The sequence below is a fragment of the Chlorocebus sabaeus genome, chromosome 3 (assembly GCF_047675955.1).
Source record: "Chlorocebus sabaeus isolate Y175 chromosome 3, mChlSab1.0.hap1, whole genome shotgun sequence".
Classification (NCBI taxonomy): Eukaryota; Metazoa; Chordata; class Mammalia; order Primates; family Cercopithecidae; genus Chlorocebus; species Chlorocebus sabaeus.
In genome coordinates, this window is record NC_132906.1 from 90,015,111 (window position 1) to 91,168,543 (window position 1,153,433).

The following is a 1,153,433-nucleotide window of genomic DNA, read 5'->3' on the forward strand; positions in this document are numbered from 1 at the left end:
CATGAATCAGCATATTTGAGAAAATTTGGTGATCAGTGAACAAGAACTTGTTTTTGTATATAAAGTCTATAGCTTTATTTTACATTGTAGATAAAGTAGCATTTGTATTGTACTTAAAGTAAAAGTTTAAACATCGTTTCTTTAAATGTCATGATTAATCACTGATTATTAGGGAAAATACAAATCAAAACCACAATGCACTATCACCTCAAAACCATTAGGATGGCAAACATAAAAAAAAAATAACAAATGTTAGTAAGAATGTGGAAGAAATTGAAACTCTTGTGAATTTTTGATGGGAATGCTAAATGATGTAGCCACTGTGAAAGACAGTATAGCAGTTTCTCAAAATATTAAAAATAGAATTACCATATGTTTCAGCAATTATACCTCTGGGTATATATCCAAAAGAATTGGAAGCAGAGCCTCAAAGAGATATTTCCATACTCATGTCCATAACAGCATTATTCACAATAGCCAAAAGGTGGAGGTCACCCAAGTGAACATTGATGAATGGATGAACGAAATATGATAGAATTTTCCAGAGAAAAGAAAAAACTGGAGATATACATATACACACACACGTGTATATATACACGTGTGTGTATATATATATGTATATATGGGGAGTTGCTCATTCAGTGGGCATAGAGTTTCATTCTTGAAAGCTAAAAAGGTTCTAGAGATTGATTGCACAGCAATGTGAATATACTTTAAATTACTGAACTGTACACTTAAAAATGGTTAAGATGGTATCTTTTAAAGTTTTGTTTTTTTTAAATCACGTTTTAAAAATCCAGGGCTGGAAGAGACATTGTAAGCAAAGAAGACAGTCCTGGGAATCCAAACACCTTTCTCTGCCACCAGTTAGAGTAGAAAAGACCTTACAGAAAAGGTAACATCTTTTCACAAAGAATAAATAGATAAGACTCAAGAGTCAAATGACTAAATGTAGTCGAACAACTGAACCAGAACCCATTTTTTTCTGAGTGCTAGTCCAGGACTTTGTTTCACACACTGCTGTCCTCTTAAGCCTTCAATAATACACAGGTCCTCTTTGAGGTGCAAAATTCATGACCTACAGAAGTTTACAAAATGTAATAGGTTCCCTTGTTTGGGACAGAGTGAGAATTATAAATTCACAAGTCAATGATATTAAAGAGAAATTGCAGAGTGACTTTAAAAATAATGAAGATGGTAAATTGTATAATATATGTGTGTTTTACCACATTTTTAAAAGTCAAAACATGCTTTTGATAAAGGATTGAAGATTAGTGTTCTGAAATGCTGAATTTTTAATAGTCAGTAGTAGAGTACAGTTTATACTTACTTGTTTTGACTTGTTATCCTTGGTTAATTGTTGCTAGTGTTGGTGGTTGATAGTGATAATGAGATTTTCACATGAATTTTACACTGCGCCACTTGTCCTGAGTGTGGAAATATCAACATTGGTCTGGATTGTGTTTAAATTTTGAAATTGTTGAAAGCTCATTATTCAATTTAAAGTATGTAAACAGCTGTTGCCATGAGATAACAGATTATGCTTTTGGTTAAAATTCTGGGAATCACCCACCAGTTTTTGTTTACTTTTTAATAACCAGAGGCTTATATTTAAAATAGACAAAAAATTAGCAAGTGCATTTTAAATTTAGTAAATTTAGAAGTAACCAACGACAAGTACAATTATGAACTCATACTGTCTCTGCTACTAGACATGTTTTATGACTGTCTGAATGTATCTAAAACAGATTTTGGGAGTTTTCATATAAATTATATTTCTGTTTTAGCAATCAGTCATGGTAATAAAACAATTTGAGGACAAGAGTATTTATATTTGAGTAGCAGAAAAACACAAGAGAAATCTTTGAACCCTCATAGAGTACTAAACAAAATAGAATTTAATTTTACTTGACATCATGTACACACACACATACACACACACATACACACACACACTTTTTCTATTGTGTTATTTTTTCACCATGGATACCATGGATAAATGCTTAGTAGTAAGACTGTTGAGTTGAAGTGTAGATATGTTTTTAATATTTCTAATACCATTAGATTGGCTTCCAAAACAACCTTATTATTTTACATTTTCAAGCAAATCACCATGGCATGTGTATACCTGTGTAACAAAGCTGCACGTTCTGTACATGTAAACCAGAACTTAAAGTATGTATATGTATGTATGTGTGTATATATATAAAAAATAATCTTTGCTCACATTTTAACTAACAATATATAATTAATCATCAGTGTTAACTATCTTTATTTAATTTCATTACCTGGATTATTTTGGCTTATTCCTTTTTAAATTTCTTTGGATGATTATTAATTCTTTTGAACATCATTGTGTTTATATTATAGCTTTGTTTTCAATGCTGTAACTTTTTAATGAGTACTACTTTGGCTCATATGTTTGGTATAAGTTGTTTTCCCTTTTGTGACTTTCTAGGTAATTTCTAACCGCAGTTTTGCATACTTCTTTGATACACACTTGACCTGTGAATGTAGTTTTACATTTTCAAGTAAGCAACTCTTTGATCATCTTTTTGTAATGATTTCTATTTTTATGAGATTATTTCAATAAATGGGATATATCACTTAGGTATTACTAAGTAATAAACCACCCTACTTTAGTGTCCTATAACAGCTCCCCTTTATTATTTCTGTAATTCTGTGAGTTTTTCAGGTGGCTCTTGGGCCAGCTCCGCCTGAGTTAATGTGTGTGGCAGCATGCCTCTGACAGCCAGGCTGGCTGGAGGTTCAAGATAACCTCACCCACACATTTGGCAGTAAGTGCTGGCAGGTGGTTCAGGCACTTTAGTGGTTTTCAATGTATCTTCTCATCCTCCAGTAAGCTAGACTGACTTCCAGTAAGCTAGACTTCTTGCATGCAGGTCTCAGGGAGGTAGTCCATGAGAGTGAAAACTAAACCTAGGTCATGCCTGTGTGTTCTACTGGTCAAAGCAAGCAATTCACAAGGTCAGTTCAGATTTAGGGGGTAAGGAGACAGACCAACCTTATTATCAGTCACATTGCAAATAGGCATGCCACCAGAGAGCAGTTCTTCCAGTCTTTGCAAACTATCCATTATGGTAGCCTGTAAATGACTACTTTTTAAAGTTGTCCATTTTGATTAAAATTTTAAGTATCCCTTGTACATTTGGGGAAAAGTTATCTTTTTGATAAACATAATTTATTATCTCCCTCTTGTTTTTGATTATCTTTGCACTGAATGTTATAATGCTAAATAATATAGCTTCATTAACCATAAAACTAAAACTACAAGAAAAACAATTGGAAATACACAGGAAAAAGCAGTAGATATGGGAAATTTTACTCATCTGTATTATTCTATGACATCATATAAACAAAAATGGAGATACTGTAGACTAAAATAATAAAATTATTAAGGATATCCCTTCTTTTCAAGTAGCTATGTTGTATTCACACAAATGACAATACTATTAATCCCTAAAGAAACTCTGATTAAGCTTTGTAAGTAGAAATAGTGAGAGAAAATAATCTGAATGCAACACAATAAAATAGAAGTTAGTGAGAAAAATGAAAAAAAATTCTGGAAATTAAAACAACTTAACAAATATCTCTTAAATAACTTTTAAGTCAAATTGGAAGTCCAAAGAAAATGTTTAGATTAATTTATATTATTAATATTTTCTAGAAAATAATAAGCACAATATATAAAAAACAATAATAATAAAACACAATACATACCTGATATCATTGAATTTTACTAAGCAATGCTCTTAGGAAATTTAATAGCCTATCAACAAATAAGAAAGGAAATGAATGTTTGAACACTCAACTGAAGAAGTCAGACTAAAGAAAACAACAAAACAAACTTAAGTAGAATGAGACAAATCATAATGATAATAGAACCATCTGCTGATTACTTACATGGCAGTAACAAAGCAGATACGTTTTAGCTATTCTTTCAAGAATAAAAGGAGAAATCATATGCATACAATTTTTTTAAATGCGTAACCACAGATACAAAAGAAATGAAAAACCAGATGAGAAACTATTTTGTATAAATTTATCAAGTAAAAACTGAAATCGTTTAAAATGATCTTATACAATAGAATTTAACTCCATGACACAGGAGTTTTCTTTTTTCTTTCTGACTTTTTTTCTCCCTGTTTTAATTTTTGTATGCCTAGTACCTAGAACAATACTGAAAGAGTGAATGGTGAATATCCTTCCTCTGCAATTGGTTTACCTACTTTGTTATTTCATTTTTTTTTGTACTCAAGAGAAATGCATGTATACTTCAATTTCCCCTTAATCTTACTGCACAAATTTATTCATAATATCCTCTTACCTGTTTAGGATCTGTAATAGCTCTAAAATGTCCCGCTTTTAAAATTTCTGTTATTAAATTTCATACTTTCTCTCTTTTTACTTTGTCTTACTACAAATTATTCATTTTATTTGTTATTTCAAATAACCAATATTTAATTCTCTTTATCGTATAGTTATTATTTATTTCACTAATCTCTTTTATATTTTTTACTCCTATCTTTTAGCTTAATTTGTTTTCACCTTTTAACTTGTTAGGGCTTTGTGAACTGTATGCTCAGATTATTTCTTTCCATTCTTCTTTTTAAAACATGCCATCAAAGATACCATTTTTTTCTTATAAAAATAGCTTTAAATGCATTTTATAAGATTTTATATACTTTATTTTCATCATATCCCAACAACTCTTTCTATATTCAGTAATACCATCAGACATTACCTGGGTCGATTTTTCTCAGCACTTTTCCCTCCCTCCCTCCCTCCCTCCCTCCCTTCCTTCCTTCCTTTCTTCCTTCCTTACTTCCCTTCCTTTTTCTTTCCAAAAAGCTACCCGTACAGATTTTCTCAGCATTTTAACCTATGACTTGATAAGCACTTTCAAACTGTAGTTTCAGGTCTTTCATAGATTAAGAAGCATTATTATTTTCTCCTGTAAGTTTTTATGTCATTGCCTCTGTTTAATCTATATCCTCTCCCTCCTTTTATGTTCCCATTTTTCTTGCATGTGAGTTGCAAAACACTCTCAGTTTTGAGATTTTAATTCTGTTTGAGCCTGCAGGCCAGTAACTCAGTGCTCAAAGTGACCATCCTTTTCTTCAATGCATATATTAAATTGTTTAATTGAAAACTATAGAGATATTTTTTAGTTTCTAAAAAATTTCTTCAGTTTAATCTTAAATCCTCTATTAGTTTTTAAAATTCAAGTTGTCTCCATCCCTTTGTGTTGTGTGCAGGCTGGGATGTTCTGTGTTCTCCTTCTTTGATGGCTTATCTCTCTTAAACACCTCCTGTGTTTGATTTGATGGCTCAGCTGGGGCAGTCTAGCCTCAGGAGGTGAGAAATCAAGTCCTGACTAACCCATGAGTCAGGATTGGACTAGCAGGGAAACTTCTAGTCTACTCTGAGGCATTTGGGGGAGACTTTTGTTTCTTGTGATCCCCTGATAGTCTCTCAGCTTTAGGGACATGGAGGACTAACCCTAAACACTTACTTCCTTTGTGGGTGCTCAGAGGCCTAGGAAACTTGGCATATTCCTGTGAGGTTGATGTAGTCACTGCCTGGGGCCCACAGATTTCTGCTCAATCATTCTATCTAAGACCCATTGAGACTTGGGTCTCAGATATAGTACTACAAATACTCCTGAGAAATAAACCTCAAAACATTATTTTTCTCTATCTAGGGCCAATTAGAGCAAAAAGTCCCTCACTAACACCCAATTACCTCTAAGTTCTACTGCAATATGGCTCAGAGAAGAAAGATAATTTACAACTGTCAGTAAAGGAGAAGAAAGATGCATTCATGTTGCAGTTTTCTCAGAATACACTATATCTCTCTTATTTTTTTCTTAGTTTGAAATTATTCCCTTCTTACATGGAGATGCACAAATTCTGATTTTGCATTTTTTTTTCCTGAAAGAGGTGACTACATTTATTTTGGTTCCACATAGAAAAGACAGATTCATTAAATACATATTCATATAATAGTACTTTTTCTTAAGATTCCTAACATATTAAAGAGCTTAAATTATTTAAAAATAACTTTATATTAAAACTGGATATAAGACTCTTCTTAATAAATGAATTAGTTTTTCTAGCTTGTGGGTGTTGACCTTTTCTCTTTACACCACAGTTTCAAAAAGTGGACATTTGGAAAAATTCTGAAAGAACATTTAAAACTCTCTTATACAAAGTTCTTTGGTTGTATAAGATTACAATTCTTAAAACTAGCAGAATTAGGATGTCTTTGGATCCTAATCAAACTGCTAATCTAACTAGCAGATATAGAATGTCTTTGGATGAATTAACACCTAATCTTGTCTCACATTGGCATAAACAGTTAGGAAATAGTATGATCCAAATAACAAGCGTGAAGAGTTGAGTAATCCAGAAGGACAATTATGTCCTAACAGAGCCAGCTTCCCTCCAGAATCATGTTCTCGTCAACAGTGTTTCAGTCTGGGCCTGACGGCAGTTGCAAGATGGCAGTTCTTGGTGATCACGGGCAGGCTTGTAATGTCTACTGGGAGAACAGCATCTCTTTCTTGTCAATCTCTTTAAGAATGAGGAACTGTGTCTTAGCAGTTCCCCCCAGGAGACCACCTCACAACCAACTGTAAAAAGCCTCTCTCATTTGTCCACCCTTAGCAATCAGTGGTGATGTGGATGGAGTCATCGTGAGTAGATTTCATGATTAGGACTTCCCTAAAGTGTGAGATTATGTCAGCATCCCACAGAGATAGAGATCTAAACAAAGTCGGCTTCTAGATTTGGGGCAAGAAAGATTCTGTTAAGTTGGTGAAGCAAAATTGGGCATACAGACGCTTCTTCTGGCTTCAGAGCCTACGCTCTTAACCCCATCCTCTTCTCAAAAGTTAATAAGCAAAATTTCAAATAAACCGTTAAAATATTTGCAGTCCATTTATTAAATTTAAATTTAAATTTATTTGTTTTATTGATACAAAACAGATGCACATATTTTCAGGATATATGTGAAAATTTGATACATCATATAATATGTAAAGAACAATTCAGGGTAACTGGGATATTAATCACCTTGAATATTTATCTTTTTGTTTTGTGGGAACATTAAAATGATTCTCTTCTAGCTATTTTGAAATGTACAACAGGTTAATGCTAACTATAGTTGCCCTACTAATCTATCAAGCATTAGGTTTTATTTTTTCTAACGTTAATCAACCTCTCTTCATCCCTCCACCCTTCTCCCTACTCTTCCTGGCCACTGGTAAGCACCTATCAACTCTCTATATTCATAAGAACTACCTTTTTAGCTCCCACATATGAATGAGAACATGTGATATTTGTCTTTTTATGCTTGGCTTATTTCACTTAGCATAATGACCTCTAGCTGGTGAGAATGTGGAGAAAGGGAACGCTGGTGCACTGTTAATGGGAATGTAAATTTAGTACAGTCACAATGGAAAACAGTGTGGAGGTTCCTCAAAAAACTAAAAATAGAACTACCGTACTTGAGCAATTCCATCACTAGGTCTATATCCAAAAGAAAGCAATCAGTGTATCAAAGAAATATCCCCATGTTGATTCAGCACTATTCACAATAGCCAAAATATGGAATCAACCTAAGTGCCCATCAGTAGATGAATGAATTTTTAAAATGTGGTATAACACAGTGGACTACTATTCAGCCATAAAAAATAAAATCCTGTCATTTGTAGCCACCCGGATGAACCTGGAGGGCATTATATTAAGTGAAATAAGCTAAGCACAGAGAGACACATACTGTGTAATCTCACTTACATGTACAATCTTAAAAAGTTGATTTTATAGAAGCAGAGAGTAGGAGAGTGGTTACCAGAGGTATTGAGGTGGAGGTTTGTCACCTGGTACAAAGTCAGGGTTAGATAGGAAGAACGATTTTCAGTGTTCCATTGTACAGTAGGGCGGCCATTGTTAACAATAATATATTATATATTTCAATAGAGCTAGAAGACAGGATTTTCAATGTTCTCACCAGATAGAAATGATAAATGTCTAAGGTGATGGATATGTTAATTTTCCTAATTTGATCGTTACACATTGTATACATATATCAAAACATAACACTGTATCTCATATATAATATGTGAATTAAATTTTTTTAAATTAAAAATTGTATACAGTGATTAACATTTCGCCTTTCAAATCAAGTTTAACTATATAATAACTTACTGCACATACTCTCTCTCCATTATATATAGTGTGTATATCTATACATTTTTATATATATTATTTTATGTATATATGTATAATATTTCTACCGGAAAACAGCATATTTTCCTGAAATGCAATACTTAACCTATATCATGCTATTTTCCATATTCTGAGTGCTTTAGGATGCCAATTTTATCTAGATATACTTTTAGGTACATTTACAGATCTAAAAGAGCTGTTGTCGCCATGCTTGACTGGTCTAAATCCTTGTTAAAAACACCCTTTTCCGCAAAGAAAAGGGGCATAGGAGAGATTCCTCAAACCTGTAATTCTTTGTAGCACTATTTAGCCAGAAATTTATAATTCATTTTAAAAATATTTTTGAGGTTGTCAGTGTAAGAACGTAGTCAGAGAGTGAATGTTTATTTTCTGCTGTTTCTGACTCCCGGACAAACTCACAAGTTATATTCTTTTCAACCCCATCTGCCTATTTCTGAGTGGATAGAACAGTTTCGTCAATCACAAAGCACTAGTATCTCAGTTTGTTGACTGAATGACAGAAGAATGCTTTACACTTACATTGAGAAAAAGATGTGTGTAAAAAGCAGCGAAACACTGTCAGTAAACACTGAATATAGTATAAGAAGATCGCTGCACAATCTGGCTCAGATACAGTGGTCTTTTGTCCCTGAATAAACTTGTGATGTGGTGTATTATTCAATGAACGTGAATATACTTCTTGTTTAACAGAATTTCTGTTAAATTATTGCCAAACCATTTCCTCTTCAGGAAACAGATTCTCGATTTATGGAGTAATAACTTCCTTTCGTTCATCGAATAAGAGATTGAAGAGTCATGAATGTCACTTCGTTTTCTACCTGTCTTTAGAGAAAATGCAACTGTCAGATCCCTGTGGAGGACGTGCACGTTGCCATCCCTGCTTGCTGTCCCTCTGACCAGAGGGACACGACGGCTGCCCTTCGTAGAAGAAGCACTCGCCCATTTTATGCATGGTACTGCTCGTTGCCGCAACAAACATTGGCCACTGGTTTAAAAATGGTTGAGTGTAGGCTGTCCAGTGACTTTCTTTTGAGATGGTCAGGCATGAAAGTCTCTGCCCAACAGAGTGACGAAGGCAGAGAGAATTCCCTAAAGCAGTCAAATCATTCCCTGTCTTCAAAATTTTCTCTGAGGGATATGGAGGGGAATGACTCGCCAGAAGTGGGAGAATGTCAACGGACAGAGAGAAGCAGTGGCTACAGGAAACCCTGAGCGAAACGCAGAGAGAAGTTGCTTTCTAGCACTGCGCTTTCATTTCTGCATGTATTTAGGTCATAAGAATACACAAACACATAATCTGAAGGATCTCAATTACTTTCAGTAAGAAGGCCTTCATACAATCTTCATACGAATTCCATTTTTTATGGCAAGGTTACTCCGTATGACTCACCCTAATTGATCTGGAACAAGAACTGACAGAAAAGAATTGTACTGTGTCATGCCTGATGCAAAAGGGTTTACAAACATCCTCATAAAAGAAAACTTCCACCTGGAAGATGGAAGGACCTCTTATCTACGTACCTGTTAGACTGGGGCACAGTCACCTTATTGTGGGAGTTAAAGATAAGAGAAATTAGAGAACAGCTTATTTTTGAGGCCAGGATAATAACGAGTTATTTTAAAAAGATCTTGGAAACCTGCAGATGCAAAGGAAAAAAAAGAACACTCCTAATGGTAAAAACAAGTAAGTCTGACTGCGTCATTTTGTAGTGAGACAATGAGGAAATGGGAACTCATCAGAGGGTAACTGGGTGGCGCCTGTAAAAGTGAAGATGTGCTTATCCCTCAGCAGACATTTGCTGGGAAACCCTTACAGATGTTACAAGCACAGTTGTAGAAAATGTCTATTAGAGCACTGTTTGTAACTGAAAAATGTTTCATTCATACTTTGAATGTAAAGAATAAAAGTGAATGAAAAACTGGAAGCATCACACCGTGCTTTTGATTTGCATTTCGCCAATCATTTAGTACAACCACCGTGAAAAACAGTGTGGAGATTCCTTAAATAACTAAAAGTAGAACTACCATTTGATCCAGTAGTCCCACTACTGGGTATCTACCCAGAAGAAAATAAGTCGTTATATGAAAAACATACTTGCACACACATATATATGGCAGCACAATTCACAATTGCCCAAGAGCCCGTCAATCAATGAGTAGATAAAGAAACAGTGGTACATATATATGATGGAATACTACTCACCCATAAAAAGGAATGAATTAATGGCGTTCACATCAGCCTGGATGGGATTGGAGGCTATTATTCTAAGTGAAGTAACTCAGGAATGGAAAACCAAACATTGCATGTTCTAACTCATAGTGGGAGCTCAATTGCAAGGATGCAAAGGCATAAGAATGATATAATGGACTTTAGGGACTCGGGGGAAAGGGGGAGGGGTGTGAGGAATAAAAGACTAAAAATTGGGCTCAAAGTCTATACTGCTCGGGTGATGGGTGCACCAAAATTTCACAAGTCACCACTAAATAACTTAATCATGTAATCAAATACCACCTATTCCCCAAAACCTGTGGAAATAATTTTTTTTTTTAAATGGAAGCATCCAAAGTGTAATTTGTTTCCACATTCTTGTAAGCCTCATTACGTATCTCAGGGACAGTTAACACCGTCATACGAATTCAGAGGTGAGGAAATGGAATCACAGAGAGTTTAAGTACTTTGCCTAAGGAGAGTGAGGGGTGAGGCAGGATTTGCAGTCTAGAAGCCTGGGTCTAGAGTTCTCCACTCTGCACTATGTTATTTCTGTAAATTTCTTACTGAAGACTGTATGGAAATGTAGAGTGAGACAGAACTAAAGCTCACCAGTCTTAGTCCATAGGGGAGTAGTGACTACCCAGCGCTTGCTAAGTGCTCAGTAATGTTAATTGAAAGATGAATCAATATTTCAATGCTGGGGCAAAGAGTGAGAAACTGGGGAATGTCCAGGAACCAGCTATCAGGATAAGGCAGGACTAGAATTAATGCAATAGTCCTCACAGGTCCCCAAGTCAACAACAGAAAAATCAAAAGCTAAGGTGGCTCTTGTTTGATCAAGGACCTCTTGTACACCGACCTGTTAGGCTGCGGCACAGTCAACATGGGAGTTGTAGACAAGCTACTTGCGAGTGGTTGATGGTAGCAGTCAGGCATTTGGAGCTGGAGAGAAGGCTGATTCTCCTCAACTAGTATCAGACTGAGTAGGGACTTAAAGCTTCAGAAGTCTGAGCAGCAAAGCTGATAAGCAGCAAAGCTGATGTTCATATGCATGATAGAGTTTCAGTGATGAGTCTCAGAAGAAAAAAGTTTATGTATGTTTTCCTTAAAAATATGTTCACTTATATTTAGGGAATCCTTCAGATAGCTGATCTAAATATGTCTGTAAAATTTAGTCTCATTCTTTTTATGACATTATTAGTATAATAATATGAATATTTCCCAGTGGACTTACTTCCACACTTCCTTCAAGGATTCTCCATTTTATTTCATACTTGAAGACTGTTAATAAATCACTCTCTAGCTAAGAACAAGTCAATGCTAAAGCACTTAGCTTATGTGACCTTCACATTAATTATTTTTATGACAGCAGCAGGAACTTTCAGCTGCTTTTCCCCCTTCCTTATGAAGCCATGTGGCCCCAAGCAGACACAGTTCCCTTACTATGCTTAATGGTGGGCTTCTTAGACCTGTGCGTATCTTAAAAGCTTTCCCTTGAAGGTGCTAATCCAAACTCCAAGTTTCCCCAGCAGATTTAAGGGGCTTTAAATCTGCTTGAGCGTGAGTGTTGTGAGATGACTTTGAAATTCTTACAAAAACTGAAAGTGAAATGAGGAAGACAGATTGAGCAATCCAATTGGAGGGTAAATGCCAGCAAACCTACTGTACAGTAGGGGTAGAGATGCAGAAAGGCAGAAAGAAGAAAATTCAGGAGGACTCTCCTGAGGGGTGAGCCAAGCCCTGCCATGTAGTGCACACAGGACATCAACAAACACAGATAACAGGAAATGATCCATTCCCTGTGGTCACTTATTCTAAAGGCCCCAACCTTCAAAGTTCAAGTAGTGATATGGATGACTCCACAGAAAGGGAGCAGTCACGCCTTACTTCTTGCCTTAAGAAAAGAGAAGAAATGAAACTGAAGGAGTGTGTTTCCATCCTCCCACAGAAGGAAAGCCCCTCTGTTCGATCCTCCAAAGACAGAAAGCTGCTGGCTGCAGCCTTGCTGCTGGCACTGCTGTCTTGCTGCCTCACGGTGGTGTCTTTCTACCAGGTGGCCGCCCTGCAAGGGGACCTGGCCAGCCTCCGGGCAGAGCTGCAGGGCCACCACGCGGAGAAGCTGCCAGCAAGAGCAAGAGCCCCCAAGGCCGGTCTGGGGGAAGCTCCAGCTGTCACCGCAGGACTGAAAGTGAGTTTGCAGCAGCTGCAAGCCTCAGGCAAGATCCTGCCTACACTGCTGCCTCTCCCTCACCTCAGCTGTCTTTCCAATAATGTGGAATTTTTCTGTTCATAGATCTTTGAACCACCAGCTCCAGGAGAAGGCAACTCCAGTCAGAGCAGCAGAAATAAGCGTGCTATTCAGGGTGCAGAAGAAACAGGTATGTTTTGGGCGCAGACACTCCCTTAGGAGTCAGGGATTAGAGAAAAACATCCGGTTTGGGGGAGCTAGAGGTGAGTATCCCCTCTATGAACCTATTAAATAGAGACTATAAAATTTGCCATCCAAAGCAGACATTGCTTTAGAGCAAAGCCCCAGCACTGGCAAATGTAATAGGCTGCATGGGCGTGCTTTTTCCTCCAATGAGCAGATGGTGTGAGTGGAAGCATTTCTCTGTGCATGTGTAAGTATTTATCTGTGCATTAAGCACAGAGGAGGTAAAAGGGCCATATGTGTTTCCTCAGGTAGATAATGCCCTCCCATGTGAGAAGCATTATTCATCGTTCCAGAAAAATCAAAAAAAGCCCTACGTGTTAGATTTAGACTTTGCTTATCTCGGTCATAGAAAGTGATAGACATCTATTTTCTGAATGTGCATTACATGTTGTGAAACCAGGTAAAGGTGTAATGAAAGGCCCTGTATGTTGTGCTTTAATTTTGTTTATTTGTTAAAAAGGTTATTTTACACACACATACACACACACACACACAGATTTTAAAGCTTTTCTTTAAGGTATGCTTTTCCAGGAGATCCGTGCATTTATCATCTTCTTATCATCATCCTTTAGTGATTTCTGACTTTCTTCATGTTCTACTCATTCCCCAGAACTTTACAGAGTTGGTAGGGCCTACCAAAATGATCAGCTCTAGTTCTTTCATTTGAAAGTGAAGAAAAGAGTCTTTGTATTACATTTATTAAATTATAACGTAACAACTTCTTGATATTATTGTCCTTCTGTTAAATATATTGAAAGAATATTTTTGAACACCTGGAACGTATCGTACAGCTATAGACCAGAATAGGCATTTTCGAACATACTATTTTGTTTAACCTTCACAGTGGCTCTATGAAGTCCACAGAATACTTACAATAATTTATGTGTATTTTCACTTCTGGAGAGAATTACATAAGAAACGTAGTGAGAGATAGACCAGGGACCTTCCATCTCTCTCTCTCTCTCTCTCTCTCTCTCTCTCTGTCACACACACACACACACAGACACACACGCGTGAGGTTCCCTAACTATAAATTTATTTTTTGACTATATGCTTTATTCATAAAAAATTATTTTTTATTTTATAAAACCGTAATTTTTGGTATCTGGTTATTATATCTTTGTACCAGTGATCAGGAATAACTGGGCTTAAACTAGGAAACATGCACATTTTTATTATTTTAACACATCAATTATTTTTATTGTTTGCACTTTATAATCTATATTTCTGACGTAATTGAAAATAATATGAAATGTATACTATGGCATTTTTTGTTTTGACTTACACAATAAGGATTTTTCCTATTTCTAAGTATTTTTCATATATCTGTATAAATTTATCTAACAATTGTTTTAGTTATTTCTATTCTCTTTGTTATAATAAAACGTGCAAAAGTTTTGTACAGAATTCTTTTATTTCTGTGAAATTATATATTCAATATAAAATCGATATAGTGAAACAGCTGAGCTAGGGAGAAGAAACATCTTCATCACCCTTGTTTCCAACTGCCATATTGTTTTCCAAACGAGTTACACATGCAATCAAAAATGTGGTGCACTGGTTCTCCACATTCTTGCTAGCGTGTTATTTTTAAAATGTATTTTGACTAGTTTAGTAGTTGTAAAACAGTATCTCACATTTATTTTGATGTGTTGCTTGTTTACTAATATAAATAAACTTTCTGCATATTTTGATTATTTATAGTTTTATCTTTTGCAAATTTTTATTTATAACTGTCTCCAGTTGTCTGTCCCATGTTTTTATAATTTTGGATAAGCTCTTCCTAATTAGATATATTGATTATTGATCAAAATTTTGATGTAAATATTTAAACGGTTTTGCTGCTTTTTTTACTTGAACATTTTGCATTTCTTTATAGTAAAGCGATAATCTTTAAAAAATTTTCCCTAATATTAAAGCTAAAAATACATTTGTTCATGATTTGTTAAGTAGTTGACTCCCCGTCACTTTGACCTTTTGATAGTTGAGTGTTTTGTTTTAACTCATTAGTCCTTCTGTTGTTTATTTTGATGAATCATCTCGCATTGGCTTTAACTTCCCCCTCTCTCTTTCTTCCTTCCAAACTGCTATCGCAACCAAATGTATTAAATAGTTCTTTGTTCCTTGGTGTTGAAAAGCTTACTGTGTTTCATTCAGTTCCTCATAAGAGTTGAATCTATGTGAGACTCCTTTTTTTCATTGATTAATTATTCTATTTATATGCTTTAAATAATCTTTTTAAGGTCATTTGTATGAGGCTTCAATAACTAGTAGGGTCAGGATTCTTCAATCTCCTTAACCTTCACTGCTAGTATCCTCCTGTTTCTAAATACTATTTTTAAAAATAAACTTTAACTTTACAATTTAAAAAAAGGTGTAGACTCATTTCAGCAGATTGAAGAAGGAAAAAAATAATAGAATAGGAAAGAAATATCTTCTTGGGTCACATTGTCCCAACATTCTCCTATTAATACTTTCATGTATTTGTGTTTTAATGGTATCCGGGAATAGTATACTGATGAGAATCTCTCACCAAATGGTTTGCAATTTGTAGATTCAAACAAAGTGAAAAAACATGTACCCAGTTTTCCACAGCCCAGAAGTAGTTACTATAATTATTTCATGGTTTGTCCTAGACTTTTTAATAAAGCTTGATACAGTGTGCATATAGGTATATATTGCACACAGTTGAGACTTGAACAACACAAGTTTTAACAGCATGGGTACACTTACAGGTAGATTTTTTTTTTTCAATAAACCTATTGGAAAATTGTTTGTAGATTTGCAATAACTTGAAAAAACTCATGGAAGAACTGTGTATCCTTGAAATGTTGAAAATACTAAGATTAATTAGCCATGTCATGAATGGATAAAATATATGTAGATACTAGTGTATTTTCTTATTACTATCACAAAATATACACAAAAGTTAAAAATTCTCAAAACATATGCATACAAACAGACTGTACATGGCGCCATTTGTAGTCTAGAGAAATGAAAACAAACATAAACATGCAGTATTAAGTCATAACTGCATAAAATTAACTGTGGTACATATTGTACTACTGTAATAATTTCATAGCCACCTCCTATTGCTACTGCAGTGAGCTCAAGTGGTGTATCTGCTTAAAACACCATGTGATGCTCATCGTCTCTGCATGAGCCAGTTGTATCTCCAATAAATTGAGAATTGCAGTAAGAATGATTTCTCATGATTTGTGTGTATTTTTTGTCTTGCTTAATGCAATATCATAAACCTTGAATAACACCATGAGACCTATGGAAAGTGCGACTAATGATGCTAGAAATGCTCCCAAGAAGCAAAGAAGGGTCATGACATTATAGCTGACCCTTGAACAACACAGGTTTGAACTGCGAGGGTCCACTTATATGTGGATATTCTTCCACTTTCCACCCTTGAGACAGCAAGACCACCCCCTCCTTTCCCTCCTGCCCCTTAGCTCACTCAATGTGAAGAATGAAGAACTCTCTAATGATCCACTTCCACTTAATGAATGGTAAATGCATTTTCTCTTCCTTATGATTTTTTAAGTAACATTTTCTTTTCTCTAGCTTACTTTATTGTGAGAATACACTATATAATACATACAATTTATGAAATACATATTGATTGAGTTTTTGTTATCAGAAAGGCTTCTGGTCTACAGTGGGCTGTTCGTAGTTAAGATTTTGGAGTCAAAAGTTAAGCACAAATTTTGACTGCATGGGATCAGTGACCCTAACTCCTGTGTTGTTCAAGGATCAACTGTATTTGTTCATATATATGTATATGAACAAATATATATATATATTTATACAAATATATACACATAAATATATATACATACAAATATATATACATAAATATATATATTCATACATATATATACACAAATATGTGTGTGTGTGTGTGGATATATAGTGTGTGTGTTATGTGTATATACTCAAATAAAACGTAGTATGCACACTTATAACATTCATAAATCCAAGGTGGAAGGTTTGAAGATAAGAATCTTAATGACAGGTGATGTCTACTATTCCTTGTTAATAAAATTATGAAATTCATTTGAATGTTGCTCTAGATACTATTCTTTGGTGGAAGGAAAATTTGTTTTGTTTAGCATACTCCAAAATTAATGTTTATATTCCCAAAAAAGTTGTAACACAAGGACTTTTTTTAGTAGAAATTTTTTTGGCATTGAGAAAATTCTATGCAGCTTTCTTTGATTTTTGTTTTCATTCAAGTTCTGATTTATTTTCAATAGGACCCAAAACCGTAAGTTGTCCTTTTTACTTTTAAAGTGTTTATTTATGTTCATGTTTATTAATTGTCTACATGTTTTAGAACCAAGTATTTTTATTGGAACTTCACACAAACTGTAGATGAAGGGAGGGGAATTACCGTCAGCCAACATGTCCCAGTGATACTCTCTTCCAGGCATCCCATGGGTAAACAGTGATTTTACTTAATTTCTTAATTTTAGAATTTAGTACTTTGGCTTTAGTTTTGTTTTTCTTAATTACTTTGTGTTTCAAACCAAAATCTCATTAAGCTTAATGTATTTCATAATACCATTTTTGATTGTAGTATAATAAACAGAAATGTGGGGAAATCCAGGATTAAAAAATTGCCAAATAGCTCATATTAGCCAAAAATTCACTTTTAAGCCTGTAACTCTGTTTGGAGATATTCCCAATTTAAAAAATAACTAAAACAATATGGCTTTGAAAATATTACATAATAAAATTTATTTACAAATGGAATCATGAAGATCCACATTTTGAACATCACTTAACTATAATTTTATTAATTTTAAGAACCTAAAGATAAACGTCTTTAGAGTCTGTCAAGAAAGTGAATTGTTTCAAATGGGTTATCACTGACCTAAAAAGGTTCATTGTTAAAATTAGGTAACCTTTGTATTTTCTTTCCTGTTAATTAATAACTATTGGAAATTTATGTGTTTTAGGTTACAGAAAGACAAAATTATTTTTATTGATAATGTTTATTATAATTGTCTCAATTATAATAATAAAATAATGGTAAAAATATGAACAATTCAAAGTAATGTAAAGCAAGAATAGAAAAAATTGTCCATAGTTTACCTTCCAAATAATTAGTGTGAGATTTTGGTCAATCTACTTTAAGTTATATTTTTCTTCATTTTTAAATGAGCTTGGGATTGTGTAAGAATTACACACAGCTTGTGAAGAATACAGAGTGTTGGCATGTACCCCATCCAACTTCCCTAATCCTAACATCTTATATGACTGTGGTATTTCATTACAAAAAGGAAATCAACATTGAGACTTAACTATTAGCTAAATTCTAGACTTAATTTGAATTTCACGAGTTTTTCCACTAATGATTTTATGTTTTAGGATCCATCAGGATATCACACTGTATTTAACATTTTTTAAATTAAAATTTTGAATGTAGCATATATAAACAAACACCTAATATTATAACTTAAGTTTTCTATAGGATAAACCTTTCTAGTTGCTAAAAGTAAAGATATCAATACTATTTTGTAGTCTTCTTTTTTGAAATCCAAAGTCCAACTCCTTTGCAAGGAAAGATGAGATGTCTGACCAGTCTGTAATGTCCAGTCTTTGCCCCATTGGCATTTCTGGCTTAGCTGTGAGTTCCAGGCTGTAACATGAGTGTTGGAAGCATGCAATGTAGAACTTGACCATCCAGCCCTTATCAAAATTAGTCTAACTTGAGCCTCTTACCCAGCAAGGGTGTGTTCCTTCATGGAACAGAACCAGCTGGCTGCTGCTTAGGCGATCTTTGACCAGAGTTTCCCTGAGAGTTATTTTTTCTTTTCCCCTGCTTCCATAGTGAGACTTTTTTTCAGTGTTGCAAGAACTGTCTTCTGCTCAATTTCTGGAAAAGCATTTAAAATTGAAAACACTGACCTTCCAACCAAATCTTTGACCTGTTCTTGTTAAGCTTGAGATTTTGGGAAACGGAAGAGCTAGGAAACAAATCATTCCACACAGCCAAATGTGATATTATGTCTCTTTTACACGATCTTACATTATCGTGAGTTGAAGAGAAACAGAAAAATGATAGTACATATAGCAAATTAAAATACCAAAAAATGGTAAATATGTTGAAAACGTTAAATGGTTAGGGCCAGGTAATGGGTATCAGGAATGTGAAGGGCGAGGAAGGGAAAGAAGTGTGGCTCCATTTGGAATGGAGAGGCCAGGTTCATTAAGCCCTTCTATCTCTTCTTGAAAGCTCAATAATTCTTTATACTTTTGACTTATTTTTTTTTAACATTGCAGACATGGGTAGGTGATTTTTTAAATAAATTCAAAATGTTTATGCCTGTGTTGTTTTTATCAATACTTCCATATGAATGGAAAATGTTAGTTTTAATGCTTATTCTTTTTATAGATCAACTCCTACTTAAAAGAACTGCATTGAGCAGCTGCATTTTTGTCATGGCGATATATTTTTTAAAAAGACACTAACGTTTCTGAAGAGTTAGAGAAAGAGAAGGTTTCTCTTGGAATAGATTTGTCACCCACTGTTTCTGCAAATATCTGAGGTAGGCACTCCATAATATACAGAGAAGAGGAGAGCGATGTAACAATTATTAGGCATATTTCAGGTGCAAACATTGTGTTGGGCTCTGGGAATGTATATCATTTACCTTCTGAACAACTCTGTTAGCTGGGCATTATTGTTTTCATTTTAGATGAGAAAACTGCAACCCAGAAAATCAATTGCCTCTCTCAGCAAGCTAATTATTTAATAGTTGGAGAAGTTAAGCCAAATTGATGCAAAATTTAAAAGAACAATAAAATAGATAAGTTACTTACAATTCATAAAACGCATCTAAATTATGACTTCAGTCTATTTTCGTAACAGTATGAAATGGATATTGCTATTCCCATTGTTACAGGACCCAACACTTACCCAAAGTTAATCTTTGGGTTGAGGGTTTCTGTACTATAGTCCCTTCCGTGGTTACCACAGAAATGTTACAGGACAGGAGTCCTGATCCAGACCCCCAGAGAGGGTTCTTGTATCTCATGCAAGAAGGAATTCAGGGCAAATCCACAGAGTGGAAGCAAGTTTATTAGGAAAGTAAAGGACTAAAAGAATGCCTGCTCCATAGACAGAGCAGCCCTGAAGGCTGCTAGTTGCCCATTTTTATGGCTATTTCTTGATGATATGCTAAACAAGGAGTGAATTATTCATGCCTCCCCTTTTTAGACCATATAGAGTAACTTCCTGACGTTGCCATGGCATCTGTAAACGATCATGATGCTGGTGGGAGGGTGGCAGTGAGAACCACCAGAGGTCACTCCTCACCATCTTGGTTTTGGTGGGTTTTGACTGGCTTCTTTACTGCAATCTGTTTTGTCAGCAACGTCTTTATGACCTGTATTTTGTGCTGACCTCCTATCTCATTCTGTGACTTAGAATGCCTTCACCATCTGGGAATGCAGTCCACTAGGTCTCAGTTATTTTACCCAGCTCCTATTCAAGAAGGAGTTGCTCTGGTTCACATGTCTCTGACATCATTATACAGATTTACAATGCTTCAAAATTAAGTGTCAAACTCATGGTTTGACGACTAATTGATTGGAGAGGTAAGATTTGAATTCATTATCTATCGACTGTAAATTCTGATTTTTTTCAATGATAATAGCTGTACATGCTTAATTTTCAAATGTGACACCAGATTTGAGAAAAAGTATTGGGTCTGACAAGCTCCAGGGTATTACTATTATTGCCAGTGAGAGAGACATCAAGTTGAGGAATCAGAGAATGCTGTTAGTGGTAGAGATCACAGACTGCGAGATTATCTAGACCGTGGTCAAGAGAGTTGAAGTGGGTTTGAAGATGGAGCAGACTTGGGTAAGAGGACAGAATATCTGAGGTTATGAGGACAAGGTAGAAATAGGAAACAGAAATAATTCAAGACAAGGTCTTGTTTTAGTAGGCATAGAGGTTTATCCCATGCAAACATCTTTATATTATCCCTTTCCTCTTCTAAAGTTGTAAATTTTTCCAAGTGCTGATCTGTTGAAGAGTTTTTGCAAATGCAAGCTTTCTTCCTCCCCACTCCTCTCCTCTGCTTCTGCTCCTCTCCCCTCCTCCGCCTCTGCTCCTCTCCTCCTCGTCTTCCTCCTCCTCCGCTTCTCTTCCTCCTCCCCTTCTCTTCTTCCTCCTCCTCCCCTTCTCTTCTTCCTCCTCTTCCACCTCTCCCTCCTCCTCCCCTCCTCTCCCTCCTCCTCCCCCCTCTCCCTCCTCCTCCCCTCGTCTTCCTCCTCCCCCTCTCCTCTCCCTCCTCCCCCTCCCTCCTCCTCCCCTTCCCTTCCTCCTCCTCCCCTTCCTCCTCCTCCCCTTCCTCCTCCCCTATCTTCCTCCTCCTCCTCTTCCCCTTTTCTTCCTCATCCTCCCCTTCTCTTCTTCCTCCTCCCCTTCTCTTCTTTCTCCTTTTCCTCCTCCTGCCCTTCTCTTCCTTCTCCTCCCCTTCCTCCTCCTCCCCTTCTCTTTATACTCCTTCTCCCCTCCTCTCCTTTTCCTCTTCCTCCTCCTCCCCTCCTCTTCCTCCTCCTCCCCTACTCTTCCTCCTCCTCCCCTCCTCTTCCTCCTCCTCCCCTTCTCTTCCTCCTCCACCTCCTCCTCATCAGGCTGACACAGGGAAGGGTAAGAGAAAGGGGAATAACTGTGCTGTGACAGCTCCTGACAGCAGCTATGAAGTCTCACTTTCAGGCCTTTTTCTCTTTGTCTGCCCCACTGGAGCCTCTGGAAATTACAAATTAAGACATTTTAGGAAAATGGTGCACAACCACTTACTTTAAAAATATTACAGAGTGCTACACTCCTGGGGGTAGAGATTCAAAAATGTATTACTAAGATTTTCTCTTGCGGAAAGTGTTTGCTACATAACTGAGGGTTCAAAGTCTATTATGAGAGGGTCCACAATTCATGGAAATTGTTTTGTTTTACGGAACCCCTTTTCCCTCAAGCATTGACTTAATTTGATTTAACATGTTTCATAAAGCTGGATTTAGTGACTGGTTTTTAGGAATTGTTTGGAAAAATTGAGTGCTATTTTTCATGTAAATATTGTTTCGTATATTATTCTACGGATTTTTTTTTTTAAGTTTGCTGTAAATCAGACACTGAAAATTTGTGAATGATTGTCCTTAATATCAAGTGATTCACAATCTAGGGAGAGAAACAGTTACAGAAACAATCGTGTGTATAGTAACATGTATTTCAGTAGATGATATGTAAAGTATAGTGGGATCAAATATGTAGCTTAAAGGATTGTAGAAAAAGTTTGTATTTGATTTGAGTACTGAAGGATGAATGGAGTTCCACTGGATAGAAGGTGAAGTATATTTAGTAGGAGGGAACAGCAGACATACAGTCGTGGAAGCACGGAAGATGACCTCTCATTCTGAGGTGTGTTTAAGGACAACTGGGTGTGGGTGGGTGACATGCATGAGACTGAATGTTGACTGGGCCAGGGCGTGGAGGAACTGGTTTGTATTCCAGGGAGATGCAGTGAGTGAATTGTAAGCATTCGAATGAGAATAACAAATTTGCACTTAGAAAGATAATTCAGGAGGAAATGCAAATGATGGACTAGGAATTGTGGAAAAGAGAGACAGAACTTGGTAGGCTAATGGAGTTGTCAGGAATGGTGAGCTAGGGATCCGAATTTGGGCTGCTATGCTCCTCATCTTCCTCCTCCTCTCTCTGTGTCCCTCCTAACATCACCCTGTGCAGATTCATGAACTGTTAATTTTGTCCATGATGCTCCTATTGCTCCTCTTTTTTTCTGGTTTTAGTTGAAGCGTCACCTCCCAGAGAAGCCTTCCTGGTTGGATCAAATGCCCGGCCCGGGCACCAGGAATTAAAGTTGAAACTTTAATTCTGTCTGTGTGATGATGAGTAATACCCATTACACTGGATTGTAAACTCCCTGGGGGCAGGGATGGCATCCGCTTTTTTTTTTTTTTTTCTGTTCTTAGCACAACACCTGACATAGATTAAGTCCTTAGTAAATTTGTTAAAATGAAGTGGATGAGAGATGGAATCTAAATTGAACAAAAGTTAAAAATTTAAACTATTCAAACTTGATTATTAGTTGAACTCCAAGACTGAGAAGGGAGAAATCAGGCATGTTTATAAAGTTGGTAACTTGGACAACTCAGAGGATAGTTATATATCCACTCAGAGAGAAAATAAGTATGCATGAGAAAGGTAAAGCATTATATTCGAGACGCTGAATTTGAAGCACCGCTAAGGCATCCAAATGGAAATGTCCAAGGGGAAGGTGAAGACTTAATTGCTGATTGTGCAATTCATTAGTAACTTTATACAGTTGTTCATCTGTGTTTATATTTTTGGCTTTATCCTACTTGACATCAGGTTGGTTTACATGTGATATCATGAAGCTACTGTTCTTCACTGGCAAGATCCTGATATTCAGTGCGTTCTGAGAATATATTATTAATAAATTGAAATATTCTAACATAATTCAGTGAAGTCGTGGAGAAACACAGATGATGATATAAATACAAAATTGTCAATTTAAAATTAAAATATTAGATAAATAGTAAACTGAAGCAACATTAAGTGATGATAATGCTTTTTTTTTACTCTTAGTGCCTATGAGGCAATGCAAAAGACCTGCAATTTTACATCTCCTATATTGCTTTAAGCATAAAACATAGTTAAAATATGAGTGGATACATGACAATGATCAATTAGCGCTTAAGATTCTGTCTATACAAACACACACATACACACACACACACACACACACGCAAGTTATAGAAAATTATCATTTGAGGCCGGGTGTGGTAGCTCACACTTGTAACCCCAGCACTTCAGGAGTCTGAGGCAGGTGGATCACCTGAGGTCAGGAGTTCGAGACCAGCCTGACCAACACAGAGAAACTCTGTCTCTACCAAAAATACAAAATTATCCAGGTGTGGTGGCGCAAGTCTGTAATCCCAGCTACTCAGAAGGCTGAGACGGGAGAATCATGTGAACCTGGGAGGCGGAGTTTGCAGTGAGCCAAGATTGTGCTATTGCACTCCAGCCTGGGCAACAAGGGCAGAACCCTGTCTCAAAAAAAAAAAAAAAAAAAAGGAAAAGAAAAAGAAAAAAAGAAAAGAAAGTTATCATTTGAAATATCTATCATTACTCCTTCAGCTGTGGTTATTTCTATTCTATCAACTCCTTTCCCACACCCCCTTCCAAAAAATACCCAGCACCCCTTTCTTACTTTCTCTGGAGCACTATAGTGCTATTATCTTTCTGAACTCTCCAAAATTAAAAAATTATTTTTATTATAAATGTTTATCTTTCAAACACACATAACTATTGGTCATGACTTCAATTTTTCTTCACAATGTATCTTAGATGCTGCATTTGCATAACTGCATTTGAGGGCAAACCATCCTCACCCTATGTCTTTTCCCAGTCAATCACTGAGACCTTTGCTGTCACCCTCCCTTCACAGGAGCTCACTTCACACACACACGAACATGATTTTCCTCAAGCACAAGGTCTGTCAGGCAGACCTCTCCCAAGACTGAGAACTCTTACAAGGATTTCTAGTAGGCCAATATATACTTCTCAATCTAGTTCTCTCAAAATTCAAAGTTCTCAAATTTTATTACTTTTTAAAGTAAGCAACCAAAGCACACTGCTTATCGATGGTCAAATAACACCTTATAAACTAATTCATGTATTTTCATTTCATCCTCTAAATTCATGTATTTTCATTTCAGTGAAAGTGTTACTTTAATATCATGCTTTCCCCATTTTCTTCATAAGTCTACGTCAAATATTAGATCAATATTGAGATCTTTAGTGGTTTTCTCTAGTTAACATTTTTCTGCCACTGATTATTTGAAGCTAGTTCAAGAAAAATTAAACTGCTACATTCGTCATAACTTATATCTACCAAATGATAAGTTATGCAGAAATGAAAGTGAGGCATTGCCATCCATGATCCTCCTCCTTTAATGATGTATGGTGTAATAAATAAGATGACAGGAAAAAAAAAAAAAAACACAAAGAGATAAAGGAAGACACAGGACGCACATCTCATCCAGACTGAAAGCTGGAGGAGGCTTCTTGAATGAGATAAATGAGAAGCACTATGAAGAATCCGTGGGTGCAGGTGGTACGAATGGGATAAACGTAATGGGAATGCTGTGTGTGTAATGTTTTTCATGGGAGCCACACACAATCTGCAATAATTGCATTATTTATGGTAGTTCATATTAGATTTAGCTCTGTTGAAATAATGTATAATAAACCAGTTTCAAGTTTTAATGGATTCATTCCAGTACAGAAAATAGTATAACAGATAGTAACAATTATCTAAACTTTCAAAGCACTTTTTCTGATTAAATGGTATTTAGACATTATGCTTCAAAAGGTGGCCTTTCAAACTGTAAAAATGTTTCCCATATGGATAGTATTTAAATTACACTCTAATTGTGAAGTATTGAATTTTATTGTGTCAAATATTGATCAATAGCAAATTATTTTTGTCCTTAAAGTTCTTATTTTGGCAATTTTATTTTGTAAACATTTTTGTCATTATAATATTTTGTTTTTAGAAATATTTTATGTGAAGTTTATTATGATGAGTAAATTTTCTTATGCTGTAAAATGGTATTTTATAAGATTACGTATTTTATACATTATTACATCATAATCCCCAGAAACGTATATTCAGAAATGTGTCTCCATAGGCTCAGAAAGGTTTTAATGTATATTATTGCCTTGCTTAGTTAAAAGAAAAAAAAATAACAAACATAAAAAATCTATTCTTAACCTCTTATGTAATTCCTTTCAATTGCAGTAGAGGGAGAGATGTGTAAAAGGCATTTGAGAACCAAACAATAATCAATTAATATGACAATTGTTATCAAATTGTGTTTCTTATGTTAGACTATGCATTTTCAAAACTCTTGTGGTTAGATATCTATGCTACTGGAAGACATTAAAAATAATATCGCCTTTTTGCTCCTCTCTTTGTGAGACAAGTGCTAATTTCCAGCCTAAGACCAGATCTATGTTGAATGAGAAAGAAAGTCTTAAAAGACTGAATAGGAGATAAGTTGATAATAGCTGAAACAGTTGAAGTTATCAAATTTCCTAAAGCGAGTTGTCTTGGAAAAGCCAAGTAACTTTCTCTGGAACAAGGACAATTGTTCATTCTTTATACATTCTGCAACCCTAGGCAATTTTATCATTGTGCAAACATCAGAGCATACTTACACAACTTCAGTGGCTGTAATTTACACCTCATTATTGAAACGTCAATTTTATATCTTATTTTCTCTTCTGAAGAACAGTTCTTGAAATAAACTTTTCTCTTTAAAGCACATTTTTTGCTAAATGTTAGATTTCTGCTACTACATGAGAGAATAGAACACTGTTTTTCAACGTGTAGGTTGTGGCCAAGTTTTAATTGGGCTGTGGAGACTAAAATGGAGACATTTTCATAGTGTCAAGGCATTACTTATTAGGTAAACTTCTCTCTGACTACACAGAGTATCTAAATCTGCTTTAGTTCATTCAACGCTGTTATAAAGAACTACCATAGACTGGGTGGCTTATAAACAGTAGAGATTTATTTCTCCCAGTTCAGGGGGCCGGAAGTCCAAGACCAAGATAGCTGAAGATTTTGGTCTCTGATGAGGACTTGCTTCCTGGGCTTGTAGATGACGCCTCCTCACTGGGTTCTCACCTGGGGAAAAAGGGCAAGCTGGCTCTCTGGGATCTCTTTTATAAGGATGCTAATTCCATTCATGAGTGCTCTGCCCTCAAGGCATAATCACCTCCCCAAAGCTTTACTTCCTAATGCCATCACCTCAGCAGTTAGGTTTCAACATAGGAATTTGGGGGCAACACAGACATTCAGACCATAGCCGTCTCCTACTGAAGCTTTTGGGAAACAGGGAAAGGATGGCTTGAAATAGGAAGTCACGGCTGGGCGCGGTGGCTCACACCTGTAATCCCAGCACTTTGGGAGGCCGAGGCAGGCGAATCACCGGGTCAGGAGATGGAGACCATCCTGGCTAACACGGTGAAACCCCGTCTCCACTAAAAATACAAAAAAACTAGCCGGGTGTGGTGGCGGGCGCCTATAGTCCCAGCTACTCCGGAGGCTGTATGCATTGAGAATCATCTTCATAAAGTATTATTTTAACTCTGAGCAAAATATTTGCTAGATAAAGAACTAAACTAATATTTTCTTAATCTAAAACATGCAAGCTTAGATTTATGTTTCATATTTTTCACAGATGTTTACTGCTTTATTTTATCTTCCCTACCCCTTCCAGCAGGTGTCCTTAATTTGCTTTTGCCTAAAGGCATTTCTCCTTATTTAACGCAATGTTAGTTTCTTAAATATTGACTGAAATATTCAATATGTAATATATGATGTTAATTGATGTTTTCAGGAAGCTTTACTGATTATATGCAGTCTCATGGAAGTCTTCCATTTTATTTGTAAAAGATGTTCTATCTCTCTCTCTCTTTGGTCTAATATATTTTACCAAAAGCTTGACTTTGGATCCAGAGTGAAACAGGTGGGGTTTAAATTCTGGTCCCATCACTTTCTGTCTCTGAGTTCCTGAACAAGCTGTTTACACTTTCCAAGCCTTAGTTTCCAATTTTTAGGATTCCTGTGAGGATAAATGGAAGTGATATATACTAAGTCTTGGTACACTGTCTGCACTTAAATCTGTTCAATAAATATTAGCATTTTTTAACTTTTAGAAGTGTCAGAAATAGTATTTTCTGTGGTAATAAGTCATGATTTCATGTTAGAGTTTTTAAAGCAAAAGACTGTTTAGAATGATCTTATAAGGTTAACTGTTTCATGTATTTGGTAGATGTGCTAAACAAATGATTAAACTTGCTTTCTCTTCAGCCACTTTTCAAAGCAAATTAGGTTAAACTGTACAGGTGATATACTTATTATATTTTAACAGCACATAGAGCTTTTCTGAAATGTCATGAATTTCATAGATATATGATATATATAAATATATATATAAATCAGTGGGCAAATATTGTAAAGTAACTTTAAGAATAATATTATGGAATCAATGTAAAAAGTGTAATTGATTTAGTGTTCCTGGAAGAATGGGTTTGTAGCTTTGTGTTCTCTGTTCATTTCTTTATTATTTCTACTCAAGTAACTAAAATGATAAATTTTTGCTTTTTAGTCATTCAAGACTGCTTGCAACTGATTGCAGACAGTGAAACACCAACTATACAAAAAGGTAATAAAATATCCCCAGTACTTTTTCTACTTAGAATTCAGTCCACTCCAAATATTTGTAAGTTTCAAGTCTAAAGACTATATTTGAATTGCATCTAAAGTCAATCATCCATCGCAAAACTTCTTATAACTAAATAAAAAATAATAAACTTACATTTATTCAAAATGACTTGGGAATAAATAATAATTAAGGCTTAAGTAATAATCTAATAAGGAGAATGACCTTAGAGGCACTAATACTTAGAAATGTTAAATAATTAACATTACAATAAAATAAAAATCAATACTAAATCAAATTTAATTTTTATTATTTAGACAGCATTTTGTCTTTTAGAATGAGTCAAGACCATCTTCACAAACACAAATTCTCCTGTTATATTCAGTTGTAAAAATCATAAAAAGAGGAAAATAAAACTGAACAGATTATTTAAAAACTGTATTTTTAAAATAAATTTCCAATGTCAAATTATTGCTTGATAATTTAGAATGTTTTACATTTTTCAGTTATTTGAAGCTTTTTATGGTTTTAATTTTAGACAAGTAAGTGTTTTCTGTAATAATGGCCTGAATACAGGTTCACAAAGAAACAACTTTTAATGTCATTTCCCAACATGTATCACCCGGAATATTAATCCAGAGAAATGGTCCTTGAAATAAGAGTTTCAGTGTCAAATAAATTTGGAAACATAGCATCTTATATATTTTTCTTTGGGTCACAGGCACATTAGCAAGTTATTGAATCTAAGTAGTCCTACTTTAATAAAAGATATTTGTTTAACTTTGTTTCATCCAGTTTTCACAAATCTTTGTGACTATGCCACTTTATCATGTATCGACCTCTTTCCGAAAGGGAATGGAAATTGCTGCTCTATAGTAACGTTTGTTTATATAAGATAACTAATGAACAAAAATGTTCTAAAAAAGAACCACTCGTTCACTCACACATTCGTTGATCCATTTATTTTACATTTATTGATTAAGAACATACAATATTCTAATTACTGTATGTTCACTGGGGGTATCAGTGATTAAAATATGTACAAATGCTCGTCGGCTTACGATGGAGTTATGTCCTGATAAACCCACCCTAAGCTGAAAACAACATACATTGAAAAAAGCAGTTAAGACATCTAACTTACCAAATATCATAGCTTAGTCTCGCCTATCATAAACACGCTCAGAACACTTACATTAGCCTGCAATTGGACAAAATCATCTAACACGAAGCCCATTTTATAGGCAAGTATTGAGTAGCTCATATTATGTTTTGAATACCGGACTGAAGTATGATTTCTCCTGAATGTATGTGGCTTTCATACCTTCGTAAAGTTGAAAAGTCTAAGCCAAACCATCGCAAGTCCATATATGTGGTTTTCTACTTTGAAAGAGCTTACCTCTGGATGAGGAGAAAACAAACAGAAGACCCAACAGCCCACAAATGAACAAGTAAAATATAGATGAGATGAAATGCTGTGGAGGGCAGCAAAGCAGCCGGGGGCAGGAGGAAGTTTTGTGTTGTGAACCAACTATGAGTTCAGGAGTATCTGGAGGTTAAGCTAGGCAATGAGGAATGGGCAAAACAAAACAAGCACAGATAATGAATGTGAGTTGGCCCTGGTAATGATTCCCAGGCATGCTCTTTTCATCTGTGTTTTTTTCTGTGTGACTTTCATTGTCCTAGATACAACACAAGTACTAAACTACTTGTAAATCTATTATTTATTGCTCAACATTTTCCCAAATCATGTTTGCAACTTTTAATAAGCAGCACACTGTTTCCTAAGAAGGAAAAGAAAGCCAGGAGATCTTAAGGGCCAAAGTTACAGTTTTAAAAAGTTCCTTGGAAAAGGTTTACTTTACACATTTTCCCCTACCCCCCAAAATGCTATAAATTGCACCAAATGATGCAGCTGTTATACTCCAATGTGCTTGTGAATTGGACAGTATGCTGTGGTCTTCCTGGAGTGGTGACCGCTTCCCACAGATCCAGGGGTGCTGAACTGGGATGCTTACCTGGGATGCTTGCTTGCAGTGCTCCAACCTTTAGGATGAAGAGGTTGCCCTTGTGATGTCAGCAAACCCTTGATCAGTATATAAATGTTAGTGTGCATGGACATTTAGCAGGGAGATAGAGGCAGGTTGCATTTTGTTAAAAAAGGTTGTACTCAATGAAGCATTTTACTTGCACAGTAAAATAAGAAGTCTTCCGGGAAAAGATAATAATATATTATTAATATTATTAGCATATAATATGTAATTATACATTATACAATATATAATGTATTATAATAATTATGTATAATAATATTAATATATTATTATCTTCTGGGGAAACAATATATTATTATTAGCATATTATATATTATAATATTATTAGCATATTCTATATATTATCCTATTGTATTATACTTAACATCAGGTCATGAGATGAAATCATGTTTTGTATTCCGGGGATATGGAGGTTCAAAGGAGCAGGGCTACGTCCATCTGATATTTTGAGTTCCTATGCTTGCTCTCCCCCATACTTTTGTCCAGACAGTGAGGGCAGAGGTAAACTTCACAAAACAGAAGAAGACAAGAGGGGTTTATCAGAATGTAGTCTCATGTCTTTTCTGTTCATTTGTTTTTTTGAATTTTAATCTAAATTTTGAATAGGTAATGCATTCACATGTTGCAAAAAATAAAAAAGCACAAAGAGTGTGGATTGCTCTTTTTGCCATCTGTTCCTGCCCACACTCACCTCACTTTTAGTTTCCTATGTAGACTTCAGACTCTCTCTATGTTAACACAAACAAATGCAAATGTAGTTCTGCTTTCCTCCTTTCTTATAGTAAACACTTAAAAACCATATTTGCAATACATGTGATTTGAAAATGAGATTATAACCTGCATTCTTTACTTAACAATGTATATTGCAGATATTTTGTTGCCTGTGTACAGAGTTGCTCATATTAAAAAAAATGCATAGTATTCCATTGTATGAATTTAATGTATTTAATCATTCTCCTACCAATAGACTTCTTGGTGTCCATCTTTTGCAATGCAGGTGCTGTAAAAAATAATTGTGTGTATCCGTAACTTCTCATATGTCAGCCTGTGTGTGGGACAGACTTTGAATTTTGACAGTCATTGCTAAGTGGTCCTATAGGGATTATAAAATGTGATGCTATCACTGGCAGCAAAAGAACATCAGGTGAAAAATAGCATCTCTTAGCTTTCTTTAAGCCATTATTTTATATGTTTTAAGAACCATTTGTATTTCTGTCTTTACATTCTTCCAATTTTTCATTTCTATTTTTATTTTTTGTGAGCCATCTGTTCATATTTTTTTCCATTTTTTTCATTGGACTTTGGTCATTTTTAATTTGATTTCTGTGAGCTCCTTATATCTCAAGCAGATTAATTCTTTATATTACAAATTGCAAGCATTTCCTCCCATGCTGTCGTTTGTCTTAATTCTGCATAAAGTTTTTTTCTGTCAAATTTATCCGTTTTTTTAAAGGATTCTGGATTTGGGGTTGTGATTAGAAAGGCCTTTTATGTTTAAACATGTTAAGGAAAGATCTCACGTTCCTTCTGAAACCTTTATAGTTATTTTCTACCTTTAAATAATGTATCTATTTGCAATTTATCCTAGTATAAGATGTGAGGTATGCAACCAACTTAATTTTCCCCCGTGAGGGCATCACAAGATTTTTTAATCATCCATCTTTTCCATACTGCTTGAAGATATTAACTTTAACTTTTATTAAATTCCCGTGTTTAGTCTATGTTTTTTTCACTTTTAAAATACTTTTCTGTTATATCATGTTGACTGAATGTCTGTTTATGCACCCCAATACAATGGCATTTTGGTTCCTAAGGCTTTGTTTTATTTTCTGGTAATTTTAATTCGCTCATTTTTTTCTTTTCACTTCTAGAATTTTTCCGTTTTTTAAATTAAATATAGGAACTATAAAATCAGCTAGGTAATTTACCTAGTTAAAAGGAAAAAGAAAAATGCCTGCTGGTTTTTTGTGTGTTTTTTTGAATTTCATATTTATAAATTAAGAAAAATACCCTCATGATGTACAAATCAAATCCAATCCAAGAACATGATATATATTTATATTTGTTTAGTCTCCTTTTGTTTCTTTTAATATGTATTGAAATTTTCTTCAAGAAGTTCTTGTGTATTTCTTATTAATATCATTCTACCTTTTCAAATGCTATGATAAATAGAAACATTTTCTTTCTTTATATTTTCCAGCTGGTTGTTCTTTTTGTGTATAAAAACCTTGAATTCCATGATATGTCTTTTCAATATTAAGGTTAAAATGTTTTCTTTTTATTTTTGGATTGTATTTCCCTAGCATGACTTTGCCCAAAATTTTACTTTTAACTTCTCTGAAATAACTTTTCTGTGTTTGCCATGTATGCCAAACAGAGTTGCTCTTTGTTTTCTTATCTCATCTTAAAATAATTTTCATTTATTGGGTGATATAAATCAATTTACGTTTACTTATTTCAGAAATGTATTTGGCTTTCATTCATCATATTGTGCTATACCGTGTACTGTTTTTCACGTTAACAAAAGAGTTTCTGTTTTATAGAAAGGTTGCTTACTACGTAGGCTATTTGCTTTGCTTTTTCTGTTAGTGTAGACTACTAAATGCTAAATAAGCGGGGTATATACCTTTTCAGTTATATCTTTTTTATTGAAATTCAATTCGTATAACATAAAATTAAATGCACAATTCATTCTCATGTAGTATTCACAATATTTTACAACCACCAACTCTCTCTGGTTCCAAAATATTTTCTTCAGCCCCAGACAAAATCCTGTATCCATTAAGCAGTCAGTCACCATTTCTCTGTCTCCCCATGCCCCTGTAACCGGCAATCTGCTTTCTGTCTCTGTGGATTCACCTATTTCAGATGGTTTATATACATGCAATCATACAATACATGACTTTTAATTCCTGACTTCTTTCACTTAGTATAATGTTTTGAGGTTCACCCACATTCTAGCATGTATTCATACTTCATTCCTCTGTATGAATGTATATTTTTCTATTATATGTAAGCCATAATTTTATGAATGGGCATTTGGTTTTTTACCCCCTTTTGGCTATTGTGAGTAGTGATCCTGTGAACATTTGCATAAAGTACTTCCTGAGTGCCTCTTTTCAATTATTTGGAGTAGACATCGATGAGTAGAATTGCTGAGAAAATGTCAGCCTGTTCTCTACAGTGCTGCACAATTTTGCATTCCCCCCAGCAGTGTACAAGTGTTCTAATTTTTTCACATCCTCACCAACACATCTTATTTTCAATGTTTTTATTATTACTGCCTTCCTAGTGGGTGTGAAGCCATACCTTATTTTGGTATTTATTTGCATTTTCCTCATGACTGATGGTGTTGAGCATCTTTTCATGTACTTTTTGGTTTTTGTATATCTTCTTTGGAAAAATATCTATCCAAGTACATTGTCCATTTTTTAATTGAGTTGTTTGTCTTTTTGTTGTTGAGTTGTAAAACTTCCTTATATATTATGGATACAAGACCCTTATCAAGTATCTGATTTGCAAGTATTGTCTCCTATTTTGTGGATCGTCTTTTACTTTCTCAAGAATGTCATTTGAGGCACAAGAGTATTGTGCATTAGATAAATGAAGTAAAACTTATCTTTTTTGGTTTCTTGTGATTTTAGTGTCATCATTGAAGAACTCACACCAAATTCAACATCATGATTCACCCATATGTTTTCTTCTAAGAGTCTTGTAGCTTTATGTCTTATCTTTAGGCAATTGATCTATTTTAATTCATTTTTGTATATGGTGTGAAGCAGAGGTCCAAAATCATCTTTTAGCATGAGGATATCTAGTTGTCCCAACATCATTTGTTGAAGATGATTTCTTCCACATTGAATGGTCTTGGCACACTTGTTAAAAATCAGTTGGACATAGATGCATGGGTTTATTTCTGTACTCTCAATTTTATTTTGTTTGTTTATATGCTTTGCCTTATGCTGGACCACCATACTATTTGGATTACTGTTAAAGTTATAGTAAACTTTGAAATTTAGAATAGTGAATCTTTCAATTTTGTTATTTATTTTTAAGATTGTTTTGGCTATTCAGTACTCTTTTGCAATAACAAATGAATTGTAAGGCTGGCTTTTTCATTTTGGAAAATAAAAAGTCACTGAAATTTGTATATGGATTAGACTGAATCTGTACATAATATTGAGTATTACTGCCATCTTAACAAAACTAAATCTATCAATCCATGAACACAAGATATCTTCTCTTTTATTCATATGTCCTATCATTTCTTATAGCAATCTTTTGTAGTGTTTAGTGTTAAAGTGTTTTATGTCCTTGGGTAAATTTACTCTTAGGTGTTATGTTCTTTTGAATGCTGTTTTGTCAGTTCAGTTTGCTATAACAAATTCCAGTAGACTGAGTGGCTTAAACAATAGTAATGTATTTCTCACACTTCTGGAGGCTGGAAAATTCAAGATTAAGGTGCCAACAGATTTGGTTTGTGAATGGTGGTCTTTTCATTGTGTTTTCACATGACTGAGAACAGAGACAAAAGCAAGTTCTTATGTCTTTTCGTGTAAGTACACTAACCCATCATAAAGACTGTGCCACCATGACCTGATTATTTCCCAAAGGCACCATCCCCTAATACCATCACATTGGAAGTTAAAATTTCAACATATCAATTTTGGGTGACAGAAATATTCAGTCCATAACAGATGCTAGTGTAAATGGGATTCTTTTTTAAAATTTCATTTTTAGATTATTCATTCCTGGTTATTGAAACACAACAGATTTTTGAGTGTTGATCTTGTACCCTGCAACTTAACTGAATTCATTGATTAGTTTTAGTAGATTTTTTTGTAAATTCATGGATTTTTTTTTTTTTTTTTTTTTTTTTTTTGACATGGAGTTTTGCTCTGTTGCCCAGGCTGGAGTGCAATGGCATGATCTGGGCTCACAGCAACCTTTGCCTCCGGGGTTCAAGTGATTCTTGTACCTCAGCCTCCCAAGTAGCTGGGATTACAGGTGCGTGCCACCACACCCAGCTAATTTTTGTATTTTCAGTAGAAACAGGGTTTAACCATATTTGGCTAGGCAGATCTCAAACTTCTGACCTCAAGAGATCTGCCTGCCTCAGCCTCCCAATAAGTGTTACCAATAAGTAATACCAGTAAGTGTTGATATTACAGGCGTGAGCCACCACGCCTGGCTGAAAATTTTCTACATATAGGATTATGATATTTGCAAATAGAGATCGTTTTACTGCTCTCCTTGCATTTGGAGTTTTTTAAAATTTCCGGTATATGTTGAATAGCAGTGGTAAATGCAGACATAGTCTTGTTTCTGATGTTAGGGTAGTCTTGAGGATTATTACATTTATATTCATGATTGATTGTGGCCTGTAGTTTTTTGTGGTGTCTTTGTCTGGCATTGGTATCAGTGTAATTCTAGATGTACAGAACAAGTTAGCAATTGTTCCCTTCTCTTTTATTGTTTTGTGGAAGAGTTTGAGAAGATTGATGTTAATTTTTCTTTAAATGTCTAGTAAAATTCACCAATAAAGTCATCTAGTTATGAATTTTGAGGGAAGACTTGGATTAATTTAAACTCTATACAGGTTATAGGTCTGTTTAGATTTTTAAATTTATTTTTTGAGTCAATTTTGGTATTTGTGTGTGTTTCCAGGAATTTGTCCCTTTCATCTACATTATCTAATTTGTTGGAGTACAATTATTATAAATAATAAAAAGGTATAAACATTTTATTTCTAATAGGCCATTAACAATGCCTCCATTTCTTTAGTGATTTTATTAATTGGAGTCTTTTTTATTGGTCAATGTAGCTAAATGATTGTTATCTTTGTTCATATTTTTCAAAAAACCAATGTTCAGTGTTACTGTTTCCAGTCTTTTCCTGGTCTTTTTTTTTTTTTTTTTTTTTTTGAGGTGGAGTATCTATCACCCAGGTTGGAGTGCAATGGTGCAATCTCGGCTCACTGCAACTTTCGCCTCCCAGGTTCAAGTGATTCTCCTGCCTCAGACTCCCAAGTAGCTGGGACTACAGGCATGTGCCACCACACCTAGCTAATTTTTTTTTTTTTTTTTTTTTTTTTTTTTTTTTTTTTATAGTAGAGACAGGGTTTCACCATGTTGGTCAGGCTGGTCTCCAACTCCTTACCTCAAATAATTCACCCACCTTGGCCTCTCAAAGTGCTGGGATTACAGGTGTGAGCCACCGCACCCAGCCCTTTTTCCAATGTCTATTCCATCTACCTTCTTTATTATTACCTTCTTTATTATATTATCTGATCTTTATTATTTTCTTCATTCTGTCAATTTTGGGTTTAGTTTCCTCTTCTATTTCTATTTCCTTAAGCTGAACTTAGAATATTGAGTTGAGATATTTTTTGACATATTTACAGTTGTACGTTTCTTTCTGAGTGCTACTTTCACTGCTTCCTATGAATATTGCTATGTTGTGTTTTTATTTTCAATCATCTCAAAGTATTTTCTATTTTCTTCTGTGATTTATTCATAGATCAGTTTGTTGTTTCAGAATTTGTTCAATTTTCACTTATTTGTGAGTTTTCCGATTTTCCTTATGTTATTGAAGGTAGCTAGAATGAATGCTTACTAGAGATTCATTTCAGACTGAAAAACATAAACAGGTTTCAAGGTCAAAGGATGAAAAGCATATCTTTTTAAAATAAAATATATTTGTAGAATTTAAATATTTTAAAATCTAATGAGAATTATTTTGTTGCACAGCATGGTCTATCTTGGTGAATGTTCATGTGCACGTGAGAATATGTATTCTGCTGATTTTGGGTGGAGTGTTTTCTATATGTCTGTTAGGTTCAGTTAGTTTACAGTGTTGTTGAAGTTCACTATTGCCTTACTGATCTCTTCCCTAGATGGTCTAGCTGTTATTTCAGGTAAGATACTGAAATCTTCAGCTGTTACTATAGAAATGTCTATTTCTCCTTTCAGTTCCGCCAATATCTGCTTATATCTTGAGGTTCTGTTGAGTGATGTTTATAATTATTAGGTATTCTTGATAAATTAACTCTATTATCAATATTTAATACTCTCTTTGTCTCATAAAAATTTTTGGCTTAACATGTATTTATTCTGATATCAGTATTAGCCATCGCTGTTCTCTTTGGCTGCTATTTGCAAGGAGGCATATTTGTCATCCTTTGATCTTGAAACCTTGAAACACAAAAACCTGTTTGTGTTTTTGAATCTGAAGTGAGTCTCTAGTAGGCAGAATATAATTAGATCATGAGTTTGGGCTTTTAAAAATTTATTTTGCCAATCTCTGTATTTTAATTGCCAAATTTAAATTCAGTTCATTTATATTTAAAGTGATTACTGATAAGGAAAGAATTACTATGTTGCTGTTTGTTTTTTTATAAGTTTTGTTCCTCAATTCCTTTATTTATTCTTTATTTTGTTTTTAATATACCTTTATAAGTACACCATTTTGTTTTTCTCTTAATTTCTTTTTGTGCATTTTAAAAAGTTATTATCATGGTTGTTATTCTGGTGATTACAATAAACATCCTAAATTTATAACACTGTGGTTTGAATTGATAACAACTTAGCTTCTCTCTTATGTTGTTATTGTCACAAAATATACCCTTAAACACTGTAAGTCCTTAACATAAATTAATAATTATCATTTTATGTATTTGTCTTTTAAATAGTATAGGAAACAAAAGAGAAGTTAAAAACTAAAAATACACTTACAATGGCTTTTATATTTACCTACGTATGTACCTTTACTTCTATTCTTTATTTCTTCATATATCTTTCAGTTAGTGTTTTTTGTTGTTGTTGTTTGTTTTTTTTTCTTTTTAATTTCTATCTACTTTAGCATTTCTCACAGGGTAAGTCTGCTGCCAGTGAACTCCCTCAGTTTTTCTTTATTTGAGAACACCTTAATTTTTCTTCACATTTTAAGGATCTTTTCCCACATATGGAATACAGGGTAGACAGTGTTTTTCATTCAGTACTTTAAATATGTAATTCCCCTGCCTTCTGGCCTCCATGGTTTTTGATGACAAATCAGCTATTAATCTTATTGAGCATATTTTATATTTGATGAATTGCCTCTCTGCTTTCAAGATCTCCTCCTTGTCATTATCTTTTAATAGCTTGATTTTAATAAGTCTTGGTAGGAATCTTTTGTGTTTACCCTTCTTGGAGTTCATTGAATTTTTTCAGATGTGTACATTTATGACTTTTTTCAACATTGGAAAGAGTTTGGCCATTATTTCTCCAAATATTCTTTTTTCATATTTTCTCTCTCTTCTCTTTCTGTAACTCTCATAATGCATATGTTCATCTGCTTAATGTATCCTGGGGGTCTCTTATAATCTGTTCGCCTTTCTTTATTCTTTTTTATTTTAACTTTATCTTTAGAGCCATTTTAGATTCACAGAAAAATTGAGAGGAAGGTAGAGAGATATCTCATCAACCTCATATTCCCTACTGATGCATATCCTCCCCCATTATCAAATCCCCCACCACAGTGATACATTTGTTACAACTGATAAACTTACACTAATATATCATTATCATCCAGAGTCCAGGGTTTACATCAGGGTTCGCCTTAGTGTTGTACTTTCTATAGATTAGCACAAATGTATAATGGCATGTATCCACCATTGTAGTATTAGAGTATTTTCACTGTCCTGAAAATTCTCTGTGCTTCACTCCAACTACCTTTCCCTTTCCGCTGCTTATCCCCTGGAAATGGCATTTTTAAAATGTCTCTATAGTTTTAACTTTTCCAGAGTGCCATGTAGTTGGAATTGCCCAGTATGTAACATTTTTATTTTCACTTCTTTTTTTTTTTTTTTTTTTTTTTAGTAATAGAAATTTAAGTTTCCTCCATAATACAACAGTGTAGTTTTATCAACTGTAACAAATGTACCACTCTGGTGGGGGATTTTGATAATGGAGGAGGCTATGCATCTGTAGGGAGTATGAGGTCTATGAGATATCACTGTACCTTCCTCTCAGTTTTTCTGTGAATTTAAAATGGCTCTAAAAATGAAGTTAAAAAATAATAAAGAAAAGTGAACAGATTATAAGAGACCCCCCAGGATACATTAAACATATGCATTATGAGAGTCATAGAAGAAGAGAGATAAAATTTGAAAACAGAATATTTGGAGAAATAATGGCCAAACTCTTTCCAATGTTGAAGAAAGTCATAAATTTGCACATCTAAAAAGTTCAGTAAACTTCAAGGAGGGTAAAGACTAAAAGATTCCAAATCTTATTAAAATCAATGTGTGTGTTTCAATTTATTTATTTATTTTTAACATGTGGATGTTCAGTTGTGCTGGTGCTATTTTTTTAAAAGAAACTATCTTTTCTTTATCATATTGCCTTTGCCCTTTGTCAATGATCTGTTGATTATATGTGAGTCTAGTTTTAGGCTCTTTATATTGTTTCGATAATCTGTTTTTCTCTTATTTCAATAATACCACATTGTCTCGATTACTGTAGGTTTATAGTAAGTCTTGAAGTAGAGTAGTGTTAGTTCTCCCACTTTGTTCTTATCTTTTAGTATTATGTTGGCATTTCTGTCTTTTGCTTCTCCATATATTCTTTAGACCCAGTTTGTTGATATTCAACTTGCTTTGATTTTGATTAAGAATTGCATTGAGTCACCCGGACACAGTGGCTCATGCCTGTAATCCCAGCACTTTGGGAGGCCAAGTTGGGATCACGAGGTCAGGAGTTTGAGACCAGCCTGGCCAATATGGTGAAACCTCCTCTCTACTAAAAATACAAAAATTAGCCAGCCGGGCATGGTGGCGCGTGCCTGTAGTCCCAGCTTCTCCGGAGGCTGAGGCAGGAGAATCACTTGAACCCAGGAGGCGGAAGGTGCAGTAAGCCAAGATCGTGCCCCTGTCTCCAGCCTGGGTGACAGAGCAAGACTCGGAAAAAAACAAAAACAAAAAAAAAAAACAACAAAAAAACACCATTGCATTGAATCTACAGGAAGAACTGACATCTTGACAATATTAAGTCTTCCTATTTATAAACATGGAGTATCTCTCCATTTATTTAGTTATTTAAGTCTTTTACATATTTTGTTGGATTATTCCTAAGTATTTCATTTTTTTGAGGTAATCATCTAAATGCCATTGTATTTTTAATTTCAAATTCCACTTGTTCATTACTGGTAGAAAAGAGTTAGATCACTGGTAGAAAAGTGATTCGCTATTGAGTATTAATCTTGTAATAATGACTTTATTCTTTTGGTCCACTGAGTAGTTCAAAATTTTCTTTCTTTGTATGCCTTGAAGTTTCTTCTTGAAAACTGGGCAGTTTGGATGTTACAATGTAGCACATCTGGAACTCAAAATTACTCCCATCCTCAGGATTTTCTGTTGTTAATTGATGTGGACTGCAGTTGTTCACTTGTTTAGCAATTTTTCCTAAGTACTTTTTTTTTTTTTTTTTTGGCCTAGCCTCTATTCCTTGTCCTGTGTGGACACAGGAGTCTTTCTTCTATTATCTGTTTTCTCGGCCTGATAGAGATTATTTTATTGCTAATCTTCATCCTGACAGAGATTTTGTTAAACATTAGAAGTCGAAAAACAAAAATAAAAATCTCTCTTAGTGTTTACTAACAGCCTCTGAACCGGGGTATTTCTTCAACCCTTCACTAGGCTGTCTGTGGTTAACCTTAGTCTTTATCTCCTGTTTGCAGAGAGCCCAGGTAAGTATGTGGGTGTGCATATGTGTGTGTGTGGATGTGGGAGGAATAAAGACAATAAATAAAAATAAAAATAAGTAAACATGTTCTCTATCACTTTAATAATATTATTGCCAGAAGAGATGATAAAATGCCTAAATAAAATATTAAGAGACAGTAAGAATAGAGACCTACCATGTACTTGTTTTATTTTCTATGCTGACAATACACCAGTGACATTTACTAAGAAGTGGGTCTTTAATTATGTAGATATTAATTGAATGTAAAAAATCTAAGAAATCAATCTAAATTATTATGAAAATTTTAGTAAACAAATATCTCTAGCCAGATGTAAACAAGTGGTTTTAGAAATTTGTATTTTACTTCAATTTAAGAGAATATACTAGCTCTATGATGGAGGGCATTTCATTACAAGAATTTCAGTAACTTGGTAGTAAAATGCTTTAAAAAAAACAATTGAATAACTGCAATTAATTTTTACAGTACATTGCTATTTTTAATTATATTATGTTTAAATTTTAATTAATTAATAAATATTTGCTGCATGTCTACAGTGGGTCAGTCATGATATTAAGCCCTGGGAAAATGACGGAACCAAACACAAAGGGCCGTTTAGCTCAGAAAATTTAGTATCTATCAAGTGTATTATTTTTTAAAAATCTCTCTTCACTCTAAGCATCAAATGAATATCATTAAGCTATGAAAGCAACTGCCTTGGTGAAATCATCAGTTTGTGTTTTACAATATCAGCAGTAACTGTATTAACTCTTTCTCATTTTTCAGCACTCCAAAAAGTGCTTGGCATACATTATGTCATTTAAACAAAATTAAAAACTATTTTATTATAATCTTTTCACTGAAATTATATCATAAAAGAGGCGATGATGATTTTGCCTTTGTAATTTGTCATTGAGGTGATCTTGTGTTAACTATTACTATACAAGAGGGCTTTTCTTTTAAGGAAAATGTTCCCTTCTTTGGGAAAAGCCACTTAGGATGATGAGACCTGCCCATATCAGGGCACATTCACCCTTGGTGAGAAACAGTGATGGATGTGGCTCCTGGGAGTGAGCAAGAAGCACAGGTTGACAAGAGCATGTGCTGAAGAAGACCTGGGAAGTTTCTTGATCCACTCATAGATCCTCCATCCTTCCTCCCCACTCTCCCTGACATCTTTCCTCCCTCTGTCTATGGTAATAGGAACTCAAAGGTCTGACTAAGGAAATGTTATTTATTTCAACTTGAATTTACAATGTAGTTTGTTTTGTTGTCACCTAGGATTCTTATTCCTTAGAAACAATCAGAAATATGTGGTTCTGATTTTACATTCTTCCCTCAAGAATCTTATTTGGACTGGGAATATAAATTAGTGTAGCCATTATGGAAAATAGTATAAAAGTTTCTTTAAAAATTAAAAATGAAATACCATATGATCCATCAATCCCACTACCAAGTATATATCCAAAGAAAATGAAATCAGTGTGTCAAAGAGATGTCTCTCGCCCAAGGACTAACCATGCCCCACCCTGCTTAGCTCCTGAGGTCAGACAAGATACAGTGCATTCAGAGTGGTGTGACCATAGATGAGATATCTGTACTTCAATGTTTATGGCAGAATTATTCACAATAGCCAAGATACTAAATCAACCTAAGTATCCATCTGCAGATGAACGGATGAGGAAAATGTGCGATATATACACAGTGGAATACTATTCAGCATAAAAAGAAGGAAACCTTGTTGTTTTCAGTAACATGGATGAACTTGGAGGACATTAGAACAAGTGAAATAAGCACAGAAAGACAAATACATGATCTGATGTATATGTGGAATCTAAAAGAAGTCAAATTCAAAGAAGTAGAGGGTAGAATGGTGTTGACTAGTGGCATGGTGGTGGGGGTGGGGGTGAAAAGATGTTGGTCAAAGGTCACAAAATTTCAGATAGACTGGAGGAATACGTTCAAGAGATCTCTTGTACAACATGGTGACTACAGTTAATGGAATGTATTCTTGAAAAATGCTAAATGAGTAGATATTGTGTTCTCACCACAAAAATGACAACTATACGAGGTAACGTATATTTTAATTTGCTTGACTCAGTCATTGCACAATGCCTACATATTTCAAGACATCATGTTATACATGACAAGTATGTACAATTTTATCTGTCAATTAAAACATAAGATCAAAAAAGAATTTTATTTGGAAAAAGTTTAAATATACTTGGTCTGCCTTGGAAACACTATGTGAAGAAGGCACGTACACTTGGCGGTTGTATGTACGGAATGTGAGCACGTTGTTAACTACCACATCATCCTGTGCCCCTCATGAAAACCTACAGGAAAAAAATGCTCTTTAATCTCAATTCTAGAAGAATTGTTATCTTCTTTGGCTTCTAGCCTATTGTCTGTTGTGGACTCTGAATTTTATTATTGATTTTGTTTTCATTTTTGCTGTGATCAGGATGAAATTTGGACACAGGTATGGTCCACCATTACGAATTATACAGGGACATTTAAAGTATGATTCTAGACTAACTTCCACAGCTCTGTTTTACTATTTTATCCTTATATTACAGTCCCCCTAATCTTCTTTTTATTCATTTTACATCACTTAATTTACACTCCCCAAATTTCCCAACCTCTAGCCTTAGGGCTCACTCTTTCCTCAGATAGTCACATGACACATCCACGAGAAATCCAGGGAATGTAAAGTATGAATTCACAGGAAAGGAGTGTCTCTGCTCTCTTAATGGGTTTTGATGTCCGAACGCACTTACAGATTCTGGCTCAGCAATGTAGTCCCCCATGTGCCTATTCACTGATGGCTACTGTCTTCTCTCTGTCCCTTTCATCTCACCCTTGAGCACAGCGGCCTCCTTGTCACTCCCCAAGTGATTTTTGATGGGTAATGGAGGAGAATTATCAGTGAACTGAGCAGAAGCCATTGAAACTCAAATATCATAGATCATTGTTAAAAGTTCCTTGACTGTTCTTAGTAAAGGTTGTGTCTTAGTCACTTTCTTCTTTCTCCCATAGGCTCCCTTCTGTTGCCACATTTGGGCCAAGGAATGCAGAGATTTCTTTCTCCGGAAAGCTTTTGCCAAACTCTTCACATACTCTTTCCTCTCTGAGAATCAAAGGAAAATCTCTACTAGTGTGTTATTCAGAGAAATTTTGTCCACTTTTTGTTCAAACTCTCTTATCCAGACCAGCCTTTATTATGAAATAGCCGAAATATGGACCAATAAAGGGAAAACCCAGACATTCATATAAAGAGTTAGCTCTCGGGTTCTTGTATCTGATATATTAACCCAGGTTAATGTATAAGTGATGGCAAAGAATCCAATGCAGTAATGTGACTTGTCTTCTTCTTCTTCTTCTTCTTCTTTTTTTTTTTTTTTTTTAGGATGGAATTATCTTCTAAGTTTCAGAGGTAGCTTAACAACTAAATGGAGGTGGAGGTGAAAACTGCCTTTCTTGGTTTCTTTCCTTATAAATGATTCTCTTCATTGCAGGATCTTACACATTTGTTCCATGGCTTCTCAGCTTTAAAAGGGGAAGTGCCCTAGAAGAAAAAGAGAATAAAATATTGGTCAAAGAAACTGGTTACTTTTTTATATATGGTCAGGTAGGTTCAAACCCTAATTCTGATGTTACTGTCTGAAGCCTCCCATTTTGTGTTCATTTCTGACAAAGTTTTTTGGTCTGTTTCTCAGGTTTTATACACTGATAAGACCTACGCCATGGGACATCTAATTCAGAGGAAAAAAGTCCATGTCTTTGGGGATGAATTGAGTCTGGTGACTTTGTTTCGATGTATTCAAAATATGCCTGAAACACTACCCAATAATTCCTGCTATTCAGCTGGTAAATAATAGTTCTCACACCCTGCTAATTGTGAAATGAAGAGAGTTTGATGAAAAATCTGAGCTGCAAAATGCAAAAATGAAAGGATGGTGCCCTAAAATACGAACAGACAGAAAGGCATTCCTCAATATATTGTGTTTTTTAAATCTTGAATGATAAGCTAGTCTGTTTTAATTGAGAAAGATGGAATTATTACTAATAACTTTACCATCTTTATATACATTTAGAAAGGGTAGTAACTTCATAACAACTTCTACATTGTACATAGTACTTCTACATAGTAACTTCTACACTGAGAAAAATTCAAATATATTTTCTTCAACCCTTAATAACAACAATAATAATATCAGACAATGATAGAGTGATTACCACTGGCCAGGCACTCTTTTCTGCATTTTATATATGCATGCTTATTTAATCTTCCCATTTAAGAGAGTAAGGATCTAGACACAGAGAGGTAACTTGTCCCAGGTTGCACAGCTACTAATTTTTAGACTCGGTTTAAACCAGCCAGTCTGATTCCACAATGGGAGCAACCAAACCTCTTCTTGCATGCTGTGGAAGAAATGCCCCTGGCCAGGTTTGAGGGTAAGGGAAAGTTGTACAATGGCTTCTTTCTCACACAGGTGACATCTTGTGTCAGTGGACACCAGACAGGTGACTTAGGAATGTGAAAGTGTAGAAGCAAACCTACCTTTGCACCCAGGTGCAGTGAGAGGGAGAGCAGGGCAGGTCTTGTAAACCTCAGGTCTGTTTCAGCTGTAATTGCCAACATTTCCTTCATTTTATTTTTCAAGGGTGATTTAAAATTAATCCAGGCTGGTTTTAAAGAAAAATATTTACCTTAAAGACATTTATTTTCTCTGTTGATTTTGTAAAAATCCAGAACCCTGAGGAATGGCTTCAGTTCCAGATGTTTACTATGAATGACCGTGTGACACACAGGAATGGAGACTGGCTATGCATTTTGAAATACTGTATTTCAAAGGCATTTACAAACAAATGCCCAATAAGTCAGTTAGAAACTAAGAAAAATAGTTTCTAATGATGGAAATGATGTCATTCTGGATCTGCAGCCACAGATAGCATTGGTGGGGAGATGAGGAAGTTTATAAAATTAGAATTCCCTAATTTGCATAAAGAGATGTTTCCCTTCACCCAGTGCTGACTACTAGTTTGGAGTTGCAAAATATTTATAAATGGTGAGACTACTGCAATCTGTTATTTATTTATATTCATTAATACTAAAAATTTTACAAATAACTCTTTAAAACATTTTTCTAATCATCTGCTCCTCTTACACTTACTTGCTATTAGAGGAGTCTGCTAGATTTCTTAAGGTGTCTTACTTTAAGAATAATTCACCTGACTTTAAAAATATTTTTCATTACTAGTAGCTTACTGTTGTATATGAGTCCTGTCCCCTAGGAAGCTTCAGGCTTGCAATTTTAATCTGTTTTAGGGTGAATTTATTTAAAGCCATTTAAAACCACACATTAGAGTATAAGTACATAAAATGTTTCCATAGTAACCTGAAAAGATGTGAATGGCCAACTTAAGAAACCCAACATAATATCAAAGAACCACTTACATACCTAAAGCTGAATCTTATTACTTATTGTATTAATAAAATGTTTATGAAAAATTATACCTGATTGCTGTAATCTGGAAGAATTGAAATAGCCAATAACTTAGTGTTAAAATGATAAATAGACTCTATAGTTGTTCACACCCACCTAATCTTTAGAGTTAATATTACTTAATGCTCTGTGAGCTATGATCTTTGTCAAAATGTTAGCTCATTTCCAATCTCTATGATAATGACAAGTCTGTTCAACAAATGAATCTCAATCCTTTTATTCTTACTGCTTAAGGTAGTCCACAAATGTTTCGTCAATTCTAGAAAGTGTACACATAACCTGTAATAAGTCCTAAAAAACTTTCTTTTGTTGTAGTCTGTCTTTGCCCATTACAAAAAAGCATACCCAGGGGGGACGGAAATTTTGTCATCCTTGATCACTACTGTAGGTTTTTCCGGAAGGGTGCCTGGTACATAGTAAATGTTCAATAAATGAACTCCTCCTGGCTGCTGTCTGAGCGAATCTGCATGCTTTGGGCCTTAGGTTAGAATAGACATGAACACACATGTGTTTATGTAGGTACATTTTCACTATGCTAATGAAACAATGCAACTTTTCTAAAAATAGTAAGCCACAATTATTGATAATTCAGATGACAGTTTTACTGTTCGTTTCTTTATTTCTTTTCTTCCCCTTAATTCCTCCTCTTTCTTCTCCTTCACATTTTTCTTTTGATACATTGAGTGTAGTCCCTGAATGTATTTTGTATTACCAATTCACAGATGCATTTGTCCTTGTAAATTAGTCGCACACAGATTTATTGGTCATTTTTGAAGAGTAAATTTCATTGTTGTTTTTGATTATGAAGACAAATATGGTTATATAATAAAACAAAATACAAGAGGTTGTGAAAAGTAATCCAGATAATGCTTAAACCCATAGTCTGACCTCTCAAGAAAAACTATATTAATAAATGTGGTATGTTAAGAAATGGTGTTTTCTTCACTTTTTAATATTTATGCTTTTCATATGTATGTTTAAAATATTAGGAATATCTAGTATATATATGTGTGTGTGTAATCATTCATGTTTTTATTTAACATTATTATGAAAACTTTGCTTGTCAACAAAATTAAATAAAAATCATCACTAATCATTTAATATTCTATCAAGGGATGTGCCATGATTTACCTAATTGTTTAAAAAGTTATATATTGGGCTTCTTTTGGGGAACTCCATTTTTTAAAGAGTAGGTGATAAATTCATACATATCTGTTGTAACTCCTTTTGCTTATTTCTTCTAAATTTTTTTAGGCTAAGATAATTGCAATGGTTTAGAAGCCAACTGGTATATTCTGAAGTGTGGATGCCTATGTTAACATTTTTTTTTTACAGAACAAAATAGTTTTATTTAGGTTTTTTCTTTTCTGTTGTATAACCACTTATAGTTCTTGTAAATCATTTTTTCCTAGGTATTGCAAAACTGGAAGAAGGAGATGAACTTCAACTTGCAATACCACGAGAAAATGCACAAATATCACTGGATGGAGATGTCACATTTTTTGGTGCATTGAAACTGCTGTGACCTACTTATACCATGTCTGTAACTATTTTCTTCCCTTTCTGTGTACCTCTAAGAAGAAAGAATCTAACTGGATATACCAAAAAAAAAAAAAAAAATAGTAGTTACCGTTGGCTTTTCTGTGAGCTATTTGTTTTGGTTTGCTGAAACTAGTCCAAAACAGGAAATTTAACAGACAGCCACAGCCAAAGAGTGTCATGTGAATTACAAGAAACCAGAGCCCATTTAGGGAAAGATAGAACTAGAAAGGCTTTTCACTATAATTCCATGCTGAACAATTGAGTCATAGCTTCTTATCTTGGAGGAAGGACACAATTCAAAGGGGCAGTAAGGATTTTGTAAAATGTGGCGTCCATAATTTACTATGGAACAAGTACCCACATCTCTAGGACCTTAAGACATTTATGAGAAATCTCAGGATTCATTTTCTATTTTTATGTTAAATGCCCTCCCTCCTTTTTGGTCAACATAACAAAAAGTAAAAAATAAAAATTGTAGAAATCTTGCGGTAGTTACATGAAATAACTAAAAGTTTAAATTTAAATATGAAACAACTTGGCTGAAAATAGTATCCATGTACTATTTAAGTATTTTATGGTTATTTCAAGTATGCAATTTCTATCTATGATGTAATATATTACCCACACATTTTTTCACAGGAGAGAGAGAATATCCTCATTTGTTTATGCTCATGTGTACTTCCTACAATGAATTTCAGAAACATTTAATATCAGGTAATTTCAATGTATGCATGTAAAGCATTGATTGAAAAATAACTATAATTATTCATATATAACAACATAATCTCCAACAGAAGTTACTGAATACATTTATACTAATGTAATGTAATTTCCCTTTATTTCTTCCTCTTCTGTTTCAAACTGCTGCTATTGTAGTTTACATATCCCAACCTTTAAAAATATTCCTCTTATTAGTTTTATATTCACTTTATAGAGGTTGAGTTTTAATTAAAATTCTTGGCATCCTGAAGTATGTCATATACCATGTACTCCTTATAAATATGTTGATATCTCAGAAGACATCATCCCAGTTTTCATTTTATAAAGTACCATACTTAAGAATGCTGTAATACTTATCTTTTATAACATGTTTCCTTTGCTTTGCTTGTCTTTTATGTCATTAGTTTTAACTGTTTACTTCATTTAACAGTTTACATCATTCAACAGTTTACTTCATTAAACAGTAGGTGGAAAAATAGATGCCAGTCTATGAAAATGTTCCCATCTATATCAAAATACTTTTCAAGGATATACTTTTCAAAACAAAGAAAACCGTTTAAATTTTATGTTTAAAATCTAAACTTTAAGTTTAAACTTTGTTTAGATATCTGGTTCCTATGATTTCGACTTCAGTAAGTTCAAATAAAATATATTTTGCAGTTCATTTTGTTTTACATTGTAATTTAAAAAGAAGAAGCGATAAGTGGAGTCAGAGTTTCAATGCTAGGAGGGGTGGTTAATGATTTTTCTGGTGTTGCTGCTAATATGGATAACAAATAAAAACCTTCATTGCCTTTTGCCTCATTGTCTGACTGAGTTTGTCTAGCAACACCCACCTTTTGCATTCTCACTGTATAATTAAATGTTATTTTTAAAATCAGGTGAAACATGATAAATTAATTTGTGTTAGGATTCGATAGTTTGGAAATGTGAATATTTTCCATATCTGAAAAAGGATCTGTTCACATCTGCATCTGTCTAACTACTTAATTTTAAACTATTTAGAAGGAGACATCAGTTATATTATTACCTTTAGAGTTGAATTTATCCAACAGTACAGTATATTTTGTGAGATTGTTAGTACAATATTAAGTATATATTATTGGTATAATATTGAGTATTAATATATATACTTATAACATTAAGTAGATGTATAACTGAGAAAAGCTAATACCAGGTCAAGCATTCTTCTTCTGAGAAACTGACTATGAGGTGGTAAAATTCAACCAGGACAAGCATCTTGTAGGGATCACAAAAGGCATCACTGAGGGCAATCTCATTGGCAGCAACCTCTTATCACATATTGGGCCCAACCCCCACTCTGCTGTAATTAGAAGGTTGTATTAGTAGTCTGTTTTCACACTGCTGATAAAGACATACTCAAGATTGGGTAATATATAAAGAAAAACGTTTTAATGGACTCACAGATCCACATAGCTGGGGAGGCATCACAATCATGGTGGAAGGCAAAAGGCACATCTTACATGGTGGCAGGCAAAGAGTGAATCAGAGCCAAATGGAGGAGGAAACCCCTTATAAAACCATCAGATCTCATTAGACTTATTCACTACCACAAGGACAGTATTGGGGAAACTGCCACCATGATTCCATTATCTCCCACCAGGTCCCTCCCACAACACATGAGAATTATGGGAGCTACAATTCAAGATGAGATTCGGGTGGGGACATAGCTAAACCATATCAAAGGTGCAATGTAGAATTCATAATCCTCACCATTTGAGGTTTGATGATGGTGATGAAAGGAAGACAACAGGATTATAGATATAAGAGAAGGGAGGAAATTATTTAGCATTGAGCTAATCACTTTGCATGTTTTTAAAACTTTTTGACTTTTTGTTTTGAAATAATTTCAGACTTTTAAAAATATGAGAAAGAAAAGTGCAATGAAACCCTTATATTCTTCACTTATATTCCCAGTGTTAACATCTTACAGCACAAGGGTAAAAGTCAAGACACTAACATTAATACAGCAACTAATGCACAGACCCTGTGAAGACTGACCACATGCTAAGTTACAAAGCAAGATTCAGCACATTTTAAATAGTTGGCTTTATAACAATTACAGTTCCTCTACGGCATCATTAGTAAAAGAAGTCAGTGATTAAAAAGTAAGGAAAATATGCACTTGGAAATTAAAGTGGAAAGAAATCACTTCTAAATAATTTATGGCTTAAACAAAGCATACAGAAATCAGAAAATGTTTACAACTAGATGACAAAATACTTCACAAGAAACCCTGGGGTGTAGGAAAATCAGTGCATACATAGGGTTTATAAACTTAAATGCTTATATTATATGAGAAAAATGACTGAAAGTTATGAGCTAAGCACCAACAGCAAGAAAAATACAAAAACAAGACAAAACAAAAGCAAGATAAAAACAAAATAAACAAGAAAAACCCTAAGCCAAAGGAATAGAAGGAAGAAATGAAAGATAAGAGCAGAAATTCAGAAACAGGAAAAGACAGGCAATTAAAAAGGTCAGTAAGGCCAAAAAATTTATATAGAGATAAATACACATAAATATAGAGATAAACAAATATAATAAGATACTTTTATCATAAAAGTAAAGTATTTTTATTTTATCACATATAAACCTCAAGGTTTCTTGTGAAATATTTCATTATCAATATTTTCAAACAAAAATACAGCAAGCCAGCATAAACAATATTAGAACTGAATATGGGGACAAAAGTATAGATGCCAAAGAGAAAAATGAAAAAAAAAAAAGAACACTAAGAATGTTTTGTCAATAAACTTTAACAAGTTAGATTAGAGATAAATTCCTAAATATAAATTGACAAAAACTGATCAGTATAAAAGAGACAAAAATGAATCCATTAGAGATGTTGAAGTAGTTTACAATTTAAACACACAAAAAAATGGTCAGGCCCAGATGGGAAAATTTTCTCAAATATTCAAGGGGCAGACTATTTCTATATTATGTAAATTATTTTAGAGAACAAGAAAGCAAGAGTACTCTCAAGTTCAACTTATATTTTCCTCTATAATCTTGATACCAAAACATTCTGAGAGCAGAATTACAAGTAAAAATTACAAACCAATCTTACTCATGAATATAGATGCAAACGTCGTAAAACACTAGGGAACTGAACTCAGCAGTATATTTAAAAAGAGCATGCATAATAACCAAGTTGGATTTGATCCATATTTGCAAATTTATATCTATATTAATAACAGATGTAAGTGATTATAATAAAATATTAAAGGAGAATATCATATGATCACCTCAGTAAATCCAAGAAAGTACAATTCAATATTTATGGTAAACACTTTTAGCAAAGTGAGAATAAAGAAAACTTTAAAAATCTTGTAAACTTGGCAAGAAACCAGAACAAGATAATTATCCCTGGATTATTATTACCACTTCTACATTATACCAAAGAGTCTAGACATTTTAACATTTTTTCAAATAATATTTATTAAATGTCTAATATTTATAAGGCAATATTCCTGGTAATTATTTAGTGGGAAGGGGGCAAAAAATAAACAAGCAGAACATATGGTTTGCTAGATAAGGACAAATATTACGGAGTCCAATAAAGTAGCAGACATAAGGCATTACTGGAGGAAGATGTGGTGCATACTTTAATAACAATCACAAATATTTATTAAGTATTTATATCGTGTGAGAGACTCTTCCAGGTGTTATTTCAATTTTCCAGCAACTCCAAAAGATCAAGCCACTATTAATTTCCTTATTTCATAGATGAGAGTTATTTCATAAACTCAAGTTTATTTCATAAACTTATTTAATAAACTGAGAGGTTATGTAAATTGCCTAACCGTTTGCTGTAAATGGCAAGGCAAGATCTGAACCCAGGTCCTTTAGTTGTAAGTCCTTCAACCTCAGCACTACACCATACAGCCTGTCAGTCAGGGAAGGCCTCACTGAAGAAGGGCATGGAGAAGGTAATGTAAATGATTTGGTTTGGCTGTGTCCCCACCCAAATCTCATCTTGAATTCCCATGTGTTGTGGTAGATAATTGAATGAGAGATAATTGAATCAAGGGGGTAGTCTTTCCCATGCTGTTCTTGTGATAGTGAATAAGTCTCATGAGATCTGATTGTTTTAAAAAGAGGAGTTCCTCTGCACAAGCTCTCTCTCTCTTTGCCTGCTGCCATCCATGTAAGATGTAACTTGCTCCTCCTTGCCTTCTGCCATGATTGTGAGGCTTCCCCAGCCATGTGGAGCTATAAGTCTAATTAAACCCCTGTCTTTTGTAAATTGCCCAGTCTTGGGTATGTCTTCATCAGCAGCGTGAAAACAGACTAATACAGTAAGATTTATGGGGAAGAGTATTTGAGAGAGAGGAAAGAGAGAGCAAAATCCCTTCAGTGTGTTCATCGAGGACAGTGGTCCTCGACAGTGGTCCCAGGATGCCTGGACCACAGTGATCCATGGAGAAAGTAGAAGATGAAGCTAGAGAGGTAGGGAGGGGAGGGCACTAAGCCTACAAGACCTTGCTGAGCATTGGGAGGGAATTGCTTTTAGTCTGAGTGAGAAAAGAAACCCTAGAAAGTTCTGAGCAGAGAAGTGATGTGATCTGACTTATTGTAAAAGAATCACTGTGAATTCTGTACTATTTAGTCTACATAGGAGAACGAGTGAAAGCAGGAGATTAACAGGGGTGCGTAGCCATAATCCAGGCAAGGAATCATGGTAGCTTTGACTAGGGTGGCTGAATTGTGTGTTCTATGTTGAATAAAATATTCAAGGATAAAATCACATGATCACTTCAGTAGATCCAGGAGGGAAAAAGTACAATTCAATATTTACTTATGGTAAACACTTTCAACAAAGCAGGTATAAAGAAAACTATTTAAATCTAATAAACTTTGCAACCAGGAAAAGATAGTTATCACTGGATGACTATTACCACTTCTACATTTCCCCAAAATATTTGCTCAAGTCCCAACTCCTGGTACCTGTAAAGGTGACCTTATTTGGAAATAAGATCTTTGCAGATGTAGTTAAGATGTAACTTAAGTGAAGTCATACTGGAGTAGGGTGGGCCCCTAAATCTAATGGCTGGTGTCTTCATAAGAGGAAGAGAAGAAGCAGAGACATGCACACAGGGAGAAGGCCACATGAGTATCAAGGCAGAGATGAGATGGGTGCTTTTACCAGCTAAGAAACACCAAGAATTACCAGCAACCACCAAATGCTAAAAGAGGCAAGGAAAGATTCTCACCTAGATCTTTCCGAGTAAGCAAGACCTCCCAACACCTTGACCTCAGACTTCTAGCTTCCAGAACAGTGAGAAGTACTTGTTTACAACCACCCAGTTTGTGACACTTTGTTATGACAGGTCTAATAATCAAACACAGGTGTTGACAATGACAATATTGAAAATGGTCATATTCTGTATAATATCTTTAAAAGTGTAGCCCACAATATTTGTTTATTCTCTAAACATGGGGGCAGGAAGATAAAAAGAGAGGCATGAAGGATAACTCCCAAGCTTTAGCCAGAGTAACATGAATAATAAACATCCTCTAACAGGATGAGGAAGACTAGAAGAAGCAGCTTCAGAATGGGCAGGAAGGGAGTTCAATTTTGAACATATTAAATTTTCATTGAAAGGTGAACATCAAAACGGAGACACCATCTATGAAGTTGGGAATAGAAACCCTGCATGAGATCACCATGGGTATAAGTCCAAAGAGCAGAGAAGACAGTGAAAGAATGGATTCTGAATGTCAACGTGCAGGAGTCCATGAGACGAGGAAGAACAAGTAAGGGACACTAAAAAGAAATTACCATTAAGAAAGAGTAAAAACAAGGAGTCCTGAAACCAAGTCAAAAAAAAATCATGAGAGAAGCTGCACTCAGACTGTTAGTGCTGTTAAATTGCACGAAAGAGGGTGGGGAGGGCATGGTCAGGGAGCAGACTGCAATTTGCATGAGGCCAGGAAACACCCAGATGGGAAAGTGGCCTGTATACAAATACTCGACGATATGATTTGGCTGTGTCCCGCCCAAATCTCATCCTGAACTGTAGTTCCCACAATCCCCATGTGTTGTGGGAATGACTTGGTGAAAGGTAATTGAATCATGGGGCTGGTTACCCTCATGCTGTTCTTGTGATAGTGAGTGAGTTCTCACAAGATCTGTTGGTTTTTAAAGGGGCTTTCCCCCTTTTGCTTGACACTTCTCCTTGCTGGTGCCAAGTGAAGAAGGATGTATTTGCTTCCCCTTCCACCATGATTATAAGTTTGCTGAGGCCTTCTCAGCCATGCAGAATGCTGAATCCATTAAACCTCTTTCCTTTATAAATTACCCAGTCTCAGGTATGTCTTTATTGGCAGCTTGAGAACAGACTAATACACTTGAGGATGAGGGTGCAACTTCATTAGAGACCTGCCTTACCCTAGGGCCAGAGAGATAAATTGTGAGAGATGGTCAGGTTCTGTATGCATTTTGAAGGTAAAACAAGCTATCTTCTAACATGAGGTGTGAGATTCACTTTCAAGTTTTTGGATTCATCAACTGAAAAGGCATTATTGACTGAGATGGGGATGGTAGGAATTGGAGAACAAAACATAGATTGTTCTAGTAGGTTTAATTTGGAGATGGCTGTTAGCCATCTGATGGAAACATTGGGCAAATAGATGTTTGGCCATGGATATTGGGATTGTTTCTTTTTCCCTTTACAATAAATACTCCTATACACATTCTTGTACTTGTGTCCCTGTGTGAATATTTAATTCATTCCAGTTCTCATCACTCCTGGGAACATGGTAGAATGACACAGTCTTGTCACTGAATGTGGCCATGTGACTATTTCTGACTAATCCATTGTGAACTGAGCCCTATAGAATACTTTTTTCTATCTGATCCATGATCAAAAAATTTCAAAACATTGTGTGTTATTCCAGCAGCCTAGATCCCTCAGAAACTATATTGATCAGAGAACTCCCTCATCCGGCCACTTGCTCTGTGAGATTCATGATGGAAAGGCAATGCGAACAACAAATAAATTTCTATTGCCCAAAGTCACTGACATTATAGGCATGTTTGTTTCTGCAGTGTAATTGAGCCCATCTTGACTGATACTTTCCAGAATTAATTTTATTGTGCCGTACTCATTCAACATCCTATGACTCCCATAAAACAAACACAGTCAGGGCATAGAGCCCATGTATCAATTTCCCCTGAGATAGCCCATTGCCGTGCTCTTTTTTGACAACCTTGACATTATCTTCCATATCAGATACAGCTGATCTGAGCTTTGTTCTCAGTGCCCTTGGGCACTGTGTTCTCCTGGCCAGACTATACCCTTCCTCCTCAGGGATAGCTTTATCTGCCCATGCCCTGCTGCCTGAATGAGCTAAATTACAGTAAAGCTCATCCTGTCTTAGGTGTAATAATTCCCTGACTTCCACTGTAGCCACACACATACAAACAAAATGTACAATTAGAAAGGAATGTTTGAAGACACAGCTGGCTTCTTGGCATGCCCCCTATGTCCAAGGACCCATACTCAGAGAGGCTTTGTGCTTACTTTAATACTCTGCTGTTGCCATCTTGGAAATCTTAATCATTTTTGAGCAAGGGTGCTGATATGGCTTGGCTGTGTCCCCACTCAAATTTCATCTTGAAATGTAACTTCCACAATTCCCACAGTCTGTGGGAGGAACCCAGGGGAAGGTGACTGAATTATGGTGGCAGGTCTCTCCTGGGCTGTTCTCCTGATAGTGAATGAGTCTCATGAGATCTGATGGTTTTAAAAAGGGGAGTTTCCCCACACGAGCTCTCTTTTCTTGTCTGCCGCATGTGAGACATGCCTTTCACCTTCCGTCATGATTGTGAGGCCTCCCCAGCCACGTGGGATTGTGAGTGTATTAAACTGCTTTCTTTTGTAAATTGCCCAGTCTCGGGTATGTCTTCATCAGAAGTGTGAAAACAAACTAATACGGACACCTACACTTTCATTTAGTGCTGGGCCCTGAAAATTAGGTAGCAGTTCTATTAGAAGATATTAGAGGGAAGGAGTAGAGGGTAAGTTAAGAGCCTCATGTCTTTTGCCGAAGGTCTAGCATTCAAACATCAATTTGTCTGCTAATTTTATAACATTAGTAATACTGAATTTGTGGAAAAATATGCACATGTAAAAACTCTTACAATAGTACCTTGCATATTATACGTGCTAAATGCTTTTGCTTAAAACCCACATACACAGGCATAACAAGAGGAATTTGAATTTGAATTCAAAAGAAGGAAAGAGAAGTGTACTGTCTGGTTTCATTTTAGCAATGAAAACCAATCTGAAAGCTAAATTGGCCGGAAACTGAGGAATATCTGGTTTTGTTATCTTATATTGTTGTTTTGTTTTAAGATATCTTGGGTAGACAGGAAAAAAACGTGAGAAAGCGAAAGAGAGAGAAAGAAGAGCGGCACCCTGGCCTTTGGAACACCGCTTGGGTCCATCCATCAGGTCCCAGAACGACATCCAGCAGCGCGAATGAGAGGCACAACAGCTCTGACTATATCCCACCCCAGAGGCTACATATTTCCAAGATTTAGACAACTGGGGCAAAGACTTCAGCATGAGAGCAGAAGGCTGCCCTAAATTTAACCTTGCAAGAGTGAAAGGCAGCCAGGATTCAAGAATTGGGTGGCAGCATCAAGAAAACAGAATAAGAGGGAGATAGATGAGGAAGAAAATGTACAGGAGGAAGATCATTTCTGAGGCCTGGGCATGTCCATATGGGACCACCCTGGAGGTGTGAGCTGGGGATGAGTAGGGAAGACAGTGCTGTTTGGTCTTTACCCCTCGGGCTGCTCCCACCACCACCCCACAGTCTCCATTTACAATGATAAGAAGCTGGTGAACCCTCACAGGGGCTTTTCCGAGGGAGGGAGTATATGGTGGAGGCTCCCGCTTGCCCATGGAACAGGAGACGCTGTATGGAAAGCACCGCGTAAGGAAGGATGGTGTAGAGAGTTGGTGAGAATAAAAACACAGCCACGATTGTATTTGCATTTCAGATAAGACTATTGCATAATACATGGCAATCTGACTGTCTTGGAAATTAAGATAAATTGTTTCAATTTTTTCTCAAGCATAAGCCTCAGAATTGACAGGGCTTCTAGATAAGAGTCCAAAATCACAGTGAAAGTGAATAAGATGTTTCTAAAACAACAAACTGCCTAATGAGGAATCTCCTCTACCCCTCTGGAATGTCATCACCCAGTTTCAGAGTGAATATCGCCAGAGGTGACAACCTATCTTCGTGTTTAAAATCTTTGTCTCATGAACCAAGATGTGGTTTGTACTCTCAAAGCCCCATCTCACCACGTTGCAGGAAAGGAAATCTAGTTCAAAGTAAGTTCCTTTTAACCTACATTATCTGAGTGGATGCAAGACAGAGAGGTAAGTTCCAACCACACATGAGTTTGAGACGCTGTAGTCATTTTCATTTATGACACTGACTAATTGGACTTGTAGTGACTGCTTGAGTGATAACCCCAGGGAGGTACTTGATAGCTCATCTCTGCAAAAGTGTGGTGAAAGGGACCCTACGTTTCTCAATATGAATTACACGTGGTTTTACCTGCTCCATTGCCAACACATTCTATTTCAATAACCACAGCTGGTGCAATGGTAAACAAAAGAAGGATCTTGCCTTCAAAAAGTTGCACCACCCGTTTGTTAAGCCATGTTTGTAAGCCATGCTAGAGTCTCATGCCCATTACTAAATGCCTCAGCAAATGCCACCACTTGTGTTTCCAAAGTAGACTGCTCTTGTTATTTTTACAAATTAAAGAATTAGAAAAATAATGCAGGCATAAGGACTTTACATATTGATAGTTTATGCTAATTTTGTCCACATATTATGACTACAAATTAAGTCAATATGTTGTAAATATTCTTCGTAGATTGGCAGTACATTCTAGTTTATTAGAAGACAATGAGCGGACTGGTTTATTGATGACATCGATGAAAAACAGGTTGCATGTTTGAGATCAGGGTCCCGGGCTTTCTGTTAAATAGTCTTTTTTTAAAAAGTTTTATAAATTTTCATCAAATTAGTGACAAATTCTGCAATATCTAAATAATTTAATGAATGACAAAATAATCTATTTTTCAGAAGTTTTTTTTATGTTATTAACTTTTAAAAAATTGATGACGCTTCTGTTGAATATATTGCAGATAATGATTGTCTGTTTTTTTCTTTCCAACTTTTAGGTTCAGTGGCTACATGTGCAATTTATTGCATGGGGAAATTTCATGTCGCACAGGTTTGGGGTATGGATTATTTCATCACCCAGCTAATAAGCATAGTACCCAATCGGTATTTTTTCAATCTTTACCCTCCTCCCTCCACCCATGCTCAAGTAAGCCCTAATATCTATTGTTCCCTTCTTTGTGTGCATGTGTACTCAGTGTTTAGCTCCCACTAATAAGTGAGAACATGTAGTTTATAGTTTTTTTGTTCTTGCATTAGTTTGCTTAGGATAATGGCCTCCAGCTCCATCTATGTTGCTACAAAGGACATGATTTGAATTTTTATGGCTGTGTAGTATTCCATGGTGTATATGTACCATATTTCCTTTTTTATTTCTTATTTGTTTGTGTTTTTGAGATGGAGTCTCACACTGTTGCCAGAGCTGGAGTGTAGTGGCGCGATCTTGGCTCACTACAACCTCTGCCTCCTGGGTTCAAGCAATTCTCCTGCCTTAGCCTACTGAGTAGGTGGGATTACAGGTGCCCGCCACCATGCCCAGCTAATTCTTTGTATTTTAGTAGAGATGGGGTTTCACCATGTTGGCCAGGCTGGTCTTGAACTCCTGACCTCGTGATCAACCTGTCTCAGCCTCCGAAAGTGCTGGGATTACAGGCATGGCTGATTTCATGTCTTTGCTATTGTGAATAGTGCTGTAATGGACATATTACGTGTCATACAGAAAGCATGTGTCTTTATGGTAGAATGATTTATATTCCTTTGGGTGTATATCTAGCGATGGAATTGCTGGGTGGAATGGTAGTTCTGTTTTAAGTTCTTTGAGAAATCTCCAAACTGCTTTACACAGTAGCTGAATTAATAGCCATGCTGACTGGTATGAGATGGTATCTCATTGTGTTTTGATTTGCTTTTCTCTAATAATTAGTGATGAAGAACATTTTTTCATTTGCTTGTTGAGTACATGTATGTCTTCTTTTGAGAAGTGTCTGTTTATGTCTTCGCCCACTTTTAAATGGGGTTGCTTGTTTTCTTGATTATGGACTTGTTTAAGTTCCTTGTAGATTCTGGATATTAGACCTTTGTCAGATGCATAATTTGCAAATATTTTCTCCCATTCTCTAGGTTGTCTGTTTCCTCTGTTGATGATGGCTTTTGTTGTGCAGAAGATCTATGGTTTAACTAGGTTCTACTTGTCAATTTTTGTTTTCATTGCAATTGCTTTTGGAGTACTTGTCAGGAAATCTATGCCAGGGACATGTCCAGAATGATATTTCCTAGTTGTTCTTCCAGGATTTTTATAGTTTTAGGCTTTGTATTTAAGTCTTTAATTCATCTTGATTTGCTTTTTGTATATGGTGAAAGAAAGGAGCCCAGTTTTAATCTTCTTCATATTCGCAGCACCGTTTATTGAATAGGAATTCTTTTTCCCATTGCTTGTTATCGTCAGCTTTGTCGAAGATCAGATGGCTAAAGGTGTGTGGCTTTATTTCTGGGTTCTCTTATTTGTTGCTTTGGCCTATGTGTCCATTTTTGTACCAGTATCAGTGTTATTTTGATTACTGTAGGCTTGTAGTGTATTTTGAAGTCAGATAATGTGATGTCTCCAGAATTGTTCTTTTTGCCTAGGATTGTTTTGGCTATTTGGGCTTTTTTTTTTTTTTTTTTTTTTTTTTTTGTGGTTCCATATGAATTCCGTAATAGTTCCTACTAATCCTGTGAAAAATGTCATTGTAGTTAGGAATAGCTACTGAATAGGAATAGCACTGAATCTGTAAATTGCTTTGGTTAGTATGGCCATTTTAACAATATTGATTATTCCTATCCATGAGCATAGCTTTTCAATTCGTTTGTGTAATCTCTGATTTCTTTCAGCAGTGTTTTGTAATTCTCATTATAGAGATCTTTCACCTACCTGGTTAGCTGTATTCTAGGTGTTTTGTTTATCTCTGGCTATTGTGAGCATAATGACTTTCTTGATTTGGCTCTTAGCGCCTTTGGATGTGGGCATTTAGCATTACAAACTTCCCTCTTAACACTGCTTTAGCTGTGTCCCAGAGATTCTGGTGTATTGTATCTTTGATTTGACTAGTTTTGAAGAATTTCTTGATTCCTACCTTAATTTCATTGTTTCCCCAAAAGTCATTCAGGAGCAGATTGTTTAAATTTCTATGTAGTTTCACGGTTTTAAATTACCTTCTTGGTATTAATTTCTTTTTTTAACTTTTATTTTAAGTTTAGGGGTACATGTGCAGGATATATATGTCTGTTACATAAATGAATAGTGCTGTAATGAACATATGTATGCATGTGTCTTTATGGTAGAATGATTTATATTCCTTTGAGTGTATATCTAGTGATGGAATTGCTAGATATACATAAATGAACATGTGTTTCGGGGGTTTGTTGTACAGATTATTTCATCATCCAGGTATTAAGCCTAGAATCCATTTGTTATTTTTCTTGATTATCTCCCTCCTCCCATCCTCTACCCTTCAATAGGTCACAGTATGTCTTGTTCCCCTCTACGTGTCCATGTGTTCTCACCATTTAACTCCCACTTATAAGTGAGAACATGTGGTATTTGGTTTTCTGTTTCTGTGTTAGTTTGCTAAGGATAATGGCCTCTAGCTCCATTCATATCGCTTCAAAGGATATGGTTTCATTCTTTTTTATGGCTGCATAGTATTCCATGGTGATATGTACTACATTTTTTTTTTTTTTAATCTAGTCTATCATTGATGGGCATTTAGGTTGATTCCATGTCTTTGCTATTGTGAATAGTGCTGCAAGGAACATATGCATGCATGTGTCTTTATAATATAATGATTTATATTCCTTTAGTTATACCCCATATCCAGTAATGGGACTGCTGGGTCAAATGGTAATTCTGTCTTTATACCTTTGAGGAATTTTCACACTGTCTTCCACAGTAGTTGAACTAATTTACACCCCCACCAACAGTGTAAAAGTGTTTCTTTTTTTCTCCACAACCTCACCAGCATCTGTTATTTCTTGACTTTTTAATGTTAGCCATACTGACTGGTGTGAGATGGTATCCCATTGTTGTTTTGATTTGCATTTCTCAATCAGTGATGTTCAGCTTTTTTTTCATATGCCTTTGGGGTATGTATGTTTTCTTTTGAGAAGTATCTATTTATGTTGCATTGTGGTTTGAAAGTGTGGCTGGTATGATTTCAGTTTTTTTTTAATTTGTTGATAATTGCTTTATGGTGGAGCATGAGATCAATTTTAGAGTATGTGCCATGTGCAGATAAGAAGAATTCTTATATTCTCATGTTCTGTTTTGTTGGGTGTAGTGTTCTGTAGATGTCTACTAGGTCAATTTGCTCAAATGTTTAGATCCTGAATATTTTGTTACTTTTCTGTCTCGAACATCCACCTAATACTATCAGTGGGGTGTTGAAGTTTCCCACTATTATTGTGTGGTTATCTAAGTTTCTTCATCGGCCTCTGTGAATTGTTTTGTGAATCTGAGTGCTCCAGTGTTGGATGCAAATATGTTTAGGATAGTTAAGTCTTCTTGAATTGAACTCTTTATCATTATGTAATACCCCTCTTTGTCCTTTTTGATAATAGTTGTTGGTTTGAAGTCTTTTTGGTCTGAAATGAGAATAGCAACCCCTGCTCTTTTTTTTTTTTTTTCCATTTGCTTGATAACTCTTTCCCCATCCCATACTTTGAGCCTCTGGGTGTCACTGCATGTGGAATGGGCATCTTGAAGACAGCATACAGTTAGGTCTTGCTTCTTTACCCAATTGCCACTCTGTGCCTTTTAAGTGAGGTGTTCAGCCTGTTTACATTCACAGTTAATATTGGTATGTGTGCATTTGATCCTGTCATCGTGTTGTCAGCTGGTTGGTATATAGACTTGATTGTGTAGTTGCTTTATAGTGTCGAGGTGTTTAAGTGTGTTTTTTTGATGGCTCCTAATGGTCTTTATTTCCATGGTTAGCACTCCTGCAAGGGTCACTTGTAAGGCAGGTCTGGTGGTAATGAATTCCCTTAGCATTTATTTGTCTGTAAAGGTAAATAATCATTTAAGCTAGATGAATAGAAGACATGATCAATAGTAGATAGTAGTATATAAAACCCTGGTTTAAAAAAACACATGGTTTCGAAACCTAGAACCCAACTTTTGTTTTTCTAAGTTATTTTTAAAGGTAAATTTGACCTAAATTTGTATTAGTCCATTCTTGCATTGCTATGGAGAAATACATGAGGCCAGGCACGGTGGCTCACGCCAGTAATCTCAGCACTTTGGGAGGTCAAGGCGGGTGGATCACAAGGTCAGGAGATTAAGACCATCCTGGCTAACATGGTGAAACCCCGTCTCTATTAAAATACAAAAAAAAAATAGCTGGGAGTGGTGGCAGGCGCCTGTAGTCCCAACTACTCAGCTACTCGGGAGGCTGAGGCAGGAGAATGGTATGAAGCCGGGAGGCAGGTCTTGCAGTGAGGTGAGATTGCACCACTGCACTCCAGCCTGGGCAACAGAGCGAGACTCCATCTTAAAAAGGAAAAAAAAAAAAAGAAAGAAAAAACAAAAAAGAAATATGTGATACTGGGTAATTTGTAAAGAAAAGAGGTTTAATTGGCTCATGGTTCTGCAGGCTGTATAGGAAGCATGGTGGCGTCTGCTTCTGGGGGCCCCTGGACACTTTTATTCATAGCAGAAGGTAAACCAGGAGCAGGCATCTTCTGTGGCAGAAGCAGGTGGTGAGAAGGGGCGGTGGTGCTACACACTTTTAAACAACCAGATCTCTTCTGAAAACTCACTTACTATCATGAGCACAGCATTAGGTGACAGTGCGGAAACATTTATGAGAAACATGTCCTGATCCAGTCACCTCCTACCATGCCCCACTTCCAATATTACAGGTCCAAACTTGACATAAGATTTGGTGAGGCACAGGTCCAAACCATATCAAGACTCTTACTGTTGCTGAAATAATAGAGCAAGTGAATGTTTTGACTTTGAGCCTCAAGGTTAGGCTCAACCTCCTGTATCACGTTTCTTCTCTGATTTCTAGCACTGTATCATCAAGGAGGGACAATGGTTTTCTCTTATGTTAGAAATCACATTTGAAACTGAAAATAAGACTTTTGCTTTAGAACCAATTGATATATTGCATTCAGAATGGGTCACAAATGTAGAAGTTTATTCAGACTCTGGGATGTGTCTAAGAGATAATGACCTGACAGTGAAAAACATAGAAAATGTCAAATAATGAAATGTAAAGACTTAAAAACTTCTCTACAGAAGGAAGGACATCCTCCCCTCAAATAAAGAAGGCAAAAAGAGAAAAAAGAAGGAAGGGGATATTTTTGATATTTGAAGAGCAGTAACATGACAGGATGAAATTAGAATCAATTGATAGAACTTACAGAGTTTAAGACTTTCTTGAGATATAATATACATACTGTAAAATTTACCTATTTTAAATGTAAAATTCAATGATTTTAATATGTTTACAAAGTTGTGCAAGAAGTTACAGAATTTACTTAAAAATATTAGGAACCTGAAATTAGAATCACAGGAAAAGAGGACTTAAAGGAATATGCAAAAGAAAGAAAAGAAGAAAGGAAAGAAAGAAAGAAAGAAAGAAAGAAAGAGTGAGAGAGAGAGAGAAAGAAAGAGGGAGAGAGAGAATGAAAGAAAAGAAAGATAAAGAAATAAAGAAAAAAAAGAAAAAAGAAAGAGAAAGGAAGGAAGGAAGGAAGAAAAAGAAAGGAAGGTGAAAGAGAAAAAGAAGAAAGAAAAGAAAGAAATAGAAAGAAACAAACAAAGAAAGAGAAAGAAAGGTAGGCTGAGAAAAGTCTTGATGCACCCTTTGAGAGAACATGTCAATTTTAATATCTTTTCAATTTTAGAATATATTTAGATTTACAAAAGTTGCAAAATTGTACAGATAATCCCTATAATTCCTCACCCAGTTTCTCCTATTTTTAATACATTACTCACAAAATATTTGTCACAGCTAAGAAACCAACAATGATACACTGTTATTAACTAAACTCCATCCTCTATTGGGATTTTAACAGTCTTTCTACTTATGTTCTTTTTCTGGTCCTGAGTCTAGTCACGTGTACCTCATTGCATTAGCTGACATGTCTCCTTAACATCCCCTGGTCTCTGACAGTTTCTAGTCTTTCCTTGTTTTTTATGACCTTGACAATCTTAAGGAGTATTGGGTGTTTTATAGAGTGACTCTCAGTTTGGGTTTATCTGATATTTTTCTTATGGTTAGGAGGGGGTTATATGTCTTTTGGAAAATAATATCTTACATATCTCATCAAATCAGGGTACATGATCACCTGGCCACATAGTGTTTGCCAAATTCCCAAGAGATCACTTTGAAATTCAGATTTTTTTCTTTACTCACGAAACTATTTAACTGTACATGCTACATTATTTTGGAAACAAACCCACAAAATATTCAGGTTAGACAATGTAGCCTATTCCTTCCTTTACATTGATGTACATGTGTTTCACCACTAGAGGGAAGCACCTGAACAACTAAAGCGAACAGTTGGGTTATTCTTAAATGCAATTAAATTGATGATAGACAAACACCAAAATTTATAAAAGCATGAACAGAAAGAATATTAAGAGACCAAACAGATATTTTCAGTGTTTCCTCAAACCATATTCCGTGCCTAATGAAAGTTTACGACATGGCAGCTTCCACTTTTTTCCTATTTGTTGGAACCCATGGTTCCAGTTCAGCTCCAAATCAGCTGTGTACCTGAGGACTTTGACACACAATCTCCAGACCTTGGGGGCAAAGAGGAGGAACGATGGCAGATAGAGGCTGTAGAGAGGGAGGTTAGAGGACAAGGTCTACCCTAAATTGGTTCAGGCTTTGTAGGAATCTCTTTCCATTTTTGACTTCAAACAGCTCCTCCTCAGATTAGCCTGTATTTCCCAGGAAACGGTTACTGGGATTTTTCCTTGGTCTGACATATTTTTTTCTGGTTCTTCAATGTCTTGACTTCATAATCCCTTTCTAGATTATGAACGCTTTTTTATCTTCAGCCCAAAATATGCACATCCTTGATTGATGTACAATGAGATATAGACCTGCCCTTTATTGTTTTTTTGATATATCCTGACACCTACACATAGCACATATTTGTCTCCTTCTGTTTATATTTTTAGGCTATTTATGTATCAGTCACTGCTCTAACACAATTTCATCTATTATCTAATTTAATTTTTAAAAATTAATTTCTTAAAATTAGTAAACTTTAGTTTTGTAGAGAAGTTTGGGGTTTATAGAAAAATTGAGCAGAAAGCACAGGGTTCCCACATACTCCCTGTTTCCTAACCCCACAGTTTTCCCTATTGATGAAATCTTGCATTAGTTTGGGACATTTGCTATAATTAATGAATAATTTTATGTTTCTTGAAAAACGTTGATGTGTTAACTCAAGTCCATAGTTTGCATTAAGAATCACTTTGTGTCATAAAGTTCTGTGAGATTTGATGAGTGCATGAAGTCCTGCATCTACCATTAACGGTAATGCGGAATATTATTGCTGCTCTGTACAGCCTCTGAGCTCCACCTCATCATCCTCTCTCCTCGCATGCAAACCCATGGCAATCACTAATACATTACCACTTCTATCATTTTGCTTTCTTCAGGATGTCATACAGTTGCAACAATCGTATGTAGCCTTTTCAGATTGTCTTCTTTCACTTAGCAATCTTCACTTAATGTTCCTCCATGTCTTTTCACGGTTTGATATCTCATTTCTTTTTATTGCCTAGTAGTATTCCATTGCGTGGATACTCCACAATTTGTTTATCCATTCACCTGTTGAAGGACATCTTGGTTGCTTCTAATTTTCAGCAATTAGGAATAAAACTGCTGTAAAGGTAGGATTTTGAGTGGATGCCAGTTTTTGACTTATTTGGACAAATACCTCATACTGTGTAGCAAGACTACTGGATCCGATGGCCAGACTATGGTTAGCTTTGCAAGAAACTGCCAACTTGCCTTCTAAAGTAGCTGTATCATTTTGCATTCCCACAAGCAAGGAATGAGAGTTTCCGTTGCTCCACATCTTTACCAGCCTTTAATGTTGCTGTTTCAGATGTAAGACATTCTAACAGTTGAAAAGAAGTGTTTTATTGTTGTTTTAATTTGCAATTATCTCATGACCTATGATGTTAAGCATCTTTCATATGCTTTCCTGCCATCTGTATATCTTCTTTGGCCAGATACCAGTTTAGATGTTTTACCCACTTTTTAATTGAGTTGTTTTCTTATTGTTAAGTTGTAAGAATTCTTTGTCTATTTTGGATGCAAGCTCTTTGTCAGATATGAGTTTTGCAAACATTTTCTCCTCATCCATGACTTTTTATTGTTTAAATCAAATTTGATTTTTGTAACAACTCATTGGGGCAGATGCTATTATTAACTGTACCTTACAGATGAGGAAATAGTGCCATAGAGAAGTTATGTATCTTGCCCAAAGTCTCAAGAACTAGTGTGAAGTGTATCTAGAATGCAGAGCCTGGCAATCTGAGTGCAGTTTGTTAAGCTTTCTGCTTCATCACCCTTGTCCTAAGCACTCATTAGCTTTGCAGCGCAGACCGCTCATACTCAGCTGAGACCAATTATGATGGTGAGCCCCTGATGTTGGTCTATTTTTCCATTTGTGTTGCTCTGGACACTAATGCTTACTCAGAAATGCAAGGAAAAAGAAGGGCCATGGGCTAGCAATAGTAAATGCTTAAGAACAGATTTTAAATACTGTAAAATCAGATATAGCTTTTAAAATGTTGGATTGAAACCAACAGGAGGTGATTTTTTACTGTCAGTGAATAATGAGATGGTTTCTTAAAGAATCACATTTTAAAGTCTGCTGTAACTTTCACACAGAAAATAACTTCAGCCTTTTCCTTTGTGGAAGGGAAAATGAAACTTCGGGAGTGAGATCTAGTGTGCAACTATCTTCATTTTAACCACATTGGCCTAGATATGTTCCAAGGAGAGAGAAACAGTGTTCTGTAGTACGCTTAATCAAAGGACACCCACAGAGGAAAAGGCGTATGGGTGACATTGTGGGTGTGTTACCAACGGAGCCAATCTTTCTCAAAATGTGCTGAGATCACCAACACCTTCTAATATCAAACTATCAACTGAATGACTTCTTTCAGGCCTTCCCTAGCTTAAATTCTGGAACATTCCATGATGTTCAGAATCTTCGTACTACTCTTAGGTAAACATGAATTTCCAATACATCTAGGTCTAATATCGTGATAACCGTTTAACTATTGATCTGTCTGCCTCTCATCAACTCATATTTCCATCCGTCCGCCAACCAATCCATCCATCCGTATGCCATCTGGAGCCTCCCTGCCTTTCAGAAATTGCGTAGCTTTTCCGGAATCTAATCCCATGGTCCCTAACATCCCAGCGCTCTTCCCGATCTTGCTTCCTTTTACTTCTATTTTTCCTTGTCGTAACACTCTCTCCTTTTCCTATTGTAGCGTGGGTGCAGGGCTTAATCTCACTCATCAAGTTATATTTCAAATCCACCATTCTTAAGCATTTTGTGATTTCTTTTTTCTTTTTTTTTATGAAAATTCAGAGGATCATGAGGGTTCATGACATTCCCAGCTGACAATCAGCTCTACAGACTTGTGGCCCACATCTCCTTGGCTTCTTTCCTCACTTTATCTCTCTTCTTTTCCCATTGCCTCCGTAGTCTCCAGGGTATCAAGCCAATCACTGGTCTTTTGCTTTGCAGGATATGCTTTTCACCATATCCTGCCCTCTCTGAGTCTCACCAGCCAACACTTACATTTTTTTCCCACCAAAATATTTTTATGTTTCTAGCAGTGATTCTGGGAGGAAAATATTCATACTTATACACACACACAAACACACACACACACACACACACTCTCCAGTGAGCAAATACCATTGTTGATACTTTCATATCACCATGAATTTGATATATTAGACAGTTTATCACTTATGGCTACCCTTTTTGCCTTGAAGTGGCACACTGACATCCTGAGAGCTATTATTTCTCTTACAGGAAGAAAAACAGCAAATACGTACATAACGTCTAAATAAGCTATGCTGTCCTTAAATAGTTCCCTGGTCTTGCCCAGGAGTCTGTGCTGAAGCGCTGGGTACAAAGCTCACTCACTTCCCTTATTCTTCTCCCCCTGAGCTTTCTTATCCATAAATCTGAATGAAATTCCTATCCTTGTTCCTTACAGAACTACATAGAGATCCAAAAACAATGTCTGCCGAGTGTTTTAAAACTGTCAAATGCTAAGCAAATATAAATTCTTGTATTTGTTCTCAAAAATGAATTAAATCTATGAAATAACGATTATATAGCGTATTCAAATGAAGAGAACAGCTCCCAATTCTAAAAGTGCTTTTAAATTTTTCGTGTTCACCTATTATACTATATGAAACACTTCTAGGCACTCATATTAGAGATTGTTAATCATTTTTGTTCTGCTGTGGCTGTGAGTTATTTAAAACACGAAGTATTTCCCACATAGGACTATAGCAAGCGGGTGGAGGGTGAGCAGCAAAGATGTATTTACCTGAGAAGACAAAGCAAGGACACTGCAGTCACAGCCTCTGCGTGTCGGCCTTTGGTGAACCTCCTGCCTGGATCTCAGCAGTGGGCCCTCACCACTCTGCCAAGTTTCACAGTGTGCTCTGAAGCTTAACACTTAGTACCAGTTAATCTAATTCCTTAGCCACTCATCAAATTAATTTTAGAGTAGCCATGTTCAGTAAAGCCTTTGAGTTGGGGATACAAAGATGGTGAAGACAAGGTCCCCACTTGCAGGCAATTTGAACTGAGTCTTTCTCACTTCATCTCCATCACCTACCTCTCTTGTCACCTCTTTGGAAATGCCCTGCTGTCTTTATCCTCCTGTTATTATTCACACAAATTAGGAGAAATTTGGGGCCAGAAACTGAGGATCCTTTAACTGCAGAAATATTCATTCATTGGCAGCTTGCTGGCGAATTGGCTTTGTGAGCTCCACCATAGGGAATTACCTATGTTTTACATCAATGATAGCACTCATCATAATTGAAATAGGAAAAACAATGCTTGCCTTAATGCCACTCCTTGTTTTCCTAATTACCCTCATTGTCGTGAGTTGTTTTGTAAAATCAGTTAATAAGAGTGCGTTGTGTTTATACTGTATTGTATGATATATGTATTCATCTGCTAAGACTGCCATAACAAAATACCACAAACTGGATGGCTTAACTAAGAGACCTATTTTCTTTTTCTTTTTCTTGAGACAGAGTCTCACTCTGTTACCCAGGGTGCAGTGCAGTGGCAAGATCTTGCTTCAATGCAATCTCCACCTCCCAGGTTCAAGCAATTCTCATGCCGCAGCCTCCTGAGTAGCTGGGATTATAAGCACCTGCTACCACACCTGGCTGATTTTTGTATTTTTAGTAGAGACGGGGTTTCACCATGTTGGCCAGCCTGCTCTCAAATTCTTAGCCTCAAGTGATCTACCTGCCTCAGTCTCCCAAAATGCTGGGATTACAGGTATGAGCCACTGTACTCAGTCAGAGACTTATTTTCTCATGGTTCTGGAACCAGATATCTGAATGCAAGGAGTCACCAGGGTTTGTTTTTTCTGAGACCTCTCTCCTTGGCTTGCAGATTGCTGTCCTCCTGCTGTGTCCACAAAAGGCTTTTTCTCTGTGCATGCATCTCTGCTGTCTCTTTCTCGGCCTTAATCCTATTAGATTAGTGCCCAATCTTATCACCTTTATCTAACCTAAATTACCTCTTTAAAGGTTGTAGCACCAAATATTATCATATTGAGGCTTAGAGCTTCAAATATGAATGGGGGCACAATTCCGCCCATAGCAATACATCCGTACAGGTTCCTGCTGCATACATTCTGGGGTTCCCCTCCAGGGATTTATTTCCTGGCTCCCAGTGTCAACCTTGAATATCAGGAGTTTGCAGCCACCACTGTGGTTTTATTTAGTCATCTATTATGGATATACTATCTATTAATTCTTAAATTCTTTGAAGCTCTTTATACTGTCAGCTAGTGTTTTCTTTTGGGTAATAAGTTTGACATGTTGTTTTTTTCTAGAGGAAAATGGTGACTAGGAGGCAGGACTAAAGTGCATCTCCAACTTGGATGGAAAAAGCAGCAGGTGGAGACTCACATCGCGAACTTTTGCTCCAAGAACTACCACAGGAAAATACCGAGAAAGCCAAGAGGATCCACAGGCCCTTTGAAGGAAGCAGATGGCTCCTGCAGGCCCCAGGAGGCAGCCCCCAAACTGTGAGTACCCAAAGTGTGAAAGTATAAAAGGGGGACCGTCCATCCCCAAACAGGCACCCTCACTGGGAAACCTGATGGTCTAGATCCCGGAAGCAGGATTTCACTTTGCCTAGAGCTGAGACAACTTAGAGAGCTGAGTGAAATACAAAGGTAGAAGAATCAGCAGAGAGCACCCTGTGGGCTCTCTCGGTCCCCAGGGAAGCCATCTCTGACTTTGTCTCATAGACGTCCTTGGGGAGGGCTGCAAGAAGAACTGGGAAAAGACCACAGGGAGAAGGAAACTTCCAGCTGAACTTTGTTAACAATTTTGATGGAAGGCAAATGTTCCTGGACGGAACTCACGGGGTGGGGGGAGGGGGTGAATCAGGAGTGCAGATGAAGCACAGAAGCTGCGGCAGGTGGGGAGGCACAAAACCTGAACGCCCTGCTTGCTTTCACAGCCAGGAGGCTGGTAGCCTGAGGCAGGTTCTCAGCCCTGCTCACCCACTGTCCGGAAACAAACTCCGCGCTGTTGAGGGAAGCACAGTAGGAATGAGACTGGCCTTTTTAGCTGCATGGGGAGCTGGGTGAGGGCTGTAATTACCAACTTTCCCCCACTTCCCTGACAACCTGCATGACATAGAAAAGGAGGGCAGAATCTCCCGGGAGCATAACTCCCTTGGCTTGAAGAACCACTCCCCCATCCCCCACAGCAGCCACAGCTGAGTTTGAGCTCAGACAGGCCCAACCCTGCTCCCACCTGTTGTTTTTCTCTACCTGCCTTGGTAACCAAAGACAAAAGACTTATTCTCTTGGGAGCTCTAGGGCCCTACCCAGTGCCTGATCCTCTCTATACTATCACAGCTGATGCTCTCTTGAAGGCAGCACTTCCTGGCAGGAGGCCAACCAGCACAAAAATAGTGCAGTAAACAAAACCACAACTCACAGTGTCCATTTCATTCCCCTGCCACCTCCACTAGAGCGGGCACTTCTATTCCCAGCTGAGAGACATGAAGACAGTTCACATTGCAGGACTCTGTGCAGACACCCCCTAGTACCAGCCTGGAGCCTGGTAGCTCCTCTGGGTGGTTAGACCAAAAAGAGGCATATCAATTACTATAGTTCAACACGCAGGAAGCCACATCTCTAGGAAAAGGGAGAGAGCATTACATCAAGGGAGCACCCTGGCGGGGCATGGTGGCTCATGCCTGTAATCCCAGCACTTTGGGAGGCTGAGGCGGGTGGATCACAAGGTCAGGAGATCGAGACCATCCTGGCCAACACAGTGAAACCCCGTCTCTACTAAAAAAAAAAAATACAAAAATTTAGCCGGGCGTGGTGGCGGGTGTCTTTAGTCCCAGCTACTCAGGAGGCTGAGGCAGGAGAATGGTGTGAACCCGGGAGGCGGAGCTTGCAGTGAGCCAAGATTGCACCACTACACTCTAGCCTGGGCGATACAGCGAGACAGACTCTGTCTCAAAAAAAAAAAAAAAAAAAAAAAAAAAGGAAAGAAAAAGGGAGTACCCTGTTGGACAAAGAAATCTGAACGGTAACTCTTGAGCTCCAGATCTTCCCTCTGACGTAGTCTACCCAAATGAGATGAAACCAGAAAAACAATTCTGGGAATATGATGAAACAAGCTCTTTAACACCCCAAAAGACCACACTAGCGCATCAGCATTGGATCCAAACCAAGAAGAAATTGCTGAATTGTCAGAAAAAGAATTCAGAAGATCGAGTATTAAGCTAATCAAAAAGGCACCAGAGAAAGGTGAAGTCCAACTTAATGAAATCAAAGAAAGGATACAAGATGTGAAGGGAAAAATCTTCAGTGAAATTGAGAGCATAAATAAAAGCAATCACAACTTCTGGAAATAAAGGGCACACTTAGAGAAATGCAGAATGCACTGGAAGCACTCAGCAATAGAATCAAACAAACAGAATAAAGAACTTCAGAGCTCGAAAACAAGGTTTTAAAATCACCCAATCCAACAAAGACAAAAAAGAATTTTAAAACATGAACAAAGCCTCCAAGAAGCTTGAGATTATGTAAAACAACCAGACCTAAGAATAATTGGTGTTCCTGAGGAAGAAGAGAAATGTAAAAGTTTGAAAAACATATTTTCCTTGAATAATTGAGGAAAACTTTGTCAGCTGGACAGAGATCTAGGCATCCAAATACAATAAGCTCAAAGAATACCTGGTAACTTTATTGCAAAAAGATCACTGCCTAGGTACATAGTCGTCAGGTTGTCTAAATTCAAGATGAAGGAAAGAATCTTAAGAGCTGTGAAGGAAAAGCACTAGGTAAGCTATAAAGGAAAACCTATCAGATTAACAGTGGATTTATCAGCAGTAACCTTACAGGTTAGAAGGGATTGGGGCCCTATCTTCAGCCTCCTCAAACAAAACAATTTTCAGTCAAGAAATTTGTATCCAGGAAAACTAAACTTCATAAATGAAGGAAAGATACAGTCTTCTTCAGACAAAAAAAAAATGCTGAGAGAATTCACCACTACCAAGCTAACACAACAAAAACTACTAAAAGGAGTTCTAAATCTTGAAACAAATCCTCAAAATACACTAAAATAGAACCTCCTTAAAGCATTAATCTCACAGGACCTGTAAAACAAAAACACAATAATAATAATAATAAACTAAGGTGTTAAGGCAACAAATAGCATGATGAATAGAATAGTACCTCACATCTCAATACTAACATTGAATGTAAATGGTTTAAATGCTCCATTTAAAAGATACAGAATAGCAGAATGGGTAAGAACTCACCAACAAAGTATTCGTTGTCTTCAAGAGACTCAACTGACACATAAGGACTCACATAAACTTAAGGTAAAGGGGTGAAAAAAGATATTCCATGCAAATGGACACCAAAAGCAAGCAGGAGTAGCCACTCTTGTATCACAAAAAACAAACTTTAAAGCAACAGCATTTTAAAAAGACAAAGAGGGACACAATACAATGATAAAAGAACGAGTCCAGTAGGAAAATATCACAATCCTAAATATATGCACCTAACACTGGAGCTCCCAAATTTATAAAACAACTACTATTAGACCTAAGAAATGAGATAGACAGCAACACAATAATAGTGGGGGACTCCAATACTCCACTGACAGAAATACACAGGCCATCAAGACAGAAAGTCAACAAAGAAACAATGTATTTATATGATACCTGAGAACAAATGGACTTAACAGATATTTATAGAGCATTCTACCCAATAACTGCAGAATATACACTCTGTTCATCAGCACATGGAACATTCTCCAAGACAAACCATATCATAGGCCACAAAACAAGTCTCAATACATTTAAGAATATTAAAACTATATTAAGTACTCTCTCAGAACGCAGTGGAATAAAATTGGAAATGAATTGCAAAGTAACCTTCAAAACCATGCAAATATATGGAAATTAACCTGCTTCTGAATGATCATTAGGTCAATAATGAAATCAAGATAAAAATATAAAAATTATTTAAACTAAATGATAATAGTAACACAACCTAGCAAAACCTCTAGGATACAGCAAAAGTGGTGTTAAGAGAAAAGCTTATAGGCTTAAATGCCTACATCAAAGAAAGTACAAATAGACAATGTAAGGTCACACCCTGAGGAACTAAGATATAAGAATAAACCAAACCCAAACCCAGCAGAAGAAAATAGATAACAAAGATCAGAGCAGAACTAAATGAAATTAAACCCCCCCCCCCCCCAAAAAAAAATACCAAAGATACATGAAACAAAAGGCTGGTTCTCTTTATGAATGAAATTGATAGACCGTTAGTGAGATTAACAAGTAAAGAAGAGAGGAAATCCAAATAAGCTCAATTAGAAATGAAATGGGAGATATTACAACCAATACCACAGAAATACAAAAGAATATTCAGGGTTGTTATGAACACCTTTGTGTGCATAAGCTAGAAAACCTAGAGGAGATAGATAAATTCCTGGAAATATACTACCCTCCTAGATTAAACCAGGAAGAAATAGAAAGTCTCAACAGACCAAAAGCAAGCAGTGAGATTGAAATGGTAATTTAAAAAATTGCCAACAAAAAAAGTCCAAGACCAGATGGATTCACAGCTGAATTCTATCAGACATTCAAAGATTAATTGGTGCCAATTCTATTGACACTATTCCACAAGATAGAAAAAGAGGAAATCCTCCCTAAATCATTCTATGAAGCCAGTATCACCCCAGTACCAAAACCAGGAGAGGACATAACACAAAAAGAAAACTGATGAACATCCCTGATGAACATAGATGCAAAAATCCTTAACAAATTACTAGCTAACTGAATCCAACAGTATATCAAAAAGATAATCCACCATGATCAAATGGGTTTCATATGAGGGATGCAAGGATGGCTTAACATACACAAATCAGTAAATGTGACACACCACAGAAACATAATTAAAAAGCCAAATCACATGATTTTCTCAGTAGATGCAGACAAAGCATTTGACCAAGATCCAGCATCACTTTATGATTAAAACCCTCAGCAAAATTGGCATAGAAGCTACATACCTTAATGTAATAAAAGCCATCTGTGACAAACCCACAGCCATTATCATACTGAACAGGGAAAAGTTGAAAGCATTCCCCCTGAGAACTGGAACAAGACAAGGATGCCCACTGTCACCCCTTCTATTCAACACAGGACTGGAAGTCCTAGTCAGAAAAATCAGACAAGAGAAAGAGGAAGTCAAACTGTTGCTGTTAGCTGATGATGTGACTGTGTGCCTAGAAAACCCTAAAGACTCATCCGAAAAGCTCCTAGAACTGATAAATGAATTCAGCAAAGTTTCAAGATAACAAAATTAATGTACACCAATCAATATCTCTACTATACATCAACAGTGATCAAGCTGAGCATCAAATCAAGAACTCAACTCATTTTACAATGGCTGCAAAAAAAAGTAATAAAATAAAATACTTAGTAATATAACTAACCAAGGAGGTGAAAGGCCTCTACAAGGAAAACTACAAAACACTGCTGAAAGAAATTGTAGATGACACGAACAAATGGAAATACATCCCATGCTCATGGATGGATAGAATCAATATTGTGAAAAAAACCGTACTGCAAATACAAATTCAATGCAATTTCTATCAAAATACCAGGAGCATTCTTCACAGAACTAGAAAGAAATGAATCCTGAAATTCATATGGAACCAAAAAAGAGCCCACATAGCCAAAGCAAGACTAAGCAAAAAGAACAAATCTGGAGGCATTACATTACCTGACTTCAGACTGTACTATAAGGCCATGGTCACCAAAACAGCATAGTACTAGTATAAAAATAGGCACATAGACCAATGGAACACAATAGAGAACCCGGAAATAGAGCCAATACTTACAGCTAACTAATCTTCAACCAAGCAAACAAAAACGTAAAGTGGGGAAAAGACACCCTATTCAACAAATGGTACTGGGATAATTGGCAAGCCACATGTAGAAGAATGAAACTGGATCCTCATCTCTCACCTTATACAAAAATCAGCTCAAAATGGATGTAGGTCTTAAACCTAAGACCTGAAACCATAAAAATTGTAGAAGATAACATCAGAAAATCCCTTCTAGTCATTGGCTTAGGTAAAGACTTCATAACCAAGAATCCAAAAAGCAAATACAACAAAAACAAAGATAAATAGCTGGGACCTAATTAAACTAAAAAGCTTCTGCACAGCAAAAGAAACAATCAGCAGAGTAAACAAAACCCACAGAGGGGGAGGAAATCTTTGCAATCTGTACATCTGAAAAAGGAATAATATCCAGAATCTACAATGAACTAAAAGAAATAAGCAAGAAGAAAACAAACAATCCCATTAAAAAGTGGGCTAAGGACATGAACAGACAGTTCTCAAAAGAAGATATAAAAATAGCCAACAAACATTTGAAAAAATGTGCAACATAATTAATGATCAGGGAAATGCAAATCAAAACCACAATATGATGCCACTTTATTCCTGCAAGAATAGCCAGAATCCAAAAAAAAAAAAAAAAATAGATGTTGGCATAGATGTGGTGAAAAGGAAACACTTCTACACTGTTGGTGGGACAACCACTATGGAAAACAATATGGATATTCCTTACAGAACTAAAAGTAGAATGACCATTTGATTCAGCCATCCCACTATGAGTATCCAGAGGACAAGAAATCATTATATGAAAAAGATACTTACATAGGCATGTTTATAGCAGCACAAGTCAAAACTGCAAAAATACAGAACCAGTCCAAATGCCCATCAATCACTGAGTGGATAAAGAAATTATGGTATATATATACCATGGAATAGTACTCAGCCATGAAAATAAGCAAAATAATGGCATTCACGGGAACCTGAATGGAATTGGAGACCATTATTCTGAGTGAAGTAACGCAGGAATGGAAAATCAAATATTATACGTTCTCACTCATAAGTGGGAGCTAAGCTATGAGGATGCAAAGGCATAGAATGATACAATGAACTTTGAGGAGTTGGGGGAAAGGGTGGGAGGGGGAATGAGGGATAAAAATGTACAAAATGGGTACAGTGTATGCTGCTTGGGTGATGGGTGCACCAAAATCTCAGAAATCAGCACTGAAGAACTTATTCACGTAAACAAACACCACCTGCTTCCCAAAAACCTATGGAAATAAAAAATAAAATAAAGTATGTTTTATTTAGAGAAAAAAATACATTTAACAGATTTTCTTCCAAAGATGATAAGCTTAACAGTGGAGGATATAGACCTTGATGCTGGACTTAAATTCTCACTAATTTAAGGAATCACCATCAACAAAGGAGGAAGGAGAGAGAAAAGACTTGGGAAATGGGCCTGGTGATTGGTGGAGGAGGCATGGGAGTTATCTTGAACCTTTGAAGTGCTGTCTTTAAGAAGCAGCATTAGCTTTTTCTGTTCTGTATAACTCTAGAGAGCACCTCTAGGCTCAACTTGAGGCTCTTTCTCTCTCTTTCTTTCTTTCTTTTCTTTTCTTTTCTTTTCTTTTCTTTCTTTCTTTGCACAAGGGGAATGTTTTTCTAGGAAGTGTAGATGAAGTGTAACCAGCTACCTTACCACCAGTCAGAGCATTCTGGTGACATCAGCATTTCCCACACTAAATATGCTGCAGAGCCCTATCTACTTTCTCAACATTAACACCCAGTAACGAGGAGAGGAGAGAGGCCCAGGGAAGACAGCCACCACCAGGTGCACAAAGGTTGAAAGAGGACATTTGTGGGAAGTAGACATTTGTGAGTGTGGATTTAGAAGTTTTTTCCCCTTTGATGGGCTGAATCATGGGTGAGAGCTGGAGAAAACAGAGGTAAGGCACATGATTTCAAGTGATTTGAAGGTAAAAAGTAACATTTTTCAACTGACTTGATGATGAAGGAAGTGGGAGCAGTAGGTGGAGGGGCATCCCTGGCACATTCACAGGCTGAAATCAGGAGCCAGAGAAGGAGTTTGAAGATGGAGAAGAGGGAGGCAATGTGAGGTCCTGGAGGGCTGGAAGGGGGTGGACAGTGTGAGGACTGCTCTAGCTGAGGCAGGATGGAAAAATCCAAGGTGGCCCAGAGGTCAAATATAGTGTAAAAAAGTACAATGATGCCTGAGACTATGTCCTTTGTAAGGTGTGCTGGATAAGTTTACTGACTGCATAGAGTGTGCTTTGATTCAGGGCTAAATGCTCTCATCCTCTTTTGGCTCCTTCCTCCTCATGGAAATTTGCCTCAGATCTCTGTGTCACTGTCCAGGAATACACTTATGCCATGTGCAGTTTGATTTCTGTTGCCAGCAGTGGGTCCCTTCTCCTCTCTCTCTCTACCCTTTTTCCAGGAACACAAGCAGCCCAGGGGCTGAGCAGGTTCTCCTACCTGATCCATCCCTCTGTCTGCAAACTCTCCTGTCACAAGTGAGTGGCTCACAGCCTCCAGAAAACCAGTCAGTTACACTGTGGTGTGCAGTCTGGCCAGGGCTCAGTGGAGAAGCCCATGCTCATTTATCCAACACTGAATGTCGGTTGTGCCTCAGGAAATAGTCTGGTTGCCAGATACAGACTGGCAAAGAAAATGGACATGATTAGTCCTCTTTTGGTTCATATAATGTGAAGACTGTTACGTGAGCTAATGTGTGCTGAGCAAAGGGAGGATTTGGATTCTTCTGCTTTGTTGGTCAATCCTCTTCTCCCATCAGATCACTGTGGAAATCCACAGAGTCCCAGTGGCCTTCCTTGGTAAAGCCCTTAGTAGTTCTGTTTTGTAAGCAGTTTAATAAAGACCACAATAAATGAGATTACAGGTAATTAATGATTTAGTGAACTGTCTGCAGTACTATTGAACATGAGCTGCAGAAATTATGAAATGGTAAGCTGGTCCTTCCCTACCTCTCTCCAACACCTCCGCCCCACCACCTGAAAACTCTCACTGTGCTGCCTGTGAACCAGTACGAGAGTTTGAGAGAGAGATTTTCAGAGCCTCATTTTCTGCCCTTTGAATGGCGAAAAAGCATTTTCTTTAAATTGAATACTTGCAAGCCTCATCTCATTGAAGTTTTTGGATGAGAAACTCCATTTCAGCTTAAATTATTATGACCTTCACATTGTTTCCTAAACCAACTGCTTTAACTCATGGTGGAAAATGCATCTACATTTCTTTCTTTCCATTTCTAATTAGCTTTTGAGTTTAATAATGAATTAAGTTTAATAGGCCCTGAGCCCTAGAGGCAGCCTTTTTGAATTTCACTTACTTTTGTTTGAACTGGAGTAGCCATGCATCACCAAGACTGAACGAATTCATCTGTATTGTGAATTGTATTAATAAAAAACCATGGAAATGGTAGAATTTTAATGATAAGGTTGCTATTATCTAGAAATATTATAACTTTAATGATTGTGTTATTTTATTTATCTTAAAGTCTCAAATCATCATTTTCTTTTAAATGAATGCACCAGACCAAAACAATGTGATGAATCAGAGAATATTTGATATTTTAAGGACCATCCACATTTTACACTTTAACGAGAAAAAGCCTTCTGTAAATCTTCACCCACACACTTTTCTTTGAACTTACCAGCTATGAATTTATAATTGCGGAGAAGCATGTCTATGGCAGTTGGGGTGGAATAATTTGTATTTGATTTTGATTAATTTCAATTGGACATTAGTATTTTTGCTTATATAGGAAATCACTTTCTTGGCCACGAAGATTTTGCAAATCTCTCTAGTTGGAGTCCCTTAACCCTTCCTCTGAAATGGCACAGGACTTTGCTTTTACATGTTTGGGGTATCTTACGTGCTTGAAGATCAGCTTTCTATCCTGACAGCAGCGTGGGAGCTACAGTCCAAGGAAACTGGTTTGAATTCCAACTGTGCTCATTTTAGATATGCATACTTGAGCAAGTGCTTACATTTCCTGGGTCTCGGTTTCCTGATCTGTGAAACAGGGATACTAATTTATAGGTGAGTTGGTGTGCAAATGAGAGACAAGCTGACAAAACACGGAGCTCAGTTCCTGCCCACAGTGGTCAGACAATTATTGTGCCATTGCATCTGCCTTTGTCACTAGACAGGTGCTGATCAGGACAAAGGCTATTTCTGTCTTGTTCACTTTTCTGTCCCCACTCCTTAGCACAGTGTTTTACTTACAAAAGGGATCAGTTCATGTTTCTTGATTGAGAAAATTAAATAAAGCCCATCATAAACTCTAACAAGAAAATCTAAAAAGCTGTGAAATTCCCACTTTCTTGCCCTACATCAATTTCTTTCTGTATGTGATGCTAGTTTGTAAATAGATGAAGGCACTTACATTATGCATTAGCTAAGGTCTTATCTAGAGGGTAAAATAATTTTCACATCTCAAGTAAACAGAGAGAGTTGAAACGGCCACAAAGAATTTACATTCTACGTTGTTTCCTATATCCATAATTCTCATTGTGTCAACACAGTGGTTCAAAAGAGCTTGTCAATGAGCTTAGTAAATAAAAATGACTCCAGATAAGTTACAATTCAGATAACAAAAAGTTTGATGTAAAGATGCTATTTTTTTTCGTTTCTCATGGGTAAAGAGTCATTGTGAGAGATTGTGACTTCTGTTTAAAATGTAAGACTTATTTTCTAATACCATGCCCATATGAATTTAATAAGTACAATTATTTCCCCCATGCTGGTTCTTGGATTCAAACCTCATAGAACATGACTAATTCATGAAGTAATGTAATTAGCTACATGTTTTAATTAAGAAGCTTCGGGCACATGCACTTTGCTTTTGTTCCCCCATCTATAGTTTATACATTTTCTCCTTTGGAGATGTATGATGAGGATGGGAGTTGCCTGTCTGAATGAGAGTTGGAGAACTTCTGCTTACAGTAGTCACTATTAAGTGTCTACTAAAATGGACTAGATCTCTACCAGATAAAGCTCCAGAATAAAATAAGTGATAATAACGACAAACGCTGGACATGAACAAAAACCGCAACCAGGAGGCCCTGGAGGGTGAAGAGAAGCAGATAAATCCCCAGGGGAGAGCAGGCTTACTCAAGGGGAGGTAGAAACTCCTTAATTTAGGTGGGAGGGTGGCAGCGGGGCTGAGGCTAGAAAATTACTTGTTGGGTACAATGCTCACTATTGGGGCGACGGGTCCTCTCCAAGCTCAGACTTCAATATATCCACGTAGCAAAACTGAACTTGGATGTATTTCCTAAGTCTATAAATTTTTTTTAAAAAAGAAACTCCCTAAGTAATTTTTCTTTGGGGTTGTGGGGCACATGTGAAAAAAAATCTAGCATCTTTCTGCTAGATAAATAAGAAACTAGAAAAAAAGTTATTGAAGAAACTAGGAAATTCTCAAAGGAAACAACCCAAGGATGGATGTCTAAAATCAATCTACCCACAACTCTGACCCCCGAAACATGCACAGGAAGAATAAACTCAGAGTATGTCCGCTAAGGACAAAATATCTGAACTGAGACCAGAACTGCTGCCCAAGAAACTGAGTTTGCAGTTCAAACCCAGCTAAAAAAATTTTACATAATTACTGAAATATATAAATCCACATACCAAAACTGTAAATGCTTTTGTGTGTAACTATTACATGTATAAAAAAAGAAATAAGGTATGAGGATCATTTAAGGTATAATACTAATTTAAGCATAATTGCTAATTTTGTCTATTTTGTAGTTTTACCTATTTTCAACTAATTTAATCTTTTTTTTTTCAACAAGCAGCCTCAATGTAAAAGCTGTATCATTTTGTCTTTTTAGATTTTCATTGCCAGTTGTTGGTAGATTTAAAATTTATGAAGTCATCTTTATTTCTCTCTGTGTATGTATTTTTTTTCATTTATTTATGATTAGCATAATTGTAAAAAACATTTAAGCTTTGCTCACTCTCTTAGATTTTGAAGAGACCTTCAGTATTTTGTGTTGGCATATCCAATCATTTCTTTCATCCCTTAATAAATTAAACCTTTTCTGAGATAGATATACATCTGCTGGAAATGGGCCTAAATGAAATTGGCAACTCACACGTGTCATATCGTTTTTTATGCACTTCAGTGGTTACTAACAATTAGAGGTAGGCAGCCCACCCCTGCCCCAGCAAACTGTCTACCAGGAGGTGCACTGCAAAGACGAGTATTGCAATCTGCATACAGACATAAAACCAATTCTCTGTCCTTTTATGTACTTTGGTAAGTAGTATATATGAAAGATTTATTCAGGTGCAAATTCAAAAAGTTCTAAAGGTAGAATATACCAAATTGTTTGAAGTATTAGGCCAAAGGATTAACCAGAGGTTTAGACCTCTGGCACCATTTTAGAAGGTTAATCTGCTCACTCAGCAGACTTGACACACTTACCAAATGAGCCAAGAGAGATACCTAACTATCCTCAACAGTCATATATCATGTACACCACTCATTTCTCTGATGAAATACTATTTGTACCATCCCTTATGCTAATTAATAATTTCTAGTACACATACAGATTGAGTTATTCCAAAGCCTTCCTATGGCCCTTTAGATGGAATCCTGGCTCAGTCTTTCTCTCGCCTATTATCCATAGACTATGGATAATAGTCCATAATCTTTTGTTCATGGCTGACATGTGATCAAAGGTCCTCCTCCTCTGGCAAGCAAAAGCAAGAGGTGGAAGGGCAAAGAAAAAGTAAAAGTAGGAATCTTCGCTCTCCCAGTTAAAAATAAGAGAAAAAGTTATCAACCATCCCACTCTCATTGTCTCAGAGCACTCTCTTCAGAAAACTTGTAAATTCTTTCTCTGTCTTCTCTAAAGGTATGTAAATATTTTTAAAAACTAACGTGGCCAGCTTCACAACCTGGGAGTGTCTTTCTCGAAGACCTAGGAGCCATATCTTGGAAACGTAAACAACAAGGAAGATGGCGACCCCTGTCTCTGATTTGCTGTGGGAGGGTAGGAGCTTCATTCAGGTGGACACGTTGTTCCAGGTTGTAAAACTGCTTCCGGTCACAAAGATAGGAGAGTTTATTTTTCCTTTATAGAAAGCTAATTAGGTAACATAGATGGTCACCCCAATTACCAGGTGATTTAAATGAATTACATGTAATAAATGCTACCACCGAGCCCTCTTACTTGAAGACTAATGGTTTTTATGCTGGAGAGTATGTAGGTTGTGTATCCTCGACTATACAAAAGAGTGAGGTTTCTGTCTGTCTTTGCAATCTCTTAGTAGATTACCTGTCACGTGCATCACTTTCTCAATTAACGCTCATTCAATGATGAAACCATTTTTTATTCTCTACTAACTTTGCGGAGAGGATTTCTTGGTTAGATTCACTTCTGGTTTTTATATTCCCCAACAAAGGCTAAAGCTTGGGGAACTACATGATTTATTTGTTATTTTTATTGCATCATGAAGATGACAAGATTTGTTCCTAGGACATTTTTTCTTTGTTTGTAGAAATACAATTTATTTTCTAGTGGGTGAGAAAATTAACCCTCTCACCTCTGGTGGAATACTGTAAGTCAGTTACCTCTTTCAGTCACTGTTGAGATCTTCTATCAATCTAATGGTTTTCTCTAGCTGAGCCTTAAGGCCTTTTAGTTCATCCCAATGTGTCCATAGGTGATTTGATCAATAGTGTTTAGTCAAGTGTAAACTGGGCCCCAAGACAATTCAGTCAAAATAGTAACATACACATGTGTTCTCTGAATAGTGACTCTTCTGGTGTGTCGCTAGAGTTTGTAGCTCTGTATTTAAACAATTCCATCAAATTTCAGATCTTTATCAGTATCTTCAATTGCTTTTTCAAAAAAGAAATTTAAAAAACCGATTTAATTTTATTTTTCTAGATTGTAGTAGAGAAATAAAATTATCCACCTCTCAGAAGAACCCCCACAACACTAACTGCCCAGGGATTCATACTTCCCAGTGTTCGGGCATCTGAGTTTTTTTCACATTTTTGTTATTGCAAAGAGAATAAAGCAGCAATAAATGAATATACATTTAAAAAATACTTTTAGAAGGAATAAAGTAGAAATAACTGCCTCCAAATTCTTACTAGCACCTACATACTTTTTAAAAATCATTTTTACAAACACCGTATGTTAAAAAAACACACCATTTGAAGAATATTCACTTTCAATTAGGTTTTATGTTGAACATCTTAGTTCAATTCTAGTAAGCCAAATTGCTTTCACTAAATTGCTTTCAGCCTAATCATATGCTATTTCTTAAGACAGTGCTTCTTGTAACTACCACCAATTAATTGGAGTAATCTTAAAGAATTCATTTTCATTATAGGAGTAATCATAGTTATGTTTCATTAGAGAGATTGTATTTTAGGATAAATTAATCATTTGCTTGGGATTTATAAGAAATTTAGAATTCAAGAACAACTTCTGGATTGCAGGACATTCCCCATATTCTGATGCTTGTTTAAGCAGTGTAAGCCCTTAGCAGCACCTGAATAAACAATGGGCCCCATAGGTCAAACATCAGTGACAGTAAAAGGTTACTGACCAGAAATCTAATTTCCAGTATTACAAAATCATAGCAAAGATAACTTTTTCTGAGAAGAGGGATGGGGTACAATAAAAGGGAAGTAATTATTTATTTAAACTAATTGTGAGCTCTGATGACCTTTGACATTTATCTCTCAACTAATTTTAATATTAGAAGAAATACTTCCTTGAGCATCGGTCTTGAACTTCACTTGCCCAAATTCCACTTGCTTAAAAAATTAATATACTTTTATTATGTGGCTTAATTTTTAACAAAGAGCAACTGAAGGCATGAGAACATTTGGCTTCAATCGCATCCTGGTTCTTAATTTTGAACACAAAAGGCTGCTTTATTTCTCTGTGGTGATTACCACTAGATGGGGCAAGCCAGCAGTGCCTGCTCTTCCGACTCCTAAGTAGCACATAATAGAAAGCTTTTTTTCTGATGAACTGCAGTCATCTCGAACACTCATATAATATACTCATTATCTCTTTAAAAAGAGAAGATGGTAATGTAATTGTGATTAAGCCTAGCCTGATGTTTTACCTGTTTTGTGTTTTGGGTAGCCCTGGGCGGGGTTCCTGTTCCTTCCCTTTCCTGATGCACTTGTTTCTTCTAAGGAACCAAAGAAAATCACTAGGATGTTGAGGTGTTTAATTTCAGCAGAGCAAAGGATAATGTGAGTGCTGATGATTTTGGAAACCAAGGAGTATAGGAGGGCATGCAATATTAGTATCTTAATATTTTGTCTTAAAGGCCAAAGAAAGGAGACCTGAGCTTTCAGAACTCTCTAAGATGAAGATCAATTTTGATATCTTGTCCTTGTTACCTAGGAGAGTAAAGGAAAAATGGAAGCATAGAGGAAGGAACTGAGATCTTGGCTGACAATGTCGAAACAAGAACTGACTCTGCCTTGCTTTTGCTATGACTGAGAACTTCCTGGGCCATAACAGTCTGAAAAAAAAAAATACTGTGTACCTTGAGATAAGCCAAGAGATAACAGATCATTCTTACTGGTTCTACCTAAAATAATAAAACCTTGATTATTTTGCATAAATATTGAATTCATGACCCAAAAAATTTATTATCTGAATATATATTACGAACTTTGTGAAGATCATAACTGCACAAGAAATTGCTTTTTCCAGAAAGTGTACACTCCTATAAACTTACTAAACATTGTGATTTGCAACTGGTAAAAGTATTTGTTATGTTTTATATTTGTTGAGCCAGGTTTTCTGAAGTCTGACTCCCCTAGAACTCCTTGCAAATAAGACCTTTTCTTTTCTAAATGACTCTGCCTCTGAGTCTTCCTTTGACAACATTTTCAACACATACACTGCATGCAAAGACGTTTGATAAAGAAGAAATCTTGCTTTCAGAAATAACAATCAGATTTGATGTAACCCTCAGGTTACACAGTTTTTCCTTTGATCTATTTAAGCAACATCTTTTTAGAGTCTTTTCATTGTTACTTCCAATCAAAAAGCGGAAACCACAGCCTATAGTTCTGTAGTATTTTCAGCCTGGCACATTTTGCTGGGCAACTTCCAATATCTGCATTGCTCAGTGTCCCACCCTGAAGATGGATGTGGCTATTTGATATACTTATAGGCAACAGAAGATAATGGAAAATGTGAAGAGTTTTGGTGAAACTTCCCTAGGAGGTGTCTTGCTCCTGTTCTTTACTGTTTTCTTCTTTGCCCATTAGCATTTCCTGGTGGCTGGAATAGCGTCATGGCTGGTGCTGGAGTAATAGTTTTGATTCATGGATGAATTTAGAAAAGATAACCATGTACAGCTGAGGAAAAACAGAGCCTGGCTCTCTGAGGACATTGTAGAACAGTAAACCAGCTGTGGATATACCATCCCTGAATTCCATGAGAAAGAATGAATTGAATTAATTTCTATCTTGTATAAATCACTCTTGTTTAGGCCGGGCACGGTGGCTCAAGCCTGTAATCCCAGCACTTTGGGAGGCCAAGACGGGCGGATCACGAGGTCAGGAGATCGAGACCATCCTGGCTAACACGGTGAAACCCCATCTCTACTAAAAAATACAAAAAACTAGCCGGGCGTGGTGGCGGGCGCCTGTAGTCCCAGCTACTCGGGAGGCTGAGGCAGGAGAATGGCGTGAACCCGGGAGGCGGAGCTTGCAGTGAGCTAAGATCCGGCCACTGCACTCCAGCCTGGGCGACAGAGCGAGACTCCATCTCAAAAACAAAAAAATAAACAAACAAAAAAAAACACTCTTGTTTTAGGTTTTTTTTTTTTTTTTTTTTTTTTTTTTTGGACGGAGTCTCACTTTGTCATTCAGACAGGAGTGCAGTGGCACAATCTGGGCTCACTGCAACCTCCACCTCCCGGGTTCAAGCTATTCTCCTGCGTCAGCCTTCCGAGTAGCTGGAATTACCGGCATGCTCCACCATACCCGGCTAATTTTTGTATTTTTAGTAGAGACGAGGTTTCACCTTGTTGGCCAGGCTGGTCTAGAACTCCTGACCTCAAGTGACTCGCCCCTCTCGGCTTCCCAAAGTGCTGGGATTACAGGCATAAACCACCGTGCCCATCCCATTTTAGGCCTTTTATGAGTTGAATTTTGTCCCTCCAAAGACGATCTGGTCAAGGTCTTACCCCACTACCTGAGGATGTGCTCTGATTTGGAGATGGGGTCTTTACTGAAGTAATCAAGTGAATGCGAGGTCGTTAGTGTAAGCCGCAATCCAAAAAGACTGGTGTCTTTATAGAAGGGGAATTTGGACACACATACACACACAGGGAGAATGCCAGGTAAGCATGGAAACAGCTCTCTGGGAGCCAAGAAGAAAGGCCTGAAAAGGACATACATCCCACACATCCCTCAAAAGGAACCACCTGGACACCTCAGTCTTGGATTTCTAGCCTCAGGAACTCTGATATAATATATCTCTGTAGTTTAAGCAGCCCAGTCCATACGTTCTTATGGCAGCCCTGGAAAAGTAACACAGGGCCTGAGTATCAATAAGCATTTTTCAGGAATCATTCTAAGTGCTTCAAGTTGAGAGGATTTAACACATGAAATAGAGGTTAGAAAACTGTCAGCATGCCTGGGAAAGTAAATAGAAAAGAAAATGGCTGCTGGTTTCAGAAACTCAAGAATCCCAGGAACACATGACTGGCTGATGATCTCAGCTACCTCTGGACCAACGCAGATGATCTACAGGAACCTCCTTGGAAGCTGCAGCTTCCCACACTCCATATCCACTGGCTGTGGAAGCTCCCCCATCTGCCTGCTCCTGATGGAACCATACAGGCTGCCACTCCTCTTCTTGCTTCTGATGCCTGAGTGGGTGCCTCTTGGTGGTGGAGTCTAAGTTAAAATCCTGCTGGCAACTGGAAAATGTAGTTTTCAGGCTTTCAGCCCCTGTCAATACAAGGGAGAATATGGAAGTGGGCAGAAGTATTCTGATAATGGAAATAGAAAATCCACCACAGCCTCCATTACTCATAAATACAACTAATGAAACTTAGGAAACAATTTATATCCACGTAAAACTATGTGTTCCCTTTCTCAGTATGTGACTGTTTGGCAGTATTTACAAAGTATGACCGTGAAGTCCGTTTCAAAAGTGTGCTTCATATCCTCGAGTTTCATGGGCAGGCTTTGTAATCAACCAAAGGAGATCAAACCCAGATCCTTTATTTACCAGCTGCATGGCTTGGGAAGCTCATTTAGCCTAGGTGTGCCACCGCATCTGTAAAATGGGACTCCTAACAGTATATATCTTCAATAACTGTGAGGACTGAATGACCTGAAATATGTGGAATAATTTTCAGTGTGGTCCCTCCTAAGTGTCCCATAAATGTTGGATCTTTGTGTTATCGCTGTGATTTACTTCACGCCTTTGGTGTGAAATTAGTTGTTTATGTATCAGCCTGTCCGCTGAGACTGATGTGCTCCCCTAAGGTCAAGAGTCTTACGTTTTATATTTTATCCCAGTGAGTGCTAGGCAGTGTATTATTCTCAAGACACTGAGGTGATTCTTATCTAATATCTACAATTCTAAAAGTTTTCAAGATTTTAAAATTAATTCATTCAACCATTCTTTCAACAATTTTGAGGTTAAAACGTCTAACATATCCTTGATCACCGCAATTCTAGTATTTCTATATTCCTGTACAAAAAGAAATTTATAGACAATGTGGTGAAACTTTACAAAAGATTAAGTGTTGGGATGGGGAAGGGGAGGCATCAAGTAATAATAGGGCTTAAATCTGCCTGGAGAAGGTGAGGACGTGTTTATTCATTATGTCCTCATGTGATGTGTAAAGGAGTTCAACCTCACTGGGAGGCAATGGGAATTAAATAAGGGATTTATTTTGAATGATAAAGTGACATTACTTTTACTTTTAAGATGACATTGGAATCACCACCACAGAGGGTTTGTCGGGGTGAGAGGGGAAAAGAAAATGAGTTAAGAGGGCTTGAACTTTGGCAGTCATGGAGAGAGAGGAGCAGTGAATGGGCTGTGCAGATGCTGAGTGGGCAGAGCTGACAGGAAGGATGGCCCTTGGCCAGGTGCGGCAGACCTGGTGACTCAGAAAGAAGTGTGAAAGGGAGGCGTGTAACTCAGAGAGAGAGAGAGCAGCCTCGGCAAGGGCCATGATTTTACTTCTTACAACCTGTAACTGGAAAAAAGTAGTACATCTTCATGTCTGGGCTTCCCTGACTCGTCCAGGAGACCTTGACCATGGAATTTCCTGCATGCTTCCTTGAGGCCTTGGAGAGCAGGAAACATTGTGCCTGCCTGAATCCTTGGCCTGGTTTCTGTCTTCAGCATAGCTTGTTTACTGGGTCCACGGTAAACTCAAATGGAAACAACCATACTCCATGTCCCGACTGTCACTCACATCCTCTCTGATCCCTGACAGGCTTCAGTCTCATGTGCTACCACATCAAAGTAAGATGGGCCAAGAAAAGAACAAGCATCTCCCACTGCACTCCAGCAATTAGGACGTCATGGTTGACCTTGGTGGGGGCAGCTTCAGTCCTGCAGGAGTGTAAGGCTGAGTGCTGGAGATCAAGAAATGCACAGAAGATAAGATAGTGGGGGTACTGAGCGGATTTCACTTCATTCAGTAAGTTTACCTGCAAAAAGAAGAAGAGAGAAAAGGCAATAGTAGCATGAAAATGTCTATTTTGTCAATTGGAGTGTTCCATATATTCTGTTCAATGGATGGCACTTTATTTTACTGCTTAACTATAAAAGTCGTTGACTGCATGATTAAGCACGTAATGCCAATAAAAATGACCTTCCATTCTGTTGTTTCTTAAATCACCAAATGACTCCCTGGCTGTCAGTAATAATGAATCCGTACACACCAACAATAACAAAATGTTTATTTAGGACATGACCTCACGTGAGGCCAGCCTTCCTAAGGAAGTGAACAAGTTACTTGCTGTGCTCTTAAAGAAATGTTTGCAAATGGACCTCCTACCTTATCTCTCACAGACCAAAAACTCCTTTTCAAATAAAAAACCTGGGAATATTTTACCAGCAACAAATCCAGAAAAATATCTTTGTAGGAACTGGAAAACACCGCATTAGAATCTGAACCCTTCAGTAGCTCGAAGTCACCATGCTTTTTTTTTTCTTTATAGTATAATTTGTTTTTCAGAACAGTTTTACATTTCCAGAAAAAAAAGAGAAAATAATACAGCTTTTATATACTCTGCACCATATGATACAAATACTAAAGCAGGGTTGGTACATTATTATGAACCATGTTTCTTTATTATTATTATTATACTTTAAGTTCTAGGGTACATGTGCACAACGTGCAGATTTGTTACATAGGTATACACGTGCCATGTTGGTTTGCTGCACCCATTAACTCGTCGTTTACATTAGGTATTTCTCCTAATGCTAGCCCTCCCCCAAGCCCCCACCTCCTGACAGGCCCCGGTGTGTGATGTTCCCCATCATGTGTCCAAGTGATCTCATTGTTCAGTTCCCAGCTATCAGTGAGAGCATGTGGTGTTTGGTTTTCTATCCTTGTGATAGTTTGCTCAGAAAGATGGATGATGAACTGCATTTCATCTTTTACTTGGGTTTCCTTGGTTTTTACCTGTTATCCTTTTTCTACTCCAGGATCCCATTCAGGATACCACATGGTATCTGGGTGTCTGTCCCTTTAGGCTCCTCGTGGCTGTGCCAGTTTCTCGGATGTTCCTTGCTCCTTGTGTGCAATGACCTTCATAGTTTTGAGGAGTACTGCTCAGGGATGTTGCAGGATGCCTGCTACTGGGATTTGTCTGATGTTTTTCTCATGAGAAGAGTGGGATGAGGAGTTATGAGGAGGAAGACCACAGAGTAAAAGTCGCATCATTATCAAATCCTGTGCAGTGGAGATATTATCAACATGATTTTTGACTCTTAATGTTGATCTTGAGCACCAGGAAGGAAGTCACTAGGTGCAGCCCACAATAAGGAATGCGAAGTTAGGCTTCCCCTCTTTGCGGGGGTGGGGGGTGGGTATCTACGTAAATTATGGGAAATTTTACTGCATGAGAGATTTGTCCCTTCTCCCATATTTATTAATGTATTCAACCATTTATATCCTAGGAATCCATGGATGTTTATATTTGGGTTATAATCTGACACTGCTTCATGCTCAAAGTGTTCCAGCTTTGGCCATCGTTGATACTTTCAACTGGCCCCTGTACTCTTCTGACATGTCCTATTACCTTGACACTTTCTTTTCTTTTCTTTTTTAACACTTTCTTGCTTTCTGTTCCTAGTTTATATGGGGGTGTGTGTGTGTGTGTGTGTGTGTGTATGTGGTTAAGGGGAAACTGTCTAGACTTGCACTTGGGGCTCTTTAATACCCTTCCTTATTTTTTGTCCATCTGATATCTCTCGCACCGAGAATGTGTTTGTGTCTATCATTCATCTCTCATAGTTTCCACTTTATGAACAAGTTGATGTGTCGCTTGGTGCATAAGTCTTAATACCTTCTATATATTAATGTGAAATATTTAAAATGATTAAATGGTGTTTAATTTGTCTCACTTAATGTTTTTCCTCAAATTCTTTCTGAGTGCTGTCAGGAGCACCACCCCGATTTTCTCACTGATTCCGTTTGCCTTGTGCATTTTGTAGACCCTTTAATCTTTCTGAGTCACTTTGTTTTGGGTGTGTCTCTTGCATGTGGCTTGTGGTTGGCTCTTGCCTTGTGAGCCAAGTTGAAAATGTTGATAAGATGGATATAACTGGTTTCAGCTCTGATGTATTACTATTGTTGAATTTGCTGTGTTTTCCATTATGTCGTTTTTCTGAAGGCATAGTATTAGTGTGGTTTATTTGTTTTCGTTGGTGATCTATACAGTGTTTTAGAGGATGTGTAAAGTGATTACAGTTAAGTAATTGTCAGTCACCAAGAAATTCCCCACCACTATTTCTTTTTAACATTTATTGTTCTTTTCTTGTTCTCAGAAAGCTATAAAAAGGCGAACGCCCTGAGGATGTCCAGAATGACTATGATTTGTCATGTCCTTTTGGCGAAAGTATTAATAAGGCTTTTAATAAAGAAATGAAAATGTATCTGACATTTTCAAAAACCCGGTCAAGATTCAGAGCATTATTTATACCTCAGCAGTCAATTCCCTCAATATTCATATGTAAATTTAATGAAATTACAATTAAAATCCAGCAGAGTGTACCTAATTTAGAACTGAATAAAATGATCTTAAAATGCATATGAAAATTCAGAGCTTTGGGAATAGCCATGGCAATGCTTTTTAGATGTCAGTGAATACTCTAAAGCCACTGGAGTCAACTTAATATGACATCGGGATAGATAAACAGATTAGTTTAACCAAGTAGTAAACCAAATAGTTTTAGCCAAATAGAAGCAAGGACCAAAGCCCAGTATACGTGAGATTAAATATTAGACAAAAAACTGTATTCTAGTTCAGTGGCAAAGGGTAGCTTATTATTATTATCATTATTATTTATTTTTATTTTTTAGAAGGAGTCTCCGTCACCTAGGCTGGAGTGAAGTGGCGAGATCTCAGCTCACTGCAACCTCCACCTCTTGGGTTCAAGCAATTCTCCTGCCTCAGCCTCCCGAGTCGCTGGGGTTACAGGCACCTGCCACCATTCCCGGCTAATTTTTTTTGTGTTTTTAGCAGAGTCGGGGTTTCACCATGTTGGCCAGGCTGATCTCAAACTCCTGACCTCAAAGTGATCCACCTGCCTTGGCCTCCCAAAGTGCTGGAAGTACAGGTGTGAGCCACCGTGCCCAGCAAGGGTAGCTTATTTAACAAGCGGTGCTGGCACACTGACTTTCTATGTGAAGGAGAATATTTAAAATCTCAGGTAGGAGTTAAGTGTCCCATCAGTGGTCCCATGTGTCTGGGTGGTTGGCAAGAACAGAGTGCGAGGGGATAGGTTGGTGAGCAAGGTGGCTTTTTGACTGTGAACATCTTTGCGTGTCACATAAGGAGTGTAAATTCAACCTTGTGGGGAAAACGGGGAACCATTTTTTTTCTATTAGGCCGAAGGATGACAATTGTCTATATGTTTTAGGAAAAAGTTGGCAGAAATACAAAGGCTTTGTGGAAGAGGAGAAAAGTAAAAGTGTTGAAGATGGCTAGGACGGGAGCGCTTGGGGAGGCAAGGCATGGAACCACAGAGGGTTCTAAGAACCCGTGAAGAGCTCTGATTCTTGAGGAGGCAAAACTTGAGGTCAGGCGTGGCCTGCTTGATCATCTGCCCAGAGCCACTCATGCCTGCCATGTGCACTGCAGATATTAATATGTTCCCGGCCTCATGTTCTTTCCTCTCCTGCTGTACAGTTATAGCGAGGCAAAATGTGCTGTTTGTTTAGCTATCTGTGGTTTTTCTCTCACACCATCGTCCTCCTCTTTCTCAGCTCCTGGCCCCAGTGCTCATTGTGTGGACCTTTCGTCCTCTTTATGGTAATTAGTTCACGGTCATTGACTCTGCAGTTCAATACTCACTCAAGGAAAACCGAAGATCTGTAGCTCAAAACACAACCCAGAGTATTCCTGAGTTGATGGAGTAGTCAACAGGAAGTGGCACTGGGGAGGGTCTGTGTTTCCCGGTGTGCCCTGTCCATCAGCTGCTACTTGCCTAATGCAGCAGGTGGAGCTCAGCCGGGGCACAGCAGACGTGGTGCTGTTCGACAACGATGACTGGGGTGTAAATCTTTTTAAAAACATAGACTAGATTAGCTGTAAAGTCTAATCAAACTGTGTAATGCAACATGTCTCTGTTAAAACACAAATCATAGACAAGCCTGAATGCAAGAGTGAAAATAAACGTCTTCATGTTGCATGAAGATTTCTGTTTTAAGTTTTACAAGCTCTACATTGACTTGGAAGGTCCAGGAAGGAGTGCCTTGCTTCTTCCCACCCCACCACAAGGCCTTCTATTATTATGGTTTCTATTGTTGTGATTATATGTTATTCTTACATTAGTTTATTCAGTAAATGTTTTGTGCCAGGTATTCCAGGAGGAATATTTATTCTTGTTTTATTCTTCATTCTCAAATCATTTTATTTTCAGAACAATCCTTATTTTATCAACTAGGACTCTGAGATTTCAGCAAGATTAAATAATTTTCCCAAAGTCACACAACTAGGAAGTGAAAAATATGTAATTTAACTCAAATGTATATGAATCCGAGGAACCACGGTCTTCCCGCATTATCTTTCTTCCTGAATAGGGCCAGACAACTAGTTTGAATAGAGAGAAGTGAAGGATATTTTGGGATTTTTTTTTTGCAATGTATTTTGCCTTTACTACAGTTTGTTTGTGCCTATAATCTTTTCTTTCCTTTCCTTTCCTTTCCCTTCCTTCCTTCCTTCCTTCCTTCCTTCCTTCCTTCCTTCCTTCCTTCCTTCCTTCCTTCCTTCCTTCCTTCCTTTTTCCTTTTTTCTGAGACAGAGTCTTGCTCTGTAATCCAGGCTGGAGTGCAGTGGCGTGATTTCGGCTCACTGCAGCCTCCACCTCCTGGGTTCAAGTGATTCTCCTGCCTCAGCCTCCTGAGTAGCTGGGATTTCAGGTGTGCCCCACCATGCCCAGCTGATTTTTGTATTTTTAGTAGGGATGGAGTTTCACCATGTTGGCCAGGCTGGTCTCAAACTCCTGACCTCAGGTGATCCATCTGCCACAGCTTCCCAAAGTACTGGGATTACAGGCATGAGCCTCTGTACCCAGCCTCTATGCCTATAATCTTAATTTAATTGGATAATGCAACCCATCATTTTAATGTGAACACTGAATTTAAAGAGGATAAAACTGGTTTTTGATCTTTTCCTTATACCCTTACTGACCAGGTTCAGAATCTGCTAGTCACTGGATGGTTATTTAGGACAAGTTATTTAAGTTTTCTAAAGCTCAGTGTACTCATGTTCCAGACATTAAGTAAAAATAGATGTAAATATATCTAGAGAATAATAACCAGCAAATAAGCAATATCTCTTTCCTATCTATCACACTCTCCCCCTCACATCTCTAGTGCTTTAGACCCATAAAAATTTACACTTTAAATTTTAAATAAAACTCCTAAAGTGAGGATAGCCTTTAACCAAAAGGATACATATCTCATAGTGGAATTTTACTACTATGTTAAACAAAGAAAAAAAGAATTTTGAGTTTTAGGATCTTCTTGGAATACTCTTAAATCTCAGTAAATTCGTGTCTGTTTCTTTAAAATGTGTTCTGAAAATATAAGTTTTAGCTAGCATTCATTGGCAAAGTTAGGCATGGGAAAAAAAAAGGGAGAAGTGGTGTTTGGAATGGAAAGAACAAGACCAGCACACAAAGAAGTTAAGACAATTAAAAATTTTGAAATGAAAACATACAAACATTATGAGAAAATAATGGAAAATAAATCACTAAATAACCAGTTTGATAGAAAGCTTTGAATGTTGTAAATACTCAACATTGCCATTTTTTTTCTCATCATGTTAATAATATATTTTAAAATCCATTTGGTTAGCTATAAATTCAAGCATCACTATGAATTATCTAAGCTGGAGAAGCTAAGGTTGGAGCAAAAATAAAGAATGACCTTCAATACTAAAGAACAGAAGCTGGCTGCTTTCACTGTTAAAAATGACAGAACAAGAAAAGCCTCACAGAGAATATGGTATTCAAGTTCTATTTTCCCTGAAAGTAACAGATGTGCATTGTGACTGTTTGCTGAGGGAAATTGTGCAATTTTTTCTCTAGAGATTTTGGTATGGCTTTGCCAGAAGACAATGTATTACCTGACTATCACAGTTCATCCCCTTGTCTGTGGGGAATATAATTCTTTATTTAAGAGCTTGAATTACCTTCTGTTGTGTTTCAAAGAATCTGGATTTCTATGACCACCATAGAAAAAATAATGTCATTCACTTCTGGAATTTGTTACACTGGAAATATAACTCAAAGTCTTTGCCAAGAGTACCTTTTTCTTAGCTAATCCTCTGACGGCCATTACATTTAAAGTCAAAATAGAGCCTTTTTTACTGGAGACTCTCAGAGGTCTCTCAGCTGAAGAAGGCACTTATGTCCAAAGTGATATACACAAATGGTCAAAACTATGTAATGTCAATGAAGACAAATTGTTGGAAGTACCTGACATATTTTGAAACTCGATGTACAGAAAATAGGGTAGTAAAAAATGTCCTGTCATTGGGACTAGGTAATTGAAGAATCACTGAGTGGAAGCCAGCACAGAAGGAAAGACAGGAAGATGGATTTAGCTTTCCTCTTCATCAATATAATATTGACAGAGTAACTAACAATATAGCTCTTGTATGAAAAATTGTAAGTAAGGCTGACAGATACACTAGTGAGGTCTATTCACTTGCTTCGTTCTAATGAGTTTACTTAGGGGACCCTTCAGCTTCTATTTAAAATATTAAATCAAAAATTAAGATGCAGTAGTTTGTTCTAAAAGCTTTACATATCTCACTCCATCAGCGATCATTTTTGAGTACATGCAAGACAAGTGTCAGACTCACAATATTCAAAGATGGAGAAGATGTGGGGCCTCTTTTCAATGAACAGTCAGTCTTCAAGGTTGCTGGAGTCCATCTCTGCAGAGGGAAAATGGGTAGATACTAGTTAAATTTTAATCTACCTCTTTACTGTGCATGACCAGTAACTAGGTAGTAATTCCCGCAGTACTGTTTGGCTCCCCTACACATTTATGTTACGTTTTTGGTTTTTTTTCTACAGATGAAACAGGAGAAGGGGTCATGCAGATAGTAGTAGCCATCCAAGGAGGGCGACGACCCCTTGTTAGTATTTAACCCATCTTCTGAACAACAGACAGTGTGGTACTCACAAGATCACCAAACGTTTTCTTCAGTCTGAGGAATGGTTGCAGCGTAAGGCTCTCGGTAGTGAGGAACTGCACTGTGCTTTTTTATTTTACAAGAATGCTATGTTAGCCACCAGAGCTGTCACTGCACATTCACATGTCCAATCTCCATGTCAGAGAAGCTAGTATTTCTGTTTCTCTGACAAACAAATGATATTTAAGAGACCTTCATTAATAAGAAGATGACTCTAAGTTCACATAAGATGATCCATGCACTACTTTGCTGCATATGCTTTTGATATATAAACAGATCATGACTCAGACATGCAAAGGGGCACTTAGTTGATGTCTCCATAGGCTAAGTTAGCTGATCCATGCATGGATTTCAATATGAGCATCGACTTTGTTTCTTTGTTCATTTATTTAATTGAATTTACTTCCTTGATACGCTCTTTTGGTGTTGCATGTGCAAAACCATAATCTTATGCCTTACTTCCCAGACTGCAATCTTTGAAGACTCATCCTTGAAGGACTGTGCAGAATTGTGAAACAGATTTTAATTGGTGGGCTATTATATTCTGGGTCCTGTTCTAGTTTTGGGAGATGCAGTAAGGAATAAAACACACAGAAATCTCTGCTCAGGGAACTTACATTTCAATGGAAGAGATAGATAATAAATAAAACACACAGCACACGCAATAGTGGCAAGCACTTAGGAGGAAATGTAGAAAATGGAGCAGGCATATGAAACATCAGAGTTGGGGAGAGGAGTGGGTGTTGACATTGAGGTAGCTTGGCCAGAGAAAACATCACACAGAGAGTGACTTTTGGTGAAAACTGAAAGAAACAAGGGAGCTATGTATGCAGCTAACAGGAATGAGGTCAGAAAGGAAGCAGGAAGTAGAAGAGCATTGGGGTGTGGGTGCCCAGTATGTCTGGACAGGTGGGGAGAGGCCAGCGCACTTGGAGTGCAGAAAATGAGGAGGAGGCTGAGAAGTGAGGAGGTCAGGCAGTGAGGAGCCTTGTAGAGCATGACTTTTACTCTGACAGGGGAGTCTCTTGAAGAGTTTTTCACACAGGAGGGATAAGGTACGATGTATGCTCTAACAGGTTCATCCTGACTACTGTGTTAAGAATGTACTATGGAGAAGCCATGGTAGAATCGGGCAGAAAGTTAGAACAGTACCTAAGGGGAGAGTTCATGGTGACTTTGATAAAGGAGTTGACCATGAAGATCGTAAGAAAAGACAGGATGATGTGCTGCTGTAAGGAATGAGGAGGTGAGAGGAAGGGAAGACTCAGGAAAACAGAGATGCTGTTACTTGAGTTTGGGAAGATTGTGGGATGAGATCGTGCGGGTAGGGATATATAAATTTGCTTTAGGGCCTAAGTTTTTGTGCTAGTGTGATCCCAAATGTGGGGATCAGTGGACAGGTTGATATATATTTTCTGGAGTTTGGGGAAAAATCTGAGCTTCAGATATAAATATGAAACTTGTCAACAAACAGGTAATAATTAAAGTTATGATACTGGGTGACATTGACTAGAGAATTAGTAAGATTTTTTTTTTTTTTTTTAAGCCCCATGGGATCAGGCAGAGGGGCGGGACTGGAGCAGGGACTTGGTCAGCGTATGAGGTTCCTATCAGGTCTGCGGTGTTTACTAGATGTCAGAGGAATTCCAGTCCCACTTTTGGAAGCAGCTTCCATTCAGTGCTCACGATGAATCATCTGACTTGGTTAAAATTCAAACTCGAGTCTGAATATTAAATCTATTAGGTCTGTGGTGTTTACTAGATGTCAGAGGAATTCCAGTACCACTTTTGGGAGCAGCTTCCATTCAATGCTCACGATGAATCATCTGACTTGGTTAAAGTTCAAACTCGAGTCTGAATATTAAATAACCATAAAATCCAAGTCGTTAGTGTGTAAAGAGGAGAAGGGTTGAAGCAGGCAAAAATGAGGTGTTTAGTCATTAGTAATTCTGCTGATACAAATATTGTTATAAAATTAAGTATATATTTAGGTATATTAAAATATTAATGTTGAATATATATTTAAAATGTAAAATTAAAGGCATTGACAGAATTTTGGCTAACTTTCTCAAAACATTCTCATAATAAGCAGAAGTTATTGTTCTTTGGCCCTGAAGAAAGTCGACAAGGAAAATGCCTTGAGCATCCCCAGGAAACTATTGCCATGACCTTTGCTCTTGACCGGTCTGCTTTTGCTTTGACCGGCTCATTTCCACCTCTCAGTAGCCACTGCTTTGATTATGCTTTGCCTTCAGGATCATACTGGTAAAGCCATGTTTCATCTTCTGCTACAATTCTTCAAAGAAATACTTCAGGATCTTGATCCCCCTTGTTTAAAATTTCCATTGAAAGCCCTGTTCTTGTCTGTAGCTGATCTGGATGCAAGAATTTTGGTCATTAGGTGGAAAGTTTTCTCAACTTAAATTTTTCAGAAAGAATTGTGAAAGCTGAACCAAGTGAGATGTCAGTGGCATTGGCTTGTGTTTCTGCTGCTAATCATCAGTCCTCTTCAATTTGGGTAAAACAGTAACTTTTTTTCTTTGCAAATTGATGTGAATGGTCTGCCCATGCAGGCTTCATCTTCAATATCATCTTGTCCCTTATTAAAATGAGTTGTCCTTGTATAAACTGCTGATTTCTTTGGGACAGTGTCCCCATAAACTTTTCATAAAGCATCAGTGATAATGCAATTTATCCAGAAGCTTCCTCATAAATTTGACGTTTGTCCTTGCTTCAATTTGAGCAGAAGTTATATTCCTCTTATAGAGGATCTTTTCAAAGTGCTTTCTTCTTAGTACTTCAAACTAGATCCTGTTCAGATATATTATAACAAAGTAGTGCAAGTTTTATTTTAATACAAAAAGGTTTTGAAATCCATGCATATTTTTTCATCATACACATTTTCCATGAGCCTTTTGAACACTCTTTGTGTATGTATATATATTCTTTATACACATGTGTATTTAACTAAAATAGACTATTCATCAATATTATATCTGACATCCTTGAAATTATCAATAATCATTGATTGTAAGAACATACATTTGACTCTTAAAATTATTTTCCATTATAGCATATTACTTAGAATTATTAATATTTTATATCTTAAGAGTTTTTCTTATAGATCTCAGAATATTATTAATACCTTAAAATGTATTATCAATATTCATATAAATAAGGTATTTTGGCTGTAACTTGACATGAGCATCTCCTTATGTATTTCATATATTGAGATTTCTTAGTTGAAATATAATTATATACTGTATTATTGCAAAAGTCAAATGCAATAATTTGTGATGATAGTAATTTATGTATAAAATAATGAGGAACTTTCAAGTCACTAACAAATATACATAGAGATTGAAAAGTGATAGCAAAAATAACTGCAAGTTCATTAGGTAGATATTGCTGGAATGGTCATTGTGTAATTTGTAAGTGGATATAGGTTAAAAATTATTTAAATTAAAATTTAAATACTATTTAAGGCAGGATAAGACAGGATAATAAAGCTTAGATAATATCACAAATCCAAACTTTGAAGAAATATAAGTGGTATTTGTAACATAAAGCAGCATAAATTTTAAAAGCTGTATTTTTAAAAATAATTAAACGCTGACTTGACCTTTAATTTTTCTAAATAAAATTCCTATTTGGGCATTCTCAACATCTTGTAAAAGTGAAGTAAAAGTAGAATATCCACTTGGTGTCTTCAAAATTTAAAATAAATAATATACCCAATACCACATAAATACCATCAGTGATACACATTACTTTAGGTATAATGAAAAATATGTAGATTAAAAATAATGGAAAGCATATTGGAGAGAAATATGGTACTCGGATATTGCAAAGGTGCAGTACATTGATTGCAGCAGACATCCAATAGCTGAGTGTGCAGGAGGGATTATTCCTGTGGTTCAATGTAAAACCTTTAAAATGAAGCCACTGAAAATGTTGAGTAAAATATTTATACTTTAAAAATGGATATATTAGATTTATTCCTGTATTGAGAAGTTAATGCTATGGTGACATTAGTCTTTGGTGGAATATTGATTTTAAGATTCGGCCATTAAGAATTTGGATAAAATATTATTTGAGTGTCTTTTTCTCTATGTATTAATTCATTCACGTATATTTACATAAATTGTCTTTCTGTCTCTGTGTCCATGTTTCTGGCAATCGATCTTTGAAACATTATATAATGTTTTTCAGCACTTCAGATTTTTCACTGCTGAATCCAGACTGCAGGTGCTTCTTTTTCTTTAACTTTTATTTTCCTTATTTTCCCCACAATTGATCATTTTATTTTGTTCTTAATTGTTTTATTCATTACAGCCTAGATTACCAACTAGATGGAAAAGTGGGGCTTTTTTTTTTTTTTTTTTTTTTTTTTTTTAAACGGGGTAAAAGGACCTAGCAAGCACTCAAAAAATACTTTCTTGTTAAACGATACTAATTTTATAGTCATTTCTTTCTTCTCATGCTGGAAATAGTCATGGTCCTAATTTTAGACTATAGAATTTAAAGAGATATGAGACGGTTGAAAATACTTTCGTAATTTAAATTTTCAAAACTGTATCTTTGTTATTACTTATTGACTTTACCACAAAGATATATTTGTCAAGTCCGTTAGGATTTAGCTATTTGCCAAAAAAAAAAAAAAAAAAAAAATTCAGAGAAGAAAAGCAATTCCATTATTAGAATCTCCATAATGGTATCATGTTTTAACTATATTTTGACTACCACCTCCTGTATTTAGAGAGTGTGATGCTAAAAATACCATCTGGGACAGCTGGGTTGCAGATTACAGAAACTACAGCTGTTCTGGGGGTAAACTTTGATCAATGCCATCTGCATGCCAGTTGTTCATTACTACCATAGCAAAGCTTTTCTTTTTCTTAAAAAAAAAAAAAAAGGAAATAAGGCCACAGCATTAGACCTTTCATGCAGCATGGAGTTTGTGTCTAAAAACCCTCACAGTATGGTAACGTAGTGTAATGAAGTATATAAATGATATGTTTGAATACAGTACCACTAGAGGAATTGACAGTGAAAAGCCAAATATATGTAGCCTAATTCCATAAGCTGCCGGAGATAGATACAAAATCTGCAAAACAGGAGAAAATCTTCATTAGATTTATAAATTACATTTACTAAATGGTAAAATACATATGGCCAACACAAGTGATGATCCTTCAAATTCAGCCTTATTGATTTGACGTGGGTCCTGAGTCCAGATGTTGGGCTAGGCACTTTCACATCATAATCTCATTTAATCCTTGTAACAATCTTTGAAATGTGTATTATTTTTAATCTTTTGTACGTGTAGGGAATAATGCTCACCCAGGGCAAAGTACTTGCCCCAAATCACCCATTTGTTCTTGTAGATTCACAATATAAAATTAAAAGTTAAAACTGGAAAAGCAAATCACAAGGAGTGGAAACTAAAAAAGGACAATGGAGGTGAAGGAAATGTACATGGGGTGATCTACAAATCCATCCACACTGTCAAAGGACTTCCAGGGCATACCCTCCCAACTGTAGGTCAGAAATCTCACCTTCATTCCAGAATGGCAGCACATTAAAATGAAAAGACTGTGATTTTAGAATCACAAATGGACTGGCATTACTATTTTTAACCTCTAAGTGGAGGTGACAATGACATCTTCTGTAGCACATTATTCAGAAACTGTTTTTTAACTATGAAAGCATATTCTTAGCAGGCATTTCAACAACTGAAAAAATTAAGAACAATTACACTCTTCATAGAGTGCCCATAGATTGGCCCTAAATTAATTCCCGCTAATGCTTTTTTGCTGAGAAGTTAATGAATTCAGCTAAGGTGAAGGTGGAATATAGAATGACACAGTGGCAAGAATTTTCAGTGACAGCTCCTGACTTCTCTTGTGTTGTCCCTAACTTTAATGGACTTTGGGATAATGATGACAAACATGAAGAAATAGAAAAACAGAAATCACAAAAATGGGTCTTACAGTGAAAAACAAAGCCATCATTCATAGGTAATCAACGGTTGAGCTATAATGAGGTCTGGGTAGAGGGCGCTACTGTCATTGTCCACCTTACCATGTGAGGACAAATGTGACCTGGTGGGACATAATGACCTTAAGTCTTGAGACTTGACCCCAGTCCCTGCTTTATATCTATTAACTGCACAACCCAGTCTTTCTGCTGAAGTTTCTTACTCTGTTAGAAAGAAGATAACGTAATTTGTCTACTTCTCAAGGACACTGTGAAGGTCACATGAGGGAATAAGGGTGTGAGAAAGAACTCGGTGAGCTCTGAGGGTTGGTGTTATAGGAAGGCTTTCCTCCCTGGCTACACATTGGAGTCATCTGGGGGGAGGTAAAATTGCCAATGCCAGGGCCACACTCAAGAACAATTCAATCATAATCTTTGGGAATAAGACCCAAGCATTAATGCATTAATTTGTATTTAAAGAAGCTCGGTGGATTCTCTTTGGTAGCCTAGGTTGAGACCCACAGGATTATGGGGATGTTAAGAATACTGCTAAATGCACAATGTGTTTGCTGTCTTCCTCATTCTGAAGTACATCACACAGCCTCCGTGGCAAGCCTGTTGAGCCCAGAAAGCCACAGTTTAGTGCCATCATTACTCACACCCAGTGCTGCAGACCTCCCTCCAATAGATGGGCTACCGTGGATATTAGCTTCTAGCTGTGTGCTAACTAGCTACGTGCTAATACAGTACTGCAATTACATTAGAAAATAGTATGGACTAAATGACAATTTGAGACCTAAGGAAAATGAGATAAAAAGGATTTATAGCATGATGTTATGAGGACAAACACCAGTACAGAACACATGTCCCCACCAAGATACAAAGTACCTAATTACAAACTATCTAAATAATGAAATATTTCGGACCCATGGTAGAAATAGTCATTTATTCACTTATACAGGAACATCTCAAGTTGAATTGCTTTTAAATAGGAGAAGTGTTTTTAAATGATCTTGCCAAATTTAGAGTGGAAATATTTGTGATAAATTAAAATGTAGAATTTAGAAATAGATGTGAACTTGCTGATTATAATTATGCTCATTCTTAGGTGAGGAAATTATTCTTTGGATGGATATGGCAAGCTATCTTCATGGCATTAGAAGTTTCAATTTTTTATTTCCTGTGGTTTTTTGAAGTGTTTATTCACTAATCCTTGAAGGGCCACATGATCCAAGAATCTTTTAAGAAATGTGCTCAATAAAGACCAATTTATTTTTGCAGAGTCAACCAACAGCTACTTACTCCTCTGTGGAACAATTAACAGTCAGCGACCCCATTACACCTCACAGAATTTTAATAATACCCTTTCACAGACACTCTGAATCTCTCCAAAAAGCAATCTTCACTCCAACTTGGCTTTTCCCCTGTCGTGGCTTATCAATTCCAGCAACAGTGTTCATGGAAAGTGTGTATGTTGCATAAATGCAAGCAAAGAAAGTTGTCGATTTTAAGATATCAGTTGAGCAGAGGTCTATCATTAATCTTTGAATTTTATTTTTGAGAAGAATGAACCACACGGTAATCATAGTAGTGACTGCTGAGTGCTTGAGACATTGTTTATACACGTCCCATTTAAGAAAAAGCAATGCAGGCTTATGGCTATGATAAGCCCGTTATATATCTTGTACCTGCTTGTCAGCCACATGCCTGACAATTCCTCTTTGCTCTGAAACAATAAGATAACAACTTAGTTGGAAATTATTTAGATAATCCAGATTCCAACGATTGAAGAAGGCTCTGTTTTTGAGTCCTGAGTTGTTGTTGTTTCATTATTATTATTACTATTATTATTATTATTATTATTATTATTATGATGTTGAGTACACTGGTCCTTTCACAGCACTGATATAATTCCCAGAGAAGCTTAGGAGAGGGAATGAACTGGAACATCTAGCTTTTATACATCTTATGGGAGCACCAAGAGGAGGAAGATATTTTTCCCAGGAATTAGTCTGAAAATATAAAGAGTTAATGCGATTTCTGCTCAACAACAAAGTGGTCAGCCACCTTCTCGGGAAGAAGGCAAGGTCAAGAAAATCTGAAACAGAGTGAAGCAGACTCCAAGCAGGATCAAAGCCAGCAACGATGTGGGGAAGTAGACAGGTGGGAGCACCGGCTGAGGCATATGTGAGCTTCCAGACGTGCTGGAGTGATCGGGTCAAGGCATTGGCTGTGTGTTAGCAAATCTTGCAGCTGCCAAGCTCAGTGCAGAGTGACAGCACCAGTTGCTTAGCATGACGCAGGGAAAAGTTTCAGGCTGAGAGAGGAAACAGGTGCAGGATGGCTCAGGACAAGGCTGGGACGAATGAGTGTCTGTTGCTTGACTGTCATCAGGTCTCTTTGGTATTGTTTCAAGAGTCAAAAGCAGAGCACAGAAAGGAATCAGAATATTTTATTCTTATTTACTTAACTTCTGTATCCACTGTACTGAAATATTTACAGAAATGGATGTGTGTTTATATACCAATGAATATTTTAAGCTATGTGCTAATACAGTCCCATAAAGGGATCCAGAAAATGTTTAATGAACTACCTTAGCATCACTGTAAAAGCTCATTCAGGTCAGCGTCTGGGTTTGAATCCCTGCATACCACTTTCCAGATGTCTGACAATTCCTTAACCTTTCTCTGCCTCAGTTTCCTCGTATGGACCATGGGGATTATGCGAGTTACTACTTGATTCCACTGTTGTGAGGATTAAATACACTTATTCTTGATAAAAACACTAAACACTAAAAAAAGTAGCTATTATTTTCTCAAAAGTCTTTCACACAAATAGTCTAAATATACATCCTGGTGAAACCACTGAATTTGTTAAGGTTTTTGCATCCTGACTGGCTATGTTGAGTGAATTAGCTTGGAGGCAGAGGTATGACTCTCAGAGCAAACTTCAGTTAATGAATTGAATTCATCTCATTACCAGGAATACAGCAAAAAAATGGGAAAAGTTGAAGCCATTTTTTAAATATAATCAAGAGACTGTCAAACAATTTGTACATATGTTTTAAAAAGCAAATAGAGCACAAGCAATTTAAAAAAACATGAGGTCCTGTTCCATCATTTTCCACTTGGTTTACTGCCCAAAGCAACAAGTTCTCTATGTAATTGAAGAAAAATAAAAATGCACAACTTATAGGTGTACAGGGTGCATTTCTGTAAAGTGAGCCCTTTCATGTAGCCACTGCCTGTATTAAGCTGTAGAGATCTGATGCCCAATGCATGTGGCTGTTTAGCATATACCATGCAGTTTCCAAAACTGGCTATTTTTATTTATTGTGTAACTTTTAAGTATATTTGAAACAACTTAAGCATGTGAATTTACTTTTTATCTATAAAATGTATAAAATCCAAGTGCAGATCAAGAACTTCAGTTGAAAAATTAACATCTGAATTGAGTTGTAAATGTAAAATACATAACTGATTGCAAAGACTTAGTACCAGAAATGCAAAATACCTCATTAATAAATTTTGTATTTATTCCATGTTAGGTTAAATAAAATATATAACAAGTATGATCTGTATCCTTTTGCATTTTAAAAATGTGGCTACCACTAACCATTTCATCACATGTAGCTTCTATTCTATTAATTTTCATCCAGAATATTCCTACCCTGATGACTACTTTGTGCTTGTACCTAGCAGTAGAGGGAGTCTTCTTTATACTCTTTAATTTCCCATGGTTTGAGAATACCACCATTTATTTATTTGCTCATTCTACTGGTCATTCAGATTATTTTCTTTTTTTTTTTTTCTTTTTCTGCAATTTGGCTCAAGAAACAGCTTTTCTAACCTTCAAAACCCTACTTTGTATGGAATCTCTCTATTCCTAATATTGTTGCATGTGGTGTCTCCAATTCTTTCTTGAGGTCATTTTTTTCTTATACTGTGTAGTTAAATGCAGTCTACTGGGCCAGCATACACTTTAATTTTTTTTTTTTTTTTTCGTAGATCTTAGGAGGTACAAGTGCTGTTTTCCAACCTTTCATCTAGATTCACAGCAACAGAGGCTCTACTCTTACAAATGCTTTCTCATTGCGTCACATGTACTTCCTGCAGTCTACCCTGTAAAATTGTTTGCTGGCTACTACACCCCGTTTCAATGCCAAGACCACATATTTGAGATTTTTGTTACAGCAGTAGCTCAAGTCAAGGTACCAATTTCTATTTCAGTCAGAGTGTATGATCTGCCAAAAAAAATTACCCAGAATCTCAGCTTAACATAACCACAGTTTATTTCTTGCTCATGTCCCAGTACTGACTTCGTAGTGGGTAGCTACTGCTATTCACACATCAGTCATTCACGAACCCAAATTTTCTTCAAATGCCTTAACCATTCCAAACTTCTCAGTATCTGAATGGATCATCTGCATTCAGGCAACAAAGGAAGATAGGCATGGGGGAGAAGAACAGTGTGGCTGTGAAACACAAACATGATCTGGTGGAATATCCCGGGAAAAAAGCATAGCATGGGTGACATCCATCCCAGCCCTTCTCCTCTGCAAAGTCCCTTTCAATTTCCTGTGGTGCCTTCCTAGTTAATTTCTTCTGATCTTCAACCTTGGAAATTATCATGTATTATCTTTAATAATGTGTTTCCCTCATCTTCAGGGGAATCGTTATAAATTGTACACTGTACTTCCTATATAGATCGTCTACATTGCTTATCTTTTCATGTCATTTTTCTTTTTTTCCCTTTTATTCGCTCAATTCATATGCACCTCCTAATTAAAGTTTTGTGGGTTTTGTTGTTGTTGTTGTTTCCTGTTCTTTGACTTGTTTTCCTGGACCATTTTGTTTTTCTTTGGACTTCCCTCTTTCTATTACAGAAGTTCTTAAAATGACTTAGGTCTCTTGATTGCTCACATTTACGAAACAATGATAGAGAAGCTGAATAGGAATTCTGTATGTGATGGTTAGCCTGTGACCTGGCAGAGTGTACTCTGTGATGATTGGAAATGAGCCAGCCAGTGAGCTGGAGCACCCTTGAATGTGAAAATAAGTCAGATTTATGCTAAGATTTCAAAGCCATCTCCAATTTCCTTGTGTCCCCCTGAACACATCTTCAGAGAATACCCCCAGGAGTTATTTATAGTTGTTTTGTTTTGCTTATGTTTTAGGTGTTGCCTGGGCACACGTGATGCTTGAGAGGTGGTTTTAGAGAGAGGATACGGATCACATTCTCCCATCCTGTCTCTTTTCATGCTTAAAATCTCTCCTGGGCTCTGCCCAGCAGGTGGGCTCCTGCCTCTATACTCTAAGACCAATTTTCAGCCTAATTTGTCAATAGAGAACTCAGTTTACTTTCTGTCTTCCAAGTACAGTTGACCCTTGAACAACACAAGTTTGAACTTCACATATCCATTTATACTCAGGTTTTCTTCTGCTTCTGCTGTCCCTGAGATGTCAGGACTAACCCCTCCTCTTCCTCCTTCTCAGTCTTCTCAATGTGAAGATGACGAGAAAGGAGACTTTTATGATGATCCATTTCCACTTAATGAATAGTGAGTGTATTTTCTCTTCCTTAATTTCTTAACAACATTTTTTTTCTCTAGGTTACTTTATTGTAAAAATACAGCATGTAATACATATAACATACAAAATACGTGTTAACCTACCATTTATGGTATCAGTAATGTTTCCAGTCAACACTAGGCTGTTAATAGTTAGCCTTGGGGAAGTCAAAACTCGTACATGGTTTTGACTTGTATGAGTTTATGTGGCGGTCATCAGCCCTAACCCCCGAGTTCAAGGGTCAACTGTACTTATCTCCAGTCACCACCTGATGGCTCTTATGTATCTTTTCCTTTTTATATGCTTGGAGACATTTTTCTTTATTTTCAATTACGTATATCAGATTTGGGAAAGGAGAGAATGTTCTTAATCTATCATTTGAACAGAAGTTCCTGGTTGTTACACTTAAATTGATCCAAGAGAGGGTATTGCTTTTTCTGGAGGCCAATTGAATGGTGAAATGGAGTTGCAGAGCATTAGGCAGAATATTGATTTCACTGGACTGTTTAAGGTAAGTGTGTGGGACAGGAATTCCGTGTTATGTTCTAGGGATTTTCAGACTCATCGCAAGATCTAATTGATGGAAGAGCCAGGAATCTGCTTTATTTTTCACTCATAGAGCTCAGTATTAGTGTTGTTTCAAAAGTGTCATTTACATTTCATTTTTATAGATTTGTTTTTCTTTCTCACTCTCTCTTCTCCTCTCCCCATCTCAAAGCATCATAAGACATTTGTTTTTGATATATTGATTATATGGAATTCTCCAAAATGTTAATGATTAAAATATGATCCAAATTTTAATTGATGGTTTAATATAAATTGCTATCAAATAACAAATACATAGGGAATATTTACTTCACAAGATATGAAATTTTGGTTTTATGTATTCTACACTAGAAAATATATTTTGGTGTTAGCTCTTCTAGCTAGCACTTATTGGATGCTAGACAGTTGATTAAGGGTTTTACATGAGTTATCTTGTTTAATCCTCTCAATGGGCTTATAAAATAAAAATAGTATTAATTCCAATGTAAAGATAGTAAAATTGAGTGCTAAAGAGTTTAAATTGTTTATCTAATGTCTCGTGGCTAACCAGTATCAAAAGCAAGATTGAAAAACAGGAATTCTGATTCAAAGTCTTAACACCGAAACAGTTGACAGTTAATGCACATGTTCTTCCACTTTGGTCATTTCAGACTGTCATTATGATTTCTGCCATGTCCATGCTGCACCAAGCTGTGTCTTCATGGTCTTTGGCTGTATTTATGTCCTGCCAATTCTATTGTTTATGTGATATTGGCCTCTTATTGCAGCGAATTGGAAGGTGCACACACATTCACTTTTCTATTTCACTTAAACTCATTTTTTTTTTTAAAAAAACCCTTATATTTCAAACACAAAAGGAAAACCCTCAATGTTTTCTGTGTTGTAACCAGAGTAGTAGTGTGGTGTAAGTGTGAGTGTGCAGTGTGTAGTCTGAAGTGTGACAGAAAGACACTGACAGACATGATTAAAGGAGTGAAATTTTATTGGCCACAGATTGGAAATTTTATTAAATGTTAAACCAAACAAAAGACAACTCAGCATATTCACAAATGAAGGTACACCAATTTGCTGGCCCTCACAAAATGTCCCAGGGTCTATGAGGACTCTGTCAGGCATGAGAATCTCAGATTTTCTATCCCGGTCAGTCCAATTCCCATGACTGTTTTAACATCCAATTTAGACTTAATCCTCACCATTATTTCATGATTTTTTAAAGAGAAGTGAAATGGGAAAAATTTCACTTTGCAATAAAGTGATATTGAATGTCCTATGTGGCTGTCACCTACATCAGTTGGGGTATAACCTGTCTCCTACACTTACACTTTGGGAAACTCCACTCAGTGATACTGCTCCGAAATCAATAAAAGTTTTGTTACTAAACCTTTGGCCAGTTTCATCAAGATGCTCTAATTCTTGTTGTAGAGCTGTTTCACCTCCCTGGTTAGCTTTATTCCTAGACACTTTATTTTTTGTGTGTGTGGCTATTGTGAATGGGATTGTGTTCTTGATTTGGCTCTGAACTTGGACGTTATTGTTTCACCTCCCTGGTTAGCTTTATTCCTAGACACTTTATTTTTTTTGTGTGTGGCTATTGTGAATGGGATTGTGTTCTTGATTTGGCTCTGAACTTGGATGTTATTGTTGTATAGAAATGCTACTAATTTTCATGCATTGGTGTTGAATTCTGAAACATTACTGAAGTTATTTATCAGTTGTAGAAGTCTTTGAGCAAAGTCTGTGGGATTTTCTATGTGTAGATTCATATTGTCTGCAAAGAGAGATAGTTTGGCTTTCTCTCTTCCTATTGGATGTGATTTATTTCTTTCTCTTGCCTGATTGCTCTTGCTAGTACTTCCAGTACTACACTGAATAGGAGTGGCAAGAGTGGGCGTCCTTGTCTTGTTCTAGTTCTCAAGGGAAATGCTTCCAACCTTTGGCTGTTCAGTATGATGTTGGCTCTGGGTTTGTCATAGATCAATCTTATTATTTTGAGTATCTTTCTTCAATGCCTAAATTGTTCAGGGTTTTTAACAGGAAAGGATATTGAATTTTATCAAAGACCTTTTCTACATCTATCGAGATGATCATGTGATTTTTATTGTTAATTCTATTTATGTTGTGAATCAAATTTATTAATTTGCATATGTTAAACCAGCCTTGCATCCCAGGGATAAAGCCTACTTGATCATGGTTCATTAAATTTTTTGATGTGGCGCTGGATTCAGTTTGCTAGGCTTTTGGTTGAGGATTTTTATCAACTAAGATTCCCATCAACAGTGAACTGGATACAGATGTGGTGCATATACACCACAAATCATGTCCTTTGCAGCAGCATGGATGTGCTGGAGGCCTTTATCCTAAGCAAGTTAATGCAAGAACAGAAAAACAAGTACCATTATGTTCTCAGTTATAAGTGGGAGCTAAATATTGAATACACAAGGTTGCAAACATGAGAACAATAGATACTGGAGACTGCTTGACAGGAGAGGGTGGGAGGGAGGAATGGATTGGAAGGCTACCTATAAGGTACTATACTCACTATCTTGGTGATGGAATCATTTGTACACTAAGCCTCAGCAACATGTAATTTACCCATGTAACAAACCTGCATATGTACCCCTGAACATAAAAGTAGAAAAAATAAAATTTAGAAATTTTTAATAAATAAAAAAGGAAGTGAGTAGAAGTATAAAAAAAAAAGAGAACTGGTGTAATTAAAGGAAGAAGCAAGAACCCACATGCTATTTGCGTAAGATGGCTATGTTGTCTAGGAGACAATGAAGTTTGGTAAATTATTTTATTTAAAACAAAGATACTCTAGCAAACTGGTTAGGTTATCAAGTTCTTTCCTAATATCCATAAAAGTAATATTGACGGTTTTATGAGGTTCTATGAGTTTTAACACATATGTAGATTTGTGTGAAAACCACAATAAGGATACAGAACAGTTCCATCACCCCCTAAAACTTATTGATACTTCTCCTTTGCAGACAAACATGGTGAAAGCCCATCTCTACTAAAAATGCAAAAAAAAATTGGCTGGGTGTGGTGGCAGGCGCCTGTAACCCTAGCTACTCAGGAGGCTGAGGCAGGAGAATCGCTTGAACCCAGGAGGTGGAGGCTGAAGTGAGCCGAGATTGTGCCACTGCACTCCAGCCTGGGTGACAGAGTGAAGCTCCATCTCAAAATAAATATAAATCAATCAATCAATCAATAACTGGGCATGTGATGTGCTGGCTTACACCTGAAGCCAGCACAGCAGTGGGTCTCACCCAAGGCCTCTGGCAAGTACTATCTGGCTACTGTTTATTTTTATTCAAGGCCCAAGGGTTCTTTAGTCAGCAGGTGATAAAGCCTACCAGTATTGGATCCTTCCCTTCAAGACAGCAGGTTCACTTTGGGACCAGGGTGTGTCTAGAAATGTCACCCAGGGGCTAGGACCTGAAGTGGGGACCATGGGACTCTGCCTGGTGCCATATTCTACTGTGGCTGAGCTGGTATCCAAGCTGTAAGGCAAAGGCCCCTTTATTCTCCCCTGACCTCCCCTCAAGCAGGGGGAAGGCATCTCTCCTGGAGCTGCAAGCTGTGCTGTCTGGGGTTGGGGGATGGATGATGCAAGCCAGATAGTACTTGCCACTGGCCTTTGGTAAGACCCAGGGATGTGTTGGCTTCAAGTATAACCCAGCGCATGCCTGGTTTTGGCCGCTCTTGAGAGAGACTCCTTCTGCTTGAAGAAAGAGGAGGGAACAATAAAGGGGACTTTGTCTTGCAAAATGCTTGGCTACCCTGGCTGGCATCTCACTAGGTTGCATATACCCCAAGTCCACTGGCTCTGAGCCCAGCACAGCACTAGGACTTGCCCAGGAATTGCAGTTTTTGTAGCCTAAACTGCCTTTTGTTTATTTAGTACCTCAGAGTACTTTAGCCTGTGGGGGTGGTGCTATCTGGAACTCAGGTTCAGACTGCTGGGACAGGCGATTCCCCAATGACTAGAGCGGGTCTAAATCCTCCCTCTGCTGGCACTAGCGGAATTCTGTCCTGACTCGCTTTCCACTGTGATAGGCAGTACTGAGTTCCGATGCAAAGTCCCACAATCACTGTACTATCCCTTCCCTAACTACATAGATTCTCTCTCCATGCCATGTGGCTACTACCAGGGGTTGGGAGAGGAGAGGTGTTGATAATTCAAAATTATCTTTTCTTTCCTACCCTCTTCAGTGCCTCTTGCTTTGCAGTGATGTTAAAATGAGGCACTATGATTGCTCACCTGATGTTTGATGCCTCTGAGCATGCTTTCTTGCATGGATAGTTGGTCAATTTGATGTTCCTGCAAGAGGGACAATCGCTGGAGGGTGTTTTTCAGCGATCTTGCTCCGCCTCTTCTTATAATTTCAACTATCACTTACCTAATGGCTAGAACTATTGAGCCTTTTTGCACATGTTTATATATTCTTTGGAAAAGTGCCTGTTCAGATCTTTTCTAATTTTTACTGGATTGTTTGTTTTCTTACTCCTCACATTAGCAAGTTCTTTCCATGCTCTAAATAAAGTCATTTGCTACATTTGCAATTTGCAAATATTTTCTCCTTATCCATAGCTTGTATTTTCATTCATTTAATCACGTCTTTCAGAAGCAAGTATTTTCAATTTCGATGAAATTTTATTTTTTCTTTTATCTATTAGGGTTTTGGTGTTATATTTAAGAATTCTTTGCCTAACACAAAGTCATGAAGTTTTTCTCTATGTGTTCGTTTAAAAAATCAGTTTTACCTTTTTAATTATTGCTATTATATATTTTGAGTTAATTTTTTGTATAAGGTGTGAGGTTTATATTGAGGTTCATTTTGTTTGTTTGCACATAGATGTCTAATTGTTCCATTGCCATTTGTTGAAAAGATTATCCTTCCTCCATTGAATCTCCTGGATCTCTATTTTGTTACATTGATCTATGTGCCTGCTCCTTCACCAATACCATAGTCTTACTTATTGTAGCTTATAACGATAGTTAGAATTGAGTAGTGTGAGTCTTCTATTTTCTTCTTTTTTGCTCAAATTGTTTTGGCTATCACAGTTGCTTTTTATTTTTTTGTAAAAATTTTAGATTCAATTTATCCACACCTATAAACCAACTCATGAGCTCAGCTCTTCATTTGTGCTTTGATCTGCAATGACCTTTTCTCAGTGACAACTATCTTATTATCCCAAAGTTCCAAATGGAGACTCCAGTTTAAATCACAGCCTTTCTTTGGGCTGCCAATATCTTGTATTGAGAAATATCTAATATTTATCTAGAAATATCCTAATGACTAACATCTAGTAAGTTCTATCTGAGAGGGGAGGCCTTCTCCAAAAGTGACTCAGTATTTGGCACCCAGGTGTCTAAGTGGCTTTTCAACCTGAGCTTTGCTTGTTTCCTAAAAGGTTTAGAGAGAAGAGTAGTTAAAACTTATTTTTTTTTAACTTTTATGTTCAGGGCTACATGTGCAGGTTTATTATATTGGTAAACTTGTGTCATGGGGGATTGTTGTACAGATTATTTTGTCAGCCAGGTACTAAGACTAGTACCCAATAGTTATTTTTTCTGATCCTCTCCCTCATTCCACCCTTCACCCTCCAATAGGCCCAGGGTATGTTGTTCTCCTCTATGTGTCCACGTGTCCTCATTGTTTAGCTCCCACTTATAAGCAAGAACATACAGTAATTAGTTTGCTAAGGATAATGGCCTCCAGCTTGATTCATGTTCCTGCAAAGAACATGATCTTATTCTTTTTTATGGCTGCATAGTATTCCATGGTATATATGTACCTTGGTTTTTTTCACCCAATCTGCCACTGATGGACATTTAGGTTGATTCTGTTTCTTTGGTATTGTGAATAGTGCTGAAATGAACATACACATGCATGTATCTTCATGGTAGAATGATTTATATTCCATTGGGTATATACTCAGTAATGGAATTGCTGGGTCAAATAGTAGTCCTGCTTTTAGCTCTTTGAGGAATTGTCAACTGTAAATGGTTGAAGTAAATTGCACTCCCACCAACAAGGTATCAGCATTCCCTTTTTCTGCAACCTTGCCAGAATCTGTTATTTTTTGACTTTTTGAGAATAATCATTTTGACTGGTGTGAGATGATATTTAATTGTAGTTTTTATTTGCATTTCTTAAATGATCTGTGATATTGTGCTTTTTAATATGCTTGTTGGATGCATTCATGTCTTCTTTTGAAAAGTGTTCATGTCCTTTGCCTACTTTAAATGTTTTTTTTTCCTTGTAAATTTCCTTAAGCTTCTTGTAGATACTGGATACCAGATCTTTGTCAGATGCATAGTTTGCAAATATTTTATCCCATTCTGTAGGTTGTCTGTTTACTCTGTTGATGGTGTCTTTCGTTGTGCAGATTTATAGTTCAATTAGGTTCTACTTGCCAATTTTTGTTTCCGTGGCAATTGTTTTTGGAGTGTTTGTCATGAAATCTTTGCTAGGCCCTATGTCCAGACTAGTATTTCCTAGGTTTTCCTTTAGAGTTTTAATAGTTTTAGGTTTTATATTTAAGTCTTTCATCCATCTTGATTTGCTTTTTGAATATGGTGAAAAAAGAAGTCCAGTTTCAATCTTCTGCATATGACTAGCCAGTTATTCCAGCACCGTTTATTGAATAGGGAGTGCTTTACCCATTTTTTGTTATTATCAGCTTTCAAGATCAGATGGTTGTAGGTCTGTGACCTTATATCTGGGCTCTCTATTCTGTTCCTTTGGTCTATGTATCTGTTTTTGTCCTAGAACCATGCTGTTTTGGTTACTGTAGTCCTGCAGTGGAGTTTAAATTCGGGTAACATAATGTCTCCAGCTTTATTATGTTTACTTAGGATTGCCTTGGCAAGTAGCTGGGACTACAGGCATGAGCCACCACACTCAGCTAGTCTTTTGTATTTTTAGTAGAGATGGGGTTTCGCCATGTTGACCAGGCTGGTCTCAAACTCCCGACCTCAGGTGATCCACCAAACTCAGCCTCCCAAAGTGTTGGGATTACAGGCATGAGCTAGCGTGCACCAGCCTATTTTAATAACTTTAAAGAATAATTGTTTAACTAGTGATTTTATTAAGTCTGAAGAATCAGTGTTGAGGATTTTTGTTTTTGTTGTTTTTCTAAGTAGCTTTTATAGTCACACTTGAAATATAACAGATGGATATTTTGACCCGGAATTCCAAGCTTGTGGATGTAGGAGATAGTATGTCGACAATCAGTTCGACTTTATTTAAACTAACAAAATGTGATATCTGTATTTTTGAAGTTCAGTTTTGTTTATTTTTTGTTTATGCTTCTATGGGGATTAGCTCATGACGATTACTTATTGATGAGTTAAGCATTCCCCCACCTCCTATTCTAACATTAATCACATATACATTAAGGAAAAAACTACCAATGTGATAACCAAATTTTGTAAATACTTCATACTCACTCTCTCTCTCTCTCTCTTTTTTTTTTTTTTTTTTTTTTTTTTTGAGGCAGAGTCTCGCTCTGTCTCCCAGGCTGGAGTGCGGTGGCGCCATCTTGGCTCACTGCAAGCTCCGCCTCCCGGGTTCCCGCCATTCTCCTGCCTCCGCCTCCCGAGTAGCTGGGACTACAGCTGCTTGTCAACACACCCAGCTAATGTGGTTTTTTTTGTTTGTTTGTTTGTTTGTTTGTTTGGTAGAAATGGGGTTTCACCGTGTTAGCCACGATAGTCTCAATCTCCTGACCTCGTGATCCGCCCGCCTCAGCCTTCCAAAATGCTGGGATTACAGGCGTGAGCCACCGCGCCCGGCCCATATTCACACACTCTGAAGTTGGCTTGGGAACAATTTGACCTTCATTTTCAGGTAACCAGATTAGTGTGCTAAAGGCTGTATTGTAGTACGATCTAGGACCAGGTATTTCTGAGAAGCGCCACTTACTAGAAAATTCCCGTGGATTATCTGGTTCTCCTCTTTTTCAAGCTTGGATACATAGTCATGTTTGCTTGAAAAGAAGCAAGGCCAACAGAGGAATCATGTATCTCTAGATTCCATCTGAAGCTCCTCCTATTGGGGCTCCGGGCCTTGTGCCTCCTGGGCTGAGTTGCTAAGGCTGTGAACAAAAGTGTCTTTTTATATTGCTGAACTGAATTGTTTCCGCAGCAATTACTTTAAAGGGAGGACAATTTCACTTCCAGTGAACTACAGGGGCTAGATGATATGAGTCAGAAAATTGGATGTAAAATGCACACAATTTTATTTTCCCAACGACCATATACTCCTCTAAAATTTTCTCCCTTGGAATCTTTATTATCTAATTTGCTAAGCGTATATCATGGGTATTTTAACTAAGTCATAGCCTATTAACTGACAATAGAAGAGTTTATATTTTAAGAATTTGAAAGATTTTACACAGTTTCATATAGGTTTGTCATTCAGTTAAATCAGGTTTTCTCAGCCGTGGCAGTACTGACATTTTGGGTGGATAATTCTTTGCTTTGGTTGGGGGCAGGGGGCTGTCCTATGCGCTGTAGGATGTTTAGCAGCATCCCTGGCCTCTACCCACCAGATGTCAGCAACTCTTTCCCTCTGTCTCCAGTCAGAACAATCACAAATGTCTCCAGACACTGTTAGCTGACACTGGGGAGTAGCAAAGCAAAATGTCCCTAGCCGAGAACTACTGAGTTAGAAAATGGTAGCAGCAGGTAGCAATGTATGTTTGCAGTGTTTGTGACTTCAGTTTGGAAATAAAGTGTTAAAGACCAAAAAAATTACATTTTGGAAAAATTGTGTTAAAGCCTTCACAGTGAAGGTGAGCTATAAAATGCATTGGCATTTACATTAAATGGATGTATTAAAATACCAATGTCATAAATTTCCCAAGTCCCCACTATCTCTTTTCAAGCATGGATGACATAAAATCATGAGTTGCACATATGTTTCAAATTCACTTACTTTTGTGATTTAATTTTGCCATAAAATATTTACTTTTCCTTTTTATTCTTTGGGCTGTTGGATATTTGTATTTTATGCTGAACTCAACGGACTATAATAGAGCAGCTATTTGTGGAATCATGTGAAAATATTCATGGCATTTTATTTTAGAATCACACATCTTCGTATTCAGTGCTGCAATTTTATGCAATTCACTTATGAAATGAATCTGTTTTTCCTGTTTTTTAAAACTCATTTTCATTCAAGTACCTCAGCAGGAGGTCTTTAATAGCTGTGGTGTACTATTTTTCTGTTGGACTTTGCTTGTCTCTCTACAGAAGGCTACTGACTAGTCATCTAATGCTACCTCCTCTTCTCTCTATTGTGTGGTATGTGAAGTCAGACTGACTTTTCTTAGATTTAAAATGGAGGATAGAATTATTCTCTTGATATAGTAACTCTAAATTTTTTTCATTCACAGGAGGACTATTTAACACTCAAGGATATGAATGAAAGGAAGTAGCATGATTTGTTACAGGGTAATTTTTTATTAGGAAGTAAAACATTTGAAACAATAACATTTACATCACATAATTTGATATTTCTACTCCCAGATAAATAAACCTCAGGTAATTCAGAAGTAGTAAGGAATGTTTCCACAATTTCAAAAAGTATTTGCTATTGTAATACAACTTAATTATGTGTAAAATATAAAAATTTTAGTTTGTTCTTTTGAATAACCACTTATTAAAATGGTAAGGAGATCTGGTATTAAAATAAGACATTTATTATACTGAAAATCCAGTTGAAAATGGTCACTTCTTTTTTTTGGAAAGCATTGCTTACAGAATTGTAAATAACATAATGACAGTCTAAAATAGCCTTTGCAAGTGGAAACATAATCCATCTTTTTCCTATGTTTGCGAAGGTGACTTTCACCACTGTATTTAGACACAGACTAGCTAGGTACTGTGAGGGATTACATACATGTATGTATGTATGTATGTATGTATGCATGTATTTCTTTAGGGATGAAGTTTCACTCTTGTTGCCCAGTCTGGAATGCAAAACTAAACAAAGCACACACCCAAGAAAATAATGTGATTTTTAATTTCTCTGTAACTTAAAAGAATAGTAGTAACTTCATTCTTTCTGTATGGGTATAAAGCTCACCAAACAAGTCTGTTCTAGGGCCAGGGGTCATGAGACACAGTGGGGAGGCTGCTAACTTAGAAGCCCATGACCCAGGGAGGTATCAAACCACAGGAAGTTGGAGTGGGATGGTTTTGGGGAAGCACAGCTCGCCAGTGGAAACCGCTTACACCTGGGAGTAGGGGTAACCAGGAATTTTCAAATGTTTCTGTTTATTTTCAGCACATTTTAAAATACTACTAGTTTTTATGTAATACCCCAAGGGATTAGCAGACAGGAGCAAAACTAACCCGGTGTCCAGGGATGACAGCACATTCACTTACCTTATGTAAGCTCTTAAAGCACCCATAAGACATCCCAAATACACTGTTCTCTTACTTGCCCTTCGGCGCTCAGCAGTTTTGGTGGAACTGTTTCCTGCCTTCACAATGCTCTCTCATTGACGCCCATGACAAAATTCATGAACGCCCCAGGCGACGTGGTCATTCCCAGCCTCCCGCCCCTGAGCTCCCAGCCCACAGCACCAACTCCAGGCTGGCCTCATGAGTTACTCAGCTGAACCCTTGCAGATGCTGTTCTGTATCAGGTGAGCAATGATATTTGCTCACCCACTGAGCCCTGTGAAAAGGCTCCAAGCCCTTCATCTCATCAAGGGGCAGTGAACATGGACCAGTCCATGGAACAGTGCTCCCTGCCCTATCCCTGCACGTGGCAGTCATTACCAATCCATTGGCACAACAGTCCCAGTGAGTGCTTGGACTTAGTCCTCCCTCACACATGGCAGACATTACCAATTAACACACTATTCCAAGTGAGTGCTTGAACTGAGTCCTCCCTCACACATGGCAGACATTACCGATTAGCACACTATTCCCAGTGAGTGCTGGGACTGAGTACCTCCCTCACATGTGGCAGACATTACCAATTAACACACTATTCCCAGTGAGTGCTTGGACTGAGTCCTTCATCAAACAGCCCACAGAAAGCCATTGCAAATTTATTAAGTTAGGACTCTAGTTGAAAGCTTTATACTATCCTTATTCTGATTCTCTCTTTGTCACTGTGAAGTGGTGTTGTCTTTGGCTAACTGCAACTGTTGATCTTGACTTTTCCATCTGTAAAATAAAAAGGGACTCATTTTTCAATTCTACCATAATTAGCCTGACTGAAAGAAGGAAGGTGGAATACATAAAATCTGATACTTTTTCCAATTTATTATTCTGTCATGAAAAACATATGATATTAGTTTGCTTGTGAGAATTTGAACACTTCACTTGCTTATTATGACTTACATGTTAGCAGGTTACTTTATTATAGTTCTTCAGAAACATTTATAACAATTCTATTTACAAAAGAAACCTAGATTATTACCCAGAAATTATTTCTCAGTGATGACCAAGAATTCTGTAAGTTAAAATCAACTAACGATACAATAAAATGTTTTTTTCTTCAAGAACACCTTTTTCCAGCATTTTTCTAAAAAGTTTCATGTCTTCGTAATTAACTATAGCTTCCAATTAAACCATTTTTGGCACTCAGTATTCACATGAGAACAATTCGACCCAAATTCGCTTAACATATGGAGCTGTGGCTGTTACAGAAAAATGAGCTGAAGAAAGCTGTGATGTTCTCCCAAGTCCCAGGTGTAGTCACTAAAACACGGAACTGAGGGTTTCAGTCAGCTTCCAGTGACACAGTACTAAAAGAACTACCATTGCTAGCAATTTGATTATGTAATAAACATTCTCTCTGGAAATGGCTAGATTTTTGGAGGAAGGGGCAGAACCGTACTTGTGAGGCATGAGGTCACAGTACTTACAACTACAGCCTCTGGAGACAGCTGTCTTGGTGAAGGCACTTGTGTGACCTTGTGTGACTTTGGGAGGTTATGGGACATCTTTGTACTTTGCTTCTGCATGTGTGAAGAGGGGGTTGCCCCTAGGGCGCCGTGTGCCTGTGTGGCTAACTTGGCTAATAGATGAACAATGCTTGGGATGGTGTCTGTTAACTAGTAATGGTCCACTACATGTAAACCTTTGAGGTCAGAACTTTGAGACCAGCTTGAGCAATGTAGTGAGACTGTGTCTCTAACAAAATTAAAAAGAAAAATATTTAACTGGGTGTGGTGGTGCATGCACACCTGTAATCCAAGCTGCTAGGGAATCTGGGCCAGGAGGATCCCTTGAGCCCAGGGGTTCAAGGCTGCAGTGAGCTGTGATAACACTGCTGCACTCCAGCCTGGGCAGCAGAGCAAGACTCACTCTCTTAAAAAAAAAAAAAAAAAAAAAAAAAAATTTTAAAAGGGAAGAGAGAGATTGAACTGAACTCTGCTGAAACAAAAGATGGAGAGTTTCTTTGGTTAAGTTTTTTGTTTTTTTGTTTGTTTGTTTTTGAGTCAGAGTCTTGCTTTGTCTCCCAGGCTGGAGTGCAATGGTGCGATCTCGGCTCACTGCAACCTGAGATGGAGAGTTTCTAAGCACTAGAGTGAACCAGTGGACAGCTGTTGGGGACCTCATGGTCAACGTGATTAGGCCATCTGTGTTTAATTGTAAGATAGGTCTGTACTGTCCCACAGAGACTGTGAGATCTGGCCCCCTCTTCCTTGATTATTACATTTCAAAGGGATGGCTCCCAGGTCTTTGAGAAAGACATTTCTGAGTTTTAAAGCTGGCAAAAAGCTTTCAAAGAGATTTACATACATTTTCAGGGTAGGCAAAAAGGTCAACATTCTGAGTGGTTTGATCTTGGGTTCTTTTTTCAGTCCCTGTTGGTGCAGAATAGTAATGGGTCCAGTCTAGGACTCGAACCCTGACAGGAGACTCATCCACCCTCCTCCTTTTCTCTTCTTTTTCCATGGGAGAGCTCTCATCGGTGGTGGTCTGAGCTCTTTGGTACATTGATGATGGGCTGGTTACACAATTTAAAATTCAGCTTAGCAGAAAGGAGAGACTCTGTTTAGGCCTTAAAACTAAATAATATCCTCCATTTCTACGGGAACCAAGTATCAGGCACTTGAGCAATGAATGTTAAAGGGAAACTCTGATTTTCTGTTTTCCATTTTTCTTTATGTATCTCTTTTTTGGGAACCATGCAGAAAGAAGACCTGATCCTTAGAAAGAAATTCTCACACTCCTAGGTGCATGCATTTATTACTATTCAATACCTTTCAAACACTATAGTCACCATTTAATAAGAAACTAGATTGCAGTGTAAAGTGAACAGTAAACTGAAGGGGAAATGAGTTAAGGAATTGGCCACAGTGAGTTTAGCCTCTTCTCCCCAGAAGCCCAGCTGGGAGCAAAAACAATTAGCCTCTTTCAAATGTTCCTTCTAAGGACATCAGTGACTTTTGTTTGATACATTTCATCATGATTATCAGTCATTTTACTTCACCTACTGTTGACTAACTGCTACCCCTTCTCTGTATTTTGGGAACTCCCCCACATCTTCAAGTATAGGAATCTGAAAACTTTCTACATCCCTTTCTTTCTATAGTACCAGCATCCGATCAATTACCCAACGCTGATGACTTATTATTATAATTACGTGACACATAATATCCTGTCCTCCCCTTTTCATCTTCACTAGCACCAGCTTAAACTATGCCTGCCTTTTCTTTATCCTGAGTCATGGATCAGCCTCCTAGATGGCTCCATGTCCCATTCTTTCATCAATGTGTCTCACATTATCCACAGACCAATTCTCCTAATGTAAAAACAGTTTTACAAGATGTAGCCTAAGGGGAAACTTGGGGAGGGGGTAAAAGGTACATGGGATCTCTTCATATTATTTATTTATTTTTATTATACTTTAAGTTCTGGAGTATGTGTGCAGAACGTGCAGGTTTGTTACATAGGTATACATGTGCCATGGTGGTTTGCTGCACCTATCAACCCATCATCTACATTAGGTATTTGTCCTAGTGCCCTCCCTTCCCCAGCCTCCCCGCTACAGGCTCTGGTGTGTGATGTTCCCCTCCCTGTGTGCATGTTCTCATTGTTCAATTCCCACGTAAGAGTGAGAACATGAGGTGTTTGGTTTTCTGTTCCTGTGTTAGTTTGCTGAGAATGATGGTTTCCAGCTTCATCCGTGTCCCTGCAAAGGACATGAATTCTTAAAACTAAACATGAATCAACAATTATCTAAAAATTAAAAAGTTTAACTGAAAAAAACCCAGCAACTCCCCTTTTCTTGTCAAATTCTAAAATATTTTCCTGAGTTTGCACATTCCTTTCTAAACTGGTCTCTTGCCTTTTGTCCAGCCTCACTTCCTAGTACACTTTGTCATCATACTTTTTATTTAGCCATATGGAACTACTTATAGATACCATAATCTTCCACTTTCTCTCACACTGTTGTCTTTGTAGATGATGTTCCCTTTGGCTTGGGTGTCCTCTGCAACCTGTTAATTGAAAAACTCCTTTTTGATCCACAAATCTCTTCTTAGTTGCTGCTTTCATAATGGGACCTTTCTGAATGGCCTCAAGTTAACCAAAATGTTTCACATTTAAAACTGTATAGCAATTGGTATATACCCCTGCTTGGGCAAATGCTTGTTATACACTAACTGGTTTTTGCATATCTCCCTACTTACTAGACTGTAGCCTCTGGTTCAAAAGGGGTTCACATGGGGCCTACAGTCTAGTAAGTAGGGAGATATTAAAAAAACCATTTAGTGTATAATAAGCATTTGCCCAAGCAGAGGTATATACTAATTGCTATACAATTTTAAAGGTGAAACTTTTAGGGGTCTATTTATCTCTATATCTCTAGTTGCTGAGATAAAATGGATCTCAATATGTATTTGTTACATAAATGCATGAATCCTTTCTCTTGCTTTGATTGACAGATGCAATTTAAAATGTATTAATGTCCCCAGATGTCACTGAAATATTTATTATAATATTTCTGATGCTTCTTGTCCACTCTGAAAATTATGGGAAAGTTTGGGAAACATAAACAATCTTTTGTGCTTAAGATGAAAACTTATTGAAGATTAAAAGAGTGAAAAAAATATTCTACAATCAGACAACATCTTTCATTCTAAACACCTAAGTCAAATAAATAAGTAATTAATTAAACCATTTTCATGACGATTTTATTGAAAAAGGTGAAAACCATATGCTTTTACAGTTTCCATCTTTCACTTAGCTGAAAAATGTTCATATGGAATAATGAGAAGTATACCAATTGATTTGTAAGTTGTACAAGAGTTAGTGATCAAGGTATTGAGAATTAAATACAAAGAGTGGTTATGCAGATTACCTTAAAGCACGGTAAGGTATTTAACAGTATTAAGAAACTTAAGAATTTAAGATTTTCACTGTGGATAAAAAAGGGTGTGGCCCCTGAATGCAGATATTCAGTTAGTGGCTAAGATATAACACTACAGGAGATGGGCATGGCATGTGGACCAAAGCCGTGAAGACCATCACCCAACTCCCCTTGTTGCAATGGCTTCCATGAGACCTCATCTATGAGGAAAGGCTGACTACCAGAGAGCCCAGGCATCTCATCCACTTGGTAGGCGTATTTTCATGAAGTTTGAATTTCACCATTTGTCTGTATGCTGGACTGTGATGACCTCTGGGTGGACTAATAATCACATTAATGAGCCTACAAAAATGAAAACCACGCCTGGAATTGGTGATTATGCCAGCTTAACACCACCCTTACGTCACCCTTTCTGAGTGTTCAAGAAAGCTTGATTTCTTATCACAAAACTTTTCACAACTGATGAGCAGATAACTAATGTGAGGTTTCTACTGAGCAACTAAAATAATGAAAGTGAAATTGAGCAGCTTAAATTAAATCAATTTTCTCCATCACTTTTGCTCATTACCATATTGTCCACATACCAGGACATTTGATTGCAGTTGTTTTCTTCTTTTTCTTCTGAACTTGGACATTTAGAATGAATTATATCATGCGTTAAATTGATATTTTACAACTGAATACTTTGGCTTTTAGAACACATAATTTAATTCAAATTAATTTATATACAATAATGGCTTTATTTAAACTAATGAAACCCTTACATATGCTTTGAATATAATTTAAAGCCAAACATAATATAGCTTAATTGTTTCAGGTTATTACAATAGGTCATTAAAATGAATATAAATGTAACGCATACTTTTCAAACATTATAACTAATTCCTTACAGGATATATCTGAGTGAGAAACAATTTGCTGTATTCCCTATTTATGTAAGAGTAATTTCTTATAAACTATTAAAATTATTGGTGGATGTTATTTGCAAGAATGAATTAACTTCTTTTGAGGACAGTGGCATACATACATCTTTGAAAGATGCCTGATTGACAAAACTTCATGAAATAATGTTTGATGGAAGAAATTATTTATTAATGTACATGCTATATGTATAATACACACACACACATGCACACACACACACCCCTGCACCATCAGTTCAACAAAGCATGGTGGGTGGATGGTGCTGAGTGTTGGATAATTAGAATAGCTGGTGATCTGAAAAATTAAAACAGATTGTCGTCAGCTGAGCTACATGTTTTTATTTGCATGCTAGTTAAAAGAAAAACTAGTTAAAATGTCTCGTAAAATAACCTGAAAGGTGTTTTGGGAGCTGATATTCTGAGCTAGATTAAGGATTTATTAAATTAGTGAAAAAGTTAAAATTGCTATTCAATGTTGCAAAAGATGAAAAATGACTATTGGGTAATTGTAAAATAGGCATACTATTGAACCTTTCATGTATCTGTAGTTTTTTCAAACTCTTTAATGTGTCTGAATCAGTTTCCTCATTTTTAAAATGGGATAATCAAGCTTCAACACCAAAGACAAGCCTCACTTTCAGGGAATCCCCCCACTTGGCAGAGAAAATCTCTCCATCCTATGTTCTGTATCTTAGATTTCTATTATTACACTTAATATTATTAATATACCCACTAAACACACACACACACACACCCCAAACCCCCACCACCACACACACACATAGGCACACACTGAATTTAAGTGTTTTCAAGGTAAGTGTATTTATTGCATTAAACAAGGAGACTAAACATATTTTTGATATCATTCAGTCTCTGAATTATCAATATTGGTTCCTTAGGAAAATTACGTATATTAAGTGAAATCCTTAACACAAATGTATCAAATGATGCTTGACACAATTTAGTGCTCCGTAAATTTAGTGTTTCTATTTTAGTTTCCAAATGGTACAAAATAACCAGATCCCAGCTTCACAAGATTTCAGGCCACGCAAAATTCTCCAAGCCAGACTCAGATAGAAGCATTATGGGCATGAAAAGTGAAATGCAAAAATGTGAGAAGGAGGAGAAGGAGAGCTTCAGACTCCACAGGAGTTTATGGATGTGTCAGTCCATAAGGTAGTGCTTGGCCCAGAGAAAGTGTTAAATTCACTTCACGAATATCACCAGCATCATCATCGCCTGCATCATCTTCACCGTCGTCTGGTCTATAACCACCATCAACCTACCAATAGATACCTATGAAAGATACAGAAAAGTAAACACCCTTTATCACCATGGAGAACTGAGCTGTCAACTCAGTGACAGAATCTGGGAAGAATTAATTTTAATTATAGGGTCTGTGGTGGAGGTTGGAGAAAAACTTAGAAGACATGTTGGCTTCTCTTCAGGAAGCAGACAACATCTGAGAAAAGATAGGAAGATGTTTTCCATTATTTGCAACATTTTATTTGTGACTCAGGCACCTGACAAGGAGATAATTAAGTATTTTTCAGGCCCAGCGATAAAGTCAGAGATACTGTAAATCTTTAAAAAGAATGCACAAAATTTAGAGCCCAACTGGCAGTGTTACGGTGCCCTCTGAGGGATATAGGGCCCCCAGATAAACAACATCTGCAAGGCGCAGACAGGCAACATCTTGGTAACAGGGGTGGCTGTGAATCTCTGTTTGCTTGTGCTCCAATCTATTCCCTGTGCCAGTGGGTGCGGAGGGCTGTGTGGGTTGTGAGGCAAGAAGACACTGTGAGAGAAAATAATGGCCTGTTGCATATTGGACCTGGGAATCAGACTGAGGGCTTTGCACACCAATCTACTTTTCAGCAGCAGATGTGAGAAGACTCAACCATGATTAGGCAGAACATCAGGGCCAAAAACTAATTTTTTATCCTAACATGTGTCAAACATTATGCCTTGTTCAAGACTGAGTTACGAAATCTCCTGCACACACAGACACACACACGGCAAATGGGATCTAGAAAGAAGTACTACAATGTAAGTGCAGACAACATAGAAAACTAAATTTATGATGAATATATGAATGTTCTGACTTTTGCTCCAGAGATGACAAACTTTTATACACGAGTCAAAGGATATTGTCGATGACTGAATGATAATTGGCACTGCAGGAAATGATGGCAAGCTGGAGTCCACCTACTCTGTTTTAAAGTGAAACTGGAAACCAGCCCCACTGCTTGTTGCTGGGTGGGTAAATGATCCCGGTACCAGCTGATCAAATTTTTTAAGTAACGCTGAATCTCTAAATTTCTATGGGTGCCATCCCAATGTTTGTAGCATTGTGTGTGCCAAACCAAACAAGTCTGTGGGCCCTGTGTGCCCCAGGGGAGCCAATATGTTACCTCCTTGGTACACTGGATGAGAATGCATTAAATAGTGAAGTCTGAAAATGTTAGAAACACAAAGGCTTAATGACCATAAATGTAGTATTTTACACTGGCGCTTTGTCAGATCTACTAACACTGTTTAACACAGTTGGGGCTAGAGTTGGCTCAAAGTGATCAGGTTATATGAAATCTTCCAGGTGTAAGCCAGAAGGAGGCAAAATACAAATAAGCAAACAAACAAGTAACAAAACTATATATTTAAGAAATTAGGACACAATCAAGTTTATTTTGGAAATGCAAATTTAGCTCATCACCAGGACATCATAAGTGATATAAAATAAACTTTTTGACAGCAAAAAAAAAAGGTAGTAAAATTCCATATTCATTCTGTTTTTTGAATATTAAGTAGGAACGATGCTTTTACGGATACAATCATAAAAATGAAAAGAAAACCCACAGAATGCAAGAAAATATTTGCAAATGATATGTCAGATAAAAACCCAGAATGTATAAGGAATCTTACAACTCAACGACATAATGAAAAATAACCCAATAAAAACATGGCCAAAGAATTTGAGTAGGTATTTCTCCAAAGAAGATATACAAGTGGTGAATAAGTACTTGAAAAGACATTTAATTAAATTAGTCATCAAATAAATGCAAATCCAAACCACAATGAGATACCACTTTGTACCCACTGGGATGGATGAAATTAAAAAAGCAGGCCACAAAAAGTGTTAGAAGAAAGAGGGAAAATTGAAACCCTCATATATTGCTGGCGGGAATGTAGAATTCAGCCACTTTGGTAAACAGTTTTGTGGTTTCTCAAAAAGTTAAACAATACGTTACTATATGACCCCGAAATTCTATTTCTAGGTATATACCCAAGAAAATTGAAAAACTTTGTTTACACAAAACGTGTACACAAATGTTCATAGCAGCAATATTCATCATAGCAGTATTCATAAACCCAAATGTTCATCAATAAATGAATGAATAAATACAATATGGTATATACATACAATGCAATATTTTTCTACCATAAAAAGAAATAAAAGTGCTGATACCTGCTATAACATGGATGAACTTTGAAAAAAATTATACTAAGTGAAAGAAGCCAGACAATAAAAGGTTACTTATTGCACGATTCCATTTACATGAATCTGGATGTAAAATATTCAGAATAGGTAAATTCATAGAGATAAGAATGGGATTGGTGATTCCTGGGGGTTAGAGGGGAGAGGAACGGGGGGTGACTGCTAAGGGGATAGAGTTCCTTTTTGGGGTGATGGCAATGTTCTAAACTTAGATCGTGGTAATTTTCACACAACTATGAATGTACTAAAACCAACACAACTGTACACTTTAAAACAATGTATTTTTTATATGTAAATCATATCTCAAAAACAAGTTACAAAAAAAAGTAGGAACAGAAAGATTCTTCTGAAATGGTACAGATTCGCAATAGGTTTTCATTTTCTTCTCTTACCAAGCCCTCACTAAAATGATAGAAGAAGGAAAATAACACAGATAAGGTGTTACAGGTGTGGCCCACACTTATGATAGACATGATGTTTTTAAATGAGAAGATCATCTCCTAATGTCACGCACTCCCCCACACTGCAAATCCTGGAGGTCCTGGCAGCAGTGGCCCATGTTCTCACGTGGATGCTGTGACTGGGGCTTGGTGGGCTGCGTGGCAGCCATGCGGTCAGGTGGGAGACTGTGCTCTCCAGTTGCATTGCAGTCCCCTTCAATTCCTAGGCTGGTCACCCAGTCCATGCCACTCATTAGCTTTACTTGCTTTGTCACATATATTTGTAACTTCTGGCATGAAAGCACAATCCTAGAATGAAGGGGAAGCATGTCTGACAAGAGTAAGCAGCAATTTCTGGAAGTCTGGATGTGGTTGGAGGAGACGTACCTAGTGAAGTGGAGACGAGGAAGCTGCAGTACAGAGCAGCAGCTCTCAAAATTGTTCATTCTTTAAAAACAAGCACACAGAAATCACCTGTTAAAAGACCACTCAGAGGCACCATCCCCCAGAGATTCTGATTTAGTTAGGTCCAGGGTAGGGTCAGAGAATGTGGATTTCTGTAGGCCCCATCCATGAGGCAGATGCCTGGACCCGCAGACCACATATGGACCAATGCAGGTCTAGAGTACGCAGGAGGTGGTCATGGCAGAGGAGGGAGACAGCCGCAGGACCCCAACAGAACACAGGGCCTCAAAAGCAGCATTTACAAAAGTGTGCTGGAGAGAGGATTGGAGCAGAAGATAGGAGGAGTGAATGTTGGGAAGTTGTTTTTAGATTAGCTAACACAATCCCCCTACATCTGCCAGCACCGAAGTGTCCACCCACCAGGCAAAAAATTGCATAGGTCTTTCCTCTAGAACTTTGATCTGGACCAAGATGCTCACATGACAGCCCTCCAACTTACTTTCCTGCTTCCTGAATCGTTACCCTAAAACAAGGCTGCTAGTTGACAAGACTTGACCATACAAACAGAGCTTACAGGCAGCTTTTATTTTTTTCATCTCAAACATAACTGAACCATTGAGACCTCCTTATGTTTAGTGATATCCTCGTGATGTAAGAGATACAAAGATTAACAACTAGAACAACTGATCACAGAAGCATCCAAAGATAGATGAAACCCAAAGGGTAAAACAGTGTCTACTGAGATATTCAAGACAATAGTTTATCCACAAAATAAGAACAAGACACTTAAAAAAAAAAAAAAAAGCAAAAAGTACAGTCAGAAAATTAAAACTATGATTTAAGAAATTTTAGATTATTTAATCACTGGTAGGAATTTAAAATCAAGGAAATAGCCTAGAAAGTGGAACAAGAATCAATGGGAATGAAAAATATGACTGAAAACAAGAGATATGCAAGATTATTCCAAGAAATTAAAATTCAACTATTTCTAACTAATAAAAATTATTAAAAGAAAGAACGGAGAAAGTAGATGGGGAAATGGTCAAAAATCTAACAAAATTATTTTCCTAGAGTCAATGGTCAGGAGTCTATAGATGAAGTAACTTAACAAGTCTCCAAAGAAATGATTGAGAACAGATGCGTGGTAAGAAGCCATTGTAATAATTGAGAACAGCAAATTTAAAGAGAAGTTCCTAAAATTTCCGGAATAATAATCACCACAAAAGGATAAGAATCAGAAAGGCATCAGACCCTCCAGAAATAACAAGAAGAACTGCAAGTCAGAGGATTTATGTCTATAAGATTTTAAGTCATACAATTTTTAACTTAGAATTTTGTTGCAGCAAGACTTTCAGTGAAGTAAAAATAAATAAAAAAATTTGGATTACAAGGAATCAGAAAATTTATTTCTACCTCTCTTTGTGTTATGGTGTGCTCTATGAAAATAAAGGATAGTTCCAAAAAAAAGGAATCAATAATTGACTTCAAGCACAGGTGAAACATCTTAGAGTAGCAATGAAGGAACATAAAACAAAAACAGATGGGGAGCAGACACAGAGAATTCAGAAAGTAGTGGGAGCACAGAACACTCCAGCAGAAAGTTAGAGTGAAAAAGGGCAGTATGAGATGTGAGATTTTTGACACTGTATTTGGAATATCTAATAAACAGTAAAGGCAAATGATACCAGGGAGAAAAAGTAACCAAGCTTGAAAGATATCATAGGTATAGTAATAAAGGTTGTTCTGAAGAAACAGACAATTGTATACACAGTAACTAAAGATGAAAACTCTCTTCATAGATAGATGATGATAGATAGATAGACAGATGAAAGATAGACAGATGATAGATGTAGATAGGTAGGTGAATAGATAGATAGATAGATAAAATAGACAGATGACAGATAAACAGGTGATAGGTAGACAAACTGATGATTGATAAATAGATAAATAGACAAACATGATAGATGACAGATAGATGATAGATAAATAGGTGATAGATAGATAGATAGGCAGATAGATAGAAAAATAGATTTCTTAAATAATATTCAGATCTGCAATTCTACAACTTAGGATTTTTTTCTGTAGAGACATAATTTCCAACTTTGTAATGCCATTCAATTTATTGAGCTAAGTATTGAATTGTAGATTGTCAGCAGTAAAGGATGTTTGAAGGAAGAGGTTATCATACAGAAAGTGAATTGACCTTTCTTTTAGAGACCTTGTGTTTCTTTGGTTTTATATTTCTCATCTTTCCAGATAATGGGAAATTTTGTCCATAATATTTTTGATTTTTATGACATCACCAGATTTTTTTCACTGCCTCTTCTCAGGAGACCAGTTAGCCAATTTAACAATGTGAAAACCCAACTTCTAGTTGAAAGGTATTTATACAGCTTCAGTCATATAATAAAAGGTCATGGTTTAAAATGTTGGTTACTACCAATTTGGTCAGTTCAATAGAGCAATGGTAGAACTGACTTTAAAACTATCCTGTTGTTAAATTGCTTAGCACTGTGATAAACAGTAATCTCATTGTATTACTGATTTCTCATATCTAAATTTTACATTAATGTCATGTTTTCTTAGCCTTAGAAAAGATTAGATCAGTTGAGCTTTATGTTTAGGATGCATTCATACCACATTTGTGTGGACACCATCAAAGAAGAAGAATTATAATAATTCAAAGATATTAAATACACATTCAAATGGCTAAGGAGTTGAGTTTTCAGTAGTCAGAAAACCTGAGATAAAATTTGCCTACTTGGTAGTCATTTGTTTATACTTGTAAAAAAATATTGGAAATATAAAGTGACATGCGTTAGAGCCAGAAAGAAGGTCTGGCCAAGAATATACTGATGCAATTTTAATAAAGTAATTTTTTAGAATTTCTTCTGTTTCTTTTCCAACTAGAGTTATACCCCCCCACCCCCCCCCACACACACGTTTTCATGTTTAGGAGCCTTGTGAGGTCACACTATGCATATTGTTCTATAATTTTAGGTAAATTCAGCAGTGACAAACACCCCAACACAATAAAAACAAGGCCGCATAACACCTGCCTCATCCTAGAATCTTGGTGGGTATACAGTAACCTCTGCTATATAATGAAAGATTAAGTTTGACTCCATAAAAATTTACAACCTGACTATAGAAAGTATATGAGACAAAGTAAACAGACAGGTGAGGTTTCTATATCTAACATATGGCCAATCAGAAAAGGCAAACAACCTTTCCACTAAAATTGCTGAAAATATGCTGGATAATAATTTCAAACATCTTCTTCAATGCATGACTGAAAAAATAAGTAAATAAGGAAAGTTCTTAATTATCAAAACTGGGCAAGAACAGAAATGCAGAAGTAAAAGCCAGCACCGATCCTGCCAGCTGCCCAAGAGCCAGCAGGAAGGAGGGGCAGAGCCTCTGGTGTTGGCAGGAGGACAGACAAATGAGGGGTTCCACAGCAGCAGGACCCCAGAGGGCCACGTGCTCAGGAAGAGTGGGTGTGGAGATGTCCACAACTGAACACCTACTCACGAAGGGTCCTGACTTGCCTTGGGAAAAGCTCACCCCAGACATTTCCCCCTGACTGCATCTGCAACTACAGGTTGCTCCTCCTGTTGCAGTGGGGCCTGGATCCACACCACCTGTGTGCTTTTATATTCGTTTTCCTGAGGAGCATACACTGAGCTCATTTTATGGAGGTTGATTTGGCAAAAGCAATTAAAATGAAAAATGTATCTTTGAGCCAGGAATTCCACTTCTAGATTTATCTATTCACATAGGTGCACACACAAGACAATATCTTCAATGATGTTTTTAAAAGTGAAAAACAAAGAAAAGAAACAACTATATGTCCACCAATAAGGGTATAGGATAAAAATAGTAATAAATAATAAGTCTCTAATAAAAAAAACAACTAAAATAATCAAAATAAAATATGAACATTTTTTAACATCTTTGAATAGATCAAGATAAATGATGGAAGTCACTGTGTTCCTTGTTCTCCATTCTGATTTCTGTTATCTGAGAAAGAAGCACTGAAAATTACACTCCATTTAGGAAGATAATTCTGGAAAAAACATGTCTGTAGCCTAAAAAAGTGGAAGTAAGGAATAAAACAGTACAAATAAGTAGAAGGTTGAGTACAGAAATCAACAAAATTCGACACCTTTTATAAGTGTAGCTGGTTAGAATCTCAGTCCACAAACTCAAGTCAGCAAGGTGTATATATTTATAAAACTTGGGTATCCAAAAGTTTTGACCCTGAGCAGAAAATAGAAAATTCAACTTAGTTTATTTTGAGGCCCTGAAGGGTGTGAAGGTCCATATTGAACATCAGGCAGTGCGAAGCCGTTCTCCTCAGACCGCCCAAACTATGGTGACCATGCTTCTTCCAGGCCCACGTGTGCCCGTGCCGTGCTAGCCTGCTGGGTGACACTGGGGACCTGCATTCTTGCCTCTGCAGGTGCACAGTTGGAATTTCTAGTGGGAGTCTTGCTACCTGAAGGAGCTTGCAGAATCACCTCAAGTCCCGTAGCTCAGTCAAGGAGGTCTAGAAGCAGCAGAACCCCTCAGCCAAGAGACCCTGCTCTCAGGGCCTGCTCTAACCTCCCGCCTCCCCTTCTGGATGTTCTGGGATTTACCCCCATCGCTTTCCTGGCTCCCAGGACTTTTCTCCTGCACAGACCCTCCAGAAAACCCAGGGTAGTCTCTTCAGGGGATGTAGGCTTTTACAAAAGACAAGGAGAGACAGACTGCTTTCATCCCAGCCAAAAACCCCAGAGGAGTGGGGGTGGAGGAGGGATTTCTAAAAGAATTACAAATCCTGGCTACTTGCTTGAAATGAGGAGAAGGAGAAAATTCCGGGAAGTACAGAAACAATGCACTATTTCAATAACGTATCTTGGCCACATAAAGAAAGAGGATTTAAGCATGTCCAATTTAAACCACAATGAAAATACTTAGGGCAAGAAAGCATCAGAGAAAACAGAGGCTTGTTGTCTAGTTGAAAATCAAATTTTAAATAAAACCGTAACATCACATTCAAAGAGAAAGGCAAACAAGGCTTTGGAAACTATGAAAGCAAACTAACATAGATGGTTTAAAACCTGCAGCTTAGCAGTGTTGCTTCTCTGAATATGAAGGTGCCTGGTCCACAATCTCTGTTCTGAAGGTTCTGACACAGAAGACACGACATCCAAGAAAGGAGCGCAGGGGTTCTCCACTCTGCTTATTCATCCCCGGGGGAAGTTGTCCTCGAAGCAGCTGGAGAGTCCTCGCTCTCACAGTGAGGCCACTTGCCCAAACAGATCAAATTCACCAAGATTTTGATCCAAAATCCAAGATGCCACTGCAAATAGACATCGTTCCCTTCAGAATCCTGGCTAGATAGAGAGCAGGTGGTAGTGGTTTTCATCTTCTAAATCAAGTTCATTTTCAAGAACAGCAATTGTGTTTTTCCCTACGTTGTAAAATGTTAACCGGAATATATAAGATGATTTTCTTTCACATTTCTCCATCCTGATTAACATTTGCTAGTAAACCAACACACAAAACGTATAAATGCATTACTGGGAGATAATGAGTGAAAATGTCTCCTAGAGTTTTGTTGTGATAAGAAACAGAAACCTGGGTTGGCTGTTGGAGATGGAAAAAGCTAAAGTAGAGATGTGTGGTTTTATGTTTGTTTTATTTTTGCCACTTTGGGGGAATTGATGTGTAAGCGAACGGGCATGATACCATAAAAGAGGAAATGATGAAGCAAAAGAGGGAGGCAAGAATTGCTAGCCCCATCTTTGAGAAGAGGAGAGGGAGTAATTCCCAGTGGGTTCCTGGAGTAGTTGGCCTTAGCCAGGATCATGTTGGTTCATGTAGGAACCAGAGGATGCAGAAGATGAACACTGATGCTGGTCATTGCGGAGGGCATCATGGGCTCCAAGAAGTCTTCTAGTTGTTTCTGTTTGTGAATGACAAGCAAGAGCATCAGATGCCTCTCAGCACTTCCATAGATGCCATTGCTTCTCCTTCTGTGTGAGTTACCTCTGAGAAACTCCTTTCTCCTGCATCTTTAACCTCTTTCTCTCCATTGACTTCTTCTCTTTCATTTAATGACATTTTTTAAGTTTGCCCAATCTTAAACAATAACAACAATTCTCCAAATTTTCTCCATTTTTGCTACTGTCATTCAACAAATTCTTACTAAACAGCTGCTGTTTGCCAGATCCTGAGCTGATGCGAGGAATCAGAGACAAATATGAGGAGGTTCTGTTCCTTGGGGTCACTAACCAGCTGGTAGGCATGGCCTCTCTTTCTCCCTTCATAGAGAGGAGTCCGAGAAGAGTTGTTTATAATTTCTGTCTCCATTTTCTCACTTCTCATTCTATCTTCTGTTTATTGCAATTTGTTTCCTGCCTCAGGAATTCACTGAGATTCTTCTAGGGTCCAGTGATCTAAATGACAAATCCATCCCTGAGTCATTTTCAAGCCATATTGAATGTTGTGTGCACACTTTACAGGAACCCTCAATGATTTCCACCTCTCAACATTCATATCCTTCTGTAACCTGCTCCCTTAACTGCAGAACCTGTGACTTGCTTCTAACCAATAGAATATGGCAATGGTAATGGGATGTCTCGCCCATAGTTATGTTAAAATATGTAAGACTCCATTTGGCAGACTGGAGTGAGAAATTCTCTCTTTTTTTTTTTTTTTTTGCCATTACTTTTAAAAACCACAATTCCTTTTACACCAACCCAATGTATACCATGACCTGAATGAGCTTGGAAGTGAATCTTCCCTAGTCAAGCGTCCACATGAGAACATAGCCCAGCCAACACCTTGGTGGCAGCATCCTGAGATCCTGGGCACAAGGCCCAGGTAGGTGATACATAGACTCCTGACCCATGGAAACTGTGAGAGAATCGATAGATGTAGTTTTAAGCTTCTCAGTTTGTGATAATTTGTTTTGCAGAATCAGAACATTACTGCATTGTACGAGTTAAGGAACATTTGTAACAGTTTACCATTTTCTCCCTCTAGAAAATTTCTTCATCCTTTTTCATCTGTATCATGCCTTTCCGATTTTATTGTTTATTCTGCAAAAATTTATTCCTACTCTGGTATGTGAGCTAATCTCTTCTCAGCTCATGTTCCCCTTGATGCTAATATTCCTCAGGGCTGCTGTCTCTGCACATGGTGGTGACTTCTGGATTTGCATCTCTAACTCCAATTTCTTAAAAGCCAAAGACACATATTTGTGATTTTTTAATGAACCCAACAACTCATCCTGGACATACCTAGACCCTGATATGCCTCCTGTACAACCTAACTAGAAATTAGACATCATCACTTAGTTTGTCCCCCAGGCCAAATTTCCATAAGCAACCCTCTAGATCACTCCCTCTCTCTAACGTGCCTCATCCAAAAATTCTGATTAGCCGTGAGTTAGTTGATTTTAAGGTGTAAGTGTCTCCATATCTTTCCCTCCTCCCTATCTCTACTGATACTATCTTGGTGTGGAAAGTCATTCTTTCCTGGACTATTTCAACAGCACCATAATGGGTCACAATATTCTAGACTTGATCCCATTCAATGGTCAACCCAGTATTTCTTGAGCATTTACTATGTAATGCGGTCAGAGCTGAGAGTAGTTATGGAGTGTAAGACACATCTGATGACACCCTTATGGAGCTCACTTCTCTACCATCCAAAGATGCTTATTGCTCATCAGGGAACTATAGTCTCACCTCTAAGCAGTGCTACCCAAGGTGCTGGTCTACAAAGAGATGAGGAGCTTGAGTCAGGTTGTAAACTAATGCATTACTATATTCTTCAACAAAGTGTATTTTTTAGAAATCAGCTGTGCTAAATGAAGTGCACTTCATGAAGTAGTTGATTGACATTCTGGAGCAAGGTTCTTAACGTGTCTGAGGCCAGAACAAATGACTTGCAGACTGGAAGAGGATTTAGAGATAGCACTTGGGTAGGAAGGGTTCAGTGCATCCCCCACTGTTGTTAAAATAACTTCTGTAAGAATGAATCATTTTTTAATGCCTTTCTCTATAAATGAATTCAATAGTTTCTTTCACTTACTAGATAATCTACAAAGTCCTATTATTAGCACAGAAAAGACCTTAATGAAATAGCCCTTGCCTCCTTCTCTATTCCTAACTTTATACATTTTATTATGCTTCTAGCATAAGAAGCAATTTGTATTTTTCTTACTTTGACATTTTCTCTCCATTACGTTGTAAATTATTTCTTGTATATAAAAAGTCTTTCACTTTCTTATCTCTTTGCTAAATGCTACTTCATTCTTCAAGATTCAGGCCTGATGCCAGCATTTCTATGAATTACATTCTGCGTCATAATATTTTGTATACACCTCCAGTTTAGATTCTATGCTATCTTTAAGGATAATTGTCATCATTCACTAGATTGAGTTCTTCAGAGGCAACGATTTTGTCTGAGTCATACCTGTATGCCCAGAGCACAGCACAATCTCTGGAGTTTGAAATATATGTGTAAAACAAAGCAAATTAGTCATCTTCTCAATATCTTCACTCTTGGAGCTATTTGTTTTTCTAGGTATTCGGTGCTGTCATCTGGTAGTTAGCAGCAAAACATCCCATATATGTCCGTCTTGACAAATTTATTTGTCTCAGATATACTACATTAATGTAATAATAAAACCTAACGATTGAAATCGCAATATTGTAGCACACTCCTGGGAATGATGTTTTTGTGACTGATAGAATCTCATACGTTACTTAAGCTATTGACTCAAACCTACCTGGCCCGTCCTGCCCATAGAGAAAGTTTACTTGGGTGATAGAAACAGTAAAACGAAATGGAGAAAGGAATAGATTTGGAGCAGAGGTGAGGACTCATTTGTCTCTGTTTTGTTTTCTTTCTTTCTTTTTTCTTCTGGAGGCACTGATTTTTGTTGTTGTTGTTCTTTTTTTTATTATTATAGTTTAAATTCTGAGCACATGTGTGCAACGTGCAGGCTTGTTACATAGGTATACATGCTGGAGGCACTGCTTTTACCTTTTCTCTGTTTACATCGGTAGACTCCAGGCTGAAGAGTTTGAACTTCCCCGGGTAAGGTGAACAACACTTCTGATGAGAAGGCAGTTGTATACAAGAAGGTGTTTCTTCCTTTCTTGGTGTGTAGGGATTATTGCTGCATGGGGTTTCATTTGCTAATGTACTCATGGCAATCACACTTGTTGTGACCACACTTTTCTTTCTCAGGATAAGCAGAGTAAGTGTACCATTTTGTAATGATTATTCCACTATAATCGTTACCCACTTCCTCCTTTTGCACAGTGAAACTTTCGTGCTTCTCGTATATCACTTCTCCCCTGTACCAGGCAGAATAAATGGCTTTCTTCCAGTAACTAGTCTCAGTGGAGACAGAATAAGCATTGTCTTTAAACAGAATACTTTGCAGCCTAACATTGTTTAGTAATTTGTTTTACTGATTTTGGTTAACTATGCATACTCTTAAACAACGAGGCAATTGAATCAATTTGATGAGAAATATCAGTCAATCCAATTGTCTTTGAGTCACCTGCATCAGAGTGGAATGCTTTAGATTATTTGGTTTTAAAAGAAAGGAATGAAATGAGAATGTCAATCAATAACCAGATATCTTTTCACTTATGTGAATTGATTCACTTTACCCAATTGATTCACACATCTCTTATTCATGAACTAACTTGCTACGTTTTAAAAGAAAATAATACTATGACAGTGAACTAAAGCAAAACGATACCTTTCTTTTATTCAGGATTGAATCCATTTGAAAGAATAAAATTCATGGCCACATATTTTATTATTTCATTTATATTAAATGTCCAGAATGGATAAATATACAGAGACAGAAAGTAGATCAGTGTTTGTGTGGCGCTTAGGGGAGAAGAAAATAGGGAATCACTGCTAATGGGTAGGGTGTTTCTTTGGGATAATGAGAATGTTCTGGAATTGGATTGTGGTGATGGTCGCAAAGCTCTGAATAGGCAGAAACTACTGAATTCTATATGTTAAAAGGGTGAATTTTATGGTGTGTGAATTATATCTCCATAAACGATAATATATAGAGATGGTGTTATCTCTATTGTATTTCAATTTCAATGTACCTCTGTATTGAAAGCATAGTATTTTTTTTTTCTGACTTTGCCCATTGTTTCAAGAACAGAAATATTGACAGTTTTTAGTTGATGAGATATCTTTAATTCATGGAGTATCAGATTTAGGAGTTCTTTATTGGCTAACGCTTTAATTTTTAGTTTTTAATAGGGATATCTGTCCCTGAATAAATTTGCTAAGATTTCCCCTGACTGGCTGCACGTCCTGGCTCAGCTTCCTGCCCCTCCCTGCAGCTGCACAGGCAGTGCTGGCTGGTCTCAGAGCAGAGCAGTAGGGGCTGCGAGACACTGAGAGACACCATCAAAGGCTCGTACCCTCCTCTGCCTTTGAGAGAAACATAGCCCATTCATGCATGCCTACTTAAAGTAGTAGTGTATAGGGGCTCATGCAGCATCTATAACTACAGTCTCCCAGTCACTTATTGAATGACTTTCCTCAGTCTTAACAATAATAAATAAGACTGAGGCAGGAGGATCATTTGGAGGCCAGGAGTTCAAGACCACCCTGGGCCACATAGCGAGACCCTATCTCTACAAAAACTTAAAACAATTAAAAAAATTAACAATAATAAATAAATATTACACTAAGAAACATACAAACCAAGAAACCTCCTGTGGGCATTTTTACTATGCTGCTTTCACATGATTCACCACCTACATCATGCGAGCAGCTGATTCTGGTATAAATCAGGTCTTACTGTGCAGATATCCAGGTAACAATGATTATTTTTAAAAAGTGAAAAGATTTTTGAGCCCAAATTAATTGCACAACTCATCTATTTTTAGCCTTTCTCAAATCAATAAACTTCTATTTAATGATCACTTAGACATTTTCTTTAAAAGGTTATTTAACAAGGGCTTATCTGTACTTGTAACCTGTATTTGCAATCAGTTTATGAAAAGATGCGGTGAGCAGCCCAGTAGCCCCTGATGAGTGGCTGGCAAGTCCAGCAGGTTTGTGCTGTTGTACACAAATAAACAAGAACAAGAACAAACAACATATTCAGATTTTTTCTCCTCAAAAGGCAACATAAAAGATTCAATGAGCCTGTTTTGACTGTTACTAATAAATATCTTGATTATAAATTTTTAAAAATGTATTGTACAAAAATTGAAAAATTCTTATACCTAAGTACTTTAACAAGCCAGGCATTTGAAATATTAATTACAAAATATTTTTTAAAAGAAATGATAAAGAGACACTTTAAACATCAGTATGTTCCTACTACTAGATAAGATACTTTTGGTTTCCTGTTCACTTGAATTTAAAAGGAGCCTTTAAAATAAATATAAAACATGCACACGAGAAGTTCTTGCTGCTATAATGAAATTAGCTCCTTTCTATGTAGAAACTGATAAGTCTTTTGCTAGATTGTCTGTACCTGCTGTCTTATGTGAATTATATTTTAGTTCAGCATTCTTTATAAGCTGCAGGAAAAAAATAGGTATTTTATCATAATCTGTGCTGGCCGTAGCTATCAGGTTTTTTTTGTAAACCTGAATCCAGGACTTAGCATATATTTCGTCATCTGATGAAAAATGTTTTAAAAAGATAAGAAAATGAAAAGAAATGTAAATTAGATTTATTGTGTGAAAGACAATTATTCTTTTATTTTATAATATATTCAGACTCTGCGTGGAGAGGAAACTAATTTTAGCTGAATTCTTAAGAGAGAAAAGGCACCAGCGAAGCTTCTTAAATTAGAAAAAATCTTAAAATATACAAGTTCTTTCTCTAATACAGAATTTGTTAGACTGACTTGAATATTAATACTAATAAGAACAACTGATGGTCTTAATACTTGCATACTCTTTTCATTTTTAAATGATTTTACTCCTTGGTTCTGCTTACGGTTGTCTCTGAATTAAAATTTTAGAAATATTCTACAAAGATGCACTGTCTATTTCCCTGCTATTTATTTATTTATTAAGGCCAAACACAAATCAATCCGTCCTAGTAGAGCAAAGGCACTTGTTTATTCTCGGAAACACAGCACCGGCAGGGCATGTGTCTCCTAATGCAGCAGTCCCCAACCTTTTTGGGACCAGGGACCAGTTTGGGGGAGGACAATTTTTCCACAGACTGGGGGTTGTGGGGATGGTTTCACAATGACTTAAGTGCATTGTATGTATTGTGCACTTTACTTCTATTATTATTACATTGTAATATATAGTGAAACAATTATACGACTCACCAGAATGTAGACTCGATGGAAGATTCTATACAATTCTAGAATGTAGAAGCCGTGAGGAGTTTGTTTTCCTGCAACTAGATGGTCTCATCTCAGGATGAGAGGAGACAGTGATAGATCATCAGGCATTAGATTCTCACTAGGGGTAAGCAACCTAGATCCCTCACATGCGCAGTTGACATCAGAGTTTCAGCTCCTGTGAGAATCTAATGCCAGGGCGGATCTCACAGGAGGTGGAGCTCAGGTGGTTATGGGAGCAATGGGGAACGGCTGTAAATACAGATGAAACTGGGCTCGCCGGCCTGCCACTCACCTCCTGCTGTGTGGCCTGGTTCCTAGTAGGCCATGGACCTGTACCAGTTCATGGCCTGGGTGTTGGGGATCCCTGTCCTAATGGGTATTCCAAGAGACATAAAATAGGTGCTCCTTAGGAGCAAAAGATTCAGAGATCAACTCTGCCAGGAACTGTGGAGCTCAAGAGTGAATCAGACGTACTTTGCAGAGGGCGTGGACAGCAACGGGGCCACGGGGGAGCAGTAGCAGAGGTTAAGACACTCCTCCAAGAGAATGGGAGAGTTTTGAGGAAAGATCGTGTCTCATTAACTCCTACATCCTCAGTGCCTAGAAACGTGTTTGGAACATATCAGATGCTCAGTAAATATTCATGGAATTAATGAAATCTTTGGGCAAATTGTATTTCTGAAAAGATTAAGAAAATCTTCGGTCTTCTGTTATTTAAATACATAATGGAATCATTTGATAGAGAACTGACCTCAGAATTCCCTAGGCTAGAAATGTGAGACAAAGCTCTCCTTTTCTCCGTGAGCTCTTTTGTTCTTGTTTATTTGGTAGTTCTTTGAGTGGTTTTATGATTGCTAAGACTCACAGGAAAAAGCAGTTGCCTAATGATTACCCATATTTTTCTTGATTTGGGGGCTAATATTACTAAAAACCATGTTGTTTTGAAGTGTTTTTAACCTAATCTTTTTTTTTAAAAAAAAAACAAAACTCTTTTTGCCACTCCAGTATCTGGTTTTATTTGTGTCTTGGGAAATCAACAGGAAGTCAAAACCCCTTTTCTGCTGTGTATCCGTTCACCTTTTAGAATTATTGAATACAATGATTTTTCTATTCATTTAAAACTAAATGGACGGTTAACGCTTTTAAAGATAATTCTGGTTGCAGAAGCATATTAAAGATGTATGCAGTTACATACCATTTAATATTAGTTGAATTCAAATGGCCATCTGACTTGGGGATATATATAGTTCATTGGTCCTGATTATGCTTTTAATTTCCTAATTCAGCCTTAGTGTAATCTACTAAGTACTAGACTTTCAGTATTTCCTAATTCAGCCTTAGTGCACCCTATTGAGTACTAGACTTTTAATATTTCTTAATTCAGCATTAAGGCATTGTATTAAGTACTAGTCTAGTTGGTGGAGGCAAATTTGCATGCAGTACATACCTTCAAGGGATTCTGGAAAATGTGATTTTAGCCTCCTTACCTTTCTAAATAGAAGTTTCAAATGGAGTTTCAAAGAACCAATCCAGTCATCAAACGCATTCATCATTAATTGATTGAGAGACAATTGCCTCCAACTCCAGGCAAGTTGCCTCCAACTCTGTGTCCAAGGCAAGATGAAAGTGCAAGACCCAGTGAAGTCCCACCTGTCATTTATCTTTCCCTGATACCACATCCCACTTCCCAGCAGAGTCCTGCCTATACTTCATTATTCATAAAGGTCTCATAAGGCCACATCTAGCTGCAAGGGAGGAAGACAGAGGGCAGGAGATCTGAAATGCCTTGATCAGCCAATATGTATTGCCTGCTTTATCCACTCAAGTGTCATTCAAGAATCAAAATAAAGAACACTTTCAAGAATTCAAGCTTTTAGGGACCACACAGTCTTATTGAAAAAAGAGCGCTTGATAATAAAATCAGCTATTTAAGAGATGAATGAAGATGCTCGGGTTACAGGATTAATGGTACATGTTGAATCCAGTATTAAAGAAAGGTATGGAGTAGGAAATAAATGGTGTAAATAACATAACACCAAATCAACTCAGGCTGCAGTAGGAAAGGGAAGAGGAGTGGAAGAGAAGCATTTAAATATTTGTATCTCTAATGGTGAGGAGTCAATAGAATCACCTAAAGATAACTTAATAGAAGTTTAAGAGCATAAATAAATTAAAAAACAAATTATAATAACATAATCAAATATATTATTGATATAGGGAAGATGAAAGGAAAAAAGAATAATTTATAATGTTTTTATGTCTTCATCTGAAACTTAAAGAAAAGCAGAGGTGAATATATCTTTATTTCTTACTATTGTTCACCACCGTCCACTGCTTTTTTTTTTTTTTTTTTTTTTAACTTTAAGTTCTGGGATACATGTGCAGAATGTGCAGGTCTGTTACATAGGTATACAAGTGCCATGCTGGTTTGCTGCACCTATCAACCCATCATGTAGGTTTTAAGCCTCACATGCATTATGTATTTGTCCTAATGCTCTCCCTTCCCCAGTCCCCACCCCACAATACCCCTGTGTGTGATGTTCCCCTCCCGGTGTCCATGTGTTCTCATTGTTCAGCTCCTACTTATGAGTGACAGCAGTATTTGGTTTCCTGTTCATGTGTTAGTTTGCTGAGAATGATGACTTTCAGCTTCATCTAAGTCCCTGCAAAGGACATGAACTCATTCTTTTTTATGGCTGTATGGTATTCCATGGTGTATATGTGTCACATTTTCTCCATCCAGTCTATCATTTATGGACAATTGAGTTGTTTCTAAGTCTCTTCTATTGTAAATAGTGCTGCAATAAACATACGTGGATGTGTCTGTATAGAATGATTTATAATCCTTTGGGTATATGCCCAGTAATGGGATTGCTGGATCAAATGGCATTTCTGGTTCTAGATCCTGGAGGAATCACCACACTGTCTTCCACAATGGTTGAACTAATTAACACTCCTACTAACAGTGTAAAAGTGTTTCTATTTCTCCACACCCTCTCCAGCATCTGTTGTTTCCTGACTTTTAAATAATCGCCATTCTAACTGGTGTGAGATGGTATCTCTTTGTGGTTTTGATTTGCATTTCTCTAATGACCAGTGATGATGAGCTTTTTTTCATATATTTATTGGCCACATAAATGTCTTCTTTTGAGAAGCATCTGTTCATATCCTTCACCTATTTTTTGATGTTTTTTTTCTTATAAATTTGTTTACACTCCTTATAGATTCTGGATTTCTAAAAAAGTATTACACACATATTATTAACATTTAAAAAGAGATTTTAAGACAAAATAAACTCAGACTATAATCCTTCTAAACACATAGAAGGAAGACACACACATAAGCCACAAATTAAAAACATAGAGAAAATGGAGAAAAAGAGAAAAAATTGAATAATTAATAAAAAGGAAATGGCTTTGGGTGCCTGAGGGCGGAGGATCTCTTGAGGCCAGGAGTTCAAAAGCAGCTTGGGCAACATAGCAAGAACCTGTCTCTACAAAAAATTAAACAAGAAATTAGGGAGGTGTGGTAGCTCTACCTGCAGTGCCAACTACTTAGGAGACTGAGGCAGGAGGATCACTTGAGCCCAGGAGTTTGAGGCTGCAGTGAGGTGTGATGGTGCCACAGCACTCTATCCTGGGTGACAGAGCAAGACTCTAAGAAAAAAAGAAAGGAAGAAACAAAAATAGGAAATGAAAATATAATGAAGAAGACAAAACTGATATCAAAGTCACCTGTCATATCTATAAATGTAGATGAGATAAGACAAAAAAATTAAAATGTTTCTGACTTTATCAAATATAGAAGCCAAACATTTGTATACAAAACAATGAATTGTAGAGCATACTTATAAATAAATACTGAGGACAAAAGGAAAGAAAAAGAATTAATAGACAAATATATACAAAATGAATTCAGGTATTGTAAGATTACGTCATGTGCAGTTAAACACAAGGCAAAAATATTTAAAGACATACAGAGATACTTTATGATGATTAATGTTCAATATAAGATAAAGATTTACAACCATCATGAATCCAGTGCCACCAACATTGTACATATTGTACACTGAATTCCAAGAAAACAGCTCTTTCAAATGTCGTGCTGTGGGCTCTGATATATGTGAGATTTTGTTTTGAGTACTGCATAAAGTGAGAGAGACAGAAGACAGGAGACTTAACCTAGGACCATCCTACGTTGGAAGTCTCATGGGAACTCCTTGAATAGAGCTGGTCCCAAAGAGCTAGCACTATTCTTTTTACAGGAAAACAATAAATAAAACTGCTGAACCAAAGAGTGCAGGAAGGAAACTCACCTGCCATAACTTCAGCATTGAGTGACCACATAATGTATCCTCCAAACTGGGGCACTTTTGAAAGGAAAGACGCACTTCTTGTCATTGCTCTACAACGAAGTCTGGGATAGGAACAGAAATAGTCTGAGAATTCATAACCACAATACAGTTCTTAAGCCACTTTTCAACACAAGCTCACATTACCTACATGTCTGTGAAAAACCTATGCAAACAATTTAACTTAAAGTAGTCTCAAGGAGGTAGTAATCCTTGGAGACTGGCAAAACAGATACCATTCCTCTTTGAGGAATACAACTTTAAAACAGGCCTAAAAGGATTTTCACAGAAAAAGTTGAATATGAGCTTAAGGAAAAATATCAGAAAACACGCAAGGAATAAAATACAATTTGAGCGAAAGCAGCAGAAAAACCAACTGTAGAATGAGACCCTTATTCAAACAATTAAATAACTCCACAGAATCCAAGACAAAGAGGCAAACATAAAAGCTGCAATTAATTACGAAACTCTCTAACATACTATTTAATAATTAGTCATTTGTATAGCTACAATTAAGTAATTAGCTTAAACACAATAGATGAGAAAAATACATAAAAACAATGGCAAATAAACACAAAATAAATGAAAATAGTTATATGTGATTACATTGCTAAACTGTAAGCTAACAATTTGAAAATCAGATTAAACGATAATAGGAAAGATTAAATGTCTAAAATTGATCTTGAAAATATTTAAAATCTGTACAGTCTATCACTGATGAGCATTTGGGTTGATTCTATGTCCCTACTACTGTGCATAGTGCTGCAATGAACATACATGTGCATGTATCTTTGTAACAGAATGATTTATATTCCTTTGGGTATATACCCAGTAATGGGATTGCTGAGTCAAATGGTATTTCTGGTTCTTGCTCTTTGAGGAAATGCCACACCATCATCCACAATGGTTAGCTAATTTTCATTCCCACCAACAGTGTAAAAGCATTCCTATTTCTCCTCAACCTCACCAGCATCTGTTGTTTCTTGACTTTTTAATAATGGCCATTCCGACTGCCATAAAATGGTATCTAATTGTGGCTTTGATTTGCATTTTTCTAATGATAAGTGATTGTGCTAGTCAATTTTCATGCTGATAAAGACATACCCGAGACTGGGCAATATACAAAAGAAAGAGATTTAATAGGACTTACAGTTCCACATAGCTGGGGAAGCCTCACAATCATGGTGGACGGCAAGGCGGAGCAAATCACATCTTACATAGATGGCAGCAGGCAAAGAGATTTTGTGCAGGGTAACTTCTCTTTTTACAACCAGCAGATCTTGTGAGACTTATTCACTACCACAAGAACAGTATGGAAAAAACCACTCCCATTATTCAATTATCTCCCACCTGGTCCCTTCCACAACATGTGGGAATTACAGGAGTACAATTCAAGATGATGTTTAGATGGAGACACAGTCGATCTATATCAGTGATGTTGAGCTTTTTTTCGTATGTTTGCTGGATGCATGAGTGTCTTCTTATGAGAAGTGTCTGTTCATGTCCTTTGCCCACTTTTTAATGGGGTTATTTGCTTTTTTCTTGTAAATTTGAGTTCCTCGTAGATTCTGGATATTCGACTTTTGTTCATTGAATAGATTGCAAAGATTTTCTCCCACTTTTGAGATTTTCTGTTCACTCTGATGATAGTTTCTTTTGCTGTGCAGAAGCTCTTTAGATTAATTAGATCCCATTTGTCAATTTCTGCTTTTGTTGCAATTGCTATTGTAGATTTCATTATGAAATCTTTGCCCATTCCTATGTCCTGAATGGTATTTCCTAGATTTTCTTCTAGGGTTTTTATAATTTTGGGTTTTACATTTAAGTCTTTAATCCATCTTGAGTTAATTTTTGTATAAATTGTGACAAAGGGGTCCAGTTTCAATGTTCTGCAGATGGATAGCCAGTTATCCCAGCACCATTTGTTGAATAGGAAATCCTTTCCACATTGCTTGTTTTTGTCAGGTTTGTTGAAGATCAGATGGTTGTGGATGTGCAATCTTATTTCTGAGTTCTCTATTCTGTTCCATTGGTCTATGCGTCTGTTTTTGTACAAGTACCATGTTCTTTTGGTTTTTATAGCCTTATAGTATAGTTTGAAGTCCAGTAAGGTGATACCTTCAGCTTTGTTCTTTTTGCTTAGACCCCATGGAATATTATGTAGCCATAAAAAAGGAATTAGATCATGTCCTTTGCAGGGACATGGATGAAGCTGGAAGCCATTACCCTCAGCAAACTAACGCAGGAAAAGAAAAACAAACACTGCATGTTTTCACATATAAGTGGGAGCTGAATGATAGGATTACATGGACACGGGGAGGGCCTGTCAGGGGGTCGGATGAGGGGAGTGAGAGTATTAGATGGCTAATGCATGTGGGGCTTAATACTTAGGTGATGGGTTGAGAGGTGCAGTAAACCTCTATGGCACACATTTACCTATGTAACAAATCTGTACATTCTGCACATGTACTCCAGAACTAAAAATAATAAGAAAGAAAATATTAAAAATCTAAAAAATTACCAAAAAAATTGTTTTGAACTTTTAGTTTAGGTTCAGGGCTACCTATGCAGGTTTGCTATGCCGGTAAATTGTGTGTCACACAGGTTTGCTGCACAGATTATTTAATCACCTGGCATACTTCAGCATTGAGTGAAGGCAATAGGCTTAGAACCTGATAGGTAGTTTCCTGTTGCTTATTCTGCACCCACCCTCTACCCTCAAGTAGCTCCCAGTGTCTGTTGTACCTCTCTTTGTGTCCACATACGCTCAATGTTCAGCTTTCATTTATGAGTGACAGCATATGGTATTTGTTTTTTTGTTCTGCATTAGTTTGTTTAGGGAAATGGCCTCCAGCTCCATCCATGTTCCTGCAAAGGACATGATTTTCTTCTTTCTTATGGCTATGTAGTATTCCGTGGTATATATATACCACAGAGACAAATAGCTTTCTTTTAGAAATAATTGAATACATTGTAACTTATTAATATATCAAAGGAGAAAAAGCAGTATCTTGATAGAAGCTGAAAATCTAATTGATAAAATTCCACTTCATTCATGAAAAAAGTTATTAACAAATTAGGAATTTACAAGTACTTATATTGAATCAAAACCTAGCATAATGATTAATGGTAAAAGACAAGAGCCATTTTTATTAATGTCAGAAAATAATCAAGAACACCAATTGTTCTTTATCATGATTTGGGACAACTAGCTAAAGTATTGCAGAGGCTGGAAAAAAGTGCAATAATATTTTAAAGCAGGAGCACACAAGATCATTTGAAAGTAATGAGGAGAAATCCAAGAGAATGAACTGAATGTATTTAATGAAGTGAAAAGATAAGGAAGTTTACTAAGCTGACTGGTTGAAAAATTAATATATGAAATGGATAGGCTGCAAATATACAAACACCATCCATTTAGAAATATAATGGTTTAGAAGAATTATTTCCAAAAGCAACATGAAAGAGAGAAGAGCAGGAAGAAGCACTTTTCCTTCTCACTCAAGGTTGGACTGTAAGTAATTTTAACAACTCCTCTCTGCCCCACGCCTTTAGACAACAGCAACTTGCAACTCTAGGGCTGCTTACATTGCAAAGATCTCTATTCTCTCCCATCCCAGAGACAAACTGTGCTGTCAGTGTGGCTTTGCTGAGAGAAATTAGTTCATGTGTCTATGAAAAGATTGCATACAAATGTTCAAAGCATCCTTATTTATGATAGCCCCAAAATGGAAACTAGCCTAGTGAGCATCATTGGGAGAATGGATAAAAACTTGTGGGATGTGATACAATGGAAGGCTCTTCAGCAATAAAAGGAAAAGGACATAGTGATTGTGACATTTGCCATGGCTGAATTTCATAGCAACAAGGATGACAGAAACTCTAAACATCAGAGAATGCTGCTCCAAGTTTGGATCTGAACTGACTGCTTTGTTTGTGTACCAAGCCATTCTTGCCCACATCCAATCTCCAATATCATTCTTCATTTCCCAAGCCTTAGTCTTTTACAAGTGGAATGACATGCTCAAATCAGTTTTCTAAATATGATTAATCACTCACATTTGTGACTATTACTATTCATTCCTTTAGAAATATTTGAGTGTCTGTGCTAGCTGTCATACTCAAACAATGGTGATACCACAGTGAAGAAGACAACACAGTCTTATGGAACTCTGGGAGGGATGAAGGTAGAAGCTATGGGTCATGCATCTTACGCATTGCTGGATCTCTAGTCCCTGGATCGTTGTAGACAATTGATAGACTTGTTGAATTGATACATGAGTGCATTGATAAATTCGTTTGAACAGAGCAAAAGATTGAGATAGATTCAGTTATTCAGTTGAAAACAATTGAGAGGCTCTCTGTGTGGCACTGAAAGACGTAGAACAGTCCCTCCTGCCAGGGAACTGCCCTTCAGTTGTGCAGAGCCAGATAATAAATAAATAGGAGATGTGTCAGAAAGGGAGACACACCATAAGGTAGGGAGGAGGAAGGTAGAGTGATGGAGATAGGGATGCTATTTCATGTAAGTGTCCAGAAAAACATTCTCTGACAAAGTGTCATTTGAACAGAAATTGAAGAAAGGAAGGGACGGATCCCTGCAGGTATCTGGGGAAAAATCATTCCAGGCAGAAGGAACCGCAAGAGTGAAGGCCATGGGGTGACAGATGAGGCTGATGTGTTTTAGGAACAGGAAGCCAGGCAAGAGCTAGAGTGAAGCGAGCAAGGAAGTGGTGGGCGGATGGACCAGAGAAGCGATGGGCAGCCCAGTCATGAGGAGCCTGAGGCCATGGTGATGGGGCTGGGTTTCCCATGTAACCAGCAGAGTCACCACCTGCCATCAGCCTGACCTGAGGCTGGTCCCCTCCCTGCTGTAGTGTTCGGTTAACGCCTGCAGCCATGTTGTTGCTGCAGCCTCACCAAGAACAACTAGACATTTCCCTGCATTTGTGCCTGGGTTCCTCTGACAGTGGTTATCGCCTATAATCACACTTTCGTGATACTTTGCCTGGCTGCAGTCTAGGATTCTCCTGTTTAAGTGAACATCAAGGGGCCTTCTTACAGTGACAGAAGATGGTTATTGGCACTGGCTGGGGTGGCTTACTAGAAGCGATTATCAGTGTTCGTCCCCACTTGGTGTTCACTGGTGTCAAACTGACAGAAATCAACCACAGTGGAAACCTAAGTCACTGCTTTCTCCCCTCTCCCTGAGAGTTGGTTGTTAAACCCTTACCAGCACGTGACCAACAATATGTCTAAACAACAGTATGTCTACATTCCTCCCAATCTGCCCTCTCTTGCCCCCAGAATATTTTTTTTTAAGAAGGAATCTCACTCTGTTGCCAGGCTGGAGCCCAGTGGTGCCATCTCGGCTCCCTGCAACCTCTGCTTCCTGCGTTCAAGTGATTCTCGTGCCTCAGCCTCCCAAGTAGCTGGGACTACAGGCACACACCACCAGGCCTGGCTAATTTTTGTATTTTCAGTAGAGACAGGGTTTCACCACATTAGCCAGGCTAGTCTTGAACTCCTGACCTCAGGTAATCTGCCTGCCTTGGCCTCCCTAAGCACTGGGATTACAGGCGTGAGCCACTGCGACCAGCCTTGAACCCCAGAATACTTTTAAGTATACCATCTGGTAAATGTGACCAAGATCATAAAGCTCTGATTGACAAAAGGCTCACCAGAAGCAACGGAGATTTCCATTCCTCTGGGAATAGATGAGGACGGATTCCTCCTTGCTTCAAGAAGTCTTTCCTTGGAACTTCGGTGTGCTGGTTTCCCTTGCCTGCTCTGGGGCCTACCCGTCACTCTTGAGTTATTTGCAGATGCTGGAACTCAATGATGTCGTTTGCGCCTAGAAAAATAAGCCTGATGTTTTATTTTATGCATTCTCCTCCCAGTGTCAGTCCAACTATCTCCCATGCCACAACATGACATATGTAATCCTTAAGAGAACCACAGTATGCAAAATTGCACAATAAAAACCACAGGACTAGGGGAAAACAATTAGGTTAGGGATACAACACTCAAAAACTTTGTCAGTGACACAGTAAAGAAAAAAAGCTAAGAGCCTAATGAGAATGAAAGCACAATTTTCACATGTTAAATGGTCAGGACTACCACAATAAGTATGACACATTACATTGGAAAAGACCCGCGGTTGCTTGTGGAAGGGGCGTAGAAACCACTCCAGCTTGTGAGATACTGTGAAGTCGTTGCAGTAGGGTTAATTGAAACCGGAAGAAAGTTTAACAACAGATGTCATAGGTGTGGCTCATCACATAAGACAAACTGAGGTTGCTGGTAGATTTATGAAGCGTGTGCATTTTGTGTATTTCTACATGGCTTCGTATCTGGGTGCAGTTTTTCACATACATCTAATATTTCTTGCAGACAAAATCAGGCATAAACAAAACAAAATTCACATTAAGCACAAATTGTTTTCAAATACATCAGTCATATAGGAACAAACTTGAGTTTTTCTCCACAAATGTTACAGCAGAATTGACCGCTCTTACTAATCTTTAATCATCTCTACATACACTTGAATATATGGCACAATATCTATCTAGACTAGTGATTCTCGACCTTGGCTATTAGGTCACATAGGGACCTTAAAAATATATCAATGCCTATGTCCAATCCTGGATAACTTAGAGCTGTCTCTCAGTATGTCGGTCCTGAGTACATTGTTTTATGCTTTGATAATCCTAATGTCTAGTTAGATTAGACATTAAGATTAGACTAGTTAGATTAGACATTATGTAAATTGTAAATATAAACACATAACACTATACAATTTTCTAACTCATATATGTATTTAAATTAGTATATTTAGAAAATTATATATAGTGTTATATTATGTGTTTACCTTTATAATTTGCATAAATGATATTGTACTATAAATCTCACAGGTTTTTTCTTTTCATTTATACTATATCTGATTGCTCTCCGTGTTTCTATTGAATTAAGTACTCAGGAATGTTTTACTTATAGTACCCCCTTCTATGCATCTTTTAAATTTTCCTTATCTATTACAGTAGTGAACATCAGGTTGCCTCAACATTTATGATCACAAAAGGAGCTGGGTTCCTCTCTCAGATCTTCCCAGGAGTGAGGTTCCTGGTTCATGGAGTACCACAACTCAATTTCACTGTAGGTGTCAGATTGTTCTCTGGAGTGGCTACACGTGTCTACATCCCTACCTGGTAAAAATGCCCAAAGGGTGTCTGCAGCTTTGGAATCAGGGACAAACTTGATATCCTAACTTTGTTACTTTTTGTTTCACCTCTGGCAATTTTGTTCACTTTCTTAGGAGCCATAGGTATGTATTTAAAGATTTATTTTAATTTATCCCACATTTCTAGTTAGACAGTGGGATTGAATTTGAGAATATCCAGGCCTCCATATTGCTGGAAGTAAAATTTTAGCAACAGTTTGTCCATTGCCTTTGAAAATTTTGTTAGGATTTGCATTGCATTGAGGCCTAAATTAAGGAAGAATTCACATCTTTACAACACTTCCTCCTACGAAGCGGAAAACCCCTTCATCTGTTTAGGTTTTATTTTTTGTCCTTCAGTCTAATTTTACGATTATCTTCATAAAGGATTTCTTCAGGGTTTGGTAGATTCATTCCTAGACATTTTTAAGTTTCTGAAGCTACTCCAAATGTCCTCTGAGTTCCTATTTTATTTTCTGATTGATTATGGCTGCTTTAGGGAAGCACAGCTTATTTTGAATGTTGTTCACTCCTCTGGCAATCTTGCTCAAGTTTGGTAATAGTTCTAGAGGTTTGTTCATTAATGCTTCTGGATTTTCAAGGTAAATGTTTACATGATACCATCTGCATATATGAAGGGAATTTAATCTCTTTCATTTAAGGGCTTCGGTCTCTTCCTTCATTTTCTTATAATGTGTTGCGCATTATTCACCTGTAAGAGAAACGTTTACTTTCCTTCAATCTTAGGGGGAATATTGAATATTTATCCAGTGTTTTCATTAAATGTGATGTTTGTTTTATGCTTTGAAATTTTTATATATCCTATAACAAGTTTAGAGGGAGTTCTATATTTGGCACCCAAAAAACACTTTGTTTCCCACTTTAATAATGAAGTGAAGATTATCAAGTTCCTTTTTGACAGTATCAAGATGGTAATTTTTTTCTGTTTCAGTTCATTATTGATATATGTACGATGTGAAGCCATCTTTCATTTCTAGCAAAAACCCTATTTGATTATAATATCGTTTTTGCTAGAGTATACATTTGCATTTGGGTAGCAAATATATTTTTGGTAGCTAATATTTTATGTAAAATTTTTCACCTATACAAATATATATCAACATCAGCTAGGATTTTCTTTTTACCACCCGTGTTTATTTTTGGTATCGGTATTCTAAGTCTTTTCCGTCATTTTCTATTCTCTGGACTATTTTATCTTCTTTGCCATTTTCTGTAGCCACTTGAATAATACAGGAATTTCTTAAAACTTTGGCAGAATTCATTTGTAAAGACACATATGCCTGTAACTGTCATGCACACACGTGTGAGTGTGTATGTGAGAGAGAGGAGAGATGCATGCATGTTCATGTGTGCAGGCTATTAAAAGGAAAAGATTGGCCGGGCACAGTGGCTTACACTTGTAATCCCAGCACTTTGGGAAGCCAAGGCAGGGGATTGACCTGAGGTCAGGAATTCGTGACCAGCCTGGCCAACATAGTGAAACCCCTACTACTCTACTAAAAATACAAAAATTAGCTGGGTGGGGTGGTTGGTGCCTGTAATTCCAGCTTCTCAGGAGGCTGAGGCAGGAGAATCACTTGAATCCAGTGGGGCAGAGATTGCAGACGGTGCCATTGCACTCCAGCCTGGGCAACGAGAGTGAAACTCCGTCTCAAAAAAAAAAAAAAAAAAAATCACACACACTAAAATAAAATAAAAATAAATAAGGATAAAATATTTTTGAATACCATTATAAAATTTTAAATTATTATTGGCCATGTCACATTTCTTCATTTCTCATTATGCTGTTTTATATTTTACAATGTTTTTGAAAAATTTAACCATGCGATTTAGGTTTTCAAATTCATGGGGGGTATCATTGTACAGAAATTTTGGACTATATTTTGAATCTTTAAGTTTTTGAGTCATTTTGATAATTTAACCCTATAAAATCTGTTTCTTGCTTATTTGCATAAAATTTAAAAATCAGTATGTGGAATATTTTTCCTATACCATTAGTCTTCTAAAAGAAATGTTTTCTGTATCTTTCTGGCGTGCTCTTGCTAACTGTATAGGTGATTTGGTTAGATGTCACCTTAATCTGGTTAACAACCAGTTGTTACCTGATGGTAGCTAACCAGAGATGAAGACAGTGTAAGGAAAAGAGCTTAAACAGCTTTTCTAGGCCTCCTGGACAAACGACAACACTTCAGCTGGTAAGAATAAGTCATACTGATTTCTCAGAATCAAAGATTTTTCTTTTAAATTCTTAACCCCCAACTTTATGTGTTACTCCAGTGTATTTGCAGCATGTGGTTTTTGGATTTTGGTAGGGGCTCTAAACTCCAAGCATAATGTGAGAACAATGGTGGTCAAAACATGCATATCCTAATAGCAATGCTAGAGATGGAAAAATCGTTCTACCAGCCCATCACCCACTTTGTAGATAAAAAAATTGAACTGGAAGGTACAAGAAAGCAATAAAATTGTGAACGTCTTATGGTGTTTCTGTCTTTACTTATGTGAAAGAGGAGGGGGGCTTCTCCTCCCAGAAAGCAAATGAGAAGGGGCTCTAAGAGCGTCTTCAGAGGGCTTGGCACATGTCCCTAGACTGACAGACTTGGAGACCGATATTTGACTCACAACTAAAAATTTAAAGGCAAGCAGCTAAGACCAGAGATGCCACCTGAATGTTTGAAAAGCAAAGCAAACTGGCTATGTGGGGACCAGCTACACTTCACAGTGAGAGGAAATGTTTGAGTTTTGGAGAAACCAAGTATGACCCTTCTGATGGAGGCTGGCTTGAAGTTTGCTTAAAAGGGATCCCACTCAAGATAGGTGGAACAAAGAGACCACCGCAGAAGGAAGGACTGCCCCGAGGCTGAAGGGTGAGTTGGAAGTAATCGGTAACAGAAGCTTGTGCCCCAGTAACTGCAGTGGAGGGGGACATCCAGCTAAAGATAGCACAACCAGCGAAGGGCAGCCAAAGAAAGAGAAGTCAAGCTGCAGAAACATCCCTTGGGGTTGCTGAGCAAGGTCACAACTCCTGACTGCATAAGATGGTGCCATGCCCTCCAAGCTGTTCCCCATCTAGGCCTCATCCTGGAGCAGTCAAAAGTGGAAATCAGAAGGCCTGGAAGGAGAGAACTGTGAAGAAAGAAGCCGGCCACCCCACCTTCCTCCTCTGCAGACTTCCTGAAGCAGGATAGAACTGGGACAGGGAACAGTGTACATTGGACCAGAACTTGGGATTCTGGTTGTATACTAGGGAGAGCTCTTTAAAAGCTGAAATGAGGCTGCACTTGTGACTAAGAAACTGGGAAAGCTAGAAAGCCTGCCTGCATTTTTTCCTGGTAACCTGGGAGAATGGTTCTGCTGGGTGAATTAACTGGGAGAGGTGAGAGAGTACAGTGGCTTTCTGCTTCCAGCCTTTGGGATCCAGCATGTTCCATAAAGTGGTTTCATACTTAATATCTTTATTTCGAGAGTCCCACAGAAAATTCAACATCAGGATTCCCAGGACTGAGCTCTTCATTATCTAATCTTATCCTCCTTTTGTAATCCCTGTCTCGGCAAACAGGACCATATCCCAAGCCAGCCCGGGATGCTCCATTGCACCTACTGGTGTTTTCACCTCCAGCCTCATGAAACTCACCAGAGTTATCTTGCATACCATTGAAAGGCCATTGTTCTGCTGAAAGAAATGAGTTCATACATATTCTTTTTAGCATATCACCTGCGTTTTAGCCTAGGACATCGTACCCTTCATGCCAAGTTTCTACACAGCCGTCTCATGAAAACTCTCCTCCTGCTTGAACCATAGGCATCTACATTCTGATAGGCATCGTACAGCCATTCTGAATTACTGAGGGATCCCCCAAAGATACCATTTTTCATCACTCTGAGGCATCATGTCTTCTGTTGGCATTGTCTCAAATGGTATATCCTTCTTCAAATTATATTTTATTCTACAAAACTCAGGTTAAGCGTTACTATTTCATAAACTCTTTCCTGGCACCACATTCTAATTTGTGTGATCTGCCTTAGTCCTCCCCTCATAATCTGCAGTTTACTGTATCATAGTCCTTATCATACTTGGCCAGGAGAGCTGACTTACTTATTTTCTCTTCCTTACTGGACTTAGTGCTCTTGTATGTCTTGTTTGAGATTACATTTCAGCACAATACCTGATGCCAATTATGTGTTTACATATTGTTTGTTGGATAGATTAAAAAAATACATAATGGGTGAATGGCTTTCTTAATGCAGTATATTATTATTATTTAAACCAAAAGCTTATGTTCAATAATGCTTTACAGTTTGCAAATTGTTTCCTATGTATTATCCTATTTGTGTCTTACTTTACCAGATACAAAAAGAGAATCCAAAGTTAAGAGAAGTTAGAAAACTTTCACGGGTATCAAACAGTATTTCTTTTCTTACTTTTGTAACAATTGCAACTTTACAAAAAAGTTGGAATTGAAGTACAAAACCTATTTTATTTTTCCAGTACTTGAGAGTCAGTGGCCAATCCATTGCCCATGAACACCTAATACTTTAGTGTTCGAAGAAGGAAAATAAAAGGCAAAACAAAACCATCAAAATCAGGAATTAATATGAATAGATGACTACCTTATAATCCTTAAACCCCATACAACTTTTGCCACTTGTACCAATGATGTCTTTTATATCAAAGGGTCAGAGCTAGGCATTGCAGTTGGTCTCTTCAGGCTTTTTCAGTCTGGGAGAATCCCTCGGTGGCCCCCTCCTTTGTGTGCCATGATCTTGATGCCTTTGAGTAGGAAGAAGGGTATATCTCAGTGTGGATTTCTATGCTGCTTACATGATTTGGTTAAGATTATGCATCTTTGGCAGAAGTGTCAAAGAAGTTGCACTGTTTTCTTCTCATCCATCTTCGGGTGGTACATGTTGTTGATTTATCCACTTTGATCATGGATGAAGGTGTTGTCTTCCAGGATTTTCCATGACTAGGCTATATTTTCTGCTTTATAATTAGTATATATTTTGTGGAGCTATTTCTGAAACTATGTAAATATCCTGTTTCTCATCATGCCTTCAAATTATTAATTTATTTTCATCTGTATGAACTCAGGATTTCATTTTCTAGACAATGGGTCATAATCTATTATTCTCATTATTTACTTCGATGCTCCAGTTTTCTTTGAGTTAACCAGTGCACCTGTTCAAATTGGCTTATGAGTTCTTTTGACATTTCCATCATACTTGGAGCACTTCTTTGTCTTCTGGCAAAACAAGATGTTTCAGACTCACAGCCCCTGCAACCCGACCCTAGCCTTGAAGCTTTCTCCAAGGAGCCTTGGTTCTTTAGTAGAAAATATCTGCTAAGTCTTCTTATTTCTTTGGGGTGTCATACCCTCAGTCTCTCTCAGTAGACAGAGCTAGTGGAATGCACATGTACACACACATTTACACTTATATTTATGTCTGTGTCTATCCACACACTCTGAAAACCACCAGTTTGCACCAATACATCCAACTCCAATCCAACATCACACGAGGTTTATTCTCATTTTCTCCCTTCCCACTTTTTGTAACACTTTTCTGTGACATTAAAAAAATCCTACTTTGAATCATCCTTAAGATATTTACTTTTCTGATTATTCCTCTGTATATAATCAACTTCCCATCTCCACTGCCACTTGCTTCCCTATACCAAACTGCTGGGGCTTCAACCTCTGGGTAGGCCACCTCTCTGAGGATAATTTCTTCCCACTGCTGGGGCTCTGTCTGACACTATGACAGCCAGGCCCTCCCAGGTGAACTTCCCCCGACCTCGGGCTCCCACAGCTGCCCATTCTCCATTGTCAGAACAGGTGCGTGCCTTGCTTTAGCTCACAGCTCACAGGGTAGAATTAGGCTTGAGTTGTTCAGCACAGGAAGGATAGGGAGGAGGAAGAGAAAGAGGAGAAGCAAGACCTATTGAGCAGTTTTAAGTAGCAGGACAAATGAAGAAATATGGAGCTTTCAGTTCCAATTTGATTGCTCCTCAAACAACTCCTTGGCATCTCTGGTTGTAGAAGCTGAAGGGCTACAGTGACTTCAGCTTGTGGAGCATGAAATGGTCTCTTGCTCCCTAATGGGCTGAGGGGCTAGGATCAGGTACAACAAAAGACTACTTGGGTTTCTCTTAAAGGGATGTTCATATTGAAGAGGCTCAAAACATTAGTTACTTACGTTATTTCCAATTTTTCCTTGATAAGTAATGCTTCAATGAACATTCCCGTAAAAAAAAAAGGATAGTTTTATTATGATCAATTTCTAGAATTGAAATAAATTGCTGGTTCAAATGCTGAATAATTTTAAAGCTACACATATACGTGCAGATACATACATACATACACACGTACACACACACACACATATAAAACTATCCTAAAGATAAACTAGCTTTTACCATATGTAATATATATAGTAAAGCAAAGAAATACAAGAACCATCTTGTAACACAAAGAGAAGAATCATATACCTGTATATCTGTATCTGTACATATCACATGAATAGATTTACTCAGGATATCTAGAACTGTGCCTAACACAGAGTAGACACCCCCAAAATTTACCAAAGAAATGGTGCTTTCAAATATAGTGCTATGTCTACATTCTTTTCTGGTTATTTGAATATTTTCTTTAGGTAATTGGCTATAAATGATTGTTGTTCATTTTCTATATTTTAATGAATTGAAAGAGCTTTAAATTTATTAAAGCATTAATTAACTTTTTCTTACATATGATTTAAATATGTTTTTATTTGCTTATTATTGGCTTTCTTTGCAATGAGAGTCATAGAAAAAGGAGTTTAAATGTTTAAGTGTTAAAGTCTGTCAACTTGTGCAGTGTTTAAATGGCCTTTTTTCTTTCCAAAATAGTATACAAATATCAACCTATTTTTTTTCAAACAATTTTGTAATAATTTTGGTGTAAAGATGATGACATATATACCTAATTTCCCTCCAAATTGCCCGCTGGTTTTTACAACTCTGTTTACAATCCATCTTTTCCCTATGGATTTGAAGTGGCACTTTTATTATATACTAAATTTTTCAACATGCTCAAAGCCACCTTTGAATATCATCTCTGTTCCAGTAATCCAGTGTGTTATCTAGTCCAGGTTTTAATTATAGCATACCATAATATATTTTGATATATTGTAGGGTATTCATTTATTAATTTATTTTTATCTTTTCTCATGTGTGTTGTTTCAGAAAATCTTTAGAACCATTTCTAAAAAAAAAAATGACACTGGTATTTTTATTGGAATTGTGGGAAAAGTATATGTTTTATTAAGGCTTATAGAGGTATCCTTTATTTTTAATATTTTTTATGCCTAATAAATTCTCGTACAAAAATGTAGTCAGTCACACAATATTAGTCAGACATTTTTACATTAATATTGTGTATGGTTAATTTATATATGTGTGTATATATGTGTGTATATATGTAAATGTAAATATATTTTTTCTATTCTATTCTAACTTAGCCTCTTGTGGTGAATATGTGTATTGTTGGTATAAGTCAAACTACTGATTATATGTATCTACATTTTTTACTAGTCTCCTTACTGAACTCAGGCATTACTTTATGCATGTTTAATTTGATTCTTTGGGTTTTACAGGTGACAACTATTCCTATGTATAATGTAACTTATCTCCTTATTTCAAATGTTATATATTACAATGATGAATGCTAGTAATCTGCTCGCTGTCCATACCTCTCCTGCACCCCATATTTTTTAGCACTACAACACTGATTTTTATTGGGAATGACAAGTTGAAAATACACAGCTTCTGAGATTAAAAGAGAAAATTCTGGAAATGGAAACATGTAGGCAAGTTCCAGACACCCTTCTGGCTTTACTGGCTATGAAACTTTAGTAAGTCAAGGAGACCCCAAGGACACCAGGTGACAAGAGAGAAAACACGGAAAACCTAAACTTCTGCAAGAGTTGTCTCTTGGGGAAACCAAAGGCATTTAACAAGCTGGGATGCGTGTGAATTCTAACAATGCAGCATTTGACATGTTGCTACATGTTTTCCACCTCTTGATGGAATCTTGAGAGGCAGGGATGAAGGGTGTTTCACTACTATGAAAACAACCCTCATGATGTAGAGATGTTCCATAATGCAACTGTTTACAGCCTAGACTAGAAAAACATCCCATACCTTGGAAGAACCTTGGAGAAAATGCCACACCATAGTTTTCCACACTCATGAATCAAATGGATACCTTCTAAGCCAAAACCTATGGTCCTGTTTCTTAAAATATTGTTATATACGTTTCAAAGTTTTATTAATTTTATGAGTGACTAATATGGTTTGGCTGTGCCCTGCCCAAATCTCATCTTAAATTGTTGATAGTTCCCGTAATCTTCATGTGTCATGAGAGGGACCCAGTGGGAGGAAATTGAATATTGGGGGTGGTTCCCCCTTGCTAGTCTATGGTAGTAAGTTCTCATGAGATTTGATTGTTTTGTAATGGGCTTTCCCCTTCGCTCGGCTCTCACTCTTCCCCTTGCTACTACCATGTGAAGAAAGACATGTTTGCTTCCCCTTCCACCATAATTGTAAGTTTCCTGAGGCCTCCCCAGTCATGCTAAACTGACTCAATTAAATCTCTTTCCTTTATAAATAACCCAGTCTCAGATATTTCTTCATAACAACCTGGAAACAGATGAATACAGTGACAAATAACAAAAATTATCTATATTAGAATATAAAACAGACTTTTAAACCAATAGAACTACAAAAAAATGGGAAATGTGGTCCATGTGTAAACCAATCACACCACCTGATGCTCACAACAAACTAAATCAACGATCTAAGACAGAAATGTACGTTAGGGCTTTTGCCATTATTCAAACTTAAAACTCAGTCAAAGGTGAGCAACTGTTCTTCTTACCAAAAAAAGCAGGGCATGTGATTTCAATCCAAATACTCTATTTACATCAGCATCTCTCAATGACTGTCATCAGATGATAGAGAACTGCCCCTAGAATCATATTTCCTTCTACCTTATTCAACCATCCCCTCCCTGACTCCCAAATTGTGTAGCTTCCCATAACAAAGAAATGTTTATATTTTCTGTATCAGTAGAACTCATATGTTTCTATTTTGCTTTAACTGAAAATAGGACAGATACCTGAAATATAAGAATTTAATCAAAGGAATACAGTTAGTACATAACAGTACCAATAGATACTGGGAAGAATTTAGAAAAGCCAAGAATGTAAGCATACTGGAACAAAACTAATAAGAATCTATCTCAACCATGATGCTGTGTGATTGGGAGCGGGACATTGCCCAATTTGAACTTCTGCCATTGGTAGAGAAGACTGGAATGGTTTGAGATAGAATGACATTGGCTCACCCCTAAGTTTCTGTGGAATAAATTGTCAATGAGTGGATTCAGTTCTCATCCTCATCCCGAGGCTTTGATGAACAAAACTGATTTGTCAGCACATGAGCTACTTGTTCTGTTTGTCTTTCAAGTATATCGCAAGTTTTTCTGTATTGCTTGGCAATGCTAGCAACTCTCTATTTTTGCCAAGTTTCTGCCTTAAAAAAAAAAAAAAAAACTAGCACATTTGTTTTGTAAACATAATTGTATATTATTGTAGATCTGGCTGCTTATTAGTTTCTGTCTATCTTATATCTGAATTATAGATGGGAGTGGAAGCCACAGCCCAAGAAGAAGGTGTCTTTCAGAGTAAGATCAGCTTCTGGCTGAAATTTCTATTACAGGGGAATGAGATTAAGCCCACATTGAATTTGTACTGAGATAACCTTGTCGCTTCTCATTACCTAATTCTAAACAGTTATGAATAAGTGAAAGCTCCCATCGTCCTTCCTGGATTATGTCAATGTCAGAGAAATAAACACAGTATCTACACCAAATTGTGCCATTATCACATTGCCTTCAGCAGTTAACAGATTCTATTTAAACAAGATTGATAAGCTATTCTCAGATTTTCTGTGGGACCAAAAATAACCAGAGTCTTCTTTGTTGTCAGATAGGCTGGAATCCACTCTTCTAATTAATCTGAAGTTGAAAAATTTAAAATTTTCATTCATGCTAATGAAATTATGGTTTTCTTAACTGCACAGCACAGATGCTAACACTCAACACAGCAGCTCTAGGAGCCAAGGCAGTGGTATAATAGACATGTAGGCTGTAAATAAGAGCCTGAAGCTTACGTTACAGTCAGAGCAGTTAATGTAAATCATGGCCATCCTCAACCAGCTCTGGGGATGTGTCTTTTAAAATTCTCTTTTCAGCAGCATGTGCATTGGATATTCTAATCATTGAAAATTATTTATTAGCTTTGAATATTGAGAACAGTTATATAATATCCAAAAACTATTTTAATTAAGGCAGCAGTTTCTTAACATACTAGATTGGGAGTCAGCAAACTGTAACCCATAAGCCAAAACTTAATGCCTATTTTGTACAGCCCTATTTTGTATATGAGCTCTGAGTGGTTTTTACATGTTAAAATGGTCAGAAGAAAATCAAAAGAAGAATAGCAGTTTATGATACATAAAAATTAGGTGAAATTCAAGTCTCAATGTTCATAACTAAAGCTTCATTGGCATGCAGTCATGCTCACTTGTTTACATATCTGTGGCGGCTTTTGGGCTACAAAGGTAGAGGGTTCCAACCAAGCTACTGAACCAGTCTAGAAACAGAATAAACCTACTGAGGTTGTCCCCATCCAAGCTTTGCCAAAAGACATCTGATCATCATCGTTCCTGTCTCTATGATGAGCTGAGCTTTGGGACCATTTCAGGTGATGGTTAATTAATTATAGGTGTCCCTTTGTGTTCTGAAACTTGAAATATGTTATTAAGTGCTTCCACCCTGGTGACCCACACATCCCTGAGATGGAACTGTTGGCTGGGGAGGAGGCAATGGTGACTGCTATCTTCAGAAACTGTCTTTAAGCAATTTTTTTTCTTATAATCAAATTATTTTGTCATGACCAGATGAATAGTACATAAGATCAAAATTCATGTTTGCACCTTTGTTTCAAGAAGTAGTTACTTCTGACTCATGAATCTTTCCTCAGAGTTGGAGATGCATTCGTCACCACCATACTCTGCACAGTGGTTTGCAATTTGCGTAGTTGCTGATAATCATGATCCAGTGTTGACTCCACCAATGCGTTCTGCTAGTCTTTGGTTCATTTCCCAACTCATCTAAAACTGTGGACTAGTTTTCAGGGGAAGGAGCTGAGCAGAGATCATCATATGTTTGGTTTATGACACACTAGCCCCTACAGAGTTGCTTCAGGGGTCTCCACACAGACAGCAATTCATGCAAAAAATTGCAAATCTAGGACATACCAACTCCTTTTCCTTCTGTCATTTTCCAATGCTTGTTACTATCAGTGTTTCTATGTACATGAACTCCAGGTCTTTTTATAATTTTCTAAACTTCAAATCAGAGACAAAACAATAATGAACCATCCCAGAGATACTACGACCCCCACAGCTTACCCACCCAATGTGAACAGGAGCTCAGGGACCTCCACATGCCTCTGTGTGGTTATCCGTGGTCGACAGTTAACGGCCTGACAAGGAAGTCCATTCCAGTTTGGTTGTCTTTAATTATTAGATGCCTCCACACACACTTTTTGTGGAACCTCATAGGTTTTTACTTCTGGACCCTGAAATGACCCATAATTAAACATGATCCCTTGTCCACAGCATGTTCTGCCATCACATGTGAGGTGATTATTTGTTTCTCTCAATTCCCACTTCAAGTTCACCATTCCCCGCTTCCTCATCTCTTCCCAGTAAAGACCCTTTCAGTTCCTTCAGCAGCTGGTCTCCCTGCCTTTGGGCACACGGCAGACTTCTCACATGTAATATAGGTGGTTTAGATCACAACTCCCTGAACAATAATTATGCTGAGGCTCCTTCAACACAGCATTCAGGATTTTTCTTAACTACGTATCTTCTCTGCATCTATTTTCTTGGCAAAACACTAAAAATAAGCACAACGACCAATAAAGCTAGTGCTTTTTGGCACAGAAGTTTTCTCATAAACTCTTTGCTAACTTACAGAGAAAGCTGACTTTGAACTCATTCTTTTACTGTCTCATGAAAACGTGGTACAAAGTATAATTCAAGGTAAAAAAAATTCTTATTTTCAAAATATTTCATCAATGTTAGGTACATTTTATTTAAGAAATAGATTAAATAAGTGAAATTGGTTCACAATTACTTAGTATTGAAGAGCCAAAACCTGAAAAATTCAACGGAGTTGTGGTGTTCTGATTTCAGGATAGCTTACTATTGAAGACCCACAGGAAAACACTAAACTGAATTTATTGTATATATTTATTTTTGGCTTGGAAAATGAGGACAAACGGCAATTCCTTCATTATTTCTGAACCAATCTCAATTTAGAAAGTGTTGTAAACATCACGAAGCTTAAAATACACTTGGGAAATAATAAGGTAATGTTTAGCCTGGATAATTTGAGTTAATAGATCTAGAGACTAGCAATCCTGAGCACAGCCAGTCAGATGGGAGCTGCTGAGAAAGCCATCAATGTTAGTGCTGGAAAAGACCTTTTAGATTACAAAAAAGATACAGTTTGCAGTAGGAGATAGGCAAATCCAGAGTGACTTCAACTATAACCAAGGAATCATCATACCCTGAGGTATAATCTTTCCATCTGTCATACCAACGAAGCTGGAGAATTCTAAGTGCAAAGAATGAACTCTGTGACATTCAGTGCATCTCAATGACATGAAGATACAAAATTTGAGCAAGTACAGGAAAGTGAGTATCAGAGGAAAAAATAATTTTTTCCAAAAATATTTTAAACTACTAGGAATCTGTATGAATATTCTAGACTTATGCTTTATGTGTGATGAAAAAAATAGTGAAGATTTTTGGGGCGTATGTTTATACAAGTGCATATTATGTGAATCATTTAATTGCATGCAAATAATAGAGACAGACTCAGAGCATAAGCGATTTCAATTCCTGTCTCTAGATAGGAGGTTTCTGGTTGGAAATATTGGAAAGATGACAACAGGAAGGATGAAAAAGAGTTGATTCAAAGACATACAGGCAGAATCAGTTTGAAATTCAGAAATGGCAACATGTCGAGAATGTATGTTTTGGGACACATGGTTTCAGCATCCTGCCTCATTTCAAATATATGGCAGCTTGTGCCCATTCCCCTTTAATATCAAGAGGAGCAGAGTGCAAGACAGATGGCCCTAATGGCCTCCAATGCCAATATTCAAAATTCCCTGCCCAACTGTAACAATAATGTCCTTTCAGATTTTAATAACACCTGTCACCCAGGGGACTCATGACCCTCCTCGAATTTCATTATATGCAACGTTTCCATCAAATTGGTTGTCTGTTATTTTCTGCCAGGGAAGAATCATATTAGGGGTGTGAAAATTGGCTAATGTTATGATTCAGATTGGTTAATATATTTTTAAAATCTCATATAATAATTGGACTCACAATTTCCAACACATTGGTTTACAGTGTACCTAATTGCTATGTTAATTTTCACTGAACTGCACCTTGAAAATTAATGTGCTTGCAGAAGATGAAATTTAAATGTGTGTTACACATCAAACATAAACAAAAAGTAGTTTCTTCTTAACGTATTTACTCCTTCTCATGTATCTTCTTGCATTTGAGAGACAAAGGAAATGAGGACTACATAGATTACTCACATGGGGATATTTAATAGGATTGCAGGTCCATGAATTCATTGAACAAAAATATTACTGTTGAAAGTTAGAAAGAGCAGCGCAGTCTCCACAGCACTGTCTGCTTTTGTCCAGTGTTCTTTCCTATTCCTCTGTCACCTACCTCACCCTTACTCCAAAGACCTCAGGATTGATTCCTTTCTACTTTCAGGAGAGTCTGTTGTTGGATTAATGGCAAAATGAACATCTCTCTACATTCCACTGATATCATAAATTTCAAGTTTTCACTGCCTTAAATATTAATGTGTATGTATATGATTTATCTAGGATGTATTCAACCAACTGGTCAAATCAGTCATTTCATTGAAAATGTAAAAGGTAACCTCCAGTCTTTGATTGATTTTGTTACTTTTACACGTGCAACTTGGTGAGTGAGGAGTGTTGGTGACAGGGTTGTTGGCAGCTTAGACTGGATTAATTGTTCCTAATAGTTCAACAATAACAGCAATAACAACAATAACAATAGCTAACACTTACGCAGTGGTTATCCTGTGCTGGCTCTGGGATCAGCACTCTGCATACTTCAGTGCATCAAAATCCTATGAAGCAGGCTCTATCACCACCCCATTTTAGAGATGATGAGGCAGAGGCCCAGACAAGCTAAGGAACATATGCAAACCATACAGGCAGGAGGTGGTACAGCCAGTGGAGCTCTTAATCCCTCTGCTAAAACAACCACTGAAAGAATATTCACCCAGGCCCCTCTTTATTGATCATTTTGTGGGAGCCCTCTATGCAGAATTGGCTGCATAATTTGCAGGGCCCAGTGCAAAATGAAATGAGGGCCCCTGTTCAAAACTTAAGAATTTAGTGGCAGTGATAACAGAGCATTAAGTTAAGCATGGAGTCCTTCTAAGTGTGCCCTGTGCAAGAGCATAACTCTCTCCCCCATGAAGCCAGCTCTGCCCATAGGCTTCAGTTTCTTCAGCTAGAAGATGAAGATGTTGACACAGGGTAAGACTCTCTCACATTCAGTGATTTTGTGGTGGTGAGCACTTTCTTACCTGACCCCATACCTGTCAGTAACTGAGGAGAAAAGAGGGTCTGCATTTCCTCAATCAACAGATACTTCAACTCGTTTTATTCATTTAGATAAAATTTGGCTTCACAGGTAAGTTATATCCTTAATCCCTATGCAACCTTGAAATTACCTTGGTTGATCCTTTCTCTGTGTGCACACTCACAAACATAATCACTTTTCTCAGTGTAGATTGCCATTATCAAAATGAATCTGTAGCGTCTTTCCCTAAGTATGAAGACATGCACCTTCCTAAGGAGTATGACAGTAAAAAATCGCCAGTGCTGATAGATCCCCAAAGCATTAAGCCCAGAAATCCTTTGTTCCAGAGCTTTCAACAGTTCATCCTTTTCAGGAACATTAGTGACAAGGAACTGATAGTTGTTTATTTTGATAAATGCAATTTATAATGTTTCTCATGAAAATTGTCTATTTATGTTGAATGGTACTGTTTGTGCCTAACGTCTAATTCAGACTTCACATCCACAAAGTTAAAAGTGAAAATTGACCCAGACTCTTCACTTTCCATGTCATTTCATCGAATCATGAATTCTCCATCTGTCCCCTTAAACTCAGATTCCAGGAAGTATAACCCTAAGTACTTATCATCCAGCTTAACTGCTCCTGTCTTCAGGACTACAAATAAGAAATTTCACCTGCCTTATAAGGGTGTGTTTATGCTTGGATTTTCTTAGATAATTTATATGTAAAATAGGGTTTAAACAGTGTTTTATATCTTATTCTGTCAAAGTGAAAAAAATAGTATTTTTCCAATCTTTCCTTTACTTTCCCCTAATAGTAGAAGGCTAAAACTGGGTTCTCGCCTGTGGATACTTTTAATCCTCATACTTATATGAACTACTCCTCATATTTATTCTGTTCCTAAAATTTCACTTAGAGAATTACAAGAGTAGCTAATTTTACTTGACAAACTTCAAGATATTTCCAACAACACTCAACTCAAAATGGATTCCACAAAAGAAGATATTTAAGCAACATACAAAACTCCCAAGTTAATTTAACCTTGAGCTATTTTTAAAATGAAAAGAGACAGATGAAATATGTTCACCTTGATAATATAAAGGACAAATGTCAGTCCAATATTGACAAAAGCTAACATGTTTAAAGGAAGAAATGTATCTTTATGGTTGGCTGTATGTGTTAGTCCATTGGTGCTGCTTCATGTAAGAATTCCTGAGACAGGTTAATTTATAAAAAACAGAAATTTCTCACAGGTCTAGAGGCTGGGAAGATCAGGGTGACAGCATCTTGTGAGGACCTTCTTGCTGCATCCTCACATAACAGAAGGTGAAATGACTGAACTTGCCCTCTTATAATGGCATTATTCCTACTTGTAAGGATGAAGCCCTCATGGCCTAATTTCCTCCAAAAGTTCTCACTTCTTAACACCACCACATGGCAGTACAATTTCAGCATGAGTTTTAGGAGAAACAAACATTCAAACTACAGCACTGTGCAGTCAGCTTCCAAGATGGGCTCCAGTTGGCCTGCAGAACACTCTTCTGTTATCCACATCCTCCTGTTGAGTATGGGCTGGATTTATTGACCTCTTTCTAATATTAGAATAAGACACAGGTGAATGTGACACAGGGACTAGGTGGCACATGGCAGAGTGTACTCTCTCTCTCTCCCACCTCACTTCCTGTGGTGGAAGCCAGTGGCCATCTTGCTGCACACGCTAGCAAACTATGGTGAGGGTCCCATAGCAAGAACAGAGATCTCCAGCCAAAGCACGAGAGGGACAGGGGCCTCCTCACACCATGTTAGGAGTTTACAAGCAGATCCTTCAGCGCAGTTGAGCCATGAGATGACTACAGCCTCCTGAGCGATTCCCAACTCCCAGATACTATGTGAGATAATAAATGTTTATTGTTTTAAACTGCTCAGTGTCAGGGCTAATTTGTTACATATCAATAGCTCACTAATACACTGGCCCAATATGATTATACACAAAAACTGAAGAGAATAACATCATAGCCAGATATAAATACCACAACCAACAATTTTATTTCATGTTCCTTATTTAGGATGGTTTATTTTTATTATTAGAAAATATATAAATCAAGAATAAACAAATTGATGTAGAGATAATTACATATATGGCTTAGATATCATTTTCTTCATCACAGCAAAACTCATCTGCTTGGATTTTAAGGTCTTTTTTAATCTGGTCCTGTCTTACCTGTTTAACCTTATTTTCTACCACTTTTTAGCAGAATCTAGGGTCTAGCCTGGTTTCATTCTATACCAGGAAGACAATGCGATCATCCCCCTTCTCCATAGGGGATGTGTTTCAAGACTGCCAGCAGATGCCTGAAACTTCAGATAGTACTGAATCCTATGTGTACTCTATTTTTCCTATGCATACATGCTTAAAATGATGTTTAAATTTATAAATTACGGACAGGAAGAGATGAATGACAACAACTAATAATAAAGTAGAACAACTATAACAGTATAGGGTGGCAAAAGTTACTCAACTGTGGTCTCTCTCTCTTTCTAAATATCTTATTGTACTGAACCATGGGTTACTGACACCCCAGCAAGGGAAGTCACAGATAAGGGGGTACTACTGTTTGTGATATAATGTTCTCACTTCTTTGTTCCCCTGGTATAAAATTTGAATTCTCCTTTAAGGACCTGTTCTGATGTCATCTTGCCTACCTTAGTTGGGGCTCCCTTCTTTTGACTGGATTACCAAATAGTGTACTTGTTTCAAATCTGGCTAATTTATATGCCATTTATTTAATATATATTTTGCTTCTTTTTGAAGATGATGAATTTCTAAAATACAAGGATTCCAAGACCAGCTAGCTCAGCACTGAATATATTTTATTGACATAATGAAATTCTGATGAATTGATAGAGGCATTATGATCAACAAAAAAGTTATACCACAGAGTGCATAATAATTTATCAACAGCTTTCGCAAACACTATCTAATCTAACTCTCAAAGGAATTAATGTGTCTAGGACATTGTTATAAGCTAAATTGGGCTCCTCTGATTCATATATTAAAACCCTAACCCCCAGTACCTCAGAATGTGACTGTACTGTATTTGGAAATAGGATAGACATGGCATCTTTAGAAGGATAATAAAGTTTAAACGAGGTCATATAGTGGGCTCTAATCCAATATGATTGGTTTCGTTTTAATAAGAGGAGATCAGGACACAGATGTACTCAGAGAAAGACCAGGTGAGGACCCACCTGAAAGTGGCCGTCCACAAGCCAAGGGAAGAGGCCTCAGAGGAACAAACCCAGCTGGCATCTGCATCTCAGATTCCAACCTCCAGAACTGGGAGACAAGAAATTCCTGTTGTTGAAGCCCCCTGGTTTGTGGTACTTTGCTGTAGTAGCCCTAGGGACCTAATCTTTATAGCCACAGAGATGGGGTCGTGGGGTCGAGGGCCTCGTTGTTGATGACCTGGGCTGGGACTGGAGTCTGGAACTCTGACCCATTGTGCAGGTCTCCGGCAACCTCAGCACGTTGTTTTTTACAAATAAAGGTATTTGAGTATGTTTCCCCTTATTTTATGGTCTTGACTTTATGTTAAACAGTTTCACCTTGTAAATCTTTTAAAACAGTTAATCACGTCAGGTGGGACCAAGCATAAAACCTCATTAACTGCTTTGCTCATTATAATGAATGAATAAGATTTAAGAAAAACACATTCTGGAGTACTTCAGTTATCTCTAAGGACAGTAAAGGTAAAGATGTATCACCTGTATGCACTTTTTTCATCTAGAAAATGTACAAAGGCCAGGCATGGTGGTTCATGTCTATAATCCCAGCACATTGGGAGGCCGAGGTGGGTGGATCACAAAGTCAGGAATTTGAGACCAGCCTGGCCAACATGGTGAAACCCCATCTCTACTAAAAATACAAAAATTAGCTGGCATGGTGACACGTGCCTGTAATCCCAGCTACTCAGGAGGCTGAGGCAGGAGAATTGCTTGAACCTAGGAGGCAGAGGTTGCAGTGAGCCGAGATTGTGCTGCTGCACTCCAGTCTGGGCAATAATAGAGCAAGACTCCATGTCAGAAAAAATTAAAAAAAAAAAAAAAAATGCACATGTCATGTGATTTACCTCACGTCTTCCATTTTGCTCCTTAACACTACTCATCATTCTCACATGGATTTATAAGAAGTAATTGTATTTGGAACATTAAGAAGATGGTGAGGTTATGAGAAATTAAATGACATGGTGTCTGGCATTTGCTTCAGTGTGGGGAGGTGCATGAATTAATGCTCAAATTGGATGATGAATATGTAGAATTTACTTTGCTATTGTGTATTATTTGTAATAAGTGTTTTTTTTCCTAAGTGGAAAATAATTTTTAAAACTCTCCAAAAAATTGGGCTGCATGTGGTGGCTCCTGCCTGTAATCCCAGCACTTTGGGAGGCTGAGGTAGGTGGATCATTTGAGGTCAGGAGTTTGAGACCAGCCTGGCCAACATGGTAAAACCCCATGTCTACCAAAAAATACAAAAATTAGCTGGGTATGGTGGGGCATGCCTGTAGTCCCAGCTACTTGGGAAGCTGAGGTAGGAGAATTGCTTGAACCCAGGAAGTAAAGGCTGCAGTGAGCTGAGCATGCACCACTGCACTCCAGCCTGGGTGACAGAGTGAGACCCTGCTCAAATAAATAAACAAACTCTCCAAAAGTTGTCTATGCAGTTGCTGACTTCAGTATTTGATAGGTTCAGTACAAATTTCCTGGTGGACACAAATTCATAGAATTATCTATGAGTCTTCCATGATACTGCATATCTTATAAACATAAATATTGACATTTGTGGAAGATACGGTCATCCCCTGTAGCAAAAGGCCAATGTGCTTACTGTCCAGTACAAAGTATATGAACTCTCTAAGCTCAGGGTTGCTCTTCCACAGTACAACCCAGTGCACGTATGGATGTTGCTGGCTCTGTTTACGCCATCCTGTGGAACTTGGGAAATGACGCAAAAATAATAACATTACTCTGGATACTGCTATTGCTCTGAGTAAAAATCTTTCTTTTGTCTTTGACCCGTGAATCTCATGCCTTCTGCCACTATCCATAAAATGGGCAGGCTAACTTGTTTACTTGCAAATGTAATAAAATCTCAGTCTTTTCAGTTCTTGACAGTGCTTCTGACAAATATTACGATGCAAATATTAGAAATAAGTATTGAATTTATATTAACCTTTCAAATAACTTTTCAAAACTTTTGATGATAAACTTGGTTCTGTGCACTTAAATTTTACTTCAAGATTTTTGCTGAAAATGTCCACGTTTCAATTTCTGGTAAAAGCAGTTTAATTTTGATCACCTGAAATTCTTGTCACTTTCAACAAGAAACTTTGTTCATGCAAGTCAATGGCAGACTTTTCAAAATAGTGTATTATAGTCATTTAAAAATGTCTAAGTGTTAAAATTACATTGTAGAAATGGAAATGTATTTAAAATTCAAGAAAACTTTCAAATAAAGTACTTTGAAATAATGAAGAATTTATTTATAGAAAGCACAACCTAGCTTGGATACTACTTAATGGGCTCATTATCTGTAAATTGGCAGCAGTGTCTGATTTAAAGTCCCCTCCTCATCTCCCTCTTCTCTTCAAAATTCATGGGGCTGCCTGTTTCACATCTTGAACACCAGGAATACAGACATGTCTGGCAGTCCCACAGTTGTTTATCTGCAAAAGGCAGCAGTGTTTTCCATGGTCCAGTGCTGAAATAGATGGAGTGGAATGGGGAGGTAAGAGTTCCTCCCTAGCTGCACTCTGTTCTTGGTATTCTGTTTGACCAAAGAGAGGGGGCCATGGCAAGTCTTTTCAACCTAGATGTAACCCACTTGTTGACTTCTGCTAGACACCTCCATCAGGCTACCCAGAGGGCTAAAGGTATCACTATTTGAAGGCACATGTGTAATCCATTCAAAGAACACTCCCTTTAAAGTTTCTCATTAGCTATATGAATAAAAATTGATCTAGGAAAAGTCAATCCAAATTTTTAGGATCTTAATTCACTATCCCCTTGTCAAAGGAAAACACACTTTACTGATAGATCATTGTGAAGCCTCTGCCTCCATTGAAGCCTCAAATAGTTCATCTAAGCTGTCATAACCACCCCTTGCCTTTTCTCCACCTTTTGATGCACCTGGATCCCCTCAAAGGCTGACGTTCAGAATCCTCTGACACGCACACCCTCACCTGTGGCTGATGTCATGTGCCAAGGCTTGTCCACCTGGTCATGTTCCTGTCTCAGCCTGCCCTCTGCCTTCGGACTTGAGTCTTAGTGTACTCTTCCTTCCTATAGCCATGTCCTGGATGTGTTCTTGTTTCTGCTTCCATTCCCTCTGCTATCAGCTTCCATTTGATAATCATCTTTTAGACTCTTCAGACTTCAGCAGAAGGTTTAGGAACATCGCTAATACTGATGGGATTGTTTCTTACATTGATGACAGGACTAGTAAAACAAGGTAAAAGGAAAGCAGAACCAAAGTCAATCCATCAGAGACAATGTCCAAATCGACTGTCAAAATAAAAAGGCACATATGGAGAAAAGCAGATCTGGGGATACAGAGAAGCAGAAACCAGAGAGAGTTGGAATAGAGAGTCATGGGACTGGGTGGTTGGGGGGGTTAGTGTTAAACAGGAGAGTAGACTGGGACTTGAGGATGGATGGTTGACAGCCTCTGGCACTGACTTCCAAGTGGCTCTGGGACATTTGGAGCACAATAGCGAAGGGTTCCCTGTGTTTCAAAGGCTAAGAAAGGGACAGGCAATTTCCTGCTTCTTGACCTACAACTTAAGGAGAAGCTAAAACTTATTCCTGCAACTTGAGAGCAGACATTTTTCTTCCTATTTGCAGTTTGTAAAAAATATCGCTTTTCTCATTCACTCATAAATTCATTTGCTACCAAAAATCTGTTAAACAGATAACAAATGACAGCCACTCAGGCTACAGTGGTGACTTGGATAAAGTCTGTGTCTTTAGAGAGTTTCCAGTCTAGTGAGATGTACAAGGAGATTCACAATTTCCATTCAAAATAATGGACTGAGAAATTATACTGAACTTGAGATAAATTGATGAGAGAAAATGTTTGCACTAAAGGCATTCTTAGTTACATTAGTTATCTATGCTTTAATAATTGCTGAGTAATAATGGACTCTGAAACTTAATGACTTTAATTAGTATACATTTAGCTCATGAGCCTGTAGATTGGTGGTTTAGACTGGTTTCAGCTGGTGGTACTTCTGATCTCAGCTTGTCTCACTTACATCTGTGGCTGATCCAAGGTGGCCTTATTTGGATTGATTCCATGTGTCTCTTATTCTCCAGTGATCTAGCCTAGGTATGTAGTCTGTGCCATGGCGATGGCAGAAGAAGTGAGAAAGATTCAACAAACTGAGCTTTTCAAGCCTCTGTTTGCACCACTTTGCTAAACACCATCAGCCAGGACATGCGGCCAAGCCAAGAGTGAGAGTGGGAGGACCCTACAAAGTTATATAGCAAAGCATATTAAATTGGGGCCATTGAAGCAATCAGTGTACCCCACCATCCTGGGAGACAGCAGGCCACTGTCTTGTTTCTCTCATCAGCTCCCAGAATGAAGAGACGTTTTCATTTACGGTATCAACGAATAAGATACTTTAAAATTTCCCAACAAAACAGTTACAGGTGTAGAAACCCGAGATGGTTTGGCTCTGTGTCCCCACCCACATCTCATGTTGAATTGTAATCCCCAGCGTTGGGGGAGGGACTGGGTGGGAGGTGATTGGATCATGGGGGTGGGTTTACCCCTTGTTGTTCTTGTGATAGAAGTCTCACGAGATCTGCTTGTTTAAAAGTGTGTGGTAATTCCCCCTTTTGCACGCTCTCTCTCCTGCTCCACCCTGGTAGGACGTGTTGGCTTCTCTTTTGCCTTCTGCTATGATTGTAAGTTCCTGAGGCCTCCCAGCGCTGCTTCCTGTACAGCCTGCAGAACTGTAAGTCAATTAAACCTCTTTTCTTTATAAATTACCCAGTCTCAAGTAGTTGTTTATAGCAATGCGAGAACGGACTAATACAGGACTTAAGGTTCATTCTTTATTCAGCAAAGCCTAGGGTGTATCTTTTAAGCTGAAGTGTCTTCCTGGAAGTTTTGATAATCAACTGTTTCTTGCAGACATCCCCTTTGCCACACAACTGAACTCAGCTGAATATCACAAGGGGTGGAACAAGGGCTTTTACTGGGCAAGTGGGATGGAGCAGTGGACAGAAAGGACCCTGCCACAGCTTCCAAGGGTCCACATCACTGACTTATCCCATACTATCTTTGAATCATGCAAGGCACTGATAAGAAACAGATCCTTGCCACCCTAGGAGAATTAGCGCAACTGCTTCTCTGCAACCAAGAAAAGACCACTGCCCTGACAATACCACACTAAATGGGTCTCCTGGAAAGCAGGGAGCCCTTTATTGTCAGTCTGCAGGTGCCACAATTAGCTCAAATGAGATAGAGACAGGGCCATGGAATTGCAGATGGGTCTGTTGTCATTTGCGGAGAGGCTGAGCTGACTAATTATCTGTGAAAGGAGAGCAAAGGTAGTGACTGCTCCCTCCTAGAATCAAAACCACATCCATCCTTGAAGGAGAATAAGCACCTCAGTTGCAACTGTTCAGTAGTGTAATTATCCATCTCAGCCCTATTGCATATTTTCGATTGCTTAAAAAAAATAGTTTATTCAGAGACTCATTTTTTCTCTCTCTGTATGTGTGTAAATTCAATCAAATTAACCCATGATTCTTACAAATATCTTTTTATAATCAGGTAAGTAAACTGAACTGAACTGAACTGAATTACCTAAAGGAAAGTATGGTTTTTTTTTTCTTTCTCGTTTTTTAAAAAGAAGGCAGATTAATGCAATTAGGGAAAAATCTATTGCTAATATATAACATCCATAAGTAGATAGTATAGTAGTTAAGATGACACTATCAGTTGTGTATATTTTGACAAGTTGCTTTTCTTTCTAATTCTTATATGGCAGTCTAAAACATGGTGATATTAATTATACTCATGCAGATGGTTATTTTGAGAACTAAATAAGTTAATGCATGTAAAAAGCTTAACATAATTCCCAAAACATTGCACTGAAAATCACTGTTGTAATTAAAAATCTTCTATGAACTTGATAGTTCTGAGGTTGGAAGTCCCAATCTTTAATTTTAAAAAGATTAAGTATCTCCTCCAAAAAAGTTCTACCAGATTCTGGAGGGATATAAAAATGAAAGCAATATACACTTGGCTTTTAAGGAACTTATAAACCAATAGAGGTTGCTGTCACATATTTGGAAAAGAATATAACGAAATAATGTAATGAAACAAAAACCTGTGGAACTAGACAGAAATGAGGGTGGGCATCTGAGAGGAGATGGGGCTTTGAGGTTTCTTGTAGGGAAAAGGGAGATTTTGAATAGTGAAAGGATTCCAGGCAGAAGAATACTAAGCAGATTTAGGGAAGCTGGAAAAATCAAAGTGCATTTATATTTCAATAACCTACTGAAATGTCAGAGAAATGTATTATATGACATTATTCACATTATGTAATTCACATATAATTAACAATATTAAATATAAGACCTTACAAGACTATGATGATTTAAGGGTCAACACATACTTCTCTGATTGCCTAATGTCTTCATTAACATTGACTATTGACCATAGTAAATGAATCCAAACACCATTTCTTCATTCATTTATTCACTTAATTAACATTTATTTTGTGCTTACCATTTGCCAGGAGCTGCAAGTAGGACTTAGAACACAAAGCAAGTAAGATTCACACTGAGTTCTCAGGAAGTGAGTAGATGGAGGGAAAGGTGACTTAACAGGCTGTTATAGTGCCATGAAGCAGTGGCTGCCCTGGAGCCGGGAGAGCTCCTAGGAGGGTGCTATAGCTCACACTGTGGGAAGGGGAATGAGGAGGAGGGTGGCAGAGTTTCTGAAAGAGGTGACACATGGGCCCGATTGTGTGGGATGACTAAGAATTAGACAAAAGTAATAAAGGAGGGGTCATTTATATCAGAGGCATTTTTTTCCTACATATTAACCAGAATTTTAATTTCTTTTTCTATGTATTGTTTGTTCATATGTTTTGCTAGTTTATATTGTGTTGCATATATATAAAAATGCATACATACACATAGTCAAATTGTAAATACTTTTTTTTTTTTTTAAGAAGAGTCCCAGGCTTGGCACAGGGCTCACATCTGTAATCCTGCACTTGGGAAGGCCAAGGCAGGTGGATTTCTTGAGCCCAGGAGTTCAAGAGCAACTGGGCAACATGGTGAGACCCTGTCTCTACCAAAAATGCAAAAAAAAAAAAAAAAAAAAAGCTGAGTGTGGTGGTGCATGCCTGTAGTCCCAGCTACTTGGGAGGCTGAGATAAGAGGATTGCTTGAGCCTGGGAGACAGAGGTTGCAGTGAGCTGAGATTACACCACTGCACTTCGGCTGTGGTGAGAGTGAGATCTCATCTCAAAAAAAAAAAAAAAAAAAAAAAAGTACCGTTTTCTCTCATATTAGCTGGACGTAGTTGTTGTCCTTTTCATCTTTTACTCTATATGAGTAAGTGTAGTTAAATTTATCAGTTTTTTTCAAATTTATTTATAAAATAGATGTAGGCCGGGCGCGGTGGCTCACGCCTGTAATCCCAGCACTTTGGGAGGACGAGGCGGGTGGATCACGAGGTCGGGAGATCGAGACCATCCTGGCTAACACGGTGAAACCCCGTCTCTACTAAAAATACAAAAAAATTAGCCGGGCGACGTGGCGGGCGCCTGTAGTTCCAGCTACTCGGAGGCTGAGGCAGGAGAATGGCGTGAACCCGGGAGGCGGCGCTTGCAGTGAGCTGAGATCCGGCCACTGCACTCCAGCCTGGGCGATAGAGCGAGACTCCGTCTCAAAAAAAAAAAAAAATAAAATAAAATAAAATAAAATAAAATAAAATAGATGTATAAAGTCATATGTGTTTATCAACAGACAAAAAGATAAACAAACGTGATATATATACACAACGGAAAATTATTCAGCCATAAAAAAGGAGGAAATCCTGTCATTTGCAGCAGTGTGGATGGAACCGATGGTCATTATGTTAAGTGAAATAAGCCAGGCACAGAAAGACAAATAAGGCGACTTCTCATTCATATATGGGAGCTAAAAAGGTGGATCTCATGGTGATAGAGAGTAGGTTAGTGGTTACCAGAGGTGGGGAAAGGGAAAAGTGGGGCAGGAGGTGAAGAGAGGTTGGTTAATGAGTAAAATAATACTGTTAGAAGGGTTAAGATTTAGTGTTAGATAGTTCAGTTGGATGAATAGTTATCTAACCACTGTTATAGTTAACAATAATTTATGGCATATTTCAAAATAGCTAGGAGAAAAAAGTTTGAATGCTTCTAACATGAAGAAAAGATAAAAGTTTGAGACGAAGATTATTCCAATTAACCTGATTTGCTCATTACACATTGTATGCATGTATCAAGGTATCACATGTAATCAAATATATGTAAACTATTAGGTACCGATAAAAAAGTAAAAAGTATACATATTTATCATGTACAGCATAATGTTTAGAAGTATGTATACTTCAAATGGTTATGTCTAACAAATGCATTACCTCACATAGTTATTTTTTTGTAACAAGAACATTTAAGGTCTACTCATAGCATTTTTCATGGATACAATCTATTGTCATTAGCTACTTACCATGTTGTACAATAGATCTCTTGAACTTATCCTTCCTCTCTAACTGTACTTACATATTCTTTGACCAACATCTCCCCCACCTACTTCTTCTTTAAACCATACCACCCTCTGGTAGCACTTATTTCACTTCATAACGTCCTCCACATTTGTGTTCATCTATGTTAGCAACAAATGACAGGATCTCCTTTTCTGTGGTTGACTGGTATTCTACTGTGGATATATGCCACATTTTCATTATCTATTCTTACAATGAACACTGAACGTGGATTCCACACCTTGGCTATTGTGAATAGCAGTGCAATAAACATGGGGTACAGATATCTCTTTGGCATACTATCAAGATATTGTAACTTCCCTTTTTGGGGATATTACACATCTGATATTTTATTTTAGTTAAAGATAAAAAGAGAACTGTTTCTATGTGGCTGTATTAATGGAACCGATCTCTTTCTGACGTATTTAATGGTTTTTATTGTATTTGGTGTATGTGTATTTTTTATTTGATTTTGTTGGATTTCGGTACACAGAATTATTTCACCTGCAAATGATAATTTTTCCATGTCATTTCTCATTTTACAATTTCCTTCCTTCCTTCCTTCTCTGGCTTTCTGAAAAGACTTCTAAGTGCTGATGCTAGCAGTGAGCCTTCCTACCTTGATCTGGTCTGTACAGAACTACTTTTAGCATTTCTCCTCTAAGTAAGATACATGGCTTGATTTTACCATTTTTTTAAATCAAGTAAAGAAATATTTAACTGTTCCTATTTTATACAATTTTTTTCTGTAATCAGGAAGGGTACTGTATTTTTTCAAATGTTATTTCTTCATCAAATGAAATGATAATTTTGTTTTATTTAAATTTATAGTTTACCTAATCTTTAATTGCATTCCTGTAATCTGTTTTTTTTGTGTAGGCTGTTATTTTTTAAATGTGTGTTGGGTTCCACTGTGTTTTGCAAAAAAATAAAAATTTAATGTGTTTTCTTTTTTTATGTTATCTTGAGGCTTATTCAGACCTTACTTTGCTCTGGTATGGCCGCCAACTTACAGCAGAAAAAAAAATTACCCCCCTCTGTCCCTTCCCCCTCTCCTCCACGCTCCCAATCTCTCTCCTTCCTTTCAAATCTAGAGTGAGACCCTCTTACTGATAAGCTCTAAAATCTGAAATCATATTTAGGAGAGGATCCTGGAAAATGTAGCTTTCATGTTCTTTCTGCAATGGAGACAAGAATTATTCATTTATTTATGAAATGGAGTCTCACTCTGTCCCCCAGACTGGAGTACAATGGCACAATCTCGGCCCACGACAACTTCTGCCTCCTGGGTTCAAGCGACTGTCATGCTTCAGCCATGGGAGTAGCTGGGATTATGGGCACCTGCCACAACAGCCATCTAATTTTTGTGTTTTTAGTAGAGACAGGGGTTTCACTATGTTGGCCAGGCTGGTCTTGAACTCCTGACTTCAAGAGATCCCCCTGTCTTGGCCTCCCAAAGTGCAGGGATTACAGGCACCAGCCACGGTGCCCACCAGGAAACAAGACTTTAGAACATGATGGTGACACCACTGGGGTAGACAAGAGGCAATCTATCAGGGTTGTCAGAGAATCGATTTTTAACTTTACTTCTCTGATATGCCTTATGACCCATTTTAACTTTGAATTTCTAATATATTTATTTTGGTTTTATATCGTTACTTCATTTCTTCTTTGTTTTATTTTGACACGTTTTCACTAAATTCTCAGGACATACGTTTGTTTAATTTAATTTATTCTTTTTTTTAGTGGTATAAATATTTAGTTTCATGTATTTGACCTGAGTACTGTCTTACCCACATCTTAAATTACTGCCATATAGCCAAATATATGTATCTTCCTCTCCTACTACAAAGACTGTATGGCTTCCAAATTTCGTCATAGTAAAACCAGTTCCTACAAAAGAGATAATGGTAAATATTTTTAGTCTATGCCAGTGGGAGTGTGACTTTTATTTATAAAAAATGTTGGCTAGACATATAAAATGCATTTAAGACTTTCATGTGTTTTAACTCAATAATCACACTTACAATTTATCCTAAGGAGATCATTACTGATACACAAAAACTTTATGTGCAATGACGTCAATCCCAGTTCTATTTAAAAACTTGAAAACAGCAAAAATGTCAAACAATAGAGCAGTGGTTAAATATGAATTTTGGTACATTTATGTGATGGAATATTCTATAGCCAGTTTTTTTACTTTGAAACTATTAAACCATTAAAAGTGACTTTCTTGGAGAATATTTGAAGACAGGAAAATTCTTATGATTATATTTTGTAGTGTAAACAAACATATCTAGTAGGAGCAATATGTCTTTAATTTTATAAGAGAATCATTTGCAAAATATATGCCAAAATGTTTATAATGATGATTTCTGGGTGGTAGAGATACAGATAACTTATATTTTTAATATTTTTTCCTTCAAATTTTCCATATTATGCATGCATTGCCTTTATAATAATACAGAAAGAAATGATGAACTATTGTATACTACACGGGAGATAAAGAATCCCAATTTAGGGAGTAGCCTGGGCATACAGCTCGCCGTATAAAAGTATCTGAAAACCAGCCTGGTACTACTTTTGTTCCAAAATATAAATTTTTAAAATTTTCTGGATCTCAAGCAGTGATCAAATATTTTAACTTCCAAAATTATTCCTCAGTACACACATTTAATTATTAACAGAAAGTATGCCAAATAAATAGAACATTTCTGCACTCACGTTTATAAGAAAGAGCAGATGCACACGCTTAGAAGCAGGAGAAATGGAGCTGCTATCCTCTTTCATCACCAGCTGGACAAGCTTCTCTAATATGTCCATAGAAAGTATTTAGACATTCATATGGCTTAGATATTTGTCTCCTCCAAATCTCATGTTGAATTGTGATCCCCAGTATTGAAGGTGGGGTCGTAATGGGAGGTGTTTGGATCATGGGGGTGGATCCCTCATGAATGGCTTGTTGCTGTTCTTGCAATGAGTGAGTTCTCACTCTATTAGTTCAGGAGAGATCTGATTGTTTAAAAGAGACTGGCACCTCCTTCCTTCTCTCTTGCTTCTTTTCACCATGGGCTATGCCCCCTGTATTAGCCCATTTGATACTGCTGATAAAGAGATACCCAAGACTGGGCAATTTACAAAGAAAAGAGGATTAATTGAACTTAGAGTTCCACGTGGCTGGGGAAGCCTCACAATCATGGTGGAAGGCAAGTAGGAGCAGTCATATCTTACATGGATGGCAGCAAGCAAAGAGAGCTTGTGCAGGAAAACTCCCCTTTATAATAACCACCAGATCTCGTGAGACTTACTCTCATGAGAACAGCACAGGAAAGACCTGCCCCCATGATTCAATTACCTCCCACTGGGTTCCTCCCACAACAATTGGGAACTCAAGATGAGATTTGGGTGGGGAAACAGCCAAAGCATATCACCTGCCTTCACCTTTCACCATGATTGGAAGCTTCCTGAGGCCCTCACCAGAAGCAGATGCCAGCACCATGCCTATTGTACAGCTTGCAGAAGTGTAAGCCCAATAAACCTCTTTTCTTTACAAATCACCCAGTCTCTGGTTTTATGGCATTGCAAACCAACTAATGCAAGGACCCAAATTATTGACAGGTAAGGTTAGAGCTATGGGCCCAGGTTAGGGTTGTTAAATCTTTTATTCAAATAAATACTTTTATTCTCATTAATACTATGTACAACACATCACCAACAGAGAGTAAGTCAGTGCTTCTTTAGGATTTAAGTGGGAGGATGGGGTTTCTTTTATATATCTTTTAATGAAGCATTCTGAGCAGAAATAGGCAAAACAAAGACCTATTTTAAAGTCTGTTTTGATCCTGTTTTGGAGACTGTGGGAATTACTGATGTTTGAAAACTGTTTCTATAAATCAAAACTAGACCATACAAATTAAATTTATCTTCCTCATTAGAAATGTAAGATTTATTTCATAATCCAATTTCAAATAGAGCAGGCCTTCCCCAACCAACCTATCCAAAGCAGGTCTGTGTTGATAATGTTGAGCTTTCTTTTCTCATCCTGTTCTCTCTCTCACTCTTTCTGTCTCCCTTCCTTCCTTTTTGCTCTCTTTCTCCCTTCTTTCCTTTTATTGCTTTCTTTCTTCCCCACTTCCCTCTTTCCCCCTCCGCCTCGCTTTCCCCCTCCGCCTCGCTTTCCCCCTCCGCCTCGCTTTCCCCCTCCGCCTCGCTTTCCCCCTCCGCCTCGCTTTCCCCCTCCGCCTCGCTTTCCCCCTCCGCCTCGCTTTCCCCCTCCGCCTCGCTTTCCCCCTCCCCCTCTCAAGGCCACCATTGGCCTTGAGAGCTGACTAGATGATCAAAGAGCACATGAGCTGAGCTATCTTTAGGACCTATTCTTAGCATTTGCTTTTAGGATCACCCAACTCATTGCTGGTTTCCATTCTCTTGCATTAGAACGTTCCCAAACCTATAACTACTCAGCCATTTTACCTCTTCTCCCGCTAAACACTACAGCAGCCAGGACTCATAGTGAGGAGACTAAGTGAGTTGTTTTCACTTAATGTGTATTTCAAAAAGAAAGAGCTAAGAAAAGAGAACTATCTCAGTGACAATCACAATGATTTCTGTACTGGATAAACAGCAGTAGAATTTAGCATGAATTTATGGAAGTTAAAGGATCATTTTGTAATGTCTAGGAATCCTGCAATAATCATAACAATACTAGTTTCCATATTTAACTTTCACAGGCATGCTCTGAGGGCTTTACATTTATTCATTTGACTCTCTTAACAAATTTACAAAATATTAAGTTGCTATTATTTTGCCCATTTTACAGATGAGCAAACTGAGGCACAGATGATTTAAGCCACGTGTACCAGAACACACTGACCTTTGATACCGTAAATGTAGAGCCACAGAGCATGTCCATAACCAGTACATTGCAGCCGAAGGCACACATTTACCAAAACTTTAACATGTGTTAATTTGGGATATTTATCTGCTTAAACTATCTCAGGAGCATTATGACATTTATCGAACCCATGTGCTACCTTACTCTTCTTCCCAAAGAAAGCTGGGAATCTCATGCAACGCTTTTCTTCTGGCTCTCAATTTATTTTGTGTAATGTCTGCGTTTTAGATATATTCAGACAGCTTCATGACTAGTAGTTTAACTTATTTCTTGGTTTTAAAATTAATCGTGGTTTGAAGTATTTCTTTTGAGTGTTATGCCGATTACAGGTCACACCCAGACCCTTTTCTCTGACAATGAAAGAAAGGACTGAAGGCACAGTGAGAAAGGAACCTCAAGTAAATAGGTTGTGCCAATGAGGCGAGTAGGAAGGCAGTGGGTGCTAGACTAACTGCCGTCTGTCCTAAATGCCCCTGGATAAAAAGCAGTGGCGCCTCCAGTACCCGCCTCACTCAGGACTGGGGGATTCCCCAGTGCATGAAGAAGGAATTTGTCAGGAAGGAGGGAGCCACGGGGAAGCCCACACATGCCACCATACATTTGAGATCTTCCGGGGTCCTTTGCACTGTGAATTAACACATTTGATTATGATACTAAGTAGAAGTGACATTAACCAATTTTGAGCTTTCCCGTCGATCCTTGAGCTGTAACTAGGCTTTGTGGTTTGGCTTTGCTCAAAGGCATTACTATTTATTTTCACTCTGAGCTGAATATAGTTAACTATTTTGAAAGGTAAAAAATATATACGGTGGGTCTTTATCGTACATTATTGATTATCTCTTTAAAATATTACTGAACTGAATTCGTTTTCATCAAGTAAAACAAATTGCACCCTCCCCCAAATGATGTTTGTGTACAAATGTGAAATAATGAAGCTCTATCATTGTGAAACTAAAATCATGGTAAGTGGGTCACTGAAGACCTTTTAAATTGTTCCACATTAAAATTAAATTATCATTAAGTGTAAAACTGCATTGAATTGTAGTGTATTATCTGGAGAGAAGATGGGGCCTGACTAATCCAGCAAGTTGATCTTAAGTTTAGAAAAGTCATTATATTTTGATTTTTTAAAAAATGGGTAACTCCAAATATGTAGTTATATGAGTTCTTACATTAAATATACTCTGTGTGTGGGTGTGTGTGTTTGTGTGTGTGTGTGTGACTAAAGTGTAAAGATTATGGCCTTTCCTCATTCCTCACAAAAATGTTTCAATTGGTTACTTGTAAACTGAATAAATTTCCCTCTCCCCTCCCCTCCCCTCTCCTCTTTTCTTGAAGGAGACTTGCTCTGTTGCCCAGGCTGGAGTGAAGAGGCATGATCTTGGCTCACTGCAACCTCCACCTCCTGGGTTGAAGCAATTCTCCTGTCTCAGCTGCCTGAGTAGCTGGGATTACAGGTGTGCACCACCACACCCAGCTAATTTTTGTATTTTTAGTAGAGACGGGGTTTCACCATGTTGACCAGGCTGGTCTCAAACTCCTGACTGCAGGTAATCCATCCGCCTCAGCCTCCAAAGTGCTGGGATTACAGGCACCATACCCAGCTGCAAACTGAATAAATTTCTAAAGAAACTATGATGTGTGAGGCTTTCTTCTAATCCAGGAATGTCCATGTTAATAGAGATACTTCTGAAACCACTCAGAAGCCTTGATTTATGGCTTTCTAGTTCACTTTCCTTCACTGAATCGTTAGAGTGTGGTGGAAAAATAGAAGATTCTACATTCTCCCAAGTTTTGAGTAATCGCCAAGTCCACAGCAGTGAGATGGAAAAGGAATAGACTGACTCCTTCCAGACACCGGGGCCTTCTGGAGGAATCAGAAAACCTTTGAGTAGGTCCCGCTTGGGTTCTGCAGATCTGAGTCTCTGTTGCCACATGTCAGGTATTACTGCCAACATTGTTGGCGTTATCAACACTCTGGTCTTCTTACTAGAGACCCCATGTGTGTCTTGGACCCTGGAAAGCTTGGGTGTAACCTGCTGCAAGCATCACAGAGCCAGAAATTCCTACCCAAACTGGGACTTGGGAGTTTCATTCGTAAAACACATATGAGAGACTTAAATGCTTCGCTGAAAAAATACCTTGCTAAAATGAATGTACGCTATATGATTTTGGTCTACATGATCCATATCACATTATGAAGAAAGCAATTATTGCCAGTTTTGGTTACCTTGATTTTAGAGAACCTGTTTTGGTTCTGTTTCCCAGCAATTATTTCCCTTTTCAAGTAATTTGCTCACGGATAAGTAATTGATCCTCTTCTCCATATTGAGATAAAGTCTACATCTCACCCTATAAGACCAGATTGGCCATTTTATCTTTAATAGTCTCTTGTTATTTTGTTTCACAGTAGTTTTTGAAAGAATGGTTATAAATAATAATTAGTGGGAGTCAAATCCTTTTAATTGTTTACATTTAAAATCTTAAGAAAATATGTAGAGAAAATGGCTATGCAATCAAACCTTGTGCTTTCAGCCAAATATAATTAATAACTAACAAATTTATAAATGAAAATGTGCTGCTTTTGCAGTGAAATGAAAAGAAAATGCGCTGATTTTTCAGTGAAAGTGAACATGAAGTGGAGTTGAACCCTAGCAGGGAACTTTCACTTTGGTGTTTAGGCCAGAAATCCTGTGAACCTGTTGAAAATATGGGTTTCAAGAAAGAAAGAATAAAAAACCCAAAAAGCTAGGCTCTGAAAATGAGTGCTAACACTTTTGTAAATCTGCCAAGAACCTCAATACAAGTGCTAAAGTTTTGATTTTCAGAAAAACACAGTGGAATTACTAACATGCATGCTGTATAAATGACTATTCATTGAATGAATGCTGTAGCTTATATGTGTGACTGCTTTCCCTGGCTGACTAATATATCAAGCATGGTACTTGTTTTGTGCTCTGAAAAACTTTCTCCATTACCATAGTAACCTCTTACATGTTGGCGGAAGCTGATGTCATTCAAGGTATTATTCATTCTTAGTGGATTGATACTCAGAGTGCTAATAAGTCTCAGAATGATAAAAAGAACTAAGTATACATACTGGTTAAACATTACTTAACCCTTTCACCCCATGGAGTCCCCAGATGTCCACTGAGAGCATTGCTGAGAACAGTTTAGAATGCTTTCTGTAGTCAAGATGGTTATTTAACAAAAGACACTGTTAAATTATAGCTTACTTTGCTCGGTATGTTTGCATCGTTGTATTCATCTGCTAGGGCTGCCATAACAAAATGTCACAGACTATGTGGCTTAAATAACAGAAACTTATTTTATCACAGTTCTGGAAGCGAGAAGTCTAAGATTAAGGTTCTGGAAAACTTGGTTCCTGGTGGGGCTCTCTTCCCTGGCTTGCAAACAGCTAGCTTCTCACTGTGCCCTAACATGGGAACCAGGAAATGGAGCTGTTATCAAGAACAAGTGGAAAGAAATCTTCAGAGGCGGAAGGGCTCACTGGTCTGTTGAACATCACATAAAATAAGCAGAAAAAGCATTTCTTGGATTTGGCAATTTAGAGATTATTGGTGACCTTGGAAAGTGACATTTTAATAATGTGGGAGAGATGAAACCATATTTCAATTGCTTGAGGAATGCACAGAAAATGAGGTAGGAGATATACAGAGTTTAGTTTCCAAAAAGTAAAAATGGCATACAACGGTAACTTAGGAGTGGTGGCCAGAGACTGGAAGACAATTTCATGGGACATATTTGAGCATATTTATAGGCAGACAGAAAATAGCAAGTGGAAAAGAAGTAGAAGAGACAGAGACCTTCATGGAGCAAGGTCACAGTAAAGGCAAGATGGAACACATTCTCCAGTAAAGAACAAGGTAACAGTCTCAGAAAGACACAGGATGGAAAGGCAATATGGAGAGTTCTCAAAGAACTAACATCAGAACTACCATTCAAGCCAGCAATGCCATTACTGGGTGTCCAGCCAAAGGAAAATAAATCACTATGTGAAAAAAGATACTTGTACCTGTGTGTTCATCACAGCACTATTCATAACAGCAAAGTCAGAGAAAAAGCCTATATGTCCATCAATGGTTGACGGGATGAAGAAAATGTGGTATCTATACACCACAAATATAATGCACCCACAAAAACAATAAAATTGTGTCTTTCAGCAGGTGGATGCAGGTAGAGGACATTATCTTAAGTAAAATAAGTCTGACACAGAAAACTAAATACTACACATTCTCACTTGTAAGTGGGAGCTAAACAGTATGTATACATGGACATAAAGATGAAAATAATAGACACTAGGGTCCCCAGAAAGAGGGAGGGTGGGGGGGGGGTGATAGTTGATAAATAACCTATCAGGTACAATGTTTACTATTTGAATAACGGCTACAATAGAAGCCTAGTCCCCACCAGTATGCAATATATCCACATGATGAATATGCACAAGTACCCCCTGAATCCAAAGTAAAATTAAATTTGAAAAAAGGGTAGGAGCATTCTCAAGAGGCATCTGCTCCATCTAGCTACCGGGACTCCCATCAAATTACAGAGGTTGTGCCCTGCATGGCGGTGTCTAGCACCTCAGGGAGTTGGACAGGTAAGCTCTATTTGCCAAGCTTTGTGCTTTGGGGTGCTGGTGTATCCCCAAACAGGGGCTTTTAGTAATTTAGATATAATATAATATAATATAATACATAATATAATATATAATACAATATACTAAATATATACATTTTAATACAGAAAAGTTACTTTTAAAATCCTCTCAAAGTAAAAGTATGCATGTAATCCTATACACAATAAAATTTTACTTTCTACTTTTAAAAGAATTCCTCTATTGTATCATTTGATCTTCATAACCTCCCTGGCCCAAACCCATATTTTTACTGCTATAATGTTGCAAATTTACAAATGAGGAAAATGAGACTCAGAGAAGTTCAATGATATCATCAAGGCCACACAGTTACAAAGTGGAAAAACAGAATGAAGCCCACCATCTATTAATATTAAATCTTTAAGTGATATTTTACTATACCAGGTGTAAATAGTACTTAATAGCAGTATTTGCTGAAGAACTTTAACTTCTGTGACTGTCTTTCTATTCCCTTTTCCATTCACATTGGAAGGAGTGGAGAACATTAGGCATGATAAAACATTTTGAAATTAAACCTCATCTAATCTTGAGCACTTTTGTATCCCATAAGAAAAAAAAAAAATAGGGTCAAGGTATTATTTAGATTACAAAGTACTGCAATGAAAAAAAGTAGTTGTATTAGATTAGAAGCTGACAGTTTTTGGAAAATATTGAAACTTTAGGCTGAAAATCATCTAATATCAATTATGGGTGGAGGTGGGAGTCACATTTTGCTTACACTTTGAGCTTAGGTTTTGAGCTTTACTTTTAATCCTTCCAAAAACTGATGATGTAAAGGGAATAAGGTCTTTTCTATATTCCCTACAGATGGGTGGTGGTGATGGCACTAAAATGTTTTCAAATTTTCAGGAAATTGGAGAGTAGCCTTTAATTTTCAGGAAGAGCTGTTTCATGATAGTGAAGTGACTGAAAGGGAAAGTCCTTGGGTCCATGATTCATTCATTCAAAAAATAATTGAGCAACAATTAGGAGCACCAGCCGCAGGGGCCATAGCAATGAACAAAAGGAACCATGTTCCTGCTTTTATGGAGCTACTTTCTCTTGTGGGAGATGGAAATCCAAAGAGTTAATGGATAATATACCAGGTGAGGATACTCGTCTTGAAATAATATAGCAGGGAAAAGGAGAAACACTGAGCACGGAATGCTGTTTCAGTAGATGGGCAGGAAGGCCTCTTTGGTGGCATTTGGAAAGGGACCCAGTGGGAGTGAGGAGATAAACCTGGTGCACATGGGGGATGGGCAGAGGGAGAGCTCAAGGGACTGCAGGGAGACCAGCGAAGGAGGGAAGGGGAGGTAGGTGATGAGCATGAGGAAGTCCAGCAATGCTCATGAACGACTCAAAATAGGCAGGAAACATCGGAGAAAATGGGAAACAAGCCCTCATTGGGATTTTAAAAGGATAATTCTAGCTACTGTGTAAAAAAAGTACAGTCATGAGGGCAAAAGTGCAGAAATTCCAGTGCAAGGGCTAATCTAACAGCCCAGCTCATAGATGATGATGACTTGATCCAAGATAACAGCAGTGGAAGTGATAAGAAGTTATTGGATTTGGTGTGTAATTTGCAGGTAGACCCAGTCGAATCTGCTCATGGATTATCTGTGCAAAAAAGAAAATGCCCTAGGTTGACTCTAACGTTTTTGGCCCAAACAAGTGGGAAAAATAGAGTTTCCCTATTTTTGATGGGTAAGACTAGAGGATGACAGAAAATAGCCTTGGACACACTGGTAACTAAGAAGTAGGTCTGAGATAAACACTTACCACTAAACAAAAGTAGAATTAAATCATAGTATTTAAATTACTGGTAAAATATTAGTGTAGTTTATTAAACACAATATTAGATTAGCCAGGGAACTGCTCTCACAATGTTAGATAACAGACATCATGAAACAGATTGAGTCTTGAAGAAGCGTTCCCATCTCCAGACGTCCCACTATTTTGTTTGTTTGTTTGTTTTAATTTAATTTAATTTAATTTATTTTTTAAACACAGTTACACTCTTGTTGCCCAGGCTGGAGTGCAGTAGCAAGATCTTGGCTCCTGGCAACCTCCGCCTCCCAGCCTCAACCAAGTCTCCTCCCTCAACCTCCCAAGTAGCTGGGATTACAGGCATGGGCCACAATGCCCGGCCAATTTTTGTATTTTTAGTAGGGACAGGGCTTCACCGTGTTGACCAGGCTGGTCTCGAACTCCCGACCTCAAATGATCCACCCACCCAAAGTGCTGTGGGTGGATCGAGCCACCGCGCCGGGCCCCTACTGTGTTTTTAAATTACTATTCACAGAAGAAAAAAAAAAAGTTTCACCTAAACATGAGTGTGCATTCAATTTGTAAACCAAATTTTCTGGCTTAAATTTTAGCCATGTATGAAACAGTTTTAAAGGAAACTTGGGCGCATCATCATATGCCTGCAGTACCTAAACATTCTGGTGGAGACTTTGTCCTCGCACTGTGAAGATGGCTGTGTCCCTTCTCCTCCTCTGCGGAGAGCTACTACTCACTCACACAAGCATCCCCGCTTTGATTATGCTTCCTGGGAGCCTGACCCGAAATACATAAACACACAGACCACTCTACCAAGGGTTTATGCATCTAATTGCCTCAGAAATAAAGCACTGATTTTTCTCGTATGAAATAAAGATGATAAAAATTCACTTTTGTACTCACCACCGCAGATAGCTACTATTAGCATTGTTGTATGCACTATAAATCTTTTCAGTGTATAAAAATGTGTATATGATTAAATTTCAATACTAGCTATACAATTCTACATTTGCTTTTTCACTAAACAATATAAGCTTGTCCAGCCTTCACTGCCATTACACATTCTTTTCAAACTTAATTGATAATGGCTGTGTAGAATTCAATGATTTGGACAATTGAAATAGCAATTGGGGTCACCCTACTTCCTAAGCTGTAGATAAGATTGCCTCAAAATCCCCCATATAATAGATTGTAGAAAGTTCAATGCCCTCACCAGGATTTCTATAAATTACTGGAGATGTTATTTTTCTCACCATCAATCATGGCTCTCTGTTCAGGCTTCCATTAAATTAGTTTTCTCTTAGAATCTTCTTACTATCTCACATAAAATTTCCTTGACTGTACCAGACTGACCTCGATATGAATTTTGGGTAATTTCCTTAATAAACATCACAGAAGACATTTGTGTGTGTGACCAAAGGTTTGCCCAGAAGAAGGGGTTTACTTTGCTGCAATGCAAATAATCTAAAAACTAGCGTTAGACATCACTCAATCCATTGTTTGGTTGAGGAACTTTTTAGAGGATTCTATTTTATACTTTGTTCTCAGCACGTGTCTCCCTCTTTCCCCTACTCCTCCTTTCCTGCATGTTCGTTCACTTTTCTGCCCCTTTCTTCTCCAGAGCTAAACTGAATTATTCTATTGCTTCTAGAAAACAGCGTGGCTTTCAGGAGTGTCTGTCCTTGAGCTGAGTTCTGGCCCTTTGATTCTCTTAGAAGAGAAACTTTCCATTTTCTCCTCTTATTTAGTTACCAGGGGGTAAGAGGTGGAGAGACTGACATTTTTCTATTTACAGAGGGATATCCTATAATTCCTCTAATGTTTGATATTTTCAATGTTTCCATTTTTTTACTGATATAAATTCTATGATAAATAAAATAATTTAAAATAAAATTATTTTAATTCTGTGATAAATATCTTTGTGACTAAATTTACATCTGTATTTGATGTCTTGTTATTCTAGATGTCTAGAATGACAATTTCTGAAGTCTGTGGACATTTTCTAAAGCGTGTCATACTTGTTGGCAACTTGTTTCTAGAAAAGCTATACCAATTTTTTTATTCCTATTAGCAGTGTTTGTGGACACCCTTGTCTTCCCTGGTGGCTATAATTCTTTTTAATTTTTACCTACATGATATTTGAACATATATTCTCACTTTCTAATTTGCACTTCTTTAACTGCTAGTAGAGTTGAATATTTTTTCTGTATGATTGGAAGAAATGTGAATTTCTTTTTTTCTCAGTTGGCCCTTAGTCTCCTGGAAGTTCTTTTTAAAAATTTAATTATTTTTCTTAAACTGATTTTTAAGGGCTCTTTGCATATTTAGAGTACTAACCAGTTCCTCATTAACTGTTTTATTTTTTTAGTCTGTTAAGTGTCCTACAGTTTTAAAACCTGCAGATGCATAAGTGTTATAAGTAGCACTTTGAGAAGTTCACATTTCCTTTATGCTTCTGCCTTTGAGGTGTTATAAGAAGGCTTCAAGAGGACCCCGAGGAACACAAGTCAGAACCACCAAGCTAAGCCCCTCCCAGTTCCTGACCTATAGAAGCAGATAATACATATTTATTATTTTATGCTGCTAAATTTGGAAGCAACTTGTACATCAATAGATAACTAAAACAGTGGTTATCTTAAGAACCCTTTCAACCAAATATTATGTAGAAAGTTACTCTCTGTGTTATACTAGTTGTTATTATTTATTTTTAACAGTAGAATGCTTAACCCATTTGTAATATACTATTGTGATATGGTTTGGCTGAGTCCCCACCTAAATCTCATCTCGAATTCCCATGTGCTGTGGGAGGAGCCTGTTGGCAGGTAATTGAATCACGGGGGTGGGTCTTCCCTGGGCTGTTTTCATGATAGTGAATAAGTCTCATGAGATCTGGTGGTTTTAAAAATGGAAATTTCCCTGCACAAGCTCTTCTCTTGTGTGCTGCCATGTGAGACGTGGCTTTCACCTTCCACCATTATTGTGAGGCCTGCCCAGCCATATGGAACTATAAATCCAATAAACCTCTTTCTTTTGTAAATTGCCCAGTCTCGGGTATGTCTTTATCAGCAGTGTGAAAACGGATTAATATAGTAAACATGAGGAGAATTACATTTAAAAAAAGATGTTGTTTCTTTATTTTGTAAAATGAGGATTATGCATCTCTATCTTCATTGTAGGAATTTGCATTGATCAAGAGAAAAGTTATTTGTGAAAATGCTTCCTAATTGTAATTTTGAAACACATATTATTGTGGTTATAGACAATAATATAACCTTTTACGTAAATGCTTGAATTCATACTGTAATAAGCATGCCTTTTTATTTTCTATATTTTTATTTCTTTGACATCGTGGGGTCCTGCAGATCTGGAAAGACTGCATCTCTCAGGGGTAGTCACCTGCTGGAGATAGTAACAGACTGATCTGAAAGCAGCTTTCCATATGCTAACCAGCCAATCCAGAGTCTACACCCCACCCATCTCTTTTGTTGGGCTCTCAGACACCATGCCACTAGCCCCCCTGCCCTAGGCACCTCAGGGCCAAGTGCCTGACAGTTAGGAACAGCCCCTCTACCCAAGAGCCTGCTGAAATTATATCCTAAACCTGTTTCCTCCATCTCAGCCATTCCTTTCTGCAGAAACCACAATAAAGGGCTTTTCCTGTGTTTTCTCCTTGCCCCCTCTCCCCTGTCTGAACCTGGTGCTTCCCTGTGTGCCCCTACATGATAAGCCACTCCTCTTGGGATCTGTAAGTACAAATCATGCAGTCACGCATCATTTAACAAAGGGAGTTCTTTTTTTAAATGCATTATTAGGCGATTTTGTCATTGTGTGAACATCATAGAGTGTGTCTAAACAAACCTAGATAGTATAACTTACTACACCTAAGCCATGTGGTACACAGCTGATCGCCCCTAGGCTGCAAACTTATACAACATGTTACTATACTAAATGCTGTAGGAAACTATAACATAATAGTAAGTTTTTGTGTATCTAAACATATTAATAAAAAAGGTACAAGAAAAATATGGTATTAAAATCTCATAGGACCACCATTTTTATGAGATCCTTCATTGATGAAAATATTACGTTGCTCATAGCTGTATTAACTGTATAACTAATCATCTTTTCAATGAGTCATCTCCTGATCTGTTGGTATCACCATAGCTGAATATTGATAAACCTATATTTTAAAACATATCTGTGGCTATATATGTGTAACTATAAATATTGGTCTATTACATACTTTTATATATGTGTGTGTGTTGGTGTGTTTGCATCGCTATAAAGGAATACCTGAGATGGGTAGTTTAGTTAAAAATGAGGTTTATTTGCTTCATAGCTATGTAGGCCGTACAAGAAGCATGGTACCAGCATCTGCGTGCGGTGAAGGCCTTGGGAAGCTTCCAATCATGGTGGAAGGTGAAGCAGGAAGAGGCACATCACACAGCAAGAAAGAGAGCAAGAGAGATGCCAGGCTATTTTAAACAACTATCTCTCGCATGAACTCATCATTACAGTGAAGGCACCAAGCCATTCATGAGGGATTCATGGCCCAAACACATCCCACCAGGCCCCACCTCCATCACTGGGGATCATATTTCAACATGAGATTTGGAGAGGACAAATATACAAACCATATCATTCTGTCCCTGGCACCCCAAATCTCCTGTTGTTCTTCTTTTACAAAATATGACCATCACTTCCAAATAGTCACCAAAAGTCTTAACTTATTCCAGCATGCACTCAAAAGTCTGAAGTCTCATCTGAGACCCCAGGCAAGTTTCTTTCACCTATGCACCTGTAAGATAAAAAGAAAAGTTATTAACGTTTGTGATACAATGATGGTACATGCACTGGGTAAAAATTTCCATTCCAAAAGGGAGAAATTGGCTAAAAGAAAGCATTTTGATCACGACCACTTAACCAGTCTCGAAGAAATTACAAACTTTCCCTCATCTTCCTGTTTTCTTCTGAGACCTGAATACTCTTCCAAACTCTGCATGTTACCCAGCTCTAAACCGTGTCCACATCTTCAGGTATCTTCAGAGCAACACTGCACTTTTTGGTAGCAATTTTCTGTGTTACTCCGTTTGCGTTGCTATCCAGGAATACCTAAGACTGAGTAATTTTTAAAGAAATGAGGTTTATTTGGCTCACAATTCTTCAGGCTGTACAAGAAACAGCACTGGCTTCTGCTGAGAATGTCGGGAAGCTTCCAGTCATGGTGGAATGTGAAGAGAGAGCAGGCACATCCCATGACAGATTAGGGAGCAAGAGAGATGTCAGGCTCTTTTAAACAACTAGCTGTTATGTGAACTCATTACTGTGGTGAGGACACCAAACCATTTATGAATGATCTGCACCGGTGACACAAACACATCCCACTCAGCCCCACTTCCAACATTGAGGATGATATTTCAACCTGAGATTTGGAGGGGACAAATATCCACACCATGTCAATATGTGTGTATGTGTATATATATTTATAAATTATATAGTTGCTCACAATTTTAATAAAATTATATTTTGGACATGGAATTTTGTTATCTTTTTGTACCTTCAATGCCCATTATACTTTCTGATGAGATGAATAAATAGTTGAGGAAATAAAAGACAATTTTTGTAGTACATGATATTTCTGCATAAATCTTCTTTGGTGAGGACAGACCTTGTTTGTAAGCTGTGTTTCTTTAATTACATTACTTATGGACATCAAGTGATACTCACCAGATTTACAGTGTGGGCGTTTGAGAAGAGCTTTAGTTCTCTACACTGAAATACCACCTTGCTATCATTGAATATCATTGCAATTTTTCTCGTTAAGATTTACAGTGTTTCTTCTGCTGACAGTTGCCAGTCACACCTTTTCAGCTTATCATGAAATAGTACTTTCACCATCATTACCATCTTTCAACATTTGTGGGCCTGCAATGGCACCCTGAAGGGCAGTTTTTGACTGAAGAGTCAATCAGCCAAATATAAAATATTCTTCCTACCATGATGAAGGAAATTTTCTAAAAAAAAAAAAAAAAAAAAAATGACCACAGTGGTAAAACTTAAAAACAGAAGATTAAAGAACAAGCACATTTTTAAAACCCTAACAAATTGCATTTCTCTCACAAAGAAAATAAACTACACATAATTATATATTTTCTACCACTCTTCTAACCATATAGAAAATTCTCTTATATAACTTTAATACAGGAAAAAGGGGATGAAATCAAAGTTAGATAAGAGATAAGGAAGGACTGAGATTGTAGTTAAATGGCAGCCAGGAAACAGATGAAGTTGAATGAAATCTAAACGAAGAGTGACAGGAGAGAAATGCATGCCATGAGTGAAGAGCAGCTGCTCCTCCAGCCATCAACTGGGACGTGGGCTCAGAGCAATGAGCCAAGACCTAGCACAAATCTAACTTACTCTTGGGCTGCCAGGGGAGAACACACCCAGAAAGCAGCACCCAGCCAGGTCATGCCATTGCAGGTTTGTCTTACAGGGAAATGAACTGGAGCTTGTGTAGCAGGAGCTAGGAAATGCTTCTGAGCCTTTCTGGGTTACAACTGCACCACTTTGCCAACTCCCGCATTTGCTGATGCACAGTGTCCTGGTATAATAGTGCAAGATAAAGTATCATAGCACTTTTTCTAAGGCAGTGGTGAGATAGTGGAAAGAGCTTTCAAATTAGAAAACCAGCCATTAATGTGAATTTGTAATTCAGCAGCTGAATGGTTCTGAGTACTCACTGACCTCTTTGACTTAGTTTTATTGGTAAAATGAGATCAATAATAGCAATTCATAGCCACACACTAAACAAGGTTGCTGTGAAATTCTCCAAGGTAACGCTTTATACTGAAATCTGTAAATTGAAAAGAAATTGAGAACTGCACAAACCTACAGAGGGGGAAGCTCCAGAGATCAACTTGGCATTATGCAAAATGCAATGAGAGATGCTGGTGCCTGGTGCCACCCCTAGGTGCCAAATCAGAATCTGTATCTAACAAAATCCCCAGGTAATTCAAATGCACATGAAAGGATAAGAAATGATTTTTAAAGTCACCTTGGTGAATACAAGAAACTCAACTTACTTTTCATATTCAAGGGAGCTCCTTAAGTAAAGTTTATGTACTAGTTGATATGGTTTAGCTCTATGTCCTCACCCAAACCTGGAGGGGGGTGATTGGATCACAGGAGCGGTTTCCCCCATGCTGTTTTTCCTCATAAGATCTTCCTACAAGATCTGATGGTTTTATAAGTATTTGGAAGTTCCTCCTTTGCTCTTCTCTCTCCTGATGCCTTGTGATGAAGGTGCCTCCTTTCTGTTCCACCATGATTTCAAGTTTCCTGAGACCTCCCCAGTCATGTGGAACTGTGAATCAATTAAACCTCTTTCCTTTATAAATTATCAGTCTCAGGAAAATTCTTGACAGCAGTGTGAAAATGGACTAATACAATAAATTGGTACCAGGAGTGGGGCAATGCTATAAAGATAAGCTGAAAATGTGGGAGCAACTTTGGAACTGAGAAACAGGCAGAGGTTGGAACAGCTTGAAAAGAAGAGACAGATATGGGAAAGCTTGGAACTTCCTAGAGACTTGTTGAATGGCTTTGACCAAAATGCTGGTAATGATGTAAACAATAAAATTCAGGCTGAGATGGTCTCAAATGGAGATAAGAAACTTCGTGGGAACTGGAGCAAAGGTCACTCTTGCTTTGCTTGAGCAAAGAGACTGATGGCATTTTACCCCTGCCCTAGAGATCTATGGAACTTTGAACTCAAGAAAGACGATCTGAAGTTGGAACTTATGTTTTAAAAGGAAGCAGAGCATAAAAGTTTGGAAAATTTGCAGCCTAATGATAGAAAAAAAAAAATTTCTGGAGAGAAATTCAAGGAGGCTGTGGAAATTTGCATAAGTAACGAGGAGCTGAATGTTACTAGCCAAGACAATGGAGAAAAGATCTCCAGGGCATGTCAGAGATCTTGGTAGCAACCCCTTCCATCAAAGGCCTGAGGCCTAGGAGGAAAAAGATGGTTTCATGGGCCAGGCCCAGGGCCCTGCTGCTGTGTGCAGCCTTAAGACTTGGTGCCCTGCATCCCAGTCACTCCAACTCCAGCCATGGCTGAAAGGGGACCATGTACAGCTCAAGCCATTGCTTCAGAGGGTGCAAGCCACAAGACTTGACAGCTTCCACATGGTGTTGAGCCTGCAGGTGCACAGAAGTCAAGAATTGAGGTTTGGGAACCTCCACCTAGATTTCATAGGATACATGGAAACACCTAGATGTCTAGGCAGAAGTCTGTTGCAGGGGGAGAACCCTCATGGAGAACCTCTGCAAGGGCAGTGTGGGAGGGAAATGTGAGGCTGGGGCTCCCACACCGAATCCCTACTTGGGCACTGCTTAGTGGAGCTGTGAGAAGAAGGTCACCATCCTCCAGAACCCAAAATGGTAGATCCACCAATAGCATGCACTGTGCACCTGGAAAAGCCACAAGCACTCAATGCCAGCCTGTGAAGGAGCTGCGCAAGGCCATGGGAGTCCACTCCTTGCATCGGCATGCCCAGGATGTGAGACATGGAGTCAAAGGAGATTATTTCGGAGCTTTAAGATTTAATGACTGCCACTGGAATTTGCTCTTACGTTTTGGACAATTTCTCCCATTTGAGATGGGAGCATTTACCCAATGCCTGTACCCCCATTGCATCTAGGAAGTAACTAACTTGCTTTTGATTTTACATGCTCATCAGTGGAAGGGACTTGCCTCGTCTCAGATGAGACTTTGGACTATGGGCTTTTGAGTTAATGCTGAAATGAGTTAAGACTTTGGGGAGACTGTTAGGAAGGCATGATTGGTTTTCAAATGTGAAAAGACATGAGATTTGGGAGGGTTCAAGGCAGAATGACATGTTTTGGCTCTGTGTTGTCACCCAAACCTCATCTCAAATTCGAATCCTCACATGTCGAGGGGGGACCCATAATCCCCACGTGTGGAGGGAGGGGGGTGATTGAATCATAGGGGCAGTTTCTCCCATGCTGTTCTAGTGAGTTTTCACGAGAGCTGATGGTTTTTATAAGTGTTTGGAAGTTCTTCTTCACTCTTCTCTCTCTCGCTGCCTTGTGAAGAAGGTGGCTGCTTTCCCTTCTGCCATGATTGTAAGTTTCCTGAGGACTCCCCAGTTATGTGGAGCTGTGAGTTGATTAAACCTCTTTCCTTTATAAATTATCCAATCTCAGGGAAGTTCTTTATAGCAGTGTGATAATGGACAAATACACTAGTTATATCCATCTCAATGCACTAAGACCTACTTACCTCTGATCAAAATTCAGAAGAAAAACTTTTCAATGTAAACTAAAAACATAAATGACATGCTCTGGATAAAAATATAACATCCCAAATTCAGGAGAGTTAAATGAAAATTTTATATGCAATCATGAAATCTGAATTTGAGTTCTATATCTTTCTCTCACCAGATTTGGGAAAGAGCTATGTTCAGTAATCTCAAACATGAAATTGAAGTAATGAAATTAATGGTTTCCAAGAACTTTAAGATTACAATAACTATTTTATATAGAAGCTATTTTAAGCTATATAGCAATTTACAAATGTTAATTATTTCTGTTTAATTATTTCTTAAAGGGTTTAACATCTTCTACACCAGAGTATCATGACAGGTAAAATTAGCTACAATCATTCCGTAAATACTGCCACTTTGACAACTTGGTTATGTGTGCCTATAAATAAAATGCTTCATTGGAAAATATTTTTTTGCAGACCAAAATAACAAGAAAAGAGAGTGTGCCATTGCCACAGCAAGTAGCACACTCTTATCTTGTGAAAGGTGCAAATGTTGACATATATGTTTACACTCACTTTTACTGTTGATCATTTCTGAAACAACTGTGAGGTCCAAATTTAGTGGCCATTTATGCTTATTATATTTTAAATCAGTCATTTATTATAGATGCCATTTCATAAGACTGCAATACATATGTATCAATTAATTCTTTCATCTTAATGTTCTGCCTCCTCTATTTGTCTTTTGCTTTCATTTCTATACCTATTCACCTCTTTCTACAGCTGCTTTTTGAACAACAAAAGTTTTGAACTGTGTAGGTTGACTTATGCACAGATAGTTTGCAATCAAATGAAACTTGAAAATACAGTATTCATGGGATACAAAACCTGCCTATACCAAGGGCAGACTCTTCAGATACACGGGTTTCACATGGCTGACGTGGGGACTTGCATATGGACAGATCTTGGTGTACTCAGGGATCCTGGAACCAATCCTGTGTATAACAAAGGACAACTGGACTTTATATTTCTCCTCATAAGATGTCTTATATTCTTTCAGAAAGAAAAGAATTAAGAATAGATACTGTGGAATGCTGTTCATAAGCAAATTTTGTTTGAAATGTACATTATACATCAGTGTATATATGATATATATGTACAGGTATAATTTAAATTTTAAGATTCTAAAATGCATTTTATGGTGGAACCAAATTTAAGAATGTTAAGTAATAATCACATATAAAAATTGTACTCAATATTGTTAGAAAGACAAGATGTCATTGTTAAAAATTGCAGTTTTGAACATTGTGTTTTCAGAGAGCAAAGATATTTTTGTTTTTACTCTTAGTAATCGTTTTTAAAACACAGGAATAAGAACCACCACATGAAAATTTAATGGCTAACATAAACCACTTTGACCTCTAGAGATTTATTTGAATGGCGACTCATTTTTTTAGGCAAATATATTCTGGTACAAAGAAATTTCTAAAATGCCCAGAGGTGATGCATTTAGGCAGTTGATTTGAAACAAAGCAAAAAGATTAATTGCAGAGATTTCATCATTGAGATAAATGGAGTCAAAATGGCAAACTGGCATTCACATTTAAGAGGTAGGCTGACTGAAGAGGGATCTGATTTTCCTTGGTAATTCACCTTCTGGTGCCTCAGTCTTCGGTCAGAAGGTGGCCCTCCAAGATTCACAGGGGTGGAAGTGTTTCCATGAGGAGCATCTATTTGCCCTATTCTCTTGACTGAGAATAAACTAGTAAATTATAAAATCAGAAAGGCTGGTCTGGGGAATCTCCATTCTTTATTTGGCTTCCTTCCATCCTTGCATGGTATCTTGTGTCTTCCATTCCCCTCAAGTGTATCTCATGACTTTGGAACAAATGGAAAATACACTGTATCATCATTTAAACAGACTAAAAACTCATTCTGTGTCTTAGGTCAGCTCCGCCTCTCTCAGGTATTTTTATCTTTAAATATTTTCATGTCTATAAAGAAAGAATTTGTTGCTAAAAATTTCAGATAATATAAAAGTTAGATTTTTTTCATAATGGAAAGAGGATGATCTTCTTACTTAACATATACTTAAGCCCTGGCCTGACACTGAACCTGCTTGTTTATTTTCCTGGCTCCATAAGGGGGAAGCAGAATCAAAAAGGTGTGCAACTGACTACAACAGTCCTGGTGCTTTACTACTTCTTCTGCCTTGAAATGATCCACTCACTTCACTTCTCCCAGACCCTCCGCAGATACTTAGTTTAGGAATCAGTTCGCAGAGTGGCCTCTCCTTTATCTGGAGCCTTAGCTTCCCATCTGTGCCACGTGGCAATTATGCTGTCATTTCCCAGCATGCTGTTTCTGCCCTCTCGGCGCCCACAGTTTCTGAGATACATGACATGACCACAGAGACCAGAAACAATAGCTTAAGTGTCTATCACTGTTTTGGGGGCTTGAGAGAAGACTCTGTAGACGCTTGCAGATGCACATCTATGATCATCTAAGACTCTAAGATCAAGGTAGAGGTAGGTTTGGGACAGGAGAAGACACGATATTTAAGAATAAATAGGGCTGGGCGTTGTGGCTTAGACTTGTAATCCCAGCACTTTGGGAGGCCGAGGCAGGCAGATCCCAAGGTCAAGAGATCAAGACCAGCCTGGCCAACATAGTGAAATCCAGGCTCTACTAAAAGTATAAAAATTAGCCAGGTGTGGTGGCATGCACCTGTAGTTCCAGCTACTTGGGAGGCTGAGGCAGGAGAATTGCTTGAACCTGGTCAGCGGAGGTTGCAGTGAGCCGAGATCGTGCCGCTGCACTCTAGCCTCGGGGACAGAGCAAGACTCCCTCTCAAAAAAATAAATAAATAAATACATACATACATACATACATACATACATATCAGCCGGGCGTGGTGACAGGTGTCTGTAATCCCAGCTACTGTGGAGGCTGAGGCAGGAGAATCGCTTGAACCCGGGAGGCAGAGGTTGAAATGGGCCAAGATTGTGCCACTGCACTGCAGCCTGGGTGATAGAGCAAGACTCTGTCTCAATAAATAAATAACACAGTATAACATAAAATCTAATTTATATGCCTTTCCTCCTATTAATCTGTCTTTTGGCTAGGTGCAGTGGCTCACACCTCTAATCCCAACACTTGGGGAGGCCGAGGCGGGTGGATCACCTGAGGTCAGGAGTTTGAGACCAGCTTGGTCAACATGGTGAAACCCTGTGTCTACTGAAAAAAAGTACAAAAAATTAGCCAGGCATTATGGTAGGTGCCTGTAATCCCAACTACTCAGGACGCTGAGGCAGGAGAATCGCTTGAACCTGGGAGGTGGAGGTTGCAGTGAGTCAATATCGCACCATTGCACTCCAGCCTGAGCAACAAGAGTGAAACTTCATCTCAAAAAAAAAAAAAAAAAGAAAAAAGAATATTGAAAACTTTTTTATTTTAATGTCTACTGGTGATAATTTTAAATATAAGACTGCAGCTATTATAAAATATATCTTATTTAACTTGTTTATAAATGTAAGATTTTTTAAAAACAGAGAAAAATAACTGCTTTGGTTGTAAGAAAACACTGTTTCACTGTTTTTTTTTTTTTTTTTTTTTTTTTTGGAGACAGAGTCTTGCTCTGTCACCCAGTCTGGAGTGCAGTGGCCCAATCTCGGCTCACTGCAAGCTCCGCCTCCCGAGTTCATGCCATTCTCCTGCCTCAGCCTCCCGGGTAGCTGGGACTACAGGTGCCCACCACCATGCCCAGCTAATTTTTTGTATTTTTAGTAGAGACAGGGTTTCACCGTGTTAGCCAGGATGGTCTCAATCTCCTGACCTCGTGATCTGCCCGCCTCGGCCTCCCAAAGTGTTGGGATTACAGGCGTGAGCCACCGCGCCAGGCTAGAAAATACTGTTAAGGACAACAATGTAAAACAATGACTTACCTTGCTGATCTAATTAGTACAAAGCATAATAATAATTACATAAATCATGAAATACATCAGATTCAGCTGGCTGAAAGTATTTATTGCAGTAATAAAGTCAATATACCATATATCCTCAAGATTTGTGAAATTGTAATAGAGCCGCATGCTCACTTTTCCTAGTTTTCTAACCATACCTGTAAAACTATGCAGCTAGCACTAATGAGAAATGGAAATGCATCTTGCTGTCTCGTCTAAGTTGGCAATAGAAAAACAGTTAAAGTGCTAGTGTCAGACCAGAAATGACACAGAGAGTTAGAGCTTAAGCAGACAGAATAATGTTGGAGACAGAATCAGTTTCAATATGACGGCATTGATCTAGGTAGGAAGTTTTACTACAGATGAAGACAGGGCTCAGAGACTTAGGCTTGGGAAATGAATTTCATTTTAAATCAGGGTGTAAAAAGTCTACTTTTATGAAAAGTTACTGACAACTGGGGGAGTAATTAAACTGGAATCAAAGTCCATATAGCCATAAAGCCTACGTGAGACTAAGCCTAAAGTAATAAGACCCAGGAGACTTGTATGTGGAACACGACAAGGATCTGGGGAGGAAAAGGAGCCAGTGCTGCCTGTGTGAAACGCGTCCTAACTTCAGAGCGCCTGTAATAAAAGTACCATGGGGATATCACGGTCCTAAAAGTTTGATGCTCACACTAGGAAAGTAACCTGACATTTGTTTGATAAAGTGAAGAGTTGCTCAGTCGTTAACCCTTTGATTCAGCTGAAATAGTTTTTATTTTTATGTAAAAGTATTACACATTTTGTAGCACTGCTAAATTACATTCTTCCGACAATAGAATTTAGCAGAAATATGTTTCCCTTTTTTCTTTTATTTTCTTTTCCTTCCTTCCTTTCTCCTTCTCTTTCCCTCCCTCTCCCTCCCTCCGTCCCTCCCTCCCTCCCTCCCTTCCTTCCTTCCTTCCTTCCTTCCTCCCTCCCTCCCTTCCTTCCTTCTCTCTCTTTCTTTTTTTTCAGAGACAGAGTCTTTCCCAGTCTCCTAGGCTGGAGTGTGGGGCACAATCATAATCTTCTTTCCTTCAGGGGTTTTCAAGACCATTAGTCATTGCTTCATACTGATGCTAGAGACTGATATGAGTGAGTGAACAATGATAATTGGTAATTACATTAAAGATAAAACATATTTAAATCAAAGTGAAGCAATTATGCTCTAAAAAGAATATTTTAAAACCAAAAATATTCCAGATCATTCTTATGCTTATGAAATTGTAAATATGAACAAGTCATAGATTTGTAAATAGATTTCACACCACATATGTGGGCTCAATAACTGCTCCACAATATTTAAAGTTTTCTAAACCGCATCTTACTTGTCCATAAGCTTGGCATATACAAACGACATTAGTGTATCCATGGTAATGAAACAAATTAGAAAGATAAATAGCTTAACATCAGAGTGAAACTGAAGAGGTAAAAAGCATGTATCTGACTGTAGAGGCTGTAAAGTGGTACCCAGTACTTTCGTAAAGAAGCTAAGAGAAATTTTTACAATTTAGGAGACAATGGAAACTTTACAAATGTTGAACCTTGGGGTTCAGAGAATTTGAAAGTATCTTTTATCTCTCATATATGGCACAGTCTTTGAAATGACTTATTAAAAAAATTCAAAATTATCTAAACTTTGGGTGGTTGTCTACAATGAAGAAAAATATTTTAATTTCAGATTAGTTTGAACTGAAATTTAGAATGCCTCTTAACTGATTATATTTATAAGATGATTATTGAAAATCTTCTTATAAGAGATACACTTGAAGTAATTATTTTTAAACTACATATATGTATATGTACATATATGAATTTCTTTGCTCATTTTGCTTTATAAGAAATTTTCACATTTGAATCAATTTACCTTATTTCCCTTAATATCTTTGAAATAGCCATGGGTGGTTAGTGATTTTTTAAAGAAATTCTTACAAGTGATTTGATGATAACATTAAAGAAGATATAAACAAGGGTTTTCACTTCTGGCCATGAAAGAGTTATAGAGAGCAAATTTACTCATTGCCTAAAAAAACTAAAAAGCCAGATGAAATCTATATATCAGCTGTTTTCAAGATGGTGAACATCAGCAGTGAAGTGCAGTGATCCCTGAGAGATGAGGAACAAACAAGATGAGTCCTAAGATTGCGCAGATTAACCGGTATATTACTTTGTTCTCACACTGCTAATAAAGACATACCTGAGATTGAGTAATTTATAAAGGATAAAGGTTTAATTGACTCACAGTTCTGCAGGGCTGGGTAGGCCTGAGAAAACACAATCATGGCAAAAGGGGAAGGAAACACCTCCTTCGCTTGGTGGCTGCAAGGAGAAGTGCAGAGCAAAGTAGGGGAAATGCCCCTTATAAAACCATCAGGTCTCATGAGAACTTACTCACTATCATGAGAACAGAGCATGGAGGTAACACCCCCATGATTCAATCACTTCCCACCAGGTCCCTCCCACAACTCGTGGGAATTATGGGAACTACAGTTCAAGATGAGATTTGGGTGGGGACCCAGCTAAACCATATTGCTGGGATTACTGCCCAGGGAAAATTTCCAGATGCAGCAGTACAGGGAAGGGGAACTCAGGTGGATGTGGGTGGACTACGGAAATGAAGAGATTGGCTAAGAGTCTGAGAATGCCAAGTCAGCTGGAGTTCACAGGCTGAGTGCCAGAGTTGAGACAGCTGCACAGAGAGACAACTTCGGATATCTGCAGATGGTCTTCCTCAAGCCTTCACGTGTAATTCAATCAACCCATGCATATAAGGAAAATGTCTGAGGCTGGGAAAAATACTCGAATTGTAGTGAAAAATCAGTGAAATTCACCCAGAGCTAGGAATAATGTCTGTTTCCACAAGCCAGAGTGGAAATCTTTTAACTATTGGGGTACTAAGTAGAGTGCTCCTAGGAGTTTTAGTTCAAATGTGGATAAGTTAGACCAAGACTAAACATTTTTCTTTTTCAAACTAACATCTTAAAAGCAAGATCCCAAAAGATTAATCTACATTTAAGAAACCTAAGTGTGTCATAGAACAAAGCTCAAGAATATTTATAGGAACATCCAGCAACCAAAAAGGAAAATCACAATATCTAGCATTCAATCAAAAATAACCAGACATGCAAAGAAACAAAAAAGATGGCCATAATCAGAAGACAATCAATCAATTGAAACCAATCAAGATGATAGAGTTTGTAGACAAGTATACACCAGAATAGTTATAAGGGGCCCATCCTCCATGCTTGGTATGGCCACCAGATTCTGGTCCTCTGGGAGTTGATGATCACTTTTAGAAAAGACAAAGAGGCATTGTGGAAGAGCTGCAAATCTCTACAACACTGTTATGAGTCAGTGGATTCTACGAACTATTTGAGAAAATATCCATCCAGGGCCTACCATCCATGGATTCATTTGTGATAGTACCAGAGTATTTGTATTTGGAGGAGTTGCTGAAGATGCAAGATACAAGTTCTGTGAGTTATAAGCAAGTTGTTTGTTATGGAAAAAAAAGGAAAATCCCATCCCCTACCATTTTGTTTATCTCTTTGTATGTAAATTAATATAAATTTTCTATAATGGTAACAATGGCTATTCATTTTGTGGTCTGAAAATAAAGGTGAAGAGTCGAAAATAATATTCCCAGATATTTAAATAACTTATATGAATTGGAGCCACAGGATGCTTCTGGAGTTTTGATTTTAACAGTCCAATGGCTCAAGGGATTGTGCCTTCTCTGAGACATGTGACCATTCTAGATTGTAGCCAGAACAATTCTGTGACAAAGATTCTAGAAGTACTGAAATATATATTAATGATGAAATACGTGATTCTTAGCTGGACGATCTATGGCAATTTGAAATTAAGTCTATGTGATGCTTAAAACCACAAATTGAAGGAACAGTGCCACTACAATTAAGTTTTTACATAGCCTTTTTAGAGAAAAGAAGATGTGTATTTTTGGTGGATGGGATCCACATACAGGGAAAAATAATGAGTACTTGCCTCATGATTGTGAATGGCAATATACAAGTTCATTTTCTTACCTGAATCTGTATACAATAAGGTAGGCCACGCTAGTATCAGATTCTTGGGAACATTAAACAAATAATCAAGATATAAGAACAACAGCTGACCTTGTGCTATTGCAGGTGGTACAGGTGCTCAAGTGTCTTTTTGGGGTGGAAGTGATAGCTACAAAAAAATTGGGAGTAGTCACATATGCAGCAAATATCTTTGTTACTTTGATACTAAGAAACCACCAGCACCATCACAAATTCTACAGATTAAAGCTACTATCAACACTTATGTCAAGTGGCATAAAGTGTCTATAGCTTTTGCAGTTGGATATGTATATGCTGTACTAAATTGCATCGTTAGATTCTCCAGCATCACCACATAGGAAAGGATTCAAAATGCATGCTCACAGAGGCGATAACATTATACCCCAAAGTATTCAAGTTTCTCTGTTTAAATAATTTAAAATTCCATAATACAGTAAACAGTGAAAAAACTGGACATACAGCTGTGAGGGAAAAATCAGTAGACAACAAATTCGATCTCCATATATGGGCAGAAGCCATTTCATTTTTATTTGGTGACTAATGCTTTTAATCATGGCTGTTATAAGATGAACGTGCTAAGGAAAATTGAAATTCATTACACTTCAACAAAAGTTGCCTGAGCTTAAGAAACTTCTGTATGCAGCACTGTTTTGAGCAAACAAATGATGGAATTCCAGTACATCATGATTCTAGTAACTGGTTGTGGTACACTGTTCTCTCTCATGTATTGGATTGGAGCAAAAGTAATTGTGAAAAAGTAACTGCGGTTTTGCCATTACTTTCAATATAATGAAATTTAGAATTTTTGCCATTGAATGTAGTGGCAAAACCACAGTTATTTTTGCTCCAAGCTATAGTATATATTCTCCACATTTTAAAAGTTCAATGTTTAAGTCCTTTCTTTAACCTTGTTTCATATAAACAGCAGCCATTTTTTATTGGATAATGTATGTTATACTACTTTTATTGGCCACCTGATTTTATTCCTTTAAAAATTATTTCTAGTTAGTACAGAGCTTAAGAAATATTTTAAAAGAAGCAAGTTCAGAAGTTTTGCTTTGGAATTTCTATGATTTTCTAAGAATCATGGTAAAATAGAAATTAGTAGTAAATCTTACTGATTCTTGCCAGATCAATATATTTGAATAAATTTATAGTCAATTCATGTAATTTATGTTGCCCTCAGTCTCTTCATTAATAGAATACCTTACATTTATACATTTTCAGAATTATAATTTCGTATTTTTGTGCAATATGAAAATTTCATGAGCTATTAAATTCTTCATAAGTCAAAATTCAAAATTAAAGCCTATGTCCTCCTATTGCAGAAAGAAGCATTTTAACAGGGTACAAGTTTTAAAATAGTGTTTTAATTACTTGTAAGATTTTGTAAATGTTTTAAATGTTTCATTTTCACAGAACTGACTTCCAAATTGCATAAGCTTACTTACTTCCAAAATATAAATACTGTACAATTCACTGAAGCTCCATTACAACCTTGAAGATGTAGTGAGACACCAGCATGCGCTACAGTTAACTTTTCAATCTATTAGAAATGCTGTAATTTTTCTGCCTATTCGAATCTGGACTGAATGTGCAGAACAATAACTGCAGAATAGACATTTAGAACTAAGAGCTACAGTAATTTCACAGGCACAGGTCTCTATTTTTTTTACACACATACACTTTTGCCAATTTAGTTTAACTGAGTATCTGTGTTCCCACAATTCATGTACCAAAGTGAAACAAAGGTGAATTTGTTTGTGCAGGATTAATATATACAGGTGTGGTAGTTACTAATTTAAGATACATAGGATGGCTCATATATAGTTTCTGTAAAAAAATTATATTTTTATACCACAGTATTTGTCCTTAATATGTTTCATTCATTCTTTTGAAGAAAACATGCAAACGTTTAGGTGCATAATGAACGTTTTCTGAACTCTAAGTGCACTGCCACTCTGTGGTTAGAACACCTTTCTGTGGTTATATCAATCCTAGAGCTTTGAACGTGCACTTTACATGCAGTGTTGACAAAGAGTGTTGTTGACTTGCTCCTCCAGCATCTCTGAGTGAGTGCCGCATTCTGCCTTTGTTGAACTCATATGTTTTGCCTTTGGTTTATGACTGTTTTTCTAACTGATAAAATTTTAACTTACCTCATTATTATGTTTTAAAATCATTTACATAGATACATGTAATCAAATGTGTCTATGTAAATACACTGATATACACTAAACAAACACTTCACCAAAGTTAAATTTAAAATAAATGGCAATCAAGTTTGTACATACTAAATGCTAACCCTTGTCAAGTGCATAGGTGAATTTAGATGAAAAATATGAATGTAAAGTTGTAGTAAGTATATGTTTGAAGAAAAATGATTTTAATCACCTATTTTTATTGGAGAAAGACTGAATATGTAATACCTTATTGTCAACATTCATTAGCAATTTTCTTCTTGAAGCATGCCTCTTAACAAGAAGACATTATTTGACTTTAAGCAAAGTATGGAATATGTGTAGGAAGGCACACATTTGTACCAGTTTCATATTTTCAAGTGGTTGATTTACATAGTTTAAATTCTCCTGCAATTGCAGAGCAGGAGGTGAACATGAAACTGACTCTCACCAATGGCTCAACTTTTCAGACAGAAGGTTTGCATTTCTATAGCAAGGAACCTGCTAAACTAATAAATGTTTTCAGTTTGAGAATTAGCCAACTCTTGTTCATTTTCTGGCTTTTGTGTGTTAACCACCAATCACACTTATTTCTTGCAGAAATGACTAGTGACTTAAAGATATTATTGAGACATCTTTGTGTCTTTGCCATTGTTAGACAGATGGTCTGGTGCAAACAGGGAAGATCAATTAGCTTCTCATGATTTACATATTTTTCTAATAAAGATCCTTTTGTGTAACAAGGAGGCATGTGATACAGATAGAATTTCCCATAAGAAGAATTATATTGAGTTAAATTACTTTCTTTATTCTTCCAAATTGGATGAACATATCAGATGTAGCAAACCTTTATGTCACTGTGTGCTCTGTGACTTTAGTCAAGGCATAGAATATATGAAACTCTACTGTTGTAATATTCTTACACTTTACATATACATGAGATAAATGTAAATGGTCTAAACATTTCAATTAAAAGGCAGAGATTGTAAAAATGACTAAAAAAGCAAGACCTAATCATATACTTCTCACAAGAAACACATTTTAAATATACAGACCTAAATCATTTAAAAGTAAGAATAAGAAGATATAAGACATCATGCTATTATGAACTAAATGTTTATGCTCCCTGCCCCCTCCCCCCAAAAAATCATACATTAATACCCTAATCCCCAGTGTGATGGTATATGGAGGTGGGGGTCTTTGGGAAGTAATTAAGGTACATTAAATCATGAAGATAGACTTCTAAAGATAGGATTATTATCCTTATAAAAAATAGAAAGGATATTTGTTTTTCTCTGCGATCTGAGGTTACAAAAATTTGGTTATCTACAAACCAAGAAGAATGTTCCCACCAGACCCAAATCTGTGAGTGCCTTGTTCCTGGACTTTCCAGCTTCCAGCAATGTGAAAAGTATTTATTGCTTAAGCCACCTGGTCTATGGTATTGTGTTACAGTAGCCCAAACTGACTAAGACATATACTCACACTAATTTTAAAAAAAGCTGAGTGGCTACATAAATGTGAGAAACAAAAGTAGATTGTTTTATCAAGAAATATTACTAGGAATGAGAGGATTGTTTAGTGATAAAGTGATTAATTCATTAAAAGTACATGACATTTCTGGGGGTCAAAGCAAGATGGTGAAATAGAAGCCAACACCATCCTGTGCCCCCTTCAGGAACACCACATTTTAACAACTAACTACACATAAAAATGGACCATCCCAAGAACCAAAAATAAGGTGAGCAATCACAGTACCTGGTTTTAACTTCACATCACTAAAAGAGCCACGGGGAAGGGTAGGAGAGACAGTCTTGAATTGCCAATGCCACCGCTCCCCCAATCCCTGGCAGTACACATAATATGGATATCTGTGCAAAAAGAACAAAATTGGAGGAATCACATTACCTGACTTCATATTATAGTACAGAGCTATAGAACCAAAGCAGCATGATACTGGCATAAAAACAGACACATATATCAATGGAACAGAACAGAGAATCCAGAAACAAATCCATACATCTACAGTGAGTACATTTTTGAGAAAGTTGCCAAGAACATGCACTGGAGAAAGGACAGTCTCTTCAATAAATGGTGCTGGAAAAACTGGATTTCCATAAGCAGAAGAATGAAACTAGACCCCTATCTCTCACCATACACAAAAATCAAAATGGGTTAATGGCTTAAATCTAAGACCTCAAACTATGAAACTAATACAAGAAAACATTGGGGAAATCTCTAGGACATTGAACTGGACGAAGATTTTTTGAGTAATATCCACAAGCACAGGCAACCAAAGCAAAAAATGGACAAATGGGATGACATCAAGTTAAAAACCTTCTGCAAACCAAAAGAAACAATCAACAAATAAAGAGATTACCAACAGAATGAAATAAAATATTTGCAAACTACCTGACAATGAATTAATAACCAGAATATATAAGGAGCTCAATCAACTATATAGGAGAAGAATCTAATAATCTGAATTAAAAATGGACAAAAGATTTGAATAGACATTTCTCAAAAGAAGACATACAAATGACAAACAGGCATACGAAAAAGGACTCTTCATTATTGATCATTAGAGAAATACAAATCAAAACAGTCACACCACTACACTCCAGCCTGGGCGACAGCACAAGAGTCTGTCTCAAAAAAAAAAAAAAAAAAAAAAAAAAAAAAAAAATGTAATGAGATGTCATCTTGTGTCCGGAATTGGTGGGTTCTTGGTCTTGCTGACTTCAAGAATGAAGCCGTGGACCCTCGTGGTGAGTGTTACAGTTCTTAAAGATGGTGTGTCTGGAGTTCGTTCCTTCAGATGTTCAGATGTTCAGATGTATCCAGAGTTTCCTCCTTCTGGTGGGTTCCTGGTCTCGCTGACTTCAGGAGTGAAGCTGCAGACCTTCACAGTGAGTGTTAGGGTTCATAAAGGTAGCACCTCTGGAGTTGTTTGTTCCTCCTGTCCAGAGTTGTTCTGCCCTCCCAGTGGGTTCGTGGTGTCGCTGGCTTCAGAAGTGAAACTGCAGACCTTCGCGGTGAATGTTACAGCTTATAAAGGTAGTGCATACTTAAAGAGTGAGCAACAGTAACATTCCTTGCAAAGAGCGAAAGAACAAAGCTTCTACACAGCTGAAGGGGACCCGAGTGGGTTACCTGCTTTTATTCCTTTATCTGGCCTCACCTACATCCTGCTGACTGGTCTATTTTACAGAGAGCTGATTGGTCCGTTTTACAGATAGCTGATTGGTCTGTTTTGACAGAGTGCTGATTGGTGCGTTTACAATCCATTAGCTAGACACCAAAGTTCTCCAAGTCCTCACCAGATTCGCTAGACACAGAGCGGCTGTTTGGTACGTTTACAAACCTTTAGCTAGACACGGAGTGCTGACTGGTGCATTTACAAACCTTTAGCTAGACACAGTGCTGATTGGTGCATTTACAATCCTTTAGCTAGATAGAAAAGTTCTCCAAGTCCTTACCTGTCCCAGAAGCCCAGCCAGCTTCACCTCTCACTGGCACTCACCAGGGGACTTTGTAGCCAGGGCACTCCTGCAGCCCAGAGGGAGCTCCTGCCCTGATCAAGCCCAGCAGGCACCAGCCAGCCACGCTGAGTGTGGGGATCCACTGAGCCCATACCCACCTGGAACCCTCACCAGCCCACAAGCACCATGCGCAGCCCAGGCACCCACCAGTGCCTCTCTCTCCACACCTCCCCACGAGCAGAGGGAGCCAGCTCTGGCCTTGGCCAGCCCCAGAAAGGGACCCCCACAGCGTAGGGGCAGACTGAAGGGCTCCTCGAGCGTGGCCAGAGTGGACACTGAGGCTGAGGAGGTGCTGGGAGTGAGTGAGGGTTGCTAGCATGTCCTCACCTCTCAATTCTCCCTCTAAACCGGACACCTTAACTGCTATGGGGCATTTGGCCAATGACCACTCTAGCTACTTCCTGCTGGATAGGGGCAAAGAAAGGGCCTTGCAGTTTTAGTGTCCTCCAGAGGGGAACTCTTTAGGCCAGTTGAAGGGCCAGCAGGTCGGTTCAGGGGTCCTCGGTAGAAGTTGTTAGTTGAACTCATTTGGGGTTCCGTTTGTAAGACCACATGTAGCTTGATGGCCTTGATTCTAGAGGAAACAAATTTGACAAGAAGGTTAAAGATAAGGGCCTAAAGGTGAGTAACAGCAAGGTGGCTTCCACGGGACTTAGAAAAGGGAGAAGCCATGTTGCCCAACTCCAGAGGTTGGTATAAGAGTTTGAAAGGCGTTGTCTGATTTCAGAAGTCTTTTCCTGTAAACACCAGGTGGCATCTCGTACTCTCCTTGACTGGTTAGTGTAAAAGCAACATTCTTCCCCTAAGAAGATGCAGAGTCCTCCTTTCTCAGCAGTGAAGAGGTCTAGGCCTCAGCGGTTTGGGAGAGTCACTGCTGCTAAAGTGTCTATTTGGGATTGTAGAGTAAGGATAGATTTCGTTATTTCTTGCAAACTGTCTGCGAAAGCCTTTGAGAGTGTGTGGTAGTAGGATAATGCATGTTACACTGTTAACTTTTAGCAAACTTTACTTTTGTTGAAAACTTTGTAAGTTTGGGATTTCAATTATTCTTTGCTATTAGTAAGACCTCGTTCAGTCTATATTGACTTAAAATTGGTATAGATGGCTCTTTTTTGATTCTGTAAGTACTTTAAGGTTTGGCTGAGTGCAAACAGCTCACATGTTTGAGTAGACCAATTATTTGGCAATTGTAATACCTATTGCGTCTTTTTCTTTAATCGCCTGGGAGGAACCGTCTATCCTCCTGTCCTGAAGGGAGTTCCTCCTATGTCTGGTCAGACTGTCAGATTTAGATCCTTTGTTATGAAACCTACTGCATTAAGGATTTCTGATAGGAAGGCTACGGGTTGTCAGTGGTCTCAGTGCTTTCGGGCTATGCCCTTGTTTACACTGACAACAAGGTGGTATTGGAGTGTTATAGGGTTAAAGAGAAGACCTTCAATTATCAATTACAGGTTTTAAATTTACCCTGGCTTTTAAAGGAATAGAGTACACTGTTTTTTCTTTACTACCTCTATCTCCTTCTTTCTCTCTCTTTGACTTTCTGTCTCTCTGTCTCTTCCTCTCTATCTCCATCTCTTTGACTTCCTCTCTCTCTCTCTCTCTCTCTCTCTGATTTTCTGTCTCTTTCTCTCTTTTCTTTCTGCTGGTCCTTCCCTGCCTCTGTCAGCAACTTATGCTGCTGTTCTCCCCTCTCCTTCCCCTTTTTGATGGCTTCGGCAGTGTAAGACTGCCACCTCCTTGGTTTTTTGCACCGTGTGCAATTCTATGATTTGCTTGTGGTATTTGATGGGGGGTTCTCCCAGAGGTTAGGAACTCCGTTTCTTTCCATATTGCAGCATGGGCATGTAGGATTAAACATACTTGCTATCTGTATACACATTTATTCTTTTTCCTTTTCCTAGTTCTAAGGCTCGGATAAGTGCCACTAGTTCTGCTAACTGGGTGCTGGTCCTTGTGGGAAGAGGCTTACTTTCAAGTACGGTTGCATCACTAACTATGGCATAACCTGCCCTTCGTATCTCATTCTCCACAAATGAACTTCCATTGGCATATAGGTTAAGGTCAGGATTTGCCGAGGGCACTTCTAAGAGATCATCTTAGGCGGCATAAGTCTGGACTATAATTTGTTGGCAGTCATGCTTGATTGGTTCCCCATCCTCTGGGAGAAAAGCAGCAGGGTTGAGGACCACGCAGTACGTATTTGAAGCACCAGTCCCTTAAGGAGTAGCGCCTGGTATCTAAGTAGGCAGTTGTCTGATAGCCATAAACTTCCTTTGGCACCTAGTATGCCATTTACATCATGAGTAGTCCAGAGAGTAAGATCCTTCCCTTGTATTATTTTGATAGCCTCTGATACTAAGACAGCCACTACTGTAACTACCCGTAAATAGTGAGGCCAGCCTTTTGCTACTGCATCAATTTCCTTACTTAGGTATGCCACTGGTTGTGGGGTTGTCCTGCGAGTCTGAGTAAGGCTCTAAGAGCTATCCCTGCTCTCTCTGTGATATATAAAGAGAAGTTTTGTCCTGTGGGAAGGCTTAAGGCTGGAGCTTGAATTTGTTCCTTCCAATGTCTAGACTTCAGGGCTGATTCCCTCCTCAAGCAGGGGACAACGAATGGGTACCTTGTTCCCTATATTCATGTAGATAATAGCTCCAGCTTTGGCTAATATATCCCTCCTTAATAAGAGTGTGGGACTTTCAGGCATAACAAGGAAGGCATGTGAAAAGAGCAAAGTCTCCTAATTACAACTGAGGATGTGGGAGAAATACCTGGTTACAGGCTGTCCCAGGATTCCTCAGATGGTAACGGACCTTGAGGACAGTTGTCCAGGACAGGAGATTAACGCTGAGAAGGCCGCGCATCAGTGTCCAGGAAGAAGTCAATTTCCTGACCCTCAATGGTTAAGCGTACCCAGGGCTCAGTGAGGGTGATGACATGAGCTGGCGCTTGCCCTGGGCACCCTCAGTCCTGTTGTTGGATCATCTGGTTGGGGGCTTCTGACCCAGAGAAACTTCATCCTCTGGGACAGTGCACCTTCCAGTGATTGCCTCAGCATAGCGGACATGGACGAGGGGACGGCTTGTTTCTCATTGGACAATCTTTTTTAAAGTGTCCTTGTAAACCACACTGATAACAAGTCCTACCGGGTGATTGGCCTGCTCCATTTTCTGTCCTCTCTGAACCACCAAGGTTCGTTTGTCTGAGGGCCATGACTAAGGCTGCGGCCTTTCTCTGATCTCGCTTTTCCTTTTGGGCCTGTTACTCTTGGTCCCTGTTAAAGAACACCAAGGTTGCCAGGTTTAATAATGTCTCCAGATTTTGTTCAGGGCCCAGGGCTTGCCTTTGGAGCTTTCTCCTGATATCTGCGGCTGATTGGGTAATAAACTTACATTTTAGGATCAATTGACCCTCGAGTGGTTCAGGTAACAGGGGAGTATATTTTCTTAAGGCCTCCTGTAGCCGCTCGAGGAAGGCAGAAGGATTTTCTTCCTTTCCCTGAATTATGATGGACATCACTGAATAATTCATGGGCTTTTTCCTAATTCTCCTTAGTCCTTCTAGAACACAGGTCAACAGATGTTTGCAACTCCAGTCCCCATGATCTGAGTCAAGGTCCCAGTGGGGATCCATACTGGGGATGGCTTGCTGACCAGTAGGGAATTTATCCCTTTCTTCAGCTGTCATTCTATTATTTACTTGACTGAGATACCAGGTATCTCCAAACTCTCAGGCTGCAGCTAAAGCTGCATTCTTTTCATTAAAGGCCAGGGTTTGATCTAACAGTAGCATGACATCTCTCCAAGCAAGGTCGAAGGTTTGCCCGAGACCCTGTAGGACATCTATGTACCTATCAGGATCATCTGAAAACTTCCCCAGGTCTGCCTTGATCTGCTTTAAATCAGAGAGGGAGAAGGGGACATGTACCCGGGTCGAGCCACATTCTCCTCCCCCTACAGCTTGAAGGGGACATAACCAATAGCCCAGGGGTTTTTGTGGTGCTTTGGAGATTTCTTTGCTTATTTCCTTCTGGGAGTGGGAGATTAGAGGAGGATTATCATTAATAGGAAGGGGAGCTATAGGGAGGCTAGGATACTGGGGTGAGCTGAGAGGTCCTCCTGTGGGATATAAATTGTAAGCTTTGCATAGTTGTGTTCTCCTTCAATGAAAATAAAGCTTAGACATAAGGTATTTCACTCCATTTGCCTTCCTCTTACAGAAAAGGTCAAGCTGCAGGATAGTATTATAATTTATACTTCCCTTAGGGGGAAAAAAAAAGCCATTTTTCCCCATCAGAGAGAGAATATTGGGGCCAAACTGTAGTGCAGAAAAAATGAGCTGCCTCTTTTTCAGGATTTGTGGGTCAAATTGGTCTTAATGGCTTAGGATGCATTTCAAGGGTGAGGCTGTTGATGCCTGCATGTTTCCCATCGCTTGGCGATAGGCGATAGTCTTACTGCTTGGCGATAGGCGATAGTCTCACTGCTTGGTGATAGGCGAAAGTCCCTTCATGCTCACCAAAATGTGAGTGGACGCCAAGGCTGAGGAGGTGCCAAGAGCAAGCGAAGGCTGCTAGCGCATTGTCACCTCTCAATCTCACCGCAGTTAAAATGGCTTTTATCCCAAAGACAGGTGGTAGCAAATACTACAAGGATGTGGAGAAAGGGGAACTTTCATACACTGTTGGCAGGAATGTAAATTAGTACAACCACTATGGAGAACAGTTTGGAGATTCCTCCAAAACTAAAAATAATGCTACCACATGATCCAGCAACCCCACTGCTATGTATATACCCGAAAGAAAGAAAAGCAGTGTATCAAAGAGATGTCTGCATTCTCATGTTTGTTGCATCACTGTTTGCAATAGCCAAGATTTGGAAGCAACCTAAGTAGTGTTCAACAGATGAATAAAGAAAATGGTGCATAGACACAAAGAAGTACTATGCAGCCATAAAAAAAGAATGTGATCCTGTCATTTGCAGCAACACTGGAGTTCATTATGTTAAATGAAATAAGTCAGGCAAAGACAAACTTTGGATCTTCTCTTTTATCAAAGTGGGAAGCTAAAAACCAAAACAATTGAACCCATGCAGATAGAGAGTAGAAAGGTGGTTACAAGAGGCTGGGAAGGATCATAGGCAGGTTGTGGGGAGTGGGGTTAATGTGTACAAAATAATAATTACAAAGAACACATAAGATCTAGTATTTGATAGAACAATAAGGTGACTAAAGTCAACAATAACTTGATTGTACATTTTAAAATAACTTAAAAAGTATAATAGGATTATTTGTAACACAAAGGATCGATGCTTGAAGGGATGAATACCCTATCTTCCTGATGTGATTATTACACATTGCATGCCTGTATCAAAGTAACTCATGTACCCCATAAATATGTATACCTACTATGTATCCCAAAATTAAATATTAAATTTAAAATTTACAAAGGAAGTATGTAACAATTTAAAATATGCACTGAAAAGAGAAATTCTCAATACAAAAGTAAAAACTGATAGCATTACAAGGAGGAATATAAAAATTCACAATTACAGCTGGAGAGTTCAACACCCCATTTTCATTTCTAATTGATAAAATCGACAGTAGGTATATAAAGGCCTTTAATAATTCTATCAACCATCAACACAATTAACATTTATAGAAACTCCACCTACAAACAGCAGAATGTGCATTTTCTTCAAGTGCATTTGTCATATGGTTTGGCTCTGTGTCCCCACCCAGATCTCACCTTGAATTGTAATAATCCCTGCGTGTCAAAGGACGAGGTGGAGATAATTGAATCATGGGGGTGGTTTCTGCCATAGCTTTCTCATGACCGTGAGTTCGCACAAGATCTGATGTTTTTACAAGGGGCCCCCTCATTTGCTCCGCTCTCATTCTCTCTCCTGCCGCCCTTTGAAGAGGTGCCTTCTGCCGGGATTGTAAATTTCTTGAGGCCTCCCAGTCATGCGGAATTGTGAGTCAATTAAACCTCTATTAAACCTCTTTTCTTTATAACTTATCCAGTCTTGGGTATTTCTTCATGGCAGCTGTGAGAAGGAATTAATACAGTAAATTGGTACCAGTAGAGTGGGGCACTGCTGTAAAGATTCCTGAAAATGTGGAAGAAACCTATATATATACACACATATATACAAACACATATGTATATACACACATATATATACACATATATATGTCTATATATGCAGACTAGATTATATATGTATATGCAGAATAGATATATATATGCAGAACAGATTATGAGTGTAATAAAATACATACAAATAATTCACTTTACACGTTTCCATTAGATGAACTTAATACTTTCTCTTTCTAAAAGTGATAAAAACTTTAACTCAGAATGTTGTTACAGCCATCTTCTTTAAGGTTTCTATTTCAGGTAATCCTCTTTTACCACAATATACCTCATATGGCTACCAAAGCTGGATAATACATGCTTCTGTCCTAGTAAAAAAATTTACTATTTCAGAATTTGCTGCCTTCATGTAAACAGAGAAATTACCAATGACAAACGAGCATTCATATCTCACTTTAAAAAGAAAAATTACCTTTGGGAACTGAACCAATATTGACATTCTTAATAATACATTCTTAATAATACATTGCCCATATGCTTAAATTGCATAGTGACTTTTTCAAACCTTATCAATTTCAATTGTGTATTTCAACCCACTGTAATCACTGCCTGTAACGGAAATAACTAGAATGCAAACATGATTTCTACTTATGACTTTTGCTATTTTCTTTCCTTGTTTTTGTCTTATACTGTCACCTGCTAATACAGAAACAGATATATGATATAAACATATATCCAATATATAACCCATAATTGAGAAACATGCACTGTAGCAATATAAAGCCTGAACTCTCCTGCTGACCACATTAGTATTTTATCAGGCGCCTCTACTGTTTGATGTCTGTAGAGCTTTAAAGGTTGGTTACCAGAGCTTAACTTCTGGTGAGCTAAATATGTGCAAGCTTCTTCTTCTATACAAATCTTACAATATAAAGAGAAACAGAATGATTTCAAATCTTATGCAACACAACAAACATAAAAATGGGTAATATGGCCAGGCACAGTGGCTCATGTCGGTAATCCCAGGACTTTGCGAAGCGGAGGTGGGTGGATCACGTGAGGTCAGGAGTTGAAAACCAGCCTCACCAACACGGCAAAACTTCGTCTCTACTGAAAATACAATATTAGCCGGGCGTGGTGGTGGGCGCCTGTAATTCCAGCTACTCAGGAGGCTGAGGCAGGAGAATCGCTTGAACCTGGGAGGCAGAGGTTGCAGTGAGCCAAGATCATGCCACTGCACTCCAGTCTGGGCAGCAGAGTGAGAATCTGCCTCAAAAAAAAAAAAAAAAAAAGTATCTTCATACCACATTTATACAGATTTATATTTCTCTGACACTAAATGCATAAAATGCCAGGAAAACAATAAGGTGCTGAAATAATTATTTTAGTTTTAATTCATAGTCAATCTTGTTAGCCTTCATTATTTTATTATGATTTTGTAAGTTATTATTATTTATACTTTAAGTTCTAGGGTACATGTGCACAACATGCATGTTTGTTACATATGTATACATGTGCCATGTTGGTGTGCTGCACCAGTTAACTCGTTATTTACATTAGGTATAACTCCTAATGCTATCCCTCCCCTCTCCCCCCACCCCACTACAGGTCCCGGTGTGTGATGTTCCCCACTGTGTGTCCAAGTGTTCTCAGTGTTCAGTTCCCACCTATGAGTGAGAACATGCAGTGTTTGGTTTTCTGTCCTTGTGATAGTTTGCTCAGAATGATGGCTTCCAGCTTCATCCATGTCCCTACAAAGGACATGAACTCATCCTTTTGTATGGCTACATAGTATTCCATGGTGTACATGTGCCACATAAAAACCCTAGAAGAAAAGCTAGGCAATACCATTCAGGCCATAGGCATGGGCAAGGACTTCATGACTAAAACAGCAAAAGCAACGGCAAGAAAAGCCAAAATTGACAAATGGGATCTAATTAAACTAAAGAGCTTCTGCACAGCAAAAGAAACTACCATCAGAGTGAATAGGCAACCTACAGAATGGGAGAAAATTTTTAATTTACCCATTGTAAATTATTTTAATAAAAACTAACTCTGACTTAGACTCCATTACATTATATATGGAAAACATCATCATATAGTTTCATATTTAAGGTCAATTAATTAGTTTAATCTCATCTTAAAAATCACAGAATATGTTTCAAATCACTTAAGATGTGAAATATAAATGGCAATTAAAAAGCAGTATCTGAAGTCATTATATCATCCATACTTGAAAATGCAGCCTTATAACGTTACCTAAGTATGAAGTTCGAATTTCATGTAGAAAACTAACTATAGAGTCTCTATTTTTCATATATTCATTTATCATACAATTTATCCAGATATATCCAATAATATGGTAGTAAACTGATTTGAAGAAGCAGTTATTGAGTGTGTACTATGTTCAAGACCCTCTGCTATTATGTATGTATGTACGTGTATACATACACATTATGTGATTATATATAATATATAATTACAGTATATACATGCATTATATAATCGCATTATCATATATTACACTTTATATATACATTACATAGATTATATATAATATATATCAATGTGTACAATATGTATGTATATAAAATCACCTGTACGGTCATTCACTGCCTAAGGATGTTTGGGTCAACAACTGACCGCATGTAGGAAGGTGGTCCCGTAAGATTATAATACCTTGTTTCTATTGTACCTTTTTTACATTTACATATGTTTAGATATGCAAATACCATTGTGTTATAATTGCCTATGGTATTTGGCACAGGAACTTGCTTTACAGGTTTGTAGCCTAAGAGCTATAGGTGATGTATCATATGTCCTGTGTGTGTGTGTGTGTGTGTGTGTGTGTGTGTGCGTGTGTGTGTGTGTGTGTGTGTGGCAGGAGTCTCCTTCTGTCGCCCCGGACTAGAGTGCAGTGGCATCTTGGATTTCGACTCATTGCAACCTCCGCCTCCAGGACTCAAGTAATTCTCCCACCTCAGCCTCCTGAGTAGCTAGGACCACAGGCCGTGCCACCACACCCAGTTAATTTTTTGTGTTTTTGGTAGAGACAGGGTCTTGCCATGTTGCCCAGGCTGGTCTCGAACTCCTGAGCTCAGGAGATCCCCTCGTTTTGGCCACCCAAACTGCTGGGATTACAGATGTGAGCCACCGCACCCCGCCTGTAGCACATGTCCTAGGTGTGCAGTAGGCTACACCACTGAGTTCTTTGTAGGTTCCTCTACCCTATGATGTTCGCAGAGTCACACAATTAAGGACACATTTCTCAGAGCGTACCCCTCTGGTAAAGCAACGTGTAACTGCATGTCTCCATTAACCCCAGAATTAATACAGCAAATAGCCCTCCTGGAGAAATGTGGACAGGAAACATGTTTACGCAGTCACCCAAGAACAAAATTGGGGGCTGGGGTAAGCCTTCCATTTCATTGCACTGAATGCACTGGAATTGTCTAACAATTGTGACGGCGCAGTCCCCTGGAGGCAGGCTTATTCTAGCACATGTTCTCTGGTCCAAGGCTGAAGTTGATTTTTGGATCCCAATTCAGAAGGCTCTTGAATTACCAGAGAGGGTGAAAGACTGTTACGGCCTCTGTAGCTTTAAAAGGGGTCACTCATTTCATCTGGTAACCACTGCCACAGTCCCCGCAATGGCCTTTGTTCTGTTCGGACTGCCCAGGGGGGCCTTGGCTGCAGGTCACAGCTCTGGGCACTCCCTTCCCCTCCAGCTCCCGGGATCTTGCTGAAGTGGAGACGGAAAAGTTTCAGGAGTGAGCTACGTTCTTAGAATTGTAGCAGAGAGAGAGGCGGGAGAGAGCGGAGAGGATCGGAGGGCAGGAGCGGAGAGAGGCGCGGTCTCCAGGAACGCGCGGGGGAGCGTGGAAAGGAGGGCGCCGGAGACTCGGGGGGCTGCCCGGGCGGGAATTAGAAGCCAGGCAGGTTCAGCGTGCTGGGCGCTGCAGGAAAGTGACCCGCAGAGCGAGGCGCGGAGCCCCGGGAGCTGGAGCCCAGCCCCACGACCCGCGCTGCGGCGGGCACCACGCGGGGGGCGCGCGGGGAGGGGAGAGGCGGGGCCGGCGGGGACTGTGTCGCCGCCGACGCCGCGGCTGCGGGTCGCAGAGGCGGGCAGAGAGAGCCGCCACCGAGCGGGTGGCGGAGCCGTCCCCAGCCTTCAGCCGGCCTGGCTGCGCGCATCTGCGCCGGCCCCGGGCACAGGGGCAACTGCCGACCCCTCTCACCCGCTGCGCGGGGCTGGTCTCCGAGCCTAGTCCCGGCCATCGCCGCGTCGCCCGGCCCCCGGCTCCCGAGGACCCTTCTCCGGCAGGTAGGGGCGTCGGCGGGGCGCTGCGCGTGGTCCCAGCGCGGAGAACGCGGCGGGGCAGCCTCTCCGAGTCTGGAGGTCGGCGGGGCGCAGAGGCTGTTCTGCGCGGCCGGGCTGGGGACGCCGGGAGGGTGTCGGGGATCGGACCTGAGGCGCTGGGTCTCCACCCGGAGTTCCCGCACGGTGTGGACTGGACGCGCCTGGGGGGCGTGGAGAGGAGGCTGGTCGGTCCCTTCCTGGGAAAGGAATCGCGGGGACTTCCCAACCGCTAGGATGCGTAAGCCGAGGAGGCTGGGAGTAGAAGCCTTCTGAACTCTGGACCTGCCCCAGAAGGAGGGGGCGAAACTGGCCATTTCGAGGGACGCGGAAGCCCCGTTGCTAAGGGAGATGGGGGAAGCGGCGTGGTCACCTACACAACCGCTCCCAGGCGCGGTGAGGGCTCTGCTTCCTCCTCCTCTGTTTCTTTGGGGATGGAAAAGAGAGCAGAACAAAGATGTAGGGTGAAGGAGGGCTCCCCAGCTGTTGCCTCTTCCGCGGATCCTGCTGACCCTTCTGCGCGACCCCCGCTGGGCAGTGTCAGCTCCATTGTCTCAGAGGCCGGCGGCCAAGTGGGGGGCTGGTCTCACCCGGGGGCGCCAAGCCTCAGCGCACCGCCCCGTCTTCCCTGGCTGCAGAAAACCACTAGGCCGGTGGAAGTGCTCCGTTTAATTGGTCCCTAGTACGCCCCCGAAAGGAAATGGAGACGATTTCCATCAAGTTCTTTTAGTATTTCTGTCATTTACAGAAAAGCTACTCACATGTGGCTCAGATGTCTGTGTAGGGGTTGTGAGCCAGGGCATTAAATTTGGGTGTTAACCGTTTGCCACTCAGAAGAATTATTAGCCATTGGAGGAGGAGCGGTTTCTCTTGCTAAGCAGGGTCAAGTGAAACTTGGCTGCTCTGAATCGGCCAGAGGAGTAAATGAGCAGAGGGCTGGCCTGCGGTTTCCAAAGGCAGAAGCGCAGGGGAAGCCCGGAGCCTCTTCTGAGTAGTGGCTTTCTCTGAGAATCTCACGCAGTCTCTGGAGTCTGTGTTGGAATGAAGGTTAAAGCATTTACAACACGCCTTTGCCATGTGTTCTTGGGAGCATTTCTGCCGCTCCTGCGGTCTATCCATGCATCTCCCAGTGCTTTTCACTTAGAATCTAGAGGAAAAACAAGGGATCCCAAAGTCGTCAATGAGATACTGAGATCAAAGCCACATGACTGAGGAGGGGCCAACCACAGATCCACTGGGACAACCAGCTTTTTTCTTGTGGGATTATTGCATAGCTACCAGAATAAATTACACTTTCCTCTTAGTATTTTTAATTTGTAGAAGCCTTGAAGGTAATTTGTCATCTGTGGATTAAGGGTGCTCTAAAACATGTCTATTGGTCTGTTTGAAGTTATTTTAGTTTGTTAATATTGTACAAGCATATGTGACATATACTTAACACTATCACATGTGATTAACTTTTGTAAGCATATGAGGTTTACATTTGATGGATGTTTTGAAAACAGTATACACAGCAATGCATTACAGACAGCATATGTTCCAGGGACCATACTACTTGCTATAAAAATCATCCAGAGTGTGATATTTATTTATTGAAGGAAAAATATGTTTAACCAATACAATTTTATCTAGAGGTCAGAATGCTATGGTTGGGTTTATCTGTGTACTATGAGAATTGGGAGGGGAAATTTAATAAAGTAAAACAATTTGTTTAGTATACATTAAAATAGCTAAAATATTTTGCACATGCAATTAATACTATAAAGGTTTCTGCCCCTCTCCTCTACCCCCCTGGCCTGAGAATGTTCGAAGATACAAGCCCCACCTGCTGCTGTGCTGGGTCATGAATGTAATCTGTGGGTAAGTTAGTGGCCTGTGGATAAAGGAGAGTGTACGCTGTATACAAGCTGGCTGCACAACCCCAATGTTCTTGAAGGAGACTGAATAAAAATAGAAATATTGCCTTCTCCTTGAGAAATCAGAAAATAAAATCTGTTGGGGAAAGCCACAATCATACATAGAATCATATATGATCCAAATATATAGGTATATGTGTGTATCTCTATGTGTGTACATAACTTGCAGGTCTTAAATGTGTGAAAACATGTGCATAAGTGAGAAGAGATATGGCATTGGAACTGTGATATCTGAAAATCATACTTTAGGCTTGTGCTTAACTGAGCACCTCGAAAATGTGTCTGCCTTTTCCGGATCTCATCACCAGGGCAAATCCAGGCCAATGAAAACACATGTTCATAGAATGAGAAAATGCTGGGGTAGAACGGTACTTTCAAAATGTTCTGTTCAAGCTTGCTCTACTCCAAATGAAGGCGAAGAGGTCCAGAAGACTTAGGTGATTTTTTTTTCAAGATCACACAGCTAGATACTGGCAAGGATGCTGGGTCTTGCTGTTTTCACCAGACTGGGGTGGTAGATGTGTAGGGAGAGAGAGTGATTTGATTACTTTCTCCTGAGAAAAGGGCTGGCCAGTGAAACCTGCCACAGATGTATTGCCTCTCTCTCCTCTCCTTACTCCCTTCCTGTGTGGTTCTCTGCCCACCAAACCTTTCTTCTACATTCTGCTCTGTACTAGAAATAACACATTTTCTTTAAGATTTCCAGACAGCAAAGAGTGAGCATGTGAGGAGAACAAGAAAAACTTACTGAGATTAAAATGCATACAGTTTAACCAGTTGGTCTTCAAAAATTTTTAAAGCCAGGCAGTATAAGCACATGATTTTCACCTGAGTTCCACTAAGGCAAGGACACAGTCCTAGAAGGAGAAATGTCATTACTCTTAGAAACTGAAAAGCTCACAATAACAACACCTTACCTGTCCCAAAGTTGCTTTTCCATTTAATATCTCATATGATCCTCACAAGTGCCCTGTCTAGATGTAGGGCAGGCGCACTCATTCCACATTGCCAATTTCCTATGACTGAATTCTGGTCCTTCTCCTTCTCACAGATGTCCCCAGGCAAAATTAGGGCCTCTTCTGGGGCTACGATACATGTGGGTGATTACCACCCTGTAACATCTATTGTCTTAATTTAAGTCTATTTTCATCTTTGTGTCCTAATAGCCTGCCCTGGATGTGCTATTCAGTAAGGATTCAGTCAATGCTTTCAGAGCATTGTTGACTCATGAGTTAATTGAGATCAAACATTTATACTCAACTTACCTGTTTTAAGCATGGTTTTTGTTTTTTTTTCCCAAGAGAATGTGCTAAATAATTTTCAGACAATGTAAAATTATAAAAATTTATTAACAATTTTGTAGTGACATTTCCTGAAAATGAGTAGTCATTCAAGTATGCAGGACCCTGACTTTGAAGACTGTAAACTTCTAAGGACTGGCGAGGTGTGCTCCTTGGGATGCCAACTCTAGATTTTCTGCAGGTGCGCAATAAGAAGTAGATTCCCCGGCCTGTCCCAGGCCTACAGAATCAGAATCTGGGGCTGGGACCACAGCCTTCCTCTGAGTCATTTACAGGAGCACACTGCGTTTGAGAACACCGTGGATGGTCTTTCAAAAATGTACACTGGGCGCACCCCCAACCCCCCATCTAGCTAGAGCCACTTCTTTTCCCATTTATGTAGGAATCTGCAAAGATTTTCTTACTTTGTTAGTTTTATGTTATTATAATAACTAGGAAGATGTGACAATAAACCAGGCCATTAATTCCAAGGACGTTTAGGTTTACATTCTCAACTATGACTACAAGTAAACATGGATGAAATATTGGTAAACTCTAAAAGTAGTAGGATCAAATCAACTCATTTCTTGTATATCCCACACAGGATTACAATTCTTTGTATATAATTGTGTTTTTTAAAATAACTATGTTAAGTGACTTGTTCTTTGTAATTTCTGCGATGTGCTTATTTCTGTGGTCAGAGAAGCCTGGGCACAGGCGTCTTGGTTCCCTCCCTCCACTTCATGGAAGTCCACTCCTGAGCTCTCCTCAGCCTGGCTTCTCTGACCCTCTCCCTGGAACGGCCCCTCTCTCGCTCAGCTCCGGTGGCCCCTCCCTTCCCGTCTTTCCTGTGGTCTCAAGTGTCTCCCGCACCTCTTGGTGGGTGCCTGTGCCTGGGATCCACATATGCATCTCCAGTCCTGACCTGGAGGTTCCATACCACACCTGACTCCTCACATCCACACTGGAATCCTAATCTCGATTGTTCTCTCTAGGCCGGCCTCTGTTATTCCTGTTGATTCCTGGACTTTTTGTTTGTTTGTTTGTTTTGTTTTTTGTTTTTTTTTGAGACAGAGTCTTGCTCTGTCATCCTGGCTGGAGTGCAGTGGTGTGATCTTGTCTCACTCCAACCTCTGCCTCCCAGGTTCAAGCGATTCTCCTGCCTCAGTCTCCAGAGTAGCTGGGATTACAGGCACCCGCCACCACGCCCAGCTAATTTTTGTATTTTTAGTAGAGATGGGGTTTCACTGTATGGGTCAGGCTGGTCTCAAACTCCTGACCTCGTGATCCGCTCGCCTTGGCCTCCCAAAGTGCCGGGATTACAAGCGTGAGCCACCTCCCCCGGACTTGATTCCTGTTTGTTGGTTTGTTTCCTGCTGTTTTTCTTCTTCCTTTCCCTCCCCCACATCCCATTTTCCATTAGTCATCAAGTCTTTACAATGTGTCTTACAAATATGACTGAGATAAGTCTTCTTTATTCTGACCTTTTAGGACTGCCCTGGATCCAATCTTCATCATGCCCTGTCAGGGCTAAGGGACTAGACCCTAATTCATCTTCCTGCTCCAGTCTTACAGTTGCCAGAGTGATTTATCTTAAATGCAAATTTAGCCATGAAACCTTCTGGCTTAAAAGACTTGAATGATTTCCTATCATCTGCAGCATAAAGTGTCTGCTCCTGCCCACGACAGGCACCTTCTTGACCCATTCTCTGCCCAGCTCCAGCCTCCTCTGACACCTCTCCCAACTCACATCCCTGCGTTTCACAACACCGAGGTGCTTGTTCTCTACGTGGAACTTAGCATTTCTGAATACACTGACTTTATTCATCCCCCTGAACACTGGGCATGAGCTGCTTCTAGCTTCGTTCAGCTGGAATCAAATCCGGATCATCTTCCCCTGAACACCCCACTTCATAGAGGTCCCTCTTCTGCCTCTTCTGCTGCCTGCCCATCTTCGCTGTTAACCCTTAGTGTATCGCACTTGCTGAAACGCCGGACTTTCCCCAGCACTGTGGTTACTGCTTCTTACTCATCTCTGTGTGTCTGGATTGGGTTGGTGTTACGTGAGTGGATATGAACACTGCAGAAGATAAAAGCGAGCTGCCCTGGAGGCAAGAGTGCCTGGGGGAGATTCTAGCTTCAACAGCTCCCTAAGCTCTCCCTAGGGACCCTCTGTCTCACCCGTTATTGTATCTGTCCTCTGCCGGTAACCCCGGGTCCCACCGTATTCATCCTCTGACTCTCTCTCGTCTGCTTCTCCCTTCCATAAAAGACATCTGCTCCTTCCACAGATGAGGAAAAGAAAACTCAGAGACTGAATCACTTCTTCAGAGTTACACTGCTAGCTTAGGGTAGATCCAGACTTGCCAAAAGGGCTGATTATTTACCCTGTGCTCTTAGCACGTTTTAAAAGAAAAAAACTGGCTTTTTAAACAAGTGCCATATAGAAAACCATCTATAGCTGGAGACAAGAAGCCACCACCACCAGTGGGCCAGTTCCAACCTTGGCCTGTCTGTGTACAGCCAGTAAGCTAAACATGTCTTTTGCACTTTTAAAATATGGAAAAAAATCCCAAACCAAATAAAGAATGTGTCACCAACTGAGACTCTGCAGCCAATACAGCCTATAAAGTATTTATTCTCTGGCCTTTTACAGAAAATGTTTGCTGAACCCTGATCATTGGAATAATGAGACCTGAACATGATGTTTAGTATAATTTATGAGGTAGCTGACTTTGGCAAATAATTGTGATACCAGAAAAGACTAGACATATAAAAATAAGTTGTAATCCCAGTACTTTGGGAGGCCGAGGCAGGCGGATCACGAGCTCAGGAGATCAAGACCATCCTGGCTAACATGGTGAAACCCCCTCTCTACTAAAAATACAAAAAATTAGCTGGGTGTGGTGGCGCGCACCTATAGTCCTAACTACTCGGGAGGCTGAGACAGGAGAGTTGCTTGTACCTGGGAAGTGGAGGTTGCAGTGAGCTGAGATTGAGCCACTGCATTCCAGCCTGGGTGACAGAACGAGACTCCGTCTCAAAAAATAAATAAATAACTAAATAAATGAAAGAATAAATAAATAAAATAACTTGTAGATTTATTGAATTTTAAGAAAAAAAAGGGAAAAGCCATAGTATATTTAAATACTTGATGTAATATTTATTTCTTATTTTTGATGCTTATTATTTATCCACAACTATTTAGCATAATAGACATAATTTTCAGTAATGTAAGTAAAGTTAATTCCTCATCAAATCATTCTGGGCATTTTTGGTTAAAAATGCTTGAAGGTATAGATAACAGTGAGTTTGATGTTTAAATTATCATAAGCTGAATTGAATTATGCATAAAAATTGATATTTGAATATCCTCTTTTTCTATAACCAAAATGTTGAAAACATTTTAATGTTATTTTTATTACTGAAATTAGTTGATATTTTAAAAATAAAACCAGGAGGCTAAAAACTGTAGAATGTGGTACGGTGTGCCTTTAATGAACAGATTTGAGATATTAAATAATTTCTTTAAGAATGATAAAGTCTTATCCAAGCTTACTAATTTTTTTTCTAATTTAGATTATTGGTTATAAGCAGCTGAGTAATATGTGATTGGAGTTCCTGGGTTGAAATCATTTCATGAGCTCTCAAATCTTCTTTTGAAAAGTCTATTAATATGCCTTTTATCTTTATTATCTGAAACAGAGAGCCATTAACTTTACATTCATTGCAGAGATTTAGATCTATATGCAAGAACAAGACAAAAGAAATTTGGCCTAAGAAATAAAGAACGTTAGTAGGACAGAATACTGAGAATATATTTTTACATAGGGTGTAGCTCGCTATTTTCATTTTAGTGTGTAGAAACAAGTTTTCTGGAGTGAACCTAAGACAGGTTATTTCTAAGGAAGGGAGTTTGATAAAGCTATAGATATGTAAGTGTTCAGACACTGTTTTTTTCATTTAGCATAAAGTTCTCAAGATTCATCTATGTTCTAGTCTATGACTACATTTCCTTAACTTTTAAGGCTGAATAATACTCTATTGTTATGGGTAGGCCACATTTTCTTCATCCTTTTATCTGTTGATAGAAATTTAAGTTGCTTTCACCTTGGCTTTTGTGAATAATCCTACAATGAGCATGGGTGTGCAAATATCTCTTCAAGATTCTGTTTTCGATTCTTTTGGATTAAAACCCAAAGAAGTAGGATTCCTGGATCATAAGGTAATTCTACTTTTAATTTTTTGAGGAACTCCTAAACTGTTTTCCATAGTGGCTGCACCATTTTACATCCCCACTAAAAGTGCACAAGAGTTCCAGTTTCTCCATATCTTCACCAGCACTTGTTATTTTCTGTTTTGTTGTTGTTGTTGTTGTTGTTGTTGTTTGCTTATTTGTTTGATAGTGGCCATTCTAATAAGGGTAAGGTCATATGTCATTGTGGTTTTAATTTGCATTTCCCTGATGATTAATGATGTCAAACATCTTTTCATAAACTTTTTGTTCATTTGTATATCTTCTTTAGAGAAAGGTTATTCAAATCCTTTGTCCAGTTTTTAATCAGGTCATTTGATTTTTTTTGTAACTGATTTGTGAGAGCTCTTTATATATACTGGATATTAAACTTTTATCAGATACATGGTTTGAAAATATTTTCTCCCATTCCATAGGCTTTTTTTAGTCTTTTAATGATCTCCTTTCCTGCACAGATTTTTGGTTTGATGTAGTCCTATGTGTCAATTTTTGCTTTTGTTGCCTGTGCTTTTGGTGTCATCAAGAAATCATTGCCAAATCAAAGTCACAAGGTTTTCTTCATATTTTTTTTTCTAGATGTATATGGTTTCAGATCCTACATTTGTGTCTTTAATCCATTTAGAGTTGTTTTTTGTAGCATAAGGTAAAGATCAAATGTCATTGCCTTTCAAGTGGATAACTAGTTTTCCAACACCATTTGTGGAAGATACTGTTCTTTCCCCATTGTGTAGTCTTGGCACTTTTGTTGAAGATCATTTGACTATATACACAAGGATTTATTCCAGGCTCTCTATTTGGTTCCATTTGTCTTTATGTCTGTTTTTATGCCGGTGGCATACTGTCTTGATTACTGTAGCTTTTAACATGTTTTAAAAACAGAAAGTATAAGGCCTCCAGCTTTATTCCTTTTTTCTCAGTGTTGTTTGGGATCTTTGGGGTCCTTTGAGATCCCATATAAATTTTATAATTTCTTTACAATTTTTGACAAAAAATGCCATTGGGACTCTAGTAGGATTATGTTGAATTTGTGTCTTACTTTGAATATTACTTGTATTTTAACAATATTAAATCTTCTAATCCATGAATACAGGATATCTTTCTATTTATTTGTGTCTTCATAATTTTCTTTCAGCAATGTTTTTTAGTGTATAGATATTTTACCTCTTTGGCTGAGTTTATTCCTAAGCATTTTATTCTTTTTTGATGCTATTGTAAATGGCATCGTTTTTAAAATTTCGTTGTTGGATTCTTCATTGTTAGTATATAGAAAAGCAACTTCTTTTTGCATGTTAATTTTGGATCCTGCAACTTTAGTGATTTCATTTATTAGTTCTAACAGTTTGCACGTGTGTGTGTGTGTGCATAGTCTAGAATTTTCTACATACAGAACTGGCTGTTAATGGAGATAAGTTTACTTCTTCCTTTACAATTTGAATGTTTTTAGTTTCTTTTTCTTGCCTAGTTTCTCTGGTTAGGACTTCTAGTACTATGTTGAATAGAAGCGGCAAGAGTGGGCATCTTGCTTTGTTTCTGATCTCAAAGAAAACACATTCAGTTTTTCACTGTTTTCACCATTGAGTGTGATGTTAGCTGTAGGCTTTTCATATATGACCTTTATTATGTTGAGGCAATTTCCTTTCTAGTTTGTTGATTTTTTTTTTTACCATGAAAAGATGTTGAATTTTGCCAAATGCTTTTTCTTTATCAATTGAGATCATGTAATTTTTTATATCATTTTACACTGATTTATGTTTATATGTTGAACCATCCTTACATTACAGGAATTAATCCCACTTGATCATGGTGTATGACCTAATCCTAACCCTAACCATTCTTCTCTTGTCATGTTGGGCAGCAGCAGTGAGTCACAGTTCTTACCCATGAATCTTTGACTTAAAATATTTTCAACTTACAATGGGTTTATGGGACTATCATAAACCAAGGAGCATCTGTGTATTTAACTTTGCCAAAGAGCTTTATATTTTTATAGGCTTTCATGTTGCTATCTAACACCTTTGCATTTCAACTTTGAAGGGACTCCCTTTAATGTTTCTCTTAAGGCAGGTCTGGTGGTGATGAACTCCTTTAGCTTTTGGTTATGTAGGAAAGTTTTTATTTCTTCCTCATTTTTGAACGACAGTTTTGCCACATGTAATATTCTTGCTTGCTAGGTTTTTAAAAAAAGTAACTTTGAATACATCATTCCACTCTCTTCTGGCCTGTAAGATTTCTTATGAGAAACCCACTGATAATCTTATGGGAGCTTCCTTTGATGTACCAAGTCACATTTTCTTTCTGCTTTCAAGACTCTTTCTGTCTTTGACTTTTGCCAGTTTGATTATAATCTGTCTCTGTGTCATTTTGGATTTATCAGAGTTGTAGTGTGTTTAACTTCTTAAATTTGGATGTCTATTTTCATCCTGAGATTAGAGAAGTTTCCAGCCATTATTTATTCAGATAAGCTCTCTGCCCCTTTTTCTTTTCTTCTGGGTCCCTCATAATGCATATATTGGCCCAGTCAATGATGTCTCATAAGTATCTTAAGATTTCTTCATTTCTATCTGATTGTTATTACAGAAAATAATATCACTTATATTACTATCTACCTTCTGATTAGGTAACTTCAAATGACTTGTCTCAAGTTCACCTTTTTTTTTCTTTTGCTTGACCAAGTCTGCTATTGAACATTTATAGTGAATTTTTCAGTTCAGTTATTATATACTTAAAGTTCAGAAGTTTTTTTAAATGTATAACTCCTATCTCTTTGTTATATTCTCTTTTGGTTCACACATAGTTTCTGGATTTTTTTCTTATTTGTTTATCTGTCTTATTTAAACTCATTAAGCTGCTATAAGGTAGCTATTTCAAATTATTTGTTACATAATTCATAGATCTTGGTTTCTTTAGGGTTGAATTCTGGAGATTTATTTTGTTCTTTTGATTGGGCCAAATTTCCCTTTTTCTTTGTAGCCTTGCAATTTTTTTTTTTTTTTTTTTTTTTTTTTTGTGGAGACTTGGGTATTTGGAAAAAAAAAAAAAAAGCTATCTTTCTTAGTCTTTATGGACTAGCTTTATACTGAGGAAGACTTCACTAGTCAGCCCAGCTAGAGTTTCTGGAGGCCTCTCAAAGCTTTTTTTGGGATGCACTTTCTCTGGCTAGTATGTGTAATTTTCCAGAGAGGTTTGCTTGTTTCTTTTCTAGGAGTTTGTAATCTCCTGCTCCCTCTGGTGTTTATCTTTGTTGCTGCTTCAGCAAGCCTACAGTTCTCTTTTGTTCTCAGTGGCTCCCAGGGATCTAAAGTATGCAAGTTTTGTCAGTATTCTAAATCAGGTTAATGAGAAATCAGTGTCTTGGTATCTCCTGAAAGCCCTAACATTGGATGCATTTTTTCCTGCTTCTCTTTCCCTCCTGAGAGAGAAGCTATGAGTTGAGAATTTTCTCCCAGCTGTGCTGAGCTCAGCCAGCTTGGGGTAGAGGGAGGGAGGGTAACATGTAAAGGCTTTTCTTACCCATTTCAGTGCAGATATTCTTGAAGTTGCATTCCCTGAGAGTACTGCAGCTTCTTCACTGGTTTCTGGAGTTCTCGTAAAGGTGTTTTGGTTCATATGTTGCTTTTTAGACAATGTCTTTTTGGGAGAGTGAGAGATGGTACTTACTATTCAGTTATCTTGTTATCATTCCATAGACTGGAATTTAACTAAATTTTAACCAGATGTTCTGCAAACTTTCCTGGATTTTCCAGAGGACACCACTGCTCTCATCAGCTGTGATTCCTATTTGTGGACAGGAGAAACTGAGCAAGATGAGAAACGCTGAGCTAAACCAGATTACTTTAAAACAAAATATTTAATAAACCAGTGTTAGCCTTAGACCATCAAAGATTAATTTTAGTAAAAGATAGTTAAAAGAACAGGCAGAGGGATCTGAAACTTTCAGGGAGTAATGTAAGCAGAGGACTGATCAACGTCAAATAATGAAAGACCAACAGAAACGGAATTGGAATCCCAGATAAACATCAAGACCAGTATGATACTTGTACAGCATGAAGGAGTATTTTTAAGTGGAGATTTCTCTCATACAGAAACTAGAGAAAGGGTTTTTGGTTGTTAATAGAAACATTACAAAGTACAAATAATTCAGAAGAAAAAGATGAAAGAATTCAAAATCCTACTACTCTATGGAAAGCTACACTTTACACTTTGCTGTACATTTTTCCCTAATGTTGAATGTACGATTGTGTGTACATGTATGTGTGCATATGAGAATATACAAGTTAGCATTAATTTCACTCTTTCCCCGTAATGTAATAACCACATGGTTTGAATGAGATTGGTCCAACTCGAGCTCTAAAAGTGGGCTATCATTGGCTTACGTTGATCAGCATAATCTTGCTTGCTCTGATGACTTTATTTTACCTTTGGTCATTTTTCAAGTTTAAGAACGTGACCCAACTGAGTGTGGCCCAGGACTTTTCTTGCATCATGGACTCTCTCTTTCTCTTCCCCCCCAACCCCAACATTGTTTTGCTACTGTCATGTTGCTGTCATCCCAGAAGACCTTTTATTACTAACGTTGCTACAAGATACAGCAGAAGTTGAGTACGTTGAGTGAGAAGAGAAAGGGGCTAAAGCTGTGGTCAAGTAACACCTGAAATAATCCTCAATATTAGTTATGCCCTAGAATGCTTACGGATTGCAGAAGGATAGTCATGATAGTTAATTTTTATTTGTTTTTATTTGTTTGTTTTTGTTTTTTGTTTTTTGAGACAGAGTCTTGCTCTGTCACTCAGGCTGGAGTGCAGTGGCGCGATCTCGGCTCACTGCAAGCTTCCTCTCCTGGGTTTGCGCCATTCTCCTGCCTCAACCTCCCGAGTAGCTGGGACTAGAGACACCTGCCACCACGCCTGGCTAATTTTTTGTATTTTTAGTAGAGACATGGTTTCACCATGATAGCCACGATGGTCTCCATCTCCTGAACTCATGATCCTCCCGCCTCAGCCTCCCAAAGTGCTGGGATTAGAGGCATGAGCCCCTGCGCCCGGTAGATAGTTAATTTTTAAAAATTGATCTTAGTCTTTTGATTGAGAACTATAACACATACAGAGAAAAATGCACATAATATACAGGCACACATAAGAAATTAGTATAAGATAAACATGTATCAAGAAATAGACTATTATAAACCATTCCACCATCCAGCATGCTTACTTTCATAGTATTTATTTATTTTGCTTTTCTCTATTGTTTTGTCACCTAAGTACACATGTCTAAGTGCTATAATTTTGTTTTGTGTGATTTTGAACTTTATGTGAATAGAATTATTCATTTTTTGCTGTATAGTCTGTAGGTTATTCGGTTTTTCTGCTGGGTGCATTTATTCTTGTGAGTATGCCAGAAGGTATTTAGTCATTCTGTGACTGGGATTTTGGTTTTTGGTTTTTTTTTCCTGCCATTTGAGTGATTATGTTTTGCTTTGTTTTGTTTTCAGAGACAGGGTGTCACTCTGTTTCCCAGGCTGTAGTGCAGTGGTGCAATTGTAGCTTATTGTAGCCTCAAACTTGTGGGTTCAAGTGGTCCTCTCACCTCATCTTCTGAGCAGCTGGGATGGTAGGCATGCACCACTGTGTCCAGTTTTTTAAAAATATTTTTGGAAAGACGAGATTTCACTATATTTCTCAGGCTGGTCTTAAACTCCTGGCTTCAAGTGATTCTCTCACCTTGGCCTTGGAAAGTGCTGGGATTACACGCATGAGCCACGGCACCTGGCTGCATGTTGTGAATAATGCTGCTGTGTGGCGTCCTGGAATGCCCCCTGGATACATATGTGTACACATGTCTTTAAGGAGTGTGCCTAGAAGGGGAGGGTGAAATCATATAAATTTTTAGAACCTTGGTTCTAAAACCTTGGAAATTTATTAGGGAGAATTGTAAGCCCTGCCGGTGAATTCAAAATATCAATGGCATATGTTCAGAATGTCAAGCACCTGTCTTTACAACAGACACTTGGAAAAATATGTGTGTATTAGTTAACTAATATTCAACATAACAAGAGCAGCCTCACCACAATTAATGTAGATACACTATTGAAATTGAAAGGCAATGTCTAATATCCCAAGTTGATGATTTTACTTTTAGAATAATATATTCATGTCAGGGAGCCATCTGTAGTTAAGAATTTTATAAACTAGAATACTGCCTCAGTCTGTTTGCTGGCTGTTGTAACCAGAATACCTTAGACTTGCTTATTTATAGACAACATAACTTTAGTCCTGGAGGCTGGGAAGCCCAAGAAAAGGCACCAGGAGATTTGGTGTCTAGTGGGGGCTCTCTGCTTCATACATGGTGCCTCGTTACGGTGTCACTAGCACAAGGGGCAAAGGAGCTCACTCCAGCCTCTGTTATGAGGCACTAAACCTCTTCATGAGGGTGGAACCCTCATGACTTCATCACGTCCCAAAGGCCTCACCTCCTGATATTATTCTGTTGGGTATTAGATGCCAACATATGAATTCTGGAGGGACACCCACATTCACACTGTAACAAGTATATACAGAGGAAATAAACTAGAATGGCTAAAGCCCAGAAAGAATAATGTGAAAAGTTTATCCTGGGAAGGTTTGCCCTGTAAAAGGGTAGAAAAATGTAGTATCTTTTACATAGAAAAATGATTGTGCATAATTTGTTAGCTATACAGTTGACCTCTGACCAATGGGTGGGGTTGGAGATGGTTGCATTAAGGCGTCCTTAATATGTCATAATTTAACATAAATTGCATTCTAATAATTCCAAGAAAAGGAAAATGAGATCTTACAACACATTCTGATACATCAAAAAGATGTTCCAACAGAAACAGGCATAGCATCTGCCTGAGATGTCTAAGATGTCCGAGTTTAGTTGATGATTTTTCAGGGTCTTCTAAATATGTCTGCCTTTCCAGGAAGGCAGGAAGAATTTACAGACTCAAACAGCAAAATCCTGGGTAACCTTTAAAATATCCCACTGGAAGCATTTTTAAACGTTTTGAACAGAGAGGTGTTTCTTAGTCCTAAATTATAGCTTCCATTCACCATGTGTAATGTGACTTAGACAATTGCACCAGTTTTCCATACAAATAATTACTACTTGAAGAAATGATAAAGTCAAAACAAAGGAAAAAGTAACCTCTAAGGACAGATATTTTAAAAATGTTGGGTAAAATCACGTGTCATAGTGAATAGCTCTTAGTGTGGTCTGCTATATAGTTCTAGAGGACCTCCTTAGAACAATTTTAATAAGTAGAAAGAAATACAGTGTGAAGGGGTACTTATTGAGAAAAATAGAATATCAGAAATCAAAATGCCTTAGAAGTTCATGATTATTTTAATTTTCTAAGATAACTTAATGGAATTATAAATCTCTATCGTGCCAAAGGATGCACACAAATTTAGTAATATGATCTCAAATTCACATACTTTTTCAAAAGAATAGACACTCCAACTTTAAGCATCTTGGAATAGATGCTGCTGCTTTAAAGGTGTTGAAAATAGAAGAAAAAAAAAAGAAATTTTATTATGTGGATATTTCCATAATTTTAAAAGATCAGTAGCATAAATACATTTCTTGAGTCTGCATCTTGGTCATCTTACCAGAGGCAAAAAGTTCAAATTTCACACAGGCGAGCACAGAATAGTTTAATCCTGCATTGCAGATGGCTCCAGGTCAGTGGCCAACAATGATTTGTAACATGCCAGTGATGGCGTAGGAAGCCAGCTCTCTCCACAGTGTGCGACCTGCTTTAGAAAGTAAAACAGGCTAGTGACTTTTTCTGCAGGATGGAAATCGATGTTCCCTTTTCTCTCTTTCTTTCTACTCCCACCCCTCTGTTTTTTCTCTTTCTTTCTCTGTTTGTTTCTTCCTTTTTGCTATTTCTGTTTTCTAATCTGTGGATTTGACTGCATTTAGTGGTTCTGTTCTCTTGATTCTGTAAACGTACTGCATGTATAAGCCAGTTGGAAACTGATACAGATATCATAATAAATTTGAACACTGGAAATAATGGGAAAAAAACACAAGAGTTGCTTGGCCAAAATAAGCAATATGCAAAATAACACACACACACACACACACACCACACACCAGAAAAAAAATCAAACTTTTACACTAAGTCCAGACATTCTTAAGAGCTTACAAAGGCTATCTGAACATCATGCAGAAATAACGACAGGAAGATCATTTGTAGGAGTCAAAGTAAATGTGCCAGGGAATGACTCCTTTATGTCTTGTTTGCCTTAGGAAAAGGAATTGAAATTAGTGACATTATATTAAAATACTGAAAACATAAGTTTTGAGAAGTTGAGTACTTGTACATTTCAATATTGTTCATGTTTTAATGAAAAAATTGTTTTAATATACCATATCTAGAGGAAGCTTATTTTTTGACCCTGAGACTATAACCCTGGGGCCATCAGTTTACAAGATAGCAACTTACTATAATTATTGTTGAGTATATTTTCACTGAGAAAATAATAAATGTGAAGATAAAACTTTTAACATTCATTTTCTCTAGTTATACTTTCTTATCTCCTTCCCTCTCTCCTCTCCTTTGTCTCTCTCCTTCTATGTGACTTAGGCAAGTCATTTAATATCACCATCATAGTGTTCTATTTTATAAATTAGATGTCATAAGACCTGCCTGGTCTGCTTCAGGTTTAGTGACAATCAAATGATGCGTGTGAAAGTTATTTACAAAACTATAATATGCACATTATAATAGATGCATACACAATTATATCTCTCTGAAGGTAAAATATGCAACTGAAATAGCAGTGAAACCCCATGTCATTTTATTTGAAAAAAATCCAATTTATGTGTGATTAAAGATATAATCAGACCATATCTGGTTTTTAGATATTAGAGAATATTTTATCTCTTCATTGTGAATTTTAATCTCTCATTTTAGCACTTTGCAAATAAGTACTCATTTGGGGAATTATTAATCTTGATTCATTGCATTAATAAAATATGGCACATTGAACAAAATTGCTATTTGTCAAGGAGAAAATTGGTTAGTAAAAATCTATTGATAATCTGATACATTTTTACAATTTATTAAGTTAATACATGGAAATTTTCATCAGTGTCAGATACATTCAAGCCGATAAACTTTTAACACACCCTGTAGTATGGATGCATACAATTTAAATGCATAGAAGACAAATGAAATTACAGTAGAATTAAAGTGTGCAGTGATCACATTGAACTAAATTCCATATGTATAGACAGTGAGCTTTCTCTTCCAATGATAACTCACAGTGGATGTTCCCGATGCTTCTCTTCTCAGTCAGGAGAGGATTGGCATTAATTACAATTTGGGCTAAAGGGCCTCAAATAAGTCTGTGAAATGGGTAATTCCCATCTTCCACATGTTCTTTCCTCCCACATCCCCATCCCTCTTTTTCCTTCTTTCCTTCCTTCCTTTCTCCCTCTTTCATTCCTTTGCTCTTCTTCCTTCACTTCCTCCATTTCCTTTCTTTGTTTTCTTCTTCCTTTTATCCAAAATGTACATGGTTCTATTTTGCTAGCTATGAGATGAAAGCAGCACAAGCTATATTCTCCAACCTTCTACAGTCAAACTGGAGAGGCTGGAAATGAACATGTGTGACAGCCTATCTCAGGAGGGGGAGACAACAGAAAGTGTTAGAGAAATTTAGGAAGAAGCAGATTAGTGAGACTAGAATAGATAAGGAGACTTCATGAGAGTGATGTACGTCTTAAAGGATGCCTGAAAGACAGATACAATTAAGTGATATAAGTAATCAATACAGATTATGTAAGATTTTATGGTTATTAAATATTATTTTGCAAGTCAGCACTGGGCAGCAAGGAGAGCAAACAATGAAAACTTTAAAAATGAATTCCAACTTATTTTAATTATCTTCAAAGTCTGTTTCCAAAACAGCTATCTGTTAGAGGAAAAGATTCTTGTTTTTTAATTCTTTTGATCTCAAACATAATTGCCTATAATATAAATGTATTAGGTGTCTGCATACTACTTACTGAGGTCACCTTTTGTGCAGCTGCCTGGTAAATAGCACTATTCAAACTGATAAGTGTGCTCTTTATGTCTGATAATCTGCCTCTGAACCTGACATTTGGGACCTTAAGTAGTTTTGCTTGTAAATGTAATTATGTTTAATGATCTGTTTTGTAAATAGAATGGCTTTTCTTTCCCGTGACTAGTCAACTAAATCTGAATGTGGAAAAAAACAACAGAAGAAATGGAGCATTAGATATTTCAGAAAAAGTTACAATTTTGTATACATTTTATACTTTCTCTAGATTTACATTAAGTACAGTTTCGTCATTATTAATCTCCAATGATATAATTATGATTTGAATTTATCTAAACATTGGTTGGAGGCAGACTGAATTTGTTAACTTTGCAGTTTTCCCAGTCTTTCTTCTCAATAGAATATTTCTAGTATTGTGCACACAGGTTTCCCAATAAATAGTTACTAATTATCTTCCAAACGTGAAAACAAAATCAAGGTCAGGAAGGGAAGAGGAAAACAAGTTTAAGTACAAAGACTATTTTGCACAGCTATTGTTCGTGTCTTGGAAAGGAATCTTTTTACCATGCTTTGATGTAGCCCAGAACTGGCCCAGAATCTTGGAGACCCCAAATTCTTTCCTATTCAGAAAGCAATGGCTTCTATGAATTATAAGATTCAACTAATATGCTAAAAGGAAAATCTGGCAAGTCTATGGCTATTTGTTTCCTGAATAATGAACAAATAACTATATAACTAAATTACATTTAACATGTTCCTTTTTTGCACATGGATTTACAATGGTATTTCAGCAAGGAGTCCAGTTCTTGAATCCTATACTTTTCAAGAACATAGCAATATCTTACTTTTCATGAGTGTATCATCTTCCTAAGGCTAACATGACAAAATCCCCCAAACCAGGTGGCTTTAACAAGATGAATGTACTGTCTCACAATAAATTGACTCCAATAAGTTTGGAGATGTATTGACTCCCATAAATCTTGGCATCTAGAAGTCCAAGATCAAGATGTCAGCAGGACTGAGTCCTCCTGAGGCTGGTGAGGGATAATCTACCCCATACCTCTTTCCTATCTTCTGGTGACTGCCTGGCAATCTTTGCTGTTCCTCGGCTTGTAGATCTCTGCTTACCATGTGGGGTGTGTGTGTGTGTGTGTGTGTGTGTGTGTCTCTCTGTCTCAGTGTCTAAATTTCCACATTTCATAAGGACCCAAGCCCGCTCTCATAACCTCATCTTAACGAGGTATGTCTGCAATGACCCTACTTGGAAATAATTCCAAATAGGGTCATATTCTGAGGTACTGGGAGTTAGGTCTTCAATATATGAACTTGGAGCAGGGGCACACAGTGTAACCCATAACAAAGAATGCCATAGAAAAGCCTTAATCCTTTCTACATAGAGCGATTTAGACAGAGGATAACATTAGATATGGAAATAGACGTTACAGGGACTTGGTGAAATGAATGAAGGTCTCATGTGCAGTGGCCCCGGTGACAATGAAGCAGATGCGTCATTGTCAAATCAGGGTTCCCAGGGACCCACCAGGGAGGAGACAGCTTGAGAGTTGAAGAGCACGTGGATCTTGGTCCAGTGAGCAAGAAGCTCAACTCCAACATATCTAAACTCAGGTTTTAAATCTGAGGAAACTCAGATTTCTGAATAAACTTGCACTTTTCCTGAATTCCCTGGGGCCAGTGGAACCTGAGTCTGCCCTCCTCCATCGTATCTGTTTCCATTGCCGCTGCCCAGCTTCAGGCCTTACTTTCAGATGCCAGTGCCCTGGCTGGCAGTCTCCCATGACGTTTCTGGTGGTAGCATCTTCCCTTTATCATCCTTCCTGTGTCGCTACCTGAGTCATCTCCTTAGCACCAGTTTGTTCGTTATTCTGCAGACCCCAAACCTTCAATATCTTCCTGCCACCTTCCCATCTTATTCAATCTTATTCAAGCTCTTTACCCCAGCAGTCAAATCTTTTCAAAACCTGGCCTGAGCCTCCCTTTCTCATGTCAACATTGAGTAAAGTTAAAGGGTCTCAGCTCCGGAAGACTTCAGAGGTCATCTGGTTTAATCCTGCACCACACGCATGAACCCTTCAACATCCAAGCCAAGTGTGTGTGTCTTATTTCTGCCTCCTGTCCCAGGAACTTTGCCTTGTTACCTAGCTGACCTGTGTGCATGACATTTCAAGTGTTGATATAGTGTAACTATCTGTCCCCACCCAAATCTCACATTGAATTGTAATTACCAGTATTAGAGGTGAAGCCTGTTGGGAGGTGAATTGGATCCTAGGCGTGGATTTCTCATGAATGGTCGAGTGCCATCCTTTTGGTGCTGTCCTCATGATAGTGAATGAGTTCTTGCAAGACCTGGTCACTTAAAGGTGTGTGGCACTGGTCAGGTGCGGTGGCTCACGCCTGTAATCCTAGCACTTTGGGAGCTGAGGTGGGCAGATTGCCTGAGCTCAGGAGTTCGAAACCAGCCTGGGCAACACAGTGAAACCCCAACTCTACTGAAAATACAAAAAAATTAGCCCGGGGTGGCAGCATGCACCTTTAGTCCCAGCTACTCGGGAGGCTGAGGCAGAATAGCTTGAACCCGGGAGGCGGAGGTTGCAGTTAGCCGAGATTGCGCCACTGCACTCCACTCCAGCCTCAGTGACAGAGCAAAACTTCATCTCCAAAAAATTTAAAAATAAAAAATAAAGTGTGCGGTATTTCCCCTGACTCTCTCTCTCTTCTGTTTTCACCATGTGAACTGCCTGCTTCCCTTTCACCTTTCACCGTGATTGAAAGCTCCTTGAAGCTTCACCAGAAGTTTAGCAGATGCCAGCACCTTGCTTCTTGTAAAGCCTGTAGAACTGTGAGCCAGTTAAACTTCTTCTTTTTAAAAATAAATTATCCAATCTCAGGTAGTTCTTTATAGCAATGTAAGAACTGTAAGAATAGTCTCATACAAGTGTATGCATGTGTTTTCCCATTTCTGTGTCTTTCTTTGTGCCATGATCCTCTTTGAAACACCTTCACTTTTGCCTTACCTCACCAGTGGATATTACCCCATCATTTTCCCTGGAGCATGGATTGGGATTGTGTGTGATGACAGGGGTAGTGACGTATGTGAGAGAAATGATTAAGAGTGAGATGTTAGTAGAAATAAGAGAACAAAGAAAACAAATGGAATTTGGATATGCAGGTTTGTGTTGAAGGGTTGGATATTTTACATAAAACTTATTTTTGAAAATATAAAGTTGGGCTTTTAAAATCATGTGCTTATTTAATCTTATTTCTGATTTCAAGTTAAAATATTGCCCTATAATTTATATTTTTAAACCTTTTTTTAAAAAATCAAACTGTTGTAAAATAGTAGTTCATATTCAGAACTGAAATAAGAGAGTGAAGTGTCCGGGAGTGTGAGGACTAGAGTCCACTCAACACACAGACTTTACCTCTGGTTCCCAACGAGAATGACCATTCAAAATCACCTTGGACACCACGAGATAACATGTGATGAGTGCTTACAAGGCAAACCAAACTCACTTGCCTCAAAAAATACATTTTATAATAGTGCATTATTGCCTCAAAAATAATTTTGTTTTATGTATACAGTAGGATGAAATAGAAGCCATACCTAAATTATTTAGCTCTCCCCAGTTTGAAGTGCATGTCAGGTGTTAGGCACCTAATGAAAATAATTGAATTAATGAAATGACGGATACCATTCACTAAGCATTGTGAATGCTATGCTCTGCTCACAGTCCTCAAGCCATGTGTGGAGGTTGCTGTGTTTTATTATTTTACTTGAACGTTCATTTATTTGCACAGAACCTGTGCATCTGGCCTCGAACCTAGATGAGAGAAGCACACACACTACCCCCCAGTTTTGATACCTAAAAATGTCTTCAGACGTCGTTACAATGTTTAGGGGGCAAAATCACCTGAAGTTAAAAGCCACTGATCTTGATATTAGCACCAACTCCATAATCTACTTTTCATTTAAGCGAGTGACTGAACTCGTTGTGGACACTTCCTCAGGGCACTACTGTCTGGTGGCCTAGCATGCCAGGTAGGAGTATTAGCTTGAAGAGGGTTTCATGAGAATCCTAAAAATAAAACCCATACATTTTGGATTTCTTTAATGAATGTATTGCACTTAACTCCAATGATCAAGAATCAATTACCTTTTACTCATTTTACACATTGTCTGTGTGTGCTTGAGCAAATGATCCTTTTTTTTTTCTTGTTTTAAGTGTGGCAACAGATGCCGCTCTTCATCTTCCTAAATTTTTTTTTTTTTTTTTTTTTTTTTTTCTGGGGAGGGGATAGGGAGGAGAGATGGGAAAGACACCAGCTGGTGAATGCAGAATTAATTACAGATTGTTTCCCTCAAAAAACACATACATGGATGACCAACCTCTAATGACTTTGGCAGCTGTTCCTGCCCTTTTAAGATTACTAGTAACTGGACAGATATTCTATTCTTTTTCTTGGAAGCATATGTTGCAATTTTGGGGAATTTGGAACAGTAGAAGGTTTGTTACAGATACTGTATCTGATGAAAAATTTTGACTACTCATGCATTTGCCTCTGAAATCAATTATAAAACTTATTAATTTACTAACTTTCTGGTAGAACTTGAATTTTTGTTACATAAAAATGAATAAATACATTTCATAAAAAGGCTACTTTAGAAGTCACCATATACTCCTTAAGTGAAGAAAACTTTCAGAGAGGTAAAAAATGATTTTTTATATTGTATTTGAAAAATAATGACCTCAACAATATTTAAGTGATCCTTAAGATTTGTTGTTTTCATGGCAGCAGTTTTGTGGGGGCATCTTTTTTCCCCAAATGCTGATTTGTTAATGGTTTAAGTGCATTGAAATACAGCCTTTCGGGAAATGCTTGGGCAAAACAAACAGGATTATTACTGAACTAATAGTGCTATAATCTTTACAAACAAAATCAGTTTAATTTAAATTATAGTCAGAAGAATTTTAATAAACTCAAAAATACAATTTACATATTTTCTCCAATTTCTCACTTTCCCTTTATTCCTCAACCTACCAAATTTGAACTTTTGTCAAAGTATGTCATTAATAGATACATTGTATCTTCCTGTGAATATTCTGTTATTTCTGCCTTTTTCTGTTGGTCACTAGGTCTACTGATATTACTGCTAATATTTCTCTCTAGTCTGTTACTTACTTTTTATGCAGAAGCAGAGTACTGTCAGGGTTAAAAGCACAGACTTTTAGACAAACTGCCCAGGTTCGAATCTTCGTTCTGCAATAGGCTGATTTTGTGGAAAGGCAATAGAATCTGCTGTCTTTTTCTTTCACTAACAAATAAGGTCAAGCCATTAAATTTGGATGAAGTTACAAAATACTGTGTGATCACAGATGGTGAGTTAATTATCATGAGATTGGTGGATGAAATCAACTTTCTATGACAAAATGGTTCATAACTCTAAGTGAACAAGCACAGCTTTCTAAGACAAATCTCTAACAAATGCAGCTTTTTGCAATAAACAATCATAAACACAGTCCCTGGAACTTATACATTATTAAAACAGATTTTTCAGTATTTATAGGAAGGGGATTTTTTTTTCTCTTAGCAAAGGGAGTTCATTTAGAAACTCAAGTTCATGATGATAAGCTGCAGATTAACTGTCGAGTCAGGTTTGATCATATCTACTATGTAAATATTGCCAAAATTTGTCTTGTTTTTAAATAAGATGTGATAGTTAAGTGAATACTTTAATTTTAAAAATTCCCCATATCAACAGTCTCCAAATTATTTGCATGACTCCTTATTAAACTGTTAATTAAGGCTTGTAAGCTCTGGCTTCAGTTATAGTTTTTTGTAATGGCTGAGTCAAAGAATATGAGGCTTATAATTTTCTCTTTCTGTGCATACTCATTAAAGAAATCATTCTGCAAGGATTCCTGTAGCTGCTCAAAATTGTTTGGCAATTTGAATAATATAAGTGATCATTTTGTATACAGCTGCCTTTCTAAAATCTCTGTGGTAATGGTATATGCCAATAAAAGGATTCTTTGAAAGTGATGGGCTAGTTTTACAACTTATTTATTTAATTTGTAAGGATTATTAATGTAAGAATTTCAGTTCAGTAATGACCCTGTTTGTTTTGTCTACCTTATTTTTGAAAGTGCTTTTATTTTCACCCCCCTCCCCAATTGGCCTTTCTAACATTTCTAGGTTAGCAGTATGCCAATGAAAGGATTCTTTGAAAGTAAGAGTGTTAGTTTTCTGTTTAACAGGGACTTCCCAAATGTGCCCCTTGTTTTATGATCTGGTATCTGTGTATCTCTGGTGTAAACATGTAACTTCAGTGACAGTTCACTCTCTGAAACCTGATTCCATTCAGTTTGACACATGGAAAATTGGCAACTGCAGGATCCCCAGGCATCAAATATGAGGAAGTAAGATTACGGAAAATAAGATAGATACAGAAAATAGTGAGAGGCGTGTACAGAGGTGAAGCTTTAAGCAATTAAGTGGGATGAATGCTTCATGAAAACAGATTAGCACCTGTATTTACCATATCTGACAGCTTTTGTTTATATGGCATTTTAAGCCAAAGCATTGTGAATGAGCTGAAGGACAAAGTCTCAAAAAGGGGCAGACCCCATCAACAGTTTACCTTTTGGCCAGATGGCATAACTTAGGGCTATTCATCTGGCTGTGAGGATAGAATTTGGGATGACAAACATTAGGTCTGATGCCAAGAATAGGACAGGAAACTAACAGAGTGAGGAGACGTAGAGCTATCTGTTCTAAATAAATACAGCATGATTTAAAGTGCAAGTTCTTGTATTAACTAGAAAATATTAGTTCCCTAAATTGTACCTGAAAAATGAGAGTAGCTTCATTTTATTTTGTCTCTCCTCTCCTCTCCTCTCCTCTCACCTCCCCTCCCTTCCCCTCACCTCCCCTCACTTCCCCTTACATTCCCTTTGCCTCCCCTCTCCTGTCCCCTCTCCCCTCCCCTCTCCCCTCCCTTCTCCCCTCCTCTCTCCTCCATCTTCCCTCTTCTGTCTCTCTTTTTCCTAAAAATGAAGTTTTCAGCTTTTGACTATGTAAGAAGAAGAGAAACTGATAATAACTTAGACAAATGAAGGGGTGGGAAGGAAGCAAGATAAAGGTTTAGACCAGCGTAAGGTTTAATTTTCCCCAGGTTGGAAGTGATGACTTGATAGCAATATTTCAGGTCCCAGAAAACTGCATATTCCTTTTACAATTCCCTTTCATCTCTCTCTTTACATTTCTAAATCTTTCAGAATGTAACCTAAATATCATTTCCTCCAGAAAGACTTTCTTAGTAATTTACCCCAACTTGGAATGATCTCCCACCTTCCAAACAGCAGTACTAACCACCAAGTGTCCTTATGGTTTAACTGTCTATTTCCTTATATTTTTTATTGTTAGTATAAATATTTTCTCATGTAGTTTTTTCTGATCTTTGATTCTCATCTCTGTACTGGAGCATGAGGTTCACTAGGGCATTCAGAGCGGGTAGAGCTACCTGCACGCTTTCCTCACTCCAGAACCTAGCGCGAGCCTGGAAGAGAGTATACTCTTCATTGAACACTTCACTTCTTCATTTGCTGAACTGCCAATCTGGATATCATGTATTCACACTTTAAAGCTACTTTTTTTTATCTTACTAAAGTGGTCTCTTTTGAAAGCACACAGGTCTTCCAGTGTTGTGGATTTGCGTTTTCTCAATTAAAACCCCACCAGGGCAAGCTTCACTAGAGCTGCCAATGTTCCCGGGCACATGAACTAAAAATGTTGGGTAACGTAAAATGAAAAATGTAATCATAGGCAGACTGGAGACCCGAGTCTGGGTTATCTTCAGGATGAATTCCCCTTGAACCTGACGATTAATTGTGACGTGCATAACTGGATGGCAGAGTAAGTTACAATGATTTTTCCCAAAATTACAGCCTCATCTTGAAGAGTGTTTCTTTAATTAATGCTGATTTGATTAACCACAAGGGTTCTCATTTACAAATCCTTGGGAATACTGAACACCTCTTATGATCATCCTTGGTGCAATCCAATTTTATTGTGACTTCAGCTAAGTTGAGCGTTCTGGTAATCCACTTGGGTGCCACTGCCATTGCCTTTGATCCACTCTGTTAGAGCACAGGGGCAGAGTGGGGGATATGACTGAAGAACATTCATTTGATTTCTCTCTCACTACAGTTTTCTAGAACCCCAAATAGTTCCCAACAATTTCCTGCCATCCCCACAGTAAGCCTCCCACCTGGCCAGGGGGGTCTGTGTGCATTCCCAATTCCTTCTGCTCCCAAGTGATCTCAGTGCTGATGTCTCTCTGCATTTCCTGCTGCTCAGACTTTCTAGACACTTCTGTAGATCCTTCCATTTCTGCTACTTCCAAGTCACTTCTAAATTCTATGGGGGAAATCTAGAGAGAGAAGAACTGGGAGGGTGAGAGTCCACTCTACCAACCGCCACGTGTCAGAGTCAGTCGAAGGAAAAATTGCTGGGAACCAAAAGCAAAAGAGGAGATGTAGCATTAAGAATGCTGAAAAAATGAGAGACTAAAAGGATAAACAGGACTAAAAGCTGCAAGGAAGAATGGGACAATGATTATTTCAATGTTTGGTGTGACAGGATAATAACACCAGTTGTTGATTTCTAGCGTTATTTCTTTCAGAGAAGATAGATTTGAATAGATCAAACATTCACCTATGTTTCTTCCTTTAATAATGGCACTGCAACTAAAAAACCAGCTGTTTAGTTTCATTATGCTACTAACATATTAATTCCATATAATTATTTGGTTAATGGATCTTGCTTTGCTAAAGTATAGGCTCTGTGGAGACAGAATATGTCTATTTTGACCACTGCCATATTCACATTTAGCAAAGTGCCTACCTTACGGTAAAAATTTGAGTTTTACTTGTGTTTATCTTCAAAATATAACAAAATGTGTCATATATACAAAATAATGTTATACTTTTAATTACTATTGAGGTTTGATATTATTAATGACAATTAATCACTATATTTTCTATTTTAGAGAATTATATTTACCCATTTATTAGTTGGGTCTCAAAATTTTTTTATTGATTCACATGATGCTATCAACTCTATCGTGAGAAATCTTGTCAATTCTAAGTTTTTGTTGCTTTTGTTTATGGTGTTTTTTTTCAAACAGAGACAATAATTATATTACCTTCATCTTTTATATCATGACTTTTTTCACTGCATTTAGGTTTAGAAAGTATTCAGCCATACAAAAATCAACCTTGCTTGTAGAGAGAATAGCATTTGTGCAAACCTAGGGTTGGCCTGGTGAGGTGGTTTCCAGGAAGTAAAAGAAAGTCAGTGAGATTGAAATTCACAGTGGAGAAGAGGATGGTTTAAGGTGAGGCTGGAAAGGGTAGTCTGAGGTCAGAGGATGCAGGGCTTTGACGCTGTATTAAGGATTAGTGTCTTTGTCCTTAGAGAAATGTGTAGCCCTTGAAGGGTTTTACACAGAAGACAGTAAGAGCAATGTAAAGACCACTCTGGAGGAGGAGGAAGGACATCAGGAGGAAGCAGAACAAGGACAGTGTGAAATGAGGACGGTCTTAGCAGTTTCTATGGAAGTTGCGTGCTTTGCGGACCAGGAGACAGAAGTGGAGAGAAGGGGATGCATTTTGGAGATCTGTTTTAGAGGTAGATTTAGACTTGAGATAGGTTTAAAGTGGGCTTTGGGAGAAGAGGAAGATAGGAAGGAGGATGACAGTGTTTCTGATATGAGCAGCTGATGGGTGGGGGTACCTGTTACTGAGACAGGAAACATGAAAGAAGATACAGCTGAGCCTAGAACATGCTTTCTTATTTATTTATTTATTTGTTTATTTATTTATTTGAGAAAACTATGAGATATTCAAATGAAATGTGAGTCACACAGTTGACATACGCTTCACAAAGCTCATACAAGAGACAGGGCCTGGAAATAAAATATTAGAAGTCACTGGCTAACAATTAATGAAAATAAATATGGATGGGCTCACTTAGGGATAGAAGAGAAAGACTGGTTCTAGACATTGAAGAACCCCTGCATTTAAAGATCAAACTAACAGCACAGTTAGGCCAGAAGAATCAAGGGATATGTAAAAGAGTATGGGGTCATTAAAAGCAGAAGAAGACCAGGCCCCGTGGCTCACGCCTGTAATCCCAGCACTTTGGGAGGCCAAGAAGGGCAGATCACTCGAGGTTAGGAGTTTGAGACCAGCCTGGTCAACATAGTGAAACCTTGTCTTACTGAAAATACAAAAATTAGCCAGGCGCAGTGGTGCACACCTGTAATCCCAGCTACTAGGGAGGCTGAGGCAGGAGAATCGCTTGAACCCAGGAGACAGAGGTTGCAGTGAGCCGAGACTGTGCCAGTGCACTCCAGTCTGGGTGACAGAGTGAGACTCTGTCTTAAAAAAATAATAATAAAATACAAATACATAAAAATAAAAATAAATAAATGAAACATAAGAGCAGAAGAAGCAACTACTTCAAAAAGAGGGGTAATAAGCCGTGGAAGATCCCACTATGTGGTCAAGTAAAATGGGGAACAGTATTAACAACATGGAATTTATTGGTGATCTTCAAAGGAGCTTTTTGAACAGAGTAGTGATATCAGGAGAAAAAGAGGGATGAGGAGTGAGAAAATAACCATCTTCTGCTTGTTTTTGAGAAGAGAGAGTGGGGTAACTGAAAGAGATGGGGGAAATGAGTCGTGGCTCATGGCTGTAATCCCAGTACTTTGGGAGGCTGAGGTGGGAGGATTGCTTGAGCCCAGGAATTGAAAACCAGCTTGGTGGCTCATGCCTGTAATCCCAGCACTTTGGGAGGCCGAGGCAGGCGGATCACGAGGTCAGGAGATCAAGACCATCCTGGCTAACGCGGTGAAACCCCATCTCTACTAAAAATACAGAAAAATTAGCTGGGTGTGGTGGTGGGCACCTGTAGTTCCAGCTACTCAGGAGGCTGAGGCAGGAGAATGGCATGAACCCAGGAGGCAGAGCTTGCAGTGAACCGAGATCATGCCACTGTGCTCCAGCCTGGGCAACAGAGCGAGACTCCATCTCAAAAAAAAAAAAAAAAAAAAAAAAAAGAAAAAGAAAAGAAAAGAAAACCAGCTTGGGCAACATGGTGATACTGCATCTCTACACAATTAAAAAATTATCTGGGCATGGTGGCCTGTGTCTGTGGTTCCAGCTACTTAGGAGGCTGGGGCAGGAGCATCACTTAAAACTGGGAGGTCAAGACGGCAGTGAACTATGATTGCATCACTGCACTCCAGACTGGATGATGGAGCAAGGCCCTGTATCAAAATAAATAAATATTACAAAATAAAATATTTTAGAGAAGGTTTGGATATGAGAAGACACATCCAATGTGAAAGATTGCATGATAATGCAGGAGAAAGAGGCCCCTACCTTAGTGAGGCCCCTAAAAAAATGGAAGAGAATGGCACCCAGAATAGCAAAAGCCACCTGGTCTCCACTGTGAGAAGAGACACCTGCTTCATTTAGATAGAAGGAAGAAAAGGTACGGTTTGTTGATGGAAAGATGAGTGGATTCCCATCTGATGACTTCTGTTTTCCTTTCAAATTATGAAGCATGGTTACTGGTGAAACTGACTTGGAGTGGTGGTGAGGGAAGACCCCACTGTGTCATAGAGAGGAACATTCATGTCAGGCTAAGGGGGTTTGCATAGGTATTAGCAACCTGTGTAGTCAAGGATTTGGCCTCATCCGAAGAGAAGTTACCTCCTGAGAGGTAACTATTTAAGCGTCGGACTTTCTGAAGTGATAGAAGTTTCTTTGTTATGCATGGTATGCCTCTGGGACCACACCTGATAGTTTAAGGCTCATGAGATGACTCAGGGTGGGGCTGGCCCAACTACATAATCTAGGGGTGGGAGTTGTCCATGCCAGAATGACCATCATATGATTAGGTTACATGGTATAATTTGACCTAAAGACCGAGTTCAGCCATGTGGTCAATGCATCATCAATCATGCTTTTTTAGTGAAGCCTCAACAGAAACTCTGGACACTGAAGCTTGGGTGAACTTTCTGGATTGGCAGTGCTCTGTGTGTGTATGCCACACATTGATGCTGGGAATGCAGTGTCTTTGAGGACAATAGAAGCTCTGCATTGGAATTCTCCCAGACTCTGTTATATATATTTATCACTTTTTCTGGTTCTAATTTGTATGCTTTCCTTGAAGTAAGCACAGCAAATATGTATTTAGTCAGAAAAAACAAAGATTTCCATTTGGGATGACATTCTATTTCCCATATAAATAAATTATTAATGAATTAAAATGTCCTTGAATAAAAAAATGCAGATTTTTTTTTTAGTGATTTCATCCGCATATATTCAATTGAACATATATAGCACCCTGCAAATGGTTCTCTGATTTTAATACTGGAACATTTTTCCTTACTGGAAATTTTATATCACCATCCTCTGCCCCCTTATTTTTGCATAGTTGTGAAAGCAGATTTTTTTTATGTTTGCTCAGATAAGCTGAATATTACTGGAAGGGTTACAACTCAAGCTAATTACTATAATCATTATGCAAGAATTGAAACGGTGCTTCTTCTGGTTCTAAGAGGTTATTTTCTTGCTTTCAAGTTCTGGTTTAACATTTTGTTTATCCTTTAATTGTACTTGTGTCTAAAAATTGTTTTTATTGCATCAGCTACATTAATGGGAAATTCAGAAGAAAGCCTTCAAACAGGAATATTATTTTAGTCATCTTTTAGGATCATTCTTAGAAACAATTTCTCTCCCTTGGACCACCATTTCTACATATTGTTATTGAAAGTGGAAAGTTTCATCTTGACTTTCCTGAAGCTTCTAGGGAAAGTTATCTTTAGTTTTGACATAATATTCATTAGCCCCAGAAGAAACCCAGTGCTCAGAGTATCCCAAACTTACCTGATGGTTCTTAGGTTTGGTGTCTGGTGATGATTTGTAATGGCAACAAGACACAGCAAGAAAAATGAGTCAAGCTGCTGTCAAAGTATCTGGCTCCTGGTGCTTTTCCTGAATGTCCACATGTAAGATACTAAACCTTTTATGAAAAAATTGCAGTCCTTTTTCCAGTTCCACCCAGGAAGGGTGAAAGTGGGAAACATGGAGTCTCTATTTATTCTGTTTCTACATTAAAAAAACATTCAAAGAGGAATCTCTGCTCTTCATTGGTTCATTTTGTTGACTCTGTAGCCAACTAATCTCTAATTTCTATAGGTGAAAAGTAATACCTGACAGTTTGTTATTACTGCTACTATGACTCCTCCTCCTCCTCCTCCTTTTCCTCTTTCTCCTCCGCTGCTGTTGCTTCTTCCTTCCTCCTTCCTCCTCCTCCTCTTCCTTCTTCATCCTCTTCCTCTTCTCTTCTTCTTTCTCTTCCCTTCTCTTCCTCCTCCTCCTCCTCCTTCTTCTTCTCCTCCTTCTTCCTTCTTCCTTCTTCCTCCCTTCCTCCTCCTCCTCCTTCTTCTTCTTTCTCTTCCTCTTCTTCTCCTTCTCCACCTCTTCCTCCTCCTCCTTCTTCTCCTTCCTCGCTTCCTCTGTTCCTTCTTCCTCTTCTTTCTTCTTCCTTCTTTTTTCTTCTTCTCTCTTCCTTCTTTCTTCTCTTTTTCTTTCTTATCTTCTTCTACTTTCCTTCTTTCTTATCTTCTCCTTTCCTTCTTTCCTTCCTTCCTTCCTTTTTTCCTTCCTTCCTTCCTTTTTTCCTTCCTCTTCTTCTTTCCTCTTCCTCCTCCTCCTCTCCTTCTCCTCCTTCCTCTTCTTCTTCTTCCTCCTCTTGCTCTTCTTCCTCATCTTCCCCTCCTCCTCTTCCTTCCCTCCTTCTCCTCCTCTCCTTCTCCTTTTTCTTCTTCTTCTTCCTCTTGTTATTTTTTTGCTCTTCTCCTTTTTAAATTATTTTTAGCAAAGAGGAAACTCTTTGAATGGGGAAATAATCTGCCAAACATCAACAGATCTCAGTTCTTTTCACTTGTGTTACTTAAGTACAGGCTTGGATAACGTGGCAAAAAAAAAAAAAAATCTAAAATATCAATTTTCTCAATATATAGATGCTTATTTTTCTTTCCTATCTATTGACTGACATGCACAGGCTGGGGCTGGCATGGTGGTCCCATGATCATTCTGGACCAGAATCCTTCTATCTGGTGACTTCCCAGAGTTCAATATGGTAGGTGCAGCTCCAATGAACATTCTCACATTTTAACTTTCAAGGTTAACACTATTAACACTATTAAACACTATTACTTGAAAAATAACAGAATATGCCATTTCCCTTTCAGGGAATAGTGTTGAATAAAATAATTCCCTTTCAGGGAATCTGTTGAAAATTTCATTCATCACTTTCCCTTGAACCTCGTAGAATGGAATTTACTGTATGGCTTTACTTAGCTACAAAAAAGAGTATATGTAGTCTTTTTTCTTAGGTGTCGTCATGTCAAATCGGAATTCAAGAGTGGTATTATTTCACTGTAGTTTCCATAGGCTAGAACCATGCCTTGTACTTTCACTATAGACCCAGCTGCTTCCAAAATACTAAGTACTTTTCAATATTTTACTTAATGTTGATCATTTTATTTGCCCTAATACCCTTTCTTCTGAAAATTTGGAGTGGGGATATTTTAGGAGATGTCCAGCTGATAAAAGAAAACGTCACTTTTGTGGAACTCCACATGTTTAGCCTTTCTGTGTTTTATGCCTGTGTGTATATATGCATACGTGTGTGTGTGTGTGTGCACGTGTGTGAGTGTGCTTGCTTTGGTTGGATACAGGAACATTGCTAGATATGGCAATTTTTAAAAATCAATGCCATTAGAATATATAGTGTAGGCTAAGTGAGAGTATTGATTAATTCCATAGTGATCTACTTCAGCTCAGCCTTAACCGAGTCACTTGGAGAAGAGAGAAACAATTTAAGTTTTGATGTAATCTCTTTAGGACCAGTAGTCAAAGAGCTACAGATTTACAACTGACTTCTTCTCAGGGATTTAGTTTTGCAGTGACCACCCTGGACAATCACAGTGGAATACGTTTATCAAATTATTAAAGCTGGGGAGGAAACAAGTTGAAAATAATATTGCAAGAGAGAGCAAACGGCTTAAGATATTAAATACATGGAATCCTTGTTTCTTGAAGCTGTATTTCATGTATTCAGGAGTCAGATTGGGAGTGGGGGTTGAATCTTAACAATAACAGGAACAAGCTCTGTAACCTTGGACAAGTTACATAACCTGTCTATATCTTAGTTTTCTCATCCACATATAGGGAGAATGAATGTATTGTTCATTCATCACTTAATAATGCAACTCTCAGAAGTGAATCAGTCAATTTAATGACTTGGCAATAACTTTGGAAGTGTTAAAGAAGAAAAATATAAAACTTTTAGTATAAACTGCATTTGAGTACTTTTCTTATTTCTCACCTTTTCTGTGTGAGAAATAAGGTATGTCTACACAATGAGATATTCAATAGTTGAATGTCTTAATGTTTCATTATAAAAATGGAGGGAGTAAGAAATATTTAAAATCTAAACCTATAATTTTACTAAGGAGACTGAACAGGAGACCAAATAAATCCAACATTAAGTCCATCATCACAAATAGTGTTGTTGAGGTTGCTGGAACTAATGTCTGCAGTTTCTGATGTCAAGTCTTATGCTCCTTCTCTTTTTGTTTTTATAAATGAAGAAGGGCACATGTGCAGGTTTCTTACATGGATACATTGGAAAATGGTGAGGTTTGGACTTCCAGTGTACCCATCAACTGAATAATGATTAGTGTACCAGTTGAATAATGAATAATGTACCTAATAATGAACAGAATAGGTAACTTTTCAACCCTAACCCACCTCTGCATTTTGTTTCCAGTATCTATTATTTCCATCTTTATGTCCACATGTACCCATCATTTAGCTCCCACTTATAAGTGAAAACGTGGTATTTGATTTTTTGTTTCTGAGTTATTTCACTTAGGATAATGGCCTCCAGCTCCATCTGTTGCTGCAGATGACATGATTTTATTTCCTTCTTATGACTGCATAGTTTTCCATGATGTATATTTTCCACAGTTTCTTTATTCAATCATCAGTTGATGGACACTTAGGTTGATTCCATGACTTTGCTATTGTGGATAATGCTGTGATAAATGTATGACTACAGCTGTCTTTTTGATATAACAATTTTTCCCTTTGAGTAGACATCCAATGGAAGGATTACTGGGTTGAGAAGTAGTTTTATGTTTAGTTTCTTGAGAAATCTCCATACTGCTTTCCATAGAGGTTGTACTAATTTACATTAACACTAACAGTGGGCAAGCATTTCCTTTTCTCTGCATCCTCTCCAACATCTTTTTTTTTTTTTTTTGATGTTTAATAATAGCCATTGTGATTGGTGTGAGATAGTATCTCGTCGTGATTTCAATTTGTATTTCTTTGATGATTAGTGATGTTGATAATTTTTTCATGTATTTTCCACTTGTATGTCTTCTTTTGAAAAATGTCTGTTCATGTCCTTTGCCCACTTTTTAATGGGGTTTTTTATTTATTTATTTATCTTGTTGAGTTGTTTAAATTCCTAGTAGATTCTGGGTATTAATCCTTAGTCAGATGTATAGTTTGCAAATATTTTCTCCCATTCTGTAGTCTGTCTATTCATTCTGTTGCTTGTTTCTTTTGCTGTGCAGAAGCACTTTAGTTTAAGCCCATTTGTCTATTTTTGTTTTTGTTGCCTTTGCTTTTGAGATCTTAGTAGTAAATTCTTTGCTGAGGCCAATGTCCAGAAGAGTTTTTTCTAGGTTTTCTTCTAGAATGAGCACTTTCTTTTTCTATTAGCACAAAATATATTTATATATGGGAGATAATTTAATCCATGAAAGTAGATAGACTAATAAAGAGAATGTCACAGAAAGAAAGATTCAAGTTAGGATCAGAACAGCTAAGAATATTTAAAGGGTACAGAGAGTAGGAAAACTATGCAGATAGGAGAAGTAATCAGAGACTAGAAAGATCACCGAGGAAGTATAATATCGTGAGAAGGAAAACTAATGTTAAACAAGGTAAGTGAGCAAGATTTTTCACTTTCGAAATTAATTGATTGTCAGTGACTTCATCAACAGAAATTCCACTGGCGGTTGTGTGGGTATGGGATAGAGGGATCAAATTCAGAACATAGTGGGTCTGAGAGTGAATGTTAGGATGACAAAGTGAAGACAGCAAATACTGATTATTCCTCACTAAAGCTTAGCTCTGAGTGGAATGAAAGTCAAGAGGTAGAGGAGCCTGTGGATGATTTTTTCAGGGAGACTTATCATTCTGGAGAGGTAGCTGCTAAGATTAATCCCTACTGGTATAGTATCCTTGCCTCCCTCCAACTTCACTCTGAAATATGAGACAACAGGTGCTCTTTTTATTTATTTCTGTGTCCCTAGTGTTTTTAGCACTATGGCTTGAAAACTCAAAATCTATTTGTGGAATGAATACAAAATTCTCACATGGCACTCTAACATAAAGTTAGTTTTCGTACCATGCCAGGCACCCGTGGCAAACTTGGATCTGGCCCCTGGTGTCTGTAAGAATATTCAACTTAGATTTGAAAAGAAGCAACGGAAGTTTTAAATCTTCCCTTTTTGAGTTATCCCAACTGAATAGTGTGTACCACTCAGTCTTGTCTATTGCATTTTTCTCCACCCTGTTCACCTCTGCCTTCACCTGGTGCTTTTCCCCGTGAGATGCATCACCTGCAGCTTTCTTACTACAACACCAGATTTAAAAAATAGACTGCCTGAGTTGTTATTTATCAGAAAAATTGCTTTCCAGTGTTTCATGTCCTGTACCCAAGTTAAGAGGGATGGTTTTTATCAGTGTTTGCCAAAAATTCTTTCTAAGGAAATGTCCTTTTTAACGTTAATAATTTAATGCTCAGACACATAATGTTCAATATCTGCTTTGCAGACGAGTAAGCTGTTTTTATAAACCCAAGAACTCCTCACCGCTGTACATTGCAAAGCAGGGCAGGGTCCACATTTCACTGGCATTGGTCAAACATCAATCTGCATGGACACCCTCTCCATTCAGTTTTCAGTTCTTAGAGAGCTGGCATTTCATTCTTTGAGCAAATGAATGATGAAAGATCTAAAACATCTATTAACCTTCGTAGTTTGTCTAGGAAATGAGGAAAAGAAGCTGTGAATTGATGATGAAACTCCCTGTGGGACAAATAACTTATGCTCTGCCAGATAGTAGATAGAAGGCTATGGCTAAGACGTAATATTACAGTAGTTGTGTGCAGATCTTTCTTGAATTGAAAAATGGGTTGATTAATGGCATGCTTATGGAGAAAGCGCCAATCTGTGATTCTGTTACCGTTATTTAATTAACTAGTCAACCACTGAAGATCCATGAAGCTTAGGTCTAGAAGTGAGAGATAATAAATTTTTGATTTTGCTCTGTCCACAGCTGAGAAGAAGATGGTTGCAAACCTGAGAAAGCTCAGCCAAAAGAGTAGGTCAATATTTCATTTTGTCGTTGTTACTGGTCATCTAATGGGAGGAAATGCACTTATCTTTTCCCTACTGTTTCCTTGGCTCTACGCTTGCACAAGGAGCTCAGAAATGTGAGTTGGAAAAAGAGTATTAAATTATTAGTATCATTGCAAGTGATGGTTACATGCCAAGGTTATGCAACCAATTTTTGTCACTAAAATTAAAATTAATAATGTAATAGGAGAAGTATGTTATCACCTTAAGAGAATAATTCAAGATTTTTAGGGATGTTTAGCTTGATTTCTGTAATTATACAACTAGCTTATCACTTTTCTTATGCAACTATTGAATGAGAGTCTGGACAAACTATACTGTAATGAAGGACACTGGTGGGAAAATATTTGTTATTATAGTCATATATGCATATTCATGCCGTGAGCAATGTAAATGGTAGAAATATCAAAGGCTATGCCATATGAATTTTAAATGACTTATTGTTACAGGTTTTACTTTGTCACAAAGGTTGTATTTTGTAGAACTATAAAAGAACAGTGGTTCTTGTGTAAAATGAGAATATTGGAAAAACTGTTTTTGGCCCCTATGGATCAAGCCTTTGTTTTACTTACAGTGGCACTTAAAGATGCCATCCAAAAGAAGTGAATCTGGTATGACTGAGGAACACACTGAATGATTGTATGGTGTAACTGATACTGCCTTTTCACAAGAAATTATTTAGAACTTGTGTGATTATACATAGCAGTTTTCAAAGGTTCAGTCTGTTAAAGCCTGGAACATTAGAGATCCCTTTGCCACTCACAGAAAATAAACAAATAATATGAATAATTTTTTTGTTGGAGTTTAAGTTCCTTAGGTAGGAATACAGCACATCAATTTCTTCAACTGCTTCCATATTCACCATAACATGAGTGCTGCAAAGAACCCACTTCTGAAGAGCCTCTCTTACAAGGCACAGTTTGAAGAGGTTAGTTGGATCAGAAGTGCAAAACTTCATGTTTTTCTATAGGCAGAACTATTTTGAGACTGTAACCTCAATGTCAGTCAAGAAAGAGAAAGTCCTATCTTACTCACAAATATATAGCAAAATTTTAATTCCTAAGATGTTAAAAATTATAAAACTTTATTATATTGATCAGAATGCACATGCTAAGCGTTGAATTAAAGATTAGGAAATACTCTTAGGTGACATAAATATTGGGACAGAATGAACGTTGTTTTCGTTTGACATGACCTGAGACTTTCCTTGTAGGAAGACACAACAGTTCCATAGGGCAGTTGGCTGTTACTGAATGCTTATTACTCCATATGCCTCAGTAGCCCTGGAGGACCCCTTAATATTGGCTATTTGTCACAATATTTTTTCAAATCAAAATTGGGAAATTGAAGTAAAAATGTACATATTTTCTGTAAGTGACTTTAGAGACATATAATTTATATATTACATTAAACATCTAAATTTTGTATAAATGTGTATATATAACATCTATATTATATAGATGCATTTATTAATTTATAGATATATGTATAATTATGCATCTATTAATGTATATATTTGTTTTATACATACATTAGTTTTATATTTTATAAATATTATAAAAATATGTATTCACAGTATTCTCTAAGAAACACACTTTTTGATGCACTATAATATTCAATAGATAATTGATTTTAACTTACAGACTATTTTATTTCACACTTCAGTTTTTGTGCTTTAAAGATTATGGGTGCAGCATTTCTTTTCATCTTTCTTTTACACATTTTACCATAAAAAGTTTCATTATACTGAAAATTTAATATAATAGCAGGATAAACCTTCAGATACTCTAGATTCAACAATATTTATTCAAAAGAAGACCTACATGTGGCCAACAAGCATATAAAAATGTTCAATATCACTAATCACTAGAGGAATGCAAATCAAAACCACAATGAGATGCCATCTCTCAGCAGTCAAATGGCTATTATTAAAAAGTCCAAAAATAACAGATGCTGGTGAGCTTGTGTAGAAATGAGAACCCTTATACATTGCTGGTAGGAATGTAAATTAGTTAAGCCATTGTGGAAAGCAGTGTGGTGATTCCTCAAAGGACAAAAAATAGAGCTACCATTTGACTCGGCAATCCCACTGCTGGGTATTTACTCAAAGGAATACAAATCATTTTATTATAAAGACACATGCATGCTTTTGTTCATTGCAGCACTACTGACAATAGCAAAAACATGGAATCAACCTAAATTCCCATCAACACTAGACTGGATAAAGAAAATGTGGTATGTGTACCCCAGGGACCGTGGAATACTATGTAGCCATAAGAAAGAATGAGACCATGCCCTTTGCAGGAATGTGGATGGAACTGGAGGCCATCATCCTTAGCAAACTAACACAGAAACAAACAAAAAATTATCTCATGATCTCACAAGTGGGAACTAAATAATGAGAACACAGGGACAGAAAGAGGGTAACAGAAGAAACTGGGGCCTGCTTAAGGGAGGAAGTTGGGAGGAGAGAGAAGTTTAGAAAAAAAACCTGTCAGGTAATATGCTTAGTATCTGCATGATGAAATAATCTGTACACCAACCCCCTACCCCTGTCACAAGTTTATCTTTATAACAAACCTGCATCTGTACCCCTGAACCTAAATTAAGAGTTAAAATATTTTTAAAAAGAAATAGTTACTGGGGTTTTTGGTTTTGTGACTTTCTTTGGTGTTTCAAATCCTATGGTATTTAATGAAATGAGTTAAATATGCAAATTTAGCCTTTATTTTGAAATCTTACATACAAATTCTCAGGAAGTAATAAATGCACTGGCAAGTATATAAATGTAGCTATTGATAGATGGACTAGGTATTGGAGGATTTTCCATAATAACAGAAGAAAATTGATTTTCCCTGTAGTTTTGAAGAGGGTTCTGGATAAACAGAGGTTTCTGTAACTGGAATAAAGCCATGAATCAGGGAAAATGTGAGAAAGCCCACCTACATTTTATTCTATTATTAATTTTAAATAAACCATGTTCATTTATGGTTTATTTATATTTATTTATAATAATTTATTTTATAATAATTTGATTACTTATAATTATATGATTTTATTATTATGCTACAGTAATGGTTTTTTAAATGAATATGTCAACATCAACGTGAAGTTAAATACAAACAGATAAAACATTGTTTTATATTCCACAGAAATTAGGTATTTGATTTCATCTCACAATATTCTGCTTATTTTAATAAAACACATTTTCAGTATCAAATATAACAAGTTTTTCTCTAAAGAAAGTATCAAATAAATATTAGGGAGGGATAAGGAATGTAATTTTTATGTGAGTAAAATAAAGAATAATTCTTTTATGGTTTGTTTGAAAAAGAGGTATTTCCAAGTATTAAAGTTTAATTACAATAATTTATGTTTACTATGATTGTAAAATGCACAATAATATCCAATAGGTAATTTCACACATTTTAAGGGTAATATACCTTTATGAAACAAGATTTTATTTTAGTAAAATAGAATCCCAGATTCTCTTATTTGACCAAAGTTAAGGTACTAGGGAAATCAATTACTTTCACTTAATTTTTTTCTTTTTTTTTAAATCACACACTTAGTTAAAGAGCACGATAAGGCTGGGCGTGGTGGCTCACGCTTGTAATCCCAGCACTTTGGGAGGCCGGGGCAGGTGGATCACCAAAAGTTAGGAGTTTGAGACCAGCCTGACCAACATGGAGAAACCCCCCCTCTCCACTAAAAATACAAAAGTAGCCTGGCGTGGTGGTGCATGCCTGTAATCCCAGCTATACTGGAGGCTGAGGCAGGAGAATCGCTTGAACTCTGGAGGCGGAGGTTGTAGTGAGCCGAGATCATGCCATTGCACTCCAGTCTGGACAACAAGAGTGAAAATGCATCTCAAAAAAAAAAAATTTATTTTGTTATTTATTTTGTTTTTTATTTATATCCCATACTATACAATGTTAGCTTTTTAAGCCCTCATGTATTAATATGTTTAAATTAATATTCCAAGTTGTGAGCTAATTTAGGTGGAATGTAGCCATCAGTTCTCACTCTCAATTGATCTTCCTTTAATCAGGAACAATCACCAGATTTTACCCAATCACATAAAACCTTAGATATGAGATGAAAAGTGAAAGAATTCTTTGAGCATTATATTTTTATTCACTAATTTGTTTAACTTTTTAAATATTTAACTTTTGTGTGCACATCTTAGGTGTATATATTTATGGGCTATATGAGATATTTTGGTCAGGAATGCAATGCATTAATAATCACACCATGGAAAGTGGGGTATTTATCATTTCAAGCATTTATCCTTTGTGTCACAAACAATCCAATTATACTCTTTTAGTTAGTAAAAGAATTACATAGTTATAAAAGGTTATATAGTTATACCTATATAACTTTTTATACATATAGTTGTGCCTATATAACTTTTTATAGTTATCTAAAGAGCTTAAAATATACAAGTAAATTATTATTGATTTTAGACACCCACTATGCTATCAGTTACCAGGACTTACTTATTCTTTAACATTTTTGATACCCATTAACCTTTCCTAACTCCCACTTACCCCACCAGCGTGCTTCCCAGACTCTGGGAGCCATCTTTCTGCTCTCTGTCTTTATGGGTTCAATTGTTACGATTTTTAGATTTCACAGTTAAGAGAGAACATGTCCTGAATGTTTGTCTTTCTGTGCCTAGCTTATTCCACTTAACATAATGACCTCCAGTTCCATCTGTGCTGCTGCAAATGATAGAATCTCACGTATTTTTAATGGCTGAATAATACTCCATTGTGTATAAGTACCACATTTCCTTTTCTTTTTATTTTTACTTTTACCTTTTATTGTAGGTTCAGGGGTACATGTACAGGTTTCTGATATAGGTAAATCATGTGTCGCGAGGGTTTTGTGTGCAGATTATTTCGTCCCCCAGGTAACATGCCTACTACCTGATTCCTGTTTTTCCAATAGTCACCTGCCTCCCATGCTCTACCCTCAGGGAGGCCCCTGTGTCTATTGTTGCCTTCTTTGTGTCCATATGTACTGGATGTTTAGCTTCCATTTATAAGTGAAAAGGGAAAGTATTTTGTTTTCTGTTCCCTTGTTAGTTTGCCTACGATAATCGCCTTCAGTTCCATCCATGTTGCTGCATAGGACATAATCTTGTTTTTTTTAATGGCTGCATAGTATTCCATGGTGTGCATGTACTACATTTTGTTTATCCAGGCTACCATTGATGGGGATTTAGGTTGATTCCATGTCTTTGCTATTGTGAATAGCGCTGTGATGAACATGAGTACACGTGCCTTTATGGTAGAATGATTTATATTTCTTTCGGTATACACCCAGTAATTGGATTGCTGACTTAAATGGTACTTCTATTTGAAGTTCTTTCAGAAATTGCCAAACTGCTTTCCACAATGGCTGAACTTATTTGCATTCCCACCAGCAGTGTATATGCTTTTTCTTTTCTTCACAACGTCACCAGCATCTGTTACTTTTTTACTTTTTAATAATAACCATTCTGGCTGGTGTGAGACGGCATATCGTTGTGGGCTTGATATTAAATCAAAGGAGCAGGGAAGAGGGATGGAGTTCGACTTATACCTTGAGGGAGTTGGTAGCAATGAAGACCTTGACATGTTGGAGTCAGAACAAGGCTCAGTTTCTGCTTTTGATACTTACTGTGTGCTTAGACAACCTCTCCTAGCTTTAGTGAAATGGAGATAACTAACTCATAGTTTCTGTGAGGACCACATTTGAAAATTGTGGTTAGGGTCTGCCACATCACAGTCTCTCAGTCTACACTAGTGACTTGGTGGTAAATGTGCCATCATGTTGGGTCAGTGACCTTTGGCCATGTGGTCCAGCTTCCGTTCTAGCTGGCCTGTGCTGCACTGTTCTGCATGAGTGCGGACCCTTACGAATATAAGGCCCTCAGTTCTCAGTGTGCTTTGACAGTCTATGATACAGGAGAGAAAGACAAAAGTGAGGTCAGGGACTATGTAGCACAGCCTAGCAGTGGCCTTGGATAACTGGGGTTTCCAGAGACATCAATAGCTGTTTCTGCCAGAGGCCCTTGGTGTTGCATTCTGAGCACATCATTCCCAGAAGGCTGCTATCCATTTTGTTATAAGTGAACTGAAACTAGGGAGATTTTCTGAAAATAGGCTCTTCTAGGGCAGTTGGTTTTAAGGGTGTTGAAACAAGATCAAGAGGACCCTGAAGGTGCATCTTGGAAGTTTAAAGTGTGTAATGTGGCAGTGCAATGTCTCTGGAGAAGAGGTTTATCCTTAGAGAATGTCTTTCTGTCTCCCTGTGACACACACCCGCCCCCCACACACAAATATATATATATATATCTTATGACAAAGCTTGGCTGGCATTTTATGTTTAATTTACACAATTGCTCTCTGAATGTTTATTGTCCTCATTCAATTTCTGAATATTTTTTTGCAGAGAAAATACTCACTACAATAGCACTTGACGGACACATGAAGTCCAGAGTGCATCATTATACAGAATGCCATGGTCCTCACTCTTCCCATCACAGCATGGATGCAACACAGAACCCCCCACTGGGGCATGGAAACCTTGTGTTTCCTCTTCTCGCTTCATTCTTGTTTGTCAGTGTAGTCAAAATAATAACATTTTGTATTTGCACTACATATTTCAGAACAGATCTTCAAATCACTGCAGAGAAAATCATATGAGGTTGATAAGTGGTGAGTGGTAACCATTATCCTTCCTCCAGGAAAAAGGCGTAAAACAGAATCAAAGCTGTCTCAGAATCAGCTTGTATCAGCGCTAAGAATAAAACCCAGGACTGTTGAACACTCAGCCCACTGTCAATTTACTGGTACCCACAAGCAGTGTGCATAAGTAATGTTTAACATTGGCTTTCATGAGGTTGGGTGTGGGTCCCTTGATTGTAACATTTCCTGGTGTCTACAGTGTGAACATGCCCATCATGGCTGATTTCAAGCTACCAACAGGATGTAACTGAACAGAGTTAGGAGAGATGTGTACCATTGGGTTTTGACAGCCGGTGCACACCACTCTGTATACTATTAAGCACACCTTCTTGGGTATTTAGTTAAAATTTATTGGATCATTATTAGGCATTTCTAAGTACAACAAATGCATTATGGCAATTATAAAGAAATATGCTATAGGCCATTTACCTAAGAGCTTACAAATAAAAATGTTGGATGAGATGCTGTTAGGCATTGGTGGTATAACAATTGCCATAGAAATGCCAGGTGGGTAAGATCACCTAAGACTGGATGAGTAGGGCTTTAACTAATAGTATGTAATTAAAGGAAATCTTCTATGTGCATACTGATTAATGAAGGCAGTCCCTATCCTCTTATTCTAATACGGATCATTCTTTTGAATTTGTCATCCCTTCCCTCTAGTTAAGATACAACATTATGTATCCTTTCTAAAAGACAGTGTGGTTTGGTGGAAAAAGCAATGATTCATCAAAAAGTTCTACGTTTAAGAGCCAATGTGTTACCTTCTAACACAAGGTGTCAGGAAAGTCTCCTAAATGTCCCTACACATCTGAGTCCATGTTTTCTTCTTCTATGAAATATATGAGGTAATCCTTTAAAATCTTTTGATCTACTTAGCTAGTTTGTTTGAGGATAAATGATGTATTCAAAGGGTAAACATTAGTTTACAAGTGTACCATGGTGTATTACTGCTGTTGCATATGATGGTGATGATGATGGTGGTGGTGCTGGTGGGAATGAGGGTAAGGATGATGATGCTGGTGGTGGTTAGGATGATAAAAATGGTGATGATGGTTGTTGTGGTGGTGGTGATGAGAATGATGATGCTGACAATGATGATGGTGGTAGTGGTGGTGGAAATAATGGTGAGGATGGTGGTGGTGGTGAGTAGGATGATGATGGTGGTGATGGTGAGGATGATGGTGGTGCTCTTGATGGTGAAGACGATGATACTGGTGGTAGTTGTGTTGGTAATAAGGGTGAGGATGATGATGGTGATGGTGGTGGTAGTGTTGAGGATTATGGTGGTGGAGGTAGTGTTGAGGATTATGGTGGTGGTGGTAGTGGTGAGGAAGAGGAGGATGATGTGAGGATGATGATGATGGTGGTGATGAGGATGAAGATGGTGGTGGTGAGGATGATGATGGTGATTGTAGTAGTGGTGAGGAGGAGGAGGATGTGATGGTGAGGATGATGATGATTATGATGGTGAGGATGATGATGATTATGATGGTGAGGGTGATGATGGTAGTGATGAGGATGATGGTGATTGTAGTAGTGATGAGGAGGAAGAGGAGGAATCGGTGGTGAGGATGATGATGATTATGATGGTGAGGATGATGATGGTGGTGATGAGGATGATGGTGATTGTAGTAGTGGTGAGGAGGAGGAGGAGGATGCATTGGTGAGGATGATGATTTTGATGGTGGTGAGGATGATGATGGTGGTTGTAGTAGTGGTGAGGAGGAGGAGGAGGGTGCGTTGGTGAGGATGATGATTTTGATGGTGGTGAGGATGATGGTGGTGATGAGGATGATGGTGGTGATTGTAGTAGTGAGGAGGAGGATGACGCGATGGTGAGGATGATGATAATTTTGATGGTGGTGAGGATGATGATGATGGTGATGAGAGTGATGATGGTGATTGTAGTACTGGTGAGGAGGAGGAGGATGTGATGGTGAGGATGATGATGGTGGTGATGAGGATGATGGTGATTGTAGTAGTGGTGAGGAGGAGGAGGGTGCGTTGGTGAGGATGATGATTTTGATGGTGGTGAGGATGATGGTGGTGATGAGGATGATGGTGGTGATTGTAGTAGTGAGGAGGAGGATGACGCGATGGTGAGGATGATGATGATGATGGTGATGAGAGTGATGATGGTGATTGTAGTACTGGTGAGGAGGAGGAGGATGTGATGGTGAGGATGATGATTATGATGGTGGTGAGGATGATGATGGTGGTGATGGGGATGATGATGGTGATTGTAGTAGTGGTGAGGAGGAGGAGGACGCGATGGTGAGGATGATGATGGTGGTGGTGAGGATGATGATGGTGTTGATGTGGATGACGATGGTGATTGTAGTAGTGGTGAGGAGGAGGAATCGGTGGTGAGGATGATGATTATGATGGTGAGGATGATGATGGTGGTGATGAGGATGAAGGTGACTGTAGTAGTGGTGAGGAGGAGGAGGATGATGTGATGGTGAGGATGATGATAATTTTGATGGTGGTGAGGAGGATGATGGTGGTGGTGATGAGGATGATGATGGTGGTGAGGATGATGATGATGGTGATAGGATGGGGTGAGGAGGATAATGATGGTGGTGGTGATGGTGGTGATAGTGAAGATGATGGTGTGGATGATGATGATAAGGTGATAATTATGTGAATGTGATGGTGTGGTGGTGTTGATGAAGGCAGTCTTGATGGTGGTAATGATGACAATTATGATGATGAATGGTGATGATGATAGATATATCAATAAATACACTCACTTCAGCTGTCCACTTCAGTATTTTACGTTCAAGATTCACAAATAGGGTTTGCTAAGAATTCACTAATTATTGTAACTAGCTATACTAGTAAGAATCAGTAAAATGAGAAAAGTCAATGAATGCCAACACAGGCATTTCTCCTTGTGCACAATTAATGAGTTCTTATTCTCAATTTTGGGGAGGATGGATAGAAATATCTGTATCTAATGGATAGATATATCTGTAGATACACAGATCGATAAAGAGAAGAGAGAATCCCACAGCACTGTGTTTTGATTGCTCTGAACATACGTGAGGGCAGGGATTTGGAAACAGTCTTACTGATTGTTAGATTCCCATATGTCATAGGCAGAATAATGCTTCTTGAAGATGTCCATGTCTTGATCCCCAGAAACTTTGAGTACATTACTTCACATTGCAAAGGTGACTTTGTAAGTGAGATAAGTTAGGAATCTTGAGATGGGGAGATTATTTCGCGTTATCTGTGTGATCTCATATGATCCTATGAGAGAGAGAGATTATAAGGTACTACACAGCTGGTTTTGAAGATGGAAAGAGGGGCTACAAGCCTAGAAATGCAGGCACCTCCAGAAGCTGGAAAAGGTTAGGGAACAGAGTTTCCTCTGGATCCTCTCAAAGGAGCACAGTCCTGCTGACACCTGTTTCTGTATTTTGTTTTCAGCAGCACCTATTTTGGACTTCTGACCACTGTAACTGTAAAATAACAAATTTGTGTTGTCTTAAGGCACTGTTTGTGATAATTTGTTGCAGTAACAATGGAAAACCAATGCAACATAAATAGAGGAAGGAGTTAGTAAATATCTAATGTGTAAATAAATGAAAGGTCGAATGAAGCTTATTAGATTTGATGTTAAATGCATAGGTGAAAGTCAGTCCTTCGGGGATGGAAAGACAGTTTATATCTGGTGGGTTAGTGGGAGTGGGGAGAGTGGTCCTGGTAGCTATTTGAGATGGACAACTTTCAGATTATGGTAATAATATAAATAATGAGAAAGAGAAAAAAAACCCCAGGTCCTCCTGCACTAGAAGTCATTAAAAAGTGATTAAAAGTTTAAAAGATCCTAATATGTTTCACTTAAAATGGAAGCTAATTTTGGTAATGATGCAAAGCAGAAGGAGTCAAAATGAATTCAAATTGTCTGAACCGAACTTTGGTGCAGACTTTCTGGCCCCTACATGGGCAAGATACTTTGGATTTCTGTCTTCCGTGATCTGCCATGCGGCTGGCACTGAATCCAGCTCTATTTCATCTCCATCATGTTGGAGGGCCAGCTGGCTGGCAGACCACACAACTGGCTTTGTGGATCCGTGGCCTGGATTGCAGATGGGCAAGAAGTGAAGCATCTGAGCAATGCAGAGAGACACTGGGCCTTGGAGACTCTTCGGCCACTGGCAACATGATTCCTCACCCATCTGCTCTTTGACACAGCTGCTGGGGGTGATACTGCCACAGCATCAGCCATTTGGCAGCTGAGCACAGAGTCTTGGAAAGAACGGCAACCTTTGCAATTTCCTGGTAGTCCTAGCCATGCTGTACCCCTGAGCTTTTAATTTGAATATCACTTGTGGGTAAAACAAAGGACAAGCATGCTCAAGTCATGTCAGAAACTCAGCCTCCAAGTAATGTTGATGCTTTGCTTAGATTTAACACCTTGGACTTGAACCTAGAGTCTTTTGTTTCTTAAAGAAAGTATGAAAATAGTTTCTCTTTCACCTGCTGGAGTACAAACAAAATTTAAAATAGAGAAGCAAACTGGTGATGTTTGTATTCCGGTTTGCATTCCTTGCTGATTTTTAACTAAGGCAAGTAATATGGAATCATTTATAGCACTTTGAGATTGATTTAAATTATAATGTCTGTGGATCTGTAATAGAGATAAACTAAGTTGAAAAACAGAAGTAATGATTATCATTTGTTTTTTATTTTATTATACTTACCAACGCTATCCCTCTCTTTTTGGGGGAAAAAAAAAACCTGTATTGAATCCCTGCTAATATTTTGAAAGTTAATTATTGCATTTGGGAGAAAAGCATCATATTATTTTATTTTTTCTTCTTTGCTAGCAATGGTAACTTGCTCTTTGATGATTGAGTCTTACAAAGAAATATCCACAGGCATAATGCATGATTAAAAATACACCTAATATTTTACACATTTGATAAATATTAAGGTCAGGAAATCAAATTTTTGCGGCATTTGGTGTTACGCCTCGTGCCTTTTTATAGAAACTTCTTCCTTTGTTTTCATGATACCGAAACAACATTGTTGCCTCTGATATAGCGTGTCCTCCTTGCTTTCCTCCATATGCACATTTTAATCTACACTTTTGTTAAATAGGGGGGTTCTAAAAAACTCCATCTGTTCTATCTCCATTTGTTTTCATAATACACAATCTCCCTTAGTAATTCCTTCTTGTGCCCTTGGCTACATCTTTCAAGTATACCTGGTAACTTCCTTATTTACACCTTCAGCCCAGGTCTTTCTTCCAAGTTTCAGATGTATCAACACAACTGAAGAGCCCCTCTTCCTGTAGCTTGCTCCCTAAGTCTAAAATTGAACTGGCCTCCGAAACTGAGGCTGCTTCTTCAGTCTGCACACAAGTGATTGGTCCTGCCTGGCTATCTCTCTAAGCCTCATTTTTATTTCTCACATTAGCTTGACTTGTCCACTTGCCATTTCTTGAACCTGTTTCCATCTCACCAGTCCTATAGTGAAGAGTCTGGTTTAGCCTTCTTTTATTTCTTGCTTGAATTGTGCAGTCCTCTCCTAAGTGTCCTATCTATGTATCTCTAGAATGCTTCCTCTCCAATTCATTATCGCAGTAATTCCAGAATTATTCCAAACATTATCATATTGTTTTGCTCCACAAAAATCTTACAAGGATTCTGCATTGCCCAGGGGATAAATTTCTCACCCCAAAGATTTGTAGGAAAGGCCTTTCATGATTTAATCCATATCTATTTCTCTCAACGTGTCTCTTGTCACTTCACAACTAACATCTAATATTCCCAGCATACTAAAGTTCCTGTGGTTTTCTCATGGTAACTGTTGTCTGGGAAATAATACTGAGGCAATGGTAGTTTCCAAATACACTCCCAGTCAGGCTGTTTCAGAGGTTGAAAGACAGAAAATATCACACACCAAATTAAAACGAATGAGTCACTCTATCCACTGACTTAAACACATAGGAAGAAGCAATGGGAAAGAAATGGGCAAGTTAACCTCTACAGAACAGGCTTCAGGCTGGCGGAGGGACCGTATCTCCCTGAGTCTAGGGACACTGATGATGATGATATGGTTATGAGAACCCTGGCTGAGGTTTGAGTGAGGGACCCATGGATAGAAGGTGTCCTGGGCCAACGATACATGCTTCCTCTGTGGGAGAGCAAGGTCATCTGGCTACAGGTGTCCCTTGCACCTTAGCCTCCTCGACAGCCATGGTTTTCATGTACTTTTCTTGGATCGAGCAAACGTGGGACCAGAATGAGAATATGCTGAGTGTTACCAGTGGGTGGCTGAATTTGGGTGACAGAGCTGTCAGCCTGGAGGTGGCATTATCATGATGTGGTGCTTATGTCCTTTCTGTCTATAAACATTTCTCTTTTTGTTGAAATGTGTTTCATTTTATTTATTCCATCTCTCCTTGGCATGTCTTACATCTCACTCACTCTTTTCTCGGCTCTGCCTGCGGTGCAGGAGCTCCCTCTTTACATGTCATCCACACTGAACATTTTCCCTACATCTCGCAAACTACCAGCTTACCTACAGCTTATGTTCAACACCTTTTATGAGTGCATCCAACCTGTTTGTGTATCTTGCCTTTAAGCAGAATTAAATATTATCAAATACATTCTCAGAGGAGTATCATCAAATACGTAAATGTGTTACAGTTATGTGCTGTGATACACCCCATGGCTTCACTCCTTCCTCCTGTTGTACTGGTCTCAGTCTGTTCTGTGTAACTGTAACAGACTACCTGAGATTGGGTATGCTACCCCAGAAATTTACTGGATCACATTTCTGGGGGTTAGGAAGCCCAAGGTCAAGGTGATGCTTCTGTGGAGGGCCTTCTTGCTCTACCATCACATGGTAGAATAAAAGAGGATGAGAAAGAGCTGCAGGGGACTGAACTTGCCCCTTTCAGAGAAGCACAAATCCCACTTATGAGGGTGGAGCCCTTGGTCTAATCATCTCTTGAAGGTCCCACCTCTTAGTACTCTTTACTACTTTTTTTTTTTTTTTTTTTTTTTTTTTTTTTTTTTGAGATGGAGTCTCACTCTGTCACCCAGGCTGGAGTGCAGTGGCCCGATCTCAGCCCACTGCAACCTCTGCCTCCTGGGTTCAAGCGATTCTCCTGCCTCAGCCTCCTGAGTAGCTGGGATTATAGGCACCCACCACCATGCCCAGCTAATTTTTGTATTTTTAGTAGAGATGTGGTTTCACCATGTTGGTCTGGAACTCCTGACCTCATGATCCACCTGCCTCGGCCTCCCAAAGTGTTGGGATTACAAGTGTGAGCCACCATACCTGGCATTAATACTCTTACAATGACAATTAAGCTTCAATGTGAGTTTTACAGGGGACAAACATTCAAACCAAAGCAGCATCTATCTGCCTTCCCTTTGATAGGCTCTTTTATATTTACCCTTCAAGACTCAATTCTCGCATCCCTGGGAAACTTCCTTAACCTTACCAGTCTGGATGAGAGGCCCCCAGAGATAATGTTTATTTTGTCTACATCTGTCATGGTATTTAATCATACTTTACTGTAACTTCATGTTTACCATTTCATTCTCTCACATTACACTGGGAACAGCTTTGAGTAGAAATTTTGGTAGAATCTTTTATGTGTTGTTACTCTTAGTTATCCCAGGCTGAGTTATTCCCACGGTTAGAATATGAGGTTATGATGTTGACAACAAACAGTATATTTCCAGTTTTGCCTTCACTTTGAATTGCAAATATTCTGGTGCCACTTCAAGACTGTGTTTTCCCCTAATATTTTAAGAAATCTCAAGTGGTTGTTTCATGGGTGTTCCTAACACAACCTTCTCAGCTCCCACCTGGAGTCAGTCATTGAACTTCTTCTCTTCCCTTACTTCCTCATGTAATCTGCTACTGCCGATGCGAGTGCCCCAAGTGAGAAGAGAAAAGTGTGTTAGAAGTATGTGCCTGTTCTGTAGCCCATCTCCCCGTGCTGCTTCTGAAGTCAGGATGCATCCTCACCAATACACTCTGATACATCGTGGGTTCTCTGATATTTACGGCAAATCCTCTGTCTTTATTTTATACTCTGTTTCATGGACCAAGTTAATTCTGCTTTAACTTGACAACAAATTACAGAAATTATACACTGTGGAACTGCTTTTCTTCCTGAAATTTTTCTAGTCTGAATTCTGTTACTCTGCCTTTAAAAAAAAAAAATTTTGACTTCCTTCCCTGGGTCTCTTTCTTGTGCTTTTCTCATCAACGAAGAACAGAAACCCAAGGTCAGCACTGGCCTCCCAATCTTTTCTATAAATACCTGTTTTACAGTGTTCATACATTCATTTCCCTTGAATTACTACCTTTATGATGTTGGCTCCAGATGCTAAACCTTTAGCTTTGCCATCTCATTCAAGCACTGGCTATGTTCTTATTCTTGTCCACTTATGCACAGAAGTTTTGATATTTGCCTGGTTCCATGAATTTCTCAAATCCATATTTATCATATTTTATTTGCAAATCATCTGTCTCCACCCATCTTTTGGTAGTGGTCTTCCGTAAACTTGGAAGAGATCTAGATATTTTCTAACAAATGCAAACTTCTCAGATGATACAGAAACCTGATTTATTTATTTATTTATTCTATTTTACCTGCTAGCATTGGAAATCTAGCAGGTATTTAATAAGTAGTCATTAATCAGCTAGTCTCAAAAGAGAAGTATTAAATATTTGGGGCTGTGTGTCTTCTTTAAAGCAATTATTTATTATTTTATCTAATCAGTTAGCAAGATTTTATTAGGTGCTCCTTGTGAGCTGGACAAAGAACTGAAAGTAAAGAGTCACAAGCACACAGGTAAGCTGAACTCAGATGGTATCTGCCAGTGTACATGTGAGATGCAATAGATCCCTGAAGGCCACTGGCTTTCTGATTTTTAAAACATTTTTTTAAAATTTATTTTCTAAATTGACAAATGAAAATTGAATGTGTTCATTGTGTACAATATGTTTCAAAATAGAATTTGAAGCTAACATCATAAAGGTAGTAATTCAAGGGAAATGAATGTATGAACACTCTCAAAGAGGTATTTATAGAAAAGATTGAGAGGCCAGTGCTGACCTTGGATTTCTGTTTTTCGTTGATGAGAAAAGCACAAGAAAAATATGCATTGTGAAATGGCTAAACCGAGCTAATTAACATAAGCATTGCCTCACATAGTTATCTTTTTTGTGTGTTGAGAACACTAAGTCTACTGTCTTAGCAATTTTCAAGAATAAAATAATTTGTCATTAACTGCAGTCACCATGTTGTATGACAGATCTGTTGAATATATTCTTTCTAACTGAAGTTTCATATATTTTGACTGACATCCTCCCAACTCCCTCCTCCTCCTCCTCTTACCACATCTTCCACTGGTTATTATTCTACTCTCTACTTCAGTAAATTCAACTTTTTTTGATTCCACATATAAGTGAGATCCTGTGGTATTTGTCTTTTTGTTCCTGGTATATTTCACTTACCATAATGTGGTCCAAGTTCATTCATGTTGTTGCAAATAACAGAATTTGCTTCCTTGTTGTTGAATAGTATCCCATTGTGTAGGTATATCATATTTTCTTGTATCCATTCATCTGTTGATGGACACTTAGGTTGATCTATATTCTGGCTATTGTGAATAATGCTAATGGATTCTTAGGTTGATAATGTATCTTGGCTATAATGAATAATGATGCAATGAATGTGTTAGTGCAGATCTCTCTTTGACACTTTGACTTTATTTCTTTTGGATATATATCCAGTAGTAAGATTGCCAGATCATATGGTGGTTCTATTTATAATTTTTTCAGGAACTTTCACGCTGTTCTTTATAATGGGTGTACTAATTTGTATTCCCACCAACAGTGTGCAAGACTTCCTTTTTCTCCATATCCTTGCCACCACTTTTCCGTCACTCTTTTGATAATAGCCATTTTAATGGGTATGAGATAATATCTTATTATAGTTTAAATTTGAACCTGATGATTAGTGAGTTTGAGCCTTTTTTTCTATACCAGTTGGCCATTTGTATGAATTCTTTTGAGAAATGTCTATTCAGATCCTTTGCCCATTTTAACCCAGGTTATTTGTTTTCTTGCTATTGAATTGTTTGAGTTCCTTACGTATTTTGGATAATAATCTCTCATCAATACATGGGTTGCTAATATATTCTCCCATTCCATAGGTTGTCTCTTCACTCTGTTGATTGTTTCCACTTCTATGAAGAAGCTTTTTAATTTGACACAATCCCATTTCTCTAGTTTTGCCTTTTTGGCCTCTGCTTTTGGGTTCATATTTAAAAATCATTGCCCACAGCAATGTCATGGTGCTTTCCTCTATGTTTTCTTCTAGTTGTTTTACAGTTTCAGATCTTGAGTTGAATTACCCCATCCATGTTGAGTTTTTTTTTTTCTTGTATGTGGTGTTCAGTAAAGATAATAGCTTCATTCTTGTGCACGTGGATTTTCAGTTGTCCCAGCACCACCTATTGATGGGATTGTTCTTTCTCCATTGTGTGTTGTTGACGCCTTTGTCAATAATCAATGACTGTTATTGTGTGGATTTATTTCTGGGTTCTTTATTTTGTTCCACTGGCCTATGCATCTGTTTTAATGCTGGTACCATGGTCTTTTAATACCATAGACTTCTATAATACTGTGAAGTCAAGTAGTGTGATGCCTCCAGCTTTGTTTTATTTGACCAGGATTGCTTTGGCAGTCAAGTAGTGTGATGCCTCCAGCTTTGTTTTATTTGACCAGGATTGCTTTGGCAATTTGGGATCTTCTGTGGTTTCACAAAAAATTTAGGATTGTATTTTCTGTTTTTATGAAAAATATTGGAATTTTGATAGGGGTTGCATTGAATATGCAGATCACTTTGGGTAGTATGAACAATTTAACAATATTAATTTTTCCAATCTACAAACACTGGATTCTTTTTATTTATTTGTGTCTTTTTCAGTTTCTTTTATCAAAATTTTACATTTTCAATGCACAGATCTTTCATCTATTTGGTTAAATTTTAGGTTTTTAGATCATCACACACATTAAGTAATACATTTAACAGGGCATCAAACATTTTGTTGGTGTGCACAAACCACATAAACACACACACACTTGTAACTGAAAAAACAGTATAACGTATAACTGAAACAAAAGTTTTCACAAAACAATATTTATCTTATTGTATGAGATAGACTCTGATACTTTTAAGCCTAAAAACAATGCTAGTTGTTATCCTCTGAACTGGGTCCTTGAGCCACAATTTGAACAGAACTGCTGTGGTTTACTTGAAGTTGAAGACAATTGGCATTTATTTCTTTCCTCAACCTAGGAAATGGTAATTAAGCAACCATTATCAAGCAGCCCTGAGAATAATTAAGGTAATCCTTTATTAAAATTTTATGTTCAATTTTCTTAAAGAAAAATGAAAAATTTAAGGAGCCTTACAGTAAAATGAAAAACAAAATTAAATATCAATTTTCTACAAACAGTGCTTGAATTTTTCTCCTAGCAAAGATAAAGATGCCAGAGCTTCAGACACATGCAGATTCCTCCCTTTTTTATACAAGGTATTCACTGTGCCAAAGCAGGGCCTGCTTTACATGGAAGTCGAATTGGCTTTGGTGAGTCCTGCTGGCTTCCCCACTTCCACTGAATTTTTGCCTTGGGAAATATCTCCTTGTCCTTTGCCTCTCATGTTTCCAGGAGGGCTTGGCACATCAAGAGGAACCATCTTTGCCATGCTTCCTTAGGTCTGCTTTGAATCAAAGGGGGATAAGACATTGATGACTGACTGTTGAGTGTCCTGAGTGTGGGCACCTCGACTCAGTCTTTTCACAGAAGATTTGCAACTGTGGCAATGAGCATACAGTGTAGGGCTCTAGCAGGTGTTTGAAGATGAAATCTCCCTGAGGGAAGTGAGGAGAGGATGAGGCCTTGGCTGTCTCGCAGCAGAAACCTCCTCCACTCACCTCAGCTCCCACAAATGGATTATAAACCCAGGTACACCTTGGAAGTTTTTCCAGCACCAGCTGGCAGACCTTTCTGCTCTTGATCCTGCCGCCCACTGTAACTTACACGTGAGCACCTGCCACAGAAAGTCCAGGGTTATGACCTTGGGTACAAGGATCTGCAAGAGAACAGTTCAAACCCTAGGCAGGTGTAATATCCCATCCTTGGGTATCTGTGTGGGGAGACGTGTGTCATTGATCTTTTGTATTATTTTCACTTCACAGTTCATTTCAGAAACCCACCATTTTTGTTACTTGCTCATGTGTCGGTGAGCACAGTTCAGTATTTGTGGCTGCTTCTTCACACAGACGGATGAAGCGGTGAACTGATGAGCTGTTGATTTTTTTAAAAAAAATTTGCATATACATTTCCTCAATAGCACTGTAATGGTTTGAATTGTGTCTCTGGAAAATGTTGAAGTCCTAACCCCTGTACCTGTGAATGTGACTTTATTTGAAATTAGACCTTTACAGATGTAATCGAGTTGAGTTCATTAGGGTGAGCCCTAATCCCATAGGACCGTTGTCCCTACAAGAAGAGACACAGAGATGTACACAGAGAGGGAAGTGTGTGTGGAGGCACATAGGGAGCACTCTGCGCGACCACAGAGGCGGAGACTAGAGTGACATATCTATATGCCAAGGATTGCTGGGAGACACCGGAAACAAATGAATGGAGCAGGCTTTCCCCTTGAGTCTGCAGAGAGAGCATGCCGTGCCAGCACCTTGACTTGGATTTCCGGACCCCAGAACTGTGCAATATTATATTTCTGTGTTTTTTGAGCAACCCAGTTTGAGGTGCTTTTCTTTCTCTTTCTTTCTTTCTTTTTTTCTGAAACGGAGTCTCGCTCTGTCGCCCAGGCTGGAGTGCAGTGGCGCGATCTCAGCTCACTGCAAGCTCCGCCTCCCGGGTTCACGCCATTCTCCTGCTTCAGCCTCCCGAGTAGCTGGGACTACAGGCGCCGCCACCACGCCTGGCTAATTTTTTGTATTTTTAGTAGAGACGGGGTTTCACCGTGTTAGCCAGGATGGTCTCAATCTCCTGACCTCGTGATCCGCCCGCCTCGGCCTCCCAAAGTGCTGGGATTACAGGCCTGAGCCACCGCGCCCGGCCTTGAGTTGCTTTTCTATAGCAGCCCTAAAAACTCATGCAAGTGCTCAATCACTGTGCCAGTAAAGATTCTATAAGAAAAACAAGGTGCAGGACCACTAAATTTTCCATACCTAGAAATCAAAAGCTTTAATTTTAGACAACTTCCCTGTATTTGAAAGTATAGCATTGTGACCAGATATTCAACCTGGAAATTAGTTACTTAAAAATCGTTATGGTAAACTAAAGCCCCTCTAACACCCTTCCTAATAGTACTGCAAGTGGGCTCATGTTCTTTTCTTTAGGGCTTTTAGAAGATGTTAAATATGCACCTGCAGTGCTCTCTTCAACAACAAGAATTAACCAGAGATTTTCTTTTCTAATGTTGAATTATCATTGCTTGCAATTAATGTTTCAGGCTAAGAGTAAGCTAAGATAAAAGAACTCCTATCTACGAAGGCACACCGCTGTCTATTCATATGATGCAGTTCACCATACACTGGGACTTGAGCAGCAGAGCTTAGCTGGCCTGTTACCACGTTGCCGAGTTGCCATGGCAATATCAAACCAATGAATGGACCACCTCCCAGAGACAGGGTGGTGAGTAAGTGTGAAATTGATTCAGTTGTACACAGGGATATGCTCAAGCCAAATTTGTCAAGTTAAAATTTCTGGTAGGAAACCGCATTTTAAAATAGACATTATGAATATGATATTAAATATTTGCTTTGGATATTCCAGTAAAACGGTACTTGAAAATCAAGTGTATTATGCTAATTTTCTGCTTTTCAACGTACTGACTACTTTGTACTTATTTCAGAGAACACTGATTTTCTTCCCACTCATTTAAATTTGGATAGCTAGAGAAGAATTTTACACTTTACATTAATATTTTAAGTTATGTGTCTTTGAAGTTAAACTGGTGTTATTTGCTTATTTTATATTAATGCGCTTAGGGAAATGACTTTTTAGGAAATACAAACCAAAGTTGTTATGTATATACATTTATTTTTAGATAACATTTATAAATTACATTTTGCATTACATAATTATAGTATAAATGTTATAAGTAGTTCAAATCAGACAAAAATAACCAAGTTTTAATATTTTAGTACTTAAGGAGCCTTGTGGTTCAGCTTTACAAAAGTAATGTATTCATATGATATTTTATTGTTTTCAGAACCTACTTTTAGTACTCCATTGTTACAGAGTTATTAGATATTAAATAAGTCTTGAACTTGGTCACCATAATCTTTTATGATAAATGTTTATTTTGAGCTACCTGATAAAATAGATGTTATTTGCTTCCTGTCTTTTCTTACTCATGATATATAGACAAGGCTTTGTCCATCCCATAAGGTTGCTGAAAACACTGAAGAACGGGGACGAGTCTGTCTGTGATGCATCAATTACTGAAATGCCTCTCTCAGATATTAAATGCAGTTTATATTAACAAAATACATTGATCAGGTATAATCAGTTTGAAATTAGAAGATGACTAATCTCAGGAGATCCTCACATACTAAGGGCTGTCTCTTTCCCATTAGTTCAACTTGTAGAACAGAAGAGCATGACTTGTTTACGTAACAGAAACCAATATTTACTCTCTTTTATTCTCTTGGCATGGACTTCCAAGGGCAACGTTTGCCAGATCCTGGCAAAACTCTTGCTGACAATGCATTTCTTCTTGGGTAATTAAATGGAACCCTCTAAACTGAAGCAATGCTGCTTGAATATTTTTATAACTTTCTAACAGTTACATGTGAAAACCTTGATTTTTTTCTTATAAAAAGATACAAATGTTTTTAACTGAAACTGAGGTTGGGTATTATAAAGTGTGTTCCATTTTGTGTCTTAACCTAATACTGTGGTTTTATGTTAATGTGTATTTTAAGGCACTAGTACATTAAACTGATGCTATAGATTAAATCAGACTTTTCAATCACACAGATATCTACTTGTAGCAAATGCTATTATGTATTCTTATTTGTAAGCCCATTATTTCTGATTTGTAAACCATTCTTAAGGGAGAAAAATGTATATTCAAAACAGTAAATAAGATGAGCTTCTCAAGTGAGTAAATCAAATAAATCCTCTTGCTACAAAGTCTTTTTAGAAGTAATGGTATATTGTATGATGTTAGTAAGCCTATCCAAAATGGAAACTCAGGAGACAAGGAGAATGTTTATAAGGACATCCATTCCATCAATACATTTAGGCGTTTGTGAGCCTGCACTCTGTAATCAATTAGACCTTCGAATTTTACTTTCCCAAGTAAGCTTTTTCACAGAAGGTGTCTGTCTCAGCTTGGGCTACTCAACAATGTATCGTAGATTTTGTTTATGGACTTTATAGTCAATACAAAATAAAAATTCATTTCTCATGGTTCTGGAGATTGGAATCTGAGATCAGATGCCAGCATAGTCCATTTCTGGTGAGAGCCCTCTTCAAGGCTGCAGCCAACCACCTCCTCAATGTCATCTCACATGACAGAAGTAAAGCATTCTGGAGTCTCTTTTTATAAGGGCCCTAATCCCATTCATGAGGGTTCTACCCTCATGACTTAATCACTTCCCTAAGGCTCCACCTCCAAATACCATCACATTGGGGGTTAGTATTTCAACATATGAATTTTTAGGGGGTACAAACATTTAGTCCTTTGCAGAATCCCAGCTGTCAGAGAGTATAAGAAAATGTAGGAAGAGTAGAAAAAGGGATGATTCATTTTAGAATCACTGTAACATGCACACTGGTACACCATTGGATGCAGGTTTTAAGGATGACATATTTACATAACAGAGTCCCACTTCTGGGAAACTTACTATGCAAACTGCTTAGGGTATTTGCATTTAAAACAGCTGTATACACAATTGTGATATTATTTTGGCATAGATACAGTCACATGCCACATAATGATGTTCTGGTCAACAATGGTGGTTCCCATAAGATTATAATACCATACTTTTACTGTACCTTTCATATGTTTAGAAACACAAACACTTTTCATTGTGTTACAGTTGCCTTAAGTATTTAGAATAGTGCGTGTTGTACAGGTTTGTAACTTCGGAGCAATAGGCTAGACCATATGGCTTGGGTATGTAGGAGGCTGTCACATGTAGGTTTCTGTAAGTATTTAATGACACTTTTTTCAGAATGTATCCTCATTGTTAACAGACACGTGACTGTGTTTGTGATATCCATAAGTATACATATGTATAAATATGTATATGAACCAGTGTTCATCTGCGAAATTTTGTTATTAATCTCTGATGAGTACAGGCATCGGCGGGATGTATCTAGAAGTATTTAGACCAATCTGACATTGCTGTGACATCCAATTGCCCGACTAGGAAACTCATTTCTTTGGCATGGACCAGATAAGGGAAATGTTTTCTGTGTTTTGTTATTGGAGTTTTAAAAAATCTTAATTTTTTACTGTGAAATATTTTATAGCAATATAAGTATTTTTTCAATGGTTTATTTTTAATTTTCGTGGGTACAGAGTAGGTGTGTATATTTATGGGGTTTGATACAGGCATGCAATGCATAATAATCACATCGTGGAAAGCTAGGTCTCCATCCCCTCAAGCACTTATCCTTTGTGTTCCAAATGATCCAATTCTACTCTTTTAGTTATTTTAAAATGCACAATGAAATTATTCTTGACTATAGTCCCTCTATTAGGCAATTAAATACTATGTCTTATTCATTCTTTCTAACTATTTTTTTGCACCCACTAACTATCACAATCTCCAACACACACTCTCTCACCACCCTTAGCAGCCTCTGCTAACCATCTTGCTAATCTCTATGTCCATGAGTTCAATTGTTTTGATTTTTAGATTCCACAAATCAGTTAGAACATTTGATGTTTGTCTCTTTGTATCTGGTTTATTTCACTTAACATGATGATCTCCAGTTCCATCCATGTTGTTGCCAATGACAAGTTTTCATTTTTTTTTTTTAATGGCTTGAAGAATACTCCATTGTTTTTAAGTACCACATTTTCTTTACCCATTCATCTGTTGATGGACACTCGGGTTGCTTCCAAATTCTGGCTATTATCAGCAGTACTGTAACAAACATGGGAGTGCAAATATCTTTTCAATATACTGATTTCCTTTCTTTTGGGGTATATACCCAGCAGTGGGATTCCTGAATCATACGGTAGTTCTATTTTTAGTTTTCTGAAGAAGCTCCATACTGCTCTCCATAGTGGTTCTACTAATTTACTTTCCCACCAACAGTGTACTAGGGTTCTCTTTTCTCCACATTCTTGCCAGCATTTGTTATTGCCTGTCTTTTGGATAAAAGCCATTTTAACTGGAGTGAGATGATATCTCAATATCTTAATGTAGTTTTCATTTACATCTCTAATGATCAATAATGTTGAGCAATTTTTCATATGCCTGTTTGTCATTTGTCTATCTTCTTTTCAGAAATGTTTATTCAAATCTATTGCTTTATTTATTTATTTATTTATTTAGACAGAGTCTTGCTTTGTTGCCCAGGCTGGAGTGCAGTGGCGCCATCTCGGCTCACCACAATCTCCATCTCCCAGGTTCAAGAGATTCTCCTGCCTCAGCATCCCAAGTAGCTGGGATTAAAGACACCCACCACCATGCCTGGCTAATTTTTGTATTTTTAGTAGAGATGGGGTTTCACCATGCTGGTCAGGCAAGATTCGAACTCCTGAACTTGTGGTCTGCCCACCTCTGCCTCCTAAAGTTCTGGGATTACAGGTGTGAGCCACTGCACCTGGTCCCTATTGCCCATTTTAAAATCAGATGATTAGATTTGTTTTTCTATAGAGTTGTTTGAGCTCTTTATGTATTCTGGTTATTTATCTCTTGTCAGATGGGTAGTGTGAAAATATTTTTTTCTCATTCTATGGGTTGTCTCTTCACTTCATTGATCGTTTTCTTTGCTGTGCAGAAGGCTTTTTAACTTGATTTGATCCTATTTGCCCATTTTTACTTTGGTTGCTTATGCTTGTGGAATATTACTCAAGAAATTTTTGCCCAGATTAATGTCCTAGAGAGTTTCCCCAATATTTTATTTTAGTAGTTTCATTGTTTGAGGTCTTATATTTAAGTATTTAATCTGTTTTGATTTGATTTTTGTATACGGCAAAAGATGGGGTTCAAATTTCCTTCTTCATTCATATGGATATCCAGTTTTCCCAGCACTACTTTTGAAGAGACTGTCTTTTCCCCAATGTATGTTCTTTGCACCTTTCTTGAAAATGAGTTCACTGTAGTTGTCTAGATTTGTTTCTGCATTCTCTGTGCTCTTCCATTGGTCTATGTGTCTGTTTTTATGCCACTACCATGCTGTTTTGGTTATGATAGCATTGTAGTATAATTTGAAATCACATAATGTGATTACTCCAGTTTTGTTCTTTTTGCTTAGGATACTCTTGGCTACTCTGTATATTTTGTTATTCCATATAAGTTTTAGAATCTTCTAATTCTTCAAAGGATCTTTTATTTAGATTCTTATTTTTCTTTGAAGAATGTCATGGCATTTTGACAAATATTACATTGAATCTATTGGTTACTTTCCATAGTAGGGACATTTTAACAATATTAATTATTGCAATCCATGAACATGGAATATCTTTTAATGTTTTGTGTCCTCTTCAGTGTTTTCATCAGTGTTTTATAGTTTTCACTGCAGAGATATTTCATTTCACTGGTTAAGTTTATTCCTGGGTATTTAATTCTATCTGTGGTTATTGCAAATGGGATTACTTTTTTATTTCTTTTTCAAATTTCTCACTCTTGGCGTATAGAAATGTTACTGATTTTTCTATGTTGATTTTGAATACTGCAACTTTATTGAATTTGTTTATCAGTACTAGTAGTATTTCTTTTTGGTGGAGTTATTCAGGTGTTTCCAAATTTCAGATCATATCATCTGCAAGCAAGGGTAACTTGAATTTTTCCTTTTCAATTTTGATACCCTTTGTTTCTTTTCTCATGTCTGATTGCTCTAGCTAGACCTTTCAGCATTAAATTGAATAACAGTGGTGACAGTTGGCATCCTGTTATGTTTCAGATTCAAGACAAAAGGCTTTAAGTTTTCCCCCATTCAGTGTAATATTAGCTGTGGGTCTGTCATGTACAGCTTTTATTACGTTGACGTTATGTTCCTTCTATACCCAGTTTTTGATGGTTTTTATCATGAAGGGATGTGGAACTTTATCAAATGTACTGTTGAGTTTGGTTTGCTAATACTTTGTTGAGGATTTTTACATCAATATTTGTCAGAGATATTGGCCTGTAGCTTTTTTTTTTTTTTTTTAATGTGTCTTTGACTAATTTTGTTTTCAGAGTAATACTGGCTTCATAAAATGAGTTTGGAAGTAGTCCCTCCTCCTCTATCTTTTCAGAAAGTTTGAGTAGGGTTAATATTAGTTCTTTAAATATTTGCTAGAATTCAGCAGTGAAGCCATCAGGTCTGGGCTTTTCTTTACTTGGAGAAGTTTTATTATGGCTTCATTCTCATTGCTTGTCATTGGTATGTTCAGGTGACAGATTTCTTCATGGTTCAATATTGGAAATTGTATGTATCTAGAAATTTATTTATTTCTTCTAAATGTTCTAGTCTATTGGTATATAGTTTCTGATAGGAGCCACTAATGTTCCTTTGAATTTCTGCAGTATCAGTTGTAATGTCTCTGTTTTAATCTCTGATTTTCTTTACTTGAGTTTTTTCCCTTTTTTTTTTTCTTTCTTTGTTTGGCTAAGGGTTTATCAATTTTATTTATCTTTTCAAATAGCCAACTTTTTTTAAGCCAGGCATGGTGGTGGGTGCCTATAATCCCAGCTACTCGGGAAAGTGAGGCATGAGAATTGCTTAAGCCCAGGAGATGGAGGTTGCAGTGAGCCGAGATCATGCCATTGCACTCCAGCCTGGGTAATAGAGTGAGACTGTGAAGAAAAGAAAAGAAAAAAGAGAAAAGAAAAGAGGTACTTAATTGAGTGGGTGTTTAACTTTTGTTAAGTAAGTAGGTGATAACGAGGAAAAATAAACTTCCAAGTGGAAGCGAAATGTTTTCTACAGACTATCAGCTGTGTTTTGGATTGATAATTAGAACAATTTGACTAGGATAGAAGCATAATGAATGCAGAGTACTTGAAAGTAACATGGACAAATGTGGGAATGTGGCCAGTAGATGGAGATTTTTAAATGTCAAAAGATTGAATATAATCTTATGGGAGGTGGAGATCTATTGAACATCTTTGAGCTGAAACATTCCACAAAAACCAATAAACTGTAGGAATTTGTTTGCCATATAAGTTGGAAGAACTGTAGTCAGGATGAAAGGTTTGGAGGATATTGAAGTAGTTCAGCCTGGAGATAACAAAGGAAGGGAAGAGCAGTTAAGGGAAGTGTGAAAAGAATGAAAACTTGTGTGAAAGTGTGAAAACCTGACAACTGGCTATGAAGGGAGAGAGAAATATAGATACTAACTTTAGAGCTTGGAGCGCAGACCCTTGGAGAAAAGAGGATTTCTTGACTGATCATCGAAGTTGATAAGGGAGAATGACTTTGTTAGCCCAGGTGATAAGATTTCATTAATACCCGAATTGAGATACAGCAAATAAAAATGACCAACAGACAGTTCAAAACATAAGGAAATATGGGAGTGGAGAAAGAATTCAAAGATAAATTGTGATTACCTGAAAATTACTAAGAGAACCACAAGGAGGATACTCATGGCATCTCTTTGCTTTGTGTAATAAAATGAAGAGAACTTGATGATGTAATGATGCTTTTGAAATGATGTCATGCAGGACATTAAAATGTGAATGAGCATGGCAAAGTCAACTTCTGTTTTAACATCTTTATTGAGATATAATTCACAAACTATAAAATTCACCTTATTAAAGCATACAATTCAATAATTTTTAGTATATTTGGAGTTGTGTAACAATCATCAGCCCCCTACCCACTCCCCTAAAAGAACTCTCTGTACTCATTAACAGTTACTTCCTATTTCAACTCACCTGCTCCACCAACTCCTGGCAACCGTGAACACATTTTCTGTCTCTTTTGATTTCCTTGCCTATACTGAACATTTCATATAAATGGAATTATACATGTGTGTCCTTTTGTGTCTGGCTTTGTTCACTTAGTATAATGTTTTCAAGGTTCATCCATGTTGTGGCATGGATCAGTACTTCTTTTTAACACTGTATTTCTTTTTAACACTGTGTTCAGTATTCCATTGTAGAGATATACCGTATTTTATTTTCCATTTATCATTTGATGGACATTTGTGTTATTTCTACTTTTTGGTTATAATGAATAATGTTGCTGTGAGCATTTATGTATAAGTTTTTTATAAATGTAGGTTTTCATTTATTTTGCATCTATGAGTGCAATTGCTGGGTCATATGATAACTCCAGTTTTAACATTTTCAGAAGCTATCAAACTTTTCCGAGTGACAGTGATATTTTAAATTCCACCAGCAATGCGTAAGGGTTCCACTTTCTTCTTATCTTCATCAACACTTGTAATTGTCTAAGTTTTGATTATAGCCCTCCTAGTGAATGTAAAGTATCTCATTGTGGTTGTACTTTGCATTTTCCTAATAACTATATGTTCAGCATCTTTTTATGTGCTTATTGGCTGTTTGTATACCTTCTTTTGAAGAATGATCTATTCAAATTCCTTGACCATTATTTACTTGGGTTATCTAATTGTTGAGTAGTGAAAGTTCTTCATATATCCTGGATAGCAGACCCTTAAAAGAAATGTTTTGAAAATATTTTCTTCCACAGTGTGAGTTGTCTTTTCACTTTATTGGTGTTATCGACTCCATGACAAAAGTTTTAAATTTGGATATAGTTCAGTTTATCTACTTTATTGTTATTATTATTATTTTTGCTACTTGTACTTTTGATGCCATATCTAAAAAACCATTACCTAATCCAAGGCCACAGAGATTCACTCCTACATTTTCTTCAAAGAGTTTTGTCGTTTTATCCTTTAGAATTGGGTCTGGGATCTCTTTTGACATAATTTTTCTGTCCAGCTTTCTCCTTGTGCAGATGGATACCCAGTTGTTCTAGCACTAATTCCTGAAAACCTATTATTTTCCTAGTTACACTTTTTTTTCAAATTCAATTGACCATAAATGTGAGTGTTTATTTTTGGAATTTAAATTACATTCTTTTGATCTATATGTCTGATTTTATGCCAGCATCTCACTGTTTTGATTATTGTAGCTGTGCAGTAAGTTTTGAAATTAAAATGTCAGCTGTTCTCCAACATTGTTGTTACTTTCAAGATTATTTTGGCTAGTTTTGGTTCCTTGCATTTGCATACAAATTTTATGATCAGCTTGCCAAATTTATCACGAAAGTCAGCTGGAATTTTGATAGGATTTGTATTATGTCTGTAAATCAGTGTGAAGAGTATTGCCTTCTTCACACTTTTGAGGCTTCCAGTCCATGAATGTGTAATGTCTTTTATTTATTTTGATATTCAATTTCTTTTAACAATGTCTTATTGGTTTTAGGATACAAATCTTCTACTTCTTTTGTTAAATTCATTCTTTAATGTTTCATTTGTTTTGATGCTGTTGCCAGTGGAATTGCTTTCTTAATTCTACTTTTCATTTATTCATTGTTAGCATAAAAATACAATTGATTTTTTAATATTGATCTGATAATTTACAAACTTGCTAAACTCAATTATTAGTTCTAATAGATTTATGGTGTATAAATTTCTAGAATTTTCTATGTACAAGGTTATGTCTTCCTTCAATAGAGATAATTTTACTTCTCCCTTTCCTCTAGATACCCTTTATTCTTTATATTATCTAATTTTCCTGGCTAGAACCTCCTTTCAAATGTTGAATAGATGTGGTAAAAGCAGATGTCCTTATCTTGTTCTGATTTTAACGATAATATTTTTAGGCTTTCACTATTAAGTATTATATTAGCTCTGGGTTTTGTGTAGATGTCCTTTATTGGGTTGAGAAAGTTCTCTTTCCAGTTTGTTGGGTGTTTTTAACATGGACTATTCTTGTCTATTGAAATAATTGTGTGTTTTCTGTTCTTAAGACTATAAATATGGTGTGTTTGATTTTCATAAATTAATTGTTGATTGATCTTCACATGTTAAACCAATTTTGCATTCCTCGGATAAATCCTAATTGGCCATGGTGTATAATACTTCTGAAATGTTCCTGGATTTCATATCTTTGTACTTTATTGAAGATTTTTGCTTTTCTAGTCATGAACATTATCTATATATAGCATTATTATGATCTCTGCCTGGTTTTGGACATATGGTCCTCAAATAATTACTTAGGGTGTGTTTTATTTTATTCTACACTTCGGAAGTGTTTGTGAAGGGCTGGTCTTTCTTGCTTGCTTGCTTTTTTCTTTCCTTCCTTCCTTCTCTTCTTCCTTTTCCTTTTTTCTGTCTCTCTTTATCCTTTTTTTTTTTTAATTTGTTCTATCACCCAGGCTGGAGTACAGTGGTATAATCATAGCTCACTGCAGACTCAAACTCCTGGGCTCAAGTGATCCTCCTGCCTCAGCCTCCCTGGTAGCTGAGACTACAGGTGTGCACCACCATATCTGGCTAATTTTTAAAGTTTTCATAGAGATGGGGTTCCTACTATTTTGCCCAGCCTGATCTCAAACTCCTGGCCTCAAGCATTCCTCCCACCTTTGCCTCTCAAAGTGCTGAAATTATAGATGTAAGCCATCATGTCCAGTCTATTTCTTAAATGTCTGTGATAACACACCAATGAATCCATCTGGGACTGAGAAGTAAACATTTAAACATAGCATTTCTTACCTGTTTGCTTACTCTGGGTACACGTTTCTGAAATACCTTGTACTTTCTACTAAACCTATGAATATTTCTGAGATAATAATTCAGGAAATCTTTTATTCAGAACTTTATACAAATTTAAAAGACTACATTGAGATTGAGAAAACCAGTTCATGATTATAAATGCCATGGTGGTAGCCAAAACCCTTGCCTCTTTGCTGGCCAGCAATACTATTATTCTGTTTTTGAGCTATGCCTGTTTAGTGGTTCTGTAGAGAGATTAATGTTTTCCTTTGGGATGGCCATTATTTTGAATTAAAACATCTCTTGGGTCTATTAGGCACTTACTGAAAGTTAGCTTTAGGGACAAGTATTTATCAAAAACATCCTAAGGAAGTCTAAAGTAAGACTCACAGGTTATTGTAATTTTGGGTTTTTGGTATAGGTAAGTTTGAGTAAATATAGATCAGATTATTTTCGGTTTTGATATTGCAGAGGGAAAAGAAAAAAAAGATAACACAAGTCAACCAGTTTGTTCTGCAGTTGCCATTATTATTTTTTTCTTCAGACTCTAAGAAAATACCTTTTTGATGACTGAATCTCTGTGAGCTGTGGAAACCTAGGAATTGGTTCACTGGTTAAGGATAAGAGGATACAGTGAAGATAAAAGTAAGGGATCAGAGGATGGCTCAGGACTGAGGATTAGCCCAGAGATGAAAAAAAAGACAAAATTGTCAAGATTTGTGGTCCTTTGAGAATAGAAAAAATAATACAAGTGGTGCTGAGGTTGGCAAGGACTACAAGTGTTTATGTCATGATGTTGATAACTGATTTTAGAAATTTCTAAAATAATAAGAGGCTAATCATGAGTATTGGAGAGAATTCCAATGTAAGGTTTTTGTTAGTTTTATACCAAGATTAAAATGTATTTTTTAAAATGTTAAATGTGCCAAATATGGAAGAAGAAACAAGAGTGCAGCCGCTGCTACCTGGAGCCACTCCGAGTGAAATGTGAGCAGGAAGTCTGCAGGTCTCATGGTTCTCTGGCTGCAAATGGCGTTGCAGGGTGCTGGCCTTGCACCTGTGTGTGCATGACCTTGCATATATGTGTGTGTGTGTCTGGATAATTCGAAACAAAACCAAGTAATGGTTCGAGGGCTTTTCCATATTTGAAAAAAAAAAAAAAAAAAGTTGGCTGACTGTGTGTTCCCATGTGTGTTTTGCATGTAAGTCTTCCTATAATTGACTGGAGAAAAGTTTCCATGAAAGCAATCATAACACAATCCCCGCATCAAGTTTTGTTGTTGCTTTTTCTTTTTTTTAAACAGGATCTTACTCTATTGCCCAGGCTGGAGTTCAGAGGTGCAATCACCCTCACTGCAACCTTGACCTCCCAGGCTCAAGCAATCTTCCTGCCTCAGCCTCCTGAGTAGCTGGGACTACAGGTGCATGGACCATGCCCAGCTGATAATTAAAAAAAGAAAAAAAAAATTGCAGAGATGGGATCTGGCTATGTTGCCCAGGCTGCTCTCATACTCCTGCCTACAAGTGACCCTCCTGCCTTGGCCTCCCAAAGCGCTGGGATTACTGGTGTGAGCCATCACATCTGGCCCTGTCCATTTATTTTACTATTGTTTTCTTAATGCTGGCATTGAGTTTTACAAATACTGAAATTTTACTAAGGCCTATTGTCTATAGCCTTCTCCCACTAGCCGTTGGGTATAATCTATATCATTTAAATAACTTAAAATACAAATGGTACTTGTTTTATTTGGAAAAAAATACAATTTTTTAATTTTCAAGTTATTATAATAAGTAAAGCATGGAAACCTGGGATGTGAAGGACCATCAAGATTATCTGCTCCAGGCTCCCCAACCATGAATGAATTCTTGTAATAAAAAGTGGTCATCTAGTCCCCAGGTGAATGTGTTTTATTTTGGTAGATCACAATCTAGGAAGACAGCGCAGTCTATATTTTTGCAGCCCTAACTGTTGCCTTGCTTTAGGTCCTTCCCTCTCCATTTTAAAAACGTCAAGTTCCTTTATCTTTTTTTTGTGACATAGGTTACTGAAAGTGTTACTATTCTGATTATATTCCTCAAGATTTGAATTTGGTGACCTCTACTTAATGGTATGCTTTAAACACTAGATCTGTAGGTGTATTTGAAAATACCATTAAATTAAATGGGGAGGGGAGCATGTTAATAGTGGTTTTGTTAACCAGTTTTTGCTATAGCAACAGGCCACACAAGAATCTTCTGTCCAACCATAATAAGCGCGAATTGCTTGATGACCTTGCGTGAGGACTGTGGGTGTCCGCTGCAGATAAACTGCTTCAGCCTTATGGGTCTTTCATTCTGGGACCCAGGCAGAGGGAGGAGCTACTATCTGGGGCCACTCTTACGGGATGAGACAGAAGCTTAGCCAACACGCAGAATCTCTCAATGCCTCCTCCATTCTCTGGCTGTAACTGGCACGCTGTTCGTCCCACCCACATTCCATGAGTCAAAGCGAATGACATGGCCAAGTGTAAAACGCCTGTACTTGTTGAAGCAGAGGTACGAGAGAGAAGATGCAGATGCAGAAACCAGTGACAAGGGGGAGCGATGGTTGTGTGCTTTCACTCAGTGCAGTGGTTATCTTAGATGCAGATTATAGGTGATTTTTCTTTTCTCACCTTTTCAGTTTTATTAACATTTTCGCAATAAATATAGGTTACTTTAGAAGTTGGAATATAATATCATTTTTTAAAAAATAAAATTTTAAAAATGTAGGACTTTTAAAAATGCTACTTAAACTCAAATATCTGTGTATTTAAAAATTAATTGATATATAATTTGCATATTCAACATATATACTGTTTTGATACTTCTAGCTTATTAACTAAATTATTAACTGCAGGGTGAAATTATCATTGTAGAAAATGGGAATCAGAGAGACCAGGGATAGACTGGTGATAGATTCTGAACAAGAAATAAAGTAGCATAAGGAGGTCAGTTGTCTCCATTGTGGTCTGGGAGTAGGGGGAGGTCAGAGATGACACTGAGCAGTTTGATATCCTCACCTGACTTCACAGGTTCAGAGGTAGTGTAGCAGCCTCTCGGACTTTCATATTTTGCTCCTCATCCAGATGCACTGTTTTCCTATTTAAAAAGCAAACTAATAAATACAGTTATTTGCAATCTTAGAAGGTCAGGTTCAGTATTTTTCATGAGCCCTGACGGCTGGATTTCTTAGATATGTTTGTATGTATGTTTAAGGCAGGGTCTCACTCCATTGCTCAGGCTGGAGTCCACTGGCACAATCATGACTCACTGCAGCCGGGACCACCTGGGCTCAAGCGATCCTCCCACCTCAGCCTCCCAAGAAGCTGGGACCACAGGCACATGCCAGTACACCCAGTTAATATTTTTATTATTATTTTTTTTGTAAAGACAGGGTCTCCCTATGTTACCCAGACTGGTCTCAAACTCTGGGGCTCAAGCCATCCTCCTGCCTCAGCCTCCTAAAGTGCTGTGATTACAGGCATGAGCCACTACACCCAGCCGAACTGGTCAAGCTTCTCTTGCTTGGATTTGTCCTGAATACGTCAACAGCTGGCTGGGCTTGCTAATGACATCCTTCATGGTTTGTGTCTCTTGTTGGCATCCAGGTTTCTGTAGTCCTAAGGGAAAGTCAGGAAACTGTCTGAAAGCTCCGTGGTTATATGAAGCAAGGAAGTGGGATAAAGATCTATTAACTGTCCTTTCAATGAGCTTTTTCTAGTTGCAAGAGCCAAGCATACCTGTGGTATCAGGAGTCTATTGGTATATGGGTTTCTTGATAGAAACCCATGAAATAAATTTTAAATAAAGTTTATCTCTCATGGATCCCATTAAACATGCTCAGTGAAGACAGTGCTAACTTTTATCTAACAGGAAGAACTCTTATCTCTTTAATTCTCAATAAAGCTTCAACTCAATAACTTAAAATGTCCAGTGTCTGAAAATCCTCAATGTTTCTAATATGAGGATAAAGTTAAAATCTTCTCCCTTTCTACAGTAGGGACCCTACCAATAACAGATTATGTGTGTGTGTGTGTGTGTGTGTGTGCGCGCTTGTGTGTATTTGTATTTGTGTGAGTGAGAGAATAAGAGATTCTTTCTTTTCCTACCAAGCATTTCCTCTCCCTCAGTTTGTTAAACACAGTTGTTAATCACAACAGGGTCAAAGTTAGGTTAGGAAAAAAAGGAAAACTAGATGGGGAAGTTCTCACTTGAATAGTTCTATTATAAGGTGTACACACACACTCCAGTGTGGCTAGTTCTAGTATAAGGTGTACTCGCACACTCCAGTGTGTAGAGCTAACCCTGTCACACCTCAAGTGTTCATGGGTTTATCAGATACCCTCTATGCTACAATGACCTTTGAATCCTTAGACATATTGAACAGTCTATTCCTGGGTTCTCACTTCTGCAGCCCCAAGAATCCGGTGATTCCAGTCCCAGCTTTTCATCTGCTTAGAGCTTGTACATCTCTCCATACTGCACAGAGAATGGATGGGATCCAAGATGACCAACTCGCCAGCTATGTCTCCTTCTTGACCTGTATGAGTCCTAGGATGACATCATACATCCTTTGCCTGCACAAGCTCTAGGGAGGCTGACAGGTCTCAGTGTTGCAGACCTCAGGACCTTGCTCTGCTGCCAAAGGGACAGATAGTCCTTTTCTGCACTCTAGATGGCTAAATGAAAAGCCAAGCCTGAGCCCCAACACCCGTTAACTATGTGAAATACAACAAGCTCTCGGTCCCACAAAATCCCTTTGAACCCTTCTCCCTTGGGGGAGAGAGGCACAGACCCACAGCACACTAGTGGTTTTCTCCTAATAAACTCTCTTCTGAAATTTCCTCTTCCTTGCCAATACCACCCTATGTCCTTTTGATGTGAGTTTTACCAGTTATTGGTATTCTGCTTTCACTTTGGTTACAAATGTATGAAATGGTCCCCTGCCCGCCCACGTATACATTTCTTTTCTTTGTTCAGTGTTTCTGGACATGGTGTGGTGCCTACGTTCTGGTAAATTCTGTCTTTCCCAGCCCTGTACCCGGAAAGGCTAATAATACCTTAGGAAGTGCAGGTGTTGCAGAAGGATTCCAACCTCATTTCCAGCAGGTGAATGGATATGCCACAGAGTTTAAATCCTTCTAGCCAGACCCTTTCAAGTCTCATCAACTGAGGGCCTATAAGATGTCTAATATCAAATCAGCTGGGGCTGGAAGGAGTAGAGAAAGGCAAGGTCAAAAAGCTGATTGTCAAGTGCTCAGGGCTAGCACCCTAAGACTAAAGAAAAAGGCAAGTCTGGAGACCGGATTTGAACATGTAGGTCATGCTCAGAAAAGCTGGTAAGCCAAGTGCCAAAACTATAGAAAGGACTTACACATATGAGCACGCACGATAATGAAACAGATGGCAGATGCAGCACTAGAGACAGGGCAGATGTGGAAATTCTGCATATTGAACTTAGAATGAATCCTGGCTCCTAGAAGGAGGAATCCTCAGCCACTGCAGTCTTTTGAATGCAGCTCTGCTCGTGGGGGACTTCCACATTGTAAGGTTCTTTTGGGAAGGACTGAAGCCTGAGAGTTAGTGCATTGGTCACTGTCACACTGAGGAACAACCAGCTGGTAATATTGTCTTCTGCTATGAACTGAAGGAGTAAAATGGAAGAGTAAAATGTGGGGTGGAAAACAATAGTAATTATACAAAGCATTGTTATTTGTTCGACACACAAAATGGAAGGATCTATGCTATCTGAAAAACATGTTTTAGCTAATTCTTTTTGATTTTGAAAGTAACTGCTCTTAGTTATAAGAGATGTTATTCAAATAATCCATTGGACTAGGAATATAAAAGTTATTGTCCTTTTGGCAAAATTGACCGTAACATATTTTTAGTAATTTTAGGGGCATTTCAGCTTTAAGTTGAATTCCCAGTGAACTTTGCAGTTTTTTATTTTTTCTTTCTTTTTTAGTTTTTTCTTTCTTTTTTTTAGTTTTTTTTTTTTTTTTTTTTGAGACAGGATCTCGCTGTGTTGTCCAGGCTGGAGTGCAGTGGTGCAATCATGGTTCACTGCAGCCCTGAGCTCCGGGGCTTAAATGATCCTTCCTCCTCAGCCTCCTGAGTAGCTGGGACTACAGGCATGCATCACCACATCTGGCTAATTTTTAAATTTTGTATAGAGACAGGGCCTGCTATGTTGCCCAGGCTGGTCTTGCACTCCTGTCCTCAAGCGTTCCTCCTGCCTCAGCCTCCCAAAGTGTTGGGATTACAGGTGACAGCCACTGTGCCCAGCTTGCAGTGCCTTTTCATTTGATTCACTTTTTCTAAAATTCCCCACCGTACAGTTTTCTTGAATTGTCCTTTTCCTGAGGCGTTTGGTCATTTTTTGTTTAATGCAATGTGACATCTCACTAACTTTTAATAGCTATACAAAAATGAGTGAGAAATGCCACATTGATGTAGTTAACCTGTCCTTGGAGTATGCCTTCAGGAGAGTAGTGACTTAGAGGAGGGAATGGCTAAGGGTGGATTCTCAAGGCAGATGGCCAAATCTGGCTATTAGAGAGCCTCAATGTGTCATACATAGGATGAGGATAATGAGAGGTCTCCTTACCATGTTGTTGTGGGCATAGAATACACATGGTAGAAGCTCTCGCTGTGCTCCAGCACCGGGCACCAGCACAGCGTCATCTGGTTTATTGTCTTCCTGCCTTCATGCCTTTAGTTTCTGCCTCTCTCCTCCATCTAGAACACTACGTCCAACTCTTCCTACCAGCATCAGTCCTGCCCTGCCCTTCAAGGTCTTACTCACGTCCCATTCATCCCGGAATGCTTCCAACCCTCTGTGTGCTACATGATCGCTTTTAATATCTACTCCTGAAACTGTTTTCTCTCCCTCACTTGGTGTTAAAGTTGTCAGACACTTCGCACTGATTCCAAGATATTGTTGTAGTCCCATTTACATTGTAATCATTTTTGAGCTTGGGAAAGTTGATCCAGAAGTCTTTTATTGAGAAGGTATTTAATAACAGTTTTTTAGATGACTAATTAACAAGAAAACTATGTATCCATGTATTTACAAAAATCCCCAAACTTGCCCCTGTTACCCCCACCCCGATATCTCCTTCTATTCATCTAATTCTATTTTCATTCTACTTGAGGAGTTTTATTTGAGTAAAATAGCCCAATTAGTGATCTTTTATCCCTTTACTAAGGAAGTATATATTTTGTGCTCCTTTTAATGTTTTGATCAAAAAATTAGTTTTTAAGCAGATCTGCAAAATGAAATTTTCAGGATTAAATTACTTCTATTCCTTTGTTTGTACCTGGCTTGAGAAGAAGTTACCAATATTAAACTTGGCTTTAAGGTAAGTATTTGACTTAATATTTATTTGACACATAAATAGCAGCCATCAGTTGCCAGAGTTTGTGCATTTGCCTGAAATGACTTTGTGTAACTGGGAAATCTGTGTAGGCTTTTCCCATGTTTAATTCAATAATTAAAATACTAAAAATGTTATGTAAACTGCCATTTGAATAGTGAAAACCAGATAATGAGAAACATGTTTATATAACAAAATATCTAATTGCAATCCATTTCACAGTTCCTATTTTAAATCCAAATGGGAACAATTATGCAAAATTAAATATAGAGGTAATGGCAGTGCCAGATGCCCATTTGAGGACTTTAAGACTAGAAATGACCGCTTAGAAAAGGCATGTTATAAACAAGTCATCTGACCCAGGATTCCACATCCCTTTTTGTTTGGTGGGTGCTGTGTATTTATAAAGACTCTCCTTTTGAAGAAAGCCGCCAGTGTCCTTCCCAGGGGTCCCACTCTTCCCTCCGTGCCTCATCTTCCCCACTGGGATGTCTGGCTGGAAAAAAACCCTGGCATCCCGATGCCCACACATTTCTCATGTTCAACTTCAGAATACGGGTACTATTGGTTGAGATACACATTGCTAAGAGCATTGTGACATTTTCACATCCCCAGGTCCTTTACTTTCTAATTGGTCTTGTGGTATGTTTGTAACTATGGACTGCATGTGGATTGTAATAATTATTGGCAATATATTTTCTGCTCACATATATATTTATTATATATTATAATTATATGTATTATGTATTTATGCATTATTATATATATTTATTATTATATAATAAATACATATTTATTTTATATATACATTTATATTCGAGTGTCAGAATACTGTAAATATAATGGCTAGGAAATTATATATTTAAAGTCTTATTGTATTTAGGACCATGGAAAATTTGAAAGGGGTTAATAATATGATATTTTTTCTTTGTAGGGGATGTTGGGGTAGAAAGACCAATGACATCTTCAGAGGCTGCTTGGCCTCTGTGGAAACTTGGGCAGAGTGGTGGCCCACGCCCTGTGTAGTTATTTGTAGTTAAGGTTGTGTTTCCTTACCAATGTGGAAGTAACTTGTATCTTTTGCCTCAGTCTCTTCCAGTTTTCCCACCAGTCACCATTGCCTTTGCAATAAACTCAGTAACTAAAATGAAAAGCTGTTAGAAGTTTAGTATCTAGAAGGATCATCCCAAAGATGATTGAGTTAGAGCCTGGAAGAGAAATCCGTTTGAATGCATTTAGGTCTGAAGAATTAATGCTGATCATTGAATTTCTATAAATGCTAAAGGCAAGTTTTTTTTGTTTTGTTTTGAGACGGAGTCTCGATCTGTCACTCAGGCTAGTGTGCAGTGGCGCAATCTCTGCTCACTGCAACCTCTGCCTTCTGAGTTCAAGCAATTCTCCTGCCTCAGCCTCCTGAGTAGCTGGGATTATAGGCGCACTCCACCACACCCAGCTAGTTTTTGTATTTTTAGTAGAAATGGGGTTTCACCATGTTGGCCAGGCTGGTCTCAAACTCCTGACCTCGTGATCCACCTGCCTCGACCTCCCAAAGTGCTGTGATACAGGCGTGAGCAGCCATGGCCGGCCAAGGCAAGCTTTCTTTTCTTTTCTTCTTCTTTTTTTTTTTTTTTTTTTTGGTATCTCCAAATTAAGATAATTCTGTAGAAAAATGAAGAGCCATGCCTATTGTTTGGGCATTTTCATTAATACATGTAGCTGGCTACTTCCTAAATAATATTTCAAACTGCTATTTACAAAGACTGCTATTTGTTAAGTAAGAAACCATTTGGAGTTAGGTGGTTTGTGATCAGGTATTTTGAAATTCACGATAATTTATAGATCCAGGGATTCCTATGACATTGACTAATTGACTACATTTTCCTGAGTGGAAAATAATACAATTAAAATACATAATAAATCAGTGTTTGAGACTTAAAAATATAGATGATAAAAATAAATTTAAAAAATAAAGTCAATAAAAGAGTTCTAATTAATGCCATGGTTTACACATACTGAAATACTTAAATGTGAACATAAACAGGAACGTTTTGATATACAGCATCCCTGGATAAACATCTACAGATTAGAGGTCCAGTGTCTTTCTTTACTGAATCATACCCGTATTGCAAACCTTGAGATTTCTATGCTTAAAATTCTTCAGGGTAACTTAGAACCAAAAGATACATGTGCAACAATTTGAGTGCAGAATCGTGCTAGGTTTTCCTCGATTTACCAACCTCAAACATTGAAAGTTGTTTATTCTCCAACTAATTGGACAGTTCTTTTAAGCCACTTAGTGTTTACAAAGAATTAATTTTAGTATTCCTAATAACAACTCTCTCTTTTCACACTCAATTTATCTATTTGGTTAAATTTAAACTATAACAAGTAAAATTGGCATATACATGTTTGTTCCTAGTAACCACTCTCTCTTTGTGCACTCAATTTATCTGTGTATTTATTTAAATTTAAACTATAACAAGTAAAACTGGCATATCCATGTTTGGGACTACGGGAGAGTGCACTCTTGGTAAGCTCACATCTCTACAGGTGGAAGTGGAATGCCCCATTCGACGGGAGATGAGCCCAGTGCCTGTCTGTGCTGGGATGTCACTCACACTGCTCAGAGTATTTTACAGTGGGACTGGAGGACAGTCAGTAAATAGAGGTCAGTTGAAAACTTGGAGAGTAGCTACTTGTTTTGCATAATTTAGCAATTCAGAAAATAACATATGTAAATACATGTAACACTTAGACTGAATGTAGTCTAAGAATATTGAGAAAAATGAAAGTACATTAATTGTTTTATAAGCCTTCAACAAGCATGTTTCTTTCTATAATGAAAAGTAAAATTATGTTTTCTTCTTCTGTATGGAAGAAGATATGAATGGTGATTTAATTACATTAACTTCAAATACATTGAATGAATACATGCTGACACGTGCGTGCATATGATTAATACAGTACATGTAAACATTTTAGGATATTCTTTTTTGAGTACCCATTTTAGAAAAGTGAAAAGCGAGATGAGAACTTATTAAGATGATTTATGATTCACTAAAATCATATAGCAAAAAGAACAAAGTATGTTACCTAATACAGAATTTCTAAATGTAGAACCATATCCTGGTAATGTGAATATGATTAGAGATTCCAGGTGGAAATCATTTTTGACTGTCAGAATCTTAAATCATACCCAGATGATATAGACATGTAATATGCAAGCTACATTGAACATTCAAACTCTATTACTGTCTAATTCTTTTTCAAGGATGTTCTCTAACAATTGAGGTATCTTCTTCTTTTTTTCTACTAATATCCCTCACCTTCTTCTTGCCTTTATTTTTTCTTTTTTGTATCTTGCCTGTATTTCTCTTCATTGTGGTTTCATTAGGGTTTACTGTATTCCTACCCTTTCTCATTGGATGGCCCTAGGCAATGTTACAAAGTATGGGAAGTGGCCAGGTGCAGTGGCTCATGCCTGTAATCCCAGCACTTTGGGAGATGGAGGCAGGTGGATCACCTGAGGTCAAAAGTTTGAGACCAGCGTGGGCAACATGGTGAAACCCCACCTCTACTAAAAATACAAAAATTAGCCGGGCATGGTGGTGGGCACCTGTAATTTCAGCTACTTGGGAGACTGAGGCAGGAGAATCACTTGAACCCAGGAGGTTGCAGTGAGCTTAGATCGCACCATTGCACTATAGCCTGGGCAACAGAAGGGAAACTCTGTCTCAAAAAAAAAAAAAAAAAAAAAAAAAAAAGGAGGGGAAGTTTGTCAGCCCTGTTAGAAATGTTAGAAACCAGTGAAACAATTTGGATTTTTACAGCATTCCCAATGTGTTTGTTAGTATATTCATTGCTTCATTTGAGAGAGTGTGGATTATTTAGGTACATTCAATAATGTGTTTTCTATATATCATTAAAGCCATTTTGCAGAAATATGAAGATTTTTCTAATTGAAAATATTTTTATGTAAATTAGTTCAGATTCCCCAGTACTTTTCATCATGATTGTTTGATTTTTGAGACCTTCCCTTGACAGTTTATGACTGTTTCAGGTTCACAGAGGTAATGGGGGTTCTGTGAAAGCATATCGAGTTGGATGATGAAACACCACCAAGTCATTTATGTTTTTTTTCCTCTTGACTTTACATCTCGGTTTGAGACAAGTCTGCTCAGCTCCATACGTATGTGTTCAGTCCGTTCCATATGACACATTCTCTCAGGTAATGGAAACACAAAATAAAAATACACACACTTCGAAACCTGACCAAGAGTGTCAGGTGGCACAACCCAACTGAGCACCCAGCACACCCAAACCCAGCCAGGGGAACAAGAAAGATATCTAAGCAGAGTATTTCAATTCATAGTGTAAGTTCCCGGAAGCAGTGCTGCAGGAAGAGAAAACAGGGCAATTACCAAATGTTCTTGTGTCTTTTTTGGAAATGGCTTCCATGTTAGGTGAAGATTGAGTTGAATCTTGAGAAGACTGTATATGTGAGAAGGGATCGGACAGATCAAGGCTGTGGCTGTGTGTTTTGGAAATGGGGGTGGAGTTTGGGATGAAGATGAAGACCCTGTCTCACAAAAGGAAGACAAAGTATTGCAGTTAGGAAGTGTTAAGGCACATGGGCTGGGTTATTGTTTAAAAGTTTCCAAATACTCCTGGAAGGTGGAGAATGATAAAAGTGTTATCTTCTTTGCTGACCTCTGAGGATTAAAGGGTCATTCACCCCGAATGGGGTTATGAATGGAAAATCAATTTAAAGTCACAAAATTATAATATTATTATAATATTCAACTTTAGCATTGATATTTTAGATTCAGAGAATGCAACAAAGTTTATGAGTAAATATTAGAATATTTAAAAATAGATTATATCAAAGAGAAGTAATATATTTATAGATTTATAACATTACATGGTATGCATTTTGGCTGTTACAGTTTATATAAAATGATAGGAGCAATAATGATTAGCTTGTTTTCATTTCTACTTAAGAAAACAAGCTATGTAGAATTCTTTTGTACACATTTATTTTCTTTATATTTTTGATTAACGAAGGTACTCAGGATGTGATATTAAAACCACCTTTGGGAACATATCCGTAAATCACGCTGGGGACAGAATAAAGACTCATGCATCAAGTTGACAGCATTGATGGCATTATCCATGCAGAATTCCTGCATTCGGATACAAAGGGTGCTAGAAGAGACTTTACTTAGAAAAGCTTCCCTCGTACATGATTCTAATATGCTTTTGGGTTGCTAAAATGGAATATTTTAGTACATTGCTAAACCTCATATTTTGATTAGTAGGAATGCCACAAGTATGCATAGAGGACCTGGAATATTATAATCCAGTGATATATTATTTTTAATAATTGTAGAATTATTTGAAATGAAATCATAGCATGTATTATTGCATTTATCTGGGTAATTCTGGGAGGGGATTTCAACGCATCCATTGACAAAGGGCTGGAATGATGAATGATAATAATTTGCTCATGTTTGAATTTTGTATTACTCAGTGATTTTTCTAAGTTACAAAGCTGATTCTGGCACAAGGTAGAATATTTGCAAAGCAAGATAAGCAAAATGAAGGAATTAAATCCACCTTCGGTGTCATCAGGCAGAAAACAATAACTCCTAACTTTCTAGTGCCTACCCACGCAGTCTTTTAAAACTCTTTTGAAAATACATTATCAAAAGATTAAAAACTAAGAATTCAAAGCTAGGAGTGTATCTTTGAAATTTACTCGTTAAAGTAGTTTTTTTTTTTTTTTTTGAAACAGAGTCTCGCTCTGCCGCCCAGGCTGGAGTGCGGTGGCGCGATCTCGGCTCACTGCAAGCTCCGCCTCCCGGGTTCCCGCCATTTTCCTTCCTCAGCCTCCCGAGCAGCTGGGACCACAGGCGCCCGTACCAAGCCCGAGTAATTTTTTTGTATTTTTAGTAGAAACGGGGTTTCACTGTGTTAGCCAGGATGGTCTCGATTTCCTGACCTCGTGATCCACCCGCCTCGGCCTCCCAAAGTGCTGGGATTACAGGCGTGAGCCAGCGCGCCCGGCCTAAAGTAGTCTTTGAACCAATTTTAATGTAAGTAATTGGAGAAAGTTATTTGCCTTGTCTATGATTTCTGGTCAAACGCTATTGAAATCAGGTATTTTTACTGATACATAAAAATTGCACACATTTATGGCGTACATGTGATGTTTTGACACATACATACAATGTGTAATCAGGGTAGTTGGAATATCCATTACCTCAAACATTTTATCTTTCTTTGTGTTGGGAAACTTCCAAATCTTTCTTATAATTATTTTGAAATATACAATAATTTATTATTAACTATAGTTACTCTACTGTGCTGTAGAACACCAGAACTCATTCCTTCCATCTCACTGTATGTTTGTGCCCAGTAACCAGCCTCTCTTCATCTCCTTCCCTTGTGCCCCTGTCAGCCTCCAGGAGCCAACATTCTACTCTTTACCTCCATAAGTTACACTTTTTTAGTTCCCACGTATGAGTAAGAACATGAGATACCTGTTTTTCTGTGCCTGATTTATAAAATCAGGTACATGTCTGTTAGAGCAACTTTGGGCCAAATATTGTGATGTACAACAATTACTACCATTATACATAATTAGATTTAATACCTTTAAAGTTGTATTTTTACAGAATAATTATAAATTGAAATCTGATCTTAGAGTTGGCCCAATAGAAGTATAATTTGCCAATATGATTAAGACAAAGTTAGAAATTCAATGGCTTTCCTCTTTTTAGGCCCATAACAAAAGTGTAATTTAGTTTTGAGTAACATCTTATTTTCTTTTGTAGCTGAGAGCAATAGTGAATCATTGGGAAGATATTCTAAGTACTATCATTCATTGTATTTATTTACTCTTAGATTTAGTTGACAGAAGAGTCAAACTCTGTAAAATATTTTAAGAGATTTATTCTGAGCCAAATATGAGTAACCATGGCCCATGACACAGCCCTCAGGAGGTCCTGAGAACATGCACCCAAGGTGGCTAGGATACAGCTTGGTTTTCTATATTTTAGCAAGGCATGAGACATCAAATACACTTAAGAAATACATTAGTTTGGTTCAGAAAGGTGAGACAACTCAAAGAGGCGGCTTCTAGGCTATAGGTAAATTTAAACATTTTCTGGTTCACAGTTGAGTTTGTCTAAAGATCTGGGATCCATAGAAAGGAATGTTCAGGATAAAGATAAAGGATTGTGGAGACCAAGTTTTATTGTGCAGAGGGAGCTCTCAGCAGACCTCAGAGAGAGCAGGTTGTAAATTGTTTCTTATCAGACCTAAAAGGGTGCCTGGCTCTTAATCGATAATCTCCTGGATCTGGAAAGAAAGGAAGGAAAACAAAGGGGGAAAGGGATTCTCTATAGAATGTGGATTTTTCCCCCAAGAGACTTTGCAGCGCAATTTCAAGATATGGCAAGGAAATATATTTTGGGGTTAAATATTTTTTTCCTTGTCTCATAATGTCATGCCAGAGTCAGATTGAAAAGTAAGTCACAATATATAGGGTCAAATAAAACCCACCTGATGAGAATTTGTGATTTATAGGGCATGACTCCCTAGACCCCTTAGGTAGGAATTTGGGCAAGATACAAAATCAGAGCTTAGTCCTCATTTTATATGTAGATAAAAATATAAATAATGGTTTTCCAAAATTATAAGAAATTAAAGGATGGAGAAATAACTCGTTTGCTATTTATTACAATGTTCACTCTTTAGCAAAATACTTTAACCTCCCCAAGATTTGATCTGAAAACTAAGATGGATGAATTACTAGAAGTTTCAATAAGTTACCACATAAATGTTTTTAGAATAGATCTTGACACAGAGTAGCCATACAATTAGCATTAATAATTTTAAATGGTATTATATTTATGAGATGCATACATTATATACATTCATGTAATTTACACATAACACACACACACATATACACACGTTTTCCAGATAAAAAAGAAGAGATCATTAGAAAAACATACTAACTTAAAATAAATGAATCCAAGAAAAATACACAGATTTTGGCTGAATTAATATGAACAAATAATGTTTATAAATGATAATTTTACACTGAATATGGAGAAATCACCTTTATGTATGAAATATCCTTATTTGACTATTTTTTAAAAAAATATTTTTCTTCAGAACCTTCCCTCATCTTCATAATATTTTAAATTTAAACAAATATTTAAAATGGGCTGGGTACTACTGAAGGTCCATTTGGTAGGCTGAGGTTCAGATATGCTAAGTAGTGTATCCAAAGAAAAACAGCGTCTAGAGATTTTTATTGCTGCTAATTGAATCTCAACTCCTTCCCTGGAGATAAAGGCACGTCACTGCAGGGCAGATACAAAGTGGTCACTTTTAAGGGGCTGTATTTGTCTATTCAAGGTAATCCTTTTAAGCATCAAATGTCATGTAGGTGAAAAATGGGTCAGGTACTTTAGAAAAGGGTGGAGTAAAGCAACTGCCAAATTCAGGTAAGAGATACTGGTTATTATGATTTAACAAGTGGCAGAATTCTTATACTGAATCTCAGAGCAGACAACGACTTGTGCTCCAGCTTGTCTGTCTTTAACTCCTCAGCCTGGAGTTACTTTCAATTTCTATAAGTACCCTTTATACCCTGTGATTGCATTATTGTTCCACAGTATTCTGAAAAGCGCCTATTTTCCTATCTTTCCAATGAGATCCACAGGAAATTTGAAGACAGGAGTTTTCTTTGTTACCAAAAACACCAGGAGTTCACTCTGGATTCTGCAGCTTGCTGCACAGAAAGCCAATCACTGAGACAGCAGGTATTGCTAAGGACGAAGGCTTTATTGGGTGTTGCAGCCGAGGAGATGGGAGATCAGTCTCAAACCCATCTCCCCCACTGACTGAAATTAGGGGTTTATATAGCAGGGAAGAAATGTAACCTTGTGTGGGAAAACAGGAATTAAGGAGCGGTAAGGAAGAGGAGTTGGTCAACAGGAAGCAGGTGGTCAGTTAAGCGATTCTGACCATGACGGTGAGGAATCTGGCATCTCATTGTCCAGATGCAGTGATTTTCTGGGTTTCAGCTCCTTGATATTATCTGGGTGGAATGCTGGTTTTCTGAGAAAGGAATTTAGATAAGACAACTGTAAGTGTCTCATGTTTTAAGGCTAGGAGTGTCAATTTCTATGTTTATTTCAAAGGAACCATAAGCATCAGTTCTATGAGAAAACTGGGCTAGTTTCATCATCAGGGGCCATATGATATTTCACCACCTTAAACTACCAAACAATGTTATGTCAGAAATGTTATTCACAGTTTGAATTCAACAGCAAGTTTTAGCAACAAATTCTGATATCCTATAAATAAGGAATATGATTTTAATTGAGATTGACAAGGTATATTTTATGAAAGAGTATAGGATGAGGTTAGCATTTGTTCATTTTTGGCACCACTGAGAAGAAAAATTCATATGTAATATTTTTCCACCACATAACATTATACATAAATAACCAACATTTTTCACATGAAGATTCTCCTCAAGGAGGGGAATGACTGCCCAAGGCATCAAACTCTACTTCTAAAACACCAGCTTATTATAGTCATACAATCAAGTGATGTTCTAAGAGCAACCTAAAGTTACAATACATCGGTGAGAGAAGCTAGCATCCGAGTTATATGTTACCTTCTCAGAAAAGACAAATATACCTGAATATAGCCATTACATGAAGCACTTAGTTCCTTTTCTCCAAAATAATATCTTTTTCTGTTTGCAAATGTAATGCAAGTTTACTGCAGAGTATCTGGAAAACAAAGAAAATATCTAAATAAGGAAATATGTTTTAAAAAATGGACTCTAATACTATTTCTTAGGAATAACACCCTTTGAAATATTTTTTCAGAGTTTTTAAAATTATCAACACATATTCAGTTAATGTTATAGAGATCATCCAATATATTGAATTTTGTGTGGGCCCTCTACTTGTCAGAATATTAACTGCAATCTACTGGTATTTCTGTGTCTTGAAAGAAACTATATTTGTATGTCACAATCAACACTGCCTATGTGGGAAAGGGAAGTTTCCCTTACTTGTACTTTGACAAATGTGGCTATTTCCTACGCTGTGCTGGTCACAGAGACTGTGCCAACAACCTGCATCATTACTTGCTCAGCGCTAGGTAGAGAGAGTAGTATGGAAAGTGGGGCATACGTAAAACATGGTTTCCTCTGCAGCATCTTTTAAACCAAGAGGAGATTTAGAAACAGTTTTTAATAGACTTTCCCTCCTGAAAATAGAAAAGGAAAAATACCAAGGGAGGTATTTACTAAGAGCCAGGTTCCAGAAGATATTGAGTTATGAAGTTATTTTTATGGTAAACATTCATTATACTTGCAAATATTTCCACTTACCCCTTTCAGAACTTAGGTAGGATTGCGTTTGCTAGTCTTTTCATGGTTGAGTGGTGCTGTGTGATTAGTAATGGTGAATTGGATATGAAAGAATTTGCTATGTGTCATTGCCAAGGCATGACACGCACTGTTGGTGAGAGACCTTGGACATCCTCTCCTTTTCCTCGGGTTCCACGATTGCCAAAGTTCAAGACTAGGCTGAACAGAGACCCTGCCTACCCACGGTGGGCAGGCAACCTGAGAGATAAATATACTTTGTTTTCAGCCACTGAGATTTGGGGGCTGATTTTTACTGCAGTATAGTTTTAGCCTGTTTTTATTCTTAATAACCACTGAGTATTTGTGGACTGTGTGTACAACACATTGGAATCGGTGTTGAATAAATGAGTACTCCTTCCTATTTGATCATGGAAAAGACATTAGAATGGTATTTCCAGGGCTAAAGCAATTGCACAGGCAAAGGTGAGCTGAGAGCAGTGGTGGGGTGGACTAAATTCATAGTGGCTGGGAACAGTCTCTGCTTACACCTATTTTGCTGGAATAATTTTCAATAGCAACTTATTTTTTCTCAAAGACCCTGGTTTGGATGATAAATTATGTCTTAGTTTTACATAAAGCACATGTTGACTTCTTTATCCTTACCTTTTCCTACTGAACAGATTTTATGATCTATTTATCATTGTTTACCTGATTGCTGTGTTTTGGTATATTTTCATATTACTGTTTAACTTCTCATATTTTATTATGCTATATTTCTCAGTATAGCCCTGGATGTTTTCATTAATGGGGTTTCTTTTCCCCTGGATTATAAAATACCAGTATTTATTTAGCTCCCTACTTTACACTATATTGTAATAAACACAGTGAAATTTATTGTTTCATGAAATTGTTATTACTGTTTAGCCAGTAATCACTGTCACAACAAAGCAAATACCAATGCAGAACTGTCTTCAATCCAAAAAAGAAAATGACATCTGATGCCCCAATATTACTTATTTTACCTTTTCCGAAGTCTTGTTTAGGGCTCCAGGTATGACCATATAATATTGAACACCTCATTATTGTCTTCTCTCTATCCCCCTTGCTGTCTGTCTGTCTCTCTCTCTCAAGCAAGTAGTGGCATCGATCTATTTGAAAAATTTAGAGACCATTAGCAAATGTTTCCTGGAATCGTGTGTCTGGAAAATCGGTGGCAATTGGAGAGAATAGTTCAAAAACAGTTCGATTTTCTAGTTCCTTTGGACAAAATTACACATATATCATCATGGGCAAATCTTAAGAGAAGTGTTAAGATGTCATTAATTTATTCTGATTGACTTTTCTGGCTCAAATTTCCTCAGTTTAATTCTTTCATATGTACTTTCCTCTTTAACCCTTTGCCTTTATTTCTAAATGTGTGCAGTGATATATATATATATATATATATGAATAAATATTTCATAATCCATATTATACTCCTTTTTTAAAGTATCAAATTTTTAAAATCATCTCACTGAGAAGAAACTTTTGGTTTCTTGAAAACAATTATCAAAATCCTGTTTTCTAAACAGCATATTTCCAGCATAGATTAAATTACCAGTTTATTTGCATACTAAGAAAGCAGACATTCCATTTAGAAATACTACACATATTCACCAAAGTCTGTAAAATCCGAGTCTTATGCTGTGCTGTGGTTCCCAAACCTTGGTATGCACTAGAATTACTTGGGAGGTTTTAAAGAAGAGTACTGCCTGAATTTAAGCCTAGAATCAGATTTAATTGGTTGTAGCTGAGTATTGATATAATTTTGAGTTCCTCTGGTGATTCTAAAGAGCAGTCAGTATGAAGAACTACTGTCTCAGTGGATGCCAAACTTTGCTGTGCACATTTTGGGTTGAACTGTGTCCCCAGAAAGATATGTTGAACCTGTAATCCATGAGACCTGCAAACGTGACCTTATTTGGAAACAGGGCCTTTGCAGATGTAATCTAGTTAAGATCAAGTCATACTGGAATAGGGTGGGCCCTAAGCCAGTGACTGATGTTCTTATGAGAGGAGGGGAGTTTGGACACAGACACACACACAGAGAAAATACCATGTGAAGACCCAAGGGTACAAAAGACACAAAAGAGAGAAGGCTTTGTGAAGACGGAGGTGGAGATGGTAGTGATGTATCCACAAGTTGTAGAACACCAAGGAGTGCCGGCCACCACCGGAAACTGGAAGAGGAGAGGTAGAACTTTTTCTTAGAGCCTTCAGGAGCACAACCTCAACCCCTTGATTTCAGAGATGCAGCCTCCAGTACTATGAGGAAATATAGTTCTGCTGTTGTAAGCCACCATGTTTGTGTTACAGTCATGGCAGTCCTAGGAAATTAATACAGTGCATTATGATTCTTTGTGGAATGTACTAAAGCCAAAGAAGTTCAGTCCTTGTGACACACAAACGTAACAGAGTTTCTGGGAGTAGGTCATGGGTGGGCTGCTGAAATTTAATGCAGCTTTCTAATCCCTTGTGGTCCCCAGCCTTGCATCCTTAGAAAAAGTCTCAAGTCCCTTACCTGATCTCCTGACTCTTACTTGCATTTGAACAAGATCACCAGGTGACTCCCCGGAGTCTGTCCTGCCTCCAGGGCATCAGGAGGCACTCCAGGGGTGATCTTGTTTGCTGTAGCCAAGAAAATAATTTGTAAGATGTGTAAGAGCTTCAGTCTCCCAGAAATGGAGTTAGTTGTTAAAAACACAAGTTTTTCCTAAACATAGAAGAGGAGCATTCAGGGTTTCATTGAAAATCTAGTTGAAAATTGAGTTCAACACACAATAATAATTCACTTGCTCTTTAAAAAAAAAAAAAAAAAAAATCAGGCTCATAAATGGTTAATGTCTCCATCCTTTCATTTTGAGTGCCAGGCTTTGGTTCTTTTCTTCTTTCTTTTCCATTTTTAGCTTACAGTCAATGGCTTTTCATAATGATTGGAAGGAAACATAACAAAAATCAATTTCATGACTTATTTTTCCTAACAATAGTGGACAATGTGCTTTAGAAAAAAAAAGTATTTGAAATAGGGTTTTACTGTTGTTGAGCCTTCATTTTTATGTTAACTGTTTTCTCTCTTTTCTTCCTTGTCCTTTTCACTGTGTAAATGACCTACTTTGAAGTTTCAAATAAAAAGAAGTTAAATAGGCTTTTATTTGGCTCTTGATTCTGTCTTTTTCTAGCAAATTTGGAAAAAGTCCTGACTTTGAGTATAACATGGCTGAGTGTAGAGAAGAAAAGAAAGAGCTTACCCTGACTTGTCTCTCTTTCCTGGTATGCTCGGGAGAGCTTTTCTAGCTTGGAGACGAAGCAACTAACCTGCCAATATTTGCACTCTATGAATAGAAACATTTGGATTAAAAAAATACAAAATAGAGGGCGTTTATCTACTTTTAAAGACATAAGATACAAAAATTTAATTATATAGTGTGTGTGGTGTGTGGAGCTGTGTAAGAGGGAGTGTGGAGTGGGGTGGGTAAGGTGTGGTGTGTGGGGGTGTGGAGGGGCTGTGTGTGTGGTGTGTGGAGCTGTGTAAGAGGGAGTGTGGAGTGAGGTGGGGCTGTGGGAGGCTATATGGGGTTTGTGGGGTGCGTGTGGTGTGTGTGAGGGTGGCTGTGTGCGTTGATGTACACGTGTGTGTGTGTGTATGGTTAGGGAGCTGGCATTCATTCTCTCTTAGAAGCTTTGATACCAGCACAGGGCCATTCTCAATAGTATATGATGGCAATTATTGCTTTCTAATTAAAAAAAATTATATGCAATTCCTGAAATAAATTTTTGAGTAATTGTTAAAATTTGTAGGACATTGTACTATTCTCCAGAGAAAATTGCAGTCGTGGTTCCTTCCAAAAAAAATTCCCTCTGCCACCACACAGTTTGGTGAACGCCTCTCTAGTGTTCATCCCTGTGAGTGCAGGTGGAAGCACCTTGTGGGCCTTGGGTCCCAGGAAATGCACACTTGCACTGTCATTTCAATGTCATCTATGAGGGACCTGTTTTCTCTCTTGAAAGGGAAGAGTAAATGAAGAGTAGTAATGCGGGGGTGAATATCATACTTCAGAAATGGAAGATTTGTTAGCAGTAATTTTATATGAACACATAGTGGCATTAAAATAAACTAAAATACTCAAATGGCTCTTCTAAGAGGAATTTAAGATGGAAACGTAGGCTTCAATGCTCCTGTGAGTTAAGCTGTGTAAAAGGTGCAGAAGGCATGCTGGAGTTGGGTTAATCCAACAGAACAGAGGTTTCTGGTAAAGGATTCTGGGCATCAGTTCCCCGAGGGAGCTGCCAGCAGGGGCAGGAGCTGCTCTCAAGCCTGCAGTGTTTCCTTCAGCTGGACGCACCTGAGACACCACCCACTGCAGGACGGTGCAGTCTGGGCTTCAGAGTATGAAGCCCCACAGACAAATCATTTGCCTGTGTATTTTGAAAGTGACAAATAAAGACTGTGGTTTACATAGTGATGTATCTTAACCCGTGACATTCGGAAGCTGTTACCTGTAAAACTAGACATGAACAGATGTGACCAGCTACTGAGGGTGTGGATGCGTTTAGCCCCAGGCTCTGCCTGTTTGAGAGCCTCACCTATGAATCCCCTAAACACACCTTTCTCCAAGGCCAAGGTCAACACTCCAGCTCAGATACCCATGATGAAGTCGCACTTAGAGTCTGCCAGGCTTCTATGTCGCTCCCAAGCCCTGTTAGGACGTCACGCCCTCTGTCCCGGTAATAATGCCTCACCTGCTGTCCTCTGAGAAGTGCAGAACAGCCCCTGACACCCAGGAGGGTGCACCTGGCAGACACAGCTGGCCCGTGGTGTTCCACTGAACATAAACAGTTTTTCCAAACCTCAACCCTCAGACCAGGTGTCTCTGCGCTCATGATGGAACAGGACCCCTCTGTAACCTATGAACACAGACAAAACGTGATCATTATTCAAGCCACCCAAACACCGGCTACCCAAGACACCCTTGCTCACTAATCTGAGTGATGCTGCTTCTTGACCCATTACAGCCTTAGCCTGGCTCTTGTCCTCACTCCTTAGAGATAAGATTTACCATGAGGCACAATCTTAGAACTCATCCATGTCCCAACAGCGTCCAACTCACAGAAGATCCCACTTCCTCGAACACCCTCTAAAATTACCTAATATAAATCCACATCCTGTAAGTCCTTCTTGCTGAGATGCCCCACAATGCCTCACTGCCTGCAGTCTCCTTCATTGCAGCCATGGTAACCCTAACTTGTTTAGCCTCAGGCGTCCCTGCAGGTCCTGGTGAAGAGCACTGGCACTCTTTCCCACCTTCACAATGCCTGCTTCCCTCATCCTTTGCCTAATAAGTCTTTCTTGAATCCCAGCTGGTTATTCTAGCTCCTGCCAGCTGCCCTCCTCCCTAGCCAGGTGACTATTATGTTGCCATCTTTTAACAAATATTTTGGAAATTGTATACTGGAGGATTGGCCTCAATTGACCTACGCTGGAATTCCTCAGTTCCCCTGATGGGGTACTTTGGTGCTGGATAATTTCAGACATCCCGAAAGCACTGTGCAGGGAAACTTCTTTGCATGCTTTGTGGCAATCCCTGGAGCTGGGTCTGTTCTTTTAGCCCCCACCAGCCCAGTGTTGTTGAGCGAATGACGGGTCTTGTACCGTTTCCTGCTTGATATGTGACATTCTTAGAAATATTCAGGCCTACGTTTGTTGGATCTCTGCATTGGAAATGAGTGTGAACCAGTCGTCAGCAGCACTCTTCTAAATAGAAGTTTCTCTGATGATATGATTCACTGAAGCTGAGGAGAGGAATAATTTTTTGCCTCTTTATCATCAGTTTTGGATAACTTTTGCTGAAGGGTTAAGATACAGTGAATTCTGGCTCATACATATCAAAAGCAAATTTATTCCTTTCCTGACTGTAAATTCTTAAATATATTCAGTCTACATATTGCATGGGTATTTTGACTGTCTGAACTCTCAAGTGAAAATGCCAAAATCTTGACTTCTGTGGGGAAGTTTTTTCTTCCTGTACATGGCGTCTCTCTTCTTAAATTAGCTCTAATTGTTTTATAGATACATATGGATTTCTTTCAGGGACCAGTCACAGAAGCCTGGAATATCCACACTGGAAATTCGCAGTTTATGTTGGCTTTATTAGTTTTGCTCCAGTTTTCTTAGTAGTAGTAGGCTTATTTAATTCATTCCACAAAATTGAATGGATTAATGGAATGAGGTCAAATCTCTCCAACCCACATGGCTGGAAGAGTCTGACTCTGATATGTTTTATAAAGAGCCTGACTTACAGCTTGCTCTTGAGTTTAAAAAAAAAAAAAAGTTCCTTCAAAAATAGTTTTGCATATTGTATAAGGTTACATCCCTAAGTGATTAACTAGCTCAGTGAAGGTAGTTCCGTTCTTTTAGTGGAAGGCTAATCGGGTCTCTAATACCCCAGGCAGCCGCTCCCCTGCAGATGCTCAAGTCCCTCTTGGCTCTCTAATCAGTAGACACTCAGCCCCTTCTCCACCTGCTGGGAGTGTTTTGACAGAAAGCAAGGACTTGGCCCTAAGCAGCCTCTGATCCCTCCGATAAATAACACTGCTGATCTTCACCCTCCTCTTCTGTCTGCCGCACTTCAACGCCAGTCCTTCTGTGTAAACCTTTAACTTTTTTTATTGTGTGGATTTTAACGTTCATTGTGGTGGCGACTTTGAGTGGTTTTACAGATAAAAAGGAGTGCACATGTCAGAATTCAATGCAAATTCAGAAATTAAGTCTTTTTTTTTTTTTTTTTTTTTTTTTACCTTGAGCAGGCTAAGGCTTCCCTGTTAATTAAAGAGCTGCACTCCAGCTCTCCAGTCATAAAAGGACAGCAGCCAACCGCTGTGGGCTGAATTTGGGGCTGCCTTTGAGTTAACCTGAGCTAATGTGTTTTCTGGAATGACTTTTTTGCTTTTAAAGTCGATCTACAGGAATCGGCCTCATCAGCTGTGTGTGTTGAGAGGTGGGGACGGGGGAGGGTGTGTCAGACTCTGAGCGTGGACCAGAACTGTGCTCAGAGACTTTCAGTGAAAGCAGAGGAGAGATTTCCAAAGGTTGTATTTTCCTTCTGGTTGGAGCCTCTCATCCACATTGTGGTAAGTGGGTCAGCTCTGGTTCACTCTTCCTTTTAGAAGAACAGGAAAAATCCATGCAGAATTAACTCTGATTTTTCCTAAAGTGAATTTAAGTTCCCTTGTTTTAACTTTAAAATGTGAATATGTCAGTATCAAAACCTTTTTCTTTGCTTTGGTTTTTGTTTTGCTTTCTGATAGCTAGATTCAGCTCAGTCTAATTCAATCATTCTCTTTAAAATTTTAACTCTAATTAAAGCTAAAAAAAGTCCCAATTCTGAAAGTCTTCGTGAGTGAAGAGGAAATATTGAAAAGTTTTGAAAAACAGACAAAAAAGTGATTTTCTCAGGTAGAAATGTTTTAGCAAAATCTTGTGTACAATTTAAGATTGAAGCTCATAATAGAAAATAGTATTTTTTTCTTATTCAAGAGCACATACACATACATTTTAAATGCATGTATGGTATGTGTCATACAATTAAAACTGACATCTTTTTTTACAATATGTGATGTGTTTTGCGTATATCATATTTTCACAAAACATAACGTACTTTTGGTAGAAACAGTGTATCTGGTTTGTCTGAATTTTTCAACCTTGACAATATTTTTTTTACAAAGCAATTGCTACCATTTGATAGAAGAAATAAAACCTAGTGTTCGATCAGCAGGGTGACTAAGGTTACAATAATCTGTACGTTTCAAAAAAGAAGAGAATAATTCAAATATTTCTAGCATAGAGAAAAGACAGACACTTAAATTGATGGATCCCAAGTACAGTGATTTGTAAAAATTAAATGAATGTATTAAATTATCACATGTACCCCAAAACTATATACATCTGTTATGCATCAATAAAAATTTTGTAAGTTAAAAAATAATAGCCATCATTTATGAATGCTTCCTTTATTCAGATATTAATTCTTTATATGCATTATTTCACTACATGCTTACAACAAACTCATGTGTTAGACATTTTTGTTACTCTCTTAAGATATATATTTATAGCAAAGTGATAACTACACATGGTTAAAATAAACCAAATGATACTGAAGGTGCATAAGGAAAACCTACAATCTCTTTGCCCCGTAACTATTCTCACCTAGTTTTGCACCCCAGAGCAAAACATTTAACTATTTATGTCTTTAGATTTGGAAGGATTTACCTCCAGATTCCTAAATAATATGGCAAATCTGCAATTTTTTTTTTTTTTTAGATACTGTCTTATTGATATCCTGCTATTATGGATAGGGATTCAGCTCATCCTACACCACTCTCCATCTCCTATCATCCCATTGTGTTTAATGTATACATGTAACTTTTAGTTTTTCTCCCGTCACCTTGGTAACTTCAAAACCCTTAAGCCTATATTTATTGTTCTATCAGCTATAGACAGTATTTCTCAACTCGTTTTATAAAATGCAATTGGTAGTTCTTCTGCCCTCTCCTGCCCTGCCATTCCCCTCTACTTTCCAATCTTGATCAGCCGTGGCTTGCTTTTGATCAGTTTGAAACATACAAAGTTGCCGATGTGTGATTACTGGCGGTTTCATGCAGTCATGGTCAAGGTAAAGAACATTAGGTTGTGTTTCATAACCATTGTAAGGTCTTCTATATCTGTGGGATGGTTTCAAGATGGAAAACCAATTCATATTATTTATAATCTTGTAACTCTATGTTTGTGTTTATAAACAGGGATACATAATAGAAAAGATAACTTTTCCTTCTTTACCAGCCCTTATTGCAAGTGAGAAGTTGCCTTAGAATAATTATCCTGTTGAATAGTCCACCATTCCCTATCTATGACTGCTCCGCTGCTGAAAATACCATTAGTATTGAAAAGGTGAATCACCAGCACCTTGGAGATAGCTGCTTTAGTGAGACATATGGGAAAGGGGGCAGAGATCAGCATCAGCATTACTTTCATTTGTTTATTCTGCAAATATTTATTCAGCACCTGCCATGAGCCAGAGATTGTGCAACAGGGCACAGAATGAATCACACAGCAAATCTGATTCCTGCCTTCAAGTTGCTGACACTCTAGTGGTAGTAATTTGCATATGGCTTTCCACAAATAAACACTGGAGTGAGAGAGAGAGAGAGAGAGAGAGACAGACAGACAGACAGACAACACTAAACTTCTCACCTCTAACACAGAAATAGTAAAATTCTTATTTATATTAAGTGATCTGGAAGATTTTATTTTATTTTGTTTTTTATTATACTTTAAGTTCCAAGGTACATGTGCACAACGTGCAGGTTTGTTACATATGTATACTTGTGCCATGTTGGTGTGCTGCACCCATCAACTCGTCAGCACCCATCAACTCATCATTTACATCAGATATAACTCCCAATGCCATCCCTCCCCCCTCCACCTTCCCCATAATAGGCCCCGGTGTGTGATGTTCCCCTTCCAGAGTCCAAGTGATCTCATTGTTCAATTCCCACCTATGAGTGAGAACATGCGCTGTTTGGTCTTCTGTTCTTGCGATAGTTTGCTGAGAATGATGGTTTTCAGCTGCATCCATGTCCCTACAAAGGACATGAACTCATCCTTTTTTATGGCTGCATAGTATTCCATGGTGTATATGTGCCACATTTTCTTAATCCAGTCTGTCACTGATGGACATTTGGTCGATTCCAAGTCTTTGCTATTGTGAATAGTGCCGCAATAAACATACGTGTGCATGTTTATTTCCATATTTTTAAGAATTAAACCTCAAATTCATATAACAAACCAAAAGTGAATTGTCTTTCCATGGTAGGACAATATTTTTAAAGGTTGTTATTCAAGTGATAGGTTGAGACTTTTTGTTTTGTTTGTTTTTTTGCTGCTACTGACAATTATGAGTTGAAAGTGTCCACTTTCTGTTACTGGACTTGCTAGTTCATAGAAAAACATGGTTTCAATGATGAAATAGGCAGCAATGAATAAGTGTGTGTTGAATTCTTATGTGATTTGCAAAGATAGGTATGAGCTCTTCTTGTACCGTTTTTATTCATTGGAACATAAAACTGCTTTGATTGAGATCGAGTGCAAGAAATCCATGTGTATGAACAACTGGAGTGCTGAACAAAATTACCTGTGGTTTATTTCTGCTTCTGTAGGTATTCTTTTTCATAAATACCTTAGAAAAACAAGGCTTGTGTTCACTCTCGGCTGTTACTTTGTAATTCAAGTACCAGTCATAGGTCACAGTCTGCTTATAGCTAAGAAGGATATGTACCACATAGAAGAGTGTCTGGATCATAGCACTGCATCCGTATGTTTGGAATTTGGAATCAGTGAAGAAGTAGAGCTATCCCAAATGCATAAAAAAAATCACATGCCCACTGTGAGGTTTCTGTGAATTCCTAGGGAGCTAAAAATTTTTATGTTTCCTTTTGGCTCTAAATTACTCCTCCACCAATTACTATAATTTTCTGTTTGTCTCACAAAACTCACATGCTTTCCCAGTTTTGGGTTGAGAGAGTTCGGACATGAAATGAGGTCCTTTCTTTGTACCCTTGTACAGGCATGGAAAGAAAAGTAAACAACAGAAAAGCCATTCACAAAGGCCACTTGTGAGCATAGCAGACTTTATGCAAAGTTTAGGAAAATTTTCTTCAATTCCATGTCCAGTAATTTGGCCATCCATTTGCACAGTCATCCATTGTATTTTCAGACACACCCCCAGGACTTATTTGTACAAACACAATTATTCAGCTGAAAAAAGTCAGCAGTACTTCTCTAATTACTCCTATTTACCCTAATCCTTGACTTTTTAAGATTACATTTTCTTGGACTCTGATTCTGCTGCAAAACTTTTGCCAACATTGCCCCGAGAGAGTGTAAGGGTAGGGGAAATTTGATCAACAAAGATTGCTCAAGAGTTTCTGATTATGTCAGACAAAACTGCGTTTGCACTTTGGCTCTGATATTTACTGATCATTGGCATTGATTAATTTGCTGAACTTCTCTCCAAGCTGCAGCCTTCTTGTTTGAAATGTGGGTAATTATAACATTTTACCTACTACATAGAGCTGTGAGCATTGAAATAACACAGTGCATCAAAGGTGCTTAGCATAGTGTCCAGTACCTTGTAAGAAGCCAATAACTTTCCTTTGTTAACATTGTATTTATTAATGCTGCTACTGTTGACCCTTATACATTCAGAAGACTTTAGGTTCCATCAATCATCTTTAGAAATTTTTACTACTATAGAATTTACTACATATAAAAATAGTTCCCTAGGAGAGAAGCAAAACTGAAAAACAAAAGGTAAATGGTGGGGAAACCATACCCTAGAGCTAGTGTCATGACTGAACTATTTCACTTTCTCTTAGAAATTCTAGGACTTTGAAGTGAAAATACTTTGAAACTTAGCAACCATGGTATGAACAAGAACACTATTTTTTCTTTCATTTTACGGTTGCTTTTGCAAAATTTAGTAAATGTATCCCATAACAGACCTGTTAGTGATAACAGTCTTGCCTTAAATGCTAACCATTTATTTATTTTACTATGGTGTTTTAAAAGTAAATAAGCTTTTTCAACTTTATATTTTCCAGCAGATCTTATTGAAAATGGGCTTATTTTTATGCCACTTTTCCTCATGAAGATTTTTTTCTAATTTGATAGAAAGAAATATGAAGAGAGAGAGAAAAAAGTAATCCCAGGTCCTTTATACTTGAGGGCTTCTTGTGTGGCTTTGAACTCAGCAGGTAGGGAGTTCTGACCCATATAAAAGCCTTACAAAGGGACCACTTTTTTTGCAAGGTGGACAGAGATCACTGTGAATGTCTGCTTCATTCAATGCATCGTTTCCCTTTGCAGATGTGTGTCCCATGGAGCGCCGCCACTGAATTTTAAGCTTTTAAAAGTAACATCTCGTATTTGAGGAATTTGGACTGTGTTGTGAGAAAGTGGAAAATTAGAGAGCTTCCTGAAACGTGTTAGAGAATTTCCTGTTATTTATTTTAACTGTACACCACCAGCAGAGTGATTATTTGAACTTCCAATAGGTTCCATGCCAATAGATATTTAAAAAAATGAGAAGGAACATAATTTTAAATCACATATATGTATTTATATAAAAATTATATGCAGAGGAAACAAAGGGGAAAACCAAATTAATTATTCTCTACTTAAAGAACTATAAATTTTATGATCATCTGAAACTCAGATTGTGCACTAGACAGTTTTTTTCTTTTTAAATATGACAACATAGTAATTTTTTTTCAAGTGTCAAGATGATTCTAAATTCTTCCATGCAGTGTATATGAGGAGGCTGTGTCCAGAGAAGTTATAAGATAATCCTAGGGACCCAGAGGCTATGCACATTCACCTGCATCCCAGACCTTTGTCCCAACCTCCAATCCCACCCTGAGCCCAGTCCTTCATATTTCTAGTCCTTGTATTTAGAATAAGGCAAGGTAGGCAGTGGGTGAACACTGCTGAGTGTTTGGTTATGTGACCTTTATGTTGTCTTGAGGCAGTTTACCAAGATGTTCAGGAGCGTACAATATCCCCTCAGGCCTCTCAAATTGGGAGAGTGTGACTTTGAAATTGGTGCTCTCGATTCTTTCAACCTGCTGTCGACTCAACCAAATTCGTATGTTGAACTGAAACCCGCAATGTGGTCACATTAGGAGGTTGGGCCATTGGGAGGTGAGGAAGTCATAATGGTGGAGCCATCATGATGAGATTAGTGCCCTTATAAGAAGACATACTAGAGTTTTTTCTCTCTCTCATTGTTATGTGAGGATATGATGAAAAAACAGCCAAAGAATAATTCCATTACTGGACACCAGGCCTGCCTGTGCCTTCATCCCGGACTTTCCAGCCTCACAACTCTGAGAAGTACAAGTTAGTGATTTAAGCCATGTGGCCTCAGGCATTCTCTTTTAGGCCCCTGACTGGACTGAGGCACCACCCACCCGGGCATACAGCATTTCATCAGGTTTTATAAGATGTAGACCTCTTGCACCTTTGGTTCTTTGTAGGCTATTTTTCCTTTCCTTAACTCTTGCCTCTCTGATGCACTCTTTGCTAGTCATCTTCTATATAATTGTGATTTTAAAAGAATATGTGTAGATTCTTAAGATATTGGTAGGAGTTTTGAAGTGTTTTGGCAGTAATTTAATTTCTTCTTCCAAGGGAATTTTTTGAAAACCAACACAGTCATAGAATATGTCACTAATAAATGAAAACATTAAACTATAACCAAATATGGGGAAAAATTCACATGTTATGTTGCAACTATGGCCTAGAGCCTTGATTTTGAGAAATCAATCTGTCTTGACTTTGAAATATTAAATAAAGGCTACATTGGAAGTAGGTGGTTTGGTCCTGCAATTTTCTGGACAATACTGAGGAATATTTTCACTCCAGAAAATAGTTCAATATTTGTAGAAGAATCTTCATTTTGAAACTACCACCAATGGAATCCATTTTCCATCTCTACTCCTGCAGTTTTCTCTCATTGACTAAAAAGTTTCTACTGAATTTAGAAGCAAAACTAGAGAAAATATAACACTTGCTATGAAGTAGTGGAATAGATATGGAAAAGCATATCCTAAATTGAGGGAACATTCCTGGAGAAAGAACCTGGAAAAATGTCCAGTTTCCATTTAAGCTCTGGTTAAGCAGTATGCGGTTTGAAAGTGAAAAAATGAGCCTATTGAAAAGTATGTAATAAGTGAATATTTTGACTCAAAATCTAAAATGAATTATAAAGGATTTACTCTTTGTTTTAAAAAATATATTCCAAGGGAATATTTTGAGATATCATGAAACACATATCTCACCTAAAAACCAACTGAGAATTAGGTTCGATGTGTGTCATGATTGTGTTGGGGATAAAGGGACAGAGGGAACAGCCAGTTTTGCTAATTAGGAAAATCCTGGACACATTGACATCATCTTACAATGTTTTGATCCATCTTGGAGGCATTAAATTGACTACTTTTCCTAATAGAGGTAGTGCATGTGTTCTGAATTGTTAATTGGCTCTAAAATTAGTTATAGTTTATTTCTAAATTTAACCAAAGGTGGGAAAAAATTCATAGACTTAATCTGAAATATGTTATTCATCGATTTCATATACAAGTTTGGTTTTTTATGATTTTAGATGTCAAATCTCTGAAATAATATATTATCTAATGATAATGTTTGATGTTTGGATAGGTCATTGTCTTTACATTTTAAATTTAAGCTAATTTTTTTGCTTTCAATTCATGAGATTAACTTCTTTGGATGAACTTATTAATTTTCTCTTACTCTGAGTTCATTTGAATGGCTTATTTTACCACTTATAGCACTATCTGTATTTTGCTATATTTAACAGTTTGGTGGCTATAATTGTACCAGGTTAAATGAACAAAGGCAGTTCAATAAACCATCCTGTTACAGCTGACACATATGCTTATGCTATTTTCCTGTCTCTGAGTCAAGCCTTAATACATTACTCTTTTCCAAATCTTTTTTTTTCTTAAACACTAGTGATCCTAGATCAATAACAAACAAATACATTCAATAGATATATTGAGTGCCTGTATTAGTCTGCTATTACACTGCTACAAATAAAGAGCTGAGACCAGGTAATATATAAAGTAAGATTTAATTGACTCATAGTTCTGCTTGGCTGGGGAGGCCTCAGGAAACTTACAATCATGGTGGATGGGGAAGCAAATACGTCCTTCTTCACAAGGCAGCAGGCAAGAGAAATGCAAAGCAAAGGAGGAAGAGCCCCGTCTAAAACCATCAGATCTCATAAGAACTCACTCACTCTTACAAGAACAGCATGGAGGAACTACCCCCATGATTAATCACCCCCCATGAGGTCCCTCCCCCAACAGTGGGAATTACAATTTGGATTGCAATTTAAGATGAGATTTGGGTGGGGATACAGAGCTAGACCATATCAGTGCCTATACTGTGTATAACCTAATGAGGCATACTAGGATATTTTGGTGAAAAAGACACCCCTGCACCAAGGAACTAAATCTGAAACTTCCTTTTGGGAAAGCCAGGCAAGGACTAAAATACTGACTTGTAATATTTGAAAAAAGAATGCTATAGTAAGACCAAGGAAATGAAGTAATGTTTAGAGAAGTATAGATGAAAATCATAGTGAGTGAATATGGCCATTTATTGCAATGGTGATAGCAGAAAAGAACTAGCAGAATGATCAAAGTTGAGATGCTAGTGGAGAAATTTTTGACAATATTAGCTCAAATATTAACATTGGAGTTGACTTGAATTATTTTGAATTATTAAATTATTAAATATAAAATATTATTTTGAATTATTAAAGTTATCTTTAATATATAAGTTCAGGTCCTGGATTCTGAACTTTTCTATCATAAATGTTAGTGTAATGCGTGATTTTTCTGATTTTGATTAATATTCCTTTAGCTGATTTTTATTTTATGGAAGGATTTTAAATAAGCACTTACCAACTCAATTGCAACTGTGTTTCTGTTTTCTTCACTACGTTGTCAGCCTTAGAGGGCAAGTACAATGTCTGTTTTTCCACTTGTATACCTCTGCACAGTTCATGGTAATGGGTACCATATTATTGAATAAATGGCTGGATGCATAGATGGATGGATGGATTGGTGGTTGTCTAGATGGATGAATGAATTTGGAATGCCCCAGCAGGATGATCCACTTTTGAAATATTCTATCCATGTGTAAACATTTCTACTTTTTCAGGAATTATCAGTGGAGTGTTCCATGGGAAACAAACCATATCTGGTAGTGGCAATGGGTTCTGATAATAAGCAAAGCCCTTGTATCCTTTATCATAGTCCTGTATCACAGTTATATGCTTGTTCAGTTTTATATGATCATTTCTTAAAGGACTGACTCTTAGACATAATATAGACTCCTGTGAAAGAAGTATATTTGAAAGCTAAGTATATCCATGAGTGCCAAAAATGTAATTACCTCTACTTTTAAGGAGCCCATCTTAGTAATCTATCTTTGTTTATCTTACAGGAATACTCATCATTTGATTTGCTCCATGTGAAAAAAAAAAAAAAAACCCTTCCAATGTCCAAGTATCCTGCAATATTGTAGGATATTGATATGGTCTGCCTCTGTATCCCCACCCAAATCTCCTCTTGAATTGGAATCCAAATTCTAATTTGGATGAGGGTCCACATGGGAAGTGATTGGATCATGGGAGTGGTTCCCCCATGCTGTTCTCGTGATAGTGGGTGAGTTCTCATGAGATTGATGGTTTTATGAGGGGCTATTTCTCCTTCACTTTGCACTTTTCTCACATGCCATCATGTGAAGAAGGACTTGTTTGCTTCCGCTTTTGCCATGATGGTAAGTTTCCTGAGGCCTTCCCAGTCATGCAGAACTGTGAGTCAATTAAACCTCTTTCCTTTATAAATTTCCCAGTATGGGGTATTTCTTCATAGTATTGTGGAAATGAACTAATACAGTAAATTAGTACCAGGGTAGTGGGGCACTGCTATAAAGATACCTGGAAATGTGGAAGTGACTTTGGAACCAGGTAACAGGCAAAGATTGAAACAGTTGGGAGGGCTCAGAAAAATACTGGAAAATGTGGAAAAGTTTGGAACTTCCTAGAGACTAGCTGAATCGTTCTGACTAAAATTCTGATAGTGATATGGAAAATGAAGTCCAGGATGAGGTAGTCTCATGATGGAGATGAGGAACTTCTTGGGAACTGAAGTAAAAGTCACTCTTGCTATGCTTTAGCAAGGAGACTGATGGCATTTTTCCCCTGCCCTAGAGATCTGTGGAACTTACACTTGAGAGAGATTATCTGAAATTGACACTTATGTTTATAAAGGGAAGCAGAGCATAAAAGTTTGGAAAATTTGCAGTGTAATGATGTGATAGAATAGAAAAATCAATTTTCTGGAGAGAAATTCAAGTCTTCTGCATAAATTTGCATAGGTAATGAGGAGTCAAATGTTAATCACCAAGACAGTGGGGAATTTGTCTCCAAGTCATGTCAGAGACCTGCTCAGCCCCTCTCATTACAGGCGCAGAGGCCTAGGAGGGCAAAATGGCTTTCTGAGTCAGCCCCAGGGTCCCCTTACTCTGTGCAGTCTCAGGACATGGCAGCAGGTATCTCAGCTGCTTCAGCTCCAGCCATGGGTAAAGACCAAGGTACAGTTCGGGCCATTGTTTTAGAGGGTGGAAGTCTCAAGCCTTGACAGCTTCCACATGATATTGGTCCACTGGGCACACGGAAGTCAAGAACTGAGGTTTGGGAACCTCCACCTAGATTTCAGAGGATGTATGGAAACGCCTGGATATCCAGGTAGAAGTCTCCTGCAGGGGTGGAGCCCTCATGGAGAACCTCTGCTAGGGCAGTGTGGAAGGGAAATACGGGGTTGGAGTCCCCACACAGAGTCCCCATTGGAGCACTGCCTATTGCAGCTATGAGAAGAGGGCCACCATCCTCCAGACCCCAGAATGGTAGATCCACCGACAGCTTGCACTGTACACCTGAAAAAGCAACAGACAATGCCAGCCTATGAAAACAGGGAGGCGAAGGGGTGGAAGGAGCTGTACCCTGCAAAGCCACAGGGGTGGAACAGCCCAAGGCCATGGAAGCTTACCTCTTGTATTAGTGTGACTTGGATGTGAGACATGGAGTCAAAGGAGATTATTTTAGAACTTTAAAATTTAATGATTGCCCCGTTGGACTTTAGACTTTCATGGGGGCTCTAGCCCCTTTGTTTTGGCCAACTTCTTCCATTGGAACTGGTGAACTTACCCAATGCCTCTATCCCCATGGTATCTAGGAAGTAACTAACTTGCTTTTGGTTTTACAGGCTCATAGGAGGGAGGGTTTGGCTTGTCTTAGATGAGACTTTGGACTTGGACTTTGGGGTTAATGCTGGAAAGAGTTTAGACTTTGGGGAACTGTTGGGAAAGCATAATTCTGTTTTGAAACATGAGAAATATGAGATTTTGGAGGAGCCAAGAGTGGAATCATATGGTCTGGCTTTGTGTCCTCACCCAAATCTTATCTTGAATTGCAACCTGGATTGTAATCCCTACGTGTTGGGGAAGGGGCCATGTGGGAGGTGACTAGATCATGGGGGTGGTTCCCCTAAGCATTTCTCATGATAGTGAGTGAGTTATGAGATCTGATGGTTTTATAAGGGGCTTTTCCTGCTGCTCTTAGCGCTTCTCCTGTGCCATATGAAGAAGGACATGTTTCCTTCCCCTCTGCCATCATTGTACATTTCCTGAGGCCTCCCTAGCCATGCACAACTGTGTGTCAATTAAACCTGTTTCCTTTATAAATTACCAAGTCTTGGGTATGTCTTCATAGCAGCAGGAAAATAAACTAATATAGTAAATAACAAACTAATACATGTACTTGCTCCCAGACTCTTAGAGGGGTAGCGTTGGTATAGAAAGAATGGAACCCCCACACCTCCACTGCCTCTTGTGGAACTTTTTGGGACTGAACTCAGTGTGCTCACACTTTCTCGAAAGCCAGCCAATGACACCAGGGAGCTACGTACCTTGTCACCCTCTACAATCCTTCCAGCTGCCATGCTTCTGCTAAACCTTAACTACTGGTTGTTCTCTTAGGGTTTCACCCCTCTCTTCTCTCTTGTTCCTGTTCTTTGATCTTACAGTGCTCTCCCTCAGCTCAATCTCAGCATGTCTAAAAACTGCCCATTTTAAAAATAAGCAGTGTAAACATCATCAAGCTTCCCTTGATTTTCTCAGCTAGTCGGGATCTCTTTCCCACAGCACTTTGTAATTCTAACGATCGATAATTATCACTTTCAGTTTTGCAGATTTCTGGAAACTCTGATTTTAGTTTCTGTCACTGTTTTGGAAGCTTCACATGATCATTTTATTGTGCACATAGACCTAGGGCTGCATCTAAATGTGACCTTTACTGCATGCATCAGGGGCCTGTTATCCAGTCTTTGTAGCTCCTGGTGGCATGGCTTCTGCCTTTGCCCTGCTCCCCTGTAGCTATGTGGGTGTTTTCTTGGTTCCTCTACTAATAATTTGCCATTATACACGAGTGACCCATGCTGCACACTCTGCCCAGGCGCCTTCCCCAACTAGTGCTGATTCATCGTGCACACCTCGTCTTAAAGCTTTCTCATCAGACCTAGCTGGAACCCTCCCTCGCACCCCCACAGCTAAATGACACCATTCCTGTTCTTCTCTTTCATCTTAACCTATTCCTGACTTCCATAGTATTTTTCATAAATGCTATCTATATGTTAAACATAACAAATACACACATACATATATATACACACACATAAATACATATATATCTATGCAGAAACAAATGTCTGAACCCACTTACCCACAAATGATTTTTTTTTTTTTGAGACAGAATCTTGCTCTGTTGCCCAGGCTAGAGTGTGGTGGCACCATCTCAGCTTACTGCAACCTCCGCCTCCTGGGTTAAAGTGATTCTCCTGCCTCAGCCTCCTGAGCAGCTAGAATTACAGGCATGCACCACCACGCCAGGCTAATTTTTTGTGTTTTTAGTAGAGACAGGGTTTCACCATGTTGGCCAGGCTGGTCCCAAACTCCCAATCTCAGGTGATCCACCCACTTCAACCTCCCAAAGTGCAGAGATTACAGGTGTGAGCTACCCCACGATGATATTTTTGAAAGTATATCCTTGTAACCAAACTCAATGTAAAACAATTTTTTAAATCTTTATTTATTGAAGGACATTGAAAGGGACCCAATGTGTGACCCCAGCAACACTCTCCACAATCTCTCTTCCTCACTGCCTTATTTTCCGTAGGCAGATTCAGCACCTCTCACTGGCCCACAACTCAAGCCTCTCTGCAGGCCAGCCCAGGAAGCCATGGGGTCCCTGGAAGTTTCCTCCTCATTCTTCTCATGGCCTTCTCCTGTGCTTTCTGCCTGATCTGCCCGGCCCTTCTTCTTCTTCTGTATCACACACAGCTGGGGCTGCAGGCTTTGCACTGGGGAGAAAGGGCTAGAAATGGGTGCAAAGTCAAAGGGGGATTCAGAAAAAGGGAAGATGGGAGTGTTCTCAGGCCCCTGGGCCACCATGGTTCCTTAACGCTTAGCCTTTCTCTAGATGGTGAGTCCCATGAGGGCAGGGCCCGGGTCTGTTCTGTTCACGGCACATACACCGGTGAGGTGCCTGGCCCCAAACAGCTGCTCAATGATATCAGCCAAGTGAATGAATGAAGGAACAATTCTGAAGTCATTAAGCTGATGAGTAAATGTAGTACTGAACGAAAGACACTAGAGGGAGATCAGAGAAGGACTTTAGCAACATGAGCACAGTAGAAGCTAAGATTCAGCTGTGTTTGACAGCATGGAAATTTCATTTCTGCTTCTTTGTCTTCAATTTAAAAAATTTAAAAAATAAAATAAAAGTAAATTATATATACAGATAGATTTATGTACTTATCTGAACTGAATCCGATCCACATCCTTTCTGTTTTTAATATAGCTCATCATGGCCCTACCATTTGTAGAATAATGTTAAAACTGTAGACGGACATTTTAAAACGATCCTTATTTGAGTAAATGCCTCACGGAATGGCCCTGAATAAACACATTGGCTAGAAGGAACACCACTAACAGTCATCTGAAAGGATGAATCATGGACACCTGAAAGAGCACGGAGGAGGAAAACACTGGGCCCGAAAGGAAATTGTCAGACCTGCCTGACAATTTCGTAAAGTATATAGGAGAAACAAGAAATTATTTAGGAATAAACAGAGTAAAGTTCATGTGAAGCTCTGGGACGGACTGACTGTTCCACCTGAAACAGGTATCCAGGCTTACTCTTTCTTCAACGTTGACAATCACCTCTCTAGACGTTGTTTGTCCATCTCTAAAATGGACTAACAGTAGTACGGAGTTTGTAGGATGAGAATGTGGCAAGGATTAAAGGAGAGAGCGCACATAAGAACTAACACAGGGGCCGGGCGCGGTGGCTCAAGCCTGTAATCCCAGCACTTAGGGAGGCCGAGACGGGCGGATCACGAGGTCAGGAGATCGAGACCATCCTGGCTAACACGGTGAAACCCCGTCTCTACTAAAAATACAAAAAACTAGCCGGGCGAGGTGGCGGGCGCCTGTAGTCCCAGCTACTCCGGAGGCTGAGGCAGGAGAATGGCGTGAACCCGGGAGGCGGAGCTTGCAGTGAGCTGAGATCCGGCCACTGCACTCCAGCCCGGGCTACAGAGCAAGACTCCGTCTCAAAAAAAAAAAAAAAAAAAAAAAGAACTAACACAGGGACCGGACCAGCACACACATAGTCAGAATGTACTGTGCACGCTCCGTTGAGGCCTTTCTGTGAAATTGATTAAATTTACTAACATTTGCCTGCCTCAGCCATTTCCTCTCTTGGGCTCTTTTTTAATGATTATGCTGCACTAGAAATTTTTTCTTGGACTGGACTTCAAAATATTTGTGACCTGGAGCGCTTTGTGGGCGAAGGTACTCTTCTCTTATTGTTGAAATCCTCCTGCATGTTGGTTCATCTGGAGAAACAGAAAGACAAGGGCCCCGCCCTGGTTTATGAAGAAGCATAGAGCACAGTGCTACTCTAAAATCATTTCAAATTGCATGCATAGGTGCTGATGGAAGCGTGCGATGTCGAAGTTATACAAGCATTTTAAGTTCAGCTACATTCATGCTGCCATTTATAGTAAATCCTCCTTCTTATATTTGCTTTATTCTTGGCTGCAGTATTGTTGGATCTGGCAGAGACTCTGATAAGCAAATGGCCAAGAGCTATCTTAACAAGGAAGAGGTGACCTTGAGGCAGAAGAGAGGAGGAGAGCTGAGAGAAACAAGTAGGTAGAATTGCAGAATGGTTAAAAAGAAAAAAAGGAACTCTTGCCTTTACTTTCTGCTTGTCTGTATTAGTGCTCTTTTCCCTCTGGATAGATAAGTCTACCGGAAGTTCATTTACAGATGCTTCAGTAAAAAATTAAGTTGACTCATAGTAATAAAAGAGATGACAGGAAAGTCTTCAGTGGGTGCAAAAGCCATAATATTTTGAATGATGAATTCTTATATGAATTTAAAAATTAAAGATAGCCATTAGGTATCACATATATCATTTTGAAAATGATGTCGTGTATTCTGTCTAAATTTGAAAGAGGTGAGATATCACTTCAAAGATTTGAGTCCATGTAATTTAGCTTTCCATAAGTAAGAGTAAATCAACATAAAATATAAAGAGACAATGGCATAGTAAGATCTTACAGCCTTTTAGTTTTAAAGACCTGGGTGGTGGACCTGGTCTATTGTTTTCAGTTGCGTTACATCACAATAAAAAGAAAAAAAAAAAAGGACCTTAAAAATAAATCAGATTAATCATTTTAAGTTCTAAATTGGAAGTCACACTGAAACAAATGAAAAAGGAATTAATTTGGAACTACTAGAAAAATAACATGTAGCCAGTATTGGATTCAATTCAATTTCAAATCAGAACAACTTTTATGTTTTACCATCTGCCTCAGCAAGAGCCTTATAAAATTTGAACACTACAGTCTTTAGAGATTCACATATGAGGAAAGCTTTTTAAAGACCATTTGATGAATATAAAACCAGAATAAATAATGTTGGTGCTTGTCCATAAATAGAGTTAGTAATTAGTGATTACTAAAAAGATAAGTCACATCTGTCATATCATGGGCTCAGATATTCCATTTGAACTTCTGCCCTCTACACAGTCCCACAGTAGTCCAGTTAAATGGTCTTCTGACTCATGGTAGGTAAACAAATTGAGACTCAGAGAAGACAAGCCAGGGGACTGTGTCCCTCCAAACTGTAAATTGAAAAAAAAAAAAAAAAAAATGGAATTGAAGCTATAGCTCTAAACTGTTGGATTTAGGCATAATACTTATTTTTAAAAACAGGCAAGAAGCATGAAACAGAAACAACTTCTTTCTGCAAAATGCTTGTGTTCTAGTTATATATTGAGATGAGGTAGATAGAAGGCAGGTAATGTTCTGATAAAGTAGACTGTACTTTCTTCACATATGCATGCATACATGTGCATATTTGTGAGACTTGAATCGCTTGTTAGCGTTACTTTATGGATAAGATATGAACATTTTATTTGCCCGTTTAGTTGACTCTTCTGCAGCTCCTCTGGACATACACTGTAACATATGTGCCTTTTACAGTCCTGTGTCTTGCACGTTGCCTGCTTAATGAGTTAGTGAATGCTTAAGGAAAGGAATCCTCAACAAGGAAAAAGGGAAAAAAAGAGACAAGATGCTGATATTAGAAAAAAAGTAATAATATCATTGAATCAAGGTTTTACCGAAGCTAATCATTTTAAGAAAATATAAGATTCTACAGGAGGCAGGATGCTTGGGTGGTAGACACTAATAAGACAGATCCAGCTACTGTCTACACAGTCTTGACAGAAATGCCTTCAGGTTTAAAAATTCTAAATCACTAACTGTTTATTGATTTAACATTTAACATTTAACATGTGCCAGCTGCTCTGACTGGGTTAAAATGTCAAACAAGATATGGTCCTTGCCCAAATGGAGTTCACAGGAAACACTCGAGGAAATAAATAAATGGATTATAAAGTGACAGGTGTTAAGATAGTCCCTGCACTACACAAAGCAGGGCTCAGAGGAAGGAGCACCATCTATCAGGGTGGGGTTGGGAGGTGCAGTCTCTGACTTTTGACAACACATTCCCATTTCCTCCTTTCAGACTGTGAGAAATGTAACTCATCAAGAGTTATACCTAGTTTATGTTCTTGCTGCACTGTTAGTAGAGCCTGCCTTCCCTGCTAAATGAGAAAATAAACCAAGAAAATTATTTCAAGAACTAGGTCTTGAAATTAAACCAGTATGCAACTTGGGGAGATGTAGCCAGGTTAAGGAGAAGGGGTTATTCCAACACAAAGACTCTGAAGCCAGAAATAGCACTTCATGTTTGAAGATGATATAGTGTTTAGGGAGTGGAGCTGAGATGAAAGAGACAAGAAGTAAAGCTAACTGAGCTTGTCAAATAAAGTTTATGGCTTGGAAAGATGGGATTGATTATGGTCACACTTTAAAGTCAAGAAAACAAATTGGGCACATTGTTTTAAGAGGGCTAAAGTTTAATTAAATTTGATTAAAATATAAAAAGGAATTGATTTTCGCATTTTCTGAATATGGTAGGGCTCATTTGTGTGTCTGGGAAATCTACATAATCTTTCTGGATTTGACATTCTGTCTGCCTGTAAAAACATTGGAAATATGTAAATGAGTGATTGTATCTAAATGTGTCCTCAATTCTGGATATGCTTAAGACATTCTAAAATTTATCTTTACTTGTCTCCTCTTTTTATTTCTTGGTATCTAGTTAGGTAACATGCCCTCCTGGTTATGTTCATGGAAGTTATCCTTTCACGTGTAAGAAGCCACCTTCAAAACTTAGTGTCATAATACATGAAGAAGGATCACTTCCCAGTCATTCCATGCAACCAGAATGCCCTTATCCCCAAACCAAACACATTCCATAGAAACTATAGACCAAAGTTCCTTATGAATATAAAAAGCAAAGTATTTAACAAAATGCTAGCAAATCCTATGCAGAAACATATAGAAAGATTTATTCACTGTGACCAAATTAGACTCATCCCAGGAGTGTCAGGTTGGTCCAAGACATGAAAATCACTGAATACAATATACCATATTAACAGGCAAAGTATTACAGAAGACAAATTAATGAGTAAAGTAATACAAAAGCCAAATGATCATCTCAGTAGACTCAGAAAAATGACTTGACAAAATATAACTCCCTTTTATGATAAAAAATACTCAGTAAATAGGAAACAGAAAGATGCTTCCTGAACCCTAATAGAACTTTATTCCTAAGATGAGGAACAAGACAATAATCTCTGCTGTCAACACTTCAATTCCATAACGTACTGCATGTTCTAGCCAGGGCACTTACATAGCAAAATGAAATAAAAGTAATTCAGATTAAAAAATAAGCAAAATTATCTATTCTTAGATAACATGATCTTGCATATAGAAAATTATAAGAAATCCATATAAAATGTAGAACCAATAAATGAGTTCTGAATGTTTACATGATACAAGATCCACAAACAAAAATCCATTGTGTTTCTACAAACCAGCAATGAACAACTTAAAAATGAACTTACAAAAACAATTCTAAATACAAATAGCATCAAAAAGAATAAAGTGCTTAGGGATAAATTAACAGAACAAGTGCAAGATTTTTACATTTAAAACTATAAACTATTGTTTAGAGAAATTAAAGAAGCCTTTAAAGGGAAAGACATTCTTTTCCATGGATTGAAAGACATTATATTGGAAAGATGGCAATGCTTCCCCAAAGTGGCCTATAGACAAAATGCAGTCCCTACTAAAATTATAGCTGGACTTTTTGCAGAAATTGACAATCTGACCTTAGAATTAACACATAAATGCAAGATATCTAGATAACTACAAACTATCTTTAAAAAGAAAACAAAATTATAAGACTGACATATCCCAATTACAAAATTACTACAAAGCTACAAAACAATCAAAACAATGTGATACTGGTATAAAGCTGGATATATAAATCAATGGGATATAATTAAGAGTCCAGAAATAAACACTTACATTTATGATCAATCAATTTTGAAAACAGTGCCAAGACTATTCTACGGGAAAAGAAGAGTCTATTCAACAAATGTTGCTGAAACAACTGAAGATCCATATGCAAAAGAATGAAGTTGGACCCATACTCCATACCATACACACAAATTAACAAAAAAATAGACCTTGGAACTAAATGCAGTTGCTACAATTATAAAATTCTTAAAAGAAAACACAGTAGTAAATTTTTGTGACCTTGGATTAGTCAATGGTTTCTTAGACATCATGCCAAAATCACAGTGACAAAAATGGTAATTTGAACTACATTAAAATTGATAACTGTTATGTTTTATAGGTCATCATCAGAACAGTGAAAATACCACACAGAGAATGGGAGAAAACATTTGAAAATTTTATGTCTGATATGGGAATTTTTCTAAAATATTTAAAGTGACTCTTACAATATAACAATAAAAAGACAAGCAACCCAATAATAAAGGATAAAGTACGTGAATAGTATGTTTCCAAACAACATAAACAATTGATCAATAAGGAGAGAAAAAGATGATCCAAATCATTAGTAATTAAGAAAATGCAAATCAAACCTACAGTAAGATAAACTTCATACCGATAACTGGCTAAAATAAAACGTCAATCAGACAATAACAAGTGTTGACAAGGATATGAAGAAATCGAAACCCTGATACGTTGGTAGTAGAATTGTAGAATACTACACCCACTTTGGAAAAGTTTGGCAGTTCTGCAAAATTTTAAATGTAGTGTTATCACATGATCCAGAATTCTACTCCTATGTATAGTCCCAGGAGAACTGAAAACATATGTCCACACGAAAACCTGAACATGAATGAATATTCATAGCATTCTTCATAGTAGCAAAAACCTAGAAACAACCTAAATGTCCATCTACTGAAAGAAACACACAAAATGTGGTATACCCATACAACTGAATATTGTTCAATATAAAAAGGAATGACATATTGATTCATGCTGTCAAATGTATAAACCATGAAAATATGCTAAGCGAAAAAAGTTAGACACAAAAGGCCACGTATGGTATAACCTCATTTGTATGAAATGTCCAGAATTGACAAATCCTGGAAACAGAAAGCAGATTGATTTCCAGAGACCTTCAGATGGTTCTGGGTTTTGTTTCCAAACTAGCTCATCTACAACTGGCTACCTCCATACTAAACAATCCATTAGTATAAAAGTGAAATATGCATTTTTTTCTTTCCTGACCTGTTTAGATCATTCTGTATTGTGAATTTTCTTGCCCACCTTCCTTTCTCTGCACAAATGCAGTCCCTTATATCCTGTCTTCACTGCTCCTATGGCACTGCATAAACACTTTGATTTGGCATAAACACTTATGTTTACATGTGGCTGATGATTTTCACAGCTGCCGTCCTTCCTCCAGGAAACTATAAGTTACTGGAGAGTTGGACGCAATAATTTGTCTTCATTATCTTATCCAAGTCAACTTTTATGAAAACATTTTGCACACGCTAGTCTTTCTATAACTATTTGTTAAATTGAATATTTGAAGAGTAGCATTTTCTAGTAAAAATGTATATGTAGTAGACATTAAAGAGAAAATATGTCCACTTTCTTTGTATTTTGTGTCTAAGTACAAAACAAATTAAGACTCTTTCAGAGGCAAATGCAATGTTCTGAGTAAGTGCAAACCCTAGTTTGCCTGGGAATTCGAATTCCTTCACCATTGTAGTCTATGCTTGAAATCATCGAGAAAACTGTGGATGGCATCAACTCCATTTTCTTTTAGCTGTTCCTCGGCCGTTTAGTGATGGGTCATATGATGATGACTTGGGAACTGAACCATGGGCAGTAATCCTTTTTCCCTTGCTCATGTGTAAACCACACTGTCAGTGAATTAAGCTGAAGATTTTATCTGTGCCCTTGAAATGTGGTTCTAGGGAATTATGGCATTCTTGGTCTGGAATTTGAATTCCTTCCTTACTGCTCTAAGTGCATTAAATGTTGCAGTATTTTAGAAACTACTTACTCTTTTCAGAAAGTTGTTAGAATCTATCAGTAAGTCAAAGCAGTACTAAAGTGTAGAAAGAAAGGGTTGTTAGGACCAATTCATTTATCTCCCTATGTCTTAATTGAATATGAAAAGATAGGAAAAGGTTAGAGGAAAGATTAAGTATTGTGTACATTGTCCCCACTATAACAAAAGTGATCTGCCTAAAATGTCCTTTATTTCTGGGGCTTGAAACCTGTGAATAGCTCCCTCCCCACTATCCCCAAGATAAAATTCAAATTGCTCCAAACCGTTTGGTGACCTGATCTCTGATTCCATCTCAGCGTCCTCTCTCATCTGCTTGCTCATCCTTCACTCCAGGCTCCAGCCATCCCTGAATGTCTTCATTTACACAAAAGAAAGCTGTTTTCCATTCTTTCTTGCCATAGAGTGTGCCATTTTCTTCAGGTTTTTGTTTTCCTAGAGCCGTGATTCTCAGACTTAGTGTGTAGCAGAGTGCCACCTGGAGGGCCTGTGAGATCCCCAAGAGCGCTGGACCCACCCCAGAGATTTGGATGCAGCACAGCTTGATGGGAGCACAGAATCTGCATTTCAAACAAGTTATGTGGGGATGCTGCTGCTGGTCCAGGGGCCACAGTTAAAATCACAGGAGTACATCACTCTTTCATACGCCCTCATTCCCTCATTCCTTCTACGCATTCTGCAGATTTCAGCTATGATAGCTCATTTCGGCCAAATCTTATTTGATCCCTAGCAGTTGGGCAGAGGCTTTTCCGTGTATACCTGAGTGGTTTTACTCCACCTTACTATAGCACTAAACAGCCTGTTGTCAATGCCCAAATAATGTCACTGAAATGGTAAGCTCTTCATAGGCATGGGCTTTCATCTGTGCCATGGTTGTGTCTCAGGGCCTAGTGCCTGCCTGATAGTACAGGCTCCGTAAACAAAATTACTAAAGGAAAATAAAGAAGAAATAAGTGGAGACTAGGATCCATGTTCAGTCCATCTCGTGTTCTCTCTAATACCAGCCAAGGCTGTACATAGCAGAAGACCTGCATGCATAACCAGGGACGGTTTACAGGGATCCAAGGACAAGACTTATTGAGTACCCACTAAATATACTTATTTATTCTATTAACCTTTCCTAGATATATCATACCCAGATAGTAATTGATTGTCTTTCCCTTAAACCATCCCCTTCCTCTTCCACGCTGTGTCTTCCTCCTCCACTCTCCAGTCCCTCACTAGATACACAGATGGCCTCACCAAACACCAAGCACCTGGAAACCTGGGCTTCTCTCTCTCTTCCCAATCCTGCCAGTCTCCAGGCTATGGCTTCCTGAGGATTTACCCAGTCTGCTCTGTCTTCACTACCATGACTCCATTTCAAGCCCTCATGCTCTCTCCCCTGGACTATTATAGGAGCTTTTTAAATAAGTTTCCTTGCTGTCCATCTTGTCTCCCTCAAATCTGTTCTTCACAGAGCATCACGATTTAACTCCTCTGTTTAAAATCTGCTAACCACTCCCCATCTGCTGAAAGAGTGGTCTTAATTTTTCAGGTTAGGGATCTCTTTGAATAACTATAGACTCTCTCCCAAGATTCTCTGGAAGAGGTGCATGTAATTCAGGCCAGAAGAGTACCTGCAAAAAGGGGAGAAAAGACTTCCCAGCAGGAGACACCTCCTACAAGGCACTGTGCATTAAGGCTGTGGTGGCAGTGGGTGTCTTGGAACATTTGCATAGAAGATGAGAAGCAGCTAGAGTTGAGCCTGTAGAGACAGACAGGAGCACCTCACAGAGTACATTGTATATGGTATGAAGGAGCCATTGCCTGGGCCAGCCACCACCTCTTCTATGCCTCCATCTTGCTTTGTCTAAGCTTACCTTTGCATTTTCCACACTGTTATAGTTGCTGATTTGCTATACTAGGAAATCAGTTTAAGGGCAGTGACTGCCCCTTAGTTGTATCCATATGCAAAAGTACAGTAGCCTGTCAGTCAATAGTTGTTGAATGAATCAATGAGGAAAGAACCAATGCTTCTGAGTTACCTTAGTTTTACACCCTTGGAAATCCTTTTCTCACTGTGTCTGTTGCTGCTATGTTATTATGTCACTATTTATAACACTTAAACAATAGATTATAATCTGTATACAGTAATACACACATATATTACATGCACAATTCAACCAATCTTAATGTATCTATATTTATACCTGTGCAACCACACCAGATCAAAATATGAAACATTTCCATTTGTTCTAGAAAGTTCCCTAGAGCCTTTTTCCTATCAATAGTCCATTTCCCTGACTTCTATTATCATAATTTTTACCTGTTTTTGGATTTTATGTAAATAAACAGAGTCATAAATTTGACTCTCAAAATATCCCCCATCGGATTCGTGTAAGACTTTTATTTTGGTGATATTTCTCCACAACCATCGCACTACAACTTACCTTAATCCACTCAATTAACACCTACATATTTGGCTTTAGAGATGTATATCAATATCTTCTGCGGTCTGGGTATAATTGTTATCATATTAGCAGCTTAGATGTAATTGCCAGTATTCATGATATGTTAAAAAAAATTATTAAATGTCTACCAAATTTGCTACAGCTTAGCTACTTCATAAGAATCTAAAATTCGATTCCCTGCTGTACTCTTAAATTTCAAATATAAACATATATACCTCTTCCCTTGATAAAGTCTCACTTCTGATCTGTATCTTTTCTTGACACTTTCCTTCTCTTTACACTTTTGGTTGACTGGGGTCTATATGTTGCAATGTCTGCCTTGATAGATACTCGAGGGTATAAAAGTAAACATCACTGGCCTGGCCCGGTGGCTCAGGCCTGTAATCCCAGCACTTTGGGAGGCCGAGGAGGGAGGATCACGAGGTCAGGAGATCGAGACCATCCTGGCTAACACGGTGAAACCCTGTCTCTACTAAAAATACAAAAAATTACCCAGGCATGGTGGCGGGCGCCTGTAGTCCCAGCTACTCGGGAGGCTGAGGCAGGAGAATGGCAGGAACCCGGGAGGCGGAGCTTGCAGTGAGCCGAGATCGAGCCCCTGCACTCCAGCCTGGGAGACAGAGTGAGACTCCGTCTCAAAAAAAAAGTAAACATCATTGTAGCAGCGTCACGTCAGCATTTCGAGAGGACGCCCTCGCAGGATGTAAAGGAGCAGTAATAGGATGTAGCATCAGGAGGTATCACAGCCATACATCAGTGCAGCTAAACTGGCCAAGAAGAAAGGGGAAGGGGCCGAGCGGGAGGCACTTTGCCCACTGTGACCCTTGAACACTTATTTCCTACCCATTTTACACAACCCCTTCCCTTCTCCACCTTCTCCTCTCCAGATGTCTCTCCTATGCCTGTCCTCCCCCTCCCTCTCCCTCCCTATGTACACAACACCAACATGTAGGGTTAAAGGGACGATGGGCAGTGAGGAAGGTAGAAAAAATGTGACAGACAGAAGAAAGGCCTGTGCTAGGGGTTGAGGGCAAATGGCATACTGGAAACGTAAGCCTAACCCACCCAGCAGGAGGGGTATTGCCCCATGATAAAAGGTATGGTGGACTCTGTAGCCTGAATGACTTGGTCAACAGAGTCATGCTCTTTTCTGGCGAAATGATTTTGAACGTCTTGCTTGGTCTTTGTGCCTCAGTTTCCTCATCTGTTAAAAAAGTATTAGTACCCACTACATTGTTCCATTTCTTAAATGAATTGATGCCTATGAAGAGATTAGAATGCCTACCACATAAGAAGCACTTTTTAAATGTTTGCTATATAAGATGAAGGCTTAAGAAATGGAAGTCATTTCCTAGAAATATTCACTAAGAAACTTATTTAGAATGTTCTTACTTTTTGAATAATAAATCTGAATATTTATTCTGGAAATGCTAAAGGGAATGACACTAACATATTTATTTTTTGACTACCTGAGTTTTAGGGCTGCTCTGATGTTTGACATTGAAGTCACACTGAAGAAGAGAGGAAGCAGGGATGAACCATACTAAGAGCATGCATTCATGTTACTGTTTTCAGGTATCCCAGCCTCATTCCCTTGATGCCAAGTCTATGGGTAGAATTTCCGGATTTTGGGCTTCTTGGGATGAGAGGTTTCCAGGATTGAGGCAATAGTAGATAAATTAAAGAAATACTGCATTGAGTCAGATCAAGTCCACCTTTATGAGGAAACTGTGGAAAGAAGGAAGCAGAGATAGGGATGGAGATTTCGAGACAGGAAGAGGACTTACCTTTTGGTCGATGATGATGGGATGTGCTGTCCACTTCCGACTTGTCACCGCCTCTGCTCTGACCCCAGTGCTTCACCCTTAGGGGCCTTGGGCGGCCTCACCTTCCCAAACACACTATCCTTTCTATTTCTCCTGCTCCAATAATTTCCTGCAATATTTATGCGTTTCAGATCTAATCATCCCTCTTCTCTGCATTAAAAGCTTCCTTGTCTCTGTATGCCTCATGAGAATGGACAGAGCCTCTCACCCCTATGCTGTAGCCTGGCCTCCACTTACCTCTCTAACTCACCTCTCAACTGGCTGTGCCAGGTACTATCCTTCAGCCTTGCCAAATATTTCTGTTTATTTCTTGAACATGTCATGAAGACACCACACACCTCCCTTCTGCCCACCTGCTTTGCCTGATCTCTTCCTACTCATTCTCTGGTGTCTGCCAAGCACCACGTCTTCAGAAGCACAGTGCAAACCCTCAAGCTTCGGATGCCTGCTTCATACTGCCATGCATTTTCTAGTGTAGTCTCCGTAATTCTGGTTCCCAGTATATAATCTTTGTAAGCTCCACAGGGTAGGGTCTAGGTCTGACTCATGGCTGTTGTATGTCGAGTGCTCAACAAAGACTTCCAGGGTTGATAGAATTCTATGGTAGTCCCTCTACTTATTTGCAGTTTTGCCCTCTGCAGTTTCAGTTAACCACAGCCAACTGCAGTCTCAAATATTAAATGGAAATGTCTAGAAATTTCCATTTAATACTTGTATTCTATTTCTAGAAATTCGTTAATTTTAAATTGCATGCTGTTCCATGCACAGAGTAACATGATGAAGTCTCACGCCATCCAGCTTCACTTCTTTCTGGGCATGAATCATCCCTTTGTCCATTGCATAAACACTACATGCTTCCTGCTCGTTAATCATCCACATCGTGTACTCCTGACACCCAGTCATCGACATTGTCGCGGCTCAGTGATCCTGGGCCATCTGAAGCGGATGATCCTCTCTTGACTGCAGTGTTAGGTCAATAGTAGCCTGCTCTGTAGCAATGCCTACGTCATTCCCCTCACATCAGGCATCAGTAGGCATTTGATCATCTCACATTATCACAAGAAGAAGAGTGAGTATAGTATAGTAAGATATTGTGAGAGAGAAAGACAATGAGAGAGAGAACATTCACCTAACTTTCATTATAGTATTTTGCTATAGTTTTCCTGTTTCATCATTGTTGCTGTTAATCTCGTACTGTGCCTAATTTATAAACTAAACTTTATCATAGGAATGTATGTATAGAAAAAAACAGTGTATATAGGGCTCCGTATTATCTGTGGTTTCAGGTGTCCGCTGGGGATCTTGGAAAGTGTCCCCTGTAGATTGGGAGGATACCGTATAATGTCTACTTGTTTAGCACCTGGTTCATGGGTAAACATGGCATATTTACTGTGAAGGGGTTCTACTAGTCATTGATACCTGCAAGAGTGTACCAAAGGCAGTGATGTCTTCAGGGCAAATCACATAATAAATATAAAGATAGCATTAGGTTAATACAATATCAGGGGTGTGTGAAATACTTAGATAGTGATGGTTGGAAGTGTACTTGTTGAGTACCTAGCTTGTACGGAAGAACCCTGGGCACTAGGCATTATTGTTTCCATTTCTTATCACAGGAATTTGAACCTCAAACAGGTGACCTGACATTTAGGGAGTGACAGATACAGGATTCATATCCAAGGAAGTTTACTGATGTAGAAGTAACGAGAGATGACCCACTAGAGGAGCCTTGGTCAGGAAAAGGATGTCCCAGACTTCTAGGATTTCATTAGCCTCACTCACTGTGGCCAGAATTTACCTGTGTCTGTTGCTTTACTCTGGTAAGTCCTTCCAGTTATTTATAGGAGTGTTAAATATGCACAGAGAGAGAGAGAGAGGAGGAAGAGAAAAGGAGGAGGGGAGAAGCCAGCAGTTAGTGGGGGATGGAGAAGAGAGGGATGGTGGGGGATGGAGGGGAGGAAGAGAAGGTAAGAGGAGTGGCCAAAAGAGGCTAAGAGAGATTCTGATGGGAAACAACAAGTCGTGGATCATGAATCAGAGACATGGATCAGAGCACAGACCATACTCACAGAGCATCCTGGCACTGATTTCCAGAGCCCCACTATTCAAAAAGCAATGGACAGAAAGCCTGATACTATCCTGCAAGGGTAGTGGAATTGTAACACAGGAGAGGAACCAAAGAGTTCAAGGACTCAGCTTTTATAAGCTACACATATGCCCATTTGAGAGAGAGACAGCCCTTTCCTCTGACAGCCCAAACTGTGCAGATAGGAGAAAATATTTATGGAGAATAATATCCTAACAATGAGGGCTATTGAAACTTACCCAAAAGACTGGAAACTTCAGTTTGGGGAAATAATTTAATGACATTTGTGAATTTGGATATTTCAGTGTACATTTCTTTTTCTGGAACACTTTAAAATATTGTTAAATTTTGGGAACCTCTCTAGTGACTATATTGTATACATGTCACTCAAAGAAAATTAGCAACAAGGGAATTCAAATTCATTTAGAAGAAGAAAGTCAAACTAGTACCCAGATCTCCCTATGATCCGTTTTAATGGAGCCTTCATGGGGAATACTGAAAAACAATATAAACTCAGTCTGCTTGTACCTACATGCTTGAATGAAGAAGGGGCTGTACTCCACTTCAATTCTCTCTTCTTCTCCTGTCATGTATGGTAAGTTATGTTTACCTAAGTGTTCAATAATCCTGCCTTTAATAAAATATTCCTCAAGACATTATATGTCATGCACCAGAAAATGTTTTAGAATTAGAGCCTAATTCTCTGGCTCTCCATTTGTTGATCTCTGAATGTTCACTAATGTTTTGGACCTCTTAGGAAATAGGGAAAGTAGAAGGCTTGAGACTCAAATAATGAATTACCTACCTAGGAAGAGCCTTCCATATGATACTAGTTAAGAAAAATGCAAAGCGTTGCATTATAAATGCTGGATTGACTGGTACAGGAAGAAAATGAATATAGGGTTTAGAGAAGGTCAGGACTAATTTAAGCAATAAAAAAATCAAGAAGAATTTGTAGATTAAATGGGCTTGAAGTACGTTTGAAGAATGCACAGAATTTGAATAAGTGACTTAATGTGATTAAATTGTAAATAAGAGCATGATTCAACTAAAGAGGCATATTTTGTTTAAAAAATCCATGTATATCAATGGGAAAAGTATGAAAGAGAGGCTGAGGCTCCTTTTTTAATTGCCTCACAATTCCTTTCATCCTTTTCAGGAAAATTAAGAATATCTTTTAAGTCATCAAAAAACCTTCAGGTATTGTCTTCTAAATGGCAAATTTATAGAGATCTGTTCAAACATTTCAGCCTGGTGTCCCAGCTGTCTTATTTAGGCCATCAGTAATCTCTAAACTTGCTTCATCATCAATAAAAGTTTTTTTATCTGCCTATTCCTGGTAACTGGTTGCAGTATACTATTTATTCCCTCAAACTGACTAAAGAACAAGGCAGAGAATACTTAATTATTAATGTGCTCATATCCATCCATATCGTACACGTGCACATAAACCTAGGTAGAGTCAAACAGACATAAAACAACACTGTCTGTTTCTTATTCACCATTAAGACATGCAAACTTTTGTTCAAGGTCAAACATTAGTCAGGTGAAATGACATCCGAAAATGGGAAAGTACTCCTAGATAGTTGTAACACATATGCTGGAAAGATTTCAAAGTGATAGTTCATATTCAAGTGAAAAACCTTACAAATGCTTTACACATGTCCTCCTTTAGATACCCAGTTTAACTGGTCCTCACTAGAATTTAAAACATTTCATTTTGATTAGGGGAAAAAATCACCAAAGGAAGTGGGTGGCAAATGCCCTTAAGGAGCAATTAGAACATCCCATATAGCCTGAGTGTGTGTGTGTGTGTGTGTGTATCTTCATATATCCGTATCAATGCACTTGCATATATTTGCTATTATATTAATCTATATTGCATTACAGAGAGTAATTTTCAGTCTTTTGAAACAGTATTTAAAATAGCATTTCTTTTCTATATCACTACTCTATGAAAGTATTTGAATAATCAGGGATATTTTCTAGCCCTTATATGACAAATTCACTTTTAATCACTAAAGCAGTGCTCAACTGGGTTAGCCCTCACTGCCCTCTGACATGGAGAGGGCAGGTCCTATTAACCCCTACTTCTTTCCAATTGTGCAAGTCTGTATTGTAAATTTCTTCTTCTTTACCCCACAATTGCCCACATCTAACTTGAATGTCCATTTGTTCTGGTTGGAGAAATGTGAGACTATGTGAAGCTGAAGTGAACACATGGCCCTGTGGAATCCTGAATCCGAGAGCTAGTGGTTTCATAGGCAGGCCAAAATCAAGAACAACCTCCATAGTCACTAGACTGAGATGAGGGACTTGATCAGAGAGTGAAGGGTCTGTTCAGTCATTCAAGGTAGGCTTGATCCTGGTCCTGAGGCACCAGGGGTTGACCAGAGGCTGATTCTATAGCAAGAGTTGAGTGTATTTATGCCTTATTTTTTGACAACTCAGATATTTTCTCCTCTATAGCCTTCAGTCTCAATTATTAGACCAGAGTTATGTTCCCAGGAGAGGTCTTGACTCCATTCACCTAGAAACAGTCAATATTTGTGATAGAGGATATTATAAATTTAGCTCTCAGCTATTGTGTGTGAGACACTTGTGGCTCAAGGTCTCTGAATGTGTGTAATTTACTTCATCAAAGGCTAATATTTATAAGCCCCAACCTATTCACCGGGCAGAGGCAATGATGCCCCATCACAGAGCTTAAATTTGCATTACAAAAAACTGCTGTGTGTAATTTATATCTTCATTTAGAATTTTTGTCATGACCTACTGTTAATACATACTTCACCTAAATTGATGATTTTTGCAAACTTTAGTTTTAATTTCTTCATTTAATAAAGTATGACAATGCAGGAACTATTAGATTAGGAATTATCTGTCAGCAGACTGGCATTATGAAAACTACAGGATGTACATTGTCCAAATAGGGTTTTAAATGAAAACATGAAGTAATATCTCACCTGGGGCCTTTTTGGAGCTGTGTCTCATGAATCCCATTTTAAAAGGTATTTACTAAGCAATTTCTAATTTTTGAATGCTTATCTCTCATCAGAATCATTGCAGTTTCATTTTTTTTTGGATGGGAAATCATGTAACCTTATTTGAAAAAGTCTGGTGTATAATAATGCTAACATTTAAAAGAAAAAAAATCATGTGTTCATATCAGAAATAGTGTGAATAATGAGCAGCTGTATGGTGTATAAAAGAGATAAAGGGGTTTCTTGATTATTCAAAAATGAGTTTGAAATATTATGCATTCGTATTTGGGAAGAACAATAGTTCATTGTAATAATTCTGAAAAATAAAATAATTGTGCTTTATTTGTTTGAAAATTTTCTGGAAATGAAAAATAATACCCTCTTTCAAATGCATGGATTTAGTTTTGTACTTAATGACCATATTCTGCAAAATAGATAAATTGCTAACAATATATTTAATTTAACCTTGGTCGTTTCTTGCTACTGTCATCGGCTCTAATACCATATTTAAAATATAAGATTCAGCCGGGCATGGTGGCTCATGCCTGTAATCCCAGCACTTTGAGAAGCCAAGGTGGGTGGATCACCTGAGGTCAAGAGTTCGAGACCAGCTGGACTAACATGGTGAAGCTCCATGTCTACTAAAACTACAAAAATTAACTGGGCATGGTGGTAGCCACCTGTAATCCCAGCTACTTGGGAGGCTGAAACAGGAGAATGGCTTGAAACAGGGAGGCAGAGGGTTGCAGTGAGCCAAGATCGTGCCATTGCACTCCAGCCTGAGTGACAGAGTGAAACTCCATCTCAAAAAAGAAAAGAAAGGAAATATATATGTATATATATAATATGTATATGTATATATATAATATATATTATGTATATGTGTATATATAATATATATACATATATTATATATATGTGCATATATGCGTTTGTGTGTGTATATCTATATGATTCAAGGAGTCCTGAAATAATTGACAACCCAACATTGAGTTGAGTTTCTCAGGGATGGATATAGATGAGGAAGTTTTAATCAACTTCAAGTTACCATTTTAAAAAAATTTTATGAAGGAAGTTAATAGAGCCAAAATTGTTTTCCTCAGTACTAATGCCTGCATTAGAAATTAATTTTTGTTGTATAGTGATGAAATGTATAATTAGGTTTAAACATAGGATGAGGATGTGGTTTCAAAGACAAAAAGATAAAATGGCTTCTTAATCTGGGGAAATTATATGTAGATACAGTTTATACATAGGAAGCACATTCTAAGTAGTTTAACAAATCTGTGAATACATTTCTTAGTGTATCCTCCTTCAACTCCTCAAAGTGGATTAGATGTTGGCCCTTGTTGTTTTAGAGGTCTACATTTGCAGTCTTACAATTTCTAGCACACCACACTGTACTATCTTGATTGTCTCTATTTCATCTGACGATAAGCACTTTGAGGTCAGGGATTCATGTTTCTCTTGTAGCACAAGGAGTTGCCAAATGTTTATAGAATAAATGAGTCGATGAAAAACGAACACATTTGATAATGAGCCCCTGGAGATGAGATGTTAATTCTCACAGGGTACCTTGGTTAGAGTTCTTATAAGAAATGCCTTAAGTTATTAAAAAAAGTAGGACTCAAATCAATTATATTTTTAATAACTTATTTTCTTTGTCAAGTGCACAGCATGCCCCTCTGAGTGTTATGCTGTTTTTCAGTTTAAAGAGTGGATGGTATCGTTAAACTCAATTGTCTTAAGATGTTTGCTGAGTTTGTACATATGCAGAGGCATGCAATTTGCAGAAAATTAAGACATTCAGACATTTAAGGAAGGTCTATAGGCAACATACTATTTATCTGGCATTGTATTAATAAGAGGGGGTAGGGACATCTACATGGATACAACCTTACCCAAAGAGACATTAGGTAACATTCACATAAACTCACAGTTATTTTATGCACATGTAAAGATTTGTATTGATTTAAAGAAGAGAGAGCTTTACTTCCTGTGTTGGAAACAGATATAGTTGTCTCTTACAGTTTTATTGAAACATTACAAAACATCCAAGAAACTCTTTCAACATACATTATAGATTCCTGGTATATAAAGGCTTTGTTTGAGAATATTTTATTCCTGAAAAGCAGCCAAAATGGTGACTTGTGTGACAGTGACTTTCAAAAATTAATTGTGGAATCAACGAATGAATGAGGAATCAGCATTTCTGATGAAGGCTGCAAATCCACATTCTAATCGTTGGAAAAACCAAGTTAAAGTGTCCATAATCATCATTTGGTATACATAACTAAATCTTTTTTTCCTTGTTAATGTTAATGACAACTTTTCATTGAACACCAACAACAGAAACCAGAAACTTTATGTGCATTATTTCTAACCTTCAGAATAAAGATTAGGAATTATATTTCACATGCGTAGATAAGGAAACTGAGGCTTTAGCAGGTTAAATAATGTGTTTACATTGATACTCTGGTAAGTGGTAGAACCTGGATTTGAAATCAGGCTGTTCTGTGCGAAATCTTTAACTTACTATTTTACATCACACTACTAAAATGTGTTAGAATATTGTTCAGTGAAAATTTAAGTCATGACCCCTTATCATATAGATTTGAATTTCATAATCTCCTAGTTTAATAAAAGCACTGCTCTGTGAGTTTTGTTCAGTAAGGAATACAAAATTATGTTACTGCCATAGAAGGATGGGTGCACTTAACATACTGTTCATGTTTACCTTTCCAATAACCTCAAACCTGAAACATAAATTCTAGACTATGTCAATTTGTCTTTGGAGGAGATCATCATAAAAAAAGCATCAATTTGCAAAAAAAAAAAAAAGTATCACTTTGAATTTGTAAACAACTTAAAATATGACCTTTTTGTTTGCTACCATGGCTATTGCATTCTGAGTATGATATTCACTTTTATAACAATAAACCCTGGCAGGCCATGTATTTCTTTCTGATTCCAATTCAGTCAGACTTACTTCATCCAATTGGGTTGTACAGTTAAATTCATTGCAGTCTGCAGAGGTAGGAGAATCCTAAATTTTAAAGCTATGCAAACCAAAAGCTTTTTATGGATAATTTAAGTTTTACATTCTGCACAGAAAAGCAGAAAGATGTGTTCTGAAATATAATGCAATTTTTTTCATTACTAGGGACAGATCAAAGATCTCTAACTCTAAGAGGTGGCTATTTTAAGCTCCTGCTATCAATTTCCTATTCACACACAGCAACTGGTGGCAACTAAAAATAATCCGCTTTACTACCAGCTAAGAATCTGGTCATATGTGGCTGATGGACAATGTGCACGAAGAAGATTTAGGATCCCTCTATCCGTGGCTTCTCTCCAGCCCACTCATCAGCTTAGTTTGCTGCCATTTGAAAGCTATTGAAAAGCCATTAACAGGCAGGACCGGGAGAGCCGCACTGCAGCACACACCTCCGTGCAGCAGAATGTGGCTGCATGTGAACACCAATTAGAGCTGACTATTCTCGGGATTGTGGTACTCGGGGCTGTGTCAATCAAGGGTGCTACAATAGCACGTGCAGCAGCGGTGCCTCAAGACCCACCGGGGAGAGGCTTATCTTAACTCCAGCTGCCGAATGAGAATGAGTTTGAAGCTTTTTGCAGGATCATGGAACAGAGCCTCCATGCAATAGTGCATCCTGAGGTAAACTGTTACCTGAGTAAGGGCTTTAAGTAATGCATTTCCTGGGAACGACAGTTGTGACAGAAGAGAATGCTGGAACCCGTAGCAAGATTCCTGTCTGAAATGGAAAGATGTCTCACTATCATTTTATCAAGTGCTGTAAGTAAGCTTGATGTTCTGCTCATGTGTTTATTTGTCTTGTTGAAGTATTATTTTGTGCAGATACCAAAATTAAGGCAGGTCTCCTGGTATACCACATTCCCATGAGTGACATAGACTGTTGACTTAGGAGAATATTTTACAGGGTGGATATATTTCCTTTTAATTTCAGATTGGGAAATAATTCCAGTGTGATCCAAATGCTAATAGCACAGAGATCTTAAAAACTTTAGCTTTAAAAAAATGATTCATAAACACAGCAACCAAAAAAAAAAAAAAAAAACCCAGCAACACATGGAAAGAAATTATAAAAGCATATTTTTGCTCATTGGCACATGTTAATAAAGTACATAAAAACTAAGTTTATCATATATGGCTGAGGTCATTTAGCTAGTATTTTAGTCTCAAGTTTTACTGCTTAAGCCTCTATTCAATGCTTTTTGTAGGCGTGATCTTTAGGGTTATCCTTGACTGTAAACTTTTGTCCTTGTATCATTCACCTTGCAGTGCTTAGGGACTCCGGGGACTCTGTACCAAATGCTCTCCACTGATGTTCATGTGGTGAAATCTAGTTTGTCACCAGCTTCTCTGATGGGCTTATCAAAGGTTTCTTTAGTGTCTGAAATTTTGGCAGAATTTTCTGAGCTAGAGAATACCTTCATCTAAACCAACTCTGGATGGTAATAATGAAGAGGAAGACATATTGATCCAAAAATGGCTTGCTGGATATACATTTTTGTCCCCTGCGGCACTTCTGAAAACTTCTGTACATATATATCATGATCTTAAAGTGACAGATGACATCTGTAGAAAATGGTTTTCTTTTAGGCTGAAGGTTTTGCTGCCAAAGGACATCACAATGTTAAACTGAAGTGGCATATTAAGGGAACACGTGTGTTGAAGGAATCTTGAGCTTTGCACTAAAGGACACTGAAAAATGATGATTGAGAAGGTGAAAATATTTACCTTTCTCTTATTTTTGGTAGAGAATGTATATAGGAATTAAAACTATGATTAATGGAAATAAAAATGCCGTACTCTTAAGCATTGCCAAGAATGTCATGCTTTCATGTTGCAGAACAATTTTAATTCCCAAAAGCATTCACTGGTCATCTTGTAAGTTTGTAGATTAGCTCTTTAACTAATAAGAATTAGAGGCATGCAGCATATTTAAGAATATTGGGAATAGTCTTCTGTTTTAATCTGTTACATCTTGGGGTTATTTTCTTGGAGAAATAGACATAGGGCAATACTCTGACTGGTTTTTGTATTGCCTCTCATGTTTTACTGCACTAGCAGAATGTCATTATTTTCCTTTCTGTGCCTCTGCAGAGGGAAAACTGCATCGTTCCTACAAGGAAACTGGGGGCTCATTAGGCACAGTGAGCACACCTGGTGGAGGGCAGCCATGGAGCACGGGCGGAAGCACAAAGGGACAGTGACATGGACATGAGAGATACAGGGAGCAGCTGGTCACCAAACACAATATGAGGCTGCCCCTTCTTGCCTTATGTTCTGTTTTAGTTGAATTATTTGATTGCAGAATTTCAGAAAATTATAGGCATTTCAGAAAACTGATGATGTCAACGGGAGCCTGTGAGATATTTCTCTTAGCATGCTAGTATAAGAGATGAAATCTAAAATCAATGAATTTAAACATTCCTGGTGCATTTCTGAAAGTAATTAGCAACTACTTACTAAAGATCTGAGTGCTTTCTAAGCTTTGAGTGTGACAGTCTATAAAATGGAAAGGAAGCATGAATATTATGAAATGCTTACTTTACTAGAGAAATGGTGCGATGTGTTAAGGAGTTCAGAAATTTTACTGCATTCTGTGCTGAACTAGTGAAGGGTGTTTTATGAAAAGAACACATCTTGAGCTGTATCTTAGAAGGATGAAAAAAATATAGAAGAAGGCCAGGCATGATGGCTCACGCCTGTAATCCCAGTACTTTGGGAGGCCAAAGCGGGTGGATCACCTGAAGTCAGGAGTTTGAAACCAGCCTGGCCAACATAGTGAAATCCTGTCTCTACTAAAAATACAAAATTTTGCTGGGTGTGGTGGTGGGAGCCTGTAATCCCAGCTACTCGGGAGGTTGAGGTAGGAGAATTGCTTGACCCCGGGAGGTGGAGGTTACAGTGATCTAAGATCGTGCCATTGCACTCCAGCCTGGGCGACAAGAGCGAAACTCCACCTGCACCCCCCCCCCAAAAAAAAAGTGCCTTCATGGTATCCTAAGGATTTATTGAGAAGGGTCATAATTCATGGTTTAATGGTTGTTCCTGATGCATACGATTTTCCCAAATTGTCGTCTCCCATATTGGGCTGATCTGCTGGTGAGGTTCCTTGGCCTTTGTCACCCTCCATTCCTTCTTCGCCGGTCCTGCATTTCTGCCATATCTCTGTCTTTCATTCTGAGCCGGATTTTTCACCATAGCATGTTCACTTCCAAGCCAGGCAGCCATGCAGGAACTGGATGAATTCCAGGGCAGGAGCAGGATCTTCTGAAATGTGCAACCTTAGCATCCCATGTGCTCCTAGCGAATCAGAAACCTGCGGGTGGGATGCTGGGTGACCGATAACTAATGCTCGCAAGGAACTTCTGGTCACCTGGGAAAATACTCATCATCTAAGGTGAAAAATATTATACACTTCAAGGTGGAAACTTAATCTAACAGTTGTTATCTCCAGTTTATAATATTACCTGTTACTTTGTAAAAATAAAAATTACTCTATTTTAGAGAAGGGTTAAAAACTAGAGTGTAAAAATTTACTGTGGAAGCAGGATGTAGCAGGAAAGTGTAGGAACACCACAGCAAAATGTGCAGGCGTTTTATGTATCTTGGTAGCTGAGAAGTAGCTTTAGACGGATCTGCAGTGAGAGCCAGTCTCAGAGCCCTGTGCCTGCTGAGAGGTAACACGTGAACGTGACCAGGCCGCAGATGAGGAGCAAGCAGGAATGAGAATTGGAACTCGAGGGAGTAATGGGCTCACAGAACTTTAAGGCCATGTGAGACTTGAAACTATTTTTGTTTTACTCTTAATGAACTGAAGTGGAGGCTTGAGGTTTACCTGTGAAGTTCCCTTCACGTGCCTCTGGGGGTGAAGCATTGAAATAACTACACTTGGCCTATTTCTCTACTGATTCAGCTCTTCTCTAAGCATACAGGTTTGGGGCAGCATTGTTTGCAGCAGGAGCAAGGTTAAAGTTATTTAAAATGAATATTCTCCAGAGCTACTAATTCATTTACAACAACTAAGAATGAATTGTACCAGAAAACCTGTTACTTTATATGTTGTATTAGGGCTCTCTTGAGGGTCAGAACTAGTAAGATAGATGCATATATAAAAGGGAGTTTATTAAGGAGAATTAACTCACACAATCACAAGGTGAGGTCCCACAATAGACTGTCTGCAAGCTGAGGACCAAGGAAGCCAGTCGGAGTCCCAAAATATCAAAAGTAGGAAAGCCAACAGTGCAGCCTTTAGTCTGTGGTCAAAGGTCCAAGAGTCCAAAAGCGGAAGAACTTGGAGTCCAATGGTCAAAGGCAGGAAGCATCCAGCATGACAGAAAGATGTAGGCTGGAAGACTCAGCCAGCCTGGTTCTTCCATGTTCCTCTGCCTGCTTTTATCCCAGCTGCACTGGCAGCTGTTTAGATGCCCACCCAGATTGAAGGATCTGCCTCTCCCAGTCCACTGACTCAAATGTTAATCTCCTTTGGCATCACCCTTGCAGACACACCCAGGAACAATACTTTGCATCCTTCAACCAAGTTAACAACTCAGTATTAATGATCACACATACTGAACATGTTTTATGATACCAAGGTTAAAACCCAGTTTTCTCCTCAAGGCACTCATGCTCATGAACACCACCTCCAGTAAAATGCTTTCCCCGCTTTTCTAGCTATCGCACACACTGTTCAAGAACTTTCACTGCAGTGGTTCTGCAATTCACTGACGCTCCCTCCATCTCCTCACTCTCCCATATCCTGCTCTCTGCCTGGTCTAGCCCCCGTGGTCCATTGCTGAAGCCACTTCACTCCTTGCCCTCACCTCCCTCTGTTCCACTCAAGTGATGAATACCTACCCGAGGTGGAACCCCCCTCTCCAGCATGTCTGTCCTTGCCCCAGAGCAGCTGGATGACGCTTGGAGGAGGACATCAGAGCAAAAGCAGACTGATTTCATTTAACAGCATGACCAAATGTCTCTCCCAGGTAGACGACACTCTCCTGTACCCTCGTCATGTTTCTATGGTAGGCACGACTGCTCATGCCTGGAGACCCTTTCTTCTAACTCTAATCTCCCAGGCTGAGGAGTTACAAACCTACCCTCCCACCATTAAGTCTGCAAGGTGTCTGCGCATGAATTCCTCTTTGCCCACTTCTCATCTGCATTCCTGAATTTCCTCCTGTGTGTCCAAGGCCAGTGTGCTTGGGATTCTCCTTCTGCCTCCTCCAAGCTTGCATTCCCCTTCAGCTCTCCCCTTTCTCTCCTGCATCAACTTCCATCAGAGTGAATATGTGGCCAATGCATCCATCTTCCAATAAGGAAACGTCCCCCCTTATTCTCTCTTCGCTCTGGTCACCACCTCATTTCCTTGTTTGCAGGTCATACCTTGAAACGATTGCCCATGCACGTGGCCTCTGACCCTCATCTTTTTGTCTCCTCTTCCATGACGGCATCCCGCTGCTTTCCTTCACCACTCAACGGAATCCACTTTACTTAAACCAGCTTTGTGTGGCAAAATCCAGTGGACACTAGACCTGCCTCATGTTTGTTAATTTCTGGTGTGATTACCACCTCTTCTTTTGCAGCTCTTGGGGGTTTTCTCTTAATTCACTGGCAGCTTTCCTCCACCCCAGTTGCTGGCTTTCTCTTCTTCTTCGGCATGGCCTTAACACTTTCTTTTGACAACCTCATCCATTCTCATGGCTTTAAGCATCATCTGTATTTTCCCACATATGAACCTTTAACCCAGATGTCCCCTTAGGCAGCCCTCCCTTCTGTCCCTTAACAACATGGACATCTTTTCTGGCAAATTATATATCTAGGTATTGTTTCTTGATAGCTAAGTATGGTAATAGTCTATAGCACTTATTAAACCATGTATTTATTAAACTGTTCTTTTTTGACAGGCATTAAGACATTCTGTTTAAGTATTTTGGCTTCTAGGAATATTGATTCACAAGAGCGGTAACACTGAATCAAGTGGTAGGTGTAGTTTAAGGTTTTGTAGAAACTGCTAGATTTCTTTCCAGTGTGGAGTAGCACTTCAGATTACCACAACCAGCAAGCAAAGAACGTGCATCCCTGCTCCTCAGCCAACCCGGAAACATGGCATCCTCACAAAACGATGTCAACTCCATCGTCGAAATATGGTTTCCTGTGAGGCTCTCCATTTTATGTAATAAATAGTTAAGGGTGTTCCCCCACTTTATCTAGTCCAATTTCTTCATATCCGTTTTCATTATTTACATTGGGTTTTTAATCCTTTTACTTATCTATTTCATGTAAACCTTTTTGTAAGGAAATATTAATGTTTCTGTTGATATGAATGTGGTGAAGATGGTTTTCCTATTTTTTTTCTTTTTTTCTTTGGGGGAGTCTCACTCTGTCACCCAGGCTGGAGTGCAGTGGTGCGATCTTGGCTCACGGCAATGTCTGCCTCCCTGGTTCAAGTGATTATCCTGCCTCAGCCTCCCAAGTAGCTGGGACCACCGGCATGTACCACCATACCCGGCTAATTTTTTATTTTTAGTAGAGATGGGTTTTCACCATGTTGGTCAGGCTGGTCTCGAACTTCTGACCTCAGGTAATCCGCCCGCCTCGGCCTCCCAAACTGGTGGGATTACAGGCGTGAGCCACTGTGCCCAGCCAGTTTTCCTATTTTTGACTTTTGCTTTTGTTTTGGGTGTTTGATGGCATCTAATTTTTTACTAATTGTATAGAAAAATATGTCTCTGTTTTGTGGATTTTGGTTTCATGTGTTGCTTTGCGTAGCCTATTTATTCTAAAGCTAAATTAGTTTTCTACGTCTTAATCTAAACTTTTATTTTTGTATTTTACATTTTAATTCATGTGGAATTAAGGTGTATGTGTGATTTAAGATAAGAGTTACTTCTTTCCCCCCTTTCATTTCTGCATGCACAATACCTACTGAATTGAAATTTGCTTTTATCGCATTCTAAATTTCTAAGTATATTTGCATCCATTTCTGGTTTATGTTTTGTTACACTGATCCATCGATTTAGTTTAAGGTTATACTGTGTTCATTATCTTCACTTTTGATAGCTTTTGAGATATGATAAAGTAAATCTCTCCTGATTAGTGTTCATGACATTCTTAGATATTCTCAAATATTTACTTTTCTGTCCAATATTAAAATATTAAAATAATTTCAACTAGTCTTAAATGAAAAAATATTTCCCAATTTTTTTTGTGTGTGTGTGCGTGTGTGTGTGTGTGTGTATGTGTGTGTGTCTTGCTCTGTCGCCAGGCTGGAATTCAGTGGCACAGTCTCAGCTCACTGCAACCTCCACCTCCCAGCTTCAAGCAATTCTCCTGCCTCAGCCTCCCAAGTAGCTGGGACTACAGGGGCATACCACCACATCTGGCTAATTTTTGTATTTTTAGTAGAGACGGGGTTTCACCCTGTTGGCCAGGAGGGTCTCGATCTCTTCACCCCTTTATCTGCCTGCCTCGGCCTCCCAAAGTGCTGGGATTACAGGCGTGAGTCACTGTGCCCAGCCCCAAGTTTTTGTTGTTGTTGTTGTTGTTGTTTTACAAATGCACCCAGCGTTTCAAATTTAAAAATGTATTATAATAAGATCTAGAGATTTATAGGACCTATATTCTCCTAAATAAATTAGTTTCAATACATAGCGTGATGATTCCAAACTGAGACTGATCTTTGTGACACTGTATCTCTAATTATAGGAATCTTATATTACTTTTACCCACACTATTTTATAAATACTGTTCAAATAAATGATGTCCTCATACTAGTGTTAAGTCTAGGATGTATAAACATAATGCAATTAAGAGAAAGATAGAAATCATTAAATATGCTGCTAAGGGAAATCTTGAACCTCAGATATCCGTATCTGTGTCCATATCCAGATCTATTTTATGCCCCCATCTCTATGTACGTATGCATATATACACATGTATGATATATAAAATGATAAACTTATAGTATATGCCTCTTGTTCAGCCTTTATACATTTGACTTTTATATAGACTTTCAAGAACATCATGGGCTGCTTTTGCACTGATGACCTGATGATATATCTTTGTGTTTTGCTCCGTGTTGAAGTTGCATTATTTAAGGCTTGCCATTGTATCTGGAGGGTTTCACACTAACGTCCTTACTTGGCATCTGTTGTTCTACTTGGATACCCTTCCTTTTAGGTGGTTTGGTGAATGGGAGAGGATTCCTTCTGCTTTCAACAGTTGGCCCAGACGCAGTATCACATTAAAGACATAAACATGCCACAGTAACTTAACTGAGCTGGATAGATTAAGTCAGTTTTAGTTTCCTTTTATTTTATTCATTTATTCAGTCTTTAATTCATGTATTTATTTATTCATGACTTCAACAAATATTATTTAACTCCTGGTCCTTTTCAAGGACTAGTCTAATGGCTAAAGATACAAAGATGGCCAGGCACAGTGGCTCACACTTGTAATCTCAGCACTTTGGGAGGCTGAGGTGGGCACATCACTTGAGGCCAGGAGTTTGAAACCAGCCTGACCAAAATAGCAAAATCCCATCTCTACCAAAACTACAAAAATTAGTTGGGGGTGGTGGCGTATGCCTGTAATCCTAGCCACTTGGGAAGCTGAGGCAGGAGAATCACTTGAACCCAGGAGGTGAAGGTGGCAGTGAGCTGAGATCACACCATTGCACTCCAGCCTGGGTGACACAGTAAGACTCTGTCTCAAAAATAAACAGATTGATTAATTAGTTAATTAAAAATAAAGATACAAAGATGAACAAGCAAGCTAACATTCCTACTCTTGAAATCACCATACGTATGTAAAACAGAGTAGGTAAGTAAAGAGATGTTGATAACAGCTTTTGGTGGCAGCAACTAACGTGAGAAAAATAAAGGTGTTTAATGAACTAATGAGTGACCTGGAAGCAGAGTGGATGTGAGGGGTAATTTTAAATAGGTTGTTAAGAGAAAATCACTCTCAAGAAGTGGTCTCTAAGTTACTGAATGGAGTGAGTGAGTCAGCAACGTGAAGACCTGTGGGAAAAGTGTGCCACACAGAGGGAACAGCAAGTGCGAAGACCCTGAGGCGGGAATGAGCACGTTCCACATCGTTAAACCAGAGAATCTAGGCTGTCAAAAGTCACGGTTTTTGTTTCACTTTTTGTTAATTCTTCCCAAACTAACAGGTCAATACTACTTTTTATTTCAGAGTTACTTACTCAAGCTAATATCCCAGGTCTCTACGTACCTTTACTTCCAAACTTTTTAAAAAATGCATTGCTCATGCTCCTCAAATACCTTTCCATTCAAACATGGCATTTTATCTCCCACACTGTTACTCTACTGAAACATCAGAGTGTCTTTTTGGTTCCGATTTATCTCAAATTATTTGCACATTTTCACTCAGTGACCATCTCTAACTTCTTAACATCTCGCTGCTTGCTTTTCTAAAAATAATTGTCCTTGTAACACTGACTTATTTCTGCCCCTCTCACTTTCCCCACCTACGCCCATGTTTTAAGTTTTTTAATCATTCACTCACGCCAGACATTTTGCTACGCACTCAGTTTATATGTATAAATAGCATTTTTTTCTACAAGAAATTCACCATCTAGAGGAAAAATTGAAAATGAATAATGAATTTTCAATTTCCACCTGTAAGTATTATGAGACAAGACAGGGAAAGGCACCCAGTTGTGCCATGAGGAAGGTGTGCGCGGAGCCAGGGCAAGCTCCTCAGAGTGGGCAGAAGGCATTTCAGGATGAGGAGGCATTTACTGAAGATCAATGGATGAGGAAGCCAGGGAGGGAAGAAGTCCTGCACAGAGCACTGTGTTGTGACCTCATGGTGCATTCAAAGCAAAGAGATGGAGAAAGAAGAACAATGTGCAGTAGTTGGGCAAATCTGATGCGTTTTTGTGTTACTCATTATGCCAGGGAGGGAGTTCCTTGAATGATTTTCAAGAGTGAGGGATGTGATCAGTTTTGCATTTTAGATCTGTCATTCTGATGGTACTGTAGAGTATGGATTAAAGGAGAGACTGAAAATGGTAGAAGCCTTGAAATAGCCCAGGTGACAGCTTAAATCAGGAGGGTGGAGATGCGGATAGGAAGGCATGGTCTGACTAGAGAGGTATTTATAAAGTGGAATTAACAGAATTTATTATCTTGATTAGTGAAAAATTCTGTGTGTTGCTTTGCTCTTTTAAAAACATACATACCCTATGTAGGGTAATTATTTCATCTCTACCATCTTTGTGGCTGGGTTCCAGGAAAATCTATCGGACTGTGTCCTTCATTGGGATCTCCTGATTTGCACTATTCAAACCCAAGCAGACCCCTGTATCCTATCAGCACCTCAAACCTGCACTGTCCAGACTGAATCTATGCTCTTCCTTCCTAAACCTGAATGTCTCGACCCTGAATGACATAGGAGCCAGAGGTCAGGTTTAGAATTTTGTAAGGAGTTTTTCTGAAAGCAACTGGCATCCACTAAGATGGAATTCTTAGGAATTCCTAAAAGTGGAAAGTAAAGATTTGTGTTAGAAAGATCGACTGTAGAGAACAAATGGGAGGGAGCAGTGGTGCAGTCTGGGAGGCCAGGTGGGTAGCTCTTAGGATGACCCACATGGGTGAAGAATTTGTGTTGGTGATTGACCTGAGCATGGAGAAAACTGGATGAATTTGAAAAATACTTCAGTTCCAGGACCTTGAGGCCTTGGGACAATTTAGGCATTGTGGAGTATACAATATGTGGAATATTCAAGGCGCTTAGGTTTGCATGTGAACAGCTATGTGTACGGTGTTACTAAGCTTCAGATGGGAAGGACAGGCTTGGACATGCCGACTCCCACGATATCCAAGAGGAGCTGTCCAGTGTGTAGCCATAGACACATACCTGCAGCTCAGGTGAGAGATGTCTATTTGAAATAGTCCTGGGAGTTGTTAGCTTACTGGTTTCATTTAAGCCACAGGAGGAGAGGAAATAGGTGACAAGGAAACAGATGGCTCAGGTCAGAAATTTTAAAAGGGCAGATAAAGGATGAGTGGTTCGCAAAGGAATTAAGGTGTCTTCAGTCAACAGCTCAGGTAACACTGCTTCAAGAGGCAGGGTCTGCTAAGCAGCCTGGCCTAAAGTGAGAAGATCACAGTGCAGGCTGGAGCAGCATCCTCTGGAGTAACCGATGAGGAGGCCATTAGTGATATGGACACAGAGCAAGGCCAGGAGAGAGGAGCATGGAGTTCTACCTGCAATGACTTGAGCTGCAATTGGAAGGGAATGAAGAGTACAGAACACACAGAAGCTTTGGCTACTAAAAGGAAAAATGCACACAGGGCAGTTGGTGGAGGAGGTTGTGCCGCTCCAAAATGCTTTGTTTTTTTGAGAGAGGAAACACATGAGCAGTTTTAAATTTTCTGTATCAAAAGTAGGTCACACGTATTGATATGTGCATTTTCTTCCTCATCTTCAGAAAGTGAAACCCATCTATCGTTTCACACTCAGCCTCTGCCTGTGGTCCAAAGCCCTCCAGAATTTGTTCTATATTTACAGAGAGTGAACAGAAAATCATCAAAGGCCACGTGTTGGGTCTGGGTTTTGTTTTTAAAACTTTTGGCATGCTACAATGATTTGAGAAACTGGAGTAATGGTAACAACAACCGTAAGAACAAGAAGACAGGTTTGGTTGAGGTTTGACATAAAGGAAACTTTGTTTTTCACTAATTTTCATAAATTAATGCTAGAATAGAACATACAACATCATGGTTTAAGAGTGGTTGTTCTGTTAAAATAAACCTTCTTGGCAGTACTATGAAAACCTGTTCCAAACCACATTCAATGATGCTTTGCTTTCTAAGGAGAAAGCTCCATATTGTGGAGTCCATTTAAGTAATTCTTAAACTGGAGTTTTAAATTCACTTGTGCATTCAGAAAATGCTCAAGAGGTCACTGTTGAAATTTCAGTCAATATGTCATCTTCACATATAGTCGTGGTTGCAAAAGTTTATTGGATGCTACTCAATACTTTAAAACAAGATAAGCATGCAAACGGAAATTTGAGACAACCTTGTGTGAATCAGTGGTGCATTCTAACTACTGTTTCGGCTATTTCACCTTAACACAGTCTTTTGCTAATAGAAAGGGGTTGAGAGAAGGATAACTAAAGGCAAACAGCTTCAGGGTCTTCTGAATGAGGAAACATGAAAGAGACTTGAGTTATTGATTATCTAGAAATGAGAAGTGACAGGAAAGACAGGCACAAATTAACTAATGGTTTTGTGGAAATCAATTGGCCATTCTCCTTCGTTCAAGTTGTTAGTAGAAAAAGAGGAAGAGAGTCATTGAAGTGGGCCAGCAACAAATATGAGATTAATCAAAGACATTCCTCCTGCTGCCCCTAACTATATTAAAGTCATTGCTGCAAAGTATTATTGGAGAAAATGCCATTCGAAAGTTAAATTGTTTCTACATGTCTAGTTCATTATTCTCTGCTCCGAACAACTTTACCTATTAGGTTTATCTTTGGAGGACCGAGTTGAATTTGAACCCCTTCCACACAGCACTCATGAGCTGAATTTATGCAGGGCAGCACTTTGCTTCACCTTTCCCATTCTTAGGGAATCCTAAACAAGTTTTAATTTCCCTTTATCTCACAGTGATACATAAAGCACATCACCTGTGATGTACCCACAAAATCAGTTGAAATGAAATTCAGTAAATCATGGCCTGGCGTACTTGGCCAGTGTGAGCTGTGATAACAAAGGTAGCTGTGCAGGTTGGGCAGGGAGGCAGCACATCCCTCCACAATCATTTGGGGAGACTCCACTGCTACTTAAGGGACCACGGGGACAATCCTAGAGTCTCTTGGCTACTTTCCAATTTTTATCATCACTTTACTCTTCTAGGTCTTGATACTTGATTTCCTTATTTGAAAAATGAAGCCGATGATACCATCCCAATTCATTTCCTAGGTAACTGTGAAAGTCAATCCATTTCTTAATAACTTCTCCCTCCCTTTATTCTTTCCTTTATTCATTATACAGTGACCCAACTATGCAGTCAGCTCTAACTGAGCCACTGCAGGATACATTGCAGCTACAGGCACTGCCTGTGGCATGAGACTGTGGATGTGAAAGGACGTATTTTTTGCCTGAACCCCTGTCTGCAGTCTAGTGACAACATGTGAAAGCTCTTGCAAATGTGTGATGTACCATGCAGATTGAGAGACTGGGGCAGGAATGGAGTTACTATGCTATTCCCCACTATAACCAGACACCTTGGTAACTTTGGGTGTTTTCTGTTTATTTATTTTTGGAGACGATGTCTTGCTCTGTCACCCAGACTGGAGGGGAGTGGCGTGACCTTGGTTCAAGAGATTCTCATGCCTCAGCCTCCCGAGTAGCTGAGATTACAGGCATGCGCCATCATGCCCAGCTAATTTTTGTATTTTTAGTAGAGACAGGGTTTCACCATGTTGGGCAGGCTGGTCTCAAACTCATGACCTCAGATGATCTGCCTGCCTAGGCTTCCCAAAGTGCTGGGATTACAGGTGTGAGCCACCATGCCCGGCCTTTGGGTGTTTCTTTTATCTGACTCCTCTGATTTATAGCAAGTGACAGAGGCTGGCATCTGTTTACAAGACTTCTTTTCCATCATTTAAAAAATAATTAGTTTTATTTACTAATCGTACCCCCAAATTTTCTCTTATTAAAAATGTTCATTATGACAGCACATAACTGAATCCCCTCAGTATTTTGTAGATTTATTTCAATGCTTTGCCTTTTAACTTTCTGCAAGTCTGGTTCCAAATGTAACTATATTCCATTATTGTTTTGGTCTATTTTGTTTAGTCAGGTTTATGGAGGTATAATTTACATACAGAACTTATTTTTAGGTATATAGTTCAACAAATTTTGACAAATGAAAACCACCAAGTAAGTGACCCACCACGAAGGTGCAGAATAGTTTTCTCACTCCAAAGAGTTCCCTTGTGTCCTTTATAGTCCATCTCCTTCCATAATCACTAGCCTCTGTCAATCACAGATCTGATTTCTGTTTTTATAGCTTTGCCTTTTCCAGAATGTCATGTAAATGATGCTGTACAATATGTGATCTTCTGAGACTGGCTTTTTAAATTCAACATCATGCCCTTGAAATCCAGCCAAGTTGTCGTCTACCAATGCTTCTTCCTTTTAATTGCTGAGTGGTATTTAGTGGTGTGGGTGTACCATGGCTTGTTGAACTCTTCACCTATTGAAAGACACTCTGGTTGATTGTAGCTTTTGTCTGTTACAAGTAAAGTTACTATGAAGAATCCTGTACTGGTTCGTGTGTGGACATAAGTCTTCATTTCCTTTAGTACATGTTCAAGGGTGCAATGGCTGGGTATGGTGTTTAGTTGTTTAAAGAGACTGGCTTTCATTCTGTAGCGTGATGCATCTGGCAATCATCCATGTTGATGCATATATCGCAGGTTTATTCCTTTTTATTGTTGAGTAGGATTCTCTTTTATGGATATATCACAGTGTGTGCACCCCATTCACTAGTTTGTTGGCATTTATTTGTTTTCAGTTTGGGGCTATTATGAGTAGAGCATTTATAAATATTCAAAGACAAGTTTGTTTGTTTTGCATGGGTGCATGGTTTTATTTGCCTCAGGTAAACACTTAAATACTTAGGACTGGGATTTCCCTTGTATTTCGACACACTGGAATTCCTGGCCTGCCATGGAGGATTTCACTGGCAGAAATCATAAAAATGCTGTAGTCAAACCTTTGTGATTTAATTATTAAGCCATGAGATGGGAAATATTAGATAAACCATTCTGCTTTCAAAAAATCTCAGCTGGGCAAGTTCATCACAGAATATTTCTGGACTTTCTCCTTCCATTGCATCCATTATGTCCTGGGCCCAGTTTCCTGGGTCCAGCCTGGGGTTCCTCTTTCTTTACCTGGCTCTTGAGTTTTGGATCCTCAGCTCTGAGACTGGAAGAAATTCCTGAGCTCATTCTGCTTACATAATAGGCTTCTGGTTTCCATGGCTGTGTGGTTGGTCTAGCAGTGTCAGTCCAGGGATGCTCCCACTGTGTCACTTGTGATGTCTTCCAGCTTCTAATTTCTAGGGTTCTTGCACTCCCACCACTCCATCCCCTTTTCAGATACCTAGTCTCAAATGGTTGGAGCATTTATTCTACCATCTATCTGTCTGTCTATCTATCTTTCTATCTATCTATCTATCTATCTATCTATCTATCTATCTATCTATCTGCCTACCATCTGTTTAAATGACTGCAACCCATGAGCTGAAATAATAAACCTTAATCCTCTTTAACTCTGTTAACACAATGGGAAAACTTTGCTCTTTAAATAATTAGTAGCAGTGGCATTTTTTAATGGAAGACCCATAGTCTGTTTACATTTCAAACTGCTTTGTAAAGAAGAAATTCTTAATGAACTCAAGCTCCAAATTTTTAATTAACAGTCTCTAAAATGCATAGCATTTAACACCTTTTTTTTTCTTATCTAACATTACCCTTATCTTCATGTTGATTCAAGCTTAAATGACATTTCAGAAGTATATTTAAATAATTGGTTTTCGGTAGTGTCAATGAAGGCCATAGAAAGACAAATCCTGTGTTCAACCCTCACACCCATGAACACGCCAAAAGACACTGATTTAAAAATATAGTCTGGAGTATAGTCTGAAAATATTTTTAGGATGTTTGGTTAATAATGTTTGATGAAGTTAATAGTGGCAATTTTATTCCAAGAGTATAAGTAGAATAATACCAGCAGCATTCTTTACTGGTTTTCTGAAAATTTAGAAGTTCCAGAGTGGTGTTTTGTGCTGGTTTCTAGCAGTTCTGTACCTTGTCCCTGTACCGCCAGGAAACAGTAGCAGAGACATCAGGAGTGGGGACAAGAGAAGAGACAGTGGCCATGACAGGTCTCCTGAGTCTTCCTCCCTCGTGGTGCGGGTTTACTTTGGACCAGATCTAAGCTAGGTCTGGGCTGTCAGGTCAAGACTGATCATACAATAAAGCTGGTTTGGAGTTAAAACCAAACTTACATTGATAAGATCTGACACATTTTCACGCTACTTACAATAGTATTTGGTAAACAAAATTGAGTCATCAATTGTAATCAGTGCACATAAAAGACTGTCATACTTTGGGAGGCCGAGACGAGCGGATCACGAGGTCAGGAGATCGAGACCAACCTGGCTAACACAGTGAAACCCCGTCTCTACTAAAAAAATACAAAAAACTAGCCGGGCGTGGTGGCGGGCACCTGTAGTCCCAGCTACTCGGGAGGCTGAGGCAGGAGAATGGCGGGAACCCGGGAGGTGGAGCTTGCAGTGAGCTGAGATCCAGCCACTGCATCCAGCCTGGGCGACAGAGCGAGACTCTGTCTCAAAAAAAAAACAAAAAACAAAAAAAAAGACTGTCATAAATATTCTTTAATGAAGTCATGTTTCAGCAGTTCTTTTCTTGATTTTCCAGCATCTATGATAGTTTGCAGTGTTGAAAATGACCCCTATACCTTGTAAGTTTGGTATGTACACTGTCTCCTGTAGCTTTAAAAAGGCTCTCAATGTGATTCCTAACATTCATAGAACTCGAACTTGCCTACTCTGCGTCCCCGGTCTCTTTCCACCAACCTCCTTCCACCTCCCACAAAATAAGGAGTATGGTTTCGTTCACCTACAAGGATTCTGAGGAAAAGATCTCCAGTGGTTTTGTCCTTACCAGCTGTGACTTTGCTGAGGAAACACACTGAGTTGCAGAAGATGTTGGATCAATGTTGGCTGGAATTACATGGAGGGTGATAGATCAGGAGGAGGCTCTGAGTGTCTAAAAGGAATGCCTATGGCCTCAAGTAGCAGTACCGCCCAACACTGCCCATCTCACCCATTTTATCCTCCACATCTACCCTGTGCATCCGCCACCTTTCCCTGTGCCAAAGAGTTGATGCTGGATCCACAGAGGAAGTGGAATCAGTACCTCCAAGTTTCCCAGCTCAGACTGAACAGAGCATAAGTAGCCCTGCCCCAGAGTGCGGGAAGGTGGGGACCCAAGAGCCAGGCAGGAAACCCTCTTAGAAGTGCTTACAAGGCCATGCACTTACTCCCAGCCCTGCCTCAGCTCTGCCCAAGGTTCAGGCTGACTGTAGGTGACCCCTGTCCCCTGGGACACCACATTTTCCCTAGTTCCTTAGTTTGTGATCGTATGTCTGCATGAGGAGAAGATGGTAGCTCCCGTGAAGGGAAAGTAAGAAAGAGGAGGGCTCTTTCTGTTTGTTGCTTTGATTTTCTTTCTTTCCCTTTTTAAAATTTTCTTAATGTATGTGGATTATATCATCCATCATGTAGTTTTTAGCATGCTTTTCTTTCTGTGTTATTCAATTAATTTTTAACACGTGACCAAAGATTTTGGAGGCACACAGATGAATCACATAACCCCATTTTATTAATATATTTGGAAAAATATTTTAGTTGATTCTTGATTCAAAATCAGCTATGAAATTGTTGTATTGAAGGGTAGTAAAAGTTATGGAAAAAATCTGTTATGCATTAAGGAAATTCCTCATGTCTCTCTTCAACTCATGATTAAGCAATTTATGTCATTGTGTAGAATTTGTAAATTGGCATTAAGCATACATCTTTGAATTTCAAAATGTTAGTCTTTATTAAATTTCAGATCAAAAGCCATGAACTCTAACTTCTTCAAGCACTAAATTCTCCTTCCATCTGAGTGAACTAAGCACTTTCTCTTCTCCTCTCCTTTAGATATACATATATTTAGGCCATTGTGTTATGAAAGTATTCTAAGACTAGTATAATCTGTCAAAAAGAGACAATATTGGTAATTTTGTCATTATTTGGAAATAATTAAATGCACCCCTTTGAAAATCACATATTGCAATATTTTCTCATTTTTACAGCTTTAAAATATATAATAGGATGAGATTTCTGCTTGTGTATGTAAACTTACAGCTAGTTTAAAGAAATTGTATGCAGCTAATATCTGTAAAATATTCCAGTTGCTTGATTGACATTTTCTACTAGAAGCATTGTCAGCAAACACTATAAATATGTATTCTGATACATATGAATTGATCATTGATACATTTGTATCACAGTCATATGCATACATATATTTGCCTCCCTTCTAAATCCATGGCATTTTCCCTTGTAATTGATGGTTTTACCTTTATTTTAGTCACTGCAGTTTGAAAGTTCAGAGACCTTTATTTCTCTACTTTCTGACTCCACTTTCTCCCTTGTCACCCAGCAGGGCAATTCACCATCTCTCAAAGGTTCTTTCTCTTCATAATCATTGTCATTCACCATGGCATTGCATTTTTTTTTTGTTCTAACTCAGACTCTCCTAACTTTCACCCAATTAGTACATATGCTTCCTGAAGATGCTCCCCACTGTGTCTCTCTGTCAGCTGCTCTGGAAGCCTCCAGATTTTTGATGGACTCCGCTATTTTTTTGTAATGCTGTTTGCAAATCTTTAATGGCTCCCTGTGGCAGAACCAAAAATGATGAAACTATTTTTACTCTCTCAGAAATGTGGAGATTCCAATTCTTGTTTTAGCTTTATTTTCAACTTTTCACCCTTATGTATCTTTGCTTCTGCCAAACTGATAAGTGCTTGAAATTATTCTGTAACTTCTGCCTTTCTTCCATTTTCTTCTCAACTTAAAATTGAGAATTTTTTTCTCATCTTTGAATTTAAAATTTTTAGCTGTGATCAAATTTCAGATCAAAAGGCACAGAATCTCTAAGTACTAAATTCTCTTTATACGTGAGTTAACTTAGCACTTTGTCCATTCCTCTTTTTTAGATATAGGTATATTTCGGTGACTATCTTCTTTATCCTAGTTGGTAAACGATATCAATGCAAAGTAACTGATTAAACTTGTAACCATCAAATGCCTAAATACAAAGCTTTGCATATAGCAAATTCTGAGTAATAGATTTGAATGACTGAATACATTAGCAAATGAATGAATGAATGACCTTTAACATGACAGGACCCTTGATATGCTCTGCAAATGCAACTGTAATCAAAATGGAGATGGCCTCTGTATTCATGAAGTTTATGATCTATAGGGCAGCAGGAAAACAAGAATACTGATTAAAGTCTCCCTTTCATCATAAGAGCATAATTATGTGGTGAGCCAACTGCTTTACGTCAACTTTTCAGACACCTTCAGATGTTAAAAAGAGTACAGTGCAAGAATTGGGCTCAATGGGCCATAATGGGACAAGGATGGTTAAACTTAACTTTCATGCTCCAGGAATACGCTCTCTGGTCCTTCTCCGGCTTTAACATTCCCTGGGCTTGGTCAGTGGTGCCTCCATATCCCAGGAAGAGAAGCACTGAATACTGATTTCATTGCCTCTCATCTCTTTCTTACATGTGTGCACGCTCAACCCTACGGTTATGTCTTCATGACCAGGGATTTCATCTTCTGCCTTTTTATGTCTTAGTTCATAACCAAGTGCACAGAAGACATTCAATGAATTCTTTGTTTATGAAGGATCGACTGACTGAAGGGAATTGTTGTTCTCATTATAAGCACAGCACATATCGAACACAAAATATGAAGCTTTCTGATATCAGAAAATGTATTATTTAAAAATAAGTAATATAGAATAAGTATTCTATATAATACAAAATATAAACTCTTGTTCTACTTGTGGAAATAAGCTATATATTCAAAAGAGGACAGAACTAGTTATGCCAAAGGCGTATGTCCTTTGGCACAGAGAAATAGATCATTATGGATTTTTATATTACATGAGTCACTTGGTTGCCACCGACAGAAGTCAACTCATAATGGTTTAAATACAAAAAGGAATGTATTGGTTTTTATATTTGGAAAATGGCCCTTATCTCAGAAAATCCGAATGCCAGTGGCTTCATGTATTGCTGGATCAGGGTCAGGGGATTTGACTGGTATTTTCCATTCTAATTCTCTCTCTCTCTCTTTTTCTCTCCATCTCTTTCTCTTCTCTTTTTCTGTCTCAGAAGAGATTCACCTTGACAGCAAATGGCTATATCCTTGTGGACTGATATTAAAACAACAGAGAGGGCATTAAAAAATATTCCTGTGTCTATTTATCAAACTCAAAGGAAAGATCCTGAATTGCTGCACTAGGGCCATGTCCTACACTGGAATCAGTCATTGATTGTCAGTGTCAGGGCCATTACGGTGGGTTCAGCCCAGTTCAGATTTCCAGTCCTGTGGGCAGTTGACTTGGACAACGTTTCTAATAACTTTCAGGACCACATGGAGTGACAGATATGAGGTGATTCTCCAGGGGAAGGATGCTCCCAGGAAAAATAATGGACCACTCGAGATAGTTAATGAAAATGGCAGAATATGTATAATAGAGTAACAGGAAAATAGGAATAAGGATGGAAGATATATGGAAAAAGCTGACTGTATTTGGAATACAAATTAGTATTAACCTTCAATAAGCAAGGTAGACCATTGACTATTTCTATACCATTTTTTCTATACCATTATTCTGAATTAGTATAACAACAAACATGTTTCTGAAGTCTACCTAGTAGAGTGAAGTGGTGAGAGAATAAAGCCAAGGGTGTTTAATGCAATAATTAAGACTTGTGATGAGGAGGGTTCTTATGTTAGACACGGAGAAACTTATCTGTGAATTGATTTCTGTGTTCTCGCATTGATCTTTAAATTGACCTTACAGAATTTCTTTCATCTGAATGTGTCTTAGAAATTAATAAAAGGGACAATGAAAATCATTAAAAACTACAAAATATATGTAAAATCTAAAAATGACAATAGAGATTTTAGCATCTTATTTTTCCCAAATGTATTTACAATGAAAAGGAAAATAAAACAGGCATCATAAATCCAAAATTTAATATTAATTGTGAACTTTAGTTTTGTCTCAGGCCTTTTAGTACTGAAAATGTTTTATATCAAAAAACTAAATAGCAAATATTTTATATCAAAATAATATTTTAAATAAAATTATTGTCAAGACGCAGGAAAATCATGAATTTTTTTCAGTTTTACTTGCAATCATGAAATTTAAGTTGCAGACATACATATACTTTTAAATTAAAGGCAAAGGAATTTAAGAGAAATTATTAATATAAAGCATATGCTCGTTAGTCTTGTATCTGAAATGTGTAATGTTCATTTTGCAATGTTGCTTCAGACTCAGACTAAAGGCATCCAGGAAGCTGCCTGAATGGAGCCAGGAAGGGCTTCTGTTTCCATAGGAGGGAATCCTGTCTGAGACAGTCTGAGCACCAGAGAATTTGTCTATTAAATACCTTTCTGGCAGGAACAGTGAGCTGAATCTCTTCCAACCGGAATTGAAGATGTTGATTAAAGATGCAATATGTAGATTTGGATTCAGAGCAGAAGATTGTTCAACATTTGAGGGTTCAAAAATGTATATTTGGGGTAGTGCATCTAAATTTATTTTACTGAGTATAAAACCAAAGAGAACTTCTCTTTTGGGATATAGCCTGTTTGAGCCAGGAATCCAAGCTTGTCTGAGACGGTCTTAATTCCAAAGCATCATCCTGTCTTGGAAGAAATAGAGCAACAATTTGAGCTCTTAAATCTTGAAGACACTCAGTAGTGGAAGCATGGTGTTTAGAATGGCAGGGGCATTTAGGAAAAGACAGGTTCTGGTGTCCAGCATATGACGCGTCATCCGAAGACATCTGGAAACAGCCATAGGAAGCAGTTCTGATCTTAAAGGCACCAGATTTTCTAGAGAAATTGTCATCTGATAAGTCAATAGCTATGAAGGGATATGCCAGACCCTTGGCTGATGCTTCACATGCATTTTATCATTGGATCGTCCCTGTGAGGTAGACATGAGACCCAGAGAGCAAAAGGAATCTGTCTAAAGTCACACAACCAATAAATGATTGAGTGAAGATTTGACACCATGCAGTTGGTTCCCAGGGCAGGGCTTCAAATCAGCAGGCTCTCCAGAGCCTGGATGTAGCTGGCTGGTCTCTGCAGGGAACCTGGCCGGTGGGTGCCAGGCAGCATTGTTTTGCGCTGGGGCCTTAGCACTTGGATATGACTTTGGAGCTGTCTGTGGCACAACCTGCATGGCATAGTACACTCCGTCAGCCATAGGTTTGACTGGACATCTGGGTCTACTGGGATAATGAAGCAGAAACATCACGTCAGGGGGAGAACCTTCAGTTTTATTATTACCTTGAAATGAACCCTAGCAAGAATTATGACTGCAAATCTATATCCACCGAAAGGTTTTTATCATAATCAAATCATTTGTTATTTAAGAAATATGGTAAGGGAAATATTAAGTGTCAGAAAGCATAGATGGATGTGCAAAAAGTAAATATACCTTACATTATACAGTAATTTGTATGTCATGTGTATTTGTGTTATTTCCATTTTAAAGAGAAAATACTTATTATATTCTCTCACTAGATAAACATGCCCAAATAATTGGATGGAAACACAAGAAATGGCCTCTTGATACATAATTTAAAGAATTAAGAGACAGCTGTAAGCTAGTGAAATGAAAAATATTGTTGACTTTTTTGAGAAGAATTTACATTATTTACATTTATTTCTCTGTCTTTCAGATAAATGTTTAAATGCATGATTATGTGTAGACCTAAATCCTCAAATATTTTAGGGCATAGCATCTATATCTTGCCGAAATGTAATTTGTTTCAATTACTTTTTGCTCTATAAAGAGGCATATAGACCTGAAGCTTGATTACACGGATGGTAAAATCCAACATTTAAACAGTTCAGTGCTTAAGGAGGGTTTTTTTTTTTTTTTAAGACTCTGGGGGAGTAGGTTGAAATTGATTATACTCTTGTCTTTGAGAATCCTTATTATTCCTTTGTTTCATTTTCATTGTATATGCAGTAAAAAAAAAAAAAAAGTCTTTGGAAGAGTGTTATAACAATGGATTCTGAGAATAAAACTTCTGCTAGAGGAGTTGTTAGGAGAACAGATACCAATGTGTGTGTGTGTGTGTGTGTATGAATGTGTGTGTGTGTCTACAGTACCTGCATGTAAGCATGCTAATTCCTGAACAACTATCTTTTAGGCTCTCAGGATTCCTAGCAAACACTTTTATGAAATAGGGTAAACAATAAGTTTGTGATTACATTATTTGTGAAATACTTCAGCTATGTATATATGTTTTTAAAGCCCCATAATGTAGCTCCTTGTGTCTTATCACTTTCTTTCATGTTCCTATAGTGGTAAAAACACATAACATAAAATGTACCATTGTAACCGTTTTTAAGTGTACAGTTCAGGAATGTTAAGAATACTCTCATTGTTATGAAACAGATTTCCTGAACATTTCATCTTGCCATTCTGAAGCTCTGTACCCATTCAACGTCAACTCTCATTTTCCCTCAGTCCCTGGCAACCATCATTCTACTTTCTGCTTCTGAGTTTGACCTCTTTAGAAACCTGTAAGTGGAATCCTACAGTATTTATCTTTCAGTGATCAGTTTATTTCACTTGAAAAGTGTCTTCAATATCCATCCATGTTGTGACATGTACAAGGACCTCTTCCTCTGTAGGCTGAATAATATTCCATTATACATGGATACCTGTTTTGTTTATCTGTTCATCTCTGGACATCTGCTTCCACTTCTTGGCAATTTTGAATAGTGCTCTTATGAACATGGATATACAAATATCTCTCCAACACCCTGCTTTCAATTATTTTGATGTATACCCAGCAGCAGCATTTTCAGATCATACGATAGTTCAATTTTTCAGTTTTTGAGAATACTTCAAACTGTTTTTCATAGTGGCTGCACCACTTTACAATCCCAACAGTGAACAAGTGTTACAATTTCTCTACATCCTCACCAAAACTTTGTATTTTCTGTTTCTTTGATAGTAGCTATTCTCTCAGATATGAGGTCATAACTTGTTGTGGTTTTGACTTGCATTTCTCTGATGATCAATGATGTTGAGCATCTCTTTATATGCTTGTTGGGAATTTGTATATCACCTTTGGAAAAGTATCTATTCAAGTGCTTTTCCCATTTTTAATCAGATTATTTGTTTTTTTTTTTTTTGTTGAGTTCTAAGAGTCCTTTATGTGTTCTAGATATTAATTTCCTATTAAGTATATATCGGTAAATATTTTCTCCCATTCTGTAAGTTGTCTTTTCACTGTGATGCTTATGTACTTTTATGCACAGAAGTTTTTAAGTTTGATGTATTCTCATTTGTCTGTTTGGTGTATTCTCATTTGTCTATTTTTGCTTTTTCTGTCTGTGCTTTTGGTGTCATATCTAGAATTCATTGCCAAGTTCAATGTCACAAATGTCATAAAATTTTTTCCCTGTGTTTTTTTCTAAGAGTTTTACAATTTTAGGTCTTCAATCCATTTTGAATTAATTTTGTATATAATGTAAAATAAGTCCAATTTTTTTTTGCATGTATCTTATTTTTGTGCTTTTATTATTTTTTTTCAGTTTTGGAAACTGGTATTAAGTATGTTCAATCTTTGATAACATTTGTATGTATTAAAATATATTCTTCCCCCGGTGTAAAAGATGAATGTTATAGAAAATGAAAGAGGATGTATATATGCTTATATGCACACACACATGCCTATATATATAAATATACATATGTATATTCTTTTTTTTTTTTTTTTTTTTTTTTGAGATGGAGTCTTGCTCTGTCGCCCAGGCTGGAGTGCAGTGGTGCGATCTCCACTCACTGCAAGCTCTGCCTCCTGGGTTCACGCCATTCTCCTGCCTCAGCCTCCCACGTACCTGGGACTACAGGTGCACCACCGCGCCCAGCTAATTTTTGTATTTTTAGTAGAGACAGGGTTTCACCGTGTTACCCAGGATGGTCTCGATCTCTTGACCTCGTGATCTGCCTGTCTCGGCCTCCCAAAGTGTACATATATATATTCTTATATAGACTGTGTCCCCTAGAAGCAGAGCATGAGAAGTCAGGTGCACATTCCTATGTATTGAGACGGCTCAACAGAGAAAACCCATAAGGGAGTGCAAGAAGCAGGGCATAGAACAGGAAAGAGCAGAAAAACTATGTAGTCTTCGGCAGAGTCTATTATCATTCGAATCCACTTTGCTTTAGGGTACAAATCACAGCATGGAGTGTCTCTGATTGAGTCAAGGGGACATGTTTTGTATCCTTGTGTAGGTCTCTCAGTGACTATGACTTACGGGATGGGGTTAGGATCTTCCACTCCCTGGGAGGCTGAGGCTGACAGGGCAATTGTCTAGAGGAGAGGACAGCTGTGAATCCTTCCAGCCAGTACTGAGGTGATATGGTTTGACTCTGTGTTCCCACCCAATTCTCATCTTGAATTGTATTCCCATAATTCCCACATGTTGTGGGAGGGACCCAGTGGGAGATAATTTGAATCGTGGGGGTGGTCTCCCCCATACTATTCTCGTGGTAGTGAATAAGTCTCACAAGATCTGATGGTTTTATCAGGGGTTTCCGTTTTTGCATCTTCCTCATTTTCTCTTCTGCTGCCATGTAAGAAGTGCCTTTCGCCTCCCGCCGTGATTCTGAGGCCTCCCCAGCCATGTGGAATTGTATGTCCAGTTAAACCTCTTTTCCTTCCCAGTCTCGGATGTGTGTTTATCAGCAGCGTGAAAATTGACTCATACAGTAAACTGGTATCTGTAGAGTGGGGTGTTGCTGAAAACATACCCAAACTTGTGGAAGCAGCTTTGGAACTGCATAACAGGCAGAGGTTTGAACAGTTTGGAGGGCTCAGAAGAAGACAGGAAAATGTGTGGAAGTTTGGAACTTCCTAGAGACTTGTGGAATGGCTTTGACAAAAATGCTGATAGTGATATGAACAATAAGGTCCAGGCTGAGGTGGTCTCAGATGGAGATGAAGAACCTGTTGGGAACTGAAGCAAAGGTGACTCTTGCTTCATTTTAGCAAAGAGACTGGTGGCATTTTACCCCTACCCTAGAGAATTGTGGAACTTTGAACTTGAGAGAGATGATTTAGGGTATCTGGTAGAAGAAATTTCTAAACAGCAAAGCATTTAAGAGGTGATTTGGGTGCTATTAAAAGCATTCCATTTTAAAAGGGAAACAGAGCATAAAAGTTCAGAAAATGTGCAGCCTGATGATGCAGTACAAAAGAAAAACCCATTTTCTGAGGAGAAATTCAAGCTGACTGCAGAAATTTGCATAAGTAACAAGGAGCCGAAGGTTAATCCCCAAGACAATGGAGAAAATGTCTCCAGGGCATGTCATAGGTCTTTATGGTAACCCCTCTCCTCACAGACCCAGAAGCATAGGAGAAAGCAATGGTTTCATGGGCCAGACCCAGGGTCCCCATGTTGTGTGCAGCCTAGGGACTTGGTGTCTTGTGTCCCAGGCACTCTAACTATTGCTAAAAGGGGCCAAAGTCCAACTGGGCTCATGGTTTCAGGGGATGCAAGCCACAAACCTTGGCAGCTTCCACATGGTGTTGAGCCTGCGGGTACACAGAAGTCAAAAATTGGGGTTTGGCAACCTCCACCTATATTTCAGAAGATGTATGGAAATGCCTGGATGCCCAGGTAAAAGTCTGCGACAGGGGCGGGGTCCTCATGGAGAACCTCTGATAGGGCAGTGTGGAAGGGAAATGTGGGGTCACAGCCTCCACTGGGGCACTGCCTAGTGGAGCTGTGAGAAGATGGCCACCATCTTCCAGACCTCAGAATGGTAGATCCACTGACAGTGCACCACACACCTGGAAAAACCGCAGACACTCAATTCCAGCCCATGAAAGCAGCCAGGAGGGGGGCTGTACCCTGCAAAGCCACAGGGGTGGAGCTGCCCAAGACTGTGGGAACCTACCTCTTGCATCAGTGTGACCTGGATGTGAGACCTGGAGTCAAAGGAGATCATTTTGGAGCTTTAAAATGTGACTGCCCCGCTGGATTTTAGACTTGCATGGGTGCTGTAACCCCTTTGTTTTGGCCAATTTCTCTCATTTGGAATGGCTGTATTTACCCAATACCTGTACCAGCATTGTATCTAGGAAGTAACTAGCTTGCTTTTGATTGTACAGGCTCATAGGCAGAAGGGACTTGCCTTGTCTCAGATGAGACTTTGGACTATGGACCTTTGGGTTAATGCTGAAATGAGTTAAGACTTTGGGGGATTGTTGGGAAGGCATGATTTGTTTTGAAATGTGAGGACATGAGATTTGGAGGGGCTAGGGGCAGAATGATATGATTTGACTGTATCCCCACCCAAATCTCATCTTGAGTTGTTCTCCCATAACTCCCAGATGTTGTGGGAGGCACCCAGTTGGAGATAATTTGAATCATGGGAGCAGTTTCCCCCATACTATTCTCGTGGTAGTGATTAATCTCAGGAGATCTGATGGTTTTATCAGGGGTTTCCGTTTTTGCATCTTCCTCATTTTCTCTTGCCACTGCCTGGTTAAGAAGTACCTTTCACCTCCTGCCATGATTCTGAGACCTCCCCAACCATAAGGAACTGTAAGTCCAATTAAACCTCTTTTTCTTTTCAGTCTTGTGTATGTCTTTATTAGGAGCATGAAAATAGACTAATATACCAGGTCAGCGGGGGATGGGTAAAGGGAATTTGGCAGGGCATCAATAGCACCCACTTCCATATTCCAAACATCTGAGGAGGTCTTTGGTATAAAGCATCTCCTAAATTGAAAATATAAGGAGAAGTGATTGAAATATAATTCATCCACATCAGAGAAATAAATATATATTCTTACTCACAAATGATAAAGTCAATTTTGTTTTATTTTATAGAAAATATTCCAACAATTATTTTATTTCCTTCTGTTGATTCATTTTCCTTTTGGAAAAAAAGTAGGGCAATAAGCAGTTTATTTCCATTCATGCCCATAATATATTGAGACTTTCACCAGAATCCACTTCATTCTCAGCTTTTTGAGTTCTACTCATAAAGGGTGAATAATAACCAATAAAATCTAGTACAAAAATTAAAGAAAAAGCAGTCAGTAAAAGCAGGTACTCCATCCTAAATGTCCTGCTTCCCTGATGCTCCATGGAGACAGCTGACTCAGCACCAGATAGCAGGCTGCCCGTGTCCACCACACATCCCTCTAACAGGCTCACCTAAGAAGGCACACACGCCTGCTTGCAGCTGAAGCTTCCAGGCCTCCTATGTTGAATATCATCTTGAATGATCTTAATGAACCACATAATTTCATCTAGAACTGTTACTACATAATGTAGCTAAGGAAATTGCCAAACTATTTTTCTCAATAGCTGTAATATTTTAATTTTAATCATAATCTGAATATGCTCCCTCCATTGGCTACTCTTTGGACCTCTGTCACCAGTCAGGTGGCTGTGTTTGTGTAGAGTTTGTGCTTTGTTCTGTGTTCTGTTCCATTGGTCTAAGTGTCTATTCCTCTACCAAAGCCACAGTTGGGAAATATCGAAGAGAGAAGGTGGCTTAATAGATTTATATCCTCCAAAAATAGAGGAGAAGTTATTTGAAAGGTTTATTTTTGTTACCTGTAGTTTTTTTTTAATGCATGCTATATTATTTTGTGTTTGTTTAATTTTATTTGCAGCATATTTTGAGAGGTTGAAGAAATATATATCTGGGTTGTAGGAAAGATGATTCTACATTTTACTACATATTTCCAGTTTGCTTTTTAACTGTAATGACAATTTGTAAACTTAATCAATGATGTTTTTTATCTTCTTACATTTTGCTATGTGTTAATAAGGTGGAGCATCTTTTGTTAGGTTTGAAAATGTGGCTCTCTTCTGTGTGTATTTTGACTTGCATTCAGCAAAGTTCTGGACTATCACTCCTAATAGCTGACTCAGGGTGTGTTGGTTTTTCTATGTAGATAACAGTATTTACAATAATAACTGATTATTTTTTCCTTCTGCCTACCCACATTTTATGCTCCTTATTTATTTTTCTGTTTTTTTTCTATGCTAAGACCTTCATTTTGAGGTAGAATAGAAGCAGCAATAAAGGGCCTTCTTTTTCTAAATTTTAAACAGAATTTAATGTTTTGAAATAAGCCGCTCCTTTTATTCTGCTGACCAACTATACATTCATGGGTTCATTTTGCTAATGTGTATGCATGTAGGCTATTTGCATGTGTTTATACAAGAGATTGACCTGTAATTCTCCTTTTTCGGATGGCCTCATTTTGGTATCAAGCTTATACTTGTCTCAGAAAATGAATTGAGGTAATTTTCTTCTTTTTCTATTGTATGAAAGAACTGGATGAAAATGCAGGTTATCTCTTGCTTAAAGACAGGTTAAATCATTTGGGTCATTTTGTTTGTTTGTTTTTATTTCTGGTCTATAGATTTTTAAAAACTGATTTAATTTATACAATGATTGCATAAATTGGTTCATTTTCCACTTCTTCTTGAGTCACTTTTTGTAAGTTATATTGTTCTAGAAATCGTCAATTTCTCACATCTTTCTTCACCTTTGCTCTTTTCTTGTTTCATTTCTATTAATTAATAGCATATTTTGTTTTCTTCTTTCTTTTTTGGTTTCAACTTTGTGTGTTTGTGTGTGTGTGTGTGTGTGTTTTCTAAATTCATGTGCCGGATACTTTGCTTATTGACTTTAAAACTATATTATTTTCTAAAATGTATTTAAAGTTATGAATTTATTTCTATGAATTGCTTTAGTTTTATCCACAGAATTGTGATGGATTTCCTTTCATCAATGGTTAATTCTAAAAATTTATTATTTCTGTGATTTTTTTTCTCTGAACCATGCTTTATGTAGCATTGGCTTTATAAGTTTCTGAACATATGGGGAGGTACGGTTTCATTTCTGTAGTTGATATTCCCTTTTCAATTATGTTAAGAAAACGCCTGTGTAATTTTGGTTCCTCAGAATTTATTGAGATTTGCTTTGCTTTATGGCCTAAGACACAGTTAATATCATAAATCATCTATGAATTCTTGAAAAAGAATGTTTCCTGCAAATTTGTCTGCAAGTTTTTATAAATGTACTTAGATGAAATTTTCTATGCTCTTAGTAAGATTTTGCCTCTTTAGCAATCACAGAGAGATTTGCTTAAAAATCTTGAACACTGAGTGTACCATGGCCACAGGAAGATTTTTATTCTAGATGACATGGGGCATTTCTGGTAGTTGTACAGCAAAATAATTTTACGCGTTTTTTTTTTTTTTTGGTTCATTTTCCTCTTCACTTTACTCTTTATATTTCTAGTTAGTTATAACATAATGTCTTGACATCATGACACAGTGCATAGGGTCCTCCAAACCAAGGTGTGGGGAAACTGTGTATATAAATATGTAACTAGATGTCAGATATTTGCTGGCTTTCGAGTTTAGTCCTACAGAGATACACATTCACTGAGCTGGGGCTTCTGGCTGTAAACTTTTATCTCGAATTGCAGGATAACCATATATGTAGGATCCCTGCCACCTCCCTTGCCCTCCTAAAAAAGTGTAACACTGGAGATAAAGAAATCCAATACAAAGATGCGCTTGGTGACACTGCCTCAGGCCAGATAATTCTGTAAGGAAGAGCAGTTACATGAGAGCACAGTGTCACCTTGCATTTCTGTAAGAGCAAGACTAAGGATTTACCTGCCATGTGTTAAGTGCTGGTTTAGGTCCTAATAAAGAGTGTGATGTTTCTGCCATCAATGTAATTGTCTGTCCTGCAATTTCATTCAGCAGCAACAACAACACAACTATTGACTACCTCCTGTTCTGGATGCTGAAAGTAAACAGGGGATGAAACATCCTGAGTTCCTGCCTTTACGGGGATTACAGAGCAATAAGAAAATATATAGTATGGTATTTTAGGAAATCAATTAGTGTAGATATTAGTATAATATACAGTTGAAGCATAGTAACTGATATTGCAGGAGAGCCGAGTGTGGTGGTAAATGCCTGCAGTCCCAGCTACTTGGGAGGCTGAAGTGGGAGAATTGCTTGAGGCCAGGAGTTCGAGGCTGCAGTGAGCTTTGATTATGCCACTACACTGTAGCCTGGGCAATAGAGCAAGACCCCATCTCTAAAATAAATAATTAGATAGATAGCTATTGTAGTATAAGAGCGATAAATACCAAGGAGAAAAATGAAGCAAGCAATAGGAATTGAAGTGTTTTTCAGGGGACATTTGCCTTAGTAAAAGGGGATTTTGAGTGACCACCAGGAGGAAGGGTATCTGTTGACCAGTCTTTAGCTGTCAGAAGTCCATTTGTTCCAAGGTATAGTTTAAATCCATTGTTTCTTTGTTGACTTTCTGTCTTGATGACCTGTCTAGTGCTGTCAGTGGAGTACTGAAGTCCCCCACTATTATTGTGTTGCTGTCTATCTTATTTCTTGGGTCTATAAGTAATTATTTTATAAATTTAGAAACTCCAGTGTTAGGTACATATATGTTTAGGATTGTGATATTTTCCTGTTGTACAAGGCCTTTTACCATTATATAATGTCTCTCTTTGTCTCTTTTAACTGCTGCTGCTTTAAAGTTTATTTGTTTGTTTGTTTGTTTTGATGTAAGAATAGCTACCCCTGCTTCCTTTTGGTGTCCATTTGCATGAAATGCCTTTTTCCACCCCTTTACTTTAAGTTGATATGAGTCCTTATGTGTTAGGTGACTCTCTTGAAGGCAGCAGATGGTTGGTTGGTGAGTTATCCATTCTGTAGTTCTGTGTCTTTAAGTGGAGCAATTAGGCCATTTACATTCAATGTTAGTATTGAAATATGAGGTACCATTGCTTTCATCATACTCATTTTTGCTTGTGTACTTTGGTTTTGTTTTTTGTTTTTGCTTTTTAACTTGTATTTTTGTTTTATAGATCCTGTGTGCTTTATGCTTTGAAGAGGTCCTGTTTTGATGTGTTTCCATGATTTAAAGCTCCTTTTAGCAGTTCTTATAGTGGTGGTTTGGTAATGGCAAATTCTCTCAGCATTTGTCTGAAAACGACTGTATCCTTGCTTCCTATATGATACTTAATTTCTCTGGATACAAAATTCTGGGCTGATAATTGTTTTGTTTGAGGAGGCTGAAGATAGCGCCTCAATCCCTTGTAGCTTACAGGGTTTCTGCTGAGAAATCTGCTGTTAATCTGATAGGTTTTCCTTCATAGGTTACCTGGTGCTTCTGTCTCAGAGCTCTTAAGATTCTTTACTTCATCTTAACTTTAGATAACCTGATGACAATGTGCCTAGGCCAAGATCTTTTTTGTGATGAATTTCCCAGGTGTTCTTTGTGCTTATTCTGTTTAGATGTCTAGGTCTCTCTCAAGGCTGGGGAAATTTTCCTCGATTATTCCCCCAAATATGTTTTCCACACTTTCAGAATTTTCTTCTTCCTCAGGTATACTGATTATTCTTAGGTTTGGTCATTTAACATAATCCCAGACTTCTTGGAGGCTTTTGTTCATATTTTCTTACTCTGTTCTCTGTTTTCTTTGTCTTTGTTGGATTGGGTTAATTCTAAGACTTTGTCTTCAAGCTCTGAACTTCTTTCTTCTACTTGTTCACTTCTATTGCTGAGACTTTCCTGAGCATTTTGCATTTCTAAAAACGTGTCCAACATTTCCTAAATTTTTGATTGTCTTTTCTTTAAGCTACCTCTTTTCATGAATATCTCCTTTCACTTCTCATATCAGTTTTTGGATTTCCTTGCATTGGGCTTTGGCTTTCTCTGGTCCTTCCCTGATTAGCTTAATAACTAACCTTCTGATTTCTTTTTCAGGTAAACCAGAGATTTCTTCTTGGTTTGGATCCATTGCTGGTGAACCAATGTGATTTTTTTGGGATGTTGAAGAGCCTTGTTTTGTCATATTACCAGGGTTGGTTTTCTGGTTCCTTCTCATTTGGGTAGTCTTTGTCAGAGGGAAGGTCTAGGGCTGAAGGCTGTTGTTCAGATTCTTCTGTCTTATGGGGTGTTCCTTTGATGTAGTACTCTCCCTGTTTTCCTGTGGCTGTGACTTCCTGTGAGCCAAACTGCAGTGATGGTTGTCTCTCTTCTGGGTCTAGCCATCCAGTGAGTCTACCCAGCTCCAGGCTGGTACTGGGGGTTGTCTGCACAGAGTCCTGTGACATGAACCATCTATATGTCTCTCAGCCGTGGATACCAGTACCCATTCTGGTGGAAGTGGTGAAGGCTGCAATGGACTCCATAAGTGTCCTTAGCTTTGGTGGTTTAATGTTCTATTTTTGTGCTGGTTGGCCTCCTCCAGGAGGTGGCATTTCCCAGAAAGCATCAGCTGTAGTAGTCTGGAGAGGGACTGGCAGTGGGTGGAACCCTAGAACTCCCAAGATTAATGCCCTTTATTTTCCTCTACCAGGGTGGATAGGGAAGGACCGTCAGGTGGGAGCAGGGCTAGGTGTGACTGAGCTCAGACTCTCCTTGGGTGGGTCTTGCTGTGGCTGCTGTGGGGGATGGTGGTGGGATTCCCAGGTCACTGGAGTTGTGTACCTAGGAGGATTATGACTACCTCTGTTGAGTCATGCAGGTTGTTAGGGAAGTGGGGGAAAGCCGGCAGTCACGGGCCAGGCAAACCTAAGGGCCAATCTCACTCCCACTGTGCCCCCCAAACCAACAGCCCTGAGTCTATTCCCAGGTGGAGGGCAAGATGGGTTTGAAAACTTGCCCGAGGCGATCCAACTTCCAGCTGCGAGAGAAAAGGGCTTTAGTTCTTTCACCGTCTGTGAAGTCTGCATGCCTGATTCACAACCTCCCTGGCCAGGCTGCTTCTCATCCTGTTCAAAATGTTACAAAGTTCAGCTAGAGAATTCCTTCTGTCTCTGGCCACCCTCCCAGTGGATCCCTGTGGTGCCAGGCAGGAACGGGCTGCTTGGGGACCCAGTGAGCTCCCAGGGCCTTTTCTGCTGCTTCCTCTACCCAGGTATTTTGCTCAGCTCTCTAACTTGACTCAGCTCCAGGTAAAGTTCAAAACTTCTCCCACGGACAGAACTTCAGCTTCTCCAGTCAGGGTGTGTGTTCGGGAGAGGAGGGCCTCCCTTTCCCACTTTTGCAGTTGGGGCACTCACAGTATCTGAGGTGTCTCCCAGGTCCTGCAGGCGCAGTCCACTTCTTTCAGAGGATCTGTGGGTCCTCTTGGGATTGCTGGTTTCTTCTTGAAGTCAATCTGGAGCTAAAATTCACAACGTAAGCCTTCCCATGCTGCGCTGTCCAGAGCTGCAATCCAGTCCTGCCTCCCGTCCACCGTGATCCCCTGAATCCCTGTGTTATCTTATCGATTTTTTCTTTATTTTTTTTTAGATCAACTGGTCATATTATATATCTTATTGATTCATAAACATATACATACATGACACAGCTGACCCACTTGTACTTAGATTAAAACAAAGTCAAAATGCCCAATAAATTTTCAGATTACAAAAGAATCAATTTATAAACTAATGTTTTAGATCAAAACATGGGGAATTATTTAACAAAAATACATTAAAAATCAAGATTTAAGACATGAATTGATTTGAAATTTAACAATCATGGCCTTTGAGTTTTCCAAATCAAAAAGGAAAATAAGAAAATTAATTTAAGAGCCACCTTTTACATTCCCTCTTGACAGCCTGTGAGGGATAACTCAATGAATCATGATCTGTCACCGTGGAATCCTTAAAAGTTAATTGAAAATTTCACCAAGAGACCCTTCTTGAGAGTCACAAACTAGAGGACCACTGCGGTGTTTATTAGATTATCCTCAGCCATCAACTGCTGGCTAATCAACACATGGCACTCTGCGATGTTATTTGTTTTAATTCTTCAGGCTTTTTTTTGTGGCCCTGTTGATCCCCTGGGCACCAAATGACAAGTCAGGAAAGTCACAGAAGTCAAAGTGTCACAAGCATCAAAGTCAATCAATCAAGCCCTGTGCAGTTTTCTACACAGATGTGAAAGCAGAAGACATTTACGGTTCTTTATTTATGAGCTTTCTCATACAATCTGTCTCTGGCAGTGATCATAGCTTTTATCAAATAAGTGTACTCCAGAGCAATTTGTCATCATTTCAGAACCGCTGTTGTCTATTTGCGTTTAGGTCACTGGAAAGGGAACATTTTCTGAATAGCTAGTTAATATTTCTCACATCACTTTTACAAATACTCATGAACAGTCTTATGAAAACATGATGCTAAAATGTATAGCTTTTGTCAAATGCAAATAAATGAACACAAAATCCCCCAACACGGCTTCTTTATCTTCCTACATCTTATGTAAAAGTACTTATATATTCAATACCTGGCATTAGAGAATCACGGAGCTTCGGTTTGTTTTTTCTCTATGGAGCGTTTTTTATTCTGTTTGCCTAATGTGTCTTTAATCTTAGACAAGTCACAGCCTCTCTCAACTTGGTTTTCTTTATATGCTAAACAGGGATGGTTATGCTGGTGCACCTGGGGGCTGTGAGCATAAAGACTTGCAAAGTGTCACAAGAAACAGAAGTGGAAATAGTGTTGCCGTGACTTGTTGTTCCTTCAAAGGACCAGGGCATCTTTCCAAAGATGAACTATACCCTTAGTATATAATCTTCTCAGATATGGCATATGATCAACCACATTTTGTTCATGCATAGTTACTTTAACCTCCTTGGGACCTTATATCATAAATAGCTTAAGAATATATAAACACATCTGAATCTGTGTTTGCAAGCCAGCTTCTAGAATTTTTAATGCTTTAACATTGATTTTCTGCCAATAGTAAAATTTTAACCTGGTGGTAAATATAACTGTTTGTACAATTCCATTACAGGTGCTTTGACTGGTGTTTATAGGAAATAGACTTTTGAAACAAACAGGATATTTTAAGTTTCAGAAATGGGAATTCAGTTTGTTAATCACTATATAAATAAAACAAGAACTGTAGCAGCCAAAATTCTCTCCACAATTTTGAGAAATATCTCTGTGCCAACCCTCAGTCTTTATACTTAACCACAGGTTTCTTGGAAATGAATGTCACTGATTATGAGAAAAAGAATTTAGCAATAAATTGGTGAAAAATGTCTACTGTATCATATAAAGAGTTGATAGCATATATTCTCCTTTTTTCGCCATTCTGTTGCCCAGACTGGAGTGCAGTGGTGTAATCCTAGCTCACTGCAACCTTAAACTCCTGGGCTTATGTGATCCCCCACCTCAGCCTCCAAGTAGTTGGCACTACAGCCACATGCCACCATGCCTAGCTAACTTAAAATTTTCTCTCTTTTTTTTTTTTTTTTGACAGACAGGATCTTCCTATGTTGCCCAGGCAAGTCTTAAACTCCTGGCTTCAAGTGATCCTCCTGTCTCAACCTCTCAAAGCACTGAGATTGCAGGCTTGAGCCATTATACTTGGCAGCATATATATTCTATTACGTTAAATTAACAGCGTCATGATTAGTCATCATGATATGCAAAAGCAATTCTATTAGGTTGTTCTGAAAAAGTTGGAATGATTTTATGCCCACATTTAACATGCAAAATTAGTTAGTATTATTCAATTAGACAGAAGGAGCCTGACACAGTGGTGAAATCTGGAGGCTTTGGCTATGGATTGAAAGAAACAGGAAGGGATGGATGGTTAGTAATTGCGTTGAGCTTAACTACATATGCATGTCTAATTCTACCATTTGTTTTATTACCACGGAATCTTGAGAAACACACGAACGGTTTCCCCCCAGTCTATAAAAAGGGCTTTGCATTTGCAATATCAAGCGCAGGGAGAATTGTTCCGTTTATGACCTGTGCAATGGGCAATATAAAAGCAAACGTGCTGTGGTGCACATGTACAGTGGCTATAATAATAGGTCTGGTGACGCTCCCCTTGCATTTCTTCCAGGTTGCTTTCAGCTATGTAACGTTTTTCGATCCCATGAGATGGAAATCGACCAGTGCTTGCTAGAGTCCCTTCCCCTTGGCCAACGGCAGCGTCTGGTGAAGCGCATGCGCTGTGAGCAAATCAAAGCCTACTATGAGCGCGAGAAGGCTTTTCAGAAGCAGGAAGGGTTCCTGAAAAGACTGAAGCATGCGAAGAATCCAAAAGTTCACTTCGACCTGGCGGACATGATACAGGACGCGATTATCCACCACAATGACAAAGAAGGTACATGATAAGAAAGAAGGACCCGTTTTCTGATGTGATTTTTTGTGATTGATTTTTGTTGGTTTGTTGTTTTTTTGATGGAGAGACGGGACAGAAAAGTCCTTTTAAATATTGGAGGCTACTATCTTTTAACTGTTCGAATTATTCAAGAAGAAAAAAATGCGGTTTGCAAAGAACATCATTAAAAGTCCTGCCACCTAGTAAGATGAAAAAAATGTAAAAATTGTGGTGAAATTGTATTTTTTTTTTTTTTAAAGAATTACCTATCAGAAGAGCAAGCGAGTTCCTTTCAAATTGTTCAGTTCTAATTGTTAGGGAAACTTTTAATCAATGAATTGGTTTTCTATTTAGAAAATTTTTATAGAGACAGGGTCCCAGTATGTTGACCAGGCTGGTCTCAAACTCCAGGGCTGGAGCAGTCCTCCAGCCTCAGCCTCCCAGAGTGCAGGAATTTCAGTGAATCGTTTTTCCTGATGATGATTTGGGACTGTGGAATTTGTTACTTCTTAGCTCATGCTTTGATAGATGTGGCAGTAATGTGACTTCCTCTGACTCTCAGGAATCAATTTCTTTCTCCCTTAAAGTTGTTTGGCTTGTGGTATCACGTTTTACTAAGATTACCCAATGCAAATCTCAATTGTCTTCACAAGACTGTTAAATTTTTCACTTCTTATATATTCTTGTATGTGAATTTTTCTGTTTTCCTATATAGAACCCACTTGCCCAAGTTCAAATGTGAGAGAAATGTTCCAGCTCTGAATGTAATTGTTGTAGTTGTACAAGGGTTCAAAGAAACAGATATAAATCAATTTACCTTGATTGGCTCCCAAATCAGTGTTTGAATGAATCTAAAACAAGCATTCTTCACAATTCATTATTCACAATTTGAAATCCAAAAAGCTCTGAAGCCATTATATGGATAGATCATTTAGTGGCAAAACTTTCACTGACCTATTCATGGTTTATAACCTGTTCAGTTTGGAAAAATAATAAATTCAATAACATACGTGCTTTGAAGGCTTTCAAATGGGGATTGTGGATCTATTAGCTAAGAAAACCTATAGCACATTATATAGAGTAATAGTTATACATAGTAAGAAGACTCAAGTCATTCTTTTCATGGTTTTGTGTGGGCTTTTTCTAGTTAAACTGGAATACTCTGAGAATTTCTGATTTTTTTTTTTTTGTCTTAAATTGCAGTAACAGTAGTAGTGAATCTTTGAGCTGGAAAGTACCTAAAAAATTTTGGTGTGGTCCACTTACTTTACCCATGAAGGAACTGAAATTCAGCCATTGTGTCATATTCTCTGGAAGGCTGTGTGGAGCACTCTGACCTTTCATTTTATTATTCTCTTCTCACCTATGGCTGTTCATTTAATGGCCACCTCCTCCGTGAGTCTGTGAGCACATCGAAGGTAGGGACAATGTCCACAAGGTCATTGCTACCTCTTGCCCATCTCATACCTTCCAGCAGCATTGAGTGAAAGAGTAAAGTGATCGGTTCTTGTTCAACACACAGTAGTTGTTACAACAAACTTAAATGAGAAAGCAGGTCTTGAAATTTAAGCCCTATTTTGATTTAAAAGTAATAAAACACAAAAATTAATTGGTGCCAGTGCGGTGGCTCACACCTGTAATCCCAAGACTTTGGGAGGCAGAGGTGGAAAACTTTCCTGAAGCCAGGAGTTAGAGACAAGCCTGGGCAACATAGCAAGACCCCATCTCTACAAAATATTTTTAAAAATTAGCTGTATACAGTGGTGCATGTCCAGCTACTCAAGAAGCTGTGGTAAGGGATTGTTTGAGCCTAGGGGTTAAGGCTATAGTGAGTCATGATGGTGACCTGAACTCCAATCTGTGCAATAGAGCAAGACCCTGCCTCAAAAACACTTCTTTTAATGTATTGGAAATGTTTTAAAATTTCTTGTACCAAATACCTACAGTACACAATTATGTCTAATAGGTTAGGGTTAAAGGAAAATTCGTAGTAGTAAAGTACTAACTCAAAAGCCAAGAAGCAGTTATTATATAAGTCATGTTTCCACAAATATTCATGTCATACAATCTGAATTAATGCTTTCTTAGCAGATGTTGTAGGTGTGAAACTATGCAACCTAGTTTCTAGTGGCAAGCTAGGCGAGAGATTGTGGTGGCTTGGACCCAAGTGGAGCGAGGGTGTGGTGAGAAATAGTCAATTTTAGGATTTATTTTTGGGACAGAGCTGACAGAAAATGCTGATTACCTGGCTATAGGGAGTGTATTGATTTTCTATTGCTACCAAAACAAATTATCATGAATTTAATAGTGGCAAACAGCATAAATATTATCTTACGGTTCTGTAGGTCAGAGGTCAGGTATGGGCTTTGGTGAGATGTAAACAAGGTGTCATCAGCACTGGTTCAACAATTCTAGCTCCCAGAGGCCACCTGCCTTCCTTGGATCAGAGCCCCCTCCTCTGTCTCCAAGGTCAGCAGTGATGGATACAGGGCAGGGACAGTGCTCCTTCTCACGCTTTAGTTTGCCTGTTTCTTTGTCCATCCTTGTATCTGACTGAATCTTCTGCCTCCCTCTTGCACCTTTAGGAGCCTATGTGATGACACTGGGCTCACCTGGGCTATGCAGGTTCACCTGTTCCAGAGGGAGCTCACTAGTAACCATACGTCCCTTAGTAACCATCATCCCTTTCTCCAGATCACGTTGCATAGTTGCAGGTGTAACTCCAGAGGGTGAAATCGGGACAGCCAAAATGTTCCCTACTACAGGGAGTGAGAATTCCAGGATAACATCAAGGTTTTGGGGCCTCAACAAATAGAAGAATGAAATGCCATTAGCCACAGTAGGAGTGCCTCTAGGAGTTGTGAATGAGATAGGGTGGCATCCTGACTGGAGGTGTAAATTAAAAACTCATGAGCATATAGATGATACTGAAAACCCCAAAAGTGGATAAAGTGACGTACAGAAAGAGTTTAGGTAAAACGATAAGAAGTCTAAGAACTGAGTCCCAAGGAATTCCAATGTTAACAATTCAATGAAATGAGGTCCAACCATAAGGAATGACCAGGAAGAAAAGATGAAAATGAGGGAGGGTGCTTTCTTGGGAGCCAAGATAAGAAGTTTTCAAGGAGGAGAAATTTTTATTGATCAAGCAGGAGGAAGCCTGAAAACTGACCATTACATTTAGGAATATGGAGGTGATTAGTTTTCATGACTTGCTGGGAGCAAGAATTTTAATGGATTAGGTTCCAAACAGAGTAGGAAAACAGGAATGGACACAGAAAGTATAAAGAGCTCTTTAAAGGAGGTTTCTGTAAAGAGGAGAGAAATGGAAAGATTGATGAAGAGGGAACAGACATGAAGAGCTTTTTTTTAATGATGGGAGAATTAACAGCAAGTATATGTGCTGATAAAAATAATTCATTTGCATTTCTCTAATGACCAGTGATGATGAGCTTTGTTGGCCACATAAATGTCTTCTTTTGAGAAGTGTCTGTTCACATCCCTCACCCATTTTTTGAGGGAAAGGGGTTGTTTTTTATTGTAAATTTGTTTAAGTTCCTTGTAGATTCTGGATATTAAATGTGGTACATAAACACCATGGAATACTATACAGCCAGAAAATAGAATGAGTTCATGTCCTTTGCAGGGACATAGATAAAGCTGGAAACCATCATTCTCTGCAAACTAAAACAGGAACAGAAAACCAAACACCACTTACCGTCACTCGTAAGTGGGAGTTGAACAATGAGAACACACGGACACAGGGAGCGGAACATCACACACCGGGGCCTGTTGGGGATTGGAGGTAATGGGAAGGAGAACATTAGGACAAACACCTAATGTACATGGGGCTTAAAACCTAGATGATGGGTTGATAGGTGCAGCAAACCACCATGGCATATGTATACCTATGTAACAAACCTGCATGTTCTGCACATGTATCCCAGAACTTGAAGTAAAATTTAAAATAAAATAAAAATAATTCGTGTGAGAGGGAAAATCTGGTGACACTAGAGTAAGAGAAGACAATTGATGGAGCAAGCCTGTGCACGTGCATACTGTGATGAGGTCAGCTGCCCACTGGAAGGGCTTGGGTTCAGCTGGGATCACCTCTAGCAGTCGTTATCAATCCTGGCTGGATAACAGAATCACTTGGGAAGATTTTATTTTTTAATTTCCATGTCTAGGACCTGCTCATAAAGATGCTGATGTAATCAGTCTTATGTGGGGCCAGGATGGTTTTTAATGGTGCCTAGGAGACTATGGTGTTCAGAGAGAGCTGAGAGATATGGTGTGAACCTGTCGTGATTCTCCTCCTGGTTTTGATACTAATTAATGAAAGAACCATGGCCCTTGGCTAAGAGTGAGGGTGTGGAAGATGACCTGAAAGTAAAGCAAAGAAGGGAACCTGCAAGTATGGGAGAAAAAATGGACCAAGGCAAATACTGTATTTTTTAAATGGGACCTATAGAAAAAAAAAAAAGATATAAAGAATAAGCACTACAAAGAAGGATCAAATATGATTCAAGAGTTTCAGTAATGGATTGGCATGGACTCACCACTCCTTTGTCCTTATTCTTAGGACATAATTAATTTCCTGTCCTGAAACTTCCTATAGTTTCTAGAATGCATCTGTGCTAAATTTGTCTTCCCAGAAATTATTTCACATGTATATATGGATACCATTTTGGTGGAATATAATATAATCTTATCAATAGGCAGTCAATATTTGTTACATGGTTAAAATATGTTGGTAACCACAAATACCCAGCAAGGATTTCTTAACATGTATTTTTAAGTGTAATAAATGGATAAGTGTATTATGTATAGCAGTTTGTTTATATTATGAATATTGGTATAAAGACACTAAAATCTAAGCAGGCAGTCAGATCTGATTTTTTAATTCAAAAGAAGCAAAGAGTAATTTTTTATTTGAATTAATACATGATTAACTTTTAGTTGTGTTTTATTTTATTTAAGAAATTGCTTTTTTGTGTATTTATTTTTTGAATGGCAAAGGAGAGAAAGAACTGGATAGAAAAGTCTCACATTTTGCATGGTGTAATGATCATGTTAAGGTCCTCAAAGTGATAGGAACACTAGGAAGCAGACAAAAATAATCACCCACACAGAAACATACACATGTGCACACACACAATGTGTTTTGCATGCTTTCTCTGTGTACACAGCAAACTGTATACACCTTTCCTATATGCTATGTTAATGCTTTATGACAGTAATGACACAAAAATTTCTCAAGATATTGGAAGGAAATATCCTCAGCAAGGCAACCATATAATTTCATCTCTTTTAGTGAATAGTTTCCATTACTAATGGGAGCAAAAGTGATGGACTATAGTGAAGGTTATCTTCAGCATCAAATGATGAAGAAATAGTTGACTCCTAGAACTCAGTGAAAGAGTTTGAATATGTAACAATTATTATAATTTCAAATGCATTATTGCAATGTAAAAATTAAAATATTTGGCTCTAGAGGGTGTCTGTTCAGCTCAGACTGCTATATCAAAATATAGACGAAGCGGCTTAAGCAGCAGACATTTATTTCTCACAGTTCTGAAGACTGGGAAGTCCTAGATCAAGGTACCTGGCTTGCTGACAGCCACCTTCTTGCTGTGTCCTCACATGAAGAGGAAGCTCTGATTTCTTTTCTTTTAAGAGTGCTAATTTTATCATGGGACTCCATCTCATAAACTCATCCAACCTAATTCCCTCCCAAAGGCTACAGCTCCTAATACCATCACCTGAGGGTTAGGGCTTCTACGTATGATTTTTGAGGGAAAGGAACTTCTATGTATGATTTTTGAGGAAAAGTATGATTTTTGAGGGAAAGGAACATTTAGTCTGCAATAGGGCATATTTATTTGGTACTTGGAGCTGACCCAAGTATAAAATAATGGATATACATGTATTACTTCCCTTGAGTTTCTCATCTACCTTGGAAATACCATTGTGAGTACTCATATACCCCACTGTGCTAGGGGAAAAATATGAATTTCTTACAATTTAAGAAATTTGGATTGCAAATGAAAGTAATCTGTTTAGAGACAGTATAACGTCTCTAGCATATGTATTACTTCTCTCAAAAATGCATATAAGAAAAAGTTTTCACTTCATAGTAGTGATATTTTTATTTATCTTTAAGCTATTGAAATAGTCAAATGCATTTGTTTATGCAATTGAGAAAGTAAAAAAAAATTGCCATAAGAAAAAAGTTTCCATTTAAATTATTGTTTAAACTTGCAGATTGTGTATTTGTATGAATAATTTTATCTCTTATTTCCAAGTACTTTTATTGGCTGGCTGAGTATAAAGAATCAAATATACTTTTTCAAAGGACAACATGTCTATGGTGTTTTTATGTTAAGGTTTATAGTATGTCATTTAAAAGCAATTCGGGATTTTTTTTTTTTTTTTGCTTTATAAATGTATTTTTGTCAGTGTAAATTTAGTGTCTTTGATGTTTTTATTGTTCTCTTCTGGGAGTTGGTGATATTTCAGTGTGCAATTTGTCATTTTAATATGCTGCATCAATCCAAAATGTGTTCAACAACTCTTTTTCCCTCTAAAAGGAAACCTGTCCTAAATTTTCTTTTAAGGCTGTTAATTCAACTCCATTTGAGTTACACCACATGAAGGAAAAGGGAAGAAGACTGAGGGAGAGAGATGGAGAAATAGAGTGAATAGGTGACTTAAAGATCAGAGTGGAAGCACATAGGGAAAGTTTAAGAAGGAATGTGAATTCCCCTATTGGAATTGCCACTCCCAATTATTGCTTCTTACTGATTAGTCCACAATGTGTTTCCATTACAAGTAACTGCTAATGTTATTATCTGGTGCCTTGCCGGTATGCTCGGTACTCTCCGAGCTTTACATGACTTGACTTACTCCTTTCAATCACATATGTAGTAGGTACATATGCTATTGGAAGTAGGTAGGACGTGCACCCCACTTGGTGGGTGAAGCAGTGGAGCCTTTGAAGAAGTAACTGCTACCTCAGGGCTTCCCGAGTTGAGAGACCATGTTTTTATAGACAACATCATCCTGCAAAACTTATTTATGTGGTATAGTTAGAGAAACTATTAACTCCATTGGTTGATTTACCTTCCTTGCCATTTGAAATTCTTTCTTCCTGCTTTCTAGTGGAGCTCTCTGCCTGCTGTCAAGGGAATGTCCAAAGGCCAGGAGAAGTATTTTTTTATGCTTTGGGATTTTCCATCTTCTTTCCCTGATCAATCCCTCCTCGTTCTTCTTCCTTTTTTTTTTTTTCAAAAGCAATATTATTTATTTACTACTTAATATGCCACATGTTTACTAAGGACCTATTTCAGTCCAGTCACACAAAGAACTTGTAAGCCTATTTACAGAACTATAATATCGTACTTTATTTATATCCCCATTTTATCACAAAATTGTAGGTAATCTATTAGGAAAATTGAAAAATATCAAAATGTAACACTGGGATATCTCTGTTTTCTTCTCCTACTCCTCAGACCCTTGTACCAGCTTCCTTGGTTGGTTCCCTCTTCTATTGATCTCAGACTCTTGATTCTAACTCTCTTTCTACCCATCTTCTCTGGGAGATCTCATTTTCCCCCATTGCATCCACCTCACCCACTCTAATTATGCTAAATCTGTATCCAGACCTTTTTCCTGAGTTCCAGTCTTAATTTTTCTGATGATCTTGCCTTTATTAATTGTCGTGTTCAAAGCTGAATATATCCACCCTCATCTTCTTCCCAAACCAAAACTTCCTCTGTGATTCTCAATTGATGTTGCCATCACTCCCCTGGTCTTCCAGGACAGAAACCTTGAAGTCACTTTGATTTTGGTGCAGTTTTGTAAAGTACTGATGGCTTTACCTCTTCTGAATAATCTACAGGAAATATCAACTGTCTACATGCCATTCAGAGCCCTCTAAATAGATGCCTAAAATATATCGGTGTTCAATACACATTGGATGATGTCTTCATTGATAGGCTGGACATCTCTTCATTTAGACGTTCATAGGTAAATCATTAGGACCAACCTTTCTCTCCCCTATGTACCCCATTCCCAAAAGCGTAGACCGAGGTTAAAGAACAAATTTCATATATGCCTTAAGTGTTTCATATATAAAAAGTGAAATAAGACTGCCTGTTTACTTAGTTTGTGATTATTTAGTCCAGCTGTGTCCTTGTATTTACTAGATTGTCTCAGAAGTTAAAAATTCTGCAGTAGTTGGTTATCAAGTAAGCTTATTTAAAAAAAAATTGTCTCCTAGTATCTAGGGTATAAAGATAGAAGGAGCCTGTTATAATTTTCACAACTAGCGTTTGGTGAGTGCTGTTTTTACGAGTGTGACCCATCTGGGCTGGCACTGTTTCCACAGTGGTGGTGATGGCGTTTTATTGGATGCAGCTTTATCCTCTCTCCCTGACCTCCCCACAACCAGCTACACAAATTGGCAGTTAGAAAATGTGGCGCTCAATAAGCGGATTTAAGCTGACACTTCAGAAATTGAAATCAGAGCCCTGCCACCTTTAGAATCCGTCAAATCTACTAAGAACGTGACCAGGCCCGGATCCATATATGCATTTTTAAATGAACATTACTGGATGTGGTGTATGTTAAGTACTCTGCAACGATGATATGTTAAGTACTCTGCAAGGATGACTATTTCTCCAACTCAAAATTCGGAGTGTATTTGACATGGAATATATGTACACTCTCCCCAGAAGAGTCAGATTTAACCACCACGAATATCTCCTATATTAGATACTTCGGGTTGTAGAGCAAATATAAAACATCAGCCTGTCCTAAGGAAGAAATGGGGAGGCAACATTCCCAGCGAAAAAACATTGACAACATGGTGCTGTCTGCATCTTCCCTGTTCCAGAGTGGCACCGAGCCTGGCAGAGAGGGAAGTGGCAGCTTCATCAGCGTCACTCCCATTTCATTAACTGCTCAATAGGATGGGACCATACCGCCCTCTGAATGTGAAGCTGTGGATTCTTCCTTTCCTCTTACTTAGCACAGGAGGGGAAGGATGCAGGAAGAAGTAGCTCAGATAAGATGTTTGCTGGGGCAGCTATAAGGTACAAAAGAATGACTTCTGGATTTTAGACAAAAAGGGTGAGTTTTCCAGCTCCACATACATACCTACATCAGAGATTTGTACAGCTAAATATGTAGAGTGCAGGCACATGCTGACTCCAGCCCTCCGGGGCAGGTTAGAATATCACATAAATACATTCAGTGCGTTATGATGCCTTCAGTTAATAGGTAACAGCTGCTAGGTAATTAAAGGTGCCTATTTCCAAATCAGATATAAAATTACAAAAGGTGGCAAATTAATTGCATTTAAATTCTGAAGGATTCTGTATGAAGTGAATGCATGGCTTAATATTTCATGAACACAAATTCTTATTTCTGAGAAGTATTCATTATTTTGATTGTCTGCTATATAGTCACAACTTTCATAGGTGTTGTGAGAATAATTGAAAAAAGAGGAAAAAAATATACTTTATAATCATTTATAACCTAGATGGAAAGATGCACCATTCATTAACAGGGAGTTGCTGCGGGCATTCATTGGGGTGAGGTAGGATGACATGAATCTGAAACCGTGCTCTCTTCAACATTTTATGAGTTTGGTAGGAAGAGAGAAAGGGACTCTTTGGCTGTAATCCATAGCGTGAGGGCAGAGATGGAGCCAGAGGAAAGCAGATTTCTGATACGAAAGCATCGTGACAGAAGCAGCATTACTTAGGTTTAGCATCAAGGATCTAACTCTGGAGTTCAGTCTGGGGGTTGATCTGTACTCTGATACTTAAGAGCTTTCTGTCCCCAGCCAGGGCGCTTTCTGCACCTCACCTTTCTGCAAATAAGATTACGAGGTGTACCTCTCCTGTAAGTGGTCGTGAAGACTAGTTGGTTAGATAATACATGCAAATACCTGCCAATGGAATCTGCCATGTATTGCCACATGCATAATAAATGTTAGCTACTATTATGATTTGAATTAAGAGATATTATCGGAGTAGCAAAGTGGCTAAATAATGACATTGGTATGTGATTCAATGATTGTCACCGTGAGTGTAAATTATAGGAATAACAGCGTACCTTTAGGAATGTTTTAGGCAATCATATTTTAAATTATAATGAAATGGAAAAAGGTTGAAGATAGACACATAGGCTAAGGGCACTGATGTAAACAAGATAATGAGAAACAGGAATTTGATAGCACCTTTGGAAATATATTAAAAGGGAAAAAATTACATTATTAAGGAGCACTGAGCAATATTTTTATTAATTGTTTTCTGCTAATGTCTGATTATATGTGTGTACGTGTGCGTGTCAGCCATCTCTCTGAACACTTTATACGTATTTTCTCATTTATTCTGAAAATAATCCTGTATTGGGTTGAAAATTTATGTCTACTGAGAACCTATATGATGTTATTTGGAAATGGAGTATTTGCAGATGTAATCAAGTTCAGATAAGTCATCAGGATCAGGGCGGGTCCTTGTCCAGGTACTGGTGTCCATTGAAAAGAAGGAAAGAGTGTGGGCACACACAGAGGGGGGACAGCATGAGAATATGGACCAAAGCCATGTGGAGTGAGTGGCACTGCTGCAAATCAGGGGACAAACCTTCTCAGCAGCCCAGAAGACAGAGGAGAGGCGTGCTGGGTTTTTCTGGTAGTCCCAGGGTCAACAGTTCCCAGAATGTGAAACGTACTTGCTTTCTGCTGTGTCTACTGTGTCTTTGCTCCAGAGATTTCCAACCCGCCAGGAGCACCCTTCCTCTATTCCTTGCAGATGTACCTCTCCTCTCCCCTGTGGAGCCCTCCCCAACATCCTCAGGTGAAACACACAAAGCCCTTCCCCTGCAGCATTGCCAACATGAATTCCTTGAAGTGGAATCTCTTGTTTGCAAGCCCATATCTCTCACTGAAATGTGTGTTATGCAAAGGAGAGGATCAGGATTCCTTCATCATTCATTCATTCATTCATTCATTCATTCATTCATGCAGTAAATGTTTATTGTATCCTTGTCATTTTCCATGTACTGTTCTAAGTGCTGGGGATGTGCAGAAGGAGGAGGGGATTCAGGGAAGAAAGAAAAGCTTAAGCAAAGACACAGTGAGAAATAAAGTTCTTCCTGCCCTAATGAACTTCATAATATTTCTATCTCTATTCCTAGCACAGAGACTGTGTGTGAATCAGAGTTCTCCAGAGAATTAGAACCAATAAGATGCATATGGATGTGTGTGTATATACATATATATAGTATATATGCATATATATACAGGTCTATATACAGTATATACATATATATTCAGGTATGTGTGTATATATGGGTACATATACATATATATGTACCTATGTATATATGATATATATGTATATATACTTACATGTACCTGTGTGTATTTATACATGCACATATATATTTATTTTAACCCAGTATTTTTGTGTATTTTAGGGAAGGGGGAATGAAGGAATGAGTAATGGGTTCTGGTATTTATAATTAAAAAATCTTCTCCTGATTTTGTAGTGTCACTTCCTCTGTGTCACTTTCACGCTCCATACGATGTTATTTCTTAGAGCCGCTCCCTTCTCCTAAGCTGGATGTCTAATAAGGATTAATGGCAAAACATGAAATCTGTCATTTCTGTCTCTTCACTGTCAAGTTTTGATTAAATTGAAACTGAAAAAAAGCAAACATTTTAGTTAGCTGAATGAATGCTACAGCTCAGGTCTCCGATCCATCAAGTTTTAGACAGCATTGCCGTCGTTGGTATAAACCTAGAGTTTTCTGATTTATTGTGCTATGAGAAAGAAGAAGAAATGACTGGTAATTTTCCTAGGAAAAAGGCACAATCTGTCAGCAGCCCGGACTGCTGCTTAGTGTACAAGTGCAGCTGGAAAACAATCTGTAGATGCTCGCTGCCTCTGACAGTGCCACCACAGTACACACAGAAGTAAAATGTTCTACAGGGAAGATGTAGATGTGCCATTTATAAGATCAGAGAAATCGCTTACTGAGTGCAAGAATGAGCAGAACAGAATATGTTATCTGGGTTTTTTCTGAGCCTTTTCAATACACAGAGAATTTCTAAAACTGGACACGCATAAACACTGCTTCACAAAGCAGCATTTGCAAACAGTGTCACAACTACTCTGCTGGAGCCAGTGCCTCTGCCCTTCTCAAGATCATTACCCTTTCAGCCTTTCATGATCCACAGAACAGGACCATATCCATAGAAGGGGAAAAGAATTTTAATGTCTCCCAAAGTAAAAAGAAAAGAAAACCAAACCACCTCCCCTTCATTGCAGTTTCCTTCATAACCAACACGCCTCAGAAGGTGTCTGTACTCATGAGTTGGACCTTCTCTCTTCCATTGTCTCTTGAAAACACCACTACCAGGCTTTTCCCCAGTGATTCCACCAAACCTGCCTGTAGCAATGATCTCCCTGTTGCCAGGCTCAGAGGGTACATTTTTAGTCCCTGTCAAATTCATCTACAAGCATCATTGACTTCCATTATTTCTTCCTTTTCCACTGACTTCTTTCACTGTGTTTTCTTCAGTTGACTTTCTCTCCTTGGTTTTTCATCTGCTTCATTCGTCCTTCCTTCTCAGTCTCCCATGCAGGTTACTCTTTGCCTCTGCAAATTCCAGAGATGGTACCTGTATTGGTTTGCTAGGGCTGACGTAACAAAATACCACAGGCCCAGTGGCTTGAATAATAGCAATTCATGCTGTCAAAGGGCTGCAGGCTGGGAAGTCCAAGGTAGAGGGTCTGGCAAGTTTGATGTCTGGTGAGGGTCTGCTTTCCGGTTCATCAATGGCAGCTTCTCACTAGGTACTCACAGGATGGAAAGGGCAAGGGAGCATTCTGTGGTCTCTTTGATAAAAGCACAAATCCCACTGATGAGGTCTTTACCCCCACTAGGTAATCACCTCCCAGAGGCTCCACCTCCTAGTACCATCACACTGGGAATTGGCCTCAACATAAGAATTTTTTCCTTAAATACCTCTAGCCTGCTCCTGCCTTGGAGGTCTGTGTACTTGCTGGCCCAGATTCTGCATGGATCGCCGTTTGCATTTGTCAGCTCTCCACTCAAATGTTGCCTAATCAGTGGTGCTTGTACTACTGACCTACATTAACCCAACCCTCTCACTCTGTCCGCTCACCTGCTTCCTTCTTTTTCATTGCACTTATCACCTTGCAGCAAATTCTTTATTTCCTTGATGTTTTATTGTCTATCTCCTCCCAGTAGACTGTAGGTTTACATGAGTAAGAGATTTATTTGCTTAGTTTAGTACTGTTCCCTGGCTTCTAGAACAACGACTTGCACAAAGTAGGTGATCAATAATATTTGCTTAGTGAGCAAATAAGTAAAGGGAGCCTCTTCCTTTATGTAATAGCATCTTTTACATATGTAATATGTAATTAATGTAATGAATACATTTACAATGTAAATGTAATGAATAAATGAATATGTAAAAGCATCTTTTACATATTCGAGGACCCTCAGTCCCACCATCATGACCTGGTTGTGGCCACCATAATTTTACCTCTGGTTTATTGCAACTGTCCCTAAACTGATCACATTATCTTCAGTCTTGTCCTCCCTTAGATCCTTTCTTCTCTCTATAATGAAAATAATCCTAAATGTATTGTTCTTGCTTCTGCAAAAAAAAAAAAAAATCTTGTAATAATGCTTAGTTTCCAAACTTCTTTTCAAGAGAGTCCTCCTTGTGGATCTTTAATCTTTCCAGAGTGATTGTTGACATAACCAGCCTTCACCCTTCCCATTTTACACCCGGCCCACCTCTCACACCAGCATTTCCCATTGTACGCAGGCTCATTCAGCTCCTCAAGCCTTTTGTGCCATCCCCTAGAACTTTGTAGGTTCTAGTCCCAATCCTTTCAGCTCTTTCTGTGTAGATAACCCCCATTCATCACTTACATTCCAGTTTCTGTCTGAGCTCTGAACTTAGAGCACGTCTTCAGAGAAGGCTTTGCTGCCTCCCAGGTTGGTCCCACAGTGCCTGGAGCTGCTCCAATCCCAGCAGATGTCACAGAGTGTATCAGGGCGTTGAACGTTTGCTTCACTGGATCCAGAACTCACAGCAGGCTCCATGAGAGCAAGGCCTGGCTCTCATCCAAGGAGTTGGATCCCAGTGCCTGGCAGAGTGTAGTTGCTCACATATTACAGATGTTTCAATCACTGTCCATGTTATTTTTTGCGTATTTGTTTTGCGAATTAACATAAGATGTCCATTTCTAGATAGCTAGCAACTGTTTGTACAGTGCAAAAAATATCAATGAGTTTTTTCCATTCATCTTATTGAATATTAGATTGCCAGCTGTCTAGTCTATTATTTGCCCACATATGGTGTCCGGATTAACCTCTCCAAAACTCTATAATGCAGGCTTTGCATAGAGTTTGACACATTTTAAACATCATTCACATAGAGAGAGAAGCAAAATTATCTCTATGAGCACAATCAAGAATACCACTTTTTAAAACACCTTGAGGCCCTTTTTAATCCATAGCTTATGTTTCTAATTATTTACACGTGTGGAGAAACGGGTCTTACTACTATGCCGTAGGACAAGGCGGCATAATGTTGGTAAGAATCCAGATTTCTTCTTTACATATCTCCTCTCACTATTGTGGACTCCCAGTGGATCCAGCCTACAGATGGGGAGCTGAGGGAGTGCATGGGAGAGGTTCAGGGCTTTATTAGGGCCCCAGAGTTCATGCATGAACAATGGTGTTATAGCATATATTTTGCATTTGTGCAGTGACTTCTTGTATATATATAGTGATTTTATTAAAATCCCAATGGCTATTCACAAATTCTTGCCAATATGATTTTTGAGTCAAACATGTCAAATGTCCTTCTCATGGTCTTGATCTCTTTCATGGGATCATATCCGAATTTGATCTTTCCAGAGTCCAGTCACTGCTCTAAATTTTCTGCTTGCATTTTTAATCAAAAACCATGCAGGCATGTAAAACCATTTATGTCTAACGTGAATGTGTTTTTCCACACACACACTCTTCCTTCCTCACCAAAATTTGCTTCTCTTTTCCACGTGTGTGTGTGTCAATAATATGGCCATTTTTTTTTTCTAGAAACTTCAGTCTGAAATCTAACAGTTATATTTGATATTTTCTGTATAAACTGACTACGACTTTTTCACATCTCCCTTCCAGACTCCACTAGGGAGTTTCAGTAAAAGGCTTTGCCCTTCACCCTGCATGTGACTTGGTGCCTAAAGTGATGCTTGCAGCTCTTACGTCGCCCTTCTCTATTGCCTACTCTTCACTTCCAATGTTGTTTCAGCTCTCATTCATTCATTCGTTTGCCAAATATGTCTGTGTTCTATGTGGGAGGTTGTACTGAGCCAAGGCAGGTGAGTTTCTTGATTCTTGGAGCTTATGGTCCGGAATAAATACCAGTCCCATTGGTCTTGTTTTTCTCATCTTCCTCGTCTTTCTTTTTTTTCATCAAAAAAGTGAACATGTGCTCCTTGTTATTGCTGTGCTAGCAGTGCTGTTCCACAGCTACAGGGGGTAAATAAAGAGAGAGAGCCAGAGTTTTATTTCTCTCCTAAGAGATTTCTAAAGTCATCCATGTTTCTCTTTTATGTTTATCTCTAAGTCTTGAATGGAATGGTAGAAATGTAGTTAGGCATTTGACTTCAGAGACTTATCCTTATAACTACATTGCTATTCATGGTCCTCCGCAATCTTATTATTCCAATATGACTTACTGTTTTTCTGTTTTATACTCCATAAACAATGGTGCCCCGAGACTGTTCCCAGGACAGCGGCATCCTCCTCATCTGAGAACTTGTTAGAAATGTAAATGATCAGGCCCCATCACAGACCTGCTAAATCAGAAACTGGAGGGTGGGGCCAGAAATCTGTTTCAGTAACCCCCACCATGCTCAAATTTGAGTTAGATTCTAGTGGTTTTCAACTAGACATATTTGCCAAATTACTCTTGGATACCACTGAAATTATCTGTTCAGGGGATAGACATGCTAAACATTGTGCAGTCTACAGCACAGTGCTAAACAAAAAATGCCTGTCCCATTCCAAATGCCTCAATCATCTCTGTTGAGAAACATGATGAATCTGATCTAACAGGGACCCTGCCATTCCTTGAATACAGTGGTTGATTTCCTGCCTATTGTGAGCAGTGCAAGGTCAGAGATAACAAGAGGCCCAGGTTTGTGTCTTTCTACAGTGTCAGGCTTTTATTGATGTTATTTCAATCACGGGCTGCATGGAATTCCCAAGGAGACAATTCTCGGTGGTGCTTCCCATTCACTCATGGTCACAGCCATGGGCACACAGGCTCAAGCCATTCCACACATCAATCAAGATTGCAAACCATATATACTAGTGTATTTAATCAATAGATAAATGCTATAGATAAAATATTCCAAAACAAACAAAGTGACTTTTAACATCAAGGGGAAGGAAAAAGGGTTAAGGAACCAGTCCAGGGAGAACGATGTAGATGAAAAGAATATCCTGGTCTGGCCTGGGCAGACCATGAGTCGTGCATGGATGAGTCAGTGATGTGGGCAGAACCTTCAATGGTATATTCCGGGTGCTTATCACAAGCGACAGTAAAATAGTGTCTGTTAAGAGGCCGTTTCGAGCTGCTGATGTCTTGCTCTTTCTATGGGCGAGAGTCCTCTGATTAGGACTGATAGTGGAAGAATGTGCTTGGTCATGTCTTTATCTGGCTGAACGCAGTCTTTATTGATCAGGCAAAATATCTGGTCCCCGCTGGCAAGGTGCCTGATGCAATGTAATATAGAGTCTTTTTCTAACATGGAGCCACTTACATCAAGGGTGCTGTATAAATGGCCTCTGTGTGTTTCCTCTTTCTGTTTCTCATCCTTACCCCCATCTCAAAATATCTAAATTCTATTCATCTTAATACCTGAATTAAATAGTATCTCCTTCAGAAATCTCCCCTGGTTTCCTCAGCTGAAAGAGTTATATTTCTCTTCTGTATGCCCACAGGCATTTTATCTGTGGATCTATAATTCACTTATTTATACAATTACGATTCAATTCTCGATATAAGTGCCTTATCCTTCCCACTCTAAGCAACTCAGATGTGAGATTATGTCCTCATTCATTTACAATCCCAAGCAGAGTTGCTGGCTTGTGATAGGCTGACAGGAGAAGCTTCCCTTTCCTTCCTTCCTCCTGTTCTATAGTAGCCTTTGACCACAGGCAGTAAGAATTACTGATTAATTTAGCAATTTGCCAAAATATAAGAAAAAAATACCCAAACCTTATAGTCCATGACCTAACTCTTGTGGGAAGCATTTACAAGCAGGAAATCTGTGTCTGATAAACGAGCCGGTTTCTGCAGAATTGGCGTGTGATCTAAGAGGCTGTAATTGGGCTAACTACTGCTGTGTGATTGTAGAAGTCATTTTTGAATACCCTGGGGCAACGCAGATTTGACAACTGCCTCTGTTTCCTTCTCGATTGAAAATTATTCTATAAAGAAACAGAATTACCTTCTTGTTCTAATAAAATAAAGATCGCAAACACAATTTTACATCCCATTTGAATCGCAGAAAGATAAGGTTTGGTGTTAAGCCTGAGAATCCGGGGCCCTGGTGTATGTCCCCTGCACTTCTTTTTTGGGTAGGACAGATGATAGGAAGAAACATGCTTTATGCCTCTGATGATCCTGGAGAAGTGAGATATGTTGGCTTTTTTTTGTTGTTGTTAGAAACAGAGTCTCACTCTGTCACCAGGCTGGAGTGCAGTAGTGGGGTGATCTCAGCTCACTGCAACCTCTGCCTCCCGGGTTCAAGCGATTATCCTGCCTCAGCCTCCCAAGTAGCTGGGGTTACAGACGTGAGCCACCACGCCTGGCTAATTTTTATATTTTTAGTAGAGACGGGGTTTCACCTTGTTGGCCAAGATGGCCTTGATCTCCTGACCTCATGATCTGCCAGCCTCAGCCTCCCAAAGTGCTGGGATTACAGGTGTCAGCCACCACACCTGGTCAGATGTGTTGCCTTCTTATATGCCACAGGAGGGGTGTGCAGGCTGTATTCCAAGCAGGGGCAACCTCTAGGGCATTCTCTTCTCTTTTCACCTTAGGAGATTGTTTCAAGCATGAAAGGCGTGTTTTGGCTTGTGTCTCTTATTAGCAAGCCTGGGTTAGTTTGGATCCACTGAGAAGTGAACACCAAGAAGAGGTTAGATGTGCAAGAGATTTGTGAGGGGAACAGCAGCAAGAGGAAAGGGGTTATGTGCTATTGTGATAGAATAAGATATGTATCTCTTATTGTGTGTGTGTATACGTATATCTATGTCTATTTGTGAATCTGTGGATCTGTGTATATATTTGATCTCTGCCCTTAGTTTCTGACACAGAGTTCCTATCTGATGCAGAGCTCCTAATCCCTTGGGACTTCCTGGGTGATAGGAACATGTTTTCATGTTTTGTTCTAATGAGGCAGTCCCTGATGGCTCCTGGCTGAGGACCGGTCACCCAGCCATGATTAGGAGCTTGGAATTCTCAAGCCCAACCCCTAACCTTTGGAGGAGGAAGAAAAGTTGGATGTTGAGTTAATAAGTGATCATGCTTACATAATGAAGACTCCATAAAAACCTCTGAACTATGGGGTTTAGAGAGTTCCCAGATTACTGAACACTCGGGTGCACTGCGAGGGTTGCCTGGTGAGCTTGGAAGCTCCACGCCTGGCCCCAGACCCGCCTAATATGCCCATTTGCCGGCTGTTCATCACTCTGTGTTTTAATACCCTTTACAATAAATGGTAAACACAAGTCAAGTGTTTCCCTGAGTTTTGGGAGTTGTCCTAGCAAATTATTGAACCCAAGAAGAGGGTCATGGGAATCCCAATTTTATTTATTTATTTATTTATTATTTTTTATTTTTTTGAGACAGAGTCTCACTCTGTTGTCAGGCTGGAGTGCAATGGCATGTTCTCGGCTCACTGCAAGCTCTGCCTTCCGGGTTCAAGTGATTCTCCTGCCTCAGCCTCCAGAGTAGCTGGGACTACAGGTGTACACCACCACGCCCAGCTAATTTTTGTATTTTTAGTAGAGATGGGGTTTCACCATGTTGGCCAGGATTGTCTCCATCTCTTGACCTCGTGATCTGCCTGCCTCGGCCTCCCAAAGCGCTAAGATTACAGGCCTGAGCCACCGCACCTGGCCAGGAACCCCAATTTGTAGCTGATTGGTCAGAAGTACAGGACACAACCTGGGACTCTGAACTGGCATCTGAAATGGGAAGAGTTTTGTGGGACTGAGCCCTTACCTGTGTGAAATTGAATGGAATTGCTGGTGTCCACTGGATGATTGCTTGGTGTGTTGAAAACTCCTGAGCCCTTACCTGTGTGAAATTGAGTGGAATTGCTGGTGTCCACTGGATGATTGCTTGGTGTGTTGAAAACTCCTACTCATGTGATCACAGAAGTGTTTGTGTTGAGTGTTTAGGGTGTAGTAGAAGGAAAACCAGTTGTTTATTCTTGTTATACAAGGAAGGTCCCAGATGAGGCTGAGAGGGCGTTCAAATGCCCCATCCTGATGTGATCCTTGCTGACAATCTATATGGCTGCCCAGACTGCTATCACAAAATACCACAGCCTGGGCCACTTACATGACAGACATTTATTTTCTAACAGTTCTGAAGGCAAGAAGTCCAAGATCTAGGTGCCATGTCAGGAAGTTTGGTTTCTTCTGAGACCCGTGTCCTTGGCTTGCAGGCAGCGGTCTTCTCACTCTGTCTTCACTTGTTCATCCTCCGTCCTTGTGTGTCTGTGTCCTAACCTTATTTGTGAGGGCACCAGGTACATTGATTGGATTAGTGTCCACCCTAATACCTCAGTGAATCTTCATGAACCTCCTTAAAGACCTTCTCTTTGAATATGGCCGCATTCTGAAGTTGCTTCAATGTAGGAATTTTGGGAGACCCAGGACAGCCCACAGACCCAGAGAAGGAGAGAAGAAAGCAGCGGATCTGGTAGGAAATGTTTCCGGATGTAGCAGAGCTCTAAGAATTCTCCAGTAGGCTGAGAGGTAGTCCTCATCCTAGCAGAGTTGGCTATGGGAAGATCCCACACCTTGCAGGAGTGGAGCTGCCTTGATGAGCATCCCTGTTATACTCAGTTGAGTGGGCTGGGAGCACCTGGTGATGTGTGGCCAATGTGTGACTTGCACAGCAGCTGGGGCCTGGGCCACTCACACTTTTTGCTACAGGAGATTTAAGTAGGCCTTTCCATGGGCAATGCAATCCTTTTTGTCATATTTTAAAAATACTTTAAAGATATCACAGGTATTAAAATATCTTTAAGTATTTTAAAGATAAAGGCCTGTAATATTTACACTGAGAACTGAGATCCATGCAGAAATATAAGGGCAGGAACTGCAATGGGCACATCCAGTGAAGGAAGCTGTGATGACACCAGGCCAGAACAGGGTCAGGGGCCCAGCCAGGGGCTACGGAGGTGATCACACGTCAGCTCGGAATACTCTGATTCAGAGTCACAAAGAAGAGATGGCAATGATTGTTCCTAAAACTACTTGAGGGCTGAAACCAGAGGACCGGATGTCTGAACCAAAATAATTCCCTAAATTTTTTATTTTTACTCATAGGAAGTCGTAACTTCCTGAAATGTTATGAAATTGGTGCTGGAAATCATGATGAAGAGAAAAGACAACAATTTTCCTGGTCAATCTGGATGTTCAGCGGCCTGACGACAATGCGGCAGAGTGGGAAGGGGGTGGTGTGTAACTGGGGAGTGAGATGCTTCCTGGAAAGTAGTTTATTAGCTGTGAAGGCAGTGGAAGGCATGGGTCATGGGTGGTACAGCCAACAGCAGCAGCCCAGGCTTGACAGGGTCCTGGAACAATGGCTGCTTACCCCATCGGTCCCCTAGGATTCCACCATGGTCAAGAATAATTATCAAGTTCATATCGTTCTGCTTTGGTTTGGCTGCTTATTCTAAAATGTAAAAGGGAGCTATATAACTTGGCATTTTTTTTCAGATAACAAGGATTCGCATGTAATGACTGATTCCACACAATGGAAGAAGATTATGCAGTTATTAAATATGGATTTTTGTTAAGCATAAATATATGCATAGCAAAGTATAATTACAATATAAATCTCACTTCTCTGTAGATTAGTAGACTAATTGCAGTGCGGTGTCTTCTCCCCAGGGGTTTGATAAATAACATCGGCAGAAATGGTATGGATAAGCCCCTGTTCTGGCCTCGTGATTTTCAGTATCCTACATAATTATAATCACACAGTGTCTCCTGGGTGTTCCAGGCTGATGTTTTCTTCACGTTAAACCAGACCAGGCTTGTCACTTCTCCCTCCAGAGCTGATCTACCAACTGCAGAAAAATCACAGCCACTCACAGTTGCACAAATTCTTTACTTTAGGGTTCAAAATTCCTTCAGCTTCCTGGGTTCTTGCTCTGCATTCGTTTTAAACCACTCATTTCTGGGCTATATACATTTTCTAAGTCTGTAGCTGGAAGAAGTGGAAAACACATTGAGTGTAGAAGGAAAATCTAAAAAGAACTTGATGTATCTGAACAATGCACTTAACCCACAATAGAAAAATGAACAAGGGCAAATGTAAATTCCAAACTACTGATTACTTAAATAATTTATAAAGTGTGATTTTTTGGCAATAGTGTAATATGAGTGCTACCCTTTCCCAGTAAATAAAGTCAAAGTTTGCATTGGTAGAAATACATTATCTAAAACAAGGGGGGCAGAAGGACAGGGATAATAAAATGTAATTTGAGAGCCTTGGTGCATCTGGCTATAGAAAGGAGAATCTAGGAAAAAGGACATTTGGACTGTGAGAAAGATGAGGAACCTAAAACCATATTATGTGAGGAAGAGGCAGAGTGACTGTGGGTTTTTCACTCAAAGAAGAGAAAAACTCAAAGCAAAATAGCTTTGAATATCTGAAGCATTTGCCATGTAGAGTTTACTCTTATAGCTTCTTATTCTTATTGTGACTTATGTTTGTTCAGTATTGGAGCTGGGTAAAAGAAGGCCCTTGTAATTCTTTCTCTTGTAAAAAAAAAAAAAGGAAATTATAAGACCCTAATTACAAGGACCCTAATTACAAGGGCCTTGTAATTCTTTTCCCTTGTGAAAAATTACAAGAGAAATAGAATGTAGCTCCATGCAAGGAAGCAGATTTACACGTAGAGAACAGGATGCCCTAGGAGGTCATGAACAAGTTGGAAATGTTAACTAAACTTTCTACACTTTCTCATCGGTAGGAATAGTACTGACATGACAGATCATATGAATATGAATTTGAGGCTTTATAACTAGAAGTTACAATTCTCAGTATTATTTTATAATTTTGTACATAACTGAATTAGTTCATCTTTAAAATTTCACCCACTGTTATCACCATCCTATTCTCCACATTCTTTATACTCAAATGATTACATGCTTGAACTGGAACTGCAGGTTGAGTGAGAGCTGCTCCACAATTCCTGAGTCTGTCGGGGACAGACTTCCCATGGGTTTCATCATAAATAGACATTATTTTCAATACAGAAGTAGGAGTTGATTTAGGCAGAAAACAGACTTCCTATGAATTCTTCCTTCTTTTCTCCTGAACTTTTTATGCAGGTGGGCATTTGAGGGGCCATAGATTAAAGAATACACAGCTGTATAAATTTATTAAAGTCCTTCATGAAAATATATTTTAGAAAGACCATCAATTTTCGAGGCAGTGATGTGTGAGTTACAAGTGTCACACAGGGTTTTTATGTGCCCTAATGGCATGATGCAAGTCAAGTTAATGTCTTTGAGCCTTGGTTTCCTTACTAGTTAAGTGGAGTTAGTACTGGCTCATGAGCTTGTTATAAAGATTTGACATCAGCTAGATAATTGTTAAATGGTAGCTTTCTTATTAATAAACTGTCAAGGGATCACTCTAAGTATATATTGTCTTTATGTTTAATACAACTTATAATTATTATAAGGAAGAGATGATTAAACTATTGCTATAACATACTGTGACAATTTTAAAATTTTAGGTGATAATCTTTAATAACATATATTGTTGATATGACAACAATTTACTTTTCAGTCAAATTGAATTTTGTTGTCATAGTTCATAAGAAATAGTTTGTATTTTGAATTTTCCAATTTTTTATTATACCATTATTTTTATCACAAAGAACCTTCAAAAATGCATTGTGGACATTAAAATACATTAAATAATATAATTATTTAGCTACATTAAATAATTATACATTTTTTAATCTATGTCCATGTTTGCCTTTAAATACATATACAGACATTTTCAATCATACTTGCTAATTAAACTGATAATTGTAAAGGAGCCCATTTTATTATGATATTGTATTATAATAGTTAAATCATTTTACTTGAATGACCCATAAGAATTTCTAAGGAAATAATAGACATTTTTATTATCTTTGCAATTATCATATTTAGTAAGAATTCAATTAACTTTCATTGTCAAAACTTAGCTATGTTGAACTCAGACAAATAATCTATTTCCTTGCCTAATTTTATTAACTGCCAGTTTGTAGAAACGTAATAAGTGTACAAATACAGAGTCTCTGAAATATAAAAGATAAAAAAAATAGCAGCAAAGAAGTTAAAGCTGAAAAGCTCAAACAATACCAAACCAGACTTCTAAACTCCACCACAGCCAACTTTTTTCTAGTTGTTTCATTTCCAGCAGAAAATAATCAGTTAATCAAAGAACAATATGTTATAGAAATAGTATTCAAAACGAGATTCTACATCTAACAATTTGTAGTGGGAACTGTAGCGTGTCAGTTGTTTTTCATATAATATATTGAGTTGTATATGTACCTAAGTTGTTTTACTAAATGTGTATATGAACCAACTCTCATCTGATGTCCCACCACTTTTCCCATTTATTGTATAAAAATTCTCATTTTTCAGCTAGGTAAGCCCAATGCCTTCTACCAGATACTCTCAAATTCTGTTTAGCACGAAAGTCGAACTCAGCAACTCGGAAGGTGGATACCATGCAAAACAAAACAAAAATGCACTTGTACAAGCTTTTGTGAATCCTTCAGACTTCAGTGGGAAGGTTTGGGAACTGCAGCCATCAACAACTGGATAGCCATCCTTTATTCTTTTCTCACCTTTTCCTTCTTTCCTTTATTGTCCTTTGCACAAAATAAAAATTCCTGCTATTTTCTTTTGCAAGTTATTTCCATCTTTCCATCTTACCACCCAACTCATTTCCTACCTAAGAATGGGAAGGGCTTGCACATAAATGACTGATTGAGTTTTTAGCCAAGGTCTTTTCTTTTTCATCAGCGTCTGTTTAGTGGAGAATTATTGTTTCAGAATATACACGATCTCATTGATTCTTCTTATTAATGTCTTCATTTTGAAGTCTGAACTTAATGAATCTCAGTGAAAACTTGATTAAATAATGAGAGCCACAACTATGTTGACTTAAAGTTTGTGTTTGAGTAATACTTATTCAGGACTGATTGAGTTGGGCAGACCAGAGTTTTCACCAAACTGGGCTATTCTTAGATGATTGTAATAATCCTCTACCTGGTGTTTCTACCTTTAAAGTTTTCTTTTTCCAATCTGTCAGACCCAGCAGTATATTAACACTACTTTAAGAAATATCCTTTGTACCATATTATTCCCATTCTATCTGTCTTCCTTTTCCCAGCAGGATAAAGAATGCTTTCTATGTTGCTTAGTTTCAAGATTTTTTGTAAATTGACTTTACCATATTTTTCATCCTCTCTGATTTTACTACAAAGAATGCTCCTGCTCTAGTTCCTCTCTCTGTAGTTCTTCAAATGTATCTTGCCTTTTCTTGTTCCATGGCTTTCTTAATAATATTAGTTACACTCAAAAGGCTTTCTTCAATCCTCTCAACCTCTGCTATGAATGCCCTGTAAATAAAATGTCTATAACTAAAGCTTTCCAAAAACTTCTCTACTCTCCTTTCTCTCCCTTTTCCTCCAGACATAGTCAGTAAAAATTAACCCACAGGTAGTCAAAAATTATGGAAGTATTTTTTTCTTGATTTATATACTTGTTTTTATGAATTGCTTTAGGCTAGTTTCGTTTTCTATTGTCCTATAGTAACTTGGCATGTGCCTTAAAACGCACATTTATCATCTCAGTTGCCATGGGTCCAGAGTCTGGCGGTGGCTTAGCTGAGCCCTGTGCTGAAGGTCTCAAAAGGCTGCAGTGAAGGTGCTTTGGCAGCTGTGTTCTCACTTTGGAGGTGTCACGGGAGAAGAATCTACTTCAAAACTGACTAGATTGATGATAGAATTCATTTCTCCGTGGTTCAGGACTGAAGGCTCTGGCTTCCTGCTGGCCATAGGCCACCCTCAGCTCCCTGCACCCGGGGCTCTGCACCGTGACTGATTACAAGGCCAGACCCTAACAGAGAGGCTCCAGTGTGAGTCCACCAGCAAGACTGCGTCCTGGGACCGACGTCCCATTACCTTTGCTACGTTCTGTTGGTTAGAAACACATCACAGGTTCTGCTAGCACTCAAAGGGAAGGGATCATAGAAGAACATGAACACCAGGAGGTGGGATCCTGAGGAGGGGCACGCGTGTGTGTGCCCACCTCCTGCACTCGTCTGTCTTCTCTGTGACTGAACTCTGGTGGAAAAGAACTGCACAGTGTCCCCTCTTATCTGAGGAACATACATTCCAAACCCCCAGTGGATTCCTGAAACCGAAGACAGCACTGACCTGATCACTGTCAATCAAAATACATGTTCATGTCTTTGACCCACAAATGTGATGCTTTTTCTATCTTGACTAAGCACGTATTTCACGTTGTGGCTGTAACTTTTGCAGGTTGAAATGTAACCGCAAAACTAGGATGAATTTCTTTCTCCCTCTTCGCATTTTCACAGATAGAAGATTCATTTCCATTGTGGGTCTTAGCAACTTCTCAGCATATGTTTTTTTTTTTTCTTTCCTGAAGTCGAGAACTCTCACCTTTTCACTTAAAGGAAGCGCTTTACAGCTTCTCTTTGGCATATTTGAATTGCCAGCATCACTTCTCTTGCACGTACTCTTTTTTTTTTTTATTATTATAAATTTTATTTTATTTTTTTATTTTTTATTTTTATTATTATTATTATACTTTAAGTTCTAGGGTACATGTGCATAGCGTGCAGGTTTGTTACATATGTATACTTGTGCCATGTTGGTGTGCTGCACCCATCAACTCGTCAGCACCCATCAACTCGTCATTTACATCAGGTATAACTCCCAGTGCAATCCCTCCCCCCTCCCCCCTCCCCATGATAGGCCCCGGTGTGTGATGTTCCCCTTCCCGAGTCCAAGTGATCTCACTGTTCAGTTCCCACCTATGAGTGAGAACATGCGGTGCTTGGTTTTCTGTTCTTGTGATAGTTTGCTAAGAATGATGGTTTCCATCTGCATCCATGTCCCTACAAAGGACACAAACTCATCCTTTTTTATGGCTGCATAGTATTCCATGGTGTATATGTGCCACATTTTCTTACACAAGTACTGCAAGACCACGACAGTGGATCTGATTTTCGCCATGGCTCCTCATTGACTAATGGGTAGATACTGCAGAGTGTGGACAAAGGAACAGTTCCCATCCCGAAAGGGACAGAGGGGAGCCGTTCCGGATGGCACAAGATTTCATCACGCTACCCAGAGTGACACACAATTGAAAACGTATAAATTGTTTATTTCTGGAAGATTTCATTTAATATTTTCAAACTGTGGTTGACATCAAGTAACTGAAACTTTGAAAAGGGAAACCTCAGACGTGGTTTTATGAATCTAAAGCCTTCTTTATAATTAAAGTTCTTTAAATTCATTTTATGTCAACTGTCCTTAATTACTAAATAGTTTTTAAAAGATCCTTCAGGTTTAAGTGAATTAAGTATGATTCACAGCATTTTAACTTATTATAAAATGGTTAGAGTATAGGTGCGACGGCTCATGCCTGCAGTCCCAGCACTTTAGAAGGCTGAAGTGGGAGGATTGTTTGAGACCAGGAGTTCCAGACCAGCCTGGTCAACATAGTGAAACCCTGTGTCTACAACTTTTTTCTAATTAGCCGTGGGTGGTAGTACACATCTGTAGTCCCAGCTACTGGGGAAGCTGAGGTGGGAGGATCTCTTGAGTCCAGGAGTTCCAGGCTGCAGTAAGCACTGCCCTCCAGGCTGGGCCACAGAGACCCTGTCTATAAAATAAAAATAAATTTTAAAATGCTTAGCATATAAACTTTGAAAGGAAGTTCCATTACCCAATGTAAACCGTTTCCAGCGGACAAAATTGTGCATGTATGCACTGCATTATTTTTCATTTTTATTTTAATAGGTATATGTAATTTGGAAAATTCAAATCAGGTAATTGACACAGTTTACCACAAAGGATTTACAACTATTATCTATTGTCCATGTTATTTTTAGCCTGGGCTATGGTTATAGTCTCTTTATACCAACATACTTTAAATAAGCAGTTCTTTTGATGCTATTTTAGATCTGTATTATAAAACTAAAGGAAAAAAGTTCTATTGAAAGTAACAATTACAAGATACTATGCGTGATCAAGTTAGAAGCTTAAACAAAAACTCTCTGGGAAGAAAAAAGAAAATTTGAAAATATTTTAAAGTATAGGCAAGTTAGGTAAGACTAGAATATTACACGTGTATGCCAAGGATCTCCTTAACATATAAAATCTATTGAACCAATTAGCAAATCTGTATGATAGAGTATAATCACCTTTTGTTCTACATAAATTTCATTCTGCATGTGTTCCCTAAACTTTGTTCTGTGTAATCACACCAATTTTCTAATTAAAGAACTTGAACTGATTGCTTTGATAATCAGGAGCGATTGTAATCAGTGAAATTAAGATAATCGTATCAGCACAAAACAGTGCATGCCTCTCTCCCTCTCCCCTTCTCTCTCTGACACACACATACACACACACTCACACATGCACACACACACATTCTCTCTCTCTCTCTCTTTCAATTATGCTCTGAAATACCATGATTGGGCTTTTGTGCCTAGGAGGCTTTGTCTTTGAAGATTTCTTCCATCGTTGTCCCTTGTCATCTGTGGAGTACCCATTACTTCCTCTTCTGCAAGGAAGCTCTCTCTGGTGTTCCTATCACTTGGCTCTCCAGTCCCGCTATTGTACCTCTTCCTCTATCTCTATATCTCATTGCTTCCCTGATATCATCTCAGTCCTTTAATTCTTTGGGGTTATTGCTTGTCTCTTCTCTTTCAACTCACTCTTTAATCCCTAATCTTCTAGTCAGCCGCCTATCTTGACTGTCAGCTGTAGTCTAGACTACAGCTTCCTGTGCATTAAATGTTTCAAAGTTGATAAGTCTTTTTGATCCAGTCAAAATCAAAATAATTGTCTTCTTACTTTGGGGCTTACACATTTTTTATTACACGTACATATTTATGGTAAATTCTTTTCTACATAAGCTTGGGTAGGTGATTATAATCTAAAAAGGTTTTTCGATTATTTGAAAATGCAAGGTTCTAGCTTAGTACAAAAATGAAACATTTCATAATTCCTGGAGCTAGGCTTTGAATGTAGTACACAAGTATATAAAATCATGATAAACTAGATGGGCAAAAATTGTGAACATTGCTTAAGTAATTATTAGGAAATGGTGTTTATTAGACCTGAATATATGATAAAGAATTTACAATCCAGGAAAAGCGAGATGGGGTTAGTTAACAAATGGAGCAGGATAAAGGACTAATTTGGAAAAAATAAATCCATTTGTGGTGGTATTTTTTGATTACTCAAATAGGGAAGGGGAATATGTTATAGAAGAATTTCTTACAAGTTTTTTCCAAAGTACCCATTCCCTCCTTTATGGAATTTCATGAGGTCTCCTTGGTGGTGTGGTACTCAACATCCTGCTGCCACCAAAGCTATGGAGATGCTTTGGAGCAGAAACAACATTGGGAATCCCAGTGTATTTTATGTCATGCCATGGTCTTAATTAAGTTGCAACTGTATTCATAAGTTTAATGTAAAAAGAACTTTTAAATATAGTTAGATGTTTAACTGACTTTCCAGAAGGGCAAAATCTTCCTAAATAAAATTGAATAAATTTTGTTTATTTATTTTACTTAAATTTCTATTTTAAAGTTGGTGGTGAATCTAAAATGTATGCAACCATTTGTCTCCAGCACATTTTTGGGTAATGAACATCAGTGTGGCGAAATGTCACCTCTTTCCACTTGTGTGTCAATGACAAATCTTTGTAACAGACAACGTTACTGAAAAAAGTGTAAGGCTTTTCTTGTAATTATTTTGTTTCTAAAATAAAACACTGTTTAAAAAATAGTATAGTCCCACAAGACACACTCTGAAAGGTATGAAATTTGTGGAGGTGGCGGGTAGGGGAAGAGTTTCAGCTCAAGTATATTAATTCCTCAGATTGCTAAGGAACATACCTTAATACCAAACTGTGATATAACTAAGCTTCTTCATGTTCTAAGTCACTATTCTCTCCCGTTTTAAAAATTATGATTCTTATGGTAGATGTAGGTTTTGATTAATTTTAACACAGCAACAGATTAACAAATCATTATTGATATGGGCTTTTCAAGTTGCTCTTTCATGTGTCCCAATTAGAATCAGCCTCAAATCTTCACAGCATGTAGACTTGCAAGGCATTGGCCAAAGGTCTGTTTTTTTATTGAACGAAATATATGCTTATGTAGCTTAAGTAAATATGAGGCTCCTGAAAGTGTCTTGGTGCCACTTCATTTATTTCACTTATTCTTTACACAAACGATTTATTTTGTGAGCAATCTGCCAGGTTTTTGCCTATTAGATTGTATTTTAAATAATGGGAGGAAACCCAGAAAACCAGAGTGATCTGAGTCCTGTAGATAAATTACTGGTGTAGGGGTGTGTGTGTGTCTGTGTGTTTGTGTGTGTTTGTGTATGTGTGTGTGTGTGTGTGTGAGAGAGAGAGAGAGAGAGAGAGATTAAGAGAGAGGAGAAAGAAGAGAAAAAGAGTGAGACATTTATACTAGAAACAATTATCTCCTAGCACAAATTTACTGTTTACTTGCTTTTATGATTTGTTTCGTTGTTTTCTTTAGAGACAGGGTCTCACTGTCCTGCCCAGAATGGAGTACAGTTACAGATCATAGCTTATGGCCACCTTGAACTCCTGGGCTCAAGCGAGCCTCCTGCCTCAGCCTCTCATGTTGACTTGTAAAATAAGGATTCACTTCATCTGAATTCAAAGGGATAGAGGATGTACTTACTCAGTAATTCTTGTCACTTGCTTAGTCACTCTGATTTCTAACTCAACCAATTCTTTTGGATTTAAAGCCAGGTGACTTTTGCAGTCCACACTAACAGTTGATGATATATTTGATGAACAGAGGTAAGCTGGAAAAATAGCTAGGACTCTTAAAATGGTCATATTTCTGAATGTTTAGGAAACCATTCTCTATATGGGGCAAGACCTTGGTTTAGAGGTCACAAGTCGGTGGCAACACAGGAAGTGCCCCATTTCCCAACAAAAGCAGATGCATTTTTACTGTCTCTTAAGTTGACTGAAAGACATCACTTCCAATAACAATATTTTCCTAAATCTTCCTAAAGTCTGACTCATTCCCTCTAATGTTTTTGACTGACTGTTTATATTTAATAATGAACTTAGAAAAAAGACATCATGAATCAAATGTGAATCTTCAGTATATTTAAGCTCATCAGACTTGGGCACCAGGAAAATATGCTCTTGAGTCAGCACTTGCTCTTTAAAGATCTTCATCATGCAAGCTTTCTATTTCCTGGAGCTTTCCAGAGACAGAAATGTCCTCAGCACTTCTGAAACCGACTGAGGTATTTGTTATTCATCGGTATAACCTAGTTGGTTCACACAAAATGGGATTTTAAGAAATGTTGCAGGTAAAAACTGAAAGTGAGTAAATTAAAATAAAATACTCTTCATGCAAGCACATTAAATACTGTTGATTTTGCCTTTGTGGGGCAGTTGTCTCCTATGAAGGCCTAACCCTGACAGACAGATTGTTCCTGCAGCTTCCGTGGTCTTGAGCAGCCTGGGAAGGAGTAGACTCTGGCAGTTTTGTCGAGTCCTGAAGCCTCTGGTGAACGTTGAAATTGGAATTGGTAATGTCCTAGGGCCAGCATTTACCTCTCTTCCTTAATGTGTCACCCGGCGCGTGTCTTTCTACATGAACTTCTCTGGGGATAACAGTTGTGAATGCTTAACGGGGCATATGTCTGAGGGTTAAAAGAAAAATGTGCTTATTAATGACGTACAAAAAGAAGGGTACTGGTTGAACCAGGTACCTGGGAAATAACTGGGTAAATGGTCAACTTCCGAGCACGCTGCTTATCTGACTCTGAGTAGAGACCCCCACATTGTGGACGGGACTTGAATTAGCTCCGTCTCCATGGAGTCATTCTAAGGTGATCAGAGACCATAACCATGAACTTAAAACCATTCTCACGACTAAATGTACATATGTTTTGCATGTCAGAAGAAAATTCCAAATGAATATTATACAGATAAGAAGGCTTAATTATCCCCCAAAGTTGCTGTCTTCATACCTCAAAATTACTAAAAAACACAAATAGGATTTATGCAAATAAAATTATTTAACATTAGACTTTCTATACAGATAGTCTTATAAAATACAATGATAATAAATAATATATAGCTTAAGAAGTTTATAAAGTTTAAGAACAGCAGTGTCAGGGAATTGTGGCTCTTTATGGCGATAAAAGACCCCTAAAATGAAACTCATTCTTTTGACCATTTTGAAGCGTATAATTCAGTGGCATTACTACATGGAGAATGTTGTGCATCCGTCACCACTATCTGGCCCCAGGACATTTTCGTAGCTCCAAGTAGAAATATTGTGCCAAATAATCAGTCACTTTTCATCTCCCCACTTCCTCTAGCTTTTGACAACCACAGATCTGCTTCCTGTCTCTGTGAATTTCCCTATTTTTGATATTTTATGTAAGGGAAATTACACCATATATAACCTTTGTATCTGGCTTCTTTCACTCAGCATATTTTTAAGGTTCATTCATGTTGGAGACTGTATTGGTACTTCATTGTTTTCTTGTAATAATATTCCATTGCATAGATATAAAAAGCTTGGTTGATGCATTGATCAGTTCATGGGAATTCGGTTTGTTTCCACTTTTAGCTGCTGTTGATAGGGCTGCTATAAACATAAATCTTTGTTGGACTACCTGTTTTTCTTAACTTTTAAGTTCAGTGGTACACGTGCAGGTTTGTTTGTTTCATGGTGAACTCATGTCATGGGGGTTTGTTACACAGATTATTTCACCATGCAGGTATAAAGCCTAGTACCTAGTAGGTGTTTGCTTTTGTGACTCTGTCCCTCCTCCTACCCTTCACTCCCCAGTTGGCCCCAGTGTCTGTTGTTCCCTGCTATGTGTCCATGTGTTCTCATCATTTAGGTCCCAGTTATAAATGAGAATATGTGGTATTTGGTTTTCTGTTCCTGTGTTAGTTTGCTAAGAGTAATGGCCCTCAGTTCCATCCATGTCCCTGCAAAGGATACAATCTCATCCATTTTTATGGCCACATAGTATTTCATGGTACACATGTACCATATTTTCTTTATCTATTCTACCATGGCTGGGCATTTAAGTTGAATCTATATCTTTGCTATTGTGAATAGTGCTGCAATGAAAATGTTCCTTTTCCTCCCCAACCTCACCAGCACCTGTTATTTTTTGACTTTTTGTTAATAGCCATACTGAGTGGTGTAAGATGACATCTCATTGTTGACTGCCAGTTTTTAATTATTTTCAGTTTATAGACAAAAGTGGGATTTCTGATTCATATGGTAAATTGTATGTTTAATGTTTTTAATAACTGCTAAACTGTTTTCTACAGTGGCAAAATCATTTTACATTCTCTCCTGCAATGTAGGAAAGTTCCAATTTCTTCACATCCTCACCAACACTGAATGTTCCTTTAAAAAATTTATTTATTATAATCATCCCATTTCCCAAGCATCTTTCATGTCTTGTTGGTCATTTTTATCTTTTCTTTAGAGAAAAGTATTTTGTCTATTTTTGTTTGACTTTTTGTTCTTCAGTTGTAAGAGTTCTTGGTATACACATTTTATATACTAGACCTCTATCAAATATATGCTTTGTAAATATTTTATCTCATTCTGTGGGTTTTAAAATTCTTTTGATAGTATCCTTTAATGCACATTTTTAAAAAAGTTTTGATGAAGCCCAATTTATACATTTTTGTTCTTTTGTGCTTGTGTTATTGGTATCATATCTAAGAAACAATTACCAAGCTCAAGGCCATGAGGATTTCCTTCTAAGAGTATTAGAGTTGGCCAGGTGCCATGACACACGCCTATAATCCCAGCACTTTGGGAGGCCAAGGTGGGTGGATCACCTGAGGTCGGGAGTTAGAGACTAGCCTGACCAACATGGAGAAACCCCATCTCTACTAAAAATACAAAATTAACCGGGCATGGTGGCACATTTCTGTAGTCCTAGCTACTCAGGAGACTGAGGTAGGAGAATCTCTTGAACCTGGGAGGCAGAGGTTGCAGTGAGCTCAGATCGCGCCATTGCACTCCAGCCTGGGCAACAAGAGCGAAACTCCGTTTAAAAAAACAAAACAAAACAAAACAAAAAAACAGAGTATTAGAGTTTAAGGTGTTATATTTGTGTCCTTTATCCGCTTTGAGTTATTAGTTTTAAATATGTTGTAAGGTCACATCCCACTTTCATTCTTTTGCATGTTGAAGACATACTTCCTTCTTCGTAGAATGATCTTGGAACCCTTGTTGAAAATCTGTTGAACATTGACATATGGGTGTATCGGTTCTGAATTCTCAATTCCATTTCATTGGTCTATAAGTTTACTCTATTTCAGTACCACACTGTTTTCATTAGTGTAGCTTTACAATAAGTTTTGAAATCACGACGAGTAAGTCCTTAACTCTATTTGTCTTTTTCAAGATTGTTTTGATTATTCAGCGTCCCTTGCAATCTCATATGAATTTTAGGATCAGCTTTTTAATTTCTGCAAAAAAAAAAAAAAAAAAAAAAATTGGGGGGATTTTGATAGGGTAGATCAAAGTTTCTTTCATGGTAAGCAAAATATGTTAGTTATTGTAGGTCAATTTACCAAAAATAGTATAACTTAGTAAGCAGTTACTTACTAAAATGTTAGTCCTCATTATTTTAACAGTAATATAGCAAAACAATTTATATTCACTTGGTATAAATAAAACACATCAAAAATTCACCAAAAATGTGCAACTATGATTTATCAGAAAGTGAACATCATATAACCACCACTGAGGAAACAAAGTAGAACGCTGCCAGGATCCTTGGAGTGAAAGGTTGATTTAACAGTTGAAAACTAATGTGATTTTCTATGTTAACTACATAAAGGAGAAACAACCATATGCAATGGATGCAGAACTTTTAAAAATCAGAAAGAAAAACAACTACTAAAATGTAGCATAAAATATTTAACTGCATGGTTTTGGTTTTTTCAGTTGTTCGAATTTAAAACATAAGTATGGCTTCATTAAATAATCAGTAATCAATGGACAGTAGTATTGCTGTGAATGTGTAGCAGCTGAAATTCTCTTGTATTGCTGGTGGGAGTATAAAACAATACAGCCACTTTGGAAAGCTGTTTGGCAGTTTCTAATACACTTTAATTTATACCTGTGTTGCAGCAATTCCACCTCTCAGAATGGGTCTCTACAAATGATTGCATGATATTACAAAAAGACTTGTGCAAGAATGTTAATAGCAGCTTTATTTAGAATGGACAAAAACTAGAAACAACCCAAATGTCTACCAGTGGGGAATTGGATGCATAAAGTATGGTATACTTATATAATGGAATCCTACGTGGCCAAAAGAGGAAGACACACCATTGCTACACAGGACAATATGGATAGATTTCACAAACATAAGACTGGAAGAGGCCAGACACCCCAAAGAGGACATGCTGCATTTTTCTCTTTAAATGAAATTCCAGTGTAGGCAAAACTATTATCATTGACGGTGGATTTCTTCAGAATAACAGGTTGTCCCTGGGGATACCTGCGGGGAAGGACCAGGAGGGAACTTCCTGGGATGATGGAGATGTCCTTTTATCTTGAGCTGAATGATAGTTACACAGGTGTATATACAGGCAAACATTAATTAGATACATATTTAAGATTTGTATGTTTTACTAAGTATAAATTACACTGTACCCTGAATGAAAAACAAAAGACTACTTTTCGACTAATGGAACTGCATAGTTGCAGGAAGTCAGAAGACCCAACCTGTGTGGGCCTCATTCTGGACCTTATTGTTTCTTTCTTCTAGTGGTCTGTTCTTGGATCAGTGCTCAAAGGTTTTAATTGCCGTAGCTTTCTAATAAATCTGATTTCTGGCCATGTAATACTTTGCTCTATTTTTAACTCACGGATGAATTCAAGCATTAAAAAAAAATTACCCGGCCCTTCTACTCATCTTCCACGAATCAGCTGACACAAAGCATCTAGTCTGGCAGGGCAAACTTTGCTCCTATGAAATTTCAGTTTTAAAATGAATTTAAATGAGTGAATATCTGTGATGTATCCTATACTCAGTGTTGTGTCTGTCCATTTACCTGGTGAGGAAGACGAGGACAACAATAAAAGAAAAGTAAACCAAACAAGAAGTACTCCAACAACAACAAATCCATGAATGTTCAATACGTTACCCACGTAGCTCTCTTCCTTTCACTCTCTCTTGCTGCCAGATGCCCTTTCCTTACTTCCAGGACCACCCACTCCCCTCGACAGTGCTTCTGTTTACCTTCCACTGTGATCACGAGGTTGGCTAAAGTCCTACCCCCAGCCATCTGCAGAATTCCACCCAAAAGAAGTCTAGAGATTACTCAGCATGGGCGGCCATTTCTTTTCCAGGAATTCCAGTTACATCTTGAATTGAAGTTCAGTTGTCTCACTGATTGAAACACAAGGGTCTAATGTAGAACAAAGGTATTAGGTCACATGTAAACTGTATGGAAGTTCTGATTTAAATTGCCTATCACTGCTGCTGATGAAATAAAAAGAAAAATAAGAGTATTTTTAAGTATCAATTTATATGTTTTTAGTGTCTGATTTATGATCAGCTATATTAAATTTTATTTATAAAGGGATGTGTATTACTCTTTTGTTTTGTTTTGTTTTGAGACAGAGCCTCACTGTGTCACCTAGGCTGGAGTGCAGTGGTGTGATCTCAGCTAACTGCAACTTCTGTCTCCAGGGTTCAAGCAATTCTCCTGCCTCAGCCTCCCGAGTAGCAGGGACTAAGGCGTGCACCACCACGTCTAGCTAATTTTTGTATTTGTAGTGCAAGCAGGGTTTTGCTATGTTGCCCAGGCTGGTCTTGAACTCCTGGCCTCAAGTGATCTGCCTGCCTTGGCCTCCCGAAGTGCTGGATTACAGGTATGAGCCACCGTGCCCAGCCAAGATGTGTACTACTGTCATACCAGATTAATATCTACGTCAGTCTACTTGCCCTTGAATAATATTTTTTATTAATTTGTGCCAAGTGTGAAAAATGGACAGAACAGTTTATGTAACCTAATAAGGTAATATGTTATTCTCACCTTTATCAAGAGACTAGAGCTATAAAATTCTTATTACTAGTTCTTTAATCAGAATTTTAAATATTTTTCTTCTTCTTACAAGAAACAAGAATATCTTCATTTTATTTTGTTACTATTTGGATGAGTCATAACTGCAGTAAAGATAAGTCTGTATATTTTATAATAAGTGAAAAAGGAATGGATAAAATTAACAAAAGTTACAGTTTGATAAATATAAGTGTTTGATGCGCCACAACTTTCATGAATTTCAGCATTTACTTAACAAAGTTGCTCTAAATAAAACATTCACTTCCATAAAAGCTACCCCTTTAGACTTTATTGTGGTATTTCTTTAAATATAGTAAAACCAAAAAATGATTACATGAAAATATATTATACATATTGCAAATTTGTTCTCATCATGCTCACTCTCATCATGGAAGTGACTGATGTGACATTTCAAACCCACTGCAAGGCAGTGAATTCTCCAAAGCTATCTCCCACTGAAGAGGTTTAAAGCACATCAGCCAGTTCTTTGCCACTCCTACCCTTGAGTCTTGGAGTCTACATCCTTTCTCCTTGCACTTTGGCAAGCCTTTTTGGTTGCCGATATACAAAACAGAACACAGCCCATAGATGCTGCAAGACTTCCAGACTCCATCAGAATCTGGGCCATGTGCTCTTTGGGGTTCCAGTTGCTGTGCAAGAAGTCCTGACTGCCTAGAACCACTGTGTGGAAACTACATGGGTAAAAACAGGTAGAGAGGCTGAGGCGGGTGGATTGCTTGAGCTCAGGAGTTCAAGATCAGCCTGGGCAACATGATGAAACTGTGTCTCTACCCAAAATACAAAAATTAGTTGGGTGTGGTGGTGTGTACCTGTAGTCTCAGCTTCTTGGGTGGCTGAGGTGGGAGAATTGCTTGAGCTCAAGAGGCAGAGGTTGCAGTGAGTTGAGATAGCGCCACTGTACCGCCACCTGGGTGACAGAGCCAGATCCTGTATCAAAAAAAAAAAAAAAAAAAAAAAAAAAAAAGTAGAGGTGCTAAACTGTAGATGGATAAAGAGATTATAGGTAGGTAGACAGATGAATAGATGAAAGATAGAAGATAGATGATAGATAATAGATAGATGGTAGGTGATAGATGATAGGCAGGTAGGTAGGTAGGTAGCTAGGTAGATAGAGACAGATAGATAAAGGAAAATCTGTCTCTGTCATGTTCATGGGGCCTCAGCTATTCTAGTCCCTAAGTTTTCTCAGCCCAGGCATGTAATTGAAGAAACATTCGGAATGACCCATCCCCAGCCACCATCTGACCACACCACATAGAAGACCTTAAACCAGATCTGGTCAACATAGCCCCATCAAGACCCAGATATGTGAGCAAAGTAAATGATTTTAATTTCCACCACTGTATGGGGGTCATAAATTGCATAGCAACAGATAGCCTGCTGTGACCCATCTCAATTGAAAGCTCTTTCACAATCCGCTCCCAGTTCAGAGGCTTCACATCAGTGTTTGAACAATGTAGGACAGCTCTGCAACCAGTTGCTCAGTTATAATGAGAAAGTCTGCTTTGATCTGCACATTATCCTGGCTTGGGCAATAAGTTATATGGCTACACTAGGAATTAACTACAGATGTATTGCCTGAGTCAGGGATGGTTTGTTTTTAAAAAACAAACCAACTCATGTTTACTAAAGTGCACCACGTAAGAATAAGAGACTATCCCACAAATTTAAATAAAAAATATGAACAGAGACTACCCATGAAACTGAACATAAAACCCAGGAACTTAGGACATCTGCTTCACTTTCTTTCTGCTCTTCATGCCCTCAAGTGAGGCGACTCGCTTTTTTTGTTGTTTTGTTTTGTTTTGTTTTTGAGATGGAGTCTCGCTCTGTCGCCCATGCTGGAGTGCAGTGGCGCGATCTCGGCTCACTGCAAGCTCTGCCTCCCGGGTTCACGCCATTCTCCTGCCTCAGCCTCTGGAGTAGCTGGGACTACAGGTGCCCGCCACCACGCTCGGCTAGTTTTTTTTGTTTGTTTGTTTTGTTTTGTTTTGTTTTGTTTTTGTATTTTTAGTGGAGATGGGGTTTCACTGGGTTAGCCAGGATGGTCTCGATCTCCTGACCTCGTGATCCGTCCGCCTCGGCCTCCCAAAGTGCTGGGATTACACGTGTGAGCCACTGCGCCCGGCCTGGCTCTTTTCATTCTCCCTCTGCCTTCGTTTCTCCTCTGCAGCTTGGGCTCTCATTTGCATATAAACTATTATGGCCATCTCCATATGGCCCTTAGGTCACCTTCCATGTCCAGCACCCATGGGGTCAGATGTCCAGGTTCACTCAGTGGTATTCAGAGAATAATGATACTAGATATGCAGGAGGACCCCTCTCTGAACAGCTGAAGGGGGTAATGTTCAGAAAAGGAGTGTGAACAGATATATACTGTGGCTATTAGGGAATAAATGAGATAAATAAAACTGTGAGATGTGATTTCTGTTCCCAATTTGAAATGTATCCTTTGGTAATTCACATGGTGATTGTATCTTGTTCCTGTGTTTGGGAAATCTTGTGATCCTGTGGATTTTTCTCAAATCTCACATCAGACAAACACACAAAGGTGATATGAGCACTAAGACTCCCTGATTAATTAAAACCTGACAAGATAAGGATGTCATAGAATTATCTAAGATAAAAGGAAATGCATGATGAAACTGCAGGGTAGGGTGTGACCTCAGTTCCATAATGACATTTTTCAGATAGGACTAAAAGATGTGTTTGAAAGGAAAGGAGAGTGAGAAACAACCAGTTTAACCTGCAAGTTCTATTTGAGATTTCTACCACGAAAGCTTTGCTTCTAAAGCCACATGCTCGATAGTTCTCACCTTTTGGAAAGCTTTCTCAAAAGAGTGTCTACTGCCTTCTTTAAGCTTTGGTCCTGTCCCCAAAATTGACTAAGTAATAATCATCTGTAACATTTATATGATATCTTATTTTTCACAATAATATAGTGCTTTCCTCACAGTTTTACAAATAAGGAAACTGAGGCTCACTGAAAAAGTCAAAGAGCATAGTAAGGGCCACAAACAGCACTGTGATACAGCCCTTTTGATTCCCAGGTTGGATTTAAGGAGTGGGCAGTGACATACTAAGATACTTCTCTCCCCCTTGACTTACTTTTAAAAGACTCTCTCTCTCTCTATATATATATGTGTGTGTATATATATACACACACATATATAATTATTACACATATATGTGTATGTATACCATATACACTATACACATACACACATATATGTGTATATATACTATACACATATACATATGTGTGTGTATATATAGTTATTGCATATATATATGTATTTATGTATATATAGTTATTACATAGGTATATATAGCTATTACAAATAACATTTTACTCACATTTTAATAACTTCCTCAGATATTGGCATGGTGCTCTTTATTTTTGTTTTTATTATCTCAAGATACAAGCAAAATTCCATATTAGTGGTTATGTCAGTTCTTTTTGTTTATTTGTAAAAATGAGTCATTTTTTAAAACTGTTTATTTCTAAGATTTGGCATTAAAAAGAGTATTTTAAACTTACATAACATAAATTGGCAGAGAATTTTATAGAGAGAAAATAAGAAGTGAAGCATGTATTTATATTGCATGCATCCTAGATTTACTACTTCTACATCAAGATCTGAGGAAATATGCTATCAAGTTTATGATGTTATAATACTGTCACTTTACATCTGTTCTGGAATATATAGAGAGTCAATGATTTATAGGACTGGTTTTGGTAAGCAGACCATTCCTGATTCCCACCAGACAATTTGTACCACAATAGGATATGTTAAAATTTCTGTAAAACATGTAAATTTGACAATAGCCTTTTGAATATTTTTTCCATCTTACAGAAACTTGGAAATTTCATCTTTAGCAAAAAAATAATAATGATTACTATAAATCTAATGTTAGCAAATTCTTCTTCTCAATGAGAGATAACTATTTTCAGGGATTCTTCTGTCAGTTTTTAGATAATGGGGGAGACTGCTCCTGGAATTACAAAGAGACGACTGCTGAAAATTTGTCCTTCATAAAGCAACGAGAACACCTGGCACAATAAACTTTTTCAGGACTTTGGAGATTGATCAAAGGCTTCCAACAATCTAAGAAGCATTTATAGGCCGGGCACGGTGGGTCACGCCTATAATCCCAGCACTTTGGGAGGCCAAGGCAAGTGGATCACTTGAGGTCAGGAGTTCGAGACCTGCCTGGCCAACATGGTGAAACCCTGTCTCTACTAAAAATACAAAAATTAGCCTGGTGTGGTGGCAGAAGCCTGTAATCCCAACTACTCGGAAGGCTGAGGCAGGAGAATCTCTTGAACCTGGGAGGCAGAGGTTGCAATGAGCTGAGATTGTGCCTTTGTACTCCAGCTTGGGCAACAAGAGCGAAACTCCGTCTCAAAAAAAAAAAAAAAAAAAAAAAAAAGCAGTGTTTATTCAGGAATAAATGGTTGAACTTTGGCAAGAGCAGTGTTTTGTGGTCCTTCGACTTTTGTAGCCACATCCTCTTCTCCCTAGCTCTGTAGTAGCCCTAAAACCGGCAGCCTCGCAATCTTGGCAGCCCCATAAACCAGCAGCCTCGGAGCGACTGGAAGCTGCAGACTAGGTTTGGATCTCCTCCAAAACCACCATTCTTAGAGAATTATCATTATTTGACCTATCTGGCCACTGTCACTCACAAGATTTGTTTTCATATAAAGTGACTCAGAATAAGCTCACTACAAACCTTTTCCCTGGGGCATTTGTAGAAAACAACTAGCAGGAATCCTTTAGCATTGCAACAATTGGAACAAACAAGAAACTGGCCAAAACACTTAGAAGGAAATGAGAGGTCCACAGAGTACTTTGAAAAACTGCAATGTATGCCTCAGAATCTAGAAGGCTATGCACATGTTCAGAGCTGTGGGTGTGCTCATAAGACACCTGGGAAGACCCCAGTTTCTCTCTTAGGGTTGATCTTAAGGCTTTGCACAGGTAGAAGTGCAGACTCAGGAAAAGATGTAAACTGTCTCCAGGAGCACCACAGCAATGCCCCAGCACAGAAGCGTCCCAGCACAGAAGCCCAGCTCCTAAGTGAAGGCTAAGAGTGTTATTGCTTCAAGCCATTTAAGGAAATATGTTTACTCACTGACTACTACAATAAATAAGCAGAGAGTTCAGTGGCTATGCATGACACATAATATAGATATTGCAGATCTAGTTAAGAAAAGTAATGAAACAAACAACAATTACAAGCAGAAACAGCAACCTACTCGGGAGTGGACAGTGCATCTGATTTTCAAAGTGTCCACATTTTATTATTTATCATGTTTAGTGTTTTGTTTGAAATGTTTGTCTCCTCCCAAACTCATGTTAAAATTTAATTGCCTTTGTAACAGTACTAAGAGGTGATTTGGCCATGAGGACTCTGCCCTCATGAGTGGTTTAATGCTGTTATCACAGGAGTAGGTTTGTTATTGTGGGAGTGGCTCCCTTTCAAAAGGATTCACGTGGTCCCTTTTGCCCTCCCCTTCTTCCCACCTTACCCCATTGGATGACCCAGCAAGAAAGTTCTCACAGTATACTGGCCCCTTGATTTTGGACTTCTCAGGATATAGAACGGTTAGAAAATAAACTACCATTTTAAAAAATAAATTAACCAGTCTGTGCATTCTGTAATAGCAGCACAAACCAAACTAAGAAACATAGTTGTCAACAAAAAATTATGAGATATTCAAATAAACAAGAAAGTATGTTCCGCAGAGAGAGAAAAAAGTAGTCAACAGAAACTGTGTCAGAGAGCCCAGATATTAGATTTACTGGAGAGGAATTTTAAATAAACGATCATAAAAATGTTCAAATAACTAAAGAAAATTATGTCTAAATCGCTAAAGTATGAGAGTGGTATCTCCCCACATAGAAAAGAACAATTATAAAAAGAAACAAATAGAAATTCTGAAGTTGAGAAGTACAGTAACTAAAATTAAATATACATTAGCAGAAATGAAGTGTATGTAAGCTGGCAAAACAAGCAATGAATTTAAAGATAGATCAATTAAGATGATCCAGTCTGAGGTAGAGAAGAAAAAAACAATGAAGGAAAATGAGCACAGCCTAAGGGGCCTGTAGAGCACCATCAAGTGTACCAGCGTACATAATGGAGTCACAGATGAGAGGAGAAAGACAAGGCAGGAATAATATTGGAGGAACTAATGGGAGAAAACTTGCCAAATTTGATGGAAAATATTAATCTACACATCTAAGAAGCTTCTCAAATTCCAGGTTAGATAAACTGAAACAGATCCATACCTAGACACAACATAATCAAACTGTGAAAAGCCAAAGGCAAAAAATATCTTGAAAGCATAAATATAGAAGTTATGCTTCATGTACAAGGGTTCCTCAAGAAGTTTAACAGCTGACTTCTAATCAGAAACCATGGAAGCCAAAAGGCAGAAAGATGACAAATTCAAAGTGCTAAAAAGGAAGACTGCCAGCCAAGAATTCTATATCCATAAAAATGACTTTTCAAAAATGGAGGAATATTAAGACATTAATGAAAAACAAAAACTAAGAGAATTTTTCTCTAACAGATCTTCCCTTTATGAAACAGCAAAGGGAATCTTTCAGGCTGAAATGAAAGACATTTGACTTGAATTCACATAAAAGATAGACAGCACTTGAAATTTAAACACATAAATAAATATAAAAAAAAGTATTGCCTATTTTTGTTACTCTAATCTTTAATTATATTTAAAACATAATTACAGAAATAAATGAACATAAGTCTGTTATAAATGAGCACACAATGCATAAAGATGTAATTTGTTTGAACATAATGACCCAAAGTTAGAAGGGTAGTGGTAGAGGGCACAGCTGGCTATATAAGAGAAAAGTTCTTGTACACTCTTCAAATTTAGTTGGCATTAATCTGAACTAAATTATTTTAAATTAATGTATTAATTGTAATCCCTAGGGAAATAATGAGAAAATAAATAATATATGAAAATAAATGCATGAGAATCAAAATGACATGTAAATTAGTACCTATTTACACAAAAAAGGCAGCAATGGGGGCATAGAAGAACGAAACAGGTATAATACACATAACAAAAAGCAAAATGGTAGGCATAAATCCTACTTTATCAGTAATTGCATTAATATAAATGGATTTAATACTCAAAAGGCAGAGATGAGCAGAATTGATTAAAAAGTCATCCAGCTATATTTTGCCTATAAGAGACATCTATTGGATTCAAAGACACAAATTGGTTGAAAGTAAAACATGGGAAATCATGTACCATTCAAAAAGTAACCCGAAAAGTGCTAGAGTACATATGTTAGTATCAGGTAACTCAACTTTAATGTAAAAATTATTATTATAGAAAAAATGAGGACATTATATAGTTATAATGGAATTATTCCATCATGAAGATATAGAAATTATAAATATATATGTGCCTAACAACAGGGTTCCAAAATACATGAAGCAAAACCGACAGAATCAAAAGGTAAAATAGAGCATGCATAGATATTTGAATATTTCAGTACCTTTCACAGCAATGGACGGAACTAGACAAAAGTTCAAGAAAAAGAAGACTTGAACAACTATATACAGCAGAAATTTATCAAACATGCTATTCCACAACAGCAGAACACACATTCTTCTGAAGAGTGCATGAAACATTCTCCACGACAGACCACATACAAAACCATAAAACAAGTGTCAATAATTTTTAAAAGAATTAAAATATTACAAAGTGTGTTCTCTCACCATAATGGAATAAAAATAAAAATACTCAATAGATGGAATGTTATAAAATTCACAAATATGCAAAAATTATCTATTATGGGCTAAATTTTGTCCTGCCCTGACCCCTCCCCTCAATTCATATGTTGAAACTTTAGCCCCCAGTAACTCAGAATGTGACTGTATTTGAGAACAGGGCATTTAAGGAGGCCAATAAGTTAAAAAGAGGTCATTAGAGTGAGCTCAAATCTAATATGACTGGTGTTTTAATAAGAACAAATTTAGACATGCACAGGGTGTGCCATCAGAGAGTCACATGTGAGGACACAGTGATGACACAGTGAGAAGGCGGCCATCCGCAAGCCAAGAAGAGAGGCCTCAGAGGAAATCAAACTGTCAACGCCTTGATCTTGGACTTCTAGTTTCCGGAACTATGAGAAAATAAATTTCCATTGTGTAAACCACCCATCTGAGGTATCTTGTTATGGTAGCCCTCGCAAACTACTATGTTATCCAGAATACTCCTACATAACCAATGTATCAAAACAGAAATCACAATAGATATTATAAAATAATGTTAGATAAATGAAGTGAAAATACTACATATTAAAAGATGTAAGGTATAACTAAAGCAGTTCTTATGGAGAATTTTATAGCTGTAAATACTCATCTTTCTTTAGTAATTTCATTTTTAAGAAAAGCTTTAGATTCACAGCAAAATTAAGGGGAAGGTACAGAGATTTTCCATATAGCCCCTGCTCTGACACATGCATAACCTCCCCTGTTATTAATCTCCCCGACCTGAATGGTACACATTTTGTGATTGATAAACCTACATTAACACAACCTAATCACCCGAAGTCCAAAGTAATAAATACCTATATTTAAATACATAAAAGTATCTTAAATTAACCTAACTTTTTATATTCAAAAATGAGGAAAAGTAGTAAACAATATCCAATGCCAGTAAAAGGAACGATATAATAAAGGTTTGAGTAGAAATAAAAGAAATATAGAGAAAAACAATAGAGAAATCAATAAAACCAAAACTTGGTCCTTTGAAAAAATCAACACAATTGAAAACTTTGGCTAAACTGACAAAAAAAAAAAAAAAAAATGACCAAACCAAACCAAAAGAAAAATTACTAAAATCAGGAATGAAAGAGGATACAATAGTGCCCCCTTACCCATGATTTTGATTTCCATGGTTTTAGGTACCTATGATCAATCCTGGTCCAAAAATAAAAGATAGAAAATTCCAGAAATAAGTAATTCCAAAAAGTTTAAATTGCACCACATTCTGAGTAGCGTAGTGAAACCCTGTGCCATTTCACTCCATTCCATCTGGGACACGAATCAACTCTTTGTCCAGCATATATACTGTGTACACTACCTGCGTGTTAGTCATCAATATCTTCTGCTCTTGTATCTAACCATTGGCACCATCATGGCTCAGTGATCCGGCATCACCTGGAACACAGGAACCTTTTCTGTCCTATCATCAGAAGGTCAGTTGTAGCCTAATGCAACATCACAGTGTCTATGTCATCTCATCATATAGACATTTTATTATCTCACATCATCACGAGAAGAATAAGAATGAGTACAATAAGATATTTTGAAGAGAGAAAGAGACCATATTCATATAACTTTTATTACAGTATATTGTTATAATTGTTCTATTGTATTATTGTTGTTAACCTTTTCTCTGCCTAATTTATGAATTAAACTTTATCATAAGTATGTACGTATAGGAAAATCATAGCATATATGAAATTTTGTTCTATCAGCACTTTCAGGCATATGCTGGAGATCTTGGACTGTATCCCCCAGAGAAAAGAGAAGTATACCGTGTATTAGAATCAAACTTAAAATGGGTTAAAAGGTAATACTAGTAAAATTATACGCCAAAAAAATTAGATAACCCCCAAGAAACAAAAAAATTCCTAGAAAGACACAAATCATGGTAGGCTTATATCAAATAGATTTAATTAATAAAATCTTTCCACAAAGGAAAGACCAGACACACGTGGCTTCATAGAGAATTTCTTCAAAATGATTACAGAAGAATTAATACTAGTTTTCATAAATGCTTTTAAAAATGTGAACAGGAAGGAGTACCGCCTAACACACTCTATATGACCAATCAAATAATAATAATATCAGTAACAACAGGTATACCGAAATATAAGATCAAGGGAAACAATATAAAATTAAAACTGACTCACAAGTGATGCACATGATATAGCTATCAGATTTGATTTCATAATTACTCCAACCAACATGTACAATAAATAATGATAAAACCTTCTACCAGGTTTTAAAATCTATATGAAAGTATCAAATGGAAAGTGTAGAACTAAAAAATAATGTGACAAATTGAAATTGAACTGATGGCTTTAACGATTGATTGTACATAGCTGAAAAGGATTTCATATTGTGGCAGGGCAGTAGAAAATATCCAGGGTAGTATATTGAGTGAAAACAAAGGAAGGCCTAAGAGATATAAGGAAGATGAGGATAATGCTGAACACAATCTCAGTGTGATCCTTGAGGAGGAAAAGGAATGAAATGGGTTATAAGTAATATTTGAAGGGAAAATGGTAATTCAGTTTTCAGAACAAATTCAAGATATATAGCCAGTGATTCAAGAAGCACTACAAATCATTCTGATCCATTTTGTCCTCTGTCTTCTCCACTACCAGTGCCAACTAGATTATACACTCTCTGAAGGCAAGATTGTTTTCTATTTCTTCTCTGTACATCTGTACCTCTTGGGATAGTGCTAACTATTAATACAAAAAGGACGCTCACTAAATATTTGTTTCATTTGTCATAACTGCACAGTGGATTGGGATTGGAGAATCTAGGTCAATGGGGCCTTGAAGACCTTGGACTTGGCTTACAGTCTTCAGGATTTAGTCAGGTCCAGTTTTGATTAAGTTGAGTGGGAAAAAAGAAATCTTAAAGCCATGGCCAAAGTGACATGAAATGAGTTTTTACTGGTTGAAGACTGTGAGGTCTCTGGGGCTAAGGTGGGTCTCAGCTACTGCTTGATTCCAGGTGTTTCAAGCTAATTCGCCCATAATTTGCTTGCTAAGGCTGGAACCTAATGTACCTTGTCTTCATGCCCAGCCCTGATGGGTCTCCTTGTCCAGAAGGGTGGCTGGTAGCAGTCTTGAGCATCCTATGAGTGCGTGTGGATCTGAGTCAAATCAGAAGCAAACACTTAAGGTATGATTGAGCAGCTCACTTGAATAAAGACTTCAGGCAGAGCCCACCAAAGCTCCGACAACCTGGCTCGACCCTCTTATCATGAACCTACTGTTTCCAGGCTGGACGGAAACAAACTGAACAGTCCTTGGATGCTGATTCCCTTGGCTGTCTATGCTTCTCGGTGTTATAGTCATCTAGGAACATGGGGATCAATGGACACATCTTTGACTGCCTGAATTGAATAACCTGGTGACAGAACAATTTATATCTTTCCAAAGTTTGGGTAAGGATCTAAAACATAGTGAGGGTTGAGGGTCATTGTCCAGACTCAGTCTCTGACTGGAGGCCTCCCCATCCACTGCGGCCTGAGCACCTCCTGTGAGCTCACACTGATTATTCTGGATCCACGGATCCATTCCAGAGGTCCAGCTGAATATGCATGCATTGAGAATACTGTGTGTCCTGAGGGATCCTGTGGGACACGAGGCACTAGGGGCCAAACTCTCAATGACAAATTAATGGGAAAGGATCTTCCATCAAGTCTTTGCCACTTTCTAATTCGGTCGCTTCCAAATGAGGCGTTCAGAGGTAATTTCCTGAGATTGTAAAATCTTAGCAGTTTTTCTCAGAATGTTTTTAAGGGACCATCTGCACCAGAATCTCCTGCAGTGTGTGTGCATGTGTTCTTTTTAAAAAACACAATTTTAGATCCCACAACAAAGCTCCTGAATCAAAGGACTGAAGAGATGGGACTAGGAATTGATTCTAATGGGGGCAGAAATAGCTCCTAAAGGTGGAAGAATGGGATTTTGGCGAAAAGTCTTAGCTAAAGCAACGATTTTGTGACCCTCCATCCGGCCACATTCCATAAGTAGATATCCCAGCCTGTCGGCATTATTACAATTTCACAGAGGGTGAGGGGGTGATAATAAAAAACAGATTGAGAAGCCCTGAACTAGGAAAATTCATCTTAATAAAATCCTCAAGTTATTCTTATACATCCTAAAGTTTGAGCTCTACTTAGGAAAGGAAATCTGTATTTCAGCAGCACTGCTGTGCAAATAGACGTTTCTGTGGTGTTGATATAATTTCTATATTCCTACTTCTTGCTTCTCTTCTTGATTGACATGTTAATGAGATAAGATACAATTTTCAAAGGCATTCTCAGATGACTAACAACTGTATGGAAATTCTCAGGCATACATTTTTAGAAGTCTTCACATTGATGTTTTCATTATCATTTCAGGAGGAAAAAAATGACACTGGCTTGATACTTTGTTGTTATTCATTGTAACTTCTTTATTTAGAAATAAAACCAAACTTACAGAAAACTTTCCCAGATAACACAAGAACTCCCATATATCCTCTATCCAGGTTTACCAATTGCTAACTTCTTACCATGCATGATTGTCCTTCCTTCTGTCTGGAAACTGTCTTCTGCAGGGCTTGTAACAGGAACAGAATTGAGAACCCAGGTATGCTTAGTTTTATCTTCCTTTCCTCTGTTGATGTTAAATGTAACACCTTTGTGAATATAAGAGCCACTGTAGTGGAGATTGTGTGAGAGTAGGTATAGATTGCTATGCAGTCACATGTCCATGCTAGCTAATGGGGTCTCCAAAGACTTTACAGATAAATGGTTGCAATACAGTGTCTAGAAACACAAAATAAATGCTGACAACCAGGTGGACTATTGTGTTTGGTTATCGTTGGTGATGGTGGGAACCAGCTGCGTAGTCTATTAAAGCCACTTAGCAAATTTTATGATGTATTTTAGTCCATTTTTTACCCCAATAGCTGAAAATTTGGAGAATGAATGTTTCTTTTTAAATATCAAATCATGCCCCCCGCCCCACCGCCCACAGGCATCTCGATGGAGTTCTGCTGCAGCTTGATGATGAAGCCACAAATATACAATAAATGCTGAATCCGTTCCAAGCGGCAACACTATAAAAGGAAGCATGAGCTTCGTTATTCTATTTGGTCCCCAGATGGCTGTTTTCCTTAGGCTATTTCCTTGCAGATTTTGTCATAACAGAAAGACTCAGAGTGGTGCTGCCGTTTCGCTTGACTGGCCGCTCCAATCATGTTGTTACAAGGTTGCTATGAACCCATACCTTTTTGGATAATGTATTTTAACAGAAATTTGAGCTATTTCCCACACAATTAGTAATTCTGAGACCACTACAATGGATCTTGATCCCGGCTGTGATTCTGAAGTTTTGCTCCAGGGCACAATCACTGGAGTCCTGTGGCTGCACTTGAGTTCTAGCTCCATCATGTACCTATGGTTTCAGGGAACCATGTAATATAACAGAGCCTCAGCTTCCTGATTAGTAAAAGAAAGAGTGACAATTCTAGTGTCCGTATTATAGAGGTATGGAGAGAATTAAAGTAATTCTTACACGTAAGGTACTTGGTACAGGGTTACACCAAAAATGTTCTACAGGTGTTAGTTTCATAATTTTCTTCTCAAAATTGTTACAAACTAATTTTTATACAAATGATGTTTTTTTCATTATATCTTCATATTTAGGTCCCTTACAATTCCAGTTTTTAACCCTTAGCAGAGTCATAGAATTTAGCTCACACTACTATATGTATATGCAAAGAATAACCTATTTCTTATTTGGCCAGTAGTTGATTTTGTCTTATTCTTGAGGCCTTACTCATGGTGATGATGGGCAAGCCAGTTAATATCGAGTTTGTGATTCTAACATGGTTCCATCTTGATCATGCAAACAGCCCTCTCAAAAAAACTGTCCTATCTAGGACAAACAAAACACAGATTGCCCTTTTCTCACTAGGATGATGCCTGGCTGGTTGGAGGAAGAAGCTTATCTTCTTTCATGATTGCCCACTTTAGTGATCTGGAGCTCTCCCTTGCCAGCTCATGAGAGCCAACTGTTAAAATTCCAGGAATTTTATGAGTTGGTTGTGAAACGGTTAAATAATACCTATATTAAAAATTAACTGACATGAACTTACAATGCAGTAGACTGTATTTAAAGCAAAGGTAATAAAGATTCACTTTCTCCATGCTCAGCATTCTCCTTTGCCATGTATATTTCCCCCTTTGTTCCACTTTTGTTTGATAAATTATACACTCAACCTCCAGGATAATATGCTAAATTTGCCTCACGCATATTCTGCATTTAAATTCAACATTTAGTAACCAGAAAGTTTGGAAAACATTCAGAATAGATCTTAAAGTATGGATTTTACAATATATTATTATAGGGTTTTATTACACATAGTCATTCCAGTCATTTATTGATCCTTACGAAGTGCCTGGAGCATGCTACCTATGTTGTCTCATTTAATTCTCACAATACCCCCATGAAGTGAGTACGACTGTCCATTGTTTTACTGACAAAAAACTGAGACATAAAGTAGCTTTCCAGGTCTCAGGCTGAAACCTGTGTAACCCCAAACCCAAACAATATGGATCACTGATTTCTATTATGTATGATTCACTGTGTGTCTGCATAATGGACTCTGCATAAAAATCCGATTGCATTTTGCTAATATTATAACATGATACAATCTACTTCACATTGTCTTTGTAGTGAGATCACACTTGTGCTATTTCTTTGCAGAATATAAAAAAAATCAATATTAGTTAATTCATGATGGATAATTTCATTTGCTAAAAGGATAAATACTAGAGTAAAAGTGCTGTCTATCATCTGAGGAAACCATTGGCAAATGTATGAAATGAACTTTCTATTATGAAAGGGATTTTAAACATTAAGAGTAATGAGTACATGAGGTTGCAAGAGGTGCCTTCATTTATTTTATTTATATATATATATATATAGATAGATAGATAGAGAGAGAGAGACAGAGAGAGAGAGGGAGAGAGAGGCAGAGAAAGGCTGGGAGGAAGAGCATCTCCATACCACGTAACAGGACCGTTCTTAGAAATACAGTGAAGAACAAGAGAAAAATGGCCTTGGTCTCCTCGACTTTTCTTGTAACAGCAGAGAAAGAAGGTAACCCAGCTGGCAAATGAATACGATGTGAGCTGTCAGGTCACAGCTGATCCTACAAGTTTGCCACCTTTGAGAATGTTTTTGTAACACACTACTCAATGTTAGCAGATTCTAGGTTATGAAAATAATTAAATCTTTGACTGCAGAAAGAACATCATCAAAGGAAAGTCCCTTGGCAATGAATAGATATGAACATGCTTCTATTTAGGAACTTCTTCCTGGATGTGCTCCAAGGGTGCGCTGATGTAAGGAAAGGGTGGCCGGGGCACACGGGGCAGGACAGGCTGACCTGGCTCACAGGTGGAGGCCTGTCTCCCTCATCACACCCACTGCACCCACCGTCAAAGAGCTCGACCTTCCTGGAGAGGAGGCTTCGCATAGTCACGATGTCTGCCAAGACTCATGTTGCCTTCTGTGATACGCAGTTAGATTCGGGGAAGATAGTCAGAGACTAGACATTGGAACACATAAAAGAATTGGAGTGCCATAGGAAAGATGGCCCCTTCAGGCAACATTTCACTTTACAGATAAAGTTAATTGGGAAGACAGTATGCCTCAGTGAGGTATGAGTTTGAACCTGAGCCATTTTGTACAGTTCTGTGTAATAATGAAATAAAAGAGTAACTGTTGCTTTAATTTTGTGTGTGTGGAAAATGCATTCATGGTATTTTTTTAAAAGTATGATATTGCTATTAGTAGTGGAAACCATTATAGTGTGTTGGGGATTGAAGAACCTTTCTGTGGGGCTGGTCTTACAGCTTCATTTTAAGTAGCAGAGAATGGAACACAATCAATCAATCTCTTAATAGTTTGTGGCATTCTGTGTACTAATGAATTCACCTTTGCTGTTCAAATGGAAATACAGGTCACCTTTCAACTGTGAATTTATTCTAGTAATTGGTATATAGTTTGATCCATTTGACTTAACTAATTTGGATATATGTGGCTTTGTTCTGAAGTGCTTTGTGAGAATGGTGGAAACATTGCCAAAGGCTCATGGCACCAGTGGAAGGTTAATGTTAAAAAGGAAGCTTTTATTGCTTTAAGCCAATGGGCCTTAATGAATTAAAAATAAAAATAAAAATTCAGTGACCTAATGCCCATGTGAACCTGATGAAGTAATTTCTTTCATTTTGCTTTATGTTCTACAATGGATGCAAACACCAGACACTTTGAAACAGTAAACTTTAAAAAATCTGTTTCACTTTCTCATTAATTTGCATGGTTGTAATAGGAAATTATGTTGCCCAACCATGGAATAAGTTTGAAGATGACGAGAAACACCACCAATCATCATATAAAATAGGGTCAGATGGCACAGAAGCTATCTTTGTTGGTGTTCACAGCTGTTTGCGTTTTAGATGTTAATGAAAGACTACACATTTGGTTCCACACGTGGAAGAAGGACGCTCTGTAACTCCATTCTCCTCTCTGTTGTTTTCAGTGCTTCGGCTCCTGAAGGAGGGGGCAGACCCCCACACCCTCGTCTCCTCGGGAGGGTCCCTGCTCCATCTGGTAAGAATCGGCACAATCAGTGCCAGTGCATGGGGACACCCGGGGGAGAATACATTACAGGTTCCAACCCAGGAACAAAATGCACATCTCACGGTTGATGATCAGAAAGATGATGTGTTTCTAATTAACAGACTTGGATAATCTGCTGCAATTATTATTAATTACTGTGTTGAAGTTTGTAAGTAATCTTTCATCAATAAAGTTAGAATTTCTGCCCTAAAGAAATCACTTTTAAAAACTAATAGCCTTCAAAATAAGTTAAATAACATTGTATCAGTTATACAGTATTAGGCAATCATCCTTTCTTTTTTCCCACAAGTTGTCCTTATTCCTCTAATGAAATTTTACTATATTTTGCTCGTGATCCAGCTCATAGAAATGCAAATACAGCCTGCCTTGTAGTATTTTAGAAACAAGGAAGGGGTAAGTGAATAAATAAGTAACTACATTTAAAAATATATTATAAATAACTACATTTAAAATATCATATTAGGTCATGTGCAAGAAATTTTTACTGGTTCTGTTAGGGGCAAAAATAAAGTAAAAGTCAATAAGTATTCGATTTGGTGGTCTTTACAACTAATTTAAAGATAGAAACTTAATTTTGAAAAATATAAATTAACGTAAGATATCAGTCTAATTTACGACTGTCTTTCAACACAAAAAATAATGTTGTATTTCTTCACATTATAGCAAACTGTAGTGGGGGGGGTCACGCCCTTAACTTCCAGAAGCGTCTTAACATCACATAAATTTTCAACCTTGATTGCACCTGGGAATCACGTGGGTGTTATTAAAATACTGACACCTGACTCCCAACCCGAGTTGAACCCACAAAGATTCTTCTTTTTTCTGGGATGTAGCTTGACTGCTGGGAGTTGTTAAGACTTCCCAGGTGATTCTAATTTATGGCCAACGTTGGGGAAAAACTGCATGAAAGAGAAACTGGTGTATACCAAAGGCTCAAGAGATCTGGAATGCAAGTTATTACATAGTCAGCAGAACAGAAAAAGAACAGAGAATATTGTGATAGAAGACAGTTTGCTGAAGAACATAGGCGCTTTCTCTCTAGCACTGGAAATAGATACAAAGAGAGATTTCCAGGTAACCTTTTCCTTCTCTGGAATGTTTTGGTTATGAAACGTCTCTGTTTTACACTCAGATACTTATATGACTTCCATGATATTTTCAAGGAGTCGTACCTCATTAGTCCCTAGATCCTAGGTTTTATTTTAAGCAATCCTACTAGGCACATTCTGCTAAGAGTCTTCCGTGGATCAATATTCTCTTCCTGGCAAATATCATAAGCCTGTTTTTTTGTTTGTTTGTTTGTTTGTTTTTGTTGTTGTTGAGACGGAGTCTCGCTTTGTCGCCCAGGCTGGAGTGTAGTGGCGCGATCTCCACTCACTGCAAACTCCACCTCCCGGGTTCACGCCATTCTCCTGCCTCAGCCTCCTGAGTAGCTGGGACTACAGGCGCCGCCACCACGCCTGGCTATTTTTTTTTTTTTTTTTAGTAGAGATGGGATTTCACCGTGTTAGCCAGGATGGTCTCAATCTCCTGACCTCATGATCCACCCACTTCAGCCTCCCAAAGTGCTGGTATTACAGGCGTGAGCCACCGCGCCCAGCCCATCAGCCTGTTTTTCAGAAGGTCTGGTTATCAGCGTGTTTGCACGTCCCAGTAGAAGACAGACCTCTTCCATGAACAAATCAGTGCAAGTCATTGTTGCTGTTACTAGGAGAGTGTTCTTTCTGTGTATTTATGTGTGAGAGAAAAAGAGGAAGGAAAGGAGAAGGAAGAGGAGAGGGAAGGGAAATGCCAGGGGACAGGGAGAGACCGTCACTTCTTCACGTGTGTGTACCTATAGAGAGAGATTAGACTGATATGTTAATTTTGATATTTTTCAAAATTAAGTTCCTGTCTTTAATTTAATTGTGAAGACCACCAAATCAAATACCTGTTGTCTTTTACTTTATGTTTGTCCCTAACAGATATAGGTAGGTAGGTAGGTAGGTAGATAGATAGAGAGATATAGAGATATAGATATATAGTATCTGACTTTGAATGAACACATGCATCTCTATGCTCCCAATCAACAAATTAGCAGTTGCTTTCTTGACCTTTGAAAGGAAGCCACAGCACCACCATCTCTCATCCCCTCGGCAGCTGCCAGCCAGTTTTAAACCGCCATCTCTCTTTTCTGGATAAACAGCTTTCTCACTCTTCTCCCAGGTTCCATCTTTGCCTACACTGTCCTGTTTCCCATTCTCAGCCAGGTCATGTCACTTCTGTATCTGAAATGCTCCAACAGCTTTCCTTCTCTCATAAGTAAAAGCCAAAGTCCTGCTTATGACTACACCACGATCTGTCTCAAGCCCCAGCCCACAGCTGTTGCATCTTCTCCAGTCACTTTCCCTCTGTGCTCTGCTCTGCTGACACCAGCCATCTCGCTGCTCATTCAGCACCGGCCCATGCTCCTGCTTCGTGTGCTCTTGCCCGGTTTCCACATGGCACAAGCCTCTCAGATGTACACGGCTCACTTGCTGACTTGCTGTGGGTCTCTGCTCAAGGTGATCTAAAGGAGCAGCCCCCACTGGCTTGCCCTGTGGGGTTTAGTAACTCACCGCTGACGCCTCACAAGCAACTCCACTTCCATCCCTTTATCTTGTTCTTTCCCATCTTTTATAGCACACTTGTCACCAAACCCATCATAGGTTCAGGTGACTCTTCTATTTCCTAGAATGTTAGCTCCATCAGAGACAGGACTTGTCATATTTTCATAAATATTATAATGCCCAGGAGAGTGCCTGATACTCAGAGATGCTCAGTAGCTTTGTTAAGGAGATAAGCTAATTAATTAATGTTACTACTTAATTAATATCTGACACTGTGATAGATATTGGGGTGAAAAGATGCAAAATGCATATACTGTGTGCATCTGAGGGAGACAGAAAAAGAAACCGCTGATTGCAGCGGACTGAAGAGGGATATGCAGATGACAGTGAAGGAGGCAAACAATGGGGCCACTCGGCTGCCTCTGGGCATCAGTTACAAAGGCTTTTCTCACTCTCCTGGTCCAGCTTAATAACCCTTTTGTCCAAGCTCTCATAACATACACTCCTTGCTTCTCGGTAGATATTGCCACAATGGAGTATAATTAATGGAATATGTGGCTTTTTCTCTCTGCTAGACTGAAATCTCAGAAACCGTGACTGTCTTGGATACTTTTCTTAGCATGTGATGCATAGTGAATACTTGTCCAAGGTCTCATAATGTACCCTCCTTGCTTCTCCATAGATCTTGTCACAATGGATTCTAATTAATGGAATATGTGGCTTTTTCTCTCGGCTAGACTGAAATCTCAAAAACTGTGGCTGTCTTGTATACTTTTCTGTTCTTAGCACGTGATGCATAGTGAATACTCAATACATAGTCAATGAATGAATGAATGAATGAATGAGCTCGAAGGATATAAGGCGTGATGCATAGTGAATACTCAATACATAGTCAATGAATGAACGAATGAGCTCTAAGGATATAAGGCGTGATGCATAGTGAATACTCAATACATAGTCAATGAATGAATGAATGAGCTGTAAGGATATAAGGGTCTCTTTGGGTGAAGACCTAGGTAACAGTATACAGAGTATACTCTAAGCCTGGGTAACAGAGTATAAAGGTTCAGAAATGGTAGCATTTGAAGGAAAAAGAAATGAGAAGATTAAACTGATGAGGGAGATGGAAAGCACTTTATTAACTCCCAACCCAGTGCAAAAATATTGTATTTTTATATTGTTATGCAAAGGTTGTGAGACTAAGACAAAGTGGAAGATGAATCTGGAGGATGGATAAGGAAACCTCGTGGCAGCTGAAGGAGGGGGCGCTTAGTGCTAAAGTCTCCTTTTCCTGGGGTTACCAAGTAAATAAAAACAAATGAAAAATTGCAGGTTGCTGGAGAGATGAAATTACAGGGTTTCAAAATGTCTTAAGTACTGAAAAAGGCAATTTAGCCATCTAAAATGTCAAGCGTGAGTATCTGTGCTGTTTGCCTCACCTTTTGGGCGTCCCACGTTATGGAGCCTGATGCTTCATCAGCACGGAGCTCTAATTATAGACGATCAGGGACTTTGAGGGAAAGGCAGAATGCATTTGTGGAGCATCAGGAATCAGCTGCCGAAGTTACTGCGTTGTGTTGTTTAACTCAATTGTTGTTAAAAGTGGATATTTGAGAAACATTTTAATAATTTTGGCCATATAACATCTTTAGTTTTATCTTCTTTTTCATAAAATTTCAACAAATACATCTGAATTAATCTTTTTACCTCATCATTTATTGAATCATGTCTGTATTAAACATATGGCAGGTGTCAGGTACTCTGACAGAAGGGGATTAATTGCAAAAAGTAACAACATCTGTATCCCAGGCATTTGGTCTCATGAGGACAGTATAGAAGAAACCTTAGATTTAACTCTTTGCAAAAATAGTATGTTTATGAAGTAAAAACCAGTATTACATAGGCTTGGCTAAAATGTCTGGGGTTTTGTTATTACCTTTATTCAATGAGCAATTGAGAAGGAGCTCCCAATGGTAACTAAACCCTCAGCCTCAGACTATAGCCAAGTTTGGATGAAATATATTAGAAATAAGAAATACTCTTTCTTTGATCAATTGAATTCTAGATATAGGAATTTAAACAGTGGAATTCGTGTAGCTGTTAAAAATATTGAGCCGGCTGGGCGCGTTGACTCACGCTTGTAATCCTAACACTTTGGGAGGCCAAGGCGGGTGGATCATGAGGTCAGGAGATCGAGACCATCCTGGCTTACAAGGTGAAACCCGTCTCTACTAAAAATACAAAAAATTAGCTGGGTGTGATGGCAGGCGCCTGTAGTCCCAGCTACTCGGGAGGCTGAAGCAGGAGAATGGTGTGAACCCAGGAGGTGGAGCTTGCAGTGAGCTGGAGTGCCACTGCACTCAAGCCTGGGTGACAAAGCGAGACTCCATTTCCAAAGAGAAAATATATATATATTGAGCCATAATGTATCTGAAACTATGTCCAAAACATATTATACATGTCCAAAGCAGGTTACAGAATAGTGCATATAACACAATCGGATGTATGAGAGAGAGAGAGAGAGAGAGAGAGAATCCTTTTAATAGCCAGTGGAGGATCTTGAAGACCAGATAAGCAATTTTCAACAGTGACTCAGGTTGGGTAAAGGCGACAAGGTCTTTTAATTTTTTTCTGTTTCCTTTTACAAGTAACTTGAACATTTTAAATAAGAAACATGCGTGTTTCATATAATAAAACTAACATAAAACTAGTTAAGACTGTTTTTATTCAGATTTTAAATTTTGAATTATTTAATAATTTTGCTACTCAAACAAGAAAATGTGCTGCTCAAAACCGAGCTGCTTTTTATGCTTCACCATCAGTTTCTCTAAAGGCTTGGATGCTATAGGAAGCAGAGATAATTAGCAACTTACTACATAGAGGCGGTTCAACAGCCTAATTTTCAAACTCTAGCAGAAAATAATGTATTTTGCAGAGGCAGAATATCAGGATTCCAGAGAAAATGCCTAGAGAAATATCTTATTTTTTAAAAATATATAGTGTTAAAGAACAAAAATAGTTGGTGTGTGGAAGGTGCCCACCAGCGCCCCTGCCCACCCACCTGGACACTGGCCATTGAAATCCAAGCCTCCTTTCTGCTTTCCTAGAAGAAAAAGGGCAAGAGCTACAAGGGCAGACTCTAGCAAGAACATCGTTCACAGCAGAAGACAATGTCCCCTCTACCCACAGGGGTTTTCCACACGGGGCCCCCACTCCACATCCTCCAAGGACCTCACAGGGGCTGCTGCTGCATGTTCCTTGGAGGATGTGGAATGGGAGCCCCATGGAGGATGCAGCAGCAGGAAGCAGGAGGCAGGTGAGGGGCAGGGAAGAGAGCGGGCACAGCCAGGCGAGTTGGGTGATTCTGACGTCTGAGGTTGAGTACTGCAGGGTGCTGCCTGGCCCTGGCAAACAGGCAATGGAGGGGCCACGGACGGTGAACAAGAGACTCTTCACATAACCCCAGGTGCAATTCAAGATTCAAAATTCTGGCTGGATGTGGCTTTTTCAAATTCAATGTCTTTTGGGTCCTTGAGAACCATCACATTCATAATTGGAAAGTCCCTAGTTCAGAATTTTAGATCATTAGTGAAATCTCCAGCTACATCTTGGATGAGAATAATAACCTTGACCTGCCTGCGGGCGTATTTTTATCATGACTCCCTGCATGCTTGACTTAGAGGGCAAAAAGGCAACAGAAGAGCACGTTGTGATGATGCTTTAAATGCTACCAGAAACCCAGTGGATGAGTTTTCCATTTTTTAGGAATACACACAGGCCTGATTTGCTCCACATCAAACGATCTGTGAAAGGCCCCAGTGAAGTTAGTAGCTAGATTTTGTGTTTTGTTTTTATATCTTTGTAATAAGGATCCCAAATTATTAAGAATCAGAACCCTTTCCTGACAGGGTGAAGGCAGATAACAAGGCATTTTTCACAGACTTCTGATAGAATTGTAACTCCCCTAAGGAAACTTGCAGAAATCCACCTTCAAAGCCACTGATAACAAAATCTTTCCTAGAGAAACTAGAGGCTTGTAGCGAGAGAGGGTTTCCTTACTTATCAGCCTGAAACTCACCTACTTAGAAAGTCTTTCTTAAGCAATCTTAATAATTTCTATTACTCTCTAGATGTACCAAACTGCTAATGATTCCACAAATGGCTGTTTCCATTCCTCCTTGATATTGCTCAGGCTGTTTCTTACTTTGGGGAGCTCTACTGAGACAGGCTGGCAGCTCACCACTGTCCCCTCTTAGCTTTCTGCCTGTGTCATCCCCCAATTGTAGGTTGTTCTTCCAGAGGTGAGTTCTTGTTTATAATATCAGCCCTCTGGCTTAGCACAGCGCTGGGTGCATAGTAGTTCCTCAATGAAAATATAGGTTTAACTAACAGATATATGGATGTCTCACCCCAGGCTGCCTCCACTTGTTAAATGCCTCCTGATCCTTCAAGACTAGCTCCTGTGTTCCCATATCCAATTATCCAATTCCTGTCAGGCTGTTAGGTACCTTCTGCTGTGACTGCATAGAATGCTATGCATACCCTTTATCACAAACCTCACACTATCAAACAGCACTATTTCTTACGAGTAGTTACTGTGTAATTCACCTTCATATATACCTTGCCAAGTGCAGCTGGAATATCGTGTTGCCTAATAAAATCTAGAGAATTTAAAATACTGCAAACCAGTGCTGCTGATGAAGGAGATGGGTTTATACTCACTTAACAGGAAAACAGGTTTTTAGGATTTTCAAATTTCTGGATGTGGTTCAGTGTTTAGAGTCCGGTTCCATTGGCTGGAAGTCGTGGCTCTCTGCAGTACAAATAGAAATAATAAATATAATTCAACTCACCGCATTCTGCGTAGTTTATCTATGGCGAGATAACCTGGAATATAATATTTGCCAGAGGGAAGATCATGAAAAGCAAAAATAAGTATGTTCAAGATGACACTACAGTGAATATGATCCTTCAGTGTGATCTAGTGGCAGAGAAGTGGACGTGTATTTGCACAGATGCAAGCACAGGCTGAAAGGGCTGGTCTGCGGCATTGCTGTTGAATAAAAACGAGTGTATGGAAGTTCCAGAATGATGTTAGATTTTGAGAAATTGCAAAAAAAATTAAATTTGTTTTGCTACTGATATAAATTTATCTCTTTTGTCCCCCACTTTTCTTCTCTGTCACTCTTTCTGACTTTGTAGAAATGTTCTTTGAACTACTGAGAACTCATAAACATAGGACAAAAACATGGACTATATCTCATTCAAATTGTGCACCTCACATCGCTGCTTCTTCCCCCATAGCTGCTAAAAGTTCAGAGCTTTTTTTTTTTTTTAATTTACTTGTAGAACCGTGCCTGGCACATGACATTCACGAAGACAACCCTGGATCAAACTGGATGCTTTCCTAATAATTCTTTCTCTAGTCTCCTCTACCATGACTGCTCCGTAACCACTACAGAGAAGGGAAGGGGAAGCTCTCATTGTGAAACATGTAGACTTGTGAAAACTCATGTTAAAATAGACCCAACCCTCATTTTAAAAACTGGTGAAAGATAACTCTTATGTATGAACCACAGAATTTGATTTGAACCTTCAGACTTGATGTGTGATTTGTAAATATTTGTAATAATTTTCTGATTTACTGAGTGATAGATTTCAGGGTCATTCATGATATGTTCATTAGCCAATCAGAAGGGCCAGAAACCAGAAACCACCCCTTACACCAAGACAGAAAACACACACACACACACACACACACACACACATTTTAAGTTCAAAGTTCCCTTTTCTTGTCATTTGGTTCCTATGATTTTCAGTACTTTCAGATGAATCGGCAATGTGAATTGTGTTGAGTTTGTATATTAAGACATATTACCTTTGTTTAGAAAGTTACAAATGAGTGAAGGAGTGTAGTACAAGAGAAGTTGTGAACTGCTAATGCAGTGTTGAAAGGATTTGTTGACATGTTCTAACCACACAGTCAAAGGCTTGGACAGCCTTTGAGGAAGGACTTGCTCTCTCATCACCTTGTTCTCTCAGTTTGTCTTAGGAGGCAGAATGAGATATTTTAGTCACAGATTGGGATGCCAGAATGTAATATTTCAGAGTGAAACCAGTCTTGCTAAATGACAAACCAGAAGGATGGATAAAGTTTGGTGGAGTCCAGGAGGGATGACATTTTGGGGTTCTTATGTGGAATAAGTGGTATCGTTAATGCTTCCTCTGTTGATGGTGTTCTAAGTGGAAAGAAGACTGTCATCATGGTCCCCAAGTCTTCCATGACAGAGAAGAGTGACCAGGTTGGGAGAAGAGGTAGTACATAAGGATGGGGTAAATCTTAGAAAGAAGCACATCAGCGTAAGCATCCAGTGATTCCAGAAGAATCAACGATAAGCTCAGAAGATATCCAAACTTTTTTAGTGCTCTGTGGAAGAATAAGTTTCCCTACACTGGACGAGGCTGCAGGAGAGATGCTGTTTTCAGGGAGACTGACTTCCATTTAGGTTCTCTGGACATTTCCAGAAGTGGAAATTGAGCTGGGTTCCCATCATCCCGCGGAGGGGAGTAATCTGTGGCCATGCAGAAATCTAGGAGCTTAGTTGATTAAAGGGCTTGGTAATTCAGGGCAGGCATCACAGGTAGGTTACCCATATAGTCCCACAGGGCCTTCTGTTTAGAAAGGTACCATGCTTGTTATGCTTGGTTTCACCCTCTGTTATCACTGTCTTGAAATTGTCAATAATTTTAAAACTAGAAGCTGCGGATTTTCATTTTGCACTGGGTCCCACCTTAGCTAGCTCTTCTTGGCATTTCGAGTGGTAAATGAAGGTGACAGCAGGAGCTTGGGGACCTGGCTCCAGGCTGCAGGTGGAGGACCTGGCAGTGTCGGAGTTTTGCTGGGCATAATAGAATGTGGGTTCAGTCACTTTCTTGGTGCCATAAAGTGTCACCAGAAAGTGACTGATGTAAGGAAGAGCAACCTGAGTTGGGTGGAAGATTTCCTGACTTGAAGAAAATTCTTTCTAGGGAAATAGATTTACTACATAACAATATTATAAGAACGTTGTAACAGGAATGTTCCACCATCATACTCTTTTCAGACGAGAGTGACTAGAAGGTATTTATTGCTGTCAAATTATTATTCATAATCCTCTGAAATGTGATTCCCAAAATTATATCACTTGAGAGGGGCTGATACCACTTTCAATGCTGGATCTAATTAACTCTGTTTGATGAAACACAGTGAAAATCCAAGCTGCAGGTATCTGAATATAAATGTAGATTCCTGAGGTGCAGGTCAAGGATATCTTGACAGGCGCAGAAGGAGGAGGTCACATCTTTATTGATTATATGCTGAGCTATCACAAAGCTAAAGAGAGTAGAAAAGGAATTACTTGCATATGAATTTTCTAAAATGAACTGGATTGGGGCCTCACATTCTAACATCAATTATTGAACTTTCCTACTGTGCCACTCACCTTCTGTGTCCTTGCACCCAAACCTGAAGCTCCAGGGGATAGGGCCTCAGTTCATACGGTCAGTACACTGAGTCTAGTGATAGTTTTATTGCTACACATCACCAAGAACATCAGATACAGAAAGACCTTAGTTCAAAACCAAAATTATTCTATAAGAATTCACATTTGTCATTGCACCCATTGCTTACTTGAATCCTAATAATGATGTCTGCTAATACATTCCTCCATACTCTTCAGGGACCTCACACCGTGCTTGTTTGCTGTGGTGGTTGTACACTCTTGACACAACCTGATAATAGGGGATGGTATGAGTATTCAGTTAGTGTATCATGATTGTGAACCATAATTTGAACACCCATTTGTTTGGTGAAGTGAGAGATTAAATATTTTGCCTAATCTTTGAAGCTGTTTTTTTGTTTCTTTTTACATACTGAATTTTGAGATTTCTTTGTATATTCATGATAAATGTCTTTTAACAGATGGGTGTTTTGTGGATATTTTTTCTTAGATTATGGCTTGTCTTTTTATATACTGAGAAGTATTTTCTGAGGAATAGAGGATTTTTATTTTAATTAAATTCAATTTGCTAATATTTCCCTGATAGGCTGCATTTTTAGTCATCACTAAGATTTTCTGTTATGTTCTTTTTAGAACTTTTGTAACTTTTGGTTTTACATTTTTTGCAATTTCACATTATGAGTAATATTTGAATATAGGGCAAAATGTAGGTCAAAAGGATTTTTATACATGTGTGTATTGAATTATTTCAGTATAGTCGACTGAAAGAACATTCTTTCTTCACTGAATTGCCCTTGCCACTTTCTTAAAAATTAGTTGTCTGTACATGAATTGATCTATTTCTAAATTCTCTGTTGTGTTCATTGATTAATTTGATTTTATGCCAACACCACACTGCTTTGATTGCTATAACTTCATAATGAGACTTGAAATTAGGTAGCTTTAGTTCATGAATTTTGGGTTCCACCACCCTAAAGTTTTTTGGGGCAATTTTAGGTCCTTTGCATTAACTTATGAATTTTAGATTCAGCTTTTCAATATCTACCAAAAAACCCATCTGGAATTATGACACATTTGGATTGAATCTCCAGATCAATCTGGGAAGGGCTGGTTTCCTATCAATATTGTATCTGCTAACCTAAGAACACACTATAAATTTCCATTTATTTAGGTTTTAAAAAAATTTATCTCACTAATGTTTTGTTGATTTTGGTGTGCAGGTGTTACTGATGTTTTGTCAGATTTATCCCAAAGTATTTCAATATCCTTAAGGCTATTTTAATTTAAAAATTATTTTTCAAAGGCTTACCGCTAGCATATAGGAATATCTTTGTTTTGTTGTATAGTGATCTTCCGTCTTTCAACTTTGCTAACTTAGTTATTGGTTCTAATAACTTTGCATATTCCATTATATTTTCTACATAGATGATCATGTCATATGTGAATAATGGCAGTTTTAATTATTTCTTTTCAATCTAGATGAATGTATTTGCTTATTCCTTCCTTTCTGCCATGGCTGGAACTGCCAGTGGAATGTTGAAGGGAAGTGGTAAAAGTGAACACGCTTGTTGTCATCTTGGTTTCAGTGCAAAGTGTGGAGGGTTTCTTGGAGACAATTATTAGCTTTTGCTTTGTTATCCAGTCTAATACTCCCTGCCTTTTGTGTCATTTAGAATATGTACACTTATTTATATGGTTACTTACATGTTTAGGTTGAAATCTACCACCTTCCTTTTTTTTTTGGTACGTGTCCCATTTGTTTCTGTCTCCTCTTTTTCTGCCTTCTTTAGGTTTGAGTATTTTTCATGAATCAGTTTTATCTCTTTTGTGGTATTATGCACTGTGCATGTTATTTTCGTGTTGCTTTAGTATTTTTAGGATACATCTTTGACTTAACCCTCTCTCGTTTCAAGTGGCATCCTATCCATTCACATGTGCCATAAAAACATTCCTTACAGTATTATGTTTTCATTTCTCCCCTTCCAGCCTTTGTTTTGTTGCTGTAATATATTTTAGTCTGTATATATTATAAACCTCATACTCTGTAATGATTTTTAAACAATGATATTTTAAATAGACTAAATGAAAAAATATATATAACTCACACAGTCACAATTCTCAGTGCTCTTCGTTCTGACATAATCTTTTAAAAAGATATCCCACAGATCACTGATGCTCTGCCATTTAAAAAAAGTCATTTTTCTTTCCTTGTCATATTTTGTTTAATTTATGTTACTGCGTTGAAGTTCACTAATCTTTTCTTCTGAAATATCTAGTCTGCTGTTGATCCCATCTCAGCCATTAAAGGTCTCACCTCTGGAAGTTAAATTTGAGTCTTTTTAATATCTTTCATGTATGTACTTAACGTCTTCAATAGATCCCCTGACTTTTTGAACATAGGGAATATAGTTATAAATATGATTTTAACACCCAATTTGCTCATTCCAACAGGTGTATCACTTCTTGGTTTGTTTCCATGATCAATTTTTCTGTTCATTGTGGATACTATTTTCCTGCTGTTTTTGTATACTTGGCAATTTTTTTTTGTTGGATTCTAGACACAGTAAATTTTGCCTTGTTGGGTATTCAGTATTTTTGCAAATAATCTTGAACTCTTTGGGGGCTACTAAATTATTTGGAAACAATTTCATCTCTTCAGGGCCTGAATTTGAAATTTTTTAGTTGGGAACAGAGCAGCATTTAGTTTAGGATGCATATTTCCCTCCACTGAAGCAAAACACATCTAGTACTCCACCCAGTGCCCTGTCAGTTATGCAGTTTTCAGTATGGTTGGCAGGAACAGGCACCATTTCTTGTAATTTATGAGCCCTGAGTTCTCTTTCTTTTCAGGCAGTTCTTTGCCTGACCTTGGGCAGTTTCCTAGAGTGCATGTGCTGATCATTATTCAGCTGAGCACTTGAGGGAGGCATTCTTTAGAACTTTAAAGTTTTTCTCTATGCAGCTTTGTCCCCTCTGCTACTCTGCTCTGTGAAATGTAACCACCCTGGTCTCTCAAGACATTTCAAGAGCCAGCCTTGGTCAAGCTGGGTTTTTCTTCCTTTGCTGTACCTTGGGAACTCTCTCAAGGTAGGAGGCTGGAATGGTAGTGGGGCTTATCTTGTTTGCTGCCCATGATTCAGAGGTCATATATTTTGTTTTTCTTTTTTAATTGATTCAAGCAGGAAGGTACATCTGGTCCCTGTTACAGGGAAGCAAAAATTCTACAATGATTTGTTTTTAATGGTACTATCCAGTGAATTGGTGGGTAAATTTGTGTGACAGTGCTTCCAGTGGGATATTGATTGGCATTCCTTTGGGGCGGGAAATCTGTTCTATGCATATACATCACAGAAAAAGCATGTATCTCATAACCCAGAAATTTTGCTGACCTATTTAATAATAAGATTTTAAAAACTAATTGTACTGATATGCATTTGGCATTAATGTAACTTGTAGATGTAAATATGAAAAATACTCATAAGGCCGGGTGCAGTGGCTCTCACCTGTAATCCCAGCACTTTGGGAGGTCAAGGCAGGGGGATCACAAGGTCAAGAGATTGAGACCATCCTGGCCAACATGGTGAAACACTATCTCTACTAAAAATACAAAAATTAGCTGGGCGTGGTAGCATGCTTCTGTAGTCCCAGCTACTCAGGAGGCTGAGGCAGGAGAATTACTTGAACCTGGGAGGTAGAGGTTGCAGTGAGCCAAGATCACGCCACTGCACTCCAGCCTGGTGACAAAGCAAGACTCTTGTCTCAAAAAAAAAAAAAAAAAAAAAAAAGAAGAAAAATAAAAATACTCATAAAAGGACTGGATGATTTGAAGAGGTCAATGCAAATAAATATGTGGGACTTTTCCAAAATTAAAAATTCAAGATGGTAAAGGCAGAACATCAAAGTACAGGGCTCATTTATGCACAGTTGCATAGATTGTACACCCGTGATGCCAGCCCTGACCTATACATTCAATATTTACCTGAGTTTGAGCTATAGATAGTAAATTAAGTTGCTTGATGGTTTGATTTAGTAAATTATTGAACATATATAAAATGCAACAGTATAAAATCATTAAAATTCATTTTAGGAGACTCTTTAATTTCAACTGTTAACTTTTACACTATGACATGCTATGAAATGTGACTAGGGTGAAGGCTACAGATGGGAATGTTGAAGAATTAAGTTGCATGGATTCTAAAGGGCCTTGTCTATCTTGGATGCAATTAAATAGTTACACTTTATTCTTTTGGCAGTGACAAACTATGCATGTTTTAGAGTAGAAGGGTACTGTGATCAACTCTGTACTTTTAGGAAGATAATTATTACAAATGGTTCAAGTTTTATAAAAAAACAAAATCCTATTTACAAATGAAATAAAAACCAGTAAGTAAGTACTTTTTTTGACCTTCCTACTATCTACCCTGATTTTCTTCTTTCTGTCTGCTGTTCCTTGACCCAGTTCCCCAGAAGTCTTGCATATGTTCTTTTCCTTGTTGGTTAGCTGGGGAAATACATCTTTTCCCAGGTTAGCTTCAGTTCTCAACTCCCAAAATTGGCATTGAGTTTTTTTTTTTTTTAATCTATGGGCATTTGGAATAAGCCATATCACAGTTTGTAATAATTTGATATTTCCTTGTATTCTTTCTTTTAGTGTGCTCGGTATGATAATGCCTTCATTGCAGAAATTCTGATTGACAGAGGAGTCAACGTTAACCACCAGGATGAAGATTTCTGGACGCCCATGCACATTGCCTGTGCATGCGATAACCCTGATATTGTCCTGCTTCTTGTATTAGTAAGTAAAGCAATTCAGTTTACCATTTGAAGATCTGATGACATGTAAAAGGCTATATATTTAACTAATGATATTTTACAATATTTAATATTTTAGTTGAGAAAAAATCTGCATATGTTATGTATCCCTCTAGAACACAAGATAATTATAGACTAAGGTTGCGGGTCGTATAGTTTATAAAACAAATTGTGCAGATACTATGCCAAATGCAACTTCTCTTGCCTTTCCTTGGGGATTATATGCCTTGATACAAGTCAGTTTCAACTAAAATGGTTTGATAATTTTGTTTTTCAATTCATTCTCATTTTTAAATTTTTAGCCAAAGAGGCATAACATTATAAGGAGATATGGTTTATATTGAATCTTTTTTTTTCTTGGTTACATCTAGTAAAGAAGTGTCTACAATGTTTGTTTACATGAAAACGAGAACTTTAAATATAAAAAGCATTGGAGTTTGTTGTTTTGGTTGTTATTTTCAGTTAATCTTACATCCAGACATTGATCCTCACACATGCTTTATTTTGGAATAGTAATCTCTAGAAAGTATTTCGAGAAGCTATTTACAATTTTTAGAAAATACACTGGAATATATGAGTAAGAATGATTTGCTTTTATTTATTTAAAAAATTAACTTCTTAATGGCTTGCTATTATGCACCTGGATTTCACATTTTTTAATGTAAGCTCAAGATTTTACACAAAAGCAAACTAATGCTCAACTTGCCCTAAGCCAAAAGCAAACGATAGTTAAGAACTCAAGTTCATTGTCAGAAGTCCATTTTTTGTCACTGAGCCATGCTACCAGTATTAGTTTCCTGTGCCTGCCATACCATTAAGACATAGTTGATGGCTGTACACAAGCACAGTTGTAGAGGTTAGAAGTCTGAAGTCAAGGTGTGGACAGGGCCATGCTTCTGCTGTAGGCCCTAGTGATGAAACTTTTCTTGGTGCTTCCTAGTTATGGTGACCCCTGCAGTCCCTGATGTTGCTTAGATTATAGCAGCATCACTCCTGTCTCTGCCTCCATCAGCACATGACTTTCTTCTGTGTCACTGTATCCAAATCTCTCATGTTTTCCTTTCAGAAGACACCAGTCATAGGATTTAGGGCCCACCCTCAGGCAGATGGCCTCATTTAACTTGATTACAGCTCCAAAGACCTTATTCCCCAATAAGTTCACATCTACAGTACTAGGGAGCATAGCTTTTGGTGGAAAACATTTTAAATATACCATACTGCTCCTCTTCCCCCCTTTTTAAAATTATGAACGAAAATATTTTGCTGTGAAGAGGGACTGTCGTAATCTTGTATGAGGTGTAATTTTGTCCCGTTTTCTCTGATTTGTCCTTCAAGAATACGTACACTTCCTTTTTTTCAGTAGAAGCATATGTCACTAAAAATGTATGTCTTTCAAATTCTGGAAGATGGAGGGTATATTAATAAGGAAAGACAAAGGAAATAAAGATTATTTAGCTTGAAATATAAACTTTTAGAGGGCTAGTACTCTACATAAAAAGGCATGAAAAGCTGCCTGACTCATTTATAAAACAAGATTTGGGTTTTGTAGATACAGAGCCTACCTAAGAGGCACTAAACTGTCAGTTCACCATAAAGGCCATAGGATTTCCCCAGAATTGTGAAAAGCTATAAAATATAGTACAGAAAGGAACCAAGTCACCTCTCAAGTAATACTGTAACATGATCAAGTTTAGAAACCTTTAGAATGCTGACAACTCATAGAGTACTCGGGTTATTTAAGGAGGAACTAAGTTCATAGTACTTGTTTGATACATTTTTTGATAGTTCAACTAGCTGCTTTAATTATAAGAGAATGAGATAGAAAAGTTTGATTCATGACTTTCACAGTTTTTCTATGTTCTCATTTGTTTTTTTCTAAATACTAGTTTTAAGAAATCAGTAATTTTTTTCAAAGCCCATCCTTATTTCTTTTCTCTAATTATTATTAATTACATTAAGCCATGCCGAAAAACCTCTTTCTTCTGCATGCAAAATGGCCATACTTATTCTTACAAATGAATATTCATGTGGTTGTGCTTAAAATGTTAAAATCCTTCTTCCATTTCCTCAATGCAAATGTCTGGACACAGGCTTCAGTTTCTTGAGTTCAGACAGGTTTGTGAGATCTCAGTTTCACTGCCAGCCAGGATTCCCTTCCTCCATTCTGAATGTAGCAGTTTCTTATTTCTAATGGGAAAGAGCAAGAAGATCTGCCTTCTTTCTGTAATCTCTACTGAGTCTAGATCTTGGTATCTCACATGATACTCACAATTGAATATTGCAGAAACAGCCCTGAGTTGATGAACCAAATTATGACAAAAAAAGAAAAGAGTTAGATCTGAGTTACATTTCAAGCAAAATAGCTCATAAAATAACAGTGTAGTGACTCAGGTGCAATATCTATAACTACATGAAGTGACTCCCCTTTGGCATCTTGGAGACTGGTATCACAGATAGCATATGATAAGGTTTGGCTGTGTCCCCACTCCAATCTCATCTTGAATTGTAGTTCCCATAATCCCCACACATCATGGGAGGGGCCCGGTGGGAGGTAACTAAATCATGGACATGGTTTCCCCCATGCTATTCTTGTGATAGTAAGTTCTCATGAGATCCTGTGGTTTTATAAGGGGCTTTCTCCTTCACTGGGCTCTCATTATTTCTCCTGCTGCTCTATGAAGAGGTGCCTTCCGCCATGATTATAAGTTTCCTGAGGCCTCCCCAGCCATGTGGAACTGTGAGTACGTTAAACCTCTTTTCTTTATAAATTACCCAGTCTCGGGTGTTTCTTCATAGCAGCATGAGAACAGACTAATACAGCATAATTGTCAGAACTAGAATTTATAGTCTAGAGGTAGCAAAACACTTAGACTATCCTGAGCACAAGAAGGAGGCATGTTTATAACCAGAGCCAGGACTGGGGCAGGTCGCCAGGACTGGTATCTGGGATAACAACATAATTATAAGAATAAATTAGACATACTGGCAAGTTACTCAGACCTTTCCTGTGACTCCTTGTGTAACTGAGGTAATAGACATTAGCCTTCTTCATGTTGAGGCTAAGCAGCATCTTCCAAAGGAAATTTGATTTAAAAATGGCACCAATCCTGGTCTCCTAAATGAATGTTTAGAAAAAGGGGAACAATTTGGAGAAGTGTTATAGTGTCCTAACTAGGAATACCCTCACGTCATTGTCTGACCCAGCGCTAAGTTCATTAGGATGTGGAGAGTTCTAGACACTCCTTCTCTCTACTTTTATTTTATCTTCCTATTCTTTGATACATGCCCACATTTACTGTTAAGATTACCATTACATTATCTGTGTTCCTTGATATTTCATCCCATTATGAATATTGTACTTGTTTAAATAATGACGTATTTTTCTCTTTGTTCTTATGAGATACAGTTTCTGTAACTCCTATTTGTTCCCATGGCAACAACTCAATTGCAGTAATGACCAGTTGCCTTTAAAATAAACATCTCTTCTGCCTGGAACAATTCGATGTATATTCAGTAATTCTTTATCTAACTAACACCAGCTTCAGGTTCGGCATTTAATAAATAATTAGCTTCTAACAAGTCACAGAAGTAGTGCATGCATACATTGCTGTTTGTTAAAACAGTGCCTAGCACTTGATAGATGCTTAGTGTATGCTTGAATATCATCTCTCAAGCTAAGTATATGAATCAACAAATGAATGAATGAAAGCAGGCCAGTTTTTGTAACTCTCCCTGAAAAATATTGACAATATTAATTCATATGTAATAAAAGCTGTCATATAACCACATCCATCCTTTTACATATTCTAGACTTCTTTACCTCACGTGTTCTACGCTTATATTACAAGTGCTTGCTTTAGCACACAAATTATCTCAATATCTGATGAGTTTGCTTTTCCTTACCGAACAGAATTGAGGGAGAAAAAAACTAGTTGTATTTCATGGATGATCATAGAGTTAATCTATAATTTTCAAATTATTAGCAATATTTTCATGGCTCAGCAGTGCCGTTTCTCACAATGTAGAATAATCCAACGTAATATACAAAGGAATATATCTGTTAGTTGCCCTCATTCAATGACTTCTACTAACCGATCATCATCTTCATTCACTTAACTAATAAATATGAGTGATCACCAATTATATATGAACATAAGGCCTGCCCTAAGGGAAATTACAGCTTGTTTATTCATTCCTTCATTTACTAAATATTTATTGAATGATTGTTATGTTTTAGATGCTGCATGGCAAATGAGAAGATATACTCTACAGTAGTGGTGAAAACAAACAATGCCATTAATCAAATGAACCCCTGGGAAATTTGATTAATGGATTAAGCAAATCTGAGTAGCTGTATTCATACCATGTTACAGCCAGCCTAAGTATCCATCCACAGAAGCAATTTACTCTAAATAAATGTTGATAAAATATGTTGTCACAAAAATTCTAATTACTGTAAAAATACATTCCTGCCAATAACCTCAAAAGAGAAATGTATTTTACTTGCCAGACGAAATGCTACTGTCCAGTGTTGAAGGCTGCATGCTCCATCTTCTTTCCATTTTCCAGGGCTAGATGATGGACCAGAGAGACTGCGCAGGACTGATTCATGTATTAAATCTGTGGTAGCCGTCTGTGTGTACTCAAGGGAGTCAGCAGTGAGCACAGGCAGGAAAAGCCCTGCCTTTTAGAACTTACATTCTATTAAGGAAAAGCAGATGAAACACATAAATGACTCAAATTTATAGTATATCAACTAGTAAGAGGTTTTGGAAAGGTCAGGAAGAAAGGAACAGAGTATTAAGGATGGCCCAATGAAAAAGGTGACGTATGAGCCGGGAGCTACGTTGATACGTGGGTGCAAGTGTGCCGGCCACAGGGGATGGTACGTAGAAAGCTATGTAGCAGGGTCTATGTGTTGGAGGGACAGCAAGGAGACCAGCACAGCTGCAGTGAAGTGACAGGGGGTCGGGGGATAGAGGAACTCAGAAGGGCAGGGTGAGGTCAAGCCTTTGCAAGGACTTGAGAGTCTGTTTTTACCCTAGGTGATTAGGGAAGCCTTGGGGAGAAGGAGGTGAGGAAAGAAGTGATGTGATGGCTTAGGTTTAAGAGGATCACATTTGCTGCTCTGTTGAAATTCTACAACTGAGAAGAACAGGGAACATTTAGGTATCTATTGTCCAGACTACAAGTGGTGGAGGTGGCAAGAAGTGCCATCTGGATATACAGGATTTTGAAGGCAGAGTTGTCCATATTTTGTGTGATTGGATTTCGTGTGGAGAGAAAGAATAGGAGTCACAGATGACTTCCACTTTTTTGGCCTGAAACCTGGAAAGTTGACATTGTGATTTTTGTTTGCTGAGATAGAGAAGGTTAGAATAGAGGGAATGGCGGAAGATTGGGTTTAAAAATGAATGAAAGATATATTCAAGCCACATTGTTCAAGTTATCCAGGAAGTCATCTATAAAAATAATTTTATTGATGTGTGAGGTGATTTATTGTGAGTTGCTAAGGAGAGAGGTGTGAATGTGTGTGGAGAGGGGGCATCGTCTACTTAACAGCACTAGAACAGTGCTACTTGAGCCACAGATGTGCTTTGTTTTGGAGGAGGCTTAGCTACTGTGAACGAAAACTCTAGCAGATACTAACAATTAACTTTTATGTAGCCCTCCCTATGCAGCAGGCATTTTTCGCATGCTTTACAATTAGTAACTTCCTTGATTATCACCGAATTCTATTACGAAGGTGTCAGCGTTTTCTGCTTTATGTAGCTGAGGCTACTGATTCAGAAACGAGGAAAATCTACATGCTGAAGGCCAGATAGTATTAGTCATAGAGGCAAGATTTGATCCCATAAAGGCAGCGTCAGAACTTGGACGCCTGACCACTCTGATCTGGTGCTATATTGCTTATAATTCATTCAGAGCTAAGAGTCCCTAAGTGGGCTAATAATATCATGATTTTCACTGGAATATTATTATACATTTATTTTTAAAACGCAGCTTTTTAACTTGATTATTTAAAATTGGGAAAGAATATTAAGAAATATTACAGAGTAGAAGGCCAGGCATGGTGACTCACGCTTGTAATCCCAGCACTTTGGGAGGCCGAGGTGGGCAGATCACGAGGTCAGGAGATCGAGACCATCCACCATCCTGGCAACATGGTGAAATTCCATCTCTACTAAAAATACAAAAAATTAGCTGGGCATGGTGGCAGGCACCTGTAGTCCCAGCTACTCGGGAGGCTGAGGCAGGAGAATGACATGAACCTGGGAGGCAGAGCTTGCAGTGAGCCAAGATCGTGCCACTGTACTCCAGCCTGGGCTACAGAGCGAGACTCCATCTCACAAAACAAACAAACAAACAAACATAAATCACAGAGTAGATTCTCCTTATTTAAGGTAGTTATAGAGTCATTATGAACACAGAGTTAGCAACTACTGAGCTTCCCTCCTAGAGGAAATACAAAGTTAGGTTCCTTCAAATCCCTGGTTACAATATTTTCATAAACAGAGCAGCATATCACCAAATTTTTTGTGTCTGTTTGCAGGCACCTTATTTAATATATAATATTGCTTCTTTAACATTGAACTAATTAAGTGAGTGCTGCAACTCACTCCAAATAAAGACTAACAGGTGTAGTTTCTTCATGAAAGCAGATCAAAGCCTTCTCAGTTAGGAACACTGGATAGCACTTCAGCAGTACACTTGGGGGCCACCTTTAAAAGCTCAAAAATGTGGAAAAAAATGGCACTACAAAGACCACAAAAAGGATACTTGTTCGTTCTGTGAGAACTGAAACAACAGTCAGTTTTTTAACTTCAAAAAAGGAGTATTATTTGATCTCAGCTGTGAATGTGAACCTTGGCTGACTAAAATTTCTCATCATTCTGTTCAGGTTTACAAATTATCACAAGAGTGCCATGAGAAATTATTTTGGGGTTACAAATAAATATTACCAAGTAAGTATATCTGCAAATATGGAATGCACGAAGAATGAGAATCAACTGTACTTATTATTAAACAAAACTATTGACACTTTTCTGAGTTTTAACTATGAAATAGAAGTCATTGAAGCCCAATATACTTTAGGAATTGGAGTGAGCTAAAAAGTGATGGGTTTCTACATTTTCACAATTTGAGCAAAAGAGGGCCTCATAATTTACATCATATTGTTGAAAAGGGTTTTGCAGATTCCTAGCTATAGTATCTCATTGGGTATGAATAGTGCTTCTGTGTCATAAGCAATAAACTTATAATCCTTATTGTTTCCTTATCTGTTTGTTTTTGAGACGAAATCTTACTTTGTTGCTAAGCTGGAATGCAGTGGCATGATCTTGGCTTACTGCAACCTCCGTCCCCTGGGTACAAGCAATTTTTGTGTCTCAGCTGCCTAAAGAGCTGGGACTACAGGCGCATGCCACCACACCCAGCTAATTTTTTGTATTTTTAGTAGAGATGGGTTTTCACCATGTTGGCCAGCCTGGTCTTGAACTCCTGACCTCACGTGACCCAGCCAACTCAGCCTCCCAAAGTGCTGGGATTACAGATATCCACCACCACGCTCAGCCCTAATCCTTATTGTTATATAAAATCTAATATCAGAGAGATTGGCAGTGGTGTGAAATCCCAAATACAAATGTTTTGGCTCCCCCAAAACAATATTTTAATGCATGATAATTTTTATATGTACTTGGTTATATGATTATATATTATAATTATATACAATTTGTCCACTAAGAACTTTTGCATTTACATTTTTATTATTTGAGCATCTCAAATATATAATTTTTTATTTTACAGTTTATATAATTTAATTTTAAAAATGTTTTCTAACTTGTACCACATCCAAGCACCAATGTTCTATAACTCAAATGTGTTTTTCTAGCTTAAAAAAAAAATTCCAAGGTATTTTACTTATTCTCAGATTGAGAAGCCTTTTTGTTACTCAAGATTAAATTCACAAAGCTGAAAGTTATTTATTCTCTTAAAAATCTTGACTTCATGTTTATTTCAACATGTGCATATTTATATGTATTAATTTCTAAGATGTTGAAATAATACAGCTATGTCCTGAGTTAAATGCTTGTAAAATACTTTCAGAATCTGCTCAGTCACTTGCTTGCTGAGACAGGAACAATGGATTTTTCTTTGCTATTTTGGATCATGTGGTTTTTAGAGGGAATGGTCTCTGAATAGCATTGCTCAATTCTCACTTCTTCTCTGATACGATTTTAGATAAAAGGTTTCCATTTTGTCTTCAGCATGCGAGATCTAAATTTTCACATTTAATTTTATAAAGTGGCCACAGTTGCTAAGCTATACAGTTAGCAATTCTAAAGCTGTGACAAATATGCACATTTTAATAGGTGCATTTCAAACCATAAGAAACAAAATACTTTTATGTTGGTATTAATTACTTTAAAGCGGTATTAATTTCTTTAAATTGCATAAACCACCTTATGATGCTTGTATTTAGGAAAATGGTCACCAATGTTACTCATCTCAGGCTTTTACCTTTTTCTTATTGAAAAATTTGGGGTGGAAGTCATTTGATACTTCATGTGTCTTGGAATCATTCACTAAATTTTACTATAAAGAATATCCATCATACATACTTTCAAGAAATTGATACTAGAGAACTAAAGGACAAAATATTATTTTAAGTAGTTTTGATTTTGAAAAGGGTGATAGGGAATATCAGATTGCTGAATTCTTACTATTACATACAAGGAGGAGCTCTTTAAAGATTTTTTTACTGCTTGAAATCAGAAGTTGTAGGAGGAAATATTAGCCAATGTATAGTCATTTGCTGAGTGAGGCTCGGAGTGACGTTATCACTCTTTTACTTTAGTAACAATGGATTGATTACTGGAAATTGCAGGGAACATTTTCTTAATCCTCGGCCTTTTGTGTTTGAACATCTGATATTAGTAACATCTTTGCCTGTAGGGTGGAGTGTGCCTCGTTCTGTAAGTAATGGACAAGGTGGAACTAGATCATTTTAATGGGTGCTGCAGGCAACTGCTGGAACCAAAGCGTTCTGTCATAGCTGAAACAGTAAACATTTCACAGACATATGGCTTACATTATATGAGGTGGCTTACATCGATAGATCAAAATCCAATCATTCCAAAATTTGACTAATTATTGTTTAGACAGTTCCTAGGTTAAATACTACTACATAAAATTGTTTACAGTTTGGTTATAAATTGCCCTTTTCATCACTTCAATTTCTTACATATCAATGCACAAGCTGCCCTTGCTCTTGTCAGGTGATACCCCTTTGTAGAAAATAAGTATACATTTAAATTGTTCAAGGTAAGTCTAACTTTCCTATTGGAACTGTGGTAGAAAATCCTGGCCAAGCAACTGAATACCAACTTTTCATGTAAATGACCACTCATACAATATTTAATCTCTTTCTCATCAATTGATCTTGCCTTTGACTGCACTGAGAAAATTGAAGTCTTCAGGCTTGAATGCCTTCAACTTCCTACTAACAAACGATTGATTTTTTTTCCTATTTATTTGCTGCCTTTTTTCCATCCTTAAAGAGGTGTTCATTCTCCTTTTAAGCTAAGTCTTTTCACATACTTGTTAAATTCTACTCATAGTCACCTCTCCAAGGATTTCTCCTTGTTCCTCCCTTGTTTTCAGTCATTCTATTAGCCTTTTCCTTTAAATTCATATTTATGTCCCAGTATCTTTCATTAAGTTAAAAAAAGAAAAAATAATCAAACTTGTTTCTTTAGTTGTGCTTTATTGTTCCTCTCACGTTTACACTGAAGCTTCTCTGAAGAACAGTGTGGTTCTGCTGACCCCAGTTAGCAGCTCCCAGACAGTTCTCAATCCAGACAATCTGAGTTAAGCCCACTGGAACCTTTCAAATGACCTTGGCCATGGACACTTTTGATACTATTGTGGTGAAATCAGTGAATGCATTTTCATTTCATTGATTATCCTACTTCATGTATCTCACTTGATCTTAAGGCAAGTTGACCATAGAAGGAAACTGGGCAAACGTCCCATTTTTTACCCACATTCATATATTTTGGCATGAATAGTAAAAATTTGGAAGAGGCTATTCAGTCTCCTATGCTGTTAGTGGCCGTTGAAGACAAAGAGCCTTTTGGTTTTTAGTTTTTGATTTTATAAATCTGCTGCTACTTAAACTTTACCATCACTAAAATCTATGGTGGAAAATTATTCTATCTATCATAAAAATGCTTACTTAATATTAACAGTGATTAGAACCATAATATTAGATTTTAGAAGATAAGCAATAAAGTGTCACTGAAAAAACCAAATCTGTAAGTTTTCTAATTTCAAATCAGCTTCTAATTGTCACTCCTGTCTTAACAACAAGAACAAATCTGAACTGATTGAAAATCGGTGACGTTTGTTGGACCTATCAGAGTACTAAGTTTGTAAGAAAAAGTCTATCAGCTCTAAAATCTGAGGGGATGCAGATGGTCTGGAGCGGAAGCACAGGAGCCATATACTGGTAGGAATATTTAAATGGCAATGTCTTGACTTGCCGGAGGCTGAGTGCAGACTAGTATGGAGTGAGGAAACCCTGGGGGCCACAGTCTTAGGGGGCGCCACATTTTCATGGGTTTTACCTCCAGGTAAAACGATAGAGTTTCTCACAAGGAACCCACCAGGTTCCCACAAGGAAGATCTGAGAGAGGTCCTTTTTATGGATAAAATCCTTTTATCCATAAAACAGATGTTTTGCAGAGAAGTACCTGGAAGCACAAAATAAAGAGAGAGACAAAAACAAAGAAATATTGGAAGCCTCTGGCTCCTAGTGTTACAGCAGACATTAAACACAGCCCAGCTACTAGCCAGCTCAAAATAGACTCTCACTTCCTAGACCTAATGACCTCAGTTAGTAATACCTAATATCTGGCTTTCAAAGAAAAATTAAAAGACATGTCAAAAGACAAGGAAAACACAGTTTGAAGATATTAAAAAAAAGCATCAGAACCAGTCACAGATATGACACAGATATTAAAATTATCAGACAGGAGATTTAAAATAACTATTATTAATATGCAGAGGATACTAATGAGAAAAAGTAGACAACTTACAAAACAGATGAACAATGTAAGCAAAGAGATGGAAACTCTACTAAAGAAACCGAAGGAAACTCTATGAATCAAAAGCACTGCAACAAAAATGAAGAATGCCTTTGATGGGCCCCTTAGTAGACTGGACGTAGGTGAGGAACAGCGAGCCACCTCTGACGGCCAACAGGACTTTCTAAACTGAAATGCAAAAAGAACACGGTGACAGGGAACAACAGAACTGTGCAGTAATTTGAAAAGGTTTGACATGTGTAATGGGAGTACTAGAAGAGAGAGTAAGTATACACTTTGATAGAAGAAATAAGATGTAGTATTTGATAGATTAGTAGGGTGACTGTAATTTACAATAATCTATCGTGTATATATAGCTAGAAGAGAAGAAGTAGAATGTTTCTAGCATAAAGAAAAGACAATATTTAAGATGATGGATATCCCAATATACTGATACGATCCTTAAAAATTATATAAATTTATAAAATTATCACATATACTCCCCAAATGTGTACATCTATTTTGTATCAACTAAAAAAACAAAATTTAAAAACAAAAAGAAAAAGGCCAAAGACATATTTGGTTTAATAATGGCCAAAAGCTTTCTGAAATTCATGACAGATACGAAGCCACACAGATCCAGGATGCTCAGAGAACAACAAGCAAGATAAACATAAAAAACAAACAATGAAAAACCAATCAAACAATGAAAAAAGAAACAGCTATACTTAAGTATAGCATATTTGAAATGCCGAATACCAAACAAAAAGAGAAAATCTTGAAAAAAACTAGGTAGGGAAACATACCTTATTTATAGAAGAAAAAAGATAAGAATCACAATGATCTTCTCTCTAGAAATCATGAAAGTAAGAGGAGTGGAGTGAAATACTTAAAACGGTAAAAGAAAAACTGCCAATATAGAGTTTTATTTCCAGTAAAATTATCCTTCACATGTGAAAAAGAATAAAGTTTTCTCAGACAAACAAAAGTTGAGCCAATACATTGCCAGCAGACCTCCAGCCTTGCAAGAAATGTTAAAATAAGTTATTAAAAACATAAACAGGAAAATTGTATAGGTCAGAATCTTTTACTACATGAAGAATAGAGAACACTGAGAAAGAAATAAAGACAAAAAATAACTCCACACAACTTTCGTTTTTCTTATTCTAAATTCATCTAAAAATGACTATTTAAAGTAATGATAACAATATATTGGGTTATTATAGCATAAGGATAAGTAAAACTAATGACTGTAATATCATAGGGGTTACGAAGGAGGGTGTGGGAATGCTGTGTTCTAAGATACCTGCACTGCATGTGAGTTTATATAGTGTCATTTGAAGGTAGACTTGGATTAGTTAAAAATATATATTGGAAACTTTAGAACAACCAGTAAAAATTTTTCAGAAGTATAATTGTCATGCTAAGACAGGATATAAAATGGAATCATATAATATGCTCAATTAAATCAATGGTGGCAGAAGAAGAGGAGAAAATAGAAACAAAGAGCCAATGTAATGCATGGAAAATAGTTACAAACACAGAGATTAACACAACTACATCAATAATGGCTCTAAATTGAGTAGTCTAAACACACCAATTAAAAGACACAGATCATTGGTACTGATAAATATATGTGACCCAACTCTAGGTTGTCTACTTGAAAACCACATTGAATGTAAAGATGCAGAAAGGATAAATGGAAATGAAAAAAGATCTATGATGCCAATATAAATCAAAAGAGAAGCTGTATTAATTTTAGGAGAAATAGTCAAACCCCCTATTATAATTGTAGACTTCACTGCGCTTTTTTCAGGAATTGATGGATCAAACAGGCAAAAGTGAATAAATGTCTACTTTCATGAACAGCAGCAGAAGTCAACTCTATTGAATTAACATTTACAGAATATTCCAGTCAACTGCAGCAAAACACACATTCTTCTCAATCTCACATGAATAATTCATGTCAAGATAGACTCTCTCCTGAGCAATAAAACATACCTTGAAATTTTTAAAGTAGGACAAATATACAAAATATGTTCTCAGACCACAATGAAGTTAACTGGAAATCAGTAATAGAAAGGTTACTGGAAAATTGTCAAATATTTGGAGATGAAACAGCACACTTAAAAAGTACGTGTAGCCCAAAGAAGTCTCAGGATTATTTAAAATATATTTTCAGCTAAATAAAAACAGAAGTACAACTTATCAAAGTGTGTGGGATGCAGCAAAATCAAAGCTTAGAGAAAAATTTATAGCTTTAAATACATGTGTCAGAGAAGAAGACAGATATAAAAGCAATAATCTAAACTTTCCCCTTTGGAAACTAGAGAAAGAAGAGCAATTAAAGCCTAAATCAAACAGAAGAAATAATAATAATTGGAGCAGAAATAAATTAAAAATAGGAAAACAGAAAGACATTAAATCAATGAAACCACAAGCTACGTTAAAAATGCTTATTATAAAACTACAGTAATCAACACAAGTTTTCCTGAAAGAATAGAAGGTTTTCATAGAGATCAATGAAACAAGGAAGAAAGCCCACAAATAGACCAATATAAATACAGTCCAGTGATCCATTGACGAAGAACAGCAATGCAAAAGAGAAAAAGTAGATTTTTAAATAAACAGTCCTGGAACAATTAGTCTCTATGCAAAAGAATGAACCTGGAAACACATCTTAAACCTTTCCCAAAATTAACTCAAAATGGGTAACGGACTTAAATGCAAAATATAAAACTTTAAAACTTCCAGAAGAAATCACATGCAAAATCTAGGTGACCTGTGATTTGGTGATGAGTTTTTATATATATGTTAATATCAAAATTGTAACCCATGAAGGAAAAATTGATAAGTTGGACTATGATATATAAAACAAGTATCTGATAATAATTTGGTTTGGCAGGGTTTTTTTTGACATATAAAATTGTATATAGTGTACAATATGACGTTTTGATATATGTATACATTACAGAATGGCTAAATCAAGCTAATTATGCATTACCTCACATACTTATTATTTTTTGCAGTGAGAATACTTAAAATATTAGCATTCCTTAACTATACAATCTATTGTTATTAACAATATATAGTCACTATGATATGTAATCAGTCTCTTGAATTTATTCCTCCTATCTGGCTAAAGTTTTTTGTCCTTTGACCAACATCTGAATTCTCCCAACTCTCAGCCTCTAATAACCACCACTTTATTCTCTGTTCCTATGAATTTATCTCAGAGAGAACTTATAGCTAAAATATACAAAGGACTCATAAGCTTCAACAACAAGAAAACAACCCAGTTAAGAATGGGCAGAAGATCTTAACAGACGCCTCACCAAAGAAGATAGACGATGGCAAATAAGCATACAAAAAGAGGCTCAGTAGCATTTGTTATTAGACAGTTGTAAATTAAAACAAGACCCAGTACCACCATATACCCATCCCAGTGACTAAAAGACAAACCAAAGCCAAACAAAACCTAGAAAGACATTCAGAGGCAATGATGTGGAGCAACAGGAGCTCTTACTGCTGGTGGAAACAAAATGGCACAGCCACTTTGGAGACACTTGGCAGCGCTTAACAAAGTTAAATATAGTCTTACAATACAATCCCGCAATCAAGTTCCCGGGTTTTTACACAAATGAGTTGAAAACTTATGTCCATTTAAAAGCCTATACTCAAATATTTATAGCAGCTTTATTCATAATTGCCAAAACTTGGAAGCAGCCAAGATGTCCTTCTGTAAACAAGTGGATACACAAACTGTGGATCATCCATGCAGTGGAACCGCAGTCAGCAATAAAACAGGACTGGCTAACAAGCCCTGAGCAGACATGGATAAATCTTAAATGCATATGCCATCCAAGTGAAAGAAGCCAGTTTTAAAAGGCTTCTGGAAAAGGCAAAAGCTATAGAGATAGTAAAAAAAATGTCAGTGGTTGCCAGGGATTTGGAGATCAAAGAGGAAGGATGAATAGGTAAATGAAGTTTAAGGGACTTTTTAGGGCAGTAAAACTATTCTGTATGATATTGTGATAGTGGATACACGACACCCTGCCTTTGTGAACAAAAAAGAAACATAGTACAAAATGTGAACCTTAATGTATGTAAACAAAAACAATCATTTAGGATGTCCTGGGATCCAAAGATGGAGTACGGAATTTGACAAGAGAATCTAAATGTATTGCAAACCTATGAAACAATTTTGCTGAAGAGGATGGAAAAAAGAAAGGTGCGAATAATGAGTGGACTCTGTAAGCCTAAAGCCAAACATTTTTGAATAGCACTCTACTTCAATCCACAAAGTTACTTCTCATGGAGGTATGAGTTAACAATTCTGGGCAGGGCACAGTGACTCATGCCTATAATCCCAGCACTTTGGGAGGCTAAGGTGGGCTGATCACTTGAGGTCAGGAGTTCGAGACCAGCCTGACCAGCGTGGTGAAACGCCATCTCTACTAAAACTACAAACAAACAAACAAACAAACAAACAAAAAACCCAGGCACTGCAGCATGCCCTATAATCCCAGCTACTCGGGAAGCTGAGGCTGGGTAATCTCTTGAACCTGGGAAGCAGAGGTTGCGGTGAGCCGAGATTGTACCACTGCACTCCAGCCTGCGTGACAAAGCAAGACTCTGTCTCAAAAAAAAAAAAAAAATTCTGATACAGCCACACATGTACACTGGAAGTGGACAATTATATAAATGGATGTTAGGAGCCAGCTTTCTCATTGATGCAGCAGGAATTTGCAAATAAGCAAGGGGAGGAGGCTAGAGTGACTCCTGTGGTGATGGATTAGAGTTGACAATATCAGTATGAACTCATGTTTAGCTTAATAATTTAGCTTAATAAGGTTACAGATGGTTATGCATAGAAATACTTATGTGTGTGTGTGTTAATACACACACACACACATATTTCCCTCCCGTGTCAGCTGGAAGAGCCCAAATCCATGACACTTTCATAGCAATGAACACCCTGACCTCCAAAATCTTGGTTCCCCGTATAATTCTCCAATTAAAAAACAAAGAAAAACAGGAATTTTTGGAGAAACGACTGAATCTAGGTCTTGCATGAAATTTACAAGACAAGCCTGCATCAGCTTGTAGTGCTTGAAACTTGAGGGGTAAAATTTGTTTTTTAAGGAGTACATCAAAGAAATTCAGAGCCAATTGAAAGACCAGTGGCTCACACTGGAACGATTTAAGCAACATGATAAAATAGTAGTATTGAATTATTACTTAAATATGAAATAAATATTAATCCATTAATAATATAAATAAATGCAGTAGAATACACAAATCTACTGTGCTGAAGATTTCCAAATAATTATGTAGCTTCTACATCCTCAGAGAATTGTAGCATAAACCCTCAGTCCTGAAATATGGGCTGCTCCAAGTTACTTCTTTCCAGAGTTTACAATACGGAAAGGGAGAAAAACAAGTGACATTTCAAAGGAGAGGCTTGATAAAGACTACGTCGGTCAGGTGGTGACAGAAACCTCAAGAGTGGCGAGTCATACTGATATTACATACCCTTCATGTGATGTCACGGGAATGGCATTCCACCTCTGTGGGACTCCTTCGAAATCGCACAGGCACAGTTCGACCGTAAGAAAACGTTATGAATACCCCAACTGAGAGTCAGTCTTCCAAATTCATCACTAGGGCTTCTCAAAACTGTCAATGTCATAAAAAGCAAGGTCAATCTGAGAAACGGTCACAGCCTAAAGGAACCCAAGGAGATAGGACCAAGAGATATAATGTAGTATCCTGATGAGGTCCTGGGACAGATATAAGATAAGATGTAAACCTAGAGGGATTTGCATGTAGTGAACACTTCAGTTCATGATAATGTATCTGTAGCCGTTCATTAATTATAATAATAATACCATACTAATGTAAGAATTGGGAATTGAGGACACGGGTATGAGGTATATGGGAATGCTCTGTGGTATCATCACAATTTCTTTTCAAGTTTAAAACTGTCCTCAAATAAAATGTTAATTTAAAATATATTTTTAAATATGGGTTTTCCAATAAAAGTTATACATAATTTTATGTTTCAGGAGACCAAGAAAGATCTAGTCTCATTGTGACTGGAGGAAAATATTATAGAAGTCATTATCTGTAATTTATATGCTTTTCCAGAAAAATTCTATGAAAATATCTGTACTAGGTTTCCCCTATATAAATAGTCACCTACAAGCTATTACATATGTTTATATCTATTTATTAGTGAGGGGCACAGATTTGTACAAACATTATACTTAATTTCAAGAAGCAGCTATAAAGACAGGACTATTAATATTCCTGGGATAACTCTGGAAGTGCAAATGTTATAGTCATTCGTCACTGGCAGAAATCCTAAGAGACATTTCATTAACCCACTGCTCATTGACATTAAGAAAGCTTATGCCATTAAACTTTTATGAGACTGGAGATTTTCATTTTGTTTTTAAAGATTATTGGCCATAACTTTTTTTTTCTTTTGTTTTCTTTTTGAGATGGAGTCTCACTCTGTTGCCCAGACTGGAGTGCAGTGGTATGATCTCAGCTCACTGCAACCTCTGCCACCAGTGTTCAAGCAATTCTCTTGCCTCAGTCTCCTGAGTAGCGGGGATTACAGGCACCTGCCACCGTGCCCGGCTAATTTTTGTAGTTTTTTTTTTTTTTTTTTTTTAGTAGAGACAGGGTTGGTCTCTACTAAAAAGCCATGTTGGTCAGGCTGCTCTTGAACTCCTGACTTCGTGATCCACCTGTATATGGCCTTATAGATGAAAATGATTATGTAAAACACTATTAAGTTTTTGTATATCATAAATAAATATGTTAATAAGGTTGATGTAAGAGACAGGATAGATGAGACATTGCACCAATATTTCTACTCAAAAAAATAATACTGAAAATTTAGTAACCATAAAACATAACCCTGTTTCTTTGGAGGATTATATGTTGTTTTGTATTCATTAAAAGGAGTCTGTCTCTTTATGAGGTCTTTCGTTTTGGGAATGGCTTTATTGACTCATTCCATAACCAAAACTATCAAGAGGATTCTACAGGAAGTAAAATGGATTTTGACCTAGGTATTAATTAAAATGTATTTGCTTTTTAAATTCTAAGAAAATACAGAAAGTATACAATGTGTTTAAGTCTGCTACTGAGGCGCTCCTGGAGGTGCTCTTAAGGTGCATTTCTAAAAATAAATTCTGGGCCATCAGAATAAACTTATAAAATGATAATTAGCTGGAAAAGAATCAAGACCTACATTAACTTGCACAAAGGTAGTAGGAGTCAGTACCTTTCAAATTCTGCTACCTAAATAAATGGTCACTACAAAACATATACAAAAAAAGAGGCTATACTTTGAGGATTTGGCAGATCTCAGACAGTTGACAATGTGTGTGTGTTTATATTACAATAGATTTCATATCACCTTCTCACAGCACCTGCATTTATATAATAAATCAGTGAAGAGATCAGCAGTGATTTCTGGTAAAGCAGTCATTGCGTTCTAGTGGAACTGTTGCTGTCACAGCACTCTGCTGTAGCGTGCAGGATAAGCTGTAGCATGCAGAGCAAGCAGAGAATATCTAAGAGGTTGCTTAGGGAGAGGAAATGTGTGTTTACAAGCTGAGCCCAGCCAATGGTAAGGAATAAATTAATGTACAGACTATTGACTTACTTAACTCTCTGATATGTCAGTATATTGACATACTGAACAACATTTTTGAGCATGAATGAAACTGCGAGTTACAGGTTTTGGCCACTCTGTGTGTGTGTGTGTGTGTGTGTGTGTGTGTGTGTGTAATAAAAATGATACAGGCTTAAAGTAAAAGAAATAGATTTAAAAATGGTTTCTTGACCTTAAGGTATAAATAAAACATATATCTTCATTTTTATGAGATAATTCTCAATATAATCTTAGATCCTTTCACCTTACTACCAGTATATTTTGAATAAGAAAACACACCATTTTATCTTAATTTTAACATAATTATTAAGAACAAATAGAAGTCTTGCTAGTCTGTGATTTTTCTCTTCAAATTGCAAAAAAGAAATATTCAATGGTATATATCCTAAAAAATGTAATTATTTTAGTAGTGTTTATGATTGGTGTTTTGTTCAAATGTAGTGACACTAACTTCAAAAAAATGAAGTAATTTGAAAGAATGGCTGGATTTTATCTTCTTCAAATCTGCTTTTTCGCTCCTTTATTATGATTGCCAACATACTTTTACTTAAGTTACTACGTGAAGTGGTTTGTGGCTAATGACACGTCAGTGCACTCAGGTAGTGACTCAGCAGTGAACTTGAGATGTTCTTAAAGTACTATAGAATAAAAACTTCAAATAGGCCATCTTGTAAAGATGTGTTAAATATTCAGGAATTTTCTTAGTCATGGTTGCCAATGTTAGAATGGTAATACTTTTGTGTTATGTTTGTGGCACGAAACTTAGGATTGTTGTCACAATCCTTTACAAGGAAAATGGTCTTATATTGTCCATGAATTTTTTTTTTTTTTGAGACGGAGTCTTGCTCTGTCGCCCAGGCTGGATTCTCCTGCCTCAGCCTCCCGAGTAGCTGGGACTACAGGCACCTGCCACCACGCCCGGCTAAGTTTTTTTTGTATTTTTAGTAGAGACGGGGTTTCACTGTGTTAGCCAGGATGGTCTTGATTGTCCATGATTTTTTATTGTCACTGAGCTCTGTAATTTTATTTTTCTACTCAATATAAGGTGTTTACACATGAAAATAAAAGGTTTGTATTTTCACATAACATATGAGTTAATGTATTATAACATTGTTCACATTTTTAAAGACTTCCAATATTGATGGTTAAGATTTTCTTTTCTGGACTTATTTTTCAGTAGAAGAAAAAATGCTCTTTCAATATAGAAGCATACAACTCAAAAATACGTACTTTGTGAAGTTTCTATAATTTTACATAAAATCCTTTGACTTATGTATGAGAAATGTCTACATTGCAGCATTTCATAGGCATCTGATACAGATGTGGGCAAATGACGTGTTTACCTGCGTTTAATAAGTTTGAGAAGCACATCTGTACCATCTATGCCCAAGGTCTAAGAAAAACTTTCTGTGATTTACTCTGTTCATTTATTTATGCTTTTATCTTTGATAAATTATATTTCCTCTTAAAAAGTGCTTTTCAAGATAATAGTTTTCATTTATATTTTATTAGAGGAAATTTTAAAATTTGGATCATTTACATTAATATTGTAAAGCACTTATATTTAATTTTTGAAAGTTCTTTTTGTTAGATGTTTGCTTTTCTAATTACAGAAGGAATTCACATTTATTTTAAAAGCATTGGAAAATATAGAAGAAACAAAGGAAAAGGAAAGGATGAGGGCATTCTGTACTCAGTCTATGGATCTGAATGCTAATCTCCCCAGAATCACTCTCATAGACACAACCACAAACAATGTTTTACCAACTCTCTTGGCATCCATAGCCCAGTCAAGTGGACACATAATTAACCATCATAGAGTCTATGGATAATTTGATGGAGTTTATGTATGGTGTCTACACTGTTTTACAACACAGTCTATGGGATGGCTTAATATAACAACTTGCAAGGCTGTACTAAAATTTATTCAATATCCCTTGGTGTATCTATTCTTTAAATTACAAGGAAGATATTGAAATAGAATGCCATGATCGCTTTTGATATTTTTGCAAATTTCTAAAACGATGATTATAAATATAATAATAAATTTAACTTTTAATACTAACTTCAACAGTTCTCAGGAACCTAGAGTGCAAAAGGCAAATTCTACCTACTGAACAAAAATGAACATTTTAGCATGGTTCATAAAAGCATTTTAATAGGATATTTATTGCTAGGAAAATTCTGAGAGAAATATATTTATGCACTTCCAAGCACATGATGTCTGTGATAAATTCACCGTGAGAACAGTGCTTTGAAGTTTTCATCTTTGAGTTGTCTACAGAATATTTTATTCCTAATGCAGGAGAATCATTTATAACAGGAGTTTCTAACACATCCTTGATGGTTTGAAGGTAGAGACAGATCAGAGGCTATCTAAAGGCTTACAGTCATACTTAAAGTTGTTTTTCTGACCAAGCTAATTTTAAAGTTTGATTATTTTTCAGTGTTTCATTTAGTTATACTAACATATTCCCTGCACCATCAGACCACATAGCTACTTCATATGAGGGCAGTGCTACAAACAGAGTCCTGCGGATGTGTATGTGATGCAGTGCCTGAATGCTATGGTCTGAATGTTTGTGTCCCTGAAAATTTATGGGTTGCAATTCCAAGCTCCAAGGTGATGGTATTAGGAGAGCCTTTTGGGAGGTGATAGTCGTGAGCATAGAGGTCTTCTAAGTGAGATTATTCCCCCAGACTACAGAGAGCTAGCTGGCCCCTTCTGTCATGCGAAGAGGCAGCAGCAAAAAGATGCTATCTGTGAACCAGAAAGCTCTCACCAGACACCAAATCTTCAGGCGACTTGGTGTTGGACATCCAGCCTCCAGAACTGTGACAAATAAATTTCTGTTGTTTATAAGCCACCCAGTCTAAGGTATTTTGCTATAGTAGTCGGAATAAACTAAAACACTTGACTTTTTTTTTTTTTTTTTGGTTCAAATTGTATTTTTTAAAATTTTGTTTCCTGTAAGTCAATAACCAGTGTCATGTGTGGATTTGCCCGAGGTATGTGTCTCCTAGGTAGAAGTTGTTTTTCAGAGCATATTTTACCACCAGTGACTTTTTATTGAAACACATCTGTAAGAGATCACTATTATCAGGACTATCAGGACTGTTCAGTTCTAATATTGCTTGATTTTCACACATTCTTTTCAGCTAAAGGGAAGAGAAAAGGAGCAAGTCATTCCCATGTGCACAGGCAGATGGAGAAATGCTGGTCTTTCAACTTCAGTCATCAATGATCTCTTGTTTATCTTTTGACTCCATTAGAAGAATAGACATGACTGTCACACTAGCTGTTAGATGTGGATGACAGTGTATGTTTTATTCAGTTTAGAACTCATCGTGGGGAGTTAAGTGGCATGTTTGTTAACAGATCAAGCTCTAGTCGGGCACCGTGGCTCACGCCTGTAATCCCAGCACTTTGGGAGGCGGAGGCGGGTGGATCACGAGGTCAGGAGATTGAGACCATCCTGGTTAACACTGTGAAACCCTGTCTCTATCAAAACTACAAAAAAAATTAGCCGGGTGTGGTGGCGGGCGCCTGTAGTCCCAGCTACTCGGGAGGCTGAGGCAGGAGAATGGCATGAACCTGGGAGGCAGAGCTTGTAGTGAGCTGAGATCACACCACTGCACTCCATCCAGCCTGGGGAAGAGAGCGAGACTCTGTCTCAAAAAAAAAAAAAAAAAAAAAAAAAGTAAATCAAGCTCCACAAAATACAATATTCGTACCATTTAAATTTGAAGAATCATTTCATCTTAAAGCCATATTCAAAAAGCATGTTATAATATCAGAATATTACATTTTGAGGACTCAGAAAAATATCAGATATAGAATATTGCACATTCCTGATGTATGATTTAGTGTAATTTCTTTTTCTTCTTTCAGAATTCTTGACATCCTTATTTCTTTTAAAATATTGTATCTATTACAACTGCTACATTTTGGTACTTTAATATTAATAGAAATGTTAGGTAATTTATTTTTTAGCTTTTTATTATTTTCAATGAAGATATTATGAAATCTGAACTTTTAAATAATTTAATTTAGAAAGCCTGAGCCAAATGGAAGGACTTGCCAAATGAAAATCACTCTTTGACAAAGATTTTGTGGACTATCTTCTCTTAATTATTGTAGTCTGTTAAAAAGAAAAAAGAGTAACATCTACATCTTCTAAAGATTTCTACTTTAAGAACTGTATAACTAGAACAGCTGTTTCAACAGAATTACAGAATTCTGTGTTAAAGTGTGAATAGTTATCAGTTGTGTTTATGTAGATGTGAGAGGAATTACTGTTTTACAAAACACACACATCATTCTGCTGTATTTATAATACTATTCCTGTACTTTTGGTATTTTGTCTTGTTGGCATGTGTTATTATATACTGTTTGTTAAATCACTGGCAAGTTAAGACGTGACTCAAGAGAAATGTAGCAATTCCTATGTCCTTTGAGATAGGAAATGAGAGAGTATTATATGAAAGAAATGAGGTGAACGAAGTGTGATAAAGAACATATTTGGGCCGGGCGCGGTGGCTCACGCCTGTAATCTCAGCACTTTTGGAGGCCGAGGCAGGTGGATCACAAGGTCAGGAGATAGAGACCTTCCTGGCTAACATGGTGAAACCCCATCTCTACTAAAAATACAAAAAAATTAGCCGGGCGTGGTGGCAGGAACCTGTAGTCCCAGCTACTTGGGAGGCTGAGGCAGAATGGCGTGAACCTGGGAGGTGGAGCTTGCAGTGAGCCGAGATCACACCACTGCACTGCAGCCTGGGGGACAGTGCGAGACTCTGTCTCACCACACAAAAAAAAAACACACACACAAACACAAAACACAAAACACTTATTTGATTTCAATTTAATTGGACTGCTCTAGGGATATGGAATATAAAAGTAAACAATTTGGAAATAATTTGGTAGACAAAAGTCTTATACTTTTTTATTGACATATAGTGGTTGTACTTGTTCTGGGGATGCATGTGATATTTTGCTTCATGTATACAATGTGTAATGATCAGATCAGGGTAACTGGGATATCTATCACCTCAAACATTTATCTTTTATTATGTGGGGAAGATTTCAATTCTTCTCTTCTAGCTCAAAATATATAGTAAAGCATTGCTAACTATAATTTCCCCACTACATTATCGAATACTAGAATGTACTCCTTCCACCTAACTGTATTTTTGTGCCCATATCTGCTGGTTCTGAGAAACAGTTAAAGGGTGAAAAAGCAGCAATTTACGCTGGACCTATTTCTCACAGCTCCTTAAGAGAGCTTTATGGTGGGCGCTCTTACAGATATTTTATCTCCTTTGTCTTGTGTTTCCTGGCAAAGTTATCTTATTTCTACCACCAAACTTACAGTCACATTGACAACACCATCATATGCCTCTTGCTTCTGTTACTTTTAGAAAACTTATAAATCTATTCCATATCTTCTGCTTCTTGGCTGACAGAAAATCCTTAATGATAACTTGCTTTTTTTTTTTAAATCATTTTGGCTTTTTAAATTTCATTTATTTTCTGGGGCAGTAAAAATATTTTTACTAGAAATATTCTTTATTTATGTGTTCATTTCCACCTGACATATAATCTTTGAAGTTTTAACCTAAAGTTTTTACTAAAAGTCCTTTAGTCATTACAGAAAGAAGTATAAGCACTTTTAATACCATATGTTCTCACTCATATGTGGGGGCGAAAAAAGTGAAACTCCTGGTGGCAGACAGTAGATTGGTGGTTCACAGAGGCTGGGAAGGGGAAGAGGAAGGGGGAGCTGGCATGAGAACTGTTTGTTTGTACCTATTAATCAATCTCTTTTTGTCTTCTTTCCCACCCTTCCCAGCCCCTGGTAGCCACCATTCTACTCTCTACCTCCATAAGATCAACATTTTTTAGCTCCCACATATGAGTGAGAACATGTGATATTTGTCTTTCTGTGTCTGGCTGATTTCACCTAATAATTTTACCTAATATAGTGACCTGTAGTTCCATCCATGTTACTGCAAATGCCAGGGTTTCATTCTTTTTTGTGGTTGAATAATATTCCATTGTGCACATGTGCACACGTGCACACACACACACACAATTTTTTTTTTCATTTATCTGTTGATGGATGCTTAAATAACGAAACCAATAGATGAGAGAGATAGTAAAGGGTTTCAGGGCTCCAGGCTGAATGCATCCTATAGTGACCTTTACAGACTGTGCCTAGAACTTGCCTGCTGAGCCCAGCATTGCCCAGAGCATTTGGATAAGCTCATCTGACCTTGACCCTTCCCAACACACAGATGTGGCAGTGCTCTGATGCCTTATGCAGTCCTAAGAGGGACCTAGAGTACACAAGATTCTGGAAACAGATTTGATCATGGACACTAAAAAAAAAAACAAAACCAAAAAAAAACTTTCTTACAAATATGGTGTGCTATAAAATGCAGATAAAAGCTGAGAAAACTTATTAGTGAAGCCCAGAGGGGAGAAAGAACACATGTTATCATTTTTGTTACCATCTATGCACAGGGTTTTATAGGCAGTGAAAGTATAGGAGGGCAGCGTGTTGGAGACTTTCAAACTGAGATTGTGAAGAATGATATGGAAAGTCACCAATAAAAGGAAAATCTTCACAAAAACAGGTTTCAAGAAGGCATCCACTTGAGTCTCATCTCAAAGCGAAATGACACTTGACCTGAATATTATTACCCAAGTTTACACAGGTAGTGAAACCTGAGAGCTGGGATTCACCAAGGGATCGTCTGTTTCCAAAGGTCTTGTTTGTCCCCACCTCCACCTTCTCTCTGTTTCTGTTGCCTTCCTTTTGCTGGTTGATACTGGTGGGGATTATTTTGTAAATTTAACTAGACTCTTCTGGTAAGCTGTAAACATTTTTAAATTATATACATTTATGGAGTACTAGTACAGTTTTGTTACATACTTTGATTTCACAGTGGTGAAGTTGTGGCTTTTAGGGTATCCATCACCTAAATAGTTTAAATTGTTATTCGTTAAGTACTTTCCTATCACCTAGTCCATACCTTTACAAGCCCCCAATGTCTATCATTCCGTACTGTATGTCCTATATACACATGAATTAGCTCCCACTTATAAGTGAGAACTTGTGGTTTTTGACTTTGTTTCTGGTTTGTTTCATTTAAGATAGTGGCCTCCAGTTCCATCCATGTTGAGCAAAAGACATGATTTCATTCTTTTTTATGGCTGAGTAGTATTCTGTGGTCTATATATACCATATTTTCTTTATCCAGCAGTCCAGTAATGGACACTCAGGTTGATTCCATGTCTTTGTTACTGTGAATGGTGCTGCAATAAGCACATGAGGGCAGGCATCTTTTTGGTATAATGATTTATTTTCTTTTGGGAAGATACCACGTAGTGGGATATTTGGATCAAATCATAGTTCTATTTTTAGTTCTTTGAGAAATATCCATACTGTTTTCCATAAAAGTTGTACAAACTTACATTCCCACCAACAAACTGTGAAAGTTCCCTTATCTCTGCATCTTCACCAACATTTTTTTTTAACAATAGCCATTCTGACAGGTGTAAGATGATAGCTCTTTGTGGTTTTGACTTGCATTTCTCTGATGGTTAGTGATGTTGAGCATTTAAAACTCAAAATATCTCAAAGGTGGCTTCTTTGACTTATAGTTTTTATGCCACATTTACATTCTCATTTGAGAACAGCTGATGATAAAATATGGAAGAAAACCTCAAAAAATGCAATAACATTCTGGAATTTTATAATTTGGCAGGGATCTTGTCCTATTATCTCATTCAAAGAGAGACTTGAACTGTCCCAGTTAAAACAATGTTTAGGGGCTAGATTTGGAGAAGAGCCTACGTCTTTACCTATGAGAACACCATTGATAGATGTGGTCTTTGCACTCTGAGGGGTTTACCGTTTTCCCGTGGCAGTCAAATTTACCTGCTTTTCAAAAGTCCCAACTTCTGAATTAACATAAACACCAACTAATATTTTAGAATAAGAAATTAGTCCACAATGCATTGTAAGAAAGTCTCTAATCTTTCTCTCAAATTCAGGACAATACTGGAAATATTATTTTCCCAAATAACTCCAGTTAAATTATGATACGAATTATTTAATTTATTCATTCTTTTAACATAACATATTCTTTATTGAGGGTCTGCTATGAGCCAAGAACAATGCTTGCTCTTGAGAGTACAGGAGTAACAAGGGAACATGGTGTCTGGCTTAAACATTGATATACTTGTGTGGTATACTAGTTCATGGAGTGGTATATACTCACTAATACATTTATATAAATATTTTTATGCATGTCGTGTATAAAATCTTAGCTTTCAGTGAGTTCTGTGATGGAGTAGGTAAACAAAACTATGGAAACTCACATGCAGGGTGCCTCACCTAGTCTAACAGACCCTGAGAGCAGTGTGGAATAAGATTGCAGGGGAAATGATGGAGGTTCTGTCCTTGCAAGAACACTGCATACAATCCTGGAAAGTGATTGTGGTGTTCAGAATGGTGATGAAGGAAATGAAGAAAATATTCATGAGGCCGGGCGCGGTGGCTCAAGCCTGTAATCCCAGCACTTTGGGAGGCCGAGACGGGCGGATCACGAGGTCAGGAGATTGAGACCATCCTGGCTAACACGGTGAAACCCCGTCTCTACTAAAAATACAAAAAACTAGCCGGGCGAGGTGGCGGGCGCCTGTAGTCCCAGCTACTCCGGAGGCTGAGGCAGGAGAATGGCGCAAACCCGGGAGGCGGAGCTTGCAGTGAGCTGAGATCTGGCCACTGCAGTCCAGCCCGGGCTACAGAGCAAGACTCCGTCTCAAAAAAAAAAAAAAAAAAAAAAAAGAAAATATTCATGATAGAATTTGAAGTTGAATTAGTATCAATAGTAACGTTGATATTTTAATATAGATGTTAAAGAAGATGGGGGGTGAGTTTAAGAATGACTCCCAGCTGGGAGGGGTGGTGCAATTTACCAAGAAAGCAAACACCAGTAACGAAATCTTTTTTTGTGAGAGGGCCACAATTCTTTTCAGGATGTGTTAGGGTCCGGGTCCCTAGAAGACATCCACTTTGAGAAGTCTAGGAGGCAGCTGATCCTGGAACTCAGGGGAGAGAGAAAAGGTGTGTGTGTGTGTGGTGTATATATAGTAACAGAAGTCCTGGAGTAAATCAGATTAACCCATGAAAATGTGTAATCTGAAATAAGAAAGAAAATTTGAGATAGTCCAAAGTAAACCAATTAAGATATTTTTAGAAAAAAAAAACAGGCTACAAAAAAGACAGATAAGGAGAAACTCAATTTAAAAGGAAAGTCAGATGTTTGCATTGTCATGAACGTCAAGAGAAAAATATTTTGAGAGTTTCTTTGTGGAAATGGAAGCTATATCATTCCAGGAGAAGCTAGCCATTTCAGCACAAAACACAAACTCTAAAGTTGTGAACTGCAGCCTCAGCACAAACATGAAGACAGATTCAACTTTGTGTGCTTTCTCCCCACTATGTACATACATTTTACTGTGTGAAGCATTATAACAGGAAAAGAATATTTTAGACTAAAGAAATACAAATATAGATGTTGGTGCCATAATGTGGTAGAGATAAATTACACATTCAGGACATCAATGTGAGACATCGAGAGACAGAAAATATCAACTGCTCATATTTTTAATTTGTTGGTAAACAGAGCTGGAAAAGGCTGTATATCCTCAGAGCAGATATAGTGTTCATATTAGAAAAATGTGCTTTGTAAAAAGCAGAGTAAACAGACTGCTATTGAAGAATAATTAAATGAATTATTAATCAGGTAAGTGGGCACTGGCTGGTTTCATTCAAGGCTTTACTGAATAAATAAATAAATACCAAATACTTACATGTGGTGCGTATCAGGAGAAATGACTGGCTTAGCAGGAAATGCAATATAAATGACTCGCAATTATGTTGAATTTAGCCTAACCATATGGGGCTCTTTACTAGCCCTGAAACCCATGGTTTCTTTTCTTAGCTTTTTCTCAGAAGCACTTACTCAGTAGGCTTCTTTGTGAAATAGTATCTTTTAATTGGATGGTTGACCTTTAATTATATTCTGGCCATTAATTGATTCAAATGTCACTCACGCTGGCTCCCCAGACAATCATTCGCTTGTCTAAAGTTTTACTCCTCACCTCTGAATTTAGAAGATTTGAAATTTGAAACTATCGACACGACAGAACAGTCATATATTTTCATCTTGTTTCGCAGGTTTGTTCATTTTGAGAAATATTTTTCTCAATATAAATATAACATGTTTATTACAGAAAATTGAAAAATACCTAAACATATAAATAATACAGTTTAGAATCACAAATAATTTCATCACATAGAGATAATTATTGAATCTTTTGATGTATTTCTTCATCAGTCTCTCTCTGCTCTCCCTCTTCCACACACACAGGTAAATCATACAAAAAGTAGGTTTCATGCATATCTGTATAGCCTATCCTTTGATACGCATTTTCTGCACTTGTCTGGGGCTTAAGATTTTCTTCTCAACACGATTTTTAATGGTATGCAGTTGCATTATATAAATATCATTAATTAAGTATTATTAATTAATAATTTTTCACTACTTTTATATACAGTTTTACTACTTTTTCTAATGTTATAGTGTTATTACACTATTCTAATATGACAAAACTATTTTTACACATGGTGTTATTGCTTTTCACTTCAGATTTGTATCTGTCATACATACCCATGTTCTAAAAGTCAGGTCACCCCCAGAGCTTGTTGGAAAATAGCAATACTCCCTTCAGTACTTCCCTTCCGAATTTTGTTTCCAGATACAGTAACTTTCAACCCTCTTAGATGGTTCTCCTGGGTTTTTTACTCATTTTACACTAAATAATTATGCTTCTCTTGCTACACCATGACTTTCCGTCTGCAGCATGGAGGATGGGATGGCTCTGTTCACACATCTCATCCCCATCAGATACACACGCTCTGCCCTGGGACCTATCTTCCCCTTGTCACCATGGCAAAGGTTTTAATGCCAATATGTGGGGACTTCTGAGTATGACTATAAATCCTCTTTGCACCCTACTGACTTAGGATTATTCCCTTTTGTTCCCTTTTCTTTCTTACACACTTAGTTTTGTTATTTAGTGTGGCAGCGTGCCCCACATCACTGTTTATGTTTCCTGAGGTCATAAGTACTGACCTCCGGAAGTTCACAAAGGGAGCTTTAGGAAGGTGTTCAATATATAATTCAACTGTTACAACATTTTAAATGGCTGTAACAAAGGTTTTACATTTTTATGACCATAAAAATGGGTAGTCACAAACATCTCAAAATATATTTTAGCCATTTATTATGGATAAAATTATTATTTATTAGGGCTTGGTACATAGTTCCTTAATGAATAAATGGACTCCCCAACCATATAACCTCCTATATGATCTGCCAAAAATCTGGAACCTAAAGGAATACTGTGTGCTTCTAGTTTTTTCTGTGTGAAAACAGCGGGAACCTGTGGGAAGTCTGTGTTGGAGACCAGAGAGGCATGACTCTGCTCATTCCCCTGTGCTTCTTGATCACGAACAGATGGAAGCTCAGCATTTATCTGGTTGATTTGACTCGAGTACGATAGAGAGCCTGTCCTGAGATGTTCGTTTGCTGCTGGTTGTCAAGAATAATTCCCTCTTATTGTTTCCGCAGGTGCACATGGTACCTGGCAGCCTCTCCCCTGACTGCCATGGGGCCTTCAACTGTGGCATGTCATCTGAACTTTGGGAAAAGTGATAGCAGTTCAATGGCTTTAGGTAGAGAGGTTTAAGCATTTCTTTGCCAGTTCCCCTTAGTGGCTTAAATTTCGGAGCAAGGGGGGCTGCTTTCAGAATGACCCTTATAAAATTGCATTCATACCAATTGCCTACATGGACAACAATAAAGAATGTAACATTTTACAAGGCACAGGGGGTAAATAGCACCCAATAAGATGTGCGTCTGTTATTCCTGACTGCATTTGGTTGCCCTTTGGGGTCTTTGTCTAATATTCATTTTCAGTCCTTTTCAGGGTTTTTCTTTTAAAGACTCATGGGTTTGCTTGTCTTTTTATGAAAACAGTTTGCTGGCTTTGGCCTGATTCATTTGAAGGTTTAACAGCTCTTTGGAGTTTGTCCTTGAAGATAAAGGGTAGAGCTGTGAAAACTGCTCTTTTCATTCTCACAGATTTGGTTGTAAGCAATAGAGAAAGCTCTGCAGTGCTTTCCTGGGTGAGTAGCTGTGGGATACACACTTTAAAAACGAAATAGGGAATTGCCTGGAAATAGATAAATTGAATACATATTTTGGAGATGTCTTTCAGAGGTACCTGCAGGTTTCTACTTGAACTTCCATAAATGTATTTTGTTATTGTTGCATCGGGGTATTTTTTAAGAAACAGATTTATAAAGAGCTCTTTTATACATCTCAGGGCATGGTGCATTTTTTTCAATAAAGGTAGTGATCGAGGGTGTTCTGTTATTTGTTCTGGTCTGCTGTAAACACTACACTAGAAATTTTCAACATGGTTGGGCCTCAGTATTCTGTGAATACCATTTTACAAGCATTTCTTGCCTTTAACTGAAATTATTGTATTTCCCCATTGCCAGTTTTGTTAAATACATTGCATGGTAAGAGTGAAGGGAAGAAGGCAGGTAATCAAACTAAATCTACTGCCTTCAACATTTCCTAGAGCCCTAAGCTGAACATTTTCCATTCTCCCTTCCTATTTTATTCCAATACGTGTTTTTCAGAATATGAATTTTTACACTTAGCCCCAAAGTGTGCAATCAGAGAGGAATGTGTGGTTTAATATATTAGTTCATGATTGTCTTTGCAAAAATACACTTTAATATGGTATTCTTTCCCTTACCACTATTTTATTCATGTAGCACAATTTGTTAGCTGCCTACTGTATTGCCAAGCAATGGGCTGGGTATTTCATGGGCCCATACTGACCATTTACTGCAATATACATTAAATACAGTTGTCTCTAGTTTGCAAATGGGAGCATAGAGTGAAGTGATTTGCCCTGGTTGCAGAACCAGCGAGTAATAAACCTGAGATTCCAGCCCAGGCTTCTTGGACTCCAAGCCCTATTTCTTTTCACTATGCCATGTGGCATCTTTTCCCTCTTTTCTTCTCTGTCCATTTGAATCTTTTCCTACCGCCCCTGGCTCCAGCACTCCTCGGCTCCTTTGTGTTCCTATTACGCAGCTCTTGGAGTTTCAATATTCTATTTTCTAATAGTTTCATCAACCTTGATTAATGCAATGTAGTAGAAAATACAAGATTAAACTGTTATGAGCTGCTTCCATGTAGGAAGCCTCACTCAGACTTCTTGCTGTCTTCTAAATAGCTGTTTCTTTCTTTGGAATCTGCATTTCTTATAGAATGGCAACATTTGTTGTTTAATTAATGAGACTCCATGAATAGCTGAACAGTGAATATTGTTGCATTTCCAAAACACAGAATAATTTTGGTCAAATGAATTTGAAAATACAATATTTGAAATGATCTTAAACTACTTTTTTAGGTTCAGGGCTTTTCCGAGACCTTAATATGCTAACATGCCCCAAAACCTTATGGGACACAGACACAGTGTAAAATATTTTCCAATATAGATCTTTGAAATGAGTTTTAATAAAACAATTCATGTGATGCATTTGATGATCATGTTTGAGGAAAACATAATGAAAATGAAGTTAAATTATCTTCGTCTTTTATGGTGTGTAATGTCTGAACACTCAGCCATTCCAAACAGCTTGGGCTAAAAATTGACAAGTACTTTTTAATATTAGTAACAAATACAACCCTAGTGTTTAAATAAATAGCCAAAACCCTTGAACAGATAATTTATGAAAGAAGAAATCAAACGGCCATGAACATATGAAGAAATAGGTAGCTTTTCCTGGAATTAAAGATGCTAACTAAAAACTGTTCTAATATATTGTAAGTAATAAAATAGGCATATATTATTTAATATTATTTATATTGTATTTATTCACTTACAGTTATTTCTTCAGCACCCAAAGGATATTCTCTCACAGATCTTGCAATCCAGGAAGGGATATTATCAGTTAGTAAACATATGTGTGTTTAAAGCATTGGTTAGTCACCATTGCTGGGAGGAAATTAGAATGGTAAGGGAATGTAAAGTGAAGAAGTTTGAGGGAAAGAGGCTCTTGGACAAGTGGTTCTAGGAAGATATAAAGGAACAAGCCATTCCAAGATACACTTGGTGGCACCAGGACGGTCCAGAAGGGACAAAGTCAGTGGGAGCCACATGTGTGAGGGACATGAGAAGATTTGTGTGGCCAGAGTGGAGCGCGCTAGAGGCTGGTGGAAGTGCGAAGTTCGGAGAGAGGGTTGGGAGCAGAAGGTTGGATCCACAGGGACACTTGGAAATCAAGGGAAAGAGGGGAGCTTTCATTCTGGGGATCATGGTAGATTTTGACTGAGACAGGGAGGCAATGAAAAGTGTCTTTTAAAAATCCCTCTGGCTATTCTGTGAAAAATTAACTCTGCAAAAAATTTTGAGGTGGGGCTGTGGTTTTGATAAACTAGAACCAAGTAAACCTGTTACGCGACCGCTAGAGCAATCTGAGCAAAACTGGGTGGTTCTGGGATAAGGGATTAGAAAGACACTTGGTGAGAATGGTCAGATGTGATTCAACAGGAAGGAAAGAGGCGGCCAAACTCACTGATTGATTGGACAAGTATGGCAAGAGAGAGAAATCAAGAATTTCCTTATTTGGGGCTAAGTAACTAGATGGTTAATAAGTCAGTGAGGTGGAGGCACTGGAGCACTTAAGCAGAATGTATTAAGCACCCTAATAATTTTATATGATTTTGTTTAATAGTAATTCTAGTGATGGAAATGCTTTAAATGGGTTAAAGGGAAATGTTGCCTAGATTTATGTATAATAGTGCTATTTATAATAGTGATGTGTAAAAATCAATGTGTAAAAATAAAATGGCTAAGTGAATTGGTATATAAATGTAATGGAAGGTGGCGTAGTAATTTAGGTACTGCCCAGTGAAACAGGAAAGAAAATATTGATGATAAACTAAATAAAAATTGATGGTATAAAATTATAGGCATGTAATATTCTCAATTTATTTTCCATAAATACCCTCATTTAATGAATATGCATTATAGCATGTCTCTGAACACATAAAAAATAAACTCATTGAAATATTAATAGTATTTACCTTTGACTGGAGAGACTGCAAATTAATTTTATTTTTACTGTCTTTAAAATTTCAGATAACTGTATTAATGTAATAATTTAAAAAGCTTTAAAAAAGACAATATTTCTATAAAAGCAAATTATATAAACTGGTAACTTTTCTAAACTTTCTGTAAAATATATATGAAATACACAACTTCGTCATCTGGATGTTTTAAAATTATGAGGCCTTCATGCCTTTTTAAAAATCTGCAAGCCCCTCCTCAGCAATATCTCCCAAACTGTCACATCAGCCTCTCTGATCACGGCTGCCTGAGTTTTCCAGTTCGTATCTTAAAGCTCAGAGTTACCACCTCATAACTCTCTCTGGGGGCATGTACATAGGAAAATGAAGCCACTGAGGAAAGAGAGCCCAGGTGAGAAAATAAGAACCATTTCCAACATAAATTCCAACATAAAGAAATTTTCTCACGTAACGACAACGACGACACATTCGAATGTGGTAAGATCAGCCCCTAGACAACAAGAGTCTAGCTCCTCCACTAACCAAAGACCACTCTCATTTTGGTTACACAACAAATTCTGTAGAATAGAGTGAGCTGTAGGCAAGTGGAAATGATGAGGTTGGAGAGAGCTGGGTCCAGATGAAGTGGATACTTGTAAACCTCTGGTATCACAATACAATTCCCTGTGTTATTAACATAAAAGCTTGCAAAATGCTAATGGCGTATTTTCTGATCTAAAGTGTATATATTTAGGACTATAAAGGGGAGGACTATAAAAGAAAGAGGACTATCCTCTCCTTAGTGGGGAGAGGTAGGGCGTAGAGGATAGTTCTCACTTTATCCGTCTATATATAGATATATGCATGGGGGGAGAGGGTAGCCCTCACTTTTTTCTACTAGCACATGAATACAAAATTTGCTATGGAGAGAGAAAAACTATCTATATTTTATAAGCATAAAATATCCACTTATAAGGCTTATTTTCTACTTGTTCTTTTATGTTAGATGCCAGCATTTATTTAGACTTTCTTTTAGAGCAGTTTTAGGTTCACAGCAAAATTTGAGAGAAAGATACAGATATTTCACATGTACTCCCTGACCCCACACACGCACAGCCTCCCCTGTTTCCAACATTCCCACCAGAGTAGTTTATTTGTTACAACTGATGAACTTACCTTGACCTATCATTATCACCCCAAGTTCATAGTTAACATTAGGGTTCATTCTTGGTGGTGCATATTCTATGGATTTGGACAAATGCAGTCACATGGATCCACCCGTACAGAAATCTGTGGAGCATTTTTACTGTCCTAACAACCCTCTGTGCTCTGTCTGTTGATCACACCCCGACCCATCTCCTGATAATTACCAAACGAGCTTTCTATTGTCTCCAAAGTTTTATCTTTTCCAGAATGCCGTATACTTGGAATCATATATGTTTAGACTTTTCAGATTGGCTTTTTTTTTTTTTTCACTTGGTAATATGCATTGAAGTTTTCTCCATGTCTTTTTGTGTCTTCATAGCTCATTTTTGTATAGCTGTGAATACTATTCCAATGTCTGGATGTACCACAGTTTTATTCATTTAGCTACTAAAGGATATCTTGGTTGCTTCTAAGTTTTGGCAGTTAAAAATAAAGCTGATACAGACATCTGTGCGTAGGTGTTTGTGTGGACGTAAGTTTTCCACTCCTTTGGGCAAATACCAAGGGGCATGATTGCTGGGTCATGTAGTAAGAGTAGGTTTGCTTTGTAAGAGATTACCAGGCTGGCATGGTGGCTCATGCCTGGAGCCCAGCATTTTGGGAAAGTGAGGAAGGGATTGCTTGAGCCCACAAATTAGAGACTAGCCGGGGCAACATGGTGAAACTCAGTTTCTGCAAAAAAATATTACAAAGGAAGAAATAGCTGAGCATGGTGGTGCACACCTGTGGTCCCAGCTACTTGGGAGGCTGAGGCAGCAGAGCCTGGGAGGTTTAGCCTGCAGTGAACCATGATAGTGCCACTGCACACCAGCCTGGGCAACAGAGCAAGACCCTGTCTCAAAAGAAAGAAAAAAAAAAGAAAGAAAGAAAGAAAAGAAATTACCAAACTGTCTTCCAAAGTTCCTGTACCATTTTGCATTCCCACAAGCAATGAAAAAGAGCATCTGTTGCTCCACATCCTCACAAGCATTTGGTGCCATCAGTGTTCTAAATTTTGGCCACGTGACTAGGTATGTGGTGTTGAAGGAGACTAAAGAGAAAGGACCTCGAATGCAACGGGTGATCCTGAATTACATCCTAAACCTTGGGAAAAAAGTGCTATCAAGGGCATACTTGGAAAAAATAATGAAATGTGAATATTAACTGTGGTTTAAGTAATTCAACATATTAATGTTGAATTTTCTGGTTTTGATAACTGTTGTGTAAGAGAATATCCTTGTTCTTATAAAATACATACTAAAATATTTAGGGATAAAGAAGCAGGATGCCTGCAACCCACTTTCAAGTGGTTCAAAAACTGCGTGTGGCGGGGGGCAGATAAAAAAGAAAAGGAAGGAAGAGAGAGAGCATGAACAAAAATAGGGGAAAATATAAATGATGGGTGAGTTTGGATGTCTTAGTCTGTTTGGGCTATTATAACAAAACACTATAAACTGGGTGGCTTATAAACAACAGAGCCTTATTTCTCACAGTTCTGAAGGCTGGGAAATCTAAGATCAAGGTGCCAGATTTGATGTTTGGTGAGAGCACACTTCCTGGTCTTCCTAGTTGGCTGTCTTCATACTATATCCTTACATGGTAGAAAGGGCAAGGGAGCCCTTTAAGGTTTCTTTTATAAAGGCACCAATCTCAATCCTGAGAGCTTCACCCTCATGACTTGACTATCTTCCAAAGGCTCCACCTTCTGACATCATAATCCTGGAAGTTAAAATGTTAGCATATAAATTTGGGGCAGTATCTCCATGTATGTAAACATGTAGTCCATTGTATTAGATAAAGGGTATTGTGGTAGTTTCTTAAGGTTGCCATAATAGAATACCACAAACTGGGTGGCTTCAAACAATAGAAATGTATTCTCTTATAGTTCTGGAGGCTAGAAGTCTGAAATCAAAGTGTCAGCACTGTGATTCCTCTAAAATCTCTAGGGGGTCCCCCTCTCTTGCATCTTCAAGATCCTGGTAGCCCCAGGTGTTCCTCAGCTTGTGACAGCATCACCCCAATCTCTGCCTCCATCCTCATGTGGCTTCCTTCGCTTCGTGTGTGTGTCCATTTTCAAATGTCTCTCTTCTTACAAGGATACTAGTCAGATTGGATTAAGGCCCATCCTTCTCCAGTGTGACCCATCTTAACTGATTACATCTGCAGTGACCCTATTTCTAAATAAAGCCACATTTACAGGTACTTGGGGGTAAGGCTTAAATATAACTTTTTTGGGGAAATGCAGTTCAAACCATAACAGGTACATAGGATTCCTTTGCATTACTCTTGCAACTTTCCATCAATTTGAAATTATATTTTTAAAAGTTACCAAAATGTGTTAGCATGTAAAAAAAAAAAAAAAAAGATGGCCTTTGTTTACTAAAATGCCATTAGATAGATAATTCTCATTTAAAATGTGATTATTCCAGCCTGGCCAACGTAGCAAAACCCTGTCTCTACTAAAAAATACAAAAATTAGCTGGGTGTGGCGGTGAGCGCCTGTAATCTCAGCCCTTGGGAGTCTGTGGCCGGAGAATCGCTTTCACCTGGAAAGAGGAGGTTGCAGTGACCCAAGATTGCGCCACTGCACTCCAGTCTGGGTGATAGAGCGAGACTCCGTCTCAAAAAAATAAAAATAAATAACAGTAAAATAAAATGTGAGTATTAATGTGTTAGAGAACTATAAATGAAACAATTGACAAGTATATTCTTTGAGATTAAATTGTTATATAACATAAACCAATAAATTCTTGGGGAAATATACACCTCTTGGTTCATATGCCATATGGCATGTGGTAAATTAAATTTCCATTTGTAGGGAATGATATATTTGAGTTTCATGTGGGGAATGATATATTTGAGTTTCATCTCCAACACTCCAGAAACATAGTTTAGGACAAATTGGAAGTTAAGCAGTCTTCCAGTTTCAATAATTACACAGGAAATTCGCTCAGGGCTCCCTGTAGGAACTATGCAGTCTTCAACTGCAGAAAGTATTTGAGGGGTTGCTATTGATTTTGCACATAAAACATTGATTCATTTTATTTCTCTGATGAAAATCAATTATGATGTGATTGATTTTTTTTGGGGGGGGAGCCAAACTGAAAGACGTGCCTTACAGTCTATGTTGTACAAATACCACATTTTTTTGAGCTGCATAAGGTTTTTCTTAATTTCGAATTACTTCTTTCAGTAAGACAAAGGCTGATAAGTACTGTCAGTATGAAAAATTTGACATCTAGTGAATAGATGTAAGAATATATATAATGAAGATATTACATGTGTACGCACACACGTGTACACAAACCCTTAGGGTTTAGGGTGTTAGTGGGTACCAAATATCAATATATTCTCTTACATCGTGAGAAAGTATATATGTTTTTCAGTTATTCTCACTTTCAGTATCCTTTTCACACACCCACTTCCTAATCCATATGTTCTTATAAAGTGCAGCATTCAGTCGTTTAAAAATATTACTTAAGATTTAGAAAATGTAGAGTGATTGCTAACGCTGTCGTTCCTGTATTATGAAGTAAGTTTAGGCTTGGATATTTGTTTTATATTTGAAAATCTTCTCTAAAACCCTCAACTCCCCCTGCTTCTCATCCTCTGAAATAAAACAACCATGTGTACAGTCAAATACATACACCAATATATGAAATTAACATCAATGCGAATGTTGAGTGTGACTCCTCATTCTGTACAGAAAGTATTGAGCCATTTACTCAGGGAATCGATATGGACAATGATTCAGGATCATTTTTCTCTCACTTTTTTTTATTCATAGCTGAAAAATTACATACTGGAGTCTTCAGAGGAATGAAATTTGAAATGTAAAAAAGAACATTTTTAAAAGCTATTTTAAAATATCAGGTTTGTATTTTGGAAGAGAAAAATTGTGTTGCAGAACACATAGATTTTTAAAGTCTCATATGATAAATGGGCAATGTCAAAAGAAATTATTGAATTTGATTGTTTTCACTTCACACAATTTAGTACATAGGTTTGCTATGCCTGATTGGTTCAAAACGGAGGGTTTTTTTTGTTTTTTTTGTTTTTTAAATAAGAGCTAATCTAATACCTTATAAATGTGACTGATTCCTAACTTCATGGGTCATATCACCTTTGATATGCTGAAAACTAGATTTTCTGAGGTTTTCTGACATTTTGATGAAGCCTTGCTTTGCAACTCATCAGCTCCTTAGTTGCAGTGGGATCCATTACCAGCTAAAATTGCACATTTGCTTCTGAGTTAGCTGGACTAATGAGAATCAGCTGTGAGTCTTCTTAGTGGTGTACACAATAATATTCATGTACAGTAAAAGTAAGGAATCCTGACATGAAATTAATTTATGCAAAGGGAAGAATTATGGCGTTTGCACATGTGCAAGTGTGAGACATTAATCTAGTTTTCCAGGGCTCTTTGGGGTATCTGAAGCACATCACCTTAGCTCTGTCCTCTATCATGCCTTCTTCCAGTGCAAACATGGGTTTGAAATCCCCGAGGCTCAAAGGGGCAGGTTTTGCCTATAGAACTTCCATGGATTGTTATAACCTGAGAAACAGCAAAAGCTTCACTTGCTAAAATATTTTATTCTAGCCTGCCAAGGAATCTACATTGCCAGCTTCAAAGAATCCCCTTTGTGTCAAGGCATTATCTCCAAACGCAAGTATTTTACACAATTGTGGGAAATATGGCCAGCTTTCCTAAGGACACTTACCTTTTTCACAACAGGGCATGGGAAGAGTCCATTTTTATTCATGGAGGCGAGACAGAGGACTCTGCACATAGCATGAATTGGAAAGTCAGGGGCATCTAGAAAAAAGCATGGGAAACTAAGGCATCGTTTACATAGAGAGGTGTATACAGAGAGACACCACTGGCCTAGTCTAGAAGCTTCCAGAGGTCCACTGTTAACACCATTCCACAAGCTCTAGACCTTTTGACTTTGGTGTACACCTCCTTGGTGTAGTTAGCTACTTAATGAGCGGCGGATGGCGGCCCACGCTTTGCCACAGGCACAATAAGCATTTCTATTATTTCCTATATTCCTCGATGCAGTATTATGCCGATGGGTGTTTGTCTCTACATACCTGTATTCTTATCTGTAGCACTCCAATAAAACTACTTCAAATAGGCACCTACAATGCCCTCCTGAGTTTTAATATTAGGAAAACTGGGTATTTTCAATAGGACATGCTAGCCATTTTGCAGACTGCACTGTAGCCTATTATCCAAGTCTGATACAGAGCTATCCTTGCACTAGTACTCTATTATCAAGATTTTTTATACTTTACCAACATTAACCCATTTTATCTTCACAGCAACTTTGGGAGAATTAAAGACAGAGAGGGCAAGCAGTTTCTCCAAGGTCACACGACTGAGAAGTTTTGAGCAGAGATTTGAACTGGATTTTGTGTCCTTAAAGGCTCAGCTATGCTGCCCCTGGTGGAGAACAGTGGGTGTATGCCTTGAAAGCATCACAGACACAGACTTAACTACTCAAGGCCATGTGCATTAACACATTTGTTAAATGCGATAGCTAAGATAGGCTGTGTGTACCTAGAACCGTGCATGCAAAGTGCCGTGAGCCTCCTGCATGCAACCTTTCCAAGTGGTGCTTATAATTAGTATAGCCTGCTTTTACCTGCGAGGAAACTGGGGCATAGAACCCTTAAGAATTTGCCCTAGGCCATAAAGTTCATGAGGGAGAGGCACCGGGATGGAATCTCAAACCATTAACTGTATTACTGTGCAATACTCACTTTATAATAGAAAGGCAGAACATGGGTACTAGCCAGTGTCCGGTAGAAGACAAAAAGTCCACCAAAGAAGTTAGTTTGAATGGGATGCATTTAATATAAACATTATTATCTAATAAAGGTAGATTAATTACAAAGCGGGGGGTAAAGATAATGCTGAAAACTAACAGAACAACAGATATAGGAAGCAACCGCTGTTCACCACATCGGGGAGAGAATCTGGAAGAGACCCCTCAGGGATTTAAATGTAGACCCCTTTAGAGAGGATGTGGCTGTGGCCTCTGCATGGTGGGGAAATTCACGGAGACTGGTTCTGGCAATTAGGAAGTTATGGGCTAAGTGGCAGCAAACCTGGCTGGAGGGTGTGCACCGCTGGGTACCCCACAGTGGGCCAGAACAAGAAGGAACATCCTGGGCCAGTGAGAGGAGCCCCTTCCTACTGCAGTGCCCCCTCCTCCCTCAATTGCCAGAGCCACACTGTAAATCTGGAATCTCTTCTAAGTGGTCCAATGTCAGTGAATGAATATTCTGCCCTTGTTTGTCTAATGTTGTAAGAATCCATGTTTACCTGTGTTCCCCAGGTATGTAGGTATGTTAACATTTTTGCATACATACCTTCATACCTAGGGAATGTCTCCCTCAACTGCAGAAATAATATCTGCTCCCTGCATCTGCTATTCCCATATTCTTCAGAGTTCTCCAGATTACATTCAGTAGTTATTTCCTTTTTACTCATTAATTATTCATATCCAATCTCTCTTGTTAAAATTATTGGTGGAAATTCTGGCTCCTAGAGGGAGATACATGTCATATAAATGTAAAATCTTGCCGTTCTCTTGATGTGTCAGCTGCTTCATCCAGGGTCCTAGTATTTACTTTCCCCAAATGATACTGGGATTTCACTCTAGGCATGAATCTAGCAAAAACGGGGTAGTTACAGTGGGACTAGAAGAGAATATCCTCTTTCAAGGCACTCTTTCCAGGTGAAGTCATCACAGTTTTTAAGTGAACAGTGGGGCATGGCAGGCACAGAAGGTCAAGCTGCTTCCCCTGGTGAGGAAGAGTCAGGGTGACTTGAGGGTTCAAGGTTATTTCACGGCAGGACACAGTGGTTCATGCCTGTAATCCCAACACTTTGGGAGGCCAAGGTGAGCGGATCACTTGAGGTCAGGAGTTCGAGACCAGCCTGGCCAATGTGGTAAAACCCCATCTCTACTAAAAATACAGAAATTAGCCGGGCATGGTGGCACGCACCTATAGTCCCAGCTACTTGGGAGGCTGAGGCAGAAGAATTGCTTGAACCCAGGAAGCAGAGGTTGCAGTGAGCTCTTTCTGTCTTTCTCTGGGAACAAGCATGCCAGATATGGTTTGGCTGTGTCCCCGCCCAAATCTCAATTTGAATTGTATCTCACAGAATTACCGCTTGTTGTCCGGGGGTGGGGGGACCCCTGGGGTAGGTAATTGAATCCTGAGGGCCAGTCTTTCCTGTACTAATCTCATGATAGTGAAGAAATCTCACAAGATCTGGTGGGTTTATCAGGGATTTCTGTTTTTGCTTCTTCCTCATTTTGTCTTGCCACTGCATGTAAGAAGTGCCTTTTACCTCCTGCCATGATTCTGAGGCCTCACCAGCCATGTGTAACTCTAAGTCCAATTAAACCTCCTTTTGGTCCCAGTTTCAAGTATGTCTTTATCAACAGTGTAGAAATGAGCTGTTGCAGTAAACTCGTACCAATAGAAGTGGGGCGTTGCTGAAAAGATACCAAAAATGTGGAAGCAACTTTGGAACTGGGTAACAGGCAGAGGTTGGGCAATTTGGAGGGCTCGGAAGAAGACAGGAAGATGTGGGGAAGTTTGGAACTTCCTAGAGACTTGTTGATTGGCTTTGACAAAAATGCTGATAGTGATACGAACAGTAAGGTCCAGGCTGAGGTGGTCTCAGATGGAGATGAGGAATTTATTGGGAACTGGAGCAAAGGTGACTCTTGTTATTTTTAGCAAAGAGACTGGTGGCATTTTCCCCCTGCCCTAGAGATTTGTGGAACTTTGAACTTGAGAGAGATGATTTAGGGTATCTGGCGGAAGAAATGCCTAAGCTTCAAAGCATTCAAGAAGTGACTTGGGTATTGTTAAAAGCATTCCATTTTAAAAGGGAAACAGAGCATAAAAGTTCAGAAAATTTGCAACCTGACAATGTGGTAGAAAAGAAAAACCCATTTTTTGAGGAGAAATTCAAGCTGGCTGCAGAAATGTGCATAAGTGGCAAGGAGCTTAATGTTAATCCCTAAGACAATGGGAAAATTTCTCCAGACCATGTCAGAGACCTTCACAGCAGTCCCTCCCATCACAGGCCCAGAGGCCCAGGAGGAAAAAGTGGTTTCATGGGCCAGGCTTAGGGTCCTCATACTGTTTGCAGCCTGGGTATTTGATGCCATCTGTCCAAGCTGCTCCAGTCGTGGCTGAAAGGGGCCAATGTAGAGCTTGGGCCATGGCTTCAGAGAGTGGAAGCGCCAAGCCTTGGCAGCTTCCATGTAGTATTGAGCCTACAGGTACACAGAAGTCAAGAACTGAGGTTTAGGAACCCCCACCTACATTTCAGAAGAGGTATGGAAACACCTGGATGCCCAAGTAAAAGTTTGCTGCAGGGGCGAGGCCCTCCTGGAGAGCCTCTGCCGCAGTGTAAAAGGGAAAAGTAGGGCTGGAGCCCCCACACAGAGTCTTCACTGGGCCACTGCCTAGTGGAGCTGTGAGAAGAGGGCCATCATCTTCCAGATCCCAGATGACAGGTCCACTGGCAGCTTGTACCATGAGCCTAGAAAAGACACAGACACTCAACTCATGAAAGCAGCCAGGAGGGAGGCTGAATCCTGCAAAGCCACAGGGGTGGAGCTGCCCAAGACCACGGGAACTCACCTTTTGCATCAGCATAACCTGAATATGAGACTTGGAGTCAAAGGAGATCATTTTGGAGCTTTAAAATGTGACTGCTCCGCTAGATTTCAGACTCCCTTGGGCCCGGTAACCCCTTTGTTTTGGCCAATTTCTCCCATTTGGAATGGTTGTATTTACACAACGCCTGTACCAGCATTGTATCTAGGAAGTAACTAGCTTGCTTTTGATTTTACAGGCTCACAGGCAGAAGGGACTTGCCTTGCCTCAAATGAAACTTTGGACTGTGAACTTTTGGGGTAATGCTGAAATGAGATAAGACTTTGGGGGACTGTTGAGAAGGCATGACTGGTTTTGAAATGTGAGGACGTGAGATTTGTAGAGGCCAGGGGCAGAATGATATGGTTTGGCTGTGTCCTCACCCAAATTTCAACTTGAAATTGTATCTCCCAGAATTCCCATGTGTTGTGGGACAGACCCAGGGAGAGGTCATTGAATCATGGGGGCTGGTCTTTCCCATGCTATTCTCATGATAGTGAATAAGTCTCATGAGATCTGATGGGTTTATCAGGGGTTTCTGCTTTTGCTTCCTCCTCATTTTACTGACGCCTTGTAAGAAGTGCCTTTCGCCTCCTGCCATGATTCTGAGGCCTCCCCAGACGTGTGAAACTGTGAGTCCAATTAAACCTCCTTTTGTTCCCTGTTTTGGGTATGTCTCTGTCAGCAGTGTGAAAACGAACCAATACAGTGCCTGTACAGTGTCAGCAGAGCAATGGTATGTTCTACAGACCGTAGTGATGTAGGACCAAGGCATGGCCTTCCCACATTGTGGCTACATGGCTGTGATAACAAGCGGAATTATATGCCTGTACTGTGCGCTAAACTCACTGAGTCACTCTGGATGTTTGCCTCGGCTTGCCTATCCTTGACCAAAGCACAGCCATGTTCCCTACAGGAACGCAAAATCTTGTTCTTGTAACTTGGAGACTGAAGGAAAAGAATCATTAGCAAAGTCTACTGAAGAATATGCCTGAAGTAAGGGTTTCTGTGGTTTTTTTTCCAAACTCCGAATAATTAAAATAAAACTAAATGCACTAACAAGATAATTTTGAATCTTGGGGACCTTAAAATTATAAAGGTCCTTAGATAAGTAAAACATCTGAAATAGATGACTTGCTCTATTCAGATAAACTAGTATCTTTACATGATTATAGAAAATATAACATAGTACGCTCAATATGGTGAGGTAAGAAACTCAACTTATCTTGTGGGAAAATGTTAAGATATGGAATATTTTACCACTTTAAGCTACTTTTTTGTTTGTTTTGGGTTTTTAAAAATAATGTATTTAAAGTCGTTCTTTGGAAATCTGTGCAAACTTGCTAAAGTATAGAAAATCTCTCTGCAAATAGAGAATAATAGAAAAAACTCTAAATATTAACACATAAAAATTTAAACGTGAATCATATTTTATGTAAAGTTATAAATGGGGATATAATAAGAACTATGCTAGTATTGCAGCACAGAATGCTATTTTGTAAAAGGAACAGGGAAAATCTTTCCTTTGTCTGGCCTGAGTTTAATAACATGTTACTGGGAGGTGTGTGGGAAATCTTGAACAATGGGCATATGCTCACGCCATGCCCTAAAAAATGTGGTGTTAGCCATGCCTAATAAATTTTATGGAACTCATTAGGGAATGTGGAGCAATGGAGACAATTCATATGACTGATTTCTGAAGAGCGCAAGCAAATTTACTGTTGTATTGAAGCTGAGATGGACCAGGGGTGAAACAGGAGTGCTCAGAGGTGCTGTGCTGATGAAGGGACCTTGGAGGCTAACACATGGAAGAGCCATATTTAATACAGTCAACCCATCGAGATTTACAGATCATGCCTTTTGTTAGAAAATAGTTGCTAGAAAGAGAAAAATCAACCATGGTCACTAACACAGGCCTTGATTAAAACATCGTAGTGTGAGAAGAGCTCCCAGATGAGTTTCTGTGGAGAAAAAGGAGGTTAAAGATTTGATAGGACAGATTGGGGAACGTTGGTCAAAGTTCAGCTTGTTCCTTGAAGAGTTCTTTTAGAATCTTTGAAGGCATCAGACACCTCTATTATATTACAAACAAGACAGGCTATAGGGCAGCCAGCACAGAGGCATGGGTTTACAGCCACTCACTAGAGATGCTGGGTTTAGCAAAGGGGTGGGGAGACGCAGCTGGGGCCAAGGTTTTGCAAGGTTCAGTGGAAGGTTTTCAGAATGTTAGAGTCTCCGCAACTCATTTAATATATTTGTCTTAAAAAATAATTCGAGCTTCCGACCTGATTCTTCAGGGTCATATCTACCATAGACTATTTCTGCATCTGTTTCCCAACTAAGACTGAAGTGCAACTCCTAATCTGCTTTTAATTTGAACAGTATATATGATGTTACTTTTTTTTTCTTTTTGTCTAGGCTGGAGCCAATGTCCTTCTCCAGGATGTGAATGGAAATATCCCATTAGATTATGCCGTAGAAGGGACAGAATCCAGCTCTATCCTATTGACCTATCTGGATGAAAATGGTAGGCAAAACTTTTAAAACCATAGAAAAAAATAGATTGGGAGAATTGTAAGTGTGTATTCATTTTCACAGGTTTGCTTACGTGATTTCTGGTGGACGTAGTTTCCCCATGTGGTGTAGAAGATGGTGTTTTTTTCCCTTCAACTTTCCATTGCTCTCCCTGCACTGCATTGTGGTTTAGTCAATGCTGGTGTTTTTGCAAGCCAGCAGAAATCTAGAGGCCAACAATGAAGGGACATTTTAACAGGCATCTGAAGTCCATAATTAGTGGGACTGGGTTTGTAATTATAATCTATTCTCCCCTGGGAGAGGAAGGGAAGTCAACCAACACAACTGAATTTTGAGCTAATGAGAACAAGGTCATCTGAAATGTATTCTCTTAGAAGCAGGTAGTCCTAGCTGGAATTAGAGGCAAGGAAGTGAGGACTTAAGTCAAGAACAATTGTCTGCAAATTGACCTTTTGTGACACTTAGAACACAAAGGTCATCAGAAGAAAGCCCTGTGGTCATGATACTAGCCTGAAAAGATGAGGTTGAGCCCCTAAATGCATTCACTGACAAAGGATGTTTAATTATACAGGTCCAGCATATAATTTCATCAGTAAGTACAGCCTTGAGAAAGTGGTAGGTATGAGAATCCCTGAGCCCAATATAGTATTAAACTAAAGAATTATGCCCCTCCTTTTTTCCCCTGCTGTTTAAGTATAAACAAAATAAAGAAATTCCAATCCCTTCAAAGTGACCCTTGGCCAGAGAAAAGTTTACAGTTTTTAAGAGCCATGTGGAGCTTATGTCGATACTCTTTTTGCCTCTAAGAAAACCTCACATCTGTCTCATTGTTCCCTTGTGCTCTCTGCCTCCTCCAGATTGCTTTTATGAAAAAGGTTTATTCTGAGGATGGCTTAGAATAATGTTAGTACTTAGCAGCAATGAGTTCTCAGATAAAATAGTCTCATTAGTTGTGAAAGCAAGGTAGATGTGGTTACCATGACAGGGGATGCTGTGAGCATGGCCGTGCTGCTGAAGGTCACCGGGTGGGGGTCTCAGGAAGAAGCAGGCTGGGTCGGGCTGGCAGTGCATTCAGTTGACCACTCTGCAGCTCAGTCGTGCCTGGGCACTGTCACCTGTGGGAATGCTCACTCACTTTCTCCAAGTCTTGTTAGCTCTGCCCTGTGGGAGGCGGATTCCATTACTTCTAAAGGGAATGAAGCTTGAAGTTATGCAGACTTCATTATTGGGAAGTTAATTATTTGAATCTTTGTCAGACTGCACAGGTAGCATGCAATTCTGAGTTTACATGAAATACTTGGCACAATGGTGCCTATAGTTAATAATACTGTATTGCATACTTTGAAATTTGCAAACATACGCAAATTTGCAAACATATATGAGATCATAGTTCGTATGCTAAGTGTTCTTATCACCAAATAGTAGTAAAAATAACAGTAAATAAAGAGTGTGGGAGGAAATTTGGAGGTGATGGGTATATTTATGGCATATAATATGGGGATGTTTTCTGGGATGTATCCTTATCTACAAACATCAAGTTGTATACAGTAAATATGTACAGTTTTTGTATGTTGGTCATACTGCAATAAAATGGTTTAAAAAAATAAAATCCGTGATGCCAAATTTTCAAAAAGTCCTTGACCATGTTTTGTTTCGCTGTGCCATTTCTATATTATTATTTCCTGCTTTTTCTGTCTTTCTGAATTTTAAAACACTATGGTAATAAATGTTTCTTTTAGAAAATAAAATGACATTTATTTTCTAATGCATTCACATTGCTTATAAACCTCTCCAACTCATGACAGCATTTTGTTTGATAGGAAATTTTAGTATTGCAAGATCAGTATTTTATATCCTTTGTAAAGAATAAAAATAAGTGTCTTCCTTTGAGAGGCTGATTTTTTAAAAGGAGTATGCAAAAACAAAACAAAACAAAAAAGAACAAAACAAGAGGAACGTACTAACTCTTAAATGGTTAGTAGAAAATCTGCCACTACTATGGCTGTCACGGTCAGCTTGTTAAATACATGTTTGCTGGAACAAACTCAATTTAATATCTCTTAAATTTTTAATTCTGTTTGCCATTTGTCACTGCAGTCACTCTGGCCCGTGCCTTCACATCCATCTGCCCTTCCCTCAGCTCATTCACAGTCTGCTTCTGCTTATGTTGGTCTTCCTCCCACTATCTCCATCATCTGCCGCCGTTCCCGGTAAATACTGTCTAATTCGATTTATTCTCTGGCCCTCTGCTTGGTACACTTTTACAGTTATCTACTGTGACAACATGGGCTGACGTCTTTAGAAATCCTTACTATTTCAAGATGAGATTTTTATTATTATTTGGCTCTGGGTATTTCAGCATTGCCTTTTTATAACCAGGTGGTTGCAATCCTAGAATTTTCATTTTGCGTTGTGCAGTTTCGCATCCGAGTACTTATCACCTGTCACATCAGGATGCACGTGGCAGAGGAGGCCGGCAACGTCTTGAACAAGTTGATTACATGGAAAATCGCTGGTCACAAGTCCTAATTGTGCTGTCACCACCGACTTACACTGTAAACTCGGGGACAGCAATTAACCTCGGATCACCGCCTGAGCCTGCCAGGCTGTAAAATGAGACAACCACGGAGAGCGATTGAGCATTTGATGAATATTAGATCTCCAGTGCAAGGAGAACCAGCTGGCATGCAAGGAAGGCAGTCGATTAGAAAGTGAGCCAGCATGGAAAGAAAGCACTGATGGGAGAGCCCGAAGAGTGCCCAGGATAAAAGATCAGCATAATGTGTACATTATACACACACACACAAAAATATTCTTGTCCCTGAAAGACACCAAAAGCTTTCGTTGGTTCTGCATACATCACCATTCACTGTCTTTTCTTCTTTCAAACCCATTCTTCTAACAATCATAGCTCACATTTATTTTCCTGAGTTCCTACTTTCCTGTGGTTCAGCCCACTGAAGTTCAGTTTCTAAACCTGCAAACCCATTAGAAATGCCCTTGGAACAATTGTGATTACCTTCCTTAGTTTTCTACTCAGTGATAGCTTTCTTTCCTTTTTTATTACCTTATCTGTCTTTGACATTCGATGACTTTGGTGACACTCTCTTAGGAGCATTCTCTCTCCTGCCATCTTCCCATGGTTTTCCTTCCTGTCTTCGAGCTTCTATTTAGGTTTCTTTTGAGTGTTTCCCGTGTCTGTCCAGATTGCTAAATGTTGGTCCCTCCTGGGGCTTTGTCTTTGACAATCTTCCATCTTCCCCAATGCTGTTGCTGGGTTATCTCAGCCTTTTGCTTGTGTTGTTACCACTTGCTGGTTCTCAAGAATATCCCTGTAGCTTAATTATCTTTCAAGACCTTCATTCCTGTATATGCAGTTTTATTAAGTATCTTGACTTGAGTGTCAGATAGTTTGAAATAACATGTCTCTATGGAATGTATTATTGTCCTTTCACTGTCTGTATTTCATATTTGGCCATTATCACCAGGAACATCACTTCTCTTCCATATCGTCATGTCTGATTGTCACCAATTCTTACAGATTCTACTTATTTGCTATCTTTCTAATATGTCCACCCAGATCACAAATCATGCTGTCACTGCTTTAATTAACATGCTGGTCTTTCTATTTTGGATTACTACAGTAGCTTCCAAAACTGGTCTTCTTGCCCCCAGTCTTAATCTTCCCCGTTCATTTTTCAGAGGACTCCTGGGTGAATCAGTTCACGAATATCATGTGTTTTTTTTAGTTTAAGGCAGTTTATTTGAAATGCTCTCCCTGCACCAGCCTCTTCAAAATCATGCATTTTGATTTTGGGGTTACAGTTCCCATGACTATGTAAGATGGTCACAAGTCATGCCTGCTATTAGGGCTGGGAGAAGGGAATGGGTGGAGGGTAGCAGCACCCTTTCTGTTTATTTCTCTTTGCTGGAACTACTTTATTTGTCTGCTCAACTCTTTTACTTCCGTGCGTCTCTTAGAACACTTACTATGAAGATAAAAATTTGGGTTAGCGGCAGTTCTATGAGCTTAGAGGATCCCATGCTAAAATCATGAGATAGGGCATATTATAGTGAATTGCAAATGCCTGTTTAGCTTTGTTTCCTTTTTGAGGGCAAAGATGATGTTTTATGTATGACCAAATGATGACACAATGGCATATGATAATGAATAAAAATAAGGCATATGCAGATCTTATAAAAACACCAAGGAGGAAGGATATGATTTTCCTTACAAGTAGTACAGAAGGCATCACAGAGGTGTCACCTACACTAAGCTGAAGGTGAGGGGCTGGGTTACCGCAGGGAGACCAAGCAGAGTGGTCTGACCCAGGCACAGGGAGTAGCATAAGTGAAGGTAAGAAGATTGGAAAAGCCACAGAAGAGAGGAGGTGCAGATCCTCCCACAACTCGGGAGAGCCCACAGCTGTGCAGTTCATCATGGTCATAAAACCATCATAATAGCAGCAAAGAGTAGCCCTAATATCAACAGAGAAAAGGAAAAGTTGAATTCTTACAAAAACAATTATTACCTTAAGAGGGACGGTTAAGGAAAGTTAAGTTAGGGTTCAGATTGACTTGGGTTGTTGATGTAATTTCAGTTTTGCACAAGAAGCCAGTGCTATTATCAGATTAAACCAGGTGGTAATAATATCACAAGTAATAACGTGTGGATTTCAGGTAAATTATTTTGTTTCTTAATTCTTATATTAAAATAAATTACTAAATTTCTTTCAAAATAATAAATCTAAACAGATCTTCCATTGACTTATTTTAGAAAAACAGTATGAAAATCTACATTTTGTACAGAAAATGAGAATGGACCCATTGTCCATTACAAAATAGACTTATGGGCTCTATCCATCTTGGTTGGTTTTATCCAGGAGCATTAAAGAAATTTGACAACCAAGAGGGGGAGTTTCTGTTGTGTTGTATTAACCAAAAGTGATCTGGACTACTTTCCTGAATATACAAAAAAAAGAAATCTAAAATTCACATTTTAATTGGCATCATATCTAATTCAAAATTAAGTTTTCAAACATTAGGATACAATGTAATAATATTCCCCTGTGATATCTTCACAACAGGGACCAGAAATAGATTTTTTTCTCTTAATATAATGAGTCTGCAGTGAGTGATGTCTTATCTCTGTTTTAATTTGTTACTTGTCTTTAATCTTGTGTTTTTATCACTCCCTTTTAAATACATAATTATATAAAAGATACATACAACTTTAGTAGACATTGTAACATCCTAAAAGTTAACAAAGTAACTTTAGAGTGACTATCAGATTCTTCTGCTACTTTAGCATGCAAAATTGAAGGCTGACATCTGAGAAATGATATTTGCCAAAATAAAATCACACATGAAATTTCATAATCCTGAAAGTCAGAATAAGTGACAGTTTTAGCTGGTTCATAACAGACCTCAAATGACTCTATAAGGGAAATGTTAGTTCTAAAATGGCATGTCCATGATTCAGAAGCTGAGGAATGGTCACGGGTGTTTCTATTTCTTGTTTCTACTAAAATGGACTAGCTTTGAACAGAATATTTGAAACGAGATACATTATTCAAATACTGCATTTTGCTTTACTCTGTTTTGTTACTCCATGCTTCCTAAATGACCAAACGATAATATATGACACACCTAAATGACAGGTATGAAAAACACATGTCAGAAAGCTGACTAATAATCACAGATCACTTTTATTTAGTGCTTTCTGAAAGCTAAATACGTGTTATAAGTTTTATGTGTTTTAACTCATTCTCAAGCAACGGACTAATCACATACTACCAACACCATTTTGCAGTTGAAGAAACAGAGGCAGAGGATAAGTTACTTGCCCACGTTGGCACAAGTAGTCATTGATACAGCACTAACACCCAAGCAGGTTGAGTCCAGAGCGCCTCTTCTCTATTGCCCATCCAGGTTCGGAGAAGGAGCTGTAGCATGAGGCAGAGTTGAAGTGCCCCAGGGGGAAAAATGATACCAGATATGCAACACGCTTGATGTGGTTTCTGCTATAGAGCTACATCTTAAAAGAATGAACTATTATCTGAGGGACTAAGCACATTGAAGCCCACATAGGTTAAATAACTTTCGCAGAGTCAACCTGAGGAAGGAAACTACAGATAGGCACGTTCAGGAGCATCAATCCGAGGTTTATTCTTGGGTCCACTGTGCTAGGCTTTCTCTTGATGTTTGCTGCCCGGATGCAATCACATAAGAGAAAAGTGCTCAGAAGAGTGGCTTGTTCATAGCAAACATTTGCTATGAGGGAGGTATCACCATCATTATCATTTTTCCCTTGGAAGAAGATGAATTAGTTCTCCTTAGCAGATACCTATTTTGTTCAGGAACCAATGCTAGGAATAGGAGACACATCAGTGAAGAGACACAGCTACCACAGAGATGATACATCATGATATTTCAGGTTAAAATATATGCTGAATAGAGGTATAGGCAGGAATTCAGCAGACCTGAGCTTTCTGTGCACCACTTCCCCACCTGGGTGAAGTCAGACTATGGATTCTACACTCAATGTTAGTTATCTTTATTAACATTAGTAGTCATTAAATGTTCAATGGATGCATCTTTTTAAAAACTTATTTTAAAGTCATTTTAGATTACAAGAAAGTCTAAAGATAGCACAGAGTTCCCAAATGCCCTTCACAGAGCTTCCCCTAATGTGAACACTTACATAGTCATGGTACATTTATCAAAACTAAAAAGTTAACATTGGGACAATATTAACGGTACTAAACTAAAGACTTTATTCACAGTTTTCCAGTTTTTAGACTAACGTCTTTTTTTTTTTTTTTTTTTTTTTTTTTTTTTTGAAATGGAGTTTTGCTCTTGGTGCCCAGGCTGGAGTGCAATGGTGCAATCTTGGCTCACTGCAACCTCCACCTCCTGGGTTCAAGTGATTCTTCTGCCTCAGCCTCTCGGGTAGCTGGGATTATAGGTGCTCGCCACCACACCCAGCTAGTTTTTGTACTTTTAGTAGAGACGGGATTTCACTATGTTGTCCAGGCTGGTCTTCAATTCCTGACCTCAGGTGATCTGCCCACCTTGGTCTCCTAAAGTTCTGGGATCAGGTGTGACCCACTGTGCCCAGCCTAAAGTCTTTTCTTCTAGTCCAGGATATTAGATTGCTTTTAGAAGCAACTATTTTGGCCAGAAAAATCATAGAGATCAAAAACTGTGTCTTTGTTGTTTCCATTTAAGTACTTTAAAATACTTGGAGTAATGTATGTTGATGATTTATATTAAAACAGATATTAATTGAAAACCTGCCATTATAAGGCATCATATCATACTTTAGGACATAACAAGGGATAATTTTATATTTTTTCAAGACTATAGTTGGAAATACAATATGTGCAAAGATAAACAATCAGTTCTTTGAATGAGTGTTCAAAGTAGAAGAGGAGCTTCAAAGAAGAACATGTTGAAAGAATAGATGATAAAGCTAGGCTTTGACCCCCAGGAACTGAGAACTACCTGTCCATTCTGGTTGAAAGGCTCTTTCTCCCCACAGGAGTGGATTTGACCTCACTGTGCCAGATGAAGCTTCAGAGACCCATGAGCATGTTAACAGATGTCAAACACTTCTTATCATCTGGAGGAAATGTCAATGAGAAAAATGATGAAGGAGTAACCCTGGTAAGTTCATATATTTGACTCAGAAACTGTTTAAAGAGAGAATTTAAGTTGATTTATAAAACATAGAAGTCATTACAATTAACCTTTAAATAATTGTTGTGATCATAAAAGTAATACATGTCAGTTGTAGAAATTTTGGAAAACACGTAAGTAGGCAAAGAAGAAAATGCAGACCCAGCAGTTGCATTGTTGTGTATCTATCCAAAGAATATAAATCATTCTACCATAGACACATGCATGCATATGTTCATCCCAATGCTGTTTATAATAGCAAAGACATGGAATCAACCTAGGTGTCCATCAAGGTGGAAGGATACAGAAAACATCATACATATACACCATGGAATACTACACAGCTGTAAAAAGAACAAAGCCATGTCCTTCATAGCCACATGAATGCAGCTAAAGGCCATTACCTAAGAGAATTAACGTAAGAACAGAAAACCAAATATCACATTTTCTCACTCATAAGTGGGAACTGAACACTGAGTCCACATGGATACAAAGAAGGAAATGGGACACCAGGGCCCACTTCAGGGTGGAGAGTGGGAGGAGGGTGAGGACGACACACCACCTAAGGGGTACTATGCTCATTACCTGCGTAATGAAAAAATCTGTATATCAAGCCCCTACAACACGCAATTTACCCATGTAACAACATGCACATGTATCCCACTGATCCTAAAATAAAAGCTAGAAGGAAAAAATGCAAAATACTTATGCCACTACCCAGGGAAACCAGTGTCTCTAGGTTGGTATATTTTCTTCAAGCCTTCCTCCTATGTATGTTTTTCCTACAAATTTAAAATAATTGTATGCATTACTTAGTCCATGTTGGTTTTGAAATGTAACTTATTTTAGTGTTCAGTGCTTTTATTTTAGTGTTCAGTGAAACAAACTATGAATGACTTTGGTGAGTGAATTTCTAAATTCAAGCAAACTCCTGTCATTACTTTTTATTGCTCTCAAGCACCGTTGCAGTAAATTATTAAAAGATCAACTAAATTTGGATAAATTTGTATATACTTGATGTCTAATCACCAAAATAAGAACATTTTGCCCTAGTGACCTGTAAAACTTACCTGGGTTACTGTGAGTTACAATTAATGATGACAGAAAGAAATGTAATACCCAGTGGAAAAATTTTTGAGAGAAAGTAAACTAGAATAGGAGAAGGGAGTTCGGAATTCTGAAGTGTGAATTGCATAGAAATGCTTCAAATAAGTGATTCATTTCTCCCATGAAGAAAATATGGTGTGAGGTTGAAGACAGTTGATAAGGAAAGTGATTTAACTAAATAGATAAAAGTTTTGTTGTCTGAAAAGTTTCCTTGAGATCTAATACATTTTTTACATTTATTAAATGCAGATTAAGTGACTGTTACCTCTAGATGGTCACATTCTAAAAATGTGTTGTTTTCTTATGACTTAGAGTTACATTGTTATAGTCTCCTAAAGTTTATAAATATGTAAGTATTGATTCTGGAAAATAAAATTTAGAAAACTCTAACTTTAAAATGTTATAATTGTAAAAGCTTCTAAAATTTTCTCTCTCTTTTCTTCCTTCCTTCCTTCCTTCTTTTTTTTTTTTCGGAGTCTTGTTCTGTCGCCCAGGTTGGAGTGCAGTGGCATGATCTTGGCTCACTGCAACCTCCACCTCCCAGATTCAAGTGATTCTCATGTCCAAGTGATTCTCCTGCCTCAGCCTCCTGAGTAGCTGAGACTACAGGCGCATGCCGCCATGCCCAGCTACATTTTTGTATTTTTATTAGAGACGGGGTTTCACCATGTTGGCCAGGATTGTCTTGATCTCCTGACCACGTGAGATGACCCCCTCAGCCTCCCAAAGTGCTGGGATTACAGGTGTGAGTCACCGCACCTGGCCAGCTTCTAAAATTTTTAAATTATGCTTTCCTAAATTTTGTCTTCCAAAATTGATATTTACAAATTTGTAAACTTTAGAAGACTATAGCAAGGTAACTCTTTCATAAGAAAAGAAAGCAGAGCATATTTAGCATGTTTTGAAAAATAATGCATTCAAACAGCAAAAGCGTTCAGAATTAATGAAGAAATGTAACTGGCCACATGCTATGAACAAAACAATAGTGACCAAAATTCTTTTGTCATGGATCCACATTTCAGTTGGGAAAATGGGTACTAGACACTATAAATGAGCTAAATATATAGGATCCTAGCAATAAATGCAAGGGAAAAAACAACACAGGGACATGTTGGTCATATTGTTGCCATCTTGGATGGATAGACAGGAAAGATCTAACCAACAAGGGTGTTTTCAATAATGACTTCAAAGAAGAGAGAGCACAGTGGGGCTGTGGAGGGAGAGTGTTCCAGGCTGAGAGTGAGAAGGGCAAACCACAAACTCCTACAGTGTCAGGGGCGAGTGTGGTGTGCCTGAGAAACAGCAAGGAGCCCGTATGGCTGAAGCAGTGTCAGCAAGGAAGGAGAGGTGCTGGGACCAGATCACACAAGCTTTTATGGGCCTATATGAGGACCACAGCTATGACTCTGCATGGGTTGGGAAGATAGTGGGAAGTTCAGAAGAGAGGAGGGGCATGAGCCTGCTCCATTTTAAAAGGATCACCTACTCTGGCTGTTGTGTTAAGAACTGACTGAACATCCTTCTATAAAGACACATGCACACATATGTTTATTGCGGCACTATTCACAATAGCAAAGACTTGGAATCAACCCAAATGTCCATCAGTGACAGACTGGATTAAGAAAATGTGGCACATATACACCATGGAATACTATGCAACTGTAAAAAAGGATGAGTTCATGTCCTTTGTAGGGACATGGATGCAGTTGGAAACCATCATTCTCAGCAAACTCGCAAGAACAGAAAACCAAACACTGCATGTTCTCACTCATAGGTGGGAATTGAACAGTGAGATCACTTGGACACAGGAAGGGGAACATCACACACCGGGTCCTATTGTGGGGAGGGGGGTGGGGGGAGGGATAGCATTAGGAGATATACCTACTGTAAATGACGAGTTAATGGGTGCAGCACACCAATATGGCACATGGATACATATGTAACAAACCTGCACATTGTGCACATGTACCCTAGAACTTAAAAGAACTGACTGAAAAGGACAGGGGCGAACCTGAGAGTTTGTTTAGGAGGCTTTTCCAGTAATCTAGGCAATCAGTGATGTAGCTCAGACAACAGGGGTAGAATTGTAGTGCAATTAGACCTCCTAATAAGTGTGTTGTGTGAGATAAAGTGAAGGCTTTAGAATGACTCTAAGCATTTTTAGCTTAAACTACCAGTGTGATGGAGATGGCATCAAATGAGATGAGGCTGAAGAAGACACAAACCTAAAGCAGGAAAGATCACATCAGTTCTGGAGATACTAAGTTTAAAGTGCCTCTTAGCCATCTTAATGGAGCTGTTGGATTTGTGGTTGGACATTGGAGTCTGGAATTCAGATCTCTAGATGAAAGAAAGAATTTGGAGAACATTAGCATATATGTGATATTGAAAGTTTTGATACTGGATGAAGTCACTACTTATATGCAGAAGGAAAGAAATTTGGGACCAAGCCATGGAGATGAAGAAGAGGAGGCTCCAGAAAGGAGATGAGAAAGAGCAAGCAGTAAGGAAGGTAGAAAACCAAGAGGACAAAATGTCCTCGGAGCCAAATGAAAAGTTTGAGGAAGAGGGAAGAATGATAGACTAGTAAATACTGCTGAGTGGTCAGTTAAATGGGAAATGTGAATTGGGTATTGGACTTAGTAACTTGGAGGTCATTGACTTTCTCTTGGAGGACAGTTTCAGTGGACTAGTAGGGTCAAAAGTCTGATTGGTGTGAGTTGTTTAATTAATTATTTATTACATGTAATGAATTAATGCCTAACACATAATAGAAATACAATAGAGCCTTTGTTTCTTTGTATGGTAGAATATATTACAACTTCATATTTTTTTTTAAAAAAACACTGCTAAGTAAAAACAAAATGCATACTTCAACCACTGCTAAATAAAAGAGCATACACACTTCAGTAGAGAAGCTATTGAAACAATCAATACAGAGCAATAAATTGCTATGATTTTCAAGCATTTTCAATTTTGACTTTCCTTGTGACCTTGTTTTTATTGAACAGAGAGCATAAATGTTGCAAATAATTGTTCTAAAATAACCAAATCTTGTGGTCATCATTTTTGAGCTTTTAACAAGAAAGTAACAATGAATAAAAGACTAGAATGAAAATTACAGCATTTAACAGCCAGTGGTTTGGTTTGATTCACATGTCTGAATTGGTTAGTCTGTGTATGTTAATAACTGTCATTTCCTTGTGTTTTCTTTTCTGTAAGCTATATAGTGTATTTATCTATTATGGCGACAAGGAGAAGACGACACTTTTGTTCACAGATTGATTTCTAAACCTGAGTTGGAATGTCAGTTGTGGTTCAAAATTAAGCATAATTTTTCACACTGTTAAATTGTTATGTGCAAAAGAGAAGAAACTAACAACAAAAGGTTCAATGGGAATAAACTTCTAATAGGACAGGTTTGGAGTTGACTTTACCTCCTTTATTAGAATTGCAGCAAAATAACCAAACATAACATATCTCTTTTTAAAAGGGATCTTTTAGTTTACATTATCTTCTTGTTAAAGTAAATAGGAGCCTCAGAAAACGATACAATTTTAATAAACACCATGCTACAGAGTCTATGAAAATGAATTTGTCAGTTTGAGAATATAGTCTTTGAAAATATTAATGTGATAACTAGCATATATATTATGAAGACATTGTTTTATTGTTTACTGTGTTAGCACATAATTTGATATATCACATCTGGCCTTGAGGCTTATTTATTTGCCTTGTTAGGAAAGAATTATTCGGGAGATGCAGGTATCAAGCAATTTTATTTTTGTCACCTTTATTTCGGTAATGCTGGTTCATCCCTTACTTACAGCTGGAGACAGCCATTGATTTTATGGTCATTTTTAAAGAATACAACTTCTGTGGTCACTTTATGTCATAAACCAACCTCAAATTAAAGTGTCCAATCCCATATTACAATTAAAACTCTCAACTTAAGTCAGGAGTTGTCGAATTTTTGTGCCATACTTCCCAGTGACCCTTGGGTGTAGCCCATGGATCACCTTTCAAAATAATTTTTAAAATGTAATAACAAATGGGGCATAGAAAATAAATTATGTTGAAATATAGTCATCATAATATTAAAAGTCAATATTGCACTCTTCCAAATGGTCCTTTGTGCTCACTTGGCTTTCGGGAATTTGGGGACACTCCAGATTCCCTCAGTTAAGCTGTGCTTGCTCCATGAGGCACCTCCTAAAATAGAACCAGAAATGACCACAGCTTCATGGGTAAACCAGCCCATCTCTTGCCATTTACTTTGTGCCTGCACGAATCAAAACCAGTTTATTTTATGTCCATCAGACTACTCAGGATATGTAGCTTCTCAGAGTGGTATCTACAGCCTTTCTCTGCCATACAATTCGGAGTTACTCACATCCACCCTGACACCACCATCTACACACAGTGGAAAGGGGAAGTGCACTCCTAACACACTGAGAGTGCTCTTTAATAATTGTTCAACACTTTGTCTCATTTTGTCTTTTATTTCTGACCTACTGAGCCCTCAGTCTCGAGGTAGAGTTCAAAAATCATCTGAGAAGGTTTAGGGCAACTATTTTGCAATCTACATATGTAGTCTCACTTTGGGATATGATTTATAGTATTTTCATACTTCTGTCAAAGCTGAGATAGTAAAAGTCCTGTGTTAGTGTTATGATGCAATGGATGAAGAAGACCTGAAATTATTGGCCAACAATCATGACTGAACCTAGGAGGTATTTGAATTGTCCTCAAGATTAGTTTTCATTTCTTCCTAACATAGTTTTTATTAAAATATAGCATTAGCCTCAGCATAATCTTCAAGCTTCAGAGTGGCAGGAGTCACAGAGCTTCAATAAGAACAGATTCATTGGGAATATATAATAATAATTAACGTTTTACATACAGATTAGTAAAAAATCAGATGCACAAATAAAAGGGTAAGATAATTAAAAATGACAGATATTTTCCAAGTTATACATGTGGAAAAGACTTAAGCCTCTGGCAAAGATGATTACAATGTACAAATATGATGAAAAAACACAGGAATGTTATCTTTGATTATGTCAGAAATTGTAATTGATGTTTTGCATTAAAGAGTAAGCAAAATTAAGAGGCAACAGGTAATTTTCTGAGAGTAATATTTGCAACAGTTTTCCCAAAATTTCAAAATTTCAAAATTGCAGAGTTCGTAGAAATTAATAAAAAAAACCCACCTCTCTCTGGAAAATAAGCAATAATAAGAATCAATTCACAAAAGAAAAATATCCAACTAGCCTATGTATATGACAAGAGGACCACTGTTGGGAGTTAAGTAAATGCAAATTATTTGAAATCATTTTAGAAATAAATAATAATGAAAGCCAGAAAAGCTAAGGGTCTGTGCAAATGGATTCTTTCACACACTGCTGGACTGTGGGTAAATTGGTACATTCTAGAACTCTGCATGGCAACATGCCACATGAACTTGAAAAAATGCTCATTATTTTAGAATCAGGATATATCAGAAGGAAATCACTATGAACATATATAATAATCACCAACAAAATAGTTTTTAAAAGCAATATAAAAATGGTAATTACATAAATATCCAACAATTAGGAATTAGCCCAGTCAATGAAATGTGTCTGTATAATTGTATACTATGCTTTTCTAAAAATCTAGGATTTAGAAGCCCAACAGCACCATGATAAAGAGGCCAGAGAGACCCAACTCGGTGCTCATCCTGGAAGTCTCCATCACTTCCAAGCTGTGACTTGTGCTAGCTTCTTAAACTCGGAGTTATCATCTTCTCATATTTTAAGCTGGAATAATAAGAGTGCCACATTGTAAGATAACCAGGCCCAAGGAGGCCGTGCGTGTAAATCACTCAGCTTATTGTCTAGTTCGTACACAGTGAGCTCTCCATCAAAGTTAGCTTTTAAGGGATCCAAACATTCAACAGCATGGAAAATATGAACTATATTTGAATAAAATAAATTGCTAGGTACACAGTGATTCTAATTTTATTTAATATGATTTTAAATTGACAAATAATACTTATATGCATTTATGGGGTACAATGTGGTGTTTTGATATATGTATACAGTGTGAAATGGTTAAATCACACTAAGTTAACCTATCCACTGCTTTTCTTTTTTGTTGAGACATTTGAAATGTATTCTTAGTTGTTTTAAAATGTATAATACATTTTTTATTGACAGTAGTCATCCTGCTTTGCAATGGATCTCAAAACATATTTCTCTTGTCTAGTTGAAACTTTGCACCCTTTGACCAACAACTCTTCATTTTCTCTCTTCCCCTCCCCTAGTCCCTGGCAACCATCATTCTTCTCTCTACTTTTATGAGTTTTACTGATTTAGATTTCACATAGAAGCGAGATCATGCAGTATTTGTCTTTCTGTGCCTGACTTATTTCACTTAACATAATGGACTTCAGTTTCATCCACATTGCTTCAAATGGCAGGGTTTCTTTCTTTTTGAAGAGTGAATAGTATTCCATTACGTATATATACTACATTTTTATGTATTTACCTCTTGATGAACACTGAACTTGGCTGTTACGAATAGTGCTGCAGTGAGCATGGGAGTATGAATATCCCTATGACATAGTGACTTCCATTTGTTAGGATATATCCTGGAGTGGGGCTTCCGGATCATAAGGTAGCTGTATTTTTAGTTTTTTGAGAAACATCTATACCATTTTCTATAATGGTTATACTAACTTACATTTCTACCAGTAACATACAGATATTCCCCTTTCTCTGCATCCTTGCCAACACTTACTTGTCATCTTTTAAAACAGCCATCCGAACAGGTATGTGGTGATATTTCATTGTGGTTTTAATTTGCAGCTCCCTAATGTTGAGTAATGCTGAGCATTTTTGCGTCAGCCCATTAGCCAATTATATATCTTCTTTCGACAAGTGTCTGTTCAAGTCCTTGGGCCATTTTTAAACTGGGTTATTTGTTTTCTTGTTATTCAGTTGTTTGAGGGTCCTGCTTTTATAAAGGGAGTTGCATCGTCAAATAGAAAGAAGTCACCAGAATCTGAAAAGCAAAGCATTTATCCAGAAAGTCCAATTGTCAGTATCTTTAATGTCTTTTTATATTTTACATATTTTAAACTCTGAAAAATAAATAAAAAGTAATTTAAAGTTAGAAAAAGCTTTCTGGATTTTACTCGAATACATGCTTGAAAGGGCCCAAGAATGTGTTGCTCTTAAAACCCAGGCAGGGCCCTCTTGGTATTTAATCTGTGGACATTGGCTCTGTGCTGCCTTAAACCCTGTCCAGAGCGATTGATTCAGCTGAGAACCAACACTGAAAACAATGATAATGCTACTTATTTTAATTTCTATAAATATTGGGTTGAGGTACTATTTTTCAAATATCAGAACTGTCTTTTATTTGGGAAAATAAATGGAAAATCTCAAATTTCAGAAATCATTGGTATAGCATGTTTTCTAGCGATTAACACTATCAGTAAATGAACAGGCTGTCAAAGACTGAGATGCTGTAATAGGAAATGGGCACAGTGCTGGGGGCTTTGACCTGATGCAGTGAAAACTTATATGGGATCATAAAAAGAGAAGATGTTCTAATGACTGAATGACCCTGTTGTCTGTCTTTCCCAGGCCTACGTCACACTGAATATGTGTGTGTTGGGGGGCAGTTTTAGAGGAGATCCCTTCTAGAGTAGACTCAGTCTCCCAAATGTGGAGCCTGGGATTCTCCTGTGCTTTCATAGCTGGGAAAGCACTAAGACTTGGTGATGGTTTTGCAAAGCACACCAGGAGGCAATATGCCACATTCACCAAACAAGACTGTGCCTGCACTGATGGAGAGCCATGGGAAAGCTGAAGCAAGCATATAGATATTGTGTATCATCCAGAGACTAAATGTTAATATAAAATTAGTATGTGGAAGGGTGAGGGACATAGAAGTGATTTACAGAAAGAAGAAAAAAATTATATTAACATACAAAAATGATGGTGTGAATGCAAGATGTATTAGGAGCCTCAGTATGGTAGTGTTATCCTCGTGGCTTGACTTCACTGTGTGACTGCGTGTCCACTCTTCTGTGCTGTTTCAAGTCTGAGTGCTGGAGGCTGCAGAGCATGGCCTCAGATCTCAGTGACCATGCTTCTTCCTTGGGTCAGTTACCTAAATGCTAAACCACTGCTTCTCCATCTGCAAAATAAGGGCAACAATCATATCACAGATGGTAAAGATTAGAAGAAATAACTCACAGCTTTTATACCTAATGTTTTAGAAGCCTCTCCAACCACCTGTCCTGCTTTGTAGCTACATAGGTGGTTTCCAAATTGTAATTTTTGTGGGAACTGTGTTTGCAAATACGCTGCTGCTGGTTCACGGCAGAAATGATCACCATCTCCGTGTTTCTCACAAGACCCTTAAAGTAGCAGGAGAGGAATGTTCTGAGATGCGGTAGTGATCAACACTTACATTTGGGCACCTGGTATCCTCCAGTCATAGTCAGGACAAGTAGTAGGAGCATCAATTCCATTTCATAAATAGGTATTTTTGGTGTTTTGGGTTTTTTTTGTTTTGTTTTGTTTTGTTTTTTCAAATCTTTTAACTCTAAGTCTAACATGTTCTTAGTGATGAGAAACTATATCCCATGGGGGCTAGCGTTTGCTTACGGATTCAGAAGTTGATTGCCTGTAGACTGAAGATAATGCTCTTACCTCCTGCTATTGTATTATGAAAATAGAAAAGTTGGTTATCTCATGTGATTAAGTAGAGGTATTCAATTAGGGTTTTCATTTGTTTGTTTATTTTGGTTTTGGGATTACCTAGAAGTAAACTTGCCAGCGTCCACAAAGGTTACTGGTAGTAAAACTTCGGATGGAGTCTCTAGTGAGTTAGCTAGGACTTCTAGTCTTCCTTCCTAGCTGTGCTTGTGATGACTGGCCCAGGGTTGGACTAAGTTCTAAATGGTGAGAGCCAATTTTTGCTTTATGGAAAGCAAATCTAATCTTGCAGGGATTGGCCCTGTGAACTTGGGATCATTAGTATCAATTGCTAACCAGAAAATGGATTCATTCTTGATTCCATTTGTAGACTCCGCTTTATGCTAAAAATTAGTTTCTTCTGAGATTCAGATTATTGCATATAGCACAGAGTAACTGCCAATCATTTATTGATTATTCAAATAATGTAGAATCAATTTAGAAGCAGATGAATAGATTAATTCTCTAGGATAGCAAGTATATAAAATTATATTTTCTAAAATACTTGTGGATATATCATTTTTGGGACTGTTTCCTAGAATATTAATAGGATTAATTCTATATGTAGCAAGCCTGGGAAAATCTATGTGAAACAGTGTCTTAATTTAGATGAATATATTTATTCTAATGTAGTTGAGTTACAAGAAACAAACATATATTTACACTCTGTAGATTGAAGAGCCTGATTAGGTCCAAAGGCATAAAAATAAATGTTTTTGTTAAATTTTATCAAAATGTACACATTTAATAAGCCTTTTTGACTTTAATTTTGTCTTTGTAATAAAAACACAGTGGAACAGAGCTATAAAATTCCATGCTATCAAACCTAGAAGATGGCATTGATTTTACTACTTTTAAGGTTTTTTTCTTTCTTTTATGATAGTTTTCTTCTTCCTAATTCTTATGTTTATAAAATAAATTATGTAGTTGCTTAGTAACCTCATTAGAGTGTGATGAGAGTTGATATAGAAATAAAGGCTGCTACCTTAGAAACAGGAATTCCCTCACCTGAAAAATGTAAAAAATTCTCCAAACTATTGTTCCAAAGGCCTTATTTCTAAACTTAAGATTCCATTAAAAAACTAATCTGGGGCCAGACGTGGTGGCTCATGCCTGTAACCCCAGCGCTTTGGGAGGCCAAGTCAGATGGATTACTTGACCCCAGGAGTTCAAGACTAGTCTGTGTAACACACAACATGGTTAAAACTAGTCTCTACCAAACAAACAAACAAACAAAATTAGCTGGGTTTAGTGGCACGCACCTGTATTCCCAGCTACTTAGTAGGGTGAGGTGGAAGGATCACTTGAGCCCCGGAGATTAAGGCTGCAGTAAGACATGATTCCACCACTGCACTCCAGCCCAGGTGACAGAGAGAGACCCTGTCTCAAAAACATAATTAAAAAAGAAACTAAAAAACTGGGAGAATGTTAGAATGGTAGCTACACAATGATTTTTAAGCCACTACCAGAATTAGTTAATCCTTTTTAGTGTTCCTGTGCCTTTTACACATACAGAAGCATCACAATGATCACATTTCCTGTTTTTAGTTATTCTTTGAATGACTTTCTATAGCACCAAGTTCAATGCCTGGAATATAGAGCTAATCAGCAAATATTTTACCTTTGGGCAAGAAATGGTAAGCTTTTCAATGATTATATTCTGTATTTTAAAATACTCAGATTGCATTGAAATGGAACTCTCGGAGGGGGATGGGAATTACATGAAAAAGTGCACACTATCAGAGTCAGAAGGAAAATGAATAACCATAAGCATCCTTTCAAAGACTGATAATTACACCCACTTATACCAAATAAATAAAATTACATGTATGTTCTTTTGTTTTTATGGTCTCTGTATTTTAGATCCAACATTTCATTAAGTAGCTCTCTTTAAACCACTGAGTGAACTGCATGAATACCACTACTTTTAAAAAAATGGATAATAAGATGTCTCTTCACTGCAGTTACACATGGCGTGTGCGAGTGGCTACAAGGAGGTGGTGTCTCTTATCCTGGAACATGGTGGAGACCTCAACATAGTAGATGATCAGTATTGGACTCCCCTCCATTTGGCAGCCAAATATGGCCAGGTAGAGTGATTTTCTGAATTCTTTTAAAAATAATTTTGTACAATTAATGAATAATTTCATATTCAATTTTGATTTGATTTTAAATTATGTACTAATCATTATTGTAATTTGACTTTTAATAGTATCTTCCTACTGAACAAATAATTTTATGGTTAAAGGAAAATGCTTATATAAGAGCACACAAAAACATGTTCCTTGTGTATCTGAATATTGTAGTCAAATCATTGAATAATCAAAATCTGTAAACATTTGTCATGGAGTTAAAATGTTTTTCATATTATATAGACTTCATAAGCTTACAGTTTCATGAATCTGTAATAATTATATGTTTTCTACAGCTAATATTTTATTCATGGCAATAGTAGGACAAGTAACTTAGTTTTACGCATATTTGGAGATTTAAGTTAATGTGTTCATTTCAGAACATTACTTTGGGGTAACAATCACATCTAGTAAATTTGTAGTAAGTTAGATCTCTAAGAGACTCACCATTATGTAAAATAATCTATCATAAACTTCAGCAGTGTAACTGTCAAAAGAATTGAAAGTGTTTGCATTTCATGTATTTTAGAAAAAAACATATTGCATGGAGAAGTTCTTTCAAACAAAAAAGAACATTGTTTTGACAGCACCTCCTGTAAAAAAAGATCCATGTATTCAATACATATATTTAAGGGTCTACTAAATATCCCTGAATTGTGCTTCTACGGTGATTCAGTCTCTTTATCTGTTGCTGGTCTGTTCCAGCTTTTCATTTCTCCTTGACTGAGTCTTGATGGGTTGTGTGCTTTTAGGAATGTATCAGTTTCTTCGAGGCTCTCCCATTGGTTCAATATATTTGCTCATAATATTCCATCACGATGCTTTTAAATTTCGGAGCCGTCCGTGGCACCGTCTCCTCTACCAGTTATTTTTGAGTTGCTTGCTATTCCAGGGTTATTGTCATAATTAACGTGGAGGAGCAGGAAGAAAAGTGTAAGTTGGCGAATTTTAAAACAGCTGTTTCTTCTTTTAAAAACACTAATTTCTTAAAGTCTTGTAAAGCTTGGTAAAGAATGATACAAGAACATTAATGTATCATTATTTTCACATGAAACCTGCCTGAAAAGCAGGGAAATGAGTATACGTTTCTGCAACTGTTCCATTATAAAGTATCTATTGCAGTCTTTGGCTCTCCATGTTGAGCGTGTCTAAAGGTAATCAATGTTTCCTGACTTATAAGGAGAATCTAGATGTTTATTTTCTTATCCTGGAAGCTGTACTGACCAAGGCATAAAGAATTAGATTCTGATTAGAATCCGAAATTCTGATTAGAATCAGAAATTTTATCCCTCAAGCAATCAGATGAAGCTACTGACCTTTTTCTCAGAAATGCATAGACACAAAAAGTATCCCTACCATTTCACAGGTTGAGTCCTCTATGAAAATTAGGCATAGACCTTCCAGAGGCCCCTAAGAAATCCTGCTCTGCAGAAATAGAACCTTCTTTTTTTTTTTTTTTTTTTTTTTTTTTTTTTTTTAATGAAGGAGTCTTACTCTTTCGCCCAGGCTGTAGTGCAGTGGTGCAATCTCAGCTCACTGCAACCTCCGCCTCCTGAGTTCAAGCAGTTCTTGTGCCTCAGCCTCCCAAGTAGCTGGGACTACAGGCACTCACCACCACACCTGGCTAATTTTTTCTATTTTTAGTGGAGACAGCGTTTTGGCATGCTGGCCAGGCTGGTCTCGAACTCCTGACCTCAGGTGATCCACCTGCCTCGGCCTCCCAAAGTGTTGCATTCACAGGCATGAGCCACCGTGCCCTGCCAGAAATGGAAGCTTCTCTCCAGGAAATTATGCTTCTAATAAAGCTATGCTATATAGTAAGAATTGAGAGACAAGATCAGCCAGATAAAATTTGTATTATGTGGTAAAAAATCTGTAATTAGTTTGAGTGATGAAAATGGATTTTTAAATGTTAATTTATATAGTTAGATTTAGCAATAGAAAACCCTTTAATGATTAACATATATGCCACACATGATACATGCCATGCGTCAGTGATAGAGGGAACGTGAGCCCAATCTAATTGCCCCTTCTTTCAGAAAGCTTCCTAGAGATTCCTGTCCCTCAAAAGTCATAAGACACAGGAATCACTGAATGATAAGGCAGAGAGAATTAGTGGCTATCAGTGTTATCACCTGCCTTTACCTGTCACATTCCAAAAACTTCCCAACCTTTTATTAATCTCTTCTTTCAAATTAGAGAAACACAGTCAGGAACTTACATGAGAAATATGGTTCAGAAGCCTTGTTTACTTTGTCAGATGCAAAGAAATTAAGATTGTTTTTATTACCCCCTCTGCAGTGTGCCAGCTAGGTTTCCAACATTCATCATTTATTCATGATAAGTGAATTAAGAAACACTTCCCAACTGCTTCATTGTTTCAAAACCAGCTACAAAACAGTTGACCCGAAAATGTACACACACCCTAGCTTTCATTTTTTAAAGGTTTCCTATACTTCCTTCTATTTTCTCATGCATTTGATTCTGCTTATTTAAGGGATTGCATTTGGCAGTTTTTGCATTGTTATAAATTCCTGAGACTGGGTAATTTATCAAGAAAGGAGGTTTCATTGGCTCACAGTCTGCAGGCTGTACAAGCATGGCACTGGTATCTGCTGGGCTTCTGGGCAGGCCTCAGGGAGCTTTGACTCATGGCAGAAGGCGAAGCAGGAACAGGCACATCACACGGTGGAAGCAGGAGCAGAAAGAGAGTTGGGGGATGTATGCATCGGGGGGGGGCAGATGCCACACACTTAAACAACGAGATCTTATGAGAACTCACTCAGCACTGAGCCATGAGACATCTGCCCTATAACCCAATCGCCCCCCACCAGGCCACACTTCCAACACTGGGGGTTGCAATTCAACTTGAGATTTGGTGCAGACAAACATCCAAACTATAGCAGGCATTATGCCAGCTTTGCTTTGAGGCCTCCATGGGCTTCTCACTGAAATAGAAAGGGCCAGCACTGGGTACCAGCCCCACCACTCACTGTGAACTCAACAAGCCTTGACTGTTCTTTTTCCACAGAGCCCAACCTTGGGGCCACCAATTATTGAGAATGATAAGCATCTATAGAAAGGGGAGACTTTTACTTAGTTCAGCAGATTTTTGCGAATCATAAAGGTGAATGCCTCGGGTGTGTATGGATCATCAGTCAACGTGTGTCCTGATCCACTGCTGGTGGCTAGATTGGTACAGACAGATATCTTATTCAAAGGTTTCCAGAAATGGCCATTTACAATATGCAGATGAGGCAGGTTTTTAAAACACATTATCTTTATCCTCTGCTTCGCTAGACTTGCCTTTAATTTTCTTATTTCTGATACATTTTAGTACTAAGGAAAGTGTCTGAAAATCATGTGTCTTTACTACTTTGTTCCATTAAGCCTAGTCAAGTAGTGTCTCCACTCAAATGCGTGCTCCGGAAAAACAGACTTTGAGTTGTCCACTGTGATAGCCCATTGTCCCAGCAGAGTGACCAGAAGACAAAGGCAACCAACCCAGAATTAGATGCAAAATTGGAAATACTGAGTGTAGATGAGGCTTTTGTTTTAGAATATAAGACATCAAAACCAAGATACTCTTCTTTTACTCAGACTGATAAAACTACTGAGAGATTTATGATAATAGAAGATTTTGAGTAAATTGCATCTCAATTAATTCACCAAGAAAGATAGTATATGACATCTAGAATTATTCTAAAAAATTGTTCTCCTGCAAGGATATCATTTAGTATGCACTTTAGAAATTATATTTTAGAAACAGGTTTATGTGAATATCAATTTATATGCATGGAAGATTTATAACTCTCTGAAGAAATTTGCTGTAAATATATATTGTATCTGTGTTCAGGGCAAAAAGCTTTAGAAATGTGAACATTTTAGAGAGACTAATGGCATTTTTAGAGACATTCACAGTAATTTCACTCTTATAAAGACCTTATAAATGTAACTACTTTTATGGAGAAGGAAGTAGCTCACAATCTATAACTGTACTTATTATTTACATTTATAGTGGGATGATATACATATTTTAAAACTGCCTTTTATAAATATATTAACTCTTGCAGTGGAAAACAAAAGAGATTCTTGTTCTTGTCAAAAACTAGGAACTGAATAAATTATGTGAGCAATAAGTCTTTTGGTTTTACAACTCTTTCATGAGTTGTACGTGAAGTAAAATTTCACTCTAGTCTTGTATATGTTTACTGTATTTAGTATTTACAACAGAATTGGCAATACTACACCCAAAGATAAGAAAATATTTGTACAAATGCTGGAATCTAAATATTTTTGTTTCCCAAAGTATTTTGTATGGCATAACTCATACATCTTAATGTTTAAAAAGCCATTTTTATTCTCAAATACAATTTTTACCCAAGTATATAAAAATTAAGATATATTCAGAGCTTGAATTATTTTGCATGTTTATTTCTTCTTTGCTTTGGAGAAAACAGTCTGATTATGCCCCTACCCCTCTGGCCATGCAGTATTGACACGCTTCATGTGCCATCCTAGGCTCTAGTTGATGTTTGCCATGTTTTGAGAAATATTCTCATGCCCTCAGCTTCAAGTGCTCTTTACATGCTCATGGCTGCCCAAGCCTCCTCTCTGTTCCTCTCCCAAATTCTGCATCCGCGTATACCCAGTGGCTGTCTCTTTCTTTCTGTCCTCTAACACCACTTGTTAAAAAAAAAAAGCCATCGTCTTCTCTTTCCCATCCCTGTCTGTGGCTCCTCTGTTTCGTCATTTATTCATCACAAAGCTAGTCCTTTGCCATTTTCTTACCTCTCCCTCCTCTCTCGTGCCTAGCAGAACACTGAGCCTACAAACTCCTACCCAGAGGATTGCGTTGAGATATTTAAGCTATAATCATCACCGGTCAATCTGTGCCTCCTCACTGCCTCTCTCCTCGCCCAGGACACGAGCATCTCTATATCTGGGTTAACCCATCAGCCTCTGGCAAGTTTTTGTCCCCCTCCCCCACTCTTCTCTCAATGACGAGGCTACAGTAATCATTCCACAGGCAGACGTAATGACACTTTGTCAACACAGTATCCTTTCCATTGCGGTTGGAATAAAATACTTATTCCTTAGCACCATTTATAAGTCCCCATGTGTCAGAGGCCCTGCTTAAGTCTCACATTTTATTTCTTCTGCCTCGCCCCATCATATCTGAGGGTAAAGCTATACTGAATGTGTCTCCATTTCTAGAATGCACCACCACATATAGCCTATTTTTGCTCTTCCTGAAATTGTTAAATTTTACCTTGCACAGCTACATTGAGATGTCACTTCACTGGCCGTCTTTCCTAATGCTAGGAATTTGCATATGACGGTTCCTCTCCTGTCCCTGTGCAAGCACCCTGCGTATCCCATATCACAAACACAGCCTTACCACAACTTGCTGTAGTTGTCAGTTCATTCATCTGTATCACCTTTTAGTCTGTAAGAACTGAGTGCAGGAACATTTGTTTGGCTTATCAAAATATCATAGTATCTCAGACAGGAGCCAACACAGAATACTGGCTAAGTTACTATTTATTTAATGAGAGAATCAATAAATGCCTTAATGTAATACATACTTGCCTTTATCAATGGATCACTGAATAAATGTGTGAACAGTAGATGAGTGGTCACACCACTGGACACTGCTTCTTGCAGGAAATCATCCTGGAGATTTCCAAGAGAAACCTGGGCACAGGCAAGGACCTTGTTAGCACTGGAAATAATTTGCATTTGGGATGTATTACTAAAATAAATCATGCACAAATGAAAGGGATTTCAACCAAAGGCAATATATTGTGAACAACCTCGTATTTAATGGTTGCTATGTGTCCCCCCAAAATTTGTGTGTTGCAAAGTTAATCCCCAGTGCAGCAAAATTGGGATGTGAGGCCTAATGAGGGATGTTTAGGCCATGAGGGTTTCACCTTCATGAAAGGATTAATACAACTATAAAAAGAAATTGCAGAACTGTTTCTCTCTCCTGCTTTTCCGCCATGTGAGGATATAATGATCTTTCTCTCTGGAGGGGTGCAACGTTTAATGGGGCATCTTGAAAGAAGAGAGACTAAGGCCTGCTGGCACTTTGATCTTAGACTTCCCAACCTCCAGAACTGTGAGCAATAAATTTCTGTTCATTATAAATTACCCGGTCTCAGATATTCTGTTATAGCCGCACAAATACAACTATGACAACTGTGTAAAAGGAAAGTTCCATAAAAGGAGACTGAGGAGGGGTGGACACAGGCAGAGGAGGATTATGAGGTTTGCTGAATGGAAATGAAAGAGGAGTGTTTCAGAAAAGAAACACAAGGAAAATTATATAGAAAACTGCAGTGATGACATATTATTTATTCTGTGGTATAAGAGCAGAACCATTTGGTTAATAGAAATCATAGTCGAATCACTAAAAGTAGTGATATATTAGACTTTTAAAATATTATATCTGAAATAGTTCACATGGTTCTCAGAGTTAGAGACATTTACTCATTGCAATGTAGAGTATGCACCATTGGACTTAGGTATATACAATTCAAGTGGGGTATGCAAGTGCTGAGTTTCTGAGAGACTTTAACATAATTTCCTCTTTATTAAATTAAATCAATCATTTTTAGCTTCTCAACTAGGAAGGAATGAGTGCTGGCTCCAAACACTCATTACTATATTTTAACTTTTTAAAGAGATACTTTGACTCTCAAGAAATTAATCTTGATAAATTTAGCCACACTGAAATACAACTATTTGAAGATTAAGTAAAGTCTATATTCAATAACTAATATTAATTCAAATTTCAGCTTAAATACATTTTCTTTGTTAGCCACTTCGTGTTTCCTTTTATACAGACACACATACTCTCTCTCTCTCTCTCTTTCTGAATAGTAGTCACCTTAACCTCTGATAACTTTGCTGATTATGAAATTCTTTTAATAGTGGAGATGAGTTGTGATTGAACGGCACACTCTGCCTGCTCACATTTTAAGTAATTTACCTAAAGCTGTTTTGTGAGGTTAAAACAGATGTTCCAGAGTAGAGTAATTGGAATGAGCCCTGGCCTGCTTAATTCAGTTTTGTGAAGTGCCTCACTGATTTCTAATTGGAAGCACATAGGAAATATTGACTTTACGAAAGGAAAGAAATTCCCCAAGTAGGAGAAACTTCCTTATTTCACACATGAATGTTTATTTTTACAGGCCTGAAATAAAATGGGTTAGTTTTATTGTTAAAGATTTTCTTGTAGGAAACATTTACTTTTATGACTTAAATGCTTTCTGCAGTTGAAGTTTTAGAGAACAGTAGTTTGTCAGGAGATTGCACGTGATTTTATTTGGAGTTCTAGAAAAAGCAAATTGAATTGAGTAATGCAACATGATTATTAGACTCTCTGATACTCTGACATTTTTGCAAAGATATAAAAGCTTTAGCATTATTGCCATTCTTTCAAATTTGTGGAAAACAAAGGTAATCTTAAGTGATTTTTGACTTTCATTGTTTTTCTTTTCTTTCTGAATTTCTCTTTCCTTTCCTCCTATCTACATTTTTCCCTACCTTACTCTATCTTTTACGTTTTTGTTCTTTCATTTTCTTTCTTCTTTCCTTCTTTCCTTCATTTCTGACAAATGATATGAAGGCAAGAAAATCCCTCGAATCTTTAATAAAAAGCAATACTGATTCTTGCAACTATTTTAATGTCCTGGGAACCTACAATATATATTTTATCTTTCAGATTTAAAGATAGCTTCTCTTTCTTTAGCAAACCATATATTTGGAAATCAAAATAACTTCTAAATATAAGCACCCTGCTATAACATGAATAAGTACTACTGAAATAATTTGTGCAAAACCAAACACTAATTTTGAATGGGCTTGTAGGAAATATAGCAATAGGGCATACTATTGAAAACCTAATTAAATTTATAGTGAGAACACTGGCAAGAGCCGTAATTATTTGGGGAGATCTCTTGGAATGCCTGGGCAAAAAGCTCAGCATGAATGAAAATTCCACAGAAAGTGTTACAAAAGCAAACACACAAACCCCATCACAGATTGAAGAAACATTGTCAGGCTAACAAGTGAAATAATGCACGAAATGAAATGAAAGGCAAGGTTAGGAAAGGAGAAAGGATAATAAAAATACCAAAGAATCTCCAAAAAACTTTAAAACTTAGAACCATTAAGTGAATTTATCAATTTTTTACAGTAGTGTTACAAGCATGACATAGATAGTAATATGTTTAACAAACTGTGCAATATTTGTACACTTAACACTACAAAACATTGCAGTGACGATTGAAAACTCATGCAAATAGAGAGGTAAGCCACGCTCATTGATATGCAGTTGTCATTGAGACACTGAATATTGTTAAGGTACCTGGGAAGGCAGAATAGTGGCCCCCAATGATGTCCATGCCCTAACCCCCAGAACCTGTCAATATATTACAGGGCTAAATAAAGAACTTTGCCTTGTAACTAAGCTAAGGATCATAAGCTGGAGAGATTTTCCTGGATTGTCTAGATGGGCCTTTAGAAGCAGAGACTTGTTCTTGGCTGAGAGATAGAGGCGGCGTGACTGTGGAAAAATGGCCAGACACGTGCAATATTGCTGCTTTGAAGATGGTGGAAGGGGAGGGACCATTAACCAAGGAATGTGGGTGATTCCAAAACTGGAGAAGACAGAAACAAATTCTGCTTTATAACCAGAAGGGAACGTGCTACCGGGGCCCTGGTGTCAGCCCAGTGATACCTGTGTCAGACTTCTGACCTATGCAATTGTAAGACAATACATTTTTATTGTTTAAGCCACAAAGCTTGTGGAGATTTGTTAAGGCATATCAAGCTAGTATAGTAGCTTCCTGTTTAAAACAATCCCAATTTAAAGCCTGACAGTCTTTTTTTTAATAGAAATTGGGAAATTCATCCTAAAAATTATGGAATGCAAAGTACTTATAATAGACAAAAGGTTCTTGAAGGAATAAGACACAGACTTTTTTCAAGACTTACTCTAAGTCTTTCACTTGTAAGATTTCAAAGCTTGCTATAAATCTATACATATAAAGTTGTTAGGTAATACAGCAAGGATAGACCAGTAGATCAATGGAACTTAAAATATAGTGGCTACAAATGAACATAACAAGCCAGTTGATTTCCTATGAAGGTCTCAAGGCAATTCAATAAGAAAAAATGGTCTTCTCCACAAATGTTGCTGAAAAACAAATAGTGCTGGACCATCCAGGCCTTTACATGGCATTCACAAAAACTCACTTGAAATGGACCACAAATATAAAAGTGAAAATTATAAAACTTTCAGAAGAAACTATAGTATAATACTACCATGAACTTTGAGTAGATAAAAATAGGTACAGATATGGCACTTAAACAAAAGAAAAGAAATAAAAGTGTTTTTCTGCTCATCAAAAAACATTTTTAAGAATATGACTAGGCAAGCCATAGAATGAGAGGAAATACGTGTAATACTAAAGTAGAAAAATTAAAAGAAATTGAATTTACAGTTTAAGTTTACACTAGAATGGGTATGAAGTAGCACCTCCACCCACCCACCCCAAGTAAGAGTTAAGAAAGAAGATTAACTGCTCCTCTGTAAGGTCTGTGAAGCATTAACCATATCTCTCCCCCACATATTTTGTAAGTTCTGTAAGCTCCTGTTTTTCTTGCTGTGCAACTGTAAGGTCACACGATCGATAAGCATGAGTTGCAAGATGTGTTTCCCAAGATATAAGCTGAGTCCTAAGAATGTCACCTGATAATTAACTGCTTGGTACTTGCTTTTGTAAACCAGCTTCCTGCATCATGTAATTCCCACCTCAAGGTGCATAAAAAGCATTCATTTTCTTTGTTTACTGCTCAGACTTTCAGGATGCATGTCTGCTGAGCCAGTGTACACCTAAAATATACCCTCCTGAACTCCACTTGGTCCCTCCACTCTCTACATATATCTGAAAAATGCATCCAGATCATATAAAAATGCAGATAGAATAATAATAGAAAGTTAAACAATGCAGTAATAAATGGACAAGAAATTCCTGAGTAGACAATTCACAAAAGGTGGTCATTAAGCACACGAAAGCGTTCAATATCACCAGTCATCAGGGAAATGTAAATTAACCTACACTGAGATAGTACTTCAGTGGCTAACATTGTTTTACTATGACAATATCAGTGTCGGAGAGCATATGGCAAAATTGCCAGTGAGGATAAAGAATAGTAAAACCACTTGGTAAACTTTTCTGGCAATTTCTTACCAGATTACCCAGAATTCTGTTTTAGAATGTTCAAAAGAGAAAAATGAAAATCTACGTTGACTAAAATGACATATGTCCATAGTAGCCTTATTCAAAGAGCCAGAAACAAATGGCTCAACTCTCAAGAAGAAAATGATGAACATATTGTAAGGTAGTTGTACAATGGACTACAGCTCAACAGTGAAGAGAGAAAGTGTCAATGCATGCACAAGCATGGACGAATCTCAAGAACATTATGTTGGGCAAACATGTATATTTCTGTGTTTTATTGATGTGAAGTTTAAGAATAGACTAAACTAATCTGGGGTGCTATAAATCACACTGTGTTTTCTTCTATGGGATGAAGATTGACCACAGTGGGGCAGGAGGGAACTGCTGGTGATGGGAAATGTTCTATATCTTATTTGTGGTGTTGATTACACAGGTACACAGATTTGCCCAAGTTTAAAACTGTGCACTTATTATTGCCCATTTTATTACCCTTAAATTACGTTATTGTTTAAAAAAAGAATATTTGTAGAAATACAGCTAAGATGGCTTCAGTTTCTAGCACAACACAGTTGAGGTCTTTTAGTTTTATGATTTGACTTCGGCTGTTTTGGCTCCTCTGGCCTAGGAAAAAATAGTACTTACCAACATTTATCAATTGAGTATGAGCTACTTTGTATTACAGAAACATACATTATTTCAGGACTTACTATTCTCTATAAATCAAAAAGACATACAATGACCATTTTAAAATATTCGGAATAGAATCATAATTTTAAAAAATTGCATTGTCTCTATCCCTATGTGAGACATAAAGAAAGTGGTGGTAATTTTCATTTGATGAAAATGTACAGCCTTTGAGGTTGCATAGCAACCTTAGATGTCTATATTGTAAAAGACAAGTTTGAAAAATAATGTTACCACTTACAAAGTTTGTAAGACATTAATAAAACAGGCTGGGCTCGGTGGCTCATGCTTGTAATCTCAGCACTTTGGGAGACCAAGTCAGGCTGATCACTTGAGGTCAGGAGTTCAAGACCAGCCTGGCCAACATGACAAACCCCCGTCTCTATTAAAAATATAAAAATTATCTAGGTGTGGTGGTGCAGGCTGGTAATCCCAGCTACTCCAGAGGCTGAGAGACGAGAATCACTTGAACCCAGGAGAAGGAGGTTGAGTGAGCCGAGATGGTGCCACTGCACTCCAGCCTGGATGAAAAAGTGAGACGTCTCAAAAAAAGAAAAAAAAGAGAGAGAGAGAGAGAGAGACAGAGAGATAGAGATTAATAAAACAAACACAGAATGTGTAAATGGGAATATAAAACAGATAAAAGCCAAAGTGATAGAACTGTTAAACAAAAATGCCATAGAAGGAATCAATAATACCTCAAATTGGTTCTTGTAAGGATTAATGAAATGAACCAAGTTTTGGAAATACTGGTCAGAAAGATAGAGAGGGCATGCACAAAGTGACTGATAGTGTGCGTGCAAAGGGAAACAGAACTACAAAATCAGCACAGCTATTAAAAAGGCAATAAAAGAAAAAGCACAATAAGAAGATATAACCAACAACATCATGCCAGCACATTTGGAAACTTAGACAAAACTGGCAAATCCCTAGAAGGTAATAACTTTAAAAAGTATTGCACTAAATCATACCAAGAAGTAGTCCAGGAGAGTCCTGCTCCATTTTCAAAGCAATGTACCATTAGACCACAATAATCAATTCTTTTACACCCAAGAATTTAACAACAAGTAAATGCCTGATAATAAAATTATTAAGTAGAACGTAGAGCAACAGAAAGCCTTGTTAGGAGTAAGAGTGACAATCTGAGCAACCTCTTGGAGAAAAATATATTGGCACTATTTATCTCTTTGATACTGTCCAAACTGAGATCCCAGCAATTTCATTTTTAAGTACATATATCCTGGTGTATGTGTGCACTGAAAGATATAAATGAGACTACTTATGGGAACATTGTTTGTAAAAACAAATAAATGACTGCAAATATCTTCAATATTCACTGGGAGAAAGGTGGATCAATTGTCATATATTTGTACAATACAATTCCATGCAGCCAAGGAAAAGAATGAAACTTGGTTAAACTCATCAACTCTGATGACTCAAAAATGCAATGGTAAGCCATGAAAACAGGCGTGGAAGAATCTATACAATAGGATTTCATTTCTATAAATGTCACAAACAAATTAAGCAATATGTTGCTTGGGGATACTTCCATATATGTGTGCTAAGCATATAGAGAAGATATTAATGGTTAACCCAAAAGTTATGATAGTGGCCAACTCTGGGAAATAGAGAGAGGCATAGTTTTGGGGAGAAACTCACGAAGATATCATTTAAAAAAAATGTTGAGTACATATTTTTAAAAGTTGAGTACACTGAAATTTATTTCATTATTGCCTTTTCCATAGCACATGTATATTATATATACCCTTTATATGTGTGATATATTATAATAATTTTTAAAATTACATTAATTTCTCAAGTTACTTAACTCTTATAACTTGAGATTGCATTTCTCTAATGGTCCAATGTGACTTTAGGTTCATACTGCCCACGCTGCTGTCACAGAGGAACAATACCAACAAGTTAGACTTCAATGAATTGTTCAATTAAAACAGAACAAAACACACTGTACCATATAATTCCACACATAAGGAGTATAGCTTAAGTACTTTCAGGTTATATTATGGCATATAGTCTACACTGTCCTTTTGTGCTTTGTTGTATTTTGCCTTTCATGTTTTAAAGTTTCGGGGTAGTGATTCATTCAGTGCAACTTACTTTAAAATACATTTTTACTGTTGTGTAACTAGTTTCTCATCCTACAAATGCACATAATATAAACCTAAAAGTTTTAAAATGTCCTTTTCAAACCTTCAGTGGTTAAATCCTTATTGGATAAATCATTTTTGTTCTGAATCCAGAAAGGGCTGCAATAGTTTGAATATCTGACATCTTCACAAAAGGCATTGGGAAAGGTACTTTCCTGGGACTGTCCCAGGAAGGACTTCTGAGTGGGAACGCTGATGCCGTCTCATTCCAGCTGCCAGTTAGACAGCACAGTGTGTAACTTACTGATGAATCCTTAGCATCTGCCATGGTGGTTCCCATTTCAATTATCTTTAATATTTCAGGCAAACCTGGTGAAACTTCTTTTGATGCATCAGGCAAACCCACACCTTGTGAACTGTAATGAGGAGAAGCCGTCAGGTAGGTTAGGAGCATCCTGGGACCATTGAGCAGGTACTGCTTCCTTCCTTTTGTATCGGGGTATCCATCTATCTTCAGCACAGCTACAAAGTGAGAGCAGGACAAGCCTGTGAAGCTGTGTAACAACAAGCCTAGTTCAAGCACAGTTCATCATCACCTGTGCTCGGCTCCATTCCAAGAGGCTATTCACAGTTTAATCTACACTGTACCATTGTACTTGGTTGTATTTTGCCTTTCATGTTTTAAACTTTCAGGATAGTGATTCATTCAGTGTAACTTACTTTAAAATACATTTTTACTGTTATTTCATCCTAGTATCTCATCCTACCAAATACATGCTTATCCGTTAAGGTATTTTTGAAAAATAATAGCGTTATTATCTGTGCAGATATTTAAACTACAGGAAAAATACACAGGCTGACATTCTCATGCAAATTTCAAACTTTGAAAATCTTGACTTAATGTTACTTATTTTTAAATAAATATATTTTTGAAGATTTCTAAAATTATTTTAGTCACTGCCCTTTTGTATATTCATATACTTATTTAATAAATGAATGCTACATTAATTTTGTAACTTTTCAAATTTAACAGAAAGTTACTAATCATAATGATTTTTGCAATAGTAAAAAGAGTTCTGAATAACAAAGAGAAAAATCTAGCATAAGTAATACCACATCAAAATTTTGAAGGCAGTAACTGATCTGAATAACTTAATGAATCTATTATTGCTCTTGCTATACCTCTGCTAACTTAAATGTACTTTACTTTTGAGATTTGTCATTTGACATACTCTCAGGAGTATGAATTTCTAATAAATCTCCAGTTAAAGCCAGAAGAAGGGATTTTTCTCTGTTATTTATTGGAATTAAGTATCATTATTTAATGTTTATTACTTCATCTTCTCTGCTAAACTGAAGATTTACCAAACCGAAATTTAAGACAGCTTAATAGTCACAAACTTCAGAATCAAACTAATATTACTTACAGTCTAGTAATTTTAACATTAACTATATTAGTATGCTAATGATAAATATCAAAAGAGCAAATAGAAATTTTTAGGTATTTTTAAAAAATATGTTTACTATGAATAAAAGTCACATCCTCTGTTAACTCTAATCTGGGTCTAACAGTAGCTCACGTTTTTAAAGTTCGTATTCCTGGCTTATTTCCCAGACAAGGGAGGATATGACTGACTTTTGACTGCATGGACTCCCGTGGCATACTCGCACCATTTAGGTCTAGTGTCATTTCAAACAGATGTCCAGGCATGGCGGTTGACAATCTTAGGAATGGAGGCAATGAATGAACTTCCGGTCTAGATTCAGCACTGGTCATCTCCGCACAGTGCATGAGGACTCTCTCAGGCAACTTTTACCGTATTGCTCATGCAAAGTCGACTAGCAACCTAGTACCTTATTCATGGCCTACTGGCAATACAGGACGCAGTGCTGGGCCCATAATAGATCCTCAGTAAAGATTTGCTAGTTGAATGAAAATACTTTTATCACATGCAAAAAGCAAAGAGTTATAATGCAGTGAGAGGTTTCAACTAAAGCAGATATGCCAATAATCCAGGCAGCAAGAAGATAAAACTAGATAAAACCAGATACAAGAATAGAGCAGAGAACAGTAAACCAGAAACCTATGCTATAACTGGGCAAATGAAAGTCGTCATCAGTATTATAATTTATTACTGTTTTTTTATGTTTCTTGAATTTGGAATGGATTCATAAAAAAATATCGGGGGGGCGGGGAACAATTTGTTAGGTGGGACAGAAATTTAATCTACCAAAGTAAGAAAGCTGAACACTCACCTACTTTTTACATGTATATAATATAATCTGAGGCAAATAATGACAAAATCTTTACATAATATCTTCTTGTGGCAGCTACATTACTCTGACCAGTCCAGAAGGCCACATAACTCTCATTTATAGACACAGGTGGTCACACAGTCTGGTCCTGATGATCGAGAAGCAGCAGCTGCTTCCAGTAGGTTCTTCATTGATATGAATGTTGATTTTTTCCTCATGCTCTATATCAGTTTCTAGATCAGTAATTGTCGTTAGTATAAACTTGATTGATACATATATATGTTGCTGCCCAGACATGTTGAGATGTTATTGTTATGTGTAATTTGTAAGGAAATATATTTATTTATATTTGCAATTGATAAAGGTAAAAATATTATGGCTAGAGAGCAGACCCCTTGTTTAAATAATACAACTGAGTATTTACTTGTACAACTACCCATTTAGTAGAATGTTTATCGAAAGCCAGTTACATGCTTTGTAATCCAGTCGATGGGAAAGTATAACTCTTTCTGTAATTTTGGTTCATAGCCACCAAGATGCAGGATAAGTTTTACTGAGAATGAAATGACATTAAGTTTGTGCAAGCTTATTCTCAATGATTTTTTATTTTACATATCACCATCCAGTGTATACTATTTTCATATTTTATTTCATTTATAATTAAATATGTCACTGATGTAAAACAAAATAGTGTTTTAAAATGACAGTACTTCAATTTTATCCCAGCCATAAACTTGGAAGGTTTTTTGTTTTGATTCATACATTGATAAATTTTTACCATTTTAAGCATATCGGAATGATTGAAAGTAAATAGATTTATGTACTATCACCACCCATCATTTTTCTGATTTTCTTATTTTTTTCTTGTAGATATTGCTGCATCTGAGTTTATTGAGGAAATGCTGCTCAAAGCCGAAATTGCCTGGGAAGAAAAAATGAAAGAGCCTTTGTCTGTTTCTACCTTAGCACAAGAAGAGCCCTATGAAGAGATCATCCATGATCTCCCCATGCTGTCAAGTAAGCTGTAAGTGTCTTCCTGCTCATTCTCATTTGCCATCTTCTCTACCTGCTGGTCATTTCAGAGCCAATATTAAGTCTGACTCTCAGCAAAAATGAGTTAGAACAATTAAAATGGTTTATCAATGTATGTACCAAAGAACACTTGTTTACAATGATGAGTTAAACATAATTTTATAAAAACCCTCTGATTTAAAAACAATGTTACTATATCAGTTATGAAATCAATTTCATGTACCATGAGACCAAATAATATTTTAAACACATTCCAAGATTTTAGCTAAACTGATAGTGAGGTTTCCAGTGATTATCATTATGGCTGACTTTCCTGAAAGAGAAAATACTGATATGTGTTTTTTTCTCTCATAAGCATAAAACAAATTATTTATTGTTGTGTATGTTATCTCCTAAAATAACTTTCCTGTTGCATTGAAAATATCAAATGGATTGACATCATTTTCAAGGTCTGAAAACGTGACACAAAGTGTGAATAACAAATAACATTTGAATTAATGTTAAATTTATTGAAGAATAAGTGTTCATTTAACTCGTAGAATGATGCTTATGTTTCTGGAGTTTTTCTTTGCCAGCATATGGATATATAAACACAGGTTTTATGTATATAACTTAGGTATGCTTACATATTCATTCATTTTTAAATATTTGTTCGGAATCTACTGACTGTGGTGCTTGGAATGTATAACAAAACAGATAGCAAACATTGTCAGGTAGAGATGGACTGTGAGTATCTAAATCAATAAGTAAATCTCTATGAATAAATAACATTGCATGTAATCTGTGGGACCTTGTTTAAAAGTCTGTGACATCATTTTAAAGACCTTCAAAAACAGCAATCGGGTAAAGCAATTGTGTATTCAGAGCAATATTATAAAAAATTGATAGCACCTATAAAATTACTGAAAGATAAATTATTAAACATTGGAAAGCTTGTTACCTCCAGAATGCTACTGCTAAAATATGCATTAAAATAAGTAAGACAAAGATGGAAAGCTTTATGAAGGGTTTTAACATGATATAAAAGTTCATTTAAAACCATAGAAATACCCATGGTGAAAATGTACAAAAAGCAAATATATGAAAATCTGGATATTCTAATGCAACCCCTCTAAAACAGATCTCTATGAATTTATATATTCGTATTCTTCAGAGGCAGTGTTGTGGTTACTGGAAAGAGCTTTGCCTTATGACTAACACTTAGTCTGAATAGTTAAAGACATTGATGCCCAACTTTCAAAAACAAATAGAACAAGTAGACAAAATATCAACAAGGGAATAGAGGACTTAAATAACACTATAAACCAACCAGATCTAACAGACACAATTAGAGCACTTCATCCAGAAATTGTGGAATACATATTCTTTTCAATTGCACATGGAACATTCTTTTCCAAAATCAGAAATGAAAGAGGAATATTACTCCTGAATTTACAGAAACAAAAATAATTAAAAGGAAATACTATTAACAATTGTGCACCAAAATATTAGATAACCTGGATGAAATTGACAAATTCCAAGAAAACACCAAGAAGCAGAACTAAAGAAAAAAGGAGAACATTGGAATAGACCTACAGCAAGTAAAGAGATTGAATTAGTCATCAAAAACTTCTCACAAAGAAAAGCTAATGTCCACACGGCTTCAAGGTTGAATTCTTCCAATTGTTTAAAGAATTAACACCGATCCGTCACAAACACTTTCAAAAACAGAAGAGCAGGGAATTGTTCTTGACTCATTCTATTGGGTCAGAATTACCCAGAGACAAAAATCAAATAAAAATGTTAGATAAAAAGAAAACAACAACCTTATGAATATAGCTTTAAGACACCTAAATAAAACACCAGCAAATCAAGTTCAGCCACATATAAAAAGGATTTCACAATATGTCTTTGTGAGATTTATGACAAGAAAGCAAGGCTGAGCATTCAAAAATCAGAAAATATGGTATATCATGTTAATAGAATAAAGAACAAAATCAAATGATTATCTCAACATATGTAGAAAAAGCATTTGACAAAGCCTAATACACTTTTATGAGAAAAAAGTAAATAAACTAAGAATGGCAGGAAATTTTCTCAACCTGATAGAGGGCAAGTACCAAAAAATAAAAAAAGGAAACAAAACAAAAGCAAAACAGAGCTAACGTTGTACTCAATGGTAACTGATCACTTACCCCATAAGATGAGGACAAAGGCAAGAGTGTCTGCTGTCACCAGCTCTGTTCAACATTGTATTGGTGGTTTTCGCTAGAACAACCTAGCAAGAAAATAAATAAATAAATAAAAAGTATCCAAACTGGAAATGAAGAAGTAAAACTATCTCTATGTTCAGATGACATACTCTTGTATGTAGAAAATTCTAAGGAATTTACAAAAAAATCCTATTTGAACTAAGAATATAGTTCAGGAGGATGGCAATACCCATGATCAAGTCACAGAAACAATCTGTATTTCTATACACAGCAATTCGTAATTCAAAAATGAGATTAAAAATATGCTTACCCAATAGGGGAGGAAAAAAGGAAAAATTAAAAACAATTTAGTTTACAACAACTTAAGAAAAACAAAATACAAGAAAATTTAAGAAAAGAACTGCAAATTTTTACACTGAAAACTACAAAACATCAGTGAAAGAAATTAAAGAGCCTAAATATATGGAAAGAAATATTACATTCATGGATTGGAAGACTTATTGTTGTTAACACAATCTCTATAAAAAATCAGATGACTTTTTGCAAAAATTGATAGGCCGATTTTTAAAATCACATAACAATTCAAGGACCCAGAATTCCTAAAATGGTAATGTGCAAAATGAACAAAGTTGGAGAACTCATGCAACCCTATTTCAAAACTTACTTAAAATCTATAATAACTGGCCAGGCGCGGTGGCTCAAGCCTGTAATCCCAGCACTTTGGGAGGCCGAGACGGGCGGATCACGAGGTCAGCAGATTGAGACCAGCCTGGCTAACATGGTGAAACCCCATCTCTACTAAAAAATACAAAAAAACTAGCCGAGCGAGGTGGCGGGCGCCTGTAGTCCCAGATACTCGGGAGGCTGAGGCAGGAGAATGGCGTAAACCCGGGAGGCGGAGCTTGCAGTGAGCTGAGATCCAGCCACTGCACTGCAGCCTGGGCGAGAGAGCCAGACTCCCTCTCAAAAAAAAAAAAAAAAAAAAAAAAAAATGTATAATAACTAAGACATTGTGATACTGGCATAGGATATAAATATATCAACAGAATAGAACTGAGAATCCAAAAAGAACCCCTTACATTTCTGGTTAACATATTTTTGCAAAGAATACCAAGATGATTCTATGGCAAAGAATAGCCTTTTACAATAAACAGTACTGAGACAACTGGATATTCACATGCAAAATAATGAGTTGGACCTGTACTTTATAACACACATAAAAATTAACTCAAAATGGATCATTGACCTAATGTAAGAGATAAAACTATAAAACTCTCTTTAAAAAATGTAAGTCTTTCTGACCTTAGATGAGGCAGTGGTTTCTTAGATATGACACCGAAAGATAAGCAATAAAAGCAAAAATAGATAAACTCAAGATTTTAGTGGTTTCAAAGACAGTAATAAGAAAGTGGAAAAAAAAAACACACAGTGGGAGAAAATTTCTTCAGTGGTATATCTAACAAAATGTAAAAGGATGCCTACAACTCAAAGACGACTCCCTTAAAAATGGGCAATGCATTTGAACATATGTTTCTTCAAAGAAGATACAATCATAGCCCGTAAGCACACACAAAAATCCTTCACATTATTTATCAGGAAAATCCAAATGGAAACCACCATGAGATACCACTTTATACTTCCTAGAATGGCCATTATTAAAGAACAACAAAATAAAGGCAAATCGGTGTTGGCAAGGATGTGGAGGAACTGTCACCCTCTTATGGTGGTGGTGGGAATGTCAAATGGTGAGGCGGTGATGAAAAAAAATTTGGCAGTTCTCGGAAAGTTAAACATAGATTTACCGCATGGCCCATAAATTATTCTCCTAGGTACATGTTTATCTCCCAGATAATGAAAATATATGTCTACACAAAAACCTGTACATAAATATTCGTAGGAGTTTTATATATAAGAGCAATAAAAAATGGGGGAACAACTGTCCATGACTTCACCATGTATTCCGTCATCTGAATCATGGCTGCTCACTTTTCTTCATCAATTTTAATCCCAACTTCCTATTCCTTTGCATTCTAAAGGTGATTTGTTTCTTTTCCTTTTTCCCAGAATATATTTTGCTACAATTGCAAGAAAGAATGGAATAGTTCATTTTTTTTTTCTGTTATCTCAGGATACAAGTCAAATTTCTGCTTTACAATAAACTCATATTTATTGTTTCAGTGAGCATTTTGTGCAGTACATCATGATTTAGTAAGGTTAAGGACATCACTTCCACTATGCCCTGCTGTCAGTAAACACTGCCTGTCTTTACACATTCGATGAATTGGAAATTCCTATGCGATTGGATTATCCCATATTTCTCGTTTTCTAAAGTGTCTCCTATCCAATCATCATTTCTAAGTTTTCCCCATGTTGCGTGACTTTCAAGTGCATGTCTAAAAATACACAGCTTTAATTCCAAAGACCCTTCCACCTGTAACATTCTGTATCTGTAAGGCCAGATCCCTGTAGGCCTGCTTTGTCTTCTTTCCATACTCGACTGCTCTTCACTCTGCTCCTCTGTTCCTTCTGACGGGGCGCCTCCTCTCTGTGTTGCCTTTCTGTCCTTAGATGTATTCAAGTGCCTCACTTGCTGTTATTGCCACTGATGAAACAGCTGCTGCTGAATATGCCCTTTGGTGTCTGAACATGGATGTGCTCACCCAGGGTGGTAATCACTGAGCAGTTTGGATATGTGCCAACTTGCATTTCTAATATTGTTCATTTCTAAATAAGTTCATGGAGCCCTTGGGGAAAAACCCACAGAAATTCTGCATGTTGCCTACGTGGAGTAGTTCATTGATGAAAGGGGTTTTTAAACTTATTATTTGTAATAATAACAACAACAATTTTGACAACTGATATTTTTTACTACAGTTACCAGGTGTTGAATCTTGAGCAAACTTGTTTGGGTAATTTCATTTAACTCTCAAAACAACACCTGGATGCATGTCCTTTTACTAAACCGTTTGATACACACCTAGCTGAGGCTGGGAGCTTCAAGAACATGACTCATGCCACACGTGTGCTAAATCTGTTATTGTTTCAGTGAGGAAGTATTTTTATTTGTAATTCCAAAGCTTATCGTTTTGCTGTAGAAAGGAAATTGATAGTGCCTAAACTCTCTCTCTGAGTGTTCCTGGTGAGGCCCGGTGGTGTGGTGCTTAGGGACAGAGACTCCAGAGCCAGTATCCAGCTTCAGATCCTGGGTCTGCTGTTCACTGGCTCTATGACCTTGAGCAATTCACTCAACCTCTTTGTGACATTTTTACTCAAGTGCAAAATGTGGGTGTTGTTTTGTAAAGAATCTGGCTGATTTTTGTCCTCGATTTCTGGGAGGGAACCAAATCCTTGGAATTTCCCATGGAATAAGAGTGTCTCTGTTACTCATGAGCCCCTTGGATCACATCTGAGTTTATCCTACCAGGTGAGATGACTCAGGGTAAGGGTCTAGTCATACCAGAAAAAACAACAATGTGATTAAAAACCAATCGTGATTAAAACCAGCCCAACCTCCAGGAGGAGCAGGACAGGCTCGATATGGGAGTTTAAACATGTGGCCAATGATGGTATCACTGACGCCTATGCAATGAGACACCAGTAAAAACTGTGGACATTGAAACTCCACGGAGACTCCGAATTGGTGAACACATTAGTAGGCTGGAGTTTGATGTGCCCTGCATCCTTGGGGAGGGGTCTCAGAAGCTCTGCATTTGGGACCCTCTCAGACCTTTTCATATTTTTTGTTTGCCAGCATTGTCCTAATTTGTATCCTTTATAATAAAGCTGTATTAGTACTTTGCTGAGTTTTGTGAGCCATTCTAGTAGATTGTGAAACCTGGGGGGCTTATGAGAATCCCAAAATTTGTAGCTGGTTGCTCAAAAGTTCAAATGACCTAGGGACCCCCAGACTTTTGGCTGGAATCTAAAATGGGGGCAGTCTTGCTGAGGACTGTGCCCTTAACCTGTAGGCCCTTGGCGGTTAGCATAATTGTACTGCAAGACATCAGAGTTTGATGATGATAGTAATCATAACTATATCATAGGGTTGTTCTTCATAACTGAGTTAATACTCTAAAGCATTTAGAGCAATATCTGCCTCATTGTAAGTACTAAATAACTACTTAAGAAATGACCAAAAAAAGATGTTCCTCACTTATCTTTGAACTGTCAGCAAAAGCATCTAAAGAAGAAAGGCCTTGTAGCTATAGGCTGAGGCAAAAATAGTGGTAGGCCTTCCACTGGGTGCTTTTAAGCTGATTATAACCATATGGAGAAAATCTTATTTTCTAAGCAGCTGGAAAGAAAATCCAGTATCAGTAAAGACCAGCTTTGATTGGGTGTGAATCCTCTGATGAGGTTGTGTGGAGGCTGGGTCTCCAGAGATTCTGAGTCATCTGTCACCTGGGATAGAGAGGAAATGCCGCTTTCCTAGGGATGAGGAAAGACTATGAGGAGGGGACCTGAGCAGGACCGAGGGCCACAGGAAAAGGGACTTCTTGGAGTTGCTCCCAGGGTGACTTCAGCCAACTGGCTACTGGGGAGGAGAAATACCCCATGGGGATTTTTGAATGAAACAGTATGTAGTGCAATATGCCCCTTTTGACCTTAGTTAAATGGGTAAGACTCACAATAGATTTGGAGGAAGGACTTAAAAATGTCAGATATTAATATTAATCTTTGGATCTTTATCTTATAGAAGCAGGAAAAAACAAAAGGTTCAGGAATTTTCTACAGAGAACAATTTATGTAGCTGTGTTTCTAGGATTAACATTGAGAACTGTCTATTCAGTCCATTATTTTAAGTGCCAAAATAACCAAATCACATATGCCATATCTTTACATCTGTTTCTGTTAGTAATAATATTTTTATTGCAAATGCAAATTTAACTGGACCTGTTTCCCATGTCTGGTGCCTTCACAGCGTCTTCAAATGGTGGAAGAGGGACGCAGTGATCTGGGGACAGTTTTATCCAGGCTTTAATCCTCCTGAGGGTTCCACCCTCATGCCTTAGTTACTTCCTAAAGTTCTACTTCTTGATGCTATCACTTTGAGGGTTAGGTTTCAATATGTAAATGTAGAGGCCATACAAACTTTCAGACCATACCGGCCACTGTCCTGGCCACTGAAACACATGCAGAAGTCTACCAGGCATGGAGTTGGCAGGTAAAATGCAAGAAGTGTAGCTAAATTTGAATTTGCAATAACAAATGTATTATTCATAATTGTCAAAGATTTTTTATTTGCTATATCCAGCAAGCGTTTAACAGGATAGGGCTGCAAGGAATATTGTTAATCTCTTGATTTAAAAGGACAGATTTCTCTGGTAAGCATCACTGTTTCTTTCCTTCTGTTGCCTTCCTTCTTGGTACGGAAGTGTGTGACCTGGTAATGCCAAATAATCTTGCAACCAAAAAATGAAAGTTACTTTCTTTTTTTCAGACAGAGTTTCATTCTTGTTGCCCAGGCTGGAATGCCATGGCACAATCTTGGCTCACTGCAACCTCTGCTTCCTGGGTTCAAGTGATTCTCCTGCCTCACCCTCCCAAGTAGCTGGGATTACAGGCACCCACCACCACACCCAGCTAATTTTTGTATTTTCACTGGAGACGGGATTTCACTATCTTGGCCAGGCTGGTCTCGAACTCCTGACCTCAGGTGATCCACCCACCTTGGCATTTCAAAGTGCTGGGATTACAGACGTGAGTCACCATGCCAGGCTGAAAGTTACTTTCTAACAATAGAGCAGGAAGCTAGAACAAATCAAAGCTCCAGAAGATCTGGAGAAAGTTACCATCCCTGGGCTTCTTATTTCTGCTTTTCTTGTTATGTGAGAAAAATCAATGTCCATTTCTTTAAGATACTATGCTTAGTTTCTGATGTGGGCAGCCTAAAGGAATATTGACTGGTGCTACAGCTGCTGTAACCTTGGGGTGTCATGCCCTTGGGGTATCTTGCTTTTTGTGCCAAAGTTTTAGAACTCCAGAGATTTAGAAGTTGTGCAAATGATACTACTTTGACTTTCCAGTGTGTTTCAATGTTCCATATGGATTTTTTTTTTTTTTTTGAGACAGTGTCTTGCTCTGTTGCCCAGGCTGGAGTGTAATTGTACAATCTCCGCTCACTGCAACCTCCGCCTCCTGGGCTCAAGCAATTCTCCTGCTTCAGCCTCCTGAGTAGCTGCGATTATAAGTGTGCATCATTATGCCCAGCTAGTTTTTGTATATTTAGTATAGATGAGGTTTCACCATGTTGGCCAGGCTGGTTTTGAACTCCTGACTTCAGGTGATCCACCCACCTTGGCCTCCCAAAGTGCTGGGATTACAGGCGTGAGCCACTGTGCCAGGCCCCATATGGATCTGTATGTCCTGAACACCTCTTTTTCACAAGCAGAAGAAATTTCTCATAACTAGAGTGGCCATATGTGCCCATCTGGTCCAGCTTGTTTCCCCAGCATGATGATGAATAAAGCCCTCTTTCAGTATTAAAATGTCCCAGTTGTCACCTTAAGTTCTACTTTTGCAGAATCAGAAAACCGTGGCATAAAATTTCTTGTGTGGTTTCACTTCGTATTAATATATTAAAGAATATTAATTGAAGGGGTGGCCTGCCCCCTCCACACCTGTGGGCGTTTCTCGTTAGGTGGAACGAAAGACTTGAGAAAAGAAATGAGACACAGAGACAAAGTATAGAGAAAGAAAAAGTGGGCCCAGGGCACGGGCGCTCAGCATGCAGAGGACCCACGCCGGCACCTGTCTCTGAGTTCCCTCAGTATTTGTTGATCATTATCTTTACCATCTTAGAAAAAGGGAAGTGGCAGGATAATAGGATCATCCTAGGGAGAAGGTCAGCAGTATGTCATATGAATAAAGATCTCTGTGACATGAATACGTTTAAGAAAAAGTGCTGTGCCTTGATATGCTTATGCAAACATCTCCATAAAACTTTTTAGTGCTTAAAGAGCAGCATTTAGTGCGTAAAGAGCAGCATTGCTGCTAGGGCGTCCCACCTTCAGCCCTAAGGCAGTTTTCTCCTTTCTCAGTAAACAGAACATACAATCCGGTTTTACACCGAGAGGGACGAGCTGGAGACAGATGCTTTTCTCTATCTCAACTGCCAAGAGGCCTTCTTTCCTCTTATACTAGTCCTCCTCAGCACAGACACTTCACAGGTGTCAGGCTGGGGGACGATCAGCTCTTTCCCTTCCCACGAAGCCATATTTCAGACTGTCACATGGGGAGAAACCTTGGACAATACCTAGCTTTCCTAGGCAGAGGTCCCTGCGACCTTTGGCAGTGTACCTGTCCCTGGGTACTTGAGATTAAGAGAATGGTGATGACTTTTCACAAGCATACTGCCTTCAGGCACTTGTTTAACAAAGCACAGCCTGCACAGCCCAAAATCCATTAAACCTTGAGTCTCCACAGCACATGTCTCTTGCAAGGACAGGGTTGGGGGTAGGGTCACAGATTAACAGCATCTCAAATACAGAACAAAATGGAGTCTCTTATGTCTACTTCTTTCTATATAGACATAGTAACAGCCTGGTCTCTTTCTTTTCCCCACAATTAATACATAGTATTTAAGCAATTTAAGCAATAATACATCATATTTGTATATTGTCTTTTAGATTACAAATGACTTTTATATCAAATAACTCATTTGATATGTATGTATAATTTTTTTATTTAGTAATCTATAAAACATCAAGCCTTTTAAATCAAATATTACAACTACATTGTTAAATTCTACAGAATGTGTTTACAAAGTATTGATAAACTTGTCAACGAGTTCCCTAATTATTTTCTCTTAGGTGTTCTGAAGTCCAGTAGTGCACAAAGAGAAATGTCATCGAATACAGGGACAGAATGATCCATTCAGGGTACATTCCTAGCAAAGCTAACACTTGAAACTTTCAGAATCTTCCTTCATATATACATAAAAGTACTAAATTATACTTAATTTACAAATTTTCCCTTAAACGAGCTATTAAATTTTTTTTGCATATATCTATTGAGAGCTGTCAAGATTAATATGTCTTAAAAACAGTATAAACTCCAGTTCAGCCAATGAAACATTGAAAGTTTTATTTGCTTTTTAGACACAGGTAATATTTTACCATAATGGCCTTTAAATTGTAAAAAAAAAATTCTTACAAAAATTAATTTTTAAAAGGACCAAATATACAGCAATTAATTCAAATCTCTTCAAGAACTCTTTCATTTAATATTAATCTTTAGATCTTTATAGAAGCAGAAAAAAAAACAAAAATTTAATTGAATTTTCTACGGTGAACAATTTATGTAGCTATGTTTGTAGGAGTAACATTAAGAACTGTCTATTCAGTTATTTTAAGCACCAAAATAACCAAGTCACATATGCCATATCTTTACATCTGTTTGTGTTATTTATTTATTTTTTTTGGTTATTTTTGTTGTTGGCCTCATATATCTCAATATATTCAATTGTATTTCATCTCTATGGTTTTCTAAAATTACTTTAGTTACAATGGGTGATAATTGTTGCTTTTGTTGGTTTCATTTTATTACATTCCTGTTTCCATTTTCAGAAATAAAATCCTATTTCCTATAGGCACATTTTGTCTGCATGAAGTTACTTTTATGTTTGTCAAAATAAGTAAGTCTGGCATAAATCCAGTAGAGTTCAGAAATTGGTTGTCTGCTGGTATATTCTCATCTAATTTTTTTTCACAGTCAGAGTTAAATCTATCTCTACTGTATTAATCTAAGCTATCCTTGGATGGTACTGAATTTCTTTTTTTAAATGTTTATGGGATCTGTCTTACCCATAGAAAATATACTATCTCATTTCTTTTTTTTTCTCACCAAATAAAACTTCTATTACTAATAATTTCTTTTTTATAATCAGAATAAGCATTTCTCGTTGAAGAAAATTTGGAAACTGCAGAAAAACATATAGAAGCATGAAAAAAATCACTCATTTGCTTCGAAGAAAAGTTGCACCAGAGAACTTATACAGGAAAGAAAGACTTTACTAAAAACTATTGCACTAAGGGAGAATGATTGAACTCAACTCAACTGAACAAAAAGTGGGAGAGTTTCTAAGTGCTGGGGTGAGCTAGCGGGAAAGTACTGTAGCACTTTAGGAAGGGTTTGGTCAAGGTGACTAAGCCATGGGCATTTGCTCATTGTCCTTTATCAAAGTTAGGCTCCTGGGCTCCACAAAAACTATGTGGGCTCTGTTCTTCCCTGTTTAGACTTCAAAGGGATGACTCCCAGGTCATAAAGACATCCCTAGGTTGTAAAACTGGCCAGAGGCTGGGGGAAGATATACATCTCAAAGAGGGAGAGAAAATATTTGCAGTTCAGTTTTCTAAAGTCATTGCTCCAAGAAAAGGGAGTTCAGAGGATTAGAGATAGTCCAAAATTTAGCTGAGAGAAGAAGGTTAAGGCCTTCTGGGTCACTACTCCACCTTCTTGATGAAACTACTATTAACTTGGAATTTTTCCTTTTACCCTTTATATGTTTCCTCTTTTTTTCAGTCTTGCTATATATATATATATATATATATATATATGTATGTATGTATATACGCATCTTAGTTTTAAACATAATCTGATATTTTTCCAATCAATAAACATCTAATGAGTATTAAGAAAATACCAATGATTAAAATTTTTTTAACAAATAACATTTTATTATATGTGTCATTAAATTCTACAAATACATAGTAAGCGAAAATTTAAATATATTGAAGTCAAATTGTCTGAATGCTATTATTAATCACAATGATTATAGACAAAATGTTTTATTTTAAAAGAAAGATCCCTAAACAATTGTTCTATGGAAATTTAAAATATTGTATGCCATCAGCCTAGGTATACAATTTGCACTTTTCTTGTAGAAAATAAGTGCATGACTAATTAATATACTGCCTTTCAAAACAATTGTATTACTTAGAATTGTTTTTTTTTCTTACATGAATAAAAGAGTGATATGGTTTAGAGGTGTCCCCACCCAAATCTCATCTTGAATTATAGTTCCCATAATCCCCACATGTCCTGGGAGAGACCTGGTGGGAGGTAATTGAATCATGAGGGCGGGTTCCCCCATGCTGTTCTCTTGATAGTGAACTCATTCTCACAAGATCTGATGGTTTTATAAGCATCTGGCATTTCCCCTACTGGCACTCATTCTCTCTCCTGTCAACTTGTGAAGAGATGCCTTCTGCAATTATTGTAATTTTCCTGAAGCCTCCTCAGCCATGTGGAACTGTGAATCAATTAAACCTCTTTCCTTTATAAATTACCAAGTCTCAGATGTGTCCTTGTAGCAGCATGAGAATAGACTAATACAGTAAATATGTGCTGGGAGTGGAGTGCTACTGTAAAGATGCCCGAAAGTGTGGAAGCAACTTTGGAACTGGGTAACAGGCAGAGGCTGGAACAGTTTGAAGGGCTGAGAAGAAAACAGGAAGATGTGGGAACATTTGGAACTTCTGAGAGACTTGTTGAATGGCTTTTTCCAAAATGCTAATAGTGATATGGACAATGAAGTCCAGGCTGAGGTGGTCTCAGATGGAGATGAGGAACTTGCTGGGAACTGGAGCAAAGGTGACACTTGCTATGCTTTAGCAAAGAGACTGGCAGAATTTTGCCACTGCTCTAGAGATCTGTGAAACTTTAAACTTGAGAGAGATGATTTAGGGTATCCGGCAGAATAAATTTCTAAGCAGCAAAGTGTTCAAAAGGAAACAGAGCATAAAAGTTTGGAAAATTTGCGGCCTGATGATGCAGTAGAAAATAAACACCCATTTATTAGGAAAAAATTTCAAGACAGCTGCAGAAATTTGCATAAGTAACAAGGAGCCAAGTGTTAATCACCAAGACAATGGGGAAGATGTCTCCATGGCATATCAGAGACCTTCACAGCAGCCCCTCTCATCACAGGCAAGGAAGTCTGAGAGGCAAAAATGGTTTTGTGGGCTGAGCCCAGGACCTCACTGCTGTGTGCCGCTGAGGGACTTGATGTCCTGCACCCCAGCAACTTCAGCCTCATGCAGCTCAAAGGGGCCAAAGGATAGCTCGGGCCTTGCTTCAGAGGGTGCAAACCCCAAGCCTTGGTGGAATACATGTGGTGTTGGGCCTGTGGGTGCTCAGAAGTCAAGAATTGAGATTTGGGAAACTTAGCCTAGACTTCAGAGAATGTATGGAAACATCTGGATTTCTAGGCAGAAGTTTGCTGCAGGAGCAAACCCTGCTAGGGCACTGCAGAAGGGAAATGTGGCGTTGGAGCCTCCACACAGAGTCCCCACTTGGGCACTGCTTAATGGAGCTGTGAGAAGTAGGCCATGTTCTTCCAGACCCCAGAATGGTAGAACCACTGAAAGCTTCCACCATGCACCTGGAAAAGCTGCAGACCCTCAATACCAGCCCATGAAAGCAGCCAGGTGCAGGGCCATACCCAGCAAAGCCACAGGGACAGAGCTACCCAAGGCCATGGAAGCCCACCTCTTGTATCAGTGTAACCTGGATGTGAGACATGGAGCAAAGGAGAATCATTACGGAATGTTAAGGTTTAATGACTGCCTTATTGTATTTTGGACTTGCATAGGGCCTGTAGCCCTTTGTTTTGGCAAATTTCTCCAATTTGGAATGGGATTATTTAGCCAAAGCCTGTACCCCTAGTGTATCTAGGAGGTAACTAACTTGCTTCCAGTTTTATAGGCTCATAGACAGTAGGGACTTGCCTTGACTCAGATGAGACTTTGGACTTGTACTTTTGCATTAATGCTGGAATGAGTAAACACTTTGGGGGACTGTTGGAAAGGCGTGATGTTTCAAATGTAAGGACATGAGATTTGGGAGGGGCCGGGGCAGAATGATATGGTTTGCCTGTGTTACCACCCAAATACCATCTTGAATTGCAGTTCCCGTAATCCCCACGTGTGATGGGAGGGATCCAGTGGGAAGTAATTGAATCATCTGGGTGGTTTGCCCATGCTGTTCTCATGATAGTAAGTGAGTCTCATGAGACCTGCTGGTTTTATAAGCATCTGGCCTTTTCCCTGTTGGCACTCATTCTTCCTACTGCCGCCCTGTGAAGAGGTGACTTCTGCCATGATTGTAAGTTTCCTGAGGCCTCCCCATCCATGTGAAACTGTGAGTGAATTAAACCTCTTTCCTTTATCCATAGCCAGTCTCAAGTATGTCCTTATAGCAGCACACAAACAGTGTGCAAGTACAGAGAGTCTCTGTAACTATTGCTTTGCGATTATTGTTAGTGGTATATCTTATATAACCTCTGATGTAATTGAGTGAGTTAGTGACTTATTTTTGAGATGCAGGTGAAAAGTTCTATGTGTAGAGATTATTTATTAACAATACAAAACAGTAGGGCTTGATATACACTTAGATATTACCTAGTTTAACTCTTGCATTTTGCAAAGGTGAAGCTGTGACCCAGAGATTTCACAGGCCTTAAAAGTTCAGGTGGCAGCCAACTTGAGGTAAAATCTGATTTAGAATGATGTCTCCATAGTCTTAAGCCAATCTTTTTTCTAACCATAGCTCTCATGGAGTCTGCTAGTGATACTGCAATTAGATTTGAGATATAAAAGGATTATTTCAACTATTTTACTAAATTCAGTTCTTCTTCTAAATATTTATTCTAAAGAAATCTTTATAATTGGTGATCTTTTTTGTATTTCATAAACTATCTTCTTTGTTTGTACCTTGACCAATCTACTCTTTTATTAATCACCCTAGACTCAAAAAAATTGGTACATACAAACCCTCCCTTTTGTTTATAGAACTCTCTGACAAAGAAGAAAGAAAATACAATTGATAGATGAAGAAAAATACAGAAAATATTTTTATGATATGAGAGTAGATGTAGACAGTGTGACAGGTGAGTAAGCACACAGGTTCTGTAGCTTAGATCCGACAGATTCAAACCTCAGCTTCAGTAGCACCTGCTGTATGTCCAGAGCAAGTTCTTCTCCTCTGTGCTCTCAGTTCGCTCATTTATAAAACATATAGACATTATAAAATAATGAACACTTTATAATGTTGTGAAAATGAAACAAATTTAATACATGTAGAGTGTTTAGAACAGAAGACTATCACATATTAAATGTCATATAATATAACGTTTTGCAGATAGTTCACCCAAATTATAGAAAACAATAGAGAAAGGCCAAGAACGGTGGCTTATGCCTGTAATCCCAGCACTTTGGGAGGCCAAGGCAGGTGGATCACTTGAGGACAGGAGTTTGAGACCAGCCTGGCCTCAGAATTTCATAATGAAACCCCATCTCTAGTAAAAATTAAAATTAAAAAAAAATTAGAGCGGCATGGTGGTTCATGCCTGTAGACCCAGCTATTCAGGAAGCTGAGACAGGAGAATCACTTGAACCTGGGAGGCAGAGGTTGCAGTGAGCCAAGATCACACCACTGCACTCCAGCCTGGGTGACAGAGTGAGATTCTGTCTCAAAAAAAAAAAAATATATATATATATATATAGAGAGAGAGAGAGAGAGAGAGACACACACACAGACACACATACACACACATACACAGACACACCATAATTTTTAAAAATATGTGAAGGGGTTTTGTTTCAAAGAAGCATAGAACATATTCTTGGGAACTCTGTGAATGATGAATGAAGTTACAGCAGACAGGCATTGTCCCAGTGGTGCTTGTGGAAGAAAGAAGGTCTCTTTGGAAGTAATATTTTATCATTTGATGGCATTTGTCTTAGTTTATTTTTTGTTGCCTATAACAGGCTGCCTAAAACTGGGTAATTTATAAGAAATGAAAGGTATTTCGTATGGTTCTGGAGGCTGAGAAGTCCAAGGTTGAGGGGTGACATCTTCTGAGTGCCTTCTTACTGAGGGGACTCTCTGCACAGTCCCAAGGTGGCACAGCATATCTCATGATGAGGGGCTGAGAGTGCTAGCTCAGGTCTCTCTTCCTGTTCTTATAAAGCCATCAGTCCTACTCTCATGATAAACCATTAATCCATTAACCCAATAATCTATTAATCCATTAATCGATTAACTTATTCATAGGGGCAGAGGCCTCATTACCTAATCACCCCCTAAAGGTTTCACCTCTCAATACTGCCTCACTGGTGACAAATATTCAAATCACAGCAGTATCAAGCAGATCTGGCTATGAAATTTTTATAAGCATTATAAACCTTTTCTTTTCATAGTAAATTTTTTTCAATTGATAACTATACTATTGAGAAGAACTGTCTACCTTGATCCATGAGCATCCTTCACATTCTTGCTCAGTTTGTCAGACTGCAAGGCATATGTAGATAGCTACATAGGCAACTGAGTAAATTTAAAGAATCATATTCACTCCCAAAAGAAGGGACTGACTTATTTGCTCCTCGATGCAATGTTTGTTGCTTGCTCAAAAGATACTTGATATCTACCTGGCTTTCTCTCCTGTAACAGCACTTTCTCTAGTGTTGGCATCCATTAAGATCCAACTGTATTGTTTTCTTCCTACTTCCCCCTCCTCACTACATGGAACAGAAGACAAATATAACCATAAGAAGACAAATATAAACAGAAGAACTGATATAAACATAAAGCTCTGTGTCTTCCTTGAGTAATAAAGTCTTTTATCTCTTGTCCAGGGAACTCTTGTCTTCTAAAACTAACCATGGAATAGTAACAAACTAACTTATTAGATTGTAAGTAGGGTGAAATCTCAGAAGCTTGACAGTTCTAGACACATACAAACAACAGCTGATTTTATTGACTGCTATGGCCGTAGTCATGGTGCTACTTCCTTTTTGTGCGTTATGTTATTAGTGCTTCACTATAGTCCATTTGCAGTTTGATTTTACAGAATGGCTACATAACTCACCCAAAGTGGTATAACCAGATATCAAACATGGTGGTTTTACTGACTTGAAAATATATGCCCATACATCTGTACTATGCCATGCTATCTCATATTAATATATGATCCTCTGTCCCCTCACATATTTGCAAGTATTTTCATTGGCTCAAAACTATAAAACATCATCATCCAGAGTTCAAAATAAGGAAGACTGACCTTGCATTTCTGTAAACTTATTTCTTAATATTCCTGCCTTTCCATCAGGCCTGGCCTATTTGCTAGTCTCTTTTTTTATTCATGCTTTCCTAGGTTCTATGGTTCAGTTGCAAGGCAGGGCATAGAGATGGGCTGCTAAGTGATGAGGCTGTGGTGGTTACTGAAAGCAACCCTTCAGCTTATTCTGTTCTTGCTATGTGAAGGTTAATATACAAAATCATTAGTGTATTTATATATTAAAATTCAATAAATGGAAATTGGAATTTTATTTTTATTTACTCATTTGTTTCATGATTTTTTGAGACCAGGTATCACTCTGTCACTCAGGCTGGAGCGTACCTATGCAATCACAGTTCACTGCAGCCTTGACCTCATGGACCCAAGTGATCCTCCCACCTCAGTCTCCTGAGTAGCTGGGACTACAGGCACGCACCACCACAACTGGCTAACTTTTTACTAAAAAGAGAAACCAAATGGCTAGCAAAAAAGAAACCAATACAAATAGTCAAAAGATTTGAGCCCACATTTGAGCCCCTTTTTGTAGAGAAGGGGCTCACTGTGTTGCCCAGGCTGGTCTCAATCTCCTAGACCTAAGCAATCCTTCTACACTCAGCCTTGGAATTTTAAAATACATTCATAAAACCATAAAACAGAATAAATCTAAAAATTATTTGGAAGATTTTCATTCTGAAAGCTAAAACATATTGGTGAGGGAAATTGACAAAGATCAAAATAAAGGTACTTGTTTTCATGCATGACACAAGTTGACATTGTCAGTATTTCAATTCTCACCAAACTGATTTATCAATTGAATGCAATGCTAATCAAAATCACAACAGGTATTTTTGTAAAAATTCACAAACAGATTCGAAATGTATATGAAAATGCGAAAGATTGCCAGATAATTTTCAAAGTGAAAATATAGTTGGATAACTCACATGACTGGTTTCAAGTCTAAATGAGAAGATATTTGAATCAAGACAGTGTAGTATTGATTTAATAATGAATGATTATATCAATGAATGATAATGAATGATTATATCAATGAAATACTCTGAAGAGTCCCAAAATAAACTCACACAGATATGATCAATTTTTTTTTTTTTTTTTTTTTTTTTTTTTTTTTTTTTTGAGACGGAGTCTCGCTCTGTCGCCCAGGCTGGAGTGCAGTGGCGCAATCTCGGCTCACTGCAAGCTCCGCCTCCCGGGTTCACGCCATTCTCCTACCTCAGCCTCCCGAGTAGCTGGGACTACAGGCGCCCGCCACTGCGCCCGGCTAATTTTTTTCTATTTTTTAGTAGAGACGGGGTTTCACCATGGTCTCGATCTCCTGACCTTGTGATCCGCCCGCCTCGGCCTCCCAAAGTGCTGGGATTACAGGCGTGAGCCACCGCGCCCGGCCTGATCAATTTATTTTTTAAAAATGTATCCCACTAAATGGAAGTGAAAGTAATTTTTTAAAAAACAATGCTGAAACATTTGGACATGCATATGAGAAAATAATGTACTTCAACTCATATATAGCACTGTATACAAAAAGCAACTCATGATGGATCATAGATCAAAGTGTAAAGCTTAAAATTGTACAAATCCTAGAGTAAAACCCAGGAGAAATTTTTGGTGACATTGGGTTAGGAAAGGAACTTAGATAAGTCACAGAAGCACAAACTGTAAGAGAATTTTTTTTCTTTGAAACACAATTATGCAAATAAAAGTACAAAGATGCTGAGTGGGAGAGAATATTTGCCAAGAGCTTATCTGATAAATGAGTTGGATACAGAATATATAAAGTCAATAATCTGAAAAAAAAGAAACCAATACAAATAGTCAAAAGATTTGAGCCCACATTTTACCAAAGAAGAGAAACTTTTTATGGAACTACAAAAACTCTAAATAGCAAAAGCTATTTATTTCAGAAGGAGCAAAGTTGAAAGCATCACATCCCCTGATTTCAAACTATATTACAAAGCTATAGTAATCAAAATAGTATGATACTGGCAATAAAACAGACACATAGACCAATGGAACAGAATGGAAAGTGCAGAAATAAACCTAAGCATATATTGTCAACTGATCTTTGACAGGAGTGCCAAGATGCAATGGGGAAAAGAAAGTTACTTTAATAGTTGGTACTAGGAAAACTGGATATTCACATACAAAAGAATGAAATTGGACACTTGTCTTATACCATGTAGAAAATTAAGTCAAAATGGATGAAAGAATTAAATATAAAATTTAAAACCATAAACCTCAAAAAAAAAAATCAAGAAGCTCCTCAACAACTTTTGTGGCAGTGAGTTTTATGGATATGACACTAGAAGAAAAAGCACAGATAACAAAAGAAAAAATAAGTCAGTTACATCAGACTAAAAGGCTTCTGCACAGCAAAGAAAACAATAAAATCAACAAAATGAAAGCATAGCATGTTTAATGGGAGAAAATAATTGCAAACTGTATACTTAGGTATATACGTGTATGTGCATATGTATGTGCAAATATATATGATTAAGGGGTAAATAGCTAAAGTATATAATGAACTCACATAGCTCCCTGTAAGAAAAACTCTTAAGTTTTTAAAATGAGCAAAGAACCTGAATAGACATTTCTCCAAAGAAGATATACAATTTTGTCCAACAGGTATATGAAAAGGTACTCACCATCACTAGTCATCACAGAAATTTAAATTCAAAGCACAACAAGATACCACTTCAAATCTGTAAGGATGAAAATTATCCAAAAGTCAAGAGGTAACCAGTGTTGGTGAAGGTATAGAGAAAAGGGGCCCCTTGAACACTGTTTGTGGGGATGCAAAGTGGTATAGTCACTACGGAAACAAGTATAGAGTCTCCTCAAAAAATTAAAAAATAGAACTAACATATGATCCAGTATTGTAATTCTGGATATTTTATTCAAAAGAAATGAAATCAAGATCTCAAAGAGGTATGTACCATCTCATGTTCATTTCAGCATTATTCACGATAATTATAATATGGAAACAATCTAAGGCCCATGAACAGATGAGAGGATAAAGAAATTCTGGTACATATCTACAGAATATTATTCAGCTACAAAAAAAAAAGAAATTCTGTCATTTGCAGTGGATCAATGTGGAAGACATTAGGTCAAGTGAAGTAAGCCAGACACAGACAGATAAATATTGCATCGTCTTGCTTATGTGTGGACTCTTAAAAACCTGAAAATCACAGAAGCAGAGAGTAGAACGGTGGCTGCCAGGTATTGGAGAGTCAGAGCAAGGGAAGGTGTCAGTCATACAGCACACACTTTAAATCATAAGATGAACAAATTTTGGAGATCTAATATGATACGTTAATTAATAGAATTGTAGTTTCCTTTACAAAATGTATATCAAATCATCACATTATACACCTTAAATATGTTCCATTTTTATTTAATAAGTATTTTAAGAAAATGAAATTCAAATAAAAATCACAGTGTGAGAAGCCACTAACTCACCTAATAATAATTGACTCCAAGGGACACTAAGGGTCTCTTGGAGGTGATAAAGTATTCTATACATTGCTGATTATTTTGCTTATGCAACTATGTATATCAGTTGAATCTCATTGAGCTAAACAACAAAGGGTGAATTTTACTGTACGTAAACTAGACCTCAATAAATAGAAGTTTAAAAGAGGCAAAAAAATTGCACTGAGCTCTAGTTAGAATCCCAGTGACTATGGTAGACTACATGAAATGATTATGTTTACATAGATTGCACTTGATTAAATACACATGCATTTCTGCTTACATGGTAACAATTCAGGAGGCACATTTTAAATCTTAGTGATACGATGCAACATTTATCAATTTATTTTCTATTTATTTTTAATGAACATTATAAAATAATGACTGTATTTTGGCAATAAAGTCAATAGAAGAATAAAAAGTATCTTTTATTTTTTGGCTTTGTTTGAGCTGTATAGAATTAACAAAAGTTACTCTGCTTGTAAAGATATTATTATTTTTAATTCTCATGTTATTATTCCATTACAAACTTGACATTTTGCCCGTGATTTTGTATTTTAAATCCTAAATGAGTGATTTTTAAACTAATTACACAATTATGCCTTTATTCAGTTGTTTACAATCCATTTTTGCGTTTAAATGTTAAATCTTGTCTAGTTCAGCCATGCATTTCAATCTCAGCACTTAAATTGTTTATTGATTCATCTATTATCGTCAGATATATATTTGTAAACATTTTCTTCTGGAGTTCAAATAAGTATATATTTTTTCTTTTAAAGTTAAAATTGAAGTTTGGAATTAATTTTTTTAAAGTTTACAGATTTCTTATTAATTTTTTTCCTGCAGTTTATAAGAAGTATTTCTTATCTGAATAAAATCACCATCTATAGTCCAACTATCCTGTATTGGTAATTTTCAATTGATAAAACATTAGAAAGAGACTAATTGTAATATTGACTTTTTTTCCTCTAGCAGTCCCCTGGTGTTACCAATTGCCAAGCAAGACAGTTTGTTGGAAAAAGACATTATGTTCAAAGATGCAATGAAAGGTTTGTGTATGCAGCAGTCTCAGGACAGCACCCCTGAAAACCCCACGATGGGCTGTTCCACCAAACCCGAGCAGGTAATCACTCCCTTACTGCATGTCTACCCGTACTTTTTCATATCAAGTAATGTATTAAAATCCAACATATTTCAAAAACAAGTGTGCACTAATTTATATTCAAAGACAAATTAATGCCTAGATTAATATTTTGCTTTCAGTTTTCATAAACAATTAGTGCATTCTGCTGATCAACATGCCTAATTGCTATTGTGCTTTACAATTTGAATTTTGATATTGACTTATATACCAGGAATGTAAACTCAGCCAGCTCATTATTTCTTGAATATTTCCGATTGAGTCATTTGTCATTATTTTGATTTTTATGTATTCTGTGTTTTTTGGTTTATTTCGATGATCCAAATATTTTACGAACAAGAAGGGCAAACCAGTCACTGAATCATTTATTCTTGAAAGTAACTGTGGTCATGCATTGCATGTGTATTTGTGTGTGTCTGTGTGTTTACACTGCGTGTGTGTGTGTTTGCGTGTGCATATGTGTCCTTGTCTGGTGCCCAAGTTATGGGAGGTAATTTTGGATTCGAAGTGGGAGAGGGGAATGAGCTTGGAGTTATGGAAATTAATGTATTTTTTTATGGCCACAGAAATAAATGATTTTTGTATATTTCTGTTTTATAAGTGGCAGAATAACTTGCATCCTTGAAAATAGCTTTCTTCAGTGTATCTATTTTTTAATATCTTATAGATATTTTAGCCAGGTTTCCTAAAGATCTTCTTAAAATTTAATTTTAATTTTAGTAATTTTTGTTATTTCAAGTAACTAAAGCAGATAAGCAAAACATTTGAAACACTTTTAAATTTTAGCAGGTGTATTCATCGGCTCAAGCTGCCATGACAAAACACTGCTGTCTGGGTGGCTTCGACAACAGAAATGCATTTCTCACAGTCGTGGAGGCATCTGGATTCTGAGGGTCCAAGGTCAAGGTGCAGGTTGACTAAAGGTGCAGGGCGCCTTCCCACTGCTGTGTCCTTGCAGGGTGGACAGAAGGAGGCAGAGAGAATGGGAAGGAGGGAGAAGCAGGGAGGAGCAGGGAGAGGACACTCTCTGGAGTAATCTTGTGGGATTAGGATCCCACCCTTATGATTTCATTTAACCTAAATCACTTCCTTATAGGCTCTATCTCCAAATACAGTTGCATTAGGGATGGGGGCTTCCACATATGAATTTGGAGAAATACAGTGAGTCCACAGTACTAGACAAATCAAAGGTTAGGTAAAATTTAAGAGAAAATACGTATATATTTTTTGAGACAGAACATTGCCATGTCACTCAGGCTGGAGTGCAGTGTCACAATCATGGCTTATTGCAGCCTCAGCCTCACAGGCTCTAGTGATCCTTCTGCCTGAGCTTCCAGATAGCTAGGACTAGGGTGTGTGCCACCATGCTCGGACTTTTTTTTTCTGTGTGTGTTTTTCTCTTTTTTTAAGAGACAGGGTCTCACTGTGTTGCCCAGGTTGATCTTGACTTCCTAGGCTCAGGTGATCCTCCCACCTCAGCCTCCCAAAGTGCTTGGATTATAGGTGTGAGCCACCACACCTGGCAAAATATTCTTAACTTTCTTAAGGATCCTATTAACTTCTTTTGACATTCCACGTGTTTCTGAGCCATATAACTTGTGTACTTTAATGTCTGACATAACTTTCCATTTCCAGTTATGATTTAATACTATCCTGTAATTAGTATCCTGTATAGAGGAAAAATAACTATTAATTACCTAGTGTCTAACACCGTCTTACCCCTCATGCATTTTAACACTTATGCCCATAAATTTAGTAATCTAAAAGCTTGGTTTTTGTTTTCATTACAGATATTTAAGACTCAAATTAGTTTGCAGTGAGTGTTGAGGAAACAAATTTCTGAGTTATTTTACAACAGTTGAAACTCAAGAATGAGTTCTGTTTCCTGATTCTTTTCATGGGCAGCCACTTTGAGTAAAGTCTTATGGGCTGCTTTCTCGTGTTATATATAAAACCATTACTGCTCACCTTTAGATTTAACAAAATTTGTGTATATATATATGTGTGTGCGTATATATATATTCATGTATTTCCTTTTGGGAGGGGAAATATTTCATTTTTTCAATAGCTTGTTTATTGATTAAAATATTACATCATAGGATTCTAGTAGAATAGATATGTGAGCAAAAAATTGAGTATGACCAACAATTGAATATTATTTTTAAACTTACGGAGTTATTTTCCTCATACCTTAATTTGTTACTAAGAATGGGAAAATTAATGTTATTCATTATATGACCTAGAGAAATTAAAGATTACTTTGAAATGTAGTTTTGTTTTTATGGGCATTGTTTTGAAGTATTTTTTCTTAATTCATTTATAGAAATGTATGGAAAATCTCAGGTGAATAACATTCAGAAACTTTTGAATGCAATTAGTGATATGGCATGACTTTTAGTCAATGTGTATATGTGAAATTATTGTACATTTCTATTAATTTGCTTTCAAGCTGTGTTAATTAGGTGTTTGAGTTTAGCAGTAGTAAGTACAATGATATTTATTTAATTAAAGAAGAGCAAACTAGGTCAACCGTTTCATCAAAGTACTGAGATTTCTCCCTCTGTGAAGTTAAAACAATTTATGATTAGCAGATTGATTGCTTTTTAGGTGGTAATTTAATAAGATGTTTCTAAAAGACATAAAATATTCTTCAAATATAAGACATTCAGGACATAAGAATATCAAATGTAATCTTCATAGGCTAACTTTTCTGTTTTAATGTAGACTTTTTATAATTGTATCCTAGACATAAAAAGTAATTGTAACCATGTTCTATTTATGGGTTAATAGAGAGGGAATGGTGGCTACCCAGCTTTATGCTCCTGTGTGATCTAATATTCACCTGGTAATACGCTACACTGTATCCATCATATTCTCCTATGTTCTTACCCACAAGGTCTAGCTGGACGGTTCTCTCCAGGGAAGAGCAGCATGATAAACTGAATGGATTATATATTCACATTTCATAGGAAAGCTTTCCAAAACACTTTTCAAAGCCATAAAGCTCTGATTAACATTTTAGAGATAAATACATCATGTGGAAAAATTTTAAAAACTTAAAATAAAAACTACTTTGCATCTCTCTTTCCAGATTTTTACAAAGTGTAGGTCTTATCAAATGGCAACTGTGTAAATGAATATTAAAGACATGATTTGACATTTTATTTTTTTTAATTTCCGAGAACCACTAAAATTAACATTTGTTTTTATAATATCTCTGAGAACTCAGAATGTTTCTTAAGTGGCGTATAATGTGCAAGACTTCCTTCTCTTCCCTTTCCCTCCTGGTTTCCTTTCCCATCCCATCCCTCCCTGACCTGCTGGGTTTTTTCATTTCTTTTCTTGGTTCCCTAATTTCTTATTTTCCCCCTTTCCTCCCTCTCTTCTTTCAGACATTTTTACTTAAATTAGGTTTAAGGTTGAAATTGAAGTCAAGTGATTATTCCATTTAGTGAAGCCATGATAGCCTGGGGTAGAGAGAAGCGGGAAAGAAGCACGCAGCTTTGCTGTGGTTCAGGTCTGCAGCTCGGGAACTCTATGGAAGTCCCATAGCCTTACTGAGCCTCAAGTGTGAAATGGGTACATAGGACCAGCCTTGTATGGTTGTTATGACGATGACAGTAGATGGATGTATTGTTTGTATTGTTATTATTGTATAGACTGGCTGTATGTGACTGACTGGAATTACATACTGTGGTTTTGCCAGAGCAGTAACGTCTTCTACTCCCTGCACGGATCTGGTCTAAATTCATGTAGTTCCAGTCAACATATCCACAGGACTTTATACTCTTCAATGTAAATATAGATGATTTTAGAAAATAATAATGCAAAATAGTGTGTTATGTTGGTTAACATTTCAAAGCTTAGAAATGCTTTCACCTGCATTATCTTAATCCTCGAAACGTCACTGTGAGCAGGTTATTAACTGCTTTCACTACGTAACTTAAACTCAAGCTTCAAACTGAGTTTCAAGCTGACCAAACTTAAACTCAAGAAAGTTAAGCAGACTGGGAGCGGTGGCTTACTCTAGTGATCCCAGCACTTCTAGAGGCCAAGGTGGGAGGATTGCTTGAGGCTAGCAGTTCAAGACCAGCCTGGGCAACATGAAAAATCCCCATCTCTACAAAATATTTAAAACTTAGCAGGGCATGGTGGTGCACACCTGTGGTCACACCCACTCAGCAGGCTGAGGTGGGAGGATTGCTTGAGGCCAGCAGTTCAAGACACAGCCTGGGCAACATAGCAAAACCCCATCTCTACAAAATATTTAAAACTTAGCAGGGCATGGTGACGCAGGGCATGGTGGCACATACCTGTGGTCCCACCAACTCAGGAGGCTGAGGTGGGAAGATTGCTTGAGCTCAGAAGTTGGAGGCTACAGTGAGCTAGGATGTCATCTCTGCACTCCAGCATGGGCTACAGAGTGTGACCCTTTTCTTGACCAAAAAGTTAAACAAGTGGTCTAGAATCACAAATGTTTCTTTTATTTTGTATCCAGTACTCTTCTAGTGGCACTACAGCAGGTTTCTAAGTTCGCTAAAACTTTCTTCCTGTAGTCCACAGAAATGCAAGCACATAGATCTTCAGCCAGGGAAAGGGAAAGGGAAAGGGAAAGGGCCTGGTAGACTTCACCATTTAAGAAACCTTGGCAGAATAACAAAAGGAGGGCAAAACTACACAGGACTGTCCAGGCATGGCACAGGTGGAAGCCTTGGGAAGCGAAGTAAAGTATGTGTCATGTGATCACCCTATCTTAATCTGGTCATTCCGGTACACACAGCTTCTTTTTTTTTTTTCTTTTTTCTTTTCTCTTTCTGAGATGGCGTCTCACTCTGTCACCCAGGCTGGAGTACAATGGCGCCATCTCAGCTCACTGCAACCTCCGCCTCCTGGGTTTAAGTGATTCTCCTGCCTGAGCCTTCCGAGTAGCTGGGATTACAGGTGCCTGCCACCACACACAGCTAATTTGTGTATTTTTAGCAGAGATGGAGTTTCACCATGTTAGTCAGGCTGGTCTCAAACTCCCTGACCTCAGGTGATCCGCCTGCCTCGGCCTCCCAGGGTGCTGGGATTACAGGCATGAGCCACTGCGCCCGTCCAACACAGTCTTTGTTTTTGTTTTTTTTTTTTAATTTTCTCCTTTTTTTTTTTTTTCACTTATCCATACTGGGTTGTTTGCTCCTAGACTGCCTTCCGCCAAATCCTGTGACCCTGATGCCACAAGTCAGATCATTTCTGTTGCCCCTTGGGCTTCTACTCCCTGGACATGTACTACCAGCCTCCCAGAGAGAAATCACAAACAAGCAAACACAAGACAACATGGTAAAGCCCACAGTTCTCAAAACAGCGTCCACACAATGGAGACGAAGGATCAGCAAATTCAGAATACTTTCAAAACTTTAATTAGCTTTGGATCGCAAAACATTTCTCAAAGTGTTTCCCCTAAATTCTTCCTTGATTTCTAAAGTATGTCTATCTTGCGTTTTAGATCTCTCCTTTTGGAAATACGTATAATAAAAACCATAGTGGTCAACTTTGGAGAGGATAGGCAATATTTTGTACTTACGTGGTGATTATTGTTATAATTATTTGGCAGACATTGGGGGTGCCTACTTTTCAGCCTACAAATGCAACATAAAAACATTCACAGACATACTTTTTATTTTTCTTTCTACTTATCAGCTGCAACAATGCTTTTGAAATCTATAAAGAATGTGCTCCTTTAAGAGCCTTGCTTAAGATTGATTATCAAAGCTTCCTTTCGGGTCATTTTGGAATCTTGACGTGAGAAACGCAAGGAACTCTTCCCTTGATCTACTCTCACACTGGATCTGCCCCACTGTGTAACTATAAGCAGGCTAGGGAGTAGTCACATTTTTACTGTCAGCCTAGTACACTCTCTGACCCATGTAACAGCTGTGCCACTGAAGACGAGAATCCACGGGAATACCAATGAGATGTCTGTGATAGCTGTTCCAGGCTTGCTGGAACAAATGCAGAACTTCTGTTAGTACTATTCATGTTTTTGCTAAATGTGCACACAGAAATTTGCATTGAAATTGTTAGCATCGTGACTGTAAGAGGGATCTTATTATCTTAGCATAAATCATTACTCCTGAAGAAAATACAAATCTTGCTCTTGATTTTCTTCCTTTTTATGATTTCTTTGGGAGTTGAAGATGTGTGCTAACTTGCTGGAGAGTTTTGCCTTCTTTTTGCATGACTCAAAGTTATTGCAATCATTTACTGATTTACATCAAATTAGGTACATGTATGAATATGCATATGGATTAATTTTTGTACATGCATTCACGCATGCCTACATTGCTTTTGGGGTTGTCTATATGTGTGCGTAAGTTTATGTACTTTGGAGAAACTTTGCAAAGATATTTAAAAGAAAATATATTTACATCCATCCCTAAATTGATGGTGAAAGTTCCCTTTCATGTGTCTCTCTACGTAAGGACTTTTGCCACAAGTTATTTCACCTCTAGAAAATACATTCTTACCTAATTGCACATGTTTTCTAGATTCCTTTTATATCCAGTGGCAAGCATTCCAGTCTGTGATCCTGGAATGCAGTAAAATTATCCATCTTTATAAGGAAATCTTCAATCTTGTCTAAATTAATTCTAGTTAGGAAATCAAGTGCAACTTAGTTGCATACAGTTGCATACGGCAGCTCCTCTTTTTCTTAAATTAATCAAAGTCCAATCCATTCCTCTGTGGCCTCTTCCTTGGGCCCCCGTTTTCTAGAGCTTGCTGGCTGGTCTCACCACTCCGCCTTTTCTCTGCTGCAGCTGCCGGTGTGTCGTCTTAGCACTGTGAAACTGGTCCTGCGGTCCCCATGCTCAGTCCCCTCCATGACTTTCACAAATTCCTGGAATCAAGCAGCTCTTCCTCATGGCCCAGGAAGCTTTTCCAGCTCCTTCAGTATCCCCTGCTGCTGCCTTCTCCCACCTCCTCCACACCAGGGCAGATTCTAGGGCCTCCCACACACCCATCTCCTCCCGACCTTACAGCCCTCACCATGTCCTTCCCTCTCCCTGAGACATCTCTCCCCACATCCCACAGGACTGCCTTTTAAAATGATGTCCAGTTTCAACATCAACGTGACCTCTTCAAAGAGGACTTCTCGGATCATCTAAAGTAAAATTTTTCTCTTTTCAAAGCATCCTGTTTTTCCTCTCACATACATTTTGTACTTGTAATTTCTTATTTTTGTCCTAACTTCTCCCCTGCATAGGGAAGGTCACAAACATCTTTCCTTTTTTCCTCTTTGTGCTAAACCTCTAGCACAATGGCCGACAAAGAAGGTGAGCAAGGGAAATTTGGCCCATTATTGAATAGATGTCATCAGATGTTTCCATTATCCACTGGAATTCCTCCTGTTCCCCAGTGGTTATCATGCCAGCTTTTGCTTCTGACTTATCAGCTGTGTGACCCTAGAAAAAGTCCATGTCCTCTCTGGGCCTCAAGTTCTTCATCTATTAAATAAGGATGCTATAACAATGAATGCCAAAATGTTTTAAAATGTTATTCAGCAGAAGAACCTTCCTCAGAAAGAAATATGTGAACGAGAACTCTGATTCCTAAAGCGAAGGAAAGCTGAGCATCTTTGCTGAGAACAGCACGGACAGACCCAGGGCCCTTCACACTCACCGGCATCCCTCCCTCCCCCAGCCCCAAGGGAAGCTGGTAGGAAGTTACGTGGTCTCTGTGGCCCCTAGATGTGTTACTAAGGGCACTAATGAGGCACACTTAGCTGCAGAGGAGATACTGGGCCAAATTCCCCTCGTTTTTTAAATTCCCTCAGCCACTCTATGAAGTATATACTGTCTTTCATCACATAGAGAATGAAAAGCAACTTCATGATGTTAAGATAGAAAACTATTCGAGAACTCACAGATTGGAAGATGTACAACTGGGGTTTAAACACTGTTGTTCAACCAGCTGAATACAAATAATTGATGTTTCAGAGGTAGATGAGCTTGCATTTTCTAACATTCGAAGTAGCGATCTCAAATTAATGTCTAAGATATTTACCTGAATTTGCATGACCGATGAAAGCAGAATTAAAAACTGCCTGGATCAAGACCACCAGTTCCTTCGCCTAAGGGCTATGCGGAAGGCAGCGTCGCTTCTTCTATTGTCACGCCTCTCTCTGAGACCTGTCAGTCTAGGTAGCGCTTGGTGCCTATGAGACTCCGCAAAGTGGAACTCAGTGTATAATGTTAAAAAGTTGATATCAAACAATTTCAAAATTGTTTTGACAACCCAGGAAACACCGGCATAGCTGAAACATTATGACTTCTATTTTTATCAACAAAAAGTACCAGTGTTTGGATGCAACTCTTGAAAGATTCAAGTAGATAATTCTGACACATCAAAGCCTTAAAGCTATGCCTCTAACCCAACATTAAATAACTAATTTTAGTAAAACTGTATTATATGCTTAGTGTAGGTTAATGCTGAAAGATATTTGGAAATATGTTTCCTTTAAAGGTTGCAAAGTAGTTAAAACAATGAATTCAGGGTGTTTGAGTTTGTGCATCTTGGTGGGGAAGGTACAGGCTTGTTGTTGTTATTTCTGAAATCTAGATTTCTTTTTTTTTTTCGAGACAGGGCCTAGCCCCGTCACCCAGGCTGGCGTGTAGTGGCACTATCATGGCTCACTGCAGCCTCAAACCCAAACCCCTAGGTTTAAATAATCGTCTCCCCTCAACCTCCCAAGTAACTGGGACTACAGGACACATCACCATGCCCAGCTAATGGAGTATTTTACAAATTAGTTTTTAGTAAACATGCATCTATTGTAATATTGTGTTTCCTGCTTATAGAAATGGTTTGAACTCCAGTGCCATAAAGTTTGCTGCCATGCCACCAGTCTAACTAGAGTCCATAAAAAAAAAATTCTGACCTTTCAACATGCCCACTACTCAATTTGTGTTTCTATTATTGTGTGTGTGTATGTGTATTTTTGTTTGTTTGTTTTTGAGACAGAGTCTTGCTCCGTTGTCTAGGTTGGAGTGCAGTGGCTCAATTTCGGCTCACTGCAACCTTCACCTCCTGGGTTTAAGCAATTCTCATGCCTCAGCTTCCTGAGTAGCTGAGATTACAGGCGTGTGCCACCATGCCTGGCTAATTTTTTTTGTATTTTTAGTAGAGGTGAGGTTTTGCTGCATTGGTCAGGCTGGTCTGGAACTCCTGACCTCAAGTGATCCACCTGCCACAGCCTCCCTGTGCTGGGATTAGAGGTGTAAGCCACCACACCAGCCTGTGTTTCTATTATTAATGCATTAGATTTTGAAAATCTGGGGAGAAAATAAACCGACTTTATGAACTCATGGGAAAGATTATACTTTGCAAAATATCCACTAATATCAGAAAAGATAGTCCTAAATTTAGTTTTATTAAAACTGTTTAGTGTTTTTTACACTACATTTACTAGATAAGCAGAAATATTTATGTTCAAATTATTTAGCAATGGTATATACTATTAATATATAATACAGATACAAATACAAAATGCAAATATAGAGTACATACATGAATACAAATAATAATTATTAAAACTTTACTAGGAGTATCAAAGAGCTCACATTGATAAGAATATTTTTCTTATTCTTCTCTTCTGTGTGTGATATTAAAAAAACACTACTACCATATTACATCAAATCTCTACTTTTCTGAGCGTATTCTGTGTACATAAAATTAAAATTGCACATTTCTAATTTGAAAATAATGGATTTTCATTTAATTGAAGAATCCAAATTTATCTTTTTTATTTGAAATGTTGCATAGTCTTTAAACTTTCATGACATATTAAATTGAATAGGAAAGCTTTTTTTGTGACAGTTATTTTAATCTCATAGCTACCTTAATCTTAAAAGTAATGTAGAGCGGAATAGAAAGATCTGGAGTCTACCTTTAAAACCTGGCCTCATTTTACATGAATGCAGAATCTAAATTCCATACACATTTCTTCCTTACCATGCCAACAATGGTAACATGAAAAGTTTTGCTTTAGCTTAGGGAACACTGCAAATATATGAGGTGTTCCACTGCCTATCTTTCAGAGGACTGAGAACAGTACAGAGCTGTCTAAATTATCAGTAGGGAATAAGAAGAGTCAACATGCTGAACTCATCTTGACAGACCTAATGCCTGGGCTGACAGACAGGGTGTGTGCACCTGCACGCTGGGGAGTATAGCACAAAAATTCTCATCTGAATACATTACTCTGTGGCTTTGGATTCCTTTTTTTCTTTTTCATTGAACCATTTCATCTTTTAATAACAGTTCCTAACTCAGGTTGTCTTCAAATTGTTGACAGGTAATTGAAAGTGGAACATCCAACTGTGAAGAAAGTTGATTGGAAAGCAATTAGAATTGATCATATTTTCTGTTCTTCCCCAGGTCAAGCTAATGCCTCCTGCCCCAAACGATGACCTGGCAACGCTCAGCGAGCTCAATGATGGCAGCCTGCTCTATGAGATTCAGAAGCGCTTCGGAAACAATCAGATCTATGTGAGTGCCCTGGAGATTGCCTTTTGAACTGCTTTTGTCTTGCTGCATGTTTTTATCACCCTTCAGTGCTTCAAATGTTGCAAGTAAAGGGCTCACTGGAGCTTCTGGTCATGGTGATAGCTTAAGTTGAATTTTTCAAGGTGAGTTTAGCTTCATTCTGGCTCAGTTCTAAAGCAAATTCAGCACAGTTCCAAAATTTGGAGTTAGGCATAAACTAATACCCTGTGGACAGACACAAGTACTGCTATTAAACTTTCCTGTTGTCATGATTGCTGTGGAAGATCTTGCTAGAACCAGCAGGATCTGCATATGACTTATAAAATTGCTGTCTGTCTCCTCTACTTTTCTTGAACCTGCTAGATCGGGAACAGGAAGCAAAAGAGCATATATTGACTATGCATGTACGACTGCCTCTCTATTTGCATGAGAAGAGAAACTGTTGTGGCTCAGAATTGCCAGGAAATGTCTTTGTAAAGTTAATAATTTATGCACAGATTCCTGATAGTAGAATCCAAAAATATTACTCAAATGACAGCATGGAGAATTTATTTACTGTGGTTCTATCCTCATTTGTGTGTTACTTTCCCAACACTGATAACAGTTTAGACACCTTGTAATATCAAAATCAATCTCTTTCTCTTTCTTTTTCTCTCCCACTCTCTGATTTTGTTATATTCTACACAGAGCACAGAGCAATTCAATCAGAATGTCTATAAAGAAATCTGATTATGCATATACCTGCTGTCCCTTTTTGATAACACTTTTGTTTTCTAGTCTACTGAGAAACTGATTAAGTAATTTTCATGTAAATGTGAAGTCTGAGATTTCCTTACAAGTAATAAATTGTCAAATGCTGATTAGCCTATGAAAATGCAATGTAGCATCGTAATGCTTAGATAAATTGCCTGCCACTGTAAATACACTTAAAATTAAATACTTCTGTCAAAATTAATGAAATCATGTCATTAGCATAAAGTGGTAAGAGCTGATTACTTTGGTCTCTGTTATCACTCTGTTACTTTTGTAAAGTGTGTATTTTTATTCCATTTTTTCATCTTTTTCCCAGTATTGCGTTGATTTTTTTTTTACTCGTAATTATGGAAGCCTAGAAGACCATTGCTTAAATTGTTTTGTCTTTCTTTACCCATTTGTGCCTTTAAAGTGACATTTCATCTAAATAATGCATTTATTCTGGTTCTCTCCACCCCCGTGGTAAGCACCCTCATCAAAGCCATTACATTTCCTTCTCTAACAACCTACTAACTTTCTAGGGGAGGCTTCATCATTCTTTTTCAATCCAATCTCACAATGAACTAGAGTAATTTTTATAAAGCACAAATGTAATCTCAAAGCTACCAGTCTTGAATCTTCTCTATGGCCCACCACTTTTCATGGGAAAAAGACCACAACCCTTATTCCAGAGACTAGAATCCTCATGATCTGCCCCAAACAGTCACTGAGGACTCTTTCTCACTTATATCTAAATTACTTATCACCTGCCTTCCTGCATCAAGGACTTTCCTTAGACTGTTTCTCTGTTTGTTTATTTCCCCTAGAGTTATATTTCTACTCCATAAAATAGTTAGCTTTATAAACTCCCACTCAAATAGTACCCACTCTTTAAGTAAACCTTCCCAGAGCTTCTAGATTACATCATCATGGACTATCTATCTTTAGAGAATTTATCACAGTTTGTTATTCTGTAACTCATTGATAGTTTGTTAACATCTGGTTCTTGGGCTGCTCAAAAGCCAAACACCAGAAACAAGGTTGATGGGAGGAAAAGTAGGTTTATTTGGAAAGCCAGCAAAACTGAGAAGATGGTAAACTAGTGTTCTAATGTACCTTCTCCAATTTTTCAGGCTGCCCAGAGAGTGTTTATGGGAGGAACATATACAGAAGAGGAGGGTGTTGGTATCAAAAGGTGGATAAGGACTATAGACATCTGGGGACCAGGGAGGGTCTAAGGAGTTGCGAACTTTGTCCTTGTCAGGCTACAACTTTCCTGGAAATCTTTAATAAAACATAGTTGCTTATGCACTTCTCCTTTAATCCCAGAGTAAAAACTATACGATTGCTATTTTTGCATTATTATCTCAGTGCTTTAAGATGATCCTAGCCCACGTACAAGAATAGGTAAAGCCGCTTAACAAAATGGAGTTAGTTATGTGAGTTTTTCTGCTGTTTCCCTCTTAAACAGTAAATACTTCCTACATTTTTATCAAACTCCTGCCTCTAGCTCCTCCACACAGTGGACTATCTTCTTAAATAATTTGTTTTCTAGTCAGTTCCCTCTCTTGATCACCTGAACTATTTATACTACTCTCTGCTTTCCTAATGTTCATATAACATAAATTTACCACTGTGTGAGGCATGGGTTTCTTCTGCTCAATTCCTAAAATACAGAAAAGCTCAATCGATTAGGATCAATTTCGTAATAGGAATGTTGTACGTTATGGTGTCTGAAATTACCTCTAATGGGTAGACAAGCAATTTAAACATTATGGATTAAATGGTAATATGTGCTTCCCAATGTGCTGTCTGCGGATGAGTAGGTATATGAATTTTTTATGACCAGTGTGTAATGGAAATAAGTGTTTTTATAGAAATTCTTCCAGCAGTCTGTTGGTTTAATCCCTGTTGGAGTTAATAAGAATCAGAGCTTGAACTTCATATGTCTTTTAATCACATTTTTTAGTAATTCTTTTTATTATGTTTTACAAAAGTATCAGTCCATGATTAATTGGAACTAAAAGCAAGTGATCCTTCCCCACAAATAGAAAATCACTAGTTTAGTAGAAATCTCAAAATTCCAATACCCGAATGTGATCATTTGAGCTCTTCCAACCTTCACGTCTCATGGCCTTTCCACCCTGGCTCATGACAGTCCCACTCTTGTCGCTTCTTGGGTCAACGCACTTAGTGAGACTGTTGATGCTGGTTTTCCTTCCACACCCCACATCTGATTTCCCTGCAAATGTCACCAGCCCTACCTTCAAGTTATACACAGAAGACCACCCCCACTGCTGCCTCCAGGCACATATCTTCCTACAGCAATTGCATTTTGCACTTGCATTTTGTTTTTTGTTTTTTGTTTTTATTATTTATTTTTTATTATACTGTAAGTTCTAGGGTACATGTGCACAATGTGCAAGTTTGTTACATATGTATACATGTGCCATTTTGGTGTGCTGCACCCATTAACTCGTCATTTACAGTAGGTATATCTCCTAATGCTATCCCTCCCCCTTCCCCACACCCCACAACAGGCCCTGGTGTGTAATGCTCCCCTTCCTGTGTCCAAGTGTTCTCATTGTTCAATTCCCACCTATGAGTGAGAATATGTGGTGTTTGATTTTCTGTTCTTGCAATAGTTTGCTGAGAATGATGGTTTCCAGCTGCATCCATGTCCCTACAAAGGACATGAACTCATCCATTTTTATGGCTGCATAGTATTCCATGGTGTATATGTGCCAACATTTTCTTAATCCAGTCTATCATTGATGGACATTTGGGTTGGTTTCAAGTCTTTGCCATTGTGAATAGTGCCACAATGAACATACATGTGCATGTGTCTTTATAGCAGCATGATTTTTTTTTTTTTTTGAGATGGAGTCTCGCTCTGTCACCCAGGCTGGAGTGCAGTGGCTGGATCTCAGCTCACTGCAAGCTCCGCCTCCTGGGTTCATGCCATCCTCTTGCTTCAGCCTCCCGAGCAGCTGGGACTGTAGGCGCCCACCACCTCGCCTGGCTAGTTTTTTGTATTTTTTTTTTTTTTTTAGTAGAGACGCGGTTTCACCAGGTTTAGCCAGGATGGTCTCAATCTCCTGACCTCGTGATCCGCCCGCCTCGGCCTCCCAAAGTGCTGGGATTACAGGCTTGAGCCACCACACCCGGCCATGATTTTTAATCCTTTGGGTATATACCCAGTAATGGATGACTGGGTCAAATGGTATTTCTAGTTCTAGATCCTTGAGGAATCACCACACTGTCTTCCACAATGGTTGAACTAGTTTACAATCCCACCAACAGTGTAAAAGTGTTCCTATTTCTCCACATCCTCTCCAGCACCTGTTGTTTCCTGACTTTTTAATGATTACCTTTCTAACTGGTGTGAGATGGTATCTCATTGTGGTTTTGATTTGCATTTCTCTGATGGCAAGTGATGATGAGGATTTTTTCATGTGTCTGTTGGCTGCATAAATGTCTTCTTTTGAGATGTGTCTGTTGATATCCTTCGCCCACTTTTTGATGAGGTTGTTTTTTTCTTGTAAATATGTTTGAGTTTTTTGTAGATTCTGGATATTAGCCCTTTGTCAGATGGGTAGATTGCAAAACTTTTCTCCCATTCTGTAGGTTGCCTGTTCACTCTGATGGTAGTTTCTTTTGCTGTGCAGAAGCTCTTTAGTTTAATTAGATCCCATTTGTCAATTTTGGCTTTTGTTGCCATTGCTTTTGGTGTTTTAGACATGAAGTCCTTGCCCATGCCTATGTCCTGAATGGTCTTGCCTAGGTTTTCTTCTAGGGTTTTTATGGTTTTAGGTCTAACATTTAAGTCTCTAATCCATCTTGAATTAATTTTCATATAAGGTGTAAGGAAGGGATCCATTTCTACATATGGCTAGCCAGTTTTCCCAGCATCATTTATTAAATAGGGAATCCTTTCCCCATTTCTTGTTTTTGTCAGGTTTGTCAAAGATCAGATGGTTGTAGATGTGTGGTATTATTTCTGAGGGCTCTATTCTGTTCCATTGGTCTAGATCTCTGTTTTGGTACCAGTACCATGCTGTTTTGGTTACTGTAGCCTTGTAGTATAGTTTGAAGTCAGGTAGCGTGATGCCTCCAGCTTTGTTCTTTTGGCTTAGGATTGTCTTGGCAATGTGTGCTCTTTTTTGGTTCCATATAAACTTTGAAGTAGTTTTTTCCAATTCTGTGAAGAAAGTCATTGGTAGCTTAAGGGGCGTGGCATTGAATCTATAAATTACCTTGGGCAGTATGGCCATTTTCATGATATTGATTCTTCCTATCCATGAGCATAGAATGTTCTTCCATTTGTTTGTGCCCTCTTTTATTTCATTGAGCAGTGTTTTGTAGTTCTCTTTGAAGAGGTCCTTCACATCCCTTGTAAGTTGGATTCCTAGGTATTTTATTCTCTTTGAAGCAGTTGTGAATGGGAGTTCATTCATGATTTGGCTCTCTGTGTGTCTATTACTGGTGTATAAGAATGCTTGTGATTTTTGCACATTGATTTTGTATCCTGAGACTTTGCTGAAGTTGCTTATCAGCTTAAGGAGATTTTGGGCTGAGATGACGGAGTTTTCTAAATATACAGTCATGTCATCTGCAAACAGGGACAATTTGACTTCCTCTTTTCCTCATTGAATCCCTTTCTTTCTTTCTCCTGTCTGATTGCCCTGGCCGAAACTTCCAACACTGTGTTGAATAGGAGTGGTGAGAGAGGGCATCCCTGTCTTGTGCCAGTTTTCAGAGGGAATGCTTCCAGGTTTTGCCCATTCAGTATGATATTGGTTGTAGGTTTCTCATAAATAGCTCTTATTATTTTAAGATATGTTCCATCAATACCGAATTTATTGAGAGTTTTTAGCATGAAGTGCTGTTGAATTTTGTCAAAGGCCTTTTCTGCATTTATTGAAATAATCATGTGGTTTTTGTCTTTGGTTCTGTTTCTATGCTGGATTATGTTTACTGATTTGCATATATTGAACCAGCCTTGCATCCCAGGGATGAAGCCCACTTGATCTTGGCTGATAAGCTTTTTCATGTGCTGCTGGATTCGGTTTGCCAGTATTTTATTGAGGATTTTTGCATCGATGTTCATCAGGGATATTGGTCTTTAAAATTCTCGTTTTTTGTTGTGTCTCTGCCAGGCTTTGGTATCAGGATGATGTTGGCCTCATAAAATGAGTTAGGGAGGATTCCTTCTTTTTCTATTGATTGGAATAGTTTCAGAAAGAATGGTACCAGCTCCTCCTTGTACCTCTGGTAGAATCGGCTATGAATCTGTCTGGTCCTGGACTTTTTTTGGTTGGTAGGCAATAATTATTGACTCAATTTCAGAGCCTATTATTGGTCTATTCAGGGATTCGACTTCTTCCTGGTTTAGTCTTGGGAGAGTGTATGTGTCCGGGAATTTTTCCATTTCTTCTAGGTTTTCTAGTTTATTTGTGTAGAGGTGTTTATAGTATTCTCTGATGGTACTTTGTATTTCTTTGGGATCGGTAGTGATATTCCCTTTATCGTTTTTTATTGCATCTATTTGATTCTTCTCTCTTTTCTTCTTTATTAGTCTTGCTAGCGGTCTATCAATTTTGTTGATCTTTTCAAAAAACCAAATCCTGGATTCATTAATTTTTTTGAAGGATTTTTTTGTGTCTCTCCTTCAGTTTTGCTCTGACCTTAGTTAATTATTGCCTTCTGCTAGCTTTTGAATGTGTTTGCTCTTGCTTCTCTAGTTCTTTTAATTGTGATGTTAGGGTGTCAATTTTAGATCTTTCCTGCTTTCTCTTGTGGGCATTTCATGCTATAAATTTGCCTCTACACACTGCTTTAAATGTGTCCCAGGGATTCTGGTATGTTGTATCTTTGTTCTCATTGGTTTCAAAGAACATCTTTATTTCTGCCTTCATTTCGTTATGTAAGCAGTAGATATTCAGGAGCAGATTTTTCAGTTTCCGTGTAGTTGAGGGGTTTTGAGTGAATTTCTTAATCCTGAGTTCTAATTTGATTGCACTGTGGTCTGAGAGACAGTTTGTTATAATTTCTGTTGTTGTACATTTGCTGAGGAGTACTTTACTTCCAACTATGTGGTCAATTTTGGAATAAGTGCGATATGGTGCTGAGAAGAATGTATATTCTGTTGATTTGGGGTGGAGAGTTCTATAGATGCCTATTTGTCCTGCAAATAAGTGTCTGAGTTTCTCTTGACTTCCCCTCTGTCTATTCTCAACACAAAAGCCAGAGTAACAGTGTTAGATTGTACATTGCATTATGACACTTCTCTGCTAAAAGGATGCCCAATTCACTCAGTAAAGCCACAGTCTGAGGAAAGGCTCATAAAGCCACAACGGTTTCCCGCTGCCTTTTGAATTTCTGATGTCAGATGTTGGCACCCTCCCCTGGGTGCCTCTGCCCTGGCCACATAGCTGGCCCTGGTGTCTCATGAGTGTGGCTGGCGCTTCTGTGCAGGCCTTTGCCTGAATAATTTGACCACCATATGCCTATTCCTCCCTCCCTTCAGGTCTTCATATCAGTGTCATTGCTTCTGAAAGCCAGCCCCCTAGTCTATTTTAAATTGCGAAATGCACTTCCTATCCTTCTGCCTTCATGTATTTTCCTCCACAAACTTACCACTCTCTAACATACTGTATATTTTTCTTATTTAGATTCTTATAAATACCATGTGCTGATTCTCCCTATACACACAGACTGTCTCTGTCTCTGTTTCTCTCTCTCTCTCTCTCTCTCTCTCTCTCTCTGTCTCATGTCCATACCCACTAGAATGCAAGTTCTATAAGGGAAAGAATTCTCATTTTGTTCACTGCTATGTATGACCCATAATAGATTCCCAATAAATATTGAATAAATGAGTAGACTTCCTCAACCAAGTCCCTATTTTTAGATGAGAGAAAGAAGTTAATATTTACTTATCCATAGCAAATAACTGAGGGTTGAGCAATGACTTTTTTCAGAGCCAAGATAAAATATTTTTGCTGATTTAATCATTTGACCAGGGTTTTCATCTCTTTTTGCTACAGTCTGATTTGTTTTATAGTATGATCTTTCAAAACAGATTGCAAATTGCCTTTTTACTAAGTGTATAACCTTCTATTTGGACATTAGATTAGGGAGTTTCCACAGTTGGCAGCATTAAGAAGTTCTCAAAGCTTCAAACAGAAAAAGAAATGCATGTGATGAGACACAAGCTCTCCAGGAAATGCACAGAATACAAGCATTGCATTCTCTGAATACTTACCGCCAGCAGTGCCAGAGAGAACAGAGTATGCAATCAAATTCCTTTATGGACAGCAAAGAAGTTTGGTGGAAGTGTTTGTTTTACAAGCACATTAGTGGGACTTAAGACTAATTTAAAAACCCCACAAAATAAACACAAGACCTCCTATAACATCTGGTTAGCCAAAAGAATTCTGAAACAAATATATTGTAATTGGCTAAAACCAAACCAGAGCAATAAAGCATTGCTTGACAGCTCCTAGCACACAATCTGGCTCATTTCAGCCACTTAACATGCCACTCAGGGTGACCCAGGTTGATGCAGCAGAGCCTCTTTGTTTAACTTCTATTTTAAGTTTGGGTTGTAACGGTTTGTTATATAGGTAAACACATGTCCTGGAGGTTTGTTGTACAGATTATTTTATAACCCAGGTATTAAGTCCAGTACCCAATAGTTTTATTTTCTGCTCCTCTCCCCCCTTCCAGCCTCCTTGCTTAAGTAGACCCTAGTGACTATTGTTTCCTTCTTTGCCTTCATAAGTTCTTATCATTTACCTCCCATCCTTCTTTGCGTTCATAAGTTCTTATCATTTACCTCCCACTTATAAGGAGAACATGAGTTTGGTTTTCTGTTCCTGTGTTAGTTTGCTAAGGATAGTAGCCTCCAACCCCATCCATGTTTCCGTAAAAGACATGATCTTGTTCTTTTTTGTGGCTGCATAGTACTCCATGATGCACATGTACCATTTTTTCTTTATCTAATCTGTCATTTATGGGCATTTAAATTGATTACGTGTCTTTACTATTGTGAATAGTGCTGCGATGAACATTCGTGTGCATGTATGTTTATGGTAGAGTGATTTATATTTCTTTGGGTGTATACCCTGTAATGTGATTGCTGGGTGGAATGGTAATTCTGCTTTTAGCCCTTTGAGGTACCACCATACTGCTTTCCAGAATGGTTGAACTAATTTACACTCCCAACAACAGTGTAGTGCTGCACATCTGTGACCCTCTGTTCTTGGACAGAGCTGACAAAAACAAGCAATGAGGAAAAGACTCCCCCTTCAATAAATGGTGCTGGGATAACTGGCTAACCATAAGCATAAGAGTGAAGCTAGTCCCCTTCCTTGCCCCATATACAAAAATTAGCTCAAGATGGATTGAAGACAAAAATGTGAAACCCAAAACTATAAAAACCCAGGAAGACAACCTAGGCAGTACCATTCTGGACATAGGAATGGTCAAAGATTTCATGACAAAGACTGCAAAAGCAATCACAACAAAAGCAAATATTGACAAATGGGATCTAATTAAACTTAAGAGCTTCTGGACAGCAAAAGAACTATCAACAGAGTAAACCGACAACCTGCAGAATAGGGGAAAATATATGCAAACTATATACCTGATACAGGTCTACTATTCAGCATCTATAAGGAACTTAAATTTACAAGAGAAAAACAACTTCATTAAAAATTGGGCAAGCCTGGGTGCACTGAGTCATGCCTGTAATCCCAGCACTTTGGGAGGCTGAGGCGGGCGGATCTCTTGAGGTCAGGAGGTCGAGACCAGCCTGACCAACATGGTAAAACCCCGTCTTTCATAAAAATACAAAAATTAGCCAGGCGTCATGGTGGGTGCCTGTAATCCCAGGTGGTTGGGAGGCTGAGGCAGAAGAATCACTTGAACCCGGGAGATGGAGGTTGCAGTGAGCCAAAATATTGTCACTGCACTCTAGCCTGCATGACAGAGTGAGACTCCATATCAAAAAAAAAAAAAAAAAAAAGTGGCAAAGGACATGAACAGACACTTCTCAAAAGAAGACAAAAATGCAGCCAACAAACAGTAAAAAAAAGTTTCACATCACTGATCATTAGAGAAATGCAAATCAAAACCAAATGACATACCATCTCACACCAGTCAGAACGGTTGTTATTAAAAAGTCAAAAACACAATAGACGCTGGCAAGGTTGTGCAGAAAAGGGAACACATAAACTGTAGGTCCTGTTTTTAAGAGCATTTCAAGAGGCTAATGTTGACAAGCTGGTGTCAGAGATTGAGGTTTCTCTCACCCGAAGGATATTTGAAGTAACATGAATGCATACACTTTCCTTGAGTTAATAGTGCCCCTTGCCTATTTATCCAGAGCTTCACCTATGATACTGCGCTATGCTGTGCAACACCTGCCGTGTAGTTCCAAATCATTCCACTCCACCTACGAGACCCCTTTGAATACTTAGCAAGTAAGCTGTTGGGGGAAAGAACCTTAATATATTAGAAAGATGGGTTGAACGAATTCTCATGATTTTTACAATTTGAAAAATTATTTCTCTGCAGTACCCTTAAAATGCTCCATTTCATCAAAACAGCCTGTTTCGTTTTGATTATTTATACAAAGTTATACTCTACGACTTTACAATAATATAAATTCACATTATTATACACCATTTTTCTTTATCAGAAAACATACTTTCAAAGACAGTCTGAAATTTCTTCAATAATTAGACCCATCTAAAAATTATACCTCAATGGAAAAATGTCATTTTAGAATTATTTATTAATTGATTTTAAAATTTATCATCTTTCTTAATCAACAGATTTCTAAAGTCACTTACAATCTGCTTTCTAGCTCCATTTTTCTTCTCTGGAATTTAACAAGAGTTTTCAGATACTACATTAGTAAGGTCCTCTGCAGACATATTATTTCACTTTTATTTCTTTTCTTATTTACTTGGGTATAGAATACTGAGCAATCCTTCTTTTCCATAAATGTTGTGTTAAATAACAACATATAAACAAGGTAATGCACAACTCATTAATGTGTGGCTTAATGAACTTTTACTTCATGAACATACCTACGTAACCTGCAACTTCATAATGTAATAGAAGAGAGAAGTCCTCCCCCAATCCACGCTTGTCATTACAAAATATTCCAACATTTACACCGATAGATTGGTTTTGTCTGTGTTTTTTAACTTTATATAAATGCAATCTGTTTTGTAGTATTCATCTCATTATTATGTCTCTAATATTCAGCTATACTGTTGCTTGTAAAAGCATTTACTAATTTTTGTTTATGTATAATAAACTACTATATGAGTATATTCTAATTTATCCACTCTATACTTGAGGAAACTTTGACTTGTTTCCACTTTTCTAGTAAATATGAATAATATAAACAGTTTTGCACCTTTTTATTTTTTTGGCCCACATAAGTATTTCTGTGGGATCTTTACCTAGGAGTGGAATGCCAGCATCATAAAATATGTTCAGCTTTGGTAGATATGACCCAATTGCTTTTGGCATAAATGGTATTTTTGTTTCACTAACAGTTTTTCAAATTCCAGCTATTCTGGCAGTTGTGGAGTGGTAGCTTATTATGGTTCTAATTTCTATTTCTCTGATTTAACAAATGAAAATATTAATATATGTTTGTTCATTTGATTATCTTCTTTTGTGATTTTCCTGTTCAGTTATAGTGCCATTAAAATGGGGTTTTCTTTCTTCTTCTTGATATGTAGGAGTTTTTATATATTCACGATATTCTTTTTGTTGTGAAACATACATATTGAGAACATTTTCTTCCAGTTTATGGCTTGTGTTGTACTCTTCAAATAGTGTATTTAAATGAAGCAAAGTGTACAATTTTACAGATTCTTTAGGGTTCATACTTGTTGTGACCTGTTTAAGAAAGCTTGGCATTGGTTATGAAAATGTTCTCCTACATTTTCTTCTTAACATTTGATTATTTTAGCATTTACATTTAAGGTATTTTGGTGCTGATCATAATCCTGAAAGACACAATCCCCAATGCCATCAGTCAGAATGTTGAAATCTCAAAAGATCGAAATCCCCAAAAATCAAAATCCTCAAAGTCTGAAATCGCAAACATCTGTAATCCTGCAAATCACAATCCTGAAATAATAAAATTCTGAATGTTAAAATCCTGAAAGCTGAATTCTAGGGAAAGGATTATTGTGTTTTTGGTTGTATGCACAAGAGTTGCATCATGACTTCGACTTGCAGGATTTGGGACTTTAGATATTTCGCTCTTTTGGGATTTCAGCATCCGGGATTATGTTGTTTAGGATGGTGTCTTTGGGGATTATGGCCCAAACCCAAGGCATAGTATATTACCCATGTGGAAAAGATTTCACAATGGTCAAAGAGGAGGATCCAGATGAAAACTTTTCCCACATGTGTCTCCCTGCTGCATGGCCACAGCACCTTTGTCCTAAACAGTTGACCCCAGGGAGCGGGTCTATTTTCTAGGATCTGTTTTCTTTTGTATTGGTCCATGTGTTCATAAACAAATTCCCAAATATCTTGATCATTACAGCTATATAGTCAATCCTGATAAATAGAAAGTCCCCTCGTTCTTAAACATGTATTAGCCAGTCATGACCTTTGATTCATGTCTACTTTAAAGTTAATTTAGCAATTTCCATTGGATTTTTATTGGTATTGCATCAGATATATAAAGTAAGTGGAAATAATTGAGGTTTTTACAATATTTCATTTTTCATTTCACAAAATAGTGTAGCCCTTTTATTGGCCATCTTTAATTTCTCTGGAGCAATTTTTATTTTTTGGTGTAGGAGTCTTTCCCATATCTATTAAATTTGCTTATCTGCATTCTTCACATTTTGAGGACATAATAAATGTTTGCTTGTTTGTTTTATGGAAAATAAGAAGAAAAAATTATTTTCTAGTTGTTCATGGGTAATGTATAGAGAATACAATTTTGATTTTTTCATATTCATTTTTTATCCATCAAACTTGCTAAAGTTATATGTCAGTATTAATTTACATAAAGAGTCCATTGGTTTTCTACATCAATGCCATATAGTCTGCAAATGATGACTTTTATTTCTTTTTTTAAAAAAGTCATACCTTTTTTTCTTGCATTGTTTCATAAGATAGAATTTCACTAAAAAGACTTAAATGTCAATAATAAATGCCCTATCCATTGCCAATCCCAGAAAAAAAACCTTTGAGTGTTTCATCATTAAGAAAGTTCTTTGCAGCAGCTATGCCGTAGGTATCATTACTTCTCATTAGATTAAGGAAATCTCATTATATTCATGGTTTTCAAAGTTATTGTTTAATCAATAATGAGCACTGAATATTATTAAATTCTTTCTCTCCATTTATGGAGATGATCATATGTCTTTTTAAGTTTTTTTTTTAATATTATTAGTTACAAGTGTTGATCTTCAATTATGAAATCAGCCTTGCATTTCTAGACTAAAGCTATTTGAGATGTATTATCATGATTACTAAGTTGCTGGATTCAATTTGTTAATATTTTGCTTAGGATTTTTACATTTATTTTATTAAGAGAGTTCAACCTGTCATTTTTCTTTATTGCAATATTCCTATTAGATTCTAATGTCCATTTTATGTGGGGTTCTTAAAATGGGAAGTGTTCCTTTTTCTGTTATCTTCTGAAATAATTTGTAGAATATTTGTTTATTTTGTACATCAGTGTTGGGAAGAATTCACCGGTGAAGCCTGAGTTTTCCTTGTGGAAAAATATTTTAGACGTAGATTCCGCTTACTTTATAGGGAAATAACTAATTAGAATTTCTGTTTCTTATTGTGTTAGCTTTGGTATGTATGATGTATTTTCCTAGGATTGTTGTCTACTTGACCTAAATTTCTAAATTTAGTGGCTATAATATGGTTCATGATACCGTCTTCATCTGTCTTTATGTCGGTAGGATCTGTCTTGATGTCGTATTACTGATTGCTATTGGCAGTTGGTGCATTTCCTCTTCTTTTCTGAATCAGTTTTGCTGGGATAAATTGTACATTTTTCAAAGGATCACCTTTTGGCTTTTTTCTCCCTGTTCCATTGATTTCTGCTTTGATATTATTTTATTTTACTAATTTATTTCTTTATAATTGATGCAATTCTTTAAACTCCTTGAAGTCGATACTTAGATCATTAATTATCACTCCTGTTTTCCTTTTCTAACATGCATTCTAGGCTATAATTTTTGTCTTAAGTAGACCTTTAGTTGCATCCCACAAGTTACGGTATAATAGAAATAGTCTTATTTGCGTTTTAATTCCTTTTAGCTTTTTAGTTATTTGCAAATATATTGTAAAATTTCAAAATGGTGATTTTCTAGGTATCTACTAGTGACTTCAATATCTTTTTAATTAAAATAACCTTTTTTAAAAATTGTATATTTTTAAGGGGTACAACGTGAGTTTTGTTTGGATTTTGGTTTTTGTTTTGTGTTTTTGAGACAGGATCTCACTCTTTCACCCAGGCTGGAATACATTGGTGAGATATCAGCTTACTGCAGCCTCAACCTTCCAGGATCAAGTGATCCTCCTGCCTCAGCTTCCTGAGTAGCTGGGATGACAGGAATACACCACCATGCCCAGCTAATTAAAAAAAAAAAATTGTAGAGATGGCATCTCAGCATGTTACCCAGGCTGGTCTTGAACTCCAGGGCTCAAACAATCATCCTATCCTCCTGCCTCATCCTCCCAAAGTGCTGGGATCATAGGCCTGAGCCACTGCCCCTGCCCGTGATGCTTTAATGTACATACACTTAGTGAAATGAGTTCTACAGTCAAGCACATTAACATACCATAACCTCACAGTTACCATTTTCTTTTATGGTAAGAGCACCAAAACTCTGCTCTCTTAGCTAATTTTTTTTTTTTTTTTTTTTTTTTTTTAAGGTCGAGAATTTTTTTTTTTTTTTAATTTATTTATTATTATTAAACTTCAAGTTGTAGGGTACATTTAACACACAATACAATACTCTTCTTTTTTTAAAGGGTAAACATTTATTTGGAGTTAGTTTTCTGGTGGATGACATTAAGGCCCTTCACACAGAGTTCAGGAGATGATATTCTATCCTAATTCTACCGTAATAGAACATACTCTGTGTGACTCAAATCTTTAAAGTTTAAGGAAACAAGCCAGTGTTCAACTTGTCAGTAACAGTGTTTTATATAAATAAATTGGTCAATGCGGTAATTATTACTTTAAAATTTTGTCTGCTTGTTCCATGAATTACTAAGAAAAATGGTTAAAATGTTTCACTATCATTGTTAACTCACGTTTTCCTCCTTATATGTTATTTCTTTATATATGTGATGCTAGATTTTAGTCTCCTAGAAATTTAGAAATGTTGTTTCTTCCTGATTGATTTATCATTTTACTGTGAAATGTTTCTTTTTATTTCTGGTACCGCTTCCAAAAGCACATTTTCTATAAATTAATTATTTCCATAGTCATCTTCTTTGCTGTTATTATTGTTTGCATGCATACCTTGTTTCATTCTTTTCCTTTTTTTTAATTCTATATGTTTAGGATGTTTCTCTTTAAAGTAGTCATCTTTCATATTTTAATATAATTTAAAATCTTTGCATTTTAATTGGACTATTTGGTACCTTTACAATTGATGTGGTTGCTGTTGTTTGGGTTTAAATCTATCTTTTTATTATTTTTATTTGTTCCATCTGTACTTTGTGCCTTTGTATCTCATTGTTACTTTTTAATTGAAACAGTATTTATTTGATAATTGTGCTTTACTAACTTCTCTCTTATGCAGTTTATTATTCTGTAGCAGAATAACAGAATTTGTTACCCCATTGTCTTTTTCATAGGTATTTTGTCATATGTTTTAAGTCTATATTTTTTCATTGTTTGATTCTCACAGAATCTTTTAAGAAAAGAAATTCTTAGAATTTAACTATTTCATTTCTCATATGCTCAGTGAAATAAAGCCTGTTTTATTTAATTTGAATTATTTAGTTTATTTAATATTTTTAATTCCAAACTTAAAAAAATTGTGAAATATTAAAAAGTTACAAAATATTAAAGTAGATTTTTCTTATTTTTTATATTTCATATAATGACTTTTAAATTGTATGATTTGTGTTTTTTAAAGATGCTATTTATATGAATAATGAACTGTTTGCATCCCTTTTTTCACAGACATTCATTGGGGACATTCTTTTGCTTGTTAACCCATACAAGGAACTTCCAATTTATTCTTCCATGGTGAGTACAAAATTTTAAATATCATTGAATAATGTAGAATAATATGCTCTAGTCATGCATATTTGTATCAAATGACTAAAAAAACAATAAGGCAAACTTCTAAAAACCTTTTTGAAATTCTGAATTGAATGATTGCGTCGTAGTGACTTTAATTCATTTTGAGGCAATTTTGAAAATCAGAGTTATTTTATCAAAATGTTTCTTTGCACTTAAAATGTGTAATTTGTTTATGACTATAGCCATTAGACTTCTAAGATTAAATAATATATAAATATATTTTCCATACGTTCTTGACTAACTCAAGATCATTTGGCTTAGAGCCTTTATTTGGACACGTGACTTGTGTCTGAAGAATTCTATGATGTTAAAGCAATGGGTATAAAAAAGGGTGATTTCGCATGTTTACATTTTCCCAAATTACTTGCCAGGTTTAATTATGAGACCCTAAAAATTCAAAGAGAAATTGCTTGTAGAAAATTATTCCAATCAATTGAAAATGCAGTAAGATTTTTTAGTAGAAATGGGTCAAAAATACTATATCATAGGAGCTGTTTTTTGTGTAACAGCAAGGCTGTTTCCACCAATAGGGAACAGGAGCCTGCCCAAAACCAGGAGGCAGGGAGTAGGTATATGTTCCTGAAGCCGGGGCTCACTCATAGATGTTGCGGGCAGGGAGGAGGACAGAGAGGAGAGAGAAAATGAGAAATTCCTCCAACTTCCTAAGAAATCAAATATGTATTTTCACAGAAAAAGTTCATGAGAACAAGAGCACATCCACCACCCCACCCTCCACCCATCTTATCAAAAGTCAATTCTGGCTGAACTTAGTGGTTCATGCCTGTAATTCTAGCACTTTGGAGGACCAAGGCTGGTGGATCACTTGAGGCCAGGAGTTTGAGACCATCCTGGGCAACATAATGAGACACCCATCTCTACAAAAAAACAAAAACAAAAACAAACAAAACAACAACAACAACAACAACAACAAAACAAAAGAAAAGAAAACGAAAAAACAATTAACCAGCCATGGTGGTGTGTGCCTGTGGTTACAGCTACCCAGGAGGCTGAGGCAGGAGGATCACTTGGGCCCAAGAGGTTGAGGCTACAGTGAGCTGTGATTGTATTACTGCACTCCAGCCGGGGAGACAGATTGAGATCCTGTCTCCAAATAGAATAAAGTAAAATTAAATTAAATTAAAAAGTCAGTGCCATGGTTACTTTAAAGCTGTGTTGAAACCTGCCTACCCTCCTCCTTCCTCCCAATCCTATGCCAGCCTCGCCCTGTGTAATCTAATGATGTATGTGAGCATGAGATGCTAGAGCAAGGGATTCACCCATGATCATTTCAGGAGTTTCATCCAAGGACTGAAATTAATCTGATATGTGGTTATTAAATGGTTTTGAGAAAAAGCTCAGTTCTGTATCTTTCACTTTGTTTAGTCCTAATTAATATTTCTGTGACTATGTGTATTGAAGTATAATATAAATGTTGCATAGCATACAAATATTAAATCTTCTGTTCAACTAATTTATAAAAGTCGTGACACTCTAAAAACCACCATGCAGATGAAGAAATAGAGCGTTAGTAGGATTACAGATATCTCCCACGCCCTGTCTCAAACATGACATACCTCCCCAAAAGACAGCACAATTCTGGCTACTGTCGCCCTCCACTTTGCATGGATGAACTTTATGTGGGTGAAATCTCACAGACTATCTTTCTCTGTACCTGGCTGCTTCCTTTCAATATTATGGAAGGTAGATTCACCCATGTTTTTGTGTGTAGCAATACAGTAAGTACAATAGGTTATTTTCTTTTGTATTGCTGTATAACATTTCCTTTTGTGGATATATGGCAGTTTAATTAACTATTGATGGAGATTTTGTCTTTTGAAGCAAGAATATTACTGCTATGAACATCTTCACAAAAATTTTTTTGATAGCATATATATTTCTTTTGTTGGAAAGAGTGGAATTGGTACATCAAAGTATATACATACATTCAGTTTTCATAAATACCGACAGTTTTCTGAGTGCTTGTACTAAGGTATATCTACAACTTAATACAGAAATTCTAATTGTTCCTCTTCTTTGCTCAAATTTCATTTGTTTACTTATCATTCTACTGGGTATACATAGTGAAATCTTATTGTTGTTTTAATTTGTGTTTCTCTGACAAACAATGATATTAACCACATTTTCACATAATTACTGTACAGTTGTATCCTGTTTCGTGATGCATCTATTCCAGGAATTTATCCTGCTTTGAAATTAAAAACTTTAAAATTGGTTCATCTATTTTTATTGACTTGAAAGATCTTTAAGCATTCTGGATTCCTAATGCATATTGAAAACATCTTGTAAGAAGCAGTGGTCAAGGTTCATTTTTAAAAAAATGTATATTAACCTGACACAGTACTGTTTCTTAAAAGACCATCCTTTCAGCTGGGCACGGTGGCTCACGCCTATAATCTCAGCACTTTGGGAGGCCAAGGCAGGTAGATCACGAGGTCAGAAGTTCAACACCAGCCTGGCCAAAATGGTGAAACCCCATCTCTACTAAAAATACAAAAATTAGCAGGGTATGGTGGCAGACGCCTGTAATCACAGCTACTTGGGAGGCTGAGGCAGGAGAATCGCTTTAACCCGGGCGACAGATGTTGCAGTAAGCCGAGATCACACCACTGGACTCCAGGCTGAGTGACAGAGTGAGACTCTGTCAAAAAAAAAATTAAAAAAAAAAAGAAAAAAAGACCATTTTTTTTCCAGGACATTATGTTGGCACTTTTTATCCAGGACATTGTGTTGGCACTTTTGCATAAATCTCGTAACTATATATGAATGGATATAGAATTTCCATCCAGTTTGATTGGTCTATTATAATACATTTTTATGTCTTGTACTCTAAGTCATTCACCTTTGGTCTTCAAAATTGCCCTAGCAATTAATTCCTGGACTTTTCCTTTAAGGTTTAGAATCAGTTTGTCAGTTTTGTTGGGGGGCTGAGGGGACTCCCCCTGGGATTTTGAATTTGATTGCATTACATTGACAATTCAATTTAGAAACAGACAAAAAATGTTAGTAGTACTGAGTCTTTTAAGTATATTCATTTATTGAGGTCTTTAAAATGTGAAATTCCTCTCAGTGTATCATCCTGTGTGCTCTTCTGGAGGATATCTTGCATAGTGTTCATTAAATGTTTTTAACTGCTGTTACAAATAATCATTTAAAAATTTTATTTTCCATTGGTGTGTGCTCCCTGTATGTATAAAAACACAATTTAAAAAGTCTTACCTTAAACTAGCAAGTTTGTAAAATTTATTTATTAGCTATAATATTATCTAGTTTGTTTTAAAAATACTCTGTGTACACAATCTTATTGCCTGAAACAATAATAATTTTCTTTCTTTCTTTAAAATCCTTTTATTAGTCTGTTCTTATATTAATGGATTGGATCACCAGAATAATGTCAGATACTATTAGTAATTTCATTTAAAAATATATATATGTCTTATCTCAGGAAAAATCTTTAGTAATTAAACCTTAAGCATAAAAATAATTATAAATTTTACATAGATATCAGTTATCAGATTAAGGAAATTTCATTTTATTGCTATTTTAAGAAGTCTTTATGGTAGACAAGGTATAGAATTTTATCAAATGTAAGTATTTTTTCTGTATCAATTGTTGATATGAATATTTTTCTCCTTTATTTTGTTTGTGAATTATAATTCCTGATTTTGAAATATTAAACCTACCTTGCATTTTTGATGTTTTAACTTTTTCTTTATATTACTGAAGTCTATCCAGTAATATTTTGCTTAGGGCATCTCTGTTCATGAAAAAGATAAGCCTCCACTTTTTCTTTTTTTTTTTACTTAAATCTTCTATATCAAAATTATGCTGATTTCATAAACAATTAGAAGGTATACTCTGTTTTCTAGTCTCTGAAAGAGTTTGAAAATTGGGTGGTGTTTCTCTCCTAAATGTTTAGAAGAATTCACAACTGAAACCATTAAGACCTGGTATTTTCTTTGTGAGAAGGTTTTAGTTCTGGATTTCATTTCTTTGACATACAAAGGACAGTTCATATCCTTTCTGTGCTAGTTTTTAATGATTGCATTTCTAAAAAATTATGTTAGTTACATTTAATCTTCAAGAGTTTTAGGCATAGAAATATTCATAGTTCTATTTATCTTTTTAATATTTGTAGAATTTTTGAGTGACTTCTTTTTATTCCATATGTTGGTAATTTGTGAGTTTTCTGAGTTTTTAAAATTTCCTTTATAATTTATTTGGGTATAATTTGATTATTGTTTATGTTATATAGATATATCCTTGATTTCCTGCCTTTCCTAAAATAAGTATTTGGGGCTTTTAAATTTTACTTTAAATGTAGCTTTACTGAATTCTACATGTATGATATTTCATAAATTCATTGTCAATTAGTTTAAGGTATTATCTATTTGTGATTTCTTTCTGTAAAAATCTATATATATGTATATATGTAGAAAGTCTATAAAAATATAAACTGTATTAATCTTTGTTTTCTACTTTTGTTTCTCTTTGACCACAGTCTGGATAATTGCCTGGCCATATTTTTAAAAATCTTTTCTGTTGTTTTGAATCTGCTGATAAACTTTAAGGAATGACTAATGAATCATTCCTTAAAATGCTAATGTCTGTTGTGTGATTTTTTTCAATGCTAGCGTTTTCATTTTATACTCTTAGAGTTTCCAGGCTTCTGGTGAAATTCTTCGTCTTCATCTTGCCACTTACTTTCTTGAACATGATGTTTTTTAATCCTGTGTCTTATGACTCTAATATTGAGGTCTGTTTCTACTATGTGACTTGTGTGTGTGTGTGTGTGTGTTTTACATATATGGATATATTTACTGACATCCATGGGGATTTTTGATGGAATATTGAACTTCCAATATAAAAAAACCGTAGGGTCTAGGAAGATGTTATCTTCCTTCCAAGAAGATTTGACTTTCCCTCCTAGCGGGCACACAAGTTGTAGACAAACTACCTTGACTCTGTGAAGTCTCGTTTAATTATTTTTATTTTTATTTTTATTTTTTTTTTGAGACGGAGTCTTGCTCTGTCGCCCAGGCTGGAGTGCAGTGGCCGGATCTCGGCTCACTGCAAGCTCCGCCTCTCGGGTTCCCGCCATTCTCCTGCCTCAGCCTCCCGAGTAGCTGGGACTACAGGCGCCGCCACCACGCCCGGCTAATTTTTTGTATTTTTAGTAGAGACGGGGTTTCACCGTGTTAGCCAGGATGGTCTCGATCTCCTGACCTCGTGATCCGCCCACGTCGGCCTCCCAAAGTGCTGAGATTACAGGCACGAGTCACCGCGCCCGGCCTCCCTTCGAAAAGGCGAGCCACCTTACTGGACTCAGGTGAAAAGTTGGGCTGATATTCCTTTGGCTTTCCTCTGTTTCTGAACCCGGAACTTGGATTTGTGTCTCCTCAGTACTGTGTGAGGCTGCTCCAATCTCTGCTGAGCATGAGACACTTAGGCTGACTTTCTGTGATGTTGCCGAGAGACACTCAGCACAGTGGCAGTGTGTGCTGGGAGGAGGGCATGGAAAAGATCCCGTGTGGCCCGGTGCATCCTGATTTTCTTCAAGATCTTAGCTCCCTAAGTCATTGCTGCTTTGCTGATTTTACTATCCTTGCCATTAGATGCTTGATTTGTATTTGATCCAGTCTTTGTAATTGTTCATGGTTAGGAGAATTTCACTGATAGTAGCTGCTTCATGACAGCTGTGAAGAAGACTGCATCTGTTTTTATTGCATTTGTGTCGGACGATCATTTGCCCTCAAATACCTAGGTTAGTTTGGCATTTCATGCCTTTAAATTTTAAATTATGTATGCATCAAGGGGTGGGAGGGGAGAGACAGAGAAACGCACCCTATTTAAAGTTACTATTAATATATTACTTCTGGCTTATGTTTATGGTAACAGTTGATTGTAGAGTTAACAAGAATTAACAGTGAGACAAAAGTCAGCTTTGAATAATTGAATGAAAAGTTAAAAAATTACTCTTATTTGGTTGCTTCTGTGGAGCTAGAGGAAAAGTTTTAAGTATTAGCCAAAGTTTAACATAATAATTTTTTATAGTATGACACAACTTGTCGTACTATATTGTATCTTGTGCTGGGAAAAACTGTTAACTTGTGGTGTGTTTCTTTTTAAAGTGTTCACACTATAGTGGTATCATGGCTTCAAATAATACGTTGTATTTGCAGTTTTTTCAGAAATACACATTCATAGAGAAAAGGAAAAACACATTAAAAGACGTATTTATTAATGTAAGAATAAGATATAATACATTGAGACCATTACCAGAATAGTTTATTAAAACTGAAAATAGCTAATGCAACTTATAATTTATACAATTATTAATATAAATAAAATCTAAATACGTTTCTGTATATGAATTAAGTATTTAATATGTAAGTATTATGATTTTATAAAATGAATTTGCATATATATGTATATACACACACAGACCACCTTTTATATTTATCATTTCTAACTCTGTCATAAAACGAAAATGGAAAAAATGGAAAATAAATACAAAAAATATATCAGGTAAAAGGTGTGCTGATATAAAGCTTACAGTAAAATTACCTGCTTTTTATAGGTCATAAGAAAAGGCGAAAGTGTCTAGTCCTTCTGGACTTGACATCTATTATGCAGAATCAAATAGTTTGTGCTCTCCTTGTCTACAGGTAACAACCCATAAAATAATAGATATTAGGTTGCTATAAGGACATATATTTTACATTGAATTAGTGGTTATTCCCTGTAGCAATATTAGTGCCTAGTAAATAATATCAAGTAGTCACCTATCGGGTATTCATTAAAACGATCTTGTCCTTAGGCCACATAACAAAAATTTATTTCTTTTTGTTTCTAGTGGTTATCATTGTATTAAGTCTGTTGTTTTAAATGACAAATTTTGTTCAAATATTTGGGTTTCTTCCCAGCCAATTACTTTACAAGAAAAAAAAACATTAAATATAATTATATCTATAAAGATTATAAAGACCAGGAGAATGACTTCTCTGTTTCATGTTTAAACATATATGCAGATGTTCATGCATATAACATCTGCATTTTAGTTTTTAGTTTTATTTCATTATCATTAACTCTGTTATATTAAGCCTTTGCATAATATTCATTTTTATTTCTAGCAAGTTATTAATCATGGACACAGAACTCTCTTGAGGCAAATTTCATTTCGAGACTGATGTCTACACAAGGCAGCGGGCAGGCCTCCCGGTTAGACTGCTTTCTGCCACAGCAGTGCTGATCTGACGCTAACAACCACCACTGCCAGGATGCGGGTCACAGCGGCGAGTCAGCAGGCAGTTCCACAGGAAGTACAACCAACCAGCACAGGGTCCATTATTGTGCTGCCTGTTTATGTTGAAGACACGTAATATCATTCATTTTAAACATGTTACATGTAGGGGAGAAAGAGAAAATAGAAAGGAGCCAGATCTTCCTGCATGGGCTTTATAAAAAAGCAACCTTAAAATCAGAAAAAAATGCATCATCAAGCAACAAACATCTGTTGATTCTATAAGAAAATACATTGCCTTAGATACTTAGAGTGTCCCGTTCTTGAGCACTGTGTAGACATGCTAGAGACAAAACACAAATAACAATGAAAAAATCACATACTTCAAGCTGAGGACAACAATTAAATAGCTATATTGAGGGTGTGTAGTCCTAACTGTCAAGTCAAGAGGTTAGAAGGGAATAAATCCTATCAGGTTTTTTTAAAAATAAGTATCACAATAAAAAAGAAATGTGATCAGGGCAAATCTTAAAAAATTAGTAAGATTCTGATGAGCAGAAGAATAGTCTAGAGCCACATTATGCGGTTTAAAAAATATGTAGGACTATTTAGAGAAATGAACCATGCAATTTGATGTTAGCAAGAAGTTAAAAGACTATAATATTTGAAATTCTAGGAAATGAAAACAGCTGCCATTGTTGAGTGCTTATTACATGGCAGAACTGCCTCAAATGGCTTTACATGTATTATCACATTCCATCTCAAAAGGCAGGCAAAACAGTATAAGAATTGTTATTTCGACTCTGCAGTTGAATAAGCTGAGACTTGAGGTTAAGCAGATTTTCTAAAGTCTTCCCATGAGTGGCAGAGCTAGTGTTAATGTCCAGGTCATGCAACTCCAGAGTGAATGCTTGGCAGGCTTCTCTCAGCAGCACAAGTGCTGTGCCCAGAGGCAGACAGTTTCATTATTATTATTATTATTATTATTATTATTATAATTATAATATGTGATCTTTTGTAAACACAAACACATACTTTCTCAAAATACGTCACCTATAGATAGGTATACAGTTAACAAATGGGACACTTACACAGGCCTACAGAGTGAGATGTTCATAGCATAGTGCAAAACCAGCAGCCCGGGGCACTTGGAGCCATTGACATCTGGGAGGTTCCACAAAGTTTCCAGGCTCACCAGAGATGGAAGCCAGTGGCTCAATGGCTCTCTCGTAAGCTGTGGAAGCATTGGTGGCTGTAGAAATGAATGTGGCAGGCTTCTGCAATCTGTTGGTGGTTTATTGAGAAGTGTAATGACCAGTGAAGGTATATTGAGAAGTGTAATGACCAGTGAAGAAAAGGAGGGACTTTATCCATTAAGAAAGAAGGAACTTATTCCCTGGAACCAAAGTCCATCAACAATTGGCAAGGCTGAGCTCTTGTCATCTCACCTATGAGCTAAAATGGAGTGCTTAAAATATCCCCTGACCAAGAATCCTCTTGTTTCAAATGATACAAATAAGGAAAGAAGACAGTGAAGTGAAGAGAAAAGACAGGTGGGGAAGGAAGTGGCTGGCCCTGATGCTATTTGCTGGACCCAATTAGAATGTGCAGTATTAACAATGAGAATGGTAACCAATAAAAAAGTTAGATAGCTTGTCAGTCACTCAGAAAAAAGGGACTGCATAAGCAGAAATCCTCAAGGTTTTATAGAATTACACTGTCATTATTATTTCCATAATTATATTATGTGTAAAGCATAGAATCAGCATCAAGCAATGTGCTGCCAGGTGGTAGCAATGGACTGTTCCACAACATGAACTGTAACACTGCATGGGAAAGAGATTTACATGAAAGGGGAGCTGAGAGAGGTTATGAGTTTATCAGGAAATAACTTTCTTTAGACACTCAAGGCTCATTACCCACATCTACTCTCTAGTAAAACTTGGCATAAAGACAATATCTAAGCCCAAACAGATTTCAATAAATAAAATTTTAAAACTCTAGCCAGCCGTGGTGGTATGCACCTGTGGTCCCAGCTACTTGGGAGGTTAAGGCAGGAGGATTGCTTGACCCCAGGGGATGGAGTCTGCAGTGATCTATACTTTGGCCACTGCACTCCAGCCTGAGCAGCTGAGTGAGACCCTGTCTCAAAAAAATGAAAATGAAAAAATATGTAGTTAGAAAGAGAAATGAACTCCATGTACACACAGATGGATACATGATACAGGCTGTCTCTTGTGTCTGTTGAACATCTAATGAAATTCTCATTTACAAAATAGAGAGTTGAAAAACATTTTGTCAAATTAGAGTCTTAAGTCTATGCTGAACTTGGGGAGAAGTGAAATAGTGTAGTTAGGTTTTCAAACAAGCATAGAGATTGGATCTGCTGGAAAATGAAGCTGGACTAAAACTCCTTAGTTTTATGAATTATAATGTGTATATCACTATCATTTAATTATTCTTAATATTCATTGCAACTTCTGGAATAACTAAAAATGAAAAAAGTTCAAGCAGAATGCAACAGACAGTTGTATGCCCACCATGCATATTGGTTTCATATCTCTTTTAAAAACATTTAAAATTAAAAGTGCTGTATTTTTTTTCACATGTACTTTTGTGATTGGGATGCAGCCCTAAGCGTGTGGTAAGAAAACATTGTGTCCTAATTTAATTGTAACATTTATTTGCTGAGTGGTACAAAAAATAACAGTATGTTTTAATTGTATGATGTCTTAAATTAGATGACATACTCTTCTATAAACATAGGGTAAATACTACTTCAACCTACTTATTTTCATAAGTGGTGATAATGGTTATTTTGGAGTTATTATCCTTCCATCCAGTGTTTCATATGTTTACTATATACATGAACACATATAGACATTCAAAAAGTAGGTATACCGCTATTTTCTATATTTTAATTAACTCATAACATAGTAACTATATTCTTTTTTTTTTTTTTTTTTTTTTTTTTGAGATGGGTTCTTACTCTGTTGCCCATGCTGGAGTGCAATGGTACGATCTCAGCTCACTGCAGCCTCCACCTCCCAAGTTCACGTGATTCTCCTGCCTCAGCCTCCTGAGTGGCTGGGACTACAGGCGTGTGCCACCATGCCCACTAATTTTTTGTAGTTTTAGTAGAGATGGGGTTTTACCGAGTTAGCGAGGATGGTCTCAATCTCCTGACCTCATGATCTGCCCACCTCAGCCTCCCAAAGTGCTGGAATTACAGACGTGAGCTATTGCGCCCAGTCATGAACTGTATTCTTTTACAAAAAAACTGTTGATCAGCCCTCATGCTTTCAAAAATTTTCCATCTTGAAAATTTTAGACCTAATTAATTCTAAAGTCTCTCTAGAATTTTCTTGTAATGACACACAACAAGTTATGTGTAATGACACACAACAAGTTATAATCTTTATTATAGACTTTTAACTAATTTCTGTATTTTCTGCTCTTACAAAGAGTCGTAAGAATTGTTTTATAACTTCTCGTTTTGCTCATGTTTGAGAGTTTCAACAGAGATATTCCCAGTTGAATATGAATCTTCAAGTTTAGAAGATATTGCCAGATAATTCTTCCAATTAGTTAAAACTACAAGATTCAGTAGTATAGACATGTTTTCCCAGCCCAAGAGACAACTTCATTTGGAAATCAAGCTCTAACACCACCTAGCCCTGTCCCCTTGGGCCAGTCACTGACTTCTGTTAGCACCAATTCTCTTGCCTGTAAACATAAAAATACTTATCTGACTCCAGACATAGGTTCTAGAGGACTGCATGAGTGAGTGTCTGTGAGATGCTGAGGACAGCACCATGCACAGAGTGCCTGTAGGCTATTATTATCATTATGACTAAACTATGATTAATTCTGCTAGGCTTTTGTGTGTAATATAACATCTTATAGTTTGAAATAGCATCAGAGAGCTTTCTATCCTTTCTCATTTATTTTCCGTCTTTTTAGTTTATATTTTTTGCCCAAATTTCTATTATAGTTCCATTTTTAAATTGATTTGTAGGAATATGTTATAAATTGCTGCTGATCTACTGATTATATGCACAGCTTATACACCTCTCTGTCTTTGCTTATTTTTTATCATTATATGGTTGACCAGGGCTTGTTAAATTTAATGTATTGAGATTGCTCCATCATTCTCTTTATAATTTATATTTTAAAATCCTATTTCCTTGTTTACATACAAATCATAAGAGTGTCATTCTATATGCTTGTAAAAGTGCTTTAAACTTTGCTGCTCATATTTGGGATTTAAATTCACTTATAAGTAATTTTTACACATGCTATGGGATGGAGATCAACACTTGTTTTCTTTACAAATAGACGATCAGTCATCTCAGCAGCACCCTTTACCACTGAGAGGTAGTGCAGCCTGGTTCGTCATACACTGTATGTTTGATATGGACAGGAGGCAGGGAGATACTGGGTAGAAGACAGCAGTTCCCCAGCAAAGGCTCCACCCTCAAACCTGGAAACCCACAGCCCTAAATGGGAACAGGTATTCCTGTTTTCATGCCCAAAAGTTGCCTTTGGCCCACCATGCCCCCCATCCTGTGCCCCCAAACACCAGGCTCCACAAGCAGATGAACAGAAGAACAGAAGACTGCCAGAGAACGAGAGAAGAGAAGGAGCATCTGAATGTCGAGAGTTCAGCTGGGGATGATTGGAGAAGAGATTGGCCATTGGATGGCCAAACTCCAGGGAAGATCATCTTCCCACTCCATCCCCTGTCCAGCTCCCCATCCATCCCACTGAGAGCCACCTCCACCACTCAGTTTTAAACCCTGTATTCACCATCCTTCAAGTCCATGTGTGATCTGATTTTTCCTGGATGCCAGACAAGAGCTTAGGATACAGAAAGCTGTCACACTGGCCCTCTGCCCTAGAAAAATTGCAGAAGCTCCACTGAACTGTTTAACACTTAAGCTGTTCATACATGGCAAAGCTAAAAGAGCACAGTGTAACACATGCCCACTGGGGCTTCAGAAGTTGCAGGCACCCACCTCTAGATGCTACTAGGGGGCCAGAGCCCAAAGGTGCTGGCCCCAGCTCCTGCACATGCCCATCTACATGTTCCTCCTCCCATAAGGGGTTTGAGAACACACAGTGGCCAAACAGATGAGCCACACCGCTGTCACATGCTATGGGCAGAGTTAGGGAACTCTCCCGTTTCATCTTCATCAATTCTCTAGTCTGTTTCAAGTGATCTGTGATCCATTTATCTAGTCTTTGCACCAGCACCACACTGTGTGATGACTTTAGTTTTTTGGAGTTTTGGTTGAGGTGTAATGTTTGTAGGAAAGTGCTTATGTTGTTAAGTGTGCAGGTGGGTGGTACTCAGCTCCAGAAAGTTATAAACACTCCAGAAGCCCCTTAAACGCTAACAGTTTCCCTGCTACTGCCAACTTGACTTCTAACAGCAAGGATTAGTCACCTGTGTTTGTACTCGATGTAAGTGAAGACATAGAGTGTGTTCTGTTATGTATCTGACCACTCACACTCAACATTGTGAGATTCATCCAGTTAACTCTCATCGTGAATCATTTATTCTACTTTAAAAATTATTTTTGCTATAATTTTAAATGTCTCTAAAATGTGTAGATAAATTGTACAAGCAACTTTTAACACCAACCATTTTAAGATACTTTGCTGGCACGTAGTTTCATCAACCTTGAATATGTTTACTGGGTATTTAAACAAAGATATTCTCCTATGTCAACTCCATACAGTCATTGAAATGGGAAAATTATTACTGATGCACTGTTGCCACTGAATCAAGAGACCTTGTTCAAGATTTCCCATTGTCCCAGTAAGGCCCATAGAGCCAGAGATTCAGGCCAGCATTGCATGTTGCATTTTGAACCATCATGCCCTTGACCCTCCTTCAGTCTGGACCAGTTCCACAGTCTTCTTTTGACTTTTCTGACCTTGACATCTTTGAAGATATAGGCCAGTTATTTTGCAAAATAAAAAATAACTTTGATTTCTTCACAGCTAAGAAGTCTTCCTACTCTTGAGTTTTTATTCTAAAGTAATGGAATTTACTAGAAATTCAAAAGGACTAAAAATACTGGAAATGAATCATTATGGCAATAATTGTAAATCACCGTGTCTCTAAAATTAATTAATTTTTTTGTTTTTCTGAGAAATTTGTAAACTTACATGCATTTCAGCTGCAACTGCCTCTCACATTCAAGTTTAAAACCTTGGCTATCTTATGGTATTGAAATTAAATACTGCTGAGAGAAATTGTATTCGGTATAAATTACCACAGTTTCAGCTTACTGCACAGCTATTAAACTACATTTTTTTGTGAGTTGCTCTTCTTAAAGACAGCAGAATAATTAAAGCCTGTGGACCAAGTAATGAAGGATAAAGTATAAGCCTCCATTTTGTCATTATGCATGCTGAAAATGTGCAGAGAAGGGTGTAATTTTACAAATGTTTTTACATACCAATGAGATTCAGAATTAGAAATTCATTCACTTCTGTATCTTGGACATAAGTCACTCTCATTACGGGATGAGGAATCCTGGTGCCTTTTCACTCAGGTTTTCCACTTGCTGCTGCCCTGTTTTCCAGGTGTCCCAGCTGTATTTCAGCTCCTCAGGGAAGCTGTGTTCCTCACTGCCTCCTCACCTCTTCTCCTGTGTGGAGAGAGCCTTTCACCAGCTCTTCCAGGAGCAGCGACCTCAGTGTTTCATCCTCAGGTGAGTCCCCCTCAACCTTGTCTGCCACACTCAGGTTTGCCATGGGGCTTGGCGGTGAAGATGTCCTAATTTTCCATGGTTTACCTTTATTTACTTTCTCAGCACTTTGAGGTCCAGTATATCTTTGCAATAAGTACATTTGACTCATTACAAAGGAGAAACATCTTGGCTACTAGGAATAGCCCCAAGTGTAGCTGGATCAATATTAACAAACTTAACCTGAAACTCATTTCTGTTTCAAGATTTAAAGCTTAGATAAAAAGTTTTTGCTTTTGAACCTAAGAAAACACGGAGAAAGAAAAACTTCCAATATTAGTGAACCTAAACCACTGTTCTTCAAAATCCAGGGCTGCCCCAAATACAATTTTCTTTCTTTCCAAAGGTTTCTCAGCCTGTTTCTTGTTATTTACCTTTGCTCACAGTTCACTGAATTCTACTTCCTAAACTTTTTTTTTTTTTTCCTGAGGCAGGGTCTCACTCCGTCACCCAGGCTGGAATTTAGTGGCATGATCACAACTCACTGCGGCCGACCTTCCAGGCTCAAGTGATCCTCCTACTTCAGCCTCCCAAATAGCTGGGACTACAGGCACATGCCACCACACTTGGCTAATTTTTAAATTTTTGTAGAGATGATATCTCACTATATTACCAGGCTGGTCTCAAACTCCTGGGCTCAAGCGATCCTCTTGTCACAGCCTCTCAAAGTGCTGGGATTACAGACATGGGCCACCGCATTTGGCCCAAAATATTTTTTGAATTTGAAATGTAATGCTAGATTTAACTCATAAATTAATATAAAACGAAAGAAACATTTAAATGTTAAAATCTGCATCAGAGACCTATATTTTATATTCGGCCAAACTTTTACAAGGGAGGGAAACCTCTGTAAATACTCACGGTAGTGCCTTAGTTGTTGTCAGTAGTGCTGGTTGGAACTGAACATGTAAGTACAGTAGCACACAACTCAAGTGAAAGTGAAATGAAAATGGTGTAAAGTCAGAACCTGGATAGAATTCAAAAGGCTTTTTTAAATATTAAAATGAACACTTATATATTTATATGCATTTTATCAAAAATTCTATGGAGGATGGAGGCACAGACTGATGGGTGCACGCTTTGGTTTTCTAGTTTTCAAAGCAGCGTGCTAGCGGTTATTTTCATGCTGGGTTCAGAAGCATCCTAAGGATGAGGAAGGTGCTGAGGCAGGGGCTTCGACCCATTCTAAACTCTAGGATAAGAAAGGCACCGAGGCAGGGGATTCCACCCCTTCTAGACTCAAAAATGAGAAAGGCACTGAGGCAGGGAATTCCACCCATTCTAGACTCAGGGATGAGAAAAGCGCCAAGGCAGGGGCTTCTGCCCATTCTAGGTTCAAGAATGAGAAAGACGCCGAGACAGGGGCTCTCACCCATTCTAGACACAAGGATGAGAAAAGTACGGAGGCAGGGGCTTCCACCCATTCTAAACTCAAGGATGAGAAAGGCTCTGAGACAGGGGCTCTAACCCATTCTAGACACAAGGATGAGAAAGGTACGGAGGCAGGGGCTTCCACCCATTCTTTCTTTTGATATGGAGTTCCATTCTTGTTGCCCAGGCTAGAGTGCAATGGCACGATCTCAGTTCACTGCTACCTCCGCCTCTTGGGTTCAAGTGATTCTCCTGCCTCAGTCTCCTAAGTAGCTGGGATTACAGGCACGTGCCACCACACCTGGCTAATTTTGTATTTTTAGTAGAGTCGGGGTTTCACCATGTTGGACAGGCTGGTCTCGAACTCCTGAGCTCAGGCAATCCACCTGCCTTGGCCTCCCAAAGTGCTGGGATTACAGGTGTGAGCTACTGCACTTGACCGTTCTACTCGTTCTAGACTCAAGGAGGAGAAAGGCACACAGATGGGGGCTTCTACCCATTCTAGACTCAGGCAACCCTGTTTTTATCTGCTTTATCTGTCTAGTTTCCTGGTCCTCCTTTGATAAATAGGGAAAAACTTTTAAAAAGTTGCTTAGAAAAAGCACTGTAAATTGGCGAGATAGGGAGTAACACTTGTTTATTGAGAGTTTACTGGGTGCCAGACCCTGGACTAGATTATTTCTATGTGTTAGTTATTTCTTTAGAATTTATGTAAATTTGAGTGCTCCCACTTAATTCTAGGATGACCATTGCAGCTGTTAGAGGTGATTGTTGAAAGTGTGGGTCCTAAGCAAGGCTCTGAGGGGAGAAAAGGAGGAACCAGCAGGCCGAGGCGCTTTGGGGGTCCGCCTGGGAGAGGGTGCACAGCGGCCTGCGAGTTGTTTCAGTGAAGAACCCCGTTTATCTTAGTTTAACCCAACAGTTTTCACATGTATTTGCTCATGGAACTTTTTATCCAGTAGAACTCATTAATATTCTGCAGAACTAGTTTTCCTTGGGGTCATTTTTTTTACAGCTGATGATTCCATGTAGCAACCCCTTATTTTGAAAAAATATCTCTTCAATCAAGTTTCAAGAAGGTGTTGATGCAGGATTTTGCTCCTTAGCTCAGCTAGGTCCGGGTTCTTGCCCTGGAAAAATGAGGCGTGTGGACACCAGAGAGTGAGTGGAGTAGAATTTATGACATGAAAGGGAAGCGCTCAGCAGAGAGGGGTCCTGAAAGCGGGGTGCCGGATGCCCCCTTAGTTGAATACAGGAGCTTATGGTGCAAATTCCTGCTGGCTCCACCCCCGTCCTTCCAGTGCGCATGCTTAGACTGAGCAGCTGCATATTGATTTATTTCCCTTGCTGCACGTGTGTTAAGGAACGGAGTTTTCCACCGTGGGCTTGTTTAGGCAAAGCCCCTGCGCAAGTTCCCTTATCTGCAGAAAACATCTGATGTAAGCAGTTGTGGGGCGGGTCGGAGGTTCTCAGGGGACCCTCCCCTGACTGTCTGCCTGAAGCAAACTGGCGAACTCCTTCCAGTATGGCTAGTCCTGATATACAGAATTGAAGAGCACACCTTGGTTACTAGGACTTACTATTTTAGTGATTCTCTTTCTTCTTTCAAAACCATGTGTGCTTTCATACAGCTTTGCCGCATCCTTGATTGTGTGGACTAACATACATGCTTTCTCCGTTTTTACTAATATGATACAATTAGCCATTTGAAATTCAACTTAGTAAGTTGTTTACACGTCATTATTGAGTGTCCATTGTGTGTCAAAACGAGCACTTACAAAGGGTAATTTAAGATTTAGCAATCAAAACGCAAGTATTCCTGGAATGGATGTCCCACAACTCAGTACCAAACCAGAAAAAATTTCATTTTGTTTTCTAATGTTAACTTAATACCTCATTTGTTGACACTCTTAGGCCCCAGTAGTTCAAAAGTCTGCACAAGTGAGTGGAAGCATCCATTAACGACTCGACACTTTAAGAAAATAATTAAATTTCAACTTCTTTTCTGGCAAACACTTTTAATCAACTTTGTTAAAAGAGATGTTTCCAGGCAGAAAACCGAGGAAGCACTCATAAAAGGGCTTTAAAAAGTTTTTCTGATTACCGGATAAGCAAAGGCTGTTTTTATGAGTTTTTCATCTGGGTGAAGTAATAACTTTATTGTAGAGCAGATCACTGTGAAATAGTAATTACTGTGTTGGAATTTTATGTTAATCCTATGTCATCTAGTGTCAGGAATAGAATATTTACCATTGGTAAAAACTGGGTGAGTTAATGAAGAATGCCTGGGATGTATCAGAAGTGATGCCGTTACAAATGAAAAGTTCAGTGATCGTTCCTAGATTAAAGAAACATGCAAACTAGAGAACAGCATAACCGAAAGCAAGCTGCAAAGGAAACCTAACCAGGTCAGGTTTAGGATCTGCTGAGAGATCCACATCTGAAGACCTTACGGTCTTAGTTTTCGTAGCTATGTACTTTACCTTCATTTCGAAGAACAGAGAAGGAATGCTCAGAAAGATTTCACAGCTTTTCCACAGAAGAGGTAACGTCTTTCCTGTAAGGCCCATGAAGCATGAACAGCTCTCCCAAGGCCACGTGTGAACCTGCATATCTCAACACAGCGTGCTGTCATGGGATCGCCTCACTTTATGTTGACTTGCTAAGCTGAGTCAAGTCGGTTATGTCTTCCTTCTCAGCCTGACACCTTTCTGGCATAATTCACCTACACTAGGTGGTTCTACCCTGTGAGATACTGAATGGCAGAACTTGTGTCATATTTATTTGTAATGCCAGCATCTGAAGCACCATCAGGGACATGACACAGTAAACATATACTAGGTATTTCAGACGGATGCATCAAACTGAAGTGTGAACGTAGACCACAAACTCATTGCAAGTTAATATGCCATTCCCTCCTCACTTCTGTGTCTGAGAAATATCTCCAGTTAATATTTTTACTTGTTCCTTCAAAGTAGCTTCAAAGGAACAAAGCTTATTCAAAGGCACAAAGTTCCTTCAAACTTACGTTTTTCCTCTCTGTTTTCCTTAGTGGAGAAAGGGGATCAGGAAAGTCTGAAGCCAGCAAACAAATCATAAGACACCTCACCTGCAGGGCTGCCTCCAGCAGGGCCATGCTGGATTCCAGATTCAAACATGTAAGTTTTTTGTTTGGGTTGGCGGATATGTGAATGAAGATGTTCAGTCAATTGTCATTTACAAATAGGGGAGGGGACATCATAATAGACATAAGGGGGTCAAAATTTGTGGAAATAAAGAATAAAAAATTATTGAGCTTGGGTTCAAATTAATATTGTTCAAGTGCACATTTATTTATTTTACATATTTAAAATATCTTGTACCTTCTTTTTGTATTTGCTCTGAATAGTTGGATCTAAAACATGTAATATAGGTAGATACTGTTCACAAAGAAAGTGCACTTTAAGGCTGGACGCAGGGACTCATGACTGTAATCTCAGTACTTTGGGAGGCTGAGGCATATGAATCACCTGAGGTCAGGAGTTCAAGATCAGCCTGGCCAACATGGTGAAACCCTGTCTCTACTAAAAATACAAAATTTCGCCAGGTGTGGTGGCAGGTCCCTGTAATCCCAGCTAGTCGGGAGGCTGAGGCAGGAGAATTGCTTGAGCCTGGGAGGCAGAGTTTGCAGTGAGCTGAGACATGCCATTGCACTCCAGCTGGGCAAGAAGAACAAAACTCTGTCTCAAAAAGAAAAGAAAAGAAAAAGAAAGTGCACTTGGGTGTGTTAGGACATTCTGGGGAGCTGGCCAGAAAAGAAATTATTGTGGGGGATCACTGGGAGCTGATAATAAATCTCCAGTGTAAAAGAAATTATTGTGGGGATCACTGGGGGCTGATAATAAATCTCCAGTCTATCTGAAGGAATTGGCAATAGTGAACCCTAAAGACTTTGATGTGCAGGCCATACACCTTTGGGGCCAAAACAGTTTTTAAACTCTATTCAGAAACACTTGCAGTGTTAACTGTCCCGCTACTTCATCTATCTAAAATATGACCGTGATTCAAGGAGGAAGCGAAAAGACCCATTAGCAGCTAAAATAAAGCTAAAACATTCCACACAATCAAACTCAGAAATTTTAGTCAAGGAGGCCACCACAGGTGCTTATCCATAGACTGATTCTCTGGTTTATACATAGTTCTAGCAAGTTTTGTTAAAAAATTTGTTCAGATGATAGCAGATCAGAAGAAGACAAAGGCCACTGGAAGGAACAGCTAGCAGTGGGGGGAACAGACAGGACAGGAACCAATAACCAATCCGAAAGAATGGAACTCAACAGTCTGCTTTCTGGGGGCCTCTACCTAGAGATGGAATCCTCCCCATTTCTGTATTTCTTTTGGAAATCACTCCAGACACCTGGAAGTTCATGATGATTGTCCCAAGGTTGAAATAAAATATTATTTTAGAGGATACTATATCCTTGCTTATGCTGATGACCATGACTCAGTGCCATGGGTACACCAGCAGCTCCCAATCCTAATCTCCATCCTGCCTTTCATTCTTAAAATGCAGACCTGCCTGTCCAGCAAACTTCCTGGACATGCCACAGTGTACTGCAAAGACATGGCCAAAACTGAAGTCTTTCTTTTTTATTTTTATTTATTTATTTACTGTTATTGTTATTTATTTTTGAGACAGGGAATCGCTTTGTCTCCCAGGCTGGAGTGCAGTGGTACGATCACCACTCACTGCAGCCTCAACTTCCTGGGCTCAAGCGATCCTCCCACCTCAGCCTTCTAAGTAGCTGGGACTGCAGGCACGTGTCTCTATGCCTAGCACATTTTTGTAGTTTTTTTTGTGGAGATTGGGTCTCCCTGTGTTTCCCAAACTGGTCTTGAACTCCTGGGCTCAAGTGATCCACCTGCCTCAGTCTCCCAAAGTGCTGGGATTACAGGCGTGAGCCATTGCACAGTACTAAGTTTCTCTATTTCCAACACATTCTGAATATTCTATCACTCCTAGCTCTTATTCTGTCCAGTTTCCTTCAGGCCCACAGTCATTGCTGCTGTGGAGTCATCTCACATGGCATTATTGTTGAGACTATTCTAAGTTACTGTCCTTCTTTTGCCATTCTTGGCCATCCTCTACTGCATGTCCCTGTGGCAGGCCATGGTTGGTAGCTCTGCTGCCCAGGGTCAGGTAAGGCCCAGACCCTGTTGCTCCCCAGGCACTTTCTCACCTGCTGAGAGGAAGGGAGCAGCAAGCCCCAGTCCAGGGAGAAGGCTCATCATATGCAGAGGCGTTGCCTGCCTTCTCATCACAGTTATGGGCTTGAACTTAGTCATGCTGCTATCTAGTTAGGACTCATTGCTAACTAGGCAGCCATGTGTTCAACTTCATCTGGTAAACGGAAGAAGAGGAGAGTTGATGCTGGTGAACTGCCATCAGCCTGTATCACCAGAGACTCCTTTGCTCAAAGCCCTTGAATGAGTCTCTGTTCCCCTTACATCAAGTCCAATAAATCAGCATGGCCCGGCATTCTTTCTGGCAATGTTACATTTGTTGTGGTTTTTATTTTCTTCTCTAATCTTAGAACACTATATCCCCTTCCTCTTACTCTATGCTGAAGCCACCTTTGAGTATATATCCCTCTCAGCCTGGCCCGTGCAGTCTCATTCATTTGCTTTCTCATTCCACAAGCATCTATTAATATAAAGTGACTTCCCAGTGCCTGTCCCTCTAATTCAGAGATGCTGTCTCAACAGCATGGGAGAAGCTCAGTTTCTATGTGGGGAATAAATGAATACACTAATATAAGTATTGTGAGAGTATAGGAGACACAGTCAATTACCCCCAGTTTCCTAAGTTAACTTTCTTAGTTAACTTTACATTATCAAATAAATTTAATGGACAAACCATTTGTATGTCATCAGGAGACTGTACCTTTGGCCTGTGTGTGTTTCCTTGTATGTGATTTACAGAACCAACATTGACATTTTCTTCAGTTTTTCTTACCTGCCCTGCTTTTGTTAGATAGTGGGATTTTTCTGCCTCTCTTCCTTTTTTTACAACCTTTTATTTTTCATTCAAGTGTAGGGAAGACACATTTGTGTAAAAAAATTTGTTTATTATCTCGCAGGTCAAGAGACCACTAAATGCATACATGGAAAATCGTGTTCAATTCCATATATATACTAACAGAACATAAGATTTTCTATAAATAAATCAATTTTATCTGTATAACATTCAAGAAATAATGTACATATGTGCTATATCATTGCCTTGACAAAAAATAATGCATCTACACATCATAGGCCATGTTACAAAAGTATAAAACTTTCTATTGGCACTTATTTCAAAGTGTGATATTGATGCAGTGTGAAATTTCCACTGAGGTGCCTCTGATGCTGGCATGTGTCTGGCCGTACACACATTTACAGAAGGATACCTGCATTTCAGTCATAATTTTATATTTAAAAGTGTCTGATTACATTCGTGCAAGACAGCTACACTTAAATCATTTCCTAAGTCAATGCCATCTAAAGGTTCAAAAGTTACAAATACGGAAATATACTGCCCAATGAATATTGTGCTATTTGTGTTTGTTTCTGTGTCACCTGCTTTTTTATGTGGTTGCTACAGTGTAGAGTGATTTCTACCATGGTGGTGGTTACTTGGCATGTTCTGGAAATTTATAGTATCTGATTCCTCATTTAGAAATGAGAATAACTGATTTTTTAATTAATAAATTAGTATGATTTTACATATTTTATACCTGTGAATTATAAGTAATTTTAAAATTTATTCTGCTCTAATAGATCCCTAAGCTTATGTCTGATTCTGTAGACTTTTCTCTTTAAAAAGACTGCATAATTAATCAGTTTTTTGAATATCTGTGGTATCATGTGTGTTCATTAATGACTTTAATTTATAACCATCTACTAAGCTCATACTGTATTGAGCACCTGTATAATTCTACAGTAAGCTCAAAATAATTTATTTTTTGAAATGGAGTCTTGCTCTGTCACCCAGGCTAGAGTACAGTGGCACGATCTTGGCTCACTGCAATCTCCATCTCCTAGGTTCAAGCAATTCTCCTGCCTCAGCTTCCCAAGTAGCTGGGATTACAGGCATGTGCCACTACACTTGCCTAATTTTTGTATTTTTTAGTAGAGATGGTATTTCACCATGGTGGCCAGGCTGGTCTCGAACTCCTGACCTCAAGTGATCTACCCACCTCAGCCTCCCAAAGTGCTGGGATTACAGGTGTGAGCCACTGCACCTGACTGCTCAAAATAATTTAACATTGAGAGTCAACTTGGGAAAATAGCATAACCTATCTTCTTTGTTCAAATACGTTAATATCCTGACGGCTGACACTTAAGAGTTAGAGTACATGTAAAACAACATGGTTCTAAAATAGCCTCACGTTAACTAACAGAAATGACAGAAACTGATGACTTAATCATAATGACAAGGAACAATAGTTTCCCCTCTAAGTTATAAACAGTCATCTATTAAAATGATCATTTGGGAGACAGCAGGCTGTATAATTTCTTTAATGCATTCTCTATTACCTTATGTAAATTGGCTTTAAATTTTAGTTCAAACAAATACATTCTAAAATGCATTCCTTTGGATCAGTTAGATATAACCCTCCCAAATCAATTAGCATCTGGGAGTCCAGATTATAATAGCAGTGCATATTTCAAGTAAAACTAATTCTAGTTAACTTGTGTGTTTTATTCACTCCTCATGACAAATAAAAGATGTCGTAAATAAATGACTTCTCGTCTCATGAAAAAATATTGCCCAGGTTTGAGCATGGCTTAAATTCCATGTCAGCTATGGTTTTATTGTTTCCCTTTAAATTATTATCCACACAAATATCATTCAGTGTCCAAGATGTTCACGAAAATCATCAGCCATCATATCTGTAAATCATCTGAGTATATGTACAGGAATTAAATACAAGCATTGAATACATTTTTTAATTTACTGTAAATCTTTATAAAATTAGAGGGTTTAGTGAAATTAAGTATATTTAAGAGATGAACCAGTACGATAAATCTTCACAATGTCATTGATGGGTTCTTGGAAACTGTGGCTTGAGGCAAAACTATTTCCTGTCTGCTGTAAAAACTTAACTCTTGTTTATACCAATTAGTCTATGATAAAATTGGTTTCATTAGAAGGTACATTGTTTTGCTTAAAGTAGAAATTTCCAAGAACCTATTGATGATATTAAGTGAGTACTTCCTATACTTCCTGAAAGGAAAATAGAATTAAAGAAATGAGTAGAAAAGAACATCCTTGAACAGCCGTGATCTATGGAGCTATCTAGTAGAAAGTTTGAAAGTCAGGATAAGATGAAAGGAAAGTTCACTAGGTGGCCCTAAGAGGAGAGGACACTGAGCTGATTAGAGACATGGTTTAGCCATGTTTGGTTGTGAGACTCCACTGTGGAATATCACACAGGCCAACATGGGGAATGCTGGCAGGCAGGACCAGGTGTGTAGCAAGCACACAAACTGTACATTCCACTGAGAGGGCCTGGTTCATTCTAAAGGAGACAATTTTGCCTCGAATCCTAGGAAAATACTCATTGGAGGTCATTTGGATCAGCAGTTATCAAATAATGTGTAGTAAAAGAATGAAGAGAAGTAAAAGTCAGTGTACTAGTCTGTTCTCATACTGCCACAAAGATACTACCTGAGACTAGGAAATTTATTTAAAAAAAAAAGGAGGTTTAATTGACTCACAGTTCTGCATGGCTGGGGAAGCCTCAGGAAACTTACAGTGATGGCAGGAGGTGAAGGAGAAGGAAGCAAGGCATGTCTTACATGATGGCAGGAGAGAGAGCGTGTGCAGGGGAAACTAGCAGTTTTAAACCCTAGATCTCATGAGAATGCCCTCATGATCATGAGAACAGCATGGGGAAAACTGCCCCCCATGATTCAATCACCCCCCACCAGGTCTCTCCTTTGACATGTGGGGATTGCAATTTGACTTGAGATTTGGGTGGGGACACAGAGCCAAACCGTATCAGTCAGGATGTGTTGGGGTGGTCTTCAGTGTAGTTTTGTGCAGATGCTGAGGAGTAGAGAAAGTGTTCCTGTGGTTGACAATAATGGCATCATTGTTAAAATAAAGATTACCATCTCAGTGGAGTATGGGGAGCAAGAGAACCCAAAGTGAAAGGGTTTGGGTGGAAACTATAAGTTTCACACTATCACAGCAGACAGTACTCTCCCTGAAGGAGGTTTCGGGAGAAGAGAGGGGAGGAGGAAGATTTAGTTGGTAACAACTAGAAAGTGAGAGAGTGCAGCACTGAGGTCCAGAAATGACTTTTGGCGATTATATGCAGGTCAAAAACTTAAGAGACGTGACTGAAGGATTTCTGTCAGTCTTACACCTCATTTGGCCCATCTTAAAAGCCTACCTGAGCTCACATGCCTTTGTCCTGTGCTTCAAGTGCACTTTACCCCCTGGTAGATGGACGGGTGGAACCCGATCACCACAGACATGGCTTTGTTCCCCCATACAATTTCAGAGCCATTTAAGAGCAGTTAGGAAGGGCTGTTTTGTTTCTAATCCCTGCATTTGAATTTCAAACATTGGAAGCAGGGGATTTTCCATGACATTAAATTTATTGGAATAGAAAAGTCATGTTTCAGGAAGAAACTACCTGGAACTTTCACCAACTCTGGCTCAAATGAACTTCAACTTTAAGAATATTCAATTCCGTTGAAATCACTTAAATAAGGATTTACTATGCAATAGCTTTCAGAGAGCAGACTAGTGGGCTGATATCGATTGATTTTATATATATATATATATATGTGTATATATATATATATTTTTAGATGGAGTCTCGCTCTGTTGCCCAGGCTGGAGTGCAGTGGCGCCATCTCGGCTCACTGCAAGCTCCCCGTCCCGGGTTCCCGCCATTCTCCTGCCTCAGCCTCCCCAGTAGCTGGGACTACAGGCGCCCGCCACCACGCCAGGCTCATTTTTTGTATTTTTAGTAGAGACGGGGTTTCACTATGTTTGCCAGGATGGTCTCGATCTCCTGACCTCGTGATCCACCCGCCTCGGCCTCCCAAAGTGCTGGGATTACAGGCATGAGCCACCGCGCCCGGCCCCTGATTTAGTATTTTTTATTAAGGTGTAGCAAGTTTTTACTTTTAGAAAATACAGTAGATTAACTCCTGCCATAATAGTCCACAACTTATAGGGACATAAATTTGTAGAAAAAATACCATGCATTATAAATAGAAAAAAAGTCAATAAAATTTGAATAAGTAAATATTGAGAATATATATATTTAATTTTCTTCATTTATATTTTTATTTAAATTTTCTTACTGTGCAATGTTGTCGTTATTGTTTTTGAAATCAAGGTGAGCAGCGGAATAATGCCAGTTTTGTTTCACTCAGTATTTCTCTTAATACATTTATTTAGTGCCACCTATTGGCCAAATGGCTAATTAAAGATAAAAACTGGTTATTGCCTAGTTTATTTAGCATTTTAATCTTGACTCATGGATGACAATGTACAGTGAAAGAATGCCATGGAGTATTTACATTTTGTTAAGTAGTTGTAGTTTTATATTCATTTCATGCCTTTTATGCCTTTATTGGTATTTCAGCAGTGATTACTGCATAGTGTGGTGGTGAAGTGTGTGATTCTGAAAGCCAGCTCACCCAGGTTCAACTCCCAGGTTCATTGTTGACAACCTTTGAGCCTTGGGAAAACTACTTCGTCTCTGTCATTTTTCTTATAAAGCAGTGTGTAATATACACTGGTTCCGAGAGTCAACAGAGAACACACAAGCACAGACACATCTCACGTTAGAACACTGCCTGGCACATAGTGAGCATGACAGGAGTGTTGTCTATTGCTACTCACAAAAGTAAAATTCACTGTTGTTATTTGCTGAATGTTTTCTCTGTGCCAGACGAAAAGCTGAGTGCTTTACACAGCAGACACTGACAAACACTGAAGGAGTTATTCCTGCTTGAGAATTAACGACAAATGAGGTTTGAGGAATTCAGAAGACCTCCTCAGTGTTACATCAGCTCTCAGTAGCAGTGTTGGGGTGTGGGGGTAGCTCCTTCTCACTTCCAGGCACATGCATTTAACCATTTCCCTATATTGACTGTTTGGGGAACAAGTTATTAATTACCTGTAATGTCGTTTTTCCAAGAATAATCAACACATTACTGATCAGACACAACACCAGAATAACTAGAAGCACAATATTTTAAAAGATTATCCTATTTTTAAGACTTTTAAAATAATTGTTTAATGTAATATTATTAATATTTAAAATGTGCTATCATTATGCTGTTTTCACTGTATGTATATCATCACTACAGATTTCATGTTAGATTATAGGAAAAGATACAAAAACGAAGTTACTATTTCATTTTTTTCCCAGAAAGCATTGCTATTATCACTGCTATCAATTTACTTTTATCATCTTTAAAATTAGGTTATTATATACAGACCTAAAGCATAAAGTTTTTGTAAGAAATGAGTATATGTTTGTCTCCCAAATTCAAACTTCAAACACAGAAGTTTTAACATACTTCACTATTATCACAACTTGTAGCATATTTTAATTTGTGGTTAGCGTCAAAGTGTTTTATAATCTTTCACAGTATAAAATACTTCCAGGTTAATTCAACTCCTTAATGTAGCAAAGGCCAGGAAATTTAAAAGTGATATCAAAGCGGCCGGGTGCGGTGGCTCATGCCTGTAATCCCAGCACTTTGGGAGGCGGAGGTGGGCAGATCACCCGAGGTCAGGAGTTTGAGACCAGCCTGGCTAACATGGTGAAACCCTGTCTCTGCTACTAAAAATACAAAAATTAGCTAGGCGTGGCGGCATGCCCCTGTAATCCCAGCTACCCCAGAGGCTGAGGCAGGAGAATTGCTTGAATCCAGGAGGCAGAGGTTGCAGTGAGCCGAGATCACACCACTGCAGTGAGCTGAGATCGCACCACTGCATTCCAGCCTGGGTGACAGAGCGAGACTCTGTCTCAAAAAATAAAAAATAAATTTAAAAAAAGAGTGGGATCAAAGCACTTAAAAAAATAGGATAGTGTTCTCAAAAAACGCTATTAGAAACCCTAGGGAACAGGAAAACTAGTCCACATATCAATAAGGTGTTATTGTACTCCCTCCTGTGGCTGACGCAGAAACCGCATGGAACGCAACTATCATGAAAGACAGAGACACCCGTGAACCCTCCAGATCTCGTACATGTTGGAGAATTGCTGGTCCCCATCACCTGCACAAGCAGAGTCAATTGATGAAGAAGCAGTGACTTTTATTCTACTGTTAATGCTTAAGGAAACATGTCAAGGAAGAATTTCAGCCCCCAGGGTGGGTCTGAGGAGCTTTATCATAGCAATTGCAAAGCCACAAACTTGCCAGTCTGCAACAAAACACAGGGCAGCGAGAAAAGGCGGCACAGCAGCTCAGCTGGGAGTTTTGCTGCAACCCTGTGGGAGAGAATAGTTGGTGTGAGGCCAAAGCACAGTACAGGGAGGATAAACTGGGGTCAGGGTTGAAAAGAGTATGAGTGGAAAGTAAATAAGGGTTCAAAGGAATGTTCTATCCTGATGTTTAAGTAAATGTATTATTGTAAAATACATTCTGACTATTGCTTATATTAATTCAAATGACTCCCTCCCTTCCAAAATGCAAATGCTATTTTACTGTTCTATTCAGGTGTGAAATCTCAATAACATTTGTTAAGCTTGGGGCTGTGTGTGAAGAGAATGGCTTTCCTTCTCTTATGTACAAGGAGAGTGCAGTGTCGTGAAGTCCTCTGTCTATTATTGCTTTATGAACAGCAGCCACAATTTGAGACATAGGATGCTAGTAGCTTGCCTTTGAGGAAAAAGGAGTCTTAAAAATTCAATATGGCATTATATGAGCAGGAGAGAAACTTTCAGACCAAGAAGTATTCCCTGCATCGTTGCTGACTATTACTCATCAATTTTATTTTTTAAAATATGAGCAGTTCAGTAAAATGTTCTCCTCTCCCACAGGTCATGTGCATCTTAGAAGCCTTTGGACATGCCAAGACCACACTTAATGATTTGTCCAGTTGCTTCATCAAGTATTTTGAACTGCAGTTCTGTGAGAGGAAACAACAGCTAACTGGAGGTAAGTGCAGCATTTGCCAATGTGGATTTCCTGTGCGGAACCAGCATGCGGCCACGTTGCACACAAGCACATGATGGAGACACCATGTATGAATCAATGCTGGGAGAAAAAATCTATTCTTCATCACAACCATATCTGTAAACAGCTTAAGATACTTCTGGAAAGTTTGTGTTACATTAGAACAAGGATCAACAGTCAGGCACTCAGATGAGGGGGGGTGTGTGTGTGTGTATATGTGTGTGTGTATACGTACCTGGGATATCAGGTGACAAGTGCTGAAGTTATTGTGAATTGAAAAATGTTCTCAAATGCAAGCTGGACCTTTTCAAGATGATTATTTTATAGACTATATAATGATAAACCAAACCCAAACCAAACATAGCTGAAAGGAATCATCCTTGCTGAACATAGAAACAAACTCAAATACTTTAATTAAATAAATAATACCTTAGTATTATACATAATTTCTTCACATAACACACATTGAAATCTATTTGAAATAAAACTGAATCCATATAGTTAAATGATTGAATTAAATCTAAACATCAAAATAATCACCAAACTAAACCCAAACAGACACTGTTTCATATTTGATTTAAATACTTAAAGTATATTTTATGAAAACTCCTTATTTAAAATTCAACTAATTTATAATTCACCTAGGATTTTACATCTTTCCAATTAAAACAAATTCATGCAAATTAATAATATAAATACAATCATAGGTAGAATTTTTGATATACTTGAATATTTAAAAAAAACTTTTACAACAGCTGTCAGCACTTAAACATTTGCCAATTATTATAAATGATTTCCGAAAGAGCTTAATTTTATTTGGCTGTTTAAAGTTGCCCTATTTTCCCTTCAGGAAACAAAAGTTAGTTTTGACTATAATCTAGAAACAAAATCATTGCATTTTGCAGCAAGTCTGTGTCAGAATCAGATTTCTACTAATTAAATGTGACAAATAACATGCATAAAAGAGTAAGAAAAGATGCACTGGGCATAGTGGCTCACGCCAGTAATCCCAGCAGTTTGGGAGGCCAAGGTGGGCGGATCACTTGAGGTCAGGAGTTTGAGACTAGCCTGACCAACATGGGGAAACTCATCTCTACTAAAAATACAAAATTATCCAGGTGTAGTGGTACATGCCTGTAATCCCAGCTACTCAGAAGGCTGAGACAGAAGAATCGCTTGAACCCGGGAGATGGAGGAGGTTGTGGTGAGCAGAGATCGCACCATTGCACTCCAGCCTGGACAACGAGAGCAAAACTCTGTCTCCAAAAAAAGAAAAAAAAAAAAGATGCTTTTAGATGTTGAAGTTAGAAGGTTAAGTTGTGCAAAAGGAAAGCTATTTGTTTGTTGATTTGTTTTTTAAATGCATGACTTAGAGTTCTGAAGGTCTGCCTTTTTATGAAGACCTCATCGGAGAACTGTCTCGAGCCTCAAGCTCTGGTTTTCCAGTCTCGGTTTCCTAACACCTGGCCAGGTGTGCTCCTCCAGGGGAAAGGGCCAGATTTACTTCTATAATACTGAGCACAGGTTCCCCGCTGAGCTCTTAGTGACTGGTGGGCTGTGGCGATCTTCTCTAAGTGGGTAGTAAGTTCTCCAAAAGTAGGAAGCTGAAACATTGAAAGCTCCGTGTTCCAGCCGCTTGCCACTCAAAGATGTGGCCCAAGGACAAGCACCGCGTCATCACTCAGAGTTTCTTGGAGACGCAGAATCTGACGCCATACTCCAGACTGGCTGGTGGAGACTGCAGTTTAACAAGATTCCCAGGTGATTCATGGGACATGAGTGTCTGAGAGCTCTGAGAGCTGAAAGCAGAGGCCACTCGTGTTTATGCACAACTAGTGCAAGGAGGAGAAGCTCATCTGGGGTATCACCAGCATGAATTTTTCTTCTCAATTTCCTGTTTCCTTTACCAAGAGGGAGAGAAAAATAACCAGCTTCTGAAGGTGTCATCCATTACTAACTTTTTTTCTTTTTTTTTTCCCTCTTGTTTATTTTTCTGGATAGAGTTTAGAGGGTCCTTTTCTTTAGGAACGTTAATTTAGAAAATAATTTTATATACATATTAAAAAGAACTGGAAAACTTTGTTGTAAACACTGATTAACTGAGCCTTCTGTTAATCAACAATCTCAGTGAACACGTGGTCCCTCACATGCTCAGCGTAATCAGCCTCACATATACCTCTCGGGCAGCTTGTCCAGGCAGCATGGAGACCCAGAGGTGATGCATATTCATAATGATGGGCCTGGAGCAGTTCGAGGCCCAGAAAAGTTCTCTGAATCCTTGAGGAACTGTGACCGTAATTTCGCTATAATTTCAGTCTTGTGTAGAGTTTATTTTCCTCTTATGGAAATGGCAATCGGGGCATTGATGACAGGCATGCTCCACCTTTCTCCACTTTCCGGATGGCCTTTTTACTCTTTCTGTTCCCCTAATTAACATCCTTAATTTATTTCTTATCACCTATGTTTGTTTGTTTCATAGCTTCCTGCTGTGTTCTTTTAAAACTCTGGCCAAATGATTTGGTGATCGTTTTTAATGTTTTTATTTAAGAGTAATAAACTGCTATAAACAAAGTAATAAAGCCAGTGCTGAGATGGCATTCATAGAAGTCTACTGCCTAGATCATAAACATGGTAGGACCCACAGTGCCCTGAAGGGGTGAGACTGGGAACTCAGTTGTTTCCTGTTTTTAAGAAGAGAAATAAAAGGAATATGTTCAGAAAATGTTTATCAGGAGAGTGAAAGTTCCAATGTCATGTTTTTGGAGGAAAGTGTTGACAAAACTAAAAATATTTACACTGAAAAAGAAATAACTCAAGAGAAAGAGGACAGATTCCTTCAAGTATCCTTTACTACGTGGAAAGAGTTTTGAGTACAAAGGTATGTTGTGTGTACTACAAAGAGCAGGTCGATGTTTCCGAGAAGGAACGTCTTTACTCAGTCATCAGAACCTGCCGTGCAACATCCTCACGTCTGCCACGCACTCTGTCACGCCTACGCTGGCCGTGCCTAAGCAAGAGGAAGGGGCAGACACCAGCTGGACCAGATAATTTTAAAGATGCTGCCTAGGGCTCAACATTATTTAAGTCCAAAAATGAAAGCACTCTTTCAGCTGTGGATCTGATGTTCCCATGTCTCCCAGAGTAACTTAATAGCATGTGCTTGTCTCCTGTGCCTGTTAGCATAGACTGAACAGGGTTGATATTAGAACGTGTTAGATGTCAGTGTTCGAAAGCTGCAGTAGCAAATGAACACCAATGTGGTGGCTGGAAACAGCAGAAATTAATTGTCTCACAGTTCTGGAGGGTAGAAGTCTGGAATTCAGGTGTCTGTAGATGCACGAGCTCTTGGCTTCTCTGGGGGAACCTCCCCTGCCCATTCCTAGCTCTGATGGTTGCTGCTGATCCTCAGTGCTCCGTGGCTTGGAGATGCATTCCTCCAGTCCCTGCCTCTTTTGGCTCATGGCCTTTTCCCTGTGTCTCTTCTCTTCTCCAAAGGACACTGGTCGCACCCTACTCCAGTATGGGGTAGGTCATTGAATTAGGACACACCCTACTCCAGTATGACCTTATTGTAACTTGAGTACAGTAGTTTCACCCTAAACTAAGGTTTCGCTTTCTGTGGTTTCAGTTACCCGAGTTCAACTGTGGTTCAAAAATATTAAACAGAACATTCTCAAAGTAAACAGTTCATAAGTTTTCAATTGCATATTATTCTGAGAAATGTGTTGAAATCTCCTGCCCTCCAACTCCATCCAGCCTGGGAAGTGAATCGCCCCTTTGTTCAGTGTATCCACGATGTCTCCGCTACCCACCTGTTAATCACGTAGAAGCTCTCTCAGTTATCAGATGGTGCCAGTTTCCTGGTGTTTGTGTTCAAGTAACTCTTATTTTACTTAATAATGGCGTCAGAGTATAGGAGTGGTGAGGCTGGAAATTTGCATAGGCCAAAGAGAAACTGAAAAGTGCTTCCTTTTCATGAAAAGGTGAATGTTCTCAACTTAATAAGGAAAGAAAACAAATTGTATGCTGAGGTTGCTAAGATCCATGGTAGGAAACAATCTCCTACCCCTGGAATTGTGAACAGCATATTGTTACAACTGTCCTATTGTATTATTAGTTGCTGTGTTAATTTCTTGCTGTGTCTAATTTATAAATTAAATTTTATCATAGATGTGTAAGTATAGAAAAACATCATGCATACAGAGTTTGGTACTATCCTCAGTTTCGGGGGTCCACTGGGATTTTAGAATGTATTAACTGAAGATAAGGGGTGACTACTGGATCTCTGCATTGATGCTATTCCCAAAGAAGGTTATATTCTAAGGTATTGGGGATGAAGACTTCAATATGTAGTTTTGGGGTTTTTTTTTTTTTAGGACAAAATCCATCCTGTAACAAAGAGTAATGGAGATCCATTGTATGAATTTTTGCTTTAAAATGATTTTCAGTTTAAGAATGAAATCATCACCGCTCAAAAAAATGGGCACCCTGAATACTTTAAGAAGCTATCAGTAAATGATACTTTTGTTATACATTAGTGATACTTTTAAATAATTCAATCGGCTGCCAAGACTCTTTATGAAAGAAAAATAAAAAACACATTAACTTAAACTACTTCACATACATTTTAAAGAGAGCTTAGTCATTCAAGTTAGTCCCCTGTAAAAGCATTCTGAATTGTAAATGTTCACTAAAATAGTTAATCAAATTGTAGTAATGCTACTCTCTCTCAAACCAGCTCAAATAAGTGTTGATTACAGATTGAGTTTATACTTTATGGTAGACTGTTTTTCTTTAAATTATCAGCATTTATGAAACAGTTTTTACCATTTTATTGGACAGGGAGTATCATCATACTAATTTGAAGATTGATAGGTGCTGTTTCTTTCATTGTTACTATTAGTTATACTTTTATAATTTAATGTCAAGTCTTTCATCAGAGATGTAACCACAAATCATAATATAAAAAATACCAGCCTCAGTTTTATGAAACACTAACTGTAGATAAGTAAGGACTGTTTCTTGTTTGGGGGAAAATGTAATTTATAAATAACATTCTAGTCTGGCTTCTAGTCCAGTATTTTCCCTGATCTGATTATTTATTTTAAAATATGATTATTTAGGTTCACTGGTGTAAGTGCCACCCTCCTTCAGGATTGAGTGACTTATAAAACATCTTACTATCACTGCACAGACAAGTTTATAAAAAGTTATTGTATAAATAAAAGGAAAACTTTGCCAACAATGACTTAGTTTTAGCCATACAGCACCTTTTATTTGAGGCTTAAGGTAATTTGCTGATATCATTGCCCGAATCCCTACCAATTTGTATTTTTCATCTGAGCATGCAAAGAGGTTTACATTATGTGACATACAAATCAATTTATGATATTAATGACATATTCTTGTATGTTTTCCAAAAAGTTTTGGTCCTGAAAATATGTGTTTACAGATTATGTGTAACGTAGTATGCAATAAAGTATTTTGTAGGGCTATACAGTTTTTGTTCATTGTGAAAAAAAGTGGGGGAAATAGTTTCTTCTCCTTCAAGAAAGAAAAGTTCATGCCCTTGTCCTTCCCATTGACTTCCAGAAACTTCCAACACCCACTCTCATCCTGTTGCACCCGTCTCCTTATGGGTACATGACCACTTAGGATCTGTTCCTGGAAAGGGAATGACAGTTCTTTCTCTTCTGCACAAGATCATTCCTTGTCTTTTAAGGGTACAAAACCATAAATTTTCATTCACTTTTGAGTGTGTGCAGTTTTTTATATAGTACACAAAACTGTCTCACCGAACTTGCACAGATAAAGTAAAATAATATACTGTCTTCATTCTTATCAAATAATCACTTTATTGTTTTGGATCTTCAAAAATATGTGATAGCGACATTTTTAGTGAGCTCTCTCTTATTCTAATTTACTTGCAAGTCACCTGTTTCCTGGGAGCGACAAATCAGGTTGTAAAACCATCTTCATGCAAGGTAGCTGGGCACATGGAAAAGGGCCTTCTAGATCAAATTGCAGGTTGGCCACCGAGTTGTAAACTCAGGTGAATAGGTGAATGTCACTGATTCTCTTTACCCGGCTATAAAATTAGAGGACCGGACTCCATGGTCTCCTGTGTTCCTTTCAGCTGCTTTTTATTTAGTTGGAAATAAACCACTTTTGAAGTTGACTATTTCTAGTATCATGAGGGAGTTATTAATGGTTTAATCAGGCTGCCTCTGCAAAGGAGCCAGTGCTAATAAAGGGGTGCCAAGAACACTGGCCTCAGTGCATCTTCATAAATCTTATTTGGCTGAGGGGGCTTGTGAAAAGAGCATATGACCAGCCATGTCCCAAATCTCACTTAGCAGCTAGATTTTCAAAATGGAGTCATTCTCTTTATCAAGGTAAATCTTAGCTGTTGACCAGATAAGTTCTCAAACAAGAAAATGATCTCCTCTTCTGGAGTATTCATTATTGAAGAGAATTCTGTTCACCAAAAACAGGGTGAAGGACTTTTAGAAGAGCTTACTTGTAAAGGACTGGAAGACATTGAGAGTCCATAAGGCCATGCTTTCAACTGCACCCAGAATATGCAGAGGGCCAAATTCATCACCATCGGCAATGCATTCAGCGAGCTCAAAAGCTTGATTCTAAGCTTGATTCTAAGCTCTGAGTTCCCTCTGTAGTCTTTACAAGCCACAAGGCCTGGGGTTGAGTCCTGGCTCGTTTACTTTGTGCCCGCTGGCCTTGGGCAGCTCATTGGATCTTCCATACCTCATTTACTTCTTCTGTCCAAAGGGGATAACTATCACCCGAAACTCCTAGAGTTTCCATGAATATTCAATATGTTAACATTGCTCTTTAAATCACTCACTGTTTTCTTTTTCTTTCACTTTTGTTTCAAATCTTAGATTATCCCTTTCCCAGAAGTAAGTGGGAGGAACTCAAAAGGGAGGGAGGTCCAGAGTTCCCCTGAGGAATGTCAAGAATACTTGGATTTTGATGTTTGTGCCCTGAAATATCCAAGTGTATTTAAGTTGAAATTGAAATTTACTAATGTTAGAAAATATCTTCCAGTAAATATAGCCAGGCTATGTGTTCTATTTAAGAAATTTAAACGTTAAAGTTACTGCAAATGAAATGGAAAATATATTAAGGCCTTTGCTTTGTGTTTCTTCCAAATCCTGATGTTAAATAAAGTAGAGGCATAATACCAGATGAATAGTCATCTTTGCTACCATCATCAATTAGTCTTAGAATTACATACTTAGCAGGACATTCTTTTAAAAGTTTCGAAGTGCTTTAGTTGATCTTATCTGAAGAGCAGCATCCTTTATTGCAAACAGCCTGGGCTTAGGAGACAAGACAGTTGGGCTTCAATGTGAAAAGGCCTGCAACAGAATTTTAAATGAGGCAATGTTAGAAGGGCACTAGAATAGTATGTGGCACACAGTAGGTGCTTTAAGTGGTAGCGCCTTCCTCTTGGAGTCCAGAGGAATCTTGGAACCTTCGCGTCTTTTCTTCTTCCTATTACAGATAGGAAAAACGAAGCCCAGAGGGATGCGGGGATTGGCAGCGTCAGACTCCAGAGTAGGATCCGTCCATTTGACTCCTGTGGGAAGCACTTTCACTTAGGTTACACCACCAGAGTGATGACCACCCTGACCATGAATAATGAGATGGAAAGAAATGCATAGGTGTGAAAGGGAAAATATTTGGCTATCCTAATTAATTGATAATATGTTTTTGGTGGTTGCTAATTGAAGGCATGACAGTACTTTCTGGGAACAGGCCCTAAGTGGTCATGTACCCATAACTAGATGGCTGTGACAGAGTGAGATTGGGTGTTGGAAGTTTCTGGAAGTCAATGGGAAGAGCAAAGGCAGGAATTTTTCTTTCTTGAAAGAAAGGGAAATTTATTTTCCCCACTTTTTTTCATAATGAACAAAAGCTGTATAGCCCTATGAAATACTTTATTGCATTTCATGTTACATATAATCTGCAAACATATGTTTTTTCAGCACCAAAACTTTTTGAATACATATATGAATATGTGGACACTTGTAGAGAATTACAAGTATGTTTCTAGTCAAAAGTATTTCGTACATAAAAGAGCTTTTAAAACATAGAAGTCTTGAGAAGTCAAGAACTGTTAGTAGAATGTTTCTTTCTATGTATGAACACTTACATGAATGTGTCCTGAAACCTGTTTAACTTAGAAGCCTATCATACTCCTTCCATTTTTACCGTTTAATTTCAGACACAACAAAAAGTCTGCATTTCTCCATTTGAAGGAATATTAGAGTTTCATGGCAATTTGAATTTTGGGCTGTCTTGTGTTTGCTTCCATCTAAAAGCTCACTCAAGATGTATACCTATTTTGAAACCCTGCTGATCAGAATTCTGCTAATCCACAGCAATTTTATTCACTGCTGGAGATGAGCTAACCAGGTTGATTAATAATTACACTGTTTTTGAATTTAGATGAAAGATATTAAAGTGACTCCATGATGTGGAATTTGATTAGTTTTGAATACTGCTTCAAGCAGAGTTTGCATATTGGCTGGGATAGGTGGGGGTTAGCCAACCATTTCTCCAAGAATGGTAGCAAGATGACTGTTTCATTCTCCCTTCTCATCTGGTATTTCATGCCTAAAGGTTAGGAACAAAAGGAAGATAATTTTATTTAAAATGTTTTTAGGTTTTTAAAGAATATCCTCTTGAGTAGTAAATTAATTCAAGATGAATATTATTAATATTAAATAGAAAATGTTTCCAGCGAAGAATTTAAGGAAGAAAAAAAGAAAAAAAGTATTTAAAACTCAACTTGAAATTGCCACCTAATTGATTCTCATGGAGACCTGTGCACACACATTCAAGCACACATGTTCATCCATTGAGGTTTATTGCTAGTTCAGGACTTGATACCACCCCCATTCTAATTTTACCATCACCTTGGGGCTTTACTGTCACCGATGAAAGGGATATTTTGAAAGGCCTTTTCTTTATGCACTTCTGGTGACTTTTCCCAAACTTGTCTCTTTAGACAACTTATCTTACTAAGGGATATTAATTTTGAAATTTAAAAAACTCTGATAATCATTCTGATTAGCTAAATTGACCACTTACTAAATGCATTGGAAGGCACTGTAAATAGTGGTTCTAGTTGTTAGAACAGATTTGCTATATACAATTAAATTGGGAGACACCACATTTTTGCTTTTAGTGGCTGGACTTTAGAATAATGCTTAGCAAATTCATTACATGAGATTTTTTAAAAGTTCAAATGTATGAGATAATTATAACCATTTGCCTTTCTAAGAACTGCCATTCTTTAACACCCCTCACCCAAATAATATCGATATTGGATTCTTACTTCAAAGAGGAAAACTGATAATTCACATTTGCATTTAAAATTGAAATACAGGTCTGGCGTGGTGGCTCACCCCTGTAATCCTGGCACTTTGGGAGGCTGAGGTGGGCAGATCATTTGAGGTCAGGAGTTCAAGACTAGCCTGGCCAATACGGCAAAACTCCATCTCTACTAAAAATACAAAAATTAGCCGGTGTGGTGACACACACCTGTGGTCCCACCTACTCAGGAGGCTGAGACAGGAGAATCACTTGAACCAGAGAGACAGAGGTTACAGTGAGCCGCGATCATGCCATTGCACTCCAGACTGGGCAATAGAGTGAGACTATGAATCAAAAAGTAAATAAATTAAATTAAAATACATAATCTGATTATTCATAATGATAAAATAAACCTATATTAATTTTTAATGCTCCAGAAACAATGAAATTTGCAGCATGCCAAACATACAGTCATAATTTTGACCAATGCTAGCTTCTGAATTGCCGATCTTCATATGTAAAGCAAAACTGAGGCTGTGATTACCATATTGCATCTTTTTGGCCTTGTTAATCAACTACTATCAAATAAATTTCAACACCTTATATTTATGAATTGGGTTATCTTTTATTTTATTTTGTAAAGGTTTGAAAACAGGACTAAATAAACATTAGATAGTAGTCCTATTACTGCACGCGTGTGGTCAGAATAAAAGGAGAAGATGACTACATAGTGTTCACATTGGACCTGTGTTACTTTATAGACACCTCATCTACCTCATCCTCAAATACATTCTGTATATTAAACTCTATCTGTGTGAATTCAAATTGCATTTTCCTTTGCTGCAGTGGGTTTCTTCTGGTGTTTCTGGCAGTGAGGGACCATGGTCTATCTCCCTGGGCCTTCGTAGTATGGCCACATATAATTCTGATTTAGTTGCGGGGAATGCTTGTCAGTGCCTTTAGTGGAGCACTTTTTGAACAGTGTATGTTAATATCCACCCTACCAACATGGCCGGGACTCTCAAACAGTGAGATATTAATGAGGAAAATTCCAAAGCTTATTTCAAAGCCTTTGTTACAGGCAAGAGCAAATCTTGTTCCAGATTATATTTGTGCACCAAGTTCTTCGTTGGATATGGGACGAGGAAGGATGTCCCCTTAAACCGTGTCTTTTCAGCATCATATTGAAAGTCCTAGCTATTGCAAAATGACAATAAAATAAAATGTAAATAGATGGGAAAGGGAAAAGTCAACAGTCCTTGTATCTCTTGTAATTAGTTAATATGTGTTAATTTATGGAAATGAAATGAATACTCTGCCATTTAACAGAATTACTTTTCTTTTCCCAACCAGCCAGAATTTATACATATTTGCTAGAGAAATCCAGACTTGTTTCACAACCTCTTGGCCAGAGCAATTTTCTCATTTTCTACTTGTTGATGGATGGGTTATCTGCTGAAGAAAAATATGGACTTCATCTTAATAATTTATGTGCACACCGGTGAGTGACTAAGTATTTTGTGTCTAAAAGCTATGCCTTCAAATTGTGATTGTAATTTGGTAGTCTTAAATTATCTTCTTACTTTTCAGAGACAAAACGGTGAGTAAAAGATAACTGTTGGATACTGTTAAGTTGAAACCATCCACATAACAAGGTTCCAACTGTTTGTTGAATGTTTGGGTGAAGTTGTATGTGTGTGAACAGAGTTATATTTATATTTTACTAGTTTTCATATCAGAAAAAAGCTTATGCATATATAAACTCCTGTACTCCTTTTGAGTATTTTGGCTATAACATTAGTTCTGCATTCCTAATTCATGGCCCTGTTTTGAGATAATGGGCAATATTATTTGAGTAAGTATGATTATTCATTGGTGAATGAAGGTTTATCATGGATTAAGATGCACAGCACACATAACCTGAGGGGCTGATTTCCTTTACTGGAGGCAGAAAGCACTTGTGTTAAAATTAGGATGCCTTGGTCATACGAGAACGATGGGAGTGACCGGCCGTATCGACAGTGAGTGAAAAATGTTTTCTCAATGTTTGCACTTCTGCTAACTGGCTGGTTTAGTATGTCTCCGCCACAGGGATTGGTCCAGATTTGCATTAGGATGAGAACAAGAAACAATATGGGGAATGAACCCTGTTCAGAAGAGAAGTTGGTGGGAGAAGAGCGCAAGAGAGAATTGGATTCTGATCCAAACTCAATTCAGTGGCAGGGGATGTGGGAACTAGACTCTGAGGGACATGTGGATTGACTTCAGATACCTGCTGATACCTGATTTATGGCTTATTGGGTGTTTATTGTTAGATCTAGAGGAATGGTGTGAGTTTACACAATTTTAGGAGAACTTTTGTGACAAAAATAAAGGATGCTATAGGAGAAAACATACACACAAACACACCCCCCCCCCCACACACACACACAGAAGGGTTGCTTCACTTACCTGCATGTAGTCAAGACAGTGGTTAAGGCCAAGTGATTATTGAGAGAACAAAGGGCGGGGGGCTTCCCCAACAAGCCCCCCTCTTGAGTACACACGTAGGCTGCTTTAAGCCTGCAAAAAAAAAATATATCTCTAGTTCTCTCTGCTCTGCTGTGCTGTATCTCCATCTGAAGCCATTATATTCTGGTTGGGGAGACATTAATAAACAGGTTGGTAATAGTCGAGGTGATATGATGAAAAATAAATCAGGGTTGGGGAACAGAAGAGCGAGTGGGTGTCCTGCTTTTAGACAGGTTAATCAAGAGCCTCCCACCAGGTGGTACCTGTGGTAGAGACACCAGAGAAGGCCATTCACAGATCTGAAGTGGTGTCCAAGGGAGATGGAAGTGGACAAGGGGCCTGAGGAAACATACTCAATGTTTGAGGGACAACGTGAAGGCCAGGAGCTGAGATTAGAGTTGTATGGGAAAGAGGGAGGATAATAGAGACAACATGAAAAGAACAGCCATGGTCAGAAATTTAGATTTCCTTCAGAGTTGTCTGGAAGTGATTGGGGGTTTTGAGTATGCAAGGGAATTGGTTTTCACTTTGAAGGTGACTTGCATCTGTGGAGATGTCCCTGTGGTATTCCCAGCTGGAAGCAGAGAGCTAAATTCCTGGTATGGTAGTGGGAAGATGGTGATGGCACTGATGGTAGTGGTGGTGCAGGCGATGAGGAATGGGGAAACATGGGTGACGCTCTGAAGGTAGGAAGGTCGGGATGGATGGACGCACTGAGCGAGGGATGTAAGGTAAAGAGATCAAGAATGATTCCTGTGACCGTGGCCTGAGCAACACATGGTGTCATTGTGCCGTTGACATCGTGACAAGGCTAGGAGGGAACCAGGGTGCTGGGGAGGAGAAGAGTGGCCCGAGAACCAGTCCTGCTGTTTTGAGACGGGAAGGTGGAGATGCAGTAGTGTCAGGAGGGCGCTGGAGAGAGGAGGGACTTTGCAGCGTGATGGAGCCAGTGTGAGACTGAATACCTGGAACTGCTTGGAGAAATTATAAGACAACCTCTGTCCTGCCACTGCTGTGAGGGCTGAGTGATGGTGCAGGTGCACTCAGGGGAAGAGGCTGAATTGGCCTAATTGACTGTCACATTACTAACTACTGTCATTAAATTTCAGTGAAGACATCCAAGGCTATGGATATGGTTTGTCGCGTTGTATAGGTGGAAAGTGGTTAAGAAGTGTAAAAGGCCTTATCAAAATTGTGTTTTATTTACGAAGAAAGACTATTTTAGGGTTTTCTGTTCCCAAAATGCAACAGAAATTTAGAAGAAAGGGCTAATGTTAAAGTATGGTAACCCAGGCAAAAGTAACAGAAATATAAAACTTCCAAGCTCCCAGGACATTGGAAATATTTTAAATCAAATCCCTTCATATTGTGAAGGAGGAAATCAAAGCCAGAGACATGAAGAAGCTGTACTCAAGTGAATCCCTTTTATGCAACAGCAGTATGGACAAAACCCATCCCCTGAGATTAACTTTGTGTTTTTCTACCTTGAACATCGCTAATGGAACATACTGACCCTGGGGGGTAGCAACTAACTGGATTCTAGCGATTGCAGGTTGAGAGATAGCCTGTGAGGAAGAGAAGAGTTTTGGGTTTCTCTGCTCCCAATCCTTCTAACGAGCAAAAACTCAAAGCCTCAAGCAGATACGTAGCTTAGGGTGCATCTGTGTCTCTGTGTGTGTCTGTGTGTGTGCATGTGAGTGCACGTGGGTATGTGCTTGGCACTGCAGACGGATGGCCACTGACGAAGAAAAAGGAATAATCTAATCTATAATTTAAATAAACAATTGAACTTCTTGATCTGTGGTTTGGATGAGTCATTTGAAGTGTGTGAGTGTGTGGGAGAAAACAAGGATTTCTGTGTTGAGCTTCAATTCTGACATCCATTTCTCTTTGCAGAAAAAGAGTTTGGAGTCGCTTAGGCTATTTAGAAAGTCAAACAGTCAGGGGTGACTTTATGAGGAGTTCCAACAGAAAAGAACTTAGGAAGATCATGAATAATTCAATTCTCTTGAACAAAGCAGTTATTTTATTAAAATGTATCATAAATATCTAATGTGTGCAAAACAACATTTTCTATGAAAATATTCACCACCCACCACCCTCCAGATCCTGTTTTTCAAGTTATAGTATGTGTCGCAGTATTTTTGTGGATTATATTATGCAGGTCTTCTCACATTTATAATGTTGGTGAATCTTCTCACTTTTACAATGTTGGTTAGGTTTGAGGAGTTCATATTTGATTAATGTTTAAATTTGGGTTGGTATCGAATCTTTGTTTAGTAATTATGAGTATTAAGTTCCTTATTTTTGGAAACCGTTTGGCTTGCTCAAAATTAGAAATAGAAACCTGAATTTGCGAGCTTTCTAACCTTTCACAAACTGATAATCCTTCTGAATCCCTTCCTTAAAATTGGTACTCATAGGTAGATGATATTGCTATTCATAAAATGCTTACTACCATATGTTAAAGCAAAGGAAATATGGCCGGAGGAGGACTCCATGCTCCTATATTTGAGTCCTTGGGGATGAACTATAACCTAGCTTAATAGGCAGCCAAGATTGAAAACCCAACTTAGGCGTATGTGCCTGTAGCAATAGCTGAGTCTTGGCCAATCCCAGAGACCACACTTCAACCACTGATACACCGCTGAGTGTTCAGTTGTTCAAATAAAGCGAACACCAACCTGTAACCAATCCAGCTGTTTCTATACCTCCCTGCCGATTTCTTTACGGCACTTCCCTTGTTTTGTCTATAAATTTGTTCTGACCACGAGGTGTCCCTGGAGTCTCTCTGAATCTGCTGTGATTCTGAGGGCTGCCTGATTCTACATATATGCAGTGTATCTACTATTATTAAGTAGATAATTATATCTACTATTGTTAATAGTATATCTACTGTTGTTAATATATGTATTATATACGCTATATTATGTGTAGTATATCTACTATTATTAAGAATGGCATTATTATTGTCATATCTACTTGTCTGATTTTTTTCAAAATAATATTGCTATTCCTATTATGTAGAATACACCAGCTTACATGTGATCACATGAACACAGCATCTCTTTGCTGATTCACTCATTCCACAGTGCAGCTTTTAGTGGAATTTGGATGAAGTACACTAAGTCCTAAAGCAAACACGACAGAAATTACAAGCTGCCTTCTTTCAGATTCATTCTCTCTTCTTTGTTTAGAACAACTCACTAGATAACATGAATCAAAATAAAATATACATGCATATGTAACTGTGAGCTAAAGGCATGTTCAATACTTATCATCTTATGTGATTAGACCTCCAGAGAGAAGAAAACATTGCTGTAATTTATTTATTTATTTATTTATTTATTTTTTTTTGTGAGATGGAGTCTTGCTCTGTCACCCAGGCTGGAGTACAGTGGCGCTATCTCGGCTCACTGCAACCTCCGCCTCCCTGGCTCAAGCGATTCTCCTGTCTCAGCCTACTGAATAGCTCGGATTACAGATACATGCCAGAACCTCTGGCTAATTTTTGTATTTTTAGTAGAGATGGGGTTTCACCATGTTGGCCAGGCTGGTCTCGAACTCCTGACCTCAAGTGATCCACCCGCCTCAGCCTCCCAAAGGGCTGGGATCACAGGCATGAACCACTGTGCCCGGCCTGTAATTCGCTTTTATCATTAAAGCTACAAAAGTGCTCTTTAGCTTTGACTCTGTTTTTAGAACTAAAAATGTTGAAAGTATCACATGAAAATTTATGGAGGTTTATTTCAGCATTAAAATGAATGTAAAACTACTTTCTTGTTTGTAAGATAGGAATGATATCTAGAAACAGCAGATAGGACGTGTGCCTAACTTTAGAATATAAGTGATACAGATATAGACATCACCTCCTAAGGCTTAGCTGCATGAAAACAGTATTTATAACACTTTGCATAAGCATCTTCCTCCACAGATTATTAAAACAACAAGAAAAAAACTCTGTAGGTTTCCATATTTTGAGCTGTGGCAGTAAGACTGCGTGGATCTGGAATTCCACAAGATGGCGAGCTCTCCATAAAGTCAGACGAGAAAAACAAAACAAAACAAAATCCAAACCAAGAAATTAAAATAAAAATAGAAAAATGAAGAAACACAAACACAAATGCTTGTCACCAAAAGTTTCTTTTTCGCTTATGGTTCTTCCTATATTGACTGCTTCCCCCTAACCCCCTCACCTCCAGCTGTTTGTTTTACAAGGACTATTTCAATTTTTCTTACCCTTTGCGTATCATACAAACATTACATTTGGGGAACGAATGTAATTTCTGTTTTGGGGAATTGAGATTTAATGAAAGCCAGAAATAGTCATTCATTGTTTATCTTCAGCACACTTTCAACAGCTTAGATGGGTTTAGTCCCAGAAAAGCTAGGTTCCTAAATCCAAAACGTTATTCCAAATCTCCTTTTGTATTGATGAATGGTGGAAATGATTGTGGTGCTGCAGGATAACATTCGTCAGTAAAGGTCAGATTTTGAATGCTAAGTTGAAAGCAAGCAGTGTTTGATTCAGAGCGTGTGACCTGCTTCTAGCCCGTGTGGCCATGAAAGGAAAAGCTGAGTCACCGCGAGCTTGAACTTGTGATCCTGCTGGGAGCTGTACCTGTCACGGGGAAGTCACGGCAAGCAGCTCCCGTGAAGGTTTGGTTTCTGCTAAGGGCTTATTATGAACAGTGAACCTAATCTGAGAGTGTCACATAATGTTTAAAAAGAGGTAAGGGAAAACTTAAGTACTATGTGGAGGTGAGTCTTCATAATTTTGTGATATAATAAGCTATTTACTTAGTAAGTAGCTTGAAGGTGCTCCCAAGACAAAAGTTCAAGACAGGAGGCGCTTTCATCAGATTCTCGCAGACTCCATTATTAATAACCTAAGTGACAGTCACAGTCACAGTCATGATCAGCGCAGTTCATGGGGTACTTCCCACGTGCCAGGCGCTCTCTGAAGTGTTTGTCTCTGTTCACTCACTGAATCTTCATCCACAGCTAAGCAGAGGGTGCAAGGCTGTGTCTGTATTGTATAGTGAGATGTCACCCAGCAGTCAAGATCTGAATCCAGGCCCTGCTGACTTTAACCCTAAGTTGTCTCCACAACAATGCTGCCCACAAGATGACAATCACTGTCTTTATCTCCTTGTGTCACTGAGATTTTAAAGGAAACGAAAGAGAAAGCACAAAGTCAAAGTCTGCATGTCTGTTTTTATTTTGAATTGCATAAGCAAAACTAACTTATGCCTTTCTAGGGATTGCCATCTCTGATGACTATAAAAACAAACTACGCTAGGTCTTTATTTTAACCTAGAAGATCATAAATGTTTTAGAACTAACAGAACTTTTGTTACCCTGGGTGGACAGTGTAGCCATTATATGAGTGGTTAGACTACCTATGTAAGTTAGCAAGGACGTTTCACTATGAAATGAGAATGAGAGGAATTGGATCAGTGGCTTCCATCCTACCTTCTGTTCTTGATGTTATATAAAATAAATCAGAAGCCAGATGTATCACTTGTTCAAGGATATTTAGCTGGAATATTTGGTGAATGACAGGGGTAGATTTCAAACTAAGGTATGCTTGGTTTCAAGTTTCTGTTCATCAGAACTTTTTGATTGGTGGTGTTAGATTCCCAGCTCTAACACATTTAAAGAAAAAAGAAAAAGAAAAAGGGGGAGTGTTGAAATGATGGCATAGCTGAAGAGAGCAGAAGTTATGTTTACCACAGGGACGCAAGATGCAGGAACTCAAATGTGGCTTCTCTCTCTCTGCCACACTTATGCACATGGCACACGCATGCATGCGTGCACAGACACAAACATCAGTTTTACTTTGTATGTGTTTTCTAACGCAGAAGAGAATGTGACTACGTGCTGCCCAAGGCTCCCCTAACTTAGGAGCAACTTGTCTCTCTGTCAAAAGGCCATCTTGGTGGCTCAGCCTAGGTCTTAGGCCCATCGTGGGCTCCTAAGTTAAGGACAGAAGGAAGAAGTACATTTGGCTCCTGCGTAGGGATGGGAGCTATTTAACAGAAGGAAGGGGAAGGGAGAGCTGAGCATTAATCAACAAAGAGCAACATGAGGCCCTATGTTTTCCCCTGCATGGTGCTCCAGCTACCTGAAAGACTGCCAGCCCAGCAGGTGAAGGTCAGAGTACAATTGTCAGTGAGTCTGGGTACCAGTCATTGAGCACTCTCCACTGGTAACTCTGGCCGAACTTATCACCTTGATTTCCAGCTACTCATACAGGACCATCTATTGCATGAAGGTCTATTGCGTGAAGCCTATAGATGAATATTACAATGCATTTCCACTTGACTTTTATTTGTATAGATTTTTTCAAAAAATATTGTATGAAGTTAAGACAGCAGTATGATTGGCCTAATCCACAATGTCATTAAATAGCTACCATAAGAGAATTTTGGCCAGAGGCCCTATGTTTGTTGTCTGAATATACGTCAAAAATTCAGACTTCTACATTACTTTTAAATGGTTAAATGTATTATATGATGACACATTGTTTTGGCTGCTGTTGTTGGTTTTGTTGTCACCCTTGTGATACTTCTGAAGCTAGTAACAGCTGTCATTGAGCACTTCTCATAGATTTCCTTTTTGTCTGCTCATGATAACTGTGGAAGATTATAATTGATTTTCCCATGTTGCAGATGAAGTGACTGAGAGCTATGGTTGCTTGGTTAACTAACCAGCATGGGGCAGAGTTGATGTTTGAACTTCAATCTGTTCAATTCTCAATTATTTGTATGAACAGTTTTCAAATGATTCCATATAGTAAAGGAATTTGCATCACAGATAAATTTAACTGCCTCTACTTCAGGAAGAGAACTATTTGCTCAAATCAGCATCTTAACCCTTCTCCTTTCTTTTTCATATTTTTGACGATAGCAGCATCATTATGATTTTTATTATGAAAATAGACCATCATTAAGCCAATTATAAATATATTAAATATGCCTTCATTAAGAGGGTGTCTTCACATGATAAACACATAAATAAACATGCACACACAACTGCCCATGCATATAAAATTCAGCAAGAAACTACCTTCACTAAATAAAATTTTGAGTGTCAGACACCATACTCAGTAATTAATTCTCACTTAATTCTTCTAATAACTCTATGAGACTGTTACTAATATTGTCCCTGTTTGATGAATGAGGACACTGAGTCCTAGAGGTTAAGTAGCAGCCTACTCAAGGTCAGGCAAGGCAGGAGGCCGGAGATGGTGCCCAGTGGCCCATCTCCCAGCAGAGAGGAAGGGCCTGTCTCCAGCAGTCCTGGCCACTGGCTGCTAATGCTGTTTGTCCTTGAGGAGGTGACGGCCAGCTGTGTTGGTTAGAAACTTGCACTTGGCTGGGTGCTGTGGCTGATGCCTGTAATCGCAGCACTTTGGGAGGCCAAGGGGGGTAGATCACCAGAGGTCCAGAGTTCGAGACCAACCTGGCCAACATGATGAAACCCCGTCTCTACTAAAAATACAAGATTTGTCGGATGTAGAGGCAGGCGCCTGTAGTCCCAGCTACTCGGGAGGCTGAGGCAAGAGAATTGCAGGAACCTGGGAGGTGGGGGTTGCAGTTAGCCAAGATCATACCACTGTACTCCAGCCTGGGCGACAAGAGTGAGACTCGGTCTTGGGGGAAAAAAAAAAAAAAAAAAATTACACTCAAACTTATACTCTCTGTTTTGACATGAAAACCTAACACCAATGTCCAGATAGTCACGATTTGGGGAAGACAGTCGGAAATTGACTTTTTCTCCAGATACTCAGGCTCTTTTCAAAGTTTTGCTTCTGGCGCTTGTACTTCCTATTTGATTGAGACTGTTTTCCCAGTCATGTGTGTAAAAAGAGGTGCCGCGAGCATTGTAGCTATTATGTCTTTTTCTCTCGAGGCAGGGCAGGTGCTGACATATTGCCATGCAGTCCCATGGCCCTGGCTTGGCCCTTCGTACCCCACCTTCCCTTGCTGCACAGCATCTTACCTTTGTGCCTCTTCAATCTCACCCTTTAATCTCAGGTCAGATTCACATATTTTAAATTTCAATTTAACTATAAAACCTCCTAACTCAAAAATCTTTAATAAATATTGCTTTTCTGTCACATCCAATAAAGTCTCGCCGATGATGCCAGGTGACAGAGATGGCTGGGCCATAGTGAATTTGGCATAAGCAATTGTAGTTAACTGGTTCTTTGACATCTTCTCCATTCCTTGTCTCAGCACTTCCTTTAGGGATGGAGTTGGTTGTCAGTGAGGTGACACCAGTTCTTTGCTGAGTAAAGATGTTTGCTTGATGCTAGATGTGCAAGCATTGTATTTACTTTCAGGGTATAAAAGAGAAAGTCCCTCTTGTGTCGGGAGAGAGTCAAACACTCCAGCCTCACTTTTGCAGTCAGGCAATTAAATGTCAGAAGATGTTCTCAGGGTTGTTAGGAGCAAATAAAATGATGAATTTAAAGCATGTTGGTCTATGTCCTTGATTGCTTACTTATAATTTCAAATTCCCAAAAGTTCTGAAAACCAGACATTCATGTATGACTCATGTGCTCATAAAAACATGACCCAACCTGAACTTATTTCGCAGCAAAATCTAAACTTGATTGATGTAACTGTGTTTATAATTCTTACATATTTCTCTGACTGTGAGTATTCATATGGGGTTCCCCCCAAATTAAAATATTTGACTGGGGACACTGCTTCAGACCTACCAAGGATATAAACACTACCTTCACTTTTTAAAATCTGGATTTCAGAACATGTTTGTCTTCATAAGTTTAGGATAAGGGGCCGTAAGCGGTGTAATCTAGCTTGTTGAGGACTGAAAACTTGGAAGTCGTTATGTTTCTCACCAAGTTAAGGACTTACCTTACCTTGAAGGACCACAAGGCAAATGTTTGCTTAAAATGATCAATAAACCTGCTTCTGTGTCTGGACAAGGAGGCTCTGAATTTGCTTCCAAAATAGACCTCTGCCTCTAGCTCCACTCCTTTTTTTCTCAGTCTCTTTCTGTTTCTTTCCTTCCTCCCCTCCCCTTCCCTCCCTCCCTCCCTCCTTTCCTTCCTTCCTTCCTTCCTTCCTTCCTTCCTTCCTTCCTTCCTTCCTCTCTCCCTCTCCTTCCTTCCTTCTCTCTTTTTCTTTTTCTTTGTTTCTTTCTCTTTCTCTTTCTTTTTCTTTGTTTCTTTCTCTTTCTTTTTCTTTTCCTTCCTTCCTTCCTTCCTTCCTTCCTTCCTTCCTTCCTTCCTTCCTTCCTTCCTTCCTTCCTTCCTTCCTTCCTTCCTTCCTTCCCTCCCTTTCTTTCCCTGTCATCTCTTTCTTTTTTTTTTTTTTAAGACAGAGTTTCACTATTGTCACCCAGACTGGAGTGCAATGGTGCGATCTCAGCTCACTGCAACCTCCGCCTCCCAGGTCCAAGCGATTCTCCAGTCTCAGCCTTCCGAGTAGCTGGGCTAATTTTTGTGTTTTTGGTAGAGACTGGGTTTCACCATGTTGGTCAGGCTGGTCTCAAACTCCTTACCTCCAGTGATCTGCCCACCTTGGCCTCTCAAAGTGCTGGGATTATGTGCATAAGCCACTGTGCCCAGCCATCTGTCTCTGTCTCTTTAACATTGTTTATTCCTTATAAATAAAATAAATTTAATTTTTGTATCTTAAATAATGAACCATTTGGAGATGTGAAAGAGCATCAGATTTTAGAGGACACTTGCTTGACTTTGCCAATGGTTGTGATGTCACTGGCCACTAGAGGTGTGGCCCTCATAGACCAATGAAGGTTGCAGGGCATGGCTCAAATGTCTGCTTGGAGACCCCACTGCCATTTGAGAGGGACACCTGCACAGTTCCACGTGTGTGTGTGAACCTGTCTCCTTCTTTCCAAAACCCGCCCATGTGACTGTAGCAAACAGCATCACACACTGGACCAAGCCTGTCTGCCTCACCAGTGTATTCACTGTTCAGCTGATGTAGTCAGTGTTTCTTTTTCTTTCAACCTCCCTGCCAGTCTCTTCCTACCTGGTAGGACATCCCGCCACTTGTACCAGGCAACCCCAAGCTGCCTTGTCCATTGGGCCTTCCCCTGGGTCTGGAGTGACCACCTCTTTCTGACCTGCTGGGTGAGTTGGCCTGAGCTCCTAGGAACCTAGGTGGATCATAGTCCACATCCCAGTCCAAATTTACTCCAGCCTGGCCTTGTCCCTTGCTGACACAGTGACTATTGGTGACCATTCTTATACATGACACATAAAATGCTCTCTTATCAGTGCGTTCCATATGCACTCCCCATCTTTGAGGTTTCCTTTGTAGCGTGCAGGCCATATAGGATACATGTGGCACAGTTGAAGATAAAATGCTTTTCTTTGTCCTACTGATATAGGACATTGCAAAAATCAATTGATATACATTAATAGCTGTTAGCAAAATCATAGCTTTTAGGTGTGTAGGCCTATAAAATCGAATCTTCCATGACTGCTGCCATTTAGAGAGATGATATCCTCAATATAGGGTGACTGACTGTCTTTTGCAATTTATGAGTATTCATCGATACTATGCTTGAACTGCTAAAAGCAGCAGACTTATTAGTTGAAGGCACGGAGTTTACTTAATTCAGGGTCTACATCTCCCTGGCTGGGGATTTGGGAAAATCATGCAACCTCTTTGTGCTTCCCTTTGCTCATCTGTAGGCCAGAGGTAGCCTCAGAGTATGGTTGTGAGTGACGGAAGGAGTGCAGGGGAAGGGTTGACTAGTATCGTCACTATTAGTGTAGAAGGCTCCTTCCCATTGGAGTCATGTGAGAATAACTGGAATAATAATTGTTATGCAGCAGTTATGATTTGGAGTTAGGGGTTTAAAATAAGTGGGGTCTGGTCTTGCTCCTAGTGTACATCTCTGCCTCTGTGCAGCTCTGCCCAGAGCCGTGTCCACCCTCTCTTGTTGGACATCAACTGGCGTCTGGACTTGGATTCATCATGTAGCTGTGAGGAATTATGAATTTAAGTGATTTAAACCTAATGGTCTTTTGATGAAAATCAACCCAGCATTTTGAAGTCAGGGTGGCTGAGAATGGACAAAAGGAGAGGAAAGAGGAGGAAAGAGGACTGCAGAGCCCTCGGAGGCCTGTTGGGTGGGGGCAGCCAGAGCCTGGTTACACGCCAGCCCCGGCCTCAGCTTCTGTGTGTCCCTCATGGCACAGGAACAGAGAGAGCCATGCTGCTGAGAGATATCTTTAAAAGCAGCAATCGAACACTTCTGTCAAACTTCCTCTTTCACATCTTCACTGGCACAAAAACATTCCATTCTTGTGGCTTAAAATGCTTTGATTTTCTGTATCAGCTAGAGGAGAAAAAAAAGACTTCCTTTACATCTAAAATCCAGTGCTTATTTAATCAGAGATGGCGAAGTCAATAAGATTTGGAATGCACGATTTGCTACTAGTCATCTGTCAAGCTCTTCAGGTGGATTCTATCAGGTTCAAACCAGACATACGTCATATGAGTTATGGGTGGTTTTGGAGTTGATGACATATTGTGGATATTTAGGTAGAATCCTATAATAAAAACAAAATGTGTGTTTATGTGTGTGCACAGGAATCCAAAATCACCTTCTATGCCATAGTAGGAATTAGCACTTTGAATGTAATGCTTCAAGTCGTGTAATTAAAATGACAGTCACCAGCATTTGTTCAGCACTGAGTTTAGGAAGGAGACTATACCAAAACCTTGACGTCTGTCATCTCCCTGTGTCCACGGCCCAGTGTAGAAGCAGGTTCTTCCCCTTGCTACTCATGAAAAGGCAAACACAAAAAGAGGTTACATGAACCTCCTGGTCACATGCTAGGAGCATGAGAGCCACGGTTTTGTCTGGTCTTCTCTTAAACACTTAACAGTTTGCCTTTCGGCCAGGCACAGTGGCTCACGCCTGTAATCCCAGCACTTTGGGAGGCCGAGGTGGGAGGATCACGAGGTCAGGAGATCGAGACCATCCTGGCTAACATGGTGAAACCCCGTCTCTACTAAAAAAAAAATACAAAAAAATTAGCCAGGCGTGGTGGTGGGTGCCTGTAGTCCCAGCTACTGGGGAGGCTGAGGCAGGAGAATGGCGTGAACCCAGGAGGTGGAGCTTGCAGTGAGCCGAGATCGCACCACTGCACTCCAGCCTGGGCAACAGAGTGAGACTCCCATCTCAAAAAAAAAAAAAAAATTGCCTTTCAAACCCTGATTTGTAAAAACAGGTGAAAGATTTTGTAGCAGTATTTGCAATGATGCACAAAAGGACAGGAGCACCTAGAGTAAGGGCCAGTCACAAGGAAGGAGGGAAGGAGAGGCCTGAGCCCCTGAAGACATGGGGGCTGTATGTGTATCCATCTTGTTCCCTGGTCCAAGGCATCACTCTCGCAAGATGCTGGATGACCTCAGAACATGGTTGGAAACAGATAGGAATGGGAAATTCGGACACGGGAGAGCAGGGAGCAGTTACAGCAACTTGTAATAAGCTGAAGGCAGTATAACTCAGTCACTGCTTTTGCTAGCAGTCACTGACACTAGGAGAGTTATTTCAGAGGAAGGGAACAGGTGAAGTCAGCACTGTTTGGAGCAGTGGAGGGCTCTGTCCAGGCAGACTGGTAAGGGCAGTGGGGTGTCCCACATGGTGGATGCTGCCTGGACAGTGAGGAAGGAGAAAGGAGAGGGAACCCTTGCTCAGGCTGGTGTGGCCGACCCGCTGGCCAGCACCTCACCACCCACCTCGGTCTGGGGCCCTCGCCTTCCTGCTTTCACCGCCCCAGTGCGGCCGGGATGCTTCAAGTCTGGAGCCCTCAGCCTGCAGACCTCTCTTCGCCCTCTGCTTCTTAGTGTCTCCTTTTTCTTGTAGATTCAGGATTCTCAGAATTCAGGCTAAGCACTTTTGGCTTTTCTGTCTTTGGCTTGTCTGTGTGATTCTGCCACACCATGACTTCATAGTAAACCTTATCAACAAGCATGCATAGATTTTGTATTTTACATGAATTATTCTGAGACCAGCATTTTTTCCCAGCCAGCATGTGCATGCTTTGATTTTGGAACTGACGTACTGGCATTGTTATATAGGCCGTTACATTTCATGTTGTTCACTTTTTCCATTTTGACATTGGTATCTTTTTACTATCGAACTCTTTGGGCCATGAATCTTCCTCACAAAATCTTAGAGACAGAAAAGGGTTTCTGCCATCTTCCACCATCAGTTTATGGCCATAAAGTCCAAAGATACATTAAAATATGCCCAGTAATCTCTATGTTTGTATACATTAAAAATTCATTTGGGTAGGATACTTGGCCCCATCAATTTGCCCAGCTGGACACAACAGAATATGTGCAAAGTGTCATGAGATATTGTAGCCATGGAAATAGTGATGTGATGTAGCCATGTGGATGTCATTGTGTGACACCATTCTTCCTGTGACTCCAATCTAAACGAAGCTTCCAAAACAGCTCAGCGCTGAGCTCCTGCTTGTCTGAGTCATGGGAAAGTCATTAACTGTGCTTCCCACCTCTCGAATCGGCAGAGTATCTTCCCCTTTGCAAGTACAACCTGCTGAGCAATCATCCTTAATAAAGTGCCCCAGAGAGCCACCCTCACCCCCTGTTGTCAGAATGGTCGATGATGCTTGAACTTCAATAGGAAGAAATTCTCATTATTCAAGTCAGGTAATTGAATACATGATTCCTGAGTACGAATGGAATCGTTTAGATTCAGATTCAGTAGAACCATATTCCCAGACGTTCCCCACTTACTGATTTATAAGTGCTGCATTTTTTTCCCATTATTTAGTCTCTGTATAGCTAGCTAGGGCACTTCCTTGTTATACAAAGGAAGACCATGGGAGTTGCCTCTGCACACCCACGGGGGTCTTCCCAGCAACACAGCATGGCATGGCGACTCACTCCTGATGTCACATCTTCTGCTATCAGTGCAGGCTACAGGGTTTTGTTCAGCTTACATCTGTTGGCCACACCCTGACATATTCAGTTTAACCTTTTCATGTTAATTCATGGCAGCAAATACATGATTTCTGAATTTTGTTGCTCTGAATGTGTCATCTCTTCTTAAATATATTTTGGTGTCTAAAACAAACTCATTTTCAACATAGGAACGGGTTGTACTTGTCTTTCTGGGAATAGAAGGTGGGAGTTCATGGGCCCATGTGTTTTCCTGCAACTGTGTTGTTCAGAATTAAGTACACACGGTCATTTTTTGGATTTAGCTGAGCATCATCCAGAGGCACCCAGAGCCGAGGGAAGTTGAAGGTGGGGTGACTTGGGCGTCCTTGATTCTGAAAGGATGGCACTCTCTTGCTAGTCCTGGTGTCTCTCTGTGGGCATCCTTTAAGATGTTTAACTTATCTTTTAAAACAATGAAGTCATTGTGGTGTGTTTGCTTTCAGGAGTGACAATGGGGCCATTGGGGAGAGTGTCACAGAGATGAACTAGAGTTGAACTGAGCTCCGCCACGCCCGTGCCTGTGCTACTGAGCACGTTGCAGGCTCTCTCTGAACCTCCCCTTTTACTTCCTCGTTGGTAGAGATAGTATGGATGGTCTTAAATTATTGATGATGGGGCCAGAGATGAGTACATATCATACGATTTATAAATGCAAGTAATTAAATAGTGGTATAATTTTTTTACTGTGAATCTTTAATAGCTTCGGATTGAACATTTTGACTTTCTCACCTAAGGAACCTGGTTCCCCCACCAAGTCTTCCCTGTCCCAGTAAATGGCATCTCTTCTCACGCTAAAATCTGGAATGTTATTCTTGACTCTCCTCCTTCCTCTCGCACCAGCCCATTGGCAAGTCCTTCTGGCTCTGCCTCCTGAACATGTAACAAACCTGTCTACGTCTCTCCGTCTCTCTGCCGCAGTACAGGACTCCGCTCCCAGCATCTCCCACCTGAAATTCTTCATTCCTTCCTGTTGGACTCCCTGGCACTGACCGGCCTCCATGAAAAGTCACGCCCCACTGAGTGGTTCAGAGTGCGCTTTCTAACGTAGAAGTTTGATCCTCTCACTGATCCCTTGCTGCCCCCATTAAAGGCTTCCAGTGTTTTCCTTGGACAATAGAACAGAATTCATCCTCGTCCCCTGGGCCCTTGGAGCCTCCCTTCCAGTCTTGCCACCGTCATCAGGATGCCACTGCAGCCACCTTGTTCTGACCCCACAAAGACTCAGAGCCAACTGCTCCGTGGCTCATCCTCCAGACTTCCATTTTCAGACATCCTGTGTTGACAGAGGCCTTCCCGGAATGAAATACACCGACGTGTTTCAACATGTGTACTGACCAGAGAAAGGGAGGTGTCTAGAAGACCAGCCATCCAAGAGGCTGCAGAGGCAACCAACACCAAGGAGTCTGTTGCACAGAGTCGCAGTCTTCACTCTTTCTCTGATTCAAATAGTAGCTATTATCTATTGTATTTGAAGTACAATGCTCCTTTCTGAAGATGAAAAAATAAGAGATGGTCCCTGCTCTAAAGTTGCTCAAATTCAAATTGTTCAAAGTCTAAGTCATAGCATATAGGCATTAAATTGCAATATGAGAAATGTCTCCAACATATAACTGAAGAATCTCGGGTGCAATCAAGGAGGCATCATGCTCAGATGCAGGAGAAGTGAAAAGCAGGGGTCAGGAGCCAGCCAGAGAGAGGCGAATACACAGGACTCTGCTGAGGGCTGCATGAAAAGGTCACCAGGAACAGGAGGGCATGAGTGGAACCTGTCATCTAGAGACCATCAGGCTAACATGAAAAAGGAGAAATAGGAGTGATGTTTTCTCAAGCAGTTTTTGGAGAGAAGTAAGAGCAGTGCCATTGGCGTTCACTAAGGGTGGTGGGCTAATTCAAGAAAGGCTCTTTCCTTACTGGAAGAATAAATCACCAACAGTGAAAACACTGATGAAGTTGATCAAATTCACAATCAGTGCTCCTTTTGAATAGATGGTGTTAAACATCTTAAAAAATAAACATACCACAGAAATAATTTTCAGATTGCACTTAGTTCTGTTTAGGCTACAGGCACTGTCAAGTGTTATAAATACTAAAATGAATTTCTAGAGTCCTAGTATGGGAAAGGCCCCTGGCACGGTGCAGCTCTCAGAGTGTAGCATGACAGCAAGGTACACACGTGGCCCTCAGTCAAGAGCCACGTCTTGGATAGCATGACTCCCAAGTGAATGGAGAAGAAGGCATCTATCAACAGCTGAAGAGAGAGAGAGAGAGAGAGAGAGAGAGAGAGACTGTCCCAGATGAAGATATAGCACAGGAAAAAACACACTTAGAGAAAATGAGTGTGCCAGTCCCAAACACCAGTGATTCTCCCAAGTGAGGTGGTAGTAAATAATGCATTATAGTTGCATTTTCAGCATTTGGAGTCTTTTCTCCTATTTGCCTTCCTCCACCCAACAGCAAGGATCTTTCTAAATGAGTGATTTTTCAACATCCCTTGGTGAGTGTCACATCTCTGATGCCTTCCACTTCCTGATGCCTCTGCTATAATGGGCCTGGGGCATGAGCTGGGCACTGGGCTCACCACCCATGATTCTCGCATGTCCTGCTGAGGACCCCTGCTGCAGACTAATTAGGTGCAGTTGGAGCCACCCTTCTAGAGCTTCCCAGAAAACCCAAAGACACCCCAAGATTACTGGATTGATTTTCAAATAAGGCTTTCTGACATGGAAGTATATTTATATTTTACATGATTTTTGAAATTTCACAAAGTTTTCTCTGAGACGAGGCAGGAGACATGCCACATGCTCTGCAGTGTGTGAAAATGCCAAGCGGACGGACAGACATGGCCCTGGCCCTGTCCCTGCCCATGCCCTGGAGGTGTGGAGCCCTGTACAGGAATTCAACTAACCTGAGCCGTCGTGACAGTTCCACGAGGCAGGCATTTCCTGCCCTCTCCACGGATAAGGAAATAAATGCAAGGCAGAGAGATCTGCACTCTGGAGTGCCGGAAGTCACCGGGCCAACACACGCACCTGGCCTGGAGCCTGAGCATGCGCTCTAGGCTGCACCATCTCTTGCCACCACACTGATTTCCACCAGACACAGTTCAGTAAAGGGGTGAGGAATTGCCCAGCAATGGCTCTGCCTGAAGCACTAGGGTGAGGTTTCTAGAACCTTCTACCCTTCCATATCCAGCCTATCTCCTGCTCTGCCCTGCGTTTCACAGTCACATCTTCCAACAGACGCCGACGTGCTTGCCTTCTGGGGCTTCTCTCCTTTATAAACAAGGAGAGAGGGATGGGAGCAGCTTCTGGGAAAGAGAGGAAGCTGGACCACAGGGAGAGATGGACAGAGAGGATGGGACCAGCCTGGAGGTGAGAGAGTGTGTACCGAGGACAGAGGCATAGAAAGGTCAACAAGGCAAGTGCCGGACGCCCCATCACGTGTCCCGTAAATGCAGGCGTCCATTCAGCTACTGGCATTATGATTACGGCACTGTGTCATTATATTACATGATGTAGTCTATTAGCTAGGGATCTACAGCAATGTTATATAGAATATTATATGTTATGGCATAGGATATATAATTATATATAATGGTAATTAATATTCATGATGCCATGTGTTTTATCTCTGAGGAGCAACATGGAATTCTTGCATTTGAATAAGTCATGTCCAGTGGATGTCAATGTATAAGAAAAGACTAACTTCTGATACACATAAAGAAGTAAATATACAAATGACTGAAAGAGTAAAGAATGGAGTCATTTGTTAGGTAAAAGAAGTGTGTGTGAACTCATGTATACATTTACAATTTATGTCAAGGACCACACACAATACTATAAAATAAAAATTCATAGAAAGGGAATGGGCCTAAAGCTGTATTTTATTTTGAGCTTAAAATGCCTAAAAGTAAAATAATGAGCAAAGACATGGCAGGTAAGCCAATGATTGCTTCATACCAAAATCTGTACTTTTCATGTCAAACTATATTTCAGACACATACAGTACACTTATTTTAAAAATGGCCATATTTAGATCATAGATTACAGTTTAATAAATTTACAAAATCAGAAATTGTACAGGGCATATTTTCCCTCCACAATGTAATAAAATTAGAAACTAAATACAGAAGCAAAAGTAAACAAAGTCACTAGAAAACTAAATGTTGATAATTGGTAATGAAAACAAAAGGTATAGCCACATATACATTGATGCTAAATAAATAAAAATGCTTTCTACAGATTAAAATTAACTGTAAAAGAAATTTTTAAAAAATCAAATTGCATGAATAATGTAGGAAAAACCAAGACTGTTTCCATCCTGAAGGAGCCAAACTCAAGAAGTTCCTAAACATGAACTTTTAAATCTTCAAAGAATACAAAATTGTTTAAACCGTTACAAAAATTAAAGAATGAAGAAATCCTTGGTTCCTTTTCCAGAAAGCAGCATATGCACAAGTGAAAACCTGAAGTTCCAATACATATCTGGAAAGATGCATATTCCCACAAATAATGAAGGATTTAGAAATTGAAAGAATAATGAGGACCACTTCACAATGAAAATATTGTCAATAATAACAAAAATCAGGTAATATGAAAATAGACACACCCACTCCTAATGAGGATTTAAATTGGTACAACTAATTTGAAGAACAGTGTGCAATATTTGGTAAAGTTGGAAATGTGCATAACACACCATCGTACATGTGATGGTTGATCTTACTCCATGGAGCACACCTGGCAATGTCTGGGGCTATTTTTGTCTGTCACAACTCAGGAGGGGATTCCGGAACCTAGTGGGTGGAGTCAAATTCCAGAATCTAGTGGGTGAAGCACAAGGTCCGGCCTTTCATGGGAGGACCCCACTGCAAAGAGCTATACAACCTCACATGGCAGCTGCACCGTGTTTGAGAAATCCTGGCATAGAGAAACCCACACATGCATTAAGAAAAATGTACATAGCTCTTCACTGACGCGTCTCCTGAACATGCAAGTAAAACGAAAAGAAAGTAAACGATCATAACTAGGGAAATGAGCAAATTAATCTGATTATAATTGTGACACTTTAAAATATTTCAAATAAATGAACCTAAACTGGATGCATTAATAAGAATAGATTTATAAACCTAAGGTCAGGTTAACAAAAAGCAATTTGCTGAATGATGCATGTACTGTAAATAACATTTTCATAATTTTCAATGCCCATGATCTTATTTATTTCATAGGTATGTATACATATAATGTGAAAACAATTTGAATAGACTGAAAGCATATTGTAAAATTGATCATTCTTATTTCACCAAATCAGGGGATAAGAGTGTATAGATGGATTGTTAAGTTTATCTGTGAAGTTTATTTGTAAAAAGTAAAACTGAAGTAAATATAGCTCAGTGTTGCTATTTTCACACTATTGTAGAATGACATTGGCTGTCTCTATAGTTCTCTGTATTTTTAAATTGTTCTCATTATCAATTTTTAATGAAAAAATCCAGCCTATCTATGATACTGTGAAATGAAGAGATAGATCAATAATAGATGGTTATTTGACTTACAAAGATAGAGGCATAAATAAAACAGCAAATATAATCTAGCAGTCCATTAAATACTCAGTGATCAATCATTGGAAATTTCAGTCTTAGTATATATTACATCATTAAGTTAAAAAAGAAAAGTCAATCAACCGTTTCAAAAGGTGCCAAAAGGATTACAAATGTCACTTCCCAAATCTTATTTTAAATTAGAAGTAAAAGGAGTCTTTCACACACAAAAAAAAATATGCCAAGTTCCCAAGGAGATATCACCTTTGGTTGTGAAATAAACTCAGTATCTTTTTAGCATTGATCCTTAAGTTTTAATCAACATAAGAAAAGAAATGAAATGAATAAAAATTAGCAAGAAAGTTAAGATTATAAATACCACTATTTGTAAATAATATGCTTGTCCACCTGGAAAAATCAAATATAAATAAACCAATGGGAAAGCATTTGCTCTAATACTGTATTTTAGTAAAGTTTGAGTTATAAAGTAGACATATGCAAAAATGAAAATATCACATATATATGAGCTGTAACAGTTGAGATTAAATAGATAAATAGAAATAGTTCTTCTAAAGATACTGCTGAAGTGTAAAATATCTGTGAATGAAAATGAATCCAATAAACACACTCCCAGAGAAACTATAGTCATGAGAGGAGGATGTCTGACTTGCTGGGCTCCCCGGTAAATACACCCTCACACACATGTGTGCGCCTCCCCACCTGCTCTTCCATCTGAACCGCTGTTTTACCTGTTTTATATGTTAGAATTCATATGATTCATATTTAAAGTTTTTATGATGGAAAAAATTCTAAAACCATTGCTCTCAGGCGTTCCTGTCTGCCTAGCAATTCTTTTTTTCTATCTGTCTATTCTCATTCAAGCTAATCCTCTGCCAGTTCCCAGAAGCCTTCTGCCTTCCAATAAAAATGCACTCCATGCATCTCACCAAACACGTTTGTGAATGAAGGACAGAGGAACGCCTTGGTATACTCTTTCTTTTGCTTGCATTCTCCTGCTCCACCCAGAAAACATTCTCATTCTGAAAACTCATCTTGAGGACCTTCTGTCATTTGTAGCTCCCTCCGATGCCTTTCCCTGTCCTTTGTAGGCACAGATAGCCCTCCCACCCCACTTCTGAATGTCAGCATCCTCTGTGTGTATCTCTGTTGTGGAATTCATCATATATATTGTTCGTTACATTCCTGTTATCACCAATAAAGCACAAATTATAAGATTTGGGACCCTGACTTCAGCAATGTTATGCCCATAAGTCCTGGCACCATCATTCACACATAATATGTGATCAAATGGGTGAATAAATGTTGCTTTGTGCATCTGTGTATGCGGGGGTGAGTAGGTTTATATTTCTAGTTTTACCACAGTAACTCCAGATATTAGTTTTAAAAAATTATTCCTGCCTAAGGCTTCTTCTGATGTGCACATCATCTGATGTGTTTATCAGTTTGAAAAATTATTGGCCATGATCCTTGTGAATGTTTCCCCTACTCCTTTATTTTTTCTTCCTTTCCTTTGAGATTCGCTTTAGATGCATGCTGTCCTTTCTGGTTCTCTCTGCTCCTGTAATTTCTATTTTACATTTTCCATCCCTGTATCACTCTGTGCTTCATTCTGGATAATTTCTGCAGTGCTTTCTTATGCTTCAGTTCTTTGTGAATGGTGATTAACGTGAAGTTTAACTCATGCATTGCATTTTAATTTCAATGACTTTCGTTCACTGCTAAGAGTTCTGCTTTGTTCTTTTTATTTATTTATTTATTTATTTATTTATTTATTATTATTATTATACTTTAAGTTCTAGGGTACATGTGCATAATGTGCAGGTTTGTTATATATGTATACTTGTGCCATGTTGCTGTGCTGCACCCATCAACTTGTCAGCACCCATCAACTCGTCATTTATGTCAGGTATAACTCCCAGTGCAATCCCTCCCCCCTCCCCCCTCCCCATGATAGGCCCCGGTGTGTGATGTTCCCCTTCCCGAGTCCAAGTGATCTCATTGTTCAGTTCCCACCTATGAGTGAGAACATGCGCTGTTTGGTTTTCTGTTCTTGTGATAGTTTGCTAAGAATGATGGTTTCCAGCTGCATCCATGTCCCTACAAAGGACACAAACTCATCCTTTTTTATTTTCTTTTTCAAATCTGTTTTTTTCTCAAATACTGTTTCTTGTTCTTTTCTCATATTTCTAGTTCTTTTTATACCCGTAGTTGTTTTTGTTAAAAGCTGCTTATTGCACATTCTATAAGCAATCATCGTATATATGAAGTAACTGAACTTCTCCTACTGCTGCTTATTCTGCCTGCCGATGGTTGCTCAGTGAGATAATTTCTCCATGTTTTGTGATTTGGGGTGAGACTTGGTATTCCTCCTTGGCTTGGCTGAGAGGGTCTCATGTGGCCTAGGTCAAGGGTTAGCTCTCTAGAGATGATTGCTTTGGCATTGGTCAGGTCCTCCGGAGTGTTACCAACCGAGGACCATTTTTATGTTAATTCCGTAAATACATTCATTAAATTCATTCCTTAAAATGATCAGGTGACACGTGCAGTCTATGTTGAAACCTCTCAAACCAAGAGAGGGCTGGCTGTGGCCATGAATTCTCCAGGGACAGACATTTATTTTCCCATCCAGTATCCACCCAAGGTAAGTCTCCTTGTTGTTTGGCTGTGCATCTGTGGGCAGAGATTTCACGGTACACCTTCCCACTGAGGTAGTGACTTGTTGATCATCAGGCTTACGTAGTTTCTAAGGCCAATAATGTGCCCCCTTTCCACATTGGTCCTTTGAAACAGAACCTCTTGATTAATAAAATAAGCCAAAGTTCCCACAGACACTGAGAATCAGGTGGCCATCTTCTGTGGGTGGCCCATGGACTGCCCCGTACTTCCTGAGATGTGAACTCTCCTTTTGAGTTGGCAGTATCTACCCCATGATGAGTTCCAGAGTAGAAATACCCTTGGAGGATGTTGGCATTCAGAAGGTGGAGGAGCTGCACATGCCTGCGAAGGACAGAGAAGGGCATCGGGGGAGCTGCAGCATGTGCCTGTGAAGGACAGAGAAAGGCATCGGGGGAGCTGCAAATAACAGGAGGTCCTCATGATGAATTTTCAAAATGAGAATGTTCTCTTGGTGGAGCAGGCGAATGCAAGCAAAGGAAAGAGTATACCAAGGCGTTCCTTCTGTCTTTCATTCACTAACTGGGTGTGGCAAGATGCATGGAGTGCATTGCTACTGGAGGACCGAAGACTTCTGGGAATTGGTCGGAGAATAACTTGAATGAGAATAGACTGAGATAGAAGCAAAGAATTGTTATGCAGACAGGAATGCCTGAGAGCATGCTTTCAGTTGATCTGATCCACATGGTCCCGGAAATGTACTAAACAAGTTGTTTTTTCCTAATAATATGTTTCCTATTTGAAGAAATGAAGAAGCTCTTTATTTCTCTTCATTATAAGTCCAGCATATACAGTGGTCTTAGGTTATTTTAAGATATATTAGATATCGATAATGTAAGATTGATTATTTGGGGGTGTGTGTGTGTGTGTGTATGTATGTATGTATGAGATTAAAAATATCCCTGCGATAACTCCAGGAAATAGATCTTAGTAAATTTTATTTTATTTTTATTTTTCAACTTTTATTTTAGATTGGTGGAGTACCTATGCAGGTTTTTTTTATCTGGGTATATTATATGATACTGAGGTTTGTGGTACAAATGATCCCTTTACCCAGGTTCTGAGTATAGTACCCAACAGCTTTTTTTTTAGCCCTTTCCCCTATACCTTCCTCCCACCTCTGGTAGTCCCTAGTGTCTACCATTGCCATTTTTATTTCCACGAGCTCAGTGTTTAGCTCCCTCTTATAAGTAAGAATGTGTGATATTTGGTTTTCTGTTTCTGACTTATTTCACTTAGGATAATGTCCTCCAGCTATATTCATGTTGCTGCAAAGGCCATGATTTCATTCTTTTTTAAGGGTGTGTAGTATTCCATGGCGTATATATACCATATTTTCTTTATTGAACTCACTGTTGATGGGCACCTAGGTTGATTTCAGATCTTTGCTGTTGAGAATAATGCTGCAAAGAACATGTGAGTGCATGTGCCTTTTTGGTAGAATGATTTCTTTTCCTTTGGGTAACAAAGGAAACGGTGTTATAAATGGTGAGTGGTGTTCTGAGTTTCCTGAGAACTCTCCAAACTGCTTTCCACAGTGGCTGAACTAATTTACATTCCCACCAACAGTGTATAAGCATGCCCTTTTCTCCTCAGCCTCACCGATGTCTACTGTTTTTTGACTTTTTAATCATAGCCATTCTGACTGGTATGAAATGGTTGCTAATTGTGGTTTTCATTTACATTTCTCTGATGATTCATGATGATGAACATTTTTTCTTATGATTGTTGGATGCTTGTGTGTCATCATTTGTGAAGTGTCTGTTGATGTCTTTTGCTCATTTTTCACTGGGGTTATTTGTTTTTTGCTTGTTCCATTGTTTAAGTTCCTTATAGATTCTGAATATTAGACTTTTGTCAAATGCATAGTTTGTAAATATTTTCTTCCATTCTGTAGGTTGCTTGTTTACTCTATTGATAGTTTCTTTTGTTGTTCAGAAACTCTTTAGTTTAATTGGTCTCTCTCACTTGTCAATTTTTGTTTTTGTTGCTGTTGCTTTTGAGGATTTAATCATAAATTCTATCTCAAGGTCTATGCCCAGAATGATGTTTCCTAGGTTTTCATCTAGGATTCTTATTGCTCCAGGTATTACATTTATGAATTACCAGATGTTATTAAATGAATCTTTAATTCATTTTGAGTTAATTTTTATATATGGTGAAAGATAGGGGTCCATTTTAATTTTTCTGAATATGGCTAGCCAGCTATCCCCACACTATTTATTGAATTGGGAGTCCTTTCTCCATTGTTTACTTTTGCTGACTTTATTGAGATTAGATGACGGTGGGTATGTGGCTGTATTTCTGGGCCCTCTATTCTGTTCCACTGGTCTATGTGTCTGCTTTTGTACCAGTACCATAATGTTTGGGTTACTTTAGCCCTAGAGTATAGTATGAACTTGGGTAATGTGATACTTCTGGCTTTGTTCTTTTGGTTAGCATTGCTTTGGCTATTCGTGCTCTTTTTGTTTCATATGAATTTTAAAACCGTTTTTTCCAATTCTGTAAAAAGTGACATTGGTCGTTTGGTAGGAATAGAATTGAATCTGTTGGTTGTTGGGAGCCATATGGTCATTTTAATGATGTTGATTGTTTTAATCATAGATTCTTTTAATTCTATGAGCATAGAATGTTTTCCCAGTTGTTTGTGTCATCTGTAATTCCTTCTAGCAGTGTTTTGTAGTTACCCTTGGAGAGATCTTTAACCTCCTTGGTTATACATATTCCTAGGTATTTGCAAGTGGCTTTTGTAAATGGGATTGCACTCTTGATTTGGCCCTCTGCTTGAACATTATTGGTGTATAGAAATGCTACAGATTTTTCTACATTGCTTTCATATCCTGAAACTTTGGTGAGTCTATCGTTTATCAGTTTCAGGAGTCTTTAGGGTTTTCAATGCATAGAATCAAATTGTCAATAAAGAGAGATCGTTTGACTACTTCTTTTTCAATTTGAATGCCTTTTCTTTCTCTTACCTAATTCCTCTGACTACGACTTCCAGTATTATGAAGTCCTGGTGAATAGAAGTGTTGAGAGTGGGCATCCTTGGCTTGTTTCAGTTCTCAACAGGAATACTTCCAACTTTTGCCTGTTCAGTGCAGTGTTGGCTGTAGGTTTGTCATAGATGGCTCTTATTATTTTGAAGTGTATTCCTTTGATGCCTAGTTTCTTGAGGGTTTTTTTTTTATCATGAAAGGATGTTGGATTTTATCAGAAGCTTTCCTCACATCTATTGAGATGATTTTATAATTTTTGCTTTTAATTCTGTTTATGTGGTGAGTCACATTTATTGATTTGTGTATGTTGAACCAACTTTTCGTCCCAGGAATGAAGCTTATTTGATCATGGGGAATTAACTTTTTGATGTACTATTGAATTTGTTTTGCTAGTATTTTGTTGAGATTTTTGTGTCTATGTTCATCAGGGATATTGGCTGTAGTTCGTTCGCCCGCCCTCCCTCCCTCCCCCCTTCCTCCCTCCCTCCCCCCTTCCTCCCTCCCTCCGCCCCTCCCTCCCTCCCTCCCTCCCTCCCTCCCTCCCTTCCTTCCTTCCTTCCTTCCTTCCTTCTCTCCCTTCTCTCCCTTCCTCCCTCCCTCCCTCCCTCCTTTCCTTTCTCCCTCCTTTCCTTTCTTCCTGCCCTGCCCTGCCCTGCCCTGCCCTTTTTTGCCGGCTTTTGTAATCAGGATGATGCTGACTTTGTAGAATGAATTAGAAAGAAGTCCTTCTGCTCCATTTTTTTCTATAGTTTCGTTAGAATTGATACCAGCTTTTCTTTGTATGATAAAAATTTGCTGTGAATCAGTCTGGTCTAGGGCTTTTTTTGGTTGGTAGATTTTTTTATTATGGATTTAATTTCAGAAGTTGGCATTGGTCTGTTCAGTGTTTCAGTTTCTCCCTGATTCAATGTTGGATGATTGTATGTTTCCAAGAATTTTTCTGTTTCCTCTAGATTTTCTAGTTTGTGTGCATAGAGCTATTTATAACAGTCCCTGAAGATCATTTGTATTTCTGTGGGAGTGGTTATAATGCCTTTGTCCTTTTTTTACTGTTACTGGTTTAAAATCTATTTTGTCTAAAATAAGAATAGTGATCCCTGCTTTTTGTTTTGTTTTGCTTTATTTTCCATTTGCCTGGTAGATCTTTCTCCCACCATTTACTTTGATTCTTCAGTTGTTGTTACGTGTGAGGTGGATCTCTTAAAGACAGTAGATGGATGGATCTTGTGTTTTTATACAACTTGCCACTCCATGCCTTTTAAATTCTTACGTTTAAGAGTGTAAATTGTGTTTAGACTATTTACACTCAAGGTTAATATTGATACGTGAGGTTTTGATCCTGTCATGAAGTTGTTAGCTGTATGCTTTGCCATTCTATTGTGTTTTTGCTTTATAGTGTCTGTGAGCTATGTATTTAAGTGTGTTTTTGTGGTATCAGGTATTGTTCTTTGGTCTGCATGTTTAGAACTCCCTTAAGGGTCCCATATAAGGCTGGCCTATGTATAATGAATTCCCTTAATGTTTGCTTGTCTGAAAAATATTTTATTTCCCCTTTGGTAATGAGGCTTAATTGGGCAGGATATGAAATTTTTGGTTGGAATTTCTTTTCATTAAATATACTGAAAATAGACTCCCAGTTTTTCCTGGCTTGTAAAGTTTCTGCTGAGAAGTCTGCCATTAGCCTGATGGGGTTCCCCCTTTGTACATGATCTGCTTTCTCTCTCTCTCTCTCTCTGTCTCTCTCTAGCTGGCTTTAAGATTTTTTTTCTTTAGCATTGATTTTGGACAGTCTGGTAACTATATGCCTTGGTGTTGTTCATTTTGTATAATATCTCACAGGTTTTCTCTAGATTTCTTGTATCTAGATGTCCACCTCTCTAGCCAAATAAAGCAGTTTTTCTTGAATTATTCCTTCAAATGTATTTTTCAACTTGTTTACTTTTTCTTCTTTTCTTTCAGAAATGTCAGTAATTCATAGATTTCGTTGGTTTACATAATCGCATATTTCTCAAAGACTTTGCTCATTTTTTTAATTCTTTTTTAATTTTTGTCAGCTGTGTTAGCTCAAAAGACTGGCTTTCAAGCTCTGAAATTCTTCTGCTTGCCTCAATCTATTGATAAAGCTTTCAGTTGTATTTTGACTTTCCTTAAGTAAGCTTTTAAATTTCAGAACCTCTGATACTCTGATTGATTTTAGAATCTCTGATTGATTTCTTTAAGATGTTTATCTCTTCTTTCATTTATTTGATTGTTTTGGAAGTTTCTTTGTGTTGATTTTCAACCTTGTCTTGGATCTCAATAAGCTTCCTTGCAATCCATGCTTTGAATTGTTTACCTGTCATTTCTGACTTTCCATTTTTGTTAGGGACCATTGCCGGAGAGCTAATGCAATCCTTTGGTGGCGTTGCTACATTCAGAGTTGTTATGGTAGCAGAATTATTGCAGTGTTTTCTTCTGATATGGAAAAATTGACCCTTCTAATTTTTGTAATTATCTTTATGCATGTGGATTTTTTCTTTTTCTTTCTTTCTCTATAATGTTGTTGTTGTTAATTATTATTGTGTTTTCTTTTCCTCTCTTTTTTCCCCCTCCCTAGGGGTGTGACCCTAGAGAATGTTGGATAAAGTGTTTTGGCTTTGCCTCTATACACCTATGTACTTTTTTTTTTTTTTGGCAGGTTTTGTGGTGAACTTTGCAGTTCATCCTACAAGCCTGTAGCTGGTGCTTATAGCTAAGAGCTGTCTGAGGCCAACATGACTGCATATATACCTGCTTATTGTTTGCTGGCTGAAACTCTCTGTTGCCTCAGGCACTGGGCTGATCCATGGAATGCACAATGGTCTGAGCTCCCTGCTTAGCCCTGGGGGTCAGGAGCCAGGAAGGGCTGGACTGGGCAGTTCCACCCACAGGTCCCCTCTTGGTAGACACAAACCCCAGTGCTAAGGGAGAATCCAGTGGGTGGCCACCAAGAACTGAGAGGTGTGCCTAGACATAGAGCTGGGAGACCACCTAGCCCCCACGTTCTCTGCACAGGGATGTGGGGGTGGCCTAACCCCCTACTCTAGGAGAGTGGGTGCTCCAGATGCCTAGAGATCTGCCTGGGCGTGGAGCAGAGAGGATCTCACTGCACCACCATCTATGTTCAGGAAACGTGCGACGGCTCAGACTACTGAACCAGGTGAATGAGTGTTCCAAATGCCCAGAGATTTGCCTGTGCATAGAGCAGAGAGAGCCTTGCTGCATCACAATCTCAGGGGGTTAGGTTGCTGCACCCATCAATGGCACACACGGATCAGATCCAGGTCACCAGGCTGACCATGGCTGCAAGACTAACCGCTCAGGAGAAATCTCAGCTGTAGCAGCTCCCCTATTGCCCCAGGCCTGTGGAGAGGCACAAAGCACCTACCGCTGAGGCACTTTTCACAGTTCTGACTGTGGAGGCCCCTACCCAACTCCAGAGCAGGCTCTCCAATCTCAGGCCCAAGCCTAATATGCCTGCACAGCCACAGTGCAAGACTGCTAAAGAATGGCTGTCTTTGTAGGTGCCTGGATTAAAAATGGCATCCTGTTCCCAGTCCTGGGTCTGGGAAATATCTGAGCTTTTCCCAGCATATTTCCCGTAGAGCATCTTTCCAAGCCTCTCCCCCAGGTAACTCCCTGAGTTAACTTCAGGGCTTGGGAAATACAAAGTGCTCCCCTTGGCCAGGGTTGCTGGGGTCCCCCTCGGCCAGGGTTGCTGGGGTCCCCAGTGGAAAGGGGAGTCACAGAGGGAGGTTTTCTGCCTCTCATACACTGGGGCCTCGCTCGCTTTCATTAGTCACATGCCATCACTGAGGCTCTTTGCTGGTATCCTCCTCTCCAGCGTTTGGGGTGTCTTCACAATTCTGCTACATTCCTGTTTTCCTTCCTCAATTAAAATGGGGTTTTAATTGGGTTGATCTTTGTGTACTGTCTTGCTATTTCCAGGTGGCTGAGGCACGCTGAATGCCTCTAATGTGTCATCTTGGAAATAAAAATCTAAATTTTATTACAGGCAAATATTTTGATAAATTCTGACCACTTCTTATTTGAGAATATTATTAGAGATAATAATAACAAGACATATTTCCAGTGTGTCTAATTCAGAGTTTTAGCTATAAACAGATTAACACATTTATCAGAGAAAAGTATGGAAAATATCAGTATCAATAAAATACACTGGGTAGTACTACCCATAGTGATGTCATACTGTCATAGGTGATGCATCATATATATACTCTCTCTCTCTCTCTTTCTATATATATATATATACACACACACACATATTCATATAATATAATATATTATCTTTACTGTGGAATTTGTCCTAGACATGTTGCAATATCTCACCTGGTTAAATATTTCTTGGTAAATAGAACAATATGCAATAATGACTGATTATTTTTCTTCATTGTCTCTTACACCAAATACATTATCATGGTAAAATAATTCACATATTGTACCTGTAAACTCTCCCCATGAAATTTTTGCTTGCTGATAATCTTAGAAAAATAAAAACTTGAGGAGTTCCTAAACACAAAGAGCAGCAGAGAACACTTAGGAGTGGTTGAGAGGTTACGGGGACAAGACTCAGATATCACAGTGAGCAGCTCTTCAGTGAGCCCTGGGAGGTAAGACAAAATTCAGGTATTTTGGCCTATGTTGCCCAATAGGACGCTTCCTATTTCTCATAAGAAAGATTATTTGTACTATGTCCTGCTAAATGTGGGCCACCTCCCTGTCACGTTTCTTTGACAGGGAACCTCCCTGGGTCCCCTGTTCTAATAACAATGGACTTGATCAGAAACTCTGTATGTGCATTCCAATTAGTAATGGAGTAAAGTGTGAACAGTTCTGCAAACGCACTTACTCTCATCAGCACATTTTCTAAGGGGCTTTATGATCTTGGGAATTCTTCAAACATTCACACAATCCCTTGTCTAAGGGAAGTCCGTTTAGAAATAACACAGATGCCTTGAGTAAATGTGCTTGTAATAATAATTATATTATGTAATATGGAGAAAAAACAGTCAAACAATAGGATTACTATTTGAAACAATAGATGAAGGATTAAAAAGCAAATCTTTAGTCACAGAATAATTAAATGAAGTACCAACCGCACTATCACAATCAACTATAAAATGCAGGCCTGTTAGTCTCCCTGGTATTCTCTGGAAGTGCGGAATTATATACACTATACTACAAATACAAAACACATTCTATTTATGCCAATTAATCCACAAAATAGTTTACTGTATGTATGCATAATTAAATTAACTCTTAGGCATTTAAGAAAATTCAAAGTCAATTAAACAAAACAAAATTTGCTTTGAGTCGAGGAGTATAATGTGTCTGTACCAACCAAAGCAGCAAAACATGTTAATTTTTAATTAATTTGAACTTTCATTGCTACAGTGAGGTTTTCACACCAACAACAAACACCAGTGAGCCACAGGCTGGAAACAAAAATGAATGAGCCACAGGCTGGAAAGGCTTAGCATGCCCCAGCTTCCCAGGGAGAAGCTGCTCTGGGCAAGGCCTTCTGTGCCTGAGGAGTGGTTTTGGTGGAATCTGAAAGAGCATGAATCCATTTCCAGTAAGAAGAAGCCAGACAGGAGAGGTCACTGGGAGTCAGTTTCAGGAGACAGATCCAGGGGATGCTGTCACTGACATTAGCCTTCTACCAGGGGCCTGCTTCCTGCCACTCCCCAAAGCATTTTGGAGTGAAGACGGATCCTACCCCATGGAATAAAATCACCCCGACAAGAATGAGCTTTGAAAGTGGATGAAGGGCTTTGGGAGGCTGAGGTGGGTGAACCACTTGAGGTCTGGAGTTCAAGACCAGACTGGCCAACATGGTGAAACCCCGTCTCTACTAAAAATACAAAAATTAGCTGGGCGTGGAGGTATGCACCTGTAATCCCAGCTAATTGGGAGGCTGAGGCACAAGAATCGCTTGAACGCAGGAGTCAGAGATTGTAGTGAGCTGAGATCGTACCACTGCACTCCAGCCTGGGCGATAACAGCAAGACTCAGTCTCAAAAAGAAGAAAAAAAAAAAGTGCATGAAGGGGCCAGAAAATGGCTATGGCTGTCCATTTGCTCATTTGTTTTCTTAAAAAGTTTTCCTGAAACATTGATTCAATCAAGAGAAATGCTCTTTCATGTTTGTTGTTGGTGTGAAAACCTCACTGCAGCAATGAAAGTTCAAATTAATTAAAAATTAACATGTTTTGCTGCTTTGGTTGGTACAGACACATTATACTCCTCGCCTCAAAGCAAATTTTGTTTTGTTTAATTGACTTTGAATTTTCTTAAATGCCTAAGAGTTAATTTAATTATGCATACATACAGTAAACTATTCTGTGGATTAATTGGCATAAATAGAATGTGTTTTGTATTTGTAGTATAGTGGATACAATTCCGCACTTCCAGAGAATACCAGGGAGGCTAACAGGCCTGCATTTTATAGTTGATTGTGATAGTGCGGTTGGTACTTCATTGAATCGTTCTATGACTAAAGACTTGCTTTTTAATCCTTCATCTGTTGTTTCAAATAGTAATCCTTTTGTTTGACTGTTTTTTCTCCATATTACATAATATAATTATTATTACAAGCACATTTACTTGAAGCGTCTGTGTTATTTCTAAACGGACTTCCCTTAGACAAGGGATTGTGTGAATAATGTTTGAAGAATTCCCATGATCATAAAGCCCCTTAGAAAATGTGCTGATGAGAGTAAGTGCGTTTGCAGAATTGTTCACATTTTACTCCATTACTAATTGGAATGCACATACAGAGTTTCTGATCAAGTCCATTGTTATTAGAACAGGCAGCAGCATTTCAGTGTTTAAAAAAACTCATATTTTAAATATTAGTTTGCCTTCTCGGAATTAATAATTAAATGACCATTGATATTGTGCATATCACTGTTCTGTATAATATATAATAAAATGTGGTATGTGTATATCTTACTATAATTTCATCTTTACACATTTGTTCGCTTGGCTGATTTGTTTGATGTCTCTTGATAAGCACTGAGTCTCGTTCATCTTTGAATTGCCCGGTAATCCCAGTTCTTGGCACGTGTAGAAACTCAGCATTTTTGTTTCCTTGACTGAAGACTTACTATCTTAAATCAGCCGTTTATAATAACAAAACCACGAAACACTGTCTGTCACAAGTATACAATTTGTTCAAGTCGATCTTTATAAAGCTAATCCGATTCCCCCAAGCAGCTTGGAGAACTACAGCCGTTACCTCTGTTCTGGCAATTTCCAGTCTAAAATTTAGCATCTTCTGTGAGTAACAGGAGGGTAGGAACCTTGCTTTATTCAGGTCTATGACTCCAGTAAGGAAGCATGATTGGTATCAAATTAAACATTTATAAAGTAAATCAGTTGGTTAATGAGAAACACTTGAATTTGCTGTGATGCTAAGAATGTCCATCTAATGAAAGAAACGAATATTCTGGCCCCAAAGAAGAAAGGTATGAAACATTTCTGTAAGTACCCATTGCCGAAACATAAACACTGTATTTTTAGCTTTCCATACTAAGAAAATTAATTGGTGGTTGATAAACTGGTGTCTTTAACTTTCTGCTTTAACTACAAGAATATTGTTTACCAGGACCACGTCCTTATTATATACAGTTTTTGCTGAAATGCAAAATGAGTTAAGTAACATTTCATTAGACCCTACAAGTTCCTGATTATATAGATTATATCATTATATAGATGTAATACTTTTGTTTAAGTGTGATATCATCAACATTTTAAAAACATCAAATGGAACTTGTTTCCTCTTTGTTTGTTTTGAGACAGAGTCTTGCTTTGTCACCCAGGCTGGAGTGCAGTGTCATGATCTCGGCTCACTGCAACCTCTGCCTCCCAGGTTCAAGCGATTCTCCTGCCTCAGCCTCCTGAGTAGCTGGGATTTACAGGCATGAGTCACCACACCCGGCTAATTTAGTATTTTTAGTAGAGACAGGGTTTCACCATGTTGGCCAGGCTGGTCTGGAACTCCTGACCTCAAGTGATCCACCTGCCTCGGCCTCCCAAAGTGCTTGGATTATAGACGTGAGCCATCACGCCCAGATTTGTTTCCTCTTTAGCTAAAATGTGTCATTGATTCCAGTTAGTGGTGATTTCAGTTTCAGCAGGAAGAGACTTCCTTTCTGAAAATGGAACTTAGTGGGAAGTGAGAAGGACATTTAGAACAGTTGCGTTAGCAAATCAGCTGATCAGGGTTCCAGCCTCAAGTAATCAGAACACAGCACAGCACACGAGGCCGAACTGTATGGAGGGTCCAGAACACAGCACAGCACACGAGGCCGAACTGTACTAGAGGGTCCAGAACACAGCACAGCACACAAGGCCGAACTGTATGGAGGGTACAGAACACAGCACAGCACATGAGGCCTGACTGTACTAGAGGGTACAGAACACAGCACAGCACACAAGGCCGAACTGTATGGAGGGTACAGAACACAGCACAGCACATGAGGCCCGACTGTACTAGAGGGTACAGAACACAGCACAGCACACGAGGCCGAACTGTATGGAGGGTACAGAACACAGCACAGCACATGAGGCCTGACTGTACTAGAGGGTACAGAACACAGCACAGCACATGAGGCCCGACTACTAGAGGGTACAGAACACAGCACAGCACACGAGGCCGAACTGTATGGAGGGTCCAGAACACAGCACAGCACACGAGGCCGAACTGTACTAGAGGATATTGCACTTCTGACTCTGCCTCATCTAGATTTCTTCTTTCTCTGCTGTGACCACATATAGAGTTCCAGCTTTTGAGCAGTGCTTGTTGTAAGAACATTCTTCTGGGAGATAAGATAAAAAAATAATACTAGATTAGAGCAAAAGCAATTGCAGTTTTTGTCATTACTTTTAATTACTTTTGCACCAACCTAATAGTAATAAAAGAAAACAGCCTGCCTTATTCTTAAATAAAACTTTTTAGGATCACCTGTTAAGACTGAAGAAGAAAAGGGAAAAAGGGAAGGGCACTCTCAACTGCATTTGATAATGATGGCATTAAGACTACTTTTTCACTTTATTAGTTCGTTTATGTAATTTAATTTCCACCCACACTTTTTTAATTCCCTAACAAATGGGAAGTAAATGTCTACTGATATAAATCTTGCTAATTTACAGTTTTTATTTTCATAAACGTTGAGATTTGTTGTTAACTGTTTAAGTATTTGATACCCTAAATATAAGTATTGAAGTTAAGGCACTAAAATTAGAAAATTGGACGGAAAGATAGTATGAGAGTGATTACTAAAGAATAATGTCTAAAGAGCCTACAATATCATAATTCCATTTCAATTTATTTCTAAGGAAATATATACTTTTGCATGTTTTAAAGTTGAAGATAAATTTGTCAGAGATGAAACACCTGAGTTTAATCATATTTTCCATATAACTTTTATTAGTATTTTTAATGAATATAATTGGTTTAGACAACTATAGAGTTATTTTCTAAATCGGAACAATATCGCAAAATGGCAGTAGTAATAGTAATTGAGTAACCCAGTTTTTGCTAGGTCATAATATTGCTTCATTTCCTAAGTGTACAAGAAAGTTATAACAGAATGCTAATTATTTGTCTGAGTGAACAAACATATTAAACCCGGTATAGTCATGCCTGCTTGTCTTTAAGTTTCCAGAATTCATCCTTTGTAAAACAGGTTTTAAATGTTTTGTATTGATTCAGTATCTTTCTATGTGACTGGTTGTTTCACAATATTCTTGTGTAACTTACTTGGATTTCTCACACTAAAATCTCTCAATTAGAATATTACAATTGGAGCTGAAGCACATCAGTCCAAACTTTACTGATAATTAGTTCCAGAATTTTTCACTTTCCATTAATTTTTGAATGTAAATATATGATGGCATTTAGACCATGTGATTGAGTCTCTCTGGAAATTTTCTTTCATGTGGAAGTGTTTGTGACCTGAAAGCACAATTCATGGCCTGGGACCACTTATTTGGGGGGTTATTCATTATTTGAACTTTGTTATTTCATAGTGTTTCTTAATGAAAATATATAGCATCTAAGTAATCACAACAGTAGTTCTGAAAGACATCCTTGACTAGAAAGTATTTTAAAAATAGGAGCCAAATCCTATGCAGTAGACCAGTAGGTGTCAAAATGGAACCCACATTTCTATGCTTTTTTATCTTGACTTATTAGGATTAATTATAATTAACTAGGCATTTTTACTCAGCTTTTACATTTAGCAGAAAAGAAAATTTGGATTATTTAGTTTTATTTACTTTATGAATCTATTCTGAAATAGCCAGATCTAATATCCTATTACTAATGTCATTTAGTTACATACATTGTTTTGAATAAGTTTACCTTAGTAGGTACAACCTACATGTGAATACATTTTGGTGGTTGAATAAAAATCTTCATGAATTTTACTTTTAAAGATTGTCTATAGAGTATACACGTTTTACTCATTTTAAGTTCTTCATTAAAAATCTCAATTTTAATGAATCTTTAGAGCTTGGAAGTGCTGATGTTTCTAATCAACATGTCAGAAAAGTTTTTAGTATGTATCCCCCATCCTATCCTGAAGCCAGACTTCTGAGCTGCCTACCTGGAATGTGTGTCTGTCCGCCCGAGGTTAGACATGCCAGTTTTTGAAGGTTAAATTGACTGTCCAGTTATCTTATCAGTAAAGGCAATCTGACTAAGTATTTAAATATCTGTTGGTCACTATTTTATTATATCTCCATTCCTTCTCTCCTCCCCATTTTGTCATACTTCCTTCCAGAGCATCTCTGATCAATATTTGTGTGTTTGTTTCTTACACTAAACTTTCTTCCCCAGATAACCTTACCTAATACATTCTTCGTTAGATTATTTGTTTCTTTTGATTTTGGCAAAATAATAATAATAATAATAAAGGGGGTTGACTTTTGTGGCATAAATTTTTCACTTATTTTGCCAACCTTTGACCAAAGAAAGAGTAAAGCTCGTGTTCACTATGGACTTACCAACCTGCTACGTATGGCACTTCCAGATATGTTGGGAACCTATCCGGCAAAACTGTAACCAACTAGGTATACATATGGAAACTTTGAAATACATATGGAAACTTGCAGGTGTATATAACCTTCTGTACACTCAATATTAATTTAAATTTTATGAGAATCCACCAGAAATTTTAAGGCATGATCTTTATCCATAAACAAGTTAATGACATTTAATTTTTTGTTAAATAGGAGCTATTAAATATTTAAATGTATGAATAAGTGAAATGGGGAGAGGAGAGTGTATTGGTCAGGGTTCTCCAGAGAAACAGAGCCAATAGCCAAGAGAGTATGGATCTATACAGAGACAGAGATGGATTTTTTTTTTTTTTAATTGAGATATAATCTCGCTCTGTCACCCAGGCTTGAGTGCAGTGGCACGATCACAGGTCACTGCAGCCCCGACCTCCTGGGCCCAAGTGATCCTCCCACCTCAGCCTCTCAAAAGCAGGGACTACAGTTGCAGGCCACTATGCCCAGCTAATTTTTTTTATTTCTTGTAGAGACTGGGTAATTAAAATTTTCTTTTAGTCCTGCTAACCTGAAAGAGGTTGCTTGTTACATCTGTGGGTTATATTCAGCACAATGTTTTTCACACCATACTTTATGAGCATTTGATGAAGGTCAGGGGTGGGGCCTGGATAAATCTGCCTAAGAATACCTTTGTTGGTAGTAACTATCTGTACATGGTCATGTGTCTGAATCAAATAAACTGTAATATTTGCATATTACTGAAGTTTCGGTGTAGGTGCCTACGTTAGTCGGTATTTAAGACACAGGGTTAGTGAAGTTAATCCTTCCTGTTGGTGCTGTGGACATGGCCTTGCACAATGCTTTCTGGTCACCTTCTCCCCTGAGGAGGACCTCGGCACCTGTTCAGCCTCACCTGGGGCATATTTCTGTGCTCTCTTCCTGTATGGAACCCTCCCGAGACTGAGGATGTCTTGGTGTGAGTTAGAGAAAGTTCTGCCCACCTCTCCCTCCAGGCAGATGCAGCTCCCCAGGCCTCGACTTGTTAAACTAATCCCACCATCTTCAAGGCCAGGCCAACCCACATTTCCTGACCAAAAACTGATTTTTCTCTCCATTTCACGACTTCACTCATTGAAATATCAGCAGCTCTGGGTGTGTGTTTCTGGCTGTTTATGCTGGACTCAAGGCTCAGGGATGAGTTCAGGCTGGGGTCAGCCCCTTAACTGTTGTCCAGGGCCTTCTGTGCAAGACACAGCCACCCTGTCTGTCTCCACCCGCCGGCTCTCCCAACTAGACATTTTCAAGAAACGAATAATTGGCCATACGAGTATTCACTATGTGTAAGGTGGCAAGAGTTTTGAATTTGTTTCACCAGATGTTTTGAAATATTTCAACTGATTAGAAAAATATGGATGAACTATTCTGGGAATGTCACAAGACCCAAAGACTTTCTGAATGTGTAACTTGTTAAAAGGATTCTGTTCTTTTCCTAAATTTATTAGATTCTGTTCTTTTCCTGGAGACCACTGACAAGATTTTCTCTTTCCAAACAAAACAGTTTGTGACTCACATATTAATACTTTCCAGGTGGAGATGTATGTATCTGAACGCATGGTTAATAAAAAGTTGTACTTGTATTCCTTGAGGAGGGGGAGACTTAAAATTTAAAATTAGTTAATGTGTTTCAGATAGTTCAGAAACAATACAGAAAATAATTTCTTTTTTAGGAGCAAAGTGAGGGCGGGTGGGCAATCAGCGCTTGGCCATCGTCATTAGCAAAGTGCGCTGTCTTTATTGATACCAACTGTTTAGTTTAAACCAACTGTTTAATATTGCCTTATTTGGCTTCTGTTTATATATTAAACATCACCAAGTAAAAGATAGCTCTGCCCACAAGAGAGAAGACACTGTTCCTTTGTATTCACACAGCAGATAAAAAACTGAGCAAAGCATTGTGTTTGTAGTCTGTGAGTCTCTGACTTGGTGAATGGACTAAACAAGTTGGTTTTTAAGTAGTAACATTTTTGTTTATACTTGAACCTTCAATCCCAGCGTGCCTTGGGTACACAAGCAGGCACACAAGGGTTGTTTCATGCGCGCTGATCTCTGTGCCTGCTGAACGGGGCCACACCTGCACCCTGGAGACACAGGCCTTTGAAGTTCCATTGGGATGTTTTTGGCAAACAGTCAATGTTTGTATTTGATCTTCAAATCATATCTATTCCCCCTCCTTAGAGTGATGCCGCATGCTGGATGGTAACAGTTTTCGTCTGTGCCTCCACATAGCACTTCTTGAAAGCAGTCTTCAGTGTGGACTCCTCTGTTCAAAAAGAAAACCCTCCTGTGATTTAGTCCACGGCTTAATCTTATTCATGCGTTCTCAGGTGACATAAGAAACAGTCCAGGACTAGTTTTACTTTGCCTCAAAGCAAAAGTGTTAGCGCACACACTCACACTCACACCTCACACATACACACAGATTATTTTGGCGATACTATGGACTTGCTTCAGAAGACATAGCATCAGCCTGCTGTTTGTTGTCAGGACAATAAACAAATCGGTTAAATGGATTAGTTAATTAGAAATAGCACATAGTCAACAGTCGTTACTGACTTATTTTCAATCAATTTAACTTGTAATGAAAACTGTTTCTTTTCCAAAGCACAAGTCGAATTTTATACAATTGTAACACATATTCACCTGGTTTGCTACTGTTTCTTCTGTAAGAAGGAAGGTATCTGTGTTGCTGGAGAAGGTGTGCTTTTTTCATACTGGTTGATAAAATTTTAATTTAGAAACTTAGTCTAAAGAAAGCACCGTTAGGCTTTGTGAAAAAGGGGAGTGGGAAGAACCAAAGAGCTTAAAAAACAAAAGATCTCCTAAAACTAGTAGGTGAGGTCAGCAGTTGACAGGATATGAGATCAGTACACAAAATCAATCACATATATTAATCATTATGTATTAACAGTGAACGTGTATAAACCACGATTAAAAACATAACACCCTTTCCAATTTCTCCAGGAAAATTAAATAATTATACACTTAACAAAACATGTACAGAATCTGGAGGGTGAAAATGAAAAAAGATACCGATGAAAGAAAAAGAGACTTATAATGTTCACTTATTGGAAGATTCAATATAATACAAATGCCAGTCATCCCTAAGGTGATTTATAGGTTTAGTGTAATTCCTGTTAAAATCTTAACAATATTAAGACACATATGGAAGCTTATTCTAAAATATGTATGTAAGAGCACAGAACTTCTAATAGCTAAAAAAAAACACACACACACAAAAGAAGAATAAAATCAGAGGAACTACCCTACCCATATTAAGGCCTACCATGCAGCTAGAGTAGTCCAGACATTATTGTCTGAGTGACCCAGACATTATGGTGTTGGTAGACAGACACAGAGATCAAAGAAAGAGAAGGGAGAATGCAGAAATAGACTCACACAAATATACTCACACACAAAAAGGTGATTTTTTTGGCAAACATACAAAACAGTCGAGTGGAGGAAAGATCAACTTCAACAAAAGGTGCTGGACAACTGGGCATCCATAGGCAAAACAAGCAAAACAAAAATAATAAAGCAAAGCCAAAATCTCACATATGGAAAAAAATCAAGATGATCAGAGACCTAAATGTAAAGCATAAAGCAATACAGTTTTTAGGGAACAAAAGAAGGAAGTATTTGGGATCCATGACTAGGCAAAAAGAACTTATGCTTGACATCAAAATCCTAATCCACATTAGGAAAGATTGATAAATTATATGACATCAAAATGTAAAACTCTTATCTAGAAGACTTCATTAAAAATATTATAAGACGAGGTTCAGGCTGGCAGAAGATATTGCAACCTTCATATCCAACAAAGGACTAATATTTAGAATCTATAAACAGCACTCCAAATTAACAGTAGGAAAATAAAAACTGTTCTCGTCCACTTAGAAATGGGCAAAAGACATGAAGAGATATTTCACCAAATATGAATATACGGATAGCACATAAGCATGTGAAAAGGTGTTGAGTGTCATTAACCATTAGATAAATGCACATTAAAACCCTGATAAGATACCACCACATACCTATCAGAACAGCTCATAAAAAAAAAAAACTGTGACAGCATCAAATGCTGGTGAGGATGTGAAGAAACTCACTGCCCCATGCATTGCTGGTAGGAATGTAAAATAGTGTACAGCCGTGCTAGAAAAGAGTTTGACAGCTTCTTATAAAACTATAGATGCTGCTACCCTATGACCCAGGTATTGCACTTCTTGGCATCCGTCCAAGAGAAATGGAGGCATATGTTTACACAGATACCTCTATGTACTTGTTCATAGTAGCCTTATTCATAAAAGCCCCACTAGAAACACTCTAGATGTTTCTCAGACGGCTAAGTGGCTAGACACACTGCCGTGTGTTAACACTGGAATACTGCTCAGCAGCAGACTGGAACAGTTTAGCTGTACACAGCAGCCTGGATGAATCCACAGAAAACTGTGCTCCCAGTTTTTGATTTAGAGTTTGGTAGAGCTTCTGTTTTTTTCTCCCTTTAGAAAAATTTTCATTGAGAACTTTATAAACTTGATAACAGATGTAGGGATGATTTAAAAGCATTACCTTCCTCAAAACATTTTTTTGTTTGTTTACTTTAAGTTCTAGGATACATGTGCAGAGCTTCTTTTTCTTATGATTATATATAATACTTTTTGATTTTCAGAAATACTGGGGAACATGGAAAAGAACAAAACAGAAGAAAATGATTGGTATGCACCATGAATGCCTGTCTTGGAGAAACCCGTGTAGATGCAGATTCTTCCAGATGCTGTCTAGTCCTTCCTTTTAGTTTCACTTGGTTTTCTTGGGACTCTTGTGGCTAGCTCATGGGGAGACAGAAAAAATGCCAAAACCTCATGCTATGAAGTTAATCAGTGGAATGTGAATTAGGTATCAACCTAGAGGCCATGGAGAGCTGGGAGGAGTGGGCATCTGATGATGAACACTGTGAGGGCAAAGGCTGTGGGGTTGGCTGGGAGCCTTCCCCAGGGCCTATATTTTCCCCAGGACGTCCCTGCCAATTAAATACCTGTTGAAATTATGTTCTCAAGTGGCACTTTTCACAGCAATTATGACTTTTATGTGATTTGACGCTTTAAGAACATAGAAGTTTATTTTTCCTAGAATTTGCCTTAAGGAGAAATAAACATGCTTAAATAATTGGTTAAAATTTGGAGAGAAGGAATGAATAATGTATAAATTAATGAACAATGGTGATGTAGACAGATTTCTGGTGAGGAAAGATATTAACTCTTCTCCTTCAGCTGCCAACTCAACCCAACACTTAAGGTCAAGACACCTCTTCACTGCTTAAAAAATACAACTATGGGCCTGGCATGGTGATGCATGCCTATAATCCCAGCACTTTGGGAGGCTGAGGAAGGCCAGATCACCTGAGGTCAGGAGTTTGAGACCAGCCTTGCCAACATGGCAAAATGCCGTCTCTACTCAATACAAAAATTAGCCAGGAGTGGTGGTGGGCACCTGTAGTTCTAGCTACTCCACTCAGGAGGCTGAGACAGGAGAATTGCTTGAACCTGGGAGATGGAGGTTGCAGTGAGCCAAGATCATGCCATTGCACTCCAGCCTGGGCAAAACAAGTGAGACTGCCATGTCAATAAATACGTACATACATACATACATACATACATAAAACTATATATAGTTGATATCAGTGTTACTAAAATTTCTATGGAGTTGGACCACCAAATTTCTACAATGTTTTTATCCTTTTTCTGTAAATGAAATGTAGGAGACGTTAGGAATTGCTGACTTTCAGGAGAGCAGAACAGCAAGACCTTCCGTGTATCCCATCCGCCTTGCAGGAAACTCCTAACTAAGCTTGAGAGACGCTGGGCTCCAGGGCAGGACGGGGGTGTGTTGGTCCGCCGATGTCAGGCTTCACAACTTTAAATGGACTCCAGTGCCCTTATTTCTGAAATAGGTAAAATAATGGCTCCGTTTGTGAATTGTTGTGGAGACTAATAGAGGAAGTGCCTCAAAAACATCCAGTGGAGAATTTGGCCCATCAGTATCAAGAAATATTAGTTCCCATCGCATTTCCCTTTGAGTGGAATTAAACAGTATTAATCCATCTGTAGTTTTTATCCATCTAGAGCACCCATGTTAAGAGTCTTCTACCCCATGATGGAAACAGCAGACAGACTATTCCCTTGTTCTGCCAATCTTTTAAAAACAAAATAGCAATGACTCTTAAATGCTCTCTGAAATTTCTGACTCTGCACATGGAGATATGTAGATGTTGCCAGTGTTCCAAGAGCCAAAGAGGATAAGAAAATAGGCTTAAGCTATAGATGTATGATTTTGACTCATAGAAGAATAGTATAGAAGACATTGAATATTAAGTTAAAGGGTCTGAATGCTAGAGGTTATGTGACCATGAATCAATATGGGGGCAAAACTGGAAACTCTTAGATGAAACCCTTCCTTTGATTCATCTAGGATGGTTCTCAGCCACTGTATTGAGATTAGTGGGATAACATCTGTGGAGGTAAAGCGAGTCCACTGGCCACTGGGAAGTCAATGACTCATTACCCATCATTATTCTTACCTATTTCAAACTGTTAAGAAAAAAAAAAAGAAAAAAGTCTGGGAATGCCATTGTAACATTGCATCGATGATTGTCAACTTTCAGGCAATTCACATCAGTATACAACAGCGAAGTGTGAACTATGATCTTTTCCTTTTACCTATTTGTTACTTTTTTCTGTCTGAAAAGTATAGAAAAGCATATTTCATGGTTTAAGATGGTTAGTGGCGCAGTCATTTATTTGATTAAGAGCTTCATTAATGACGGAGTACACTGACTAAAAGTTGCCCACATAGGCAAGATATAATCATTCCAGGAAATACTCATATTCCGTACATGCATTGCAACCTGAGTGTAGGAGGCATACCACATGCAATGTCTCATTTGTCATTCACAAAACCACTGTGAACTAGAAATGGAGAATTTTTAAATCTATTTTTAATATATTTTTACTCTGTTTTACAGATAATAAAAATTTAAATGTTTGGGTTTTTTTTTTAATTGTCAAATAGTACTTAAATATGTCTCCAGATTCTTAGTTTCCATATTTTACCATGCATATTTTCCAAGTTTTTTTTTTTTTTTTTTTTTGCCCTTATGTGAGATTTCATGATTGAGTGATGTCAAAGGGAAAATTTGTATTTTTAATCTCCAAAAATAAACATGTATTTTTTTTTATTCTGGTACTAACCTTCCCATTTTAAGATATAGTTTTGCTGATAAGTAAGAACTGCATTTCTAGTGAAATCATCCTAGATGCTTTTGAATAGTGGGAGAATTTTAAGTATTGTGTAAAAGGCATTGTGTTTTTTTCTTCGTCTTTATGACAAGTTTTCTGGCTACAGAGGAAAATGCTCACAACCAAGCTGAAGGCATCTTTCCTGCCATCAGGCAAACTGCCCTTTCAAATTGTCTGTTTTGAATTGGTTCCCACCTGACCCATTACCTAGTTAACAGACCTGTCTGCAACTACCAGGATTTCTTCACGGGGTTCACAGGGCTTCATCTACCCAAAATTTAACTGCAATAAAAAAGCCGCTGTATTCATACTTCCTCATGGAGTGGGTCACAGCTGCTGTAAATTCTAGGCTAAAAAGTAAAACACAATGGAAGATGGGAGGTTTAAAGAAATACTTAAGCTAGCTGGTGCAGGTCTACGGGGAGCTTACTAATTGATTACTTATCAAGAATTGTAAAAGGTTTTCTTTTTTGCCCATTTGACTCTAATGATAACAGGAGCCAATTGTTCTTTGCAAGACAAGTGGCCCCTCAATGGAATATTAACCTGTGCAATGATCAAGGAAGTCAGAAAAAAAAGATAATGTCAGGAAGATGCATAGAAACCTACTGTAAGGACCAGAAGTATGGAGAGGGGTTACAATTTTTTATCATTAAGATTTATCACTAGGGCCAGCGTGTGGTGGCTCACACTTACAATTCCAGCACTTTGGGAGGCCAAGACATGCAGACTGCTTGAGATCAGGAGTTCAAGACCAGCCTGGGCCACATGGCAAGACCGTGTCTCTACTAAAAATACAAAAAATTAGCCAGGCGTGGCGACATGTGCCTGTGATCCCAGCTATTCGAGAGGCTGAAGTGGGAGGATCATTTGTGCCTAGAAGGCAGAGCTGCAATGAGTTGAGATCACACCATGCCATCCAGCCTGGGAACAGAGCAAGACCCTGTATTATAATAATAATAATGATGATGATGGTGATGATAATAATAATAATAATAATAAAAGGTTTATTACTAAAGGTTTATAGATTGCAGACAAAAGGACCCTCTGACCAGCTTGCTCATCCTCCATCAGGCATTTGAGGGGCCCTAGAGGAGGTGACCCCACCCCAGGAGCTGGTCTCCACCGCCACCTGGGCACGGCATGCTGCAGCATCAGCTCAGCTCCTGCTGCTCCCTGCTTCGCAACTGTGTCCCTTCTCCGCAGCAAATGTCTTAGGTTCCCACGACCTTCACTTGGTCACCGAAACCTCAACCTCTTTCTCTCCTAGAAAAACCAAAGCTACAAGCATTGGTTGCTCTCCTCCCCTGAGATGGCACCAGCCTTCAGGGTCATATTTGTCCCCTTACCTGGCACGTCCTAGAAAGTCAGGTCGTTTCTGCAGTGAGAGGCAGACCCTCCCCTTGCACCAACTCCACACCCTCTCCTTACCTCATCCATTTCCCCCTCTTCAGTACTCTCCACGGCTCCCTTTCTTGAAGTTTTTTATGCGGGTTTTTATGCTTCTACCTCAGCAGGTTCATATTCCAAAGTCTTCCCCACACCCCACTCCAGCCCCTAGATTGTTCTTCCAACCTCAGCCGAGATTGAGGAAAAAGACATTCCCACAGACCCAGCTCACATGGCCATTGCGATCTGCTTCTCCCAATTCCAAAAAACATTCCACTTGTCAAGGGCATAATTTCCTTGTTTCTGTGGTCTCTTTTCCATCACTATCATTCAGTCTTAAAGGCACCTTTTCCAGCCAGGCACAGTGGCTCACACCTGTCATCCCAGCATTTTGGGAGGCTGAGGTGGGTGGATCATGAGGTCAGGAGTTTGAGACCAGCCTGGCCAAGATGGTGAAACCTCGTCTCTACTAAAATACAAAAATTAGCCGGGCGTGGTGGTGTGCGCCTGTCATCCCAGCTACTCAGGAGACTGAGGCAGGGGAATTGCTTAAACCAAGAAGTAGGAGGTTGCAGTGAGATCGTCACACTGCACTGTAGCCTGGGCAACAGGGCAAGACTCCGTCTCAAAAAAAAAAAAAAAAAAAAAAAACCTTCTGTTTTAATGACTCAAATTTCTTGTAACATTCTTACTCCATCTTGGACACTCCATTCTTTCCTCAGCCCTAATTCCAGCATCTCATTTTGTGTGAGCTCACCCTCTCCCATGGTTTTAGCCTTCTGCATGCTGATGACTTCCAGATCCTATTATCTAGTGTTTTTCTGAATTCCAGATCTTTATAGCTATTATTTCTTGGGACTACATTTAAACTTTAACAAGTAGTTTAAAGTCAATGTGTCTAATATCAAATATAAGACTTTATCCTTCCAGAAACCTGTTCCTCCTCTTGAGAATGTTTTCCAGTTGAACGGGCCCGCAGTCCACCCTGTTTTCCCAGATGGAGACTTGCTACTCATCATGAACTCCCCGCTTTCCACCTCCCGGTGCCCAGTTCACCCCCTCGTACTGCCAGCTCTGCCTCCTCCCTTCTCCTCTCGCCATCCGTCCTCTTCTTCACCACCACTGGTTTCTCACTGGGCCACATGCTCCCCTTACTTGCCTTACCTCTTTCCAGGTAATCTTGCCCTGGGCTACCAGCATATTCTTTCCAAGGCACCAACCTGGTCGTACCACTTCTTTGTTGCAAGGCCCTCAGAGCTGCCCGCCACTTCCAAGACATGACAAACTCTTTTTCAAGCTGTACAAAACCCTGGCAACTTCTCCAATCTCATCAATCTTTGCTCATCTCACCTTAGGCTCCAATTTTGCACACATGGATATATTTCCCCCATATGCATCATACTTGACCAATTCTTTCTGCTTTGTACATGTTCTAATTATTCCAGGGATAAGCTGAAAGCCTGGGAGTTGCTTGGCAAAGTCTTATATGGCAACTCTTAGAACCAAAACCTGCTTTTCCCCACCGTGTTTCCTCATGGTCCACTTCTGGGTGCGGCCCCTTCCTGTACACTTATACCTGGAGTCTGTCTCTCTGATTCTATCTCCCTTGTCTGTGCCCCTGCATAGTTTATTCTGCTGTTGTTGAGTCCTTTTCCTTCATATTCTCAGCTGCTTGGTATTGCCTGTGTTAAATAGGTGATTCATGCACGTTTGTTGAGGGAAAGGAGTAAATCAATGGCATAATCAACCATCTCATTATTGAAAAGTACCAACAAGGAAAAATAATAACTTACTATAAATTAGGCATCTTTAGTTCAGATATTAATTACAAAGCATATGATAGAACCTGTCAAATTTTTATATGAAATATATGAGTCACGGCCAGGTGCGGTGGCTCACACCTATAATCCCAGCACTTTGGGAGGCCGAGGTCAGGAGTTTAAGACCAGCCTGACCAACATGGTGAAACCCTGTCTCTACTGAAAATACAAAAATTAGCTGGGCATGGTGGTGCGCACCTGTAGTCCCAGTTACTCAAGAGGCTAAGGCAGGAGAAACGCTTGAACCTGGGAGGCAGAGGTTGCAGTGAGCCAAGACTGTGCCACTGCACTCTAGCCTGGGCGACAAGAGCGAAACTCCATCTCAAAAAAAAAAAAAAAAAAAAAAAAAAAAAAAGACATGAATCACTTGTGACCTTCTCCTGTCACAAGGAAAGGTGCAGCAGCTAAGATGAAAACCGAGTAAAGGAATGTAAATATGTCCTGGTACAACAAGAACTAACGTTTCCCTTTCCTGAGACATCATGTGCTGTTCTGCACCAAACGCTTTGAAAACATGGGGACACCATGTCCAGGTGATTCCCATCATTGTAGAGATCAAATATGGCAGAAGTGACTTTTAACCACAGAAGTCTGACCAGAAGCCAAGCGGTAACGTTACACGCCTTGTCTCCTAACAGGTATTTGAACCAGACCATGCAGGACGATGCGTCCACAGGGGAGCGTTCTCTGAACAGGGAGAAATTGGCTGTTTTGAAACAAGCCCTGAATGTAGTTGGCTTCAGCAACTTGGTGAGTCATGTCATAAATATTTCACTGAGTAAATCAACCTTCTACTGATTTATAAAAGTTATTCATTCAGAAGTATTTACTGAGCCCCTATGACATTCCAGGTGTTGCCGAGGACACTGATGATTCGGCAGACAATAAGCCCCAGTCCCTGCCTCCTAGAGCTGACGTGCTAGTGGGGGCAGGGGGCAGGGGGCAGGACTTAATCCACTTGTTGAGGAAGAAGGGAACTAGGAAGAAAACAGAGCAGTCAGCAGAGAGTGACAAGAGGAGCGGGTGCAGTTTTCAAGAGGGTGGACAAGGAGCCCTTTCCCAAAATGAATATAATATATACATTATATATTTTTTAATATATAATTTTAAAATATTTAAAATATATTTTAATAGATCATAAACTTTATAATTTATAGATTATATTTATAAAATATAATTTAAATTTTAAATATATAATATTCAAAATATATATTTTATATATGTATCCAAAACAGATCAAATAACTTTATATTTGATCAACCCATGAACAAAACTGATAAACCTGAAGTAACCGTTCGTGTTAAGAATCACTTGAAAATTAACATAATCACCTTGTTAAAACATCTTCTTGAACAATGTAAATGTTTCAATATTGTTATATTTGAATGCACAGAATTGCCAAATACCTCCAAGCATTATGAAGCTGAAAAATTACACTTTAAAACTTTTAGACCATAGCCGTGCAGTAGAACCATCTCTGATGATGGAAACGTCGGTGACCTGCTCTGGGCTGTACCACACGGTAGCTTCCAGCCACGTGTGGCTCCTGGACACTTGAAGTGTGGCTAGTGGACTGAAGAAATAAATGTTTAATATTTCTTTATTTTAATTCATTTAAATTGACATAGCCATGTGTAGTTAGCGGTTACTGAATTAAACAGCACTGTCCGGTGAATAAGACATAAGAAATGGTCTCAGGCTTGAGAAAGACCTCTCAGAATTCCCTTCAATCTCTATTTCCCAGAGGCATTATCTTTGCCTCCATTCAACATGGTGGTATTTTGGATTATGGTCAATTTACAGGCAATTCCTCATGAATATTTAATATAATATCACAGGGATAACTCAGACATGCCACTAGTACACAAGCCCAGACTAGGTCACAGATTTAAAGTTGTTCTTTTTATTTTTCTGAAGCCAATACGTGGGGGCAGTGAGTGGGTGGGGAGGGTGGAGAGGTCCACAGGGGGAAGAGGAAGGAAGTGAGGCTCACCCTAAATCAGTGAATGCGGGGGCACCTTGCTGCACCCACCCTTGCCGTGTTGAGAGACTGGAACTCGAGGAGCCCGCAATCACGTGGCGTCTCATTCTTTTTGGCTCTGATTACCCAGCCTCTGTTTTTCTCCTTTACTGAGTCCTATCCACTGGCACTGTTCTGTCTTTGCACTTGCTGCTGTGGTACTTTCTTGTTTTGATATTTTTCCCTCCTTCCATGCCTGAGATGTCTGCTTCCTCATAGGAAGTGAAGCTAGAGATATGGATAGAAACCATTCTGCCAACATACCAGTTGCCTGGAAACAGGGCTTTGAAAATTCATGACTGATCCTCAAAGGCAGGGCAAGCAAAGTACACTTTCTGACTAAGGTAACCCAGGGAGACTCTTATAGCCTTCTTGGTAAAAGTAGTAGGTACACACTAGCAAAAACCATGAAATTAATTATTTCATCCTGACCCTGGGAGTGACTTGAATGAAGACAATTGAATCCACTTTAGAGGGATGGATTATGTCCAGTAAGATTCAAAGGATGGTATTTCTGGGCCAGTGAGTTCTTGAATCAATGCTTGCGATTGTGGTCCTGAGAGATCTGTTCGTAACCGTGCCTCCAGCTCTGCTGTCTAGCAGGGTGGCAGGGATGGCTGCTCACTGCGCAGAGACACAGAATCACAGCCTCCTTTCTGCTCAGGAAGGAGTTTATTTTTACTTTTGTCATAGAATCCAGCACACTGTAATGCACATTATAGTTATTTTCACAGTTCTGTCTCCATCACTAAATTATGAGATTCTTGAGGACAGTATAGATTCTTCAGCTGTCTCTCCAGAGGTGCCTATCTTGCAGGTACCAGTACCTTTCATGAAGACTAATTGATTAAAAAAAAAAAAAGCTGGGCATGGTGGTGCACGCCTCTAATCCCAGCACTTTGGGAGACCAAGATGAGAGGATTGCTTGAGGCCAGGAGTTCAAGACCGACCTGAACAGCATAGCGAGATCCCCATCTCTGCAACTGTTTTCAAAAACATTAGCTGGACACTAATTTTTGCCTGTAGTCCTAGCTACTCAAGAGGCTGAAGTGGGAGGATCACTTGAGCCCGGGAGGTCAAGGCTGTAGTAAGCTATGATTGTGCCACTGTAGTCCAGCCTGGGCAACAGAATGAGACCCTGTCTCAAAAAAAAAAAAAAAAAAAGGAAAAAAAATAAATTGGCAAGTAGTTAAGTAGTTTGAGAGGCTTGAATAATGCCATTTTATACAGCATAAGTAAATGAAATTTGAAAAACAAATTTATGATTTACGGATTAACTGAAAACATTTTTATATGTATATGACCTTCATAAAATATTATTATACCTGAAAATTAGAGATCATTCTTTTCAATGCTCTCGTTTTAAAATTGGTAAAATCTTACCTTATTATGAAAACTACAGGCTCTGGAGGAAATCGCGGAAGTCTCAAGAAGTGTATTGTTTCCACTGTATATTTATAAAGCACATCAGCATTGTTCTTAGAACAGCTCCCACAGTAGTTATGGAAGGAGTTTTTGTTCTCAAATTACAGATTAGGAGACTGAGAATGGAACAGGCTATGCCACTCGCCCTTCACAGGGCTCAACCTGTTTTACTATTGATATCATCATGCTAAATATTTGACATTCTAGAGAAGTACAGTTTAACTTGCAGCTTTTTCTTGATTTTTCATTCTTGCCAAAAAATGACTATCCAAAATCAAATTTAAGGTCTCATTTATTTCTTTATGCAGCGTTCCAGATTCTCTTTCAGCACTCTCTTACTTCCTGCTACCCTCTGCTCAAAGATAGCTCTTGCCAACATCCATTTTTTTTCTGTTTTCCTTAAAATACCTTAAAAAACAATTAGCATTTTGTGAGTCTAGGCACGGTGGTTTTCATTACGCCTCCTTTAGTTTTTCCTGGAGAAGTAAACAATTTTGTAATCATCATGTTAATTTATCTCTTAAGAGAGATAGCAAAGAAATGAACACTATAATGTAGGTTCTTGAATGAAGCGGCCACAGCAACTGCAAAGTCTAAATAGCATCCAACATGAGCCTGGAGAGGAGGGGGAGTGAAGTCTAACCTTACAAGTGAAGTTCAGCCAGTCAAACCCACAGCACACAATTATTCATTTTTGTTATGACGATTATCTGTAAGCTGTTAATTTATATCAGAATATTATTTCCTGACTCTCTTATATTTCAGGAACAGAAGCATTGATTTAGAGAAAATATGCTTTGAATTATGAGGTTTTGATGTTGAGGTAGAGACTAGTAGTTTTCTTGCCATAGCGAACATTTGGAATCTGCAAACTCACAACCTCGTTAATAGGGTCATCATTTTTGTAACTTGCTTTTAGATATTTAAACATTTTGCCTTTTAATCTTTCTTCTAAGCACCCTATTCATTGTCTCTGTTTGTAAAACGCATAGGAGGTGGAGAATCTGTTTGTAATTCTAGCAGCAATATTGCACCTTGGGGACATTCGGTTTACTGCCCTGACTGAGGGGAACTCCGCCTTCGTTTCTGACCTCCAGCTCCTGGAACAAGGTCAGTGGAACTTGACCTTCTGACATTCACCACATTGATGTGCAATTTTGTAGATCTACCAGTAGAGGGCGACATAGTACAGAAAAGCCTGTTGGCGTAAACCCTTTCCTCTATAAGTAGAATTCAGTGAGCTGGGAAAATTGTCTACTTTGTTTTTTCTTATAATCTGTTGTGGAAATGAATAGCAAGATGTACTTTTTTGTTCTCATTCTGTGCACCACGTTACCAACACTGATTCTTTAGCACATACTTGTGTTTGTTTATATTGTTCTAAGTACCCTTCACCCCACCACCCAGTGTATTTTGGAGGCATGTTATTAGCTAAACATTTTAAACAGAATGTAATTACTTCCCTTTCAAAGATCTTGCCAAGAATCTCGCTCTTTGAAGCTGCCTCTTTAGTCGCTCCCAGATTTTAAAAAATACCTTAAAACCACAGATTGTCAATAAACAACATATCTTCACCTATATCAAAGAGATTTAACCAGGAACTTGGAAAAAAACAATTCCATACCATCTGTCAGGACAGGGAGGAAAAAAATCTGCTGTGATTTAATGCACAGAACTGTAAGAACTCGTTAATATTTTGATTAAGATGTTTCTCTAGTTGAATTTGACAATTACAGTAGTAATGACTTTTTAAAATACTCATGTTTTGTAATGTGCCTATATAAGACTTATCAATTATAGCCATAAAATTCAATGTTCTTGGAATCAAAAAATATACTAACTTTATGTTTATAATGCTGATTTAATTTTAGTGGCTGGAATGTTACAAGTATCAACAGATGAGTTGGCATCTGCCTTAACAACTGATATTCAATATTTTAAAGGTATTTTTTTTATACTCTAACATCTTTGTGCAATTTAGAATCAAATATGAAAATTAAATACAGTTTGACCTGTCCCCACTTAGTGAAACTATTTCTATGAATTTAAGGTCAAATGAGAAAAGCATTATGAGCCTGTTTGGTCATTTGATGTGACTATAGTTTAGACTCTTTATAGTCCTGAGAGACGATTTTGCCTAACTGGTCACCCTTTCTAGATAATCTGTCATCTTAGAAAAACAAAACCATCAATCCAAGAGGGTTTCTTCAAATAAAATATTGGATCCATTTGCATGTGTGGTGCCATGCTGCACTCTTCAATGAAGGGCCGACCTTTTCCTGCTACCTCATTGGCTAGAATAGCTGTCATTTATTGGGCATTTATAAACTGATAGGCATTGTGCCAAGTCCTATAAAAATTGTCGTGTTTGAATTCTCACAGATTGCTCTGATGTGGGCATTACTATTTCTATTTTAACGGAGGGGAAAACTAAAATTCAAATAAGTTAAATGACTTTGAACCTCAAATCACTAGTAAGTGACATGTCTGGAATTAGAATCTAGTGCTGTCTGACTCCCAGATGACATGCTTAATCTCTGTGCTACATGCATCTCTACTCAGTGAACAAAGAGAGTGGTTTTCCCACATGATCTTCAAGTACTCACTCTAAATGATGGCCTTATGTTTTCCTCTTTATTGTGATTGTGAGAACTCACCATTCATCTAACCTTTTTTCTCTAAATCTCTACTATTCTTCCTCTATGACCTTTTGGGCCTACTTGCAGGTATTTAGGTAGGTGAGTCATGATTCCTGCCTCACTCTTACTCTCAGAATATCCCCAAACTTAATGAATCTCCCTGTTGTTCACTCAGTTGCCCAAAAGTTATCCTTGATAGCTCTTTCTCTTCCAACTCCTCCATTCATAGGTCAGACAGACGCCATGAATATCTCCCATTCCTACTTCCTACCCTTCATTTTCATCAGCACTGCTGAATTTATCATTCTTTCCCTGCATTACAGCAAGACACTCCTATTCCTCTTTTATCTGGCCTTATCTCAACTTGCCCTCCTTCCACACTACTTCTGAAATAATCTTTCTGAAATGCAGTAGGCATTTCAGGAATGAGGCCAACAGTCTTTCAAAGATAGACCAGCTCGTCACTTTAGGTGGCTTAGGAGGCCCCACTGGCACCCTTGCCTCCTGCCACACTAAGCATCTTGAAGACATTGTTCTTCTTCGCACCTTCTTTTGAGAAACATTGAGCTCCCCATTAGTGTCTATCATTTCCTCTGCTTGCACCACCCTCACTTGCTACCACCACCCTGTGGGTGACCCATCTGCACTCCTCAGTCACATGGCTCTAGGAACGTCAATTTCACAATGTTGTAAATGGCCACACCCACTTTCACTGACTGCCCTTTCGCCTTGTGTTGTTCCATCTCGATGACCTTGAACTTGTACCTCTCTGACTACATTTTCTGCCAGTATCAGTAGATATCCTTCCTCACCTGTGCTTCTAACAGACTGAAAACGCTTCAACCCGCATTGCACATGGACCCCACCCTGTTTCTAGTCTCTTTCTTTGCCTGACATGCAATGGTCAGCGAGTTTGGCCAAGGCCATAGAATATGAATTCTAGGCTCCCATTTACACTCAGCCCTCCTGCAAGAGTGATGGGATAGGCTCAATGCCAAACCACCCTTGCTCTTTTTGCCTTGGCCCCATCTCTATTCTAGTCTCTTCCACAGACCTGTCACTCAAGAGTTCAATCACTGTGTCTTTGAGAATGACGTAGAAATTCCTACCTAAGGCCCAATCTTCTTTCCAAACTCCAGACCCACATTCCGGTTAATGAGATCATGCCTTTGAAAATATTTAAAATATATCCGATTTTCCAGATAGCCCGTTTCCACATGCCTTAGGGTGATTCAGTCTCCAAACCAGCAAGTTGTTATCAAAAGCCTTGCCAGGAGGGACTCTGTGAAGAACTGTTTCCCTAACTGAGGTGAAATTACACATCCTACAATAAAGGTGGAATGCTGTGGTCAACAATTCTAACAGAGAAGATTACAATGTACATGACTTTTGTTTTAGGAAACATTTTGCGTAATAACTGACAGAGACCTACTCGTTTATTAGGATCAGTATAATTTTTATACATCACTTATCGTATGGATGTGTGGGGAATTGATAGGATATGTGGAGTTTTGGTTGGCTTCTAGATGAGGGAACCCTTGCGCTCACTCCTCCTTTTCTTTCTACCATTTTAGGGGATATGATAATACGACGTCATACCATACAGATTGCTGAGTTTTTCCGAGACCTCTTGGCCAAGTCCCTGTACAGTCGTTTGTTTAGCTTTCTGGTGAATACCATGAATTCTTGCCTCCTCAGTCAAGATGAACAGAGAAGGTAGGAGTTGATGGATGTTAAGTTCTGTTGTTATTACTGTAGTAAGTAACTTAAAGGCTCAACTCCAAAAGCAGCTTCATATTACAGGATGACCCATAAGTTGAACTTCATTAATATATTTTATTTTAACAAGGTAATCTGACTTGAAGGGTTTTATTGATTATTCTTTAGGAAGTGAAGCCCCCTCACTGGGGTACCCTCCCATTTACATTGATGAATTAATAATCTATGCATAGATATGAAAATGCATTCTTTATGGACTGAAGGTAGATGTGGCCTTTTGTGCACCAATAAATATAAAAATTTTATAAATCCAGGAAGAGGACACTCTAAGAACAGGTAAGGCACTGGGATTTGTGGAGTAGCTCATGCCTCCTTTGGAACCAATTTCATGATGTGTTTTGGATCAGTAATGCTTAGTCTTATTTCTTCACTTATTTTGTGGATTATGTGACAGAGGGTCTCTATGGTAATCATTTTGGCTTTATATCCCTAATCACTTCATTTTTTTTTTTTTTTTGAGACGAAGTTTCACTCTTGCTGCCCAGGCAGGAGTGCAATGGTACGATCTCGGCTCACTGCAACCTCCGTCTCCTGGGTTCAGGGGATTCTCCCGCGTCAGCCTCCCAAGTAGCTGGGATTACAGGCATGTGCCACCACACCCGGCTAATTTTGTATTTTTAGTAGAGACGGGGTTTCTCCATGTTGGTCAGGCTGGTCTTGAACTCCTGACCTCAGGTGATCCGCCTGCCTTGGCCTCCCAAAGTGCTGGGATTACAGGCATGAGCCACCGCGCCCGGCCCCTAAACATCTTAAACAGTAGCTTTTCAGGGCTATTTCATCATCTAAAAATTATATATCTCCATTACATATTATCAGTGGAAAACTTTCTTGTTATTCTTGTCACTAGTAGTGACCTTGAACAGACAATCGAGAGCACAATCACATTCACAAGTCTTCACGTACTTGTCTTCGAATGAAACCTGAGAATTTCTTTGTCATCTATATAGACTTCTTAAATTTAAATTAAATTCCTGAAAATTGATGCTTTAGAGGTTTCTTGGAAAACATTAGAACTAATATATATTAATGGGAAAGTTCTTAAATAAATATAGACATCTCAGAAGATTTCAAAGACAAGAGGATACTGAAATTCTTATTAAAATATACACATCTCAAATCTCACTGAACATTGATCAGCATATTAAGTAGTCTGTGATTTGAGAGTGGCTATGATATAATCCATATTTCAGCAGAAATATTGTAGTATTTAGTATGACGAGGACTCTTGATTTTGCTATTATTGTTATCAGTTAATTTGTTAATGTATAGATGATTCACAGAATGGTACTAATATGCTAAGTCTACCAAATTAACTATGTATAAAATTATTGACAGCTCTGCTGAAGTTGACACTGAAAAAATGAATATATAAGTCCAGCTATGCATAGAAACTTCTAGAAAATTTTCATTTGACATTTACATTTTACGGAGTGTTAAATTTATATAATTGGAAATACTTATATAATGGTCTACAGTTTTTGCTACAAACACACACCCGGAGGAAAACTACAATCATAAACCGTGGAAAGCACATTATTTGTCTTTTCATGGGAATATTGCCACTGTGGCAATGTATAAATTTATAAGGATGGTCTTATCTTTTAAAATTTATTACTAAGCATATGAATGAGGACAGGGAATCGTCGGAAATTAGAGGTGAATCAACATATTAGAAGTTTGACTTGTAAGAGACAGTATTCTCATTTGAGTCATAACTCCCATATTTTCTTCTCTATTTCTCCCGTGAGTCACCCAAACCTGAATTTAAATCCCCAAATAATGCAAGAAAAGGTTATATTTGCAGTATTTCTAATTCATTTGAATTCATGGAAAGCTTATGGTTTTGCAGATTTATAGGCCCATTTCCCAAGTCACAGAAAAGTCTCAAAAATTTAGATAACCTTAGAATAGGCTCTTGTTGTTTACCAATCCCCAGTGTTTTTGAAGTATAATCATATCAAAAAAGATTATATAAATAAATAATATCCTTACGGTCAAAGTTGTAGAGCACATTGATTGTGATAGAATAGACATATTTTTCACAGTATATATCTATATATTACTGTGTATATATATACACACACACGCAGTAAATACACCTTGTGATAGAATAGACATACTTTTCATACAGACATGTATATATACGTACAGTACGCAGACGTGTATACTGACTGTGTGTGTGTGTGTATATTTATATTTGTAAATTTGGCAAGAGAGAATACATATCACTACAATTTACTCTAACAGGTTATAAAGGGAAAATGAGTGAAATTGAAGCAGGTGAATGTCTATTTGTTACAGGATGGATTCATTTCTTGGATTACAGTAAAACAGGTGCAATATTAATCATATAGCATATTAAAATAATTCTACTTTCTCTACCTGGATCCAAATAGGTTTCACTTCTAAACAAAAACCCTGGGTATCTTGAAGGTGAGGTTGATGGGATTAACTAAAACGAGCAGAAGCGTTGCCACGTTTGCCAGATCAGAATCCAGTCTGCGGTTACGTGTGGCGCCTACTGCGGTGTTATCCTCTGCGAGCCTGGCTGCTGTGCAGTGCTTGGCCCAGACCCTGCGGGCTAGGGACCACTGAGGGCCACACTTAGTGGTACTTGAAATATTGAAACATACTGAAGTTTTATTTATTAGGCTTAGCTGAAAATAATTTGGTCCAAACAGGTAAAAGAATAGTAACAGTAATAAAAAAATAGCCATAATATAATGCCCTATATTTGCTTAAAACTTTGTTGTTCACCAAGCGTGAACATATAAATTACCTTGGGAAGAAATGTTGTTAAATAGCTAAAAACAACACGTTTTATTGTTAAAATGGTGACTCTAGGAAAATGTGAAGCACAGCTCACAGTTGTAACCACAGTCTGCTTCCTCACGTCTCCTTCCAATGCTTTTCCTCTGGAGAAACTCATGTAAAAACCAAAGGCTTACTATTTTCATCATTTTCTGAGGCATTTCTTTTTCTAAACTATAATTTTATGACTTCTAAAATAAAGGATATTGCATATCATTTAAATGTGTATGCCAATGTCATTATTACAAAATTCATGATTCCAGTCTCCAGTAATGCAAGCACAGTTTCGCTCAATCCACTCCACCTTGATCTCCTGCACACAGACAGAGCATCAGCCTCTTGCAGCAGTACCTGTGCTCTCTTCACTGTGTCTTTGCCTCTCGTACACTCTTGCTGCATCAGACACTCATGTGCTCAACTTTGCTCAGTGCTGTCATGGTCTTTAGATGGGGGCAGGGGGATTACTTAATAGCCCCCATTTTCATCTCTGATTCTTAATTGATTGAGGAATAAGACAGTATAGTAAGAGGCCAGGCGTGGTGGCTCACGCCTGTAACTCCAGTAGTTTGGGAGGCCAATGGGGCTGGATCACCTGAGGTCGGGAGTTCAAGACCAGGCTGACCAACATGGCGAAACCCCGTCTCTACTAAAAATACAAAAATATAAAAAATTAGCCAGGCGTAGTGGTGCATCCCTGTAGTCCCAGCTACTCGGGAGGCTGAGGCAGGTGAATCACTTGAACCTGGGAGATGGAGGTTGCAGTGAGCCGAGATCATGCCACTGCACTCCCACCTGGGCAACAAGAGCAAAACTCCATCTCAAAAAAAAAAAAAAAAAAAAAGACAATGGAGTAAGACATTTGGGAGTCAAAATAGCAATTTGATGAGTGACACAGCAGACATGAGAAGACGCTGTTTACACAGTGAACCAGTTGTTTCTGCCTGCTGTACCCTAGACTCAGATTGACTTACTCACCAGTTCCAGTAAGCCCTGAAGTGGCCAGTGCCCTCTTAGAGCTTGGAGGAGCGGAGGCCATGGCGTGCTCCCTGCGAATGCAGGAAGACTGCCTGAGCAGTCCTTGTCCAGGCTTCGTCCTAGATTCTAAGGGAATAAGTCGGTCTTCCAGAAGCCAAGAGACTTACAGCTAAAGGGGCTTCCTTTTCCTGTAAGAAAACCTCAAGACTGTGAATAAGCATCTCTACCTAGCACATGTGAGTCCATAAACTTGAAAGATTGAGGGACAGTCTAATGCACAAAGGTATGTAGGCTTTGCGACTCCCATTTTGAGTGAGTTGGGTCTTTCGTTGTGGTTGTTCTCTAGTGTTTTCGAGAGCATAGACCGGAACTTGTCTGGCCACTAGGCATATGAAAGACCCGTGTAGTTTATTCATAACTTGCCATCAGTTCACATTAAATTGATCATATTTAGCAATGAAAATATAATCTTAAATTACATCAAATTATTTCTAAAGAAAAACTAATAATAAAGTTGTTAAGTTTGTTTTGACTTTTCTAGAATTGTTTGGCCTCCACACCTCTGTGAATTGTCACCTGATACCCAGTGACCACGGAAGGTATTAACAAAGTCCTTGTTTAAACCATTTGGAGAACCTATACGTAGATTCCCATAATTTCACATGTAGAAAATTGGCACCCACCGATGGACAGGGATGCCATAGATCTTCCATTCCATTCTCCTCACTGTCCGCTTTCCCCCCAGTGGATTCAAAGGCTTGTGGCCCTCTCTTCCCACAGATAACAGCCATTCTTCCCAAGGAGGCATCACCTCCCCTCGGGTGTTTCATGAATTCCACTCAGACCAAAGCTATGCTCTGCTCCTTCTTTTTAGGAATTGTGAGGTTGCCAGGGTTCCTTCTACCATGTTAGCACATTTGAGCGGCAAATAGCAGCATCGTATGGCTTCCCAAATGAGCTCAATCACCTCTCTGCCCAGCTACAGCAATCACATCGAGAACTGTGGATTGTTAAAGATTTTTTTTTTCTATACCTCTGAATAGGTGTCTACCCAGGGTTTCACCACTGTGATTTAGAGCATCATCTTAAGAACACACCTTGTGAGATAGAGAGGATTTGGTGTAGAATTCTCTTAACACTTCTACTCTTTCATGGTCTGTTTTGCCTCATTACTGAAGAAACCCTTTTCCATTTTGTGATACTAGCTGGTTGTTTCTAATGTAATATTGAAAGGCTTCCACTAAGTATTTGCCATTCTTTTGCTTAAGAAAATTGCAAACCTTTGAACCAGATAGCTGGGGAAACACGCTGAAATTACTGTTGATCTGAAAGGGCAGCATTATGGATAATATTATGGTGGCTGCCAGAAATGTGTAGAATTGTTCACAACTTTTCAAACTGAGTTGCCTTATACATGTTTTAGTGTAACCAAATTAAACATTATATGAAACTATTCTCACTTGTTTTGGTGTAACACTATTAAAAAAACATGACTTGTGGTATAATGAAAACATATTTTCTTATGTCCCACCTCCCTTTAACATTTATTCAATGGGGTTAATATTTTCCTGACTCTGATATAAAACTTAATCAGGTCCCAAGACTTTTCTGGTTACTTTTAAATAAATCACAGTTCTATGGACCCTTTAATCCCGAAATAGCCAACATTGGAGCAGAAATTAAATATGTTCAAAGGTGAGAGTTCCCTTCCATCTCCCACAGGTGAGGCCTCTGGGGGCAGCTGTCAGCCTCCTGGGAAGGGTGTGAGGTGGGCTGCTGCACCCTAGTGTCAGGGTAAAATGGGGACAGGAACAAGGAGGTGAGGGATTTCTTGGTTTGCTGATTGACATCTTAAGGCTTTCCTGGCCACCAAGATGGCTATCACTGACCCTTTCTCTTCAAATCCTCATAAATTTTCATCACTAGGATTCCTTTCCCTGCAATCCTCAAGATGTGCAAAATGCATCTTTTGGGGGAACCCGCCCCTGATATTCACGTGGGTCCTTTTCTATTTTCCTAAGTGTTGTCTGGTTTGAGAAATAAAGGGAAAGAGTACAAAAGAGAAAAATTTTAAAGCTGGGTGTCCAGGGGAGACATCACACGTTGGCAGGTTCCGTGATGCCCCCTGAGCTGCAAAACCAGCAAGTTTTTATTAGCAGTTTTCAAAAGGTAGGGAGTGTACAGACAGGGTGTGGGTCACAGAGATCACATGCTTCAAGGGTGACAAAAGATCACAAGGCAGGAGGTCAGGGCAAGATCACAAGGTCAGGACGAAACTAGAATCACTAATGAACTTCCATGTCCAGCTGTGCAGGCATTGTCATTGATAAACAAGGTTCAAGAGCAGAGAACCAGTCTGACTAGAACTTGCCAGGCTGGAATTTCCTAATCCTGGCAAGCCTGGGGGCACTGCAGGAGACTAGGGCATGTTTCATCCCTATCTACATCTACATAAGGCAGACACTCCCAGAGCGGCCATTTCAGAGGCCTCCTCTGGGAATGCATTCTTTTCCCAGGGCTGTTAATTATTAATATTCCTTACCGGGGAAAGAATTCAGCGATACTTCTCTTACCTGTTTTCGGTAATAAGAGAAATACGGCTCTGTCCTTTCTGGCCCACAGGCAGCCAGACTTTAAGGTTATCTCCCTTGTTCCCTGAACATCGCTGTTATCCTGTTCATAAGGTGCCCAGATTTCATGTTGTTCAAACACACATGCCCTACAAACAATTTGTGCAGTTAATGCAATCATCACAGGGTCGTGAGGCGACATTCGCCCTCAGCTTACGAAGATGATGGGATTAAGAGATTAAAGTAAAGATAGGCATAGGAAATCACAAGAATATTGATTGGGGCAGGGATAAATGTCCATGAAATTTTCACAATTTATGTTCTTCTGCCATGGCTTCAGCCGGTTCCTCCGTTCGGGCTCCCTGACTTCCCACAACAGCATCTATGTGTGTGCTGGTTGCTCACACCCCCTTCCATGGTCCATGGCAGCCCTTTAGACTCAGGTTCACCTGACTAATAGGTTGAGGCCCCACACTTTCCCAAGTGTGCCTCTTACACAGGAATTCTTGGGGTTGAAGGTAGAGACGGGCTAGAGAATGGGAAAATGCCTTGAGGAGTTGTACATACTCCAGTTGCTCGTTTTCTATAAACAAAGACCATGATCTAAAGAGTATTTAATTTTTATAAAGGATATCATCCATAGGATTCTGAAATGAGATACATGATTGGAGCTACTAAAGTATAATGAAAAATAACTGTTTAAAAAAAAAAATCAATCATTTTTGCAATGTCTAAAATTTGGTCTGTTTTATAATGCAGCACTTATATCCCCAAGGTTGAATTCGCAATGTTAAATTTAAAATTACTGTTTTTCCTCATTTGAATGCTTCTTCGGGGTTTTACAAGCAAATAGAAGTCTGGGCAAGTACAGGGTTGTAGAAACTTTGGAGAGTTCTCCAAATGTCTTCAAACATCAAAACCTATCACTTATTTCAACATAAGTTCTGAATAAAATGGTGTGTGTTGAGCTTCTAACATATATATGGAGATCATTTATTTCACTGAGCCTTTGGTTTCTTATGAATTCTTATATTACATTCTTATAGTATTTTAGTTGACCTAAACATAAACATTTAAAAACATTACGATTAATTGCATTCATTTCTCATGAATTAGTTATTTGGTTATCCAGGCCTGTTTCTTTGACACCCAGGTTGCAAGAACTTGTTTTTTTTTCAGGGTTATTTGAAGGTTAAATGAGGTGGTGCATATTGTTATCAGAGTATCTGACACAATGGGAATGGTTGTTGTGATGATAATAGTGATGGGGCTAGGCATGGTGGCTCAGGCCTGTACTCCCAGCATTTTGGAAGGCTGAGGTGGGCGGATCACTTAGGCGTTTGAGACCATGCTAGGCAACATAGTGAAACCCCATCTCTACCCCACTCGCCCAAAAAATACAAAAAGTTAGCCAGGTGTGGTGGCACACACCTGTGGTCCCAGCTACTTGGGAGACTGAGGTGGGAGAATTGCTTCAGCCCAAGACAGTGAGGCTGCAGTGAGTCTTGATTGCATCCCTGCACTCCAGCCTGGATGACAGACTGAGACCCTGTCTCAAAATATATACATACATATATATATGTGTGTGTGTGTATATATATATATTTTACCTGTGTGTGTGTGTGTGTGTGTGTATATATATAGTGATGGCTGTGGCTGGTAAGAAAGCATCTTAGTTTATATTAGCTTATTTATGGAGAAAGGGAGAGTTGTTGAAAACAATGCAGATGACTCACGTGGTGGACGCCCAAGATATATCCCAGTTTTCCTTTTACATTTCACTCGTGATCTTTTTGTTTCACAGAGTAGCAGATAAAGGAGATATTTTGTTCTTTGGAAATAGAAATATCAGGATTCACAGAACACTATTAGAGATAGGGGTGTTGTTTCTTAGTGTTTTGCTCGGGTTTGCCTTGTGGTAAGCAAGGATCATGGATTTGCATTGCTCAACTGCCACTCTTTCTCTTAGGTCACAGGTCTGACATGTTTGTAACATGCCTGTCTAGGGTCAAGAGTGGTTTGTGGTTTTTTAGTATTGCAAAAATAAGATCCACATGGGTTAGAAACAGTGATATTTCCTAAACGGTAGGGGTGTGTGTGTGTGTTTATTTTATTTTTATTTTTTTAAGAAAAATAGGATTTGGAACAACACAAGGTCCTGCCAGTGGACAGGGGCTCACGCAGTGCCTGAACTAAGGAACTGGCATGCTGGGGTAGGGGAGATATTGGGAACAGGGGACAGGTGCCCTGCAGAGATGGGGATCCCATGGAGTGTCTGGGAGCAGGTAGGAGAATGAAACAGGAATGAAGGCTCAAGGATGTAAGTATAAAAGTGGCAATGTCTTTCACCAAGAAGCAAGGGGTTCCCATTCCAGTAACTGGAGCCTTAGTTTTTTTGTTTCATAAGATGAAATTGATTATGGAGGAAAAAAATGAAGGCTTTTGAAAATATATCACTTGTGAAATTTCTCGAACTATTAAACCTTCTCTTTGCTACCCAGTATAATTGTTTAAATAACAGAAGAAAGTATTGAACAGATTCTGTACAAATGAAAAAGAGAAAATGTTTCAAAGAGAAATGGAAGTCATTTTCTCTTAAGGTTATTATTTGTTTAATTCACATGTTAATCCAGTGATTCAATTCCTGAAATCATCAGCAGGATAATTTTTGCATCTTACCACATTTCTAAATTCTCATATTTTGATAATAAGGGAAATGATTTTTAAGCCAATGTGAGCTTTCCTAGAGATCCAGATTTTCATCAGCATATTCACAACAGTGCCCCTGTGTCCCCAAGTCTGATTGAGGTGATCTGTAGAAGGTGGCAATATTGACCGTGAATCACAGCTTCCCAGGGTCTCAAAACTGATGACTCCACTCAGAAAAGAGAAAAAAGAACACATCCAGTATGATGTAAATGGAAGGTGATATCAGTGTATTAGGTGAGTACATTCATCCCTAGCATCTGACAACACTTAAGAGAATGTTAGTGTCTAAATGAACATAGAGAATCTGCACTAATAAGATTGTAACAAGCAATTTAATATTCTTCAGAAAAATTGTACTTCTTCGTTAGGTGAGACTTGTTATCTTTACTTAATTAGAGGGAAAAATATTCCATATAGAAAAAACATAAGTATAGCTTTGAAGAATTCTGCTGGCTGGTTTAAAAAAAAAAAAAAAAATCCCTCACAGTGGCATTTTAGATAATCCATGTTTGGTCTGAAGACTGTCTAAGCGAATGACAGAAAAGGCTGATCTTTACCTTGATGCTGTGAAGGTGAGGTGAATTAATTGGTTTAAGTGGATTAAGTTGAATTGGCTTACATTCTCATTTCCTAATTCTACACTTTGGTTTTGTTCTACTAAGAATTCAGTTTGTATACTATTGGTTTTTAATACGTATAGGTATATCTTAATGTGCTTTTTGGGTATCCAAGGATTTCAAATATAAGAGAATATTTCTTGCTGATCACATTAAGTGATAGAGTTTTCTATGATTTTGTATGTCTCTGATTGATACAATCAGGTAGCACTTAATATACTTATGAAACTTTATAGTGTATCTCAACCTCTTCTAGGTCAAAGTCTAATGTGGGAATTCAGCGAATGCCATAAACACACACACTCAAACATGCACACACACATAAATACAGTTTTCCACATAACTTCTGGGAATTCATTGTTCCTCCTCCCCCAGAAAACCATATAATTGGGTTATAATAATTTCTTAGTTTATTGATTAGAAAATTAATACATTCTGGATTAATATCCTCAATGTTGTTCAAAGTCTCCTTATAGTTCTTGAGGATTTTTAAGGTTAAGTCTTTTGTATAATGATTTTGTTGTTGTGTTTTTGTAAATTGAAGAATTCTATTTTTGTATTTTAGGTAAAATTTGTGATTTTAAAAATATATTCTGAGATTTCTCCTAATAGATGGATAACATAATTTTTAAAACAGTAAAATGACACTAAGCATGTTAAGCCTATTTTGTAAGATTATTTTTAGTGGATTTGATTTTCAGCTCTAAGAGAGTATTTCTCAAGGATCTTGGTCATTAGGGACAGTAAACCAGAGCTTTGTTTATAAAATGTTCTCTGAGCCTGAAGATGGAGCTAAGGAAGGAACATCTTTCAGCTGCACTGTAAGCAAGCTATTAAAATACCTTTTGAATTACAGTTTACATCTATACTATTTGTATAGATCACTTATGAAGACTACCTAGCATCTCATGACTGTTTTCAAATTTCATCTCATAGGTTTATTCATGCATTTATTTATTTGCTTTTCATGCAGGGTGAGTTGCCATTACTTCTGCAGAAAAATTACCCAGCTTTACTGTAGAATCCTTGGTATGCTTGCTAAGTACAATAGCAGTTGGAGATATATCAATATGCTTTAAGCTTTGGGATACAATTTTTTTTTTTAATTAAAAAGGCCACTATTGTAGTCTTCAGGGGTTCACCATTTTCTCATGTTTTGCTGGATGCATAGGCCCCCAAATCTAGTCAGGTGTGTGTATGCTTGGGGCTCTATGGGTAAATGCTTGTGATTACTTTATTCTTAAATTATTCAACAAAGAGGTTTATATATATATAAAAAAAAGAAAACCAGGTGAAATTTATGACTTTTTAAAAGGACTGGAATGTAGCCATATGAGCACTTAATTGTTCTTACAAAGCATAAATAGTATTTTTCAAGTAATTGAGGTCAACTGGGCAAGTTAAATCTTTGAGTTAAAACTTTGAAAATTAATCTCTTTCAAGGGAGGCAGCCGTCGGGAGCATCTCAGGTATGATGAGGGAATTTTCCATTTTGGAAAATCTCACAAGGGCATAAACACCTCATTTCCCCAGCCATGCTTCCTTATAGACACGTCTCCTTTGCTTTAGATGAAGGCTTGCCATTATTCTCTCTACCAGAAGCCTAAGGTGGAGAGTGCACCCTCCTTTTTGAGGCAGGTAGTTGGGAAATATTTTAATGAAAATAAGCAACATGATTTCTTAGAATGTATATGCCTTCCACCCTCCATGTGAAATGGAACTTGTATAATAAGCATCACCTAACTTCACATTTAAGTGTTTTCCGCCCTTTGGGACTATCCATGTCATTAACTAGATAATCTGTAGTAATTGTTAGTAGTATGGAGTGAGGTGGGATCAGAGGCTATTCATTATAAAGCAGAGACATATTAAAAGTAAGTATTTTTTTGTCAACCCACATAGAATTTGCCCTTAACATTCCAGGAATCATGGTGAGAGAGAATATGCAATGTTTCTCAGTGTTCTGAGCATGAAATAAATTTAAAAACTTAATCTAAATGGTGGACTAGAAGGTAGAAAAGCAGAGTAATAAGAAAACGTCTAGAAACTGCAGAGTAATAAGAAAACTTCCAGAAATTACATATTTTCACTCTTTGATAATATTATTGGAAATTAATGTTCCCAGGAAAACATCTGACCATATGACATATTTAACACCTCATAAGTGAAGTTTTTTCTCTCTCTCTTTCTCTCTGATGTGATCTATATTTTATCAATTGCTATTAAACTTTTGGAAAAGAACAGGAGATATAATCTCATTTAACAGGACAAAAACTGGGAAAAAATTGAAACTTGCTTCTGAAGCGAGGATTGAACACAGATAAATGAATCTGATTAAAACCAAATGTGTTTTTATGTATGTTTCTACTTTTTCCCTTATATCAATCATTTTATTGAAATGATTATCAGGATTCAAACTCGTTGGTGATAATTACAAATCAAAAGGATATGTGTAAGAAAGATAAGAATCCCAAAATCTAGACAATCCATTTATTAGTAATTGAATGTTGGTATAAAATATATTTTATTCATTACTTTATCAGTTCTAATGAAAGTACTTAATTCATAATAAATGAATTTATGTTTATAATTTTAAAATGCATTATAAAATAACACTTCCTGTGCATTTGCGAGAAAATAAAAATAGACTTTTCCAGACTTTTCTTTGTCTATTTCATGCGTAAAAGCCTCTTTTATTATGTTATCTTTTTGGGAAAAATTCAGTAGTCAAGCAGAGTACAAAAGGAATCCAGGCAAGCCACCCATTTACCTACTATCTTGAATTAATACTATTAACATTTTTCAACTTTTGCCTCAGATTTTAGTTATCATAAAAGACGTAGATGAGTACCACTAAAAGCCAAGGTCCGTTTTGTTTTCCTATATGATACATTTTTCTCTTTCCCTCCCCAGAGACAACAATATTATCAAATACATGTAATCTTCCACATTTTTTATTTTCTCTAGCCATTGTATTTTCATAACAAATATATAACATTGTGAGTAATTAAGAATTACAGAAATGCTATCCTACAGTATATTTTATTCTGTACATCCTTTGCTAACTTCATGTGGTTTTTGAAATTTAGCTATATTGATACCTCGAGACCTAGTTTATTCTTTTTAACTGCTGCACTACCTGTGGATGAAAAAATCTCAGTATACTCATCTATTTCACTGTTGATGGACACTGAAGTCTCTTTTCATTTTTTTCTCAGTTGCAAGCAGTGCTGTATCCTCATACTTGTCTCTTGAGATATATGTTTAGAATTTTCCCCGAGGTGTATATTTAGTGGCAGAATTGCAAGGAGAGCGATTATTTGCATTTTCTTGATTGCAAGCAAAGTCGACATCTTCTGGCAAAGCAAGTTGTGCCCTGCACCCTGGCGCATGCCCACGGATGTTCACTGGGCTTTATGCAATCATATACCATGCTCCAGCTTTAGGCCTTATTGTAGACATTCTGTTCCTACCACAAGGTCATCTTACATTTTTTTAAAAAAACCTTTAGATTTTCAGCACAGCAAGAAAATTATTGTGTATGTAAGGAGTTGATAAAGTTTTTATTTTTAGTTAAATATTCGATGATCCCTTCCCTGTTTATTAGCAATGTTTCTTTACCCCTCTCTAGATTTTTAATCTCTTTTACTAAAACCGTATCAATGATATATTGCTTTAATTACTTCTCGTAAGTTCTGTTTTTCTTATGTGTTTTGGTTATTTTGGGGTCTTTATTTTCACATATTAATTTTATAATCAGTTTGACTCTATCCATAAAATAATTCTTCTGGAATGTTGACTAGAAATTAATTTATAGATTAGGAAAAATTACACTGTTTAGGCTATTGAATTTTTTCTTCCACAAATATATTTCAACATTTATTATTGTATTCCTTAAATAATATTTGATTTTTTTCTGTCAATTTTATGCACACCTTTATTTCTTTTTCTATGAATTTTTATTTTGTGTGGCTATAATGAGTTCTATTCTATTATGTATTAATTTATTGGAATACTGAACCTTGAGTTTCTTATGTTGATCTTATATGTAGAAATCCTGCCGACTTTTCTTATTAGTTCTAATAAATTTCCTGTGAAATGGCTTACTACTTTCTTATGTAAATGATCATAATTATCTTTTTTTCTTTATGTATCTTACCTCTTCTTATTTTATCACATTGGCTAGCACTGCCAATACTTGTGGAAAATTTGTGATGATAATGGATCTTATTGTTTAGTTTCCAAAATAATGGCAACTGAATATTTGTCATTAAGTACTACATTTGTAAATAACCTCTGCCTAGTGTTTTCAATCATGGATGGATACAAATATTTTCTAATGGTTTATTTATTAGGAAGATCATAGCAATTTCCTTCTTTTCTTTGTTCATGTTGTAAACTGCTTTGATGTTTATGTTTTGACATTGAATCATTCTTCATTTATACTGCAAACCCTGTTTGCTCATGATATACTACATTCTACTTTCTAGTCTTTATTTATGTTTGCATTTATTTTCATTATTGAGATGAGATTCTTGTTTTTCTTCTTATGCAATCTTTTGCTATTAAATGTACATTAAAAAGTAGGTTGGTTAGCTTTCTCTTTTCTTTCTCTCTCTGTTTTTTCTCTCTGAAACAGTTTGTACTGAATGAAGATCATATACTCCTTTAATGTCTGGTGAAATCTCCCTAAAATCTTCCGAGCATTTGAAAGGAGAATTGTCTTTTGGGTGCTGATTATTTTACAATGTATATTATAGTTGCAGATTATTTTCTTTCTTTTTTGAGTCACATGTATTTTCTGGAATTTTGTCCACTTTGATACTTTTAATTTATTCACCAGCTAAATCATAACTAGCTTTGTTTAGTAATCTTTTAATCTCTATTTCAACTGTAGTTTGACATTTACATTCCTGATACTGTTTGAGTATGCATTGTCCCCAACATCATTGATAATTCTTGCTCAAGAATCTGCCTCTACGAATTATTTTCAAGAATCATATTTTTGTTTTGTTGTCATTTTCACTTTTATGTTATTTTGTTTAATTAATTTCTGAAGTTTCAAAAATATATTTTCTGTAGTTTTATTATATCCTTCTTTTTCTTTTCTTTAAATTTTGACTTTTTGGGTGATTTTTTCCCTGAATTCATGAGCTGAATATTTATTTCATAGTTTCCAATGATTTTTTTTTTTACCCTGAGTCTATAAATTATCATCTCCTAAATACCTCTTAGTGTATTCCAGAAGTTTTATCTGTAGTGCTGCCTTTGTTGTTTAGTTCTAAATATTTTGTCTTTATGTTCTTTCAGAGATAAAATAACAATCAGTTTGTCAGAAAAATACATTTAACACACCATGTTTTTCCCTTCTTCATCCAAACTGGGGATTTTTTTTTTTTTTTTACCATTAAATAATGAGATTTCTTTGATTCTTATGAATATAGTATGAGTGACTTCTATTTCTGTGTAGACTTATTTAAATCACGTTGCTTATTACCATGACAACCTAAACTATACAATTTAGCAAATATCTGAGACAAACCTGCTTTCTAAATAATCCCCCTTCTGCTCCATTTCCTTACCAAAATACCCATATGTATAATGATTTCCTAAAGAGCTAAAAACCTTTTCTCTGCAATTGTGCATTTGTTTTTTCATTACTTTGTGAGACCATTTTTATTTTCAAATAGAAGAATCTAGAGGAATAAAAAAGTATTGGAGTTTTACCAAAGTATCATACAGATTATAATACTTAAAAATAATTTTAAATTATCAGATAATAAATACAACATAATGGTTAAAATTTTACCACTCATTATTTTTGAAAAAGTATGCTATAGACAAAATAGTGGTTAAATTTAAATATTAATCATGATATCTATGATAAATTGCTTCAAGAATAGTGCAGCTTATTGACCCAATAAAGAACTATGTATTTTGTGTTAAGTACATGTTTTCAGGAGATGGAGAGGAAAATGGATTTATCAGATCTAGGAGAATATGTCATTTTTAATGTTAAACAGTAGTTTTTTTTTCTTTCTGTTAATGACTAATAGGTTATTTACAAATATTGAGAGCCACATAGTTTTAATAATAAAATGTATATGAAATACAATGATTTAAAAGGCCAATAAAATCCTTTTAGTGTTTTGTTTTGCTAGCTGTTCTTGAGCCAAGAGTGCAGAGGCTAAAGCTTGTATATTTTATATAAAAGAGAAAATTCATTGCACTGTTAGCTATTCCTGCTCTCTCGTTTCATTTCTAACAGGGGAAATGCATTTGGCCTCTTTTCAACCCCTGATAACTGTCCTGCTCGATAGAGTTAGCCGAATCTTTGTTTATTATGCTCTCTGTGCCTGTCATTTGAGCATAGTGGCAGTTCTGCCAGAATAAATAACACTGCAGTGCCGTACAGAAAGGAGAGCAGAATGTCCCTTTTTGGCTCTCCGTGACCCTGTCTGTCCCCGAAAAAAACACCAGGAAGGAAATGTCACTACCACTAGTTAAATATCGTTTGCCTTTTTCAAATGTAATTTTCTAATTAAGGAGGATGTGCTTTGCAACTAAAGGACGTTTCCAGTTTTTGTCAGTCTGAAACTTTGAACTGTTCTCTCTTCACATACTGTCTAGTGGAAAATACATTTTCCAAGCCTGCCGTCTTTATGTGTGCAGGCGTGAGAAGTTGTGAAGGTACGATTATTGTGGTTATTATTTTTTGAATATTACCTGTAAGTGAGACAGGCTTGGAGCTGCTGATTATTACAGTTTACATTGACATTAGCTATGAGGTTGGCATTCTTGTCTCCTTTTTACAGATAAAGAAACTGGAACTCAGAGAGGTTAAGTAAATGGCCCAAGTCACACAGCCAGGAAATAGTGGGCTTGGGATATGAACCGTGGTATGCGAGACTTAAAAGCCTGAGTTTTTGCAAAAATGCCTCCCACATTGATGACCATCAAAACAGTGAGAAAAAAGATTAGTTTTAAAACTTAAATGTTTTCTAAATAACCCTTTAAAATATAGGTAATTTCTTTATTTCAAATGAAATTATTATGAGAGTTAAATCTTTGTGAATATGGACATGCCTCTACAGGCGAGGCTATCCTCTATTCCTTTCTATCTGGATCTCCAGAATGCAGCACAGTGCTTTCCCAATCAAGGTGCTCAATATGTATTTATTGAAATGATGAATGAACTAATACAATAATTAAAGCCTAGCTTAAAGGCCATTATCAAGAGAAGTGTCATGTGATACATTGCAAAAAAGGGATCCCAATTTTTATTAGTCTCTGCATCCATGCCCTGTGCAATGTAAGTTTGATGCTTCTCTTGTAAGAGGTTAATTCTGTTTCCTTTCCCTTTGAATTCGAGCTGGCCTTGTGACTTGCTTTAGTCACCAGAATACAGCAGAAATGATGGTGTGCCAACTCCGAAGCCTTGCATGCTTCTCTCCCTCTGATCCCTGTCACTGCCATGTGAGTAAGGCCAGGCTGGCCTGCTGGAAGATGAGACAGACACTCCTGTTGCTCCAGCCTTCAGCCAGCCAATTGTGGGGCTGATGGGTTAGGTCATCCTGAACCTGCTAATGTCTGCCAGGCGGCCCAAGGTGACACACACGATTATGAACAATAATAACTACTTGCTGTTTTAAGTCACTCAGTTTTGTGGTGCTTGGTTATCTAGAAACATCGACTTGCTACAAGTCTCTAATTCAATGTTCATAGCTGTTACTTGGAACCACACATTTTTTGTACGTACATTTGAAGGTCATTACTGAAAAGACAGCTCTCCATTTCATGAGTGATTTGGGAGATTCTGAGATTATCTGCCTTCCCGGTGTTTTCAAACTCTTTGGTCTGTCATCTTCTGGGCCATTAAAATCCCAAACCTTCAGGTAATGAAGACTGTTGATTTTTAGTACTTGTACTAGATTGCGGAAAGATCCAGAAGTGCTTTGTAAAACACTTAGTAGCCAAAAGCCCCTGGAGGAAATGAAATAAAGAGATGGAGATAGAAGGATACAAAGTAGCAAATATGTAGGATGAACAAGTAAAAGGACTAATATAGGACGTGGGGACTATGGTTAATACCAGTGTGTTGTATTCAGGATTTTTGCTCAATGAGTAGAATATACCTGCTTTTGCCATGAGGTAGGGGTGTGGATAACTATGTGTGGTGATGGACATGTTAATTAGTTCCACTCTAATAACCATTTACTATATATGTGTATCTCATAGCATCATATTGTCTACTTTAACATACACAATACAATTTATTTTTTAAAGAACCAAAATAAAAAAATAAAAAAGGAGCATTTGGGCTGGAAGATAATTAAGGGAGAAAAGGAACTCTATTAATAAAAGCATGATAAGTTAAAAAAAAAAAAAAAGTGAACAGCACTTGTTACTGTAGCCCTAAGCTACAGGGTTGAAATGGTATGCAGTGTGTAAATTTTGTCTACATGCATATACAGTAATTTTATCTTTTAACTGGGTTTTAATTTTTAAAAGGGTAATAGGAAGCAAAAGATCTGGATTCCTATTCTGAGCCTGCTACTTAACATTAATGAAATCTTTAGTTAAACATTTATGTCTTGTGAATCTTAATTTTCTTCATCCCTAAAATTGTGATAATCACATCCCATCTGCCTACAGATGGAGGTTTAGCCTACATCTCTCTTTGGCTTGTTTTTGATCTTAAGACCTATGAGTCTATAATTCCTAGTTAGGATAACTTTGAAATTGTCAGTAACACCCGAATAGCCTATGCTCTTAAAATACATTTTGGATACATCAGACCAATCCATACATTATAGCACTCCAAGACACAGTCAATTTTCTGATTGGGATGGCTAAAATTGGAATGATTTAGTGCCACACTGTCTTTCATTTTTAATTTAAAAAAAAAAAAACCTTTTCAATTGATATCCATCTCCCAACTGCCAGTAATATTTGAACTTTTTATTGATAATATGCATACACTCTAAGGCCAAAGACTAAATCAAAACAAGATAGGTAGATTGTAATTCTCTAACTGGTTTGAAGTACAAAATAAATATACCATGCAGAGTAAAATCAAAATTATATTTCTGGAAACAAATACCATCTGTACCATTGATTTCATCTCTCTAGTCTTCTCTTTCTCTCTCCTGTCTTCCTTCTTCTCTCTTATGAATGCATTTCTCCATCTGAATCTCACGTGAGAACTGTGGGAGGAAGAAAGTGATTGGCCCCAGGACAGTGTTTCCCAGAGAACGTTCTGTGGGATATTCATTCAAGATTTCTATGAAACAAATTTTAAAATTCAAGAAAGGGAGTGCCTCTGGTCCAAAAGAAAGTTGTACATTCTCTTGAAACAGCACACAGTCCAATGGACTGAAAAGCTTTGAACGTAAGATAAAGGGTAGCCAGGTTTAGTTGGCCATAGAACTCAGGACACACTTGAAAAACTCTTCAGTAGCCTATTTAAAAATATTTAGGAGCCTTGGAGCCCAAAACCCCATGTGCCTTAGGAGACTGCTGCTTTCTGCCAGCGGAAGCAGGCAAGCAATTCAGTGTTACTAAAAGTGAAGATGACCTCTCCCAGCTTGTTGCTCTCCAAATAGACTGAACGCTGCCTGAGGACAGGTTCCATGTCTTCCATTCTCAATTGTTAAGACTGAAGGGCACGGTGAGGCTTTACTTTCTAATTGACAGGTTGAAATTGTGAGGAAGTGCCCGTAGGCTTCTCTTTCCATTTGCAAAACAGTTATGTTGAGTCCTCCCTCACCTCTCATTAGTAAAAGTTGACCCAACTACCGATAGCACTCTTAGTATATTGATTTAACATCAAGAAAAGACAAAATAGAATTAATCAGCCAGGAAAGGTTTTCACCCCTGAGAAGAGCGTTGTTTTGTAAATGCTTCTAAAATATTCACGGAGCTCAGTAAGCCACCCTGAAGGCTCAGCCAGCAGCTGTACAAAGTCTTCACTCTGCCCTATCACAAAACTTTATTTCTGCAAATTCATTCTCACTACTTTATACCATAATGAATGGCCTCTGAATTGGCCTTCCCCAACCCAAATTATGCTAAAAAATGCATCCAATTCCATGGATCCTGAGGTCTTAGGAGAATTGGTAGGGCCACTATTAATGGGTGAATTTTGAAGGCTGCAAATCAGAAGATCACTCTTAGAAATCCTCAAACTCATGACCTGGATTAGCTTGCCTCTCCCAGGGCATCTACCTTAACAAATCCAAGTCCCGGAGAAGCACTAGAACTCCGTGGAGAGCCTGGATTCCTGCCTTTCCTGCAGTCACCATCCATATACATTTGCCATGGCTGGCTTGCTTTTGCAGGGAAGCATGTGCCTGCTAGAACTCGTTCGTTCATTCACACAGGGGATTCAGACATAGGGAAAACTCTCTTTTCGATGGTTGGTAATCATACGTTTTCACTGACAATCACAGAAATCTTCCACCCCACCTATCTGGATTACTTCTGCTGGAGTCCCAACTTTATCTCTCTCTTCCTGAATTGCTGGCCTGTACACCAGACCCACGTACTTGGATTTCGTGCTTTTTGAGTTTCCTTATAATATTCTTGAGCACTCCTTGACAGACCTTGGTCATATCCTCTGACTCACCATCTTCTCTGTGACCCTCAGGTTTGTCAAAAACCAAAACATGAACTTCAGATACACCTTAGGGCTCAGTCTCCTTTCAAGTCTATCTGTATGTCCATGTACGTGGATCCTTTTGTGGCATGAGATCTCTCAGATATCACTGGGCTAACCTGATTCCAAGTCCTGAATCCTGATGCTGAACTTTGTCCCACAGTCATCTACAAACTGACACAGACAGAAAGGAAAGGAGAAATCTCTTCTTGATATAGTACTGACATTAATATTTCCTTGAAAAGACAAATAAGCTGCAGAATTCCTGCATCTTCATGTAAGTTTTCATTTTGAGTTCATTTTACTAAAGGTAGTCCAAATACAATGATACAGACTCATTTTTTTCAAAGAATATAGATACAACCACTCTCTGTTATTGTATGGGATGCAGAATAATATAGTTGGCCACTGACTTTGAGATAGCAAGTACAAACCACACATAGCGAACAGCTGAGTTGACTTCATGTGCTGCTGTTGCTTGGGGTTTTTTTTTTTCTTTCTTTCTTTTAAATTATTATTATTATTATACTTTAAGTTCTAGGGTACATGTGCATAACGTGCAGGTTTGTTACATATGTATACTTGTGCCATGTTGGTGTGCTGCACCCATCAACTCGTCAGCACCCATCAACTCGTCATTTACATGGCTTTTATTCATGCTGTGCTTCTTTAGTTGATGTACATGGTCGGGAAATCCATCCCTCTTCGACTACCTAGCTCAGCAACAAGCAGCCTCCCTCTAGTTTGTCTCGCTGACTCACATCCACACAATTGCTTGAACACAAGAAACTATTTATCATTTTTGTTGGAGGGAGTCAAGTCCTTATCCTGAAGATACCCCCAAGAAGTGGATCTCCACTTTGACAGAGCAGCGTGTAGCTGACGAGGGCGTCAGCAGACATAGGGAGGAGACCAGATATAACTCTTAACCATCAGTGGAAACACTAGTGGGAGAAGTACTGTGGTCAGTGTATTTAACTTCATGAAGAATGTATTTTCAGTTCTTCCTTAAGTTCTGGGTCACTCAAACATCTTGCTGGTAATTTGCTTCCCTGCTGATAATCTTTCTACTAATAAATGATGCTTAAGCCTCTTGTAGTAGCCAGAGCCAACCATAATAATTTCACTATTATAACATCATGTTTGATTTGGCAGTGCCAAAATAAATCTGCATTTAAGTGCTCCTCATTTAACAAATATTTACCTAATAATCTCTATCACAGTGCATAGTTGTGATCCAAGTGACATAAATTTTGTTGTTTTTTTACTGTTTTATTGAGATATGTATTAGTCTGTTTTCACTCTGCCAATAAAGACATACGCGAGACTGGGTAATTTATAAAGAAAAAGAGGTTTAATGGACTCACAGTGCCACATGGCTAGGGAGACCTCACAATCATGGTGGGAGGTGAAGGAGGAGCAGAGGCACGTCTTACATGGGGGCAGGCAAGAGAGCACGTGCAAAAGGAACTGCCCTTTATAGAACCATCAGATCTCATGAGACTTATTCACTATCATGAGATTGTCATGAGAAAAACCTGTCCCCATGATTCAGTCACCTCCCAACGAGTCCGTCCCATGACACATGGGGATAACGGGAGCTACAATTCAAGATGAGATGTGGGTGGGAACGCAGCCAAACCGTATCCAGGTAGAACATAGCTAAAGTGCGTGTTACGTGTACGGTTCAGTATATTTTTACACATGTAACATAACATGTAATCTCCATAAGATGTAGTCCAGACATGGTGGCTCATACCTGTTATCCCAACACTTTGGGAAGCCGAGGCGAGCGGATCACGAGGTCAGGAGTTTGACACTAGCCTGGCCAACATAGTGAAACCCTGTCTCCCCTTAAAAAAATCAGCCAGGCAGTGTGTGCCTGTAGTCCCAGCTGCTATGGAGCCTGAGGCAAGAGAATTGCTTGAACACAGGAGGCAGAGGTTGCAGTGAGCTAAAATTATGCCACTGCACTCCAGCCTGGGCCACAGAACAAGACACTGTCTCAAAAAAAAAAAAAAAAAAAAAAAGGACGTAGAATCAACCCAGCACTCCGGAGGGCTCCTCCATACACTTTTCAAATGTCTGTGTCTTTTTGCTCAATGTTTCCTATGTGAGACGCACATCTGAAATTGAGTATAGTGGTAATTCATTCTTATTGTATTCCTGTATAATATTATTTTGTAAAAATATGTCTGGACATACCTCTGCATATGATTCGGTTTTGTATTTTACTATTGATGGACACTTGTGTTTTTCCAGTTTTGACCATTAGAAATAAAGCAGCCCCAGCCAGGTGCAGTGGCTCACACATGTAGTCCCAGCACTTTGGGAGGCCAAGGCAGGTGCATTTCTTGAGGCCAGGAGTTCAAGACCAGCCTGGCCAACATGGCAAAACCCCGACTCTTGTAAAAATGCAAAAAGCTGGCTGCAATGGCATGCACCTGTAATCCCAGCTACTTGGGAGGCTGAGGCAGGAGAATCGCTTGAATCAGGGACACAGAGGTTGTAGTGAGCCGAGGTTGCACCACTGCACTCCAGCCTGGGTGACAGAGGAAGACTGTTTCAAAAAAACAAAACAAAACAAAACAAAACGGAAACAAAACAGCCTGAACATTCTTGTGCCTATGCTAGGGTGAACATATGTACTTGTTCTCCAGGCTACAAGCCCACAAGTGGAATTTCTGGGTCACTCAGTAGTCATGTGTTCAGCTTTGGTAGATGAAGTCAAAGCATTTTCCAAAGTTCAGCTTCAAGCTACTGGCAGCCATGTATGTGGGTTCCCGATGCTCCACATCCCATAAGTACAGTTTTGTTTCTGGCTCTTTTTTGGACACAAACTATTTTGTGATAACTATTTATCCGTGTTTCTATCTGTGCTTCATAATCATGCTTTTTCATGATTACAGAATACCTGTGGACTACTGGTGTCTTACTTAGTCTACTATTATTCTGAAATGAGAGTTGTTTGAGAGTAGAGATATGAGTCAACATAAATATTTATTGTTTTTGAAAAGTAATTAAATTGTGTTGTAGGTTGACTTGATTCTTGTTTCTAAAGATGCTTTTTGTAACAAAACAGACATATATGTCATGTTATAAATGCAGCATATAATACATAAAAACACAAATTTATTAAGATACTAAGTGTTTGGCTGGACACGGTGGCTCATGCCTGCAATCCCAGCACTTTTGGAGGCCCAGGCAGGTGGATCACCTGAGATCAGGACCCGCCTGACCAACATGGAGAAACCGTCTCTACTAAAAATACAAAATTAGCTGGGCATGGTGGTGCATGCTTGTAATCCCAGCTACTCAGAAGGCTGAGGCAGGAGAATCACTTGAACCCAGGAGGCAGAGGTTGTGATGAGCTAAGATAATGCCATTGCGCTCCAGTCTGGGCAACAAGAGCGAAACTCCATCTCAAAAAAAAAAAAAAAAAAAAAAAAGAAAAAGCAAAAAAGATACTAAGTATTCATGCTTTAAAGTGTGAGTGTGGCTTGCACTACTATGAAGGATATAAGTGATCTGTTACTGTGTGTATTCTTATCACTACTACAGTTATTAATGAACTGCTCACTTTCTTACCCCAAGTGCAGGCAGTGCCCTTCCTGTTTCTAAGGAGAGCAGAATTAGACTCGGGTGTAAGACCAGCAATTGGAAATAGTTTTCTGCGGTGCTTCATAGACCTTACAGGCACAGGCCCTACAGCTAGATGGCCACGTTCAAATGCTTGGTCTCTCTAATACTCATCTCTGTTTTGGGGCAGCGTCACCATTCTGCATCTCAGTATCTGCTAGGATTAGATGAGGAGAGGCATTTTTAAATGCTCTTAACAGTGCTTCGTGCACAGGACTCCAGTGTTCACCTGCATCCCAGATTTTCTCGAAGTCTAGTCACTGCAGTCTTCCTTGCAAGGGGTCCACAGTTCTGTACTTCCTAACATATATTTCTGTGGGGAAAGGTGCAGGAATGACTGTATCTAGGAGGATGCTAGTTTGTACCTACCATAAAGGATAGAGAAGGCCAGAGGGCCTCTGTTTACTCCCAGCTTCTAGCTCAACTGTCAGAATTGCAAAGGCTTTCCATAATTTCTGGCATGATTGCAGAAAGTGAAAAGTCTCAGGTACTTTCTCAAAGAATAAAAGAGAGGAACCCCCCAAAGTATGCAATCCTAGAGTCCTACTTCTTCCCCCCAAGTTTCTCTCAAAGACTGAAAAATACCCAGAGAGGTTGAAATAAGGTAAGATTTAAGCAGCGTTCACCTCCACAGCGAGGCATCATGCCAACTAAGGAAAGCAAAACTTATTGTAAATGAATAAATCAGCATATTGACAGTGCAGTTGATGAATGCTCGGTGTCTCCAGGGACTTTCCAGCACTAGCCTCTATGTACGTGCAGCTGATCCCAAGGGCAGTAGGTCTGGACAAGATTGCTCACGTCTGGAATGTGTTTATATTTAATTCTTGCCCCATCTGGGGTCCTACTGGTCTAAGTCAGTCTAAGGGTTTTTGTGCCAAGTAGGGTTAAGCTATTTCCTAAACTGACTACTTGGATAACTCTCTAGGGAATCTCCTTGCCTGAGGATAATTGAGGACAAAAGCGGCCTTGTACACACCATCAGATTGTTCTGCTCAGATGAAGTGAGTTTGCCCATGTTCTAAGATAGACATTCTCTTTAATTCAGTCCTTTCTCCACCCTATACCTATCTACATGAAAGGTAGAATGAAAACCAGACTGATGTCTTGGCATTTAATATTTTGTCTGATGTAAAGGGTGTTGCATTTTACTAATATGTCAATGCAAGCTGACAGTTTTGTTAACTATCAGGAAAGCTCTCAGGAGAATTCTAAGGCAGAATTTGAACTGAAACAGATCATCTAATTCATATGTTAATTTTGCCTATAGGATTGAGTCTTGGCTGGATCACATGACCTCTCTGCTCCCCCTTGTCAGAAATTGAATGTTAAGTTAAATGCCTGTGGAATAGGAGTCAAATATCAATTAGGGAAAGGACAGTCATGCGGACTGCTATGTAGTATGGGCATTTTGCTGGCTAAAAGTTTTTATTACTATCCTGCCAAGGTTACTGTTGCAGTAACAGACACATATTTCAGTCATAAATGATGAAATAAATTATTTTAAATGAACATGTTATGCGTCTCAGTAATTGCAGAAGTAGTCCTTCAAATGCTTTAAACTTACATTTAATTTTTCTCCTGACAATGGAATTTTCTTTTTTTAAAAACCAAGTATGTTTAGAGTCGGTATCTGCGAAATGTGAAAAAAAAAATCATTTAAGAGGAATACCCTTCCAATCAAATGTATGCCACTCTAAATTACTAATTAATCATTCACTTTCCCTAGTGTGAACCCATCCTGTAATGATTTTGCCCACCCACACATGCCACAGTGACCAAATTTCTCTTCTCTGTGTGTGGATGCATTTTGCCATCTTGTAAGGGAGGCAGGTATGTATGAAGCGACATGGTGTCACTGGTATCTGTTGCTCTTTTCCCTAAATTCTATCAAAACAATATGCCATGATCATAGGGTCTCTTCTGCCAAGGTCAACTGGGAAGCAAGGAGGGTAATCAAACCTGAGAGCCTGACATAGGGACCCTGATGCCAGTGAACAGAGGCATCTGTGCTTGGGACCAGCACCCGGCCTTCAGGGGAGAGGCCCCAGTGCTTTTTCTCCTGACTCCTTAAGTTGTCCCTGCCTTGTTAGCATCTCTTATCACATGCAAAACCAGACACTTTTCTCCTACTGCGACGGGTCTGTAGTTTCCCCTCTCTGCCCTTAGGGATATTGGTGTCACTTTTCTCTACAAAATTAGAAAATGCCCAAATATAGTTTTTAAATAAGGTTAAAGATAAATATTCTTATAATTCTCAGTATAGAACATTTAGGAAATTAAGAAATCACCTCCAGGTCTACCAGCTTATTACATGTACTGTTAACATAGACTTTATTTTTCCTGTGTCTTAAGTTTATTTTTTAACATAGTTCAAATTATACTTTAAGTATGCTAAAGGTATACATTTTGTTTCTGGCTTTTGTTTTGGGATTAATGTTGTTCATGAACATTTCCTGTGTTTTCATATTACGTTTATATACACATCAATGAAATATTTGCTGGTTATAAAAATAGATGTTTCAATATAGAAACCTTAGAAAATTGAGAATAGTTAAAAGAAGTAAAGAAAGCAATATCTCCATTTCCTTTTTCAAGTCTCATTCTATTTCCAGGTCTTGTGGATATATAATTGGGGTTATTATTTATACAGAATTTATATATATTTTTTTAATTTATCATAGGGTCCATGCTATTTAATTAATTGTGTTTTCAGTCTGGGATATAAATAAATATTTCTTTTTGTAGTTGTAGTAATTAAGATAAAAATGAATATCCTTGTTTATAAGTCTTCAAAAGCATTTCTGAAAATCTTGGAATAGGTTCCCATATATGGAAGTACTGGTTCAAATGATATCAGTATTGGAAAGCTTTATAACTAAATTGTTTTTGAGGAAGCCTCTACCAATTTAAACTATCAGAAAAAGTGTATAGGAAAATATCTTTCTCATTCTAATTTTTTCAAATTGTATTTCTTTGTAATTTTAATAAGATTGATATTTAATTTTTTTTTTTTTTTTTAAAGAGGTAGCCTTTTGAAAACTCTATATAACAGCTATTTGTTTTAGAACTTCGTATCATCTCTAATTCTAGCAATGATCTAGGTGGACAGATTTTACTTGGTCTCCTGTTTGTATACACGATGAAACTCCAGTTCAAAATATTTAAGTAACTTATCTGAAGTTAACCAACCAAAAAGTATTTAAACCTACCCCAAGACTGAACATCTCCAAAGTCTGACAAACTTTATCACCAAACTGCTTTAAGAAAAATGATGCAGCGCATCGCACAGACAACACACACACACACACAGCAAACCACACCCCACTACACACCCAACACACACACATACACACATACACCAAACCACACCCCCACACTACACACTCAGCACACACACACCAAACCACACCCTGCTACACACCCAACACACACACACACAGACACACGCACATGACCAAAACAAACAAAAAATCACCCTAAGCCTCAGCAGCATTGTTAGCACTGAATGAACATCATTCCAAACATCTCTTTGTGCATATCGTAAGGCCAGCAGGATGGAGAGGAGGACGTGTGGATGCTGGATGGTGAACAGAAAACTGGAGAGATATATCAGTAAATTGAAAAGTACCGACCAAAACGAATGACGCAATACATTCTTACATAACATTTACCTCTAACAGAAACAGTTTTATTTATATTACTTATCCTGCAAAGGAGTTTAATAGTTGAATAAGTGTTTAATAGTTGAAAAGTGTTCAATAGTTTAAAACACTTATTTTGAGTTTTCTCAAAACTGAAGTCAGAAAAAACAATCGCATTTGTTTTCTTATACCATTTTAATTTCTTGTTCCAGCATTTAATCCATGTAGAGTTTATTTGGACACACTATGAGTTATAAAGCTATTTTTATTCTTTCTTCTTATAAACTAAGTCAATTAGGAAAATATATTGAATGATTTCTTTTTTTCTCTCCTTGTATTATATTCTTTAACATGTGAAATTTGTATGAAGGCTTTTAAAAAATTCTCTCCCTCCTACTTATGAAGCTTATATTCTACCACATATAACAACAGATATTACAGGCAGGATATTATAGAATTATGACTACATTTTTAGAGAAAAAATGGTCATTGAAGCGATGTATTATAGACCCTCATGGATTATAATTATGTACTGTATGTGAAAAACAAAATACAGTGCAAAGGCTGAGGTGTTTGCCAGTTTGGTTCTGCAGTTTGGAAAAAGCAAGGAAATACCAGTTTAACAACCAGTCAAATAATGGACATTGACCCTGTAAGCACAATAATAATAACAGAACAGTGTACCCATTGGCAGGAAATTAGCACAGCATTTGTCCCATTCATACTATACATCAGTGATGTGGAAGAGGTGGGGTATGTGTCCTCCCAGAAATTCCAGAATTATCTCTGGGCTTCCTTGTAAGAAGCAGGCTCATGCCAGCGTCACCCATGCTACCCTTCCCTGCAACCCTCTTCACCCGAACTCCGTTGCTAGAGCGGCTGTCACTGACTTGGGCCTGTCTTACATCTTTCCTTGCTTACCAAGTGGGCTCAGACATCTCTGATTTTTATCATCGAAAATTGTAGTAAATTCTGTTTCCAAGAGTGATAGTTCACATTGAATAACAAGATTGATTTATTTAAATTATCTTTCAAAAGTTCTACTTTTTTCATTCTCCTTTTGTAAGAATTACTTCTGGAAGAATTTTTAAAGTGACTAAATTTGATCCATTAAAGAACATGTGTGCGACTTAACTGTGTTTTACCTTACATCACACTTGGGTGTGATGAAAAAAAATTCTGACTTACTGCTTGCATAGCCTGAGAAGACACAAGTACAGCTAGTGAGGACCACTTGACATGTAGGTTCCGTTCCCTAAAGGAAAAGAAGTCCAACCTAAGGAGACAGCAACAAGGACAATTTCAGATAAGCAAATATTAAATCACCCACATAGTGGTACATTTTTAATTTAAAATCAATGTGGCTTTCGGGTTTTTTGGCCTCAAATTCTTGTTTTTTAAAATTTTTAAGTTTAAGGGTGCATGTACAGGTTTGTTACACAGGTAAACTTGCATCATGGGAGTTTGTTGTACAGATTATTAAAAGAAACTGTCAACAGAGTAAATAGACAACCTACTGAATGGTAGAAAACTTTTGCAAACTATGCATTGGACAAAGGTCTAATATCCAGCATCTATAAGGAACTTAAACAGATTTACAGGATGATGTGTTTTTATAAATGTGCGTGTGTTTGAATCAAAGCATTAAAATAACACTTTTGGGGGACTAACTTTCAGAGTTTTTTTAATGAGACTCTAAAATAATTATTTCATATTTTTAGTCCAAATTGGCAGCAATGTGCTAAGTGTCTGGATTCTTCTGACCTGAAGAATGAGCAGGGGGTCAGAAGGAGTTTTAAGGATGCCCATTTATCCTGGCGTATTGTTTTCTTTCAGCATGCAGACATTGGATATTGGCATATTGGACATTTTTGGTTTTGAAGAGTTTCAAAAGAATGAATTTGAACAAGTAAGTAGTCTTTCTTTTAAAATTGTGTGAACTTGAATGGCTTTTTAAAACTAAGTTCTGTTTTTAATTCTGTAAAGACAGTGTAACTACTTACAAGTATGGAATTAAAATAAATAATTTACTCTCATGTTTTAAGATTAATATCTCTGGTTTATCAGTATATTAATCATTTTATGTAATCTTGTAAACAACTGGTGTAGTCACACATTGAAAGCAGAATCACTTGTTTTAAAAGACAATGCAAGATGAAGACCAGAGTTGTGCTAATGGAAATGCTGTTTCAACTAGGTCAGAGAGAAGGGAGAAAATGAATATTTGAAATAATGGGAAGACTTTCAAAAACCCTGGCCAAACATTAGAGTGGAAGTGCTCTATTATGCTACGTGATGTTATTTGTAGATTCATCTCCATGTGACATTCATACATAGGACTATTGGAAAATCATAAAAATACATTAGAGAGGCATGGGTTGTTTTTAATCCATCTATAATTTGGGGCATTTTGAAAGTATTAAATTATTTAGGCATCTTAATAGCACTGCATGAATAGTTTTATTAAGTATACCTAAAAACTAAGTGTTAATAAAGGCAGTAGAAATACAATTCTCCTTATCAAACAGAGGGGTAAAGTCAACCTGTAGGAAGGTAAACATGAAAAAATAGAAAACCAAGCTATATTATAGTACAGGAAGAATTACAACTCCATAGCATTTGGGAGGAATTTTCATAACCATGTAATTTGTTTAGCTTTATTTTCTTAACGTGGGTAGTGTGGTAGGATAAACAATTAAATAGAACGTGTTTGAGATGCAAGTCTGTGACTTTTACTAGTGTCGATTTCTTGGCCAAGATGAAGACTCTATAGTGAACTTTGGTTTACTTGTTTGTAAAATCAGGTTAATAGACTTACAGAGTTCCGAGATTAAACATGATTCAACAGAGGTTCTCGTGTCAGTTAGTCTCATACTGTATATGACTAAGAAATGATGGATACCTACCCATCACTGTCGCAAATGGGAACACTTTAAAAACTTAAAAATTGGCCAGTTTTATTTTTAGAAAAGCTCTGTATCATCCTGTGTTTAGATCTTAATTATGCTGACTTACCTAATCCAGGGTGAGTCAGCATGAACCATATTCTTTACAAAACTTTACAAAATGTCTAGTTTGAACTAGAACTATAGAGGCCATAGATCTCTTTTCCTTTCATAGTTTTCTGTGGATGAATAGAGAAGGAAAGACTTCATGTGTTTATTTTTATTGCTTATTGTGAGAAAAGTAGTGATGAACATAAGAAAGCAGTTAAGTGTGACCAGTAGAATATATGACAATATATGTGGGTCTGCAGGGTGCTTATGAAGGTGCATCTCTCAGCTCAAGGGTTTGAAGCTGTCTGGCATCAGTAGAGATTCCTTAGGTTATTATCTTAGAAAACAGGCAAGCTTTCATGTCTGAAGTGAGATTCCCTGCTTTATCCGTCTCCTGGTAAGCGACATGTAGAAATTACAGATGGAATGATGACCTCTGAAGTCTACTAGGGGACTTGCCATACAAGCTGCAGCTCCATACCCACATATAATTATCAATAGAGAGTGCTAATGATGAATATGTGCAAAACATTTAAGTTGTTTTCTTACTGAAACATATTTATTTTACTACAATTATATAAATCCCTTATTAGAACTTCTTTTGCTAAATATTTTTATGATTTATTTTGAAATACATTTACAGCCTGAGATTTCTGTATAATAGGAATGGAATTTTTTTTCACATCTAAAGAGTCAGTCTCTATTAAATGCCAAAAGCTACCTTTGGGCATTTATGTGTAAAAATCTCAAGAACAATTCTGGGACTTAAATTTTGAAAAAGAAATTGAAATACACACACACACACACACACACATATGTGTGTGTGTGTATGTATATATATTATATATATATATAATTGTGTATGTATATATATTATATATATATATAATTTTTAACCAGTTTGCTATTGTGTACAAAAGCAAGTAGGAGTCATTTAGAAGAATAAAATTATTTACATTGTGATGAGTGCAAATCTCATCTTATGATAAGTACAAGTCTCATCTTTTGACAAGTGCAAATTTGCATGTAATTTTTTTTAAGACCATTGGTTTGAGCGATACATTTTAGATTTCTGTGTTGCTAACAGAAGCTGGACTTTCTTGTCTTTTATTTCACTACAAACTTGCAACAAAATGCTTAACAAATCAATGCTGTATTCAGAATCAAACCTAGAAGAATATTAGTGCTTTAATAATATGTATTTTATTCTGTTTTGAGCTTATCGACCCATCCATCAGCTCTTCACTTGAATGTCAACTCCTGCAGAGTTCTATTTGTATAGGATAGAAGTTCAACAAGCATGTTTTGAATTGAAGTTTAAAGATGAATAAACTCATAAGAAAAAAGTCTTCATGGTGGATTTCATAGTGGTTCTTCTTGTTCAGGAATAAATGTATGTATTTCTCGATAACTGTTCCTCCACAGGAAGCTTGACAATGGTTTAGAGTAGGGACACATTTGAGGAGATATTAAGAAATACTCTAAAACTTCAGCATTTCCAACCTCAGTCTCTTCTAGTAGCTCCAAAAGATTAAATGGACTCTCATCTAAAAGATGAGATACTTCAGCTAATAGGAAATTCTAATCCCATTTTCTCTGACTTCATCTTAGTCAATTCAGGCAGCTATAACAAAATACCTTAGAAGAGGTCATTGATAAACAGCAGAAATTTATTGCTCACAGTTCTGGAGGCCAGGAAATGTAAGATCAAGACGCCAGTGGACTTGATGTCTGGTGAGGGCTCTCTGCTTCATAGATGCTGCCTTCTTGCCACATCCGCTCATGACGGAGGATCAAGGCAGTTCTCTGGGGCTTCTTTTATTAAGGGCACTAATCTCACTCGGGATGGTGGTGCCATTATGACCTAAATCACTTCCGAAAGGCCCCACCTTCTAATCCCTTCACTTTGGGGAATTATGGAGGAACACATTCAGACCATAGCAGAATTAGCAAATCATTTCTATTCATAATTATTTCTAGTAATAAGTACAATACTAGTGTAAAAAATATAGTTGACATAGCTCAGCAGTAGTTTGGTACTTCCAGTAGTACTTTTCAGTGTGTGGAAAACTGTACAGGACAAACAACCGACTTCTTCAACATACAAAATGCGGAGAAAAATTGTGAAAGGAGGGCACCTGTAGATTAAAAGCTATCTAAAGACATGTACAACAGCTGAATGTGTGGGCATTCTTGGGCCCTAATGTGCTAAATTATGTATAAAAGTTATAATTAAAGTAATGTGAAATCTGGACAGTTAATGAAATTTTTAAAAATTATTATTTATTGGATTATGTATGATAAAGATACTAAAAAATGTGTTTCTCTAAGTTATTGTATCCCAGAGACTTATACTGAAGTATTTACTGATTTAAGGACATACCGTCTGCAAATTGCTTCAAATGAGTCCACCGTTGAGGGCAATAAGTAAATGGAAAAAGCAGAATTGGCCATAGGTTGGTACTTATTGATGATTGTTGAAGTTAGTTGGTGGTTCATGGAGGTTATTACATTATTCCCTTCATTGTTGTATATGTTTAAAATAGTTCATCATATGCTGTTTTAAATCAATGAGAAAAATTTAAGATAAGTATTACTATAATAAATGATGGCATTTTTTCTCTCTAAACATGTTATTACAGAGCTCTGCATGCTGTAGTTCTGCACCAACAAGCAAAGTCATGGAAACAAATAATTTAACCTACAAATAATTTCCCTACATTCTCCCACTAAACACATACATGCAAAGCCATGTAGTGATCTCTTAAAGTCATGATGTCTAGTAAAATTACATATCAACAGTATGCTGGAATGGCAAATGCAGTGGCTTGTGCTTGTAATCCCAGCACTCTGGGAAGTCAAGGCAGGTGGATTACTTGAGACCAGGAGTTTGAGACCAGCCTGGCCAACATGGTGAAGCCCTGTCTCCACGAAAAATACAAAAATTACCCACACGTGGTGGCACACGCCTGTAGTCCCAGCCACTCGAGAGGATGAGACATGAATATAATTTAAACCTGAGAGGTTGAGGCTGCAGTGAGCTGAGATTGTGTTACTGCACTCCCATCTGGGTGACAGAACAAGACCATGCCAAAAAAAGAAAAAAAAAGAAAAAGAAAAACGCTGGAAGAATTTAGAGAATTGAAGAATTGGAGGCAGAACATGTTTGTTCAAAATAAAAGCTCCCTTTGCAGAAGATAGAATTGTGATGTATATAGGCTGGGCGCAGTGGCTCACATCTGTAATCCCATCATGTTGAGAGGCTGAGACGGGCAGATCACTTGAAGTCAGGAGTTCGAGACCAGCCTGGCCAACATGATGAAACCCTGCCTCTACTAAAAATACAAAAATTAGCCTACGTGGTGGTGGGTGCCTGTTTTCCCAGCTACTTGGGAGGCTGAGGCAGGAGAATCGCTTGAAACTGGAAGGCGGAGGTTGCAGTGAGCGGAGATCGCGGCACCGCACGCCAGCCTGGGCAACAAGAGTGAAAGTCTGTCTCAAAAAAAAGAAAATATATTGTGATATGTAATTTATCTTCAAGCCAGGCTTTATCTAAATCGATTTCATCAGACTCGTCAAGAATTCAAATCATTTCCCTGCTTACAGACTGTTTTCTAACAGCTGAGATTTACTGAGCACTTCAGATGACCTGGGCTTGACCTCTGTGCTCAGAGTGTGGAAAAATGGAGATACTTTGACTTCTAAAGTTTTCTGAAATGATATGATATAATTTGGCAGTCTCAACCTCAAGAAATATTTTAACGCCCTTCATTGTGAAATCATAATGCTAGAGATGATAGAAGAAAAATGGAGTAGTAAATTAACTTCTCTTAATTGGACTCTTCCCACATACTCTTCACGTGCGTTTTCACATTTCACAGATGAGAAAATTGAGGCTGCTACAGTCTGTGCTTTGTAAGTGCGTGCTAGCAGTATCTGGTAGGTTTCATTTTTCTGGCTTAGTTGCATCAGTAATCATTCATTCAATAAACATATACTGTATATGCCCCAAGTTCCAGACCCTGTTCTAGGCACTAAAGTTTACATGGACATTATGGTATAGCAGGTACGGTACAAATGTTAAAAGGGCAAATTCCTTTTTTATAAATTAGATTTTCTCTAGCCAGATAATATGTTCCCACTTCTGCACCAATTCTTCTCTTTTCCAGTCCTACATATTTTTTAGTGTTGCAGCATTTATGATTCTATAATGAATTACCTGAAAACTTAATGACACACACAAACATTTATTATGCTCACCAATTCTTTGGGTCAAGTATTTGAACAGGGTATACAGAGACAGATTGTTTCTGGTCCATCATATCTGGAGCCTTAGCTAGATAACTGAAGTGTTGGAGGCAAATGCCATGTGAAGCTTCCATCAATCACGAATGTAGAGGGTGACACTGGCTGTTGGCTGGGGGCCTCAGTTCCTCCTTGCATGAGTCTCTCCACGTTGGTCTCTCCATGTTGGTCTCTCCCTGTGGCTTCTATGCACACACTAGTTGGGGCTTTCTTGCAGTTTATTGGCTGATTTTTCTAGAGTGGCTTCCCCAAAGGAGAAACACATATAGAAGCTGGATGCTTTTTTGATAACCGAGCTTCAGAGGTCACATAGCATTACTTCCTCTATAGGTTGGAGCAATCACAAGCATGCCCAGGTTCAGGGAGGAGGGTAAATTGAGTCTACCTCTTGATGATGAAGGACTGATTTTAATTGGACATCATGGGAAAAGGACTGGTGGGATGCTTATATGGGGAAAGGCTGCTATATTGGTCTAAGTATGGGATAGGATCTATATAATTTTACTCACACTGTATCATGTGATCACTATTAGATATCAATATGGATTTATCCACTGATCAGTTGATACACAAATATGATAAAGTATTATTTTCAGTTGTTTCACACATAGATTTCAAAATCATACATGTGTTAAATATCTACCTCTATCTTAAAGCATCTTCTACTCTGTGTATCTCCTTTTCACAATGATGTTGAACTTTCCAAAATCATTTCAGGGACTTACCAGCTGTTGATCTGATGTTTTTAAAAATTTGAACAAGAAAATGCGTTTATTTTCACTACATATCAGAACCCTAGCATAATGCTATTCAGGTTTCTACAGAAAAACAAATAGAATAATTAAATAATGAGATGCTAGTATAATATACCTCTTACAATGACACTGGATTCTGTGTTTGTAGATAGCATGATTATTGGTCGTCTTTAAATAACAGTCTTCAAAAACTTGTTTTAGAGAAATAAAATGGGTAGTGGCAACATAATTAAGAATTTTGAGCATACAAACTATACATTTAATGATTTTTCCCTCAAAATCTCTGTAAATTAAGTAATATTACCTCTGAGGTTAAATAATTTAAGTAGCTCATAGAAGTTCTAACAAAACCAGGGTCTGAATTCAGGTTTAATAACTTGAGCTATTTTCAGTTCCAAAAGTTCTTCTAAAGCTAAACTTAAAATTTTATTAGTATATATTTTCTAAACTTCACTTGATGCCCCTTTTGTTTGTATTTCTCTTAGGACTTAATATTATTTATTCTATTTTGTGTAGAAACAATAAACTCTTCATAAATATTTCTCTTAGGACTTAATATTATTTATTCTATTTTGTGTAGAAACAATAAACTCTTCATAAATTTTATGTGCCATTATTTTTTTTACATAATGGAATTTATCACCAAATCCATTTAATATAAATAAATAAGTTACATAATGCAGGTGTATCTTTTTCATTGTAGAGTACCAGGATGATTAAAAGGAAATGTTACAAAGCTTAATAAGGAGAATTAATGCATTTAAAAACATCTTTCAGATTACTTTACAGAAGAGTGAATTGAGTTATTTTATTGACCAGGAAAAGGCTTAAATTAATCATTGTGGCTGTCCAGCTATAAAGCTCCAATCCCAGATACCTAAACTAGGAAAATGCTTTCATGTAGTTTTGTGCTAATAATTGATAATGGCTACAATTTCTTGAGCTCCTACTATTAGTCAGATTATTGTTGTATATAATTTTTAACTCTTACAACAGCTCTTTCAGAAAATTGAGAGTTATCCCCACAAGTTTTATGAGGCGCAGTGGGAATTCAGAGGCCGATGTGTGAGGCGCCAGGAGGTGATCCAGCACAGGCCATGCTGTCAATTCGTCATTCAGAACCTCTGAACTTTGCATTTAATTCTGAATAATTACAACTATTTGAAAAAGGCTTATTATTTTGGTAGAAATTTTATATTAATCCTTGGTTTTAGACTATATGAATAATTTTATGTGAAAAAAGCATATTGATTAGAGGTTTATTACTAAACAAGAAAACAAACTTTAAAAAAAAAATCATTGAGCAATTTGATAGAGTGACTAAAGCTCTAAAATAAGAGCATTTTAACCAGACGTTATGTTTCTAACTCTTAGGCATGGCTTCTATTTAAATTGAGGGATATATTTTACGTACAAGGTATCATACCAAATATCTAAAAATAATTTTTTTTAATTTGTGTTTTTCAGTCCTGATCTTAGCATATTATCAGGTTTGTCAATAAATTTAGCCAGTTAGTTTATAGCGGATAGACCCATTTTTGAAGACCAATTCTTCAAATCCCAAAGTAGTAATTATTTACATTAAAGGAGAATATAGTCATGAATTAAACCCATCAAAATACTAGATTTTTTTTGTTCTTAGTAACAGAATAAAATAAATGTTGTAAAAAGAGAAAGCGTTTTTTATTTATGTAAAACAATGTCTTTATACATGTGAAGTAACTGAAATTTATATTTGCCTAAAATTTGTTATACATACTTTATTTTTAAAATATATAAGGGAAGCCAGAGAAGGAAAGATGATTGATTCCTTTAAGAAATAGTAACTTAACAAAATAAAAAATTTAAAAAAAGAAGAGAAGAGGAAAAGGAAATAGAAGGGTAAAAAAAGAAATACAAACAAAAGCAAATGTGGCAGCCTGGGCCAGGTGGGAGCTGTTGGTGGTAGCGAATGTGTGCCCAGTTCACTTCCTGGGTGTTGACTGCAGGTCCTGATACGGGGCTCTGGTAAAGAAAGCAGCCCTTCTCTGTTGTGGCTACCAAGTGACTACCAAGCCCCCAAGTCCTCTGTTTTTAAAATAAGATCAGCTTATCAGCAGAGGTGGTATCCTCTATCAAGGTAAGAGTGATGGTGCTAGCAAAAGAGGAAACATGACCTTTCCCAAATAAGAATGGTAGGAAAGAAAGGCCTCTACAATTATAGATTCCAAGAAGAAAAAATAAACTGGACTTTTAAAACTGAAATAAACAACAGAGATGCTGTCGCCTCACCAACCTCCTGGACCTGCCATTTCATAGGCAATATATGGAAATCAGGGATAATTGATTTGTCGGAGAACCAATTGGAGCACTCTGGTGAGCCCCGAGGTAATCTTCAAATAGTTGAGGTTTATAGTACGCTTGACGTGTTCAAGTCCCCAAGAAGTCCTGCAGAGAAGCCTATTAACTTAACTCCCTGTTTCCCCAATGGGTTTCTGCTTATGTAGGGTTTTTAGACAACAGCTATTAAAGTCTCATACAATTAGTGTTCTGCTGAACATATTTCAGGAATGCTGAATATCTAAATCTAACACCATTCCTTCTCTCTCTCTGTCTTATGTGAACATATACACGTTAATATCTTATATATACACATATATATAAACTAATGAGTAAATTAGTTAATGCATAGTGCATTCTTAGTTCTATGATCTGTCTCAGTGTGTTCAACCATGTCTACCCATTAGAATCACCTGGAAAGCTTTTTAAATATTTCAATGCCTGCACCCCACTCCAATTTAATTGGTTTGGGGTCAAGCACAGACATTAGCCTTTCTTAGAAAGCTCCTCAGTTAATTCCAATGTGCAGAGAGAATTGAGAATCACTGCCCGGGGCTCTGCCTTCAGCTGGAGTCAGCTTTAATTAATCTCCTACTTTAATTATGTGATGTATATGCCATGCTCTATTATATTTTTGTTTCAGATATGTTTCACTGAGTAATAAAAATAAAGGGAGAACAGTTGGTGAAAATTTACTCAAGAAATTGTTTGTCGTTAATACAAATGATGAGCCATCTGGATAAGCAGTAAGGTTCCGTTCCTAAAGAGTGTGTTCCAGGGGTGCATAATTTTTATTAGTAAACCACTTAGCAGTGGCACTTCATGTACAAAGCATGTATTTTAATTAGAGAAGAGCAAATACTATCTAAGTGGTTACTTGGTAATTATTCATGAGCATTTATGAATACTCAGCTTTCACCCACATTCACGTCTACCCTGAGGAATACTCGGAGATCTAATTGAACCCCAAAACAACTCTACAATAGGTAGATTTGAAAAAGTAATGGTTGTTTTGCATTGAAGCCAGTGATGCCAATGATTGATGCAGATTTATGCTTCTAGGTATACGAACTGATTTGCCTGTAAAAATCTTCACTCTATCTTTCTCTGATTGTGTGGAACACACGCCCACATATGCACATTCACATACACATGCAGAGTTTAGTGAAAATAAATGAAGAATAAGGTTTTATCCACGACTTTGGCAAAACCATTTGGTTTGTAGGGTACATTTTTAAAATTTTCAGTGAGGTATCTGATACTGAGTATGTTCCTATTGTTAACCTTAGCTACATGTTCTAGTGGTTTTGAATTTCATGCCACAGTACTTCTATATTTTAACTTTGGTTCAAACAATGAGTGCTTTGAACAGTTTAGAATGAAGGCAAACTTTAAGTAAAACATTTTAATGGACACATTACGCAAAAATTATTTTGAAAAACATTCTACTTTAAACTACATATGTTTCCAGTGACTCACTACCACTCCACATCACTCTCCGCTGTTGGAAACACAAATATAGATTCAGTTCCAGAAGGCACCTTCGTAATAAAAGGTACAAATTGGAAATCAGTCCACAGGCTACTCGGTTTTACACAAGAAGCTGGAATTTTCTCTATGGGATTTCAATAATTTATTTTAAGATTTTTTTCCCCCTAGAACACAAAGAACATGAGGTTCAATAAAAGGTTCAGGTGTATTGTAAAGATCACCCTATGCCACAAAAAGAACTCACAGCTGATGCTGAAGCTTAACAATGCTAGAAGTCCAACAGAGAAGCTGTAGGTTTTATCAATCATTTTGACTAGGAGAGGAATAAATTGGGTTGCTCTATCCAAAGACACAGGCCACATCCATTTCTGTTATCCAAAGTTCGGTAGATTGCTTTAGACCTTTGTGGAAAAAAGGAAGAAACCTGAGACCTCGCTTCTTCCCATCCTTGTATTTGCCACGGTTTCATCTACATTCACACTTGGTTTCACTGTTTTGATTAAACCAGGGGATCAATTCAGTGAAGCCAATATTCAACTCAGTAAAATATCAGTAAGAAAAAAACAATTACAGTATCTGTTTTCTATTATGAGAAGCCTCAGGTCAGTCAAAACACAACAGAGGTTGTGTTCTGTAAGGCAGTCAAGGCCAGGAGGATACACTCAGATCATGATCGAAAGCAATTTTTGTACCTACAGAGCTGCAACCTATTCTGAATGCAAAATAACAAAAGAATTGTATGAAATATGTTAGAGTCATCCATGTCCATCTAAGTATTTTCAATTAGACAATCTCAAAATGAGAGGAAAACAAAATGTCATATAATGTGGGTATGTCTTGTAAATAATCAGTCACTGATTTTTTAAAATTTGGAATCATTTTTATCAAACTTCTTATCGTTTCGCACAGTAATAGACATTACTTTATTTCATGGATTCAACATTTGTTTCTCAGCAATTTGTTCCCTAAAATGTATTCCACTTAAGCACACTATCCATAAACAGTCAAATTGTTGAGGTAAAGGACGGATCTATTTGTGTTAATTTTTTGATGATTCAATGTATTTTTAATAATAACTTGAGAAGTTACAATTGTATATATCATATAGTCAAAGAATATTTTCCAATGGTTTCATTCCATAAAAGAAGTCATTTATTTTCTGTACATTTTCAGTAAATATTTCACCCCAAACTTTAATAATTTCATAGCACTTATTATTCCTTTATAACAAAATTGTCTTATTATTGGAGTTTAACAAATTATTAAAGGAATGCATCAAAATATTATTTCTGAAGCAAAGTGAAATAGTTTGAACAGTTTTTATTTCTCTTTAACAATTTTATTTTTTATTTATGATTGAAATGAAAGTGACAAGCAGATGTATTACTTTAATAGTAGGGATGCAATTGTGGACAGATGCTACATAGTTGCATGGAAAATGGTTTTTCTTTCCAAAACCATTACTGGAGATTTATAGGATAAGATAAACATAGAAACTGATCATGAAGATCTGGATCGCCTGGCATCACTTGGTTTTCATGGAATAATTCAAGAGGATAAATGTGCTAGACTGTATCAGTTACAAGAAAGAAAATATTTTTCATATGATATTTAGATACTGAATGCCACTCCTCCCTCTGCCAGCTATAATGTGCAGAATTTATTGGTCTGTGTCCATATTCAAATCGTATTTGCCTTAACAACAGCGCCTTTAAAATTAAATGTTTTATATGGTATGTTCTCATCCAAAGCGACTATTTTAATTAAGAGAAAAGATCACTGAAGTGTGAGTTTACCTAAGAAATACTTAGTTTAAAAGGTAAGGAACTTCCCACTTTGTGCATTTCTTTTGAAATCTAGTTGCCAGAAGACAGAGAGGAAAAGTTCTAGTTACCTTCTGGGCAAATAATATACAAGGAAGAAAATCCAGTAACCTTGGAGGGAGTGCTGGGGGAAGAAGGCCATATCAGGAGAGTCTCCTGGTTTATATAAATCCTCTCAAGTTCTTTAGGTTTAAAATGACTTCTAGGACCACCACAACATGGCAGGTTCTTCTTTAATTTTTAACTTAGATTTCATGTTGTAATAGAATGTTTTAGGGAAACTTCTTCTATCTACAGAAATTCATTTATCACTGAATTTAAGAAACCATCTTTTCCCATGAAGGCAGAAAGACAAGAAAAACCATTGGGAAGGGTGGTCATCATGGAGCACCATTTTTTGACCTGAAGCTAAGAATTACTTTTCTTATGATTTGGATGTCAATATGTGATATTCAGATCTTATTTTAATATGGCTATTACTTTAATATTTTGTGTGGTGTATGTCTACTATATGGTTATTCTCCACCTGTCGTGTTAATAATGAAAAAGACCATGTGCATTCATCATTAAACTAACTCCATCAGGTTGTAAGGACCTCTGCACGTTGAGCTCTCCCACCTCTGCTTCAGTCAAGGAACCCCTTGCCTGCCACCCTCTCATGCTCTCATCGCCCCGTTTCTGAAGATGTTTGAGCTAGCTACACCTACGCACAACATTCTAACCCTGGCAAGAAAGTTCTAACCCTAGAACTTTACAGCAAATCCACCCAGTCCCACGCCACATCCCCTTGTGTGTTCACACCAGTGTTCTGCTCTTTGATGTGTTTGTTTCTTCTCTGAAGAAGTTAGCCCCTGAGACTTCTTCACGTCATAAATTTCCATTCTCCCAAGTAACTGGATCTTTGAGAAAATGCCCTTTTCCATCTAGGTGCATGTAATTCTCAGTACATTACTGGCCACACCCTTAAGGGTAAGTGGGAGCTCCCTTTGGGAGAATATGGAGTGACCTGGTGCTGGTCACTTAAGAAGGTAATTTGTCTTGCCCATTGGAAGCTGTCCTTATATGGGCTAGAAGGAGGACATGAGTGCCCATCAGCAGGACCGGAACATCTAGAAGGAGCTCCTGCTTCCCAGGTGTTGTGATGACATCAGACTTGGAGAAGATTTGGGGTACATGGAAAAGAGGAACCCAGGAAGTTCTTTCTTTTCTGTGCTCTTTTTTTCCAGTCTTTCTTATTTATTTTATTTATTTGAGACAGAATCTTGCTATGTCACCCAGGCTGGAGTGCAGTGGCATGATCTCGGCTCACTGCAACCTTTGCCCCCCAAGTTCAAGTAATTCTCCTGTCTCAGCCTCCTGAGTAGCTAGGCCTACAGGCACCCGCCACCATGCCAGGCTAATTTTTGTATTGTTAGTAGAGACGAGGTTGCACTATATTGGTCAGACTGGTCTCGAACTCCTGACTTCAGGTGATCCACCTGCCTCAGCCTCCCAAAGTGCTGGGATTACAGGTGTGAGCCACCGCACCTGGCTAATATTTTGTTAATTTTTAACAAAAGCTTTGGCATTTGTTTATATTAATACAAGATATTTCTCATTAAATATCATAGATATTATTCCCTTCGCAGATGAGATCTAAGTTTCTTTCAAATGTTTTATCAGTTGTTTCCATCTAAATAAATATTGATCTGTAATTATTTTTAGTTACTGAGCACTACATATTTCTAAGTGGCTTTAAATTTTGTCTAGTATAACATAGTGGTTTAGGGTGCAGATGAGGGAGCATGAGGGTCTGTAACTCACAAAGGAAGTGGGTGTAGACAGAGAAGAGACAAGGCCCACAAACAGAGCCCCTGGACACTCCAACATGAGCAGGCAAGAGTCCATAAAGAGTTGGGAAAGGAGATAGGGAGGAAGCAGCCAGTGAGCTAGAAAGCCAAGAGTGTGTGGTGTCCTGGAGGACAGGTGAGAAAGTGCTCCATGGAAGGAGAGAAACCAACTCAGTCAAATTACGCTGCGGTGGGGATGGGTCAAGAGAAACAAATGTGAGACTTGAACACTGGATTTAGAAATGTGCACATTGCTGGCTGGGCGCGGTGTCTCACGCCTGTAATCCCAGCACTTTGGGAGGCCGAGGCAGGCGGATCACGAGGTCAGGAGATTGAGACCATCCTGGCCAACACAGTGAAACTCCGTCTCTACTAAAAATACAAAAAATTAGCCAGGCGTGGTGGCGGGAGCCTGTAGTCCCAGCTACTCGAGAGACTGAGGCAGGAGAATGGCGTGAACCTGAGAGGCAGAGCTTGCAGTGAGCCTAGATCGCACCACTGCACTAGCCTGGGCAACAGAGCGAGACTCTGTCTCCAAAAAAAAAAAAAAAAAAGAAATGCGTACATTGCTGATGAGTTCCACAAAAGCAATTTTGATGGCGCTATGGTGTCCAAAGTTTTATTAGAGTGGTTTCAAGAGGGAGTGGGAAGAGAAGAATTTGAGATAATAAGTAGAAATCAGCCGTGTGTGTGTGTGTGTGTGTGTGTGTGTGTGTTTTGATATGAAAGGAAGCAGAGAAGTAGAATAGTAGACTAGAGGGGAAGTCACATTTTATGCTGGTTAGATTTGAGTTATGGTTTAGTTTTTTAATACTTTAAAAGTTTTTTTTTTTTTTTTAAGATTAAGAAATAACGTATTTGTTTCCTCGTGGGAATGTCTTGTGCAAAGAGAAAAATTGACAGTTGGAGGAATGTGGAAAATTTTCTGATAAAGAAAATAATTTCTACAATAAAATGATTTGACTGGTGATTACTGTTTCTGAAAGAACCACCACATTCATTCTTACTCATCACTAATATGCAATCAGAAATGAGTCCCTCAAGAAATGCTTCTCTTTTCTCTGGGATCTCATGGCAAACCCAGCTTTATCTTCATTTCCTGATGAGAGCTCAAATATATTTTCCTTTTGGAAATATTTTAAGTGCTCAAATATATTTGAGACCCAACATTTATAAGTTAATATTGCAATCATACTTTTTGTTGTTTTTAACATACTTTGAATAGTTAGATGATATGGTATCAGATATATTTGACTTGTGAAATATGTGCAAGTCCATTACTGGACTTCAGTTGAAACTGACTTCTCAGGCAACGTTGTAATGCTTTATTTTGATAGACTAATTGATTGGAACCTCCCTGAGTCAATACTTTGCCAATCTGAAACTGTCATTGAACAAGTGAATATGCATTGCTGTACTATCTTGTGAAATGTTTTCTTGTTTTCTCCACAATAGCTTTGTGTCAACATGACCAATGAGAAGATGCACCACTATATCAATGAAGTGCTTTTTCTCCACGAGCAAGTGGAATGTGTACAAGAGGGAGTTACCATGGAAACAGCATATTCTCCTGGTAGCCAGAATGGAGTTTTGGACTTTTTTTTCCAGGTATTCATATAATATAATTAGATACTTAACAGGATACATGGATTTAAATATACTGGAGACAAATAATTTTCTTTCAGGGGGCCTTATTTTTGAGATATCTTTATATGTGAGGTTCTGCAGTAATTTTTCAAAATCCATTGAGGTGCACAAGTTATCTTTTTCTGAAAGGGCATTTGAAGCATCACCAATTCATTAAAAGGACAAGAAATATCAGATCATTTTGATATAGAAATATTCAATACTGTTTATTCAACATCACTAAAACTCTCCTTTTGGCAATTGTAAGTGCTTATTGTAAAAAAAAAGGACTTTTTATAAAATAATACCTAAGATTAATCACACCATAAAACAAGTTCAACAGAATCTTTTTTGCTAATTTATCTTCAAAGTTTCTAAGATTTAAAATTTGGAAAAATTGGCAGGAATAACGTATAAACACATATATAATATCAGTTAAATTAAGAGTCTCATGGCATCTGCAGGTGTTTAGAGTTCATTTTTTCTACTTTACAATGAAAAACATTTTGACCCTGTGTCTCTATCATATAAGCCAAAATCTATCACATAAACAGCAATTGTGATGTACTAATGTAAGAAAACATTATATGGATTTACTCACAATATCTCCAAGACACGTGGACGTTGTTGAAAACAGACAGCGTTCAACTAATTGGAGAATATGTCATTCTTTAGTCTGTCTTTCCATAAAGATAGATTTCTAAATTATTTTATAAATTTTTCTGATTAACACATTCTTGTTCCTGCTAGTAACTTGTCAGCATTCTTCTTTTTAAAAATTATAGCCCTCTTCCTCCAGAAAGCCCTCATAGTGACATACAGAGCCTATAATTACTTAAGGTTTAAAAATGTCTTCAAACTGGCAGGACGGTATACTTAATTGTATATGGGAAGCCTCAGGCATCCAGCACCTTCTCTCCAGCTTGCCGTGTTCTCTTCCACTGCTAACCAGGGGTCATCAGAATGAAAACTTGCATGGGCCATATTTATATTTCAAGGATTACCTATTTGTCCCTGGCCCTGAGGGGAGGGGCTGATCCAGATTTTTACCAAATCCTCCAAGTGTCTAGTACATTTTGTTGCACTCTGTAGTATCTGATGAAGGTGAAACTACGACAACCTTTCACATGGATTAGAGCCATGCAATCTCTTCTAACCCTTTACTAGTAAAGGAATTGAAGGTCATCAATCCCTTTCTTTTCTTTTGAGACAGAGTCTCCCTCTGTTGCCCAGGCTGGAGTGCAGTGGCATGATCTTGGCTCATTGCAAGCTCTGCCTCCCGGGTTCACGCCATTCTCCTGCCTCAGCCTTCCAAGTAGCTGGGACTACAGGCACCCACCACCACGCCTGGCTAATTTTTTTGTATTTTTAGTAGAGACCAGGTTTCACCATGTTAGCCAGGATGGTCTCAATCTCCTGACCTCGTGATCCGCCTGCCTCAGCCTCCCAAAGTGCTGGGATTATAGGCGTGAGTCACCATGCGCGGCCGATTAATCCCTTTCTTATGGCTTATTTCCCCAGGTTCTATTTTTGTTTTTAGGCACTTCCACAAGTTTTCAAAGTCTAAAAGGTTAATCGCCCCATTCTTTTATTGTTTTATTTCAGACATCCAGAAAATGTAACACACAAGATTTTGTTTTTAATTTGAAGACAATACAAATAATAATACTTCAAAAATGTTGCTAGTAATCAACCACCTTATCCCTGGCGAACATCATGTTGATTTTTGGAGCAGAATCCGTGAGCTCTCGGAATGTCCATCATCTTTATACTGATTCGGGGCCCTGTCTTTGAGTTACTGCAATACACATTGACCACTTTACCAAACAACTGAATATTTTCACCCCAGAGAAGACATCTGTCACTGCCCTTGAAACAGAAACAGACTTGCAGACAACCTTGCCATGGCTCATTTGTCTTTCTGCTGTGTGTCTTGTGTATGTTTGTATGTGAATCTGTAACAGTATTTACAGAAGTATCATGACCTGATGCTCAGATCAATACATGAAGGAATGATGGATAATATTGTAATATCAACATTTTACTTACTCTTCAGCAAATAGCTTGCTATTAGTTGGTGTAAGGAATTGTTTGATTTTGAAGACATCACAGATGGAACCAATGCTTGGCAAACTTCTCACATAGACCATTTTCTAGGGCTGCTCTCATATATATACACACACACACACACACATAATTTATATATTTATATATTTTATATTTATATATTATATATCTTATATAAAAATAAATGTTTATATATATCTTATATATAAATATACGTATATATTTATTCACCTTCAGCTTCTTTAGGGGACTCCTCATGGGGGCCCCCGGCCACTCTGAACTTCTTGCAATGTGCTCTATGGAACTTCATGTTGAACTAGTCCTCCCAGTAAGGGGCTTTCTTCTTCAAATTATTTTATCCAAAAACACTTTTGTGTTGGCAACAGCAGTCTCACCAGGCATTGCTGATGTCAGGTAACTTGCTAAGGTGGGTGAGCTTGCTTTTGAAGGCGTTCCTACCTCCTTTCTAGTGCCATTCTCCACTGCATTGGGCCTTCTCTTTCTTTCCTTCCCAGGGAGGTTATTTGATTTCTCGTTTTAGAGGTGGCTGTCATTGTTGCTGAGTATCTTCAAGGAGCATGCTCTGCTGTGTGAGCCCCACCAGGGGTGTGCATGTCCCGTGGCTGGCATTATTAGTTTTCATTCCCTTTGGCTGAAAGGGAGTGATCTCACCAATACAGCTCTCAGGCAATTGCAGTCTTTGGATTTTCTTTTTCTTTTCTTTTCTTTTCTTTTCTTTTCCTTTTCTTTTCTTTTCTTTTCTTTTCTTTTCTTTTCTTTTCTTTTCTTTTCTTTTCTTTTCTTTTCTTTTCTTTTCTTTCTTTGAGACTGAGTCTCGCTCTGTCACCCAGGCTAGAGTGCAGTGGCACGATCTTCGCTCACTGCAGCCTCTGCCTCCTGGGTTCAAGCAATTCTCCTGCCTCAGCCAGCCACCTGAGTAGCTGAAACTACAGATGTGTGCCACCATTTCCGGCTAATTTTTGTAGTTTTAGCAGAGACGGGGTTTCACCATGTTGGCCAGGACGGCTCTGAGGCTGCCTGTTCACTGTGATGATAGTTTCTTTTGCTGTGCAGAAGCTCTTTAGTTTAGTTAGATCCCATTTGTCAATTTGGGCTTTTGTTGCCATTGCTTTTGGTGTTTTAGACATGAAGTCCTTGCCCATGCCTATGTCCTGAATGGTATTGCCTAGGTTTTCTTCTAGGATTTTTATGGTTTTACATCTAACATTTAAGTCTCTAATCCATCTTGAATTAAATTTTGTAAAAGGTGTAAGGAAGGGATCCAGTTTCAGCTTTCTACATATGGCTAGCCAGTTTTCCCAGCACCATTTATCAAATAGGGAATCCTTTCCCCATTTCTTGTTTTTGCCACGTTTGTCAAAGATCAGATGGTTGTAAATGTGTAGTGTTATATCTGAGGCCTCTGTTCTGTTCCATTGCTCTATCTCTCTGTTTTGGTACCAGTACCATGCTGTTTTGGTTACTGTAGCCTCGTAGTATACTTTGAAGTCAGGTAGCGTGATGCCTCCAGCTTTGTTCTTTTTGCTTAGGGTTGTCTTGGCAATATGGGCTTTTTTGGGTTCCATATGAACTTTAAAGTAGTTTTTTCCAATTCTGTGAAGAAAGTCATTGGTAGCTTGATGGGGATGGCATTGAATCTATAAATTACCTTGGGCAGTATGGCCATTTTCACGATATTGATTCTTCCTATCCATGAGCATGGAATGTTCTTCCATTTGTTTGTGTCCTCTTTTATTTCACTGAGCAGTGGTTTGTAGTTCTCCTTGAAGAGGTCCTTCACATCCCTTGTAAGTTGGATTCCAAGGTATTTTATTCTCTTTGTAGCCATTGTGAATGAGAATTCACTCATGATTTGGCTCTCTGTTTGTTATTGGTGTATAAGAATGCTTGTGATTTTTGCGCACTGATTTTGTATCCTGAGACTTTGCTGAAGTTGCTTATCAGCTTAAGGAGATTTTTGGCTGAGACGATGGGGTTTTCTAAATATACGATCATGTCATCTGCAAACAGGGACAATTTGTCTTCCTATTTTCCTAATTGAATACCCTTTATTTCTTTCTCTCACCTGATTGCCTGACCAGAACTTCCGACAATATGTTCAATAGGAGTGATGAGAGAGGGCATCCCTGTCTTGCGCCAGTTTTCAAAGGAAATGCTTCCAGTTTTAGCCCATTCAGTATGATACTGGCTTTGGGTTTGTCATAAATAGCTCTCATTATTTTGAGATACATTCCATCAATACCTAGTTTATTGAGAGGTTTTAGCATGAAGGCTGTTGAATTTTGTCAAAGGCCTTTACTGCATCTATTGAGATAACCATGCGGTTTTTGTCTTTGGTTCTGTTTATGTGATGGCTTACGTTTATTGATTTGCGTATGTTGAACCAGCCTTGCATCCCAGGGATGAAGCCAACTTGATATTGGCGGATAAGCTTTTTGATGTTTTGCTGGATTAGGTTTGCCAGTATTTTATTGAGGATTTTCACATCGATGTTTATCAGGGATATTGGTCCCTGATATTGGTCTAAAATTCTCCTTTTTTGTTGTGTCTCTGCCAGGCTTTGGTATCAGGATGATGCTGGCCTCATAAAATGAGTTAGGGTGGATTCCCTCTTTTTCTATTGACTGGAATAGTTTCAGAAGGAATGGTACCAGCTCGTTTTTGTACTTGTGGTAGAATTCGACTGTGAATCCGTCTGGTCCTGGACTTTTTTTAGTGGGTAGGCTATTAATTGTTGCCTCAATTTCAGAGCCTGCTATTGGTCTATTCAGCAATTCAGCTTCTTCCTGGTTTAGTCTTGGAAGGTGTATATGCCCAGGAATTTATCCATTTCTTCTAGATTTTCTAGTTTATTTGCATAGAGATGTTTATAGTATTGTCTGATGGTAGTTTATATTTCTGTGGGATCAGTGGTGATATCCCCTTTATCATTTTTCATTCTAACTATTTTATTTTTCTCGCTTCTTTATTAGTCTTGCTAGTGGTCTATCAATTTTGTTGATCTTTTCAAAAAACAACTCCTGGATTCACTGATTTTTTGAAGGGTTTTTTTGTGTCTCTATCTCTTTCAGTTCTGCTCTGATCTTAGTTATTTCTTGCCTTCTGCTAGCTTTTGAATTTGTTTGCTCTTGCTTCTCTAGTTCTTTTAATTGGATGTTAGAGTGTCGATTTTAGATCTTGCCTGCTTCCTCTTGTGGGCCTTTAGTGCTATAAATTTCCCTCTACACACTTTAAATGTGTCCCAGAGATTCTGGTATGTTGTGTCTTTGTTTTCATTGGTTTCAGAGAACACCTTTATTTCTGCCTACATTTCATGATTTACCCAGTAGTCATTCAGGAGCAGGTTGTTCAGTTTCCATGTAGTTGTGCAGTTTTTAGTGAGTTTCTTAATCCTGAGTTCTAATTTGATTGCACTGTGGTCTGAGAGATAGTTTGTTGTGATTTCTGTTATTTTACATTTGCTGAGGAGTGCTTTACTTCCAACTATGTGGTCAATTTTGGAGTAAGTGCAGTGTCGTGCTGAGAAGAATGTGTATTCTGTTGATTTGGGGTGGAGAGTTCTGTAGATGTCTGTTAGGTCTGCTTGGTGCAGAGCTGAGTTCAAGTCCTGGATGTCCTTGTTAACCTTCTGTCTCATTGATCTGTCTAATATTGACAGTGGGATGGTAAATTCTCCCATTATTATAGTGTGGGAGTCTAAGTCTCTTTTTCAGTCTCTCAGGGCTTGCTTTATGAATCTGGGTGCTCCTGTATTGGGTGCATATATATTTATGATAGCTAGCTCTTTTTTGTTGAATCGATCCCTTTACCATTATGTCATGACCTTCTTTGTCTCCTTTGATCTTTGTTGGTTTAAAGTCTGTTTTATCAGACACTAGGATTGCAACCCCTGCTTTTTTTTGTTGTTTGTTTTCCATTTGCTTGGTAGATCTTCCTCCATCCCTTTATTTTGAGCCTGTGTGTGTATCTGCATGTGAGATGGGTCTCCTGAATACAGCATACTGAGGGGTCTTGACTCTGTATCCAATTTGCCAGTCTGTGTCTTTTAATTGGGGCATTTAGCCCATTTACATTTAAGTTTAATATTGTTATGTATGAATTTGATCCTGTCATTATGATGTGAGCTGGTTATTTTGCCAATTAGTTGATGCGGTTTCTTCCTAGCATTGATGGTCTTTACACTCTGCCATGTTTTTGCAGTGGCTGGTACCGGTTGTTCCTTTCTATGTTTAGTGATTCCTTCAGGAACTCCTGTAAGGCAGGCCTGGTGGTGACAAAATCTCTCAGCATTTACTTGTCTGTAAAGGATTTTATTTCTCCTTCACTTATGAAGCTTAGTTTGGCTAGATATGAAATTCTGGGTTGAAAATTCTTTTCTTTAAGAATGTTAAATATTGACAACCATTCTCTTCTGGCTTGTAGGGTTTCTGTCAAGAGATCCATTGTTAGTCTGACGGGCTTACCTTTGTGGGTAACCTGACCTTTCTCTGTGGCTGCCCTTAGCATTTTTCCCTTCATTTCAACCTTGTGAATCTGACAATTATGTGTCTTGGAGTTGCTTTTCTCAAGGAGTATCTTTGTGGTGTTCTCTGTATTTCCTGAATTTGAATATTGGCCTGCCTTGCTAGTTTGGGGAAGTTCTCTGGGATAATATCCTGAAGAGTATTTTCCATCTTGGTTCCATTCTCCCCATCATTTTCAGGTATGACAATCAAATGTAGATTTGGTCTTTTCACATAGTCCCATATTTCTTGGAGGCTTTATTCATTTCTTTGTACTCCTTTTTTCTCTAAACTTCTCTTCTCACTTCATTTCATTAATTTGATCTTCAATCCCTGATACCCTTTCTTCCACTTGATCAAATCGGCTACTGAAGCTTGTGCATGCATCACATAGTTCTCGTGCCATGGTTTTCAGCTCCATCAGGTCATTTAAGGTCTTCTCTACACTGTTTATTCTAGTTAGCCATTCATCTTATATTTTTTCAAGGTTTTTAGCTTCCTTGTGATGGGTTCGAACATCATCCTTCTTTAGCTCAGAGAAGTTTGTTATTACCCACTTTCTGAAACCTACTTCTGTCAGCTCATCAAAGCCATTCTCCATCCTGCTTTGTTCTGTTGCTGGTGAGGAACTGCAATCCTTTGGGGGAGAAAGGGCACTCTGGTTTTTAGAATTTTCAGCTTTTCTGCTCTGTTTTCTCCCCATCTTTGTCATTTTATCTACGTTTGGTCTTTGATGATGGTGCCCTATATGTGGGGTTTTGGTGTGGATGCCCTTTTTGTTGATGTTGATGCTATTACCTTCTGTTTGTTAGTTTTCCTTCTAACAGTCAGTTCCCTCAGCTGCAGGTCTGTTGGAGTTTGCTGGAGGTCCACTCCAGACGCTGTTTTCCTGGGTATCACCAGTGGAGGCTGCAGAACAGCAAATATTGCAGAATAGTAAATATTGCTGCTTGATCCTTCCTCTGGAAACTTCATCTCAGTGGGGCACCTGACTCTATGAGGTGTCAGTCGGCCCCTACTGGGAGGTGTCTCCAAGTTAGGCTACACAGGGGTCAGGGACCCACTTAAGCAGGTGGTCTGTCTGTCCTCAGAGCTCAAACACCGTGCTGGGAGAACCACTGCTCTCTTCAGAGCTGTCAAACAGGGATGTTTAAGTCTGCAGAAATTTCTGCTCCTTTTTGTTCAGCTATGCCCTGCCCCCAGAGGTGGAGTCTACAGAGTTAGGCGGACCTCATTCAGCTGTGGTGAGCTCCACCCAGTTTGAGCTTCCTGGCCACTTTGTTTACCTACTCAAGCCTCAGCAATGGCAGACGCCCCTCCCCCAGCCAGGTTTGCTGCCTTGCAGTTTGATCTTGGACTAACAGTGAGCAAGGCTCTGTGGGCGTTGGATCCGTTGAACCAAGCGTGGGATATAATCTCCTGGTGTGCCATTTGCAAAGACCATTGAAAAAGTGCAGTATTTGGGCAGGAGTATCCCAATTTTCCTGGTACAGTCTGTCATGGCTTCACTTGGCTAGGAAAGGGAAATCCCCTGACCCCTCCCGCTTCCTGGGTAATGTGATGCCCCACCCTGCTTCGGCTCACCCTCCATGGGCTGCACCCACTGTACGACCAGTCTCAATGAGATGAACCAGGTACCTCAGTTGGAAATGCAGAAATCACCCGTCTTCTGCGTTGATCACACTGAGAGCTGCAGACCAGAGCTGTTCCTATTCAGCCATCTTGGACATACTCTCTCTCTTTTTTTTTTTTTTCTTTTTTGAGGCAGGGTTGTATTCTGTTGTCCAGGATGGAGTGCAGTGGCATGATCATGGCTCCATGCAACGTATACCTCTTGGGCTCTAGTGATCTTCCCACCTCAGCCTCCTGAGAAGCTGGGACTACAGGCACACATCACCATGCCCAGCTAATTTCTGTATTATTATTATTATTTTTTAATAGAGATGAGGTCTTACCATATTGCCCAGGCAGGCTGGTCTTAAACTCCTGAGCTCAAGTGACCTGACTGCTTTGGCCTACCAAAGGGCTCGGATTATAGGCCTAAGCCACTGTGCCCAGCTTTGCCGTAATGTTTATGACTTAACATCCTGATGAGCTTTATTTTTTGATAAGTTTCTTGTCTCATCATAGGTGTGGAATATTTTAGATGGATTATAGGTCAAGAAAAATGACAATTTTCCTGTAGTCTGAAATTTTATTTTTCTTAATAAGATGAAAATGTACTTTTTAAATAACTACAGTATTTTAATGACATTACAATACTTTTTTTACTTATTTGTTCATTAATTTGATAAATATTATTGGGGGTCTACTTTACATCGGAGACCTGCTAGGTGGTGGGGCAGAAATAGAAATGTATTAACGTAAAGACTGATTCATTTTCTGAGTGTCTGTATGAATCTAACAAAAATATAAACAAGCATGCATGAATCATAACAAAAGTATCAAACTAAGTAATAGACAAAACAACTCCCCATCTCTTCTTAACTCTCAGAAGCCATCGGGATTTCTCGCGTTATTGGATGAAGAAAGTCAAATGATTTGGTCAATGGAATCAAATTTTCCAAAAAAGCTGCAAAGTCTCCTAGAATCCTCAAACACAAATGCGGTGTACTCCCCCGTGAAGGATGGGAATGGGAATGTTGCCCTCAAAGACCACGGTACAGCCTTTACCATCATGCACTACGCAGGAAGGGTAAGTGGCCAGAACTGCGTAATTTTTCATGTGCACTAATGATCAAAGGTCATTGGGACAAGCTCTAGAGTTGTTGATATTTTAAGTTGTGTTATTTGGATAAAAAGTACCACAAAAGGTACTTTTCTGAGTGATATTCTTTTAGCTTGATGCGGAATTAATATCTTCAGAATGATGACACACGCTGTGTGAGTCTTCTCATAATGTTTCTAGAATTATAACTTTATATGAGCAAAGGATCCCTGGATTTAATACAAAGAGCTCTGCTATAAATTTTGGAATATTATTCATAATACAGATGAACATTGGACATCTGAGTTTTCTTACCTTGAATATAGTTTTTAGTATTAAAGTATTTTTTCTTAAAGCATGTCAACTTAAGGAAGAAAGAAAGCCACTCTCTCAGATCTTTCCCAGTTCTCTAACCAGCTTTGTAAAACATGCTTCTTACTTCAACACCTTCAAGGACTTCCTCTTACCTATATAAAAATTATCATTCTCCTTAGTCCACGCTGATATCAGGCTTCTCCAAGCTGATCATAATTTTTCTTTTCATTTCTTACCTGTCAGAACTCCCCTGTGCAAGATCTCTGTTCAGGTTATTTTTCTAATCCACTCATTTTTTCTGCATTTTCAGCCTCCCTTAAACTCCTTTACATTAAGCTTGAAATATCCTCCTTGTCTTCTTAACAAGATCAAATTTCATCCAACTTTCAGTATTAAATCCATGTTCATTTATCCTCAGTCCAAATCCCAGCTGTAGTTAGTGTCTCCTGCTTTTGCATGTACAGCTCTCTGTCTCCTACTCTTACTCCTTTGACCCCACTTAGTACAGATGGCGTGCTAGAGGGTAAAATCTCTTACCGCTGGCTTATAGTGTGTTTCAGTTCATTTCGACCAGTGTTTCCAGAGACTCTGTGTTATGCCAAAGAAGGAGAATTCGAAAATCAAAGATGAGCAAAGCCTATTCCTTGCCCTCAAATATCTCAGCTTCAAATAGGGAAAGGCAAATGAACAAATATTAATATGAATAAAGTATTATATTGATATAATAATATCAACAAATGTATATATTACCATAGGGAAGGAAGCAATTAGTGGCTTAAAAAATGTGTAGAGATGCTTTCCAAACCCAGACCTTCAAGGGTGATTGAGAGCTCACTAATTATAAAAGAGTGGGGGGACATTCTTGTAAAGACATATAATTTTGATTCAGGATTCAGTTGTATAGGACAGAATCCACTCCTCTACCTATTTAAGCAGAAAATAATCTAGTTTGAGAAAATAATCATTGGGAGACTCTAAGTTGAACTTTCAGGAATGACATTACAAGCACACCACAGAACAGAGTTACTAAGACAGTTACAGCCTTATCTTAGATCAGGAATCCTCTAGCCAAACTGAGAAGCTGCTGCTACAGTTGCTGATTCTGTTACTGCTCCCACCTGCACAAGTAGCATGTGTAAACCCTAGCACTCAACATCAAAGGAGGAAGGGACTAGGCTTGGAGATTCCCACTGCAAGGGAAAATCATCTTCACGGAGGCTCACCCGGTAACACAGCAGAAGTGTGGTTCTCACTCCGTCTACCTCTGAGTCTTGTGCCATCACACCAGACTAGTGGAAACTAAAGAGCAACTGGATCCTGGTGCAAGCCTACATGAAGGCAGGCTTCTCCTTTTCAGCCTCCGCAGTCCAAGCAGCAACCAGGATGGATGGGCAATGCCATTCCAACACAGCACCTACGGAGTATTTGGGAAGTTGTGTCAGAAGTTCAGTTCAGGGTAGAAAGGGCGGTAGGTGACATGTCTAAGAAGATTGGGTTGGGCCAAATCATGAGTAAATATGCATGCACCACCAAGGGCTTTGTCCTCTTGACACTGTTAACTCATGAACTATTTTTAGACAAAGTAGGAAGATGAAGCAATAAAAACAAAAAAGCAGAGGGCCTGATACAGGAGATATTGGTAAAAGAATAAAGGGGCCTTTGAAAATGCCCAGTCAAGGTGTGCATTTGAGTGATACCAGCGGATAAGAGGAGGCGTTCAGAGGAAGAGGAAGCAGGGACAGTGACTGATTGCATGTGCAAAGCTGAGGAGACAGCCTGGAAGGACCATGAAGGGTCTCACTTGGCTCTCTGACAGAGGGTGGTATTACGGCAACCAAGAGAGGAAACCCTGGAGGATGCAGCAGTTTGAAAGGAATGCTATTCAGTTTTAGATGTTCTGAATTTGGGGTTTTTTTTTGTGCAGCTTCTAATACGATGCTAAAAGTACTTGATGCTGAGATAAGATAGGTTGATGGTTTTGGGAAATATGGTTATATAATTGAAAATGTGTATCCTGATTATGGCACTCAGGAAGAGAATGGAAGAGAGGGAAAACAAAAGTTAGTAGAAAAGGAGTATCATAGAAACCAAGAGAAAGGAAGAAAAGGGGTCAATAGAAAATGCATCTGAGTGATGTGGTAGTTAGGCTAACAAGGAGCTTTGAGAGGCATTAGAGGGGCACGGTCTCAGAAGAAGGCTGGGGTGGTGAGTGGCACGTCAGAAGGAAATCCAGGGAGGATTTTATATGTATATGTGTATATAGATGTATATTATATATTTATATATAAAACATATTTATATATAAAACATATTTATATATACAAATATAAATATGTGTGTATATATACAAATATATTGTATATATACAAATATAAATATATGTATATATACTATATATGTAGTTATATATACAAATATAAATATATATATTTGTATACCTACTATATACATATTCTATATTTATATTCATATATGTATATTTTATATTTCCATTTATTAAACATTTGTATATTTAATAAATATACAATTTATTAAATTTTAAATACTTATATATTTAATCAATACATATATAAATATATCAATATATGTATATAAATATATACATATATTTCTATATTATATATTTCTACGTGTATATATATTTATAATATATAATGCATATGTGTATATTTATAATTGTATATATTTTCATATATTTATTCAAATATAAATTTATATACATAAATTTTATAAAAACATACATTTGAAATATAATTCATGTTCTTTGAATTTGAGAGATTTCACTATTAAAAATTCTTTAGGAAAACAGGAATCTTAGACTTGTATTTCAATTTTCAGGCTATATTTTCTTCATAGTAAATATTTGTTGAATTTGTAGGGAGTATTTTACAAGTTACATTGAAGTGTGATGATCTCAGGAAATTACTTTTCCTCAGGTTTATGGAAGTGACCGTAGGCGGGTACATACTTGGCGTGCCTTCTGAGAATTACTTTTCCTCAGGTTTAGGGAAGTGACTGTAGGCGGGTACATGCTTGGCATGCCTTCTGAGAATTACTTCTCCTCGCGTTTACGGAAGTGACTGTAGGCGGGTACATGCTTGGCGTGCCTTCTGAGAATTACTTTTCCTCAGGTTTACGGAAGTGACTGTAGGCGGGTACATACTTGGCGTGCCTTCTGAGAATTACTTTTCCTCAGGTTTAGGGAAGTGACTGTAGGCAGGTACATACTTGGCGTGCCTTCTGAGAATTACTTTTCCTCGGGTTTACGGAAGTGACTGTAGGCGGGTACATACTTGGCGTGCCTTCTGAAAATTACTTTTCCTCGGGTTTATGCAAGTGACCGTAGGTGGGTACATGCGTGGCGTGCCTTCTGAGAATTACTTTTCCTCGGGTTTATGGAAGTGACTGTAGGCGGGTACATACTTGGCGTGCCTTCTGAGAATTACTTTTCCTCGGGTTTATGGAAGTGACTGTAGGCGGGTACATACTTGGCGTGCCTTCTGAGAATTACTTCTCCTCGGGTGTACGGAAGTGACTGTAGGCGGGTACATACTTGGCGTGCCTTCTGAGAATTACTTTTCCTCAGGTTTACGGAAGTGACTGTAGGCGGGTACATGCTTGGCGTGTCTTCTGAGAATTACTTTTCCTCAGGTTTAGGGAAGTGACCGTAGGCGGGTACATGCTTGGCGTGCCTTCTGAGAATTACTTTTCCTCGGGTTTACGGAAGTGACTGTAGGCGGGTAGATCCTTGGCGTGCCTTCTGAGAACTACTTTTCCTCAGGTTTATGGAAGTGACCGTAGGCGGGTACATATTTGGCGTGCCTTCTGAGAATTACTTTTCCTCGGGTTTACGGAAGTGACTGTAGGCGGGTACATACTTGGTGTGCCTTCTGAGTCTGTGTTGTGTGTTGGAGGTGCACTAGATGTTCAATAAATGCTAATTGCATTAAAGTCAGTGGAAATGTGCTTGGGAATAATCGTTTTTAAATTATTTTATGTTCGATTTAAAAAATGGTTGTGCATTCACTTAAAATTTCCATTTTTAGCTTCAAATATTTTAAGAAAATTTTTGGGAAAACAACTGAATTTAAGTCAATATAATTATTTCACTGAGTTCTGATAGAAATAAAGCAAAACAGAGGAAACCAACTGATTAGTTGGTACACAGCCTAAACCCCTGTGGAAACATGAATGTTTCTGTAAAATCACCTTTGTTTTTTAAGCAAGATTTTTATCATGGGAGTCAGTTTTGTGGTTTTATAAAAATCTTTTATTGTACTAAGATGTATTAATGAGTCTTAGCCAAAAGACTCCCTGAGGACTCATTCACATGTTCAGTATAGATTATATGTAATTTGTGGCAATATGTCAAGCCATATGCCATTTGAATAATCAAATGTAGACACATACACTTAAATTTTGAGCTATTGCAGTTTCAAAAAAGGCAGCAACACTTTCTGTATTTTATAAATCAAGACATGTAGAAAAAGTTAACTGATTTGAAATCAATATACAAGGTCTAGTTTGGACAATAGGAGGAACATTGCTGAATAGCTCTCTGATAGTCAAGTTGGCCCCCAGTGGCCCTGGGGTTCCTTGTTGCCACTTTTTTGGCCAGACGGATGGGGTAGAACGTATCTCCTTCATCACCGCTTGCTCCTCTGTGATAGGATTGCCTGGTCTTTTTAGTGGAAATTCATTACCTTTTGTAGGAAGGATAATTATTACTCCTGGATAATATTGGCATCCAGCCCCACCTGGAGGGACTCGCCTATCCTTAAAGCTCTGACCAGGAAGAACGGCCAGGCTTTGGAGTCTTGTTTGGAACAGAGGCTCTGAGGTGCTTTTAGAAATGTTTAAGCAACATTATTTAAATTATAGCTGAAGATCTTTTCTAAACACATTTGAATTTTTCATTACTCATAGGAGCAGAGTACATTTTCCAGTCTCCATTACAGAAATATTTTAAAGTAAATGGGAAGAGGCTGTACATGAAATATTAACACGGTCTCATTAATGAGCATGAATCTGAATTAAGGAAGGCTTGTAGAGTTTTTTGGTTAGTTACTTGTTTTAGCAAATATTAAATCATATATGAGATTATCACTTATAGGGGCTGCTCTTAAAATTCTGATGATTTACATGATAGATAAGCGTTAAATTCAGAAATGTATCTAATTTTATCGGCTATTAAAATTAAGAATCTTGATAGAAGAGAGAATTATGATTTGGCGAAAGACACTGGCTCTTAGGAGAGTTAAATTTCCATTAAGGTGATTCTAAACTACCTCTAGTAAGAAATAGAATTTTTAAGCTTCTAAATTTTGATGTGAAATAAGCAAATAGATTAGGAGATAGTAAAACAACCTTAAGTAATAAAAATTGCATTAATGAAAATATAGGTCAAAATTAATAATTATTATATAATATATATGTAATATAATATATGACACCTACCTGTATGAGCCTTGTTTGTTGTCTGCTCATAGGATCTTTGTCTGAAAGTTGTTTATTATGAAAATTTATATTAGCATGAAGTGAATCTCTTTGGATCTCAGATAAGCATCCCACTGTGATTGGCCTGAATGGTTTATAGGCAACAAGTTGGTGATATTGTTCTTACACCTAAGATGATGAATCCCTGTTTCAGCTCCTTCTCCCCCCAAACGCTTATGCATTGTAACGGGCTGAACAGGAGCCTTCCAAAAATATTTCCAGGCCCCCATCCATGGAGGCTGTGAATATGACCTTATTTGGAAAAAGGATCTTCATTTATATAATGAAGTTACAGATCTTGAGATGAGGAGATGATTCTGGGTTATGGGTGGGCTCTACGTCCAAAGTCTACTCCGAAAGTTAGGCAGAGAGAGATTTGAGAGAGAAGAGGAGGAAGCCTTGTGACCACACAGGTAGGTATTGAAACACCTGGAACTCCCAGAAGCTGGAAGAGGCAGGAAGGGTCCACCCGTTGAGCCTCCAGCGGTGTGTCTTGACCAGATTCCAGAGTGCTGGCCTCCAGTGCTGAGAGGGAACACCTTTCTCTTGTTTTGAGCCACCTGACTCATTACTTGTTGCAGCAACCCTAGGAAGCTAATAAAGTATTTATTGGTTCATCTTGACAGATGATAAGAGGAGTAGTTTTATCAGATAACATTGTAGAATTTCTTTGCCACGTTTGATTCATTTTTAAGTGATTCCTACACTTCTCTGAGTCAGGTTTTGCGCATGTGATTTTCCTTACCTGGAACATCCCTTTTCTTTGTCTTTCCAAATCTTATCTATCTTCCCTCAGATCAAGTTCTTGTCCTGATCTAAATTTCCTTGATCTCATTTTGCCCTTATCAATAATGATTCCTGAAGCTTGCATGACATTTTCCAGTTTACAAAGTACTTCTGTGACATTGTCACCATGTTCTTGGATATAAGTATTACTATTTCCATTTTTCAGGTAAATAAGCCTTGGTGAAGTTCAGTGATTCACCAAAGATTGTACAGCTGCATATTAATTTCCTAGGCCTGCCAAAACCAAGTACCATAGGCTGGGTGGCTTAAAACAACAGAGATTTATTTTTCGCAGTGTTGAAGGATAGTAGTTCAATGTCAAGTATTGGCAGGGTTGGTTACTTCTGGAGGCACTGAGGGAGAGGCTGTTCCAAGTCTCTCTCCCAGCTTGTGGTGGTAGCCAGCCATTGGCATTCCTCCCTTGCAGGCCCCCATTCCTGGCTTGCAAACCTATCACCCCAATCTGTGCCTCCATCACATGGCCCTATCCCTCTGTGTGTTCTCTCCTCTTCTCACAAAGATTTAATCCAGCGGGACCACATCTTAATTTAGCTAATTTCATCTACAAAGACCCTATTGCCAAATAAGGTCATATTCTGTTCATCTGGGTGGACGTGAATTTTAGGGTACACTATGCAAGCCACTACAGGCTAGCAGTGACACTATTGTGTCTTATTTTCCCCAAGTTCCCTGTGCTTTTCTCTCTTCACCACATCATGGGGTGAAATTCCTAATATGTTTGTTGTCTGTACTCATAGACAACATGTGGCATAGTGGAAGGAGGGTAGAAAGGGCAGGAGCCCTGCCTGGGGCCCAGCTGTTGGGGGTTTGATTTCCAGCTCCATTGCTGTGTGCCTTTGAGGAAGATAAGGACCCTCGCACCATGAAATTTACCATTAAAGAAAATATAATTATGAACCTCATAAACTTGTCCCAAAGGTTAAGTACAATGACAAGCAATAAATGCAGGTACAATTATTTTTACTCATTTTTTCAAGTATGTGAGTCATCTATTTCCCCAACAATGGCTGAAGGTCTTCAGTGCAGGAATACAACAGTACTTCATAAAATTTTGAACTCATCAATCACAGATATTGAAGACCAGATAATGTTGCAGAGGTTATCCAATCAACTTTTGCCATACATTCAGATGAGAATATTGGTGGCCCCATTGAGTTGCTCAAAATAAAGTAAGTGGTAAAATGTCCTTGATTTGTTTTTTTAAGAAGAGTCAATTCTTTTATCTTATGAAAGTGCTCACATAATATAAAGTAATGTTTTGGAAGTCATGTTAGAATGTTTATTTTTATATACACAGGGTTACTGGTATCACTTCAGTAGATGATAGGAAAGGTGTAAGCACTCCGATTATATTATGGTATTTTCTGGCCCTTCTTATGACACTTGAAATACTTCAGTGGAAGATATGTACAGAAAATTGAGATATTCCTCTAACTATATATTAAATTAAATTAAATATATAAAAATATAATGTAATATAAAAATATATAAAAATATAGCATAAAATTAAATTAAATTCTCTATATATGGTATTAAATACAGAAAATTGAGATATTTCTCAACTATAATATTAAGAGAGAAAACAGAAAACAAAATTTTGTTTTTCACAGAGTATTTGGGATGGTTTGTGATGGGTAGCTCCCTTTGAAGGGAATTTTGTACAAAATATATGTATTCTTTACCATTTAGTTTGATAACTAATACTTTAATCAGGCATACAGGTGTGTGAAATTTTACTGCGCATTTTAAAAGATCCTTTCCATATGATTTCCCCTTATAAAATTAAAACATTCTGTACAATTTACATACATACTCTAAGTTGTAATTTTATAATGGCATAAAAACTTACAGCCATCTTATCTACTGTGCTTGTAGATGCATCTTTCTGTGGGTAGATTTTGATTGTATTTGTCATGATTCCTTCGTTGTAGCTCTAAACCACAACCCTACAGATCAAGTTGTAATCTCAGACACGTAGGCCCTGATCATTACTGTTCATGTCACTGATTTCCACAGGCCTTTACGGGAATCATATCACTAAAACGTTGTTGATGGAAATGATGTGGGGAAAAGAATGAAGTCACTGATTTGTAGCCTGTCTCTAAAATATGTAGTTTTTTCCTTCTCTTTAAAAATAGTGTATCTCTATCTTTGAATAAACTAAGTTTGAAATGTTTCTATTGTTTAGATTTATGCTGTTATGCAAGTCCCTGAGTAGAGATCTTTGTCTCATTGATGCTGCGGTCAATTCTAGATGATCTAGTGATGAAAGCCAACCTCTTTTCCCTTAAACTTTTTTTTTTTTTTTTGGAGATAGAGTTTTGCTCTTGTTCCTCAGGCTGGGGTGCAAAGGCACAATCTCGGCTCACTGCAACCTCCATCTCCTGGGTTCAAGTGGTTCTCCTGCCTCAGCTTCCCGAGTAGCTGGGATTACAGGCATCCACCATCATGCCCAGCTAATTTTTTGTATTTTTAGTAGAGACAGGGTTTCACCATGGTCTCGAACTCCTGACCTCAGGTGATCCACTCTCCTCAGCCTCCCACCGTAAAGATTTTTACATAACATGCTTGCAGGGATCTCTGTCTGTTCAGCTTCTCAGTTCCACCTGTGTCAGGAACACCTTTCATAACGCATCCTTTACCTCCCCAGAGATTTGTGGGGGACGCATTGTCCCCAAGAAGACTCTGAGAGTGAATTTTTAAATTAAAAAACAAAGAACATGAACTAATCAATAGGGCAATTTTCATTTATTTCTCTCCTTTTCTCCAGGCAGAATCCCCAGACGTAACAACCAAATCTGTCTGGTCTAAGCCAAACTGATACTCTTAAAAGCTATTTGACAAAGATATTTTGACCTGCAGAGAAAGAACTTAATTTACATCTGTATTTGTTCACCTCTTGAGCAGACATTTTGAAAAATAAAAGTAGCTCTACCAGGCTCCTGGTGATCCACTGCTTACATGAATTTCACCTTTGGCAGTATTTTACGGGAGGCATGATCCACCTTTTCTTACCTAGGTTTTGTTAAGACAAAATGTAATATCTCATTTAGAGAATCTTCTGCTTCTTCAAATATTTAATATATTCTTTTAGCTTCATGACCTGACAGAAAGTTATAAAACTTTAGATTTTCCAGAATATTGATAGTTTATGAACTAGTTGATTGGTATATTTTTTCATAAAGGAATCAATGAGGCACATCCATAAATTTCAGCCGTGTCAATTTCAAGGGAATATGCATATACAGATTTCTAGATATCTAGATAGGACTCTTAACAACATTACTCATTACTATATGTTCCTAATAACCTTCTTTGTTAATTAGTATTCATCAACTTAAAGTGAATCAGAAGGAAAGCAAAAAAAAAAAAAAAAAAAAAAAAAAAAAAAAAACTAGTGGATAGAATCACTTAATGGGAAAGTAAAAGAATAGAAGCTGTTGCTTATAAATATTGACAATATATAGACATTGATTTACCACTACAGAAGAAATTGAGACTCTTTTCAGCAAACCTCAGATAGAAAACTGAAACCAGGCAGGGAAAATAATTGGACACATTTATATATGCTGAAAATGATCTCTTATTTATTTTGCTAAAATCCAATCTTCACATATATTCTGATGTGATATATTGAATTCAAGGGTTTATCTCAAAACTTTGCATTTTAAATTATCACCACTTCCAACACCAGAAAAGTGGTTTAATTAAAAATTTAATTCCAACCACTTCTTTCCTAAGGATTATATTTTGCATCATATAAATAACATGATAGAGAAAGGGATTATAAATTTGATGGATGTATGAATTTACTTTCATTTTGTGAATATTGATGATGTTTCTCAGAGCAGGGAGCTTATCTACTGTCAAGATTCAGTTGCATATATGTGATGATTCCCAGATCTCCACTCTATTTCTGCTGTGGGCTGCATATTGACTTTTTAATATCTCTATTAGTATAGCATGTTAAATTCAACAAGAGCAAAGTCAAAAGCCTCCCCTTTTCATGTGTCTGTTGGCTGTATGAATGTCTTCTTTTGAGAAATGTCTGTTCATATCCTTTGCCCACTTTTGGATGGGGTTGTTTGTTTTTTTCTTGTAAATTTGTTTGAGTTCTTTGTAGGTTCTGGATATTAGCCCTTTGTCAGATGAGTAGATTGCAAAAATTTTCTCCCATTCTGTAGGTTGCCTGCTCACTCTGATGGTAGTTTCTTTTGCTGTGCAGAAGCTCTTTAGTTTGATGAGATCCCATTTGTCAATTTTGGCTTTTGTTGCCGTTGCTTTTGGTGTTTTAGACATGAAGTCTTTGCCCATGCCTATGTCCTGAATGGTACTACCTAGGTTTTCCTCTAGGATTTTTATGGTATTAGGTCTAACATTTAAGTCTCTAATCCATCTTGAATTAATTTTCGTATAAGGAGTAAGGAAAGGATCCAGTTTCAGCTTTCTACTTATGGCTAGCCAATTTTCCCAGCACCATTTATTAAATAGGGAATCCTTTCCCCATTTCTTGTTTCTCTCAGATTTGTCAAAGATCAGATGGCTGTAGATGTGTGGTATTATTTCTGAGGACTCTGTTCTGTTCCATTGGTCTATATCTCTGTTTTGGTACCAGTACCATGCTGTTTTGGTTACTGTAGCCTTGTAGTATAGTTTGAAGTCAGGTAGCGTGATGCCTCCAGCTTTGTTCTTTTGACTTAGGATTGTCTTGGAGATGCGCATCATCACTGGCCATCAGAGAAATGCAAATCAAAACCACAATGAGATACCATCTCACACCAGTTAGAATGGCGATCATTAAAAAGTCAGGAAACAACAGGTGCTGGAGAGGATGTGGAGAAATAGGAACACTTTTACACTGTTGGTGGGATTGTAAACTAGTTCAACCATTATGGAAAACAGTATGGCGATTCCTCAAGGATCTAGAACTAGATGTACCATATGACCCAGCCATCCCATTACTGGGTATATACCCAAAGGATTATAAATTATGCTGCTATAAGGACACATGCACACGTATGTTTATTGCAGCACTATTCACAATAGCAAAGACTTGGAATCAACCCAAATGTCCATCAGTGACAGATTGGATTAAGAAAATGTGGCACATATACACCATGGAATACTATGCAGCCATAAAAAAGGATGAGTTTGTGTCCTTTGTAGGGACATGGATGCAGCTGGAAACCATCATTCTTAGCAAACTATCACAAGAACAGAAAACCAAACACCGCATGTTCTCACTCGTAGGTGGGAACTGAACAATGAGATCACTTGGACTCGGGAAGGGGAACATCACACACCGGGGCCTATCATGGGGAGGGGGGAGTGGGGAGGGATTGCATTGGGAGTTATACCTGATGTAAATGACGAGTTGATGGGTGCAGCACACCAACATGGCACAAGTATACATATGTAGCAAACCTGCACGTTGTGCACATGTACCCTACAACTTGAAGTTTAATAATAATAAATAAATTAAAAAAAAAAAAAAAAAGCCTCCCCTTTGCCTTCCATCATGATTGGAAGTTCCCTGAGGCCTTCCTAGCCATGCTGAACTGTGAGGTAATTAAGCCTCTTTCCTTTGTAAATTACTCAGTCTCAGATAGTTCTTTACAGCTGTGTGAAAACACACTAATACAACATGTAACATATTTTACAAAATATTTTTAAAAGGTTAGCCCCTGCTGTTTTCCTTGGCTTATTAAAAATTTAGTCTTAACCCTGATAACTTCCTCAATCCAATGATGATTTTAATAACCTTTGACATTAGCTATATCAAAGGCAATCTGAAAATCTAAATAGATGCCCATATACTAAATTTACATGTAAGCCATTCCTAGCCCCCTAAAATAATAATTTTATTGATGGATTATGCTAATCAATAAAATCATTAAAATTTAGTGTGAACTGGCCAGAGAACAAAACTCAAATAGATAAGAAACTGTGGTTCAGAGAAGTTGACTATCATGTTCCCACAATTAATTATCCCAGCACGTGGCCCATGAGTGTTTCTACAGGTTGAGAAGCAGAAACTATAATAGAATGAGAATCCCTTCTTTCCAACCCTTAGTCTATTGTTCCTTCTGCTTTACCACACTCTCATTTTTATATCATTTTCTCCAAAATTCCAACACCGTATATGGCATATATAGGGTACCACAATAACCAGGGATTTTTGAAAAATACTGTACTTTAGTGCTACCCTCTTAGATAAAAGTATTTGAAAGTTTTTTTTTTCCTTTACAAGAACTTTTCAAAAAATGCTAACTCCCCTAAGAAAATAGCTTAGCCTTGAGTATAGTTATAGTGTAATCTCATCTTAAACTTATCAGCAATTTAAAAATACATCAATATCCGCTCTAATGGCTGTTCTCAGAAGGACTGTATTTCTTTATTTAAGATGCACTGTAGGCTGGGCATGGTGGCACATGCCTGTAATCCCAACACTTTGGGAGGCTGAGGCGGATGGATCACTTGAGGTCAGGAGTTCAAGTCTACCATGGCCAACATGGCAAAACCCTGTTTCTACTAAAAATACAAAAATTAGTCAGGTGTGGTGGTGTATGCCTGCAATCCCAGCTACTCAGGAGGCTGAGGCAGGAGAATCGCTTGACCCAGTAGGCGGAGGTTGCAGTGAGCAGAGATCATGCCACTGCACTCCAGCCTGGGTGACAAAGTGAGACTCTGCTTCAAAAAAAAGTAATTAATTAAATAAAATAAAATGCACTGTGAACAGTTACTTCCAGCAAACCGTGCTCCCACGCTCCTTTCTCACCTGCCAGCACCACATAGAAGGACTGAGTTAATAGAGCATCCTAAGCTCCTAGTAGCTGGAGCTGTGATCCTCATACATAATGTGCATCCAACTTAACTGGGGAGCAAGTTTAAAATGCAGCTTCCTGGACTCCTCTCCAATAATGACTAAAGAGGCCTGGGGTGAAGTTTAAAGCATTTGCCTTTTTATTAAACACCAGAGGATATTCTCCTTTAGGGAATCTGGAAAGCACATTTTGAGAGACACTAAAATTATTAGCCACATAGTAGGTGCTCACATTTCACAGTTTTGCATTGTTCTCTCACTTGGTACAAGGCACAGCGAGGGATGAGGCTGCAGACATAAAGAATTCACTATTCCCCAGCTCTGGGCAACCCTTGGACCTTCTTTAGCAAGGTGAAGTAAGCCAATTGCTCTTGCTTTCAGTTCAGGGAATTAAAATCCAGTGTTGGTGGATGGATCTATTTCGGTGGTGCTCTCCTGCCTTTGGATTTCAGTTTCCTTGGTGATTAGCCAAGCATGAGCCTGACACCCTTCAGTTAGGAGGAAAATGCATGTGGTTTGGCATTTGGTAACTTTTGTTTTCTCTGTGGAGCCAGGAAACTCAGTATCTTGATGAATTTTGAGTCACAGACATGGTGAAAGTTTTATACCCCTTTTTTTCATATATAGCTGACATAATTTATCTTTTAATTGTATTTATTGCAATGCTGGAGTGTTACAGCAAGTACTTCCAAAAAAGCCACATACTGTCACTGCTCTCAAGTTTATATTGCACCCCTCATTTGGCATCCACACTGTAGCATTTAAATGAGGATTGCTAACTGCCGCAGCATAAGCAAAATGCTAAGTTTTCTTTTGAGTTATTTTATTGAACAGAATCATTCCAAAGGAAATTTTGAATACATGACAATTTCCTTAAAGATCCATATTGAGTCGCATGAATATAAATTTCTCTATTACATGCATGAGAGACGCTGCCATGTACTGCATGAATCCTGTCTTCCAATCTTCAGAAGGAAAAATAAATACATAAAGGCTGAAGATCAGTTATGTAAAGAGAGTAGGAAAAAGGAAGGCATAAACCTAGCCTCTATCTTTGGCTACTTTCATGCTTTTCTCCTTTCATCCCCCAAATAATAAACCAAAAGAGACAAGCAAGGCCCTGAGCCAAGCAGCTGCCGTGAGTGACCCCGGAGAGCCTTCGACCTAAAATCTTCTCTCTGCTGCTCCAGCGGCACCAACCTGCTCTCCCCAGTGGCACAGCAGAGAGCAGACCTTTATCTGTCAGCAGACCTGACACTCCAGACTCACAAAGCTCTAGGTGAATTCTAATACAGGCTGAGTTTCTCCTTGGTGCTTTTTCTTTCCTAGAAATGCTTCCATCTCACTAGGCTCTGAGGCTCACTTTCCTTTGAATTGCCCAGGAGCCCACTGGCCTTGTCTGCACTGTTTTGCAGCTTTTCTTCTTCTCTATGCAAAGTTATTGCCTCTTCCTGGTGCTGGAGGCGGTGGCTGTCAGTGAAGTCCAGGGGCTGAGTATAGATGCTGATGAGCTTAATGGGCTTTCCGTTCTAGGGAGATTTCTTTGGAAGCATTTCCTTCATAAGTTGTCAGTGAATTTCATGTGAGATAATTACGGGTCCAGAATGAGAAGCTTTTTATTGGGAGGCAGTCTATTTAACAGCCTCAAGACAGATTACCTAGGTAATACCATGAGTCCTTCTCAAGTAAGTCATGTATAAAACTCTGGAAAATGGCAGAGAAGAAGGTACAGGTGAGCATTAGAAACATCAATTAGGGATATTCATGAGAAAACTATAGAAAAACTATGCAAAGGTAGGTAGGAACAAGCCTTTTTATTTATCTCCAAAGCCACTGAGAGACACACAGAGAAAGAGAAAGAGAGAATGGGAGAGAGAGAAAGAAAGAGCTAGAGAGAGAGGTCAGCATTACTGTCTGTGTTGTAGATGAGAAGCCTTGGAAACTCAGTAACTTGCCCTGGTTATCCAGGCCCTGGGGCTTGTTGAAGCTGGACCCCAGAAGGTGTGTCACTGAGCAAGGCCAATGCACTTTTCACGACAGCTTGATGCCTCTAAGAGACTTGGGCCTAGAAAGGCAGAGTTGGCCTTGGTTGCTGGAGAAGCTGGAAATGAGTTTATTGAAAGGAAAGGCAGCAGTGATGGCAAGGGAGGAATTTGTGAGTATGGTAGAGGAAAGTGAGGAGCAGAGTACAATGAGGAAAATGCTATAAAGCAAAGGATTTAATTAGGCAAAGTGTACATGTTTTGTAAACGGTGAGGATTTATCAGGGATCCAACGTGATCGATCATCAAGTTAGATTTTTTTGTTTTCCATTAACATCTTTTCTTCAGAATTAACTCCCAGGTTGTGATGGTTAACTTACTTGTTGGTTTCACTGGGCCATGGGATGCCCAGATGGCTTGTTAAACATCATTTCTGAGGGTTTCTTGGGCGTTTTGGGAAGAGATTAGTATTTGATCGTAGACTGATTAAGCTGATGTCCTCCCCAGCTTCAAGGGGGTGGGTGGGCACCACCATTCCCTTGAGGGTCTGAATAGAACAAACAGGTGGAGGAAGGTTGAAGTCTCTCTGCCTGACTGCTTGAGCTACAATGTCAGTCTCCTGCCCTTGGTGCTCCTGGATTTAGACTGGAATCTACACTATTGGCTCTCTGGCTCTCAGGCTTTCGAACTACATTGTCGACATTCCTGGGTCTCCAGCTTGCAGATGGCAGATTGTGGGACTTCTCAGCCCCCATAATTATGTGAGCCAATAACTCAGACTATATATATTATACTATACTACTGGTTCTATTCATTTGGAGAACCCTGATGAATACAAAGCTTTTGTATTCATTTGAGACAAAAAGAAAACATTTGGGCTATCTTAGTCCAGATTATAATTTTTTTTAGAATCACATTTATTACATTTTTTTAAATCAAAATTTTAAATAATCTTTTTAGTTATATTTATTGAAATCACAGTTTTCCTTTTAGTGTGCACAATTTTTTAATGCATAGGTTTATTTCAGATTGTGGTACTGTGCTAAGATTCTAAATGGATATTTTTCTCCTAGCTCCCTGCCACTGTGGTGATATCAGAGGAGGCTTGGTAGGGGGTTAGGACTTCCAGCACTGTGCAGAGGTAATACCCCACTACCCAATTTATGAAGGCTATGTAGGAAGCAGTAAAGAAGTGTTTCAGCTCCTTCCACTGCTCATCCTACAGCCAGGGAAGAATGACTGGAGACTTAGTGGAGAGGTAGATGCTTTATCTTCACCCAGCAATAATGAAGATTCATTCTTCTTGCATATCAGAGGAGGCTGGGTAGGGACCTAGACATCTACTCTGACCAGGCAGTAGTGTTTGCCTTCCTTATCTTGCCAAGTGCTGAAAGAAGTCAGCTAGACAGAAAGTGATGCTGGAAACTTCAACACCCTCCTCTCAACAATTGGTAAAACAATGACATAGGAAATCAGCACGGGTACAGGAGAACTGAACAATACCATCACCAACGGGATCTACTCAATATTTATAAACACATCGCCAGCAAAAGCAGAATTCATATTCTTTTTGAGTACCCATGGGACATGTGTCCAGATGGACTATCTGCTCGGCCGTAAAGCAAAACTAAGCAAACTCAAAAGAATTGAAATTATACAGAGTAGGTTTGCCTACTACAATGGAATCAACCCGGAAATCAATAACAGAAAGATAGCAGCCAAATCTCCATAAACTTGGAAACTTAACAGTGCCCTTCCAAATAATCCATGGATACAAGGGGAAATCTTGAGAGAATTAAAAATAATATGCTGAACTTAATGAAAATGAAAGTACAACATGTCAAAATTGTGTGGCACAGCTAAAATAGTATTGAACAAGAAATGTATATCACTAAATGCATACGTTACAAAATAGGGAAAGTCTCAAATCAATAATCTAAGCTCCCATCTCAGGAACCTAGGAGCAAAATAAACCCAAAGTAAGCAAATGGAAGCCAATGACAAGAAAAGCAGAAATCAATGGAATTGGAAGAAAAGGAGAAAATCAATGAAACAAAGAGCTGGTTCTCTGAAAACACCAATAAAAATTATAAACCTATAATATGAGTGACAAAGAGAAAAGAGAAAAGACATAAATAGCCAATATCAGTAATAAAACTAGGAAAATCATTATAGGCCCTGTAGACATAAAAAAGGTACAAAGGGAATATTACAAACAGCTCTCACACATAAATTCTGTGACTTTGAGGAATGGATCAATTCCTCAGAAAACACAAGCTGCTTCAATTCACCCAATATGAAATAGACAATTTGAATAGCTCTGTAACTTTTAAGAAATGAATTTGTAATTTAAAATCTCTCAGAAAAGCTTCCTGTTCCAGATTGTTTCACTGGAGAATTCTACCAAATGTTTTAAGGAAAATTAAAGCCAATTTTACACAATCTTTTCTAGAAAATAAAAGAGAATACTCCTTAATTCATTTTATAATGCAAATATCATCCTAACACCAAAAACCACATAGACAGTAACACACACACACACACACACACACACACACACACACACACACAGAGAGAGAGAGAAAATTAAAAACAACCCTCATGAATATAGGTGAAAAAATATGTTTAAAATATTAGCAGATAGAACTTAGCAATATATAAAAAGAATGGTTTTTGTTTTTGTTTTCTTTTTCTGGGGGTGCAAAACTGATTCAATATCTGAAAATTATCAAGGTAATCCATCATGTCAATAGGTCAAACAAGAAAAAAAATACATGATTATATCAGAGGATTAAGAAAAAGCATTTGATAAAATTTAACATCCAGTCATGATAAAAAACAACTCCCAGACAAATGCGAATGGAAAAGACGACCTGAACTTGATAAAGAGTTTACAAAAATCCTACAGCCAATATTATATTTAAGGGTGAAATCTGGATGTTTTACTTCTATGATCAGAAACAAGACAAGCATGTCTGCTCTCACCGCTGTTAACATAGGCTGCTGGAAGTTCTAGCAAGTGTAATAAAGCAAGAAAGGACATAAAAGGCAAACAGATTGGAAAAGAGGAAATAAACCTGTGCCTATTTATATGTGACATAATTGCCTTTGTGTAAAATCCCAAGAAATCTACCGTAAAAAAGAAAGAAAAGAAAAGACTAAAAGAACTAATAAGTGAGTTTAGCAAAGTCACAAGACACAAGATAAACATTCAAAAAATCGATTGTATTTCTGTATACTAGTAATGGGCATTGAAGTGAACAGTACAATTACATTTACAATTGCTCATAAAAATGCAATACTTAGGTATAAATCTAACAAAATATGTAGGGAACTTGTGTGGCAAAAACCACAAAATGCTGATAAAAGAAGTTAAAGATCTAGATTAAAATAAAGACATTCATGTTTATAGATTTGAAGGCAATATAGTGTCAATTTAGTAGTAATCAGCATAGTAGTAGTCATTTCTCCCCAGATTGACATACAGGCTAATGCATTCCTATCAAAATCACAGTAAAATTTTTGTAGATATAAAGGTATTAGATGATACCTTTCTAAAATTTACATTGAAAGGTAAAGAAGGTAGAATAGCTAAAACAATGTTTATAAAGAAGAATTAAGTGGGAGGAATTAACCTTCTCCATTTAAAGTCCTGAAAGCATGTTACACATAGGTCAATGGAACGGAATAAGGACGCAGAAATAGAACCACACACACAAAAGGACTCAATTGATTTTGGGGAAGTGAAATTGTTTATGAATTGGCAACATGCGGGATCCGTGTGGTGATGTAAATATTCTATATTTTCACTGCATTAATGTCAATATCCTGGTTGTGATAGTTTTGCAGGATGTTACTATTGAAACAAATTAAGTAAAGAGTACATGAGATTTATCTGTATTATTTCTTACAACTGTATGCAAATCTAAACTTACTTCAAAATTAAAACTTTAAAAATATTTAAAGGTAATAGAAACAGGATACATATAGACATAATAAAGGGCATGAATGGACATCATTTATTTCGATTTTCAAATTGCCTTTTTTTTCTTTTTCTTTTTCAAGACTAGAATGTCACTCTGTTGCCCAGGCTGGAGTGCGGTGGTGATGTGATCTCGGTTCACTGCAATCTCCACCTCCTGGGTTCAAGTGATTCTCCTGCCTCAGCCTCCCGAGTAGCTGGGATTGCAGGTGTATACCACCATGCCTGGCTAGTTTTTGTATTTTTAGTGGAGACGGGGTTTTACCATGTTGACCAGGCTGGTCTCGAACTCCTGACCTCAAGTGATCCACCCGCCTCAGCCTCCACACAAGCCACTGGGCTGGGCCCTCAAATTGCCTTTGACAAGGCCAATATGAAACTTCACTGATCAAGGAAAGTATCATGGTTAAAAGACCTAATTTGGAATCCGGTAGTATTTTATCTTTAAATGAAAAAGAAAAGTATTTGTGCATGCTTGTGTGTGCATGTTTGTGTTGTGTATTTAAATTACTTGGCTCTGTCCACTAGAAATAGTAGAAACGTTGGTTGATCCAATACTCAATCTCACAATGTGCTGTTGTGAATCCTTACAGTTCAGAAGGTCTCCATGTCATTTCTCTTCACAAAAATTTGCAAGATGTCCCAGAGGGAATACTTGATTCCAAATTTAGCACCAGGAAAAGACAACAAGAAAACACTATTTGCAACCGTGTGTTAACAATCCACTAATACCAATTTTATGTGACATATTATCAATTGTTTTCATTATTATGATAAAACGTATAAGCTATTCGCATAGTCTCTAATATTTGTGTCCATCTGTCAACTCAAATCCTGTCAGTACTGGTCATCTATATCTTATGGATAGGGTCAAAGGCTTTTAAAGTTGGAGGGCCCTTAGGTAATATTATTTAACACATTAAAAAAGAATCAAAGAATTTAAAGAGCTTGTCTAATATCACAAAAATAATCAAGCTCACCTGCTTCACAATTCATTAACTTCATACAAATGTCCTTTTAGCAATAAAAAATGACTTACTAAACACTGTGCTTCCTACAAAAAGCAAACTGCCGTCAGCAAATGTTTGTCGTTGTATGTGGATGTTAAATGCATTTTCCCAGGTAACAGTGAATTGAAGCCTCCAAATGGGAGTTTTTTTACGTTAGTTTGAATGGAAGACCTTCAACATTTTCTCTAGACATCCACGTAAACCAGGTGCCATGTATGAGAACTTTCCAAAGAACATTATCTTGTGCTGATGAAAGATTAGTTAGCATTATCTTAAATAAAAATGACAGCGCAATGTTATGCTATATTTAGTTACAGTGTAACCAAAACTTGCTATCCATTTCACCAAATAATTATTGATTGCATCCAATAGACAAGGCATTGTGCTGGCTGCTGCAGAGACAGAACTGAGAAACGTGTAGTCACTGCCCTCAAGGCACTTGGTAGCAGTTTTACCAGGGAAGCTTGGAAGCACCATCAAAAAGCAAGCCCATAGCATGAACAAAGATAGACAAGAAATGTATTTAATGAAAATCCAATGGTCCAGTTGTGCGTGTGTTTTGTGTGTGTGCATGTGTGTGCGTGTCTGTGTGTTTCATTTGAAATCATCGGATTTCCACACAGAGACTAAGCTAGAGTTGTAGATTGTGGCTATATAGAGGAGGGCTCCATATGACAGGGTCAGAGGTTCTGAACAGGAGAAATGACATTCTCTGTTTAATATATGCATCAAATAGCAGTGTTGCACTAAAGTGAGGATGTAAAAGGCCAGTGCTTAGCCTTTTTGACTATTTGTCTGTCAAAATAGTAAGTGATGGTTTTTACTAGTGTAAAGGTAGTAAATATAAAAATCAGGGATTGAAGGGAAAATGAGGGGAAAACTGCAGCCATTGGCAGATGACAGGGAGCCGTCCTGGGGGAGGGGATCGCAGATGGCACCGCGGTTTCTAATCTACATAACATGCAGCAGTGAACATGAGGAAGGAGAGAAGGACGAATGAATGATTCAGAGATTTCAAGTAAGAGAGCATTGAATTTTTAAGTAAGAAATATGGCCATCTTCTGAGAATGAGCCAATCTGGGCTGGGGCTGGAAGCTGGAAAAGAAGCAAAAAGATTTCTAATGGTTACTGTGAGGATTGTAATGTGGCATTATCAAGAGGTGAATCAGGGAACTTCTTAGCAGCCAGACAGGGTCCATCTGAGATGTCAGAATGAATTTGTGGCAGATGTAAATGATACCGAATTACAGTCAGATCCAATGATTGACCATGTCATTCACTACAATTAGGAATGACTAACTATGATGAAAAAAAAAAATGGTGGCAACTTATCAGTGGCTTTTGCTACTTAAATGCTAAGCCCTAAGGTTCAGGTTTTCTTGAGATCTGAAAGAAGTCAAAATAGGCAATTGCTTTAGAAACTATGGATGAATTGAAGGAGGGGAGATGCCAGTGGGAATGAAAAGCAGGTTTAGAAAGTGGAAGAGAATAACATAGGCTATTAAAGATGAGAGTCAGGATTTGAATATCTTGGAGATAGGGCGCTTCTAGATATTTGCACCAGAAATATTCAAAGTCATGGAGAAAGATATGATTGGAAGCATTTGGACAAGATCTTTAGTAAATGCATAGTCTTTTTGATGTAACTGAAATGACATTTGAGGAAGCTAGGAATAAAGTGAAAAACGAATCGCTGATACAGAATTTGATTATCATACTTGTTATATTATGAAGTATGTGAGAAGAAATTATCTCAATTTCCATTAATTTTCTAGAAGTGAATTGGAGTAACTACTAAAGTCATGTGAGCATGGCTGGATAAGAGCACAGCACAGTAGGACTTTGTAGAGATTACCCACACTGTCTGTAACCCCTTGTACTTCAAATAACTGTTTTTGGTCTACAAAGCAATGGCACAGTCTTGGCTCACTGCAGCTTCCACCTACCAAGTTCAAGCAATTCTGCCTCAGCCTCCTGAGTAGCTGGGATTACAGGTGCCCGCTTCCACACCCAGCTAATTTTTGTATTTTTAGTAGAAATGGGGTTTCACTGTATTGGTCTGGCTGGTCTCGAACTCCTGACCTCGTGATCTGCCCACCTCGGCCTCCAAAAGTGCTGGAATTATAAGCGTGAGCCACCGCGCTTAGCCCTAAGAACTTTCATGTATATTACATCACAATATTAACAGTGTGGTAATACATTTTTACTCTCATTTTACCAAGTAAGAAACTGCAGAACTGGAACATTGAATGACTTGCTTAATTCCACATAGCTCCAGGTGGCTTCTGAAGATGTGTTGACTTCCTCCATGGTTTTGCTGGGCACTGCTGTTCCTAACTCAGGAAGGCATAGGGAAGCCAAACCTCTAGATGGAGGTTTCTTGACCTCAGCACTATGAACATTTATGGCCAGATAATTCCACGCTGTGGGAGCTTCTCTGTGCACACTAGGATGTGTAGCAACATCTCTGCCCAACTATCACCCCCAGTTGTGACAGGAAAAATATCTCCAGAAATGACCAAGTGTCCCCTGGAGGGTATGATTGAGAACCATTGCTCTAGATTATACATTGTTCACATTTAACAATGTATGATGTGTCACATCATATGAAGCTCACATTTCAGTATCACTAAGCCATGTGGTGGCACAAGTGCCAACTGGGTAATTAGGTAATGGTTTACTTGTACCTGAAAGTAGTTTAAGATTTTGGCATTGTCCGCCAACTCAACTGGTCTTCTGACCCAAATTTATTGGAAAACCTGGGAACGTGTGGGATGCCTTATTACTTCTGTTTTATTTAGGCCCTTGTAACAGCAAAGAATAAAAACTCAGTCTTTATGGGAAAGGTGGACATAATCAGGCACCGATTGTGGAAGATGCAAATATAAAAGCCTATAGAAAGGAACTTGCATTAGGGATCACCTGCCTTTTCCAGGTCCTTCTACCGACTGCAAAGCCCTTTCTTCATAGTTTCTTCTGCTGTCTCTGTCTAATACCCATCCATTGCAAAGAATCCAGTCCTCTCTGGGCTCTCTAGACAAAATTCCCAAAGAACTCAGATTAGCCATGCATACTACCTCATGGGTGACACTCAGATGTCCATAGGCATAACTGTTGTACTCCCACCCGGGTGAGGCTCACTCTCCCTCAGGCGAGACGCAAATTCCCCCTCATGGCGGGTGCTCACCCTCCCCTCACGGCGGTGCTCACCTCCCCTCATGGTGGATGCTCACCCTCCCTCAGGGCGGATGCTCACCCTCCCCTGACGGCGGGTGCTCACTCTCCCCTCACGGCGGGTGCTCACCCTCCCCTCACGGCGGTGCTCACCTCCCCTCATGGTGGATGCTCACCCTCCCTCAGGGCGGATGCTCACCCTCCCCTCACGGCGGGTGCTCACTCTCCCCTCACGGCGGGTGCTCACCCTCCCCTCACGGCGGGTGCTCACCCTCCCCTCACGGCGGGTGCTCACCCTCCCCTCACGGCGGGTGCTCACCCTCTCCTCACGGCGGTGCTCACCTCCCCTCATGGTGGATGCTCACCCTCCCTCAGGGCGGATGCTCACCCTCCCCTCACGGCGGGTGCTCACCCTCCCCTCACGGCGGGTGCTCACCTCCCCTCACGGCGGGTAAGCTCTCCCTCATGGCGGGTAAGCTCTCCCTCATGGCGGTGCTCACCCTCCCCTCACGGCGGGTGCTCACTCTCCCTCATGGCGGGTGCTCTCCCTCATGGCGGGTAAGCTCTCCCTCATGGCGGTGCTCACCCTCCCTCAGGGCGGATGCTCACCCTCCCCTCACGGCGGGTGCTCACTCTCCCCTCACGGCGGGTGCTCACCCTCCCCTCACGGCGGGTGCTCACCTCCCCTCACGGCGGGTAAGCTCTCCCTCATGGCGGGTAAGCTCTCCCTCATGGCGGTGCTCACCCTCCCCTCACGGCGGGTGCTCACTCTCCCTCATGGCGGGTGCTCTCCCTCATGGCGGGTAAGCTCTCCCTCATGGCGGGTAAGCTCTCCCTCATGGCGGTGCTCACCCTCCCCTCACGGCGGGTGCTCACCCTCCCCTCACGGCGGGTGCTCACCTCCCCTCACGGCGGGTGCTCACCCTCCCCTCACGGCGGGTGCTCACTCTCCCCTCACGGCGGGTGCTCACCTCCCCTCACGGCGGGTGCTCACTCTCCCTCATGGCGGGTGCTCTCCCTCATGGCGGGTAAGCTCTCCCTCATGGCGGGTAAGCTCTCCCTCATGGCGGTGCTCACCCTCCCCTCATGGCGGGTGCTCACCCTCCCCTCACGGCGGTGCTCACTCTCCCCTCACGGCGGGTGCTCACCTCCCCTCACGGCGGGTGCTCACCTCCCCTCACGGCGGGTGCTCACTCTCCCTCATGGCGGGTGCTCTCCCTCATGGCGGGTAAGCTCTCCCTCATGGCGGGTGCTCTCCCTCATGGCGTTGCTCACCCTCCCCTCACCGCGGTGCTCACCCTCCCCTCACGGCGGTGCTCACTCTCCCCTCACGGCGGGTGCTCACCTCCCCTCACGGCGGGTGCTCACCTCCCCTCACGGCGGGTGCTCACTCTCCCTCATGGCGGGTGCTCTCCCTCATGGCGGGTAAGCTCTCCCTCATGGCGGGTGCTCTCCCTCATGGCGTTGCTCACCCTCCCCTCACGGCGGGTGCTCACCTCCCCTCACGGCGGGTGCTCACCTCCCCTCACGGCGGGTGCTCACCCTCCCCTCACGGCGGGTGCTCTCCCTCATGGCGTTGCTCACCCTCCCCTCACGGCGGTGCTCACTCTCCCCTCACGGCGGGTGCTCACTCTCCCTCATGGCGGGTGCTCACCTCCCCTCACGGCGGGTGCTCACTCTCCCCTCACGGCGGGTGCTCACTCTCCCTCATGGCGGGTGCTCACCCTCCCCTCACTGTGGATGCTCACTCTCTCTCACGGTGGATGCTCACCCTCCCCTCATGGCGGATACTCACCCTCCCGTCATGGCAGATGCTCACCCTCCCCTCATGGCGGTGCTCACTCTCCCTCATGGCGGGTGCTCACTCTCCCTCATGGCGGGTGCTCACCCTCCCCTCACTGTGGATGCTCACTCTCTCTCACGGTGGATGCTCACCCTCCCCTCATGGCGGATACTCACCCTCCCCTCATGGCAGATGCTCACCCTCCCCTCATGGCGGTGCTCACTCTCCCTCATGGTGGGTGCTCACTCTCCCCTCACAGCGATGCTCACTCCCCTTCTTGGTTGCTGCTCACTCTTGTTCAGGAGTAATGAGGCTTCATTGGTTTTGTGTCTCCCCTTATCCACTCCCAGTTCACACACAGCAAAGAATAGACTGTGACACACTGACCCTGGTGCTATGCCCCAAGGTATATTTTCAAAGGTAAGCCTTTTAAAGAATGTATGGCTGATCAGCTTTCCATGACCACTGAGATTTCACTTAGTTGACACTAAGAGAGCCAACAAACTATTTCAGTCTTCAAAGATCAAGTTTCTCAGCCTCTACTAGTATGCTGATAAAATTATATCATAACATCCTTCAGATTGATTCATAAGTCACCTATGGTGAAGAAAATTGTCCTTTAGAAATCGAGAATTAATTATTTCCTATGTGTTCTTAATTGTAAAGACTTCAGAGTACTAATTCTTTAAATATTCAAGCAGAACTTTTAAAATTAGGAGACTATTAAATTTCTCAAACTGAAATCACACTTCATTCCCAAAGTTTCCCAAGTATGTTTACTGCATTCAGTGAGTTTTCTGAGCAAGTTAGAGTCCTTAAGAATAAAGGAGACTACGTGAATGTGAACTATCACTATTTGCTCTTAACTTGGCAATCAAAGGAGACCTTCACAAAATAGAACCGAGGAGGGTTCCCTTGTTTAATGTACAGAATGAGAACACGCAGATTATAGCTTTGAACTTGCATGTAATGTGAACTCTAAGTCCTGGAGACACTTCTTTCATGAATAATTTAAAACTTCACCTGGGTCAAGTTGTCCTTTAAAAGAATTTATTTTCACAGTCATGTTTAATCATTAGTAATTTTGCTGCTTTCTTTTATTCTAGGTAATGTATGATGTTGTTGGGGCAATTGAAAAAAATAAAGACTCCCTTTCACAGAATCTTCTATTTGTAATGAAAAGTAAGTTGATTTTTTTTTTCCTGCCCTACACTGGTTAAAATGCCATGCATCCATTATTTCTTTATCTCTGAATATTTTCCTATAAAATATGTACCAGCTAAAGCATAATTGAAATACCTTTTGCATTCTAATGCCTAGAATAATAAGAAATGGGTCTTGCTGCACTATATATTTGCTACGATGTAATTTGGAGTCCAGTGGAAACCATAATTTAAGCTTTTAGCAGATAGAAATGTAAAATACCTTTACTACTGTAGTGGGTTGAATATAGAAAAGCTTTTCTGTGAAGATTAATGAAGATGAGTATGACTTCCAACTTTTTTTAGGCCACAATAGGGTGAATTTCATTACTTAAGATGACTCCGGAGCACAACTAAGGGTGGTATTTTATTCTTATGTACTTTCAGTTACAAAATATTAATGCTCACTATGTAGGAGTAGAAATGGAAGGAGTATATATATGTATACACATGTAAGTTTAAATTTATGCGACTCTTCTACTTAGTGAGCATTAATACTTTATATGCATATATCTACAATTCTACACTATGTACAAGAACATATACAAAATGTATATGTGTGATAATTAAATGTATATTCATACATATATACATAATTCTGTCTCTAGTAATTATTTTCTTAGCAGTTCTGCAGTGATTCACATTTTTCTAATAACCTTTTTAGTGAATTAAAACATTGCATCTTGTATGCTTTAAATTGCTATAAATGAAATAGTCATTCATCTTTAAAAGAAGCACAGAATAGCTTTTCATGAAATAGTTGAATGCTCTAGCATTGAAAATAAGAAATCCATATCACTTCTGGTTTGAGAAACATATTTGCCTCAAATTACAACAACACAGTTGTAATACATTGTTTTTCACTGAAGATTGTTCTGCTTGCCTCTAGAACTTATGTTTATTGTGAGCTCTCTTAGCTAAAACTAACGGAAAAAAAAACAAGGAATAACATTATGAAGATGGAAAGAATTGGTCTTATTTATTATCATTAGAAAATTTTCCTTTTAGTGTGTGACTATTTGCACTTTTATTTATAATGCACTTCCCCTTTTAGGAAGATCTAATATATAGCATGTATTTAAAAGTTTACACAATGATTTTCTTACTTTTGTATTTCATGGTGATAGGATGTATGTGTGTGTGCATGTGTGTGTGTGTATTTAGAAAGAAAATATGATGGCTAGTGATATTGCAATTCTGCTTATCTTAATAGAGTGCCTATATTTTAAAATCATTCTTTTATGTAAATTTGTACACAAAAAAGTTCCAGGAAAAATACAATTGAGTCTTTTTTTATTCTTTAGGAGGTAGGTGCTTCTGAGAAAAAGGACAGAATTTACAATGTGCCCTTTTGTATTTTGTATTTATACAGGAGGTGTCAGTTTTTTTTTTGTAAAGGGCTAGAGAATAAATATTTTAGACCTTGTGCACCATAAGATCCTTGTTGCAGTTACTCACCTCTGCTATTACAATGTGAAAAACAGCTGTAGACAATACAAATGGATGTGACTGTGTTCTGATAAAATTTTATTTACAAAAACAGGCAGTGGGTCATGTTTGGCTCAGGAGCCATGACTGCTCACTCACTCTATCATAAAAGCAAAATATTTGTGGTTGCCATCATGTTTTATGAATCTGTAAAATACTTTGATGCTTGTGCATCATTATTAAAAGCAAATGTAATTCATAAATAATTTTTATTTGCAGTTACTTTGCTTATAGTATCTAATTCAATTTTCATAGCATCAGAAAGCTCCCAGTTGAGGAAGATGGTGAAGTCTGTTGTAGAATCTACACAAGCAGAGCTGTGTCTCCGAGACCGCTAACCAGGTGTAGTCAGGGAGCTTGGAGACAGCGCATAGAGACACGCAGCAAATACACTCATTTGTGCCTAAGATTAGAAGTAAAGTCTACTTCACTCAAAAGGAGGCAAACAACAACAACAAGAAAGCCAAAATCCAGACTTTTAATTCTACTCCCAGGAATAGGAAATTTTAGGATTTAGGAAAATTTAGGATTTACTGTCAATTATGTTAATAATTATTGAGTCTTTTTAAAAATTTTTTATTTTATTATTATTATTATTATTTTTGCTGTGTGTCTCTACACTTGCTTATAAGTTAGCTTATCCCACTTTACAGGTAGAAAGACCCTGGACAATGATTGTAGATCCCAGTAAGGGACACTTCCACTCTCAGTATGTATGTAGAGTGACAGGAAGAAAATGGTTTGTGGTCAGTGACTCCTTGTAATCCCAATGAGGTAAATATGCCTCTTCACCAGGAGTTCCTTTGCTAGGTTTTAAGAGGCAAATGGATAGTAGAGTTGTCTTTTAAGTCCTGGAGGGAACTTGCTATCTCCTGCCATGTGCTCAGCTGTGGTCAGGGCTCTCCCGTTAGGCTCCCAAAGAATCATGGCATCTCCCTGTGTCCATAGGATGACATGAGTCTTGCTATACCTGCAGCCTGAGCACATGATTCAGGGAAAATACAAAACTGGGTCAGTTACGTATTTTGTACCATATTTATGTCTTATGTCTTCAGTTTTTTAAATCTTTTATATTTTTCTTTTAAAAATTTTTTTGCACTACCTACCTTCTCAGTAATGTTTTCAGTTTTATTAGAGGCATTTTCTCAATTATAAGAATAAAATGTTGCATTGCTTATCTGTGGGTTCACTTATACATAGACCTGCTATAAATATAAATAATAATTGTTTAATTATGTATTTAAATTGGCTATACTATTATGTATTTATCATTTAACTTTTTATTTTGAAGTGGTTTTAAACTTAAAGTGACAGAATTATTGTAAAGTACTCCCAAGTATCCTCTTCCCAGATGCATTTTTTTCATTTCCTTTGTTTTACTGTCTTGCTATCTTTCTTTCTATCTCCTTCTATCTTTTGTTCTCCTCTTTCCTTCCTGTGTCCTGTGTGTGTGTGGGGGTGTGTGTGTGTGTGTTTACTTTCTGAATCATTTGAAAGTAAGTTGTCTAAATACTTTGGTGCCCACCCTAAGAGAAGGGACATTATCTTAGATAACTTCAGTAAGTTATCAGAATATTCAACAGTCATGTACTACTCATATCTAATCCAGAGTTCATATAAAGTTTTACCAATGGTCCCACTAATATTAGTCTTTTATGGTCATTTTCTCCTAATTCAGGAGCATTGATTGCATTTAGTTATCATTTTTCCTTTAAATCTGAGACAGTTCTTTAGCTTTTCTCTCTCTTTCATGACATTTTCTTTAATGCCAGTTAATTCATAGAAATCACTGTGTTTGAGTTTATATTAGAAGTAGGTTATGAATTTTTGACCAGGAGTCCCAAGAGGTAGTGGAGTATCCTTCTTGGCACATTACATTTGGAGGCAGTCACGGTTTGAAACAGATTCACCATGAGCACTGTGTAAGGTGGTGCTCTTCAGCTTCTTCTAACATAAAGCTTGCTGTTTTCCCTTTGTTATTAATGAGTAATTTGTGAGAAAGTACTTTGAGACTATGTAAATACTCTGTTCCTCATCAAACTTTTACCCATTAGTTTTATATACATTTATGATTCTTGCCTAAATCGTTTCTCACGATTGCAAAATTTTGATTTTCTTACCCCATCTTTCCATAAACAGTGGCATTCTACTATAATAATTCCCACTTCTTTATCTATTAATTAACTTATTAGTGTACACTCATGGATTCTTATGTTGTTCAATGAATAATGATTCATTACTATAATTATATTGATGCTAAAATTGTTTAAGATTTGAGCAGTAAGAACCCCTTCAGGTTAGCTCCTATTTCTTTTTGACATATTCTCTTGACTTTTTTTTTTTTTTTTTTTAACACTACCTTACATTCTGGCCTTCCAAAAATGTTCCAGAATCATTCATCTTGCCTCAAATCTAGAATCAGACATTTGTTCAGGAAGCCTTGATTTATCTTAGAAAAGAATGGTATTCAGAAACTCCAAGATCTGGGGACTGGGTGAGCTCATTGCTACTGGGGTATGATTGCTTTTAGGACCTTTCGGAATTTGAACATTTAAGATGTAAGTATAGATAATATATAGGTATATAGATCTGTAACTGTGTATTAAGAATCATGGATTTCTCTTGCTCTCTCTAATTTTATCCCAACATCACAGGGCCTCTTTTGCATTACATAATTGTATCTCCTTTTCCTGACAGTTCTTCCTGCTTCCCTGTTCGTTTATTACCTAATGTAGGGATTTTTTTTAATGGAAAGCATTACAGATATATATTATGCCACCTGTATTTTGCACCTGGGCAGGCAAAATGATTTGAGTGTGGAAAAGGTAGAAAATAAACTGCTTTGCCGTGAAACGTTGCCAGCTGTCTGATTGGCGAAGCATGATCCTAGTGATTTATGTTCATTATTTCACATTTTAATTTTGCAATGATTCTCAAAGTAGGTACTGTCATCATTATTTTATAGGAAAGGACACTTAGGCCTAAAAACTGCCTACATGCAGATATAAGTAACACAAGAAACTTTCCTTTTGATCCTTAACCACCACATACATTGTTTTCCCTATGATTTTAAAATTTGTAACCCAAAATCCACTCGTCTGAGCTCCAGTTTCTCCCTGAGGTGTCAAGAAAGGAATAAGGACTCAGAATTATTTGATTTTTATAACTTAAACATGAAAATATATCATTTTGCTTTTACCTTTTCATCTTAACTCCGTTTTTTAATTTTTATTTTGTTGTTGTTTTGTTTTGTTTTTTAAATAAAAGGACACTTCTTTTCCCTTTTTTCACTTAGCAACTGTCACACCAAGTAAGGCAGGTCCTCTCACAGGTACTTACAGACGGCTCTGATACAGGTGAGTTAGGTCCTGGGGAAACATTTTCCTGAATAATTATTTTCCTGGAATGGGGCGTTTCTAATAGAGTCCATAAGTCTTCATGATTTGACAAGTGCACAAAAGCCCCTTAGGTCTGAGCAGGTAAGATTTGGTTCTGAAAATCAGGATAGAAGCGTCACTCAGAGAGCAAGGCCCAGTTGGGATCAGGATTCCTGGTCAAGGGTAGTGAATGTCAGAATTGGTCAATGATGTTAAATAGTGGAGGAAATAAAATAAGGATACAGGAAAAGGTAGACTCCTCAATCTGCTGAACCAATGACATCTTGCACCTAGAATGTGTCAGTGGCTAAAGCTCTTGTATGAGGAGTAAGTTCAATGCTTAAGTAATAATTTTAGTGCCACTTACGATATTCATTTATTTATTTCCTAGCTAGTGAAAATGTCGTGATCAATCATTTGTTCCAGTCGAAATTGTCACAGACAGGATCCCTCGTATCTGCCTATCCTTCCTTTAAATTCCGAGGACATAAGTCTGCCCTGCTCAGTAAGAAAATGACAGCTTCTTCAATTATTGGAGAAAACAAGAATTATCTAGAACTTAGTAAGGTAGGAGTTTTTGTGATTATTGTTGGGTTATTTTTAATTTTGATAAGTATATTTGCTTCTTTTTTTAAAAAAAGCACAATTTTGAATACCAAAGAAATAGATATTTTAATAGAAAATATTAAGGAAAAGAATGTCTACCTGATGCGTAACCATCAGAATGAAGGAAGAGTAGAGGAAGGTGCAGCAGGGTGACAATTTTAATAGTAAGTATAGTCTGAGTCATTTTATTGGTTGTCTGTGCAACATCCCAGTTATGTTTCATCTCTGACTGCCTTTTTGATGAATAGAAGGTAACTTCAGATACTGTAGGCTTAGAGGGAGTAAACTTAGCTATCTTATTCTGTTGATATTAATCACTTCAGATAATTGAGGTCTCTAAATGATAAATTGTTGTTTCTCTTATAGACATAGGGTATTGTTCAGGTGCTAGGATGTTTTTACTGCATATTTGTAGAGTTTTAATTTTATTGTATTATACTAATTTGTAATGTATATTTGTCTCACAAAAGTTTGGTTGTATATACAACCTCAAGATTCTATGTGACAAAAGAGAACTAAAAATTCAGTGAAGAGTTGTTTCAAACTGATAGGAAACATGTATGGAGTGTTTTAGGTTTCTTAAGAATCCAGTGCCAGATGGTATTCCAGAGTGTTTTGCTTATGTCTACCAAAACTATAAAAGATGAGGAATATATTTGGGAAGGTGTTCAGGACAATCAATTTTAGAAATGCAATTGTTGCAGCTTCTGGAATATATTTTAGCTTACCAATTAAAATAAAAGCATAATTAAATTCAATTCTATTTTAGAAGAGTCTAAATTAACACACCAAAATGTGTGTTAATATGAGTGTGAGTGAGTGTGTGAGTGTGTGTCTCCAGCCAGTGGATTCTAGAATAAAAAATCCTTTGATGTAGTTGTTTAGAACTAAATGGTCATGAGAATTAGTCTCTGCCACATAGGAAATGGCATTTTGTACGTTAAAAAAAAAAGGATAAGGTTATCCTTATGAGAAACAGTTCTATGCCTGGAGGTCTTCCTGAACCTTCTGGCCCTTCTTTTCTCAATCATCCTAAAAGTCAAGTGCAAAAACTACCACACACATCTAACCTCAATTATTAAACATTAGAAGGCCTAGATGCCATTAGTCTTTTCCCTGCAGGACCAGAAGGGGGGTAATTCACAGTAGTTCCTCCACCCAGAAAGGGAACTGGAGTGTTCCATTTCAAGGGACAGAGAGCTATTTATTATGATTATTCCTTAAATTTTCTATTTCTCGCTTCCCTTATTTATTCCCTTCAGACTCCCTTCATCCATGCACAGCCACCCCTGTGGTCAGGAAAATAGGATTTTCCCTACTCTGTAACTGAGTATGGCACATTGTATTGTGTTTGTAGAGAACAGGTTGATCTTGGCCTAGTCACTTCATTTTACATTCCCTCGTCAGTACCAATGAATCACTTCAGATTGATGGTAGGTCTTAACAAAAGAAAATGAGCTATTGTCATAATAGCAAAAGCACTAAATCCACAAGAAAGTTATCTCAGATTTCTTCTTGTATCAAGACCTTTTTTAAGAAAAATGATTTTAGATCAATAAGTCTATTAGTCTAATATATAATTTTGTGAAATATAATAGTAGGTTAGTGGCTGAGGTTCCTTTTAACCCTGGGTGGAATTTAATTAATTACATCTGCCCTTTATTTCTGCCCTTTATTTCATTTTGGGCTCATTTTCACTGATTTTATGTCTCTGTCATCATGTAATCTTCACTACATAGGATTTTTTTTTCTCTTCAGGGCTGTACATATTTACTTATTTGAAAACAATAGAGTCTATTAGCATTTTTTACAGATAGATAGTTTAGTAACCTTTTTTAGTAGTTATAAAACGAGGAAGAGGAGGAAAGGGAAGAAAAACATGGTAAGAAAGCATCAGACCATTCATTCATTCAATTCCTGAGTGTACTTAAATTTAAGGGAACAGACCAATGATAATTGAAACATAAAATTTTTCTAACATAAAATAGCATCGTTTTGCCCCAGAGTAAACTAAATTTCATGATAAATATGAACAGTTAGTAGCATAACCAGGATATGGTAGTGAGTTTATTGTACCACCAAGCAAATCAGGATCTATGTTTATTGTCACACTAAAATGGGTGCAGGATGTTGATAGATCTGATTTACACAACAGCCCTATACGTGAAAGGTTGGCAGTAACAGTTGTGATTTTACAAGTAGTTGCCCATTTCCTCAACTTATACACCATTACGAAAATCACTTGGCACTGGTTTTTGTAAACTGTTTTAAATCCACATTTGCCTGTAAGTGACTGTACATGGATGTGAGACTTAATTTTTTGCTCTTCTGAACTGAAATTTAGTAAAATAAATTTGCTCACTTTTTCTTATTCTTCATTCTTTCTTCTTTCCTTCCTTTCTTCCTCCATCTTTTCTTTTCCTTCCTTCTTTCTCTCTGTTTTTTCCTTTCTCACTTTCCTTCTTCCTTCCCTCCCCCTCCCTCCCTTTCCTCCTTCTCCCCTCCCCTTCCCTCCCTTCCCCTCCCCTTCTCCTCCCCTTCCGTCCCCTCCCTTTCCCTCCCCTCCTTTCCCCTCCCCTTCCCTCTCCTCTCCTTTCCTCTCTTTTCCTCCCTCCCTTCCTTCTTTTCTTTCTTTTTATTACAGTTATTAAAAAAGAAAGGAACTTCTACATTTCTTCAAAGATTGGAACGAGGAGATCCAGTCACCATAGCATCACAACTCAGGGTTAGTGACGTTTTCAGATTTCAAAAACTTAATGTATGTTTATAGCAACTAAAGACGGTTTATGTACTTTTTTTTTTCTTCCATTTTTGGCAACTTAAATATCTTCAGAAAAAAGTAAACATACACACACACACACACAGAGTAAATGCATAATAAGATTTAAAGATGTAAAGACTTTTTATTTAAAAACTGCTTTATATTTTTAGCTAGTGTCTCCTTTGGAGAATCAGTTGGGTTTTACTTCTCTCCTTAGAAATCCCTAATGGATATTATTGGAAAACTTCAGAAGTGCACTCCACACTTCATTCATTGCATCAGGCCCAATAATTCAAAGCTGCCAGATACTTTCGATAATTTTTATGTGTCTGCTCAGCTGCAATATATTGGGGTCCTGGAGATGGTGAAGATCTTCCGATATGGATACCCTGTTCGCCTTTCCTTCTCGGATTTCCTGTCAAGGTAAATTCTTCTGCTCTTAAAATCGTCGTTTTAGCTGCTGTTCAGTGAAGTATACTGACACTGACACTATTGCAGCAAGGATCTTCTGTTATCTTTTTTGGCATTGCTTTTGTTGTTTACGTTTTCCTATGTTCAATAAACAAAATATTCTGGGAAACAATGAAAGACACTGACAAAGCTCACATAAAAAATAATTACACTGTACTGAGGACAGTGTCTTAGAAACCATTCTCATGTGTGGCTTTCAAAGCTTTCAAAGTGTGGCTTTCTTTGAATTAAATTTTTATAAAATGATTGCATATGATACTCACTATTTATTCTTTAAAAGGAGAATATATATAAGTGATTATTTCCCCTTTTATATATGAACAAATATTATTGAGATCAGTGGTTGGCAAACTACACTCGTGGGCCAAATCCAGCCTACCACCTGTTTTTGTAAATAAAGTTTTATTGGAACATGGCCACAATCATTTCTTTACATATTGTCTGTAACCACTTTTGCACTGCAGTGGAGATAGACAGTGTCCCATGGTGTAAAATATTTGTAAAATGTTTGTTATCTGCCCCTTTAGAACAGAAGTTTGTTGACCTCTATTTTCTTCAATAAATTCAGCTGAAAAACATGCTGTGCACAAAACAGTGCACTCATTCCTAGGATAAACTCTTGTCATGTGGCCTCATCTTCACGTCTGTATTAGCCCTTCTCTGATGGTAGCCTTATCCCAGCCATTTGCAAGACGAACCTAAACTCACCCAAAAGCAGTATCATCCCCTAAGGCTACATATTTGTTCATATGTATTTTATTTGATCAGAAACTTTTAGTCTGATTTTAAGTAAATTATAATCCTCACTGAAGAATCCATTTTAAATAAATTGGTTGATGGATAGTAAGTTAATTTACAGATATATGCTACTAAGCACTATTCCAGGCCTCATCTTTAGGTACATTGTTGTGCTATACACTCTAGCTTGATGAATGTCCCAGTTTAGGCAGGTAAATGCGTATGGAAATAATGGCCATTCAGTGCTTGTAATGCTACAAAGGGTTGGAATATTACAAAGTGTTACAGATGCATAGTAAGGAGGTAATTTGGGATCAGAGATAGCTTTCAAAGATATTTGAAAGATATTACAATCCTGGTGAAAATAATGAGACTATCTGTTTTTAAACATTTAAAAAATAAAACGGGGTGGGCAAAAAGGAAATCAAAAGACGTTTGGTAATTCTATATAAAATAAAATGAGATCTTAAAATAATACTGATGTAAACTAATATAAGTATTGCAAGTGTGAAATCTTGCATTTATATTTAAAAATTAACGGTACAACTACGATATGAAAAAGTCTGTTTGATAAACCATTCATCCAAAAAAGAGAGATTTTAAGACTTTTGTTGACTAGTTCGATGCGAGCCACTATTTTGAGGAAGCTGTGAAACAAAAACAAAACAAGCAAGCCAACAAACTTAAATCACTACATTTGAAATATTTAATTCAGAACAAAGGGAATAATATTTAAACGATGACTAAAATTCTGTGTTTAATTTTTATAACATTTGTTTTTCCAGAAGAAAGAAGCCACATTTACTTATCGTGCATGTTGGTAAATTTTATAAAGACACATAGAAGAAAATAAACAACATATGAGTTCAGCTTGAGCCTTCCATTTTAAAGGGGTGATAGAATATCTTTAGAAGATAGAAGATAAGCAGAACCACATGGGGATGGATGTATTTAAACTGTAGAATATGTATTTCAGATAGACAAGATATTTGTGTTTAAAATTTAAAAGGTGCTTGTAAATGAGATAATAGACATGTTGTCTCTTAATTTATAAGGAATAACTACAAAGTTGGGCTTACATAGAAAAAAAGAGAAGCTGGATATAACACTTCTGGGGGTTGTTGTGGGCAGGAGTCTTGGTAGCTATCACTGACTCTTGTGGGGCTTTGGAAGGGACGGCTCTTGACCCATCTCTTTCTGGTCCCTCGGTGGAAATCCCTTCATAGTCTTCAGAGATGCCAATCCTGTTAAGAGCTGATATTTCTTACATTTTGTAGTGTGTGTATTAAAGGTCAGCCCTCCCACCTTCTTAAGTATAGATGGTCTTTGGTTTGAGTTTTAAAAACCGTTGTTGTGTAAGTTTAAAACAATAGAGTCCCCAGATTTATCCCAAACTTTCTGAATCCGAATCAACAGGGAGTAGGGACTGGGCTTCCCCTGGTTTGTAGCTCCAGAGATGATTCAATATGAAATAGAATGGAGAGTGTCTGTCCTAGGTTGAGGTCTCAGGAAGTGATCTGTGGTGTCCTCAGAGGGTGACAAGCCTGGAGACATTATGATTTGTTTGACTGTAGTAACTCCCTCTTTAGTGTTACTCAGAACAGCAGTTCTCTGACATCAGTGCACATCAGAATCACCTGGAGGCTTCTTAAACTATGGTTTCCTGGGCTCCCCCAAGTTCAGATTCAGTACATCTGGCAGAGGCCTGTGAGTTTGCATTTTTTAAAAGTTTCCAGCTGATGTTAACGTTGTTGCCATGTGGACCTCACTTTAAGAACCCCTGGCATGGAATCTCTAGTCATCTGGGGACAATGTTTTTGTTTTGTTTTGCTTCCCCCGAGCCAAATGTTGAAAGGGCACCAGTGCCTTGGTGATCAAAGCAAACTTGTGAGGAATGTATAATCTCCAGCCTCACCCCAGGTTCACTCAATCAAAATCTGCAAATTCATCACAATTCCTCAGTGACTGGTATGCAGTTGAAGTTTGAGAAGCACTATCCAGGCAGACCTTGGAGACGTTGTAGGTTCAGTTAGGGACCACCATAATAAAGCTAATATCATAATAAAGCAAATCACATGAAGGTTTTGGTTTCCTACTGCATATAAAAGTTATTTTTGCACTATCCTATAGTCTGTTGTGTGCAATAGCATTACATCTAAAACACCATATGATACCTTAATTTTAAAATATTTTTCCCAACTAATGCTAACAATGACCTGAGTCTTTTGCAAGTCATAATCTTTTTGCTGGTGGAGGGTTTTGCCTTGATGTTGATGACTGCTGACCCGTCAGGGTGGTGGTTGCTAAAGGCTAGGGTGGCTGTAGTAATCTCTTAAAATGAAACAATCACGTTTGCTACATCCATTGACTCCCTTTCGTGAAAAATGTCTCTGTAGTATGCAATGAATGCTGCAGCAGCATTTTACCCAGAGTAGAACCTCTTTCAAGATTCGAGTCGATCTTCTGAAATCTTACCACTGCTTTATCAACTAAGTTTATGGAATTTCTAAATCCTTTGTTGTCATTTCAACAATGTTCACAGCATCTTCACCAGTAGTAGATTCCATCTCAAGAAAACACTTTCTTTGCTCATCCATAAGCAGCAACTCCTCATCCATTAATATTTGATCATGAGGTTGCAGCAGTTCAGTCACATCTCCAGGCTCCACTTCTAATTTTGGCTCTGTTGTTGTTTCCACCACATCTGCAGTTGCTTTCTCCACTGGCGTATTGAACCTCTCAAAGTCATCCATGAGGGTGGGAATCAACTGCTTCCAAATCCCGTTAATGTTGATATTTTTACCTACCATAAATCACAAATATTCTTAGGAGCATTTAGAAAGGGGAATACTTTCCAGAAGGTTTCCAGTTTACTTTGCCCAAATAAATCAGAAAAATCACTATCTATGGCAGCTATATCCTTAGAGAATCTATTTCTTAATAATTCCTCCTTGATCCATGGGCTGCTGAATGGATACTATGTTAGCAGGCATGAAAACAATATTCAATTCCTTCAGTAGTTTTTGGGTGACCGGTGAATTGTCAATAAGTAGCAGTGTTTTGCAAGAATTTTTTTTTCTGAGCAGTAGTTCTCAACAGTGAACTTCAAATATTTAGTAAACCATGTTGTAAATTGATGTGCTTTTTTTCATATGTTTGTTGGCCGCATAAATGCCTTCTTTTGAGAAGTATCTGTTCATATCATTCACCTACTTTTTGATGGGGTTGTTTGTTTGTTTTCTTGTAAATTTGTTTAAATTCCTTGTATATTCTGGATATTAGACCTTTGTGAGATAGACGGATTGCAAAAATGTTGTCCCATTCTGTAGGTTGCCTATTCACTCTGATGATAGTTTCTTTTGCTCTGCAGAAGTTCTTTAGTTTAATTAGATCCTATCTATCAATTTTGGCTTTTGTTGCAATTACTTTTGGTGTTTAGTCATGAAGCCTTTGCCCATGCCTATGTCCCAAATGGTATTGCCTAGGTTTTCTTCTAGGGTTTTTATGGTTTTAGCTTTTACATTTAAGTCTTTAATCCATCTTGAGTCAAAACCACAATGAGATACCATCTCACACCAGTTAGAAAGGTGATCATTAAAAAGTCAGGAAATAACAGATGCTGGCGAGGATGTGGAGAAATAGGAATGCTTTTACACTGTTGATGGCAGTGTAAATTAGTTCAACCATTGTGGAAGACAGTGTGGCAATTCCTCAAGGATCTAGAACCAGAAATACCATTTGACCCAGCAATCCCATCACTGGGTATATACTCAAAGGATTATAAATCATTCTACTATAAAGGCACATGCACATGTATGTTTATTTCGGCACTATTTACAATAGCAAAGACTTGGAACCAACTCAAATGCCTATCAATGATAGACTGGATAACGGAATTGTGGCACATATACACCGTGGAATACTATGCAGCCGTAAAAAGAATGAGTTCATGTCCTTTGTGGGGACATGGATGAAGCTGGAACCCATCATTTTCAGCAAACTAACACAGGAGCAGAAACCAAACACTACATGTCCTCACTTATAAGTGGGAGTTTAACAGTGAGATCACATGGACACAAGGAGGGGAGCATCACACACTGGGGCCTATCCGGGACTGTGGGGCAAGGAGAGGAAGAGCATTAGGGCAAATACCTAATGCATTTGGGGCTTAAAACCTAGATGATGGGTTGATAGGTGCAGCAAACCACCATGGCACATGTATACGTATGTAACAAACCTGCATGTTCTGCACATGTATCCCAGAACTTGAAGTAAAATTGATTTTAAAAATGGATGTGCTGTCATCCATGCTTTGTTACTCCATTTACATAGCAAAGGGAGAGTAGTCTTAGCATAATTCTTGAAGGCTCTAGGATTTTTGGAATTACAAATGATAACTGGCTTCAACTTAAAATTGCCAGCTGTATTAGCCCCTATAGAGTCAGCCTGGCCTTCGAAGCTTTGAAGCCAGGTATTGTCCCCTCTCTAACTCTGAAATTCCTAGATGGCATCTTCATCCAATAGGAGGCTATTTCACCTACACTGAAAATCTGTTGTTTGCTGTAGCCACCTTTTTCAATTATTTTAGCTAACTGTTCTAGATAACTTGCTGCAGCTTTACATCAACATGTGCTATTTCTCCTCACCCCTTCATGTTACAGAGACAGTTTCTTTCCTCAAACCTCATGCATCAACCTCTGTTACCTTCCAGCATTTTTCCTGCAGTTTCCTCACCTCTCTCAGCCTTCATAAAATTGAAGAGTTAGGGCCTTTCTCTGGATTAGGCTTTGGCTTAAGGGAATATTGCAGCTGGTCTTATCTTCTGTCCAGACCACTCAGACTTTCTCCATATCAGCAATAAGGCAGTTTTGCCTTCTTACCATTCGTGTGCCCACAAGAATAGCACTTTGAGTTTCCTTCAATAACATATCTTTTACATTCACAGCTTGGCTGTTTGGTGCAAGAGATGTAGCTTTTGGCCTGTCTTGACTTTCGACATGCTTTCCCTACTAAGCTTAATCATTTCTAGCTTTTGATTAATCGTGAGAGATGTGCAACTCTTCCTTTTATGTAAACACTTCGTGACCATTGCAAGTTTATTAATTAGCCTAATTTTAATAATTCTGTGTTTCAGTGAATTGGGAGGCCCAAGAAGAGGGAGAGAGAGGTGGGGGACCTCTTGGTAGTTGGAACAGTGAGAACACACGTGACACTTATTGATTAAGTTTGTTTTCTTATATCGGTGTGGTTTGTGGCACCCCAAAACAATTACAATAGTAACAGCAATGATTGCTGACCACAGGTCACCATAACAGACATAATTTTAATGAAAAGTTTTAAAATATGACAAGGATTACCCAAATGCAAAACAGAGAAGTGAAGTGTGAACATGTTGGAAAAACTATGCTTTATTAAACCTGCTTGCTGTCGGGTTGCCACAAACCTTCAATTTGTGAAAAATGCAATCTCTGCAAAACACAGTAAAGCAAAGCACAACAAAATGAGGTGCACGTGTGCAGGATGTGAAATGGGATTGATCTCACTCAGCCAATATTAGAAAAGTGCATTTAGTGTATTTTTCTCTGTTTCTTCATGTTGTTAGAGTTCCTTGGATCTGTGACATCAAAGATTCTCTGCATTACAGGAACCCTTAGTGATTGTCCAGCATAACCTTTGTCAGCTACATGAATATTTCTAACCATTATTCCAACAGTTATCCAAATTGCTCTATTTCCCCAGAAGAGAGTGGAGAGAGAGAGAGAGAGAGAGAGAGAGAGAGAGAGAGAGAGAGGGAGGAATGGAGAGAGGGAGGGAGAGAAAGAGAGAGAGGGAGAGATCATATATCATAAAATTAGAAAATTATTTTTACCTTTGCTTTTGTATACTTCCAAGTCAGTTTTATATACACTCTATTAGGATTACTCTTTTGCTAAAATAGTAAATGCAATTAATACTTAAAAATTAAGTATAATTTTTATATGTTTACAATAGACTATAACTTCTTCTAAACGAGGATCGTATCGTATTCATTCACAATGCTTGTGCCTCATTGGTGTTTAGCAAATTTTTTCAAAATGAACTTGGCATTGGAGATTAAATGGTCATTCATTTTAAGGTAATATTTCTGCATAACAGAGATCATAGGCATACTGTAAAAAGTACAGTGAGTAAAAAGGAATACTGAGGATGGGAAATGATACTTTTAGGTAATTCTTTGCATTTCTTTTAGCATTCCCTTATTTAAAATAAGATGTGATTTCTTTTTCTTATTTTTCTCTGTAATGACATCAGTGGAAATGGAATTGCGAATTTATTTTAGAGGAAATCTGCCCATATCTCTCTTACATTTAGGATGCCAGTCTGAAATAATATTACAAAAAATATTGATTCATAGATTATAGTTCCTGTAGAAACTGAAGAATTTAAGTAAGATACAATCAAAATACTGTTACATCAAGAAATAGCATACTTTAATATTCCTTGAGTATTCAAGAAGCTCATCCACTCTTTGAAATGCCCCCAGGCAATGGAAACATTGTTATAAAAAACAAAGCCTAGAGTTGTAATTTAATATAAATTTTTGGTTGTTTGTTTGGTTACCAAAATTTCAGGTAACAGAATGTACTACCCCTATGCAAAATATTTATTTTCTATTTATATCACCTAGTCTGAACTGCCAGAGAATAAAAATCTATCAAAGCAAATGACTTCATTAAGTGTACAAGAAAGAATATGATTACCACAAAAATCTTGAACAAAAAAAAATGTCCAGTTTTGCAGTTGGGAAGTAAGCAATCACTGATTTGAACAGGATGTATTGTTTCTGAAATCTGACATGACAATAAATGTGGATAATGGACATTTCTTGGACTTTGTAGGTGGACATGAGGTTGTAAATTTGCATCATGGTATCTTGGCTTTAATAACTGTCCATCATTCCAAGTCTTTCTAATTGAAACTGGAGGATTGCTTTAGTTGAGAGGGTACTATTTTGATTAAATGTAGAAAAGTATGCTTGTCAATTTTTTTTCTGTATATTCCTTGTGTAATACAATTTCAGAGTGGAATGATAAAGACTTAAGGACTCTGTCTCCAATGGCCAGAGACTTCACAAGTTTGGAGACAGGAAGAACAATAAAAGAAGCAGCAGGAAAATTATTATGTGCAAATTATGGTACATAATTGGATTGCCTACAGCTGTGGACTTACTGTGTCCTCCTCTAAATTCATATGTGACTTTATTTGGAGGTGGAACCTCTAAGAAGGTAATTAAGGTTGAATGAGGGCATAAGAATGTGGCCGGCACAAGAATGTGGCTGGCACCTTGGCCTTGGCCTTCTCAGCCTCCAGAACTGTGAGAAATAGATTTCTGTTGTTTAAGCTCCTCAATCTATAGTACGTTGTTATAGCAGCCCACCCAAACTAAAACAGCCACGTTTGTGTGTTCATTTGGTGTCAATAGGCAGCAAAGCTATATATGTTGTGTTTGGAAGTTTTGGAGCTAAGTTTATGTTACTTGATACTTGTTGTGCTGATGGAAGGAAACATGCCTTACCAGAACATACCATATGGTTTCAAAGATTTTGAGGCATCGTACATGTCAATCCCGTCATCTTTTCTACCTTGTTTCCTTTATTGCTCTTCAAGGTTCACTCAGGTATCCTCTCCTTTGGAAGACATTTTATAAAATCCCAGATAAATTGGTGTCTTTAAGGTTCAAAATGTGTTGTATAATATAATTATCACATGCCTATTAGAGCATGCTGGAAATATCCATGTATGTGTTCATTTCAACCACTAGACCAGAGGTTAGAAAATGACAGCCCAAGAGACAAATCTGGCCTGCCATCTGCTTCATGTGGCCTGAGAGCTAAGAATATTTTTTACATTTTTAAATGGTTACATTTAAACAGTTATATAAGTACCTATATAATATCCTCAGTTTTGCCTCTTAGCATGCAAAGCCTAAAATATTTACTCTCTGGCCCTTTACAGGAAAAGTTTGCTTATCTCTCTGCCTTAGACCATAAGAGGGGTTTGCCTGGCCTCCAGCAAGAAGCTGGTCACCCTTCCTGCCTCTGCATCCAAATTCTGTGCAACTGAAGGAAAAAATCTGATCTACTCTTCAGTAGATCTCAATAATGTTCTCTAATGTCGGTCTCATTCTTCAGTTTAGGAGACCGTCTACTGATGGCACTGTAAAAGCCAGCTTCCACCAGTATGTTCTGTAGAACAAAAAAAATCCTAAATCAGTGGCTTGCAACAGCAAATGTTTATTTCTCTCTTGCATTGCATTTGAGTGTGGTTTAGATGTAGCATACCTAAGCTCAAACCAGATCCGATCTCTGTTGTTGTTGTTGTTCTTGTTTTTGTTTTTAATGGGATTCAGCTTTAAAGACTAGCCCAGATCTAGGATATACTCTTCCTGAGTCATAGGGAGGACCAAAAAAAAAAGGCTGAATGAGTGTTACAGAGGCTACTGAAGTGTGGCCTGTGTCATTCCCAAGTATCCCATTGGTTAAAATCAGTCACTTGGCCAAGACCAACATAGATAGCATGGAGAAGTGCCTCCTCATAGGGATGCGCTGCAAAACATGTAACAAAGGGTTGGAAATGCATCAACTTCTGGCTGAATTATCTGTTATTGTGTGTTGGACCATCCCCAAACTCAGTGACATAAAACAGCAATTTATATTTTCTCTCCATGCTGTGAGCTAACCGGGATTAGTGGGCAATGCTTGCTTGGGGTCTCTTCTCCAGTTGCAGCCATATGGCTGAAGAGGTGGGTGTTAGCTAAGTCCTGGCTGGGCTGGGGCGATCCAAACTGTGGTCTCTTCAATCCTATGCCTGGTGCCTCTGTTCCTCCAGGTGACTCTCTCTCTAGCAGAATAGCCCAGACTTCTTACCCACTGGGTCAAGTTTCCATGGAGAAGGAAAGAAGCTTGCAGCCTTCTTAAAAGCTGGGCCTGGACTTGGCACAGCAGCACTCTCACTGTATTCTATTCATCAAAGCACTTAAACCCAACCCAGAGATATTCAATGGGGAGCATCCATGTATAGCACCAATTTGAGACAAGCTACCATCCTTTCAAATACAGAACTCACACGTGATGGGAAATAATAAAACCCTTCCACAGCCATGCCTATACATAGGAATTATTATTTTCATCTCTCCCCAATATGTATATGTTAGTTTAATGTGTTGAGTAATATAAAACCATGTATTTTTTTTCAAAATTGTAGAATTGAGAGAAAGGGTAATAGGAGGCCATGCTGGGAAAAAAAAAAAGAGAGAGAGAAAAAAGAAAAAAGGACAGCTTTGAAAAGTCCCTACAGGAGATGTTTTATATGGTCTCAGCCACCTTTCCCAAAGCTTCCTTTATCACCCTGTATGCTTGTGACATTCTCATTCATACGTCTTTGTTTCCAATGGTCATCAAGGGCTGTGCCAGAATTGTGGTCCTGTGGCTCTCTCTCAAGGTGTCACTCCTCTCCATCTTAATCCCAGCTTACGAGGAACAAACATTAGAGTCTTAACTCCAGACCCGGGGTGGCAAGCTTGCATGTGTCACATCCATCATTCATTTAAGGGATTATTTATGGTTGGCAGGGAAGAGTAGGGTAACTAAATGGAGAAGTTTACTATTTAATGAGGAGAACTTATTTGGAAAAGACAGAAGGACTTGTCAATGAAAGCACCAGAGGGTTGGCTATTATGCTTGGCATGGTGAGGGACCGTGAGCTGTGTTTTTAGATTGTTACTGGATGAAATCCCTCTCAGAAATAGCCCAAACCATTTAGCTTGCCTAAATGACACAGTTGTTGCTGAAAAGCCTCGCTGTGAAAGGACACATCCATGATGTTAAATTGGGTGTTCAGAGAGAGGGATGAAAGAAGACACACTTCCATCTATTGGATTAAAGCTAACGGACTGTGGCTACCCAATGAGGCAGACCCTCGCCAGAGAACAGCCTGTGCTGGAGTCTTAAAATTCTGCCTTGTTACATGTTGGAGATGCCAACTACTGTCAATGCATCCTTTAGAGAAGTGTGAATCAATAAGGTTAGGAGATATTAAATATTCTTAACAGCTTGAATTGGCAAAGGATAAACTTTCTCCAAGGTAATTTTGCCACATCTAACCATTTTCTTTCAGCTGAAACTGTTCTTGAGTGTTGGCTGCTTGTTTAAGGTTTAATGAAGTTTGAGAGGAGAGAAGACCTGTAACTTTTCAATGAAATATAAAAGATGAGAGAACTTAACACTTCCAGAAGTCACTTTAGCTTAAACATAATAAATTATATCTTTACTGAGAATTTGTTATGCTGCTCAGTGCATTATAGATCATAAGTTTTCCCATATTCTACTTCAAGGATCTGCACACTTTTGGTATAAAGGACCAAATAGTATGTATTTTGGACTTTATGGGCATGTGGTCTCTGATCCAGCTGCTCAACTGGGCCTCTCCAGCAGAAAGCAGCAGTCACAGTATTTAAACAAATGGGTCAAGTGGTGTTCCAGTAAACTGACAAAAACAGGAGGTGGCTGGTTTGGGCTCTAGGGCAACTAAACCTTGATCTAGTCCCACTCATCTTCTTTCTAATATAGTTGGGGAAAATTTTTTAGAAAACCAGATGATATGAAAGGCGACCTTGCTGTTTTGTTTCATCATGTGGCTGGGATCCTAATTTCTACTCTACCAAGTGGTATGATCCCCCATAACAGCATCCACTCATTCATTCATCATTAATTTCTTCAATCCTTATTTGCTCACTCTTATTTCATATCAGCAGTTTACTAAATCAGAATGTCAGTGTAGCTTAGGAGTCCGCATAAGCGCGGCATCAGAGTCATCGTCATGGATCACCATTGTGTACCTGCTGTGAGTCAGACTCCACACTCTTCACTGTATACTCACTATTCTTCTCCTTATGATAACCATTTAGAGTAACTACTCTCATTATGTAGATGTTTGTTATTATGTAATTAATATTTGCCATAGCTTCGATTTAATGTTTTTCCAAATAACATTTATCAGTATTTCCTAGGCAACGAGCACTATGCTAAACCCTTCACAAGCATCATCTCATTTAATCCTCATAGCACTGGTGTAAAGTTGATTACTGCCAGCATTTCTATTTTACAGCAGAGAAAACTGCAGTTCCCAGGAGGTAGGTCCAAAGTCTCGCACCTCATCCCTAAGGGTGTCTCTAACCACTGCAGTACATGAGATTTGTACTGATATTGGTCCTGTTCCAAAGTAGTTGTTGGTTCCACTTCCACAGTGGCGTGCTGTTTCTGAGGCTTAACTGTCATTAACATCCACCCTCAATTGCACAGGCACGTCAGAATGGCAGTGTGACATCAGGTGAAAAGAAGGCCTTGGAGAGTTCTAAAATTCAACCGTGGGCCTTACACTCTGGATTGCCTTTGGTCTGCTTCCTGAAAAACAACCCATTTAATTTTGTAGAGTTTCCTGGACTGCAGCCAGTCCCATACCTCTCACCCACCATCCCACAGACTCATTTGTGGCATAAGGCAGCTGGGTATGAAAGGAGGCTGGATCAGTCACAACCTTTGGAAAATCAGCTCAAAGAACAATAAGAAAAGCGATGTTTACAAATGAAGGATTGTACATTTTGCTTAAAACAAGGTGAAAATGAAAATAAAAAGTCTTTAATAACTTCCTAACAACCTAACAACCTCGGAAACAAATACCCAAAGCTGACCGGCCCAAATGATATGAAATGAATATATAATTCCACTGAGCAAATGTTCAATACGAAACAAATGAAATGAAGGTGATTATCCTGGTAAAATAAACGGAGATCTCTTTGCAACCCTAATTCAATATTTTGGGAGTTACAATGTACTTTTAATACAATTGTGAGGTCCATAAAAAAATTTAGTCCCAGAATTCTGAATATTTTTATTAAAAAAATACAATACCAGATTTTGAATCTTGGAGCTTGGAGAAGGAGAGGGAAACAACTGTTTCTTTGCAAGCAGTTTGTTCACAAGTTTTCTTCCCTAGATTAATGATTAGATTAGTCTACCACTTCCCCTTCCTTTAGGAAATGGGAAAGGTTAGAGAGTGGTCCAGCAGGGTCGCTTTATCTCCACCTCTAAGGAAACATCAGACCAGAAGTTTCTCTGTCTAGTGTTCTGCCATGTTTTACTTTCTGGAACTACTGGTCTCATCCAGTAAACTTATAATAATGGGCGTGGCTATACCCCTGGCGGGGATATTTAAGAACATTCTTTCTCTCATCTTCATGAGCACACCACTGCTTCATTGTGTATCCTTCTAGGACCACTAATAAGCAATGAAAGAAAAAAAATTTTTTTTGAGGTGGAGTTTCACTCTTTGTTGCCCAGGCTGGAGTGCAATGGCACAATCTTGGCTCACTGCAACCTCTGCCTCCCAGGTTCAAGCTATTCTCCTACTTCAGCCTCCGGAGTAGCTGGGATTACAGGCATGTGCTTCCATGCTCAGCTAACTTTGTATTTTTCGTAGAGACAAGGCTTCACCATGTTGGTCAGACTGGTCTCAAACTCCTGACCTCAGGTGATCTGCCCACCTCGGCCTCCCCAAGTGCTGGGATTATAGACGAGAGCCACCGTGCCCAACCCAGCAATGTAAATTTCATATCCAAAGAAACTGAAATGGGTCAATAGTCAACAATGTGTTACTTTATCGATCTCCAGGCCACTCTATATTCAAGGCTGTGAATTCATTCTTTCCCATCCCAAACCTTGCCCTGACACATTGTCCAGTGTAGTTCATCAGGGATCCCGTAACCAGAATAAATGAAAATGTTAAAATAAAACAAAAGAGCAGTTCTAATAATAAAATCCCAATAGCCTAGATATCCCTCCATATTTGACTGGAAGTCTGCTGCCATTATTAAGTTCCCAGTGAGAAATGAAAGTTCAAAGATTAATATTTAAAAATACTTTATAAATTAAAGTCCAGAGATATTCAATTCCAATGGAATTGAAATCCCAAATCTGATTATCTTGCCTTTCCGAGTTAAATGTCCAAAATTTCATATGCATAAGTTAAATTATTGTCCCCAAATCATCTTTTGCATTTTCTTATTTTACTCAGTTAGCTAAAGAGGTTCCAGACATCTTGGTAGAGCTGAGACACTTCAGCACTGTAGTCTGAGCTGTCAGTTATTGTATTAGCCTGCTTGGGCTGCCATATCCAAATAACAGACTAGGTGGCTTAAAAAACATTTGTTTTCTCACAGTCTGGAGGCTAAAAGTTCAAGATTAAGGCACCAGCAAGCAAGCTGGCATTTAGTGCGTGCTTGCCCCTCATTTGTAGAGGTCCGCCTTCTCACTGTGTGCTCATATGACTTCATGGCTTTTCTTTGGTACTTGCATGCCATGGGAAGTCAAGACGGAGGTCAGGGGAGTACTAGCTCTCTCATGTCTTTTCTTATAAGGACACTAATCCTATTGGATCAGGGCCCCACCCTTATGACCTAATTTAGCCTTAATTACTTCTTAAGGGATCTATCTCCAAATCCAGTAACTTTGGGGATTTAGCGACTTCAACATATGAATTTTAAGAGGTCACAAGCATTCAGTCCGTAACACTCATCTCAATCGATGTGGCTAATCCAGGGCCTCACTTGTCTTAATTCAGTGCCAAGTCTCTCATGATCCTTACATTGAGAGTCCAATGAGTAAATAGTAGGCACAACTATTAGAGTACTAATCTCACAGGCAATTAATTTAGAAATCTGCCTCTAGTCTTCAGAGCAGCATATTGCCAGCAGAATTATTCTAGAATCTAATACTGTATGTGGCTAAAGACAATGGTGACTTTATAGTGTATGGACCAAACCAAGACATGTTTTATAGTAAAACAAGGAACAATTAATAATTTTGCCAGGAATACAGGTATTAAACTGGGACTGTCTTGACAAAGCAGGACATATAGTCATCCTATCTTTATACTGCCCCATCTTCCCATAAGTCTCATTGGATTTCATCACCAGGATTCTGTATTCTGTAATTCCCAATAGACTCTCAGCTCCGTCATCTGGCATGTAGTGGGTGACCAACAGATATTTGTTGAATGGACTAACACACAAATGATTAATGTTTCAGTTTTCTGTGTAGTTTTAGAGTTGAGCTCTAAATTTTGTGTCTTAGATGTAATGTTTATTGATATCCTATACAAGACATATCAATAGGCCTAAATAGTTGTTATGATCTTACCAGCTTAAAAAGTTTGGTTTAACTATGAGTAAATGTTTCCATTTGAGGGTAGCCATTTACACTTTAGAATGAGATAATGATCCAAGGTTTTGACATTGGGTGGGTTAATAATAGTCTTTCTCCCCAAAAAAGAGCCCTGAGTCATTTTCTGAAATATCTACCCATGTAGTAACTATGAAATAAGGCATAGATTAGTACTTCTATTTTATATCTTTTAAAGGTTACATTTGATTTTTCTTTCTTAGGTCTTTGAAATGCTTTGTTAACTGACAGCATTCTTTGTAATATTCCCAAGGTGAAGCATCAATTTATACATGGAAATATGTTTAGGGATAAAAACATCAAATCACAGTAGACACTGTATTGGTGATCTCACGTTTAGGTGAGAAGCTATTTTTAACTAAGAAAAATTCAGTTACAGCTGACCCACTTTACAGTGTTTCTACAGAATACTCATGGAATGCTCTACTACCAGCTACATCATTGTGAGACCCTTGCACTTAAACTTGAAAACTTAATTTTGTGACAATTTAAGTACTAAATACTTATATTATATGACATAAAGATGTCCACTTTTAGCAGAATCTATTCTGGAATAAAAATAATTTGTTTTATTGTCTAGAAATTCATATTTTTTAAAACAACATATCATTTGCTAAAGAATGAAAAGGATGATGACAACGTGTTTTCAAACTTTTAAATAGTATTCTTATAAATATTTTCATGTTTATGACAAAAACATCTATTTTTTATAAGTTCTCAACTACTGTCTCCACAGTTATCAAAACTTGGATCACTTTATGTTAGAAAGAAACTTTTTATATATTCAAAACAATGAAATGTTCAGAAGAATGAATGCTATTACAAAGTGTCCTGAAAATTAGCAGTGCATAGAGTGAGGGAATAAGGAAAATGATAGGAGATATGTTGAGCCACCTCCGTCACTGATGAATGATGAGAGACAGGGGCAATGTGACCTTTTTCCAGCTCTGATCATTATGACACTGAAAATCAGATTCCCATTCACAAATCAGAATACAACATGTGGCATTCATCAAAACTATGTTCTCTGTTTTGAACGCACTTCTTCTATTAAGTCTCTACAAGGCTAAGAAATAGAAGTAACCATTTATACACTAGATTTAGTAAATCAGTGATTATTTAACAATAGAGTAAAACAGGAAAGTTATACCTACACTTTTTTTTTATTGGTGATGACCTACACATAGTTTAAAGATTGTCTTTCATAGAATTACCAGGAAGAGACTTTTAAAGAGGAATCATCACAGGAACTAGTAAAATATCTATTAGTCTTGTCCTAGTGAACGATATATTTGAGGCAAGCATACACTCAGGTGATCCATTTTCTATGCCCAACACACCCCCTGGCTAAGACCAATGTTAATGCCATAATCACCTTCCCACATTTGAATGAAAAACTTCAGCACTTAATTGCATATTTTATAGTTGACTTTAGTTCTTTATTGTACTGTGATTATACTGCCAATAAAGCATACACGTTCTAATAACAGGAAATATATCACCAGTGAACTGGGTGTTGAGGAAATCCAGACCTTGATTGAAGGTTCATCTCAAAACAGCTTCTGTGCTCTAGCTGTGTTTCTTGTTTCAGAAGCTCATCAGCTTCACAATCCAGGTTAGGTCCTCTTGGTAAATCTCTCAAGGTGCATGTTCACTTTCAATTTTTACAATCGATGTTATAAAGTACCTTGGAAATTTAGTGGTAGCAATGTCTTTTCCCATTTTGGGTCTTTGTCATTGGAATAGAAAATATTTGGAATAAAGATTTGCTCTTCCCACTATCCCATAATATCCTCTCACAATCTTATCTAGATGCAAGCTGAGTGATATTTACAAGCATCCCATTTTATACTGTGTCCCCTCACCTTTCCCTGGGCCTCATACAAGGTTACTTCCTCATTAATTATTGTTTTGCTCTTGAAATAGTTAATACAGATTTCAAATTGTAATTGGAAAATTTCCAGGGAATCCTCTTTCTTCTTTTGCCACTCCTAATGGTTATAAAATCTGGCATTACTTACACACACACACACACACTCACACAACCCAAGCGTTCTTCAGACCAAATTATTTAAATCAGTGCCTCTCAACCATGGCTGCTCAGTAGACGTACCAGGGCATTTTGCAACATGGATGGCTGAGTTGGGCCTGCGCAGTAGGTAAGGTTGTGATAAGACATAATATTTCAGATAAACAACAAATGTCAAAGACAAAAAGCAAGATTATGTCTTAAGGATGCCGTGACATTTCCTGGTTGAGAGTTTGAAGCATTCGTCACCCCTTTGTCTTTTGTTTCCTTCCATTCTTTACTCTCATCTCCTTTTCTTTCTTCCTTCAACAAATATCTATGGATTGTCTGCTATGTACGGAATTCTTAACTACAACAGCTAATTGAGTGCCTTTGCAGTTCTTATAGACTACATTAGGATATTCACATCCATTATTTTTATAAGATACATTTCAATTTTCTATTTGATTTGTCTTAATTATTGTTAAATATTGAGTATAGAGTGAAATTATGGAATATCTTTTTTTTTTTTTTTTTTTGGAGACGGAGTCTTCTCTGTCGCCCAGGCTGGAGTGTAATGGTGTGATCTTAGCTCACTGCAACCTCCTCCTCCTGGGTTCAAGTGATTCTCCTGCCTCAGCCTCCTGAGTGGCTAGGATTACAGGCACATGCAACCACTCCTGGCTAATTTTTTTTTTGTATCTTTTTAGTAGAGACAGAGTTTTACCATTTTGGCCAGGTTTATCTCAAACTCCTGACCTCGTGATCCACCCACCTCGGCCTCCCAAAGTTCTGTGATTACAGGCATGAGCCACTGTGCCCGGCCTATAGAATATCTTTATATCGGTGATCTGTGTTCAAATTATTAAAAAGCATGAAGAAAAAATGAATTCCTTCATTTAGTGTACATTTTCATCTTTGTCTCATTATTTCGAAATAAGGAGCATCTAAGCCTAAAACACATACAGAAATACATGCTTTTAACCAATAGACAAGTACATGCTGATGTAGAAATAGGGTAATTTGGTGTGTCAGTTTATTATTAGGCCACTAACTGCCTGTGCGATGTATTATCAATTTTTTCAGAAAATATTATGCACATTGACCAAATAACAGATGTTCTTCTGCCCTTCAGCATATCCTAGTGAGACTAATCCTCACAGGTTAAGTATATTCATAACTGTAACATCCAAAATGTAGCACTTATCCAATACAAGTGAATAATATGAGTAGTTTTGCTGTTGGCCAGACACTGTGAAAATGCGCATTATGTAATCTCATCTGCCTAGCAGTTTGGTGAGCTACGTTGTGATTCCTATCAAGATCTCAAGCTCGGCTCACCTGAGGACATTTTCTTTGCTTTTTCCACCACTGGAAGGTACTCCTTCAGTGTTTACTTTTGTGCAAACTATACATCAGAAAGAGAAAGCATTTTGGTTTTGATGGTAGTCATCCAGGACAAATTTTTTAAGTTTCTCTGAATTATTTTCATGAATGGACATTGAATTTATTTATTTTTGACAGTTTTATTGAGAAGTAATTGACCTACCTTCACCTTGTTTTTGGTAAAGAAAGCAATTATGTTTTTACATAAACATACACCCATGAGCCCAAGATGGTAACATCCATCACCCCCCCCAAAAAATGCTTCAAGCCCTTTTATAGTGTCACTTTCTTACCTGTCACCAAGTTCTCATCCCCAGACAAGCATTGATATGCTTTTGCCTCCTGTATTAGTCCATTTTCACACCACTATAAAGAACTACCTGAAACTGGATAATTTGTAAAGAAAGTACATTTAATTGACTCACAGTTCTGCATGGCTGAGGAGGCCTCAGGAAACTTACAATCATGGCGAAGGCAAAGGAGAAGCAGGCATGTCTTATGTGGCAGGAGACAGAGAGCAAGGGGGCAAGTGTCACACTTAAGCCCTCAGATCTTGTGAGAACTCTCTACCATGAGAACAGCATGGGGGAACATCCACACTTACACCATCAGATCTCATGAGAACTCAACATCAAGGGAACAGCACGGGGGAACCGCCGCACTTACACCATCAGATCTCATGAGAACTCATCAGAGAACAGCATGGGGGAACCACCACACTTACACCATCAGATCTCATGAGCGCTCACTATCATGAGAACAGCATGGAGGAACTGCCACACTTACACCCTCAGATCTCATGAGAGCTCACCATCAGGAGAACAGCATGGGGGAACCACCACACTTACACCATCAGATCTCATAAGAACTCACCATCAGAGAACAGCATGGGGGAAGCGCCACACTTACACCATCAGATCTCATAAAAACTCACCATCAGGAGAACAGCATGGGGGAACTGCTGCACTTACACCCTTAGATCTCATGAGAACTCATCATCAGACAGCAGCTTGGGGGAACTGCCACAGTTACACCCTCAGATCTCATGAGACCTCACCATCAGGAGAACAGCATGGGGGAACCACCACACTTACACCATCAGATCTCATAAGAACTCACTGTTACAAGAACAGTATGGGGGAACCACCACACTTATACCCTTAGATCTCATGAGAACTCATCATCAGACAACAGCTTGGGGGAACCGCCACACTTACACCATCAGATCTCATGAGAACTCACCATCAGGAGAACAGCATGGGGGAACTGCCACACTTACACCATCAGATCTCATAAGAACTCACCATCAGGAGAACAGCATGGGGGAACTGCCACACTTACACCATCAGATCTCATAAGAACTCACTGTCACAAGAACAGTATGGGGGAACCGCCACACTTACCGCATCAGATCTCATGAGAACTCATTATCACAGGAATAGCATGGGGAAACCGCCACACTTAACCATCAGATCTTATGAGAGTTCACCATCAGGAGAACAGCATGGGGGAACCACCCCATGATCCAATCACTTTCAACCAGGTCCCTCCCCCAACATGCAGGGATTACAATTCAACATGAGATTTGGGTGGGAACACAGAGCCAAACCATATCACCTCCTATAAATTAATTTCATTGTCTATTTTTTAAATAAATGGCACTGTAAATTGTGTACTCTTGCGTCTGGTTTCCGTCACTCAACATCATAATTTTGACATTCATCTATGTTGTTATAGTCCATTCTTTTTTATTGCTGAGTCTTAATTTTGTATATTTACATACCCATTGATAGATATTTGGGCTTTCTCAGTTTTGGGGTTATTATAAATAGAGCTTCTATGAACACTGGTGTACAAGACTTTATATAGACACGTTCACTTTTTGAGGGACTGGGGAAATTATTGGAGTGGAATGGCAGAGGCATAGGGTTAGTATATGGTTATGGTTTTTAAAACTGCCAAACTGTTTTCCAAATTAATTGTTCCCTTTTATCTTCCCATCTCTCCAACATGTGGTTTGATCAGTCTTTTACATTTTTGGCATTAAAATGAATTTACACCAGCATTCTCTTGTGATTTTTCTTTGCATTTCTCTAATGACTGATGTTGAGCATCTTTTTTTTTTTTTTTTTTTTTGAGATGGAATCTCACTCTGTCACCCAGGCTGGAGTGCAATGGCATGGTCTCGGCTCACTGCAACCTCCCCTCCTGGGTTCAAGTGATTCTTTCGCCTCAGCCTTCTGAGTTGCTGGTACTACAGGTGTGGCTAATTTTTGTATTTTTAGTAGAGATGGGTTTCACTATGTTGGCCAGGCTGGTCTCGAACTCCTGACTTCATGGTCTGTCTGCCTCACCCTCCCAAAGTGCTGGTATTACAGGCGTAAGTCACCACACCCGGCCTGAAAATCTTTTTATGGGCTTCTTTGCCATTCATACATCTTTGGTGAATTTTCTGTTCAGGTATGTTGCATAAATAGTATCATGTTGACTGTTTTTTCAAGTTCTTTATATATTCTGAAGACACATGTGTATTGGGTATTCAATTGGCAAACGTTTTCTCCAAGACAGTGTCCTGTCTTCTACCTTGTGAAAAAGACTGTGCAGAATTGGTATGAATTTTTTGTTATCTGTTTGATAGAATTTATCAGAGAAACCACTTGGGTATGAAGATGTCTTATCTGGAAGGATATGAACTGAACTCAGTATCTTTAATGATCTATTTGTAGTTTCTGAGGAATTGGTCTTTTTCATCTAAGTTGTGAATTTATGTGAGTGGGTAACAGTGGGTACCAGTACTCCCTTATTATCCTTTCAGTGTCTGCAGGGTCTCCAGTGATAGCCTCTTCTCTTTTCTCTTTTTTTCTTTTCCAGTCTTGGTAGAGTTGTATTATGTTATTTATTTATTGAAAGAAAAAGCTTTTGATGTATTTTCTCTGTTGTTTTCTGTTCAAACAATTAGTAAATTGATTTCATTAATTTCAGCTCTTATCTTGATTATTTCATTCCTTCTTCTTAGGTTTATTTAGTTCTTTTCTTTCCTAGTCTAAAAGTAGAAGCTTAGATTAGTGATAGGAAATCTTTCTTCTAATATAAACATTTAACGTAAACTTCCCTATATTTGTTGACACAGCACAGAATTGATGGTGTGTTCACCACGGCCTGGAGTCCAGGCAACTTTGCATCCAGAAGTGGGCATTAATGCAAACAGAAACAACTCTAGGAGAAGCCTCTACTTCAGGCTCAAGGCACAGGACATGGAACTCCTGATGCTCCCAGTGTATGGGAATACCATTTCTTATTTCCTACATTCTTCCATGCTCCATCTCAAGAAATCCCATAGCAGAGGGCCCAGAGACACCTAACGCTCCGTGAGACTGCAACCTTCCTCTTCCGTCAGCAGGAAAATGGTCCTAAGAGAGTGGGGTGGACCCCTGAGGCTGTTTCCCTCTTCCAGTCAGCCTGCAGCATGGCCCCAGCTATACATGCAGTCAGGATGAGTGTGCAGCAGAGATGGAAAATGAAGCCCAAATTTCAGGCTGGAGGGCAGAAAAGAGGAGAATCTAAAAGTAAGACTAGGAAGGATGAGAAGCTGTGGAAACTGACTCTCTCTATATATTTTAACAAACTCATAGGCTTGCCTCCAAGCTGCAGTGGCTAGATCTTATATTATTTTATCTACATTCTTCTCAGCTCAATGTATGTATTTATTTACACTTTTTTATTTTTATTTTTGAGATGGTGTCTCGCTCTGTCGCCCAGGCTGAAGTACGGTGGCACAATCTTGGCTCACTGCAAGCTCCACCTACTGGGTTCAAATGATTCTCTACCTCAGCCTCCCAACTAGCTGAGACTACAGATATGCACCACCATGCCCAGCTAATTTTTGTATTTTTAGTAGAGATGGGGTTTTGCCATGTTGACCAGGCTGGTCTCGAACTCCTGGCCCTAAGGGATTCGCCTGCCTTGGCCTCCCAAAATGCTGTGATTACAGGCGTGAGCCACTGTGCCAGACCTTTATAGACATTTTTAGAGCAATTGCAGGTACATTATAGGACTGAGCTGAAGGTACAGAGATTTCTCCTAGACCTTCCCCTTCCCTCAAACCCACAGCCTCCCCTGCTCTCCAAAATCCCCTACCAGAGGGTTAGGTTTGCTATAATTGACGAATTTGCATTGACACATTATTATCACACAGAATCTGTGGTTTGCATGAGCGTTTACTCCTGGTGCTGTTCATCCTCACGTCATTTGTGGAAGGTATTTTTGTGAGAAAGGCATTTTAGGCCAACATATCTTTCTTTTAGTATTTTTAAGATTTTACTCTTCTGTCTTGCACTTTTTCCAAGAAGAAAGCTGCTGTCCATCTTAACTTTGTTCTGTACACAGTATATCTTTATTTCCATATGCTTTTAAGATTTTTCTGTATGTTACTATGTTTGAGTAAGCACTTTGGTGTAGCTCCTTCATGTTTCTTGTGCTTAAGTTTCATCAGGCTTCTTAGATCTTTGAGTTTACAGCTTTTGTAAAATTTGGACATTTTTTCAAATATTTTTCTATTCTCTTTTCTATTGTTTCTCCTTTAGAAATTACAGTTTCATGTGTATTAGGTATTTGAAGTCCTCCCACGTGTCACAATGCTCTGGTGATGTGTCTTAGTCTTTTTTCTCTATGTTCGTTTGGGGTAGTTTCTACTGCTATCTCTTCAGGTCCGCTAACCTTTTCTTCTGCAGTGTCTAATCTTCTGTTCATCCAATTCAACACATTTTTTTTTTTGTTTCAATTATTGTAGTTTTTGTTTCTAGAAGCTTAATTTGGATCCCTTAAAATTCTGCATGTCTGTAGGCTAGGTGCAGTGGCATACGCCTGTAATCCAAGCATTTTGGAAGGTCAGGGCAGGCAAATTGCCTGAGATGAGTTTGAGAGCAGCCTGGGCAACACGGCAAAACCCCATCTCTACTAAAAATACAAAAAAAAAAATGGCTGGGCATGGTGGCACACACCTGTAGTACCAGCTATTCAGGAGGCTGAGGCAGGAGTATTGCTTGAACCTAGGAGGTGGTGGAGGTTGCAGGGAGCCGAGATCTCGTGCTACTGCACTCCAGTCTAGGCAACGGAGCAAGACTCTTTAAAAAAAATTCTGCCTGCCTTTAACGTATTAATTTTTCTTCTAGTATCTATTAGTGTACTAATTCCATTATCTGTGTAATTTCTGGGTCAGTGTTAATTGATTAATTTTTCTCTTTGTTATAGATTGTATATTTCCACTTCTTTGCATGCCTAGTAATTTTTGAGTAGTACCAGAGTTTTAATTTCTCAAGTGATGTACATTTTTATACTTCAATTAATATTCTAGAATTTGATCTGGGATACAAGTAAGTCAGTTAGAAACAGTTTGTTGTTTGGGGGTTTTACTTTTCAGCTTCGTTACGTGGAGCCAGAGCAGAATTTAACCAAGGGCCAATTATTTCTTAGTACCGATGCAAACCAATTAAGTTTTGTATGCAGTGCCCATGAGTTATGGAGTTTTTTACTCTGGCAGATGGGAACAGCCCTTTTTCCTTCTGTCCCTGCCCTGGGGATGGTTCCCTCTAATCCACTCAGGTGGTCCTTTTCTGGGACTTAGGTAATCTATTCACGGGCGTGTACTGATCTGTGTTCTGCTCATGACTTGAGAGGAAGGCTCTGAAAATATCTGGAAATTCCTATCTGTGCAGCTGTCTCCTTTTTGATTCTCTGCCCTGAAACTCTAATTGGTTGGTATCCCGCATCTCTCATCTCTTCCACCCAGAGAGATCTCTAGATTTCATTTTGGTTCCCCTCTCTGTGTCAAAGCCCAGAAACTTCCGTGAAGTCAGCTGGGGCAGAGTTAGGGATTAATTCATTTGTTTTCTGTCTCTCAGGGGTCATTGACTTCATTGTCTGGTGTCAGATAACCTGGGGAGCCATTGCCTCCTACTCGTCCAGTTTTCAGTTGTCTCCAGAGGGAGGGCAAATCGGTGACTATTGCTCCATCTTGGCTACAAGCAGAAAGCTGAGATTTATTTATTTTTTATATGAGTTCCCTACTGTATTTTTTTAAACTATTAAATTGCCCTGGAACACTGTACAGCCATAAAATTGAATGAAATAGTGTCCTTTGTGGCAACGTGGATGCAGCTGGAGGTCATTATCCTAAGCGAATTCATGCAGGAACAGAAAACCAAATACTATGTGTTCTCACTAATAAGCAGAAGCTAAGCATTGAGCACACATGGACGTAAACATGGGAACAACAAGGACTGCAGACTAGGGACAGGGAGCATGGGTGGAAAAACTACCCATCATGTACTATGCTCACTACCTGGGGGACAGGATCCATACCCCAAACCTCAGCATCACACAGTATACCCATGTCACAAACCTGCACATGTACCCTTTGTATCTAAAATAAAAGTTAAAATAAAGTAAAATTGAATAAAACACATTGCTCCTGGTGATCTTGTGAGCACCTGCAATTCTTATTATGGAGAACTTTCTACAATGATGGTTTTGTTTGACCACTTTTCTTTTCCTTTTTCTTTTTTTTTTTTTTTTTTTTTTTTTTTTGAGATGGAGTCTCACTCTGTCACCCAGGTTGGAGTGCAGTGGCACGATCTCAGCTCACTGCAACCTCCATCTCTCGGGTTCAAGCGATTCTCCTGCCTCAGCCTCCTGAGTAGCTGGGATTACAGGTGTGTGCCACCATGCCCAGCTAAGTTTTGTGTTTTTGGTAGAGACAGAGTTTCACCATGTTGGTCAGGCTGGTCTCAAACTCCTGACATCATGATCCACCCACTTTGACCTCCCAAAGTGCTGGGATTACAGACCTGAGCCACTAAGCCCAGCCTGAACACTTGTATTTCTTAAGATAATTTTTGATAATGTGTATAATGTTTTTCTATATGGATAACTGTTTTCCTGCTTTGATTATTTAGATTATGTATACCACCTTTTCCTAAACAGACATATCTCTGTACAAAAATTAACATAGAGCAGCTGGTATTTCATAAAATGATGATGCTAGACTTGAGTTTTGGATAGGAAGTGGAGGCGAGTCCTATATTTGTTTGAATGTGCATGGATTTTAATTAAGTTAAAATTAAGCATACTAGAAATTGTCCAGGAAGCTGATGGCTTTTATTCTTTTTCTTAGGAATATCTTGGGTTGGGAGCTTTAATGACCAAATGGTCAAAAATGCATTTATTTCTGTAGAGTTCTGAACAGAATTCTGAACATTTTGTGCCCCCCTTTAAAAAAATAAAAATAAAGAAAGGTGCTTTGACTCAGGACAAACTGCCACCTTCTTGGTCCACAGTAGATTGTAGGAATTAGCAGGAAATCCTCTATTCTCTTATTGATGATCTACCAGTGCTTTAACCCGGGGAACTCTGAGACATGAAAAAAAAGTCTTAAGATATTTAAGAATTTATACATAATGAGCATAGAGGAATATGCTTTTATAAAATTACCTTTCACTTATATTTCTCATATATTATCTCAAAAGTTTTTGCAAAAACCATGACTTGTAAGTATTGTATGACCATTTATCAGGTCACGAATGAGGCTCAAAAAATTAGGATTTTAGCAAATGCCTCTGTCCTTTATTATGCGCTCTTACCATTCAATTTCAGTGATCAGAGAAATTATACATAATATCATATTAACAATATGTATCTGTTTCAAGCAAACAAAAAATGTATTAGGACAGGCTTAAAAGGTATAAGTCATATGTATACATATATTTTATTTATATGTTACAGATATACACACATACATATACATACATATGTGAGTCTTATACATTCTTTCCTCAGAATTCTCATACATTATTTATTCATTTGGTTAAAAATATAAATTCTTCATATGAAGCTACATATATACTTTCTCAAGATAATTCATTGAAATATTTAAAATTAAGAAGACATCTCAAATAAAATCTAACAATAAAATGCTGCATGATGCCTTTACTCTAAATATTTATTTATTGCAAAAATGTTCTCTGAAAACCTAAAAGCTTGAAAACTCCAAGACATCTCCATAAAAGTTATGCATTAGAATGAATAGTGAATCCCACAAACTATCTGATGTTGTTCTACATGTTGAGGATACAAAGATGAGTAGGTCATGTTTAAACCCACTATCTCACAGGAACGTTGGGGTGACAGACACCTAATATAGCACTGTGGTGGGGTCAGCAGCGCCTAGAAGAATGGCATGATACCTCCAGAGAGAACAGTACATAAGTGCTCCTACAGAGGCCTTGAGCAATGATGAGAGATGGACACATCCAAAAATGGAAAGGAGGAGCTCCCAGACTTAGAACTGGACCTGAGCGTAAAGGTAGTTGAGTTTAATATGAAAAAGGGATGGGCATGAGCAGCATCTTAAGGTGTATAAGAAAAGACACTGCCATTGTAGTGGCATAAGAACAGGTGGAAAAGATGAGAAAATGAGAGAAAGGTAGAATCTATGTATTTTAGGGTATAAAACTTGGACTCTATACTGTTAACTAATAGGCATTGAACATTTCCTGCAATGCTAATAACATGATTGTATTTTCCTTTAAGCTAGATCATGGGTTGGCGAACTTCAGCTGATGGGCCAAATCCATCCAGCAGCCTGTTTTTTGAATAAAGTTTCATTGTTACACATCCATACCCATTTGTTTTCATATCGTTTTCAAAGCAGAGTTGAGTGTTGTAATACAGACTGTATGGCCCACAAAGCCTAAAGTAGTTGCTGTCTGGCTCTGTAGAGAAAATGTTGACTTCTGAGCTAGATTACTATGCACAGAGCTTCTCAATTGGCATTTGATATTTGTGGCCTGATAATTCACCATCGTCGTGGACTGACGGGTGATTTATAGAATATTATCAGCATACCTAGTCTCTATTCACTGAATCCAGGAGCAGCACCCCATTCCCCATCACAAGAACCAAAACCTCTCCAGACACTGCCAGATGCCCCTGAGGAAGGTAACATCACTCCTCTTTAAGAAACACTTTTAGCAGCTAAGTAGAGTTTAGTTTTGAGTGAACATGATGGTAGCCAAAGTTAAAACAGTGGAATACTATGCAGCCATAAAAAAGGATGAATTCATATCCTTTATAGGGGCGTGGGTGAAGCTGGAAACCATCATTCTGAGCAAACTATCACAAGGACAGGAAACCAAACACCACATGTTCTCAGTCATAGGTGGGAACTGAACAATGAGAACACTTGGACACAGGAAGGAGAAGATCACACACTGGGACCTGTCATGGGGAAGAGGGAGGGAGGAGGGATAGCATTAGGAGATATATCTAATGTAAATGATGAGTTGATGGGTGTGGCACACCAACATGGCACATGTATACATATGTAACAAACCTGCACGTTGTGCACATGTACCCTAGAACTTAAAGTATAATAATAATTTTTTTAAAAGTGATAATTTTAATGAACTGAAGGGATAGTTGTGAAAAAATATATTTTGAATCTAAAAATAGCATAACATAATTATAAATATGGGGCTTAAGAAAGATGAAAATTGAAGATAACTTCTGAAGGTCTAGCTTAGGTTACAGGAAGAGTAATGATGCCCTTCACTGAGATAAGTAATAATGGAAAAAAAAAGCAGGCTAGGTGCAGTGGCTCATGCCTGTAATTCCAGCTCTTTGGGAGGCTGAGGCGAGTGGATCACTTGAGGCCAGGAGTTCGAGACCATTCCTGGCCAACATGGTGAAACCCCATCTCTACTAAAAATATGAAAATTAGCTGGGCCTGGTGACACTCACCTGTAATCCCAGCTACTTGGGAGGCTGAGGCAGGAGAACCACTTGAACCTGGGAGGCAGAGGTTGCAATAACTCCATCTCAAAAAAAAAAAGCAGGCACCAAGCAGAAGATAATGGGTTTAGCTTTAGATGAAGTGGGTTCAAGGTACCTGTGACATGCTAAGGCAGAGGGACTCTAAGATTATATGCATATGAATATAAGAATATATATTCATATATCTATAAGGCAATTCTGGCAGAAGATATGTATTTGAATGTCACTAGAATATGGCTAGTATTTAAAACCAGGGTAATACATGAAAACCAAAGATTGCAGTGTTAGAAAGGCCAAGGGAATATAAAGCTTACGCAAATGGGAGTCAAGAGTTTCTGCAGGCTGGGCACGGTGGCTCACGCCTGTAATCCCAGCCCTTTGGGAGGACGAGGTGGGTGGATCACTGGAAGTCAGAAGTTTGAGACCAGCCTGGCCAACGTGGCGAAACCCTGTCTCTACTAAAAATACAAAAACTAGCTGGGCATGGTGGTAGGTGCCTGTAATCCCAGCTACTCTGGAGGCTGAAGCTGGAGAATCACTTGAACCTAGGAGGCAGAGGTTGCAGTGGCCCGAGATCGCACCACTGCACTCCAGCCTAGGCGACAAGAATGAAATTCCATCTCAAAAGAAAAAAAAGAGAGAGAGGGAAAAAAAGAGCTTTTGCAGTAGAGAGGATCAAAAAGCAAGGGTCATTATGAATTGTCCGTTGGGCCTATGAGTTAGGGAAAGGTGTACTAAGGGTGCTGGGTAGAAGAAAATGTTGTAGATTGAGGCATGAATGATAGTCAAGAACTTACGAAACATAATGAGAAAAAGACAAAAAGAAGGTAAAATACAAAGAGTCATAAGCTCTGTGGCCTCTAAGGTTTACTCTAAGTGGGTGTCGCACTCAATGCTGGCTGGATAATTTCCATTAATCCTGTAGGTGAGCAAGACACAGTGTTTCAATGTTTATAAGGGCAGGTTCCTTGTAAATCTCTAAAGTGTGCTGATAATTGCACTTGGTGGGTGGCAATCATGACAGCATGAGAGAGTTTTCAAGGGCACCAGCATCATACCAAATATTTGCAACCGTCTGTCAAAGAGATGGAGTATCTAGGAATGAAGCTTTTGTGAAGTCATAGCTTGCATCTATTTCTATTCCATAATATAGATCCGTGGTCATATGCAGTATGTAGCTTTCTATTGCAACACATATATAATGCATTATGTATAAACATAGGCTTAAAGTCGATCCATTTTGTCATTTTTACTGAAGTTAATCCACTCAGCAGTTCCTGTTTCTAAATGTATTTTAGATGTTTAAAATTGATGTTAAGCAAATTGTCATAGTCTTCTTTTAATACCATCCGATCTAAAAGTGTAGAAGAAGATACATCTAAAGAAAACTTGGGTACTTATAAATTTTTTAAAATAATCTAGATGAATAAGAGGAAAAGAGAACGATTAGATAACAATCATGTAGGGCGCAGCAGCCTAGAGAAGCAATGATAGCATTGCCAATTCATCCTAATGACTGCATCTGTTCCCTATGTATGGGATTGATGGCACCAACACAGCTGCCACCTCCTCAATGTGAAAGAGTGGGTCGATGACAGACTTGATGATGACTTTGACCTCAGAGATGGTGGCCAGGTGCCAATTAAAGTTACATTGTTGATACCCTCTAATATAATTAGAAATGAAAATAAGAAATGAATGGCTATGAAATTGCACTTTTACCTTGACAGCTAATGAAATAGGCTGTATGCTATACATCACTCATGTATATGTATTTGTTTAAGGGGATGGTCCTAGCATGATCACATCTATGAATTATTAGAGTAATATTAAATAATACTGAAGTTTACTCACTTTATTAAGTATACATATATGTAAACACTATATATTGATTATGTTAAGAAATAATATTTACGTAATTATTACAATTTTTTCTCCCACCTCTTCTCATTTCTCCTTCCTTCTCTTCCTTCCTTTTTTTTTCATGCAGCAGTAGTTTGTGGATGTCTACAACATGCAAGATACTGTGGGACACTTTGGGGATAAAAATATGGAATGCACAAAAAAGCCCCTATCTTCAAAGCCAGGGAAAACAGAAAAATGACCATTTGGAGTGATAAAGTAGAAGGGAGCCCAGAAAGGAAGGATCTAGACCAGTCAGTGTGGGGTTATGGGTAGAATTTTATAGGACATACTGCAGTAGCTGACATGGAGTTGAGTCTTTGAGACAACTTAAAATGAGCCCGAAAGGGTTGTCCACACAAGCAGGTGCAGAAGTGCAACACTGAGGGAGCATGTGAGTTCGGCAGGTTCAGCCTAGGGGAGAGCAGATCCCGATGAACAGGGAGATGTTGAACGACACAGCGGGGACTGCCTCATGAGGGGTCCTAGTGCCAAACTAAAAGTCAGGATTGGATGCAGGAGGTGAGGAGTCACTGCAGGATAGTAAGCAAGACCATGCAACAAATTACCTAGATAGGGCATGAGAGTTGTATTTTGTAGACTATTAATGAGAGTAATTGAGGAAGATTTACTTGAGGTTGTAGAGAGAAAACTTCATTGAGCTGAAGAAAATGACATAAACTTTCGAGATGTTTAGGATGTGGAAGGATCGCAAGTTGATGAACCAGTCTTGGCAGAGTCCAGGTCTGCAGGCAGGGAGGCGGAGAGAGGGCGGACCCAGTGGAATAGGAGCAAATGATGGGGGATGTGAGAGGAAGGATGGAGACAGCAACTTGTCTTGAGGTCTCCTTGGGAGATCGAAGCTGTGCTGTCCAGAAGGAAATTCAATACATAGGTGTGAAGGTCAAGAAAGAGGATTGCATTTGAGTGCATAACATTTTTTAAGTCATTCGTTCCTAAATGATAGTTTTCACCTTGAATGCGTTTGTGATTGCTAAAGAAAGACATGCCAGGAGAGCCAAGAAGCAGATGCTGAGGAGCATGTACAGTTAGTGGGAGTGTGAACAGACCAGGGTCTATAAGGAATACTGACAATGTGTGAGGCAGGTGACAGGGAACAACCAAGTGTGGATGATAGTCAGTGACTCGGCGGTTTCAATGAGGGAGAAGTCAACAGACCCATGCACTATGGAAACAGAAATGTGTGATGGAGAGAAACTTTGAAATATCGTTATTAAATTTGACCTATAACATGCTAGCTCTCTTGATATGGGATGCTTTGATAAAGTGGTGTGCCCAAAACTCCAGTCTCTGTTTGCAGCAGAGACTAGAGAAAATATGTTAAAACCAGTTCAAATGAAAAATAGATTTATAGAGGTTTGTATTCTCTACTGACAAAATATATCTGTGCTGCCCAAGATAGACATCATTTGTGCTGCTTTGGAAAGGAATTATTTGCATTACTAGACGTTTTCTATATCTGCAGAGCTATAAAATAACCTTCTCACAAACAATCGAAGGTCACACTTCTGTAGAATTAGGTAATTACCAGAGGGCCCACTGGACAATGCCCAGCATTCTGTTCAAAGGATACTCCAAGACAGGATTCTCTGCCTCACTGTGGCTTCCCCAGAACCAAGCACAATGTTGTATATGTGTTTGTCTTAATGGGTAATCATCAAAAGAGCTAACTTTCAGGTAGAAAGCATAGATAGGATCCAGCCTTTGAGATGTGTTGTGTCAAAGGCATGTGATATATTAGTGAATATTAAGAGATGAACCATTTTAGATAATATTAATTTCTTTAATATTAATCATGACTTTTTTTGAATTTAGATCTTCATTGCCATTATTAGTGCCTATCAGTGAATGATAATATACCTTAATTTCCATGACATTTCAAATGTCATGCACTTTTCTTATCATTTATCCATCCAATATTTACAGATAATGAAAGTAAGTCATCAACATACGATATGACAATTTGGTGCACAAATTATTTTTCCTCAGAATGTGTGTCTGGGACTCTAATTCTTAATGTTGCTAATTCCCCCTCACTATTATCCAGCCATCTTTGTTATATTACTCAAAAGCAAAATACCTGTATTTAAAGAGTCTTGCTGAAGATAAATAGGAATTCCATTATTTTTATTAAATTGATCATCACGATGATATGTTCTGAAAATGTCCATGTCTATTGCATTTCTTGGCTCAACGTGGAATGACAGAGTCAAATGACATTAAAATTCACTGCTACTAATGTTTAATATCTTACTGGCCAAATGTTTATTTTGTCTTTATAATAAATATTGATTGACTCTATTTTTAAAGTAATACTTTTCCAACTTAACAAACATAATTCAGTTCAGATGCCAGACTCTAGCTCTTAATTCAACCCTTGGCACACTGTCTAAAGGAGGTGTGCAGAGGAAAGTGCCTTGCTGTAGAAGCAACTGTGTGGTTTCAGCACCAGGCTGCTCCTTTGGAGATAATTGTAATTTCATTCTTAACTTCTCAATGATGCACTAAATCAATTGCGCTGGTAATGATATTCTGAACAGTAGATTCATATGGTAGTGAGTAACTCAACTTAATATCTGAAATACACATAAACTTGTTTAAATACTAAAATGGTTGGCATTAGCCTCAAAACTCCACAACACCGGCCAGGCACGGTGGCTCACACCTGTAATCCCCACACTTTGAAAGGCCAAGGTGGGCTGATTGATTGAGGTCAGGATTTCAAGACCAGCCTGGCCAACATGACGAAACCCTGTCTCTACTAAAAATACAAAAATTAGCCGGGTGTGGTGGCGGGTGCCTGTGATCCCAGCTACCTGGGAGGCTGAGGCAGGATAACCGCTTGAACCGGGGAGGTGGAGGTTGCAGTGAGCCGAGATTGTTCTACTGCACTCCAAAAGTGTGACTCTGTCTCAAACAAACAAACAAAAAACTCCACAACGCTTTTTCGCCATTTTCAAATATAGCCTTCTCTCTTCAGTAAGAGGAGAAAAACACTGGGAAAACAAATATCTCTAACAACTAAATCTACCTGTTTGGTTTTCTGTCCCTCCTGAAAGATAGGAGGTCAGACTGACCTTGGAGAATATTTGATTAAGGAGCAAATTGCTTTAGGAATGGGATAATTTTACTTAAACCTCAGAGCCTAAACAGGTCTTTTATTTAGGCTTAAACAACAAATGAACATCTGTTCTTTTCAGTTTAACGAAACAAGCTGTTCTTGTACCTGATAAATACAAGCCATGGCTCAGCCAGTGAATTATAAAATGCATGAAGGATAAAGATATCGATTTGAATGTGCGGAACAGGCTGGGCTCAGTGTCCTCCTGAGCATGTGTGATCAAATCAGAGAACAGTGTGGTTGGTTCCTCTGCCTGCGACCATTATTTCAGCTCCATCGCAGTCTGGGTTCTCCAAGAGGGCACAGTTTTAGATTAAATGTTCCCTTTGGTAGATGGTTCTGAGTATTAGGTATGCACGGGTGGGGAGTCTGTGTGGAAAAATATCCTACGGCTGTATGGGAAGCAAGTACAAACCTGGCTAAAATAAACATTACGTGTGGGAAAGGCTGCGCAGGAAATGGAGCTTGCTGTATGTTTCACGCTGAGACATTTCTAATTTAGTGTTTCACTTTCATCCATTTATTGAATAAATACAGTGTTGTTATATGGCACAATTAAAATGAAATGGTGGGACCAGCTTTGAGTAAGAGAACTTGAGAGTATTGTCATGTAAATTCTTAGCAGATGCTCTGAATTCATTTTTTATCTGCTTTCTGGTATTGCCTAATCCCAAGAGCTGAAGTATAATTCAGCATTCTTTTTTATTATTCAGCTCCTATATTGTCTGGGAGGAGAGACCCCCTGGCCTAATTACATAAAGTACATGAATGAATCCCTGGGATTAAGGCGGTGTTGCGGGTGCGGTGCTTGAGAGGCGGCGGTGGCGGTGAAGCGAGCTTGGCGGGCCGCAGTCCACGCTCGGCACCGCCACGGGCTGCCCTTCCGCGTGGCGCGAGAAGACACAGCGCCTTTAGACAGAACCACACAGAGGAGGAGAGGCCACAGCAGCCTGGTCATTTCCAGACGAAATGGGTGAACAGCCCTGCCGAGGGCCTCAGGTGGTCTTGTAACCGCTCAGGGGGGCGGGCAACCCCTCACTCCTCCAGGCCGCTCCTTTCCCTTCCTCTGGGTTTCTGCCAACAGCACTGTGAAAATCAAAAACTGAGTCTCCTTTCAGATGCTGTTTTAGAATCTTAAGAGATTAATTCCTAATAAATATGGCCATGAGGTCATTAAAATACTAGTAACAAAAACAACCACCACCACAATGAGAGAGGGTTGGGGAGAGAGGGAATATGACCCTGACTTAGAAGACTTGGAATTTAAGGCAAAAGCAATCATAGAATTTAAGGGAATAGCATAGTCTTGCCTTTTTTGTTTTCTGTATTATTATTACTATTATTATTTGAGATGGAGTTTTGCCCTGTCCCTCAGGCTGAAGTTCAGTGCCGTGATCTTGACTCACTGCAGCCTCCACCTCCTGGGTTCCAGCCATTCTCCTGCCTCAGCCTCCTAAGTAGCTGGAATTACAGGTGCCCGTCACCATGCCCAGCTAATTTTTGTATTTTCAGTAGAGACGGGGTTTCACCATTTTTGGCCAAGCTGGTCTCGAATTCCTGACCTCAAGTGATCCGCCCACCTCAGCCTCCCAAAGTGCTGGGATTACAGGCATGAGCCACCGCACCTGGCTGTTTTCTGTATACTAATATGCTTCATTTATACATTATTCTGTATGTTGGTTGCCTTTATCCTTTCAAACACAAAAACAATAGGGACGGATGTCTATCATCCCATCTCCCATACTGATTTAGAAACTACATTTGATTCAAGATCCTACAGTACAGATTAAGATGCTAGCTTTGCAATAAACTGACTGTCTTATGACATAATGTCTTAAAATGTCATTCTGGAGTTGTTGTGAGAAGTCAGTGATGATGTGGATTCGTCTTTTATCACACCTGGAATTTATGGCCACTCTATAAATCTTCCTTTGTTTTCCTGTTTCCCTGTTCCTCCCTCCCTTCTGTTTTTCCCTCACGCTCCATTTTCGACTGCAGAGAGTTGCATGTAGAATTCAGGAAAGCCCCTTACCATACCAGTCCCCTAGACTGCAAGAGAGACCTCCTGGGGCTGTGGGACAGCCCTTCCCTAAAGTTCCAAGGAGGCTCTTGAGCCAAGAATTGCATAGGAAAGACGTTTGCAGCAATGTGAAGTGTCACAATGTCTTTGTTTGAATGGTGCATCTGTGTTTCTAAAAGATGATAGCAGCCTGTTCTCCGTAGTTGGGAAGTAGAAGGGAAATCTGTGTTGGCCAGCCCCAGAAGCAGTAGCCCTGGAATTGTCATAGTGATAACACAAAGACTTCTTCCTCCCTTAGCAGAGCCATGTACAGACCATGGTGAGAACTGAGAAGCCTCATATGGGTCCCTGTAGATGTGAAAATAAACTCAAGACCAAATTTGAAGCCTCAGCACTCAGGAGGTACAAAAGCCATCGCAAGATATAGTTGAAGTCCCCTTTCCATCTTTCTTGTAAATATACAGGGCGGAGTCATGGGAACTGAGGGAGAGGACTGCTGAGCTCTATGGCTGTGAGTCCACGTGTCTGCTGACAGGCTCCAGTTCAAGGGCACGGCAAGTGCCAGGGATTGTGGGCGGATGGGAGGTGACGTGACTGGTCCTGATGCAGAGGACCCTCAGGAAGGGGCAGAAGGCAAGAAGGGGTGGGCAGGGGTGCATGGTGAAAGGGGGCCCTGCCGTGCGGTTTGGGTGTGCAGAGGCTGCAGGACAGCGGAGGAGACCCACAGCAGGACAGATAGAACTAAACTGCAATGATCGGTGGGATATTTCCTGTCAGAGTCAGGGGAAGGAGGGAAAAAATGTGCACGTGTAGAGAACAAAATCGATTTCTGTGTGAACTAGAATGTTTTTGACAACTTTGTCTCTGCTTTCATATCCTTTTCCTTAAAAGAAAAAATAACTAGTCCTCCCTCCTTAGGGGAAAAGCACTTCTGCAATCCCCACCTCTCCCCGTCCCATTTCTCTCTTATCCTTTCCGGCTCTCCACATTGAAGCAGGTTTTCTCTCTCTCCTAAGCCCACTTGTGCTCCTTTTTCTTCATACTTCTCTCTGTTTTCATGATGTATGTCAGTCTTGTTGCTAGGCAGCTGTTATGTTCAACCCACCAGGCAGCCTTCTGAATGCTGGAAATTAGCCCCAAATAGCTTGAAAATCACCCTTCCGCACCTGCTCCGTGTTTACTGTGAAAGCAGGAATATGAATATAAGTTCATAGAATGGGGGAAATGCATCCATATGTAGCCTTGGGCAGACAGCCACGTTTGTGGCGTCCATGGCAGGTATGGACACCATGCAGTGCCCCAGGGAAAATGCCCAGGAGTAGTTCTAGAAGAAAGTACATCCTCATTCTATGAGAGCTAACATTTCTAAATAAGATAATCTGGTGGAAAATGGAAATATACAAAAATAAATATGAATAGCATGTAGACATTGTGTGTATTTCTACAAATGTTGCTGCCTGCAAGCTTAATCAGTTTTTCCTTGCCTCTGAAAAACAAAAAGCACTCATTGATTCTCTCCCACCCTCCAGCTATTGGTCTTTTCTTTGATTGATGTTAAGAACCACCAGCTGCTAGTGTCTTGATGCCATTGTAATCTAGTTTCTCCCATGTCTGACGTTGCCATTGACGCCACAGTCACCAAATCCCACAGCCCCCTCAGTGTGCATCTGCTTCTCTTCCTCTGCAGCGTTCAGCACTGCAGACCACATTTCCAACTTTGCCTTCCCTTGGCTCCTCCGAAATTGGACGGCTCCCGTCCAGTCCTTTCTTTCCTGCTCTCCTTTCCCCTCCCCTTCACCACTCTCTTTCTCTGTCAACCCTCCAATAGGTAGCTCCTACGACATTCAATTTTTCTCCTTCAGTTTTTCTCTTTTTATTGATTATTCAGTCTTTCTAGAAGAGCAGGAGGTTAATGGTTCTCTCCAAACATTATTTTATTTTTCACAATAAAGTAATTGGAATTGAACCATAATAAGATAAATAGTATAATTCTTGAAATAAGAAAACCACATCTTTTCTGAGGTATAATTTTGGTCCAAAAAAGTCTTGCTTTGTATTTGACCATGTGCAGTAAAATTAGAACATTGCTTTACACAGCCTAGTGATCTTGGCATTTCTTGGCAGAATATATTGCTCGTAGTAAGTGTTCAATAAATACTTCTCAAATAGAATTAAATTTCTAAGGAGTTTCAGACTGAAACAACATAAGTTTTACTTTCATAACAAAATTTTCCTTGAGAATGAAATGGTAAAACCAGTATTTAAGAGACATTTTCAGAGAAACTGCGTCTGAGGTTAATAAACATTAGCTTGATAAACATACATTATATTTTCTAAGAAAATGATTCTCCTACTTCCTGATAGTCTTTTTTTAAGTAGTCAATTAAAATTCACTGTGTTTTAAAATCAACCTAAATGCCCATCAGTGACAGATTGAATAAAGAAAATGTGGTACATATATACCATGGAATACTATGCAGCCATAAAAAAGAATGAGATAATGTCATTTGTGGAACATGGATGGAGCTGGGAGCCATTATCCTTAGCAAACCAACAGAGGAACAGAAAACCAAATACTGCATGTTCTCACTTAGAAGTAGTAGTTAAATGATAAGAACTCATGAACACAGAGAAGGGAACCACAGACACTGAGGCCTACTTAAGGGAGGAGGGTAGGGAGAGGGAGAGGAACAGAAAAGATGACTATTGGGTACTGGGGTTAATAGCTGGGTGATGAAATAATATGTACAACAAACCCCATGACACATGTTTACCTATGTAACAAACCTTCACATGTACCCCCAAATCTAAAATAAAAGTTAAAAAAAAGAAGTCATCATGTTTAATCTGAATCCTGTGGTGACTGCATAAGCTATTTTTATCTCTAGGTCCGTGATACACAGGATGTCAAAGTTCCCCTTTATACTGGAAGAAACGATCACTTTTGAAGAGAGAAACACTATTTCATCACTTTCCTTGAGTTCTTTACACCTTTTACTAGTTAGATTTTCTCTGCCTTTTCAATTTCAGCCTGTCCTTGTCAAAATGTAGACTCCAAAATGAAGACGATCTATGACGTGGCTCTTTCACTTACAATTTTGTAAGATACTATGATTTTTTTTTTTTTTTTTTTTTTTTTTTTTTAGTGTTATAGTCACAATACGTGAATGTATGGAAGCATGTTTTTATGTTTGGATCCTTGATGTTGAGAATGTACTTGACGAATAAGGCTCATGTTAGATAAATTTTCATTTAACTATGATAGAACTTTTTTGAAACCCCACACTTAGTATACACTGGCAACTTAGGATGCAGACTGACAAGAAGAAGGGGAAGTTGAAAGTGGTCAGAAACCCATCACAAGAAAAGTGGGGCAAATGGAGTGTCTAACATAACACAGCTTGAGGTTGGAACCCCATGAGGTCATGAACATTCTGCACCATCACGGAAGCTGCATCCGTTTCCCGAATGCTCAGTACTGCCCTGTCCAGTCAGACAGAGGTGTATGGCAGTAAAGAATCCAGCCACAGATGAGTCATTGGCAACCAGGAAGGTAATAAATCTAGTGTGGGGGACTGGCTGATATTTGGTCAATGTCTCCTTACGGAGCTCCACCCAAATTTCTCCTTTTCGCTTCTCCTCAGTCACAGTATTTCCCTCCTGTTAAATAACATTAGTCTGGAGAATAAATGCTCTTCCCTGTCTACTACACTGCGGGAAATGTCAGCCACAGCCTCCAGTTTATTAGGTCAAAAACCTTGATATCATCCTCTCTTCCTGTCATAGCCACATTGATCCATTCACCAGAAAATCCTGCTGGGGCTACCCAAATACACAGAGAACCCAGCACGTTTTTACCTCTTCTGTCGCCATTGCCTTGGACCAATGCTTCTCACCTGGACTATAGGAAGGGCCTCCAGATGGCGGCCCTGGCTCTTTCCTGCCCCTCTCCAGGCCCACTCAGCCTCACAGTATCAATGATGCTTTTCTTCAAAGTCGAGGAACAGAGTGTGCTGAAACCTCACACCCGGGAATCGGAGTCTGAGCCGAGGTCCTGATGGTCACCTGCAGGATTCTGATCCTTACCCCATTACACTGACTTTTCTAAACTCATCTCCTACAGCTCTCCTCTCCCTTCCTCTTCTGCAGCCACACTAGACTCCTTGATATTCCCAGAGCGGCCATGCACCACCCCCACTCCACCAGGACTACAGTCCCCTAGAGAATCCACAGCTGCCTCCCTCATTGTCAGGCATCTGCTCACAGGGAAAGCCTTCCTGCTTTATCTTTCTCCACATCTCTCATTGGATTTGACACACTTCCTTATTTACTTTATTTGTTTAAGAGTTGGGGTCTCTGTCATCCAGGCTGGAGTGCAATGGTGTGATCATAGCTCACTGCAACCTCAACTTCCTGGGCTCAGTCCGTCCTGCCTCAGCCTCCTGAGTAGCTGGCACTAAAGGTTTGCACCACCATGTCTGCTTAATTTTTAAAATTTTTTGTAGAGATGGGGTCTTGCTGTGTTCCTCACATTGGTCTCATACTCTTGGCCTCAAGCCATCCTCCTGCCTTAACCTCCCAAGGTGTTAGGACAACAGGCATGAGCCACTGTGCCTGGCCCTTATTTACTTTTCTTTATTATTATTATACTTTAAGTTCTGGAATACATGTGCAGAACATGCAGGTTTGTTACATAGGTATACACATACCATGGTGGTTTGCTGCACCCATCATCCCGTCATCTACATTAGGTATTTCTCCTAATGCTCTCCCTCCCTTAGTCCCCCACCCCCAACAGGCCCCAGTGTGTTCTCATTGTTCAACTCCTACTTATGAGTGAGAACATGCGATGTTTGGTTTTCTGTTCCTGTGTTTGCTGAGATTGATGGTTTCCAGCTTCATTCATGTCCCTGCAAAGGACATTAACTCATCCTTTTGTTATGGCTTCATAGTATTCCATGGTGTATATATGCCACATTTTCTTTATCCAGTCTGTCATTGATGGGCATTCGGGTTGGTTCCAAGGTTACTTTTTAATTCTACCCCTACTACCATAAAGGGCTTTGGCTGCTTATTCCCTGCTAGATCCCAGCACCTGGGAGCGTCTGCAGTACAGACTTGGTGCTCAGTCAGTGCTGGTGAATTGATTGATTGATCCTGAGCAAGTGAACCACAAACTCTGATTCCAGATATGAAAATAGGTAACAGTTGTTCCCCTCATCCCAAACCAGGATAAGGCAGGAAGAGCAGGCTGGCTGGAAAGGTTCATGTTTACTTTTTACAGTCCATTGGTTTGCCTCAGACACAGAGGAAGTGAAGCCTAAATATAGGTGTCTTCAGTGGATTGAGGTGACCTGTCTGTCTTGGATGACAGATGCTGGGACAGCATGGGGAGTGAGAGTAGACAAGTCCCTCTCCAGCTGCTCCTGTGCTCAGGACTAACGTCCTGCTCCAGGCTCGTGAACCGTATGGCCTCAGAACAAAGTTACTGGGGGAATGTGTTTTAACTCAGGAATGGAATGTGACCCTGTCTTTCTATCCGGTGACACCACCTATAGAAAACACTCACATTCCAAAAGACAAGATGTTTTACATAGAGTATCTCATCCTGTCTCAGGTGATCTTTTTCTTTAGTTGACACGTCAGAATTATACCGTTTTAAGTGTCAAAAGAACAATATAAAATGAGAAAAAAAGCATCAGGTGCATTATTTTTCATTCTGACTTGTTACTACTATATTCAGATGCTTGAATTATATCAATTAAATTCTTGGTTATAATTAACAAAGTTCCAGAATGAGACAATTATGAGAGAGAATAAAAAAAAAGAGTGATTTCATTTCAGTGTATTACTCTGGCTAAATGTTAGAAACACATGGCTTTCCTGAGGGCATGAATGAGTTCACTGTTAAAGAGCCTCCAGGCACTGAAGGCCAGCAAACGAAGACTTTTTTTTTTTTTTGAGACAGAGTCTTGCTCTGTCACCCAGGCTGGAGTGCAGTGGCACGATCTCGGCTCACTGCAAGCTCCGCCTCCCGGGTTCACGCCATTCTCCTGCCTCAGCCTCCCGAGTAGCTGGGACTACAGGCGCCCGCCACCACGCTGGGCTAATTTTTTATATTTTTAGTGGAGACAGGGTTTCACTGTGTTAGCCAGGATGGTCTCGATCTCCTGACCTTGTGATCCACCCACCTCGGCCTCCCAAAGTGCTGGGATTACAGGCGTGAGCCGCCGCGCCCAGCCATAAACCAAGACTTCTTATTCCTACATGTCCAATATCATGGTGGTTACTATTGAGTTTTACTTTTTCAATTTGAAAGGGTAAATCTTATCCTTTTCCACTCTAGAACCATCCGGGGTTAGGACTTGTTAGTTGTCATCAAAGCTGTAGCAATGGTGGTGAAGAGCTTGCCCCTGGAGTTAGATTGTCCTGGGTTCAATTTCAGCTCAGCCACTTTCCTCATCTGTATCAGCTTCCCAGTGCTGCCGTAAGCAGGTACCACAAACTCCATGGCTTAAAGCAATCGACCTTTCCTCATCCAGCTCTGGAAGTGAGAAGTTCAACACTGACTTGTCAGCAGAGCTTCCTCTGAAACTCTGGGTGGCATCTGCCCTGGCCTCTTCCTGGTCTCTGGTGGCCATAGATCCTCAGTGTTCCCTGACTTGCAGCTGTGTCACTGACACCTCTGCATGCATCATGTGGCCCTCTGCTGTGCATCTCCCGTGGCGTTTCCCTCTTCTTTTCAGGATATGGGTCATATTGGATTAGGCCCCACCCTAATGATCTCGTCTTAACTTGAATACTCTACAAAGACCCTAAACATCACGTTCACTTATCTTGCACGGGGGGACACAGTTCAGCCCATAACAGCATCCCTGTGAGCTTGGGTAAGTGAATGAATGTCTACAACCATTATCTGTCTCACTATCTGAAGATGATTGTCATCCAGGCCTGCATCCGTGAGGAGGATGTGAGGTGATATGAAAAGCCCTTTGCATTCATTCAGGGTTCAAGATATGTGACTTACCATCTCCTGCTCCACAGCCCCGTGTCTTGGCTATCGTTTATTTAAACTCGCTACATTCAAAGGCAAGCTAGGAGACACCGTAAGATATACAAAGATATCCCCTTACTCTGGGTGAACTCACAAACTTTGAGGAGAGGTCAGAGTTTGTAACACAGAGTAGAATTTATGTCTCGTCTGGAGAAATGCAAACAGACCATTCTGAGGGAGGGCAGAACGTTGCTTGTTAGGTGACTTGCCAAGGGCATTATAGCAAACTGGTTGCAAAGTGGGAACCTAAATCTCAGTTTTCAGATTCCCAATTCAGTTTCTTTCCTATTTGAACACACTGTACAATTATATCACTTGTCACCTTTTAACCACTCAGACATTATCAAACCTAACCCATGTTTGCTCATAAGAGGTAGTAATGTCAGCTGGGCACGGTGGCTCACACCTGTAATCCCAGCACTTTGAGAGGCCAAGACGGGTGGATCACCTGAGGTCAGCAGTTCGAGACCAGCCTGGCCAACATGGTGAAACCCTGTCTCTACTAAAAATACAAAAATTAGTTGGGCGTGGTGGCGAGTGCTTTAATCTCAGCTACTTGGGAGGCTGAGGCAGGACAATCGCTTGAACCCAGGAGGCGGAGGTTGCAGTGAGCAGAGATAGCACCATTGCACTCCAGCCTGCATGACAAGAATAAAACTCTGCAAAAAAAAAAAAAAAAAAAAGGTACTGATAGCATGTGAGAGAATCATTAGGGGATGCCCATAGCCTTCTGGGTGGTCCACATTCACTGCCCTTGCACAGCTTACTCCTGTTTCCCAACCTCTACATATCCCACGTCATACCCATTTGCCCTGCCCTGTTGTACAGGGGAAATTCCCTTTCTTCTTCTGCAGAAACCCCAATAAAAATTAATAAAGTAAAATAAAACACACAGCTACCAACTTCAGTACATGGCATGTAAGAAATCACATTCTTGTCACCTATCAAAAGCAAGATAATTCCTGAGTACTTCACCCATCAACAAATCACTGTAGTCCATTTAGTGTGAGCAAAATAATGAGCCACCTTTTTCATATCCTTGCCTCTGGCACTGCAATTTCAGTCTCAGTTACTTCAGTCTCAGTGTCTGTTACTTACCATTTTTTGTATTTTTATGCTTTCCTATGCACTAAGTTTGATACATGAGCAAAAATCCATCTATGAGAAGGAAGGGTGGTTGCTGATACTGATAAATTCATTCTGGTTTATGGCTAGCAAGATTATGAGGATTCTCAATCCCAGAAAAGTCATACACTGACTTTTCAGTGAGAATGCTGAAGATTTAAGAAAGGAAATAAGAAATGTCTTCAGCTGAGAAGGTAACTGGATACTGTCTTGGTCAGTTCAAGCTGCTGTCCCAAATTATCATAGACTAGGTGGCTCTTGAGCAACAGAAAGTGCTCATAGTCCTGGATGAGCAACAGAAAGTTCTCACAGTCCAGGAGGGTGGGAAGTCCAAGATCAAGTTGTCGGCAAATTCAGTATTCAGTGGAAGCTCGCTTCCTGGTTTGGAGAGAGAGCCTTCTTCTTCTCTCTATGAACTGTGTTCTCACATGGTGTTAGGTTAGTGCAAAAGTAATTGCAGTTTCGGGCCGTGAACATTAAGTCATTATAACTAGACTCAAACACATCTTTATTAATCAAAATAGGAACCATTACAATCAACACATTTTTGCCAATGCGAAGTAAGTTTTGTTTATCCCTGTAGTGTAAAATTCTGTGCTTTGAGAATCGACAAACTCTTGAATAGCATTTTCTGCATCCCGCCACTTGCGGAAGCATTTTCCCTGCGAAAAGTTGAGATGCTTGAAGAAGTGGTAGATGGTTGGCGAGAGGTCAGGTGAATATGGTGGATGAGGCAAAACTTTGTAGCCTGTCTTTCCACTTTTGGTTATGTGACATGCAGCCAGGCGCTGTGGTGGAGAAGAATTGGGCCCTTCCTTTGACCAATGCCAGCTGCAAGTGTTGCAGTTTTCGGTGCATCTCATCTATTTGCTGAGCATACTTCTCAGAAGTGGTTTCACTGGGATTCAGAAAGCCGTAGTGGATCAGACCAGCAGCAGACCACCACACAGTGACATGACCTCTTTTTCAGTGCAAGTTTGGCTTTAGGAAGTGCTTTGGAGCTTCTTCTTGGTCCAGCCACTGAGCTGGTCATCCCTGGTTGTTATATAAAATCCACTTTCGTCGTGCATCATAATCTGATCAAGAAACGGTTCATGGTTGTTACATAGAATAAGAGTACTTTGAAACAACATTTTTTTTTGATTCTCAGCTCATGAGTCACCCACTTATCGAGCTTTTTCACCTTTCCAATTTGCTTCAAATGCCAAACCTTAGAATGTTTGACCTTGAGTTATTTGGCAACTTCTTATGTAGTTGGAAGATGATCAGCTTCGAAGATTGCTCTCAGTTGGTCATTGTCAGCTTCCATTGGTCAGCCACTACACTCCTCATCTTCAAGGCTCTCATCTCTTTAGCAAAACGTCTTGAACCACACTGCACTGTATGTTCATTAGCAGCTCCTGGGCCAAATGCGTTGTTGATGTTGTGAGTTGTCTCCACTCTTTTACGACCCATTTTGAACCTAAATAAGAAAATCGCTTGAATTCGCTTTTTGTTTTTGAGACGGAGTCTGCTCTGTTGCCCAGGCTGGAGTGCAGTGGTGCCATCTCGGCTCACTGCAAGCTCTGCCTCCCGGGTTCACGCCATTCTCCTGCCTCTGCCTCCCGAGTAGCTGGGACTACAGGCTCCTGCCACCACACCCGGAAATTTGCTTTTTATCTAACGTTATTCTCATAGTCTAAAATAAATATAAAATAAACAGCAAGTAATAAGTCATTAGCAAAAAACATAAAGCAAGAAATGCACACTAACATGATGTATAACATAACCACATTTATTTAAGAACGTATTCCAATATCAAATGGCAAATTTCAACAATGTGAAAACCACAGTTGCATTTACACTGACCTTATAGGAAGGAACAAGCCTGTTCTCTTCAGCCTTCTCTAAGTGCACTAATCCCATTCGTGAAAGCTCCACCCTCATGATTCAATCACCTGTCAAAGGCCCCACCTCTTAGTACCATCATATTGGGGGTTAGGATTTGAATGCAGGGATTTTGATATACGTTCTGTCCATGGCAGGTGTGTTTCCCAGCCTGTGTTACACACCAGACTGTACTGCCGCACACGTGAGCCCTCGTTTACCCACAGTACCTGCTGAAATAACACACATGTGGTTCCTGTGTGGCTGTCCATGGGATATGTCCCATACTCCCACTGCTTTCTCCAAGGAAAGCAAGTAAATAAAGATGTGTAGGCAAAACACTCCCTCCCTTAATTGCACTAAGGAAACTGAATAAACTCGTTTTAGCAGATCCCAAATTTACTGCAGTGAACTTTAGATGAAGCACTAAGGTATTACACAGAAAATAACAGAAAACTGATGACTTCAGCTTTGGCATTGCGTTTCCTTCAGCTTGCAGAAGAGCCCAACATGAGAATCATAAACACAGAAGGCAACAGGATGCAACTGCATGTACCTTAGGTCATTTCCTTTTTGGTTTTCTCCTCTTCCTCCTCCTCCATTGTAGCCTTGCCTATATCTCAGGTTAACCACTGTAAGTGCAAAGGGAATTTTACATGGATTTTTTTAAGTGGGCGATATAATTTTAAAAGTCATTTTTGAAAAACCTATAGGAAACTATTATATTGCCATGAATTTCAGCTAAGGAATGGAAGTCAATTGGCCACTGATGCTTTACAAAATAAAAATGTCCCAGAATATTTTCAATATTCAATATCTAATATATGGGGAAGAAGTGATTCTACCTCTCAAATAAGTATTCTGAATGAACATTTTGGTATTCCATTATTATAGACTCTAGTTACATCTGAATTCACTCTTAAGTGGCCATAAAGAATGCTCAAATTTCTTAAAGGATATATTTTTAAGGAGCATGCCAAATGTTTAAAAATGGCTAATGGATTAATTTTCATATTTTCATTCCCTTCAAATTTCCTTTGGTTAAATGGTTTGAATTGCTCCATGACAGTGCTAAACATATATTAGAGGACTGAAAAATACATTTGATGCATTGTAAAAACCATTTCCCTTGTAAAAGATGAGGATTATTTCCAGTTCCCTAGTAAATGCACAGTGAACAGGTATTTGGGTATTCCTGGGATAAAGAAAGACAGGGAAACTTGGGAAACGATGTAACAAAGACAGCCTTGTTGAATGTGATTATGTGCTTGGCAAATGCAGTCATTGCTTTCTGTCTCTGCTGCTTTTCACAGGTATAAGCCGCTGGCTGATACGTTCCTGCGTGAGAAGAAGGAACATTCGGCTGCAGAGCGATGTCGGCTTGTTCTCCAGCAGTGTAAATTACAAGGCTGGCAGGTCGGTGACCTACAAGCTATGAAAATACCACTTTAGGATTTTAAATAAATGAGCTGAGTCATTGCAGGGAGCCACCAGAGTCTTCCTGGCAAAAACAAATTCCTTTGATGTGTTTGGCAAGGCGTGACATTCAGTGTATTCCCTGGAAATTTGTCATTCTTTATGACTTGCTGATTTTAACATTTTGCAGCCAACATGAGGAAATCTAAGAGGCTCCCTTTACAACCATGACAGAAGCTCATGAGCCCCATTCTGTTTGCCCATGTGTCAGATTCATACCTTGTCACTAAAGCATTTTGTTGTATTTACCCATAGCAGGAGTCAGAGGAGCCAAAATTGAAGAACTAAGGTTGATTTCTGTGTGCAGAGTTGGTCTCTCACAAGTGCATGTTTGACCTGGACTTCCGTAGCTCGTTCAAGTCTCACTTAGCTCCCCTTTTTTCTGTTTCTCGTTGCCCTGCTTCTCACCTGCCTTACAGTGAAAATGTCACTATCCTTTGAACCTCATTTGTTGGCAAAAGCCTCATAATTGGAAACACTTTATTATAGTCTGTGATCGATTTGATGGCAGAACCTAGGGGCCAGTGAAAGCTATAGCTAGACTTGCAGAAAAAGAAAATAACCTGATACAAAATTACAGGCAAATGTTCACCAGAAACAGGAGAAGATGGTTCCAGATTTTGTTAAATACGTTCAACAACATCAGAGTCCATCCTTGACTCATTTTAGGAAAAAGAGGTTTGAAGTGAGAAGAGCAGATTAGAGCGGCAATGGGAAACCACGCAGTCCATGACACCAGGAATTATTTGGAAGTTTCTTGCTGTAAAACCACCAAAAGTGCGTAGGTGGCAGAAACAACGGTAGCTAAAAGCTTTGGTAAAAACATGACGATGACTGGAAAGTAGACAAAATTTGCATCTTTAAAAAGTGATAGGGAGAATATCTATGAGTAAAAATACATGATAATTGATGAGTCAAAGGATGAGGACTTGGCTTTAGAAATGACATGAGCTCATGATTCAGAATTGCTGAATAGGTCCAAAAGTGGCCCAGTCTAAGTAAAACAGGGAGGGAAGACTGGATTGACACTCGCACGCTCATCTGTCTATGACAAAGAACAAAGAACCTAGAATTTTGGCATTGATGAGTAATGATTTAATTGTCTGTGCCACCCAATCTTTTTCTTTGTTATCTTTTTTCCTTTTCTTTTCTTTTTTTTAACTAATAATGAAATTTGAACTTTAAATAACAATCTGAAGGAGGAAGCTTACTCAGTCTGAAGTTGTCAGTGATGCACATCAGTGCCAAAAGATTGGGTAAAAAGGGAAGGAGGAAGAAGGAGGAATTACTAACCAGAAGTGATGTCCGCCAACCCCTCCAGAGTCAGTGACATAGGGGTGGGATTCACATATATCAGCGTTTATTCGGTCTATAGGTAACTGAAGTCAGTTCAACGGAATCATTGCTGAGATTTTGAATAAGTAATTATATAGTAGTAGTCCACCGATGATGTACCACTAAAATATTCTTATTGTATTATTTTGCTTTTAAAGAATACTTACAGATAATGATATACATATATATGTGTATGTGTGTGTGTGTGTGTGTGTGTATCTGTGAGATAGATGTGTCTGTATGAGGGAAAGAGAGAGGGAGAATTTTTATTTGTAGAAGGAAGCAAGGGAATCTGGAATAATTCTTTCACTAAGAGAGTGATTGGAAGTAACCACAATACCTGAGCAGTGATCCCTCTGATACACCACTGTAAAGTACAGGTCAAATATGAGAGGAGACTGGAAGACAAATCGGTACACCCTGCCAGCCATCATTTCTTCTGTATTGCTGCTTTTGCTAGGGTACTGGAAATTGCAGCCGAGGATAGCATTAAATTGAAACATGCATTAGGACTTTCAATGAGAGTATTAACGTGTTTTTAAATGGGAAAAGGATCCCATTTCATGGCACTATTTTCTCCACATTTTTCACCTGCCTGAAAAGAAGCTGAAAATACAAGACAAAAAAAATTAAAAGGAAAGAGAAATAAATGTGCTTATTCACTGAGCATATTTACTTATGAGTTCCCTGTTGTCTAGTCAGAAAAAACAGTGTTTCTTCAGCTTCTTCAAGATGTAACCTGTGATGTACTTTATACTACCAGACAAATAATCAACTTCACAGAAATGAAGCTTATTCACACTTCACTTTTATATTGGTCTGACAAAGGAAAAAAAGCTTTTGTTAAAAAAAAAAAAAAGTAAATAAAACAAAACAAAAAGCACTTATTCCTAACCTGGAAAGTTAGACTCCTCAGTTGCAAAAGCAAAGCATTTGTTTGAAATGCATTGCTAGTTACAGGAAGAATTCCTCCTAGTCCATTCTGTTTTTAATTGTCACAGCAATTAAATCAGAAGCTGTTAGGCTGCAGGGACAACAAGGTTGCATCTGATGGTTAGTGTATCTGTAGCATTGTTTCCAAATTGCTGAGAGTTACAATGTGTATTTTCATTAACCAGTCAGTTCATCCTTTAGTCCTGAGTGGTTAGCATGAAATGAATGGTTATTTTCCATATTTTTAAAAGCAGTGCTGGAGGACCGAAGAGATTAGAATTACATTTTGCTGCGTTAACTTGTATACAGTGTTAGCTAGAAATTCATTTCTTTTAACTGAAAATAGTAATTTCATTGTCATTCTAATGGGTCTTGGAGATCTGGCGGGTTTTGTCTTCTCTCCTTAACTTTAATCAGACCCTGTAGAAGGAAAGCCTTGAATCATCAATATGAGATTGTAACTCTGGAATTCTTATGCTCTCCAACATTGTAGCAATTCAGTAAGCCTTGGTGCACATTTGATTTCCTTCTGTTTCAGATGAGGATAGAGATGTCATATTTTCAGTACTATTTTGTACGCCGAGCTATACACCTGTGTCTGCTTTTCATGCTTTAAGTAGTCACAGGTTTGTAGTCTGCACATGAGGTACTGGAATTTTTAATATTTAATAGGTAATAATTCCTGTCATCTACAGAGTATATTACAACTATTCATAGTTTTTATTTTATTTTATTTTATTAGAGCCTAATAAAAAAATCTGTGCAGAAAAGGAAAGTAGACAGTGTGTACAGGAGTGACCTTATTTTAGATTTGAGGAAATTGAACCTCACAGAGAGCCCTTGTCTTAGTTAGAGATCAGTGTACTGATCAAAATATTAGGTGCAGTTAATATTCAGTTTCAGTGGGAGCACCACTTTGCTGAGACCAACGTCTAGCTTTTACTATGTCATGTTCTTTCCACTGCATTTAACTCGATCTATATCTTTTAATATAACTATCTGAAGTCATTTTGCTCATATTACAGGACTTGAAAGGGATAGGTTATGCGTCACAGTGCGAGCTCTGATCAAAGACACTCATACCCTTTATTCGTCTGAGCAACCTTCCCCTTGTACATAGTGCCTTTTTTATGTTTAAAATTCGCCCAGCAAATGAAGGAAAAACAAGCGGACTACTTCCCATTACAGGGTGACTCTGATCAGAATCCTTTTCTACCCAAACTGTCAGCCAAACTGACCCTGAAATAGCACAATGCATTTGCACCCTCATTCCCAACTACATCTTGGAAACAAGAGGAGAAGGAAAAGGAGAAGAGGAGGAGTAAGGAAAGAAGAAGATAGAGAAGGAGAAGAACTGGAATCAAGTGAAGAGTCTCAGGAAGCATTTGATATTGATTATAATTCTGAGAGTTAAGACCTAGATGTGACTCAGGCCATCCAGAGGAAATGACAGGGGTGGGGGCAAGTCATGGGCGGTGCTGGTAGAAATGCAGGTCAAAGGAGCAGTGCTGCACCTTCGCACCTAGAGCAAAGGCAGTTTGAAAACAGTTTATTAGGCTATTTCCGCAGATCTGCACCGTTTCCAGTATACCGAGTTTTGCTCACATGCCAATTCTCAGCGAGGCATTCCCTGGCTACTAGATTTTAAATTCTCATTATCCTCGACCTTCCTACTGCATCTTCTCATCCTCTTCTCTGCTTCGTTCTTCTCCATGGTGCCTAGGACCTTCTGTTACACTTCAGATTGCAATCCTTAACATGCTGTTCACCACCTTTCCTCCATAGCGTGGGAGCTCCATCCGAAGGGCTTTGTGTCCGCAGCTTACTGCTGCATCCCCAGCATAGAAGCCAGAGAAAGACACGGGACAGACACTCTGTGCCTGGAAGCTGGGCCAAGAAATGAGTTTCTGTAAATAAGAAACTACCAAACAATACAGTATACTTGATGTGGATTCAAAGACATGTAAGAACTTTTATAGGCTGGACGCAGTGGCTGATGCTTGTAATCTCAGCACTTTAGGAGGCTGAGGTGAGTGGATCACCTGGGGTCAGGAGTTCAAGACCAGCCTGGCCAACATGGTGAAACTCTGTCTCTACTAAAAATACAAAAAATTAGCCAGGCATGGTGATACCTGTATTTCCAGCTACTTGGGAGGCTGAGGCAGGAGAATTGCTTGAACCTGGGAGGTGGAGGTTGTAGTGAGCGGAGATTGTGCCATTGCACTCCAGCCTGGGCAACAAGAATGAAACTCCATCTCAAAAAAAAAAAAAAAAAAAAAAAAAACCTTTTAAAATGTATTGTTTTGAAATGAAGTAAGATTCAAATGGATTTTTAGCTTTATATCTGTGTTTATAAGATACATGTATTAATGCATTACTTCTATAATTACAAATAATTTTTAAAATTTGAAACTACTACATAAATATAATTTCAGCATAGAATACTGTATAGGGTCAAATTAACTATTTTAAACATTTGTGAAAAAGCTGTAAGTCACACGGCATTTTGCACCAAAGCATTTTTGTTTTCCAATATATAATTTCTGTTATGTCTTTTATACCACTAGCCTGTACTTCTCAAAGGAATCTGGTGCCTTCTTTCATATAATTTGAACTGGTCACCACAAGTTTTGGCAAACTCATGCATGTTGCTGTTTCCTCAACATACTCAAAATTGCTACTTTTACATAATGTGGTTTGATTTTGAAGAAAGGAAAATCAAGATATAGTGGTGGCTAGAAGGGAATCTTTCACATTGGTGGCTTCTTATGTTTACAGTGAAATGATATATTTTAAAAACATGGTGGACTAGTCAGAGCCACGTCCTTATTTGCGAAGTGGGATTTATGTAACTTGTTTGCAAAAAGGAATGGAAGTGTTTTGAAATGATTTGAATAGGACCTGCATGACTAACTTCTAGTGCTGTTTTCTGTCTCAGCAGATAGAGTTTTCTTTACGAAACAAAGAGTTCATGGATTACTTCACTATGGAAAAATATCCAAATAGTTTGAATTAACTCATAGTTTGAAAACAAGTTAAATTAAGCCAGTAGTTATTAACCATCTGCTATTTGTTTTATTATTGTTCTTATTCAGGTATTTTACTTATCTAAATCTATGCATTTTAAATTCAGGGCTATCTTAAGGTAACTTGGAAGGGATCCCTCTGGAATTGTGTATAGTTAATCAGAGTATTAGCCCGAATTTCTCCAAGCCACAAAAAAGTGACTGGACAGCAGTTAGGCCCATGTGGAACATGCTTGTTTTTCGTGTTATGTCATTTATGTAAAATGAAAACCTTTGAAGCTAATTCTAAGTGGAAAAATAAGTGGTATAATCTGATTTTCACACATTTTATATGCATCAACTGGTTATAGGATGATTTCTTCTGTGTAGTTATTTGAATGCTATATTCATTTTAAAGCCATCTGGAGGGATGACGAATGAAGAAACAAATCTGTCAGAGTCGGTCCATGTGATACCAGGGGTGCTGCTTCGGAACACACAGCACCCGGAGAGTCGAGGGGGGACTGCACGGATGTGGCTCTGTGCAGAAAGTCTTTCCCGGTGGTACTTTTCACTGTGCAAGCAGATGTCGAGAACTTTGGGGTGAAAGAAGTTTTGTGAGCAGGCAAAGCAGAGTGGCCAGTGTGTCCCCTTTGAGGCAGGAGCTTGTGATATCTGTTACTGGAAATTGTGGAAGGCGAAGTTGAGATCTGAACCTTAGAGATGACATATCATCTATGTTTTTAAGGATGAGGAGTCAGACACACAGATCCTTCTGGTGGCTTACTCAAGATTATACAGACAGGAAGAAAGAAACAAAATTAGAACATCAACTTCGTCCCGAGTACCGGCATGATATGATACTTACTCTTGTGTGTGTGCATGCGTGGATGTGAAAGAGACAGAGGGAGCGGCTCTTAAAGAAATAACAAAGGATACTCACAAAAAACATACTCCAAATTGTAATGAGATATACTTTTCCTATTTGTGTTTACTCCTGAACAAAGAAATCGTCTTCTAATGTAATGTTTATGGAATAGTCTAGATTTTGTTACTTAAATAGTTTGAAATAAGTCATAGTTTGAAGACGAGTTAAATTAAGTTATGATCTTTGAAGGATTTGCTCATATAATGCTAAGAATTGCAACATTAACATTTTACCATAACATTACATAAAATCAGTGGGTGAAGGTTTTATTATTTCATTAATCTGCAATAGTACAGTAGAGAAAATAAAATAGAAGAGCAAGGAACTGTTAAAGTTTTAACTACCTCCCACTTTTTTTTACATTCTCTGTGATGAGACAATTGTATTAGGGCCCTAGGTTCTTATTAGTACGATAAATTAATGGTTTATAACCTTTGTTTTACTACTCAGGGAGCACTCCAGAAATCAACTATAAGTACAAGCTAGAAAATAGCCTATAAAATGATTCTTTCTTTTGTATCCTTTCTCCTTCTCTGGAATTATAAATGTTGAAAATAATAAGCATTAGGAACCTAAGACTACACCTTGAAACGATGTACATTCCATTGGCAATCACCATAGATATTATATTATATGTGTGTGTGTCTGTGTGTATTTCCTTTCTTCTTTTGTGCCAAACACATGCATACACACATGCCATATACATATATGGCACATTTTTGTTATAAAAGTAGGATGTATCCTTGATAAGAAATTTGAAAAATAGAAAAAAAACTGAGGAAGAAAATACAGTCTACCAGAACTGAACTACCTAAAGATAACTACTGAAAATATTTGGTGCATCGTCATTCACTTTGTTTTTAAAAATGATATTACATATATTTGATCCCTACTCAATGTGTCTTTCTCCCTTTCCACACTTTCTGAGGACAGGTGTCATGTAGCCATGTTCTTTTGTATTTTTGCTTGTGCGCGTGTGTGTGTGTGCACGTGTGCATGTGCATGCATGTGCGCGTGTGTGCGCATGTGTGCATGTGTGTGCGTGCGTGTGTGTGTTTCACTATGACATCTCTTACAGAATCTGGTACATAGTGTGTATACAACTTGTGTTTGTTGAATGAATGAACGAATGAATGAACCTCTTACCGATGACCACATCTTTCTTTTGCATATGAAGGTATCTGCAGTAAGTTTGGGTGACATGTGTGATAGTTTCTGCCTTTAGAGTAAGTTTACATTTTTTCACTCAGCTTCATTATGCATGAAGAGTAATATCTTAGAGTACTATCTGGCACTAATTGCTGATTAAAACTGACTTGTCCTATGCCTAATCCAACTTTGATCTCTTAGAAATCCATTTGTTTTCCTCTACTTCAAGTTTATTGATTGACTGATTCAACAAGCATTTATTGATCACCTTGTGAGTTCCCCAAATTAGGCAAGGCAATTGCGATGGCTTACAGTCTGCTGGGGGAGAAACAGTCAGCTTTAAACTAATAAATAATCACAGATTAGGATCCAGGTGCAAAAAGAGCAAAATGGACACTGCAGTAGTGAACTGGAGGGTTCCTGACCTAACAGGGCAGTTGCCATGCAGGGAATTTCTGGAACGGTCACATGTAGGCCCAGATCTGAAGGGTGAGAAGGAGCTGGGGACATGCTGAGGCAGGACCAAGGGTCCCAGGGTGAGTGTGCTGAGCTCCTGAGGTGAGGACCTCCTGGGAGAACCGACAGGAGAGCAGGAGGGCTGGAGAGAGAACCAGGTGAGAACGGCAGACAGGGATGCTACAAAGTCGTGTTTCTCAACCTTTATGTTTTCATTATTGCCCCACGAAGGAGAAAAATTGAGAGAATTAATAAATAATTTAGTTCTGGGGAGGCAAAAATAACTTTGCTATTACAACAGTTTCTGACCTTCAAAGCTCAGTCCTGCTGGATAATATGAGGCCCCTAACAACTACTGAAAGAAGGGCATTTGTGCCTGTGCCTACTGAGAGATCCAACTCCATCTCTTCTATGTCAATATAAATTTCTCCAACTTCAAGATTATTTAGTCATTCGATAGGCATTTACTGAGCACATATTATATGCCAGAAGCCTTGTAATTGCTAACACATTTTTCTTCTCAAGAACTGGTTGCACCGACTGGACAGGATCACCACACGGAGAAGGTGTGCTTGGAGCTAACTGGGTCAGAACCAGTGGTACCTTGTGTGTCAAAGTGCAGCATTCTATTTTAGGTTCAAGGCAGGCTACTGATAAATTTTAGAGAGGGTAGGAACATGACCTGATTTATGCTTTAAATGTAAAAAAAAAAAAAAAAAAAAAAAAAAAAAAAAAAGTGTTATTAGAGAGCAAGAACAGAGCCGGGAAACAAGTTCCCAAGCCAATGTGGCGGCTCAAGCAAGAGACAGCCATTGTGGATGGGACAAGGGAGGAAGCCGAGAACATGATGGGAGGGGAGAGGACCTCACCGTGGCAACAATGAAGGTGCTCGTTAAGTTATATTGACTTGAAGAGTGGAATCTCATTTAAAACCAAAATATTCATGTAGATCGGGAATGTACTCAAGTTCTTTTTAAAAATGAACTTGCTCCATAAAATATGTTTGGAACTCTAGATGATGGAAAAGACTCAGCTGTTTAGGGCTGAAAACAGAAGACCGTTCACAAAATTAAATGGGATTCTCAAAGCAAACATGAGCAAACCACAGGACAGATACACGGGGGATTAGGAAACCAATGCCAGAACGTTTGAATATCTACCAATATTCCTAAAGATGAACTACATAAGATCAGATGTGCAGGATAAAAAAACATGGTATCATGGTTTTAGAAGAAAAGCACACATCAAAGCACACAGCACATATAAATGCCATCAATTTGGCAGATGATGGTAGAACAAGGGCTCCCATACCCCAAGGAGTGCCAAAGGCCATGACCATGTTTGTGCTGCTGTTTGGTCATTTATGACATACACTCCCATGGGGCAAACCATTATTGACATGATTTAGGCCATTTTGTTGAAAAGAAACATCAAATGTGTGCTCTGACTGAATACGTTAACTTATCAAATACACTTTCCTCTGTGCTTTTGAAGCTAATTGCCTTTGTTTGGGTGTGGCTTTGGTTTGCTTTTTCATAATGTGTCTCTTTGGGAAAAGTGATTTTTTTTAAGCACTCTTGACCATATCAATATGATTTCCATAATGAAATAACATATAGAATTACATAGTGAGTCATTCACTAGTAAGCTCAAAATAGTAGCTTTTATTCATCACTGCCTGCTGTGTAGGTCATACTGTTCTAGGTAAGAATAATTAATTTTTCTTAAACTATAATTATATGTAATTCAAGCCAAACCACCTTCTTCAAATACCAGAAGATACAGTGCTCTATTAGATGTGTGTGGCTGTAATTATCTTTTCTGTGTTGAAGTTAAACTTCAAGAATAGTCTATTTATAACAAAGAGAACATGTATTTTCATATAAATGTATCCTTTGAGAACATTTAAAAGTACATTCAGACATTCAGAGCCAGGCTGAACATTAGAATTTTTCTATTTAGTAGCTTTTCAAAGCAACCATGAAAGTGTAGAACGTGGAGGTATTAATAGTAAAATATTCACACACGAAAAAGTAATGGTCATTCTTAGAAATTTAATGAATGAAATGGGGGAAATGTGAATTCAGCCTGGAGAGGATGCATTTAGTTCAATGGTTTCCTTATTGAGCTTGTTGAAAAGGTAGACAGTATTTCACTCATCCTTGTGGTCCCAGCGTCTGTACCCTGCTGGTATGAAGAAGGTGCTTGGCAACATTTGATTTATGAATGGATACATGAATGAATGATTGAAGGTGAATGAATGAATGAACTAATGAGTGGATGTTCAGAGCAGACAGATGGTAGGATGATGGATGAATAAATGTGAGAAAAGGATCATCAGGAAAAATATAAATATAATGCAACTGAGTGTTATGAGAAATGATATTGATCCAGGAATGAATTATAGGTAAAGACCTGTTCATGGCACACATGTAGAAATGTTGGAATTTTGAGATTTCTTTCCCTTGGAAGAGATGACCTGGTAGGCACAGAAATGGTATCGCATAGCAAAAATAGAACAGGGTTGTGAAGGAGCACAATGACATTCTGAGATCAGCAGGAAGGAAAGCAAATCTGAGGGGAGAACTCTGCAGACATCAGAACACATGAAAAGATTGTGTTGTTCGTATCACCATCAATAAAGCTATTCTTAACAAACTGGGAACAGATTTACATTGCTGGGCACTTTAAAAAATACTAGGGCATTTTTCCAGAATACTGATATGTGAAAGATGTGACTACTTTTGATGCAACTACGATAGTACATATCCTTTAAAAAAGCTGAAAGTATTTACTAGACTAGGGCTGTTTTTAGAGCAAGGGGGTTAACATTTTTCCAGATTAATTTTGTATGAAAATAAAGCATTTTAATTGCAGAAAAGAAGCTAGCATTCACAATAAGACCTTTCTCATTAAAATGTAATATATGTTAATAAAATAGTCCAGTGATTTTAGACTTAGAAATAAAGGTATAGCATCTAACCCAACACTGACAACAGTAATGATATCATTCAGTGAAAACTGCATTCATGAGAATGCTATGGGCCCTATACAATATATAAAGACAGTAATGATGTCATTCAGTGAAAACTCTATTCATAAGAATGCTACGGGCCCTGTACAATATATAAAGACAGTAATGATATCATTCAGTGAAAACTCCATTCATAAGAATGCTATGGGCCCTGTACAATATATATAAAGAAGGTTCACATTGGTTTTGTGCTTCAGGAGAGTATACAGGAAGCTAAAATAATAGTAAATAGCATCTCTTTTAGAGAAATAAAAAAGGGTTAGCTCATATTATGGAGGACTTTATAGGCAACATAAAATCGTTGAAGTTTCTAGAAGACTAATAAATTGAAGTCAATGTGCAAGGTGAATTAAAAAGCAGATAAAGGAGAGATGATGAGTTAAATTCTAGATTTTAGTCTGTAATAATCCTATATCAGAGGTGATGGCACTGGAAATATGAAACGTAGCATCTTTGTTTCTTTAATCCTATTAGATGTATTTTAATAAAATACATCAAATAGTTTAAATAAGTTGAAAATGTTAAGATTTAATTTTTGATGGCCAGGCGTGGTGGCTCATGTCTGTAATCCTAGCACTTTGGGAGGCCGAGGTGGGTGGACCACCTGGGATCAGGAGTTCGAGACCAGCCTGACCAACATAGAGAAACCCCATTTCCACTAAAATTACAAAACTAGCCAGGCATGGCATGCCTGTAATCCCAGCTACTCAGTAGGCTGAGGCAGGAGAATCACTTGAACCTGGGAGGTGGAGGTTGCAGTGAGCCGAGATCATGCCATTGCACTCTAGCCTGGGTGAAACTCCGCAAAAAAAAAATAATAATAATAATAATTAAATTTTTGTAGACAAATGAAATTTTAAATATCTGAGGTTATGTTATAGCAAGTGCTTATTAAAATCATTTTTTAAAATTCTGCCTTCTCCATTGTACACGTCCATTTAGTTTCATTTCCTTCACCTTAATACATGTGAATTATGAGCTTTATACTTTTCCAACATTATCTGAGTTTATAAATATCTCACAGTTAAGTTGAATAGTCAGACGGTACATAAATAAAAAGAAAACCAGGACTTCAGTAGTACTGTAGAGATGTATACAAGGTACATTAGTGACATGGATGTACTATTGTAATTGATTTTTTATTATAAGGTACACGCCAAACAGGAGAAAAATGAATTCCCACTTTGGATCAGAAAGCAATATGATATAGCTGGAGAATAAGTAAGCTTGAATGTATTGAATAAGTTCTAGAAGCCCACTATACAACATTGCACCGCTATTTAACAACACTGCATTATATGCTTAAAATTTTGTTAAGACGGTAGATATCAGGCTAAGTGCACTTACCACAAATTTTAGAGGGAAGGTGAGGGAGGGAGGGATGGAGAGAGGGAAGAAGGAAAGGAGGAAAGAAGGAAAGAAGGAAGAAATAGAGGGAGGAGGAAGGGAGGGAGGAGACTAAAAGTGCGATACAATAGAAAACTCTAATAAACCTTTCAAAGGCATTTGAGCATCATCCTGAAAATCATTACAGGCCACTAACTAATTTTAGACAAGAAAGTAACATAATGAGATTGATGTTTAGAAAGATCACTCTGAATATAGTTTTAAAAAATGGATGCTTGTAGACCCATGATAATTTATGGAGCTACTGAAATTATTCATAAAAGTAATCAGGAAGTGAGTTCTAGAAACCTCAACAGAACTTATGACTAAATAGGGCCTGGGGGAAAAGCTGTAAGCAAACTTAGGTGATGCTTGGGGTTCTGGCTTGGGTGATGAGGTGGTGATGACTCCTTTGGCCTAGAAAGGCAAGAGTGGGTAGGGATGGATGAGATGGGAAAGTGTGTGAGAAATGACCTGTGGAAATCTCTAGGGCTTGAGGTGCTCAGGGAACACCCAGGTAGATGGTTATTTTGGTCACTGAGCTAGAAAATACAGGATAAGAGGGAAACATGAGTGAGGCTAGGGTGCCCACGAAACATTGACATAAATGTGTGCACAATGAGATGGGCTCCATAGGTCTGGACTCGGTGATAAGATGCGCTCTCATGAGCACTCTGTAGTGAAAGCTTTTGGAATAATGAACTTACCAGGAAGGTGATGAAAAGTAAGAGGAGAATTCAGTGGAGAATTCTGAGGATAGCTAACTTTTCACTGGAAAGCAGCAACATAGCAGCTTCGGACAAACATTGGAACAGAGATGACAGACACAGAGCAGGGGACCAGGTGAGCTTGTCAGAGAAGTCAAGCTTCAAGAAAAGAGAGTGACCCAGGGTCTCACCACCGAAAACGTGGTCCACAGACTAACGTCACCAACATCATTTAGGAATGTGTTAGAAATGCAGAATGAATCACTGGCCCCATCCCAACCTACTGGATCAGAATTTACATTTTGACAAGATCTCCAAGTGATTAATACACATTTTTCAATTTGAGACTTTATAGGGTCAAGGGTATGTGTTTCTTTTAGTCTGGAGCCTGGAGAGCTCCGATTCATCTTACCTCTGGCACTAACTTTCTGTGTGGACTGTGTGAGTGTCATATGTCCTCTCTAAGACATATCTTTTTCTCTTGAAAACTGAAGAGGTTGATCGAGATGATTTCTAAGATCTAACTAGAACAGTGTGGGTTATGGACACTCTGTTCCTTTGCCCCTCCTTTGTAGATGATGAATCCTACTAGTATCATCTGTTGTAGACATCACAAGTGCACATTTCCTTAGAGGAAATTGTACTATTATTTCAAAATAAATGTTATCCAATTTTCTATGTCTCCATAAGTAACTGAAGTGTTTTTTGTTGTTTTAATTGACATGTCCTTCTGTCAAAGCAGAACCATGTGACCTGAGCTTTCTCTTTTACTTTACCTGCATGGGAAACAATTACTGATTATATTTTTTAGCAGCAGTAAATGAGTAAACTAAATTAAGTCACACATAGAATACAAATGATATATGCTTCTTCAGCTCCCAAAGAATTCATAGATATAATGAAATGAGAGGCATCACTATTTTTCTAAACTATCAATATGTAAGAATAGTTCTACATTAGATGTTTTTCTCAATTTCATTAATACAGAGAGAAATGTGCATCGCAGAAAAATATCAAAGGATAATAGCTGTATTTTTTCTTTGTAAATGCTGTTCCAAAAGTACTGCCAGAAACACTCAGCACTCCTAAAAATTGTCTTTAAAAAAAAAAAGTGCTCTACAGGTTCCCTTGAAGTCTCTACTAACACAGCTTCCGTGCCACCTACACTCTAGCACAAGCACCGTTCCAGCATTTGTCTGTACCTCCACAGCCTACACCTCTCAAAAAAAAAAAAAAAAAAAAAAACATACACCTAAAAATTGTAGCAGTAATTGGAGCTTTGGAAGTCATCAATGACAATTTTGTTTAATCTTTTAAAATCTGTCACTTAAAAAGAAAAAAAAACCTAATGGTTTTCTAATAAAAATAGCGATGACTGTAATTCACAGATGGTTTACTTTTACAGGAGTCAGAATGACATTAACATTTTAATCTCAGCTAGGAACACTCTGCATCTAGCAGTGCACAGGGAGAGGGCTCAGTTGGAGAACATTTTAACCTCTCCTTTTCTCTGCTTAGTGAGAAACATTCTTTGATGTGAGAATACCACCAAAATGAAAAATGTAGGTGATCTGAACCTTTGGTCTAATTTTAATGAATCTTAATTTATTGGATTTGATATAACAATGTAAGACTGATTATACAGTAACATTCATTCCGTAGGAAAAAAACAAAAATGGTCAATAATTTTCTTTTGGTCAGTGTCATTAATAAACAGTGTAAATCCATGAAAATTCAGAATATATGTGATCTTATCTGTGTTTCCTTGCTAAAGAAGGATTCTTAAATTTGTATCTTCATTAATCCCTAGCATCAGTGAAAGTAGAGAACTATAAAGACTACATTCAGAATGGTTTCTGGGGAAGAACTCCAAAATACTACTTAACTGCTAATTTCATTGTTTTCAGAAAGACCAAACATTTACTACAAGTATAGCATCTCCAAAAAAAAAAAAAAAGTACAGTCAGACAAATGCTAAAACATCCAATAAGTATCTACAAATGTTGCCAAACCATAAATAAATTATATAATACAAAACTATGTGAAATAAAATAGTCCATTGGATACCCATAAAATATGCCCAAGTAGTTGACAGAAGATTTTTTTTTACAAAATAATCTGAATGAATGTAATAGCAGCAAGCATAATACCCAGCCATTGCAACAAAGTCTTTAGCCATGTCTTGGTAGGATGCTTGTATTGTGACTTCCGATCTCCAACCTCCACTGAGCGAATCTGAAGCCCAGAAGCCCTTTGTAACTTACAAAGCCCTTGGTTGTACCTCAGCAGTGCAGATTTGCATAGCCATCACTATGTCAAACACCCACCAGGGGTTCGGAGAGCAGGTCCACCCTTCCAACTCCTACCGTTGCACATGTCTGCCTTCCTCTCATTTGTGCTTCGATTGCCAGCCCTGCTTCTTCCCAGCCATTATCCCAATCCATGGCTCCCAGAAAGAAGTCCTTTTCTCCACTTCCAAAGCTGACCTGACATGCAGTGAAACCATCAATCCACTTCTCAACTACCCACTATCAAGAGCTTCATGAAATCCCTAGTGTATTCCAAGAAAAGTTCACTTCAACCTCTGTGTCTACTCTTCCTGTAATTTACCTTCCATATCTAAACCAAAACGGTCTATTTCCTGAATATACTGTATCCTGAGTTTCCCCTTTTCCCCACTTCCTTTGTCTGAGAGGAGGAGGCAACAGGGTCAGCTAGCTCCTGGTCCCCCAGCTTATGGCTGCACCTAGCCATGGGCTGAGATAATGAGGATAATTACTGGGAAGGAGCAGGGTTGGCAACTGAAGCACAAATGAGAGGAAGGCAGACACTTGCAATGGTAGGAGTTGGAAGGGTGGACCTGTTCTCCAGTTCTCTGGTGGGTTTTTGATGTAGTGATGGCTATGCAGATCTGCACTGCCGAGGTACAATCAAGGGTTTTGTAAGTTACAAGGGGCTTCTGGGCTTCAGATTCACTCGATGGAGGTTGGAGATCTGGTGTCACAATACAAACTGGTAGGCCAGTTTCACCCCATGTTTCTTTTTCCTTTTATTTCCTCTGTGACTTATTCTATCACCTGCTACCTTCTGTGACTTATTTCTGGATTGTTGAATGACTCTAGGGTCTGACTGAAGTTTTCATTTTCCATCTTACCTCATTTTCACCCTAGAAGCTATCATCCGTCTCTGTGACTCACTTTATGCAAGGGCTTCACAATTCTTTATCTTATGTTCTTTTTTTCTGATCTGAATTCATCCTGCCCACATCCCTGCCACTTGTGCATTTCAAGAATATGTGTCCATATTCTTCAGGAGATGCAAATATATATTTTTTATATATATATATATATAATGGTAAATATATACAAAGCACTATAATAGGATAAATAATAATTTGTAGGATGCTCTGGGAACACAAATAGAAGGTGTCAAAGCCCTAAAGGAAATGGAAAGGTGGATATAAAAATTCTAGTAATGAAGATGAGGTTTGATTTCAGTTGTAAAGGATACAGAGGAGTTGGTCAACAGGGAAGCAGCAGTTGCAGAATCTTCCAAACCTAAATGATTAATTGGAGTATTTTTCCCTCCCTTGCCAATGACCAGGTCAACAGTCTACTCTTAGACAGTTTTCAGAATTCAAGACAAATTTCGAAAGAATATTTTTGTAAAATTTAGATCTGGTCCTCTTAACATTTCCCAGCATATCCAAATTGCTCACGGGAGAATTTCCATGTTTTTCCTATAGTCCTCTTCATGATGTAGCCAGCAATTACAGGTGTAGCCTCTTCCCTCATCCGTGTCCACATAATTGTATCCTCAGATGGTTTATCTTCTGGTTCTTGCCCTTCACATGCTAGTTTCTCTGTCTCACACCCACCATCTCAAGATGCCCTGGGAAATTCCTGCTTATCCCTCAAGACAAAATGGCTTAGAAAACATGCTTCTCACTGAACCCTGCCTGATCACACCTTGATCACTCTCTTTTCTTGAAAGCTGTTTCTTGGACATAACTCTCTGTCCTTAGCATGGACAACTGCCACAATCTGCTCACTGCTGACCTTCCCCAGTACACTATGAGCTCCACAAGGATGGAGGCCTCCTTTGTATCCCCAGATCTAGCACAATGCTCAAGATAAACCTCCTTTGGGTTTTGGAATGGCTGTTAGAAATGCCACTGTAAGAGGATATACTCATTTTGTCCACCTCCCCTCCTGCTCAGGGTCTCCACTGAATTAGGAGAGGGGAACCAGAATCCTGTTCTCCCGTTTCCCTTCCACAGGTCTTTTAGGCATGTTGCTCTCCTTCCATATGTTAATTCCCCTAATGATCATTGTTGATCCCATCCATTGTGGAGTATCACCAGCCATCATTCCTTTGGAGTTCTGTTTTGGAACCCAGGTTTGGATGAAGTTTGTCTTTGGGAGTTATTCCCCCACAATGAGTTACATCCCACAATCAATGATGAACAGAGAGGTGACATGCTCCCTCCTTTCCAATGCCTGTCTCACAGATTTGTTCTGCAGAGCTCACAGACAGGACCAACTGTTCTTCCTGTCGACTGCCAAAATAAGTCAGCAGTTGGGAAGGAGAAAAAAAAAAGACTATGAATTATGGAAAATAACTGGGAAGATAAAATGGCAATACAATGAAAAAAAAAAAAAAGTAACAATCTCAGTAGCCACCCACTCATGTTACTGTCTCAAATTTCAACCAACTAAAAGAAACTAAACTAAATGAAGAAGAACATCTAGTCAGCCAGAAGGCTCTGAAGTAGACCAGTAGTTAAGAGTTTTTCCCGTTGATCTAACTAATTAGCCTGACTCTCATAATGCAGAATTCAGCCAAAATCTTCGGCAAAACTGTGTTTTATTAAGACAGCAGATCATGTAAGGGAAGAGTTAGGTGGAAAGGGGTGAAGTGACAAAGTGTGTTTGGAATAAGCTCCATTTTCATATGAAATAGCTCATAAAACATCTCTGGCCAACCATTCTGAAGACAAGGCTGACCTACAAACCTTTCCCATACCTAATGGTGTGTACGCACGTGCCAGCTTCTGGTGACACTGTGATGTATGGCATAGGCTAGGGGGGTGTTATTTTAATGTCCCCAGTTCATGCTTGGGAGCACACATGTTAGACTTCTCACTTCAATGGTGTTTGTCTCAAGTGCTAAGAATATGATTATAAACTTATTGCAAGTAATACTTTCCCTTTATCTAACCGAGTATCATCTCGGAGCTTCCTTGGCACACCACATTCGGATTCACCAGGCTCTCCTGCAATTACTTGTGTCTGCTTCTCCTAAGACACTATGAGTGCCTTCTATGTGAGGGGTATTCTTCACACCTACCTCAGTTCTGTGAATTCTTCAAATAAGCACAACACACAAGAGAATTACTTTAAAAGTGTATGAATGTGGCTTACAGTTTTGTGTTAAGAATTTTCTTTGGCAGCTGTCTTCATCGATATCAGTGCGTTTGGATAAGTTCTCATGCCACTAGAGCTTGTCATAGAAACTGATTTCATGTCATGCTAAAATTTCTTTTTAAAAATTCTGGAAAAGTATGTTCATCCCGTAACTACTGTTTGTGCAAACATCCAGAAGATTGTTGCTTAAAGATGACTTTCTTATCTTTCTTGAGACTTTTAAACTTTAGTTCTGAAGTTCTATAATTGCAATTGTACAAACATTTGATTTGTAATCATATGTGGCATAGTGGGAAAAATTATAGAAGTAAAACAATTTTATACGCCGGCTTTATGTTTCATTTTGGTCTTTTGAGTGTTTGTTTTTCTTTTTGTAAACTCAAAACTCAAACTCCCTGCTATGAGAAGAGGAAGGAAAGATGAGGGTCTGGATGGTCTTATCTTTTGACTGATAGTCAAGGCCAGTATTTCTCTTTTGCACCACATGGTACAACCCACATCAGTAGTGTGTAACCATTTTGCAAACAATGTGGCACATGCAGAAAACATACTTATTACAACAAAGCCTTTGGGATTTTGATTAAATGTAATAGTGTTTAAGCATCAGAGACATGTACTCTAATTTTCTTAGTTTGTTTCTTCTAATCCTCTGCTGGAAAAATCTTTTGTCTGATTATTTTTCCATCATCATTTTGGTATCTTCATGCTGTTAAATGTTTCCCTGCTGTTTACATTTTAGATGGGAGTCCGAAAAGTGTTTCTAAAATACTGGCATGCTGACCAACTCAATGATTTGTGCCTACAGTTGCAGAGAAAAATTATAACCTGCCAAAAAGGTAACATTTATATGCCAACATTTCTGAACTTCTTTGAGTTGTGAAATGCAAAATCTTTTAGTGCATCCGTAAGTTTAAATGTCAATGGGGTCTGCACCCGAGTGACCACTGTATTCCATTCCTGGATGCTATCTTCAGGCAAATAGTTTTTGGGTGTTTAGGAAGCATCGTGGTTTAGTTTGTTATGCAACTGTCTCAAAATGAACATTTGCAGACATTGGTCATGTTTTAATTAGACATCCTTTTGTACAAAATTTTATATTGAATTTCCCTAAACTACAGTTTGGAAGAGGGAATATACATCTCTTACTATATATGCATCCATTACCCTGCAAATACTCAGGCTTTTAAATTATTTCCAAAAGCACAGGACAGTGAGAGTGTAACATTGACTGTGCAGCAGGGAAAACGTCTCCCCTGGCATGTAGGTACAGCTATGGCACCAAATTCCTGTGTCATTTCAGTAGCGCCACAGGGACACCAGAGTTTGGAGAACCGGAACAAGCCGATGAACCAAACAACATTTTCTGTAATTCTACATGTGCCTTGGAAAAAGTATTGACTTTTTTTTCCCTTTATGAAGTGACAGTAATATTTGGAGTGCTATCTTTGAAAGCAGATAGTATCTATTCATTTTAACTTTAGAAGAGATTCCATTTGGAATTGTTTTTTCTATCAAAATCCAAGTGACTATTGAAAATGGGTACTTTTTAAAAACATTACTATGCTTCACATAAGATGTACATGCGTAATAGATTTTTAATTTGCTTAATAGCTTATATATATATTTATATATATTATATATAATTATATATATATTCCTGAAAGAATAATAAAAGAGGGAGAAATGATCTATATGCTAGCTTTTAGTGAGATATAGTGAACTCAATTCTAATATATTTGAAACTGTTACTCTAACAAGGAAACCTAATAGGATCCCCAAATCACTTTTATTCTTCTCAAGCCTCTGTCCACTTTTTCTGTGGGATTCATTCAGGTATGCCCCTGTGTGAATCTCCAATGGGTCTTTTCATTTTCTGATAAAAAAAAAGTCACCTGTAATCCCAGTTACCCAGGAGGCTGAGGCAGGAGGATCCCTTGAGTCCAGGAGTTCAAGACCAGCCTGGGCAACATAGTGAGACCCCCATCTCTCAAAAAATTTCTTAATTAGCCAAGCATGGTGGGACGCAACAATAGTCCCAGTTACTCAGAAGACTGAAGTGAAGAATTCCTTGAGGTCAGGAGTTCCAGGCTGCAGTGAGCTTTTTCTACCACTGCACACCAACCTGGGTGCCAGAGTGAGATCCCACCTCTAAAAGAAAAAAAAAATCAAAATTAGAAAAAAATAAATAAAATAAGAAGCCCTGTTACATGCTAGTCCCTTGAACAGTCTCTGTTCAGATTTTAACACATCCATCTCAAATAATGATCAAAATTCAGAACTTCATTCTAAGTTAAAACATCCTTCTTGGCTATTGCAGGCCTGTCCCATCCTTACTGGACATGGGACTGATCGCTACCTACTCAGGTTGCCTCAGGGTCTCCCAGGGTTAATAAGGAGGGGAAGAAGTAAGGAGGTGTCTTCTGAGGAAGATAAAAAGTCTTCTAAAGATAAAAAGACCTGCTTCTGGCAAGTCTTCTGATGACACAGGTGTACTATGGCGCTGGTCTCCTCCAGCTGGGGCAGACTTCAGCAGCTTTCCACATATTCCAGAGCACTTCAGGGACTTCCTTCTCTAACTGGCAACATCCTCCTTTGGCCGGTCATTTGCAACTCACCCCTCAACCCCTGGGCACCTTGCAGACCCTCTGTTGGAGTCTCATTATTCTCTCTGTACATGTTCTTTGTGAAAACCACATCTTTGTGAAAACTGCAGCCATGGCCTCTGAGATATCACAGTGCACAGTGGCTCCCAACCCCAAGGAGCCACATGCCAAGATCTCTGGGTGGCCTCCTGAAGCCACTTTCACCAGGCTGAGGCAAGGGGGAGCCTTGGACAAGAGAGGGCCAACTGCCACCTCTTGGTAAAGGAGGTATCTTCTTTCTAGTGTGTGATGACCTGGCCTTAACATCAACCTTCATCAGCGCAGGGGAGAGGGCAGGCCACAGGTCTGTTTTGGATCTCCCTCTTGCAAGTCCTGTTTGCACGTTTGGCCCTGCCCCAACCCACGTTTCCCTGGAACACCAGTGGCACCAACTTCACCAGGGATCTGGCTAGCAAAGCAATGCCTCAGGCCCCACCCAGGACCTATGGCATCCAGAGCTTTATCTGCAGCCTCAGCTGAAACTGGGACAGGGAGAGTCTCATTTAATATAATGCTAAAGACAGAACAGGGTATCACAAATTCTCCTGAAAACTTCCCTTAAATATGATAATAAGAAATTTTGCCCCATTAGAAATTTCTGTTCTATGTAACAAAGATTAAATTGCTGTACCCTATTGACCTGGAACAGAAAAGATGAACAGAACTGTAATTACTTGTTCACTTTTCTAAAGATAAAAATTAAGAATGGTCTTAAAAGGTCGGGCGCAGTGGCTCACGCCTGTAATCTCAGCACTTTGGGAGGCTGAGGCAGGTGAATCACCTGAGGTTAGGAGTTCAAAACCAGCCTGGCCAACAGGGTGAAACCCCGTCTCTACTAAAAATACAAAATGAGCCTGGTATGGTAGTGCATGCCTGTAATCCCAGCTACTCAGGAGGCTGAGGCAGGAGAATAGCTTGAACCCAGAAGGCAGAGGTTGTGGTGAGCCGAGATCATGCCATTGTACCACTCCAGCCTGGGCAACAAGAGTGAAACTCCATCTCAAAAAAAAAAAAAAAAGCCTTAAAAAATGACATCAAGATAGAAACCATAATCTCATATTGCATAAGTGAAATAATGAATATGAGTATTTTTTAATTACAGGGTTTTAAATGCAAAGCATTAATTATTGATTTTTATTTTCATAGCTCTTAAAACAGTTCCCTCAATGCTTTTTGCTAATATTAAATTTACTAAAAATTTATGTGATCTGGAACCATTTCCAGTTTTGTTTTTTTTTTTTTTTTTTTTTGAGACGGAGTCTCGCTCTGTCACCCAGGCTGGAGTGCAGTGGCCGGATCTCTGCTCACTGCAAGCTCCGCCTCCCGGGTTCACGCCATTCTCCTGCCTCAGCCTCCCGAGTAGCTGGGACTACAGGCGCCCGCCACCTCGCCCGGCTAGTTTTTTGTATTTTTTTAGTAGAGACGGGGTTTCACCATGTTAGCCAGGATGGTCTCGATCTCCTGACCTCGTGATCCGCCCGTCTCGGCCTCCCAAAGTGCTGGGATTACAGGCTTGAGCCACCGCGCCCGGCCTCCAGTTTTTTTTTTAAGAATTCTATATTTTTCTTTAAAAATGTCCAGGGGAAAGAAAGCTGTAACTTTTAGTTTTAAATTTAATCATTTTAATTTGAAATTATTCCTACCAGAAGTTTTTTCTCTGACTGTATATGCTCATTTCATTCAGATGAAATTAAGACCTTACATGGCAGGTGTCTTAGCAGCAGTCTTCTGAATTTGTCTGAAAGACAATAAACATCAGCATCCATTAGTGGCAATTTTATTTTTACCAGTTGCCCCTTATTGAAGATATCAATATTTAGCAACTGGTGTAACATTTTTAAAGGATTTTAAAAGGCTAGTGGGATGAAGTGTGAGAAAATGAGGTCTTCTGGAGACGGGACAATAGACTCTGGGTGAATGTGAATCCAATGAATAGCTGTTCTGTAGTGGGAGGTCAGGAGAAGTCTGGCACATCCACATTAATCTTCTCTTTATTCCAAGAGATTAAACATCTTGAATATACTCACTTTCCCTCTTCCGAAAGCCAATGTCTCCCTTGTTTTTTTTTTTTTTGTTTTGTTTTTTGCTTTTTTGGGTTTTGTTTTTTTTTTAGTGTAACGAGAAAGAACAAGTGAACAGGCCAATTTCAAGCGTTCTGCCTTCTTCTCGCTCGAGGTGCCCATTGGTTCCTACTGCTCCACTTTATTCCACATTTTATCTTCCTGGGAGTCTGATCGTATCACTCTGCTTAACATTTTTCCTTTACGTTACTTCACAATGACTGTTTTACGGTTAACTTAATGCAACTGCATTCCAACGTAACTAAACCTTCAGTAGTGCCATCGGAAAAAAACGCTTTCAGCATTTCAGATATCCACATATTATTTTCCTCTTCAGCCATCATAGTAGAATGTTCTGTTCAACTTTCCACCAGCTACTCAAGTAAAGACATCAAAGTCAGTATCATAGGTACCCCTCATGTTTGTTATTTTATAACCATGAACTATTTTAAAGCACTTAATAATTTATAGGCTTCTTCCTTTCCCAAGGGCAAGAATAAAGTGGCTTTGTTGCAGACATTGGCTTTCCTGAAATGATCCATCTTCTACCGTCTTAACCAACTCCTTATAATCCCAGAAACTTTTAAAATTGGGAGAGACAGAATCATAAAGTTTGAAAAGACTCTAATCAGAATTCCTCCGCCTGCACTTGTCCACTTCACCCATGAGAAGGGGTCACTGTGCCGGCCTTGTACACACTCAGGGCCTGGGAAGCAACTCTTTCATGAGCCAGCCTGATCCACTTCCACCCTGTGCTGATTGTTAGGAAGTTCTTTCTAACACTGATGGCAAATAGGCTTCCCTGTGACTTTCTTGGTTGGTGATCTGCCCCCTGAAGAGTTAGAGATTAGGTCTGTGCAACTGCAGGCTAAGGAAATGTAATTTCACCTCCTAAGCTTGGGGACATATGAACCCTGGCTCTACTATTCTTTGGTTGTGTTGACCTGGAGGAACTTTCTTAGTTTCACTAAGAGAGGCGCCATTGTGTCTGAAATTGAGGTAGTGGTATGTTTTGTCATTGAGTTTCAGAATTGAATGAGGTAATAGTGTCTTACACACAGAGGTCCCTTTAAATGGTGGTCTTTTGTTTTTAATTCTTGTATTTGTTACTGACATATTGATTTCAAAGCATTTTCACTCATTTCCCTCAATTTTTACACATTTTTCTAGCCGTCCTTTCCCAGAGAGCAGGATGGATGTCCTGTATTTATATAGTCTTTTTCCAGAGTCTTAAATATAGTGTTAATTTCTCTTAAGAATTAAATCATAATCTTAGAAACAATATATGCATGATATTTCCAAAGACAAACCCCATAAGCCTTAGGTGTTTATGTAATAATGTGATGTAATGAAAGATGATTCGTGCATCCCAAAATGCTGCAGTTGGAGGCATACCCCAAAATTCTGTGTCATTTGGACCTAGTTCTTTCCCATCGATTTAACTCCAGTCCATCAGTGTCCAGCTTGTGTCACCAAAAACAGTGTGGAGGCCTTTATCATCAGTATTGCCTGCAAGATCTCATTCAGGTCAAAGTACTTTGCCTTTAGTGTTATCACTGCTGATTTAGATAAATTCTTATTCTGGGTTAAATATATCTTATTTTATAACTGCTCAGAAATAAGCATATTGTGATTTTTGTTTGTGCATGTCTGAGTTTTTCACTTTTCCTCTGTTTACTGACCCACGATTCTTCTGTAAAAGTTATCAGAGGATTTTTAGCACGCCAGCACCTGCTTCAGAAAATGAGCATCAGACAACAAGAGGTGACTTCTATCAATAGCTTTCTGCAGAACACAGAGGACATGGGGCTGAAAACCTATGACGCCCTGGTCATTCAGAATGCTTCAGACATTGCCCGGGAAAATGACCGGCTCCGTAGTGAAATGAACGCTCCCTACCATAAAGAGAAGTTAGAGGTCAGGAACACGCAAGAGGAAGGAAGCAAAAGGTAAAGGCAGAGAGCATGCAACTTTAATTACCTCTGTGATTGATTCAATGGAGTCATGAAAATTCATACAGCCTTTAATGCAGAGTTTGATCAAATAATATGACAGGAGTTACAGGAACAGGCATGCGTGGTTTGTTATTTGAAACAGCAGCAGTCTAAAAAGATGCTTTCCAGTGCTGTCTTCTCATGAGTTCGAGGCTGTCTGCGTTCCTTCATTCGTATGTGATGATGACTGCCTCACTTGCCCTGCTTGTGTCACTTCACGACCTCAAGCACACTCTAGTTCTAAAGCATTTACTGTTTCTGTATTAGCAAAACTATATAGCTTGGCTGTTGACATTTTCGCACAAGTGTTACGGACATAAGGCTGGCTTATAGAAACTTGTGGAAATCTGACCCAAAAAATGGAGATACCACTCTGAAAACACGAAAGAAAGTGAACTCGATAGATTGTAAGTGTATTATATATCCCTGTGTAAACTGTCACATCTCTCTTTTCCAATAAAGCAAGCTTAGGGGAAAGCTTTTTATTTAACAGTTCACTTTAGATGCTTAAACAGAAACATGAAGACCACCTGGTCCTTCTCCATTTGATCATTCTCTTCTCTCTGAGAACGATGAAGACACTCATGAACCACAACACCCCTAAGAGGGAGAGCAAGGAGTTCCTTCCTTTGGACCTTAATTCATCGTCAGGGAGATGTTTATTTTGCTATAGAAACTTGGTGTAGTTTCTCACTGAAAATGACTCTCCTTTCCCATTTCTGCTGATGTCAATTTTTTTTTTATTAAAGTGGAAATGGCAATGTGTATCTTGTTAATTAGCTTCAAATATCTCAGTGATTAAATACTGAAAAAAAATCCCCTTTGTACAAAAAAAAAAAAAAAGACTGTAATTAAACATTACAGGAAAAACAAATTATCCACTGAGTGCCACGCTTTCATCTTCAGCTATTTCATTTTCTACATGGGCGGCTGGCTCTGCCTTGTGGTAGATTCTAGCCCTGTTGGTGTTCTGCCACAGAAAGATATAATTATAAAAACAAATGCTTGGGAACTCCTTGTAGAGTGAATGCATTGGCATCTTGCTAGCACATGATTACGTTGACATGTGAAGCCAGAAGAAATTTTTTTTAAACAAGATAACTATTAATTTTATATGACTTCCAAAATAATATTTATTATTTTCTCTGCTGGAACTAAACGGCCACCTCAATTTCTCAATTTGATTATGTATGTATTTTCCTGATACAAAATTAAGTGAAGAAGTATTTCTCTATTTACTGAATACCAGCAGTTTCCTTGGCACTGGCCAACCATACAGAGTCAAGGAGGAGAAATAACAGCTCTGCACATAATTAAATAATTTCTGGTAGAATTTAAATGGCAGGAAAGAGAGTGACGGGGAGAAAGAGAACACTGAAATGTAAATTTCTGAGAGTTTTAAGTAGAGTCTCTCCTCCTCTTGCGAGGGGAAATGGTGATGAACTCCCAGTATTTGATGCATCAGTAACTCTCTATTAAGATGGATTTGCCAGAAATTATCATTCAGATTGAAATTCTGGTTTTCTGATTTGTTTAATAATCAGAGTGTGAAGAATTCATTCAGCAAGTGCCTGATGGAAAATGCGAAGACCCTTAAGTAGTGTTGCGTTTGTGTGAGAATGTTTAAAAAGTAATCATGATGGATATCCCGCGGGCTCATGTGCTTTTCATCACAAAGCCCGAGCCAGAGGACGGGTGGCCTTCTCTGGACCAACTGGTCACCAGAGGGCTGCACACGTCCTCCAGCCACAGCAGGAAGGGCTGCTTGCCAAAAAGCCGTCATTATGTCTGCTTGAGCAGGTTCCTTGTTACCGGAATAATGCATCTGGGCCTCTCTGGCGTGGTGCTGTTTGTGTTTTGTTTCCCCCTAAGAACCGAAGACAAGAGTGGACCCAGGCATTTCCACCCCAGCTCCATGTCAGTCTGCATGGCCGTGGATGGCCTGGGCCAGTGCCTCGCTGGCCCGTCCATCTGGTCTCCTTCGCTGCACTCGGTGTTCAGCATGGATGACAACAGCAGCCTCCCATCTCCACGGAAACAGCCTCCGCCCAAGCCAAAGAGGGACCCCAACACCCGACTGAGTGCTTCCTATGAGGCTGTGAGCGCCTGTCTCTCTGCGGCCAGGGAAGCAGCCAATGAAGGTCAGCCCTGGGGAGGGAGCCAGCCTCATGTTCGGGGCTCGGGAATGCTCTGACTTCGCCTGGGGGCGCCCATGGCAGTACTGTGGCCCTAATGTATTCTTAATAGAAATAAATCCAATTGTTGGCTTGCCAGCAGCTCTTAATCATTAAATATAAATAATATTTATTCAAATCTCTAAGCCTCTTAGGGAAAAGCTACTTACATGGCATTTCCTTAACTCCCATCCCCACCCCTGCCTCCAAAGAGCAGCATCAAATCAATTCAGAAAGTCAGCAGCTATTCCATGTAAAGGTTCACCAGTTAGAAAGTCAAGAAAATGCATCGGGCATTCCAGTTATCACAATCTAATAAAAAATTAAGACTGCTTCATCACATGGTAAGTGAAATTATTTACCCAGAGGAGAGTCATTGTGCAGGAGAATACTGTTAGGAAAACTTTTGAGACTAGATTATAAAAGTTTCTGCATCCATTGTCTAGAAACAGGGATGCTCAAAAGGGAACATTGCAGTTTTTCTCAGCCAGATCTCATAGATCAGTAATGAGACAATTACTGTTTAATTATTAATTTTAAGAATTGCGAAAAATAAAGGAAGTGCTTCTTAGCGGAACACTTAGAATTTAACAGATTTTATTTATCACCCGCTATGCATCAGGCTCTATTCTAGGCATGTCTATATCTTTCTTCATGGAGTTTACATTCTAGTGTGACAAAAACAGATGGTAAACACAGTGAAAGAGTAAATACTTTAGAAGTGGATTGTTGCTGCTGAGAGAAATAAATAGACCCAGGAGAGTAGTATAGGGTGGAACAGGGGTTGAGATTCTAAATGAAACGGCTGGTTAGAACTCACTAGAAAATAATATCTGAACATAGGATGAAACACAGTTCCTTCCGTAAATAAATAACCCCAAATACAAAAACACAGCAAATCCATAAGCTCAATGTTGGGATGACTGACAAGAAGGTGGCAGGAAGACATGGGACAGAGGCCTGAAGCAGTAAGTCCATCCTAGCCAACTTCTTTTTTTTTTTTTTTTAATTTATTTTTAATTGACATAAAATTATATGTTTTTGTCATGAACAACATGTTGTTTTGAAGTATATGTACATTGTGGAATGGTTAAATCTAGCGAATTAACAAATCCATGCCTCACACAGCCATCATTTCTGTGTTAAGAGCACTTAGTGTCCATTTTTGGAGACGGAGTTTTGCTCTTGTTGCTCAGGCTGGAGTGCAATGGTGTAATCTCAGCTCACTGCAACCTCCACCTCCAGGGTTCAAGTGATTCTTCTGCCTCAGCCTCCCTCAGTACCTGGGACTACAGGTGCCTGCCACCACACCTGGCTAATTTTTGTATTTTTAATAGAGACTGGGTCTCACCATGTTGACTGGGCTGGTCTCAAACTCCTGACCTCTAGTGATCTGCCTACCTTGGCTTCCCAAAGTGCTGAGATTACAGAGATGAGCCACTGTGCCAGGCCCTTTTCCTTCCTTTTTTTTTTTTAAGCATTTTTTAAGAATACAGTGTATTGTCATTAACTATTGTCACCATGCTGTACACTCTTCAGAGTGCTTTTTATTAGTGGCATTAAAAAAGAACAGATCTTTAGGATATTTTTTACTTACAAAATGTTACTGTCTTAGTGTATGAGCCATGTATCAACAATACTTAGATCAAAGTAGAGGAGAAATTCCTAAAGACTTTGGGGAGGAGAGTCCAAATGTGTGTCTTTAGAGTCCTGGTTTGATAAGCACAATAAGAAAAGCTGTAAAATGACATTAGATGAGATCATCCCTAGGAAAGTCTTCAAAGTGGACATCGATGTGGGCTTAGATGTAAATTGGAACAGGACCTCCAAAGATATGAGACATTCTGCCCCGGTGCCACATACACCAGGAGAAGCCCACGATCTGAGGGAGCCACCAGCACCCTCCCTGAGAAAGTGGGGAGCATCTCATCGCCACTGTTCCAACTTCAGGCCTCCATTTTAGATTTGCGGCCCGTATCTCAAAAAGATGTAAATTAGAGTAACAAGAAAGATTTTTGGCAGCTTGCGTGAGGAAGATGGTATCTTTAAGATGCTAAGACCTGTGAGATGGAGAGGGTGGGAAATTAAGACTCCAGATAGTATCAGACATTGAAAAAACAGTCAGGAAATGTGATGGAAAATTGCAGCAAATGCAGAATGGAGCCCCATCCAAGCTTGAACCCTGCCAACAGGCTCTAGAAATTTGCATAAAGAGGCCTCAGAACACCTTGTAACATCTAGGAAAAGCTAAAGGTTTGTGTGCACCTTAAAAGACCACTGCCCTGGAGTAATGGGGGGCCACTTTGTCACATGTTATGAAAGGAGATCAAATAGTGAGGAAGAAGCTGAGCTCAGAGAGCACTCTCAGATGGGCAGCAAAAACAAACAAAGAGTCAATTAAAATAAAGGTTACTCAGGAACGACAGGAGATACACACACACGCACGCACGTGCACACACATGCACACGCACACACGCACACGCACGCACACGCACGCACACACATGCACACACACACACGCACAAAAGCAAAGTGACCCCGAAAAAGATTAATAGACAGCATAATAACTCTTAAATTCCTTATTACATGCTATCAAAATACATCATGTGATAGCATTAGGCATGCAAGATATTTATGTAAAATTTAGTTTCTTGGATCCTAATTTTGTCAGATATGTGATTATAAGGTACTTAGAGATGCGTTTTGTCCACTATGTCCCACCCTGGTGAGCAGACCTTTCAGAAGCTTGTCAAAGGGCAAGTGTATACATGGTTTCCTTTTTACCATCTACATTATCTGTTCTTTCTTACAATACATTAATTCTTCATGCTGGTTACTTTACAACCGCCACCACAAAAAGAAAGTCTTTGATCTCCTGCAACTAGAGATGTATTTCTGCATTCTGGCATGCACTCTCAATACCGTATATTTTTAAGAATAAGACAATTAAACAGCTTAATCTGCTCAAGCATGCTTGCTGATTAGTTTTTACAGCATTAGGAAGTCAGAGAAGGCCAGTGCAGGAGCTTAGCCACCCAGTCTGTCAGTGGTCTGGGTTTCTAATCCATGATTGCAAAGGTAGCTCCACCCACACGTGATAAGCCAGCTGTCAGACAGGGTTCTGGTCCCTTCTGTGCCCTTATGTCAGGAGCTGAAGGTGGTTGAGTTAAGACAGTGATGAAACTGATCCTAGCATCTTAGACATCTCCTTCAGTCCAACACAATCCGAGTATCATCTAAGTCTTTGTTGTTCAATGCAGTAGCCACTAGGCACATGTGGCCAATTAAGTTTAAAGTAAATAAAATTAAATACAATTTTAAATGTCATTCCTCCATCATCAGTCACTTCCCAGGTACTCAGTAGCCACAGGTGTAGAACTTTTCCATCACCACAGAAGCTTCTGTTAGACAACCCTGATTCTGAATGCTTCGTGTGTCTACCAAGTGGTGATCCTGAATTTTTTTGCACCTAGTAACGTCACAAAATTATTCTCCTTTCTGTCAAAAGATAGGAAGAAAATTTGATCACTATTCTAAAATGCTTGGTAACCTTGGTTTCACAGGATTGAGGACTGCAGCTGAAGTTGGTTTTGTACCTGAGCCATCCTTTTTGGCATGTTAAAAAATCAAGTTCAAGTTCTTTTCCTTTACAAATAAAGCTGTGAATCAGTTCAGATGGTTATAGAGTGAAAGGAGATCTGATTGGAGACCAAGGGCCAAGGATTGTAGGGTGACCAGCCCCAAGGTCACTTTAAAGTTGTCTTTGTGTTTATCCTTGTTCTTATTAGCACCTGTCTTTCCTGGTAGGTCCTCACCCAATAAAAATGGTTGTGGTGAAGGAAAACAGTATAGAAAACAATTTTTTTTTTCTCATTTCCTTTGTACCTCAAAAGCATGAAACAATTTTGCAGGCCAATAAATGTTAACACTTCTTTGCAAACTATTAGCAAGCTAGAGACAACTATTTAAAAGTACCATGTTTTTATTAGGTCGGTGCAAAAGGAATTGCGGTTTTGGCCATTGAATAAAAGCCTGCAGTTGCTCTTTGCAAATAGTGGCTAGGAAAGGAAAGATAGGGCCTCGTTTTCACTTCCTCTTGGCTGGGGCCTCCCAGCTGGAGTGCTGTTCTGCAGAGTTCATTCCTCACACACCGGGTGCAGCCTTTCTCCCAAAGACGGTTAACATTCTCTCGAATTGTCTCCTGACCGAAGTTAAATATAAGCCTGCATTTCATGCGTGTGACTTTGAAGAAGTGACTCAGTCTTTCCAAGCCCATGTATATCAAGGAGCAGCAACAGCAGAAGCACAGCAGCGGCTATTTCTGGGGAGTTAGGAAGCAAAGGACTGTAAAGCCTCATTGCCCAGGACATAGCAAGTGCTGAGCAAAGTTACATGCATTTAGCTTTGTTGTTAATGAAGCCTCTGACAGTCAGTTTCCTCATTTGTGTTATGGATACTAAATTCTAAAATGTGGGACTTGCAGTTAAGTCATGATGTCAGTGGTGCTGTGCCTGGCTTGGAGTGACCGTTGCTCAAGGTGAAATTGCAGAAGCAAGCTTTTCTCAGGCAGCTCTAGTCCTCACTGTTCACCGTTCTATGTGGACACTTCCACACTCACCCTCCCTTCAGACTCCAACTGTCTCCTCCTTGGAAATTATACCTTAATGAACCTATAATTTTTTTTTTTCAAAAATTGCTGTACAACTCCATTCTCCGCAAAACACAGTTTACATGTGTAGACATAAATCATGATTCAGCTCTGTGGCTTAATTTGGAAATAACTTTATTTCTTTTCTGTACTCTCTTCTTTCTGTCTTCATTCTAGAACCACATGTGTCACATAGTAAGCACTCAACAAATGCTTATCAAGTGAATACATGTTACAGAAATCTATTTCTCTACACTCTTCATTAAAAGAGAATGTGCTTCCTATCAGTATATCAGAGGGAGCGCAATTTGCCAAGGTTCGAGAAGTACCCTTGAAATGTGTCCAGGCTGGATTTGTCCGCATAGTTTTAACAGAAGCCCTTAAAAAATTTTATTTTTCTATTACCTGAAAATGGACAGAAATTAGGTCTTCTGTGAACGCTCTTCTGAGAAATGTGTTGCTGGGGATAAGAGAACACAGTTGCACAGTTCACCACCTATGTCGCAGTTGTCCATTCAACAAATAGTAATTAAGTGTCTTCCATGAGCCTGGCTTCTCTCTGAGGACCTGACAGACCAGGTGGGGAGATAAGTGGTCAAACAGATTACAGGGGAAGCACAGCCACAGCAGTGAGGGTGTGGTAGGTGCACACCGGGCCACAGAGTGCCTTGCCCTCCGTGGAAACTGCGAAAGGCTCAGGAAGGGCATGTCAACAGCATCAAGTGCAGTCGGGAGGGTAAAGATGGGGGCAGGGAAGGCAATGATATTGCCTGAACTGCTCCTCCCACCAAGAAAGAAAAGTTATAACAAGGTTGCGACATATGACTGCTCAGTAGAAGCCCTTCCTGTCCAATTTGCAACTGATTGTAAATCCATCCTATATCCACTGATGTATACAGCCTGAGCAGTCAGCTAGCAGGCACTTAATTAAGCATCTTTTATGTCCTAGGTCCTGTGCTCTGTGCTACGTTTGCTTCTGCTCTGAAACTCAGCACAATCACACTAGAAGTGCTGGAAAATGGAGGAGAGTCACATATGCAGACACTATTTATTTTGGATGAACAAGCATCTCATTCCTCCTTTTTCTCACAGATTAACTATGCAGGTATTTTGTTCTTGTGAGAATGGGACCAAATAACTTATGCACAGAAGATGACTTAAAAGTCACTGACATGCCTTTGCAAAACTACCAAAAGGAAAATATTTTGTAGGAGAAAATGTAGATCTCCTAACATGACACACATGTCTGTGTCATTCTCCAGCAGTTCAGACAAGAGGCAACTTTATGATGTAATGAGATGGCTTCAGAATGTAGTCTAACTCCTAAGCTACCGTTAGGATCCCAGAACCTGCCCTAAAAGTATTCTGTGATCGTGAACTGTCTTCCCTACTCCATTTCATTGACTTTATCAAGTAGTTGCAAATGTTTTATGCATCAATATTAGGACAAAAAATTAAGAAAACTGATGATGTAAATTCATTTTTAATAACCCTCTAACCAGTATTTGCAAATGAACTTTTAGCATGTGTGCACGTGCACACGCACCCAGAAGTAGCCACAAACCAAATTAGACTTTAATTTGTTAACTGTGGTTTTCTAATTTTAGTTTATAAAGAATGACTATTTCCAGTTCTGACCCCCAGAGGTTCCATTTTAACTGTTACGGAGTAGAACAGGATAATGCACTCTAGTGATCTGATGTTACTTAACCCCAGACCACACTTTAAGGAACAGTTCTATCTCTCACGGTAAGTTTCTGGTTGGGTAGTGGTGATAATGTCGGTCATGATGGATACTTAGTGATGTTTACGATGTGCAGGCATTAAGCTAAGTATCTTTCATCTGTAGAATGGTCCTACCTAGCAGGACTGTCATCATGACCCTATATAGAGAAGGGTATTAAGTCACTGAGCAGTGGTGTAACTTGTCCTATGTCACATAGGCAAGCTTTGGACCCTTGAGTCAGGTTCTCAACAGCCTCTCCACAAACATGCTACTTTTATTTATAATTGTTTAATGCAAAAAGGCTCTTCACATCTGAAGCAAACTTTCAGGGAATACTATAGCAGTTACGTGTTGTCACGTAACAACCCACCCAGAAATTAGATTTATAGACTGTAGTGATTGTTTTACTACCCCTCTCAGGCTCTGGGGTGTCAACAGAGATCACTGAGGCAGTTGTCATACACAGTCCTTCATGCAACAAGGTGGCTGGAATCATCTGAAAGCCGGTCACGGGCATGTCTGGTGCCTCAGCCATCTGAGGAGAGCGACTCCTTGGGTGTCTCTCTCTGTCTATGTGATCTCTCTGCATTGCTTGGGCAGCATGACAGCTTCAGGGTGTCCAACTTCTTTCACGGAGAGTCAGTGCTTCGGGGGCATGTGCTTTGGGAGAGAGAAAGCGGTAGATGCAGCCTCGCTTTGAAGGAGCCAGCGTGGGAGGTGAGCAAACTCCCTTCTGCCACGTTCCTTTCATCACCTCAGTCCCAAACACCCATCCAGGTTTAGGAAAGGAGAAACAGATTCTACCTCTGGAAAGGATATACTGTGGTGTCCAGGGTGTTGGAAAGTACCATCTGTGTCAGTCCACCCTCTGGACAAAACAATTTGTATCCCTCTCTCACACAAGCTATACTCACCCCTCCCCCAGACTCCCCAAAGCCTCCTGCGGCATCACATCTGGCTCAGGTTCAAGGGCCAGATCACATCATCTAAATCAGATCCCGGTGTGCCAGTGCCTCTGGTACGATTCCTGAGAGAGACAGTGCCTCAAGTGTGTCCTCTTCCATCTGAAGACTTAATGACCAAAAAGACAAGTTACTGGATCCCCCACACAACCAAAATACACTGGAGGGACAGGCAGAGAATAACTGTGATGCACGCTTCTGTTCAGACACGGGAGGGAGATCAGGTGACACACAGTGGTCATCGATGGGTGGCAGTTGTGAACAAGAGCTGAATACATGTTGCTTGTGCCTTCATGAGGATTTAGTCCAGTTCGCAGACTGGAAATAATTTTCCATAGCTCTTAGCTCTATGTTCTGAAATCTTGGCAACCCCCTTTTTGACTGATAATTCCCGATCCACAAGAGGTGATTTATGTTTGGGAGTATGGTAGTTTTCTCAGCCTGCTTCTTCCTGATCAGGCTTGTGTTGTTGCTGTTGTTTAGAGGTGAGGTCTTGCTATGTTGTCCAAGCTGGAATGCAGTGGCTATTCACAGGTATGAGCATAGCGCAGGGCAGCGTTGAACTCCTAGCCTGAAGGGATCCTCCTGCTCAGCTTCTGGAGTAGTTGGGACTGCAGGCTCACATTGCACCTGGCCAATATTTTTAGAGACCAAAGTTTCTTCATTTTTGTGTGCACGCTGCTCCTTTCAGTGTAAACTGATAAATTCATTTAAAAGCTTCGTGACTTTCTTGTGAATCAATTCATAATCCACCTTATGAGTGAAAAACCACATCCACAAATCTTTTTGACGGATGTTGCTGATGTTACTGAACCCCAGTAACTGAGGAAGCTCACTGAGTATTTCTGTGGGTCAATGCCCTTGATATTATTAGACCTGTGGTTTTGCTTCCTTGAAAAGCCCTATGAAGCCCCTCCTTGGATTTTTCTGTGTACTTCTTGAAGGGTCTCATCAGTGTGTGCTTGACTTCATCTTTAGATCATGTTTTTCTGAAAATTCCCTGAATTTTATTTCTACTTAGAAGTCATTTCCTCCCTCCCTCCCTCCCTTTCCTTCCTTCCTTCCCTCCTTCCTTCCTTCCTTCCCTCCTTCCCTCCCTCCCTCCCTTCTCTTCTTCCTTCCCTCCCTCCCTCCCTCCCTCCCTCCCTTCCTTCCTTCCTTCCTTCCTTCTTTCCTTCCTTCCTTCTTTCCTTCCTTCCTTCCTTCTTTTATTGTTTTTGAGATGGAGTCTCACTCTGTTGCCCAGGCTAGAATGCAGTGGTACAATCTTGGTTCTCTGCAACCTCCACCTCCCAGTTTCAAGTGATTCTCCTGCCTCAACCTCCCAAGTAGCTGAGACTACAGGCGTGTGCCACCATACCCGGCTAATTTGTGTATTTTTAGTAGAGAACAGTTTTCATCATATTGGGCAGGCTGGTCTTGAACTCTTGACCTTGTGATCTGCCCGCCTCGGCCTCCCAAAGTGCTGGGATTACAGGCATGAGTCACCACGCCTGGCTGGAAGTCATTTCTTAGCATTCAAATTATTTGCCATCTGAAGAGCCTGGCAGTGAGAACCATTTTATTTTTAAACTCAGAAGGTTCTTATTCCTTTATAGTGGATAGTTCTTTCTTTACTTTATCTCTGTATTCTCATGATTTACTCTAGGCAGCTAGAAGAATCCAGGAGGCAACTTTAATACTGCCTGGAAATCTCCTTAGCTACATCACCCTGTTCATCTTCTGTTTTCTGTTTTCCACATGACTGCAGGTGAAATAGTATTGCTAAACTTAACACTGTGGCTAAAATGTTCTGTTCCGTCCAGCTTCCAACATCTTCCTCACTGTTCTTTAGGCCTCATCAAGAGCTTTCTTGAGGCCACCACGCTTCCCCTCATGGTCCCTTCAAAGCTCCTCCCATGGCCCAAAGCAACTTCTAAGAGTTTAAGGGTTTTTCTGTTTTTGTTTTTGTTTGTACAGCAGAGTCCACTTCCAGGTAACAATGTCTTTATGAGTTGTCTATTGTTATGTAACAAACCTCTCCAACTTAGTAGCTTAAGACACCAAAATAAGGTTATTATATCTCTCATGGTTCTAGTATTTGGCTGGGCTCTGCTGAGCAGTTCTCAAGGAGCCTCTTTCATCACTGCAGTCAGATAGTGGCTGCAGCTATGATCACTGGAAGTCATGGTTAATTACATCTCTGGTGTCTGGGATGGGAAGCCAGACAGCCGAGGGCTGGAGCAGATCGGAGTCCTCTGGCTCTCCCTCACCTCTATGTAGCCTCTCCACAGTTCCCACAGCGTGGCTGCTTCAGGGTGTACAGACGTGTACGTGGAAGTCAGGGCTACCTAGACGTGTGTCCCAAGGGAAGGAGGCGGCCAGGTAGAGGCTGCATTGTCATTGGCCCAGCCCCAGAAAGCAGACAACATCATCTTCTAATCATTGTATTCATTGGGGCAGACACAGAGACCCTACCAAGTTCCAGGTTCTGGAAGAGTATGTGAGGCTGAAAATATTATTGAAGGCAGCTTTGGAAAATACGGTCTCTCACAAATCCTTTAAATTATTCATATCTTCAGAGCAACTCTATAATCTTAAGGTTAAAAATGGGGTTGCTTTATTCACTTTCTAGAAGCTCAGGGGCTGCTATGTTTTAGCCCATTGAAAGTCACTGGAACAATGCTTATTAATTAAAGAACTGCACACTTTGGGTACTTTCTATTCTTAAAAGTTGGCTGCTTTGGGGAGCCCCGTATAATACTGACTTACAAAGATGTCCATTGAGTTCAAAAATTACCTTCGTTCTTTTCCATTCCCATTTGAATGATTCCCGTTGTTTTCTGGTGACAGTGTGTCAAGAACTGAGTGAAGCACTTTCCCTACAGTATCTATTTTATTCCTTTGAGATACATAGTCATATCAGCATTTTATGCATGACAACCCTGAGACTCAGAGCGCTTTGCCCAGGAGCTCTTCTAAAATGACAACCCTGCCCCACCAACCCCAGCACAAACACACACAGTTCTGTGACCCTCACTCTGGCCTGTTGGTTCTCATCTTCGTGGCCTGTATCACATTCTAACATACTGTAGAACTCACTCATTTGGCATATTTCCATTTTTGTTGTTGTATGACTCTTCCCACTAGGGTAGAGGAGGGTAGGGAACTTATCTTTACTCATGAATTTATCTCGGTAAATACTGGTTGAATGCATATGACTCAGTGAATGAATAAAAGGTCATGCTGAGATTGGAACCCACGTCCATCTGATTCCAAACCTTTAATTTTAACCATTAGACTGCATTGTCTTCCAAAAACTGGGTACAGAGACTGCTGTGAAAATGTGCAGTCATAGTGAGGGAAGAATACAACTGCCTCAGTTAAATAACTCAGGAACTCAACAAAGGCAGATGTGCCTCTATCAAGAATTCCTACAGATTCAGAAAATACCAAATTAGTAAAATAATTGAAGGTTTGGGAGTTTGGATATTTCTAAGACTCAAAATAATTTTTCCAAAATTAACATCTCTGTTATCAGAGAAATTATATTTATTTAATAAAACATTATGATAATTTACAGAAAAAGCATTAGAAAAGAAGTCTTGTGGAATTTCTTTTTTGACTTAATTTTCAATAATTGTTTTAAACTCATATTTAAGTAGTTTTGTTCCATCTCTTTTGAAATTCACTCTTGTAATAACATTATGCTTATTTGTTTTTCTGAGTATGGCTTCTTTTTTTACCTTCAGAAGTTTCCCCTTGAAAAGTTCTTAGGGAAATGTTATTCTCTTGGTTTCCTTGTTAAGGATGTGTTTCTGCTAAGTATTGAAATGTACTAATTGTAAAACCTGTCCTCCCTGACATTTGAACAAAGTCCTTTTTTAAAGTCTCTCCATCCACACAAGTGTTTTGTTGTTGTTTTGTTTTGTCCATTTTACATCTTATTTATTTATTTATTTATTTATTTATTTATTTATTTATTTGAGACCAAGTCTCACTCTGTCGCCCAGGCTGGAGTGCAGTGGTGCAATCTCGGCTCACTGCATCCTCCACCTCCCAGGTTCAAGCGATTCTCCTACCTCAGCCTCCCGAGTAGCTGGGACTACAGGTGCGCACCACCAGGCCCAGCTAACTTTTTTTATTTTTAGTGGAGATGGGGTTTCACCGTGTTGGCCAGGCTGGTCTCAAACTCCTGACCTCAGGTGATCCGCCCACCTTGGCCTCCCAAAGTGCTGGGACTGCAGACGCCCGCCACTACACATGACTAATTGTATTTTTAGTAGAGACGGGGTTTCACCGTGTTGGGCAGGATGGTCTCGATCTCCTGACCTCAGGTGATCCGCCATCTCCAAAGTGCTGAGATTACAGGCGTGAGCCACTGCACCCAGCCCATTTTACATCATTTAAATAATCACACTCATTTCTGACAGGAAGCTTCCATATGCCACTAACTATTAATAGCTAATTGGCCAGGTCTCCTACGTTTCAAATCATAAGGACCAGTTCAACCCATACGTTATGTCACACCTGTGTTAGGTCCTAAGCATCCACACCTAAGTGTGTTCCACCACCTGATCCCTGAGTGTCCCTTCCCCACTGTGTCTCCAGGGACCTCACCTCCACAGCCTCCGTGGGTGGCTGACGTCCTGGAACCCCCTGATGTTCCACTGGACATCCTCCTCAGGGGATGGGAGTCTTCCATCTCCAAGATCAAATCTTTTCTCGGTGGTGGTCTCGGGAGTTCACGTTCAGCCAGGGAGCCTAGCGGGTGGAGGAACATGCAGGCCCGGTCCCTTGGGATTCTCGGGGTGCGGGGCCATGGCTCCGAGGCGAGTCCCGGGCGAGGTGGGCACCCGTGGGCCTGGCCTGGCACCCACTGACCGCATCCTTTCCTGCCGCAGCTCTGGCCCGGCCCAGACCGCACAGCGACGACTACAGCACCATGAAGAAGATCCCTCCTCGAAAGCCCAAGCGCAGCCCCAACACCAAGCTCAGCGGTTCCTACGAAGAGATATCGGGGTCCCGGCCCGGGGACACCAGGCCCCCGGGCGCCCCAGGGACAGCAGCGCGCGTTCTGACCCCCGGGACCCCACAGTGTGCGCTGCCCCCGGCCACGCCCCCGGGGGACGAAGACGACGGCGAGCCAGTGTACATCGAGATGCTGGGGCACGCGGCCAGGCCCCATAGCCCGGACCCCGGGGAGTCCGTGTACGAGGAGATGAAGTGTTGCCTGCCCGACGACGGCGGCCCAGGCGCGGGCTCCTTCCTGCGCGCATCGCCGCCCCTGCTCCACGGCGCGCCGGAGGACGAGGCGGCGGGGCCCCCCGGGGACACGTGCGACATCCCGCCGCCCTTCCCCAACCTGCTGCCGCACCGGCCGCCCCTGCTAGTGTTCCCCCCGACCCCTGTCACCTGCTCCCCCGCCTCGGATGAGTCGCCCCTGACACCCCTGGAGGTGAAGAAGCTGCCGGTCCTGGAGACCAACCTCAAGTACCCCGTGCAGTCGGAGGGGTCGAGCCCGCTGTCCCCGCAGTACTCCAAGAGCCAGAAGGGCGATGGCGACAGGCCCGCGTCCCCCGGCCTGGCGCTGTTCAACGGGTCCGGCCGAGCCTCTCCGCCGTCCACGCCGCCCCCGCCCCCGCCCGGGCCGCCTCCCGCGCCCTTCAGACCCTGCGCGCACTTGGCCTTCCCTCCGGAGCCCGCCCCGGTGAGCTTGGGGAAAGCGGGGCCGAGCGCAGAGGCGCCCAAGGTCCACCCAAAGCCAAACTCTGCCCCTGGGGCCGGGTCCTGCAGCTCCTTCCCCAAGATCCCGTATTCCCCGGTGAAGGCAGCCAGGGTCGACGCCAGGAAGGCCGGCTCCAGTGCCTCTCCCCCCGCGCCCTACAGCCCTCCCAGCTCCAGGCCTCTCAGCAGCCCCCTGGACGAGCTCGCCAGCCTCTTCAACTCCGGGAGGAGTGTGCTTCGAAAATCCGCGGCGGGAAGAAAAATCAGGGAAGCCGAAGGTAAGCGGAGTAGACATCCCCCCACTCCTTTTGCATGGACGCTGTGCTTGCGTGCACCTGTGTACATCCGTGTCTGCACAGATGTGAAAGAGTAAAGTTTCAGGTGATGGCCGTGGTCGTTCAGAGCAGGTATCAACTTGAAAAGAAAAAAAAAATCATATACACCCACTGTGACCAAATGAGTAGGAATTAATATTTCCGTGTTGCAGAATATGACAGAAAAGGCTCGTGATACAGAAAGACACAGACCGCAACTGGATTTAATAAATTATAACTTGATAAATGCTCGACAGAGCAAGGTTAAATGTTAGCTACTGATTTTTTTTAAATTCTTCCTTATAACATGAAAGTGGTATTTTGTGTAAGTTTCTATTGCCAATTTCCGTTTGATGTACAATTCATGGCTAATCCCCCATTGTGTAGTTTGCCATTCATCTAGCTTTGCCTGGCGGTATCTGGGATGATGACCTATCCAGTTACTACCCTGCACTTAATGCCACTCGGCTGTGGGCTGTTTGGGATGAACTGCTTTTCTTCTGGTCGTGTGCCATCCAAGGAACACTCTAACGCAGCCCCGTTGTCTGTGTTTTCTCATCCAGTGACTCAGCCCACAGTGGGGTTTGCAGGTGGGAATCAGTCCACTCAAGTGAGCTCCATGACAGGCTGTTCCCTGCCTTAAAAAACATTTATTTTGTGTCCTTGTAAAAGAAGAATGTAGCTGGCAAAATAAGATTTTCATGATGACTTTTTTTGCCAGTCTTTTGTAACTGGCTAACCACATGGCTCTTCCTTCAGATGACACGGCCTGGGTGCCAAAGGTACTGTTTTTGCACAGATTCCTTTAATAATCACAAAGAATGTCTTCATCTTCCAAAAGACATGTTAAGGTTTGTATACAAAGCCAAAATGTTTTCCCAATGGTGTGTATTTTGGGGAAGAAGGAATGAAAAGGATCTTCTCTTTAAGAAAAATTATAACCAGTCTCTTCCATCATGATGGCATTCGATCCCCCACTCCTCTCCAGGTGAGGCAGGAGGATAGGGTCTGGAGGCAGGGAACCTAAGGCGCTTTCATGTCGACTCCCTAGAACTCAATTGAAAGGAAAACCATAACTTTCCATGCCTAAGTAAAAAAAGGACCCTAGGCTACTCCCTCTGCAAACCCCCAGCTTTTCTGCACCACAGATGAGAAATTGGCTGTCTGCAACCAGTCAGACTTACTGCAGGCAGAGTCTTCCTTTGTGTAGAAATGCAACTCTATAACTTCACCTTAGCCTCTGTTCCATTGCTTTTTGCAATCAGATGTTTGCAGAGGAGTGTGATCTTTTAACTTCACTTCAGCCTCTGATTGGAGGCCACCACTTTATTTACATGAGGTGAGCATGAAGTGGCCAATGGGAAACCTCTAGGGGGTATTTGGACCTGAGAAGATTCTGTGTCTGGGCCCTTGAGCTGCTGCCCAGCCCAATCCCACACTGTGGAGCGTACTTTTGTTTTTGGTAAATCCCTGCTTTCATTTTTTCGTTGCTTCATTCTTTCTTTGCTTTGCTGGGTGTTTTTCCAATTCTTTGTTAAAAATGCCAAGAACCTGGACAACTTGCAGTCAAGACCCTCTACTGGTAACACAGGGTAGGTGGCAACTGTGGACGTTCTTGTTTTATACATGGAAAACTTCACGGTGGAGAGGTTAAATTCCTTCCTTAGGGTTAAGTGGTAGGATTGGAAGTAGACTTTGATCTACAGTGTAGTAACATTTTATGCATGCATTAACCTGCTCCTTCACCAAAAGAAAATACATAAATATGTAAGCATTCATCATTTGATTAGCAATATTACTTTAGGTACAAAAACTACAACATCTAGAAAGCAATCTGAACAAGTGAAAAGTAGGTCAAGGCTAAGAACCTTTAACGATGAATGAATAACCTTCTCCCTATTTATTCTTCAGACAAATAAGCTAATTGTTTGTTTAGCTAACAAATTCTTCTTAATTATATACCATTAATAAATGAAATTGTATTTGTAAATAGCAGAATGTTTGAATTTCACAAATCGTGTTTCATTCCAAGGAACAAAATGGATAAGAGAAAATCATTAAATGAACAAATTAATATTTGCTTTTAGAACTAAAAGTTTATTAAAACCTCATGAACCTCATTTTACTAGAGAATGGAACAGGGTGAATTCTTCTTGACTCTATTCAAGGAAGTGAAGTTAATGAATTTCTAGACAGACCTCATCATTTGGAAATCCCAAAGTCTACCCCTCAGAGGATAGCGAGAATTATAGTGAGCCCTCCAGGCATAGTGTGTAAATTTGCTAATTATATTTCCCTGTGGTGGTATTAACCAGTATTTGGGAACACACATCAAAATCTCAAGTACAACATAGTTCAACTATAATTGTAAGACATCTATTTTCTTATTGTGGGCTTTTCTGCAATACTTTTTCATGTGAAAAGATTGGATTGAGCCACTTATGACTTTCTCAAAAATATATGAATTGGCAACTTTGGCCACTTGCACAGTTGCTGTAGTAATAGAAAACTTAGCAATACCAGACCAGGTCATCCCCACACACCAGATTATGGGAGTCCTAACTACACAGTTGACTACACAGTTGAGAAGTGTATAATAATTCTTTTTTTTTTTTTTTTTTTTTTTTTTTTTTGAGACTGAGTTTTGCTCTTGTTGGAGAGCAATCTTGGCTCACTGCAACCTCCACCTCCCAAGTTCAAGCAATTGTTCTGCCTCAGCCTCCCGAGTAGCTGGAATTATAAGTGCCCGCCACCATACCTGGCTAATTTTTGTGTTTTTAGTAGAGATGGGGTTTCACCATGTTAGCCAGGCTGGTCTCAAACTCCTGACCTCAGGTGATCTGCCCGCCTCAGCCTCCCGAATAGCTGGAATTACAAGCGCCTGCCACCACACCTGGCTAATTTTTGTATTTTTAGTAGAGACGGGGTTTCACCATGTTAGCCAGGATGGTCTCAAACTCCTGACCTCAGGTGATCTGCCTGCCTTAGCCTCCCAAAGTGCTGGGATTACAGGCATGAACCACCATGCCCAACCTAGTGTCTAATTCTTTATGGGCTGTGATGAGGGAAACAAGTTTACAAGTTCGGATGTCACGTTCTCATGGGATAGTTCAGGTCATTCTTTTAGAATGTAGGAGAGGTTCAACATAAGCTGTGGAAGGAAAAGCGTTCGGTGCTGGTGCTCAGCACTGGTGCTGGTTATATGACTCTTAAAGTTTACACAGTTTGATCCTGAGGTCAGTAATCCATTTTCTTCTGAATGAATTCAGTTACTTCTTTGGAATTTCTTTCAAGTTTTAAATCTTTTACTGTACTTTATGCTTAAAGGCATTTTTATTTTCACCGTGAAATAGCTTTTTTTAACCAAATAATACAGTGTGTGGCTAATTTACCCTTCAGGCTTCTTAAATTAACTAAAGTTCATTTTTTGTTCAGTTTTCATAGGGGAAAATTATTGCACAAATTTTGCAGAAGGGTTCAAAATGTTCTCCTTGGCTGTTTGGAACAGTGACCGTGACAAGATTAAACCGCTCAGTAATTTAGTTATTTCTGGTTAAAATATAATGGGCTATAATGTACGGTGAGTTGTGTACAGGAAGCAAGGTTGTTTCTCATGTAATTCTACTCCGTTACTATTCCGTAGCCTTATATGTAGGATTTCGCAAATTCTGTGTTGCCCAAACCAGTTCATTTTCTATAGATTCTTGGATATGCAATTGGAAGTATAGACAATCATGCAGATTCTAAGAGTGGTGGATACACATACAGGAAAGATATGATTGTGCAGATGATGGATGTGACTGCAGTCTGAGAAGAAATGTTTGCAGCAAGGAATTGTAGTGCTTACTGTGTGCCAGGCACTGTCTGAATAATCTAATTCTCACAACACTATAAGGCATCTGCTCCACTTATCTCCATTTTACAGGTGGAAAAACTGGGGCACAGGGAGATTAATCTACTTGCTCAAAGTTACTGTGCTCATGGGGGACAGAGAATGTGCAGTCAATCTGTCTCTAGAGTCTCTTCCTCTAGCCGCCTATGCAATGCTGCTCAGACCGCAGGAGAAAAGAAACAGAAAAAAAAAGTTTTAAAATTAATATTTGTTCACTGAGGGGCAACGAGTCATAGTCATAAGACTGTAGTTGAAGAGAATTGTCCCATAAACTCAAGAATGCCAAACGCACTTTACACTGATTATGGGGATGTATAACTCTGGAACACAGTGTCTAGGCTACTTGGCCCTTAAAATTAATATTGACTAAATGTTTAATTGTCTGTGCCATTTTGGATATAAAGATCCCATTAATTCACAACACTTTTTTCATCTCATGTGATGATGTGGCTAATATTATCATGCTAATTATTTCTAGTCGCTTGGTTTCAAAAACGATGAGACCCGATTCAAATGGTGAATGAGAGTCCTTGGCTCCTTCAGGCCACTAGGGTGCTCCATTGCTCTGAATGGCATTTCCGCGTCTGGTTGAGTTTATCCAGAGTAAAGTGAAATCACATGAGCGTGTTATTCTCTACTCAGTGAAAAAGATCAGGAAGACTGGGTCTGGACAAAAATGCAGTACATCTCAGAAATCTGGAGAAGAAAGTTGAAGACAGCCTGGCCAAATTAATGAAAATCAGACTCAAAATATTTTTTTTTAATTCCGTTGTATTACTTTCTGATACAATGCATCCTTAGCTTCTAAGTTATGAACAGGTACTTAAAAATGATGTCAACAAGAAAACTGTAATGTACAGTATTTCTTTGCATATAGTAAGTATTAAATAGTTGTTTGAGTTAAAATTTACTATAAAAGAGCAGTCTGCCATATAAATCTATTTGATAGAACTAACTCTTGTGGCATTTTTACTAAATAAGGATCACATAAGCTAAATGGAAGTCCCTATTAATTTCAAATATTTTATTTGATTACATAAATATTCGGAATAAGAACATTTTGAATTTGGAGTCAGAGTATTTTATAAACAATTTTTTACAATATATTTTTATTCTATAGGGCTATTTGTTTACAAAATAATTGTTTTTCAAGTTTTCCTTATGGAAAATTTCAAACATAGACCAAAGTATAAAGAATAGATTAATGAACTTCCTCTGTGGCCCATCCTATTTCATCTCTACTCCTGCCCATTTCCCTCCTCTGGCACTGGATCATTTTGAAGTGCATCCCAATGTCAAATCAGCTGGGCATGGTAGTTCATGCCTATAATCCAAGCCCTTTGGGAGGCTGAGGTGGGAGGATCACTTGAGCCCAGGTGTTCAAGACTAGCCCTGGCAAAGTAGCTAATGAGGCCTTGTCTCTACAAAAAATAATAATAATAATGAAAATAAAATAGCCAGGCATGGTGGCATGTGCCTATGGTCCTAGCTGCTTGAGAGGCTGAGGTGGGCAGATCGCTTGAGCCTAGGAAGTTGAGGCTGAGCAGATCGCTTGAGCCTGGGAGGTTGAGGCTACAGTGGCTGTGGTTGCTGCACTACACTCCAGGTTAGACCACAGAGTAATGCACTGGCCAGAAAGAAAGAAAGAAAAAGAGAAAGAGAAAGAGAAAAAAAAAGGAAGAGAAAAAAAAACCAATGTGAACCATTTAAATAATATATATTTAAATATTTATAAATATTTTATCATAGATGTTCTTTAGAAAAAAAAAAGCATTTATTCTTAAGACACTTTAATAAGTGCTCAGACCAATCAATCCATTTCAGTCTTCACAAGCATGAAACTGCTATTCATGACAAAAGCCTGATTCTTGAAGCCAGGGCATCATTTTTCACCATGTAAACAAAATAATTCTTGGGCTAGCATTCCACCAAGCAATGCAACTCTACAAATTTCTCTAAGGGAATACTTACAGACATCCCTTTCTACAAAAAAAAAAAAAAAAAAAAGAAAAAAAAAGATTCTAAATATTATATCAGGTAGAACTAACTGTGAAAGATCAAAATTCAAAGACACACAATTACATCCTAAGTCAATATCGTATGGGTTTCAGATGTTTCTATGCTAAATCAAGTACAGTTACCCATTCATTCATTGTTTAGCGACAAGACGCAGGATGCTTTAGAATGACTCAAATGCCCCTGAATTACTCACGGAAACCTGGGATGTGCTCCAGGACGGTGTTTGCAAATTGCTATTCTCTGCTCCTGATGTCTGAAACAGAAGTTGCAACATTATCATCATTTAATCTCTGACACATTGAAACGAGACTGAAGTATGAGGCATTAGTCTGCCTTATGCAAATCTTGACATCCCATAATGGGATGCAGAGCTTAGCATCCCCTAGGCTTCTTGCTTATGTGCAGGTCTTGTAGTGTTTTATCCTGTCTGAAGCAGTTAAATCTTTTTCACTCCCCTTGATGATTTCTCCCCATGGTGATTTATTTGAGTGTGGGGAGTTGGGGGCGGGAGTGCTCATGAAAATTAGAAAAAGTATGGAAGATAGTTTACTGATATGCCCTTCTGCTGATGATCTGTGACTGTCTGAATTCTTGTCTCATACAAAGTGAGGCGCTCCTCTGCATTCCAGAACAATTTTAAATCAATGTAAAATTTTCCTCATTTTCCAAATGAGTAAGTCCTTTGGGGAAACTAGATTAACATCCCCAGAGAAGGGGGGGTCTCCATTTACACTAAGTAGACATTAAGCAAGGAGGAGCTGTGTGAAGTTTCTTCCCTTGCCATGTTAATAAACCTGGGCTTGACAAGAAGGGAATATGTCTCTTTGGAAGAAAAGGATTTTTTTTTCTAATTTCTTTGCCTCTCTGCAGTAGCCAAGAGTGCCTGTGCCTGAGACTTGCAGCTATATATTTCATTGTTTTTAATTCCCTAAATGTGTAATAGAAATAATACTGTGTTCATCTACACTTTGAAATTAACTTTCAATGTTAATATATGTATCAGTAACCCAATTTATCTATGTTGAGAGCACAAAGCTCTTTTTTCCCTATGTTAATTAGAAATATATATATTTTTAATGCCTAACGATTTGTTGTGAATGTTTATGACATTTTTCTCCTAACTTATAACACTTTCTCTGTATAAATGCCCAATAATTCATACAGGGAAATTGTGCAAGCAGGAGGCCTATAAACCAGACTTGCATTAACTTGTGGAGTTAATTCCCTTACTGTCATCCAATAAGCTTAATGTAAGCACAGGGATTGCCACTGGAAATCCAAAACACTGATAAACAAATCTGGCATTGCCTCTGCCCTCTCACAGACCACATCAGAGACAGAAGGTGCATCCACTTTCAGTGAAAGAAATTCCAAAGAGGAGACAATTTCTAACCTGAGGGCCATTAACCAAGCGTGGATTCATAGTTGAGCTCCAAGTGGCCCATGAGCAGCCCCCATGGTATACGTGCCACTTGTTTGGGCAGAGGCTTCATAAGCTTCATTGGATCCTCCTAAAATGTCAGTGACATGGGAAAAGTGAGGAGCCGCTCACTTTTTTTTGAATGTGCACTCACAGCACTTTCTGCAGCCAGAAGAAGAAGGAGGTAAATGCCTGAGAGAATCTGAGGGCCTTGCAACCAGAGCTGGCAGAAGGGCAGGAGGAATGCTAGAAGTGGATGACAGGTGGATGGAGCTCTCTAGGTGCAGAAGTCAGGGTAATAGACGCTGCAGGCCGATGGATGAATATAGGGTGAGACATGAAACTTCAGGGTGTGTCATTCCTTTAGAATATAACCATGAATTTTGAGGAAGAAGGAGGAGAAAATGACTTCCCTTGCATAGAATCAGAGCAGGATAAGCTTTGTTCTTGGAAGCTCCTTGTTAGCTTGATGACAAGGCTCTGAATTATCTCCATTGTTTCTCTTCCGTCACACAGGAATTCAGCATTAACTCTTAGCATCTTTCCTACAAAGTGCAAAGAACCAGAGGAAGAAAATGAACAAAAACAGTGCTTCTAGGTACATATGTATAATGAGAAATACTCGGATATACACTGTGACGTGTTAATGGCATCCTGGTCATAATATAAACAGCTATTTGTAAGTGGCTATCTCCTGTTGACCAAGCATATTGACATCTCCTTTCTCCCCCGGACCCTTGCATCTCGTTGAGGTGGGTGAAGCAGGTGTTACCATCCCTATTTATTAATGAGCAATCTGAGACTGAGGGATTAAGTGATTTTCTCATAATCACAAAAACTAATCAGTCTCAAAGTCAGGAATCAAACACCTCTCCTTTCTCCAAACCTTGGATTCTTTCTATTATGTCCTTCATAGTCTCTGAAAACAATAAAATTAAAATAATGATACAGAGTCTCTGTTTGAGAAAGGAATTCCCCTCTGAAGTCAAACACAAACTCATTGCCAGGAAAACATGTGGGAGGTGGACAGATAAAACTGTTTTGCCCATTGTCAATGTCCCGCCAGATGCCGCTTTTGAAACAGAGCATGTTCTTCCTGTGCCCCCTGCCTCCTCCTCCTCTTTTTCTCCCCTTTCCTGGAAAATCCTTTCTACCCACCTGCCATAAAGTGTCTTGCATAGCACCAGGGATCCACAGCACATGTGATAGACTAGGATTATTCCTCAACTCATGTCTCCTCACTTTCCATTTCCCTTTTTCTTGGCCTCTTTAAAGTTTTGCTTGGGACTAAGTTCCTGATTACTGAAAAGAAATCCACCCTCACTTGCAGAATGGCCGAGCATATTTTTTGTAGGACACATATGACTTGCTGGGGATGTGGACTTCAACCTCATAAGTGGGGTATCACATGCCTGCCCCAGACCTGCCAGAAATTAAATAGGTAGTGGGCCCTCACCTAGCACCAGGAACCCTGCTAAGAACTGTGCAGACAGATGATCAGCAGTGATTCTCAATAGCCATCACGATTGGAACAGGGGAAAGACAGACAATCAAAAAGCCCTCGTCGTCTGTCTCTACAGCAACTTTCTTTAAAAAGGCAAAAATCCATTCCTTTCTCAATTATGTGAATGCAGAAACCGACATCGGTAACGGCAAAGTGAGAAACATGACTGAATAAAGCCAGGGCTATATTCACAGCCCCTCAATAAATATTTGTTGGGAGAATATAAAGCGGACTGCTCTCGTGACTGTGCTGTCCCCGCTAGGTCATGCCACTTCATTATTCTTTGAAACTGAGGAGCAAAACCAAGCAGAAGGTTATGACTATTAAATATTTAGATCAATCTGATCAAAAAGGTACCCTTTGAATTGCATGAACTATCCTGAGAAATTACCTTAACATATTAGCTGTAAATCTGCAGCAGCTAGCGTGTCAGTCAGACTAGAGATATGTATCTAGCATAAAGAGTTTATCATTTTTTAGATGAGCCAAATGCGGCAAAGTAGTCTTTGCAACCGGGATGCTCTATAATGCACCGTCAGTGGGGAAAGGAATTGTTGTACCTGAAATTCTGAAAATAAGGCAGTCTTCTCAGAAGTGGATTATCTTTCATAACCAGTAAATATTTTTCATACTATCAACCCGTTAAAGCAAGCAGCTATTGTGTATTGTGTCTCTACACTGGATTGCAAATTAAACTCCCACTGGGGGCTCTAAAGAGAAATCCAGCCCTTTATCCTCTAAGCCACTCAGCAGCTCTCCTTAAGCAAGTTAATAAAGACCTTCCTGACTATCTGCATCTCATTATTGCCACATAATACAATATCCTGGGGTTTTCTTCCTTTTGTGAAGAAATGCTTAGAAACAACATGGTGCATGGAATATTGTCCTAAAGAGAGACTGGGCAGGTGCCCTGCTCTCTCTCTCCTGAAGCGTATTGGAAGAGAAAAACCTATTTCCTAATTATCTACCGGTGTTTAGGCTCTTTATGCCTGACTTGAGTCATTTTTATGATTAATCCCCAGATTAGCCTAGAAAATTTCACGCCATCGTGAGTGAGCTATATTCAATATCATTTCACCCAGTCCTTTATTCAATGAGTCAACACAGTCGTCCGCCATGTACTCTGTGCAGAGCTTCTCGGGCCGTTACCGACTCCACCCTGGTTTCTCCTTGAAATCTTCAGTTTTCATACTTAGACCCTGTGCATGGGCAATTAGTGGCCATTTGCAAATTTAATACCACATGTTAATTATAATAAGACAATAAACAATATGATTCATTTCTCTCCCCCACGCTAATGACTAAGTTCTAAACTATGCAGAGCCCAAACAAGGTCAGACATGAACTAGATCCGAGACTTACACTGATTTACAGAACACTGACTGCATGAGACACCTGAGAATTTGTGCATTACCCAAAGTCCTAAAAGCCCACAAAAGAGCTTCCTCATACTGAAAACTCGGACTCATAGTCAAACATAACCCTTTGAAAGAAATCTCCATTTTAAAGCAAGGAAGAACTGATATATGCACAATTGGTACATCACTGTGTCCCTGAAATATATGTACATTTTGGATTTTGGCTTTATTATTTGCTTTTTATGTGAAAAGCTGGATAAACTGAGAAGTAGTAAGTGAAAATGAGAAGACTTAGGCAAAGCAATGAGTGAAAACTTTCGCCATACAGGCTTTTCCATGTCACTCAAAAGCAAACAAAAGCTCGCAGCTGTGAAGTTACTTGCTGAGGTCACATCTGTTTGGTGACGTTGCATTCCTTTAACTTCAGCTCTCAGGTGAGATGACCGGCTGGAGGGGGTCCAACTGGTTTTAACAGCAGGATGGAGGGGGCATACAGGAGTGCAAACAACCAACTTAAAGTAGGTGACCTTCATCATACTTCTGCCAGTTCACAGATCCTTTCTTAGGTAAATAACCAGTGCCCAGCAGCAGATCCTATAAGGCAAAATAGTATATCTTTTTAAAATTTTTTTATGAGAATTTTATTGACTCTGTCTCTTGGTATTTAACTACCTTTGTATATATTACTAGTAATAAAGTCCCCTTCGTAACAAAGTCCCCTTAGATTTTTAATCACTAAATTGCCTTCCGCGTGACTATTTCAGTCCTTAAGAGAAGCTATAGGACCTTGATTTCGGAGACAGGAGCACACTCTTGGTGGTGTTCTAGTTCCTTCTAATCACACCCTATTTGCACCACATAAGCATTAGCACAACTAGAGATTTGTCTGAATCACTTACATGTCATACCAGACTGTAAAACTCTCATTGTGAACATTAATTTCACTGATGTAGTTGCAGCTTGGTGGGGGGTCGCCACCATTCACTTACCCAGGCTTGAAATTATCTCTAATTTAGAGGCTGGGGACAGTGACACAGGAAAGAGGCTCTGTGCTTTCTATCTGGAGATGTGGGATCATAAAAATGTCTTTTTAATCTGATGATCATTAAAACACCCAGTGATGTGGCGCCGCGGCTAATCGGAATGCATTTCCATTTCTGTGGGGAATGAGCATGTCTTCAGAACCCTCTGCAATGGCTTTAGAAACCAATGTTCCTTTTATCAGGTGAGAAAATTACCCTATGGCATACCTTTTTAGGCTACAAAATATCAGAGGTTAACTTCAGGCAAAATGGTAAAACTAGTAGTAGTATTTCCTAATACTATGTGCAATTTGCTTCAAAATTTCAAAAAAGGTTTGGGAAAATCATGAAATACGAAGGGCACACTTGATTCATTTATTCCAAGGAATCTGTTTGGTGCCAGACATTGCATGGAATTGTATGGATTTTTAAAATGTATTGTGGGCTCCCTCTTAAGCAGACCATGGCAGGGAAACTTGAAAACTCCAACGCATCCAAGGAACTAGAAGCACGTTTTACATAGAGACACTACTCGGGGTTCACAAAACACTACTTCGCCATGATGCTTGTTAAAGACTGCATTTTTACTCATAGTATTCTATTCTCTTTCATTTTAAAATGCATGTCGTGACCCACTAAATTGATTTCTCAGCCCACAAATATGTCCTCTGAAACACTGGTCTAGAGGGGAGGATTTATACGGACAAACAGGAAACAAAATCTGCAAAGAGAAAATATCAGAACAAGAGCAGGATGTCCACTCGCGTGCTGGAAGCCACTGTGTGCCTTATCCTGCACATTAAAAGGATTTTTAAAAGGGCATGATCAAATTATGTTTTGGAGTAACTATATCAGAATACCTATAGAGGTATAGATATAGATAAAGGATAGATTTTTTTCTTGCTATTTCTATGTTCATTTGCATGTGAACCTGTATACTTTAGAAATGATTAATCTGGCTGGGCGAGGTGGCTGACGCCTATAATCTCAGCACTTTGGGAGGCTGAAATAGGCAGATCACCTGAGGTCAGGTGATCAGCCTGGCCAACACGGTGAAACCCCGTCTCTGCTAAAAATACAAAAATTAGCCAGCCATGGTGGCAGGCACCTGTAGTCCCAGCTACTTGGGAGGCTAAGGCAGAAGAATCACTTCAACCCAGGAGGCGGAGGTTGCAGTGAGCCGAGATCGCGCCACTGCACTCCAACCTGGGCGACAGAGCGAGACTCCGTCTCAAAAAAAACTAAAAATAATAATAAAAAAGAGTGATCAATCTGGGCTGATTAATTACTTAAGAAATGAAGAGCTAGGAGAAGGGAAACCCTACCACCGACCTGCCTGGCCACCTCGTGGTGTCTTCCTGTGGTCCCCAGTGAAGTGTGAATCCACTGGAAGCTTAGGCTCAGACTTTGTCTACTGTGTCCCAGGCATTTGTCCTTCTTGAGTGACTGGCACCTGCCCTGTGGCCCATCAAGGGAAACTGGGTCACGTGAGCACATACAGAATTAGTCACTCCAGCCAATCTACCACCAGGAAGAGATACAACCGTTAACGGCTGTCAAAGACACAGTCCATGTGGCTTTTCCAGAATTTCAAGAATAATTTGAATCTCCATAGATATTTTAAATTTATTTTTCAAGGCCTCAGAGCTCCTGGCTGGGAGCCAGCGAGTGTGGGCAGGTGGGCTGTGCTTCAGCTGGTGTCCACAGGCGCTGCCACACTCTTATTAAAATATGGAAATGTCTTGATGCCAGCTGGTGCAGGGCTGCTGCCCTGAGCTCTCAAGGTCCCCACATCCATCCCACCCCCTTGGGTGGCCTGGCCCAGGCCTGCCACGTTTCTCCTTGGTGAAGTGTTGACACAGCAAAATGCTCAAGGTCGATAGCTGAAGCTTGTTCCAATTGGCCCTGGTTTGTGTCTTTTTTGTTATTAAGTACTTTAGATGGGTAAATTTGTAATGAGTTCTGAGCAAGGGATTTGAAAAGACCTCACATCCACCACTGCTATAATTTTTCTTTTTCTCTCTTTCTGTTTTCTTTAATTTTTGCTGTTTCTTTTTTAGCGGATGACAGGCACCACTAGTTTACCATCCAGGCTGTAGGTGTCACCAACACGAAACACTCCCAACAGAAGAGCAGGGACGTTATCTTCTCACCTTTGCCTTCTGGGGAAAGTGAGGAGGAACCATTTCCCTCCAGGAAAGCATATGTTGCTGACACCGACTGCGTACTTGGCCACACATCGTGGCTCAGGACTCCTGGATTTACATTACCACCTGGCATTGAGGAAATGTAAAAATAACAGCAATATAAATAACCTCATGACCTATAAAAGTATGCGTGAGGAATGGGGCTCTGGGCCAGGCAGGCTTGTTGTTTAGGTATTGCATACTCGGCTAATTATGTATAAAAAAAAATAAAATAAAAGCTACCCAAGTACAAGAAAAGGAAAGGGATTGAAGTGATTTTTTCCCCTTTATGGCAGGGACAGAATAAATGGGCAAAAAAGGATTCAGTTAGTTAAATTTAAAAGGAAATTGGCACAACTTAATTTTCTGTGCATTTTTGGGTACTGAAAACCTTATTTATACTGACAGTCATTTTTTAGCTTTACTATCAATGCATTCTTCCCTTGCTCAGCACATATGTTGTTGAAGACATCGCTCTGTTTCCTACTTCAGTTGGTGTTTTCTAGCACAAACCATCTCCTTCGACTTGGCAGGGGGGTGGGTGACAAGAGTTAGGAGTGAAGGAAGAGCAGACATTTCCTTTCCTCCCTGCTTAACCTGGAGGATAAGTATGTGTGGCACTCGCTACCACAGAAGAATGCTTAAAACATAAGTTCAAGAGGAATTTCGATCTACTCCAGGGTGGTGATTTCATAAGGGGTTATTAACAAGTAGGAAGGAATGCCGGGAGCCCAGCCTGAGACATTTTAGATCAGTAGAGGGCCGGGCAAATCCAGTTTCTCAGCCCACGCATCCCTTCCAAGGTCTGCAGTGATATATTTTTCTGTTTCTTGAGTAATCAATGTTTATAGAAATATAACCTGTCCACATAGTGTGGGTAACAGTTGTGTCACAAGAGTAACTGCCTGGGAACCCAGTTCTCTTCCCAGATCTCCATCACCACTAGACTTAGACGCCCTCTCTTGATATATTTCTGCAACCATTTGCAAAGGGATGATAAAATCTGGACCAGGTTTTCAAAAGGCAATTCTAATTGTGCTGTTCAAAACATACATAATTGCGGTGTGTCACCTCCATGAATTTAACATATTTCCCCTTTAACAGTCTCCACTCTCCTCACATCCACCCATCTCCACATGAACCCTCGCTTCTTGGGTTTCTGATTAGCTTCTGTGGTTCTTTACATCTGAAATTCATCTTTCTGAGAGGCAATAACACAAATGTTTGGATTATGTTATCATGGAAAGGAAAGAAAATTCTATCGTGTAAAAGAAGAAATACATTATGTAGAAGAAAACAAATCCCTTCCTAGAAGCTTACAAAGTAGAATGCAGGTCTACTTGAGAGGGTTGTCGAAGCCCTGTTTGCATTTCTTCCTCATGTGCGGTAATACAGGATTTCAGAGAAATCTATATTTTAGAGATTTAAAAGGAGTTGCCCTGTGTAACACAAACTAGATTTGGTTTAACACAAGCTAGACGCCAATTTCAGGTCGAAGTGCTTGTATCCAAATTTAATTACGCACCATCTATGCGTATCTGCGAGTGCTGTCGAGCTGCGACTTCTAAATTTTACAAACGAGAACTTGAGAAGTGGTGGGAGCCTGCCAGGCACCTCTCTCTGCATTTGTACTTTTCCTTAATGCCAAGTAGGAAAAAACAAGCACATTCCCTTCATGCAATAGCCTTTCTGAAGAGGAATTTTCCTATAGAGTTTCAGAATGAGTTATAGCCAGTATGAGTAATGAGTTTAAAATGTATTTTCACATTTTTTATGCCTTACATAGCACTCTCAGTATTAAGTCAGCCAAACAGCTATAGTTTGTTTTTCTCCTGCATTACTGAAACCCAGATCCCATCTCATAGGATTCCAAAATACACTCTAATTTGATCTCTAGCACAGGTACCTAAGAGAAAAACGGTGTTTTCAGCATCTTGTTGGGGAAACATTCCATGGCTCCTTTCTCTCCCCTGCTTCATGGCCTTTACCCTGCGCTGATGCTGTCAGCGGCCCTCCACTCCACACAGTCCCGACCTCTGCCAAGGCTCCCGGCCTGCAGCCCCTCCTGCACAGCAGTCACCTGGGCATCCCCTTCTGCTGCCTCCTCGCACTCGAGTGTCTCTTCCTAGAAAATTTCTCCTTCCTGAAAGATTTTTAAGCCTCTCCTAGCTGTTTCCTTATTCAGTCCTAATAAATGCTCTTCTTCAAAAAATTGCCACTCAATTTAATCCTCGGGCCTGTGGCTGTCACTTCAAAGTCAACAAGTACAACCCCGGATGCACCCTGCTCTTCAGGTGGGAGCTGCTGCTCTGAACTACACCCCAGCTGTGGTCCCCATGGGGTCCCAGTTCTCCCTCTCAGAGGGATTGAACTCAGCTTCCTCCTGCCTCCCGACTCCTTCCTCTGCTTCCCCAGCCTCTCCCCTGACTCTCTTTCTATTTCTAATCTCTCCTCAAGGCCCATTCAGCTGTATGCTTTCTTTGCTAGATTAGTATTTACAAAAAAACAAAAAACAAACCAAAAACAACAAACAAAACCAACACCTTCTTGTTCACAGCATGCCCTTGCTCAAAATACTTGCTGGAACCCACTCCTGTGATGCTCATAGACTCCAAAGCTCTCTGCTTCTGCTTCCCGGGTGCGGAGGTGTGGGCAGAGCCAGCCTCCTCTCCCTCAGGAGTGCAGTCAGCTCTGCCTCTGCCTCTGCAGCTTTCCCTTCTTTTTCCCTCCCCTTCTCCACATTCCGTCCGCAACCCAAAATCCACTGCTTCTTCCTCCTGCCTACACAACAAAGGCTCCCCTGGCTGCTCCAGCCCACTCTGACCTCTCCTAAGAATTCCTAGAGCATTTTGCAGAGCTCCTATCCCAGCCCCTGGCCCTTTGCAACCTTAACACATGCCTTCAAAGCACCTTGAAGGCAGTCCCCTTAGAGCTGAGTCACTACGGAGAAGCCCCGGGGAAAAGTACCCCTTGGAATGCACCCTGGATGTCCCTGTCACATGGGTTGGCATTATAAGTGTCAAAGGCTTTAACAAATGAATACAACCATCAAAATTAGCTCAGCTGAGCAGGATGCGAGTCCCACAGTAATGCTTCCAGATTATTCAGTCTTCTATACCCCTCAGGTAGTGCCTTTTCTTCTTGCACGTACCCAGTTGTCATAAATTCTTGTCATCTGTTGTGCCCCATAGCCCTTCTAAAATGTAAGCGCTCAATGGATTGTTTCTCTCAGACGAATATTTCTTTAAGTTCTAAAGTAAATCTTAGCACCAGGTTTGGACCTTGTAGGACGTGAATACCTATTGAATCTATGGAGAACTCCCTAGCTTGGGGGAGGAATATGGTTTGCTCATGGCCCACCCCTCTTCCTTTCTTCTTCGTTCAGTTCTCATGCTCCCCAGAGTGGCCGCTGCACTCAAGAGCATCTGTTTGCCTTCCCAGGGGTGAACCACCCACTGTCCATTCTGCCAAGTTTCTTGTCACTCTTGGTTTGGAGCAAGGGCTCATCTCAACCCCCATTATGCTCCCTGTCTCTCCAGCTTTCCCAGAATTATTCAAGGACATTTCTCTCTCCCCAGTAAGCAATGTCTCTCCACTCCTGCAGAATTTTTGCCTTCTTCCTTAAGAGAAGTTCCTCTTCTCACCCTCCATCCTACCTCCCCCTCCCTCCACAAAATCCTTCCTGTGTCTCCTCTCCCAGACACATCCCTGATGTTAACTTATTCATGCCTCTTCTGTCAGGGCAAACTTATAAAACAGTCTTGTTACTGTATGAGGAGTTATGCTTTTCCCATAAAACCTTTCCAAGGTGAGCCAGAGGTGACATTGCCTTTGTAGTCTCATTCAGTGACCTCACACCTATTTCTCCTGCCAGCCTGTGAATTACTCAAGGGTAAAGATCTCATCATGTGGATTATGGCTAGAGGCTCTATGCCTGAGACCCATTTTGGTTTTTGTCTAGAGATTGAAGCATATACAATTGGGGAGACGTGAGCTTCTTTAAAAAAAATAATAAAGATGAAAAATGAACATGTAGAGAGTTAAGTGGACATTTCTTCAAAATGAGAAAATAAATCAAAGTATGCATTTACAAAGTATTACAAATGTTAACTGTCTGCACATTGCTTGAGCCCCTCCCTGGGCCTTGGAAGGGGCCTGGGGAAGAGAGGGGTGCATGGAAGCCCCCTCACTTAACTACGGGTCAACCCACTGTGCCCACTCCAGTCACCAGGATTCCAGAGTCACGCTCAGCACAGTCAAAGCATGCCAACATTTATCAAATTCATTTTTATCTCCTGATATTCCAGATTGTAAAGCAATGTAAAGTACGATTTTACAAAATTATGTAGGGACCTTGTGTCTTTGAATTCTCAAACCATGGGTCAGGAATCAATTTTAAACAACCATAGATCTTTTCTCTCATAAGTTAACAAGCTTAGGTAGAAAACAAACAGCTCCACTCCACTGCATAAAAGAAAATATTCACCTCATGCAATGAGATATTTTCCTTATCTTACAATTTTAAATAAGTAAAGATCAGCACTCAAAGGTAGATTAACACTGAAAGTGCTTCCATAAACTGTCAATCTTGTGTGATAGGGAGGAATGATCGTTGTGGTGCATGGCTTTACTGTACTGATTTGCATAAAATTTTCCTTTAGTAAATGTGCAAGCTATTTTACAGGTACAGAAAGTGTAGCTCCTTTCAGAAAGAAAATTGCTATAGCAACATTGTTAAAACTAATTTATTGTTCATTCACCTTTTTTCTTTTTCAACAAATATTAATTGAGCACCATCTGTGTGCCAGGCTGTATTCTAGGCGCTGAAAATACAACGCACATTGTATTTGCCCACATTCCAGAGGAAGGAGACAGAAAACAAACAATTGGGCTGTTCTGTGCCATGCAGGGAGAAGGACTGTGTAGGAAACTAAAGCAAGGAATGGGGACGGGAACTGACCTGGCGAGGAAGACAGGTGCTGTTTTTCAGAAGGTCATCCAGAAAGCCTGAACACAGTGTAGCTGTGCCCTGCTAGATGCTGGAGAAGGAGAGAGAGGCCGGGAGGCTGACAGGGCTGGGAAGGCAAGACCGAGGCCAGGGCCTAAGGCGTGTAAGAGGGGCGGGGGCCCAAGGCCAACAGGAGCCAGGGCATGCAAGGTCCTCTCAGCCTCAGGAAGCCTTTGGATCTTAATGTTTTAATGTGAATCAACTCAGAAACCAGCAGAGAGGCTGCAGTTGGAAATGACATGATCCGACTTATGTTTAAAGCAAGGTTTCTCGGCCTCAGCACAATTGACATTCTGAGCTGGATACCATAATTCTAGGCTGGGGACTAGCCTGTGCACTACAGGATGTTTTGCAGCATTTCTGGCCTCTGCTCACCAGACGCCAGGAGCACACCCCTCGCCCAGTTGTGACAACTAAAAATGTCTCCAGACATTGCTGAATGTCCCCTGGGGGTCAGAAAGCCCCTCCTATCAAGAGCCACAGTTTAAAACAGAATCACATTGACTGGGAGTGATATTTCAGTTATATAGAAACTAGCACAAGACAACCAAATTTTTTGTATTAACATTTAGAGATTTGCTCTCACTAGATTAAAATTCAACGTAAATGTACCTACACTGCATACTTGTAGTTAATAATCATATCCTAATGCGAAGGCCAAGACTTTATTTTTGAGTCAGATCCTGATGTGATTCAATTCTCTTGTACCTGTAAAAACAGCACCAAGCCCGAGATCATAGAGAAATCTTGTTAACAGGCTAAAAGAATACGCTACAGATATCCAAACCAACCCGTGTTACCATGGACCCAACCACAGGATGCCACTGAACTACACAACCCCTTACTTCACCAGATGCAGAGGCACAAAAATGTCCCAGACACACCTTTAAATATTATACAGGATTTACAGTATTCACTTCCCTATTGTTTCCCTAAATTCACTGAGAGTTTCAAATATTTTCTTTCGATGTGACTTTTCATCATTCTCAGAACTCTGCTAGCCACTGCTTGAAGGCATGAAAAGGCTTGATGACATTGTTTGCACCGTATTATTTCTAAAGTTCCCCTGAAAGCATACATCATGTATATGCACTTTTAACAAAGACCTCTTCAGACTTAATGCCATTGTCCTCTTGATTTCTGATTGTTGTAATTCCCTCAATGCCGAAGTGCTGGGTAATGGGAGTGCTTTTGACAAGGAATTTTGTGTGCAAGCTACCACTTTACAGGAGAACCCAACCATCCGGAGTTTCTGCATTCGATCCTCAATGTGTTGAATCTAGAAATTAACAAGTCAGGGCACGGCTGCTTTCACGTGTTTGGATCTAACTGGGAGAAGGGTGTTTATGAGCAGAGGCTGATGCATAATTCAGTAGAATGCCCTGGCTACTACAAGCAGAGGAGAACCCCAAAGTGGGGATGTCATACTGAAGCCGCAGCACTATTGCAGCTGCCAGAGTGCAGCTTTGCAGCCTACAGTTTTCAGATCATTACCACTGAGGCCTGGGTGGTTAACTCATCACAGGAAAGAAGCTGTCATATCCTGTCCTTTATATCAGCAAATGAAACAGTGAAGGAAAACTTTACATAGAGGAACCAAGAGTAAAAGAATGAGTGTTGGGGGACTGCTGAGCCCTCTGGGCCTCAGTCTGAATCCGGCTGCCATGCCGTGAGTTGTGAACTGTTTACATGGAGATTAACCTCCCCAAGCCTCAATGACCTTATCTCAAAAATAGGCATAATAGTGACAACTCTTCAGAATTGTCATGAGAACAGAGCTAAACCAAGCACCACATCTAGCACAGAATTGGCACCTAATATGCACCCGGGTGATGGTAACTATTGTAAGAGCAATGTGAGGAAGTGTCATGCTGACCATTAATTCTTACACCTTACGTTAAGAAGGGCCTATTCCTTTATTCCCATCCAGAGCCAGCCTTAAGTAGATAAATGTTTTTAAGATTTAAAAAATTAAAATAATTATAAATTAAGATTTAAAAAATTAAAATTTAGCAGATAATTCAAGGATTTAAGCCTAACCTATATGACCATTTAAAAGAATATCATGGTGGCTGAGCACAGTGGCTCATATCTGAAATCCCAGCACTATGGGAGGCCAAGGAAGGAAGATCACTTGAAGTTCCAGACCAACCTGACCAACATGGTGAAACCTGCTCTCTTCTAAAAAATACAAAAATTAGCCAGGCATGGTGGCATGCACGTGTAATCACAGCTACTCTGGAGGCTGAGGCAGGAGAATATCCTAGGACGCAGAGGTTGCAGTAAGTCGAGATCGTGCCACAGCACTCCAGCCTGGGCGGCAGAGTGAGAGACACTGTCTCAAGAAACGAAATAAAAAAACCCCAAAAACGTATCTTGGCTACAGTTTGACCTGCCAATTGAAAAACAGAAATACTTTTAAACTTTAATCACAAAAATGAGAATTTTGGCTATAATTTAAATACATCAGTTGATGAGATAGAAATCAGTCGTGAGGGAGGCCAGCCGGAAGTATTCAAACCGAGAGTCAGCAAGTGTCTCAGAGGATTCGCTTATTGCCACCAGGTGTAAGAGGACTGTCCTCATTCAAAGCCTTGGGGGAGGCCGGGCGCGGTGGCTCACGCCTGTAATCCCAGCACTTTGGGAGGCCGAGATGGGCGGATCACGAGGTCAGGAGATCGAGACCATCCTGACTAACACGGTGAAACCCCGTCTCTACTAAAAATACAAAAATTAGCCGGGCGCGGTGGCGGGTGCCTGTAGTCCCAGCCACACGGGAGGCTGAGGCAGGAGAATGGCGTGAACCCGGGAGGCGGAGCTTGCAGTGAGTGGAGATTGCGCCACCGCACTCCAGCCTGGGCGACAGAGCGAGACTCCGTCTCAAAAAAAAAAAAAAAAAAAAAAAAAAAACAAAGCCTTGGGGGAAGCCCTCACTGCGCTGAGAATAAAACCTCTCAGTTCCTCTCTGGTGGTTTCCCAGGCCCTGACTCATTAGTACCGGGTTCCTTGAAAATGGTGAGCTCTTTCCTGCCTTGGGGTATTTACGCATGGTGTGGAGGTTGCCTTTCTAAAACCATGAGCTGAAATGCGACCTCATGGACCTCACCCACCTTGCCTGGCTGCCCACCAGTGTTTTCCACTTACTAGGTTTTCCACGCAGCTCTCAGTCCACCATGTTTAATTATCTGCTTGTGCATCTGCTTGTTTATTGCCAATTACCTTTTTGGGAGAGAAGCTCCCAGGTACCAGGCAGTGGTATTCATTATGTATCTCCCACGCTCAGTGAGTATCTTGCACATAGTAGGCACCCAATAAATAAGTGAATTAAAGAATGCAAAAATAAAATAGGTGAAAGAAACATAAAAGCAGGTGAGTACATCTTGAGCCAGTTTTAAAACAAAACCTGTTTTACTGGCATTCAGAAACTTAAGAAAAAAAAAGAAAAAAAAAAAAAGCCAAACTAGAGTTGACCACATTGAATAAGTATTCTTTCAGTTTCAGCCCGTTCAACAATTGCTCATCATCAAGAGCTAGAACAGTTAAGATCACCTGACTTTCACTTTTGTTGCCATTCTTGTACATGCTAACTTGACTGAAGGTCTTTGTTTTTTATGTATAATGGAGTCAGAAGGCACAGTGGCTCACTGGATCATTTAAATATAAACTCTTCTGCCTAGTTTTCAAAGTGCCGATAGTTTTGCCTTTATTCCATCTATCCAGCATTTCCTGCTTATGAATCTTGACCTGCTTTCCTTTCTGGGCAGAGCAGGCTGTGTTCTGTGCTTGTAAAGGAGAGGTCCCTGCGGGTGATCTGACCAAGGTCCTGACTGGTGGGTAGGAAGACTCTGGGCTGATGCGGGAGAGGGCATGAGTGCACCAAAGCAAGAAAACAGGAGTCAATATGGAGAATTTGGATAAACATGCATTGCTTGTAGTGCTATTTGAGGGTATGTCTTGGGAGGCAACAGGGGATAATGTCAAGGAAGGAGTTAGGAAGGACCAAGTCAAGACCAGCCTTGAGAGATGAGCTCTGGGGAGCTGGAGCGAGCCTGCTTGCCTTTCTTCCTTCTTCCTTCCCTCCTTCCTTCCTTCCTTCCTTTCTTCCTTCCTTCCTTCCTTCCTTCCTTCATTCCTTCCTTCCTTCCCTCCCTCCCCTCTCCCTCCATCCCTCCCTCCCTTCTTTCCTTTTTTCCTTCCTTCCATTGTTTACCTGTCTTCCTCCCTCCTTCCCTCCTTGTCTCCTTCGTACCTTCTTTCTGTAGATTGTAACCAACAGCAGTTTATCCAAAAGTTTTCAGCATGGAAAAGACATAATCCAGCTTCTCTTTTAATGAAAAATAAAGACTGAATAATAATCAGAACATACACGTTTAAGTTCCATTCTGTCTCTTTTCAGCTGCATGACTGAGTAACCCTAATTCCTTCTTCAGCAAAATAGGGATAACATGTCTGCCTATGGAAGTACTGGTGATTGGGATTGGGGTGGTAAAACACTGTTCTGCAATATTTAAAGTATAACAAAGCAAATGATGCGTGTTGTCCCGTTCAAATAATTTGTTAGCCTAAATCTTTAGAAAGGCCTAACTTTAAGACAGTCAGAATCAACTGTGTCCCAACAGAAAAGAACCAGTCTCACACATATCCCTGATGCTGAATCAAAAGTCTCCAATAGGTTGCAGCTTTTTTGAGGTTCCTTGGGAAGCAAGAGCCAATCCCAGGTGCACCTGTGCAGTCTGAGAAAGGCAACCTGGCAGAGGTGGTGATGGGGGGATGTCTGACCCCTTGATGGACAGTCGTGCCTGATTTGCAAAGTCTGATTGTGTGCCTAAGGGTAATGCAGTGACCATGGGGAAACCTACCTCCGTTAGATATTGCTCCAAAGAGCAAGCATTTGCTGTGTTTTGCTTTATTAATACTACGTCACTTTTAAAAGTCTTCATTAGGCCCTTCAGTGGAATTTGGACAGTGGCTTCTGTGTTCCCACCTCTCAAAACACTTAATATAGGACATGCATTGCATATTTAAGTAATTATCTTAGTGTGCAGAATGCAGAAGTTGAGTATTGAAGTTTAGTATTCCAATATGGACACTAAAAATGTTTATAGTGATGTTGAAAATAGCACCATAGTGTTTCTTTCACTCAAGTGTTTCTTATTTTTTCCAAAGCTATAAGATTGCCTAAATTTATTTAAATTTAATGATTCAGAAAACTCCTGAAACATGAACTCATTGTTTTCTCATGATAGGCAATACTATAATGACAAGTTATTTGATCTGTGACATCAAAAATTCTTTATAAATAGGGTTGAATGCAACAAATTATTTGTACCACTTAACACTTTCCCTTTTGTTTAACAGTGTTGTGGCAAAATTTGGTGAATATTATATAGGCCACAAATTTGATTAAAAATTATTATTTTAAATGTCATGAATGTTTGATTTGATGTTTTATTATTTTCTCCAAATGTTTTATTCAGTGTATTCAGTACATGTTATCAGAAAATAATTATATTTTCTAAAATTTATTTTAGGTTTTGAAACTAACATGAACCTAAGTAGTCGGGATGACCCTAGTACATCAGAAATTACTTCCGAGACTCAAGATAGAAATGCAAATAACCATGGAATTCAGTTATCTAATTCACTATCTAGTGCTATAACTGCTGAAAATGGAAATTCCATCTCAAATGGTAAGCACTTTTTAAACTCAGAAGTAAATGGATAGAAGTTTTAGGCTGTATCAACTTTCTAGGAGGAATGGATTTAAAATATGAAAATGAAGAAGGGTTAAGAACTGGAAAATAGAAAATAAACCATGAAACTCTCCTGCAGGTATTGTTGTCAGCATATGATTGCTTTAGTTAAAGAATTGGAATTGTATTCACTCTTTGTTGACTTTTCTGAAATTTTATGGAGTATTAATCTAATTGGTCTAAAATTAGTATACTGAGCAGAAGGCGGCAATGGATTATCTACCAATATTTTTAATTAAAAAATTATTCTGGAAACTAAGAAATGTGAAGGAAAATAATATTAAAGAAATGATAAGTGCCAGACTGGCTTCAGGTATTTTACGTACATCAATGAGTGCCACATTTAGAAAGTGGCTTGGTTGCAGGTACAAAAGCTGAGGATCATGCAAGTATTTTCTCTCACAAATAAAAGAAGACAAAGGCTTCTGGGAATAACGGATGGGAAGATTCAGACCAACTATTCCTGAGAGGCTCCTGCATGGTTGGAAAAAAACATGTTTGTTTAGTCTAATTAGAGGCATGGGAGAACCATCACGATGCTGAAATGCTGGGAAGCAGCTGAAGACCTGGGAGTGGGGTGCAAGGTGAGCTGAAGCAAGGAAGCCCACACTTGAGGCTTGGCTCATGGGGACAAAGGGGTACCCACATTGTTCGGAGAAGGCAGCTAAGAAGTCGAGTTGTGCTTCTGACTGCCTTCTCAGATCACAGGGCAAGAAACTGAGTCATGGCCCCACCAAGGCCTTGGGGTGGGGCCTTCAAGTGTTCTTCCCAAGAGTCAGAGTGAACCAGAACCAAGAGCCATGTTGAGTTGCCCAGAAGCAACCAGGCCTACAGGTACCTGGGAGAAACACGTGTAAATCTACCCCAAAGGGTAGTAATAGCATACCAGGCTTCAAAACATTCTTAGAAACCACTTTTCAAATGCAAAGTCCAACACAGTTAGAAATAACCAGGCATAGGAGCACACAAAATAAGTTGAAAAATTACAAGCCAAGACATATGTCAATTGCAATATGTCCACAGGGATTCAAAAGATTGGAATTCAAAGACACATGCCTTAAAATAAGTATGTTTACTGAGCCCCCCACAAAATAAAATGAGAATTTCAGCAGAAATGGGAAACTATAAGGAAATCATCAAATGGAAATTCTGAATTGGAAAATGCTGTAATAAAATTGAGTACAACAGAGGATAAAGTTAAACTTAGTTAGATATAGTTGTTGAAAAACAAAACAAAACAAAAAATAACTGGGGAAGTGGAAGATAACTCAGAAAATCTCCAGAACGAAACAGACTGAAGCAAAACAGAAGAATGGAAACTCTGGACAATGGTTTAGAGATATAAAGGACAATGAGAAGGATGACTGAAGTCTTAGGGAAAGAAGAGGAAGTGCATGAGCAGAAGAAAGACTGGGTGAGAAATGTTAGAGCCTCTCCCAACACTGACGAAAGAGCATCAGGAAATGGATTTAAGTTGGCAGATTTTTATAACGTTCAACATACATTCTTCATGAGATCCAGCAGTCTGACTCCTCAGTATCTTCCCAAGAGAAATGACATCAGTGTTCACATAAACACCTGTATGCAAATGCATATGGTGACATTATTCATAATCACATAAAACTGGAAATAAATTCAGTGTCTTTCAACTGGTGACTGGCTTGTATTAGTGATCCATCACTGTGCAAAATATTACTCCCAACACTTGGAGGCTTATGTAAGAAATGGTTATTATTTCATAGTTTCTGTGGGCCAGGAAGCTGTGTGTGGCTTAGCAGGGTGCCTTTGGTTTAAGGTCCCTTGTGAGACAGCAATCAAGCTGTCAGCCAAGACCACAGTCATCTTGAAGGCTGATCCATTTTCATGGTCACTCAGATGGCTATTGGCAGGCCGCAGAAGGTTCACATCCAAGTCAACTCACATGGGCCTCTCCACAGGGCAGCCTCCCAGCACGGCAGCTCTCCCCACACCCCTGAGCAAGCAATCCAAGAGACAGCACCCCAGATGGAGGCTGCAGTCTTCACATAACCCAGTCTTGAAAGTGACACCCCAGCACTCTGTCACATTTGATGGAGTCACTAAATCCAGGCCACACTCAATGGGTGGGGAGTCCGTGAGTGCCTGGAGGTGAGCTCACCAGCATCTCACAGGCCAAACTAGCACATGGATGAAGTCTGCAATAAATAAGAGTGATCAACTGTAACGAGCATCAGAAGGGATGGCTAAAACATTGCATTGAGGTAAAAAAAAAAAAAAAAAAAAAGTCAAAAGACTAAGTGTGATCCTGCTTATGTGACATTTGGGAAAAAGCAAAGCTGTGGAGACAGAAAACAGTTGAGTGGTTGCTGAAGGCCGGGCATAATGGCAGCAGATGAAGTTCAGAAGGACATGTGTTGTTATAGACAACCGGGAGGGTTCATGTCTCTGTAGATGCACAGATTTGTATGTCTAAAAAAGGTGAATCTCGCTATCTCTAAATTACCCATAATCAATCCAACTGTTGTAGAAATGAAACAGAAATCTTTGCAAAGCCTGAGTAGCATACATAAAACTTTCCTAGGTGTGTATCATAGTAAAACACCTATAAAATAAAGACCAAATAGAGGTAAAAATATGTACTACCTTCAAAAAGCAGCAACTGAAGTCCAGAGATAATGAAATAACACAGTTAACATGCTCAAATAAAATAACTGCCCCCCAAAATTCCTGTAATAATGAAAGGGAGTTAAGGATATTTTTAGGAAAAAAAATTAAAATGAAAAGAATTAAACATTGACAGACTCAGAATGCTTACAGATAAAGGAAAGAATAAAGAATAACTAAAAAGGCAAGTAAAAATGGGAGGGGTAAAATAGTATTTAATATTGTATACTGATAAACCTACCTTGCCAGTTGTAACCTCAAAGGTAACCCCTGAAAGAATATTAGTGGGATAGATAATTTCCAAACCAGTAAAGACAGAAAGATAAAATCATAAAAAGTCAACTCCAAAGATGAAAAAAAGGGGTAAAATAGGAAAAATAGGGCAAGTAGAAAGTTCTGAGACAGTAGATATAAAAGCACATATGAAAATAAACCTTGTTTAATTAAAATAAATTTTAAAAGACTCATTTAATGTAAATTTATATGAAAAATGATTAACAGAATATTTTAAAAACTAAGATTTCTGAAAACAGTAAAACATAAGGATTCTGAAACATTAAATGTCAAGGGATAGAAAAGAAAAAGATATAACGTGCAAATATTTAAAAAGCAGCAAAAACAGTGCTCATATATTTGCACGTCAAAAATTACATCTCTAGGCCCGGCGCGGTGGCTCACGCCTGCAATCCCAGCACTTTGGGAGGCCGAGGCAGGCAGATCACTGAGGTCAGGAGTTCAAGACCAGCCTGGCCAACATGGTGAAACCCCATCTCTACTAAAAATACAAAAATCAGCTGGGTGTGGTGGTACATGCTTTTAATCCCAGCTACTCGGGAAACTGAGGTAGGAGAATCTCTTCATCCCAGGAGGTGGAGTTGGCAGTGAGCTGAGATCGTGCCACTGCACTCCAGCCTGGGCAACAGAGCCAGACTTCATCTAAAAACAAAAAACAAAAAACAAAAAAACACCTCTAATATTCAAGAAGAAATCACAAAATAAATTCAAAACCCAAACATTTTAACTAATGACAAGGTAAATATGAAAACAGAAGTTTTAGGACATGACTAATGTCTTTTGTGTATGAATGGAAGGGGTTCAGATGCAGTGTCAGTATGGTCAATATGTGGCTGTACGGCATTGTGGCCATGCCTGGGCTTTTAGTGTCCACATCAACTGAATAATATATATTGTACTGATTAAGTCGTTTCATGTGCTTCATTCCATCCCATCCTCCCACCTTGCCACCTTCTGAGTCTCCAGTGTCTATTATTCCACACTCTATGCTCAAGTGTACACGTTATTTAGCTCCCACTTATAAGTGAGAACACGCAGCATTTGTCTTTCAGTGTCTTAGTTATATCACCTGAGATGATGGCCTCCAGTTCCATCCATGTTACTACAAAAGATCTCTTAAGAAATGGAAATGTATGACTTCAAACATTTGCATCACAAGAGAACAAATCCAACAAGTGTTAAAAGTATCTAGAAATTAGAAACAGAACAAAAACTAAATACCACGAAAATAGAAGGAAAGATACAATAGTGATAATAAGAACATAAGTTATTGAAATATAAAACAAATAAAATAATGTAAAGGGATAGAAAGGAAGGAAAGAGAAAGTTTATCTTTTAAAAAAAATCTTTGAAAACATTAATAAGATTGAAAATTTTCTTGCAATGGGATAGAGAAATAGAGAAAATGGACACAAAAAACGGATTTTAGATTGAAAAGAGGACATCAATACAGATCTGGCTGAAATTAAAAATAAGAGAATATTACAAACAGTTTTACACCAAGATAAATTTGCAAATGTACATGAATACATTCTCAAAAAAAGGAAAAATAGAACTAAAGAAAATGGACAAAAGAAGTAGGAAAGCTAAATAACACTGTAAATGTTACATTAATGCAATTTGTAATTGAATGCCTTCCTGCAAGGAAAGCTCCAGAATCGGATGGTTTCTCCACTAAATTTTTCCAAAATTCTAAGGATGAAATAAGTCCAATGTCACATAAACACTTTCAGAGAACAGGAAGGAAGAAGGAGAAAGAACATAATATTACTCCAGCTTGCATAATTAGCCACTTAATTTATGACAAAATTGGCATGTTAGGGCACTGGGGAAGAATAATTGATTGCTATCCATGTGAGGCAAACAGTGAAACTTGACCCTGCCTAATGCTATACACACAAAACAATTCCTGATAGATTATAGATCTGTATGTCAAATGTCAAATAATAAAATGGATAGAAGAAACAATAGAACATCTTTCTTCGTAAAAGGAAAGAAGGCCTTCTTAAGCAAGACACAAAAGTTTTAACCATAAAGAAAAAGGAAAAAATAACATAAATAGGGAGAAAATATTTTCAACATTTACCCAACAAAGGCTAATATTCAACGTTTAGTTAAATCAAAAACAAAAGACAGCTTAAAAGAAAATTGGACAGAATACGCAAATACGACTTAGAAAAACATTTTTAATGGATTCCAACCTCGTTAGTAACTAGAGAAATGTAACTTAAGACTCCAGGACGATGCTACCACACACACTCTAGAATTACAGACCTGCCTGACAAGGAAGAGGTGCTCAGAGAACCAACTGCCACAAAGTGAGGACGGCGATTTCATTCAGAGGAGAAGGCCAGCAGCTATTTGGAGAGATGACCACAGGAGCTTCCGCAGAGCTGCCAGTGTTGTATTTCTTTGTTTTATTTGTGTGGTTGTGAGAGGTGACAATGTGTTAGCAGCCCTTACTCTCAGCACCTCCTCGGCCTCCCGCCTCCGCTTCCACTCTGGCAGCGCTTGAGGAGCCCTTCGCCTGCCACGGCACCGTGGGAGCCCCTCTCTGGGCTGGCTGAGGCTGGAGCCTCCTCCCTCTGCTTGTGGGGAGGTGTGGAGGGAGAGGCGCGGGTGGGAACCCGGGCTGCGCTCCGCGCTTGGGAGCCAGTGCGAGTTCCGGCGGGAGCGGGCGTGGGCTCCGTGGGCTCTGCAGCAGTTGCCGCCAGCCCAGGGCAGTGAGGGGCTTAGCACCCGGGCCAGCAGCTACAGAGGTTGCACTGGGCCCCCAGCAGTGTCAGCCCACTGGCACAGGCCTCCTAGCTGCCTCCCTGCGGGACAGGGCTCGGGACCTGCAGCCCACCATGTCTGAGCTCCTCCCCCTGCAGTGGGCTCCCACGCTGCCTGAGCCTCCCCCAGGGGCACCACCCCCTGCTCCGTGGCACCCGGTCCCATCGACAGCCCAAGGGCTGAAGAGTGTAGGGGCAGCTCAGGACTGATGGGCTGCTCTGCCTGCAGCCCTGGTGCATGATTCACTGGGTGAAGCCAGCTGGGCTCCTGAACTGGATGGGGACTTGGAGAACTTTTCTATCTAGCCGGAGGATCGTATGTGCACCAATCAGCATTCTGCATCTAGCTCAGTGTTTGTAAATACACCAATCAGCACTCTGTGTCTACCTCCAGGTTTGTGAATACACCAATTGGTATTCTGTATCCAGCTAACCTGGTGGAGACTTGGAGGACTAGCACTCTGTGTCTAGCTCAGGGTTTGTAAACGCACCAATTGGTACTCTGTATCTAGCTAATTCTGTAGCTAACTAGCACTCTGTGACTCTGTGTCTAGCTCAAGAATTGTAAAGGCACCATTCAGCACTCTGTCAAAATGGACCAATCAGCTCTCTGTAAAATGGACCAATCAGCAGGATGTGGGTGTGGCCAGAGAAGGGAATAGAAGCAGGCTGCCAGAGCCCACAGTGGCAACCAGGTGGGGTCCTCGCGGCTCTGTTCTTTCACTCTTTGCAATAAATTTGGCTGCTGCTCACTATTTGGGTCCGTGCTGCAGTTATGAACTGTAACACTGACCCCGAAGGTCTGCCACTTGACTCCTGAAGCCAGCGAGACCACGAACCCACCGGGAAAAACGAACGACTCCATACGCACTGCCTTTAAGAGCTGTAACACTCACCATGAAGGTCTGCAGCTTCGCTCCTGACAGCGAGACCACGAACCCACCAGAAGGAAGAAGCTCCAGACACATCTGAACATCTGAAGGAACAAGCTCCTGACACACCATCTTTAAGAACTATTACACTCACTGCCAGGGTCCACAGCTTCATTCTTAGTCAGTGAGACCAAGAAGCCACCAATTCCGGACACAGTTGCTACAATTCTGCAATTTAAAAAAAAAAAAAAAGGAAGAAAGAGATGGAGAAAGGGAACTTCTCTTCACCAAAATATTTAAGTTTTCCGTGTTTTGAGGCAAAAGGCAAAAACTACAGCTTCGGAAATCCTAAAAAATTTAATAATAATAATAAAAGAACTGCACGTGTTACTCTAAATATCAAAACATAACCGAAAACGAAAGAAACAAACAAAAACCCTCTAGACCAAAATGGAAATGTGTGTGGAAAAGGCTCCATGAAATTAATAATATGAATTCTTTGGGAGTATCAGGGTTCTAAACTTCAGCATGTAAGAGAGAGTGTGTATGGCCGAAGCCTGCAACACAGATTGCTGTGTTCTCCCTTAACATGCTTACGGATTTTAAAATAAAGTTGGTTCTATGCTGTCGTTAATTAAAAACCACTTGAAAATCTGAAGAGTTATATGTGCAAAAGGAAAATTATTTCAATTGGAAATTCAATCTTTCAAAGCAACTTAACACATTTATGCTAATCTACTCTTGTGAGCGCCGTGAATTTTTGGGTGCCTGGAACTTTCCCCATGATTTTTAAAACATCCAGCACAAGGCTCTATATACTTAGGCCCTCAGTAAGCATTTACTGATTGAAACAATGTTTTGTTATGTAGGAACCAGTAAATCCCATCCAGAGGGCAGAGTCAGAAAAACTGCCCAATCAGTATTATAGAAATTGAACAAACATTACACATGTGCAGCATGTGATATATACATGAACATGATAACTCTTAAAGCAATTATTAGTACAGGTTCATAACTTACAAAGTGCGGCCAATGCACTTTCTAAAATATGGGCACAAGATGAAAACAAATGTTTAAAATAATTTAAAGTTCAAATTGAATTAGAAACAGTGTTATTTTCTAGGAAACATTTCTCTTTTGAATGCCAGTATCTGCATGCTACCTCTGCTTCCCAGAAATAATTATCTGTTTGTTCATTTGTTGAAATATAGTTATGTGTGGGTAATTATAGCTATCACTTACTTTAATTGCCATCCTTTTACTGATGTGAACGCAAGCTTGGATGTTTTTTTGTATACTTAATTATTCCCTGGACTTGTGGTTATTTATCATTAGATTAGAGAGCAGTTTTTAGTGTTAGAACATTTTAGCTTTATCAAACAAAATATTGTGAACATAAAGATGTTTATTTTGTGGGGGCACAGATATAAAAAAATCTAACTAGGGCATTTTATGTCAGTATTATTTTTTTCCTTGCTGTCAAGTGAATATACATAATATGGCTGGGTATCAGGAAAAATGGCAATGAAAGAATACAGTCATTGCGTTTGCATTTACATTTATCATTCTGTGCAAATTGTGTATTTTTTATTTGCATTGTGTTCATCCTCAATGCACAATAAGGGTTATTTCTGTTGAATACAGGCTTCCTAAGGCAAAAGGTTGGGGGGCATCATTTGCAGGACCAGAAAATCTACATTCTGTGCATCGACTCTGGCGCCTTGTTGAACTTAGGCCATTAGAGCACCAAACCACACCAGTTCTGGGAACATCTAAGAAGGGCTTCCATCAGCCACACCTCAAAATCAATCCAATCCACCAGTCAAGGAGCCTTTGTTGGGAGTCCATAAATGTCTTTAATATATATTTTACAACGTCACCTTTTTTTTTTTTTTTGAGACGGAGTCTCACTCTGTCACCCAGGCTGGAGTGCAGGGGCGCTATCTCAGCTCACTGAAAGCTCTGCCTCCGGGGTTCACACCATTCTCCTGCCTCAGCCTCCCCAGTAGCTGACACTACAGGCGCCCGCAACCACACCCAGCTAATTTTTTGTATATTTAGTAGAGACGGGGTTTCACCATGTTAGCCAGCATGGTCTTGATCTCCTGATCTCATGATCCGCCCGCCTCAGCCTCCCAAAGTGCTGGGATTACAGGCATGAGCCACTGCGCCTCGCCAACATCGCTTTCTTTACGGAAATTGTACACATTCTTTGGAACTCATACTCTTGTCTGACTGAAAGTCTAACAGCCAGAGAAAAGGAAGCAAGCCTCACTTGACAATCTGGAATATGTTGAAATCATCTATTTTAAGCAATAGAAGTTACCTTTGCAAAGAAAGAAAACTCCTGGGGCATCAAGTAAGCCCTGCCCCACTCATCCTTCTAGTTAAAAGCATTTTAAAGTCACATTAAATAATTTCTAATGTGGATATTATTTAATTACCTTTTCTCCACTGCAGTTGAGAAGTCAGTGTTGAAAAGGAACAGACTGAAATGCTCACTCTACTCTTTCCTAGCTGCGGAATATTGTTCCCAGTGCTTAAGGCATCATTCTGCCTGCCTGGGTTTGAAGCTCAGCTCCAATGCTTATTAACTCCCCTACCATGGGCAAGTTACTTAACCTCTCTGCTTTTCAATTTTCTCATCTTAAAAATGAGAATAATAAAAGCACCTACTTCATGGATTGCTGTATTTTATACGACAATATTTAACAGAAAGTTAATACTCAAGAAATATTACCCATACACAGTTATTCATACAGTGTTATGTGTTTTAGAGCTAGAAGAGTCATGAGGATTTATCCAACAGAAACAACAATTACATGAATGAGGTAGATGAGGTGCAAGGCAGTGAATTTGTTTCTCTGAAACCATACAGGCTATAATAGTAGATCAGTGCTTTATGAAAGAGACACAAATGCCCACGTGTACAGCCAAATACACAATGTTACTTTGATGGCTTATGCTGGTATGCAGGGCAAAGACAGACATTACAATTTGGACTCTCTGGGATGAATAGAAGCAGGAATATCTGGGTGGAGTTCAGGGGATATTTAATATCGAGGTTGGAGGATTCAAAATAATATGAAGGGCAGGATGGCAAGAGGAAACCCAGTGAAGAGAGAGGTGCACATGAGTCAATCAGAACACTCACCAAGTGCACCTGTCACATGTAGGCTTTGTGTTATGCATGGGAGCCCTATGATACCTAAGCACCGCAAGATGACCTCTTTGTGTGAACAGTGAAAATACGGAGCACACTGAAAATACATACCAAGGAGACTGCAAAATAGGGCAGTCAGCAATAAATGTCAAACGAATCACATAAATAATGATTACTCTGTTACTTTCTGCATAGATAAAAGAGATGATTCTGGTGGGCTGGGTTTGCTAAGGATGCTTCATAGAGAAGGTTGGGATTTTCAAAATGTGTTTAAATCAGAAAAGAAGGGAGCACATTTCCAGGAATTTTCTGCACAATGTATTGTGGCAGGAATGTGAATCAGCTTCTCTGATAGAATAGGTGAGTAAATAAGAGAGGAAAGAAACAATTATGTAGGAGCTACAGAGCCATGAATGCCAATTTAAAGAGTGTCTCGGCTGGGCATGGTGGCTCACGCGTGTAATCCCAGCACTTTGGGAGGCAGAGGCGGGCGGATCACGAGGTCAGGAGATCAAGGCCATCCTGGCTAACATGGTGAAACCCTGTCTCTACTAAAAATACAAAAAATTAGCCAGGCGTGGTGGCGGGCACCTGTAGTTCCAGCTACTCGGGAGGCTGAGGCAGGAGAATGGCGTGAACCCGGGAGGCAGAGCTTGCAGTGAGCTGAGATCGTGCCACTGCACTCCAGCCTGGGCGACAGAGCCAGACTCCATCTCAAAAAAAATAAAAAATGTAAAACAAGAAAAAAATTAAAAATGAAAAAACAAGAGAGAGAAAAAAAAAAGAATGTCTCTGAAAGGGTTGCCATTGTTTTGAGGGAGTACTGTCTGCTATTTTGGAGAAGTGTACCTGATTGTACTATCCAGGGTGAACAACAGAATTGGAAACTGAGTTTGAGGGTGCCAGTTCTGAATTCATTCACTTAAGCCTTGGCAGGTTTTGTACATGAAGCAAGAGTATTAGACTGTATTGGTATAGGAGTCAAGAAGTGAAAGGTGTCAAGAACGACTCCAAGAATTTGAGGCAAATGATGGGAGAATACTGCATTCTTCAGAAGGGAAGGGCAGTTCCCAAAGGAGGTTAATTCCATAAGTGGATTTGGAACTCGAGAGAGAAGGACTTCTGATTATGGATGATTTTTCCGTAAATGATGATTACAGGTTTGGAGTTTAGGCCAGGGTTCCAGGATAGAAAGAGAAAAGCCAGAATTTTCAAAGAAGCTGGAGACATGGTGGTTATTTGTAGCATCAGAAGAAAAATAATAAAGAGGAATAAGAAAAGAAATATGACCACTAAACAATGCAGAACGCCAAACTTTGAGAAATTTACATTGAGAAGGGTGGAAATGGAGACATGCAATAGGTGCTCAAGAGATAGAAGACAGATGTCCGATTTCATGGAAATCAAGAGGGGAGTGGATTTAAAGGTAATGGAATACTTGGAAAGCTGGACAGATGTAAAAAGAGAATTCAAACCACCTTGCCATTGACTAAACAAGTTTGGGTCCCTACAAAATGACAGATTTGACTAACAGATTCCAACTGGTTAGCCATGTGAAATTCAGTGCCATACCCCCCTTGAAAGTCTCTGTCTCATTCTTGTCTTGTCTGGTTTTTGTTTTGTTTTGTTTTGTTTTTTGTTTTTTGAGATGAAGTCTCACTGTGTCGCCCAGGCTAGAGTGCAGTGGCACGATCTCGATTCACTGCAACTTCCACCTTCTGGGTTCAAGTGATTCTTCAGCCTCAGCCTCCCAAGTGGCTGGGACTACAGGCGCCCACCACCACCTCCGGCTATTTTTTTTTTTTTGTATTCTTTTTAGAAGAGGCGGGGTTTCACTGTGTTAGCCAGAATGGTCTTGATATCCTGACCTCGTGATCCGCCCGCCTCGGCCTCTCAAAGTGCTGGGTTTACAGGCGTGAGCCACCACACCTGGCCCTCATTCTTGTCTTCTTATAAGAATCTGCATGAACCCACTGGGCTCTGCATATAGACCTCATGGCCCCAGAGTCTCTCACTTTTCAAAATTACTGAAAAAATCACACAGAACTCCAGGGACCAGGTCTACCTCACAGTGATGAGGATGTCCTAAAAGCCATTCCTCTTTGTGTCCTGGAGGAAGGTTTAATTTTCAGTGCTCTGAGCAGCCTCCAATTCAGGAGGAGAGGAAGAGCAGAGGCTGCTTCTTCCTGCTAAACCCTCAATCAAGGCCAAAGCCTTTTTGACTTTTGCCCACCCAAGTTTAAAGGAACAACAGCAGGTTCTATGGAGTGTCCACAGTGTATCCATTAGGCCATGAAGATCGGCTTTGGGGAATTCCTTCCCTGAGCATCTGCATGTTTTCTTTGAGCAGAAAAACTGGATATCTGGAGGGTAGGGTAGAGTGGATGCAGTTTCAGAAGACTTTGACTTGCTGTCATTTGGGCAAGAATGACTTTTTGAAATAGTTTGGTATCAAATGGACCAAAAGCTCAACTTTTTGAAGCACACTGTTGCGACCCTGGAAAGAATATGTTCAGCAAGGGACACATGAATCTCTAAGCTGGGAATTGTTAACTCCAAGCCTGGTCTGGGGAGAAGACTGCTGCAGTACGAGGAGCAGAGGAGGCTTCTCAGAATGTGCAGAAGCTTCTTCACGGACAGAATTCCACCCTTTAATGAAGGCACAGATAAAGAGCTCTATCTTCAATTTAAATGTTCCTCCAACACGATTGGAGTCTTCACCCTGGTTAAAATGCGCCATGGGAATCTCTACCCACACAAGACTGTGGGACTTTTCTGGGGGCCTTTGCTTAGCAATGTTCCTGTTAGCTGTGTGAGAAAATCCTTGCTATGTTTAAAAAAAAAAAAAAAAAAAAGTTCTTGTCAGTTAGGGACACATGTACAAATATTTACAGCTGAAATGACATGAGTTCTGGGATTTAAGTGAAAAATGAATAAAAAATGGATAAAAATGGATAAAATTGACAGCCCCAAGGCTTGGAATGGGTGCATGGAGTTTCACTACATGTTCTCTTTATGTCTGAAATGTTTGTAATAAAAAGTTTTAAAACTGTGTTATTTTGATAGATAAAATGAATGTTACTGTAGTCTCATATCCATTACTTGGAATTCTTAATGGAATTGAATATGTGTATTACTTGTTAGTCTTTCATTTTTTTTCTCCTTTATTTTCTACACTTATTATTTGTCCATTGTTTAATATCTGGGAGAAGGTCCTTTATTTTGATCTGTAGGATGTTTCAAGAATTTAAAAAGCCTCTTATTTAATATATTTCAATGTTCTACATTGTTCTTTTAAAATACACATTTTATTTTTAGGACATCATCAATATGTTTATTTTTAATTTTTATATAGAGATATGAATCTGTTTTTCTAATTCATGGTTTGTGCCTTTGATGTCATTTTAAAATTATTTGCCTTAAAAAGGTACTGCTTCTAATATGGCAGCGAAATAAAATATTGTGCTGGAAAAAACAAAACAAAACAAAACCCTCCTGCCGTGTAAGCTCCTTCGCACCTTTGGCGCTTCCTGGCTGTCATTCTGCCCCTTCCAGTTCTCACAGCGTTGGTGAGTTGGCCGTGATGAGGACCCTTGGCCTGTTTGCTACAACCTTCCAAAATCCCCTTCCCTCTGACTTCTCGGGCTCAGTCCTTTGTCCCACCCCCTCCTCCACATGCCAGTCTCCCCCAGCACCCACGCACCTGCCTGCCTCCCCACTGTCCTCACCTGGCCCTCCACAGCTGCATGCGAGCACCTGCCCACACTGCATCCGTCCCTGTCTGTGGAGCCCTGACAGGTTCTGGGACCCATCCTTTCTTTAGTCAACAGTTACGACTGAAATACCTTTGAACTCATGACTTAGATAAAACGGCAGCACGTCTCTTCTGGGAAGTCTGCAGTGCCTCCTCTCGTCTCCAAAGTGTGGTCACATTTCCGCGAAGCATCCTTGTGTTTTGTTGCCTTATCACATTGGTGCTCTCAGCCAGGCATGTCCTTCTCGACTTGTTCACCCTCCACAATTCTCCTCCTCCTGGAAGGCCCAGGTCCTTTGGCAACACCACCATGAAGTTTCCTCTAGTCCCTTCCATCAGAATAAATGCTTGCCTTCTCCAAGACCCTGTTCAACGTGACCTGTACTCCTCTTAATCCTGAAATCATGCTGCTGTGTGATTGGCTTCAGTGTCATTCTCACTGAATTATGACTTCCTCAAGGGTGGGGACTTTTCTTCATTCTTCATTGTATTTCCCAGTGCCTTATGCAGAGGTTGCTCATAAATGTTTTTAACCTTAGTTTAATTGACCCTGTGCACTGCTCAGCAGGCTATCCATTCGGTTCTGAGCTTGTACCCTTTCAACTGAGTTTCTGTTTTGATTCTGAGATCCAACTTCTAATTTATTTATTTATTTATTTATTTATTTATTTATTTAATTTATTTTGAGATGGAGTCTCTGTCACCCAGGCTGGGGTACAGTGGCACAAACTTGGCTCACTGCAACTCTGCCTCCCGGGTTCAAGCGATTCTCCTGCCTCAGCACCCCGAGTAGCTGGGACTATAGGTGTGCACCACTAGGCCCCGGGTAATTTTGTGTTTTTAGTAGAGATGGAATTTCACCATGTTGGCCAGGCTGGTCTCGATCTCCTGACCTCAGGTGATCTGCCACCTCAGCCTCCCAAAGTGCTGAGATTACAGGCGTGAGCCACCGCATCCATCCCCAACTTCTAATTTATAATTTAGTTTTGAAAAATGGATCACAATTGTCTTCTCCTGGCGAACTGGTTTCTTTATGGTTCTTGTAGAAGTTAAGGTTTATCTTGCTTGTCAATTAGCCCCTTCGTCCCAGCACCCCATCCTTTATTCCCCTCTAAGAGGGGGTCCTTCACATGAATCCCAAGTCCTTTGTTGTGCTCTACTACCTGGAAACACGTTTTTTTCCAACTATCTGCCTTATCTAGTCTCCTGAAATTTCATATTGTGCCTGATCTTGAATTGCCATGCTCCCTTCTGCCTGTGTGAACTTCAGGCTGCTCCAACACTCACTGTGTTTGGGGCCTTTCCTGTGTCCTGCTGCCACAGTGTCTAAGGACACTATTCCCATGTAGCACCTGAGGTTATTGCTGCTGCCTATGGCTGAGATCTGTTTTCCAGCCATTGTCTGCCCAGTCTTCGTGAAGTTAGCTTTTCTATACCAAGGTATCTGGACGTGTAACAAGATCACTGGGAAGGACTTGTTATGTATTGTCAGGATTGTGTAGACTTCCCTGAGGAACTCTCTCCTATAATCGGAGAAGTGTGCACTGATTGTCTAATGATTTTTAATTTAGGAATCATGTATATGTTTAATCAATTACACTGTGCTGGTTAATTATGCTTTCAGAGGGCAGTAGTAATCACTTCAGTAGTTAAAGTTCTCTGAGTTGAATTCATTTTGTTGGGTTCTTATTTCTCTTTTTGTCTATTCATGTTTATTAATCGAAGTCACTTTCGGTGATGCATGATGCCTGTATCACAGTGGTTCTCAGCCAGTGTAGGAGGGGATGACTTTGCCCTCCAAGGAACTTTTGGTAATGTCTGGGAACATTTCTGGGTGCCACAAATGGGGGTGCTGCTGGCATCCAGTGGGTGGAGGTCAGGGATGCTGTTTAACATCCTGCAATGCATGGGGCAGACCCCACTGCAAAGAATTATACAGGCCAAAATGCCAATAGTGCGGAGGGTGGGAAACTGCTTTGATCTTAAAGGATAATTAATAAAATCATTTGGTGCCTCATAGTGACTTCATGTTGTTGGAGGGCATGTAAAGTTTCATAAACCTGTAACTTACTCTACGTGGTTGCTCGTGAATTGGTGTGTTGTGAATCAGCAGCTCTCCCCACCTTTTCCTCATGGAAATTCAGCCAATCTCTTTGCTTCCTTGTGCACAAAATGAACTACAGCCAGTGGAATTCATCGGACACACAGGCTTAGTCATGCTCTGACTTCGAATGCCTTCCTCGTCTCCCTGCAGTCCTATGAATGGCAGCCACATTCTGCTGTCTGCAGTCACCCCAGCTACTCAGTGGGCCCGTCACCGACCCCGGAAGCGTCTTCAAACCTTTTCAGTATCTGGAAGTTTCCCTTCTCCCCTCCAATACTTGTCTGCTCACTTTTGTGCTATTATCACATATTTCTTTATTATCATTGTATCTCCTTTGGCAGGATATGCCCTCTTTTCCTAAATGAAGCTGCCACAATACTGTGCGTGCCCATGTTTCATTGCAAAATTTAGTATTTAGTTTGTGTGTAAGGAACATCATTTCAATTTGTAAAAGATAACAATTCTAGTTTATTATAATGAGTGCATGACTTACTTTATTTGAAACAAGGAGACACTGCTTAACTCCTGATTTGTGTTGACCTCAATAGGTTTACCTGAAGAAGATGGATACTCACGGTTGTCTATAAGTGGCACAGGGACTTCGACATTTCAGAGACACAGGGACAGTCACACCACTCAGGTAATGACGTCTATCTCTTCACATGTGCAGTGACAAATGGAATTCAGTTATGACAAGACATTCATTAACTTGTTACCAATAGATGCTCTGTGTGGACTGCAGAGCTCGGCTGTTCTCACCTCTGCTGGGCTGAATGGTCTTCTCTCTCCATCTCAGCTGACTACAATTTTCCACCTGTTTCCAAAATAAAGAATAATGTCCAAAAAAACTAAAACATAATAGTTTTAAATGAAATATTATAGATTTAATTTATGTTGTGGTAGTTTAAAATTATTCTCGGTTGAAGATGGTATTAAACCTGCTGAATGAAGTTGCTATGCATTTGGCCTTGGCTAAAATAGAACGACTCTTAGTGACCATACCTGGGAACCACCTGTGGTTTCGTGGCATGCATTTTATCTCAGTTGTGACATTCACTTCCATGTAATTCACATTGATTTGAAATATGACATATCATGAGAACATGGTAAAATCAAAATGAGATTGCAGTCCACAAAACTGTTTGGAGGTGTATTACTGACTCCATATAAATGTTTCATGTGTCTGCTCCTAACAATTTCACCAAAATAAACAAGATTATCACTTCAAGAAGAAGAAAAAGAAACCCATTGGTGCTTTTAGAAAGTAAAAGAATTTATATTATAGAATGTAGTGTTTTATTTTCCTTTTATGTTGAATTTTAAAATATACTTTAAATAATTATCTTTAAAATAGATAATGTTGCGTTCATGGTGATGCACAAACCGCTAAGTAGGGAGACGTTGTTATCAATATATTAACACACTATTGCTTTAGCAACAGGATTCTCATTTTATCTAAAGTTACAGCACAATTTTTATGTCAAACATCTACATAAAAATCTAAAATAACCTCAGCCAAGTATCCAGATGTTTCCATGAAATCAAGTATCCGGCTAATGATCAGCTTTCCTTGGAATATTTAGCATTATAGAGGCACAGCCATATTATCAGCGGAGATTTTTCTAAATAACACTGATGAGGTAGTGAGAAAAATCAATAATTTGAATCTTAAGAATAAATCTTACAGTCGGCAATCTTCTGAAATCACTTGCACTGATATCCAGGCACTGAAATAGAAAGAAAATGCTGATTGGTTGCAATAATAGATTGTCCTAATCTCCCCTCTGTTCCTTAGAGATGCATCTACTTTACCTTGTAAGCATCACAGATGCTTCCTCTGAGATGGTGCAGAGGGGAACCTCCTGGTCACGAACACTGGTTTGATTTTTGTATCAGAGGCCTGCCCCCTGTACATTACAACACAACGCTAGGCCATCTGACATCCTTTCCAGGTCTGCCCCTGTACATTATAACACAACGCTAGGCCATCTGACATCCTTTCCAGGCCTGCCCTTACAGTGTGGTTCTTAGACAAAGAGAGTCATTTGAAAGAAGGTATATATAGTAGGCTGCTTTGTGACTTTTCCTCTGTGTTTGGCTAAGAATCAAAGAGAGATGGGAAAGGTCACCAGGAATCATTTTCCAGTCTCAGATTTCAAAGAGGCCTTGTTTTCAAATGTAGACATCCCTGATGAGGCAGGAACTGCCAGTCATCTTGGGGCACTTTCTTTTTCTCAAGGAAACTGAAAACCCAGGCTTATTTTCTTTCATGCAAATCGTGGGCACTCACGTGATGAGACAGATTCCTTACTGGTGAGAAGCTGTAAGAGTTATGTGAAACTATGTGTTTAATGGCTTTCAGAATTTATCTCTCATGTGACATTTATACAAGAAGTATGGACACATACAGAGAAGCAGCTTTTTAGCTTTTCTACTAATGCAATTAAATAGAAATTCTATAAAATCCAGTCCCAGACACATTGGGCTACAGTGTAGCAGCAAAATTAAATGGTGACCAAAAATGAAATTTCTCTTTAAGGATGTCTATATTTTCATTAGCCTCATCAGCAGTTTTAATAAACTCCCTTCAAGGAAGATAAAATGTCTGGGCATTATGGTAGATAAAGAAAAGAGAAAATAGAGTCAGTAATTTGCCAAAGATCATATGGAAAATTCACTGAGTCCACAGTTTGAATGGAAATCAAGATCATATGTTCCGTTTCTGAGAATGAACTTATCATAATCCGCTAAAAGGAACAGAGGAATCATTTAACTGTTTCATAAAATTAATTAATTTATTTATTAATTTATTTTATTTTTTCGAGACAGAGTTTCACTCTTGTTGCCCAGGCTGGAGTGCAATGGGATGATCTCAGCTCATTGCAACCTCCACCTCCCAGGTTCAAACGATTCTCCTACCTCAGCCTCCCAAGTAGCTGGGATTACAGGTGTGCATCACCACACCTGGCTAATTTTGTATTTTCAGTAGAGATGGAGTTTCATCATGTTGGTTAGGCTGGTCTCAAACTCCTGACCTCAGTGATCCACCTGCCTTGGCCTCCCAAAGTGCTGGGATTACAGGCGTGAGCCACTGCACCTGGCCTGTTTCATAAAGCTTAAAGAATTTTTGGTTCAAAAATAAAAGTCTTCAGTAGTGATAGTGCACATTTGTGATTTGGCTTTTTCCTGCCAGTCCCACATTTAAGTTTCGCACCTACCATGATGAAAATACAAGGAAAGGGACTCCCTCTTCCTCCCCTGCTGCTTTGACAGCTGGACAAATACATGTAAGATGGGTTCAGTTAACCTACCTATGATAGATGCAGAGCGAGGGACATATAATGGAAGGGACAACAACTGACCTGGCTCCATGGGGTGACATTGGTCAGTAGTGGCTCCATGCAGCACCAGCAGAAGAATATTAGTCAGAGAAGAACCTTGCTCAGAGCATGCCAGCCATCAGCCCCCGCATCCACCTCAGTCACTTGCCAGACCTTTTTGTCGAAATTCATGTCTTTCCTTAGCCTTCCAATAAAGCCTCTACCTGCCTGACATGTTCAGAGTTAGTTTCCTTTACTTAGAAATCAGAATTTTGACTAATATACACATTTAATTTTATTGTTATTATCCATAAAGTTTTACACCCAAACAAGTATTTTTTTTTTCAATCTGTGTACAAGCTCTTCCTTTGTTCTCAAAATAGTTGCAAAACATTTTCTGATAGGACTGGATCCTCAGTATATGGTGGTGGCTTATGTAGAAAAAGAATATAGAAAATGTAGTTGATGTTGTACTCCATTATAACTTTTTATTAATTTGAAAACTATAATGGCTTTACATAAAAGTAGTGAACATTAATTTTACATAAAGTGTTTGAAAATAGCAAAAGCCAAGACATTGACTGCGCTGCGCATGAGGCTGTGTTCATTTGCACTTCCCAAGCACTGGGCATGAATAAAACTGGCTGTGAGATACGACTTCATGGAATTCCACTCACTGGCCCTTGACGGAGCTTTGTGACAGTTCCCAGGACGCAAATCTAGAATTTCGTAGGTTATAGAAGTATTCTAAATTAGCTTTGGAATTAAACAGCGTTTATGAAAGGAATATGACATTTATCTACTTACCATTTGATGAGATTTTACTTTTTTTTTTTTAAGTTTATGCTATTTGGCGTGATGCAATCCTTTAGAAGTAACTCGGTGGTGAGAGGCTCAGCAGTGGGGGAAATGCTGAGAGCGTCATCCAGCCGAGAATGACTTCTTTGCATTTTTTGCCATGATGGCAATCCTCTGCTGACTTAGAGGGCCAGGTAACCTGACACAGGAAGCCCACAATTTATAAATAGAGCGAAAGCATGAAAGTCACAGGGAGGTGGGAGGACGGCCTGAAGGCAGAATGGTGGCAGAAGGGGACGCAGAAACAAAAATGCTTGGCGCTTGCCCTCAGCATAAAAATTTCTAGTTACACATCTGTTTAGGGGTCCACACTTGACATTGAGAAATGAGATGTTTAATTGTTTCATTAAGCATAGACTATCTCTATTTATGTTACTATTTTAACTCTACCACGTTTTCCTTCATGCCTTCTTATTCCTCTCAGCAGTCTGCTCTCCACAGTAATATCATGTGCTTTATGTTCTTTTAGTTTCATTGTGGGCATTTATCATATTTCTTGCCAAGTTTTTAAAAATATTCTTTTGTTTTTGTAAAGAACATAAAAAGTTATTATGCATATTGATCATGTTCAGGAATTCATTGTAAGAAATCATTCATGGTCTTTGATAAAATAATGACAGTCTAGGACCCAAGATCTTAATAAATATCCAGCTCACTCCTGCCATAGCTGCCGATGAAAGCCATCATCAAATCAATACGCAATTGATTCTCATCAAAAAGCAAATTGTTATGTGGTATGCTTTACTGAATGATCAAATAAACCATTTTGTAATGTCACGTAGCCACACAATTAAGAGTTGCAGAGTACTAAATAAATCCAATGCCTTCTTTCTATATTCATTGTATTTGTTATATAGACTGAAATATGTTATAGCATGGAATTAAAACAAATTGTGTGTTAGATAAAATAATGAAATGTAGAAATATTTAGTTTAATCATTAGACAGTAATTCTAAAGATATGTCAGGGAACATAAATAAGATAACCCTTTCATAAGGAAACATATATAAATATATAGTTTTTATAACCATCTATGAGCTACAAAGAGAAGGAGATCTAGCACACAAAGCTCTTTCACACAGCCAAGGTTCAGGGAATCCGTACTCACCACTCCTGACTTACAGATTATGTGCAAACAATGAAGGTAGTAAATTAAGTTGATGTGTGAAATGGCAGCATTTTCAGCAGGGAAAGGTCATGTCCAGTAGAGATAAATAGAAATTTGGAAAATAAAAAACAAAAACATATCCTGTGTTTTGTATTTTTCCATCATAAAATTGCACTGTATTTATTAATACAACATAAGTGTACATAAATGCATAATTTTTCTGATTAAGACACTATTTATTATCAATGAGGAGGATTTAATTGCCATAAATTTTAAGAGAATATGAAGTCAGAGTAGTTACTATGTTTTTTTCATTTGTTTGTTTGTTTGAGACGGAGTCTCCCTCTGTCCCAGGCTGGAGTTCAGTGGTGCGATCTCGGCTCACTGCAACCTCCGCCTCCCAGGTTCAAGCGAGTCTTCTGCCGCAGTCTCCCAAGTAGCTGGGATTACAGACATGCGCCACCACATCTGGCTAATTTTTTTTTTTTTTTTTTTTTGAGACAGAGTCTCTGTTGCCCAGGCTGGAGTGCAGTGGCTCAATGTTGGCTCACTGCAACCTGCACCTCCCGGATTCAAGCGATTCTACTGCCTCAGCCTCCTGAGTAGCTGGGACTACAGGACATGCCACCACGCCCAGCTAATTTTTATATTTTTTTTTAATAGAGACAGGGTTTCACCATGTTAGCCAGGATGGTCTCAATCTCCTGATCTTATGATCTACCCACCCAGGCCTCCCAAAGCGCTGGGATTACTGTTGTGAACCACTGCACCTTGGCCTATTTTTTTTTTTCTTTTTTTTCTTTTTTTTTTAAGTAGAGACGGGGTTTCACCATGTTGGTCAGGCTGGTCTCGAACTCCTGACCTCAAATGGTCCGCGCCCCCCTGCCAAAGTGTTAAGATTGGAGGAGTGAGCCACCATGCCTGGCTGTGACTATGTTTTTAAAGAGGAAAAAATCTTGTGATATTTCTACAAGCTCACCTTGTAGATGGGAAATCTGCAATTAGCAATATTATTGTATAGTGGAGGAGTAACAAAGTAATTGGAAACATCTGGCTAACTGTAAATTCTAGGTAACAATTTCAATATTAATTTAATTGGTTTTTAAAGTGAAGAAAGTAAGAAAAGAACTAGATAAGAATCCGAGATTCATTGTTTATCATGTAAGTGCACAAAAAGGTAACTTTGGGGGTCAATTAAAGAAAATACATGTAACATGCCTACCATGCTGCCTGGAATACTGTAGGTGCTAAAAAAAAAAAAAAGAAAAAAGAAAAAAAAGAAAAAAAGAAAAAAGCTTGCTTGCTCTTGTTATTATGATATTCCTTTCTTTGCATGGTCAATATTCTAAAAACCAGCTCTGATTTTAACATTGTAGATGCTATCTAAAATATGTAGGAGATTAGAGATTAGATTGGATCAAGAGAACCCAATATTTTTCTGGGATTTTGTTAAAATCTATTATATGTGTGATTTTTAAAACATGTTTTATTAGGGAATAGTATAAACTTAGAAAGAAACAGTGATTAATGAAACACCCACCTTTAGTAAGTCTTAACATTTTGCATTATTACCTTAGAGCTACATTTTTGGAAAAACATGTATCCTAGTTCTCAGTCTCATCCCTGCCTACCACACCAGAAGTGAATCATCACAATGAAGTTTGCACGTAGCCCATCATCCATGTTTGCACCTTTACTGAGCATAGGTGTACTCACAAATCATATCATATTCACAAGTAATAACCAATGCTATGCATGCTTTTAAAGTGTAAAAAAAAATCTCACTTTCTACAGATTATTCTGCAAACCGCTTCTTATTGTTGCTGTGGTAGGACTGGTTTTTTTTTTTTCCTTTTCGATACATGTTCCTCCCACTTGTTATTTTATTCTAAGTATTAGCTCCAGGTGAAATGTACAGATTTTAGGGTTGACACCTGTAGTCCCAGCTCCTCGGGAGGCTGAGGCAGGAGGATCACTTGAGCTCAGGAGATCGAGGCCACGGTGAGCTGTCTTCACACCATTGCACTCCAGCCTAAGCAACAGAGACCTTGTCTCAAAAAAAAGAAAAAAAAACTAAACTAAATTTAAAAACAACTTTAGGGCTAAGGTATCCATACAATGAGAAACTATTGATGACCAGCACATACTTAGTGCAAAATTATATTCATATTCCTTCAACAAGCATGGCAGGGAGCAAGCTCAGGAGGAGAAGAAAGCATTAGGGACTGAAGGACAGGTGTCACACGACCTGCTGCTGCTGGCCCTGGGGTGCTGGTGCCTCGAGGGGCCAGATGAGCACAAAACAGATGGTGTTTTCCTGTGGTCTGTTGTGTTGTGGTCCACAGAAAACCTAATTCTGTGATCTCCACAAAAGATGCAGGGAGATTGATGATGCTGTGTGCTCAGTGCCAATATGCAGGTCATTTTGTAGTTTACAACTTCACTAGAGGACTAGAAGTTACAGCACCCAAGGGTGTGAGCATACATTCTGGCCAGTGACTCTAGAAGCTTTTCAACACACAGACACACACACACCACACATGCACACACAATCATATTGCTTTTTAGGTGCAAACATGCCTCCTCCATTGGAAACTTTTCTGAGGAACAAGTTCCATGTAAATGTGGTCATGGCATTTCTTAAGAACATGTTTACAGGTTGACCAAAGCGAGTAGAAAACTTACATCAAAATCATTTCCAAGTTATCAGTGTTACAAGTCATGCTACAATTAGCATCACTGAGAATGCCTCTAACTTACAATTGGGAAAAAAAGTTGCCAAAGATTCCCCTAGAAATGGAAGTACTAAGTTTTTGCTCATGGACATTTTTAACCACAGTGGTTATTGCCAAATTACTCCCCTACAAGGTTAAATCAGTGTATATACTTCTAGAAGGGAGTGAAGTTTTCCATCTCTCCTGGTAAGCGCCTGGTTTAATTATTCATTTTAATTTTTGCCAATATGATCAATGTATAATGGATCTTATTGTGGTTTTATTATATTTCCTGGTTGCCAAGCAGTATTTTCACATATTCTCAGACTTGTTAATCCAAACACATCCTTTTCTTATTTCCTAACTGGTTTTCATGATTTTCTTGATGATGTTAGGAATTTTCTACGTATTCTGAATAATATTCCTTGCCAGTTTCATGCATGGCAAACATTTTGCTTGTTGTGTTTTCTTGGTCTGTTTAGCTAGAAGTTTATCAATGTGATTGATTTTTTTAAAGTAGCTTTCGATTTTATTGATTTTTTCTATTGTTTTCCTGTTTTATTGATTTCTGTTGTTTTTATTTTCTTGTCTTTTGCTTGCTTTGGGTTTAATTGTCTCTATTTCTGCTCTCTTAAATAGGTAGCATAGATCACTGACTTGAAGTGTTTCTTTTCTCCTAATAAAAGCATTTAATAGAGTTATAAATTTCCATCTCAACACTGGAATAGCTGCATCCCACAAATCTTAATTCGTTTTGTTTCCATTTTCATTCAGTTCAAAATATTTTCTAATTTCCCATGGGGCTTTCTCTTTGGCTAACACTGATACTTTTCAAGTATTTGGGGTTTTCCGGGTACCCTTCTGCTACTGAATTCTCCTTTACTTCCGCTATGATCTGAGGGCATACCTTGTATGATTTCAGTTCTCTTAAATGTACTAAAATGTTTTTATGGCCCAGGATATGACCTGTCTGGGTGAAATTTCCCTGTGCACTGGAACAAAAATGTGTATTCTACTTCCATTGTGTGGAGTCGTCTGGAAGTGTGGATTAGGTCTGTTTGGTTACTTGTGTCCACTTCCACATCTCTGCTGGCTTTCCATGTTCATTTTTCATCTATTCCTGAGAGAAGAGCACAGAAGTCTCCAACTATACCATGGCTTTGTCCACACCTTTCAGTTTCATCAGTTTTTGCCTCATGCATTTGGAAGCTATATTTTAGATACAAAGACTTAAAATTATTGCATCTTTTTTGGCGAAGATCTATTCATCATTATACAATTTCATTTTTTATTTGTATTTCTTTAAGTCTACTTTTTCTGAAATTAATAAAGCCACTCCATTATTTTGTTCATTGTCTACAAGGTATATTTCTTCATCCTTACTTTTTAAAAATAGCTTTATCAAGATATAAGTCACATACCACAAAACCCATGCATTTAAGTTATGAACATTCAGTGTTTCTTTGTAACTTCTTAATGTTGTGCAACTATCTCTACAATCTAACTTTAGAACTTTTTGCCTCCTCCCCACAAAAAATTCACCCCTTCACTTTAATGTATTCATCTTTCTATATTTGACATGAGATTTCTGTAGGCAACATAACAGATGAGTCTTATTTATTTTTATCCAATCTGACAACCTTTCATGAGACCATTTCTATTAATGTGATTATTGATATGGTTAGATTTAGGTATGTGTTAGATAGGTTCTCTAGCGGGACAGAACTAACATGATAGATGAATATATAAAGGGGAGTTTGTTAAGGAGAATTGACTCACACTGTCACAAGGTGAAGTCCCACGATAGGCCATCTGCAAACTGAGGAGCAAGGATGCCAGGTTTGAATCCCAAAACCTCAAAAGTAGGGAAGCCGACAGTGCAGTCTTTAGTCTGTTACCAAACCACTGATATAAGTCCAAGAGTCTAAAAGCTGAAGAACTTGGAGTCCAATGTTCAAAAGAAGGAAGCAGGGCCGGGCACAGTGGCTCATGCCTGTAATCCCAGCACTTTGGGAGGCCGACGTGGGTGGATCACCTGAGGTTGGGAGTTCAAGACCACCTGGCCAACATGGTGAAAACCCATCTCTATTAAAAATACAAAAATTAGCTTGGTGTGGTGGTGCATGCCTGTAATCTCAGCTACTCGGGAGCCTGAGGCAGGAGAATTGCCTGAACCCGGGAGGCGAAGGTTGCAGTGAGCAGAGATAGCGCCATTGTACTTCAGGCTGGGCGACAAGAGCAAAACTCCGTCAAAAAAAAAAAAAAAGGAAGCATCCAGCATGGGAGAAAGATAAAGGAAGGAAGACTCAGCAAGTCAGGTCCTTCCATGTTCTTCCTTCTGCTTTATTCTCGCAGTGCTGGCAGCTGATTAGATGGTACCCACCCAGATCAAGGGAAGATCTGCCTCTCCCGAGTCCACTGACTCAAATGTTAATCTCTTTTGGCAACACCCTCACAAACACACCCAGGATCAATACTTTGCATCCTTCAATCCAATCAAGTTGACACTCAATATTTACCATCACAAGGTATATTAGTTTTATTATGTGTTTTTCTGATTGTCCCTGCTGTTTTCATTCTTCTGTTTCTTTACCATGACTTCTTTCAGATTATTTGGATATTTTTTAAATTCCATTTTACATTACCTATTGGTAAATTAAAATTGTAATATATGCACATCTAATTTCAGTCTACCCTGGTTAACTGTCTTGGTCCCATCACCCTCTATTACCCATCTTTACTTAGCAATTGACCCATGTGCTACATCTATGTACATTGAAACCCCCCAGGCCGTGTTGTAAGTTTTCCTTTCAACAGTCATACAGGGAGAAAATAGTGGGGGAAAAAATCATCTTTTATGTTAACTCAATATTTACAATTTCTGTTGCTCTCCTTCATTTCTGAAATTCTGAGTTTCTTTCTGGTATCAATTTACATCAGCTTAAAGATCTCCCTTTAGCATTTCATTTAGAGTACACCCAAGAAATCTTAGTTTTCTTTAGCTGAGCATGCCATTATTCTGCCTTCGTTCTCTACGTTTTGATTCCCTACTACGATTTGTTTGTGTTTTGTTGTTGCTGTTTTTTTAACTTTCCCAATTCCTCGATAGATGTTTTGCATTTTATACAAAGTTTTAGTTGTAATCAGTGAGAGAATTAGTCTGTAGTGGGCTTACTGGTTTATGTGTTTATCCCACATAAAGTTTTAATGTTATTACAGTCAAATTGATTAATCCTTACCTTTAGGGTTTGTACTTTTGTCATTCTGTTTAAGAAAATCTTTCTTATACAATTTTTTAAGGAAAAAAATTATTTTACTGCTGCCTGCCATAAAGATATTATTCTATTATATTTTTATAAAGTTTAGGTTTGTTTTTTACATTTAGGGATTTAAGCTACCTGGACTTTGTTTTTGAGAATGGTGTGAGTTAGCAATGTAATTTTACATTTTTTTCTGTACAGATAACAATTGTTCCGCACTTTTTACAACATTAGGCCATGCTTCTGGCTTCTTCCTAATACTGAGTATGTCAACTCAGTGACATATAATCAGTCAGTGTAATATAATCATTTGTGTGTGTGTGTGCGCGCCTTCATAGACTTGTGAGCTTATAGAGAGTGCATTAAATGCATCTTAATCACTTTTGAATTCCAAACACAAAGCACTCAATAATTTGCTGGCTCAATGTAATTGTTAACCAGTAGCAGCTCCAGAAGAATTAAGAGAAGCTGACTGATATATTATTCCCTAACTTTATTAGATATTTGAAATTTAATCCCATGTTAAAAATGTATCAATAAACTTGGTAATTAGGATCACAGGCAGTTCTTTCACTGGTTGGAGGGAATTAAAGTGAAGTCACATTTTATACAGTGATTGGCTTCTAAAATTATTTAATTTGAAAGTGACATATGATGAAAATGACCCTGGAACATCTTTACATTACCTATCAAGAATAATATGCAAGGTTTGTAACTCCATTCAGTTATATGCATCCATGTATAAGCAATGCATAAAGCAACTTAAAGCATATAATAATATACATTTAGCATTTTGAATTCCAAGTGAGTGGATTACATAAAATTGAATTTTCAGGCTGGGTGTGGTGGCTTATGTCTGTAATCCTAGCACTTTGGAAGGCCGAGGCAGGCGGATCACCTGTGGTCAAGAGTTTGAGACAAGCCTGGCCAAAATGGAGAAACCCTGTCTCCACTAAAAATACAAAAATTAGCCAGGCGTGGTGGCAGACGCTTGTAATTCCAGCTACTCAGGAGGCTGAGGCAGGAGAATCACTTGAACCCCAGAGGTGGAGTTTTCAGTGAGCCAAGATCACGTCACTGCACTCCAGCCTAGGGGACAAGAGCGAAACTCCGTCTCAAAAAAAAAAAAAAAAAAAAGAAAGAAAAGAAAAAGAATTTTCAAAGGCTCATTCATTAATCAAAAGATGTTTATTGAGGTTCTGCCTGTACTAGGCACAGGTCTAGGCACGTGGAATACTTTGTCTACAAAGCAAACTTGCTTGCCCTCATAGAAGTTAAATTCTAGCATGGAAAAATAAGCAATATTTAAGTAAAATGTGTAATATATAAAAGGAAAAATCACATGGAAAAAAGAAAATGTTGAACAGGGTAAGCAGGGTCAGACTGGAGAGTGGTGAGGAAGAAGGTTGGGCTGAGTTGCAACTGTAAATCAGGGATCAACAAAAGCCTCCCTGAGCAAAGACATGGAAGTCAGGGAGAGACCCGTTCTGACATCAGGGCAGAGTGTTCCAAGCAAAGGGAGCAGCCAAGGCCCTGAGGTAGGAGCATGCCTGCATTGCAAAAAGGCCGGTGTGGCTGCAGTGAGATTACTCTACTTGTCACTAGATGTTCAAGTGGGGTCGAAATTACTTTAAGTGTTAATTCTAGGAAAGAGATACTTTCCAGTTGTGAACTACAGCAAGAGGCTAAATATAAAATACCAATTATGACTATATTATATTACAACTTTCTTTAATCTGTTCAGAGTATAAGTAAAGGTTAAATGTTTGCCTTTTTTTGTAAGAGGAAAATATTAGACATATAGCTCTGTTTCTGCTCAAGATATCAGAGAATTGGAAGAGAGACTTTGGGGAACCTGGGCCCCATATTTTCTGATAATTTTGAAAGCGGAATTCAGGCTAAAAGAATAGAAGGATTTCCATTATGCTGAAATAGAGTCAGCTAACACTGATGAAGGTATGTGTTTTATGACCTCGATAGACCTAGTAGACCTGATTTTTCTCTGATTTTTATGATTGCATTATTATTTGAAACTGTCATTTTGTAATTCTGACTCTGTTTCTAAAACAGATGAGCTGTGATATTGGAAAGAAGTGTCATGCAGTCAATGATATAAAAAGTCTAGGTTTTGAAGCCCAAATGGATTTAAATTAATTTTATACACTTGCAGGTGATTTTTACTGTTTCTGGAAAGGAATATTAATTTAAAATATTTGCTTTTATATTTTGCCTACTTTAGCAGAGTCTTGCCTCTTTTCCTTCCTAATCCTTCCTGACATCTGTTTTTCTTTTCTCTAGCATTTGTACCCACGTTATTTGCTCTGACAGTATCTTAAGGGCAATGTAATTGAGCCCAGAGTCATAGTGGCAGATGCTGTGCCTGCCAAATTCATGCCTTCTTTTTCTTAATCATAAAGCTAAACTACATGTCCCAGTATCCCTTGTGGTTAGGGGTAGTCATCTGACCGAAAATAGCCAATGGAATGAGAACCATAGTGAGGGGCACCACTTGTAAGCATAGCCCATGCAAACCAACCTTGACTATCTTCTATGACCTTTCTCAACCCAAAACTGGATACAGAATCCTCCAAGACTCAGAATCCTCCAAGACTCAGGTTCACTTATGGTGACAAAAAAGGTCATCCACTCATCAGATTCTGGCCTCAATATGAGCAAGAAATATCCTCCTTTTGTGCCAAACCACTGATATTTATGATTTATCTGTTATAGCATCTTGGGTAACATAACTGGGACCTCTTCATCATTTATTTGCTTAATATTTTATTGTTGCTGTTAGGCATGAATATTTGTAGTACCTAAGTTTAACTTCCATTATTCAGTAATCTTTATTCTTTAAGATTTAAGATAACCAAAATCATGCCTCTTAATGTCTTCCAGTGATAGAATTATAGGAATATTGTTAATAAGAAATTATAATACAAAATAATGATCAGTTGGTCCTCCATCAAGCTACCCTTTATACATACTCTCTTTCTCTCTCCCTCTCTCTCTCACACACACACACAGTGTTCTCTATGTGTATATAGTTTGTAACTCCTAAAACTTCTTCAAAAATAAATGAACTTAATTTTGCTGAAGGAAAAAGTGAATTCCCTATAATAAATTGGGCACCCTGAGAAATAGAAATATTTTATTTTATTTTATTTTATTTTTTTAAGTTATGATGTTAATTTAATCCCATTTATAAATACAAACTGATAAAGTCTGGGACTACTCATGTTACAGATCTATAACAAATTATGCATTACCATAGCCCCCGCTCCCTCCCACAATCTCTTAAGCAAAGGGATTAAACTAGGGTATATATTTCTTTTTTTTTTTTTTTTAATTTATTTATTATTATTATACTTTAAGTTGTAGGGTACATGTGCACAACGTGCAGGTTTGTTACATATGTACACTTGTGCCATGTTGGTGTGCTGCACCCATCAACTCATCATTTACATCAGGTATAACTCCCAATGCAATCCCTCCCCCCTCCCCCCTCCCCATGATAGGCCCCGGTGTGTGATGTTCCCCTTCCCGAGTCCAAGTGATCTCATTGTTCAGTTCCCGCCTATGAGTGAGAACATGCGGTGTTTGGTTTTCTGTTCTTGTGATAGTTTGCTAAGAATGATGGTTTCCAGCTGCATCCATGTCCCTACAAAGGACACAAACTCATCCTTTTTTATGGCTGCATAGTATTCCATGGTGTATATGTGCCACATTTTCTTAATCCAATCTGTCACTGATGGACATTTGGGTTGATTCCAAGTCTTTGCTATTGTGAATAGAAATATTTTAATAGGTTCAGAACTCTTGGAGTGCATTTAGTAATGATACAGAAGTGCCTCTCTTACCTCCAGTTCTCAAGTGGGTGACTCTAACAGGTCACTGCATTTTGGAGTTGTTCATTGATCCCATTGATTTGATAATCTGTGCCCCTTTCCAGTTATAGCTGGTGTTTTAAAATCTAGTTGAATTGGGTTCTATTAGAGTCCAGCTTCATAAAATTATTTTCTTCATTCGTATTTAATTTTATTTAAGACTGTTACACACGATTAAATAACATGATTATTTCTGGAAAAAATATTTTGAGAAATTACTAAATGAATAGTTAAACTGTGTCCTGCAAAACAATGTAAATTAAGATACACGCTAATGTAGCAGGTTGGGGAAAATATTCTTCTACTTGACTTCTCTCTCCTCTAAGGCTATGGGTGCCATGCTACCATGATTTTGACCCTTGTTTTCCTCACCCTTATTCCTAGGCGTTACCTCCTTTCCTAGTTATTCACAACTCTATTGTTACTCCAAAGTCTACTGTCAAGTCCTGTACCCACATCTCACAGGGCTTTTCTCTCTCTTGGTTCTATAATAATTATATACACGTAAGCAAAATATGAATACCATTTGTTATACCACTCAACTCAATTGGCCTTTCTTCTTGTTGTATCTTAGTCATCCTTTCAATCCAGATCAAATCACACATCCCAGTGGCCAGACTGCCTTTAAATGTGTTGTTTCTCCCCTGTATTCCAACAGCAGTAATCACATGCAGAAGTTGTTAATCAATTAATGCTATCCTGCCTTGTGAAATTTTTGTACTTACATCTTGTCTAAACATCTTTATTCATATAATTTTTATGCATTTATGTCTTGTTGCTCAATTTGAATGAAAGCCCCTTGATGAAGGTGGTCAGATAGTGTGGATCTGGCTTAGTCCTATAGAACCCACCACAGTTCCTTGCATCTTCATAAAGCTTTGAAGTACATTTATTAATTGATTGACAGGTAAAACTTTTTTGGAAGGCAATGTAATTCATACATATAAAAGTTGACTAAACTCAATTGTACCTGAAATGGCATTTTGACTCTACCACTTTCTAGCCAAGGGACTTTAGGCTTGAAAGGTGACTTTCTGTATCTGTGAAATGAGGCTAATGATATTGAACCTGCATATTTCACACGGTTGTGAGTGTCTACTAGAGTATTAACGTTTGAAAGTGCTTTAAGGGCATAAAATAATATCCTAAAGATGATACTAGAGATGAGCCTTAGAAACCTTGAGAAGGCATCTGTCAGGCAGGGAATTTTAATTCGAATGTACAAACCAGGACGATTGTAGGGAAGAAAAATAGAATTCCAGGGTGTTCCACATATATCTGGTTGGGTTGAAATATAGAGACTGTGTCAGAATGGATGATGACGAGGCTAGAATAATTCAGTGTGGCCAGAAAATACAGAACTTTCTCAAAGCATATGGGCTTGATTCTTTCTTTAGGCTAGGGGAAAGCAGTGGCATTAAAGATTTTTGAGCAAGCAAATTATATAGACAGATTTTTTTTTCTCCCTAAAGAAAGTGGCAGGAGAACAGAGTTCGTACAAAATCCTTATCCTAAATGTCACAAATTAATTATATTGCATGATTTGTAGTAAAATTTTAAGTTTCTATTTTTTAACTTTCAGTTGGTATGAGGAAACATACATTCTCTCATTGGAGTCCATTTTTACTCATAACTATGTGTGGGAGTTGCCAAATGCAAAAAAAAATTGTATTTAAATTATACTAAGTGTATTCCAATATAATGTTATTTATTATAAAAGTAAAGAATAGTTGTTGATTTTTTTTTAGGAAATTAAAGCATCCAGATAAGGTAAAAATTGCAAATCCTCTCTCTTGCTTCCCTCCCTCACTATTGTCCAGATGTAGCTCCTCTTGTTTCCAATAAAACTGAGTTTTAAAGGATATTTTCCCCTTTGTTTAAACCTTAAGCAACAAAGGAAACAAAATTCCAAGAATGAATTTAATTGTATTGCTATATAAATGAACATTTCTGAATTAGGAAGGACCAACTCTTTTAAAAAACCACAAGTGCTGTTTTGACTTTCAGATTTTTTTTTTGGTATTTTAGAAGTGTAGATATATGTAAGCTTTTAATCAAAGACTTTTTAAAAATCACACTTTATGCTATATCTTTAGGATTTATTTAAGTAGACTTTGGTTTTATAGACTGTTTTTTTAAAATTTCTTTTTTGAACATTTTTTATTCTTCTACATCTTGTTAGCACCAAGTAGAAATGGGATTTGCATTTGAAACACTAATATTCACTATTCAGTCAGCCAAGACATTTCCTTCTTTTAATTTCCATAAATGTCAGTAAATGCCTCTTTTCACCTTTGGGTGAATAGTCAATAGAAAAATCAATTCTGTGACAAATGAACAGCAACATGATTTTACATATGAATTATTTAACAAAGACTATTTTTATCCTTGAAGGGAAAGACTTAAGTTAAAAATCAGCAGCAAATTATTAATTTACATTTATTAATACGATCCACAGGAATGCATATCCATAGAAAGTAAAGAAATTTTATAGCGTATGTTTAATTAGTTCATGCCCTAGACCTCATAATTGCCCAATAGGAAATTATTGAAAATTATTAAATATATAAATAAGCTATAAACCTCATTAAGCCTTTAGATCACGTAGTATTTTTGTCCAGGTTGTGAGAGATTTAGTGTTTTATAACGCCTGATAATAAGTGAACTAATTACAAGTGTCTCACTTTAGAGAAAACACTGGCATAACCTCCTTTTTTACATCGCTTTATCAAACTCTGTCTTCTTATCTAATTGATAGCTCCTGGGTGTTGGAGGACACAAGATACTTTACAGTACAAGTACAGAAATGGAAAGTAGATTCATGTCTTGAATGTCTAAATTTCAAATCACCAAGGTTTTCTCAATAACAGAATAAAATCATTTTTTAAAGCCCCGTACTGGGTTGTCGAGTTAGTAATCACCAGTATCTTAAGTAGCATTGTAATTTTCTAAGAATTACCATTGCTATGAAGGAATCTTCTCGTTGAAAATGTAATGAATGGAAGGGAATTTGTTTGAGGGTGAGTATCCCAACCCAGAGGGAAATGCGTCTGCCATGAACTTCTATGTATCTGTTTGCACATTCTAGGAGCTTGAAATGCTTTCCTGGTGTTTGGAGGCAGAGACATTTATTGAATGTAAATGACTTAGCTTTTACCTTACATAATCCTTTCTTAAGAGCAGAAAGGAGAACATAGGGGTGTTAGAGGTTTAACCGAGGCCACATTTTAGGTGGTCTAAACTGACAGGAGCTTGTTTATGAGAAATGCTGGCCTCACCCTAAGTGCTCCAGTAATAGTGCCTTGGCCACCAATGTTTGTGGAATGGATCCCTTTGTCAATTGCTTTGGACGTCAGATTTTCCTAGCTCCCTATAAACTGTGACTTTCCTGTCTCATTACAGAACTGCAAGTGGCCCCCAAACTTTGAAGCTTTCAGCTCTCTTTTGAATGTCAACTTTAAAAATAAAAATTACGGAATAACTAGCAAGCGTCTCATTAGCTTATTCACCAAACAGTTTTGTTTTCAGAGACATTAAACTGTCAGAGAGCCTGTGCACTTTTCTAAATGCCTGGGTTTTGTACCTGTTATAGAACAGTATGATTTTTTCCATGCCATCCCAAAACAATAATTTTGGACATTTTAAGTTTATTTGATCGCTTAACCCTAAGGCACTGTGTTCTTCAGCTACCAGGAGTCTGTGGTGACTGTCCCCCTCTCCTTCAGCAGCTCCACCCACTGGCCATTCAGATCTATTTAGGCATGTTGAATTCACAGCAAGAAACGGGCATGGGACCACCCACACCCTATGTGATTTCAGAGCAGCCGAGCATTTTTAATAAGTTCCCAGAGCTTTCTAGTGTTTGAAAAACCCTTCGCTGAATCTGTGAATGTGAAATACAACTCACGTGTAAGAATGCGTTCAGGGGAAGCCTGGCATTGCTTGAAGGCACTCTCTTATGTTCTATTTCCTGGACTTGATGGAGCTGAGTTGCCCATTTACCCCTAAGATTTTTTTTAAATGGACCCACACATTTAATACTGTGTGATAATGTTGATCCCTTCTCTCAAACATGGGCCATGCATTCATACACTTACTCCATTTAAACTCTCTAAGCAAGTACACTGGATACTTTGTGCTGGGTAGAGATTAATTTACTCACTTTAGGCTCCAAGGACACCACAGTCTTGTGAAGCAGTAACTAATTCTACCCACATGCAATAGATCAACATTACTCCAACTCTTGTAGTATACATGATACTTTTGAAATGAAAGAAAATATCCCCTTGACCCTTAAAGTTTCTTAAATTATTTTACAATGTTAATTAAATGTATAGACATACAGGGTTACAAACAATCTCTTTATTCTTTGAGTTTTCATTTCGGCTATAAAACCAAAGCAAATTGACCACTTGAGTAGAATAAAAGTCTACAAAAGCAAAATAAAAGTAAAATTCACAACATTGATGTTAGGCATGAGATTTTGTTTAGCTGAAATGACACGACTGTTGGAAGCATGTGTGCCGACTATTCTATTCATCAAGTTGCGTCCAGCTTTGTGTATTTTTCCCACCTTATGCCACTGGCTAACCAAGCCCCTACCACTATTTCTATTTGAACTGACAGCCAGCTTTTGAACTTACCCTACTTTGAAATATCACATAGCTTTTCTTGCAAGAAAAAGAAAATGTATTGCATATTAAATCCATCTGCTCTTTTCTCATTAACCTACAACACTATAAATAATATTACTTCTGTCATCCTACTTGTAAATAAAATACAAAGACAGAAAAAATCTCATTGAGTACTAGCTTGAAATGTAGATATTCAAGATGATACAAACCACAATTACTTTAAAAAGGTATCTTGAGTATATAAATGCAAAGACATTTTAAATTGTTGAAGGAATTTGAGGACTCCTGAAAATACAAACCCTCACTTCAGAAGCATTGCATTTAACAACTGTTTAAATAAATCACGAAAATCTCTTTATATTCTTTTTTATCGTATCCCTAAAATTCAAAAAAGCTGTGTTTTCTAATTTTCTTCCTGTAGAACTTTCTTTAGTTTTGAGTCATATATAAATCATAGTTATGTTTTAAATCTAATGTGTTGCTCAGTAGTTTCTGGGTCGCTTTTTAGTAATAAAAGAATGAATTATGTTACATTTATAAAAGGCCATAAATCATGAGAAGTGTGCTTATTTAGCATTATTTAACTGAGTCATCAGGATAGTCATAATTCAGCAGTGTTTAGGGATTTCGTTCGAGTCAAGGAGCTGACCATGGCACAATCATTACAGCTCATATTTAAACGGCCCTCGCTGCTTTTGTGAGGCTTTCTTTTAAGACACCTGCATATGTGACTCATACAATCCACACCAAGTTGTTACAAGGCAGGTAATTTCTTGTGGTCCCACTTTACAGGTGAGGAAGCCAGTGAATGCTTGCTCAGCATCGCACAAGTAGATGGCAAAGTTGAGTTCCATCCCAGGCGTTCCGGCTCCAGAGGCCGGGTTTCTCAGCCACACTGACTGTGCTCAAAATCATCCTCCAATTCCACATGGGTTTGTCATTTCATGTTAGAAAATGAAGTGTAATGTCATTGCTGTCACTTGTCGACTGGAAACCCTTCTCCTTGCCTGTTCTTCTCCCCTTTTCTAACTGGTTAGGTGCCCATCTCATTTCTCAATATTCAGATCAAAGGTTCATTAACTTGTGAAGCCTTCTCAGACTTTCCTCCATAAAACTCCCTTTCCCAAGTAAATGGTTTAATTAAAAAAAATTTTTTTTAAATACACCGCCATTTTGCACTGCTCCATCTCTGTGCCATGTATAACACTTTAAGACACGTGTTTTGTTTCTCTAAAAGCCCTTGAAAAGCAGCACATTTGTCCCATTCATGAGGCAGGGAGCTCCTAGAGCAGAGGCGTACAAGGCAAGCGCGAAGGTTTGCGGATGTGGAGCCCTTTGTACTTTCCCAGTCATAACACTTGCCTTCTGGTTCTAAAAGATAATGACTCTGTGGACAAAGACTATTATAAAAAGTTCCAGAAAAGAAAATAAATAAGTGACTCGTTATCTGAAGTGGTGATATGGGGTGAAGATAATAAATCTTTTAAAGCAATGGAAAATGAGCTTTAAGTTAAAAGATACCACTATGGCATCCTTTATATTGTACAAACAAATCAGGATAAATTATACTCGGTGGGAAGCCAGCTGACTCCAACCTCACACTGCCAGCAGCATCCTTAATCCCTAGAGACACTTTTTCTCTTTCCAAAAAGAACTGGTATCAAAACTAAAGCTTTTGTTACAAAATCACTATTGCTTTTTTAATGATAATATTTAATTTACTGTGAATACCAAATAATGGTAAAGGTAGCCATGAGTGTTTTTGTTGTTACCAATAGGACATCAGGTTTAAATAATGGATAAACATTGATTTACATAATTTTACAGCATTGAACATTTTAAATACTTTGTATTGTTTACATAGTACCGGACTGCCATTTAGATAGCGTTCATGATTGTATTTGTTAGTTATTCTAAAATTTTAAAGTTTTTTCTCTATGAGAAAAGTAATTCTTGTGTTTCAGAATCTAATAAATAAATATAAATAAAGCAGATTAAATATTGTTTAGGAGTACTAGCCTCCTCTTCTGATCTCGTGTTTCTTGGCTTGCAGGTGATAATTTTAAAATGCCCTCTCAGCTAAGTTGAAAGTAGTGACCTATCATACAGTCTTACATAGAATTATAACCTTCATTATAACATAACCTGTGAAAATTATTTGGTTTTATTTTAAATCAAGATAAATAATATAAGATGTTAGCATCTTATTTCTGCCATTCTGGCAATTCTTATATACCTAGTAGATTTTACTCAATAGCTATTAATATCTGTAATAGAAAAGAAGAAAATTTCCATGAAATCCCTCAATAAAGGGGTTTATTCTGAATGTTAATTGGTTATTGCAAACATCAGTCAAATTTTTGCTTATCAAAGAACTATGCAAAGTTCTTGTTTGCTGATTCAAATATGGTGTCCTGTACTCACTACATCATTCAAGAGTCAATACCCTCATTAAGAAAGGGCTTTCAAAAGGTTTATGTACATAAGTTTCACCTTTTATAAGGTACTTGGGAATTCAGATATTTTTAGTAAACACTGAGAAGCTTTGAAAGGGTAAGAGAGCATTTTTTTCCAAAAAGAGAAGCAATGATTCATGGGATTTGGGACATTTTTTTGTCAAAATCCTTCCCGACAAGCCTAATTCAGATGAGCAGCCGCTGAAAGTCACTGTCAGCAGATTGGCACTGCTGCTATGCTTCCATGGAGTGACTCAAAGTTTTAAGTCTGTTCCTATTATGAAGGTTAAGCAGAGGGTCACATCTAGTGTATTTTTGGTCACTATGAAAAACTGCTGAAAAGAGTTTAGGATTTAGAGGAAATCTGGAGTGGATGTATTTTGTGCTTGGTGTAAGCACAGAGTTGTATGGTCTATCAAACACTAGCATCGAGATAAATACAGCATATGCCATAAGGAGATGGAAGAGTAACACCAACTGCTGGGTAGAGATTTGGATTCTGTTTGTTTGTCTAGTTTTTATGCTTTACTTTGTCTTGTTAGGAATTAGTCTCTATTTTTATATCCTTTTCTCTACAGTTCATGCATATTTTTAGATTAATTGGATATTTATTATTTCACTGTTATATTAACTTTGATTAAATATTACATTATTCTTTTAATAGTTTCACAAAAGGAGAAAACATGCATCCTTGACTCATTGCTTCCTAACAGATTTGATCACTTTGACCACTTTTCTAATACTGCTAGAACCGTAAGACCTCGAAACTCTACTTAATCCCAATAACAAGGTTTTGCAGTTATTGATGGCAGGCACTTGTGTTATTCATGTAATTTAAAGTCTATAAGACATTCCAAGCATATAATTTATATTTACCCATGGGTTTACTAATTCCAGTGTTGTTAATTCCCTCTTACATTTCCATTTATTTTTCCCCATCTGGAATCATCTTCTTTTACCAAAAAAAAAAAAAAATCTTACCTATTTCTTTCTATTAATATGAGGGTTTGATGACAAATTCCCTCATTATCTTTTGTCCAAAAACATCTTTATTTCACTTTTTTTAAAAAAATGTCTTTTATTTCCATCAGTTTTTGGTGAGCAGGTGGTATGTGGTTACACGAGTAAGTTCTTTAGTAGTGATTTGTGAGATTTTGATGCACCCAACACCCAAGCAGTATACACTGAATCTGATTTGTAGCCTTTTATCAGTCATGCCCTTCAACCCTTTCCTTCCAGTCCCAAAGTCCATTCTGTCATTCTTGTGCCTTTGCAACCTCATAGCTTAGCTCCCACTTATAAGTGAGAACATACAATGTTTGGTTTCCCATTCCTGATTTAGTTCACTTAGAACAATAGTCTCCAATCCCATCCAAGTTGCTGCAAATGCCATTAATTCATTACTTTATATGGCAGAATAGTATTCCATCATATACACACACACACACCCCATATATATCTATATATCATATATATGATCATACATATCATATACGGGGTGTGTGTGTGTATATATATCATATATACCATCATATACCACAGTTTCCTTATCCACTCATTGATTGATGGGCATTTAGGCTGGCTCCACATTTTTGCAATTGTGAATTGTGCTGCTATCAACATGCATGTGCATGTATTTTTTTCATATAATGACTTATTTTCCTCTGGGTAGATACTCAGCAGTGGGATTGCTGGGTCAAATGGTAATTCTACTTTTAGCTCCTTATGGAATTTCCATGCTGTTTTCCATAGTGGTTTTACTGATTTACATACCCACCAGCAGTGTAGAAGAGTTCCCTTTTCACTGCATCTACACCAACATTTATTATTTTTTGATTTTTTGATACTGGCCATTCTTGTGGGAGTAAAGTGGTACCACATTGTGGTTTTGATTTGCATTTCCCTCACCATTAGTGATGTGGAGCATTTTTTTCACATGTTTGTTGGGCATTTGTATATCATCGTTTCCCTCACCATAGGTGATGTGGAACATTTTTTCATATGTTTGTGGGGCATTTGTGTATCTTGGTTTCCCTCACCATTAGTGATGTTGAACATTTTTTCATATGTTTGTTGGGTAAATCTTCGTTTCTCTCACCATTAGTGACGTGGAGCATTTTTTCATATGTTTGTGGGGCATTTGTAAATCTTCATTTCCCTCACCATAGAGGATGTGGAGCATTTTTTTCAGATGTTTGTTGGGCATTTGTGTATCTTCGTTTCCCTCACCGTTAGTGATGTGGAGCATTTTTCATATGTTTGTTGGGCATTTGTAAATCTTCTTTTGAGAATTATCTACTCATGTCCTTAGCCCACTTTGAAAGTAATTAATAGATGATGTGAACAAATGGAAGCACATCCCATGCTCTTTGATGGGTAGAATCAATATTGTGAAAATGACCATACTGCCAAAAGCAATCGACAAATTTAATGTGATTCCTGTCAGGATACCACTGTCATTCTTCACAGAACTAGAAAAAAGCAATCCTAAAATTCATATGGAACCAAAAACCCACATAGCCAAAGCAAGACTAAGCAACAAGAAAAAATCTGGAGGCGTTACGTTATCTGATTTCAAACTATACTATAAAGCCATCCATAGTCAAACAACATGGTAGTAGTATAAAATAGACAGACCAATGGAACAGAATAGAGAACCCAGAAATACACCCAAATACTTAACAGCCCACTTATCTTCAACAATGCAAACAAAAAAATAAAGTGGGGAAAGGACACCCTATTCAACAAACAGTGCTGGGATAACTGGCAGACCACATGTAGGAGAATGAAACTGGATCCTCATCTCTTACCTTATTCAAAAATCAACTCCAGATAGATCAAGGACTTAAATCTAAGACCTGAAATTATAAAAATTCTAAAAGATAACATCGGAAAAACTCTTCTAGACATTGGCTTAGGCAAAGACTTTATGACCAGGAACCCAAAAACACATACAATAAAAACAAAGACAAATAGGTGGGATTTAATTAAACTAAAGAACTTTTGTATGGCGAAAGGAACAGTTAGCAGCATAAACAGACAACCCACAGTGTGGGAGAAAATCTTCACAATCTATACATCTGACAAAGAACAAATATTCAGAATCTACAAGGAGCTCAAACAAATTAACAAGAAAAAAAAATCTTATCACCTTCATTTTTGAGGGGTATTTTTCATTCAGTGTAGAATTTTATGTTGACATTTTTTTTTTCTCAGTAATTTAACCAGGAACGTGTTGGCTTCTGGCTTCCAGTGTTTCCATGAAGACATCAGCTTTCACTCTTACTGTAGTTCCTCGCTGGGCTGTGTTGGAGAATCAGTCTGCCCTTGGTTGTCTCCTAATCCTCAGGCTTAATCCTCCTGTGCCTTTCATTGAGAGGTCTTTGTTCCTTAGCACTGAAAGATGACAGCAGCTAGCCCTGTGTTTCAGAGCTCCCAGCCTGGCTCTGCAAACTTGTGCCCCACACAATTTCAAAATCCAGAGAAGGTTTTAAGATGAGACTGGCCACATGCTGGAGGCCATCATCAACCTTGCCAGGTTCTACTTCTGAAGCACCTCTGTCATTGTAGGAGATTTCATTCTGCTTTTTATAAACTTTGCCTAGGACACCCGTCACCCATGCAGGTGAACAGCTAAACGAGTGTCCCTTGTGAACAGCCATAGACGATGGTTATGCATTTGAGGATCTACAAGTTTCCAATTTGTTTCTTTAGTTCCATGCAACTCCAAAATACTATGTGGTTTCTCTTTCTTCCAGTAAAAACTCTCTGGATCTGGGGAAATGCTCAGAATTGGCAAATGTCCCTGGGGGGCGGGGAGAAGCAGCTGGTAATTATCAGTTCACCTCAAAAAGCTTCACTCCATCTGGAATTCTCTCCTTTTGTCAGAATTTCCTGATGTTTTAGAAAAATGACTCTTTTTTGAAATTTTTACAATGGGAACAATAATTTGCTACAGCTATCTGGAAGTGGACGTTCCTCAGATTTTTCCTTAATAAATGAATATGAAGTTGTGTCATTTAGGAAAGATGGTGTCTCAAGAAAGCTTGGGGAAAATAATCAGTTGACATGGTAGCGATATTCTTCCATCAGCTAAATGTTGTTTCCTAATCTGGTGACATTGTTTTCCGAGATCACTACTGTATGCTAAGTGTGTGCCAAGGAACATAAATATGAATGTTCCATGTCCGCACTGAGACTGAAGGGAATGTAACCAGCACAGCACACACTGGTGGAGGATGACGGAGGAGCTGGCACACACTCCTGGACAAACATAGAGAGATGACTGTGGTCCCATTCAGAAAAAGAAGGGAAGAGGAACGTGGGACAGAGGACTCTAATCCTTAGCCTGTATCAGATCCTAGACCACAATAGTTGGGTTAAGCAAAGTAGACTCACAGCTAAAAGCATATCTTCTTTTGAGAATTGTCTACTCCTGTCCTTAGCCCACTTTGAAAGAAATTATAGATGATGCCAACAAATGGAAACACATGGACTCTTGGGCCAGGCTGCCAGGATCTGTCATTTTCCATGTGGCTTTGGGCAGATTACCTGTCTGCCCTGTTCCTGTTTCCTCATCTGCAAAATAGGAGTACCCACTTTACAGGGCTCTTAAGAACTGACGAGTTAATGCCTGGAAGGTGCTTAGGAAAGCACCTAGCACATGTGTAGCCAAAGTGTTCACTAAATAACCTGATTTCATGCTAGCTCCCACCACCCTGTCTTGGCTCCCTCCGCTGAGAGTAGAAGCAATCTGCCCAACAGAATTTCTCATTTCCAGGTCATTCTGATGCATCCCTAAAGACTTAAAAAAAAAAAAAAAATTCCTCCTAAGGGGCCCACTATGCTCTGCAACTCACTCTCTGTTATGTCTAGAAATTGCTTTAGGGACTGAGTAACCATAGTCCTCTTTTCTACGCTGAAGCTCTTCTTTCCTCTGGTTGTCTGTCAATTCAACTGAGGAGGCTCCTTTTACTAATAACCAGCTCCAGAACTCTAGTTACAGACTCGGAATATGGGTTTGACCTTCGTGCTCCTTGAAACATTGTCTCCTTGATCCCAGCCTTTAAAATCCTCTTTCTTGGGGAAACAGTAGGCTCAGGTGTTGGTGTTAGAATTGGGTCTGGAACACTCACTCCCTTTGCTGCTTTCAAGTGACTGTTTTCTACGTAAGTGCATAACCACTTGTGTTCTGTTTTATTTTCTCTCATTTTAATGGAGAGGATTGTGATGAGATAGAAGAAGTGCTGGAATAAAGTAGTTGGTGCTTTGGAGGTAGGATGAGTCATCTCATTTCCTCTGAATTCTCCCCAGTATTCCCATTTGGATTTCCAGAATCTCATTTTAAAAAAAAGAAAAAACCAGTATACTTCCTTAGAATTGCCAGAAACATTGATAGCTGCAATGTCCAGCTGCTACAGACTCCTGGCAGCTGGCAGAAGAAGGGTGACCACAGCTACATAGCCAGCTTGTCTTGTGCCCTAGCTGAAGTCAGGGTAAGCTTGGTCTGCAGGGTGTCTCTCTTCAGGGGCCATAGTGATGCAAGATGATGTAGCCAATACAGTTACATGTTTTGATGCTTCCCTGCAAAGGCCCATAATGTTCCCATCTTTGAGGGCTCAGAGTCTGAGAGAGTACACAGTTGCTAATTTAGCTCATTGCTTTGTCTCACTGCCACCAAATAGAGCAGGCAGGTAGATACCCCAAAGAGGCTTCAAATATTCTCAAGCACAGCTAGCCTGCCTTGAATGAGCTCATTGGATATTTTAGTGACTGCCTTTTGTAACACCTAATGCTTGAAAACATTTTCTACATGAGTGTGGTGTTATTCTGTATTGTCTATGTATGGGCCCCCATGAGTAGGGGTCCATCTTTGGGTCCATGCCTTATGGTCGGAAGTGAGGTCATGTAACCCTAATAGTCATGTTTGACTATTAACTATGTGGACAGATGGAGGAGCAGCTCCGAGGATGGAGGGAAGCTTGAGGAAGCTCTGTTAATAGGAGAACATCTATTATGGATAGAAATTAAATGAAGAGAAAGTACAAGTTGCCATAGGAATGAACACAATAATCGAGGGCATAGGTCAAGCAGACATTTCATTCTTTCTTGCAGCCTCTGGAGGTGCAGCTCACATTAACACGCTACCTAGTTCCCAGTCTTTTGTTGCAGTCATCGCCTTAACTCAGCAATTCATAGCCTCCCTAGCCCAGTGCTGTTTCCAGAGGCAGCAGTGCATGGAGACTGAGGAAAGAGGCTGCCTCTTTCAGCGCCAGCCCTGCCCCTTTGTATCCAGGTGTTGCTATGACACTTCGTACTCATTCACAATATTTGGTGCTGCCTGTTTTTTCTCCCCCTCTTCCTCCCACAGGTAATCCATCAGCTGAGGCTCTCAGAGAATGAAAGTGTGGCCCTGCAGGAACTCTTGGACTGGAGGAGAAAGCTCTGTGAGGAAGGACAAGACTGGCAGCAGATCCTGCACCACGCTGAGCCCAGGGTGCCTCCCCCACCACCTTGTAAGAAGCCCAGTCTTCTGAAGAAGCCGGAAGGGGCCTCCTGCAACAGGCTGCCGTCTGAGCTCTGGGACACCACCATTTGATGCAGCCTGAACTGCAGACTCACAAAATAGAACTACCTACTGATTCCAGGCTACAACAACAGAAGGCTGCCTTCTGACACACGCTGGGTCTTCCCTCCACGCATTTAGACAAAAAAAGCACAGGACACAGACACTAAATATATGAGATCCCGTGTGTGTGTGTGTGCGCGCGTGTGTGCGTGTGTGTGTGTGTTCTTTCTTATCCGTCTCGTGGTGATACACTCTGATTTTCAGGCTCCTCATTTATGGCTCTGTGCTACCCCTAGGTAGCGAGAGAGAGGCTGGGAAAAGGGTGGATGTGGCCAGAGAGGGAGAGTAGCAGAGGAAAGGAGCAATCCATGCACACCCTGTACAGTTGGTTTTCTACGGTTCAACAGTCTGTTTATGGTACTTCCAATGGTTTTATTATAATACAGTATACGGGACATATATTTTATTTCTTTGTAGGTATTTGTGTTTTATTGGTATTGTAAACCTGATAATTATTTACATGTTTATTACTGTAATTTTATAACTTTACGCAATTGGTGGTGCTTCCTTTCTTCAAAATACAGATTTTAAAAAATAATTTCTAGATTATTTTTTTTCCTCCACAGTCCTTTTTTTTAACCTAACGCACCTGAAATCTTGAAACTACATTGTTGTTTTAGCTTCGCCAGTGTCACCCCTTGCAAAACTATGAATTGAGTCCCACGTGTTGGGTGTTACTCATGGATGAGGAGGCTGTTCTTTCCTATGCCCTGTATTTCTGGATAAGTGGATTGTGCACCCTTTAGTTCAATTTCACCTCCCGACTTTAGCATAGATCACAGGAAATCACATGGCACTTGGTTAAACACGTATGGCTTCAAATCCATAGCTGGTGGTGTAAAATGGTCATATTCATTCAAAGGTCTACACAGTACAAAGGAGCACGCTGCCACGTACTGTTTTGAGCAGTAGGGACTGCATCGCACAACGTTCGTCCCCCAGGACTTCCACTGCATGATTCCCTCGCTGTATATCCTCAACCCTCCCATAATGCAAGGCCTTGTTCATTGATGTGCTTTCGTTGGCTGTGGGAAGTTCTGAGCAGTGGCTCCAGACCACCTTGTCTTGCTACTTGGAACTTTTTATTCATACCAGCCTTTGAAAAGTTACTGTGCCAATAAAGAGGTACAACTGTGTTCTTCTATTGCTTTTGTTGTTGTTATTATTGTCTCCCATTAAGTCTTGTGTTTTCTGGTCAGAGAAGTAGGGACAATGAAGTCATCTCACCCAGACTCCCTTAATGTGGGGGCCATAGCATTGTGCAAACTTTAGACACCAATGATGTGTTTTACAATACAGGCTTTATGATGATTCCGGTATGGTGAGACCAACAGGTCCAGAAGGGAGTCCCGTTGAAAAGACGGCTTGTTATCCTCAGAAATCCCAGAGAAGGGGGCACATAGTACCATCAGAGGGCCACACCAAGGTCAGCCAGGAAGCAGAGGGCATGGGGGATCCCTTTATTTTAGTCTGCACAACACTGGGAAAAGACAAAGCAGGCATAGAACTGGCTGCTTTGAGAAATGTCGGTGGGTTCTGGGGTGCGGGAACCCCCCCTGCCTGTCTGGGACCTGGCCTTGAGGTGATTAGGGTGGGCAGAGAGTGGCCTGGAATGACAGCCCTATGAGAACCCCCAGGGGAGACTTACTAGCGATGTGGGCTCTAGATTGATTGCCTTGTCTTTGAAAATCATGTTCTGGGGTGAGTCATCACTATCTTTTGGACATGGCTAACCCTGGGAAGGGCAGTTCCTCCAAGGTCAGCAGGGCCCCAGATGCCAAAGCATCGGAACACAGCAAATAAAAGCACATGGTCAATATATAGTTACTGCAACGTTACTGCAGCCACCCAACGAAGACAAGGAAGTGTTCTGCCTGACCTCCAGCCTGATGACAGCCGAGCCCCACTCCCTGGCTATTTCTCTCTCAACTTTGTCCCTTCTGACTTCCAACCCCAGCCAAGAAGCAATGGAAGAAGCCAACTTTCCCTTGATACATGACTTCTTGGGCCGTGCTATGGAAATAGTAGGCACTTAAGGATCTTGCTTGATTGAAAACTTTGAATTGCATTCTCCTCCCCACAGTATATTCGGGCCAGGGTGAAAAATAAACTGCTCAAGCATTGCACATTGCAAGAACTTGCTTTAAATGTTCACTGAGCATTGTGGTGACTGTGTGAGGTGCTCAGCCCATATGATTCCTAAACTGGCTATTTTGGTTAGGGCTGCTGTAAGAAATTGCCATCGGCAGGGCAGCTTCAACAACAAGCATGTATTCCCACAGTTCTGAAGCCTGGAAAGTCCAAGATTAAAGTTTCTGCAGATCCCGTGTCTGGTGAGGGCTTGCTTCCTGGATTGCAGATGGCCATCTTCTCATCGTACCCTCGCATGTTCAGAGAGGAAGGGGAGGAAGCACCCTCTCTGGTGTCTCTTCTTACAAGGGCGTGAATTCCATCACGAGGACTCTGCCCTCATGACCTAATCATATCCCAAAGACCCTGCCTCCAAATTCCATCATACTGGGGATCAGGGTTTCAACATCGGAATTCTGAGAGGACATAATTCAGTCCACAGCACTGACATATGCCTGCAAGGTAATCTTTATCATTTTTGTATTGATACTGAAATTGAAACTTACAGCTTTAAGTAGCCCATCAGAATATAAACTCTCATCTTTATGATTCCAATGCCCATGCCATTTTAATTTGATACACAGAAATTGCCAACTTACTGTATCAAAATATATCTGAAATGAGGACGCATGACCATTGCAGGGAGACCTTACATGAAATAAGCAAGTCACAAGCCACATGTGTATCCAAACCACACAACTCCCCATTAACCCAAGTCAAAGCACTGGGGCCTGTGTTGTTGTTACGTAAACCTTATAGTCACCTACTAGATTACTATGAGCATCATGAACATGAAATATTTAACCTCTCAGTAGTCCCTCTGCCTCATTTAAGGTTTATTGACCTTCAGACACTAGAAGCCAAACCGCTTGTAGATAGGTTCTTTAAATACGATCTTCTAAATCAATGTAGACAGACCCTTCAAATACAATCTCCTTAATCAGTAAGTAAGCTCTTTTGTGTTTGTCTGGTTTCTCTGCTGTGGAAAAAGATTGCAGCTGTCTGTTGTTGGTCACTACATTAGGACCATCTGATTGTGCCTGTTCTAATTACATGATATGAAAATCAGCAGAGGCTCAAAAGCATTAATAGCCATGAAAGTAGTAATAGTATTAATAGTCACAATAATACGAAGTCCAAGCCTTGTGTGGATTAAAGTTACTCTCAGAATGGCTCTCTAATGATTATACTTTGTCACGAAAATAAAGAGGTACTATTCTGGGTGATAAAGCACTGAATATTATTCCATATAAGCAAGATTTCAGCTTTTATGTGTGTTTGCAAAATATTTAATGGTGGTATTTTAATTGCCATCAGACCATAAGGTATGAATTAGGATATATTATTGAGGCTTCAACCTTATGTTCAGCAATATAATTGGTATGAATTATTACCCTATGTTCAAACACTGCCCACTACTACTGCTTTTTTAAAAAAAATTATTTATGAGAGCTCTCTAAAAACCACTATCCAAATGTTTATAATGAGTTAAAATGATTTAAAATGTATTTTCCAGGATGGAAAAATATATCATCACTATTCTTAAATAGTGGTATCTAATTTAGTAGAATTACGCTTATATAAATCTACTCAATAAAAGCAACAACCAATTAAAATCTAAGATTTATGAATGGACTTCACAAATAAACATTACACAACTTAGACAAAAGGTATATTATGAATTCCAGAGTCTGAAAGGATGGATGAACTTCTATCCAAATTATATTGCTGTCAGTTTCCAGGCAGACATCAGACTCAACTCATATCACAATAAAGGGCATGAGGGTATTAAGTAATAACATTCTTTAGTAGGACACAATTCACCCATTGACCATCACTTGGAACTGCTCATTTTTTTCTAATCATTTAAATGTAGTTTTTGGTGAGAAATGAATGGAATTGATTTCTATTTCTCATCAGGAAACTTTCAATAAAAAAGATTCTTAAATTAGCTGGAGAAAAAAAAAAAAACTCTGTTCCAAGTAAACATTTAGTGTAATTTTATTACATTTTTCAAATTGTTTTTAGCTGCACATAAAAATCCATATAATGAAGATGAAAGCAATTAAATTTCTATTTACTGTGGAATAGTGAGTTCTGTGTGATGCTCATGGGTTCCCAAAACAGTAGCGCTGCTTTCAAAAAACTAAAAATATCATTTCCACCCCCATTTTTCTTCCTTTACATCTTATTCATAAGCAATGACTTTATAAAATAAATTCTACTACCAACAATGTTCTCTGCTGCAAGGCGTCCACGTGAGTTACAAAGATACCCATTAGATAGCGAAAGGTTGTAGCATGCTGTGTTACAGACTGGGAAGAATAATCTTTGTAGTTTTTTTCACTTTACCTAAGTACTCCAAACCCCTGGGATGTTCTATTATTGTGGTTTCAGTAAGTTTCTCTAAAATCCAGGATGCTTTATAAACTTTAAAGATGATATTTTTCAAAGGGTATGTCTTAATAGGTGCCTATAATTCATCTCTATCACCTGTTCTAATTTCTCAGATCATTTTCCAGGCTTTTTGAAATGGACTTATACTTTAAATATCATTCTTGTGTGCTTCAATATCAGCACAATATAATCTGAATTTTATGTAGTTTACTGGATCATTATAATGGCAGAAGAAAATGTTGATGTCCTCTCATAAGAAAATAATTAAAGGTGAATAAATCTATGCATTCGTTTCTATTGTTGCTTTATAATAGGAATGTATCAAATGTGTCTTTTCTTTCCTTTGAATTAGTCATGGGACAGACACCCTGCATATCTGCCAGCTTGCCTTTCCCTGTAGCCCCAGGGAACAAGCGCTGCTTCAAAGGAAGGCCAGGGAGCCTGCTCAGATGACATTTTCCTGATGTCACTATTTGACTTCTGAAGTCTAAAGAAAATGAAAGAGAATGAAACTATTGATAAATTCCAAGGGAGGGGGGGATCAAAGCTCTAAAGAAAAATGGAATAAAACCAAATTCAATTTGAGTTTTTGATCTTTTAAGATTTCAACAAACAAAGGGGTTGGAGGTCCGTGATCTAAAACAATTAATTGAAAAATGTATACATTCTGTCATATTTGAAGAGAGATTTTCTTTCCAAACTTTATGATAAATTGCATTAGACTTTTGTGTGGCAATAAGAAGAGCATAGCCACCCGACCAACACCCTATTACTCTTCATCAATATTATTGTTGAATAAGATAATTACATTGAATATCACAAAGCTAGTGTTTTGGACACTTTTTAATACAAGTAGGTCATCTATATACACGTGTTTTGTAGGAGAACTAGTTCTTCAGACAATTATACATGCATTTTGTGGTTGGAGGACTATTGTCATTCCCTTGGGCTTAGAAACTGTTACATAAAAGGATGACCGTCTATATTTTTAAAAGCAAGTTTCGCAGCAAAAGAGAAAAAGAGGCCACAAGAAATCCACCAAGTCATGGCCTCAGATGCTCAGGGTGTCAAGGGTAAGGAATTAGGAAATTAGAGGTGACACTGTCTCATTACTGATGTGTTTTTATCCCATACCAAGAACTCTTATTTTTCAGCCTCAGAAGGAAAGGCAAACCTGACAAAGACATAATACTTGCTGCCCACAGCCTTCATAAGCCAAAAGTTTGCCCACAGTGACTCAATGAGAAAATTCATTAAAGGTACAAGTCACAGTACCTCCCAGTTTTGCTCCTGACAGTTGGCAGGTGGCACTTGTGGGCAGTTTTCTTACTTGTCTTGACTTCCCACTCCTATCTATGTTTGTTACTCAAGTTGGTTGTTTTAACAACCACAGGCTCTAGTGGTTTCACACAATAAAGCTGTCCTTCTATTTTAGTGTCCTCTCTTAAGTCACAGTTGACACAGTCATTCAAAGATCAAGGGTCCTTCCATCTCATGGCTCAACCTCCTCTAGGCCTTTGGGGGTGCTCCTTACTTAGCCAGTAGATGCGGATTAGAGCACAAGGAACAGACCCAGGAGGGACTCATGGCCTGCCTAAAAATGGCTTAACGTGCCTCCACGTTCCATGAGCCAGAACTCAGTCATGCGGCTGCACCTGGCAGAAGGGGCCTGGGACAAGCAGTCCTACTCTTTGACTTGGGGAAAGGGATGCGACATGGCTGATGATCCGCCTGGATACATCATGCTATGTGAGGTAGGGAAGTCCTAACTATAACTATCTAAAAGCAATTTTATATTTCTTTCTGGGCTCAGAAGGTGCACAGAGCCACTAGCCTTCCGCCGATCGTGAGATGCAGAAAATTCTCTACATCCGCAGCCGCCAGCCCACCTTCCCAATGGGCCCTCGTAAGTCTTCCTGTACCCAGCGCTGGAGGATAACAAGGTAAGGATGGGTGAGAGGAGAGGTGGGAGATAGGGGAGTCCCTCACTTCCCTGGAAGGCTTCCCCTTTCCAGGCCTGGCAGCAGTTCAAGCAGGGAGCGCAGGGAGGGCCTCGTGGAGGAGCAAGCTGACTCTTTCTCAGAAGATGCAGTGGGCTCTGGAGACTATCTACTTGGTCTTCTCTCACACAAGCCCCGGGCAGACAGATGTCTCTCTGTTCCTAGAGCTCCTGAGGCTTCTTCCTGAATTCATGGACATCAGGAGGAGTCCTTTGTCCTCTTTTTCTGAAGTCTCTTCAGTCTCTCCCACACACAGTACTCTCTGCCCTTCAAATTGTGGTCCAGTGGCCAGCAGCAATGGTATCGCCTGGGAAACTCACCGTCCCAACCCTAGACCTGCGGAGTCAGAATCTGCAGGTGAGCCACGTGCACATGGACATTTGAGAAGCCCTGCTCTGGAGGTCTCCAGGTGGCACCCACCAAGCAGCCCACATGCAGTTGTTGGGAGAGCTCCCATGCAGCGCTTGCTCTGCAAAGCAGGCTGAGCTCCGAGCAGGAGCACTCTCAGCCCCACTTCCAAAGCAAGTCAGCAGTCTTCCTCATGGGCCAGATACTAGTTCTTTGGATCTCCCCAGTGCAGTAAGCACATTTTCCAGTGCTCCCTGGGGGCTGTGGTGGAGCGCCCTCGTTAGGCTCAGCACTAAGAGCAAATGCACTCTCCAAACCCCTCCTGAAAGGGCAGGATGAAACTTACAGTTGGCAAAATAAGTATTTTCATCAATTTTTCCTAATCCTCTCTCTGACCACTTTTTGTGTCTTTAATCTTGCTGAAGGGTCCAAGAGATAGGAGCAAGTTTCCTTCCTTCCCCTTGTAAAGTCTGCATCTGACATATACAGGGCCACCTGTCTGATACTTCCTTGTTATCCCAATCACTATCATTTAGAAATCAATGGAAATTGAGGCAAAAAGAGTCTCAATCTGATATCCTGTTATAACTATATCCTGGAAAGTATATAAAGTATGAAATTTATTTAAAAGTCCCATAATTCTTCACTAATTCAGACAGGTCTTACTCTAATAACACAGCTTGAAAAAAAGTTGCTGTCAATGGCAGTGAACATGCCTCTTTAAGGAGTTTCTGCTTTCGTCACGTGGCAGCTAAAGAAAGCATGACTCAGGTTTGAATCCATCTTCTACACTTTGCTGGCAGAATGACACTACTAAGATGAAAACTTACTGATTAGAGGATTTCTCTATTTGAGTCCATTCCTAGTGCTAGACAAATAGCTTGGGCAAAAAAGTGTTGGTGGCATTGTGCCCAACAGAGAACTTCCAGAGAAGAGGTTCAGAAATTGTATTAGTCTGTTCAAACACTGCTATAAAGAACTATGTAAGACTGGGTAATTTAAAAATAAAAAATAAAAAAAACAGGTTTAATTGACTTACGGTTCTGTAGGCTGCATAGGAAACATGGCTGGGGGAGCCTCAGGAAACTTTCAATCATGGTGGAAGGTGAAGAGGAAGGAGGCATTTCTCACATGGCCAGAGCAGGAGGAAGAGAGACGGGGGAGGTGCCACACACTTTTCCACACCCAGATCTCATGAGAACTTCATGAGAACAAGGGAGAAGCCCGACCCCATGATACAGTCAGCTCCCAGCAGGCCTCTGCTCCAATGCTGGGGATTGCAATTTGATATGAGATTTGGGTGGGGGCACGAATTCAAATCATATAGAAATTACGAATTGACTACCATGCGATCAAGGGATATGGTCACATCTGATACCCTAGATGCCAGCGAGCACCACTCTAATTAGAGACCAGAGAGCTTTCCTTCAGGGCAGTTCCTCCTTTTGTTCCAACTCCTTGTAATGACTTGGGATTGGGAAGCAAAGGTTGAAAAACCTGTAGACTTGGGTTTTAGCTCAAACATTGTGCCCATTGAGCTGTCCTCATGAATAACTTCACTGAGTCTGTGTCCTTGTAGATAAGATGCAATCATGTCACCCATGGTGTCACCACTCTCATTGGGTTGTTAGAAATATCAAAGTACAATTAAGTGTGGGAAAACTCTTGGGAATGTGCAAAGGGCGAAGCAGAATGAGGTGTTGGCATCCTCCCTGAGGAGGAAGGTGAGGTAATGATAGGAAGATGAGAGGGACAGGACATAAGCTAAAGGGTCTCAGGACTGGCTCATCCCCACTAAGCCCCAGCAGGCAGTACAGGGCAGTCTCAGGCTCCCTGCGCTGTCCCCCAGCTCACAGGGGCAGTTTGTGGTCTCTAACAGACATAAGACCTTCTTTCCTTCCATATCAGAGAAAAAGAAATTAGATTTCTGACTCCCTGCCTTCCTTTTTGGGGAGAAGAGGGCTCTAGGATGTGGTTGGGCTTAGAGGAAAAGAGCAGCTCCTCTGCTGTGATTCTAGGTCTCCTTCCCTCCCAGAGTCTCAGAGTGCGCCTCCACAATAGCCGTCATGGAAATAGCATGCGCTTTTCCGCTTAGCTAAGTGTGTGTACATTATTCTATTTGATTAATTATTGATATTTATTAAAATACAACATGTAGATTTCTATTTTCATTTTGCTGCCACTACACTGAAAAAAATATATAGTTAAGTTCCCATGACAGAAACACATGTCAATATATAAGTCAAGTATTTGTTGAATATTACAGGAAGACCTACCATGTTGCAGTGTGTGGCAGAGAAACCATACTTTCCTGAATATCATCACAAACCTGTGAATCTGATAGATTGCTCTGCTAGGCAGATGCAGTGTCTGATGAAGTCAAAGGTTCCTGCCACTCTCCACCTTCGTTTTCTGGCTAAAAACAGCCTGGAAACATTTCTACAGAGGACCAATGTCAGCTGCAGGATCTCAAAGATGAAAACAATTTCCTAAAGACAAAGGTTCTTTTCTATACAACTATTACTGCTGATGCCAGTGTAGCCCCTGGCAAGAAAGATGATAATACTGGTGACTATGATAGCTAAAATTTACTCAGTGCTTACTATGTGCCAAGAATTTTGCTAGGAGTTCCTCACATACTTACATGGTCTGCATTTAACTCATTTAATCTTAAAAGAAATGTATGCAATATGTTCTATTATTGTTGTTATAAGTGATGGCTTGAGAATATGTCTGCAACTCTCTTAAGAGTTGATACTTTTTTTTTTTTTTTTTGGAGACAGTCTCTCTCTGTCAGCCAGGCTGGAGTGTAATGGGGTGATCTCAGCTAACTGCAGCCTCCACCTCCCAGGTTCAAGGAATTCTCCCGCCTCAGCCTTCGGAGTAGCCGGGACTACAGGCGGCATCACTATGCCTGGGCAATTTTTTTTATTTTTAGTAGAGATGGGTGTATTAGTCAGGGTTCTCTAGAGGGACAGAACAACTCGAATATATATATATATGTGTGTGTGTGTGTGTATGTATATATGTGTGTGTATGTGTGTATATACACACACACACAAAGGGTAGTTTATTAAATATTAACCTACACGATCACAAGGTCCCACAATAGGCCATCTGCAGGCTGAGGAGCAAGGAGAGCCAGTCTGAGTTCCAAAACTGAAGAACTTGGTGTCCGATGTTCAAGGACAGGAAGTATCCAGCAAGGTAGAAAGACGTAGGCTGGGAGGCTAGGCCAGTCTCTGTTTTCGTATTTTTCTGCCTGCTTATATTCTAGCTGCACTGGCAGCTGATTAGATTGTGCCCACCCAGCTTAAGGGTGGGTCTGCCTTTCCCAGCCCACCGACTCAAATGGTAATCTCCTTTGGCAACACCCTCACAGACACACCCAGGATCAATACTTCGTATCTTTCAATCCAATCAAGTTGACATTCAGTATTAACTATCACAAGTCCACTCCTTGTGAACTTGAATCCATACACAGCTCCTGAGATCATACATGATCTTCAAGTAAAGACAATAATAAGGTCATAATTCTGCCTAACATAATACAACTATCCTTCTTACCACTGGAAACACACCAATCCCCAACCCAAATACTATTACATAAAGTTAACAACACTTAAATGCTGATGTGAAGTCAATAAAGATTATGTCACATGATGAAGGAGAAAGGAAATAAGATGAAGATATTTTCTTAGTACAAGTATATACATGCACAAACATGTATACACTTTTAACAAAAAAAGGAGGAAATACTCATGAAAATTACAGTCCTCGTTTCTGCAGCTGGTCACATGGTGGTAGCTGGTATTGTTGACTACCATCTTCCACTACCCATTCTGTGTTCCCCTTGTCTTCAGCAAGCACCTCAGCAGGTCATGTTTTTTATTTTTTCATGGTGGAATGACCCCAAACCTTTATTCCTGAAGGTCTGGGTCATTTGTAGTCCTTCTTGGATTGGGCTGTTGTAGCTTCCTAGTGACCATAATCACAGGTCATGGTAATACTAAGAGACACCATAATGGATCTCCTGCATTCCATGGATACTCTTCGTTACCTCCATTGTGGAGTAGTAGACTGATTTCACCTTGATAGTCCGGGTCAATCACCCCAGCCAACACCGTAACTCCCTTCTTTGCCTGTTGACTTAAATGTAGTAGAAGCCCAAAGTGTCCACGTGGCAATCTTAACTTCCAGTTTAATGGAACCGTTGCTGTGACTCCTGGTGGCAGCATTCCTGCCCCTGGAACTAAGACTAGGCCAGCAGAACGTAATGTTGTGGGAACAGGAAGCAAAAATTTTGTTAGTGGATTACTATAGGTGACGGTAAGTGGTGCCACTCCCACTTCCATCCCTTGATTTCTGGACCCATGAATCTTGGCTTTGCGAGAAACAGTGCCATACATTGGACACTGATTCAGAGAATACACAGCCTTCTGGAGAACTCTGCCCCAGCCCTGCAAAGTATTGTCACTTAGTTGGCCTTGGAATTGTGACTTCAAAAGGCCATTCCACCACTCTATCAATCCAGCTGCTTCATGATGATGGGGAGCATGGTAAGACCAGTGAATTCCATGAGCATGAGCCCTCTGGTGCACTGCTTTAGCCCTCAAGTGAGTGCCTTGGTTAGAGGCAATGCTGTGTGTAAAACCAGGATGGTGGATAAGGCATTCTGTGAGTCCAAAGATGGTAGTCTTGGCAGAAGCATTGCGTGCAGGATAGGCAAACCTATATCCAGAGTAAGTGTCTATTCCAGTGAGGACAAACCTCTGCCCTTTCCATGATGGAAGTGGTCCAATATAATCAACCAGCCACCAGGTAACTGGCTGATCACCCTGAAGAATGGTGCCATATCAAGGGTTCAGTGTCGGTCTATGCTACTGGCAAACTGGACACTCAGCAGTGTTTTTTCTAGCAAAAAAAAAAAAGAAAAAAAAAGAAAGAAAAAAAAGCTTGCAGAGGTTTCAAAGGTCTTCTAATTATTTGTGGCTCCTGGTTTTCAAAATGCATGTGAGCAACTTCAAAAGTTTAAATGCAGGGATGCCTATCTGCTGACCACAGCAAGCCATGAGAAATAAGAGGTTTGGCTTTATTCTGGTGATTTCGCTGCCACAGCTTAATGATATTCAGCAGAGCTGTTGAAACTCCTATACTGCTGCCAAGGAAGGTTGAGTTATCCTTGGCTGAATGTCTCTATCTACAGCTTGGACCTCTTTCTAGAATTCAAGATCCATGTTTTCAACAACCTTCAGATAGTTTCACTCAATACCTCGCAATACCTCAACATCAATATTTTCCAAAGGGAAATCATTCATTTGAGGTCTTTTTCTTTTCTGTATTTTCCTGGCTGAAGACTGATTTTTCACTAGCTGCCAGGTCTAGACTTCCACAAAACAAAGCTGCCACACTCTCCCCTCTCACCCTACAATCATGATAAGGGTAGAATTTCATTTGTTTCCTAATGTTGTGACAGAGAATGGCTCCCTTTAGCCAATGCCATTTTCTTTTTTCCTGGGCTGTCTTGTCTGACCCATTTTTCTCAGTATCCCTTCCTGTTATTCGTGGTCCTGGGACTTAGCTGTCACCAATGAAATGACAAACTTACTGCCTGTTGTTTGCAGGTCTGGCCCATAGAAACCTCCCACATGTGCTTCCCAGGGCTCCCCACGTTCCTCTGACTGGGAAGTAAAGGTCATGCTGGCATGGGGGCCGTGTGCCCAAGGAGCCTGAGCACTGTATGGGGGCCGAGTTCTGAAGGAGCCTGAGCTCTGTATGGGAGCCGTGTGCCGAAGGAGTCCAAGCTCCATTAGGCTGGGCCCCTCTAAGTGACTGCCTGGAATGCTTTCCTGGTGTCAAATTGTAACTGTCCAGGAACAATCATACTTGAGCAGGAATTCTACATTACTAGTATTCTATTGGTTCCACTCCCCAGGGGAACTCTAAAGCACTGGTGTAAAGCAATGGTCATTTATTATAATTACCCCCCGACTCCCTGAGTTCTAGGGGAGACTGGCCCCAGCAGGAAAGTTGGTGTTCATGGCCTCTCATGCAGTTACAGTCAGATGGTGACCAATGCTGGTGACACAGCAGAGCTTCCTCACATGCCTGGCTGGCAGTTGATGTGGCATGTTAACTAGGATTTCAGTGGGGAATGTTGACGGAAGCACCTCCCTATAGCCTCTCCATGTGGCCAGGAGTTCTTTCCACCGTGGTGTCTGGATTCCAGAGACGAGCATCTCAAGAGGGCCAGATGAAAGCAGTGTCACATTTTATGACCCAACCTCAGAAGTCAGGCAGCATCAATGTTATTAGCAAGTCACTAAGGTAAGGCTATATTCAAAAGGAGCGGACTATGCTCCATCTCTCAATAGAAAGTATGTTAAGGCTGGGTATGGTGGTTCACACCTGTAATCCTGCATTTTGGGAGACTAAGGAGGGCATATCACCTGAGGTCAAGAGTTCGAGACCAGCCTGGCTAACATGGAGAAACCCTGTGTGATGGTTAATATTGAGCGTCAACTTGATTGGCATGAAGGATACAAGGCATTGATCCTGGGTGTGTCTGTAAGGATGTTGTCAAAGGTGATTAACATTTGAGTCAGTAGGCTGGGAAAGGTAGACCCACCCTTAAGCTGAGTGGGCACAATCTAATCAGCTGCCAAAGTGGCTAGAATACAAGCAGGCAGAAAACCATGTGATCTGCCTGCCTCGGCCTCCCAAAATCCCAAAATGCTGGGATTACAAGTGTGAGCCACTGCGTCCAGCTCTAAGAAGTCATTTTTCTAATCATTGAGTTAATAAACGTTTACATCATGACTTGAAGGAACAAAAAAGATAGTCTTGCAACTGAGTATGTAAAGGAAAATTTTTGCAGAAGAAAGGGTAGCAATACGACAGTCAGCAGATGCAGGTTCCGTTAATGTGCCTAAAACACACACAGAACAATGTTAACATAGTAAAGCAAACACTGCAAACCTTAAAGTGAGGAGGCCAAGTTCCATGTGCGTGTGTGTCACCAATAAGCCTTCCGACTTTTGATGAGTCACTGCCTCTTTTTGCTGCCTTAATAAAATGAACAGTTTTACTGCCTCAACACTTCTTTCAGCTTTAAGTATTCTAAGCAACAAGCAAAGTTTTTTAAACTTTCTCCACATTAACTTCCTTATCATAATCTGTAAGACACAGTAAATGAACATGCATGTCCTTCTAAATGATAAACTCAGTGGGATGCACATAAGGGTAGTTTGGAGGGGTCACTGGATGCAGCAGATCTGAGGCTTAGTGTGCATGGGGCACTGCTTTGCATCTGACCACTCCACACTTGCACCTTAATATGCTTTTGTCTGGCCAAAAGCAGGAAAATAGTATTTTAGTTGAATTTATTTCATTTCTTCCCCTCAAACATAATGCTTTAATCCCTCTTCTATAGTTGAGAAAATTGAAGCTAAGAAAAGACAAGGCAGAGGTCACCCAGCATGAAGTTGGATCCAGGGGTCTCTGTTTCCAAACTTTGCACTTCTCTGTATAAAGACCAGTTGCCAACCCTCTGCCCCACAGGCAGCACTCACAGCACTGCCCGTGCATGGAGGTTTAGCAGCCTCTCTGAAAACAGCACATCTATATCATTTCTATGTTTCCTAAGGAAATTACTGTTTGGTGAATCATGCTAATGGAGAAAAGACAGTTGAGACGATCTCTAGAAGGAGTCAGCTGTTCATGAGGTTTTGGCATTCTAGAAAGTAGGAATAGCCAGCCATGGAATGAGCCTCCAAAAGTGTCCTGAGTGTGGCCTCCCATGGCTCCCTTCTGAGAGGCAACTCATCTTCCTGTAGACTGCAGAGCGCCCGCTCATTGGAACCAGTTACAAAGACGAGTATGGAAATTCCCCCATGTCCCTTAACATTATACCAAACTGCACTTGCTTGAAATAACTTGGAGTGGTCTCACCTAAGGACAAAGGTGAAAAACAAAAACGAAACAAAACAACAAGTTTTCATCCATCTCAAAGGGATAAATGGGATGACGGTTATCCATTTGTTTTAGTTTTGCCTTATTTTGTTGAGAATCCACTTTCGAAAATAAATTAAAAATGACACTAGAAAGAATGCTGTGAATTCTAAAGGTCATTCATTTCTCTTCTCCCTGGACCATTTTCACTCTAATTTTGGGGGATTGTGACACTATTACAGGTTAGAAATTGTACGGATAAAATTCATGTCTTTTTTTGTTTTTGTTTTCTGCACAACTCGCAGAATTTCAGTAATAGTTTGTTCTTTGCTCGTCTCAAGTCATACTGATATTTTCACGTGTAACTATTCCCAGTTCAAAATTTATATCTAAAATTTGTTTACAAGTTTTTATGTTATACCTAATGTTGACTTGGTTTGAATTTCCATGGCTTAATCAAGAATAAAACTTCCCATGGCTCTTGTCAAGCCATTAATGCCAGGTGAAATGAAGTAAAACCAAATTTGCTACCAACGAATTCGACTGACATGTGGCCCATTCTTTCACTGTAATCTCGAAATAAGAAAACATATTGGGATATTTTACCCTGAGAAGCATACCACTGGAAAATAAAGAAAAGAATATTCCAAAATGTAGTACTTTGCTTTCAGCTATCAGACCCACGTTTACTTCTTGGACGCTTTCTTGTTTCCTGTGGTTTATTGTTGGGTGTTTTGTTTGTTTGTTTACTTTACCTCTATTCACGGCTTCTTTATATCCTCTCCTTTATATGACTGTTACAAGAGTACCGTTCACACATCCAGAAACGTTTGCTCACTCAGAACTGTGACCCGGATCATTCGTTGGATGAGAAGTGACGCCCCAGCACTGGCTAGCTGTTGAATGAAGGGGTCCCTACCCGCTTGTTGATTGGCTATCTGTGGTGGGCCTGCCAGGAGCTGATGTAGCTGGGATGGAGCCGGGACTACTTGTTCCTCTCTTCAGTCAGATGAAGAGGGCAAAGAGAGAGCAATGAAAATAAATGCAGTTTCACTCTCACTCACTGTGGATTAGTCATTTGTGTGAGAATGGGACTAAGTTAGTGAATGCATTCTCCTTGCGTTTTTCAACTGAGAAATAGGACTGATATTTTGGTACGAAATTCACAGAGAAGCCCACTGGAATTTTCTCTGTGCATATACTTGTGCTTTATATGTGGATCACCGAGAGCAAGTTCATTTATTCACATTGAAACATAGATTTCTGAAACTCCTCTGCACATTTGGCATAGAATCCATGTTGATGCTACAGTAGGGAGAAAAACAGAATAATTCCACATAGAACCATTTAAAAAGTGGTGTTGTCAAGCACTACAAGGGCAAAAGTACAAGGTATAATAAAAATTTAAAGAATAAATCTGGTTTGCTTAAAGGAGTCATGGAAGTATTTACCAAAGTGGAATTTATACTGAGACATAAGAATCAGTGAAAACTGGCAGGTGACAAATGAGGTGAATGTAAGACTCCGTTACCATGCTGGATGTAGAGAGTCCCAGAAATGGGAAGCTCAGATGTACTCTCTTCTTCTAATGACTCTTCCCTTCTAAGTTCTCAAAAATCCTCTGCATACACCTTCACTGCAGCACCTGCCAGCTGGTGTCATGATTTCTGTCATTCTCACTCAACTGTGGGGATGTAAGAAAACGGTATGTCTCAGATTCCAGAACAGTCCTTGGCACACAGAGAACAGCAATGTACCACTAATGGATGAATACACTAAAGGGTCCATAAATGAATGAATGAGAACCAGTTAAAGAGTTTTCAAGATACCAGGCTGTGACATTTATGGCATCACTTATGATATCCGCATTATCCCAAATCTCTAAAAACAATGTAAATATTTAACATGTAAATCATTACACAGGACTTTTGGTGGATCAGAAAATGTGGGGGAAAATCCCTTAAATGTAGAATATAGTGGTAATAAAATTGCAAAGGAAATCACAGCGTAACATCCATGCAGGAGAGCATGGCCAATACGGGGCAGATCCCACAGTACTCCATGGACACAAAGGGGCCCCAGGACCCCCTGAAGGTGCTTAACTGGGATACCCTCATAGGAGAAGCCAGGTGTGCAACACAAACATCTCCCCTTTTCCATTATTAGCTAAGCAGAATATATAGGGTCAGCACATGTCAAAAGACTCATTCAGAGAGAATGGCAGGACCCCGGTGCTATATTCTGGATGTTGCTGTCCCCAAGAAACCATATGTTGAAACCTAATATCATATTAAAACATGGGACCTTTGGGAACCGAGTAAGCCATGAGGGCTGCACCCTCATGAATGAGATTAGTGCCCTTAAAGGCGTGCATGAGGTCCCTTGACCCTCCTGCCACATGAGGATGCAGTGAGAATGCACTGTCTTCAAAGCAGAGAACTCTCACCAGACACCAGACCTGCTGGTGCCTTGATCTGGGACTTCTCAGCCTCTAGAACTGAGCAATACATTTGTGTGGCTTACAAATTGCCCAGTCTATGGTATTTTGTCATAGCAGGCTGATACAGTTTGGCTCTGGGTCCTCTCCCAAATCTCATCTTGAATTGTACTCCCATAATCCCATGTGTTGTGGGAGGGACCAGGTGGGAGATAATTTGAATCATGGGGTCGGTTCCCCCACACTGTTCTCATGGTAGTGAATAATCTCACAATATCTGTTGGTTTTATCAGAGGTTTCCGCTTTTGCATCTTTCTCATTTTCTCTTGCTGCCGCCATGTAAGAAGTGCCTTTCACCTCCTGCCATGATTCTGAGGCCTCCCAAGCCATGTGGGACTGTAAGTCCAATTAAACCTCTTTTACTTCCCAGTCTCGAGTATGTTTTTATCAACAGTGTGAAAACGAATGAAAACACGGCCCAAAGAACTAAGGTGCCCAGGTATCCAGGCCCCTCTGTCCACTAAGACTTATCAAGAGGCAACATTCAGCCCTCCCATCTCTCAGAGAAAACAATGTCAAATGGAAACCACGGCTGCACATTCCACCCCTTCCCTGAGGTGGCAGCACAAACAAATTCAGCACAAAGTCTAACTGCCTCGGTACGAAACATGAAAGCACCAGCAAGGGTCACCAAGTACTGGAGGAAAAAAAAAAAAAAGATAGTAACTTCAACACAATAATGAGATTCTGCCCAAAGAACGTCATCACTAGAGCAGCGGAACACTGTTGACACAGCATGTGGTCAGTAATTTTGGTGACAGCTTTCCAGTTTGGCAGGGGAGGAGCTGGCCCTGGAGCTGGCTTCCTTGTTCTGCAGGCATCTTCCTGATTTTGTCCAATTCAACATCTCTTGTGGCAGTCTGGGCTTGTAGTACAGGGATCTTTCATAAGGCTCAGTCTGGAGACTATTCTTCAGCCCCACTTAAAGACTCTGTAAGCCATTTAATATCGGGTAAAAAAAAAAAAAAAAGTGGCTAAACTAGCTAGAGTTGACTGTTTCTTCACCTGAACTTCCCTCGATGCAGTAATTGGTACCTGAGGCAGCTGGAGACAATAGACTCTCACGGAAACGGGAATCTGAAATGCGTCCAAACTGGTTAGATTTGAAGGCAGCAAAGTTTCTGCCAGCATTGAAGGATAAGACACTGGCAGTCCACAGTATCTGGTGGTGAAAGAGATACTTACATTATCCCCTGTGCTTGTGGGAAATAAAGTGCCCATTGAAGGAAGGCTTTGGCAGGCTACATGTCTACTGTTGAGGGCAAGTATGGCAAAAATGAGAAGCACAATGACTGCGGAGTATGTCTGGCTGTATTCAACGGTGTTCAAAATCTTAAAGGCAGAAAATGAAACACTCAGGACTTTTCATTATCAGTTCATGACATACTCAGTGGACCAGGTAACATTTGTGGCTTTAAGGCTATCTTATCTCTCATAGCTGTGAGGCAAGCATAAACAAATAATAAATAAATAAATCAGCATCTGATCCTAAGTGTGGAGTTTGCAGACTCATGGGGCTTTTAAGATTAAGACATTGGTTGCAAAAGGGCTGGGCGTGGTTGCTCACGCCTGTAATCCCAGCACTTTGGGAGGCCGAGGCAGGTGGGTCACCCTCAGGTCAAAAGTTCAAGATCAGCCTGGTCAACATGGTGGAACCCTGTCTCTACTAAATATACAAAAATTAGCCAGGCATGGTGATGAGTGCCTGTAATCCCATACCAATTTCTTAACTTTCAGATTTATAAACATTCAAAAGTTCACTAACATGTTCTGATGGCCAACACAAAATGCTACAAACACTATGTAAGGCAATTTTGTCACATCTAACAAAATGACATGGGCATTTGACCCTGCGATCTCATTTCTACTCATTTGTGTTGAAGGGCACCTTTTCAAATCTAAAGCAACATGTGCACATGGTCAACCATTGCAGCATTGTCTGCAACAGCAAAACATTGGTGACAATTAAATATTCAACAATAGGAAACTGATTGAATAAACTATGATATCTCCACACAGTACCATATTATATGCATCTGTTTAAAAAGACAAAAGGAAGATCCTACAGACTGATAGGGAGTGATTTCAAACGTCCATTGTTCATAGAAAAAGGAAACTGGAAAATAATATATGGCATATGCTATATTTCATGTCAGAAAAAATGAAAACTAAAAAGATAAATCCAAACCTTATGAAATATTATAGAGGATCAGTGAAAATGGGGTGGAAGTAATAGAATTGAGAATAAGAAATCTGAGTATCTTTTTTTACATAATTTTTGACTTTTGATGCACCTAATATTAAAAAGTACAAGTTAATCAAAATAATAAGTAAACTCTAAAACTAAATAAAAACAAATACAAGTGAACCAAGATTTGAATCAAATTACTAACCATATCACACATAATAAAAAAAAATTCAAGTAGCTTTGGAACAAGTATTCTAACTGTACATCCTTACTAGAATGTAGTTTAAATAAATCTTGAACTTAGCCACCCTGTTGACATCATGGTATTATTAAAATTATTCTGAAGCTATTTTGTATCTATTGCGGGTTTCAACAAATGAGTTGCTATGTTGATGTTAGGTATCTCCATTCTCACTGTAGGAGAAGGGAGATACAGATATAGAATGAGGAAAGATGAGGAAGAAGCCCATGGTTTCAGATTTGATTTGAAGGTTTCTGAATAAAGTATAAAAATATTCCTTGCTCTAGCCTCTGAACGCACCTGGAAATCACAAACTTAATCAGCAGTGCACGCACCTCGCATACAGAGCTAGGTTGCTAAATGGCAGATTTCACCCCTGGAGCAGAAAGAATAGGCGGTAAGCCTGGAATATCTTGTTGAATCAGAAAGCAAGGGAATAGTCATGTCAACAGAAAACAGGAGCTGGCTTGAAAGGGCTCCCATTTGCTAAACTGTGGACTCTTCCTATTAAATTTTTAAGAGGAACACAAAATAACTGATACTGACAGCTTACATTTCAAGCAAGTAGAGAGAAAATTAAAAACTGAAAATCGAATCCAACTAAATAACAAAGAGGCAGGAATTAAAACATAAGTACACAATTTAGGAGCAATGTAGATTAAAAGCGAGAATACCAGAATTCTTCAAACACGTAAGAAATCACAGTAAATGTGAGTAGAGAAAGAAATCACTCACTTACGAAAAGATGGTGCAATTTAAATTGTATTTTTAAAAGAAGAAAGAAAAGAAGGAAAGTGAAAGGAGAAAACAGACAGCTGAAATAGAATTTAATGTCAGAATATGGTATAATTTCCTCCCCATATATTGAGTGTTTGAGCATGAAAAATTTATTGCACTGACATGACCCTCAGTATGCCCAACAATAAATGAAGGGTAATATTTATATCTGCCATAGGAAGTAAAAATGAGTATTAAATGAAATGGTACAGGTGAAAGTAGTGAACTGTGCAAACATTAATTATCATTATTCTATCTAGAGTTACTACTGCTTTGTTACTTAACTATTTATGGCTCTCTAATAGCAAAAGAATATTTAACTTTTGCTTCTCTTAGGTGATTTAAGACAGCCCCAAGGTAAAGAAGACAAAAGAATAAATATGCATCCCATTTGCTCTCCTATTTTACTTCAGGAAAGATAAAATTAATAGACCAGTTATCACGAGCAAAATGTAGAAGTCTGATATACATTCAGCCATAGTGAATGTGGAGAGGAACTGTAGGAATCTGGATGCTACTTTTGGCTTAATAGTTAGCTTGCTATTTTTGGAAAGAGAGAAAGAGTAAGAGAGACAGTTGGGGACAAGGAGGTGAAAGGCTGTATAGTACATTTCTAAACAATAGCTCTAAAATGTTATGATTCTTATCACAAGGGGATCATGAGGGGATAATGGATGCTTTTGAAAAAATGAGATAGAATAACCAAAAGATTGTTCTGTCCCAATCAGAAAGTATAAAAGGTAGAGAAGACAAGTCTCTAATCAGAGGAAAGAATGAAACTTACTCAAAGTAAAATAGTAAGTTTTATGAATATATACATAAGTTTACAGAAAAAAAAATCAGAAAAGTGACTTCAAGAATCAACTGAGATAGAAACATATGCCCATCATCTTCAAAGTACGCCCTGACACTTATCCCCTAGACAGCCATTTCTTTTTGAATGATGAAAATAAAAGTGATTTGAAATTGGGAATAAAGTCCTCCCCCTAATGATTTCAGTGTTAGACCTTGCCTAGGGCAAGCCTAAGGAAAAAGACAAAGAAACACAATGAATTCAGAGTGCCAGAATTTATCAAAGTCAAAATAGTATCTTCTTAAAAATGCAAGTAAGGCTTAAAAGATGATTTAATAGAAATGAACATCTAATCTGACCAAGTGGGGTATTAAGAGGGAGGTATGGAATCTCTGAATGCATATTTCTTCCAGGATAGAGCCACACCAGTGAAGCTGTCAAAAAGATACTTTGAAATCTAAAAGTAAGGCAATAACTGTAAAGTGAAATTTAAGACATTGGTTTATGAGTCTTTATAAAATCTAGGAAAATCATGAAATCAAAGCAATTAAAAAGGCCCTTAGCTGCTGCTGCATTGCACATTTTAAATACACAGACTGCCATTAAAACCATTCTAATTAGACAGATAGTGTCACTTTTTTCAAGTTTATTTGTTATGCATTTGTTTTATCTATAATGACCTTTTCCCTCTGATTATTCTGAGAAAAGAAAAAAATATTTGAAGTGAATGAGTTGCTGACTGATAAATTGCAAAGGAAAAACGTAGCTTCTTGATGCAATCAATTAATCCATATTTTGAGCACTTATGATATGGTAGATTATATGGTTTGGCTCTGTGTCCCCACCCAAATATCATCTCAAATTGTAATCCTTATAATCCCCATGTGTTGAAGGCAGGACCTGGTGGGAGGTGATTAGATCATGGGGGCGGTTTCCCCCATGCTATTTTCATGATACTGAATGAGTTCTCATGAGGTCTGATGGTCTTACAATCAGCTCTCCTCCCTTTACTCATTTGCTCTCTCTCTCTCTCACCTGCTACCATGTAAGACGTGCCTTTGCTCCTCTCTCACCATCCTCCACAATTGTAAGTTTCCTGAGGCTTCATCAACAGTGTGAAACTGTGAGTCAATTAAACCTCTTTTCTTTATAAATTACCCAGTCTCAGGTATTTATTTATAATACAGTGTGAAAACGGACTAACACAGTAGACTTGCAGGAGTCCTGTGGTTCACAAAACCAAGAAGTCCAGAGCTCCAGGTCATGGGTACATAACAATCTGGACTGTTGAGTAAAAGAATAATAGCAGGAATGCTAGTGTTTAGATCAAAATCTAGCCATTATGAGAACATGTTGCTTGGAGATGAGATTAAATAATTGATAGAACACAGAAGAGGAGGAAGGGTGCATCCCAGTTTGCCATGTGCCATGAAAACTTCGTTGAAGTGGAGATGAATTACGACTGATGAGATAATTTAATGCAAAGAGCCAGGTAAAATGTCTACAAGCATTTTAAAACTGTGTATGCAGGACACCAAAGAAGAAATAACGTCCCTTTGAGTAAGCAATTAGAGAAATGCATGAACAACTAATGAAGGAGTGAATTATTTTGTGCCAGCTCAGATGCTTTTTAAGCTACCTTTGGTGGCTTTCATCCATCTCCTCATTTAATCCCACCTCAGGGTACCAAGTTTGTTTCTGTGCTCCTCCCCTGGCTTTGTCTGAGAGAACAAGTGGGCCTGGCTCATCCAGATCTGAACTCCCCTTTTTGCACTAATCCCAACCCCAGTAGCAACAAAAATGCTTTCTTTTTGACCAGATGGAAATCTGAGGCTAGCCTGGGACATGACACGCATTTCAATCCAATGACTCAGCATAGGAGGACTGGATCAACCCAACTCCAGTGAAACCAGGTCTCTCTTTCGTGCTATATACATTGGGAGGGTGATCAAAATATGTCCACCTTATTTTAAATCAGCTGTGGGTCACCACCACACTGTTTCCATGAGGTCATTTCTTGTTCTTCATCCACTAAGGCGTTTGCCACAAGTGCAGTAAAAAGCACAAAGGACAGAAAGCCCTCCAAAGGAGAAAATGAAATGCAACACAGCCAGCTCACATACTTTCCATGCCACAATCCCCACCGCCTAACATTCCGTTCTCGTCGATGAGGAAACAATAGGATGTACAGCCCTGTCACTGTCGCTATTAATAACTTGGAGGGCTTCCAGAACCACACGGGTTCAGGGGAATATGCTGTCCTTAGCAGCCACATCAATGCTTAGGTATCTCTTCATGAGACTCTGCCTCTGTGTCTCCTGCCTGCCACGTGTGAAAGTTCTAATTTTCAAGTCACACATAAGCCCTGATTAGTGGTGATAAGGCAATAAGTAGGACCGGTTTTTTTGAGACTATGAAACCACAAAGAACTCTGAGTTCCAAAACACTCTATTAGCACTTTCCAGTCCTATTTTAGAAAACCAATGGGAAAAATGTAAAATGTAGTGGGCTGGGAAATTTTTTCATCAAAGTATAATTGCAATTTTAAGTAGGAGTTTTGTATTTAAAGCCCTTAATGGCAAGCGTGATTAAGAGAAGCTTGGCTTCACTGTTTACAGCAAACCTTGATTAAATACAAACAAGCAAATGAAACGAAAAGGAAAAGAAAAGCGAAAAGAAAAAATCTTTCTGGAGTGTCCTGGGGTCCTTAGCCAGGAGAATTATCTTGGAGGGGAAAAAAAATCCATGGAGTCAGCCATCTGTCTCTATTCCCTTCCTTCCTATTTTCTTCAATCCTTTGTCCATCTGTATGATTTGCCTACACTGGTCTGTCTTTTGAATTTCAGCTTTTCAAAAAGCAGATACTACACCAGCTTATTTTATTTTCAGCATCTATCACTGAAGGCTTTATTAAATGTTAAGGAATAATAAGACCTATTATCGCACTGCGACTCCCTGGGATTTTTTGTAAGTCAGTAAGGCCTAGTGTCATGTGTTTGCATTTTCTCTGGGCTGTAGATGCCAGGAGACCAGGACCATTAAAAGAGGAGGGAGAGAAAGGGAAGGTTGGCAGGTTATTATGCACTCTTGGGGGTTTCTTTCCTACAACGCTTTCCCCTGCTCCCTTCTGTTCCTGCTTCTATAAAAGGAGTAAGCACACAACAACCGTCATATAAACCAACATCAGAAAAGCAAAAAGAATTCATCTGTCAAGAAGAAAGAGAAAATCTGTTACGGTTACGAATGGTTACAGCAAAGTGAGTAAGGAGTAGAATGTTGGCAATAAATGGGAACTTATTTTATTGCAGAGGGTCTAGCTCCGTGCTAAGGGAAAATCTGCAAAGTCTCAGAGAAGTAGAAGCATGATGGAGTGACGAGGTAACACTTACCTGACAGCCTAACACGTGGCAGGTGGTATTTGCGGAATGAGTCTGTAGACAGGCAAGGCTACGGAGAGCAAACTCAATGTCGCTACATGAATTGGAGAAGGGTCTGTGGGAAAGTTGGCTCTCATGGAAAACAGTTCTTAGAATTATGAAATACTTTCATTGTTCTGATTGAAATTGAGCTGAGTTTATGGCCTCCCCCTTCTCATTTTCTTTCTTCATCTTTCTCCCACTTCTCTTCCTCTGTTCCCTTCCCTTTCTTCTTCCTAACTGCACATACAAGTAGCCATCGTCTGCTGCATAATATCATTAATTCAAAATGATCTTTCTTGTTTCAAATAGGAAATGTCACTTTGAATTAATGTGAACAATGTCTCCTATCTTCCTTTATACCTGACAATAATATCAGGCCATGTGTGACTCTCTTTATTTTCTTATGTTCATGTCTTTTAAATAAACTCTGTATTTCTCTTAGAAAATCATCTATTGTAGGGTGATATCAGGTTCTCCCTAGGTTTGCACTTTGTTTCTTACCACCTCTTCCTCACCTATCTTTGATTTTGTTTACTATTTAAAAACAATTTGACTCTCTCCTTCTCTGGTAATTTTCTGACACACATCTTTTCCCCACCTCTAGACCATGTGAGGTGCATCAATATGCATCGATTATTGCACTCAGCATGTGAGATTACAATCTATTCGTTTGTTTTGTATTTTGGTGAGTGGAGGTGTTGTAAAACTGGATTATACAATTAGGATGGAGGGGCACTTTCAAGAAAAGGAATACAAAATTATTAATGCAAAATTTGATATATGACAGAGATTTCTGCTTCTGTCCAAGATGGAGTAGAAAGACTCGATTTATCCTCTTGCCTGAATAAAGAAAATGACCAAATATATACAACAATGGTTTTCAAGACACGGGATATGAGGCAGCTGTCCTTGCGAGAGAGAAAACAAATGAAATAAGCTCCAAAGACTGTCCCACTTCTCGCCCTGAAAATTTTACAAACCACAGATCAGGAAAGGGGAGATGAGCTGTGTACTGGTGGACTCTCAGTTGAGTAGGAGGAGCTGGAAGACCACAGTGACTACAGTTCACAGGATAGGCCTGCGAGGAGAGAGCTCTTCAGGGTTGCAGAGGGCACCCTGGGGTCCTCAGATGATTAAGGACATGTTTCTGCATGTGAGAAAGCCACCCAAGGCTGGGAAAGAATCACCCAAAGGATTAGTGGTAACATTATCCGACACTCACAAAGGTCAGAGAACAATGCCTCTTCCCTTGAGCTAGACTCCGACAATGTCCTGATTCTCAGGACACTGGGTAGAGTGCATAGAAGTGTCTTGTCTGAGTGAAGGGGGATAATTAGCCTAAACTGAGTACTACCCCAACCCTTCCCAACAATTCTTAACAGGAAGAATCAGGTTCCTAGACAATTAACTGTATACTAGAACCAAAATGAAGAGTATTTATATAAATCCCCAAGTTTATAGCACCCAACAAGATACAATCCGTAATATCTGACAGTCAATCAAAAATTACCAGGCAGGAAAATATAATCATTAAAGAATAGAAAAATCAATCAAGTGACATTGATCCAGAAATGACACAGAGGTAAGAATTAGCAGGCAAGAACCTTAATACAGTTATTATAACTATACATTCAAAAAGTTAAGCAGATCTATGGGAGACATAAAAAAAGAACCAGTTCCTAATTCTACAAATGAAAGCTGCAATATGTAGAATGAAAAATACACTGAATGAAATTAATAGCAGTTATGTATTTAGAAGAAAAGTTAGTGAGTTTTAAGAAATGGGAATACAAGCCATTCAATATGAAATATAGAATATAATTTTTTTAAGTATGTTAAAGAGTACCCATGAGTTCTGAGAAAACTTCAAGCAGTTTAAAACACATGAAATTTAACCCCCTAAACGGGAGGGAAGGGGACATACTGGAAGATAGAATACCTGAAAATGTTCTACATTGGATGAAAATGAGAAACTTGTAGGTACAAGAAGCTCAACATACTCAAAGCACAAGAAACATGATGAAAACTGCACCAAGGCAAATCAGAATCAAATTGTACAAAAACAGTCATGAAGAAAAAAAATTAATAGCAACCAAAGGAAAAAGATTCCATGTAGAGGAACAGAGATAAAGATGATCACAGATTTCTCATAAGAAGCAATGCAAGTGACAAAAGAGCTGGGAAACATCTTCAAAGTACTGGAAAAAAGTCAATCTAGAATTTTGTAACCAGCAAAATACCCTTCAAAAGGAAGCAGAAATACTTTTCTAGACATACATAATCCGAAATAATTTGTCACTAGCAGAATGTTAAAGGAAGTCCTTCAGGCAGAAGATAAATAATACAAAATTGTCACATGAATCTACACAACTAGATGAAGATCACGGGAAATAACTACATGGAAAAATCTAGAAGATATATTTATTCTAAAAATCTCCTTAAAATTGAATTTAAAAAATGCTATCAGGTATTGTGGGATTTATAATACCTGTATAAGTATAATGTATACTTAGCATAGGACTGGAGAGGAAAAATGGAAATATACTATGGTAAGATTCTCTTGGTATGTGTAATGTGCCAACATATCATGGATGTTAGACTGTGATACATTAAAATGCATACCATACACCCTAAATATACCACTAAAATAAATAAAATGTTATATTTATATAGCATTACACATATTATCACATGCCATTATATATATAACATTATTATATCTATATAACATACCAGATAAAGTAGAATTATAAAAAAAAATGCTCAATTTAAAAGAAGGCAGGAGAAAAATGAAAAATTAAAAAAAGAACAGATGGGACAAGTAGAAACAAGCAGCAAGATGGTTAGTTTAAACCTAACCATGCCAATAATCACACTAAATGTAAATGCTCTAAATATCCCAATTAAAAGATGAAAATGATCAGATTAGGCAAAAAACCAAGACCCAACTCTATGCTGCATAAAACAAACACACATTAAACATAGACAGTAAAAAGTTTAAATGTAAAGTATAAAATATACATTATACTATAACCAATAAAAATAAAACTAGAGTGACAGCATTAGTATCAGACAATGTAGATTTCAGAGCAAAGAATACCAAGTATAAAGAAAGTCATTTAATCCAAGGCTCAATTCATTAAGAATAAATAATAATTATAAAAGTTTATGCACATAGCATGAGATTATATATATACAAAAGCTACAAATTATATATTGATAAAAAGTGTTAAAAGACAAACTTTAGACAAATTAGCAGTCTAAGTGAGCAAAGAACAATTCACAATTGGGCACTACCCAAACCAGAATAGGTTCAAAGCAATTCCAGGGTAGCCACAAAGTCAGATAATATTTATAGACAGAAAAAGAAAAGTGATGTACAGAAAACAGAAGCACAGTACAGAAACAACTGGATTGGTTATAGCTCCTGACATTTGCCTTATTTGAATATGCTTTGAACAGCTGGCTGCCTGTGAGTGGCTGAAACTGTGTGATTGTGCAAGAGTAGGTTACAGTCTGTTTATACATCCAGTTAGGTTGCAGCTTACTATGTGTAAGCTTTAGTGCCAAACTTAAAATATGTAAGGAGGCAACTTCAGGCTAAATTTAATTTAACAAGGACATGCATCCAGAATATGTGTGGAACTCAAACTCAGTAATAAGAAATCAAACAGCCCAATTAAAAAACTGGAAAAAAGATTTGAGCAGATACTTTACCACAGAAGATATATAAGTTGCAAATAAACACAAAAAAAGATACTCAACATCAATAGCCCTTAGGAAAAGGAAGATTAGAACACCAATCTGATGCCACTATACATCCATTTGAATGAGTAAAATTACAAAGATTGTTAATATCAATTATTGGTGAGAATGTGAAGAACTTAAATGTTCATACACTGGTGGTAGCTGTGTAAAATGGTAAATTACTTTGGAAAACAATTTAGAAGTTTCTGAAAAATGTAAACATACATCTGTCAAGTGATCCAATCATCCCTCTCCTTCATATTTAGCCAAGAAAAATGAAAGCAGATGTCTATACAAAGACTTGTATGTGAATGTTAATAGTGGCTTTTTTTGGTAATAGCCCAAAACTGAAAACAATTTAAATGTCCATCAAAAGGTAAATGAATAAACAAATGGCTGTCCATCCATATAATGGAGAGCTACTCAGCAATAAAAATGAATGAACCATTGATGCACACTACCATGTGGTGACTCTCAAAATAACGAGGCTGTGGGAAGGAAAAGAGACCCGAAACAGTACAGACTCGATTATTCCATTTATATGCATTTTTAGAAATTGCAAACTAATCTATAACGACATAAATTGGAACAGTGGTAGCCTGAGGATAGGGAAGGGGTGGATTGAATTCCAATGGGACCTGAGGAAACTTGGGGGCTGATGAATGTACTTTTACCTTTGATTGTTTTGGTAGTTTTATAGGCATATACACATGTCAAAACTTATCAAATGATATACTTTAAATATATGCACTTTATTACAAGTCAATTATATTTAATTAATGCTCTTGGAAAACAAAGGGAAAGATTAATTACAGGGCTTAGGAAAGAGCTATTGCAGGTGACAAGCCATAGAACTTAAATTTTAGAAGCTTAATAGTAAATATTTCTGTTTACGTATCTGTCTCTCTTGTTACTAAAGCTTCCAAAACCTTCATCTTTGTATCTCTGTGCCTAGCAGAGTTCAAAGTGGCTTTATTTGTCCCTGGCCAAAACTGAAAACAATTTAAATGTCCATCAAAAGTTAAACAATAAACAAATGGTAGAGTATCCATATTATCACATGATAATTGTTCCATTAATTCTTCTAACTGACTGGTTGACCAAAGAAACCAATGTTTAATCTCTGGGTGATATCCAAGGTCATGAGACAATGCCAGCTAGAGAGAAAGTGAATGCAGGCTTGTAGAAGAAACCTGGAGACTGAATGAGTCAGCTTTTTATCAAAGCAGAGCTACGATAATATAACAAATCCCTCCATATGAAAAAGAATTTGATTTGGGTGTTTAATCTTGGGCAACTGTAGGGCTGGTTAAATGTTTATTAAGAGACCATTTCTCAGATTTCTGGTGCTGCAGCTTGAAGTCAGCAGGCAGACAGTTGAGAAAGGAAAACATAGGTGGAGTGGGGAGGACAAGACCAACAGGAAACAGCCAGGATGAGTGGACACCGCAAAAACTGATGGGAAACCTCCAATTTCTCACTGCCCCTAATCCTCCACCCTTAATGATAGAGATGTCTTTCAGGAGAGAGTAATCCCTTTGTCATGGAGAGGAAAAGAAAGGTAATGACAATGGTCTTAATCACACATTCCTAGTTTCACTTGTAAAGTTTTAAAAAATGCATTCATTGGCTGGGCGTGGTGGCTGACGCCTGTAATGCCAGCACTTTGGGAGGCTGAGGTGGGTTGATCACAAAGCCAGGAGTTTGAGACCAACCTGGACAATATGGCGAAATTCCATCTCTACTAAAAATACAAAAATTAGCTTGGTGGTGGGCACCTGTAGTCCCAGCTACTCAGGAGGCTGAGGCAGGAGAATTGCTTGAAATTGGGAGGCAGAGGTTGAGCCAATATCACGCCACTGCACTCCAGCCTGGGCGACAGAGTGAGTGAGACCCCATCTCAAAAAAAAAAAAAAATTGCATTCCTCGAGTTAGTACCTTGTCTATCTCATTATCATCCAACATTGATCTTTTACTCAATTGCTTTTCTTGTCAACCATTATTTTCAACTCTCTCAAAATTTAGCTCTAACCCTCCTTTAGCATGTAAGTGTCCAGGCACAGTATGACTTTGTAATTTTTATATGCTACACAGCAATGCTTATAGTTCTGTGGGCCCAAAATATGCCTTTTGTTGGGGATATTTATTTAAAGAGTGAAAGCCCAATAGATACTTTTTGCCTGACTGATTGACTAAAGGCTCTAAGGAGTGTATTGGGTTTACAGAGCAACCTCATTTTACTACTGTTTCAGCAGTTGCCAAATTTAGTTTGACTCCCCTATCTGTGGAGCCCATGAGATTTATTCAAAGTAATATTGGGAGTTTTCTGGATCAATTGCTAAGCGTTCAATATCAAGAATCCGTGGAATACCACTTGGAAATAGGTTGATTTGAGGAAGCTAATTGGTTTCTTCTAAGCTCCTTGAATTAATGCTGCCACTATTTTTCAACTAAAATTCCAGTTTTAATACTTCACAAGGGCATTTTATGAGCTCATTGCAAGACATAGGGTAAATGCAACACATGCGAGGTCATTTAAATGAGAGAAAAGATGTAACAAGAAATGCCTGAAAAGTCAGAATGACCAGATCATATTGTATTTTCTTCTCTAACATTAGTTTTTTTCTGTTAAATCATATTCATGATACAACGAATATCCAATTGGAAAGAATCACAGAATATTGAAATATGTATTCCCTCTACTGAAATATATTCAAAATAGTTTTTCTCATATTAAATGCATAATTTGCTTTTCAATTAAAGGACCTGAAATATGATGCAATGACCAAGTGCTGCTTATTAGGAAACTGATCAAATTTTAAAAAGTGGGGAGTGGGAGAGACAAATTCGGTTTGGAAAGGAAAACTGCTAGCTTTTGGTCTGATTAAAACTATGAACTGTAACTTTATAAATCTTTTTTCTCCTTTACCCAAAGTGCCAAAAACAAAGCTGTATTCCTTTGATAAAGATTTCTGAAGACAAAAATAGCAATGCTGTTTCTTTAGAAAGTCAATAGTTTCTCCTAACTGGGACTACAGAGCTTACTGTCAAGGAGATCACAATGTCTGCACTGAGAATTTTCTAGGTAATCTTCGTGGCTAAGTCTCAAGAGCTTCAGAACTGGCAACAAGATTCAAAATGCTGTGAGAAGAATATCTCCCAGAATTGGATTAGCACAATTTTCCAAGTTAGGATTAAAAGGAATTTTTTCTTAAATATGGAGATCTCTTGTTTGCTAAGCTAAATTATTTAATACTTTTTCCAGAAAATGGCCCTTTGTTTTTAGGGATCTTTATCTTTTTTGAGGAAGCATGAAAATTCAAGGAAGGAGTTTCAGAAGTGATGAATGGGGATGTTTGTTTAGTTAACCACTTTCTGTTCTGGGAATCCACTGAACATCCATCACACATCCCAAGACTCTCAGGACATTCGTGATCCTTTACATTGGCTGGCTCCAACATGGGTAAAACCTCTATGTTCTGCTGCATGTACTCGTTTTGACACAACATCTTTGATCTGTACCAACATTACTGAGGATAAGTTTGATGAAACTATATCTGATGTGAAAAGTTGAAACTTTATATAAAAAAGTAAAATAAGAAGGAAAAGAAATATAGATATTAAAAAGGGGACAATGAATTCAGAGTAGAAATAAAAATAATTCCATGATAATAAGATAGCATACATTTTTGTTTTCAATTTTTTTATTACACAAAATGGCAAGCATAAATCGATAGGATAGTAAAACAAAGCCTCATACACCCATATCCTAGCTTCAAAAAGCACCAACTCAGCATGAGTCTGGTTTTGTTCACATCCCACCCACTACTCTCCTTTACTATTTTGAAGAAAATCCTAGTCAGCATATCATTTCAGTTGTAAATATTTGAGTATTTCTTAAATGGATAAAAGCTTATGAAAAAGAAAGGACCATAATATAATTGTCACATCTAAAAGTTGGTAATTCCTAATATCATCAAATATTAAATTACTGTTCAAATTTCCAAATGTCTCATAAATGCCATATGCTTTAAAGTTTGAGTGAAAATCTAAAGAAGATCAACAATTACAATTGGTTGATAAGTCAATTAAACGTTTTATAATGTATTGGGTCCGTTCCCTCCATTAGTTTCTTCTTGTAAATTATCTTTCGAAGGAACTAAGTAGTGTACCTCCTAAAGTATTCTTTGTCTGAAACATGACATTTTTTTTAAGTAGTACACTCAAGAAGAAGTCATATCAATGCCCCATTGTTGAATTTTAGGTGCCCGCTGTGTTTTGAGTTCACTAGTGGTACATTTTTAAGAGAAATTTTGTTTGCCATTGAATAATTGTTTTTACAACATTCCTGCTGTCTTGTTAGATCATCTCAGATATTTTGTTTTTGTTCGATTTTGTGACCCATGAAGAAAATCATATAGTTGTCAATTATCTCTCGAGAGTTACTGCCGAGGAGTACCATGCTAAATTTAAATAAGGTATTGTGGCAGCTACAATGCCATGTTTTCATGAAACTCCATCCCGTTCTTCCCTCCATGGGCACACAAGGCCTACAATATCCAGCCTCCATTATAGTGTGATGCCATATGACCAGCTCCTGGCCACTGGGTGTGGGCAGAAGCCGTCCTAGCCTGGCTATAAAAGCCTCTGCATGGTTGCCAGCACTCTGGCTCCCACATGGTTAAGACAGGAAGATCAGTGTCTTTAATACACATTAGGAAGGCAGCTGCCTGACCCTCATCAGACTGGAACAGGAGTGAGATGTAAAGCTCTGTGCTGCGGCAGTGGGGATTGTTACCACAGCATAGTCCAGCCTCATCTATCTCAACCAATAATAAGATTGTTAGACTGAAATAGAGACTACATCATTTCCAGTCTGGTTGAGAACATTTCCAAACTCCTATTTGAGTAAGACTCTCCATATAAGTCTCATTTGGACTTAAATGAGCCAAAAACAGAGATTGACAATAGACAATACATATATAGGCTATAGAGTTATTTTTTAAAATTCATTTTATTTTTTAAGAATAGTAAAATACTTAAATATTTTCATCACATTTACTTTAAAATCTAAGTGTTTATTTGATGTCAATATATTGAAAGGAAATAAAATGGATACTGGAAATAGGAGTGACCAATCCTTCAGTTTAATATCAACTCAGTGTAGAAGAAAACGTCTTAGCTAAATGTTTGATTTGAATACAATTATTTTTCAGCATTGAGAGGAGTCTCTGGCCAAATAATCTACTACTTTGGAATAGTCAGAACCTACTTTTCAATAGAAGTTCTTTCAAAAAACCAGAAAGAAAAAGCGTAGGAGTCACTGTTGGTGGTGGAATTTTGAGTCCATGTGCACATAACCCAGGGTCTCTCTGTCACCTGAAAGGATTTTCTGAGACACAAGGAGTGCCCTCTGGGCCACTCTTTAAAAGTCCATTCTTAGGCCCACCACAGGTCAATCTCCATAAATCCCACTATGTTATTTAACCAAACCTGTTCCTATGCTATCTTGTTGATGGTCAAGTAGACAGGCAATAGAAATGGAAAGCTAACAAGCATTTTATCCAAATGGAACAGCATAAGGTGACAGGATTTTAGCATGGGAAGCCGTAGAGATCATGTGACCTAACTCCTTTATTTCACAGACAAGGAACCTGGCTCACAGAAAGCCTAAGGGGCTTAGCCAAGGACAGAACACAGGCCGTGATAGACACAGGCAGCTAGATCCAGTTTCCTGACTCCTGCTTCTGAACCCTTTTCCTCTCCCTTTAACGGAGCCTCACTTTAACACAACTTACATATGCTAAATAAACGGACTTATTACAAATCTGACTGGAAGATTCTTGGGACTTGGAATAAATATTCTTTTCACTAACAGACATAAGAAACCACCTGTTTTTTTTTTGTTTTTTTTTTTTTTTTTTTGGTTTTTTTGTTATTTTTTGCGACACAGTCTTGCCCTGCCACCCAGGCTGAAGTGCAGTGGCGCAATCTCGGCTCACTGCAACCTCTGCCTCCCAGGTTCAAGCAATTCTCCTGCCTCAGCCTCCTGAGTAGCTGGGACTACAGGCATGTGCCACCACACCCAGCTCATTTTTGTATTTTTAGTAGAGACAGGGTTTCACCATGTTGGCCAGGCTGGTCTTGAACTCCTGACGTCAGGTGATCTGCCTACCTCAGCCTACTAAAGTGTTGGGATTTCAGACATGAGCCACTGCACCCGGCCAAAACCACCTTTTTAAAAAAATGTAGAAAGACCTAGTGAGAGGCAGATTATTAAAATGGAGAGAACGGGTTTTGAAGGTTTAGTTCTAATCTTACCTCTATTGTTCTAACCTTGGAAAAATTACTTACACTGTATGAACCTCAGATTCCTCATTTGTAAAACGGGGAAAATAATACCCCCATGCAGAATTAGTGTCACAGTTACCAAGTTCTCGGCATCAGGGAGGCACCACAAGGCAGTGGAGCCTGCACTCAGTAGAGGCATAACGTGTGCGCCTTGTGTTACCAAAGATCTTCAAAAATCTCAATTTAAGATTTGGGGACACATGTCGTTGCTAAATTTATTACAAGTTTCAACTTTCAATTTTGAGCATCCTGGCAAACAAACCCACAATAACCTATTTAGTATACCACTGACATAAATATGTTTTCTAGTGAAACCAACACGGTATATTTTTAAGGAACACAAGTCTACAAAATCATATCTTGCTTTCATGCCAACCTAATTGCCACAACTAGCCCTAAGACTCCATTTTAAACCTAATTGCTTCAAGGTGGGAAGAAACATATAGAACTTTATTTGTTTAGGCTATTTGCAAAAGGAAATACAGCCTGGCACCATGAACATTCTATTGATGTGGTATGTGGTTGTTCGCTATGAAAACAGAACCATCTAAAATTGTGTAGCACTAAACACACCCTAGTATGATGAAGTGTGAGAGAAAGGAAATACAGAACTCAAACACCAGGAGAAATGAACACTCTCGTTGCAGTGAGACATTGGTATGATATTGGCATAAGGGCAAAAGGAATTCAGAAATGACACAACAAACTTACTCTTTTTCTTACTCTTAGTCATTTAACCCCTGCTTTCACTTTCTAGTGACAAGCATACATTTTTTACATAGAAAGAAATACACAGTTATAAAAGATGATTTCACCCCTACTAAAATGAATAGTATATATAAAGGGCAATGATACACAAAGGTTACAGCATATGAATATGAAATTTGCATATGCACATGAAATTTGTTTTTCCTTTGAAAACAACATAGGTTTAATCATGTTATTAAGCAGAATTTTAACAAGTAATTATGAGTGCTACTCTCAAGAGTGTAAATGATGAGTGCTACTATTCGCCAAGCAAAGACATGGAATCAACCTAAATGCCCATCAATGGTCAACTGGATAAAGCAAATGTGGTAAATATACACCATGGACTACTATGCAGCTATAAAAAAGAACAAAATTATGTTCTCTGCATGGACATGGATGGAGCTGGAGGCCATTATTCTTAGCAAACTAACACAGGAACAGAAAACCAAATACCCACATATTCTCACTTATAAGTGGGAGCCAAATGATGAGAACACCCGGACACTAGAGGGGAACAACACACACAGGGGCCTATCAGAGGGGAGACTGGGAGGAAGGAGAGAATCTGGAAAAATAATTAAAGGGTACTAGGCTTAATACCTGGATGATGAAATAATCTGTAAAACAAAACCCCATGACAGAAATTTACTTATGTAACAAACCTGCACTTGTATCCCTGAACTTAAAAATAGTTTTAAAACAGTTGTGTAGTATAGTCTCAAGCATAACAGAAGCTGTAATTCAAAATATTGCTATTAAATTACTTTAAAATAAACTTTCCTTAATACTTTTAAATTGCAAATGAGAAAACAGATATGTACAGAAAAGAGTGTTAATAAAAGTTTAGGTTTTTCAAGGTGTTATTTGTTTGTTAATTCATGTGTTTGCTTTTGTTTTAGTTGTTGTTGTTGGTTGTGTGTTTGGGGGTGAGGCTGGGGATATTTGTTTCCTGAGGACCTCTGCATTTTCTGACTTTTATTTGAATGTGCTAAGGCAAACTGAGAAAATTCAAAATTGTGTCCAACTGTTTGACTTCTCAAGTCCGATACTCAAACAAAAACTATGGGATTACATCAAAGGGCATAGTAAGGATTCCCGGGTTAAGGAGAAAAAAAGTGTGTAACATTCCTAACTAGAGAGATGGAGTGTGAACTATATAAGGAAAACTATCATCACCATTGACAAATATTTGTTATATAAGGCACTAGCCTCTCTGTAAAGGAAGACAATACCAATGAATTCAGAATGTAAGTGACCCACAGCCTGATACTGAAGTCATCCTGGACTTTCCTGCCTGTGTCCACACAGATAGGAATCCTAGTCATGATGAAACTGAACATCCACACTGGCAGTTAGCTCCATGATAGGACATGTGAGCATAAATAGTTCAAATTGCTCAGAGGGAAAAAGTCAAAAGCACATTGTGCAATCTGATTCTTTGGAATGTCAATGTGAGGCATGAATCACCTGACAGAATTTGCCTCAGTCCATTTAAAGACATTATTCAAAGGAACTCATCTACACATCACTGCCCAACAAGGAGACATTTCTCTTACAAAATTAAGTAAGATCCTCAGACAATTTTTTCACAGCAGGTATCATGACTATTGAATGTGTGATAATCCACAATGTGTTCGGTCCTTGTGGATTACAAAGGACACATCATAGAAAACTGCAGATTTGGTGACAGCCTGGCACTAAGAGTCAGAAATCCTAGACTCTAGACCATGCCAAACCACTTCCCAGACAGGTGACCTTGGACAAGTACCTTCATCTTGCTGAACTTTTAGTTTCTTCTTTGTTAAAAATAGTAGTAAGAGTTCCTGCATTTTTCATCACACAGAGGTTGCACAGGAATCAAAAGAAAGTCTATAACAATATTTGATAAAGTTTAATGCATGTGGACATTATAATAATCATAATAATTACTAACATATTTTTATTATACAAGCAAAAGCTTATAAAAATAAATTTTTTAATTCAAGTCATAGGAATAAATGAGACTCTTCAGAGAACTTGTAATATAAGTCAGAAAGAAGCAAAAGAAAATAAAAGCCATAAGGAACACTAATACTTAGAAATAAGACAGACACAAGAGCCAATAAAGAAGTGAGAAGGTGGGTTTGTAGAAGTGTCAGGGAACTAGGGATGTTCTGTATTACAGATGCCAAGACAGGGGAGGAGTAATCATCAGCAAAGTACCTCCCAAATTGGTCAAATAGGATAATCACGACTAAATTAAAATCTTTAGCTTTGGTAACTAGAAAGTCACTGCTCTGTTTCTATCAACTGGTTTTTTTTCTTGGTAAGGTCACATTTCCTTGCTTCTCCACATGTCTAGTAATTTTAATTGGATATTTGACATCAGCACTATTGTTCAATGTCTGGATTCCCGTCTCCCTTTAAAATACTCTGTACTTTGTTCTGCAAGGAGATTAATGTATTTGAGGATCAGTTTGACCTTTACAAGTCTTTCTTAGGATGTTTTTAAACTTCGTTAGAGAAGGTTTAGACTAGCTTTTGCTCCAGGTTTAGGTGAGCCCCGCACTTACGATGTGGCCTTTGTGGAGCCTCTGCTGAATGCTCTGGTCTTTCCATTCAGGCTAGCTGGAGCCCAAATGTCTCCCAGCTCTACATGAGCTCCAGTAGTTTGTGTTTGTAGTTCCATGACAGTTATCGTTTCTTGATAGTTCTGTATCCTACACAAGTTCAGGTTACTATTCAGACAAAGACTCAGGGAAAACTCTGAGTAGATTCTGAAGCTCCTTCTCTGCTTGGCCCTTTCTCTCTAGTACCCTGCACCCAAAATTTCAACTGTGCATTTCCTGTGTAAGTACCTTTATTCTCAGTCTTTCTGAACTTTGATCTCTATCACCTCATCTCAGTGAGACTCCAAGCTCTACTTAGGCTGCCTCTTCCTGGGCCCTGGTCCAGAAGCACTATCCAGGCAGAAAGCCGGCCGGGCATGGTGGCTCAAGCCTGTAATCCCAGCACTTTGGGAGGCCGAGACGGGCGGATCACGAGGTCAGGAAATCAAGACCATCCTGTCTAACACGGTGAAACCCCGTCTCTACTAAAAAACACAAAAAACTAGCCGGGCGAGGTGGCGGGCGCCTGTAGTCCCAGCTACTCGGGAGGCTGAGGCAGGAGAATGGCGTGAACCCGGGAGGCGGAGCTTGCAGTGAGCCGAGATCCGGCCGCTGCACTCCAGCCTGGGCGACAGAGCGAGACTCCGTCTCAAAAAAAAAAAAAAAAAGCCAAGGCATCTAGGGCCCACCACATTAGTTTCTTTCCTGCCATGGATTATATTTCTATGCTGCCTTTATTTTTAATGTCTAAAAAACATTTCCTTTTCAGTTTCTCTAGATCTTTATGTCATGAGGACTAGTTCAGTACCAGTTACTACATTTTAGCCAGAATCAGAAGCCCACTGGAGATCTTAGGAAAAACATTTCATTTTAGGCACAAATGAAAGAAAGTAATGAGCCAGCACATACAAGCAACTCTTCAACAAAGGGACATAGGTAGACTGAACAGTGACTTGTGCAGAGATCTTCATCCAGATTATTGCTATTTGGTTATTTATGACTTAATCTGGATAGTATTTCTTAATGTTTGACTCTATGTGGGTAATAACTGTGTCTACTTTGGTTAGTCTTGTATCTTCAGTTAACACAATTCCAAAAACACTGGCCCATAATTGGGATTTTAAAATACTTTAAAAATGCTTGCTGAAAAAATAAATAAATAACAGATAAATGAATGAATGACTGGAAGAACCAGTCTCCACTTTCCAAATGCTTAAAAGTGTAATGTTATGTGAATGTAACACTTGTATGTCATATTACATGGAAATTTTATTTCTACATCAAGCCTCCTTTAAAAACAATTTACTTTGTTTCTAGTGGAATGTGCCCTATTTGAATCTAGAACATGACCCTTTTGCGAAATTGGTTGTCTTTTTGTGAACTTTGAGGAATGCCAACCAGGAAGGAACAGTATGCATTATGAGAAATTTGAGTAGGTACACCAATCAGATGACAGCTATACTTCAGAAACACATCTTAAAATAAATGAACAGCTCTACCTGGCCAAACACAACCCCAACAAATGATTGTTCCAGGTATCTTAACAGCATACATGAGAAAAAATGAATTCAGACTTATACAAAATAACTAAAATATTTTTACCTGCAAGACATATTTTGTAAGTGAAGGCAAGTAGCTTTTGCCTTTACTGGATAATACCAGATTACTAATTGATCGCATGTGAGATATTGCTAGGTCAGACTTCTAATGAGTGACTTTCAGAGTCTGATGATGAAAAAGTTAAAATCTTTAGGGATGCTTTCTGTACATATTGTCTTCTTGGCAAGAGACAATTGAGGATTTATAGTTTCTGTTAGAATGAGAAGTTTTCTCAACTCGACATATTATGATACTTATTCTCCATAATTTTGTGCTGCCATATTCCTACTCCACACTAGGAAAATAAGAGGAAACTAAAGCAAAATGGCTGGAGAAAAACAGACAATCTCACACATTGACAGAAATACAAAATGACCTTATCTTATAAAAAGGGAATTTGGAAATACCTAACGGGATGACTTAGGCATTTATCTTTGACCCAGCAATCTCATTTCCAGAGATCTATGCTAAAAGTACATGGCAAAAATACGAAAAATAAAGGTGTATAAGTCTTTTCCTTGCAGCATTATGACTAATAGAAAGGGTGCAAGAACAATGTTTTCCAATATTTCAATAAACTATGCTATGTCCTCACACCAGAGTACTATAGAGCTGTACAAATAAAAGATGAATACTTCTAGAAGCTTCAATGTGTAGAATATTTAACAAGAGTATGTGTGCATATATACATACATATTTACAGAAAATGTGTTTCATTTTAATAACTTAAATTGTACCTACAGAGGGCTGAATACATACAAGAGAAGGGAATAGAAGCAAGTCTTCCCTGAATATACATTGTTTTGTACATTTGACAAATAACTCATGTAAATGCTTAACATTATATTAAATAAAATTAAAACTACAAAGGCCATTATTAAAATCAAAAGCAAATTGAAAATAGTAAACCTGTTTATCAGGTTAGTAGCATATCCACAAAAAGAGAAAAATTTCAAGTAACTTTAAAGAATATTGATTTACTATACCTCCCTATTGGGTTAGATACTAAAGACCTGAAGAACAATCTTCAACTCTTTTCAATAATCACATTATTTGTGACAGAAGTAATATAACTATTCTGAGAATATATTATTATTTTCTGTATATAATGAGTAATTATTGTGAGATAAATCAAACGAACTGTTATCATTGAGGATTGGTGTCTTCACCATGAAAGGAATGAGATACAGATGTAAGGTTGATGAGATGAATAAAAACCTGTAGTCTTAAATTGTATTTAAAATTAGCAATCAATATGAACTCACATTGTATATCATCTTTATGAATACATTGTGTGTGGGTGTGTGGGTGTGTGTTTCTTAGCTTTGTTCTCTAGAAAAGTCTAGAAACAGTGACTAACTCGGTAGCAATTAGCACCTCTAGCACAAAGATCATGGTCTCTAAATATGATTTCCCACTGCAAAGAACCAGAATTCCTTAGTGAAATAATTGCTTTCAGCTTGAGAAAGAAAATGTTAACGATGAGTCTAAAACATCTGTTCTTTCCAAAAAGTAAGAAGCTAACAAAGTCTATTGAAATCATGAGCAAATAATTCAACAGCCATTTTCAAGAGTTTTTCACTAGCCAATGATGGGCAAATTTGACTACAAATAAGATTAATAAATGAAATAAATTACATTAAGTGTTGAAATTCATGTGTTTATAATAATACTGTAATAGTCTGTTCTCATGCTCCTAATAAAAACCTACCCCAGACTAGGGTATTTATAAAGAAGAAGGGTTTAATGGACTCACAGTTACACATGGCTGAGGAGGCCTCACAATCATGGCAGAAGGCAAAGGAGAAGCAAAAGCACATCTTACCTGGTGGCAGGCAAGAGGGCATGTGCAGGGAAACTTCTCTTTATAAAACCATCAGATGTCGTGAGACTTACTATCACAAGAACAGCATGGGAAAAATTTGCTCCCATGATTCAATTAACTCCCACCAGGTCAGTCCCACAACATGTGGGAATTATTACAATTCAAGATAAGATTTGGGTGGGGACACAGAGCCAAATCATATCAAATACTTAAGTCAAATTTCAGTGATCATCTTCGGAGAGTGAAAGGAAAACAATTTATTGTTTTGAAAACTAGGGGATAAGAGGATATAACCAAGAACTTACATTGCTAGACAATAGCAAATATAACTCTGCCTACAAGGATTTTTGAATACAAAGTAAAATACAGTAAATAAAACCCAAATCCTACTAAAATTTTAGGTTTACTAGTTTATAAGAAATCCAGGTTTCAAAGGAATTACACAACACAATCTGGACTGTAAAAATCTCTTTAGGACAAACAACCTGTTTCTTTGACAAATAAAATGCAAGGAAAAAACCAACAAGGTCTATATCTTAAAAGAGGTTTAAAAGATAAATCAATCAACTGCAAAGTATAGATCTTTTTGGGACTTCTGAGTCAGTCAAATTGTAAAAGAAGAAAAGAGAATCAGGAAAAATAGAACACTTACTAGATATTTAATAGTATTAAGGGGCCAGGCATAGTGGCTCATGCCTGTAATCTCAGCACTTTGGGAGGCCGAGGCAGGTGGATCACTCAAGGTCAGGAGTTCGAGACCAGCCTGGGCAACATGGTGAAACCCCATTTCTACCAAAAATACAAAAATTAGCCAATCACGTGTTACACACCTGTAATCCCAGTTACTCCGGATGCTGAGGCAGGAGAATTGCTTGAACCTGGGAGGCAGAGGTTGCAGTGAGCCAAGAGCACCCCACTGCACTCTAACTTGGATAACAAAGCAAGACTTCATCTTAAAAAAAATAGTATTACGGATTTTTTTTTTTTTTTTTTTTTTTTTTTTTTTTTTTTTTGAGACAGAGTCTTTCACTGTCACCCAGGCTGGAGTGCAGTGGTACGATCTCAGTTCACTGCAACCTCCGCCTTCCTGGTCCAAGTGATTCTCTTGCCTCAGCCTCCCGAGTAGCTGGGATTACAGGTGCCTGCCACCACACCTGGCTAATTGTTTGTATTTTTAGTAGAGATGGGGTATCATTATGTTGGCCAGGCTGATCTCGAACACCTGACCTCATGATCCACCCACCTCAGCCTCCCAAAGTGCTGGGATTACAGGCGTGAACCACCACGCCTGGCCTAAGGAATAATTTTTAATTTTAAGTATGATAATCATATGGAAATTAACTTTTTGAAAGAGTTCTAAACTTTCAGAGATGTATATTGAAATATTTATGGAGGAAATGATATGATGTCTGGGATTTGCTTCAAAATATTCGGTGAGGGACAGGGTGCAAGATAAGATTATAGATGATGCAAGACTTGAACTCTTTCACCCTTTTTGATTTTACTTTCTGAAGTTCTATGGATTAGATAGCCACAGGGGTTAATGATCTACTATTTCAAAAATATAGTGGCAGCTGGGTGCTGTGGCTCATGCCTATAATCCCAGCACTTTTGGAGACTGAGGCAGGCTCATGGCTTGAGCCCAGAAGTTTGAGGCCAGCCTGGGCAACATGAAGAAACCCCATCTCCACAAAAAATTAGCTGGGCATGGTGTGCATGCCAGTAGTCCCAGCTACTTGGGAGGCTAAAGTGGGGGTATCTTTTGAGCCCAGGAGGTGGAGGTTGCAGTTAGTTGACATCGCACCACTGCACTCCAGCCAGGGCAACGGAGCAAGAGACCCTGTCTCAAAAAAAAAAAAAAAAAAAAAAAAAAAGTGTAAATAATATCACTTGGCCTCATTATATAAAACTGTATCATATACACCTCAGTCAAGGTATCTACACTTCTGATCATCAGTGTGTTCTCTTATTTAAAAAGGGCCAAATCCCTTGCCTACTTCTTAAAGCAAGGAAATGTGATCATAGAAACTCTGAAACCTCTCTATGTGCATAATGCTGAGAGGTGGATAAAAGGAAGGTAAGAAGTACTCAGTTTTTATTTAATGAATGCTTTTTATGATAGTTAATTTTATTGAGCAATTACTATGTGGTAGGAATTATTAGCAGGGTTTCATGTGCATTAACTCGTTTAATCCTCAAACAACCCTGTGAGACAAGTATTAACATCTTTTTATAGATGAGAATACTGAGGCAATTGAAGGTTAGTTAAGATGCCCTAAATTACACCATTTAGGTATCACTGGCAGGCAATGGAGTCAGGATTCACAGCCAAGCAGCCCTGTACTCTTAAGCACCATATTCTGCTACATATTTATTTGATGTATTTTGCTTATTGATATTTGTTATCAATCAGTATTGATTATTGCTATTTATTTGAAAGTTCTGATAGGAAAGATAAAGGAACAGAAAGGCCTCTATGGAAACATTTGAACACCTGGTCAGGCTAATGATATAGTTCCTCAGAATAAACATATTTGTGAAATGTATATTAAGAGAAGCTAAGCACTGAACAGGGAAGAGCAGAATGGAGGAATTAAAAGACCACCGAGTCAGTGCTTTGATCACTTTATTGTCCCAAGCCCTTGATATCCCCACACTCATATGCCCACTCAGCAGAATAAAGCCCCTGAAGTTACCAGAATATTTAACTATGATATATTATCCCCCAAGCATTCCCCTTGAAGGAATCACTCCCATAAACCAAGATATAATTTCCAATCATGTACACTAAGTCATCTTTCAAAGATAACTTGTGGAGAATACAGTTTCTTCATCTAATGATTATCCAGGGGACTTTGGCATTTCTTACCAACTCCCGTCACTGGCAACTGCCTCCCTGCACATGGCTTCAGAGAATTTTCCTGCTAACAGAGATTGCTCAGGAAATAGCTATAAACACCTATTATCTCCCTTTCCAGAGCTTCCTTTAACAATAAGACCCTTCTCTTGGCCATCATTTCCGTCATTATTTTGACTTCTCCCTTGTCCCTTAAGTCCAATTAACTGATTGGAAACCTTCCCACATCATCTGCCATTCTTGCTTCCTTTCCATTCCCAATGCCACTGGATTTGGCTGGACCCCATAGTGAGCGAGGAAGTAAAAAGAGATAGCTAGGGCAAAAATTCCTCAGTAGAACTTCCTTTCTAACAAAAAGCAGCCCAAGAAGACACGTGTCTTCTAACAAAGAGCAGCCTGGACGATTGTGCTGCAAACGTAGATAAGGAAGCTGGAAGCTTACAGCGGGGAGTTACCTGTAGCTGCTGCACTAGAAAGGGGTACCTGGAACCAGGCACATCCACCATGAGGGCTCCACTTCCCACTTTTTTTTTCTTTTTCTTTTTCTTTTGCACGTGCACAGTAGGAAAGCAACGTGGAGTAGCTCAGGCAAAGGATCCGCCTCCATAAGAAAAGGCTGGAGTGGGGGCTGCCAGAGATTCGTACTCTATGCAGAGGGCACACCTGGTCTTAACTGTTTTTTCATACACTATGTAGGTAAAATACTGCCTCCCCACTAGCTCACTTATAAAAACCCTTTCATTTTACTGTGGCACGGCAACCCTTTTTGGGACCCCTCTCTGCAACAGAGAGATGTTCTCTTTCTTTCACCTATTAAACTTCTTCTTCTGCTCGGACCTCACCCTTGGTGTGTCTGCATCCTCGATTTCCTCGGCTATGAGACCAACGACTTGGGCACCCACCCAGGCAACAAGGTCGTTTCAATAAGGGAAATAGCAAAGTGTTTTCAATCCCTGTTGCCAGAAATTGGCCTAAGGCTTCACTCTAAAAAAATTAATCCAAAGCAGACGTGACAAATATTTGCTACATTTGATAATAAACCAATAAATTATCTGCTAATAAATGCCTGAAATATTTAGCACACATCTGCCTTATTCTGATGACTGATCACATTTCTAGTTCCCCTGTGGGCTAAAACAATATGCTTTCCTTCCTACACGAGCAATACTTTATGCAGTGACACAAATTTTAAATCTGAATACAAATGCAGCAAGTTTTAATTCTGCCTCTCATTCTCCAGCAAAATCACAGGGAAGAAGGAAAGCATCCTTAGTCAAAAGGGGTACAGGGACATAGAACCTCACCATGCTGCAGTCATGCAGGCAATAGAGAAAGATGGTGGTCGTTCCCTGGGGCAGTAGCAAACAAGGTCCCCTCTCATGCAAGGGGACAGGGGCAGCACTCCTACTATCTCCCCAGCGATGTAGGAGTTAAGAAGGAATTATTTAGGCAGATAGCAAGCGCATGGGAGTCCTGGGTAAGGCTTTTCTTTTTAATGAAAAGCAGCCCCAGATCATTTTCTAACAAAGAGCAGTCTGCAAGCTGGAAGCTTGCATAGGTGAATGCCAGCAGGAACTAGGGACTAGATATTTTCAGAATGACGGCTCCATCTTCCCTTCCCTGCCAGCCAAGTGTATTGTAAGGAGCAGACAAGATGGCTCTGATCAACTGGAAAGCCGATTTGCATAATAAGATTAGGGTGGGGCTACCAGCTTTCCCTGCACACTATGTAGATAGCATACCTGATCGAACCAGTCTTTGAATCCTATGTAAATCAGATACTGCCTTCTCCAATCTATTGTATCTGTTTTGGTCCACCGCCTCCCCACTTTTCAGATCTCTCTCTCTCAAAGAGCTGCTCTCTTCTCTCCTTTCTTCTATCTATTAAACTTTCCACTCCCTAACCCGCCTACATGTGTCTGTGTCCTGAATTCTTGGCCTGTGACAACGAACCCCAGGGTGTATACCCCAGACAGCACAGCCACTTCACCAGCAGGGACAGCAGCCGTCACATGAACTGGAGATGAATTGGAGGTGAGTCTGATGTCTTGGAATTTTGAGGAAAGTGGGTAGAAAGTTGCCAAGCAAGCTGAAGAGAAAAGCAAAAGGGATCATGTTCCAGAAGAATCCTTAGCAAGACAACAGTCAGAACTTCAATCAAGGTGATTGATCTGAAAGGGGGAGTTAAATGTAATTAAAATACAACCATGTGAAACCACACATATGTTGTTGAACCTTATCTAGACACTAACTGTGAAAAAGCCAGCATGGATTATTGATGAAGGACATTCAGGAAACTACAGTTTTGCCATGCTTATTTAGAGAACAGAGATAGTGGTGTTATCAGTCCATAGCTCAATTGTAAAATTGGGATGACTAGATGTCCCAAGACCATTCTGTTCCTCAGCCCTCTCGACACTCACCTAAGAAGCTTCCAAATTTACCACTTCTCAGTCATTGTAAGGATGCTGGATGTCATAAGGATGATTATGGAAGAATGGGCACGTTCTATATAGAGAATATGAAAAGTCACAATATTTTCTTTTATAAATTGATATTTTGGCATTTATGTTAGTTCCCCTAAATCTCAATAACCATGGGAATGTTGACAAATTTGATTTTCCTGAACTTTAAAGCTGAGGCGAGATACTAACCACAGTGGCTTTATCTTTGTAGTACCACACTCTACCAGCTGGGATGTCTGGGTAACAGGCTCCCCAGATTGCAGCCTCCCCTCCAGCACCAGGTATGATTACCAGTCTGTTTGTTTTCATTTTAACTATGTAGATTTGCCAAATTTTGTCACCTGCGGACTTTAGTTTTCTCATATGTAATATGATGCATTGGCCCAATGTTTTCTGAGAACCTTCAATCTCTGTGAGTCTCTTCACTGAAAAAATTGTTGACTTTCTTTTTTCATTGTTCTGTTTTTCTTTTCAGTGTCAAGAAAGCACTATGGTAAAAGTCTCTCAGTAAAAAGTGAACCTTGGGGCTTGTTCCTGAGTTTGACATGTTAAACAAATTAAAGAACTGTTTTCAACTGATTAGTCATATCCTTCTTCAATTCCTATGGGAATGTGGATTAGTTGTGCTTGAGAAAGTCAGCCAATTTTGACATGAAGATGTCTTTCAGGCAGGTAGGCCACCTGTGATGAAGTGACTCATTGAAGAAAGTCTATTTTCTTGTGGCATAAATACAAGCCTGAAGATTACATGTAAGCTGTCATACACGTACCTCCTAAATGCAATTCCTCAGAAGGGACATGCCATCATCATTCACATTAATGTCGATTTGTGCAACTACATGGTTTGAAATAATCAACCAATTCATCACAGTAGGTATTTGAGAGGAGTGAGGGAGCTTTCTCTGTACTAATGAAAAAAATGACATTTCTGTTTACCATTTGTCAGTTTTAAGTAATTAATACATGTCTGTAATAATTTTCATATTTTGATATGGTATTCACTTGTAAGGATATGCAATTTTTAAGAGTTATGGTGAGAATGTTTCTTCCATAACATTCAGCTTTTAAAAGTTTTAGGAAACTCTTCATTATGTCTCAAAAGTTAAATGCATGATAAATGAAATGCCTCTTACTGGTTGCAATTTTCTAAATGTAAGTAATGCCTATTACTCTGATATTTAACTCAAATATATTAACAATAATTGAAAGCTTTGGAGTGCTACAGGTTGATAATAAGCCTGAAAGTATAGAATAGTCATCTGTATGTGAAAATTTTTATTCTTAAAGCCAACATAACAAAGTAAGAATTATGTCAGTGTTTCTAGCTGTCCCCCCAGATCTAGCTCCTGATAGATAATTGTCAATAGAATCAAACACACCTTTCTATGGCCAACTCCACTTCTCCAAAGCAAGCTCCTCTCACTTCACCACCCAGAAACCACACTGGAACCTGGAATCTAAAGAATGTATTTGCATTGTCAAAGAACTCACCCTCTCCCAAAGGGTCCACCCTGGGATTCCATTCTAGTGACTTTACGAAATGCTTCTAATTACTCATTAGTTAGTTCCCATAATCCGCTTAAGGACTTGTTTACTTGTTAACAGAGAGGGTGGGAATCTAGCCTTAGCAGTCTGTGTCAGTGCAACATCATAAATAAGATAAACATTATCTGAAGTGATCACAATGTTCTTGAACATCTGAGCCAGAGAGAATCAAGAGTGTGTCACCTTCCTTCTGATTTTCCAAATGAGCACATGGGAGAGGCCTCCCTAAAGTCACCCTGGGCATGTGTCTGCCTCCAGCCCCATTCACAGTCCCTGGCACTGCCTTGTCATTAGATCCTGTTCAATGAATGCTTGTGGAATTGAATTAACACCACGTGGATTTACACCCTTTCCTGTCAAATAACTAGTGCTAAAAGATACAGACCTGCACTTCAGCCATGCAATGCCTTTAAGATGTTTCATACTCTGATGCAGAGGAAGATGTCTCTTGCCATAACAGAACCACACCAAGAAAGATCAAACAAGATCACACGGAGAAAATTCATGTACAGGTAAATCTCATTTGCAATTATTGCAGCATGCACCGAGTCCAAAACATTTCACCCACAATTTATTAGCAAAAAAGAAAACACCTGAGGGTCAGCGTCTTCTCTAAGTCCTGGCACAGGAATACCTAAGCCATGGAGATGTTCAGTGCGTTGTGTAAATGACATTCCTTTCATGGAGACGAGTTGGCACGTGGGGTCTAAAAGCCATTCTGTAAGACGTATTCCAAAAATAATTGTTTTGGTACTTTTTCAGACTGCATTTAAGGAAAAAAAAAAAAAAAAGCCCTTAGCCGCTAGGTCACACGTACCAAACAGTAGTTCATTACGATGCAATAAGGCCCTACCACACTTACTAATTTTATACCAAGAGGATGAAATGATGTTGTCTAGGGAACAGGATAAGAGGAAAGGGGTTTAGGAACTCAGAATTTTATTCTGGCTCTGATGCTAATTTTCCTGTGACCTCAGCCAAGTCCTATAAATTGTTACTATCTGCAAAGTGAAGATAATGGACAAGTCTCACAGGATAGTTGTGGAGATTAATTAGGCAGCTCATTTGAGATTCAAAGTGCTGTGAGCCCACAAGAAAAGTCCTGGGGAAGAACAAAGGCGGGACCCACACTTCGTTTCAGCAGGCCGGGGACCACACCAAAGGCACTTTAGGGATGCATTTGGTGGCACCCCGGTATTTGTTAATTAACTGGTATTAGGAAGTCATTATGGTTACCAGGGGTTAATGGAAAGATTGAACTTGCTAAAATGGGCCATAGAGGCGTAAATCGAGGGCTCCTTTGTTCAAAGGAGGATTGGGTCCATCAGTATTAAGCCTAACTGGAGTGTGCTTCCTGGCCTTTCAGATTATCTTTCGGAAATCCAAAGCAGGCTGTTGGTAACATGGACATCTTATTTTTCAGTGAAAAATGAAATCTTTTTCTTCTCAATTTGTCCAAGACAAAAATTATTTCAGAGAAGACAAAGAGAACAAGTTAATTAGTATGCCTTCAGTGATCCTCTGATGGAAAATTCCATCCCTGCATCCCTTACACCTACAGCTACAGGGTGAACGCTCACGTGTATGCATACACACACATGCACACACACACAGAGCCGAATGAGAAGTCTAGGAAGAAGCCAGCATAACACTCAGGGAAGGAGCCCAGAGGAGTCTCCAGCTTGCACAGAAGGAACTCATGTGAAGTGCGCAGCATAGAATGAAATAGATCCCAGAGTTTTCAAAGCGAGGCTCAGCTTTGCCAGAGAAGCTCAAATGAATACAAACCAGTCAGGGAAGTTGTAGAAGGAAGTGAGATGTTTGACTTTTTGTGAAAGGTGTCTTTTGAGGGCAAATTTTGTGAGAGTTATAAGAGGGAGGGAGGAGTACGGATAAAGATCAAAAGTACCACATTCCCTAGGCCTGTTTCCATGTCCCTCTCGTGGTGCAGGCCAGTGTACATTTCAGCAGGTGCACTGAAATCCTGACATCTCTAACCAGACCCAGTCATCCTATTTGAATATGGCTCTATATAGATGACAAACATGAAAAGCCATACATCCTGCAGCAGCCGTGCAATTCTTGAAAGAGCACTGCAATTCTACCTTGCCAGGAGAATTTGCTTTGTAAAGAAGAAAGGAAAGAGGGAGAAAGATAAGAACAAGCCGTAAATAAAGCAAGACTAAGAAATGAAGCAGGAAGATGCCCCTTGAAGGATAACACAAGACGAGTAACAGGGCTCAGAAGACGTTATCCTAGAATATGGCATGCTGGCATTTAAGGAGACAGAAGCAGGACGGTCTCTCGGACCTTCTTCCACCATTCTCCCCTGAAGCAGGCCATGAAAGAATTCTCTGGCCTTTCTCCAAAATAAGTCACAAGCCTCTCATTACAGAAGATTGCCCCCTGTATTGGGAAGAAAGGAATGAAGACACAAAGACACCAAGAGGCATCTGAACAAAGGCCTTGCTAAGTTCCCCTCATTTTATAACCATTAGGTCACACCCACTTTGTCCAATCATAGTTCTGCATGACTGCCCAAGTCTTCGTCAAACCTAAATATCCATGTACTTCCCTGTTTCTTTGGGTCTTCATTTCTGAAGTCTCCCATGTTACATAAAACTTACATTAAATACATGTATGTGCTTTCTTCTTGTGCATCTGTCTTCTGATATAGTGGGTCTCAGCCAGGCACCTGCCACGGCTGAGAAGCATAATCTTTTCTCCTCTAGGCCCCCTTTCTGTCCATTCCACTGGCTTGCACAAAGTATTGGAATACTTATCGCAGTATCGAGTTCTAGTCACAGGGCAGTAGCTACCTTCTGGATGGGCATCCATTATTTCCACTTGATTCTCACGGCTTGAAGACACACAGTAAGATCTTGAAATGTTACAATGTCTGGAAAAGCAGATGCTGGGCCTGGCACTATGCCTTGCACAACGTGGATATTCTGTATCTAGACCTCAGTGCCCTCCAGAGAGAAAAGACTCATTTTTCAAGATTACTACCTTTGACATTACGAACACTGTCCTGGAGTTTAATATTGCTTTCTTTCTGGTCTTGGAATTTCTGTGGCTTGGGCTAACAAACTCTGCTAGTTGTTAGGGGCAGGGTAAGGGGCAACCATTCTTGTTTAAAGTAAGGAAGGCCTTGCTCTTCCAGCCTTGCAGGAGCCTTGGTTGTCTCAGGGGAGTAACCTGGGGAATGATCCGAAGTGCAGGATTTATCATCATAACCACAATGGAAAGGGAAGACAGCTCCCATATACGCAAGGCAGCGCCAAGCCTGTTCTTCAGAAGGAGCCCTGCCCTCTCTGGGCTCCAATCTCTCCGTGGGACGCTCCGGGTTCCCCAGCAGTGTCCACTGCCTGGCACTATAACTGCAGCCCACTCCGTCTTGTCTTCTCTAAAGAACAGCATCACCGTGTCATGCAAAATCCTCCAACACTTTGACTATGTCCTACCACAACACACCTACAACGTACGTACTTGGCTTTCCAGATTTCTCATAACATAGCTCTGTCCTGCCTATTCAGAAGCATTTTCGAATATTTCCCCAAACCCACTGGGGCCACTGCGGCTTGGCATCGCACTGTCTTCCCCATGATCACGCCCTGATGCACTTGCCTGAGTGTTTTCCAGCGAGTGGCTTGCCTTTCCCGAGGGATCAGACCCGTCCTGTCTCCCTACTGAAATCCTTCCCCAAGGGCCTTCACTGACATTGCCATGACCCAGGGAACTTCCTCAGCATGGAATTTCTTGGCCGTTTGTATTGTTGACTGCAGGGCTTCATGCCAAGTCACTGTGTTAGCTCATCACCTTTTTAAAAGAAGACCCTGCCCATCACCCTTTCTACCTTCACCTTGCTTAATTTGTCTTCATAGCATTTATCATTACCTGAAATTAAGTTACATAGTTATTTAATAATTTTCCTGCGATCCTAGTGATAGATATATCCCATGATAGTCTGTACCTTGTTTATATTGTACACGAAATGTGTCCCCATTGTGTATATCTGCATGGAAAACAGGAACACAGTCAACCACAAATGTTTGCATGCCACCTATGTTGGAGCACACCGTTCCAAAAGCTTTCTTTATTTTATTAATTTAATCCCCACAATAATCTGATGAGGTAAATATAATTCTTTCTTTCTTTCTTTCTTTCTTTCTTTCTTTCTTTCTTTCTTTTTTTTTTTGAGACAAAGTCTCACTCTTGTCCCCCAGGCTGGAGTGCAGGGCATGATCTCAGCTCACTGCAATGTCCCCCTCCCTGGTTGAAGTGATTGTCCTGCCTCAGTCTCCCAAGTAGCTGGGACTACAGGTGTGTGCCACCACATCTGGCTAATTTTTTGTATTTTTAGTAGAGATGGAATTTCACCATGTTGGCCAGGCTGGTCTCGAACTCCTGACCTCAGGTGATCGGCCCACCTTGGCATCTCAAAGTGCTGGCATTACAGGCATGAGCCACCACACCTGGCCGAGGTAAGTGTAATTATTACCCCATTGACAGAGGAGGAAACTGAATCACAGAGGGTGTGCATAAAACCCTTATGCACACTGCTAGTATGTGGCTGAGCCAAGACTCAAGTGCAAGAAGGTTGGGTCCAGAGCTCGAGAGTTTAGCTGATTGATGCTACATCATGTGTACTCAATAATTACTTTGAGTAGTCTGATGAGTAAAAATCATTTTCTATCAACTGTAGGTTCCTTATGGCATGGAAGCACGCATGCACTTTCTAACCCCACCCCTGTCTCAGACCTAAGCAGGTAACATGACCCTTAGTAAATTCAGTGCCCCAGGACTGGCCAATACCACAGACCCTGTATCTCAAGGATGCTCTCACCTGACTACGTGCACACGACTGAGAAAACTCTTCACCAGCTCTCCAAACTCTGTTCCATACATCAAGAAACACTTGGGAATTGCTTTGCAGGAAGAACTTTAAAAATAAAAATGATGCCTATTAATATATAAGTCTCTTATCAATAAGTGCTCAGCATATGACCTGTAGAAGCCTGATGGTAACTTGGATTTAAAGGGGCCTGGGTCCCATTATCTTGCCAAATGACCTTGAAAAAGCCTTTAGTCATGTGCATCTCAGTTTCGTCACCTGTACAATTATGATGACATTGGTATCTCCTTCCTAAGGTCTATGTGCCTCAAACACAGTCAGCACGAAGAGATATTAACTGTCATCATTCATAAATATCATCAGTGACTCTCATCCTACTTGGATAGGAGGGAAGGGAGAGTTCTGAACATGAGACAAGTAGACATCATACAGACTGTCTAGAACTTTTTAACCCTAAGACTGTATGAAGATTTTTACCTACAATATTAAATAATGCCATTTGTATGTTATTCCATGAGTAGTTATTGAGTGGCAAGGATGAGAAGGGATGAGCTATAGTGGTCAATCTTAATCCTAATTCCTCCTTTATCATGATTTTGGTACTACAGTGCTTTGAAACCCAGGGGAACACCATTGACATTCCTAGGAGTTAGGAAAAGGAGCCATCAGTCACAGGGGCTGGGCATTCAGAAACAAAAGTCGAGCTGGGCGCACTGGCTCATGCCTGTAATCCCAACACTTTGGGAGACTGAGGTGGGTGGATCACTTGAGGTCAGGTCAACATGGTGAAACCTCATCTCTACTTAAAAAAAAAAAATTAGCTGGGCGTGGTAGCATACACCTATAATCCAGCTACTTGGGAGGCTGAGACAGGAGAATCGCTTGAACCCGGGAGGTGGAGGTTTCAGTGAGTCGAGATCATGCCATTGCCGTCTAGCCTGGCCAATGGAGCAAGACTTCATCTCAAAATAAAATACATATAAAAAGGGAAAGAAACAAGGCAAAGTGATACACCAGAGGGCTACTGAAATCAGAAAGGGATTCCCCAAATTTAGGGCTATGGTGACAATCTTTGCACAATCACGTCAGAAGGTAAGTGGTCCTAATCTTGCAAAGGACACAATCTATAGCATAGATAATGAACAGTTTCAGAGTACCTTTCTTCTGAGGTGATGAGAGAACATGGGATAGGGTGTTGAAGGTGTAACAACAGTAAGGGTCGTGGTTTCATGCTAACTGGGGCTGGAACCTAAAGAAGAAGACTATAGATTGGGGAAAAGAGCTGAGTTTAGGTATTGCCTGAATCACAGAGAAGAACAAAACTAACCTCTCCTTCCACAGTGATACTGGCATTAGGATTGCCAAATAAAATACAGGATGCTCAGTTCAGTTTAAATTTCAGATAAACAATGATTGTTTTTTCAGTATAAGTATATCCCAAATATTGCATGTGATTTACTTATGCTAAAAATATTTCTTGTATATCTGAAATTCAAACTTAACTCGGCATCCTGTATTTGTATTTGCTAAATCTGGTATGGCCACTCTATCTGAGATGTCTACTTGGAGTCTCTAAAAAGAAAAGCAAGAAATGGCAGATTATAAGATGGCAGGTGTATTAGGGTTCTTTAGAGAAACAGAATCAATAGGGTGGATACATCATGTGTGCGTGCACGTGTGTGTGTGTGTGTGTGTGTAGTGAGAGAGAAAGAGAGAGAGAAAAAAAGTGGGGGAGAGAGAGAGAGATTTATTTGAAGGATTGGCTCATGCAATTATGGGGACTGTTAAGTCCGAAATTTTCAGGGTGTACCGGCAGGCTGAAGACCAGGGAATTGTTGACGTTGCAGCTCACAGTCAAAGGCAGTCAGCTGGCAGAATTCCCTCTTCTCATGGCATTCAGGCTTTTTTCTATTCAGGCCTTCTACTGATTGGATGAGGCCCACCCACACCACACAGGGTACTCTGATTTACTCAAAGTCTGCTGATTTAAATTTTAAAATTAAAATGTAATTTAATTGAACTTAAATTTTAAAAATACCTTCACAGAAACATCGTTTGACCAACTATCTGGGTACTGTGGCCTAGCCAAGTTGACACATAAAAATAACTAACACATTAGGGAAGACAGCTGGCTTCCCTAATCTGGTGAATTTGAAGCAATTAACAACATATTCATGGGAATCTCATCACAGAAGGACGTGTTAAATCATAAAGCAAAACAGCAAACACATATACTGCAACAGCACAAGTGCTCTGGGCATATGCCTTGCTAACAGGAACCTTTTTTCTTTTTTGAACCGGTTGCCTAGAGATGCTTTGTTTTGCTTTGCTTTTTTTCCTTTTTTAAAACATTGATCCTTGGATGAAAGGAAGTGAAGGTTACTATTTGTTTTATCTCCTGCTCACAACAGAATGGCTGTGAGAGAAATAGTGAATTTGAAAGGGCTTAGCTTGCTGAAGCCAAGCAGAATTCGAAGTCTCTCTAGATCACTGTAGACAAAACAAGTCGTATGGCCAACGCTTACTCATTTGGCCACATAGGCACTTGCTTGGACTCCCAGTCTAGGGCTAAATTTAGCAGAACAACTGTCAGCCAACTTCCCTGTTTGAAGGTGAGAGCTCACGGGGACAGCGAGCTCCCAGCTGGTCTTCCTTTACTGCTTCACGGCGAGAGGTTCCATGCTGACAGCATCTGGGGAAACCTCGCTGGGCCGCGGAGGTCCTTCCCATGAGTGACATGCTGCCCACCCTGGGTGGAGAGCCAGAGAAGGGTGGCCGGTCCCACTGCTGGCTTCGCCCACCTGTTTCCCGCAGCTTCCCTCTAGTCATCCACCTACACCCGATGCCCAGTTCCCTAGAAACCTGCCTAGTATAAAAGGAAGCAACTCTAGAGAACAGAATCAGAAATCAGAAAGCAAGGCCCTGTCCTCTGAGTGCTCTCCTGGATGGGGACCGAGGAAGGTAAATTCAAGCAGGGAGTGCTTCTGCCACACCCAGGTTGTGTTTATTTGTCTCTTCTGTAGATTGAGAAAAACATCTCCCTTAGCCTCCAGAGGGAGAAAACAGGGCCATATTTCCCCGAGCCATATGAGGAAAGTGGGTGATTTTGAGCTCTAATTAGAGCTGGCTCTAAGAAAACACACCATGTGCGTGAGAGCTGCTTCTTCTCACATAACCCAATTGAGGAAATTTCCCCAATTAGATCTTGTTTCTTGTCTCTTTTAATCAGCAAGACTTTATACAATGATGCTCCTACTATACTCTCATCCAATTTGCAGATCCATATATAAATAACAATGAGCATAGTAGGAAGCGTTTTATTCTTATTTATTGAGTGCTCTTCAACTTCCAGATACTGTCTTGAGGATTTCACACGTACTAACATACTTACTTCTAGGACGTAGGGACTACCATGGCATCTGGCTTCAGAGCTCACTCTGTTCCTCAAGGGAAATCATTTTTTGGACATTTCATAATAATAACTATTGACACATTAAGTCTTATAAAGCTTTTAAAGGTGTTTTTACGAACTCATCTTTCCTCTTTATTATACTACTTCTGAGATAAGGTGTTTTTTTTGTTTGTTTGTTTTTTTGTTTTTAACATCCCCATCACCTCCATTGGAAGAGTGAGGGAGATCAGACTGGGAGAGGTTGAGGGATTAGCCTGGCCTCCCCTGGGTGTGCAGGTGAGCTGTGTGACTCTGTACCAGATGCTCTGTCTGCCAAGGCACAGGCCCCCTTGCCTGCAGTCATCCAATGCAGTATCAGAAATTCAGTTCCCATCTTAGTGTCAAAGTCTTCCCAAATGCAACCATAAGTCAAAAAGAAATGTATACCTTCCCTCCATAAACCATTATTCCAAATTCTTCTGCTGTTGCCAGTGACAATCATCTGCCTTCTGGTCTTCCAAAGGAAGAATCAAAGAAGATGCTTCCAAAGGAGGCATCAACACCTAAGAATCATCACTGATAATCTCTCTCCTTCTTCCTCTCACAAGTAAACCAGGCAATTAACATGATATTTGAAGTGCCCATGTCCAATTGGTTGAACAAGTGCTAATCTAGCAGCACCACATCCAGCTATGATGGGGCAGGTGCAAAGATGGAAGAAGAAAGATGGCCCTAGAGATCACGGTTTTGTAAAGTCATGAAGGAGATAACTGGAACATGAATCATTATCAACCAAGATAATAAATAAGAGGACACAAGAGAAGTCACATAAAACATTCTTACTAATGTGAGGGACCTCACAGGATGGTGTGCTTACTTCCAAGGGTAGCAGAGAAAAAACAGAGAAGGCATATAGCATCTGAGCTGAGACTGGAAGGACTCAGGACCAACAAAAATAGGGCAAGGCTGATGCTCAGATGTCAGAGTGAAAATACAAAGCAATGAATGTTGTATTTTCGCTGATTTTTAGGAGGGAATGAAGCTGAAGAAACCAGGGCATGAAGCTAATTTTTAAAAAACACTCCATTCTTCTCTGTCTGTGCCATCGTCACCGGGTCCAGGCCTTTATCATTGTTTATTTAGTATGAATCTTCCCAAACTATTTTTGCGATGCTTTTACACGCAAGTAGCATGCACTGAGTAAAACAGCGATTGTGCGAGAAGATGTTTAAGCTGTCATGAGCAACGTCACACAAAACCAGGACAAAAATCTCACCTGGCCAGTGGCAAAACTACCCAGTCTCCCAGGCCACACTGCACCCAGACTTCTGCCCTCATGGCTCCCTCCTCCTGATAAGGATGAAATCTGGAGAAAGTTAGGTGCACTTATTGTGTACTTCCTTCAGGGGTGGAAGCTCTGCAAAAGGTAGAGATACTCTTGAGAGTTCAAAAGGGTCAGTGCATCCAAAGCACACTCAAGAGGCTCAAGCTCCCCACCATGTATAATTGTAAATGATCTCTTCTCCCATCTGCCTGGGATTAACATCAGGCACGCTCTTCTTTGTGGAACTACAAATTTTTCAACCTCTTTAGATGGCCATCTGGCAAAATGAATCAAAATTCAAATGTCAACAACTTTTGATCCAATAACTCCACAGGCAGAAATTGATCTAAAGAAATAAAAAGACAAGTGCAGGAGTGTGTATGTAAGAATGTTCAGAGCATTGCTTTTATTTTTTTTAAACATTATTCACTTATTTATTTTAATTAACAAATTAAAATTATATATATTTATCATGTACAACAGGTTGTTCTGAAATATGTAGAGATTGTGAAATGGCTCAATTGAGCTAATTAACATATGCATTACTCCACAGACATCTTTTTTTGTGTGTGTGGTGAGAACACTTAAAATCTACTCTCTTGGCAAGTTTCAAGAATACAATACATTTTTATTATCTATAGTCCCCATGTTGTTCAATAGATCTCTTGTAGTTATCCACTTGACTGACATTTTATATCCTTCGACCAAACGCTCCCAACCCCCACCCCAATCCTAGCCCTTCCTAACCACCATTCTACTCTCTACTTCAGAGTTCAACTTTCCACAGCATCGCTGCTAAATCAGAGATATCAAAAGCTGAATTAACCACTGGTAGGAGTGTTATTAAATTATTGTAGATTTATGCAAAGACCATTACGTGCCATTTAAAAACAATGGAAAAAGGCCAGGCATGGTGGTTGGCTCATGCTTGTGATCCCTACACTTTGGGAGGCCCAGGTGGATGGACCCCTTGAGGTCCGGAGTTCAAGACCAGCCTGGCCAACATAGTGAAACCATGTCTCTACTAAAAATACAAAAATTAGATGGGTGTGGTGGCATATGCTTGTAGTCCCAGCTACTCTGAAGGCTGAGATGGGAGAATTGCTTGAACCTGGGAGGCAGAGGTTGCAGCGAACCGAGATGGCACCACTGCATTCCAACCTGGACGACAGAGACTCCATCGCAAAAATTAAATAAATAAATAAATAATAAAATCTAAAAATAAAATAAAAATGATGAAACAGGTCTGTATTTACTGGTATAACTTTTTTTTAATGTTCAGATATTTTTTGTTTCGAATTACAGATTGTCCTTTTCAGAATTATATACACAAATATGTAAACATGGAGTAAATTCTGGAAACAGATTTCAAAATGTAGCGGTGGTGGTCTCTAAGAGATTACCAGTGATTTTTTTCTTCTTTATAATTCACAGTATTGTCTGCTTTTTAAAAATGATCATATTATCCGTTTTATAATAAAATAAGCTATTTTAATTTGGGAAAGTATAAAGTCTATCTTCACTGTATTTTCTCTTTACTTATCTCCCAGTTTTATGTGGTCCAGAGAGGCTGCATCAGTCGCAGGTCCCTAAGCCCTGCCTGGTTCAACAGTATCATCTCACTCACGCGGGTCATCCCATTGTTAGAAAGTGCAAGGGAAGAAGGATGAGAAAGGAAGAGAGGGCAGGAGAAATTGTCCCCAAGAAAAGGAAACTATCGTCTGGTAAGATTCAGCCCACGTTTCTTGTTAAATGATGTGAATTCAAATTGTTGATATATATCACCAACATGACATGTGCAACTATTATCTCAAACCATATTATAAAATACTGTATACGAAAACATTGACAAATATACTGTAGTTGATGAGTACCAGATATGATTATTGTTCTTTTTGTGTGTGATTAAAGGTGATGGACACATGGTTCCCTCAACCTATATAATTTAAGATACAGATCATTCCCAATACAACTTAGAATCTCATTAGTCAGTACAATGTTCTGAAGGCAAGACTGTGTCACTCTTTATTGCTGAAGTGGAAAGGGGTGATTGATTTCTGGCAGACTGGTTTTACACAGTTTGCAAAATCTATTCTGGATTGCTTTCTGTGTTCCTGTGTTTTGTAAGGTTGTTATTATCGCGTGGAGAAAAAAGTCCCAAAAGAAAAGCCTCGTAGAATCTAAAATGTAGGATTTTTTTTTTCTCAGATATTGCCCATTTCTGTCTCATACTGCTGATAGGCGACTGAGAGGCCCTGAAGGCAGGGTGTCCTAAAAAGCAAAGTTGTTCTTCTCCCAAATCTACAACAGCTGAAAGAAAACCCACTTTCTACCTATATCCTAGCATGGAAGAATGACAACTCCACCATGATAGAAAGGCCAAGATCCTATTAAAAACTAAATAGCCTAATATCTCCAGCTATCTTCAACTCTGTCCTTCCTACACATTTGGCTGTTTGTTTATTTTTGTCAGAAAGACAGACTCAGTCTTTTGCCAGGGAATTTTCTAACATCCTGCCACCAACATCTGCACAGAATAGAATGTTTTGGAAGGTTAGACGAAAAGAAAAAAAAAAAAACTCTCTCTGAAAGGGGTGAGAAAGATACTAGTGTTTCTGTTTGAAGCAACAGAATGTGTAAGAGTAAGTGCCAACGAAACCATATCAATGAACCCTTGTGCCTGGCCAAAGCTTCAGCCTGCAAAGGAATCTGAGGCTGCTTCACAAAGGTGAAGGAGAGATGAAGTGACTTCCCACTCCGGCCATGCAGAGCGCATTCTGGACAGAACAACCGTTCGCGGGCACTCACTCTTCTCCTTATGCAAAATACTCTGAAATTGCACTTTAAAGCGTTTCTCACTTTTTCTTGTTTTTCTTTTCCATCAGATTATAAATTCTAGAAAACAGAAAATATGGCTAATGTGTTCTCCAATATAGACTCAGTGTCTGCCACAGAGTAGATACTAAACAATAGTTGAAGCAAAGAGGAAAGGAAGGAGGAAGGGAGGGAGGAAGGGAGGAAGGAGGAAAGGAAGAAAAGAGGAAGGGAAGAAGGAAAGAATTTGTGTATTTATCCAATTATATTCCCTCCACCATCCACACTCGATTGCTTGCTTTTTGAAAATGCATCATGTTGGCCGGGCGCAGTGGCTCATGCCTGTGATCCCAACACTTTGGGAGGCCAAGGCAGGCAGATCACGAGGTCAGGAGTTCGAGACCAGCCTGGCCAACATAGCAAAACCCCATCTCTACTAAAAATACCAATTAGCTATATGTGGTGGTGGGTGCCTGTAGTCCTAGCTACTCCGGAGGCTGATGCAGGAGAATCGCTGGAAACCAGGAGGCGTACGTTGCAGTAAGCCGAGACCACACCATTGCACTCCAGCCTGGGTGACACAGCGAGACTCCATCTCAAAAAAATAAATAAATAAATAAAGGAAAATGCATCATGTCATTCTATGCAGCACCTAAATAGTCAATAAACATCTGCTGAATTCAGTAGATTCTTTAGTGCTCATTAGGTTAACAATAGACTAAAATTGATATCATGGTTTAAAAGAATGCTAACATAGACATGCTTATAAATAAGCACTTTAAATTAATTAGTTTCATAAAAAGAAGTTTTTGAATCCATTCTGATAGCTAATCATTTCTGCCACTAAATCTACATGCCAGCATATTTCTAAGGCTGGAGTAAGTGGCCATCAACGTGCCAGGATTGGATGGGTCAGTTTTGCACAGGCAGGCAGACCTCCTGTTCCAGTCAGATTCACTCTAGGAATATCAGTTAGCCCTCCAAGTGTTAGTTCTTGGAGGGCTAGTTCCAGTGGCCTAGAAAGATTATGCCTCAACTCAGCTGTTGTGATACTTTAAAATTATTCTGTTGTCAGAGGTCGAATGACCTGCTCCCACAGTCCCCTTCTGGGAGGACAAACCCATATTAAAATGCTGTGGGAGAGGGAAGATAGGAAACCAGTATCAGACCCTATCTTCTCCCCAAAGCTCACACTCACTGCTCCTCAGAGCTATCTCTAAGCTACGGTGTAGAGGAGAACTGTCCAGGTTCAAATCTCAGCTTTACCCGGCTAGATGAGTTATTTGAGCAGGCCAGAGTATCTTTCTCAGTTTTCTAATCTACAAAATGGGAATAAGTAGTCCCTGTCTCAAGAATAATTGTTGCAGTGATTAAATTAAAGTGAGCTCCAGCATTATCTCATGCAGCATTAATCACTACGCACACGCGTTGCTGCTAGACATCTCCAACGAGTCCTTACTGTGTGTCAAGAATTTTGCTAAGCACTTGAAGTGCATCTAAAATCCACAACAAACCCATACAGAAGGTCACAGTACTAGTAGTAGTGCCTTCTACAGATGTGGAAATTCATAGACAGAGGTGAAAGACACATGCTCCGCACGAGTAAAGCGGTGATTTTATTCTGGTGATTGAAGTCAGGAGAATGACTGAGAAATAGCTCAAAGGAAAGAGAGGAGCCTGCAATCCCACACAGGCAGGGAGACGTGAGTCCTATGGGAATCTGGAGGAAGGATGGACCAGGGTTCTGTCACTGAGGAGGGGTACAGGAGGGGGACATTTGGAATATATGGTGAGCCATTTCCTGGCACGCGAAAGTGGTGGAAGTCATCACTGGCGCTGTTTTCCCGGAAGCACAAGACCGAGGTAAAATCCAATGTTAAAATTCATGGGTCTGTAATCCCAGAACTTTAGAAGGCCGAGGTGGGCAAATCACTTGAGGTCAGGAGTCTGAGACCAGCGTGGCCCACATGGTGAAAACCCATCTCTACTAAAAATACAAAAATTACCCAGGTGTGGTGGCATGCTCCTGTAATCCCAGCTACTCGTGAGGCTGAGGCAGGAGAACCTCTTGAACCCAGAAGGCGGAGGTTGCGGTGAGCCAAGATGGTGCCACTGCACTCAAGCGGTTTTGGCAAAACAGCAATTACTTGTTCACCCCAATATAATAGTAGTGATAGTAAACAGAATCTTAACAATGATGGTGGTGCTAATGGGACCCATTTATTGATGGTTTGCTGTGTGACTTGTCCCTCATATACTAAAATCTTTACATGCTTTACATGTACAATAACCCTATAGGGAAATTTCCTAACTGATTTTTCTGTTTTACAGGTCAAAATGTCAGCTTTCACAGAGATCAGATGAAACTCATCCAAGTAAAGCTGACACGAAGTGGAAGCACTGGCTTTATACCTGGGCTCTGACTTCCCATCGGATTCACCCCGGACAACACAGAAGTTTCCATGCAATGAGATCTCTTTATATGTTCAGCGATGAAACAACTCTCTTGATGAGAACATTGCTGCAGTCCTGTTTCTTTTCTTTTTTCTTTCTTTTTTTTTTTTTTTTTTGAGATGGAATGCTCTGTCACCCAGGCTGGTGCGCAGTGACGTGATCTCGGCTCACTGTAACCTCCACCTCCTGGGTTTGAGCAATTCTCCTGCCTTTGCCTCCCATGCAACTGGGATTACAGGCACCCACCATCATGCCCAGCTAATTTGTGTATTTTTGTAGAGATGGGGTTTCACCATGTTGGCCAGACTGGTCTTGAACTCCTGACCTCAGGTGATGCGTGCCCCTCAGCCTCCCAAAGTGCTGAGCTTACAGGTGTTAGCCACCGTGCCCGGTCAGTTTTCTTTTCTTTCCATTTTCTCGTTTTAACTTACAGACAAGCATCATACGACATGGCTGAGTCTTCCAAGACTCCCAAGTCTTCCAAGATCTCTGCTTAAGGATGAAAAATTACATAATAGTGACTTTAAAGATTAAGGTGATTGTAATATTAATTTTTAAAAAAGACTGGAAAAGGAGGTCAAGTATATGGGAAAGTCAATCTAGAGAAAATCTTTACATTGACTTCCTGATGTGCTACATATCATTGCATGCATGGAAAACTGCAGGATACACAAAAAACTCATGCTGAGGTATCAGCTCTAAGAATTCAATACAGGAGTGAGGTCGAGATTGCCTTTTGAGAGTAAATCCAGAAGCCAACTGTATAGATCAGGGTAGAATTAAGGCAAAATTACTTTAAGATAATGGAAGGTCTCCCTGGCCAGAGCAAACCTGAACTGGAGGAATTAGCTTATTAAAGAAAGAATGTGTCTTTTAAAAAGAGAAAGAAGCAGAGAGTAGTTAAAGCAAAGTGAAAAGGCAAACACAGACCAGTTGCACCCCAGCCCTGTCTGGTCTGGAGAAAGAATGTGGTTTTCTATAGGCACGTGAAGCTCATGCCCTTCAACATCTGACGCCAACTAGTTAAACCTTCTCCTAATTTCATGCTCACTATGCATATTAAAGGTAATCAATAAAAATTTTACTGTTGGCAGGGCACGGTGGCTCACACCTGTAATCCTAGTAGTTTGGGAGGCTGAGGCGGGTGAATCACTTGAGGTCAGGATTTTGAGACCAGCCTGGCTAACATGGTAAAACCCCATTTCTACCACAAATACAAAAAAGTAGCCGGGTGTTGTGTGGCACATGCCTGTAGTGCCTGTAATCCCAGCTACTGGGGAGGCTGAGGCAGGAGAATCACTTGAACCCGGGAGGCAGAGGTTGCAGTGAGCTGAGATCTTGCCATTGCACTCCAGCTTGGGCAACAAGAAGAGAAACTACGTCTTAGGAAAAAAGAAAAAATGTCTTACTGTCCTCCTTGATTGGGACTGGGGACTGGCTAACTAAAAAAAAAAAAAAAAAAAAAAAAAAAAAAAAAAAAAAAAAAAAAAAAAAAAATCACTGCAGATAATTACACAAATGATTTGTACATATCTTAAATATTTTGTTCAAATTCATTAAAACATATAAATATACGTTTATTTATATTGAAGTTTTCATTAATGGTTGCACTAACTGAACCTTGCCATAATATTTATTGCATTAACGCACGGATGACAAGTTGTAAATGGTCTATTTCTTCCTGTTTTTGTTTTAAGTCACAGTAAAAAAATTTATTAACTCCTGTGAAACAATTTAATTTAAATAAGGTAGTTCTAGAGTTTTCTCCTTAGTATTTCCTGTTGTCTCATCAACATTAATTCGGGGAAAAAAATAGTTTTAAAGATTAAACTATTTTGTGTGAGAGTATGAACTGCTGTATTTAGAATTTTGTTGTAAACCCAACTTTAACCAATAGTGTTTATGATTAGAAGGAGCTTGTTAAGAAAGCATCCCACCCCCACACAACCCAGGGTGAACATTGCCTGCAAGTTCCCACTGGCAGCAAAGCGTGGGTGCCATGTCTCCCGGCATCTGTGTTGGAAGACCTTCATACCCTAAGCCAAGGGCTCAGAGTGTGCTGGGTCCTTACACTCCCCTATCCCTGGAAATGGGGTGAGGTCCTCCAGGGGCCCTAGGACAAAGGTTCACTAAGTCAGGAAATGCCCTTAGAATCCTCCGGCAGCAGCACCCCTCTTTCTGGCAAGCAAGGGGAGGCTGGTCTGGGGTCCTGCACTGTAGAGTGACTCATATCACACACTTGCACACCCCTATACACACACCTACACACACACATACCCCTACACACACACATCCTAACACACACCCTACACACACACATCTACACACACCCTACACACACACTCCCCTAATACATACCTTATGCGTACATACCCCAACACACACACCTATACATACACCTATACACACACACACCCCTACACACATTCCCTAACCACACACCCTACACACACGCCTCATGCACACACCCACACCCCATACACACCTACACCCACACAGATACCCTTACATGTACACACTCCCCTAGCACACACCCTACAGACACCTCTACACACACACCTACACACACCCCTACACACACTTCCCTAACACACACTACACACACCCCTACCCACACACTTACACACATAATCCCCTACACACATAATCCCTTATACACACACTCTACACACACACCAACACACACATTCCCCTAACACACACCCTATGTCCACACACCCCTACACACACACCTACACTCACGTACACACACAATCCCCTACACACATCTGACACACACCCCTACACACACCCTACACCCCTACCCACACACTGCACACACAATCCCCTAACACACACCTCATGCCCACAGTCCCTACACACACACGCCCATACACACAACTACATACACACATACCCCTACACACACACCTACACACACATCAACATATACTCCCCTAACACACACCCTATGCACACACATGCCTACACACACACATAGCCTACACTCATGCACTCTGTAACACACACCCTACACACATGCTTACACACACACACACCCTATACACACACCTACACACACAGTCCTATACTCACACACTCTAACACACACTACACAGTCACCTGTACACATGCACCCCTACACACACTCTTCCCTAACACACACCCTACTCACACACATCCCTACACACACATGCTCATACACACACTCACACACACACATAGCCCTACACATACAGTCCCCTTACACACACCCTACACACACATACCCCTACACACACTTCCCTAACACACACTCTATGCACACACACCCCAAAACACACACACCTACACACACACCTACACACACTCCCCTAACACACTTCTCTACACACACACCTACATACACCCCTACACAAACATATCTACATACATACACACCTACACACACCCCTTACACACACTTTACACACCCCTACACACACAAATACCCTTACACACACACCTACATACATACATTTACATACATACACACTCTGACACCCACACACACCTGCACACACAACCCTATACACACACCCATACAAACACAACTCTAAACACAAAAACACTCGTACACACACACCTATACACAACCATACACACATACACCCTATATATATACACATCTACACACACACACGTCTACACATATACCTATGCAGGCACGTCTACATACATACACACCTACTGTATTAGCCTGTTTTCACACTGCTGATAAAGACAAACCTGAGACTGGGCAATTTACAAAAGAAAGAGAGGTTTAGTGAGCTTACAGTTTCATGTGGTTGGGGAGGCCTCATAATCAGGGTGGAAGGCAAGAAGGAGTAAGTCACGTCTTACATGGATGGCAGCAGGAAGAGAGAGAGCTTGTGCAGGGAAACTTCTCTATAAAACTGTCAGATCTCATGAGACTTATTCACTATCACGAGAACAGCACAGGAAGGACCTGCCCCTAGGAGGAGAAGATCATGTCTTACATGATTGGCAGCAGGCAAAGAGAGTGAGCTTGTGCAGGGAAATTCCCCCTTATAAAACCATCAAATCTTGTGAGACTTATTCACTATCAGAACAATAGCAAGGGAAAGACCTGCCCCCATGATTCAATTACCTCCCACCAGGTCCCTCCCACAACACATGGGAATTCAAGATGAGATTTGGGTGGGGACACAGCCAAACTGCATCACCTACACAAATGCACAGCCCCTGCCTCACACCCCTACACACACATTCACACAAACAAAGTTATACCTGAGAACATGAGCACCCCTACCCCTGAAAACCCAACGTTCTGTGCTGGGGAAGTGACCCTCCACGTCCATTCTCATGACAAAGGCTGCAGAGACAAAAATCAACTCTTGCCCACATCTCTTTCCCTAATGTCTTCTAAACAAGAAGAGATCATATCCAGATGAAGAAAAAACTTGTGTTGAGTCCCTATCATGTCAGACATGGGTCTTTCTTAGATGTTCAGTACAATTTAAGTGGCCCTTGGGTGAGAGAATTGACAAATTAGCCAGCCGCACCTGGCTGCTGCAAGGTTGCCCCAGACCTGCGTAGTGGAGCCTTCTTCTCCAAGACTGCTGACGGTCTTTCTTCCTGCTACTCCATTTTGTGGGTCTAAAGGGCCTCAAACCCTTGCCCAGTCTTCCCAGCAGCTGCAGAGGACAGCTGCAGAGAAAAAATAGTTTGCAATATTAAAAAAATTCACAAATTACTATTCAATTTATATGCTATGCATTTTTAATTTTTACTCATCTAAATATTGCTGTCCATGAAGAGAACACTGTATTGATTTGTTCTCATGCTGTTAATAGAGACACACCCAAGACTGGGTAATTTATAAAGGAAAGAGGTTTAATGGACTCACAATTCCACATGGCTGGGGAGCACTCGCAATCATGGTGGAAGGCAAATGAGGAGCAAAGTCATGTCTTACATGGCAGCAGGCAAGATAGCTTGTGTAGGGGAACTCCCTCTTAAAGCCATCATATCTCATGAGACTTATTCACTACTAGGAGAACATCATGGGAAAGACCTGACCCCTTGATTCAATTACCTCCCACTGGATTCCTTCCACAAGACAAGGGAATTATTGGAGCTACAAATCAAGATGACATTTTGGTGTGGACACAGCCAAACCATATCAAACAACCAGACACTCACAGTGCTAAAGAAATTACTTTGTCTTCAGTAGCTTGCTGACATCATTAATATTTTATATTTGCATATGCTGTTTACTTTGTGATTATGAAAGTACATTTGGGAGGGAATGGGGGATAGAATATTTTTTACTCAAAGAAATTTTGGTACATAACCTGAAATTATTAAACATACAATATGTGGGCCCTCACTACTACTTTTGTCCTGTACCTGCAAGGCCCATCTGTGATGATGGTGGCTTTTATAAGCAGAGCATTCCCACTTCTCTGTTTGCAGTGTTTGCTGCTAGAACCTTTCAACTTGCTCTTACATTAAGATAGTTTTCGATATGTCTTTATTTCCCCCTAAGATTATTTTCTTTATAATTGAAAGAAGAACTCTAAAACATAGCCCTCATAGAGCTAAACAAAGCAGATGACCATTAGACCAGATGCAGCTGTCATATGTATGAAGTCTGGTCCTTTCTTTATGGAGGGAAAAACAAGTCGAAGTTACTGATATTTACAAATTGGAGAAGTTCACAATAGCACTAGAACATTAGATGATCTGAAAACTCTGGCATTTCTTCAGAGCAATGATAGGCAAAGCTGAGTCTCAACTGACTCTGTCTGAAGAAGGAGCCTGCCATTTGTCACAGACTCCACTGCTTCCTTTTTCCAGACACTGAGGCCATTGCTGTTTCTTACCACTCTTTCATTGCTGTTCATCAGACAACAGGCTCAATCTTTCATTTCTATTCTCTACGCTGACAAGAACATTGCAGCTTACCATCATAAATGACGGGAATAGCATTATCTCCAAACCGGAGATCCTTCCAGTGGGAATTCGACAACTCCCGGGAGTTTACAATTCACATGTGTAGACAATGTCTGCACCTATACTCAGAGATGTAGACTGGCCTCAGTAGAGTTCCTTGAGCTAAAACAATACCAGGTAAACAATGGAATTTATTTTCAAGACTGAACTCAGTTCTCATCAGTTCAAGGTTGACCTCAACAAAATGAATCCAATAATGGGAAGAAAAAATGAAATGCCTGCACTATGTATTTAAGCCCAGCTGACAGAATCTCAACACTGAATGATACTGATAAATAGGCTTCCTTGTGTATCCAGTGTGAAGTCTTGGTTGTTATTCATTTTCCAGTGAACACTAAAGTCATCTTTGGATTCTCTGCATTTCTAAAGTCTGGATATGTTTTATTCCTCTCAGTGGCAAAACACATCTCATCTATTGAGCGTTTGCATCTGAGATCTGGAGTAAGCAGAACTGTGGTTTGTGTGCTTGCATCTGGGAAATGAATCAGAGCTCCTATTAGACATGATTGCCCTTATTAGTGGATGTGACTTTTCAGCCAGGCCTTTGGGGGTTTTATGACTAACAGGATTGCATGGAAATTGCTCAGGAAAACAAAAGATCTTATTCTAGCAATCTGAATGAAAAAGAAATAATGCAAAATAATACTGACATTTTGATGACAAAAAGGAGAGAAAGTTTAGGCTGAAGTTGCCATGTGAGGTTACTGGAGGTGATTTTGCAAAGCATGCGACCAGCTTTATGTTGAATAAACCATGGAAGTTTAACACTTACTGATCCTTGGCAAGGCTTAGCAAACTGCAGTCAGTGTTGTTTCTAGCCATTGTTTTTGCTGAAATGCAGTTATCCTCATTCATTTACCTATTGTCTGTAACTGCTTTCACACCATAATAGCACAATTGAGTAGTTGCCACAGAAACCCACTTAACATATTTACTACAGAACCCTTGACAGAAACATTTTGCCAATCCCTGCCCTAGACAGAAGTTTCTGCCTAGATTCCAAATGATTATTTAAAATTTGACTTTGCAGCAATGTCCCCAAGAACATATGTGTTCCCTAGAGGTAGACGGACCTGGATATAAAACTGGTCTATGTATTCAATGAGTGAATATTATGGAAACGTCTACTCTGTGTTAGGTACCAGTCTAGGTGATGAGGACCAAAGAGTGCACAAGGCAGGACCCTTTACTCTCAGAGACCTTACATTCCAGCAGTCCTATCAACAAACATTAGAAACTACAGGAAAGGTATTTCTCAGAAAACCTATTTCCTCAGTAGTTGGGTGGACTAGTACATTATTTATAGAGTTACAATGGCAATTACAAGGTAAAATATGTGAAATTGCCAATACAGTGTCTGGCATGAAGAAATAGTGCAATAAATATTATTTTACTCTCAAAAAACAGGTGGGTGAAAAACTATTGTTTTTTTGGGGTCAATTCAGCTAATGAGTAATTTAAGTTAGTGTCATGTTGTGCTCAAGCTGATTACGTTGCTTTGATGAGTCCTTGGAAGTGAGGTAGGTGGGTGAGGTGGGGTTGGGTCCTCCATGACACTTGATGTGTAGCTAACAAAATTGAACTTCACAGATGAGGGCCAGGGAGATGATAATCAGATCCATGTTTTAGAAAGATAGTTATGGCACATGTTTGGATAATAGGTTGATTTGATAGTTCTGATTTTGTAAAAGATAAATAGCTTAGACCTATGCTGTCAATATAATACTCACTAGTCAACAAGGCTACTGAAATTCAAATAAACTAAAATTTAAAAAGATAGAAAAGGGTCCTCCAGCAGAGTAGTCACATTTCAAGTGCTGGACAGCCACCTAGGGCTGGTTGCAACTACAGATAATCAGATATTTCCATTATCACAGGAAAGTCTACCCAGTAATGCCCAGTACACTTTGGAAAACATACAAGTTAATGCTTTTCAAACAAATGATATACTGTAATTGTTTGGAGTTGATGAATCTGGCTTAATGACTCTAGAAATTTGATGACTTTTTGGTAGGAAATGAGAGAGATTGTTGAAAGAGAATAAAGGAAATTCCTCTTCTCATTGGGACCTATAATATGGGCCCAGACCGTACAAAATAGAGCAGTATGGAGTGATTCCAACAATGAGAGTGTTTTGCCCTGAACTTGTGGATTCAGACCAGGAGCAAGTGCTAAATCCAGTGCCATTGTGATTGACACTAGCTCCAGCCTCTAAAGGCAGTTCTGTGAGCTCAGCATCTTCCACGACAGCCAATATCCAAGACGACAGTTGTGGAGACTTTCGGCCTTAATTGGACACATCTGAGTTGTAAATGTATTAGTGCAATCAATATTGGCAATAAGGTTGCACATTGGTCACCAAAATTAGTAGTATACTCTTTATGAGGTCCAGTGGGACAACACTGGTCCCCAGCCCATGCAGCCACACACAGCAGACCAGCAATCTCAGAGAGCCACCAGTAACTGAGACAGCAGCTACTGACAAGAGGAAAAGCCTGGAAGGGAAGAACATGGAGAACGTTTTCTGGATGACAACAACTTCTCACAAACTTGCAAAAGTACCTGGGAAACATTTTGAGGCAAGCTAATGTCTATCAAGTGAATAGATTATATTGCATACTATGAAAACTTGGATGTAACTGCCAGTTGCTGTGGTTTACACATGCAGTCCCAGGTACTTGGGAGGCTGAGGTAGGGGATCACCTGAGCCCAGGAGTGAGCAGTGAGCAGTGAAGTTAATCACACCAGACTGGGAAGGTGATAGAGTGAGACCTCAACTCTTAAAATTAAAAAAAAAAAAAAAAAAAAATTTGGATAGAAAAGAATATATACACTCATTTTAAAGTCAAAGCCTGGTGAGGTCTGATAGATGGGAAAAATTTTTTCTCATTACCAGAAAAACAGTCATTTGAAGGCCTTTATGCATTATCGAAATTAAGAATTTATAAATTTTTTTTGGAATATAGTAAAGTTTCTTAATAGAAATGGATGAACCCTGGCTGAGTAGTCTAAACAACACTATAGTCATTAGCAGGCTTCTTTTTTCCTTTCTTTTTTTTTTTTTTCCTTTTCTTTTTTTTCTTTTCTTTTTCTTCTTCCTTTTTTCCTTTCCTCTCTCCCTCCCTCCCTTCCTCCTTCCTTCCTTCCTTTCTTCCTTCCTTCCTTCCTTTCTTCCTTCCTTCCCTCCTTCCTTCCTTCTGTCCTTTCCTCCCTCCCTCCTTTTTCTTTCCTTCCCTCCTTTTTCCTTCCTTCCTTCCTTCCCTCTCTTTCTTTCTTTCTTTCTTTTCTTTCTTTCTTTCTTTCTTTCTTTCTTTCTTTCTTTCTTTCTTTCTTTCTTTCTTTCTTTCTTTCTTTCTTTCTTTCATTTGTTCTTTCTTTCCTGCTTTTTTCTTTCCTTCTGTCTTGCCTTTTCTTTCTTCCTTTTTTCTTACTTTATTCCCTCCTTCTTTCTTTATTTTTGATTTATTGAATCAGAAAAAGAAAATGGGTTATTTTTTAAGTTCTTCTTAATTTCTCTGATAGTCATAAGTTTACAAAGTTTTATTTATTTAGTGGGATCTTCTGAATATGTTGTAGGGCTTAATGTTGGACAGAATGAAAGTTGTCCTCTCCTTACATATGTGAGAATGTGCATGTGACCTGCATGTAGGTAGTTTTTCAAAGGCCCCTGGATGATTTGAATGTGCAGCCAGGATTGAGAGTCACCGTGGAATAGGATAGAGATCCACTAAAGAACTGTGGGCAGGATCATGATGCCTTTTGAGACGTACTTTTGAAAGTTTATTCTCATGGTAGTACAGAGGAAGGAACAGGAGCAGGCGAGTTCTGGGGGCTTGTCTATAGTTATTGTCAAGAACCTGAACGAAAATCATGAGATAATTTAAATAAACCTTGGGGCAGAAGAAGCTATAAATTGGAAAAGAAGTGAGCTCCACCTTGTTTTAAAAGCTGAGCCTTGACCATCTCAGCCCAGGTGAGAGAGCCGTGATTCTTGTTGGATCCCTGGGCCCTGCCTCTCGGGAGCTGGATTGGCGGTGAGCTGGTGGCTAGCTCCAGGGAACTGGCAGTGGGTTGTGCAGGTGTTCATGTGCTGGTAACAGGCCACGAGGATCACCGCAGCCCTGCGTTCTCCCCTCTTTTGAAGGTGACATATGTACTTGCCTCTAATAGAGAATGGGAGATTCCTCCAGAGAATATGGGTCATTAACAACCGGGCTTTGCCTCAGTAAGTGCATGTGCACACCTAGGGTAGAAAAACTCCCGAAATCTGTGTTAAGAATGCAACTGTGAGCTGGAAATCAGGCTCTGGGTTCCAGCAGCAGCAGTCTTGGGACTGCAGCCTCCTGCTGAGCAGCCCCTCTCCTGTGTGACTGGGATTGGTGTCATGTGCCTCCCCCAGGAGAGCTCCTGGCATCTGTTCAGAACCTGCTCTGGGAGCCATGAAAGGTTTGCTTGTGATCTGAGCCTCCTATTAGGAGATGACAATACTCATGGTGCTAGACTCGGAAATCACCATATGTGCCACCATCTTGCAACCATCTGTGGCCAAAAGCAATATAATTCTGACCAGACGCAAGGGCCAGACTTCCAGCCAGCGACTCTGTTTTGATCAAATGAACCCTCCTACCAACCTTAGGAAGTCTGCAGACCATTTGTGTCTTGCACAAGGCCACTTTGAGTGAAAGATGGCACAGATCTACCCTGGATTGTGGCAGTAAGTCCCTCAGTCCCCCTGGCCTCAGGAGGGGCTCGGCTTTGAGTCAGCGCTCCTGGGAGTCTTGATTTCTCCTAAGAGCCCCAGACTCCAAGCCTGCCCAGGTTTACTGTCTGCCCACATTTTCTTTGCTTGGATCTAGACAAAGCTCACATTGGGCTTTAGCACTGAAAATCCAAGATGTGTCTCAGGGAAAATGAAAGGGAGGTATCAGTGGTAAAGAAATTCTCCTGTAAAAAAAAATAAAGCAACTGTATTTCTACATTATAAGTGCTGTATTTGTAAAGATGATGTGGAATCATGTTATCTTTGTGATTAATCAGTATTAATCTAATAAAGACCTACAGAAATCTAAATTATCTTCTCAATGGTAAAGCATTTCTCCTGTAAAAAATAAAACAATTGTATTTCTACATTATAAGTGCTGTATTTGTAAAGATGATGTGGAATCATGTTATCTTTGTGAGTAATCAGTATTAGTCTAATAAAGACCTACAGAAATCTAAATTATCTTCTACACAGTCAGTCATCACAGCTACCCTCTTTCACAGAATCATTACTTCCAAAACTATACGCACATCTATAATACATAGTTTTGTCATTTTACTACAAACCATTAAAGTTTTATGAGACACTGAACTGTCATTGAGTTGTAAGAGTTTTTAAATGCATTTATACAGCTAAGATTTAAGCAAGGTTAGATATAGTACTGTGACAAATATTTATAAAACAGAAATGTTTTTATAATAAAGCTTTAAAGACATCTTCAATGTGTCTGTTTCTTTTCCTTTTGGTCTAGTTAGGTAGGAAAAATTACAGTCCTTGGCATCTTAATTAAAATAATATTACAATGTTAGCAAAACAAACAAAACAATCATTTGACATATTCATGTGGTAATTACATTAAAAAAAGATTACTCTCCATTATTCTTCCTGATTGTACTAAGCCATCTGTGCTTGTAAAAATAATAATAGACAATGAATATCATATGCCATATGTACTGTGCTGTTTATTACTAATTAAGCAATAATCTTAAAGCAATCACTTGTTAACAGTGATCATTGTTTAAAGATAATTATTTTGTAATAAATGAGAATCAATTATCTATAATATTAACAATAGTTTTATTAAGTTTTTTACCTTTAAAAACTGCTGGTGGCCATCGCCTGTCTGAGCAGCCATGTCGTAAATTAATAATTCTATTTTGTTAATGACAGGTGTTCCACGAATCAAAATTCTAGTTATGGTCTACTAGATTTGTAAAATATGTTTGTTGTATTCTCAAAAATAAGACTGCCATAAATAGCTCATCTACCTCATTATAAAAAATAAATGGCTTTAGTAAAATTTTGCAGTGAATGTGAAATGTGGAGGGATCGATATCACGAAGCACAACATAAACGTGAAAATAGTAGAGTGTTATGATCCCAGTAAGAATATGTTGATAGAAAACCACACCATTGAATTTAATTTGGGGAAGGTGGGAAAACTAAACTATAACTGCCTGTTCCAGTTATTTATTTTCCAAATATATCACTACTGATTTTAGCTTTAGACAGCCTATTAAGTCATTTTGAGAAATGATGTATAATCTTAAAGTGGGGCATCCCTTTTAACACAGGTGTGACTAACTAAACAGCGGAAAAACTTAGAATGCTTATGATTCAAAGCAAGTATTTTGTTTTGCTTTTATATATGGCAAATATAATGCAATTCTTCGGGAATTTCATATTTAAGGAACAAAGCACTTGGTACAGTCTCTTTACTCTGAGTTGCTGTCCTGATAATACAATGCCAAGTAGAACACGTTCAACTGTCTCTAGATCAGTGTTTCTCAACTGGGGGTGATGTTGTCCATTGGGGGGCATTTGGTAGCGTCTGGGGACATTTTTGTTTGTCATAGATGGGGGAGGGTGCTCATCGCATCCAGCAGGTAGAATCCAGGGATGCTGCCCAACACTCACTAGGCACAGTGCAGCCCACCACAAGGAATCATTTGCCTAAGATGTCAATAACACTGAGGTTGAGAAAGCCTCATTTAGATTACTTGTTGTGCAGTTCAATAATTCACAAAGAAATCAAAGCATTTCAGCTTTGAAAGTTTCAAAGCAGAATGGAAATACCTAGCTTCCAGGAACACTGTCCCTCTTTCTTTCCACCAGAGGAAAGAAGAAGCAACCCAGGGACAAAAATTCTCCTGTCAAGATAGAACATTAATCTGCAAATAGAAAAGTAAGAGCAAAATCTCCTCTGGCTATTTTATACAAAAACAAAAACAAAAACAAAAAACTGTATTAAAGAAAATTAGGTAGCTCAAGAGATTATCACTAGGACTGCCTTAAGAGGATAGCGGCTAAGCTTCTTCCAATGATGCTGTGAACCACATCACAGAAACACCATTTCTGCAGCTGCTGCCAATGCCAGCACACCTGGTACCTGGGACTGCAGCCTCTATCATCCCCCAGAGAAAGAGAGACCCCTGCAGAGGCTTCACGCTTTCTTCGAGTATTGCAAAACCAAGAGCAATGATCTCTCATGGAGGACCGAGGGCATGTGTAGACACCACATCTTCAAGGGGGCAGCAGAAGAACCCGTGTACCTTCTGGACACAGGATTCACGACACAAGAGTCTGAGTGTGTGGTGCTGTTCAAAGGATGACTCGTGCATTCTAACAGTGCAAACAGACAGTTGTGCATTCTACTGATCTGGGGGCCACACAGAGGAAACAAATGTGATCGCTTTGCTTTTGGAAATAATAGAGCTGAAATGATTGAATCTCAGTACTTTAGGGTTGTAAAGCATAGAAGGTATTATTTATTCTGAATATGATTCCTCTTCACCCTAGCCTCTGATTCCATCAATGTTCAGTTTATATCTCTTATTGTTTCCCTTTCTTCCTTTGGTCCACCAATAAATACCTATTGAATGATACCTTCGTGCAAGGCTGTTCTAAAGGACATTGCAGGAAGCAAAAGAGGCATAATCCATGCATGCGTTTTTCAGATCTGGGGAGAGAAATAAAAAAAATAAGCAAAGTTTTTAAAGTATCTCCAGCTGTTCAAACTTGGGAACTAAACACACACAGGTACACGTTTGAATAAATCTCTTGTTATCCAAACTCTTGTTACTTGCCATCCAAAATTCCAGCACCAAACAGATTCGGATAATGTATTGTCTCCTTCTACTCAAACTCAGTATCCCAACTCAGGAATCGAATAGAACTGAGATGTGAAGGAAACTCAGTTTTTCAGATGGTTTTCAGATGGTGATAAATGCCAGAGAGAAAAGCGAAACGATGTGGCAGGGGGTGATAGTGATAGTCATGGCAGTGAGGGGAGAACTGTAGCTGTAAATAGTGTGCATGGCCGCACTGAAAAGGTGATACTCGCTTGAACAAGCTTGGAAATGAACAAGCTTGGAAAGCAGGAACAGGCAAGAAAAAATTGGGGAAGCCAAGTTCAAATGTGCTTTACTTATTTGGTTATTCCTTGGTAATAAATTCATAGCAATAACCAGTGGTGTGCTGATAAATGTTTGGCAAACAACTGTCCAGGAAAATCAAGAAGCCCTGATTAGCAGCAGTCGCTAATTTCTGTGGTGCAACTGATCACATCATGGCTGTTTTCCAGCTACCAAGATAATGCCCCTCACTGAAGAGGGTTAAGGCATGATGTGCACAATTAGCTTTTGTGAGCTGGTCAAAGCTGGCTCCAGCATACCCTGAAATAACTAGTATTTATTATGATTGTATGTCGCAGTGCAGGATTTTTCAGGGTGGACCCTGAGCCTATGATTTGGATGCACTTGATTTATTAAGGGCATGTTGCCATGGGGGGCTTGTGAGGCAGGAAGAGAACAGCACAGGGATGGGAATGCAGGCAGGGAAGTGTGTGATGCTGAAGGTTGCTTCCTTTGGGAAACTTGGGGGGACAAACTATGCCTCTGGGTTTTCCCAGGTCTTGCACAGGAAGTTCTTCAGGATGTCACCTATTCTGGTTTGGAGGTAACGGTGTGCGCAGCTGAATGCTGTATTGCCTTCTCCAGCTCAAGATGCAGAAGGAAGAGTGACCCTCTCACCAGCAGCTTGGGAGGTGGGGGGAACAGAACATTTATTGCAAGGTTAACCCTGTGATGGGTTTTGTAGGATCAACAGGGACTTTAAAAGACGAAAATTGTGGGGAGGGAATTTCAGGGACAGAGCAGAGCATGTGCTTATCCAAAATTATGGGTTTCAAGCCTGATTGCACCTTAGAATCACATAGGAAGCCCTAAAAACGTAGATCCTGAGCCCTGCCACCAAAATCTAAGACTGATTACTTTACACATTGGCAATATTTTTTCCTTTGAGATAGAGTCTCACTCTGTCACCCAGGCTGGAGTGCAGTGATGCGATCTCGGTTCACTGCAACCTCCGCCTCCCAGGTTCAAGCAATTCTCCTCCTCCAGCCTCCCAAGTAGCTGGGACTACAGGTGCCTGCCACCATGCCCAGCTAATTTTTTTTTGTATTTTTAGTAGAGATGGGGTTTCACCATGTTAGCCAGGATGGTCTTGATCTTCTGACCTCGTGATCCGCCTACCTCAGCCTCCCAAAGTACTCAGACTATAGGTGTGAGCCACTACACCTGCCCACATCGGTAATTGTTAAAACTCTCAATGATTTGTCTGTGTTGTCAAGTTTGAGGATCGGTATAACAAAACTCTGAAGCAACAGAGCATTTTTTGAGAACTAAAATACTTTAGTAGTGAAGCACATGGTGGTGGTGGTGGTGGTGGTGGTGGTGGGGTGTGTGTGTGTGTGTGTGTGTGTGTCTATAATGGAATACCTTGCATGGTACTGTTTTATATGTTATATTCAGTTGCATTTTGTACATAAATAATTTTGGCAGAGCTACCCATATACACAGAATAAAGGTATTCCAAATCCAATTCAATCTTTATGTTTTTTTAAAAAGACTATTCTTTTATTCAACACTCAATAAACTCCTCCTTTCATAAATCTGGTCATATTTATACTCAGTTAAGTACTTGACTAATAAATTTTATTATTCTTTAATTACTTCTTGCCCATAAATCTTCTTATTCAGGTTATAAGATCTATTAGAGAAGCATGACGCCATCATATTTTTCTTGAGTTCTCCATGACCAGGCCCTCACTGAGGGAGGGAGGCATTCTCTTTCCTGGGAGTCAGTGAGGAGTCTAACAGGTTGTAGATCTACCTAAGATTTCTAGTCTTTAATTTAGCATACTGCATCCAAATAAAGTATCTCATTTTAGAAAAAGACGTCATTTTAGGAAAAGATGGCAGCAATTTGATGATTGGCCTCCTTCATCTTAAAATAATTTTAGGTGAAAAGCTAGAGGTCCTAGTTGCTTTAGTATGACAGCTATAAAACTCTGCTTAACTAGCCAACATTAAAGACACAACTGTGGCTGTCTGTGTTTTGGTCAGCCACTTTTTCTGGTAGTATCAACCCTGTGTTATTATCTACAATATGCCCCATGTTGTAGAGCTGTGTTTACATTGTGCTAAATTATGCAGCAGTTGGGCAAATACTTGGACAATACAATCAATAACAATACTCAGTACAGTCACTACTTGGTAATATTGTCAGAAAATTTAATTTGTTCTTAGAAGAAGAAAATAATTGGCTTTGCCATATTGCCTGGCATAAGTTGGAAGAAAGTGTGCAGGTGTAGTTAGCAGCATATGCGGAACGATCAATCAGACGCACAGCTGAAGGACCTTGGCGAGATGATGTCATTGTACAGATCCAAAACACTGCACGAGACAACCTTGGTTCCCACCATTTTCCAGCCCTAGCGGTGTGCTCTAAAGAGCTAACATTTATCTTAACTGTTTTGAATTCGGCTCAGTAGGAGATCTCGCTGAAGGAACAGGCAAACAGTGCAACTTCCCCTGATAAGGTAAATATTGTGTTAAGATAATTGTTAACTTTGGAATGAGCACCACTGCGGGGTATGTTTAATCACTAGCCCAAACTGCACACACCTCTCTGATTAAGCAAATCTCCCCTCCTCACTACACAAGGCTGCTGAGGGCAAACTCAGTACAAAGAGGCCTGATTCCACGTGAGAGAAAAGCCCCAGATCATATTCAGGATGAAGTGTGGGAAAATTTTCACCTTAGTACTGAAAGTGTCCCCAGTGGTTTCAATAATATTTAATTAATAATGACAACCATTACTGGAGGATGTGCAGTCGTCCAGGCCTATCCTGCCCTTTACAAAGAGCTTACATTTTACTCCTCACAACAATCACGAACATAAAAGTCCTGAGAGAATACGTTACGGGTCAAATGACTCCTGCGCCAAGAAGACTCCTGGGATGTTCCACAGATCGGACAGGCTGCCCCTCTTAGGACCTTTCATGGCCCTGTCACCCTCCTCGTGGTGCAAGGCATGCTTAGTTTCTATCACTCTGCTTGGGTAAGGTTAAAAAGAATATAGCATTTAGCAGAAATAGCCCATGCATGACAACCTGACAAGTGGCCCCTGGAAGTGTGTTCGGCTTCCCATGCTTCATCCATGAACTGCCGGGCTCAGACTCATTTGAGTCGCACTTCTGCATCACTAAACATAATTTTCAATTGAAACATATTTTCGTGAGAAAAATACGGTGTATCCTCGATGTAACCTCTGGTTAGTCAAGGAGAGACTCAGTGAAGCAATCAGTGTTCTCTCTTTCAAAGCACTGAATGCCAATTGTTATCACTGGTGGCACACAAATGAATGTTGTTCTCTCACTGAAGACTCTTTCCTGCACTTTTGACATGGAGTACAAGTTTGAAAAATGAATGCCTTCTCCAATAAACCATATAGATGAGCAAGTCCTCATAGACCTACCAAAACTGCCTCCCAAATTTTACTAGTATAGTATTCATTCTGTTTCTCTAATGAACTAGTCCCAAGGCAGCTGGTAATTGGCTGGGCATCCTCTGTTTAGCATGGGGGTGAGGTAGAGAGTGTTCAGGCTTCATTCTCCCCTTTGTAGGAATTGGGGGTGCAGGAGAGCAGAGTCCGGACATGGAGCATGCCACTCCATAGCAATCCTTAGGACACAGCTGGGCCAAGGGCTGATGGGGGCTGGAGGCCTCTGCACTCTCCACTGTAGAATTTTCCTCCAGTGTAGAAATTTATTCTTATGAGATTATCTCAGGAGACAATGAAAATAGACACATGACCCTGAAAATCAGCCTTAGATCAGAGACGGGCTGAGATCGCTGTTGTGCTTCAGCCGGCTGCTCTGTTCTGTTCCTGCTACCGCATGACTAAGAGGAGCATCACTGCCATTTGGGCTACAGTTTGAAAGTGCCCATTACTGATGCCTAAAGTGAATTAGACAGGATGACTTCAGGGAAAATAATATGCTACTGATGGTCACTAACAAGAATAGTCATATGGGTTATTATTTTTGAGAATGGCATCACGTGAGTCTAAAATTATTCCAGAACCATATTTTGCACTTATATAACGTCTTGCAAAAATCAGATTTTGTCATTCAATAAGAATTCTCCATTTATTTGTAAATTTATGGGGAACAACTTAAAACACAACACTCTTGGTGAAAGAAAAAAATAAGAATGTGGCTTGAATATCAGCTATGCATGTGCACCTTCAAATTCAGAAACAGAGTAGGATGGTGTAGGTTTTGGTTCAGCATCTATGCTTTAAAGGAACCAGTTCTGTCTGCCTCATAGAGTAGTTGGTCTATTCAGCACACTCCCATAACCAATTATCTATTAATATAATAAACCATTTTGAATACAAAAGCAATTGGATAAACTTTCTCCTTCCCACCCAGTCGTATCCCTCTCTGCCATTACTGCTGAATTAAGATTCCTGGTAAGGAAACTTGGAGAGAATAATACTAGTGGTAACTTTGGGTAACTACAGAAACTCTTGGGAAGGTTGGGACTTCCAGATGGAGCTCCCTTTCCCACATCTGTGAAGTGTCAGGTTCCCACAGGGGTCCTTAGAACAGCAACTGATTGCGTTCAAATGGATCTGGATTCCAAACCCACCACTCCTATTTGCCCACTGTAGAACCTTGGGGAACTTGCTGGCCCCGCTGAGGCCTGGTTTCCTCATCTGTGAAATGAGATCCATACTGACTCCTGCCTCACAGCCTATTGTGAGAGTTCCATGGCTCATGGGAAGCTCTCCATTCAGTGCCACCGCATAGAAGACACTCGGAGAATATTAACTCCGATTACATCAGTATATTTGGATAAACCCATTATAAAATGTACATGCTTTCTCCTTGATGCATTGACAAAAACACTTCTTCCTCCCAATCTAGTTCATCAGAGAAGCAGCTGCAATAGGGAATGCAGCCTTATAGAAAGGAGCTGCTGGTGAGAGAATAGCAAGTGAATATTCACATCCACACACCAAGAAGCAATGTACTGAGTTGGGAGTGTGGGTTAATTGGAACCTGAAAATTCACTGAAACATCTGCAGACCTTTAACATCAAAGGCCACTAATCATCTTAAGGTCTCTTCTGCATTTATTAGGTGGCACTTTCTTGTAGAAAAATTACTGGTGAAAACTAAGAAACCAGTACATGGACTGCATATTTTGTTTTGTTTTGTTTTGTTTTTGTTGGCATCGAATAGTCTTAAAATGAAAAAACTCCAATTTGTATTTAGTTTTTTAGAGTAGCATGTATCAAACTCTTAGTTAAAAAAGGCAGAAATTCACACCAAAAATAGAAATGAGAGCAGAGATATTGATAATGCACTAGATTTTTGTAAGACTGGAATAGTTAATAGTTGGCTGGTATATACTCTAAGACCACCATAGAATCTGCATTGGGCGGTATATACTCAGTTATGCTGCAGTAACAAACACCCCCAAAGCCTCTGAGCCTTAAAAACATCAGGGTTTCTTTCTGGCTCCAGTGGCCTGGCCTCACCAACCATCTGAGGCTCTCCACTCACAGATCATCCCCATCCATGATGGAAACACAGAGAGCAGGACAGTGGCTTATGAAGGCGCAAAACGGAGGTGTGTTCTTGTGGGAGTTTCCTAACATCAGTGGAATATTCAATCCAAAAAGGACATGTGGGCCATAACTCACCAGCTAGAGCTGGTCGTATGGAACTGCTCCATGATGGGAACCAGGAATTGTGATCCTTCCAGTTACTCAGATGTGAGGAGAATAGGAAGATTCAGCAAACAGCACAGATGAGGCTGTATCATTTTCCTTTAGAGTGTTTCTCCTAGCCTCAAAGCTGGTGCTGTAGGCTAAAGGATGAACTAGGGACAAGAGTGGGGAACATGGCAAGAAAACTAAACATCTCTGCCAGTTCTTGCTATGACGTGTGCAGTAATAACTCAGGGCCTCTGTGGACAGGTCATGGGCATTGTAGAAAAGATCCACAGATTCTGCAATTGTGGATAATTCCTCTTTCCGGTGATGCTGTCAGCTGAATAGCACTAAGGGAGAGAAAATGATTCCAGTGCCCTGAATCCATCATTTCAGCCTTGGACAAAAAACTCAGAACAATGAAACAGTGCTAACAATGGTTTATTTACGGCATCCAAATCATCTCAGTAGGGCTTAAACTATTCCAAGCATACGTGGAATAACATTGCTACTCAATGGGTATGTTTCAGAGTTGACCAGAAATGAAAGGTAGAACAGGGAGGCTAAAGGGCTACCCTCCAGATACCTCCAGAGAGAACTCACAACACCTTATTACCAACTGGGTTGTGTTACCATCAGCCAGTTACAGACATGCAATCATTTGACTTGGGGGTCCATAGTGGAAGTTCACTGGGTTATAAAATTGCAGTACCAAACTCTCACATGTTATTAAATTATGTAATTGATTTGTGTTTTACATTAAGATGTACATTTTTGTACAAACATACCCTAGTGAAGTAGTTCTCAAAGTCTAGTCCCTGGATAGTAGCATTAGTACAACTCAAGAACTTGTTAGGAATGCAGGTATTCAGGTCCCAACAGAGGCCTACAGAATCAGAAACTCTGAAAGACCGGAGCTGAGCGATCTGTGGTTTAACGAGTACTCCAGGTGATTCCCACGCATGCTCACGTGCGATAACCACTGCCCTAGGACACGCTATTTCAGGATTAAAAGAAAACTTAAGAGGTCATCCAGTGCAGTAATTATCAATCCTGGGTGCCATTAGAAATATCTGGAGCATTTATTATTTTTATTTTAAAAACTTTTTTAGAGACCTACTTTTGCTCTGTTGCCCAGGCTGGGGCAAAGTGGTGTGATCATAGCTGAATGCAGCCTCATACTCTTGGGCTCAAGGGATCCTCCTGCCTCAATTGTCAAAGTAGTTGAGACTACAGGGAGGCACCAACATGCCCAGCTAATTTTTTAAAAAAATGACTAGGCTGGTCTTGAACTCCTGGCCTCAAGCCATCCTCTTGCCTTGGCCCCCCACAAAGTACTGGGATTACAGATGTGAGTCACCACACCTGGCTCTGGCACATTTATTAAAATGCACAGATGCCTGGGGCTCACTCCCAGAAGTTCTATGACTTTTAATGACAAAAACCACAAAGACTTTTGCACCAAACTAATAATTCAGTTTGTCTGACATGGGACCCCAGCATCATGTTTTAAAAAATACTTGCCAGGTGGTTCTAATGTGCAGTGGAGGTTGAAAATCACTGATGTTAAACCCATCATTTCACTGATATGCACAAGGAAGCCCTGGGAGGCTGTGTGGCCCAAAACCCAAAGCCAGTCAGCTTGCACTCAAACACGGTGAACTGTCTGGGTGGCATCGGTGGAACCCTGTGTGCCGCATTATCACACAAAATCAAATAATCAATGCATAGTTTCAAGATTCATAATCTGTTTTTGACCTGGATGAGTCACAAGCCGGCATCTCTGTTATTGCTTCAACTCTGAATTAACAATCTCTTTGGTTTCACAATGATCTTAGATGTTTAAAAATATACATAGAAAAATGGTTCATCTTGCAAGATGGAAAAAACTTTGACGTAATATTGATGTAAGCCATGGACCAACAGGTCATCATTGTCTTGTTAAATTTAGTTAGGATCCTTTCCTCCTTATATCTTACAAATCAACAATAATACATATTATATTTCAAGGACAGGATACGTATGGTCCTTTAGAGTAAAAGACTGGATCTATTTTTGTACTGGATGGCTCAACCCTAAGTGTATTGCTCTTAATTTCTGAGTCAATTTAATTTTCAAAGAAGTAGTGCATAACTTTTGCTTTGATCTAAGTATCAGTGTGGCCATTAAAGTGCCATGTGGAGCCCATCGATGCAGCTCAGCACCCCTTTCTCCGCTTGGCTTTTCCTCCCTGCATCTCCCTGGAATTGCGAGCCATGCCAGCAGCTGGACAACTGATGCGACGTTAGCTGCTTCAGGCTGTATGCTAGAAACTGTCATGCAAAGAAGCAGATGGAAAATGAAGGCGGTGGTTTTCAGCCATGATGTCTATTTTTCCCTCTATCTACAAACGAATAATTTCACAGATTGTACTTTTTTATTTCTGACAAATACCATTAAGGATGATAGTTGTGGAGAATATGGAGTTGATTCCACACCTCGGGGAGACAAAAGCACAATTCCAACACAATGGTTTGATGATGTTTATGATCAATATTTGCAAACCGGTGTTGTTTGTGACGTGATGTTTCTCCACCCCACCTTCCCGAGTGGCAGAAACCACGCTCTCTGCTGGGAAATTGGATGTTCATCACACAGGATGTTTTACCGTGGCATCTGCCCTTGTAACCTGATATTTTCTTCACCATCATGTGCTCAGTAATCACCGGCATATCATAAAACAGGCTAGAGGTTACTATAGCAACGCTAACCACACCAACGTAGGGAAGCAGGCTTGTGGACCGGGAAATGTTGTCTTTCTACCCCTGACGTTCAGGGTTTGGAATATGACTCTAAACTGACATATCACAATACAAGACATTCAGCTTCTCAGAAAGCATGGAGCTGCGGGGTGTTAAGTTTCCAGACAGGGCTGGAAACCTCCTGTATAAATCAGCTCATTACAGAGGCCATGAAAAACACTTTCTACATCAGCCATAATTTGAAAAAACAGTTGTCTGACCTCTACTTTCAAAACCTCTTGATGGTCTAGGCCAGAGGAGTTTGGAAACAGCAAACAGGTCTGGTGAAGCGGAGTCCCCACCCCTTGCTGATGAAGCTGCCCTTTGAGAAGAGCCTGGTGGCCTTGCAGAACAGCACCTAAAAGTGAAGCCTGAGCACCACCTTCACTCTGGCCAAGGTGACTTAACTGTTCTAAGAAGATGCCCGCCAGGAATCCTGACTCTCACATAGTGTACCTTCCTTTGAAGACTGTTAGCAGAACCAACAGCAGGCTTTCGGTCATACCCCTTCTGCCCTTACTTCATTTTTCCTTAGTCCACCTGAACTGCCAGGTACAGCAGAGAGCAGGAGGGAGTGGGCGGTTCTCGTGTGCGGCTGCTGGGAACCCTCGCTCTGCCACTTACTCACCGCACCAGCAGGGACACACTGCTTATCTTCCCCAAGTCTCTTTCTTTGCTCAGAATGATACCCACTTTGCAGGCTTTGTAAGGAGGAAATGAAAAGAGAAATATGAAGGGCGTGACCAGAGTGCAACCTCGCAGCCAGAGTTATTCTTAGAGCTACACGATCCTCACACGAGAGAGCTGACCATGTGGGGCTCACTCCTTGGCCTAGGTCAGGGAGAATCCTGCCCTGGGCTGTATGCTATAGAGGCCCCCATTTCCAGTCCTCCTCTGGGCTTGCACTTCTAACAATCAAGGGAACGTTGCCCCCTAGGTCTCATGCTTCCTTTTCCAGTGCCCTGGCTGCATGCCTGGGACCTGGACTTCCCAGGGAAACAGTCTCCAGTTTATATCCGCTGCCTGCAGGCACGATTCCCCATCTACCTTCCTGAGGAGGACTCCGGAGTCCTAGGTAGCGAAGGGGTGGAAGTTTGTCAGGTAGTGAATAGAAACCAGACTCAAGGGCCGGGACACACCTGCACACACCCAGGGCCTAGCTTGGGAAGAGGGGCCAGGTAAGCAGAACCAACACTCCTTGCCCCTCCATGTTCTAGCTTGGAAATTGGAGGAGTCTGAGAATTGTCAACTCCAACCTGGCCTTTTAGGTCAGTATCTGGATATGTGGGTCAAGGTAGGTAGACAGAATATATCGTGTTTAACCATTTTCTGGCTGGATAATTACTTTGTAATGTTTCTACAGATGCTATGAAGGCTCCATTTGTGTTGTTCAATTAGCCTTTGTAAGTGTCAGGGGGAGACTTTACACATATAATACATGCATTGTATATAACATAGGATGCACACGAACACCAAGAGACTATTGCATATGCAACCCTTCAATCTGCTTATTGAAAATTCAAAAGGATTTTTATAGTGATTGACCAGCTAACCTTTGAATGGACACATGATACCCACAATAATAAGAAAATCTGGAGAGAATTCAGAAAGGAGGTAAAAATAACAAAAAATTGTTCCTGGTAAAAAAAATCTCATTTAAGCATCCCTCTTCCCTTCTTCCTAATGAGTTATCCACAATTGGTAATTCCACAGAAAACATGACAGCAATGCAAAGAACTAAATATCCATGGTTGAATCAGAACATAAAGGTGGTATAGTTTGGGAGGGAGGGGTGGTAAAAATATTCTGCTTTATATTAGAATTCATTTGAACTGTTTTTCCGCCCTGACCTTAGATTGTCTACTTGTGATATGGATTCACCCAGCAGGGATGAATTAAGTTGTGCCAGGGACAGATTTTACAGGCAGGAAGAGCAGGTGGTTGCCTAGGGCAGTAAAATGTTTTAGTGACTCTATTACGGGAGGGTCTGTAAGCTGTGAGGGGGCAGCGGGGGTTTGTGGCTTCTTTTCCCCATCTTGCCTAGGGCAGAAAAATCCCAGCAGCACCCTAGGGTGGTATCAGGCAGAACATTTGAATATATTTACATCTCTAATTGAATCTGGGGGAGAGAAGGGGGAGGAGAGAGGGGGGAGGAGAGAGCTTGCTTACTATTTCATGTGCTTCTGATGAGCCTTCAACTTTTGCACAGCCCCTTTGATACCTCGTGGCTGGAAGAGATGGTCACCGAGCCAAGCTTTGGTATAGGTGACATGAAGGTCACATCAGGGTGTGCCGACCCAGCAGACCAGAGGCATGGCTGGCACTCCTGCATTCCCCCTTCTTCCCCTGCCCCTCTCTGGAGAGGGAGTGCAGCAGCAGGACAATATGGTAGACCTCTGCTGATGCCGGTCCAAGTCCACACCTGGTTTCCCCAGCTGCCAACACCATCTGTTCAGGTTGTCTAATCCTGAGGAAGACTCTGGGACAAGAGCACATTCTTCAAGCGAGCTGGTTCTTCATGGTGCTTATCCATTTTACAATGGAAGCTGCTCGTGTGTTTTAGTCAAACTTAAGAGTTCATGAAATGCAAGTGAAGGGCAAGGTGACATAATGTGCCATACAAAGGAACGGGATGAGCCGAAGTGGACGCTGGTCAGAAGCTGATGCTGGGTTCTGTGGATGGTGCTATGTGAAATTATGAAATTATCATTCACAAGTTCAAGTTCATCATAGGAGACAGAACAGGGTGGGATAATAAGTTGTCCAGAAGAAGTCTGGAGGCTTGATCTGCTGAGATCTAATAAATTTTAGGAACCACTGAAAAAGGGCATCTTCAATTAGTGAAGACACTTGGAAAAGTCTCCAAAGTCAATTCAAGGCCACAAAGGGAAGTCTTCTGACTGAAGAGACTCCGTGGACATGAGACCATAGCTAGTCACATTTGTGTCCCTAGGAGGGTGCTCTGTAGACAGTATGTGACATTACCCTTTCCATCACAGGCAGTGCAGCTACAAACAGAACAATTTTAGATGGCGAGACTATGGCAAGGAAAGCTAATGACAGGATTCTTTCTGAATGTCTCTCATTGGGAGAAGCATTCCATCATACTTGGGAACTATAGTTTGGCATCATCTCAAACCAGATCCTTCCCTAGGTCAGCAAAAGATTTTTCCTCTTTTTTCAAAGTAATTTTATTTTATTTTTCTGATTTGCTGGGTATATTTGTTTGGTTTCTTTTAAAGTACTTCCCAATTAACAAAATGTACTCTACACACAGAGCCCAAGGGATCTATTCTTATGTCAATATGTCCACATAATTCACTCTTATTACCATTAATGGGAACTAAATATGCACATCAAAGGAAAAAAAGATCCCTGCACAACCTAAATGAATAAGCTTCATTAATGCAACATTATGGCTTATTTTTTTCTGAGAAAATGCATTTAAGCTTAAAGGTTTAGAACAACTATGCCAGCAGACAGAGGAGTCAAAGTCAACCCAAAGGGACTGAAAAGATGAAGTGCATCAGGACTGCGAGACTGCATTGGAGCTCAAGGTCCAAGGCTTCAGGGGAACATGTGGAACCTTAAGTCAATTGCAGAATGCTCTGTGACTGCAGGCAGTTGTCCATGGGTCCAGGAATAGGTGATAAGGAGCTGCACCTTGAAGACAGAGGTAGACACTTAACAAAATGCTTAACTTCTCTGCAGTAAAAAATAACAAAGCCCACAATATAAAATACATATAAAATATAAAACAAAGCCCATAATAAAAAATAAAAAGTAACAAAGCCCACGATAACCCAGTTATGGCACAATTTCTGTGCCATAACAGGGTAAACGTGTTTTCTTTATGCCTGTGTAGAACATGGTCTTGTTCATACTTGTTCATTACCATTATTAAAATCCCGGTGCTATTGTGAATAGGCGAAAATCAAAAATTTGGACTACATTTATTTGTACATTCATAAAAGTACAAGGTCAATGACACAGGAAGAAAAGAAAAATATCACATTTGGGATGCTTTGCTTTCTTTCTGGATTGCCTGTTACTGCATACCTTGTCTGGCACTTTTTATCGGTGTTTTCTTAGACAATTGATAAAAGCTGAGACATATTACCAGATGATGAGAAAAACTGGGGTTTGGTTTCATGAATAAAAATATCTATGCCTATTTGAAGAGTGAAGGCAATATAATCAAATCCTCACAGGAAAAAGCAAATCATGGTGCTTGCAGGTTTAATGCACCTGTTGAATTTAAGCCTGTGCAAAGTTAGCCTTGAAGATGAGCCACCCATGGGCTAAGAACCAGGTGAAGGTATTAACATGAGCCACTTGCTTCACATGTGCTCACTCTCTTTGTAGCAATTTCAGTTGCAGTGATTCTGTTATTAGAATTCATTTCATAAATAGGAACTTTGCATCCTCCATACTGCCTCCTTTACCAATGGAGAAAAGAAAAATAAAGAAAAACAAACCATATAGTTTATCTGTCAAATATATTCTAATTTCTGTAAATCTTGGTTATTCATAAGAAATAAAGAAAACACATGCAAGATAATTTGACAAAATCTCAGTACTCTTTACTGCCAAATCTTTCTTTTATGTGAGCATTTGCTCATGCCCCGTATCTCCATAATGATTGACTGACTTCTCCAAATAGTTCGATTTTGAAGATATCTTTACCATTTTTTAAGTCTCCAGTTGAGTAATGAGCTTGGCTTGTTATGTGATAACTCTGTTAAGAGAATCTCATCATAAAATTCCTGAAATGACTTTGAGAGCTAGATGGCCATGAATAAGGGCCATGAAGTACAGGCTTTCATTCTGACTGTAACCCAAACAAACATTTGTGTTAACCTTTGCAGAAATACCTCTATTCACATATAAAATACAGGAGGAAAAGTGGAGTCAACCAGCTCATTGTTTCTTAAAGTGTGTCCATTGGAACACAGGTTTTGGAAAATCACTTTTGAAAAAAATAGTTTCTTAAATGAGGAAATACCATTTGTTATATTGTCTTAATGATTCTTTTTCAACTAAAATATGTGAAATACCTTTAGTTTAATAAAGTTGTTTAGGATTTTAACTGATTTTTCTTTGCAGTCTCCATAGATGCTAAAAATGTCTTTAACAAAATTCAACATCCATTCATGATTAAAACCACTCAAGGAAATAGTAACTGAGAGTTGTTTTCTTAGCAAGGATATGAATACCACACATATAAATAGATGTGTCTATCTATGTGTGTATATGCATATATATATATATATATATGCACAATGAGAAAAAATCATTTGTTAGTCATTCTATATTTTATTAATTTCCATTCTCTCTTAATTCCTTATTCTACCATTTCTACTATTTTGGTTTTGATTTGATCTTTTTATCTTCTTAGGATGGAAGTTTAGATAACTGATTTTGAATCTTCCTTCCCTTCTTATGTAATCATTTAAAGCTAAAAATTTCCTTCTAAGCATTGCTTCATCTGCATCCCAGGGGTTTGGTTATGTTATGATTTTCATTTTTTCCCATCCCCTTAATTTTAGTAAATTTTATTTTTGGAACAGTGCTAGAAATACATGAATATTGAAAAGATACTAGAGAGAGGTCCATTACGCCACACAAGTTCCCTTATCAACACCTATAATATTGTGTGTGGTGTACTTGTTACAACTGATGATCCAATGTTGATTCATTATTCATCATTATTAACTATGCCCATAGTTCTTCAAATTTCCTTATTTTACCTAATGTATTTTTCTGTTCTAGGATCCCATCCAGGATCCCACGTTACATTTAGTCACCAAGTCTCCTTAGTCTCCTCTTGGCTTTGGGAGTTTCTCAGACAGTCCTTGTTTTTGATGACTCTGACAGTTTTGAGGACAATTGGTCAGGTCTTTCAGAGAATGCCTCTCTGTAGAATTGCTCATGATTAGAGTAGGCTTATGGCTTTTTAGACAGAAAATCACAAAGATAAAGTGTCATTTCTGTCACATTATATCCTGGGTGCATACTGTCAACATTACTTCTTCCTGTGGAGTTTGACATTGATCACCTGGTTAAGGGAGTCTTGGTCAGATTTCTCCACCATAAAGTTGCTCCGTTCCTCTGGTGCTGTACAATCAGAAAGACGTCACTATTTGCAGACTACGCTTAGCATGTGGGCAGTTATGCTCTCTCTCCTTGAGAGTGAAGCATCTACATACATTGTTTGAAGTTCTTCTGAATAGGAGATTTGTCTATTCTCCCTCTTTCTTTATTCAGTCAGTCATTTCTATCAGCATAGAAAAATTGGTATGTATTTTAAATTTGGGTTATAATCTAGCAATACTTTCAGTATTTTGTTTCTCACATCATCTTGTCAACATGTACGTATATTAGTAGAATACATTTCTGGAAGTGGAATTATTGACTCAAAGATCATATACATTTTAAATTTTGATAAATGATCAGACTGCTCACCTTAAAAATTATTCACATCTACTCTCCCGCAAGAAAAGTCTGAAAACATCTGCTTCATGATACCCTTGTTAACACATTGTGTTATAAAATGTGATGAGCATTGCCAGAACTGGAATCTCAGTACGGTTTTAAGCGTTTATGTCTTTGCTATTTATTAATTATGTATCACTTACTAAAATGGAATTTAATTTCTAATATTGTTCTATGGAGATATTCTATATAATTACTTATTTGCAAAACCTATCACAGGCTGGAAGAGTTGTATACTCGTTTTTTGTCTATAATTCTCAGGATTTCATTTTTATGAAGAAGGTTTGCTTTCCTATGTTAATAATATGTTATTTTATGCATAAAATTTCATGCCTTCAGTCTTCACTGTGGATAGCAACAATTAACATGTAAAATGCCTGTCTTTGTCTTTTTTTTTTTTTGGTGTTTTTTTTTTTTTTTTTTTTTCCCCCAGAATTCAACCCTATCTGACATTAAGATTCTGACCCTTTACATTCTTGGCATTTTCGTCGTATGCCATTCTCATTATTTTAACTTAAATATCTCTGAATTACAACTTTTTAGTTTATCTCTTAAATATACATGTGCCAATTTCTTGTTTTGTTTTTTTCCCCAGTTTTATTGGGGCATGACTGACAAATAAATATATTTGTCAATCATTAAATATATTTGTATATATTTAAGGTGCACAACATGATGACTTGATACATGTGCACATCCTGAAATGATTCTCCCAATCAAGCTAATTGAGTCTTTTTCCTTTACTAGTTAAGATGTCAGATATATTGATCACTTTTACATAGAAAGCTTTCTTTCTGTTCTAGCATTTTATGTATTTTTTTGCTATTATAAATCTTTCACTACCCAGTATTTCACTACATGTCTTCTATTTATTTTTTCTGTTGATCTGAATTTGTTTTTTTAGTTTTCAGCCTAACTTTACCCGTAACTTTATATAGTATAGTTAATCAAATATGTATGTATTTTTGGTAACAGCCTTATTGAGATAGAGTTCATATACACTACATGTACCATAAAATTTACAGTGCACGTTCACTGTTTTTCAAATTTATATGTTTATAGAAATGTACCACAATGACCACACTCAGAACATTTTCATTATCCCCAAAGAAACCCACACCTTCTGTCATCTCTCAGCCCTCCCAGTCCCCTCTCCAGCCTTAAGCTACCCACAAATCTACTTTCTGCATCTATAGATTTGCCTCTTGTGGGCATTTCATACAAATGCAGTGGGAGGTCCATCGAGCCCCACTTCTAACAAACAGGGCAGGGCAGAAATGATGAAATGAGTTTCAAGGCCTGCCTCTTGTTCTCTTGGGTCTCATTCTGCAGAAAGCCAATTGCCGTACCGCGACTGTAGAAGACACCCAAGCAGCCTCACCGATGCTGGCACTGCCTTCCACCCTGTGAGAAGGCACCTTGGACACAGACCCTCTGGCCCAGGCAGGCTCAGATGCCTGGAGTCAGCTGCCATCCCAGTGACAACCTCATAAGACACCCTGAACCGGAACTGCCCTTAAACTGCTCCCAAATTGTTCACCTGCAGAAAAGATATGGATAATATGTCATTTTTGGTGCGTTGTTGACACTAAGTTTTTGAGTAATTTGTTAGGCAGCAACAAATAATGAATATAAATATTTTCCATTGTTTCCCTGCCACTGTGGAAAAATCTAGAGAAGTTTAGTTTTTCTCTCCTTCTACCTTCTAGACAAACTTTTCGTTTGCCTTCTGTAGTTGGCAGAATAATGACACCCTGTCTCCAAGATGTCCTTCTTTTTTTTTTTTTTTTTTTTTTTTTTTTTGAGATGGAGGAGTCTCGCTCTGTCGCCCAGGCTAGAATGCAGTGGCACGATCTCGGCTCACTGTAACCTCTGCCTCACAGGTTCACGCCATTCTCCTGCCTCAGCCTCTTGCGTAGCTGGGACTACAGGCACCCACCACCACGCCCGGCTAATCTTTTGTAGTTTTAGTAGAGATGGGGTGTCACTGTGTTAGTCAGGATGGTCTCGATCTCCTGACCTCGTGATCCGCCTGCCTCAGCCTCCCAAAGTGCTGGGATTACAGAAGTGAGCCACCGCGCCCAGCCAAGATGTCCTTCTTCTAATACTTGAAAACTGTGGATATGCTACCTTAAAGTGGCAGAAGGTACTCTGCAGACGGGACTGGTTTACTGATATTGGAGTGGGAAGATGATTATGAATTATCTGGGTGTGTTTAAGGGCCTTGATAAGAAAAAGGCAGGAGCATTAGAGGCAGAAAAAGAGCTGTGAAGACCGAAACAGAGGTCAGACAGATTTGCAGATGCCATGAGGCTGTCTTTAAAGGTGGAGAGAGGAGCCATGAGGAAGGAAGTATAGGTGCTGGGCAAGGCGAGGAAGTGGATCTCCTACAGAGCCTGCAGGAGAAATGCAAGTGTGTTATCCCCCTGATTTGGGCCCCAGAAGACTAATTGGACTGCCCATCTCCAGAACTGTGAGACCATAAATTTGCAGTGTTTTCCGTTACTAAGTCTGTGTATTTTTCTACAGTGGCAAAGGCAAACAAACACATCTTCTAACCTCAGGGTCCTTTAAGATTCAGAAAGTTTACTAACTATGCCTTACGGTTGTCTTTTCTACATGGATTTTCCTCGGGACACAAGATACCCTCTCAAACTGGAAATGTAAGTTTTTGTGTTTTGAAGTTTTTAAAAATAATGTTTTTTTAATATTTGACTTTTTTGTTATTTTGCTACCCTATGTGATGGTTAATACTGAGTGTCAATCTGAATGGACTGAAGGATGCAAAGTGTTGATCCTGGGTGTATCTGTGAGGGTGTTACCAAAATAGATGAACGTTTGTGTCAGTGGGCTGGGAAAGGCAGACCCACGCTTATTCTGGGTGGCACCACCTAATCAGCTGCCAGCATGGCCAGGATATTAAGCAGGCAGAAAAACGTGAAAAGGCTAGATTGGCTTAGCCTCCCAGCCTACATCTTTCTCCCATTCCAGATGCTTCCTGCCCTTGAACATAGAATCCCAAGTTCTTCAGTCTGGGGACTCAGACTGGGCTTCCTTGCCCCTCAGCTTACAGACAGCCTACTGTGAGACCTTGTGATCAGGTGAGTTAATACTTAATAAACTCTGGTCTCTCTCTCTCTCTCCCTCTCTCTCTCTGTGTGTGTGTGTGTGTGTGTGTATATATATATGTATATATACACACATACATACATATCCTATTAGTTCTGTCCCTCTTGAGAACCCTGACTAATACACCCTACTTAGGTAAATCTATCATACTTTCTAGATTTTACTTGCCTTGTTCCATAATAACTCTTTTTCACTGTAATCCCATTAACTCTTTGCTCATTTTCTTTCTAGTTTGCATGTTTTTCTCAGTCCAGTCCATTATATGCAGAGCTGTATTTTCATAGTGTTTCTCCTTAGTGCTTCTTCCCTTTTAGCTATCATTTTTTCCTGTGCATTTACATTTTTCACATTTTTTCCTGAGCTACACCAGCTCACATAGCACCTTCTTCTGAGATCCCAATATATCACCCGTGAACTAATGTGTCTCTGCTGTGTGTTTTGTTTATAGAGATGATAAGTTCATTTTATTGGTAGTTTGTGAAGATAGGTTGGATCATAATCTCTCTTTGTGGTAGCATTTTTCTAATGCAGGTTTTTGTCTGGAAATTAGTTTTTCTGTTCTTTCTTCCCATTTGTAGAATTGTACAATCTTTGTATATTTTGCTGATTCCTTTTAAATTATTTCTAGAATATTTATCGTGTTTGAACAAGACAAGCTCTCCACATGTTGACTATATGTAGGAAGTCCATACGGGCCCTGGGACAGCATGTGCTTCAGGATGTTAGGAATTCTCAGAATGACTCAGGACTGTGGAGTGCAGATGAGCTTCTGGACTCTCATTTCCTTTCAGTCAAGCAGGATCATCAACATTCGGGGGGCTCTTAGGGGAACTTCTTGCCTCACCAGCTGCCTCATGTTGTCACCAAGGACAACCTTCTGAAGACACTTTGGCATGGTGCTCTCTCAGCCAATTTTCTCTCAGAGCCAGACTCACTCTGGGGAAGCTCTCAGGGCTGGACAGAACTCATCCCTGTCCTGTGACCCGAGTTTAGATGTAGCCTGCATGGCTACCATCTACCTTGAACTAGTGGACTTTGTTGGCCTTTTGTGAGGTCTAGGACCACATCCACCCTCGATGGTTTCCATGTTTGAATGTCATTGCTTTTGAGAGACTAGCCTTCTATTTTACTCTTTCTTTCCTTTGTTTTTATTTTTCCTTTTTAAAAATTAAAAATGAAGTTAATTTGTTTTGCTTCTTATTTTGGAGTTAGTTCCTAGAGGAGGAGGAAAAGAAGCCAAATTTCATTCACCAAATTCAATTCAAAATTAAATTCAAGTCAAAAGCAGAAATTCTTACCAGTTCTGGCTTAGGGATCTATCTTGTTTCAAAGGATTTCTCAGGAAGAAATTTCCAACACCTTCTTTTATGCTTCATACTGGCATCCCCAGATTATTTAAATCTTGATACAGTCATTTGCTGTAGTAGACAATCCCACAATCATTAGATTACCCACTTATTCGAGAAGCATGTTTTCCATGCCTTCAAGTAAGTGAATGATAAAAGCATTTGACTGGACTTAATCATATCAGAACCTTTTGGCTTGCTGCTAATGACTTCCTTTCAGGTTGATATCAGTACATTAATCACCACTTTTTAAAAAAATAGTTATTCACTGCTTTACGTTGCATCCGATTTTGCTATCAGTCCATTCATGTCATCCTGCTGTGCTTCCGTGAAAATATTAAACAGACTCTGCCACATGCTTTGATGGAACCCAGCTACCCCACATCCATGTCATCTTCTGAGCTGCCAGTCCAGTCAAATGTCAGAAAGCAAATGAGGTGTGACTCGCCGTTAGTGAACCCTTGCTGACTCCTGGAAATCATGACTGCTTTTTCTAAAGGGCTTATAAGTCTGTAGCACAATAGTCCACTCCACAGGTTTACCAGCAAATACCATCAAGTACGACTATTTGAGGTTTCCAGGCCCCGTGGCTTTGCCCTTTCACTTTCTTTGTGATTCTTCAACAATAGTTGAAATTGGGTTCTGTACACTTCGGAGTAAAATCTGGCTGTACCTGGAGTCTCAGCCCCATGCATGCCAGCTGCTCTCATTGCCTCTGAGCTACAGGACCCCATTTTCCATTGCACCCATTTGTTCTCCCTGCTGCCCCTAAAAGATTGATCTTAAAGGAGAAAGTTGCGGCGGGGGGAAAGGAGCAGAGGAGCAGCTTTGTCCTCTCTCATCTCTCTCATCTGCTCATTGAGCCCAGATTGTGGGCTCATGCAGTTCTCCCTAGGGCTGCCTATTCAGATCAGTCCTGAAAGGTTCTCCTGGCCATCAGTCTTGTGGCATATCATGAATCCTCTAGGAGCTAGATCTCACCCTTTTGTAAGTGGGGACAATCACAGCTCTGTCTGATAGGACTTCTCAATGGCTGAGATAACACATAGAAAAGCATATAATGCCTGACACCTGGGAAGCACAAAAGAAATATTAAGTCTCTTATTGTGATCACCTTTCTCTGTGGCAGATTAAAAGACAAGCTCATTACTCATTACTTTTAATGGCAAAAGCTGCAGTTACTTTTGCACCAACATAATACAACCACTATGGAAAACAGTGTGGAGATTCCTTAAAGAACTAAAAGTAGATCTACCATCTGATCCAGCAATCCCATTTCTGTGTGTCTACCCAGAGGAAAATAAGTCATTGTGTGAAAAAGATACCTGCACATACATGTTTATAGCAGCACAATTCGAAACTGCAAAAATATGCAACCAGTCAGATGCCCATCAATCAATGAGTGGATAAAGAAAATGTGATATATACATATATATCACATGTATGTGTATATATATGTGTGCGTGTGTCTGTGTGTGTATATATACATACACATATACATAGATACATGGAATACTACTCAGCCATGAAAAGGAATGAGAAAATGGCATTCACAGCAATCTGGGTGGAATTGGAGACCATTATTCTAAGTGAAGTAACTCAGGAATGGAAAACCAAACATCATATGTTCCCACTCATAAGTGGGAGCTAAGCTATGAGGATGCAAAGGCATAAGAATTATACAGTGGACTTTGGGGACTCAGGGGAAAGGGTTGGAGCGGGGTGAGGGATAAAAGACTACACATTGAGTACAGTGTACACTGCTCGGGTGATGGGTGCAACAAAATTTCAGAAATCAACACTAAAGAACTTATTCATGTAACCAACCACCACCTGTTTCCCCAAAACCTATTGAAATAATAAAACTGAATTCTTCCAAGCGATCCCTTTAGATAAAGCATTTTATTATCAGCCTTCCCAATTCTCTTTTTCACCAACTTCACTGGTGATATAATAATTAAGATTTTAGAAAATTATGTGTTTTAAAGTGATGCCCTCTTTCAGAGTCTCTGACCATGGATTACACCCATTTCATCATTGCTCCCACCTTTGGCCTTTCCCAAACCAGGTCCTCCCTGAATTCCTTTCTGGAAAGACCTCGGGTAGAGTTGACCAAGCCATGTTTCACTTTCTTTCTTTTCTATTTTTCTGCATAGCTAACAGATCTTTCAAGTTCTGCTGATTTTACCTCCATGCACTTGTTCAATCTGCCTTGTTCTCTTCATCACTCTTGCTACCATCTCACACCGTTTCCTTGCTTGTGCCCTTTCTGTAAGTTGATCATATTCCCTGCACCAGATCTGCTCTCTGCTGCCAGATGGGTATTTCCAAGACACTGTTTTAATAGCACTACCAGACTGATAAACATTCTGTAACATATTGAAAATTTTTCTAGGTCAGGCATGGTGCTCATGCCTGTAATCTCAGCACTTTGGGAGACTGCAGTGGGCAGACTGCTTGAGCCCAAAAGTTCAAGACCAGCCTGGGCAACACAGTGAGACCTCATTCCTACAAATAATAATAATTTAAAAAAATAGCTGGGCCTGGTGGCTCATGCCTGTAGTCCCAGCTACTTGGGAGGTTGAGGTGGGAGGTCCACTTTAGCCTGAGAGATCAAGGCTGCAGTGAGCCATGACTGTTCCACTGCACTCCAGCCTGGGCAACAGAGTGAGACTGTGAAGAAAGAAGAAAGAAAGACAGAAAGACAGACAGACAGAAAGAAAGAAAGAAAGGGAAAGAGAAAGGAAGGAAGGAAGGAAGGTAGGAAGGAAATTATTCTAAATCAATAATCAAGAAATATAATTGCCAATTTAAAAATCAAAAATTGTGACTGAATATATCATGTTTAGATTTATCTCATGTACCAGCAATTGATATACAAACATGATAAATTTAACAAGTTGACTCTTCTATAAGCATTAACAATTTTTTTCAATTAAATTTAGGACTTTGAAGGACAGTGATCCTAATAAGTAATTATTGTAAACTTATAAAAAGGGAATAGTTTTTTTTTTTTTTTTTTTTTTTACCCATTGATGTTTCCTGTAGTTGCCTTAATTCATGAATCTACCTGAAAAACTGTGGGTGAATTTTACCTTCTTATTCTGGCTTGAAAATTTTTAATGAAGCAGTTTTGGTGGTGTAACCCATTAAATGGTCTTCAAAATGCACGAGGGAAGAAAAATGCTAGATAGAACTATCAGTCATTGGTACTTACTAATTATTCCATCAAAGCTTTTAAAGTGTTTACTCTCATTAGAGTAAAATCTACTATGTGTAAGAAAAATGTAGGTAGGATGTTTGTCCAGAGAAATCTGAGTCTAAATGCGTAGTTAAATTACCACTTATTAGCAAAATTTTTTATTTGAAATATATATATAATATATTTCACTTCCAAATATCAATGAAAATGAGTGACAAAACTTATCACATTCTAACTCCCGAAGATTTTTTAATAGTACATGTTTGAGGTATAATCACTGTTTGAAGTTGTAATCTTAATGCTTTTAACTTTGTCATTACTGTTGTAGTTTCACTGACTTGAAAAAAAAAACGTTAAAATAATGACTAAGGAGATTCTTCACTCCTATTATTTCCCAGCAAGGAATAAGGACATGGTGCTTGGTGCAATCACTCAGTAGATAAATTCTCATTACATTAACAGTTTAAGTGAATAAAAGAGACACATATAGAAGAAGTAAAGTGACTCCCAGAATTAGAATTTCCTAAGATCTACAGATTGGTCCTATACTTTGAATAATGCCATACCAATTGTTTGCATTTGTTTCAGGAACTTTAAAAATTGAACCACTAATGTAAAAATAAGCCAGGAAAAAAAAAAAGAAACAAGAGGAATGAAGAAGAGAGAAGTACCCAGAAACTACATGAAAATGTCCAAATATAGAAGTGTATGTGACCAAAAGTGAATTTCTTTAATTTAACCAGAAAAACGAAGCATGTATTTCTGGCACTGTACCAAACTTGTGTAGGTGTTACTCTGTTTGCCATTTTTGGTCGTATATATCTTGATGATTCTTTTAAAGAAAGTTCCATCCTCAAATAGGATAACTACAAAATAGATGCTACATTCAGAGGATGTTGTACAGGAAAAAAATGACAGAAATGCCTAGTATACCAGTGTAGCACAAAGAAAAGGGGATAAGTCTCTAGGGGAGGGGATGAGGCTGTTAGAGAAGAAAACGTGAGTTAAGCTACATTGAATTGAAGGGTGAGCTGAATATTGTGTGCAGACAAAGAGCTAGGAAAGGCCTCTTAAGCAGGGACCATATCTGATGCAAAGGCCCAGAAGCAACAGTACAGGCTGCTTAGCAAGCTACAGTGTTTGCTGTAGATGGAGCACAGACTCTGGAAGGAACATGGAATACAGATTACAGATTGAAACTGGAAGCCACAGAGGAAAAAGAAGGTGTCATGTTTGGTACATAAAGTTATTTCAATAAATGTCCTATTACGTTAAGACCACCCTCAATAAGGGGCAGAGAGTCTAAGATTTTTAAAAATCACCTGAAACCCATAAATACGTATCAGTAATTACAAACACATCAAACACTGAATTAATAAAAATGTGTTCAGGGTGGGAAGAGATGGTGTCACTAGTAGCTTTCTCCTGGGACATGACATGGATTCTGTCCCAATCATGCTGCTGATACACTGGCACAACCAAACCAAAGTTTCTAGTTTTCTTACTCCCTGTAAGTCACAGTGCTCTCTGCAGAAAGAAAGAATAATAATTGTAAACTTGGGGAAATAGCTTAAATGCTAAGCACATAATTATTATTTCTCTAAAGACCTTTGCAAGCAAGAGTAATCACCCAGATATTGGCAAATCTGAACAGTTCTGCCATTTCCAATGGTGTGACAGTGTTTAGCATCATAATTACAGGATTTTTAGAGACCTATAAAGGAACAGTAATTACAAATTTTAAAAATATACTATACATAATTAAAAGTCAATACACTGCTGTTCATTCACATTTACTATAATAATAGAGTATGAACAGAGAATATAATTGGGTTGAAAGGGGTGTTCTCTGAGAGTTAGGACATCTGGAATGAAGTCTTGGTTGATGGCCTTCTAGGGTATAATGACAAAATGGCAAGTGCTGGTTACATATGTCTTCAAATCACAGGGACCAAGTAGATGCTATCCTTTACCACGTACAACCAGTCATCTTGGAGCATGGCTGATAGGTGTGAAAAATTCTTTTAAATCCCTGATTTTCTCTAGTGTTCCATAATTAAATCACATAAAATCTGACATGAGAAAATTTAATACATTTCTAAGAAATAATTGATTTGGAGAAACAATAAAAAACAGAATACGGTAGTCTCTGCCCTAGCACTTAGATTGTAGGCATTGCTTTGGGCTACAGAGTATTGAATGTGTGTACCTAGTTCAAGAATAATGGACCGGGATCCAGAGATGAGTTATCTGTGGGGAGTGGTAGATGATAAGAGATGTTGAATCCAACTCTTACACTTTATTTTTATGATCTGAACCAATTTATTTTTTTCAGCTTATGTTCTTATGCATTGGCACACTGACGTAGGCCACCATAATAAAGCCTGTTAACTATCTGGAATTTCATTCCAGGAGATATTGGTCTGTGTCTCTGGAAGTCACTTCTGTCTCTACGACCTCTTGCAGTCAGGATTAAATCTTCCCAAGTTAAAGATTATAATTATATATATATCATTATATATATAATACCAATACAATTGGTATTATTTGAAGGGAATGCGAATTGTTGACCTCAAAATATGAGCTCACCACACTCAAAGACAGCCAGAATATTAGAAGTTTCAGCTTACAGAGTGAGGCTTTTAAGAGATATATTTTGCAGCATGCGTTTCACCAATCACCCACCCCCTAGGATCCTTCTGTGTTTGGCTGAGTTCAGAGATTCTGCTCATCAGTTTTTGAAGACATGTATTATAGGTTGGTGCAAAAGTTATTGCGGTTTTTACTGTTGAAAGTAATGGCAAAAACTGCAATTAGTTTTGCAACAACCTAATAATTTATTATATATACTATATATGTATGTCTTCATATATATTATATATACATAATATATTGTGTTATATATAATACAGAATAAGTATATATTATATAGTATACATACATATTATAGTTTATATAATATATACTACTATATCTAGTATTATATAATTATTACAAATTATATAAATATACAACATATATCACATACATAAGTTACAGACATGCCACTCTAATTTAAAGAAAAGAAAAACTGTGTTTCAAAAGATTATTTTAAAATGTACTATTGTCATCAATAATAATATCAATGATAATAGATAACATTTTGAGTTCTTCATCTATGCCATATACTCTTCTAAGCTTTTTGAGTATTTTCTTTTCACCTTAAAAGCAAATATGTAAACATTTGTCAAAACCTATGGAATGTGCAACACCAGGAGTGAACTCTAATGTAAACTGTGAAATTTGGGTGATGATGATGAGACAATTTAGGTTAATTGATTGTAACAAATGTACCCCCTGGCAAGGGATGGGGGTAATGATGAGGGAGGCAGTGTGTGTGTGGAGGTGGAAGTGGGGAGGTATATGGAAATATCTGTACCTTTTGCTCAGTTTTGCTGAGAACATAAAGCTGCTCTAAAAAAAAAAAAAAAAAGTCAATTTAAAACCAAAACACACCATGAGAAGTTACTCTCACTATCTCTATTTCACTGATGAGTAAAATGAGGCAGGTGAATGCCCAGCATCTTCCCTGGGTTCACACAACAAGTGCATGGTAAAATAAGGATTGAAACGGGCACAGCCAGCTGTAGAGCCCACACTGGTCTGTATAAATTAAGAAAAGACATCTATTCCAATTGATTGGGTTTGGCTGTGTCCCCACCCAAATCTCATCTTGAACTGTAGCTCCCGTAATTCCCATGTGTCATGGGAGGGACCTGGTGGGAGGTCATTGAATCAGCAGGTGGATCTTTCCCATGCTGTTCTCGTGATAAGGAGTAAGCCTCATGGTATCTGATGATTTTATAAAAGGTAGTTCCCCCCCCCACAGACTCTCTTGCCTGCCCCCCTGTAAGATGTGGCTTTGCTCCTCCTTTGCCTTCTACCATGATTGTGAGGCCTCCTCAGCCATGTAGAACTGTGAGTCAATTAAACTTCTTTCCTTATAAATTACCCAGTGTTGGATATGTCTTTATTAGCAGCATGAGAATAGAGTAATACACCAATCTAAAAAAAAATCTATATCACTACACCCTTTCCTTATTTGTTTGTTTTAAAAATAATGGAGATGGGCTGAGGGCAGTGGTTCACACTTGTAACCCCAACAATTTGGAGGCTGAGGGAGGAGGATCGTTTGAGCCCAGGAGTTCAAGACCAACCTGGGCAACATAATGAGACCTCATCTCTACAAAAAATTTTTTAAAATTGCTGGGCATGGTGGTGTGCACCTGTGGTCACAGCTATTCAGGAGGCTTGAACCTGAGAGGTCAAAGCTGCATTGAGCTGTGATCACACCACTGCACTCCAGGCTGGGCAACAGAGCAAACCCTGTCTCAAAAACAGAAGAAACAAACAAAAATAATGATAAAAAGTAAAAATAGTAGCAATGTTGATGATTAAAAATAATGCCTAGGAGTTATTGAATATTTGTCTTGAACTTTGAGAGTTCACAGATGAATGACAAGTAAAAGACCCCTGCTTTAAAGGAATAGCCTGAAGAAGGATTTTCAGGTTTTGCAATTCCCTTTTCTCTTTCTCTCTCTTTATCACTCTTTCAATGCCACACCATCCTTCCAAAGAGCACCCTACTATATCCTGAAACCAGTCGCATTGCTATATGACTGCTTAAATAACTACATAGAATTTTTTCATGAACCTGTATCTTAATAAATGTACCCCCTTTTCATACTATTTGTCTTTTATTAGAATTATATGCCAATCGCTATTTTATCTTCATCTGATTTTCCAGGTGTTTTTCTCAAATATCTTTCTTGGAATGTTGTCTTCCTCTCCAAGTTGCCAAATCCTAACCATCATACAATCCCATTTCCTCCAAAACATCTTTTTCAATGATCTTGGTAGGAAAAGACGGCACTTTTCTCTAAAATAAGGCAGCACTGCTTGTGTGCCTCTGCCATCAAAAGCCACTTTTCATATTCCTCATATCTCCAGGTTGATGGTCTTGTATTTCGTTATATACAACATGCTCTTGACACTACAGAGCTAGGTGAAGCACCCAGCATATACGAAGTAGCCAATGTCTTAATATTGATTGAAAAGACTTCCTTTGGCAGTCACCAACAGGAACTAGGTATAGTGAAATTGCCAGGTAAACCAAGAGAAAGGAGATTTCTGGGCAGTGTACTCATATAATACTATAAAAAATTAGATTTATATGGAAACATAGAGTCATAAAAAATTATATGTTTTATAATTTAGTCATATTACATACAAAAACTATTTCCAGATGTTTGACTAATTAAAGGTACTGTGAATAAAACTTCATTTACTGCTCTAGGTTGCTTAATTTCCATAAGCAACAGAAATAAATAGTGAAAAATAGTTTATCCCTCCATATGGAAAATCTAAATTGCCTTACATCTGTGGAAACCTTTGGCTAGATGTAGGTATTTCTATTGTGCTGAAATCCTTTTCTTTAGTGAAATTCATGCCTAATGCATTCAGATAAGTCTTATTCTTTAAAAAAAGTTTATATTTTAGCACTGACAACTAATTCAAACTTTAGAAAATCAAGGCTCAAAAGCAGTAACATATTTAACCTATTTTAGAGAAGTATAATGGTAAACAACAGTTTATCAAAAGAAGCAGAATTGCATCTTTTAAAATCATTGCCTTCCAGTTTCTCATATGAGAATGGAAGTAAAGTACTTTCCCAGGTTCAGCGCCATCCAGGGTGGGAGCCGCAAGTCCATCGGTCCACTGAGTTCTTGAAATGTGGGTAGTGAAGAGTTGCAAGTGGAAAACACCAAAGGAGAAAGTAAAATAGGTCATCAATAATATTTATGTTGATTATATGTTCATAGAGTATTATTTGGATATACTGGTTTAACTGAAACATGCATAAATATTTGAGATGGAATCTCACTCTGTCACCCAGGCTGGAGTGCAGTTGTGCGATCTTGGCTCACTGCAACCTCAGCCTCTAGGGTTCAAGCGATTCTCCTGCCTTAGCCTCCTGAGTAGATGGAATTACAGGCACCCACCACCATGCCCAGCTAATTCTTTTGTATTTTTAGTGGAGACAAGGGTTCACCATGTGGGTCAGGCTGGTCTCGAACTCCTGACCTCCCACTTCGGCCTCCCAAAGTGCTGGGATTTCAGGCGTGAGCCACCATGCCCAGCCTGAAACATATTATTAGAACTAATTTCTCTTTACTTTTAAAAGTGTTCTAGCTATTAGAAAACTTAAAATTACACGTTCGTCTCACCTTCTGTTTGTCCTGCACAATGCTGCTCAAGGCAGGAACTTCTAGAACGATTTCATTAATCCCCCAACAAAATGTTAGAATTATGTGGGTCACAAAAGAACTTGATTTTTGCTGAAATGTACTAGTGCAAGGTTTCCCTCCATCTGGTAACAAGAAACAAGAACGATTTCTATTAGTTCAAATAGGAAAAAAAAAATAAAAATAAAAAAAGAAGGAAAAAAGTAATTCGAGCTTAACCTTTAAATTACTTTTAATATATGATTTTTAAAACATACCCACAAACACCAAGGCTTTCAGCTTTGGGTGGAAAACCTGATTTGGGGGAAAGATTGATCCCCTGTCCACCAACACGACCAGAGCGATAGTTAATAGAGGAAGCAGATGAGCTCATAAGAATGCGCCTCCATGGGCACTCCGGAGCAGATGTTTCCTTCTGTGCCATGTTGATAGAAAACTGACAGGGGACATTTAAAATTCATTGCTGGGAGACCCTATATTATAATGAATCTCATTAATAGTAATTAGGATTTTTTTTTTCTCCCAAGCTACCACGGTCGATCCCTTCCCTTTTATAGGTCAAAAGAGCTTAAATGCTCTATAGTCCCCAAGAACTGGCAACATCATTTTGTTTCTTAAAAATATGTCATATATTTAAGCAACTTTTACTCAGAAAGTGTTGATTTTCTTCATGCCCGAGTGTCCCCATTGGCCAGACATAGGCACATGGCAGGTTTTTTGAAGTCATGACTGGGAATGGAAAAGTATACTTGTCACAAAATCACCAGTGACTTTTCCTCACGGTTACAGGCAGGTGAGAGGTCAAAGCAGGCACTTCTCTTTGCCTGTCTGAGGAGCTCTCTTGGAATTCATTATGGAACATCATGACCCCTGCCCTGGGAACAACGCTGCGTAAAAATGGTGGGACGTTTATGAATGCAAATGGACAAGACGGACTATTTTCTTGCACTAGGTTCAGCCTGGAACACTGTAATCTAATTACTCTGCTTGCTTTACAAACGCACACATTTGCTTCTGAGGCAGGGGAAGCTGTATCTTTTGGCAGGGACCTCGCAAAGTGGAATCCTTCCGTATCCGCAGACCAGTAATAGGACGGGCATGCTGGCACCATGACGGGGCACGGGAGGGCACACTATTAGAGAAGGTTTTCTGCTACATTACCCAGACAGCCTGCCCTTCACGAGTGTCTCTGCCATTGTGCTGCTCCGAAACCGCACGGCTCTCGAATGTTAATGCCTACCTAATTATATATTTTGGCTTCCGTTTTGGCAATAGGCTGTACTTAAGCAAAATTTAGTACTGTCTTATGTGTTCCTACAGCTGGATAATTACAAGGCATTTCAGTTTTCAGAGCAGGAAATTAATGATACGAAGATCAGCAGCTATTTAAAGACAGTTGTTCTCTGCACTTACAGGGACCTGCTACTGGAAAGCACCTCAGATTGCAGAAGACAGCCCCGAGGTGGAGGGGACAGGCATCGTTTTGATTCAACTTCAGCATCAAAAGATTTTTTTTTTAATGCTTTAGGTGAGTCAGTGTAGGTGTCAAAGACAGTCTCTACAAAAACACTTTTCCCATAAAAAATTCTTCTGAATTCTCCCTAATAAATTGAGCAAATAAATTGAGTTCTTCGGTGGCGGATTGGCTGGGTAAGATTTTGGCAAGGCGAAAAGCCAGGAAAGTGTAACTCCCAATATTCAAAATCTCATAGACCCATAAGGCTGCTACTGTTTATGAAACCAAGGAACATAAAATGTGTGTAAGTGTCTTCTCTACACACCCCCTTCTCCTTCACTCCCCTTGAGAGTGTCATGAATGGAGAGTAGCCTCGGCCTGACATGAGGCATTAGTCTAACCTGCTTTCATTCTGTGCTCACCGGGGTCTCTGATAAGTCAGGAAGAAAAGATAAACCCACCGTCGTGCATTAGTATCTGTGTGTTTAAAGGGTGCTGCTTTTTCACCTACAGTTATATCACAACAAAGAAAAGGAAGCCAATTTTGAAGGGTGCCAAACCATATTCCATGGAAATGGGATACCTAGGAATTCTGTTTTTTATTACAAACTAGAGAAATAGTTTGAAAAGCAATTTCAGGTCATCTATGAGACTTAAACGTTGTGATGAAGCTGCTTCAATGATAGTTTTCAATATGTACGAATTACTTAGTTCTACTCTATATGAGAACATAGGTATCATTTTCTGAAAACTTGTACTAAAGTTTGTTTCCTTTTATAAAGAGGTTCAATAGCTTGTGTACCAGTTCAAGTTTCAGAACAAAGACATAGATAGATAGATCCATAGATCAATAGATGCATAGTTTTGGTCTTTTATATGATGGTATTCAATTAAACTGATTTCATTTTAAATGTCTCTTTACTATAGGAATTATCAGTCTTTAACTTTCCAACAAACAAATAAGACATACTACATAGTATTTTCCCAGATTATTTCATTATGGAACCCCTTTGTATAGTCTTATGTAAAGACAAGAAATCTTTAGACCTTAAATTGAAAGATAGCTGCAAACCGAACTGCATACAAGGGTGTCGCACCCTACTGCCATCCTTCAGTACTTATACTAAATCTAGAATTCAACATGTTGGCTTTAAAAACAATTCAGAAACAAATGTGTTCAAAAGGTAAAATTATCATCATCATAGTTCTCTCTCTTTGTATTTGGCACTGCACTATGTGTTTGTTCTTCACTAGTGATCTATTTAAGAAAGTAGAGAAAATAAACAGTTGACAACTTTGCCCTTCATCTGCCACAAGAAAAATACTTCCAGGTTTAAGATTAAGATTTCCAATCATATGAGCCTAATATTTGAAGATTCATCTAAGTTCTTTTGAATATTTCAATAGTACTGGTTTAAAATCCAATGTAAGTACTAGTCTTTTCTTGTGCTAAAAAAAAAAAAAATCACAGTAACGGCCTCACAGGCATGAAATATTGTAGCCCTTGATTAAATTTCGTAGCCTCTGATTGCATTAGAGCTATGAAATATGGCTCACTCACTAGCTGCCAATGGATAGGTTGTTAATATGTCTATACTGCTACTGTATTTAGGTATATCCAGATCTCTCAGAGGTAGATAAATGAGGAACAGTGCAATGACCATATAATACAGATGTGTCAAAAAAAAACTAAAAAAGAGAAATTCAATTACTTTCATAATCCTTCTTACATTTCTACTTTACATAATTCTTCATCATTACAAGAGACCACTGGTTCTTTAATTCAGTTTTCATTATCGACTGTCTTGCCATTGCCTGCTCATAATACTCCAACGCAAGCTACATACTTGGCCACAAAATTCGAACACTTTCAAATAGAAGCTTTAGACTCTGCTTTCTACATAATGAACATGACCCAGATCCATCAGAATCTTTCCCTTTATTTGTAGCTCTAACCTGAACTACTGTAAGAAATGACTAAAGCTATGCCCAGCAGGCAAGATATTACTTAAGGCACAGACTTCACAGTGTTCAGATCATCATATTCCAGGTGCCAGGCACTTACCCAGTTGAAATGAACTGGTTTAATGAACATATGAAAAGTAAATTAGAGCTAATGCAGTTATCCCAGCCATTCGGGGCAGCCCTCCGTACTTCCAGATGACATATAGACATACTCACAGAAAAAAAAAAAAAAATTGATGTGCTGTAATGATAGATGGAATTTAAGTTTCGGATCTATCATAAAATATCTGCTATATTGTCACATACTTATTAAATCTAATTTTCCTGCAGCCTTGTCCCTGATCCCTGTTTCAATTTTTGCTCACCTGGCCCTGGACTATTTCTGCTCAGACCCATGAAGTCAATATTTCACACAAAGTGGTAAGGTTGGGACTTGTGCTACAAGGACACACCAGCATCCATGTTTACCCCAAGCGCAGACCCAAGGTCTGTGGCAGCAAGATTAATGCCACTCGCTCACAGCCTGAAATGGGAACGCATGCCTAGCACTTCCTTCAAGAGACCAAGGAACTATCCACTAAGATATCCATTGGTTGGTAGGGAGTTCAAGGCAGAAAGCAGAAATCAAAGGTGTTGCAACATGAAGGCAGGCCACAGCATCCCCTGCCTTTTTAAACTTTTAATCTATGCATTCCACTTCGTAGCATCAACTGAGAGCAAACAAGCTGAAATCTCTGTTGATTTTGGAAAAAAAAAAAAAGGGAAGGAAAGATCAAATCACTAGTCTTGTAACTTCCATCCAAGGGAAGAATGTCAGCCAGCACTTACACAGTCTCGTTCCTCCTGTCCTCTGGAACAAGTGGTTGTCTTCCCTCATGCCACCGAAGTTCCTCACATGGCAGTTTTCTCCATGACAAACACCCTACTTTTTAGGGTTTCCTTCTGTTTTCTCTTCTCAGAAAGCATTTGCGATGTTTCTGACAATCTTACTGATGAAATTATGACTCGTTTTTCACTTTAGGGATATCAACAGAGTTGTCCTCTGGAGCTAATGAGCAATCAGCATAGCCCAGATCTCCATTTTGCATTCTTGCCCCCACACTATCCACAACCCTGATTAGAGGAGCAAACACGTGTGCACTGAGTACCTGCTGGAGAGAGCGTTATGACGGGTACTTAGGATCTGCCTGCAGGTACCTGGTATCCTGGAAAAGTACCTCCTGCAACAGCAGCCTGGGAAAGGCCAGCGGTCTCCTTAAAACTTCTTAGGAAGCTAAAAATCAGGATTCCAGCTCTACCTTTCTCACCAGGTAGCTGAAATAATCAACCACGAGAAAGATAATTACATTTAAGCCAAGTAATGTATCATCTATAAACTATTCCACTAATAGAATGTAACACTTGTTCATATTGATCAGCAAAGCCAAAAAAAAAATGTGAAATGATAAGTGAGATTTGACTAGAACTTGGCCTTGAAGGGATTGGTAGAGGAAAAAGGGGCAATAAAAAGAGGGAAACCCTAACCCTTTTGTCCAACTTTCAATTACAGGGCTTCTTCTGTGTTACTTAACAGAGCAGTGCTGGAGAGTAGACCCGCAGACAAGGAACTACGCAGGCCGTCCGCACCACTAAACGGAAATGGATGTGTGACCTGCATCTGATTCATCGAACAGAACACTGCCTGAAGACAGAAAGCCGGAGAGTGTCCGCAAAATGTTACCCCCACCACCGCCATTCATTACCGCATTAAGTCACACACGGGAGAAGACAAGATTCACAGTTTGTATTAAACCATGATCAGTTTGTCATTCCTAGAAATCGCTAGGAAAACAAAAGAACAAAATTGATGACATAAATAAATGAAATAACCCGAGTCACACAGTGTTAGAAGGATACATCTTCATACATGGAGTCACAAAAATTGATTGCCCTTTCAGCGTGCAGCACACCACATAACCGTATATTATCATGTATTTTACTGCCTTGTCTTTGCAGTGCTATCATACGTGGAATGCATAAAACTTGTATCCATGTGTTGATGTTAAGCTGCCTCAAATCCATGCTGAATGTAGATGGGATATCAATCAAAAATAAATGAGATATGTAAGAACTGTTGGCTTTTATGTGGGTGAATGGAGGTGAGTACAGTCAGTGAGTGCCTCCGTGCTAGTTTTAATAAAGAGAAAAGTAGGAACAAGTTAGTTGCAAAATGGACACAAAGATCAATCTATTGCTGTTTTACTAAACAAATTACCTGTGCTTAGAAAAGGAAACATAGGGCAGAACACACATTAATTTAATGAGGGTTTGCTTTCAACTTTTGTTAATGTTTTTTCAGTAGGACTCATTATTCTCATTTTTTAGATGAGGATCTAGGGCTTGGAGAACTCACAAGAATTGCAGTATATCAGCTCTCAGCACTGCCATAACAAAGTACTGCAAGCCGGGTGGCTTAAAACCACAGAAACCTATTCTCTCACAGTTCCAGAGGTTGGAAGTCTGAAATCAAGATGTCTACAGGGCATATTCCCTCTAACATCTGTAGGAAAATCCTTCCTCACCTTGTCCAGCTTCCAGGAGGCCCAGGCATTCCTTGGCTTGATGTCAGTCTCTGCATCCCTCTGACCTGTGCTCTCAGCATCCCATGGTGCTTTCCCTGTGGCTGTCTGTCATCATCTGGCTGTCTTCTTCAAAGGACTCCAGTTATTCTGCATTAGGGACCCACCCTGCTCCAGTATGACCTCATCTTAACTAATGACATCTGCAGCAACCCTATTCCAAATATGGTCACTTTCCGAGGTATGGGGTGGGGAGTAGTTAGGACCTCAGCCTATCCCTTTGGGAAAGACACAATTCAACCTGTAGCACTTACCTAAAAGAACCAGGAAATTTAATGACATGATTGTGATCTTGCACTTCAGTATCCCCACTCCTTTTACAGGCACAGCAGAAACAATATTGGAGGAAAAGGAAGGAGGGCAGGGGAGGGTGGATACACTCATGCATTTCTTAATGGGAAGAGCTACTTCTAAAATGCCAGGCACTGTTGCAATTTTGGCAGAGACAAGAGTGAGTAAGAGGATGCTGGTCCCAATGTCATAGAGGTTCTGTTTTGGGGAGAATGGAGAGAAGCAAAGCAAGCAGACAGTCCATCAGACAATAAATAACAATGCAAATTAACAAGAGAAGTATAAGTCCATGTTAAGTACCACATAGAGAAAAGACTAGCCTCATACAATGAGGTCAGTCTGCCAGCTGCGATAGCCTGGGCATCCCAGCATGACTGGTTTGGTTAAGGTTTGCAGCTTTCCACACCGGATGGCACACATAGCCCCTCTTTAAGTTTCTCTGGGCCATTTGCTAGTTTTGCATTGTCACAATTTACAAACTGCAGATCCCACATACGTTGTGTTACAAAATTCCACATACCCTATTGCAAGGAGTTCCATTGTGACCCCGTCTCCACAGCCCACAGGACCCACCCACAGCTGTGCTGCGCTTGTGCTCAACCCAGTTCCACCAAGCACATTCTATTGCGGGAGGTGTGAACTCTGCTTGGGATGCTGCTGCATTTTCGTGTTGTACAACTGAAAATTAACATCTGAACTCAACATCCCATAAATCTGCATGTCCTTTACACAAGGGACAAGAAGCAGGATCTATAATCCTAGACCCCGCCTCCGTGATTGCTCCATTCTTAGAAACAGAGTCAACCCTTCACTGTCTGGTATGTTCTCTGTGTGTGTGTGTGTGTGTGTGTGTGTGTGTGTGTATGTTCAAAACTTTGCAGAAAGCGTTACCCCTTCTAAACACAACCCTCTGGGGTGTCAAGCTAAGGTCAGTTAAAAACAAAGACCATGTTAGCTTGAAGACCCCAAGGAAAGTGTGCCAGCTTCATGGGTGTTCTCCACAGCATGGAAAGTAAGCAGTCTCCTGGGCCAGGACTGACTCAGAGACAGGCCTTGACAGGGTTTTATAGAAATCAAAATGGCAAGAAATTCTCATCTGTTTTTTCTAATTCAACCTTCTTCTTGGCACATGAGTTCAATTATCTCACAGGGTTGTGTGGTGCTGGGAGGATCTTATTAGTGGGCTCCTTTGCCTCCTTTGTCCTCTACATTCAAATCCACTGACATAGGGCCTTCCAATGTCCCATGCTGAGCCTTAGCCGAAAAGGAAAGCATTTGTTCTCCACCTCTCCCACCTGTAGGCTGGTCAAAGTCCGAAGTATGGTGGCGTGCTTCACCAGAATACTCCAGGTCCATTAAAAAAGAAGAGAAGGTGAAGGTTCAATCACAGCCGTATGAAGATGTGTGCCCCGTTAAAGCCCAACTGACTTGAAGAAACTTCTAGCATCAAACAGGGAAGGGATGAAATAAGGAAGGATTCTACACATCGAGTTTACCACAAGATGACCTAGCCATTGTCCCATCCCCTGCTTCATTTTACGAACTCATTTCCTGACTGTCACCACACTCACTCACTTGGCAGGAATCTTGTTTCTGTTCTTATTAAGCCATGGGAGCTCCTACCTGGAGATCTCCCAGAAGCCCATCGTCCACCGGATGCTCTACTGCCTTTGGCAGTCAACATCATTCTCACCCAGCAAATTGCTGCCTTTAGATTTGGGATCACATTAATTTTCCTCTTATCTCTCACGCTGATCCTTCTCAGTTTCCCTCCTAGGCCTTTGTGTTTGACTTCTTACAAGCCTGTGTCTTCTAAGGACATTTTCTCTTTTCAGCCTGCTGGCCTGGCAACCTATGAGCTATATGACCTTGGGGAACTCACTTTCCCTCCTTCAGCCTCTATGTATTCAATGACAAAATGGAGAGGATTATGGCGCCAGCTTCAGTGGACTGTTATGAGGATCAAATAAGGCAACGTCTGCACACTGCTTAGTACATCACACAGCACATGGCCAGCAAGGAGGAAGTGTGCAGTTATTGCTTGCATTCATGCCTTCGCAAGAGCAGCTCTTCTTTGGAAAAAAAAAATATTTTTCCATAAGCTATTGGGGTATACGTGGTATTTGGACTGCCGTCTCCTAGCTGGTCAGCTTGTAGAACTTCAACTCATCTTTAAAAGTCCCCTCAGTCACTGTTCCTCAGAGAAATGGGGTTAACTTCCTCTTTCTCCCACCATAGAACTGAGTGAACTGTCCTCTCCCCAAATCTCCAGTGGCGTTTTGCCTATCTCTCTAGTAACATGATTATTTTATTGTTTTTGAGCTCCATTACTTTAATATATTTGTTGATTTTCTTCCGTAGACTGTAATATCCTTTTTTCTGATATAGGGTCTTGCTCTGTTGCCCAGGCTGGAATGCAGTGGTGTCATCTTGGCTCACTACAACCTTGACCTACAAGGCTCAAGGGATCCTCCCACCTCAGCCTCCAGAGTATCTGGAACTACAGGTGCATGCCACCATTCCCAACTAAATTTTGTGTTCTTTTTTGTAGAGATGGGGTTTTGCCATGTGGCCTAGGCTGGTCTTGAACACGTGGCCTGAAGTGATCTGCCTGTCTCCACCTCCCAAAGTGCTAGGATTACAGATATCTGCCATCATGCTCTGCTCAGTGTAAGATTCTTAAAGACCAGAGACTTTGTCTTGTCCCCAGCTCAGGGTAAATGGAAAATTGATTCATGTTGATGGCTGTATTAGCTATCTGTAGCTGTGTAACCAATTACCCCAAAACTTAGCAGCTTGTATTAGTCTGATAGAGCTACCACAACAAAATACCAGTGATTGTGTGGCTTAAACAATAGGAATCAATTTTCTGGCAGTTTTGGAGGCTGAAAGTCCAAGATAAGGGGTTAGCAGATTTGACTTCGCCTGAGGACTCTCTCCTTGGCTTACAGACAGCTGCCTTCTGGCTGTGTCCTCACATGGGCTCTGCATACAGATCCGTACCCTAATCCGCTCTTCTTATAAAGACACCAACTCCATTGCATCAGGGCCCCACCCTTATGACTGCATTTAACCTTAACTACCTCCTTAAACACACTATCTCCAAATACAGTCCCACTGGGGGTAGGGCTTCCACATAGGAATTTGGCGGTGGCGGGGGGCACAATTCAGTCTGTAAAGCAGCTGGAACAACACGTATTACCTCAGTTCTCATGGATCAGAAATCTGGACATGACTTAGGTGGTCCTTGGGCTCAGAGCCTTTCCCAGGCTGGGACCAGGTTGTCATCCAGCCTGGTGTCACCTCAGTGTTGCACTGGAGAGGGCCACCTCCAGGCTCACTCATGTAGCTTCATCAGGCTTCACTTTCTTGAGGGCATTGAGCTGAGGGTCTCACAATAACTGGCTGGAGGCTTCCCTCATCCTTTTGTCACGTGAGCTTTCTAGCTGCATCTTGCAAGGCAAGCATTTGGAAAGAGACAAGTGGACAGGAGGACTGAGAGAGAGAAAGAGAGAAGAGAGGCAGGGGGCAGGCAAGCCAGCAACACAGAAGTCCCAGTGCTCTGTGACGTGATCTCAGAAGTGAACCCGTCCCTCCTGCCGCACATACTCTACTCCTCAGAAGCAAGTCACAGCTCCAGCCCACACTGGAGAGAAGAGGATTATGTAAGGCCGTGATAGCCAGAGATGGGAATCCCTGGGACTCACTGTGGAATGCCTCCCACCACAACATTGGCCCCTGCTGGCCTGGGGATGAGGTTACACACAAGATAAGGAGGCTCTGCTGGCAGTGTTGAAACCAGTGATGATAATGATGACGGCATGACAGTTCCATTTGTGTCGCAGTTGAACATGTACAAGGTACTTTCTTAGAGAATGTTTCTGAGAAATTAGACTTTTGACAGAACATATTGCCCCCATCTCAGGAGCCCTGAGTGAAGCTGGAAATCGTGGTTAGGTCTGCACGGGCAACACTCACACCTGCCACCTGTTTGAAGCGGCAAGCACGTCATTCCTCCTTTCGGGTGTGTGTGAGCAAGCGTGAGCAGCAGGCTGTAGGGGTGCTTAGAAAGGAGCCTCTTAGGGGGCAGGGGGTTCCCTGCAGGCTTTGCTGCAAAGGGCCAGAGGTCAGCTTGCTCCGTTTAAGATTAAAGTGACAGGCACATGCTTGCTCTGAGCGTCCTTTCTAACAGAGGCACACTCTGAGCCCTGGGTTGTAGATTCTATGGCCAAGTACGATATGTAGTTAGTTTGAATTATTAAATGTTTGTTATGAAATATTTAATATTTACCAGGATTGTTCTCTTCATATGAACTAATTATATACAACATCTTTTATTGCCAAGAACTATATGCTAGTAAAGCTACTAGCATCACAATAACTGCCCCTTATGTAAGTAGGGTTATGAAAGATCAGGATAAATATTTAATTTTAATGCTGTTTGTGAGTTTTCTCTGATTATACAGGAAGCTGTGTCCAGGGATCTTAGGAGTTCCTGACAATAAACAAGTTCCATAGAACATGTCACCCAGCAAAGCCTGACTTGGCAAAGTGGAGCTTTCTTCAATACCCGTTGTGGGGTAGCTTGTGTCCTCCCAGTGCATGCTGGAGTCCTAACCCCCATGACCTCAAATGTGGCTTTATTTGGAAATAGTCTTGGCAGAGGGGATCAAGTACAGATGACGCCATGAGGATGGGCTCTAACTCCTTGTGACTAGAGTCTCTAGAAGGAGAAATTTAAACCTAAATGCACACAGGGAGAATGGCATGTGGAAACAGAGGCGCAGCTCAGGGTGGTGCTTCCCTGAGCCAAGGAGCCCACAGATGGCCGGCAGACCCCCGGAAGCTGGTGAGGGGAGTGGGACAGGTGCGAAGCTGGTGAGGGGAGTGGGACAGGTGCTTCCTGCAGCTCCTTGCTCTTGGGCTTTTGCCCTCTGGAGCTGGGAAGCAATGGCTTCTATGGCCCAGGCCCCTCGGGCAGTGCTTTGGTTGCAGCAGCCCAGAGAGCATCAGCACCTCTGCTTTCAGCCACTGGGCATGTCTCTGGAATTTAGGGCTGCACTTATATTGGGACAATCTCTTTATCCCTTTGACTCCTCCTTTTTTATTAAATTCCTCACAGACCCCATCTGCAGAAGCCTGCTGTGGGCCTCCATTTCATTAGGTGATTTCATTCCCAGAATTAAGGAGAGTAAATCTTCAAGGATTTGGCCTTTGAATGGTCCTCTTTTTTATTTTTGTAAACCCTCTCACTTTTCTAATATTGCCTGCAGCTTCTTACCTAGGCTGAACGTTTAGTGTTAGGATGACCCCACATGAAGGAATTTATAGTAACGCCCAGTCCTTCTAACCATGCCTTAAGTGAAATAAAGATTAAACGAGAAAAAGAAAACCTCATGCAAATGTTTGCATTGATATCATAACAGACTGAAACAAAGAAGACTTCTCTAAAAAATAAAAAAGAAAACAAAAAAAAAACAAGAAAAAGATAAGAAAAAACAAAGAAATGTGTTGATTGATTGATTCACCTGTACAAGCATAGTTTTAGCACAGTTTTTTGACCAGATATTGTACTAGGTATTGAAGATAGCAAGAAAATTGGAAAATTCTCAGTTGAGTATTTCTGATTTGTCTGCCTCCTCATTCAATTTTTAGAGGCTTTTGCTCCAGAGCAGCTGCCCCAGGACACCAAGAAGACGCCGAGTCTCCCTCGGGGATCCAGGGTTGCTTGGATGCTGGGAGCTGACCTGCGTCTGCTGAAGGAAGTGGAGCCTGGACGTCACGACTTGGATAATTCCAGCAAAACCAACGCCTCACCTACTGAAAAATTACCTTCACTCATCCTCTACCCTGTTTAAACTCATCGGATATTTCTCAGTTTTCTACTCCCTGTTGTGCTTTAAGCTTTGCTATAAAGCATCAATATCTATCATCACCCTAACTTCTTAAATCAATTTTAGTGCCTATTAAAAGTTGTCATCAAAAAAGACTATAGTTAATTACAATGTGTTGCATATTTGAAAATTGCTAACAGGGCAGATTTTGAGTGTTTTCACCACAAAACCTATGTAAGATGATACATATGTTAATTAGCTTGATTTAGCCATTTCCTCATGGGAATATATTTCAAGACATCATGATGTACACCGAAAATACAGTACATAAAATTTGATTTGTCAATTAAAACAAATAAATAAAAAGGCCTCTGTGTGTGTTTGCACGTGTGTGTCTGTCCGCATACACCGTCCCTTATGTAAAACTTCTGCAACCGATGTTTCAGGGCAAGAACAGGCTGATTTTTTAAGATCATTGTCATAGCAATAAGTTACCAGAATGCCAATTTATAGTAAAGAGGCCCCTGCCAGTGGCATGACAAAGAGCCACGGGCTGGCAGAGAGCAGATAGCATGCTGCAGAGGGATACTGTGTCTCTCCTTTGTTCCAGTTTCTCTGGTGCCCTGATTTTCACAGCCTTGGCCCAGTGTGTGTTGTTTTTGTCTCCATCCAGGCAGCAAGCGCTGTAAAGAGTAGAAAATGCCAGAATCTGTCGGCGGCAGCAGAGGCAGTGGCAAAAATAGAAAAATCCATTCAAAGCATGTGGGTCACCAGTCTCAAAATTCCCAAATGGGAGCAGGCCGAAAGGAGGGATTCAACTAAGTTCCACGCCCTGCCCGCCCTCCACCTCCTGAGTGGGAAGCCGGGCACCTGTGCCCAGTGGGTTCCCCTCGGTGCAGCCGCTGTGCCTTGCCGCCAGCCTGATGGAAGCTCACTCACTCTTTCCCTGCTTGTTCATTCTGCAGCCTCCCCAGGGCCCTGGGGGTCCAAGCAGGGTAATGAGTGTGCCGCCTTATCAGGCACGAGGGCTCCTATCTCTTCCAGGCACCTGCACCCAAGAGGGAGAGGAGCCCATGATGCGCATCACCTCCTGGCCCAGAAAAGGGCTTCCTGGGGATTCCCAGCCCTTCCAAAATCCAGAGGGAAAAGTTCTCCCTTTTCTGTGCTCTCCCTGCTTGACTCTGCAAGCCCATGAGCCTCCGGCAGTGTCCTGAGCGTGAATGGCGCTTGGTCCTGACCACGCCACCCACTGCTGAAGTGATGCCTCAGCTTGCAGGTCAAAGGCACAGAAATCTGAGTTTCCTGAGGTGGCCCAGGACTCCCTTCGTCATCTCATGAGAGAGAAAGCTCCTGTAGAATAGTGGAGAAGCAGCCACGAGTGCACTGCACAGATAGAAACCAACACGCTGTTCCAAGTGGTGTTATTCGTGTGTCCCCCAAACCGGGGAAAATCCAGGAAGTCACTGGAGGGAAGGGACAGTGTCTCCTGCTGTATTTAGCTTGTCCTCGGCCATTTCCCAGTTCCTGGGGCTGCTATAGCAACATGCACACTTTCCTCCTGTGCTCACCCAAGTGTTTCCCAAAAATCACTTCCCAGGATAATGGGAGGCGAAGGGAACACCGCTTCGATTCCACACCCGCTCAGTCTCCCGATCCAGTGGTAGGCCCCCCATGTTCCCCTCATTCTTCTCCATCTCCATCTCATAGGAAGGGGGGCGGGGAAGGAAACTCACACAGGTCACACACCTGCGAGGTGCCAGGCACCTGTCACCAGCCACGTGTGCCATTCTCTAATCTTCACCATGACTCAGGGACAGGGTGTTCTGTAACTGCACCACAGCTGTGCCTCACAAAGGCCTTCCAGAGCACTGGCTGTGTTCAAGCTAGCCCTCACTAACTGCAAATACGGTCAGAGCAGCTCCGGCATACCCTTTCCCTCAAACTCCAGCAGGCTGATGCACTCTCACGCCACGCATCCCACCCTCCTTTTCTTTGTCATCTTCCTGTCCTGCTCTCTGGGGTCATGGTTGCTGAATCTATGCTGCCAGCCTCCCAGCACCTGCCGCCAGCATTTTCACTCAGGGCTTGTTCACATTCTCCCATGAACAGGACCTGAAAAGCAGGACCTTTCCTGGGACAGAGGGACAAGGAGCCACAGAAAGGACCCACCAGAAGTGTCTTTAGCGGGGAAAGGGGTTGCGGGGAAAAGTGCCCTCAGCCCTGTGCTAACTCAGAAATTAAGCTACCAGAGGCTGCAGCTCCAGGAGAGGCTGACCTGTCTGACGCTCAAGCCCTCTGTTGGTCAGGTTCACTTCTTCTGTGAAATACTTCTGTAAAACAAATGAACACAGGCGGCCTCCGTAGTGCATAACCCACTGAAACCCCTGCACTCCTCCCCAGGGAAGCTGTGCCCATCTGCCCTTTGGAAAATTCACCCCTCTGGGCAGGAGAAAATGGAAACAGGGCTGTCCCTCGGGGCTGGATTTGAGCCCTAAAGACATCTCAGTCTGGAAGTGTTTGTGCAGGACACATGACTGTGATATATATATATATATACACACATAGTAAGGGTGTAGCACACTGAGTAACTCACACTCATATTTTATTCAGAAAAAGTATTTCAGAAACCATGTTTTATGGAGCCAGTTGTACACAGGGAAATATTAAACTATGCTGCACATAAAACAGTTCCAGCTTCTAGTGTCACAGAAGAGCTGCATCTACATTGATTGACACAGCCTTCCATTTTTAAGCAAACATTTTACAAGCTTGTACTCATTCTCTCTACATTGCATTAAGTTTTATATTTGACATTGTATTTAAAGCATTTACCATATTATTTCAATAGTATTTTCTACCAATATTTCCATATAATTACAAAGTTTCCACAGTCATTAAACAGTTAGCTCGGTATTATGCTGAATAAATAGATAAATGTGGTTATAACAGTTCCTCTACCATTTTCCCTTTTGGTCTTGTAAACAACTCCATTCAACATATTTCTTCATCTATATACGGCTATAATAGTTCCTCTTCTGTTTTTCTTTTTCCTCTTGCAAACAATTTTATTCAACATGCTTCTTCATCAAGCTTTTTCCTTCATATTTAGATGTATTACATTAGGATGCATTTCCAGAAAAGTAATTAGAAATCAAAGAAGGATGCTACTAAATTGCCACCTAAAAAAATTATACCAACCCAAGCTCCCATGAATGGGAGGGAGGCCTACTTCACAAAACTCTCATCTGTATTAAGCATTATTGTTTTTAAAATTTGGATATTTGAAAAGTGGAAAACATAGCCCTTCATTGTTTATTTTCACTTATTTGACATTTAAATTTAAATATCTTCTCAAGTATTTGCCAATTTTCACTTGCTATGTAACCTGTGCCTCTGTCCCCACCAAAAGGCCCGCATGCTTTTAAATAATGGAATGATTTTACACCTGCATTGCCTTGTCCAGGTGGCCACCCCACCCCAGGACCCCCAGTCTCCAGTGGCAGTTGCCCGGCACACCTCTCTGCCAGGGCATCTATAGCTAAACACTGGGGCCAGGCCCCTCGCCGGGTCATGATTCCTCTCCTCCTGGAATCTTGGCATGAGGCACTGCAGGGGAAACCATGGCTTCAGAAGGAGTGAGAGCCTGTTCCAGTGGAAACAGCCCTCTGAGCCTAGAGTCTCTGGACCTCCAGAGCCCTAAGCCACAGGCCTGGAACATAGCTTCCCAGGTCAGTGAAGGGGGTGGCGAGGGGCCACTCCTACTTCTGACACTTCGTTCCCAGACCGTCGTCGGCTGGTCCTCCACAGCTCATCACTCCCCTGAAGCTTTGTTCTTCTCTCTTTCTCTGCCATGGCAGTTCTAGCGTTTTCAGTTCACTGAGTGAGACCCCTCACCTTCTCTAGGCATCCACAAGCCCTGACAGCCTCGGCACCATTTCCCGGGGTCCTTGCTAAGGCATTAACCCTGTACAACAGGAGCTTCTCGTATCAGTGGACTTCCCTCTCTTACCTGGTGTCCGGCCCCCACATGTTTGAACACCCTCGGAATCCAACCCTACCTCCAGCCTCCTGGCTGCTGCTGTGAAGATTGGCCAGTCCTGTCTCTCCCTCAGTGTCAAGTCTCTTCCTCCCTTTGCAGATGCTGTCCTTTCCTAACTGGGGCCTGTTATGACCCGGAGAAGTTGGGGGATGGATTCTGCGTGTTCATGGTTGGGCATACCTTGCAAGGTCTCCAAGCAATGCAAATGTTAGCCCTCAATGGGACACACAGGCCGCTCCTATAGGCTCAGAGGGTTGGGGGCATCTAGGGAGTCAAGATTTCCATGTTCACTGGCCCCGGTATCCCCGCCCTGGTGTTCAAAGACCTGAACTTGCCATGGCAGATTTGCTGAGGTTAAGAATTCAGTCTTCTCTGGGGCCCCACAACCCTGGCAAGAAAGTATTACCTCCACTTCTCAGCTTCTTCTGTCCTCCAGTCAAAGTAGAGAATAATCTTGAGATTTGGCCAAGTAAGTTGTCTTAGTCAGCTCAGGGCGCTGTAACACATTGCTGTAAGCGCGGTGGCTTCAACAACAGATGCAATCCAGCATCGAGGTGGAAGCTGGTTTGTTTCCTGGTGACGGCCCTCTTCTTGGTTGGGGGTGGGGAGCAGCCACCTTCTTGCTGTGTCCTCACACTGTTGAAAGAGAGAGAGACAGAGAAAGAGAGAGAGAGCGCGAGCTCTGGTGTCTCTTCCTCTTCTTTATCAGGGCACTGACCATCACACAGTCTCCACCTTCGTGACCTCATCTAAACCTAGTCGCCTCCCAAAGGTCCCTCCTCCCCATATCATCATATTAAGGGTTGGGGCTTCAACATATGAATTGTGTGTCGGAGGATGCGGGGTAAGGACCGAACATTCAGTCCCTAATAGAGGTCCCGATTTGCCTGACATTACACACTCTCAGCTTTCATTTTCTCTCTCCAATGCAAGGTTCCTCAATTATGGCACTATTGGTATGGGAGCCTGAACATTCTTTGTTTGGGGGACTGTCCTGTGCACTGTAAGTTGTTCAGCAGCATCCCTGGTCTCTACCCACCAGATGCCAGTAGCAACTCTCCCTCTCAGCTGTCAAAACCAAGTGAGAATCATTGCTCTATTGCATCAACAGCCCTCAGAAAGTGACGTGGGCAACACCCAGATAATGTCTGTGCCAATGGGTTCCCTTCCACTCCCCTCTCAGCCCTGGTCACCTGGAAGTTTTGACAGTTGCAACACTATGACATTCCAGAGGCTATCTATTCTCTGTGTAGCACGAGCGATGGTTCTCACAGCTCGACCATGGCTGCTTCTGCCGGCTGCTTGGTGGAAGGTCTTTCAGGTCAAGTTCCACAGGAAGCAGACTGTGAAATGTATATCTGCATATAGAAAGGGTATTGGGGACGGCAGCTGGAACAGCACCTCTTGGGAGTCAGGAAGCAGGACTGCACAGCAGTTGAACTGTAATGCCCGTAAGTCAGAGGCTTCCACCGATTTCACCGGGAGCATGGAGCTGGGATGGTCTTATATAGTTGTTGGAATTAAGGCAAGGGCTCGGTTTTTATGTGCCTGCATCAACAAGTCACCACATGGGGCTACCATGAGGAGGGACAAAGTCTTGCCCATGGTAGCTCCCTTCAGCTCAGGCAGGTCCCAGAGAGGGACTCTGCAGTATTGCTGCAACAGCCAGTGCTCTGGGGAGCGGGGAAATGAGTGCCTGTCCTGGAGAGGGGATTTGGGCTGCATACTATAGTGGCCATCTCTTCTACATCTAGTTATATAAGCTATGCTAAAATAAACCCCTGTTCTATTTACAGGACTCCTTTTTCTGTCTTTCTCACTGAACTCTGTGCTCCTGAAAGGCAGAGGCCAGGTCTTACTTACCACAACCTCCTCAGTTGCTAGCAAAATCCTTGGCCCTGGTTCAATTCAATTTATGTTTGTTTTAAAAATAAGTGAATGAACCAATTTAACAACATGATTTTCAAGCAAAATACAACACCTTCCATATTTACAAAGGCTAATGATGAAAGACGAAAAACATGTGTTCTCCTCTTGTAAAATCTCTCCTGAGCTTAGAGCCACTTTTAGCATCTTTCGTATGTGGATAGTTTCCCGTTGTGTGTTTCTACTGATTTGCTGCAGGGAATGGGGCCACGTGGGAAGTCTTCTTCTGAGGTGCTCTGTGTCTTTCAGTAGCGTCTTGGGACAGATTCCTTTGGCACCATATGGCCAGATCCAGTTGTGAATTGGACTTAAAGGTACAGCATGAACACATTATCTAATTAATTAACATTTAAAAGACTCTCTGAAGAAGAAATCACTGGGCAGACGATGTGATACCAGAATGTGTAAATGATTAAACTCCAGATTTGGGGAAATTTAAATATTGTAATGGGCACCCAAATGTATGTCCTGTGCCTACCTGTTCAGTAGAGCTTTAGATTTCGGGAACATTACAAGCAGGTGCCCGATTTATAGTTTAGGTTGGAAACCTTGAACTACTCAAACTAAGTTCTTAAGAATTATTTTTATCACTAATTAAATAAGTTGTTGGCCTGTTTTCTCTTACCAAAAGGTCTTATTGTAAGAAAATGAAAACATTATGATAATGAGCCCTGTGTGCTCAGTGACAGTACCAGGAGAAAGGCACTAATGGCCATGATCACAGCACACAGAGGTTGATTCTCAGAGGGTTTCTGCATATTTTCACCCTTCTGAATTTGTTCTCCCCAAAACAAGCCAACAGTGTGGGTAACGAAAAGATATATATTAAGGAACTTAATGTGAGTGACTGAGAAGTTTTCAATTGCACAAGGAAAAAAACTTGTCTCTTTTTTATTCTGGGAGCCAGTTACTCCAGGAGTGAGCCGTCCTCTGTCTGCATTAGTTGAGTCATGACACTGACTTTTTGGTTTGCAGTGTGGGCAGTAGGGTGAACTCAGGACTGAGCAAATATTCTCCACTGTTTTCCCCTTGGATAACCCCAGCAACCTCATTTAATCACCAGCATTTATTTATTTATTTATTTATTTATTTATTTATTTATTTGGAGACAGGGTCTCATTCTGTTACCTTGGCTAGAGTGTAAATGTGGTATCATGGCTCACTGCAGCCCCTACTTCCCAGGCTCAAGTGATCCTCCTGCTTTAGCCTCCTTCCCAAGTAGCTGGGCCTACAGACACACACTACCATGCTCAGGTATTTTTTTATTATTATTTTTTTTAGTAGATACAGGGTCTTACTATGTTGCCCAGGCTAGTCTTTTAAACTCCTGAAGTCAATTGATCCTCTTGCCTTGGCCTCCCAAAGTGTTGGGATTATATGTGTGGGCCAGCATGCCTAACCTAATCTCTAGATTTTAAGAATTTTTGTTTGCTACTTTTTCATCTTCCAAGCATGTAGCAATAAGACCTTTTCCAACCACCTGATGAAATGCCCGTAGGAAATGAAATCCGAGCCACCAGAAAGGTTCTTACACTCCTGTTGGATTGTTTAAAGATGCCATATACGGCCAGTTGGTGAATGTACCCGGTGAAAAATACTAAAGCCAGGGACAGGTTACCTGTGAAAGGTGTCTGTGTATTTTCCCACAGAGTGCAGCAGAAAAATAAGTCCTTTTATCCTGTTAATGAAGAAAGGGGAAAAATATTTTCTCTTAATTTTCATAAAGTTTTCCAAAAAATTTTCCTTTTAGAGTAGTTCACCTTAACTCTCAACTTGACTGTGCATGAGTGAATTTCCTTATTCTCAGCATGGAGAGCAGTAATACTTAGCTGTCCATCCTGAGAAAACGTGTAATGGACATTTTGAAATTGCACACAAATTCTACAGGTAGGAAGCTGATAGGCTTCTTTATTATTATTATTATTATTATACTTTATGTCTTAGGGTACATGTGCACAACGTGCAGGTTTGTTACATATGTATACATGTGCCATGTTGGTGTGCTGTACCCATTAACTCGTCATTTACATTAGGTATATCTCCTAATGCTATCCCTCCCCTCTCTCCCCACCCCACAACAGGCCCCGGTGTGTGATGTTCCCCTTCCTGTGTCCAAGTGTTCTCATTGTTCAATTCCCACCTGTGAGTGAGAACACGCGGTGTTTGGTTTTCTGTTCTTGTGATAGTTTGCTGAGAATGATGGCTTCTTCAACAGTACTTAAAACAGATCAACCATTTCACTCTTCTTTACAGGCAGAAAAGGGCGGGAGAGTTATTGCTGTCATTAGCTCATTAATAGACTCTCCACTGAAACCAATAAGTACCAGCAATAGAATCAGATCCAAATAGCCATAATATAATATAATATATAATCTTTTAGCTGAAGGAAGTTTCCAAATATAAAATCCCAATCACCTACTAAGCCTTCATCTTACCCTTTTGATCAGGAAAATAGGAAGGACTCTGGAGGCTCCTCCATGTACTGATGGAAGAAAAGAGTCGTGTTCTTGCCCTGGTGGAAAATGCCCGGTGAGATAACAATATGTCTTTGATACTAGACAGGGATATTGATCTGGGTGCATCTGTCTCTCTCAGCAGCTGAAAATGACACCACATGTAGGTGACTTCCTGTGACTGAAGCCCAGAGGCTTTGCAGGGGCCAGGGCTCAGCCTGGCCAGCCCTGTTGCCCTCAGTGACTTGGAAGCCAGGTCCCTCTTGCCTCAGCAGACGCACCCGGAGCCCTGCTGGCCAGCACTGTAAACAACTTGTTTACCTCTTTCTCAGGGTCGTTTGCTTTATTTCCATTGGCTGTTGGAGCATACACAGAATATTTTTTATAAATAAAACTCTTACAAAATAAACGATCAGAAAGAAGACAGCCTTGAAGGAAAGCAGGGTTTCTAAAGCCTTGATCCTCACAGTGAGTGGCATTATTTATATCCATTGTTTTCACTTCCAGTCAACAGTATTGCAGTGATACAGAATACAGCATAGCTTAAAGAAAAATAAAATCCCATCAGTCCCATCCATACACGTTCCCTGGTAGGGAACACAAACTAAACCATGCGGAAAGCACCCTGAACTTTGCAAACCCACAAGGAATCTTGGGCAGATAAAATCTTACATTAACATTTTATTTGACTGCACCTGAGCAATGTGTCTTCAGCAACGTGATTGTCCTGCAGGAAATTCATGTCTTTGGTAATTATTACTTTTACTCAGTGATTTAAAAATATTTTGTACATGCTAAATGAGTATGTTACTTTGGATTGGAAAATTAAATGCTTAGGGTTGAAAATATAATTACTTTAAGAGACATCAATTTCATTCATGTTTATTTTCTCTATGTTTTAACATGCAGTGCTATGTATATTTCCCTTTAGACAAACCATAATTGGATTTATTCTGTGGTGATAATAGGAAGATAAGACTAGGAAGAAAAAGAACAGCAGTTAAAGTAACACTCATCTTTAAAGTCTGAATTGTTGAACCACAGAGCTAAAAGGGGCCTCAGAGATCATCTTCTTTGTCAAACATTAACATTTTGTAGACAAGGACATAAGGCACCCTTATTGGTTGAATCCTGTCCCCAAAATGATATGTTCAAGTCCTAGCTCCCTGTTTATGTGATGTTCCTATATAGGAAGTAGAGTCTTCAAATTTGTTATTGAGGTAAGTTGAGGTCATATGGTGGGCCCTAATCCAATGACTGTTGTCTTTAAAAGTGGAGGCAAGTCAGGTGCGGTGGCTCACGCCTGCAATCCCAGCACTTTGGGAGGCTGAGGTGGGCAGATCACAAGGTCAGGAGATCAAGACCATCCTGGCTAACACGGTGAAACCCCGTCTCTACTAAAAATACAAAAAATTAGCCAGGCATGGTGGCAGGCACCTGTAGCCCCAGCTACTCTGGAGGCTGAGGCAGGAGAATGGTGTGAACCCAGGAGGTGGAGCTTCCAGTCAGCTGAGATCATGCCACTGCACTCCAGCGTGGGCCACAGAGCAAGACTCTGTCTCAAAAAAAAAAAAAAAAAAAAAAAAGGTGGAGGCAAAAAGGCACTCAGCTCAAAAGGCGCTGGCACACAGGGAGAGTGCCAGGTAATGTCAGAGACAGACAGATTAGAGTGGCGCATCCACAAGCCCAGGAATGCCAAGGCATGGTGGTCACGCCAGAGGCTAAGAACAAAATCTCTCTCAGAGTCTTCAGAGAGAGCACCGCTCTGCTCTCACCTGAGTTTCAGACCTCTGGCCTTCAGAACTGTGAAAGAATAAATTTTCATTGTTTTAAGCAACCCAGTTGCAGTAATTTGTTCTAACATCCTTCGGGAACTAAGACAGGCACCTAGGAATCAAGCGATGGCAGAACAGAGGCTGGAATCCAGTAGGGGACTCCTTTTCAGTCCGCCCTATCGTGTCTCCAAGCTGGAAACTCAAACAGGTCTCTAGAATGGCAAGTTGTTGCAGTAGGATTCCCAGAGAAAATTATTTCTACTTTAGTTTGAGTTACTGTAAAAGCAGAACTTGAGAAGTGTCTGTTCATATCCATTGCTCACTTTTTGATGGGATTGTTTGGTTTTTCCCTGTAGATTCTGGATATTCGCCCGTTGTCAGGTGGATAGATTGTAAAAATGTTCTCCCATTCTGTAGGTTGCCTATTCATTCTGATGATAGTTTCTTTTGTTGTGCAGAAGTTCTTTAGTTTAATTAGATCACATGTGTCAATTTTGGCTTTTGTTGCCTTTCCTTTTGGTGTTTTAGTCATGAAGTCTTTGCGCATGCCTATGTCCTGAATAGTACTGCTTAGGTTTTCTTCTAGGATTTTTATGGTTTGGGTTTTACATTTAAGTCTTTAATCCATCTTATCCAGAAAAAAGATCATGTCCTTCGCAGGGACATGGATGATGCTTGAAGCTATCATTCTCAGCAAACACAGGAACAGAAAACCAAACACCGCATGTTCTCACTCATAAGTGGGAGTTGAACAATGAGAACACATGGACACAGGGAGCGGAACATTACACACTAGGGCCTGTTGGGGGTTGCGAGACAAGGAGAGGGAGAGCATTAGGACAAATACCTAATGCATGAGGGGCTTAAAACCTAGATGACGGGCTGATAGGCTCAGCAAACCACCACGGCACCTGTATACCTATGTAACAAATCTGCACATGTTTATTTTACTTTAAGTTCCAAGATACATGTGCAGGACTGTACATGTGTCCCAGAACTTAAAGAACAAAAAACCAGAACTTGATTCAATGATTTGAATAAAAAGAGTGCATGTGAGAGGCAATCCATAGAGTGGGGTTTTGAGGTAGGAAAGTTGGTAATCAACAGTGGAGCATGACTGAGCAGGTGCCTGTTGCGGGCAATGGGTATGATCCTACTGGGTCTTCTGGGAGACGACATGGAACCTGCTTCAGAACTTTCCCACTGCGGGGGATGAACTGGAGCACTCAATACTCTTGATGCGTTAAGTTGGCCTCACTTCTCGTTTGCCCTGGTGTGTCTAGCATATTCTTTTGAACAGAGAATGTTTTCAGGCCAAAAAACAAAGAAAGCTTCAAGCATGTCTGCAAGTTCTATTCAGGGTGGGTTGGGTGAAGGTAGGCAGGGTACAGACAGCATCTGCTACAGTTCTTTTCCATTGCTTAATTTCTATGTTAACAACTGCAACGCATGTGATCCTTTGTGAATTCAAGGGTAAGTACAAAGAGTGTCAACCAAGAAAAACTTTTGTAAATTTCAAAGGATTTTTCTAAAAAGAGAAAGTTACATAAGGAAGACTGAGAATAATCAGAAGTGACAGTATGGGTATTGACAAAATAATATTTTAGTGCAGGATAGAAATGCTTTCAATGATCCTTTCAGAAGTGTAATCAATCTTTATTACTCACAGATCCTGTATCTGCAGACTTGCCTCCTCATTAAAATGTATTTGTAACCCCCAAGTCAATACTCATGGTGCTTTCAAGGTCATTCACGGACATGTGCAGAGTGGCCCAAATTCGAGTCACCAGCTGAGGTTGAACAAGGCGACACTTTGCCTTCTTGTTTCAGCTCTCATAATGTAAATAAGTGTCCTTATTTTGGTCCATTTAGGGGCACATTGTCCACTTTTGTGATTTTTGTTGATGATCTTGCTATTTAAAATGGCTCCCAAGCTAGTGCAAAAGTGTTGTCTAATGTGTCTAAATGCAAGAAGGCTGTAATGTGTCTGAGACAGAAAATACACCTGTTAGACGGGCTTCATTCAGGCGCCAGTTAGAATGCTACTGACTGTGAGTTCAGCGTTGAAGAATACAATATATACTAAACAAGGTGTCTTTAAACAGAAACACACATAAAACAAGTCTACATGTTGATCAGCTGACAAAAATATTGTGACCAGAGTCTTGAAGGAAATGAACTCTGGCTTTCCTCTAGGAGAAATGGTTCTGTATTTGCTAATTTTGGGTTTGTGTTGATTTTATAAAACATAACTACAGGTAATAAAAAGAATCATTTATACTAGAAAACTTTTGATCAATTGTTTATGTATTGTAAACTCCCCCTACTTTTAAATATTTTAAACTCTCTTTCTCCAAAATATGACTGCAACTGGCTTTTCAGTAAAGACAATACTATCTAAAATATCATTTCTTCATTTTATTTTGTTGAACTATTGAGCTTAGGTACAGTAAAAAAGAGAGAATAATTTTGTTTCATTTTGCTTAACCTCTCTCATCAAATTGGTGAGGTCCTTGGGATGGAGAATAAATAAATGCATACAACATTTATTAAAGTCATATGTTCATTTATTCCAGTTAAGACTAAAACTGGAAAAAACATAAATCAGTGAAAAGTAACTGAGCAAAAATGATTGTGGAAATTATTGCATCAGAGAGCTAAACTAGTAAACTGAGGTGGGGAAGTTTAGAAAGAATTTATTGCAGAATGTTGATGATAAAGAGAGGATTAGGAAACTTAAGACCAAGTCTATGTTTAATTACATATTTCAAGTCTTTTAGATATTTTAGCTCAAACCCCTAACTCCTCTCAAGGCAAAGTATCGGTGTTTACTGTTCTTGATGGCTGATTTTAGCAATTCTTCAAAGAATGAAGGAAAATGTGTGGGTGCCCAGCAAGTTGGAATTCATGTGTGTTCCATAATCCTTGTCATGTTTTCCCAATGATGACTCGAACCACATGCTTTTAAAATTCCATCTGTTTAGAGAAATTAAGAGCAGAGATTTTCTCCATTATTTCAGTTTCCCAACTTGAGAAAAACAGAGCATTATTGTTCAAAAGAGTGAGTTTTTCTAATTGACTTACCAAGGAGAATATGCATATTGTTTAACAAGTTCTCAAAATGCATGAGAATCTTGAGATTTTTGAGATTCTGACTCAGCCAGCCGTTCTCATTTTTGTTCTTGTTTTTGTTGTCTTCTCTAAAATGTTCATAAAAACTTCCTGTCTAGAAGGCACGTTTGTGTGGGATTCCAGATTGCTTGGGTGGCTGTGGTAAGAACTGAATGTGGGCTTTAAAGTATGCCTATGCAACCAGAAGAATGCAGTCTTTGTTCAACGTTTCCCTCTGTAAATCAAAAACCACTCCCTGTCCCAGGAAAAGGCACCCCTCGTTAGGTACATAATATCCTTTTTTCTGCCCCCAAAAGCCCATAACATCTGACTTTGCTCTTCACTCCCTGCAGCTCTTCCCCATCCCTTGGCCTAAGCAACCTTGTAATGCAAACTCCTGTAAGTTGGGGACAAGACCTGCTGAGACAAACAGGGCAGTGCCTGAGTTGGCTGAAGTTTCCATTCAGTGCAAAAAAGTGTAGGCTGGGCACGGTGGCTCATGCCTGTAATCCCAGCACTTTGTGAGGCCAAGGCAGGTGGATAATGAGGTCAAGAGATTGAGACCATCCTGGCCAACATGGTGAAACCCCATCTCTACTAAAACTACAAAAATTAGTTGGGCATGGTGGTGCACACTTGTAGTCTCAGCTACTTGGGAGGCTGAGGCAGGAGAATCACTTGGATCCATGAGGTGGAGGTTGCAGTCAGTCAAGATTGCACCACTGCACTCCAACCTGGCAATAGAGTGAGACTCTGTCTCAATAAATAAATAATAAATAAATAAATAAATATTGTAAGTCATCGCCATGGACTGTGGAGTAGAGGTGTGAAAAATGGACATCCTTTCATATTTCTGGGAAACCAGAAAGAAAAAGAATAGAGAAGATGATTGTTAACAAAATGTGACTAAAAGTGGAAAGCTGAGTAAAGAATCCATTCAAAAGGAGAAAATACAAGAAAAAGGATAACAAGAAAGAGAAGAACTGTAAGAGAGGTTGAAGCATTGGCTGGAGAATCAGAAAGCCAGGCTCAACACTGTTGCACTTAAACAAATCATGTGGCCTCAGCACTGCTGCTAAAGAAAAAATGACAGTACCTATCTCATAGGATGGTTGGGAGGGTTGGGTAGATGATGGTGGGAAGTACCTCTCTCATAGGATAGGATGAGTCTTACTGCAGACTCTGGAATGCACCCATTTCTCATCTGGGCGGTAACAGAGGGACGCCCCTCTGTGCTGGAGCATACAACGCAGGACATCACATTCCAAAGGTATGTTAGAAAACCCCCAGGTGATTTCAGGAAAAAGTGACTCATATACTGAAAGGAAACAGAACTGTGGCAGTGGGAAGTGAGACCCAGGATGCATAGCCAAATAATGAAGCAATAAGTTAGACCACACACATTTTATATAACCCAAAGGCATAAAACCTAGACCAATGGGTGGCAATTCTAGGCAGGTAGAGTCTAGCTAAAGATAAAACAAGACAAAAACAAACAAATAAATACAACTACAGCAAGGACCTTGGGGCTAAACTCGACTCTCTACATGTGGAAGCGATCTGTTATCAGAGCTAGTAAATTCACGATTCAGGGATTAAGATAAGCAGTTCAAATAATTCGCAAGGAAGAGGTAGAGGAAATTGAAGCCTTGGATACAGCTTGGAGTATTATTTCCTTGGAGCACATATTGGAATAAAGTAGACCTGAGACTTTTTCCCTTTTGATGAAAGCCTGACCTGGGCCTCGGAGGTACCTGCTGCCATTTGCAGACTCCAGTCCATGTGAGGATTTGTCTTGTTAAAGCAAACTGAGAAGGACTCCTATCTTTATATTTGAGTCCTCATGATGGAACAGTAACCTAGCTTAATAGGCAGACAATATTGAAAATCTAACGTAATAGTATGCACTTGTAACAATAGCTGAGTGTTGGTCGATCCCAGTGGCCAAACTTCAACTACTTATAGACGGCTGAGTGTTCAAACTGTCTTCAAATAAGGTAAATGGGCAAGGTGCAACCAAACTCACTGTTTCTGTACCTCACTGCCAATTCCTGTACGTCACTTCACTTTTTTTGTCCATAAATTTGTTCTGACCACAAGGCACTCCTGGAGTCTCTCCACATCTGTTGTGACTCTGGAAGCTGCCCGATTCGTGAATCATTTCTTCTTTTTTTTTTCTCAATTAAACTCCATCAAATTTAACTTGTCTGAAGTTTTCTTTTCTTTTCTTTTCTTTTCTTTGAGCTAGAGTTTCACTCTGTCACTCAGGCTGGAATGTAATGTTGCAATCTCGGCTCACTGCAACCTCTGCCTCTCAGGTTCAAGCGATTCTCCTGCCTCAGCCTCCCAAGTAGCTGGGACTAAGGTGCCAGGTGCCAGGTGTATTTTTAGTAGAGACAGGGTTTTGCCATGTTGGTCAGGCTGGTCTTGAACTCCTAACCTCAGGTGATCCGCCCTCTTCGGCCTCCCAAAGTGCTGGAATTACAGTTGTGAGCCACCACCCCCGGCTTTTGAAGTTTTCTAACAGTCTGCAATGCCTCTGCTGTGCCAGCGCTGTGTCCAGAATTGGTTCCTTCCGTTGGGTTCTTGGTCTTGCTGACTTCAAGAATGAAGCCGTGGACCCTCGCAGTGTGTGTTACAGTTCTTAAAGATGGGGTGTCCAGAGTTTGTTCCTTCTGATGTTCAGATGTGTCCAGAGTTTCTTCCTTCTGGTGGGTTCATGGTCTCGCTGACTTCAGGAGTGAAGGCACAGACCTTCGTAGTCAGTGTTATAGCTCTTAAAGGTGGCATGTCCAGAGTTGTTCATTCCTCCCGGTGGGTTCATGGTTTCACTGACTTCAGAAGGAGTGAAGCTGCAGACCTTCGCAGTGAGTGCTACAGCTCATAAAGGCAGCATGAACCCAAAGAGTGAGCCGCAGCAAGATTTATTGCAAAGAGCCAAAGAACAAGCATGGAAGGGGACCCGAGTGTGTTGCTACTGCTGGCTCGGGTGGCCTGCTTTTATTCCCTTATTTGACCCCACCCACATCCTGCTGATTGGTCCATTTTACAGAAAGCTGATTGGTGAGTTTACAAACCTTTAGCTAGACACAGAGCACTGATTGGTGCATTTACAATCCTTTAGCTAGACAGAAAAGTTCTCAAAGTCCCCACCCGATTAGCTAGACACAGCGCTGACTGGTGTGTTTACAAACCTTTAGCTAGACACAGAGCACTGATTGGTGCATTTGCCATCCCTTAGCTAGACAGAAAAGTTCTCCAAGTCCCCACCTGACCCAGAAGCTCAGCCAGCTTCACCTCTCAATTTCCCCCTCTAAACAGGACACCCCAACCGCTATTGGGAATTTGGCCAATGACCACTCTAGCTACTTCCTGCTGGATAGGAGCGAAGAAGGGGCCCTGCAATTGTAGTGTCCTCTAGAGGAGAGCTCTTTAGGCCAGTGGAAGGGCCAGTGGGTCAGTCCAGGGGTCCTCAGTAGAAGTTGTTAGTTGAGCTCATTTGGGGTTCCATTTGTAAGACCATCTGTAGCTTCATGGCCTTGATTCTAGAGGAAACAAATTTGATAAGCAGGTTAAAAATACAGGTCCCAAAGGCAAGTAACAGCAAGATGGCTGCCACAGGCCTAGAAAGTGGAGGAGCCATGTTGTCCAACTCCAGAGGTTGGTATAAGAGTTTGAAAGGCGTTGTCTGATTTCAGAAGCCTTTTCCTGTAAAAGCTGGGTGGCATCTCAAACTATCCCTGACTGGTTAGTGTAAAAACAACACTCTTCCCCTAAGAAGGTGCAGAGTCCTCCTTTCTCAGCAGTGAGGAGGTCTTGGCCTTGGCAGTTTTGGAGAGTCATTGCTGCCAAAGACTCTATTTGGGATTGTAGAGTAAGGATAGATTTCGTTATTTCTTGCAAACTGTCTGAGAAATCCTTTGAGAGTGTGTGGTAGTAGGATAATGAAGTAGATAAACTGACTATTCAGGTTCCTGTAGCAGTAGCCATTCCTAACCCTATAAGTAGTGGTATTAGTTGTATGGCCCTGCACTGACAGAACTGAGATTTCAGGGGCACAGATAGGGTCTGATTTCCATAAGATTAGAAGTTAGGATAATACATGTTACGCTGTTAACTTTTTTAGCAAACTTTACTTTTGTTGAAAACCTTGTAAGTTTGGGATTTTAATTTTTCTTTGCTATTAATACAATCTCGTTCAGTCCATATTAACTTAGAATCGGTATAGATGTCTCCTTCCTAATTCTGTAAGTACTTTAAGATTTGGCTGAGTGCAAACAACTCGCATGTTTGAGCAGAACAATTATTAGGCAACTCTCCTAATTCTGCTTCTATAAGAGTTTCCTTATCATTTACTGAATATCCATTGTGTCTTTTTCCTTAATCACCCAGGAGGAACCATCTATCATCCTATCCTGAAGGGAGTTCCTCCCATGTCTGGTCGGACCTTTGTATGGTAATTAATTAATATTTGGATCCCCTGTTAGGCAACCTGCTGGGTTAAGGATTTTTGATAAGAAGGTTACGGGTTGTCAGTGGCCTCAGTGCTTTTGGGCTGTGCCCTTGTTTACACTGACAAAAAGGGGGTATTGGAGTGTTATAGGGTTACAGAGAAGACCATCAATTATCAATTACAGGTTTTAAATTTACCCTGGCTTTTAAAGGAATAGGGTACACTGTTTTTTCTTTACTATTTCTATCTCTCTCTCTCTCTCTTTGACTTCTTCTTTGTCTCTCCCTTTCTGACTCCTTCTTTGTCTCTGTCTCTTTCTTTCTCTCCTTGATTTTATCTGTTCTTTCCTCTCTCTGTCTCTTTCTTTGGCTTTTTGTCTCTCTGTCTCTTCCTCTCTCCTTCTCTTTGACTTCCTATCTTTCTCTCTCTCTCTCACTCTCTCTGACTTTCTGTCTCTTTCTCTCTTTCCTTCTTTGACTTTGTCTCTCTCTTTCTCTCTACTGGTCTTTCCCTGCCTCTGTCAGCCACTTATGCTGCTGTTCTTCCCTCTCCTTCCCCTTTTTGATAGCTTCAGCAGTGTGAGACTGCCACCTCCTTAGGTTTTTGCACTGAGTGCAATAACTCCATAATTTTCTTGTGGTATTTAATGGGGGTTCCCCCAGAGGTTAGGAACCCCCTTTCTTTCCATATTGCAGCATGGGCATGTAGGATTAGATAAACATACTTGCTATCTGTATACACATTTATTCTTTTTCCTTTTCCCAGTTCTAAGGCTCGGATAAATGCTAACTGGGTGCTGGTCCCTGGGGGAAGAGGCTTACTTTCAAGTATGGTTACATCACTATGGCATAACCTGCCCTTTGTATCCCATTCTCCACAAATGAACCTCCATCGGCATATAGGTTAAGGTCAGGATTAGCCGAGGGGACTTCTAAGAGATCATCTCAGGCGGCATAAGTCTGGACTATAACTTGTTGGCAGTCATGCTCGATTGGTTACTGATCCTCTGGGAGAAAAGTGGCAGGGTTGAGGGTCACACACGTATGTATTTGAAGCACTAGTCCCTCAAGGAGTAGTGCGTGGTATCTAAGTAGGCAGTTGTCTGATAGCCATAAACTTCCTTTGGCACCTAGTATGCCATTTACATCATGAGTAGTCCAGACAGTGAGATCCGTTCCTTGTATTATTTTGATAGCCTCTGACACTAAGACGGCCACTGCTGCAACTACCCGTAAACTGTGAGGCCAGCCTTTTGCTACTACATCAATTTCCTTACTTAGATATGCCACTGGTTGTAGGGTTGTCCCATGAGTCCAAGTAAGGACTCCAACAGCTATCCCTGCTCCCTCTGTGACATATAAAGAGAAGTTTTGTCCTGTGGGAAGGCTTAAAGCTGGAGATTGTACTAGGTCCTGCTTTAAGGTTTTGAAGGCAGTTTCTGCCCCTTGTTCCCATTCTACTAGATGAGTATTTGCCCTCTGGGTTTCCTTGATTAGAGTATAGAGGGGCCTGGCTATCTCACTGTATTTGGAGATGGAGATCCATAGTCGGCAAAAGCCGGTGGTTCCAAGGAACCCCTGCAGCTGTTTTAATGTCTTAGGGTGAGGATAAGCCAGTATAGGCTGTATTCGTTCCTTGCTGAGGGCCCTGGTCCCTCTGGCTAAGATTAGGCCTAGATATTTGACCTGCTTTAGGCAAAGCTGGGCCTTTGACCTAGACCCCTTGTACCCTTGATTAGCTAGAAAGTTCAAGAGATCTAGAGTAGCCTTCTGGCACAAGCCTTCTGAACTGGTAGCCAAAAGTAAATCATCCACATATTGAAGGACCAGAGTGTCTGGACTTGAGAAGTGACCTAGATCTTGGGCCAGTGCCTGACCAAACGGATGAGGGCTATCCCTATACCCTTGGGGCAAGACCGTCCACATAAGTTGGGACGTGTGGTCTGTAGGATCCTCAAAGGCAAAGAGAAACTGGGATCAGAGTGCAGGGGGAATACAGAAGAAGGCATCCTTGAGGTCCAGAACAGTGAACCATTCTGCTTCTTCTGGTATTTGAGAGAGCAGGGTATAGGGCTTGGGTACAACTGGATATAGAGGAATTACTGCCTCATTATAAGCCTAAGATCTTGCACTAGTCTCCACTGACGATTCGGTTTTTCTACTTCTAGAATTGGGGTGTTGCAGGGACTGCTGCATTTCCTTACTAAGCCTTGAGCTTTTAAATGTTTAACAATATCCTGTAATCCTTTATGAGCGTCAGGCCTTGAGGGATATTGCCTTTGATAAGGAAAAGTGGTGGGGTCTTTTAGCCTGATTTTGCCCTTCCAAATATTCCTTCCAATGCCCAGACCTCAGGGTTGATTCCCTCCTCAAGAAGGGGACAACAAATGGGTAACTCGTTCCCCACATTCATGTAGATAATAGCTCCAGCTTTGGCTAATATATCCCTCCCTAATAAGGGTGTGGGACTTTCAGGCATCACAAGAAAGGCATGTGAAAAGAGCAATGTCTCCCAATTACAACTGAGGAGGTGGGAGAAATACCTGGTTACAGGCTGTCCCAGGATTCCTCCGATAATAATGAACCTTGAGGACAGTTGTCCAGGACAGGAGATTAGCACTGAGAAGGCCGCACCAGTGTCCAGGAAGAAGTCAATTTCCTGACCCTCAATGGTTAAGCGTACCAGGGGCTCAGTGAGGGTGATGACATGAGCTGGTGCTTGCCCCAGGCACCCTCAGTCCTGTTGTTGGATCATCTGTTTGGGGGCTTCTGACCCAGAGAAACTTCATCCTCTGGGGCAGTGCACCTTCCAGTGATTGCCTCAGCATAGCGGACATGGACGAGGGGACGGCTTGTTTCTCATTGGACAATCTTTTTTAAAGTGTCCTTGTAAACTACATGGGTAACAAGCCCTACTGGGTGATTGGCCTGCGCCATTTTCTGTCCTCTCTGAACCACCAAGGTTCGTTTGTCTGAGGGCCACGACTAAGGCTGCGGCCTTTCTCTTATCTCGCTTTTCCTTTTGGGCCTATTCCTCTTGGTCCCTATTATAGAACACCAAGGTTGCCAGGTTTAATAATGCCTCCAGGTTTTGTTCAGGGCCCCGGGCTCGCTTCTGGAGCTTTCTCCTGATACCTGCAGCTGATTGGGTAATAAACTTATGTTTTAGAATCAATTGACCATCTAGTGATTTGGGTGACAGGGGAGTATATTTTCTTAAGGCCTCCTGTAGCCGCTCGAGGAAGGCAGAATGATTTTCTTCCTTTCCCTGAATTATGATGGACATCACTGAATAATTCAGGGGCTTTTTCCCAATTCTCCTTAGTCTTTATAGAACACAGGTCAACAGATGTTTATGACTCCAGTCCCCAATATCTGAGTCAAGGTCCCAGTGGGGATCCATACTGGGGATGGCTTGCTGACCGGTAGGGAATTTATCCCTTTCTTCAGCTGTCATTCTATCATTTACTTGACTAAGATACCAGGTATCTCCAAACTCTTAGGCTGCAGCTAAAGCCGCGTTCTTTTCATTAAAGGCCAGGGTTTGATCTAACAATAGCATGACAGCTCTCCAAGTGAGATTGAAGGTTTGCCCTAGACCCTGTAGGACATCTATGTACCTATCAGGATCATCTGAAAACTTCTCCAGGTCTGCCTTGATCTGCTTTAAATCAGAGAGGGAGAAGGGGACATGTACCCAAGTTGGGCCAAATTCCACTCCCCCTACAGCTGAAAGGGGACATAACTGATAGCCTGGGGATTTTTGTGGTCCTTTGGAGATTTCTTTGCTTATTTCCTTCTGGGAGGGGGAGATTAGAGGAGGATTATCATTAATAGGAAGGGGAGCTATAGGGAGGCTAGGATAGGGGGGTAAGCTGAAAGGTCCTCCTGTGGGACGTAAATTGCAAGCTTTGCATAGTTGTGTATTCTCCTTCAATGAAAAGAAAGTTTGGACATAAGGTTTTTCACTCTATTTGCCTTCCCTCTTACAGAAAAGGTCAAGCTGCAGGATAGTATTGTAATTTGTGTTTCCCTCAGTGGCCAAATGAATTTCTATATAGATTCCTTTGTGGCCTCATAGTAAGTTTTGAAACTCCTGCGGGGGAGTAGGTGATCCAAATCAATAGCATTCCTTCAGTTCCTGGGAGGGTTTAATGACATAATAGAGGAGGACCGGATATCTGCCTGATGCAGACACCCACAAACCCAAGGTAGCCTGAACTATTCAGGCCATGGGAAGTGGGGGCCTCATGGTCTCATTCCGGGTGAGCAATTGCTACCAGTCAGCCAAGTTCCCAGGATGCTGGGGAACCATGCAGTGTATAATGGCGGTCGGCAGCTCCTGTATTCTTCACTGCTCTGGACCCTGAACTGTTGCAAATGTGCAGATCACATGCACCGCCTCGGTCCAGGACCAGAGTGGGCTCCTCTAATGTATGTGGCCTTCTGCACTCCCTGGCTCAGTTTCCCTGGGTCAAATCTCCCCAGAATGGTTTCTTGGTTTTTACTTGGAATCATAACGTATGTCACAGGGGATTTCATAGAAATTAAAATTCTTTTAATGTATCCTTTTCTTCTTCCTGGCTATAAGTGTTGTCTCTATTATAAATAATGATTACTAAGAATTTGTTAGTGACACTGAAAATGCACACACTGTATGTTAAGGGAAATAACCCCGATGTAAACTTGGAAGTAGTGTGAACAGTGTTGGGAGAATTGAGTGAAAAATAACTACTGCACACAAATTAGATAGTGTAATACCAGACACATACGGTTTAATAAAGACCAGCTCTTATTATCTTACCATTTTCTAGTCATAAACATTCTTCCATATTTGAATTGGCTGTTGCTGCTATTAATTCTGGCTAAGACACGTTTCACGTCCATTGCCTGTGGTTATGATGATGCCAGCGCCTCACCCATAGTGTTACGCATTTGTCACTGGCCCCGCAAGGGAAGACAGAGAGGCTCAGCCTGGGATAAACTGTGCACATCATGGAAAGTAGCATAAATTAAAGGCCAGCGGTGGATTAGTGCTTGTGCTTTGCCTTCCTTGTGGCATCTCAGCTTTAAGAGTAAGATGTGCTGTAAACAGCACTTCTTCAAATCATAAGGAGCGAAGATGTCACAGGAAAATTCATTGACTTGGTGGAGGGAGAAGAGAGCTCATACTGGTACAGGAATCACTTTTTTTCTCTTATGGAGCCTTAATAGATATGAATTTAAGAGCCACAATATCTGTTTAAAAACTAACTCGCTTTGGTGGAATACTACTCAGCGATGACAGGGAATGAACGGTTGTTCGCCACAAAAGCATGAATGGATCTTAAAATAATTCCGTGGGGAAAAGCAGCCAGGCAAAACTGACCATGCATGACATTATTCCGTTTATATATAATTCTAGAACATGCAAAGTAATCAGTGGTGACAGAAAGCTGAATAGTAGTTGCCTGGGGAGGGGGGTGAGCAGAGGCAGAGCAGGAGCGATTACAAAGGGGTGAGAGGAACAGCTGGGAGACTGGGTTATCCATTTCCTTAAATGCAGAGGGGTTTATTGGTGTGCACATATGCCAAAGCTTATCCACTTGCACACCCTGGTTATGTGCCATTTATTATATATAATTCATACTTCAATCAACCTGTTAAAAAGTAAATCTATATTTTTCTTCTCATAGAATGGGTTGGGTGTTGACATACCCTCATGGTTTGAATATTTCTCCAAATACTCAAAATATTTTGCCAAATTGGCCTCACAGATGGTTAGTTATCCCCAAACTCAGAGAGTTGTATATGTTAAATATGTACAGCTTTCCACGTCAATCAATCCTCGATGAAGCGGTTTAAAAATAGTTTACCAAACTTACAATCTTGCCAAGATTTTTTCCTACCACTTCCCTTTCAGATCAGAGTGAATATTCTCCTACTTCTCCTTGTGCCCTTTCGTGGGTTCCACATCATTGAACCACTTTTTCTTCATTGATGTTGTAAATGCTTAATTCAGGATTCAGTGATATATCCTCAAGTTTACTCAATATTTTAGGTACTTTTCGTAAGTGTGAAGTGGGATAAAATGATAAAGACTATTTTCTAGGTTTTCTCACGAAGTCTAATTTCCTTCTTTTTGGTTTCTCAAATGGAAGCTTAGTTATAGCATGTAGTTAAATTTATAACACATTCCCACGTTAAACACTCAAGTGCTTACCTTCAAGAAAGAAGGAAGACAGTGTTGTTAGCAACCTACTAAGTCAAGGGCTTTGCATGTGGCCCCCAAACCAGCTCTCCTTACGTTGAAGGCATTCTCGAGTCAGAAAGATTCTCTCAGATGTTGACTGAACGCTGCCAGCGTTGGTTGCTCTAATGGGAACGGGCCTGGAAAAACTGTCCTCCTGTGTGGTAAGTGCAGCATTTTCAGGCACTCAGCAGCCCCAGTGTGGCTTCCAGATCCCCATGCAGGGTTTGTGCACAGCTTCCTCTCTGCAGGGATCTGATGAAACCTTCTGCGGCATTGGTGCCACCAAAACGGCCACTGACCGAGGAAGACTCAGCCTGCTGTCTTCCCACTCCACAGGGCAGGAGACAGCCGTGGTCAGCCTTGGACATCGGAGAGGGCCAGAATGATGAGCACCCTCTGTAGTCTTTTTCACTTTCCGGAGGGAACTTCAATAAAACCCAAACAGGACTAGAGGCAAATATCCAACTGACTAAGGGCTCCACATCACTTGGCTTGCCTGTTTGGGGATAAGTCTGTATAATGAACCAATTTTAGTTCTTAACTTGCATGTCCATGAATGCAAGTTAAAGAAAGGAAAATCTGGTCTAAGTAAAACATCTTCTGCTATGAAAATTCTTCAGAAAATACTGTCTACATAAAATGTTCCCAGACTTTATCCCTGCATTTCACTTCTGAGAATGTATTTTAACTTTACAACCAAAAACACATATGAGGATTCATATCAAAGATGTAGCTGTTTATAATTTCATAATTATAACAGAATTTATAAGACACTTAAAGTGAAAGTATTTACATTATTTGTGCTAATGAAAAATTGGAAACATCCAATTGTTTATGAGTTACATAAACCTGAAATGCAACATCCATCCCACAAAACATGCAGGCATTAAAAATAACATTTACTAAGAATTTTAATGATATGGAGAAGAACATACAGTAGGATGCTAAAGGAATACAATAAAAAATTGCACAATTTATGTAAAGTTGTCATGAGAATTAAATGTACAAATCAGATAATGAAATTTCAAAATATACCACAGTGCCAGTACAGGGTGTTCAGTCAGTGCTATTATTTCAAATAATCTGCATCTGTGCATGAGAAAAAATCTAGCAAATGAAACAAAATCTTCATATAGTAGTTCAGGTAAATTTATTTTCATATCCTTATGTATATTCTATATTTTCTGCAGTGAGTTTAGGATGCATTATTCATTGAAACAAGCTTATTTACAGATAGGAGGGAAACTGATATCTGAATAGTCACAGCTTAGGCCAGGCACGGTGGCTCACTCCTGTAATCCCAGCACTTTGGGAGGCCGAGATGGGCAGATCACCTGAGGTCGGGAGTTCGAGACCAGCCTGACCAACATGGTGAAACCCTGTCTCTACTAAAAATACAAAATTAGTCAGGCGTGGTGGTATATGCCTGTAATCCAAGCTACTCAGGAGGCTGAGGCAGGAGAATTGCTTGAACCCAGGAGGCGGAGGTTGCAGTGAGCCGAGATTGCGCCATTGCACTCCAGTCTGGGCAATAAGAGTGAAACTCCATGTCAAAAAAAAAAAAAGATAGTCACAACTTTTCTTAAAATGGCAAATAGTTAATCCTGGCATCCACAAAATGAGATGGAAAAATAAAGTTATCATGTGGAGAGGTAGAATGTAATATAACCTCTAAATTGACCTATTTTTCACAGAAGTAGTTGTTATTAGTTTTATTGAATGACACAGTTATTCTGATCATTGTTGAGTTACTTAAATTTGCTGATTAATAAACAGAAATTTAGTGGCAAAAGAGTTTTGGCTTTCCAAAATACGTTTGTTGAAAGTGTGGGGTTGGGCAGAGGTGAGAGAGAGAGAGAGAGAATGCATACGTTTATGTGTTTTTTAAAATCATGTATTTTACCATGTTCCAGGAAACTTTTAAGGCAAATTGATTTGTGATGGGCTATCAACAGTCACATGTAAGTGAAACATAAAGCGACCTAGTGGAATAAAATGGCATCCTTCCACACCTCTCAGGACACCGCCTCCTGTATCTTTAAAGTTCACTGGCTCCGCGTACTACAACTGATTCATAATTTCATGTTCACTGTAGACCTGTAGTGAGCTTGCGGGCTTTCTTCATTGCTTGACGAAGGTGGCTTTTGTTCCTGAGAATGTCACTATTCAAACTGCTGAATGAGCACTTGAAATTAGGAATAAATTATGAATTCTTTAGGGAACATTGTTCCCAGCAGCCCATTTATGGTGGCCTGAATGCATTTTTGTTTCTGTTTGTCACACAGGCCTTGCAGACAGTGGAGCCGTGTGGTTTTCTGACTATAGACCTCTCTTCCCCTGGGCTTCTGAACCACCATGGAAAGTGTCACCTGGAATGGAGTCTAGTCCTCAGTTATTACTTAGTTAAGCTTAAAACATCTGATTTGACTAGCCACCATCAGTTCCCGTAATTTGTAATGGAGTTCTTTTTCTGTTTCTATGTTCATTTCCTGATACTTATAAAGAGCACTAAATCAATTGATAAACCACCCATAATAATTAACCAAACATAGTGAAATCATTTGTTACTCAAAACATGTTACTCAAACCTGCATTATTACACAGAAGAAAAACCCACTACCCTTTGACAGTTATTGCCACATGATTACAAAAGAGCAAGTGGGTGAAAGTTGTAATTTTTTTTTCAGACACTATATTTGCCAGAGAACATAGATTGCACCATTCCTGTTGCTCACACTTGTAACTCCATAATATGGGCTGTTTTCATAGGCAAATGAATTTGCAAAACCAGACCTACCCTTCCGGCCTACGCTGCCTTAGCTACACATATCAACAAAGTCAGCAAATCAACAATTCTCAAAGGAGCCTTCCAGCAAGTTCTGCTAGCATCATTGGATTCCTTTGGGAAGAATTATGCAACTGTTGTTTATCCGTCTACCCCGTTAACCCAATCAATGAATATGTATTGAGAACCAACTGTGAGTAAGGTGCTGTGTTGGGTGGGGAAGAAGACACGGTGATGTGTAAAATACAGTCCTACTGCTTCAGCGTTTAACTGTGCTACAGAAGGTAAATTATGTATGCAAGTATATAAAACATATAGGAGAAGGTAAATTACATCTAAGCAAATCTAAATGAAACCAGAAGCCCCACCTTTCCTTATCCTCCATGCAGAACTCAAAGCAGGAAAGACAGGCTCCACCTCCCAGGTAGATCTGAAGCTTGCCTAACTCTTGACATTCCTCCAGGTGCTCCCTGCTGGAGCAGCTGGCACTGGGCTAACCTTGGCTAACCTTCTTGAGAGCCTTCCTGTATCTACTCTTGTCCACTTGCAGTAAGTTCTCCCTACTGCAATAAGCAAGATATTTTAAAAGCCCAGACCTGATCACTGAAACACCTGCATAAAATTCTTCAATCGCTTTCCATTTATTTTTATTTTTATATTATTATTATTATTACTTTTTTTTGAGACAGAGTTTCACTCTGTCACCCAGGCTGGAGTGCAGTGGCATGATCTTAGCTCACTGCACTCTGCTTCCCAGGTTCAAGCAATTCTCCTGCCTCAACCTCCTGAATAGCTGGGATTACAGGCTCGCGCCGCCACACCCAGCTAATTTTTGTATTTTTGGTAGAAACAGGGTTTCACCATGTTGGCCAGGCTTGTCTCGAACTCCTGACCTCAGGTGATCTGCCCACCTCAGCCTCCCAAACTGCTGGGATTACAGGTATGAGCCACCATAATTCACCTCTATTTTTTTGTAGAATAAAGAACAACATTCCCACCCTGGTCTGCAGTGTCGTAGGTAATCTGGCCCCTGCCTGCCTCTCTAGAATATGCTGGACCACTCTTTTCCTACTTCACTCTGCTGAAGCTACAGTCTTGGGATCTCAAAGTGCTGTATTCTCCCGTTTTAGGGTCTTTGAAATACTGTTCCCTCCACTTGGACTTTACTGTTCCCTCCTTCTATGACTTTATTGAACTCCAAACCTTCCCTATGATCTAAACCTGAAGTCTACTACTCTGGAAAACCTCCTCTAAGTTCCTTGACTGAATCGTATTATATGTTCTTAGAGCCCCCTCCATTTTTCGGCTGATCGCCTTTATTTTAGTTAGACCAAATGTGCATAACAGGATACTTGAAATACCAGTGGCTTAAAACAACAAGGCTCTACTTTCTTATTTAAAAAGAGCAGGTCTGAGTAGAGCCACATGGGCTCAGAAGGTGCCAGGAACCCAGGGTCCTTCTAGGATCTCACTTGAATCAGACTCAAATTTGGCTTCCACTGCACTGTCCACGATGACTAATTCAGCTCCATCCAGCAGCGAAAGCTACATTCCAAATGGCAGGATAAGGAAATTCAAAAACAAAACAAAACAAAAAAACTTTAAAGGCATTTCTCCTCACTTCAAGACTACACCTCGTAAATGGTACATGACATTTCAACTCACAAGCTGTTGGTTAACACTTAATCACATGCCACATCTAGCTGCAAAAAAGGTCGAAAAATGTCGTCTATGATAGGTGGTCATTGTCCAGCTTAAAATAGTGGAATGAAGAGAGTGGAGTTACTCCTGGGAGCACCATCTCTGCCACAGTGCTTGTTCTACGTGGTGACTGCTTGTAGGCAAGGCCCATGTCAATTTGCTCACCACCATATTCTGGGAACCTACATGCCTACACCCAGCACATTATAGATAATCTATAAAAACCTGCTGAATAAGCAAGGGGATGAATGAATGAATCAATGTTCCATGGGCATCCCTAGAGAGAACATTCCAAATGGAGGCTGGTGAAGGAAGTCATCAGAAATGTGTCATTTTAAAGGTATAATTTGAACTGGGTGAAAAGAATTGGCTTATTTCCCATGTGGAAGTGGGATGTGAATATTCCTGCTAGAAAAATGTTGTGAGCACTGGCCCGGAAAGAGTGAAGCTCCAGAGAAGACTGGAGAGCAGTAAGAGAGCCACGGCGGGCCGGGCGCTGTGTCTCATGCCTGTAATCCTAACACTTTGCGAGATGGGAGCAGGCAGATCGCTTGAGGTCAGGAGTTTGAGACCAGTCTGGCCAACATGGCGAAACCCTGTCTCTACTAAAAGTAAAAACCTAGCTGGGTGTGGTTGTGCACACCTGTAATCCCAGCAACTTGGAGGATGAAGCAGAAGAGTCTTTTGTACCCAGGAGGCAGAGGCTGCAGTAAGCTGGGATCACATCACTGCACTCCAGCCTGTGTGACAGAGTGAGACCCTGTCTTAAAAAGAGAAAGAAAGAAAGAAGGAAGGAAGGAAAGAAGGAAGGAAGGAAGGAAGGAAGGAAGGAAGGAAGGAAGGAAAGAAGGAAGGAAGGAAGGAAGGAAGGAAGGAAGGAAGGAAGGAAGGAAGGAAGGAAGGAAGGAAGGAAGGAAGGAAGAAGGAAGGGCAAAGTGGAGAAATATGAGAAAATGTCAGAATTATAGATGGGGCCGAAACTGCAGAGCATAATTAAGTGAGCACATTAACATCTGGATAAAGCACCGCTAAGCTCAGTGACCATCAGTGGCTCTCATGATGACAGCACAGCATGCAGGGCCACTTGTCCCATCAGTCCTGGAATATAGACAACTTAGGATGTGCAGATCACAACCAGATCAAAATAGTCCCTGTAGAGTCCACCACACTACCACACAGCACCTCCTACCTGTTGCATCTGTTCATCTTGCCTCATCCCAGGTTAAGACAATAGAAAGAAGTGGAGAGGAACCCATCTGACTGCCACCAGCTCTACCAGCCTAACAGCTGTGGGGTTTTCCTAGGTCTCAGCTTTGCCTGAGGTTTCAGAGGATGGTGTGTCCTTTTTCCTATCAAAGATCAACCAAGCCTTTCTGCTCTGCTCCTATCACGTCTCTCCTCATAGAGTTATTACCTGTGTCTTCCCCACCACCCTCTTCCTCTACTGGGCCATTTCTATCTGCATACGAGCATGCTCTGGGATAGGCTTTATTTTCTTTAAAAAATGCTGTTTTTGATTTCCTATTTCTTTTTTTTTTTTTTTTTTTTTTTGGAGATGGAGTCTTGCTCTGTCACCCAAGCTGGAGCAGTGGTGCGATCCCAGCTCACTGCAACCTCCGCCTCTTGGGTTCAAGCAATTCTCCTGCCTCAGCCTCCTGAGTTGCAGGGACTACAAGTGCACCTGGCTAATTTTTGTATTTTTAGTAGAGACGGGGTTTTACCATGTTGCCCAGGCTGGTCTCGAACGCCTGAGCTTAGGCAATCCGCCCACCTTGGCCTCCCAAAGTGCTGGGATTACAGGCATGAGCCACCATGCCCAGCCTTGATTTCCTATTTCTATGCAATAAATGCCTTGTTTCTTTGATCCTCTGGATGACAGATGTTCTTGAAAGCATCTGAAGCCACAGCCTGTGCGTCCTGCCCTCTTACTCTGTCCCTCACTCTCTCTCACCAGGCTCTTCCCGCTTCATTCTCCAGAAACCGAAGCTGTTCTCTTCCAACTCACTTGGAAAGTGGCTACCAGACCCGGATCTCATCTCCCTCTCGCCTCTCCAGTCCTCCCAGCGGCACTTAGCATCCATGGATACACATCACCTCCCCAGGACACGTTTTCTCTCAGCTTCCATGGACCCCACGCTCATGCTTTTTCTACATCACAATCTTCTTTACTGAACCCTGAATGGTGGGTCTGGATGGGATTCGTCTGCTGTATGTTCTAGATTGTCCATTTTTATCCAGTGGCTTTAAACACAGTCTGTTTACCAATAGCCCTCTTGTTCATATCTATAGCTGTGAGCTCTACCCTGAATTCCTGGCCTGTACACCAAACATGCAGCTCTTCATTTGTCATATCCCCTTGGAAATCTAATGGGCTTCTAAACTTAACCAGACAACACGAAACTTTTCATTTTTTCCCCAACATTATCTGCCTGTTAGACGACCCTACAGTCTACCCCGGTGTTCCAGCCCATTCTTCAGATGGATCCTCTATTCATTGTCTTTACTGACCTTCTCCACCCAGTTGATTGGCAGGTCATAATGACTACATCCATAAGACATCCCAGAGACGCTCCCTTCTCCCGCTCTGCTATATCAACCCAGCCACGGCCGCTATCATTTTACTCTTGGCGTGTGTAAGAGACATCTACTGGGCTCTCTGCTTCTTTATTTGCCTTTCTTGCTATTTTCTGCACGTCATAGCGAGGATATTTTTTTAATGTACATCACTGCATGTCAGTATCCCGTGCCACATACCCCACTTACAGGCCCTTCTGAACCCTTGGCTGAGTCCACTACTCGTGATGACCTGGCCGCATCCATGTCTCTGACCTTTGCACATTGACTTGTCCTCTTTCCCCACAACCATCCTCACTTCCCTTCTTTCCGTGCCTCGAACGTGCCATATTTCCTTCTGCTTAGGACACTTGTTTTCATTGTTTCCTCTACCCGAGATGTCTTTTCCACACATCCTGCGTGACCGGGACTGACTTATCGTTTATTTCTTTTCACAAATGTCCCCTCCTTTGAGAGGACGTTCTTGGTCTTTCATTCTAAGTTACTTTGTAAAAACTCAGGTTTTGTCCCACCACTTTTTTTTTTCAACAAGACTCAACATTATCTGGTTTTTTGTTTATTTAATTTCCCCTTTTGTGAGTCTGCCTCCCTCCCCAGGGTAAGCACCAAGGTGGCAGGAATTTATCTGATGTGCTTGCTGAGCAGCCTCACATACAGCACCGTGCTTGGTACCAAGCTTGTACAAACGTGTGCAGTATGTGCTGGAGAAGTGAAGACAACAACGAGGACAGTGATGATTGCTGGCAAGTGCAGAATTAGCTACAGATTCTGAGTAAATACCAATGACCAGAAAAGTTTAGAGGACTTTTAAATGTCTCTCCCTCTCTGCCTGTCATTTAGATTCATCCTGTTAGGACTCACTTACTGGTTGGTGTTATGCTCAGGGTCTGCCCCTGCAATGGGCTCAATGTTTATGTCCCCCTGCCCCAAACCCCATCCCTGAAGTGATGTTATATGGAGGTGGAGCCTGTGGGAGGTGATTAGGTCATGAAGGAGGAGGGCTCCTGAAATCTCATTCCAATTTTAGAACACGTGCTCCGGAAGCAAACACATCATGAAATCTCATGTTGAAATGCTGTCCTCCAGGTAATGTTGCATGCAGGTGGCACCTGTGGAAAGTGATAAGGCCATGAGGGAGGAGGTCTCATGAAAGGGGTTCGTGGGCTTATGAAAGAGGCCCAAGAAGCTCACTTGCCTCTTCCACCGTGTAACGACACAGTGAGAAGACGGCCCTCTATGAATCGGGAAGCGGGCTCTCACTAGACACTGTGTCTGTCGGTGATTTTCTCCCGGACATCCCAAACTCCAGAACTGTGAGGAATCAACTTCTGTTGTTAGAAACGACCCAGCTTATGGGATTTTGTTATAGCACCCAAATGGACTTAGGCCTTGTTTTATGATTTGAAACGTGATAGGGGCAGGTTGATCTACATTAATTGACCTACCTAATTAGTCTTAAAGTTTCTCAGAAAGTCAGTATAAAATCTTAGAGAAGTGATTACTTTATGGGTAAATAGGCAAATAAAATTTTCATTTCAATGCAGTTACTTTTCAGGGTGAAATCGGCTACTGTTGACAACAGGACAACAGATAGAAAACCAGGATTGTTCTGGGCACCATGGAAATTTTTGGAAAGGAAATTAGAAACAAGATGAACAGAGAAAAGAAAGACACAAGGATATGGTGAAACATTTTGAAACGCTGTTACAATGAAATTACTAGTGGAGGAACATACTAATATGTAGTAAACAAACTTAAGTTCACTGAAAAAGATGGAGTAAAAACATTGGCGTAGGAAATGGCCAGCCTCTGGAACAGTAAACATCCCCGTAAATAGGCCACTGCTGTGACCACAGGGCAGGAGGGCAAACAAACCATCGCATGTGTCTGCATTGTAGAAAGAACATCGGGTTCAAAATGATTCATTCATACAGCTCTGTCTCTGCGTGAAAGATTCACACATACACAGACAAGAAGATAGGAGATGGCCGGGCACGGTGGCTCACGCCTGTAATCCCAGCACTCTGGGAGGCCGAGGCGGGTGGATCATGAGGTTGGGAGATTGAGACCATCCTGGCTAACACGGTGAAATCCCATCTCTACTAAAAAAAATACAAAAAATTAGCTGGGCATGGTGGTGGGCGCCTGCAGTCCCAGCTACTTGGGAGGCTGAGGCAGGGGAATGGCGTGAACCCAGGAGGCTGAGCTTGCAGTGAGCCAAGGTCACGCCACTGCACTCCAGCCTGGGAGACAGAGCGAGATTCCGTCTCAAGAAAACAAAAAAACAAAACAAAACAAAAAAAGAAGATAGGAGACGTCTCAGCCGCACCATGGACAGGCCTCTCCAGGCACGATCTTCAGTTTATCCTGAGAATATATTAACCGGCAACTTGTTTTCTGATTATTCACTAAGGTCAACGCAGTTATAAAACAACAGACATTTTACAAATATAGGGATCATAGAGTGACAGGAGGGGAAGTCACCTAAACAAAGCATTGATGATCAAGGACAGAAAATTGCAAAGCAGATGTAGAGGGGTCAAGGAATATTATATCTTGAATACAGTAAAGGGGGGCGGATGAGTTATAATTCCATCTTGCTGCCCTCAGCTCTACTGATTCTTCGGCTCCTTAAATATGAAATAGAAGAAAGGCAAAGGGAAACACTTAACATATATTTTTAAAAATCCGAATGGTCTAAGCTAAAAGCATATGGGCCCTTTCCACTTGATATGCAGGTGAGCACATAGGTCCTTTCACAGCAATAGCAAAGGGGAAATTACATTTGTATTGCTTTCTTGGAGTCTTGGTGAATACTGGTTACCTGAACTCCTCAAAAACAAGTGTGGAGAAAGGGAAGTCTGCAACAGGGTACCTGGTGTAGTTGTCCTGGCAGAAGTATTGCAGGGAGGAGTCCTGCAAGTTGCAATCAGCTGAGTCAGGGAAGGGCAGGACAGAGGTCCTGGCCAAGTTTCCTTGAAGAAAATGGCATTTTTCTCCCACAAGTAACATGACATTCAATTTCACCCAATATCCACACCTGACCTTTGAAGGTCAGAGAATTGACACTGTGTTTTAGTTTGTCAGCAAAGAACACAGGGAATGTGGGAGAGTACTATTATGCCTGTTTGTCTGTTGTTGTTGTTGTTGCTGTTTGTTTGTTTTTGTTTTGTTTTGTTTTTGAGACTGAGTCTCACTCTGTTGCCCAGGCTAGAGTGCAATGGTGCGATCTCAGCTCACTGTAACCTCTGCCTCCTGGGTTCAAGCTATTCTCCTGCCTCAGCCACCTGAGTAGCTGGGACTACAGGCACGCACCACCATACCGGCTAATTTTTTTGCGTTTTTAGTAGACGCAGGGTTTCACCATGTTGGCCAAGCTGGTCTGACCTCAGGTGATCCGCCCACCTCGGCCTCCCAAAGTGCTGCTGGGATTACAGTGTGAACCGCCGTGCCCAGCCAATTATTAGGCCTGTTTTATGATGTACAATTTGATTTATGAAATCTTAAGGAAAAACAGCAAATGTAAGATATTTAATGCAAAGCAGAGACAGTTTTCCTTTGGTAGAATTGTCTTAACAATCATCATATTGTCTTCCACAATGGTTGACCTAATTTATATTCCCACCAACAGCGTCAACACGTTCCTATTTCTCCACATCCTCTCCAGCATCTGTTGTTTCCTGACTTTTTCATGATCGCCATTCTAACTGGCGTGAGATGGTATCTCACTGTGGTTTTGATGTGCATTTCTCTAATGACCAGTGATGATGAGCTTTTTTTCATATGTTTGTTGGCCGCATAAATGTCTTCTTTTGAGAAGTGTCTGTTCACATCCTTTGTCCACTTTTTGATGGGGTTGTGTTTTTTTGGCAAATTTGTTTAAGTTCCTTGTAGATTCTGGATATTAGCCCTTTGTCAGATGGATAGATTGCAAAAATTTTCTCCCATTCTGCAGGTTGCCTGTTCACTCTGATGATAGTTCCTTTTGCTGTGCAGAAGCTCTTTAATTAGATCCCATTTGTCAATTTTGGCTTTTATCGCCATTACTTTTTGTGTTTTAGTAGTATAATCTTTGCCCATTCCTGTGTCCTGAAAGGTACTGCCTAGGTTTTCTTCTAGGGTTTTTATGGTTTTAGGTCTTATGTTTAAGTCTTTAACACCATGGAATACTATGCAGCCATAAAAACAGATAAGTTTATGTCCTTTGCAGGAACATGTATGAAGCTGGAAACCATCATTCTCAGTAAACTAACACAGGAACAGAAAACCAAACACTGTATGTTCTCACTCATAAGTGAGAGTTGAACAATGAGAACACATGGAAACAGGGAGGGGAACATCACACACCCGGGCCTGTTGAGGGGAAGAATAGCATTAAGAGAAATACCTAATGTAGATGACAGGTTGATAGGCGCAGCAAACCACCATGGCACGTGTATACCTATGTAACAAACCTGCACATTCTGCACGTGTATCCCAGAACTTAAACTATAATAATAATTTTAAAAATAAGTCAACAACAACAACAACTAAAAACCATCCATCATATTGTGTCTGGAGTTGGTTCCTTCCGGTGGGTTCTTGGTCTCGCTGACTTCAAGAATGAAGCCACAGACCCTTGCATTGAGTGTTACAGTTCTTAAAGATGGTGTGTCCAGAGTTTGTTCCTTCAAATGTTCAGATGTGTCCAGAATTTCTTCCTTCTGGTGGATCTGTGGTCTTGCTGACTTCAGGAGTGAAGCCGCAGACCTTTGCAGTGAGTGTTACAGCTCTTAAGGGTGGTGAGGCCCCAAAGAGTGAGCAGCAGCAAGATTTATTGTGAAGAGCGAAAGAACAAAGCTTCCACAGTGTGGAAGGGGACCCCAGTGGGTTGCTGCTGCTGGCTCCGGTGGCCAACTTTTATTCCCTTATTTGGCCCTGCCCACTTCCTGTTGTTTGCTCCATTTTACAGAGCACTGATTGGTGCGTTTTTACAGTGTGTTGATTGGTGCATTTACAAACTTTTAGCTAGCCACAGAGTGCTGATTGGCACGTTTACAAACCTTTAGCTAGACACAGAATGCTGATTGGTGTGTTTACAATCCTTTAGCTAGACAGAAAAGTTCTCCAAGCCCCCACTCGACCCAGGAAGTCCAGCTGGCTTCACCTCTCAATATTATATCCCCTAGCCAATCAAAAATGTTTAGGGTACCAGATATGGTAGCTCACTCCTGTAATCCCAGCATTTTGGGAGACTGAGGCTGGCAAATTGCTTGATCTCAGGAGTCTTAGACCAGTCTGGGCAACATGACCAAATCCTGTCTCAAAAAAAAAGAAAGTAGCAGGGTGTGATGGGTGTGCCTGTAGTCTGGCTACTTGGGGGTAGAGGACTAAGGTGAGGGTTTCTTTTGGGGCCCAGAAGTCGAGGCTGAAGTGAACTATGTTATGCCACTGCACTCCAGCCTGGGCAACAAAGTGAGACCCAGTCTCAAAAAAAAAAAAAAAATGGTTTAGGGTACTATTATTTCCTAAATTTAATTGTACACTGAATTCCTTGGAAAATTCATCTGAATTGACTAAAACATGGTAATATTATGTCAATTTACGTTTTTAAATGTATTTTTATTGTTTTCATCCTTATTGGATTATTTCCTAGCTGCTTTCAAATTAGCAATCATAATTCTCAAAAACAAATGTAAGTCATCGAAAGGTAGGCATGTGAGCATTAAACCTGTTATTTTTAGGATAAGATCCATTTTCCATGAAGTTTGTTTTATTGCTTCCTAGTTCTCTGTGCAGAAATGTGCTCCGGGAGGCCTGCCCTGCTCCGCCCAGCTGTAAATCTGCTGTGCGTTTCCCTCACCAGCTACCACTTCCTCCTGGGCCTCCCAGCAATCACCAGCCAGGAGGCAGAATTTGGCCTCCCTTAATCCCGAATGGGCACGCAGGGTTATATGCTAGACACAAAGGAAGCCACAGCTAGCAGAAGGCGAGCCGACAAGAACAGGGAAATGGTTCTGCCGTCATATCCCCTGGAATCTCTGTGCCTTGGTGTCTCCGTTGGTAAAGACAGACTGTCCTAGATCTCCAAGGTTTCTTGAAAAACTAAAATCCATTATTGTTGAGTGCCTTCTAGAAGTTGCCTAGGAAACACTTTTTCTTAGAAAATATTCATAAACAGACCTGGAATGAATCCTTCTCGCTGTCCATACACTGAGACAGGATCAACTCTAAGACCGTGGCAGGGAGAAGCCTCACGTGGAGTCACACCGTCAGGATCCAGGATTGGTAGGAAATAGGCTCGGTGCCCTGCTCTGGCACCAGCCAGGCTGGCCCTTATCTGAATCCATTCCAAATGCTTGACGTTACCTTAAGCCACAGAACTCAGAATTAGATATAATAGGCAAGGCAAACGCTCACTATTAATGATACAAGATAAACCCTGATAAGGATAATAAAATTAGAAGTTATCTGTGATTAACTTTAAACAAAACTTAGCTGCCTTAAAATCACTTTCTTTTCCCATATCGATACCATTTTCTCCCACAGTAATTTCAAATCATGACCTTTGATTTGGAATTTGAGCTCTTTACTTTCTCCCTCTAAATGAACTATCCTTAGAACCATTAATTATCTTTGAAAGTATAATTTCAGTAGCAGCAAAAGAATTCACTGTAATTTAAAAATTCAAGTATTGGTTATTTCTATATTTTATGAATACAACTAACGCTGTCATAAGCACCCTTGTGATAACCCCTTGCTTCAAGACTGTTATGTTATCACAATTTATTTTTATTTTTATTTTTTTGTAATTCATGCATTCAGATCTTAATCAGATTGCAAGTTCTTCAGCCTTGGAGCCATACCATCACAGTGAATAGCCAAGTGTAAAGGGGATCCCAGAGAAACTCCGACCGGCCTGCGCGCTGGGAGAATGGGGTGGAGTCATCGAAGTTCACGCGCTTTGCAGAGGGGAGAAGCGTCACCTCTCCTGATCCTGGGTAGTACCTGGGGTTCTGTCGCTGAGGTGGGAAAACCGGCCAGCAGGACTGTTGCTTTGCTGAGAGTCCCTGTTTCCCTTTTTTTCCTTTTGACCCAGTAAATTCCATTTTTTCTCACCCTTCAAAATGTCTGTGACCCTAATCTCTCATGGCCGTGTGACAAGGGCCCTAAAGAGAAAGTCCTACAACAATAGCTTTCATAGGTTCATATCAGCGTTAAGCTGTAGTTTATAATGGACGCCTCTCAGGAAGGTGTCCCTCAATAACGTGAACGTTTTTAAAATGAAAAAATTGATTGTAGAGAGTCCACCTATGAAATGAGCACGTATTAGAGCAGAGCTAGAAAATCAATGTGAAGAAACAGAGCAGCTGGCATGTCCGCAAAACTCAACTTGAACATAGTGGGAGATGTTAGCATAACCGAAGAAAACTGCTGTCAGCAGTTTGGGAGGGAAGGACTGGGTCTGAACACACAGACAAATTACAGCAAGAACCACCAAGGTGGATGTTGCTTACCCAGTGCTCATGGAGTCAGAGCTCTCTTCACAGGCTCCAAAATATTCTTCCCCTGAGCCAAGCCATCTCCATTGTCAGATGCAGAAGCCCCAGTCAGGGGCCAGGAGATGTTGGATTCTTCTAACTCCTGCAGGTCTTCGAGACCTCTTCCAACTGTGATTGGGTTTCCTGTTTAAGTGTCCAGGGGAGAGAAAGCTCGGTTATTGTGACTTTCAGTCTGCTGGACTTTGTAAAGTGATTTCTCATTGAATTTAAGAAATAACACACAGTTATTCAATTAGCAAAGCTTTAGCGTGCAGCAGCTGTTCACCAGATCTTATGCCACGCCCTGGGGATAAAAGGATGAACAAGATAGCCCTACCCTCAGGGGGCTTCCAGTCCAAAGAAACCCAGGAGGCTCAACTCAATGTGATGATTTCTGTGACATGGTTAAGTCCAGGGGGCCATAAAAAGAGGTGCCTCTAACCGGGCCTGTGGGCAGGTGAGCACTGGAGAAAGTTTCTATGAAGAGATACATATCTGGATGAAAATACACAGAAGAGTATAAATTAGTAAGGTAAATGAATGAGGATTAGAGATCAGGGATCAGGGCTACACAATGAGGAAAACATGGCTTCCAGGTAAAAAACAGGTGTGAGCCATTTTGTCTTCAAGAAGCTACAAACTGTTGTATGTGGATGGGGCACAGGTATGAAGTTATAGACCAGTAAGAGATGGGGCTAGACACACACACATGGAGACTCCTTCCCAGTCATGTGCAGGAGATCACTCTAAGGTTTGTGAGCAAGGAAGTGACTTATCATTTACTTCTGCAAAGGTGTGGTGCCTTTATCATTATGGTGAGCCTACTCTGCCCAGTACTATTATAAATACTTCCCATACATTGAGCTGCACACTGGGGTGTATTATCCTCATTTTACTGCTGAGAAACTGAGTCCCTACCTCTTCGGCCCTTGCCCAGAGACACACATCTGGCAGCTGTAGAGCTGGTGCCTTGACTTGGGTACCCTGAGCCTGGAGTCTTGTGCACACAACTGCCCTTGTGCTACACTGCCAGCAGGCAGCTAGACTGACCCCTTGTCTGCAGGCAAGCAAGGCTGCTTCTTACTGTTCATGATGCTGGTAGGGTTTCCTAACCCAGGCCAACAATGAAAACATTAAGTAACCCTGGGTTCAGGGCCACCCATTGCAAAATACTGTTGGTAAGATCCTGTTAGGTCTAAATTGATCTGTTTTTTAATGACTCAGTTTCAGCTCCAGGCTTCAGCAGATGTGTTGCTGAGGCAGCGCTAAGATGAAAGTACATATGGCCAAGGCCATGAGCTAAATGCAGCAGTGGGCTGTGTCTGGAGAAAAAAGCCTTTTGAAGTGCATTGAAGAATAGTTAATGGCAAGAGAGGGTGCTTTGGACACACTGCTCAGTTTTTAAAGAAGGCTATAAAGTTGATATGCTGTATAGTGGACATTGTGTTTTCACATGTACACACCCAGTGTATAAATAGAAAAACACAGGAAAAGATTATATCAAAATACAGAGTAGCAGACTTATACATGATTTTAGCTTTCTTCTATTTTCCCCATTTTTTTTTTTAATAAACACACATTGTTTCATATATTCAGGGATATTTTTTCTCCAGGAAGATGTCACCGGAAACTTAAGAAAAAGCCTTTCTATTGAAATATGCATTTAAAAAGTGCACAAATGAAAATTTTACAGCTTGACAAGGTCCCAGAGTCAACCCATGATGTAGCCAGTGCCCGGGTCTACCTAGGAGGAGAATATTACCACCCTTTCCAGAAGCTTCAGGCTCTGCAAAGATAACTTCTGATGCCACGAATGGTTTGCCTGTCTCTGAAGTTTATGTAAGTGGAGTGCAGTGCAGTGTCTACCCTTTGGCACGTAGCTGATTTATACCAACACTGTGCTTATGAGGATTCTCCCATGTTCTTGCATGCGGCAATCATGTTTCCTTCTCTTTGCTACTTCACACTCCATTGTATGAACATGCTGCATTGAGACTGTTCCCGCCATGACTAGCTGGGCCCAGTTAATGTAAGTGCTCCACTTTAATAAGATTTTCAGAGTTTTTCAAAATGATTCTACCACATTACACCGTTGCTAACCATGCAGGTGAGTACCAGTTGCTCTACATTTTTACAGACACCTGCGTTCGTTTTGCTTTGTCTGGTGGGTGTGTAATGGGATTGTAGTGTGATTTCAATTTGCAGTTTCCTCATGACAAATGACGTTATGCACCTTTTCAGATTGATGGCAGCGGCCACCACACCAGTTGCAGCAGGGAGGCACAGCTAGGGCTGCACGCTCCATGGAGCCAGTGGGACCCTGCCCCTTCTGAGTTGGGGCGGGAACTCCCTGGGTGCTGCTGCAGCCGCCCAAATGGCAGCTGCAGACCCAGGCCTCCTGCTCTACAGAGTAGGCAGGAGCTGGGGACAAGCAGGAGCCCTGCCCCTTTAGAGTTGGTGAGGGTAGGGAGCTCCTGGGTGCAGCCCAGGCACAGGACCCAGGTGTCTCTGCAGCCTACACCCTTGGGGGCCCCAGAAAGGAACCCCCCCATGTCCCTGCAGGCTCAGGAGTATCTGCTCGCACTGCCTGGCCTCTCTTCATGCCACAAACCTGCTCCCATCTCTGAGCGGGGATTGGGGCCAAGCCCCAACAGCCATGAATGGCAGTGGGAGGCAGATTGATTCCTGAATGGAAATGGGCAGGTCCCCATGAAGGCCCCCTTCAGGGTAGGGAGGGGCTAAAGGCTGGAGTGGGGACTCATGGTGCCTCTTCCAGCCCCACCCATGGCTGCCCATGGACCAATCAGCACACATTTACACCCCTCTGAGGTCCATAAAAGCCCTGGGCTCAGCCAGAGCAGGGCAGAGGATGGCCAGAGGACCAAGGGGGCAGAGAGAGGAGGAGACAACCAACTGCAGAGAGGAGTACCCTCTGCTGATAGTTGGAGATGACACGACAACCAGTTGCAGAGAGCAGCTACCATCTCTGATGACAGCTGCTGCAGGCAGAGAGAAGCCGCCCTCTCCAGGGCCTCCTCTCTGCTGAGAACTGAATGCTCAACAGATGGCCTGCCTGCAGCGAGGAGCTACCCACTGCAAGTCTCCTCTGAGCGATTCTAACACTCAGTGAAGTTCATCTTGCGCACCCTTCACTTGTCTGCATACCTCCTTCTTCCTAGACACAGGACAGGAGCTTGGGTAAAGGTGCTGTGGCCACAGAGGTTTCCAGCCAGAAAAACTGACACCCCAAACATCCCATAACAATATGGTTAATGACTATGTGGCTATTATCTTTTGTAATGTGACTTGAAGTTTTGTTTTGTTTTGTTTTGAGATGGAGTTTTTGCTATTATTGCCCAGGCTAGAGTGCAATGGCACAATCTCGGCTCATTGCAACCTCCACCTTCCGGTTTCAAGCGATTCTCCTGCCTCAGCCTCCCAAGTCACTGGGATTACAGGTGCCCACCACCACACCCAGCTAATTTTTTAATATTTTTAGTAGAGACGGGGTTTCACCATGTTGGTCAGGCTGGTCTCGAACTGCTGACCTCGTGATCCACCCACCTCAGCCTCCCAAAGTGCTGGGATTACAGACCTGACCCTGTTTTTTTTTTTTTTTTTTTTTTTAAACCAATCATTTGATTGACTTAGTTGTCTGTGTCTTACTGATTTGTAGATCTTGTTTACATCTTCCAGATACAAGTCTTTCGTATAATATGGGTACTTGCAAGTTACTTGTTCTCTGTGACTTGCCATTTCACCCTCTTACTGGTCTATTTTGATGAACTGAATTTATTAATTTTAATGCAGTCCAATTTATCATTTTTTTTAAAGATTCATGTTTTGGGGATCCTATTTAAGAAATAGTTTTCTACTCAAAGTCATAAAGATAGTCTATGTTTTACCCTAAAAAGTGCTTTGTTTCACCTTTTACATTATGATATATTATCCATCAGGAATCGATATTTATATATAATGTGATGTATGGGTCATGATATGTTTGTTCACTTTTCAAGTCTTCCAAATTAATTACCTAAAAATAATTTTAAAATTCTAATCAGCACGCCCCCTCTCAAAAGACAGTGGCCCTTCCTGAAAAAAATAGTGTATAATAGCAAACCGAAAAAGAGTCCCTGAGTAGGAAAGAAGGAGGCAGAAGCCATCAGGTATTGGACAGCAATCATATATGCTTTCACATACATCTCTCTATATAGATATGGATATGTATGTACTTATATGCCCTGTGAGTTGTATCTTTGCATTCCCATTTTATAGATGAAAATAATAAAATGATAATAATAGAAATAAAGCCATTTGCCCATGGTCACAAGTTCGTAAATGGCAGAGACAGGATTCAAACTCCCATCTTATCTCGCTCCAACAGCAATGTCCTTTGACTATTCCACAGGCACATAGCAAGGGAAACAAGTAATGATTATTCACTAGGATTTAGCTCCAAACCTACTTTCTCTAAGACTATCACTTGCAGTCCCATTGGCTGGGCACCATTAATTTTGTGCTTCCAATCCTCCAGATCGATAGGCAGGCAACCGAATGGATGGAGTATATCCAATCTGATTTATTTTCTAAAATGGCTACAGTAACTGGATTGATTCTGCTGTGGTCCAGTTATTTCAGATATAAAGACAGTCCCTAGGAATGAATTATCTAGCCTGTAATGTCTCTCTGATAAATAAATTAACACTGCATTTGTCACTAACACCATTTGCATCTGAATGAACTTCTCAGACATCTCTGCGAGAAAAGAAGATCCCATACATAACTCGGCCTCTGGGACCCCTTTTGCAACACACTGCAAAGAATAATTTCTCTGAAAGTGACCCTGATGAAAAAGCGTCACTTGCCTAATTGTTGTGAAAATGAGAGCTTTATCTTGTGTTTTTCTAGGCCCTCTTTCCACAAACACATTAGGAGGCGATTGCTACATTATGATCTAACGCATTGAAGAGGGAAGAAAGCTGGGGCTACTCAGCATTGCATGAGGCAAGCTGGGTGCAAAGAGTCTCATGGCACACAGTACAGGGCATGAGTGTTTCCTGGAACCACACTGGATATCAGGCTGATGGCTGGCATTAGAGCTCAGGCAGTTCTTCAGCACATCACATCTACCTGCTGGAATACATTTGCTCTTCTCATGATGTTAATATTCTAAACAAACAGACGAATACATCAATCCAATCAATACATTCTGAAACTCATGACCATCAAAATTATGGAAATGTATTTGGTACATCTTCAATGTTCAGCTAAAAATCAATAAAAATCCATTATCTAATATTTCAACTGCTACACACTAGAGAAACAATTAGAAATAAATCTCTGCAAAGAAAAAAATTAAACTGTCTTACACAATTACTAATTATTGATATTTATTTATTATAATAGTATACCTGGTGGGCACTTACTGGTAATTAAATCTATGTATAGTAGATAGCCTCAAAGGAAACAAAATGTTAAATTGTTAGATTGAGACCTTGCTTATATACATGGTGACCATTTCAGTGAATATTAAGATGCTAAGAGATGGACACTGGTTCAGTATTCTTGGTTACTGCTCTAAACACTGATTTAGTTTCACAATGTTTCTTTAGGCACCGCAGATAATTAATATTAAGTGAACAAAATGAAACACTGTAACAATCTAAAACTATGCCAGATTTAGTAACTAAGAAAAGGTAAGACCACAAAAATGTGGTTTGCTGTTTGAAGAATAACAACCAAAAAAACATGTTTGGTGAAATTGAGAATCTGGAGGGGAAGTCGAGACCCAATGAATTTAACACTGATTAGAAATGAGAAATTTCAAATGGCGTGAACTTGGGAGGCAGAGCTTGTAGGGAGCCAAGATCATGCCACTGCACCTCCAGCCTGGGCAGTAGAGCGAGACTCAATCTCAAAAAAAAAAAAAAAAAAAAGAAATGATAAATTTCAATGCTGAGAATAGCTACAATCAGATGCTGACTTCTTTGAAGCACTCCATGCCTCCACCCAAAGAGATGGCCATATAAGTTAGACATTTTTTTTTTTTTTGAGACAGAGTCTTGCTGTGCGGCCCGGACTGGAGTGCAGTGGCGGCTCACTGCAACCTCTGCCTCCCAGGTTCAAGCGATTCTCCTACTTCAACCTCCTGAGTAGCTGGGATTACAGGTGCTGGCCACCACGCCCAGCTAATTTTTGTATTTGCAGTAGAGTCAGTGTTTCGCCATGTTGGCCAGGCTGGTCAGGAACTCCTGACCTCAGGTGATCCACCTGCCTTGGACTCCCAGAGTGCTGGGATTACAGGTGTGAGCTACCATACCTGGCTAAGGTAGGCATTTGATAGATAAAACTTGCAAGCATGTGTCTTGGATAAAGACACAGGCTGAGAGAATGATCTGATTGACGTCATGAAGTCAGTCAAGGCTGCAACTTGAGTCCAGGCTGTGTCACTCTCAAGACCTGTTCATTCCCATTCACTGGGGGACTTCCCTGTCCAACAATTCCATCTAAATTTATTTGTGTTTTTTAATCATTTATTTTCTTAGGCCTGAGCCTCTTTAAACAGGGTACACCTTCTTAGAAAACAAAGCATTACAAAACAATATAGCATCTCCTAAATGTCAGAATGAGGAATTATTTCTGGTACCTTAATGGTTCAAAACATCTGCTTATACATAGTCATAAATATTAACGGAGGGGCCCCATCCATTCATTCTCTTAACAAACCTTTTTTTGAGCATGAACTATGTGCCCGGTGCCATGCAGAGCACTGAGAATACCAGAATGAGTGAAAATCATGCCTGCCTATGAGAGTTCAAGAAGTAGAGCAGAAAGCAGTGGCTAAAGGAAATGGCATTCACCCTGCATAGGCTCATAACTCACTTGGGGGTGCTCAAGGGAGTTTTTGGGGGCAGATCTGAGTTTTGTGTGACAGGTAGGAGTTTTGTCTGGGTACTCTGGGAAGCAATGGCTGGATGTCGACCTCAGAGAGGCTTGAAAACGTGGGACTCACTAAAGAAATACTTCTTTTTTCAGTCCAGCAGTTCAGAGGTGTAGTGTTAGAAGATCGGGAAAGACTGCAGATTGTGAGATTTGCTGGCCAAGCTATGAAGTTCAAATTAACTCAGGGCAATGGGGAGGCACTGACAGGTCTGAAGCAGAGGAATAACATACTCACATTTGGTTTTTTAAAAAAATTACTCTGGCTGCTTTGAAAGGAGATAAATGGGAAGGGAATGAGGATGAGAAGGAGGTCCAGGGAAACCAGTCACGAGGTTCTCAACCATGGCGAAGTGAGAGGCATAGTGCAGACATTGAGCAGGTTGGAACCAGCAGACCAGCAGTGTCTGATGCCTGATGACACAGGGCGAGGGCAGAGGTGGAATCACGGAAAGTCATGCGTTTCTTGTTGAAGTACCCATTGGGTGTGTTACAGCACGTTTAGCCTCAAGTTGCCTCATTCCACGTGTGATATTCGGCCAAAAGGTTCTTGGTACATCATGAACTGTGACCTAAATAGAGCTGTAAACAGACTGTAGCCTACTCTTGTGCCAGTCACCGAGTGTTGGCCCATCAAGGGTGGCCAACTTTTCAAACCTTTTCAAATACAGCGAACGCGGAGTTGTAGCGGTCTGTCCATTTCTGCACCTCACTTCCGAGTTCTGTCCACAAATCTTCTTCCACCCAGTGGCTGTGCTCCCGGAAGACTGCCCGATTCGCCAGTCGTTCTTTGCTCAATTAAATGCTTATACATTTAATTTGGTTAAAGTTTTCCTTTTAATAGATGGAAACTTCAGTGTGTGAAGACTGGGAATCCACGAGAAAAAGAAGGTAGATGAGTTCAGCTTGGAAAGTTAAGTTGAAGGTGCTCCTGTGAAATGCCTCAGGTGATCCCACAAACAGGCTGACTGTGCAGGAGGCCAGGCTGAGGACTCAGCTGTGGCAGTCAGGAGACTGTAGACAGCAAGCCACATGTGCTAGCGTGGGCAGGGGACAGCCACAAAGCAAAGAGCTCCCAAATGGACTCAGAGAACTGGAAACACCTGAGCAGCAAGAAAGCAGAGCCTGAGAGGGAATTTGAGAAGGAGCTCCTGGGAGGATTGGAGCAGCTCTAGCCTCAGAAACCAAGGGAATGAGCCAGGCAGGGGGCCGCGTCCTCTCCAGCCCATCAGCACATCATCTCCCCCGTTTACTTACCACATTTCTTTCTTTTTTTTTTTTGAGACAGTCTCATTCTGTCACTCGGTCACACTGGAGTGCAGTGGTTTAATGTCGGCTCACTGCAACCTCTGCCTCCTGGGTTCAAGCGATTCTCCTGCTTCAGCCTCAAGAGTAGCTGGGATTACAGGTGCCTGCAGCCACACCCGACTAATTTTTGTATTTTTTAGTAGAGATGGTGTTTCACCATGTTGGCCAGGCTGGTCTTGAACTCCTGACCTCAGGTAATCCAACTGTCTTGGCCTCCAAAAGTGCTGGGATTACAGGTGTGAGCCACTGCGCCTGGCTGATATTTTTATTATTTAAAAATTAACGTGGTTTATTGGTTAAAACCTAGACAATGGAAAACCTCTTAAGAAAATATAATTTTTCCATAATTCCACCTTTCCAAAATAACCACTTTTCACACATCTTTCAATTACATGCCTTTATAACGCTCTTACCCTAGCTACCTTGAAAAAAATACTAGAAGATCAAAGTTGAGAAATAATTGCTTTTTTAGTTTTTCTGCAGTTGACTTTTGTACTTTTATGTACAATGATATCCACTTTTAGCTTTTTGAGAAAAATGCATTGATTATTTTGATGTTGAAGATAAACAAGCAGTCAACTTTTCCATGGGACTATGTGGTAAATGAATTTATTTTCTTTCTGTAAGAAATAGTTTTTATGACAGATTTTTATAAATTTTTTAAATTCTTAAATATATAAACACCGAAAAATTTAGTTTAAAATTATTCTAGTCCAAAATCCAAAGGAAACAATTTTATAGCTTTTTAAACTCAGGTTTATACTACTCTAAGCAGTATTTGAAGGATTCATTTCAGTACAATTGTTTTTTCTTGTGCTTTGTGCGAAGTACCTACTATTTGGGGTCTTTCATTGTTTTGATTATTTTGTTTTCACATTTTCCCCATTCTAGTGACTTATCTCCAGGATTTTGATTGAAGACAACTTTAGATAATATGTCAGGCATAAAACCAAGTGCTTGCCCATATGTCCAGAGTCTACAAAAATAGACTAAAGTAGATGCGCTGTCCATGGCCATCTGCAGCTTGGGCAACCTTTGGTGTGTTTGGCTGCGTAGGAGCAAACCTTTGACTTTTCCTTGGCCGGGCTCTGTAAGGACAGGGGAACAGGACCGGGCCCGAGGATAAAGGTAGACCCAGCTTGACTTTCCAACTCCTGCCAGCTCCTCCGTGTTTTGCACCGTGTGGCCTCCGTGTGTCTGAAGGTGAGTTCATCTGCAGACTCCAAGACTGTAGAGAGAGGGTGGAGATCACCTGCCCACAGAACATGACTCTGTCTGTTTCCCACAGAACATGACTCTGTCTGTTTCCCACAGAACATGACTCTGTCTGTTTCCATAGACTGAAGAACTGGGCAGCAGAATGGCACGATGCCCACCTCTACTGCTGTTCACACCTTCTTTGCCAGAGGTATAACTCTTTTAAGTAAGGACAAGTTCTGAAAAATTTCCTGTGTGGTATCTTTCAGAAAACTCCCATACCCATTAAGTTTTTTAATTGAACCTTGAAATCACAGTGGCAGAAATAGCCACATTCTTGTATTTTAAAATTCTGCAATGTTTTGAGTGAAGCAGTGAACATCTTCAAGATGCTGGCTAAATTCCATAGCCATATCTCAGACAGTGTTTCTCAAATCTGTGTCATCTCTAGACAAAGGCAATTAATTGCACTAGTCTGTAAGCAGAGGGAACAGTTTTCATCCCTTAATAGGCACCAACTGGAATGAACCCTGAGATACACTGAAGCGTTTTTTCTCCATGTGCAAATCAGCACAGGGTACAAGTTGTTCTTAGCCAGGTACATTTTGCTATGTCACTTGGAGCAGAATAAATCATACCAAAAAAGGCACAATATTACTTTCCCTGCAGTCTTCAACAAGGGATGTATCCAGGAGCAAATTAGGATTCTTCAAAAGTAAATGCACCCAAAATTAACACAGGTTGTAGTTTTGCATCTAATAACAACCAACAGCTACTTAGAACAACAAATGTGTTCTCCTGTCAGACAAGGTAGAAGGAGAGCCAGGCACCCTGAGCAGGGAAACCACATCACCATCTTTTGTAGCTGTGAACTCAGGTTGAAAATGAAGAGAAATGTTTTAAAAGTGTCAAATTTACCAAGTTTTAAAAACCTGCACCCTCCTGATAACATGTTGTATGCTTTCTTTGGAACACAAAATCCATGGAAATCTGGGTGTGGCCTACATAATTGTTTAAATTCTGAGTTTTTGCATTTTTGAATTCTGAGGTTGAAAACTGATTTTAAAATAAAATATCAAAACAGAATTTTGCCTTCTATGACAAGCAACGTCAGGTTCAAAATAATGTACTATTTGCAGTTGTGTCATTAAAAAAATCTAGGTGGCGTGTTGTTGTATTGAACTTGTGTCTAAATTTGAGGTCAAGAACCTAAGCCTCATTTGTCTCATACAGAGAACTGCACACTTGTGTGCACACACATACATGCATGCTGAAGCGCGTGCACGCACACGCAGCAGACACTACTGGCTCATCCGTTCCGCTAATTATCCCTGGCGGTTGCAGTCACTTCCCTGTTCCCCTCCCTCACACTGGGGTGTCTTAGAGCCCTCAGCAGCGTGGTGCTGCATGGACTGTCTGGCCTGTGGAGACCTTTCTGTCTGGGACAGTACCATTCTGTCTAGACAGGGAGGGACCATATGTTTTGGTTGTTATTATCAACACCAAAAGCACCTCTCTACAACCCTTTGCTGAGGCTCCTTTTTTAAAAAATTTTAATTCCAGAAGTGCTTGTTGCAGAAACCCTGGAAGGTCAAACCCTGATTCAACAGCAATGCATCTCCTCCTTGATTCTGCAGAGCAGTCTGCCCTCCCCCGTGGCGAGTGGCTGCAGCCGCTGCAGTTATCTGTGCACCAGGGCCCTTTTGCTTGCAAACGATGAACACAATTCTGCCTAGTTGGGAAGCGGAGTGAGCCTGGCCACACAAACATGCAGAGCTGGGTTTAAAACGCTGCTGGTTTAGAAGAGCTCAGCAGTTCACAGCTCCCAATTAGGCTGGCTGTAAATGCACAGGCTTTAACCTCCAAAGTCAAAAGCTTAGATGTGCAGGGCGAATCCAAGAAATATTAAACATCAAATAGAAATATCATAATCCACACAAAGCTTATTACTATGCAGGTGTTAGCCCAGTAGTTCAAAGGTAGTCCTAATATTTAATGAAGGGAATTAGTTCAATAAAAGTTTATATGCTGCATGTTTTCCATATTGTACATGCATTCTTTACATTAAGTGTTATTCTACTTGCCATAGTGAAATCTTCAAAGAACTAAAACGCCCCGTGGCTAACAGATTTTACAGATCAGACACCATGGGACAAATAACTTTTGCACTTTCAACTGTACCTAGCGTAAGAGGTTTTATTCTGTTTTTCATTGTATGCAGACAAAAATCCAGAACTCCATTTCTGAGACATTTTAAAGGAACCATCGGTAAAAGGAAGAAGTAACCTATTCACTTTGAACTTGTCCTAAGTTTCTTTGTCATAGAACTACTATTCCCTAAAAGGTATGCTTTGAAGAGATCTTTTGCATTTGTGTGTAAAGGAGTCTTACTATAGCTCATACTGAACTAAAACCCCGACAGCATAGAACTCATTTCTTCTCTCAAAATATACATCTTAAAGAATTGTCTTATTTATTTATTCAGGAAAAAGAAGGCAACAATATCATTTTATGTCAGGAAAACAGAAAAAGCTGGGTGCAGTCTGTTCTAGTGCATCGAATTTCTCTTCTACATTTGCAAAACTAATTTGGAAAATTCAGGCTGATACTGGCCCGGTTTGGAGTCCATGTGGATATGTTTTAATACCCCACACGCTTCTCAGTAGCAGGAAGTCCTCCTGCTGTTGATCCTGCCAGTTTTCTCATCTCAGCTTGTCCCCTGCACATACGTTAAGTGAGTCACCAGAGGTTTGATAAAATATTCTAGGTTTATTAAATATTTGATCCTTACAGACATTAAAGTGAAGTCATTTGATTTTTTGGCTTCTGTCTGACTGATTAGAATACTCCTCCTCCTCCTCCCACTCCTCCTACTAATAATATTACTACGGAGAAGATATGGCTAGTACTCAAGATCACATAGCATGTGAGGAATAATAGGAAAAAATTTTGCTTTTTTGTTCAGACCCTAAACTTATTAAGCATCCTTGTTTCTAACAAGTCTGAAAAATAGGCATATTAAATACTATAATTATTTTGCACCTTGATGTCATTAAATTGTAATAATAAATAAAAAGTAAAGCAAGAGAAAGAGAAAAAAAGACAACAAAGAATGAGAACAAGCTCTTTAGTTTAATTGGATCCCATTTGTCAATTTGTGCTTTTGTTGCAATTGCTCTCGGCATCTTTATGATGAAATATTTGCCTGTGTCTACGTCCTGAATGGTATTGCCCAAGGTTGTCTTCCACGGTTTTTATAGTTTTGGGTTTTACATTTAAGTCTTTAATCCATCTTGAGTTAATTTTGTATATGGTATAAGGAAGGGTTCCAGCTTGAGGAACCCTTGAACCTTATGAGGTTCGCCACTTCTCCCAGCACCGTTTATTTAACAGGGAATCCTTTCCCCATTGCTTGTTTTCGTCAGATTTATTGAAGATCAGATGGTTGTAGGTGTGCAGTCTTGCTTCTGGGTTGTCTATTCTGTTCCATGGGTCTATGTGTCTGCTGGGGTGGGAGGAGGGAGAAAACCGGGAAAAATAACTAATGGGTACTGGGCTGAATATCTGGGTGATGAAATAATCTGTACAACACACCCCCATGACACGAGTTTTTCTGTGTAACAAACCTGCACTTGTATCCCTGAACTTACAAAAGTTAAAAGAAAAAGTAGGATGCTGGGGGGAAATTGAGAAAAAGAAAGAGTATTTAACAACAGCTGCAGCCCAGGCCACTCAGTTCCCCCAAATGCTGAGCTTCTGGGTCGCTGCTCTAATTCCTGTCAAATAGCGTGAAAGCTGCAGGATCCAGAGCCATTTCTTGCAGAAACCGACTTTCAATTTGGCACCTCTTATGCTGTCTTGAAGAAAATATCAATTTAACTGACAGTTTTTGAAGGAAAGTGGATATCATAATGTTTTAAAATTTCCAAATATTAGCTCATGCTCATGACTGTCTTAGAACATGTTGTACTCAACTTAATCTCACATCCTGAGAAACTGAGGCAAAAAGTGGGCTCTAGTTATTTGCATAAAGGCATGGAAACTTAAAGAAAAAGTCACTTCAGAACCTGCCTGTTACAGGGGACACCATCTCTTAATCATGCCTTATACGCCATAATTTCCACAGTTTATCTTGAGATTTCTTTTCTTCCCCCTGTTTTAATAAAAAATTTCCCAGGAAATTGCCCAATAACTGCCACATAAGGGAGACAGATGTTCTAAGAAAAGGGTAATTTTATTTTATAAGGTATCTTTTAACATAGGCATGTGAAGTCTCATAAATTGTCTAAGAGTAACAACATTCAATAAAAGGTAAGGCTATAACAGAATTTTAAAAATGTGATTCTGCATAAAGCTAATCTAATATAATTATGTGCATCTAAAGATAAAAATGTATCAAGGAAAAAAAATTCTGAGTATCTAGGGTAGTGATGCGTAATGTGCCTCTTAGGCTTACCTCATTTTTCCCAAGTATAACTTCTCCAACTCTAGTTTTCTTTCACCCCGTATGATTATGACAACTTTGGGAAAAGAGTGGGGTTTTTTTCCTTATTATAAAAGCAAAGAATAATTATTGTGAACATTTTAGAAAGAAAGAAAAATATGAAAGACAAAAGTAAGAACTTCCCACAACACCATTACCTAGATGAAACTGATGTTAATTTGTCTTATTTATTTCTAGCTCGGGTTTCTCCTGTGCCAGGGAAATAGGAGAAATATATTGAAAAATACATGAATACAAATGTGTTGCGTTCTTTTCATTGTCATTTATGAGATGGTCTCTGTAGTCATCTCAAATACACAACTGCGTTGAGGAAATTAAGATTTTATCTCAGAGATGCCCAGAGAAATATTTCGCTTCTGACATTCAACATAGGTGTTATTCCCCTAGAAGACACTGCTGCAAAAGACAAGGATTTGGTTTGTTTGGATCTCAGGCTCAGAGGTGTCAGTCATTCACACTTCTCGGTTCATGGAACATTTTCGTAATTGTTTTGAGCTGGGAACGGGTTTTGTAAATCCCACCATCTCTTCCTGTCACGGGTAAAAATGTCCTTGTCCGTTGATTCAGCCAATGAAGATCAGGCGATCAGAGAGGGCGGAGCGAGACTGGAGGAGGAGTTCCTGGCTCCTCACCTGCCACTCCTGGTTGGCCTTCACTGCAGACCCCGGCTCCTCTCAGCCTCTAGAGAGTTGCCCTCCTCAGGTGCTGGAAGCCACCCCTCCTCTTCACCTGTCCGTCCAGGGACCGTGGAGGCGTTCTGCAGTCGCTAGCCCCACACCCACTTTCCACACGTTGGTCGTTTGTGAGTAAGCCGTTTGTTTCCTGGGGGCGATCTCGGCTGACACAGAGTGACATGCGAGTCCCAATTTCCCCTACAAAATGCAAACCCCTAAGACAGAGCAGTGTAATAGAAAAGTGAGGGAACACCAAAGGCAGAAAGAAGACCCTTGTCCACCTTCCTGAGTGAACGTTTTGGGAGAAATCTGTGTGCAAAGTCAACTTGACCTAGTGAAGAAATCAAAAGACCGAACTCAGGCCACCAGGGACTCAACTTTCACTCTCAGCTCTCCTGGCTGCTCCCAGGGCAGTGTGACGTGGCTCTGTCTGTCTGTCTGTCTCTCCATCTGTCATCTGTCTATCACCTGTCTATCCATCTATCCGTTAATCTGTTTATCTCTCCATCTGACATCTATCCATCTGTCTTCTATCTATCCATCTATCATCTACCCATCATCTGTCTGTCTATGTCTCATCTATCCATCTATCATCTGTTTATCAATCTCTCCATCTATCATCTATCCATCTATCATCTATCTGTCTCTTTTTATTTCTCATCTAGCCGTAATCTTTTCATCTCTCCAACTGTCATCTATCCAACTATCATGTCTGTCATCTCTTTCTCTCTACCTATCATCTGTCCATCTGGCAATCGATCTCTCCCTCTATTATCTATCTATCTATTACCTATCCATCTCTTATCTATCGTATCTATCAGTTTTCTATATACCTTTCTATTTATCATCTATACATCTATTATCTATCTATCCTCTGTCTATCCTTCCATCATCTATCTAAAGGGTAAAGTGTTTTACTCAATTTATATTGTTTATAGCACACCCATAGGTGGGTATCATGACTTAAATGTTGCCACATTTAAATTTGTACAAATATTTCTAAATTTTGACTAAAACTTCAGACTTTCTCCACAGATTTATCCTAATGTAATCTGTGCAAAACCTAACCAGATTTCCTTGTAAATCTTTCTCTTTAAAATACTTTTTTCTAGATATATTCACCTACTATATAATCCCCTCAGTTTCAAATAGAATAAAAAATATTCTTTCTCATGTACCAAAAATAAGGTCTAATGTTTTTCATATGACATTCCTTTCAGCTCCCTGAGATCATCAAAATACATTGCTAACTTCAGAAATATGGCATTTTAACTTTCCAGTAAATTATTAAAACAACTTGATGTGAAATACTTACCAAAAATAGTAATTGAAATTTTAGTGCCCTGATTTTTAAGTTTTTTCAAAAAGTTACTATTTTATTTGAATAGATAAAATTCTTGTGATAAATACTCAAAAATCTAATTTTCAAAATAATGTCCAGTGTGATGTTAATCTTTTTAAAGTTCTGTTTAATATTTAGTGTCCAAAATGCTCAATATTTTCTTTTTTATTTATTTATTTGTATTGTAAATTCAGGGGTACCTTTGCATATTTGTTGCACAGGTATTTTGCACGATGGTGGGGACTGGTCTCGGTGTAGCCATCACTCAAATATTGAACACTGTATCCAACATGAAACTTCCCAACCCTCAGCCCTCTGGCCCCCCTCCCTGCCCCCAGTGTCCATTATAAAATGCTCAATATTTGCTAAATATTGAACAGTGTTTAAAATTATGGTGGCACATTCTAAGTATTTTCTTTTGCTTTATCAGCACCCTTTTGGTTTTCAAGAATTTTTGTTTTTCAAATGCTTTATAAGAACTAAATGATTCATAATGTTATCTTAATTTCCACCTTATTGATTATAAGTATGCTTTATTTGAACTATAAAAATAAACTGTACGTGACTGTTATGATGAAATAAATAAAAATTTGGCATGTCCCACTTTTAATGATAAAAGTTGTGAACAACATTTGCATTTAATATTTATACCAGAAGTCATAATAAGGCACACATTATTTTGTTGTTGAAAACATTCATTGCTTTTCCTTTACAAATGCAAATTATTTATGTTGATTCTTGTGCTGTCAAAAGATGTCCTGGGCTGTTCAGGTTTTTACATACTATCAACAGATGTTTGCAGTGACATTTCATTATTAAATAAATGTCTTTTTAAATTGGTTTTTGCAATCTAGATTATTTATGTTCATTATATTTAAAAGGAATGTTCACAATTATTTAAATATTGTCACCAATTCCTCCTGGGTTTTTAAGTGTTTTTATAGATGAAAACACCCCACCAGTGAGCCCTTCTTGCTTTCTTGCTAGTTTTCAACCTTTTAATGGACTGTACATTTTAGGATCAGTGTCTTGAATATCTTTAAAAGTCCTCTCTATGGTCATGGCGTATTCTTATGTGTTTTAATAAAATATTATTTTCTGCAAAAAGGACTTGCACATTTAAGTTTTTTTCTTAGTGTATTCGTTTGCTAGAGCTGCCATAGCAAAACCACATAGACCAGGAGGTTCAACCACAGATGCTGATCATCTCACCACACTGGAGTCTGAAAGATCAAGGTGTCAACAGAACTGGTACCTTCTGAGGCTGAGGGAAAGATCTGTTTTGGGTCTCTCCCCTTGGCTTGCAGGTGGCTCTGTTTTCTCTGTGTCTTCATGTCATCTTCCCTCTGTCTGGGTGTGTGACAGTTTCCTCTTCTTGTATGGACATCAGTAGTATTGCATTAGGGGCCATGCTAATAACCTTCACTCTAACTGAATCACCTCTCTAAAGATCTTTTATCTCTAAGTAAAGTCACATGCTGAGATACTGGGTTTAGGTCTTCCATATGGGAATTTTTCTAGGGACACCATTCAGCCCATAAGACTGAATAATTTATATTCTGGGTGTCATTTAAAACATTCTTTTAAATTTCGTTGTGTAGAATTTTGGTGCTGCTATATTTTGAAATTATACCTGGGAAACTTGTAGACTCTCCCATGAATCTGAAAAGTTTTATACTTATTAAGGATTTTCTGTGTAGATACTCATATCGTTTGTCAATCATGATAATGTTGTTCTTTTTTGGGGGGAGGGGGATGGACTCTCACCCTGTCACCCAGGCTACAGTGCAATGGCACAATCTCAGTTCACCGCAACCTCCACCTTCTGGGTTCAAGAGTTTTTCCTGCCTCAGCCTCCTGAGTAGCTGGGATTACAAGCATGCACCACGACGCCTGGCTAATTTTTGTATGTTTAAAAGAGACAGGGTTTCACTATGTTGGCAAGGCTGGTCTCTAACTCCTGACCTCAGGTGATCCACCCGCCTCCGCCTCCCAAAGTGCTGGGATTACAGGAGTGAGCCCCCTCGCCTGGCCAATGTTGCTCTTTTCTTTCCAATTTTATTTGACCTTTAATTTCCTTTTCTTTTCCCGTGGTGCTAACCAGTACTTTTTTTCAGAAGTGGGGCTCATAGGTACCTTTACTTCTTCTTCTCATTTACCACCGTCCTCAGCACTTTACGATGATAATTCACATCTCAAAATGCACTAAACCATCATGATTGTAATTATATTTAGATGTCTTGCTTTACAGGGAGCTTTTCACTAGCAAATGCAGGTGAAAGGTAGTTTCTGAGAGAAGGGTGAGCAGGAATCATTGGCCACTCCCCAGCTGAGTTCACTGCTCTACTCCAGTGACATCAGCCTTGGGTCATCAGATACATTCTGCATTTTCAGAAATATCACTGCATCACATATCCTTGTGAGTCTTTGTGCATGCGTGTGTGTTTGTGTTGGATGCTTATTTGGATTTATTTCTGTTGAATAAATCCCACAAAATGGCATTAAATAATTCATTAGTTATCCAACCATGGTAAAATCTCTAGTGAGAGCCTCAGAATTCTGAACTTGACCCTGTTCTGTCTGATATGTATTTTCTATAACAGTTTTATTGAGATATAATTCACGTGCCATAAAATTCACTCTTTTTAAGTGCACAATTTGTGGTTCCTAGTATATTCAGAGTCATGTAACCATCACAACTGTCTAATTTTCATCACCACATCAATAAAATCCGTACCCCTACCAGTCACTCTGCAAATCCCCTCTCCCTCATCCCTTGGCAACCAAGAATCTACTTTCTGCCTGTGAATTTGCCTATTCTAGGCATTTCACATAAATAGGATCATACAATATGTGACCTTTTGTGACTGGCTTCTTTCACTCAGCATAATGTGTTCAAGGTTCACACATGTGGTGGCATGTGTTCGTAATTCATTTCTTTTTATTACCTAATATACGCCAGTGCTTTTATACATTTTTTCAGGGGGGCGGTGGTTGCAAAGGTTACAGTAGATCAGCTATTGTTGGCTAGCCTCCAAATTGGTCTCTAATTTGTCTCTGTTTACTGTTGCAAAATGGTTCAGATACAAACTCTATAACACATTGTTTCCCTTTTTTGTTTACCAGAAAGACAGGATTCAATTCAATACTTTTATTTATTTCATTAAAATGAAAATAAGTGGAAAAAGAGGTTATGTAAATAATAGCTAACATTTATTGAGTGGTTATTATGCACCAAGCACTGTGATTTATATACACAGCTCATATAAATGAAATTGTAACAACATACACAGGAAGTAGGAACTATTACTGTCTTTATTCCACAGCTGAAGAAAATGAAGCTTAGAGATTTTAAATACCTTGTCCAAAGTCAAACACAGCTAGTAAATGATAGAGCTGGAATCTCAACCCATATCTCACAGACTTTGCAGAAGGAAGAAAAAAAGGGAGAAGGCAAGAAGGGAAGAAAACGTGAGGAAAAAAAAACAGGAGAAATCTGGTTCACTGTTCATCTATTAACCCCCAGGTAATTGTGGCTTTTGAAGTCTTCTTGCATTAGATTTACATACAAATACTTTGTTTCCTTAAACACACAACCAACAAATTTACCTTCTAGAACAAAGGTTATTTTTTCTATATCTCTTCAATGTTTTCACAAGCCCTAATATAACACTCTTCTTGGTGCAGATAAACAAATGATGTTAACAAACACCCGAGGTAAACAATTCTGAGTAGACATGTGTAGTCTCCAGGGTGTTATATTGGAAATGACAGCCACACCAGGATGAAATGCTCAAGCATTTAAAACAATATTCTGGAATTTATGAGTCGGTGCTTAAAAATAATGGCCCCAAAATGCCTCAAAATATGCGCACACCAAACAGAACCTCACCTCTGTATTTATTGTTGAGTAATAAAAATGTGTAGAAAAAGGATTTGATGGTAAATAGTCTTATTAAACCTAGGAGCCATGCACACAGCCACGATGGAGCATTGGGCCAAATAATGCCCACTGAGCTATAATTCTGTCAAGAAGGGACACATAAACGCCCCTGATGGAATTAGAGGCTTATACTGGATGGTAAATATACCTTCTTGTTTATAAATATAATGTCAGATTAAACTGTGGTGGTAGCCATTGTGTCATTACTTCTCAGAAGCAAAACAATGTATGGAATCCTTTAGTTTTTCTTAAGAAAACTGAAAATGAGACACTGCACATGGGTAAGGTGAAGGGGGCACACTGCTGACTGGAATAAACATGGCAGGAAAATTCTCTTTAAGGAAAATATATAAACAATACAAAATGGTGAGCATTAGAAAGGATTAGCTCTGACATGGGGTGGGGAATTTTTTTCTTTGTCATTGTTCAAAGCTGAATAGCAATAAGATTGCAAACTGCAGCACTTCATAATAGAATTAAACCTCCTTGTATAATGAGGTTCATTATAAATGACATGCATAATTCCAATTCTATTCTGTGTTGATTCCATCTTTTGTTGCTGAGACAGACTGCTTTAATGGGCAAAGCAACCAGGCCACACTTAAAACACACTTAATATTTTGTGGGAGTGTTTTGTTTCCTTTCTTTTTTCAATAAGTCAGGGTATGTTTTACACAAAAATATCCATTTGGATGTAGAGTCCTTATGTAATAAAATATACATCATTCAGGAGAGTATTTTAAAAATCTTCAGTGATGAAATAGTGCATGTAAAGATTTCCTGGTGAGTCCATTTCATCTGCTATTAACCAAAAAATGCAAACAACATAGGAAAATTGTTTGGTTAGTGTGGATTTTCAAGGCTGTATATTTATGTCTGCCAGCCCACCACCACCACCCTCGCTACTCACATCTTTCGAGAAAATCAAACACAGTGAGACATGATGGAATCTCTGAGGAGAAAATAAAGGAAACAGTACCATACAGGATAAATAAAAACAAAGACAATGCAGGTAAAAGATACATGTGGCCACCTTAACAATGGATTTTAAAACTCCACTAAGTCAAACATGGGACAATGACAAGGTGAACCCACTGCTAGAATGTCCACCACTTCGCTCAGTCCCTGCCCCTTCCTTCCTTCCTTCCTTCCTTCCTTCTTTCCTTCCTTCCTTCCTTCCTTCTTTCCTTCCTTCCTTCCTTCTTTCTTCTCTTTTTTCCTTCCTTCCTTCTTTCCTTCCTTCCTTCCTTCTTCTCTTATTTCCTTCCTTCCTTCCTTCCTTCTTTCCTTCCTTCCTTCTTCCCTTACTTCCTTCCTTCTTTCCTTCCTTCCTTCTTTCCTTCCTTCCTTCCTTCCTTCCTTCCTTCCTTCTTCCCTCCCTTCCTTCTTCCCTCCCTTCCTTCCTTCTTCCCTTCTTTCCTTCCTTCCTTCCTTCCTTCTTTCCTTCCTTCCTTCCTTCCTTCTTTCCTTCCTTCCTTCTTCCCTCCCTTCCTTCCTTCTTCCCTTCCTTCCTTCCTTCCTTCTTTCCTTCCTTCCTTCCTTCCTTCCTTCTTCCCTCCCTTCCTTCTTCCCTTCCTTCCTTCCTTCTTTCCTTCCTTCCTTCCTTCCTTCCTTCCTTCTTTCCTTCCTTCCTTCTTCCCTCCCTTCCCTCTTCCCTCCCTTCCTTCCTTCTTCCCTTCTTTCCTTCCTTCCTTCCTTCCTTCTTTCCTTCCTTCCTTCCTTCTTTCCTTCCTTCCTTCTTCCCTCCCTTCCTTCCTTCTTTCCTTCCTTCCTTCTTTCCTTCCTTCCTTCCTTCTTTCCTTCCTTCCTTCTTCCCTCCCTTCCTTCCTTCCTTCTTTCCTTCCTTCCTTCCTTCCTTCCTTCTTCCCTCCCTTCCTTCTTCCCTTCCTTCCTTCCTTCTTTCCTTCCTTCCTTCCTTCCTTCCTTCCTTCTTTCCTTCCTTCCTTCTTCCCTCCCTTCCCTCTTCCCTCCCTTCCTTCCTTCTTCCCTTCTTTCCTTCCTTCCTTCCTTCCTTCCTTCTTTCCTTCCTTCCTTCCTTCCTTCTTTCCTTCCTTCCTTCTTCCCTCCCTTCCTTCCTTCTTTCCTTCCTTCCTTCTTTCCTTCCTTCCTTCCTTCTTTCCTTCCTTCCTTCCTTCTTCCCTCCCTTCCTTCCTTCCTTCCTTCCTTCTTTCCTTCCTTCTTCCCTTCCTTCCTTCCTTCCTTCTTTCCTTCCTTCCTTCCTTCTTCCCTCCCTCCCTTCCTTCCTTCCTTCCTTCCTTCCTTCCTTCCTTCCTTCCTTCCTTCCTTCTTTCCTTCCTTCCTTCCTCCTACATCATGGCTTTCCCACAAGGCCTTGGAGAGCACAGAGAAACACATTTCCAGGGATCTGGTGTCTAGGACATTGCACACCTGGGAAGTCTGCAACCTGATGTCAGCTTTTTTATCTGTCCGCTCTGTTCTCTTCTTGCTGATTGATTAGAGAGAAGTGAAAAGTGAAGTGCCCAAGCTTGAGAAGCTCTCTTCCAACTGTGGTACCTTGGGCTAAGCTTATCTACCCTAAGAGAATTTCAAATTTGCCCATGATTTCCCCACACACTTGCCCCAATCCATGCGCAAGCCAGAGAACACTGTGGTTTGTGTGGTTCTTTCTGGCACCATTCTTCAAATCATTTTGAAGTTTCATGAATTTCAATAGGAGGCAAAAGGCCACCAAATGTTTTAGATCCAGCATACATTCCATCCTTGCTGTGATAATAATAGATGATTTCATAAACATTCATGTGAATGTGATACACCACATCCAGTCAGGACCAATGAAGAGAATCATGGATTCCATGGAGAAATCAACACATTCCTTTGGTGCTGTATCATTTCCCTCTATTTACCCATAATACGGTTTTAAATGTACATCACAGAAAAAGAGTTGTACCTGGGCTTTCTTCCTTCTCTGTTACATGTACAATGGTGCTTCAGAGAAGTCTGCAGTTTACAAGTAGTTTCCTGAAAGGGTTGACGTCAAACACTGAGAAAAGTCCCCAGAGAAAGTTGCTATGGTGGAGTGGAGGAAGATTCGCTGGGTCACAAGTGCAGCACATTTGTGTGGGCAGATAAGAACAACCACAGGAATGAAAAGGAAGCCATAATTAGAATCATATAAATTAGACATAAAAGAAACCTATTAGTTCATCTCGATCATCCCTAAAGGGGCCAGCATAAGGCCATTCCCTGCAGAGCATTTTCAATACTTTGTCTATATCATTTTTAACAGGCTTATGAGATGATGTGCTTTCATTATCTGGGTGGAAAGGGGCTGTAATTCTTTTAAATAACAAGGAATCTTTAATCTCAGCGGTGAACATTTTAACAAGGAGTTAATGTTTGCAAGACATGTATGGAAAGCAGGATTGTCCACATGTTTATGTTTTCAAGTACACATGAAACGTCCCTCAACACAGTCATTTCACAAATATTACCCAACAGCACTCCCAGATACGTGTGAATATTTGCTCTTTTTTCAAGAATCTTGCAACTGATCGTCCAAGGAAATAATCTGTTACCTGTGAAAAGGCTAAAATCAGTAAAAAAATAAATGATTTCCTTGAATTATTGTTCCCAGAATTCTTAAGAAAGAATAAAAGAGGAAGATGGGAGACAGGTGGGTTTGGTTTCTCTTCCTGAAGATGGCAGCACTTGACTCAGCAGGTTCAAATAAACCTTTGGTTCTGGATCAATTGCCCTAATGTCACTTACAAAGAGCACGATTGATCTTCTACAATACATGGAGGTGGGGGTGAGACTGTAGGTGAAATCCTAAAACATCTCATAAAAGGCGTACTCAGCCTTAAAAATGGAAGCAGTGACTTTGAAAGCTTAGAATAAGTCAAGTGGGTGGCCCACAACCAACATGGAGAAGCTCAATCAAAGATGTTTTTACCAGCAGCTCTGCAGAGGGAAGGCTGAGATGCTCTTCTACTTACCAGTTGCATGATCTTTGGCAATTATTTGATCTCTCTAAGGCCACAGTTGCTTTGTTTGTAAAAGTTATTTATTTTTTCTTTCAAGAAATACTAAGCATCTACTATGTGCCAGGCCCTCCACCGGATGCTCAGATTATAACAGTACACAAATCCAGCAATGTCATCTTTCATGCATGTAATGAGGGTGCCAACTCAAGGCTGTGGTGAGGACTGAATTAGGTCATGCTATGGAGCTTATGTTTGGTACATGGAAAGCGCTTCGTGAGTATTTTGATCAAAGCCATTCAACAAGTCTCTAGGAAGTTCCACACTTTCCCATATTTTCCTATCTTCTTCTGAGCCCTCCAAACTGTTCCAGCCACTGTCTGTTACCCAGTTCCAGAGTCGCTTCCACATTTTCAGGTATCTTTATAGCAGTACGCCACTACTCGGTACCAATTTACTGTATACATCAGTTCTCATGCTGCTCATGAAGACATACCCAAGACCGGGTAATTTATAAAGGAAAGCATTTTAAAGGACTCACAGCTCCACATGATTGGTGAGGTCTCACAATTATGTCAAAAGACAAAGGAAGAGCAAAGGCACATCTTACCTGGCAGCAGGCAAGAGGGCATGTGTAGGGGAACTTTCCTTTATAAAACCATCAGATCTTGTGAGACTTATTTACTGTCATGAGAACAGCATGGGAAAGACCCATCCCCATGATTCAGTTACCTCCCATCAGGTCCCTCCCACAACACATGGGGATTTGGGGGCTGCAATTCAAGATGAGATTTGAGTGACACACAGTCAAACTTTATCAAGTATTAAGTACAAATAAGTATTTAATAAAATATGCCATTAGGTAGTTGTTTTGGCCTGGGCATGCTAGGGGGAAAAAAAAAAAACAAAACAACTGAGGCACTGAGAGTCAGAGAGTTTAGGAACCTCTTCTCTAAAGAAGGAATTACTGGTTAGAGTCCTTACTGGCAAGCAATAGATGCTGATTCTGACGACTTCTGCAAAATAAATACATTTATTAAAATAGTATTGTGTAGTTTTCAGAGTCACTGAAATAGCTTTCAGATGAAGCGTGGAGCCAAAACTTCCAAGAACAATGCCCACAACTACAACTTCCAGACCTGTCAGGAGAGAAGTTGCAAACGCGCTTCTCTGTGCAGGAAACTCAATATTGCTCTGGAAATAGAGAACATGGAGACAGAGAGAGGAGAAACACAGAGAGACAAATACTGAAAGAGAAAGAAACACTGAGGCATACATTAAGAAAGAGAGATAAAGATGTATTGAGAGAGAGAGAGAGAGAGAGAGAGAGAGATTTAGGCAGGAAGAGAGAGGGAGAGACAGGCAGAGAGAGATTGGGAGAGACAGGCAGAGAGGGATGGAGAGAGACAGATTCGGAGAGAGAAGTAAAGGCATATTGAGAGAGAAAGAGAGAGCAAGAATTACTGGGTAAATTGGTATAAATACTTTAACAATAGAGTTTTAAAAATTATTATTCTTTAAGTTCTGGGATACAGGTGCAGAACGTGCAGGTTTGTTACATAGGTATACATGTACCATGGTGGTTTGCTGCACCCATCAAACCATCATCTACATTATGTATTTCTCCTAATGCTATTCCTCCCCTAATCCCCCACCCCCTGACAGGCCCTGTTGTGTGATGTTACCCTTCCTGTGTCAATGTGTTCTCATTGTTCAACCTCCACTTATGAGTGAGAGCATGAGATGTTTGGTTTTCTGTTTCTGTGTTAGTTTGCTGGGAATTATGGTTTCCAGCTTCATCCATGGAGAAAATGTTTGCAATCTATGCATCTGACAAAGGGCTAATATTCTGAAACTACAGGGAACTTGAACAAATTTACAAGAAAAAAAAAACCTCAGAAAGTAGGTGAATGGTATGAACAGACACTTCTCAAAAGAAGACACTTACATGGCCAATAAACATATGAAAAAAGCTAATCATCACTGGTCATTAGAGAAATGCAAATCAAAACCACAGTGAGATACCATCTCATGCCAGTCAGAATGGTGATCATTAGAAAGTCAGGAAATGACAGTTTCTGGAGATGTAAAGAAATAGGAATGCTTTTACACTGTTGGTGGGAGTGTAAATTAGTTCAACCATTGTGGAAGACAGTGTGTCAATTCCTCAAGGATCTAGAACCACAAATACTATTTGACCCAGCAATCTCCTTACTGGATATATTCCCAAAGGATTATAAATCATTCTATTATAAAGACATTTGCACATGTATGTTTATTGCAACACTATTCACAATAGCAAAGACTTGGCTAAAGAAAATGTGACACATATACACCATGGAATAGCATAAAAAAGGATGAGTTAATGTCCTCTGCAGGGACGTGGAATTTATTTTTTAATAAAGTTAACACAAGATTATTAAATAAACTATTACTAATTTAAAACATAATAGCATCTTGAAGTAAACCTTTCATGTATTAAAATAATCATTTTTCAGTGTTTTTAATATATACTGCAAAAATAAATTTGAATTATTTTTAAGATAAAAGAGGAATAGAGTTGGACTTTCAGTATTATAAATAACGTCAATAAAAAAGTGCACAATGAATGAGTCGAAGTATTCCTGTAGATTATAAAAATCATTAAATTCCTAAAAGATGAAAAGAAAAAAGTTTTAAAACAAACTGAACTCCCAGTCAGAATAATGATGGCAGCTGAAACTCTTTATGGTAGCTGCCACTTAAAAAGGATGGTTTCCACGTCCAGGAGAAATTGGTTTCATACATGCAAGGACTCCTTCCAGTCTGTGATAAACAAAATAATAAACCAAATAAGAATGGACTTCTAGTGAGCTAGGAATAAACACACACTTTAAGGGAAAAAATTGTTCTCTCCCACATCAGTTTAAGCCAGTTCCTCTGGGAGGAGTTCAGCTAGAGTTAATTGAAAGATATGGAGAGACATAGAAAGATAGTTGAGTTAGGAGTGCGAATAGGAAGTTGGTTGTCTGTTACAAGCCTAGGGAAGTACTTTGACAACTGGAGAATGAGTGTTGTCAGTGATAAATCATCCCTGGTGGAAACCTGTCACAAGTTATGGAGAGAGTGTGTGGTTTGTGCAGTGATTGGTGTAGAAGAGAATGAGCCTGAAGCCTACCTTGGTGTTGTTCATCTCAGAAAAAAAATGTTTTTGGCCTTTGGGCAAATGAGTTAAGTCTTTTGTGCTTTGGTTTTCCAAGCCAAAGCATGTCAGGCCATGCCCTGAAGTGGCATCCTGATGTGTTTGGCACCGGCAGGTGCCTATCACTCATAGTTTAACAGTCTCAGCACAATGGACTTGCATGCCACAATAAGGGTGTTCTCTATGCATGGGTACGCCAGTGCATCTATGTTGTACTAACCATATTTAGTGGCGCTCTTGGGAGACAATCATCTGTCTACTAGGCAGGTGGCTGTAGTTGACTGGCCTTTCCTGGTAATGAATGTTTCAGTAGATGTCTGGTCATCTGAAAAGCTGAGAGGTGAAGCATTTCTTGACATTAAACAACACTTAAATGTTCCTCAGTGTAGACATATTGTCTTTGTTTATTCATCAATCACAAATCAGAATGTGGCTGTGCCAACCCAATCACTATTTTGGCCACTGTTATAATCAATACCAATTACTCTGGCCAACTCGATTGTATAAAGATTGTCTTTGAGCTAGAAGGTATTCTAATTGACTGGAATGATTGTGCTAAACTGAGCTGGTTGCTCTTTTTAGTGGACTAGACTCATCTAAACTAGTAGTTAGTTGTTGAGCATTGAGTACTATCTTACCGAGTTATGGTGGAAAAGGCACAAATTTAGCAATCTGGAGACTCACATTTGAGTTGAGTCGCATACCTTCTGATCATGTGATCTTAAAATATCTCTTAATCATCCTGTGTCTCAGTTCTCTGTCTGGAAATTATAACCAATTATTTCCCATGATTTCCTTTCATTAGGCACTGAGAATTTTAAAACCTTAGAATACTTGGCAATTAAATTTTGTACTCAATCTTTTTGACATCTCTAGTCCTGTTTATCTGATACAAACTTTCCTCTTCCTTTCATTCTGTCTTATTATTTTTAGACTTATTGCAAAGTATTTTATGCTATGTAACACGCTCGTGTGTTTTTTGCTCTTATTAGCAGGCAAATTATAAATAGCAAATAAACTAGTATCTGAATTATTTTCCCAATCAAGTGTCTGCAGAAATATATTTTTTAAGCATGTGAAAATATTTTGTAACTGAAAAGCCCAGGTACACCATATTTATATATAGTATAGATACTACATTACTATAAATCTCTGTGTGCATACTTATATACATACCTACCTACATACATACATACATACATATGCATGTGTGTGCATGTTTACCTATTGAGATGTGGGGGAGAGAGAGAGAAGCTACCAATGAAAATATAGAAGAGACAACATAAGAAACACTACTATCTTTTTCTTTCATCCTGGCATTGTGTACACATCCTCCCTGTCTAACTTATTCATCCCAGCAAGCAGAGGTGGCGGTGGGAAATCAGGCTGCTTGGACCTTGTGGGAGGGAGCTGGGTTTTGTGCCCAAGAGCACATGGGAAGATCCCCTTGCTTAGCTGACCACCAGGGCTTCTATCACCTCTGTGTTCCATAGTTCTTCACTTTCATTTGATATGTTGATTAATAAAGCAGCCAGGCACCTCTCAAGGGCAGCACCTACTTTAATTTTTCAAGAATTTTGACCTATTATATGTTAAACTCATAAATTTGGGGTTTATTTGTGAGATCCATGCTAATTGACCTTTTTGACCTTTTATTATTATTATTATTACTATTACTATTTTACTTTTTGGCAGTAGTGACTGGCTTGTTGGATAACTTTCATTTCATTTTTCTGCTGTTTGGTATTTTGTACTCAGGTGATTTTGAAAGGGGTACTCATGTGCCCCTTCATTTCTTCACAGAAGAATGCTTTAAAAAGTGATCATATGAAAGAGTCCTTCCATCTGGTTTCATATCTGTGGGGAAGATCCCTCCACACCTCAGCACTCTCACAGACAGACACACACACACACACACACACACACACACACACACACACACACAGTTCAGCTCTTCTTCCATTCGGTTTATCTAAGAGAAACCAAGCTACACAGAGGTGCCTGGAGATAGAGACTTGACCTATCACAGCTTTCATGCCATGAGAATTGATACTGCATGTATGACTTCTAACCTGTGTCTGAACACATAACTTAATGAAAAAGTAAAGTAAATGTTCTAACATCTGTTTCTCCTTTGTTCAATGCATCTATTGCATCTCTTCTCCTCTGTAGGTTGAATATGGATTACTGTGGGGGATTTTATCTTCTAAAACACTATACCCCTTTTGCCAGGGATTGGGAAAAACATACCCTCTATCTAAAGAGTGTTCTCAAAGAAACAGCCTTTGGAAAAGCTGTTAAGCAGCAAAGGTTTACAAAAGAAAACTGTTCAGTCACAGATAAGGTAATTAGGTCCCAATTGTATCATCAACAATACATTTCATGCTAGAAAGTTTGTGTGTTATAATAGTTCATTTTTAAGTAAAATATCATAACCATTCCCCTTCTTCCTTCATTGTATTTATTTTTAAAGCTGATTTCTATACACAGTTCTTTCACTAGCCAGTCTAATCCCACAACTTAATAAAAACTTCTCACTACAAAAATATTCAGAAACACATCCATATAATCCATTAATTTATGATCATTTTTGATTACTTAAAAGACATGTCATTAAAAGTCAAACTACTAGTGTTAAGTTAACATAAAATAAAAATGATACAATTTTCAATACGATTAAAGAAACAGAAACCAATGGCAGCTCAGGTGTTGTTATAACTTTTTAGTGCTTTATGAGACAACACAGATTAGTTGTATCTTTATTTTCCCTTACAGTTATCCTAGAGTTCATTGACCGCTTGTCAATTTACACACTCTTTTAGACTGAAGTTTGATTTTCCTTTAGAACTGCCTTTATTTTTTTCTGTTTATATGCTAGGAAATTGTTGAGACTATAATTGTTTTATTTCTAAAGACCAATACTTGGCTTTGGTATACTTATTAATTCAGTGACTTCTTAGTGAGCATGTTCTAATTATGAGATTCAGACAAATCCTCCTAGACTCTATATCCTTTTGAGATACTCTCCTTTTGACCAACGCTGGCAGAGTCCTGAAAACACTGTTGGATTTATTACTGGATCAAGGAGCTGACAGAGCTGCCATTGTTTCCCCTCAGCATAATCCTCCTCTGAAATGCTACTATTTGACTGAAGCCCTCAGGTGGAGTGCTGCCTGCAAGAGTCATGCACAAGTGATGTCCATCCTGGAATGGGAGTTTGCCCCTAACAAATATGAGGACTCCTTGAGCTAAGAGAGAGAAAAATTGAGACCAACATTCAGTACCAGATGCCATAAAATGACGACTGCACACTCAAGTGAGGGGTTAAGTAGAAGCATAATAAATAAAATGAAGTGCAAGACTGAAGAAATTGAGAAGAACAGCGTGTCCACACTTGGTGAAGCAGGTGCTCAGTGCTTATGTCCAAAAATGCTGAGAATCTGGGCATCCATCAGAGTTGTCCAGAACTGTGAGGACTCTGAGATCCTACCCTACGTACAACCTGACAAGTTAAACTGTCACAGTTGCATGGATGGTAGCAGAAGACACAAAATTCCTGGGTCAGAAACCAAAGACTTTGTTAGCCAGATGCAGAGGCTCACACCTGTAATCCCAGCACTTTGGGAGGCCGAGGCCTGTAGATCACTTGAGAGCCCAGGAGTTCAAGACCGGCCTGGACACCATGGCGAAACCCCGCCTCTACACAAAAATACAAAAATTAGCTGGGTGTGATGGCACACGCCTGTGATTCCAGCTACTTGAGAGACTGGGGTGTGAGGGTCGCGTGAGCCCAGGAGGCAGAGGTTGCAGCGAGTCCAGATCACATGAGTGCACTCCAACCTAGGTGACAGCGACAGACTCTGGCTCAAAAAACAAAAACAAGACTTTATTATTCATAGTGCAGCAAACAGCTAAGCATTCACCTATTTGCATCAATATCCTTGGCCCTCAAGTCCCACAGGGCAACACAGATGGGCACATGCAGCAGGTTCCCTTACAGGAGAAGAATCCACATGTATTTTATGGACATTAAGCCACTCTGCACTCTGCTCCAAAGAGACTTTCTCACTGCTTTGCAAGGCTGTTAGCAAACCTTCTCTTTTCTCTGCAAGGAAATACCATCTCTCTCTTCCAAGGCTTTTTGCTATGGAAACATCTGTGAAGTGAATTCAGAACAGAGTTAAGAGTGGCTCTGTCATACAATGCACAGAAGCATGAGAGGCCCACAAAGAACCGTCGGAGAAAGGAGAAGGTGGCTAATGTCACTTCAGAAAGAGGGAAGATATGGCACAGAGGATGTATCAGAGGCACAGACAGAGCGAGAAGAACTGATCTCTGAGAGCTTCCCAGGGGATGAAGGAAGAAAGGAGTCAACAGATAAGGAAAGTAGGTGACAAGATGCTGGTGTCCCAACTTCTCTGGAGCCTCAGCGTAGAGGGGATGGGGCAAAGGAAGTTGGAAGCAGATGTCATGTGCCTTACTTCCTGATTGAGGTTCATAATTTGGGTTCTCTAGAGCAGATGCTGAGATGGAATTTGGGATGCAAGATATTTATTAGAGATCAACAACTGTGGAAGAGAGTCAGGGAGAAGCAGAATTGGACAGAGAGATGTCGAACTTCAGAACAGGGCCACTGAGGCATCAACCAATCTCACAGGGAATGGAGATGTAGATGGCATGTTGGCATCTTCCTGGATTGAGCCAAACTAGCCAGGCAGTTATTCCCCTGCTGCACTCAACTAATGGATGTCCATTATCTTAGGAGGGGTGGACTCTTAGGTGAGGCAGCTCTGGAGCTGAGGCATACTGGGCAGGGGCTGACAGCTGGGAGAGAGGATTGTCTGCTGACCACATTTCCAGCTGCTGTGGCAACAAGTTCTTCCTTGAATGGGGAACTAGAAGGGTCCCCTCTGCATTCCCCACAGCCTGCCCCTGTGTCCCTTGGGTCCTCTTTTCCATGTAAGTTTGTTAAGCAGTGACTCCTGGATCCTGGAGAGCCCTTTTTCTTTCTTTATTTTTTATGATTATTATACTTTAAGTTCTAGGGTACATGTGTACAACGTGCAGGTTTGTTACATATGTATACATGTGCCATGTTGGTGTGCTGCACCTGTTAATTCATCATTTACATTAGGTATATCTCCTAATGCTATCCCTCCCCCGCCTCCCCCTCCCCACCCCACAACACGCGCCAGTGTGTGATGTTCCCCACCCGGTGTTCAAGTGTTCTCATTGTTCAATTCCCACCTATGAGTGAGAACATGCGGTGTTTGGTTTTCCATCCTTGCAATAGTTTGCTCAGAATGATGGTGTCTAGCTTCATCCATGTCGCTACAAAGGACGTGAACTCATCCGTTTTTATGACTGCATAGTACTGCATGGTGTATACATGTCACATTTTCTTAATCCAGTCTATCATTGATGTATCATTGAGACACTTTCAGAGGCTTATACAGGATTGTCCCAACTGTGATAGTCCTCATCCTGCAGGACAAGGACCCAAGGTGGGATTTTGCAAACTAGCAAACACATCAATCCCAGTTATACATCTGGGGATTGGGGAAAGGCCACTGGGCAGAGGCATGGGACACGATGAGAAGATGAGGCTGCTGGGTACCCCTGTGCTAATGTGGTTGCCAGAGACTGAGACCGGACAAGCAATCCCAAGAAAGGAAGGGACCAGAACTCCCGAGTTACTCCCAGGGGATGTTGGAAATGGTGGGCAGACTCAACGGCCTTCCCTGCTTCCCTGAAGGGAGATAAGCCTGAAGCCGTAGGTTTCCAGCCTGAAACTCCACGCAGGACATTATAGATCCTCAAGGAGGCTGGGGACCTAGCAAGGGTCACTATCGGATAAATCATTGTGCAAGGCCTGGTTCCAGCACTGCCAGAGGCTGAATCAGGAACCACCAGTCACAGGTTTCAGCAGACGCCCATCACCCATGGGGACAAGGGACGCCACTGTGGACAAGAGATAGTGCCAAGACCCATGCCCCCCACCCATCAGCAAACACTGCCAGGCTCATAGCCACCACCTCACTCACCACATCATCGTCTGGGAATTTAACAAGGGCAAGAGAAGGAAACCTCAAAGCAGATGAATTTCTGTTTTTCAACAAACATTTACTGAGTGTGTTAGGCACCGTTTTAGGTACCTTCACTGGGCAACCTAAAGACGCTGTTCAAATGGTAAGATCACACTGAGGATGACAACTCTCATTGCATTTATCTCTCCTTCTATCTAAAATGGTAAGAATGTGTAAGAAAGATAGATTGGCTACGGATAAAATAATGAGGTTTTGCTTTTTTTTTTTTTTTTTTTAGCGTATTTGAGTTTCAGTGTGGGTAATTGTGTGACCACCCACCCTTAACTCCACTTAAAAAATTATATACATATATTATTTATTTATATACAATATATAAAAAACACTATATATATAAATTATATATATATAATATATAATATACATATTTTTTATATGTATATATATTAGAGATGGGATCTCTCTATGCTGCCCAGGCTGGTCTCAAACTTCTGGGCTCAAGTGATCCTCCTGTCTCAGCCTCCCAAATTGTTGGGATTACAGAAATGAGCCAACACAGCTTTTTGTATCTTCATTCACCGTGGACGAGTACATGCTATATTTTAATTACATGGCCCCTTGGGTATACAAGTGGTGATCAAAATAGACACCATCACTACTGTTAGTCTTCAGAGAGTATGGAGGAAATATAACATTAAATCACCAATTGCAGAATTAGAAATGGAGAGAAGTAGTGTGAGTAAAAGTTACAGTGCTGAGACTGAGGATAATACTGGGGACAGCGCAGGGTGGGACCATTCCAGAAAAGACCTGGCTGTGGAGGAAGGAGGCTGGGACTGGGGGAACGCGGAAGAGCCCGTCCTGGGAAGAGTGGGAAGAGTGATGAGCACACAGCTCTCCAAGGAGAACTCACTAAGGCAGACACGAGGAAGGCTTTTTGGAAATTTCTTACATTTTTCTGACAGAAGATGAAAACGTAGACATTATTAGCATTTCACGATATAACCTTCCAGGACACGCACGCGCGCGCACACACACACACACACACACACACACACATTTTGTTTAAAATTATTGGTGAATACTGTTTTGTGTTGTTACATTTTCTTCCACATTATTTTAATGGCTATGGTAATACCTGTATGAATATGCTATGATTGATACAAACTCCTATTTTTGGATGTTTAAATCACCTCTACTCTTTTGCTATTATAAATAGTTCCCTACAGAACATTCTCATTTCCTTCAAATAAATTTCTAAACGTGAATTTGCTGATTCAAGGAGAATCCAACATTGGCTTTGAAACCTAGTATTTAATATAAAATTGTAAAATTCCTCCTACTTGAACCCTGGCATGCTTCATCATATTGTGATATTGTGGGAGATATATATATATATATATATATATATATATATATATGAGACAGAGTCTTGCTCTGTTGCCCAGGCTGGAGTGCAGTGGCATGATCTCGGCTCACTGCAACCTCCACCTCCCCAGGCTTGAGTGATTCTCATGCCTCAGCCTCCCAAGTAGCTGAGACCACACGTGCCCGCCACCACAACTGGATAATTTTTGTACTTTTGATGGAGACTCTTTCACCATGTTGGCCAGGCTGGTCTCGAACTCCTAACCTCAAGTGATCCACCTGCCTCAGCCTCCCAAAGTGCTGAGATGACAAATGGGAATCACTGTGCCCGACCAAAACTTCTATTTAGTTGAATAATTTCAAATTAAATATGTGCATGCAGTAAACAATTTTAATAGTTCAAAAAGGATCAGATTCCTTCTTGCCTTCTGCTCCCAGCACTCCCTGGCTCAGTGTCTCCCTCCTGGAGGCAATTTCTGGTATGTTTCTCCAGAAATGTTTTACGTGTACACAAATACGTGCATGTGTGTGCATTTTTTTACATAAATGAGATAATATTTTAGAAATCAATATATATCTTGATATTTTTACCTAATGACCTTTTTATATCAGCCCATACAGATTTATCAATTTGTTTTTAATGGGGACAGAGTATTCTATGACTGTACCATCAATTTAGCCCATCTCTTATTATTGACTATTTAAGGTGTTCCTGTTTTGCCTTTTAATATTTTTATTTAGATAATTTTACATACAATGAAATACTCAGATCTGAGGGTTCTTGTTCGTGGAGTTTTACAAATGTTCACACTCATGGAACCCACATTCTTGTCAAGACACAGACCATTTTCATCATCCCAGAAAGTTCATACTCATTTCCCAAAAATGGTCACTATTCTGATTTCTTTCACCCCAGATTAGTTCTGCCTGTTCTAGCACGTCAAATATATGGAAACCATAGAGAATGTATCTTTTTTTGTCTGGCTTTGTTCAGCACAATGTTGGATTTTGCTGTGGGATTCATCTATGTCATCTAATTAACATACTTTTATTTAATGATAAGCGATGTCTTATCGTTTGAGTATACAGCCATTTGTTATCCATTCTCTTGTTGGATATTTGCATTGTTTCTAGGTTTGTGCTATTGAGTCAAGCTTCTACAAACATCTTTTCATATGTCTTGTTCTGGGCATGTATGTCATTGCTTTGGGGAGTGGAATGGTTGGATCACAGAGTAGGTGTATGTTCGACTTGTTAAGCAGCTACCAAACCAATTTCCACAGTGGCTATACCATTTGATGCTCATGCCAGGAGCTCATGAGCATTTTGGGGAATCAACAGTCTCACAGTCATTCACTGTTAATGGGCTTTTCAACTTTAGCTACTTTAGTGGTTGTGGGGTTGTATTATAGTATGGTTTGAATGTGCATTTTCTAGTAACTAATGAGGACACAGCATTCCAAGAAGAAAGAATAACATTTTTGAAGACCCTAAAGCATAAAAGGAGTGTTTTTTGAAATGTCTTGTGTGTGATTGTATAGAAAATATGTATATAAATATTATTAGCATTTCAGATTATAGCTTTCTAGATCTCCCTCACACACACACAGACACACATTTTATGTAGTGTATTTTTTAATGGTTTTATAGTAATACATTACATGAATAACCATAATTGGTACAGTCAAATCCCTACTTTTTGATATTTCCTAGTGCCTTTATCCTTTTACTCTTTGCTCTGAAATTTGGGCAGAACTAGAGTAGCCCATCTCCTAAAATGTGTTCTCTCTTAGGTTGTTATTAAATGCCCTGGATATTCTGGGAGGTATCTTCTTTCTGGCTGGCTGGAATTTCTGTCTTCTAGCACCCTGTGGCGCCAGCATCCCCTGCAGCTTACAGCTTCCCAGAGCTGTGCTTTTCCAGGCCCCAGGGATTCCACCCTACCTACACATGCACAGCTTAGCACTTGGCTAAAGACTTGAGAAAACCCTGCACATTTTTTTTTTTTTTTTGTCTCTTCACTGTACAGCTTTCTCCTCTCCAGCATGCTGCACTAGAATTCCAGCCACTCCAGAAGCCTCCAATCCTGCCTCACTTGGGCTCCACATTCCTGCCTCTTGGTCCACAAAGGGCCTATAGCAGAACAGCTGGAAGATTATGGGGTGAACTGTGTGCATTTCTCTTCTCTCCAGGAACACAATCCTCTGCTGCTTGTCTGACACGTGAAAAGAGTTGCTTCCTATATTTTGTGTAGTTTTGTAGTTACTTAGACCAAGGGACGGCTAGTCTGGTACATTCGAAAGTTACCTTCTTGCTTTTTTTGTAAAATGAATTTGCCATGAAAAGTAAATCTTCAGTGGACATACATATAGCTCTATAGCTCTATCTTTACAGACACCTCAAATAATTTTCTTTCAGTATCTATTGAAAGTAATAATGCTGAGTCAAGATGTACAGTTTTTGAAATTTGTCTCCTCTTTGTACTATTCTTTCAGCTATACCCTGGCTTGCTTCAACAGTAAATAGGCAATTTTAAATGATTACTTTTTAATCATAATGAAAATAAATACATGTAAACTACATTTTTTCCCAAGGAGTAAATCAGAACTATAAGGAAACAGAAATTTTTCTTCTGGATCAATACTCATCATCTTTAGAAAGAAAAAAGCAATATTAATAGTTTTCTTCTGTACATTTCAAAATTTTCTAGTTCTAAACATTCTAATATGCAGTTTTTCTCCTTTCTTTGTTTTTTCATACAAATGGAAATATATTTTTGCATTGTTGTGCAATTTTTAAAAAGTAACAAAATACATGGAATAAATTTTAATATTAGCACAAACATAGCTATCACATTTAAAAAAGCTTGTAAATTATTCTTATTACATGCACCATAATTTAATTAATAAGTTTTCTATTGACATGGTTTGGTTGTGTCCCCACCAAAATCTCATATTGAATTCCCACGTGTTGTAGGAGGGACCCAGTGGGAGGTAATTGAATTATGGGGTCAATTCTTTCCCAACTATTCTCATGATAGTGAATAAGTCTCACGAGATCGGGTGGTTTTCAAAATGGGAGTTTCCCTGCACAAGCTCTCATTCTTTCTTGTCACCACCATGTAAGAAGTGCCTTTTGCCTTCTGCCATGATTGTGAGACCTCCCCAGCCATGTGGAACTGGAAGTCCATTACACCTATTTTTCTTCCCACTCTTGGGTATGTCTTTATCAGCAGCATGGAAACAGACTAATATGCCTATTGATGGACATTTATATTGTTTTCAGTGTTTTTTTAGTGTTTCAAATAATGCTACAAGGAAAATTCTGTGCAGGCCTTCATGTAGACATGGTAATATACCTGTAAGGTAAATTTCCCAAAGTAAAATTGGAAGACCGAAGTAAATGTGCATTGCATTTTGACAGACATTGGAAAAATGCTCTCCAAAGAGATTCCACCAACTTACACTCACACCAACAGCAAATGAGACCATCTGTTGGCCCACATCCTGTGCACACTGTGAAAGATCAACTTTCCAATCTTTGCCAGTCTGATAGGTTTTAAAAAATAGCATCTCATTTCAATTTGTGATTATTTAATTATGCATAAGATTATGCTTCTTTCTTTTTCTTCATATTGGCATATATTTGAACTGTTTGTTCATATCCTTTAAATAATAAACTTTAGCAGGGTCAAGCTGGGCCTGGTAGCTACTGCTGATGCTATTGAATTATGGTGAGTTAATCTAAGCAAGAAGCTCATGGGCAATGTAATTCACCCCCAAGAAACGTTTCTGAAGCTGTACAGATTTTTTTGGCATTGATTACAGATTTATTTTAACTACTTTTATTCTCAAAATGCTTCATTCACATTACACACTTGTGTATGTTTGATGACACCGATGTTTCTGCATACTATTGCAAAATACTGTTTAAAATTTGGGGTCACATCCTTTCTCACAAATCTGATAATGAGTGAAGGCAAACTCTTAGCTCACGTTTGGGTATCTGGCCTCCATTAAGCTGCTGTCTCTATTACCACATAGTCCATTCAACATTGTCTCAATGTCTTGGAGGTGTTAGGGCAGATGCTGGCACTGTACGTATTAATAAGACGTCCGGCTTAGTGACAGGAGGTCTTCTTTATTATAATGAACAACTGAAGGCGTTTCAAGTCTATTTGATTTATGCGGCTGCTTAAGAGCCAACCTCCACTACTGTGAGGCTTAGTGACAGGTGGCTACCAAGGACCTCCTCCTGCATGCCTGTTCCCAGGCTCCCCCAAGCATGACTCTGGGACACAGTGAGAGCTTTCTGTGAGCTTGTGTGAGACTCAGTTCCAGACAGAGGCTGCCTCCCACTTCTCAGCTGAATCTTGAGCTTTGGAAACCCTATTGTGTGCCAATGTAATCAACCTACACATGATGTCACAAGACAGAGAAAGCACTATAAATGGTATCCAAGTTCATGGCACAGAGTCTCCAAGGGCTGTGAGGGAAAGGGTTGGTAATGCTGGCATGATTGCTTGGCTGAAAGAAAGGCCATGGCAGGAAAGATGTAACTGAATTGAAGGTGCAGCCACTGCTTCAACATAAGACCTCACCTCATTAATTTGGGTGATCAGAAAATCAGACATTACCTCCTCCTGTCAATCGCCTTATTTTGGTGAATTCTTAAATAGCCTCTTAGCCACTGTTGTGACTCAATAATTGTGACCTTCTAACAGTTACCATGGAAAGAATTCCTAGATTATAAATAATGACAATGTGAGTTTCCTAGTTACCAAGTGTATTTATAAAATGAATTCCAAAGGTACATGACATTTAATTCCAGCCTATTTTTAGACACTAAAGGATAATAAAGGAAAATACTTTTTTTTCCAGAAGAGGAAGAATTGTAACATTTTTCCAAATCTAGTTGTAGAGCAGTACATCTATATGACTATAAGGGAAAAAAAGGGGGTTTTAGTAATATACTGTCCTTGGCAATTTAAAGGAAACATTTACAATAATATAGATTTCACAATTAAATGGAGTCTCCAAAATCATGTATAGAATTTGATCGATACAAATTATCTTGGAAATAAAAAGATACAGTGTCCTTTAATAATTTTTTAAACACATAAGTTGGGAAGACTTCTATGCCTTCTACTTTACAAAGTATTTCTTATTAAAGGAAATCATTATTTCTCATAAATAACTCTTTCTTATTTTTTTAATAGAGATGATAGGGTCTTGCTGTGTTGGCCAGGTTGGTCTTGAATTCCTGGTCTCAGGTGATCCTCCCATCTCGGCCTCCCAAAGTGCTGGGATTACAGGAGCGAGCCACTGTCCCTGGCCCTTCTTGAAGAACTCTTGGAAGCAGAAATTTACCTCGTCAAACAGTTATAATCCAAGAAAGGGAAGTGAAGATTCTGAAGGATTACAAAAAGAAAAGCTACCTAATGGTATCTAAATCACATTTTAATGTGCTGCAGAAATGATAGTTCAGAAAAATTAGAGCAATGGAAATATAATAATTTTTATGTCCTGTCTAGTATTTTGTCTTTTCCAAACACTGTTCCAGGAGATACTTCAAAGAAGTTGATGTATAATGTTTCTTAGACTTGCATGTAATGGTCTCATAATTGAAAAATTTTCTCCTTTCTGAATCTTGAATCAAATCCTATCTCTTGTCCATACTCTGAAACAAGAAATTTGAGAATTTGATGGCTGGAATCTCTAGTGTTAACATTTTTCTCTCTCCATGTATACTTAATGTATTGTAAGTTCTTTTGGTACAATTTCAATAAATATTTATGGTGAACTGCATTCATTTTCTGTGCTGCTTTAGAGAGTTACCACCAATTTAGTGGCTTGAAACAACACAAATTCATTATCATATGGTTCTGAGGGTCAGAAGTCTAACATGGCCTCACTGGGCTAGAATTAAGGTCCCTCCTGAAGGTTCCAGGGGAGAGTCTATTCCTTTTGGTTTTCAGCTTCTAGAGGCCACCATGTTCCATGGCTATGGTCCCTTTCTCCATTTTGAAAGCCAGCAACAGCAAATGGAGTCCTCCTCACATTACTTAATTCACATTCTGTGATCGCGTCACTGTGACCTCTTCCATCCCCACATCTCCCCCAGACTCTCTCACCTCCTGCCTTCTTCTCCCTCTGATTAAGACCCTTGTGGTGACCTTGGTCCCACCTGGATAACCCGGGAGATTCTCTCCATCTCAAGGTCTTTAACTTTTAACTTAATCACATCAGTTAAGTCCATTTGCCACTAAGGTAGAACATACACAAGTTCTGGAGATCAGGATGTGTACCTCTTTGGAGAGGGGGACCATTATTCCGCCTGCCACAAGCATTTGTTTATTCTCTCAAAAATATTTCTTGAATATCTGCTATGTTCTTGATACAGTGCTAAACGGATGATTAGAAGGAGAATGGAGGGTTACCAGGGTATCTATGCATAAGTCTAGAAAAGGAATCAAAGGAAGACTGGTGTTTCATTTTCCCTTCTAATGCCTTTTCTATGTGTTACTCATTTTCTTCTTTCTTTTCTTCCAAATCTATAGGAAATCACAGTGTTATGAAATTAAAAGGTATTTTTGACTGAATCTAATAATCACATTAATTAGTTTAATTAATAACAGGCAACTCATTATTCAAATTACAGCTCAATGTACTAGAAACAAATTAATACAAATTTTGTAATGATGCTAGTTACAGGTCAATTTTAGTTCCAGAAAGAAGTCATGGCTAGCAATTACATGCCTTCCTTTCTTTTGAAAGCTGTCATCTTTGAAGCAGCCTCAAATGTTTGAAATAGAATTGGGTCAGATCTAGAAGCTAAAGTTTAGTGAAAAGGCTATCATCATCAAATTCTGAGAATGCAAGGGAAATCAAGTCAATTATCAGCATCCCTGTAGATTTGAAGGTCATTAGAAACAGCAATGATCCTTACATGTCAGGGCAAAGACATAGCAGATTCCAGAAATGCTCAGGATATTAGAAGAAATTCTGCCAATGCCACCCAAAACTACAGAAGACTACAAAAGCCAATGCCTTTGCCACAAACAGGAAAGGGACCTGGAGGAAGAGAGACTGGAAATTTGCAGCAGAGAGCTGGGATCCCACACAGCAGTAGTGGCCATGGGAACTTGTACCAATGCCTTCATTATGGTGCTAAATTTTTTGTTAAATGAAGATTTTGAGCTGTTATCAATCACCTCTAAGATTTTTTTTCATTTAAAAAGTATAGGTCTTTGTCTGCAGTTCTCAAGTAATTTGGTCTCAGGATCACTTTACCTTCTTAAAAAATTATTGAGGATTCCACAAAGCTTTTGTTCATGTGAGTTATATCTACTGAATTTATTGTATTATAAAGTAGGGCTTAGAAAGAAATTTAAATAGTTAATAACTTATTTACAATTGATAACAAACCCATCACATAGTAACACAAATAACATATTTATTAAGAAATAACTCGAAACCAAAAACATTTAAAACAGAATGGCATTGTTTGACATTTAAAAAATCGCTTAGATGTCTGGATGAATAGAAGAAAGCTGAATTCTTAGACCTGCTTCTACATTTCATCTGTTTTGCTATCATAAGTTATACAGCCTTGGGAAGCTCCACCTGTGCTCTCATGAGATAAAGAAAGCGAAAAGGCAAATGATGCCTCAGTATTATTATGGAAGTAGTTTTGAACTCTCAAAATCCCTAACAGGATCTTGGGGTTCCCCCCGGGATGTTCTACCATCAGGATTTAGTGGTGCCTCCCTACAGGGGGAGTTATTTGTAGAGTCTTCTGAAGTGGGAATGATTCAAATCCAGCTCATTGGTCTATACTGTTGGTTCTCATTCCTGCTATGAAAGCCATAGCTCAGCAGTCTAATAAGTTCTTCAGGGTCAAGAAGAACCCAGGTACTATCCCTACTGTTGCATTTCTTTCTTGTGCTTTTCACTGTTCCTCATAGTACCAGGTAACTGACATGATTTCAAGCATCACAGGCATGACAATCATTGTCTTGACTTCCTTTATGGATTTTTGTAAGTGCAAAGAAGTATTTCACAAATCTCCCAGCAAACCTGTTCTTTAACATCACCAGTAAAAATTGAACCATGTGCCTTTACCTAAACCCAATTCTAAAGGGGATGATCAGCCTCCAGGGTGGACTTAAGCTAAGCCAGGTCCACCCAAGAACTGCAGTTGGACTCTGGTTGCCCTAAAGCTGTGGCTACATGAAAGAGAACTTGTACTTTCTTTGGAGAACTGGCTGTGGTGAACAGGCAGGCAACCCACAGTTTCTGGCACAGAGGATTTCATAAGTGTAAGTTATAATATGGGTAAGAAACAACTGAAAGAATACTGTAGTCCCTTAGAAAAAGATGAGTTGATACTTTTAATTACACCAACTTCTCCGTCTGGATGATTGAAGGTGGCCTTCTTTGTACTTGGATGGCACAACATCTACCAGAATTTAGGGTTATTCCTTTTTATGGCTGCATAGTATTCCATAGTGTATATATACCACATTTTCTTTATCCAGTCTATTATTGATGGGCATTTGGGTTTGTTCCATGACTTTGCTATTGTAGATAGTGCTGCAATAAACATATGTGTGCATGTGTCTTCATAGTGGAATGATTTATATACCTTTGGGTATATACCCAGTAATGGGATTGCTGGGTCAAATGGTATTTCTGGTTCTAGATCATTGAAGAATTGCCATGCTGTTTTCCACAATGGTTTAACTAATTGACATTCCCACCAACAGTGTAAAAGCGTTCCTATTTTTCCACAGCCTTGCCAGCATCTATTGTTTCTTGCCTTTTTAATAATTGTTATTCTGAATGGCATGAGATGGTATCTCATTGTGGTTTTGATTTGCATTTCTCTAATGATCTGTGACGTTGAAGTTTTTTTTTGTTTGTTTTTTTTTTTTTTTTTGGTGTAGGGGACAGTGTTTCGCTCTGTCGCCCAGACTGGAGTGCAGTGGCGCGATCTCGGCTCACTGCAAGCTCTGCCTCCTAGGTTCACGCCATTCTCTTGTCTCCACCTCCTGAGTAGCTGGCACTACAGGGACCATGCCCAGCTAATGTTTTTTGTATTTTTGGTATAGATGGGGTTTCACCATGTTAGCCAGGATGGTCTCAATCTCCTGACCTCGTGATCCGCCAGCCTCAGCCTCCCAAAGTGCTGGGATTGATGTTGAGTTTTTTTTCATATGTTTGTTGGCCACGTAAATGTCTTCTGTTGAGAAGTGTCTGTTCATACCCTTGGTCTACTTTTTCATGGGATCAAATCCTTTACAGGGACATGGGTGAAGCTAGAAGCCATCATCCTCAGCAAACTATCACAGGAACAGAAAACCAGACACAGCATATCCTCACTCATAAATAGGAGTTGAACAATGAGAACACATGGACACAGGGAGGGGAACAACACACACCATGGCCTGTTGGGGGATGGGGGCAAGGGGAGGGAACTTAGACGACAGGTCAATAGATACAGCAAACCACCATGCCACACGTATACCTACGTAACAAACCTGCATGTTCTGCACATGTGTCCCAGAACTTAGTGTTTTTAAACATTTTTATTATATATCATCAAACTACAGTTATATGTATTTATGGGATACAAGTTATGTTATACTTTTAAAATATAACATAGAATAATTAAATTAAGCTAATTAACATATTCATCACCTCAAATATTTAATATTTTTGTGATAAGAACATTTGAAATTTACTCTCTTAGCAAATTTAAAGTGCAGAGTGTTCAATTCTTAGCTATTTTCACCATGTTGTGCAATAGAGCTCCAAAAAAAAAAAAAAAAAAACAGTTATTCCTTTTATCTAATTAGGGTTTTGTGCCCTTTGTCTTCTCCCTACCCCATCTCACAACAACGTCTGGTAGCCACCATTCAACTCTCTGATACTATGAGAGCAATTGTTTTAGATTCCACACATAACTGAGAACAAGCAGTTTTTGTCTTTCTGTGTCTGAATTTTTCACTTAGCATAATCACGAATTTCATCCATTTGCTGAAAATGACAGAGTATCTCCCTTTTTAAAGGCTGAATTGGATTCTATTGTGTACATACACTACATTTTCCTTATTGATTCATCCACTGATGGACATTTAGGTGGATTCCTTCACTTGGCTATTGTGCATAGTGCTGCAGTAAACGTGGAAGTGCAAACATCTCTTCCACGCACTGATATCAAACCCTCCAGGTAATTACCCAGAGATGGAATTGCTGGATCATATGGTAATTCTATTTTTAGTTTTTTGAGGAAGCGCCAAACTATTTTCCACAATGGCTGTGCTAATTTACGTTCCTACAGTGCACAAGAATTCCCTTTTCTTCACATCCTTGCCAACACTTATTATCTTTTGTCTTTTTGATAATAGTCTTGTTCTAAGAAGTTGGAGGTGTTAACTCATTGGAGTTTTACTTTGCATCTCCCCAGTGATTAGTGATGCTGAGCATTTTTTAAATGTGCCTGTTAGCCATTTACATGTCATTTTGTGGAGATAGCTATTCAAGTATCTTACCAATTTCTTAATCAGATTATTTTTCTTTCTGTAGAGTTGTTTCATTTCCTTATGTATTTTGGATATTAATCCTTCATCAGATATAAGGCTTGCAAATATTTTCTCCCAATCCACACACAGTGTCTCTTCACTGTATTGATTGCTTCTTTTGTTATGCAGAGGGTTTTATTTTGATTTAATCTCATTTGCCTGTTTTTGCTTTTGACACCTATGCTTTTGGGGTCAAATCTAAAAACATAATTGCATAGACTGATGTGATATAGTTTTTTTTCATTTATCTTTTTCCAGTAGTTTTACAATTTCATGTCTTATGTTTAAGTCTTAATTCATTTTAAATGGATTTTCTTATATGGTGTGAGATATGGGTCTAATTACATTCTTTTGCATATAAATATCCAGGTTTTCCAATACCACTTACTGAAGGCACTGTCCTTATCCTTCTGTGTCTATGTTTATGTCAGGCATTTTAATCACTATCACTCTGTAGTATACTTTAAAATCAGGTAGTGTAAAGTCTCTAGCTTTGTTCTTTTTGCTCATGATTGTCTTGGTTATTTGGGATTTTTTTATAGGTCCATATAAATTTTAGAAAATTTTCTATATTAATGAAATATGACATTAAAATTTTGATAGAAATTGCATGGAACCTGTAGATCACTTTGGGTAGTATATACATTTTAATAATGTTATTTCTTCCAGTCTATGAACACAGCATACCTGTCTATTTATTTATGTCTTCTTCAATGTGCTTCATTAATATTTTACAGTTTTAAGTGTAAGATCTCTCATCTTTTTGGTTATTTTCTTCCTGAGTATATTTTCTATAGCTATTATGAATGGGTTTGTTTTAATTTATTTATCAGATGGCCTGTTGCTAGTGTAATGAAACATTACTGATTTTTTGTTTTAGTTTTGTATCCTGCAATTTTACTAAATTTATCAGTTTTACAGTTCTTTGGTCAAATCTTTATGGTTTTCTATATATAAGGTCATATCATCAGCACACAGCAACAGTTTCACTTCTTTCTTTCACACTTGGATGGTTTATATTTCTTTCTCTTGCCTTATTACTCTAGCAGGCACTTCCAATACTATATTGAATTAAAGTGATTAGAGTAGGCATCCTTTTGTTGTTCCAACTCTTACAAGGGGTCCTTTCAAAAGGGTTCCAATTCTTTTACTATTAAGTGTAATGTTCGCAGTGGGTTTATTACATGTGGCCTTTATTACCTTTATTGCATAGAACTTCATTACTTGTATACCTAATCTGTTGAATGTTTCTTGACAAAATAATGTTACATGTTGTCAAATATTTCTTCTGTATCTAATGAGATGATTATACAATTTTTGTCTTTCATTCTGTTAATGTATTAACTGTATATAACATTTATTGATTTTCAAATGTTAAACCATCCTTGCATCCCAGTGATAAATCCTACTTGATCATGGTGAGTAATCCTTTTCACATGTTGTCAAATTCATTCTGCTAGAATTTTGTTGAGAATTTTTTAATCTATGGTCATCAAGGATAATAGCCTATAGTTTTCTTTGATTTTTGATGTCCTATTCAGGCTTTCATATTAGTGTAATGCTAGTCTCATTAAAGAAGTTTGAAAGTATTCCCTCATCTTTGACTTTCTGGAAAAGTTAGTTGAGAACTGGTATTATTAATAGTTCTTTTTTCAGTGTTTGGTAGAATTCAGTAGCTAAGCCATCAGGTCCTGAGCTTTTCTTTGATGAGAGACATTTTATTATGGATTTAATTTTTTTATGCCTTATTAGTATGTTTAGGTTTTCTATTTCTTCATGATTTAACTTTGATAGATTGCACAGGTTTAGGAATTTATCCATTTCATCTAGATTATTCAACTTGTTGATGAATAATTGTACATAGTAGTCTCATGATTTCTCGCATTTCTGTAATATCAGTTATAGTATCTCTTCTTTCACTTCTGATTTTATTAATTTGAATCTTCCCTCATTTTTTTCTTAGTCTAGATAATAGTCAGTTTTGTTTATCTTTTCAAAAAAACAAACTCTTAGTTTTGTTCATCTTTTCTACTGCTTAGCTTGGCTCTACTACATTTATTTGTGCTCTGATCTTTATTGTTTTCTTTCTTTTACTTAGTTTGTTCTACTTTTGCTAGTTCCTTGAGGTGTGACACAGGTTGTTTATTTGGGATCTTTCTTCTTTTTTGATGTAGGTGTTTATTGCTATAAACTTCCCTCTTAGACCTGCTTTTGGTGCATTTCATAAGTTTGGCATATTGTATTACCATTTTTATTTATTCCAAGACATTTTAAAATCTGTCTTTTAATTTCTTCCTATATCCTTTGTTTATGTAGAAACATGTTTAATTTCCACATATTTGTGAATTTTTCAAAATTCTTATTATTGATTGCTGGTCTCTTTGTGGTTGGAAAAGATACTTGATATAATATCAACTTTTTAAAATTAGTTATGACTTGTTTTGTGGCCTAATATGGTTTTTCATAGTGTGGTATGTTTAAAACCTTTTTATTTTGTGTGTGTGTGTCTCCTAAAGATTTTTGGTTTTGATTAATAAAGATTACATGAAATATCTCACTCTTATAACAGTTTGCTGATAATAACTTAACTTTGATTGCATACAACTCTACACCTTTATTTCCCCCACATCATGTGCGTTTTTGATGTCTGAACTTACATCATTTTGTAACATGTATCCCTTCCAGCTTATTTAGCTATAGTTGTTATTAATAATTCTATCCTTTAACCCTCATACTAAGAATAAAATAACTTTATACACCACCATTATACTCCTAGAGTACTCTATATATTGCTCTGTATTACTTATACATTACTTACACATTTTGTGGCTTCTAAGTTTTATGCTATTGATTATCAGCCTTTAGTTTTAGTTTAAATAGCTTCTTTACCAATTCCTGTAAAGCAGACCTAGTGGTATGTACTTCTTTAGCTTTCGTTTGTCTGAGGAAGATTTTAGTTTTCTCCCATTTCTGAAATACAGGTTTGCTGAGTAAATTATTCTTAATTGTCAGGGTTCTTTTCTCTTCAGCATTTTTAATATATCTTCCCACTTTTTTCTGACCTTCAAAGTTTCTTCTGAGAAATATACTGATACTTACATTGGGACTTTTTGTTATGTGATGTATTTCTTATCTCTTACTGTTCTCAGAATTTTTTCTGTCTTTGTATTTTGGTACTTTTATTATTATGTATCATGGCAAACTCTTCTTTGGGTTGAATTTAATTTGAGACCTCTGTGCTTCCTGTACCTAGATATTGGCTTGTTTCCCCAGATTAGAAACTTTGCAGCGATTGTTTTTTGAGGACTTTCTGGCCTTTTTCATCTTTCTTCTCCTTGAATTCCCATTATGTGTAGGTTGGGTCTCTTAATAGTGTCCATAATTACTGCAGTCTGTCTTCATTTTTTAATTTTTTTTTTCTTGTTGCTTCCCTAATTGGTTGATTTTAAATGTTCTGTATTCAAGCTCACCGGGTCTTTCTTCATGTTAATAAAGCCTGCTATTGATGTTTTCTGTTGCATTTTTCAGTTCAGTCATTGTCCTCTTTATCTCTAGGATTTATTTATTTATTTATTTTATGGTTTCTGTTTCTTTGTCAAATTTCTTATTTTGCTTGTGCATTGCTTCCCAAATTTTATTGAATTCTTTATTTAAATAAGTAGGTTAAAGTTCACTGAACTTTTATAAGATAATTTTTCTGAATTTGTGTTTATGTCATTTATAAATCTTTCTTTTTTTAGGGCCCAGTGTTGGAGTTGTGTTAGTATTTTTTTTTTTTTTTTGAGTTGTCATAATTTCCCAAGTCTTTGTAGTCCTTATTTTCTTGCACTGATGTTTGCACATTTTTGGAGAAAGCCATCTTTTCTGGCTTTTATAGGTATTCTCTGGCAAGAATAAGACCTTCACTATTTAGTCTACCTGTGATTCTCTACAAGAATGTATTATTTTAAGTGTTGGTTACAATTCCTAAGAAGAATTAGAAAAGTGCCAGGATTTTCATTCCACAGCTAATTTTTTTAGCATTTACCAAATGTACTATTTCAGCTAGATGTTAAAACTTTGAATAAAGAAACCTCAGTTTGGGGCTAGTTTATCCATTTATTTTTGTGTTCTGCTTATTTTTGGATTTGAATTTTTGCTGACTTTTCTAAATATGTTTGAATTTATGCTGATTTTCCTAAGTATGTTTGTAAAACTGTAGCTTTGTTATTATTTGTAATTCAACCTTAAAATGTATACCCTTGTCTCTAGGTATTTGATGCAAAAAAAAAAAAAAAAATAGCTTGAAAAGAGCAACGGCAAATAGTTCCTGTGACTTATTACTGTTTTATTGTGAGTATAAATTCTTCCTTCCAATCTACACTGTGATTACCTATTCAGAGGAAGCACTTAGTCTCCACTTAAAATATAGGAAGACTTCCCATTAACATCAACTAAAAGACTGTGAGCAAAGCAATAGCAGACTTTATAAGCACAAAACAGATGCCCTAAAGCAAAACATATGAAGCTTCAAACCACCCAAATAAGTCCATGAGAAATTCTGCCCTTTTCTAAATAAATAATTGATTACAAAATCATTTTTATGCTTAAAATGTGTGTAGCAGAGTGGAAAATTTCTATTCCCAAAAAAAGGGAAGAAAGGGAAAGAGAGAGACAGAAAGAAAGAAAAAAGGAAGAAAAGAGGGAAGGAAAGAAGGAAGGAAAAAGAAAAGAAAATGAAAAAGAGGAGAAAATAATATAAATTCAGTTTAGGATAAAAATGGCAAGTTATACACATAGGTACATTGATGAGTGTTTACTTACAGTGAACCTTTAACAGACATCACAGTGATTAGAGTAAAATTGTACCCTGTTGCAGTCAACAACAAGCACAACATCCACTTCCTCCAATCCTAGGATGCTTTGATCAGCTGTCAGAAAGAGAATCTGGGACTGGACATTGCAAAGACCAGCAAATTCTTTATTTATTTACAGCAGATGTGGGTTTACACAAATAATTCATGAAAGCTGGAAATCTGCCATAAATTAAAAGTTTATGCTGATGTTGCCTATAATTACCTAGAAGTTATGGTACTATGTTCTGATCACATGATTTTGCAAAAATTGCTCCTAGCGTCTTAAATTCATTAAAATAAAATTTTACAGCCCTTTGTTCAATGTTTTGGTGAGAAGAAGAGAGCATTACTGTCAGTTATGAAGCTTTGGCTTATCTGATTTTGATTCCTGACTTCAGTACAGCTGTTTCTCCATGTGCATGCTACAGAAAAGCACAAGAAGGTAGGTGTGGTTGCCATGAATTGCATCACTCACCTATCCTGCCAGAGGGATCATAAATAGCTGATGCTGTAGGCACTACCACACTGGACCCACCATCACAATTACTCAGCAATGATGCTCCTCACAAGCTGTTCCAAGCCAACAACTAAACATGACAGGTAGTTTCTATAAAGATGTAAGACTCTTCTGCTGAGTCACTTGCATCCAAGGACCATTTCACTGAACTGGCTGAGCCTCACTTAAAACTGTGCTGTAGTGCAAGACTCTTGCTACTGAATTGATTTTCCTTTCTTCTCTCCTTTCATAGGCATAGGCTTGTGTCAAGGTCTGAATGAACTCTGCACTGTGTTCTGCACCCACCCCAATCAATCTCTCTTGTCTAATCCTGTCTTGGAATTTGCATATAGACAGATCTGTGGGAACTCGCTTTGCTTCCCATAAGTTCATCAAAAGACGTCACATCTGAATAGAATGCAGAGTCTCTGATGAATAACAAAAACTTATGTTCAAAATATGAATTATAGAATTTTCAAGAAATAAAATTTTATCATAGTCCAATAAACACACAATAATTAAAGTAACAAGGAACTGGCCAACAAAGTACCTTTAATAAGTAAATATTGGAAGCATGTATTATATCACTTCTTTGGGAGGAAAATGGGCCAACTCTATAGGTGGGTCCAAGCTGGAAAAGAACTGCTACTGAAATGTAGCTCCATCAGGATGCCACCGGAAGTCAATGGCGAGGAGAAACTTTCCCAGTGGGCAGAGTTTCAGCGTTTTCACCTGTTTATCCACATTGTATAGAAAAAAGTGGCAAGGTAAGAATTTAAAGCGACTCATTGGTAGTGACCAATGACTTGGCTACCGCATATTACATACAAAATGTCCAGCGACGATGTAAAGATATATCTATGGGGACAGTCACTAGTAAGCAAATCTTCTTATTGCACATTAATGTCCATCCGATATTATTTACCACGGAGGAAATACAGAGATACCATGTAGAGAGAAAGGTTTGGCCAGGTGACATCAGCCAGCCTCTTCACTGGCTACCCTAGCTCTGGCACAATGAGCACCTGAGAAGAATTACCATCATGTCAAGAATCAAGAGTGTTTGGAGCCCCAGAAACAAGATCTTTCCTTTTCCATGGCTGTTTGAATACTGCTACTGCAGAGTATTTGACCTGAGAGCAATGAGGACCGAGGGCGAGCTCCCCAAAATGGCACCAACCTTTGAGGAGGCCAACTAGCTTCATGGTGGGAAGTAAATTTTCTTGGAAGTAACAGTAATTCATCTTGCCTAGAATTGACATATATTCTGCCTATCAGGTTACCTTTCCTATCTTGTAAAATGTTAGCCCACACCATTCTCGGAGGACTCACAGAAGTTGAGTTATCTCACCTGGCATTTCATGTACATTGAACCAAATGACCCATATTATAGCGTAGCTGCAGAGGCAGCGACCATGCGACTGTGGGATTCATGGGTTCTCTCACATACTCCAGCTCCCACAAGGCTGCTGGACTGATAGAGCAACAGGGTGGCCTTTTGAAGGCAGACCTAAGGTGTAAGCTTGTGATACCATATGATAATGGGTGCCATCCTCCACTATATGTCATGTACCCCAAATCAAACACCACTATATGGTGCTGTGCTCTCAATAGGTAGAATGCTTGGAGCCATGAATAATGGTGTGGAAACTGGAGTGGCTCTGCCAATCCCCTAGTGATTCACCTGGAAAATGTATTTTTCTTATAACTACAATTTGAGACTCTGTGGATCTATAGGCAAAATATATCCACAAAGATACACAGCAAGAGTCCTGTTAACTTTCAGTTATGCCTCCCGCTTAGTCACTTCAAGCTCCTTGTGCCAAGACAGCAGCAGCAAGGAGAAGAGCCACCCATCCCGGCAAAGTGAATTAACCATGATCATGAAGAGAAACCAGAGCTCCTATCACAAATGGGAGTAAGTAAAAAAATGTATTTGACACCCAGGTGATCCACTAGGGCATCCATTTATAGGCCCCTATCTGATTTTGATGATGACTGAACAAATGCACAGCCTGAGAAAGGAACACTGACCAGAAACTCGAGTCCCTTAGGGATGATGGTCTGGGTGCACCAGTAAGCTCCATAGATTGGCAGAGATGCTAGCCAAGATTAGGAGGACTGTAGAATGGGCAGTAAAAAAAGCAGATTATATGCACCATTTGAAGCCCTATAACCAGTTGTTGTGTTCTATATTTTGTAACACTGACTTTACATTTAACAGATTCCCAGGGCAAAGATAAAACAGCATATTGGAAGACCTGTTCCCAGTAGGGTAAATGAGTTAAGACTAAGAAAGCAGATCTGAGTGGTGCAAGCAGGGGACTACAGTGGGTGCAGCGGGTCCTCAGGCTCTCCCTTCAAGATGGAGGCACTCATTTCCCCACCTGCCAGGAGGTTTCCCAGCCAAGTTCTTCTCAGAAATGGTATTGGCTGAGCAGATGGTAATAAAGAAGAACCAGGTTACTATAGGTTTGCCTTCAGTCAGGTACATTTTAGGAAGGATTACTTAAGGAATTCAAGCATCTTGAAGCAAATTTTCTTAAAGCCACCCATTTACCCCAATACCACAGCCAAGCCCTATGTACCTGCAAGGGTATTTGTACTTCAGCTTAAGACTCCCCCAACTCATCATCCATTCACACTTAGAATATCATGGCTTTATCCTTACTGGAATTCTGGTGTGCACTTTTCCATGCCACCTCTTTAGCTCCAATGTTATGGTTACTGTGGCCAGTGAAACTTTATAAACTGAAATCATGCCTCTTTGATACTTCTCTCAAGGCAACTTCCTTAGGAGATGGAAGCCATTCCCAGCAGGAAGCACCAGCCTTGCAAGGTCCAGCCCTCTGGGCTCTGCAGTCTCCTGCACTCACCAGGGTGGGGCGTCCTGGACTTCAGCTCTTTCCCTTCTGCCCAGCACCTTCCCTCTCACTACCTTTCTTCTGGAGTGTCCTCCCCTCCTTCCATTCCCTTCACCCAGCTGTGCTCTAATCAAGCTTCAACTCATCAACTAGAATTTTACTTTCCTGGGAAACTTTCCCAAATAAGAGAGAGTAAATCTTCTATAACGAAGGTGATCATGTGTCCTGGTGTGTCTGGGCTGTCCAGGTGTCCACCAGTAGTCTGCTTACTGCCCCTTCTTTGCTAACCTAAGCCTTCTGCTCCCCACCTGTAACCCCAGTTGGAGGTGGAAAATGTAGGCACAAAATATATAATCCAGTTCAGTTTCCAGAAGCCTCATAATATATTCTGTATTTGTGTTTTACAGGAGTTACGAGTTACAATGAGAAGATAGCCATCCCAAGTATTTAAAATAGTATTTGTTCCTTCTAGACATGATCTCAACTATTTAAAATATGTATTATCTTATTTGTTAGTATATGTTTCCTTAGAGCAACCGTAAGAATCATGAAGGTACTACATTTATCTTGTTCATCATTGAATTCCCAGCATAGGGTAGAGTCATTGACAAATTGTAGAAGCTCAACAAATAATTCTTGAATGGAAGATAGGTTGAATGAAAACTGTTGGCACTGAAACATTATCCAATTGCTTTAACCGAGAAAGAACATTATCAGTTTATACTACCAATTATTATGGAATATTATATGTTCCATATAATAGTCAACGGTATGGAATTTTATCCTTTTTAAAACATTTCACCAGGAATGAAGTGGCTTCTGGTCTTGTTTTAATTTGCATTTCTTTGGTAGCTAGGAAGGTAGACATTTCTCTTTACTATTTATATCCTATTGTTAATTTTCCATTCATTTCCTGAGCTACTTCATTTATTGTGATCTTGGTAATGTTCTCACATCTGCAAAGAAATTTACTTATAATAGGTATTAATCCTCTATCTCATATATGGGGTGCAAATGTCTTCCTCTTATTGCTTTCTTACTCATTTCATATCTACTGCTTTTCACATTCTATATGGTTAACATCTTATGGTTAAAAGATCTGTCAGCCATTTGTGTTATGGACTAAGTGTGTTTCCCAAAATTCACGTGCAGAAATCCTAATCCATAGGGTGATGGTGTTAGGAGGTGAAGCCTTTGGGAGCTGATTAGGTCCTGAGAGTGCAACCCTCTGAATGGGATTAGTGGCTTTATAAGAACAGACATGAGAACTTCATCCCTCTGCTTTCTGCCACATGAGGACACAATGAGAAGACGGCCATCTGTACACCAGGAAGCCAGACACCAGATTTGCTGGGGCCTGGATCTTGGACTTCCCAGCCTCCAGAACTGTGAGCAATAAGTGTTTGTTGTTGAAGCAACCCAGTCTGTGGTAATTTGTTACAGTAGGCTGAACTGACGGAGAATTCTTTTTCATAATTTCATTACTTCTTTGGCATACTTCTCCCAACATTGTGAGAAATTCTTTTTAAAATGTTGTTCCTGGTTTTTCAAGAATTTTTAGGTTTTTTTTTAGTTTTTAGCCAAATTTTCTTTTGACATATGATATATATGATGAATTTAAATAATTTTCTCTCCATTCCTCTTTGCTACATAAGAACTTTTTAAACATATCTAGTTAAGGATAAACTTTAGTCCAGTTCATTCTAATTCAGAATTATTATAGCTCATCCAAAGTACTGAGGTATTGTGTGTGTGAAACAGTATCATGAACAGGATGGGGGCACAGTGAGATCAGCCCCCGCGAAGTGATACCTGGGAATCTAGCAAGGTGAGCGTACAGTCTTCTCACGGATTATGGTGTATTCGTGACCACCTGTGGGCCTCAAGGGTCCCTTTTTGCAAGGGACTGCATGATGTCCTTCAAATTAACATTGTCTCCATATGAATGGCACATGAATCTGGGACAGTTTCTCCTTGTACACAACATGATCATTCTACAAAATGCTATCTAGTAAGGAATCTAATCTTTAATAACAAGATTTCCCCACAACCACTGTTAGATAAATCTCTGTCTGGTCATACAGAAGGGCACCTAGAGAGAAGTGAAACTGTAAACATGAAAACATACAGCTCACTTCTCATCTGGACCCTAGATGGAAGCCAAAGATGACAACAGTAGTCTGACATTCTTAAGTCGTATCCTTTCATTTGTTAATTTCTTTATATTTGCTGGTACTTTCCTAGAATCTTATACACCGTGCCCAGACTCTTACACACATGACCTTGTGAGGACATGCACATATTTAAAAGAAGGTGAATGATATACAGGGTGCAGTCTGTGCTTACGGAAGTACACACGCCTGACCCAAGAGAACGTTGAACTTCATTCATGGATGAGCTGAGCGCACCAAAATGGTGGTTCAGAGCTGTTTGCAAAGTTATGCTTTAGAAACAGATGTGAATGGGGGCTAGGTTAGGCCACATGGAGCTGAAACTTCATGCACCAAAAGTACATCCTTTTAGAAGAAGTTGAGCTTCAACACAAGCCTGAGCTTTCTAATAAAGACACTGACAAAAAGTGCATTCCTGCAGCTGACTTGAGATCATTAGTCTCCAAATGCCTCATAATAAACCTCATTTGTATTCTTTCTTTTTCTCAGGGAATGAAGTGGATCTCAGCCCATTTCTTTTCATCTGTTTGAACTAAAAATTAGGTCTCTCATTTGTTTTACTGCTTTCATTTTTGAGAGAAAAAAATGATGAATGCATCCATGAAATTTTTCAGCAAAGAATGGCAATAAGAATTGTTCATTACCCAACATATATCCATTGTATTTCTAACTCCCTTTATCATTGTTGGATTAAAATTTGCTTTTATGAATATGAATACCACCATTTCCTTCTAAAAAAATTGTTCTGTTTTGTTTGTTCTATTTTCTCAGCTCAGCTGACCTTGCACTTTAAATGTGATGGTGACTTCATTCAGATAATGTTACAAAAGCTAAAATGGAAAATGAAAATAAAAACTGTAAAAAGAAAATTGAAATATCAGTTTTTGTTTGCTTGTATTTAAGATTTAATAATGTTTTTGAATAACGAATGCATTGTAACTGGAAGATCAAACTCAGGCAATATTGAATCCTGCTTTTAAAAAATGTCCTTCAAGTTTTAGTTGCCCCCTTCTCAAATGCAAATCACTCACTCAGTGCATCTTTATCTGTTATGCTAGTTACCATGATAGATGTTGGCATTACAGCATCAAACAAAACAGACAGAAATTCCTGAGCCTATGTGTTGAATACACAGATGGTATCTGTCTTATATATTCATCCAATGTTCTGTTTCTGTAGCCCAGGGTATACTAGTATCTCTTATTTCTCTTCCTCTGAGCCTGGTGTTGAAAGAATTTTAATAGTGCATAGAATTGAAACCAGGTTAAAGATATCCTGAGACCACAGCCGTTTACAGAAAACTTCGTAACGTTTAAGATCCAGTTAAGCTGGCCTGTGGCTGAGGCTCTTGACACAGTCGTGCCCTCTATATTTCTATAAAAGGGAGAAAATGTATTTTACTTGTAGTCCTTCAAGTCATGGTTCAGGCTGAGACAAGCATTCTTTAAAAAAAAATCACCTTTGATACTCTAGTGTCTACAAGCCAAATTTTGTCATGTCTAGCATTTAAGTATTTTAAAGATTAGAAAATTCATCCTCAGAAAGAAAATAAGAAAACCATTGTTGTGTGTTTACCAGGCCTGTCCTAGGCCTATTCACACATGCTACCCAAATTCAATGATTGCAGCCACCATTGAGATTATATTTTTTACACTTGTGAATACTTTGCTCAAAAACCACACATCTAGAGTCATGATGGAGTCTCACAAGGGCAAGACCAGGGAAGGGGCGGACCGCCGGCCTTCAGGGAGTCCGTGGTGAGAATGGTAGCCTTTCCCTCTGTGGATCCAAGGAGGACTACAAATCTCTAATGCACAGATCCAAGGCAGAAAGTCAGACCTGAATCCAATTTCATGCTCAGATGGTCAGAACAGGACAGAAATTAATTAATTAATTAATAAGAAAAAAGAAGAAGGGGGAAGGAGCATCTTGTTAGACTTCCATTTGCCCATGACACTCTCTAATATGAGGGGCATGTTCAGAAATAGGCCATAGCCCTCAGCAACATGTCTGACAAGCACGGGATGAAGACAGCCAGTGCCTGTTCAAAGAAGCAGAAAGACAGAAGCCTCAGACACCCCCTGCCTAGAAAAGTGAGGGATCCGAAGACAACAGGCTGAGGTATGCCCGATGATCGTTAGTGGTAGATGGAATTTGTCTGAAGCTAGGAAAGAACTGAGAGTCAACACTCAAACCCATGTTTACCAAATGTGACACCCGACATGAAATGGAGGCTACCATGCTTAGCTCCATCTAAAGGAGGTGCAGTGAGAACCCAACGCTACTTAAGCCCAGATAGGCAGCCTTGTGCTGTGCTGGAGCTGGCCCAGTTCACCAAATGAACTCAAGAAACGGAAGCCCAGTCTTGTATATGGAGTCTCAAAGGAGAAATGCTGGGGTAACTTGGAGGGATGCTGAAACTCTAAACAAGTTTTTAAGCTGTTCTTATCATTGCTGATGGCATGTTTCTGAGGATGGGGCCAATAAGTGAAGAGACAAGACTGAAGGAAGTTTCAGGAGGAGGATTCCGGGCTGTGATGGTCATGCCTTTTGGAGCTGTGTTTCAGTATCAGTGTTCAGCTCTGCGGCATTCTCCCTTCCTTGCATAAACCTTTTTCACCATGGCTGAGTGGATTTGTTTTTTAAATTAAAGTGCATTAAAATACATTTTGGTGATAATAGATTGAAATGTTTACAATAAATATAATTACAAATGTACTTTGCTATCACAAAGCAAGAATGGAAATCGCTAATGTACCAATTTAATGCTGCTGTGAATAAATAGAAAAAAATTTAGCTGGTAGGCTGAAAAATTTTTACCCACATTTGAAAAATTTTGTAAATAAAGCTAAACACTCATCAGTAGCTTTGCACTGTATTTTAAAATCTGTATTGATACATAACTGAACCTATTGATGGGGTAAGTGTGATATTTTGATATTCACATACAATGTGTAATGACCAAAACAGGGTACTTATCACCTAAAACATTTATCATTTCTTTGTGCTGGGAGCATTTAAAATATTTTCCTCTATTTTAAAATATATAATAAATTATTGTTGACTATAGTCACCCTACTGTGATATCAAACACTGGAACTTATTTTTTCCATCTAATTCTATGTTTTTACCCATTAACCAACCTCTCTTCACCCCTCCCAGCCTCTGGTAACTGTCAATAAAAGCATTACCTTGACTGAAGTGTGTCTCTCTTTGTCCGTCTTTCCAGAAGACAACCCTGGCACGGGAGGTTTTCTGATCTTACTGGTGGATATCCATTTTTGGCAGCTTTCTGACATTGTTTCATAATTTCTATGGCCTGTTATTTGCTTTTCTGTTAATGTCTGTATATATTTTCTAACTTGGAACCAACCAGACGGGCCTCTTTATCCAAAGTATTTCACGCTGAGATGTTAAGGGGGAAAATGATTTTCCAGCAATTGCTTGACCTCACTCCTCTGAGGCTAAACCGTTCTGTCAGTTGTTACATCTGGCACACCTCTGTTCAGTCGCATTTCATCTGGCTTTATTCAATTCTAATTCAGCAGCTAATTCTACTTGAAGAACGAACACAAGATAGAGTTGGTCAGATTTACCGTAGTATATGAAGACAGAGTCGTGGGGACCTGGGTGCTATCCCTTCTGAATCCATTGCAAAGTTGACAAAATAGTTTTGTATGAAATGGTAGCAGTCAGGGTAGTTGGCCACGTTACATAGTCAACAGGAAGGTCAGGCAAAGGGGACAGGGGAGCAGCATGTTCAATGATTAAACCTTTGCTATTCACATACATTTTCATGGATCACAATCTCAATTAAAAACTCAGAGGTCCAAGCACTGAGTAACTGCTGCCAGTACCATTTCAAGAGTTGAAAAGAAGACGTACATGGGAAATGTTAGCTATGAAACAGTATATTGTCCAGTCCAAAAACACAAATAAAATGACCTTTTAGTAAGTAGGGTGGAACGAGACTGAGAAGCCCAGAGTCAACCCTTTGCTCATGGCTTCACAGGGACACTGCCTTTCCAAAGTAATCCTTGGCCGCTTCTGGGCTAGTGTCAAAAGTGGCCATTTGAATGGGCCATGGTGCTCATCAATGTTGCCTGTGTGTTCAGGTTCACTTTGGAAACACAGTGGTAGAACATTTGATAACAGAGATTACATGACATGCTGTGGGCATTGTCTCAGAAGCCTGTGTCTTTATCTGTTTTGTTTGTTTGTTTGTTTGTCTCACATCCATTTATTTAACAAAGGTTTATTGTACCAAGCACTGTGCTTTGTGTAGGGGAAACGACAGTGAGCAAAAACAGATTTTGTCTGTTGCAAATCTGTATATATATCAACGGAACCCGTTATTCAGTAAACAGGAATGGATCCGCTTCGTTTTGTTTTCTGTAAACTGGGAGCTGTCTCTTCTCTGTGGCATGAACGCAGAGCTGTTGATTTCCAGCCTTACTCTTTTATTTGCTCATTTCATGGTCTTAAGCCATAGAATCCCTCAATTTCCTCATCTATATAAATGGGGAAAATAACTCTAAACTCCCAGGGATTAACCAATTAGGGATTTCAAAGGATTTGAAAGTCTCTTTCATGGTTTTTCAGTGTTATTTTTCTAGCAGTCTTATTAATATGCTTCATCTGTTGTAGTTTTGTAAATTGTAACCAACAAGTTCTTTGTCCTTTATTATACTCGCCACCATGGATCTTTATTCTTGATTAAATTTGTTGTTATAAAGATCCCTTTTCACTCTTGGAATTGTATTTTCTATTCCAAAGAATTCCTCAGCATAGGGAAAATTGTGTTTTCCTATGTCCCCTTTCAAACTACAGTGTTTTTATGTTTTTTAAATTATCTAAGTATTTCATATTATTTCAATACAGAGGAGGGCAAATTTGCTTGAGAGACGGAGATTGAAGGAAGGAGAGAAAACACATTTAAATGTTCCTCACAGAAAATGTAATGTCTAACAGCAGACTGTTTGAATATATAGTCTTCAATGTATTTGTATATGTTGAAGATAAAACAGAATTGATGAATAAAATATTCTAATAAAATTCCTGAAGCCAAAAATATATCTACTATCTGTGTACAGGAACACATAAGTGCAGTGAAAATACTTCCTAAACTGTAGTTAAGTAATAAATTATATGACTGAGATATTTTAAATCATATTTTGTTTATAATAATATCTTTTTATAATCCCTAACTTCTAATTAATGCAAAATAAATCACCCACCTAACACGTTCTATAATTTCCAAATTACCTGCATCTCATAACCAAATCATTCTTTATTGTGTTTTAAAATTATAAGTATATGAAAATGTCTTTCACTGACAGTATTTTTGTAAGTTTACCAATTCTCATATTTTTTCTGTATGTTCTACAAGACTAAAATTTCTATATCTTTATCAGTCAGACTAAAAATTTATTTATGACACCGTGACAAGGGTATATTCTCCTTTCTTAGACTAAAACACACCCCATTCTTATCCAAGAATATTATGTCTCTTCCATTTCACTCACATACGCATTCATTCTATATATGGCATACCCTGCAAGCAATTATGCTCTTTTTATTTTTCAAGCGACTTTATTTACTTATAAAATCCTCAAAAGGGCACAAGCGACAGCCTCAGCCTTTTGCCACAGCCCTTATTGCTGTGCATACTGATGAGCCATTCATAAAATATTAACCAAGTTTGTGTCTAGGGTAAAATATGAGGTAGAGGTTTGACAGTGAGCTGTGTAATCAACTGGAGGTTTCCATTTTATGCTTCAGAAGGTGCGAGGAAGGCAGTTTTTTCAGCTTTCCCTCCCAGGGCCAGTGGGGCAGTGTTGGTGGAGCGAGCACTGAGAATCCGTGCACTGAGATGCAGCATTCCGGGTGCATGACTAAAGTATCTTCTTCCCTATCTTTCTGATGCACCTACCATGTTTATGAATCAGAGAGAAAGAGAGCACTCTATCAAAACGAGCTCCACTGTGAGATGTGATCAGGTTTTCAAAGGAAAGAAATGGCGCTGTGATAGGAAACAGCAGTGAAATCTGTGTGATATTGTGAGAGCATTTGGGCTGAGTCGTGAGGAGTGGAAAGCCCAAAGCCTGGTGAAGGGCAAAGGGAAATGTTTCCAGGTGAGGGAAAAGCAAGTGCAAAGTCTTCTCATGAAATAAACCATATCATGTCCATGGGGATAATGATGATCTCTACAACCCCTACATGGAGTACGGTTAAGTTGGCTACAGACTACAGGTTTAATCCTGATTGTGTCCATCAGTGACCATGAGAATTAGGTGTCAGTCAGGAACAGTAAAGTGAAAGCAACAATTAAATTTCTGCGGGGGGCAGACAGGAAGGGTTGGTGTGTACACTTTGCCAGGCACAGGCACACAGAATATTAGAGCAGGTCCTCAGAGATTCTGTTTGTAGTGGGCATCCAAATTGAGACCGTCACTAGGGTGTCCAGGCAGGGGGAGGAAAGTCAAAGAAGATGGTGTGGCCTAGGGAGCCCCAAAGCCCCAGATAAAGGGGGCAGAGACCTGAAGTGCCTGGAGACAAGTTGGGGGCAGTAGTCTGTGTTCAGCCCAAAAAGCACCAAGGGCAATAAGCCACGCAAGGCGGTGTCATATTGTGACCCTCCAGGCCAAGTCCTGGGCGTCTGCCCCACAGTCCTCACAGTAGGCTGGAACAAAGACAGCCGGGTGACTTTTGGGAGCAAAATTAAAACACCGGCTTCCATGCCAAACTTTTGAAAGTCATGCTAAGAGGGATTCTCTGTGCAACTTGTTTATGACATGCCTCAACGTCTTTGTCTTCGTGTGTGTGTGTGTGTGTGTGTGTGTGTGTGTGTGTGGTGTGATGTGTGCATGCACATGCTTGGAGTGGTTGAGCTGCTGGGATCAGCGAGTGTATATTTTTCATTAATTGGAGACATTTTGGAACATCACTTTTCAAACCTATCTCTTCTGCTTCTCCTTTCTTCTCTCCTTCAGAAACTCTAATTATACACAGAGTATAATTAGAGGCCACTTGAACTTGTGCCACAAATCACCACACTGTTCATTTCTTGTCTTTTTTTCTCTGTGTGTTTCATTTTGGATAGTTTTCTATGTTTTCAAGTTCACTAATCTTTTCCTCTGCAAGGTCTCATCTGCTAATGACCTCACCTAGTGTATTTTCACCTTTGCCACTGTCACCTTCAACACTAGATGTTTGATTTGAGTTATTTTTATATTTTCTAAGTCTCTGCTGAAAACAGGCTCACTTTCTTCCCACAGTTTTTTGATCATATGGAATACAGCTACAATTCCCATTATAATGTTCTTATTCACTAATTCTATCATCTGTGTCTATGTATTTACATCTGTCTTGGGAGATCTGTTTATCTCCTTCTTTTCATGATAGATAGATAGATAGATAGATAGATAGATAGACAGACAGACTTTTTGCTGTTTGTTAGGTGGGACCGAAACAGCTTTAGTTGAGGGCTGTGTGTGCCTCCTGCTGAGGCAATACCCTTCTGTGTGCCCTGATGATGTCCCATGAATTACAAGCACTTTTCTCTCTGGTTGGTGGGAACACATGATGTTTCTTGCCTTGTGTCAGCTCCAGGGCTATTCCTCCAGGCCTTTTTGAGTGGTTCTTTCCCCAGCCTAGGGTAGTTTCCTGGTCCTCCCATGATGTACTTCAGCTAAAGACTTGAGGGAGGCCTCTGTGAGTTTCGAAGTTCCCTCTCTCTGTGCAGCTCTCTCCTCCTGGGTACCCTCCTGGGATACTCTATCCACTTGGCCTCTATTGGTCTCAGCCCCACCTCCTCAGTGCAAGGATGAGCCAGGTCCTCCTGGGGAACCCCCGCTGCACAGCAGCCTGGACGCACTCTCCTGGCAGGAGGTGGCGGTGTTTCCAGAGCTGACGCTGTTTCCCACCTCCGACGGTCATTGTCCTGTGCTGGCTGATGCTCAGTGTCAGAAAACCTGTTTCATAGTTCTGACTGTGTCTTTAGTTGTTTCAGATAGGGGGGAAATCCATTCACTGTAACTTTATATTGGTAAGAAGAAGAATTGAAATAACCAAGATCTACTTTTCTGAAGTTATTAAAGACCCTTAGGTAAGTGCAAGAAGTGAAGCTAGATGGAGCAATCGGTCACAAACTGCATCCAATAATGAAAAATTAAATAACATGAAACAACCAGAAGAGTCGCTAATATTTATTAATGGCTTCAGAGTACTTGGCACTATTCTAACTGTATGAATTATTTTACTTATTACTCTAAACAATTATTTGAAGTAGGTACTTTCAAAACCTCCACCATATACATTTTTCAAAAAACGTAAGAAAGAAAGAAATTAAGTTAATTGTTCAAGAAAGTGCAATTTTCCAGAGCTGGGAGAGGACCCAGGTCAGTTACGTTGGATTTAGAGATGGGTTTAGAGATGGGACTGACAGAGCAGAGAAACTTCAAAAGCTACTCAGAGCAAAGTAGAAGCTGCAGGAACCTTAAGGAAGGACATTAAGATAAACCCTACTAGCTTTGTTAGATATTCATCATCGTTACTGGTCACACCCTTGTCTTTACCTCAAGGCCAGTGCAGTCTGGAACAAACACAATTCTGTACTGCTATGAAATCACAGCTTGCTGTGTGACCCTCATCCTCTGCACGCACATGACTTTCTGCTTCTCTGAAGACCATAAGCCAGACGCCCCCATCTTGGTCTTGAAGTGCTCTCATGTTTTAGACAATACCACCAACAAAAGGTGTCCTCTTTCCTTTGTTATTTTTTATATGTCTGTGCTCAATGAACCTGTCAAAATGAACATACTCCACTATATAAACACATAGATACATATCATGTACCCATGAATTTCAAGTAGGGGTAAGTTCTTAAATGATTGAAATTCACCCATCCAACTTTCTCACCATCCATCTCTGGCACTGTTGCATAGGACCTGTGAAAGCCATATCATACCTGTATAATGGTACGGATGGATTTCCTTTACCATTCCCTGTCTTTTAAGATTTGATATAAACGTGTACAGGCCATAGTAGCACACGGGATGGAAGCTTGTGGAAGGATGTACAGGGGCAAGCTGTTTGTGGCTTTCATGTTTGAGGATCCTGCAGTGCCTCTGCTGGTGCTCTGAGTTAATATAGCACCTGTGCCTACAGTGTGCAGCCTCCTCCCGGGGCAGGTCAGGCCCTTCTCAGTCTTGCATCTCCTTCAGGTCATCCCTGCCACCCTCCTCCCTCATGTGTCCTCCATCACCTGGGGCAACATCCCTGGACCAGAGGCCTTTCTTGAAGAGCCCACTGTGCAGCTTTTGTAACAAAAAATGTATACAGCACAGCATTTCCTAAGAAGGAGAAATAGAACCAAGATCTTATAATTTGAGGGACACAAGAGCTAGAGATGCTCCAGGTGCCAATTAATGGCGACACATTAGGAAACACCCACAGGTGAGAAAATATCATCCAGGCAGTCAAGAGTACACTGTTCACTAACAAACATCTGTCAAATTGCAGAGGCTGCGGCAACGCACATTTCTGTCTCCCTCGTGTTACAGATCTGTCTGGGGTTTGGCTCTGCTCAACATTCTGTTCAATTTATGAGCAAGTCTGATGGAGTCACTATCTGGGACACTGCCAGTCTTCAAAGCAAGGCAAGATAAGAGGACTCACGAGCCGGCTCTTGACACGTCTGCTCAAAGATGACGCAGGTTATTCTTTCTCATGTTACGCTGGACACACAAGTGGCATGCCACTCAGCAAAGTGGGTCCTCGGCTTAGGGGACCCTCCCAATTCTCCCATCAGGAAGGATACTGCAGCCCCATAGCCAAGCCTGATATGCTCCAGGGAAGGAGGATGAGTATCTAGAGCAATAATAAAATCTACCATGAGGAATAAGGAATTTCCCCATTGCAACAGACTTCACTTGTGACTTTAACTACTCAGCGTTGGGGCCTCGCAGAGATAAGCAGAGTTGCAAGCTATGTGGCCTTGCACATAGAAGGAAATGTTAGAGTATATCCTGGATTACAAGATTTGGCAGTGGAGCAGCTAAGTTATTGTTGTCCCCAGCAGGGTACAGGCTGGAGTAAAAGAACTACTGACACCAAAGACCATATCACCATGTAAAAATGGAGTGACACCCTCAGTTTCTGATGGGCAAATAGCATGCAAGTCTAAGCGATTCAGACTGGCATCCCCAGGGTGGCAGCTCAACCCCACCTTGTCCTGTCCGTGTAACACAAGTGTGAGAAATTCAGAACACAGATGTCAGTCAATAAAAGAATGAAAGCCATTCTGTCAGAGGATTGAACAAAGATGTTCTTTCAGTTTAAAGACCTCACAGCCCTGGGGAAGCCAGGTAAAATGGAGTTTAATTGTCTCATTTAAGAAATCGAGATTATTTTATTCACATAAAAATGTCTTAGATAAAAAAGTATAATTGCTGAGGCCATAGACAACACCCAGGAGAGGAGCTCTCTGAATTGGCAGCAAGTTTAAAAGCTTCATTTCTCTCTTTCAAATGTGACGCTGAAGATCAATTTAGCTATGGGATTAGGAACAACAAGCTGCATAGAAAATTACTGAATGAAGGCTACAGGAAGGGCTGACTTAGAGAGGACGTCATGTTGTGGATCATTTTGAAAACAGAGCACGCTGCATGGAGATGTTTTAATTGTCCTCCACAGCCATTGCATAAAACTACATCGATGCATTCGGAAGTCCCTTTGCAGACAACATCAGCCCACTGGGGTAGAGCCTCAGGCTGACTCACCACCCATTCCAGCAACTTCCACTGGTTCAGAGCTTTCCCCGACTGGCGATGGGACTCTGTTCTGAAGGCCCACCATTATTGCTGTTGTAACTTCACTGTTACTATTGATAATCACAAAAAGTGCATCAGCACATAGCTGTGTATATGCAAAGTGGCTTACAATACAATTTTTTTTTCAAACTGATGAGAATATCAGGAAATGCGCTCCCCACCTCTCTCTCTCTGCATCTCTCTCTCTCCGTCTCTGACACATACACACTCTCTCTATATGTAGCACACAGATACACTATATATACTACATAGCCACATACAACGTGTCCACTGATTATATTGCCAGTGGGCCATACTAAATAAGAGAAGACTATAACAACAGAATCGAAATGTAGCACTATAAACAGACCGTCTGACAGTGAGTCTGATCCATGTGTAATCACGTTCCGGATTGCTATGAGAGAAGGAGCTCCCCAACGGACCTGGGAAATGATTCAGTTGACGGGATCATGGGATCAGCAACAACGACCAAAGGACAAAAGGAATGGCCCATACCAAGTAGGGAAGCCAAGAGAAAAGAATCAGAAATAAGGAGTTTATCAAGTACTGAACAAAATAAAATGAGAATTGAAGAAAGGGCACTGAATTTGCTGTGTCTGAAGCCAATGGTGACTTATTTAAGGAGAGTGGTGGGCAACGCTAATTTATAGTGTCTAAACCATTCAGTCTCTCATCTGTCCAAGTCACGGGTCCACGGGGGGAGTCACACACAGGGAGCCCCCGGCCTCATGGAGCATCTACTCTCTCTCTGTGATTTCCTACATTTTAGACAACGACCTCTTATAAGAGATGCATTTTCCACTACAAAATCATGTGTGGGCACACACATACACAAACACACACACACGCACCCCACTGGAACAAAAGTTTCATTAAGGAACACCTGTATTTATAAAATGTGATCAACATTTCTTTTCCATTCTATTTAATTCAATTAAAAACCTAATGGTGATGACCAACTGAAGCAATTCCACAACCACGCACTGGGTTTCAAGCAGTGCTGAACACACACACAGCCAATATGACGCCTGGAGCTGGCAAGTCCTTCCAGCCCTGGGCCTTTACTGGAGAGGAACTGGGTGTATGGGCCCTCAGTCCTCAAGAGCAGAGGTGGACCCTGAGGGGATTTCAGATCCAGGAACTCTGGGTATTGGTGAGGGAAGAAAAGGGGGAGAGGGAGAGGGAAGCAGGGGGCCGGGTCAGTGGGGAGACCTGGCCCCCACAATGGATTCCAGGTTCCAATGCTGCAGCTGAGAGGACACAGTGAATAGGGATCCCCAAACCCAAGATTCTCTTCCTGCGAGAGCTTCCACTTCAGTCCATTGGTACTAACTGACGCCAAGAGCAGGACCACCCAAGGATGGAGTGATTCTGGTGGAGGGGGCAGGCAAGAGGGCCAGCCTGGGGCCCTGAGTGGCTGAGCAAGCAGGGCAAGCTTTCTCTCCTTCCCTACGCTTCTCCCACCTTTGCTCTACCCTCATGGACATTCTGCAGACCTTGCTCCAGTGTGCTTTTCCTTGTGCTACAGGCAAAGGCAAAAGACATGGCAATACTCCAGGGTTCTCCAAGGAGGCATAGGTCACTCCAGTCCTCCTAGGACTCAAGACTGAGCTAGAGCAAGTGGAGGATGGGGTTGGGCCTTGGAGCTTCTTCCCCTCCTTTTCTAGGTCAGAGGTACGTCTCCTTCCTGCTCACTCCCATCCCCTTCCCCGCTCCTCCTCTGTCCAAGGAGAAGGTGTGCAACACCTGCCCTGTGCATTTCATGGGTGCATAACAGGTACTAAAGGAGGCCTTTCCTTCAGTCTCCCCAAGGCTACGTCTTGCTCTGCCAAAGTTCAAAACACTGACATACATGGAGATGAAGGACAGCATCCCAGGGGGAGCTTCACAGTCATGCGTTCTGCAGGGGGCACTCGACAGCAGTGAGATCTCTACTCTCTGCCCTTCTCCTGGGAGCTCACACATGCACAAGGGCACACGAGGCTCTGGCACACAGCCACGGAAGGGCTGTCTGTGCTCTGGGTCCCACACTTTCTAGCTTCATTATTCTCTTGGATTCTTTTTCTCTGTCCCCACTTCCAGCTGACCTGGCAGTGAACCCAGAGTTGAATCCCTTGGCCATTTTCTATTTAGTATTCTATCCTGGTATCTCCTTGGCTACTTCCCCTCCTGGTGGAGAAAGTGCTGTTGAGAGAAGAGTGAAGTGACGCAGAGCCAGCCTGGGAAAGGATGTTGACAAAAAGCAAAGTTCCCCTCACTTCCTGCTCTGCTCAGGACAGAGCTGCTATCTTTCCACCGTCTGCAGATGCAAAGTAGAGTTTGTTTTTGTCCATACCAAACACAAACTAATTTTTCTGTATCACTGGCCACAAAAATATATAATCAAGTCACCCACAAAAAAACGAAGTAGGGGCCTAAGATTTTTATTCTCTAAATTTTTCTCAAAGTAGATGATCCCCCAAAATACTTTAATAAGATTGAAGACTGATTCTCAAATAGAGGTTAGACATGCTTGCATTTGCTAGCCTTTGCATATATATATAAGTAAGGGAACTCTAGAAATAAAACCCTTAGCACATTATTGATTTGATATAAATATCTATTTTGTGGCAAAGCTGTTGTGCTAAGCACAGAATTTCCCATAAATTTGCTTCACAATATGAGATAGGTGCTGTTAGCTCCATTTTGTAAGGAAAAAAATGAAGAGACAAAGAGGTTAACAACCTTGCCCATAAACACAAGCAGCAAGTGGCAGGTTCGAGACGTGAATCCCACGTGGCTGCCGACCCACTTGCTTAGCTACAAAAACACATCCTGTCAGCATTTAAGGAGCTCTAAGGAGCTAAGAAAAGAGCCACTGTTGAGTATTGGTCTTATAATTATTGTCCCAGAATGTTGCTTTGTAAGCATAATATAATGAATT

At 38.9% G+C, this 1,153,433-nt stretch overlaps 2 protein-coding genes and 3 long non-coding RNA genes across 8 annotated transcripts; 4 read left to right on the top strand and 1 right to left on the bottom strand.

Annotated features, from left to right (window-relative positions):
* Positions 1-12,129: 12,129 nt before the first annotated feature.
* On the top strand, positions 12,130-49,560 carry TNFSF13B (TNF superfamily member 13b). The gene is made up of 6 exons (XM_007960868.3): positions 12,130-12,673; positions 12,779-12,863; positions 28,166-28,222; positions 44,508-44,620; positions 44,709-44,859; positions 47,912-49,560. Exons 1-6 carry the CDS (start codon positions 12,335-12,337, stop codon positions 48,022-48,024), a joined length of 858 nt encoding a protein of 285 aa, XP_007959059.1. The 5' UTR covers positions 12,130-12,334; the 3' UTR covers positions 48,025-49,560.
* A 176,073-nt stretch (positions 49,561-225,633) lies between these two features.
* On the top strand, positions 225,634-928,355 carry MYO16 (myosin XVI). Of its 4 annotated transcripts, none has more exons than XM_073014491.1 (35): positions 225,634-225,707; positions 387,342-387,605; positions 440,805-440,875; positions 455,644-455,787; positions 502,110-502,218; positions 509,770-509,894; positions 521,731-521,856; positions 535,310-535,385; positions 538,073-538,226; positions 559,946-560,096; positions 570,534-570,644; positions 586,582-586,647; positions 600,563-600,690; positions 605,150-605,255; positions 615,141-615,258; positions 625,975-626,122; positions 674,609-674,720; positions 678,408-678,525; positions 679,287-679,358; positions 681,629-681,770; positions 711,292-711,364; positions 726,429-726,581; positions 735,684-735,884; positions 762,375-762,450; positions 767,727-767,902; positions 770,586-770,666; positions 770,920-771,125; positions 817,832-817,934; positions 837,093-837,189; positions 842,758-843,004; positions 844,922-845,190; positions 857,443-858,543; positions 882,520-882,678; positions 898,894-898,985; positions 926,953-928,355. In XM_073014491.1, the coding sequence occupies exons 2-35, from the start codon at positions 387,380-387,382 to the stop codon at positions 927,178-927,180; spliced, it is 5,565 nt and encodes a 1,854-aa protein (XP_072870592.1). In that variant the 5' UTR covers positions 225,634-225,707; positions 387,342-387,379; the 3' UTR covers positions 927,181-928,355. The 4 variants fall into 4 exon arrangements, with proteins under 4 accessions (XP_072870592.1, XP_072870591.1, XP_007959067.3 ...); XM_073014490.1 differs by lacking the exon at positions 225,634-225,707 and adding an exon at positions 317,158-317,491; XM_007960876.3 differs by lacking the exon at positions 225,634-225,707 and adding an exon at positions 350,650-351,271.
* LOC140711430 (uncharacterized) lies at positions 817,604-819,125 on the bottom strand. The gene is made up of 3 exons (XR_012092616.1): positions 818,587-819,125; positions 818,244-818,402; positions 817,604-817,856 (listed from the first exon to the last, which is right to left on the bottom strand). It is a non-coding gene; the product is annotated as an uncharacterized lncRNA (long non-coding RNA).
* Positions 928,356-973,262: 44,907 nt separating the features above from the next.
* LOC103214786 (uncharacterized) lies at positions 973,263-974,708 on the top strand. The gene is made up of 3 exons (XR_489807.3): positions 973,263-973,701; positions 974,344-974,413; positions 974,608-974,708. It is a non-coding gene; the product is annotated as an uncharacterized lncRNA (long non-coding RNA).
* Positions 974,709-1,082,920: 108,212 nt separating this feature from the next.
* LOC119627535 (uncharacterized) lies at positions 1,082,921-1,083,873 on the top strand. Its single transcript, XR_005243710.1, has 2 exons — positions 1,082,921-1,083,033; positions 1,083,571-1,083,873. It is a non-coding gene; the product is annotated as an uncharacterized lncRNA (long non-coding RNA).
* Positions 1,083,874-1,153,433: the final 69,560 nt, after the last annotated feature.

Excerpts from the sequence above, each read along its gene's own strand:
- TNFSF13B (XM_007960868.3), top strand. The coding sequence starts at position 12,335 with ATGGATGACTCCACAGAAAGGGAGCAGTCACGCCTTACTTCTTGCCTT. Across the intron at positions 12,864-28,165 it reads TCAGGGTGCAGAAGAAACAG|TCATTCAAGACTGCTTGCAA; the intron begins GTATGTTTTGGG and ends TTTGCTTTTTAG. Across the intron at positions 44,860-47,911 it reads TAATTCCTGCTATTCAGCTG|GTATTGCAAAACTGGAAGAA; the intron begins GTAAATAATAGT and ends ATTTTTTCCTAG.
- MYO16 (XM_007960876.3), top strand. The coding sequence starts at position 351,244 with ATGTCTCACTATCATTTTATCAAGTGCT. Across the intron at positions 615,259-625,974 it reads GAAACAACAGCTAACTGGAG|CCAGAATTTATACATATTTG; the intron begins GTAAGTGCAGCA and ends TTTCCCAACCAG. Across the intron at positions 858,544-882,519 it reads AAAAATCAGGGAAGCCGAAG|GTTTTGAAACTAACATGAAC; the intron begins GTAAGCGGAGTA and ends AATTTATTTTAG.